Consider the following 1,153,433-nt stretch of genomic DNA (forward strand, 5'->3'; position numbering starts at 1 on the left):
ATTTGATGCAGTTTTCAAATCTACCTATAACATTATAATTCTTTCCATCTTATAATAGTCTAATACACATTACATTTCACATGAATAATAAAAAAAATATGGACGAGATATTAGTTATTTCTCACATCGTATTATAAACAGCTTTCAGCGGATATAAAATGTACAATTATAAGACCAAAACCAGTTTTTTAGCCCCAAGATGTCGACGGCACAGGTTAAAAAACTGGTTTTTATCTTATGATTGTACATTTTTATATATTTGTAGAAAACTGGATATAATACGATGCTAGATATATTTTTGTTCATATGGACGAGAACTGGTTCTAATTCACAGGATATTAATCGGTTTCGAATGAATACTAGAATAGTTATTTCCCGCATCGCATTATAAACGGCTTTCCGCGGATATAGAATGTACAATTATAAGATTAAAACCAATTTTTTCAGCCCCAAGGTGCCGAAGGTACCGGCTAAAAAACTGGTTTTAATCTTATGATTGTACATTTTTATATTCGTAGAAAGCTGGATATAATACGATGCTAGACATAGTTTTTTCGTATGGATGAGAACCGGTTCCTATCCACCGGATTCGAATGAATACAAGAAAAATCTTTCCGCAATTTATTTCTGTCATTAGTAGCTCATAGATATTTGGAGAAAGAAACGATTGTAAATTAATTTCACAATTTCTTCCATAATCAATCATAAAATAATTTTAATCTCAAACCCAATACTAATGAAAACAAGGATGAAACCATCCATAATAGCAGAGCTTTGAAATCCAACGGTAAAACAAACGAACATAATGTGTGATGCTAATAATGAAATATTGTATGTTGTTGTTCTTGTTGTAGTAGCCCTGATTCTCTGAAGTTAGGATTTAGATGCACACGGAGATTTGTTGTGAAAATCCTTTGGCCAATCTTAGATTGGTAAGCTTTGCGCACAGCTGAATGTATTAGAATAGAATTTATTACCTAATGCAATACATTTAAATTATAAAATATACATATAAAATCATATTTTAAAAATTGCATAGCAAGGAGTAATTAAGCCTTGGAGTAGGCCGTAAATTTACCCCTTTAATTGATTTCATTTATTATTTTATTCATAGCGAGAATTACAAAAATTATTTATTATATAAAGATATTTACACAAATTTATTAGATCAATAATTAAGTGGGTTGACTAAATAACTATTTACAGTTACAGAAGTTGATACAGATTTTATTTCTTACAGGAAAAGCATTTTCTTTTGTTGCAATGAAATGATTTATAATTTAAAAATAATCTTTTTTAATTATGGACAATGATTTCTTTACAGAGTCTGAAAGCCTTATTTCATTTCTCAAGTTATTCCAAAGTTTTGGAAATGACACTGTTGGAAAATATTCAAGATGTTTTGTTTTAGGTATACTTATCAGTAACTTTTTTGATCTCTGAGAAGAAAGAACTTTAAACATGTTATTAAAGCTTTCTGGGAGTTTCTTATGAAAAAATTTACTTATAGAATTTAAAATGTTTAAATTTACCAAATCATCAAATTTTAAGATTTTAGATTGTCCAAACAAAATTTCAGTGTGTGCATTATAATTAGCACCTACAATAATCCTTATTGCCCTTTTTTGTTGTTTTTTTATTTGATCAATATCTTTACTTTTAGAGAGACCCCATGTGATATTGGAATAATTTAAGTGAGGCAAATCATTGAGGAATAAATCGTTTTCAAAGTTTTTGATGGGAGAACATTTTTTATTTGATTTAATGCATATAGAGAACTAGAAACTTTGTTTTTTACCATTTTTGTATGCTCATTCCAATTGAGAAATTCATCAAGATGTACCCCAACAAATTTAAAAGACTTAGTTTCATTTTCATTGCTGATTCTCTCAACTTCCTCCCCATTAGTGAAGATTCTAAAGTTATTATTGACAAGTTGCATACTGCTAAGTCTGAAGACCATGTATTTTGTTTTAGATACATTTAAAGAAAGTTTATTTGCCCTAAACCATACTGATGCCTTATCTAATTCTTCATTTAATGATGTTTTTATGGTTTCTAAATTACTTGAGGTTTTACAAAAGATTGTGTCATCGGCAAAAAGGCTACAAAATAAGGTTGTTGAATTTGGAAGGTCGTTTATATACAACAAGAACAAAATTGGTCCAATGACAGAGCCCTGTGGTACTCCATGAGTTAATACTTTTTCTTCGGACTTTACACCATTTATTTCAACATACTGTTTTCTATTAGTTAGATAATTTTCAAACCATTTTGCAGATACACCTTTAAAACCATAATGTTTTAGTTTGGATAGCAAGATTGGTATATCACACGTGTCAAATGCCTTTTTAAGGTCAAGAAACACACAGGCACTGTATTCTGATTGGGGCTTATTCAGTCCGTCATAAACTTTGTTGATTAAATGAATCAGTGGTTGTTGTGTATCTCTTGACCTTCTGAAACCATATTGATGTTGATATAACATTTTGTTACCCTCAAGATATCTAATCATTTGAAAAGCAACAATTTTCTCAAGTAATTTAGAAAGGGCTGGAAGTATGGAAATAGGACGATAATTGTCAAATCTATCTCTTTCACCAGCTTTGTAAATAGGTATAATTTTTGCACATTTATAGTTATCAGGAATGTAGCCAGTGTTTAAAGAGAGGTTAAACAGGTGAATGATAGGCGTTATAATTATTGGCATTATTTCTTTTAAAAGTTTCATAGAGATATTATCATTACCTACACTTGATTTTGATTTTAATTTGGACAAAGTTATATTGATAATAAAAGAGTTTACTTCCTGAAAGTTAAATTCTTCATCATTTTGATCCCCCAAGAAATCCCTGAATGATTTAGAAGATTGAGGTATTGATTCAGAAAGTCTTGGCCCAACATTAACAAAAAAGGAACCCGGTATTAGTGTCGGACTGATTATGACGTAACAAAAAAAATTAGCCAATTTGAGGCTACTATGAATTTTACCATTGGTCAATAATGTCCTCTCATTGGCTAATTTTTTTTGTTACGTCATAATCAGTCCGACACTAATACCGGGTTCACAAAAAAGTCATTAAAACCATTGCTATCTCAGAGAAAGTATTATAGGATTTTTGTGCATCTGTAAAAACACAAGGCACGTCATTTTTACACTTTTTTTTCTTGACTATTAAGTTAATTAGCGACCAAGTCTTTCTGATATCAGTAACACAATCTTCAAATCTTTCATGGTAATATTTTTTCTTCTCTTTTCTAGCAAGTTTTTTGAATTTATTATTTAGGCATTTAAATTTATTTTCAGCAGATTCAGTCCTATGTTTAAGTTTGTTTTTAAAGGAAAACTCTCTTTAAAGTACTTTTCTAATATGTTACCAAAACTTTCAAATGCAGTTTTCGGAATATTATCATTATTAACACCTTCCCAATTTTGTGAAGAGAGTTTCTCTTTAAAGTTTTCTACGTTATTTGGACTCATATCATAATAATATTGTTTTTGGTTTGAAGTATTTTTTCACAAGTTACATTTAAGTAAAAAATTGGGAGATGATCAGAAATAGAAGATATAATTAGGCCGCTTTCATAAAATTCTTGCTTTTTATTGCTAAAAATGTTATCAATGAGAGTTGCTGAATTTTGACAAATTCTAGTAGGTAGAGTAATCATTGGTAGAAAAGAAGAGGATATTAATAGGTTCAAAAGATCATTTGTTTGGTTGTGGGAATCAAAGTTTAGAAAATTCGCATTGAAATCACCCCCAAATATAATTTCATCAGATTTTTTTAAAACTGGGTCAGTTTTAAGAAATGTTAATTTTTCTCCAAACCATTCTATAAAGTTATTTAAGTTACCACCAGGAATTCTGTAAATGTTGCCTATAATCTTAAATTTGTTCTTACCAAAGAATACTTTTATGAATTGAGTCTCAAATTCGCCCTCTAAAATATATGATAATTCATCAATAATTTCATAACTTAAGTTTTGCTTAAGATATATTCCTAAACCCCCACCCCTTTTTCCTTCCCTTGTTTGTAAGATAATATCTTGATAATTTTCTAATCTAGTGGTCTGTGCATTATTTGCTGCCCAAATTTCTTGAAATAATAGAATACTAAAAGAAAATTTTTCAGTTTCTATCTCCGATAATAATTCTTGTATGTCGTCTATTTTATTATTTATACTTCTAATATTCTGACTATAGACTGAAAACTTTTCCTCCCTCTTTCCAATAAAGTTTACAAATTCATGGTTTTCAAAGTAAGAACATGAATGATTTAAATTTGAATCTAATTGCAAAGAATTATGTCCGAGATTATTAACTAACTCATCATCCATTTTTAATTTGAATGCTTATATTATTTTTGTTTAAATGTACCAAAGAAAAAAAAGCATTAAACAACCCATTTTTAATGCTATGATAATTTACACAGAACATATACATAGTAAAATAAATATTAAGTGATAACAGATAGAGATTAGTTTAAAATTCGGGTTTTTCAAAATAAAATATTCATCCCATTTTTACACCATTATATTCTAGTTTGATTCACTTTCGGATTGTTTATCATATTTTACAGGAGACAAGTTGGAGTAACTCACCCACATAGTAAGTTTTAGAGTTGTCATTTTTGTTTGCATGTTACATTTCAAGCTGACCAGCATTTCTGGCCTTAATGTGTATAGCAGGTGTTCCCTAATAAATTGTACTCTGACAGGAATCTGAACAACTTTGTAGGTAAATTTGTTGAAAAACTGCTTGATTTTAGAATAATGTTTATGATATTGGAGATGCTTCGCTTATGATATTGTACTTTGTTGTCCTAGGAATCAATATTACAAAAATAACATGAATGAGATCATTATATCACATAAAAATTTGTTGTAAAAAAAGTTAAATAACTAATATGTTTAACATGGCCGTACGGACATTCTCGTAGCGATTATAGAGTTGCTACATTTTCTATATCGTACATAACTTTCAGGAATCACCATTTAAATTTAAACCGATAGGACAATTCTAACATGCCTTAATTAACAAAAAATTTATCCGGTCCGGACGGACGTACGGACCGACCCTAAATCTTATAGAAAATCTTCGCCTTTGAAAAGGTACATACATATGTATACATAAACACATCACAGGACGGGGTAAAATAAAAGAAAGGGGTTTCCATTTTACAATTTAACTTTTTTCAATCTCCGACTTCAAAAGAAAAGTTGGTGTCGTTTTTAAAAGCGAAGCTTTTCTATAATTAGGGTCGGTCCGTCCGTTCATCCGTCCGTCGGTCCGTACGTCCGTCTGCAAGATTTATAACGCACAGCAACTCTATAATCGTTACCAGAAAGTCCGTATGTCCATTTAAAACAAGCTGATTTTTTTTTACTATTTTGACAACAAATTTTTGTATGTCAGAATTATCCGATTTATATGATTTTTTAAAATACAGTTGATTCTTATTACAACTAGGTATAATACTAAAAATGTAAGTATGCCCAGTATCATCTATTAAACAGTTTTACAAAAAAAATTACTTGCAATTTGGTTGGACTTATGAATTAATATTCTGCTTATTCAGTTCTGACACTCTACAAGTGTTAATGTTCGTCTGTCCTTCCATATCAGAGCTTCGCCTTTATGGTTGTTGTTATCCTTGTTTTCCTGAGAAAATAAACTAAAGTATCATCATTATAATATGAATAAAAGCTAAAAGAAAATGTGGCGCTTTACCTAAATGTGCATTGTCGAGCTTTAAAACCCCCTCCCGCTTATTTTTGAAATAAATTAAATAAAATAGTTTTGTTTCTTTGTTACTCTTGTTTTGGTTAGGCTGTTTTGGTTATTAGATAGCCTAACAGAGTATGACCACCTCAGGTAAAGACTACGCAGGGTTAGGTTCTGCCCACATGAATTAGGCAGTTTAAAAAATCTGAAAGGGGGGTTTTATGCTTGATAGAAAATTTGTGAGAATGCCCTTAAAATATATGTAAATACTAATAAATATATTTAAGAAAATATTTTTTTATCTAGTACATCACTGTCACATCTTAACATTACCTCGTTTCGTATTATAGACAGCTTTCCGCGCATATTAAAATGACGGCGGATATTAATCGGTTTCGAATCCACATTGAAAAAATCATTCACATATTAGATCTGTACTTTTTGTTTTATTGGTTACCTACAACTCATATATTTCTATTTCTCTGTAACAAAATACCTCCTATTATATAAATTAGTCTGTATTTTTAGTCTGTAGCTTAAGATTTCAATAACCACCGAACCGATTGAGTCCTACATTTTAGTGATGCCTAACAGAGGTCCTTGGATGATTTTAGGCTATTTAATTTTTTATAACTAAGTTGGTCTTATGCTGCTTTTCTTCTTTCTTTACTCCAGGGCCCCTAAATGCTAGGGGTGCAGCCGCTAGTATATGTAAAAATAGTGTATTTTGAAAGTTAATTCAACTGTCAACTTTTTCAACAATTCAAGCCTCGTGTACTTTTAGAGGAAAATGAAGTGATTTTTTTTCCCGTTTACCTGTACCTATATTCTCTGTACTGTCTTTATCTGATAAATGCCAGGGAGGAAGGGGACGTGTTTATTAAAATTGTCCCTAAAGCCTAATGACAATGTTTTCTTATTTGTTTTCTTAAGAACCTTGGGGACTTTTTATGAAATTTTGATGAAACCGTTCACCAACTATTTATTTTCTCTTTCTAGTATAGAAAAATTTAGCGAGAAGGCAGGGTACAATGGTCGTCTGTATTACACAAGTCCCCAAAGTCTTTAATAACGTTTTCTTACTCGTTGGATTAACAACCTTGGGGACTTTTATATATTTTGATTGGTTTGCCAATTTAGTTGAGTGTTCAAACGTTTTAACAACTAATTGTAATCTACAGAAGAGGTAATTTTGTGTGGTGTTCATCAATTTATCGGCCATTGTCTTATCCCTTTATATTCCTGGTAGCATGTCTTTATCTGATAAAAGGCGACCCTGTCATAATATTTATGACTTATTACTGCTGGTGAAAGTAAAACATAATACAGATTTGCATACAAATAGATGATAAGATGGATTAACAGAACAATTTCCCACAATGTTTACCTAGGTCTTCTTCAATAGTCCCTCCCTGTATACGTAGTTGTCTTAATTTCAGGTTCTTCATACTTCTTTCTGTAATACAATTGTGTAGAAATTTGAAATGTTTATGTAAACCAGAGCAGTGGCGTGCACTTTTAATTCAAAAATAGGTGTGGAACCATCAGAGGCTTAAAAAGGTAAAGATAGGTCTTCCCAATTTTAAATTTATTGGATATGTTGACACCCCAACTCCCCCTTCTCCCTTATGTTAACTATATAAAAATAAGCCTACGAGATAAATTCCCTGCATACACGTCAACATTATGTCCAATATAATTACAATTCGAAGCATAAAATCAACCTTATTACGCCATTCTTTATGAGGTTTTAGGAAGAGGTTTTTTTATGTAGGCTTATCAAGAAAGAGAGGGAACTAGTAATTATATTTCTTGGGTTATTATTCTCTTTAGAAAGTAGAAGAAAAACATTCATAATGCATGGTCAAAAAACTTTCCTTTTTTTTCTAAAAGTACATTGGTATAAACCAGAATTTATGAATGAAAATAAGCCTTTGATGAAAATCACCAAAGTAGAAAGAATAACATATTAAAGCTCGAATAAAACAGCAATTAGCTAGATATTTAGAAAAAAAATAAGACTGTAAAAGTATTATTAGATGCAAAAATTGAACTTCCAATAAAAGTAATAAGTATAGATGTATAACCTAGACAACTACCTGGTACCTGTCTTGGGAAGCTATTTTGTTTGCTAGCAAATTAATTTCTGCTATTTTGTTGCGACTTGGCTGTGTTAATATTTACAATGTTATTTGCTGGTATGAAAGACCTTATTGAAAGTCGGCACGGGGTTGTGGCATACAGTAATTTCCTGCTAAAGAGTTTTAATCCCATGTCTGGCCTAAGCTTATTCTATAATTTATGACTGTCCAGATGATGTCATAAGAAAATATATAAAGGTTCAGATAACTCTCTGTGACACATGGTAATTCAATGATGTAAAAGTTTCCAACCAATAAGTTTAACCTACAGAATGTATAATTTAGTCATCTTCATCTCTTATTTTATTATTCATTAGAAATGATCAATGTTATTCACCATGTGGGCAGATAAAGTATGATCATTCTATTACATAATTTAATGTTAAGCAACAAAGATTTTCACACATCACAAAGAACAAAATTTTAAAAATTCATATAAATTTAATATATATATACAATATATTTTTATAAAATCTAAAACTAACAAAAATTAAATGTAATGATTTTTTACTCAATGAAACCATTAGATAAAAATCCAAAAGTTTTCTTGTTAACAGATTTTTTCATATGTTTTAGCCAGAGTTTTTTGTACCAAGGTGGACAGTTTTGAGTGTCATAATTGTAGTTCACAAACAGTTCCTCACCCCTGCAAATATAATATGTATGTGAGAGTTTTGAGTGTCATAGTTATAGTTCACAAACAGTTCCTCACCCCTGCAAATATAATATGTATGTGAGAGTTTTGAGTGTCATAGTTATAGTTCACAAACAGTTCCTCACCCCTGCAAATTTAATATAAAGGTGGTGAGTTATGAGTTAAAGTTATAGTTAACAAACAGTTCCTTACCCCTGCAAATATAATATATAGGTGGGAGTTTTTAGTTATAGTTATAGTTCACAAACAGTTCATAACCTCTGCAAATATAATATATAGGTGGTAGTTTTGGGTGTTATAGTTATAGTTCACAAACAGTTCCCCACCCCTGCAAATATAATATATAGGTGGGAGTTTTGAGTTATAGTTATAGTTCACAAACAGTTCCTCACCCCTGCAAATATAATATATAGGTGGGAGTTTTGAGTGTTATAGTTATAGTTTACAAACAGTTCCTTACCCCTGCAAATATAATATATAGGTGGGAGTTTTGAGTTATAAATATAGTTCACAAACAGTTCCTCACCCCTGCAAATATAATATATAGGTGGGAGTTTTGAGTGTTATAGTTATAGTTTACAAACAGTTCCTCACCCCTGCAAATATGATATATAGGTGAGAGTTTATAGTGTTATAGTTATAGTTCACAAACAGTACCTCACCCCTGCAAATATAATATATAGGTGAGAGTTTTGAGTATTATAGTTATAGTTCACAAACCATTCCTCAACACTGCAAATATAATATATAGGTGGGGAGATTTGAGTGTTATAGTTATAGTTCACAAACAGTTCCTCATTCCTGTAAATATAATATATAGGTGGGAGTTTTGAGTGTTATAGTTATAGTTCACAAACAGGTTCTAACCCCTGCAAATGAACTATAAGTGGAGTCTGTATGTTAGTGAGTCTGTCTGTCTGTGTGTGTGTACCGAAGTATCTTCCTAACCAACGAACCGATATGGTTCTCCTTTACAGTGTTGCAAAATATAGTCAACTGTTTTTGAAAAGACTTTTAGTCAGGGATCTATAAATTGATGTATATTGTACATCCTCAATGATGATACACAAAATAACCCTTTCTGAAGTTTAAAACTTAAAAATTTTAAACACACATCTAAATGAATCAACCAATCAAAATTTACTAAACTCCCCAAAGTTGTAAAGCCAACGAATAAGCAAACGTTATTATAATACTTTGGGGACTAGTGTAGTAATAAACAACCCATTATCCTCCCTCTCTCTGGGTGTTTTCAGTGTTTTAGTTATAGTTTGATTTGTTGTAAAAATATTTTCAACGGTTCAGTAAAAATGCTTTCAGCTAATACCTTTTTATTTGTTTAGTGGCAACAATACTGGCAACAGGACCATGATAGGGATGGAGAACTGTATCAAACATTGTATTTGTACCAGAAAACTAAAATAATTACTATAATAAATGCTAGGGGCTACTCCTCTAGAAGCCTTTAGCGGCAAATAAAATGTTAACCTAAAAATATCTATTTGTCAATTTTTTTATTTTGTCAATTTGAGAGGGTGGTTGTTGGTATCCTGCCCCAAAAACAGTTATAAACCTGCACAAGACCATTGAAAAGCTACACTGTAAAGGAGAACCGTACTGGTTCATCTGTTAGCTAATCCTTCCACACAGTCACATAGACAGAGATCCTTTGAATTTATTATAATGTAAAACAAAGATGTCAATTGTAGGCTAGGGTTTTTTTTAGTAGTACAGTATACACCAGTATTAGGTGAAGATTAATCAAAATATAATTACAGATATACATATCAAGAGAACTAAAAATTTTAAAATGTAATTCAGGAACAGTTTATGGTAAAATGGTAAAATAAACTTTCAAGGCTGCTAACTTCCAAACGGCGATTTTATAGATTATGCTTACCCAAAATTTTAAGAAGACCTACAAATAATCTGGAATTGCCATTGCTCAATAATCAAGTTATGTAAATGCGCGATTTTTTTAGTGAAGCTTTCCCTGTACACCATTGCATCTAAGCTATTCCATATTATTTATAGGCCTCCTACTGCCGCTCAAGACTAGGCTAGACATGTATGTTCAGTCGTTTGGCAGCTAGCCTAAAGTTTATAGATTTTTAGAAATAGTCGATACCAGGAATATTTTACAATAAACTATATTAAATGAAGCTAGTAAAAGTGGTTGGAAAGAATATGACGTAAAAAAATAACCAACGAGAGGCCAGTATACACTGTAATTGACCAATGGTAAAATTTAAAGTGGCCTCTCATTGTTTAATTTTTTTACGTTATAATCTGTGCCGCCACTTCTACTAGCTTCGCATAAAATCCAAAATATGTATTTGATGTATAATTAGGCTTACCAAATGGTTAGTCTTGTGTGCAAGTGTATTTCTGTAACTTTCTATACCCCTGTCAGATAAATAATAGTTATCATAACATTGTATTATAGACATCTTTCCTCGGATATAAAAAATAATATATTGATACAAGTTTTGTTAGATCTGGGGGGCCAAAAGGTCCATACTAACAAAACTGGTATAAGTTTTATGATTTTATATATTATACTAGCGGCTACGCCCCTAGAGGCCTCTAATGTTTTTTTTATTTTAAATATCTAATTTAAGAAATAATTTGTCTTTGTTATCAGCTTTTAAATTCATGTCTCTACGCAGTGCGACTAGCGACACTATGCGGCGGAAATATTATATTTTTATTTTATTTTATTGTGATTTATCTTGGGAGGGTGGTTATAAACCTTCCCAGGATATATGAGAAGCTACCCTGTTAAGGAGAACCCGATCGGTTCAGCGGTTAGCGAGTTCCTTCGGTATATTATAATATTCGTAGAAAATTGTCTGCTATACAATACGACACATGATTTTTAGAAAAAGTTCTACTCAAACGTAAATTAATCGGTTTCAAAGCCATACTGGATAAATGTTTCCTCTTTAACAAATAAAGCTTCTCTATTTAATCGATCAGTTCATATTTTCTCTTAAGCTTAAGATTTCAATAACTACTTAACCGATTGACTTTTTAATGTTTCACATAGGTCCTTAGATAGTTCTAAGCTATATAACTTTATTTATTTAGGTCTTGGTATGGTTTTAGGCTATATTTTAGTCTTTTTCTAATACAGAGCCCATAGATGCTAAGGCCTTTGCCGCTAGTATAATATACAGTAGTTAAATTTAAATTAATACCTCAAATGCACAGGGATGTCTATAACCATTTCTACAGGGACTTTCCATCGACTTGGAGACATGTCTAAATCAGAATAATTATCCTACCATCTCATTTTTTGAATACTGAGATGGATTCTTAAAAAAACTTTTTGGCTCACTGCCTCTCTTAAATTAGTGAGGCTCGCTGACAAATTTTGTGAAAAATCCCCCAAAATCGCGTAAAAAATCTAAACTCAAATAAAGTCATGTAAGGTTTTGTTTCATTTTTGTAGATTTTTAATGCGATTTTGGAGGATTTTTCACAAAAAAATTTTACAAGCCTTACTAATTTTAGTGAGGCAATGAGCTTAATTTTTAAAAAAGAATTAACCTCTGATTCCTATTACCAAAAGGTACAATATTATAAGCAACGCATCTTTATAATCAAGTCTTAAAAATGTAAGTATGTCCTTAAACATTATCCTGTATATAAGCACTTTTTCAATAACTTTACTTACAATTTTGTCAAGATTTTAAACATTTATAGTATGCATATTCAGGTGTTAATTCTGTTTGTCCTACCGTTTCAGAGCTTTGCTCTTATGGATGTTGTCAACCTTGTTTTCTTGTTACCCAATTACCTACCTCCAAAATTGATATAATAAGCGTGTGCCTCCCACATCTCATCTACAGTCAGGTTATCAAACATAAAGTTGTCCTCATAGGTTTTCACCCCAGCAAAGTAGGATACAAGGTCACCAGCAACAAAATTTCTTTTGGCAAATAGGCCCTCTCCTCCTTGAGGTTGGGCGGATTGTCTAAAGGAAATTAGAAGCTAAAATAAGCTTTTGTATAATTAAGGTAGGTGGGAAGCGAAGCGTCTCTGTAATAAAGTCCTAAAAATGTTTGTATGTCCTGAAACATTATCCAGTATTTAAGCAGTTACAACTTACATTTTGTTTCGACTTTCATACCCTTTTTCAACTGAATATTCAGTTCTGACATTCTACAAGTGTTAATGTTCGTTTGTCCTACTGTTTCTGAGCTTCGCTACCATGGATGTCGTCATCCTTGGCTGTAAGAAGTGCAGGTGAATTGTGACTGTCTCTCTGTGTGTAAGTCAATAAAAAAAAGTCTAAAATCACTTTTGATTTTATGTTAAAATTTGGTATTTAAATAGATTAGAGATCTATCTTACTGGTCTTATTGTTAAATATATTCATAAACTGTACGTTATAATTTCTGTTGCACAATGTTTGGGAATCATTATTGCCTGGTGCAAATATAAAATAGATACATTTTTAACTAAAGGATTAAAAAGATTAAAAACAATACTGTTCTTATTTGATACTTTGGTATTTATAAATAGTCAATACATACCCAACATATACGGCTTTTCTTTCAAATGGATCAATGACAGTTGGGGAGAGTCCTGTGCTATTAATCATATGTGCATCATTCTTCCAGATCTGTTCAGGATTCTAAAAATAATAAATTTTTAAGATCTTGATCCCTACTCACCAATAAAAATACAATGAAGAAACAATCTGGCAATATTATTTGTTATTATGTATATATACACATTTTTATTAGTAGCAAAGCTACTCTATAATTCGAATTTTTGTTCTGTCCGTCTGGACGTCTGTCAGGGACAGAAAGGGGGAAACGTGATTCTCGGCTCCTATAAAATACAAGAGGCTGAAAATTCTTGTCAACGTTCCCATCACTATGGAGCACAATTAAGTGTAAAACATCCGTAGCAGTCGGGCTGCTTTTAGCCACTTTTACTTTTTACAACAGATTTTCTCTAAACCTACAAAAGTTACACGGAAGAAACTTCTTACCAATATTCCCTTCATTATGAACCATAATTAGGCATTTTTGCTTTTGAAAGGTTGCGTGATTTTAAAGGTTTCGTGATTTTCCTATTTATTAAGTTTAATAAGTATTCTATGACACAACTCTAGGGTAAGTTTTTCCTAATATCCATTCATAATTTTTTAGCTCTGCTATTTATGGATGTTGTCATCCTTGTTGTTATACACGTATTTTCACAGTAGCAATAGATAGGTTATTATAGGTTAGGTTAGGTATTGCCCCGCAGGGTTAGGCAATTGGCCTCGCAGGGTTAAAGCCCAACAGGGGATTGAATTGGGGGGAAAGCTACTGTAAATATACAAAAAGCCCCTTAAGAGGCGTTGTCACGAAAGGACTATACCCCTGTACTCAATCGTTAACTTTTGTTTTACTGCAACAGACCAAAAGTTTGAATTAATAATCAATGAGCAATATGTGTGTGTAATACATTTCTTTTAAAAGCGAAGCTTTTCTATAATTAGGGTCGGTCCGTCCGTCCGGAACAGTTAGCTCTTTTCGTTAATTTGAACAGGTTACAATTGTTATGTCGATTTAAAACTTTGCATGATGATTCCTATAACTAGGCATGATTTAGCAAGCGTAGCAATCGTTACATGTTGATTTTGACAACAAATTTTTGTATGTTATAATTATCCTATTCATCTGTTTTTTGGAATACTAATTCCTATTAACACAAGGTACAATGTTATAAGCGAAGTATCTCTGTAATCAAGTCCTTAAAATGTAAGTACCTACCAGGTTTACTGACATCCTGTGCCTGCCAGGATGGAGATATTAAAAAAGTTATTTAATTAAAGCCCTCTATCTTTCGCATACAGAAAACGAGAAAAGACTGGAAAGAGGGGCGTTTAGCAATTAAATTTAAAATGACTTTTATCACCAACAAATGACAGTACACCATTGACATTGATTTACACTTGTAGCAGGACAGTTTTATGACAAGTAATCTCATGAATAATGTACAACATTCATTCTGCATTCTTTGATACACACGTACTATCTATAATACAAAGTAGAACGATGTCTGTTTGTTTGTCTGTCTGTTTGTAGCGAAGGATCTCGCTAACCGCTGAACCGATCGGGTTCTCTTTTACATGGTAGCTTCCCATAGGTCCCGGGAAGGTTTATAAATATTTTCTTGGGGGGTTCGAACGATTCAACCACTAATTTTATCTACAGAAAGATTAATTTTGTGTATCATCATTAGGGAATTATATAAATTTTTCAGCCATTGCCTGACTAGGGGTTAAATAATGTATCCTTATATTTTGAAGGTAAAATTCATGATATTCCATAACATAACAAATTTATATAACTGTTTTTTTCTATTACCTTTTTTAAAACTTTTTACATTTTATTTTAAGTTTAATTTCCCTTGAACTAGATGCAATGTCATAACTTAATATTTATCAGGGATGGGACAATGGAGATACGGAAAGTGTCATGTGGGACGTCATATAAATACTTTTTAAAAGAGAGGATGAGAGAAGATGTGGGAAAGGAAACCACTAAAAAAAAAGATGCATTTTGAAGTATATTTATGCCGTCACACATGAAACTTTCCGTATCTCCTAGGACAATTTAAAAACGCTTTAAATTTCCTACATTTTCTTTGTCGAATTTTAACTCTAATTGTAAATTATTACCTAGGAAGATTTTAGAAATAGTATTTAAATCAAATAATAAAATTATAGTATTGTTGTATAACCAGACAACTACCTGAATCCCCCTGTCAAGGACCATTTCGTCTGCTAGCAAATTGCTTTCTGCTCTTTTGTAGCGACTTGGCTGTGTTAATATTCCCGATACTTTTAGTTAATTTTCGAAGACCCAATTGAAAATCGGCACAGGGTTTTTGGTAAGGGGACATAGAGTTATTTAACTCCTTCCCAATCTAATGTTTTAATCTAATAATCAAATAATACCTTGACTTTTGTTTTTATCTGTTTTACTCCTTTATAACATCGTTCAGCTATTATTACAGCTTCTGTCCCGTTCTCAAAGATTCCATTTTTAAACCTAAATTTACAAAAATAACATCATGCAGAGGTAATCAAGTACAGCAAAAAGAAGTTTTGGTTATAGTCCCTTTCGTGGCAACGCCTCTTAGGGGGCGTTTCGTCGTATTTTAACAGTAGCTTTTCTCCTGTTTCTAGCCCCTGCGGAGGCTCTAACCCTGTGGGGCAATCATCTAACCTAAGCTTAAATAATCTCTCAAAAGCTACTATGAAAATACAACGAATCGCCCTTTAGGAGTCGTTGCCACGAAAGGGACAATACCCGAAATTTTTAAAATTACAAAGAGAAGCTTAGAAAAAGGTATTTCCCAAATTATAAATCTTAGCCTTTCCTTTGTGAACAGACAAGCAGACGAAGGAAAGTATAGGCTTGATGCTTATTGGCCAGGGGATAAAAGTTTTAAATAATTAATCTGATTACAAATTTTTATATCAGTGTGTATTAGTACTCAGGGATCTAAAGGGATAAGACAATGACCAATAAATTGATGTACACTACAATGATAATACACAAAATTACCCTTTCTGTAATTTATAATTAGAGGTTGAAACGCTTGGATACTCCACTTAATGAACCAACCAATCAAAATTAAATAAAAATCCATAAAGTTCATGAGCCATAGAATGAGAAAATGTAAAAATAAAACTTTGGGGACTAGTTTCATAAACAGCCCCCCCCCCCTTCCTCATTAGTTTCTAGATATTTACATACCTTCCAACTAAAGCTGTTTTAAAATCTGGATAAATGTAGGTTAAGTCATCTCCTGCCAGTAAGAAAATAACTTTGTAATATGATATTTTAAAATAAATGTCTTATTTTACATAGGTTATATGTATTTTTAAAAGCGAGGCTTTTCTATAATTAGGACATGTCTGTCCGTACGTCCGTAACAGCTAGCTATTTTCGTTAATTTAAACAGGTTACAATTGTCCTATCGATTTTATACTTTGCACACTGATTCCTATAACAGTTAGGTACGACTTAGAAAGCGTAGCAACTCTATAATCGTTATCAGAATGTCCGTACGCCCATTTATAACAAGCTGTTTTTTTTACTTTTTTGACAACAAATTTTTATGTGAAATAATCATCCTATTGATCTGATTTTTGGATACTAATTCGTATTACAACAAAGTACAATATCAGGGCGAAGTATCTTTATAATTAAGTCCTAAAAATATCAGTACGTCCTTAAACAGGAAACAGTATTTAAGACGTTTTGCAACAAATTTACGAATACAATTTTGCCAAAACTTACATATTTATATTTTGTATATTCAGTTCTGTCTTACACTCTACAAGAGTTGATGTTCGTTTGTCCGCCAATTTAAGAGCTTCGCTTTTATGGATGTTATCATCCTTGTTTCTAGATAAATTAGAGGTAATACTCGGCAATTTAAATTAACAAATTAAGACATGTTTTTTTTTATTTTTTCAAAAAATATTTGGAATCATCAGACTAAAACAGTGATTCACATTTACTAATCATGGCCGAACAAACAAACACTGTGAGTTTAAGGGAAGATATTCTTATTCAGTAGAATTTTACTCATGAAATTGTAGTCTTACTTCATGAGCCATCTAACATATTATCAAATACAGCACAACATGATAACGTGAGGAATTATAAAGAATCATGGCGTTTCTTTATTTCGCCTTATTTTTTTTTTGGGGGGGGGGCAAAGTTATGGTTGGGAAGGGGGTTTTGGTGGTCAAGAAACAGGCTTGAATGAAATTACCAAAGGTTTTTATGATATTACCTGTGAATTTAGTATCCGTGGCTATTCCAAATATGACGCCACTGTTTTTTTCTGAATCTACTTCTTGCCACATTAACTTTTTTCTACCATATAGTTCTCTAAAAAAATATTTAGATATTCAAATTCAAATATTATGCAATTTAAGTAAAACATTCAAAACATATCCTTTAATTTTATATGTCTTTTTAGATTTAATATTTTATTTCCAGTATGGCATCAAAACCGATTAATATCTAGTGAACAATTATGTATAGCATCGTATTAAAATCAAATCTGGCCTAACAAAACTGTATAAAAAAAATTGATGATTTGGGTTTCAATTTCAGAAATTCTTAATTAGACGCTAAGGTATTGAATTGAAGCAATTACATTTCTTCTTCTATAATTACCAGCCTATTAATGGATAAGATACACAAGATAGTTCTCTAATAAAATGAATCTCGCAGCGGGCTAAAATAACGATACACACAGTCCATACCATCCCCTCCCCTCCTACTCGATGAACAAAATAAACTGACTTAAATTGACGACAATTATTTCCCTATCATAATATCATCCATAACATAATGATTTGGATATATTTGAAAATTCAATCCTTCGTCATCTTATATTTATTGCACAACTTCCTTAAAAAAATTACCTAGAAATAAAAATTACGGTATCACTATTTGAAACAGTGGTGAATTGTTTCTTTTGTCTGAAAAAAAATTTGATAAATTTTCTGAAATACACTTATTAGGTCAATTTGGCTGGAGGTTTTCCTTAACGTTTTGTTGAGGACAGAACCTCCCAATCCCCGTGATTTTGAAAAAAAAGTTAAGAATAATGGGGATTGTACTGGGTCAATGAAGTAAAATCATTTTTCTTGAATAACCCTGTATTTTTTTTCTCTATTACTTTAAGTCAGGATAGGTTTGGTAATATTTGGTAAAGGCTAGACATTGACATGCAGGGTTAGGGAAGGGATTCCTGCAAAGGGAAGACAAAGGAAAAAAAACATCCCACCTTATTCTTTAAAAAGAGGGCTTCAGTGCTCGATAGTTACTTTGAAGAACCGTCCCATTGTGACTTTCTTTGATTTTAGGATACATCCAAAAGTACTAATTTTATTATATCATACCTGTTATAAAAAGCTGAAGGAAAACCAAAATTTTGCTTGTGAACTGAAACATAAAAAGGTAATAAAAATTTGACTATAAAATGTATATAGTCTACCCCCCCCCCCCCCCCCCAACACACACAAAATCCGGACAAAGTAGCCTCTAGGACAAAGTAGCCTCGGACAAAGAAGCCTCTAGGACAAAGTAGCCTTGGACAAAGTAGCCTCTAGGACAAGGTAGCCTCGGACAAAGTAGCCTCAGGACAAAGTGGCCTACAAAGGAAAATAGCGCTCGGCCCCCTAGCCTACAACCTAACCTAAAAATTATAAAAAAAATATAAAATATAAAATTCTTTAAACTTTTTTCGGAACAATATAATCGAGCTTTTTAAACCTTCAAAGTTTTTAAGTTTTGTATTTCATAAAAATAAAAAGTATGTTTATTATTATAACAATACATTTACATCAATATCATAATAAGTTTTGATACCAAATATTTGGTATGCCTTAGCTTCCGCACATGTTTCACAATATCTTACTTGTAGAATCGCATTTCCACTTATCATAATTATTAACTGAGGGCGAGGCAGAGAGAGAGAGGGGACAATGGGCTGTTTATTACACAAGTCCACAAAGTTTTATAATAACGTTTTATTAATCGCTGGCCTAACTACTTTAGGGACTTCAATTAATCTAAATTGGTTTCTTCATTTAGTTGATTGATCAAACGTTTCAAACACAAATTTTAAGTTACAGAAGGAGTAATTTTGTGTATCATCATTGGGGATGTACATCAATTTATCGGTCATTGTCTTATCCCTTTAGATCCCTGGGGCGAGCTCTTATTTAATATCAAAGAGATCGGACAAAAGCCTTAGTGCCCAAAATTAGGGTTGGGCCGGATACTTTTTTTGTCCGGATACCGGATATCCGGCTGATTTCCAATGCCGGATATCCGATTCTGGCCGGTTATCTGGCCAACGTTCGATATCCGGCCGTATAACCGGATAGTTTTAATATCCGGTATCCGGCCGGATATCGAAAATGGCCGGATATCCGGCCCAACCCTACCCAAAATATTAGGTTAAGTAACTACCAATCATTTAATTGCACTTACTTTATCTGAAAATCCAAAAGTGTACTGTACATGGTATTTAGATGTGAAAATTTATAGGCGAAGATATTTTTGGCTATGAGGATATAAAAAGGAGCGGAAGGAATTGCACAGTGAATATTTTAGATTCCAACTTAATAGTTACAGGGATAGGAAAAAATTTTGATGATACACAAAATTACCCCTTCTGGAGATTAAAATTATTAGTTGAAAACGTTTTAACACTCATCTCAGTAAGTCAACAAATTAAAATTTATTTGAAAGTCCTCAACGTTTTTAAGCTAACAAACAAGAGTACTTTGGGGACTATTGAAATAAAAGTCCAATGTCTCATCCTTCCCTGAAATACTTACCTGGCGTAATACTATTCCACCACATTTTCAGTTCCTCTCCCACATGTCTAGAAAACAAATGTACATGACTAGCGAAGCAATGATAAGATAACATGTCTGTATACGAAACTAGGAAAAAAGAGGGCAATAATGTTATAAGATAACCAAAAATTTTATCAAACACACAATCTTTTAACAAAATGGTTTGAAATCTAAATGGTAGGGGGGTTAATACCCCCACCCCCTCCCTCTTATGGAAGTCTTTTAATTTTAACATTGACTTTTTGCGCTCTCTAATTTCTGTCTTACATGTCATGTTAGAGAGTAGCTGCGCTTTTTTATTATCATTTTTATTTTCAAGATCTAGTTACAAAAATTTTATATGTATTTACAAATTAAGTACAAAAAAGGAGAAATTACAAAATGAACATTTTAGATAAAACTTTTTTTTCCTTTTTCTAATTAAACAAAATATATAGCCCCATTGTTATTTATTGCATCGTATTATTGACAGTTTTCGCGGATATTGAAATGGAAAATCGTAAGATCAAACCAGTTTTATTAGCCCCGAGGGTTGAAGGCCCTGGCTAACAAATCTGGTATCATATTTATGATTTTTAGATTCATACAAAGTAATTTCTTATTTTTTTGAAAATAAGCCTCTATGAATTTATTTTTTAGCATATGGGCAAGGCATCCTATCGGCCACAAGACGCTAGCAAATCTCGCTGGATCATTCAGGTAAAGATTAAAGAGTGCAACCTTAATTTGGTTAATACACCATTAGATTTTTATATTTACACCTAGAGAGAGAGGGGACAATGGGCTGTTTATTACACTAGTCCCAAAAGTTTTATAATTACGTTGTCTTATTCGTAACAACATTTGGGACTTCAGTAAATTTTGATAGTTTGGTCTATTAAGTTGAGTGTTCAAAAGTAACAACCACTAATATTAATCTACAGATGTAGTAATTTTATTATCATCATTAGGAATAAACATCAATTTATCGGCTCTTGTCTTATCCCTTTAGATTCCTGATTTAGGCCTTACTTTTTATTCCATTCACTAACATCATCTGTTGGACAGGAGGTAATAACTCTTAGTTGGTCACCAATACACATTCCAAGGCAACCTATAGTATTAGAATAGTTATTTCTCGCACCGTATTATGAACAGCTCTTCGCGGAGATAAAAATGTACAATTATAAGATTAAAACAAGTTTTGTTGACCCCGAGGGAAAAACAAAACAGGTATTAATTTTATGATTTTATTTAAGAATTGTGGAGAAAATTGTCTGTAATATGATGCTACACATGATTTTTAAGTGCGGCAAATAACCGGTTCTAATCCAGCGGATATTTATCGGTTTCGAAGCCATACTGAAGAACCATGTATCATATCGTATTATAGACAATTTTTTGCGAATATCATTGTAAAAATCTTAATAATATACCAGTTATGTTAGTCCAGTCCTTAAAATTTTTTATATTTTCTAACCGTTAGACAGTGATATAATACGATAGATTACTATTATTTTTATGTATTAATATAACTTTTCTTTTACTTTCTATTACTTTTATTACTTTTCTAATGTTTTTTTGTATGTCTATTAAAAATAGACATTTTGCAACCATATCATAATTAAAAATTTTAATATACTGTTCGTTTGATCCATTGATTTTCTTAAATATTAAAAATACTGATAACCTACAATTGTTAATGATCTTTTCTCGTATTCATTCGAATCCGGTGGATAGGAACCGGTTCTCATCCATACGAAAAAACTATGTCTAGCATCGTATTATATCCAGCTTTCTACGAATATAGAAATGTACAATCATAAGATTAAAACCAGTTTTTTTAGCCGGTGCCTTCGGCACCTCGGGGCTAAAAAAACTAGTTTTAATCTCATAATTGTACTTTCTATATCCGCGGAAAGTGGTTTATAATACGATGAACCCAGGTAGTCCTTTGTATACGTGGATCCTTTTTTTAGTATACATTTTTGTTTACAATAGTATACATGGCCTTACTCTAAAATTGTATCAATTTTGTTATACTATAGTATAGAAAATTTGTGGGAGTTAAGGGAGATATTTCCATGATTTAAACTATTCATAATGATAAGAGTACATGAGATATTCTCATCTTTTACTTCTATAATGGAAGCTAAGTGAAGAGTTTCTCATGTTTTAACTCTTATCATGGCTAGGCTATGATCCTTTCCATGCTATACTGAAGTTGATTAGGTTTGGTATACTGGTGTCTATAGTTTAGATTTTGTAATTATTTAAAATGAAATATTTTAAAATACTGAAAAAAAACAATGAAATGAGAAACCAATTTGAATAAGATTTACTTATTTGATTTTCAAACAACCATATATATATTGGAAACCCCAAAAAAACAAAGTTTTTCTAACAAGTGAAAGACACCTAGCAGCAAAAATTTGAACTATATCAGGTAGAATTATTTTTGTATTATGAAAATTATACAAAAGTACTATTGTATTTTTTTTTGTAATTTTGTACAGTCCCTTATTTTTTTCTTGTACATGTTGTATCATTTTTGTCTACAATAGTACTTTTATGGTTTTTTTCATTAAGTAACATATTAAGTCCCAAAATTTTTTACTTAAAAAAAATTTTGTACTTATAAATAAAATCAAAATTGTAGAATTAGACAATTTTTTTGTCAAATTCTAAAACTTCTTTTTGATATTCAAAAAATGTTTTTCAAAATATTTCCTACATCCTCAGTTTTGGACTCATCTAAATTTATGTTATGGTATATTTTTATAGTTCGATTGTATACATTCTTAAGATTTTGTTAGAGTCTACAAAATTGGAACATTTTTAAAATGAATACTATTATACAAAAAAAATTATACAATAAACGCTATGTTCATTTTTAAGCAAAGTCCAAAAATTTGAAATGAATACTATCACACAAAAAAAGTGTACTATAAATACTATGTTCATTTTTAGGCAAAGTTCTAAAATTTGGACTTAACCAAATTTCCTAAACTTTGTACTATTGTATATAAAAAGAAATACAATAAGCATGAAACAAAAAACTCTTTTAAATCCACAAATTATACTCTAATTATTTTTGTTACTTTCGAAACATATTGAAATATTCAGTATAGTAAAAAATGTTTGGACTCTGCCAAATTTTTAAAATTAATACTATTGTACAAAATAATAATACAAGATATACAATCAGGAAAATGGTATTAGTACAAAAATAAAAAAAAAGTGTACAACATATACAAAAAAAAATATACTAATATACAGGGTGCGGCACATAAATCCGGACTTTTTCTAATTTTTAAACAAATGAACATAAAATCGTCAATTTTAAAGATTTTATTGAATTTTAAAAACTGAGAGGCAGAATAGGTATTTGACTAATAGGTTATTTAAAAAAATGGCTGCTAGTCTCATTCACCGCCTCTACCCGCTTCCTCAACCGCCGGCAGGCCCAGGTCAAAATGAACCTGTCCAAGCTGGCGAAGTTCTCCTTGATAGTGGCAATGAGAGAGGTCTTTGTGATATGGGCACGTGTATTGGTGCATGCTTCAAAGTAGCTGTAGGCCCAAAAGTCCATTGAATTAAGATCAGGCTGCTGGGAGGCCACATTTCCATAGGAATGTGAGTAACCGCAGGATCCAAATTAACCCAACTTTCGAGCTACCCTTAGACACGGAGGCTCTCATTTGGACCACAGTTGAGCTATAACGACGTTTTTTACCTTTTTGAAATTGGCATAACAATTCAGCTAGGGTTTTCAGCGCAACCCATAGTCTAAAATGAGTTTTTAAGTTCCATATGGGTCCCTGAAATCGAGAACCGAGAAATATTCACAATTTTTCACGGTTTTTGACGTTTTTTACATCTCAAAATCTGCTCCATTTCACTTTGCTGGAGTACTACGGCCAAGCCATTTTAGATAGAGAGCTCTAGTCTTTTCAAGTGTCTTACTTGTGTATCTAACAATATTTCCAGCAAGTTACATAACTCTACCTCACCTACAGATGGGCTGAGGTCAGATTTAGTGGACCCTAGTCGAGAATCAAGATTAAACCACCTGCGCATTTCGAATCTGCCTTGCTGAACATATGCGTGGCCAGCTCGGAATACACGTCCATTTTCGTTCAAAGATTTTTTTGTGCTAAAAGGTCATTACCTAAGCTTTTTATAGTGGGTTTAAACGTCCTGATTGGTCGAGTAGTTTTGACGCTATGGCCGTTTTAAAAAAGTCCGGATTTATGTGCCGCACCCTGTATAAAAAAAAACACAAAAGTACTATTGTATACAAAATTGATACATGTACGAGGGGACTTTGCCAAAAAAAAATTACTGTACAAAATTTTTTAAAAAATTATACAATAGTACTTTTGTATGTTTTGTATAATTTTTATAATACAAAAAAAAAATCTACCTATACTAGGAACAACCTGGGAAAGAAATAACTATTATTTATCAGATTTGTTCAGCTATGCTTTAATGTACATTGTCAACTCAGTTTTGATAATATGTTTTCCTTGTAATAAATAATGAATGTATGAAGGAAGTGGACAATTGGCTATAATTACAAAATTACACTAGTCCCCAAAGTTTTTAATAACACTTTCTTATTCGTTTCATTTGGGGACTTTTAATGAATTTGATTGATTGGTTTATTAATTTGAGTGTCCAAACGTTTCAACAAGTAGTTGCAATCTATAGAAGAGGGAATTTTGGGTATAATAATAGGGGATGAACATCAACTTATCGACCATTGTCTTATCCTTTTAGATTCCTGTAATGAATGGTATTTAAGTACGGATATCTGTTTGTACTAGTTTAGCCAATTAAATTTTATAAAATAAATTATTATTAAAAACGTGAAGTTTAACCCTTAACGGTCGGGGGGGGGGGGGGGGGCGTTGAACGCCCCCCCCCCATCCGGTTTTTTCTATCTCATTTTCTGTGTGTGAAAGATAAAGAGCCTAAACTGCTTGACTTTTTAAGTATGGGTATGACACATAACTGAGAGTTGGAATTTTTTGAATATCTCCATCCTGGCGGGCACAGGATGCCAGCAAACCTGGCAGGGTCATCCAGGTAAAGAACAAAAATTTGTTTTTGACTTAAACAAAGCATTTTATCTTACCAAAATACTAAAATATCCTCTAGTAGTACATCCTCATATTAAATACAGGTGTTCAAGTCAATTTCAGGTTCCAGGTATGATCCTGCAGGTCCTGATCCTCCAGGTCTCCAGAAATCTTTAAAATGCTCCTGTGGCCGCAAATTTTGACTTAGAGACTTTTAAACTTAAGCTTTTCTTGCATGTCTACATAATGTATTAAAATTTCATAAAGATCCGCCGCCGTTTTCCCGCCGACCGCCGACTGCGGCGGCTGGCAGCTGCCAAGTACAGCTGCGGCCGCTGAAACTTATGTTTTGATATTTCAATTATAAAATTTAAATAAAAATAAACATTTTCTGCAAAAAAAAATTTCTTCTAGCTTTAAAAATAAAAAAATTACAGCCGTTTGACATTTTTAAGTAAAAAAGGACCTAAAAACAAAGGTTGTTAAATAAAAGGGTGAAGGAAGCGGAAATTGACCTTGACTTACTTAAGGTCGGAAATTCACCATAACACAGGGGACTTGCACAAAAAATTTTAGCCCTCTAGCTCTAATAGGAACTGAGATAATGAGGGGGGGCGTTTAACGCCCCCCCCCCCCCCCCCCCGACTGATTAAGGTGCGGCAAGGGGCCCGACTGTTAAGGGTTAATTGAAAATTGGTAGGAAGTGTAATATAATATAATTTTCTACTGGCTACCTGCTACATTATTTACTAATTGGCCGGATATAGTCAATATCAACTAAAAAATATTTCCCTTATTAATCTAGTAATAAAAAAACAAGGATATCAAAATCAATAAAAATCAAGACCAGTGTGTCAGACAGTCGGACTAACCTAACCTAACTATACATAAACAATTAATGTTTTAATTAACCTAAGTATGCTAAAAATCGTTGCAAAACTGTAGCAAGATTGCATGAATACTGCTTTATATAAATGTTATTAAAATTTCCTTCTTTAATTTCCTCTTGTAATGACCCTTTGCCGACTTCCAATCGAGTATTTGAAAATCAACCAATGGTAATTGGAATATTAACACAGCTAAGTAGCAAAAATAATTTGCTAGCAGACGAAAAAGGTTATTTAAAAGTGGGGGGGGGGGGGGAGGTAGTTATAGGTTGAAATGAATATAACGATTAAACTTAAATTAACTGAATCATATATATCAGATACTAAAAGACATGGCGTAGGGCTAACCTAAATGTAGAAAACCGTTGCTTTGAATTTTTTTTATAAATTAAGGTAGGGATAGATCAATTTATTTATTTAACTTTTTTACAAAAATAGAAAAAGGAATATTTGGGAAAAGGTTCATTTATTCCCTCCCCCCATAAAAAAACAATAAGGAATAAAACTATCATCCATGTTCATATCCCTTGTGAAAGTTTAAATTACTACCTGCAAATATTATCCAAACAAACATTTTCAAATTTGCAAACTACCAACACTGTGCTAGAAACAAAAATTAGTTCGGGGTAAGATTCACAACAAACAACTTGAACATGGCCTGTATGAAAACAATGTGTGAATAACATTACTGCATACTTCATACATTTTAGGAAACTGCCATTTAGGAAGAAAATTTTCATACAAAATTTGACTGTATATTAAAATGTACATAATATTCATTTAATTCAGGAATAATAAATTTAATCTGATATATGTAAATAGTCTGTTTTTTTTAAGACTTAAACCCACCTATAACTTATATTGTTTTAAAGCACAGTGTGTACCATGACAAGAAGATTATGTATGCCTGGAAATTATTTGTTTAAATCCACATTACAAATATAATATAAACATACTGAAGAGAACTTGAGACCTAGAATGTATAACAAGTGGAAATTTTGGAATCATGTGTCAGAATAAACAAAATACTTTGATGTATTTTCTCCAACAAACAATAAAAAAGACATATGTTTAGATAAAAATACTCCTGCATTACAATGTAAAATCAAGAATACGATCGACCAAAATAGCAAATAGGGTTATATAAAAGAAATAATTTTTGATAACTTTTGATATACTGATTCATATTAAAACAAGTAAAAATGTTTTAAGAAAAGCATCTCTATAATCAATTCTTAAAAATGTAAGTATGTCATTAAACAGTATACTGTATTTAGGCAGTTTTGCAACAAATTTATTTACAATTTTGTTTAGGCTTATACCAAAATAATGCAGTTTCAATTTGTGTTTTGTTAATAATGTACATGGACGAAAAAAATTCCTAATGATGAGGACAGTTTTGCCCTCGAAACGTTGAATAAATTTAAAAGTTTGATGCCTTGAGTTTTTCATTCTGAGGATTTTACATGTTGGGTCCGTAACCATTCGTCTTACTTATATACCAAAATAGGAAATAGGGTTATACAAAAGAAAACATTTTTTAATAGCTTTTGATATACTGATTCATATTAAAACAAGGTAAAATGTTTTAAGCAAAGCATCTCTATAATCAGTTCTTAAAAACATTAAACAGTATACTGTATTTAAGCAGTTTTGCAACAAATTTACTTACAATTTGGTTAGGCTTGTACGATTAAATTCTGCTTATTCAGTTCTGACACTATACAAGTGTTAATGGACGTTTGTCCTACCTTTTTAGAGCTTCGCTTTTATGGATGTTCTCATCATTGTAAGTGTATTCTGGGCCATTTTAGATTTATATATAGTAAAGTAAAAAGATATTTGTGTGTGTAAGTATGTGTATGTGTTTGTTTGTATCGAAGGATCTCGTTAACCTCTGAACCGTTACAGCGGTTAACGATCCTTACAGGGTAGCTTCTCATAGGTTCTGGGAAGGTTAATAACTATTTTGGGGAGAGTTACACCACCATCCCAAAAGAAATCGCCCCCCAAAAATGTTTCATATTTTTTAAGACTAAATTAAAAATGAGTCAACATGTTTAAAATGGACGTAGGGACAATCTGGTAATGATTATAGAGTTGCTATGCTTTCTAAATCATACCTAACTACTAAAGGAATCACCATGCAAAGTTTGAAATCGATAGGACAATTCTAACATGCCTAAGTTTACGGAAATAGCTATCCGTTACGGACGGACGTACGGACGGACCGGCCCTAATTTTAGAAAAGCTTCGCTTTTAAAAATCAATATTAGAAATATAAAAAGTGCACAATTCGATTGCAGAGAAAAATATATATGTATAAATCAAACGGATTAAAAAGTGTACACATTTATTTTGATAAAAATATATAAACACATATTTTAGATTTTTATTAAGATTATTAAATACGATTATAGGGCCGGGCGTTAAATTGTTATTACACCTAAATAATTATAGGGTTATTCCTTACTGGCTTGTATTAGGGAAAAGGACGCATTTTTCCTCTTAACCCTCCACCCTCCCCTCATGGAAGAAGTATTCATAATATTTGATACTAGCGGCTACGCCCCTAGAGGCCTCTAGGGGTACTTGAGGAGGAAAGAGTCGAATTTAATAATTAAATTTCTTATTTTATATTTTAAAAGAAAAAGTAAAAAAAAAAATTTGGGGGGGGCGCGAAATTTTTTTTTGGGGGGGGAGGTTCCCCCCCCCCCTCTTTATTAGTTTTAGTTAAAAAAATGAAGAAATTTTTTTTTGGGGGGGGGGGGGATTTTTCATTTTTTGGGGGGGTTGGGGGTGTCCCACCCCCCAAGAAAATAGTTATAAACCTTCCCAGGACCTATGAGAAGCTACCCTGTTAAGGAGAACCCGATCGGTTCAGCGGTTAGCGAGATCCTTCGGTACAAACACACAGACAAACAAACACACAGACATCCTGTTACTTTAGTATAAGGATTGACCTAATTATTTTCCAATACAAATAAAAGTTTAATTGAAAAAAAAAATTAAATTAATTATTGGTGCTGGGCTCGGAAGCCGCATCCTCAGCCACAGAAACCATCAGCCGCGCGACTTACAAAAGCCTCTAAATTAACCGTGGGACTTTTTCAGTCACTAATCAAGCCTCAGCCTCGCGCAGCACTCAGTCACTGAAAGCCTCAGCCATCATATTTCAAATTCAGCCACCTAAAGCATTAACCAACCAAAGTAGCAGACGCTCGAATCTTCACTTTTCTTTGCCATAAACATTTAGTACATCAACTGTTAGATGTAGCTGCGCACTCAGCCTCAGTCATCCTTAGCGCTGCTTTCGACTCCTCCTACCGAAATATCAGGAATTTAAGGAAAGGATAATATAATGAAAATAGATTTCTTCTAAAGTGTGAATTTACTTAAAGCTGTATTATGTTATACTTCCCTGCCTGATTTCAAATCAGTTCTAAACTTTAGGAAAGCTTCATTAAGTGCCCTGGTTGGTTCTAAACTATTCTAATTTATATTATTCAAGTTTTGAGATAGGTTATTTCTGTTCTTCCTTACCGCTTCCAATAACGGGCCCTAGATGCTAGAGGAGGCAACCGCTAGTATAAGAAAAAAGTTAAACCAGAAGATAAAAAAAGTACGATTGGACAAAGTTTAATTTGTTATGTAAAAAATAGAATAGGCAAACAAAGATTGTTAGGCCTCTAGGGGCGTAGCCGCTAATATTAGATAAATCAACTGTGGATTAGTTTGGAAATGTCAAATTAGGCATTTTTGGTGAGATTATTTGTTATTATTTCTCTCTGTTTAGGTTCACTACTTCTAGATAGTTTTTTCCTTGTTAAAAGCAAAGCTTTTCTATTATTAGAATCTGTCCGTCCGTCCGTCCGTGCGTCTGAAATTTTTTGGGGGAAGTGTGATTTTCTCGTTACTTTTCAAGATAGAAGCCTGAATTTTATATTCTTCATATTTTGACCAATTTTCATTAAGATTCGTCAATTAGTTGGGGTGCTAGAATGTTTCCTAGAATTTTTAGTTTTCATGATTTTCTCGACTCCTGTTCAAGATAGATGGCTGAAATTTTCAGGGATTGAATACATTCAACATGTGCATACTTTTTTAAAATTTTATTGAGATATGCTTATTGGTGAAGGTGCTAGTTCGAATCCTAGATCTTTCAGTTTTTATGATTTTCTCGAAGCCTTCGCTACTTATGGATGTTGTCATCCTTGTTTTTATTCTTTATTTACCGAAAACTATCGATTTCAAGACTATAAATACAAACCATGTATAGATGTATACAATGTAAATAAAAGTTGGATTTAATTTTAGTTTCTCTAACATCTCCAAATATAACGGACCAAAAAGTCTTTCACAATGTAAGTACTTTTTAGTTAGAAGTGAAAATATATTTTTAGTAGTGAAACTTTACTATAATTAGGGTCGGTCCGTCCGTTGTTCCGTCTGGGGAGGAAAGCTTTTTTCGTTTAAGCATGTTAGAATTTTCCTATCTATCTTAAACTTTGCATGGTACTTCTGTATTAGTTAAGTACGATTTAGGAAGCGTAGCAACTCTATAATCGTTACAAGAATGTCCGTACGTCCATTTAAAACATGTTGATACTTAACTTTTTTAACAACTAATTTTTATGTTGTATAATAATCCGGTTGATCTGATTTTTGGAATACTGATTCCTAGGACAACAAAGTACAATGTTATAAGCTAAGCATCTCTATATATAAGTCCCAAAAATGTAAGTATGTCCTTAAACAATATCCTGTATTTAAGCAATATCTCAACAAATTAACTTACACTTTATTTCGATTTTTATACATTTATATTCTGATTATTCAGTTCTGACACTTTACTGTTAATATTAGTTTGTCCTAATGTTTCAGAGCTTCGCTTTTATGGATGCTGTCATCCTTGTTTAAAACAAGGATATTTATGTAAACTTGAAGGCTTTATTTTCAACAAATTAGTATAAAATAAATATACTGGGTGTTTCAAGAGAAATGAGTTTTTTCTATTATAAAAATGCTTCATATATTTGAAAAACGTGTTCTGGTACAATAATGTATATTCCAACTATTTTTAAATGATTATTTCAACAAAGTATGCCTAAAAAGCCGGTTATTTTTGAAGATTTATGAACTATACCCAATTCAAATGATGTGCAAAAGATATGTACATTTTTAAAATTCAAACTGCGGAGCTTGCGATAATAGTAGACAAAAGTTATGCCTACCGTTAGAATCGTCATAAGCTCTAGATTTTGGATATAAAAAAACCATTCCTGTGCTACGTATAGTATAGGAGCTACGTGGTAAAATGTTCTAACTTACTTAAAACTTTTCAACCTTTTTCTCATATTTTTCAACATATCTCCTAAATTATAAAATAAAACACAAAAAGGGTACTTTATTTCCAAAAACTAAAGCCTATTACGATTCTTACGGTATGCATAACATTTTTTACTATTAACACAAGCTGCGCTGCTTGTTTTTAAAAAATTTTTACAAAAAAGTATGTAATGAATATATATAATAAGTGTAGAAAATATGAAATGAATATATTGAATAAGTATAAAATGAACCATGGTCACAATCTTTATTGACAGTTCAAAATAATTATTTCATTAGGTCTTTGTGATACACGATATATATTATATAGGTAAAGGGTGTTAAAAAAAAAACATTCGCTTCACTAGTTTTAATATAAACCTTACAGCTTTGGTCCAAAACTAATAAAAAATATAATTCATGCTCACAGCTAGCTTAAGCCAGGTACAGGTTTACCTGAACACGCTAAAGAAACTAACTAGCAGGGGTGTTCTATGAAGGTATTATGAATTCATAACCACTATTACTTAAATCGTAGCTGTACCTTCCCTACTATGATTAGTGCTATACGCTCAATCAATGACAATAAGAAAAACTATTGAATTTTTAATCTTCTCATCTCTCCAGAGCACTACAGCTTAAGACCTAGCCCTTGCAGAGAAATTTGCCTTATGAAAAATGTGCATATTTTATTATAGATTAAAAAAAGTTTTTATGTTTATAAAAAGGACAAACCGTCTTAAGTACTTTAAATCTTATAGAGAGACCCCATAATGTTCAAAATTTTGATGGTGCATGTAAAGACCTTTCTATAGACACCTTAACCAACCTTCTAACACAAACCAATTTAGCTTAAGAAAGAAAGACCTGACAAACATCAAGAATTAAAATTAGACAGAGCCGTCATGTCTTAATGTTTGAGGGGTCTGCCTTTTTTATGCCAAATTGGAAAAGATTGAGTTAAAAATCTGGTTAAGGTGTCTATAGGAAGGTCTTTACTTGCTTCATCAAAAACTAAAATCGCCATGGGGTCTATCTCCAGGATTTTTAAGTACTTAAATTGGTTTAAATTGTAATTTTTTTTAACACCCTTTAGGTATGTATTATTGTATAACAGTATAACACACAAACAGTAAATATGAAGAAAGGGAATAGTTATATATTGCATAGACAACTTTCCATGGAACTTTAATGAAAAATTATAAGATTAGAACTAGTTTTGTAAAAAAACATGTAATATTTTTTTATTTTAACATTCGAGGAAAATTGTCTTCAACGTTTTGATATACATGATTTTTCAGTATAGCTGAGAACCGGTTCTAATCTGGAACCAAACTCAAAAAGCTGATAATACATATATTTATCATTGTTGACTTATATTATATATCTTTGACCATGCAGTCGCTAGACTACGACAACTTTGCCCTCTATTACGTTATGTCCTTGGCATTATATTAAGGGTGGATTCTAAAAAAAAATTAGAGCGCTAAATCGGCGAGGTTCGCCAGATCACAAAATTTATTGAAATATTAAACACTAGTGGCTTCGCCCCTAGCCTCTAGGGACTTTGCCCCAAGAGGTATAATTACATCTTCTATTACTTACCCAGCAGAACGGATCACAAATTTTCGCACCTACCCAGCAGGAAAACATTATGCGATTAAACTCGCAAAATTCGTAAATTTCGTAAAATTCGTAAATTTCGTAAATTTCGTAAAATTCGTAAAATTTGTAAAAAAAAAAAAAAAAAAAATAGGGGGGGGGGTTATTGTTTTTGTGGGGGTTAGGGGTGTCCCATCCCCCTAGAAAATAGCTTAAAACCACCCCAGGACCAATAGGTATATACCCTGAAGAGTAGAATCCGATCGGTTCAGTGGTTACTGAGATCTTAAGCTTCAGACGGACGGACGGATGGACGGACAGAGAGACAGACATCGTTCTACTTTGTATTATAGATTAACTTCTTTAAACAAGGATGAAAACATCCATAAAAGTGATGCTCTAAAATCAGAAGGAAGGAAAAACGAACAATAACTCTTGTAGAACATAATCAGAACATTAATTTCTAAGTCTAAACGAAATTGTACATGACATTTTTTTAAATTGCTTAAATAAAGAATACATTACAACATGCTTTCATTTTATTATAGAGTTGCTATGCTGTCTAAATTGTACCTAACTGTAATAGGAATCATCGTGCAAAGTTTGAAATCGATAGGTTAATGCTACACCAACCCTAATTATAGAAAAAAAATTTGCTTTTAAAAATAAGGTTTTCATCCCTGTTTGGTTGATCTTAACCATTATCCACAACTGGGACCATCAAAAATTGAACCAATTATTAATATAATTTTTTTTAGGAAACTGGTGATTATCTCTTTATTACTTCAATTATCATACTGTAAATACTCAAAAACAGAAAAGTAAGCTTTAAATAGTTATTCAGCGCAACGTATTGTAGGCAGCTTTCCGCGGATATTAAAATCAAAGGTTGTAAGATTAAACCCAGTTTTGTAAGCTCCGTGAGGCAGAAGGCCCAGGCTAGGCAAACTGGTATTCATTTTATGATGTTTATTGAATATGTGTTGAAAATTGTCTGTAATACGATGTTATAAATGATTTTTCCGTTTGGCTGGAAAAGGTTATAATCAATTGGATAATTTTCGGTTTCGAAGCCATACTGGAAAATTAATTCTAACAGCAGGATTTGGCTTAAGCTATTGAAATGAGATAATACCTAGCACCCAAGGATCTAATGGATAAAGGCCGATAAATTGATGTATGTTCCAATGATAATACACAAAATTTTCCTTTTATAGATTAAAACTATTGGTTGAAACAACTCAACTAAATAAACCAACCAATAAAAAATTCATAGAAATCCCCAAAGTTGTTAAGTCAACGTTACTATAAAACTTTGCGGAGTAGTGTAATAAACAGCCCATTGTCCCCTCTCTCTCTCTCTCTCTCTCTCTCTCTCTCTCTCTCTCTCTCTCTCTGCCTTGTTTGTTACATGATTATTAATTCTTTCTAAGCTTAAACTGTTCTTTTCATAAATAATATTTAAATTTCTAGATATTTCCTTGAGCATGGATATAGCCATTTGAACAAAACAGAAGGTCACGAAGTACATAGCAGACAAGCAAGGTATGACTAGTTAAAACTTGTAGCTGGACAAAGTGTCTCAAAATCAGCCATGTGACGTCATAGAAATGAGGGAGGTGAGATGTGAAGTGGGAAAGATAACCCCTAAAAAGATATGGAAAATCCCTCATTTTTATGACGTCAAAAGGATTTTTTTTGAGACAATTTGTCTAGCTACTAAAAGTTTGAAAAAGTTGTTTATCTGCAATGCAATGTCACGTCCCTGACTGATCTTTTTAGCGAATATTGATAAAGATATGAACACTTTGGCGAAAGTGTCTGCACACCGAATAAGACAATGGCCGAAAAATTTATGTATTTCCTCAAAATTATCCCTTCTGTTGATTACAATTAGTGATTGAAACATTTGGACACTCAACTTTTTGAGCTAACCACTAAAAACTCAAGAAATACCCCAAGAAAATAGCTTAAACCATCCCAGGACTATTAGGTATATTCCTTGAAGAGTAGAGCCCAATCGGTTCAGTGGTTACTGAGATCTTAAGCTTCAGACAGACAGACATCGTACTACTTTGTATCATAGGACGAACAGAGCAATCAAAATTATAAGAAAAAAATCTTTTAAGATAGATAAATCTATGTCTATCTGTCTGTTTATACCGAAGGATCTCGCTAACCGCTGAACCGATCGGGTTCTCCTTTGCAGGGTAGCTTCTCATATGTCTCAGAAAGGTCCATAACTATTTTGGGGGGAGGGTACTACCACCCTCCCAAGAGAAATAACAAACCAAATTAAAAATTTTTAAAATATTCTTGCTTTTGCGTAGACTTCAACGAAACATAGACATTTCAAATAATAAAAAAAATCATTTGAAGTGCCACTAGAGGCCTCTAGGGGCGTGGCCACTAGTAACCTATAAATCAACAGACAATCATCTTATGTGTTTTTATTTAGGGATATAGATGTTTATCCGTTCCCAGCAGGATCTATGCTCAGCGTAATAATCTTACTATTTTTTTTTTTTTATATTTACAAAATGCTATTGATAAGAATTAAAGAAAAAGAATTTTATCTTATAGTAGTGGGACAAAGTGTCTCAAAAAACAGCCCTGCAACGTCATAAAAATGAGATATGAGAGGAAAAGTGGGAGAGAAAAACCCTAAAGAAGAGATGGATAATCTCTCATTTTTATGACGTCACATGGCGGATTTTTTGAGACACATTGTCTACCTACATCTTATAGTCTATCCTTATGTAAACGTTACAGTCTGTCTGTGTATTAAAGGTCTAGTCAACAATTGAACAGTTATGTTATTTTTCTTTACAGTGTAGCTTCCTTGAGGTTTAAAACTATTTTGAGGGAGTTTAACACCACTATTCCAAGAGAAATGGCCCCCTCCTCCAATTATTTACTTCATAAAACTAAAATTGATAGGAGGGTTGGGATCGATTAACCAGAATTGCATATAGAGTCCTCTGTAGTTTTATACAAATGAAGTCAACGTCTATAAAAGCGAAGCAATTGGCAAAATATTGGGATCCAAAGGGTTAAGACAATGGCCAATAAATTGATGTACGTCCCCATTGATGATACAAAAAGTTACCCCTTCTGTAATATAAAATAGTGGTTGAAGTTTTTGAACACTTTACTCACTAAACCAAACAATCAAAATTAACTGAGTCCCTAAAGTTGTTGAGCTAAAAAAACGCTAATATAAAACTTTGAGGACTAGTGTAATAAACAGCCAAATGTCCCCTCCCTAACTGGTTAAATTAACTATAATTGCCTTACAGAATATTTTAAAAATTTGTTACATGTCATTGTCAACTTATGAACTTCCTATCATGTATGAAAAATTTACAATATATTAGAATTTTGGATAATGGAAAGAAAACGAAGTAGCGGGTTTCGTCGTATTTACGCAGTAGCTTTTATCCTTGCAGGGCAATCATTAAAATTTACACAACCTAACTTAATTTACATAACCTAACCTAAAATAACCCATCAAAAGCTGCTGTGAAAATACGTCAAAATCCGCTACTTCGTTTTTTTTCCATGGTCCGATATTTTCAGTTATTCTTTGAGCTTGGTAATGTGTTATACAAGTATGATAATCATTGGAGCCATAATCTTCTCGTAGGAAATTAACATTGAAAAAATTAGGAATGTATCTGAATATGACGACATTTTATTTTTAAGATCATTTTTACCAGGAGCTGTTATTCAGCCAATTAATTCCAATTGAAATTGCTGCGAAATTTAATATTTGTTGGAGTTAAGTTGGAGTATAACTTATTTTATGTAACTGAAGAGGGATGGGTAAGAAGGGTAGAAAAAGGGGAATGGTGTGGATAAATAGCCTTGTAACACCCGAAGACAATATGAAGGGGAGAGGGAAAAGGGTATCTCCCCATCACAATATTCTTGATCCGACTCTTAATTGGGTCTTGAAAATCAACCAATGGTGTCGTTTATATTAATACAGCCAAGTAGCAGAAAACAATTTGGATGAAAAAGGTCATTGGAAGGGGAGGAAGGCAGTTATCTGTATATATATCTACTAGCGGCTTCGCCCCTAGCCTCTAGGGGCTTTGCCCCAAGAGATGGTAAAAAAAGTGTAAGGTGAAATTTGTAAAAAAAAAAAATAATAAGAAGGACCAGGGAAATCTTCCACAAAGGAAATATTCCACAAAGGAATCTTCTACAAAGGACCAAGGATATTTCTTACAAAAAAGAAAAAAAAAATAAAAAATGGAGGGGATTTTTTTTGTTTAAAGAAAATAGCTTAAAACCACCACAGAACCAATAGGTAGATACCATGAAGAGTAGAATCCGATCGGTTCAGTGGTTACCGAGATCTTAAGGGACGGACGGACAGACAGACGGACAGACATCGTTCTACTTTGTATTATAGATAATATAGATTAATTGCTTTATGTTTATATTTTCTAACTTACTCCTCTAAGACGACTTTTATTTCAACTGACCATTTTTTATACATTCTTATTTTTAAGATATTGATTGTACCATTAGATATTCCCTTTACCTACATGTTCCCTCATGTAGACAACCCCAAAGGGTTTTCCACCACCCCTGGCCAGGTTCTTGATAATCTGGCGGAACAACTTTACAGGTTAGGTTAACCTATTGTCAACCTTTTATCGCTTTTTAAAAAAAAATATGCTTTTTTTACTTAAGTTATTAATAATTGTTTTCTTTAGTTTGTAAATTATAGCTTCTATTCCATAATTCACTTTGTCAGTAACCTATGAGTTAAAAGAGATTTACTCAGTTGCTAGTAAAGCTAGTTTTTATTTTTCGCATGTAAAGCTCTGTTAAAAAAAAACTTTAAATGATAAATTTGTTCAGTACAATGCAATTTGTTTCTTTAATAGTATTCAAAATTTACAAATAGTGAAAAATATAATTTATTTCTTTAAAAAGAATGCTAATGGAAAAAATATGAAGAAAAAAAGACATATTTTTGTTATGTATTATTTTTATTCAAGACAGTTAAAAATCATTTTTTAAGTTTTCGATTTTAAAAATTAACAAAAACAAAAGTAAGATTATGAAAAGGTGTTCTTTGAATTTGAGGTTCCACTTATAAAAGGTAAAAATAATTCATTTCACTTTATAAAAAAAAATTAAATTTACTTTTAAAATATTTTTATGCTGATTTTAATTTTATTATTCAGCTGAATCGAATGTTTTATTGGGTGGAATCTTGGATCTTTTTCTAATTCAACCTGTTCCCATCAAAGGTAGAATAAAAATTAATAGAAAAGAAATTTTAAAGTTTGGGCTAGGGATTGTCAGGGATAAGACATTGGACAATAAAGTACAAACAAGTACTCAAAGTTTTTTGTATCAACTAATTAAAAAAACTTTGGGTATCACTATCAACACAATCTACAGTCTAATGTCCTCTCCCTCCCTAAATCTAGGTAGTTTGAGCATTTTTTTCAAAAAATCGTAAAGTTGTGAATAAGATTCCAGTCAAATACGCTAAATAGGTCAAATTATTTTTAAATGTTCGTTTAAATATACTATGCCTTTGGTCAATATTGAGTACATATAGACTTAATTAACCCATTTTACAGGAAGCTTGCTCACAATTTTACGGAATATTGCGTAAGCTTCTGTTTCCTTTGGGCTTATGACCATGGCTAATGTATATATAGGTTTTCCTTGAATAATTCAATGGCCAAAAAATAAAAAATAAAATAGTTTAGACAAAAAATATTTTTTTTATTCTGACTATACATAACACTTAAATTGCAATCTTAAAACAATGCTGAATGTTTGCCTTGTGTCCAAGTTTGTTAAGAGATTGAAATCTTATTTAGGTTTCAAGCTACCGGAATCTCTTATTCAAAGAACTGAAATTTTCTATCAAATTTCTAGAAATTTCAATAGGTAATTTTTAGAAGTAGAACTATACGTACTTTTATAGTATAGTATATTTCAAATTTTATAGGATACTTTTACTTTACAAATTCAAATTCTAATTACATTGTAGTGAACAATTTTTTGGTGGAATAGTATTACCTTACAAATTTTTATAATGTTGCTAAACTTGTTTATCTTCTATTATGCAAATAGTTTATAACCGTTCTATAAAGAAATGTTTTTTCAAAAAATTGTCACAAGAAACGTAAATAGGAATAATCGATTTTGTCCTTTTTTTGTCAGTCCAACTTTTTTTCACCTCATGGTCACTTCATTTACATATCGACGGTCATTTGTATTTTTGATGTATGTCAAAATCTTTTAAATTCTGTAATAGTTATTTATAGCATCGTATTATAAAAAAAAAACTTTCCGCAGATATAAAAATGTACAATTATAAGATTGAAATTATTGTTATTAACCCCAAGACCCGAAGGCATGGTCTAACAAAACTGGTTTTAATAATATAATTGTATATTTTTATATTAGTAGAAAACTTGAAACAATAAGATATGATACATGATTTTTCAGCATGGCTTAGAACCAGTTCTAATCCAGCGGATATTAATCGGTTTCAAAGCCATACTGGATTTTGAATTTAAGGTTTGGTCTGAATGGAGAGAGTTGTGTAGAACGACTTGTTTGTGAATTGAACTCTAAGCCGGTTAAACTTGGTCTTCTTGGTGATATACTAAACACTATATTCATGTAGGTTATCATATTAATAGCAGCTTATACTAATAAGGAGAGTAATTTGAAAAAAAATCACAAAACCTATATGTGGTTTTCAGCTGTCGTTGGGGGGCAACATATAGTAAAATTGGCAACCTTTCCATTTGCCCCTAAGTATTATTTAAGGTTTATTTCACTTGTTGGTTATACCTTATACCTGCATTCATAAGGTTGATCCGTCCGTACGTCCGTCCATTTGTCAGAACGTGATAGATACTTTGCATGATGATTCCTTTACGAATTATTTACGATTCAGAAATTGTAGCAACTCTATGATTGTTACCAGAAAATCCGTTTGAATTATGGGGAGGGGTAATAGGGGCATTTTATCTAAGGAGGTGGAAAAAAACCTCCCCCCTATAAGGTTAAAAACTTCCCAAGACCTATAAATAGCTTTCTCGTGTTCATTAGAATCCGGTGGATAGGAACCGATTCTCATCCATACGAAAAAACTATGTCTAGCATCGTATTATATCCAGTTTTCTACGAATATAAAAATATACAATCATAAGATTAAAACCAGTTTTTTTCGCCCGTGCCACGGCACCTCGGGGCTAAAAAAACTGGTTTTAATCTTATAATTGTACATTTTATAACCGCGGAAAGCTGTTTATAATACGATGCGAGAAATAACTATTATTGTATGGAGGAAATAAGGTTATCTAGATCCTAGGCTACAGACAAACATCCTCTTACTTTCATATAAGGATAATGCTTCTTATTTTTCAGGGGTGATATAGAAAGTTCATCCCTCGAATACAAGAACGCTCAGATAGCTGGAAGATATGGCAAGAGTTGTAAAAAGTATAAACAATCATGTCCTGTTTCTATCTTTAACTTTCAAAATGCCTTAGAAAATTATTTACCCTGATGTTTAATGATTTTTTAACATTTTAATAAAACAAGTATTTTTTATTATATTTTAATGATTTACTTTTTTAGTGTTTAATAATTACTGGTATATATGTGAAAATTATAATAAACATACGATTCCTTTAAAATATGTATTTAAATAAAGATTTATTTTGTTTTATCTCAATAAATTTCTATTGAGCACTGAACCCTGCCCCCCCCCCCTCCACTTGAAAAAAACTGAAATAAAGGGGGGAATAGTAGTTTTACTTATGCCTTACCCCTACGGGACTACCCAGTACTCAACTACCTAACCTGACCTAAACAAACTTAGGACACCTCCCATTTAATTTCTTTAGAAAATCTAATAAAAGTTTTGTTTTTAAACTTATGTAGTTACCAAGTAGAAATACATTTATCCCAATATATAATGTAAGCTTTGGAAATAAATGTATTATTCCTTTTCATATCATATTATTGATCAAACATTGTTACCGTAGCTGAGGGAAGTAAAATACGATGATATAGTTTGTTATTGGTAGTGTGCTCTCGTATTGCAAAGGGGAAAGTTTCAGTGATTTAGTATTTTTAACGGCTTCTGACTCTCGGGGCTAACAAAACTAGTTTTGATCTCAATCTTTTTTTCATTTTAATGTCCGCGGAAAACTGTTTATAATACGACGCGATAAAGAAATATTCCATAAATTTGTGGATATATTTGTTCAACCGACTATGAAATCTTTTGGAAAACACACACACAACAATTTAGTGCTTCCAAGAATGGGACAAACACCACTAGTAAAACCGTATTTGTATACATTTAACCAAAAAAAAATTTATATTATTTTTTTTATCTGTGTAAGTTCCTCCCAAAAAGTATTATGTTATTAAAACCCCCATACACCACACAAAAGAAGCTTTTAATAGTGCCATTATAAAATTAAGTCTTACTGGACTAACATTGGTCAATTAAAAACTATACTGACCTGACATTGGTAATTTATTACGTGTGTTGGCTTATCATTGGTCATTTGTATTGTATGACGTCATTTTTTATAGGCACTATAAAGAGCTTCATACATAACTCAATTTTCATGGCCCCCTTCCCATATCCTAAGCACTATCGAATATTACATAACTGAAAAGGATAATTAACTGTCTATAAACTAATAAACTTTAAGAACTAAAAATGCGGAATAATTATATTGATGATCCTACCAATGATCCTGCCAGTAAGAGTGTTGAGGGTGTTATTATAGTTGGAGATGATACTAATGATTCTACGGATCTTATGCTGGATCAATCAACTGAGATTCTTGATGATGAATCTACTCTTTTGGGTAAAATGCTTATTTTAATCTATTATAATATTTTTCCTGGATGGCTTTGAAAACGATAAATTAAAACCGGTTCTTATCCAAAATGAAAAATAATGTATAACACATAGACGTCCAAGGGGGGGGGGGTTAATGGGGCGATTACCCCCCCCCCCCCTTCAAAATTAACCCCTATCCTGTGGGTGTCGTAGGCACCCCCAACCATTTAGGAGGGGGTATTTACCCCCCCCCCCCTCAAAAAAAAATAAAAAATCTCTAATAAAATAAATTTTTAATATTTCATACTAAATATTTAATAAAATTTAAATTTTCCCCCCCTAAATTTTTACCTTGGGGGTAAATTTTGGGGGGGTAAACTAAATTTACCCCTGCCAACAGATTTCAGGGGAGGTAATTCCCCCCCCCCCCCCCTCCCAATCAAATTTTACCCCTGGGGTAAAAATTTGGGGGGGGGGGGTAAAAAAATACCCCCCCCCCAAAAAAAAACAGCTTAGACGTCTATGGTATAACATTGTATTACAGCGGAACAAAGTCTAAGGTGTTTGTCTATTATGGAATCCCTTTTTTAAGTTTTATGAATTTTGGAGTCAGATTGAACATCTAGATACATTGTGTCTATTTATAAAAACTAACAGTAACACCAGCCAGACAAACAAATTTGCTTTAATCACATTAGATTTTGTTCTTTAAAAGCATTGTTTTCGACTAGGATATTACAATTATAATTACTAGCGGCTACGGTCCTAGAAGACTCTAGGGGCACTTAAGAGTAGGGGGGGGGGGAGGGTATTTAAGATTTAAAATGAAAAAGAAAAAGTATTTTTTTTTTTGAGGGGTTGAGGCGGTTTATTTTTATTTCCCCCAAAATAGTTAAAAATTTTCCTGGAAACTATAAGAAGCTTCACTGTCAATAAGAACCATATCGGTTCAGCGGTAAGTGAGAACCTTCGCTACTTCTTTTTTATAGATAGGATATAATAGTATGGCTGTCATAAATATTCATTGTTGAAGAATTCCTGGTGGTCTAGCATTTTGGCATAAGCACTTAAAACTGATGCAACTTTTTCATTAAAAAATCTAATAAATATTTTATATTTGCAGAGGATACAGAAAGATCCGTAGCTATGGCAAGATCTAGTTGTGCATCTTCTGGTGGTGGCAGACGACTAACTCTACCTGAAAGTCCTGCAGCCTTCCTCAAGGCTAATACAAGGTTTGTCAAAAATCAACAAAGTAAAATGTGTAGTTTACTTTAAAAAAAAATTACAACTATAATTTTATACCTCATGAAATAAAATAATTAGCTTAAGAATTAAAGATATTTTACAAGATTTGAACTCTAGGACTTCCCTATACCTACGTCTAATTGGTTTAAAAAACTTAATTTTTGCAGAGCTGATCAAGTAGAAGCTGCTACTGCCAGGATTGAGAAGATTCATAGATTGATGGTCTGTGCTCTTATTGAAGATGCAGGTATTACAAACAAAATGTTGGTTACTTAGTATAGTTATGTTTCTGGTAACCATAACCTTAACTTTTAGTGACGTAACTACTCTAGTAGTTTGAAATGTCCGTCTGAAACGTTTAGGGGTAAACGTGATTTTTTCAGCTTCTTTTCAAGAAAGACGCCTGAAATTTTCAGTGATTAAATAAGTTTATATTCTTCATATTTCCACCAAGTTTCATTATGATTCGACAATTAATCAGGGTGCTAGATAGATTCCTAGATTTTTATGTTTACATGATTTTCTCATCTACTATTCAAGATTATCAGGGATTAAATATATTCAAATTCTGCATACTTCTATTAAGTTTCATTGAGATATGCTTATTGGTTGGGGTGCTTGTTCGATTCCTAGATCTTTAGTTTTCATGATTTTCTCTACTCCTATTCAAAGACAGATAGCTGAATTCTTCAGGATTTGAATAAGTTTACATTTTACATATTCCCACAAAATTTCATTAAGATTTGCTTATTGGTTTGGGGCCGGGTGCTAGATCGATTCCAAGATTTTCACAATATAAAATCTAATTCCCCAATGATAATACTCAAAATCACCCCTTTTGTAGATTAGAATTGGTGGTTGATGAACCAACCAATCAAAGTTCAATAAAAGTCCACAAGGTTGTTAAGTCAACGAATAAGAAAACGTTATCATAAGACTCTGGGAACTATTGTAATAAACAGCCTAATGTCTCTGGTATGACTCAGTGTTAAGCAGTGAATAATGATTAAAATTGATTCAATATAACTATTTTGAACTTGATTCTGTCCTAGTTGACCAGCTAGCTGTAGTATCAGCTACACTGGGTAAGCAGGCAAAACCTCACATGAATACTAAGAACTAATTATACCCTAGTTGACCAGCTCGCTATAGTATCAGCCACACTTGGTAAGCAAGCAGAACCTCACATGAATACTAAGAACAGAAGTCTAATTGAAGTCCTTCAAGCAGATCAGGTATAAATATCAGGAAGTCGGAGTATGATGTGAAACATTTGCTAACAATAATTTTACGAAGCTACTCTATAATTTGCAATGTCTGTCATTCCATATGCCCTCCGTTCTTCATAACGTTTACGGGAAAATATGATTTTCTCGGCTCCTGTTTAAAATAGACGGCTGGAATTTTTAGGGATCAAATAAGTTCATACTCTAATGATTTCTGTCAAGTTTCCTTAAGATTTGCTTATTGCTAGATCGGATACAAGATTTTAACATTTTATCATAAATCTTTAAAAGGTTTTGTGATATATTTTAATCAAAATTTATGTTTATCTTTTATGACATTGCTCTATAGGTCATTTTTTTGAATGTCTATCCGCAATTTTAAGATTTTCTACTTGGATGTTGTTATCCTTGTTAGTGAAACAAAAGGACATCAACTATGATCTAAAAAATAATGCCTAAATTATTTAAGAAATAATTATGAGTTTAAATCATATAATTTAAAACTTATGCAATATGTATGTGTCCAAAAACCTTTTAATCTATTTAAAATGTATCTGTAGGAGGCCAAAGAAAAGATTGAGATAACAGATATTAAACAACTCCACACAGAGACAGAATATATTCAACAAGTTCTAGAGGATACTGTGGGTATGTCTTAATTTTGTTTTGACACATGGACCTTTATCACAGTGGTCTTTGAAAATTTTGACTATGTGTTTCTAGTTGTTCTAGGCAGTAATTGGATAATTAGCCACTGACATAGAATATATGAAATTTTGAAAGTTTTAACCTAAATCATAAAATTTTCCTCTTTTTCTAACAATTTTTTTCAAATCAAATTTCTAATCGTCCTATACATTGATAAAATTCATTTTTCTACGGGTTCAATTTGTTAAGCTTTATGTATACATAAAAAATCAAGACTGTATTTTCTACCACAAGATTTTTAAATAACATCATTGTACTATATTTATAGTTTATTATAAAACTAGTGGCTATGCTTCTAGAGACCTAAGGGACACATAAATTGTTTCTTTTCAATTTATGTTAAAATCAGCCATTAAACATATTTTTCGCCGCTAGATGGTGTTAGTTATGTTTCTAGCTAATTCCCAAAAGTATCCTCAGGGCGGTGTTTTCTTTTATTTTTGGCAATTTCTCTTGGGAGGGTGGTGGTACCCTCCCTCAAAATAGCTATAAGCCTTTCCGGGACCTATGAAAGGCTACTCTGTAAAGTAGAACCCGATCAGTTCATCAGATAGCAAGATCTTTCGATACGGACAGACAAATAGACATCATGTTACTTTATTATAAGGATTAGATTATTCATAACAATGAAAACAAATAGGTGAGTTGAGAAAGGAAGGACTGTACACGCGAATAGAGAAAAGTATTCAGATGTACAGATCAAGGAATGCTGAGAAAGAAGAAATTCTTGCCAATGATGAAAATATACAGGAACAAATCAAGGTAAAGAATTCAAACTTAACATTCTGCTGTTCTGGGGACAAGGAAATGGAAGGTGGTTTTAAGTCATTAACCTCCCTTAGGAAGTACTTGGGCAACATCTGTATCCAATTAATGATAAAAACTTCTAGTGATTTCAATTCCACAAATATTAAAATAAAACCATAACATTATTACCAGTTATTGCAGGCATTCGGTTCCTTTTGTCTAACAAAGCTGGTTCTAATTTTATAATTTTCATTTCAATATTCGCGGAAAGCTGTATATAATAGGATGCGATAAATAACAATTAAATTTTGATTGTTTTTTAAACCAATACGGTAAACCTGAGTTCTCATAAAAAAAAGTCTTTTTTGCCATTTGGAATTTTAAAAATAAAAGAAAATGGTCATTAAAATTCTCCTTTTAGGATATGCGAGCAGAACTCAATGATTTGAGAGAGAGTGAGGCTGATCTGAAGAGAACCGAACTGAAGAAAATTGCTGAACTCAAGGACAGTCTGCTTGATACTAGAAGAAGGATTGGCAGTGAGAATATTTTTGTTACTAGGTATATACTTCTCTATTTGACTGAGCAAGGTTGATTAAAACCATAAAAAATAAAATTGACAAAAATGAAAATGATAAATTCTTTAGAGTGTGAACTCAAATTGCTAATCATTCTAGATTTTATTAATTGCTTACATTTGGGTAATTTTAAAACTGATTCATTGTAGGAATAACAAAGGACGCCTAAGCATTATTTTTTTTTGGGGGGGGGGGTTAGAATTTCATTTGGATTGGTTAAGTTCTTTAACCCTATGATCTGTTAGAAGAAAACTAATCTGCTAGAAATGAACTTAAAGGTTAAGATAATGGCCAATAAATTGATGTACATCTCTAATAATGATATACTAAATTACCCCTTCTGTAGTTTAAAATGAGTTGATAAATCGTTTGAACCATCAGCACATTGTCCTTTCTCTCTTTGAAAATTTGCCCATATTTGCTAATTCTAGGCAAGAGTGTGTAAGAGAAGAATCTGCTAGATGTAAACTAATAACAGATGAAGAAGAATTGGGAAGGCAAGTCAGAAATATTGAGGTACAGGTTCTAGTCTTTTCATTAAGGTTTATGTTGTCAATTAATCATACCTAAAGCAGCTTATAGTGCCTAATAAAAATTACGTCAAAGAATACAAATATTTATTAGGCACTATGAGATGCTTTCTCATACCTTTAATTTAGTTAGTAATAGCTAGACACATTGAAATATTACAGGAATATCAAATATGCTGCTTAAACCAACAGCAAAATCAAATAAAAAAATCACGAAACCTATAAGCTAAGTCGTTTATTATTTAGGTTGAGATTCAACAGGAGGAGAGGGTTAACCAAGAGATTGATAGCTTTCTACGAGAACAACAGGTATATTCTATACTTAGGTCTGCGGTACGAGTGGGGGGGGGGGGGAGGGTCAAAACCCTTTTTAAAATAAGATTGTGTAGCCTTACTTTACTTTACTTGAGAAATACACCCTCTGGTAAAATCCTGTGCTGTGCACTCCATGGAATCTATCCGAATATTTAGTTTGGATCATGGAAAGAAAACGAAGTAACGGGTTTCGTCGTATTTTGACAGCAATTTTTGTTCCTATTTTTAGCTACTACGGAGGGCTCTAACCCTGCGGGGCAATAATTAACTTTTACCTAACCTATCCTAAAATTACCTATCAAAAGCTACTGTGATAATATGACGAAACCCTCTACTTCGTTTTCTTTCCATGATCCTATTGTTATATGGTGAAAAAGGGAATCAATAAAAATTAATTATCATAGCAGGACAGCGGATTGTAGGGTATAGAATTTATTTTTATTGGAGCCTTAGATAGTTTAAAACATACCCATTTCTAACATACAATACAACATGATATTTGATGTAGATTCTTTAAAAGGTAAGAAATATTAATGGATGTGGAATATACGTGGATATTATAACAGTGGAAAATTATCGACAATTTAGATGGCCTTTCCCCCTGTCATTTAATGATCAATTCTTTCATCAAATAGGAGGGAAGGGGATGTGGTAGATAGAATGGAAGGGGAGAATCATTATTTTAGCCCGCTGCGTGTTTAACTTTCTTAGAGAACGTGAAAAACTTATGTAAGATTCAAGTAAAACTAAACCAATTGAAATATAAATATGCATAATTTTGTAATTTTAGGAAGAGCTTGAAATAAAGATGCACCAGTGGGAGCAGACATATCAAGAAGATACAATGGACAGAAGAACAAGGTTAAATACTCTTCAGGTATGCAGCCAAAATAGAAGCTGCTTGTAGTGCCTATAAAAATGACGTCACACAATACAATGATAGGCCAGTATCTATTTTTACCATTGGTCAATTACAATGTATACTGGCCTATCGTTGGTCATTTGTATTGTATGAAATCATTTGTATTAGGCACAATTAGTTGCTTCTTCAGGTATAGAATACAAGTGTTAGTTCAAGTAATCCTGAGTTATCTAATTTTAAAGAAAAAGGTTCTTTTCCACAAAATGCCTATCCAGCACTAAACCAGCCCTCTTTTTCAAAGAATTTTCAAATAGGGGGGGGGGGGGGTATTTTTTCTGCTTAACCCTGTTGGCTATACACCTCCATGGTCCTAACCTTCCGAAGAACCCTAACCCAGTACTCAATAAAACCTAACCTAACCAGAACTAAAATAATAAACAAACAAAAAAAACTCCTATTCACTTAATTTTAACTTACTCTAGAAATAAGGAGTAATTTCGGTATTATTTTTACAACATCAAAAAATGCTGCAAAATGTAAAATTAATTACTATCTCTGTTTTTCTAGTATTTAAATGTTTTTTTTTAATAACATTTTTGATATTATAACAGAGAATCTTTTCAGTTGGGTAGATGAAAAATGTTTTATTTCATTTGATTACACAATAAAGTATTTTAATTATCTTAAAACACAGTTTTTAGTTCAGGGAATACATTTTATAAAAGTCTGAGTCTTTAATTAGATTTTTAATTGTTGGAAACCGTTTTTTTTTATTTATCTTTTTGGATAAAGTAGAACACCCCATAGGGGTTATTATATATTCATTTACTTCAATGTGAAGTAATTTTAAAGGTGTTTAATTTTAATCTTATATTTTTTTATTTTCCCAACTTCTTTAAGAATATCACGAGATATTTGTTTAAGTTTCCAGATTTTAAAGAATGAAAACCTATTATGTTTAATAAAGATTGAAAAATAGCACACTAAGAAACAGCGTATAGTGTCCAAAAAAAATTCATCATACAATACAAATTACCAATCATGGGCCAGTATACATTTTGCCATTGGTCAATTAAAATGTATACTGGCCTATCTTTGGTCATTTGTATTGTATGAAATCATTTGTATTACGCACAATTTGTTGCTTTTTCAGGTAAAAAATACAAATGTTTGTTCAAGTAATCTTGAGTTATCTAATTTGAAAGAAAAAGGTTCTTTTCCACAAAATGCCTATCCAGCATTAAACTAGCCCTCTTATTCAAAGAATTTTCAAATAGGGGGGGGGGGGGGGTATTTTTTCTGCTTAACCCTGTTGGGTATACACCTCCATGGTCCTAACCCTTTTGGTCTACCAAGTACTCAATAAAACCTTACCAACCAGGACTAAAATAATAACAAACATATAAATTCTTACTCACTTAATTTTAACTTACTCTAGAAATAAGGAGTAATTTCGGTATTATTTTTACAACATCAAAAAATGCTAGAAAATGTATTATAAATTCCTAACTCTGCTTTTTTAGTATTCATATGTTATTTTTTAATAACATTTTTGATATTATAACAGAGAATCCTTTTAGTTGGGTAGATGGAAAATGTTTTATTTCATTTAATTACACAATAAAGTAATTTAATCATCTTAAAACACAGTTTTTAGTCCAGGGAATACATTTTCTAAAAGTCTGAGTCTTTAATTAGATTTTTAACTGTTAAAAACCTTTTTTTTTTATATAGAATGAAGTTTAAATAAAATAGAGCCCATATGGGTTAGTATATATTTTTTAATGTAGTGATTTTGAAGCTCTTTAAGATTGTATTTAAGAAAGATAAAATAGCACATCATGGGCCAGTACACAATTTACCATTGGTCAATTAAAATGTATACTGGCCGAACATTGGTCATGTGTATTGTATGACGACATTTTTTATTGGACACTTTACGCTGTATCCTCATTAACTAAATATTTTAGGGGAGCAAAGCTTCAACTGTGAAAAGACTGAATCAGCAAACATCGAAGTAAGTGTATTAATTTTTTAACTTATTTAGTCACTAGACCGATTACTCAAAATACACTTTTTGCATTTAATTCTTCTGCTGACCTTAAAAGTTACTTTAGGGGCCTGTAAATAATTGTATACAATTTCATCTCTCTATCTCTACTGGCTACCTCTATATTGTCAAAGTCTACTCTAAAACTAGCACCGGTCAGTTTTCTAATAAAATTGCTGAAAAAATGTTAAAAAACAGATATCGCCAGCGCTAGGTACGATTAAAAGATAGCACAGCATACTTTTGACAGTACAATCTTAAACGCATTTTATAATCAAAAAAATAGGCAGAATTAACACATAAATCAATCTCTAAGCCATTCTCGTATGCATTTGAAATTTTTGTATGAAATAACGGGAACTCAAAAATGGCCTTTTTTATAACCCTGGTCCTAGGAAGCCAGTAGAGATAGAGCGTAAAATGTATATGTATTTCTAGGCCCCTAAAGTAACTTTTTAGTTCAGCAGAAGAATTAATATCGAAAGAGTGTATTTTAGTAACAGGTCTAATAGTTACAAAAGACCAGAAAGGTAAGGAAGGTTCCGTTGCTAATGAACAAGGATGATAACATCCATAAAAGTGAAGCTCTGAAACGGTAGGACAAACTAACATCAACACTTATAGAGTGTCAAATTTAAAAATTCAAAATGAACGTGCAGACTTTCTGGTAATGATCATAGAATTGCTACGCGTCTCAAATTGTTCCTAACTGTTATAGGTATCATCCTACACAGTTTGAGATCGATAGGACAATTCTAACATTTCTAAAAGTGCTAACCGTTACGGAAGGACGGACAGACCCTAATTATAAAAAAGCTTCGCTTTTAAAAGAAAAATGAAAAAAAAACGTCAATAAGTATGAGAGATGCCATACATTTTCATAATTTTAATTTGCCTAGGATGAATGAGGTGAAGAAGTTTGTAGAAGATGTCAGGGAAGAGGAGAGAAGAAAACAGGAGGAAAGGGAAATGGAAGAGAGAAGGGCAGTGGCTTCCCTGAAAATCCAGGTTTGGATTAATTATTTATTGCATCATATTACAGAAAACTTTCCACGAATAATAAAATTGCAAATTATAATATTAATTCTAGTAATGGTGGCCCTAAGGGGCCAAAGGCTCGGGCAATCAAAATTAGTACAATTTTATGACTTTTTGTAACATCCGATAAATTATTTTTAAGTTTGAACTGTTTCTATTCCAGCGGATATTTAAAGCCTTTCTGATTTCAGTTGCAACCTTATCTAATACAAATTGTTTTTTTTGTTCGCCTCTCTAATTTTTTTACGTCAAGGATCTAAAAGGATAAGACAATGGCCGAATAATTAATGTACATCCACAATGATGACACACAAAATTACCCCTTCTGTATATAAAAATAATGGTTGAAACGTTTGAACACTTAACTTCATACACCAACTAATAAAAATTCAGTCCTTAAAGTCACCTCTGTCTTGTTTTACATGCTCGGATTAAAATTGTGTTTGATTGACCATCTGGAATAATATACCCATGTTTTATAAATATTAAAATAATGGTAGAGAATATACATGGATATATTGACAGGTTGCTAACTGAATTCATTTATTGGTCAGTTCATTCATCTAATAGGAGGGAATAAGTTAAAAGAAGTTGAGAGGTGTGTCTTTTTTTAACCACTTGTAAGCATTATTTTATCCGAGTACATGAAAAATCTGGTGCAAAATCCAAGTTAAAAACTTTCCGCGATTATTAAAATAATTTAGGCTTGGTGGCGTGGTGTTATGGTAAGGAGATGTCTTGGTGTTTACAAGAAGAGGAAAGATGTGAAAGCGAAACTCATGAAAATTCAAAAATCCAAAAGTTGAACAAAATTTCCTGGAAAATTGAAAGATATTCAGTAATTTTATTAGATTTGAATGAAGTTTACTTGAAAGATACTATTCTGGAAAGTTATTTCAAGACAGTTTTATGCGAGAGGGGAATAAAAAAGGGTAAAATGGAAATATGTTTATAACTAGATTTATATACACTAACATAACATGATTTGAATAAATTTAAAAAACTGAAAATCTTTTCCTGTTTTTTATTGTAAAGTTTTTGAAAGAAAAACAAGAGTTTACTGTTTGTGTTTGGTAATGTCAGGTTTTAATTTAATATTTTTAAACAACACAAGTTTTTATTTTACATTTTTTTAAGTAAACATTTTATTCGTGATTAGTTTGTATTTTTAATACGTTTAATAAAACTTTTTGTATAACTATCTTTTATTTATTATTAAATTAGCAAAAGTTGTTGAATAGACTTATATATCCATATATCTGTTCACAAAGTTCGTCAAACTTAAAAAGGAATTTCATAGCAGACTTACAACTTGGTTTATTATTGCAAAATCTGTACACAATTTCCACAAATGACTTAACTGAAATGTACCTCTACTGTTCTCCTATTGGCTGATTTAGAGAGTATGTCTCTAGATTATCTCTATTGGTTGCTGTTAACAAGAGGCTGAATGTCTGGTCGCAAGAATCATTCACTTAATTTATATTAAACTAGCGGATACGCCTCTAGAGGCCTCTTGGGGCACTTGAGGAGGGGGGAGTTGAATCCCAAAACCTATTTTTTAATTTAGATTTGTTTTTAGTAAAAAAATGTTTTTATTTTAGTTTTAGGGGGAGGGTAATTACGATATCTCTTGGGAGGGTGATGGTACCCTCCCCCAAAATAGTTATAAACCTTCCCGGGACCTATGAGAAGCTACCTTATTAAGACGACCCGATCGGTTCAGCGGTTTCCGAGATACTTTAGTACAGACAAACTTTATTAGTATTTAGGATTACTTGTTTTGCATCTGCTGTATTGCAGTTAACTTGTAATTTTTGTGCTAATTAGGAAATAATTGTTCTTCATTATTTCATAGAAATGATTTTTAAAAATATATTTTCAAGAAAAATTTTTTTTAATAATTAAGGATGACTAACAATGGATACTTGCGGTTGAAATAGATACATATTTTTTGGCTTCCTCTCAATAAAAGTTTCCTGAAAATATTAAATAATATTTAGGTAGTTATTCAAAGTTATAAGAAATATCAAATTACTTTTCTATGAAAGCTGGGTATTTTTGAAAATAATATCAACCTATATCTATCTCAAAAGAATTATTGAGAAATGGTTTATTTAAAATAAAACACAAGAATATTTGAACATTACATATATTTATAATGTTGGTTTTAAATGAAAAATGTTACCCCAATGAGATTCTAATTAATTTAGTCTGATATAGCTGCATGCATCTTGTTGAAGAAAATTTGGATCTACTGCAGTTCACGGTAAAATATTGCTGGTAAGCAATATTTCCAAAAATCTATGAATTTTAAAGGCTGCTAGCTGCCAAACGGCTGAACGTACAGATCATGCCCGCACACTGTTTTAAGCGGCATAAATCAATAATGCATAATTATCTTGCAGTGCAAAGAAATGCGCGAAAAAGACCTATTTTACGCGTTTTTTCTTCAGTGAAGCTTTCCCTGTGCATAATTGGATCTTAAAAATTCATAGATTTTTGGAAATATTGCTTACCAGCAATTTTTTACTGTGAACTGCAGTAGATCCGGATATTTAATATCGCCAAAGACTGTAACAAGCATACCTGTTCAGCAATCTGCCAGTATCTGGAGGCAAGTACATGCGCTGACATCTTCGGCTGACGATCTCTGGTAAATATCCCTTTACAAATAAGCAATATTAAAGAGATAAACAAAATATGACGAGTTTATTACACTAAGAATTATCCGTAAAGGTTGAAATTTTATTGCTTTCCCACTAATTGCCTAGCGAAAACAGAAATTCCCTCGCCTTATTTTTAAATAAATCAAAATATAAAGGAGGGAGGAGTAGTTTTTTTTTCTATATGCCTAGTCTAACCCTACTACCAGAAGTATCATAACCATGAGGGGTTTTCCTGTACCTGACGTAATATGGTGTTTGGGTGGGGGTCTATCCCCAACTAAGAAATTTAAAAAAAAAACCTCAAAAAACACGGAGGTAGAAAGTCTTTTTGAAATAGATATCATCATTAAAAATAAACATTAGAAAAAAAGTAATTAAAATTAAACGCCACTTAAGGGGTTAAATATAAGAAAATTTGAAATAGTTTTGCAATAAAATAACAAACCTTTCTTGTTACCAGCGACCCGCCTTGCTTCTTGTTTCGTCATGAAATCTAAAATATTAAGATAATAAATCAATAGAAAAATCAATATATTGCGAACATTTCCATTGTAAATTTTAATCAAGTCTTATTTTTAACTTTGTAAGAACCAAGAACTATTTTTTCCACTTATCCTATAACAATTCCTGTGTACGTCTTTTTCAACCATTATTTTTTCTCTTTTTTGGTTTGCCTTCATAGAATTTGTCATTTATATAAATACTTTTTACAAGCTTACGCAAACAACATAATTAATTAGAAAAAATCAGGAAACCTATACTTCATTTTCAGCTGCCGTTGGGGGCAACACATAGTTAAATTGACGACCTTTATATTTGCCCCTCAAATATCATTTTAGATTTATTTCGATGATATACAGTGCGTTTAAAGGTGCTTTGACTTTTGTGTCAGAACCTAAATTGGGACATAGTGCATTTCATTACCCTAGGTTAGGTAACTTCATTTCACTTTTCGACAAAATCTAAAATGAGAAAATTAGATTTGAAAATTTCAAGTTCAATTTTCATCCACTAGTAGTTACCGCATAATCATGACAAGAAAAGCAAAGATTATTTATTTAAAATTTTGAACAAGTTTGCTTTAATAAAGTTCTACATAAAACCACTCCTTAAGTGAGTTGATTCATGGCCATTTTTATCAGTTGCTTTGCTAAGGTCACTGAAATTCAGCCTTAAATAAATCATATATGTATAGAGAGGTTTCATGACAGACTTTATAAAAGCAAAGTTGTTCAAAATTTTAAATAAATAATATTTGCTTTTCTTGTCATGATTATGCGGTTACCTAACCTAGTGGATGAAAATTGAACTTGAAATTTTCAAATCTAATTTTCTCAAAAACGGCTGCATTTTAGATTTTGTTTAAAAGTGAAATAAAGATACCTAACCTAGTGTAATGAAATACACTATGTCCCAATTTAGGTTCTGACACAAAAGTCAAAGCACCTTCATACGCACTGTGGTTAGTCTTAGCTTATTCCTGACATTTGACCCTTATTTATGAACGATTTGTGTGTATTCATTAAAGCAATGTTAAAAAACAAACAATTTTTGCACATTTTTAGAAAATTACATGTTAAACAAACCAACAAACAAAGTGACTTATAAAATAGCTTTCTTTTCCCATAAAACACGTTTTAAAACATGAAAACTAAAATTTCCAGTGTATAACGAAAAAATATAACCTGCAAAGTTCCAAATCATTTCACCAATAAACCAACCCTCTGATCTTGCAATATCAAAAGCCTGCCATAAAAACAAGCATATTTGTATCCAAAGGTATTAAATAAATGTATCTAGGCGTTATTTTAGCATGGGGAATATCCTAAACTGTAAGACCTCTAAAACTATATAACCGATTTAATTATCTCTTTTAGGTATGCTTTACTTATGTCCTGTAATGGTTTTAGACTATTTTGATTTTATTTGCAAGGCTTTGGATGGTTTTAGGCTTTTTTATAACCACTTACTGTCCCTTCGAATACAGGGCCCCTAATGTTAGGAGTTTAGCCGCTATCTTCATAATAAAGTAACAGGATTCCTGTCTGTTTGTCTGTCTGTCTGTCTGTTTGTCTGTACCAAAGGATCTCGCTAACCACTAGACCGGTCTGGTTCTCCTTAACAGGGTAACTTCTCATAGGTCTCGGGAAGGTTTATAATTAATTTGGGGAAGGGTACCACCACACTCCCAAGAGAAATCACCCCTAGAAAAAAATCCCCCGCAAATAAAAAATTTTTTTAAATCTTTTTTAACTAAATTTCAAAATCTGAATAAGAATTTGGGTTATCCAGTTATTATTCGAGTTCAAGTGACCCTAGAGGCCTCTAAGGGCATAGTCGCTAGTAGAATATTTCGCAGCTACTAAACTGGTGACTAAATGATGAAAATACAATGGCAGCTGCTTAGATTTGACGACAGGCAAATTCAGGGTCCTATCTATAATACAAAGTAGAACAATGTCTGTCTGTCTGTTTGTTTGTAGCGAAGGATCTCGCTAACCGCAGAACCGATCGGGTTCTTCTTTACAGGGTAGCTTCTCATAGGTCCCGGGAAGATTTATAACTATTTTCTTGGGGGGTGGGACACCCAAAAACCCCCAAAAAACGAAATTACCCCCCCCCAAAAAAAAAATTTCTTTTTAAAAATAAAATTAAAATAGTGGGGTCGACTACCCCCCCCAAAAAAAAAAAAAATTCCCCCCCCAAATTTTTTTTTTTAATTTTCTTTTAAATCTAAATTACGAAAAATTGGTTTGATTAAACCACTTGGGACAAAGCCCCTATAGGCTAGGGGCGAAGCCGCTAGTTATATTACATTACACTAAACTTGGCTTTACCTTAAAGTTTTGCATCATCAATTGAGCTTGGTATTCTTCAGTAAACACCATTGAGGGAAGCATATGCAGACCTTTGCAATAATGATAAACAATATTACCCCTTCTATAGATTTCAATTATTGGTGTTTGTACTCCCCAATCAAGGTAGAATAAAAGTCCTTGAAGTTTTGGAGCCAACAAATAAAAGAACGTGTTTATGCAAATTTGGTGGCCATTATAATTTAGCGTCCAATATCTCCTCCCTCCCCCGGTGCCGTTATATACTCATGAATTACTTCATGTTAGGAAAATGATATCATTAATGATTTTATGTCATCTAAATATCATAATAATCTATAATTTATTAGGTTGGTAGAAACTTGATGTAGCTAATAAAAATATTAAAAACTAGGGCTCGGCACCTGCGCGTCAGCCGTGGGTAAGCCTTAGTTAAATCATCATATTACAACTTTAAAATTCAGCTGAATGTTTAAACCTGTTCCTAGACAGACAGTCCATATTTTCGGAATTTACTTCTTGCAGACAAATGGGTTTGAATTTGAGGTTTATGTGCGGCTGAGGTGCAGCTGCGTTGTGACTGACGCGCGGCTGTCGAGCCCTGATACAAACCTGTTACAGTATCTGCTCCATATTCAGTGATCATTACAGGTTTACCTAAACAATTGTAAATATGTATATCTTTACTTTTGTAGCGTAGCCGAAATACCTATTTATCATTTTTAGGTAATTTTGATCATTATTTATTATTTACTAATCATATTTGCGATAACTTTTAATTAATAGATTCTTCCAATTTTTAACATTTACAAAACGGCTCGCTTTATTGTTTCAAGATCCATGTCAGATCTATATAGGAAATAAATGTCTATAAATGAGCTCAAGTTTTCCAAGGAATAAATGTTTAAAACTCATAGTGCTCCAATAATCCATAATAAACTGTTATGGGCCAGAACGTTAAGGCCCATTATTTTACTTTATTAAAAATAAATTATTTTTTTTTCATTTCATGTTGCTATTTACATTATATTGAAGTATTTAATTTCTAATCATAAAAAAGAAAATTTAAATTTATAATATAGTAAATTTTAAAAACACTCTGTTCTAAAAGAATTCGATTGTGGCGACACCTTTTGTGTGTTCAAATATTAAAACTAAAATTTTAATCATATTAACCCTTTGGTGATGGTAATGTTATAAAAAATATAATTGAAAAAATCTTTTTAAAATCATTTAAATTATTAAATATTTACTTCTTTTTTTTAGATAGTAATGGCGGGGGAGGAAAATTGATTTATTGAGAAATAGATAAATAGATATGTACTTATAGAAAACTAGCCAATAGCGAGATAGTTTTATCGAGCCAACTCTAGTGTAACATATATTCAAAATTTTCTGGCATTGTTAAGTCACATGACAAAACTGTGACCACTTTATTGAAAACATGATTTGGAAATTTATTCCAGTATGTGAAATAATACAAACAGGCGATACATAATTTTGTATTATTGTTTTAAAAATGTATTCTTTAATATGCTTTACAACAAAGGAAACTATGTATATTTCAGTATAAATTTTTAATATAGTTATATGTTGAACATTATCGTTTCAAATAATATAAGAATAATTATAAGACAATTTAATACATTGCTTAAAAAGTCTGATCACCTCTAGCCTGTCTCCAATGTCTTAGATCACTCAAAGTCTGATTCTGAATCAATTCCAAATGACCTAAAACCAAAAATGTACGAAAGTTATCATTTGTCAGCCCTAAATTAATTCATATTATGCTTGATTTGTGAAGCAATTATTCTTACAAAAACATACACTATGTAAAGATATTTCGAACTTATGTGTGTCGTCCATCTCTATTTAGGTATCTAAAGGGATAAAACAAAGGCCGATAAATTGTTGTATGTACATCCCAATGATAATACACAAAAAATTCCTTCTGTATATCAAAATTAGGGATTGAAGCGTTTGAACACTCAACTTAATTGACCAACAAATCGAAATTCACTAAAGCCCCCAAAGTTGTTAGGCAAACGAATTAGAAAATGTTATTATAAGACTTCGGAGACTAGTAAATAAACATCCCATTGCCCCCTCTATTAGTCCTAATAACACAGACATACATCCTATTACTTTCGTATCTATATAGCAAACTTGACCTGAATCGCTGTACCAACCAAAGTATCTAAAAGAAATTAAAAGATAACATTAGATACTCTATCATGGAATATTTTTCTAAATTCTATTATATATTGGCAATATATTGATATATATTTTGTTTTAAATTCTTTATTTGATACGACTAAGCGAAATTCTATAAAGTTTTTTTCCAATATGGCTTCGAAACCAATTGATGTCCGTTGGATTAAAACCGGTTCTCAGACATACGGAACAATTATGTATAGAATCACATTACATAACTTTTCCACGAAGATAAAAAGACTTGTTTAATTATAGTTTTTTATTTTAATATCGGCAGAAAGCTGTCTATAGTACTATGCAATAAAAAAAACTACAATGCTTTCCTAGCAGTTTTTTAAACGTTGCAAATCAATGTAAAGGACTAGGTATTTAAAGTATAGCCTAAGAAATTTTATAGGATGTATTAATCTTAATGAACAAAAGTAGATTAATTGAAAACTACAAATCATACCTGTTGATAGCTATGACATCAAAATGTTGGCTGGCATGATCTGTCTTATAATCTGCATTCACTACAAGTGTAATTGGTCGTGTCCCATCCAGAGATCTACAAATTATGATACGGAAAATGTCATGTATGACGTCATTAAAGTAAGTCTAAAATGGAAGGATAAGAGGAGAAGTGGGCAAGGAAACCCCTCAAAAAGAGATGGATTTAAACGTATTTTTATGACGTCACACATGACACCTAATGTTAACAGTTTTAATGTCAAACTATAAAAGTCATATTGGGAAACCTTAAAATTTTTACACTTTTGTAAAGCAATTTTTTTCTACAGTTCTTATTTGTAGGTCTTTCAACAGAAGTTTTATACATCAATTTTCTTTTAATTACGTTCATATCTTTGACAATCTCTACATCATTTGACAAAATTTGCTATTTAAAAAATCTAAAAGAGCCGGCTAAAAATTCTGTAAAATTTACCTTGTATGTTCATAAACTTGTCTAAAATATTCTCCAGAATCATTTCTAAAAAAAATAAAAAGAAAATCATTGAATTTGCTTCGCTATCAGGAAGGTAGCTTTTCATAGAACCTGGGAAGGTTTATAATTAAATTATAAATCATAAAATAAAAAATTGGGTTGTGAAATTCAAACCCACCCATCTCAAGTGCCTCTAGTGCTTATAGGACAAATCCGCTAGTGTTTAAATCAAGTTGCATATATGTGTCTTCAAATAAAGTCAGAAAATTTTGTAACCCTGCCTTCTTTTTAAAAAATCTACCTCTTCTTCGAAATTGGGTTATAGATTTCTTATTTGTAATTTCATTGGAATTAATATTTACATTCTAAAATTGTATTTCATGTGCTGCAACTAATTAACTAGATTACCTGTAAGATCTAGGTTCATTACCGACCGACCACATGATCACACTTGGTCTGTTCTTGTCTCTACCCACCAGTTCTGTCATTGCTTGCAAGTGGTTTGCTAACAAAGGTTTCTAAAAGTAAAAAGAATTTCAATCTAAATATCCAAGTCATTATTAAGTTTCCACATATGATATGATAATAAGTCCCGAAAAAGAAAAGATTTTTAGACTTAATTATAGTGAAGCTTCGTGAAAACATTTACCTGATCGTCTCAGAAATCAATATCAATAATATTATATACAAGTTTTGTCAAATTAAAACCCAATTGATCACTTAACTTTTAAGGTGCTTGCAGAGTTGCTACCCTTTCCGGATTGCACTCTAACTGTTCAAAAAATCATCATGTCAAGTTTTAAATCAATAAGACAATTCAAACAGGCCTAATTTAACGATCAGACTATGTCCTATAAAAAGACAAACGAAAGGACTGACACTAAATGTAAAATTGCTTCGCTTTTAAAAATGACCAACCTCAAAATGATCGAGAGCAACAGCGGGACATTCATCAATGATGACAATACCAAGGGTATCCGCCAGGTCCATAATTTCATCAGCATAGGGGTAGTGGGAGGTACGGTACGAGTTGGCTCCCAACCATTTAATTAGATTGTAATCTCTAGAAACAAAGAAATATATTTTGGGAAAGCAGTGCATAAAAAAAGGATGGCATACACTACAAATGACTAATAATAGGCAAGTCAACATTCTAATTGACCAATGGTAATATATACTGGCCTTTCATTGGTCATTTATATTGTATGGCGTCATTTTAATAGGCACAATAAGCAGCTTCTATTTTGGGTATTTGGAATAACAAAATAGATTGTTTATAAAAATGCCTCCTAAGGACTGAATCCCCCTCCTTATTTAAAAAGTTTTTTCTTATCTCTAACTGCTGCGGGGAGTCGTTACCCTGCGGATAAGAAGGAATTTTAATCCTCATCCTGTAGGAAAGAAAATTTACAAAATTGTTTTCTCGTATTCATTCGAATCCGGTGGATAGGAACCGGTTCTCATCCATACGAAAAAACTATGTCTATCATCGTATTATATCCAGCTTTCTACGAATATAAAAATGTACAATCATAAGATGGAAACCAGTTTTTTATCCCGTGCCTTTGGCACCTCGGGGCTAAAAAAAAATTTGTTTCAATCCTATAATTGTACATTCCTTATCCACAGAAAGCCGTTTATGATACGATGAAAGAAATAACTATTATAATACCTAAAAACAAGGGGCAGATCCAATCCTTTGCCTCTGATGTTTGAATCTTCATGGCGACCAAATCCTAAAAAGTTCATGTTTAAACTAGTTATAGAATTTATATAATATACAAAAACAACTTTGCCCATAAAAACAACAAATTTTTAATATTGTCCAACAATTTATCCTGACTTTCAAATATTAATATTTCTTTTAATTAATGTATGGCTAACCACTGGGCCTTTTAGGAAAAGTTTTGATGTATTAATTTTTATCAGATTTTATTAATTTTTAATCAGATTGTTAAAATTTGAATTATACCTCTAAAGTAGAACTTTTCATCATTAATCAATAGTGAGCTGTTATCCCATTTTACTTCTCTAAAATTTTTAACAAAGTTTAGTTTAAAAGTGAAAGCGATGCGAAGCATCCGCAAAATCTGTTAAAATCTTGGCTACTGCTGTTGATTGCTATAAATTTGGCTACTCATGTGAGCTGCTTATTGCTGCAGATATAATTTACTTATCAGCCGCCACTGCAGATTGTGTATCTACTTGTAGCTGTTTATTAACAAAATACTAATGAATACTAACAATTTCGACTGTTAAGACCTGTTAAAAATTCTTATAATTGAGATTTGAACTATTATAATTGTAATTTTAAGTTGGTCTTGGTAATTGTATTATTTACAAAATAAATATTTAAAAACTCTAATAGATAAAAATGAATATGGTTAATTATTAAAAAATTACCTAAGACCAATGGGAAGATAGTAAGAGTCTTTACCATATCCAGGAGCAATGACAGTAGCTTTTAAGGTGTACATATAACCTACAAGTAAATGGTTCATTAAGAAAGAAGGTGTATCAACTTTTTTTTTATAGCTAGCCGGTTCTTTTAGTAAGTAGTAGATGTAAAATTTTTCATAGAATTCAGATATGCAATCGGTTTTTTGTAGACCTCTTATTTTTTAAGTAATTTAAGTTTTTTAAAAAAAAAGATTAAGTCGATTTTAAGGTACTAAAACGCAACAAAAAAAGGAAGAAAATGTCCATTATGTACAAAAATAGTAAGATCTTTAATTTGACACCTTACTTTTTGAATTTTGTCAGGTAATTATTAAAAAAATTGATTTTTTTAAACCCACGAGAATAAAAACTTTGAACTTAATTTTATCATTTCATAGGTAAAAAAAATATGGGTTAATATATACCTTTAGAATCAGAAAAATATTACAAATCCATTGTAAGCAAAATTGAAAAAAAGTAAAAAAATAAAAAATAATCAAATGGCCAATTATATTTTTTGTTAAGGCAACACTATCGTCTTCCCTTTTTTACCCGATCTTTACCCCCTTCCCATTTTTATACTCAATTCAAGAATTAAGACGTTGCCTGTATAATATAATATGATATTTTCATATAATTCCTTTTATTGTAGTTTATATACTATATTGTAAACTTTTTATTTCAATTTTGCTTACAATGGATTCGTAATATTTTTCTGATTCTAAAGGTATATATTAACCCATATTTTTTTATCTGTAAAATAATAAAATTAAGTTCAAAGTTTTTATTCTCGTGGGTTTAAAAAAATCAATTTTTTCAATAATTACCTGACAGAATTGAAAAAGTAAGGTGTCAAATTAAAGATCTTACTATTTTTGTTCATAATGGCCATTTTCTTTCTTTTTTCTGTTGCATTTTAGTACCTTAAAATCGATTTAATTTTTTTTTTAAAACTTAAATTACTTAAAAAATAAGAGGTCTACAAAAAAAACCGATTGCATATCTGAATTCTATGAAAATTTTTACATCTACTACTTACTAAAAGAACCGGCTAGCTATAAAAAAAAAGTTGATACAGCTTCTTTACAAAATATTGATATCATTGATTAAACATTTTCTTCAATTCCATTATGAATTACCAATACTTTTGTGTCAATCAAAATTCAATAAAAGTCCATAAAGTTGTTAAGCAAACGAATAAGAAACTATTATGATAAATCTTTGGGGACTAGTGTATTAAATAGCCTAATGTCCCTTCCCCCCCTGTATTATTCCTTTAATCAATTTGGCAGCAATTATATTATCATTTGAATTCTTTTCCCATCAACATAAGACAGCATTGGTAATTTTACATCAATATGTAAAAATGTCTTTGGGAAAACTGTAATTGCTAATATGTCAGCTATTATCAGTGTAATACCATGAAGTTGAAGCTCTATATAGTGCCTATAAAAGATGACGCCATACAATACAAATTACCAAAGATTGGCCAATGCACAGACCAAATTACAAATGTTAGGCCTTTATACATTTTAATTAACCAATGGTAGGACAGTAATAAGTCTTTTTTTTATGAGCACAATATAAAAACTTCCATGAAGTTTGCATCCAATTTTGACAAGGATGCAGATTTTTACCTGGATTTTCTGACATTAGATATGGCCACCAGAGTTGTGGATTCTGAATGGCAAGCACAGCAAAACAGGATGAACTGTTGGCAACCTCCAAGCCTGCTGCATCTAAATAGGTATATACTTCTTATTTTAAAGGATTTTCAGTTGGAAGCTAATAAGTAAAGATATTGAATAAACGTTTTAAAACATTAGAGTAAAACACTTTAGGGGGAAGTGGTATTAACCTAGTAATAACTGTATTTCCCTATCCCAATGACCTTGTGCCGACTCTCATTTGGGTATTTGAAGATCAACCAATTGTTTCAAGAATATTACCACCAAGAAGCATAAAAAAAATGCTAGCAGACGAAAAATGTCATTGAAAAAAGGGGGGGGGGGAGGTAGTTATCTGTACATACATCTATTCTATATATATGTTTTTTAAACAGTCAAAAAAATTATTTTTAACCCTTTACAGTCGGGCCCCTTGCCGCACCTTAATCAGTCGGGGGGGGGGGGCGTTCAACGCCCCCCCCCCCTATTATCTCAGTTCCTATTAGAGCTAGAGGGCTAAAAAATTTTGTGCAAGTCCCCTGTGTTATGATGAATTTTCGACCTTAAGTAAGTCAAGGTCAATTTTCGCTTCCTTCACCCTTTTATTTAACAACCTTTGTTTTTAGGTCCTTTTTTACTTAAAAATTTTAAACGGCTGTAATTTTTTTATTTTTGAAGCTAGAAGAAAATTTTTTTTGCAGAAAATGTTTATTTTTATGTAAATTTTATGTTTGAAATATCAAAACATAAATTTCAGCGGCCGCAGCTGTACTTGGCAGCTGCCAGCCGCCGCAGTCGGCGGTCGGCGGGAAAACGGCGGCGGATCTTTATGAAATTTTAATACATTATGTAGACATGTAAGAAAAGCTTAAGTTTAAAATTAGAAGTCTTTAAGTCAAAAATTGCGGCCACAGGAGCCTTTTAAAGATTTCTGGAGACCTGGAGGATCAGGACCTGCAGGATCATATCTGGAACCTAAAATTGACTTGAACATCTGTATTTAATATGAGGATGTACTATTAGAGGATATTTTAGTATTTTGGTAAGATAAAATGCTTTGTTTAAGTCAAAAAATATTTTTGATCTTTACCTGGATGACCCTGCCAGGTTTGCTGGCATCCTGTGCCCGCCAGGATGGAGATATTCAAAAAATTCCAACTCTCAGTTATGTGTCATACCCAAACTTAAAAAGTCAAGCAGTTTGGGCTCTTTATCTTTCACACACAGAAAATGAGATAGAAAAAACCGGAGGGGGGGGCGTTCAACGCCCCCCCCCCCCCCAACCCGACCGTTAAGGGTTAAGTAGAAAATTGAAATGATCTTCCATATAAAATGCTGAAGTTTATACAGTTTATCTCCTGTAATCATAATTGCTTGCTAAGATTATATTCTAAATTCTGATTAATTTTAAATGGTCTTTCTGTATACTAGTGTACTAGTCTTTACTTGGATGTAAATGTGTAAAGGACAAAGCGACAGAGAGAGAGAGAGAGAGAGAGAGGGGGGACAATATAATGTTTATTACACTAGTCCCCAAAGTTTTAAGTATACATTTTCTTTCTTATATGTTTCTTAACAACTTTGGAGACTTATACTAAATTTTTATTTGTTGGCTCATAAAGTTGAGTGTTAAATTATTTAATCACTTATTTTAATCTACAGAAGGGGTAATCTCGTGTATTATCACTGGGGATGTACATAAATATATCGGCCATTGTCTTATCCCTTTAAATCCCTGAAATAAAAGTATAAACCTACCAATAATTTGAATATCGCACTGGTAATCATCACCAAGTTGAAACATATCATCTGTACGTGCTTGTACGCTGACAGTGAGCTCTGCTACTGTTGGATTATGACGTACCCGTGTTGAGGTCGATATGTCTTGGATGGAGATATGTCTGAATATTAGAAACATTTAGACAGGGAAGAGACAATGGATGATACATTTATGTACACCCAAAACAAAATTAAAATTTCTGCAGAATAAAATTATTGGAGAAAAAGTTTGGGGACCAAGGACAAATTTCACGAGTCAAACAAGTCATAATGGATCCCAATAACATATGCCTTACATCCTAAGGATAACTCACCCTCCCCTGATGATAAAATAACACCCCTTACGTTTGAATTACATCTTCTACTCCTCTCCAAGTTTCAGTTTAATATGTAGGTTAACATTTTCGGTTGTGTTAAGCACAAACCAACAGACCAAGTCAATTATATATTTGTTACTCTCTTGAATAGGGAATCTTTACAAAAAATGAGTCGTAAATCTTTATTAACAGCTAGGAAATTTTAAACAGACAGACATTTCGAATTATAGATTAGCTTAAAAGTACCCAATATTCTCTAAAAATTTAATTACCTGGGAATCGTATATAAAACCACGGGTCTATGAATTCCAGCGTAGTTAAAGAAATCAAATTCATACTCTGAACAAAAAATAATTATGAACAATTTTAGAGTTTCATTGTTTAACATAATTTTTGCCATTTTTGTTTACATATTTTCCAGTATGACTCCCAAACCGATTAATATCCACGAAATTAGAACCGGTTCCCAGTCAAAATAAAATGTACATTACCTTACCTTATTACACATAAAATTGTCAGGAACATTAAAATAAAAATCATAGATGAATACCAGTTTTGAAATCCATCGAGGGATAATAAAACATGTTTTATTCTTATGATTTTTCATTTTATTAGCCGCGGAAATAACTATTCTGAATTGCTTACCCAAGGTTGAGTAGCCAGGGGGATATTTATCCGATGCTTGTTGCCAAATATAACTTCCCTGTGGAACAGTGTACCTAAAAAACAGCTTATATTACTTATATATATACTTCGCCCCTAGCCTCTAGGGGCTTCGCCCTATGAAGTAATAAGAAGTCAACCCTCCTAAATAGAAATATTCATAAAATTATTCTTTGTTTAATTACTCTGGTAAAATTAAACCCAGGTTGTGCGCTGTATGCACAAAAATTTATAATCGTAAAAATTAAACCCAGGTTAATTGCATACACAAAAATTAAAATTTGTAAAAAAAATATTAAAATTTTTTTTGGGGGGGGGATTCATGGGGGCTTCGCCCCATGGTGCAGTGGGGTTCTCCCACCCCAATTACTGGTTTTTGTTTACAAAATAAAAAAAGAATTAAAGATTTTGGAAGTTGGTATTTTTTTTATTTTTTTGGAGGGTTGGGGTGTCCCACCCCCTAAGAAAATAACTTAAAACCACCAGAGGACAAGTAGATATATTCCCTCAAGAGTAGAGCCCAATCAGTTCAGTGGTTAATGATATTTTACAAAAAATGTAAATAAATTTTTTTGGGGGTTGGGTTTTTTAGTTTTTTGGGGGGATAGGAATGTCCCACACCCCAAGAAAATAGCTTAAAACAATCACAGGACCAGTAGGTATATTCCCTGAAGAGTAGAGCCCAATCAGTTCAGCGGTTACTGAGATCTTAAGCTTCAGACGGACAGACATCAAGCTACTTTGTATTATAGGTAAAAGTTTATTAAAGAGATTATTTTAAAATTTTAGTTTCAAAATATTTTTAAAAATCATTTGGAAATTTAAATATATCCTCTTCAGAATAATATAATGAAAAATGTTTTTCTATAATTCGAAATGTCCATCCGTCCGTCTGTCAGAGACAGAAAGGGGGAAACGTGCTTTTCTCGGCTCCTATAAAAGAAGGTGAGATGAAATATTAGGGATTAATTATGTTAACATTCTTCATATTTTCACCAAGTTTCATTAAGATTTGTCAATTTGTTTTGTTTTCAAGTTTTCATGATTTTCTCAACTCCTATTCAAGATAAACAGTTAAAATTTTCTGGGATTGAATACTTTCTGCATACTTTTATCAAGTTTTATGGAGATTTGCTTATTGGTTGGGGTGATAGTTCAATTCCTAGATTTTCATGATTTTCTCTACTTCTATTCGAGATAGACGGCTGATATTTTAAGGGATTAAATAAGTTCACAATTTACATATTTCCACAAAGTTTCATTAAGGCTTGCTTATTGGTTGAGGTGCTAGATTTTCACGTTATAAATCTTAAAAGTTTTCGTGATTTTTTATGAAACTGCTCTATAGTTCATTTTTTCCGGATATCCATCCATAATTTTTGAGCTTTATTACTTACGGATGTTGTCATCCTTGTTATATTAACTAATCTTAATTTATTATAAACTAGCGGCTTCGCCCCTAGCGTTTGATCAAACCAATTTTTCGTATTTTAGATTTAAAAGAAGAAAAAAATTCTTTTTTTTTGGTGAGGGAGAATTTTTTTTTTGGGTGGGGGGGTAGTCGACCCCACTATTTTAATTTTAGTTTTAAAAAGAATTTTTTTTTTGGGATGGGTATTGTTCATTTTTTTGGGGGGGTTGGGGGTGTCCCATCCCCCAAGAAAATAGTTATAAACCTTCCTGGGACTTATGAGAAGCTACCCTGTAAAGGAGAACCCGATCGGTTCAGCGGTTAGCGAGATCCTTCGCAAACAGACAAACAAACAAACAGACATACAGACATCGTCTACTTTGTATTATAGATTATAGATTATAGATTATTATGTCATTTTTCTTGTAAAATTATGAAGAATTTTGAACAAAGAAAAAAAATAATCTTCATTTTCATTATGATAAGAACCTCAACTTAGCCAGGGAGCAGGGATCTGAAGGGATAAGCCAATGACAGATAGATTTATTTGCTTCTCCAATGATGATAAACAAAATTACCCCTTCTGTAGATTACTAATAGTGGCTGAAAAGTTTTAACACTTAACCTAATAAACAAACTAATCAAAATTTATTAAAAGTCCCAAAATTTGTCAAGCCAACGAATGAGTAAACCTTGTTATAAAGCTTTGGAGACTAGTGTAATAAACAGCCCATTGTCCCCTCCCTCCCTGGCCAGGGAGAGTAAAATTATGGTGTTTCATTACTTTCACAAAATATATCAACAATCAATCAGAACTGCTAATTTTAACTATATGCATAAAATATTCTCCATCTTTATGGTTCACTTACATTAATATAAACACAAAATAATATTTTTAAAAGCGAAGCTTTTCTATAATTAGGGTCGGTCCGTCCGTCCGTACGTCCGTCCGAGATAGTTAGCTTTTATTCGTTAATTTAGGCATGTTAGAATTGTCCTATCGATTTCAAACTATGCATGGTGATTCCTGTAGTAGTTAGGTACGATTTAGAAAGCGTAGCAACTCTATAATCGTTACCAGAATGTCCGTACGTTCATTTAAACATGTTGATTTTTTTACTTTTTTAATAACAATTTTTTATGTGCTAAAATCATCCGATTGATCTGATTTTTTGATTACTGATTCCTATTACTATAAGGTACAATATTATGAGCGAAGCATCTCTATAATCAAGTATTAAAAATGTCAGTATGTCCTTAAACAGAATTCTGTATTTAAGAAGTTTTGCAACAAATTTACGTATAATTTTGTCAAACCTTATATTTTCATATTTTGTATATTCAGTTCTGACACTCAACAAAACTTAATGTTCGTCTGTCATCTCGTTTCAGAGCTTCGCTTTTATGGATGTTGTCATCCTTGTTAAGTGAAGCTTTTCCATTGGGTCAGTCCGTCTGTACGTACGTCCGGAACGGATAGCCTTTTTGGTTAATTTAGGTAGGTTTGATTTGTACTATCGATTTTGCATGGGGATTTCTGTAGTAATCAGGTATGATTTAGAAAGCGTAGCAACTCTATAACCTTTACTAGAATGTTCGTACGTAATTTAAACATGTTGATTTATAACAACAAATTTTTATGTGATATAATCATCCAATTGATCTGATTTTTTATACTGTTTCCTAGGACAACAATGTTATAAGCAAAGCATCTCTATGATTAAATCCTAAAAATGTAAGTGTGTCCTTAAACATTATTCTGTAATTAAGCAGTTTTTAACAAATTTACTTGCAATTTTAATTCTTATTAAGTTCTGACACTTTACAAGTGTTAATGTTCGTTTGTCCTACCGTTTCTGAGCTTCGCTTTTGTGGATTATGTCATCCTTGTTTTTTTTTGTATTTTAGCAGATATGAAAATATGCAGCAGTGGTAGGACATATAAAATTAATGTTTTGACAAGTTTGTAAAAGATGAAATATTTTACTCTTTATCAAATAAAATTTACGAACACGCAACCAACTTAGAAAAAGTTAGAAAAATTATTTTAAGTAATTATTTTGGATCATAGAAAGAAAATGAAGGAACGGATTTCGTCGTATTTTCACAGTAGCTTTTTTCCTATTTCTAACCCCTGCGGGGGACAATTTCCATGCAATCATTAACATTTACCTAACCTAACTTAAAACCTATTAAAATCTACTATGAAAATACAACGAAACCCGCTACTTCGTTTTCTTTCCACGATCCATTATTTTTTTATATCATAGCATTATAGGCGTGTACATGATTAAACTGAAAGTAATCGCCCCCCCCCCCCTCTCCTGCGACCTTTTCCAGGGAAGTATGTACCCTATACCATATTTATTGAGTAGCTTAGCTCCTAAAACAAATAGATAACAACCTGGTCAGTGTATTATTCACAGCCACGGAAACAAAGTTTTCCTGAAAAAAAAGGAAAATGCATTTGTTAGAATTATTATTACCATTATCGCTTCGAAACCAATTAATATTCGGTGGATTAGAACTGGTTCTCATCAACCATACTGAACAAATATTTATAGCATTGTATTATATCCAGTTTTATACGAATATAAAATCCGCGGAAAGCTGTTTATAATACGATGCGCTATATAATTATTATTATATCAATAGATCTATAGTATCATGACCTTTTTCGTCTGCTATTGTTGTGTTAATATAACCGACACCATTGGTTGATTTTCAGTTACCCAATTGAGAGTCGGCACAAGGGCACTGTGATGGGCAGATAAATTTATTTAACCCTTTCTCCCTCGGTGTTGTTCCATAATAACAGGTATTAACATAAAAGTAAAAGAATAGAGGGGGAACGAACAATATTTAATTCTACCCACGGGTTGGGGACCCTGTGACGACTAGTCTTTGAATATTAGCCAATAGTATCAAATACAAGAACACTACAAAAGATCAAAAAGCAACAGACTAAAAGGTCCCCATCACTTGACTAGATAGTTGTCTGGTTTATACATCTATACTAACACATTTATTGAATGAACACAGACGATACCTGAGTATAATTGATAAATTCAGAAACATCAGCTTCAAAGGGAATATGTCCACCGGAATGATTGAAGGCAGGTTTACCATTGATGTATACATTACAGGTATAGTGCACAGAACCAAATCTTAAATTAACATAAATAATTTAGCTTTGAAATATATGTATGTATAACTTAACAGTTGTAAATACGAGAAAGATGACTTTTAGATTACTTAACAATTACCTCCAAAAATATATAAACTTTGAAATTAAATGCTGCTAGATACCATAATAATTAACCTGGAATCCAATGACGCACAGGAAAGCTTTACTGAAGAAATAACGCGTAAAACTTTTTTTGTGCATCTATGTGCACTGTGAGGTAAATGTGCAGTATTGAGTAAGATCCATATCGTAGTCTTACCACAATCTACATATTATATTAACATAGGAAACATTTCTCATCTGATATATAATTTTTGTCTATTGTCTAACCCCTGAATTCCTTACAAGGTTATTTGCCACAGATAAAAGGATTGTCTGCCCTTACAGAATGATAAGAAAAACAATTGTCTGCTTGTTTATTCGTCAAGGCATTCCGTTATTCTCATAACAAAATTCCCGCTTAATATTAAACTTTTGAGTCTTTGTTAAGCCAATAAAATAAGATTCGAACCTTGTACTCTAGATTACATAAATCCCAAATTGTATTAAAATTAAAATGAAATCTTAACAAAAATAAAATGAAACAATTGTGTGACATTAAATTTAAATTCTCATCTGTGCCGAGATAAATTGCTACTTTACCTCTATAAATCTAAGATTCAGGGATAGGTTAGAGGAAGAATATTTTTTTCTTTCTTATTTTGAAATGCTTTTTTCAGTTTATTTATGTTAAAAATAAATTTTTCAACCAAAGCAATACTAGATTTTCTTTCATTGAAGTATCCCTGACAGTCTAATTCTTAACAACAAATGACAAACCATGTAAATAGAAAAACTTTTGCAATTTGTATTTAAACTTTCTGAAAAGCAATTATGTAAAATATTGTTATGTATGTATGTTGAGATAATGTTCATTTTCATGACAAGTCTTAATATTTGTCGCTGTCAAAGAGCTTACTAAATAAAATTGCCCCCCCCCCCCCACTCCAAAAATAAACACAACCACATTTTTTTTCATTTTCTCTTTTTATTAAAACTAAGTTTTGCTTGTTTTTTTACTTTAGGCCAAGAAAAATAAATTATCCCACTTTATTAAAAGATGTAGGGTGTTGAATGCTCGATATGCATATTAAGGGAAAGCACCGAAGTATACAGTTTAATTACCTGAGTATGACTCTGTTAGCTGCCCAGCTTGAAGGGACAAAGAAAGACCTGCCATACCACACCCAACCAACATAATCTCTAAGTTAAAAACTCATTTTCTCGTATTCATTCGAATCCGGGATGCTGTTCGTATTGGTGCAAAAAATGGGGACAATTTTTAAATTGATTTGACGGGGCTGTTTATTTACGTCACAAGTGAGGGGAAAGAAAAGGGAAGGAGGAAAGAAACCCCCTAGAAAAGAGATGGGGGTATGACGTCACACGCCAAAACAATTTGAAATTTGTCCCCATTTTTTGCACCAATACGTACAGCATCAAATCCGGTGGATAGAAACTGGTTCTCATCCATACGAAAAAACTATGTCTAGCATTGTATTATATCCAGCTTTCTACGAATATAAAAATGTACAATCATAAACTTAAAACCAGTTTTTTTAGACCGTGCCTTAGGCATTTCGGGGCTAAAAAACTAGTTTTAATCTTTTAATTGTACATTCTATATCCGCGGAAAGACGTTTATAATACAATGCGAGAAATAACTATTCAAACATACATATTTGAATTACGTTGATTTTATTTAAACTTGCCCTTTGTGGTTTATTTATCCAATCTAACCAAGTTTTTTACTGAACTGTAATGAATCTAAGAGATCAAATTTGAAAATTTTAACCTACAAAATCTTAAAAATAAAATATAATTTGATGGAAATGACAAATTATCACTAAAATGCGTAGCTGGACAAGGTGTCTAAAAAATTTGCCATGTGACGTCATAAAAATGAGGGAGATGAGAGGAGAAGTGGGAAAGAAAACCCCTAAAAAAGAGATGAATAATCTCTCATTCTGATGACGTCACAAGGCTGATTTTTTTGGCACTTTGTCCAGCTACCTGTAATGTAAATTTTGAAATGAGTTTTCCTTAATTTTGAATCCGTGGTGATATCATTATAGCTGGCAGGTACAGGCATCAGCATGGTATCTCCAGAATACTCCAGGGGGGTGCTGTACCATGCATTGGAGAATCCCTCATCAGGGGACATCTGGGGAAGTATGATTATCAATCGCATTGGATTATAGACAGCTTTCCACGGATATTTATATTCAATATCTTATTAAGTAATATAAAAATTCTATAGAAATCTATCCAAAAAATAATAGTATAAACAAATGAATCTTGACATGGACATACTTACATTTCATACTTGATTATTGAGATGTATCACTTTTAAATATATACTTCATCATTATGGAAACCAGTATCACAAAATCGAGGAAATAGTTAGATATATCATTTAAAAATGGAAGACGGTGCATAGTGACTTTCTGGTAATATTCTATATGCTAATATAAAGTGTTACAGGAACCAAGATGCCAAGTTTAAAAACAACAAGACAATTCCAACATGTCTAAATCAATATAAGAACTATCCGTTACGGATTTGCGGGGCATACGGACTTCCCCTAAATGTAAAAAAAGATTTGATTTAAAAAGGTTTGCCTACCTTGTCTGATGTTTTGAAATGCCAAACTCCATCAAGTACTTTTGTCTCTCTGGTTTCAGTATCTCGCGGATAAAGGATTCCATTACACGTCTTATTAAAATAAATGTATACAGATTTTGGTGTTTTCTCACAATGTGTCTGTCGATCACTAAACCCTTCACCCTCGCCATTATTTATGATTTAACAACCATAAAACTGTTTTAAATTTTGTTTCTAAATAAGGGGTAGGAGGGGTTTGCTGCTCAAAAAGCCATGTTGGGAAAAATGTGTGATTTCTTTTTTTTTCTGGAAATTTGTAAAACACTACTAATAATGAATAATTTTTAAAATCCTTTGGTTAATATACTCAATCTTGATATAAAAATTGGTGCATTTTTGTCCTAAAAATGTGAATTTGACAGCTTTATACATTTCGTGGATGGGAAAATGACAATAAAACTGTGTTCATGACAGTAATAAAGGTGTAATTTTGATTGTGGATAAAAATATTGCAACTAGTACAACTAAAAACTAAATTGACCAAAACATCCCCACTTTTTGTAGAAAATACAGTGACCATTTTTTAGTAGTGGTAGAAGTGGTAACACCACGTTTAATCAATTCAGATTAATTAATATTCTATTACCTGGGAAAAGATTAAAATTACACACAACGTTTTCATATTTGAAATCATTTCACTTCATTTATTTTTCTGAAATATATTATATATTAAAAAGAACCATAAAATTCAGAAATTAGGTTTTTAGTTCAACTTCCATGATTTAATTAATAACTCGTATTTATTTAGATCGGCTGCATATTATATAATAGTCTGTTGCTTTCAGTATCAACCAGCTGCAGTTTTTGGTAGCCGCAGCGTACAGCTAATGATTATTTATTTATTTGCGGCTATGGCTTAAAAAAAGGCGGCGCATAAGGTGCGGTTGATTTAACATTGTAGCACAAAAAATACTAAATATTTCATTGTAAAGTTAATGAACTCTTGAATTAAAATTTTAAGTATCAGATTATAACTGGATAAGTAAATAGATAAACATTCATTTATATACATACAACAAGTATAATTACATCCAATACAAGCAGATATACAGCATGACCCTCAAAAAAGTATTTTTAAGCATCTGCAGCCCTTATTTCTCAATGAATTATAAAAAAATGCATATGTCCTTGTTCTCCATAGTATTCCACATAAGTAGGTATAAAAATATTTTTTTTACCTCCATCAACACCGGAGATTTTTAGAGCTAAAGTTTTGAAAAAGTGACTGAGAAAAAGAATTTTTTTTGTTTCTCTTATTTTTTGGATGGTTATTACCCCGTCCCGGATTTGAAAAATTTTGCTAAAATTTTTGCCCCCAGCCAAAATATGGTTGATTTATGCAAAAAAATTACCCATGCAAAATATTTTTTCTGTATTGCAAAAATTGTGATGGTACAAGCGCTGCAAAGTTTTAAAAATCTGCAAAAAACCCTGTTTTTAGGGCTTTTTTGGGGCTTTTGTACCATCCCAATTTTAAAGATTTTTACAAAATTTCAATTCAAGTGTGTTATTATATACCTGAAATTTACCAAAAAAAATGGGGGCAGTCTCAATTATAACTTATGAAGGTGTAGCAAGTAATCTTCCAATTGTCAAATTGCATACATATATAACAGGGTTGGGCCGGATACTTTTTTGGACAGATACTGAATATATGCAGGGAGTAAGGGAGGGGACAATGGATCGAATATTCAATTTTTAGGAGTCTCAGACTTTGGGGACTGGCTTAAAGGGAACATGCAAGAATTTAGCAGTTTCTAACCAATCTTGGGGACCAATTATGAATGACGTCACGCAAAATCATGCATAATCTCGCGGCAAACTAGCGCGTCAACAAAAAGATAAACAATAACAAGCAGACAGAATATTTTGATTTTGAAAATTATTTTGTAAATTTAATCATTACATTTTTTATATCTAATTCTTGTTTAATGTTAATTCATTCCGATTAGTGCGTTGTAGAAAGAAATTATATTAAGATTATTAGTTATTATGAGCAAAGCCTTCCTATAATTAGGTCCCGCACATTTGTACGTCCGTAACGGTTAGCTCTTTTCGTTACTTTAGACATGTTAGATGTTTCTTATTGATTTAATGTAAAGGCAAAAGTTTTTTGTCTTTAGCTTAATATTTCTGTAATTAATAATCCGATTAATTTCAAAATTTTAGGGAAAATTTACGAAGTCCTGAGTTGTTCAAGGTTTGTTTATCATTAAAATCTCAAGATGGTGTTATTTTATTTTTCTGTCCTGGATGCTAGGAGCGCAGCTACCAGTTATCCTAAGATATTTACTTAAACCTTAAGATCTTTAAAATTAAGATGTACTTATGTTCTCAACTATTTTATTTATGTAGTATGAAATTTTGACGCAAGGTATCTCATTTTTATTTCGTTAAATGAAATAACTTGAGTTAAAAGTTCTATAGGAAGGTAATTGTTTTAGTAAGTTTTGTAATATAATTATTTAAAGGCTTTTTCATGTCTAAGCTTTTTAATAAATACAATAAAAAAATTTGGGTAAAAGATGTTGTAGTAAAATGGTATGTTTCCTTAATTTTCCGAAGTTTAAATAATAACAATTATGAAAATGAATTGTAAACAAGGGATTTGTTCTCTAGAATCAAAGGCTTGTAGTAAAGCATCAGTTAGTGAATTAGAAAAACAATTATAAAACTTTGGGGACAAGTGAAATAACAGTCCAATTTCCCCTCCCTCTCTGGATTATACCAGAGTGTACCAAAAGTCTAATAATAACTAGGGAGGCAGAGCACAATGGTTAATTACACTAGTCCCCGAAGTTTTAAAAACTTATTCATTTGTTTGCTTAACAACTTTTTAGATTGTTTGAAATTTTAATTGGTTTAATAAGACATTCCAACCACCTATTGTAATCAACAGAAAGGTTAAGTTAGTGTATAATCATGGGGTATACACGTCAATTTATCAGCCATTGTCTTATCCCTCTAGATCCCTGTACTCAAAGTCTAATAATAACTAGAACACTTTCATTTTTATTACATAACAAGAAATAACATGTTATTCAAGAATCTAAAAGGATAAGACAATGTCTATTAAATTGATCCCCAATAATGATACAAAAAATTATCACTTTTGTAGATTAAGACTAGAAGTTGAAACTTTTAAACACTCAGCTTAATAAATCAACTATACAAGAGTGTATCACAAGTCTAATAATAACTAGGGAGGGAGGGGACATTGGGCTATTTAATACACTAGTCCCGGAAGGTTTATAATAACATTTTTAATTTCTTGGCTCAACAACTTTGGAGACTTTTATTGAATTTTAATTGGTTGGTTCATTAAGTTTAGTGATCAAACGTTTCAACCACTATGTAATCAACAGAAAGGGTCAGTTTGTGTATCATCATGGGATATACAAATAAATTTAAAAGCCATTAGAATTTAAAATTAGTGGTAGGAACGATTGAACACTCAAATTAATAAACCAATCCATCAAAATTGATTGATAGTCCCCAAAGTTGTTAAGTCAACGAATAAGAAAAGGTTATTTTCAAACTTTTGGGACTAGTGTAATAAACAGCCTTTGTCCCATCTATCTCTTATACTTATTAAATGCAAATCTTTTCTATAATATGAGTCTGAACAAACTCCGTAAAGGTTAGCTCTTTTCTTTATTCTAAGCAAGTTGAAATTTTTTGATTGAAAACTTTGGTTGATGATTCCTGTAACAATAAGGGTTTAGAAAGTGAAGCAACTCTGCAATCGGTACTTCTGCTTTATACAGAGTGTTTTTTTTATGAGAACTTTTTTGAAAGCAATTTTACCCCACTTATAGTTATCAGAATTTAATGATTGATGGCTTATTTTCTTCGTTTTTTAATGCAATAAATAGAACAACAAAAAAATATTTCAGTTTTTATTTAAAAAGTACAGTAAAATCTAAAATTTAAAACTTTAAGTCTTCTACCCTTGGCATGAAAAAAAAATGGATTTTCTGAGGTCGACTTTGGGGGGCCACTACTCCCTCCCTGGTTGAGATATGATTCAAACTTTGATATGTTCTAGTACATGTCCCCAATAGTATCTGTATACATTTTTAGCTCCATATCTCAACTTTGAAGTGTTTAGCAGCCATTCTTGCAAAAGGTTGAATATTTGAGCATAAGAAAAATGCGCTAAAACCATTTTTAGACGTTGACACCTAAGTTTTGAATTTTAGATTTTATCTGGCCAAATAACCGGATATCCGGCAAATAACCGGATATCCGGTCGAATAACCGGATATCAGGCCAAATAACATATATTTGCCGGATATCCGGCATTATAAATCAGCCATATATTCAGTATCCGTCCAAAAAAGTATCTGGCCCAACTATATTATATATGTATGCAATTTGACAATTTTGTATTTGGAAGATTACTTGCTACACCTTCATATGTTATAATTGAGACTGCCCCCATTTTTTTTGCATGGGTAATTTTTTTGCATAAATCAACCATATTTTGGCTGGGGGCAAAAATTTTAACAAAATTTTTCAAATCCGGGACGGGGTAATGGTTATATTATGTTTTTCTGGCAACTGAATAATGATACACAAAGAAAAACAAGTTAACTAATAATTTCTTTATTATTCCACCAAAAAATATAAATTTTTAATGGCAAAAAATACTACTGAATGAATTGATTATTTGCAAATTTTAGGTTATTTATTAACCCTTATTTGAGAAAAGGATTAATTATGACAGTTGCTCCGCCCCCTTTTTTGACATCTCAATCACTTAATAGGGGGTTAATTAAGCTTTTTAGACTAAAAAATCATTATGTTTTAATTTTATTTTCTTTATAACTTTTTTGTTATTAAAGTTAGGATTGTGAAACAAAAACAATTTTCCTGCTATATTCATAAAGATTTATTTGGTTTTTTAATCTTAAACAATTTTGCCTAATAAGTAAGTTTTTCAAAATATCATTAAACTAAAAAAACTCAAAAAATATGTGTAAAAAAATGCTTTTTACTCAAAAACTAAATTTTTTATTTCATTTTTGTATAAAGTTTCTGCTAGTAACAAAAATAAAAGGATTTCTACCTTAATTTTGCTAAAAAAGTTGTTTCATGTTAAAAGTTACTTTTTCCTCAGTCACTTTTTCAAAACTTTAGCTCTAAAAATCTCCGGTGTTAATAGAGGTAAAAAAAATATTTTTATATCTACTTATGTGGAATACTATGGAGAACAAGGACATATGCATTTTTTTATAATTCATTGAGAAATAAGGGCTGCAGATGCTTAAAAATACTTTTTTGAGGGTCATGCTGTATATCCTTATATAAATGTAACAGTATATCCTGCGTTTGTCTGTCTGTCTGACTCTTCTTATCTCTCGAACTGCAGAACCGATATGGTTCTGGTAGCTTATAAGGTTTATAACTATTTTTGGGGTGGGTATCACCACTCTCCCAATATAAATCGTCCCTAGAAAAAATGTCCTACCCCTAGAGATCTTTTACCTTTCATTTTTAAAAGTAATATTAAAAATGGGGGTCGAATTCTCCTTTCCCTCTCATCTTAGAGGCTTTAAGAGTGTAGCCGCTAGATTAAATAAAAAGCATCAAAATGATTAAAAATAATTTTGTTACAAATATAATTACATCCAAAAATAGTTTAAGTATTAAAACTGTAAGTATCAGATTCAAACTGGATAAATACCCAGATAATCACTCATAATATACATACAACAAGTATAATTACATCCATTAGGATGTACCCTCTAATAATAACTAACTTACACGAAAGCCATATTGGTCCAGCGATATGCGAGATCTTTTGGAACACACAGACAAAGAGAAAGGCACATTCTGCAGAAAAAGAGGGGCCAATGGGCTGTTTATTACACTAGTCCCAAAAGTTTTATAATTACGTTTTCTTATTTATCGACTTAACAATTTTGAGTATATTTTGATTTGTTCGTTCATTAAGTTAAGTGTTCAAACGTTTCAACCACTGATTTTATCGGCCATTGGCTTATCCATTTGGATCCCTCACAATATGTTTTTCTTTTTAAATTAATTGTGGTCTAACAATAGTACTACATAAGTAGTTATATAATTATGAGTAATTTTAATAGACTTATTAACAGAACCCGTTTTATAGAAAATCTTTGCTATTGAAATGATGTCTAGCTAAACACACAGACACTCTTACACAAATATGACGTCAGCTGAATTTGAGTTTCCGATTGTGTACATAGCTTCCTCATCCTATCTCAATATTTACTACTAGCAAAAAAAACTTAAAACTTCCCAAAAAAAAAAAATTTTAAAACTTTAAATTTTGAATGTATAATGTATAAATCTTTTATGCATTATACCGCTTTTCCCTTTGACCGGAGTAGCTGAAAATAGGTTTTGCAAAATTTGGGTGATCTGCTGTACAACTTCGGAAATTAGGGAAGAAATAGGCAATAAACTTTCAGTTGATCAATTATATAAGCCTTACTCAGGGATAAAAGGATAGGACAATAGATGATATTTTAATCTAACTTTCAATTATCAAAAATAAAAGTTGGGATTTCTGGTTTGCAGATATTTAGAAAAAAGATAGAATCAATTGGATCAAGTCAAGCAGAGTGTTCCAATATTCCCCCAAATAAAGCATAGTTTGCCAATATTTCATCAAATAAAGCAGAGGATGCCTTTATTTTATCAAACAAAGTTGCATCACAAAAAATAAGGAATTTTGAAATATAGAAATAATGTCTAAGATCAAATAGTCATTTAAGTAATATTAATGAGATATCAAAGAATATAGTCATATTTAAATTAAAAGTACAGTTAATTTAATCGCCATTGTCCTCTTCCTCCCTGTATTTAACCACATAAGCTTATCAATAATTCAATATTGTTACTAAATACTACACACAATATAGCGTGCATGCATTTTAGCATAAGATAAGATCACTAGCGGCTGCACTTTTAGAAACTAGTGGAATAGGGTAAGTAGAATAGTCATATTATATATAAAACCATATGTAAACTTTATTTTGTCGTGTTAGTGATGTATCCGAAATCAAAATAATCTATTCAAAATATATAAATCAATAAATGTCTCAAAGTGTATTTTAATTTGTATTATCATCAAAATGCCGTTAATGCAAATAAATTATTCAGATAACTTTTACAATATTTTTTTTTTGTCTTATCTACTTTTTTGCTAAAATAAAACAGGTCTTTTTGCAAATAAAGTATTGCATCTCGGTTAGCATGTTTGCTTGATTAGGGTTGAAATAAACAGGCATTAAGGGTACACAAAAACAGTAAACCCACGTCATTGGCGTAATTGGTAACGTGTCGATTTGCTGTCGGGGTGGTGGCGGGTTCGAGTCTGAACCAATCCGCGGCATAGCAGAGACATTGAAAATGGTACTTACTGCTGCTATGTAGTCGTGAAACATCAATTGCATGATTTTTTTTTAAATTAACTAAAATGAATTATCTATATATTATATGTTCAGGGCTAAGGGAATAAATAAATAGAAAAAAGACATAAAATAAATACTTGATAACAATTCTTATGTAATAAATCCTGTATAAGGTAACTTCGTACTAATACAACTTATTTTTTTAAAAGGAAATATAACTATTTGTATTAGTTAACGCCAATTAAAATTAAATAATCACAACTAAATAATTTCAATAAACAAACTAAATTTCAAATAAGAAAAAAACTTGAAATGTTTGAAATCATGTGTCGATAAAAACAAAAATAATAATTAAAAACAATCAGTTATCTTTTAATATCAATACATAGATAGATAAACAAATTAATATAATTTTCTGTGTATTTATAACGATTATTTTCACATTTTTAATGAAATTATTGCATTTTTGTGATTTATTTTATAAAGTAGTAAGTTTTCTTTGTGTGTAGCAAAGGATCTGAAAATATATGTTTGTCCATAACAATTTAGCATCTTATACATTATAGGTCCTGCGTAGGTTTATTACTATTTTTGGGGAGGGTACCACCCCCATACAAAGATATAATTCCCGTTTTTAAAAGGCCCCCCTATTTTCCCAATTAAAATGGCCCGAGAGGCCTCCAGGTGCATAGTCGTAAGTAATCTATTAAGCTTCTTAAAATTGCATTCCATATTCCTTGGTCTTTTAGGTCCTAAATCTTACGACTTATGTTTAAATTTTCCTCTTTTTTTTATTAATTCTTGAATGATTTAATATTTCAGAAGAAAAAAAAAAGGATTTTTAGAGATTGAATATTGATTTTGTGTAATAATGTGCTCCTCAGAATCCTACTTATCCTCACTTGACGTTCAAATTGTGGATTTGACTGTTGAAGATATTAGATTTCCTACTTCTCTAGGTAATACATCCTTAATACAAAGTAGAACGATGTTTGTTTGTCTGACTGTCTGTCTGTTTGTTTGTAGCGAAGGATCTTGCTAACCGCTGATCCCATTAGGTTCTCCTTTACAGGAAAGCTTCTCATAGGTCCCGGGAAGGTTTATAACTATTTTCTTGCGGGGTGGGACACCACCAACCCCTCCAAAAAAATGAAAAATACCCCCCCCAAAAAAAAAATTTCTTTTCTTTTTAACAAATTAAAATAGTGGGGTCGACTACCCCCCCCCCCCAAAAAAAAATTTCCCCCCCCCCCAATTTTCCTTTAAATCTAAAATACGAAAAATTGGTTTGATAAAACCTCTTTGGGCAAAGCCCCTAGAGGCTAGAGGCGAAGCCGCTAGTCAGGGTATAAAGGGATAAAACAATGGCAAATAAATAGATTTACATCCCCAATGATGACACACAAAACTACCCTTTCTGTAGATTAAAGCTAGAGGTTGAAACATTTGAACACTTAATTTAATCAACCTTAATCAAAATTTATTAAAAGTCCACAAAGTTGTTAAGCCAGCGAACAAAAAAACGTTATTATAAACTTTGGGGACTAGTGTAATTAACAGCACATTGTCCGTTCTCTCACTGGTAATACATATTAGCAAAGATGCTCTACAAATCAGTTATGCCTATTTACCTATTAGTATAGATGATATCCTATTAGGATTAGGCCGGATATCCGGTCTAGCTGTTTATCCGGCCTGATATCCGGTCTGGCTGTTTATCCGGCCGGATATCCGGTCTGGCTGTTTATCCGGCCGGATATCCGTTCTGGCCGTTTATCTGGCCGGATATCCGGTCATTTTCAATATCCGGCCATATACCGGATATTAAAACTATCCGGTTATATGATATCCGGCCGATTTTTGGCGCCGGATATCCGGTAATTTGCCGGATATCGAACGTTGGCCAGATATCCGGCCCAACCCTAGTTTTAGTCTGACTTATTATATAAAGTATTAACGTTTTTTATGAAGCATAAGTTCTTAATAACTACTTAACTGATCTCCATTTTGGTATAGCTTCACAAAGGTCCTCGGATAATTTTAGGCTATTTTATTATCTAGATATAAGTCTTTGGGTGGTTTTAGGCTATTTTTCTTTCCTCTAGATGCTAATGGCGCAAGTGTTAGTCAAAAATAAAATGTAACTATATAAGTACAGATATAGTTAAATAATCAAGGAATAAACTCTAAATATTTGATGTACATTAATGCAAAACATGTAATACAGATGAATTATTAACTAAGGTAATCTGGAAGAAAGTATTTCTCGCTAAAAATGCATTATATGAAGATAAACAAAATGTTATATTTTGATTACATAAAATTAACAATTTTATGCATCTAGTGGCTTCGCCCCGAGCATCTAGAAGCTTTGCTTCCAAATGAAGGGGGGGGGGGGAGTTAAAAAAATACCTTAAAATAACTTAAAAGCACACAAAACAGCTTAAAACTATCTTTGAACATAAGAGTAACTTAATCTGTTCAGCTGATAATGAGATATTAAGAGAAAGACAAACAACCTTGCACTTTTTTAAAAATTGATTGACATTTTCAATATGTTTTTTGGCAAGCTGGGATTGAAATTAAGATTTTTCAAGTGCTTTAATGCGGAGAACTGCAGGGAGGGAGGGGACATTGTGCTGCTTATTATACTAGTCCTCAAAGTCATATAATAAAGTTTTCTTATTTGTTGGCTTAACAACCTTAGGGACTTTTATTGAATATTGATTGGTTAGTTCATTTAGTAAAGTGTCCAAAGGTTTCAAACACTAATTGTAATCTACAGAAGGGTTAATTTTTGTTATAAAAATGGGGATGTATATTCATTTATCGGCCATTGTCTTACCCAATTAGATCCCTGGGAGATTTGTCTATGAACCATGCCAGGAATATATCAAGTACTGTACGGTTTACACTACAAATTTATAGAGTAGCTTCGCTACTAATAATAGCTACAGATTGATACAAAATTATAAATCTATGGTACAGAGAGAGAGGAAACAATGGGATGTTTACTAAACTAGTCCACAAATTTTTATAATAACGTTTTCTTATTCATTGACTTAACAACTTTGGGGACTTCAGTATGTTTTGATTTGTTCATTTATTAAGTTGAGTGTTCAAACGTTTCAACCCCTAATTTCATCGTCGGTAATTTTGATTAGTCAGTTAATTAGATTAAGTTTTCCAACAGTTCAATACTAATTTTAATCTACAGGCGGGGTAATTTTGTGTATCATCATTGGGGATGTACATCAATTTATCAGTCATTGTCTTATCCCATTTTAATACCTAGATATGTTATTTATACCTGTTTCCTAGACAGAACATACTGATGCTGATATACTTGGTCTTGTTTATTTAGAATTGGATGGTTCTGATGCCATTCACCCCAGTCCTGATTATGCTGCCTGTTATGTTGTACTCAATACGAATAGGTAAATAATATCATAATATGGAGTTATTTACCGCGTCGTATTATGGAAATTTTCCGCGGATCTAAAAAAAATGGGATATATTCCAGTATTTGGGATAACAAAACGGGGATTTATACAATAATTTTTATTTCATGTTTCGTGGATAACTTTTTAGAATACAATACGATACGATACATGATTTTTGAGTATAGCTCAGAACCGTTTTTAATCCACCGAAAAGGAATCAGATTCGATGCCATAATTTAATTTACATTCTAGGTTTGATTGTCGTATCTTTCTGCTATTAACTGATTAAAAACGATTAAAAACTGTGGATTTTTTTTTTAATTTCACTGATCAGTGTTAATTTTTTTTATTTTAGTGGACAGAGGGGTTTTGGAATAACCTTTACTTTGGGAAGAGGAAATGAAATTGTTGCCCATTGCATTGATTCTCTAAGGTAAACATCATAAAAATATTTTTAAAAGCAATATTGAATCAATAAATAAAACTTCTAATCATCTAATTTAATTTTTTTAAATTTATTTGTTGTATATACATAAATATATTTTCAGATTTTTAGTGGTTGGCTGTAATTTGAAGGTGATTATCAAAAAAGTTATTTCCATACCATAGGTTTTTAGCTAATATAATATAGTTTTGTGTTATATCATTTCTTTCAATTGGGGAGCAAGGGGTGGGTTTTTATTTGAAAAAAAATACTATTTTTACTATTTAATGCAAACAATATTTTAGGAGATATTTACTAATATGGGTGCATGGCTGTACAAAGTTAATAACGAGGGACAACTTCGTTGGCTTGGTCCTGAGAAAGGAGTTATTGGTAAATTGTTTTCTCGTATTCATTCGAATCCGGTGGATAGGAACCCGTTCTCATCCATACGAAAAAACTATGTCTAGCATCGTATTATATCCAGCTTTCTACGAATATAAAAATGTACAATCATAAGTTTGAAACCAGTTTTTTTAGCCCGTGACTTCGGCACCTCGGGGCTAAAAAAACTTGTTTTAATCCTATAATTGTACATTCTATATCTGCGAAAAGTTGTTTATAATACGATGCGAGAAATAACTAATATCCTTTTATAAAAGTAACAGGATGTTTGTAGAGTCTTTGTCGCTAAGGATTTTAGTAACCACTGTATGTTTCTCCTTTGCAATGAAGATTCTAACAATTCAATTAATATTTATTTTTCATATACTTTTTAAAAGCGAAGATTTTCTGTAATTCTGTAATTCTTAAGAAGTTTTGCAACAGATAAATGTACGTATATGTGGTATCCGCCGAGGATAAATGGCAGACACCGGAGTTCAATTAGATTACGGCAGTGTGACAGACGTGGACACCTTACTATAGAGAAGCTACGCTTCTCTAGCATTCACTAGATAATAATCAACATCTATTTCAGTTGTCACTTTATTGAAGGTTTAAAGGATACTAAAGCTATATACAACAAACAATAACTACATGGATAGGAATAAATAATCATAACATAAAAGCATTATAACACATATACAATAGTCAGTTTGGGCAATAATGATCCCCCATCCCTGGAAAGGGTGGGGGAGAATTAAGAATACAGTTAACCATAATAAACATGACAGATTCAATCATTAATTTTAAGCATAGGGAGGGGGTCGTCAGACCCCTTCCCCAGGACTCGGGGGAGGGCCATTGACCCTCCACCGAACCCCAGTTCAGGGGTGCCATAGGCATGGCTCACGGTTGCCGAATACCACAACTCTCCCCTCGGAAGGCTGGGAGAGGGTTTCCCTACCAGACTTCCGACAGTGGTTGAGACCTTCGGTCCGCTCCTTAGGGCTAAGATATATACAAACGATAATGATTCAATGGAATCCTAGTGGTGAGTGTTTTCTCAGGGTTGATGGGCTCCCAACGTGGGATAGAAGGCAGAGGCTGGCTTTGGTTGGACACGTTGTTCGGCGCCGGCAGGTGTCAGGTTGGCAGGTGGCACCGTTGTTGCTGGAACGGTCAGCAGTGGGGCCTGCTGGTTGTTGTTGGCAGCAGCTGGGGCGCTGGCTGCCAGGTTGATCGTCTGGGCAGCGGCCTGTCCTCCTGAGGGGCCGCGGGGTCTGCCAGAGGGCGGTCCTGGCCTACCTGGGCGGTCATGCCCGCTATCAGCTGATTGCATAGACACCATCTCCTCGGCTGCTTCCCTGCCGATGGGAATGGCATCCCAGTCTACTGAAAAGTCCCGGGACTTGGCATGGGTGAGCCTGGCTCTAGCCAGAGCTTTCCTATACAAAGTTGGATGGTACAGGAACACTTGTGACATCGCATTCAGGGCTGCTCGGACGCCTCCTTGTGCTGCTGCCAGAGAAATGATGGTTAGGTCCCCCAGCAGTTTGAGGATCAACAACAGCAAGCACAGTATGGCTGCGCCATCTCCCCACTCGTGGATAGCTTGTCTAAATCCAGCCCAGACATCCAGGGCGGCCTCTCCTTCCTCCGCCAGTCGGTCAATGTTGTAGGACACTATCCCATGGTCTCCTGTGGCCGAACAGCTGCCTTGCTGAACGCAGGAGCCATAGGATAGGCCGGTCAGCATGGCGCTCTTGTATGCTGGGAACGCCAGCAGTTGTTGCCAGTCGTTCAACTCAGCCTGCGAATACAAGCCCCCTGAACTGAAGTCATCTAAGGGCTCTGTCAACAATTGCTTAGGCGTATCCAGCGGGGGTGGCCTCTTCTTAGGAGCGGGGGTTAACTCTATCCAGCCTTCCTCCGCGTGCACAGTCAGGGGGTATGTGGAGGAGCAGGGAATCTTGGTGGCGTGTTCACTATATACTCGTGTCACAGCGTCTACAAATCCTGTGGGTTCTACTGGCACTTTGTCCCAACACTCCTTGTGTTCGCGGACAACGTATTTATGGCGTTGGCAGGTCAGCTGCAGCAGGATGTCTCCCCTCAGTACCGAGAACGTGCTCCCCTGGACACGTACCGGGTGGGCCGGGTCTAGTTGCTGGAGCTTCCAGCAGTTGGCCGCTACTTCTTCTGCTGCTGTGCTTTTCATGCGCGTTTCCAGGGTAAACCCAATATAACCTGCATGTATTTGGGCTTGTAGGGGGACGTCGACATCCCTGGCCGACACTCTGGGCAGCGCAGCCGCGGCTGGGTCAGCTGCCACGAACAACGCTGGATGGTTGGTGGCATGGGCCTCGAAGTCGCAGTTCACAATCGAGGTGGGGTTGGTCATGTTGATGAAAAACTGGGCCTGATGGTCAACCAGGTATGCATCCATCACTAGGCTGGGCTGGAGGCTGCGGATCAGCCTCAAGGGGCAATCTCTCCCCAGGTGGTCCCACACGTAGGTTGCTTCCCCAGTGATGCAGGACAGCTCAGAATGGGGACACTCCAGGGTCAGGTGGTCAGATTGGGACTCCACCCGTCCATCCTCTACCACGTAGGTCTCTTCCTTGACCAGCAGCCGTCGCTCCTGGAGCACTAATTCATTGCGGTACAGCTGGCCCTCGAAGTGGACGTCCTCCCCTTCACAACCCACCCCCTCGGGGCTGTTGACGAGGGCGCCCACCATGTCGATGGTGAAGAACAGGGGATGGTTCAGCTGGAACGTCAGTGGCTGGGTCTTGCCTGGCAGCGTGTAGACTCGGTTCCTGGCCAGGTCTCGGCACGCTTCTGGGTCTATCTTGGTTGGCCTCATGAGGGTGGGGACCGAGGTCACCTTGAGGTGACCCCATACCCCACACCTGAATGTCCACTGGGACACGGTGAGCTGGCAACTGTACCCGGTTGTTTCCCTCACCTTGACTTGCTGCAGGACGTGCACTTCATGGCCCAGGGGCACCTCCTGGTGTAGGGGCTCCGTGTTACACATCTTTTCTTTATTGTAGGATGTGACATGGGTGGGGTTGGCACAGTCCCATCCCACCAGGACGTAGCTGGTTGTAGGCCACACGGCTGCCAGCAGGAGGCCCCACAGGACCATCCACCAATGGGAGAGGCTTCCAGGCAACCATCTACCTCGCACACGCGGCTGGGGATCTTCAGCTCTGGTCACGGCTGCTTCTTGTGGCTGGACACGGCTGGGCTGCTCCTGGCTAGATACAAGTTTCCATTGAGCGTTATCTTTGTGCGGCCGGGGCACCCCGATACTCTCCCCAATGACAGACTGGCAAGCGACTGGCACTTGCCTGGGTGTCGGCTCCCCTAGCCCCAAGTGCTCCCTTCCCTTGTCCAAGGCATGCTCAGTGGCATGGGGCTGAAGTGCATGTGGCACAGGCTCGCCCTTACTCACTTCCCTCCCCTGCCCTAGGAACTCAGGTGCATGTGGCACAGGCAAGTCCTTATTTTCCCAAATTTCAATCTCCCCAGCCTCTGGTGCAGGGGGCACAGGCAAGGCTGGGGTTTTACAATAGCTTGGATACAACACATTTAACAAATTCAACTTATCCTGGTGTTGGGCAGCTGGGTTCCTGCGGCTGGCAGGGGGCTCTGGATGGCATGTAGCTGGGCTCTCCCTGCAGGCTGGTGGCGCTGGCTGACTGGGGGTGACGGGTGTCACCCCTTCCTCTGGGACTGCTGGCTCGTTCCAGGACTCAGGTCTCTCGGTGGCGGCGACGGTTGTCGCCCCAGACATCAGGTTGGAGGCTGGCTCGTTCCAGGATCCAGGTATCTCGGTGGCGGCGACGGTTGTCGCCCCAGGCACCAGGTGGGAGGCGCTGGATAGCACCCCCCCGTCATCCCAGGTGACGACGCCGGGTGGCGTCCCATACATCGATGCTGAGGCGCTGGCTAGCGCCTCCTGCCTCTCTCGTTCAGCGGCCGCCAGGGCCTCCCCGTACACCGTCTCAGGGACGCTGGGTAGCGCCCCTCCACTCTTGCTGGGTAGGCTCAGTCGGGCAGGTTCCATCATGTTGAGGCTAAAAGGCTGGGGCCTCAGAATCTCTGGCTCGGCGATGTTGTTGGGTTGTATCAGCTCTGGCCCCAGGTGGTTGAGGCTGAAGCCTAGGCCAACCCAGTTGGGTTCAGCCGCGCCGCCCAGTACGTTGATCCTAGCTGGGACAGTCCCAAACTGCGGCATCCCATCGGCTCGGTCCGCAGCTTTGGGGGCGGCTGCTTGCTGCGGTGGTGCTGGGGGCGCGCTCCCTTCCATGTGGGCCACTCTGCTGGGCTTCCCTGGAGGGGCGCCCTTATCGGCGGTGCGCCTGCGGCTGGCTACCTGGGCCCAGTCAGCTCTACAATCGGCCGCCGTGTGACCGTCATAGTGGCAACGCTCGCACTTGGCAGAACGGTCACGGCGTGGCTGGGTGCGTCTCTCCTCTAGGCTAACTTCCACAGGCGTCGGGCAGTCTCGAGCTCGGTGGCCTCTCCCCTGGCAGCGGAAGCAGCGACCTGGAACCTTGTCATCTGGAGCGACCTTCCCCATCTGGTGGAGACCCGGAGCCAAGGCGCCAATCTCCATTGGCTCCGAATCATCATACTGGGGCAACTGGATGCTGGCGGATCCAGTCAGCCCGTCGGTAGAGTCCACTAGGCACACACCTTCTTTCAGTTGCTTTGTGATCATGGTGACGGTAAACATGGCCTTACGAGTGTACTCAGGTACACTCGTAATTTCATGTCCCATCATGATGCGTTTTACATTGGCGTTACGAATTCCACGATTTAATTCGTCCACCAACAACTCAAGATCCTCATGGCTGTAGGCGTCCCGATACAGGGCACATTTAGTGGATATGTACGCCTGTATCGGTTCTGTCGAGTGTTGCTTGTAATCCCTAAACGCTTGTTTAAGCGTTTGGGATTCAAAAGCAGGACGAAATAGCATTTCACACTCGGCCTTGACCTGCTCGTAGGTCAAGGCTTGGCCTGCCTCGCCAAACAGATGGGACGCCATTTCCGCCGCTTGCCCTACCAGTGACAGTAGGAGGGCGTTGCGGCGGTTGAGGGAATCATGAGGTGGCACGCGGTAAGCCGCCCATGACATCTCGAGTCTGCGGATATGTGACGACCAGGATTGCTTGGGCGGCCCTCTATACTCCGGCAGGTTGCTCAGCATCAGTTTGCGGTACTCGGCTGGGGCCGGCTGAGGGTCATCCTGGAGCCATCCTGGGGCTTGATCACCTCCTGGGGCTTGCGGCTGGTCCATCGGGTCAACGGTTCAACGGCGGGGCACAAAGTTATACAGTACTAAAAATGAATGGTTTGTCACTTGAGGCTTTCTAGCCTAACAGCCAACACTGTTTGTATCACTAGGTTGGTAATTTAGTTGCAAAGGTATAACTTAGCTGTACTTATCACTAGTTAGGTGCTGAGGTTGTAGGGTAGGCTGGTAGGGGTAGATAGATGTTGAGGGTCTGAACTGCTGTCAGGAACTGATTGGGTTTTCCTTTATCACACTAGAGCTAGAAGGAGAGAAGCTTGTAATTCTTTATTTGCTAAAAATACCCCTGTTAAATGCTATGGAGTAGCTCCGCTCCGGTGTGTGTGTGTGTGTGTGTGTGTGTGAAATCTCCTGTCCTTGCAACGCGCGTACGCACCGTCAAATCCGCGCACACGGGGAAAACGCGCACTTATCCCTCAACTCGCTCTCTCATTGGTCCGCTTTGTCCGTTGAATTTATGATATTTTCCGCACTCTGTTGCGCTACCCGTGAATGGCGCTCTGTGTTCCCGGTCGCTAGCCCCACACTACAGACGGACTTAGTCTAGTGTGGGTAGGAAGGGGGAAGCGCGTGAGGGGACGGGGGTAACTCCGTCCGTTCCCCCTGTGAGGGAGGGGGGGTAACTGTGTGCTGGTGTAATAGTGCCTTTTCTTCTTAATCCTAGGCTTATCTATTATATCACCCTGATTGTATTTGCCTTCAATGGAGAGGGGCTCCTCCCTTTCCCCTGGAATAAGGGGTGTATTGTTGTTGTGCTGTAGGCTTGAGGTGATTTGATTGTATATCAGGGTCTTTATTATATTACATCTAGCTTCTATTTTTGTCCTTATCACAATTGCATAACAGATTTGTTTACTAACCCTGTTCTATTTTTAGCTGTTATCACAATACACAATAAATCCAAGCCTGTTCTATTTTTAGATTTATCACAACACAACAATTTGTTTGCCAAGCTTTGCTCATAAATCTATTGTTTAGCCATCACACCAGGGTGGTAATCCCTGCAATGTGACATAATATCTGTTTTTCTAGATGGGTGGCTGCGTTGTAGCCTCTCAGGATACTTGGAGTTGACGTAGTTTTTCTCTGTTCTGGTGCACTACACTCGTATGTTGGCTCGCAGCTTGCAGCTATGTGGCGTGTTTCAGCCTATCGGCGGCAGGGAATGTCCCGTCCTGCTAGCGCCGCTGATCCAAATCCGGCTGATGGCGGCAGGGAATGTCCCGTCCTGCTAGCGCCACTGGTTCGGATCCTGCTATTTCTTGCAGTAAAGTTGGCCTATTTTCAGCCGTTTACACTTATTTGGCTTGTTTCAGCCGGTCCGCAGGCCTGTTTCAGCCCTTTGAGCGCTCAATTCTCCGTTAGATATCGGCGCTGCTCGCGGTTCTTCGTCAAATTTCGCTGTCTCGCTTCCACAACTGCCGGATGCAGAGTTAAACTTTGCTGTCCAGGGTGGGTAATTCAGGTTGCTTGCGTCAGTTTTGCCAGTTTCACTGCTGGGAGTACCTTAGCCTCAGATGCGCGTCTGCTCTACACTTGTGGTTCGCCGTAATCTCACACAGCTGTCACCAAAAGTTGTGGTATCCGCCGAGGATAAATGGCAGACACCGGAGTTCAATTAGATTACGGCAGTGTGACAGACGTGGACACCTTACTATAGAGAAGCTACGCTTCTCTAGCATTCACTAGATAATAATCAACATCTATTTCAGTTGTCACTTTATTGAAGGTTTAAAGGATACTAAAGCTATATACAACAAACAATAACTACATGGATAGGAATAAATAATCATAACATAAAAGCATTATAACACATATACAATAGTCAGTTTGGGCAATAATGATCCCCCATCCCTGGAAAGGGTGGGGGAGAATTAAGAATACAGTTAACCATAATAAACATGACAGATTCAATCATTAATTTTAAGCATAGGGAGGGGGTCGTCAGACCCCTTCCCCAGGACTCAGGGGAGGGCCATTGACCCTCCACCGAACCCCAGTTCAGGGGTGCCATAGGCATGGCTCACGGTTGCCGAATACCACATATATTCTAGTCAAAACTTTTATATTTTATTTTTTAAATTTAGTTCTAACACTCTATAGGAGTTAATGTTCGTCTGTCATACCGTTTCAGAGCTTCGCTTTTATGGATGTTGTCATACTTGTTCTATTTTTAAAAAAATGAAATTAAAAATGGAGGATCGAATCAACCCTTCCTTTCCTTAGCACCCCTAAGGGCCTCTAGGGGCGTGGCTCATATAGTGTTCTGTTTTGTGTCACGTGTGTTTGTCAAACGAAACGAAATTGCCATACCTACTTACTTAACATTAGCAGAAAGTTGGTTTAAAAACGTTTTTTTTTATTCTTTGGATTAACAACTTTAGAGACTTTTGTTAAATTATTGTTTGTTCATTAAGTTGAGTGTCCAAACTTTTTAACCAATAATTGTAATCTACAAATGGGATATTTTTGTTATCATCATTGGGTATGTACATCAATGTACAATTGTCTTATCTCTTTAGATTTCTAAGAATTGTATAGAAATGATATAAAACTAAATTATTAATTCAGGATTGAGCGTTGGAGGAATTGTAAATGCTCTGTGGGACTTGCGAGCTAGGATTGTCAATAAAACATTTAGGATATGTGTTCCTAATTAAATACATCATTAGATTAGATTTATTATTCTTAGTTTTACATACACAAATAGAATACAAAATTAAAATGAATTGACAGAACTCTATGAACTTTGTTCGCAACGCTCGGCTCCCTAGCCTGCCTAGCCGCAGCGCTCAGCCCCCTTGCCTGCCTAGCCGCAGCGCTCGGCTCCCTAGCCTATAACCTAACCTAACCTAACCTAAGATATTTGTTCGTTGTCGGGGGGGGGGGGGGGGGGGGGTAATAATGGGTAATAAAAATTATGTAAAAGGATTACATTTTTACGTCTATTTTTGTGAAGTTCTAAAGCTTTGAAATCAAAATTTGTAATGTCATAATTCAAATTAATAACCATAAATTGGTAAGAGATATAAGATAAAAACAAGAGATACAAATTTAAAGTAACTTTGTTTTTTTGACATGTTGTAACTGCAGGTTGGAGGGTAAGCCAGTGTGGAAGATTCTTGTTGATTCTACGCCAGAACAGATTGTCAGCCTCATTGATTTCACGTAATTTACACCTATTTCTAACAAGTAGTGTCAAAACTTTTAAACCATTAATTTTAATCTACAGAGGGGGAAATATTGTTTATCGTCAATGGGAAAGTATATAAATTTATCACCCTCACTGGAGTAAAGAATTGAAATAAGTACTGCGTTTTTACTTATTACGTACCATATACATCAAATTGAATATTACAATCTAAATATGATTTTGGACACACGGCCCACTAGATTTTGAAAATTACAACGTTGGGCATAAGCCATTTTAAAAGCGAAGCTTTTCTATAATTAGGGTCGGTCTGTACGTCCGTCCGTCACAAACGGATAGCTTTTAAAGTTTATTTAGGCATGTTAGTATTGTCCTATCGATTTCAAACTTTGCATGGTGATTCCTTTAGTAGTTAGGTACGATTTATAAAGCGTAGCAACTCTATAATCATTACAAGAATGTCCGTACGTCCATTTTAAACATGTTGTTTTTTAACTTTTTTTGTGATCTAATCATCCGATTGGTCTGATTTTTGGTATGTTTATTTCTGGGACAACAAAGTATAATATTTCAAGCAAAGCAACTCTATAATCAAGTCCTAAAAAATGTAAGTATGTCCATAAACATTATCCTGTATCAAGCAGTTTTTCAACAAGTTTACACTTACAATTTTGCTTCAACTCTTATACATTTATATTCTGATTATTCAGTTCTGACACTATATAAGTGTTAATGTCCGTTTGTCCTACAGTTTCAGTGCTTCGCTTTTATGGATGTTGTCATCCTTGTTTATGAAATATTATTTATGTGTACAGCATTACCTTGCAAAAATGTCCATACTTGTATTAAATTTGATAAGGACAAACATGTCCATTACTAGTACAACAATAAATAGCCAAAATGATTTGAATTAAAAAAGAGCAGTAAATTGTAAGACAGAATTAATGCAGCAGAGAACTCCAAATTCATTAGGAATAAGAAAGCATAACTATGCAATGCTATTTTGCTTAACTTTTTATTAAATAAAAAGGTTTTTTCTGTTTATATCATAAAGATTTAAAAAAGCAATTATGGCTTGCAGTTTACTGTAGCTGCGCTACTTATGTACAGTATTGTAATTCAAGAAGGAGGGGGACAGTGGGCTTTTTATTACACTAATACATAAAGGTTAATAATAACGTTTCTTTATTCGTTGGCTTTACAACTAAGGTGACTTTATTTATTTTTTATTTGTTGGTTCACTAAGTTGAGTGTCCAAACTTTTTATTCACTAATTGTAATCTACAGATAGGATAATTATTAATTATAATTTAGGATGTACATAGTTTTATGAGACATTGTCTTATCCCTTTAGATCCCTGATTGTAAATGTTTAGATATCTAACTGATTGTATAACAGAGGAGGAAGCTATTACAATGTTAGAGAAATACAGGTAAGAGAAAAAGCTTATAGCGCTTAATGAAAATAAAGTCATATAATGCAATGTAAATGATCAATGATACACTTACCATTGGTCAATTACAATGTATACTGGCCTTTCGTTGGTCATTTGTATTGTATGACGTCATTTTATATTAGGCACTATAAGATGCTTCTAGGTAAGAGCAACATTAAACAAAATAATTGTAATGAAAATTGAGGTTAATTCTTAAAAAAACTTTTGCCGCACTAAAATCATTTTGCCTCACTAAAATTTTAGTGAAGCAAAAGTATCCCCTCTAAATTTTTAGCAAACCTAACTGATTTTATTGAGGTAATTTTTAAAAGAATTTACCTCTGGTCCTCTGATTCCTTTTACAAATGAAAACAGGTTATTGTACTCTTATGAACAGGCATACAAACCTCATAGAACGACTCTCAAAACACAGACAAACTTTTTGGAAAACACTGTTTTGGATGTCCTAAGCGCCATACAAATTACGAAAAATCATGACCTCGTATCATAAATAGCTTTCCTATAGACACTAAAGTGAAAAATTATAAGATATTCGTGGAAAAATACACATGCTATCCATGATTTTTCATTGTGGCTGAGAACCGCTTTTAATCCAGCGGATAGTACTCGTTTTTGAAGCCACACAAGAAAATATTATGTATCTTTTTTTCAAAAAGATATAAAATATTTGTTTATAGAGAATCTGTTGAAGATAGAAAGAAATAGTTGTGCATGGTATAGCTGCCTATACAACTATATTTGTTTATAGAGAATCTGTTGAAGATAGAGAGAAGAATATAGTTGTGCATGGTATAGCTGCCTATACAACTATATTAGTTTATAGAGAATCTGTTGAAGATAGAGAGAAGGATATAGTTGACAATGGTATAGCTGCCTATACAACTATATTAGTTTATAGAGAATCTGTTGAAGATAGAGAGAAGGATATAGTTGACAATGGTATAGCTACCTATACAACTATATTTGTTTATAGAGAATCTGTTGAAGATAGAGAGAAGGATATAGTTGACAATGGTATAGCTGCCTATACAACTATATTAGTTTATAGAGAATCTGTTGAAGATAGAGAGAAGGATATAGTTGACAATGGTATAGCTACCTATACAACTATATTTGTTTATAGAGAATCTGTTGAAGATAGAGAGAAGGATATAGTGGATAATGGTATAGCTGCCTATACAACTATATTTGTTTATAGAGAATCTGTTGAAGATAGAAAGAAGGATATAATTGATAATGTTATAGCTGCCTATACAACTATATTTGTTTATAGAGAATCTGTTGAAGATAGAGAGAAGGATATAGTTGTGCATGGTATAGCTGCCTATACAACTATATTTGTTTATAGAGAATCTGTTGAAGATAGAGAGAAGGATATAATTGATAATGTTATAGCTGCCTATACAACTATATTTGTTTATAGAGAATCTGTTGAAGATAAAGAGAAGGATATAGTTGTGCATGGTATAGCTGCCTATACAACTATATTTGTTTATAGAGAATCTGTTGAAGATAGAAAGAAGGATATAATTGAAAATGGTATAGCTGCCTATACAACTATATTTGTTTATAGAGAATCTGTTGAAGATAGAAAGAAGGATATAATTGATAATGGTATAGCTGCCTATACAACTATATTTGTTTATAGAGAATCTGTTGAAGATAGAGAGAAGGATATAATTGATAATGTTATAGCTGCCTATACAACTATATTTGTTTATAGAGAATCTGTTGAAGATAGAGAGAAGGATATAGTTGTGCATGGTATAGCTGCCTATACAACTATATTTGTTTATAGAGAATCTGTTGAAGATAGAAAGAAGGATATAATTGATAATGGTATAGCTGCCTATACAACTATATTTGTTTATAGAGAATCTGTTGAAGATAGAGAGAAGGATATAGTTGACAATGGTATAGCTGCCTATACAACTATATTTGTTTATAGAGAATCTGTTTAAGATAGAGAGAAGGATATAGTTGACAATGGTATAGCTGCCTATACAACTATATTTGTTTATAGAGAATGTGTTGAAGATAGAAAGAAGGATATAATTGATAATGGTATAGCTGCCTATACAACTATATTTGTTTATAGAGAATCTGTTGAAGATAGAGAGAAGGATATAGTTGACAATGGTATAGCTACCTATACAACAGCTGTCGGATGGCTGGGATATGATGATAATAAGATCAGGTTACTTATTTCTAGTCCCTGGGGGGGGGGGGGCTCTAATCATGCGAGGCAATTATATACATTTACCTAACCTAACCTAACCTAACCAAAAGCTCCTCTGTAAATAATTATTTTTCTTTCCATGATCCAATTTTCTTCTGTGATATTGAGTAATTCAACAATCATTGCGACTTTGAATCTTTCATTTTTGAATTGCTCTTGCAATAAATGGTTCTAAACCAGGTTTGTTGGATTTTAAAAGATTTTTTATGAAAAATTGCATATTTGTGCCATTTGAAAAGTGAGAAATTTTGTAACTGTACCTTTACACAATTTATGGGAGGTGGTTAATAATTCTGTTAAGCCCCAACAAAAGAACTATGGAATCTAAATAATATTATTTCTGATGTAGATAAGGATTTAATAAAATAAATTAGATATTTAGTTTTAATGGATGTAGAACATACTTAGATATAATGGAAAGGAAATATTGTTGCTAATTTTTATTTTTATTATGTAACTTGATTATTGGTCAGTTCGTTTATCCAGAAGGGGGGGGGGGGGAGGGCAGCTGCAAAAGTTTCACTTTCTTAGAGAGCATGAAAATCTGGTGTAAGATCGAAGTAATATTATAACCATTTTATTTTATCATTGTTTGTATTAGCTAAAATTAAATCTATAATACAAAGTAGAATGATGTCTGTCCGTTCGTCTGTCCCTTAAGATCTCGGTAACCACTGAACTGATCGGATTCTACTCTTCAGGGAATATACCTACTGGTCCTGTGGTAGTTTTAGGCTTTTTCCTTGGAGGGTGAGACACCCCCAACCCCCCAAAAAACCACCCCCCCGGCCCCCCCCTTTTTAAAAGAATTTGGCGAATTCGTTATTTAATCTCGAAAATTTGCGATCCAATCGCATTTTTTTCTGCTGGGTAGGTACAAAAATTTGTGATCCATTCGCATTTTTTTTACTGCTGGGTAGTTAATAAAAGATATAATTATACCTCTTGGGACAAAGCCCCTAGAGGCTAGGGGCGAAGCCGCTAGTTGTAACATATAGTACAATACACCAGAGAACAATCAACTTTACAAATATAAAAGTTTTCTAATTTATCACTTCTACTCTCCTTTTGATGAGAAGGATTATATAATAATGGAGTTCAGAATAAATTATATCCTTATAAGAAAGTAATATGATGTTTGTCTGTATGTTTGTATTGAAGGATCTTGCTAACCGCTGACCCGATATCCTTCTCCTTTACATGATAGCTTCCTATAGGTCCTTGGAAGGTTTATAACTGTTTTTTTGGGAAGGCTACCACCATCCTCCCAATAGAAATTGCCCCTAGAAAAAAATCCCGTCCCCCCCCAAAAAAAAAAATTTTTAAACTAAAATTAAGAATATGAGTGTGGAGTGGGGGGGGGGGGTGGGACCCCCACCCAAAAAAAGATTTAAAAGCATTGAAAGAAAATGATTAAAGGAACATTAGAATGATGGAGAAAGAGACAATTCTGGAGGACAGAGAGATAAAAATGGCTATTTAAAAAAAATAAGATTTGCACAAATGTAGAAAAACATCCATAAAAGCGAAGCTCTGAAACGGTAAGACAAATAAACATTAACACTTGTAGAGCGTCAGAACTGATTAATCAGAATATAAATGTATAAATGTCGAACAAAACAAAATTGTAAGTAAATCTGCTGAAAAAACTGCTTAAATACAGGATATTGTTTAAGGACATAATTACATTTTTTGGACTTGACTATAGAGATGCTTTGCTTTTAACAATGTCCTTTGTTGTCCTAGGAATCAGTATTCCAAAATCAGACCAATCGGATAACTTTAATGTCTGTTTGTACTACCGTTTCAGTGCTTTGTTTTTATGGATGTTGTCATCCTTATTATGTTTTGGAATTTTACTTTAAATGTAATTGGAACACTAAAATGTAGGTAGTGTTTGGGGTCACTTCTGGAGAGAGAAGTTTTATTATTCCGTTCGTCCTATCGTTTCATAACTTTGCTTTTATGGATGTTGTCATACTTGTTTATATTATGTATGTTCGTGAAAAGGCATAACAAGAAGCTCTTTAGAGTGCCTTTAAAAAAGTAGATATATTAAAAAACTTTTGGCCAAAGTATCCCTAAAGACATAAATTTGGAATAAACCATTATTCTAATATGACATTATTTGAGATATTTCGGCCAAAAGTTTTTAATTTATCCCCTTTTATAGACACTAAAGAGCTTCACAACAATCACTTTATAAAATATTGGTGCAAAAGAAAAAACATATATTTGACCTAACCACCCAAATCTACACTATAACAATTCGATTTATTAATTTAAATTTGTTTGTTTTAGGAGGCTGAGTAAACAGTTTTTATCTGAAGGATTTACAGATTTCAAAATGAAGGTTGGAAGTAATCTTCAAGATGATATCAGGTAACATTTCAAAATTGGATTTACCCAGGCATTAAAGAAAGACAAATCAATATTGCCATCAATAGAATTGAAAATATTTTATTAATATTACACAATGGGCGTTTCGTCGTATTTTCACAGTAGCTTTTGATACATTATTTTAGGTTAGGTTAATTTCCCGCAGGGTTAGAGCCTTCCGCAGTGGCTAGAAATAGGAGAAAAGCTTCTGTGAAAATACGACGAATCGCCCCTTAAGAGGCGTTGTCACGAAAGGGACTATACCCAAAACTTTTATTTATGTTTTGTTTTATTGTGGTAAGGATATGTTTATCTGCCTTGGCAATGTATCTTGATTTGGGTTTGAAAGGTTAAATTCCCTTAAATATGCAATGGTTACTTTTAATTGTAGCAAAAAAATTCATGTTTCTAGCCCTGCGGAGCCCTATTCTTACTGATTAATCTGTGGTCAATATGCGATTAACAAAAACAAAATTAGAATTAGAGTTTTAATTAAAATGTTACAATATTTTTTTCATTTTTTTAAAACAAAGTTGTACTAAAAGTCAGACGTTAAAATTTAAACCTTTTTTAAGAAGAAAACAAACACAAAATAGTAAAATTTATTTCATGAATTGAATATGCCAGTTTAGTGTGGCATAACTTAATTCTTGGCCAGCCTGAGAACGTGAACATCTGGTATAACTTCCAAGTAATATATCCATTATCATCAAATTTTTGTTTAGGCGATTAAAAACAATTCGTGAATGTATTGGATGGGAGAACAATCTGATGGTCGATGCAAATCAGGAATATTTATCAGAATTTTAATTTTTTTGTATAATTATTTTTTCAAAGTTAAAGAGGGGGGGGGGGGTTGGCTATTTTCCTGAATAGAAGGTCAACTCCTCCTCCTCCAAAACTCTTAATTGTATTCCTTGGACCAATGTAAAACTTTCCTGGCATTTGAAGAACGATCATTGAGTAAGAAAATAAAATTTTTTAAAAATTTTGTCAAAAAATTGATTTCTGATTCATACTGTCTCAGAAATGGAGTTGTGGGCAGGTAAAACAATTTATTTTTCCTGCATAGAAATTGTATAATTAGGATGTGCTTGTGCATGCTTCGAATCAGACGCGCGCCAATAAATAAATAATTTACTATATGTAAGTTTATCATATGATGTTCAGAATGTCTATTTAAGTTTTTGTGTATATTCTACTTAACTTTTAACAGTCGGGCCCCTTGCAGCACCTTAATCGATCGGGGCTGGGGGAAGCGTTAACGCCCCCCCCCTCCCCCTATTATCTCAGTTCCTATTAGCGCTAGAGGGCAAATTTTTTTTGTGCAAGTCCCCTGTTTGATAATTTCCGACCTTAATTAGGTCAAAGTCAATTTTCAATTCCTTCACCCTTTTATTTAACAACCTTTGTTTTTAGGTTCTTTTTTACTTAAAAATTTCAAACGGCTGTAATTTTTATATTTTTGAGGCTAGAAGAACATTTATTGCAGAAAATGTTTATCTTTATGTAAATTATATATTAGAAATATCAAAATATAAATTTCAGCGGCCGCAGCTGAACTTAGCAACTGCCAGCCGCTGAAATATACTACTAGAGGATATTTTAGTGTTTTGGTAAAACAAAATGCTTTGTTTAAGTCAAAAAAAATATTTTTGCACTTTACCTGGATGACTTTAACAGGTTTGCTGGCATCCTGTGCCCGCCAGGATGGAGATATTAAAAAAATATATCATACCCAAACAGAGGGGGGGGGGGTGTTCAACGCATCCCCCCTTCCCCCCTGACCGTTAATAGTTAAAAAGATATATTTAAAAAAAAAACTTATATACATCAAAACACCCTATAGCTCACCCCCCTGAAAATAAAATTACACCCCCATTGGTGCCTAATTTACATCCCTCTACAGCTCACACTCCCCGCGACAACCCCCTCGATTTTTTTTGATAGGCTCTTCGCGCACTCCGCAGGCAAAATCCTATGCACGTCAATGCTTTTAAATATATATTTTAATAAGAAAATATCCATGATAATTGATAAGCAATCATTTCATGAAAAAAGCAGAAGATAAATAATCCCTAATATTGATAGTTTTGATTTTGATTAGGCCATTGACTGGATGAAAAAGCTGACTGAGTTCAAACCTCTGTGGATTGAAGAACCCACAAGCCCTGACGATGTTATCGCTCATAAACAAATTTCTGAGGTAGTTTTTACAATTAAGTGTATCTTTTAGGTTAATAAGTAGGATAAGTTAATTTTCTGAAGAAAAAAAAAGCAGTTAAAAAGTTGGTAATTTTTTGTGCTTTCAATCAAATTTCTTCTAGACCACCGACCACCCCTCCCCCCCTGTATAGTTAACTCCTACGAGTTACAAGCACTGTGGGACTCTTCTAACCTTTACTTAACCTAACCAATACTTAAATAAACACCAAAAGTATGAATTTTTGTTTTAATTAAAAATGTTTGTTTTTTTGGTCTGGATGCAATATGGGAAAACATTTTGGTTACAAAAAAAACTGAAACAAAACTTTTTTGGCTTACAAAACCTAACAAGATATAGAAAAACAATTGCTACAGACGAATTTTGAATATTTTAAGGCATTACATCCCTATGGAATCGGAGTAGCTACAGGCGAAGCCTGTCAGAACAGGGTCATGTTCAAACAGTTTTTGGCCTCGGGTGGCATGCAGTTCTGTCAGGTTATAATTTAATGACATTTAAAAACATTTTCTCATATACATTCGAAACCGATTAATATCCGATGGATTAGAATCGGTTCTCAGCAATACAAAAGAAATGTATGTCTAGCATTGTATTATATCCAGTTTTCTACGAATATAAAATGTACAATCATAAGATTAAAAACAGTTTTTCTAGACAATGTCTTTGGCATCTCGGGGCTTAAAAAACTGGTTTTAATCTTGTAATTGTACATTTTCTATCAGCGGAAAACTGTTTATAACTTTAACACAGTTAAAGTAAATATTTTTAATTTCTAAAGATTGATTCTGCCCGTATGTCTGGAGTTAACGAGGTGCTTGCAGTTCTACTTATGGCAGCTAAATACGGTAAGTATATTTTAGTATAAGTAAAGTGTGTTACCTTTTATATGTTTCATTATTATTTGGCCACAACTTGGTCAAAAATGCTCAAAAATAAGACCTTTTTCGACCGAAGATACTCAAATGGTTTCTTTACAAGCCCAAACAATCAGTTTCAATACATCTTTAAATGTCAAGGAAAATTGATGAAAATACCAAAAAAATGCAAATTTGGGTGTTACCTTTTATATGCGCAGATACCATAAAATCAACAGAAAAAATACTTATTAGCAGCTACGCCCTAGAAGCCTCTAAAGACACTTGAGGTGGTAGGGAGAAAAATCAAACTCCTTTTCATTTTGAGTTTTTAAAGGAAAAATAAAGTTTTTAGGAAGGTTAATTTTTTATTGGGAACGTGGATATACCCTCCCCAAAAATATTAAAAACCTTCTCTGGACATATATGAAGCATCACTGTAAAGGAGAACCATATCGGTTCAGTGGTTAAGGAGATCTATAGACAAAAAAGCTTATTACTTTATATAATAGGATATTTACACTCCGTTACCTTCCTAATCGGATTTAGCTGTTTATTTTTGCAACTAGCAACTTTAATAGTTATATTTATTACTATCTAGATATCCTAATTTATATGCTATCTAGATACCTAGTTGCACATAATACTGCCTAGATATCTTAGTATACTGCATAACTGACTAGATATCTAATAATAAATCCTATTTGTGTAAATATATAGTCACAAACCTCATTGTCTAGATATCTAATTATTAATCTTAACATCTAGATATTAGTTATACTTATACATCATACTGACTAGATATCTGATTTTGTATCGTAACTGTCTAGATATCTAGTTAAACATAATGCATTACATTGTAGAAAATTAATTATATATCAAAACTTACAAGATATCTATTTACAAATTATATTGTCTAGATAGCAAGTTTCAAAACATAGTTTTTAGATATTTAATTATATATACTGACTGTCTAGATAATTAGTTATGTCCTGTATGTCTTTGCACTTGTAGTGTAGACATCTGTGAAATAGTTCAACACATTCAACTGTCTTTCTAATTCTATATCTTAACTGTCTAGATATCTAATTGTATATCCATACTGTCTAGATATTCCTGTATGTCCTCACGATGGTGGCGTGGGCTTCTGTGAGATGGTCCAACGCCTTCCAATTTTCTATCTAATTATCTATCCTGACTGTCTAGATATCCCTGTATGTCCTTACGCTGGTGGTGTAGGCCCCTGTGAAATGGTTCAACAGTCTATCTAATTCTTTATCTTAACTATCTAGATATCTAATTATATGTCCTGACTGTCTAGATATCCCTCTATGTCCTCACGCTGGTGGTGTAGGCCCCTGTGAAATGGTTCAACGCCATCCAATTATCTATCTAATTATCTATCCTGACTGTCTAGATACCTAATTTTCTATCCTGACTGTCTAGATATCCCTGTATGTCCTCACGCTGGTGGTGTAGGCCTCTGTGAGATGGTCCAACATCTTCAAGCCTTCTATCTCATCAGGCTTTCATCAAGTCAAAAGTAAGAAATTAGGATTAAAATCTAAGCAACCATTTTAATAAATCTAATTATTTTATCAAATTTAGAAAAGTGCAAATACAATGAGTGGCTGTTATGTTTGGACACTCAAATTTATAAACAAACCAATCAAACGTTGTTAAGACAAAGAATAAGAAATTGTCACTATAAAACTTTGGGCACTAAAGTAATAAACAGCCTATTGTCCCCTCTCTCTCTTGTATGATGAACTACTTGGGATACTTGGTGTTATTTTTAATCTGCGTTTTTCAGAAATAGATGGACTGAATGGGTTGATCATTTGCACTGGCCTTTTACCAATCCTGCCGTTGTTAAAAGTGCAAGGTATGTACAATTTTTCGAATATTTTACACAATACACTTTATCTCAATAATTTTTTTTAAAAGGTGTGAAAGGTAAAACTATATTTACCCTTTTGGCGTTAAGAGTTAGTGTAAAGTAGGTAAACTATTTACCTAATCATTTACCAAAGTTTAAACCAACTTATTTTAACTTTACTACATTAAGGTGCAATGTAATGGAATTTGTATCTTTAGGATTAAAGTTCATGCCGTACCTTCAAGCACGATGAACTGAATACAGTGGCGTGCTCCTGGGTGTGTCAACACTAACCTACCGCAAAATTTTAATTGCAACGGCCTGCCTTACACTTTTTCGTCCCCCCCCCCCTAATCAACTTCCTTACACGCCACTGGCTAGATGTGAATTATTTTACAGTTTTACAGGGATAAGACAATGGCCGATAGATTTATGTAGATCCAAAAGGATGATACACAAAAATACTACTTTTGTAGATTACAATTAGTAGTTGAAACGTTTGAACACTCAACTTAATGAACCTACCAATCAAAGTTCAATATAGTCCCCAAAGTTGTTGCGCCAACGAATAAGAAAACTTTGTGGACCAGTGAAATGAATAGCCCAATGTCCCCTCCCTTCCTGATTTTATTAGTGTAACTACAGTGTGTTTTTTTTTTATGAGAACTTTTTTGAAAGCAATTTTATCCAACTTATAGTTATCAGAATTTAATAATTGACGGCTTATTTTTTTTGTTTTTTAATGCAGTTAATAGAACAACAAAAAAATATTTCAGTTTTTATTTAAAAAGTACAGTAAAATCTAAAATTCAAAACATAGGTGTCAACATCTAAAAATGGTTTTAGCGCATTTTTCTTATGCCTAAATCTTCTACCCTTTGCAAGAAAACAATTGGATTTTCTGTAGTCGACTTGGGGGGGCCAGTACTCCCTCTTTGGTTGAGCTATGACCTTCAAACTTTGATATGTTCTAGTACATGTCCCTTATATTATCTGTATACATTTTTAGCTCTATATCTCAAGTTTGAAGTGTTTATCAGCCATTCTTGCAAAAGGTTGAATATTTGAGCATAAGATAAATGCGCTAAAATCATTTTTAGACGTTGACACCTAAGTTTTGAATTTTAGATTTTACTGTACTTTTTAAATAAAAACTGAAATATTTGTTTAAGTGGGGTAAAATTGCTTTCAAAAAAGTTCTCATTAAAAAAAAACACATTGTATTTTATAATCTATGGCCTGTCTGTACGTTGAAAAAGTTAACAATATTTTTAATTTCAATCTTACTAATTAACGCTTTACCTCGTAAATGCTTACTCCTGTGTAGACTTATATAGGTATATACCTATTTTTAATCTAAACCTTACAGTTTATCATTATTTTCTACTTTTCCAAATATACAAATACAAGGATGACAACATCCATAAGTAGTGAAGCACAAAATATATCATGAAATAGATAAATGGACAAAATGAATTATATATCAGATTATCTGGTATCATAATAAAGAAAAGAAAGAGAGAGAATATGCAAAAACTTAAAATCACAGAACCTTAAAGAAAGGTTTATTCTTTAAAAGTTGTAAAAGAAAAGTAGCTAAAAAGCAGTTTGACTACCATTTATACCTAATTTTGGTGCCTAATAAAGGGAATATTGGCAACAAGTTTCATACATGTATCTTTTAAAGGAGCCGAGAAAAAATCTGTTGTAAAAAGTAAAAGCGGCTAAAAAGCTGATTAAAAGCAGTCTGACCGTTATGGATGTTTTAAAGTTAATTAAGCTTCCTAATGATGGGAATGTTGTCAAAAAGTTTCAGCCTTGTATCTTGAATAGTAGCCGAGAAAATCATGTTTCTCACACTTCGTGATTGACGGACGGACGGACAGATGGACATTTGGAACTAGAGAGTAGCTTCGCTACTACAAATACTTCTCTTCTAAAATACTAGAAGAAAGTGTATAGTAATTACTACTAGATCCAATTTTAATTAAAGTCTGGGATTAAAGCAGATTAACCTGTAATTAATCAAGGTTTAAACAAATTTAAAAGAATTTTACTACTGAGTTACTTTCTCCATTATCTAATTGGAAAAAATACAAATAATAAAGTTAAAATAGTTATTTTTTTTTTTTTAAATGTCTAAAGTTCGCCATATTTGTAAACTAACTAAAGTCTCAAAACAATAGCGGAAAACGCCAGAACATGTTTTGGGAGTTTTTTTTTATTCCTAGAAAGGGTCATCAATCAAAAACACCCCCACTCAACGGTAAACAGACTACCTTCTTATTGCATTTTACAATTGTTTGTAACTATATTTTTTCTACAGGTATATAGTTCCTAATGCTCCTGGTTACAGTACCGAACTTAAAGAAGAATGTAAAAGGTAAATCTTAATTTTGGTTTTAAAACTATTAGCAGGCCCTCCATATTTTGATTCGAGGGGTGGTTCGGGGGCGGGCGCACCCTCATACGCCCCTCTTCCTTACACATTGACAAAACTCAGAATCTAAAGAGATAAGACAATGGCCGATAAATTGATGTACATCCTCAATGATGATACACAAAATTACTCCTTCTGTAGATTATAAGTGATTGAAAATTTTGAACAATTAACTTATTGAACCAACAAATCAAACTTGAATAAGTCCCTAAAGTTGTTAACCCATTGAATAAAAAACATTATCATAAATATTTGCGGAGTAGTGTAATGAACAGCCCTTTGTCCCTCTCCTCCCTGGGCCAAACTATTATAATCAATGTAACCTAATCTTTTTACTATTTCGTAAATACGTTTGTGTAAGTTGATTGAAATAGTTCACTTAAATGGTACATTTGTTTTACAAAATTTTATATTCAGAGACTATGCCTACCCAAATGGCAAAGTATGGAAGGAGCTATTTAACTCAGGAACACACACAATTGATCGACTTTAAGAAAATTATATAAAATTGTAGGAAAAAATACTATACAAACAATCATAGCTATGTCTAAGATGTGTTTACGTTCTTTTGGATGATTTGCCCTATTAGCAGTTGCTCAGCTACCTCTCGGTAAATGTCGTACATCACTATATTTGATTATGGACATTAGAGACATTTTCTCTCTTTATCAAAATCAAATAAGTGCAATGAGTTCTATCTTTAAACATATTTATTAAAAGTGCATTTATAAGCGTAGGCCTTCTAGATTCTATAATATAGAAGCCTTCATATAGTTACTAATAAGGTAAAGGGGAAAAAGTAGGCCTTAAAGGTCAACTTTTTTCAGTGTTTGTACATTTTCAATACTTTTTTCTCCATTTGTTGCTGTCTAATACAAGTATATTTATTATGTGGTAATGGAAATAGAATATACTTGGATATATTGACAGGGAAAAATGGTCATCATTTTGTTTGCTAACATTGACCTTATTTATTGGTCAGTTCTTTCATTAAGTAGGAGGGTAGGAAATGAGATAAAGGGGGTGAATAAGGGCATCATTTCATCAGAGTACACAAAATTCTGGTGCAATCTCCAGGTAATAATATATCCATTTATGTGGTGTATTGCTCACAGGAAAATATGTGGATCCAAGTCTTAAACAAAAGATGTTTCCTCTTCCTCACAAAATATAAATTGATTACTGGTTTCCTGGATTATAACAATAGAAAAGGAAATTTTCTTCTTTTTAAATCTAATTTATAAATATTGTATGCTGATTGTATGTTATAATTATGTCAAATATTTAATAGAAGTAAAAAATGTAAATCTTTGATTGTTGATTATAAAACAATGTAAAAATATGAACCAAATATTGTTTCTTAAATATTTAGCTACTCTATAATTACCTGTTTCTCCGTCTGTATATTCAGTGTCAGGGGCGTACAAGCTTTTTATGGGGGTAGGGGTGAAAATTTTTTTAGGGGGGGGATATTCATTTTTTGACGTCGAAATTTTTTTTTTACCCCCCCCCCCCCCCCCCCAATTTTTTTTACCAATTTTTTTTACCCCGGGGGTAAAATTTGCTTGGGGGGGGGTAATTACCCCCCCCTTCCCTGAAATCTGTTGGCAGAAATAAATTTTGTTTACCCCCCCCCCCCAAAATTTAACCCGGGGTAAAATTTTTGGGGGGGTAATTTAAGTTTTGTTAAATATTTAGTGTTAACAATACGCGCGAAGCAAGCAAATATTTTTTGTAAGAGATTTTTTGTTTTCTCAATAAATAACTTTGTTCACCTGTCTGTTCATTGCTTTGTTATATTAAACAAGGATGACAACAACCATAAGTAGCAAAGCATAAAAATTTGTGGATGGGACTGACAGTCATTTTTGTTTTCTTCAAACAATGGGAAATTTAATTTTGATATCTTTAACTGAAAAAAATTTTAAAAATTGATCCATAAACACCACAGATGTGGGGGAAAATAAAAAAAATATAGAAATAGCCAAAAACCTGCAAAAAGTCAATCTGGCCGTCATTGTTGATTTCTTCAAATGACCGGAAATTTAATTTTGATATCTTTAACTGAAAAAATTTTGAAAATCGGTCCATAAACACCAAAGATATGGGGAAAAATGTAAAAAATATAAAAATAGCCAAAAACTTGCAAAAAGGCAGTCTGACCGTCATTGTTGGTTCTCCAAACAACGAAAAATTAAATTCTGATATCTCAAACTGAAAAAATTTTGAAAATCAGACAATATACACCACAGATATGGGGGAAAATAAAAAAAATATAGAAATAGCCAAAAACCTGCAAAAAGTCAGTCTGGCCGTCATTGTTGTTTTCTTCAAATGATGGGAAATTTAATTTTAATATCTTTAACTGAAAAAATTTTGAAAATCGGATTATAAACACCAAAGATATGGGGGAAAATATAAAAATAGCCAAAAACCTGCAAAAAGGCAGTCTGACCGTCATTGTTGGTTCTCCAAACAACGAAAAATTAAATTCTGATATCTCAAACTGAAAAAATTTTGAAAATCAGACAATAAACACCAAAGATATGAGGAAAAATGTGGAAAATAAAAAAAATTAAACAATAGCCTAAGACCTGCTAAAAAGCTGTCCGATCGCCATTGATGTTTTATAGTTAATTGTGCTCCTGAATGAGGGGAATGTGGGAAAAAAATTTCAGCATTCTATCTGTGTATCATACTAAAACAACCTAGCTATTATTGCTTGATTCACTTCTACAAGAGATAAATATGTGTTGTGCATGCACAACAACTACCAGTTCTCTGGAAACTAATTTTAAAGCCATGAATAGAAGAATAAACCAGGTTGAGGCGAGATCAACAACAATAGGAGATTTGATATTACATTGTAAACGAGCCACAATATACAAAACTCCTGCCCTACAAGATCTGCTGTGTTTTGCAGTGGATCCCCAGCTCTCAAAGGCACAATTGTTGGCTATGGGCCTAAAAGAAGACTTTAGTCCTGCTTGAAATAACATATCTGAGCTGGAGAAGTGCCTGGGGACTGGGAGGTTGAGAAGATCTTTGTAAGTTGCGCCCCACCAAAATACAGCGAGAATAGCCCTGTCAAATACTTTAGCAATTTTTTTCAGGGCTTTTGTTTGAAGACTGGTACTAATTTTCTTGGACAGGGAAGAAAAGATCAACGATGGAGGAGGGTCTCGGGAACTGTCTCAATTTTTAAGAGTTCTTTAAAAATTGGATCTGAGAAGATCCCTTTAATTTCCGACATATGCAATTGAGTTCAAAATATTACATCATGTTTTGCCTACACAAATTTGAGAAAATTTGTTTTTATAAGTGTTACTCCTCCCAGTCCGGAGTATATAGACAGCAATGCAATCTTTCCATCGAGTCAAAGTTTATATAAAATTGTGGCAAATCAACGACCTGATCAAAGGCCCTCGTTGTCTCCAAGTTGCAGTTGTTAACCTGAAATTGTTCAAAACCTTGAACGCAAGCTTGAAAACCAGCAACTGGAATTCAGAGATTCCACGGCAAAGCTGGACTGCGTTGAAGGCCTGCTGCAGGAGAACTTGGAGGCAATGAGAGAACTAACAAGAGCAGTTGGTCATTTAGCCGCACTTCAGCAGAACAGAACAATGAGCTCAGAAAGAAGTTGTCAAAAACTTATAATTTTGTCATTTCACAATTCATGCCCATCAGAAGAAACTGTTACAGGAATTATGGGATAACCATAGTCACATAAGAAAGAGTGAATCGACTTCCCAGTACTCTCAAGTGGTACCAACATTCAAATTGGTCGTAGTGGAATTCCATGGACGGTTAGTGCACATTTGGATGGTAAAAATCTAATAAATATAGTCCGTTCATTTGCTGATATCGATGAAAAAAAGATCAACTCGTTCACCACAAACCGCCACGCACAGGTAACTGGTGCGTGGAAGGTATGTGTTAGTGGCAAGTTGGTCTTTGGACACTCCAAGAAGACAGTAAGTAAACACTATGTGGAGACTAATGAGGCTGATAGACAAGAGGGTAACGAAAAGCGGGCACAGGCAATGGCAGAGCAAGGTAGCACCAGAAGGATTTGAGGTTATCGATCCTACATCAAAGCCAGACAACTACGTAAAGCTCTACCTAAAAGACCAAAAAGAAGTAGCTCTTGAAAAGAAACTATTACAGATGAAATACAATGCAGTGCACATGGCAAAAAGGAATGATTGCTTCACCCTAGAATTAGGAAGAGCAATAATTAGTAGCAAAGACCCTATTGCCTCAAGAGCTTTCACTAATGATAAATATTTCCCAGCAGTTAAGCAAAGACGTGAATTTGTACTGAACTTGGTTTCAAATCCAGGATTTCCGGAATTGTAAGGAGAAGTGATATTTACGATGTTGAAGTACTGTTTAGGCTTACTGCCTTACAAGTTTAGGCTCGAGCCTAAACTTGTAATAAATTTAAATCTTCATGAAAAAAAACTAGAAATATAAAAAAAAAAGACTGTTTGGGGAGGGGGGGGGGGACCACTTGTAGTCGTTGATTAAAAATGTGAAAGAATTTTCGAGGTTCTGGATGAACTGTGCAATCTTATTAACCTTCTCCTCAATGAAGAGTATTACTCATCTTGGAAACAGAATAAAATACAGACAGTAAATGACCAAGATGTCCTCATTGTCATCATCGAGAATTTTGGAACTAAGGAGACCATGGCCCAATACACATACACCAAGAATACTGGAAGGAAAAATGTGTTTGTGGCAAAATGCCACAAATTAAATAAGGCCTTGGTTGAGCTGGCTCACAAGATTCTCAATGATGAAGAAGCTAAACAAAATGACGACATCCCTTTTCAATACTGCACAGAATAATGTGCAGATAAAAGAAGTAAATCAAAGTAATCTTAGAAGAATTTTTTATTGACTTTTATATTTTGTATCCTTGACTATATTTTAATGTATAAGATAAGATAATCTTTTATAGGAGCTGAGTAAATCCCATTTCCCCCATAGCATTATGGATGGACTGATGGACAATGTGAATTATAGAGTAGCTTCACTACTAAAAATTATGAGTTTTGCCGCGTATGGATGATTGCATCCTTATTTATTTCTTACTGAAAAATAAAATATTTTTAATTGTTTAATTCCATAATACATATTTTATATTTTTGTTATTTTAAAGAAATCCAGAACTTTATATTTCAAGATCTGGGCTGTCAAAGTAAGTTGCCAAAGACATTGGAATTATTAAATAACTTTCAACGTGAAACTATAAAATTTAAAAAAAATTATTTTCCAGCTTTTAAGTCCATTGTTTTTGTGTGCATATTTTTAAAAATCAATATGATAATAAGTTATTGATTTGGAAAAACTTACTTAAACTGTTTTTAACCTATTTTTGAATGGGGGGTCAAATATATACTAGGACACCTATAGAATCAGACTGCAGAGCCCAAATTTGAATTAAGTCCCCAATAAACTTTTTTTGGGGGATTTAAAAATTAATTTTTAGTGTTGCTGTAATCATTTTAACCAAAGCATAAGTTTTTTTTTTACTTCGGGTAATATTGTGGCTTACAGAACATTTTTATATAATTCACTTTATATCGATACAATAAAAAAAACATTACTCTGTTCATTGGAAATAATTTTTTTTTCCACAACAATTAATTTCATTGAAAAATCTAACATTTACAATAAAACAAATAATTCTGAAATCTAACCAATAAAAAGTCTTGTTTTATATAATTCTTTACAATTCAAAAAAAGAGTGTTTTCACAAAGTGACATATTTCCAATGTAGTTAAATATTTTTTATTTAATTAAAATGAAAAGAATGAAAACCATACACATAAAAGATACATACTTTTTAAAATTATTTTAAAAGATAAGTTTGAATAATCTTATTTTATAACACATTTGTATATGTGACAAAAATAAATTTGTTGTATTGCATAAACATTTGTTGTCATTTAACCCTTTACAGCCATTTTTTATGTTTTTAAAATAAGTGAGAGAACACAAACATGTTAATGTTAATTCGTTGATATATTATAAAGAATTAACTTTCTAGTGAATTTTTATAGTAAAATCATAAGGCCTAATTTTACTCTATACCAGAATACAATATTTATGAAGCAAAACACTCTAAAAGCTACGAATTTTACCCAAATAAAAAAAAACCTTTTGCTTCGGTCAAAATGATCACGGCAACAGTAAAAATAAATATTTAAATCCCCCCAAAAAAGTTTATTGGGGACTTAATTCAAATTTAGGCTCTGCAGTCTCATTCTACTGGTGTCATAGTATATTTTTTATATACGTTTTAAAAATAGGTTAAAAACAGTTTAACCTATACATGATTTTTAGCTGTCGTTGGGCAGCAACACTTTAGAACTGTTTGTAAAAATACGGGTGGATTAAGGATTAACATAAGGATTTGATCCAATCAGTGCGGCTGCATTTTTTATGTTATGTCTTGGATACTCTGCCAATCCTTATAATAAAGTAACAGGATGTCTGTATGTTTATCTGTCTGTTTGTCTGTACCAAAGGATCTCAAAACCGCTGAACGGATCGGGATCTCCTTAACAGCTTAGCTTCTCAAAGGTCTTGGGAAGGTTTATAACTATTTTAGGAGAGGGCACCACCACCCTGCCAAGAGAAATCCCCCCCAAAAAAATTCATTTTATTTTGTAACTAAATGGGGGGGAGGGGCATCCCATTTCCCCCAACCCAAATTATTTTTACTTTTTATCTTAAAATCTAAAATAAGAAATTATCAAATTCGACTTCCCCCTCCTGAAGTGCTGCTAGAGGCCTCTAGGGGCGTAGCCGCTAGTAATAGATATAGAAAGTCTATCCCCGTTACTTATTTGTAACAATACGACCATATTATTGGTCAGAAAGTATTTTATTTAGCTAATTTGTATAGTAAGTTATCTAAGAATTGAGTTTCTTAGAATGGATAAATCTTTGTTTGGGAAATTTGAATTGTCAAAATATTTCTAGGCTTTTTTTTATTACATTGAATCATATATAACTAAACACATAAACAAAACTCTTTGTCTTTTTAAAATAGTATTTTAAATTGTATGTATTTTTGTGTCTTATTGGCTATCTAGGGTAATATTTCTATTATGCACATAAAAAGTTGTTGTAGTATATGCATGACTATGAATATTTTATTATTTTGTTGTCAAGAAGATATAATCCCCTACCACTATTTAAAGTACTAGCGGCTGCTCCCCTAGCATCTAGGAGCTCTACATTCGAAAGGATATGTAAGCAGGGGCGTCCAAGCTTTTTATTTTGGGGGGGGGGGAAATTTTAGGGGGGGGGTAATTCGTGTTTGGGGGGGGGGTAAAATGGCGCCGCAAATTTTTTTACCCCCCCCAAAATTTTTACCCCGGGGGTAAAATTTGCTTGGGGGGGTTAATTACCCCCCCTAAAATCTGTTGGCAGGGGTAGATTTAGTTTACCCCCCCCCAAAATTTACCCCCGGGGTAAAATTTTGGGGGGGGTAATTTAAATTTTATTAAATATAAAGTATTAAAAATTGTTTGGGGGGGGTAAATACCCCCTCCTAAATGGTTGGGGGTGCCTACGGCACCCCCAGTGTAGGGGTAAATTTAGAATGGGGGGGTAATCGCCCCATTACCCCCCCCCCTTGGACGCCTATGTATGGAAGAGCAGAAAAATAGCTTAAAACCATACAAAGACTTAGTTATAAAATAAAAATAGCCTAAAACAATCTCAGGACCTATACAAAACTTCCCTCTAGAGGAGAACCATTCTGGTTCAGTGGTTAGCGAGATCCTTCGCTACAGACAAAAAAAGCTCAGTACTTTATATAATAGGATACCATAAAAATAAAAATACAGGAAAAATTGTAGGTTTGCAAGTAACGTGTTAATCCATTCGTAAATGATTAATATCTTTTTACTATGGCTCAGATGTGGTACAGGGAGGGAGGTGACATTAAACTATTTTTACACTAGGCCCCAAAGTTTTATAATAACATTTTCTTATTTGTTGACTTAACAACTTTTATTGAACTTTTGTTGTTTGGTTAATTAAGATGAGCGTCTCAGAGTTTCAACCACTGACTTTGATTGTAGAAGTGGTAATTTTGAATATCATAATTGGGGATGTTCATCAGTTTATCAGTCATTGTCCCTGGCTGTAGTAGCTAAAATACAACCGCATATTTCTAGCAGCTTAATATTTTAATCATCCGAAATCTTGAAGAACAAGACAACAATCAACACAACAGAGCCGCAAAAAAAGTTTACATTTTTTATACAAAAAAAAAAATTCTGATGATAATTTTTGACCTTGTTTTAGTATTCCTTTCAACGCTTTGTTAAAAGATGTAATATTACCTAGGAAAGTTTTTTTGTTAGTTTCTGCAAACAGTTTGGTTTGTTATTCAAGGCAGCATTTGTTTATTTTTATTAAAAGGGCTTGACAGCCAACTTATTTTGGGAGTCCTGGCTAGGATGCAAATGTTCAACGCTGATTGAATTGTTGCATATAAATAAAAAATTATTGAAAAGTCCAGCTTGGCTGATAAAGGGTGAAATACTACCCGAAACTTAAAATAAAACGTCAAAAAATTTCTGTTCATAATCTAGTCGGAAATGAAAAAAATAATGTTAGGTCAAAGAAAACCTATTCATACAATCAAAGTTTTTTTTATTTAAAATGTCTAGGGATTACTCAAAAATCATTACCGAGAAACAGACCTCCAAATGTGTATCAACCCAAAACATTATAACTGATAGATATACCAGCAAGGCAACATTTTGGAAAAACTTAGCTTTTAAGATTACTGCATATCTCATGCATTAGGCATTTCAGAAGCCTATATTGCTTTCCTTTGATATGAAAATTGTATAATATTTGTATGCATTCTTTCCTGTTTTTTCAAGAATTTATAAATAAACCTTAAAATTGTAAACATTCGGTGTGGGATGTTTACTTTCTATTATGAATTATCAACATTTGTTTACATTTAATAATCAGGAGGTTGGAAATATATCCTATTATATAAAGTAGTAAGCGTTTTTTGTCTGTCACTAAGGATCTCGCTAACCGCTGAACCGATATAGTTCTCCTTTACAGTGAAGCTTCTTATAGATCCTGGGAAGGTTTTAAACTATTTTTGGGGAGGGTATCTTCACCCCCTCCCCCCCCAAAAAAAATTAGTTTTACTCTTTTGAAACACACATTTAAAATGGGATGAGGTACACTTTTCCCCCTCCTACCTTAAGTGCCCCTAGAGCTCTAGGGGCGTAGCCGCTAGTTAGATCATATAATAATGATTCAAGTTTCTTTTATATAGAATTTCTAAACGGCTGAAATAAGTGTTCCAAAAATACAACTAAATAAATAGCACGGCTTATCTGCTCAAAAAGTCCCAGACAGTAAAAACAAAACAAAAATGGTATCATCTAGTTTAAGGCTAGCTTACTAAAACTATCATAACTCTATCTCTAGTCCAAGAATAGGAAGAATATAAGTACACAGACATAAACTATTTTACATCTTTGTGTACTTCTATGAATCTATATATGGAAGCAGTACTTGTTTTTTTTACCTTACTTTTAAGCAAACTACTAACGCTCTGTAATCGATAGGTGTTAAAAATTCCTTAATAAAGTCAGTCATTCTTCAATATGTAAAGTCAAAACACCTTGACACCTTTAAAACATTTTTTACAATAAAAAAAACTTTTTTTCGAGTATTCGAGGAGAAAAGTTTTCAACCGCCACACTAATTGAAATTCTATCACAAAAAGAAAAGATAAACTGTGAAAATAAGGGAAAATTTGAGAAAAAATATTAAACAATTTTCTGTTAAAAATTTACATAAATCAGCGCAAAACACAGGGATAGAGGGGACATTGGTCTGTTTATTACACTAGTCCCCAAAATATTATAATAACATTTTCTTATTCGTAGGTTCAAAACTTTGGGAACTTTTATGGGATTTTTATTGGCTCGTTTATCAATTGAGTGTCCAAACGTATCGAGTACTAATTTAGATATAAAGTAGAGGTAATTTTGTGTAATATAATTGGGATTGTACATGAATTTATCGGCCATTGTCTTATCCCTTTGGATCATTGCGAAACATAAATAATTGAAACTTTAAGAATTTATTGTAAATTTTTTTGTTGATTTTGAGCACAACATTAAAACATTTGTTGACATTTATAGAGTTGGAAATTAACAACATTGGATGTAAGAAATCACATAAATGTAACTATGATAAAGCAGACTTTTTATGAACAAGAATTGACAAGTATGAGCAATACATTTTTAGTGTAGATGTACATTGTACAACCAAACAACTACCTGGATCCCCTTGTTAAGGACCTTTTTCATTTCTAGCAATTTGCTTTCTGCTCTTTTGATGTGACTTGGCTGTGTTAACATTTCCGACGTTATTATCCGATATTCAAAGTCGGCAGGGGGTCCTCGGAAAGGCGACATACAGTTATTTGAACCCTTCCCCCTCTAGTGTTTAACTCTTATCTTAGAGTCATGACTTTTGTATTTTTTGCTTTATCATTAACTAAATTACAGATATTTTTAAAAGGTTAAATATTTTATTATTATCAAACGCTTTGCTTTAGTCTAAGTTATATTAATCTAAATATTGATTGCAACAAAGCTTTTGACAGTGCATTACTTATAATTATTATATTCTAATTTACATTATTTTGAGTATCCATACTTATCAATTCTAGTCCATGATAAATCATGTGATTTAAACAGTACAAATATTCTTTTGAATAATACTGATAAAATCAATACAAAAATTAATTTTAACATTTTAAAATAAACATCTATGATTAAGAGGTTACAAATAGAACATAGAAAACTCTTGTAACGAGTTTAAGATTTGGGATGTTTGAAAATATTCTAACAAACAATATTAAACAATGGGGTATAGTCCCTTTCGTAACATCGCACCTTATGGAGCGATTCTTTGTATTTTTCACAGTAGCTTTTCTCCTATTTCTAGCCCCTGCGAGGGGCTCTAACCCTGCGGGGCTAATTACCTAACCCTGTTGGACAATCACCTAACCCAATATAACCTAACCTAACCTAAAAAAAAACCTATAAAAAGCCATTTTAAAAATATGACGAATCGCCTTTATGGGGCGATGTTACGAAAGGGACTATTCCCAAACAATGTTCTCTTACTATTAGATCCAAATATGCAGTATCTAATATTACATGTTTAACAACAAGGTCTGACGGAACTAACTTTATCTCAAAAAACCAGTAACAGGCGGGATTTGATTATGCATAAGTTGTTAAACAATGAAATACTGCACATTTTTGTCCCTGTTAGAAAAAAATATTATATAGTATACTAAAATTAAAACATTAGTGTATATTTTTTTCAGACAAGTACATTGAAAGCTCATAAAGATAAAAAAAAATTAAAATATTTTCAAAAGATATGTAAGATATACTTTATGTAAAAATGTTTAGAAATATGATTCACTTAAGATTTTGAAGTAAAGTACATGAAAATATAATTTTATATTGTATATATAATGTCTTAAGAAAATAATTATTGGAAAAGTTTTTGACAATGAATAGATTCATTATTATTTCTTTATTTTATGCTACTTAATAAAAATTAAAGGATTATGGAAAGAAAACAAAGAAGCGGGTTTTGTCCTATTTTCAAAGGTTTATTTTAGGTTAGGATTAGAGCGTCCCGCAGGGGCTACAAATTGGAGAAAAGCTACTGTGAAAATACGATGAAACCCACTACTTCGTTTTCTTTTCATGATAAGATAATTATATTATAGTTACATAATAAAGATAACTAAAGTTTTTTTTCTTAAGATGTCGTATCCGAAATATCCCTAAACAAACCAGGGCTCTTCAGCCACGCGTAAACCTCGTGTAAGCCATGTGAAATCAAAAATTTTATACCTTTAAAATTCAATTGAATGTTAAATCTATTCCTAAAAAGACAATCCGTCTTTTCGGATTTTTTTCTACACAAGCAGGATTAAACTTGAGGCTTATGAGCGGCTAAGACGCGGCTGCAGAGCCCTGATGCAAATCATTACAACCTAGGATAGATGCTCAACCACTATTTTCGATATGTAACATTTATCATTTGTAATTATGTTTTCCCCTGTACAATAAGTAAGGTTTACATTCAAACCTTTCAATTATCTAAATATTTTGCAACCACCTTAAAAATTACATAATTAACTAAAAAGATATTAACAAATATAGATTGTTTTATATATAGGGCAGTTTAGGTTAATGTAGAAAAAAAATCAGTGACGAACACAGTAATAGTGTCTGACTGATTATGACGTAACAAAAAAAAATTAGCCAATGAGAGGCCACTATATATTTTACCATTGGTCAATAACGGCCTCTCATTGGCTAATTTTTTTGGTTACGTCATAATCAGTCAGACACTATTACTGTGTTCATCAGTGACGCTTGAAAGGGGGGGGGGGGGCGTCGAAACCAACCTCAACTTCTTTTATTTTATCCCACTGCTGAAATAATGTGGACGCCACTAAATAATAATTAAGTTTTATGTAGACTCGTTCTATGTTTACTATAGAGTCAATCAAAGGTATTAAGAAACTAAGAAAAAGTTGTGTTTATCCGTTTAGTCAAATGCGTTTATTTAGTCAAACTGTTCTTAATTATGATCTTTATATATATATAATATATTTGGTCATGATTGAGAACAGTTTGACTTAATAAGCGCATTTGACTAAACGGTTGCACACAACTTATTCTTCGTGTCTTAACACCTTTAGGCTGAATTGTCGAAAATTAACCTAAACCACCCCGATATTTCAGTTTATAACTATTTGTATGCTAGACTATAACAGATTTTCTAAATCCTTTATTTTCTAGTTTATCATGTGAAAATGTTTCAGATTCGTCACTCGTGCTGTTTAAAGCACTGTAATCCACAGTAAAAATTGTCTTCCCTGAATAAAATGTATATTTAAATATATCTGTACTTCTTACGTAATTTAAGATTATAAGTTTGTCACGCCACTCTATAAGTTTTATGGCTGCCCTAATCAAAAACAATTTTTATTTTAGTTTAATTTTTTTTCGGAGGTAATTTTTTTTCTAGGGGCAATTTCTCTTGGAAGGGTGCTGGTACCCTCCAACAAAATTGTTATAAACCTTCCAGGGACCTATGCGAAGCTACCCTTTTAAGGAGAACCTGACCGGTACAGCGGTTAGCGAGATCCTTTGGTACAGTCAGACAGACAGACTCACAAACACACTTACTGTTACTTTTTTTTATAAGGATTTCTTTTTATACAATCATATTAAATAAAAGTTAATGAAGAAGTTAATAAAGATTTGTTTATCTCCCTAGTTAAGTGGGAATATCAAATAACCCAACAAAATCTTATTTACAGAGAATGGAACATCAACACCCTCCCCCTCGGCACCCTTCAAAGCTCCTAGTATGAGCAAAGACGTCCAAGGACGGAGGGTAAAGGGGTGATTACCCCCCCAAATGAATTTGGATTTTCAATTTTTACCCCCCCCCCCCCAAATAAAAAATGCCTCTATGAAATGAAGATTACCCCCCCCCCCCAAAAAAAAAAAAAAAAAATTTTTATTTTGAGAATTTTACCCCCCCAATTAATAAAGCTTGGAAGCCCCTGAGTATGAGAGTGAATGGTAATATCAGGGAGGGAGGGGGCATTGGGATGTTTATTACACTAGTCCCCAAAGTCTTATATTTACGTTTTCCTATTCGTTGGCTTAACAACTTCGAGGACTTTTATTGAATTTTGATTGGTTGGTTCATTTAGTGGAGTGTCCAAACGTTTTTAACCACTAATTGTAATCTACAGAAGGGGTAATTTTGTGTATCATCATTGGGGACTCATTAATGTATGAGTCATTGTCTTACCCCTTTAGTAATATGCTCGTCTTTAGACTAGAGTTTAAATCTGTGCCATGCTACATTTTTCCAAAATGTTGAAAATTTTATCATAACAATATGATCACAATCCCAGGGATCTCAAGGGATAAGACAATGGTCGATAAATTGATGTACATCCCCAAACAAAATTCAAGAAAAATCCCCTAAGTTGTTAAGCCAACAAATAAGGCAAGAGTTATAAAACTTTGGGGACTAGTGTAATAAACAGCCCAATGTCCCCTCCCTCCCTGTCACAATCTTTTGTTGATATAATAACAGCACATAAGTTGGATATGAATGAGGAGGAATGGGAGGGAGTTGTTGCAGGGATCTAAAGGGATAGGACAATGGCTGATAAATTTATGTACATCCCATTGGTGAAACATGAAATTACGCCTTCTGTAGATTACATTTAGTGGTTAAAACGTTCGAAGAGTCAACTTAATTAACCAACCATTCAGAATACTGAAGTCCACAAAGTTATTAAGCAGACGAATAATAAAGGTAATTATAAAACTTTGGGGACTAGTGCATTAAACAGCCCATTGTTCATGCCATCTAAGAATTTTGACAAGTAACGCGGTGGACTCCCTCTAGCATTAGTTATGACTGAATAGCAACAAAAAAAGGGGTGAATATGTGCTTTAATAATAATTTAAGAAACTCTACCAATAAATGTGGAAATAAGAGAACCACTTAATCTTTACTCATCGATCAAAAATAATGTTATGCACAGTATAAACAATTAACATTATAAGATAAATGGTTTGTTTGATAGCTGGTGGCTTCGTCCCTGTATTCAAGTAGTCGAACTAAATTTGTGATCATATTTTTGGCCTTTTTTTTAATGAAAAGTAATGTGTGTAGGTAACTAAAGAACATTTTATTTTATTCTTATTTTTTGGGGGGGAGGATTCTAATACTATCAGAAAGATATCCCTCCTCTGCTAGGGGATATGCCACTAGAAAACATTTAATAAAAGAACTTTGGGTTTGGAAGGTCGATCCACCAAAAAAATCTAGTGAAGATTAATCTTTGCAGAGTTAAACTTCTCCAAAATAGATGTAAAAACATAAGAAAAACTTCTCTAATATTGATGCTTTGTCCTTTTTTATAAATATATTTATCGCAATGTATTTTAGACAGCTTTCCGCGGTTATTTAAATAAAAAAAAATAGGATTGAAACCAATCTTATTAAACCCTAGGGACCGAAGGCAATGGCTAAGAAAACTGGTATTAATTTTATGACTTTTTTTTATTATTCGTGGAAAATTATCTTCGCCATGATGCTATACATTATTTTTTATTATGGCTAGAAACTGATTCTTACCAGTGGATATACATCGGTTTGGAAGCCATAATGGAAAATATTTTACCTGACGAGGGTGATACAGCTCCGAAAATATACTGTCCAGGTCCATTTGGCTGTTTACCCAACAAGAAATTTAGAAAACTCAACCTAAATAAAATAAAATAAAGAGAAAAAAATTAAATTTGATAAAACTGCACAAGAAAGTATTGTATTGTATTTAATCTCTTAAATTTTAATATTACTTCTAGCTCAAATATGAAATATTTTTTTTTTTAAATTTAAAATTATATCATAGTTTTCCTAATGAACCTGTAGATAACTGAAATCCTACCCCATGCCATTATCTCTAATAATAATTAAAATGATGAAGGCATGTAGTATTTTCTACTATGGCCAACCTGTGGTAAACTAACCCTGAGGGGCTACCAAGTACCCAATAAAACCTAACCTCAACTAAAGTAATATACAAACGAAAATCTACCCCCTATAATATTTTCAATTCATTCAAAGAAAATAAATTCTTCCCTAATTTTTGCTTTTTTTCAAAATAGGGAATGGTCATTTAAAGACTTATATTTTCGCGCTCTTTTGTAATCTATAATACAAAGTAGAATGATGTATGTCCGTCCGTCCCTTAAGATCTCGGTAACCACTGAACCGATTGGATTCTACTCTTCAGGAAATATACCTACTTGTCCTGTTGTGGTTTTAAGCTATTTTCTTGAGAGGTGGGACACACCCAAACCCCCAAAAACAAAAAAATACTCCTCTATTTTTAAAAAAAATGTTTGCATATATTTAGCGAATTCGCCATTTATTCGCGAAAATTGGCGACTTATTCGCAATTTTTTTGGCTGGGTAGGTAATAGAAGATAGATAATGATTCCCATACTTACATAATTTTTTTTTAATTTCATAGCCGCCAGTAGATCATAAAGTATAAATTAATATTTTTTTCTAAAAACATATATGTAAGTTTTATTCATATTTAGTATAAACTGTATATAATTGTAAAATGTTTGATATCAGCAAAGTACGGACGTCAATCACATAAAACGAAGGGAAATTGATTTTTCCCTCGCAAATTGCCATTTTCATATTTTCCATTTTTTTCTACTCGTACTAGCATTATTATACTATTTTTTTCTGTCCCTATTTATAAAACTAGCGGATTCTCCCCTAGCCTCTAGGGGCTTTGCCCCAAGAGGTGATCAAAAAGGTTTCTTAGAAGGTTGGCGGTACTTTCCCAAAAAAAAGGGATTTAATTTATCATAACCCACAGACAAACATCTGGTTAATTTTTTTAATTATTACCTATAAATATGAAAGTTAAGTTTGACATCTCCATTGGCCGTCATAGCGTCGTGGGCTTTTTCTGTTATCATTCTAAATAAAATAGTATTTCTGGTAATGAAGCAACTCTATAACTATACATTGGTGGACATAGAGTCATGTCCTTTTTATGTTATCATTCTAAATAAAATAGTTTTACTAGTAAAGTAGTTACTTTATAACTATACATTGGTGGTCATAGAGTCATGGCCTTTTTCTGTTAACATATAAATAATCGAACGGATTGCCTCCAATGCTGAGTTTGCTTATTATGTTTTTAAAAAATAAACATTTTATTTAATATTTGGATAATAGAAAAAACGAAGTAGCGGGTTTCGTCGTATTTTTACTTTAGATTTTGATAGGTTATTTTAATGTTAATGATTGCAATAGGATATTGAGTTAGAGCCACCCCTCCCCCCCCCCCCCACACACACAGGGGCTAGAAATAGAAGAAAGCCTCTGTGAATATACGATGAAACCCATTTCTTTGTTTTCTTTCCATGATGCAGATATCTACAAATTTATTCTCAAAACATAATTTGGAGAAATATTGCTTTTGGTAATAGTTGTTTGAAACAAAATATATTTTTCGATCATAAATCATTATTTTCTATCCAAAAAAGTTGTAATCTGTAAATATTTTGAAAGAAAATATGATTTATGCCAAGTGGCGAGCTTTGTGTGCAATATTTTTAAACAAGGATGACAACATCCATAAAAGTGAAGCTCTGAAACGGTAGGACAAACGAACATTAACACTTGTAGAGTGTCAGAATTATAAACATTTGTTGTTAAAAATGTTTAAAATGGACGTACGGATATTCTGGTAACAATTGCTACGCTTTCTAAATCGTACCTAAGATGCCTAAATTTTTGAAAATATTTTTGAGAGGGTACCACCAACATAGGCGTCCAAGGGGGGGGGGTAATGGGCCATTTGGCACCCCCAAACGATTTTGGGGGTACCGTAGGCACCCCCAAAATTTTGTGAACAATACCCCCCCCAAAAAAAAATTACCCCTACTTTGGGGGTGCCGTAGGCACCCCCAACGATTTTGGGGGGGGTATTTACCCCCCCCAAACCATTTTGATTCCATAAAATAGATACCTAACTAAATTAAATATTTCATTAAATAATGAAAAAGAATTTCTATAGGCGATTTCTTTTGGGAGGGTGTCAGGGTGTCTCAAAACTAGTTATAAAACTTACCAGGACCTATAAGACGCTTCACTTTAAAGTATAATCATATTGGTTCATTGGTTAGTGAGTTAATTATTGTATTTTTATGTTCTAAAGAATGAGATACTACTATATATTTGAATAGTAGTGGCGCCCTTAGCATCTAAGAACTCGTGTTTTCTAAAGGGTAAAAAGGGAGGAGAAAAATAGCCTAAAACCACTCAAAGGATTGACCTATAATAGTGTGGAACCATCATGGGATCTATGTGAAGCTTTCCTAAAAAGGAGAACTCAGTATTAAAAGTAATGAAATCTGAAGCTATAGTCAAATAAACCTTACTTACTACTTTATGTTATAGGATAGTACTTATTAACTTAATAGATTAGGTAGGTGCTTTTTTTACATAATTAAATTACCCCCCCCAAAAATTTTACCCCCGGGGTAAATTAGTTTGGGGGGGGTAATTACCCCCCCAACAGATTTGGAGGGAGTATTTACCCCCCCCAACAGACTTTAGGGGGGGTAATTACCCCCCCCAATCAAATTTTACCCCCAGGGTAAAAATTTTGGGGGGGGTAAAAAAAAATTTCGGCGCGCTTCGCGCGCCATTTTACCCCCCCCAAACACGAATTACCCCCCCCCCTAAAATTTTTTACCCCCCCCAAAAAAAAAAGCTTGGACGCCCCTGACCACCAACCTCCCAAAAGAAAAAAAATACCCATCATCCAAAAAAATTAATGTGCTATTAAAAACGAAAATTCAATGTGCCTATAGATGCCTCTAGGGGCGTAGCCGATGGTGTACCATATAATGCCATTATATAGTAATATATTTGCTCTGTAGAAATAATGTTTATGCATATGCTTACAAAACAAACCTAAATCTTCCTGCTGCATTACAACGAACAAGGGCTTGCACAGGAATTTAGCTAGGGGGCCGGGGGGGGGGGGGGGAATGAAATGAAAAAATTTTTCATTTCCCAGTTCCCTTGAAAATCTTTTGTAGGTTCTCTCCAACTTCAAAAGAAGATTTTTCCCTCTTGCAAAATTTTTCTAGTGGGGAAGCGTTGGGACTAAACCTCCCCCTCCCTACCCGTCAGAATTACGGATCTAATCGGAAATTATGTATACCTTGTGTCAATAGGGTTAAGCTAGACAGCTGAATAAGGACTTAGACGTCCAAAGAAGCGAATCGTTACGCTTTAAAAATAAAAAAAAAACGAATATGCTATATATTATTTTCTGTTGCAGTTTGTAGAAACTTTCATACCGAAGTTTATTTTTTCTATCTATAATACAAAGTAGCTTGATGTCTGTCCGTCCGTCCCTTAAGATCTCGGTAACCACTGAACCGATCGGATTCTACTCTTAACTTAATATAGCTACTGGTCCTGTGGTGGTTTTAGGCTAATTTCTTGGGGGTTGGGACACTCTAACCCCCCCCCCCAAAACAAAAAAAATCCCCCCCCCCCATTTTTTTTGGCTGAAGATTTCCTTGGTCCTTTTTTTGTTGAAGATTTCCTTGGTCCTTGATTTTCGCCTTAATTTTTTTTTATAACCTCTTGGAGCAAAGCCCCTAGAGGCTAGGGGCGAAGCCGCTAGTCTTAATATAAAGTATTAATTTTTTTGTCTAAATATCTCGTAATATGCTAGTCCGAATTGGATGCATTTTTCAGTGAAGCTTTTTAGAAGCCTTTGGATGGTCCTAACCTTTCCCATCCTACCCTAAAGTTTAGCGGCATAGCAGCTAGTCAGAAATAAGACTCTTAACTGTCAAAGTCAGATTACAATTAAATACATTTAAAAACACTATTTTGATAAAAATATTTGTATACACTTACATAAATGTAATAATTTAAAGGGAAAATTTATTAATAACTTTTGAAAAATTGGTTTTTAATGTAAGACATGCAACAGTTCAATTTAATACCGTCAAGTACATGTCAAGTACGTCAGTAGCGAACCAAAAAACAATAACAAAAGAGATCAGTTTACGACATTGATTTGGCTATAATGATAATTTGTATTTGAAATACCAGGATAATGTTTGAGGAAATGCTTACATTTTTAAGACATGAGTATAGAAATGCGTAGCTTATAACATTGTACCTTGTTGTCCTAGGAATCAGTATTCTAAAAATCAGATCAATCGAATGATAACACATCAAAATTTACAATTTTTAAAAAGTCAAAATCAACAGGTTTTAAATGGACGTACGGACATTCTGGTAACGATTATAGAGTAGCTACGCTTTCCACATCGTACCTTACTACTACTGTCCTTGAAATCGACATGACAATTCTAACATGCCTAAATTAACAAAAAAGCTATCCGTTCCGGACGGGCCTATGGACGTACGGACGGACCGAAGCTAATTAAAGAGTAGCGACGCTACTAAAAATAAGCATATTACATTATAGATATTAGATAGTGAATACTTTGGTTAAGCCAGAATATATAGTATAAAAAGTCTCACAAATTTTTTCATATTTTGTGGTTTACATATCACGGAATCATTTTTTTCTGTATGAAGTAAATTTGTCTAGAAATACAACTTTTGTTTTTGTATGTATTTGAGTACTATTTCTGCAACTAGCGGCTTCGACCATAGGTGCACTTGAGGAGAGTGGAGTTGAATTCAGTATCCCATTTTTTATTATAGATTTAAAAAAAGAAAAAAAAATTTAGGGGTGTCTTATTTTATTTTATTTTTTTTTTTTGGGGGGGGGGGGGGGTATCAACCACCAATCCCCATTTTTTTAGTTTTATAAAAAAATTCTAGGGGCGATTTTTCTTGGGAGGGTGGTGTTCTTCTCTACAGCAAAAAGCTTAATAATTTATGTAATAGGATAGCAAGGATCAAGGATAATCTAAATTTAAATTTTTCCAAATTGTTTTTTTTTTGGTTAAATGATTTATTTGGTTCCTGAAATCATAAAATGGCTGTCTATTGTTGAAAACTAATGAATCGGCTGCAGTTAGTATATTTGATGTTTGCTACGTGCTGAAGCTGTTTAAAGTGCATAAAAAATATGACGTCATACAATATAAATCACCAGTGATAGGCCAATACACAGAATAAATTACCAATAGCAGGCCAATACACAGACTGAATTACCAATGGCAGGCCATTACACATTTCAATTGACCAATGGTAGGCCAGTATAAAGTTATTTTTTAATAGGCACTATAAAAATCTTCCTATGTGCTAACATATCTATAGTATAGATATAAATACAGACAACTACCTCCCTTCCTTTTTCAACGACCTTTTTCTTCTGCTTGTAAATTATTTTCTGCTACTTGGCTGTGTTAATATAAGCGACACCATTGGTTGATTTTCAATGACCTAATAGAAAGGTTGCACAAGATGATGGGGAAATACAGTTATTTAACCCTTTCTTCCTCCAGTGTTTTACTCTAATTACGTACTAAATACTGCATTTACTGCCCACAAAAAATTATTTCATCTTCCCATGTTTTAACCTGTAGAAATATTTGCTCTGACTCCAAATACCTTCTATTCTTTATGCTAGTCTCCTTTTGTTTTAATCTTATAAGAATATTAATTTACCTAATTTTCTTTTCTCCCAATCTGCCAACATCAAGAAAGGCTGTGTAAAATAATTGTAACTCTTTCTGAAATAATAAGAGATTTATTAGTTAATCTAAGATTTTCAGATGGTTATATCCAGGGCTCGGCAGCCGCGCCACAGCCGCACAGCGTTCAAAAAATAAATTCCGAAAGGTTGGATTTTCTGTTTAGGTACAGTTTCAGACACCCAGCCGAATTAAAAAATGAAGCTTACGCGCGGCTAACGTGCGGTTGCCGAGCCCCGGTTATTTCAAAGCAAATAAATTGTAAACTAAAATGTTTAAGTAACAATGATTTGTGTGTTTGCGAAACATAAAATAAATAATTTGGATTTGTATTTATAAAATAATGATTTAAGTTTGTTGTTTTAGAATTTTTATTTAAAAAGATCTAAAAAAAATCGGCGAAAATGTTTCTCTTACCTTTGATATGACACCCGTACCAGATCTATTGATGGTATCAAATAAAATCTACACAGTTATACAATCATTCTTTTCCATATTTTAAAAGCAAAGCTTTTCTATGATTAGGGTCGGTTTGTCCGTCCGTACATCTGAGATGGATAGCTTTTTTCATTAATTTAGGCATGTTAGAATTGTCCTATCGATTTCAAATTTTGCATGGTAATTCCTGTAGTAGTTCAGTACGATTTAGAAAGCGTAGCAACTCTATAATCATTACCAGAATGTCCGTACGTCTATTTTAAACATGTTAATTTTTACATGTTACCCCACTAATTTTTATGTGCTTTAATTATTCAATTGTTCTGATTTTTGGTATACTGATTCCTAGGACAACAAAGTACAATATTATAAGCAAAGCAACTCTATAATCAAGTCCTAAAAATGTAAGTATGTCCATAAACATTATCCTGTATCAAGAAGTTTTTCAACAAATTTACTCACAATTTTGCATTGACTCTTATTCATTTATATTCTGAATTTTTAGTTTTGACACTATACAAGTGTTAATGTCCGTTTGTCTTACCGTTTCAGGGCTTCGCTTTTATGGATGTTGTCATCCTTGTCTAAATATGTTGAGCAAGCATCAATCTAAAGTGGACCTATTATGTTTAAGCACATATTAACACTGAATGATGTATATTTTAAAATAAGTCTGTGTTTATATTTTTTAATTTTTACCCTTTAAGTTTTACACTGATTTATTTCTTTAATAGTCAAAGCAAAGCTCTCCATACATTAGGTTTTGTTCTCACGTTTGTAAGGCAAAACTAATCCTTTATGAATTTTGTAATCCTTGTTTTATACAAAAATATTATACAGGGTCCTAATATTTAAAGGAGGCAAAAAATAGTTTAAAACCTAACCCAAGACTTCAATTTAGAAAAGAAATAGCCTAAAACCAGAAAACTCTATGGATTAGCAAGATATAAACAAGAAAAAAAATCAACCGATCCAAGGTTTAGCAAGTTTTTAAAAAAACTTTAAAATGTAAGATAATAGTTGTATGAATAAAACCATAAAGAATTACAATGTTTTATATTTACATAATATTGTAAGCAATTTGTATTATTTATAGGTAATACATTTGTTACATATTATATTGACATATTCACTCAGGGACGTGCTAGTCAGAGGAATAACCCCCCCCCCCCTTTAGATAGGTGAATATCTTTTACAGTTGGGTAGTGTATATTCCCTTTAAACTAACTTCACTTTTCATTCAATAACTCCAAAAGTTTTCTTAGTATTACGGGTGTAAAAAAAAATTCATGAGTAAAATTTTTTTTTGTTCGCTTCCCACCTCATGGTAAAATGTTGTTTACATACATGATTCCTTTCATAAAACCAATATATAATTAGATTAATGCATTATTCTTAATTATCTTCCAATAAAGAAAAAGGAAAATTGATGAATGTATAAACATTAATATTTTTTGTTTGATATCAAATAATTCATGAAATAATTGCAATCCTTTTCACTGTACAACATGGAGGCATTCAAAAGAGAAGATATTTATATCCTATTGTATAAAGTAGTAAGATTTTATGTCGGAAGCCCTAAATCTCAATAACTAATGAACTGAATGAGTTCTTCCTTTGAAGAAAGCTTTACACATTGATGATTTTAAGCTTAGTACATATAGCAAAGAATGATTCCTTGGGGTAGTATTGAAGCCACATAGGTAGGTCATGAATATTTCTAGCTGATGAAACTAAGTTACCCCACACCTCTAACCATTCATCTAAAATATAATTTAGTAATCATAGCAACTCTATAATCATGAATATTTCTAGCTGATGAAACTAAGTTACCCCACACCTCTAACCATTCATCTAAAATATAATTTAGTAATCATAGCAACTCTATAATCATGAATATTTCTAGCTGATGAAACTAAGTTACCCCACACCTCTAACCATTCATCTAAAATATAATTTAGTAATCATAGCAACTCTATAATCATGAATATTTCTAACTGATGAAACTAAGTTACCCCACACCTCTGACCATTCATCTAAAATATAATTTAGTAATCATAGCAACTCTATAATCATGAATATTTCTAGCTGATGAAACTAAGTTACCCCACACCTCTAACCATTCATCTAAAATAAAATATAGTAATCATAGCAACTCTATAATCATGAATATTTCTAGCTGATGAAACTAAGTTACCCCACACCTCTAACCATTCATCTAAAATATAATTTAGTAATCATAGCAACTCTATAATCATGAATATTTCTAGCTGATGAAACTAAGTTACCCCACACCTCTAACCATTCATCTAAAATATAATTTAGTAATCATAGCAACTCTATAATCATGAATATTTCTTGCTGATGAAACCAAGTTACCCCACACCTCTAACCATTCATCTAAAATATAATTTAGTAATCATAGCAACTCTATAATCATGAATATTTCTAGCTGATGAAACCAAGTTACCCCACACCTCTAACCATTCATCTAAAATATAATTTAGTAATCATAGCAACTCTATAATCATGAATATTTCTTGCTGATGAAACTAAGTTACCCCACACCTCTAACCATTCATCTAAAATATAATTTAGTAATCATAGCAACTCTATAATCATGAATATTTCTTGCTGATGAAACCAAGTTACCCCACACCTCTAACCATTCATCTAAAATATAATTTAGTAATCATAGCAACCATATAATCATGAATATTTCTAGATGATAATACACCAAGCTACCCCACACCTCTAACCATTCATCTAAAATATAATTTAGTAATCATAGCAACTCTATAATCATGAATATTTCTAGATGATGATACACCAAGCTATCCCACACCTCTAACCATTCATCTAAAATATAATTTGGTAATCATAGCAACTCTATAATCATGAATATTTCTAGATGATGATACACCAAGCTACCCCACACCTCTAACCATTCATCTAAAATATAATTTAGTAATCATAGCAACTCTATAATCATGAATATTTTTAGATGATGATACACCAAGCTACCCCACACCTCTAACCATTCATCTAAAATATAATTTAGTAATCATAGCAACTCTATAATCATGAATATTTCTTGCTGATGAAACCAAGTTACCCCACACCTCTAACCATTCATCTAAAATATAATTTAGTAATCATAGCAACTCTATAATCATGAATATTTCTTGCTGATGAAACTAAGTTACCCCACACCTCTAACCATTCATCTAAAATATAATTTAGTAATCATAGCAACTCTATAATCATGAATATTTCTTGCTGATGAAACCAAGTTACCCCACACCTCTAACCATTCATCTAAAATATAATTTAGTAATCATAGCAACCATATAATCATGAATATTTCTAGATGATAATACACCAAGCTACCCCACACCTCTAACCATTCATCTAAAATATAATTTAGTAATCATAGCAACTCTATAATCATGAATATTTCTAGATGATGATACACCAAGCTACCCCACACCTCTAACCATTCATCTAAAATATAATTTGGTAATCATAGCAACTCTATAATCATGAATATTTCTAGATGATGATACACCAAGCTACCCCACACCTCTAACCATTCATCTAAAATATAATTTAGTAATCATAGCAACTCTATAATCATGAATATTTTTAGATGATGATACACCAAGCTACCCCACACCTCTAACCATTCATCTAAAATATAATTTAGTAATCATAGCAACTATATATTCATGAATATTTCTAGATGATGATACACCAAGTTACCCCACACCTCTAACCATTCATCTAAAATATAATTTAGTAATCATAGCAACTCTATAATCATGAATATTTCTAGATGATGATACACCAAGCTATCCCACACCTCTAACAATTCATCTAAAATATAATTTAGTAATCATAGCAACTCTATAATCATGAATAGTTCTAGATGATGATACACCAAGTTACCCCACAATTCTAACCATTCATCTAAAATATAATTTAGTAATCATAGCAACTTTATAATCATGAATATTTCTAGATGATGATACACCAAGCTACCCCACACCTCTAACCATTCATCTAAAATATAATTTAGTAAGCATAGCAACTCTATAATCATGAATATTTCTTGCTGATGAAACTAAGGTACCCCACACCTCTAACCATTCATCTGAAATATAATTTAGTAATCATAGCAACTCTATAATCATGAATATTTCTTGCTAATGAAACCAAGTTACCCCACACCTCTAACCATTCATCTAAAATATAATTTAGTAAGCATAGCAACTCTATAATCATGAATAGTTCTAGATGATGATACACCAAGTTACCCCACAATTCTAACCATTCATCTAAAATATAATTTAATAAGCATAGCAACTCTATAATCATGAATAGTTCTAGATGATGATACACCAAGTTACCCCACAATTCTAACCATTCGTCTAAAATATAATTTAATATTGTAAGCATAGGAACTCCAAAACAAAAGTATTTGTTTAATAGATCTTTTAACCATCAATTTAAATGTGTCACAATTTAAAAAGCGTAGCATATCCATAATCATAAACATTAAATTTACTTGTAATTTCTTAAATATGACACACAAATGTACATTTTTAAACACGGTGATTTCCACTTTTTTAAAAACAATATTTCATGGAGTAAAATCACCCTATTCACTTTATTTTTGGTATAATGGAAGTACGGCCATATTAATCATGCTATGCTTAAGATACTTGTTATTTTAAAATTTAAAATAGAAAATTGGGTTGTCAAATTCAACTCCCCCCTCCTCAAGTGTCCCTAGAGCCTCTAAGGGCGTAGCCACTAGTAGTAAATAAAGACAAAATGTCAAATATATAGAAAGTTTGATCGCTGTTTATTGATATCGATTACTGATATAGGAAATAACAAAGCAACAAACTGCATTGTTTTTAATAAAACAAGGATAACAACATATCCGTGAAGGAAATCTTTATAAAGATAAAGTCAGACAACAAGTATATGACCGTTTATACCTCATTAAAGGCTAGTTCGATTTTTCACATTTTACAGAAAATCTTACATTTGCCAGGGAAGGTTTTTGGCTATTGTAAGGGATATGGAAGGTGGATACAACAGTTTTTAGTACAAAAAAATAAGTAATGATAAATTAAGTCTAACAAAATAGTTATAACAAAAGGCAACAAATCTACATTTTTCTGGACGTGATAATCTTTGTAGTGTTGTAAAAATAATATCATAATGTTGTGGAGAGAAAGAAAGAAAATGTTAAAATAATCAGTAGCTCTAAATCTAATTTCTACTAAAGTTAGTTGCAAAATTATGTCACATGGTTTCCCCCAAAATACAAGCATATCGTAAGAAAAAAATAAGGTTGAATTGTCATTATTATGCAGGCTATAGTTGATAAAATATTTTTCTCATTATTAAACACCTCTTCTTTTCATATCAAGATGAAAATCCCCCCCAAGCCCATTCAGGTTATGACCTGTAAAATCCCTGGAAGTGGTAGAATTTTTTAACACATATTCTTACTTTTTAGTTATTATTTAGTCTCTTTAAATGATTCAAAATGCAGAGACGTACATTTTAAGTAGCAAAAAATTCTATATTTTGAAATGTCCGTCTGTATGTATGTCTGAAACATTTGGGGGGAAACTTGACTCGGCTCCTTATATGTTGCTACACTTTCTAAATCCTACCTAAATGTTACATTAATCATCATTCTATGTTTTAGTTTTTAATGTATAATAGTTATTTCTTTCATAGTATTATAAACCGCTTTCCGCGAATATAGAATGTACAATTATAAGATTAAAACAAGTTTTTTTAGCCCTTAGGTGCCGATTATGATATGATCATAGCCATCATTTACAATCTTAAGGAAAGACCGACACTAATTTGAGAAAAGTTTCGTTTAAAAAAATGTAACTAGACTAGCAAATAAATGCTCTAAAAAAACATATTTTCTCATTTATATAAAAATGAAAATATGAGACACTATAATTAAGCTTAATGTGGAGTCCATTATATTTTGATTATATGCTCGCCGTGCCATTTATGAAAGTGCAACTTTTATATAATTAAGATGTATACGAAAGTCCATAAATATTTGTTTTTTTGAGGGGGCGGGGTAGTTTTTTATAGAGGAGATTTATCTTAAAAGGGTTGTGGTACCCTCCCCCAAAATAATTAAAAACCTTCCTAGGATCTATGTAAAGGAGAATCCGATCGGTGCAGTGGTTAGCGAGATCCTTCGGCACAGACAAACAAACATACATCCTGTTACTTTATTATAAGGATTTCATGTAGATTATTCTAGTAAAACTTATTAAATAGATACCTTTCAGCTTTGGAAAATATTAAAGAAACATTTCCATGTTTTCATAACGTCCATAAAATATCTTGTCGATAAAATGCCCATGATTTTAATCATCCATTAATACATAAATACTTTTCAGCTCCTAATATAGTAAGTCGTTCTTTTAACATGTAAACTCATACGAATGGATGTTGTTATCCTTGTGAAATTATTATACAGTTCTACATACGTTTAGTAAGTAGGTTTAATATAGGATATTAATAATATTATAACAAGTATATTATTATACATATAAATATAATTACGTAGAATATAATGATTATAATTACGTTGAAATAAGGACTTGAAATACGCCTAAAAACATTTAAGGGACTTGCATGAAAAATGAACACAGAAAAAAAAGTTAAAAATAAAACCATAAGAAACACAAAATTTCAATTACTTAAAATTATAGAGCAATTGTTCAGTTGTCATAAATGAAAGATAGAGAAGGACATAGGAAAGAAAGATCAAAAATCATAAAACCTTCAAAAAATATTTTTGTTGCCAAATGACTGACAAACAGATCTGTATAATGTATGAACTATGTCAATACTACCAGCGCGGCGGAGTAAATTACATTTCTCCCATAGCAATACAGACTTACCGACGGACAGACAAAGTAAACTGTACAGTAGCTTTGCTACAACAACAACAACAAAAATGAAACTAACCTACGGTAACACAAGGTTTAACCTCAAGGTCTGGCGGTACAGCAAAAGGTTCCCAGTGGTTGGGCTTCGTTTTACTGCGGTTTATCTCGGCAGATTTGTACAGAAAAAATTCCTGAAATATAAATGGACTTGGATTCTTTTATCTTCAACTTTATCAGGGATATAAAAGGATAAGACATGGCCGATAAATTGATGTACATTCTTAATGATGATACACAAAATCACCCCTTTTTTAGATTACAATTTGTGGTTGAACCGTTTGGACATTTAACTAAATTAACCATCTAATTAAAATTTAATCCCCAAGGTTGTTAAGGCAAGGAATAAGAAAACGTTATTACATGACTTTGGGGACTAGTGTAATAATCAGCCCAATGTCCACTCCCTCCCTGAAGATAATGCTCTGAATATTCGTCTAATTTTTTATTTAAGTAAAAAGAGAAGAAGTACTTTGAAGTGTTGTAGTTATTCTTAAAAGTGAAGCTTTTCTCTATACAGGGTAGTTCCGTCCTTCCGTCCGTTCAAACTTGACCTGTAAATTCCTGTAATAGCTAAATGCGATTTAGAAAGCGTAGCAACTCTATAAACACAACCATAATGTCCGTACGTCCATTTAAAACATGATAATTTTTTTTAATTTTCAAGAGAAAATATGTACAATATATAATTTAATCATTCTATTCATCTGATTTTCGTAATGCTGATTTCTATAACAACAAAGAACAATGTTATAAGTCCTAAAAATGTAAGTATGTTAAGGACATTATCCTGTTATTAGTTTTGCAGTTTTGCAACACATTTATTTACAATTATGTTTAGAAATATTTCGCTGTTTAGTATTGACACTTTCATTTGTCCTACATTTTTAGAGCTTCGCTTCTAAGGATTTTGTCTAGTGAACGTGCTTTTTATAGAACATGTCATGTCATGTGTTTGTGGATGGGCTGGTAAACTTTTTTCAAGAAGTTTAATTTGAAATGTTCAAAACCTTTCCCTTTTTCTTTACATAATAAGGTAACAATGTGTTAAAACTAGATTTTGACTATAGGGCTTCACTATTTTGGGATGTAATAGTTTTTATTCGATTTATTTGATGTTTATTAAGCTTTATAATTCTTAAGTTTAACAATTGTATGAATACAGATGAATAGACAACGAGTGGATTTTGAAGTAACGGGCGGACTTATTAAAGTAACCGTCACAAAAAAAATTTAAGAAAAGCTCCATTACCTTAAAAATATCATGAACTTCTTTGAGTGCCAGAAAATGTATCTCATTGACCGACCAATCCATGTAATGGCGAATCCGGTCATTCAACTTTATAAAGTCCTCCTCTAAAAATTGATAAAATCCAATGTGGCTCATACGCTCAACTATGAATTTTAGCCAGGGCTTGGCAGCCACGCGTGTAAGCCTCAGTGAAATCGTCATATTATAATTTATTTATTAAGCTGGATGCCTAAACAGACTTATATTTTCAGATTAATTTTTTTGCACACAAGCTGGTTTAAATTTTGGTCTTTTGCCCAGCTGCCGAGCCCTGATTTTAGCCTACAATTACATGCCACATTGGATACATTCCTGAGATGACATGATCACTGTTCTGGTCCAGCACTTGGTAGAAAAAGTATTTGAACTTGTCGATCTGGAAAGCGGTGAGGCACTCCTTGCCCGGAAGCTTGGGCTCGCTCTCCGTGACGTCATCACTGTACCCGCGGTGGATGAAGGTGCTCCATATGTGCTCCGTCCACGTAGATTTCTACAAATTAAAAATTAAATTGTCTTAAAAAACGAAGAAAATAAGCCATTTCTAATATATTCTGATAACTATAAGTGGGGTTAAATTGCTTATAAAAAAATTCTCATGAAAAAAACACTGTATAATAATTTTTAATAAAATATGATTTATTTAAATTCGTCAAATGCTCTTTAAAAGTCAAACCTACAAAAATATGTAAGTATAATTCAGCCAAAGTGTTAATCAGTAACTATTGTTTCCAATATGGCTTCGAAACCGATTAATATCCGCTGAATTACTGAGAAGTCATGTATTGTAACGTATTATAGCCAGTTTACTAACAATATAAAAAAAATCATAATATTAATATTAGTTTTGTTAGTCTGGGCCTTCGGTCTATTAAACCTGTTTGTCATCTTTTATTTTTTTATTTAATATCCGCGGAAAGCTGTCTAAAATACGATGCGATAAACATATCTATATACTATAACAATATGTATTCTTGTAAAACAAAATTCTAACATATTTTAATTTCCCAGCTCAACTATTAGTATCTACATACTATCTAACTTTCTTGTTAATGTTAAAAAAAATCAACAATTCCTTTTATTTATTTCTTGGCTACGTGGAAAAACTCGTGATGAAGGTAGAAAAGAAAGATTGTCTTGTAAATCAGAGAGAGAGGGGACAATTGACTTTTCATTACACCACTCCCCAAAGTTTTAAAATAGCGTTTTCTTATTCTTTGGCTTAAAATCTTTGGGTTTTTTATTGGTTGGTTAATTAAATTGAGTATTCAAACATTTTAACCATCAATTTCAATTTACAGAAGGAGAAATTATGTATATCATCGTTGGAAATCTATAGAAATTTATCGGCCATTGTCTTATCCCTTTAGATGCCTGAATAAAGAAAGATTGTCCTGTAAATGGTTTGCAGACATAAAAACAATTTCTAAACACAATACAACAACAAATAATTCGGAAACTGAATCTTCTCTTTTTTTTATTGACATGTATTTAGCTTTTTTACTTCTTTTATTTTTTCTTTTGTTATTTACATCAATTATCAACACATATCATTATAATAAAGTAACAGGATGTTTGTCTGTCTGTTTGTACCGAAGGATCTCGCTAACTGCTGAAACGTTATGGTTCTCCTTTACAGTGAGGCTTATCATAGGGCCGTAGATGTTAAATAAGTCTGGGTATGGTTTTAGACTTTAACTCTGCAATTCCATATCCTTTCGAATATAAGGCCCCTAGATTCTATGGGCGCAATCGCTAATAACTTAAATGATAACTTAAACTGATTAATTGAGATAAACTGCAGATATTCAAATTAGCTTGAAATATTTAGTTTTAACAAATTTTTTTTGTTAACTTTAGGATTATACGTCCATATGTTTTGAACGGACGAACATAAAAAGTATAGAAATTATTTTTAGTAGCGAAGCTACTCTATAATTAACTTTGTCTGTTCGTCCGTCCGTCCGTCCGTCCGTAGCGCTATGGGGGAACTTTCTCGGCTCCTATTCAAGATAGACAGCAGAAATTTTTAGTGAAGATTCCTATGACAGACGAAGACCAAACTGCATAACTTTTGCACCACTTTCGACGTCATATTCTACATCTCTTTTATAGGGGTTTTCTTTCCCACTTCTCCTCTCATCTTCCTCGTTTTATGACGTCATAGGAATCAAAAGTGACACAAAAGTTATGTAGTTTGGTCTTCGTTCCTATGACATATGCCCATCTAATCTAAACATTGTTTTGTCCATCTGCCTGTTATCTGGGATGCTAGATCGATTTTCGTGATTTTAAAGGTTGCGTGTTTTTAAAGAACACAGTAATAGTGTCTGACTGATTATGACGTAACAAAAAAAATAGCCAATGAGAGGCCACTATAAATTTTACCATTGGTCAATAACGGCCTCTCATTGGCTATTTTTTTTTGTTACGTCATAATCAGTCAGACACTATTACTGTGTTCGTTTTTAAAGGTTTTGTGATTTCCCTATTTTATCAAATTAAATGTTTATTGTATGATACTGCTCTATTGTAAATTCATAATTTTGATCTTCGGTACTTTTAGATGTTGTCATCCTTGTTTTCCGTTCATTGCACTATTGTTGAATAAATAACAAAATATTCAAAGTTGGATTTTATTTCAAACAAAGAAATTGCAGTGGTTGTATTTTTTCCACTTGTAAAAATATCAAAAGAATAAAATAATGTGATATATAAAAATGGTTTTGTAAGATTTAGACACTTTGAAAAGTTAGCAAAAGGGATTGCAGACGCATATCTGAAACCGCAAAAAAACCAGCCTATCTGTAATTTAATTTTCAAGATGCATTAAGTTTCAAGTCGCGCCTTTTTTTTGAATGATCAAATATAATTCGCAAAAGAATACAAGCCGCCGATTTTTTTTTTACAAATCTAAAGCCACAGATGAAACTGCGCGGCTGCCCTGGTCTGGTTTATAGAAATAGCTGAACTAGTAAAACCTTTTATAAGAATTCAAAGAATCTATTGATGTATTATCCAACAAAAGTTGGAATTAAGATATCTCCCCTTTTTAACCTTTTAACCCATTGTGCACTATTTTATATTAATTTTTACTCGTTTAAGAAGCAAGGCTTATCTATAACTAACTTTGTATGTCAGTCTCAATGTATTTTTTTGTTTGAAAGTTAATTGCTTGGGTGATATTAGAGATAGGCTACTATTTTTAGAAAGTGTCTCTAAAATGTATAATTAAACCCTTTTTTTTATTTATATTCTTCGCTACTTATGGTTGTTTTCATCGTTGTTTTACCTCAAAAGTATTTTACTAACAGTTAAATAATATTTATTTTAAAGTTTTGAATCAATTAGATATATTCTAAAATTGGTTGAAACTCTCTTTTATCAAATATAAAATTAAATACTTAATATAAACCAAATTAATCATGTATTTGATTAATTTGTCATATAGATGATAAAATTTGCGGGTTTTTATAAAGTAGTATAAGAAAACATTTTTAAAATGATTATTATTTAATTACCTTTTCAGTTCTTTCAGATTCAGGCTTTGTTTTATCCATTTCTTTACCATCCGGCCGTTCAAAACTTTCTTGACTGCCGTTTAGTTTGGGACCTGATATAAATATTGGGTAATATCCTCTTAGAAATATTTTTTTCAATTTGAAAATTGTTATATTTATGAAAACTACACACCTTTTTTTTAATAAGATCTGTATACTAAATCCAAAAATTCATAAACCATTCATAAAATATTATAATAGAATATAATAAGATGAAAAAATGTCAATGCGCTTATTTCTATTGAATTTCATATTTCATGATATTTTTGCTTCCAACATGAATAATTCATTTTCAATATTGTTTTAAATTCGTTCCACTAGAGTAGGTTTATATATTTAGAACTAGCGGATGCGCCCCTAGCATTTAAGGAGCGTTGCGGAGCCGTTTGATTTTGGTGTGGCTACGGCTCCGCAAAGCCGTCTGTGATGATTGCGGCTCGGGCTCCGGCTACGGCTCCGACCTAAAATCAAAAAAAACTCGACATATCTTTTTCCCCCGTCTATTGAAGGTTTTAAAAGTTAAATTTTTTGTTAAATTGGACTTGAAAAACTTAAAAGGGGCATTTGCACATGACAAAACTGAGTTATCAAATTATAATTTATAAAAAATCTCTTTGTTTATCTAGTCCGGAGCCGGAGCCGTTTTTTAACGAAAATTACGGCTTCGGCACCAGCAAAATATGGAGGCTCCACAGCTCCTAGCTCCGCAACACTGCATTTAAGTATTGGAAGGGGTAGTTTCATTAACCCAATTAATTAAGTAATAATTGAGTTATAAAGCTCCAAACATAAACCATTACAACTTTATCTTAAGAATAAGAAACAAAATTCAAGACTTAATTCTATAAAACGTTCAGAAAAGAAATTATATTACATACTTCTCTTTCAAATAATATGTTTAAGGGAGAATTTGGATAGACTTTGTGAAGCTTACATAAAATGGAGAAAAAAAAATTTTCAGTATTTATTGAGCTACATAATAAATACCTTATTAATTTTTATAAAAGACTAGCGGCTACGCCCCTAGAAGCCTCTAGTGGCACTTTAAATGTTTTTTTTTTGTTGCGTTCAAGTTTCTACGATATGTTGCGTAAGAGTCTCTTTATACGATACCTCGCAATGTTACGTAGGAGTCTCTATACTTAAAATAAAAATTTTGATTTATTATTATTTCTCTTGGGAGGGTGGCGGTACCCTCCACCAAAATAGTTATAAACCTTCCCGGGACCTATGAGAAGCTACCCTGTTAAGGAGAACCCGATAGTTTCAGCGGTTGGCGAGATCCTTCGGTACAAACAAACACACAGACACAAAGACATCCTGTTACTTTAGTATAAGGATTATACTTTCCAAGCTGAACCTAAACTAATTTAACTGGGTATAGGCTTTTTGAATTAAGTATTTCTATTATTATTTTAATAAAGTTCACTTTTTTGTGTGTTCAGATTAAGGGTGAATGCTTACCTCCTATATCAATTGATTTAGAGGAATGGGTTTTCCATTTGTCCAGCAAATTCTTGGTTCCTTTGCCCAGTCTATTCATGCCTACAAATTTTAAAATTATATTTTTCAGTCGCAAAAAAGTAATAGTTATTTCTCGCATCGTATTATAAACGGCTTTCCGCGGATATAGAATTTACAATTATAAGATTAAAACTAGTTTTTTTGGCCCCGAGGTGCCGAAGGCACCGGCTAAAAAAACTTGTATTAATCTTATGAAACTGCTAAAAAAAACTGGCTTAATCTTATGAAACGGCTAAAAAAAAATTTTTTAATCTTATGATTGTACATTTTTATATTCGTAGAAAGCTGGATATAATACGATGCTAGACATAGTTTTTTCGTATGGATGAGAACCGGTTCCTATCCACTGGATTCGAATGAATACGAAAAATTGTTTTAAAAGTTTTAATACCGCAGTCGCTTCACTTTTTTTGGCCGCGCAACTTTGCAAATGCGATGCTAATTGCGAATCTCGATCTGAATTCAAACTGAAAACTTTGATTTTTGAGAGAGAAAAAAAGAAATAAAGCTTAAGATCCTTTCTGTACTTATTCTTGAATAATCTATAATACAAAGTAGAACGATGTCTGTCTGTCTGTTTGTTTGTAGCGAAGGATCTCGCTAACCGCTAAACCGATCGGGTTCTCCTTTACAGGATAGCTTCTCATAGGTCCCGGGAAGGTTTATAACTATTTTCTTGGGGGTGGGACACCCCTAACCCCCCCAAAAAAATTAAAAATACCCCCCCCCCCAATTTTAATTTCTTTTCAAAACTAAAATTGAAATAGTGGGTTCGACTACCCAGTCAAAATTTTTTTTTTAATTTTCTTTAAAATCTAAAACACGAAAACATTTTTGGGTCAAACCTCTTGGGGCAAAGCCCCTAGAGGCAAGGGGCGAAGCCGCTAGTAATTAATACAAAGTAATAGAATCAAAAAAGTTCCACCAAAAATATTAATAAATAGATCAATTATTAATCATAATTTGAAATGTACAGAAATTTATCTCCTATTCCTGAGCAGGTCCACTAAAACCAATGAATGAGAAAATAAAATATTATCAGAACTATTTCTAACAAATATCATGAATATTAGGGATACGTTAATTTAGTAGAAATGTTTTAGGCTTTTCAACTACTCCCCACCCTCCCCCCCCCTCCTTCCCTAGAGAGAAGTTGGTTAAAATTCAGCCCTTCACTTCCAATTATAGATTAAACAAGATTTTTCTAAAGGTGGGGTAGGTTTTTTTTCTTAATGGGATTTATTTTGGAATGGTGGAGGTACCCTCCACTTTATTTACGAGCCAGGACAACTACCATTTTAAACGAGAACTCAGAGGTTCAAAGTTTTCGAGATCCCTGTTTATAAAAAAACTCACTGTAAATAAATATACTGTTATTTCAACATAATTACCAGTGGCTGCGTCCCTAGCAACTAAGGGTTTTATATTCGATGGATATGGAAGGGCAAAAAATAGCCTGAAACCTTACCCAGACTTACAAAATTAAGATAGCCTAAACCCATCTCAAGACCTATAAGAAACTTTTCTGTAAAAGAGAACCATATCGGTTCAGCGGTAAGCGATTTCTTTTGGTACAAACAAAAAACACTAAATAATTTATATAATAGGATGAGGAGCAAAAAGCAGTCCAATTTATTCAACACAACAAAAATTCCTTTTATGCCTGTCTCCCAACAAATCCCAGATATTCAGAACTCAGATTTAAATCTGATTTTGTCAGTTTTCATCAAATCCTCTCTTAATTTGGAGAATACACGAAAAATTTTCCAATTTAGAGTTGCCAATTTTAAAAGTATTGCATTCATTTTGTGCAAAAATATTGGCAATTATTGCTTGTAACTCGGTAGCTAATAAATCAAATTGAGAAACGAACAACATCTCATTAATTCTAATAAAAAATTAGCATGAAGATTAAATGTTTTTTTTATAAATCTAACATACTGTATACTAATGTATACAATCCTTAATCTATAATACAAAGTAGAACAAGGTCTGTCTGTCTGTTTGTTTGTACCAAAAGATCTCACTAGCCACTGAACCGATCGCGTTCTCCTTAACAGGGTCTCATGAAAGTGTATAACTGTTTTGGGGAAGGGTACCACATCCCTCCAAAGAGAAATTGCCCCTAGAATAAATTACCTATCCCATACAAAAAATGAAATTAAAAAAAAACTAAATTAAAAAATTATGTTTTTTGGGGGGGGAGGGGCACCCCTCTCCCTCAACCTCCCCGTATTTTTTTTATTTTTCTAAAATTTAAATCAAAAAAATGGGATTTGGGATTCCCCATCTTAAAGTGCCCCTAAAGGCCTTACGGGGGTGAAGCCGCTAGTAAAAGTAAACAATAGCTGCAAGTTTGTATTCAATTTTCTAACTAACCCCGTATGGCTTTCCTCGAAATACAGCTTCTCAAATTCCTGTTATGAATGTTGTCATATTTGTTTCAAATTTGAATCTAAATGCAACAATTGAAAAATGAAAATTAATCAAATAAACTTGTTATTAAATTTATAACTGACAACTAGATTGGTACAATTTCACAAAGAGAATAGTAACTTTTAAAAAATAGCGTAAAATTATGAGTAAGCTTCCAGTCAAATGCGCTTATTATATTTATTTTACTAACTAATAATAAAAATTGCAAAAATTAATCATAATTTTCAAATTATTCTTTATATGCATTAAATTATGTTTTTTCTTTGTTAAAAGTAACATTAATCATCGATCACTAAACAAACTATTCATTGTGGGCCCTCACTTCCACAAGTTACTTTACTCCCATAGTTAAAACTACCCTGATCTAATTCTGTGTTAAATGTGATCAAACTCTAGCACAACCGCTTAATGTCGGGGAATGTCTTGGCCAAAAAAAACAGTGCAACTCATTACCATGCACATTTTGGACTTTCAGACAAGAGTCCTGCAATCAAATGGTTGGTTGGTTACACAAAAATAAGACCAAATGGTGTAGTGCACCCTATCCCATCTCAGGGATGTCCAAGGTAGGAGGTAAGGGATTGTTTCCCTAACCCCCCCCCCCCCCCCCGGAACGTTTGATTTTTCATTTTCAATCCCCCCCCCCCAATTAAAAAAAAAAGCTTTTACATCCTTGCCTCTATAATATAAGTATTACCCCAACCCCCCAAAACTATTTTTTTTTTTAAATTTTTTACCCCCCCCCCCCTCCTCCAGAAATAAAAAAAAGCTTGGAAATTCTTGTAACCACCCCCCTTCCCCCTAACCAATTTTCGAAAGTATAAACCTTTAAAAACCTCTTATTTTACTCCCGCAACCCATAAAAAAACTAAAAGCTTGCACGTCCTTGTCGCATCCTCCAAATGTTATCCAGGTTATTACCTTGTGTATATGTTGGGTAGTAAATGTACGCTACTATTCATATTTCATGTTAATTAATATAATGATAATGAAACAGTAATGATAAAATATGCAAATTATTTTCTTTATTTTCATTAAAGTTCTTTATTGATTATTTCCAGAAGCGCAAATCCTGTATCACTAAGGCATGTTAGTATGTTTATCTGAATTTGTTGCGCTACCTTTACCATGGAGATGGATACAGCGTAACTCCTTTCTTCAAATTTTTGACAAGGATCTAAAGAGATAAGACAATAGCCAATAAATTTATGTACATCCCCAATGAAATACACAAATATAACTGTTCTGAAAATTACAATAAGTAATTGAAACGTTTGGACCAAAATTCCCAAAAGTTGCCAAGCAAACGAAAGAAATTCTTATTATAAAACTTTATAGATTTGAGTAATAAACAGACAATATCTCCTCCCTCCCAGCGTTTTTATCATAATTAACCTCTATAAAAAAAACATCCCCAAAGGGAAGAATTGATAATCATCAACCCCTCACACTGAACACAACAAAAAATAATGCAATTTCAATTAGATTAATCTACAACAGTTTTACAACATTAAAATATCTAATACAAAATACCACCAATTTATTATAGTTAATACCTTTTTTTTGGGTTTAGCTTTCAATAAATAAGCTTTTTATATAAAGATGAAGACATACAATACAAAAGACCAATGACAGGCCAGTATGCATTTTGATTGACCAATGGTAAAATATATACTGGCCTATCATTGGTCATTTGTATTGTTCGCCGTCATTTTTTTATTAGGCACTATAAGCTGCTTATTTCAATAACTGTTTTTATAGTTTTTTTTCAAATTTAAACAATTGAAAATTAAAGCTACCTCCTTGATTCCATTTTAACCCCATAAGGCGTCTGGGCGACTCTTCCGCGCCCGCCGTGATTGTGCTTTCACTTCTGCCCACAGTTCCGCTGCCACCGCCACATACAGACTCACTCTTGTTCAAACTATTTGATCTAGGACTGGCAATATCTACAGATTTGTGTGCACTATCCAGGCGGGACCTCATCTCATGGCCCATCCTAAAAAGGGACTGTCTACAGGTTGAGTACTAACTACATACAACAGAAATAGAATATATTAATATACTTTAATTAAGTGATAATGTTTTTTTGTGAAGAATTAAAGATTTCATTCTTTGAGTCTTAAGTTTTAAAGGTACTAATAATTAAATATAATTTTCCAATTAGCTTTGAAACCTTTTATTATCCGCTGGATTGAAACCAGTTCTCAACTCCACTGAAAAATCATGTATCACATCGTTTTATAGATAATATTTCACAAATTAAGAATTAATACAGAAAATTGGTTTTAATCTTATTTTCTTTATATCAATATTCACGGAAAGCTATTTTTAATACAATGCGATAAATGACCATTAGCTTCTTTTAAACAACTGTCGATACTATATATACAAATTTTTGCTCTAATGCCAAAAAAAAACACTTTTTAACATAAACAATTTTGAAGTAAGATTATTAACTTTGATATTAATATCACTAGTGTGTTAAGGTATTTTTAAATCATAGTTTTAAAGACTTGAGCATAGTTACTAAGATACCAACTACCTATAGTATTTTATTTTTAAACTGTATTACTTAAATTACAAATTAATTACTTTTTTACAATTGATTTAATGTTATCATATTTTTTGTTTAACTATTTTAAAGGCCATTTTTTGATTCTAATCTACAATTATATTTAATAAATAAAGGGTAATTATCTATGATAACATATACTACATAATTATTCTAGACATATTTTTCTGGGCTTACTTATTTTTATCACAATTTCTGCTAATACAGTTTTATACCTCTGCAATATTGTTCGAACTACAAGCGGCCAAAAAAAGATTATTTGTTATTCATATTCATAATTGTTATCAAAACAATCTCTTATAAATAATTGCTTTTAATATAAGCTAAGCATGTATGGGAAAAAACATGTTTCTAGTCACTACGGAATGGCTGTTAGGGGGGGGGACTTAGCCTAACATAAATACAAATATTTTTTACAGTATGATAAAAACCATTAATTGTGAAATAACAGGGCTTCAATGAATTTTTTGTGGATTTTATACCGAATTTAAGAAATTCCCTGCGCCTTTTAGTTACAAAGAAAATCCTAGAAAAAAACTCGTAACGATTGTGAAAAACTAGACATAAAATGTGAAATTCTATTTACTAAATGGTATTAGTTTAAGATTAAATGGGATGAAAGAAATAACAGGGAGAAAGGGAAAAATAAATCCACAAGTCTTCAACTAAATTTGGGGTAGTTTTAGGTACAATTCATGTAACTATGGATAATTCATATTATTATGGACTGTTAACTAAAAAACTGACACTTAATCCATACCTATGGTGGTTTAACCCTTTAACCTTTATAATTAAAATTGTAAAATATCCTTTATTTACTGTTCCCTGTATCTCTTTTAAAAATGCACTTTTACATTAATCGCTTTAGTTAATGTTAAAGCATTTTAAAAATTTGTGATGCCAATTCAATAATAAGCTTTTTAATATAATTTTATAAGCAATTTATATCTAATACATTTTAATTGAAAAGGTAAGCTATTGTTTTTGCTATATCAACAAAGTACTATTAAATAATTTTCCAATATGACTTCGGATTCAATTTAATTTAACGGGATGAAATTTGGCTGGAGCCATAATGAAAAAATGTGTATCTACACCGTATTTCAGCTTTCTATGAAAATAAAAAAAAATAAATGCATTCAATTTTTTTGTTCAGGGCCTTTTCCCTCTTCGGGCCAACAAAATAGGAAGTAATACATAAATATTTTTTTTCTATTCCGCGGAAAACTGTTTTATTACGATGCGATAAATATACATTACAATATAGGGTCTATTTATAGCGGTTACCTGCGCATAATGCTAAAGCTTTAAAAATAAATGAGTATAATACTTTTACTCTTTCTAAGCTGTAGTATAACAAAAATACACTGTGGGGCAAATAAATGAGAAAAAAATATAAAATTACTTGCATGTCTATGTTTGCATTCTATTCAGCAAAATTAGGCTTTTGGTCAAAAACTCATTTTCAACTTTTTATATAGCGTATTTTTCTATAATAAGCATTTTCAGAACTTGAAATCCCCATTGGGGGTGCGGGTTAAATTAAGTTTCTAGCACCCGAAATCCTCATAATCCTGTCCTTAACTCAATGTACAGTCTTTCTGATACAGTTTTAAAAAGTTATGTAATGGGACAAAGTGTCTTTAAAAAATCAGCTACGTGACGTCATAAAAATGAGGGATTATCCATCTTTTTTTAGGGGTTTTCTTTTCCACATCTCATCTCCCTCATATTATGGCTGATTTCTGAGTCACTTTGTCGCACTACAATGTTATAATTTAAGATAAAAATATTATATTATTGCTATTTCTATCTATTTTTAACAAGGTAATCTTAAATACTATTTTAAAAGAACTCACTTGGACCCAGTAGAGCTTTGGCTTGTGATGCTACTCAGTGAAGAATTTGACTTACTTCCAAACTCTGATCTATAAATTAAACAAGGATAACACAATCCATAAGAAGAAAATATTTTTTTAAAATAATGGATGGGCTGATTTATAAAGCAGATATGCAGTGGTTTTAATTCATGAATATCCTTTTATATAGAGTACTAAGCATTTTTGTTTGTAGCGAAGGATCTCGCTAAACACCGAACCGATATGGTTCTTCTGTAGAGGGAAGCCTCGTATTAGCCTTGAAATGGTTTTGGGCTATTTTTCTAACTTCCATACTCATTCGAATAAAGAGCCCCTAAGTGCTAGGGGCGCAGCCGCTAGTCTATAATAAAATTTAGAACGATGTCTGTCGGTCCGTTTCTCTGAAGCTTAAGTACTTGTAACTGCTAAGACGATTGGGTTCTACTCTTCAGGGAATATACCTACTGGTTCTGTGGTGGTTTTAGGCTATTTTCTCATGGGGTAGGACACCCAAACCCCCTCAAAAACAAAAAATCATCCTCGTTATTTTCCTTTTTCTTTTAGTTACCTCACATTTGATTTTTGATTACCTCTTGGGGAAAAAAGCCCCTGGAGGCAAGGGCGAAGAAGCTTGTATTTATATAAAAAAACACTAAAATAATACAAAAGTTAGAAATTTCTTCTCCCCCTTCCCACATTAATAATTTGGAATAAATTGAAATTAAGTATCTTGTGTTGTAGTGTTTTACTTCAGGTCAGCTTAGATTAGGTTAAATTGGGTATTGGAGACCCCCGTAGGGTTGAGGCACAGAAGGTTGAGCCCGCAGGAGATATTAAGAAAATAATATTAACGTCGACAATAATTTTCTAATTATTCAAATTCTCATATTTCTATAAGGAAAATTATCTTTTAATATAAAGAACAAATAAGTAGCTACAAAAGATGAAAATGTAAAATTTTGAAATCAATTTTGTATAAAAACTTCACCTCAGTTTAAGATGATCATTTTTCTTTCCGTTTGATTCTATCTCCATCATTCTAATACATTTATAAATAAAGTCTCTGGAAAAGAAAACTATTAGATTTACTTGTCTAAAAAGGTGGACATTTTTTGTGATATTCCGTAAAGTTGGAAGCAAACATCCAGTCAAATGCGCTTGTTAGGTCAGACTGTTCTTAATTATGACTAAATAGTCTAAAAATAGTCTTATCTAGAACCCGATCGGTTAAGTGGTTAGCGAGATCCTTCGGTACAAAGAGACAAACAAACATTCTTTACTTTAAGGATAAGATTCAAATGGATTACCAAAGTCGAATACCTGTCCATTTACTTTTTAGATAGCTAACGTTTAGCGCCCCTAGCATCTAGGGGCTCCATATTTAAAGGGATAATGAAGGGCAAAAAAATAGCCTAAAACCATATCTGGACTTCTTCATAAAAATAAAATAGCCTAAAACCATCTCAGGACATAATCTAAGGCTTTACTGTAAAACAGACAAAAAAAAGTTTACTACTTTATATAATAGAATAATACATTTATTTACTTATCTAATAGTACAATGTTAATATTAATTATATGAATGAACAGATGAAATTAATAAATATAAACTTATCTTGACAAGGCACTATATGTTAGTGGGTTTTGTACAGGGATCTAAAAGGATAATATAATGGCAGATAAATGGATCATATCCCCTTATGCAAATTACAATTAGTGGTTGAAACGTTTCGAATGAACTAACCAATCAAAATTCAATAAAGTCAAAAGTTATTGAGCTAACGAATAAGAAAACGTTATTATAAGACTTTTGGGACTAGTGTAATAAACAGCCCAATGTCCCCTCCCTCCCTGGGTTCTGTAGCAATTCTACTCAACAAGTAAAAAGAGTTTATCAGCCACGAGTTGGTTCGTCGGAGGGTAAAAAAAAGTTGTAACTTTATGAATTCACAAGCGAATGCGCTTCTAGCTCTAGGAGCTCTGTATTTGAAGGATTGTATAAAAACTATGTAGCCTAAAACCATCCAGGGACCTATAAGAATCCTCCATAAAATTTTACTTTATGGGTTTAGTGAAATTATTTTCAAAGTTGTTATTGCTATATTACAGTTTAAACTACTGTTTTGTAATTAAATATATTATTTATCATGATTAAATGTGGCTTCGCTACTTATACCTTTGTGTGAAAAGAAAGTTGCAATATTAAATTATAAAAAAGAAATCAAATTATTTTTCATTTACAAAATTACACAAAAACTCTTTTAACATAAATTACATAACATGACGTAACAAAAAAAATTAGCCAATGAGAGGCCGTTATTGACCAATATGGTAAAATTTATAGTGGCCTCTCATTGGCTATTTTTTTTGTTACGTCATATTTTTTGCACCAATACTCACAGCATCATTTACAGGATAATAATTTGGTTTGAAAAAATATCCAATTATATAAAGTAGTAAGTTTTTTTTTGTCTGTAGCGAAGGTTATCACTAACCACTGCACTGGACCGAAATGGTTCCCCTTTACGGTACAGCTTCATATAGTTCCATAAAGGTTTTGTTACTAGTGGCATCGCTCCAAGTTGAGTTTCAAACATTTAATCTCTGTTGTAAAATCAAAAACATATTTATAATCAAGTGCTATTTTTTTTCAGAAAAAAAAGCTATATAAATATTAAAAAGTGACAAAGTAGCGGGTTCGTAATATTTTCACATTAGCTTTTCTTTTATTTTTAGAACCTGCGAAAATTTCTAACCCTATATGTCAATCATTAACGTTTTCCTAACCTTATCTAAAATAACCTTTTAGAAGCTACTGTAAAAATGCGACGAAACCCGCTACTTCATTTTCATTCCATGATACTTTTTTAATGTCTTCTGTGTATCATATCAGCGGCTACATACCTATCATTTGGGGACTATGAAACCTAAAACTAACATGAACATTAGATTTATAAAAGCTTAAAACCACCCATAGACAATATGAAGCTTACCTTAATTGGAAAACCTAGATATTATATATGGTTTTCGAGATATTAGCGGACAAACAAATAAAAAACCTTCTTTCTTCATATAACATATAAAAGTATAAAAATAGAAATTAACTAAATTCCACAATGTTTAGCCTTGTAGTGACTAAAAAGAAAACAAACAAACAAACATCAAACATAAAAGTTAATTACTTTGCTAAATTACTTATACTAATGCTCTATAATTAAATGTTTAACATATTTTTTTTTATTTTCAAATAAAAACTCGCTTTTTGTTTTTTTTATAAAACTGTAATTTGTGACACTGAATGCAGGATAATTTTGTTTAATTTTCACTTACAATACAATTACTGGAAAGTAAAATGAAAGTTGTATCTATGGTACTGTGGTCTACTTTAGTTATCAATCAACTAGTGACTATCTCTTACCCACCTTTCTTACTCCTTACCCCATTATACTTCTCTCTTGCAACAATTCCCTTTCCATTTCTTGGCTGTTGATCGTGAAAACCTCCATTAAACACCTTTCCCAAAGTTTTTTTTGTTGTTGTTGAAAAATCTCCGAAATTACTCTTGCCTTTAGCTCTCTTGGGAGAGGTTTGTTTCGGTTTCTGCTGAGCTTCCTATATACTACTGGTGTCTAATCCCCCCCCCCCTCCCTCCATCCCCGTCTCTCCCTCTCTTTCCCTTAATATAAATTGTACACACCTCCACATAATTGTCTGTATGTGTGGTCTGTAGTGCTATTGTTAAATTGTCTGTAATGCTTCTATCATCCGTCAATGTCCACTTCTTTCAATTGGTTTCTCTATTTTTTCTTCTTTTTATTTTTGTCAGATTTAGATTATTATTTCAGTTTTCAGAGAAGGTGAAGGGTTTTGTATTTTTTAGTATTAGAAATTGTTGCAAATTGCAATTAAAAACTCTTTAAGTCTGATAGTTATTTAAGGTAGGAAGTGGAAATAGGGTAGTAATTAGTACGCCAATTAGTCCCCAAAGTTTTATAATAACGTTTTCTTATTCGTTGACCTAACAACTTTGGGGACTTAAGATAATTTTGATTAGTTGGCTAATTAAGTTAAGTGTCCACGCATTTGAACCACTAAATGTAATTTACAGAGGAGGTAATTTGGTGTTTTATAATTGGCAATGTACATAGATTTATCGGCCATTACCTTATTCCTTTAGATCCCTGTATTTATTAAGTTTATTTTTCTTGGATTACAAGTTCAATTCGTCACGCTTTATTCCATTACTAGCAGATTCGCCCCTAGCCTCTAGGGGCTTTGCCCCAAGAGGTTAAATCAAACCAATTTTTCATATTTTAGATTTAAAATAAAAAATAAAAAAATTCTTTGGGGGTGGGGGGGAAATTTTTTTTTGGAGGGGGGGGGGATAGTGGACCCCACTATTTTAATTTTAGTTTTAAAAAAAATATTTCTTTTTTTTTTGAGGGGGGGGGGTTTCTTTTTTGGGGGGGTTGGGGGTATCCCACTCTCCAAGAAAATAGTTATAAACCTTCCTTGTACCTATGAGAAGCTACCCTGTAAAGGAGAACCCGATCGGTTTAGCGGTTAGCGAGATCCTTTGCTACAAACAAACAGACAGACAAACAGACAGACAAACAAACAAACAAAGAGACATACAGACATCGTTCTACTTTGTATTTGATTACTTACTGTGGACGCACAAACTTTTCTATGTACAATTACTAATTAGAGTTAAGCTTGTTTTGGGGGAGCCCTTGCCCTACGGGACATTTAAAAAAAAATGTACATAACCTAAACTAACTAAATATGAGCATTCCTTAAAAAAAATTCAGGAAACAGCAAATTGAAATTTGTTTCTACACAAAATGTTTTTAAATAGTCTAGACATAAGAACGTAATTATATTCTGACCAAAATTATAGAGTTGTTATTCTCACAAATCAGACCTTTATGTTAGCTGAAGCATTTTGCAGAGTTTTAAATGGATATGATTATTTTAACATATGATTATTCAAAATGGAAGAGTAAATTTTTTTTAAAAAACAAGGATGACAACATCCGTAAGTAGCGAAGCTCAAAAATTACGGACTGACATCCGAAAAAATTAACTATAAAGCAGGGAATTCAAAATAAACATTAAAATAAAATAAATCACGAAACCTTTTAAAATTTATAATATGGGAATCTAGGAATCGATCAGCACCACTACAAATAAGCAAATCTTAATAAAACTTGGTGAAAATATATAGACTATGAGTTAGTTTAATCCCTGAAAACTTAAGTAGTCTATCTAGGATCCGATCTAGCACCCCAATTAATGGGCAAATCTTGTTGAAACTGAATTAGAGTTTATAGAATGTAAATTTAATTAATCCCTAAAAATTTTAGATGTCCATCTCGAATAGAAGCCGGAAAAAAATCCAAAACGTATCGGACGGACATTTCAAATTATAAAGCAAAAAAGGGATATGAAAAAGGGTAATGTAAAAAGTGTCCTTGCAAGCCAATTATGCCCACTTAGTTCATTGCAAAATACATCACTGTCTCCATGTGGCTAGAATACAGGAATAGGACAATCAAAAATAAATTTACTTTTCTGGATTATTGAGAAAAAAAATTGAAGTTTCATCTTTTTTCACAATAGCTTTTGAGGGGTTAATTTAGGTTAAATTAGAAAATGTTAATAAATTCCCCGCAGGTTTAGGAAATTGGCCCCGCAGGGTTAGAAATAGGAGTAAAGCTGCTGTGAAAATAAGACGAAACCGACTACTTCGTTTTCTTTCCATGATTCAAAATACCAAAATAGAAATAGCATAAAGTAATCATCCATTTACCTATCCCCCGTTTCCCTGAAGTGGATGTCATAATTCATTTTTTTATATTTGTGATAATGATTTTCAAAGGAAGTTCAGATCTAAAATCAATTTCATGAATTTTAGCTTGCATACGCTTCAATTTCTCATCATTTCAACATTTTTTTTTTTGTTTTTTAAATATTAGTTATTACGCAATTGATAGTTGTATTCAACCTATACGTCCTCTAAGATCTCTTAAGGAAAAGAGTAACAAATTGGATTACAGTTTAATTAAAAATGTATTTCATAATTACATGATATAATAAAAATGATGTAGTCGGTTTGTCGCGACTAATGTGATGCTTCCTAATGAAAATAAGCATGCAACCTGCACTAACAAATTTCTAGGATCCACAAATTTGGCCCTATTGGAGTACAGAGACCGTATCATTTGACAAGAAAGCTAGAATTTCAAACACCTCGTTAAAAGGCAACGTAATGAATTTTTTCAGACAAGAAAGCCTGTGATTGTTAAACTTCTAAAAGCATACAATTGTGACATATTAAAAGCATATATGATGTTATTTGAAGGGGCTGTGATTCAGCCAATTAATATTATTCGAAGTTGTCGAATATTAAATATTTTGTTGGCGTAGAGTTGGCGTAAAACTTGTTTATTTTATATAATTGAAAGGAAGTGGGTAATAATGGGAGAAATATGGGAATAGGGTTGTGGGGAAATTTTAACTCACAATTGTTTGTCCGAATCACATTCCCTACTTCCTGGTTATATGGTTTCTATACCCCATCAAGGTCTAATTCTTGGATCCTCTAGAAAATAATATACATTAACATGGAAACAATATGTCAACTTATTTTCATAGTTTCATAGTTTTATAATTTTTCTTTTTCTTTACAAAATCCCCACAAAAATTAACTGATGTATTTGTTTTCAAACATTGTTTATACATTGTATAAAAGCCAATATTATTTAAGAATGTACAAAAAATGCTAAGCACCCTTTGAAAGGTACTTAATATATTTCAATTGAGGTGGAAAGGCACTTAAATATTCCCCTTTCTTTCCTACATGTGTTAATTTGACTTTTTTGCTTATAAAAAAATCTCACAATTAAAAGCAAATTAAAAAATATGTTTCACTATAAAAACTTATTTTGAAAATTCAATTCAGATTAATTTGTAAAAATTACAACTATAATTGATATTAATAAGAAATGAATTTACAACTACAAACAGTTTAGCATAGTAAGTGTAACTCTATAATGTATAGAAAAATATTTTATTTACAAAGTATAATCGACATATAGTTTTTGAGTTATGACTGAAATAAATGCTTGCATAAATTCATGGAATATTTAACTAAAATTACATCCATATGTTTTCAGATATTCTTGATACTTATTCTTTAAAATAATAAGGAAAATTAAATCTTTAAAATACATAAGATGACCACATCCATGAAAGTGAAGCGCGCAAATTCTAAATTTAAGGGGTTGTGACTTTTTTACCCTGACAAACCCCTTAAATTTGGTGCATCGTGGAGGTTTAGACAATTGCCTAGGGGGTGCAGTTGTAGGACACTTATGGGGAATATAAACCCCACTTAATTTTGCCAGGGGGTATATAATCTTCTGTACTGATAAAAATGCAACAAACTTAAATGGTATACTGACGTATATAAACTAATTATTGAAAAGTTTTGCTTTTAATAATTATGTTAGATAACCTTAAACTATCTTAATAAAACATTTTAAAGGTAAAAATAAAGTCCTTAGACTTTTTAAGAGGTTTCAAATTTTGAGTTTTGAAACTTGTATTTTGTAATTAATAGGAAAAAATAACATAATATATTTAAAGCTTGGAAAAATATAATACATTTATATAAATCTTAATATTTTATATTATCTACAATCAAACAATTTAGTGAAATATAATATTTACAAAATTACTTATCTTTTTTTATTATTTACAGCTAAATTAAAATTGTAACTTAAATGTTTACATTTTTTATTTATATTTTGCGAATTAATTTTAATTTTAAAGTTTATTTTGAAAGCATCATAAGAGTTAAAACAGGTTGTTTACATTAGATTTTAATCACAAATCAATTTAAAGTCTTAAACATTCACCTTGGCTTTCAAAGAAAAATAATTGGTAAAAAGAAGTTTTACCAAATAAAATCGAATCATTGAAAGAAACCGAAGTAGTGGGTTATGTCGTCTTTTCACAGTAGCTTTTGATAGGTTATTTCGGGTTAGGTTAGGTAAATAATAGTGATTGCCCGCCGGGTTTGAGCCCCCATAGGAGAAAAGCTACTGAGAAAATACGATGAAACCCGCTACTTCGTTTTCTTTCCATGATCCCTAAAATCAAACCTATTCTAACCTTAAAAACAAATAATCTTTGTGACTTGAGATTTGGCATATTTGTAAATTTTTTTTAGCACTTGATACTGACTTTACACTTCAACACTTTGGTCTTATCAACAGGGAGCCAGGGGATATGACAATTGAAGATTATTTTATCTTTTTTAAATAAAAATTTTTTTAATGGAGATAAATTACGAAAATGGTACTCCAAATTACCAAATCCCCTTCTAGTTTTTATTAATGTACATTAAATGCAAAAACATATACTTTTAAAATTTGATTATAAAAAATTATTTAAAAGAATGAGTATTGAAAACAACAAACATTATAAAATAAAACGTTTCAGAAATTGAAAAAAAATAAGAATTAATATTTATTGTGTCCTATATAAAAAAGGAGGGATTTTTTTCATAATTCCGTAAAGTTTGGTGTTGGGTTGTAGTCAAAGTGTTCTTAATTTTTTTACCAAATGTATATACACTAGCGGCTACAAGGGGTGAAGACACTCTCTCCAAAATAGTTTAAAAACTTTCCAAGGCCTATAAAAAGCTTCACTGTAAAGGAAAACAACATCGGTTCAGCGGTTAGCGAGATACTTCGGGACAGACAAAAAACGCTTACTACTTTATATAATGGGATTAAATGGTCCATAATTAAGAACAGTTTGACTTAATAAGAGCGTTTGACTGCATCCCAACAACCAACTTTACAGAATAATGACCCTCTGTATTCTTTCTGAACTTAAACCTGACTAATTTGAGGCAATTTTATGATATCTTATTATTACCTATATGTATATAAATCTCACTTGATGACAAATTATGAAAAACAATGTGCTGTACGTTGTTGCTGTTTATGTTGTTGTTGATGATGTTGTTGATTTTGTTGTTGTGCTGTGGTCAGTATGCTGGAAACAGTCATATGACGTCACTGGCCTGACTGAGCCTGTCTCCTGTGCTGATACCGCTCACACTCTGCCTATGCAAAAACATGGTAGACATCAATCCGTATAATAAAGTAACAGGATGTCTGTCTCTCTGTTTGTTTGTTTGTTTGTACTGAAGGATCTCGCTTACCGCTGAACTGATATGGTTCTCTTTTAAAGGGTAGGTCAGAGGAATGTTTATAACTATTTGGGGAAGGTATAACCCCCCCAACCTAGATAAATTGCATAAAGAAAGAAATTACACTTACCCCCCCCCCCCAAGTTTTATAATAACAATTTTTATTCGTTAACGTAACCACTGTGAGGACTTTTAAAAAAATTTTTATTGGTTAGGTCATTAAGTTGAGTGTCTAAACTTTATAAACACAAATTATAATCTACATAATTGTTATTTTGTACACCAATTTTGGGGATGTACATCGATTTCGTGGTTTTTGCCTTATCTCTACAGAACAGAGGTGGATTCTTTAAAAAAAATTGCCCCACTAATCGCTTAGTGGGGCAAAATTGTTTTCGTGAAAAATTCACCAAAATAACATTAAAATCTACAAAAATTAAACAAAATCATAGGAGGGTTATGAACATAAGATTTTATTTAATTTTTGTAGATTTTTTATGTGATATTGGAGGATTTTTCACAAAAACATTTTTGCCTACTAAGCGATTAGTGGGTAAATTTTTTTTTTAAAAATCCTCCTCAGATATCAATTCTAGATATTTTTTACAGCTAAAATTCTGAAATCCGTATAAAATAATATCTATAGGATATAATGAACTAAATGCCTACATATTAAAGATAAAAATGAATAAGACGTTAAGTTCATTTTTATCTATCTTAAAACTTTTTACATATTTCTATAAACTGTGTAAGAAGGAAATTGAGTTTAAGTATGCACTAAAGTTTCTTCAACTTGAAAGCTTTTTAAATCTTAGACTTCAAGTTAGATAAATTTATATAAAATAAAAATATATTGGTACAATATGTAGAAATTTATAAATTTAATGAAACAACAATTAATCTGGAACCAGCAATAGTGAATATTAATTCTATATAATAAAGCTTTTATTATTCACAAAAAGAGAAAATAATTAAAATTTCGGATCTTAGAAGGAAAACGAAGTAGCGGGTTTTGTCGTATATAACAACAGCTTTTCTCCTATTTCTAGCTTCTGCCTGGCAAATTTCCTAACCCTGCAGGGAAATCATAACCATTTACCTAACCTAACCCAAAATATCCTATCGAAAGCTACTGTGAAAATACTACAAAACCCGCCACTTCGTTTTCTTTCCATGATCCGGTTTTTATTCACATTATTTATCTATGTTTATTAAAAAAGTAAAAATCTGCGAAGAATAAATTAAATCTTACTCAAAATTAATAATCTCTAGCGTCCATAAATACTTTTGCTTTAAACGAAAAAAATACCTGATATAAATTATATGGCAAAGATAGAATATTAATTATGATACAAATAAAATTAAAATAGAAATTCTTGTAGAGTGGCTATGCTATCAAAATATTAAATACTCACGTAGCAGTGTTGGATGCTCTGTAGATATCTCTCTTACTTTGGTACAGATCATTCGAATCCGGCACAGAACTAAAGTTCCTAAAAAATATATAAAGTATGATTAAATCAGAATATGATAGATCCACGAGATGTTGTCATCCTTGTTTTTATAGCAGATGCATTATATCAAATTTGAGAAACAATAAAGATAGTCATTGCTTAAAGCACCTTTTCTTTGTTATTGATGTTAATATGTGTTTGTCTAATTTGTTATGCACCGCTTTTAATGATGATGTTATCTTTGTTTAAGATAATTTTTTTATGCTAATATGTTTTTTCAAAATTAGTTTGCTTTCTTTTGTCTGATTAAAAATAATAAATTTAAAAAAAAATTCCTTAGAAAAAAATCTAAAGCTGATTAAATTTTTGAAGAAAGTCTAATTATCTTTTTTTAAAGAAAATCCTTGGAATTTATTTTCTTTAAAATAAATTGCAATTGCAATAAATTAACAATGCAATGAGAAAAATTAATTGGATAGAGAAAAAAAAATTTTTAACTTTAGAAAAATCTTATACGTGTTTTTTTCCCTAAAGTACCTTGCAGAGCCAAAAAAAAATAAATAAAGGGGGAGTGTTAGTCTTTTGTTAGTTTGTTCAATACTTTAGTTCAGGTAATATTTGACACTAATTACCCCCGCAGGGATATACACTTCAGGTATAGGCCCCACAGGGTTAGAATCCCCAGCAGGGGTAAGGCATTGGTAAAAAAACTGCCACCCGGAATTAAGGTGGTTTATTGTCCTATATGTGTAGGAATATAAAAGTATTTGGTTAAATTTGGTTGAAGCGCTAGAAAATGTAAGTGACGTTATACAAATACGTCTAAAAAGGAAGGATGAGAGGAGAAGTCGTAAAGAAAATATAGATGGATAATAGATCTATTTTTATGACGTCACACCTGACACTTTCCAGCGCTTCAATATGATTACCTGTAAGCTGGGAGTAAACAGTAAAGAAGAATAGGAAATATTACTCCGCACCCAGCCTCCACGCCTCTCACTATGGCAGGATCCAGGTATTCCATTCCTCGGAGGCCAGGCATGCCTGCCAAAATATTCAAGTCATCAAACATATTGATTTCAAAAGGTTTGAGGTCCTAGCCATTCAGGGGACTAAAGAAAAAGATCAATAAATTTATGTACATCCCCAATGAAAATACAGAAAATTATCTCCTTCTTTAAATTACAATTATTGGTAAAAACGTTTAACACTAAACTTAATGAATCGACCCATCAAATTGATTAAGCTGCGTTATTAAAAAACTTTGGGGACTAGTGTAATAAACAGCCCAATGTCCCCTCCCTTTCATTGGTTTATTGGCTTGCCAACACATCTATTTTATATTTTCTTTTCTCCTATCCTTATACAATTGTCAAAATTAATAATGTAATGGTTCAATTGATTCCTGCACGGGTTAGGAGTTATTTAACAAGGGTTAATTTTTAAAAGCGAAGCTTTTCTATAATTAGGGTTGGTCCGTCCGTCCCTCCGTCCGTACGTCCAACCGTACGTCTGTCCGAGATAGATAGCTTTTATTCGTTAATTTAGGCATGTTAGAATTGTCCTATCGATTTCAAACTTTGCATGATGATTCCTGTAGTAGTTAGCTACGATTTAGAAAGCGTAGCAACTTTATAATTATTACCAGAATGTCCTTACGTCCATTTTAAACATCCTGATTTTCTACTTTTTTAACAACAAATTTTTATGTGATCTATCCCTAGTAATCTCAAAACGTGTAAGTAAGCAATTAACATTTTTTTTGGCTTACTTAAATGTGCCATTGTGCCATTTTTGTGGTAAATTACTGATAAGCCATAAAGAATACTAATTGCTTACTTATATCAGCATTCTACAACAATTTGGTCTTACTTGTGAGATAAAAGAGGGTGGAGTAAATAAATACTCAGTCATTTACAGTAAAAGTGGCTTATATAAGTTGAAGTGAAGAAAAAGAAGGAGGAGTAATAATTAATCCCTTCCTTCCTGTAAGCAGTTTATGAAAAAAAGAGAAGATTTGGCTGATATAAGCCAAATAAGCAACAAATGTGATTGATTGCTTATAAGTAATTTATCCAAAAATTGCATGATTTGGTATATAAGCCAAATAAGCATTTATTGTGATTGATTGCTTGTAAGTAATTTATCAACAAATTGGATGATTTGGTATATAAGCCAAATAAGCATTTATTGTGATTGATTGCTTATAAGTAATCTATCAAAAAATTGTATGATTTGGTATATAAGCCAAATAAGCAATAAATGTGATTGATTGCTTATAAGTAATCTATCAAAAAATTGCATGATTTGGTATATAAGCCAAATAAGCATTTATTGTGATTGATTGCTTATAAGTAATCTATCAAAAAATTGCATGATTTGGTATATAAGCCAAATAAGCATTTATTGTGATTGATTGCTTGTAAGTAATTTATCAACAAATTGGATGATTTGGTATATAAGCCAAATAAGCATTTATTGTGATTGATTGCTTATAAGTAATCTATCAAAAAATTGTATGATTTGGTATATAAGCCAAATAAGCAATAAATGTGATTGATTGCTTATAAGTAATCTATCAAAAATTACATGATTTGGTATATAAGCCAAATAAGCATTTATTGTGATTGATTACTTATAAGTAATTTATCAACAAATTGGATGATTTGGTATATAAGCCAAATAAGCAATAAATGTGATTGATTGCTTATAAGTAATCTATCAAAAAATTGCATGATTTGGTATATAAGCCAAATAAGCAATTATTTTCATTGATTGCTTATAAGTAATTTATGAAAAAATAGCATGATTTGGAATATAAGCCAAATAAGCAATCATTTTCATTGATTGCTTATAAGTAATTTATGAAAAAAATAGCATGATTTGGTATATAAGCCAATTAAGCAATCATTTTCATTGATTGCTTGTAAGTAATCTATCAAAAAATTACATGATTTTGTATATAAGCCAAATAAGCATTTATTGTGATTCATTTCTTATAAGTAATTTATCAAAAAATTGCATGATTTGGTATATAAGCCAATTAAGCAATCATTTTCATTGATTGCTTGTAAGTAATCTATCAAAAAATTACATGATTAGGTATATAAGCCAAATAAGCATTTATTGTGATTGATTGCTTATAAGTAATCTATCAAAAAATTGGATGATTTGGTATATAAGCCAAATAAGCAATAAATGTGATTGATTGCTTATAAGTAATCTATCAAAAAATTGCATGATTTGGTATATAAGCCAAATAAGCAATTAATTTCATTGATTGCTTATAAGTAATTTATGAAAAAATAGCATGATTTGGTATATAAGCCAAATAAGCAATCATTTTCAATGATTGCTTATAAGTAATTTATGAAAAAAATAGCATGATTTGGTATATAAGCCAATTAAGCAATCATTTTCATTGATTGCTTGTAAGTAATCTATCAAAAAATTACATGATTTGTATATAAGCCAAATAAGCATTTATTGTGATTCATTTCTTATAAGTAATTTATCAAAAAATTGCATGATTTGGTATATAAGCCAAATAAGCATTTATTGTGATTGATTGCTTATAAGTAATCTATAAAAAATTTGCATGATTTGGTATATAAGCCAAATAAGCAATAATTTTTGTTGATTACTTATAAGTAATTTATCAAAAAATTGCATGATTTGGTATATAAGCCAAATAAGCAATAATTTTCATTGATTACTTATAAGTAACTAGTGGCTTTGCCCCGAGAGGTATAATTACATCTTCTATTACTTACCCAGCAGAATGGATCACAAATTTTCGCACCTACCCAGCAGGAAAACATTTTGTGATTAAATTCGCAAAATTCGTAAAATTTGTAAATTTCGTAAAATTCCTAAAATTCCTAAAATTCCTAAAATTCGTAAAATTAGTAAAAAAAAAAAAAAAAAAGGGGGGAATTTTTTTGTTTTTGGGGGGGTTGGGGGTGTCCCACCCCCCAAGAAAATAGCTTAAAACCACCGCAGGACCAATAGGTATATACCCTGAAGAGTAGAATCCAATCGGTTCAGTGGTTACCAAGATCTTAAGGGACAGACAGACGGACAGACATCAAGCTACTTTGTATTATAGATTTATCAAAAAATTGCATGATTTGGTAAATAAGCCAAATAAGCAATAAATGTGATTGATTGCTTCTAAGTAATTTATAGGGGGCCAAGCTCTGTGGCCATGACCTTTATTAAAAGTGGAGGCTACTTTCCTTAGGAGACTATTTTCCTTAGGAAGCTACTTTTCTAAAGTAATTGTCCCAAGAGCTTTGTCCTAGAGGCTACTTTGTCCAGAGGTCACTTTGTCCAAGGCTACTTTGTCCAAGATCCCAGCAATTACCACTTTTTTTTATAACTCTTAATGGTTGATTATTAACTATATTTTAAATTAACAGAAGATATTACTTAGAAACCTATTGTTTGGCTTATATACCAAATCATGCATTTTTTTGATAAATTACTTATAAGCAATTAATCACATTTAGTGCTTATTTGGCTTATATACAAAATCATGCATTTTTTTGATAAATTACTTAGAAGCAATCAATCACATTTAGTACTTATATAGCTTATATACCAAATCATGCCATTTTTTCATAAATCACTTACAAGCAATCAATCACATTTATTGCTTATTTGGCTTATATACCAAATCATGCTACTTTTTGATAAACTACTTACAAGTGATCAATCACATTTAATGCTTATTTGGCATATTTACCAAATCATGCTATTTTTTGATAAATTACTTATAAGCAATCAATCACATTTATTGCTTATTTGGCTTATATACCAAATCATGCAATTTTTTTCATAAATTACTTATAAGAAATTGATTGATTGATTGATTAGCCATAGTTTCCTAGTGTTTGGACCTAAGTAGTCATGGAGTTGGCTGAGAAACTTTTGTATAGCCACTAGGGCTATCAAGCTCCACGTTCAAGCACATTATGACTTGACCTGCTATATCATGAGAGCTACACATTATTACCTCACCCTTGCCGAGTATGGCAGGTGTCCCAAATTAAGTCAACCAGATGAAGTTGCCTGAATGTATTCAACTGAGTAATTAGAGTTGCCACATGGGGACTAGAACTTGAATTCTCATCACCATAACTCAATGCATTACCACTGAGCTATGACACCCCTTACTTATAAGCAATCAATCACATTTTTTGCTTCTTTAGCTTATATACCAAATCATAAAATTATATCATAAATTACTTATAAGCAATGAATCACATATATGCTTATAAACCAAATTATGCAATTTTTGGATAAATTACTTATAAGCAATCAATCACATTTATTGCTTATTTGGCTTATATACCAAATCATGCAATATTTTCATAAATTACTTACAAGCAATCAATTACATTTATTGCTTATTTGGCTTATTTACCAAATCATGCAATTATTTGATAAATTACTTATAAGTAATCAATAAAAATTATTGCTTATTTGGCTTATATACCAAATCATGCTATTTTTTCATAAATTACTTACAAGCAATCAATAACATTTATTGCTTATTTACTAAATCATGCAATTTTTTGATAAATTACTTATAAGTAATCAATGAAAATTATTGCTTATTTGGCTTATGTACCAAATCATGCTATTTTTTTAAAAATTACTTACAAGCAGTCAATCACAATAAAGGCTTATTTTGCTTATATACCAAATCATGCAATTTTTGGTTAAATTTCTCATAAGCAATCAATGAAAATTATTGCTTTGTTGGCTTATATACCAAATCAAGCAAATTTTTGATAAATTACTTACAAGCAATCAATCACAATAGTTTTGCAATCAAAGGGTTGGTTATCTGATGCGATTGAGTGGGTTACATTGAAATTCAAAATGCAGAGTATGTTCAAAGGTGACCTGGATAGAACTTGTGCTCAAAACATCACCAAGCTCGCCTACAATCATCATCACTACCTTTTTGTATATCAAAAGATATGCCCCCTAGAGGCCTCTAGGTGCACTTGAAAGGTGATAAAAATAGTAAATTGGCCTTCCCCCAAAATTTTGTTTTAAAAGAAAAAAGTTAAAAAAATCAGGGAGGGGGAGAATAATTTTTCTAGGAACAATTAATTTTTGGAGGAGTGCAGTACCTTTTTCAAATAGAAATAAACCTTCTTAGGACTTATGAGAAGATCATTTTAAAAAACCATACAGAGAAACAATGTCTGTTCAGAAATTAGCAAAGTTCTTAACATGACAGACATGGAGACATACAGGGGAAACAGTTAGACATCCTGTTGCTTTTATATGAAGAATAGGATAATAGATTAAAAAATAATTATTTTCATTTAAAGGGCAAATATAGGTTCGATATGATATGAGCTTATATCAAAGGTGCCATTACATACTTTTAGAATATCTATGCCAAATTTAAAAATTCAAAAAAATCCTTAAGTAGATTTTGCAATTTTCTGTTTCAATTGAACATATAATAAATCAGATTGCCGACAAAATCGTTTATTTTAGCCCTTTACAAGACTTTTTTTTGACTATTTTGCTTAAGTTTGATTGACTATTACAGTGGCACGCACCTTAAAAGATAATTTAAATGTTTATTATTTTAGATTATATACTAGTTTATTTAATTTTTAAAAAGCGTAAAAATAATTTGCGTAGAAGGGCGTCAGGAGTATTGACAGGGTAAATAATACGTCCTAAAGTTTATTTTCAGTACAGAGATCTTTGATTAATTTATGATGATATAAACACCCTTGAGTACGCATTTTCAACATTCACACACACGGCCACAAAAAAACAGGGATTTGAAATCATTCTTCCTCCAAGAAAATTTTATCGATTATTTTTTTTTACTTTTTACATTATTTGATGTTTTTTTAACTTTTAAATATTTTACTTTAGGAAGGTAGAAGGAGGGTATATTTACCCCTGATTAATTGGTTTCCACGTTATTACGACTATCATTTAACGAAAGCTTTTTAATTCAACCTTGCCACGAAGCCTTGTGTGATGCTAGAGTGCTTGAGTTCTTAGGGAACCACACTAATTACATAATATTTTCTTCAGATTGACGGGTTTTAAGCTATAAACAGACTTATACAATTGAATATGTCAATATTTTTAAGTTATTTATAATCTATGGAATGGCACGTTTTTTTTGAGGCCATATCATGTTCAATCTATATTCGCCCTTTAAATAAGAGAAAACTGCGACCATGGCTCAACAGGTAGTGCATCCACTTGTTGTCGGGAAGTGACGGAATCTCGGTACAACACCACTTCATATCTAGACATTAAAAATGGCTCTCACAGCTGCTATGTGAGATGTGCAACATAAATAGTAAGCGGTATGCCTTGGCCCAAATAGGCCCAACTCATTATCATGCACAGTTAGGATTTTTCAGACTAAGGTACTGCAATCAAAGGGTTGGTTAAATGGAGAGGACTTGTACCTGATGCGTCACTACAGAAAAAATAAGAAAAAAGACTAAAAATTTCTATGAAATAAAGCAGCTATGAGCTATCTATCTATTATAGGAACCAAGAATATCATGTTTTCCCTAATTTGTTTCTTACGGACGGACAGACAGACAGACAGACAGACAGACAGACAGACAGACAGACAGACAGACAGACAGACAGACAGACAGACAGACAGACAGACAGACAGACAGACGGACAGACGGACAGACAGACAGACAGACAGACAGACGGACAGACGGACAGACGGACAGACAGACAGACGGACAGACCGACAGACAGACAGACGGACAGACGGACAGACGGACAGACGGACAGACGGACAGACGGACAGACGGACAGACAGACAGACAGACAGACAGTCAGACGGACAAACAGACGGACAGACATACAGACAAAAAGACGGACAGACAGATGGACAGAAATAGGGACAGACAGACAGACGGACAGACAGACGGACAGACAGAAGAACAGACGGACAGACAGACAAACAGACAGACAGACTGACAGACGGACAAAAAGACGGACAGACAGACAGACAAACAGACGGACAAAAAGACGGACAAAAAGACGGACAAAAAGACGGACAAAAAGACGGACAAAAAGACGGACAGATAGACAGACAGACGGATAGACAGACAGACGGACAGACATACAAACGGACGAACAAACAAGGCAGGTGAAAAATTGGATGGACATAAATACGGACATTTTGAATTATTGAGATGTTTCGCTACTAAAAAGTATAAAAAATCGCTTCAAATTTAAATTCATCTAGACAAGAAACAGTCATAGATACAGAAAAAAATTACTACACATTAAATTTATTTACTTCAGTCATCTTGATAAAGCAACATTTTCCCGCTCTTGTTGCTTATCAAAACTGTAAAAATAGATTTAAACTTTAAATTATAAATAGCTTCATAAATTAGATTCAAATGCCTGTAGATTTAATTAACTCTGGGATAATGGTTAAAGACAATGGAATATTAATTATCCTTGCCAAACCAATTCATTTTTATCTATAAAGGTATAATAATCAATCTGCCATTGTCCCATCACTTCCAGATAAATTTTAACGTTGGCCTATATTGTATGTTATAACACATACATGGGACTTAAAACTGAATTTGTTGTCGTGTAATGAAAAGCATTCACTTAAAAGGCCTGTCCACAAGAAAAAAAATTTAGATACCACCAAAAAATATGCCTAAAATTGATTAAAATCTAAAGAGATAAGACAATGGTCGATAAATTAATGCACATCCCTAATGATGACATGCTAAATAACCCCATCTGTAGATTAAAATAAGTGGTTCAAATGTTTATACACTCAATTTAATCAACCAATCAAAATTCAGTAAAAATCCCCAAAACCAACGAATAAGAAAACGTTATTGTAAAATTTTGGGGACTATTGTAATAAACAGTCAATTGTCTCCTCCCTCTCTGGAAACAACTAAAAAAGAATAGAAGTCGAAGCTACTCTACAATTCACTTTTCTGCCTGTCCATCATTTAGTCCGTAATTTATTTGATTTTACAATAGGCTTCACAATTGATTAATATCCGCTGAATAAGAACCGGTGCTTAACCATACTGAAAAAAAACATGTATTGTATCATAATATAGACATTTTCTAGCAATAGTAAAATTAGAATCATAATATTAACACCAGTTTTGTTGGACCGGGCCTTCGGCACTCTAGGCTTTAAAAACAAAACAAAGTTAAGAATTTCTGATAATGATATAGAAATGCTTCGCTTTCCAAATCTAAATTTTGTTACAGGAATCATTGCCTGAAGTTTGAATCTATAGGAAAATTATGACATAATAAAAATGAACAGACGTTACAGAGAAGCTTCACAAGGGATTGGACAATGGGAAATAAAATTCTCTCTGATATTTATACTCTCCTTTTCTTATCTTTCTCGTGATATCAAAGATAGAATTTAATTCATTTTTCATCCATTATTCCTCCCTGTAGACAACACTTACTATACCCAGGGAGGGAGACAACATTGGGCTGTAAAGAAGTTAGAAGGACAATAAATTACACAGGTTTATTACCACTCTCGCTCTTTAGTCCGCTTAAAAACTTTTGGGTATAGTCCCCATCGTGGCAACGCCCCTTAAGGGGCGATGCGTCGTATTTATAAAATGGCTTTTGATAGGTTATTTTAGGTTAGGTTAGGTGATTGCCCCACAGGGTTAGGCAATTGGCCCCGCAGGGTTAGAGCCCCCGGTAGGGGATAGAAATAGGTAAAGCTGCTGTGAAAAAAAACGAGGAATCGCCCCTTAAGGCGCATTGCCACGAAAGGGACTATACCCAAACTTTTGATACTTTTATTGAGTTTTGATTGATTTTATATCTTGTAGTGCCCAAAGCTTTACCTGTAATTTTTAATGTACAACAGGGGTTATTTGATTCAACATCATTGTAGAATTATACGTTCATTGTCTTATCCCCTAAGATTCCTGAATTAAAGTATGTACAAATTTTCTTAACTACTTTACCTTATTCTTTGGCATAAAAGCTTTTGAAACGTTAATTGAAATTTTAACCTCCAGGGATCTAAAGGGATAAGGCAAAAGTTGATAAATTGACGTACATTCCAAATAATGATACACAAAAATACCCCTTCTGTAGTTTGTCATTAGTGGTTGAAACGTTTGGACACTGACACTATACTTAATGAATAACTAATCAAATTCCAATAAAAGTCCCCAAAGTATACCAACGATTAAGAATACATTAATATAAAACTTTGAGGACAAGTGTAATGAAAAGCCTAAGATGTCCGGTCTTCCTGAAAACCATGTAATTTGGGTACTTACTTACATTGACTTTTGACTGCTTTGTGACAGAATATCAGTGTCCAAGTTCTTTTACCCATAGTAAATAAACCAAAAATAATAAGAATGGCACTTTTACTATTAGATCCTTGTTAAGCACTGAAACCCAACCTCGCCCCTTATTTTTAAAAGCGATGCTTTTCTATAATTATGGTCGGTCCAGTGTCCGTAACAGGTAGCTTTTAGAAAGCGTAGCAACTCTATAATCATTACCAGAATGTCCGTACGTCCATTTTAAACATGTCGTTTTTAGTAGCGAAGCTACTCTATAATTCACTTTGTCTGTCAGTCCGTCACGAATTTTTATGCTTCGCTACTTATGGATGTTGTAATCCTTGTTTTTTACTTTTTTAACAACAAATTTTCATGTGATCTAATCATCCGATTGATCTGATTTTTGGTATATTAATTCATTGGACAACAAAGTATACTGTTATAAGCGAAGCAACTCTATAATAAAGTCCTAAAGATGTAAGTATGTCCATAAACATTATTCTGTATCAAGCAGTTTTCAACAAATTTACTTACAATTTTGGTTCGACTTTTATACATTTATATTCTGATTATTCTGACACTATACAAATGTTAATGTCTGTTTGTCTTACCGTTTCAGTGCTTTGCTTTTATTGATGTTGTCATCCTTGTTAATATTTGATTATATTGGGGTGAGGCCAGGTAGTTTTACAATTGTTATTACAAAATAAAAGGGTGGCAGTGCTCAACAAGTACTTTCTGTGAAAGCACCAAAATATAACTAAAAAGACAAATTTTGGTTGCTTTAAATTTTAAGTAAAATTTATTTGTCAATTGTCTTTTCCCTTACAATACCAAACCTAAAATTGAAATCTGTGTATGTGTTTGTATTTCCGTGTGTATGATCGTGTGTGTGTAAGTGTATATGTGTGTGTGTGTCGTGCCGGGTCATCGATTGGGTCAAGACACTAGCTAACGTGTCGGGTCAGCCGCGCGTCAGTAAGCCAAAGTTACTCCTAGAGTAAAGATGTATTTGTTATGTAAATCTGTGCAATTTATTTTCTACAGTTACGAGTTATTTGATAAAAAAAGAAATATTCTCAAGTGAATTATATTTCTATTTTAACTATACATTTTTCTAGCAGATCAATATTCTATCTATTAAATAATACTTTAAAGAATATTTGAATTGTAGAAAATCGTAAAGTTAAATCAATACAACACATAATTTTAACCAAGCCAAGCTCTATTGAAAGGAAACTATAGTTGTTCTATTAAATATAAGGTAAGTCTCTGTTTTCTTAAGTTTAAAATGATCATATATTACTGAAATAAAGTAAATGCTATAAATCCGTCAAAATACCCAAATTTTGTTTTATTCTGGCCATTACTTAATTCGAACCTTTTCAACCCCTTGAAGTAGTCCTGGGAGTCATTTTACGGACTTGACCAAGAAATACTTTTTTCTAGAACTCCTAGAGCCCAACAAAAGTGGTTATCAGAAGCATCCACGTAGGACGCACCATTACGGCGATAGCGGCAGATACAAGGAATCTAAAAGATTAATATTTTTATTGTTTTTTGGATCACATTTGAGCATTACTTTATTTCAGTAATATATGATATACAGTACATATAGTCCATAAGTGCGTGTGTTTTAAAAACTATTTTGACACAAAGCTTTCTACATTTTCATAAGCTATCCATTTTGTTATTTACATTTACTATATATAAGAGACAAATATAAGGAAGGTTACGATTACGAACTTGCATAATAATATAAATAGGTTGATGTTTGGTACTTAAAACGTTTGATGTATATCTATGAGCAAATAAGGAAGGGAGGCGTCATTGGACCATAAATTACACTGGTACCCAAAGTTTTATATGATAATTTACTAATTTTGTTCTGTAGAAAAGTGTAAGGGCAATTTTTTTAGGAGGGTGTTGGTATCCTCCCTTAATATAGTTATAAACCTTAACCAGGTCCTATAAGAAACTACATTGTAAGAAGAATTATAGCGGTTAGCGAGATAATGTGGTACAGATAGACAGAGACATGCATAGATCCTGTTACTTTATAAAAAACACTATTGGCTTCGCCCCTTAGTGGCCTTTAGGGGCATTTGAGGATGGGGGTGTTGAATCCCAAAACCGATTTTTTATTTAGATTTTTTTCTTGGGGGGGGGGGGAGATTTTTTCTTGAGTTGATTTCTTTTGGGAGGTAATAGTACTCTCCCCCAAAATAGTTATAGACCTTCCTGGGACCATGAGAAGCTCCCCTGTTAATAAGAACCCGATCGGTTCAGTGGTTATTAAGATCCATCATTACAAACAAACAGACAGACATCGTTCTACTTTGTATGATTATATAAAAAAATAATTATTTATCGCATCGTATTATATTCAGCTTTCTACGGATATTAAATAAAAAAATTATAAGATTAAAACCAGTTTTGTTAGCTCTGATAATTGAAGGACCTGGCTAAGAAAACGGATGTTAATTTTATGATTTTTTGTTTTAATACACGTGGAAAATTGTCTGTAATAAGTTGCTATACATGATTTTTTTCAGTATTGATTAGAACTGGTTCTAATTCAGCAGATTTTAATTGGTTTTGAAGCCATACTGGAAAAAATATTTTCGGTACTAGGCCATACTGAAAAATGTACAGATTATAACCAGTTTTATTAGCCTTAGGAATCTCGGGGCTCACAAAACTTATTATTACATTTTTAAAAGCGAAGCTTTTCTATAATTAGGGTCGGTCCGTCCGTCCGTACGTCCGTCCGTAACGGATAGCTTTTTTCGTTAATTTAGACATGTTAGAATTGTCCTATCGATTTCAAATTTTGCATGGTGATTCCTTTGGTAGTTAGGTACGATTTAGAAAGCGTAGCAACTCTATAATCATTACCAAAATGTCCGTACGTCCATTTTAAACATGTTGATTTTTTTACTTTTTTAAATAGCTTTTTTCCGTTAATTTAGGCATGTTAGAATTGTCCTTTCGATTTCAAATTTTGCATGGTGATTCCTATAATAGTTAGGTACGAGTTAGAAAGCGTAGCAACTCTATAATCATTACTAGAATGTCCGTACGTCCATTTTAAACATGTTGATTTTTTTACATTTTTAACAACAAATTTGTATGTGACCTAATTATCCGATTTGTCTGATTTTTGGTATACTGATTCCTGGGACAACAAAGTACAATATTATAAGCGAAGCAACTCTATAATCAAGTCCTAGAAATGTAAGTATGTCCATAAACATTATCCTGTATCAAGTAGTTTTTCAACAAATTTACTTACAATTTTGCTTTGACTCTTATACATTCGCATTCTGATTATTCAGTTCTGACATTATACAAGTGTTAATGTCCGTTTGTCCTACCGTTTCAGAGCTTCGCTTTTATGGATGTTGTCATCCTTGTTTTCTTTACTTCAAACTTAATTTTCGTTTATAACAAGAATTGTAAGGAATAAGACAATGGACGATAAAAAAAAGTACCCAAACTGACCAATGAGCGTGCGTTTTTCAGGGAGGGATGGTAAATTGGGCTGTTTGTGAATCAAGTCCCCAAAGTTTATAAACTATAGTTTTGAAACGTTTCTAATTCTAATTGTAATCTATTAATTTTTGTTCACTGGGGATGTAAATTAATTTATCGGCCATTGTCATATCCCTTTAGGTTCCTGCGATTCTAAAACTTCGATATAAGTACCGAAAGCTTCTGGGCCAACAAATAAGATAACATAATTATTAAATATTGTGTGTAACTCGCAATCGTGGCTCAACACGTAGCGCATCCGCTCATTGTCTGGGAGGTGATGGGTTTGAATCTCGACCCGACATCGTGTCATGACTTAAACTGTTTTTAACCTATTTTTTAATCATATATCAAAAATATACTATGACACCAGTAGAATCAGACTGCAGAGCCCAAATTTGAATTAAGTCCCCAATAAACTTTTTTGGGGGGATTTAAAAATTAATTTTATATGTTGCTGTGATCATTTTGACGGGAGCAAAAGCAACTTTTAGTTTGGGGTTAAATTGTTTCTTACAGAACAATTTTATATGATTCAGTTTATATCAATACAATAATAAAAAAACTCTCTCTGTTCAATGGAAATAATTTTTTTTCTAAAACAATCAATTTCAATAAAAAGTTTAACATAATACAATAAAACACATAATGCTAAAGTTAAACCAATAAGATTTCTGGTTTCATTTCAATTATTTATAATTTCCGAAAGAGTGTTTTCCCAAAGTGACTTATTTACAATGTAGTTAAATAATTTTTATTTAATTAAAATGAAAAGAATGAAAACTATACACGTAAAAGATACATACTTTTTAAAAATATTTAAAAAAATAAGTTTGAATAATCTTATTTTATATCATATTTGTATATGTGTCAAAAATAATTTTGTTGTATTGCATAAACATTTGTTGACATCATGTCATCTTGTCATCAAATTTAACCCTTTACAGCCAATTTTTATGTGTTTAAAATAGGTGAACGAACACAAACATGTTAATGTTAATTCATTGGTATATTGTAAAGATTTAACTTTTTAGTGAATTTTTATAGTAAAATCATAAGGCCTAATGTTACTTTATACCAGAATACAATATTTATGATGCAAAACACTAAAAGCTACGAATTTTACCCAAATAAAAAAAGACCTTTTGCTTTGGTCAAAATGACCACGGCAACAGTAAAAATTAATATTTAAATCCCCCCAAAAAAGTTTATTAGGGACTTAATTTAAATTTAGGCTCTGCAGTCTGATTTTACTGGTGCCATAGTATATTTTTTATATACGTTTTAAAAATAGGTTAAAAACAGTTTAAGACGTTAAAAGTGGTCCCTACTGCTGATATGTCAAGTGTTAATGAACATTTACAATTGTAGAGTGTCAGAACTAAATTAGCATGATACTGTATAAGGACATAATTAAATTTATGGGACTTCATTAAAGATATGCTTTGCTTATAACATTGTCCCTTGTTGTCATAGGAATCAGTAGTCGAAAAATAAGATGATTAAGATCTTTTAACAATTATAGAGTTGCTACGATTCCTAAATCGTACCTACTTGTTATAATGTAGTGTGTTTTAAATTGATAGGACAATTCTTACATGTCTAAATTAACGAAAAAAGCTAACCAGTACTGATGGACAGACTGACCCTGACTATAAAAAGGTTTTCTTTTAAAGAGTTACAATCCATTTTCCAGTATGGCTTTGAAACCGATTAACTGCTGGATTAAGACCGGTTCTCAGCCGAGAGATAAGACAATGGGCTTATTACAATAATCCCCAAAGTTTTATAATAACTTTTCCTATTCTTTGGCTAAACAACTTTGGGGACTTATGATTTGAATTTTGATTGGTTGATTCACTAAGTAGAGTGTAACGTTTAAACCACTAATTTTAATATACAATAGGGTAATTTTGTGTTTCATCATTAAACTGTTTTTAACCTATTTTTAAATCGTATATAAAAAATATACTATGACACCAGTAGAATGAGACTGCAGAGCCTAAATTTGAATTAAGTCCCCAATAAACTTTTTTGGGGGGATTTAAATATTAATTTTTACTGTTGCCGTGATCATTTTGACCGAAGCAAAAGGTTTTTTTTTTATTTGGGTAAAATTCGTAGCTTTTAGAGTGTTTTGCTTCATAAATATTTTATTCTGGTATAGAGTAAAATTAGGCCTTATGATTTTACTATAAAAATTCACTAAAAAGTTAATTCTCTATAATATATCAACGAATTAACATTAACATTTTTGTGTTCTCTCACTTATTTTAAAAACATAAAAAATGGCTGTAAAGGGTTAAATGACAACAAATGTTTATGCAATACAACAAATTTATTTTTGTCACATATACAAATGTGTTATATAATAAGATTATTCAAACTTATCTTTTAAAATAATTTTAAAAAGAATGTATCTTTTATGTGTATGGTTTTCATTCTTTTCATTTTAATTAAATAAAAAATATTTAACCACATTGGAAATAAGTCACTTTGTGAAAACACTCTTTTTTTGAATTGTAAAAAATTATATAAAACAAGACTTTTTATTGGTTAGATTTCAGAATTATTTGTTTTATTGTAAATGTTAGATTTTTCAATGAAATTAATTGTTTTGGAAAAAAAATTATTTCCAATGAACAGAGTAATGTTTTTTTTATTGTATCAATATAAAGTGAATTATATAAAAATGTTCTGTGAGCCACAATATTACCCGAAGTAAAAAAGAGCTTTTGCTACGGTCAAAATGATTACAGCAACACTAAAAATTAATTTTTAAATCCCCCAAAAAAAGTTTATCGGGGACTTAATTCAAATTTGGGCTCTGCAGTCTGATTCTATAGGTGTCCTAGTATATTTTTTACCCCCCATTCAAAAATAGGTTAAAAACAGTTTAAGGATGTACATCAATTTATCGGCTATACTGAATCATGTTTAGCATCAAATTACAGACATTTTTTCATGAATATTAATATAAAATCATAAAATTAATACCTTACAGTTTTGTTTTAATTCCTATATTTTTTACTAGCGGCTACGCCCCTAGAGGCCTCTAGTGGCACTTTAGATGTTTATATTTGTTAAAGTCTCTACATTACTTCTTTATTTTACGATAATTCTCTTTATATTACGTTGAAGTCTCCCATATATTTTTTAAAACTTCGATTTTTTTGTCATTTCTCTTGGGAGGGTGGTTGTACCCTCCCCCAAAATAGTTATAAACCTTCCCAGAAACCATGAGAATCTACCCTGATAAGGAGAACCCGATCGGTTCAGCGGTTAGCAAGATACATACACACAGACAGACACACAGACAAACAATCATTCTGTTACTTTAGTATTAGGATTTTACTTTACACTGAAAGTTGTCTATAATACGTGCAATAATAATGTCAAATCCCGGCCTGGTGATGTAATTTCAATAATCTTATTTGTTTATGATAAGGGTCTGTGCGTCCGTCTGTTCATACACTATGTCGATTTAGAATTGTCCTATCAATTTCAAACAGTAAGTGGTGATTCCTGTGTATTATTTAAGAAGCGTAGCAACTCTATGAACAGGAAGTTTGTACGTCCAATTGAAATATGTTGATTTTTAAATTTTTTTACATTTTTTTTGTGTGATTTTAAACCAGTTTTGTTAGCCCGAGATTCCAAAGGCACGGGTAAACAAAACTGGTTTTAATCTTATGTACATTTTTGTATTCATAAAAAACAGGATATAATGTTTTTTCAGTATGCCCTAGTACCGAAAATATTTTTTTTCCAGTATGGCTTCAAAACCAATTAAAATCCGCTGAATTAGAACCGGTTCTAATCCATACTAAAAAATTCTATATAGCAACTTATTACAGACAATTTTCCACGAGTATTAAAATAAAAACCATAAAATTAAAATCAGTTTTCTTTGCCAGGTCCTTCGACCATTCAGAGCTAACAAAACTGGTTTTAAACTTTTAAATTTTTAAATCTAATATCCGCAGAAAGCTAACTATAATACGATGCTATAAATAATTCTAATTTTTAAATTCATATACTGTTTTTAAAAGCGAAGCTTTTCTATAATTAGGGTCGGTCCGTCCGTCCGTAACGGATAGCTTTTTTTCGTTAATTTAGGCATGTTAGAATTGTCCTATCGATTTCAAACTTTGTATGGTGATTCCTGTAGAAGTTAGGTACGAGTTAGAAAGCGTAGCAACTCTATAATCATTACCAGAATGTCCGTACGTCCATTTTAAACATGTTGATTTTTTTTTTACATTTTTAACAACAAATCAAATTTGTATGTGTTCTAATTATCCGATTGGTCTGAATTTTTGTATACTGATTCCTGGGATAACAAAGTGCAATATTATAAGCGAAACAACTCTATAATCAAGTTCTAAAAATGTAAGTATGTCCATAAATATTATCCTGTATCAAGCAGTTTTTCAACAAATTTACTTACAATTTCGCTTTGACTCTTATACATTTACATTCTGATTATTCAGTTTTGACATTATACAAGTGTTAATGTCCGTTTGTCCTACCGTTTCAGAGCTTCGCTTTTATGGATGTTGTCATCCTTGTTAAATTCGGGAAAGTTGTTTATGATATAATACAATAAATAACTATTCCCGTATGGCTCAGAATTTAATTAATTTCCGCGGTTTAAAAACAATTTCTGAGCAACTCTGAATAAAACAACAAATCTTGAATTAATTTTATGATAAAATTTTGTATCCTTGCTTTTAAAACGATGTGATAAATAATCCTTCACCAGGGAGGTGGGGGGCATTGGATTGTTAATTACAATGGCATCCAGAGTTTTATAAAAACATTATTTTATTTGTTGTATGAGTAAATTTTCAACCAATAACTTAAATCTTGAAGGAGTAATCTTGTTTATTATCATTAGGGAGTATTATAATTTATCATGCATTGTCTTATCCATTAAGATTCCTGTCCCTTACAGCTTAAAAATTATTATCTTTACGCTGCGGTGGATACAAGTTGTTGGTGAAACTCGTAAAAATTTGGTGAAAATCATAAAAATTTTGACCAATGGCTGTATATTAACTAACCTCTAAGTGTCCTATCCCTCCTCGTAACATTGTAGCATGGTTAATAAAACTATCACGATGGAAATTATATTTTAACTAATGTTAATGCATTATTTATCTGCTATTGACCTATCCCTCCACATTATATTTTATTGTTATCCAATACTATCAGATATGTAAGGGATACGACAATGGACTAAAAATGCAGTTAGGACTCTAGACAAAATTCGTGCAATCAAAGATTTAGTTGTCTATTGGGTGTTACCTTACTTAATACAATGGGCGATTGAGCGCGTTACACTACAATTTAAAACACAGAGTAGGTTCAATGTGGCGTGGATAGGAATTGCACCCGAAGCGTCACCGAGCCCCTAGAGGTAATACTGGTATAAGGACAAGTATGTTCATAAGAAGAACAGCATTATTTTACTATACTGAATTTAACATGGACAAGTATAAATAAAAGTAGAGCAGCAATATCATACAATAGTGATGTTTAAGTGATGTTGAAGTATATTCATAAATAGCGCAGCAAAATTATATTATGCTGTCCCTAGTAATCTCTCCTCGTGGAGTAATTATGAAAAAAGTAAATTGCTTACTTAATTGTGCCATTTTTGTGGTAAATTACTGATTTTAACTAGTGCATTTATTTCCACAAGTTTGTCAGCAACATTATAATAATCTAAATTTAACAAGGACATTAGTAACGCAGCAACATTATTCCTTCTAATGTTAACAAGGACAGTAACATACATATTTAGCACAGCAACATTATACTTTACGAATTTGAAACAAGGATAAGTATATCCATAAGTAGGGCAGCAACATTAAACTATTTAACAAAGTATCCTCATTCCTATCCCCCTCTGTTTTTTTTTTAAAAACTTTCTAAATATATTTCTTACACAAATAAAATTCTTTTATTACTCCTTTATCATTTCTATGGCATTGGGGTACCCAAAAATATAGGTACCCAAAAGTTTTTCTATGTGTGTGTGTTTTAGTTATGCAGCAAATGATACAATAATATTTATAATTCAGTACCAAATTTTGCCCTGGATTGTTGGGCTTGTTTTTATAGCTTGTAAGCTCATTTATATGATTGGAACTACCTGTATAATGTAAACATTGAATTTTGGGACTTTTCTTCTAGGGGCTTGTGGAACAAAAGAACCCCCAAAACACTAAAAATATAAGTTCTGAGCTTATTTTTAAAGATATTAATCTGATTTTTATAAAGAAAACTTTTTTAACATAACTTAAGAAGTAACCATTACAGATTTCATTTCGGGACTTCCTTTATAGAGGCTAGTGGAGCAAAAGACCCCCCTAAAACTATAAATATGAGTTCTGAGCTTATTTTTAGTAGCAAAGCTACTCTATAATTAGTAGTGAAGCTACTCTATTATTTGAAATGTCAATCTGTCTGTCCGTCCATCTGAGACAGAAAGGGGATAACATGATTTTTTCAACTCCTAAACCCTGAACCACTTCATTATGCAATTTCCATTTTCCTGGATATTTTGTCTATGGTAGTCCATAAGTGTACAGATTTACTGTACATTGTTTCTATTTGTTAAAGCAACACATATGATGAAAGAAAAATATTCTTTTTAAAGTAAAATGATTATGTATCAATGAAAAACTATATTTTTGGATTTTTTTACTGGTCTACTTCATTATGCAAATCCAAAGAAAATCAATGGAGAAACATTTTTTATGCACTTTTCTCCTCTTTTGAAGATTGAATCTGATAAAATAACAATTTTTCAAGGGATTTATGCATTGATTATTGTGAAAAACAGTATAAGGTAGAAGTTAATGAATTTTCTAAATAAGAAATATTAGAAAAAAAGAAATTCAACCTTTATCACTTTAGAGGACAACTGCTGACCTCCAGTCTAATGGATGTAGCTTAATACATGTTAAAGATAAAAATTACCCTTAAAAGTATACAAAAATGTTTTTTCATGTATTAAAAAAATTACCTTTAAAATTTAGATTTTAAGGATGATGACCTTTGAGATACTCCAGGTGATGGTGATGGTGAGCCAAATGTTATCTAAGTACATGCCCATTACAACAACTTGTCTATTAACCTATGTATGATTTTTTGTAGTCATAGCAGCCTCCAATGGAGCCTCCCGACACAAAATATAACCATCATCTAAAAACTACAATATTTACCTTATGAATTAGAGTAGTTTAAATTGCATTTTTTTCTATTTTATTACTGCTTGGCTTGAGGCTGCTATGACTACAAAAATTGGACCATAGTGCAATATATAAGTTGTCATCATGGGCATGCACTCTGATAACATTTGGCTCACCATCACCACCAGTAGGAGCACCTTAAAGGCCACCATCCTCAAAATCAAGATTTTAAAATGGATTTTTTTAAACACACAAAAAAACATTTTTTTATACTTTTGAGGGTAATTTATATCTTCAACAAGTATTTAACTTCATCCATAAAACTGGGGTTCAGCAGCTGTCCTCTAAAGTGATAAGGGTCAAATTTCTTTTTTTCAAATATTTCTTATTTATAAAAATTTTTTATTTTATCAGATTCAATCTTCAAAAGAGGAGAAAATTGCAAAATAAAACTTTTCCCATTGATTTTCTTTGGATTTGCATAATGAAGTGGATCAGTAAAAAATCAAAAAAAATTATTTTTTGATCGATACATAAGCATTTTACTTTAAACAGAATATTTTTCTTTTATCATATGTGTTGCTTTAACAAATAGAAATAATATACAGTAAATCTGTACACTTATGGACTACCATAGCAAAATATCCAGAAAAATGGAAATTGCATAATGAAGTGGTTCAGGGTTTATAAAAGATAAAGAGATGACATTTTTAGGAATAATTATGCTAACAATCTTCATATTTTTATTAAGTTTTGCCAATTTTTTGGAGGTGTTAGATCGATTCTTACATTTTTAAGTACTTTCAAGGACTTCCAAGCTTTTTTTTGAAAGGGGTGGTAATTTCCATTTCAAGTTGTAAATCTGTTTTATTCCCAAAACTTTTTACCTTGGGGCTAAAATTTGTGGGGATAATTAACCCCAATAATAGAAAAATGCTTTTAACTTAAAAAATATTATTTTTTCTTTACAATGTGTATAATAAAGGATTAATTTCAACATTTATTTCGCCCCCTTTTTGACATATCTCTTTAGATCTCTGGTAAATTATGCTTTTGAAAATAAAAACTCTTTTGATGAAATTTTATTTTGTTGATATCTTTTTTGTTAATAAAGTTAGGATCATAAAAATATCATTAACCTTACAAGACTCAAAAAAATGCTTTCAACTTAAAACTTAGTTTTTTATTACACTTTTTGTAAGTTTTCTGCTAGTAACAAAAATAAAGGGATTTTTACCTTAATTTTGTTAAAAAAGTTGTTTCATTTAAAAAGTTACTTTTTCTTAAGTTACTTTTTCAAAATTTAGGCTCTTTTTTTAAATATTTTCTTGTGGGGAAATCTAAGGGAGATCAAGAACATATGCTACTTTTTTTGATTCACTAAGTAATATGGTTTTTAAACCCTAAAAAATACTTTTTGTGTGTCATAGAAGCTTCACAATGATGTCATAGTTCCTGAATGCCAAATTTCATTGAGGGTTGGGGGTTATCATACCTGTACACCCTTCCCCTCTTAGACATCAGTGCACTTCATTGCTTGTTTTTATATATAATCGCTTTAAATTTATTTTTTGAATAAAAGTCTAACCCCAAATGACAAATACTATATTAGATATTTTCTTTATTTTACTAGTATTTATTTATTCTAAATGTTAATAGTGATTCATGAATATTTATTGTTAAATATTAAAGAAACATATGTTAGAAAGAGTAGTTTTGTGTATTTCATATCAGTATATTAAGATATATTTCATTTTTTGTAATTTTTTCTCAGGAGTTCACTTCATTGAAGAACAGAGTTGATCAATCAATCAAAATATCATTAGAGTACATTAGAATCACTTCAAAGACAGATTGTTTCAGTCTGTGGTTAGAGTGGTTTTGCTGGAACTTTATAACACAACTTTAAATCAGAAACAGAAGATTGATTTATCCAGAAAACTAATGAATTTGATTTTAAAATCTTATTTGTATCAATTTAAAACAAATTTTCATCAGTCATTTTTTAAACTTGAAAAGAATATAAAATTTTTGAATGTATTGTAATACTGTATAATATCATGTAGTTTAATATAATTTGACTTATAAAGTTTTTTTAGTTTTTTTTTACAGCAATATAGGTTCAATTTTACCAATTTTTATCATGAAAGTAGGAAATTAATCACAAAAAATGGCTTGCTTAAGTAAGGATTTTGCAGCAAAAATGGAAGATTTAAATAAACAATCAACCCCAAAAATGGCTTATTTAAGTGAGGTTTTTGCAACAAAAATGGATGATTTAAGTAAGCAATCAACCCCAAAAATGGCTTATTTAAGTAAGGATTTTGCAACAAAAATGGATGATTTAAGTAAGTAATCAACCCCTAAAATGGCTTATTTAAGTAAGGATTTTGTAGCAAAAATGGATGATTTAAGTAAGCAATCAACCCCAAAAATGGCTTACTAAAATCATCCATTTTGGTTGCAAAATCCTTACTTAAATAAGCCATTTTTGGGGTTGATTACTTACTTAAATCATCCATTTTGGTTGCAAAATCCTTACTTAAATAAGCCATTTTTGGGGTTGATTGCTTACTTAAATCATCCATTTTTGTTGCAAAAACCTTACTTAAATAAGCCATTTTTGGGGTTGATTACTTACTTAAATCATCCATTTTGGTTGCAAAATCCTTACTTAAATAAGCCATTTTTGGGGTTGATTGCTTACTTAAATCATCCATTTTTGTTGCAAAAACCTTACTTAAACAAGCCATTTTTGGGGTTGATTACTTACTTAAATCATCCATTTTTGTTGCAAAAACCTTTTTTAAATAAGCCATTTTTGGGGTTGATTGCTTACTTAAATCATCCATTTTTGTTGCAAAAACCTTACTTAAATAAGCCATTTTTGGGGTTGATTACTTACTTAAATCATCCATTTTTGTTGCAAAAACCTTACTTAAATAAGCCATTTTTGGGGTTGATTGCTTACTTAAATCATCCATTTTTGTTTCAAAATCCTTACTTAAATAAGCCATTTTTGGGGTTGATTACTTACTTAAATCATCCATTTTTGTTGCAAAAACCTTACTTAAATAAGCCATTTTTGGGGTTGATTGCTTACTTAAATCATCCATTTTTGCTACAAAATCCTTACTTAAATAAGCCATTTTTGGGGTTGATTACTTACTTAAATCATCCATTTTGGTTGCAAAATCCTTACTTAAATAAGTAATCAACCCCAAAAATGGCTCATTTAAGTAAGAATTTTGCAACAAAAATGGATGATTTAAGTAAGTAATCAACCCCAAAAATGGCTTACTTAAGTAAGGGTTTTGCAGCAAAAATGGAGGATTTAGGTAAGCAATCAATCCCAAAAATGGCTTGTTTAAGTAAGGATTTTGTAGCAAAAATGGAAGATATAAGTAGGACATTAATCACAAAAATTGCTTGTTTAAGTAAGGATTTTGTAGCAAAAATGGAAGATATAAGTAGGACATTAATCACAAAAATGGCTTGTTTAAGTAAGCAATCAACTACAAATATAGCCTAAATGGCTGAGAAGGGATTAAATTTTGAGGAAAAATAATCCGGATTAAAATCTTAATCTGTAAGACATTTACGTCAAAAGCGTCCGATTTGGCTGATTCTTATCAGCCACCCTTAGTTTTGGGGATTTTTAGGGGTTTATAGGGCAATAATAGTTCTTCAAGTAAGCAATTAACCTACGAAAATGGCTCGTTAGTCCGACATGTCCGATTTAAGTAAGCCACTTTTGTTGTAAAGTGCGGACTTTCCCGATGTGAGCACGTCCTACTTAAATCTGACAAAAATGCTTATATAAGCACAAAAAAAGGTAAATTGCTGAGACAGAGATTACTAGGGCTAATTACCTGTTGGATCTGATTTTTGATATACTGATTCCTGGGACAATAAAGTACAAAATTATAAACGATGCAACTCTAAAATCAAGTCCTAAAAATGTAAGTATGTTCATAAACATTATTCTGTACAAGCAGTTTTTCAACAAATTTACTTACAATTTTGCTTCGAATCTTATACATTTATATTCTGATTATTCAGTTCTGACACTATACAAGTGTTAATGTCTGTTTGTCCTACCATTTCAGTGCTTCGCTTTTATGGATGTTGTCATCCTTGTTATGTACATACATGCATAATATAACCTTTAAATAGTGTGCACCTTTTAGACATGTATGTAAAAGGCATAAATTATAATGGACTTTAAAAAGTATGGGCAATCCTATAACATAAAGTAGTAAGGTTTTTGTTGGAAATATAGAAATGGATGCTCTGATAGGGTTGTGCTTTTCAGGAAAGCTCTGTTATCATGGTAATGTGATTTAAGTCATTTTTCTACCCCATACTACTAAAGCAGCTAATATTACATTCAGCATAAAATTCAATGTTAATGTATAAAAAATAAAAAAAACTTTTAGAAAATCACACTACTCATTATATCATTGAGGTAAAGGACAATGGGCTGTTTATTAAACTAGTCCCTAAAGTTTTATTATAACGTTTTCTTATTCGTTGGCTTAACAACTTTGGGGACTTTCATTTTTATTGTTGAGTGTTCAAACGTTTCAACCTCTTATTTTAATCTACAGAAGGGATAATTTGTGTATTATCATTGGGCATATACACCAATTTATCGGCCACTGTATTATCCCTTTAGATCCCTGTATTCAACGAGAGTAAAAAAAAACTTCAGAAAATCACACTACTAAATATAATAGGACAAATTGATTATTTACAAATGCTTGTTGAAACTAAATAAATATATTTCCTTTTATAGTGTGAAAAACAAATTCGTGTTTAGTGTTATTTATTATTCATTCTATTAATAGTAAATTCTGTCCCAACATTTGTTAGAAATGTATTTCTATATTTCTTACAGCAGAGGTGTAAATTAAACAATTATAATTTTATTTCTACGTAGTATCTAGTAATAGCGGTTACGCCCCTAGAGGCCAAAGGGCACTTGAGGAGGAGGGAGTTGAATTTTATGACACATTTTTTATTTTTATTTAAAAAGAAAAAGTGAAAAAATGTAAGATGAAAGGGGGATTTTTATGGGGAGAGAGGTCGACCTATGAGAAGCTACCCTGTAAAGGAGATAAAAGTTGGCTCAGTTTTACTTTAGTAAAAGGATATAAGTTTCTCACTTATCTAATAAGAACCATAAACAGACTATTTTGTATGCTTGTCCCCTCACGGACATGCCCTAACTATGTTGTTTTTAGAATCATGGAAAGAAAACGAAGTAGCGGGTTTCGTCTTATTTTCACAGTAGCTTTACTCCTTTTTCTAGACCCTGCGAGGGGCTCTGACCCTGCGGGGCCAATTTCCTAACCCTGCCGAGCAATTATTAATATTTACCTAACCTAATATATCCTATCAAAAGCTACTGCGAAAATACGACGAAACCAGCTACTTCGTTTTCTTTCCATAATCATTTTTTATATTTTGATCTGAAAAAAAATTAAACAAAAAAATGGCGCACATAGTTGCAGACAAAGTAAAATATAAAAAAGCTCCATTGTCACAAAATCTTACCAATCCTAACAAGATGCGTGTTGATCAAAGGCAGCAGCTTGGCCACATTGACAAGAGCATAGGGCAGGGTCACAATACCAAGGAATATTTCTTCCTTGCAGAAGGATGAGATACACTCACCTCCGGTACAGGACAAACAGCGACGAATTCCAAGGGCTAAACAAACAATTTACGGATCAAGGAAAGAAAACGAAGTAGCGGGTTTCTTCGTTTTTTTACGGTAGCTTTTGATAGATTATTTTAGGTTATGTAAATGTTAATGATTTCCGTATATGGTTGGGAAAAATGTTCGCGCATGGTTAGAGCCTCCCGCAGGGGCCAGAAATAGGATAAAAGGTACTGTGAAAACACGACGAAACCCGCTACTTCGTTTGCTTTTCATGATTCCAATTTTCTATTACACTTGTATAATATATCTAAGTTTGATTTTAGTATTTTATATGTTAAGGCAAAGCTTTTCTATTATTAAAGTATGTTCCTTCGTTGTAAGCGTTAATTAATTAGTTAAGATGATATTCAAATTTTAGTCCAAATCTTTAAGTCGCACCCTTTCAAAAGTGTTAATAAAAGATAATTAATGTATCTGCCGTTTTCTAAGTCCTTAATGTATATTTTCATTCTTGCTCTATTTTGATGTTCATATCCTTTTATTTAAATGTTCAGAAAAAATATAACTTAAATTATGGATTTTAATTAAAGTAAAAATGAATTCAGCCTTTAATGTTAGAAATAGAAAAAGCTTTACCAAACATGCAAACGTTAGAATATAGTTGCTATGCTTGTATAATGATAAACAATATACCATACCTATAATAAGTATAACCAGGGTAAGAATAGGCAAACAGTATGATAGAGTAGCTATGCTTGTCTGATAATTTATATTTGCTGGATCCAGACATATTCCACGACCTACACACAACAAATATATTTATTACAAACAGGAAAAGTGTATTGTCAATATATAAAAGGTATCAATATTTAAAATCAGTATTTCTCATTATATTTTTTCCTCTTCTTCAATTTAAAAGAAGTCTTTGCATGGGATTGTATGCCGTCAACAACCTGGGATTATCTGGGATTACAGTCAGAGGATAGGATAGTTGTAGCAAAGGAGCTGGCAAGGACAACAGGATGTTATATTACCTGGGATTACAGTCAAGAGGATGAGATAGTTGTAGCAGGGGAGCTGGCATGGATAACAGGATGTTATATTACCTGAGATTACAGTCAGAGGATGGGATAGTTGTAGCAGTGGAGCTGGCATGGACAACAGGATGTTATATTACCTGGAATTACAGTCAAAGGATGGGATATTTGTAGCAGTGGAGCTGGCATGGATAACAGGATGTTATATTACCTGAGATTACAGTCAGAGGATGGAATAGTTGTGGGAGGGGAGCTGGCATGGACAACAGGATGTTATATTACCTGGGATTACAGTAAGAGGATGGGATAGTTGTAGCAGGGGAGCTGGCAAGGACAACAGGATGGCGCAGAACAGTGGCAGCAGGATCATCAAGGGGGCGTGCCATACACTCTCCTTGATTGGGATGGCCTGAAAGATTTTATCAATGTCAATGTATATCTTTTGATTCTTGATCTATTGTTGAAATATTTAGTTCTCCTTAACATTATTATATTAAAAACCAGCGGCTGCATCTCTAGCATCTAGGGCATTTAATGGGGTATAGAAAACAGCCTAAAACCATCCTGGGACCTAAGTGAAGGTTCTCTAAAAAGGAAAAGTCATTTAGTTAAGTGGTTAATGAGATATTAAGCTTTAGATAAAAAAGACCTCCTACTTTTTATAAAAGGATAGGTTCAACAAAACTGAGGGAAATAAAATAAACCCATGCTCTAGCCTATAAGGTAGATCACTCAAGCTTCCCTGAAAAGAAAGAATTATTAAATATAATTACCTTTTGATTAAGGCCATACATTTTCAAGGCTGTTTGACTTGCAAAGGCAAAGGAGGGGTTTGGGCTTCTATAATTAAAACAATTATGAATATAAATTTATGAGTTGGTTTTGTTGAACGTGAATTTCTCTGGAAGTTGGATTTTTATCCTTATACTAAAGTAACAGGATGTCTGTGTGTGTATCTGTGTGTGTATCTGTGTGTGTATCTGTGTGTCTGTGTGTCTGTACCGAAGGATCTCGCTAACCGCCGCTGAACCGATCGGGTTCTCCGTGACAGGGTAGCTTCTCATAGGTCCCGGGAAGGTTTATAACTATTTTGGGGGAGGGTACCACCACCCTTCTTAATAGAAATCACAATAAAATCAAAAATATTAAATATTTCCGCCGCATAGTGTCGCTAGCATAGTTTAACAATTGAAAACATAGACAAGTTATTTCTCAAATTAGATATTTAAAATAAAAAAAAACATTTAAAGGCCACTAGAGGCCTCTTGGGGCGTAGCCGCTAGTTAGAAATAAAGTGAACTATTTGATTACATCTTCTCCAAGTTTTATGTTGTTTGTCCATTAGGGAAATGGATTTACAAGGCTTGGCAGTCAGGCGTACGCATCGATAAAAAATGTCAAATCATAATTTAGAAAATTTAGCTGGTTGTGAAAACCTGTTCCTATATAAACAGACAATTCATCTTTTTGAATTTTTATTTTTTTGACATGTTTAAATTTGAGGCTTATGCGCAGCTGCCGAGCCATGCTTTAATGTCCTTGAATCAATTATTGCAATTAAGATACACTTCATTATCAATTTTTTGCACAAAGAAAAATACAAATAATTTTCCATCTTTTACAATTTTTATTTTTTTCATAGTCTTAACAAGACATAATAGGATTTTTTTTTATAATTGAAAACCAAAATCTTCATTTTCTCTCTAGATTTGAACAATGTAAAATTATTCCCTTTTCTTCTTCAGAAATCTTATTATTAATTTTTCTTTGTTTTGCTTTTTCGAAAAACAATATTAATTTTATATTCAACTATTGAGTAGGCGGGATAGAAATCTTTTGATATACAATTAAAGATCAGAGTAAAAAGTTACATAAAATTAGTTTTTATAGTTGAATTTAATCTACCAATTGAGTAACTGCTTAAAACAGGAAGTATAATAGTTCCCCTCTTGATCGGTGCTCAACTTGTAGCCCAAAACAGGCGAAACTCATTATTAAGATCTTTTCGGACTTTTAGACAAAAATCGTGCAATTAAATAGTTGGTTGTCTGATCTGTGTTACATAACCTAACACCCGAGTCTTAGAACAGGACTACTGAGGAGAGATTTGGCTCCCCTTAGTAGTTCTGAGTTGGACCTGACGTCAGAGTACCTCACCCGCATGAAGCAATTGATAGATAATCCAACAGATATTAAATTGAAAATAAGAATTTATAGTAGCACTGTAGAGATAATAAAAGAAATGTTAACCTGCAGAACATGTATCCACCAAGTCCTGGTTTATCCATACATCAATCATTATGTTAGGTAGTTTCCGTAAATAATACATACCAGAGCTGGATCTTTAAATCATTTTAGTGGTGAGACAGATCGGGGTGAGCCGAATTTCAGCCAATCACAGCGCGGCATTTCATAAAATGCTGTGCTCTCATTGGTGGAAAGTTGGCTCACCCCTATCTGGCTCACCACTAAAATGATTTAAAGATCCAGCTCAGGGATAAAGGAAAATATATAGTAGATCTAGATGATCAATCTGGCCCCATGATAAAAAACCGTCACTTTAAAAGGGTTAAGCTACAGCTATCCAAGGAAAAATTAAAGGAACCTTGCAAATTATAAGAAAGTAATACTTTTAGAAGTGAAACATAAAATCAAACCCTGAATATCGTTATCAACGACGAGCAGATTACTAAACATAATTAACTTAATAATATTTGGCAGTTTAGGATATATCTGTGTCATATAGCATTAAATTTACTGGATTTCAGTCATTTTTTTTATTCCGATGTATCTTACTTCTATAATACTTTCTGCTTATCCGCTAGCCTCGAGGGACTTTGCTCTGCTAATTAAGAGAAAATAAATTAGGTACCAAAAAAATTGTGGGAGATTTAATTTGCGAGGGGGTGTCCCACAACCAAAGAAAAATGGCCTAAAAACACCACAGGACCAGTAGTTATATTCCCTGACGAGTAAAATCTAATCAGTTCAGCGGTTACTAAGATCTTAAGCTTCAGACAGACTGACAGACATTGTTCTACTTTGTATTATAGAAAATGTAATCATTTTATTAACCTACTTATCAATATATATTTGATTAAAATACACAGAAATATGAGCTTTATTTAATCTAATACCCTTTCTTATTAGAGTTAATTGGAACACTATTAAAATACAGGGATCTAAAGGGATAAGACAATAAATTTATGTACATCCCCGATGATGATAAACAAAATTACCCCTTTTGTAAATTACAATTAGTGGTCGACCCGTTTGGACATTTAATGAACCAACCAATCAAAAATCATTAAAGCCCCCAAAGTTGTTAGGCCAACGAACAAGAAATCGTTGTTATAAAACTTTGGGGACTAGTGTTATGAACAGCCCATTGTCCCCTCTCTCTCTGATTTACATTATAGTTGTTTAACTATTATTAACGAGATCCTTCGGTACAAAAAGAGAAGCATACTTTTACTGTATTACAAAGATTAGCCCACCTATGTATTTTTTTATTTCAGATGGTAAAAATATATAACAATTGTAAAAACTTATAGAGACAATAAATAATCTTCCAACTAATTCTTGTTGATAACTGCTAATTATTCAGGGAAAAATAGTATGTAGATCAATTTAATCCCCATTACCCTTTTCCTTTTTACTTCCAGTCAGGGACAAGGGAATGATACTCTGACAAACAATTCTAATGGAAAGTTTCCCCACAACCCCCTTCCCCTTTTCCTCCCCTTCTTACCACGCCTCTTCAGTGAAATGAAACACTATAAAAGGCTTCGTGATTTTTTGTAGAAAACTTTAAAAGGTTTCGTGATTTTTTGTAGAATTTATTGTTAGAAAATCTACCCCTGCTTCCAGTAAAAACATTTGGTGTAAATGAAAATGTTTTTGTGAATTGTTGGTGTAAGAATAATTTTATTGAAGTAGACCCGAGGGAACTAGATACAATTCCCCATCTCATCCTTTCATTTTAACAATGCATTTACTAACTATTTTATATTTTAGCAGAGATCATTTTTAAATCAAAAAAGAACTGGTTCTATAAAGAAGTTTAGTTTAAATGACTTCAATACAATGATACGCTTCCTAAATACCTAGTACCTAACGGTTTTAGGAATTACCATGCAAAGATTAAAATCTTTATGACAATTCTAATGTGTCTAAATTAACAAAAATAGCTAACCATTATAAAAAATCTTTGCTTTTAAAAGTAGCACAAGATATCTATAATACAAAGTAGAACGATGTCTGTCTGTTTGTTTGTGTGTTTGTTTGTTTGTAGCGAAGGATCTTGCTAACTGCTGAACCGATCGGGCTCTCCTTTACAGGGTAGCTTCTCATAGGTCCCGAGAAGGTTAAAAACTATTTTCTTGGGGGTTGGGACAACCCCCCCACCCCCGAAAATGAAAATACCCCCACAATTTTTTCTTTCTTTTTAAAACTAAAAATAAAATAGTGGGGTCGACTACCCCCCCCCCCCCCCGACAAAGAATTTTTTAAATTTTTCTTTTAAATCTAAAATACGAAAAATTTGTTTGATCAAACGTCTTGGGGCACAGCCCCTAGGGGCTAGGGGCGAAGCCGCTAGTAATCTATACACTTTTAAGCCCTTTGTATTCCCTGCTTAAAGCAAGGACCTATTTAAAATGCTCATGAATAAGTAAGAAATAATAAAAGAAACAGTGTTTTAAGAATATTTCAAGGAACAGGATGTGTATCTGTGTGTGTGTGTATGTAGCTTAATATCTTGCAACAGCTGAACCGGTATGGTTCTCCTCGACCGTGAAGCTTCTTATAATTCCAGATTTTTTGTGGAGAGTACCGCCACCTTCCATGAGAAATCATCTAGTTTAGTAAGGTTATTTGGGCATTCAAACAGATGTAAAGTGGTGTGTGGTGATTGATTACATTAAGTGCAATGTCGTCAGGTTTTCCTTCTATTCTGTGTAGATCAGACATGGTAACTCAGGCTCATGAAATTTAAATTCATGTAATATTACTAGTTAGTGACTAAACTAATTACTTTTTTTTGTTCATAAATAGTCGTTGGTTTACATAATCAAATATGGTCGATAACTTCGTTAGTGATTTATTCAATACTAGTGACTACCCTCTTGGAAAGAGGAAGATGTGTCAAGTTTCTACAGTTTAAAATCTTTATTTAAATTTTTTTTTTTTGGGGGGGGCTGGGTTTTTTTCAGGGCGTTTTATCCCTATGGACGTAAGCAGATTTTCTACAACTTGACGAGGGCATAACATTAAAAAAATTAAAATTTGTATCTACTGCTTCAAAAATAGGTGCGCTGTTAAAAAGAGTATCTTTAGCTTTTATAATATGTAGTTATTAATAAAGATATAGTACAAATTGTTTAATATCTGCAAAAAGATATTGATAATAAGAATCTTTACAATCTTTTCTTAGAAAAACTGACAGATATAAATAGTTTCTGATCATAATTTTATGTTTAAAAAAGATAGCATTTGTTTTAATAAATAAAGTATAACTTTATACAGTTTAAGTCTTTGAAAATGCAGCTGTATGCAAATACAGTCGGCTTAGTTTAGGTAAATATACAGTCGCTAAACTCCATATTTTCTTGATTTCTTTTAAATGTAGCCATTACAAAGAGCTAACCTGATATTAATTTACAAGACGGAAGCCCATTTTTAACAAATTGTAACAGCCTTCTGGGTCATGGAAAGAAAACAAAGTAGCGGGTTTGGTCGTATTTTCAAAGTATCTTTTCTCCTATTTCTAGCCCCTGCATGGAGCTCTAACCCCTTTTAAAATTTACCTTATCTAAAATAATCTAACAAAAGCTACTGTGAAAATACGACAAAACCCACTGCTTCGTTTTCTTTCAATGATCAACCTTTCTTTCAACAACCTTGCCTAACATTAAAGAGGGTGGTGCAACCTTGGCCCAATTTAGGTTTTCTGGATAATTTGATGTCCTATTTTTATAAATTTTACTTTTTTAAGGCGAAGCTTTTCTATAATTAGGGTTGGTCCGTCCATCCATCCGTCTGTAACGGATAGCTTTTTTTTGTTAATTTAGGCATGTTAGAATTTCAGGTGATTCCTGTAGTAGTTACATACGATTTGAAAATCGTAGCAACTTTGTAATCATTACCAGAATGTCCGTACGTTCATTTTAAACATGATAATTTTAAACTTTTTCAACAACATATTTGTATGTGATCTAATTATCCCGATCGATCTGATTTTTGGTATATTGATTCCTTGGACAACAAAATACAATATTATAAACGAAGCAACTCTATAATCAAGTCCTAAAAATGTAAGTATGCCCATAAACATTATCCTGTATCAAGCAGTTTTTCAGCAAATGTATTTACAATTTTGCTTCGACTCTTATACCTCTTATATTCTAATTATTCAGTTCTGACACTATACAAGTGTTAATGTCTGTTTATACTACCGTTTCAAAGCTTCGCTTTTATGGATGTTGTCATCCATGTTTGTTTACGGATCCTAACACATTAAGCCCGTGTATAAAGTCATAAATTGTGACTAATACTGCAAATGAGACAAGTAATATGAGTTTGAAACATTTAATACGATTTTCATGTGGAATATTAGCATGAAATAACTAAATATATAGCTAAATTTTGTATAAAATTAAGAACTCTTCTTAAGAGTTAGTTTCATGTACGTTAAGTTTAATAAAAACGAATTCTTTTTCGTTGGCTTGATAACCTTGGAGACTTTTGTTAAATTGTAATTAGTTGGTTCATTAGGTTGAGTGTCCAAACGTTTAAACCACTACTACAGATGGAAAATTTTGTGTATCATCAATGGCAATGTCCATAAATTTATCGACAATTGTCTTATCCCTTTAGATCCCTGATCATTGTCAGTAGATAAAGTTTAGCTACCAAGAGAACAAGAATAACAACAACTACAAACGCGAAGCTCTTAAATAGGACAAACAAACATTAACACTTGTAGAGTGTCAGAACTGAATAAGCAGAATAATAATGCTTAAGTCCAAACTAATTTTTTAATACTTAATCATAAAGATGCTTCGCTTATTACAATGTACCTTGTTGTAATAGGAATCAGTATTAAAAAATTAGATAAATCGGATAATTTTAACGTACTAACGTAATAATTCAACAACAAAAAATCAGCATGTTTTAAATGGACGTACGGACTTTCTGGCAACGATTATAGAGTTGCTGAGCTTTTGAAATCGTACTTAAAACTATTATAGGAATCACAACGCAAAATTTGATTTTGGCAATTCTAACCTGTTTAAATATACGAAAAGAGATCACCATTACGGACGGACGTATAGAAGCACGGACGGACCGACCCTAATAATAGAAATGCTTCGCTTTTAAAAATTACATTTTTAGATGTAAAATAAATTTTTTTTAAGTGTTATTTGATTGATGTATAGATTCCTAGAAGATAGAACATGAGTATTGAAGTTAGGAAGGTGTCGACTCCAGAAAACATATTACATACCAAAGAATTACTCTAAAACAAAAAAAAACAAGAATAATTACTGATACATACATAAGTAGCGAAACTTTTAAATATAAAAGTAATAAGATTAGTAAACAGAAGTCAGAGAAATAGTATAACAGACAGCTATCGGACGACATAATGAGTTGTAGATTTTGGGCTAAATAGTATTATACTCTTCACACGGTGGTCTATCTTTAATAACAGATGAGAAAAAAAAATATATTTCTTACAACAGTTAAATGTATTCCAGTACTGGTAGACTTTAGGACAAAGGTATTTTTCGGGTATCTGTACAGCCTACTATCTTAAGCTGAAAAGGAAAAATAGGAAGTAACTGACGAACATTTGGAGATATAGAGTAGCATTTGTGATAACAAGGATATTAATGTTCATGAGTAGCTTGGATAAAATACAAATATAATGCGTTTATAGTAATAAACAAGGACATTCAGGTCATTAAACTACAAATATGGAAATTTAAAACAGTGTCGTGCACAGGGTTTTGCTAATGGGACAAAGTGTCTCAAAATCAGTCATGTGACGTCATTAAAATAAGGGAGATTGCGGAGAAATGGGAAAGAAATCCCTCAGAAATAGATGAATAATACCTTATGTTTATGACGTCACATGGATGATTTTTGTAAAGTTACTACCTCTGTTAATGCTATGGCAGTATTGTTGGTGAATAGAACCCCACTGTCTCTGTCCTAACTCAGTTTAGTTAGGAATAGGATTAACATACCTCTGTCAATGCTATGGCAGTATTGTTGGTGAATAGAACCCCACTGTCTCTGTCCTCACTCAGTTTAGTTAGGAATAGGATTAACATACCTCTGTCAATGCTATGTCAGTATGGTTGGTGAATAGAACCCCACTGTCTCTGTCCTAACTCAGTTTAGTTAGGAATAAGATTAACATACCTCTGTCAATGCTATGTCAGTATGGTTGGTGAATAGAACCCCACTGTCTCTGTCCTAACTCAGTTTAGTTAGGAATAGGATTAACATACCTCTGTCAATGCTATGTCAGTATGGTTGGTGAATAGAACCCCACTGTCTCTGTCCTAACTCAGTTTAGTTAGGAATAGGATTAACATACCTCTGTCAATGCTATGGCAGTATTGTTGGTGAATAGAACCCCACTGTCTCTGTCCTCACTCAGTTTAGTTAGGAATAGGATTAACATACCTCTGTCAATGCTATGTCAGTATGGTTGGTGAATAGAACCCCACTGTCTCTGTCCTAACTCAGTTTAGTTAGGAATAAGATTAACATACCTCTGTCAATGCTATGTCAGTATGGTTGGTGAATAGAACCCCACTGTCTCTGTCCTAACTCAGTTTAGTTAGGAATAGGATTAACATACCTCTGTCAATGCTATGTCAGTATGGTTGGTGAATAGAACCCCACTGTCTCTGTCCTCACTCAGTTTAGTTAGGAATAGGATTAACATACCTCTGTCAATGCTATGTCAGTATGGTTGGTGAATAGAACCCCACTGTCTCTGTCCTAACTCAGTTTAGTTAGGAATAAGATTAACATACCTCTGTCAATGCTATGTCAGTATGGTTGGTGAATAGAACCCCACTGTCTCTGTCCTAACTCAGTTTAGTTAGGAATAGGATTAACATACCTCTGTCAATGCTATGTCAGTATGGTTGGTGAATAGAACCCCACTGTCTCTGTCCTCACTCAGTTTAGTTAGGAATAGGATTAACATACCTCTGTCAATGCTATGTCAGTATGGTTGGTGAATAGAACCCCACTGTCTCTGTCCTAACTCAGTTTAGTTAGGAATAAGATTAACATACCTCTGTCAATGCTATGTCAGTATGGTTGGTGAATAGAACCCCACTGTCTCTGTCCTAACTCAGTTTAGTTAGGAATAGGATTAACATACCTCTGTCAATGCTATGTCAGTATGGTTGGTGAATAGAACCCCACTGTCTCTGTCCTCACTCAGTTTAGTTAGGAATAGGATTAACATACCTCTGTCAATGCTATGTCAGTATGGTTGGTGAATAGAACCCCACTGTCTCTGTCCTCACTCAGTTTAGTTAGGAATAAGATTAACATACCTCTGTCAATGCTATGTCAGTATGGTTGGTGAATAGAACCCCACTGTCTCTGTCCTAACTCAGTTTAGTTAGGAATAGGATTAACATACCTCTGTCAATGCTATGTCAGTATGGTTGGTGAATAGAACCCCACTGTCTCTGTCCTCACTCAGTTTAGTTAGGAATAGGATTAACATACCTCTGTCAATGCTATGGCAGTATTGTTGGTGAATAGAACCCCACTGTCTCTGTCCTCACTCAGTTTAGTTAGGAATAAGATTAACATACCTCTGTCAATGCTATGTCAGTATGGTTGGTGAATAGAACCCCACTGTCTCTGTCCTCACTCAGTTTAGTTAGGAATAGGATTAACATACCTCTGTCAATGCTATGGCAGTATTGTTGGTGAATAGAACCCCACTGTCTCTGTCCTCACTCAGTTTAGTTAGGAATAAGATTAACATACCTCTGTTAATGCTATGGCAGTATGGTTGGTGAATAAAACCCCACTATCTCTGTCCTCACTCAGCTTAGTTAGGAATAGAAATAACATACCTCTGTTAATGCTATGGCAGTATGGTTGGTGAATAGAACCCCACTGTCTCTGTCCTCACTCAGTTTAGTTAGGAATAGGATTAACATACCTCTGTCAATGCTATGGCAGTATTGTTGGTGAATAGAACCCCACTGTCTCTGTCCTCACTCAGTTTAGTTAGGAATAAGATTAACATACCTCTGTTAATGCTATGGCAGTATGGTTGGTGAATAAAACCCCACTATCTCTGTCCTCACTCAGCTTAGTTAGGAATAGAAATAACATACCTCTATTAATGCTATGGCAGTATGGTTGGTGAATAGAACCCCACTGTCTCTGTCCTCACTCAGTTTAGTTAGGAATAGGATTAACATACCTCTGTCAATGCTATGGCAGTATTGTTGGTGAATAGAACCCCACTGTCTCTGTCCTCACTCAGTTTAGTTAGGAATAGGATTAACATGCCTCTGTCAATGCTATGGCAGTATGGTTGGTGAATAAAACCCCACCATCTCTGTCCTCACTCAGCTTAGTTAGGAATAGAAATAACATACCTCTGTTAATGCTATGGCAGTATGGTTGGTGAATAGAACCCCACTGTCTCTGTTTAGTTAGGAATAGGATTAACATACCTCTGTTAATGCTATGGCAGTATGGTTGGTGAATAGAACCCCACTGTCTCTGTCCTCACTCAGTTTAGTTAGGAATAGGATTAACATACCTCTGTCAATGCTATGTCAGTATGGTTGGTGAATAGAACCCCACTGTCTCTGTCCTCACTCAGTTTAGTTAGGAATAGGATTAACATACCTCTGTTAATGCTATGGCAGTATGGTTGGTGAATAGAACCCCACTGTCTCTGTCCTCACTAAGTTTAGTTAGGAATAAGATCAACATGCAGCATACTACAAACAGTATGTTTCTAAAATAAAAGCAATTTTAGCGCTTTCACTCAAATTGCTTTTTAAGCACTGAAAACATCTCCCTTTTTTTAAATAAACTGAAAGTTAGGGGAGAGGGGTAATTCACTATTTCTATAAACCTTGCGGGGCCTCTATCTGTACCCCAACCCTGTGGGGCTTACCAATATCAAATATAACCTTACCTAACCCCAACTAAAATAATAAACAAACGAAAAGCTACCCCCCCCCCCCCCGCCCCACTACCCACCTTATCCTTATAATAAAATAACAGGATCTCAGTCTGTTTGACTGTCTGTCTGTCTCAGTGTACCGAAGGATCTCACAAATCGCTTAACCTATATAGTTCTCCTTTACAGTGGAGCTTATCATAGGTTCTGGGACGCTATTTTGGGTACCACCATCCTCTTATGAAAAATCGCAAAAAAAAACTAAGAAACATATTTACCTAACCCCATCTAGCGGCGAAAAAATATTATTTGGTTAACGCTGATCTTAATATAGATTATATTAAGAAACTATTTTATGTGCACCTAGAGGCCTCTAGGGGCGAAGCCGCCAGTATATAATAATACACTCTTATATATGTACCATGCTAACCGCTCTCTGCAAAAAATGTAATGCTTTGTTCAAATATTAATTACCTTATTCCAATAGCAAGAACTGTGTAGTGAGTTGAATAGTGGAGGTAACTGCGATTCAAAATTCAAATTTTACCACAACAAAGAAGCAGCTTATCGTGTCTATCTTTTCTGTAATTAGGGTCAGTCCTGCTTATTTAGTTTTGACACTCTACAAGATTTAATGTTCATTTGTTCCACCATTTTAGAGCTTCTCTTTTTTGAATGTTCTTTTTTATGAGCTCAGGAGGCTTGGCGCTTTTTAAGAGCTATTTTCTAAATAGTGTGTGTAAAGAACAGGCATTTATAAGATCTTTCTAAATATAAACACAACTTACTTACTACTTAAAGGGAGTGTGAACGTAAAAATTTCTCATCTGATTATCAAATCTTAACATTTACTAAGCACATTTCACTACACTGATCAACCAAAAATGTCCTATTCACAAAAATATCCAGAAATAATGCCTTGATTTTATGGTATTTTGAGAGGGAAAAAGGAAAAAACAGGGAAAATCTGAACGTTTTTGTTTCTTATAATGTTTGTAGGGATATTTAACTTGTCATATATAGTTGAAACAATTTACTTACTGTTAAGGATTTATTTTATGCTATAAAATTGCCAATTCGTTTTTTTATAACGTAGTAATTAGGTAATAAAGACATATTTTAAATTCGTATTATTGACAAAAAAAATACCTCACTGTCTACAAAGGGTTGAATCTCATAGGTTATATAAAATAATAATATCCTTTTTTATTGTGTTGAACAATAAATAACCCACTTTGGAGAATTAGTTTACACTTTTATCAGACTGTTTATAAAGAAATATTGCGTCTTTATTATTTACAAATTTGTAATTAAAGGTGGGCGAGAGATGGGCCATTTAAAGTTAATTGGATACTAATAAAAAACCTGTTTCTGGCTTTGTTATTGTATTTGGTTTTCAATAAAAAAATATTGCTTATTTTATCAATTTCTATGTAACTATACATTGGATTAAAGCAAGGATTATGTTAAAAGTCAGCTTAACTGTTAGGAAAAATCTAGAACTATGTGAAAAAGTTTAATTTTAGCTATAATGGGAGAAAAAAGCAATTTAATGCACATTTTATATAATACGGAAAATTTCTTCCTTTCCCCGTACCTTATAAAAATCGTCGGAAAAAGCCGTTTTTTAAGCAAACAAAAGCGCGTTTTGCTCTATCTGTGAGATATTATGAATGAGATAATGTTAAGATTTGATATTAAGATGAGAAAAATTTACGTTCACAGTCCCTTTAATAGAATAGGATAAGTAAAACAAATCTAGCTTCTACATTATTTGAATACACACATTATGTTTATAAAAACAAACAAACAAAGATGTAAAAAGTAGCTTTGCATTCAAAATGAATATGAATTTTCCTATTTTTGCCAACTGAAAAGAAAATGAGAAGATTTAGGATGGCTACAAGTGTTGATAAACTGCTGTAACCTAAATAAAAAAAAATATGTTATGATTAACAAGGTTTGTTTTTTAACAAGGAGGACAACATCCATAAAAGCGAAGCTCTGAAATGGAAGGACAAACGAACATTAACACTTGTATATTGTCAGAACTGAATTAGCAGAATATTAATGAATCATTACAAACAATATTGTAAGTAAAATTTTTTCCAAAACTGCATAAATAGATTTTTTGGGACTTGTTTATAGAGATGCTTCGCTTATAACATTGTACCTTGTTGTAATAGGAATAGTTTTCAAAAAATCTAAAGAATCGTATAATTTTAACATGCAAAAATTTCTTGTCAAAAAAGTTAAAAGTCGACATGTTTAAAATGGACATACGGACATTCTTGTATTGATTATAGAGTTGCTACGCTTTCTAAATTGTACCTAACTACTACAGGAATCATCATGCAAAGTTTGGAATCGATAGGACAATTCTAACCTGTTTGAATTGACGAAAAGACCAAACTGTGACTTACGGACGGACGGACGGACGGACCTACCCTAATTATAGAAAAGCTTCGCTTTTAAAAATGTAAGGCAGTTCAACAATTTGTGTAAAGTGTAGCAATTGTTCTGTTTTTCCTATGATTGTGGTAGGTTATTAGGTTATTTAAATTTTCATTTTTAGCTGTAAAATAAAAAAGTATAAATTGGGGGGGGGGGGCATTTTTTTCTAATGTCGATTTTTCTTAGAAGGATTTAAATATCAACCCCAAAAAAGTTATAAACCTTCCAAGAATCTATGAGAAACTACATTGTAAAGGTGAACTATATCGGATCAGTGGTTAGCAAGATCCTTTTGTACACACAGACATACACACGCATTCTGTTTCTTTTATAAAACGATATTGTACATAAAAAACGTCACTAATATAGGGACACAGGACAAGTGCATTTAAACATATTTAAAAAAATATCTATAGTACAAAGTTGAATGATGTCTGTCCGTTCGTCCGTCTTAAGATCTCGGTAACCACTGAATGGATTGGATTCTACTCTTCAGTATATATACCTATTGGTCCTGTGGTGGTTTTAATATATTTTCAACCCCCAAAGAATGAAAATCCCCCCCCCCCATTTTTTTTCCTAATTTGAAATTTTATGTTTTTATACATTTATATGTTTTTATTATACTTTTTTATATTTTCAATTTTTTTTCTTTTGAAATTTCTTTTCTTCTTTTAAACTTTGTTTTGTCAAATTAAAAAGATTGTAAAACCTTCCCTTTCCTGTAGGAGCAAAGCCTCAAAAAGGCTAATGACACAAAAAATTAAAAACATTAAGAAAGAGAAAAATAATCGAAGGTTTTAAAAAATATAAATAAATATAAAAAGTTATAAAAAAATATAAAGAGTTATAAAAAGTTGTAAAATGTTATAAAATACAGAAAACATCTAAAAAAATGTAATTTTTTTTTTAATTCTCCCCTGAACCTTTAGGGAAAAGATCCCCTAGAGGCTAGGGGCGAAACCGCTAGTAGTTGTTAAATAGAAATAATTGTTAACAAAACGTTAGTTCTTAATCACTGATCCCTGGAAAACTTCTTATGACTTGTTTCATACCTGCTACCCATATCCAATTAATTGTTACATACCTGCTACCCATATCCAATCCATTGTTACATACCTGCCTGCTACTCATATCCAATCAATTGTTACATACCTGCTACCCATATTTAATCAATTGTTACATACCGGCTACCCATATCCAATTAATTGTTACATAACTACTATCCATATCCAATCAATTGTTACATACCTGCTACCCATATTAAATCAATTGTTACATACCGGCTATCCATATCCAATCAATTGTTACATACCTGCTACCCATATCCAATCAATTGTTACATACCTGCTACCCATATCCGATCAATTGTTACATACCTGCTACCCATATCCAATCAATTGTTACATACTTGCTACCCATATCCAATCAATTGTTACATACCTGCTACCCATATCCAATCAATTGTTACATACCAGCTACCCATATCTAATCAATTGTTACATACCTGCTACCCATATCCGATCAATTGTTACATACCTGCTACCCATATCCAATCAATTGTTACATACTTGCTACCCATATCCAATCAATTGTTATATACCTGCTACCCATATCCAATCAATTGTTATATACCAGCTACCCATATCCAATCAATTGTTACATAACTGCTACCCATATCCAATCAATTGTTACATACCTGCTACCCATAGACATGCATAGACGTCCAAGAGGGGGGGTAAAAGGGTGATTACCCCCCCCCCCCAAACGAATTTGGGGGTGCCGTGGGCACCCTCAAATATTTTTTCATTTTACCTCCCCCAAAATAAAAAGCTTGGACACCCCTGTACCCATGGTCCCATATCCAATCAATTGTTACATACCTGCTACCCATATCCAATCAATAAGATCACTTTCAGCAGAGACCAAGGCTGCTGATTCCATAATAACCTGAAATGTTTTTTTGCTTATTGTCTTTTACAAAACAATATGAATTTCTTAATTTCATAAAAGAACTAACAAAAAAAGGAGTTATACATTTTTTTCTAATTTTTATTGTATAATTACAATTTATATTTTTATATATGTGGTTAGATTATTTCCTGGCTATTTTGCCAGAAGTCAGAAAAATAGTTTAAAACCAGACATTTATAAAGCTTCACTAAAAAGAACAACCAATTTAGACTTGCAATTTCCGAGATCTTTAGTTCCAGAAAAAAAGCAAACTACGTTATTTTATAGTTTTATCCAATAATGTTAATTTTATGTGGTTTGACTTTAGCAAAATATTTAGCATTAAAAGGAGATAAACAAAGATGACAACATCCTTAAGTAGCGGAGCTCAAAAATTAGGGATTTTTAACCCGCGACTGTGGCTCAACACGTAGCGCATCCGCTCGTCGTCAGGAAGGTGATAGGTTCGAATCTCGGTCCGACACCACGTCATAACTAAAGCCGTTAAAAAAGGTTCCCACTGCTACTATGTCAGATGCGCGACGTAAATAGTTAGAGTGGGAGGAATGCCTTGGCCCAAAACAGGCCCAACTCGCTACCATGCACAGTTGGGACTTCTCAGACAAAGTTCGTGCATCTCAGAGAGTTGGTTGTCTGATGGGTGAATGGACGCTTTACAACGCAATCATAAGTATTGTATGTATGTTTCAAGGTGCGTGGAGGTCTAGTACCTGAAGCGACACCTAGTCCCAAGAGTCTTAACTCTTAAGTAGCGGAGATCAAAAATTAGGGATGGACACTCGGGGAAAAATTAACTATAGAGCAGTGTTAAAAAAAATAAACATAAAAGTTAAAAAATCACGAAAACCTTAAATTTCTAATGTGAAAATCTAGGACAGACGGATATTTCAAATTATAGAGTAGCTTCGCTACTAAAAAGTGTACTAAGAATTCAAACAAGAATAGCAAAATAGACAAATAAGGTAACATTTCAAAATATGAAAGACTTCTATCCAAAATTTTTTTATTCAAAAGCATGTCTATTAAACATTGGGAAAGCTAGACTGACAGAAGGACAGACAAAAAGAGTTTTAAAGTAATTCAGCTACAAAAAAGAGCCAAAATACACAGTTAACAATAAAAGAAACACAACGCAAAGCTTAAGCGGACAACAAGTTAACCCTTAACGGTCGGGGGGGGGATTTTTCTATCTCATTTTCTGTGTGTGAAAGATAAAGAGCCCAAACTGCTTGACTTTTTAAGTATGGGTATGACACATAACTGAGAGTTGGAATTTTTTGAATATCTCCATCCTGGCGGGCACAGGATGCCAGCAAACCTGGCAGGGTCATCCAGGTAAAGAGCAAAAATATTTTTTTTGACTAAAACAAAGCATTTTATCATACCAAAATACTAAAAATCCTCTAGTAGCACATCCTTATATGAAATACAGGTGTTCAAGTCAATTTCAGGTTCCAGGTATGATCCTCCAGGTCCTGATCCTCCAGGTCTCCAGAAATCTTTAAAAGGCTCCTGTGGCCGCAATTTTTGACTTAGAGACTTCAAATTTTAAACTTAAGCTTTTCTTACATGTCTACATAACGTATTAAAATTTCATGAAGATCCGCCGCCGTTTTCACGCCGACAGCCGACTGCGGCGGCTGGCAGTTGCCAAGTACAGCTGCAGCCGCTGAAATTTATATTTTGATATTTCTAATGTAAAATTTACATAAAAATAAACATTTTCTGGGAAAATTTTTTCTTCTAGCTTCAAAAATAAGAAAATTACAGCCGTTTGAAATTTTTAAATATTAAAGGTCGGAAATTCATTATCAAACAGGGGACTTGCACAAAAAAAATTAGCCCTCTAGCTCTAATAGGAACTGAGATAATTAGGGGGGGCGTTGAACGCCCCCCCCCCCCCCCGACCGATTAAGTTGCGGCAAGGGGCCCGACTGTAAAGGGTTAAGCAGCCATCTAAAACCCATATTAGATATTTTTTTGAACGTGCGTTTAGTCATAACAGAAACAGGTTAGTACATCCAGCTTATTTTTTTTTTAGGTTTAAAATGTTATTTTCCAAGGAATTTTAAAATACAAAATTACAATACAACCCTTTCTTTTTAATGTTTAACGGCGGAGCTTTTCTAAAATTAGGGTTGATCCGTGCATTTGTCGTAACGGATAGCTCTCATCGTTTTGATATGTTAGAATTTTCCTATCGATTTGCATGATAACTACTATAACTTAGGATAAGTTAAATGGAACTTTTGTTCAGATTTTGATAATGTTTAATATTAAATGCGTTGATATTCTTTTATTATAAATTTATGTTTGTGTGATCTCTTTAAATGCTAAGTTTCTTTTACAAACGAAACAACAAATTTTTATGTGATATAATTATCCGATTGATCTTATTATTATTATACTGATTCGAGGACAACAAAGTACAATGTTATACGCTAAGCTTCTCTATAATCAAGTCCAAAAAAATAAGAGTAAGTCCTTAAACATTATCCTGTATCAAGCAGTTTTTTTCAACAAATTTACATAATTTTGTTTCGACTTTTATATATTTATATTCTAATTTTTCATTTCTGACACTCACCAAGTTTTAATGTTTTTTTGTCCTACCGTTCAGAGCTTTGCTTTTATGGATGTTGAAAGATTTTTTCATAAAAATTAATGACAGATAATTTGACTTTCCAATATAGTGTGGTTTTATAATTACTCAACCAAACTTTAATCCGCTTACATAAAACATTCTTTCAACATTTTACGCATTAAAAGTTTTCTTTGATAAATGTTTTAAAAGAAATTACTTAGAATCCTTTTAATATTCCTTATAATAGAATATTTTCATAAAAACGCACTTTTTCTGATTTTTAACCCTTTTTTATTGTTTTATTGACTTAAAAAGCGTAGCATTTGATAAAGTCATGTTGGTCGTATAGTGCAAATTACTTGACAAGTGACTGTGCACCTAGTATTCAGGGGCGCTAAGTATTTCAAGATATCATAAAATAGCATAAAAACACTCTAAGAACAATGTGAAGCTTCCTTAAATTGGAGGTTAAGCTTCAGACAAAATAGACTTACTACTTTATAGGATGAAATTTGTAAACTTAATCATCTTTAATTACAAAGATAAAGAAAAAATATTAATAGCTTATCTGAGAAGACGAAGAAAGTCCCTCAAAAAATCAGCATGTTACGTCTTAAAAACTAGGAATTATCCATATCTTTTTAGGGTTTTTTTTCCTTGTCATTTTTTCATTGTTCGTCCAAATGTAAAAACCATTTAAAATTTTTTCATGATTTTCTTAAATCAATGATTTAAATAATCTTAAAATTTATAAACAAAACTTACTCTTAACCTAGTTTAAATATCATCATATATTAACGTTGCATTTATAAATATTGTTTTACATTATGATTAAATGATGCTATAAATCTAATATCCTTATTTGGTTGGGTATCTGGATATCTAATTATATATGATTTCATATTATTAATTTCAAATTTATGATATATATCTTTAAAAGTTCTTTTATAACTAGGGGATGTTGTAGGTTGATTAATAAACTTTTTTTCAGGTTTTAGGTAATTTTAATAATTTTGTAGCTGTCTATAATGCCCTAGCAAAATGGGGATAGATGTCACTGCTTTGGACCTACCTTTTCTATTGTCGTCAGGAAATACCCTATACCCCATCTCTTTTAAAGGAGTTTCTTTCCTCCTTCCCTGTTTCTCTTTCCCTCAATAGAATAGGTAGGCCAAAAGCAGTGACATCTATCCCCATTTTCCTAGGGCACTAAACACAGCTGAAATAATATTACAGCACAATTTGTAATTAACCGATCTAATTATCCGCTAACTGCAGAACCAATTAGGTCGTGCTTTTCTGGGAATATATGTATACCTACTGGTGATCATTTAAAGCCATGTATTCATGTGAGGAGGGACCCCCCCCCCCCTTAATTGCGACCCACATCAATAAAGAAATGATATTTTTTTAAAATAAAAAAATAAAATTGTTGGGGATAAGGCGAAACACATTATTTAATATATTTTCCTTTGAAACCGATTAACTTGCGCTGGATTAGAACTGGTTCTTAGCCATGCTGAAAAATCACGTAGAGTATAAAAATCAAACAAATAATACAAGATCTGTTAGCTCGGGCCTCGGCCTTATCGGATTTAAACTTTTAAATCTTATAATTTTCATTTTAATATCCGCGGAAAGCTGTCTATAATACGATGGAATAAATAACTGTACTTTAATTCATTTCTGTCAATGTTATCGTTTTTTAACAGTACATTAAAAATGTAGTTTTGCTTAATTATGTATAAATTAAAAGTAAAAACTCTCAATGAACAATGTTTCCAAAAATATGCAATTTTTGATTGATAAGTTTTTTTATTGCATAAAAATGATTTACTCTAATTAATCACTAAAAATCTCCACTTTATCTAAACAATTTAAACATCACTAATTTGTAAACAATTATCACCGACAAAAAATGATCAAACATAAAAAAATTGTTGTTGACACAATGAAAACAAATGAATTGATAATTTGTGTTTGGGCCAGAGCTCACAAGCAGCTCTGCTTAATTGTGTGTGTGGTGTGTGTGTGTGTGTGTGAGTGAGTGTGTGTGTGTGTGTGTGTGTGTGGTGCACAGTGCAGATAAATGATCACAGATCCTAACTCCCTACACTCTCAAATTAAACTATCAAAGATGACAATTTCCATAACAACTTGCCTCAAAAGCTCAGACCATAGGACAAATAAAATTTAGTTTAAAATTGCTTTAATTGATACCTAATTTGGTCGTATTTCTAATAAATAGGTGTAAGTATGTTGCTAAGCATTAGTTGTTACTTTTGGGCAATGGTTATAAAGTCGATTATATTTTTTTAACCACAAATTTTTGTGTAAGATTTACAATCAACACGAAAATTTCCATAATTATTCGTTGCACAGACGGATTTGCCAACGGTGTAGTAAATCTTTGCTTTTAAAGATCCCCATTCTTCTCTAATCAAAAAAATCTCTCCCCCCCCCCCTTCCCCAACTTAGATTAACCTTGCCCAAAATAGAGTTTGCCTCCCAAATCAATTATATTTAAATTTCTCCCAGAGATGACATATGTAATCTCCCCCTCAAAAAATATGAATATAATGCAAAGTTTTTACTCAAGAGGCGCAGCTACTCAGAATTCAGAATCGAATCTGTAATCGGGATTCTTTAAAATATTATGAACCAAATTAAAAACCTTTTCCAGTATGGCTTCGAAACCGATTAATATCCGATGGATTTGAATCAGTTTTTAGCCATACTGAAAAATTACATTTCATACCATATTGGAGACAATTTTAACTAATCATAGAATAGCAATCTTAAAATTAATACCAGTTTTGTTAGGCTGGGCCTTCAGCCTCTCAGATCTAACGAAATTGGAATTTTTCATTTGACTACCGCGGAAAGAGCTGTCTTCGGCATACCAGCATAAAAAAAACCAACTCAATCAGATGGAAAATCAAAAACTAATATAAAATGAATTTCAGTGCACAGCTTTTTTATTTTTTATTTCATCGTGCATTTTGTATTTTGTTCATTCTTGTGTGTTTTTGTATCTATCTGATTGAGGACACAACTAATAATCATTCCAAATTTTACAACAAAATTCATTATTATTTGGTAAAACGAGAAAGAAGCTTTTCTTTAATCAGGGTCGGTCCGTCTATCCGTAACAAATACATATTTTCATTAATTTGCACATGTTTTAATTTTCATAATAAATAGATACGATTTAAGCAGCGAAGAAACTTTTTAGTCGATACCAGAAAGTCTGCCACAATGATTTCGAAGGTGCTTTGACTTTTGTGTCAGAACCTAAATTGGGACATAGTGCATTTAATTACCCTAGGTTAGATAACTTCATTTCACTTTTCAATAAAATTCAAAATGCAGCGGTTTTTTAGAAAATTAGATTTGAAAATTTTAAGTCAAATTTTCTCTCCCTAGGAGTTATCGCATAATCATGACAAGAAAAGCAAAGATTATTTATTTAAAATTTTGAACAACTTTTCTTTTATAAAGTTCTTCATAAAACCACTCCTGAAGGGAGTTAGTTAATGGCCATTTTTATCAATTGCTTTGCTAAGGTCACGGAAATTCAGCCTTAAATAAATCATATATAGAGATGTTTTATGAAAGACTTTATAAAAGCAAAGTTGTTCAAAATTTTAGATTAATATTCTTTGCTTTTCTTGTCATGATTATTCGATAACTCTTAGGGGATGAAAATTTAACTTTAAATTTTCAAATCTAATTTTCTCAAAAACCGCTGCATTTTAGATTTTATTGAAAAGTGAAATGAAGTTACCTAACCTAGGGTAATAAAATTCACTATATCCCAATTTAGGTTCTGACACAAAAGTCAAAGCACCTTCGAAATCATTGTGCTGCATGTTAATTAAAACTTTTAAAAAAATTGGGGTTTAACTTTTTTGACAACAACTTTATATGATAGAATTATCTTATTCATCTGATTTTTATTATAATACAATAATAGTTTATAGTAATAGTAAAATATTATATGCGAAACGTCTCTATAATAAAAAATTCAAGTATGTCTTTAATATAAAATATCATGTATTTATTTAATTTTGCAAAAAAAAATATGTACGATTTCGTTTAGACTTAGAATTAATGTTATGCTTATTTTATTAAGTTCTGACACTCTACAAGTGTTATTGTTTGTCTGTCCTTCCTTCTGATTTTAGAGCTTCGCTTTTATGGATATTTTCATACTTTTTTACATAATTACTCTTATATTAAGTTCATGTTAAAATCAAATAGAATTATCTTTTGTTGACTAAAACTTTTGATGATAAAACGTATCTAAGTTTGGTCAAGTTTAAAGAGTATTTACATAGTATGTATAATACAATATTCATATTTTTTGGATAGTAAGGTAAACATATGTAATATGCTATTTTACCACGAAATTAAACATTATTTTGAAACATTTTTAGTTCCCAAAAAAAGACGTCATACTTGCCTTTGGTCAATTAAAATGTATATGACCTGCCATTGGTAATTTATTCCGTGTATTGGCAAAGCATTGGCCTTTTGTATTGTATGGCGAAATTTTTTGTAGGCACTATAAAGAGCTTCCATTAATATATTTTTTTTTGTAACGTAAGGTTCTGATCGTTAATTCAGTTTTTTTAACTCGTCCTATTATCTTAAAACTTTACAGGATAATACTATTAGCGATGTATACATTTTAAAAAGCGTAGATACTCTATGATCATTACCAGAAAGTTCTTCCTTATTACTACACATTAAGGTTAGAGAAAGCTTATATTATATTTTAATAATTTAAAATTTGAGTAAAACACTAGAGATTGGAAAAGGTTAAATAACTGTATTTTCCTATCGCAATATGACCTTGTGCCTACCCTCAATTGGGTGTTTAAAAATCAACCACTTCACTGGTAAGGAGTTATTAACACAGCCAAGCAGCAGAAAACAATTTGTTAGCAGACGAAAAAGGGAGAAGGTAGTATTTTCATCTATACTATAGATTAATTTACCTAACCCTGGACGTAAACCAGCGTATCCAATATTCCTTTAGGAAATTATGAATTTCCTCTCTATGTTAGTTCAGGGATATAGCAATAGGAGATAATATTTATATTGTGAATGGATAGATTTAATACAACGTTTTATTACCATTTATATGATTATTGATTACTACCATAGTTAGAAATTCACAGAAAAGAATTTTGAGTAAAAAAATTAATACCCGAAACAAAGCCTTCCCCCCTTATAATTATTCTAAATTATTTTGAAGAAAAAAAAACAGTTTTAGCTTGTAAGGGATACTCTAACCCTGCGGGGTTCTTATGACCTTTACTTTGCCTAGAATAACCATCAAAGTCATTTTTGTGATCTTGCAATACGAGATAAATTGCCGGTCCTTTAGTTTTATGAATTGAAAAATTTTATTTTGTAATGATAAACTATCGCATGAAAATTTTAAACTAAATATTTTTAAAAATCGATGTTGGAAGTTTAATAAAAAGTGAGCCTTTAAAAATTTTTATACTTTTTGGAGTTTTCATAGATTCAACCATCCTTTACAAAAAAAAATTTTTTGTTAGCAAAATCATATGTTTATTTTAAACAAGTGGATTTTTTCAAATACAATGTTTTCCCTTGTAAGCAAAATTTTGTAAATGTGCTACAAATTTGTTAAAACACAAGAAAAGGTATTTAAGTAAATAATATAACAAGGAAAAATTTGTTCTTTAAAAACTAAGCTCTTTAATCAATCTAAGCATGCAAATTGGATAAGTTAATTAAACATGAATAAATCAATTATGGAAAACAGCTATCTGTTACGGTCAGACTGGTCCTAACTACAGAAATGCTTTGCTTTTTAAAAAAGTACTGATATTTCCACTATCTATTATATAATTTGTTTAAACCAATAACATATGTAGGCAGTAAAACAATAGAAAATTTACTTAGTCTAAAGAAAAGAATTGTAATGTTAATATGTTTGTGTATAGAATTAAATTTGAAACAGTTGTTACAATTCTTGCTTTAGCTCTTTGGCTTCAAAGTTTTAACAGAGGTGAGATTTAATTTATATTGAAGTGATTTATAGAGTAGCTATGCTACAGCTATTAATTTAATTGTGCTATATAAAGATCTTACTAACTACTGAACTGAATAAGTTCACCGTTTAGAAAAAAATTATATAGCTCCCTGGATGGCATTTTTAACTATAATATATAATGTTTAAATCTAGTTCTTGGTATGGTTTAAGGCTATTTTTTTACTCTTTCCACTCCCCCCCCCCCCCCCTTGAATTCAGAGCTCGTTGACGATAGATACAGTGATAGATAAACATAAGAAAAATTACTTTTGCAAATTTCTGAAAAAAGGCTTCTGTTCAGCAATTTTATATCTCCTTATGACATATTCTTGCTATCTTTTAAAACTTGAAACAATTAAGCATTAGTTTAAGTATATAGGTAGTATTAGTTATGTTTGCCTTTGCTTTCATTTTATGACAGACATAGACCGATAACATAATTTTAAGCGTAGCTTCTTTTCTTGTGAAATTACAGGGAGAGAGGGGATATTGGGTTGTTTATTACACTAGTCCCCAAAGTTTTATCATCATCATCGCCATTTATCTCTTCTTTCCAGAGCGTAGGCCACGCACAATGGTTCTCCATTTATCTTTGAATGGGGCCTCAGTAGAGGCTCCACTGAAAGATGAAAAATTCTTTTCTCTCAGTTCCTCAAGGAATTCCCTCCTCCAGGTTGTTTTTGGTCTACCTGGTTTCCTTTTTCCTGTGAAAGGGTTCCAAGTCAAGGCTTGATTGGTTAAATCATCATGCCCTTTCCTTAGAGTGTGCCCCAACCATCTCCATTTCCTCTGTTTTATTGTCAGTTTGATGTCTGACATATCACTGCGCTCTAAAAGCTCAGCATTTGTGATCTTGTTTGGCCAAAAGATCTTGTGGATTCTCCTAAGACATTTGTTGACATATGTCTGTAGCTTGGAGACCACTGCTGTGTTTAGGAACCAAGTTTCGGCCCCATACATCAAAACAGAGAGAACATTTGACTTGAAAAGTCTTAACTTGGTCTTTATGGAGATGTTGTTGGAATTCCAAATTTTGTTCAAGCTGGCAAAGGCTGTCCTAGATTTGTTAATTCTAGCTTTAACATCTGTCAAAGTGCCTCCAGCATCATCAATTTTACTTCAAAGATACTCAAAGCAGTTAACATCCTCAAGAATTTGGTTTCCAATAGTTATTGGTTCTTTGGAGTTTGCATTTAATCTGAGTATTTTAGATTTTGGAACATTTATTTCAAGTCCAACTTTCTTGGAAGTTTCAGCTATCATGTTAGTCCTTCTTTGCATTTGACTTCTATTGCTTGTTAACAAAGCAATATCATCAGCAAAGTCCAGATCTCCCAAATATTTGGGATTGCCAAATAACTGCCAGCGAATGCCATCATTGCTTTCACAGTTCTTCATGATCCAGTCAATGGCAAGGAGGAAAAGGAAGGGAGAGAGAAGGCATCCTTGTCTGACACCTGTTACAATCTCAAAAAAGGTTGATAGTTTACCTTTGTACATAACATTTCCACCTCCTTTATGAAAGATAGCTTTAATGATATTGATTATCTTTTCTGGAATGCCATAGTGTCGGCAGATCTTCCAGAGAGATTTCCTGTCTAAAGAATCAAATGCTTTTTTGTAGTCAATAAAGTTTACAAAAAGCTCAGAGTTCCATTCCTTGGATTGCTCTATGATGATTCTTAGAGAGGTTATCTGATCAATAGTGGAACGGTTTGGTCTAAATCCAGCCTGATTAGGTCTTAGCTTTTCATTAACCTTCTTCTTTATTCTATTAAGAAGAATCTTACTAAGGATACGGCCAGGTACTGAAAGAAGCATTATCTCTCTGTAGTTTCCACATTGGGTCAAGTCTCCTTTTTTGGCCAGTATTGAGATATGTCCATTTTTCCAGTCCTCTGGGCATAACTCATTTACTAGGTATATTTGCGATTACTTTTATTTAATGAAATCTTCTAATTTTTAACATGTACAAAACGGCCTGTTGTATTGCATCAAGATCCATGTCAGATCTATATAGGAAATAAATGTCTATAAATGAGCTCAAGTCTTCCAAGGAATATATGTTTAAAACTTATAGTGCTCCAATAATCCATAATAAAATCCCATTGGCCAGAACGATAAGACCCATTATTTTACTCTATTAAAAATAAATTCATTTTTTTCATTTCATGTTGCTATTTACATTATATTGAAGTATTTAATTTCTAATCATGAAAAAGAAAATCTAAATTTATAATATAATAAATTTAAGAAAACTCTGTTTTAAAAGAATTCGATTGTGGCGACACTTTGTGTGTTCAAATATTAAACTAAAATTGTAGTAATCATATTAACCCTTTGGTGATGGTATTGTAAAGAAAAAATTATAATTTAAAAAATCTTTTTAAAATCATTTAAATTATTAAATATTTACTTTCTTTAAATAGTAATGCCGGGTGAGGAAAATAGATTTATTGAGAAATAGATATGCATATAGAAAACTAGCCAATAGGGAGATAGTTATATCGAGCAAACTCTAGTTATTCCATATCTTAGTGACCAAAGGTAGGAATGCCTCAGCAGATGTGTCTAGGTCTGCTTTCATGACCTCAGCTGGGATGTTATCAGGTCCAGCTTTTATAATAATGTTTTATTATTCGTTGCCCTAAAAATTTTTGGGACTTATGGTTCAAACGTTTTAACCACTAATTGTAATCTACAGAGGGATGATTTTGTATTTTATTAATAGGAATGTACATCAATTTGTCGGCCATTGTCTTATCCCTTTAGATCCCTGTAAATTATCTGTTTAGAAGAAGCCAAATATCGTGTAGAAGAAAGTATTCATCTAGTTGAAAATGATGGCAAAATATTTAATTCTTCTGCTAATATTGTATTTATAGGAGGTAACTTTTTTGTAATTAAATGAAGAAATAAGATAAAACGTGCTGTAAATTTCAGAAAATATTAATGAAGTCATTCATTATTTTTGTCGGATAGGAGGGGACACTGGAATGTAAATTTACACTGGAATCCATTGTTTTGTAGCCATGTTATCTTATTTAATGGATCAAAATCTTTTGATACCTGTAAGTCTTTTACAGTGGTATGTTTCAAGCTAGTAGTGCAGTGTCCGAACATATAATCAGAAAGGCTAAATGTACAGAAGGGGTAAATAAATTTATCGTTCCAATTCTTTATCTCTTTTATTCTTATAGAACAGAGATCATTTGCTTATTGTTATCATATGTTAAATATATTCTTGTTCTCAACTAGGCGTCCCAAAGTCAGGAACAACTCTGATGCGAGTTCTGTTGGATGTCCACTCTCAGGTATGCTAGTTTTACCTGAATTTTAACCAACTCTTTGATTGCACGACTTTTGTCCTAGAATTCCTAGCTGATCATGTTGATGGGTTGTGCTTATTTTGGGCTAAGGCATTCCCTCTACCTTGATTATTTTTGTAGCGTAACTGAGTTAGCAGCATTAGGAACCATTTTTAACGTCTTAAGCTATGACGTGGTGTCGGGCCCAGATTTGAACCTATTACCAACCCGACAACGAGCGTATGTAGGCAGCTTATACCAACAATGAAATTATTTCGGGAAAAAAATCACGAAACCTTTGTGCTTTTCAGCTGTCTTTGGGGGGCAACACATCGTAAAATTGACGACCTCTCCATTTGCCCCCCAAATATTATTTTATATTTATTTAGCTTGTTGGTTATACCTTATACCTGGTATGTAGGTTGGCACCCTCCTGTATATCAAAGTAGATAGAACAGCTAAAGGCTAAAACACCCTGAAATTTTGATTTAATTCGGCAATAAAAGAAAACGCTGAACCACTAAAGGGGTATGATGGAGGGGGGTATTGGGGTATACAATTTTCTGCACGCCCTTGTTGAGAGTCACTTTCAAGACTTTGGTAAAGATTTCTTCACATAAAAGAAAATATGTTTCTAAAACAATTTGAATATATTTTTAGAATCTCAAACATATCAAATGTGTTTTTAACATCAAAGAAAAACAAAACTCAAATATTATATCTACATAACATATCATAGAATAACTGTAGATGAAAAGTCTTGTTATTCATGGGTTCTTTCTAACCTGTGAAATTCAACTCTTTTTGAACAAACACTAAGATAAGATTATATTTGTTTCTTGTCAATAAATTAATAGTCAGAGTAGGGAGAATGCCTTAAACATAAGCAACAATAACATATAGGGTTGGTTGTTTGTCGGATCTTTCACAAACGGTGAAGCACTTCATAAAACTATATCTGTTCTGAATATCCTATTGTATAAAGTAATAAGTTTTATTTTGTCTGCAACAAAGGATCTCTCTAACCACTGAGACGATATGGTTCTCATTTATTATGAAACTTCTTATAGGTCCTGAGGTGGTTTTAGGCAGGGATAAGGGATGGGAAACGTAGGAAAATATTATTTCAGGCCTATTTCAAGCCTAGGCCTATTTCTAGCCTAATAAACCAGTTTTGGGATAGCGCAGTGGTTCGTATAAAATGCTAATGAAAAAGCTGTGTGTGTGTGTAGATAAAGTATAGAATCAAATTCAGGTAGCTAGTTTAAAGTAAAAAACATAACTTTTTATAAACCTATATATTAATGGCTTTTGTTAAAATGAAGTTTTTTCTCTCCCAAAATTTTTTATCTTTTACTTTGGTAATTTGAACTGTCAGAAAGCTATCGTTGGGTTTCCCTCAGACAGATTTTAGTTTGTATTATTTGCATTTTTATTAATGAGTAAAAATTAGAGTAAAAATTTTATTTGAAAATTTCATTGCTAATTAAAATTCAAAATAAATAAATAAATATGCACTTGGGTAACATTCTATCAAGTTCTTTGGATACTATACTGGATATAATGTAATGATATATCTGTACTGTGTTGTATTGTACAAAAATTAGGGTTAAGGTGTTGTATCAACTCCGTACTAAATTTTTAAAATTCAAAATACAACATCTAATTTATAAACTACCAAATGAAAATTCGTAGCTACCTTCTTTCCAAAAAAATAATCCCGTTATTTTTGTTTTTTCTATGTGGCCCTTTTTTAATGTTTAACTCTAAGCAGATTTAATAATTAAACTAATGTGATCTAACACCATTTATATTTATTTTTTCGTAGCAGACGAAATCATTATTTTTTCTAGATTGTCTGCTTCTAAAATTTCCGCCAATTGGTGATTGGTTGATACAAAACAAGCCCAAATCACAGAAAACTATTGGTTTAGAGTGGTAGCCAATATGAGCCGTCCGCCAGTAAGGTCATTAAATTAGGCAAATGGTAAAAGTTGCATGATCCCTTTCAAAACCAGGCCGAGACCTAATTTATGGCCAGGTTTCCTATCCCTTATCCCTGGTTTTAGGTTATCTTATTTTTTTTATAAAAAAGTCTGGGTATGGTTTTAGGCTATTTTCTGCAGCCACTAGTACTCAATAATTTACTAAGTCTCACTGTTTTATTTATGTTTTTCAATTCTATATTATTCTGTGTTTATATTTTAAAATGTAAAGTAAAACTTTTTAGATAAGATGTGGCCCAGAGACTCATGTTTTTATAGGTAAACAAACATTTACATTTTATTTAAGTTAAATAAAATCAAAACGAAAATTACATCAATAGGAGCAAAGCTTAGAAAAATAGACTATTAAAAAAGCTGAAAGACATGCAATTGACAACTAAAATAAAAAATAAAAGGGATAAAAGAGCGAGTGTTTAGTGCTTGGAGGAGGGTGGTAGACAGAAATAACTGATTTATAGAGCAGTTTTTATTTTTTAAAACAATTTAATCTGCACCAAAAGGAACTAGATTAAAATTTGAAGTAGTTAAAATTGATGATTTAGACTTTTTTCAAAAGTCAAATCATTATATTTTGTGGAAAAGAATTGAGAATTATTTTTTATAATGAATAAATTATCTAATAGTGTTGATAATGGCGAATTTTGTACTATTGCCATGTAAAAATATTATGTATTTCATGAAAAAAATTTAAGTTTTCAATGTTAAGGCTAATTTTAATATAACAAGGATGACAACATCCATAAAAGCGAAGCACTGAAACGGTAGGACAAACGGACACTAACACTTGTATAGTGTCAGAACTGAATAATCAGAATATAAATGTATAAATGTCGAAGCAAAATTGTAAGTAAAATTGTTGAAAAACTGCTTGATACAGAATAATGTTTATAGACATACTTACATTTTTAGGACTTGATTATAGAGTTGCTTCGCTTATAATATTGTACTTTGTTGTCCCAGGAATCAATATACCAAAAATCAGATCAATCGGATTATTACACCACATAAAAATTTGTTGTTAAAAAAGTAAAAAATCAACATGTTTAAAATGGACGTACGGACATTTTGGTAATGATTATAGAGTTGCTACGCTTTCTAAATCGTACCTTACTACTACAGGAATCACCATGCAAAGTTTGAAATCAATAGGACAATTCTAACATGCCTAAATTAGCGAAAAAAAGCTATCCGTGACGGACGGACGGACGGACGGACGTACCCTAATTATAGAAAAGCTTCGCTTTTAAAAAGGTCTAATGCTACAAAAGGTTTACTGTTACCTATTGTAAATTAGACCTTATGTATGTAATTAATTATTTTGTAGCAACGCCGTTATCCTTGTTAAGACGTATTAAAGCTACGCTACGAGTGGAGTAACTTCCCTGAGCTGCGTGAGAGAAACGAGGCAGCTGGGGTTACTCAACAGATTATTGACAAGGCTGTCACTGCTTTTCTTTTAGAGGTAAACATTCATATGAACCTTTACAAAGTGTCTCAAAAGATCAGCCGTGTAACGTCATTAAAATTAGGGATGAAAGGAGCAGTTGGAAAGGAAATTCCTAAAATAAGAGATGGATAATCCCTCATTTTATGACGTCACAGGGCTGATTTTTTGGAGACACTTTGTAAAGCTTCATTCATATACCTAATTCTTGATAGGAGATTGATTAAAATCTAAATAAATTGTTGAAATAGTGGCCATTTCAAAATTAAACAAGATTTTATTAGAGCGCCTTATATTAGTCATAGCTTAAAATAAATATTTTTTGTGTGTTTAATTATTTGATCCTATTTTATTATTACAAATTTGTATACTTTAATTTAATCATTTAAAATTATAAGGTACCTGTTTGATGCTACTTCCCCCCCCCCCCCCTTTACTTTTAATTCTTTTATTCATTGGCTTAACAACTTTGGGGACTTTATCAGAATTTTCATTGGTTGGTTTATTAAGTTGAGTTTTCGAACGTTTAACCACTAATTTATATCTACAGAAGGGGTTATTTTGTGTGTCATTATTAAGTATGTACATTCATTTATTGGCCATTGTCTTATCCCTTTAGAGCAATGGCTTTTATAGCTATTCTCAACATTTTTCATGTTTAGATAACTGCCCGACATGGAGAACCAGCCCCGGTCATCTGTATCAAAGAACCATTTCTTATGACACAGGTTAATAACAATGATTGAATCCAAAAGTAAAAATATTTGGGATCATGGAAAGAAAACGGAGTAGCGGGTTTCGTCGTAATTTCATAGTAGCTTTTAAAAGAATAGAGTTAGGTTAGGTAATTGTTAAAGATTGCCCTGCAGGGTTAGAGCCTCAAACAGGGCTAGAAATAGAAAAAAGCTACTGTGAAAATACGACGATACCCATCTACTTCGTTTTCTTTCCATCATCCGGATGATGCATTAAGTATGTCCAACAGTTAACTCATTTATGATAAGTTGTAGCAAGTTTGTAACTTTTTTTCTAACTCATTGGACTGTTCATTGCAATGCAATGGAAACAAAATTATATCGTTGGCTCAAATCCTTTGAGTATTTTTAATGAAGTCTTATTCTTACTTGTCTTGTCTAAACTTTTTAACCGATTATTTCAATCTACTTAAGGGGAAAGTTTGTTTATAATTATTGGGTATATGCACCATTTCGTCCATTGTCTCATCCATAAAGATTCCTGCGTTGGGTAACATGCGTAATAGAACGCAGGTTTGAATTTAGCAAAATGTTTGACTTATCTATAAAAAGATTATTAGTTTTTAAAGATGATTAAAGTCCCTCCACAGATTATGACGTTATACGATAAAATAACCAATGAGAGGCCAGCATAATTTTTCCATTGGTCAATTACAGTGTATACTGGCCTCTCATTGGCTATTCTATCGTATGACGTCATAATCTGTGGCGGGATTTTAATCATCTTCTAATTTTTCTCTAAGAAAGAGAGGGGACAATGGGCTGTTTATTACACAAGTCCCCAAAGGTTTATAATAACGTTTTCTTATTCGTTGGCTTAACAACTTTAGATCCCCCTGAATTTTTATGCTTTAGGTTCAGTTTAAAAACTACGGAATTTATATTTCTAAAATATTATTATGATATTAAAGTTTTTAGATAAATTTTTACAATAAAAATTCTTGCATAAACCTATAGAAATAAATACCAGATTATTAAAAATTCAATATGATTATGTAAAACTTAATTAAACACACGAATGTATTATTGTGTATTAGGAAAAATTACAAATCTTTATGAGATTCTTTTTTAGTATTTTTGTTATTAAAGTACTCCATTTATTTTTTAAAATTATGATTAAAAACAAGTACTTTAACTTGTGTTCTATGATTCGTGGTTTACTTTTATTGAAATATTACTTTGTACTATACTAGCGGCTTTGCCCCAAGAGGTGATCAAAAAAAAATTAAGGCGAAATTCGTAAAAGGACCAAGGAAATCTTCAAAAAAAAATGGGGGGAATTTTTTGGTTTTTAGGAGGGGGGGGGTTGGGGGTGTCCCACCCCCCAAGAAAATAGCCTAAAACCACCACAGGACCAGTAGGTATATTCCATGAAGAGTAGAATCCGATCGGTTCAGTGGTTACCGAGATTTTAAGGGACGGCTGGACGGACAGACAGACGTAAAGACATCATTCTACTTTGTATTATATGTTATAGATATGATTGTAATTTATTCTTAAATAGAATCGAGATAGAATTAACAAAAAGATAAAATAACAAGGATGAAAACATTCATAAAAGCAAATATCTGAAACGGTAGGACAAACGAACAGTAACGCTTGTAGAGAGTATTTAATGAATAATCAGAATATAAATGTATACAAGTTGAAACAAAAATTTATTGAAAAACGGCTGAAATACTAGATGATGTTTATGGTGGATATACTTACATTAATACATTTTTAGGACTTGATTATAGAGATGCTTTGCTTATAACTTTTAACATGCCTAAAGTAACAAATTCGTTCCGGACGGACGTACGGACCGACCCTAATTATAGAAAAGCTTCGCTTTTTAAAAGTATAGTGATAAAAATTTAACAAAATTCTTTATAGAAATACAGTATTTCTACCAATACACAACAGTGTATTTATGTATGTATTTAAATAAATTATGAAGATGAAAAAATATAGAATCATGAATGATGAAAATAAATTATACATCCAGAAAAACCTAATAAAGAATATTAGTAAGAAGGTTTAAATATTTTTTCACTTAAAAAGCAAAATCTTCTCCTCCCCTATTACAGATTTCTGTACAAAAATACATCATAATGAACTATAAACCGGATATGGGTTTAAATTATTGATATATCATTACTAGGATCTTACACCAGATTTTCATGTCCTCTGATAAAGTCAAAATGGCAGCAGCAAAAATAACAATACCCACCATCCACTTCCCTCCTACTGGATGAACGAACTGACCAACAAATGAATTCCATGTTAGCAACCAAAAGTTACGACAATTTACCCCTGTCATAATATCCATGTATATTCTACATCCAATATTGAAACCGTAATATTAATCAACGTTCACCCATATTTTTTAGTAGCGAAGCTACTCTATAATTTGAAATGTCCGTCTGTCCGTATGTCCGTCTTAGTTTGGGGGAAACGTGATTTTCTCGGGTCCTATAAAAGATAAAAGACTGAATTTTTTTGACAACATTTGACAACATATTAAGAAGCACAATTAACTATAAAACATCAATGGCGGTAGGACAGCTTTTTTAGCAGGTTTTAGGCTATTTTTGTATTTTTCACATTTTTTTCCATATCTTTGGCGTTTATGGTCCGATTTCCAAAGTTTTTCAGTTATAGATATCAAAATTAAATTCCCTGTCGTTTCAAGAAAACATCAATGGCGGTCAGACTGCCTTTTTGCGGGTTTTTGGCTATTTTTATATTTTTCACATTTTTCCTCATATCTTTGGTGTTTATGGTATCAATATTAAATTTTCTGTCGTTTCAAGAACACAATTATGACATTCAGACTGCCTTAAGCAGGTTTTAGGCTATTTTTGTATTTTTCACATTTTTCTTCATACCTTTGGTGTTTATGGTCTGATTTCCAAAGTTTTTCAGTTATAGATATCAAAATTAAATTCCCTGTCGTTTCAAGAAAACATAAATGGCGGTCAGACTGCCTTTTTGCGGGTTTTTGGCTATTTTTATATTTTTCACATTTTTCCTCATATCTTTTATGTTTATGGTCCGATTTTTAAAATTTTTGTAGTTAAAAATATCAAAATTAAATTTCCCGTTGTTTTGAGCATCCAGTATGTAATTTACTTTGACCGTCAGTCTGTTAGTCATAGTACTGAAATATAGATGTTAAAAATAAAGTTGAAAAGGTTTCATGATTTTTCTCCAAGTATACATGCTTTTGACAACTAATATCTAAATTTTTATACATATTTTTGGTGCTTCGCTACTTATGGATGTTGTCATCCTTGTTTTATTTTACAATTCAAGAGAAGAAATAATTTTCCATCATCTAGCATATTATGTCTCTTGTTGTTTTATCCAAGCATATCATTATTATAAGACATATTACTCAATATTTCTTTATGTTTATATTAGAAAATTGATATGATTGTATAATGTGTTTTATATATCTGCACGCATTATTCCATCCCAATGATAGCTGACAATAACCCCCCCCCCCCCCTGTAAATTACGTAAATTTTTGCATGGGGAGGACAGATTTTGCTGTATGTAGAAAAACATTGCCCATTTTAATATTTATTTTCATTTTAATGGGGTAAAAATAAAATCAACCAATGGATATATGACAACGGAAAAAATGTCGTAAATTTGCTAACATGGACATTGGACATCACTTATTGGTCAGTTTGTTCATCCAGTAGGCGGGGAGGGAATTGGGTAAATTGGGTGGATGGGGGTAATCATTATTTCTGCTAGCTACAAGTTTCACTTTATTATAGTATTTGATAATCTGATGTAAGATCCGAGTAATAATAAATCCATTACTCTACCTTTGCAGTAAAATTAGAAAGGACCTTATGTATGTTAAACAGTCATAGCCCAATGTTCCAATTATCGTGTATCTAATTGCGAAGAATCAAGATGTGTTCTTGGCCCAATTTAGGGATGTAATTTGACATTAATTCTTGTCTTTCTATTGTGGTATCCGCCTAGGATAAATGGCAGACACCAGAGTTCAAATGACTACGGCAGTGTGAACAGACGTGGACACCTATACTATAGAGAAGCTACGCTTCTCTAGCAATCACTAAATAATAAACAGAGTCTATTCAGTTGTTTCTTTATTCAGGGTCTAAGGATTACTAACTTTATATACAACAAACAATAGCTACACAGATAGGAATAAATAATCATAAAACAGAATCAATATAATACATATACAATAGTCAGTTTGGGCAATAATGATCCCCCATCCCTGGAAAGGGTGGGGGGAATTAACAATACAGCTTAACCATAATACGGCTGTCAGAATCTATCATTAATTTTTAGGCATAGGGAGGGGGTCGGCAGACCCCTTCCCCAGGACTCGGGGGAGGGCCCTTGGCCCTTCCCCGAACCCAGGTCAGGGTTGCCATAGGCATGGCTCACGGTTGCCGAATACCACAACTCTCCCCTCGGAAGGCTGGGAGGGGGGTCTCCCTGCCAGACTTCCGACAGTGGTTGAGGCCTTCGGCCCGCTCCTTAGGGCTAAAGTATATACAAGCGATAATGATTCAATGGAATCCTAGTGGTGATTTTCAGGGCTGATGGGCTCCCAACGTGGGATAGAAGGTAGAGGCTGGCTTTTGTTGGACATGTAGCTCGGCGCCAGCAGGTGTCAGGTTGGCGTGGGGTACGGCCGCTGCGGGGCCGGTCAGTAGCGGGGCATTCTGGTTGTTGTTGGCAGCGGCTGGGGCACTGGCTACCAGGTTGACACTCTGAGCGACAGCCTGGCCTCCCAAAGGACCGCGGGGCTTTCCAGAGTGTGGTCCAGGCCTGCCTGGGCGGTCATTCCCACTATCGGCTGATTGCATGGACACCATTTCCTCGGCTGCTTCCCGGCCGATAGGAATGGCATCCCAGTCTACTGAAAAGTCCCGGGACTTGGCATGGGTGAGTCTGGCCCTGGCCAAGGCCTTACGATACAAGGTTGGGTGGTACAGGAACACTTCGCATTCATGGCGGCCCGTACACCTTCTTGTGCGGCTGCCAGGGAAATGATGGTTAAGTCTCCCAGCAGCTTGAGAATCAACAACAGCAAACACAGTATGGCTACGACATCTCCCCACTCGTGAATAGCCTGTCTGAACCCAGCCCAGACATCCAGGGCTGCTTCTCCTTCCTCCGCCAGTCGGTCGATATCGTAGGACACGATCCCATGGTCTCCGGTGGCTGAACAGCTACCTTGCTGAACGCATGAGCCATATGACAGGCCGGTCAGCATAGCGGCCTTATACGCTGGGAACGCTAGCAGCTGCTGCCAGTCGTTCAGCTCAGCCTGCGAATACAAGCCTCCCGAACTAAAGTCATCCAAGGGTTCTGTCAGCAGCTGCTTGGGCGTATCCAGCGAGGGGTGGCCTCTTCTTAGGTGCGGGGGTTAGCTCTATCCAGCCTTCCTCCGCGTGCACAGTTAGGGGGTAGGTGGAGGAGCAGGGAATCTTGGTGGCGTGGCCGCTATACACCTTTGTCACGGCATCTACGAATCCTGTGGGTTCCACTGGCACCTTGTCCCAACATTCATTGCTCTCACGGACAACGTATTTGTTGCGTTGGCAGGTAAGCTGGAGCAGTACATCTCCCCTCAGCACAGAGAACGTGCTCCCCTGGACACGCACCGGGTGGGCCGGGTCTAGTTGCTGGAGCTTCCAGCAATTGGCCGCTACTTCTTCTGCCGCGGTGCTTCTCATTCGAGTCTCCAGGGTAAATCCAATGTAACCTGCATGTATCTGGGCCTGCAGGGGGACATCCACATCCCTGGCCGATACTCTGGGCAGCGCTGCCGCGGCCGGGTCAGCTGCCACAAACAATGCTGGGTGGTTGGTAGAATGGGCCTCAAAGTCGCAGTTCACTATGGAGGTGGGGGTGGTCATGTTGATGAAGAATTGGGCTTGATGGTCAACCAGGAACGCATCCATCACTAGACTAGGCTGGAGGCTGCGAATCAGCCTCAAGGGGCAATCCCTCCCCAGGTGGTCCCACACGTAGGTGGCCTCCCCAGTGATGCAGGACAGCTCAGAATGGGGACATTCTAGGGTCAGGTGGTCAGACTGGGACTCCACCCGTCCATTCTCAACTACATAGGTCTCTTCCTTGACCAGCAACCGTCGTTCCTGGAGCACTAATTCATTGCGGTACAGCTGGCCCTCGAAATGGACGTCCTCCCCTTCACAACCCACCCCCTCGGGGCTGTTGACCAAGGCGCCCACCATATCGAGGGTGAAGAACAGGGGATGGTTCAGCTGAAACGTCAGTGGCTGGGTCTTGCCTGGCAGCATGTAGACTCGGTTCCTGGCCAGGTCTCGGCACGTTTCTGGATCAATCTTGGTTGGCCTCATGAGGGCTGGGACCGAGGTCACCTTGAGGTGACCCCATACCCCACACCTAAATGTCCACTGGGACACGGTGAGTTGACAGCTATATCCCGTTGTTTCTCTAATCTTGACTTGCTGCAGGACATGTACCTCATGGCCCAGGGGCACCTCCTGGTGTAGCGGCTCCGTGCTACACATCTTCTCCTTGTTGTAGGCTGTGACATGGGTGGGGTTGGCACAGTCCCACCCTACCAGGACGTAGCTCGTTGTAGGCCACACGGCTGCGAGCAGTAGTCCCCACAAAACCATCCACCAGTGTGAGAATCTACCAGACAGCCATCAACCTCGCGCACGCGGCTGGGGATCCTCGGCTCGGACCACGGCTGCTTCTTGGGGCTGGACACTGCTGGGCTGCTCCTGGCTAGATACAAATTTCCATTGAGCGTTATCTTTGGGTGCCCGGGGCATCCCGATACCCTCCCCAATGACAGACTGACAGGCGACTGGCGCCTGCCTGGGTGTCGGCTCCCCTAGCCCCAAGGGGTCCCTTCCCTTGTCCATGGCATGCCCAGTGGCATGGGGCTGTAGTGCGTGTGGCACAGGCTCGCCCTGGATTACGTCCCTCCCCTGCCCTAGGAACTCAGGTGCATGTGGCACAGGCAAGTCCTTATATCCCCAAATTTCAATCTCCCCAGCCTCTGGTGCGGGAGGCACAGGCAAGGCTGGAGGGTTACAATATTTTGGATACATTACATTTGTCAAATTTAACTTATCCTGGCTCGACTGGGAATGGTGGGCAGCTGGGTTCCCTCGGCTGGCAGTGGGCGCTGGATGGTGTATGGCTGGGCTCTCCCTACGGGCTGGTGGCGCTGGCTGACTGGGGGTGACGGATGTCACCCCTCCCTCTGAGGCTGCTGGCTCGTTCCAGGGTCCAGGTATCTCGGTGGCGGCGACGGTTGTCGCCCCAGGCACCAGGGTGGGGGCGCTGGATAGCACCCCCCAGTCATCGCAGGTGGCGGCGCCGGATGGCGCCCCATACATCGACTCCGATGCGCTGGCTAGCGCCTCCTGCCTCTCTTGTTCAGCGGCCGCCAGGGCCTCTCCGTACACCGTCTCAGTGGCGCTGGGTAGCGCCCCTCCACTCTTGCTGGGTAGACTCGGTCTGGCAGGCCCCATCATGTTGAGGCTGAAGGTTTGAGGCCTCAAGACTTCTGGCTCTGCAATGTTGGTGGGCTGCACGAACTCCGGCCCCAGGTGATTGAGGCTGAAGCCCAGGCCAACCCGGTTGGGTTCAGCCGCTCCTCCCAGCACGTTGATCCTAGCTGGGACGGTTCCAAACTGCGGCATTCCGTCGGCTCGGCCCGCTGCGTTGGGGGCGGCTGCTTGCTGGAGTGTTGCTGGGGGCGCGCTCCCTTCCGTGTTGGCTACTCTGCTGGGCTTTCCTGGGGGAGCGCCCTTGTCAGCGGCGCGCCTCCGGCCGGCTACCTGGTCCCAGTCGGCCTTGCACTCGGCCGCCGTATGGCCGGCATAGTGGCAACGGTCGCATTTGGCAGGACGGTCACGGCGTGGCTGGGTGCGTCTCTCTTCTAGGCTGACCTCCATAGGCGTCGGACAGTCTCGGACTCGGTGGCCTTTCCCATGGCAGCGGTAGCAGCGACCTGGAATCTTGTCATCTGGGGCGACCTTCCCCATCTGGTGGAGACCCGGAGCCAAGGCGCCAATCTCCATTGGCTCCGACTCATCATATTGGGGCAACTGGACGCTGGCTGATCCCGTGAGCCCGTCGGTGGCGTCCACTAGGCACACACCCTCCTTCAGCTGCTTGGTGATCATTGTGACGGTAAACATGGCTCGCCTCGTGTACTCAGGTACCGAGGCGATCTCATGACTCATCATTTCACGTTTCACATTAGCGTTACGAATGCCACGATTTAATTCGTCTATCAACAATTCAAGGTCCTCATGGCTATAGGCCTCCCTATACAAGGCACACTTTGTGGATATGTATGCTTGTATAGGTTCTGTCGAGTGTTGCCTATAATCCCTGAAGGCTTGCTTCAAAGTCTGGGATTCAAAGGCTGGACGAAATAACATTTCACACTCGGCCTTGACTTGTTCGTATGTCAAGGCTTGGCCTGCCTCGCCAAACAGATGAGAGGCCATCTCCGCCGCTTGCCCCGCCAGGGATAGTAAAAGGGCGTTGCGGCGGTTTAGTGTGTCATGGGGAGGCACACGGTAAGCCGCCCATGACATCTCGAGTCTCCGGATGTGGGAATTCCAGGATTGCTTGGGCGGTCCTCGATACTCCGGCAGGTTACTCAGCATCAGCTTGCGGTACTCGGCTGGAGCCGGCTGGGGATCATCCTGGAGCCATCCTTGGAGCTGGTCGCCTCCTGGCGCTTGCGGCTGCTCCATCGGGTCAAAGATTCAGCGGCGGGACACGAAGTTTTAAGTCAATACTATAAATGGTTTACACTTGAGGCTTTCTAGCCTAGCAGCCAACACTGTTTATCACTAGGTTGGTAGTTTAACTACAAAGATTTAAATTAGGTGTACCTAAAGTACTTGTCACTAGTTTTCTGAGTGGTAGAGTAGGCTGGTAGGGGTAGATAGCTGTTGAGGGTCTGAACTGCTGTCAGGAACTGATTGGGTTTTCCTTATCACACTATAGATAGGAGGGAGAAGCTTGCAAGTCTTTTTTTTCTAAAAATATCTCTGTTGGATGCTATGGAGTAGCTCCGCTCCTGTGTGTGTGTGTGTGCGTGAAATATCCTTTCCTTGCAACGCGCTTACGCACCGGCAGATTCGCGCACACAGGTAAAACGCGCACCTATCCCTCAACCCGCTCTCTCATTGGTCCGCTTTGTCTTATTTGTCCGTTGAATTTTGTTATGCGTCCCGAGCTCTGCTGCGCGACCCGTAAATGTCGCTCTGTTCTCCCGGTCGCTATCTCCACACCGTGGGCGGACTTATTCAAGTGTGGGTAGGAAGGGGGAGCGCGTAAGGGGGACGGGGTAAAACCGTCTGTTTCCCCCTATGGAGAGGGGGGGGTGCTGTAGGTTTGAGGTAACTGTGTGGTGAGGTAATTGTGCCCTTTCCTTAATCCTGGGCTTATTGTTATGTCACCTCGATTGTATTTTCTTCAATGGATGGGGGCCCCTCCCCTTCCGTTGGAATAAGGGGTGTATTTGTTGTGCTGAAGGCTTGGGGGGTTAGATTGTTTATCAATGTATTGTTATATTACATCTAGGTTCTATTTTTGGCTTTATCACAATACACAACAGATTTGCTTACCAAGCCTGTTCTATTTTTAGTTTTATCACAATACACAACAAATTTGTTTACCAATCCTTGCTCATAAATCTATTGTTCAGCCTTCACACTAGGGTGGTAATCCCTACAATGTGATATAATATCTGTTTTTCTAGATGGTTGGCTGCGCTGTAGCCTCTCAGGATACTTGGAGTTAACGTAGTTTTCTTCTGCTTGGTACACTACACTCGTATGTTCGCTCGCAGCTCGCAGCTATTTGGCTTGTTTCAGCCTGTCGGCGGCAGGGAATGTCCCGTCCTGAAGCGCCGTGTATCCGAATCCGGCTGGTGGCGGCAGGGAATGTCCCTTCCTGCAGCGCCGCTGGTTCGAATCCTGCTATCTCTTGCAGTAAATGTTGGCCTATTTTCAGCCGTTTACACTTAGTTGGCCTGTTTCAGCTCGTCCGCAGGCCTGTTTCAGCCCTTGAGCGCTCAATTCTCCGTTAGATGTCGGCGCTTCTCGCGGTTCTCCGTCAAGTTTCGCTGCTCTCCGCAGTCTCTCGTCCGATTTCGCTACTCTCCGCAGCTCGGGTTCCGCCACACTTAGTGGTCTTTCGCTAGGTTTCGCTTCCACAACTGCCGGATGCAGAGTTAGACCTTGCTATCCAGGGTGGGTAATTCAGGTTGCTTGTGTCAGTTTTGCCAGTTTCACTGCTGGGAGTACCTTAGCCTCAGCTGCGCGTCTGCTCTACACTTGTGGTTTGCCGTAATCTCACACAGCTGTCACCAAAAGTTGTGGTATCCGCCTAGGATAAATGGCAGACACCAGAGTTCAAATGACTACGGCAGTGTGAACAGACGTGGACACCTATACTATAGAGAAGCTACGCTTCTCTAGCAATCACTAAATAATAAACAGAGTCTATTCAGTTGTTTCTTTATTCAGGGTCTAAGGATTACTAACTTTATATACAACAAACAATAGCTACACAGATAGGAATAAATAATCATAAAACAGAATCAATATAATACATATACAATAGTCAGTTTGGGCAATAATGATCCCCCATCCCTGGAAAGGGTGGGGGGAATTAACAATACAGCTTAACCATAATACGGCTGTCAGAATCTATCATTAATTTTTAGGCATAGGGAGGGGGTCGGCAGACCCCTTCCCCAGGACTCGCTTCCCCGAACCCAGGTCAGGGTTGCCATAGGCATGGCTCACGGTTGCCGAATACCACACTATCTCTCTTGGGATGTAATATGCTATTATAACATGTTATTACATATTATCTTTCTTTAACATGCTATTATAACATATTATTTTCTTAATCTCATTTAATAAGTTATCTTTTTGTTATAAAAAAGCTCAATGTTATTAAGTATTTTTTTTTATTAGAAGGTAAACTATAAGGATTTAACAACGTTCTGATAAAATAACAGTACATAAACTTATAAGAGCTACAAGAATATACAATATGCATATTGAGAAAGGCATCCATACGTTTATAAAATCATATATATTTTCTTGAAAATTGTAATGTTATGTCTAAAACCAACGGCTGTAGCATAATGCGTAGCGTCGCTGGACAGGTAGCGGGTTCTAATCTCGTTCCAAGCCGCTTTATAAATAATAACGTTCAAAATGAACCTGCTGCTGCCAGTTGTGCGATATTGATAGTAAGAGTAGAGAAATGCCTCGGCCCAAAACAGGTACAAGTCATTACAATAGACAGTCGAAACTTCCAGAAAAACGTCGTTTAATCAAAGGGCTGGTTGTCTCCAATATTTAGGATGTCATAATGGTAACTTGGGCTTAAGTTGTAATCAACTGTCCAAAGAGATATTAATCAAGTATAATGTTATCTATTAAATTAGGGAGGATTTTTAGCCACAGTTTTCCCCAACAGTAAACTAATCCACATGGTTAGAGATGGTAGAGCTATTTCTCATTCTCTTGTTAAAAGGTTTGTAATTCTTTTGGAAAAATTATGAGACAAGGATGACAACATCCATAAAAGCGATTCTCTTAGAACATTCGAACTTTAACACTTGTAGAGTGTCAGAACTGAATTGAATGAGTCTAAACAAACTTGTAAGTAATTTTTTTTGCAAAAATGCTTAAAAACTGGATAGATACTGTTTAAGGACATACTTACATATATGGGTTCATAATTATAGAGAGGCTTCTCTTATAAATTGTACATTGTTGTAATAGGAATCGTTATTCCAAAAATCAGATGATGAGGGTAATTCTATCATACAACAATGTTGTAAAAAAAGTGAAATATCAGAATGTTTTAAATGGATGTGTGGACTTTCTGGTAACGATAATAGAGCTGCTACACTTGATAAATCGTAACTGATTGTCATAGGAATAATCATGCAAAGTTTGAAATCGACATTCTAACATTCTAATTAGTTTAAATTAACTAAAAGAGGTATTCGTTTCAGACAAACTGACCCTAATTAAAGAAAATCTTTGCTTTTAAAAAAAACAATGAAAATAAGCGTGTATAGGTTTGGGCCTCATTGACTTTAAGAGAATCTTCTTTGGAGTTTAAACAGAATGTAACACCCTTTAAAGCAATTAGTTTTAAACTAGTGCAATGCACTATTTAGATGTTTCAATAAAATCCAATCAGACCAACAAACCAAAAAAAAGTCATAGATGATAACCAAATTGACAAATGGTTGAAAAAAGAAGTGAAAATATTTTTTTTCTTTACATGCTATTTTAGTTGCTATACCTATTATTTTTGTTTTTTTAGGAAATTATATTTCCCGCCTTTTTCTGACAGTGATCATTTACAAAACCTGAAATCCTGGTCTAGAATTGCAAGCGGGTAAGTTTTCTTTAGATTTAATATGATAATTCAATTTGGAAAGGTTTCGCGATTAACGAATGAATTTATTTCTGAATGTTATTGAACATTTTCTTTTTTTAACATGGATTTAAGCGAACAAAAATTATTATTTTGTTATATACTAGCGGTTACGCCCCCTAGAGGCCTCTATGGGTACTTAAGGTAATGGGGGTCTGAATTCGACCCCAGTAAAATCCCCCCTATTTTTTTTCTTTTTGGGTGGGATATCCCTTTTAGAAAACAGTAATAACCAAGGACCTATGAGAAGCTTCATTGTAAAGAAGAAACATATCAGTTGAGCGGTATTCGAGACCCTTTAGTACAAACATGCATACAGAGATTCTGTTACTTAGTATATAAACTTCAATTTAACCCAAGCACTAGATTACATATTAAAAGTTCCTAGAAAAAAATGTGTAATATGTTTACATATAAATCTTTTAATATAATAAAAGTTAGGGATTCTAATCAAAATCTTTTTTACTTTTTAAATGCGAACTTTTCTATAATTAGAGTCGGATCGGACGTCCGTTAGATTTTTCGTTAATTTAGACATGTTAGAATTGTCCTACCGATTTCAAACTTTGGATGATGGTTTCTATAGTAGCGATTTGAGGTACGATTTAGAAAGCGACGCGTCTCTTTAAAAATGTCAGTTTGTTCTTAATAGTTATTTCTCGCATCGTATTATAAACGGCTTTCCGCGGATATAGAATGTACAATTATAAGGTTAAAACTAGTTTTTTAGCCCCGAGGTGCCGAAGGCACCGGCTAAAAAAACTGGTTTTAATCTTATGATTGTACATTTTTATATTCGTAGAAAGCTGGATATAATAAGATGCTAGACATAGTTTTTTCGTATGGATGAGAACCGGTTCCTATCCACCGGATTCGAATGAATACGAGAAACAATATTCTGTACTTTTAAACAATTTTTACTTACAATTTTGTTTTGACTTTTATAAATTTATATTTTGATTGTTTTGTCCTGACACAACAAGTGTTAATGTTCGTTTGTCCTAACGTTTTAAAACTTCGCTTTTATGGATGTTGTCATCCTTATTTGTATATAATTTTTTCCTGTTATAGAATGTATCAAATATGTAATGGTATTGGAAGTGAGAGATGTCAAACAATAAGGTAACTATATAAAAACTTTATTTTCAAATATGACACTGATCAAAATCAAGCAAAACTCTTCTTATATGTAGTAAATAAAGTACACAATTCCAATCTTGATATCGTTATGAAAAAGTAACAGGATCTGTGTCTGTCAGTCTATATGTGTGTGTGTGTGTGTGTCTGTCCGTCTGTACTGTAGGATTTCTGTTACCACTGAACCGATATGGTTCTCGTTTACAGTGTAGCTTCTCATAGATTTTGGGGAGGTTTTTAGCTAGTTTGGGGGAGGTTAACAACATCCTCCCAAGAAAAACTTCCACTAAAAAAAATTACCCTCCACCCTCAAGGGCCCCTATAGGCATCTAGGACGTAGTTTTTGATAAATCTACAAAGGTTGGTATTTTAAAGGAAAAAGTATATCTACAAAATGTTTTTTTAATACTATTAGATTTTATTTAACCTTTTAAATGTAGGACAAATTTACATTTAATGTTCTTTAATGGTCCTTAAACTTCTTTCAAGTAACTTTAATATCCATTAATTAAAAACTAATTAGAATATTTTTTTATTAAAACATTAATCACATAGTTGATCCAGGGTAGACAGCAAGAGAGCTACCTCTGTATTTTGCTGTCCTTTTAAAAGCAAAATTGTCATCGAACAATCTTTATCTGCTAAATTAGCGCCTTTTGAAGCTTATACCCAATACCATATAGTGATAAGTTTTTTGTCTGAAGCTTAAGATCTCAATAACTGCTTTTTAAATTTGCAAGTATATAAAGTATATAATCACTACTGAGCCGCTGCCGGCTGCCGATCCTTTATTAGTTGATCAAGATTAATTAACTCTACCAAGAATATGTAAACTATGTATACCAAACTATATATTCAAATTGTCAAAATGCCTAATAATATTATATTTCACTAAATAAATATTTCTTTATTACATTTTATGAATTTCATACATATTATTTACATTTTATAGATTGGTTAGCTTATATTTATATCCCAATAATTTCCTAAATTGCCAAGATATTTAGTAAATTTCCGATATACATTTTTATAAGAACTGTTTCGTTAGACTCTAGAATTATCATTGAACAAGGATAATTAACAATCTTATAATTGTAGGGGATCATGGAGGGAGGAGACAATGGGCTGTTTATTACACTTGTCCTTAATTACGTTTTCCATTAGTTGGCTCAACAACTTTGGGGACTATTATTGAATTTTGTTTGGTTGGGTCATTAAGTTGAGTGTCCAAACGTTGCAACCACAAATTATAATCTAACTACTTTCTGTTTTTATTAGCTGTGTTAATATTTACATTAGTGTTATTGGCTAATATTCAAAGACCCAATTGAATGTCGCGCAGGGTCCACGGGGGGGTGGGGACATACAGTTACATGCATACATAGCAAAAGAAAGGCAGACATAGAGAGGGAGATTAAGCATTAAAGAACATGATTGTGTGTAAAAAAAAATGTAAAGAACAGATTTTTTATTAAAGAAAAATTCATATTTTAAGTTTTTTATTGAATTTTTAAGGTACGAAGATCTAATAAACCAGACAGGACCAGTAATGAAAAAGGTAAAATTAATATAAATAACAATTTCATTTGTATTAATTAATCAAACAAAAATAGTACATTTTACTTACATATCAATTTTGTATGACATATACATATTTTAATGAAAGTACTTTTATAAAATACTGACTATTTTCTTCTAATAAAAACAAAAAAAGAGAAATTTTCTCTTTTGCTTATTATCACAGTGTCATTTTTAGTAACTAAATTCCTTTTTGTATAAGGTTTTGAAGTGGTTGAATCTTGATTGGGAACCAGACATTCTTAGGTAAGAGGTAAAAACCAAGAACATCTACAACATTAAGAAGCATGGCTTTTTCTTCACTTCACCATAAAACAAGGATGACAACATCCATAAAAGCGAAGCTTTGAAACAGTGGAACAAACGAACATTAACACTTGTAGTGTGTCATAACTGAATAAGTAGAATATTAATGCATAAATGCATAAATTAAAAGGTCATGATAAAATCATATCTACATATACTTATGTACATATATTTAAAACTTAAACCGGGAGATCAAAGTGTAATATCAGGAATAAGGTATAGCCAACAAGCAAAATAAATATAAATATATATTTGGTGGGTAGATAAAAAAGGCCATCTTTACTGAGAAGCGTTGCCATCCAAATTGAGCTGAAATTCCAAAATATTTTTTCGAATTAATTCTGTAGTTGGTTAAAGCTAGTCTAAAATCATTCACAGACACTTTAAGATGATCGACATCATGTACACACAAATTGTACTTTTTGTACAGGCACTCCGAGAAGATGTCAGGTGTACAGACAAGCCATAAGGAGAGCACAGCTGATCAAATTGTACAACCTGTATATAAAGATGCTCTGTCTCAATGGAGAGGAAATATACCACAGGTAAAAACCAGTTTTAATCCTTTTCCATGGGGGGGAAGACTCCTGAAAATCTTATTTCCAGGGGGGGGGGGGGTCGCTTCCCCCTCCTCCCTGCTATCTAAAAAACCATAGGATATACTTTTAATAAAGTAAAAGGATGACTGTTAGTAGCTTTTCATTGGTCCTGGGAAAGCTACTTTTGAGGTGGATACCAGCACCCTCCCAAGAGAATTCGCCCAAAACAAAAAAAATATATATATTAGTAAACAGCTGATCTTTACTAGAATGAAAAGAAAACATTTTACCTGGTCCTAGAGGCCTCTAGGGGCACAGGCACTAGTGTAAAAATAAAACAAAAAGCAAACTGTGATAATAGCATAAAATCAATTATTACTATTCACTCCAGTTTTATACTTTTTTAGTTGGTTCACCTTTTTTAACCCAAAATATAAAATATTATGTTTTAGGAAATTCTTAAAAGACTTGATGTCTATGAAGCTGCATTAAAACAGTTTGGATATACTACAATGTAATTAATTTTTTTGTATCACCCTTTTACTTGTAAATCTATTTGACTACTATATAACTTACTTTAATTCGCCTGTCAATATTCCTAATTTTTTATCTGTTTTATTATCAAAAAGGACAAACTAAATAAAACACGTTTAAATTAAAATTTTGATGCTAATTTTGTCTTTGACTATTTTATACCTCACATTGAGTCCTTTTAATCTATTATGTTAATTTCTATATGTCTATTTGATTATGTTATTTGTGTGTTTTTTTTTTTAAATATATGTGTTTTTTGCCTGTAATTAAAACTGTAAAAAAATATTTTCGAAAAAAAATGTTGTACTCTATAAAAATACATATTGGTTTGAAATGAGAAAATAAAAATAGTACCAAAGCTTTCGATGAAAATATTTGGTTCAACCAACTTCCCTCTAGATATTTTTATTTTATTTTTTAAAGTGTACCAATAAATTTATTACAAAATGTAGGAGGTTGTTTTACATAATATGTAATAACATCAAAATTATTATGTTTATGAATAGTTTGGTTAAGGCATTCAATTTGTCAACACAATGAAGTATAGAGTTATGTTTCAACTTCTTTGTCTGGCAATTTTTTTATATCAAATGATACAGTCGCTAATCAAATATTTTAGATACCCAGTAGTTGAGGAAACCTCTAGTGTCCTTCTAGCTAGCATAAAACCTCCCCTACTTTATGTATGTGAGGATGACCAGTTTAACTTTGATGCCTCAAGATCTTATGGGTATAAATTCCAAAGAGATTATCTGTCTGGAGCTATACAAGGTGGAAATTATTCCACATGGAAAAGTAAATATGGCAATATTACATATGATCAGCTGAGAGATGCTGTCTATGGAGAAAGTTCATCACGCTACAAAACACTGACGATCTTTCAAGACAATCTAAACTTAAACCTGAAAGATATTTTTATATTTCCTTTTGGCTACTGTAAGCATGTTGTTAGCTATGATATACAAGCTTTGTTTAGAATATCATCCAAATCCAAAGTTAGTATTGTTGTAGTAAGTCCAGAGGTATCAAGCAATATAAAGCTAATTTATTCACCACATAGCATCATCACCACAGGACCTTCTCCATATTATCCAGATCTTTATCAGTCAATTCATGCTGAGGTCACCTTTCATCAACAAGATAATCTTCTTCATGACGGAACACAATGTATTGATTATTCACAAAAAGATTTTGGTTATGGACACTGTGTTGATGAAGAACTTAAGTTACTTATGAAATCCACCTTTGGTTGTGTTCCTGTTTGGTTACATCCTTATGATGGTTGTGAACAGGAGATACCCAACAATAATAATGATACCACTGAGATGAAAAAGAAAGCAGATGATGAAGGTTGGAGACTTGTAACAAATCATCGTCTACAAGTGATGGAACAATGTCAAGAATCCTGCACGCTGACAACAACTACTATTGAAATCATATCAATAAGAGACAACTTTCCTGGTATGGCCAGACTAAATCTCAGGTAGGGTTGGGCCAGATATCAGGCCATTTTCAATATCTGGCTGGATATCGAATATGCGTTATCATAAATTATCTAGATATCTGTTATTAGAAATCAGCTAGATGGTATTAGAAATCAGCTAGATATCCAGTATATGAAATCAGCTGAATAGTATTAGAAATTAGCCAGATATCCGTTATTAAAAATCAGCTGGATATCCGTTATTTGGTGTCCGGCCAAATATGTATCTAGCCCAACCCTAATCTCAGGTTTATAGGACCTGTTCCTGTCGTCACTGAGGTCTACAGCTTTGGATTCTTTAGTCTTGTTGTTGACTTGGGAAGTGCGCTAGGCCTGTGGGTTGGATTTTCTGCACAGAGTATTTTTGATGTTATTGAAATCCAAAGTTTAAGAATTAAAAAATTTCTACGCAAAATATAAATTTGACCAAGTTTCAGAATTTTATTGATTTAAAATCAGCTTTAACCAACAAATGAGCTAATTTGAAAACATATTTGTTTCGCTATTTTGGTGGGCAATGCATCTTGATAATGACAACATTTTTATCTGACAAAAATATTTTTTCTTCAATTTAAATCTTGTTATCCTTATTCCTGATTCTATAAAGAAAAGAAAGTAGAGAATATGCATGAAAACATTCAAAGAAAATCACAAAATCTTTGAAAATCTTTGAACCATGACTGATAGACTGACTGGCAAACAAATGTCATAGGAATCTTAACTTAAAATTTCAGCTTCTATCTTTAATAGCAGTTGAGAAAATCACATTTGACCCACAGCGTTACAGACTTACTGTCAGACAGACAAAGTGAATTATAGAGTAGTTTCGCAACTGAAAAAAACAGGGAGAAGCCATTAATTATGGTTGTCTATGTAAACTCATTCCCACTCACCATTTAAATAATTGCCTTTTCAGTCAATATAATTGCTGAGCTTCTTCTGCGACAAATAAATAATAACTCAAGGACATGGAAATTATTCTATATACTAGAGTAATGGGATGGCTGCCTGCCTTTTATCTTTCTTTAATTCCTCCAAGATTTTGTGGACAGGATCTTAGACAAAGTAGCTTCGAACAAAGTAGCTTCAGACAAAGTAGCTTCAGGACAAAGTAGCCTCCTAAGGAAAGTAGCCTCGACTGTTAATAAAGGTCATGGCCACAGCGCTCGGCCCCCTGGCCTGCCTAGCCGCGGGCGCTCGGCCCCTAGCCTATAACTAAATCTAAACTAACCAAACAATTGTAAAAGCATTATTAAAAATCGTAAAAATCTATCAACCACTTATGCAAAATCCACGAAATTATAAACCTTCTATGTTTCAATAGTTGAGGAAATTTTTCTTTAATAAATGTTCTGAGGCTAACATAGGTTAGGTTTTAGGCTAGGGGGCCGAGCGCCTGCGGCTAGGTAGGCCAGGGGGCCGAGCGCTGCGGCCATATTGGAGACGATTTTTCTTAGTAAGCTACTTTTCTCAAGTAAATGTCCTGAAGCTACTTTGCCTGAAGTTACTTTGTCCCAAGCTACTTTGTCTGAAGCTACTTTGTCTAAGATCCTTGTGGACGGATTTACTGGAATTTAATTATCTATTTCAGAGAATTTAGCATTGGTCCTGGGAAGACTTTAGGTTTTTACCTAAAGCCCCCCCCCCCCCTTAACCCTGTTGTTCAAACAATACAATTAAAAAGCTTTTTTATGTTTGTAAAATAATATTTTATTTTTAAAAAGTTTAATCAAAATACTGCAATTTTATATTTTTCATTTACCTACGTTTCTTTGGTTGATTTTTATATATTAGTACATTCTAATTTAATTATAAAAACAACTTGAAAATCAATAATAATAATTTTTTATGTCATAGAAATAAAAGTATTCAATTAATTTTCTACATATAATTGCATACATTTTGTAATTGGGTTTATAAAGTTTATTTTAATAGCTAAACGGTTGGTTTAAACTTTAATACAATTCTTAATTTTTTAGATATGAGTTTCGATTATATAAAGTAGTAAGGTTTTTTTGTCTGAAGCTTAGGATCTCGATAACCACTGAACCGATTGGCTTCACTTTGCAGCCAAGCAGCTAATATATAGTATTTTGTAACAAAGTCAACAATAAAAATCCGAATAAATATAACTTTGCTCTTAATTTACGTGAAATAGGATTTAAATTTAGCATCCAAACTAATCAGATAATCAATAAGTGCAATTTTAAGTTGGAAATCTGAAAGAATTGCTTTGTATTTAAGAGCACGGATAAGCAAAATTGAGATAAATTATCAATTCCCTAATTTTAAAGGCACAAAAAAGTATAAACAATGTTTTCTTATTCGTTGGAGTAACAACTTTTGTTACTGTTATTGAATTTTGTTCGGTTGGTTTATTGTTGAGTGACAGAAGGAGAAATTTTGTATGAACATCAATTTATCGGCCATTGTATTATCCCTTGTTGTTTTTTGATTGATTGATTAGCCATAGTCTCTTAGGGTTTGGACCTAAGTAATCATGGAGTAGGCTGAGACACTTTTGTTTAGCCACTAGGGCTATCAAGCTCCACGTTAAAAGCACATTATGACTTGACCCGCTATCTCATGAGAGCTACTCATTATTACCTCACGATGCTGTGAGAATTATTGCAAAAAATATGACATAACAAAAAAAAATAGCCAATGAGAGGCCGTTATTGGCTAATTTTTTTTGTTACGTCCTATTTTTTGCACCAATTCTCACAGCATCTTACCTCACCCTCGCCTAGTATGGCAGGTGTCCCAAATTAAGTCACCGTAATGAATGACGCTCTCCGCAGAGGAGCTTGGGAAAAGGGTAGTACTGATATTATGTACGTGACTATTAAGTATCCAAACTTACTCAATAATCCCCTTCTTACACAACCAGGGGAAGTTGCGTGAATGTATTCAACTGAGAAATTCGAGTTGCCACATGGGACTAGAACTCGAACTCTCATCACCGTAACTCAGTGCGTTACCACTGAGCTACGACGCCCCTTATCCCTTGTTGTCAAGCAAATGAACAAGAAAACATAATTATGAAACATTGGGGACTATTGTAATAAACAGCCTAATGTCCGCCCGCCCCCCTTCCTGACTAATTCTATTTAGCTCCACAACTGTTTGACATGAAAAGGAAGTTACACACATACTCTTCTAATCAGTTTCAATTCATGAATATTTGCCAGGAATCTAAAGGGATAAGACAATGGCCGATAAATTGATGTATATCTCCAATTATCATACACAAAATAACCACTTTTGTACATTACAAAGAGTGGTTGAAACGTTTGGATGCTAAACTTAATAAGCCAAATAATCAAAATTCATTACACTCCCCAAAGTTGTTAAGCAAACAAATAAGAAAACGTTGATTATAATTATAAAACTTTGAGGACATTGTGTAATAAACATCCCATTGTCCCCTTCCTTCCTGATATTTATTCAACTTCATATTGTTGTGACATCAAAATTTGCAGTTTATTTCAACAAATTACGCGGTAAAACAATTATATATAATATATTCAACAAAAAAATATGTATAACCAGATTTCATAAAACAGTGCAACATTTTAAGAAAGCTTTGGTTTAATTCCTAAAGCCTACATCCCAAAAATTTCTTCTCTTTCAAACAGATCTATAGTTTTACTCCAATCAATTGCTGAAGGGGTAAGATGTTATTAATGGGACATACCATAACTTTTTTGACTAAAAACACTTAATTTCTTTAAATTTTCAGCAGAATTTTATAATCTCTAATCTGATGATGATACCTTATAAAGAAAAAAGGCGTGGTCTTATAACAAATGAAATGATATTTTTAGATCTTTTTTTATGATAAAATTTATTTTATTGTACAACTACATATACATATACCGACGTACTTATCACAATAATTTTGCATTGCTGCATGCTATAAATAATATAAATTAAATTAATAAATGAATCAGTAATTGCTAACATATAATGATTTACATAATGATTTACATATAATATTGAAAAGTAAAAGAACATTTAAAATAATAAAATATTACAATTAACGTTTTAAATTTACATGATACAACTATTTTTTTACAGTTCTTGATATGCTTTAAGGAAGCTCTTTTAGTGCCTATTAAAATGACGTCATTAAAAACACATGAACAAAGATAGGCCAATACACAGGATTAATATAAAATTACTAATGTCAGGCTAGTATACATTTTTTATTTACCAATGGTAGGCCAGTATACGTCATTTTTTATAAGCACCATAAAAATTTTAAAAGTTTATTATTAGTCAAACTTTATAATTTTCTAAACTACCCTATCCAGGATAACCGCAGAATATTCTTGATCCGTGCTGATGAGTTTCTGGTCCAAAATTTCCCATTTGTCCGTGGCAGGATCGTAAACTTCTACAGATCCATCCCCCCCTCGGCCTCCAAGAACATATAGTTTGCCATCATGTGCAACCACACCAGGACCTTCTCTGGCGTGGTGTAGACTAGCCACGCGATGAAACCGTTCCCCATCCCATTTTTCTACGGTATCCAACAATTCGCGCGTGCTGGCACCGCCCACTATGTAGATATGCTCACCAAGTTGCCCAACACCTGGTCTGTCACGTGATATCCTATGTCCGTCCTCGCCATCTCCCGGTGAGTCCCAACCCAACCATAAATCTCGGCTAATATCATAGATTTTATCGTTATCAGCCCCGTACGCCACGGGCAGGTAAATGTTTGTGCCCACAACAGGGGTAAAGCTGCCGTTGTGCCAGGTAGGCAGAGCTGAGACTGGATGCCACGCCCACTGGTCCTCAGGTTGGGTCAGGTCAAGACATTCAGCTGTCAACACAGATAACTAAAATACTTTTTAAATTAGAATCCCAAATGATTTTTTAAAAGATTTTCATGCTTTATTAAAGTCAATCTTAAGAACATAATTAAAAAGTGGAAAAAATAGAATTTAACCAATATCTTTACGCAGGGAGGGAGAGGACATTGGGCTGTTTATTACACTAGTCCCCAAATTTTTATATTAACATTAGCAACTTGTGATACTTTCCTTAAATTTTGATTGGCTGGTTCATTATGTTGAGTGTCCCAAATGTTTCAACTACTAATTGTAATTTACAGAAGGGGATATTTTGTGTATCTTCATTGGGGATGTACATAAATTTATCGGCCATTGTATTATCCCCTTAGATAATATCACAGCTAGTTTACAACTGCTGTCTGTCCATACGTTCATTAAAAATCCTAATTTAAGACTATCTTACCTGAGAGTCAGAGCCGCCCATGACATATAGTTTACCGTCAGCAACGACACTGGCATGACATTTTCTGGCTGTGATCATGGCTGGTCCTTCCGCCCATTCGTTGGTCCGTACGTTGTACGTTACAAATCTGTTTAATGCCTAAAATAAAGGATGTATATCTTCCCAGTGTTCTATTTTTTCCCTTCTGTAAATTAAATTACTGGTTGACACGAGTGGACACGGACTATTAATGAACCAACCAATCGTAATTGGACATAGTTTCTCAAAAATCAGCCATGTGAATTCATAAAAAAAAGGAAGATGAGTGCAGAAGTGGGAAAGAAAACCCCTAAAAAAGAGATGCATGATATAATCCCTCATTTTTATGACGTCACATGGCTGATTTTTTAGACACTTTGTCCAATTACAACCAATCAAAATTCAATAAAAGTCCCCAAAGTTGTTGAGCCAACAAACAACAAAAGTTTATTATAAGACTTTGGGGACTAGTGTAATAAATAGCCCAATGTCCCTTCCCTCGATGACTATTACCGGGCAATCCGAAGACTCTTTTTCCCCTTGAACAAGGATGCGGGAAGTAGCTAATATGGGGTGCCTAGAAAAAATGACCTCATGCAATACAAATGACCAATAATAGGCCAGTAAATATTTTAATTGACCAATGCTAAAATATATTGATTATTTGTATTATATAACATCATTTTTTAGACACTAAAAGCTGGTTGTGTAATTGCGTACCTTTAAAACTCCAGCACGCCCCACACCACCAGTCACCAGCAATGTGTCACAGTATGAGGCAAGTCCGGCTCCTGATAAACCATACCTGACAAGAATAACTTAAAATATATCCTTATACTAAAGTAACAGGATGTTTGTCTGTCTGTGTGTCTGTACCAAAGGATCTCACTAACCACTGAACCGATCGGGTTCTCCTTAACAGGGTAGCTTCTCATAGGTCCCGGGAAGGTTTATAACTATTTTCTTGTAGGTGGGACACCCCAAACCACCCCAAAAAAATGAAAAATCCCCACCCCCAAAAAAAAAAAAAAAATTTTTCGCCCCCCCCAAATTTTTTTTTTACTTTTTCTTTTAAAATCTAAAATAAGAAATTAAATTGTTAAATTCGAATCTCTCCTCCTCAAGTGCCCCTAGAGGCCTCTAGGGGCGTAGCCGCTAGTCAATAATATAAAGCAGAATGATTTGCAGCCGTAACCAACAACTGAATTAATTTAAAGAAAAAAATATTTAAATATTTTGTAATTTTAAAGTGCAATGCTTCGTAGTATGACGTTTGACCCCAAAATTTTTTTTTTAATTTTAACTTTTAATTTGATAATACACTAGTAATCTAACCTCATATTGGGTATCTCAGTAAGTATATTCCATCCTTCCTCAGGTCTGTCCAGATCCAGGTATTCTACAGCACAAGAATCGAACCCGACAGCCACAATAAATTTGTTGAGGCCCCGCGCCCGAGATGATAGACTGTTTGTATTGGTAGAGGTTTGAGACTCCACCTGTTTAAAAAAAATTGTAAATGGCAAAAACAAGGGTGAGTTTTTCATCTCCTCAAGGCTTACAACCCCCTGAAAACTTGCCGCTAAACTTGTAACAGTTTTATATAAAAGGAAGATAAGTTAAACTGCTTCAGTATTTTGACTTATGATATAGGTAAAGAAGGTGGATGGGGGAAATCGTAAAGTTTGCCAGCAACAAGTTTCACTTAATTAGAGTATATTTAATTTAGTTTTAGATCCAAGTAATAATAAATCAATTTCTACAAGATAACTATTTTATTATGACTCAGAAAACGGCAGAAAAAAAGTTTTTGTATTTTGTCAAAATTGGTGGCTATAATGTTTGATTAATATGTAAAAAGATGTCTTATTTTGATAGAAAGCTTTAAAAGCTTGAAAATAACAAGAATTCAAAAAACCGGGCGTTACCGTCTTAAATTTGTATACACAAACAAACATCATATTCTGGTAAGCCGAGCGTACTCGGCCCACGGGGTAACGAGTTCGGATTCAACGGGCCCTAGCCTTTAAGTATTCTACCAAACAAACAAGCAGGATTCAATCATACAGAATTATATATTTAAACTGAATAATATTTACAAGTTATGTTTACTATATATATACAACAAAAATATAACAATGGTTAGGTTTGAAGGGGGTGTGGGGCGCTAGGGCTTAGCGCCCGACGGTAGACAGGCTGTGGGGGCAGCGGTGGTGAAAGGGGAGGCAGTGCCTCCCGATTATATAAGCGCATGATGGACTCGTGATAGTTGCATGTTCAAGTCCCCTCCCCACATTTAGGCAGGTCAGTTTGACCGCCGGGTGCGGGGTTAACAGCGGTCATGAGATGGATAGTGATATAATAGGATTAGTGCGGGGGGTTTGTTATCATAAGTCACAGCGAAGCAACTCTGTAATCGGCCTGTCCGTATGGGTGTCGTATTACCACAACCTCCCCTTCAAGGGTTGCGTGGCTCCTGAGCCACCAGGCCTTGAACCTGGGGATACGACAGCCGGCTCATGCGCCGGACAGGCAGTTCTTGGGGCACGGCTCGATGGAGGACAGCTCGGGCTACACAGGCTCCCCGGGACACTCGTTGCTCGGTCTGACTGTGGTTGGTGATCAGCATTGTCAGCTCCTGATTGGCTTCTAGGCGTGGGTTGGCCACGGCCAGGCCTCGCCGCTGGAAATTTTGCCTCGTCTGCAGGATCAGTTCTGTCGCGGCTGGTAGCTGGACACGGAGGCCTAGGCAGACTCTGGTGGTTCCTAAGGGTGGAATGGTGATGGCAAAGGGCGCGTAGAATTCCATGGGGGCGCCTGCTTGACTCAGGTTGCTTGGCCTCCTAGCTCCTACCCGGATGGGGATGGCTGTCATCAGCAGGGGGCACATGGCTTCTTCTTCTTCTTCTGGGGCGGCCTCTTCCATCGCAGTGGCTGGCTCTCCTCCTACAGGCTCGCTGCTGGCTGGCAGGTTCTCCATGTCTGCGTCAGGGTTCCAGATGGCATCTCTGAGTGGCTCTGGAGCGGGCGGCGGCGGCGGTGGTTCGTTGGGCTGCTCCTGCAGGTTTTCCTCCACTGGGTCACGGTCTTGGCCGCTAGGCTGTGGGGCGGCTGCGGCTGGCTGGTGCACTGGGAACTCTCCTGGGTTGCTAGCTGCGGGCGCCGCCGCTCCAACTGGCAGCTCGGTGGCATCCTCGTCGCCGTCCACGTCAACTTGGATGTCTTCTGGAATCTGGTGGGCAGTCACATCTCCAGTGTATTTGCGCAGTCGGCCTACATGCGCTGTAACTTCTGAGATCCTGGCTACTGGAGAGGCAGGTTTAATGACATAATGGACTTCTGTAGCTTTCCTCACTACCTTCCAAGGGCCAGTCCATCTCTTGGTAATCTTGGCTGCCTTTCCTGGCACCAGGCGAGGGGCCAGGTACCAGACCAAGTCTCCAACCTCATACTTGGCCGTGCCTTCGTAAGCTGCCGCGCTCCTCCTGATGGCTCCCTCCTCCTTCTGCTGGATGGCATCATAAACTGCATAGTAGCGCTGCAACAGAGCTTGGACGTTGGCTGGAACTGAAGCATATTCGGTCTCTGGCAGCCGTAGCACCATGTCCACCGGAAGTTTGGCCTCTCTCCCAAAGAAGGCCAGGAACGGGGTCACACCAGTGGATCTGCAGGCCTTGGTGTTGTAGGCAAAGGCGATGGCAGGCAGGTGTGGCTCCCAGTTGTTATCGTCTCTGTCTAGGAACAGGCGCATGCCTGTGTTGAGCGTCCTATGAAACCTCTCTACTCGGTTAGACTGCGGGTTGTAGGGTGGTGGATGTGTCAGGCCAATCTCGAGCCGGGAGGCCAGTTCCTGGAATACCTGGCCGGTAAATTCCATTCCATTGTCGGAATGGATCTTCAGGGGGCATCCGAACGTGGCCAGGTGGCGGTGCAACAGGGCTTCGGCCACCGTGAGGGTGCGCTTGTTGGGGATGGCGTAGAGGCTGACAAACCGGCTAAATCCATCTTGGCAGGTGAGGATGTAGCGGTTCCCAGCTGGGGTCTCTGGCAGTGGCCCCACCAGGTCGATGAATAGGACTTGCTGTGGATACCCCTGGCGGGAGGGCACGTGGATCCCCTGCTTCAGCCTCTCCTTGGTAACTTTTTGGACACACTCAGGGCAGGTTTGTACCATCAGGCGGACGTCACGGGCCAGGTTGGGCCACCAGAAGTGCATGGCAACGCGGGCGATAGTTGCGTCCATCCCAAAGTGCCCAGCCATGGGGGTCCCATGGGCTAGAAAGAACGCGTCCTGCTGGAGGGCCGAAGGCAGCAGGTATCTTGTCCTCTCTCCTGTCAGAGTCTGGTCGGTGGTGGTGAGGCAACCATGCTCGTCCAGCCCCAGGGCTGAGAAGCGGCTGGCGTACTGCTGCTCGTCTCGTTCCTTGCCACGCAGCTCAGCCTTGGTTGGGGCCTTGCCATCAGCCACCCATTGGCGGACACGGAGCAGGAGGGGGTCCTGTGTCTGGGCTTCCAATACTCTAGCTGAATCCAGTCGGGCGGCAGGAGGCCGGTTAGCTGCGGCCTCCCCTAGCTGGCCCAGGTGGTGGATATACTCAGCCTGCTCTGCTAATTCTTCGGCGCTAGCCGTTGGCATGTTGGCATCTTCCCGGCGGCTGAGGGCGTCGGCGTTGGTATTCTGGGTGCCAGGCCTGTGGCAGACGGTAAAGTCCAAGGCCGCTAGCTCCTCCTGCCAGCGGGCCACCATCCCTGTGGATGTGTTCAGTGATTTCATCTGTAGCAGGGCAGAGGAATCAGTGTTGATCTGGAAGCTGCGGTAGGACAAGATGCCGTGGAATTTTCGGATCCCATAGATAATGGCGGCCATCTCTCCCTTCCAGGACGGGTAGCGCGTCTCAGGGTCGGTTGTCTTGCGCCCCACGGCGGCAATCAGCCTCTCCTTGCCCTCCTGGCATTGACTCAGTATGGCAGAGATGGCGCGGCTGCTGAAATCTGTGGTGAGCTGGAACACTGCTGGTAAATCAAACCTGGGCGGCGCCCGGATGGGGGCCTGGCGGAACTTGTCCTTGAGTTGCAGCAGCTGGGCTTCCATCTCAGGCGTCCAGGTTAGGGTCTTGGCCGTCTTCTGCCGATTCATCTCGTAGGTGAGGTCTGCATACTCTGGGATGAACAGGCGGTAGTATCCAAAGAAGCCCAGCAACGCCAGCAAATCCTTGGGGGTGCTAGGGGCTGGCCAGTCCAAGATGCGGTCAATATAGTCCTCTTGCATGGCTATCCCCTCACGGCTGAGGGTGTGACCCAGATAATCCACCTTGGACCGGAACAACTTGGTCTTGGCTGGCTTGAGGCGGATCCCTCCCCTGCGGTGGGCTTCCAGGACCTCTCGGAGCCTGGCCAGGTGGGCCCAGGTATCCTGATGGAAGGTCAGGACGTCGTCAAGGTATGACTGGAGGTTGGCTGTGCCTAGTGGGTTTAGGACCCCTGCAATAAACCTGGAATAGACAGACGGTGCCGTAGCCAGGCCAAAGGGCATCCTTTTCCATTGATACAAGCCCCTGGGGGTGGTGAAGGCGGTGCAGGGCCGGCTATCCTCAGACACACGGATGGTGTAGTATGCGGCCACCGCGTCTAAAGCACTGTAGACACGGTGCCCGCCAGCTCGTTCCACCAATTGCTGGATCCTAGGCAGGGGGTAGCTGTCCAGCTCCAGACACTTGTTGAGGGCCCTGTAGTCGACGGCCCAGCGGGTGCTCCCGTCCTTCTTCTTGATGGGCACCAGGGGGCTGCTCCAGGCGGAGTCCGACGGCTCTATAACTCCTTCCTGCAGCCAGGTGTCCAGTTGTTTCTCCAGTTCAGCCTCTTGCCGCGGGTTCAGATCCCTAAATCTCTGGCGGATCGGCTGGGTCCCTGGTTTGAGGCGCAGCTGCAATTCAACCACATCTGTGCAGCCGGGGGTAGAATTGGAGAAGACGTCCCTGTACTCTGACAACGTAGTCCAGACCTCCTTCTTGAGCAAGGGGTCCTTGCGTAGGAACTCATTGTCTTCCATCTCCAGGGCCTCCCACAACTCTTGCATGTCTATAGGCTCAGCAGGCTCTTGGAACGAGTGGAGACGCGGGGGAGGCGTATCAGAGACCTCCAAAATGTCAGGTTTGACCAGCTCCCCTGCCACTGGGAGGCCAGCATCCAGCAAGAGGGGCACCTCCCCCTCATTGACCACCAGTACTCTAAACACAGTGGCAGAGCCAGGCCTGTGGGCATACAGGCCCTCTGGAATAACAAGGTCCTCCCCAAACCTCTGTTCTGGGGCAGCTAGTTGAATGGCATCCTTGGTGCGATGGCCTACCAGCTCAACAGGGACCGCCATAACCCCGCGGCCAGGCAGGACCACCCGCTTGGCTGTGCGGAGCTGGGGAGGTTGACCGTCAGTTGGAGTGACAGCGCTTAGCCTATACGTGGCTGGTGAGGGGTCAGCCTTGGCTCCGGGACCCACCGGCCGCGACTTGACGGGCTCGGCTTCTGGAGAGGCTGACGTGTCGGAGCCAGGCGTGGCTCCGGGGGCGTCCGGCCACGATTGGACGGGCTCGGCGCTGGGAGAGGCCAAAGTGCTGGGTCCAGCTTTGGCTCCGTGGGCGTCCGGCCGCGACTTGACGGGCACGGCGCCGGGCGAGGCTGGGGCCTGAGAGCTGAGTGTGGCTCCGGGTACATCAGACCGCGACTTGACGGGTCTGGACTCGGGCTTGGCTGGTGGACTGGCTGGAGGTCCCAGGTAGAGGGGGCCAGGTGGACACGGCTGGCCGTTAATAAAAGTGTCGGAGGAGAAGATGGGTTCTGGAGGGCTGGCAATCTCAGGAAACGTTGTTGGCAGGCTCTCCCTTGGCACCTTGGGCACTGGGGGCAACCCCATGGCTAGCAGGTTAGCTCCCTTGTGTGCGTTGAGCTCAGCGTCCACCCAGTGTGTGCCTTTCTCAACCACACGCGGCTGCTCAGGCAGGGGGCCTGGCAGAGGCCCCTCATAGCTTAGCTCTCTCTCGGCTGTCTCCCGGTCAATGGGGACGCCACGGAGTGGGATAAACTCCCCACGCGCCCACAAGCAAGGTGGTTGCATGTCGAAACAGAGCCTAGTTCCGAACTCCTTGAGAAAATACCCTCCTAGGTTCAGAGGGTGTGAGAGATTTCGGACCACAGACACGTGGTATAGATGGAGTATAAGAGTGTGTGAAACTGCCATATATAACTCTTTTAATTTTCCAATTACCTGGAGGGGCTGGCCGTCCTCATTAGCAGTCAGGATCTGGGTGTTGTCCGGAATCAACATGCGTTGCACGCCCATCGCGTGCATGAGGTGCTCAGAAATTACAGCAGACCCTGGTACACGGTTGCCAGAGTCAATCATGGCATCAACCTGTACATGCTGGGCAGGGTCAGGAGTAGGAAACCTCACCCTGATATGGCAGGGGAAGTGGAGGTCCTGCCCTTGAGACAAGGGGGCCTCTCGTTCGGCTGGAGTGGGCAGAAACTTTGGTGGTGGCCGCACCGCAGCTATGGTGGTATCGCTTACCATGGTGGCTTAGACTGTAGCTTCGAATCACTAGAGCTTATTAATTATCACTTGGTCAACAATTTTATATTTATTTTTATCACTTGGTTGACATTTCATACACAATGATGTGTTGTTATCACTAGGAGCTCTAGGTGTGATTCTGGAAGCACTGGCAGCAGGGAATGTCCGTCCTGCAAGGTTCAGAGGGGTGACGGCGGTAGGGAATGACCCGTCCTACAGCGCCGCTGGTTCGAATCCCGAAAAATGGCGGCAGGGAATGGCCCGTCCTGCAGCGCCTCGGGTTCGAATCCTGGGAGGCAGCGGCAGGGAATGTCCCGTCCTGCCGTGCCTGTGGCTCAAAATCTGCTATCCGTCGCAGTGGTAGGGCTTACTTGTGTGCTGAAGCTTCGCAGCCACACATTGCCTTCTTAGGGAGACCAGCACACAGCTGTCTGTCTCGTAGGTTTGGCCTGGGTGTCCTGGGGCTTGTCCCAGCTACACTTGCCAATTTAGACTCAGTTTTGTAGCCGTCTGAGCTAAATTATCCGATTGCCGTGGCTGCGCACCTAGCGCTACTCCTACACGACACGGAAAAAGCGTCTTAACTGGCGCTTTTAGCAGGCTAAATCTGCTTGCCGTAGGCCAGAGGCCCACATATTGCGTTCAAATGATGGAAATTCGACCTAAAAAGGCCGTCTCACGGGTCAGTTGGCGGCTGATTGTCCCCTTACTTGCCAAAGGGTCCAATCAGAGGTAGAATAGGCTAGTTTCTGTAAGGCTCGATTGAAACACGCTGACACCAAGTTCTGGTAAGCCGAGCGTACTCGGCCCACGGGGTAACGAGTTCGGATTCAACGGGCCCTAGCCTTTAAGTATTCTACCAAACAAACAAGCAGGATTCAATCATACAGAATTATATATTTAAACTGAATAATATTTACAAGTTATGTTTACTATATATATACAACAAAAATATAACAATGGTTAGGTTTGAAGGGGGTGTGGGGCGCTAGGGCTTAGCGCCCGACGGTAGACAGGCTGTGGGGGCAGCGGTGGTGAAAGGGGAGGCAGTGCCTCCCGATTATATAAGCGCATGATGGACTCGTGATAGTTGCATGTTCAAGTCCCCTCCCCACATTTAGGCAGGTCAGTTTGACCGCCGGGTGCGGGGTTAACAGCGGTCATGAGATGGATAGTGATATAATAGGATTAGTGCGGGGGGTTTGTTATCATAAGTCACAGCGAAGCAACTCTGTAATCGGCCTGTCCGTATGGGTGTCGTATTACCACAATATTACTTGTTTATAAATATAATAATATTGACCTGGTTTAATGCATCTTTATCTGCTAGAATATCACTGTTTTCTTTCAGAGCCTCCAGACATTTTTGAGATAGGTTTGTTAACTTGACATGTTTGAATAGTGTGTTCAGGTGAACTTTCCTGTCCTACAAAAAGGAGCAGCTTATTGTACATAATAAAAGTGACGTCATATAATACAAATGACCAATGATAGCCTGATAGGCCAGTATACATTTTACCATTGTATACTGGCCTAGCATTGATTATTTGTATTGTATAACGTAATTTTTTATTAGCCACTATAAGCTGCTTACTACAACAATTGTATTTTGTCAATTGAAAATAACTGATACTGTGAACCAAAAACTAATCAACAATGTTTTATGACTTTGCCAAAGCATTTGAATTTGATCATTAATTTGAAATATGAACACATTAAAAGTGTCGGACTGATTATGACGTTAAAAAAATTAGCCAATAAGAGGCCACTATAAATTTTACCATTGCATTGTCAATAATGGCCTCTCATTGGCAATTTTTTTTACGTCATAATCAGTCCGACACTTTTATTGTGTTCTGAAATATCTTTTATGAAAGAAAAAAAAACACTTTTAAATGATTGCTAAAATCGATATACATCTTCATGTTCCCCCATTCCCCAGAATAGGGTCGATTGATTAAATATTCATCCTTAAAATAATTATACCTCACTTTTACTGCACCATGCTAACACAGCTTCTACAATAGTTTCCTCTGATGATACAAATATATTATCCAACTTTATCAGTGACTCCACTTCATTGAATGTTAATTCTACAAAGTCCTCAGTTCTGCTCACATCCTCAAAATTGTAGCTGGACAAAGTGTCTCAATATAAGCAATGTGACGTCATAAAAATAGGGGAGATAAGAGGAGAAGTGGGAAAGAAAACCCCTAAAAAAGAGATGGATAATCCCGAAGTCCCTCAACAGATTATGACATCATACGATAAAATAACCAATGAGAGGACAGCATAAATTTTACTATTGGTTAATTACAGTGTATACTGGCCTCTCATTGGCTATTCTATCGTATGACGTCATAATCTGTTGAGGGACTTTAATCATCTTCGATAATACCTCATTTTTATGACGTTAAAAGGCTGATTTTTTGAGACATTTTGCCCAGCTACCTCAAAATTTCTCTGGATAAATCTTTGTGTTGATTCTAGCAGGTCTGGACAAGCATACATATCTGCTAACCTAAAAATGATTGATGGCGTTAATTTAGCAGGGATCTAAAGGAATAAAAGAATGACCATTAAATCTATGTACATCCCCAATGATAAAACACAAGATTACCCCCTCTGAAGATTAAAATTAATGGTTAAAACGTTTAAACACTCAACCTAATGAACTAACCAATCAAAATTCACCGAAGTCCCCAAAGTTGTTAAGCCAACAAATAAGAAAACGTTATTATAAAACTTTAGGGACTACTGTAGAACCGTAATCAATAGACCAATGTCCCCCCTCCCTCTGGTTAATTTAAATATGGCATGTGTTCTGGAGCTAAAACCATTTTTACAGATAGGTAGATATTTAACAGATATATCATAATATCAAGTTCAAAACGTAAATAAGGAAAAATTTGAACAAATTACTTAAATAGTAATTTCACAAACAAGAAATACAGTGACTCCGTTATTAAAAAAAAAAAGATGCATCCAAGCACAGTTTTACTCTTTTTACGTAAACCATTTTTATAACACAAGATGGTTCGCCCCTTTATTCTAGGGATAAAACTCAAAGAAGACTTTATATTCTTTAGATAAAACTCGACAATCAATAAATGTGGTTCTAAATCCTCATTCTTTGCTTTTAAGAAATTAAAATGGGGGGGGGGGTCCATTCCTTGAACGTACTTTGAAATAATTCGAATATATACTTATGTTTATAAAAAGATGGATTATAAAATACCTGGAAAGGAAAAAACAATTAGATGAACATATTAATTTCTGTAAGAATTCACAGACTGCCCATTTAATCTAAAATCATACAGATAAATTAGAATATGTGGTTGTTCTTGTTTACCAATTAAATAATACACGCACATACAAATGAAAATACAATGGGATATAGAAATAAATTTATTATTACTTGAGCCTTACACAAAATTACCATGTGCTGTAATAAGTGAAACTTGCAGCGGACTAAAAATAATCCATTTAACCCAATTCCTTCCCCTTCTATTGGATGAATAAACTGACCAATAAATGACAGGGGAAATAGCAACCTAAATTAACGACAAGTTTTCTCCAGTCATAATATTCAAGTGAATTCTATTTTTTTACGGGGGGATGTTAAATTCCCTTATTGGAAGTTTTTATAAGCCTTTCTAAAAGAAGACGACATAACAATAATATTTTAAATTTGAAATCTAACCTTTTCCATGAGTAATAAGTCAGCAGCTGCTAGAATATTTGCTAATTCTTACCTTTTCCATGAGCAATAAGTCTGCAGCTGCTAGTATATTTGCTAATCCTTACCTTTTCCATGAGTGCTAAGTCAGCAGCTGCTAGAATATTTGCTAATTCTTACCTTTTCCATGAGCAATAAGTCTGCAGCTGCTAGTATATTTGCTAATCCTTACCTTTTCCATGAGTAATAAGTCAGCAGCTGCTAGAATATTTGCTAATCCTTACCTTTTCCATGAGCAATAAGTCTGCAGCTGCTAGTATATTTGCTGCCGTTTCTGATGTTACTTCTATTTCACCCTAAATATATATTGTATTATAGACAGTTTTCCGCGGATAGTAAAATCATAAGATAAGTACACATAAGATGGGTCAATAAAGCAGGAATTTATCCTAGAATTTTTTATTTATCTTTTGTGGAAAATAATTTTTGTGATAAGATCCAGAGGATGGCACCGTAACTCTAAATAACGCACTGAGGTACTGTTTTAACCCAATGTGTTGCTATCGTAACATGTTGTCTCAAATTCTCCTATCAAATCAAGCAACACCCCCCTAATTGCGGTAGAAGGGAGATTGTAGGGTAGTTTGGATGCCTAATTATCAAGTGTATAATGCCAACACGTCCCTTAATCCCTGACTCCTCTGAGGAGAGTGTCATTCATCTGTAAAACCTGTCATACTCAAAATCGGCGAGTGCGAGGTTATACTTGAAAGTTAAGTTATAGCTGGCCCTGGTGGCTATACAAAAGTGTCTTGCCATACTCTAGGAGTCTTATGTCCAAACAAAGAAATAATGGCTAATCAAACAAAAAAAAATCCAGAGGATAATAATCAGATTTAATTTTTACAATTTACTTAGCTTAAAAAGATTGGCCAAGCCTTTTACGAGATCAAGACATACAAACAAACTTGCAACGTGATCTTTTATAGAATAGGATTAACAAAAATTTTACCTTGTACATGAAATCTATTAACATTTTCAACTCCTAAAATGTAAAATAAATTACAATGTTGTAAAAGTCATGAGCTAAATGTAATCATTAAAATGATGTTATTTTGAAAAGATATTTTTAATAAATCCAATATCCAATTAATATTAGCGTCATCGCCTTTAGAAGCGGCTAGAGGCAATTTACATTTAATTTTAAATAGAGTGGGAGCTATTTTTTCAGTTGCAATTTCTTTTAAGATGGTGGAGATTACATATAACCAAAATAGTATCAGTTAAAAACATTTCCTGAAATTATGAGAAGGTTCACTGAATTGGAGAACAATATCAGTTTGTAAGGTACAGAAAGACAGACAGATAATATGTTACTTTTATTTTAGGTTGATTTTAAAGTCAGCAGCAAGGCAAACTTTACATCAAAGTCATAAAATCATATCTTAATATGCAACTTGAATGCGAAAAAAACATTTGGATCATGGAAAGAAAACGAAGTAGCGGGTTTCGTTGTATTTTCACAGTAGCTTTTAAAAGATTAGGTTAGGTGAATGTTAATGATTGCCCCGCAGGGTTAGAGCCCATCGCATGGTCTAGAAATATGAGAAAAGCTACTGTGAAAATACGTTTTCTTTCCATGATTTTAAAAAAAACTGTACCTGATATCTGACCCCACTAACCCGAATAGTGCCCCCAGCCCCTCCCCCCGTGGAGTCCCAGCCATGTGAGAATAGAGAATTGAAGTAGGGTGAACAAGCTGCCAGTATGAGGCGGTGGGCCCGGATAATTTCATCGCCTGCCAGTGTCATATCCATTCTTTCTTATTCAATTAGCGGCTACACCCCCCCCCCCCTTGAGGACTCTAGGGGCACGTAAAATGTTAATATTAGCTGTTAACCAAACAATTTTTTTTCGCCACGAGTTGGGGTTAGTTATGTTTTTTTGCGATTTATCTTGGGAAGGTGATTGTATTCCACCCCCAAAAAAATTTATAAACCACCCTAGGACCTATGAGAAACTACACTGTAAAGGGGTACCACATCGTTTCGACGGTTAGCGAGATCTTTCGGTACAGACAAACAGACAGAGATCCTGTTACTTTTATATAAGAATTTATTTTTGAGTAAAAAGTGATTGTGATTGTATAAAGAAGGAGATAAAACAAAGAAAGAGTGTGAAACATCATTCAGTTAAATAAAAACGAGTGATTTTACTCAGGAAGAAAATCCACATTTATTTTCAAAATTAGGAAAAATTTAATTTTATGCATTAAAAATCAAATTCATTCATAGACGTTACTAAGATCTTCAGCTTCAGTCGAGTAAAAACAAGTCACCTTTTCAATATTTTTAAAAAAAACGGCTATTTTTCTTTCTTTTTTTAAGGATAACATCACCCCCCCCCCCCCCCTCCCTTTCTCTGGAAGCATCTTTTGGCGCAACTGCTAGTGCTAGAATAGTTATTTCTCGCATCGTATTCTAAACAGCTTTCCGCGGATATAGAATGTACAATTAGCCCCTGCCTTCGGCACCTCGGGGCTAAAAAAACTGTTTTTAATCTTATGATTGTACATTTTTATATTCGTAGAAAGCTGGATATAATACGATGCTAGACATAGTTTATTTTCCTATAGATGAGAATCGGCTCTTATCCACCGGATTCGAAAAGTTATTGGCCAAATTTTCTATTTATTAATTAAAAAATTATATTTTCTCAAATTTAAGTTGATCATTCTTAATCAAAATACAATTGAATAGATAAAATTATCATGTATATTGAATTATGTGAATAATAAGTATAATTATAACTTCATGTATACTTTTGTGGTGTTATTAAATCGACATATCATTTGCAAAAATTTTTATTTATGTATGTAGTAAAGTTTCTTTAATAATGGCCAAAATTTCGACATAAATATTAATAATAATTATTTATCGCATCGTATTAAAGACAGCATTCCGCGGATATTAAAATAAAAAATAAATATTATATCAGTAAGGACCATTTTTTAATGTTATAATTCGACATATACATTATGTCAATATATTGATTCCAAGTTAAATTGAATTTCTCCCGGTTGCAAAACGTGTAAATGTTAAACCATAAAAAAAAAACTATTAAATAAGAATACAGGTCTACAAAGATAGATCAACAACAAATAAAATCATTTTCTTTGCAAATTACCCAAGTTGCAAGATTTGTCTAGCTTAATTATGGTCATGTTTTTTTTCCAAGTTGGGGGGGGGGGGGATTAGTGAAGTGATATACGCCATAAAATATTTTCTCGTATTTATTCGAATCCGGTGGATAGGAACCGGTTCTCATCCATACAAAAAAAACTATGTCTATCATCGTATTATATCCAGCTTTCTACGAATAAAAAATGTACAATCATAAGATTAAAACAAGTTTTTTTAGCCCCGAGGTGCCGAAGAGTGTAGTTTTCTTTCTTGACCCCAGCTGACCAAGGGAGGGAGGGGACACTGAACTGTTTATTACACTAGTCCCTAAAGATTCATATAATGTTTTCTTATTCGTTGGCTTAACAATATTTGGGACTTTTTCTGAATTTTGATTTGTTGGTTTATTAAGTGTCCAAACGTTTCAACCACTTTTTTCAATCTATTGACAGGGTAATTTTTTGTATCATCATTGGGGATGTACATAAATAAATCGGCCATTGTCTTATCCCTTTAGATCCATGTGGCTGACCATATCTTGGTTAAAAGGTTAATAGGTTAATTTACCAACAAATGTAATAAAATTTTTAAAATGTTTAAAAATATCTTGTTTCGTAAGATGTAATAATGTGGTAAAATTTTACGATGTTTTACATAGTATGTGTTCGTAATAGAAACACGGATGACAACATCAATAAAAGCGAAGCATTGAAACGGTAGGACAAACTAACATTAACGCTTGTAGAATTCAGAACTGAAAAAGCAGAATGTAAATGTATGGGTATTTCTAGTAGCGAAGCTACTCTATAATTCACTTTGTCTGTCCGTCAGTCAGTCAGTAACGCTATGGGGGAAACGTGATTTTCTCGGCTCCTATTAGAGATTGACAGCTGAAATTTTTAGTGAAGATTACCATGACATGTACGCATCTTATTTATACATTGTTTTGTCCATCTGTCTATTAATTGGGGTGCTAGATCGATTCCTAGATTTTTACTCTTTTGCAATTTTCTCAATTCCTGTTCAAGATGAATGGCTGGAATTTTCAGGGATTGAATAAATTCAAATTCTACATATTTCCATCAAGTTTTATTACGGTACCCTTATTAGTTGGGGTGCTAGATCGATTCCTAGTTTTTAAAGTTTTTGTGATTTTCTTAACTCCTGTTCAAGCTAAACGGGTGGAATTTTAAAAGGTTTCGTGATTTTTATTATTGAAATTTTTTATAACATACTCTAAAGATCATTTTCCCAGATGTCTATTCATAATTTTTGAGCTTCGCTACTTATGGATGTTGTCATCCTTGTTTTGAAATATTTGTTCACTTTATCTGTCCGTCTGAAACGCTATGGGGGAAATGTGATTTTCTCTGCTGCTATTAAAGATAGACGGCTAAAATTTTAGTAAAGATTTCCTGTTTTAATGAACATCAAATAAATGATTTTTTGTCCGGCAGTCTGTCGGTAAAGCTTAATATTTCAGAAAGGTTTCGTGATTACTAAGAATTGATGCTGTCTAAAATGGTGCAAAAAATGGGGACAAATTTCAAATTGTTTTGGCGTGTGACGTCATACCCCCTTTTCTAGGGGGTTTCTTTCCTCCTTCCCTTTTCTTTCCCCTCACTTGTGACGTAAATAAACAGCCCCGTCAAATCAATTTGAAATTTGTCCCCATTTTTTGCACCATTTTAGACAGCATCCTAAGAATTATTTCACAAATATTAATTGAACATTTCCTCTATAATTCAGTTTGTCTGTTTGTTCATTATGAAGTTTTAATACTTCGCTTCTTATGGATGTTGTCATCCTTAGCTGGAGCTTAAAATCATTTTAGTGGTGAGCCAGATCGGGGTGAGCAAACTTTCCACTAATGAGAGCACAGCATTTTATGAAATGCCGCGCTGTGATTGGCTGAAATTCGGCGCACCCCGATCTGGCTCACCACTAAAATGATTTAAAGATCCAGCTCTTGTTTATTATTAAAGTGTATGGATACGATTCCTTGTTCTGCTTGAATTTCTGCATCAACTGAAATAAAAAAAATATTACAGTAGAAAGTTCAAAACAGTTAGGCCCAAATTTAACTTTTGCCCCCCAAAGTTTTCAGGTTCAGGGAAAGGAGGGGGGGGGGGCTTGTAGATTTATTTTGGTTAAAAATATATGCAAATGTAAGAAACTAATAGCTCTGAACATAGATTTTGGCATGTAAGAACAGTCTTGTCAATTTTCAACTATTAATACAGATTCCTGTAATTATTAGGCATAATCTCAAAATCATAGCAAATCTAGAATATCTATACCCTAATTATTACATGCTGGTTGTATACTATTCTAACCATTTATTTGATATTATCTTTATATTAAATTGAATTTTGGATATTAACTACTAAGACTATTAGTCACGAATCAAACAATGGTTTTAACCCTTATCTTATGTCTTGTTTAGTTTTTATGGATGTTGTCATTCCTATTTTTAAGTGTTTTTAAAGAGAGAAGGGATAATAGTCTGTTTATTACATTAATCCCCAAAGTTTTACAATAACGTTTTCTTATTCGTTGGCTTTACAACTTTAGGGACTTCAGTAAATTTGGATTGGCTGCTTCATTAAGTTACTTGTTCAAACGTTTCAACCACCAATTTTAATCTTTAGAAGAGGATATTTTGTGTATCATAATTGGGGATGTACTTCAATTTATCGGCCATTGTCTTATCCCTTTAGATCTTTGTTTTTTTTTCTCTCTGGTCCCACGATTAGTTTCATAATATCTGTGGTTTCAAGACTCGTGGGATAAAATAATCAAACTTTTAACATAGATAAGTATTTCAAAGAGTGGATACTCTTAAACGAACAGACAAAAAATCTAAATTTGATTATTTTAAGTTCTTATAATAAAGTAACAGGAACTGTGTGTACCGAATGATCTTGCTAACGACTGAACCGATATGGTTCTCTTTTACAGGGTTCCTTCTCATAGGTAGTAAGAACGATTAAAACTATTTTGGGGTAAAGTACCACCATCCTCCCAAGAGAAATAGCCCACAAAAAAAAATATTTGCCCCCCCCCCTCCAATTTTTTTGTCTTTTCTAAAATACATTTAAAAGTTGAGTGTGTGTCTACTCAAAATTAATTAACAACTAATAAAAGTCCCCAAAGTTGTTAAGTCAATAAATAAGAAAAGGAAATTATAAAATATTGGGGACTAGTGTAATCAACAACCCATTGCCCCCATGCTCCCTAGATAATAATGCATCAAAAATTATTTAAAACCAAAAGCCAATGAAATGTCTACTCTAACAATATTAGTGAAAATAAAGAAAAATTGATGTAATGTGTTTATTATAAGTTTGGGATGACTTTGACCATGGCATTTCAATTTTATACTCCACACTAATACAAATATATATTTATTATTTTAACAAATAATGATGCATGCAACTTCTTATAACAGTGAAGCTTTTATACACTTAATAAAGTAAGTCTATAACATCATAACATTTAGGCCTATTTTAGTGATTCTTAAGGCAATAAAGGACATTTAGTTATACATTTAGCATTAAATTAAGTGCTTTGTATCAAACATATATCTATTATTTAAATCTATTTACTAAGGATTTATTTTCAACTTTACCATTTTATTTGAGCTTCGCTTTCTAAGGTGTTGCCATCTTTGTAATAATATTTTGAAGGTTAATTATTTAAGAGAATATTATGTACATTTTGCAACTTCATTAGTCAATGTTGAAGAAATTTCAAAGCTGTGGTTTTGATTATCTACTAGGCGCGTGCATTGACGTCCCCCCCCCCCCCCTCCGCCCCAAATGAGTTTGAAAGTACCGTAGGCATCCCCAAAATTTTAATTTTCAATTTTTATCCCCCTCCAAATAAAAAAGCTTGGACGTCCTTAGTCAAATGTATAGACTTTTCCTATTGTTTTATGCAGGGAGGGAGGGATAAATTCGATTCAAAATTTTACTATTCCAAAGTTTCATAAGCACGTTAACTAATTAGTCGGTTTAAAATCTTTGGGTATTACAAACTAACAGTATCCAAACTTTTCAACCAATAATTTAATCTGCAAAAAAGAGATTTTTAAAAGTATCATTGTCGTTTACGAGAAAATAATCTGCATTATATTCCTTAGATATAATTCAACTGCATAAGACTAAACAAAACTGTAAGTAAAGTTGTTGCTAAACTTATGAAATACAGGATACTTTTTAAGGACAATACTTACATTTTTATAACCTGATTATAGAGATTCTTTGCTATTGCTCCAATTATACCTTGTGGTAATAGGAATCTATATTCCAAAAATCAGATAAATTATATACAGAAATTTGTTGTCAAAAAAATAAAAACAGCATGTTATAAATGGACGTACGGACTGGTAACGATTATAGAGTTACAACACTTTCTAAATCATACCTAACTACTACAGGAATCAGCATGCAAAGTTTAAAATCGATAGGATAATTCTAACATGCCTAAATTAACGAAAAAAGCTATCCGTTCCAGACGGACGGACAGACGGACCGACCCTTATTATAGAAAAGCTTTAAAAGTATTAAAAACGACGTTTCTATCTAAATGTACACAGACAAAAATCACCTGATTTTTACACTCAAAAAATGCCTACCTAAAACGCCGGACTGTTTCATATGAAAAATAGAATGTAAAAACTCCCTAGACGAGTGGTTACCACGTATTACTGTCTTTTTGGGTGTATCCATTCTTTAAATTTAATGAAATCACACTTTGTAATGTTTTTCTAACTTTATTTATAACTTGAATATGGGGATATGAATATTTGTTTATGGGAATATTTACGCTACTACAAGTGCCGCTCTAGAGAGGCGCACGCGAGTTGAGTAGCTTACCTGGCTTTCAGAGGTCTTGGCTAGAGGCCAGAGATAATTCTGAGTCTGTGTAAGGATAAATATCCCGAGAGAGAGAGAGGGGAGAATAGGCTGTTAATTATACTAGTCCCTAAAGTAGTATAATATTGTTTTCTTAATCGTTGGATTAACAACGTTGGGAACTTTTAATGAATTTTTTTTGCTTGGTTCATAAAGTTGAGTGTCGAAACGATTCAACTACTAATTATAATCTATAGAAGGGAATTTTTTGTATTAACATTGGCGATGTACATCAATTTATCGGCCATTGTCCTATCCCTTTATATCCCTGATAAATATGAGAGCTTCTAATAAGTGATATATTTAAATATTCAGGATTTTTATACTTATTTCAATTTTATTACATTATTTACTTTGAAATTTTACTTTTTATTAAGGGGTTAAAAAAAAGAAGACAATTTTCTTTAAAAATCCTGATAGATTTAATATGAATTTTTTTCCCCCGAGAAAATAAAAACTATCATTTTAAAGCTTATTTTGCATACACCCATACATGATATACGAAGCAAATCTTCTAAAACTTAAGATATTAAAGTAAAATTTTTCTTTAATGATATATTTTTATCGTGTTTTTTTCTAATCTACAAGTTCTTGTTCAAGTATACCTTCTTGAAATCAAGGATGTCAGACCAAATATGTCCTTCTTTGTTAAATCTTTTTTAAAAGCTAAGCTTTTCTATAATTAGGGTCGGTCCTTACGTCCGTACCGGATGGATCTTTTCGTTAATTTAGGCATGTTTGAATTGTCCTATCGATTTCAAACTTTGCATGATGATTTCTCTAGAAGTTAGGAACGAGTTAGAAAGCAAAGCAACTATAAAAATGAATCATTACCATTTACCTAAACCAATCTATCAAAAGCTACTGTGAAAATACGACGAAACCCACTACTTCGTTTTCATTCCATGATAAAAATTATTGTTGGAAAAAATGGACAAACCCCAGTTTGAGCAAGACGATTCCAGTGACGTCACATACGTTTCGGGAAAGAAAAAGGGAAGGGGGAAGAAAATCTCTTCAAAAGAGATGGGAGAAAAGGAAAGATATTTTCTTCCCCCCTTCCCTTTTTATATGACGTCACAGGAATCGTCTTGCTCAAACTGGGATAGTTTGGGGTTTGTCGAAAAAATGGGACATTAATTTTACTACCCATCAAGTTTTTTTTTCTAACGAATGAGAAAATTAATGACATTATCTACATTACATATGAGTTATTTAATATTTTCTGAAAGATTTAAATTAAATGCAAAAAAAAAGATTTATTTAAAACCAAATATTGATTCAACTTAAAGCAAAAGAAATTTTAGTGTTTGTTATTCATCATTGTACTTTTAAAACTGTATCGCTTCTTTTGACGTACTATCTTCCTTTTACATATGGTCATTAGACCTGTTACTCAAAATACACTTTTTCGAATTTAATTCTTCTGCTAACCTTTTATAAAAAGTTTTTTGTTTAAGTTAAAATATGCAGAAAAGCTAAAAAAAAACTCCACATTTCACTGAGAAATTGTTAAAATCACCGTGCTTCCGTTATCTGTTGATTTTTAGAGGCCTGGCGTTAGTTAGCCAGTAGAGATAGTGTGATAAAATTTTGTATTTCTAGGCCCCTAAAGTAACTTTTTAGGTCAGGAGAAGAATTAAATTCGAAAATGTTTATTTAAGTAACACGTCTAATGATCATAATGAGTTTTCCTTATAGACACACAGACATAATATAACACAACATATGTTAGAAAGTCAATTATTTCATTAGGGAGCTATTTATGATGTTCAGCTTTTATTAACAATTTTTTTAAGGCTCGGTGACCGCCGCGCTGAATTGATAAGTCGAAAATTTACAGTTACTAGCTGTTGCATCATATTTTGTGTTTGTGTTACTTAAAGTCTCTAATACAGCTTTTTTAGAGGAGGTTTAGCCAATTACGATCTTTAACCCCAAATGCAGCTAACTTGCGACTGTTGAACCCTGCCATTTTTACAACTTAATAACATTCTTGTAATATATCCATGCATAAAATTATGCAAGAAAATATTAGTTTATTACACAAACAATAATAAATTAAGTACAAAATGTCCGACAGAAAGAAATTACCAAAGCCTTTGGCATCTTTGTAAAACCATAAAGATTTCTATTTTACAATTCTTAAAGCGTAATCATACTACAAATACAGACAAACAAAAGGCTATAATAAAATTATTTTTTTCTCATCATAAAAGTTTCCGAAAAAAGAAATCAATAACAATGATAATGATAATAGTTATTTATCGCATCGTATTATTAGACTGCTTTCCACGGATATTAAAATGAAAAATCATAAGATTAAAACCAGTTTTGTTCGTCCCAAGGGGCCAGATATATATTTATTGTTTTTTTTTCATTTTTTCTCGAGTTTTATTAAAAGAAACTATGTTTTCTAGTGGTTATTTGCTGATGTACTTTTCAATATAAAATACATTTTAGTACTGCTTGGTACCTGTCACCCCATTTTCACTTTGACATTGAGTGCTCCTTGAATGATCGAATTGGAGAAAGGTTGTAAATATCCCCCCGACACGACATCCACCCAAAAATATTTTTTGTTCCTAATATCTTCTTCTTATAATATGTTCTAAGATGACTAGAACTTTTTCAATTTAAGTTATCATCAAGAGGGAAAAGATATTGGGCTGTTAATTCAATTTGTTCCCAAAATTGATTAACACGTTCCTGAATTCGTGAACAAAAATCTATTAGATATTGACTGGATTGTTCAAACCACAGTGTCGAAACATTTTCACCATATACATTGAGGATATATTTATTATCGTCCATTGACTTATCCTTTATGATCCCTGGTTGTTACAAAAGGAAAAAATGTCAAGTTTTATTTAAGTAAACCATAAATATTATGTAATACAGATGATTCAATATTGGGGTGCGCACATTTCCGCTAAATATAATTTCCTCAGTGTTTCATTTTCGCAATTATATAACAATATCAAACAGGTTAACGGGTATGTTTAGCTATTACCTTGAAAAAAGGGATATGAACTGTTTGTGCAGTTGAAATTATATGAGTTTTGATTATGATTTGATTAGGTGGATACTTTTGCGGTAGAGAAGACAAACCTTTTGTAATTTCTTAATTTTTTATCATGAGAACTTGAGATGTTTATTTATGAAATTTTGATTGTTAAATCCACAAAAAAAAAATATAAAAAAAGTATAATTAATAACACCAGTGGCAATATTAGCACTGTCATATATCAGCCGGTCGCTAAAACAAGCAGGATGTAACTGAAATGGCCAATACAGGATATGGTTTAGTTAGGGATGTTGCAGCTTCGGGTGACTGATTTTCCCCGAAGCTACCCAGTTTTCTCGATTCCGCACACTTTGTCTTAGCTGTAGTATTTGGCGCGGCTGTGGCTCATTTTCCTTAATAGCCGAGTTAGTGAGGGTTGTTTATGCTTACGTGATCCTTATTAGATGGCGTTATAGAGAAGCGCAGATGACATTAAAGCTTTTTTTTGGAGGGGGGGGGGCGAAGTGGGGATTACTGTATTGAAATTTTAATGACTGCAGCTGAGGCTTAAATTATAAGCCGCACAACTAGATTGTGATTCTACTGTAACTGAAACCCGCGCGGCTTCCAAGTTCTGAAAAATATAGTATATGTGAAAGAGCATACGTTTCCCAGGTTCTAATTAATACCATAAAAACACCTAGGTTTTACCACTTTTATGGTAAAATTTTACCAGCCTATACGATTTAAAAGGTGGTAAAATTTTACCGTAACCGTGGTAAAAACACTTTTTGTGGTACTCTGTAACGCTTTTTACCAGCGATTTTTACCACAATTATCGGTAAAATTTTACCAGATTTCCGGTAAAATATTACCATTTTAGGACGCAAATTTATACCAGATTTTGACCAATTTTTACCACTTTTTTGGTAAAATTTACCGCAAATTTCTGTAAGATTTTACCGAAAAAGTGGTAAAACTGTTCAACACCTGGTAATATTTTTGCCCTAAATTGGTAAAATTTTACCAGAAATAGGGTAAATATGGTAAAAATTTACCAAAAATTGTGGTAAAAACGGGTGGTAAAAATCACGAGAAAGTGGTAAAAAACGACCTTAATTATAGAAAAACATCGCTTGTAGGTATAAATCGCAAAAATACAAAAAAATTGTTTTCATTTTTATCTTTATTGATTGAAACAACACTTAAACATATTTTTCTTGATTCTACTGCTCTGGCCGCGAAAACTGTTGCGCAACCTCCTGGATTTGCTGGGCACCGGCCCCATTCGACCTCGTATCACTGATATTCAACCTGGAATAAAATTGCTCATTAGTTAATTAGATAATTACAGGGATATAAAGGGATAAGACAATGGCTGATAAATTGATGTTCATCTCTAATGATGATACACATCGTTACCCCTTCTGTAGATTACAATAAGTGATTGAAATGTTAGGACACTCAACTTAATGAACCAACCAATAAAAAATCAATAAAAGTACCCAAGGTTGTTAGGCCAAAGAATAAGAAAATGTTATTTGAAAACTTTGGGGGCTAGTGTAATTTACAGCCCAATGTCCCATCCCTCCCTACTAAATATCTAATCTATAATACAAAGTAGAACGATGTCTGTCCGTCCGTCCGTCCGTCCGTCCGTCCCAAAGATAAAGCCTATACTCGCTGTTTACGCAAATGTGTCAGAACTTCCCCCCCCCCCTTACTCTCACACCTAAATTTTTTCTTTTGAAAGCAAAAATAAAAGTGTGTAGGTTCGACTCCCCCTCTCCCCCCTCATTCATTTCCTACAGGCATCTTGACACGTGGCAAAAAAATCAGCAAACTTATCTAACTAAACATCTTTGAAAACGCAGAACGAGAAAAAATAAAGGGAAAGCTTACCTGGAAAACATAAGCAGTAACAACATCCCTGGCTAACAAGAACATGCTGTGTCCATACTACTCGGCATTACTGATTATATGCTTCACGTGGCGTATGGAGTCGTGGAACGCGGGGTCCTAAGTTATGGAGGATTAAATGAAGGAAGGAAGTGGACTGTTTATTACACTAGTCCCCAAAGCTTTATTTTCTTCTTCGTTGCTTTAACAACTCTAGGGACTTTTATTGAATTTTGAATGGTTGATTAATCAAGTTAAGTGTCTAAAGCTCTCAACAACTAATTATACTCCACAGAAGGGGTAATTTTGTGTATCATCATTGCTGATGTACATCAATTTATCCGCCATTGTCTTGTCCCTTTAGATCCCTGTCCCAAACAAGTACTAATATTAGATAAATTTAGACCTAAACCCCAGGCAGGGAGGGTAAAATATGGTGTAAATATCATAATGGTATCCAAAGTTTCAGAAACAAGTTTACTTATTCGTCAACTCAAAAACTTTGAGTACCTAATTTTTATTAGGTAAATCTTGATTTAATTTCAATACTTCGTCTTTTGTCCTATCCCATAAGAACCATGTTTCCCGTTGTGTCTACAGAAACGTAAATTATTTTAGTACAATCTTTTTTTAAACTTAAACAATATTTTACTTCGTCTTAAATCATTTAATAACCCATTCCTGAATAGCCTTGGTCCCTGGTCCACGTCTACCCGGGGAGGGTGGAGGTCCCCTGCGTCCTGGAGAATAGTCACCTGGTGGCCCTTTAGATGGGGGTGGTGACATGTACCTTGAATATTCAGATTAGTTTATAATAAGTAAATGTTATGTCGTTATCTATTAAAAATAACATATATCATCAAAATTCTAAAAAATACCTATTAAAAATCAAATTAGGTAAAAAAACTAGGTACTTTATGTCATTATTGAGAGGAGACAATGAACTGTTAATTTCATCAGTCCCAAAAGTTTTATTATAACGTTTTCTTATTCATTGGCTTAGGTAACTACTTTGGGGAGTTAATTAAATTTTGATTTATTGTTTCAATAAGTTGAGTGTTCAAACGTTTTTTAACCACTAATTTTATGTATCATCGATGTTGATGTTCATCAGTTTATCGGCCATTGACTTATCCCTTTACATCCCTGATATAAATTTGATTTTACCTTGGGGGTGGCCGACCTCTTGGTTCAGGTGAGTAATCCCTGGGTGGTGGGCCCCTACCGGGAGGTCCCCTCCTGGGTGACGGGGAATATTCTCTGTGGTGGGGGGGAGGAGGTCCGCGGGGGGGTCCTCGTGGCGACATATCCCTCATTGGCGGTGGGGGGCCTCTGTAACGTTGTTGTGGAGGGGAGTAGTCGCCCCTGGGGTGTGCCTCCCTTGTGAAGTAATGTGAGGGGGGTCCGTAGCCATCTCTCCTCTCATACCTGAAAAAATAAAAATAATTTACTTAAAAAGTTAAAATTCATTAAAAAAAAGGTTTTTAAAATTTTTTGATTGGTAGAAAAGGGAAGAACTAATAAAAAAGAGCATATCTAGGTAGGAAAGTTATTGTAATTTTAGAAAATCTTTGATAAAGCAATAAAAGAGATGGTAGGCATTTAAAGTTAGCAAATTTGGAAATTACACTAATATATTTTGTTTATATACTAAATTGTTTAAAGTAAAAAGGTTCTTTGTCTTTAGCTTAAGATTTCGATAACTACTAAACCGATTGAGTTCTCCTTTATAGGTAGGAAAGCTTCTCATATGACACGGAATGGTTTTAGACTATATTTCTGTCCCCTATCTATCCTTTTTAATACAGAGCCCCTAAATGCTAGGGCCGCAGCCGCTAGCAATATCTAAACTAATCTTAAAATTTAAAATTTTACCTTGGTGGAGGGGATCTACCACCCCCTCTGCCACCACGTCCTCTGAAACCACCCCTGTCCCCTCCACGGCCTCTGCCTCTAAAGCCACCCTTATCACCTCCCCTTCCTCTAGAGCCACCTCTGTTATTTTTAAATGTTTTCATTTTGAAAAAAAAAATTCGATGATTTTTAGTAAGTATTTTGGAAGATTAATTTTAAATTTTTTTATCTTAGGTACTGCTGTTTTATTAGCGCAGCAACTTTATAACAAAACTGTACGTCAGTCCATGGCGAAATTACAAAAAATGCATTGCTTTTAAACGTTACATTTAATAAATAAGCCTACCTAAAGATTTTCTAACTTTTACTTTTTAAAACAAAAACTTTCCTAGAGTAATGTGGGGGGCTGCGTCTTTCATACCTATCCCCGCCCCCACCCCGGCCTCTACCTCTGTAAGAACTGCGCCCCCTATCACCTCCGCGTCCTCTATCACCGCCTCCACGTCCCCTGCCTCGTCCCCGGGATATTTCCACTCTCAGCCGTTCACCGGCATATAATGTACCATTCATTTCCTTAAAAAATAAAGTGAAGTAAAAATAACTTCAAGACCTGAAGTTTGTTTAATAACAATAAGGTAAAAATAAATCAAAACAATTCCCTATAACTTAAAAATACCTCCTACCCTTGTGGAATATTCTAAACCCTTCTTGATCTCCCTAAACCTAACTAAAAGCAGTAGTGAAAGTTTCAAACAAAAAATTCAAGTAATGAAAAGGTGAAGGCAAGCCTTGACTTTTAAGGGGGTGGCAACACCCAGCCATTTTGTTGTAAAGAAACCAAAATATTGTTTGTATTATTATACAGATCTACAAAGATAAATATAAGCTGCGAAACTTTTCTGTAACTTACTTCTTCAACTGCCCCCTATGTTTCAAATGCTGATCTGAGGTCTTGTTTCTTTACAATCTAAATAAAAGAATTTGTTATAATCAAAAACTATAGGTATGAAACTAAATAAATACGACAAAAGTAGAAACCTTATACTTTTTAGCTAGACCAAAATAATCAGTAGGTAACAAGTTTGAAATAGATAGGACAATTCCTACATGCTTGAATTAATGATAATAGCTATGAGTTTCGTCCATACAGACCGGCCATCCAACACTAATTATAGAAAAGCTTCGCGTTTACAAAAAACATAATTCCCTTCCACAAAATAACAATGATAACGTTTATGAGAGTAAAGCTCTCAAATAAGACAGTGGGACAAACGGAATTTTGTTGGTAAAACTTCAAGGATTTAAAGGGATAAGGCAATCCCCGATAAATTGATCCACATCATTAATGATTATTAACAAAATTACATCTTTATAATTATAATTTTTTTTTCAATTTTTTTCAATTTTGTACCCCCCCCCCCCCCCCCCCGACTACCGACGAACAACTATTTTAGGTTAGGTTAGGTTTTAGGCTAGGGAGCCGAGCGCTGCGGCTAGGCAGGCAAGGGGGCCGAGCGCTGCGGCTAGGCAGGCTAGGGAGCCGAGCGCTACATTTCTAAAAGGATAATACCACCTACTCTAATGAATGTAGAATATACGTGGATATTACGACAGGGGGAAAAAATTGTCGTTATTTTAGCTTGCTAACATGAAATTCGTTTATTGGTCAGTTTGTTCAACCAGTAGTAGGGTAAGGATTGGGTTTAAAGAAGGGGGGTATCTTTATTTTAGCCAGCTGTGAGCATCTCCTTATCAGAGTAAATGAAAATGTGGTACAACATCCCAGTAATAATATATAGATTATTTTTATAAACTTTAATGGAAAAAACATTAAAAAAATAATATACCTGTCTAGCTAACACTCTGGTAAGGGTTTCCATAGTCTTAAACCACTCCCGGATTAATTCTTCCCATAAAGTTAGTCCACTCAAAACCTAAAACAAACGAACTTATTTTGACAAGTAGAAAAGTTGGTGGAAAAATAATTCATCTAAATTAATGAAGCAAAAATTCGTCCCCAAACTTCATTTTTAATTCTTGATACAGATTTTAAAGGGTGGGGCTTAAAGGGTGTTAACTCCACTCAACCCGTAAAACCCCTTATTTGTTTCCCTTCAAAATTAAAAAAAATATATATTAGATTACCAACCTCAAACCTTTGAAATCCCTCATTTTATCCCTCTTAAAATTAAAAGCTTGACGTACAATCAACCATTGGTTGTCTTTAGGACGATTGGCAAATAGATCTGATTCCTGTACTGTAGAACAAATAAAACATTATGGAATGGATATAGAATATACGTGGATATTGATGACAGTGGAAAAATTGAAGTCAATTTAGGTTGCTAACATGAAACTCATTCAATGGTCAGTTTGTTTATCCAGTAGGACGGGACGGAATGGAGTAAAGGGGGCGAATTAGGGTTATCGTCATTTTAGCCCACTGGGAGTTTTACTTTATTAGAGAAAATAAAAATCTAGTGTAACATCCAAGTAATAAAATATCTATTTCTGCAGGTTATCTTAATTATAGTATAGCTAACATTACCTCTAGAAACTGATCCCAAAGTTCACAGGACACAACAACATAGAGATTAGCCTTGATCCATGTGACAATGAGGGTCTGGAAGATGGCCTGGGTCAACCTTCCTCCAAGGGTGTCCTCCCTGATAAGCATAGATAACTATTAACTAAAGATCCAAGAACAAATTAAATATAAATAGGCTATTTTTATTTAAGTGTGTAGGTAGGTATAAAGTATACTTTTTATCTAAAAATGGTATTTTTGTCTCTGATTTTATTTATCGCGTCGTATTATAGACAGCTTTCCGCGACTGGTAAAACGAGAAATTTTCAGATCAATAGCAATTTTGTTAGCCCCGAGGGGCCAAAGGACTGGCCTAACAAAGCTGGTATTGATAATATAATTTCTAGACTATTGTTCATAGAAAATTGTCTGTAATACGTAATTTTTCAGTATGGCCCAGAACCATTTTTAATCCAGGGGATATTTATCGGTTTCAAAGCCATACTGGAAACTCTTTGTTTAGGTCAAAACTACATTAATATCAATTTTTCTTTATTTTAGATTTAGTGTGCTGACTAAACAAACTAATTTCATTACTTCTTCTTTACAAGCAAAATGCTAGTGAATTTGTTCTTAAATACTTAAAGAAAATCGTAACTTCTCTATAATAATTATCTATGTGCCTGCGTCTTGGTGGTGTTTCTGTGAGGGTGAGTTGAGTTATCTGCAGCAAGATAAAGAGTAACTGCTCCCATGTTCGCCCGTCCATCTTTACATTCATTACCATAAACCTGACCAAAATAAAATTATTGTTAGATTAGGAATATCTATTTCTTAAATAAAATTAACAGGATGTCTTTCTGTACCATGTGAAAAAGTTTAATTTTAGCTATAATGGGAGAAAAAATCGGCGTTATCCTCTTAGAAATTTTTTTTTCAATTTTGTACCCCCCCCCCCCCCCCCCCCGACTACCGACGAACAACTATTTTAGGTTAGGTTAGGTTTTAGGCTAGGGAGCCGAGCGCTGCGGCTAGGCAGGCAAGTGGGCCGAGCGCTGCGGCTAGGCAGGCAAGGGGGCAGAGCGCTGCGGCTAGGCAGGCTAGGGAGCCGAGCGCTGCGGCCAGAGTTAATAGTTCGCTGTCGGGGGGGGGGGGGGGGGTACTCAAATTTTCAATATTGAAAAAAAAATTTCTAAGAGGATAATACCAAAAAATCAATTTAATGGACATTTTATATAATACGGAAAATTTCTTCCTTTCCCTGTACCTTATAAAAATCGTCGGAAAAAGCCGTTTTTTAAGCAAACAAAAGCACGTTTTGCTCTATCTGTGAGATATTATGAATAAGATAATGTTAAGATTTGATATTAAGATGAGAAAAATTTACGTTCACAGTCCCTTTAAAGACACAATACCTGTAATAATAATGTACAAACTTTTCAACCACTAATAATACCCTGGCCTTTCTAATTATAAGCCTAGGCAGAGCCATGCTGGTGATGCTAGCTCAAGCGTGTACCGTGGTTTCTGTAGAACTGTACTTCTGAAGCCAATACAGGGTTACGAAAGTTTAAATTGATGTTTTTTTTTTAATGTTAATATTAAATGTAATATAGTTTTGTAATGACATATAAAATATATATTCGATAGAATATAAAAAAATATAGTGCATTCAATATTAAAAAAAAATATTTAAATATATATATAGTTGTTAACCATATATGAACATATAATGAATCTATTTCCGGCCGGGTTCTTAAAAGATATTGCCGCGTTTTTTCGACATTTTTTACGCTATGAATAACAAGCGCGACATTCGCGAAATCTAAAAGAGTATACAATGATTTATTTAATTATTTCGCTTTTGATGGTACGGCCTTCATAGAAAAAAAAAAGATTATCTTCAATCCATTTTTGCTGCATATTAATTAATGCATCTTTTTAGAGCTGTGTTAGACATTAGAAAAATTGCTAAAAAAATAATTTAAAATTCAGTATTTTTATGTTATATACTCTGTTTGAAATTCTATCGTCAACGTTCAATCAATCAATGTCTAAAAAACGCCGAAAAAATGTGGCATTCATCTTTTAAAAACCCATCTCGGTGGTATTTCCGGTTGGCAAAGACAACATAAATATAGAAATCATGAAACATTGTTGTTCCACAATTTTGCCACATTTTTAAACATCTTGCTTAAAAAAAATCTTCCTTGTAAATTCTACAAATTTAAATATTTAGAGAAAATTGAGTAGTAATTTACTTCTTGATTCAAAATATTTGATTAAATTGAATCAAAACTAATAATTATTTTTGGCACACTATATTCAAATAATCATAAGCTTATCAATAGTGCGCATGCGCGCACAGAGGTGCCATAAATTTCAAAACTTAAAAATATAAGTTTTGTAGCGAAATTACTCTATAATTCGAAATCTCTGTCTTTCTTTTAGAAACATTCAGGGGAATATACGAAAGCTTATATTTATATTAAAGATGAAAAATCGATAAATTCAAATGCACACGGCACATCTGCGTAAACACACCCTGGATTTTTTTTCTTTTAATTTTAATTCGTATGAAGCTAGCTCAAATAAGTAAATATTAAATTTGATATATTTTTGACGATGCGGGAGGATGTTTTAAAAGAAATGATGAAATAATTTTCAAGGTTTTAAAAAAAAGTTAGCTTCTTTTATGCGAAAAAATTCAATAAAAAGTATCAATTTTTACCAAAAAGTTGGTCAAATTTTACCAAGTTTTTTTTTTTGGCAAAGTCCAAAAATCTGGACTTAGCCTAAAAATTTACCTTGTCAATTTTTACCAAAAAGTTGGTCAAATTTTACCAAGTTCATTTTTTTTGTCAGAGTCCAAAAATCTGGACTTAGCCTAAAAAAATACCTTGTCAAATTTTACTAACTTTTTGGTAAAAATTGACCAAATTGCGTTTTTTTGTCTAAGTCCGAAAATTCGGACTTAACCTGAAAAATAGAGTTGTAAAATTGACCACATTTTTGGTAAAACTTCCAAAAGTGGTAAAATTAAAAAAAAAAAAAAATTTTAATTTAGGCTTCATTGTATAGAAGTCATTATTTTAAAGTACTACAACTGATTATGAAGAGCTGTTTTTAATTTAAAACACAAAAAACGGGTTTTTTTGTTTCGTCAAATTTTACAAAAAAAATGGTAAAATTTGACTAATTTTTTGGCTAAAATTTTTGCTGGTAAAATTTACCACGAAACTGGTATATTTTACCAGGTTGACCAGCTTTACCACTTTTCTGGTAAAACGATTTTTTTTTTCTGGTATTTCGTAGAACCTGGGTTATGTGCTGAGAAGTCAATACAAATAGATAAGAGGAGCAATAAATAGTGAAAGTTGGTTTCTTAACTATTCTTGGTGTTACAGTTAACATTCTTAAGAGCGCAGCTACTCTATAATTTGAGGTCTATGTATGTGAATGTGTGTGTGTGCTATGTTAACAAGATATAAATAAGAGAAGAAAAATATGGTGAAAGTTGGTTTCTTAAATAATCTCATTGTTACAGTTAACTTTATTTAGGAGCGTAGCTACTCTATAGTTAGAGGTATATGTGTGTGTGTGTGTGTAGGTGTGTGTTATTGTAATTATGATGCTAACAAGATATATAGATAAGGAGAGAAAAATATGGTGAAAGTTGGTTTCTTAAATAATCTCATTTTTACAGTTAACTTTATTTAGAAGCGTAGCTACTTTATATTCAGAGGTCTATGTATGTGTGTGTGTGTGTAATTATGATGCTAACAAGAAATAATAGGAGCGTAGCTACTCTATAATTTGAGGTCTATGTATGTGTGTGTTTGTGATAAGTGTGTGTAATTGTAATTCTAACAAGTATAGATAAAGAAATAAAGTACAGGGTGGGGCAAATAAGACCGGACAAATTCTAATTTCTAAACAAATGAACATAAAATCGTCAATTTTAAAGATTTTATTGAATTTTAAAAAGTGGCAAGCAAAATAGGTATATGACTATTAGATTATTCAATAAAATCGCTGCCAGCCTGAATCACCGCCTCTACACGCCTCCTCAACTGCCGGCAGGTCCAGGTCAAAATGTACCTGTCCAAGCTGGCTTAGTTCTCCTTGATAGTGGCAATGCGGGAGGTCTTTGTGGTATGGGCACGTCTATTGGTGCATGCTTCAAAGTAGCCCCAGGCCCAAAAGTCCATTTAATTAAGATCGGGCTGCTTGGAGGCCACATTTCCTTAGGCATGTGAGTAACTGCAAGATCCAAATTCGATCAACTTTCAAGCTACCCTTACACACGGAGGCTCTTATTTGGACCACAGTTGAGCTAGAACGACGTTCTTTACCTTTTTAGAAATGGCATGAAGTTTCAGCTAGTGTTGTTAGCGCAACCCATAGTCTAAAATGAGTTTTTAAGTTCAATATGGGTCACTGAAGTCAAGAACCGAGAAATTTTTACGAATTTTAACAGTTTTTGACGTTTTTTACATCTCAAAATCTGACCCGTTTCACTTTGCTGGAGTACTACGGCCAAACCATTTCAGATAGAGAGCTCTAGTCTTTTCTAGTGTCTTACTTATGTATCTAACAGTATCCCCAGCAAGTTACATAACTCTGCCTCACCTACAGATGGGCTGAGGTCAGATTTAGTGGGCCCTAGTCGAGAATCCAGTTTAAACCACCGGCGCATTTGGAATCTGCCTTGTTGAACATATGCGCGGCCAGCTTGTTGTACACGTCCATCTTCGTCAAAAGATTTTTTTGTGCTAAAAGGTCATTACCTAAGCTTTTTATAGTGTGGTCAAACGTCCTGATTGGTCAAGTAGTTTTGGCGCTATAGCCGTATAAAGTTTGTCCGGTCTTATTTGCCCCACCCTGTACATTGTTGATAAGTATCAAGAAAGTTAAAAAAAAATATATGTTTGAAAGAATACTTTTAGTCAGCTTTTAGTCATAATGTTTAACGCAAACCCTTATGTTTAATCGTTTGGAAAATTAACTTATTAAATCGTAAAAAAGTTAGCGGATGTATTTTCTCATTTTTTTGACTAACTTTATTTTACAAATATTAGATTTCAGGATTAAATGCATCCATTAAAAGTAGCTGCGCCCCTAGTATTTCAGGGGCTTAGAATTCAAAAGGGGCAGAAATATAGCCTAAAACCCTAATCATAAATTAAATAGCCTAAAACCATCCCGAGTACCTATGTAAAGCTTCCCTAGAGAGGAGAACTCAATCATCTTAAGCTTCAGACAAAAAAAACATTAATACTTTATATAATAGGATTACCAAAAACTTTGATTTACTTTTGGAGGATTTAATATGGACGTTACTCTAACCCATTAGTGCCGAACCGGGCATCAAAACCCGGTTCCGAAAAATGGAAAAAAAACCGGTTTCCGGCTTCATAATTGCATCATTCTCAGAATGAATCCCCCCTCTACTACCCTGACTTTCATTTCCCCCTGGAGCAGGCAGTTTAGCTTACTTCCGTTTGCTGGTATAGCTCAACAAAATTTGAAAATCATGAAAATTCAAAATACCCCTTCTAACTTTTTTGTTTTTATAGTAAAGTCGCTGATTTTTTTTGTGAAATCTAATGTTTATTGACAAGTACATCTATTTGCGAATTCGTTTTATTCAAATTATAATTTTTTATATGATTTTTTTATCGTTTTTTTACGCCCTATTATGACCCGGTTCGGCTTGGCCATAAATACCCGAAAATTTTAAAACCCGGCTCGGTTTCGGTTTTTATTACCCGGTTTTAACTTTTCAACCAATAAAAATAACAGTTTACGTCATTAGTAAGGGTTTGAGCCACCCTAATAACCCTAGTAATCTCTATAGGTGTCACCCAATAGTTTTATGCTCGTTTTCTGATATGTAACACCCAAATTTTATATGTTCTTTTTTTGTAGTGTGTGTCTTTTAAAACTTCGAGCAACGGTTTTTTTAACCCGAAACGGCGGCACCTATAGCCGAAACACTAAATTTGAAATAAATCGCTTCGTATTATACTTGTAGCTCTTTAGATTACATGAGGTTGTGTAGTTTTCAATTACGGATCGTATCAAAGTTCTAAAAAGTGTTCATCTCACTTTTGGCGTTCAAAAATTACATTTTTCGATTTTTGGTCAAAATAACCGGGTTTATACAGGTCAACCGGGTTTTAAAACTGGGGGAAAGCACCAAAAACGGGTGTTAATGCCTGGTTGGTATTTATGGCCAAGCCGAACCGGGTTTTTTTGCAACTTTCCTGTGCACGCCACTAGAGCAAAACAAAAAAATACGAATTCCGTTTTGACCATTATAAAGCTTCCCTGAAACTTACAGCTCGATCGGCCCATAAAAGTGGCGCTCGGCACTAATGGGCTAATTAAGCAGAGATAGAGGAGACAATGGACTGTTTATTAGACTAGTCCCCAAAGTTTTATAATAACGTTTTCTTATTCGTTGGCTTAACAACTTTTTGGACTTTAGTTAATTTTTGATTGGTTTATTATTTTTGTTAAGTGTTCAAACGTTTCAACAACTAATTGTAATGTACAGAAGGGGTAATTTTATAATTGGGGATGTACATCAATTTATCGGCCATTGTCTTATCCTTTTAGTTCTCTGCTAAATAAGTCTAAATGGCCTCACAAAAAATGAAAGTTTAAGCCTTTCCTACATGATTATATATTAACAAATTTAATAAACTTTATAGGTAGAGAAACAACCAAGTTTTAAATTGTTGTGATGATTCCATCACAATGGAATATACGGATATGCCCTAAATATGGAACGGTTAATAAGTTTAAGCTTATTACACCTGTCCTGTAGCGCTTTGCGCGTAAACGCACAAACACACACACACACACAAACTAACCCCGCACGACCGACCAATTATACGGTGAGAAAACACCGCTATATTTGTCCGAGATGATGGTTTCTCTCAGTCTATTCTTGACATCACTACTGGATAAACTTTCCCCACACATATTACATGTGAAATTATATGATTATGTGAAAATTTATGATATGTGGACATAATAAAAGATTCAAAAAGATGGGAAAAAGTGAAATGTATGTAGTTTAATTTATATTGAAAGAACGTGTCCTAATTTTTGTGATTTTTTATAAGCTAGTCGGTGCTTTTAGTAAGTAGAAGATGTAAAATGATCCATAGAATTTAGATAAGCAATCGTCTTCTTATTTTTGAGGTGATTTAAGTTTTTTTTAAATTAATTTGGTTTTAAGGTACTAAAACTCAACAAAAAAAAAAATGCCATTATGAATAAAAATGGTAAGATCTTTGATTTGACACCTTATATTTTTAATTCTGTGGAGCAATTATTGAAAAAATCTATTTTATTGAAGCCCGGTGAATCAAAATTTGAACTCGTCACGAATGGGTTAAAACAAAATCACAAAAAAAATAGGATACGTTCTTTAGAGGATTAATTTTCTTTTTTAATGGTTATAGTGTATAGTATTTTATTGTGATTTTTATAGTACATATCTTTTTGTCATTGGGATGATTTTAACTTTTAATACTAAATACTGAATTCATACGTTAACTAAAATATTCACCCTTATAAGTGTAACAGGATGTCTGTATTATATCTGCTATCGCAGAACCTATATGGTTCTCCCTTATAGTGAAGATTCTTGCATGTCCAAGGAAGGTCTATAAGTATTTTGAGGTAGGTTACCTACACCTTCCCAAGAGAAATCGTCCATAGAACAAACTTTGGGACTTATAATGGATTTTTATTGGTAGGTTTATTAAGTTGAGTGTCCAAACGTTTCAACCACTAATTGTAATCTACAGAAAGAGTAATTGTTTGTATTAGCATTGAGGATGTACATCAATTTATCGCCCATTGTCTTATCCCTCTAGATCCCTGCCTCCTACTACTAAACTAATAATTGAATTAAATCATGTTACAATTAAGTAGCGTATCAAGAAAGCCGACATATAGAAGTTATGTTACAAAATTAGTTGGCAAAGAACTTGTATTCCGAGAAAAAAAGACATTAAAAATATACAATTACAAATTTTATGGCCTTTTCCTTTTTTTATCTACTAGAGGCTCAGCCCCGTGCATCTAGGGGTGCTGTATTCGAAGGGGTAGAACTATCAAGAAATAACCATAACCATTCCAAGACTTAAATAAAATAAAATCACTCCAGAAAAAATCTTTAAGTAGTAAGCTTTTTTGTATAACTGGACAAATTGTCTCAAAAATCAATCAAATTTTTTTTTATAAATTGGACTGGGCATTGTTTTAGGCTATTTTTCTGCCCTTCTATATTCCTTCAAATATGGAACCCCTAGATGCTATGGGGGCAACCTCTAGTAAAACATAGATAAATAAACTGGTTTTTTTTCCAGATTATTTGTAAAATGAAAATCAGCGACAAATTTAGAGTAATGAATGGAAAAATTGTACAGTAATGATGTTCAAACTAGTGTTATTATCAATATAACTTGCTCGGTCAACTAGAACAAAATGAAACCAAGAAGCGGTGACAAATTACTACGCAGAATTGCGTAACTTGTTGCGTAGAAATTATACATATGAACTGCAATTAAATTGTCATTAATAGTGATAACCCTGTAGGTAATTAATGGGATTTATATTTAATATGACCATTTCATTTATCTATGTATCTAGCTACTCTATAACTGTGGAATTCCAAAAATTATAAGAAAAAATCTATACCGTTATTTTTACTGTATTTGTTTTCTTTCTTTTTTCTCTAGCTAATACAATGTTTGATTGTATATTTTGCATATAATTTCAAACTGCAGATTTTAACCCGCATGATTTTTGCGTGGATTTTTAACCCTTTATCCCTCTAGGGCCACTTGAAGGGAGGGGGGGGGGGAGTTGATTTTATTTTGGACGGAAAAGTAAAATAAATTTTGTTTGTGGGGACAGGTATAATTTTCCTAATGGTAAAACTTTTTATGGACATATTTTAGGCTTTGCAGTTACATCTTTACAAGGATTAACTTCCTATACCCATTTTAACCTTACATTGTTTCAATTCCATATTTAATTAGAAGAAAATCATAATTTTTGGGAAGTCTAGAGAATACAAAATTTAAATCCTATCCTATTAGCTGAAAAATGGACTCCTGGATCAATTCATTGGACTGTGGACCATCCACTGTTCCTTGCGGTACCTCCAGTCGTCCTGCAGGACTGCAAGTTCCAGCTGCCAGATCATTGTTCCAGTCACATGCTCCTCCAGACCTGGATATGCCAGAGTTTACCATGCCATTTCTTAATGAAAAGTCTTTTGCAAATACTTTTGACAAGGAATATCTTCAAGTTTAATTCTTAATCATTGATTAGCAAGGATAGTTATGTTCAGTCGTTCCGGAGTTTTTAGTCTAAAAGTATAATAATTGGACATTTATGTTATATAAAAAAATTAGCTTACTTATTTTTACAATATTTCTCTTGCCCCTAGATTCTAGGGGAGGGCGAAGGCCCGGTGTCAGAAAATGTCCTAAAACCTACTAAAGTCATTAATGAATCTTCCCTAAACAGTGAAAAGTAAAACCAATTTAGACTGTCAGTTTTCGAGATCATTAGCTTCAGACAAAGAACTTACTACCTTACATTATATGATACTATAATTTTTACTTCTACCTACAAGGCATTTATAAAAAGTGGCCATGGTTGATGTAATATCGACATCACGGTACACTAACGTTTTTACGTCTACTTGATTATGTTAACAAAATAAGCGAGTGTGCTTTAAACTGTCTTATTATTAAAAAGTTTAATGTTTATAAGCATTGTGAATTCCTCATAAATCTTGATTTATTTGTCTGTTATGGGCTATTTTAACTTTAAACATGACATTAACTTACATAAAGTAGGTCTACTTTTGTAGATACAAAGTACTAACAGTTGCAATTCTTTCCCACTAATAATTTACACTGGGAAACTACTGTGTATCATAATTGGGAGTACCTTAGTTTATAGTCCTTATAATAACATCTCTTAAGATCTCATTAATGTATATAAAAACTTATTATTTGTATTTTAAACCAGTTTTAAGAAATTTATCTAAAACTAAATTGCTATATAAAGAATTTTAAAAACAGTATTTTTTTAATTTTCTGTAATTGTATATTGTTTATGCGAAAGAACAATGTACATTTTTGTAAAATTTTAAATTATGAAATTTGTTAATTAGATATAGCATGTGTTTTGTCACTTTAAAAGTCTTGCATAGAACTAAAATATTTTTTGTAAAATTAAATTTTTTCGGCATTCAGTTGCATGTACATGTTTTTCCTAAGGCGGTGTGTATCCCACCAGATTTTTATATTCTCCAATAAAGTGAAAATTGCAGTGTGCTAAATTAACGATTCCTCCCTCCACCCTTTTACCCCATCCCCTCCCACCCTACTTGATTATAAAAATTACCAATAAAGGAGTTCCATATCTTAGAAGTTTAGCAATCTAAATTTTACCCCTGTCACAATATTCACGTAAATTCTATTAACATTGCACATAGGGGCAACAAGGGGCAACAATTCACCACCCCCAAATCAAGTTTTAAACATTCTATGAGTATTATCATACCCAATGTACATCAGATTTCAAAGGAATCGTAAAAATACGCTTTTTAAGTAAGCATTCTAATGCATGGAAGTCAAGAAATGCAAAAATTATCTTACAGAAAAAGGCATACTTTTTGTGTTTCACCAACAATTTTAAAAGTATTATAACATCTCTTAGAATTAACGTAATTAGACAAAATAACTTCTGATGAGTCATGCATTACATATATTTTGACAGTATATAAGAAAAAAACACAAATTGAAGAAATTAGTCCTAAATAATTCTAGTTGAAGTCAAGATTTTAGTTTTTATTTGTTTGTTTTTTAATCAACATTTAAGAAGACAGTAAGAGGAAACATGTTTTCACCGGGTGTTGCCGGCTAAAAAAACGATATTTGATTACCCAAAGACATATTTTAATCGCCAGTACTGGTTTCATTTACCCCCCCGCGCCCCCGTAGGGGTTTTTAGCCCGCTTTCTGAACATGGGTGCACGAAAAGCTTGTAAGAAAAGGCGTTTAAATGCGCTTTTAAAGTCAAAACTTAAGATACAATTCAAATAAATAAAAGACACAGAAACATATACATATTGGGAAATATTGATTCTGACTTAGAATTAAAGTTAATAATAAATATTTTCAAGTTCTATTGCACTAAATGATGGAGAGGGGGGGGGGGGGCTAAACCTAAATCTAAACCTCTTTATGTTTGATGTTTTAATGTAACTAAATAATCGTTTCTATAGATTATTACAAATATCAGGGATCTAAAGGGATAAGACAAAGGTCAATAAATTGTTGTACATCCCCAATGATAATACACAAAATTACCCCTTGTGTAGATTAAAGTTAGTAGTTAAAACGTTTGAACACACAACTGTAAAACTTTGGGGACTAGTGTTATAAACAGCCCAATGTCCCCTACCTCACTGCGGAAAGGTAAAGTTAATATGCAAATAACGTGAGGTTCTTATAATCATTCTAAATTGGAATTAGCAAGTAGTCTATCTGTCTGTCTATTGGTAATGCTTTGTTTTTAAATTATGTAGTTACAGGGTATTCATGTTTAAAGTCAGCAGTTTTATTTAGAAAGGTAGGGGACTGTTAATTACACTAGTCCCCAAACTTCAAAGTTTTATAATAATGTTTTTATATTCGTTAGCATAAGAACTTCAGGAAATTTCATTAATTTTTTATTGGTTGGTTCATTAAGATGAGTGTCAAAACTTTTCAACCACTAATTGTCATCTACAGACAAATAATTTTGTAATGTAATTTATTAAATATGTATTTATTAAATATGTATCAATATTAGGGATGTACATATTAATCGGTTATTGTTTTGTTCCTTAGATCCCTAGGTGTTAATATATAATACAAAGTAGCTTGATGTATGTTTGTCTGTCCGCCCATCCCTTAAGATCTTGCTAACCACTAAACTGATTGAATTCTACTCTTCAGGGAATATATCTACTGGTCCTGTGGTTGTTTAAAGCTCTTTTTCAAAAATAAAAATCTCCCTCAATTTTTTCATATTTCTATAATTAGGGTCGGTCCGTCCGTACGTCTGGTACAGTTAGCTCTTTTACTTAACTTAAACAGGCTAGAATTGTCCTATCAATCTCAAACTTTTTCAAGCTGATTTCTACAACAGTTAGGTACGACTTAGAAAGCACAGCAACTCTATAATCGTTACCAGAAAGTCCGTACATCCATTTATAACAAGCTGATTTTTACTTTTTTGACAACAAATAATGGTTTTGAATGTTAAAAATATCCTATTCATCTGTTTTTTGAATACTGATTCCTATTTCAATAATGTCTATTGTTATAAGCAAAGCATCTCTATAACCAAGTCCTAAAAACGTCAGTATGTCCTTAAACAGTAACATGTATTTAATCAGTTTTAATTACTATTTTGTATAGACATGCATTAATATTTAGTTCTGACACTTCACAAGTGTTAATGTTCGTTTGTCCTTCCATTTCAGAGCTTCGCTTCTTTCATGGATGTTGTCATCCTTGTTTAATTACCTCTTTGGTCAAATCCCCTAGAGGCTAGGGGCGAAGCCGCTAGTGTACATAAAAACAGTAAACAAGAATCATAATATCAAATAAATATAGATATTAGTTAATAAAAATTTATGTTAATCATGCCCACATTTATAATGGATTTATTAAACATAAAAATAAAGTGAAACTTGTAGCTTGCTAAAATAAGGATTCCCATCCACCCCCATTTACACCATCCCCTCCCCTCCTACTGAAATGAATTCCATGACCCCAAATTTGACACTTTGAACACTAAAATCGGACTACAATTAACCTAGTTACACTTTAAAGGGCCCAAAAAGCTAGTGATAGGGTAGCTGCGCTACTAAAAAATTCTCATATTGCTCTGATAACCAAAACCCCTAATTAGACATTTTAAACACGAAATTCAAGATAGTTGATGGATAGATAGATGGATAGATAGATGGATAGGTAGATGAATAGATATATGGATAGATAGATGGATAAGTAAATGGATAGACAGATGGATGGATGGATGGATAGATAGAGGGATAGATTGATGAATGGATAAATTGATAGTTGATGGATAAAGAGATGAATAGTTGATGGATAGATAGATGGATCAATATATAGATGGATAGAGAGATGGATAGAGAGATGGATAGATAGATGGATAGATAGATGGATAGATAGATGGATAGATAGATGGATAGATAGATGGATAGATAGATGGATAGATAGATGGATAGATAGATGGATAGATAGATGGATAGATAGATGGATAGATAGATGGATAGATAGATGGATAGATAGATGGATAGATAGATGGATAGATAGATGGATAGATAGATGGATAGATAGATGGATAGATAGATGGATAGATAGATGGATAGATAGATGGATAGATAGATGGATAGATAGATGGATAGATAGATGGATAGATAGATGGATAGATAGATGGATAGATAGATGGATAGATAGATGGATAGATAGATGGATAGATAGATGGATAGATAGATGGATAGATAGATGGATAGATAGATGGATAGATAGATGGATAGATAGATGGATAGATAGATGGATAGATAGATGGATAGATAGATGGATAGATAGATGGATAGATAGATGGATAGATAGATGGATAGATAGATGGATAGATAGATGGATAGATAGATGGATAGATAGATGGATAGATAGATGGATAGATGGATGGATAGATAGATGGATAGATAGATGGATAGATATATGGATAGATAGATGGATAGATAGATGGATAGATAGATGGATAGATAGATGGATAGATAGATGGATAGATAGATGGATAGATAGATGGATAGATAGATTGATAGATAGATGGATAGATAGATGGATAGATAGATGGATAGATAGATGGATAGACAGATGGATAGACAGATGGATAGATATATGGATAGATAGATGGATAGATTGATGGATAGATAGATGGATAGATTGATGGATAGATAGATGGATAGGGTAAAGGGGGACTATTTTCGGGAGGGGTTAATCTGGTAATTTTCTATCTACCTTCATAATAATAGGTAGATGAATAGATATATGGATAGATAGATGGATAAGTAAATGGATAGACAGATAGATAGATGGGTGGGTAGATAGAGGGATAGATTAATGGATGGATAAATTGATAGTTGATGGATAAAGAGATGAATAGTTGATGGATAGATAGATGGATCGATATATAGATGGATAGACAGATGGATAGATAGATGGATAGATAGATGGATAGATAGGTGGATAGATAGATGGATAGATAGATGGATAGATAGATGGATAGATAGATGGATAGATAGATGGATAGATAGATGGATAGATAGATGGATAGATAGATGGATAGATAGATGGATAGATAGATGGATAGATAGATGGATAGATAGATGGATAGATAGATGGATAGATAGATGGATAGATAGATGGATAGATAGATGGATAGATAGATGGATAGATAGATGGATAGATAGATGGATAGATAGATGGATAGATAGATGGATAGATAGATGGATAGATAGATGGATAGATAGATGGATAGATAGATGGATAGATAGATGGATAGATAGATGGATAGATAGATGGATAGATAGATGGATAGATGGATAGATAGATAGATAGATGGATAGATAGATGGATAGATAGATAGATGGATATACAGATGGATAGATATATGGATAGATTGATGGATAGATAGATGGATAGGGTAAGGGGGGCTATTTTCGGGAGGGGTTAACCTGGTAATTTTCTATCTACCTTCATAAAATGACCTTTATCTCCATGTTCCATTCAAATGACAGAAAAAAACATAAAGGCAAATTTGTTTGTTGTTAAATTACCTACAAAAAAGTATAAAATGAAATTTTTGTGAGAAGAATTTTAAGGGTACTAAATAATTAAATCCCCTTTTTGGTTGATTTGCCCCAATGTGCATTGTAATACATATTTTTTTTCTCATTTGATTACACACCACAAGTATGTACTCTAGGGACAAGGAATATGGTATCATAAGAATAATAATGAAAAAGATGACAATAACTTTTTTCCTAACCTAAATTGCAATGTTGATTTTAATTCTTATGAATAAAAAAATCCAAGATGACGGTTTAAATTATCATATCCCATGACCCTGGGTAAATTTTATGATTCTGCCCCCCGGAGAAAATATCTCTTTCGGTTAGGAGGTTGAAAATGGTTTTCTTCTCTTAAAAAGACCTTTGACGTTGACATTGTAAATCATTACTGCTTGTTTACATTAAAGTATAAAAGTGGTTATAACATGATCATTTTATAATGTTTTTTTTTATTTGTAAAAAAACACAGGCTTATCTTAGAAAAAATCCTATTTACTTTAGAAGAACAGGATGACTGTAAACCTGTTCATAGAGAAACAATAATATAAACTTCAAATTTTGGCTGTAGTTTTAGGTAAGTTAAAGTAAAAGTAATAAACTATTAAATCTTAAGGTCAAATAAATACTTTCATAGTCATTTAAAAAGAAAGAATTTAAAATAAAAGATTATAATTTTTAAGAAAATAAAAACATTATGAACCTCCCGACTGTTATTTTTCTTCAATTTTATAATTAGCTATGAGAACATATTTACAGGGAGAGAGAGGACATTGAATGTTAAAGAAAATTTAAAACTTTCTTAGATGATAATTGCTAGCTACCAGAGAGAGAGGGGACAATGGGCTGTTTATTATGCTAGTCGTCCAAGGGGGGGAAAGGGGTGATTACCCCCCACCCCCAAAATTCTGGATTTTCAATTTTTACCCCCCCCCTAAATAAAAAAATTACCTATATGATATAAGGATTACCCCCCCCAAAAAAAAAAAAAAGTTTTTTTAATTTTTTACCACCCCCAAATAAAAAAGCTTGGACGCCACTGCTAGTCCCCAAAGTTTTTTAACAACGTTTTCTATTCTAACAATTCTATTTCAGACTTTTTATAAGGAAAGATTATAAAGCAGTTTAATCCTAAAATTCAACTTTCTATCAAAATAAATGTAAAGTATGGTTTGTCAAAAATATGTCTATGTCATCTTATAAGTGTGGAAAAAAAAAAATTTCTTAAAATTGTCAAAAATAGATCGTACAGTTTATTGTAAAGGAATCAATATTTTTTATACTGTATTAAAACTGTTTCTTTTCTATATGTAAGTATGGAGATAGTCTTAGGAATCGTCCTTTCATAAAATCAGAACATTAGGATAATTCTAGATTATCAAAATTAAGTGTCAAAATAATAATGATATCTATTTGTATAAAATTGATATACCAACTTTCTAATGATAGCTAAGAAGTTGCTGATTATAGATTATACTTAACTAGCGGTTGGACCCCTCCCCTAGAGGACTCTAGGTGCACTTTAGGGAGGGGGGGGGGGGTTGGCCCAATTTTTATTTTAGGGGTAATATTTAAAGGAGAACTATTCTCAGCGGTACAAACAAAGAAACAGATAGACCAACAGGCATCCTGTTACTTTATTATAAGGATTAAGTAATGAATCTATTCGATAGGACAATTTTAACAAAGACTGAGCAGTTGTTAGTTGTTTTTATAAGTCAATATAAAATTTTTTTACATACTAGAACTAATGGTTATTCAATTTATTTTAACTTGATAAATTGATTTCAACTCAAATGCTGAATTAGAAAGAGAAATCGTCATCTGTTGTTTAAATCCGCCCTAAAATAAAGCAAGTGGTAAAAACCACCTTTTTTTAGAAACCCCCATAACAAACCTATTTTTATTTATTGATAGTCATAAAGCTACTCTATAATTCATCTTGCCTGTTTGTCCGTCTATAGCGAGGCTATTCAATACGTGTTTGTGGTTGTCTTCCCTTCAATTTTACTTTATCCTTTTAATCTCTATAACATGGGTTGTGTAATTTCCCTAGCCCTTCGGGGCTACCCAGGACCCAATATAACCTAACCTAACCTTTATAAACAAACCTAGATCTAGACTTATAACCATAAAATAGAAAAAAAACTAGCTATTAACTAGGCAATATGAGGGGAAATTTATTTGCATTGTTAATAAAGACAATCTAAACTTGAAGATAAATTATGATCAGAATTTTCAACCTGACGTAAACCGAGCTCTGGATCCTGAACATAAATTCTGGTCAAACGCCGATCCCTTCCTCAAGGATCAACTCGACTATTTTCTGGACAGGAAACCTGAAAACATTGGTTATGATCCCACCAAGCCGAAGGATATCAGCAAGCCCAAAGAATTTTCAGAGTTTTCCACAAGCAATGAGTTTAATCCACCGCTGAAAGAAATAAATGATGTTGATAGCTCTAATGTTCCCGAAACTAATTATGACGCGTATGATTACTATGATGGTAATTACTATTATGATTCTGATGATTATTATAGTGAATATTACAATCAATATTATGATAAGGATTATTATGAAGACTATAACTATAAGGTAGAGTGTTTCAAAATTTATTTTTTAAAGAGGTTCGTTTCTTGCTGTTCTTACAAATGCTAACACTAATTTCAAAAGGTAAATTTAAAAAGAATAGTTATTTATCGCATAGTATCATTGACAGCTTTTTGCAGATATTAATATTAATAATCTTAAGGTTAAAACTTTCTTCCCCTCGGGCTAACAAAACTGGTATTGATTTTATGAAGTTTTTAATATTCGTGGAAAATTGTCTGTAATTTTGATAGTAAATATGATTTTTCAGTATGGCTAAGAACCGGATATTAATTGGATTAGAAGCCATACATTTTTTAAATTTTAAAATACTTAAAATTCTTTTAAGAAAGTTTTTAAAGTTGTATTTTCATGATTTCATTTTTGAGTTGTCATTGGTCAAAATATCATGTACAAAATACATTTGCATATTTATGACCATATTTTCAAGGAATTTGAAACCCTCTTTTCATAAGGACTACAAAGATTATTATTTGCCCCCTGTTACTACAACAAAACCACCCCCAACCACAACCAAAAATCAAATAATAGACTTTAAGGATGTGCTAAAAAATACAGCAGTCAAAAAGCCATCAGTCAGACCACAATCAAACAGTGTGAAAAAGCCAACTCTTGCAGTGAAATCTAAAGTGCCAAAAGTAACCAGAGGACGGTCAAAACTAGTGAACAACAATGTGAGCAAGGTTCCAAGTTTTAGCACAATTCTGTCAGATGTAGCACAACAGGATAAGACACATGTAGATCCAGCAAAATTGGCCCCAAACTTTTCTGATGTCTACAAGTATTCTCTTAATAAGAATAATCAAATTTCAGGTAAGATTTCTAAGTAATTTCATTGAAGTGCCTCTAAAAAAATGACGTCATACAGTACATATGACTAATGATAGGCCAATACACAGGTTAACCTACTAATGGCAGGCAAGTATACATTTTAATTGTCCAATAGAAAGCTAGTATGACGTCATTTTATTTAAGGTGGTATAGGCCCCGCAAGTTTGGGTATCTCGCAGGGTTTAGGTTATTTTCGATTTAATCAAAAAAATAAAAGGGGGAGGGTTTCAGTGCTCGATATGTCCTTTTAAGGGAAAGCAACGATTATTTAGATATCAATTTAATAGAATTTAAAGATTATATTTTATTTTTAATTTTTCGACCTTTTTCCAGTCAAAAATGAAATCTACAAATCAAAATGATAATTGATCACCTTTGACTTTGGAAATTAAAAGGTTGCGTGATGTTTTTCCTTTAATTAAAGAAGCTTATAACTGTTTAGATACTCGAATTCCTTATACAAAGGCCTTTCTTCAAGAAAATATGAAAAAATCAAAACAGTATGTGGTGGACCGATTCAATCACTTCATGGATAGACTAAACAAGGACACAAAAATAGGACAATTTCTGGAAATACTTCTAAGCAAAGAAGAAAAGCTTAAAGACATCTCAAAAGAAACCATCAACTTTGATGATCTATTGCGTAAAATTGGTATGAACCCGAATGATTACCAGGTGAAATCCAAGTTTCTGGGCATATTTGATGAAGTGAAGGAATATAATGAATATCTACAAAGTATACAGGGAAGCAGCTTATATTGTCGAATAAAAAAATGACGTCATACAATACAAATGACCAATGATAGGCCAGTATACATTTTACCATTTGTCAATTACGTATTGGGACAAAGTTACTCAAAAATTAGCCATGTGACGTCATAAAAATGAGGGATTATCCATCTCTTTTTTAGTGATTTTCTTTCCTAATCTCCCTATTTTTTATGACGTCACATGCTGATTTTTGAGTCACTTTGTCCCACTACGTCAATTACAATGTCTATCATCGGTCAATTGTATTGTATGCGTCATTTTTTATTAGTCACTATAAGCTGCTTCGTATCCAGGCCCCGGATTTTGAGCAAATATATTTCACAAATAAGAAGAATGAGGAAAAGAGTTCGAAAGTGCCAAATTTTGTTTCCATAATGAGTAAAGTTCAGAATCAGGATTTTGTAAGGTTGGTAGTTTTTTGGTTTTAATAATTCTTAACCCTTACAGATCGGGCCCCTATTCCCACCTTAATAGATCGGGGGGGGGGGGGTCATATTGACCCCCCCCCCTCTATCTCGGCTTTTGTTACAGATAAAGACGTAAAATTTTTTTTCTGGTGGTTCATGTGTATCTTTAGAGAAAATTACTTTTTCTAGTCATAGCGATCAGGCCGCTCCTTAGCCGCTTTTTAGCGGCCAGCCGCTAAATTTTAAAACAGCTGTAGAGCGGCTAATTTTGCAGCTAGGATGACCAAATTTTAGGACGAACTTTTATTTTTCATAACAAGAAAATTACTTTTTCTGATCATCGCCAAAAAACGGCAAATAACGGAAACCGCCATTTCGGCGGTAAAACGGCGGTTGGCGGCGCCGATTAATATTTTTATCTGTTAATTATTGCTCAAGGATTTACCAAAAAAAATTATAGGTCTCTAGCTGTAATAGAAGCCACGATATTCATGATATATGTCTGTAGTAAAAGCCGGACAAAAATCGGTCATAAAGTCGGTCAGGGTGCGGTCAAACGGTCATAACACCACTTTTCTCATTCACCAAAAAAATCTTAGGTTTCTACCTTATATACAAAGTCATAATGTAGAAATTAAGATTTATTTAGATTTTTTTTTTTTTTTTGGTGCTACCCAACCGACTTTGACCGGACACCACGACCGACACAGACCAGATATCCTAATAAAATCAACTCTTGCCGACGTATAATTACTAAACTTAAAAAGTCATGAAGTCACAACTCTCTATCTTAGCTACAAAAAAAATGACATTGAAAAAATAGAGGGGGGGGTCAATATGACCCCCCCCCCCCCGATCTGTAAGGGTTAAAGTCTATTTATGAATTATATCTTGTAGTAGCGGAGATAATATAGGGGACATTGGGGTGGTAGAAGTTGAATTAAAGAAAGAAAAAAATTGGAGGAGTAAATTTTTCTAAGGGCGATTTCTCTCAGGAGGGTGGTGTGAAAAAAACTTAAAAAACCCTCATCCCCCCCCCCCCCCCCCAACAAAAAAAAGCTTGGACGTCCTTGATACTTATATGTGTTTTTCAGGCGTGAAGGTGATAAAGCAACAGGATCGAGTCCATCATTTTCACTTAATACATTTATCAATGATAACTTTAGGTAAGCTTTGCATTTCATATGACAGACCGACATAATTTTTAAAAGAAAAGCTTTTCTACAATTAAAATTGTCCTATCGATTTCAAATTTTATATGGTGATTCCTATAGTAGTTAGGTACGACTTAGAAAGCGTGGCAACTTTATAATGGTCCGTTCATCAATTTTAATATTTTTGTTTTAACGTTTTTTAACAGCTATTGTTTATGTTATATATTTATTCGATTGGTTTTGGGAATACTAATTCCTGGGACAACAAAGTACAATATTATATGCGAAGCATCTCTATAATCAAGTCCTTAAAATGTAAGTATGCCCTTGAAAATTATCATGTATTTAATTAAACAAATTTACTTATTTTTTTTTACTTTCGACTTTTTATACTATTATGCTCATATATTTTGATTATTCAGTTCTGACACTATACAAGTGTTAATATTCGTTTGTCCTGCCGTTTCAGAGCTTCGCTCTTATGGATGTTGTCATCCTTGTATAAAGAAGGTTCACTATTAAAAATGGAAGGTGTTTTCCTTCAAAGTGCCTGTTGATCATTGAACCCACCTGCCTTTACTTTGAAATAAATTAATAAATAAGAAGGTGTTAGGTTTTTTCCTTTGAATTATATCTGTGGCGAATTAACCCTGCGGGGGGCTATACCTTTGGGACTACCCAGATCCAATTATAACCTAACTGACGTTGGCGTAAAGTAATAAACAAGCAAACGAAAAACATATTTTTTGTGCTAAACAAAGCACTTTGAGGGTAAACGCCAGATCAAATTTTTGTTATTTTTTTCTATGAAGGAATTAATGAGCATAAATATTTTCTTTTTTAACTGAAAGTGTAATAAAATTTTGTTTTTCATTATGGCTTCGAAACCGAGTAATATCCGCTGGATTAGAACCGGTTCTCAGCCATACTGAAAAACTATGTACAGCATCGTATTACAGACAAATTTTCACGAATATAAAAACAAAAATCATAAAATTAAAACCAATTTTCTTAGTCTCGACTTTCGGCCACGCGGGGCTAAGAAAACTATCTTATTTTATCTTATTTTTATTTTCCATTTTGATATTCGTGGAAAGATGACTATAATACAGTTAGGAAGTTGAATCTATTTTTATAGAAGCAGAAATATAATCTATAATTACGGTTTTGACCCTCTAAAAAACGTAATATACCATTCCACTTTTCCCTCTCTTAGTGATGATATCATCAACGCTGATATGATTTTTATAATCTACCATTCCAATTTTGCCTCTCTTGGTGATGATACCATCAATGCCGATACTATTTTTGAAATGTACTATTCCACTTTCAAAAGAGGCGAAACTGGAATGGTGGTTTACACTTTTAACATCGACATTATTGAAATCATATGTACATACTATTTTTAAATTATGTTAATATAATTATTAATGTATAAAATACTTTTTATAATTTTTAAAAAATTTATGTAAAATAAAAATAAAAACTAGAATATATCATTACTATTATGTCGATTTAAATGAGGAAATCAATGTTTATGAATACGCTGATATGTAAACATAAATGTACCATTCCAGTTTCGCCTCTATTGAAAGTGGAATGGTACATTTCAAAAATCGTTTCGGCGTTGATGAAATCAGGGATCGGAAGCCTCACGTAAGCCGCGTGTAAGCCTCAGTGAAATCGTGATTTTATCACTATAAAATTCAGCTGGATGTATAAAACAGCTCTTTAGCAGACAATCCTTCTTTCTGAAATTTTTTTTTCTGCTCACAAGCAGGTTTAAAACTGAGGCTTATGCGCGGCTTACGTGAGGCTTCCGATCCCTGGATGAAATCATCACCAACAGAGGGGAAAGTGGAATGGTAGATTACGTTTTTATAGGGTGAAAACCGTAATCATAGAATATATTTCTGCTTCTATAAAATGGATTCAACTCCCTAACTGTAATACGTGCAAATAACTATTCATGTTTAAATAAAGTTTCTGGAGATCTAATCTAAATTTTAATATTGTATAAATTTTCAGTAATGTTCCATCAAGCTTTGACGCTAACTACGGAGGCGGCGGTGGAAAAAAGCCATCAAACCCATTCAAAAAGCCAATTAAAAAGACTAAAAAGAAAAGAAAACGACCTCTAAAAAAGGTTAAGAGGCCGACCAAGAAACCAGTGCAGGCTGCCAGTGGTACTTTTAGCAAGGTGAAGCGGGGCTTTTGGAATACTGTCAAGTTTATGTACAATGGAGCTAGAAATATTATGTTAGGTAATTTTTTTATTTTTTTTTTATAAAAAGAACAAAATAAACCTATACGAAATGCAGCAAGGAAAATTTAATATTTTAATAAAGGCTAGGGAAGGAGGGATCTAAAGGGATAAGACAATGGCCGATAAATTGATATACATCCCAAATGAGGATACACAAAATTATCCCTTCTGTAGATTTTAATTTGTGGGTGAAATGTCTGGAATGAATGCAGAATATACGTGGATTTTGTAACAGGGGACAAATTGTCGTCATTTAACTTGGAACTCGATTATCGATCAGTAGGAGGGGAGGGGATGGGGTATAGGAGGTGGAAGGGCTGACATTAGCCTGCTGCATGTTTTAATTTATTAGAGAACATGAAAATCCGGTGTAAGATCCAATAAATAATCTATAAATTCTCAGGTGTGCGTGACCGCATGGTTCAGGCTGACCGCAACATGCATAGAGACGCCGGTAAACTGAGAAACAAGCTCGCCACAATGGGCAAACGAGCTCAGGTGGGCGGCAGGAACACGGTATATGCTATGAACGGCGGGATGAACGGAGCGGTGAGTGGGACAAAGACGGCGGTCAGAGATTCGGCCCAGGGGGCTATAAACGCTGCGTGGCAAGCTGCCGGAGACTTATCATTGTCAAGAAAGGTAAAACATGTAGTTTGTGGTCGGTTTGTTTGTAATGATCATAGATGAAATAAGCATGTATTTTCAAAGAATCCTCAGCCTTTGGTAAAGTTTATTTGTAAGAAATATTTACCCCATTTTATATTTACTTATTACAGCTATAATATATGTTTTCTCATATCATATACAATTTTAAAACTAAAAAACAATATATTTATTCAAAAATAATTGTCGATCTTTCTATTTTGATATGCTTAACAAATTTAAGGGGCGATTCGTCGTATTTTCACAGTAGCTTCTGCTAGGTTATTTAGGTTAGGTTAGGTTAGTTAATTGCCCTGCATGGTTAGAGAACCCCGCATGAACTAGAAATGGGAGAAAAGCTACTGTGAAAATTCGACAAAACGCCAATTTATGACCTCAGAGGACCAGTTTCACTCAATTGAACGAACTGTATAATTATCTTCGCTCTATAATACTAATAAAACAAACAATATTTGTGTAGATTCCCTTTTGTGGCAACGCCTTTTAGGGGGCAATTCGTCGTATTTTCAAAATGGCTTTTGATAGGTTATTTTAGGTTAGGTTAGGTTATATTGGGCTAGGTGATTGTCTGGTAAGCCGAGCGTTCTCGGCCCACGGGGTAACGAGTTCGGATTCAACGAGCCCTAGCCTTTAAGTATTCTACCAAACAAACAAGCAGGATTCAATCATACAGAAATTATATATTTAAACTGAATAATATTTACAAGTTATGTTTACTATATATATACAACAGAATATGACAATGGTTAGGTTTGAAGGGGGTGTGGGGCGCTAGGGCTTAGCGCCCGACGGTAGACAGGCTGTGGGGGCAGCGGTGGTAAAAGGGGAGGCAACGCCTCCCGATTATATAAGCGCGTGAGGGACTCGTGATAGTTGCATGTTTGAGTCCCCTCCCCACATTTAGGCAGGCTAGTTTGACCGCTGAGTGCGGGGTCAACAGCGGTCATGAGATGGATGGTGATATAATAGGATTAGTGCGGGGGGTTTGTTATCATAAGTCACAGCGAAGCAACTCTGCAAACGGCCTGTCCGTCTGGGTGTCGTATTACCACAACCTCCCCTTCAAGGGTTGCGTGGCTCCTGAGCCACCAGGCCTTGAACCTGGGGATACGACAGCCTATGCCTGCGCCGGACAGGCAGTTCTTGGGGCACAGCTCGATGGAGGACAGCTCGGGCTACACAGGCTCCCTGGGACACTCGTTGCTCGGTCTGACTGTGGTTGGTGATCAGCATTGTCAGCTCCTGGTTGGCTTCTAGGCATGGGTTGGCGACGGCCAAGCCTCGCCGCTGGAAATTTTGCCTCGTCTGCAGGATCCGTTCTGTCGCGGCTGGTAGCTGGACACGGAGGCCTAGGCAGACTCTGGTGGTTCCTAAGGGTGGAATGGTGATGGCAAAGGGCGCATAGAACTCCATGGGGGCGCCTGCTTGATTCAGGTTGCTTGGTCTCCTAGCTCCTACCCGGATGGGGATGGCTGTCATCAGCAGGGGGCACATGGCTTCTTCTTCTTCTTCTGGGGCGGCCTCTTCCATCGCAGTGGCTGGCTCTTCTCCTACAGGCTCGCTGCTGGCTGGCAGGTTCTCCATGTCCGCGTCAGGGTTCCAGATGGCATCTCTGAGTGGCTCTGGAGCGGGCGGCGGCGGCGGTGGTTCGTTGGGCTGCTCCTGCAGGTTCTCCTCCACTGGGTCACGATCTTGGCCGCTAGGCTGTGGGGCGGCTGCGGCTGGCTGGTGCACTGGGAGCTCTCCTGGGTTGCTAGCTGCGGGCGCCGCCGCTCCAACTGGCAGCTCGGTGGCATCCTCGTCGCCGTCCATGTCAACTTGGATGTCTTCTGGGATCTGGTGGGCAGTCACATCTCCAGTGTATTTGCGCAGTCGGCCTACATGCGCGGTAACTTCTGAGATCCTGGCTACTGGAGAGGCAGGTTTAATGACATAATGGACTTCTGTAGCTTTCCTCACTACTTTCCAGGGGCCAGTCCATCTCTTGGTAATCTTGGCTGCCTTCCCTGGCACCAGGCGGGGGGCCAGGTACCAGACCAAGTCTCCAACCTCATACTTGGCCGTGCCTTCGTAAGCTGCCGCGCTCCTCCTGATGGCTCCCTCCTCCTTCTGCTGGATGGCATCATACACTGCATAGTAGCGCTGCAAGAGAGCTTGGACGTTGGCTGGAACTGAAGCATATTCGGTCTCTGGCAGCCGTAGCACCATGTCCACCGGAAGTTTGGCCTCTCTCCCAAAGAAGGCCAGGAACGGGGTCACGCCAGTGGATCTGCAGGCCTTGGTGTTGTAGGCAAAGGCGATGGCAGGCAGGTGTGGCTCCCAGTTGTTATCGTCTCTGTCTAGGAACAGGCGCATGCCTGTGTTGAGCGTCCTATGAAACCTCTCCACTCGGTTGGACTGCGGGTTGTAGGGTGGTGGATGCGTCAGGCCAATCTCAAGCCTGGAGGCCAGTTCCTGGAATACCTGGCCGGTAAATTCCATTCCATTGTCGGAATGGATCTTCAGGGGGCATCCGAACGTGGCCAGGTGGCGGTGCAACAGGGCTTCAGCCACCGTGAGGGTGCGCTTGTTGGGGATGGCGTAGAGGCTGACAAACCGGCTGAATCCATCTTGGCAGGTGAGGATGTAGCGGTTCCCAGCTGGGGTCTCTGGCAGTGGCCCCACCAGGTCGATGAATAGGACTTGCTGTGGATACCCCTGGCGGGAGGGCACGTGGATCCCCTGCTTCAGCCTCTCCTTGGTAACTTTCTGGACACACTCAGGGCAGGTTTGTACCATCAGGCGGACGTCACGGGCCAGGTTGGGCCACCAGAAGTGCATGGCAACGCGGGCGATAGTTGCGTCCATCCCAAAGTGCCCAGCCATGGGGGTCCCATGGGCTAGAAAGAACGCGTCCTGCTGGAGGGCCGAAGGCAGCAGGTATCTTGTCCTCTCTCCTGTCAGAGTCTGGTCAGTGGTGGTGAGGCAGCCGTGCTCGTCAAGCCCCAGGGCTGGGAAGCGGCTGGCGTACTGCTGCTCGTCTCGTTCCTTGCCACGCAGCTCAGCCTTGGTTGGGGCTTTGCCATCAGCCACCCATTGGCGGACACGGAGCAGGAGGGGGTCCTGTGTCTGGGCCTCCAATACTCTAGCTGAATCCAGTCGGGCGGCAGGAGGCCGGCTAGCTGCGGCCTCCCCTAGCTGGCAAAGGTTGTGGATATACTCAGCCTGCTCTGCTAATTCTTCGGCGCTAGCCGTTGGCATGTTGGCATCTTCCCGGCGGCTGAGGGCGTCGGCGTTGGTATTCTGGGTGCCAGGCCTGTGGCAGACGGTAAAGTCTAAGGCCGCTAGCTCCTCCTGCCAGCGGGCCACCATCCCTGTGGATGTGTTCAGTGATTTCATCTGTAGCAAGGCAGAGGAATCAGTGTTGATCTGGAAGCTGCGGTAGGACAAGATGCCGTGGAATTTTCGGATCCCATACATGATGGCGGCCATCTCTCCCTTCCAGGACGGGTAGCGCGTCTCAGGGTCGGTTGTCTTGCGCCCCACGGCGGCAATCAGCCTCTCCTTGCCCTCCTGGCATTGACTCAGTATGGCAGAGATGGCGCGGCTGCTGAAATCTGTGGTGAGCTGGAACACCGCTGGCAAATCAAACCTGGGCGGCGCTCGGATGGGGGCCTTGCGGAACTTGTCCTTGAGTTGCAGCAGCTGGGCTTCCATCTCAGGCGTCCAGGTTAGGGCCTTGGCCGTCTTCTGCCGATTCATCTCGTAGGTGAGGTCTGCATACTCTGGGATGAACAGGCGGTAGTATCCAAAGAACCCCAGCAACGCCAGCAAATCCTTGGGGGTGCTAGGGGCTGGCCAGTCCAAGATACGGTCAATATAGTCCTCTTGCATGGCTATCCCCTCACGGCTGAGGGTGTGGCCCAGATAATCCACCTTGGATCGGAACAACTTGGTCTTGGCTGGCTTGAGGCGGATCCCTCCCCTACGGTGGGCTTCCAAGACCTCTCGGAGCCTGGCCAGGTGGGCCCAGGTATCCTGGTGGAAGGTCAGGACGTCGTCAAGGTATGACTGGAGGTTGGCTGTGCCCAGTGGGTTTAGGACCCCTGCAATAAACCTGGAATAGACAGACGGTGCCGTAGCCAGGCCAAAGGGCATCCTTTTCCATTGATACAAGCCCCTGGGGGTGGTGAAGGCGGTGCAGGGCCGGCTGTCCTCGGACACACGGATGGTGTAGTATGCGGCCACCGCGTCTAGAGCACTGTAGACACGGTGCCCGCCAGCTCGTTCCACCAACTGCTGGATCCTAGGCAGGGGGTAGCTGTCCAGCTCCAGACACTTGTTGAGGGCTCTGTAGTCGACGGCCCAGCGGGTGCTCCCGTCCTTCTTCTTGATGGGCACCAGGGGGCTGCTCCAGGCGGAGTCTGACGGCTCTATAACTCCCTCCTGTAGCCAGGTGTCCAGTTGTTTCTCCAGTTCAGCCTCTTGCCGCGGGTTCAGATCCCTAAATCTCTGGCGGATCGGCTGGGTCCCTGGCTTGAGGCGCAGCTGCAACTCAACCACATCTGTGCAGCCGGGGGTAGAATTGGAGAAGACGTCCCTGTACTCTGACAACATAGTCCAGACCTCCTTCTTGAGCAAGGGGTCCTTGCGTAGGAACTCATTGTCTTCCATCTCCAGGGCCTCCCACAACTCCTGCATGTCTATAGGCTCAGCAGGTTCTTGGAACGAGTGGAGACGCGGGGGAGGCGTATCAGAGACCTCTAAAATGTCAGGTTTGACCAGCTCCCCTGCCACTGGGAGGCCAGCATCCAGCAAGAGGGGCACCTCCCCCTCATTGACCACCAGTACTCTAAACACAGTGGCAGAGCCAGGCCTGTGGGCATACAGGCCCTCTGGAATAACAAGATCCTCCCCAAACCTCTGTTCTGGGGCAGCTAGTTGAATGGCATCCTTGGTGCGATGGCCTACTAGCTCAACAGGGACCGCCATAACCCCGCGGCCAGGCAGGACCACCCGCTTGGCTGTGCGGAGCTGGGGTGGCTGGCCATCAGTTGGAGTGACAGCGCTTAGCCTATACGTGGCTGGTGCGGGGTCAGCTTTGGCTCCGGGACCCACCGGCCGCGACTTGACGGGCTCGGCTTCTGGAGGGGCTGACGTGTCGGAGCCAGGTGTGGCTCCGGGGGCGTCCGGCCACGATTTGACGGGCTCGGCGCTGGGAGAGGCCAAAGTGCGGGGTCCAGCTTTGGCTCCGTGGGCGTCCGGCCGCGACTTGACGGGCACGGCGCCGGGAGAGGCTGGGGCCTGAGAGTTGAGTGTGGCTCCGGGTACATCAGACCGCGACTTGACGGGTCTGGACTCGGGCTTGGCTGGTGGACTGGCTGGAGGTCCCAGGTAGAGGGGGCCAGGTGGACACGGCTGGCCGTTGATAAAGGTGTCGGCGGAGAAGATTGGTTCTGGAGGGCTGGCAATCTCAGGAAACGTTGTTGGCAGGCTCTCCCTTGGCACCTTGGGCACTGGGGGCAACCCCATGGCTAGCAGGTTAGCTCCCTTGTGTGCGTTGAGCTCAGCGTCCACCCAGTGTGTGCCTTTCTCAACCACACGCGGCTGCTCAGGCAGGGGGCCTGGCAGAGGCCCCTCATAGCTTAGCTCTCTCTCGGCTGTCTCCCGGTCAATGGGGACGCCACGGAGTGGGATAAACTCCCCATGCACCCACAAGCAAGGTGGTTGCATGTCGAAACAGAGCCTAGTTCCGAACTCCTTGAGAAAATACCCTCCTAGGTTCAGAGGGTGTGAGAGATTCCGGACCACGGTCACGTGGTATAGATGGAGTATAAGAGTGTGTGAGACTGCCATATATAACTCTTTTAACTTTCCGATTACCTGGAGGGGCTGGCCTTCCTCATTAGCAGTCAGGATCTGGGTGTTGTCCGGAATCAACATGCGTTGCACTCCCATTGCGTGCATGAGGTGCTCAGAAATTACAGCAGACCCTGGTACACGGTTGCCAGAATCAATCATGGCATCAACCTGTACATGCTGGGCAGGGTCAGGAGTAGGAAACCTCACCCTGACATGGCAGGGGAAGTGGAGGTCCTGCCCTTGAGCCAAGGGGGCCTCTCGTTCGGCTGGGGTTGGCAGAAACTTTGGTGGTGGCCGCACCGCAGCTATGGTGGTATCGCTTACCATGGTGGCTTAGACTGTAGCTTCGAATCACTAGAGCTTATTAATTATCACTTGGTCAACAATTTTATATTTATTTTTATCACTTGGTTGACATTTATACACACTTATGTGTTGTTATCACTAGGAGCTCTAGGTGTGATTCTGGAAGCACTGGCAGCAGGGAATGTCCGTCCTGCAAGGTTCAGAGGGGTGACGGCGGTAGGGAATGACCCGTCCTACAGCGCCGCTGGTTCGAATCCCGAAAATGGCGGCAGGGAATGGCCCGTCCTGCAGCGCCTCGGGTTCGAATCCTGGGGGGCAGCGGCAGGGAATGTCCCGTCCTGCCGTGCCTGTGGCTCAAAATCTGCTATCCGTCGCAGTGGTAGGGCTTACTTGTGTGCTGAAGCTTCACAGCCACACATTGCCTTCTTAGGGAGACCAGCACCCAGCTGTCTGTCTCGTAGGTTTGGCCTGGGTGTCCTGGGGCTTGTCCCAGCTACACTTGCCAATTTAGACTCAGTTCTGTAGCCGTCTGAGCTAAATTATCCGATTGCCGTGGCTGCGCACCTAGCGCTACTCCTACACGACACGGAAAAAGCGTCTTAACTGGCGCTTTTAGCAGGCTAAATCTGCTTGCCGTAGGCCAGAGGCCCACATATTGCGTTCAAAATGATGGAAATTCGACCTAAAAAGGTCGTCTCACGGGTCAGTTGGCGGCTGATTGTCCCCTTACTTGCCAAAGGGTCCAATCAGAGGTAGAATAGGCTAGTTTCTGTAAGGCTCGATTGAAACACGCTGACACCAAGTTCTGGTAAGCCGAGCGTTCTCGGCCCACGGGGTAACGAGTTCGGATTCAACGAGCCCTAGCCTTTAAGTATTCTACCAAACAAACAAGCAGGATTCAATCATACAGAAATTATATATTTAAACTGAATAATATTTACAAGTTATGTTTACTATATATATACAACAGAATATGACAATGGTTAGGTTTGAAGGGGGTGTGGGGCGCTAGGGCTTAGCGCCCGACGGTAGACAGGCTGTGGGGGCAGCGGTGGTAAAAGGGGAGGCAACGCCTCCCGATTATATAAGCGCGTGAGGGACTCGTGATAGTTGCATGTTTGAGTCCCCTCCCCACATTTAGGCAGGCTAGTTTGACCGCTGGGTGCGGGGTCAACAGCGGTCATGAGATGGATGGTGATATAATAGGATTAGTGCGGGGGGTTTGTTATCATAAGTCACAGCGAAGCAACTCTGCAAACGGCCTGTCCGTCTGGGTGTCGTATTACCACAATTGCCCTGCAGAGTTAGCCATTTGGCCTCGCAGGGTTAGAGCCCCCCCGCAGGGGCTAGAAATAGGTGAAATATAAAGAAACTCCCCTTAAGGGGCGTTGTAATGAAAGGGACTATACCCTAATATTTTAAGGATTTTGTGATTGAATTGACAACGTGGGTACGTCGGGCTGTCTGGTTTCTGGGATTCACTGCCCTTGCTTCAGCTAATCCATGTAAGATTAAACTTTTAAAACAATTTTTAAGTTTAAGAATTGACATTTTTAACTTCAGAAAAATTTATTCATAAGAATTAATAAACGCTGAACACAGTGTGGCTTCGAAACCGATTAATACCTGGTGGATCAGAATCAGTTCTCAGCCATACTGAAAAATTATGTATAGCAACGAATATAAAAATGAACAATCATAATATTAAATATGTTATGTTAGCCCGTGCCTCCGGCATAAAAAAAACTGTTTTTAGTCTTATAACTGTACATTTTATATCCGCGGAAAGCTGTTTATAATACGATGCGAGAAATAACTATACCAGTATCGCTTCGAAACCGATTAATATCCGGTGGATTAGAACCGGTTCATGAAAAATTAAAAAATCATGTATAGCATCGTATCGTATCCGAGCTTTCGGCATCTCGGGGCTAACAAAATTGGTTTTAATCTTAAATTTTTTTATTTGAATATCCGCGGAAAGATGTTTATAATACGATGCGATAAAAAAGTATACTGACAAACATTAAAATATATTTTTTTTATTTTAGCTTTAATATTGACGACTATTCTGCTGTCTATAGGTAAGCAGTTTTATTAAATAATCTATAATACAAAGTAGATTGATGTCTGTCTGTCCGTCCTTCTGTCCGTCTTTCCGCCTGTCCCTTAATATCTCAGTAACCACTGAACCGATTGTATTCTACTCTTCAGGGAATAAAATAAATCTACTAGTTCTGTGGTGGTTTTAAGCTATTTTCTTCGGATATGGAACATCCCCAATCCCCCAAAACAAAACAAATCCCCTTAATTCTATAAAAAAAAAAAATTAAAATTAGTGGTCACAGCACCAGAGGTACCTATTTTTTCTCTATCTCTTGGGGCAAAGCGTAAAGAAGCTAGGGGCGAAGCCGATAGTTCTTATAATAAAGTTGCAATTTAACTCCCACCTTCTTAGGTAGCGTAGGGGCGTAGCGCTACCATCGAATAAACAACTAAAGTAAAAACAAGAATGACAACATCCATAAAGCGAAGTTCTGAAACAGTGCAGTGGGACAAAGGTACATTTACACTTGTAGAGTGTAAAAATTAAATAAAGATACGAAAAATATGTAATTTTAAAAAAAATTTTAAGTAAATTTGTTTAAATTAAGGACATACTTAATTTTTTAGGAAATGATAATTGAGATGCTTTGCTTATAACATTGTTGTCTTCAAAATTCAGATGAATAGACGACAGAGTAATTCGCATAAAAAATTGTTGATAAAAAAGTAAAAAATCAGCATGTTTAATATAAAGGTCTTAATTTAGCTTTTAAAATTTCAATGTCTAAAGAAACTACAAATAAATTATGAATTAAGAGGCACTGCCACGAAAGGGACTATACCTATTTATACATAAATTATGAATAATAATATATCTTTGGGCGCTCGATCGAAGGGAACCTTTGGTGTATATTCCCCCAATTCTAGTGTCTGAATTTGCTTCAACTATTTCTTAATAACTATTATTTTTATTTCAGTGTTTGAAGTTGTTTTTAGAGCTACTAATGCCAGGTATACTTTTTTCAAATGTTTCGCATGGTTCAAATAAAAAAATATATGAGACTTTTTTGCTTTAACTTCAATAATTAAAAAAATTTTGTTATATTTTTTTTTGATTTAGTGCAGTTCACGGCAAAATACTCCTAGTAATACACCTCTGGTTTATGGAATGCCTCATAATCGTAGATATTTAACACATTAGTTAAAGTTAAAGTAAAGCTGAATGTTAATACACCTCAATGCATTTATGTACACTATTTGAATTGTTGCCTAATAACGATTATTTGTAGGCCTTCTTTTATCGGTTAAAATTTTGTGCAAGCATAAACTATACGTTCCACCGCTTGGCCATTAGTAGGCTTTAAATTTCATACATTTTTGGAGATAATCGTTACTAGGAATATTTTTCCGTAAACTGCACTAGATCCTTTTTTTAAATCCATATTTAAAATGAAAAACATTCACAAACTAAATACCTGGATTACTGAAAGAGGATATATTGACAGGGTAAAAATTGTTGTCAATTTAGCTTGCTAATATGAACACCATTTATTGGTCAGTTCGTTTATTCACTAGGAGAGGAACGACAGGTTAAAAGAGGGTGGTTAGGTTTTTTTTTAGCCAGCTGCAAGTATTATTTAATCATAGTACATAATTATCTGGTGCAACTTCCAACTAATAGTATATCAATTAGTTAAAAAAATACTCTTTTCTATACTTTGATATTTTAATGATACAAAAAGATAAACTGATATTTGGATGTTTAGAGCAGCTACACATTAATTGTTATAAAAAAAGTATTAAAAATATTTTGCAAAAAATGGGTAAGTGCAATTATATTTTGACATTAACACACTGTTAGAAAAATTAATAACTGTTATTAAATTATGCTCAAACAAAGTAATTTTCATCCATAAATTACAATTTTTTTGCAATGCCAAAGTTGACAAAAAGCAATAGGTTGCGAAACACAGAAGTAAAAATAAGTTTTGGATATAGCCCCTTTCGTGGCAACGCCTCTTAAAGGGCGTTTCGTCGTATTTTTAGAGTAGCTTTCCTCCTATCTCTAGCCCCTTCGGAGGGCTTTAACCCTGCGGTGCCAATTGACTAACCCTGCAGGGCAATCACATAACCTAACCTAAAATAACCTATCAAAAGCTTCTGTAAAAATACGAGAAAAAAAACCTTCAGAGGCGTTGCTGCGAAAGGGACTATACCCCAATTTTTATTTAAAAGAGTGAAAAGCCAGACAAACTTACAAACAACATGAGTTGTATGAAAGATACAGGGGAATTTTCACAAGAATTTTCTGACTACAGCTGAGAAAGTCAAAGGATAAAATGTTAATAAAATGAAAAGACTAGATGCCTAAAAATTCAAGAAAAAATCACAACATATTTTATAAACATCTATCATCAGTACATTAGCATACGAGAAAATTACTTATTTCTTACCTTTCCTAGCAGGCAGACAAGTATATTTATAGAGCAGATTCGTTACTAAAAATAATAATGTAACATGCACATAACATAATTAATTGTAAGACGTCTACAACTTTGTGTGCAATAATGCAGAGAGAGAGAGGGGACAATGGGCTGTTTATTACACTAGTACCCAAAGTTTTAACCTTTTCTTAATCATTGGATTAACAACTTTGGGTGAATTTGATTGGTTAGTTAATAAAGTTGAGTGTTCAATCGTTTTAACCATTAATTTTAGTCTACAGAAGGGGAAATTTTGTGTACCATCATGAGGAATGTACATCAATTTATCGGTCATTGTCTTATCCCTGGCAATAATGTATATAAATGAAACTTTTATTCAGCAATATTTTAGTGAAAATAAAATAAATTTCTTTTGCATAATATAATTGGACAGTATTTTCAAGCTATTTTTTCTAGCGAAGCAACTCTACCCATATATGTTGGTCTTCCCTTTACATTTTATGTCATATCTGTCAATTTGATCTTTCAACTTAGTCATTATTACAACACTTTCTAAAGTACAAATTTATCTTTTTGTCAACCCCTTATGGGTTTTCATTCATTTGGCAAAAATCCATACACCAACTTTCTTTAAATATACTTACTTTTAGCCCCTCAGAGCTAACAAAACTTGTTTAGATCTTGTAATTTTTCATTTTAATTTCCGCGGAAAGCTGTCTATAATTCATTGCCATAAATAACTATTATCATTTATGTCTTATTCCTTAGGTTTATTTATGCCCAACTACAAAAAAATCTTTCAAAACTTAACTTATTTGAGAGCTAAATTTTGTTGTAGCTGTCTATAGTGGCCTAGCAAAATGGGGATAGATGTCACTGCTTTTGGCCTACCTATTCTATTGACGTCAGGAAATACCATGTACCCCATCTATTTTCTTTGTTTTTTTTACCATTCCCCTTTTTTCCCTTCTATTTTGACGTCAATAGAATAGGTAGGCCAAAAGCTGTGACATCTATCCCCGTTTTCATAGGGCACTAAACACAGCTACAAATTTATGTTAAATTTATTTAGGAAATACATTGAGTCTGCGTATGAAGATAATGATGGTTATCAACACAATAACAATAATAATAATGAATATAAATTCAGCTTGGTAAGTTAATTTTTATTTTTTTTTATTGAATCAATATTTTATTTTTTTTTTTAAAGCGAAGCTTTTCTATAATCGAGGTAATTAAACTTGCCCTGTTGATTTCAAATTTTGCATGATGATTCCTATAAAAGTTAAAACAGTTACCAGATAGTCCGTACGTCCATTGATTCATCTGATTTTTGGAATACTGATTCCTATTACAACAAGGTACAATGTTTTAAGTAGCATCTCTATAATCAAGTTTTTAAAAATTTAGCATGTTCTTAGATAGTATACTGTATTTAAGCAGTTGTGCCACAAATTTACCTGAATTTTTTTATGACTTATAAAATTTTATTCTGCTTTTTCAGTTCTTACACTCTACAAGTTTTTTATAGATGTTGTCATCTTTGTTTTTACAAAAATTTTGGTTTTGTTATTAGTGCTGTTTAGTAGCAGATATATATTTCATATTTCTTACTGAGCTATTTCACTTTAAGAAATAGGATACCTTACTTTTTTTATTTAAAATAAACAGAGGGGGGGAGGGTTTAAAAAATTTCCAACAACCAGTTAAAAAGTGTAGACACATTAACGAACTTTTTAAAGTGTCTAAAAAAAATTACGTCATTCTGGCCTATCATTGGTCGATTGAAATGTAAGTGGCCTGATATTGGTAATTTAGTCTGTTTATTGGCCTATCATTGGTCATTTGTATTGTATGACGTCATTATTTTATTGAAATTATAAAGACCTTCAAATTAACCATTCAATTTTCCGTATTAACTTTTGTTATTGGTATGTAATTTTCTATTGTACAAGTACAAATTCATCAATATTAAATTTTCATATTAAATGGATTTTAAGTACACTCTAATTCACGTCAAGTGGGCGGCTGAGAGTATTTTTCCCTTCCTAATTTGATAAATCAATGACAAGCAAATTGAGGTTTCAATTATGTACAGTGTTTATACTGTTATTAGAGTTCTTTTTAGATGTTTCATCGTATTTTTACAGTAGCTTTTCTCCTATTTCTAGCCTATCCTATTATGCTACAACGAAACTTGCTATATCGTTTTCTTTCGATGATCCTAAAACAAAGATATTTTTAAACCTACATATTAAAAGAATTTTTTTCTTTTTTGCCCTTGTACCTTTAAAACTTGAATGCATTATCAATTTTTGGGTATCAGTCACCAAAATTCATTATTGCAATTTTCTAAGATAACAATTTCGACGAGTATATGTTATTGCTATATAAGGTTTTGCGATGTGAATTATGAGTTTTATGGACCAAATTACCAAAAAGCAAAGGACTAAAAAGTCCTAATTAACTTTAGAATAATTAGAACAACTTCTCGATTTTATGTCAGCCTTAACAAGGATACTGTTTTTATTAGCCTTACAGTTAAGAGATCATTGAAATTTACATTTAATAATACCTCTGATTAAAAATAGGTCAGGCACAGAAACTTAATCTCATTATTTTGGAAAAAAATAAAATTAGGAAAGGTAGTAGTTTTGTGTTTTATTTTGGGTCAGGTAAGGTTGGGTTATGTTTGGTAGACAGAAGTCAAAAAGTGATATAACTAATTCATTCCCCCCCCCCCCTTCCTCTTCACTTTATTTTCCATTTATTTGAAAAATAATGGACAGCAAAAGCTTTCCTAAAAAAGTATGGAAGATGACAATTATCAACCTCCCAACTGTAAGAGTCCAAGACATCAGAGATATAAAGGGATCAGACAATGGCCGATAAATTAATATACATACCCAATGTTAATACACAAAATTCCCCCCTCTGTAGTGGCTGAAACATATGAACACTCAACTCAATGAACCAACCAATTATAATTCAATAAAAGTTTCCAAAGATGTTAAGCCAAAGAATAAGAAAACGTTTTTATAAAACATTAATTGGAGACTAGTGTTATACAGAGCCCAATGTCCCCTCCCTCCCAGCCAAAGCATTACCAAATTATAAATTCACAATAAAACAAAAATGCTAATGAAAGTGTCAATGATTTTTATTTATTAGAATTTGTCTCTATGTTTTACATATTAATATAAAACAAGAATAAATATATTGTAAGGAGACTAAAAAATGAGTATTGATAACTTTCACATATTGTTCTAAAATGTGGGCCTATCCGTGCGTCCTACTGCATATCTAATAGTCCGTCTGACGCACAAAAACACATATGCATTGAATGTGCGATTCTTTTTTTAAAGCCCTTTATTTAAAAATTCCTCTAGTATTCGGTTCTTAAATCAATTAAAAAACTATTTTCCAATGCTCTCTCGTCATGGCCTTGTGGTGCCCAAAAATATAAGAACCCAAAAAAATTTGTCTGTGTGCTTGTTGTTCGTTACAGGTTATAGATACCCTATTTTTTACTAATGTAGAGGAAGATACTCAAGATTTTAAATCACCCAATAAAAATTAAAATTATCTCAAAAAAAATATAAAATTTTATGAAAAAATATGAAATTTATCACATAGCAAAACTTTATTTAGCTAGATATGTCTAGTAGCTACGATCCCCAAAAAACTACTTTGCATATTAAAGTAGTAGTCTGGTAAGCCGAGCGTACTCGGCCCACGGGGTAACGAGTTCGGATTCAACGGGCCCTAGCCTTTAAGTATTCTACCAAACAAACAAGCAGGATTCAATCATACAGAATTATATATTTAAACTGAATAATATTTACAAGTTATGTTTAATATATATATACAACAAAAATATAACAATGGTTAGGTTTGAAGGGGGTGTGGGGCGCTAGGGCTTAGCGCCCGACGGTAGACAGGCTGTGGGGGCAACGGTGGTAAAAGGGGAGGCAGTGCCTCCCGATTATATAAGCGCATGATGGACTCGTGATAGTTGCATGTTCACGTCCCCTCCCCACATTTAGGCAGGCTAGTTTGACCGCTGGGTGCGGGGTTAACAGCGGTCATGAGATGGATAGTGATATAATAGGATTAGTGCGGGGGGTTTGTTATCATAAGTCACAGCGAAGCAACTCTGTAATCGGCCTGTCTGTATGGGTGTCGTATTACCACAACCTCCCCTTCAAGGGTTGCGTGGCTCCTGAGCCACCAGGCCTTGAACCTGGGGATACGACAGCCGGCTCATGCGCCGGACAGGCAGTTCTTGGGGCACAGCTCGATGGAGGACAGCTCGGGCTACACAAGCTCCCCGGGACACTCGTTGCTCGGTCTGACTGTGGTTGGTGATCAGCATTGTCAGCTCCTGGTTGGCTTCTAGGCGTGGGTTGGCCACGGCCAGGCCTCGCCGCTGGAAATTTTGCCTCGTCTGCAGGATCAGTTCTGTCGCGGCTGGTAGCTGGACACGGAGGCCTAGGCAGACTCTGGTGGTTCCTAAGGGTGGAATGGTGATGGCAAAGGGCGCATAGAATTCCATGGGGGCGCCTGCTTGATTCAGGTTGCTTGGCCTCCTAGCTCCTACCCGGATGGGGATGGCTGTCATCAGCAGGGGGCACATGGCTTCTTCTTCTTCTGGGGCGGCCTCTTCCATCGCAGTGGCTGGCTCTTCTCCTACAGGCTCGCTGCTGGCTGGCAGGTTCTCCATGTCTGCGTCAGGGTTCCAGATGGCATCTCTGAGTGGCTCTGGAGCGGGCGGCGGCGGCGGTGGTTCGTTGGGCTGCTCCTGCAGGTTTTCCTCCACTGGGTCACGATCTTGGCCGCTAGGCTGTGGGGCGGCTGCGGCTGGCTGGTGCACTGGGAACTCTCCTGGGTTGCTAGCTGCGGGCGCCGCCGCTCCAACTGGCAGCTCGGTGGCATCCTCGTCGCCGTCCACGTCAACTTGGATGTCTTCTGGGATCTGGTGGGCAGTCACATCTCCAGTGTATTTGCGCAGTCGGCCTACATGCGCGGTAACTTCTGAGATCCTGGCTACTGGAGAGGCAGGTTTGATGACATAATGGACTTCTGTAGCTTTCCTCACTACTTTCCAGGGGCCAGTCCATCTCTTGGTAATCTTGGCTGCCTTTCCTGGCACCAGGCGAGGGGCCAGGTACCAGACCAAGTCTCCAACCTCATACTTGGCCGTGCCTTCGTAAGCTGCCGCGCTCCTCCTGATGGCTCCCTCCTCCTTCTGCTGGATGGCATCATAAACTGCATAGTAGCGCTGCAACAGAGCTTGGACGTTGGCTGGAACTGAAGCATATTCGGTCTCTGGCAGCCGTAGCACCATGTCCACCGGAAGTTTGGCCTCTCTCCCAAAGAAGGCCAGGAACGGGGTCACACCAGTGGATCTGCAGGCCTTGGTGTTGTAGGCAAAGGCGATGGCAGGCAGGTGTGGCTCCCAGTTGTTATCGTCTCTGTCTAGGAACAGGCGCATGCCTGTGTTGAGCGTCCTATGAAACCTCTCCACTCGGTTGGACTGCGGGTTGTAGGGTGGTGGATGTGTCAGGCCAATCTCGAGCCGGGAGGCCAGTTCCTGGAATACCTGGCCGGTAAATTCCATTCCATTGTCGGAATGGATCTTCAGGGGGCATCCGAACGTGGCCAGGTGGCGGTGCAACAGGGCTTCAGCCACCGTGAGGGTGCGCTTGTTGGGGATGGCGTAGAGGCTAACAAACGGCTAAATCCATCTTGGCAGGTGAGGATGTAGCGGTTCCCAGCTGGGGTCTCTGGCAGTGGCCCCACCAGGTCGATGAATAGGACTTGCTGTGGATACCCCTGGCGGGAGGGCACGTGGATCCCCTGCTTCAGCCTCTCCTTGGTAACTTTCTGGACACACTCAGGGCAGGTTTGTACCATCAGGCGGACGTCACGGGCCAGGTTGGGCCACCAGAAGTGCATGGCAACGCGGGCGATAGTTGCGTCCATCCCAAAGTGCCCAGCCATGGGGGTCCCATGGGCTAGAAAGAACGCGTCCTGCTGGAGGGCCGAAGGCAGCAGGTATCTTGTCCTCTCTCCTGTCAGAGTCTGGTCAGTGGTGGTGAGGCAGCCATGCTCGTCAAGCCCCAGGGCTGAGAAGCGGCTGGCGTACTGCTGCTCGTCTCGTTCCTTGCCACGCAGCTCAGCCTTGGTTGGGGCCTTGCCATCAGCCACCCATTGGCGGACACGGAGCAGGAGGGGGTCCTGTGTCTGGGCTTCCAATACTCTAGCTGAATCCAGTCGGGCGGCAGGAGGCCGGCTAGCTGCGGCCTCCCCTAGCTGGCCCAGGTTGTGGATATACTCAGCCTGCTCTGCTAATTCTTCGGCGCTAGCCGTTGGCATGTTGGCATCTTCCCGGCGGCTGAGGGCGTCGGCGTTGGTATTCTGGGTGCCAGGCCTGTGGCAGACGGTAAAGTCTAAGGCCGCTAGCTCCTCCTGCCAGCGGGCCACCATCCCTGTGGATGTGTTCAGTGATTTCATCTGTAGCAGGGCAGAGGAATCAGTGTTGATCTGGAAGCTGCGGTAGGACAAGATGCCGTGGAATTTTCGGATCCCATAGATAATGGCGGCCATCTCTCCCTTCCAGGACGGGTAGCGCGTCTCAGGGTCGGTTGTCTTGCGCCCCACGGCGGCAATCAGCCTCTCCTTGCCCTCCTGGCATTGACTCAGTATGGCAGAGATGGCACGGCTGCTGAAATCTGTGGTGAGCTGGAACACTGCTGGTAAATCAAACCTGGGCGGCGCTCGGATGGGGGCCTGGCGGAACTTGTCCTTGAGTTGCAGCAGCTGGGCTTCCATTTCAGGCGTCCAGGTTAGGGCCTTGGCCGTCTTCTGCCGATTCATCTCGTAGGTGAGGTCTGCATACTCTGGGATGAACAGGCGGTAGTATCCAAAGAAGCCCAGCAACGCCAGCAAATCCTTGGGGGTGCTAGGGGCTGGCCAGTCCAAGATGCGGTCAATATAGTCCTCTTGCATGGCTATCCCCTCACGGCTGAGGGTGTGGCCCAGATAATCCACCTTGGACCGGAACAACTTGGTCTTGGCTGGCTTGAGGCGGATCCCTCCCCTGCGGTGGGCTTCCAAGACCTCTCGGAGCCTGGCCAGGTGGGCCCAGGTATCCTGATGGAAGGTCAGGACGTCGTCAAGGTAGGACTGGAGGTTGGCTGTGCCTAGTGGGTTTAGGACCCCTGCAATAAACCTGGAATAGACAGACGGTGCCGTAGCCAGGCCAAAGGGCATCCTTTTCCATTGATACAAGCCCCTGGGGGTGGTGAAGGCGGTGCAGGGCCGGCTATCCTCAGACACACGGATGGTGTAGTATGCGGCCACCGCGTCTAAAGCACTGTAGACACGGTGCCCGCCAGCTCGTTCCACCAATTGCTGGATCCTAGGCAGGGGGTAGCTGTCCAGCTCCAGACACTTGTTGAGGGCCCTGTAGTCGACGGCCCAGCGGGTGCTCCCGTCCTTCTTCTTGATGGGCACCAGGGGGCTGCTCCAGGCGGAGTCCGACGGCTCTATAACTCCTTCCTGTAGCCAGGTGTCCAGTTGTTTCTCCAGTTCAGCCTCTTGCCGCGGGTTCAGATCCCTAAATCTCTGGCGGATCGGCTGGGTCCCTGGTTTGAGGCGCAGCTGCAACTCAACCACATCTGTGCAGCCGGGGGTAGAATTGGAGAAGACGTCCCTGTACTCTGACAACGTAGTCCAGACCTCCTTCTTGAGCAAGGGGTCCTTGCGTAGGAACTCATTGTCTTCCATCTCCAGGGCCTCCCACAACTCTTGCATGTCTATAGGTTCAGTAGGTTCTTGGAACGAGTGGAGACGCGGGGGAGGCGTATCAGAGACCTCCAAAATGTCAGGTTTGACCAGCTCCCCTGCCACTGGGAGGCCAGCATCCAGCAAGAGGGGCACCTCCCCCTCATTGACCACCAGTACTCTAAACACAGTGGCAGAGCCAGGCCTGTGGGCATACAGGCCCTCTGGAATAACAAGGTCCTCCCCAAACCTCTGTTCTGGGGCAGCTAGTTGAATGGCATCCTTGGTGCGATGGCCTACTAGCTCAACAGGGACCGCCATAACCCCGCGGCCAGGCAGGACCACCCGCTTGGCTGTGCGGAGCTGGGGTGGTTGACCGTCAGTTGGAGTGACAGCGCTTAGCCTATACGTGGCTGGTGAGGGGTCAGCCTTGGCTCCGGGATCCACCGGCCGCGACTTGACGGGCTCGGCTTCTGGAGAGGCTGACGTGTCGGAGCCAGGCGTGGCTCCGGGGGCGTCCGGCCACGATTTGACGGGCTCGGCGCTGGGAGAGGCCAAAGTGCTGGGTCCAGCTTTGGCTCCGTGGGCGTCCGGCCGCGACTTGACGGGCACGGCGCCGGGAGAGGCTGGGGCCTGAGAGTTGAGTGTGGCTCCGGGTACATCAGACCGCGACTTGACGGGTCTGGACTCGGGCTTGGCTGGTGGACTGGCTGGAGGTCCCAGGTAGAGGGGGCCAGGTGGACACGGCTGGCCGTTGATAAAAATGTCGGCGGAGAAGATTGGTTCTGGAGGGCTGGCAATCTCAGGAAACGTTGTTGGCAGGCTCTCCCTTGGCACCTTGGGCACTGGGGGCAACCCCATGGCTAGCAGATTAGCTCCCTTGTGTGCGTTGAGCTCAGCGTCCACCCAGTGTGTGCCTTTCTCAACCACACGCGGCTGCTCAGGCAGGGGGCCTGGCAGAGGCCCCTCATAGCTTAGCTCTCTCTCGGCTGTCTCCCGGTCAATGGGGACGCCACGGAGTGGGATAAACTCCCCACGCGCCCACAAGCAAGGTGGTTGCATGTCGAAACAGAGCCTAGTTCCGAACTCCTTGAGAAAATACCCTCCTAAGTTCAGAGGGTGTGAGAGATTTCGGACCACAGTCACGTGGTATAGATGGAGTATAAGAGTGTGTGAAACTGCCATATATAACTCTTTTAATTTTCCGATTACCTGGAGGGGCTGGCCTTCCTCATTAGCAGTCAGGATCTGGGTGTTGTCCGGAATCAACATGCGTTGCACGCCCATTGCGTGCATGAGGTGCTCAGAAATTACAGCAGACCCTGGTACACGGTTGCCAGAGTCAATCATGGCATCAACCTGTACATGCTGGGCAGGGTCAGGAGTAGGGAACCTCACCCTGATATGGCAGGGGAAGTGGAGGTCCTGCCCTTGAGACAAGGGGGCCTCTCGTTCGGCTGGGGTTGGCAGAAACTTTGGTGGTGGCCGCACCGCAGCTATGGTGGTATCGCTTACCATGGTGGCTTAGACTGTAGCTTCGAATCACTAGAGCTTATTAATTAATTATCACTTGGTCAACAATTTTATATTTATTTTTTATCACTTGGTTGACTTTTTATACACAATGATGTGTTGTTATCACTAGGAGCTCTAGGTGTGATTCTGGAAGCACTGGCAGCAGGGAATGTCCGTCCTGCAAGGTTCAGAGGGGTGACGGCGGTAGGGAATGACCCGTCCTACAGCGCCGCTGGTTCGAATCCCGAAAAATGGCGGCAGGGAATGGCCCGTCCTGCAGCGCCTCGGGTTCGAATCCTGGGAGGCAGCGGCAGGGAATGTCCCGTCCTGCCGTGCCTGTGGCTCAAAAATCTGCTATCCGTCGCAGTGGTAGGGCTTACTTGTGTGCTGAAGCTTCGCAGCCACACATTGCCTTCTTAGGGAGACCAGCACACAGCTGTCTGTCTCGTAGGTTTGGCCTGGGTGTCCTGGGGCTTGTCCCAGCTACACTTGCCAATTTAGACTCAGTTTTGTAGCCGTCTGAGCTAAATTATCCGGTTGCCGTGGCTGCGCACCTAGCGCTACTCCTACACGACACGGAAAAAGCGTCTTAACTGGCGCTTTTAGCAGGCTAAATCTGCTTGCCGTAGGCCAGAGGCCCACATATTGCGTTCAAAATGATGGAAATTCGACCTAAAAAGGCCGTCTCACGGGTCAGTTGGCGGCTGATTGTCCCCTTACTTGCCAAAGGGTCCAATCAGAGGTAGAATAGGCTAGTTTCTGTAAGGCTCGATTGAAACACGCTGACACCAAGTTCTGGTAAGCCGAGCGTACTCGGCCCACGGGGTAACGAGTTCGGATTCAACGGGCCCTAGCCTTTAAGTATTCTACCAAACAAACAAGCAGGATTCAATCATACAGAATTATATATTTAAACTGAATAATATTTACAAGTTATGTTTACTATATATATACAACAAAAATATAACAATGGTTAGGTTTGAAGGGGGTGTGGGGCGCTAGGGCTTAGCGCCCGACGGTAGACAGGCTGTGGGGGCAACGGTGGTAAAAGGGGAGGCAGTGCCTCCCGATTATATAAGCGCATGATGGACTCGTGATAGTTGCATGTTCACGTCCCCTCCCCACATTTAGGCAGGCTAGTTTGACCGCTGGGTGCGGGGTTAACAGCGGTCATGAGATGGATAGTGATATAATAGGATTAGTGCGGGGGGTTTGTTATCATAAGTCACAGCGAAGCAACTCTGTAATCGGCCTGTCTGTATGGGTGTCGTATTACCACAGTAGAATATACGTAAATAATAAGGTTAATCATTAATATTAAAATTAGTATAATGATGTGTTTTTGTCATAAACGGAGGAAAATTAATAGTTTGTTATTAAACCTTAAAGAAGGGAGGAGGGGAGGGTGTTTTCAGCCAATCATTAAAATTTTTGTATTGAAATTAGAAGGTATTTAATATATTTTAAAAGGAAGTAAATTTTTCCAGTTTGTACAGAATGTTCTATTTTAAAAATTGTAATTAAGCCTATAGTGCCTTTAAAAGATAACGTCATACAATAAAAATAGGCCAATACACAGACTAAATTACCAATGGCAAGCAAGTATACATTTTAATTGACCAAGTGAGGGGAGAAAGTTGCTCAAAACATCAGAATGTGACGTCATAAAAATTTTGGATTATCAATCACTTTTTAGGGGTTTTCTTTCCCACTCCTCCTCTCCTCATCTCTCATTTTTATGACGTCAGAATATTTTTTAGCGACTTTCTACCCTCACTTGACCAATGGTAGGCCAGCATGACGTCATTTTTGGTAGAGGCACCATAAAAAGCTTTATTGTAATTAATATCTTTTTTTTCAGCTGCCTTCCTTCATGCAAGACTTCGAGACGTACCCCAGCCTGCTGGCGGACATCCCCAGCGACCTGGGCAACTACTTCTCTCCCACCCCGCAGCCAACCTACCCAGATTTTGATACCTTCAAAATTAAAAGAAAATCTGACGGTCAGATTGAAGGTGAAGCTGATAATGTTATTACTAATGATGCGCCTATTGACGCCAATCGTGTGGATAAAATAAGGCGGGCAATGCTGATCCGCAGGCGACGGCGAAGGAGGTTTAGACCAGCGGCTATTCATTTGTCTGATAGACTAAATGCTTCGGCTTAATAAAACAAGGACGATTTTGTACTAGAGCAATAACAGGCAACTGGAGAAAGTGTCTCAAAAATCAGCCATGTGACGTCATAAAAACGAAAGATTATTCATCTCATTTTTATGGGTTTTCTTTCCCACTTCTCCTCTCATCTTTCTCATTTTTATGATGTCACATGGCTGATTTTGACACACTTTGTCTAGTTACCAATGACAGCTTATATATTGATATAGTTAGTTCGATGAAATTGATTTGTTATAAATGATAAGGTTCCACGACAAACGTAAGAGTCCCAAACGTCAGAGTGGAAAAACATCAGAGTGGACAAACGCAAGAGTCCCAAACGTCAGAGTGGGACAAACGTCAGAGTGGACAAACGCAGGAGTCCCAAAATTTTTTTTCAATTTTGAATTTTTCTTTAATTTTTTATTTTTTTTTTAATTTTGAAATTTTTTTCAATTTTGAATTTTTTTTCAATTTTGAATTTTTTTATCCACCCTCCCCCCCCCCCTTTATTCGGTCCCCTTATTTTTCTTAGATAGGTTAGGTTAGGTTATAGGCCAGAGGGCCGAGCGCTGCGGCTAGGCAGGCTAGGGGGCCGAGCGCTGCGGCTAGGCAGGCTAGGGGGCCGAGCGCTGCGGCCATAACCATTATTTTGTAGACAGTGGTATAAAAAAACTTTCAAAATTGTCATATAATTAAAATAGCATAGACTCTGATGTTTTACTTAAGCAATGTCCACTCTGACGTTTGTCCACTCCGACGTTTGTCCCACTCTGACGTTTGTCCACTCTGACGTTTGGGACTCTTGCGTTTGGGACTCTTGCGTTTGTCCACTCTGACGTTTGGGACTCTTACGTTTGGGGTAGGACCAATGATAATTCTTGTTTTATATAAATTCTACTGCAACTAGAAAATCAAAATCCACGGCTGTTTTAGATTTTATCCAGCCGCCGTTTACTGACGGGCTCTGCGTCAGCCAAATTACTTTGAACCATTAATTTGAATAAATATTCTATTTATTAGCACTAGCGACTGGTCGACCCCCAAAGTTTTAAAAAATAAAGAGTAAAAAAAGAGGGGTGGGGAGTTTTGACCCTTTCATTTCTCTAGCAAGGTACCTTTCCCTAAAATAGACAGAGAGACAGACAAACATCATGTTACTTTTATGAAAGATTATATCAAGATTTCTTTCTGTTAACAAAACAATCTTGTAAAATTGATAATCACAGATGACATTGGGTTATTTATTACACTAGTCCCAAAATTTTTCTTATTGATGAACAACATTGGGGACTTTTGTTGAATTTTGATTGGTTGGGTCATTAAGTTGATTGTCCAAAGGTATCAACACCTAATTATAATCTCCAGAAGGGGCAATTTTGTGTATTATCATTGGGGATGTACATCAATTTATCGGTCATTGTCTTATCCCCTTAGATCAATGAAAAATCCCTAAGCTAATTTTGAGATCAAGAAGGGATAATAATAAACCTTTTAAATACTAAAATTTTTAATTTGAAATAGATGGAATTATGATAAATCTTTGATATATACGCTTTTGTAGGAAAATATCATATGTATATTTTTGTTCATTTTTCCTTTACGTATAAAGAAATATACAGTAATTAGCTTTTTGTATTAAAATCCCCCATAAGGCTTAGTGGACCCCTCTATGGAAGCTATAATTCTATTCCGTAGCCCCCCTCCCTTGTTAAATAACATGTAGTTTTTAAATAAAATTATTATTTCTTTGATATTACACCAGATCACATTACTCTGATGAAGTAAAACTTGTAGCGGGCTAAAATTACGATCTCTCCCCTTTAATCCATCCCCTCCCCTTCTACTGGATAACCGAACTTACTAATAAAAAACAGGGGAAATTGCAACCTAATTTGAGGAAATTATAGTCAACATTAATTAAATTGAACGTTGTTGTCTTCAAAAATGTTAAAAATGAAGAAGGGGTGGTTTAGTTGGTTAACTTACAACTAGTGGGAAATTATAAATTTTTTACTACTGACTATTTTAATCAATTATAATCATTAATCATTGATAATTAACTTTTGACCTTTATTTTAACTTGATGGTTTAAACAAAAAGTACTGCTGGGAGGGAGGGGACATTGGGCTGTTTATTGCACTAGTCCCCAAAGTTTTATAATGATATTTTGTATTCGTTGACTTAACATCTTTGGGGACTTTTACTAAATTTTGATTGGTTCGTTCATAATCAAACGTTTCAACCACTAATTGTAATTTGAAGAAGGGATAGTTTTATGTATCATCATTGGGGATGTACATCAATTTTCTCCCATTGTCTTATCCCTTTAGATTCCTGATAATATGTAATTGTTATAAACTACGTCGTTCAAGAGACTCAGGAACATCAGGGATAAGACAATGGCCGATAAATTGATGTACATCTCCACTGATGATACACAAATTTACCTCTTAAATTAAATAGATTAAAATAAGGCGTCGAAACGTTTGAACACTCAACTTAATGAACCAATCAATCAAAGTTCACTAAGATCCCCAAAGTTGTTAAGGCAACGAACAAGAAAACGGTGTTATAAAACTTTGGGGACTATAGTAATATACATCCCATTTTCAACTCTCTTTCTGGTACTTACTGCTTACCAATTCTATTGGGGAGTGTAAGAGAATGAGAGGATATTGCCCCAAAAACTTTCGCTACTTTTATTAAATTTTGATTGGTCTATTCCAAACAAATAGGGGAATACGGAAATTGTCATGTGTGACGTCATAAAAATATGTCTAAATCCTTTCCCACTTCTCCTTTCATCCTTTCTTTATAGTGACGCCAAACATGACACTTTTGGTATCTCCAACAAATAGTAACTTTTCAACCTATAACTTTAATCGACAAAATGGGTATTAATGTATATCATCATTAGGGATCTATTTTTATTTTTTACCATCGTCTTATCCCTTTAGCAAAGCCAAGAATGCATGAATGAATTGTTTAATAAAAATGACCAGCAACTATTTTTAGCTCATGTTATGCAACAATTGTAGTGGGACCAAGCGACTCAAAAATCAGCCATGTGACGTCATAAAAATGAGGAAGATGAGAGAAGATGTGGAAAAAAAACCTAAAAAAGTGATGGATAATCCCATATATTTTGACGTCACATGGCTGATTTTTAGTCACTTTGTCCCACTACAACAATTATAGTCCATTTTAATTATATATATAATATTTTTGACGTTTTACCCACCTTCTAATGAACTAATCATAAACCCATTATTATGATATTTTTCATGTCTGAAATTTAGGGAAACGATTCGATGATGATTGTTATTTCTCGCATCGTATTATATCAGCTTTCCGCGGATATAATACGATGCTAGACATAATTTTTCGTATGAATGGGAACCGGTTCTAATCCACCTAATATTAATAGGTTTCGAATGAATACGAGAAAAGTTATTATATGTCTTTGTTTCATAGACAGTTTTTTATATGCTCTTTAAATGTAGTTAGAGTGTCAGTTATTTATTCATGTAACCAAATCTTTTCTGTGTTTTTAAATAACCAAAACAGGGATGATTTAATGAAAGATAAATAAATATGGAATCATTCATGTTTAATCTTCAATTTATCTATCCCTGCTTTGAAACCGTGTGCAATATTAAACTAATCAAATATGTTATTGTTGAATATTTTATCTAAATTATAAAATAAATTATATATCATTCGTTTTTTTTTAAATACAATCCTTAGAATAAAGTAACAGGATGTCTATTTGTTTGTCTGTACCAAAGGATCTCGCTAGAAGATGTTTAAAGTCCCTCCACAGATTATGACGTCATACAATAGAATAACCAATGAGAGGCCAGTATACACTGTAATTGACCAATGGTAAAATTTATGCTTGCCTCTTATTGGTTATTTTATCGTATGACGTCTTTTTCTGTGGAGGGACTTTAATCATCTTCATCTCGCTAACCGCTGAACCGATCGGGTTCTCCTTAATGACACTGACAATTTTTTCTGGATGGTCCTTGTACATCCATAATCTTTTATCTTCGCTACTTATGGATGTTGTCATCCTTGTATTAAATGGAACTCGATGTAAATTTTCCTTGATCATGAAATTGTACTATCTGTAATACAAAGTAGAACGATGTCTTTTTGTCTATCTGTCTGTTTTTTTGTTTTTGTTTGTAACAAAGGATCTCGCTAATTGCTGAACCGATCGGGTTCTCCTTAACAGGGTAGCTACTTATAGGTCCCAGGGAGGTTTATAACTATTTTGGGGGAGGGTACCAGCACCCTCCCAAGAGAAATCGCCCTAGAAAAATATTCATTAAAAAAAATTCAATTAAATCATTTTTGATAAAATTAAAAATGGTGGGGTTTCCCCCCCCCCCCCCCAAAAAAAAAATAAAAATAGTTTTTACTTTTTCTTTAAAATCTAAATTAAGAAATTGGGCTATCCAATTCAATCCCCCCCCCCCCTCCTTAAGTGCCCCTAGAGGCCTCTAGGAGCTTAGCCGCTAGTTGAATTAAAAAGAACTGACAAACATCATATTACTTTAAAATAAAAAATTCTAAGAATCATTTTTTTACATTTTATTAATAATTGGCACTAAAAATAGAAAAAGTAAACAAATAATGATTAAAAGCGTTCACATAAAAAATGCAAAAATTCTGCTTGTCTAAAGCACATATATACTACAGATAATTATCACACAGTTTTAGTTGCGCCGCTACTCTACATATCTTAATTGTTCATCTTATTTGAAGCAGTTTATATAGCAGTTTAACAACAAAAAGACGTCACACGTACAAATGACCAATGAGGGGCCAGTATAAATTTTATCATTGGTCAATTACAATGTATACTCGCCTATCATTGGTAAGTTGTATTGTATATGACGTCATTTTGTATAAGGCACTATAAGCTGCTTTATGACGACATATTAAAATTATACAGCATTCGAATATGACGTCATTTGGGATACTTTGGTTAAAAGTTTTTAAATTTATCCCCCGTTTTATAGGCACTGAAAAGAGATTCTTTTTCCTTTTTATCAATTTTTTTCAACCTTCAAAATAAATTTTAAAATAAAAAAAATAACTATTTTTATTATCAAATGCTTTGCTACCTTAAAACGTAATTGTCCTTGTTCTGTATAATTACACATTTAATTAATATACATAAAAAAGCCACTCTATGGCTAATTTGGCTAATTTTTTCTCCTTTTATTTACAGCAAATATGACTATTATTAAAATTTGTTTATCCAAAGACTTTGACAATTTTTTTAAAATCCTAACTCAATAAAAATAATATACGACAATAGGAATATAATTTTTCATGGACGGAGTTAGGTTTCTCAAAATAAAATGTTGAAATTATTTTGGATCATTGAAAGAAAATGAAGTAGAGGGTCTTATTTTCAGAGTAGCTTTTGTTAGCTTATTTTAGGTTGGGTTAGGTAAATTTTAATGATTGCCCCGCAGAATTATAAAATTGGCCTTGCAGTGATAGAGCTCCCTACAGGGGCTAGAAATAGAGGAAAAACTACTGTGAAAACACGACGAAACCCACTACTTTGTTTTCTAATTCCATGATCAATTATTTTTTAAATTAACTAGAAATCGACAATGGCTTATCTTAACCAAAGTATAAGAGCAAATTTTAGATAAAAACTACTATTTTATTACAATCACAATGTTTTAAAGATTCATGTATCAATTTATACCACAAACCCTTGTGTATAATTTTATCACAGTTTGTATTATTTTAAAATTTTAATTATTTTTTATATATTAAAATAAAGATTTTCTACATTTATGATATGCTATTAATCCTTTCGATTTATATTCTAGAAAGCAATAGTAATTCCTACGATAATAAGGCATAATCTAATTCCTTGTTTGTTAATAATACAAAATCAAGAATACAGAGATAGGTAGATGGAAGATAAATAGACAATGCTAAATTCAGCATTAAAAAGCTCTTTATAGTGCTTATAAAAAAAAATTACGTCATACTGGCCTATCATTGGTTAATTTATATGTATACTGGCCTGTCATTTGTGATTTAGTCTGTGTATTAGCCTATCATTGGTCATTTGTGTTGTATGACGTCATTTTTTATAGACACTATTAAGAGCTTCATTAATATAGCTTTATCATACCCTACCCATCCTACCTATCCGATCCCCCGTATCTTTTGTTCAAAATATAATAGAGAAGGAAAAAAGTACAAAAAATATCTAGAAAAAAGGGATATCTGAAAAGAAAAACTATTTTACGCTTAATTTTCGCCAGTAAAAAACACAAAGAAGGTTTTTTTTTAAATATTGCTGTACAATATTTGGGTTTTGTCCCTTTCATGACAATGCCTCTTCAGGGGCGTTTCGTCGTATTTTCACAGTAGCTTTTGATTATTTTAGGTTAGGTGATTACCCCGCAGGGGCTACAATTAGGAGAAAAGCTACTGTGAAAATACGACGAAACGCCCCCTAAGAGGCGTTGCCACAAAAGAGACTATACCTTAATATTTTAATAGAATTACTTTCCATTAAATAAAATAACGCAATAATCATAAGGCACTGTTTATTTCAAACAGCGAATGGGGGCATAAGATATTTTTACATAAGAGTCATTATCCATCCTCCCTGGGTAAAATAATGGCTTTGTTTTAGTATAATAGGATTTATTACTTGTTTTTATTACTGAAACTACAAGTGTTTCTAATATTTAAAAATCTGTAATAATAAGCTTAATTAGGTTAGCAATTGTAGCTACAGGAATAGGACAACAGACAAGAAACAAGTTTTCCCTCATTTTTTCAGACTAATTTTTTTATATTTGAGAGGAAATTACCTTAAGATTGATTTATGAGTTTTTTGAAAAGAAAAAAAGGAGGAAAAGATAGCATAGGAAAGTAAAAAAAAAGTTTTTCTTTTAAAAAAAAAATTGAAACTATTGAAGCTTTTTAGTTTTTAAAGTGCCTTTAAAAAATGACGACATACTGGCCCACCATTGGTCAATTAAAATGTATAATGGCCTGACATTGGTAATTTAGTATTGTTTGACGTAATTTTTTTTAAACTACTGTAATAAAACAAAAACACCCCACTACTTTTTAATAAAAAAAACATCAATAATACAATTTTGCAAACGTATTTGCCACTATTGACTTTGAGCCCCGCAAATGATACTCGCTTGCGCGTTTGCCGCGTAGCAATTTCTTTGGCTGTTCCAACCTGACTGTGACATTGGTATACAGCGGCAGAGATTCTTTGGAGATAAGCTCGTACTTCAGGTTTATTAGTCCATCTGTTGCATACCTACAAATAAAATAATTCAATTTTAATCAAAAAGCCTTAGCCGCAAAAACCGGCATTTTTACGTAGAACAAAAGCTTAGCCACATTTTAAACAGTTGAGCGAATTCAACGTTCCCCCTTTTCCTCAGTGTATAATTTGACTTACGTGATTTATACATTTTTTGAAAAAGATTTTCAGTGACCCTTCTTATTATTATGGTTTAAACACATAGCGCATGCTCTTGCCGTTGGGGAGTTAATGGGACCGCGTCGAAACTAAAGACATTAAAAATGGTTCCCACAGCTGCTATGTCAGTTGCGCGACACATTAATAGTTAGAGTGTAAGAGGGATGTCTTGGCCCAAAACAAGCGCAACTTATTACAATGCACAGTTAGGCTTTCTATACAATGGTATTAATTTCGTCACTTTTGACTTTAAGAAAGTATTTGCTAATTGGAATATATAATTCAAGGCGGAAGGGGACATTCGGCTATTTATTATACTGTTAACCATTGGAGATGCAAATCAATTTATCGGCTATTGTCTTATCCCTTTAAACCCCTGAAATAAATTACCTTTTGTTTCCAAGTTTTAATATTTTGTTTCTATCTTTACTGGCCTTCTCCTTCTTGTGTTTTATCATTGTGTACCTAAAAATATGCACAGGATTACTTATCATGGAAACTTGTGCCTTTTCAATAGAACTCTAGGATCATGTAGCGGATTTCGTCGTAATTTTACAGTAGCTTTTGATAGGTTACTTTCGGTTAGGTAAAAGTTAATGATGGCCCCAAAGATTTAGAGTCTTCAGAGTGGCTAGAAATAGGAGAAAAGCTTCTAAGAAAAAAGGACGAAACCTGCTACTTCGTTTTCTTTCGACGATCCTAAAACTCTCATTTTCGGTATACACGTAGAACCTAGATGTTAGAACTACTGGAAATTATATTTCATAGGGTAAAGCTAAAACAATTTGGAAATTTGAAGCAGTGGCGTGCGAACCGAAGGGGGCAGTTGGGGCAATCGCCCCCCCCCCCTAGCGACCAAAACGCCCCCCCCCTGCCCTCCCTAGCAACCGCCCCCCCTGCCCCCCCCCCCCTAAATGTTAAAAAATGCCCCATTTTGCCCCTCCTGGTCAACAAAAATGCCCCTTTTTGCCCCCTACCCTACAAAAAGCAAAACTATCCCAGTTTCCAAAAAAAAGATCAAGAAATACTCCAAAACAGACAGTTACTATACATTTAACCTTACCAATCTTTTTAATTAGTGTAGAAATTAGGTTATAATCTTTTTCACTGAACATAACAAACCAGGTTATAGGAAGTATTTTATTTTGTATAATATAAACTTTTTACCAAAGAAATTTGTACATCCCCAATGATGATACACAAAATTACCCCTTATATAGATTACAATTAGTGGATGAAATGTAGGGAAACTCGACTTAATTAACCAACCAATCAAAATTCCATTAAAGTCCCTAAAGTTGTTGAGCCAACGAATAAGAAAATTTTATATGAAATATTGGGGAAATTTGCGCTTCGCGCCCTTCTAAATGGTTTCTGCTATGAAATATTGGGGACTAGTGTAATAAATAGCCCAAAAACCCCTCCCTCCCTGCATATTTGAAGAAAAAAATTTGCGCTTCGCTCCCTTCCAAATGGTTTCTGCTTTGAAATATTGGGGACTAGTGTAATAAATAGCCCAAAAACCCCTCCCTCCCTGCATATTTGAAGAAAAAAATTTGCGCTTCGCGCCCTTCCAAATGGTTTCTGGTATGAAATATTGGGGACTAGTGTAATAAATAGCCCAAAAACCCCTCCCTCCCTGCATATTTGAAGAAAAAAGTTTTCGCTTCATGCCCTTCCAAATGGTTTCTGCTATGAAATATTGGGGACTAGTGTAATAAATAGCCCAAAAACTCTTCCTCCCTGCATATTTGAAGAAAAAAATTTGCGCTTCGCGCCCTTCCAAATGGTTTCTGCTTTTTATCACAATGAAAGGACAAGTAATTTTTTTTTATTTTTTGCACAGTTCATTATATCTTTGGTTTTTATGGTATGATAAATTTTTTTGTGGATCATAATATTAAAAAAAATAAAATTTCTCGCTGTTTCGAGCATCCAGTATGTAATTTACTTTGACTGTCATCACACAACATACAGGAAAAAGGATTTGTGACTTTTTCTACCTAAAATATATATTTATTTCAACAGATGCTCTTTAAATCTACTCATCTGTATTCTTATTAATGATTTTTTGTGCTTTGCTACTTAAAGATGTTGTCATCCTTGTTGTCAAACAATAAAGAAATATTTAATATCATTTTTTCATATTAGGTTAATTTTTGGTAAATTATTTCAATGAGTGTTTTTATCTCCCCCCCCCCCCCCCAATTTTTTCGAAGATGCCTTCTAGCTCCCTTCCCTTTGGTCATCGCAGGGTTGGGAGAAGGAATGGGGGAGAAGAGATGGGGGGGGAAGAGATGGGGGGGAGAGGTGGGGGATATAAATGGGAAATAGGGATGGGGAAGAAGGGATAAGGACTAGGAGGCCCATAATCAAATAATCCCACCCCTTAAAACGCCCTTATTTAAAATTAGTATATATAATCAAAATGCCCCCCCCTAAAGCAAAGTGCCCCCCCGGGGCACTTTGATTTAGGGGGAGCAAAATTTTACAAAATCTTCAAAATGCCCCCCCCCCCCCCTAGACAAAGTGCTTCGCACGCCACTGATTTGAAGAATATAAATGTCTCACTTACGAGCAAAACACCAAGTTTAAGAGAAACACAAACATACGGACTGAGAATTGAGACTGCCGTTTAAGAGGTTTAGGGAGACCATATAAATAACGAAAAATTATTTAAATTGGTTCGAAAGGTAAATATAACACTTTTTCTAACAAAAGCAAACAAAATATTTTACAATATTAAAGGTATTTTTCAACAAATAATTATTAAGTTTGCTTATAATTTGTAATAGCACAAAACAAACAGATATTCATTGTCGATTATTGGTTTTTAACACAACCAGGTACATAGACAGACTTTCAATAGTTCTAACAGATTTTAATATAAATGTATAAAAGTCAAAACAAAATTGTGAGTAAATTTGGTGAAAAACTGAAATACATGATAATTTTTATGGATATACTTACATTTTTAGGACTTGATAATAGAGATGCTTTGCTTATAACATAATACTTTGTTGTCCTAGGAATCAGTATTTCAAAAATCATATAAAAATTTGGTTTTTTTTAATTCAAAATCAACATTTTTAAAATGGACGTACGGGACAGGGTCTTTGGGAAAGGGACGTTGATGTTATTTAACCCCTTTCCCCTCTGATATTATTATTCTAGTTTTGGAACTAACCTTGCCACCTCCTTCTTTGGTCTGATGATATTGAGCTTGTGGAACTTGATTCTCCTGAACATGTCATCATCCTCCGCCCCCCAGCCCCAGAATTCGTTAGAATAGCCGTTCACCAATCTAGAAAACACGATTATAATTACTAGCAGCAACGCTCCTAGAGGCCTATAAGAGCTCTAGAGGTGGTTGGGACTTTAATTCTAACCCCCACATTATTTTAATATCAAAAAGAAAAGGCAAAAAAATATAGAAGGGTGTGTGGGTTGGTGTGCTATCCCAAGATATAAACCTTCCCAGGACCTTTGAGAAGCTACACTGTAAAGGAGAGCCGTATCAGTTCAGTGGTCGGTGAGATCCTATTCTACAGACAAAAAATACCTTACTACTTTATATAATAGGATACGATATAAACATTAAATCGGCTCCCATTTTTTTTTAAATAAAATAAATAGACAATCAACACTTTGTTTTCACGTTCTTTGTCTGGAAGTCCCAACTGTAAATGGTAATGAATTGAACCTGTTTAGATGTCAGTTCATTTCTCATTTTATCATTTACAATAATTTAGCATCGCGTCAAATATGTCAATGGGTGGTTTATTACATAGGCGTCCAAGGGGGGGGGGTATTGGGCCATTTGGCACCCCCAAAATTTTTTGAACAATACCCCCCCCAAAAAAAATTACCCCTACCTTGGGGGTGCCGTAGGCACCCCCAACGATTTTGGGGGGGGTAATTACCCCCCCCAAAATAAATGTTCTTTAAAAAAAAATTTTACTGATAGTTTATTTTAGGATAGGTTATATTGGTTTAGGTGATTGCCCCACATGGTTAAGCAATTGGCCCCCCGCAGGGGCTAGAAATAGGAGAGAAGCTTGTGTGAAAAAAACGAAGAAACGCCCCTTAAAGAGCGTTGCCACAAAAGGGACTATACCCCAATATAGTCCAACCAGTTAAAACAGTTCTTAACCATGATAACAAAAAATTTAATAGTTTGATCATGTTTTATTTGCTTGGGCCTTTATAAGGGCTAAAACCATCCCGGGGATCTATGATGTAATTGTAAAGCACTGAAGATTCCATAAAATAGATACCTAACTAAATTAAATATTTCATTAAATAATGAAAAAGAATTTCTATAGGCGATTTCTTTTGGGAGGATGTCAGGGTGTCTCAAAACTAGTTATAAAACTTACCAGGACCTATAAGACGCTTCACTTTAAAGTATAATCATATTGGTTCATTGGTTAGTGAGTTAATTATTGTATTTTTATGTTCTAAAGAATGAGATACTACTATATATTTGAATAGTAGTGGCGCCCTTAGCATCTAAGAACTCGTGTTTTCTAAAGGGTAAAAAGGGAGGAGAAAAATAGCCTAAAACCACTCAAAGGATTGACCTATAATAGTGTGGAACCATCATGGGATCTATATGAAGCTTTCCTAAAAAGGAGAACTCAGTATTAAAAGTAATGAAATCTGAAGCTATAGTCAAATAAACCTTACTTACTACTTTATGTTATAGGATAGTACTTATTAACTTAATAGATTAGGTAGGTGCTTTTTTTACATAATTAAATTACCCCCCCCAAAAATTTTACCCCGGGGGTAAATTAGTTTGGGGGGGGGGGTAATTACCCCCCCCAACAGATTTGGGGGGAGTATTTACCGCCCCCAACAGACTTTAGGGGGGGTAATTACCCCCCCCAATCAAATTTTACCCCCGGGGTAAAAATTTTGGGGGGGGTAAAAAAAAATTTCGGCGCGCTTCGCGTGCCATTTTACCCCCCCCAAACACGAATTACCCCCCCCCCTAAAATTTTTTACCCCCCCCCAAAAAAAAAGCTTGGACGCCCCTGGTTTATTACACTAGTCCCCAGAGTTTCATAATAACGTTTTCCTATTCGTTGGCTGAAAAACTTTGGGTACTTTGCATTTTGATTGGATGATTAATTAAGTTGAGTGTTCAAACGTTTTAACCATTAATTTGAATCTTCAGAAGGAGTAATTTTATGTTTCATCATTGGGGATGTACATCAATTAATCGGCCATTGTCTTATCCCGTTAGATCCATGTACAGTGTACAATTGTGGTCCTAATGCGATGTCGGAAAAACAACGAATTGTCCAATTGATTTAAAACCTACTTGAAATGTTCCGTGCTCATGGCTGTGACACCTCCGAATATGCCTTTGTAGGGCAGCCTGTACTTGAATGTGTTGACAAGGACAGACATGTGCTTTGGCCTCCATTCACAAATATACAGATTCCTAAAAAAAAACATGTAATATCAGTGATAGAGGGGACAATTGGCTGTTTATTTCACTAGTCCCCAAAGTTTTATGATAACGTTTTCTTATTCGTTGGCTTAACAACTTCAGGGACTTTAGTGAAATTTGATTGGTTGGTTTATGAAATTGAGCGTTCAAACGTTTCAACCACTAATCAAAAATTTAAAATACAAATTTGAAATAATATAAATTTGATTATTTTGAATTATGAGAATAATAAAAAATTTATATTTAATATTTATTACTTTTTTGTTTTGTCTAAATTTTTATTGTATTATATTTACATCTGTTTAGCACTTGTTGTTATTGTTTTAATATTGCAATTAAAATGATAACAAGGATGACAACATCCATAAGTAGCGAAGCTCAAAAATTATGGATGGATATCAAGAAAAAATTTACCACAGTGCAATGTCATACAATAAACATTAAACTTCGTGAAATAGGGAAATCACAAAACCTTTAAAATCCAAAAAACTTAAAAATCTAAGAATCGATCTAGCACCACAATTAATAAATAGATCCTAATGGAACTTGATGACAATATGTAGAATATGAGCATAATCAATCCCTAAAAATTTTAGCTGTCAATCTTGAAAAGGAATCGAGAAAATCACAAAAACCTAAAAGTCTAGGAATCGATCTAGCACACCAATCAATAGACAAATGTTCTAGGACCAATGTGGAGCTTCCCTGATATGTGGATCTCAATCGATCGGGTCGGCGGTTTGTAAGATCTTTAGAGAGTGTGTCTTTAATTTATTTCTATTGTGGCGTGGCTAAAAAACAGCTTATACCGACAATGAAATTAATTCGGGAAAAATCACGAAACCTATACGTGTTTTTCAGCTGTCGTTTGGGGGCAACACATCGTAAAATTGACGACCTCTCCATTTGCCCTCCAAGTATTATTTTAGATTTATTTCACTTGTTGATTATACCTATTCCTGGCTAAAAAAGGCTTTAATAATTTCACCTTACACAGAGAGGGGACAATGAGCTATTAATACACCAGTCCCCAAAGTTTCATAATAATCTTTTCTTATTCGTTGGCTCAAAAACTTTGGGGTATTTTGATTGGTTGCTTCATTTAGTTGAGTGTTCAAATGTTTCAATCACTAATTTTACTCTACAGAAGGGGTAATTTTATGTGTCATCATTGAGGATGTAAATCATTTTATCGGCCATTGTCTTATCCCTTTAGATTCCTGCAGCCTACCTGTCATCTTCAGGAAGCAGGTCTACATCATGGAAAATATTGCAGTTCCAGGCAAAATCCTTTTGGGACTCCACAAATCCAATGTTCAGCAGCTTGGCCCGGTTAAAAGGGGCTTCACTGACCTAAACATTTGTTTTTAAACAAAAGCAAAAGTTTATTATTTTTTTTGTTTCACAGGGCGCAGCAACAATCATCTAACAGTATTTCTAATGGAAATAGATAAGGCAATTTATAGGCATATTTAAAACTATAAACAAACAAGAATATCGTCATTTTACATGTATCTATTTAGCGTACTTGTTGGTAAGTTCCTAGGACAAACGTCGGAAAGGACACCCTAACCTAACCTAATTTAAACCATCTAAATTTATTTTAAATACCTAACATCTGTGGGGGGGCTTATTTTTATGTTCATATCTTAACCTTACAGAAATACTTAATTAACTAAATATTCTAGACACTAACGCGTTTGTCCACTCCGACGATTATCTTGGAACCGGCGATAATACTTCATAATGGTTAGTTGGTTGATTGAAGAGATTGCTGTTCTAAAAAAAACGAAGGGAAAACGATGAAGTAAATATAAAACAATTGGTTTCACCATTGGATTTAAATATTCAAGAATTAATGATAATTTTTTTCATTATTTGTTGAAAACTTTTAACTCATGACATTTACCATGAACTTTGAGCATGATTTTAAAAATTTTATATTTAAAGCATATTATTGTAAAATAATTGAATAAGTGCATGCTATAATAGTAGACTGGAAAAAAAAACATAAATAATTGATTATTGAAACAAAGAAAGCAGAATTTTTGTTGTTGTTAGTAAATATATTTTATTCTATTGTTTTATAACTCAAGTAATTAATTAGATGTAGGCATAAATTTTCTTTCAGAATTAATCAAAACAAAGTTCCATTGTGGAGGGAGGGGACAATACTGCCAAAAAAAATGTTTTAAAAATTTTTTTCACCATACATTCATCAGCTAACAAAGGTATATTTCTGCTCTTAATGATGGAGAGGGGGGGGGGGGGTAATTTAACCAAAAAATCTCCCATCCTTCTATTCATGAAAATATATAGATAAACAGTATACACTTGCTTTTTTTAGTTGACAAGTAAAAAATTTAAGCATTTTTTTCATTGATAGTGTACAAAAAAATACTTTAAATGCATCAAAGAATTGTCCTATCGATTTCAATCTCATCATGAAGATTTCTGTAACTATACAATCTTGCAACTCCTTTTTCATGTAATGATATTTCCCTTTGTACATTTTTTGCTTTTTCTTCTATTAAGATTTGAAAGACATAAAATCATTATCTTTTTGTTTTATGTAACTCCTGGAACAATTGGGCACAGAGTTATATTCCCAAGACACAGGAGACGCCTCACTGTAAAGAAGAAACATATTAGTGGTTAGTGAGATCCTTTGTTACACACAGACAAACATCCTGTTACTTTTATATAAGGATATCAACCTGATTAATCACATAAATTCTGTATTGTATTTCTTGTCTCTGTAGAAACTTGTGAATATGATTCAGAAATATAAACAGCTGTTCATCTCTATTTCTAAATATAAATATCTATATTATTTATTGTTTATGCAGAAACTTGTGAATTTGATTCAAAAATATCAACAACTGTTCATCCCTATTTCTAAAAATAAGTATCTATATTATTTCTTGTTTACATAGAACAGTTAGGGAGTTGAATCCATTTTTATAGAAGCAGAAATATAATCTATGATTATGGTTTGGACCCTCTAAAACTGTAATCTACCTTTCCACTTTCCCCTCTCTTGGTGAAGATATCTTCAACGCTGATACGATTTTTGAAATGTAAGATTCCACTTTCCCCTCTCTTGGTGAAGATATCTTCAACGCCGATATGATTTTTGAAATGTAAGATTCCACTTTCCCCTCTCTTGGTGAAGATATCTTCAACGCCGATACGATTTTTGAAATTTAAGATTCCACTTTTGCCTCTCTTGGTAAAGATATCTTCAACAAGAGAGACAAAAGTGGAATCTTATATTTCAAAAATCGTATCGGCGTTGAAGATATCTTCACCAAGAGAGGGGAAAGTGGAAGGGTAGATTAAAGTTTTAGAGGGTCCAAACCATAATCATAGATTATATTTCTGCTTCTATAAAAATGGATTCAACTCCCTAACTGTAGAAACATAGAAACTCATGATTCAGAAATATAAACAGCTGTTCATCTCTATTTCTAAAAATAAGTATCTATATTATTTCTTGTTTACATAGAAACATAGAAACTTATGATTCAGAAATATAAACAGCTGTTCATCTCTATTTCTAAAAATAAGTATCTATATTATTTCTTGTTTACATAGAAACTTGAGAATATGATTCAGAAATATAAACAGCTGTTCATCTCTATTTCTAAAAATAAGTATCTATATTATTTATTGTTTACATAGAAACTTGTGAATATGATTCAGAAATATAAACAGCTGTTCATCTCAATTTCTAAATATAAATATTTATATTATTTCTTGTCAATGTAAAAATTATGAATATGGTTCTCAAAATTCTATTTCTAAATATAAATGTTAATTTTTTTCTTCAGAGATACATAAAGTGTCATGTGTGATGCAGAAAAATATGTTTAAAAAGAAAGGATGAGAAGAGAAGTGGGAAAGGAAATTCAAAAAAAAGATGGATAATGATATTAATGTATTTTTATTACATCACACATGACACTTATGGTATCTTCTTTGTTTTCTTCATGTAAGGACAGATTAGGGTTAAAACTTTTTCTTGATTTTAAAAAAAAAACATAAATCCCTATGGCAAAGCACCAAAAGTGAAATAAAAATTAAAACCAAGTGCAAATTCCCATTAAAGGGCGAATATAGGTTCGATATGATATGAGCTTATATGAAAGGTGCCATTTCATACTTTTAGAATATCTATGCCAAATTTAAAAATTCAAAAAAATCCTTAAGTAGATTTTGCAATTTTCTGTTTCAATTGAACATATGATAAATGAGATTGACGACAAACGGTTTATTTTAGCCCTTTACAAGACTTTTTTTTACTATTTTGCTTAAGTTTGATTGACTATTACAATGGCACGCATCTTAAATGATAATTAAATGTTTATTATTATAGATTATATACTCTTTAATTCAATTTTTAAAAAGCGTAAAAATGTTTTGCGTAAAAGTGCGCCAATAGTTTTGACTAGGGTAAATAATACGTCTTAAAGTTTATTTTCTGTACAAAGATCATTGGTTGATTCTGGAAAATATAAAAACCCTCAAGTACGCCATTTTAACACACACACACACACGAACCTTAAAAAAACAGGGATTTGAAATCATTCTTCCTCCAAGAAAGTTTTATCGATTATTTTTTTTACTTTTTACATTATTTGATGTTTTTTTAAACTTTTAAATATTTTACTTTATATAATTTGTATGAAGGTAGAATATGGGTATATTTACCCCTGATTAATTGGTTTCCACGTTATTACGACTATCCTTTAACGAAAGCTTTTTAATTCAACCTTGCTACGAAGCCTTGTGTGATGCTAGGGTGCTTGAGTTCTTAGGGAACCACACTAATTACATAATATTATCTTGAGTTAGACAGGTTTTAGACTATAAACAGACTTATACAATTAGATATGTCAATATCTTTAAGTTATTTATAATCTATATAATGGCACCTTTGAAATAAGCTCATATTATATCAAACCTATATTTGCCCTTTAAATACTAAAAACATAAGTGAACATATTCACAAATCAGAGTCCAAAACAGATGAAAACCATTTAAGCCCCTTTATGAAGCAGCGTACAGTGCCTAATAAAAATGACGTTGTACAATACAAATGACCAATGCTGGGCCAGTATACATTTTACCATTGGCCAACAACAATGTATACTGGCCTACCCTTGGTCATTTGTATTGTATGACTTCATTTTTATTAGGCGCTATAAGCGGCTTTCCCTTGTACTTTGTTTAAAAACCTTTCAGAAACATACTTTTCGCTTTCAATATTTTGGAAACTTATAGATTTGTCTGTATCCCTAGAAAAAGTAAAATTTAAGACGATATGTCCCAGTAAGAAATTAAAGAATTTAACAGGAGCAATTTGTTTCATCCTAATAGTTGTAAAAATCAGGGTAAAACAGGGTTTGGAATGTTTGTGTGTTGATATGTAAAGGAAAATATAGGAAACTGTTTGTCATAATACCACTCTATTGCCTCTAATAGGTTTAAGATCTATTTTGGTTTCAGGTTTTTATTCCAGGTAAATTTACAGCTAGAATCATGCCATCAAACCTCTAGGAGGGACAGCACCCCCCCCCCCCCCCCCCAACATGTTATAAGGCATTAATTTTTAATTCTTATATAAAAGTAGCAAGATGTCAGTATTTTTGTGTCTGTCTGTACTGAAGGATCTCACTAACCGCTGAACCGATATGGTTCTACTTTACAGTGTAGATTCTCATATAGGTCCATGGGAGGGTGATAATATTTTGGGGGAGGGTCCAACGACCATCCTAAAAGAGGTATCCCTCACAAATATATGTTGTACCTTTTCTTGTAAAGTTAGAATTCAAAATGAGGGCCGGCGTAGCCTCTAGTAAAAAAAATGTAATTGAAAGCTTACTTGAATGGTATGATGATGGCAACTTTGTTCTTTGGCGCACAGTTTTCAGGTGTGTAAAATCCTCCACTCTAGGAAAGTTTTATATCGTATTATAAACAGTTTGCCGCGGTTATAGAAATATACAATTATTAGATTAAAACCAGCTTATACCAACAATGAAATTAATTCGGGAAAAAAATCACGAAACCTATACGTGTTTTTCAACTGTCGTTGGGGGGCAACACATAGTAAAATTGACGACCTCTCTATTTGCCCTACAAATATTATTTTATATTTATTTCACTTGTTGGTTATACCTTATACCTGGATTAAAACCAGTTTTTTTGGCCCCAAGATACCGAAGGCACAGTCTAAAAAAACTGGTTTAATCTTATGATTGTACATTTTCTTATTCGTAGAAAACTGGATATAATATGATGCTATACATAATTTTCAGTATGTCTGAACACCGGTTTTAATCCACCGGATATTGATCGGTGTTGAAAGTCATACTGGAAAATATACTATTAGAATTTCTTGTTAAAAGCTCAAGATCTCTAAAACGGCTGAGCCAATTTGATTGTTCCTTTCGGAATATCACAAACAATTTTTTTTCGAAACACTTTTTTAAAAATAATACTTGTTTTAAACAATGACATATGAATGTTTCTTTCCACCTGGTCTTAATTCTATTTTTAAATTTTGGAAATTAGATTTATTAATTTTTCATTAATCTATTATTGATGGACAAAATAAAAATAGATTTTAATTGTCAAAATGTACATTTGTTAAATGAGATAATTTTTTCATTCATAATTAAACCCTCCTCTAAAATAGTTAAAAACCTTCCTTGGCTATATAAGAAGCTTAACTGTTTTTATTTATCATTTTTTGGGGGGGGGGAAAGGTATTCCATCCCCCAAGAGAATGGCTTAAAACCACCACAGGACCAATAAGTATATTTGCTGAAAAGTATATCCCTAGTGAAGTGAGATCTTAAGCTTCAGATAGACAGATGGAAAATTGTATGTAATACGATGCTAGACATAGTTTTTTCGCATGCATAAGAACTGTTTCAAATCCACCGGATATTAATCGGTTTCGAATGAATTCGAGAAAATATTTACCTGGACTTTGGGGTTGGCTTTTATCACATTCTCTAGCTTTACAACCTTAAAAATAAATATATAAAAATATCAATAGTAGTGATCATTATTATTAGTGGAGACTATTTTCCTTAGAAGGCTATTTTGTCCCGAGGCTATTTTGTCCTGAGGTTATTTTGTCCAAAATCCGAGTCGCTTGCTTGTTTTAATTTTATGATTTTATTTTAACATTCGTGAAATGGTCTGTAATACGATGTTATATATATTTACTCAGTATGGCTGAGAACCAGTTCTAATCCGGCAGATATCAATCGGTTTCGAAGCCATAGTGGAAAACACATGAATATGAAATATTAAATTCTGTACAAAATGTGAATATAGATGATTGATTGATTGAAAAAAGCACTAAATTTTGCCATGTATTATTGTTGCAAATCTCAGAGATATTGGCATAGGTCAATGGCTGAAAAATTGATTATTTGTACAATTTAAAACTTGCAAGATAACATCATCAAAAAAAAAGCCTGAAATAGTTTGGGGAAAAATTATTAATCTGTCATTAACCCATACCTGTTACCCTTTGAAACTTGCATGCTACACTCATAAATCAATATAAAAAGTTTCTAACTTTGACATAGTTTTCTTTTTAATATTTTATAATTTAGTTTTGTTCAATTAACACATTTTAAACTTACTTTTTTAGATTTTATAGAGTTGCTACGCGTTCTAAGTTGTACTTGTACCTTAATGTTATAGGAATCATGCAATGTTTGAAATCGATTGAACAATTCTAATCTGTTTAGATTAACTAAAATAGCTAATTGTTACGGACGGATGGACTGACCCTAATTATAAAAAAGCTTCTCTTTTAAAAAGATAATTATGATCTATTATTCAGGGGTAAGTGGGTTAAGCAATACTTTCAAAATCGACAAAAAAAACTGTTTATATTGACTTATCAAAATCATTAAAAATCTCCCATTTGATAGTCAGGTACAATTTTAAGACTATCGGCTACGCCCCTAGAGACCTCTAAAGGCACTTGAATTGGGGAAGGGGAGTGGACCCCACCCACGATTTTAAATTTTAGAAAGAACAAAAATTGTGGTTGGAGTAATTTTTACTTTGGAGGGTGGTTTTACCCTCCCTAAAAATAATCAATTACCTTCCCTACACCTATCTAGGTATAATTACTATAAATGAGGTAAATGGAAAAAGTCGCTCCAAAAAAAAAGACATGGGACTTCATAAAAATGAGTTATTATCCATCTCTTTTTTAGGGGGTTCCTTTCCCACATCTCCCTCATTTTTAAGACGTCACATTAAGCGACTACCCCATTTAACGAATATTCAGCGGTAAGCGAGATCCTACGCTACAGACAAAAATAAATACTATTTTATATGATAGTTTAAGAAATTGGAAGATAGAAAAACTTTATGGTAATAGTATTTGTACTTTGTTTGATTTAAATTTTAGTTTTTTGTCAAAATTATGACATTTTTCTGAAACTATTATGCACGCCATATCCTTTCATTGAAAATTGTTCATATTATGTTGGAATAGTGACATATTTTAACCATTTTTAATTAAAATAAATCAACAATTTTTGTGAGAATTTGCATTTTATTTCAATTATTTCTATCGACAATAGAGGGAAAGGGGTTAAATAACTGTATGTCCCTATCCCGAGGACCCTCTGCCTACTTTAAATTGGGTCTTTGAAAATAAACCAATAGCGTCGGGAATATTAACACATTCAGTTAGCAGAAAAAAAAATCCACGTATTTATTTTTAATGAAAAAAATAGTACTTTCTGATGATTGCAAAAGCATGAAACTCTGAGTAAAAGAAAATAAAACAATATGCTAGCAGACGAAAAAGATCCAGGTAGTTGAATGGTTATTCTTCTATATATTTATAAATTTATTGATAGAATTGTTTATGGTAGCTATATTATATCAACTATTGTACCGCATATTTACTTTAACTTTATGACCAACATTAAGCCCTACATTAGTACTTTCCTTAAAAGTGCCTAGCCTGCACAGAAACCCACCCACTTACAGATTGAAATAAGGGGTAGGGGGGATTGTTATATTTATGCCTAACTCGTTTACACCTGCGGTATCCTAACCCTGCGAGGTTACCCTTTACCCAAATAACATAACCTAACCTTACTTATAGTACAAAACAAACACGAAAAACTACCAACCCCCCCCCCCCCTCCCCCACCTCTATTTTCAATTTAATTTTCAATGAAAATCTGAAATATCTGTCCAAATTGCAGAACTTATGCTGGTGAAAGCAGAAACATCAAATATTAGAGTTGAAAATCAATAGTAACAAGGATGTCAACATCCATAAAAGCGAAGCTCTCAAATGGTAGGACAAACGAACATTAACACTTGTAGAGTGTCAGAACTGAATAATCAGAATATAAACGTATAAAGTCGTAATCAAATTTTAAGTTTATTTGTTGAAAAAAAAGTACATGCTTACAATTTTAAGACTTGTATATAGAGATGCTCCGCTTGAAGAGTTGTACTTTGTTATCCTAGGAATCAGTATGCCAAAAATCAGATCAATCAAATAATCTTATCATATAAAAATTTGCTGTTCAAGAAAAGTTAAAATCAACATGTTTAAAATGGACGTAAGAACATTCTGTAACGATAATAGAGCTGCTACGCTTTTTAAATCCTACCTAATTACTACAGGAATCAACATGCAAAGTTTGAAATCGATTGGACAGTTCTAACATGTCTAAATTAACGAAAAGAGCTAACCGTTACGGACTGACGGACTGACCCTAATTGTAGAACAGCTTCGCTTTTAAGAACAACAGCAAAAAAAACATAATAAAAAGTGGTGTTTAATATTTTGATGTTTTACCCCTTGTTTGATCAATTTTTAATTATATTTTCAACTAAGTTTATACAATACTTAACATGTTAAAACAAGGATTTAGGGAAGAATAATGGAATTCATATTTTGGATCATGGAAAGAAAACGAAGTTTCGGGTTTTTGTCGTATTTTCACAGTAGCTTTTCTCCTTTTCCTAGTCCCTGCGGGGGGTTCTAGTTCTACGGGGCATATTTTCTAACCCTGCGGGGCAATAATCAACATTTACTTAACCTAACCTAAAATAACCTTTCAAAAGCTACTGTGAAAATACGATGAAACCCGCAACATCGTTTTTTTTCCATGACTCCATATTTTTCAAGTATACGAAATTCTTCCTTTTACCACCATAAAATAGCCTAAAAACTGCCCTAACCTAAACGAAACAGTCGAAAAACTTAAAATATCCCCAAAAAAGAGTTATTGGTGGTAGTTAACCATCCCCCATGTAATTATTACCCTCTGGGTAAAAATCTTTGAAGGGCTTTGAAGGAATTTTCGCACGCCATTTTAGCCCCCCACCCCACCCCCTCCACAATTAAAAAAGCTTGGACATCCTTGTACATATATGGGTACTGCCATTTAGAGATTCGGATCAACTGCAGTTCACGGTAAAATATTCCTGGTAACAAATATTTCCAAAAATCTATGAATTTTAGAAGCAAAGCTGCTAGCTGCCAAACGGCTAGATCATACCCACACACCATTTTAAGCCTACAAATAATCTGGAATAGCCAAGATCCAATGATGCACAGGGAAAGATTCACTGAAGAAAAAACGCGTAAAATAGGTCTTTTTCGCACATTTATCTGCACTGCGAGATAATTATGCATTAATAATTTATGTATATTCCAGATTATTTGTAGGCCTTCTTATGCCGCTTAAAACAGTGTGCGGGCATGATCTGTACGTTTAGCCGTTTGGCAGCTAGCAATCTTTAAAACTAATAGTTTTTTGGAAATATTTGTTACCAGGAATATTTTACCGTGAACTGCAGTTGATTTATAGATTCTATTGAACATGCAATCATCTAGCTTTTCCTATAATACAATATTCAACCTGCGACCGTGGCTCAACACGTAGCGCATCCCCTTGTCGCCGGGATGCGCTCGGGCCGACACCGTGTCATAACTAAATACGTTAAAAATGGTTCCTACTGCTGCTATATAAGGTGCGCGACATAAATAGTAAGAGTAGGGGAAATGACTTAGCCAATAAACAGGCGAAACTCATTACCATGCACAGTTAGGACTTCTCAGACAAAGGTCATGCAATCAAAGGGTTATTTGCTGATGTATGTTACTTAACCTAATATCCTTGAGTATTAGAGTATCGCAACCCATTACACTCGGATGATGCTCTGAATTTCTAGATGATTACTTTAAAAATCGAAGTAGAATCTCACCCTTACGAGGTAATGGTAAAGGTAATACAGGGGGCAAAATACTTTTTGGGTTCAATATTCTGGTTTTTGAATAATAATATTAATTATTTCCCATTCTACTAAAATAAAGTTTATTAAAGTTCATAGAAAACTTTAAATTTCTAAAAGGCATGAAATACAAATTTGCCAAAAATTTAATGTTAAATGCACAAAAGAACACATCTATTATTAAATAAAATTACAAAAAAAGGTTAGCTTAAGTTAAATAGGAACGTATTATTTTATGTTTTTAATAAGAAAGATTTTTCATTGCTTCAAAATGTTTTATTTTAAAGGTTTTTCGGGTATAGTCCCTTTCGTGGCAACGCCTCTTAAGAAGCGTTTCTTCGTATTTTCACAGTAGATTTTATAGGTTATTTTAGGTTAGGTTAAGTTAGACAATTGGTCCCGCAAGGTTATAGCCCTATTCTGGACTAGAAATAGGAGAAAAGCTACTCTGAAAAAAACGACGAAACTCCCCTTAATAGGCGTTGCCACGAGAGGGACTCTACCCGTATTAACTTTTTTGGGGGGGCAAGTTTCATTTTCGTGTTGTCCAGCTAACCAAACAACCAGAAAACCACCATAATTGTAGAAAAGCTTGGATACTAAAAATTGACATTGACAAATAATTCTTTTCATACGAGTGCAGAAGAAGGCGCCTTCACCTTTTACTCTACCAAGAAACCTCTCATGGAAACCCAGTGTACACCTCTGGTTAACATACTTGACTGTGGTTTTCGGACGTATGGTTAAACCCTAGTTTTAAGGTAGCTGCCACTTTTACCACTAGCAAAAATAATAAAAATCATAAATTTGTCAAATGTAGGTGTATAATTGACAGCAAAACTATGAATATGACAGTGCAATAACTGTATTTGTGTCTTACCCCCTAAAAATTCAGTTGTGAATTTGACAGTAAAACTGTGTTTATGACAGTATTATCACTGTATTTTTGCTGGTGGTAAATCCGCCATGCACCTGCCCAACTAGATAATACTTACCGATTGTGAAACTTTTATTCTTCCCTTTAGTCCAGTGGGAATTTCATTACAACTTTTTACACTAAAATTTATTATTATCATTTTATATTTGGTTCTATTTTGTTAATGACTTTAATTTTGTATATGATAGGTATATATTTTAAATGTGAAATCTAATTTTTTTGCTTGTAGATGAAAAAATTACAGTAATTTTTCTTTTTTGATAGGTCATATTCATAATTTATGAGAATTTATGCTATTACTAAAATGCTTGTAGCTGGACTAGGTGTCTTAAAAATCAGCCATGCGACGTCAAAAAATGAGGGAGATGAGAGGAGAAGTGGGAAAGAAAACCGCTAAAAAAGAGATGGATAATTTTTCATTTTTATGACGTCACAAGGCTGATTTTTTTAGACACTTTGTCCAGCTAAAAATGCTTTTTAGAAAGCTTTGCAGTTTTGACGAAAAAGTCCTTGATGTTTATTTGAAGTCTAATAAGTGAAATAAATTGCAACAAATTTCATGAATAAATAAACGAGTGTCTTGCAATTTTATATAGATTTGAAAGTATAATTAGTACATTTATTTAGTTTTGCAGTACGCTCGGCAGGGCTCGGCATCTAGGTCCTATTTTAGCTTCCCTAAAAATCTGCAGTTGCAGATTATTAATAAATTAATTTAAATAATAATAATTGCAGAAAAATTAATTTTTGACATCTATGAATCTGTATTTCAATCTAAATATATGCTCTATTAACCAAAAAAATTATATCGCACTTTCATCTTATCTTAACCCTTACAGATCGGGGGGGAGGGGCTCAAAGAGCCCCCCCCCCTCTAGTTTTTTCAATCTCATTTTTTTTGTAGGTAAGATGGAGAGCTGTAACTTCATGACTTTTTAAGTTTAGTAATTATACGTAGGCAAGAGTTGATTTTATTAGGATATCTGGTCTGTGTCGGTCGTGGTGTCCGGTCAAAGTCGGTTGGGTAGCAAAAAAAATTAGAAAAAATTCTAAATAAATCTTAATTTCTACATTATGACTTGTGTATAAGGTAGAAACCTAATATTTTTTTGGTGAGTACTTAGATATCAATGAGATATCATCTGAGAAAAGTGGTGTTATGACCGTTTGACCGCTCCCTGACCGACTTTATGACCGATTTTTGTCCGGCTTTGACTACAGACATATATCATGAATATCGTGGCTTCTATTACAGCTAGGAACCTATAATTTTTTTGGTAAATCCTTGAGCAATAATAAACAGATAAAAATATTAATTTGCGCCGCCAACCGCCGTTTTACCGCCGTAACCGCGGTTTCCGATATTTGCCGTTTTTCGGCGATGATCAGAAAAAGTAATTTTTTTGTTATAAAAAATAAAAGTTCGTCCTAAAATTTCGTCATCCTAGCTGCAAAATTGGCCGCTCTACAGCTGTTTTAAAATTTAGCGGCTGGCCGCTAAAAAGCGGCTAAGGAGCGGTCTGACTGCTATGACTAGAAAAAGTAATTTTCTCTAAAAATACACATGAACCACCAGAAAAAAATTTTACGTCTTTATCTGTACCAGGAGCCGAGATAGAGCCCCCCCCCCCCCCCCCGATCTATTAAGGTGGGAATTGGGGCCCGATCTGTAAGGGTTAAAGAGTAGTATTATTTAACAAATTCTTATTTTTCTTTTCAGGTCGCTAGTACAGGGAGGGACGTCCAATTGGAGGGGGGGTTAAAGGGGTGATTACTCCTTCCCTCCAAAAAAAAAAAAAAATTGGTTTTTAATTTTGACTTTTAATTTTTACCCCCCTCCCCCCTCCAAAAAATAAAAAAAGCTTGGACGTCCTTGCCTCTATGATATAAGGTTTACCCCCCCCCCCCCAAAAAAAAAAAAAAAAAATAGCTTGGACGTCCTTGTTTCTTTTCAGTCGCTAGTATTAAGTTTCTAGACCAAATCAGGCTTTTATTTGCCATTATCCATCGGCCGCAAACAGTCGCCTAAAAATAAGCGGCCACAGTGCCGAGCCCTTCATTGCAATTATAATTCATACTATTATTGCATGAATTTTTGTAAATTCTTTATATCATATTAAACTATAGAAAATTAAAAATAGTATAATTATGTTTTCAATATTCTGTTATAATATTCATAGAATTTTATATCAACTTACAGTAAAACTTTTGAACATATTTAATTCAAAAAGCTAAAATTTATTATTATTATAAAGCGTTGCTATTTTGAAATTAGTAATTGTTCGTCTGTATGTACTATAACTCTCTGACAGCTAATCAAGTGATAATAATCGACAAATCTTTGGTTAGTAAAAAAAATATACATAGGTAAAGACGTACGCCCCTAGAGTCCTACGTCTACGTTGTATGCGTTGCGTTCAAGTCTTTAAGCAAATGCGAGAATATATTTATTTTTTTATTTTTGATATTTTTGTGATTTCTCTTGGGAGGGTGGTGGTACCCTCCCCCAAAATAGTTATAAACCTTTCCGAGACTTATAAGAATTAAACTGTTAAGGGAGATACCGATCGGTTCAGTGGTTAGCAAGATCCTTCGGTACGAACATACAAACAAACAGACTAATAAACAACCAAAAAAAACAGACAAACAAACATTCTTTTACTTTATTATAAGGATATGCATAATAGTGATGAGGGGGTTGTAATCAGGGGCGTCCAAGCTTTTTTTTTGGGGGGGGGAGTAAACAAAATTTACCCCTGCCAACAGTTTTCAGGGGGGGTAATTACCCCCCCCCCCTAAGCAAATTTTAAATGGGGGGGGGGTTAATCCCCACTTTACCCTCCCCCCCTTGGACGTCTATGGTTGTAATGAGGTATCAATTCAACACAATATAAAGAAGGGAGGGAGGGGACATTGGGCTGTTTATTACACTAGTCCCCAAAGTTTTATTATAACGTTGGCTTAAAAACTTTAGGGACAATATTAAATTTTGATTGGTTAGTTTATAAGGTTGAATGTCAAAATGTTCCAACCACTAGTTGTAATCTACAGAAGGGGAAATTTTGTGCATCATCATTGGGGTTGTAGATCAATTCATCGGCCAATGTCCTATCCCTTTAGATCCCTGAATATAAAGTCCACAGGAATTAGAGATGTGTGAATTAAAATAATTTAACCCAAATCAATGTATAGACAGAAATATAATTATGCACTTAGAATTAAAGAAGGATTAATTTACCTTTCATTTACCTATCCTAGTTTGTATGGCTGTTAAAATACGCATTAACATTGGACTTTTTACAAATAACAAAAACAAGTATGTCCAAGCAGTTTACAGTCCCCAATAAAAAAATAACGTCATACAATACATAGAAATTGCCAATGATAGTCCAGTATACATTTTACCATAGGTCAATATAAATGTATACTGGCCTACCATTAGTCATTTGTATTGTATGACGTCATTTTTTATAAGGCTCTCTTAGCTGAAAGAATAATTACCAAAAAGAATATTTTCAATTTTGACAGGCATTGTAAGTAAATCACTGAATAAGACATATATGACCAATCAAAGAAGTGACGCAGTATCAAAGGAACATACGGGCAGAGTTATAGAGTAGCTGAGCTATAAGAAAGAATATAATTATTTTGTGTTCCTTCATTTATTTGACATTGAACGCAAAAATTATAAATTTTTAATGAAAGGATAAAAAAATAATAAATGTAAGGTAGTAAATCATTTTTAAACTGTTTGTTTTTTTAAATTTCTCCAATTTTGCGTTTTAAATGCTCTAATAATTCATTAATACTGTATAACTTTTGGTATTTATTTTGGTATTTATTCGTGACTTTCTTTTATTTGTCGTAATATACTTTTTTTATTATGAACACTGAACAACCTCTCTATGAATCAGTTTGTCCGTCTTTTTTTTTATACAATTTTATTTGTCTAATGTTTACTAATGTTCATTAATTTGTAGCTGGACAAAGTGTCTTAAAAATTAGCCTTGTGACGTCATAAAAATGAGGGATTATCCATCTCTTTTTTAGCAGTTTTCTTTCCCACTTCTCCTCTCATCTCCCTCATTTTTATGACGTCACATGGCTGATTTTTGAGACACTTTGTCCAGCCTCATTAACACTAAAAGAAAATTTAAATTCAAATTTCTGGAAAGCTTAGGAAAGTAAAGATTAAGTACAAAACCATTACATAAAAAAAGGATGACAATATCCATAAAACGGTAGGACAAACGAACAAAAACGCTTGTGGAGTTTCGGAACCAAATAAGCAGAATATTAATGCATAAGTCTAAACAAAATTGTAAGTAAAAGCTTCTTAACAGGATACTGTTTAATGACATACATACACTTTTAGTTCTTGATTAAACAGATGATTCGCTTATAATATTGTACCTTGTGGTATTAAGAATCAGTATTCCAAAAATCAGATAAGAGTTGCTAAGCTTTCTAAATCCTACCTAACTGTTATAGGAATCATCATGCAAAGGTTGAAATCAATATGACAATCTAACATCTCCAAATGAATTATAGAAAAGCTTCGCTTTTAAAAATATTTGAATAAGTTTATTTCTGTGCACTTCTATTTTAAGCTAGACCGTATGGCCTCATTTCAATAATTTAAAAGATTATAATCTCCATCCATACAGTTTTAAATTGTCCCATTAAATAGGAATATATATAATGTTAATACGTGTACTATCATAATACAATGGAAATATTAAAGTAAAAATTAATTGCCTTTATATTTTGAACAATTTATTTTATATTTTGATAAATTAAATAGAATTCTATATACAAATATTAACATAATCGTTATACTAAAGTAACAGGATGTTTGTCTATTTGTGTATCTGTGTGTCTGTACCAAAGGATCTCGCTAACCGCTGAACCGATCGGGTTCTCCTTAACAGGGTAGCTTTTCATAGGTCCCGGGAAGGTTTATAACTATTTTCTTTGGGAGTAGGACACCCCCCAACCCCCCCCAAAATGAAAAATACCCTTCCCCCCCCCAAAAAAAATTGTGTCATCAAATTCGACTCCCCCCTCCTCAAGTGCCCCTAGAGGCCTCTAGGGGGCGTAGCCGCTAGTTTAAAAAAAAAAAGAATTAGCATAACAGTTTTGCTTTGCCAGAGGGTTATGAAAAAAACGAATCAAATATTTTTTGTTCATTATATTAACTCGACGACCAAAGATGAAATTATAAAAATAATAGTTATGTCTCGCATCGTATTATAAACAGCTTTCCGCAGATATAGAAAGTCTTCAATTAATAAAATGTTTTTAAAAGTTATGGTTATACGTAAGTTATTTTAACAATAAATAATTCATTTGAAGAGTTTGATATGTTACTATACTTAAAAATTTGTATTAAATTATTTTGACATCTGGGGGGAACAAACTATTGAGTCGGTCAAATGATCTTGCAAATCACTTACCATTATAACGATTTTTCTTTAGGGAAGGTCAACTTACCCCCCCCCCCCTTAAAAAATTCCTTGAGGCCTACAGAAACGTAGCCGCTAGTTTAAATATAAAATGATAATTTCCTTGAGTTTGAATTTAAATCCGTAGATGACGATGGCACAAGTGTTGAAGAATTCACTGCAGTTAGATTAGATAATGAATGTGGTAATGGCGCTGCTGATAATGATAAAGATGAAGAGTTTGTTTCTAAAGATGAATTTAATGGGGCTGTAGCTGAGCCACTGAAAGCTGATGACGAATCATTTGATAAGGATTCATTTTTATTAGAAATATTGCCAGAAGGGCCAGTTTCATTCAGATTTGTATCATTGTCATCAAGTGATTCATTTCTATTAGTAGTTGGTCCCGTTTCATTAAGGTTAGAATCATTAGTGTCAACTGATTCGTTATTACCGCTTTTCATTTTGTCAGGTATACTGTTTGCTGAAGGGACAGATTCGTTTTTATTTGAACCATTTTGAACTTTTCCATTCTTGTCAATTTCAACAATTGTGTTTGCTGTATCAATTGACTCATTTTTATGATTTAAAATTTTAACATTTTGATTTATAACTGGGGTGGGAGATTTTGAAGAATTATTTTCTGCTATTCTGTTATCATCACTTTTATTTAGAGTTTGTGATTCTCCAAGTTCAACTTTAGCATTTGTATTTGCAGTGATAGCTTTAGTATCTTCACTCTTTTTATTCATAGGTTTACTTTCATTTTGAACTTTATTAATATCATTAGGATTTGTAATTATACTTTCAGGTTCTGTAGATGTTTTTATTCTTCTTGTTGTCTTCCGTAATTCTATTATTGATAAATCTATTTCTGATAGGGATTTATTACTTTCGGATAATTGGTTTTTCAGAGATTCGTGATTGGAAAGTTTATGAGGAAAAGTATCATCAACATCTTTTTGATTGTTGGGAAATAATTTAGTTAAATCAATTTGGTCTTTAATAGTAGAAAGGCTTCGCAGTTTCCTCCACAGAGACATTCCTAAAGTCATAAAAAAAGTTAAATATATAAAAGAACTATTCTCTTATGAAAGTAACAGGATCGATGTCTGTCTGTCTGTATCAAAGTATCTTGCTAGCCGCTGAACCAATATGATTTTTCTTTTTTAGTGTAGCTTCTCATAGGCCCTCATGAAGAAATCCCTACCCCCTAAACAAAAGTCGAATTCAGGGGGGGGGGGGTAGGAGGTTTAACAAATCATAAAAATAAGGGTTAATTTTATATGGTAGGGTAGGAACTTTGTTATTTCTATCAATTTTGGAAGATTTCTCCACCATCCCCACCTTGGACGACCTCAGATAAAATAATCACTATTGTACATGAATAAGACTTGCAGTTAATTTTCACAACTAATATAATACAGAGAGAGAGACAGAGAGAGACAGAGAGAGAGAGAGAGAGAGAGAGAGAGAGAGAGAGAAAGAGAGAGAGAGAGAGAGAGAGAGAGAGAGAGAGAGAGAGAGAGAGAGAGAGGGGGGGAACAATAGGCTGTTAATCACACTAGTCCCCAAAGTTTAATAATAACGTCTTCTTATTCGTTGACTTAACAATTTTGGGGACTTTGATTATTTAGATTGAATAATTTATTGAGTTGAATGTTCAAACGTTTCAACTAGTAATTGTAATCTACAGAAGGGGTAATTTTTTGTATCATCATTGGGGATGTACATCAATTTATCTGCCATTGTCTTAACCCTTAGATCCCAGAATAAAGTACCTGGTTCCTGAGAGAATTCAGGATTGAAGACGGAGACATTCATGAATAGCTGGTACGAGGTTAGTAGCAGAAGAATTGTGGAAAATGATAAAACTAGGCGTAATCTAAACAAAAGTACATTAAAACAGTGTTGCGAAGCCAGGAGCCGTGGAGCCGGAGCTGGAGCCGTAATTTTCGTTAAAAAACGGCTCCGGCTCTGGACTAGATAAATAAAGAGATTTTTACTCTGTTTTATCATGTGCAAATGCACCTTTTAAGTTTTTCAAGTCCATTTTTATCAAAAATTAAACTTTTAAAACCTTCAAAAGTCAAAAATAGACGTGGGGGAAAAAATTTGTCGAGTTTTTCTTGATTTTAGGTCGGAGGCGAAGCCAAATCCGGAGCCGGAACCACAATCATCACAGACGGCTCCGCGGAGCCGGAACCGGAGCCGCACCAAAATTAAACGGCTCCGCAACGCTGCATTAAAATATTTGGATCATGGAAAGAAAACGAAGTAGTGGGTTTCTTCGTATTTTCACTTTAGCTTTTCTGCTATCTCTAACCCTGCGGGGTAATCATTGACATTTACCTAACCTTACCTAACCTAAAATAATCTATCAAAGGATACTGTGAAAATACGACGAAACCCGCCGCTTCGTTTTCTTGTCATGATCCAAAATATTTTACAAATTTGATCACTCTGTAACAACTGTGTAAAAATTGTCTTTTTATCTATCCATAAGCAATTTCTTGTGATGAATCCCCATACCCCCATAATATTGGTTTAAATACTCCTGAAGTTTCACTGTAAAGTAGAACCATATCGGTTCAGCTGTTAGCGTGTTCCTCCATTTTAAACACATTTTGTTACTTTTTATAAGCCAATTAATGAGAATATTTTACCTAAGATTCTGTAAACAACTTTCCAGCATCCTGAAATATAGAAAATATATATATATATATTTTTTATAAACTTTGTTACTGTCACGTTTTATCCTTATAAAGCAAGGACCAGCTTATACCAGTAAAGAAATTATTTCGAAAATAAATCACGAAACCTATACGCGATTTTAAGCTAGCGTTGGGGAGGGGGGGGGGAGGCACTGACAAGCTGTATTGTATTATTTATCTGCCCCCCAAATAATACAAATTTATTTCGCTTGTTGGCTTTACCTTAATCCTGATAGTTGACATCAATGCTCAATTATTATGTCGATTTAAGTCACATAAATTTCACTGTATTCATAATTGACAAAAAGTTACCGCTTACCATATCTTGGGGTTGAATAGTTTTAAATCTCGATTTCTTTTTGCACTGATTGAAAGTTTTCAAAAAATGTCGTACTGTAAATCTATTGGTATACAAAATAATGTTAAAATATGTATATCACTAAATTTTAAATCTTTGAATAAATGCAGAAATGATTGGCTCAAACTTTGTCTGTCAGACATTTTCAGCAAAAAAATAAACTTTTCTCCAGAGTGTGCTATCACTTCCAAACAAATCGCAAATCATTGGAGAGAGGGGACAATGGGCTGTTAATTACACTAGTCCCCAGAGTTTTATAATAACTTTTCTAATTCGTTGGCTTAACAACTTTGAGGACTTAAGTGAATTTTGATTGGCTGGTTCATTAAGTTAAGTGTTCAAACTTTTTAAACACTAATTTTAATCTAGAGAAGGGGTAATTTTGTGCATCATCATTAGAGATGTACTTTTATATATCGGCCATTGTCTTTTTCCTTTAAAATCATGGAAAATGAGTTACCTATTATATAAAGAAGCATTTTTTTGTTATTCCGTTAAGATCTCGCAAAAAAAACAGAACCAAAAAAGTTCTCCTTTTGCTGGAAGCCTTACATAGGTCTCAGGATGGCTTTAGGCTATTCTACTGCTATCCATTAACTTTTAGAACTGTTGCTCTGCTTATAATATTTTGATATTAATATAAAAAGTCGTTATTTCTGATATTTAGAATTAGGATATTTTGTGTTTTATATATTATGTGTTTTATTATTTAAGCCAAAATTTAAAAAAAAAAGTATGACAAATATTTATTTTTGCAATAAATTTGCACAGCAGTTATTTATGCGGACTTGATGTACTAATTTTTAAAAGCAAAGCTTGTCTATAATTAGGGTGTGTCCGTCCTGCCGTCCGTACGACCGTTCGTATGTCTATAATCAAGTCTAAAAATGTAAGTATGTCCTTAAACATTATCATGTATTTAAGCAGTTTTTGAAGAAATGTACTTACAATTTTGTAAGGACTTTAATACATTTGTTTTCCGATTATTCAGCTCTGACACTCTACAAGTGTTTATGTTCGTTTGTCCTACCATTTTGTAGCTTCGCTTTTATGGATGTTGTTATCCTTGTTCTCTAGACAATAGCTTAGGCAAAAAATTTGATAGAACTTGGAAACAAAACAAAATAAAGTATATTTAAATGTATAATATTTATTATTTACATTGCGCATATATCCAATCTTTAAAACTTTATTATTCAGGGATCTAAAGGGAAAAGACAATGGCCAACTAATTGATGTAAATCCACAATGTTAATACACAAAATTACCCCTACTGTAGATTACAATTAGTTTCGTATGGTCACTCAATTTAATAAACTAAACAACCAAAATTTCTGAAAAGTCCCCAAAGCAGCCCTGCAAAGGAGAACCTGATCGGTTTAGCGGTAACCTACATCCTTCGGTACTAAGAAACAAAAGCATTTTTATTATAAAAATTTTGATAAAATCAACTCTACAACCGAGCTGCCCGTTTTTACAAGAATGACAACATCCATATAAGCAAAGTTCTGAATCGATAGAACAAACGAATAATAACATTTGTAGAGTGTCAAAACAGAATTATCGGAATATAAATGTATAGAAGTCGAAACTAAATTGTAAGTAAATTTGCTGGAAACTGCTTAAGTACAGGATAATGTTTTAGAACATACTTACATTTTTTGGACTTAATTATAGTGAAGCTTCACTTATAGCATTGTACTTTGTTGTCCTAGGAATCAGTTATCCAAAAAATCAGACCATTTGGATATTATATTATACGCACAAGTGGCGGTGAATCATTTTGCAACAAAAAAAATTCTATGACAAAAATTGATGGAATTATAATAGGATAAATGATATGTCAAATTAAAAATACACTTGTTTAGAAATGTTTTAATAATTTCATAGTACATTAGTCATAAAAAGGTACCAACTTTTTGATTAACTAGCCGATGCTCCTCTAACATTCAGGGACTCTGCATCCAAAGAGACAGAAAGGAGCTGGTCGAAAAATAGCTTAAAACCATTCCAAGACTTTAATTTGAAAACGAAATAGCCTAAAACTATCACTGAACACCTATGTGAATCTTTCCTTAAATATAGAACAGAATCAGTTCAGTAGTTATTGAAATCTTAAGCTTCAGACAAAAAAAAACCTTTGTTTCAGTTAAGGACTTTAAGACAATGGTAGTGCAATATGAAATTTGTTTTTTTACACTTGTTTCAGAAAAAACCTTACCTAAAAGCATTTTATAAGACTCATTATTAAAAAAAAACCTTACCAAACTAACTAAAGGCATCATAATAAACACGATCTTTTACAAAACCCTTACTTAAAAGCATTATAGAACACTTATTGAATGGCAAAAAAACATTACCTAAAAGGACGCTTTCTGTAAGAGAACATTTTACGAAACTGTGATGGCTTAGAATGAACATCACAGTGCATTTTTATAGTCTTGCAAATAAATTTATATACAACATTGTAGATGAAGGCTCCATTATTATTGTCTGAAAATTAATGTTATGACATTAAAAAAAAATTCAGAAAATACGTCTTTTTCAAATGTAATTATACAATAATTCTCAAGTAATTAGATTTTAATCCCCATATTCAAGGACGATACAATGTATAAAAAATACGGAAATAAACAAGGATGACAACATCCATAAGTAGCGAAGCTCAAAAATTATGAAGGGATAGCGGGAAAAAATGTACATTAGGGCATTGTCATACAATAAACATTAAACTTGATAAAATAGGTAAATAACGAAACCTTTAAAATCAAGAAAACTTAAAAATCTAGAAATCGATCTAGCACCATAAATAAAACACATATGGCCAAAATAATGCATAGATTAGATGGGCATATGTAATGGGAATCTTCACTAAAAATTTCAGCTGTCCATGTTGAATAGAAAATGACGTTTTCCCCATTCTTTGAATTATAGAGTAGCTTCGCTACTAAAAATATTGTACTATTTAAGTAATCATGTAAATGAAAGAGTCGACGAAGCGAATAAAAAAATATTTACTTATGGCACTTATGTGTAATTACTGTACTATTTGAAGAAGGTTGGGTGCTTTCCCTCAAGGCCCCTAGCCTAACAAGCGCACACAACAAACCCCCCTCCCTTGTTAAAAAAAAACATATGGTAGGCATTTTTTCTTGCTAAACGCAACCCCTAACGGGGCCCTTAACCGGCGGGACTACCCTGTAACAAATATATGACCTATCATAGCCTAAAGTTTTAATTAGCAGCAGAAGAATTTTCCTTCTTTGTTTTCAATTTATTTTTAAATAAGGGAGAGAGGGGTTTATGTGCTCGACTTGGAACTTTGAAAGAAACTCAGGGATCTAAAGGGATAAGAAAGACAATGGACGATAAATTGATGTACATTCCCAATGGTGATAAATAAAATTACCCGTACTGTAGATAACAATTAGTGGTTTAAACTTTTTGTCACACAACTAAATGAAACAACAAATCAATTTTAAATAAAAATCCCCAAAGTTAACAAGCCCACAGTGGGATCTTTTGCCAAAAAACGGGACATTAAGGGTAGACAAAAGTAAACATCAATAAAAAAGCTTGTATTTGACGAAATGATGTAATTTCTTTTGCTTTAACTCAAAAATAACATAAATTTTGCTCCTGTTAACTTCTAATGTGCATTTGGTAAGTACGTCTGGCGGTTTTGGAGGAGCGAAGCTACCCTATTTTTAAAAAATCTATAAACCTTCATAACTTTAGTTAGGATAGGAATATTTTAACAAAATAAACGTCTATGTAAATATTTCTTCAATGCAAACAATGTTTGTGAACATGAATATAGCGTCAGGTGCACCCAGTTTCAGTCCCGGCATTTTTAGGTAGGTCCAGTATAAGTAAAATAGGACACTAATAAGGCATGTTTTCTAATGTTTTTTTTACAGATATAAACAACAATAACATAATTTTCAAAACACTTTAGATTTTGTGTTAATACCTTTATTCTAAGTCTAGCTATCTTCATTTAAAGTTTGTATAAGAATATAAACATAATTGCTTATATTATATTCTCTCTCAAACGTATATTTCTCTCTCTCTCTCAGACGCATATATAATGTTTTTGCAATATTATAATTAATCCCCGAATTTGAATTTCTGCTGAACCAAAACCAGTTAGAAATTTAATTTTTTTCAGAACACATGAAATTTAGCAAATATAATTGCTAAAATAAAAGTATTTTTAAGTCATCTTTTTTTAAGGACTCCTTGTTCCCTTAAATGTCCATTAAAACCGCGAGAACGGCAAAAATCGTTAAAAATCACACCTACGGCGGCAAATAACGGCGAAACGGTTGGCCGGAGGCAAATAATGCATAAGTAAAGAAAGTTCCGCTTCAAAAAGTTAGAAAACATTGCAGAGATGACTTTGGGCTCTAAAATGACTCCTTCTCTCTCTAACGAAGGAAAATTTCAAATTAACAAGAACGAAATTGTTTAAACCATGCAATGTAAAATGCTCAATTACTCAAAAACGGCCGGGAGGCCCCAGGTTATGAAAACTGTTTTAAACACAATACATGTTGCATATTAATATTATTATTGCAAAACCCGGGGCATCCTGGCCGTTTTTGGGTAAAATGGAGAAAACTGATTTTTTGGGGTTAAAAATCTTAATATTTTTGGTGAAATTTTCTCACAAAATGTCAATTTACACCACCAAAAAAATATTTTTTTAAATTTTTTCTTTAATTAGACATTGGTACAGGTATCTGAAAAGTACCTCAATCAAAAATTATTTTCATAAGATGAACATAAATGTATTTTTTGTTGCTTTGAAAAAATTGTGTAAAAAAATCTGGAAAATCATCAAAACTGAAAAGAAATTTTTCACTACCTTTTTTAAAAATGGCATAAATCCGCCAAAAATGAATATTTATTAAAAATTTCTTTTCTAGCTGTCTACTTACAGCCATTATTAATTCCTAGGATAGATAAAAGTCAATTTTAAATTTTTTGGATGTCCCACTGGATCCCACTGTGGCCAACGAATAAACTCACCTCCCTCTGGAGAAACTGCCGAAGGGTTTCATTATACAATTAAGTTTTTCCTAGTCCAAATATTTAACCATTAAAGTCATTAAATCAAATAAACTTTATGGATCAAAAAGCAGTTAGTCTAAAATTTTTCACCTAAATTTAATTTATTTCAAGTCAATTAATTATTTTAGCTTTCTATAGGTAAATGTTATTTTTTCTTTCTTTATAAAAATATAAAAAAAATGTTCAAAATATTGTACTTAAAACAATGAAAATTTTCCATATTTTTTCTTGTAAATTTCTGTTCTATTGTTTGTAAATAAGGTTTTTCTATAAACACATTGTTAGTTATATTTTACTAGCAGCTACGCCCCTAGAGGCCTCTAGGGACACGTAAAATTATTTTAAATCTATTTTAAAATAAGCTATTTACCAAAAGTATTTTTTCTCTAGATCGTGTTAATATATCATTATCTATAGCTAATTGCAAAAATGTCCGCAGGGCGAAGTTTCTTTAAATCTTGTCGATTTCTCTTGGGTGGGTGGTGTTACTCTCCCCCATAATAGTTATAAACCTCCTCGGGACGTATGAGAAGCTACCATGTTAAGGAGAACCCGATCGGTTTAGTGGTTAGCGAGATCCTTCGGTACATACAGACAAACATCTGGTTACATACTTATCTCTTTTTCTTCCTCTTTTTTTATGACCACTGAACATTTGATCTATAGTTCACTTTGTCCGTTCATCCATCCATAATATGTTTTGCTTCACTACTTATGAATGTTGTCATCCTTGTTAATGAATTGATTCAGAGAGAAAGAGGGGACAATGGGCGGTTAATTACACAAGTCCCCAAAGTTTTCTTACTTATTAGCTTAGCAACTTCGGGGACTTTAGTGAATTTGATTGGTTGGCTCATTAAGTTAAGTGTTCAAGCGTTTTAACCACTAATTTTAATCTAGAGAAGGGGTAATTTTGCTTATCATCATTGGTGATGTACTTAATATATCGGCCATTGGCTTATCCCTTTAGATCCTATTACATGGAATTAATTTCATAAATGTTTATAAATGATATTCTATTATCAATTAGTTTAAATGATTTTTTTTCCAGGACAAAATTCCAAGTAAAATATTTGTTGTCAGGGTGGGGCTCCATGCAATATTCACAGGGTGAAAGGGATTGCTTAATTTTATAAAAAAAAATGGTTTATTTGTGTTGTGTGCCCTAGGAAAATGTGGATAGATGTCACCATTCTTTGGCCTACTTATTCTATTAATGTCATACTAGAGGGAAGGAGAAGGGGAAAGAAAGAGATGGTGTATAGGATATTTCCTGACGTCAATAGAATATGCAGGCCAAAAGCAGTGACATTTATTCTCATTTTGCTAGGGCACTAAACACAGCTACAAAATTGGGTATAAATGGAAATATATATTTGTCGCATCGTATTACAGACAGCTTTCCGCGGATATTGAATATTAAAATGAAAAAGTAATATTTTCATGTTTATTTATTCAAATATTCCTGGAAAATTGTCTGTAATACGATGTATCATGTATACATGATTTTTCAGTTTAGCTGAAAACCGGTTCTAATCCAGCGGATATTAATCGAATTTGATGCCATAATTATCACAAAATATTTGTTTTTTTTGATTGAAATAAAATCATTTTTTCTTCTATTAGTTTATCCCTATACCACTGTTCATTGTTTACTTAGGTCATGAAAATATAAAATACGTTGTCAAACAAGTATCAATGTATCCATTAGTAAAATAGCTTTCTAAACACTCTATAATGATTTTTATAACATTTACTTCTTTTTTTTTGTTAAATTGAAAATTAACTATAATATCCTATTATATAAAGTAGTGAGCTTTTTTGTCTCTAGAAAAGGATCTCGCTAACCGCTCAACCGATGTTATTCTCCTCTACCGTGAAGCTTCTTATGGGTCCTGATATGGTTTAGGATATTTTTCTACAGTTCCATACCCCTTCTATAGAGCCCCTAGAGGCTAGAGGCACAGCCGCTTGTTATTAAAAAAAAGTCTATTTGATTTCTCTTTAAATTAAGTGAATGTAGACAAATTTACAAAAAGATAGGTTAGGTTAGGTTAGAGATAAAATATCCCAATCATGATAAACAATAATAACCCTTCTTTTATATTAGAATTATAAAATTTAAATCAACAAGTCACTTAACATTCAATAGAGTCCCCAAAGGGTTTAAACAAACGAATGAAAGAATGTGTTTGTAAAACTTTGAGGACCAGTATGAAATAAAGTCGAATGCCCCCTTCCTCACTGATAAAATATCGTATAGATAGAATACCAATGTAACTTTATCTTACATAAATGTTTTTAGGGCAAAAAATGAAGTTAAAATTGCATTTCATACCCCTGCAGTAATATATAAAAATTTTCTATAAAAATTTCTATGAATCCAGGGACCTAGAGGGACAAGACAATGGGCGATAAATTGATGTATATCCCCAATGATGATACATAATCTTACCCCTTCTGTAGATTACAATTAGTAGTTGAAACGTTTAGACACTTAACCTAATCAAAATTCAATAAAAAAAAGTTATTGAGCCCACAAATAAGAAAATGTGAATATAAAACTTTGTGGACTAGAGTAATAAACAGCCCAGTGGCCCCTCCCTACCTGGCATCATTCACTAATCTTCATAAATGTTCATTTTATAACAACCAAAGTGACGCCCAAAGTTTTAATTACCTCGCCCATTAGCGAAACTTGCATCCGAATAGATTTCATAGAACCATTTTGTTAATTAATACTTTTAAAAATAATTCTGCGTATTTTCGTGTATTTTATAAAAAAAAATAACAAGGATGACAACATCGAAAAAAGCGACACCAAAACTTAATATTTTTTTTGATGAATATCTTTATTGCAAAAATACAGAAGACTAGCCATGGACATACGTACATTTTAAGACTTGATTATACGGAAGCTTTGCTCATGATATCGTACCTAATCGGCCTAGAAATCATAATTGCAAAAATAATATTAAGATAATTATATCATAGACAAGATTAGCTTTCATGAAAACTGATTAATATGAAAATGAAAGAATGAAGAAAGATTACTGTCATTTCAGCTAAAGAAGTTATAAAAAGGCATAAAATATTTTTTACCAAACTAATACAGGAATCCCCATGCCAAGTTTGTCATTTTTTATAATCAAAATTTATAAAAATTGTTATTCACAACAAAACATTAATAACATTAATCTGATACTGTTTATATAATTGTTCTACTAATATTATTTATGTATAAATAAAATTAATTTATGTTACTTAATCTGTAACATATTTACATAATGCCTTCACCCCTTAAAAGCTAATCTGTTTGTATAGATTTAAAACTATCATATTACCTTGAAATCATCGTATTTCTATTTATGTGTTTATTAATAAGTACAAGGACGATAATATTGATGAAGGCGAAGCGCGTAATCCAGGAACAAATAGATGAATAGATAGATATAAGTATAAATAAAAATAAATACTGATATTTCTGATTAAGTTGTAGAGTAGCTTAGCTTCAAGTGTTTAAACATTCTATAATAAAAAGTAGTAAGATTTTTTTTGTCTGTAACAGAAGAGCTCGGAATATCCTGGACCGAGTTAATTAAGTTCTTCAATTTAGATATGGCTATTTTTTGGTCCCCTCTGTCCCCCTTCGATTATAATAATGGAATGTTGAGTCAAAATGGATAAAAAAAATCGACCCTTAAAATGGACGTGAATACGTGTTTGATAACAACTACATATTAGTATACCAATTTGTTGCAGGTAATAATATCCTTTATAATGACAGGATTAATAACAATCATACGATTCTTTCAGGCTTAAAAAGTATGGACCGTAATATTAAAAGCTTCGCTTTACTTAATTACTAAAATAATATATACTAGCGGCGATACCTTTAAAGACATATAGAAAAGTTTGGCCAAGGAATTTGCCCCTCCTTTTTAGCTTTAAAAGAAAGAAACAAATTTGTGGGGCGCCTTTTTTTTTGAGAGCGAAGAAAAATAATTATAAACTTTCCATGGACTAATATTAAGCTTTGCTGTAAATCAAAATCATATTTGTCAACGGTAGCAATATTCCACGCAACACAGACCCACAGACAGACCTCCTTCTACTTTTCTATAAGAATAAATTTGATTGAAAAATAATGCAGATGATATGCAGAGGAAATATTTTACAAAGTTGTGTTTTATTGAAACATATTTTACCTAGGGAGGGAGGAGACATTGGGCTGTTTATTACACTAGTCCCCAAAGTTTTGTAATCACGTTTTCTTATTCATTAGCGTAACAACTTTGGTGACTTTCACTGAATTTCGATTTCTTAGTTCATAAAAATTAGTGTCCAAACGTTTCAACCACTAATTGTAATCTACAGAAGGGGTTATTTGAGCATCATCATTGGGGATGTACTTCAACTTTGACCATTGTCTTATCCCCTGAGATCCCTGTATTGGTTGGGTGGTGCATTTTTTCCTTCTCTTCAGAATGTATAAAATGATATTATTTAATTTCTTTAAAAAATGTTCTAGTGGCTGAACCCCTAGCATCTAATTCGTTCGAAAATTTATATAATAGATAGCCTAAAACAACCCCCAAGACTTATTGTTGAAATAAAATAACCTAAACCTATCCTAGGACATATGCTAACCTTTCATATAATGGAGAACACAATCGGTTGGTTTGGTAGTTATTGAAATCAAAAGATTCAGACACAAATTCCTTAGTATCGATAATACAAAGTAGAATGATGTCTTTCTGTCCGTCTGTTTGTCTGCTGAAGTTTAAGATCTCAGTAACCACTAACCGATTATGCTCTACTCTTCAGGGAATATACCTACTGGTCCAGTTATGGTTTTAAACTATTTTCTTGGAACACTCACAACCCCCCCCCCCCCCATCCCCCCAATAAAATACCCCCAACCCTACAAAAAGAAAAAATCCCCTACCACCAATTTTTTTTATCTTTTTGTAAAATAAATCAAATAAGCGGGGTGGGGCAGCCCCCACCGCATTCCTGGGGTTTAGATATCATGAAAAAAAAAAAAAAAATACGCCCGAACGATTTAATGTAGCAGGGGGACCTTTCAAAACACATAAACAGCCTATGGAATATTTTACAAGCAACCATTCAAGAACAACAAGTACAATCGACAATAAAAAGTAGACTGTAGTCAGAAAATATAGGGTATCCTATGCAATGTTAAGTAAAATTAATTAATAAACAAGCAACTGCATAGATATTGCATTATTTAGTGAAATGATTTGAAAGAGGCAGTTATAGTCACGATCAAAAGACAGACAAACTTACAATCAGAACTTGAAAATAGCCACGCTAATGATTAAGGCATAAAATAAGCTCTATATTTAATACTAGCGGCTTCGCCCCTAGCCTCTAGGGGCTTTGCCCCAAGAGGTGATAAAAAAAAATTATTGCGAAAATCGTAAAGAACCATGGAAATCTCCTTCAAAAAAAAAAAAAAAAAAAAAAAATGGGGGGGGATTTTTGGGTTTTTGGGGGGGTTGGGGGTGTCCCACCCCCCGAGAAAATAGCTTAAAACCACCACAGGACCAATAGGTAGATACCCTGAAGAGTAGAATCCGATCGGTTCAGTGGTTACCGAGATCTTAAGGGACAGACAGACAGACGGACAGACGGACAGACGGACAGACAGACATCGTTCTACTTTGTATTATAGATAAAAAAACATATTCAAAGTTAATTGAGTAATGTGCTATTGAAATAGTTCAACAGAAAATTAGCATAAAATGAATTCCTTATTAGCTTTTCAATGGTTACTTTCACATAAAACAAAACATAAAACTGTAAGAGATGGTTTTAATTCTTTTGTAATTTTTCCCGATATTTTACATTCAAGCACATAAAAACTTAATTTTTTTTATTTAGCTCGTTAGAATTTAATGAAAAATTATCTATTAGACAGCACAGCAGATATTAAGGGGAAAACCTCGTTGGTAGTTTTTTAAGTTTTGACGTGCAATGGTACAGTATATTTCGAAAAATACTGGTCCGAATTAGTTGTTCTTTTCAGGGTTGGTTTTAGCCTGTTTAGTTGCTATTCTCATCTTAACCTAGAGACTAAGGTCGAAGGAACTAGTATTATATTAAAAAAAAAGTTTTTAGTCTGTCCGTTATGAACTCTTTTAGCAATCAACCTTTGAGTTTTTCATTTTGGGAAAGCTTCGCAGGACCTACTTTATGGTTTTGGGCTATTTTATTTAAAAGCTCAACCCAAATCAAGAATAACAATGGTTTTTGGTTTCATTAATTTCTTTTTTATTAATTTATTTATTATTTGAAAAAAACATAGCAGTATTTTTATAAAAAGCTGTTAATATGAATTGTTTAAATTTTAATAAAGTAAAAAAAATGGTTTCTAACTAAATTAATGATTGTTTATTTGTTAACAATTTCACTTGAACTAAATATTGTAGAGTTTGTATATTTATTTATTTTTTTGGGGGAAAGCATGATATATCTCTGTGCGGAGCTGTGGGAGCTGTGCTGTTCAACAACAACTCACATTTAGGTTTATACCCCACCACCAACACCCTTCACCACTCCCCCCCCCCCCTCACCCCTCCGTGGTGGTGCACATCTCTAAAAGGTTTTTAGGAGGAGTTATGGGGGGGAAGCAATACGGACCGGCTGGTGAAAGAAGAGAGGGGGGTGAGGGACTTTTTAACTCGGTCCAACTCATGGAATATAATTGCAGAAAATATAAAATTGTTTCTTTTTTCATTTTCTATTCTAAATTTATTGCATTTCAGGATTCTCTCAATTTTCTGTCTGTATTTGACATACTATAGTCAAAATATATTCTCCGAATAAAATCCAATACGTTGTAAAGTACAAATAAGCCATCTATTTAATTTTAAGCAGACGAAATCCAATTTCCATGGACAGATAGACATATAGACTAATATAAGTTACTAGCGGCTACGCCCCTAGAAGCCTCTAGAGGCACTTAAGGTAGAATGGGGAAAATTGAGGGAGGGGAGGGAGGGGGGAAGTACCTATTTTTTTCTCATAAAAAGTATACAATTCACTTTTTTTCCATGAGGGGAGGGGGTTACATCAAAGTATATCTTTAACCTCATTACACCTTGCAACTGGAATAGTTATTTCTCGCATTGTATTATAAACAACTTTCCGCGGATATAAAATGTACAGTTATAAGATTAAAACTAGTTTTTTTAGCCCCGAGGTGCCAAAGGCACCGGCTAAAAAAAATGGTTTTAATCTAATAATTGTACATTTTCATATTCGTAGAAAGCTGGATATAATACGATGCTAGACATAGTTTTTTTTCGTATGGATGAGAACCGGTTCCTATCCACCGGATTCGAATGAATACGAGAAATAAATTAAAATTATTTCTAATGAATGACAATTTCTGCATTTTAAATGATTGTCAAAAAAATTTATTTTACCGCTAATAAATTAAATCAACACAAATATTATATTTATTTTAAAACAGGCTTGATTGCCGAATCCCTATATTTGTGATGGTTTATATATACTCTGATTGAAATATGGATAAGTTTACTAGTTGCATCTAGTTTAGTAGTTATACTATTGGTGCTTAGCAGCTCTCTGAATATGCACTTTAGTAATTGACTTTCATCAATACCATCTGAGAGAAAGTGTCATGTGTGACGTAAAATAATACGTCTAAAAGGAAGGATGAGAGGAAAGGAAACCCCCCGAAAAAGAGATGGATTTTTATAACGTCACACATGACACTTTAGGCTTTCTCCCATCTGATGGTTGGAAGCCCTCCATTTATTTTTGTAATTTAAATTAATATACTATTTATATGTTTTTCAACAAAATTAAGCGATTAGGATTAAAATGCACCCTAAATGATTCAAAGAGTGCTTTTGGAGTCCAATTTTAGTTTAATGTAAAAGCTTTACTACAAAAAAAATATTTTGATGCTACCATCCTTGGTTTAAAAAAATCATAATACAATGAAGTTCTAGGTCCCCGACAGGTTTTAATCAGGAATTAAAAGATATGAGACAACGCAAGATGAATTATGAACCACCAATTATGTTAAACAAAACTATCCTTGCCGTTATATAAAAGTAACAGGATGTGTGTGATTGTCTGTCTGTGTGCTTAAGAAAGTTAGAACGATCTGGCTAACCACTGAACCGAAAAATTTTAATGAAAATTATAACATTAACGGTTATCATTTGTAAATGAATTTGTAGTATTTACATGACATTAGAATGAAAATGTAAACAGACTTAAATTATTAAAGAAAAGTTTTGCTTTAAGCAGTTACAAAATGATTTTCATTGTATAACATTTATGCGGGCTTTAAAAATATGATTATGGACTTTGTAAGATAATAAATAATCTATGTATAGCCAATTAGACTCTTTCTGTCTGTGTTAATCAAAGGGCTGTTTATTACACTAGTCCTGAAGGTGGGGTGGTATTTTTTTCTAGGGGTTATTTCTATTGAGGTGCTCAATCAAAAATTTCACATAAGAAAGACTTTAGCACGACATTTTCAAAGTATAACCATTGAACAAGTTTGTCAAATAATCACTGTATATTATGGAGAAGATTTACTACTTATAAAACAGATGTCGTCTATTAAAAGGCGGGTTCTCGTAACAACAAGTGACACACTTACGTACTGTGTATATCATAAAGAAGATTCGCTACTTATAAAACAAATGTCGTCTATTAAAAGGCGGGTTCTTGTAACAACTTGTGACACACAACCGTACTCCATATATCACGGAGAAGCGGCGCTATTTATAAAACAGATGCCTATTAAAAGGCGGGTTCTTGTAGACTACTCAACACTGTTGTATATACAATATAGCCAGAAAATTCCATGAATAAAGGGATAGGTCATTGATACGAGAAAATAGCTTCACTTGGATATAATATTCAACCAGAGAGGGGATGTTGAGCTGTTTATTACACTAGTCCCCACAGTTTTATAACAGTGTTTTCTTATTTGTAGGGGACTTTAGTAAAGGGGGGGGTTTTTAATGCAACCATCTCGTAATCAGTGAGCAAATGGCACTTAGAATTCGAATTTCGAGCTGAAATTTTGCATGGGTAATCCTTGGTAGGTCTATTTTCCCTAAATCGAACAAAAAGTTGGAAAAGTAACGGCTGGCGGCTGCAGCTCAGCCGTTTAGCCGTTTTTGGCCTATTTTTAGGGCAAATTCATCATTATTTACGTAGGAATCAACTTTTCAAAACATAGTTTTGGTTTAATTCATATTAAATGATAGCAATAACCATTTTTTAAATTTCTAGTACCAGCTGCTAAACGGCTAGAACCGGCTGAAAACGGCTGGGAGCGGCCAAGAGTATGAAGAATAGATAGGGCTTGTGACATGTCTAGGGATAGGTTTTTATGGGTGCTGAGCTCAAAAATACTACTAAAAATAGTGACGGCCAATCCATATGGCAGCTGGGTAACAGCTGCAGCTCAGCTGCGAGCGGCCAGGAGTAGAATGAGTAGGTAGGGCTTGTGACGTGTCTACGGGTAGGTTTTTATGGGTGCTGAGCTAAAAAATGCTACCAAAAATTGTGGCGGCCCATCCATGTGGCAGCTGGGTAACAGCGGCAGCTCAGCTAGGAGAGGCCAAGAGTAGAATGAGTACATAGGGCATGTGACATGTCCAGGGTTAGGTTTTTATGGGTGCTGAACTCAAAAATGCTTCTAAAAATAGTTTCGGCCAATCCCTATGGCAGATAAGTAATAGCTGCTGCTTAGCTGCGAGCGGCTAAGAGTATAATGATTAGATAGGGCTTGTGACGTGTCTAGAGGTAGGTTTTTATGGGTGCTGAGCTCAAAAATGGTACCAAAAATAGTGGCAGCCCATCCATATGGCAGCTGGGTAACGGCTGAAGCTCAGCTGCGAGTGGTCAAGAGTAGAATGAGTAGATGGGGCTTATGACGTGTCTAGGGGTAGGTTTTTATGGGTGCTGAGCTCAAAAAATGCTACCAAAAATAGTGGCGGTCCATCCATATGGCAGCTGGGTAACGGCCGAAGCTGACGTGTCTAGGGGTAGGTTATGACGTGGGTGCTGAGCTCAAAAATGGTACCAAAAATAGTGGCGGCCAATCTATATGGCATCTGAGCAACAGCTGCAGCTCAGATAAGAGCGGCCAAGAGTAAAATAGGGCTTGTGGGCTGTAGCTGTTACCCAGCTGCCATATGGATGAGCCGCCACTATTATTAGTAGTATTTTGAGCTCAGCACTCATAAATACTACCCCTGGACACGTCACAAGCCCTATGTACTCATTCTACTTTCGGCAGCTCCCAGCTGAGCTGCCGCCGTTACCCAGCTGCCACATGGATAACGGCTGCAGCTCAGCTGGGGGAGGCTAAGAGTAGAATGAGTAGATAGGGCTTGTGGGCTGTAGCTGTTACCCAGCTCCCATATGGATGAGCTGCCACTATTTTTGGTAGCATTTTGAGCTCATAAAAACCTACCCTAAGACACATCACAAGCCCTATCTACTCATTCTACTCTTGGCCGCTCCTAGCTAAGCTGTAGCTGTTACTCAGCTGCCATATGTGGATTGGTCGCCACTATTTTTAGTAGCATATTTGAGCTCAACACCCATAAAAACCTACCCCGAGAAACGTCACAAGCTCTATCTACTCATTATACTCTTGGTGGCGCGCAGCTGAGTTGCAGCTGTTACCCAGCTGCAATGTGGATGGGTCGCCACTATTTTTGGTACCATTTTTGAGCTCAGCACCCATGAAAACCTACCCCTAGACACATCACAAGCCTTATCTACTCATTCTACTCTTGGCCACTCGCAGCTGAGCTGCAGCTGTTACTCAGCTGCCATATGGATGGGTCGCCACTATTTTTGGTAGCATTTTTGAGCTCAGCACCCATGAAAACCTACCCCTAGACATGTCACATGCCCTATGTACTCATTCTACTCTTGGCCTCTACCAGCTGAGCTTCGGCCGTTACCCAGCTGCCATATGGATGGGCTGCCACTATTTTTGGTACCATTTTTGAGCTCAGCACCCATAAAAACCTACCTCTAGACACGTCACAAGCCCTATCTACTCATTCTACTCTTGGCCGCTCGCAGCTCAGCTGCAGCTGTTACCCAGATGCCATTTGGATTGGCCAAAACTATTTTTAGAAGCTTTTTTGAGTTCAGCACCCATAAAAACCTAATCCTGGACACGTCACATGCCTCATGTACTCAATCTACTCTTGGCCTATCTCTTCTGAGCTGCGGCCGTTACCCAGCTGAGCTGCGTCCATTACCCAGCTGCCATGTGGATGGGCCTCCACTATTTTTATTAGCATTTTTGAGCTCAGCACCTATAAAAACCTACCCCTAGACACGTCACAAGCCCTATCTACTCATTCTACTCTTGGCCGCTCGCAGCTCAGCTGCAGCTGTTACCCAGCTGCCATTTGGATTGGCCGTCACCAATTTTAGTAGCATTTTTGAGCTCAGCACCCATAGAAACCTACCCCTAGACATGTCACAAGCCCTATCTACCCTTTATACTCTTGGTGGCTCCCAGCCGTTTTCAGCCGGTTCTAGCCGTTTAGCAGCTGGTACTAAAAATTTTATAAAATGGTTATTGTTATCATTTAACATGAATTAAACCAGAAATATGTTTTAAAAAGTTGATTCCTACGTAAATAATGATGAATTTGCCCTTAAAATAGGCAAAAAACGGCTAAACGGCTGAGCTGCCAGCCGCCAGCCGTTACTTTTCCAACTTTTTGTTCGATTTAGGGAAAATAGACCTATCAAAGATTACTCATGCAAAATTTCAGATCAAAATTCGAATTCTAAGTGCCATTTGCTCACTGATTACGAGATGGTTGCATTAAAAACCCCCCCCTTTTGATTCGTTGGTATTTTAAATTGAGTGTTCAAACGTTTCAAACACTAATTTTAATCTACTAGAGGGGTAATTTTGTGTATCATCATTGGGGATGTAAATCGATTTATCGGTTATTGTCTTATCTTTTGTCCAAACCAGTGGCGTCCAAAGAGATTTTCAGGGGGGATTGTAAGCCTTGAGGGGATAAAAATAAGGGTAAGACAAGCAATAATTTTAATTATCAGGGTTTGTTGATGCCTGATTTGTTTATTAAATTTAAGAAATAATTAATACCGCATAGAACAAGGACGTCCAAAATTTTTTTGGGGGGGGGGGAGGGATTATCATCCATTTACGTCCCCCCCCCCCTCCCCTCATTGGACGTCCCTTATATCACCCTCTACCCCTTATATTGAAATAAATTTAAAATAAGTGAGGGGGGGCGGGTGAAATTTTTTTCATTTTTTTATTAATTTAATGTTAGATTAAATTGGGGTATTGGGTTGCCTCGCAGGGTAAAGGAACCTCTCAAGACATAGAAAAAATATCTGAGAAATTTGAGGAAAAGCCACCAATTTCTATATTTTTTCTAATTTAAGATGAGAAGCGACACTATTCCTTTATCCCTGCGAACAACTAGAATTAAAGGAATAATGAGGGTTAATTTAACTGCATTATGTATCAATATGTTTGTGTGTGTGTATGCGTGTGTGTGTTTTTGTGTGTCTAAGTGTGTGTGTGTGTGTGTGTGTAAAAATCTGTATGTGTAAGCCTTGAATGCATGTTTAAATAGAAGGTTTATGTGTGTAGATATAAGTGTGTGTGTGTGTGTGTGTTATGAGGGTGTTTGTGTTTTTAAATGTGAAGCTTTTCTATATTCAGGGTCGTTACGTCCGTCCGTAACGGTTAGCTTTTTTCGTGTAACGGTACGCTCTCTTATTGTTAATATAGATACCAGAAAGTTCATTTTAAACCTATTGATTTTACAGCAATTCTTATGTGTTATGGTTATCTTATTCACATGTTTTTTGGAATAATGATTCCTATTACAACAAGGTATAATGCTATAAGCGAAGCATTTATATAATCAAGACTTATACATTTATAGTCTGCTTATTCAATTCTTACACTCTACTAGTGTTATTGTTCGTTTTTTCTACTGTTCCAAAGCTTCGCTTTTGTGGATGTTGTCATCCTTGTTTTTATTATGAATTACATGGTGTAGTGTGTCAGAGTTTTATATTTGAAAAAATAAAATATTTATTAAGTATAGGTATGAAACTTTAATGATAGCAAAATTTAACTTTCATTAATGCTTTGATTATAACTAGCGGCTACGCCCCTAGAGGCCTCTAGGGGCACTTGAGGAGGAGAGAGTCGAATTTGATAATTCAATTTCTTATTTTAGATTTTAAAAGAAAAAGTTAAAAAAAAATTACGTTTGACGTTTATTTTTCGTTGAACTCTCTTTCTAAAATTGGTAAATTTTTTAAAAATTTAATTTCTCTAGGGAGGGTGGTGGTACCCTCCCCCAAAATAGTTATAAACCTTCCCGGGACATATGAGAATCTACCCTGTTAAGGAGAACCCAATCGGTTCAGCGGTTAGCGAGATCCTTCGGTACACACAGACAGACATACAGACAAACATCCTGTTACTTTAGTATAAGGATAAATACTTAATAAACCGAGTCTAGGAACATAGCTGATAGCTCACCAAAAAAGCCTCTTAAAGCATAGATCTAAAGGGATAAGACAATGACCGATAAATTGATGTACATACACAATGCTGATACACAAAATGCCACTTCTGTAGATTACAATTAGTCGCGTGGTTGGAACGTTTGGACACTTAACAAATCAAAATTCAATAAAAAAAACCTTAGTTGTAAAGACAATGAATAAGAAAACGTTAATATAAAACTTTGGGGACTAGTGTAATAAACAGTTTAATGTTATCTCCATCTCTGATCTTATCATAATTTTTTAATTTTTTTTTGGCTTAATTTGAATCTGAAAATTCAAAAATGAAAAAAATCATTGAACTATATATATATATACATAAATATATTGGTCTCTATATATTTTGTAACAAATATACATAGTAGAATTGAAATATCAACAGAGAAAACATAATTGAGGGGAAATAGTCTAATTTATAATATACAACAAGGATGATAACGTTCATAAATGTAAAGCTCTGAGAGTGAGAGAGAGAGTGAGATAGCAAGAGAAAGAGAGAGGGAGAGAGAGAAAAAAGAGAGAGATAGCAAGAAAAAGGGGGAGAGATTAATTTCTTTTTCATTTTTATAGAAAAGTTGCGCACTTAATAACCCCCATAGTACTATATGGGTTAAAGCAGGGATAGATAATCCACAGAACAAAACAGTTTTATTTGTTATAACATTATGCTTTTACTTTAGTCTTCTACCCATAATACTTAATGTCATCTAATCTATTTAGAATTCATAAAAGCTATAATTATAGAAACTCGCTATATAGTCGGTTGAATCATTATTCAGAATATCAAATCTGTAGAAAGATTTATAATATCCACACAAATTGTTTAACATGATTTAAAACAGTTTAAAATTGTTCCCTGTATCATACCTAATTTATATTAGAACTATCTGTAATGTCGTAATGGCAGATATATTCTTATTATAGAGTAGCTACTTTTCTAAAGCCTATCAATGTTTTTCATAATACTTGACTTGGCGTGAGTTAGAATTGTATATCTGATGATAAACATATACTTGCATATACAGAGAGAGGACAATGGGCTGTTTATTACACTAGTCCTCAAAGTTTTATAATTACATTTTCTTACTCGTTGGCTTAACAACTTTGAGGACTTTTTAAAAAAATTATTGGTTGTTTTTTTAAGTTGTGTGTCCAAACGTTTCGACATGCAATCTACAGAAGGGGTTATTTTGTGTATTAACATTGAGAATGCAATGGCATTAATTTATCGGCCGTTGTTTTATCCCTTAAGATCCCTGCTTATAGCTACCCCGCTTGACTTTAAATCAACCTTCCCACCCCCCCCCCTTCTATTGCCTCTCGGAGTTCTGCACCCCCCTCTAACGGAGTATTAGACGTGTCTCAGAGTGTGCTACCCCATGTTTTGCAGTCAGCATGCTCTATAATATATTTGTGGGTATGTTTTAGATCATATGAATAAAATTGAAATTTGTTCAATTTAATCAGTATATTTAAGTAGTAGCTTGTGTATTCTATAACTAAGTTTGTCCTTACGTTTATTACTACGTTTGTTAAAATTTAGTAAAACAATTAAAAACGCGAATATGAAAATGAAAAATTATAAGATAAAAATCTGATTTGTTAGCAAGGTATTAATTTAACTATACTTATTATAATATTCGTAAAAAAACTGTCTGAAATACGGTGCTATACATGATTTTTCAGTGTGGCTGAGAACCGGTCCTAATCCAACGGATATCAATCGGTTTCTCAAGGCCAAACCTGAAATTTGTATTCTGTTGACTTCATCCTTTGGAAATTTTCGTCATTGTGCAATGTGCATTGACTTTAGCTGTAAATGAATTTTATTAATGTCAAGCTGAACTTTTTGACTGTTATCATCCTTGTTAACAATTGTGTATACAAGGTATAATAAGGGTTAAGATAATTGCCGATAAATTGTGTGTATCTTCAATGATAATACACAAAATGACCCCTTCTATAGATGACAATTAGTGGTTGAAACGGTTGAACACTCAACTTTATGAACCAACCAATCACATTAAATAAATGTAGTAAAGGTTGTAAAGCCAACGAATAAGAAAACGTTTAAAAGTTTGGGGACTAGATTAATAAACAACCCATTGTTCCCTTCCTTCCTGATTGTGTATACAATAAACATTAAAATTAATTTTAAATAAACTTTAAATATACACAAAAGTGTTTAATTTTTAATAGCAAAGCTATTTTACTATGTCTGTCTGTTCGTCCGCAGCACTATGGGAATAATTTGTTTTTTTGGGCTGCGATTTTAGTTTCTGTTTAAGTTTTGAGTTTTGACTCTGTTTGTGAAAATACCATATTCAAAATAAGCATCAAGTATATAATTTATTTGGTCCGTTTTGTCTATCAATCACGCTTAAATATATGAATACTCTTAAGCTATTTCAACCGCCTTCGAATAAAGGCTAGGGGAGAAGCAACTAGTGCCAGTTTAAAATTAACTTTAATTTGAATTTGAAACTTATGAAAGTCAATATGATTCTTTAATTTTCAATATTACTTTATATTTAGATATTTTACTATGCAAATACAAATTGAAGGGGAAATTGAAAGAAAATAAATACAGAAAATATTCTTATTTCTCGTATTCATTCGAATCCGGTGGATAGGAACCGGTTCTCATCCATACGAAAAAACTATGTCTAGCATCGTATTATATCCAGCTTTCTACGAAAATAAAAATGTACAATCATAAAATTAAAACCAGTTTTTTTAGCCGGTGCCTTCGGCACCTCGGGACTAAAAAACTAGTTTTAATCTTATAATTGTAAATTCTATATCCGCGGAAAGCCGTTTATAATACGATGCGAGAAATAAATATTATTGATTTGATTATACTTCGCACCTAGCCTTGAATGAAAATCAACAAGGGTGACAACATGCATAAAAACATAGCTCTTAAATACAGGATAATGTTTAAGGGCAATGATAATGTTTAAGACTTGATTATTTATCCAAGTCTAAATAACACATGTTATACAATATCTATCCCAAAATAAAGCAACAATCAGATATTAGTCCAAGCTATGAATAAAAGACGCAAACTGAAAATATCAAACAAATCATACAAAACATAACCAAAAACTTAAAAAACCTGTATTTCAGGGATAAATATTACATAACAGCATATTATACAGATCCTTGGCTTATAACATTAATTGTACTTTGTTGTAATTGGAGACAGTTCTAAAAATCAGATGAATAGAATAATTATATCACCAAAAGTTTTTTTAAAGAGGTTAAAAAGCAACATTCAAATTATTCAACATAAATCTCCATTCAAAATGATACTAGCAGGACAAATACAAAGTATATAATAATTTGTTGTAGCAGTGGCGTGCATAGCAATTCACTAGGGGTTGTGAAGCCTTGTGAGGGTGAAAAAAGAAGAATATAGTTCTTTCTAATATCTGTTGGGGAAGTTGCATATTCTCTCCTATACGCACACTTCGCACGTTACTGAGTTTAAGTTTATATGGTATATCATTGAAGACACTTAAACAAGGATGACAACATTTAAAAAAGCAAAGCTCTAAAATGAGAAGAAAGGACAAATCAGAACTTAAGAAGCAGAACATTAATTTGTAAGTCTAAAGGAAATTGTACTTAAATTTGTTGAAAAATTGCGTAAATATAGGGTACAGTAAAAGTACATACTTTCATGACATTCTAATAACGATTATAGAGTTGGTATGCTTTTTAATTCGTATCTAACTTTTATGAAAATTAATCAAGGAAAGTTTGAAATCGATAGTACAATTCTAACATGTTTGAATTAATGAAAACAGCTATCCGTTACGGACGTATGGACGACAGAACACGTTTGAAAAAATAGACGTGTTTTTTACACATATGATTTTATGAATTAGTATATGTTGTTTTATTCTAGTTTTGTTTCAATGTGATTGGACTTATATATAAAATTGTTTGTGAATAATTTATAGATGTGATTCAGACAATAGGAAGTAAAGAGTGTAAACATTATTGTGCCTAATAAAAAATGACGTCATACAATCCAAATGACCAACGCTAAAATGCATACTGACCTATCATTAGTCATTTGTATTGTATGACGTCATTTTCATTAGGCACAATAAGCTGCTTCAAAGAGTAAGTTGAAGATTTAATTTTTAGTAATTTTAAAAGTAATTACTAAAGCCTATTTTTCGTGAGAAAAAAATAGCCTTCTGTCTTTATAATCAGCCCAATAAAAAGAGTTTACCTTAAAAATCGTTCTGACATACCGACGAGTATTTTGATACTCAAAACAATATGGTATTTTCAAGGGCTCGGCAGCCGTGCGTCAGCTGCGACTAAGTCTTAAATTAAAACCTGGTTGGATGTTATCCATTTTTCCAGCTGATTTTTATAATTGTAAAAGGTTGATTTCCCTGAGGCTTACAGACAGCTAACGCACGGCTGCCGAGCCCCTGAATTTACTTTTATATTTAAATAATACAGATTGTTAAAAATGGAAGAAACGTGGATTTGGTATGGACCAGACGATGCTGTAAGTATTAGTTTAGAAAATCATTGCTTCTAATCTAAAAGGATAAGACAATGGCCGATAAATTCATGTACATCCCTAATGATGATACACAAAATTCTATAGATTACAAATAATGTATGAAACGTTTGGACACTCAACTTACTAAAGCAACCAATCAAAATTCATCAAAGGTCCTTCAGCTGTGTCACTAACAAGGATGCCAACATCCATAAAAGCGAAGATCTGAAACGGTAGGTCAAACGAACATTAACACTTGTAAAGTGTCAGAACTGATTAATCAGAATATTCATATATAAATGTTTAATAGGAAATACTTACATGTCTAGTATTTGATTATAGAGATGCTTCGCTTAAAACATTGTACTTTTTCGTCCTATGAATCAGTATTCCAAAAATCAGATCAATCGTATTATTATATACATAAAAAATTTTGTAAAAAAGTTAAAAATTAACAGGTTTAAAATGGACGTAGGGACATTCTGGTAAAGATTATAGAGTTGCTACGCTTACTAACTACAACAGAAATCACCATGCAAAGTTTAAAATCGATAGGACAGTTCTAACATGCTTAAATTAACGAAAAAAAGCTATTCGGTCAAGACGGACGGACGAACCAACCTTAATTATAGAAAATCTTCGCTTTTAAAAATATATTTGTCTTTTCAGGTAACTTTAGAAGATATTCGGCAGACAGGAGCAAAAGCTGTTTCTAGCGCTCTCTATCATAAACCAGCAGGTTCATTTTTTAAAGCAAAGCGCTGTTTCCCATAAAGAACTCGAGCACTATATAAACAACCCCCTCCCCCCACCTTTTTAAAAATAAATTGAAAATATGGCAAATAGTTTTCTTTCTCTTGTATCTGCATTGTCCTAACCCTTCGGGGCTAACCTAACCTTACGCAAAGTAATTAACAAATAAGCCAAAAACTACCCCCTTCTCAACTTATTTTCCATTTTTAAAAATAATTGGGGATTCTGTGCTGAACAATGTACTTAATTGAAAATGCCAGCAAAGTTGTTCTATTATTCGGATAAGTACGACAGTGTGGCAAGGAATAAAAATATTAAATGTTACATATTGATTTTTTTAGCCGTAAACAATAATATTTTTGGGGTATAGTCCCTTTCGTGACAACGCCTCTTAAGGGGCGTTTCGTAGTTTCTTAGCTTTTTTCCTATTTCTAACCTCTACGTTGGGCTCTAACCCTGCGGGGCAATCACCTAACCTAACATAACTATGAAATGCCCCTGAAGAGGTTAGTCATATTGGTGTAGCTACTCACATGTTTCACGACCTTTATCGTCAATTACCTCATACGGGCGGAGATGCTGTCCATGACATGACATGATGCCATGATCCAACAACCCAGAATCATCAAGTGGAGCCAAATGTCTTCTTTTCTGTCCAAACACCCGTGGTATTAGGTTAAGTAGTCCCATTAGACAACCAACCCGTTGATTGCACGACCTTTGTCTGAGAAATCCTTAATGCTTAATGCTTCAATGAATAGCTGCTTATAAAATTGTATATATATAAAACAAGGATGACAACTTCCATTAAAGCGAAGCCCTAAAACGTAAGGACAACCTTGTGGTGATAGAAATCAGTATTCCAAAAATCATATAAATAGAATAATTGGCAAAAAAAATTGCCAAAAAGTAAAAAATCTGCATGTTTTAAATGGACGTATAGACTTTCTGGTAACATTAGAAGAGTTGCTACGCTTGCTAAATCATACCTAATCTTCATAGGAACCATAATGCAAATTTTTAAATGGATAGGACACTTCTTACCTACAGAGCTAACTGTCCGGGACATACGAACCGACCATAATTATAGAGTAGCTTTGCTATTATAAATTGTTATGTTCCTTTCAGCAATGTAATTTACATTTATTTGTCAATTCAATAATGAAACAGCTTTTTTATATTCATATTTCTCATGTCAAAAATTAAAGTATTAAACATAACCTAACCCTCATGAAACTCCAATTTTTTAAAGCGAGTACAAGGGTCATTTTGATAAAGCTTACAATCTTTCTGATTGACATGATGACAACATCCATAAAAACAAAGCTCAGAAACGGTAGGACAAACGAACATTAACACTTTTAAAGTGTCAGAATTTAATAATTAGATTATAAAAGTATAAAAGTCGAAAAATTTTTAAGTAATTTTGTTGAAAAACTGCTTATTTACAGGATAATAATTAAGGACGTACTTACATTTTTGAGAATATATTATAGAGATGCTTCGCTTATATCATTGTACTTTGCTGTCCTTTCAATCAGTATTCCAAAAATCAGGTCAATTGGATTATTATATCACATAAAAATTACTTGTTAAAATAGTTACAAATCAACATATTTAAAATGGACGTACGAACATTCTGGTAACGATTATAGAAATGCTACGCTTTCTAAATCATACCTAACTACTACAGGAAGCACCATGCAAAGTTACAAGGGGTGGGTACAACTTTTTACATCCGCTTAACAAGGGTATGCACTCCCATTTTAAAAAATTTAAGTGGGTCTCCAGTTAAAAATCGCACCCTCTATCCGCTAGCAAAACCTAGAACACGCAACTGGCCGAATTTCAAGTTTTCAATATGGAGAATTTGCTGAAGATTGTGTATTTGCTTATCATTGGCCATTATATTGTATGATGTAGTTATATTATGAATAGCTTCCTAAAAATGTATTTCTGTTATTGCATTTTCAATCAATTAAGTGATTTGTATGTTAAATTTTAAAAATCCGCCAATACATTAATTATACTGTCACATATTTTTTTTTTTTTTTTTATTTTTCTTTATTTTTATTGAATAGAAGAAATATTAAAAATAGACATAGAGGCCATTAAATGTTTATTTCAGTTTTTTCAATTTGTGACCCAAGCTATAATGGAAGAAATTAGTGTAATTTTAAAACGTATATTACGAAAATTTTCCATTTACGTCATTGGGAATTTAGCTCATATTCCTTCTATTTTGCAATAAACGAAGTACCCCCCCCCCCTCCCTCCGGCTGAATTATAAATAAAAAATCATGAAGGGAATAGTATCTTTCGCAATAATGGGTAAAATTGTGTGCAAGCTTCCAGTCAAATGGGCTTATTAAGTCTAACTGTTCTTAATGTTGACCAAACACATATTTTACAAAAGTTTGACCTAATAAGCGCATTTGACTGGAATCTTACTCACAACTTTACGCAATATTGCGAAAGCTACTATTCCCAAATTTATGGGGTGAGGAGGTCAAATTCCTTCATCAACACGCTCATGATTAGAATATTGACCTTTTTAATGATTTTCCTTGAGTGAAGATGGGTGAAGGGTAGCCTCCCTACTCCTGAAATTTCGTAGTTACTTGGGTATTTTTCCTTTAAGAAGATAGGAGGGGTAATTTGTGGTATCAATAACGAATTGAGGGATACTACGAAAATTTATTGAGTAAATTATAATGGAAAATAGCAATCACATCAATTATATATTACATGCAATTTTAGTTTACATGTTACTCACATGTTTAGAACTTGATTATATTATTGAGATGCATCGCCTATAACATCGTACCTTGTTGTAATAGGAATCAGTATTCCAAAAATCAGATGAATATGATAATTAACATAACATAAAAGAATTGTTGTCAAAAAGCTTAAAAACTAATTTGTTTAAAATGGACGTGTGGACATTGAGGTAAAGATTATAAAGTTGCTGCGCTTTCTAAACCATACTTAACTACTACATGAATCACCACACCAAGTTTTAAATCGATAGGACAATTCTAACATGCCTCAACTAACGGTAAGAACTAACCGTTACGGACGGATGTACGTACGTTCTCTAATTATAGAAATCTTCGCTTCTAAAAATATGCTTTTCTTCCAGGTGAAGTTTGGAGTTATGAAGAAATATTTGAGTATAAGAAAATAATTGAAAATGCGGGACTAACTTGGTCGGTGGTTGAAAGTATTCCGGTAACTTGTTTTGAAAAGAAAACGAAGTAGCGGTTTTTTCGTATTTTCACAGCAGCTTTTGATAGGTTTTCTTAGGTTAGAGGCACTCTCAGTGGCTAGAAATAGGAGGGATAACACGACGAAACCCACTGCTTCCTTTTCTTTCCAATCCCTTGTTAAAAGCGAAGCTTTTCTATAATTAGGGTAGGTCCGTCCGTCCGTACGTCACAGTTAGCTCTTTTCGTTAATTTAAACAGGTTAGAATTGTCCTAATTCCAAACTTTGCATGATGATTCCTGTAGTAGTTAGGTACAGTTTAGAAAGCGTAGCAACTCTATAATCAATACCAGAATGTCCGTACGTCCATTTTAAACTTGTCGATTTTTAACTTCTTTGACAACAAATTTTTTTTTGTATGTTAAAATTATCCGATTCTTCTGATTTTTTAAAACCTGATTCCTATTTCAACAAGGTACAATGTTATATGCAGAGGATCTCTATAAACAAGTTCTAAAATTTAAGTATGTCCTTAAACAGTGTCATCTATTTATGCAGTTTTGCAACAAATTTACTTACAATATTGTTTGTACTGATGCATTTAATATTCTGCTAATTCAGTTCTAACAATCTACATGTGTAAACGTTCGTTTGTCCTTCCATTTCATAGCTTCGCTTTTATGGATGTTGTCATCCTTGTTTTTTATAAGGCATAACTGTAACATAACTACGTACATATGGTCTATAGAAGTGAGGGAGGAAGGGAACATTTGATTGTAAATTACACTGGTTCTCAAAGTTTTAACATCACGTTATCTCATCGTTGGCTTAAAAACTTGCGTATTTTAAAGGATGTGTGATTTTCCTATTTCATCAAGTTTAATGTTGTATTATGAACGTATAGCAGACAATAGCTAATTATAGAGAAGACTCGCTATTCTTACCATCAATAAACTTCACTTTATTTTAGTTGATCAACTTTATTAATACATAAAATGATAAAGCAAGCAATAATATTATAACTGATACTTTCAGTATATATGTATCCTGGGTTGGATTTATAAAGTAACTGTGGTGTCCACACCGAGGGACTCGAGCCTACAGCTACCGGGGGCGAACCTAGCAATGCAAGATTCAAATACCAACTAAAGAGCCCTGACTTTGCACATAGTTATTTGCAAGTCGCAGCTTGCAATATCATGACAGCTACCCCTTTAGCCCTCATTCCTATTTAGCTGTCTGTTTATAATAAATAGGAGGTATGCTTCTCTTTAACCAATCCTACAATGTTTGTTGTATGACACTTCTCTCTATTGTATCTATTTTCCGAAATTCATTCATAATTTTTGGGCTTCGCTACTTATGGATGCTGTCATCCTTGTTTTTACTTGAAATGCTATCTGATCATGCTTATTTATTTCTCAACTAGTGCAGACATAAAAATGTTTTGTTTAGGTTCATGAAACATTAAAGACTGGAAAACCTGAAAGTGACTATGAACAACTTTTGCTAAATTTCAAGGTACATTAATAATACACAATGCGTATGAAGGTGCTTTGACTTTTTGTCGGAACCTAAATTGGGACATAGTTCATTTCATTATCCTAGGTTAGGTAACTTTATTTCACTTTTCAATAAAATCTAAAATGCAGCCGTTTTTTTAGAAAATTAGATTTGAAAATTTCAAGTTCAATTTTCATCCCCTAGGAGTTACCGCATAATCATGACAAGAAAAGCAAATATTATTTATTTATGATTTTGAACAAGTTTGCTTTATAAAGTTCTTCATAAAACCACTCCTGAAGGGAGTTAATTAATGGCCATTTTTAGCAATTGCTTTGATAAGGTCACGGAAATTTAGTCTTAAATTAATTATATATAGAGAGATTTTATGAAAGACTTTATAAAAGCAAACTTGTTCAAAATTTTAAATAAATAATATTTGCTTTTCTTGTCATGATTCTGCAGTAACTCCTAGTGGATGAAAATTTAACTAAAAATTTTCAAATCTAATTTTCTCAAAAACGGCTGCATTTTAGATTTATTGAAAAGTGAAATGAAGTTACCTAACCTAGGGTAATGAAATGCACTATGTCCCATTTTAGGTTCTAAGACAAAAGTCAAAGCACCTTCGAACGCACTGTGAATATATTTGTAAAAAATTCATACTTTAAGATATGATCTAATAAATTTATATGGCTATTAATTTATTTATATCTTCTTATCAACAGTTATTGAAAAGTTGATAGTAACTGTTATTAAATAGTCGAATTGTATTAATGGATATACATGGATATATAGACAGGAGAAAATTTATCAATTTAGCTTGCTAATATGAACCTCATTTATTCATTAATCTAATAGGAAGGGAATTGTTGGTGTAAAGAGGTGTATGCGAGCAGTACTTTATCTATTAAGGCTAAAATTCATCGTTATTCATATTTTTCAAATTTATTTACCATCAAAAGCGCAGATGAGTATTTAAAAAGTCATATGATGATTTTGATTGTGTTTTTGTTCCTATTTTAACTATCAATCCGTACGGATTTTATATTGAAGGTGATGAAGATACTTAATTTTCCAGTATGGCTTCGAAACCAATTGATATCCAGTGGATTAGAACCGGAGCTCAGCCCTACGAAAAAATCATGTATAGCATCGAATTATAGACAACTTTCCACGAATATTAGAATAATAAAAATCATAAGATTTACACCAGTTTTGTTAACCCCGCGTGGCCAAAATAATCTCTCCTCTTTACAGACAAGTGTGAAGAATCTAGGAAGAGCAGGGTTGGATATTCTGTCCTATAGTTTTTCACCTCTTTTTGACTGGCTAAGGTATCGTTATAATAAAGTAACAGGATGTTTGTCTATCTTTTGGTAAAAGGATCTCGCTAACCAGTGAACCGATATGGTTCTCCTTTCCAGGTTATCATAGGTCCTGTTAAGTATTATAACTATTTTGGGGGAGGGCACCACCACCATCCCAAAAGAAATCGCCGCTAGAAAAAAATACACCCTCCTCCCCCCAAAAAAAATTAAATTTAAAAAAAACTAAAATAAAAATAGAGGGGTAAGGGGTCCTCCCATCACTCCCCCTCCTAAAAAATAAATCTATCCAAAAAAATTTCCTTTCTAAAAATCTAAAATAAAAAAATTGGGTATCTAATTCATACATAACTTAGCCACTTTAGTAGCAAATCTTCTCTACAACTCTTTCATCTTGGTCTTAGTAACAAGCTTAAGCTTAAGTTTAAGACAGCAGAAGAAAATAGTAATAAAACCTTCCATGATTTGATAATTGAGAGGACTCGAGCTCTGTATTTTTTTATTAAAAAAATAGTCTAAACCCTTCTCAAAAACTTAATCTACAATATATGTGAAGCTACCCCTATTAAAAAAACTCGAACGGTTCATTATTTAATGAAATCTTAAGCTTCTGACAAAAAAATCTTACTACTAATATATCAGGAGAGGATATGTATTTGAGGTATCTTATATTTTTTAATAACTTTTTTTCTCAACCCCCTTAAATTATTTACCTTGACACCACCCTTGTCTGTTTTTGGGGGTTTTTGGGCCCTTTGCAAAGTTTTTTTTTAGGGGTGAACACTAAAATATATAAGTTTTTATAAAGAATTTTAATGTTAGAGGTAGATTTGAAATATGCATCAAATTTTAAGGATTTTTTAAAAATTCAATCTATGTATAATTCTTTATCTAAAAGCGGAAATACAATTTAAGTTAATTAATTTTGACATCTGTGATTGGTGGATTTAAAACTATCTGCGCTCTGATTGGAGAAGCTTAAGTGTCGTACATCATTCAACCAATTAAAGCGCAGATAGTTTCCAATCCACCTTTCCTATTGGTCAGAATTAATTAACTTAAATTGTTAATTTGTTAAAAAACAAATTTTATAAAAAATCCTTAAAATTTGATGCAGATTTCAAATCTCCCTCTAACATTAAAATTCTTTCCAACTTATATATCTTAGTGAACACCTATAGTTGTGTCCAACCTCCTTAATTTTGCAAGGGAGGTTTATACACCCCTATTCTGAACGCCTCTACTTTTAAATTTTTACGGCTAGATTAAATATTCCTCCCTTTACGTATCATATTTTAGTCCTCAATATTTAACCAAAAACTATTGCTAAGCTTTCTGAAAACGTAATTAATCATTGTTTTCTTTTTATTTTTGTCATTTAGACTTTAAAAAACATTTAAGCCTAATAAAAACTCCTTTTTTTACAGAACAGATCTTGATTACAATTGGCATGATGGTTCTCTAGCCTTAAGGTAAAATATTATCAAAAAAATTCCTTATACAAAGTAGAGAACTGTCAGAATATTTGTATTGAAAACGATTTTTTTGGTTTTATCCTCCTTTTATATAAAGAAGTAAGGTTTTTTGTCTGAAGCTTAAGATCTCAATATCTAATAAACCGATTAGGTTATCTATTTTAGTTAAGCTTTACATATGTACTGTGATGGTTTTAGGCAGCTGGAGCCGTTTTTAACGAAAATTTAGGCTCCGGCTTCGCAACACTGGTTTTAAGCTATTTCATTTTCAGATTTAAGTAGGTAGAGTAGCCACTAGTTTGTAAAAAAGGACTTAAGCACATTTAATTAGGGACGTCCAAGATTTTTATTTTGAAAGGGGTTTAATAAAGTATTTCAAATTATGAGGTAAACAATCCTTTATCCCCGCCCTCCTGTCTATGACAGTAATAATTGATTGAAGTTTATTTTCTAATAGTCAAGTTATAGCTATGCCTCTAAAAAAAAGTCCCCAAAGTTATTAAGCTGACGAATAAAAAAATGTTATCATAAAAACTTGGGGACTAGTATAATAACTAGCCCCTCGTCCCCTATATCTCTGGCTATAAATATTGTGTTTTAAAGGTTTTGCATGGATAGTTTCCGAGTATTTGACATCCATATTCTGAAAAGAGAGGATGCTCTACAAAGTTATACTCAACAACAAATCACAAGAGCTCAAAATCACTTCAGGTTGTATATTCTCTAGATTTTTAAAAGCAAAGCTTTTCTAAAATTATGGTCGGTCCGTCTGTCTGGAACGGATATTCTGGAAAGAGAAGATACAGACTGGCCAGCCAATTTTGAAAATAAAAAACGTACATAACGTACACAAAAAAAATACGTTACGTACATAAAAAAAAGTTTAAAAACGTACAAAAACGTACATTCCTAATAAAAATAAGTTAAATAATTTCCTAGTTACCTATTATCAATACATTTAAGTCTACTAGCAGCTACCTGTATAGGAGAACCATAGCGAACTGACAGACACAAGATATCCTATTACTCTATTCAAAAGAACTAGCGTCTACGCTCCTAAAGGCCTCTAGGGGCACTTGAGGAGGGGAGAGTTGAATTCAATAAAAAAAACATGGATGACAACATACATAAGTAGCGAAGCTCAAAAGTTATTTATAGACATCTGGAAAAAAATTAACTTAAAATCAGTGAGCAATTCAAATTCATTTTTGGGGGGAGGAGGTAGTTTTTTTTCTAAAGTCAATTTCTCTTGGGAGGGTGGATGGTGATACTCTTCCCCAAAATAGTTATAAAACTTCCAAAAACCTATGAGAAGCTATCCTGTTAAGGAGAACCATATCGGTTCCGTGGTTAGCGAGATTCTTTGGTTCAAACAAACAGACATTCTGTTATTATGTACAAAGTATATCCTATTATAAGGACCAGCGACTACGCCCTTAGAGGCCTCTAGAGGAACTTGATTAGGGGGGGGGGGAGTTGAATTCAAAAACCCATTTTTTATTTAAAAATAAAAAGTAAAAAACAAGGATGACAACATCCTTAAGTAGCGAAGCTCAAAAGTTATGGATGGAAATCTGGGAACTATATAAACTATAGAGTAGTGTCGTAAAAAATAAGCATTTAACTTATTTAAATAAATCACAAAACCTTTTAAAAATATATAATAACGTGAAAATCTAGGAATAAATTCAGCCCCCCAACCAATAAGCAAATCTCAATGAAATTTAGTGGAAGTATTAAGAATGAAAACTAATACAATCCCTGAAAATTACAATCGTCTATCAGGAATATGAGTTGTGAAAATCACAAAAACCTATACATCTAGGAATCGATCTAGCACTGCAACAAATAGACAAACCTTAAAGAAACTTTTTGAAAATATGTAGAATGTGAATTTATTTATTCCCTGAAAATTTCAGTTGTCTATCTTGAATAGAAGTCGAGAAAACCATGAAAAAAAGCAAATCTAGGAATAGATCTAGCACCCAACCAAAAGGCAAATCTCAATGAAAATATGTAGAGTGTGAACTTATTCAATCAAAAAACAGGAGCCGAGAAAATCACGTTTCTCCGATAGCATAACGGACTGACAAAGTGATTATAGAGTAGCTTCACTAATATTTTTTTTAGTGAGGGAAGGGGGAGTAGACCACCCCCATTTCTGATTTCAATTTTAAAAAGAAAGAAAAAATAGGGGAAGGGTTGTGATTTTTTTCTAAGAGTAGTTTCTCTTGGGAGGGTGGTTGTACCCTCTCCCAGGACCTATGAGAAGCTACCCTGTAAAAGAGAACCATATCGGTTTAGCGGTTAGCGAGAACCTTCGGTACAAATAAACTGACAGAGAGACATACATCCTGTTATTACGTACTAAGTATATTCTATTAAATAAAGTAAACCCCGAACAAACATATTATGCAAATCTGAATTTTCAAAATAGCAGCTTTATTATTCATTTAGGATGATTTTACAATAAATATGAAATTTAGATGCCTCTTTTGGTTACAAAGTTCCACTGTTATTTTTTAGTTAATCAGCACCAATAAAGCACAAGATCTCAAAAACAGCATTTGGGGGTAATACTGGTGAACAAATATATTATGCAAATCCAAAACAAAGCAACAAAAAAAAGGTTTTTTTGGCACTTTTCTCCTCTTTTAAAGATTGATTATGATAAAATAATAATTTTTTAAGGGATTTATGCATTAATTATTATGAAATATAGTATAAGGTAGAAATTAATGATTTTTCTAAATAACAAATGATTGAAAAAAATAAATTCGATCCCTATCACTTTAGAAGACAGCTGCTGACCCCCAGTCTTATGAATAAACCTAAATACATGTTAAAGATAAAAATTACCCTGAAAATTATACAAAAATGTTTTTTGGTGTGTTGAAAAAATCTATTTTAAAATCTTGATTTTGAGGATGATGACCTTTAAGATGCCCCTATTGGTGGTGATGGTGAGCCAAATGTTATCAAAGTGCATGTCCATGATGACAACTTATATATTAAACTATGATCCAATTTTTGTAGTTATAGCATCCTCCAGCCCAGCATTATTAAAAAAGAAAAGAATTGCAATTTTATTTGCTTCAATTCATAAGGTGAATACTGTAGTTTTTAGAAGATGGTTATATTTCTTGTCGGAAGGCTCCATTGGAGGCTGCTATGACTACAAAAAATGGTACATAGGTTAATAGACAAGTTGTTGTAATGGGCATGTACTTAGATAACTTTTGGCTCACCATCACCACCAACAGGAGCATCTGAAAGGTCATCATCCTCAAAATCAAGATTTTAAAATGAATTTTTTAACACATAAAAATACATTTTTGTATACTTTTCAGGGTAATTTTTATCTTTAACATGTATTTAGGTTCATCCATAAGACTGGGGGTCAGCAGCTGTCTTCTAAAGTGATAGGGATCGAATTTATTTTTTTCAATCATTTCTTATTTAGAAAAATCATTAATTTCTACCTTATACTATATTTCATAATAATTAATGCATAAATCCCTTAAAAAAATATTGTTTTATCATAATCAATCTTTAAAAGAGGAGAAAAGTGCCAAAAAATCTTTTTTTTTTTGCTTTGTTTTGAATTTGCATAATATATTTGTTCACCAGTATTACCCCCAAATGCTGTTTTTGAGATCTTGTGCTTTATTGGTGCTGATTAATTAAAAAATAACAGTGGAATTTTGTAACCAAAAGAGGCATCTACATTTCATATTTATTGTAAAATCATCCTAAATGAATAATAAAGCTGCTATTTTGAAAATTCAGATTTGCATAATATGTTTGTTCGGGGTTTAGTAAGTTTTTTGTCTGATGCTTAAGATTTTCATAACTACTTCACACAGTTACCGAGATGGTTTTAGGCTATTTTTCTACCATTTTGAATACAGGTTCTTGAAGGGATATGGAAGGACAGAGAAAATAGCCTACAACCTCACAAAGATCATGTCGGTTCAGCAGTTAGCGAGATTCTTTGTTACAGAAAAAAAGGATTTATAGGATAAACATATTATAGGATATAGGGTTATTTTGTCTATTGCTAAAGATCTCAGAAAATACTAGTCTTTAATACAAAGTAAATCAATGCCTGTCTGTCTAAAGCTTAAGATCTTGGTAACCGCTGAACAGATTGGGTTCTAAATTCTAATCTTCAGGGAATATATCTACTAGTCCTGTGGTAGTTTTAGGCTATTTTCTTAGAGTGTGGGAAACCCACCCCCCCCCCAAAAAAAAATCAACCACCCCTCAATTTATTTTTGTAAAGTAATGCAAATCAGCGGGGTGGGGGAACCCCCACCGCACCCTGGGGCGAAGCCTAAATGAAAAAAATAATCACAATCTTTTTTTATATTTTTTTTGACAAATTTTCAACAAACGATTCTATAAAAGAGGGATACGAAGCCTCTAATCCTAGTGGAAAGTAAAAAGCTTTAAGTGTCCCTCCCCCAAAGAAAATAGCAAAAACCATCACAGGACTATTAGGTATATTCCATGAAGTGTAGAGCACAATAGGTTCAGTGGTTACTGAGATATTAAGCTTCTGATATACAGACGGACAAGCAGACGGGCAGACATCATTCTACTTTGCATTATAGATAATATACTATTTTTGTAATACTTTTTGTACAAATACAAATAAATATACAAATACTTTTATACTTATATTTGATTCCTATTCTTTAAAAACTGAAGATACCAAAAAATAAGACTTCTTAATCCTACACTGTGCACCATATGATATCTCGGAAAATTTACCCAAGTATATAAAGAATTTGAAAAAAATTATCGTAAAATCTATTAAACTATATCTATAGGACATATATTTCAAATCCATAAATTTAAACTGTAAGTTCTAATAACATATATGCATAATTTACATACATATTTTTATTCTATGAAAATTGAAGATATTATTGAATTTATTTAAATAACACACCTATTATTTTTGCAAAAATTTTCGTACAAAACATACAAATTACTTTTCTGCTAATATTTGATTCTTATTATTTTTAAAAAAACGTAAAACGTACAAAAATACAAATTTCAAAATACGTTACGTACACATATCAAAATAACGTCCAGAACGTACACAGATTCGATGCGTAACGTACAAAACGTACAAAACGTACACTCTGGCCAGTCTGAAGATACTCTACAAAGATATACTCAACACAAATCACAAGCTCTCAAAATCACTTCAGGTTGTGTAGAATTCTCAATTTTATTAATGCTACTGAAGTAGTATATCATTCGTTTTGGCCAAATCTTTCCATTAGCGGTCCCCCTCGAAAGTGCCTAGTCGAGAACATAAACCCTACCTCCATCATTTTGAAATAACTTAAAATAAGAGGGGTAATTTTCTTTGTTTGTTAAGTACTTTAGGACAGGTTAGGCTAGGTTTAATTGGGCAGTTATAGCCTCTGCTGGGTTAGAAAAGGGAAAAGACAACCACTGCACTAGCTTTATTTATAATGAGTAGTGTAGCATAGATAGATCATTCTTATATAAATAAAACAGAATCTCTATGTGTGTGTGTGTGTGTCTGTCTGTACCGGAGGATCTCGCCAACCGCGGAACCGATATGATTATCTTTTACAAGGAGGTTACCATCACCCTCCCCAGAGAAATCGCCCTAAGAAAAATCCCTCCAAAAATTTTTTTCTTTACGTTTTCTTTTTTAAAACTACAATTGAAAGTGTAGGAGATCGATTTCTCCCCAACTTCAAGGGCCCTTAGAGGGCCTCTAGGGGCGTAGCCGCTAGTAAAATATATTGTAGTAAGATGACCTCAGAAGAAAAGGCGAGGCTAACCAGTGTAATAACAGCTGGGTTACATGGACAAAAGGCCTATTCTGTTCAGGTATAAAAGAATAGTTATTTATCGCATCGTATTATAAACAGCTTTCCGCAGATATAAAAATGTATAACTATAAAATTAAAACCAGTTTTGTTAGCCCTGAAATGGCGAAGGTACGGGCTAACTTAACTGGTTTTAATATAATGATTGATCACTTTTTTATTCGTAGAAAAATGGATATAATAATTTTTTGGTATACTGGAAAAGAAATTAAGAGCATCCCTATCAAACTTATTTACTGTAAGTATGCAGTGAGGGAGGGTGGTCTCTTTATAACACTAGTTTTCTAAGTGTTTTTCTTTTCCGTTGGCTTAACAACTTTGGAGACTTTTTTTCTTTTTTTGCCTGTGACGTCGGCATCTCGGGACTTAAAACCTGGTTTTAATCTTATAGTTGAACAATTTTATATCCGCAGAAAGCTGTTTATAATACGATGCGAGAAGTAACTATTGAAACTTTGTAATTATGAAGTTAATCATTTTGATCCTTAACCCTTACAGATCGGGCCCCAATTCCCACCTTAATAGATTGGGGGGGCTTCTATCGCGGCTCCTGTTACAGATAAAGACGTAAAATTTTTTTTCTGGTGGTTCATGTGTATTTTTAGAGAAAATTACTTTTTTCTAGTCATAGCGGTCAGACCGCTCCTTAGCCGCTTTTTAGCGGCCAGACGCTAAATTTTAAAACAGCTGTAAAGCAGCCAATTCTGCAGCTAGGATGGCCAAATTTTAGGACGAACTTTTATTTTTCACAACAAAAAAATTACTTTTTCTGATCAGCGCCGAAAAACGGCAAATAACGGAAACCGCCATTTCGGCGGTTACGGCGGTAAAACGGCGGTTGGCGGCGCCAATTAATATTTTTATCTGTTTATTGTTGCTTAAGGATTTACCAAAAAAATTTATAGGTCTCTAACTGTAATAGAAGCCACGATAATCATGATATATATCTGTAGTAAAAGCCGGACAAAAATCGGTCATAAAGTCGGTCAGGGAGCGGTCAAACGGTCATAACACCACTTTTCTCAGAAGGTCATCGATATCTAAGTATTCATCAAAAAAAATTTAGGTTTCTACCTTATACACAAAAGTCATAATGTAGAAATTAAGATTTATTTAGGTTTTTTTTTATAATTTTGGTGCTACCCAACCGACTTTGACCGGACACCACAACCGACACAGAACAGATATCCTAATAAAATCAACTCTTGCCGACGTATAATTACTAAACTTAAAAAGTCATGAAGTCACAGCTCTCCATCTTACCTACAAAAAAAATGAGATTGAAAAACTAAAGAGGGGGGGCTCTGGAGCCCCCCCCCCCCGCCCGATCTGTAAGGGTTAAGTAATGTGAATATTTTAAAAATTCTATGTAACAGAAAATAAGTTTGCATAGAATGACATTTGAAAGCATGAAATGCATGTTTTCACAGAATAGAATATTCTCTTTCTTTTTTTGTCATCCTTTGCAAAAAGTACAATTGACTACATTTTTAAAGCGAAACTTTTCTAAAATTAGGGTCGATCCGCCCGTCCGTCTGTCTGGAACGGATAGCTTTTTTCATTAATTTAGGCATGTTTGAATTCTCCTATCTATTTCAAACTTTGCGTGGTGATTCCTGTAGTAGTTAGAAAGCGTAGCAACTCTATAATCGTTACGAGAATGTCCGTATGTCCAGTTTTAAACATGTTTGATTTTTTAATGGTTGGATTATCCATATCTTGTTTTGATTTTGTAGGATCTGAGAGATGAGTTGAAACAGTGGGCAGGAGTTGATAAAGAAACACTCAGAAGGTAGCAAAGATTATAACCTTATTTTTTTTTAAAGCGAAGCTTTCTTATAATTAGGGTCTGCCCGTCTGCACGTCCGTAACCGGGTAGCTTTTTGCGTTGATTTAGCATGTTAGAAATGCCTATCGATTTCAAACTTTGCATGGTGATTTATGTACATAGTGGTTAGGTTCGATTAAGAAAGCGTAGCAACAATCATCACCAGAATATCCGTACGTCCATTTTATATATGTTGATTTTTAATTTTTTAACAACAATTGTTTTTGTGATATAATTATCCGATCGATCAGATTTTTGTTTTACTGATTCCTAGGACAACAAAGTACAATGTTTTAAGCTAAGAATCTCTATAATCAAATCCTAAAACTGTACGTGTGTTTTACATAGTTGGCCCATTGATTTTATTTTTATAATACTGATTAAAAGGACAACATAATGATATATAAAAGAAAAACTTGGGGGTGCTCTAGGCATTCCAAAAAAATTAATTTTTAATTAAATTAAATTAAATTAATTCAAAATTAATTTTTATTTTTTTACTCCTCCCCACCCCTCTAAATAAAAAGCTTGGGCGTCCTTAAATAGCTGTTAACGGAAGAGAAAACGCCGTAAATTCAGAGAAGCTACATTCTTCAAGATAACTGATAATTATTCTTTTTAAAGGAATCACTATAAATTTGTTGAGTCTATCTTACCTGTAGCTAAAGAAGCTGGTGTCCTGCTATCTGTACATCCGGATGATCCGCCACGGCCAATGCTTGGTACTTTTTTTTTTAAAAGCATAGCTACTCTATAGCTAATAAGTTATCATGTCTGTCCGTCTTTTCTTTTATCCACATTAGTCCATTGTAAATGAAGTGCTAGGAACAAAAAATTGGCAATAATGAGCATACGAATACAACGATTATATTCTATTTCTCTTTTTTTCTCGCATAATATATCAAGTTATGTTAAATGCTCTGTTTGGACGGACTCTTTGTTTACTCTTAATTAATACTAATATAAATTATAGAATCATTAAAAGAAAACGAAGTAGCGGGTTTTGTCGTATTTTCACAGTAGCTTTTCTTTAATTTCTAACCCTGTTGGGCAATCATTAACCTTTACCTAACCTAACCTATCAAAAGCTACTGTTAAAATACGACGAAACCAGCTAAATTGTTTTCTTTCCGTGTATTTTATTTAGGCCTGCCAAATGTTTTATCATCTTCTGAAGATTTCAGGAAATATTTTTTTTCTAAAAGAATGCTTCTAAATATTAAATAATTGAATTTAAGAAAAGATTAAAATTTTGAGTGACTTTTTGGCTAATTCTTTTATTATCATTCTCCTATACCTTTTGCCAAAAATGCTATTTGGCTACTATGGACGTAATCAACCTTGTATAATTATTTCTTGATGACAAAAATTAGTTCTATAATGTTTTCTGTGAGAAGTAATCAGGGACAATGGCCAATAAATTGATAAACATTCCTAAAAATGATACTCAAAATTAACCCTTCTGACATTTAGTGGTTGAGACGTTTGGACACTCAACTTAAATAAAGCAACCAATCAAAATTAAACTCAACGCATAAGAAAACGTTATTATTAAATTTTTGGGACTAGTGTAATAAACAGCCCATTGTCCCCTTTCTCTCTGCAAATAATAGAATATTTATATGGTAGTGAGTTATTTAATACTATACCTGATGAGTATAATGGTATGACTTTTTGTGTTGGATCTCTGGCTTCAAGGTATATTAGTTATCGCATCGTATTATAAACAGTTTTCCGTGGATATAAAAATGTACAATTGATTAAAACCAATTTTTAGCCCTGAGATGCCAGGTAAAAAAACCTTTTTTTTTTAAATCTTGTGATTGTACATTTTTATATTCGTTGAACTGTATTTAAGCAGTTTTGCAAAAAAAATTCTAACAAATTTGCTTAGACAGTGATATTCTGCTTATTCACTTCTGACATTAAGTAATGTTCTTTTGTCCTATCGTTTTAGAGCTTCGCTTTTATGGATGTTGTCGTCCTTTTTTTGATATTCCGATGGATTATCTGCAAAAACTTTCTTATTTTTTTTTATATATTTTAAATAGGTTTGAAAATGATGTTAATTCAATGGCAGAACAATTTTCTTCAAGAGTTAGGTAAAATTAATATAACTCATTTTTGTACAATTTTTTGAGACAGCGTAAAGTGGAACCAAAAAAATGACGTCATACAAATTTATACAAGCCTCTCATTGGTTATTTTATCGTATGACGTCATGTTTTTTGTGTCACTTTACGCTTTCTCCAATTTTTTTATTTTAACTAAAACTCGAACGCTATCCTGAAGTCAAAACTACACAAAAATACAATTTTAATTTAGATTTGTTCATGTACGAAACGTTATATTGGATGGTGAAGATCAAGATGGACTTATTGAGTCTGGACATTTAGAGGTATTAATGCTTTGTCAGGCGCATGACATTGCTATTTATTCTATGAAAATTTCAGTTCATGGAAAGAAAACGAGGTAGCGGGTTTCGTTGTTTTGCACATTAGCTTTTGATAGGTTAGTTTAGGTAAATTCACCCTCAGGGGCTAGAAATAGAAGAAAATCTACTGGGAAGATCCGACGAAACCTGCTACTTCGTTTCCCTTCCGTGATCCTTCTATTTTTATCGAATTAATTGTACTCAAAATTCAATAGGTAAAAACTTTAAGGGAAGAGCAGATTTGGTGAATGTAGTGAAGGAGGTGCTTTCTTCCAGAAAACAGAGAATTGAAAATGGAGAGAAAGGAGGTAAAATGTTACAATTGTAGAATTCCATTTTTTCATTATGAACCATACAGTTATTGTATTTCATAAAATAATTTATAAAATAACAATGAAAAAAAAAAAACAATATTGAATTGTGAAGTTACTTACCTCTCCAGAGCATTACAGCTCGAGACCTAGCCCATATGGAGAATTCTGCCCTACTAGGAGAGAGAATATTTTATTACAATTAAGACGGTCTTTTTTTTATTCGAGAAAAGATAAACCATCCTAAGTAATTATCTCAAAGATTTCAAGTACTTTAGACGGTTTAAATTGTGAGCGATTATTTTTTAACACCGCTTTTAACTTTGTCTGCAAGTCTGATTTTCTTTTTTCCATGTTTCAATTTTATTACAATAAAAATGTTTTCTTTTTCAAAGCAATGACAAGGCTACCATTCAGATCTGACCATGGTCATTTAATGAGACAAGATGCTAGGTAAAATAGAAATCTTATTTTATACAGTTTTTATACGAGTTCCATTAAAATGGAACGCCTGCCATACTCAATAAGGCCAGGGTGGTGCAATAATTGAGCTTCCACTAGAATTGCAAGTCAGCTTGAAATCTAGCATGCACTTTATTCAGCTGTGCGCGAAGCTTACCAAGTTTCTTACAACCAATCTCTCCGTGTGCATCTGAGTCCTAACTTCAGAGAATCAGGGCTACTACAACAACATTTAGTTTTATGGTAGTTTCAATTAGCACAACTAAGCCGAAATTATATGTATTACAATATACATATAATTAAATGTATAATCTTCAAATACTATGCAAAAGGCAGAACTCGTGAAAAAAAAATATTATTTGCCAACCTTTTATTATATTTCTTATCTAATATAAGAAATATAATAAATAAACATGTAGCTGTTAACTAGTAAAACATCAATGTTCTTTTTTTTCCAGGACTGGTGATTCATTTGCTCCTGGTCACAGTCTTATTGGCAGGTTAACAAACATATTTTATATTTCTGTAAAAATATTTCTAAAATAATAAAAATCTGAAAAAAATGTTTGAAATAAAATGCAATAATCATTACCTATCATAGAATGTAATAATTTAGAATGAGAGGATTGGCAGAGGTTAGAGGCATACAAGCTGCAATATTGTTGCTAGATCAGTAAATTTTTTAAAAAGAAATATGTATGTATTTGCCTTTGTAGAACAATAAATATTTTTATACATAAGACTTGAACATTCTTTAGTGATATTAAGCCATTTAGTGTTTTGGTTGAAGGTCAACTAACCTAAGAAGCTGTAATGTGAAACAAAATAAATTACAAAGTCATGATTACTTGATGCAACGTAAAATAATACAGTCGCGCGCTTAGCCAATTACCTCTTTGAAAGTACCCTTAGTTTTGAAACCAACGAATGAGAAAACATGTTTATAATGCTTTTGTATAATTTAGACCCGTCGTATGTCTATTCCTTTTTTTAGTATAACAATATAGCATTTATTTTTCTGGTTGAATTTGGTGGAAAAAGTGAAAACTAGATTTCTTTTCTTCAAGGCATAAAATATGTATACCTTAAAATAAATCTAATGGCAACACTAAAAATATTTATTAGGTAGGTACAATACTTATAGTTCAGAATGACAACATTATTAAAAATAAATATCACATTAACTGGTTTTTAAATAGGTTGGCGGCATACAGACAAACATACATTTTATGCAAAATGGGAATCACTTTGAAAATACTAAGGAAGATCTTTTTTAACGCACGGCCTCAAAAGGGCAAGTAAATGCAGAGCTGGATCTTCAAATCATTTTAGTGGTGAGCCAGATCGGGGTGAGCCGAATTTCAGCCAATCACAGCGCGGCATTTCATAAAATGCTGTGCTCTCATTGGTGGAAAGTTGGCTCACCCCGATCTGGCTCACCACTAAAATGATTTAAAGATCCAGCTCAGGGTTTTATTTGAGTTTTCTACAGTCGCGCTTAATGTTAATTTTTGGTTCTTTGAATTTAGAGAATATTTGCTGGTCTTATTTTTACGCAAAGTTGTCTAGACGTCCACGTTTAACCCAAGGATCTAAAGGGATAAGACAATGGCCGATAAATTGAAGTACATCCCCAATGGTAAAGCACAAAATTACCCCCTTCTAAGGATTACATTTGGTGGTTGTTGAAATGTTTGGACACTCAACTTTATGAACCAATCAATCAAAACTCATTAAAGTTCCCAAAGTTGTTAAGCCAACGAGTAAGAAAACGTTATTATTAAACTTTCGGGGCTAGAGTAATTTAACTGGTCAAAAGAAACCCTCCTTCCAAAATGATCCAAAAATGTTAATAGTTTAAAATCAATTACACAGGAATTTCATGTTTGGGCGACAATAGCATTACACATACATAGGTTAAATCTTATGTCTAATAAAAATTTAATGTTTTGACTATTTTCTATTACAATATCACACAAATATATATATTATACGTAACCTATTATGTTATCAACATAGCTTAGAGAAAAGGAAAATATTGAACAATTTGAATTAATTTGGTTTTGTGCTCAATTATTACTACACCCCCAAATGCATATTTTTACTTACATTTTTAGCAACAAGCATAAAATAATTAAAATCGATTATAAGTTATTAAAATTTTATTGATAGGATGTTTTTATAAATACCTTTTATTACTATGATGTTGCAATGTTTTGTTGCTTAAGTTAGAAAAAAAGATTTACGTACTTGCTTTTTGTTTTAAATACAAATGCAATATTTATAAAGCTTTAAAAATGCAGAACGAATAAAATCAACTGACGTTTTTATCCTTGAGGGGTGAAAATTGTAAGAAAAGTCCCTCCAATTTCTTTTCTCATGGGATTTATTTCTCTCCCCTACCCCTAATAAAAATTATATTGGGCATTGAATAAGTAAGAAATTAAAATATATTAAGGTTTAAAAATCTTAAAGCTATGGTAATTTTTAAATTTTCAATTTGGCACTAGACAAACATATATTTTTATATGAAGTATGTTGATCAAGGGCCTAGAAACGGCAAAGCTTGTATAGGCAACTAGCAACTATTTTTCATATGTTTTTTTTATCTACTAGTTTCTAAGTAAATTGGCTGCAGGCATGCCGACAAAGTGTCGATCGAAAAATAGAAAAAGAATTAATGATTTTTAATTGCCTATTTGCAGTCAAATTACTTTTAAACGAGAATATAACAATTTTCAAATTAAATAAATATACAATATCTATTACTTTATAATGGATACAAGGAAATCTCAATGGTATAAATAATTAACCTTCCCCTTTAATTACATTTTAAGAATTATCTTTCATTTAAAGATTTTCCAATTAAAATATACAATAGGTATCTTTCACCTAATTTCAAAATTTCAAAACTTCAAAACTTCAAAATAAATTACTTTAAAATTGGGGATGATATTCATTAATTTTCCCATTGACCTATCCCAATATCATATAGCTTAACTAAAAGACATTTATTAACTAATTAACATCACAACAGATCTGTAAATCCAATTTTTGTCACAGGGATCAAGTTTTTAAATTCAACCATTTTCTAAGATTTTTCAAGTTTCTATAAGATCTTATTAAATATAAACATTATCTATATCTCAGAAACCCATAAACAGTTACACAAGTGCAACTTTTATTTATTCTAAAGCACTGTTTTTTCAATCATAATTTTTTCAAATCCTAGGGGTGGTGGGTGGTTGAAGTTTTCAAATATTGTGTCCAGAATTGCACCTTCATCAACTAAAATAATAAAGTTCATAAAGTTATTGGTTCTTTCCCTCAAAATACCTGGCGAACTTGGAACCCACCTCCAACTTATTTTTGTCTGAAATTGAGGGGAAATTAAGAAGGGAGGTTTTTTTCATGCTTAACATCTGCGGGATGCTTTTGCCTTGCACATCTACCCCTGTACCTTAGCTAGCCAAATCGGACAAAAAAGAAATAAACCAGAAACTAACTTCCCACCCTATTCTAAATGTCATTGAAAATAAATATAACTTTCAAATCAATTGAAAATATACCTAATGAAATGGTAAACATAAATAATATCATAAAACCCTTTACTTTGAAATATGAAACATATTTAAGAAAGATATTTCCCAGAAATGTAAAAGGATAAGAAAATGGCCAATAAATTGATGAACATCCCCAATGATAATACACAAAATTTCCCTTTCTTTACATTACAATTAGTGGTTGAAACGTTTGAACACTCAACATAATGAACCAACCAATCAAATTCAAGAATAATCCCCAAAGTTGTTAAGCAAACGAAAAAGAAAACGTTATAATTTGTGGGACCAGTGTAATAAACAGCCCAACGTCCCGTCCCTCCCTGCATATTACCGTAGAAGACCGGAAACACTGTTCCCTTGATGCCAAGTACTGGTGTGTCCAGGTTCTTTCCATTACAGAATATATTAAGTTCCACGTGATCATAGCTGAAGCCCAGTATATCACCCTCCTCAATTTGGACAGCAAGTTTATACTCCTAAAATTAACAAGGATGACAACTTCCATAAAAGCGAAGCACTGAAACGGTAGGACAAACGGACATTAACACTTGTATAGTGTCAGAACTGAATAATCAGAACATAAATGTATAGGAGTCAAAGCAAAATTGTAAGTAAATTTGTTGAAAAACTGCTTGATTCAGGATAATGTTTATGGACATACTTACATTTTTAGGACTTGATTATAGAGTTGCTCCGCTTATTAAATTATACTTTGTTGTCCCAGGAATCAGTATACCAAAAATCAGATCAATCGGATGATCAGATCACATAAAAATTTGTTGTTAAAAAAAGTAAAAAAATCAACATGTTTAAAATGGACGTACGGATATTCTGGTAATGATTATAGAGTTGCTACGCTTTCAAAATCGTACCTTACTACTACAGGAATCACCATGCCAAGTTTAAAATCAATAGGACAATTCTAACATGCCTAAATTAGCGAAAAAAGCTATCCGTTACGGACGGACCCTAATTATAGAAAAGCTTCGCTTTTTAATATTGATGTACTTTAAAAGTTTTGTAGCTCCTTTGAATACTATATTTCATTCTAGCGTTCCCAGCTAGTATGCTGCATAAGTTTTTTGTTAGGTAAATGAAACACACTAAAAGAGGACTATCCACGAACAAGAGCACGTGATTCTAAGTACCTTCCAGCATTGATCCTAAGTATTTTCTTTCAGAATATGATAGGTCACCATTAATAATTAATATATTGACGAGAAAATTTATGTTTCACCACTTCAAGTTGAAGAAAAGTAAAAAAATGTTCAGGATTTTTAGTCAAAATTCTATCAAACATTTTCTTGAGTTCGGGGTGTCTTTAATTGTCCAATGTCCATGTTGTCAAATGATAAAAATTAAAAAAAAAGTTAAAAGCACATTTACTATATCTCATATGTATGTTTAAATTAATGCTAGTATGGATTAATTTACAATCTATATAACACGAGTATTCGCATATGTATCATCAAATATCCATTTTATTAAAAGAATTAGCTTCATAAAAGTTTTCAAAATCAATTAAAATACCTAAAAAAAAATATGGTGAAACATAAATTTTCTCGTCAATACATTAATGATATATGGTGACCAATTATATTCTGAAAGAAAATACTTAGGATCAATGCTGGAAGGTACTTAGAATCATGTGCTCTCGTTCGTGGATAGTCCTCTTTGAATACTGCCTGTGCCTATCTATAATACAAAGTAGCTTGATGTCTGTCCGTCTGTCCGTCTGTCCGTCTGTCTGTCCGTCTGTCTGTCTGTCCCTTAAGATCTCGGTAACCACTGAACCGATCGGATTCTACTCTTCAGGGAATATACCTACTGGTCCTGTGGTGGTTTTAGGCTATTTTCTTGGGGGGTGGGACACCCCCAACCCCCCCAAAAATAAAAAAAATCCAACCCCCAAAATTTTCTTTTTTACATTTTTTGTAAAATCTCAGTAACTGCTGATCAAATTGGGCTCTACCCTTCTGGGAATATACCTACTGGTCCTCTGGTGGTTTTAAGCTATTTTCTTGGGGGGTGGGACACCCCAACCCCCCCAAAAATAAAAAAAATCCCAACTTCCAAAATTTTTTATTTTTAATTTTTTTAAAACAAAAACCAGTAATTGGGGTGGGGGAACCCCACTGCAACATGGGGCGAAGCCCCCATGAATCCCCCCCCCCAAAAAAAAAATATAAAAAAAAATCAAAATATTTTTTTTTTAATTTTAATTTTTGTGTATGCGAACAACCTAGGTCTAATTTTTACGAATTGAAATTTTTGTGTCTACGGCAAACAACATGGGTTTAATTTGTACAAATTAAAATTTTTGTGCTTAACGCGCACAACCTGGGTTTAATTTTACCACAGAGTAATTAAACAAAGAATAATTTTTTGAATATTTCTATTAAGGAGGGTTGACTTCCTAAAACTATAGAGGGCGAAGCCCCTAGAGGCTAGGGGCGAAGCCGCTAGTATATCTATATAGTTATTATTTAAATTGAAGAAATTAGGTAATCTATTTAGTGTGTTTTGACATTTTTCTTATAATTCTAAGGAGCTTTAAATCTAATTATAAATAATATTAGAAAAGTATTAGGTACTAGGTTGTTAGCGCTTAAAAACCTTCAAGACCAAAATTATTTTTTCATTTTTGTGTATCTGTACGTCCAGATTTCCCTAATTATAAGGTCGAGGGATCTAAAGGGATAAGACAATGGCCGATAAATCGATGTACATACCCAATGTTAATACACAAAATTACTCCTTCTGTAGATTTACAATTAATGGTTGAAAAGTATTGACACTCAACTTAATAAACTAACCAATCAAAATTCACTAAAGTCCCCAAGGTTGTTCGTTCAGCAAAAGAATAAGAAAACATTATTATAAAACTTTGGGGACTAGTGTAATCAACAGCCCATTGTCCCCTATCTCTCTGCAAAGATGAATTACCTGATGACCCCTAGTCCTGACAAGACCAGAGTTAGTAACAGCCCAGGAACAAGAGTCCAGGCCCAGATCTTTGTTCAGATCAGCTGATGGTGTGGCTATACCTATACTCCAGATCCCATCCTGCTGGATTTTTACTTCCCAGTAGGCTTTGTCCTAAAAATTGAATCGTTATTTTTTAAAAGTATATTTAATGTGAGAAATATAATTATTATTCAGGAATCTTAAGGGAAAAATAATGGACGATAAATTGATATACATTCCGATTGATAATAAACATAATTAGTCCTTCTTTAGATAAAATTATTGGTTGAGAAGTTTTAACACTACTAGTAAGAAAATTTGTAAAATGGGAGAGCTAGCCCAAGGAGCACCTATACCACACAACCTTATTCCAATCTTAGTAAGGTACTAACAAAGACTTACTTGTAGAATGGGAGAGCTAGCCCTAGCAGCACCAGTACCACACAACCTCATTCCATTTTTAGTAAGGTACTAACAAAGACTTACTTGTAGAATAGGAGAGCTAGCCCTAGCAGCACCTGTACCGCACAACCTTATTATATTCTTAGTAAGGTACTAACAAAGATTTACTTGTAGAATGGGAGAGCTAGCCCTAGCAGCACCTGTACCACACAACCGCATTCCATTCTTAACCACCACTGCTTCCTGGATAATGGATAATTATAAATAAAAGGATACATAATTCATTTTGCGTTAACTTTCAACTTTAAAAAATGATTCAATTTTCTATAGGCGCAAACGTTCAGAATGGTAGACACTATTGAGCAAGATTTCAAAACTTTTTATTTGAATTTTGATCCTTTAACTTTATCTGATGAAAAAAAGGTTAAGGGCAATGCATCAGTAAATATATTTAAACTAATTTTACTGATGATTATAGTAAATTCAATGATGGTAATAGTCAATTCTACCAGGGATCTAAAGAGATAAGACAACGGCCGATAAATTGATGTACATCACCAATGATGATGCACAAAATTACCCCTTCGGTAGATTACAATTAGTAGTTGGTTAAAACGTTTGGACACTCAACTTGATGAATCAAACAATCAAAAATCAATCAAAGTTTTCAAAGTTGTTAAGCCAACGAATAAGGAAAAACAAATAAAAAAAAATTTGGCGACTAGTGTAATAATTCAGGGATCTAGAGGGATAAGACAATGGACGACAAATTGATGTACATCACTATTGATCATACACAAGATTACCCTTTATGTAGACTAAAATTAGTGGTTGGAACTTTTTGACACTCCAACATTGAACAAATCAACATTAAATGAGAGGCTACAAAGTTTTTCAGCCAACGAAGAAGAAAAGGAGACTAGTGTAATAAATAGTCCAATGTCCCCTCCCGCCCTGTTAAAAACAGCCCATTGTCCATCGTCTAATCCCTCCCTTATCTTACCTGGCCCATGGTTGTAGTATCCAGGATGACGTCAGGTATGGGCTGCGAGGCAGGTATGTCCGGGGAGGGAGAGGACCAGTCTGCATCTCCATACAGGCAGGACGATATCATACCCATGCATTGATTCAACATTTTATAGTTTGTGTGTGAGTGTGTGGAATTTTATACAGTTTTCTAAAATAAATTATTTTTAATGTTAACATGAACTGGCAGAAAAACAGCTACACCATTAGTGATTATGGGAGATAAATCTTAAATTATTTTAACCCTTTACAGTCGGGCCCCTTGCCGCACCTTAATCGGTCGGGGGGGGGGGGGGGGGGGCGTTCAACGCCCCCCCTAATTATCTCAGTTCCTATTAGAGCTAGAGGGCTAAATTTTTTTGTGCAAGTCCCCTGTATGATAATGAATTTCCGACCTTTAATAAGTCTAAGTCAATTTTCGCTTCCTTCACCCTTTTATTTAACGACTTTTGTTTTTAGGTCTTTTTTTATTTAAAAATTTCAAACGGCTATAATTTTCTTATTTTTGAAGCTAGAAGAAAAATTTTATTCCAGAAAATGTTTATTTTTATGTAAATTTTACATTAGAAATATCAAAATATAAATTTCAGCGACCGCAGCTGTACTTGACAGCTGCCAGCCGCCGCAGTCGGCGGTCGGCGGGAAAACGGCGGCGAATTTCTTCATGAAATTTTAATACGTTATGTAGACATGTAAGAAAAGCTTAAGTTTAAAATTTGAAGTCTCTAAGTCAAAAATTGCGGCCACAGGAGCCTTTTAAAGATTTCTGGAGACCTGGAGGATCAGGACCTGCAGGATCATACCTGGAACCTGAAAGTAACTTGAACACCTGTATTTTATATAAGGATGTACTACTAGAGGATTTTTTAGTATTTTGGTATGATAAAATGCTTTGTTTTAGTCAAAAAAATATTTTTGCTCTTTACCTGGATGACCCTGCCAGGTTTGCTGGCATCCTGTGCCCGCCAGGATGGAGATATTCAAAAAATTCCAACTCTCAGTTATGTGTCATACCCATACTTAAAAAGTCAAGCAGTTTGGGCTCTTCATCTTTCACACACAGAAAATGAGATAGAAAAAACCGGATGGGGGGGCGTTCAATTTAAGGGTTAATACGCTAGAATTAAAATTTTAGAAAATGTAGGTTACAACTAAGAAATTTCGAAAATTTTAAAACTTTAAATGGTTCGTTTCATTTCAATTTTTATCAGTCCCAATTTTATGACTAATTGGGCCAAACTTTGAGAAAAGGCCAAAATTCTAACATTTAAGAAACAAAAATATAGATGTTTTACCTGGATTTTAGTGTAAAAATGCGGCAAGAACTATAAACATTTCTCTATTGGTATTATAAAGAACAAAACGACTTTGTGACGTCATGTCTGTATCTAAAGTGGATACCAAGTCATTTTATTCTGCAACACAATACATAATATTGAAAGGGATAAGACAATGGCCGATAAATTGATTTAGATCCCCAATAATAAAACACAAAATTACCCCTGCTGTAAATTAAAATTAATGGTTGAAACATGTGAATACTCAACTTAATGAAACAACCAATCAAAATTCACTAAAGTCCCCAAAGTTGTTAAGCCAACGAGTAAGAAAACGATATCATAACACTTTGGGGATTAGATTAATAAACAGCCCATTGTCCCCTCTCTATCTGTACATAATATTTTTATTGTGCGATTTCAAATATAAAAAGCTTGTGTGTTTTTATACAAAACTGAGCAAAATTTGTGACTTTTATAATAAGCCTATTAAATATCATTTACAATTTAAGACTAGGAATTACTAAATATCAAACAAATATAAAACTGTCCTAAAAGTTTTTTTTCAATATAAAAATCAACAAGACATCACAGAATGGCACAAAATAAATAACAAAACATATTAATAACAAAATATGAAATACTGATAATTTGTAGGTACAATAAATATGGTGCAGGGGTGTATATTCTGTAAAATTGACCCTGCTAAAGGTTGGGGGAAAAAATGTAAAAAGTAAAAACTAAGAGAACTGAATTTTTTTTATATTTTCCCCCCATTCTTGGTGAGAAAAAAAAAACATATGTGGGAGGGAGGGATAAGATAGATAAATCCCGATTTCTTAAAATATTTTTCCATTTTCCCCTCTCCTTAGTGGAAAAACTGAAGGGGGAAACGTTTTTGTAGCAGGGGAAAAATGAATCTTGTACAGAATATACACCCCTGATATGGCTTCAAAACAAATAATTCAGACAAAATAAATAAGTGGAGGCATAATCTAACATAAGCTCACAAAATAGGTAACTCCAGAGACTATAAATACATAACTGAATATAAATGCAAGAGTAATTTTGCTAAATAAACAAGTTTTATAAATAATAAATAAATACAAAGGAGTAGTAGCATTGCAAATATTTTTTTTTATGAAAAATAAAATATTTGGGTTGAAAAAATCAGAGCTTTTTGTTACCCCAACAAACAAGGAGATTAACAAAAAAGGGAGGGACTAATATTACGGATAAAGGCCCTTAAATTACGTACGGACGTACTGTCATACCCAAGTCATAGAGTAGCTACAATACAAATATATTTATTTATGTATTTGAAACCTAGAGGATGTTAACTGGATAATGAAAATGTGCTATGAGTAATGAGTATTCGCGTTTCATTCGAAACCGATTAATATCCGGTGGATTAGAACCGGTTCTCATCCATACGAAAAAACTATACATATCTAGCATCGTATTATAAACAATTTTCTACGAATATAAAAATGTTTTGTACATTCATTAGATTAAAACAAATTTTTTTAGCCCGTGCCTTTGGCATCTAGGGGCTAAAGAAACTGGTTTTATTCTTATAATTGTACATTTTATATCCGCGGGAAGCTGTTTATAATACAATGCGAGAAATCAGTATTAACTGTGAGAAATATGATATTTGTTATAATATGTTCATCTTTTCTTTTATAGGCCATTTAACGATCTAAGCAACTTTTGATTTAATGACTAAGAAATATATTTTTCTAATGACTAATGTAAAACTTAAAAAGCTCCAAAATTATGACAAGATCACTGGTAAATTGCAAAAGGGGGACTATGCACGAAAGGGAGCAAATGATCTTTAGCATTTTCTAGAAGTGATGTTAAGCCATTAAAAAAAATATCATGGTACACTTTAATTATTTTCGTTTATTTAGCTCAATTTAACTAAAACCAACTATTTTCACCAAAAAATGTCTAACATCACTACTGAAAGGTGCTTAACATAAATTGCTCACGTTCCTACATAGTCCCTTTTTGATTTTAATAAATCATAGTTTTAAATGGCTGAGATAAAATGTAAGGGGATTGTCGAAGTACTGTTTTTACATAAAAGTTAAACTGAACAATCATTTTTTTTTCAAACAAAAGAAGAAAATAGGTACCTACAAATAAAAACTTTATGCTAAAAGCTTCTTTAAACTTTTGAATGTGGGAAGGGACTTCTGACAAAGTATGCAAAAATTACAAACAAATGATAAAAAATTGGGATGACAGTAAATCCTTTTATATGTAGGATACCTGTAATGGAATAAACTAATAGTTATTTATCGCATCATATTTTAGACAGATTTCCGCGTATATTAAAATGAAATATTGTAAGATTAAAACCAATTTTGTTAGGCCCGAGTGGCCAAGACACTTACAAAATGGATTTAACTTTATGATTATTAATTTAAAATTCGTGGAAAATTGTCTGTAATACAATGTATACATGATTTTTCAGTATGACTGAGAACCAGAGCTTGATCTTTAAATGTGTAGCCGTTGCCGTAGCCGTAGTCGTGGCCGTATTCGTGGCTGTAGTCGTAGCCGTCGCCACTGCCAGTGCTGCCAATAAAACATGGATTTTTAAAAGTTTGAAGTTTTTACGTATTATTATTATTATTTTTTTTCTTCTGATTTTTACTAAAAATTCAAAAAGTGGTTGTGATTTTAAGATTTAAAGCTGTGGCCACGCGTAGCCAATTTGATTTAAAGATCGCTATTAGGTTAGTGGCTGTACTTCTGGCAGCGGCAACGGCAACGGATACACATTTAAAGATCCAGCTCAGTTTTAATACAGCGGATATATATCGGTTTCGAAGCCAAACTGGAAAATATGCTTTACATGAATAATTTTGACATACTTTAACAAAAATAATCCCCTCCCTCTTTGCACAAAAAGTTTACATATTATTTGACGACGGAATATTGACCGACTGAACGGCATGACCAGTGGTCACGTTCACCACAGACAGAGTGAATCCTGCCAGCATATTTCCAACTCCGGTCAACACAGAGTCAAGGCCAAGATGACCGAGGGCATCGTGAAATTCAAGCTCTAATTTATCAAGAGATTCTACTGACACGTGGGGAAAACTGAAAAATAAAACAAGAGTATAATAAGTGTACAAAATTCGAATCTCGGCCCGACACCGCGTTATAACTGAAGACATTAATAATGATTCCTACTGATACTATGTCAGGTACGCGTCCTAACCAGTTAGAGTAGTGGCAATGTCTTGGTCCATAAACAGGCGCAACTCATTACCATGCACAGTTAGGACTTATAAGACAAAGGTTGTGCAATCAAAGGGTTAGTTTTCTGTTGAATGTTACTTAACCTAATATCCTTTGGTGTTAAGAGTACCGCATCCCATTACAAGCGGATGATGCTCTGGTTTCTCAAGGTGATTAATTAAAAATAGAAGGAGAATTACACCATACGAGAAAAGGTAAGGTATTGGTAACGTTCAAATTTTCGACACATAGGTATTTAAGTTGCAATTGATTTTGTGTTATGTAATTTGTGTTAAAAAAATAAACATACCTAGAATACAAAGGCTCGAAAGAAAAGGCTCCCGCGGCCTCAGCCTTGAGTTGATCCAACAGGAATTCCGGTATTATCAAATATGTTTCCATCTTAACTTTCTTTTTAGAAGAAATATATTCTGTTCTTGATACTATGTCAGTAAGTTTATCCTTTAATCAGAGAAGATAAAGTATAGAATTGAAAACCTCAAATATTTCTTAGAAAATTATAGAAAAGTCACGCGTGCACAATAAAAACTTATCACCAACTTTAATTGTACAATTGTCCAGTTTGTACAAAACTGAAATAATACTTTCTAGAAGAAAATATATCAAAAATGCCAATATCTTTAGGTATGATTGTCCAAATATTTTTTAGCCATTTTTTTCTAAATACACGTTAAAATTCAGTTTTGCAAATAATACAAAGTTTTAATCCATTGTGAATGGCCGAATGCATGTTCTTGTACTATGTAGTAAATTATTAAAAAAGGCATTTATTTTAATAATATATCTGGATAATTTTTGTAATCATACAATTTTACTATAATAAAGAAGGACTTTTAGGTGTTTCAAAAGTTCTTATTTCATTTCAGGCTATCCAGGCAGAATCTTCTACCTGGATTCTATTCTATACTTTATCTTCTTTGCCTTTAATATATGTGTGGCAACACTTCCCAGATCTTGTACCATATACTTAGTGCGCTTGTTGCTTATATACCCGGGATATTCTTCCAGTTTCAGATTAGCTGGCTGGAATAATGGATATCTTGGCGGCATATATGTATGACTGTAGATTAGATTTATATATGGTACATCAGCATGTTGTTGTCTGCCGATAAATTTCTGTACGGGCATAACGCCGGCTTGATGGACAAATCCAAACCAGACCATAGCTAGTATATTGTAGATATACCATAAGGTTAGCAATGGTTTGAAGCCATAGGCTTTCCATCTTAATTTGTGGGCACAGAGTAAGACAATGCAGGGCAGAACTGGTATCAGGAATCTGGCCTCCTATAGTTAAATTAATCCTTATCTAATTGCTTTTGACATTATCATATTATCATGAAAATGAAATAATGCCTCTCATAGTAGCCAAAATCAGGAAAGGAGGGGACATTGGGCTGTTTAATACACTATTACCCAAAGTTGTATAGCTCATCAACTTTGGAAACTTTTATTAAATCTTAATTGGTTTTTAATTAAAATGAACTTTGAAATATTTACCCATTAATTGATTTCTACATAAAGGGTACTTTTGAGTATCATCATTGGGGATGTACATCAATTTATCGGCCATTGTCTTATCTTATTGTATCCCTGAGCCAAAATACTAAAAAATTAAGCTTTTACAAGTTGATAAATCTCTCTTCTATTTATGGATCATTAATTACCAGGAATAAGGTAAAGAAAACAAGCAAAATAATTAGAAATAACAATTGGGGGGCAGTTACTACTAACCGATTAAGTTCTCACTTTTTTGGAAGCTTCCTATAGGTCCCTGGAAGGTTTTAGGCTATTTTCCTACTTTCCTTACTCCATTGAATCGAGTGCTGGTATCATATAAAGTACTAACTTTTTTTGTATGTAGCTTAATATTTCAATAATTACTGAATCTATTGGGTTCTCTATTTCAGGGAAGCTTCATATGGGTTCTGGGAAGGTTTTAGGCTATTTTAAATGATTTAAGGATTAATCCCTGATGTTTGACGGCTGACAACGCTATGAGAGGCACCACAGTAGTGAACAATGACAATGCATACACATTGCGCAGGGAGGGCTTCTTCTTCCAGGGCAGGTAGCACGCGTCCAGGATCCAGTTCAGGAAGGTGACTAGGAATACAGGAGCTAGGGGCCCCAGGAGCATAGGAAGGTTCACAAGAATGTGTGTATACCTGAAATGACATTGAAATCATAAAAAATTATTCAAATATAATAATATTTACTAAAATATGATCTACTTTTTATCCTGCGCTGGTTTCTATTAAAATGAAAGAGTATAGGTACATAGACTAGACATACAATAAAAAAACAGCACAAAAAAACCTTGTTGCTTTAAAACTTTAGACAGATTCCTTCATTTTATAGAAAAATATTATTATTTTGTAGGTTAGGTTAAATAAAGGTTTAAAGAACCCCGCCGGGGTATTAACAAACAGGAATGGAGCTTCTGCATGGAAAAAAAATATTAATGGGAAAGGGGTGGTAAAAAAATATAGTAAATCTATAGTATAGATGTATAAACAGATAAATACTTGGATCCCCCTGTTAAGAACCTTCTTCGTCTGCTAGCAAATTGCTTTCTGCTCTTATATATAGCGACTAGGCTGTGTTAATATTTACTACGCTATTGGTTGATTTTCAAAAACTTAATTAAAAGTCGGCACAGGGTCCTCGGGCGAGGGAAATTGTTTTTTTTTCACCCTTCCACCTCTAGTGTTTTATAAAACATACCTTGGATGCTCTCCATGGCTAGCAATATTACCAGGCACCGCGTTGTACATGATAAAATTGAAAGGGGCCACCTTCCAGTCCGTGTAGTTCATATTCAGGTTCCATAATTTTCTACACGCATACCAATCTTCTATAGGTTCAGTGACAAGTAGCTAATTCTACAAAGGCATTCTGGACAATATTGAATAATGATTCTTAATGACTGGGTGCCCTTTTGGAATTTTAAAATATCAGCATTTCATTTTTCTATACATACTTAAACATTTGAGATGCTCTATTGCAAAATTATCAGCAATATTTCCATCCAGTGCAGTGTAGCTTATATTGTTTCTTTTTAACGTGAAACTTTTGCTCTAATGTATCATATTCAAAGAATCATAATAATAGGGATTGGTGACTGAATTGTTTTTTACAATAAGTCAACGCTTCTATTTTTTAAAGCTACTAATGTAGCGGACGATAAGTCATACAGACGGACACACCCAAGACATAGAGTAGCTACGATACCATTAATGCCGCGTCTTTTATTCAGTTTTACGTTTTATAGATAATGAAAAAATTGCTTTTTAATAGGGATCTAAAGCGATAAAACAATGAACGATAAATTGATGTACATTTCCCCTGATGATACACAAAATTAAACCTACTAAAGATTAAAAATGATGGTTGAAACGTTCTAACACTCAAATTAATACACCAACCAATAAAAATTTACTAAATAAATAAGAAAACTATATTTTAAATATTTGGGGACTAGTGTTATAAACAGTCTAATGTCCCCTCCCTCCCTGGTTTTTTAATCTATAGAAAGGTTGCCTCCAGGTAAGGTCTCCATAGTAGAGGGAATCGCAGAATATCATGACTAGAAATGTTGCCACTATCACAGGCACCAGCAGTACAACCCTACACGTACAAGTTGTTCAAATATCATTTTGTGAAGAAAGTCATGCAAGTTTTACTTTTATATCATGGAAAGAAAACGAAGTAGAGGGTTTCGTCCTATTTTTACAGTAGCTTTTTTATTTCCTAAACCTGCAGGGCAATCAAAAGCTACTGTGAAAATACGACGAAACCCACTACTTCGTTTTCTTTCCATGATCCGATTGTATTTATAAAAAATAATGATTTACTAAAATCATCGAGTACCTATTTAAATAGCATCTAGTCAAATACTTTGTTATATAATCAAGCATATTTAAAGAATATATAATGTAAAATATTAAAACCCGGTTCTAATCTCGCGGATATTAGTCGGTTTCGAAGCCATATTTGAAGCTCTTGTTTTTTAGCCATAATTCTAAAATCAAAATCTAACTATCCGAATACTTATTCATCAAAATGATATGTGAACCTGAAGTTAAAAGTTTGAAATGGAGAAAAGACAGAATGATTGGACACTCCCCTCTGCAACCAGAAGAACAGCGAAGCAAAGGCGTAGAACACAAACGTGGGCCGGTTAAAAATTCCCACCCCACATAATATCCCAATTGGGATGAGATATTTGTAATCGTGTGGCGGGATCTTCTTGCGCTTCTTGTTGATCTCCACCCTCTCTCTGATGGTCTCGGCTTTGTCGTACTTGTCCTGGACCAGCTCGTGTAGGTAGATGGTCTCGTCTGTACGTCGGAGACAGTGGGCCACCAGGTACACTAGCACGCTCGTAAATACAAGCTCAAGAGTGTTTGAGAAGGACCTAAAAGTTGGGAAAAAATGATAAAAATTGACTACGAAAATTTTCTTAAAAATCGAAAAATGGCGTTAGACATAACTTGGAAGGTCATAGACAGGTCTCTAATAGTAATATTATATAGATAACTAGCGACTACGCCCCTAGCCTTTAGGGGCTCTATATTCAAAGCGATATAAACGGGTTAGAAAAATAGCTTAAAACCATCCCAAGACTTAAATCTTAAAACATAATAGCCTAAAACCAACACGGGATCTATATGAAGCTTGCATATAATAAAGGACCTAATAATTTCAGTAGTAAATTTTCTTACCTTGTAGAGTAGATGATCATGATGTAGCTGCTAGCCAAAGTAGTGAGACACTGATTAAAATTATGCTTGTACAGAACACAAATCTGATACACCATAAAGTCCACACTGAAGGAGAGAACTAGGAGCACCAGCCTGGGCAGTAGATCCACCAGGAGGGGGCCAACTATGTTAATACCAAGATAATGATAAAGACATGTGTTTATGACACGTAGTATGGTCAGAGGTATGCCATATAGTGTGTAGGATACTGTGGGACTGCGTAGGGGCTGGGTTGTGTTAAATTCCCAGGTTCTGTGCACGTCTATGTTGAACACATCTCCCACAGTTACTTCTGTTGTTAATAGATAGTTTAAAATTTTTCTTTAAAGGGGGGGGGGGGGTTATGATAGAGCAGACATGTCATTGGTTTTTCTTATCTCGTAAAGACGGAATCCGCTTCAATTTTGAATTGATCATCGAGAAAATCAAAAGCATCATCCGCTTAAAAATGATCCAAAGATATTAGGTATAGTAACATCCAACAGATAATCAACTCTTTAATTGCACGACCTTTGTCTGAGAAGTCTCAACTGTGCATGGTAATGAGTTGCGCCTGTTTATGGGCCAAGGCATTTCCTTTACTCTAACTATTTATGTCGCGCACCTGACATAGCAGCAGCAGAAACCATTTTGTCGTGTTTAGTTATGACGCGATATCTGGCCGAGATTCGAACCTATCACCTCCCCGACGACGAGCGGATGCACTACGTGTTGAGCCACGGTCGCATATTTGCCATTGGTGAACTCAAAATATTATCAAAAAATGTAAGATTATGCGTTTTTATCAAATTATAAATAATTCAAACATAAAAAAACTATCTATTGTACATTCCTACGGATTGAAAATATTCATCAGGATGAATATATCCAGAGTTGTATGGATTAAAAATAATTAATATTCTGAGGAGGATAAAGAGCCAGTAGATGTCCCAAATGCTCCACCATAAATCTTTCAAGTCATGTAACTGAAGTACAGAACAATCTTTTTTTTGTTAGTCCAATAAGATTAGACAAATACAAAGGGGAAGGGGGGGGGGGGATTAATGCAACCATCTCGTAATCAATGTATAAATGGCACTTAGAATTCGAATTTTGATCTGAAATTTTGTATGAGTAATCCTTGGTAGGTTTATTTTCCCTAAATCCAACAAAAAGTTGGAAAAGTAACGGATAACGGCTGGCGGCTCAGCCGTTTAGCCATTTTTTGTCTATTTTCAATGCAAATCCACGGCTGAGCCGTTAGCCGTTACTATTTCAACTTTTTGTTCGATTTAGGGAAAATAGACCTACTAAGGATTACTCATGCAAAATTCGAATTCTAAGTGCCATTTTTTATACATTGATTACGATATGGTTGCATTAACCCCCTCTCCCCCCCCCCCATTTTTTTTAAGCGAAGATATAAAAGGTTTGAAAGAAACGTCATGTTAAATGGAATTGGAAACTAATTTCGAACAGGTCTAAATTACAAATTCTGGCAATTTGTGTATTATTATGTACTTAGATATTGTACCAGATTTCATTACTCTGATAAAATGATGCTCGCAAATAACTAAAAAGGCAAATTTTCCAACAAATTTCAATATAAATTCGATTCTATTCTATATGTAGCATTGAAGATACACATACAAAACGAAAACTAGGTAATTTTGAGGATTAATGATGTTTAATTAAGAGATTGTTTCCTTGTCCATGACGAGGTCTGGGATGTAAAGCCTAGCAAACTCTTCATATTTTTCTTCTTCAAATAACTTTTTAACTTGTCTGGTTGCGGCCTTGCGCTTGTATGCTATAACCTGAATTACAAAATGCTTTTATAATTACCCCATTTTATGTCAAAAGTAATTCAAAGAAGGGGACATTGGACTTTAAATTACCCAATTTTTTATTACCACGTACTACGTTATATCATTTGTTAGATTAACTTTGGTACCTATTTCTATTGAATTTTGAATAGTTGGTTTAAAAATAAATAGCAGTGTCCAAACTTTTCAACCAAAAAAAGTTAATTTACAGAAGGGGCAATTTTGTCTGCAATCATGGGTACCTACATTAAATTTTCGTCCAATGTAAAAAAAACATAACAAATCAATAACCAGATGATTTTGAGTTACAATATTATTGTTACAAACTAAAAAAGTCTATTTAAGGATATATTTTTATGTTTTCTTAACAAAACCTAGGAATGTACAAGGGGGGGGGGGGGGGTTTGTACAGTTATCGACCTAATTCTTTTTGTAAGCTCTCTTATATTATTGGATCTACCTGTAAAATTTTATAAATTGAATTTTGGGACTTTCCCTCTAGGGGCTAGTGGGACAAAAGACCCCCCGAAACACTAAAATTTTAAGTTATGAGCTTATTTTAAAAGATATCGAGCTGATTTTTTAAATGGAAGCTTTTATTGCATAAATGAGTTGAGTTGATTTCTTTTTTGCACTTTACTTCTAGGGGTTTTTGGAGTAAAACAACCCCCTAAAATACAAAATTTATAAGTTTTGAGCTTACATGCCCCTAGAGGTAAGGTGCAAAAATGATATATGGGATGGCTAATCAACTCATTTATGCAATATAAGCTTCCATTTAAAAAATCAGCTCGATATCTTTAAAAATAAGCTCATAACTTTAAATTTTAGTGTTTGGGGGGGTCTTTTGCACCACTAGCCCCTAGAAGGGAAGTCCCAAAATTCAATTTTTAAAGTTTTACAGGTAGATCCAATCATATAAGAGAGATTACAAAAAGAATTAGGTTGATAACTATAAAAACAAGCCCAAACGGTCAGGCCAAAATTCAATACTGAATTTTCATTTCCTATAACTGTACAAACTCCCCCCCCCCCCCCTAATAATAATACAGGGATGATAAAATGCATATTTGCCTGATTTTTCTTTGCTTCTACTAGCGCACGCTCTCGTTTGTATCCCTTCAAAGCTACACCGAGCTTTGTGGCATCCCACGCCACCTTAATTAAAAAGTTTATTTTTTTCATTTCAATATAACTGAATAGAAGATTAGCAGACAAAACGAAAACGGAACGGGAAAATAAAAAATATACAAATATTGAAAGTTTCGGATCATGGAAAGAAAACCAAGTACCGTGTTTCGTCGTATTTTCACAGTACCTTTTGATAGGTTAGGTAAATAAAAATTAGGGTTGGGCCGGATATCCGGTGTGGCCGGTTATTCGGCCGGATACCGGATATTGAAACTATCCGGCCGGATATCCGGCAATATAATCTTTTATATTTTACAACAAAAATCTCTGTTTTTTTAATCTTAAATGGCTGTAATTTTCTTATTATTGAAGATAGAAGAACAATTTTTTCTGAATATGTTTATCTTTCTGTAAATTTTATATTGAAAATCTCAAAACATAAATTTTGGCGTTGGCAGCAGTACTTGGCAACTGCCAGCCGCAAACCGACGGTTTGCAGGTAAACGGCAACGGATTTTATGAAATTGTAATAAGTCATGAAGATATATAAAAAAAACCTAAGTTTAAAATTTGAAATCTTCAAGTAAAAATTTGCGGACACAGGAACCGTTTAAAGATTTCTGGAGACCTGGAGGTTCAGGACTTGCAGGATTATACCTGGAACCTGAAATCAACTTGAACACCTATATTACATATGAGGATGTACGACTATAGGATATTTTAGTATTAGATAACATGAAATGCTTTGTTTAAGTAAAAAAATATTTTTACTTTTTACCTGAATCACCTTACCAGATTTGCTGGCATCCTGTGCCCGCCAAGAAGGAGGTATTAAAAAAATTTCAACTCTCAGTTATGTGTCATACCCATATTTCGAAAGTCACTTAGTTATAGCCCTCTACCTTTTATACACAGAAAATGGGATAGAAAAAAACAGAGGGGGGGGGGGGCAGGCATTCAAAGCCACATCCCCGCCCAATCCATCCTTCAACCGTTAGGGATTGATATTACAGATTCAGGGAAGTAATAGTCCATTAGATTTATTTGCTAAGAAGAAAGATCATTTAATACTTACTTAATTTTTAATTTTTAATCTTAATTTTATCCTATTATACAAAGTAGTAAGCTTTTTTTGTCTGTAGCGAAGGATCTCGCTAACCGCTCAACTGATATGTTCTTCTTTAGAGTGAAGCTGCTTATAGGTCCCAGGGTTGTTTTAGGCTGTTTCATTTTTATAAAAAAAAGTCGTTGTAAGGTTTTAAATTATTTTTCTGCACTTTCATGTCCCTTCTAATATCCCTAGATACTAGGGACGCAGCCGCTAGTATAATATAAAACACTAGTTTATGAAGAAATTTTTTTTGCGGGTATAGTCCTCTTTGTTGCAACGACCCTTAAGGAGCGATTATTCGTATTTTCACAGTAGCTTTCCTCCTATTTCTAGCCCCTTGCGGGGGACTCTAACCTTGCGGGGCCAATTGCCTAACCCTGCGGGGCAATCACCTAACCAAATATAACCTAACCTAAAATAACCTATTAAAAGCAATTTTAAAAATACAACGAATCGCCCCTTAAGGTGCGTTGCCACAAAAGGGACTATATCCTTTTTTGATACTTTAATTTGTAGTATTTTGGCTGGTTATCCGGATATTTGCCGGATATCCGGCATTTGAAATCAGCCGGATATCCGGTATCCGGCCAAAAAAATATCCGGCCCAACCCTAATAAAAATGTTAATGATTGCCTCGCAGGGTTAGGAAATTGAGGGTTAGAGTTTCTTATTTCAAGTTCAAATTGCTTCGAGCAAAATAAGTAATTGAAATAGACCTCAGGTTTTATTTAATATTCTTTTGTTGCTATTTTTATATTCATCTAAATTAATTGAACTAGTTTTATAATCCTGTAGATTAATTGTAGAAACTACAAAATGTATTTGGTGTAAAATATATATTCTTGATTTTTTTTGAAAACTGTTTAGGTATTACAACAGTTAAAAAATTACCTTCAAAATGTGGGGTACCGGCAACCAAACCATTTTTTATCCTTTTTGTTTCCCCCTTAAAATCTCATTTTAATAACACTTTTCTGAAGAAAAAAACATAAAAAATAAAGATTTATAAATAAAATTTCAGGTCTAGTTCAAAGATAGGACTTGTTGTATGTAAATATCAAGGATAAGACAATGTTTAACAAATCAATCTTCCCCCTAAAAAATGTTTGTAATTCTGCATTTAGAAGCTTATAATTATTGTGGGATTAAAAGGTAAAGATTATTTTAAACGCCATTATCCTACCCTTGTATTTTTGAAGTTAATAACATTTATTAAGATGGTGTAAAAACTTAACAATAGAGAAGTGTTTTTATAGCGCGCTTTTTTTGCAACTTTCGTGATGATGTTAAGAGCGCCTCAGCAGATGGAGCGCCAGCTCTTCATCATCCTCTACAGAAAAACCAATGTCCATAGAAGCAACATGCACATTCGTGGTATCTTTCTTAGGAACATGTTTCTTGATAATAGTTGTGCTGGCGCCCTTGTCCTTGACAATGGTCTCAGTAGCGTCATCATTATCATCGCTTCTGTCATCACTACCAGAGCTTTCATTGTCATCAGAGTTAGCATTCTCACTCTTCTCTTTGTAAATCTAAAATAAACAGTTCTTTAGAATTCCTTATTTATTGTATTATAAAAAATTACTAGCAGCGGCGTCCCTAAAATCAGGGAGTCTTCATTGTAAGGTTCCATATCACTTTATAGATTACCTTTTCAGGACACAGTTATGGAATCTCGACGACAAAGATTATTTTATCCAATCTTGACAAGTGAGGTATTTTTGGAAAGAGGAATATATATAGAAAACGCCTATGAAAATTAGAAAATCCGCAGAAATCATATTTGCAAGTTATTTGCAAAAATCTGCAATGTTAATTTGCAAAATTAATTTCATGCCTTAAATGACTTATTTAAAAAGAAATCTTTTTATGAAATGTGTTTATCTATAAGTTTAGAACATACTTAAGGCAAAAAAAATTCTTTAGTGTTACTTTTTTCACCTTATATATGAAAAAAGCAGTTTCTCATATTTTATGATAAAAAAAAGGTATAGGAACAAAAAATATGTTTTTTCTTGATGTAAACACAATGATTGGCATAAAATCTATCATCCTAAATGTAAAAATCAGATATAGAATCCTTTTTAGAGCAAAAATAGTGCAAAACGTAACCAAGACATTTTTGCAAAGTATGAAAATCTGAAGAAAATAGTTCTTTTTGATTTTGATATACATATCAGATAAATGTATATAAAATTAGTGATCAAAAACTATAAAACAAGTTATAACTTTTTCAACCCTATCATTGATTAAAATGCACTTTTAGGTTTACTTATTACCAAAGTAGCACATAAAAACTCTTTTTATTAAGTTATGAAACAAAATAAATTCAAATCAACAATTAGACGTTTTTTATAATGCAGTAGACCATTTTGTAGTTGGTTTTTTGGCATTTATTTTGTTTAATTACATCATAAAAAGAGTTTTTTTGCACTACTTCGGTAATTCTTAAACCTAAAAGTGCAATTTAATCAATGACAATGTTTAAAAACTTATAACATGTTTTATAGTTTTTAATCACTAATTTTATATACATTTATCTGATATGTATATCAAAAGCAAAAAGAACTATTTTCATCAGATTTTCATACTTTGCAAAAATGTCTTGGTTACTTTTTGCACTATATTAGCTCTAAAAAGGATTCTATATCTGATTTTTACATTTAGGATGATAGATTTTATGCCAATTATTGTGTTTACATCAAGAAAAATCATATTTTTTGTTCCTATACCTTTTTTTATCATAAAATGTGAGAAACTGCTTTTTTCATATATAAGGTGAAAAAAGTAACACTAAAGAAATTTTTTTTGCCCTAAGTATGTTCTAAACTTATAAATAAACACATTTCATAAAAAGATTTTTTCTAAATAAGTCATTTAAGGCATAAAATTAATTTTGCAAATTAGCATTGCAGATTTTTGCAAATAACTTGCAAATATGATTTCTGCGGATTTTCTAATTTTCATAGGCGTTTTCTATATATATTCCTCTTTCCAAAAATACCTCACTTGTCAAGATTGGATAAAAAAATCTTTGTCGTTGAGATTCCATAACTGTGAGGATCCAGTAGCCAGGAGAAGTCCACCTCTGGTTCACTATCACTTTATAGATTACCTAATCAGGATCAGGTAGCCAGGACACGTCCACCTCTGGTTCACTATCACTTTATAGATTACCTTATCAGGATCAGGTAGCCAGGACACGTCCACCTCTGGTTCGCTATCACTATCACTTCCCTCCTCCTCTTTCCATCTCTTTGCCTCATCCTCTCTTTCAGCAGCAGCCTTTCTTTTCTTCTCTCGACGTGCCTCCTACAAAATAAAATATAAGTGCTATTACACAAAGTATCCTTTTAAGCACTGACACCCCCCCCCCCCCCCCCACCTTATTCATATTAAAATAACTAATTAAATAATAGTTTCTCCTTTGTTTATTTTTATAGGTCACATTAGGTTTGGTTACATTGAGTGCTTGGTAGCCCAGCACAGCCGCAGGGCTAGGAATCCCAAAAAACTTAGGTATTGGTTAAAGGGGGGGGGGGGATCGGTGGTCAATTTGTATCTAATATGATGTTAAGCCAAAAAAATCTAAAATTGGTAAAAATGTATAAATATTTAGAGCTAAATTTTTTTCCCCTGATGCAAAATATTACATTCCACCCCCCCCCCCCCCCCCTGAGTTTTTAAGTCATGGAGGGGGAAAATGTATTTAATACTGTTTCTCGTATTCATTCGAATCCGGTGGATAGGAACCGGTTCTCATCCATACGAAAAAACTATGTCTAGCATCGTATTATATCCAGCTTTCTACGAATATAAAAATGTACAATCATAAGATTAAAACCAGTTTTTTTAGCCCGTGCCTACGGCACCTAGGGGCTAAAAAACTGGTTTTAATCTTATAATTGTACATTCTATATCCGCGGAAAGCCATTTATAATACGATGCGAGAAATAACTATTATTTCATTCATTTATTTCTCCCTGCCACATTTTTTTCTTGTTTTTTTTCCCACAAGGAGGGAAAAAAGGAAAATATGTTTTCTGAACTGCCCCCTCCTCCTTTAAAAGGGGATCCCATACATAATATACACCCCTGATTACCTTCTGACGCTTTCTCGCAGCTTCTAAATCAAACTTGTCTTCAGCTTGCAGTATAAGCTTGGCCTTCTCGATGTTGATGCCACCATATTCATTGTCATCCTCATCCTCGTATTCTTTACCCTCAGCAGAGCTCTAAAAGCAAGATATCATTTTTAGTTTCAAACTAAAACACAGAATTTAAAAATAAGAAATAAATATTTATCGTATCGTATTATAGACAGCTTTTCGCGGATATTAAAACAAAAAAATGTAAAATTAAACCCAAGTTTTGTTAAACCCAAGAAACCGGATAAAACTTGATAAATTTTCTCAGCTCAGCGTTTATGTAAGATATAAGTCTAATGTTTCCCTAATTGTAAGGCTTATTTGAGCATTAAATAACAATCAGATGTCTAAAGATTCTAGGTTAACATGGGATGAATCCAAACGTATTATTTAATTTACTAGCGGCTACGCCCCTAGAGGCCTCTAGGGGCACTTGAGGAGGGGAGAGTCGAATTTGATAACCCAATTTCTTATTTTAGATTTTTAAAAGAAAAAGTAACAAAAAACATTTTTTGAGGGGGGCGACATTTTTTTTTTTTTTTTGGGGGGGGGGGTTCATTTTTTGGGGGGTTGGGGGTGTCCCACCCCCCAAGAAAATAGTTATAAACCTTCCCAGGACCTATGAGAAGCTACCCTGTTAAGGAGAACCCGATCGGTTCCGCGGTTAGCGAGATCCTTCGGTACAAACACACAAACATCCTGTTACTTTATTATAAGTATTGTGATATTTTTTCGTTCATTCCAAACTGATTATTATCCGGTGGATTACAACCGGTTCTCATCCAAACGAAAAAACTATGTCTAACATCGTATTATATCCAGTTTTCTACTACTATAAAAATGTACAATCATAAGAGTAAAACCAGTTTTTTTTGCATAATCTTAAAAATATTTGTACATTTTTTTCCGCGGAAAGCTGTTTGATCTACGCGCGAGAAATAACTATTACCTTCATTGCAAAATTGCCTTCAGCAACTTCCCCATCCTCTCCAAATGTAATTTTAGTGTTGGCAATAATCTTCTTATTCTTTAACTTCTTGGCAATTTGTGCCTTGGTCAGCACCTTATCTTTCTTAACCCTATCCTCGTCACTTTCCGCATCTGAGTTAGAATCTCCATTTTTATCTGTTCCAGCAGTGAATGCATGATCTGTGCGCTTGACAGTGAGCAGATCATCATCTTCTCCGTCTGAATTACCCTCGTCATCCTTGCCCATAAACTGTAGAGTATCTTTGATTTCTGCCGATTTTTTGTCAACTGCAAGTGTTAATAATCAATGATAAATAAGCACAACTAAAACCAGGGTTGTCATATTGGACATTTTTTTCGATAACTGGCCGCCCAATTGCCCAATAGGGTTTTGGGCGCCCAAAAGTGGTTTTAAAAATATTAAGCATAACATATTCACCTAAAAAATAATTAGGTTCGATGCTGGAAGGTGCATAAAATACTTGCTCTCATTCGTGCATAGTCCCCTTTAAGGGAAAGTCGTCCATTAACGTGTAGAACTTTGAAGTAACAGCAATGGAATTTTTAATAGTGGAATTCTTTCGTGTTTTCGGTTAAGTTTGGTTACAAAAAGCAGCGTCGTGGAGCCGTTCGATTTTGGTGCGGATCCGGCTCCGACCTAAAATCAAGAAAAAGTCTAATGCCTAGTCTATTTTTTTCTTTTGAAGGTTTTAAAAGTTCAATATTTGATAAAAATGGACTTGAAAAACTTAAAAGGGGCATTTGCACACGACACAACAGAGTTACCATATTAGGGGGGGGGGGGGGTTAATGCAACCATCTCGTAATTAATGTATAAATGGCATTTAGATTTCGAATTTTGATCTGAAATTTTGCATGAGTAATCCTTGGTAGGTTTTTTTCCCTAAATCGAACAAAAAGTTGGAAAAGTAGCAGCTAACGGTTGGCGGCTCATCCGTATAATATTAGGTTCACATATTAATATCTGCCAAAATTCATTATTGAATCATTGAAATATTTTCCTGGTATAATATGTTCATCATTAGATGGTTGAGTGTCAGCCTTGGCTGTACCAGCCTTGTTACTTTGCTGCTTTTGTTGATCTTTAATCTTCTTCTGTTTGTCCAAAAATCTTACCCTGTAAAAAGTAAAAAATCTTATGTAATTCTATTTATCTAAAGTTCATAAAACCGGCAATAATATTTACACTTCTATCTATAATACAAAGTAGAACGATGTCTGTCTGTTTGTTTGTGTGTTTGTCTGTTTGTTTGTAGCGAAGGATCTCGCTAACCGCTGAACCAATCGGGTTCTCCTTTACAGGGTAGCTTCTCATAGTTCCCGGGAAGGTTTATAACTATTTTCTTGGGAGGTGGGACACCCCTAACCCCCCCCCCCAAAAAAAAAAAAACTTTTCTTTTTAAAACTAAAATTAAAATAGTAGGGTCGACTACCCCCCTCCCCAAAAAAAATTTTTTTTTCTTTCTTTTTTATTTTAAATCTAAAATACGAAAAATTGGTTTGATCAAACCTCTTGGGACCAAGCCCCTAGAGGCTAGGGGCGAAGCCGCTAGTATAATATAATACTGTTTGGCTGGTTAGTGTTACTGACGGTATTATATCTGGTTAAATTTTCACATACAACATTCCATTGAAGACGCTAGACAATCAAATGATATTTACTGCTGCTATATCAGGCGCATTTCATCCTAACTAAAAATATGATAGGGAACTGAAAAAAAGATGGAAAACAGATGAATCGTCTTTTCATAGTGTTGGTTGTCTGTACTGTGTTTTGCTGTAAAGCGACTACCAAGTCATAAGCTTGAAAAGAAACAAGCAAAGTAACTGTACGTGTACATAACGTTGTTTTGAAATATACAGAAATATCTCAAATATTCGATATAGACACACCTTTGATTATAGAGATGATTCATTAATTCTATTGTGCTCAATTGTCATAGGGATCACCAAACATAACCTAGTTCTAGAAAAGCTTTGCTTGCAGGAAAAATATTAACCTTGGGGCCGTTAAAAGACCTAGGCTTTCAGCAAACTTGGGCAGATCCAGGCTTTCTACATTGAAAATAGTTTTGTTCTTCATCAAGTAGATTGATTTCACATAGCTCATAAAGGCCCTTTGGGCGGATTCCTAAAAAGTAAACACATTGTATATAAGAGGAGAAGATTCCAGGGATCTAAAGGGATAAGACAATGGCCGATAAATTGATGTACATCCCCAATAATAAGTTAATGAACCAATCAAAATTCAATTAAAGTCCCCAAAGTTGTTAAGGCAATGAATAAATAAATGTTATTCAGAAACTTTGGGGACTAGTGTAATTAACAGCTTATTGTCACCTTCCTTCCTGAGGAGATCCACAAACCAACTATCAAAATCAATATAAAGATTATGAAAGATAAAACTAAGATTGTTTTATCAAGTTTTAAGAATTTATGTCAACAAAGAGCTGAGTATAAACGTTAACTTGGAGGATGCGCAGTAAAAATAGCAAAAATGTGAAATACATTAAATTTAAAAAACATGATTTGAAGTGATTAAAAAGAATGTAAGATACAGTGTGGCCACAACCAAAAAAATACTGATACTGAAAAAAAAAAAGGAAATACTGAAAATACTGAATCCTAAAATTAGAAAAAATACTGAAATACTGAACAAAAAAATACAAATACTGAATAAGTATTTTTTTATATGATTCCTCATTTCAAAATTTCATATAGCATAGCTTTATTATTAGAGGGGGATATTTTCAAGATCTTTTAATTTTGCCTCTTAGATTTTCTTGCACCAATTAAGCAGAAAATGACTGATAAATATTTTAAATGATTACAAAACTTAAATACTTGAGCAAATAGTTGAGTTTAGAGCATAGGTAGACGTCCGTCGTCCAACCTTTTTTTTTTGGGGGGGGTAAATTTTATTTTAAGGGGGGGGGGGGTAATTCGCTTTTGGGGAGGGTAAAATGGGGCGCGAAGCCCGCCGCAAATTTTTTTTACCCCCCCCCCCAAAATTTTTACTTCGGGGGTAAAATTTGTTTGGGGGGGGGGGGTAATTACCCCCCATGAAATCTGTTGGCAGGGGTAAATTTTGTTTACACCCCTCAAAATTTACCCCCGGGGTAAAATTTTTGGGGGTAGTAATTCAAATTTTATTAGATATTTAGTATTAAAAATGCGCGCGAAGCGCGCAAAATTTTTTTTTGTTAAGAGATTTTTTATTGGTTGGGGGTGCCGTAGGCACCCCCAGGGTAGAGATAAATTATGAATGGGGGGAGTAATCGCCACTTTACCCCCCCCCCCCTTGGACGTCTATGGTTAAGAGCATGCTAAAAAACTTTACTCAATAATCATGCAAAGTACTCACCTTAGATTATTCATTCTATTCATAGACAAAAAAAATATTTGAAAAAAATACTGTATAAAAGCATTTCAAATATCTAAAAAATTTGTATTTGAGATGAAATTGAAAAAAAAATGTATATTATTTACCACAAAGAAAGCAAAATTAATGTACAAAGTTATAGGGTAATTTAAAGGAAAGTAAAGTGAGGCACGAAGCGACGAAAAAAATCTGACATTAACTACTTGAAAAAACATCTTATTTAAATTTTTTTTTGTAATTTCAGAAATAATGAAAATACTGAATCATTAAAATTTCCAGAAACTGAAAAATACTGAATAAAATTTTCAAATACTGAATATTTAGTATTTACTGGAAATACTGAACCCCCAATTTCCAAATACTGAAGAATACTGAATATTTTCAGTATACTGAAAAATGTGGCCACGCTGAAGATACTCGGATAAGAGCCCTTTGTTTTAATTTTAAATAAGAGGATTTATTAACTCAATGGATATAGAATACGTGGATATTGTGAGATTGTGTTATATAACGATACTCCACATTAACCCCCTCCCCATCACCTTCCCTAATCATGGAGGAACGTATTGACCAATACCTAAGGACTATGTTAGCAACCTAAATTGACCTAAATATATGTACGTACCTTCAATTCTCTATCAGCTGCTAGTGCGTTGGCCATCTGCGTATTGAAACCAAGTGTCAACTTTTTTGGATTTATCTAAAAAACAAAAAATCATTTTTTATTATCTAATATTTGCAGGATAGTTTTCTATCTGGAGCAAACTGGATATAATGCTATACACGATTATCCATTATTTCAAACATGTCAATATTAAAAAAATGCAAGTGTAAAATCTTACAAGTGTCAAGTGAAAGTATAAGGGAAATTTTTATGAAAAAAAGTTTATCTCAGATGATTGAGAATTGTCTATTATGGCGAGAAAAGGCAAAAAAAATTCTGGAGGTTTTCGGCGTTTTTTTAACAGTTTCATATTGTCCTCCACAAAAGCAACTGCTATGCCAAATTTTAGAGCTGTAACTCTTTTATGGGATGAGAGCATGCGCGTTTTACTTTTGGTTTCAAAATACCAGCAATTTTATTTTGGGCGCTACTCCCTTAGTTTTTGAGATAATTGAGTGAAATCTTTTTGGTTGTGTCACTAATTACCCAAAGTTTTGGTATCTTAAAAATAAAACGGCGGCGGGACCGCCGCTCCCGTCGTTCACCGCTAATTTCCACCGTCGCCAAAAAAAAAATTTCTCGCCGAATTAGGCAATTTAGAATCATTTGAGACCATGTTTTGTTTTTTTTTAATTTTCCCCTTACAAGAAACCCTGCGGGCCCGGGGGGACTTTATCAATCAAATTCATTAAAGTCCCCAAAGAAGCTAAGCTGACGAATAAGAAAACGTTATTATAAAACTTTAGTGTAATAAACAGCTCATTGCCCCCCCCTCTCTCTCTCTCTTCGCTTAATTAAAATTGCTTCAATATTCTTTAAAAGCAACAATACCTTAATTTCTTCAATAGGAATTTTGTGAATTGCCAACTGTCTTAGCATCCCCTCCTCTTCACTTGGCAGAAGCATTAGTAAACTCTCTCCATGTGCATTATACCGTGCTGTTCGTCCAGCCCTGCCAAAATATTTAAATAACAATGTTTTATAAGTTGACCTTTAACTCTTCAAACTGCACCTGAACCTGGGGGCCAAATCCAAATTTAAACAAGGATGACAACATCCATAAAAGCGAAGCTCTGAAACGGTAGGACAAACATACATTAACACTTGTATAGTGTCAGAACTGAATAATCAGAATGCGAATGTATAAGAGTCAAAGCAAAATTGTAAGTAAATTTGTTGAAAAACTGCTTGATACAGGATAATGATTATGGACATACTTTAGGACTTCATTATAGAGTTGCTATGCTCATAATATTGTACTTTGTTGTCCCAGGAATCAGTATACCAAAAATCAGACCAATCGTATAATTAGGTCACATACAAATTTGTAGTTAAAAATGTAAAAAGAATCAACATGTTTAAAATGGACGTACGGACATTCAGGTTATGATTATAGAGTTGCTACGTTTTCTAACTCGTACCTAACTATTACAGGAATCACCATGCAAAATTTGAAATCGATAGGACAATTCTAACATACCTAAATTAACGAAAAAAGCTATTTAAAAAAGTAAAAAAATCAACATGTTTAAAATGGACGTATGGACATTTTGGTAATGATTATAGAGTTGCTACGCTTTCTAAATCGTACATAACTACTAAAGGAATCACCATGCAAAATTTGAAATCGATAGGACAATTCTAACATGTCTAAATTAACGAAAAAAGCTATCCGTTACGGACGTACGGACGGACGGACCGACCCTAATTATAGAAAAGCTTCGCTTAAAAAAAAAATAAAACTACATCCCAAAAAGAAACTTTGTTGCCAAATAACCTGTCCTCTGACTTCTAAGACAGAGCCTACGTTCCCTGTTTTTTTACGCCCGAACTCCCCCACCTTCTCCCATTCAAACCTAACCAGATGAGATTAACTCCTAACATCTTTGTCGAATATAATTTAATTGAGAAGAATTTGGATTTATATAGTATAATATTAATATTTACTTCAATACCAGTTCGGTTAGTTCGTTTCTTCTGCCCCTCGGACCCAACAAAACTGGTTTTAATCTTATGATTTTTCATTCTAATATATACCTGTGAACATAAGTAACCCCATCCTCGGGACAATCCATTTGAATCACCCAATCAACATCAGGGAAATCCAATCCTCTAAAATAATAGTTATTTCTCGCATCGTATTATAAATCGTTTTAATCTTATGATTGTACTTTTTTATATTCGTAGAAATATAAAAAATAATAAAGTAGCAGGATGTCTATCTGTTTGTCTGTCTGTCTGTTTATATCGTACCAAAGGAATGTTTATAACTATTTTGGGGAAGATACCACCACCCTCCCAAGAGAAATCTCCCCTATAAAAAAATTAACTCCCACCTATTGTTTTACTTTTTCTTTTTAAATCTGAAATAAAAATTACGTCAACACCACTATCCTAAAGTGCCCCTAGATGTCTTTAGGGGCGTAGCCGCTAGTATTTGCATAATGTGTTTTCTAATCCATCTTTTGTTGTGATATATAAACAAGTACCTATTTATAGTATATGATAACAAGCAAGTAGAAGTCTGTAGGCAAGATGACGACGTGACCAGGAGGAGTTTTCCCTACCAAGCATAGTTGTAATTGATAACAAACTATTCATGCTATTCAATTAAATATATTTTTATGTCATGTTACTTGTAAATAAGATTCTATCTGATCATTAATTTGGATTTTGTTTATTCCAGATTTACTGGGGTTTTAAATATTTATATGTGGGCATCAAAATAAGTTAATCCTGTTATGTGTTTTAGACTAATGTGAACATGTCATTTTATGTGCTAGTAATTAGTGTCTCCATAGCTGCGCTACTACTTTAGGTAATTTAACAATGGTAGCATGAACTAAATGTAACGATCTACGGAGCACATAAGAACTATGACATAAAATCACATTCTCTAACTCAAAATCTACAAAAAGTGATAAGCATAAAGTGTTTTTTTATTCCAACGGGTTGAGGCTCGCTAGCAAGATAACAAACACTGGTAAAGGTTTAGACAACAAAGACACAAGCTGTGTCATAACTAAAAGATAACAAGGATTGAGGTCCAGTTTTGACTTTAGATAACAAGGATTGAGGTCCTGATTTTATATAACAAGGATTGAGGTCCTGATTTTAGATTTCAAGGATTGAGGTCCTGACTTTAGATAACAAGGATTGAGGTCCTGACTTTAGATAACAAGGATTGAGGTCCTGATTTTAGATACCAAGGATTGAGGTCCTGATTTTAGATAACAAGGATTGAGGTCCTGATTTTTGATAACAAGGATTGAGGTCCTGATTTTAGATAACAAGGATTGAGGTCCTGACTTTAGATAACAAGGATTGAGGTCCTGATTTTAGATAACAAGGATTGAGGTCCTGATTTTAGATAACAAGGATTGAGGTCCTGACTTTAGATAACAAGGATTGAGGTCCTGACTTTAGATAACAAGGATTGAGGTCCTGAGTTTAGATAACAAGGATTGAGGCCCTGATTTTAGATAACAAGGATTGAGGTCCTGACTTTAGATAACAAGGATTGAGGTCCTGACTTTAGATAACAAGGATTGAGGTCCTGACTTTAGATAACAAGGATTGAGGTCCTGACTTTAGATAACAAGGATTGAGGTCCTGACTTTAGATAACAAGGATTGAGGTCCTGACTTTAGATAACAAGGTTTGAGGTCCTGATTTTAGATACCAAGGATTGAGGTCCTGATTTTAGATAACAAGGATTGAGGTCCTGATTTTAGATAACAAGGGTTGAGGTCCTGAATTTTAATACAGTTAAAAAAAAAAAAACTCAAACTGAGTCATAACTAAATATAGATAACTAAAACCTTAAACCGTGTCATAACTAAGTTAAGATAACAAAAATATAACAAATAGATAACAAAGACCCCAGTAAGTAAAAATGGCAGATAAAGGAGACAAAATAAACCCGAAAAAATCGGAAGAAAAAGGGGAGAGATCAAAAAATGACTTTCCTGCTAGAAACAACATTCCAATCCCTTATATCGAAGATTTTAGCGACGTTTCAATGTGGATAGAATGCATTCGTGCATGGTCCGCCGCAACCGATTTACCGGAAGAAAAACAAGGTTTTGCCTTGGCACAAGAAATACCAAAAGAATCTTCGAGGTACGGCGCGACGTTAAGAGAGGATTTATACAAAGAGGTCAAGCCAACCACACTTATAAACAATGCTGAGGGGGTGGAATTGATTATTAAATTCATGGAAGAAAGATTCTGGAAAAATACAGACGAAGAAATATATTCAACTTATGCGGAAATGAAGGTTATACAACGGCGAAAAGATCAGTCCATTCCAGAATATATCATTGAATATGATAAAATGTTGCAAAAAGCTAAACAACTAAAAATAAACAACCCTAATGACCGAGTTTTAGCAATGGATCTTATGATCACAGCAAATTTGACAGAAACCGAATTCATGCTTATTAAAACCGTAGCCGACGTACAAACTGATGACAAAAAAAGATACCAAACCGTAAAGCAAAAAATGCGTGAAATTTTTGGAAAAATAGATAACAAAACCAAAAATAATGAAGCGTTTCTTAATAATTCTGACAACAAAGACAACATTTTGAATCACGACGAATTATATCTTTCAAGGGGATGGAAGCCGCCAAAGAAGGATAGACAATACCAAAAACCAGAAAACCGATACCAAAAGCAGGATAACAATAAAAATAGCTCAACAAAGCATTCACGACACGAAAATAAATCGTTTTTTCGAACTAAAAAGCAAAATCCACTAGGTAAAGATGGAAAACCATTACAATGCAATGCATGCAAAGCCACAACACACTTTGCAGTAGATTGCCCAGATGCAATTCAAAATACTGGAAATTACAAAAAATTCAAAACAGCTTTAGTCCTAAATGCTGCCACAAAAGAGGAAGAAAAAGTACTGATACCAATACTTTCAGACACGGAAAGCTCAGAAGAAAGTCAAGAAGAATGTAATCTCTGTTCAATATATTGCACCACGGACAACACTGATGATCTAAATGAATTCACGGCAGAGGCTCTAAATAAAGGTGCGCTAGATACCTGCTGTTCTTCTAGTGTATGTGGAGAAAACTGGCTACGTATTTATCTGCAAGCTTTACCAAAAGAGATGAAAGGCAAAGTTGAAGGACCAATGAATACTAACAAACAGTTCATTTTTGGCAACCAAGGAAAGCTCAAAGCAATAGCAAAGTACAACATTCCAGTTTGCATTGGTGGTGAAGACAATCAAATAAGGATAGATGTAATTAGTTCTGACATTCCCTTACTATTATCAAAAAGTGACATGAAAGATCTAGGAATAGTGCTTGACATGAAGAATGATAGAGGCTATATCAATGGTAAACCACTGATCCTTACAACATCTGCAGCAGGCCACTACACTGTTGATTTGCTACATAACAAAGAGAAACTAGAACAGGTCAATATCACAGAGTTGGATGAAGATAACACAGAAACAAAAGTAGATGACAAGGAGAATACTGAAAAGATAAGTATCAAGACAAGAAGACAAGGAAAAGAGCTGGAAGATTTTCAGGAAACTGACTGGACTAGTTTAAAGATGGATGATAACAATGAAAAAGACACAGGAGAAGTTATAGAAGAAGACAATGAGAATGTGACTCCAGGAGCAGACACAGAAGAAGAAGCATCAGACAACCCACCAACATCAAACACAAGAGTAACTCAAGATGCAGGAAGGAAAAGGAAGAAAACTCATCAGAGACCAGAACCAGAATTCAATGAAGATGGATCGCTAGCAAATGCAGCTACTGTACTTAAAAAGAATGATAGAATAGAGATTCTTGAGAATGGAAAGTGGGAGAAAGGGATTGTTCTCGGACATGGTGGAAAAGTAGGTGGTAAGCATGCTGGATGGTATAGTATTCAACTAGATAATGGACAGGTCTTCCATGATGAGATGTCTAGAAGAGAAGTAAGATACAATAAAACTCAAGAGGAAGATGACGAAGCGCATTTGAAACTGCAACTAGATAATGGCAAGTTGATAGAAGTGAATCAAAGAGAGCAAAGAAACTCTCCAGCTGCTTTAGCAGCAAAGTTAGTAGAACTGGATAATCTAAAAGCATTTAATACATATGAGGTAGTAAATGTCAAGAGGCAAGACAGGATAACAACAACCTGGGTGTTAATGGATAAAGATGATGAAATTCAAGCAAAGAAGGTAGCTAACAAATTGAAGAAATTTGAAGTGACAATGACAACATCAGACATTGACAACTTTTCAGACTGTCAAGTATGGATTTTTAATGACGCAGCTGTTAGGAACTTGAACAACAACACTGACAGCTGTGGAGACTACTTCCTACTCTTAGTAAACACAAAAATAGGAAACTGTGCCCCAGAGGAGTGGAAGAGTGGAAAAATAAAGAGAAAAGAGAACAGTACACTTGGAGCTGAAACGCTGAGTCTTTACAATGGACTAGATTCTGCACTAGATATCAAGGAGATGCTTAAGCAAATAACAAACGGTGAAGCTGATCTTACAATCAAAGCCATCACAGATAACAACTCTACAAGAGTGGCTGTTTACTCTGAATCAGAGATGACAGAAATGATGTTGACAGCTGACATAGCAATGATGAGAGATATGATAGAATATGGAAGAGTTAGTGAAATAAAGTGGGTTGAAGGAAAGAACATGCTTGCTGACATGCTCACAAAATGCAATGTCAACAAGCTACCTATGCTTGAAGTGCTAGAGAATGGCAGAATTCCAAGGGAGTTACTTGGAAAGATTGTAAATTAAGAGAACAAGTTTGTAAATAGGAAAAGTCAATGTACAAAGAAAAATAAAATCCAAAAATCAAATAAAAACAACAAAAATCTCTAAAAATGCAACAAAAACACACAAAAATAACCAAAAAATTAAAATTTAAAAAAAAAAAAAAAAAATCATAATGTACAATAATGTAAAAATAGCAAATGAAAAAATTCATGAAGAATCCTTGCTGGGATAATACGCATAAAATAGTCCTGTGTAACAAATTGAAAAGTTAGCAACCTGAATAAAAATCAAAAAAATAACGTGGCATTCAATGCGCGGGGAATTCCAATGTTGTCGCTGAGTGAACAATTTTTTTTGTTAGTCAAATAATTTTAATTTCATGCAAGTCTAACAATTATAATTTCCAGAGTGTGATAACAAGTAACACATTTTAACATTTGAAATAAAAAAAAAAAAAAAGTCAAAAACAAAGAAAATGAGTCAAAGAAGGAGGAAGAAAGAGAGAGCTCATATGAGAGTCAAAATAATACGAAGATAGATAACAAGAATAATAACAAAGCATCCACCAAGCTTTTGAAGTTGGTTAGAGACAAAGTTAGGGACACTGTAATCAATGAAAAGATTAAGGCTAACAAGAAAGAAGCAGCTGTCAAAGATGCACAGATTGCCAGAGAGAAAGCTGCCGTACGTCATTGGAGGAATTCTGTTGATGCCAAACAGGCAGAGATAGAAAAGTTATCAGCTTATTTTAAGAAACTTGAAGCTGACTATGAGCGGGCTTTGGATAGGTGTAAGGAGATCACCCAGGACTACAAATATCTGTGTAGCCTCTATGATGAGGAGGTTGACAAGCCAAAGAAGACCAATGTCTCTAGAAAAAAATGCTAAGAGAGCTAACTAGGTATGTAATAAGATAACAAGTTCCATTAGGCATTAGATAACAAATTATGTTCTTAAGTAGATAACAAGCAGAGTTATTAAATAGATAACAAGTCATATTTCTGATCAGATAACAAGCTTTAAAACACTAAAGAAAGAGTTTCATATTAGTGTTGTGATATATAAACAAGTACCTATTTATAGTATATGATAACAAGCAAGTAGAAGTCTGTAGGCAAGATGACGACGTGACCAGGAGGAGTTTTCCCTACCAAGCATAGTTGTAATTGATAACAAACTATTCATGCTATTCAATTAAATATATTTTTATGTCATGTTACTTGTAAATAAGATTCTATCTGATCATTAATTTGGATTTTGTTTATTCCAGATTTACTGGGGTTTTAAATATTTATATGTGGGCATCAAAATAAGTTAATCCTGTTATGTGTTTTAGACTAATGTGAACATGTCATTTTATGTGCTAGTAATTAGTGTCTCCATAGCTGCGCTACTACTTTAGGTAATTTAACATCTTTAGAAACTAGAACAGTTATTTCTTTCAGCGTATTATAAACCGCTTTCCGCGGATATAGAATGTACAATTATAAGATTAAAACCAGTTTTTTTAACCCCTAGGTGCCGAAGGCACAGGCTAAAAAACTGGTTTTAATTTTATTTATATTCGTAGAAAGCTGGATATAATACGATGCTAATTATGGTTTTTTCGTATGGATGAGAACCGGTTCCTATCCACCGGATTCGAATGAATACGAGAAACTATTATTAATTCATTCAATCCAAAATATCATATGATATGTATGTCGAATTTGTCCAAATTACTGTTAAATTCAACTGTTATTGTTGTTTGTAGCCCTAACTTTCTGAAGATAGGACACAAATGCACACGGAGACTGTAGGTAAAAAGTCCTTTGACCAATAGTCTATTGGTAAGCTTTCCGCAAAGCTGGGTGTGTTCTATGTTAACAATACAAGATTATGCAACCTTGTATATTTTTATCAACTAGCGGCTACGCAATGAGGCCTCTAGGGACACATTGTTTCAAAAATAATTATAAACCTTCCCGGGACCTAAGAGAAGCTTCCCTGTTAGGGAAAACACGATCGGTTCAGCGGTTAGCGAGATCCTTTGGTACAAACAAAAAGACAGACAAACAAACAAACAGACAGACATCCTGTTACTTTATTTTAAGAACTAGTGGTTTCGTCCCTAGCCTCTAGGGTATTTGCCCCAAGAGGTATAATTACATCTGCTATTACCCTACCCAGCGGAAAAAAATGCGAATGAATCGCAAATAAATGGTGAATTCGCAAAATTCGTAAAAATTCTTTCAAAAAAATTGGGGGGATTTTATGTTTTTGGGGGGGTTGGAGGTGTCCCACCCAAGAAAATAGCCTAAAACCACCACAGGACCAGTAGGTATATTCCCTGAAGAGTAGAATCCGATCGGTTCAGTGGTTACCGAGATCTTAAGGGACGGACGGTCAGACAATCATCAAGCTAATTTGTATTATAGATAACATTTTACCTGGCAGCAATATCCGTGGCAAAGAGTGCACAACATTCCATGGTACAGAATTTATCGTAAACATCCATTCTGCGCAGCTGTGGCATTGTTCCGTATAAAGCCAGCTGTTTTAGGCCGGACCGCAATCTATAAAAAGTACTTATTTTAAGGGTTTATATTCCCAAAAGAAAAAGGGAGGGAGGAAGAAATTAAAAATAATAAAAAATCTAGCATTTTTACTGTATAAATTGGAGAAATAATTAAAATACTTAAATACAATAAAGATAATATACCTCAACAAAATTTAAAAGGGAAATTTGAATTATCATCATTATGATGTATATGAAGAGAGGGTTAGATTTCTGGTAGAATCCGTAAAGGTTATGTGTTATCAGTTAAAAACAGTAGTAGAACGATAAAAAATTATGTTAACTTTTTAAAAAAAATGTTTGTCCATAGTTCTTTTCAATAAGAAATACACATATTTAGTGAATATTATCGTTCTACTACTATTTTTGAGCCTTAAAACACACACCTTTACGGATTCTACCAGAAACATACCCCTCTCTTTATCGCTCATTGTCTTATCTCTTCAGATAAATACATTTAAGTCAGGTATAAGGTATAACCAACAAATGAAAAAAATTTTAAATAACATTTGGGGGGCAAATGGAAAGATCGTCAAGTCTACAATATGTTGCCCCCCGACGACAGCTGACCACCACGTATAGGTTTCGTGATTTTTTATCGAATTAAATTCTATATTGGTATAAGCTGCATTTAGTACCTTTTAAAAACCTCGTTGATGTATTTAACTTGTTTGCAACTTTGTAAAAATACCAAGATTTTCTTTTTTCTGTGATTTCTCATGAACGACCAAATCATATTAATCTAAAATAAAAACAAGGATGACAACATCCATAAGTAGCGAAGCTCAAAAATTATTAATTGATATCGGGAAAAATTTACTATACAGCAGTGTCATACAATAATCATTAAACTTGATAAAATAGGGAAATAACGAAACCTTTAAAATCACGCAACCTTTAGGTAAAATCACGAAAAATTTAAAATCTAGGAATTGATCTAGCACCGCAATTAAGTGACAAATCTTAATGAAACTTGATGAAAATATGTAAATTATGGGTATATTAATTCCTTGATAATTTCAGCCATCAATCCTGAAAAGGAATCGAGAAAATCTTGAAAACCTAAAAATCTAGGAATCGATCTAGCGCCCCAATTAATAAATAAATCTTAATAAACATTGGTGAACATATCATGTATAATGTAAAATCAATTAATCCCTAAAAATTTCAGCCCTCTATCTTTAAAAAGGAAACGAGAAAATCACGAAAACTTAAAACTCTAGGAATCGATCTAGCACTCACGAGTTACGGTGATACTTAAAACGAAAATTGCCCTTACCTTGTCTTCTAGATTGAGAACAACGTATGACTGTCTCAGGTTATTGGGTGTACTTTTTGAAGAATTCTCGTGAACGGAGACAAAAACCGGTTTTTCCAAGCTTAATCTTGCTAGATCTGCTACACTCCTACACAATATTTCTATTAAAATATATTCTTAGATTCATTTAAAATACTTACTTGATACTTGGCTTGTTAATCTTCATTTTCTACTTGTGTAGCGAGTTGAAGATGTTGGTACTGATAATTTTGTTATCTTTTTCTAATTCATATATTTTTTCAATTTTGATCTAAAGCTGGCCACTGATGTGGCATGTTTGATATCACTTGGTAAACTATTCCATGGGTTGACAATTCTGAAGGAAAAGAAGTTTAGTCTGATGTCAGAATTAGCCCTTCCTTTCTTTAGGTTAAGAATATCAGAGGTTTGTCTTGTTGTGACTCTGTTTTGAGAAACATTTACAGTTTCAAGTCCACATTTAACATTTCCAATGTTATGAAGAATTTTGTAGCACTGGACAAGATCAGCAAAATTTCTCCTTTTTTCAAGAGTCCATAAATCAAGCTCTTTTAAACGTTCATGGTAATCTTGTGATTTCAGACCAGAGACCATTTTAACTGCTTTGATTTGGACAGCTTCGATGTTTTTAATGTCTGTAAGGTTCCAGGGGTTCCAGACAGATTCACATATTGTTTGTACAGCCTTATAAAAACATGTTTATCTCTGTAGTGAAATGACCTTGATATTTGGTTTAAAACAGCTTTAGCTTTGTTGACAATTTCATTACAGTGGCTTGATGGCTTAAGGTTGGAAGTTATTCTTATTCCAATATCTCGTTCAGAATCAACTGTTCCAAGTTTAATATTATCCATGTAATATTCATTTTTTGGGTTATTCCTGCCACAATGAAGAATTTTGCATTTGTCAATATTAAATAACATTCCCCAAGTTTTGCTCCAATCAAGAAGCTTATTTAATGAAACTTGGAATGAGTCTGCATCTGCTTGGTTTCTTATCTTGTTAGCTTGCTTGGTATCATCAGCAAACTTTCTTAATATGTCAATTATGATATCATCATCAAGGTCATTGATATATATTACAAAGAGAACTGGCCCAAGTATACTACCTTGTGGGACACCTGACCTGACCTTACCTGGCCTTGACTTCGCTCCTTGTATTTCAACCCACTGAGTTCTGTCTTTAAGCCAAGATTTTATCCATTCTTGTACAGATCCAGTTATTCCATGTGCTTCCAGTTTCTGTATTAGCTTGTTGTGTGGAACTTTGTCAAAGGCGCGACTAAAGTCCAGATACACAATATCAACAGAGTTTCCTTCATCAATCATTTCAAAAATTTTGTCTAAAAATTCCAATAGATTTGTTTGACAGGATCTCTTGGGCATAAATCCATGTTGAGAGGGTTTGATTAGGTTGTTAATTATAAGGTGATCTATCATGTGGTCACGAATAATAGATTCATTAAGTTTGCATACCTGGCTGGTGAGAGATATCTGTCTATAATTGCCTGGCTTCCCTCGTGATCCTTTTTTAAATACAGCAGCTACTTTTGCATCTTTCCATTGCTGTGGAACTTTGCCTGTACTTATTGAAGCCTGAAAAAGTTTTTGCAATGGTCGGGCGATATGATTCTTAGTTTTCTTTAAGAATTCTGCAGATATCTTGTCAGGACCTGGGGCCTTGCCAGTTTTAAGTTCGTCAATTTTTGATATAACATCTTGTAATCTAACATTTATATGAGATAATTCACTATTCATGTTTCGTTTTGGTATGTTTGGTCCATTGTCATTGTCATCATTAAAGGAACTACAAAAATGATCATTTAATGTTTGGGCCATTTCAGCATTATCTGTGATAATCTTATTATCTTGGACAAGAGGGCCAACACTTGGTTTACAGGACATTTTATTTTTCACATAACTATTGAATTTTCTTTGACCACTGTTTCCACTACTTTTTGATATTTTTACTTCAAGCTTTTTTTTAGCACTTTTAATCTTTTTTTTACATTCTTTGGAAAGTTGGGTAAAGCGTTCTTTGTCACTAGGATTTTTGGTTCTTTTCCATTTCTTGTATGCCCGATCTTTTTTTCTGCCAAGTGTTATAATTTCTTTGGTCATCCATCTTGGTTTGTTGGTTTTAATGGTTTTGTTTGGGACATATTTACAAAGGGGGGGGGTTTTTAATGCAACCATCTCGTAATCAGTGTATAAATGGCACTTAGAATTCGAATTTCGACCTGAAATTTTTTATGAGTAATCCTTGGTAGGTCTATTTTCCCTAAATCGAACAAAAAGTTGGAAAAGTAACGGCTGGCAGCTGGCGGCTCAGCCGTTTAGCCGTTTTTTTGCCTATTTTCAGGGCAAATTCATCATTAATTACGTAGAAATCAAGTTTTTAAAACATATTTTTGGTTTAATTCATGTTAAATCATAGCAATAACCATTTTTTAAATTTCTAGTACCAGCCGCTAAATGGCTAGAAACGGCTGAAAACGGCTGGCGGCGGTCAAGAGTACTATGTGTAGATAGGGCTTGTGACGTTTCTTTAGGTAGGTTTTTAGGGGTGCTGAGCTCAAAAATAGCAACAAGAATTGTGACCGACCATCCATATAGCAGCTGGGAAACGGCTGAAACGGCTAAAACGGCTGGCGGCGGTTAGGAGTATAATATGTAGATAGGGCTTGTGACGTGACTTTGGGTAGGTTTTTAGGGGTGCTGAGCTCAAAAATAGCAACAAGAATTGTGACCGACCATCCACATGGCAGCTGGGAAACGGCTGAAACGGCTAAAACGGCTGGCGGCGGTTAGGAGTATAATATGTAGATAGGGCTTGTGACGTGACTTTGGGTAGGTTTTTATGGGTGCTGAGCTCAAAAATAGCAACAAGAATTGTGACCGACCATCCATATGGCAGCTGGGAAACGGCTAAAACGGCTGGCAGCGGTTAGGAGTATAATGTGTAGATAGGGCTTGTGACGTGACTTTGGGTAGGTTTTTAGAGGTGCTGAGCACAAAAATAGCAACAAGAATTGTGATTGACCATCCATATGGCAGCTGTGAAACGGCTGAAACGGCTAAAACGGCTGGCGGCGGTTAGGAGTATAATGTGTAGATAGGGCTTGTGACGTGACTTTGGGTAGGTTTTTAGGGGTGTTGAGCTCTAAAATACAAACAAGAATTGTGACCGACCATCCATATGGCAGCTGCGAAACGGCTGGCGGCGGTCAGGAGTATAATGTGTAGATAGGGCTTGTGACATGTCTTTAGGTAGGTTTTTAGGGGTGCTGAGCTCAAAAATACCAACAGGAATTTTGACCGACCATCCATATGGCAGCTGGGAAACTGCTACTTTTTAGCTGTTTGCCGTATTTTGTGGAAAATTAAGGATATCTGAACATTTAATATCTTAGATGAATATTTAACATTTTCCTTTTAAAATATTACTTTTAGCACTGTTTAGATTTATTGATTTAGCTTTTAAACAGCTGAAAACGGCTGGAAACAGCTAGGGATATACAAATGTATGATGAACAGATAGGGCTTGTGACCTATCTATGGGTAGGTTTTTATGAGAACTGTGCTCAAAAATACCATCAAGAAATGTGAACAAACATCCATATGGCAGCTGGGAAACGGCTACAGCTCAGCTGTTTACAGTATTTTGTGGAAAATTAAGGATATCTGAACATCAAATATTTGAGTAGAATCAAACTTTTTAATGATTATTTTAGCTTATTCCTTTTGAAATTTTTCTTTTAACATTGTTCAGATTAATTGATTTAGCTGTTCAACTGCTGGAAACAGCTAGGGACATCCAAATATTGTTGAACAGACCAACCTCCCATAAGGCAGCTAAGTAACAACTCAGGTACCAGCAATTTTTTAATAGGCCATTTAAGATTGTATCAACATTGAGTATTTTAATTCAGCTTTTTTTTCATTGAACATATTATAATTTACCCTATGAAAATTTCTTTTTTTACTTAGCTTTATAACATCTGAAGCGGATATAAACGGCTATGAACAGCCAATAGTACAGTGTGCAATTAGGGCTTATGAAGTGATCAAGGTAAGGTGTATAAGGGACAAGGGTGCTGATCAAAATTCTAAGGTATTATGTTTTGGCTTTGTCATAGGTTTTTTTGTAGGTTATTTTTCAAAAAATCAAATTATTCTCACGCTTGCAGTATTTGATTTTTTTTGTACACCTAATGATTTTAATTATTTCACTAGTCTCTTTGTTATGAACTTAGTTCTTTGTTTTGTTTTTTAAAGGTATAAAAAAAAGTTTTAGATAAAATGTTAAACCACCTTTTCTAATGCACTGAAAACTTCTACCCTGCTGCCAATGGATGGGGACACTTAGATTAAGGTAAAATTTAAAGCCCTGTACCTTATGAAACTTAACTAGTAATATGTCACAATACTGAGTTGAAACTTGCAAATAGACAAACAACCAGCTTTTTTTCGGGTTCAGCCGTTTTGACATGGCAACAACTGGTCTACAGGTAATTTGAAAATGCTATTTTAGATGAGTTAGAAGTACTGAAGATAGGTAGATACACATTCAAGGATTTATCTAATGACCAAAACAGGCTGTAGCCGTTACCCAGATGCCATATGGATAAGCGGCCACAAAAATTAGTAGAAAATTTGAACTCAGCACCCATAAAAACCTACCCATTGATATAACACCTCATACTATTGGCTCTACATAGCCGTCATAATTCTTTTTCAAATGTTTAACAGGTAAATATAGCAATGAAACAGTTTTATAATAAGTATTTTGATAAAAAAAAAGCTAAAATTTCAATTGAAAAAGTGTACTTATACTGAATTATTCTATTTTTAGGTTTCCTGGAAAATAACAACAAAATGGTTGAACAGCTGAACCCCTCAGCACCCCTAAAAACCTACCCCTAGACATGTCACAAGCCCTATCTACTCATTCTACTCTTGGCCGCTCCCAGCTGAGCCGCAGCTGTTACCCAGCTGCCATATGGATGGGCTGCCACTATTTTTGGTAGCATTTTTGAGCTCAGCACCAATAAAAACCTACCCCTAGACATGTCACAAGCCTTATCTACTCTTCATACTCGTGGCGGCTCCCAGCCGTTTTCAGTTGGTTCCAGCCGTTTAGCAGCTGGTACCAGAAATTTAAAAAATGGCTATTGCTATGATTTAACATGAATTTAACCCAAAATAAGTTTTAAAAAGTTGATTTCTACGGAATTAATGATGAAATTGCCCTGAAAATAGGCAAAAAACGGCTAAACGGCTGAGCCGCCAGCTGCCAGCCGTTACTTTTCCAACTTTTTGTTCGATTTAGGGAAAATAGACCTACCAAGGATTACTCATAAAAAATTTCAGGTCGAAATTCGAATTCTAAGTGCCATTTATACATTGATTACGAGATGGTTGCATTAAAAACCCCCCCCTTAATTCATCAATCACCTTGGTTAGTTGTCTCCAGCTCATTTCTACATCATTAGATACAATCCTGTCCCAGTCAATTTTCTCTAAATCTTCATTAATTTTTGGTAGTCAGCTTTTCCCCAATCTAGGATTTCTTGTTGTGTGTTTTCTGGTAAAATAGAATGGTCTGTAACAATTTTAATACAGGTATGATCACTATTACAAAGAGGGCCTAAATCACTTACTTCAAGTATAGAATCATTATTAGAAAGAACCAAGTCAAGAACATTGTTTTTTACATGTGTTGGGAAGGTCACAAATTGGTTAAAATTGTTCTCGTTACAAGTGTCCAGAAATTTCTGGCTTGCAGTGTCGGCAGCAATATTTTCACTCCAGTTGATTTTTGGGTAGTTGAAGTCACCAATAACAATTGAATTATCTGGCATAGATGACGGTGGATTGTCAAATACATGTTTAAATAGTCCAGTCAATGGATGTAGAGTATAATATACGTAAATATTATGACATGGTAAAAATTGTCGTCATTTTAGGTTGCTAACTCCCGTCATTTATTGATCAGTTCGTTAATCCTGTAAGAAGGGGGATTAACGGTGTCAAGGAGGATTTTGGGTGGGATCGATATTTTAGCCTGCTTCAAGTTTCACTTTTTTAGAGTAAATGATAATCTGGTGTTAGATCCTAGTGATAATAAATCCATTGCCATATCAAATTAAGACCTTTTGCCAGAATTCCTGCAACAATATTATAAGGAAAAATCAACTCCGTAAATGATTTCAACAAAATCCATTTTTAATATCGTGTTTTATTATTTCATTTAGTTTTCTTTAAGCTAAAAATGTTCGTTAGTCCAGGTAGTTGACAAAAAAAACATTAAAATTAGATTATTTAAACTATATTTTCTTTGATAATTCATTAACAAGAACGCTACTAACCTAGTTTGTGTGGCAGAGAAAAGAAGTGTTTGTCGATTTGGTGGTAAAGCATTGATAATGGCGTTCATTGCTGTTTTAAAACCCATATCTAAGCACCTAAAATATTAATATCATGTAGTAATCACTTTGGTGTTAATGAGATGTTGTTTAGACTTGGCACAAGTTTCTGAACATTTTTCATTCCTTAAAAAAATAGGAACCAGGGAATTTTATTATGATAAAAAGGGGTGTATATTCTGCACAAGATTTATTTTTCCCTCTGCAAAAACATTTTTCATTTATTCCACCCCCCCCCCTTTTTTTTCTTCCAGGAGGAGGAAATGATGTAGCCCTTCCTTTCCCTGAATGCATTAGATTAATTAAAGTTTTCTTCTTTATCCTTATAATAAAGTAACAGGATGTCTGTTTGTCTATGTGTTTGTATGTTTGTACCAAAGGATCTCGCTAACCGCTAAACCGATCGGGTTCTCCTTAACAGGGTAGCTTCTCATTGGTCCTGGGAAGGTTTATAACTATTTTTGGGTAGGGTAACACCGCCCTCCCAAGAGAAATCACAAAAAATTGAAGAAAAAAAAATTTCGCTTAGAGAAAGGAACGCAACATAGAAATTATTTCTCAAGTTATATATTTGAAATAAAAAAAACAAACATTTAAAGTGCCACTAGATACCTCTAGGGGCGTAACCGCTAGTTATATTTTACATTAAAAATATGGCTCAATTTACTCTTAAAATTTCAATTTTTTTCACCCTTCACATTTATTACTTAGTAGGGGATCCCATGCAGTATATACACCACTGCACTGGATGAAAATAAAAAGCTTTTAGCAATTTTGTAGATTAGTGACTACCGGTTTTTTTTATCTTTCCCAGTTCACACCCCTCTAGCAGTTATCTAGAATCGTATTCATTAGAAACCGATTTTAATTCGCTGGATTAGAACCGGTTCTCATCCATACGAAAAAACTATGTCTAGCGTCGTATCAAATCCAGTTTTCTACAAATATAAAAATGTACGACCACGGGGCTAAAAAACTGGTTTTAATCTTATAATTATACATTTTTATATCCGCGGAAAGCTGTTTATAATAAGATACGAGAAATAACTATTACCTATCCGCTTCATCCAGAACTAACATTTGTAGGTTGTCCATGTTGAAGAAAGGATTTTCATCAATATGCTGGAGAATCCTGCCAGGTGTGCACACTACTATGTTACATGCAGTTACACGACTCCATTCAGTTTTTAGATCCTTCAAAATAATAAAAAATTAAAATCTAGTAGCCAAATTTAATTCAACGTTCTCTCATTCGTTGGTTTAAAAGCATTGGGCAATTTTTATATAAAATCTTAATAGTTGGGACAAACTAGCAGCATCAAAAGTTCCATTTGTCATTTTTGCTATTGTCTTATCCCTTAAGATCCCTGTAAAAATGTGCGCTTACCTTTCCACCAATAATAAGGCCAGCACTGTAATCATGATATTTTCCAACAACTTTGATGTACTCAAATATCTAAACAATAAATCATTTGTAATTTTGTTAATGTTTTTAAAAATATATTTAGGATTTGTCATTTTAATACCTACCTATGAAAAATATAAAACTAATGGCTAAGTAACAGAAGGTAAACTTTTTAAAAGCGAAGCTTTTCTGTAATTAGGGTCGGTCGGTCGGTCCGTCCGTCCGTCTGTAACGGAAGCTTTTTTTTGTTAATTTAGGCATGTTAGAATTGTCCTATCGATTTCAAACTTTAAATTGTGATTCCTGTAGTAGTTAGATACGATTTAGAAAGCGTAGCAACTCTATAATCGTTACCAGAATGTCCGTATGTCCATTTTAAGCATGTTGATTTTTTACTTTTTTAACAACAAAGGGGGGGGGGGAAATGTGGTGACTCGTCACACGACATACCAGCAATTTTATTTTGGGTGCTACTCCCTTAGTTTTAGAGATAATTGGATGAAATCTTTTGGGCTGGGTCACTAATTACCCCAACTATTGGTATCTTTAAAAAAAATCCGGCGGCGGGACCGCCGCTCCCGCCGCCCGCTGCCGTTTTCCGCCGCCACCAAAAAAAATTTTTTTATTGCATTTCTCGCCGAATTAGGCAATTTGGAATCATTTGAGACCATTTTTTTTTTAAATTTTCCCCTTACAAGCAACCCTGCGGGGGGACTTAAGTCATTTTTTTCAAATTCTTGTTTATGAAGGTATATCTTAAATACAGTATGCTACTCCCTTAGTTTTAGAGATAATTGGATGAAATCTTTTTGATTGTGTCACAAATTACCCCAAGTTTTGGTGTCTTTCAAAAAAAACAGCGGCGGGACCGCCGCTCCCGCCGTCCGCCGCCGTTTTCCGCCGCCACCAAAAAAATTTTTTTATTGCATTTCTCGCCGAATTAGGCAATTTGGAATCATTTGAGACCATGTTATTTTTTTCAAAAATTTTTTCCCTTACAAGCACCCCTGCGGGGGGACTTAGTCATTTTTTTCAAATTCTCGTTTATCAAGGTATATCTTAAATACAGTATGCTACTCCCTTAGTTTTAGAGATAATTGGATGAAATCTTTTTGATTGTGTCACTAATTACCCCAACTATTGGTATCTTTAAAAAAAAACAGCGGCGGGACCGCTGCTCCCGCCGGCCGCCGCCGTTTTCCGCCGCCACCAAAAAAAAAATTTTATTGCATTTCTCGCCGAATTAGGCAATTTGGAATCATTTGAGACCATGTTATTTTTTTCAAAAATTATTCCTCTTACAAGCAACCCTGCGGGGGACTATTAGGCAATTTGGAATCATTTGAGACCATGTTATTTTTTTCAAAAATTTTTTCCCTTACAAGCACCCCTGCGGGGGGACTTAGTCATTTTTTTCAAATTCTCGTTTATGAAGGTATATCTTAAATACAGTATGCTATTCCTTTAGTTTTAGAGATAATTGGATGAAATCTTTTTGATTGTGTCACTAATTACCCCAAGTTTTGGTATCTTTCCAAAAGGTTTTGTTTCAATATCTTTAAAAGCACAGGAGTAGCACTGAATTTAAGATATACCTTGATAAACGAGAATTTGAAAAAAATGACTAAGTCCCCCCGCAGGGGTGCTTGTAAGGGAAAAAATTTTTGAAAAAAATAACATGGTCTCAAATGATTCCAAATTGCCTAATTTGGCGAGAAATGCAACAAAAAAAAAATTTTGGTGGCGGCGGAAAACGGCGGCGGACGGCGGGAGCGGCGGTGCTGCTGCCGTTTTTTTTTAAAGATACCAAAACTTGGGGTAATTAGTGACACAATCAAAAAGATTTCATCCAATTATCTCTAAAACTAAGGGAGTAGCATACTGTATTTAAGATATACCTTCATAAACGAGAATTTGAAAAAAATGACTCAGTCCCCCCGCCGCTTTTTTTTAAAAATACCAATAGTTGGGGTAATTAGTGACCCAGCACAAAAGATTTCATCCAATTATCTCTAAAACTAAGGGAGTAGCACCCAAAATAAAATTGCTGGTATGTCGTGTGACGAGTCACCACATTTTCCCCCCCCCCCCCCCCTTTGTATGTGATAAAATTATCCGATTGTTTTGATTTTTGGAATACTGATTCCTAGGACAACAAAGTACAATGTTATAAGCAAAGCATCTCTATAATCAAATCAAGTCCTAAAAACGTAAGTATGTCCCTTAACATTATCCTGTATTTTGCAATTTTTCAAATTAAAATTCAATTAAAATTATGATTCGACATTTATACATTCAAGTTCTGATTTTTCAGTTCTAACACACTACAAGTATAAATGTTCGTAGGTCCTACCGTTTTAGAGCTTTTATGGATGTTGGTCATCCTTGTTACAAGATAAATATATGTCACTTTCTCCTAAACAGTTTTATAGAGAGGGATGGGAGGGATATAATTGCGAATGAATACATACTCCCACAGGGGGGGGGGACTATCTGGGGGTTAAAAACAACATTTTGATGTATGAAAATCTTAAAGCTTTTCTTGGGGTATTTTGGAGGTAATGCTTATAAATATTCCAAAACATATCTTTGAAAGTATTAATGTATTTCTTAAATCGCATTTATTACTATAAACAAACCTTTAGAAAACAACGTATTTTTAAAGATTATTAGGGTAAAGCGAGGCGAAGTCGGTAATTTTTGACACATTTTCATTAAATGACACTTTTCTCAATGTTCTAATCGACTGAAAGAAAAAATCATGAAACCAAAGTTCTTCGTTATTAAATGGCCTACAAAAGGGTAGGTAAAAAATCAAATTTTTGTGAGATGAATTTTTAGGGTACTTATTGTTTTTTTTCTGTTTTATTGGAGGTCAGAAAAGATTTGGTTGTACAAAAACTTGTAAGAGCTAGAGCTTAGACGTTTTCAGGTGACTTAATAAGCATCTAATGGGGTATCCATTCCCGTTGAAAGCTTAAAAAAAGCTTATTTAGTTTTTTTTCAGAAATTGACCTTTTCTGAAGCGGGGCGAAGTCAGTTTTCGCTTTTTTATACTAACTTTTTAATTTTATACAAATTCTATACAAAAAAGTGAAATTTCTCATACTTTAAAAAATATTTTTTTTTTGTAGAAATATTGACCGATCTTTATAAAAATTTTTGTGCATGCTCTTTATTACATTTAGCAACTTTAACCTTTTGGGCATGCTGTAATGAAATGAAATCAATATGTCATAGCTTTTTAGAAGCTAAAAAATCGACCAGCAATTTTGCCCAACTTCCCTTTTTTTCAACTTGAATTTTTCAGGTAATTATTTTAATAGGTAAAACTTATTTTCTTTTGCCAAATCTATTTAAAATTGCCTGAATTTTAAGGACCAGGCCTTAAAAGTCATATAAAGTGATTTTTTCCTAGTAGTATTTTTATGTTTTTATCAAAAAAAAATTCAAGAAAAGTCATATTTCTCGTACTTCGGAAAAATATTTTTTTTTGTGAAGAAAAAATTAACTTATTACATTTAGCAACTTTAACCTTTAGGGCATGCTTTAATTAAATTAATATGTCATAGGTTTTTTGAAGCTTGAAAATTGACCGGGGCGAAGTCGGTCCGATTTTGAGTCCAATTATGACAAACTTTCCAAAGTCCTAGGATAATATCCTTTTAGGCTTTTTCGAGATCTTTCTAATGGTCTTGGCCCCATAAAAAATAATAATTTTTGCCCCTTTTTTTTGAAAAAAAAAACGAAAAAACACCCGAGTTTGCCCCGCCTTACCCTATACATTTATTAATAGTTAGAGGAGCCTCTCAGTTGCTAAAAATAAGTTTTTTCTCTCTCTCCCTCTCTTTCTCTCTAAAATTACGGGGCGGGTTTGGGAAATTAGATATGTTTTTTGAGTGAAAACAACGAAACTCATATTAACCTGATAAGCAAGTTCTCTGGTGGGTGTTACAATGAGAGCTCCAATTCCGTCTTCCGCGGACCATCGCTTTACATATAACCTCTCTAAAAACAAACATATTATCAGGAAGGTCTCAAAGGTTAGCCTTTAGGGGCACGTATAATGTTTTCTTTTAGTTTTCAATCTTTGTTAAGATCAGCTGTTGAACAAATACTATTACCACAAGATTGAGTAAGTTATGTTTTTAATATTTTTTGCGATTTCTTTTTGGAGGGTGATGGTACGCTCCCCCAAAATAGCTTTAAACCTTCCCAGGACGGACCTATGTGAAGCTACACTGTTAAAGAGAACCATATTATATATAGGTGTTCAGTGGTTAGCGAGATCCTTCGGTACATACAGACAGACAAACAGATAGAGATCCTGTTACTTTATTATAAGGATGAAATTATATTCTTGAAATTGAGCTGAGAGGCCCTACTCTCATGTTTAAATTCTAGAGTCTTGAGTTTAAGCATCTATTTACCAAAAACAAAAAATGAGAGAGATACAGATTTGAAGGATAAAGTGACAGACACGGTCCTACGACAAACGCAGGAGTCCTATGCGTCGTGGTGGACAAACGCAGAAGTGGATACTTAACCTAACCTAACCTATTTTAAACCATTTTTAGGTTTTTTAAATGCCTAACCCCTGCGGGGGGCTTATTTGTATATTCATTTCTTAACCTAACCTTACCTGTATAGAAATACCTAAATAAATTAATATTTTAACACTCCTCCGTTTGTCCACTCCGACGTTTGGGACTCCTGCGTTTGTCCTGGAACCGCAGAAACGCATAAATAACCTTAGAAACAGGCGGACCTACTTTAGTTATGGAACAGATGAAATACTTAACATACATTACTTACCCATAATTGGAATAATAAATGCCAAGGTTTTCCCTGATCCAGTTTTGGCGGCCCCAAGAATATCCAATCCTCTAAGTGCTAGTCCTAAAACGTAAAATCATTTCAAATATTTTGTTTAAAGGGAAAAAAACAGTTTTCTTGAAGTCTTATAAAGTAACACCAGAATGTAATAAGGGGGGGAGGGGGAAGTTCTGACACATTTGCGTAAACGGTGAGTATAGGCTTTATCTTTGGACTGAAAGGATAGGTTATTAGGGATAAAATCATTCTTATATGATGAATTTCCCCCAGATTTAAGATTTTTTGGATAGGCCTCCAGGTTCCGGAGCTCCAGGCCTCCAGGTGGTCTCTGGACAGGTAAAAAAATAAAAATTTCTTATTTGAACAGTTAGAGGTAAGTTTATTAAACAACATAAGCTTCTTTTTATATATTATTCATATATTTGAAGAAAAAATTACAATCGGCCTCCAGGTTCAGGTGCTGCAGGCCTCCAGGTGGCCTCTGGACAGGTAAAAAATCAAAATTTCTTGTTTGAACAGTTAGAGGTAAGTTTATAAAACAACATAAGCTTCTTTTTATATATTATTCATATATTTGAAGAAAAAATTACAATCGGCCTCCAGGTGGCCTCTGGACAGGTAAAAAATCAAAATTTCTTATTTGAACAGTTAGAGGTAAGTTTATAAAACAACATAAGCTTCTTTTTATATATTATTCATATATTTGAAGAAAAAATTACAATCGGCCTCCAGGTTCAGGTGCTGCAGGCCTCCAGGTGGCCTCTGGACAGGTAAAAAATCAAAATTTCTTATTTGAACAGTTAGAGGTAAGTTTATAAAACAACATAAGCTTCTTTTTATATATTATTCATATATTTGAAGAAAAAATTACAATCGGCCTCCAGGTTCAGGTGCTGCAGGCCTCCAGGTGGCCTCTGGACAGGTAAAAAATCAAAATTTCTTATTTGAACAGTTAGAGGTAAGTTTATAAACCAACATAAGCTTCTTTTTATATATTATTCATATATTTTAAGAATAAATTACAATAGGCCTCCAGGTTCAGGTGCTGCAGGCCTCCAGGTGGCCTCTGGACAGGTAAAAAATCAAAATTTCTTATTTGAACAGTTAGAGGTAAGTTTATAAAACAACATAAGCTTCTTTTAATATATTATTCATATATCTGAAGAAAAAAATACAATTGGCCTCCAGGTTCAGGTGCTGCAGGCCTCCAGGTGGCTTCTGGACAGGTAAAAAATCAAAATTTCTTATTTGAACAGTTAAAGGTAAGTTTATAAAACAACATAAGCTTCTTTTTATATATTATTCATATATCTGAAGAAAAAATTACAATTGGCCTCCAGGTTCAGGTGCTGCAGGCCTCCAGGTGGCCTCTGGACAGGTAAAAAATGAAAATTTCTTATTTGAACAGATAGAGGTATACTTGTAAAACAAAGTAAGCATATTTTCAAATGTTATTTATGTATTCCAGGTATAAACTTAAAAATATTTACCTTAATAATTGAAAATAAACTCATATTTTTATTATATTACCTACTTACCTCATTGAAACCAAAAATTTAAACTACCATCCATATTTTATTGTAATGACCATTGGGAATCAGGCCATGTATTCGAAAATAAGAGTTTACCTCAAGAGTTAGAAGTGAAATAAAAACAAACATAAAATTAATTTCAAATGTCATTAACAATTTTAATAACAATTTTAAGAGTACACCTGGAGGCTAATTGTAAAATATTCTTCAAATATCTTTAAAGCATCTAAAAATAAGCTCATTTTGTTTTTTAAGTAAACTTGACCTGTAAATTTTTAGCAACATAAGCTTCTTTTTATCTTACTATCAGTCTCCAGGTTTGGGTGCTGCAGGCCTCCAGGTTGTCTCTGGACATGTAAAAAATCAATATTTCTTATTTGAACAGATAGAGGTATACTTGTAAAACAAAGTAAGCATATTTTCAAATGTTATTTATGTATTCCAGGTATAAACTTAAAAATATTTACCTTAATAATTGAAAATAAACTCATATTTTTATTATATTACCTACTTACCTCATTGAAACCAAAAATTTAAACTACCATCCATATTTTATTGTAATGACCATTGGGAATCAGGCCATGTATTCAAAAATAAGAGTTTACCTCAAGAGTTAGAAGTGAAATAAAAACAAACATAAAATTAATTTCAAATGTCATTAACAATTTTAATAACAATTTTAAGAGTACACCTGGAGGCTAATTGTAAATTATTCTTCAAATATCTTTAAAGCATCTAAAAATAAGCTCATTTTGTTTTTTAAGTAAACTTGACCTGTAAATTTTTAGCTGTCCAGAGGCCACCTGAAGGCCTGCAGCACCTGAACCTGGAGGCCAATTGTAATTTTTTCTTTAGATATGTAAAAATATATAAAAAGAAGCTTATGTTGTTTTATAAACTTACCTCTAACTTTTCAAATTAGAAATTTTGATTTTTTACCTGTCCAGAGGCCACCTGGAGGCCTGCAGCACCTGAACCTGGAGGCCGATTGTAATTTTTTCTTCAAATATATGAATAATATATATAAAAAAGCTTATGTTGTTTTATAAACTTACCTCTAACTGTTCAAATAAGAAATTTTGATTTTTTACCTGTCCAGAGGCCACCTGGAGGCCTGCAGCACCTGAACCTGGAGGCCGATTGTAATTTTTTCTTCAAATATATGAATAATATATAAAAAGAAGCTTATGTTGTTTAATAAACTTACCTCTAACTGTTCAAATAAGAAATTTTGATTTTTTACCTGTCCAGAGGCCACCTGGAGGCCGATTGTAATTTTTTCTTCAAATATATGAATAATATATAAAAAGAAGCTTATGTTGTTTTATAAACTTACCTCTAACTGTTCAAATAAGAAATTTTGATTTTTTACCTGTCCAGAGGCCACCTGGAGGCCTGCAGCACATGAACCTGGAGGCCGATTGTAATTTTTCTTCAAATATATGAATAATATATAAAAAGAAGCTTATGTTGTTTTATAAACTTACCTCTAACTGTTCAAATAAGAAATTTTGATTTTTTACCTGTCCAGAGGCCACCTGGAGGCCTGCAGCACCTGAACCTGGAGGCCGATTGTAATTTTTTCTTCAAATATATGAATAATATATAAAAAGAAGCTTATGTTGTTTTATAAACTTACCTCTAACTGTTCAAATAAGAATTTTTTAATTTTTTTACCTGTCCAGAGACCACCTGGAGGCCTGGAGCTCCGGAACCTGGAGGCCTATCCAAAAAATCTTAAATCTGGGGGAAATTCATCATATAAGAATGATTTTATCCCTAATAACCTATCCTCTCAGTCCAAAGATAAAGCCTATACTCACCGTTTACGCAAATGTGTCAAAACTTCCCCCCCCCCCCCTTTATCGCATCGTATTATACACAGCTTTCTGTGGATATAAAAATGTACAATTAAAAGATTAAAACCAGTTTTATTAGACCCGAGATTTCAAAGGCACAGGTTAACAAAATTGGTTTTAATATTATGATTATACATTTCTATATTTGTAGAAAACTATATCTATATAATACGATGATCCATGATTTTTCAGTGTGGCTGAAAATCGGTTCTTATCTCCCGGATTTTAATCGGTTTCGAAACCATACTGGAAATTTAATTCCCCATAAGCTTTTGTAGTAAGTTCCATTCATAAGGGCGGAAGAAATAGGACACATGCCATACTCATCACTCAAGAAGGGTTATTTAATGCAGGGGAGCATATTTTCCATAATTCTCCAGCCCTTCTCTGGGGTAGGGATGGATTTGAAGGTAATGAATACATTTTCCTTTTTATTATATAAATTGAATGAAATTCAAAATGTGCACTACATATTTCTAAAAATGGCCAAGGTTTAACAATCTGGAAACTTTGTAAGATAACATAAATGGAAAACATTCAAAATCAACAGGAAAGATTATATGTTCAAGCTTGGATTATTGGTACCCCCTTCCCCCAATCAAATACTTACCTATGGATTCTTTCTGAATTTTTGTTGGCTTTTCATATTTGTTGAATTGCAATCCTCTTAAAGTTTCATCTGTTAAGGGAAGATCTGTGAAAAGTTTTACTTCCTCTGCATTAATTGTTTCATAACTCGATTCTAAGTAGGCAATTTTTTCCTCTAGTATTTTATACTTGGGCACGGCTTTCTTGAAAACAGGCTTTTCTTGCTTATTTCTTTCTTTATTAACCAATTTTTGGTGTTCATAGTGTTTTAACTTCTTGTCCATTTTAGATAATCTGTAACACTGAAGTATACTTTTCATTTTGAAAATTGTACAAATTTTGGTATGATAATTAATTATAACAGATTTGATTTCAACATTAAAACAGAACCAGTGAAAAACTGGATATTTTAAAGCTTTAAAACTTCATTTCCCTTGTTTATAAAAATAACTATTATCACATAGTTTTTTAAGGCTTTTTATGGCTGCTATATTAAAATATATATTTGCTTTTTTCTTCAGGGGTGTATAATATTCTGCACAAGAATTATTTTTTCCCCCGGTTGCAAAATATTTCCTTTTTCTCCCCAAGGAGGGGGCAATGAAAAATTATTTCTTCATTTTTTCCTCCCCTCTCACATATTTTTTAATTCCCTTTACCCCCTTTAGCATGGGATCCCATGCAGAATATACACCCCTGTTTTTCTTACAATGAGAATAATACATTCTTGGACAATAAATCAACAACTTTAGAAATTGCACTATTTAAATAATATATAAACTATGTGTAAAAATAAAAAAAATGAAGACTAGAATGTAACATGAAATGGCTCAAAAAGATTTTTTTCTATTGTTAGGTATTTTGTAAACTATAAAAAAAAACACTTTACAAAAATGCTAGACATACTTAATTATTCAATTTTACAAACATTATAAAATAAAAGTATAAAAATTTATTCAAATTCAGAACCAAATCAATAAAAAATAAATACATTTTACAATTATCGGATAAAGAATCTATATTTTGATATTCATTATTCATAGCTGTAATATACAATTGGGACTTTAATCTAACTAAATAATATTAGCAGAAACATATATTGTACAGTATAAGACCGACAGACAGACAAAAAATGTAAAGAATAGATGCGCATGTGTCATATATAACTTCACAAAAATTTCAGCTTTCTGTCTTTAGTAGCAGCCGAGAAAGATACATTTCCCCCAAAGCGTTAAAGACTGTCTGACTGATGGACAGACAAAAAAAAAGAAATGTAGCATTATTTTTCTTCTAGGTACCACATAAATAGATTCAAGTCCTCAACTGATATATTATATTTGTATAGATATATAATACAATGTTTTATTAGGTAGGTATTAATTTTGCATTATTGATTCATCGCCAAGAAATGTCTATTTATAATACTAAAATATAAATACTTGTATAATCATATAGCCCCTACCATTACAATCCAATCTATTTTACCCAATTTAACTTATGGTAACCGCATTAACAACAAACCATTAATTTGATTTTTATACAGGTATAACTGTGCAGTAAACACCTATTTCATTATGTTACTCTATAATTATTTATGCTTTAAGAATTAGAATATCTAGGCTGGTCTTTTCTTATTAGCATGTCCTAGGTAACAAATGGCAGATGGTGTAGGATTTGTTCAGAGAGTTCGGGCTCTTTAGTTTTTCAGGTGCGAGCTGAAATTGACAAAACTTATTAGTGTTTAAATTAGGGATGGGAATCCGTCGAATTTTTGGGCCGGATTCGGATTCCGGATTCTGAAGGAATCCGTCAAAAAAAGTGACGGATTCTTGCGGATTCCGGATTCTTATTTTTGGCGGATTCCGGATTCGGATTCCGGATTCGGATTCGGATTCCGGATTCTAGCAGTATTTTAAAAGGCCGTCCGTCACAGAGGGATAGCTTTTTTCGTTAATTTATCACTATGTTACTTGGTTAAAGCCTTGATTTGTTTAAAGTGTTGACTTCCAGCATAACTAAAACATTTACATCACATTAGTAATTATTAAAAGGGGGGAGGCGGATGTGCCACTTTTTGAAACCAAAACTAAAAGTCAAAGGAACTCAACTAAAAAAAGAGTTACAGGTCTGAGATTTTGCATGGCAGTTGCTTAATAGGGGTACAATATGGAACTGTAAAGAAACGGCGGCGCAACCGCCGAAAACCGCCGAGAAAAGGCAAAAAAAATTCGGCGGGAAACGCCGGTTTTCGGCGGTTGCGCCGCCGTTTCTTCACAGTTCCATATTGTACCCCTATAAAGCAACTGCCATGCAAAATCTCAGACCTGTAACTCTTTTTTTAGAGGAGTTCCTTTGTTGACTTTTGGTTTTGGTTTCAAAAAGTGGCACATCCGCCTCCCCCCTTTGTTATGTAGAAAAATTTTTTTTGATCTTTGCCTTCAAACAGAGGGAGTTGTAAGAAAAAAGACGGTAATTTTAGCCTACCAATTTAGAATCCGGAATCCGCTATAAAAAACGGATTCCGGATCCGGATTCGGATTCCAAAATTGGCCGAAAATTGGGCAGATTCCGGATTCCGGATTCGGATTCCGGATCCGGATTCCCATCACTAGTTTAAATTCTAGTTTCTAAAATCATTGGACATTCAATTATAATGCATATAAATGGCAGTGTAAAACCATCCAGGGACCTAAGTGATAGTTAGCTCAAATGGAGAATTCAATCGGTTCTGTAGTTAGAAAAAGAAAACTTAAGCTAGAGACAAACAACATTACTAATTCTAATTTATATAATAGGATTAATACATAGAAAATACACAAACAGTCGTCCAACTACTTTAGAACCTAATTTATATATTAAATGTGTTAGAAGCGCAGCAACTCAGTTAGTTTAAATAAAATAATAATATACTTACGTTAAGCTTTTGGCATGGACTCTGTATTCATAATCTAATGTTGAGTTGGGAGGAGGATTAATAACACGTCTAAACAGAAAAACAGAACGAGAATTAGTTAAAAAAACCAGATAAGTACCTACAAAACTCGAAGAAATAATAGGTAACCTGGTAGCTGAATTGATTATTAAAAAAAAACAAAATAAAACTAGGCATTCAAAAGTATGCTAAAAGGTTAGGTACAATTATCAATAACAAATGAAATGCTGAAAAGTAAAAATGCAAAAAGGTTCAGTACAAATATTTTTTCGTCGGAGGTGTGTAACCACGTAAATCATCAAAGCGCTTTAATTTTTGAGATTATGTAAAATGTAAATATCAGGGATCTCAACAGGGATAAGACAATAGTCGATAAATTGATGTGCATTATCAATGATAATACACAAAATTAAGAAAACGTTATTATATGACTTTGGGGACTAGTGTAATAAACAAACCAATGTCCCCTGCATCCCTGTGAAAATATTCTCTTTTTTCCAAAGATTTTTAAAATGTAAAAGATATGAGAGACTTTTTTGCCATGCCAAGACGACATTTAGATTAAATATACCTGAAAATATCACGAATCCTGGTGGTAACCGCAGTGTCGCTGGCCGTCCTGTTCCACACATCAATGAGGTCTGTGTGAATGCGGATGGAGATTCTGACTCCGCAGATCTCGTCACCGACCATAAACTGTTCCCCGAGCAGGGCCAACACAAGGTTCTCCCAACAACGGGAGCTCAGCGGTTTCCGCAATCTAAAAGCGCGAAGAATTAACTTCAATATGATAAAATATGTTGCAAAGTTGAAAAGAAAAGAGAAGGAGAGGAAAAGAAGGAAAAGGGAAGGGGAGGAAAAGAAGGAAAAGGGAAGGGGAGGAAAATTTAACAGTACAAATAGGGAAGGGAAGGAAAAGTAGAAAAAGAGAAGGGGAGGAAAAGTAGAAACGGAAAAGGGAGTAAAAATAGAAAAAGGGAAAGGCAGAAAAAGTAGAAAAGCAAAAAAAGAAAAAGTAGAAATTAAAAGGGTAAGGAAGGAAAAGTAGAAAAAGGGGGGAAAAGTAAAAAAGGGAAGGGAGGGAAAGTGGAAAAGAGAAGGGGGGGAAGTAGAAAAAGAGAAGGGGATGAAGAAAAGGGAAAGGGAAGAGGAGAATGAAAAAAATTGAAAGTGGAAGGTAAAGTATTTAGAAAAGAGGTAGGAATATGGCCAGAAAAAAATCTTTCGAGTTTCTACTAAATGCACTACTAAAAACTATTAAAAAAGTACCTACCTAATTGTCTTTGTTTGAAAAATACAAATTAAAGCTTGTATGTACTTACTTTATCTGCCACATGCCTCCTTGTTTATTGGCCGGGTCCTCCCAGATGGGTTTAACTCCCATCTTGAAAATGTGAAAAGAATATGCTTGTCTTTTCAGATGAAAATCCGGAGAGTTGGCGAGTTCTCCAGGTCTAATGATATGCGAGTACAGACTCCAGAACTGCTCTACAGAACCAAATCTGAATGTAAGCACAGTGTGTTATTTATTTTCAATGATTTTTTTTGTAGTTAAGGATCCTAGATGTTTAGCATATAATGGGAATAGTTGCTTTTGCAATATCCTATAAAATTGTAAGCTAGCCTCCAGTCAAATTCACTTATCTAATGATAACTGTTAAAACAGTTTGACCTTATAAGCGCATTTGACTGGAATCTTACAACTTTACAGTAGTTTGCTAAAGCTACTATTCCCTTTTAATTAAAAACATTATATAAAATTTTTAAAAATCAATTATAGCTTCTTAAAACAGGTAATATCAAGCTAAATTGGATAAAAAAAATCTTATTCGGATAGCGGATTCTTGCAATATTTATTAGAAGTCTTTTTATAAATAAAAATGATTGTAGCCTCTGCATCGGCCGTTATCTAACCCTTACTTAAGCATGAAATAATAACTCAACCTAATTATAGAAAAGCTTCGCTTTTAAAAATACCTAGGTATGTAACTAAGTGGTTGCTAAAATATATTTCATACATCTCAGAATGTAAAGAATATTCTATAAAGCACAACAAAAAATAAAACTACATATTATCAGAGAGAGAGGTGACATTAGACTGTTTATTACACTAATCCCCAAAGTTTTATAACAAGTTGGCTTAACAACATTGAGGACTTTTAGTAAATTTTGATTAGTTGGTTCAATAAGTTGAGGGTTTAAACAATTCAACCATTTATTTCAATCTAGAGAACGGGAACTTTAATGCATCATCATTAGGGATGTACATCAATTTATTGGCCATCGTCTTTCCCTTTAGATCCCTGAAGTAAAATACTTACTTTCCAATGGGCTTGAGTGTGTTGATGAAATTAGAGGACTGTTTACCATAACCTCTAGTTGAGAACCAGACTGTATACTGATACTGGAGCCGGTGCTGGTGGGGAGCTATTTCTACGGGCGTGAAAAAGTGTTCCAATTCCTTAAAAATAAAAATTAACAACTTGGACCAAAAGAACCTGATAACAGTAGCTTTCGATAGGTTATTTTAGGTAAATGTTAACGATAGCCCCGCCACAGGATTAGAGCCCTCCGCAAAGGCTAGGAACAGGTTAAGAGTTACTATGATAATACAACGAAACTTCCTGTTTTCTATTCTATCCATAATCCAAAGAACTTTGTTCATTTAGAAGTCTTCATATCAAAGAAGAAATATAATTCTTAATTCCTAAGTTTTTAGATGCATTGCATCTTTCTTAAGTATCCACTTAAATCACTGACTTTTTCTAACAAAAATGTTTTATCTATTCGAGTATATGCTATTAGATTGCCCATAGATTAGGTATATGTTACAATCCTGAAATATTTTTATAATTTTTTACCCATTTAGGTATTTATTTTATGAAGGAGTTTACAATGAAAATTAAATAAATAACAATATTTCTCACCATTCTGTCTCACTCTATGACTATAATATGTTATTTATTTTATATATGCATCTATGCATATATGATTGTTTTTTTTAGTACCTGGGGTATTGGTTAAGGGGGGGAAGTTCTGACACATTTGCGTAAACCTGGTATATAGGCTTTATCTTTGGACTGAGAGGATGTTATTAGAGATAAAATCATTCTTATATGATGAATTTTCCCAAGTTTTAAGATTTTTTGGATATGCCCCCAAAGTCAGCCTATGAAACAAAATATGCATATTTTTTCTTCAAATATGTGAATAACATTCAAAAAGATGCATATTTTGTTTTATAAGTTGACCTCTAACTCTTAAAAAAATATTTTTTTTCATTTTTACCTGTACAGAGACCACCTGGAGGCCTGGAGCTCCGGAACCTGGAGTCCTATCCAAAAAATCTTAAAACTTGGGGAAAATTCATCATAATAAAATGATTTTATCCCTAATAACCTATCCTCTCAGTCCAAAGATAAAGCCTATATACTAGGTTTACGTAAATGTGTCAGAATCCCCCCCCCCTTTCCCTCTTAATGTACCTAACGTCTTGTTTAAAACTAAACCTACCTCGTCTGTATAAGCTTGCTCGGGTGAATCTTCCGAGGATTGATTCATATCATCCACTCCACCAAAAAATCCGCCGCCCCCGCCGTAAGGACCAGCTCCAGGACTACCAGTATCCGGCGAATCGCCAAAGCTGCCACTGCCCCCGCTTCCAGAGCCGCCAAAATTATTAAAATTAGAGAAGCCCCGCCCCCCGCCACTACCAACTTGTTGAAAGCCGCCTCGTCCGTAAGTTTTTGACATGTCTAACGATGGACCTCCGCCTCTTCCGAATTCATGCAGGGGCCCACCACCACCCCCCATCCCCACGCCAAATTGAGGCGGTGGGCCCCCCTTGACCCCCCGGCTACCCACAGAAACTTTGTTCCATCCCCTTTCATCATCATCATTGTCATCAGTAGTCAATCTAAGTAAACAAGGATAACAACATACATAAGTAGAGAAGTACAATAAATCAATGACTTTAGAAGCATGATTGAAAGACAGACGGACAAAACAACGTACAGACTAGATGCGCAAATATCATAGGGATCTTAACTGAAAATTTCATCTTCAAAAGAAGCCTAGAAAAACGCAATTCCCCCATAGAGTTATGGACTAACTGACGAACAGGCCAAAAGAATTATAGAGTAGCTTCGCTAATTCATACTAATACATGCGAAAGCAGAAGTTGCAGAAAAAGAAAGATTACAACTAAGATAAAACATACATATATATCGACCAACTAAAAATCATAGATAGACTTACGGAAAAAGTACTAACATAATATTATTATCTATATACAGTGTGTTTTTTTATGAGAACTTTTTTGAAAGCAATTTTACCCCACTTATAGTTATCAGAATTTAATGATTGATGGCTTATTTTCTGGATCAGTAATATTTGACAAAATATCATTTGACATAAATTCATTTCACATAAAACACTTGGCATAAAATCACTTCACATAAAGGTACATTTTACATAAAAACATTTGTCATAAAGGTACATTTGCCATAAAGGTACACTTCACATAAAAACGTTTCACATAAAGGTACATTTGACATAAAGGTACATATGATTTAAAGGTACATTTGACATAAAGGTACGTTTGAAATAAAGGTACACTTGGCATAAAGGTACATTTGACATAAAGGTACACTTGGCATAAAATGTTTCACATAAAGATACATTTCAAAGTCTACCCAAGGTTGTCATTTTTTTCCCCGAGCATGGCAACCGGTGAACAGAATCTCAGTTCTGCACCACAAGCCTCGCACGACTGAAGTTCCCATGTCTATACAGTCTTATTTATATGAAAATATTTTTAGAAGATTTTTGAATTTTTTTTTGAAGATTTTCCCCAAGGTAATTTTGCTTTCTTTTAATAATAAATAAAAATTTCTAAAATCTTCAAAAAAAAATTCAAAAATCTTCTAAAACTATTTTCATATAAATATGACTGTATAGACATGGGAACTTCAGTTGTGCAAGGCTTGTGGTGCAGAACTGAGATTCTGTTCACCGGTTGCCATGCTAGGGGAAAAAAATAATACTAGGAAATAAATGAGATACCAGGGAAAAAAATGACTACCTCAGGGAGAAAAAAAGAATATTTACATCCACTATTTAAGGGGTTATATGAGAATGTACCTTAATGTCAAATGTACCTTTATGTCAAGTGTACCTTTATGTGAGATGTACCTTTATGTCAAATGTACCTTTATGTCAAGTGTACCTTTATGTTAAATGTACCTTTATGTCAAGTGTACCTTTATGTGAAATGTACCTTTATGTCAAGTGTACCTTTATGTGAAATGTACCTTTATGCCAAATGTACCTTTATGTGAAATGATTTTATGTAAAACGTTTTTATGTCAAATGTACCTTTATGTCAAATGATACTTTATGTGAAACGTTTTATGTGAAATGAATTTATGTGAAGTGATTTTATGTCAAATATTACTGATCCTTATTTTCTTCGTTTTTTAAGGCAATTTATAAAACAACAAAAAAATATTTCAGTTTTTATTTAAAAAGTACAGTAAAATATAAAATTAAAAACTTAGGTGTCAACATATAAAAATGGATTTAGCGCATTTTTCTTATGCCTAAATCTTCTACCCTTTGCAAGAAAAAAATTTGATTTTCTGTAGTCGACTTTGGGAGGCCAGTACTCCCTTCCTGGTTTAGATATGACCTTTAAAATTTAATATGTTTTAGTACATGTCCCTAATAGTATCTGTATACATTTTTAGCTCTATATCTCAACTTTGAAGTGTTTAGCAGCCATTCTTGCAAAAGGTTGAATATTTGAGCATAAGAAAAATGCGTTAAAACCATTTTTAGACGTTGCCACTTAAGTTTTGAATTTTAGATTTTACTGTACTTTTTCAATAAAAACTAAAATATTTTTTTGTTGTTTTATAAATTGCCTTAAAAAACGAAGAAAATAAGCCATCAATCATTAAATTCTGATAACTATAAGTGGGGTAAAATTGCTTTCAAAAAAGTTCTCATAAAAAAAAACACACTGTAGATATACTCTTTTTTAGGACAAAAAAAAACATTAAGATAACCTAAGTACTTAACCTATTTTATTACAAAAACAGGGGTGTACAACATAATGTATATCCTGCATAAGATTCATTCCTTTTTCAAGCTGCAAAAATATTTCATAATTTGTTTACTCCTATTTAAAAATAGCTAGGTATACAATTGAATGTGTGGTCAGCGGTTTGTAGACTTAAGAATAATTTCAAATCATCCAAAGGTATTTTATACTTGTAGGAATCATGTGCACATTCACGCTATGGTCTCAGATAAAAATGTCCAAAATCGAACCACCCTAATAAATACCCCTGATGAATAATTGAACTTACGCATCATATTTGTTATGTGTTGATGTTTTTTCAAGTGCCATTTTGTAGGAGGTTACTGTGGGCGCCACGTTTACTGTATGCGGAGCAATCTTGGCGGTTCAGACAGGGCCTGTAAGTAATATCATATTATAAACAGCATTCCGCGGAAATAAAAATGAACATTAATAAGATTAAAACCAATTTGAATTTTGTTAGCCCCGAGATACCGAAGCCATGGACTAACTGGTCTTAATATTATGATAGTAATTTTTCATATTCGTAGAAAATTGGATATAATATCACACGAAACATGATTTTTCAGTATGACTGAGAACCGGTTCTAATACAGCGGATATTAATCGGTTTCGAAGCCATACAGTAAAAAAATTACAGTATTCTAATAACAAGGATCTTAAAGATTTCCCGCTGAAATTATTATTGACCTTTCTCGCCAAATTAGACAATTTTGCATAGTCTGAGACAAACATATATTTCCCCAATAATACATACCTTATATTTTCACTTGACACTTGTCATATTTCAAACATGTCACTATTCAAAATGAGTCAAGTTGAAATGAAATGAAATGTAATAAAATGTAAGGGAAATTTTTATGGAAAAAATTATGTAAGTTTGTCTCAGACGATTTAAAAAATGATAAATATGGCGAGAAAAGTGGGAAAAGGGCGGTTTTTGGCTAGAGCGGCAGTTCTCTCGCCGTTTCTTTACAGTTCAGGGTTGTAACTATTCATTTAGTTAAGTTTCTTTGACTCTCGGTTTAGATACTTGTATTGTCAAGTTATTTTGTTAAGGTCCTTACCTTTTTTTAAATGAAACGAAGCACTGACCAATAGGAAGCAAATCTGAAATATAATTCTGGTATTAGACGTGCAAATGTAAGATATTATAAAGTATGTATATCCACCATTTTTAATAATTGCAAATTTTTACGACATCAAATATAATTTGTCAAGTATCACGTGCAATATTTTTTAAATTACAAAACTCATTTTTTGGTTTACAATTTATTGTGCTTTAAAAATGTATTTGATTGTACCTATTTGGAAAGCTTTACTAAATGCTCTAATACCAGAAAAACGACCATTAAAAGTCTCTTACAAAGAGTAATATTTTCAGCAAATAATATCTTTGCAAATGAGACAAATATGCAAAAAACTAGCAAATATTGCTCGAGTTACCAGCAAAACATCAAAACAAAACAATAAACTTCGTAATATAACATAATGACTGGTAATTCATATCTATGTTTTATACGTTCTGGATAAATTTCTATTAATAGGAGCAAAATAAAAGAAATCTCTTAGCTAATTTGTGGGAGGCAAATGCATGTAGTGAAATTATTTGCTATTTTATCATTTATCTGAAACGTATAAACATAATCTTTCTAAGAATGAATATTCTTGTATAGGCATTTTTTTGTGTGAGTGAATATAAAACTACTTCGCCCGTCCTTAGTTCGGTTCCAGAACAAACGCAGGAGTGGCAAACGTCGGAGTGGACAAAAGCAGTAGTGCCTAAAATATTAATTTAGTATCTCTGTACAGTTTAGGTAAGGTTAAGATATGAATACACAAATAAGCCATTTAAAAAAATTTATTAGATGGATTAAAATAGGTAAGATTAGGTGTAAGTGTTCACTCCGACGTTTGTCACTCCAGCTTTTGTCCTAGGGCCCTTAATTCATGATGACTGTGTGTGGTATGTGTAAGCAATGATAATCAATGACTAATTATGTAAAAATCAATGACTATAATTCAATTAATAAACTTTGTACAATGGAATAATTGTTTGTAAAACAAGAACAAATTTCTACAGGTGTGTAAATATTGGTTGAAGCTTATCCCAGCCATCCTTTGCTGTCTGATTGTCCTTGTTGTTGGTCCAAAGCCTGGGGATCTTCTGGCACCATTCTGGTCAACAAAAAAACAATCAATTTAAAATCTTGTTTCAATTTCATAATATATTTTCACAAGAGATAAAAAGATTAGAGTAAAACACTAGAAGGAGAAAGGGTTAAATAACTGATCTCCCCATCGCAATCGTCTTGTGCAACCTTCCTATTGGGTCATTGAAAATCAACCAATAAATTCGCTTATATTAAAACAGCCAAGAAGCAGAAAATTATTTAGAAGCAGACGAAAGAGGTCTTTGAAAAATTAAGGGAGCTAGTTGTCTTAATTTTCATCTATACTATAGATCTGTTATATAAAGATCTAGATAGTCAATCTTAAATCTGGCAATTAAACAAATTGGGGAGGGGGGGAGGGGGGGGCGGGGCATTTACTCTTTGGAGGGTGGTACTGGTGGTACCATCTTTCTCCCTAAAATATTCATAACCCTTCCCAGGACCTATGAAAAGCTATATTGTAAAGGAGAACCATGTTGGTTCAGCGGTTAGTGAGTACTTCAGTAGACAAAAAGAGATCCTACTTTGTTAAAATGATTTTAGCCCTGTAGCTGGTATTTCAAGGGAAATCTTAAGTTTTAATATTCTTTATATTGAATTAAAATTGATAGTTGCCTGGGATCAATAGGTCTGAACTGAGAACTGGCAAAATGGTTGATCATAATACCTGAAAATAATACCAATTAATAGGTACCTAACTAACTCCTCAATGCTGATATACATGATACTTATAACGTCAGGTACTACCATCAAGGATAACTAAGGGGAGCTAATCTCTCCTTTTCTGTCCAAACATCCGGGGTATTAGTTTAAGTAACACCCTTGTTAAGAAGTACTAACTGCCCATGGCAATGAGTTTGTTTGTGGCTAAGGCATTCCGTCTAATTGGTTATTGTCGCACAAAGTAGTAGTATGAATAATTTTTAACGTCTTCAGCTATGATACGGCGTTGAGTCGAGAATTGAGCTCATCACATCCCCGACACATGCCGAGCAGATGATCTACAATCTACATGTTAAGCCAAGGTCATGGGTTCGGTACATATCTATTTACCATTTCAATTTTTAATCACAAAAGATTAAATAGGTTAGGTAATGACAGTAAAAAAAAAATGGGTTTAACTAAACATATATTTTTTTACGATTTGCATTAAACAAAAATTTTTCTTGTGGTAAACTTATGTTTATTTAATTTTACATCCAAAAACTAGAAAATCCTCTAAATACTTACTCATGCCCTCAATGAGACCCAAAAGTACCCCACCCACCACGGCACTGCCGGCCATCTGCCTGGGCCCGTGTCTGGCCACCATTACGGCTCCAGCAGCTGCCCCGGACATGATACTGTTCCAAGGATCCTCCTAGAATAATATAATAAATTTTTTGAACAAGTTTTGCCCTTAAAGTTGATAAAAACAGATTATTTGGAACATGGAGGAAGTAGCGGTTTTCGTAACATAATCCTTACATAACCCTACCTAAAGTAACCTATTAAAAGCTACTGTGAAAATAACGAAACCCGCTAGGTACTTCTTTCCATTATCCGTTTATTTAATATTTTATTAGTTTTATTTATACCTAATAAAAAAAGACTAAAATAATAGGTACCTACCTATAGATCATGGCGTAACAAAAAGTAAATACAGCACTATTGCAATATCTCAAAGCTTAATTTTAAAATACAGAATACAACGTTTCCAAAATAACTGTTTACATATTGTTTAGGCAAGTTTCATCATTTCATATCATGTTCACCGAAAAAAAAATCAATATCAAAATTATCATTTAGCCATTTTCTTATTTATTGCACAACATCAAATATCTAAGTTTAATAATTGACAACAAATATGTCCCTGTTTCAGGGGTTATATTCTGCATCGTTGACCCTGCTAAGGGGGAGGGGGGGAATAAAAAAATATGTGGTTGGTTGGGGGGTGGGGTGGGGTTAATATAAAAATTAGGATAACTGAAAACATTTTTCTACAATTTTCTCCCCTCCTTGGAAAAAAAATAATAGAATATTTGGATCTACTGCAGTTCACGGTAAAACATTGCTAGTAAGCAATATTTCCAAAAATCTATGAATTTTAAAGGTTGCTAGCTGCCAAACGGCTGAACGTACAGATCATGCCCGCACACTGTTTTAAGCGGCATAAGAAGGCCTGCAAATAATCTGGAATAGCCATAAATCTATAGTGCATAATTATCTCGTAGTGCAGAGAAATGCGCGAAAAAGACCTATTTTACGCGTTCTTTCTTCAGTGAAACTTTCCCTGTGCATAATTGGATCTTGGCTAATCCAGATTATTTGTAGGCCTTCTTATGCCGCTTAAAATGGTGTGCGGGTATGATCTGTACGTTCGGCCGTTTAGCAGCTAGCAGCCTTTAAAATTCATAAATTTTTGGAAATATTGCTTACCAGCAATATTTTACCGTGAACTGCAGTAGATCCGAATATTTTGCAGCAAGGTCCCTGACCTGTTTCTAAATAAAAAAAAACCTTGCCTTTTGTCTGAGATGAACAAAGGTACAATCAAAGGTAGAAAAACAGATACCCCAGGCCGCAAACTGACCGCCAAAAATTGGAGCACGCTCTTTCACACGTAGTATACCACCCTTGAGACGACGGGAAAATCCTTTCGGAGCATTTCTGGCACCATTGATCATTTGAAAAAGACTGCCACCAATGAGACCCATAGAAAAAGCACCGCCACAGTCATCAATAATTCTCCAGGGACAAGGTTCACGTGCATATTCATCCATTTTTTAAATATTTACAAATACCTATCTGAAATACGTTTAAAATATTATTTCAAACAATTATAAAAAAAAATACAAGTTTAGTTTATATCACAGCTTTAGGTTGCGAAAAGTGTATTATTCTGTAGTGTAAAGAAAAATCATCACGATAAGTTGAAAGATTTTTTTCTTAAAATGCTGTTTTTCGCACATTTATTCAATTTTATTTATCACCGTTTAAGACAATTCTATGTTTTTTGAACATTATTCCGCATCCATAAGAATTCTTTGCTGGGTAAGATGGGCCACATCTCGCATGGCATCCTGGTTTAATAGTTCAGGTATACTGTACTTTGTGCTGGCCTCCCACGCGTACATGATGCTGGTGTCCCATAACATTGTGTAGTTGTCCGCCAGGCATAATATTACATTTCTTAACCTAAAGCATAAAAAATAATTTGGTAATTTCTAATTTTTATTTTCAAAACTACGACATATCATCATCCATAAAAGTGAAGTTTAACTAATCAAAAGGACAAACAAACATTACATCCTATTATAGTAGTAAGCTTTTTGTCTGAATCTTACAATCTTAGTAACTACTGAACCGACCGACTGGTTTTAGGAAAGCAATAAATAGGTATTGTGTTGGTTTTAGGCTTTTTTGTTTTCAGAATTCAGGATATAGCTTGTAATAAATAAAAACTTAGTAAGTACCTCGCAATAGTTTCTCTTTCAGTTTCAGGTACAACCTCCAGATTCTGTGTGAAGCCCCCTTCCGCATCCTCTCCCCGTGTCGGGGATATCCATATAAACCCGTTGTTTCCCAGGATGATGCTGGCCCCGCAGGGTAACTGATGGAAATGTGTCTTTCGCCGCTTCACCAAACTTGGACTGACCTTTATTTTAGAATAATACCAATAAAATGTAAAAATTAATAGGCGAATTAAAATATGCTAAAATTCCTTAATTTTCTAATAAAATCAGCCGGATCCTTAAAAGTTTATAGCAACTAACCAGAAGCATTTTGATGTAAATGAAATCCCCTATGATTTTAAATTTTAGTTACCAACCTAGAGTTTTTTATTACATAGAAAAATGAACGGTTTTCAATGCATATTAAGTTTATAGTCCCTCCTCAATGATAAATCAACAGTCAACAATTGCTCAGAGTTAATTTGAAGCATAAAATAAAATGTAGAGAAAACCAAACACACTAACATCATACCTCTTTTATATAAGCAAAAATTATCATCCAAAAAAAGGGGGAGAAAGGGGTGGGTTTTTAATGCAACCATCTCGTAATCAATGTATAAATGGCACTTAGAATTCGAATTTTGATCTAAAATTCTGCATGAGTAATCCTTGGTAGGTCTATTTTCCCTAAATCGAATAAAAAGTTGGAAAAATAACGGCTAACAGCTGGCGGCTCAACAGTTTAGCCATTTTTTGGGCTATTTTTAATGCAAATCATCACGAAACCTATCTCCACATAATACTATTTTCTGCTCCAAAATGTTTTCAAACGGTTCTAGCCGGTAGTTGCTGGTACTAGAAATCTGAAAATGTTGTTTTTGTATCATTTCACATGATTTAAAGCAAAAATATGTTTCAAAGAGTTGATTCCTACGTAATTTATGACAGATTTACCCTAAAAATAGCAAAAAAAGGGCTAAACGGCTAAGCCGTTAGCCGGTACTTTTTCAACTTTTTTGTTCGATTTAGGGAAAATAGACCTACCAAGGATTACTCATGCAGAATTTTATATCAAAATTCGAATTCTAAGTGCCATTTATACATTGATTACGAGATGGTCGCATTAACCCCCCCCCCCCCTTAGGAGTGCCCTAAAAATAAACCTACCTTTATTAAACATCCCTGACCAAGCTTGCCATACTTGAGAGATCTTGTGTGGAGTGAGAGAGAACCATCGTTATAAATATTTTGCACCTCAGCGGAAATAAGATCTCCTTCCACAAGATATTTTCTCATACTTAACTCATCCTCTGCACCTCTATAAGTAGTTTAGAAAGGATAAGTTTAATTTTTGAATATTTGATTAAGACCGCAATTGTCTTGTGAGTTTTAGTATCTAGCAAACAAGGAGAATAAATTATTAATACAAAACAGTAGAAGTCCTGTTTTTTTTATGTAATATGAAATAAATGGCACTTGATAGAGGTAGCAAACTATAAAACTAGGAAATCTTCGTGCGCTCGTTATACTATTGAAATAAGATCTGTATGAACGTTAACTAGGATCTTTGATTAACAAATAATTTAAAAACTTATTTACACAAATTTAAAATCTTCAAATTATTTATTATTCTTGAGTGTACATGTCTTTCCATATAGTAGTTGCTGTTTCATTAAAAACAAAATTAATAAAACCACCTTAAAAGGTACACAGTGGGATCTTTTGCCAAAAAACGGGACATTAAGGGTAGACAAAAGTAAACATCAATAAAAAAGCTTGTATTTGACGAAATGATGTGATTTCTTTTGCTTTAACTCAAAAATAACATAAATTTTGCTCCTGTTAACTTCTATTGTGCATTTGGTATGTACGTCTTCCTGTTTTGGAGGAGCGAAGCTACCCTATTTTTAAAAAATCTATTAACCTTCATAACTTTAGTTAGGATAGGAATATTTTAACAAAATCAACGTCTATGTAAATATTTCTTCAATGCAAACAATGTTTGTGAACATGATTATAGCGTCAGGTGCACCCAGTTCGAGTCCCGGCATTTTTAGGTAGGTCCAGTATAAGTAAAATAGGACACTAATAAGGCATGTTTTCTAATGTTTTTTTTACAGATATAAACAACAATAACATAATTTTCAAAACACTTTTGATTTTGTGTTAATACCTTTATTCTAAGTCTAGCTATCTTCATTTAAAGTTTGTATAAGAATATAAACATAATTACTAATATTATATTCTCTCTCAAACGTATATTTCTCTCTTTCTCTCTGATGCGTATATAATGTTTTTGCAATATTATAATTAATTCGCAAATTTGAATTTCTGCTGGACCAAAACCAGTTAGAAATACAAATTTTTTTAGAACACATGAAATTTAGCAAATTTAATTGCTAAAATAAAAGTATTTATATGTCATCTTTTTTTAAGGACTCCTTGTTCCCTTAAATGTCCATTAAAACCGCGAGAACGGCAAATATCGTTAAAAATAACGCCTACGGCGGCAAATAACGGCGAAACGGTTGGCCGGAGGCAAATGATGCATAAGTAAAGAAAGTTCCGCCTCAAAAAGTTTGAAAACATTGCAGAGATGACTTTGGGCTCTAAAATGACTCCTTCCCTCTCTAACGGGGGAAAATTTGAAATTAACAAGAACGAAATTGTTCAAACCATGCAATGTAAAATGTTCAATTACTCAAAAACGGACAAGAGGCCCCAGGTTGTGAAAACTGTTTTATACACAATACATGTTGTATATTGATATTATTATTGCAAAACCCGGGGCCTCCTGTCCGTTTTTGGGTAAAATGGAGAAAACTGATTTTTTGGGGTTAAAAATCTTAATATTTTTGGTGAAATTCTCTCACAAAATGTCAATTTACACCATCAAAAAAATATTTTTTTAAATTTTTTCTTTAATTAGACATTGGTACAGGTATCTGAAAAGTACCTCAATAAATTTTTTTTTTCATAAGATGAACATAAATGTATTTTTTGTTGCTTTGAAAAAATTGTGTAAAAAAATCTGAAAAATCATCAAAACTGAAAAGAAATTTTTCACTACCTTTTTTAAAAATGGCATAAATCCGCCAAAAATGAATATTTTTTAAAAATTTCTTTTCTAGCTGTCTACTTACAGCCATTATTAGGTCCTAGGATAGATAAAAGTCGATTTTAGATTTTTTGGATGTCCCGATTTTTTTCAAAAGATCCCACTGTGAGGTACTTAAAATTTTAAAGCCACCTGCGTCTTAGTTCTCCCCCAGGCAAGTTAACACTAGCTAGAGCAAGCACACTGTCGAGTCTGGAATTTGTGTCGATCTTCCACCTAAATCAAATGACGAATTATTTTTAAAATATCAGAAGCAGGTAGGTACGATATTAAAAAAGGGGTAGATTGGGCTGAATTTTTACTAAATATTTTTCACTAATATTTATGTCTATAGTTCTTTTCAAAAAGTAATACACATATTAAGTGAATATTATCGTTCTACTGTTTTTAAGCCTTAAAACTAACACCTTTACGGAATTTTAGCACAACCTACCTCCCCTTATTTCCTACCTTTTTTGTTGTACTTCAACAATTCTTCCAACAACAACATCTCCAATTTCTCCATTATATCTGGTCTTCAGGGGCAACACAGAAATAAGTTTATTAACTCTATCCACGACGCCAGCAACACTGGCGTACAAAACTTCGTCTCCCCCACCCATATAGGTGCCATGACCCCTCATGAACCCTGTGTCCCGTGTGATGATATCTCCTGGGGTTACTAAGAATTTAGGTTCGGGTTCATCGTGTGCTTGGATTTGTTTCTTTTCAACGGCTAGTGAAATGTCCACTGTAGTCACGGCCATTTTGAATCAAGATTTAACTTGTTTAAATTTTAACAAACACTAATAAAAAAAGTATTTAGGTAATCTTTAACTTTATATTTGCTTCTTCATTTATTAATCTGAAAAATAAAACAAAATATACATGGGATTTACACTTACCAATTAAGTAATACCATGATTGTACCTTAAGAATGAATGTTTAAATATAATCTTGACAACAATCTGGCCCAAGTGGCGAAGACCCTTTTCGCCTGCTAGCAAATTACTTTATCTTATTTTATAGGGACTCGAGTTGTGTATATTATACTTCGACACCATTTGCTAAATTCAAAGACATAATATAAAATCGGGATAGGATCCCCACCCTGTGGTACCACCATGGTAAGGTTACATATTGCTCGCACCCCCTATTTAGTTTTACTTTAATATTATAAGTCCTCTGTAGGTAGGACATAGATTTTATCAAAAACTAATTTTAAAAAAAAGACAGTTAGGATAAGTACATTGGGGGAAAGTGTCATGGGGGAAAGAAAAACAATGAATATAATAAATTATGATAATCTAATTTGTGGGAATTTAAACAGTGGAAATCGAATTAGGGAAATGTGTAGGATACCAATAAAAAAATACTCAAAAAATCTCATCTCTCTTTTCGGACAATGCAACTTTGTCGCAAATGTAGACTTTTTTCATGCACTTTCCGTACTTTTCCGTTAGCCATTTTTTTAATTTGTCGATATAGAAGTTTTCAATCAATCTAATGTAAAATACTATTTTCAGAATATGATTCTTTGCTTTCCAAGTGCGTAGTATTTTCGTGAATCTTTGACTCCGAATGTAGAAATTATAAATAAAAAAACTGCGGTGCAGACGATTTATGTATAGTTCTGATACTTTAGGATAGTCTTTAAAAAATGTATCCCATATATGAAAATATTGATGAATATCAAAACATCTCATATGGTGATTTGCTTCAATAAGACAACTTTAGCTTAGTGTGCATATTTATTACAAAGACGCCTAAAATATCTTCTTTGAATACCAATTAAATTATTTATTTTTGTAATCATACACACGTACATGACTGCACAAGAACTTAAGATATAGAGCAAAAATGTATTCGAATAAAGCAAGAACATACGTTCTCTCAATTAACATGAAGAAAATATGATGAAATTTCATATACATAAGTCCAAACTAATTGAAATTAGATACAATATCGAACGTGAAAGCGTTAAAACTCATTATAGTAGAAGAAAAATTGCATAATTTAAGCAAAACTGTAAATAAAAACAAAAAAGTTCTCCTCAAAACAACACATGTCCAAAAATATAACATAATGCGCAAATGCCGCTGATAATATTATTTTATTAAGAAGTGTGAATGCCGCGCTCAAATTTTTGTCGGGATAAGGTTTTATGGGCCGGAATAATATACGTAAACAATGTACATATATTTATGAAATATATAGTATTGGTATAAAAACAGGCAAATATGTATTTTTAATGTAGAAAATAAGAAATCAAATTGATTTATACCTACAAGTTATTCAAGAGACTCCTTTTTTGTTTTACAATAAAGTATTTCTGTGCCAATTGAGACTACGTAGGGAAACATTTACCTCAAATAAATTTTGATAAAAAAAAAATAATAAATAGGGCAATTTAATATCATTTATGTTCAAATTTTCAACTATATATGATCCAATAGGTCGGCATATGACCCTCCCTTTCTGAATGAGATGCTAAGCCAAATAAATCAGTACATATATAAGAAATTAGGAAAAATATGTAAAACACAAAGTTGAATTGTAACAATATTTTATTCCAATCTATTACATTTGTTAATATATTTCTAAGAATTGTATTATATAAAGTAGTAAGAGTTTTTTTTTGTCTGAAGCTTAATATTTGAGTTCTCCTTTTTATGGAAGGTCCTAGTATTGATTTATTTTTATTTATAGATTTAAGTCTTTTGGTTGTTTTAGGCTATTTTTCTGCCCCTTTCTTATTCCTTTGAATACAGAGCACCTAGATGCTAGGGGCGCAGCCACTAGTAAATATATAATCTACTTTAAAGTGAAATTAAAAAGAAACAGCAGTAATTAAGTCATTTTATCACTCTGTTTTGTCACGACTCTATGCAACAGTGGCGTGTGTTAGCAAGGTGTCAAATTTGAAATTGGGAAGGCAAGCCTTCCCCTTCATTTCACCCTCTACTTTCATAGTAAATTGTTCAGGTTCCCTTTTTAAAAGCAAAATTTTTATATGATCTACTTATCCGATTGATCTGATTTTCGGTATTCTGATTCCTGGGACAACAAAGTACAATATTATAAGCGAAGCAACTCTATAATCAAGTCCTAAAAATGTAAGCATGTCCTTAAACATTATCCTGCATCAAGCAATTTTTCAACAAATTTACTTACAATTTTGCTTCGACTCTTATACATTTATATTCTGATTATTCAGTTCTGACACTATACAAGTGTTAATGCCCTTTTGTCCTACCGTTTCAGAGCTTCGCTTTTATGGATGTTGTCATCCTTGTTTTTGTTTTTTTAATTTAATAACCATTCTATTGCATTACTCTTAGTAAAGTAGGTAGGCCCTTCCCCTGTCTATCATGATACTTTGTTCAGTGTTCGTATATTGGCCAACAGTTTTCTATCAACAAAGCTAAATATTACAATTACGTGATTTTTCAAAATAAATAAATAAAATGGCAAAGGATCTTGCGAACTAACAAACAAATATGGTTCTCCTTTACTATAAGGCTTCTTATATATCCTGTGATGGTTTTGGGCTACTTTTTAATAAATAAGTCTGGGTATGGTTTTAGGCTACTTTTCTGCCCTTCGTTTATAGAGCCCTTAAATGCTAGGTACGCATCCGCTAGTATAATTATAAATTAATAAAGGTAAATGTTTTTGTGCAACCTACGCACGGAAGGACTATTGTTTCAAAGTATATAAGCAATGTATTTTTTTCTGAATCTAAAATGTAGCAAGATTGTTGGAACGTCTTAGGTAGGCGCCTGGCGCTATAAGCATTACGAATAACGCTACAGCAGCAACACAACAGCCACAGCAGCAGAGCACAACTTCATATGTGAGTGTGGGGGAGGTGGGGGTAGGGGTGGGTCTGCATAATGGTTTAGGGGGAAGGGGGGGGGGGGGGTCATTGCATGGTTGTGGCGCCACTAACTAACTAGGAACTTAAAGTTGGAACTAGTCAACCATTTGCAGCTTCAGTTATTATCCACCAGTCAAGTGATAAAGGTGAGAATTATGCTAGCTTAGGAGCTTTATTTAATATTTTCATAGCCAACTAATAAAAGACATCATCACTTTAAATATCATGATTTCATTTACCTATGAGGTTTTGGTTATGATTAATACGGTACTATTACGTATTACATAAAACTAAAAAAATATTGTAATATTTTTATTATTTTTTGTGAAAAATATTAAAAATTGTGTAATTTTTTAATAAGTACGTATATTTGTTAAAGTGAGTTAAACAAACAAGAATGACAACATCAACAAAAGCAAAGCTCAAAAAGGAAATTCTATCTATATTGAAAGAAAATTTAATATTATATTGCCCGTTATATTATTGCAGCTGTCCATCAACCAGTGAATACATTTAGACATAACCTAGTAATAGAAATGCTTTGCTGTTTTTTTTTGTCTATAATGAAATATTTAGTTAAAATTTAAACTAACTAGCCACCACCGACCGCATCTGGTTTTGTTGTGCATTCAGGAGTGGTTTGGGCAGGGAGGGAGAGGACATTGAGTTGTTTATTACACAGGTCCCCAAAGTTTTATAATAACGTTTTTTATTCGTTGGCTCAACAACTTTGAGGACTATATTAAGTTTTGATTGATTGGATCATTAAGTTGATTGTTCAAACGTTTCAACCATTAATTGCAATCATTTAAAGGGGTAATTTTGTGTATCATCATTGGGGATTTACATCAATTTATCGGCCATTGTCTTATCCCTGTAGATCCCTGGGTTTGGGTTTCCCTCAGAATAAATACGCTATACTTGCGTTTCATAAATATATGTACATACATTGTACAGTTATATTCGTATATGTTTATACAAAGCTAGTTATTTTTAAAATAGCATAGTATAATAGTAAACAAGGGTATGTGTCTCGCATGTATTACTTTACTGTATCGAATAACGTATAAAAGCATATATGTTTTGTTTATTGAAGGATTTTTAAAAATCTATAAAATCAGTTTTTGTGAGTTTGAATTCTTTTTAATGTTTAATAAACAGTTTTTGATAGGTATTATTTATTTGAATCAATTTTGTTATTTAAAATGTTTCTAATATAGCCACGTATTAATCCAAAGTTAAGACGTCGCGCGAAGCTGTCGGTTACCCTCAAAATGCCTAGGAAATAAATTAAAGTGGGAGCAGTTTTTTTGCGTTATTATTTTACCTTTAGATAAGCTTAACAACTTTTGGGATTTTTGAATTTTGATTGGTTCGGTTATTAAGCTGAGTGTCCAAACGTTTCAATCACTAATTGTAATCTATAGAAGGGGTATATATCTATATTATCATTTGGGATGTGCATAAATTTTTCGACCATCATTGTCTTATCCCTCTAGATCCTTGATTCTGAGTTATATTTTTACATTTATTTTTAAAGAAAACAAAAAAGAAGTCTGTAATTATAGAATACCAAAAGTGAGACGAATACACACAGACATATAGAAGTAGTAATATCCAGGAATCTAAATGGAAAAGACAATGACCGATAACTTTATATACTTCCCCTATGATGATACACAAAATAACCCTTTTTTTAAACGTTTGGACACTGAACTGAAAATAGCAACCAATCAAAATTCAATAAAAGTCCTCAAAGTTATTGAGCCAACGAATAGAAACGTTATTGTAAAACTTTGGGGACTAGTGTAATAAAACAGCCCATTGCCCCTCTCTATCTCTGCATGGAAGTAGTAATATGATATTTTGTAATAATTCTTAAAGCCTGTAATTTAGTTGCCATGTATGTAATTTATGTTATTAACCCCCCCTGTAACATTATTTATGGTAACTTCTTATAAATAAGGGGTTCTTCTTTGGGGTTTCTTCTTATTCTAAAGACATAAATATTAAATATGGCTAAAAAAGCAGTTTTTTACATTAGTCCCCAAAATTTTATAATAATGTTTTTTTCTTCGTTAGTTTAACAACCTTGGGGACTTTTATTGAATTTGGTTGGTTCATTAAGTTGAGTGTCCAAACGTTTCAACCACTTATTGTAATCTACAGAAGGGGTATTTTGTGTATCATAATTGGGGATGTATATCAATTTATCGGCCACTGTCTTATCCCTGTAGATCCCTGGTAATACAGTCATATTTGGTAGCATATTACAACATTATGGTGCTTTGTAATATTAAGCAACAACAATACAAACCTTTTTTTTTTATATATGAGTCCATATTTATAAGGACTTGGTATTAACAAGGAAGAAAACATTCATAAGTACACAGAAAATACATTGAAATATAAGGTTAGATGTACTATTACAGGGGGATTTTTTTTAATAATTAGACACCTATTTTGAATTAGCGTATATATTGGTCATACAATACAAATGACCAATGATAGGCCAGTATACATTGTTATTGGCCAATGGTAAATTGTATACTGGCCTTTCATTGGTCATTTGTATTGTATGACGCCATTTTTTCTTGGACACTATACGCTGTTTCACCTATGTTACTCAGAAGCCACAAAAAAATTTCTCTGATCGAAATTCAATTCTAATTTGTTATAGGGTATTGGTAGCTACCGGTAGGGACATTCTTTAAAATAAATTTTAGAATTTTTTGTCTGTATCGAAAGATCTAGGTAACCGTTGAACCGATATGGACCTCCTTTTTGGTGAAGCTTTATATAGGTCTCAGGATGGTCTGAAACTATTTTGCTCTTTATAAAAAATGTATGGGTGTTGTTTTAGGCTATTTTTGTGCACTTCCATTTCCTTAAAATATAGATCCCCTAGGCGCTAGGGGCACAGCAGCTAGCCTCATTTGTAGCATACTTTTTAAATACATTTCCATCGGACTTACAGTCATACTAAGTTCAAGAGTAGTAGCACTAATAAGATTTTTATACGAATCCATATTTAGGTTTTAGCCAGGAAGGGTGGAGGAAATAGGCTGATTATCACACAAGTCCCCAAAGATTTATAATAACGTTTTCTTATTCGTTGGCTTAACATCTTTGGGGACTTCAATGAATTTTGATCCATTTCAACCACTAATTTAAATCTACAGAGACTTTGTAAATTTGTTTCTCATCATTTGATATGTACATAATTTTTCGGCCATTTCCTTATCTCTGTAGAACCCTGGTTTTAGCCATTTTGGTGCCATGACTAAAAGGTCAATAATGAAATGAAATGGGCAAGTTTATTAAAGTGGCATGGCTAATCTAAATGAGAATATAACCAGGGAGGGAGGGGACAATGGGCTGTTTATTACACTAGTCCCCAAAGTTTCATAATAAAGTTTTCTTAAACGTTCGCTTGAAAACTTTTATGACTTTTACTGAATTTTGATTGGTTGGTTTAGTAAGTTGAGTTTTCAAATGTTTCAACCACTAATTTTAATCTACAGAAGGAGTAATTTTGTGTGTCATTATTGGGGATGCACAATTTCCATCAATTTTATCGGCCATTGTCTTATCCCTTTAAATCCCTGGAATAACACATTGAATGGTTTGATATTGAAGCTGCTCTATAATAATGGTATGGTCGTACTACTTACGGTAAAAGAACATTATAAATATTTCTTTTAATTAACCAGCGACTGCGGCTTATGTATTCGAAGTAGAAGGGGATTGCCGAAAATTTGCCTAAAACAATCCTGAGACTTAAATTAAAAATAAAATACCCTTAAAACCACACTAGAACCTAAGTATAGCTACCCTAAAATGGATAATTCAATCGGTTTAGTTGTTTATCGTTCTTTTATTTTCCAGTTTTGCAGTTTGTTTTTTCTGCTTAACTTATGGACAAATTATATTGTTTTTCTTATTAACGTTAGTGTAATCTAAAACGTTTTCATTATTTTCAAATCACAAATGAAAAACCACGTCATAAATCACACTTTTACCGTTAAATGTTTTCCAATTTTTAACCAATAAAAAACCATATTTGCAAAATAATGATAAATTACCTTCTTGGTCAATTAAACATTCAAATTTACTTCTGTCTTTATTCTTTTGATATGTTACGTTTCAGGACAATGATTTTATAATACATGCAATGTTTTGATGAATATGACAAGAGTGTCAGAACAGGGATCTAAAGGGATAAGACAATAGCCGATACATTAATGTACATCTCTAATAATGATACACATAATAACCCCTTCTGTAGATTACAATTAGTAGTTAAAACGTTTGAACACTCAACTTAATGAACCATTCAATCAAAATTCACTAAAAGTCCCCAAAATTGTTGAGCTAACGAATAAGAAAGCATTATTATAAAACTTTGGGGACTAGTGTAATTAACAGCCCATTGTCCCTCCCCTCCCTGGTTTCATTGCCTTACTTACACAACTCATAAATTCTTAGTCCAGTTTTGGGCTATTTGGAGGGAAGATTTTATGGTCAAAATTAACTAATGCAATTGTATGTACGTCAAAAGAAGGCTTTCAGGGTTGACATATTTTATACAAAAACCATAAAATACTCGTTGGTTTGTTAATTTTTATTCGCAATTCATAATAACAATTATTATGACGCCACAGTAAGACATGAATTGCTTTTTTGTTGAAAATAATTATACAAGACAAAGAAATATGTAAATATTTAAAGATTAATTAGCCGTATAGCATACAATTAAAATCAAAATGATATTATGAAAATGAGAATATTATTTGTTGATAATCTTTTTTTAATTGTTTTGTTTAGTAACAAATAAATTAGTGAGTTATAGAGCAAACTTCGCCCCTAGCCTCTAGGGAATAATTGGGAGAGGTGAGGAAAATATCCTAAAACCACCCAAAGAGATTCATTTCTTCCCTGAAAAGTACAACACATTCGGTGCAGCCATTTCTGAGATCTTTGGCTTCAGACAAAAAAACACACTACTTTATATCATAGGATAAATTTATATACATTTCTCGTAGAATGCGTGACAGACCAACGTACCAAGTCATATAAAAGATACGCATTCAAGCCAATATGTCTAAAATGGATGTACAGATTTTCTGCTACTGCTCATGCTCATAGAGTTGCTACACTTTCTAAATTATGCCTTAAAGTTATAGTAATTATCATACAAAGTTTAAAAGACAATCCAACGGTGGAGTATCATTTCATATAATAGATTTTTAAAAGGTTACATTTCATATAATAAGGGAGCCCCGTAGGGTTAGACCCCCTACAGGGCTTAGTCATTAACTTAAATGTAACTGATATGAAAAAAAAATCGAATAAAATTCTATCATATGAAATAAATTGTATGCATTGACATCATATTAATTGATTTTCAACTAAAGGAACAAACTATTCAAAATTTAATAAAAGTCGCCAAATATTTTTGAGCCAACGAATAAGAACGGTATTATAAAACTTTGGGGACTATAGCAATAAACAGCCCAATGTCCCCCCCCCCTCCCTCCCTGGGTTATTACTCATTGGTTAGCGAAATCTTCACAAGATATTCAAACAACATCTTTGTGTTTGTTGCAAATGCATGGAAAAGCGGACATTTTCAATTATAGTGTCGCTATGCTTATAATAATGCAAATGAAACAATGGATTTTTAATTTTACAACTATCACATAAAATGGCCATTGTTCTATTAATAAAGTCAACATGTTTAATATAGTTATTATGAATTTTAACAAATGAACATATAATTTAAATTCTCAATTTTAAACATTTATTTCCTTTTGTTGTATAGCGAAATAAAGCTATTATTTTAGATTTTGTATTTTTAATAAAGACTAAATTTTATGTTTCATAGTATTGAAAATAAATCAATAATTATGACATTTTTTCTTTATACCATTACAGTTTAAACTAACGTCATCTTTGTATTTTAAAAAAAATACTGATACTGACGTACGGACGGACCCTGATTACAGAAAATGCTCGCCTTTTAAAAATGTTAGTGCCAACCAGTTTATATACTTCGACAGTAGTTGGAATTTAGAAAGGGATGGGGGGTATAGTTAGAGGGGAAGTTGGTAGCAATGCAGTATCTTATATGTACATGTAATATACATAACATATCTATCTAGGCACCAGAATTCTAACAAAATCACCAATATTAAAAACAGCCAAAAATGTATCTATTTTGATAAATCTAAAAAAATTCAAATGCAAGGGTATGATTCTTGAAGTAGAAAAATCTCGGCTCGAATAACACAAACATAGGATTAACAAGCCCTTTCTAATTTGCCTGAAATAAATCATGAACAACCTAACCTTTCTTATCCATGATATGATAAAAGTATACAATCCCGTTTAGATTCAAATCTAAGTTTACTGTTTGTAGAGTTGCAAATATATTATCTGATTTTTATTTGTTTTTCTGCGTCTCATTTGAAACTTGTGGTTAGTCTAAATCATGATAGTTAAACTTTAACACAATCAATAAACTCAAAAAGTTCAGAGCCTGAAAAAAATATAAACTAAGGGGAGAATGGGGGTTGCAGGTGGTCACTAGCGCTTTTTTTGCACTGTTTTAAAGGGATAAGACAATGGCCGATAAACTGTTTTACATCCCCAATTATGACACAAAAAATTACCCCTTCTGTAGATTAAAACGTTTGAACACTCAACTAATTGAACCAACCAATCAAAATTTATAAAAAGTCCCCAAGGTTGAATGAGAAAACGTTATCATAAAATTTTGGGGACTAGTCTAATAAACAGCCCATTGTTCATTCTCTTTTTTGTATGCACACCATAGGCAGCAGCAACCCGGAAATATGATAATAGGCAATATTATCTTGTCCAGTAGGACGGTTTTTAAATAAATATTATCTTGTCCAGTAGGAGGAATTTAAAAAAATATTATCTTGTCCCAATAGGATAGTTCTTAAATAAATATTATCTTGTCCAGTAGGAGGGTTTTTAAATAAATATTATCTTGTCCAGTAGGAGGAATTTCAAATAAATATTATCTTGTCAAGTAGGAGGGTTTTTAAATAAATATTATCTTGTCCCAGTAGGATAGTTCTTAAATAAATATTATCTTGTCCAGTAGGAGGGTTTTTAAATAAATATTATCTTGTCCCAGTACGATAGTTTTTAAATAAATTTTATCTTGTCCAGTAGGACAGTTTTTAAATAAATATTATCTTGTCCAGTAGGACGGTTTTTAAATAAAAATATTATCTTGTCCAGTAGGACGGTTTTTAAATAAAAATATTATCTTGTCCAGTAGGACGGTTTTTGAATAAATATTATCTTATCCAGTAGGAGGATTTTAAAAATAAATATTATCTCGTCCAGTAGGACGGTTTTTAGATAAATATTATCTTGTCCAGTAGGAGAGTTTTTAAATGAATATTATCGTATCCAGTAGGAGGGTTTTTAAAATAAATATTATCTCGTCCAGTAGGACGGTTTTTAAATAAATATTATCTTGTCCAGTAGGAGGGGTTTTAAATAAATATTATCTTGTCCAGTAGGAGGGTTTCTAAGAAATGCCAGTTTTTGATAAAATGAAATTAAGAAAAATCGTATAATTTAATTTAAATTTCCATGAGGGGTTTAGTGTTACTGATATTTTAATGATTTATTAAAATTGTTTAATTGATGTAAATACTGACAATTATGATTAAAATTAAAATATAACACCTACTTATTTTACAAAATATGGGTGTGTCATTGATTTAATTTTGATTTTACACCTTGACTTGATGATAGACACTTAGTACACCGAGAATGTACGCATTTTAACAAGTACTTGGGTTATAAACACTAAAATACTGCTCTACATATTGGTTTTAAAAACCTTAATTTTATTTAACAAACCCCTTTTAAAGGATAATTGTAAAACTCGATAGAAAAATATACTTAACAAAATCGGACCCTTAATTAAGCATTGAATTATCTTACAGCATTATTTCAAATATTAGATATTCAATTCAATGAAACTTTAAACTATATACAAACATTATTTCAAACTCACCAGGGATCTTAAGGGATAAGACAATGGACGAAAAATTTAATACATTCACAATGATGACAAACAAAATACCCAATCTGCACATTAAAATTGTCAGCTAAAAATGTTTGAACAATGCTAGTTTCAATGAACTTATCAAGTTATAATTAAAGTATCCAAAGTTTTTAATACAACAAATAAGAAATAGTGATTGTAAAACTTTGGGTACTAGTACAATTTACTGTTAAATCCCTCCCTAAAATTCACAAAATATTTTTCATTCAGTCCATTTAGAAATTTGAGAATAGGTGAACTCTACAGATTAACTAGTCTTCATCCAAACTAAGAATTACAAAATCATATCTTGTATAGGTGTAAAAATATTGGGGCAATCATGGAGTTGGGGGGGGGGGGGGGACATTGAGCTGTTTATTACACTAGTCCCCAAAGTTTTACAATAACGTTTTTTTATTCGTTGGCTTTTACAACTTTGGGTACTTTTACCGAATTTTGATTGGTTAGTTTATCAAGTTGAGTGTTCAAACGTTTCACCCACTAATTTTAATCTACAGAAGGGATAATTTTTGTTTGGGATGAACCCCAATTTATCGGCTATTGTCTTATCCCTTTAGATACCTGCAAAAATACTGCTTTAGTTAGAAACTAAAACGTTTCTGCAGTTGGATATACAAAAGGTCAAATAGTAATGATTTCTTTTTATAAATAAAACAGTTAACTCAAGAATTAAATACCACTCTTTTTATTTAGAAAAATAAGATCATTAATCACAAAAATTCAATCGAACAAAGAAATTTTTTAATCAAATTTAGATTGACACCTGAAAAGATGGTATTTAGTGTTTACAGTTAAATAATTACACTTCATTGTTCTTTTTAAAGTAGCGCAGCTACTCTTTGTCTCACAATGCCTGCAGTCAGTCAGAATATAAAGATCGGGACCGGAAGGCGACATTGGACTGTTTATTACACTAGTCCCCAAAGTTTAAAAATAACGTGTTCTTAACAGTTGGCTCAACAACTTTGGAGACTTTAATTGAATTTTGATTGGTTGGTTCAATTAGTTGAGTGTCCAAACGTTAAACCACTAATGATAATCTACTAAAGGGGTTACTTTGTGTATCATCATTGGGGATTTAAATAAATTTATCGGCCATTGTCTTTTCCCTTAAGATCCCTGATAAAGATAGACGACTGAAATTTTAACAAGATTTCTCTCATTAATATACGCTATAACTCACTTTGACCGTACATCCTTTAGCTGTAGCGTCGAATAATGATCAAGGAGATAAATTTACTCGATTAATATTTAAGATAGATGTCTGGAATTGGTAGTGAATAATCCTATGATTTTATTATTAACTTTCTTCTCTGTTGTTCATGCTATTTTAGTAAATTGTTTATTTTTTTATGAGCTTCTCTAGTTAATGATATGCTTCTCCTTGTTTCAAATGAAATACTTTTTGTTCTTTTGATCTTGTTCTTAACTATAAGGTTAATTACCGTTTCTTTAATGACTTACATTTAAAAGATTTAAAAGAACTAATGATGGTTTTTGGTAGCAAAGCTACTCTATATTTTTCCCTTAACTGTCAGTCACACCAAATTCCTCTCTATCGTTGGTATTTTCTGTCATAAAGTTTGTTTCTTGTTCATATATTCTTTTTGGTGTTTGTTTTTAAATGTTTTGAAAGATGCTATTTGATTTAAACATTATGATAAATGTTAATTTTAAAAAGGGAACAAATATCTTGCATCCAGACGAACTATATACTTTGTAAAAAGAAAAGCTTTGGTTATAAAAAAAAATTAATAAAAAGTATTAATTTGGATCATTGAAAAAAAACCCGGAGTATTGGGTTTCGTCGTATTATCAAAGTAGCTTTTCTCATATTTTTATCCCCCGCGCGGCGCTCTAACTTTACGAGGCCTATTTCCTAACCCTAGGGGCAAGCATTAACATTTACAAAACCTAACCTAAAAGATAATAATCAAATAATAACTAAAAGCTACTGTAAAAATACGACGAAACCTGCTACTTTGTTTTTGAAAAAAATTAACTTTATATTTTTATTCAGATGAAAGCTGTTATTCTACTGTGCCTTGTTGGAGCCGCCCTGGCTGCCCCCGGCGGTTATACCGGTATCGGCGGAGTCTACAAGAACATGAAGATGAGCCATGACGTCATGAGCCACGCCATGAAAGCTAGTAAGTGCCTCTAGAAGAGATAGAAAGTGTCATGTGTGACGTCATAAAAATAGTATATTATCTATTTCTTTTTTACGGGTTTCTTTTCCCACCTTTCCTCTCATCCCTCCGTGTTAGACGTATTTTTATGACGTCACACCTGACACTTTCCAGCGCATCGTACCCTTATTTTTTAAACTGCAGCTTCTCTATGACTAGGATCTTCCGTACGTTAATCTGTAACACTTTCCTACATTTTGAAGAGTACTAACTTTAGTCCTGTTGTGGTTTTAGGCTATTTTCTTGGGGGGTGGGACACCCCCAACCCCCCAAAAAACAAAAAATCCCCCCCCCCATTTTTTGTAGAAGATTTCCTTGGTCCTTTTACGTATTTCGCCAAAAAAAAAATGTTATCACCTCTTGGGGCAAAGCCCCTAGAGGCTAGGGGCGAAGCCGCTAGTATTTTATACTATATGAAATATTTACAACTTGAATATATATTTAATATTCGTTTTTTCATATTAAAAAGACTTTCACACTATATTTTTTTAAATATTCGTTTGTCGGTCTAATATGTTAGTTTCTTAAAGATGAAATAGACCTTTTTTGCTGTTAAATTTCATTCAAAATTTTTTTTTGTTCAGGCCAGATGGCTCTGAACCTGTTTGAGGACGAGTCTTTGACTATAGATGATGAGGACAGAAGAGTGAGACAGGTATATTAATATGAATTTATTAATACGGGAGGGAGGAGACATTAGGCTGTTTATTACTAGTTCCCAAAGTCTTGTAATTCTCATTCGTTGAATTTTGTTAAATTTTAATTTTGTTGGACATTCTCAACAACTAATTGTAATCTACATGTAATTTTGTGTATCGTCATTGGGGATTTTCTTCAATTTATCGGCCATTGTCTCATCCCTTGAGATCCCTGGTAAATTATAGGGAAGATTTAAAAAAAAATACATTTTGAGATTCTTTTTGCTAGAGGCGATTTCTCTTTGGAGGTTGGAGCTACCCTCCTCTTATATAAATTTCCTTAGACTTATAAAAAGCTTCTTTCGTAAGGGCAGTTTGCTAGATACACAAAAAAAGAAAGACATCCTGTTACTTCTATTTTATACAAGAACTTGCTGCTGCGTAAAATGCTATATTTTCAATCCATGTTTAAGATCAGCTGTTTATCCGATGGGGTTAGTTATATAGTTTTTTTTTCGATTTCTCTTGTGAGCTATAAAGACCTATGAGAAGAATATAAGGAGAACCATATTGGTTAAGAGGTTAGCGAGATCCTTTGTTACACACACAGAGACAGAGATTACTTCATTACTTTATTATAATGCTAACTGTACTTGTTATTAAGGTTTATGTTCCCTCTTTCTTCACCAGCCAGCCACAACCTGTTGTTGAACTGAACAGACCCAGCAGAGATGCTCAGGCTAGCCAGGTAAAAATAAATTCACCTATTCAAAGACACTTTTGGGACTCTTGGGTGAATTAGTAGAAACCTAGAGGGATGTAACCAACCCAAAAAATGTAAAAATATACCCCTTTTGCAGTCGGTAATTCACCCCCATTACACCCCCCTAGATTTTGGTTTATGGGGTGGTGTCAAAATTTTCACCCCGTTAGCAAAACACTTTGAACACTACTTATATAAAGTCTGTAATGCAGATTTGACAGATAAATTTTAAAAATCAAAAACTGTTTTTGATCAATTGTTTTTATATTTTCAGTACTACGACCTGCCCCTGTACTACCAGGAGTATGCTCCCAGACAACAGCAATAATTCCCCCATCCTGACAAAGCTCATCCCAGCTTATTTTCTTGACAAATTGTCATATCAGTTTTTACCATGCTACTAACAAAATCCTCCCCCCCCCCCTTCCTTCAAACCTTCCTCTTCCTACCTGTCTTACTCTATCTAACCACCCCTTTTTCTTTTCCTCTCCTTTTGTAAATATCCCTTCTGATTTCCCTGCTATGTCTAGCAATGGCGGCCATGTTGTTGCTTTGAATGTGGCCACAATTTTTCTTTCCAATTACTTTCTTCTCCTTTCATGAGTTCTACAACAACTTCCATTGTCTTCCCACATTTTTGCCAGAACCAATCCTGTGCTCTCAATGAATGTAATCAGCTGATTTCAATCAATCAATCAAAATAAACAGCTGTTGCTCATAGAGATAGATATGGTTGGTTCTACTATGTCCTTCTACTCCTATATTTCAAAATAAAATTGTTTGTTTGTTCGATTGTTAATTTATTTTTTATTTATTCTTCAATAAATGATTTTCATAGGAGCCAATTGTTATTCTTTTTAAAGTTCCTGAAAAGCATTTACAAGACCTAATTAAATGAATATACAAAGAAGATATGTAATCTCTTTAAGTTCGAAAATATTAAATCATATACACCTATTCGCACAAGTATGTAAAAAATATCAAACATATTAATTTCTTTACTGAAATTTGCCATTTTTGAAATAATAATTGAAGTAGATAGTATCTAACTTTTAAGATATATAGAGTATTAAGAATACATATTGGTTTTAAAAAATATTTTTCTCAGTAAATTTAAGCTGAGGATTGTATTTTATTCTAAAATTGATATATTGGGCCAGCATAGAGTCTCCCCAGAGACATTAGAAAACCAATACATGCAATTTATTGAGAGTAATATTGAAAGTATAGAACCATATTTATAAAGGGAAGAAGGTGACATTGAGCTGTTTATTACATTATTCCCCACCATTTCTGTTGGAAAAGATATGGTTGTCTTATTTTTAGTCCTAGATCTTTGGAATTTCCTTGCAGAATAGCTTCAGCTAACAAAAAGATAGGGAACAATGGGCGGTTTATTACACTAGTCCCCAAAGTTTTATAATAACGTTTTATTTTTTGTTAGATTAACAACTTTGGGAACTTTAGTGAATTTTGATTGGTTGCTTCATTCAAATGTTTTTTAACCAATAATTTGTGTATCATCATTGGGAATGCATAATTGTACAGCAATTCATTGGCCATTGTCTTATCTCTTTAGAACCCTGATCAGCTATTCTATAATAAGTATTTACGTAAGTATATAAAATCAACCAAACATGAACTGCAATTTGTAAAAATTAAATCAATAGATTGCCTAAAACATGAAAAAATAGAAAATGTTTTTTAACCTCAATAATTTATTTATTAGCTTTGCTGCGCTGCTTTTAGATAAGTATGATTGTCCTTGTTTTTAAATTAAAAAAAAAACATAAACAAAAACAGAGAACGTAATATATTTTCAAGAAGAAAAAATTGTTCAGTGCAAAAAAATACATTTTTCATGCAAATAATCAATAATATTCATTTCATATTAAATTCTTTTAATATTCCTTTTCAAGAAATATAAAAAAAAGAATATTTTTAGTAACAGAAATATCTTGAATATCAAAAGTGTTTAATAATCAACAACTTAAAAGAAAAAGACAACAAGTTTTAAATTTCAGTATATTTTGAATTCATGTCATGATATTATTTTGTTAAACTCCACTTTAAATAGTTTATAGTTAGATAGAAACAATTTTCAACCAGGGAGTAAGGGAGGGGACAATGGGCAATTAATTCAATTTAAGAGTTTTTGTAGAAAGGCCATGAAAACCAGAATAATCCCGAAAATATGGTGGAAATTGTAAAGTGATTGTTGATTAAATCTAGAAAACCATAAACTAAGAAAAAAGTTCCAAGAAAAAAAGCAATCATTTGAAAATAAGATTACCAGTATTACAGACTGACATAACCATTCTGTAATTAATTACTAGAAATATCTCCCTGGATCTCTTCAGATGACAGGGAAAGAGAAAAGAGATTTGGGGGCAAGTGATGTGAACACGGAAAAAAGGGGCAGGCAGGCGTGTAGCTGGATGGGCAAGTATATGACCCGCTTGCCTTCCTGCCCCTTTTTGTCCAGTTTATTTTCCCCACCTCCCTTCTCCATTTCCCTTTCTCGTCTACTTTTAAAAAGGAGGTAGGGATGAAGGGAGTGAAATATAGTATGGGAGGGGGGCCGTGTATTTATATTTGAACTACTCTCTGTCTGCAAAACTATATATATTCAAAACTAACATAGCGAGTAACAGCATTTCTTGTGCAAGTCCCCAAACTCAGTCAGAAACTGCTAAACTCTTGCACATTCCCTTTAAGCCAGTCCCCAAAGTCTGAGACTCCTAAAGATTGAATATTCGATCCATTGTCCCCTCCCTTACTCCCTGATTTTCAATAGCTTTTTAAAAATAAATACATAACCAATTAATTTTAAAAAGAATTACAACAATTAGCTTCATATAAAAATTTAATCAGAATTATGTCACAGAAATGATTTTTTTTTTTTTTTGTTATTTGTTATCTCTAAAGTATCTAATTTCACCATTTAATCTTAGAAATATCCAAATCTACTTTTAATTTGATGAATCTTAAGTTTGGCAAAATCCAAAATATCTTGTTTAGAAGCCAACCAGTACATAGGCAAACACCACCTACAAATTAAACAATAATTATTAATTACTTTGACCTGTAAAAATGCTATTACACAATTAAGAATGACAACATCTATGAAAAAAAAGGTCTCAGAAGGTTGGACAAACGAACATTAACACTTGTAGATTGTCAGAACTGAATAAGCAGAATATAAATGTTTAAGTCTAAACAAAATTGTGAGCTAAATTTGTTGCAAAATTGCTGAAATACAGAATACTGTTTGAGGACATACTAAATTTTTTATGACTGGATTATAGAGATGCTTTGCTTATAAAATTGTACCTTGTTGTAATAGGAATCAGTATTTTAAAAATCAAAAGAATTGACTGATAATATCATAAAAAAAGATATTTTGTCAAAAAAGTAAAAAAAAATCAGCATGTTTTAAACAGAGTTTCTAGTACGCTTCTTAAATTATACCTTATTGGTATAGAAAAATCACCATGTAAAGTTTAAATCAATAGGACAATTCTATATGTTAAAATTAACAAAAAATTTTAACTGTCCCGGACAGATGGACATTTTGAGGGCCAGACCAACACTAACTATAGAAAAGCTTTGCTTTATATAAAAAGAAACCTCTGGAGACAAAATGCAGGAAATATTTTGAAAACCTACCTAACAAAATCTACCATGAGACTATCAAAGTATCCACTGCTGAAATCTGCTACATACCAAGCCAACCATGTTGAAACAACTATGGCAAGTACCACAGCCACAGAGCCAAGATGATTTTTTGGTTGCGGTGTGCTTTCATTATCAGTGTTGGGTACTTCATCAGCAGATGAGGGCATATTTACTGGAGATATTCTATTGCTTGGTTTTACCACATTTACCAAGTTTAATTTTCTTTGATTTTCTGTAACTTTGAATGATAAGTTCTAATACTACACCAATTAGGTTGAAAGATGCATTCAGATGTCTTTGGGCAAAGTGAAAATTCTCCTTGTATGTTGTTCTTCCAAGTTGATGCAACATGTACAATAACTCCCTTTCATAGCACAATGAATTTTCCATGGCAGTGGTAAGAAATAATGTAAAAGATGACACAGCTACTATTGACAAGTTGATTGGTATAGTCCACACCTCATAATTTAAACTCAATGTCAGAAGTGGACAGATTTCAAACAATAATCTGAACATCTGAACAGCTCTTGGGTAGAGGAATGTCAGCATCGGACAATGAATTGTGCTCGCAACATCAAAGTTTTTAACTACATCTGGTTCAAAGAATTCAATAGGATTTGTATAATTAGTTATATGTCCGTCATCATGTATTTGTGTCACATTATCTTCAACATCTTCCAAGATGAAATTACCAGAGATCAGTGATACATATGATAATGAAGCAAATACCATATGCCAAGCAATGAAAGATTGAACAGCAACTGTAAGAACAGAATACATGGTCTCTGGCATACTGCTGTAATAGCTGTAGGTAAGAGATGAACATGACAAACTTGGTATCATGATTACTGTGTATGCTAACATCCTTAATCCTGCTGGCACTAATGGAATGTTAACTATACTGAACACTAACAGGCAAACTGTAAGAACTACATATCTAAAATCCATTTTAGTTATTTTCTGTTAAAAAATTCTTTCTAAACTAAATCATATTTCTGTGGTGATTTTCAATTTATATGACATTTTATTTTACCTACAGTGTGGACAAAAATTATATATTTGAAATATAAAATATATTTATTTTTTTGTAGTGTGTACAAAAAAATATAATTAGGTGTAAATTAATTCTAATATGAAATAAGCTACTGACAGTTAAAAACTATGATTAGTTTATAAATTGTCTTTGATAAACCCTAAAATAATTTTTACAGAATCAATTTGTTGGAAGTTGTAACATACTGGAAAATAGGCATTTTAGTGAAAACTAGACCTATATATAGTGATTCTAAATAAACTGAATTTTCCAATTTTCATAATAAACCAGAAGGAATACAGAAAAAAATCATTAATGTCCATGTTCTCTGTAAAAAAGTACATCAAATTTGTAAAATGATAGGTACATACATAGTTTCACAAAATGCTTAATGTGAAAAATGTTGTATAAGAAAAATTAGGATAACTCTTCTATTTTGTATAAAAAAAACTTAAAATTCCAATATTAACTTAGAAAAAGGTCTGAGAAAAGTGCCTTAATGAGTCTCAAAGGTGAAAGGCTTTTTGTTTTTATTTGATAAAGAAGTTATTGAAGGTTGAATTTTTTTCATAAAAAAAATTATTACAAATTATAGATAAATTATGAGTTATATCTGTCAATCTAATTAAAGGATTATAGAAATAAATGAGGGGTGGTGATGAACGAACATGAGTGATTTTTAAGGTTATGTTTATTAATTATACAAAAAGAAAAATTGAATATTTGTTTTCAATAAAGGAATTTTAAATAAAATTTTTAGTATAATTGGTAGAATACTTTATAGGCTGAATTAAAATGTTGCTTTCAAGTAAATAAATTAAAAAGAAACCTTAAAGCAGAAAATTCTACCAGAATTAAGCATCATACCCACCCTTTGAAACATTTATACTCTAAAATGCGCCGTTATTTTCAGAGATATTGAAAAACACTTTTTCTAAGTTTAATGTATTATTTTTACAGAGAACAAGGACATATAATCTTTTTTTCTGTATTCCTTCTGGTTGTATCAGTTTATTCTGAATCACCCTGTATGTGAATTAAAGATGATATCAACAGTCTCTTTATTTTTGGAGAAAATAACATACGTGTTTTTATTATTAAAATCTCTTGAGAGGTATAAAAAATATTCTTTTCATATTAATATTGATTTTTTTTGTTTTTTAACCATTATTAAGCTAATGTTTAGAAATATTCATATACTTGACTTTTTAAAATCAAAAAAATCATTAACTAGTTCTTTGTAAAAGGGTAATTGGGATTTAATTGAAGCCTTTTTTTATATATTATCCTTATAATAAAGTAACAGGATGTGTGTTTGTCTATCTGTTTTTCTGTTTGCTAAACAGATCGGGTTCTTCTTAACAGGATAGCTTCTCATAGGTCCTGGGAAGATTTATAACTATTTTGGGTATCGCCACCCTCCCAAGAGAAATCGCCTCTAGAAAAAAATCCCCCCCCCCATTTAATTTTTTTTTAACTTAAATTAAAAATAAGGGGTGGAGCACCTCCCCCCACCCCAAAAAAATTGTTTTACTTTTTCTTTTAAAATCTAAAATAATAAATTGGGTTATCAAATTCGACTCTCCCCTCCTCAAGTATCCCTAGAGTCCTCTAGGGGGCGTAGCCGCTAGTATTATATAAAGGAGTAAGGGAATTTTGTTTGAGCTACTGAATCGATTGGGTTCTCAATTTGAGGTAAACTTCACATATGTCAAGTGATGGTTTTAGGCTATCTTATTTAAAGATTAAAGTACTGGGATTGTTTTCAGCACTTTTCCTAACCCTTCTCTCCCACTTCGAGTACAGAGCCCGTAGATGCTATGGGCGTAGCTGCTATTGTTACATATAAAGGGTGTTAAAATAAAAACCAATCGCTTCACTTTTTTCAATATAAACCTTACAGTTTTGGTCCAAAACTAATAAAAAATAATACAATTCATGCCCAAGCAATGTCAATGAGAAAACAATAATGAATTTTGAATCTACTCACCCTTCCAGCTCCCTAGAGCTTAAGACCTAGTCCTTGCAGAGAAATTTGCCCTACGCCGAAAGTGCATATTTTATTACAAATTTGTCTTTTTAAAAACCAATCGCTCACAATTTGAACCACCATAAGTAATTAAAATCTTGTAGATAGACCCCATAATGTTTGAAGTTTTTGATGGAGCATGTAAAGACCTTTCTTTAGACACCTTAACAAGGTTTCTAACACAATCTTAGCCAATTTGGCATCAAAAAGAAAGACCTGGCAATCATCAAGAACTAGGAATAGACAGAGCCGTCATGCCTCAAAGTTGGATGGGAATGTCATTTTTATGTCAAATTGGCATAGATTGAGTTAGAAACCTTGTTAAGGTGTCTAAAGAAAGGTCTTTACATGCCCCATCAAAAACTATAAACATTAAGGGGTCTATCTACAAGATTTTAATTACTTATTGTGGTTCAAATTGTAAGCGATCGGTTATTTTTTTAACACCCTTTAGGTGTAGTTTTGGATGCATAAAACCTCGATGAGGCGCACGTTTCCTTAACTCGAAGATTAAATCTCAAAAGGACTAAATAAATCACTCTATTTTCTTCTAAAAAATGTGATTATTAAATTATGTAATAACTAGCGGCTACTCCCCTAGAGGTACACTAAATATAAACTATTTTCTTTTTTATTTATGTTAAAAATAGATGTTTACCAAATTTTTTTTGGTTTTAGCTGTTACCAAAAATATCCGCTAGGCGTCATTTCCCTCCCCAAAATGATATACACCTTCCCAGTACCAATGTGAAGCTACACTGTAAAGGAGAACCATATCAGATCAGCGGTTAGCGAAATCCTTCAGCACAAACAGAGAGAGACATCCTGTTACTTTATTTCAAGGATTAATTTATGTAATGGACGATATTTTTTCTTTTTTGATTTATCCCCATTTTTAAAAGCGAAGCTTTTCTATAATTAGGGTCGATCCGTCCGTACGTCCGTCCGTAACGGATAGCTTTTTTCGTTAATTTAGACATGTTAGAATTGTCCTATCGATTTCAAATTTTGCATGGTGATTCCTTTAGTAGTTAGGTACGATTTAGAAAGCGTAGCAACTCTATAATCATTACCAAAATGTCCGTACGTCCATTTTAAACATGTTGATTTTTTTACTTTTTAAATAGTTTTTTTTCGTTAATTTAGGCATGTTAGAATTGTCCTATCGATTTCAAATTTTGCATGTTGATTCCTGTAATAGTTAGGTACGAGTTGGAAAGCGTAGCAACTCTATAATCATTACCAGAATGTCCGTACGTCCATTTTAAACATGTTGATTTTTTTACATTTTTAACAACAAATTTGTATGTGACCTAATTATCTGATTGGTCTGATTTTTGATATACTGATTCCTGGGACAACAAAGTACAATATTATAAGCGAAGCAACTCTATAATCAAGTCCTAAAAATGTAAGTATGTCCATAATCATTATCCTGTATCAAGCAGTTTTTCAACAAATTTACTTACAATTTTGCTTTGACTCTTATACATTCGCATTCTGATTATTCAGTTCTGACATTATACAAGTGTTAATATCCGTTTGTCCTACAATTTCAAAGCTTCGCTTTTATGGATGTTGTCATCCTTGTTTTTATATTTCTTTGTGTATTCTTTCTTACCTTTTTCAATTTTCAATTTTTTGTATTATGTTTTTTTCTTCATAAATCTTTTTTGATTTTGCACAATTCTCACAATTTTTGTATATTTACTGTCTACTGAAGGGGTAACTTTGTGTATCATAATTGGGGAAGTAGATCAATTTATCGGCCATTGTCTGATCCCTTTAGATCCCTGGGGGTATATCAAATATCCTTTGTATTTAGTTTCTTCTTCATTAACACTGAATCAAGACACTTAATGGATTCTACACCAGAGAGAGAGAGAGAGAGAGAGAGAGTGAGAGGGGACATTGGGGTATTTATTACACTAGTCCCCAAAGTTTTATAATAACGGCTTCTTATTTATTTAGAGAATTTTAATTGGTTAGTTCATAAAGTTGAGTGTTCGAACGTTTCAACCACTAATTCTAATTTACAGAAGGGGTAATTTTGTGATTATGATTGTGGATTTACATAAATTTAATGGCCATTGTCTTTTCCCTTTAGATCCCTGATTCTACACAGATGAGACTACAATAGAGGGTTTCAAATAATAAATAATAAAATAAGATGGTTTCCCTGAAAGGTCCTAGCCGAGCACAGAACCCCCCCGGGCCCCCCCCCCCCATTTTTCTATATAAACAGGGAATGAGGAGGGGGGGGGGGGGAGATGGTACGTTTTTTTGTTTGTATATTACTTTATGTGAAGTTTGGTTAGGTTATATAGGGTACTGGATAGCCCTTCAGGGTTAGGCATCGGTAAAAATATATATCCTATTCTACCCCAATTAACTTAATTACAAAAATAAGCGGAAAGGGGGGGGGGAGGTTTTCAGTGCTCGATATCCACTTTGAGGAAAAGCACCGGTAAGAGTTTCCAGTAGGGCTATGATGAATCAGATTTATTTTCGCTGAAATAGTTCCTATCCACCGGATTCGAATGAATACGAGAAAAGTAATTAAAGATAAATTAAAATAAAAAATCTGAACACAATTCCAAAAGTGTATGTTGTCAATTTTATAAAGAATTTAAAAAATTTATACAATTTTTATGCAATTAAAATTATTTAACTAGAAAATTGACCTTAGAATTTGGTGTTGGGCTACTAATTTTTCCAAAATAATATGCTTTGAAAAAAACAGTCTTTGATGCATAATTTGTTAAGACAGCTCAATATTTTTCTGATACAAAACTCACCAAGCCAGTGAAGAAAATGAGATATTGATTATTATTTTTTTAAGTAAAAAAAACACACTGTATTTTTTATTTTTTAAAGTCCAATGTTAATAACACGAAGCTGATAATCTTGACATACCCTGCACTAAAAGCATATGCGTGCAAAACACTTTTTTTTAGCATTTTGCCAAATTTTATTTTTGATTATAAAAAATATTGTTTCTTTTTAAGTTGCTAAAGAGAATAGGAAATTTGATTGCTCTAAAAGATCAATATATTAATCGAGGTATCTCTATAATCAAGTTTTTAAAAGCGTCAGTATGTCCTATTGTTTCAGAGCTTCGCTTTTATGGATGATCAAATAATGATTCCTAGGACAAAACAGTACAATATAATAAGCCAGGATTCTCTTCACTTTTATGGATGTTGTCGTCCTTCTTTTTTTTTTGGAGAAATGACAAAATATGAATAAGAAGGAAGGGAGTGTAAGAGAAACAAACCTTTATAGAACACGCTTTGTGTGCGTTATAATGAAATAAATGTGCGTAGCTGTATTAATTATAACCTGTCTAAAATCTCACATATCACTGCATTTCACAGTAACACCATAATTTAAGCTAACAAGGATGATAACATCAATTAAAGCTGAGCTCTGAAACAGTAGGACAAACGGACATCAACACTTGTATAGTGTCAGAACTGAATATTAATAATCAGAGTGTAAATGTCAAAGGCTAGGTTTTTAGAAAAACTGATAGATACAGGATAATGTTTATGGACATACTTACATTTTTAGAATTTGATCATAGAATTTCTTCGCTTATAATATTTGGTAATGATTATAGAGTTGCTACGATTTCTCAATCGTACCTAACTATTCCAGGAATCACCATGCAAAATTTGAAATCGATAGGACATGCCTAAATTAACGAATAAAGCTATCCGTTCCGGACGTACCGACCCTAATTATAGAAAAGCTTCGCTTTTGACAAGAACCTGCAATTACTAATAATTTTTCAAGCTTGGTCTTAAATAAGGCAGTTAAAATAACCTTACCCAAAAACCAAACTAAAAAATTATAATTGTGTCATTTATAGGTAGAGGATATTCTTTTGAAAAAATAACATTGGTTCGATAACTTACATTAAATGTGGGGTAAATGGAGTTTTTCACTAAAAAATTTATCATTCTAAATTTTTTTTAGAGTTTTGTATGGCATTTCTATTTATCATCTTAAAATTCTTAAAATATGGTCAAGTGCAGTGAGGGAGGGGATAATATGCTGTTTATTACAGTCCCCAAAGTTTTATAATATCGTTTTCTTATTTGCTTGCTTTTCAACTAATTGAGGATTTTGATTGGATGGTTCATTGAGTTGAGTGTTCAAACGTTTATACCACTAATTTAAATCTAAAGAAGGAGTAATTTTGTTTTTCATCATTGGAGATGTAAATCAATTTATCTGTCATTAATTCATTTAGATCTCTAGGTCTGGCAAATCATTACTGAATACTTTGTCCCTGGAGAAATAACAATTTAACAAGGATGACGGACTGATGGACATACAAAGTGAATTATAAAGTAGCTTCGCTACTAAAAATAATGATGTATTACGTCCCACGGCTATTTTAATTATAAATGTTGATTGACATAATCTGTACAAACTGAAATTGTACATTTATCATGTACAGTGCATTAATTCGATAATGGGTAAGAAAATGTCGTTTCTGAAAGTTGTACTCGGTCTTACGCAATATTGGAAGGGTGAAACAAATTTCATAAATCAATTTTCGCGGTAAAATTATACTTAATTTATTTATTTTCTCTATAAGATGAAGGCGATGCATGCAATACTTTTTAATTAGTTAGGTTATAAAGATGCATTTTTCTTAAAAGGCGAAAACTTGCGCCACCTTTTCAATATTGCGTATAACAGCGTACGACTTTGAGAAACGGCATTTTCTAATCCATCATCCTATATGGGGTGTGTCAGAGAAAAATTCATATACAGAAAATCTGCCTGTAATTGACGTGTCTCTGAATTGGTCTATTTTTCAACTTTAAAAATACATTAGATAAAGAAAAGCTTTTTCAAAAATCATTTGCAAAATTCCCAATAAAGACAATTTTATTTTTAGAATAAACATATTCTTTCCTCGATTTTATGGTTTATGATTAAATCGACGACAATGAGAAGTTTCTATTCTGTTGACTAGAGAGAAAGGGGACTATAGTCTCCAAAGTTTTATAATAAAACATTTTCTTATTTTTTGGCTTAACAACTTTGGGGACTTTTAATGTCCTTTGATTGGTTGATTTATTATGTAGAGTGTCCAAATATTGTCTTATCCATTTAGATCTCTGGCTGTTGACGCATATAATTGTATAATCATCGAATTGCCATTGTATTTTAAAATTGTATAAGACATTGCTTTGTATATACTGTACAATGTATATTGTGTACATGCCTATTTTAATGAGAAAAAAATTATTGCCAAAATATCGTAGAATAATAATATTATAGAAAAATCTCATTGTTTCACCGCAAAGTGCCTTGTTGAGAACAGAAACCCACACCCCCGATTAATTTAACAAGGATGACAACATCCACAAAAGCGAAGCTCTGGAACGGTAGGACAAACGAACATTAATACTTGTAGAGTGTCAGTTGTCCTAGGAAACAGTATTCAAAAAATCAGATCAATCGGATAATTTGCTGTTAAGAAAGTTAAAAATCAACATGTTTAAAATGGATTTACGGACATTCTGGTAGCGATTATAGAGTTGCTACGCTGTCTAAATCGTACCTAATTACTACAGGAATCACCATGCAAAGTTTGAAATCGATATGACAATTCTAACATGCCTAAATTTACGAAAAAGCTATCCGTTCCAGACGGACCCTAATTATAGAAAAGCTTTGCTTTTAAGAATAAATTGAAAATAAGGGGGTTTAGTAGTTTTTCGTTTGTTTGTTTGTTGAGATATGAAATATCAACAGAAAAAATCACCAAACCTCTTTAAGACTGTTAATTCTCTTTTTCCTGTTTTGATCCGAGAATGTTGGAAAGTCAAAACTTACAAGGTAAAATGCCCTCCATGATGCTGCTTATTAAAGCTGAATAATACCTTTTTGGTTCTGTTTCCTACGTTTTAATGTTTAAGAAATAAATCTTAAACGTATTTGTGAAACCCGATACAAACCCATATGAAATTGACCTCCAGAGTAAATTGAGAGAGTCGCTAAAAAAATCAGACATGTGACGTCATAAAAATGAGAGATTATCGATCTCTTTTTTAGAGGATTTCTTTCCCACTTCTCCTCTTATCTCCCTCATTTTTATTACCTCACATTGAGCGACTTTCTCCATTCTTGATGTTGAAGGGGTTTTCTGTCTCGTAAGCCAAAACCCGTCACCATTTCTGCATTTTTTTTCAGTGTCTTGCTGATTCAAATTCTAAATTGTACTTCAATGTTATATCTATAGGACTATTTTAACATACCTAAAATACTGAATAGAATTTAGAGCTGTCTATTTCGGAAGTACGGCTCGACTAAATGATCATTAAAGACAATACACAGGTAACCTGTAAATACAACAGGGCATATTGCCGAGAAACAATGATTTTAAAGTATTTTACTTTTAATTTGTTTGGATAAAAAAATAAGTGTTTCAGTTCTTATATTTTTATATATAGTGTATGGATAAAAAATGTTTTCTCACTTCATATGGAATAAATGGGCTGCAAACTCAGGAGAAGTGTATTGCAGGGATCTGGAGGGATAAGACAATGGCCGATAAATTGATGTACGTCCCCAATATGATACACAAAATTACCCCTTTTCTTTATATTATAAATTATGGTTGAAACTTTGAACACTCAAATTAATGAACCAACCAGTCAAAAGTCTCAAAAGTTGTTAAGCCAACGAATAAGTAAATGTTATTATAAAACAATGGGGACTAGTATAATAAACAGCTGAATGTCCTCTCCCTCCCTTGGGTGTGTAGCCATATAACCAACAGACAGACAGGGATGGTGTTTATGAAGAAAAACTATTTTCCATCAAAATGGTTAAAACGACCTATTTTTGAAATTTTGCAAAATTCCCCCCAAAATTCTATTATCTTAAATAGTAAGTTTGTTTTCTGAAGTGAAATATCCAACACAATTTTTACGAGATTCTACGATATTTGTCTTTTCAGTACGGTCAAAAACAGATCTTTTTATCCAGATAGTTTTGGATGTATATTTTACTAATTTTGCTCTCTTTTTGCTAATTAAATTTTCTTTATTCAAATGAAACACCCATTTTACCCATGGAGGTTGGGGACATTGGGTTGTTTACTACACTAGTCCCCAAAGTTTTATATTACCTGTTTCTTATTCGTTGGCTTAACAACTTTAGAAACTTTAAAGGAATTTTAATTAATTGAGTGTCCAAACATTTCAACCACTAATTGTAATCTATAAAAAGGGTAGTTTTGTGTATCATTATTAGGGATGTGCATCAATTAATCGTCATTGTCTTATCCCTTTAGATCCCTGTTTCCCTCTGCAGTAAATTTTTGGGGACTCTTGATGGGTGAACAATACTACAAAAAATACAGTAGCAAAAAAAAATTTATCTTTGCTAATAAATTTTTACTAAAACATTCAGTAGCCTATTTTCAACAAGTTTTATGAAGTGGCAACTTAAATGCTCATACATTTTTGTATTTATTATTATTATTTTTTAGTATATTTGGTTTTTTTAGCCATAAGTTTATTGGCTGCTTTGTATTTGTATTATTGGGGAATTTTGTCAAGTAAATCTAAAGAGATAGAAAGATAGAGAATGTCATGGTTGACTTACAGGATAGAGAGAGAAAGAGAATAAAAGAGTTAGATAGAGAGAGAAAGAGAGAGAGAGAGAGATATAGATAGATAGATAGAGAGAGAGAGAGAGATAGATAGATAGAGAGAGATAGGGATATGAGCTGCAAACACAAATTGTCAAGTAACCAGGAATAAAAATATTCCTTATACAAAGATATGTATTTCTTTTGATTCTTATTTTTTCACATCTATACTGAAACTGATACTATTTGATATAGAGAAACAATTGTTTTTCATTAATAGAATTAGGAAAAAAAATAAAAGTCTCTTCAATAATTAACAGAAATAATAGGCAACAGATTTTAGAGAAAAGTGCAGTTTCCCTCAAATTTTGGTGGTCCAACAATAAGTTTTTAGTGAAAGTTCAATGTACATCAGCAATTATTGTTTTGTTAACAGGAGGTAGTTTCTCATTTTAGGAGTGATCTGCTGGAAAAGTGGCCAACAACAAGCTGCAGTTAACCCTAAAATTTAGATGCCTTTATAGTGGCCTCCGGGGGGGGGGGGGAGGCATTAGTTGGGTCGACCCTCAATGTTTAATTTTAATTTAAAAAATAGTTAAGGGTGCTAAAAATATTTCATAGGACCTTTTTTTTATTTCTCTTAGGAGGGTTATGGTACCCTCCCCCAAAATGGTCATAAACCTTCCCAGTACAGACAGACATATAAGATATATAACGTGTTTATAAGGATAAAATGTTTTTTTTTAATCATTATATTCTTTTCATTTTCAATAAATCTTTATTCCGTGAGATTCTAGCAGACTATAAAATTGATTCTCTACTCGTCAATCTTTCTGTCCATCTTTATGAGTGGAGCTACTCCACAATATTCTTGTTCGTGATTTTTAGTTGGCTACCATTTACCATTACCATTACCTCGTAAAGGCAGGATTCTCCTTCGATTTAAGTGATCATCTAGAGAATCCAGAACATCATCCACTTGTAATAGGATGCGATACTCTAACACACAAGGATATTAGGTTAAGGAACATCCATCAGACAACCAACCCTTCGATTGCACGACCTTTGTCTGAGAAGTCCTAACTGTGCTTGTAGTGAGTTGCGTCTGTTTGTGGGCCAAGGCATTCCCCATACTCTTACTATTTATGTCACGCACCTGACATAACAGCAATAGGAACCATTTTTAACGTCTTTAGTTATGACGCAGTGTCGGCCCGAGATTCGAACCTGTCACCTTTAGTTGGTTATGTCAAATCAAGGATTAATTTAATTAGAATATAGCTGTGTCAGCCTTTATATCTCTTTAAAAATATTTGATCTGTATAATATAAATTCAAATCAGTAATTTAAAAAAAAATGATGCTGATAATATGCAAACTTTGACCACTTTTTATTAAAGCCATTTAGTTGACGTAAACCATTTAATTTGCATATAACAAAATGCTGCCAATTTTGACAAAGTAATAATTTTTAAAAGTAGCTGTTTAACAAAATCAGCCGTGTGACGTCCATCTCTTTTTTTATGTTTTTTTTCCACTTCTCCTCTCATCTCTTTTATTTTTATGACGGCATATGGCTGATTTTTGAGACACTTAGTCCAGCTACTTTTGAAATAAGGGAGGGAGGGGGTTCTGAGTATCTGGCACTTTGAGTAACCCCACCAAAAAAGTAAAACTGCATTACATATATAATTTATTCATTATACAATGTATTTATAGGTTGTAAAATATATTAAATCAATACAAGATACTGTCTTTTTAGATTGATTTTATATTACTTACATGGAAATGCATTTCATAAAGAAAATAAGTGAATCAAAATGAAAATATTATATGATTCTTATATAATAAAGACAGATTTTATTAAGAACTTTAAGATAAATGACTGCATAAAAAGCTTAAAAGAAAGTTTGCACCATAATGTTAGTTCTATACGTTCTTTGAAAAAAATCTGAGAAAAGTCTTATTTTCAAAACATGTAAAATAAAATCATATTTCATGTGAGATTTGGTATCTCTGTATGTAATTCTAAACTTCTGTATGTACTTTGTTCTGTATATTGCCACATACTGAGGCATCCAAAGGGATAAGACAATAGCCGATAAATTGATGTTAATCCCCAATGATAATACACAAAATTCCCCCTTCTATAGATTACAATTTTGGTTGAAACATTTGGACATTCAACTGAATGAACCAACCAATCAGAAGTCCTAATCGTTGTTAAGCTAAAGAATAAGAAAACATTATTATAAGATCTGGATGTAGTGTAATAAAACTGCAATGTCCCCTCCCTCCTTAATAATTGCCCCCTACTACTATTATATATAAGATTAATCTCAATCAAATGACCAATATTGAGTATCCAAGTCAAAACAAAGGAAATTAGACAAATAGTATTTAGATAGATCTTGCGTTGGGTGGGGTTTGGTCAATTGATTAGAAAATTCAGGGAGGAAGGGGACATTGGGCTGTTTATTATTATTAAGGCACCAAAGTTCTATAATAACGTTTTCTTATTCGTTGGCTCAACAACTTTGGAGACTTCAGTAAATTTTGATTAGTTCGTTCATCTAGTTGAGTGCTCAAACGTTTTAACAACTAATTGTAATCTACAGAATGCGTAATTTTGTGGTTCATCATTGGGGATGTACATCAAATTATAGGCAATTGTCTTGTCTCTTCAGATCCATCGGTTAAGTGGGGTTTTGGTCAATTGATTAGAAAAATTAGTGGCTGAGGAATAGTTATTTATCGCATCGTTTTATAGATATTAAAATGACAGATTAAAATCAGCTTTGTTAACCCTGAGGTACCGAATTCCTGGGCTATCAAAACTGTTATTAATTTTATGATTCTTATTTTAATATTCGTGTAAATTGTCTGTAATACGATGCTACAAGAATACTTGATTTTTTACTCATTGATTATTTAATCAGGCCTGTACGTAAAGAAAATCAAACCTGATTTAAAATGAAATTGAAATTTATTATGATTCTGTTCAAATTACAGTACTACTAAAATTCTGAAAACTCCAACATTATTATCAAATAGCGTGCACAGGAATGTGCAAAGGGGATCTGAGCCTTGAGGAGATAAAAATGGGAGAAGTCCAATCGTCCATACACCACTTTACCACGCCCATATTATTTATATATATTTAATAGTTTAAAGATTGTGAAACTAGTTTATTTAGCTGAAAACCAATAACTATTGTATTAAAAGAACATGTAATTTATTTATCTGTGCTAATAGTAAACTGTATAAGTGCTGGATTGTGCTAGGGTGAGGAAGATGAATCTATTCGACTCCAATTTGAATTATAGAGTAACTGCTCAGCTGATGTGGGGATGTTATATAAAACCTAACAAGCAACTGCAGCGGCAATTATCCGTTTTTTTTTGCTACTGAAAAAATATCACTATAAACAACAATGTTTAATGTTTACAGGTATTAGACTTAACATATTAAAATATAAAAGACCTTGCTAAACATTCATTTTATTGACTTATAAGTTAGACCTAAAAGCAATGTCACATATGTTGCGTGGTTACTTATGAGCATAATAGTCAATTTTTAAAGTAAAGATAGCTGTTTTGATTTGCCCAACTTTGCTACTTAGTATTCCGGGACAATTTGCATTAATTCTGTCTCACTTCTAATTTACAAAACTTGTAATTCTGTCCACGGGTTTAGGATTATAGCAGGGATATAACAGAGAATATTATACATAGAATAGTAAGAATCCACGGGTCCAGGATTATAGCAGGGATATAACAGAGAGAATATTATACATAGAATAGTAAGAATCCACAGGTCCAGGATTATAGCAGGGATATAACAGAGAATATTATACATAGAATAGTAAGAATCCACAGGTCTAGGATTATAGCAGGGATATAACAGAGAATATTAAACATAGAATAGTAAGAATCCACGGGTCCAGGATTATAGCAGGGATATAACAGAGAATATTATACATAGAATAGTAAGAATCCACGGGTCCAGGAATACAGCATGGATATAACAGAGAATATTATACATAGAATAGTTAGAATCCACGGGTCCATGATTATAGCAGGGATATAACAGAGAATATTATACACAGAATAATAAGAATCCACGGGTCCAGGATTATAGCAGGGATATAACAGAGAATATTATACATAGAATAGTAAGAATCCACAGGTCCAGGATTATAGCAGGGATATAACAGAGAATATTATACATAGAATAGTAAGAATCCACAGGTCTAGGATTATAGCAGGGATATAACAGAGAATATTAAACATAGAATAGTAAGAATCCACGGGTCCAGGATTATAGCAGGGATATAACAGAGAATATTATACATAGAATAGTAAGAATCCACGGGTCCAGGAATACAGCATGGATATAACAGAGAATATTATACATAGAATAGTTAGAATCCACGGGTCCAGGAATACAGCATGGATATAACAGAGAATATTATACATAGAATAGTTAGAATCCACGGGTCCATGATTATAGCAGGGATATAACAGAGAATATTATACACAGAATAATAAGAATCCACGGGTCCAGGATTATAGCAGGGATATAACAGAGAGAATATTATACATAGAATAGTAAGAATCCACAGGTCCAGGATTATAGCAGGGATATGACAGAGAATATTATACATAGAATAGTAAGAATCCACGGGTCCAGGATTATAGCAGGGATATAACAGAGAATATTATACACAGAATAGTAAGAATCCACGGGTCCAGGATTATAGCAGGGATATAACAGAGAATATTATACACAGAATAGTAAGAATCCACGGGTCCAGGAATACAGCATGGATATAACAGAGAATATTATACATAGAATAGTAAGAATCCACGGGTCCAGGATTATAGCAGGGATATAACAGAGAGAATATTATACATAGAATAGTAAGAATCCACAGGTCCAGGATTATAGCAGGGATATAACAGAGAATATTATACATAGAATAGTAAGAATCCACGGGTCCAGGAATACAGCATGGATATAACAGAGAATATTATACATAGAATAGTTAGAATCCACGGGTCCATGATTATAGCAGGGATATAACAGAGAATATTATACACAGAATAGTAAGAATCCACGGGTCCAGGATTATAGCAGGGATATAACAGAGAATATTATACATAGAATAGTAAGAATCCACAGGTCCAGGATTATAGCAGGGATATAACAGAGAATATTATACATAGAATAGTAAGAATCCACGGGTCCAGGAATACAGCATGGATATAACAGAGAATATTATACATAGAATAGTTAGAATCCACGGGTCCATGATTATAGCAGGGATATAACAGAGAATATTATACACAGAATAGTAAGAATCCACGGGTCCAGGATTATAGCAGGGATATAACAGAGAATATTATACATAGAATAGTAAGAATCCACAGGTCCAGGATTATAGCAGGGATATAACAGAGAATATTATACATAGAATAGTAAGAATCCACGGGTCCAGGAATACAGCATGGATATAACAGAGAATATTATACATAGAATAGTTAGAATCCACGGGTCCAGGATTATAGCAGGGATATAACAGAGAATATTATACACAGAATAGTAAGAATCCACGGGTCCAGGAATATAGCAGGGATATGACAGAGAATATTATACATAGAATAGTAAGAATCCACAGGTCCAGGATTATAGCAGGGATATAACAGAGAATATTATACATAGAATAGTAAGAATCCACAGGTCCAGGATTATAGCAGGGATATAACAGAGAATATTATACACAGAATAGTAAGAATCCACTAGATATTACATAAAAAATTTACCTTAGAACAGTTGATATCCAAAAGTGTATTACTGAAACAAAGAATAATGCAGTAGAATACTAGGCGTCCATAAGTCAGGATGGGAAAACATGAGACAAAGCCTTTAAAATAAAAGAAACATTTATTATTTATATTTATTTTTCATTCAGTACCTCTCTACCTGCTATGGTTCTTTTCCTACATTTTCTATGAGTTATTTTAGTCAAGTGAATTCTAAGATATTCCATTGAATTGTATATTGGGGTATTCTAAGCAAATGTATAATTAGCTCTTTAAATCTTCTACATTCTTTCATTATTAATTTACTTTTCCTTAGAATTATTTATAAGGTTATTAATAATTTCATTTGATATACTTGCAAAGTGACATGACACACTAAGTAATTTATTAAAAAACAAATGCTAAAATTTTAATTAAATTTAATAATCCTAACTTTTTATTATCTTCACTATTATTATTACAGAACTACTTTTTGAAATGATTGCAGTTTGATAAATGCTTTTTGCGACGTCACCGAAACTGTCCCAATTTTGTATAACTTTTGCGGAACAAGTTCCAATTACGTCATATTTTTCTTTCCCGAAAAAGGGAGGGGGGGAAGAAAATCTCTTCAACAGAGATGGGGAAAACCCCTTTTCTCCCATCTCTTTTTTCTTCCCCCCTTCCCTTTTTTTTCTTTCCCCCTTCTCTTTTTCGGGAAAGAAAAATATGACGTAATTGGAACTTGTTCCGCAAAAGTTATACAAAATTGGGACAGTTTCGGTGACGTCGCTTTTTGCATTACAAAGATGAAAAATATTTTAAACTAACTTTGCATTCAGTTTTAAAAGTCTTCTATATTTCTTTTCTGTATTTCTTGTTCTATTTAAATATTTCTTCATGTTTTTGTATTAAAAAATGTAAAAAGCGGTTTATCTAAACAAGAAATATATAAAGAACATTGTATTTCAATACATTTTTCAAAACATTAAACATTTAAGCAAACTAGCGGTTGAGCCCCTAGCATCTAGAGGCTCTGTCTTCAAAGAGATAAGAAAAGGGAAATAAATAGCCCAAAACCACCTTGGGACATATCGAAATCTCAAGCTTCAGACAAACAGTTTCTTTTTTATTTAATATGATATAATCTTTATATGAAAGTAATAGACTGTCTGTCTGTCGTTACCAAAGGATCTCACTAACTGCTGAACCAATATGATCCTCAAAAAGGTCCTGAAAAGGTTTTTAGCTTGTTGGGGAGGGTAGCACCACCTCCCGGGAGATTTATCCCCTAGAAAATGAACTCCCTCCAAGCATTTTTGTTACTTTCTTATTAAACTAATATTGAAAGTAGGTGAGTGGCAACCCCTAAACAAATCCCCCCCCCCCCTCTCATGTGTATATCCATATAGTAGGAAAATAATATTAACAATATTTTCTCAATTAAAACCACTGAAAAGCTATCTTTTATTAAGTTATTGAAATACTACTTGTTATAAAAGTGTATTTCTGAAATAATTTTTTTCCAGCATTGCTTCGAAACTGCTGGATTAGAATCGGTTTATTCATTTGTTTGATTTCTAGAAGACCTAAATTTAGAAAAAAAATTTTTATTATATTTAAAAATTTATTTTTCAAACAAATACAATTAAGAAATAACATTGGAATGATTTCCTGTCAAATAGAATTTATCTAAATCAGAAAAAAATTATGTAGAATAGAATTACATTTTAATTATTTGTGATGATTTTAAGTCAATTTTCACTAGATATGGAAGATGAAATTCTCTAGTTTCTAGTAGCGTAGCCACTCTATTACTTAGATTTCATCTGTTTGTCCTTTAAATGTCAGATTCGGTTACTTAGAATAGTACATATTCTGTGTTTTTGATTATATTTTGATTGTTTAAACGAAAATAAATTAAAATTTTGATCGTTAAAGATGCTTTTCCAGAGAAAATCTGTACTATAAAATTGAAAAAAAAACAAGCTTGTTATTGCTGCACTACTCATGACCAAACTTGTCCTTTTACAATTATCACATCATTTAATCTTTTTCTGAGACAAATCTTCTTTGGATATGAATACAAAAAGATTTGCTGGGGTTAGCCTCTTTCCGGAATAACTCTTCAAAGCAACATTTCTAAAAAAAAGTAAATTAAAATATAAATGTAGGGGGACAAAGTGTCTCAAAAAATCAGCAATGTGACGTCATAAAAATGAGGGATTATCCATATCTTTTTAAAGGATTTTCTTTCCCACTTCTCCTCTCATCTTCCCCTCATTTTCACGATATAATTTTGGTTGATAATTTCCTGGGATCTACAGGGATAAGACAATGGGTGATAAAGTGATGTACATCCTTAATGACAAAATTACCCCTCCTGTATATAACAATTTATGATTAAATCTTTGGACTTTTAATTTAATGAAACAACCAAGTTGTAAAGTCCACGAATAAGAAAACGTTATCATGAAACTATTGTAATAAACAGTCCAATGTTCCCTCCTCCCTGATATTATTATATTATACATAGTAGTTGGTTGTTTGTTTGTGTCCTGTATTTTTTAAGAATTTTTAAAAAAAGTTTAGGTTTTAGGCTATTTTAAAGGTTTAATTCAACTGATATTAGTAGCCCTTAATCCCAACCTTTTTTGCATTCCAATCTATAATACTGTTTATCGTATATTGAGGAATGTCTAGTAAGTGCATCATCTTTTACTAAAACCAATAAAATTTTTAGAATATAAGCTAGTGCAGTTGCAACCTTTTATAATATAAATAAGGATTTTGATTGCCTTTTATCTGAAAAGTGTATTTTCTCTATAGGAAACGTCTAAAAACATCGGGTTTTTAAAACTAATAATTTTTGTAATAAGTTGTACTAAAACAGTAGCTTTTAGTCTTATTAAAATACAAATGACGAAAAACTGAAACAAATCAACGTTTAAAGACATAAAACAGGAAAAAGTATTTGAATGAATTTTATGTCTCAATAGACATTGTTGCCAATAAAGAAAAAAATGTTTAAATAAAAAAAAATAAATGTAGGTAAAAAAGTGTCTTAATTTCTTCTCATATTCAACAACTTTCATAAAAATGATACTAAATACAAAAAAAATAATATCACAAAAAATAGTATTGAATATTCTTTATGAATGAACCAGGAATAAAGACTTAGTAAATCTTTAAATTTTTTAATTTAGTGATTTTGTAGTATGAATTAGCTTTCCTCAAATATTGTAATCTTACAGAAATATGTTTTAATCTTTTTTTTCCTGTTATCTTACATTTTATTCCATTGTTTACCAAAATAAGCAGACAAAAAGGTAAAAGCTGTTTTTTTTTAAGTTGAATTTTTCTTTCTTATTTGGGGAAGAAAAGATGAAAAGAAAAGTGCGATTCCTATCAATTTTATATGATAAAATGATTTTTTAAATTATGAATTATGAATGAAAGTAGTCTTTTATAAAGAAACTACAATATCATTCAAAGGAAAAAAAATATTGACTGCACTTAATGTCTAGGGACGAAGCTACTGTTACCCAATTTATTTCAACCTTGCATATATGATATAATCATTTAAAATGAAAATGTAGAATGTCAAGCTTAAAGTATGGGCTTTAATACTACATGAAATTCATACATTTGGAAATATTGCTTCCGTCCATGTAACAATAGATATTTTATTAGAGTAGTAATCTATTTTTTTCCAATGTCCACCTTGACATTTAAAAATTAAATTCAGCATAAACTTTGTACCCGATTTTAAATCATTTCATTATTAATTTAAAGCCCACATAACAATACCAAGTAAAATACAAATAAATGTTTTCGGGAAAAATGCTAAAATATCTTTTTTTGTAGACATGTTTTTATAATAAAAAAGTTAGGGTATAGTCCCTTTCGTGGGACGATATATCGTATTTTCACAGTAGCTTTTTAGAGGAACTGTGAGAAAAACTACTTTGAAAATACTATGAATCGCCCCTTAAGGGGCGTTGCCACGAAAGGGACTGTACCAAAAAGTTAAAAGACCTAGTTATAAAATGGATGTAATATAATGGGAAAAATAGAGTGATTGATGTGTAAAATCAAAATAAAAAGATGTAAGAAAAAATTACTGAAACAACATTACTGAAAAGTCATCCTTATAATAAAGTAACAGGATGTCTCTCTGTTTGTGTGTCTGTCTGTTTGTCTGCTAACCGCTGAACCAGTCGGGTACTCCTTTTCAGAGTAGCTTCTAATAGGTCCCGGGAAGGTTTATAACTACTTTGGGGGAGGGTACCACCACCCTCCCAAGAGAAATCGCCCCTAGAAAAAAATTACCCCCAAAAAAATTAAAAAAAAAATTCTAACTAAATTAAAAATGAGGGGGGGGGGGAACAACCCCCCCAAAAAAATCCCCCCCCCCACAAACAAAATGATTTTTTTACTTTTTCTTTTAAAATCTAAAATTCGACTCTCCCCTCCTCAAGTGCCCCTAGAGGTCTCTAGGGGCGTAGCCGCTAGCATTACAAAACTTAACCTAAAAGTTTCAGAAACACAAAAAAAACCAATGATAAAGATAGAAAGAGAGATAGAGAAATGATAGAGAAAATGTGAATGAAAAAGAGAAGAAAAAACTACTGAGCATATAAAATTATGAAATTGAAATTTATCTGCATTGCCCTGGCCTTACAAACCAGAGACAAAATAGAAAAAAACGGAATGCAAAAAAATCAAAGAACATTTCTTCCACAATCCACACCTTATTCTAAAATTTGTTAGACCAATAATCTATACAAAGTAGAACGATGTCTGGCCGTCTATCTGTCTGTCAGTCTGAAGCTCAAAATCTTGGAAATTGCTGAACCAATTGGGATCTACTCTTTAGGGAATATAGCTACTGGTTTTGTGGTGGTTTTAAGCTATTTAAAGAAATATATTTTTGATTATTATTTGATTGAGGCAAATTTTGAGTATCTTATTTTCTTATCTATGGATAAGGAATATGATTGCAGAAGAAGCCTATATACAATATACATACATTCAGGAATCTCAAGGGATAAGACAATGGCCGATTAATTGATGTACATACCAAATTATGATACACAAAATTAACCCTTCTTTACAATAACAATTAATAGGCGAAACGTTTGAACATTCAACTCAATGAACGAAACAATTCAAATTAACCATATCCAACGAATAAGGAAACATTATTATAAAACTTTGGGGACTATTGTAATAAACAGCCCAATGTCCCCTCCCTCCTTCATTCATGAAGCATGTATTCACCTATATTTCAACCACTTATTGTAATCTATAGAAAGACAATTTTGAGTATCATTATTGGGGATGTACATATCAATACATCGGCCATTGTCTTATCCCTTTAGATTCCTGAGAATATACCAACCCATACATGTTATACTCAGTATCATAGCATGTATTTGAATAATTTTATATTGTCTTATCCCTTTAGATCCATGAGAATATACCAACCCATACATGTTATACTCAGTATCATAGCATGTATTTGAATAATCTTATATTGTCTTATCCCTTTAGATCCATGAGAATATACCAACCCATACATGTTATACTCAGTATCATAGCATGTATTTGAATAATTTTGTATTGTCTTATCCCTTTAGATCCTTGAGAATATACCAACCCATACATGTTATACTCAGTATCATAGCATGTATTTGAATAATTTTATATTGTCTTATCCCTTTAGATCCTTGAGAATATACCAACCCATACATGTTATACTCAGTATCATAGCATGTATTTGAATAATTTTATATTGTCTTATCCCTTTAGATTCCTGAGAATATACCAACCCATACATGTTATACTCAGTATCATAGCATGTATTTGAATAATTTTACAATTATGTTTCGGACTCTGGTTTATACAAGGTTTGCAAATACAAGAAATTCGCAAATGTAAAGCCTGCAAGATTTTCTTTTTATTGTTATGTCACAATTTAAAAGAATGTATTTGACCCATTAATATTTTTGCATATATATATACATACATACAGGGTTATGACTTTTCCCATTCTTTTATGCAGTACTAGTGGTTGTGCCCCTAGCATGGGGCTCTATATTCGAAGGGAAAAAAAGCCTAAAACCATACCCAAACTTATTTAAAAAGATAAAATAGCCTAAAACCATATCAGAACTTATAAGAAGCTTCACTGTAAAGGAGAACCATTTCGGTTTAGCTGTTAGCTAGATCCTTTCCTACAGACAAAAAGCTTATTACTTTTTATAATAAAAAATAGGACACATAACAATTTTAACTCCAGTAACTTCCCCAAAAAATTTGTTAAAATATGCGAGTGGCCGAGTCCCTTGCTCTCAGACAACTTTTTTCACGGTGAAAATTGGTCAATAAACCCTCTATAAAGTACCTCACCCTCAATAGTTTAAAGACTAAACAGAACTAATTCGAAGCTTGAACTTGAATCATCAGATTTTTAATGAAAATCCCTTAATTTTTTTTTATGTACCCCAAATTTCATGCATCATTTATTGACTAACTTTTGAACTGTCTTTGGACCCATTATTGGGGATATACATAAATTTATCGGCCATTGTCTTATCTCTTTAGATCCCTGAAATTTTAACTGTCTTTGGATGACGCAAGCCATGTTATGGTAATTTTTTTCAGTATCGCTTCTAAACCGATGGATTAGAACCGGTTCTCAGCCATAATGAAAGATTATGTATAGCATAGTATTATATCCAGTTTTCTACGAATATGAAAATGTGCAGTCATTAGATTAACACCGGGTTTTTAACCCGTGCCTTCGGTATCTTCCGGCTGAAAAAATTGGTTTTAATCTAATAATTGTACATTTTAATATCCGCGGAAAGCTGTTTATAATAAGACGTGATAATAGTTATTTCTCGCATCGTATTATAAACGGCTTTTCGCGGATATTGAATGTACAATTATAAGATTAAAACTAGTTTTTTTACCCTCGAGGTGCCGAAGGCACCGGCTAAAAAAAACTGGTTTTAATCTTATGATTGTACATTTTTATATTCGTTGAAAGCTAGATTGAATACGATGCTAGACATAGTTTTTTCCTATGGATGAGAACCGGTTCCTATCCACCGGATTCGAATGAATACGAGAAATTAATTTACCTGTATCCTTTCTTTACCAGAGGAAGAGAAAACATGCAGGATCCAAGATAATCATCCAGATTTTCTACCAGCAATGCTTTACTTTTCACCTTAATAAGTAAATAAATCCTAATAATAAAGTAACAGGATGTCTGTCTGTTTGTCTTTCTGCCTCCCCCTCCCCACAAAAAAAACTTTTAAAAAGTAAAATGTAAAATTACTTTTTCTTTTTAAATCTAAAATAAAAAAAAATTGGCTATGGAATTCAACTCCCTTCTCCTCAAGTGCCCCTAGAGGCCTCTAGGGAGCGTAACTGCTAGTTTTTGTTGTAACATTTTCAATATATTTATAGATATAACATTCTAAAATACATGGTGATTTCAATTAGGGTCGGTCCGTACATCCAGTTCAGTTCTGACACTCTACAGGATTAATTTTATAAAATAAATAGTAAAAATAGTAAAAATAATAAAATTACATAATAATTTTCTCAACAAAAAATATTACTGTACATTATTGTTCTATTCAATATGAAAGGAGAACTTTTTTGTCTGCATTATTTTCTATTTAATTGTGCTGCATCAGAAAAGAAAAAGTTTAATGCAGTTTTACCCAGGGATCTAAAGGGATAAGACAATGGCCGATAAATTAAAATACATCCCAAATGAGAATACACAAATTTCTGTAGATTAAAATTAATGATTGAAACGTTTGAACACTCAAGTTAAAGAACCAACTAATCAAAACTGTTAAGCCAACGAATAAGAAAACTAAATCATAAAACTTTGGGGACCCGTGTACCAGGGTGGAAAGGATATGGAGGATTAAATGAAGTTGATATGCAATTTTTTTTCGATGCACGTAGTTACACCCAACTCCCTCTTTGTTTTTGTTTCTTTATTTAATTTAGGTTAGGTTAAATTGGTTACTGAAAAGCCCCGCAGTGTTAGAACTCCCGCAGGGGTTATGTATATGAAAAGAACTACTTTTCCTCTTATTTTTTATTTCTTGGAGGGGGAGTGGGTATCAGTACTCAATGAAAACCTCTTCCCATACTTAATTTATCTATTAGCTACCAAATGCATAATTTTACACAAAATAATTTGGGGGAATATTTCTTATTATTAAATGTCCATTCCTTAAGTAACCCTGAGATTTACATACAATTAAACAACAACACTACATATAGTATTAATGCAAAACACACACATACACTTTTAGGGTATTTCCAACAAAAGCTAGGCTTAAAAACATTTCAAATTTGATATAGATAATCATATATTCAATTTCAAATAAACAATATCAGGTCATACAGTAAAATAAAACAGTTATGGAGTTGAATGCATTTTTATAGAAGCAGAAATATAATCTATGATTACGGTTTTGACCCTCTACCATTCCACTTTCCCCTCTCTTAGTGATGATATCATCAACGCCGATATGATTTTTGTAATCTACCATTCCAATTTTGCCTCTCTTGGTGATGATATCATCAATGCCGATACGATTTTTGAAATGTAACATTCCACTTTTGAGAGAGGCGAAACTGGAATAGTGATTTACACTTTTAACATCGACATAATTGAAATCATACATACTATTTTTAAATTATGTTAATCGTAGAAATGTATAAAATACTATCTATAATTAAAATATTTTTATGTAAAATAAAAATAATAACTAGAATATACCATTATTATTATGTCGATTTAAATAAGGAAATCAATGTTTATGAATACGTTGATATGTAAACATAAATGTACCATTCCAGTTTCGCCTCTACTGAAAGTGGAATGGTACATTTCAAAAATCGTATCGGTGTTGATGATATCATCACCAAAAGAGAGGAAAGTGGAATGGTAGATTACGTTTTTTAGAGGGTCAAAACCGTAATCATAGATTATATTTCTGCTTCTATAAAAATGGATTCAACTCCCTAACTGTAAAACAAGAAATAAAAAGTAAAATAATATAGGAGGCACAAGCTATATGTATTATGTAACTCTACCCACTAGGTGGGGATCCTGTGCCAGCTTTCAATTGGGTCTTTGAATATCAGCCAATTGCGTCGGAAATATAAGCACAGCCAAGTCGTTACACAAATGCAGAATGCAATTTGCTTGCAGACGAAAAAGGTCCCAACCACTTGGGCCAGGTAGTTGTCTGGGTTATTCATCTATACTTATACATTTATTAAAAAAATAACGCATGGGTGATGTAATTCACTTAAATGGCCACTATTTGATAATCTATAAAAGTGAATCGAGCATGCAATGTCATCTTTAAATAAAACATTAGTATTTACCTTAAACTCTAGAAGAGCAAGTTCTGGATATTTAATTTTAAAAGTTGCAGTCTCACCCCAGCTTGGATTAAACCCATTCTTGGGCACTGTACTTGATATCCATTCACAATTATCCTAAACATTACATAACATAATTAAAGATATTTAAACAAACTTGAAAATGTCGAAACAAAGCTAGATAAAAATCTATTACAAGCTATGCTTTTTAAAATGGTATTTGGATTGGATTAGAGCTTTAAGCCTTAAGATATGTGTTGGGACTTTCAGGACCAATACATAGTCCACCTCTCCCTCTCCATTGACCTCTTCCTCAATTTTTAAAAATAACATATCTCAATTCCTTAGCATTTAGGTTAATTATTATAAAGAGATAGAGCAATTTAAAAATTCTAGACAGCTAGATTTTATAAGTATTAAAATAGTTATTTACGGCATCGTATTCTAAACAGCTTACCGCGAATATAAAAATGTACAATCATAAGTATAAAACCAATTTTGTTAGCCCCGAGATGCCAAAGGAAAGGGCTAAAACATGGTTTCAATATTAGTATTGTATAATTTCATTTTGTTAAAAAACTGGATATAATACGATGCTATAATAATTTTTCAGTATGGTCGAGAAACGTTTCTTATCCAACGGATATTAATCGGTTTCAAAGCCATACTGGAAAAGTAATGTTATTTAACCTGAGGATGGCCCAAAATTCTGATCTTCACATAGGGTTCTATAATATCTCCTGCCTTGAAAAAAATAATTAATAATAAGTAATAAATAACTTTTATAATAAAATTAAAAAAATAAACTAATATTTGATGAATCATTGGCAAAACAAGGATGACAACATCCATAAAAGCGAAGCACTGAAACGGTAGTACAAACGGACATTAACACTTTTATAGTGTAAGAACTGAATAATCAGAATATAAATGTATAAGAATCGAAGCAAAATTGTAAATAAATTTGTTGAAAAACTGCTTGATTCAGGATATACTTACATTTTTAGGACTTGATTATAGAGTTGCTTCGCTTATAACATTAAACTTTGTTGTCCGAGGAATCAATATACCAAAAATCAGATCAATCGGATGATTAGATCACATAGAAATTTGTTGTTAAAAAAGTAAAAAAAATCAACGTGTTTAAAATGGACGTACGGACATTCTGGTAATGCTTATAGAGTTGCTACGCTTTCTAAATAGTACCTAACTACTATATGAATCACCACGCAAAGTTTGAAATCGATAGGACAATTCTAACATGCCTAAATTAACGAAAAGAGCTATCTCTCTGTGACGGACGTACGGACGGACCGACCCTAATTATAGAAAAGCATCGCTTTTAAAAAGGAGACAGCTTAACATGTGCAATCAATTTTAGACGTTTCTTTCTTTTCAATTCCTTAGGTACTAAATTGACGGATCTCATTTTGATGAAAAAACCCCTAAAATTTTCATCACCCAAAATAAAGGGGGTCATTTTTTCGCGTAGTTTACGTAAAGTTAGGTGTCAAATGCTCATATTAATAACAGTTTGACTTAATAAGAGCATTTGACTAATAGGTTACTTAAAAAGGAAATTACGCGAAAAAAATGACCCTTTTTGTACCTGTCTATCACTTGCATTTGGCAGATGTTGTCCAGATATCAACCTCACAGTCAGCTTCAAAACCTTGAAATTTTAAAAAAGGGTTGTAGTAGCTTTCGCAATATTGTGTAAAATACTTTAATTATACTATGCATTTGGTCAACATTAAGAACAGTTAAACTTAATAAGCGCATTTGAGTGGAAGCTTGCTCATAATTTTATGCAATATTCCCTTTATTTCCAAGACAAAAAAAAAATAAAGTATAAAAAACTATTTTTAGAACAAGGCCATCCAAGGAGTGTTACTATTTATTGGAATCATACTAGATTTTAACTGACTACAATTTTTTTCTTCTAATGCTATCCAAAAATAATAGGGGGGGGGGGGGAATACTAAAGATAAGTTTTTGGAGGGATAATGACCAGGGAGTAAGGAAGGGGAGAATGGGCAATTAATTCAATTTGAGAGTTTTCAAAGAAAGGCTATGAAATCCAGATTAATCCAGAAAATTCGGAAGAAATTGTTAAAGGATTGTTAGTTAAATTTAATAAACTAAGAAAAAAAGCAATTATTTCAAAATTGGATTATCAGTATATCAGACTGACGTAACCATTCTGTAATTAATTACTAGAAAAATCTCCCTTGAACTCTCCAGATGACAGGGAAAGGGAAAAGAGAGGTGGCGGAAGGGGCAAGTTATATGAACAGGGAAAAAGGGGGACAGGCAGGCGAAATCACAACATGTTTTTGATGAAATATAATGAGGTTTAATGGTGTGATTTTTGTATTACAAGATTATTGGACCTGGCCTTCAGCTAGCTGGCTGAGCAAGAATATCCTGTCTATTACCTTTGAGCCCACCATCTTCTCCTCTTCCCAATCGTCTGCATTAAAAAAGAGAGGTGGGGGAGAGAGGAGTAAAATAGATTATGGGAGGGTGGCCGTGTATTCTTACCTTTTATATTTAAACTACTCTTTGTCTGCTTTATTCAAAACGAGTAGCAGCATTATATGCGCTAGTACCCAAACTCAGTCAGAAAGTACTAAATTCTTGTACATTCCCTTTAAGTCAGTTTAGTGTAGGCTCTCAGTTTAGTGTAGGCTCTCAGAGCATACAGTCGCATGCACAATGTGAAAGCTGCAGTAAACTCACTTGTGACTTAAGTGAGTAACTTCACACAAAAAAATTATAAATATCAACTTTAGTTATAAAAATATTTATTCCAAGACATATCTTCTAGAAACTACAACTCAAAATGGATCTAAGTGATAATATCTACAAACCCAATTCAATGTCAACCACATTTCCTAGACAATGTCAACACTTCATCTTCAAAATTTTATAATCCTCATAAATTAAAATCGCTACTATGCCATCTCCGCCTTCATTTATAAAAATAAAATTCTTCAAATTTAAAATATTTTATCTAAATCGGCCACTTATTCCCAAAAAAAAATAAGCAATATTTCATAGTCAACTTAGCCTTAGAAAAAAATAATATTCCATCAAATCTTCTAATATAACTTAATCTGCCAGACATTAGTTGTAAAATTATACTTACATCACTCACTTCTGTAATATTCATAACAAAATTGGCCTAGCATCAGAATTCTGCTAGCTAAGGGAGGGGTTAGCATTTTTCTAGGTTTTATGTAGGTCTCCAAAAAATTAGTCCTTAGATTTACGCTTAATGAGATGGGGCATGAATCTATATTGACTACATATAATAATTTAAACTTCAGAGGTGTTTTTTTTTTATTAAGTAGATTTAACAGCAAATGTCACCAATATCAACTGCAATCCTAAAATAATGTATCCTAATTGGCCACCACGTTCAATTCTTAATCTGCTAGACATTAGTTATATATTATACTTACATTATTCATTTCTGTAACAACGTGACAACAATGGCCTAGTATCAGAATTTTGCTAGCCAAGTAGTGGGGTTAGCATTTTCAATTATAAAGGTCTACCAAAAAAAAAGTCTTTAGATTATGCTTATTGAATGATGGGCAAGGGCATTTATCTATTTATGACTACATATACTAACCTAAACTTTCAGGAATGTCAATATGATTTAACAAAAATGTCAGCAATGTAAACTTCTCCAAACCAAACTACCGTATCCTAAACGGCCACCACATTCCATTCTAATAAATCACAGCTTCAAACAATTTAGACATCTAAATATAGAGTAGCTTCCTTCTAAATATCACAATAAAAATTTTTTATTTATGATACAATCAGCATAATTTTCTTCTAAACACACAAATCAGCATATTTTTTACATTTTAGAACTCTTAAATGACATTCATTATTTCTACAATTGTTTTAATTACAAAATTTCATTATAACTACAAAAATAACTACATATATAACTACAAGGTAACTACATTTCTATATATCCAAACAAATTCCAATAGAAACACATAATAAACACCAGTTAAGTCACATTTAATTTAATGCAGTGTAAATAACTGCAATCATATCTCCAAGGGTTTTTTTTACTCCCTTATCAGATAACACAAACAGCGGCTTGGGTAAATCCTCTAACTTGACTAATGGTCATAAATGAGGTGTCAAGTCGCAATTATTTACTTATGACTGACTTTATGTTCTATTTTGCATTATGCTTAATTGTAATTGTTTTTTCTTCTATAAACTTACATAAACGTTGTCATATGTATAATAATTGAATTTGAAATATACAAGTCAGTACCCAAAGTCTGAGACTCAGAAAAATTGAATATTCGATCCATTGTCCCCTCCCTTTTTTATATTTGTGTATACTTAAAAGAAAGTATACACAAATATAAAAAAGCATGGACCTACTTATGTTTAAATACATTTGATGTTTTAATGGATTATGGAAAATATATTAATGTAAAAATTAATTTTAAAAGCCAACACTCAACTTAAAATAAAATATTTTTACCTTATTTTTATGTTTATCAGCACATTCGGCAGTAGAATAAGTGTATGATGAATTTGGTTCTCTAAAAATTGGATATAATACAGAACATAGATTTCAAACGCTAAAAAACATTTAATATCATTAATATAACTAGTGGCTGGATCCAATGGTCAAAAATAAAAAAGGGACGTTGGGTGTAGTTATGTGAACACCTATGAGTCTGACAGTTTTTAAGATCTTAAAGTACAGATAGACTTAAATATATGCATTTTACTTATATCGTGTTATACTTTTATACAAAGTAGTAAGCTTTTTTTGTCTGTAGCGAATCATCTCGCTAACTGCTGGACCGATATGGTTCTCCTTTATAGTGAAGGTTCTCATTTCTTTTTATTTGTTTTGTTTGTTTTTTGGGGGGGGGGGGGATATCCATCCTCATAATAAAAAAAACCTCTCCCAAAAAACTATTAAAAAAAACTTTTTATTTTTAAAACTCAAATAGAAAAATTGGGGTTTCGACTTTTCCCCTTCCCTCCTTTAGTACCCCTAGAGGCTTCAAAGGGGGAGGGGGCGAAATGTATAAAAACCTATAAAAAATAGTAACATTAGAACACACCTGAGATATTTTGGCTTTAAAACATATCCACATCTTCCATTTGGTTCAAACCAGGCGGAGTTGATCTGGTTGTACTTGTCAGGCTAAAATGATACATATTAATCGTATGTTCATAATGTTTTACAAGGCCTTCATAAACAATTAAACTAAAAAAGGGCCATTTGAACTTATTTACTGTAAAATTGCGTGTTGGTGTTTAATCAAATGCGCTTATTGGTCTAAATTAAGAACAATTTGACTTAATAAGCGCATTTAACTTAACACTAACACATAACTTTACAAAAAATATGCGCAAAAATGATCCTCTTTTTTTTTTTGAATTTTTACGATGTTTTACAATTGTTTAAAGCCCCTTAAAATAACTTTTCAATTAAACTAGAATTTTAGATTCATTCATTTAGTTAAACAGCATAATTCATACGAGAGTAAATTTGCTATACGATAAAGCCGACTGTATACAACACTATAAATAATATTTGACTATATTGGAAAGTATTGACATTTGTAAACGAATATGGTGTTTTAAATTTAAAACCTTGAACATTTTACTTTTATTTATAGAATTTAGAAACTAGTTTAAACAGCTTTTGATATACATATTTTTCCAGGGTTAAAAAAAACTAATAAGTTTTTAATAACGTTTTCTTATTCGTTTGCTTAACAACTTTAGTGACTTTTAATGAATTTGACTGATTGAGTGTGCAAACTTTTCATCCATTATTTGTAATCTACAGAAGAGGGAATTTTGTGTATCATCATTGGGAATGTATTACATCTATTGTACATTGTCTTGTCCCTTTAGTTACCTGAATTATTACACAGAATAGCTAACAAATTAAAAATAACTAATTAAAAAAAATAATAATATTTTTCTATATGATTAAAAAAATAAAATCACCTGTTGAAAGTTTAAAGCAACCATTTGGCAGCCAACCAACCAGGGGGGCATGGGATCTAAAAATATTTAAATCAATTTATTTTAAAAGATATTTTTCTGCTTTTTAGTTTTATTTATGATCTGTTCACAGGTCTTTGCTTTTTGGATGACTTATTAAAAATCCTTCTCGTATTCATTCGAAACCGATTCATATCCGGTGGATTAAAACTGGTTCTCATCCATACGAAAAAACTATGTCTAGCATCGTATTATATCCAGTTTTCTACGAATATAAAAATGTATAATCATAAGATTCAAACCAGATTTTTTTATCCTTTGCCTTCGGCATCTCTTAATCTTTTAAATCTTATATTTGTACATTTTATATCAGCGGAAAGCTGTTTATAATATGATGTGAGAAATATCTATTCTAAAATACATTATTTGAATAAACCTACAAAAACTATTTTTAATAACTTAAAATGATTAATCTACACTTTTTAAAAAGATAATAGGAAATACCATAAAATAAAATTTTCAACTTTATTACAGTTTATTGTTATCCAAACAAAATGTATTTTTTTCTGAAAATTAATTTATTTTTTAAAAATCATAGTTTTTTCTAAAAATATTTAATTTGTTTAAAATAAAATTTTGTCTAACCTAGGTTTGAAGACATAAGTCTGGTTCCCTTTGGATATATTCTGCTCAAATTAGTTTGATTATACGCAACAAACTTGTAACAATTTCACCAATATATATTCCTATTATATAGTTAGTATTGGTCAGTAATATAGGGATAGAACAATAGTAGATATATTCTGCTCAAATTAGTTTGATTATACGCGACAAACTTGTAACAATTCCACCAATATATATTCATACAATAGCTAGGATTGGCCAGTAATACACAGGGATAAGGGATAGGAAACCTGGCCATTAATTAGGTCCCGGCCTAGATTCTACAGGGATATTGCAACTATTACAAATTCCTATCAAACTGGCGGACGCTCTCAAGTAGCTATCGCTCTAAACTAATAAGAATCGGCCTGTTTTTAACAACCAATCACCAATTGGCGGTAATTTTAGAAGCAGACAATTCTAGAAAAAATAATGATTTCGTCTGCTACTAAAAAATAAATATAAATGATGTTAGATCACATTAGCTTAATTATTAAATCTGCTTAGAGTTAAACATTAAAAAAGGGCCACATGGAAAAAACAACAATAACGGGATTATTTTTTGGAAAGTAGGTAGCTACAAATTTTCATTTGGTAATTTATAAATTAGATGTTGTATTTTGGATTTTAAAAATTTAATACGGAATTGATACAACACCTTAACCCTAATATATGTACAATACAACACAGTACAAATATATCACTACATAATAGTATCCAAAGAACTTGATAGAATGTTACCCAAGTGCATATTAATTTATTTATTTTGAATTTTAATTAGCAATGAAATTTTCAAATATAATTTTTACTCATTAATAAAAATGCAAATAATACAAACTAAAATCTGTCTGAGGGAAACCAAACGATAGCTTTCTGACAGTTCAAATTACCAAAGTAAAAGATAAAAAAATTTTGGAAGAGAAAAAACTTCATTTTAACAAAAGCCATTAATATATAGGTTTATAAAAAGTTATGTTTTTTACTTTAAACTAGCTACCTGAATTTGATTCTATACTTTATCTACACACACACACACAGCTTTTTCATTAGCGTTTTATACGAACCACTGCGCTATCCCAAAACTGGTTTATTAGGCTAGAAATAGGCCTAGGCTTGAAATAGGCCTGAAATAACATTTTCCTACGTTTCCCATCCCTTATCCCTGGTAATACAGGGATAGAACAATAGTAGATATATTCTACTCAAATTAGTTTGATTATACGCAGAAAACTTGGAACAATTTCACCAATATATATTCTTAATATAATTAGTATTGGTCAGAATTACAGGGATAGAACAATAGTAGATATATTCTGCTCAAATTAGTTTGATTATACGCAACAAACTTGTAACAATTCCACCAATATATATTCATACAATAGCCAGGATTGGCCAGTAATACAGGGATAGAACAATAGTAAATATATTCTACTCAAATTAGTTTGATTATACGCAGCAAACTTGGAACAATTTCACCAATATATATTCTTAATATAATTAGTATTGGTCAGAATTACAAGGATAGAACAATAGTAGATATATTCTGCTCAAATTAGATTGATTATACGCGACAAACTTGTAACAATTCCACCAATATATATTCTTATTATAGTTAGTATTGGTCAGGAGTACAGGGATAGAACAATAGTAGATATATTCTGCTCAAATTAGTTTGATTATACGAGACAAACTTGTAACAATTTCACCAATATATTATATATTCTTACTAGCGGCTACGGCCCTAGAGGCCTCTAGGGCAATTGAGGAGGAGGGAGTCGAATTCGATAACCCATTTTCTTATTTTGGATTTTAAACGAAAAAGTAAAAAAAAATTTTTTGGGGGGATTTTTTTTCTAGGGGCGATTTCTCTTGGTAGGGTGGTGATATCCTCCCCCATAATAGTTATAAACCTTCCCGGGACCTATGAGAAGCTATGTTAAGGAGAACCCGATTAGTTCATCGGTAATCGAGATTCTTCGGGACAGACACACAAACACACAGACAAACACATACTGTTACTTTATTATAAGGATTGTTATAGTTAGTATTGATCATAATTACAGGGATAGTAAAATTTGTTTGATCATACATAAACCAGGATGACAACATCCATAAAAGCGAAGCTCTGAAACGGTATTAACTCTTGTAAGGAGTCTGAACTAAATATGCTAAATGTAAATATATAAATTTTGACAAAATTGTACATAATTTTTTTTCAAAACTGAAATACAGAATGCTGTTTAAGGACATACTGACATTTTTTGGACTTGATTATAGAGTTGCTTCGTTTAAAACAGGGTACCATGTTGTGATAAGAATAAGCATCTCAAAAATCAGATAAATAGGATAATTATATCATACAAAAATTTGTTGTTAAAAAAGGGTTAAAAGTCAGCATGTATTAAATGGATATACAGACTTTCTTGTAATGATTTTAGAGTTCCTACGCTTCCTTAATCGTACCTAATTGTTATATGAATCAACATGCAAAGTTTGAAATCTATAGGACGATGTTTAAATTAACGAAAGGAGCTATCCGTTCCGGATTGATGAATGTATGGATGGACCACCAGCCCTATATTATTCTTTTTGCATTGTAAACCTACCCCACATAGATAAGAAAAAATATTTAAAAATAATCTTCTGAGGTTTGATAGAAGACTAAATTTATAAATCCATGTATGCTTGGTATTGGACAATACATTTACTTATAGTAGAAAACTCTTTAATAAATTCTTAGTCGTTCTATAATCTTATCAAGATGTATGCTTTTGTTACGTATATAATTATCCTGTTGCCATTTTAAACATGTCATTCAAGTAGGTGAAACAACATCGACAAGGCAAGTTTCACTTGGTTAATATTTCTACTTAGTGTCTATGGCAAAATATATCTCTCTGTATATCTAATAATTAATACATCTTTACATTTTTATGTATTTTTATGTCATCTACAAACAGCTAGTAAGAAATGTTGATTTTCATTTAAATAAGCTGTGACTGAAAGAAAATGTTTCATTCTTGTTTATCTTATTATCACCGAAGGTAAGGGACTTCAATCATCAAATCCATTGAATTTGAAGATCGATTTTGTAGGGTCTTCCAAGATTTATATAAGGTTTTTTTAAGGCATATACAAAACATTATTTGTTCCTTGTTTAAATATTTTATATGACAATTGACATTTCTTATGATTCCTTAAGTTGCCTTTTTATTTCATAAGTCTAAATGACTTAATAAACATATTAATATTTATATTGTAATCCTTTTAAACAAAGTAGTGGGTTTTTTTTGTTTGTTTGCAGCTTAAAATTTCAATAACTACTGATCTAATTGAATTCTTCTTTAGGCTTTAGGCTATTTCATTTTTAGATTGAAACCTTGGGAAAGTTCAAGGCTATTTCTATGACTCCATCTTATTTATCCCTGTGAATACAGAGCCCTTATATGCTAGGGACGCAGCCGCTATTATCTATAAAACAAAGTCTGTCCCTTAAGATCTCAGTAAACACTAAACCGATCGGATTCTACTCTTCAGGGAATGTACCTACTGGTCCTGTGGTGGTTTTAGGCTATTTTCTTGGAGAGTGGGACACCCCTAACACCCTAAAAAAACAAAAAAAATCCCCTTCAATTTAAAAAAAGTCTGTTTGAAATTAGTGGTTGCATCACCAATTTTATTTAAATCTTAAGGAAAAAGCCCCTAGGGGATGGGGGCGAAGCCGCTAGTGTTGAATATAGCATATTGTCGATAGTTACGAATACTTGATTTAAGTTTAAAGTTGATTACACTTTCTCAATCTCATCACTGATATAATCCAGAGAGGGAGGGGACATTGGGTTGTTTATTACACTAGTCCCCAAAGTTTTGTAATAACATTTTTTATTCGCTGGCTCAACATCTTTGGGAACTTTGAACTTTAATTAAATATTCATTGGTTGGTTCATTGAGTTGAGTGTGCAAACATTTTAACCTATAATAGTAATCTATATAAGGGGTAATTTTATCATCATTTATATTAACGTTTTCATAACTTTGGGGACATTTATCAAATTTTGAATGGTAGTTTTATTAAGTTGAGTGCCCACTCGTTTCAACTAATAATTTAATTTTAGAGGGTTAAATTTGTTTATCATCATTGTGAATGTACATCAATTAATTGGTCATTGTCTTATCCCTTTAGATACCTGGATATAATCATGGATAACTTATTCAAACTAATAATCATTACTAAGATCTATATGTTGTTGAAATAACAGCATTGTTTCAGGCTTTTATTTTGATGATTTTATATTCTAATTATATAGTTGAAATAATTGTTGGACCTAACTGAGTAACATAAAGGTCTAGAAATCAGTAATCTTAATGGATAAGACAATAGCCGATGAATTAATGTACATCCACAATGATGATACTCAAAATTACAGTTAGTGGTTGAAACGTTTATACACTTAACTTAATAAACCAACCAATAAAAATTTAATAAGAATCCCTAAAATTGTTAAACTAACGAATAAGAATAGTTATTTCTCGCAACGTATTATAAACGGCTTTCCGCGGATATAGAATGTACAATTATAAGATTAAAACTAGTTTTTTTACCCCGAGGGGCCGAAGTCAACAAGTGCAACAAACATGCAGCCCATTGTCCCCTCCCTTCCTGTCTTGAAATTCAAATACAACGTTAATTTGAATTTTTAGGATATTATAATGAAATAGCAATGAATTTAATCTACAACCATTTCTTCCCCAAAAATAAATATTTTTAAGACTTCTTAATAAATGGGGAAAATTTTGATTATTGTATTTTGTCTTATTTTTTTATTTTTTATTAGCGAATCTACTTTATAATTCACTTTGTCTGTGCATCAGTACGTCAGTCCGTAACGCTATGGGGGTAACGAGATTTTCTCGGCTTCTATTCAAGATAGACAGCTGAATTTTTAAAGACATATACATTGTTTTGTCTGTCTGTTATTTGGGGTGCTAAATCGATTCCTAGATTTTCAAGTTTTCGTGATTCATTTTATTTCGGGTTCAAATTTTCAGGGATCAATCATTTTTACATTCTACACATTTTTAACAAGTTTCATTAATATTTGTCTATTAATAATTTTTGAGCTTCGTTCCTTATTGATGTTGTAATACTTGTTTATTGTCTTTATCTTTACTAATTAATAATGATAAATTTAAGTTATTGGTGAAATAACCTTTGCCGCGGTTTCTGGTGAACTCACAAACTAAAACAAAATACAGGTATAGTTATTTTCAGTATGGCTTTGAAACCAGTTAATATCCACTAAATTATAACCAGTTCTCAGCCAGTATTATAGCGATTTCCACGAATATCGAAAATTTAAAAGCAGTTTTTAACCCGAGCCTTCATGACAAAACCCATTTTAATCCTTTTTCATTTTGATATCCGCGGAAAGATGTCTATGATACTATGCGATACATTACTATTATCTTAAATTAGGTAATATTGAACATAATTTTTTTCTTGATGTTACAAAAGTTAAAAATGAATAAAAACCTGATTTGTTTTGTTTTCATCAAAAGAGCTCATCTCCCAAAAGTTTCTCTCTGAACAGAACAATTTTAAAAATCCTTTTTAGAAAAGTAGCTTGGAACATTGCTGTGTATGTCCTTTATGATCTTGCAAACGGCAATTTTCAGAATAGCTTTCGAGCTATATAATAGGAAATCTAAGTAAAATACAACACCAAAAGGTGAAGCTTCTAGTAAGTTATGATTTTGAAGCCTTTAAAACAAATTTCCTTAATACTTTATAAGTAGAATCGATATGATTGGGGTGACTATTCTAGATGTAGAATATACGTGGATATTATGACAGGGGAAAAAGTGTCGAAAATAAGCCTGGAACTCGTTTATTGGTCATTTCGTTTATCAAGTAGGAGGGAAGAAGATGCAGTAAAAGGAGTGAAAGAGGGGATCGCTATTTTAGCCAGCTGCAAGTTTAATTTGAAAACATGAAAATCTGGTATAAGATCCAAGTTAGAATATATCCATTAAGCAAAGTCTTTTTACTATAAATGTGGCCAAAAGATAGGTTTACCCACATGTATTTAAAGATAGGTATATCTATTCATTTTTAAAAGATACTCACCTGTGTCAAAATCCTTAAACTTAACAGCCTCGCAATGGTTAATAATTTCACTAAAAAAAGTTTTATAATATTAAGAAATTAAATATTTTTAGTGTTTTATATATAAACAAGGATGACAACATCCATAAGTAGCGAAGCTCAAAAATTATGATTGTATATCAGGAATAAAAATTATAAAGCAGTGTCATATAATAAATATTAATATTGGTAAAATAGGGAAATCATCACACCTTTCAAATAACGCAACCTTATAAACATGAAAACTTAAAAATCTAGAAATCGATCTAGCACCGCAATTAATAGACAAATCTTAATGAAACTTGATGAAAAAAATGTGGAATATGAGCATACTCAATCCCTGATAATCTCAACCGTCAATCCTGAATAGGAATTGAGAAAACCATGAAAACCTAAAAAATCTAGGAATCGATCTAACACCCCAGTTAATTAAAAAATATTAATAAAACTTGGTGAAAATGTGTAGAATATAAAATTAATTAATCCCTGAAAATTTCATCCCTTTATTTTGAATAGGAGCCGAGAAAATCACGTTTCCCCCAATTCATTAATTACGGACAGACGGACGGACGGACGGACAGACGGACAGACGGACGGACGGACGGACATTGTGAATTATAGAGTAGCTTCGCTACTAATATATATAAACAAAATACTTGTGATATAAGTACTTTAAATAAAGTTTTATAAAAACTTTTTTTTTAAAGCGAAGCTTTTCTATAAATAGGGTAGGTTCTTCCGTCCGTAACGGTTAGATTTTTTTTGCAAACTTAGCATAATGATCCTATAACAGTTTAGATTTAGAAGCGTAGTAACTCTATAATAGTTACCAGAAAGTCAGAACGTTCAATTAAAACATGTTGATTTTTTATCCTTTTCAACTACAATTTTTCCATGGGTTATAATTATCCTATTCATCTGATTTTTAAAATAAAATGATTCCTATTACATCAAGGTATAATGTTATATGCGAAGCATCTCTATAATCAAGTCCTAAAAAGTATGTCCTTAGACAATATCCTGTATTTAATTCAGTTCTGACATTCTACAAATGATTGTCCTACTGTTCCAGAGCATTGCTTTTTGGGATGTTGACATCCTTGTTTGAATAAAATTTATTTCAACAATATTATTGAAACTTTCCTAAGTAATTGAGAATAGGTTCCTTCTGTCGCTAAGGACCCGTCCTAAAAAATATTTAATTCAAATTTTAAAGTGACAGAAATTAAGAAGGACTAATCAAAACTGTTGGATTATGCCAGATCGGCTGAGGAATTTTGCTTACAGACGGCGGTAGGTGTGTTCGATGATGATTGTCCACAACTTGTCAAAAACGGCGCTGCTTGCCTTGAAACCAGAGAGGGAGGAGATATTGGGCTGTTCCTATAGTTTAATATTAACGTTTTCTTATTCGTTTGTTAATAACTTTGGGGACTTTTATCAAATTTTGATTGGATGGTTCATGAAGTTCAGAGTTCACACTTTTCAAGCACTAATTGATAGTTACAGAAAGTGGTAAATTTGAAAATCATCATTGAGGAAGTACTTTAATTTGTCGGCCATTGTCTTATCTCTTTAGATCCCTGCCTTAAAACACACTTTTTATGACAAAATGAAATCTACAAAACATACCTCATCTAAAGATGTTTTCTGCAGAGTACTTTGTTTCTTAAATTCAGCTCTCCTGTTACAATTCATTGTTTTAATATTAGAGTCAAACACTACATAGAGAGGGAAAGGGTTAAATAACTGTATCATTGCACTGTCCTTGTGCAGTCTTTCAATTGGGTCATTGAAAATCAACGAATGGTGTGATGTGTATTGACACAGCCAAGTAGCAGGAAATAATTTGTTAGCAGACGAATAAGGTCATTAAAAACGGAATGGACGTAGTTATCTGTATTACCCCGTCCCGTCCTGGAAAAATTTTGGCCCCCAGCCAAAATATGGTTGATTTATGCCAAAAAATGACCCATGCAAAATATTTTTTCTGTAATGCAAAAATTGCAACGGTACAAGCACTGCAAAATTTTTAAGATCTGCAAAAAGACCTGTTTTAAGTGCTTTTTTAAGGCTTTTGTACCATACCAATTTTAAAGATTTTTACAAAATTTCAATTCTAGTGTGTTGATATAAACCTGAAATTTACAACAAAAAAAATGGGAACTGTCTCAATTATAACATATGTAGGTGTAGCAAGTAATCTTCCAAAGTCAAAATTGTCAAATTGCATACGTAAATAAAGGGTTGGGCCAGATACTTTTTTGGACGGATACGATTACGGTGTGCACAAAGATTTGATATCCTTCCTAAACCAAAATCGGGTTGGGTGTGAGCTTTATAGTAATGTATTACAAACAAAGAGAGGTGTAATTTTCGAGGGGAGGGGGGAGATACACATCTACATAATCAACATTCTCAAAAGTCAAACTTTCCTCCTTTGATTTGTGCCCCCTCCCCCTTTATAATTTAAGAGGGAGGTAACTTTGATACTTTTACTTGGATATCTTGAAGACCTTTGCATACACCTCCTTCTGTATACTTGTAAGTAGTCCCTACAACTGTGCCTGTGCTCAATATATATTTCATAACTTTTTATTCATATATTATAGAGTATATTTTTCAGTTTCATAGATTTTTGACCTTTTGTTATTGGAATAATCAATTTGTTAATATCTATAAAATAGTAAGATTTCAAATAGATTCAATTTTAAAAATGAATTCCTTGATTTTCTTGGTGGAATAGGTGGATGGTCCTCACCTTCGTTCTAGTCACAAAAAAATTAACATAATATATAATTTACTTAAATTTGCTAAATAGCTTAAATACAGGATGCATTAAAATTACATACTTTCATATTAAGGATTTGATTATAGAGAGGCTTCGCTAATAATATTGTACCTTGTTGTCCTAAGAATTATTTCTCCAAAAATCAGATGAATAAGATAATAATTATATCATATAAAAAATGTTGTCAGAAAGTTAGAAACCAGCATTTTTTGAATGGACGTACGAATAGAGTTGCTTTGCTTCACAATTAGTTTTAGGAATCATACAAAGTTTGAAATCAATAGGACATTCTTCAAATGTTATTATGTTAAATTCTGGCTTTGTTTATAATAAATATGAAAAGGAAAATGGAAGAATATGGTGCAAATAAAAACATAGGAGTGGGGACACTTAACTGTTTATTAAACTAGTCCCCAAAGTTGTATAATAACATTTTCTTATTCGTCTACTTAACAACATTAGGGAATTTTGTGAATTGTGATTGGTTAAATCACAAGGTTGAGTGTTAAACGTTTAAACCTCTAATTTAATTATGCTGAAGAGATAATTTTGTGTATCATAATTAGGGATTTACATCAATTTATCGGCCATCGTCTTATCCCTTTAGCTGCCTGAAATCAAACATTGCTGTACTTTTCCTGCAATAAAAAAAATTAACCAGGGATAAGGAGGATAAATTAATTTTTTTCACATATGCTTATATGAAAACTTTTGCAACGTTGGTAAAAATTTATGTAAGGTAGTGGTGTAATTAAAGTTCCATTTTTCCTTCCAACCCTGGACAGACCAGGGATCCAAAGGGATAAGACAATGGTCGATGATTGATTTACATTCCTAAGGATGGTACAAAAATTACCCCTTCTGTACAATTACAATTAGTGGTTGAAACGTTTGGACACTCAATTTGATAAGCCAACCATTTAAAATTCATCATTAGTCCCCAAAGTTGTTAGCCAACAAATAAGAAAACATTACTATAAAACTTTGGGGACTAGTTTAATAAACAACCCAGTGTCCCCTCCCTCCCTGTGAAAAGACCCATTATTCCTTAACTAATGGATATATTATGTTATTTTCCTTTGACCCGGGATGCCCCCCTCCGTTGGATTTGATGCTGCCCCTGTCTCCCAGAGATTTGATGCTCCCTCCTCCGATGGACTTTACGCTGCCACCCTTCCTTGTAATTTCCGGAGGTTGTTCCTCATCTAAACTTCCGGTACCTTGTTACATCATGGCATTCATACATTGTAGACAATATTTGGGTATAGTCCCTTTCGTGACAACGCCTTAAGGAGCGTTTTTTCGTATTTTTCAAGTAGCTTTTGATAGGTTAGGGGATTGCCCCGCAGTGTTAGGCAATTAACCCTGCAGTGTTAGAGCCCCTCACAGGGGCTAGAAATAGGAGAAGAGCTACAGTGATAATACGACGAAAAGCCTCTTAAGAGGCGTTTTTGAGAGAGGGACTTTACCCAAATACTTTTATCCAGTATTAAATTTTAAAATAGTATGCAAATAAAACAATAAATAGTTATTTATCGCATTGTATTATAGACAGCCATCGCGAGACCAGTTTTGTTAGACCTGAGGGGCTAAAGATTTACCTCATTCTGTTATCAAATAGGAAGGAAAAAGTGTAGGTAAGGAGCTAAGGTTAACAATATTTTAAAAATTTCAAAGTTATTAGATTAGCCATTCTGAGTTATTAAATATTTTTTTTTGGCTTTCAGATATTTCAATTTTGACTGTTTTGTATGATTACCCACCTCGTGTCAACATGTGCAGTTTCTTTCCTTTTACAAGAATCTGAATAATAAATAGGTTATAAATCATGGATCTTAAGGGTTAAGACAATGGCTGATAAAATTGAGTACATCCCCAATGATGATTACAAAATTACCTCTTATTATTTGGACATTTGGGCACTTGACTAAATGACCCAACCAATCAAAATTCATTAAAGGTCCCTAAAGTTGTTAAGCCAACGAATAAGAAAACGGTATCATAAAACTTTGGGGACTAGTGTAATTAACAGTCCCTTGGTTTGTAAAGTTATTTAATTTACAAATAGACGCACTAGTGTATCTTATTTTGATATAAAAACTACTATTTTATAAATGGAAAAAAAATATTCAATAGAAAAAGTTTTGGTCCCCTAAAATGAAAATATTTCTTATCTTAACCCAAGATCTTATTTATTTATTTTATATATAGAAAGGATATGTTTTAAAATATATTCTTTCAGTGATTGAAATATAATTTTAGATAAAAATTAAACAAGTTTAAAGATATCATAAATGGAATTACTACTTTTTACTATTAACATATTTTATAATGTATGATTTTTAAAGAGAGGTCTATTATGAGGTCATTAATCTAAAATGAGTTGAGCTGAGAAAAATCAACTCTACAATAAATAATATGTAGTCAGTTTTTTGTCTGTGGCTAAAGATCTCGGATATTGCTGGTTTAAATTGATTAAAATTTTCAGGGAATGTTTTTAGATATTTTTTGCAGTGGTTATTGTCAATTTTCCTGACCTGCCACGCTCACCCCTAGAGGCTAGAGGTAAATCATTTAGTGTAGCATATCAGAGAGAGAGAGGGGACAATGGGCTGTTTATTGCACTAGTCCCCAAAGTTTTATAATATCGTTTTCTTATGCGTTGGCTTTAACTTTGAAGACTTTAGTGAATTTTGATTGGTTGATACATTAAATTGAGTGTTCAAAATGTTTCAACCGCTTATTCTAACCCACAGAAGGGGTAATTTTGTGTACCATCATTGGGGGAATAAATCAATTTACCGGTCATTGCCTTATCCCTGGTAACATATGCATAATGATGGTATTTGTAAAGCTTGATGATGAAGTGAATATGGAAGGATGCAGGGATTTAAAGGGATAAGGCATTGGCCGATAAATTAATGTATATCCCCAGTAATGTCAAACAAAATTAGCATATCTTTAGATTACAATAAGTGGTTGAAACATTTTTACACTCAACTTAATAAATCAACCAATCAAGATTCAATAAAAAGCCCCCAAAGTTACTGAGCCAACGAATATAAACGTTATTTGAAACTTTGGGAACTAGTGTAATAAACAGTCCAATGTCCCCTCCCTCCTTGGGTATGATGATTGTATAATCTTATAATTTGTCTTGCAATGCTGTTGCATTAGATTTTTTTTATCATGGATATGTTCATGAAAAATAAATCCATATTTATTTGGTCTTTATGATTTTAAAATGAAAGAAGCTCTCTAATACAATTAACTGATGTATGTGATATGATGATCCAAAGAAGAAAACATCTTTTTTTTTAAACTGAAGATAAATACTGGGATAACACATCCTCCCCAACCTTCACCATCCCTCCTATTTTCGGCGATGCCCCTAAAGATTAATGACGATTGTACTACAACTGCTTAAAACATTAAGCAACAAATTCTCAAATCATTAACCCTGTTTTAGCAACTTATAATTGAGCTTGTATGTTTGTGTTTGCATATAGAAGTTTTCTGTTGTATATAAAATGCTGATAAATGCTCTTGTGCTTTTAATTGCATTTGCTAGAAAAAAAGCTTAGGATAAGGTATAAATAAATATAATTAAATCAAGGAGATTAAAACACATAAAATTTGAAGCTGTTTATGGTGCCTATAAAAAATTAAGCCATACATTACAAATGACCACTGATAGGGCAATACACAGACTAAATTACCAATGACATTATATCATACATTTTAATTGAGCAATGGTAGGCCAATAATTTTCTATAAAACAATTCCATAAATTCATTTTTAATAATATCTAAAAAATCTTGCTGAAAACTACTTATCATTAGGTTACATAGATAATATACAGACAGTGAAAGGTAGGATAAGCTTTAGATAACTTTATTTACGAATTTCTAATACAAAAGGACATTAGAGTAAATGAATCATAATGAAAACAATCTAACTTCTAGGTGCGGTTAATGTTATTCAGTAGAGAACATATTCATAAAATAGCCCATGATGTTCGGACATACCTGGTTATATAGTTGCTGTGCTACAAATATTTTAAAATCCCCCCACCTTATATTTCAAATCCTCTGGAGATGGTAAAGATTTCAGACAGACCTAGTTATATAGTTGCTGTGCTTCTAAAATTTTCAAATCCTCCCACCTTATATTTCAAATACTCTGGAGAAGGTAAGGATTTCAGATAGACCTAGTTATATAGTTGCTGTGCTTCAAATATTTTAAAATCTGCCCACCTTATATTTCAAATCCTCAGGAGATGGTAGGGATTTCAGGTCGGGATCTACTGCGTCCGTATAAAGTAGGTCACCGAGAATTTCCTAAACATTAAATATTTTTTTTGTAGAGTCTAAATAAAAATCGAATGTAAAGACGACAAAAAGTAACATTTGTTATAGCAAAAAATGATAAAGTTGACATATGATTTCAAATACACGTCCTTATCAAGGAGAATTCAGTATGGTTTCGAACCCGATTGCTATCCTCTGGATTAGAACCAGTTCTCAGCGATAATACAATTTTCCATGGTTTTCAAAAATCATATAATTAATGTCATTTTTGTTAACACTGACCTTTTGCCTCTCAGAGAAAAGAAAACTGGTTTTAATATTCAAATTTTTTATTTTGATTTAAAATATTCGCGGAAAGCTGTTAAAATACGATGCGATACATAACTATTATGAAAAGAAAATTAGTAAAGCCAAAGTCTTATAATTTTTCTGGTTTATGTAAACTGTACATAATTTTTCAATTAGTCTATTCTATCCAACCAGTTAAAAAAACAGAAAGAAAAGTTTCTACAATTATGGGCTGGCTTCATACTTTATATACCTTCATTAGAATGGCCATTTGGTCTTGTTGTTCTCTTGTTAAATGATTCTCTATTGATAATATCACAGGATATGGAGAGGTCTAAATATAATATAATATAATATAATTTGGCCATGTTGTTCTCTTGTTAAATGATTCTCTATTGATAATATCACAGGATATGGAGAGGTCTAAATATAATATAATATAATATAATTTAGTCTTGTTGTTCTCTTGTTAAATGATTCTCTATTGATAATATCACAGGATATGGAGAGGTCTAAATATAATATAATATAATTTGGTCTTGTTGTTCTCTTGTTAAATGATTCTCTATAGATAATATCACAGGATATGGAGAGGTCTAAATATAAAATAATATAATATAATTTGGCCATGTTGTTCTCTTGTTAAATGATTCTCTATTGATAATATCACAGGATATGGAGAGGTCTAAATATAATATAATATAATATAATTTGGCCATGTTGTTCTCTTGTTAAATGATTCTCTATTGATAATATCACAGGATATGGAGAGGTCTAAATATAATATAATATAATATAATTTAGTCTTGTTGTTCTCTTGTTAAATGATTCTCTATTGATAATATCACAGGATATGGAGAGGTCTAAATATAATATAATATAATTTGGTCTTGTTGTTCTCTTGTTAAATGATTCTCTATAGATAATATCACAGGATATGGAGAGGTCTAAATATAATATAATATAATATAATTTGGCCATGTTGTTCTCTTGTTAAATGATTCTCTATTGATAATATCACAGGATATGGAGAGGTCTAAATATAATATAATATAATTTGGTCTTGTTGTTCTCTTGTTAAATGATTCTCTATAGATAATATCACAGGATATGGAGAGGTCTAAATATAATATAATATAATTTGGTCTTGTTGTTCTCTTGTTAAATGATTCTCTATTGATAATATCACAGGATATGGAGAGGTCTAAATATAATATAATATAATTTGGCCATGTTGTTCTCTTGTTAAATGATTCTCTATAAATAATATCACAGGATATGGAGAAGTCTAAATATAATATAATATAATTTGGTCTTTTTGTTCTCTTTTTACATGATTCTCTATTGATAATATCACAGGATATGGAGAGGTCTAAATATAATATAATATAATTTGGTCTTGTTGTTCTCTTGTTAAATGATTCTCTATAGATAATATCACAGGATATGGAGAGGTCTAAATATGATATAATATAATATAATTTGGCCATGTTTTTCTCTTGTTAAATGATTCTCTATAGATAATATCACAGGATATGGAGAAGTCTAAATATAATATAATATAATTTGGTCTTTTTGTTCTCTTTTTACATGATTCTCTATTGATAATATCACAGGATATGGAGAGGTCTAAATATAATATAATATAATTTGGTCTTGTTGTTCTCTTGTTAAATGATTCTCTATAGCTAATATCACAGGATATGGAGAGGTCTAAATATAATATAATATAATATAATTTGGCCATGTTGTTCTCTTGTTAAATGATTCTCTATAGACAATATCACAGGATATGGAGAAGTCTAAATATAATATAATATAATTTGGTCTTTTTGTTCTCTTGTTAAATGATTCTCTATAGACAATATCACAGGATATGGAGAAGTCTAAATATGATATAATATAATATAATTTGGTCTTGTTGTTCTCTTGTTAAATGATTCTCTATAGACAATATCACAGGATATGGAGAAGTCTAAATATAATATAATATAATTTGGTCTTTTTGTTCTCTTTTTACATGATTCTCTATTGATAATATCACAGGATATGGAGAGGTCTAAATATAATATCATATAATTTGGTCTTGTTGTTCTCTTGTTAAATGATTCTCTATTGATAATATCACAGGATATGGAGAGGTCTAAATATAATATAATATAATTTAGTCTTGTTGTTCTCTTGTTAAATGATTCTCTATTGGTAATATCACAGGATATGGAGAGGTCTAAACCTAATCTATAATACAAAGTATATAGCATAATGTCTGTCCGTCCGTCCGTCCGTCCGTCTGTCTGTCCGTCCGTCTGTCTGTCCGTCCGTCTGTCTGTCTGTCCGTCTGTCTGAAGCTTAAGATCTTGGTAACCACTGAACTGATTGGATTCTACTCTTCAGGGTGTATACCTATCGGTCCTGTGGTGGTTTTAAGCTATTTTCTTGGGGGGTGGAACACCCCAAACCCCCCCAAAAATTAACATTTCCCCCCCCCCAAAAATTTTTTTTGTATTTTTTTCTAATTTTAATGTTTTTTAAGTTTTTATATAATTTTATATATGTTTTAAATTTTTTATATCTTTTTATATTTTGTTATACTTTTTTATACTTTTTTTATATCTTTAATTTTTTTCTTCTTTTTAAATTTCTTTTCTTCTTTTAAACTTTAGAGAAAAGGCCCCTAGAGGCTAGGGGCGAAGCCGCTAGTATAATATAATTTGGTCTTGTTGTTCTCTTGTTAAATGATTCTCGATTGATAATATCACAGGATAGGGAGAGGTCTAAATATAATATAATATAATTTGGTCTTTTTGTTCTCTTTTTACATGATTCTCTATTGATAATATCACAGGATATGGAGAGGTTTAAATATAATATAATATAATTTGGTCTTGTTGTTCTCTTGTTAAATGATTCTCTATAGATAATATCACAGGATATGGAGAGGTCTAAGGAAAGAGGACAATTTTAGATGACTGTATGATAAATTATTTTAGAAAGATTTTGATACAGTTTGACTATAACAAAGCCCTTAATATGTTTATTTTAAAAATTGTTCAGTATATCTTTTTCCAGTATGCTTTGAAAGCGATTTATATCCGGCAGACTAGAACCGGTTCTCAGCCATAATGAAAAAAGTATGTATACTAGGGCGGGTTCATATCGGAATTAGACAAAGAGGGGATGTGCAACAGATAAAACTAACTTAAATAAAATTTCTGACCGAAAAAGAATAAAAAAAAATTGAGTTTTAGAACACGACCACTTAAAAATGCAATTCATTAATAAAAAATATGCGATATTTAAGCCCACTCCACTTATTATCTCAGTTGCTTTTAGTACTAGAGGGCTAAATATTTTTGTGCATTTTCCCAGTTTAATAATGAATATTTGGCTTCCTTACCCTTTATTTACCAACCTTTTATCAACGACCAGGCATATAATTGTATAGATATTTAAATGAAAGTAAAAAATTTATTGAATCAGAACTATGGCTTCATGGTGCTCCCAGGAAAGAACTTGAGGAGTAGAATCAGAAACTTTTGTTCATTTCAAAATATCTTGTTCCTAGCCTTAGAAATGGCTAAAAAACAACAATTTTTTAAGGTTTATTGAGAATTGTCCAATTTGTAGAGGTTTTTAAAGATTTTCTCAGGCTAGAAACGAGATTTTTTCAAATGGTCAAAAGTTCCTGATTCTACTCCTCAATGCCTTTCCTGGGAGCACCATGAAGCCATAGTTCTAATTCATTAATTTTTTGACACCCATATACAATAGCTATACAATTGAATGTCTGGTCGTCAGCGGTTTTAAGACTTAAGATAAATTTTAAATCATCCAGAGGTGTATTATACTCATATAAATTTGCAGATCCCCGCTTTGGTCTCAGAAAAAAAAATTTCCAAAATTGACCCACCCTAATGTATATATCATCATACTCGGCATCTCGGAGCAAAAGAAGTAGTTTTAATCTTATAATTGTACATTTTTTATCCGCGGAAAGCTGTTTATAATACGATGCGAGAAATAACTATTCTAACACCAGGGAAAATTAGGTTCGCAGCCAAAAAAGTTAAAAAATTTAAAGTAGCTGGAAATCAGCCATGTAACGTCCAAAAAATAAATGAAATAAAAGGAGAAGAGGTAAAGAAAACACTAATTAAAAAGAGATGGATAATCCATCATTTTTATGACGTCACAAGGATGATTTTTAAAAACACTTTGTCCAGCTACAAATAAAAAAATTACCTTGAAAGCATAAGGTTTTATAGCATCACTGAGGACATGTCTCAACTTTAGTTTGGAGGTCAATGTCCAGCCGTGATAGATCACTGGCTCACCATCGTTCCCGTTCCAGCAATCCAACTAAACAGATAGAATATATTCATTAGATAGAGAGATATACATAAAGAAAGATAGATACACAAATTTGATAAGGAGATAGAGGGGTTAAAAAACTTTATGTCCCCACCCTTTGTGGACCCTGTGTCGACTTTCAATTTGGTCTTTGAATATAAGCCTATAGCGCCGGAAATATTAACACAGCCAAGTCGCAACAAAAGAGCAGAAAGCAATTTACTAGCCGACGAAAAATGCCCGCAACGCTGACAAGGGTTAAACATCTAATTTTACCTCAACACATCTACACCCAGCAACCAAAGCTCTGATATAACCATCTATTGAACTATCACTGGTAACCTAAATATTTTTAAAATAATTTTTAATAATTAGAATTATTTGAATGACTTAATAGTTATTTATCACATTGTATCATAAACAGCTTTCCGCAGATTTAAAAAAAAGATTAAAACCAGTTTTGTAAAAAAAACTTATATAAATTGTATGATTTTTGTTTAATATTCGTGGAAAATTGAATGTAATACAATGCTAAACATGTTGGCTGAGAAACGGTTCTAATCCAGCGGATATTAATCAATGTCAAAGCCAGAAAAATCGATTGAAAATTACCTCTAAATCACATTATTTATATGTAACTAGTTTATTTTATGGTCACAATAGAACTATTCAATTTTTTAAACTTTGTTATTTGTAATTATGTTTAAAATACTCTAAAACTATTGAAAATTGTAGTACAAATTTGTTTCAAAGATTAATTCATTTGTTTTTCTATGTTGGCTGTACTGACTTGCTGACATAGTCTAGGTTTAGATTTGTTGCGCTACAAAGATAAAGAAGGTCATTTTTTCGCGTATTATCCGTAATGTTTGTTAGCATTTAGTCAAATGCTCTTATAAAGTCAAGCTAATGTTAATTTTGAACATTTCACATATATAAATTAAGTCAAAATTAAGACAAATTAGACTTTATAAGAGCATTTGACTAAATAATAACACACTTTACTGATTTAATAAGCGGATTTGACTGGAAGCTTGCATACAACTTTACGAAAAATACGCGAAAATTACGACCCTTTTGTACCTGATTACCAACTAGATAAGTGTTGTGAGAAGTGTTTATATAGTAGTCACATAGAGGCTGTGTCATATCCTAAATATATAGTCATGTAATAGCAGGGTTCGGAAGCCGCGCGTAAGCCGCGTGTAAGCCTCAGTGAAATCTTCATTTTATCACTATAAAATTCAGCTGGATGTATAAAACTGCTCTTTAGCAGACAATCCTTCTTTCTGAAATTTCTTTTTCTGCTCACAAGCAGGTTTAAAACTGAGGCTTATGCGTGGCTGAGTCGCGGCTTTCGAACCCTGTGTAATAGTATGACTATGATAAAAACAAAAAAGCTTTAATTTTTTTTGATGGGGCATGTAGAGACCTTTCTACAGACACCTTAACTAGGTTTCTAATCTAATCCTTGCCAATTTGCCATTAAAAAGACATTTAATCTCCATGTAGAGCAAAATTTTCCACAAGGGCTAGGTCGCGAGCTGTAGTACTCTGGAGAGATGAGTAGATTCAAAGTTCAATATTGTTTTCTAATTAACATTGAGCAAGCATTGGATAATTTTTATTAGTTTATGACCAAAAATGTAAGGTTTGTATAGAAAAAAGTGAAGCGATTTTAAAAATCTATTCCAGTATCCCTGGTCTAACCTGGTCCACTTGAAGTATATTTGAAGTAATATTAAAAAGAGAAGAGCCCATAAGAAATCTCAGAAAACCTTTCCAACTAAAAAATCATAAAAAAATATCAATAATATTATTTTAATAATTACTAATATTCTAACAAGGCCAATTTTATTCCAAGTACAATTCTAACCTGATATCAACATTTATAAGATCAGAGCATTATATGTGTTTCAATAACTATAGTAATAATTTCGTTGGGGAGCTCAAAACCCTACCAAGACTTAAATATATAAATAATATACACAAAAACAACTTTATGTGATAACATGGAGAACTTGATCAGTTCAGAAGTTATCAAGATCTTAAGCTTCAGACGAAAATCCTTTACTACTTTATTTTACAGGATAACTTTTAAATTGCAGATGTAAAAAGTCTTTCTATATAAATGAGATTCTTTCAAAAAAGATTTAATTACCTCATGTAGAGATTATTAACTTTCTTCAGAACTTTCTCATCCTTGATTTCATAATCTTTGATGATGTTAAGACAGTCAGTCTCGTTGAAATCCACTTCACCCTGCACGTTGGTCAGAAACTTCTCCAGTTCATATGGAGTTATTGCCAGACCCTAAATTTAATAAAAAAATACCTTTGGTGGAAGCTGACATTATACATACAATAAAAATGACCAATGAGAGGCTAACATACAGAGTAAATTATCATTAGAAGGCCAGTATACATTTTTTTAACTGACCAGTATGACGTCATTTTTATAGCCACTATAAAAAGCATCTTTATTAGATGAGTCCATGTATATGGAGGTTACGTTATAATAATTTGCTCAGATGTTAATAATATAAATAATTATTGTTACATTAGGTACATTGACGTATTCTTGTTATGTAGTCGCCTCGCTAAAAAAATTTTAACATGTTCTTTTTGCTATACATATTTGTGAATATTTTATTTTTAATTACCTTATATTTATGAGAGACCTCTTCAAAGATATCACTAATATCTGGTCGAGATAAAAGTTTATGGAAAAATTTTAGAAATTCTTTTTCATCTAACACTTGTTGTTCTTCTACCTATATTAAAAATATGTTATGCAACTTAGTAAAATCCTAATTTCTAGCAGATATTGTCCCTAAATTATATTAATTACAATATTTTATATTTAGATGGAAACACAATTTTTGGAATGTCTTTAGAAAATTGACTTAAATGATACTACCCTTCAAATTTTCCCCCAATTTTTCTACCATTTGAAAGATTAAATTGGAAGTAGGGCTAAATAAAGCTGGAATTGTTTAAAAGTAACAAATTTTTCCACCAAAAATCTAAATCCACTCAAAGGGTTATTTAATTTACAGTAAATTTGTCTGACCCTTAGATTAGTCTTATTAATCTTATAACATATGATCAGTTGTCTTTTTGTAAAGACTTTCTATTTTAGTTTTAAGAAGAAAAATTTTTTTTAAAGAAGGGTAGTCATTTTTTCTTTGGGCGATTTTTTTTGGAAGGGTGGAGATGCCCTCTCCTAAAATAGTTTAACACCTTCTTTGGGCCTATAAAAAGCTTCACTGTAAAGGAGAATTTTATCAGTTCTGCGCTACAGACAAAAAACTTACTTCATTGCATATCATTTTTAAAAAATGTTCACACCTCAGATTTATGAAAGTTAGCTTCATCGAAAACCTTTTGAACTTCGTCAGGTTCCATGTAAATGTTGATTTGTTTTAATAACAACGTGAACTCATCTAAATATATAAAGTACTAGCGGCTGGGTACCTAGCATCTAAGGGCTCTGCATCCAAAATGGGCAAAAAGGGACAGAAAAATAGCTTAAAACCATCCCAGGAAATGAAATAGCATAAAACCATTGAGGAACCTATGTGAATCTCAACTCAAACGGAGAACCCAATCAGTTCCGTTGTTATTAAGATCTTAAGCTTCAGACAAAATACCCGTACTTCTTTATATAATAGAATAACAATCAAAGCGTTTCAAACATTTGGCAAATGACAAATGTTTGACTGTTTTTAGTATAGCTGGATATAAATTTTTTATTTGGATTATTCATATATCTAATAAAATTAAATTTTCTAATATATTAATGCAAGGATCAGACAGACAAAGTGAGTTATCTTTTATGACAGTCGAGAAAATACATTTCTCAAAGCAGACAGACCTACGGACCAATTGTGCATGAGTAACGGGAATTGGCATAAAAATCTTACATTCAACATTCAATAAATCATGTATCCCCCAAAGTATTACAGACTGACTAACTGACAGACAGACAAAGATAATTATAGAGTAGCTTTGCTTCTAAAAAAATTAAAAATTTACTTACCCAAAAATAAATATCCGTTTCTACTTTTATCAGCTGTGTTAAATATATTTCTAATAATACAAGAAAAAAGAAATTTAATTTTAAGATTAATTATACACAGATATCCGATTTTTGACTAACCAAGATGGGTTCTTAAAAAATAATGCATCACTGAATTGGCTATAGAAGCCAGATCACAAAGTTTCAAATGTACAAATTTGTCTATAAATTTAAAGAAAAGTATTCTAAAATCATAGAATGGTTCTTAACAAAAGATTTTATTTAATTTTTGTAGATTTTTTATATGATTTTGGAGGATTTTTTACAATAAGTTTGGTGATCTTGCTACCATAGCGGGTTCAGCGACCCAATTTTTAAAAAGAATTAAGCGATATTCAACAGTTATAGAAAATCCATTTTCATCAACGTATTTCTTAAATTCTTTGGATTATAATTCAATTATACAATTATAGATTTAGAAAGGACAATGTGTCATTAAACCTAAATTTAAATTAGAACTATTTTTATTTAAACATGCATAGTCGGATTACATACACTAAAACTATGGCAACTACAGGAATATTGAGTAAGTAATCTATTATACAAAGTAGCTTGATGTCTGTCTGTCTGTCTGTCTGTCCGTCTGTTCCTCGATCTCGGTAACCACTGAACCGATCGGATTCTACTCTTCAGTGAATATACCTACTGGTTCTGTGGCGGTTTTAGGCTATTTTCTTGGGAGGTGGGACACCCGCAACCCCCCTCAAAACAAAAAAATCTCCCCCCATTATTTTTCCCCCTTTTATAGAAAAATCTAAAGGGATAAGACAATGGCCGATAAATTGATGTACATCCCAAATGATAATACACAAAATTACCACTTATGTGATTAAAACAATCAAACACTCAATGAATAAACCAAATCAAAATCTTTTAAAATTACCAAAAGTTGCTAAACCAACGAACATGAATTTTTGGGGACTAGTATACAAAACAGCCCATTGTCCCCTCTCTCTGCATCCTGCCTCTTTTCTATCTAAATACAAATTCTTTTCCATTCCTATAATTAAGTTAAGAGAGAGAGAAAACAATGGGCTGTTTATTGCACTTGTCCCCAAAGTTTTATAATAACGTTTTCATATTTGTTGGCTTAACAACATTGGGGACTTTAGTGAATTTTAATTGGTTGGCTAATTAAGTTGAGCGTTCAAAAGTTTTTACCACTAATGTTAATCTCTTAAAAGATAATCTTGTAAATCATCAATCATTGGGGAAGTACTTTAATTTATTGGCCATTGTCTTATCCATTAGATCCCTGAATAAAGTTACTTGACTTCACAACAGTGAATACAAAACTTTGATTAAATGCAGAAATGCAAAAAAAGATGCAAAAACTTTTCAACAATTCTTTTTGTATCTCTCTTTTCCCTCTCAATTAAAGGCTTGTAAGCCGTTTTTATGAATTGTCGATAATGCTCGACTCAGGAAGATAAGACATTAATGTAATGCAAATGTACGAATTGTTGACTTTTTGGCGACTGTGGTAATTTTTTTCTCTATAGTGTCTCAAAATCTGACGGCCGCTTATTTTGTCATATATTGGTAACAATTGGTGAAGTAAGGCTTTGATGTTGCTGCTCCGAATGCAGACTATGCAAAAATCTGCATGTGGCTGCGGCTGCCGAGCCTTGCTATATTTCCTTTAATTATTCTAAATATATATGTATGTACATTTTTATTTCATCTTTCTCTATCCAAACATTAGATTATTTAATAACAGATCTATAGTATAGATGTATATACAGATAACTACCCCCCCCCCTTTTAATGTTCTTTTTCGTCTGCTAGCACTTTTTTTCCTGCTACTTAATATTCCCAAAGACCCAATTGAGAGTCGGCACAAGTATTTTATTTTAATGATTTAATAATTAAGACTTATTTGGATTAATTCTCATACATATATTCATCCTTTGAACATTAAAGGATTTTTAAAAATTACAGCATGATCCTAAAAAAATGCACAATTAGAGTTTAAACAATTTAGCAGGGATTTAAAGGGATAGGACAATGGCCGATTAATTGATGTACATCCCCAATAATGATTCACAAAATAACCCCTTCTGTAGAATTAGTTCTTGAAACATTTGAACGCTCAACTTAATAAGCCAACTAATAAGTCCCCAAAGTTGTTAAGCCAACTAATAAGAAAACGTTATTTTAAAACTTAGTAATAAACAGCCTCAAAAGAGTAAGAACTCCAAATGTACAAAAAGGCAATTGTCCTCTAACAATTAATTTTTATTGTTTTATAGAGAAAAGTGCAGTTAGGCTATTACAATGCATATTTACACTCAAGTTTAAGGGATGCATTGTGGCAGATCTTTTCATTTTCTTGATAAATAAAAATTACAGAGTTTATTACTTTTTGGGTTTGACAATAAATAGAATTTAAAAAAAACATATCATGGAAAGAAAACGAGTTTCGTCCTATTTTCACAGTAGCTTTTCTCTTATGTCTAGCCCCTGAGGGGCCAATTTACTAACTCTGCGGGGCAATCATTAACATTTACATAAAATAATCTATTAAAAGCTAATATGAAAATACGACGAAACCCGCTACTTCGTTTCTTTTTCATGATCTAACTTTTTTTAGAAGATTCAACAACCTTATTTCATCATATTTTACTTTAAAAGAGTGATCTCAATTATAAAGCTGAACAGTTTGTGATTTGCAGCCTTAGGTCAATATGATAATAGTTATTCATCGCAACGTATTATAAACAGCTTTTTGCGGATATAAATATGTAAAATTATAAGATTAAAATAAGTTTGTTTAGCCCAAAAATTCCGAATGTACGGGCTAAAAAACTGGTTTTAATCTTATGATTGTACAATGTACATCTTTATATTCGTAGAAAACTTGATATAATACAATGGTATAAATAATTTTTCAGTATGGCTTCTAATCCACCTGATATTAATCGGTTTCGAAATGATGCTGGAAAAAGCATTATTTTGATAAAATTTTTTCAGTTTTGTTTTGTTTATTACACTTGTCCCCAAACTTTTATAATAACCTTTTTTATTGAACTTTGATTGGTTGGTTCAATAAATTGAGTGTCCAACTTTGCAACCACCAATTGCAATCTACAGAAGGGATAGTTCGTGAATCATCATAAGAATGTAAATCAATTTATCGGCCATTTTCCTATCCCTTTATATCCCTGAAGAAGAATACTGCAGATGCAGTTTATAAAAAGAATGTGTATGCTTGTGTGTGTAGTGGAAATTTATTCACTTATTTATATTTACAAATGTTTTAGTTAATTTTCATATTTCTTTACTTCCTAGCTATCAACAAAGTACATTTGGATTTGATTTTCATTGATATTTAACATAACAAAGGGAGTAGTAACTTTCGCAATATTGCCTAAAATTGTGAGCAAGCTTCCAGTCAAATGCGCTTATTAAGTCTAACTATTCTTATTGTTGACCAAAGGCATAGTAGAATTTTTGACTGGAATCTTACTCACAACTTTACGCAATATTGCAAAAGCTTCTATTCCATTTGTTTTAATTTAGATTTTTTAAATTCTATGCCCTCATAACATTTTAATTGATAATTTAAAAGTATAAAGATACTTTAGATAACGTAATTTCATTTAAAGCTCAAACTAGTTTTTAAGGAAATATTTTAGTCAGAAACCTATGAACAAATAAGTACTTTATTTATTGCTTTAAAGCTATGCTAAGGTCAAACTGCTTAATTTAATAGAAAAGTTATGTAAAACTATCATCAATGAAGATTTTATTCCTAAGATGTGAAGATAGAAAAACAAACAACAAAATTTAAATGAAGACAATGAAACTAGAGGAACAAAGAGACTAAAAAATCAGACATGTGACGTCATTAAAATGTGTGAATATCTTTTTTTGGGGTTTTCTTTCTTACATTTCCTCTAATCTCCCTTATTTTTATGACGTCACGTGGCTGATTTTTAAATCACTTTGTCCCTCTATTAATGAAATAGTAATTGAAAACTCATTTAGAAAATGTAATAATTTTGGGGAAGTTTCATAGGTTTTTGGGAAAATCCTTAAACTTTGTAAATGGAGAAAGTCATCAAAAATCAGACATGTGACGTCATAAAAATGAGATAGATAGGACCAGAAGTGGGAAAGAAAACCCCTAAAAAAGAGATAGATAGATGTCGTCACATTTCCAAAAAAATTGCATTAACTGCTGGTAGTCTTTGTTTTATTTAGGTGGGGGGGGGGGGGGGGGGGAGAGAGTTATTACTCTTCCATCCTGTAAATCCTTGATTATAGTGTAAATTTGCTGATTTAAAAAACTTTTCTTGTTCCTGAGATACAACTCATATTCTTTTTGATATTCCACCTCCTTCATACATTCTGAAAATACAAGAATATTGGGTTAGGGCAATGGGGATTTATAAAAAGAAGAGTAAAGAGTTAAACAGGGAATAGTAGCTTACGCAATAATCCGTAAAATTGTGAGCAAGCTTCCAGTCAAACTGTTCTAAATGTTGACCAAACGCATAGTATAATTAAACGCATTTAAAAACAGTTTGAACTAATAAGCGCATTTGACTGGAAGCTTGCTCACAATTTTACGGAATATTGCATAAGGTACTATTCCCTTTTAGTACTTTAATGAATATGCTATTGTTTCTGCTCATAAAATGACTTCTTAGGAAATTTATTGTTTCTCAGTTGTTGTTAAAGATAAAAGGATGAATTTTGTTATTGTATATCTACTTTATGCGTTTGTCTCTCAACCACGCTTTAATTTGGGAAATGTCATATTTTTAACATTTACTGTTTATGGATGTTGGCATCCTTGTTACAAAAAAACTGTGCAATTGGTAAATCATTAATAACCCTTTGATTAAACATAATGCGATTTAAAAAAGAACTCAAAATCAAACAAAACCTGGATATGACATCTATAAAAGCGAAGCTCTGAAACGAAAGGACAGACTTGCAGAGTGACAGAACTTAATAAGCAGAAACTAATGCACAAGTCTAAACAAAATTTTAATAAATTCGTTGCAAAACTGCGTAAATGCATGATACTGGTTAAGGATATATGTACATACATTTTCAGGACTTTTTTATAGTGATGCTTCGTTTATTACATTGTTATAATAGGAATCAGTATAAAAAAAAATAGATGAATAGGATAATTATAGCAGAAAAAATTCCTTGTTTAAAGCTTTTTTCTTAGCTGAAAGTCTCCATTTAATTCAACCTTAAACTTGTCCTTTGGATCCTGGAGAATAAGAAAGAATAAGAAAATAACTGGCAGTTATACAAACCTAATTTTCTGGAAAATTTAATCTTACGGTTATTTTTGTTCTTTCCTACTCTTCAGTCTCGCTTACTTTTGCCCTTTTTACATGCAAAGCTTTTCTATAATTAGGGTCGGCCCGTCCGTCCGTACGTCACGGACATTTAGCTCTTTTCGTTAATTTAAATAGGTTAGAATTGTCCTATCGATTCCAAACTGTGCTTGGTGATTACTGTAGTAGTAAGGTATGATTTTTATGCGATAAAATTTTCCGATTGATATGTTCTTTGGAATACTGATTCCTAGGACAACAAAGCACAATGTTATAACGAAGCATCTCTATAATTAAGTCCTAAAAATGTAATTCGTCCTGTACTTAAGCAGTTTCTCAACAAATTTACTCACAACTTGTTTCGATTTTTATACATCTATATTCTGATAGTGTTAATGTTCGTTTGTTTTACAATTTCAGAGCTTTGCTTTTCTGGGTGTTGTCATTCCTGTTAAATAGCACAGCTTCTCTATAGTTAGACCAAGGTACTTATAAAAATCTTACATTATTTACCTACTAGCTGCTAGGGGCACATGAGGGGGAGGGAGGGCTGACTTCGACTACCTATTGTTTATTTTAGATTTTTAAAGAAAAAATAAAATATTTTTTTTGGAAGGGCGGGACATTTTTAGGGGGTTGGGGGAGTTGAATACCCACCCCCCATTTTTTGTGTTAGTTTAAAAGAAAAAAAATAAATTAAGTAACATCAAACATACAATCTTGTTCTTTGGTCGCACGACCTAAGTCCTATCATTAAATGGTAATGAACTGCGCCTGTTTATGAACCAACCAAGGCATTCCCCCCTACTCTAACTATCACCTTCCCGACGACGAGTGGATGCGCTACGTGTTGAGCCACGGTAACGGGTAGGATACTTCATTAAAGATATACATACGATAGTTTTAAGATTAAATTTTTGTCTGCCTAAAAATAAGACGCCAATTACTTTTTGTTGAGATTTTATCATGCGCTTTTAATGCACAATTTTGTCCTAGTGAATATTTTAACTTATTCACTCACACTATCTTTCTATCAGTTTTAAAAGCGAAGCTTTTCTATAAATAGGCTTCTCTGTCCGTAACGGCTAGTTTGGTTCGTTAATTTAGACATGTTAGAATTGTAAAATCGAGTTCAAACTATGCATCATGATTCCTATAACAGTTAGATATAATTTAGAAAGCGTTGCAACCCTATAATCGTTGCCAGAATGAACGTACGTTCATTTAAAATATTAACATTTTGGATATTTTTTTGTTTGATATAAATATTCAATTCATCTGCGATGTTCGTTTGTCCTTCCTTCTAATTTTACAGCTTCGCTTTTATGGGCGCTGTCATCCTTGTTTTTTTTTTACATTTGTCACTGTTTTCCTTTTCGATGTTTAAATCTGTTTAGATTTCAAGTCTTTTCATGTTAAAATGGTAACATTTGAAAAAAAAACTTGTATTCAAATTGTAAAAGTCCCTTAGATATTTTGTTTAGTAGCGCAGCTACTCTATAATCTCAAATGTCCGCCCGTCTGTCCGTCCGTCAGACACGAAGTGTGGGAAACGTGATTTTCTCGGCTCCTAATCAAGATACACAGCTGAAACTTTTACCGTCGGTCTGTTAGTCATTATATAAAATATAATAATCAAAAAATATAAAAATATGTTAGTAACTTTTTTTTTCAATAACCCATTCTTGATTTTAACAAATGCTATTTAAATCTCCTTGTCCGTGTTCATATCCATGATTTTTTTGTGCTTCGCTACTTATGCCTGTTGTTATTCTTGTTTAATTCAAATTAATAAAAGAATACTTGTTAAAATACTAATAATAACAAATGCTTACCTATAAGTTGTTCAATTGCTTCGTACCATGCATCTCTATCGTGCTTGTTTCCAAATACTAGATCTACAAACAAATTATTATTAATTTTATATGCCCTATATAATTTAAAAATTAATGTTAGTTGTTAGGTGATTGCCCCGGAAGTTTAGTTAATTGGCTCCGCAGGGTTAGAGCCACCCTCAGTGGCTAGAAATAGGGGTAAAGCTACTGTAAAAATACGACGAAACGCCCCTAAAGAGGCGTTGCCAAAAAAGAACTATAACCAATTATTGGATTATAATATTTGTAGAGCATTTTAAATATTGAAAAATTATAATGATGAAAAAACACTAATTAAGATGTTTATACTTTTTGTTTTTGCCGAATATAAAAAACTTAATTTTACAACTAATATTAAAAATTTTAAAACACAGTAAAAACATAGTGATTATATATTTGCTAGTTGTAATAGAAGCAGTTATTTATGTATTTATTTATTCATACTAATTATAATGTAATTGATAAAAAAATAGCATGACAAATATAATAGTTGTATGTATTTTTTTTCTTTATATTGGGTATTATTGCTTATTAGAATAGCGTTTAGTAGTTTAAATGTTTGTTATTGAAAATTATTTCGTGAAAATTTCGTGTAAATTGAGTTTTCTAATTGCATAATAACATATGTGAAGATTAAACTTTAAAAAATGTAAGCTAATCTAATTCATCCTAAGGCTTATATACACATTAGAATAAAACACTAGAGGGTTAAATAAGTGTATGTCTCCATCCCATGGACCTTGTGCCGACTCTCAATTGGATCTTGGAAAATCAACCAATAATGTCGTGAATTTCAACTCAGCCGAGTATCAGAAAACAATTTGCTAGCAGACAAAAAAGGTCCTTGGAAAAGGGGGGCAGTCAGTTATCTGTATTTACATTTTACATCAGTTTAAAAAAAAAATTTTAATAGAATTTTTAATATTTTCAAGTATTTTGTTGAGTAAAAATTTAATCTGTAATTCAAACAAGAGTTTATTTTTGTTATTACGCAAAATAAAAGTCTTTGTTGTGTGACTTATAGTTGGAGTTAAAAACTATTTGTATTAATTATCCTGTGCAAATGTCCTGTCCTTTCCAGGGAATGAGGGGACATTGGGCTGTTTATTACACTGGTCCCCAAAGTTTTATTACAACTTTTAAAAGTGAAGTTTGGTTGGTTGGATCATTAAGTTCTGTGTTCAAACATTTCAACGGCTCTAATTGTCATCTACAGAAGGGGAAATTTTGTGTGTTATTTACTAAGTATATTTGCGATAACTTATATTTAATGAAATCTTCCAATTTTTAACCTGTTCAAAACGGCCTGCTTAATTGCTTCAAGATCCATGTCAGATCTATATAGGAAATAAATGTCTATAAATGAGCTCAAGTTTTCCAAGGACTATTCGTTAAAAACTCATAGTGCTCCAATAATCCATAATAAACTCTCATTGCCCAGAACGATAACACCCATTATTTTACTTTATTAAAAACAAATTCATTTTTTTCATTTCATGTTGCTATTTACATTATAATGAAGTATTTAATTTCTAATCATAAAAAAGAAAATTTAAATTTATGATATAATAAATTTAAGAAAACTCTGTCTTAAAAGAATTCGATTGTGGCGACACTTTGTGTGTTCAAATATTGAACTAAAATTGTAATCATATAATAAACCCTTTGGTGATGGTAATGTAAAGAAAAAAATATAATTTAAAAGATCTTTTTAAGATCATTTAAATTATTAAATATTTACTTCCGTTTAAATAGTAATGCCGGGTGAGGAAAATAGATTTATTAAGAAATATATATGCATATAGAAAACTAGCCAATAGGGAGATAGTTATATCGAGCCAACTCTAGTCATTAATGTGGATGTACATCAATATATCGGCCATTGTCTTATCCCTTTACATCCCAGTATCCTTTTTTTCAGGTATACAGGGATGGACACTAGCCAATATATTCCTTATTTATGACTTCTAAACCGATTGATATCCGCTGGATTAGAACCGGTTCTAAGCTATACTGAAAAAGTCTAAACAATCAGCCATGTTACGTCATAAAAATGAATGATTATCCATCTCTTTTTAAAGGGATTTTTTTTTCACTTCTCCTCTAATCTCCCTCATTTTTATGATGTCACATGGCTGATTTTTGAGACACTTTGTCCCGCAAACTGGTTTTAATATTTTAGTTGTACATTTTTATATCCACGGAAAGCTTTTTTTACTACGATGCGATAAATTACTATTATACTTCTCTCAGTGTGTAAAATTCTGCCAATTAAAATATGTAAGATGGAAGTAGGTTTAGGTAGAAAAGTTTTAAGATTATTCGGTTATTAACAGTTTCGTGACATCGCCTCTTAAGTGGCGTTTCGTCGTATTTCTAGCCCCTGCGGGTGGCTCTATCCCTGTGTAGCAATCATTAACATTTACCTAACCTAACCTAACCTAAAACAACCTATCAAGAGCTACTGTGAAAATACGACGAAACGACCTTTCAGATGCGGAAAGCCTTATGGATGAAGCTAAGTACATACTAAAAATAATAATTACTCCCAAAAGTATACAAAAATGGTTCTTAATGTGTTAAAAAAATCCATTTTAAAATCTTGATTTTAAGGATGATTGCCTTTAAGATGCTCCTATGGGTAGTGATGGTGAGCCAAATGTTATCAAAGTGCATGACCATGATGACAACTTATATATTGAACTATGGTCCGATTTTTGTATTCATAGCAGCCTCCAGCAAAGCAGTATTAGAAAAGAAAAAAATTGCAATTTTAATTACTCCAATGTCACGAAAATCAATACAATCATTAATTCATTATTCCCTATCTCCTTGTTTCTTGCTTTTTATCTTATCTGACCTCCTAATTTAAACAAAAGACAACAAGTGCAATTCTTTCCAAAATGTCACATCTTATCCATGTTACCATAATTTTTTATATTCGAAATTTAACCCTTTTGTCTAAAAATAATTGACGGTTTCTTGTTGATTGCATCTGAGTCACAATCAAACGTTTTGAAAAAATGTGTTTTGATGCTTATTTTAGTTTAGATTAAGTAAAGATTATAAGAACCCTGCAGGTATAGTACTCCGTATGGATAGGGATCTATAGTGTAAGAGCCCCTAGCAGGGGCTAGATATATTTTTTTCAGATTTAGAAAAATGGGAACAGGGTTCGGTGGTCAAGAAAAGGTATGTGTACTGAGTTTGTTAGAGTCAGATATATGAAGATTTATATTTCACTCGTATGGTGGTTGTCATCCTTGTTAAAAGCAAAACTTTTCTATAATTAGGGTCAGTAGGTATAGTCCTTCTGTTGGATATTTTTTTTGTTAATTTAAGCATTTTAGAATTGTTCTATTAATTTCAAACTTTGCATGGTAATTCTTGCAGTAGTTAGGTACGATTTAGGAAGCGTAGCAACTCTAAAATTGTTACCAGAAAGTCCGTACGCCCATTTAAAACATGTTGATTTTAACCCTTTTAGCAACAAATTTTAATGTGATATAATTATCCGATTGATTAGATTTTTGGAATACTGATTCCTAGGAGAACAAACTAAAATTTCATAAGCGAAGCATCTCTATAATCAAGTTCTAAAAATGTAAGTATGTCCTTAAAAATTATTCCATATTTGAGCTAATTTACTTACAATTTTGTTTACACTGATTATTCAGTTTTGACACTCTACAAGTGTTAATGTTCGTTTGTCCTACCGTTTCGGAGCTTCGCCTTTATGGATATTATCATCCTTGTTTAATTATACTGACCTAATGTATGGCTGTCTTCCTTTCTGTCCCTGTGATCAAAAATGATTGACATACAGTGTTCTGGATTGTACATACGGCTTAATAAACTTGCTTTCTCTGTCAATCTTTCTACCTAAACATTTAGAGTTATGCGAAAAGTGTCATATGTGACGTCATAGAAATACGGCCTAAAAGGAAGGATGAGAGGAGATGGGGATTTGATGGATTTAGACTATTTTATGACGTCACACATGTGACTTTCCGTATCTCCAATCTTTCTGTCAATCTTTCTACCTAAACATTTAGGGACATGCGGAAAGTGTCATATGTGACGTCATAGAAATACGGCCTAAAAGAAAGGATGAGAGGAGAAGGGGATTTGATGGATTTAGACTATTTTATGACGTCACACATGTGACTTTCCGTATCTCCAACATTTATTTTTTTTTGTTATGATTAATTAAGTATTCTATCCCTATGAGTTATGCCAAAATACAGCTGGCTAAATACTTTAGAGTTTCTTAGGCTTTTTATAGGTTAATTTAGGTTAGGTTAGGTTATATTGGGTTAGGTGATTGCCCCACAGGGTTAGGCAATTGGCCCCGCAGGGTGAGAGCCCCTCCGCAGGGGCTAGAAATACAAAAAAGCTACTGTGAAAAATACGAAGAATCGCCCTTTAAGGTGCGTTGCCACGAAAGGGACTATACCCAATAGTTCTTTATATTTATGTAAGGCTAAGGAAACTCTTTTCTAGCCTAGCATAGGCAATTTTATAGAATTTAGCCCAATGCTTTTTAAACTTTGCCTAAATATCATTTCTTTGTATTTTTAGACTTTTCTATTATTTTATCAATTTCAACTTTGTTTTCATATTATTGTTATTATTTCTCTTATTATATTTGAACAGCTAACAGATCTAGAGTACAGATGTATTTGCAGATAACTACCTCCCTTCCTTTTTTAATGACCTTATTCGTCTGCTACCATATTATTTCCTGCTACTTGGCTGTGTTAATACACACCACACCATTGGTTGATTTTCAATGACCCAATTTAAAGTGGGCACAAGGACAGTGCGATAGGGAGGTACAAATATTTAACCCTTCCCCTCTCTAGTGTTAAATTCTAATGAACAGATTCACATTATCGTCCTTGTTTATACTTAAAAGCAGGGCTTGGAAATAGTCTGTAAGCCTCAGGAAAATTATTCTTTTACAATTTTAAAATTCAACCGGAAGTGTAAACAAGACTAAATATGAAAATCCCACTTTTAAAAGATCATAAAATGTGTTTATTTGTTTTTAATAGTTTACTTTTGTCGTTGCAATAAAACAAACTGTAAATTTCACGAAAATTAGACCGTGATTTATCTTTTTTTTCTTTCAATTTTTAAAAGCAATGTTTTTCTATAATTACTGTCTGTCCGTCCGTCCGTCTGGAATGGATAACTTTAGAATTAGCTTGTTAGAATAATAATAATAATTAAATCTGACACAAAGTCTTTTAAACATTGTCCAACGAAATTCAAATGTATGTATAATGTAAAGATCTAAAAATTGTTTTGCTATTATTATTCTTGTTTGCAAATGTACAAAAAAATGTGGAGACGAATTGCAAAACTGTTTAGACAATTATCTGCAGACCTACATACTTATCTATGTAGGTAAAGGACAAGGTATGATGAATGTTAAAATCAGTTTTGACCATAATTTTACAATAGTAAAATTTAATAATTGCGACGAGTTGATTGCAATATTTGGTTATCTTGTATAAACAAAATGCATTAATTAGTTATTAATAACGAATTTATCGCAAAACTTTATTTGTTACAAATATATTTTATAATTTTATGACGTCAATCGAGGTTGTTACTGTAGTCCTCATTTAATGATCATTACCTCCAGTATAGATTACAACAAGTTATCGCAATATATTTTTTTATCAAAGCGTTATCCCATATTCGTGCCAAAATCAAATACAAATTGAAATTGATATTGCATTAGAACTTTTAAATGTCACATTTAAATTACTGATCCTTTCTTAGATTTAGTATATAACCACATGAAATACATTGAAAGACAAGACTAATAAATACACATACGCTTACAGTGGCTGTGCTAGTCATAATTATCTATATTATTTCTGTTACGTAGTTAACCTCCTTTTAAGCGAAGCTTTTCTGTAATTAGTATCGGTCCGTTCGTACGTCACGGGCAGTTAGCTCTTTTCGTTAAATTAAGTAGGTTAGAATTGTCCTATCGATTCCAAACTTTTCATAGTGATTCCTGTAGTAGTTAGGTACGATTTATAAAGCAAAGCTCTGAAACGGTAGGTCAAACAAACATAAACACTTGTAGATTGTCAGAACTGAAAAATCAGAAGTAAATTTGTTGAAAAACTGCTGAAATAAAGGATATTGTTTTGGCACATAATTACATTTTTAGGATTTGATTATAGAGGTGCTTCCCTTATAACATTGTAGTTTGTTGTCCTAGGAATCAGTATTCCAAAAGTAAGACTAATCGGATAATTATATCACATAAAAATCCTATCTAACATGAATCACCCTTTAAAGTTAGAAATCGATAGATAAATTAACGAAAAGAGCTACTCGTTCCACAAAAAAGATACCCGTTACTGACGAACGGACGGACTGACCCTAATTATAATATTTTTTGCTTTTAAAAACTTCTTAAAATTAGTAAACTAGAAAGTGGAAAGTAAAAATGTATTTAAACTATCAATCTGTCCCTATACACAAAACTCATTAAGAGTGAAAGCGCAGGGGATTTAAAGGGATAAGACAATGGCGGATAAATTGATGTAAATCCTCTATAATGATACACAAAATTACTCCCTCTGTTGATTACAATTAGTTGTTGAAACGTTTGGACACTCAACTTAATGTATTAACCAATAAAAATTCAACAAAAGTCCCCAAAGTTGTTGAGCCAACGAATAAGAAAACGTTATTACAAAACTAAAACTTTGGAGACTAGTGTTATAAACAGCTCAATGTCTCCTCCCTCCCTGAAAAGGGCAGTAAATAATGAATAATGTCTTTTACTAAGGCTAAAAAGTAATTTACTCTAAAAGATAAAAAAATTAAGTAAATATAAAATGTTTAAAACTACTTCAAAACATAAAAATGCTTCTTTGAGAAAAGCATTTGAATCTTACCATCTGTTTCAAAGATGTTAGCGAATAATTCTTTAGAAGCACAACTTTACTGATTCATTTAATCTTTAATTAATAATCTATAATTTATACTCTTAAATCCAAATACAATTTTGCTCTCGTTAAAATACATACGCATTAAACAAGGATGACAACATCCTTAAAAGTTAAGCTCTGAAACGGTAGGACATTCTGGTAACGATTACAGAGTTGCTACGCTTTCTAAATCGTACCTATCTACTACAGAAATCACCATGCAAATTGAAATCGATAGGACAATTCTAACATGCTTAAATTAACGTAAAAAGCTATTCGTTCCGGACGGACGGACCGACCCTAATCATAGAAAAGATTCGTTTTTACAAAGACACATTTAATTATTTTATATAATACTTTGAAATTTATTTACTTAAATCCAAATAAAATTTTTTCTCTCTTTAATACTTTGTGGTATCCGCCGAGGATAAATGGCAGACACCGGAGTTCAATTAGATTACGGCAGTGTGACAGACGTGGACACCTTACTATAGAGAAGCTACGCTTCTCTAGCATTCACTAGATAATGATCAACATCTATTTCAGTTGTCACTTTATTGAAGGTTTAAAGGATACTAAAGCTATATACAACAAACAATGAATACATGGATAGGAATAAATAATCATAACATAAAAGCATTATAACACATATACAATAGTCAGTTTGGGCAATAATGATCCCCCATCCCTGGAAAGGGTGGGGGAGAATTAAGAATACAGTTAACCATAATAAACATGACAGATTCAATCATTAATTTTAAGCATAGGGAGGGGGTCGTCAGACCCCTTCCCCAGGACTCGGGGGAGGGCCATTGACCCTCCACCGAACCCCAGTTCAGGGGTGCCATAGGCATGGCTCACGGTTGCCGAATACCACAACTCTCCCCTCGGAAGGCTGGGAGAGGGTTTCCCTACCAGACTTCCGACAGTGGTTGAGGCCTTCGGTCCGCTCCTTAGGGCTAAGATATATACAAACGATAATGATTCAATGGAATCCTAGTGGTGAGTGTTTTCTCAGGGTTGATGGGCTCCCAACGTGGGATAGAAGGCAGAGGCTGGCTTTGGTTGGACACGTTGTTCGGCGCCGGCAGGTGTCAGGTTGGCAGGTGGCACCGTTGTTGCTGGAACGGTCAGCAGTGGGGCCTGCTGGTTGTTGTTGGCAGCGGCTGGGGCGCTGGCTGCCAGGTTGATCGTCTGGGCAGCGGCCTGTCCTCCTGAGGGGCCGCGGGGTCTGCCAGAGGGCGGTCCTGGCCTACCTGGGCGGTCATGCCCGCTATCAGCTGATTGCATAGACACCATTTCCTCGGCTGCTTCCCTGCCTATGGGAATGGCATCCCAGTCTACTGAAAAGTCCCGGGACTTGGCATGGGTGAGCCTGGCTCTAGCCAGAGCTTTCCTATACAAAGCTGGATGGTACAGGAACACTTGTGACATCGCATTCAGGGCTGCTCGGACGCCTCCTTGTGCTGCTGCCAGAGAAATGATGGTTAGGTCCCCCAGCAGTTTGAGGATCAACAACAGCAAGCACAGTATGGCTGCGCCATCTCCCCACTCGTGGATAGCTTGTCTAAATCCAGCCCAGACATCCAGGGCGGCCTCTCCTTCCTCCGCCAGTCGGTCAATGTTGTAGGACACTATCCCATGGTCTCCTGTGGCCGAACAGCTGCCTTGCTGAACGCAGGAGCCATAGGATAGGCCGGTCAGCATGGCGCTCTTGTATGCTGGGAACGCCAGCAGTTGTTGCCAGTCGTTCAACTCAGCCTGCGAATACAAGCCCCCTGAACTGAAGTCATCTAAGGACTCTGTCAACAATTGCTTAGGCGTATCCAGCGGGGGTGGCCTCTTCTTAGGAGCGGGGGTTAACTCTATCCAGCCTTCCTCCGCGTGCACAGTCAGGGGGTATGTGGAGGAGCAGGGGATCTTGGTGGCGTGCTCACTATATACTCGTGTCACAGCGTCTACAAATCCTGTGGGTTCTACTGGCACTTTGTCCCAAGACTCCTTGTGTTCGCGGACAACGTATTTATGGCGTTGGCAGGTCAGCTGCAGCAGGATGTCTCCCCTCAGTACCGAGAACGTGCTCCCCTGGACACGCACCGGGTGGGCCGGGTCTAGTTGCTGGAGCTTCCAGCAGTTGGCCGCTACTTCTTCTGCTGCTGTGCTTTTCATGCGCGTTTCCAGGGTAAACCCAATATAACCTGCATGTATTTGGGCTTGTAGGGGGACGTCAACATCCCTAGCCGACACTCTGGGCAGCGCAGCCGCGGCTGGGTCAGCTGCCACGAACAACGCTGGATGGTTGGTGGCATGGGCCTCGAAGTCGCAGTTCACAATCGAGGTGGGGTTGGTCATGTTGATGAAAAACTGGGCCTGATGGTCAACCAGGTATGCATCCATCACTAGGCTGGGCTGGAGGCTGCGGATCAGCCTCAAGGGGCAATCTCTCCCCAGGTGGTCCCACACGTAGGTTGCTTCCCCAGTGATGCAGGACAGTTCAGAATGGGGACACTCCAGGGTCAGGTGGTCAGACTGGGACTCCACCCGTCCATCCTCTACCACGTAGGTCTCTTCCTTGACCAGCAGCTGCGTTCCTGGAGCACTAATTCATTGCGGTACAGCTGGCCCTCGAAGTGGACGTCCTCCCCTTCACAACCCACCCCCTCGGGGCTGTTGACGAGGGCGCCCACCATGTCGATGGTGAAGAACAGGGGATGGTTCAGCTGGAACGTCAGTGGCTGGGTCTTGCCTGGCAGCGTGTAGACTCGGTTCCTGGCCAGGTCTCGGCACGCTTCTGGGTCTATCTTGGTTGGCCTCATGAGGGTGGGGACCGAGGTCACCTTGAGGTGACCCCATACCCCACACCTGAATGTCCACTGGGACACGGTGAGCTGGCAACTGTACCCGGTTGTTTCCCTCACCTTGACCTGCTGCAGGATGTGCACTTCATGGCCCAGGGGCACCTCCTGGTGTAGGGGCTCCGTATTACACATCTTTTCTTTATTGTAGGATGTGACATGGGTGGGGTTGGCACAGTCCCATCCCACCAGGACGTAGCTGGTTGTAGGCCACACGGCTGCCAGCAGGAGGCCCCACAGGACCATCCACCAATGGGAGAGGCTTCCAGGCAACCATCTACCTCGCTAACGCGGCTGGGGATCTTCAGCTCTGGTCACGGCTGCTTCTTGTGGCTGGACACGGCTGGGCTGCTCCTGGCTAGATACAAGTTTCCATTGAGCGTTATCTTTGTGCGGCCGGGGCACCCCGATACCTTCCCCAATGACAGACTGGCAAGCGACTGGCGCTTGCCTGGGTGTCGGCTCCCCTAGCCCCAAGTGCTCCCTTCCCTGGTCCAAGGCATGCCCAGTGGCATGGGGCTGAAGTGCATGTGGCACAGGCTCGCCCTTACTCACTTCCCTCCCCTGCCCTAGGAACTCAGGTGCATGTGGCACAGGCAAGTCCTTATTTTCCCAAATTTCAATCTCCCCAGCCTCTGGTGCAGGGGGCACAGGCAAGGCGGGGGTTTTACAATAGCTTGGATACAACACATTTAACAAATTCAACTTATCCTGGTGTTGGGCAGCTGGGTTCCTTCGGCTGGCAGGGGGCTCTGGATGGCATGTAGCTGGGCTCTCCCTGCAGGCTGGTGGCGCTGGCTGACTGGGGGTGACGGGTGTCACCCCTTCCTCTGGGACTGCTGGCTCGTTCCAGGACTCAGGTCTCTCGGTGGCGGCGACGGTTGTCGCCCCAGACATCAGGTTGGAGGCTGGCTCGTTCCAGGATCCAGGTATCTCGGTGGCGGCGACGGTTGTCGCCCCAGACATCAGGTTGGAGGCTGGCTCGTTCCAGGATCCAGGTATCTCGGTGGCGGCGACGGTTGTCGCCCCAGGCACCAGGTGGGAGGCGCTGGATAGCACCCCCCCGTCATCCCAGGTGGCGACGCCTGGTGGCGTCCCATACATCGATGCTGAGGCGCTGGCTAGCGCCTCCTGCCTATCTCGTTCAGCGGCCGCCAGGGCCTCCCCGTACACCGTCTCAGGGACGCTGGATAGCGCCCCTCCACTCTTGCTGGGTAGGCTCAGTTGGGCAGGTTCCATCATGTTGAGGCTAAAAGGCTGGGGCCTCAGAATCTCTGGCTCGGCGATGTTGTTGGGTTGTATCAGCTCTGGCTCCAGGTGGTTGAGGCTGAAGCCTAGGCCAACCCGGTTGGGTTCAGCCGCGCCGCCCAGTACATTGATCCTAGCGGGGACAGTCCCAAACTGCGGCATCCCATCGGCTTGGTCCGCAGCTTTGGGGGCGGCTGCTTGCTGTGGTGGTGCTGGGGGCGCGCTCCCTTCCATGTGGGCCACTCTGCTGGGCTTCCCTGGAGGGGCGCCCTTATCGGCGGTGCGCCTGCGGCTGGCTACCTGGGCCCAGTCAGCTCTACAATCGGCCGCCGTGTGACCGTCATAGTGGCAACGCTCGCACTTGGCAGAACGGTCACGGCGTGGCTGGGTGCGTCTCTCCTCTAGGCTAACTTCCACAGGCGTTGGGCAGTCTCGAGCTCGGTGGCCTCTCCCCTGGCAGCGGAAGCAGCGACCTGGAACCTTGTCATCTGGAGCGACCTTCCCCATCTGGTGGAGACCCGGAGCCAAGGTGCCAATCTCCATTGGCTCCGAATCATCATACTGGGGCAACTGGATGCTGGCGGATCCAGTCAGCCCGTCAGTAGAGTCTACTAGGCACACACCTTCTTTCAGTTGCTTTGTGATCATGGTGACGGTAAACATGGCCTTACGAGTGTACTCAGGTACACTCGTAATTTCATGTCCCATCATGATGCGTTTTACATTGGCGTTACGAATTCCACGATTTAATTCGTCCACCAACAACTCAAGATCCTCATGGCTGTAGGCGTCCCGATACAGGGCACATTTAGTGGATATGTACGCCTGTATCGGTTCTGTCGAGTGTTGCTTGTAATCCCTAAACGCTTGTTTAAGCGTTTGGGATTCAAAAGCAGGACGAAATAGCATTTCACACTCGGCCTTGACCTGCTCGTAGGTCAAGGCTTGGCCTGCCTCGCCAAACAGATGGGATGCCATTTCCGCCGCTTGCCCTACCAGTGACAGTAGGAGGGCGTTGCGGCGGTTGAGGGAATCATGAGGTGGCACGCGGTAAGCCGCCCATGACATCTCGAGTCTGCGGATATGTGACGACCAGGATTGCTTGGGCGGCCCTCTATACTCCGGCAGATTGCTCAGCATCAGCTTGCGGTACTCGGCTGGGGCCGGCTGAGGGTCATCCTGGAGCCATCCTGGGGCTTGATCACCTCCTGGGGCTTGCGGCTGGTCCATCGGGTCAACGGTTCAACGGCGGGGCACAAAGTTATACAGTACTAAAATGAATGGTTTGTCACTTGAGGCGTTCTAGCCTAACAGCCAACACTGTTTGTATCACTAGGTTGGTAGTTTAGTTGCAAAGGTAAAACTTAGCTGTACTTATCACTAGTTAGGTGCTGAGGTTGTAGGGTAGGCTGGTAGGGGTAGATAGATGTTGAGGGTCTGAACTGCTGTCAGGAACTGATTGGGTTTTCCTTTATCACACTGGAGCTAGAAGGAGAGAAGCTTGTAATTCTTTATTTGCTCAAAATACCCCTGTTAAATGCTATGGAGTAGCTCTGCTCCGGTGTGTGTGTGTGTGTGTGCGTGAAATCTCCTGGCCTTGCAACGCGCGTACGCACCGTCAAATCCGCGCACACGGGGAAAACGCGCTCTTATCCCTCAACTCGCTCTCTCATTGGTCCGCTTTGTCCGTTGAATTTATGATATTTTCCGCACTTTGTTGCGCTACCCGTGAATGGCGCTCTGTGTTCCCGGTCGCTAGCCCCACACTACAGACGGACTTAGGCTAGTGTGGGTAGGAAGGGGGAAGCGCGTGAGGGGACGGGGGTAACTCCGTCCGTTCCCCCTGTGAGGGAGGGGTAACTGTGTGCTGGTGTAATAGTGCCTTTTCTTCTTAATCCTAGGCTTATCTATTATATCACCCTGATTGTATTTGCCTTCAATGGAGAGGGGCTCCTCCCTTTCCCTTGGAATAAGGGGTGTATTGTTGTTGTGCTGTAGGCTTGAGGTGATTTGATTGTATATCAGGGTCTTTATTATATTACATCTAGCTTCTATTTTTGTCCTTATCACAATTGCATAACAGATTTGTTTACTAACCCTGTTCTATTTTTAGCTGTTATCACAACACAACAATTTGTTTGCCAAGCTTTGCTCATAAATCTATTGTTTAGCCATCACACCAGGGTGGTAATCCCTGCAATGTGACATAATATCTGTTTTTCTAGATGGGTGGCTGCGTTGTAGCCTCTCAGGATACTTGGAGTTGACGTAGTTTTTCTCTGTTCTGGTGCACTACACTCGTATGTTGGCTCGCAGCTTGCAGCTATGTGGCGTGTTTCAGCCTATCGGCGGCAGGGAATGTCCCGTCCTGCTAGCGCCGCTGATCCAAATCCGGCTGATGGCGGCAGGGAATGTCCCGTCCTGCTAGCGCCACTGGTTCGGATCCTGCTATTTCTTGCAGTAAAGTTGGCCTATTTTCAGCCGTTTACACTTATTTGGCTTGTTTCAGCCGGTCCGCAGGCCTGTTTCAGCCCTTTGGGCGCTCAATTCTCCGCTAGATATTGGCGCTGCTCGCGGTTCTTCGTCAAATTTCGCTGTCTCGCTTCCACAACTGCCGGATGCAGAGTTAAACTTTGCTGTCCAGGGTGGGTAATTCAGGTTGCTTGCGTCAGTTTTGCCAGTTTCACTGCTGGGAGTACCTTAGCCTCAGATGCGCGTCTGCTCTACACTTGTGGTTCGCCGTAATCTCACACAGCTGTCACCAAAAGTTGTGGTATCCGCCGAGGATAAATGGCAGACACCGGAGTTCAATTAGATTACGGCAGTGTGACAGACGTGGACACCTTACTATAGAGAAGCTACGCTTCTCTAGCATTCACTAGATAATGATCAACATCTATTTCAGTTGTCACTTTATTGAAGGTTTAAAGGATACTAAAGCTATATACAACAAACAATGAATACATGGATAGGAATAAATAATCATAACATAAAAGCATTATAACACATATACAATAGTCAGTTTGGGCAATAATGATCCCCCATCCCTGGAAAGGGTGGGGGAGAATTAAGAATACAGTTAACCATAATAAACATGACAGATTCAATCATTAATTTTAAGCATAGGGAGGGGGTCGTCAGACCCCTTCCCCAGGACTCGGGGGAGGGCCATTGACCCTCCACCGAACCCCAGTTCAGGGGTGCCATAGGCATGGCTCACGGTTGCCGAATACCACAACTTAAGCTTTAAGAAATAATATTTAAAATTTGAAAATCTTCATAGTTTAAAGATATTTGTTGAGTGTTTATCTATCCTGCAGTAGGTGGGACTTCAGACAAACAAACTGATGAAAGATAAATCCGTCGTGGATCTACAAAATCATTTTGTCTCGGTTAAAAATATTAGTTCTTTACTTAACATTCTTATGTTAAAAGGTAGAATGTCTTTTGTGTCTAATTTAGTTTAAATTAAAATAGCTTTTTTTGGGAGGTGGTTACTTTTAGAGAGAGGTTTTCATTCCCCCTCCCCCCCAAAAAAAACATGGCATAAAAACTTGTTCTAACCAATAGGCACATTCTCAGTAAATTAGAGCCCAATCGGTTTACCGATTACAGAGATTTTTGGCATCAGAGAGACTTTTACCATGTATTTTGGAATGTTTCTACTTGCAAAGATTTACTATCATTTCAAATATGGATAAATTTTTTTTCCTAAGTGATATTCTTATAAATAAAGTAGAAAAGTTTTTTATGTGTGTCCTTTAAAATTATTCCAACCACTTAATCGATTGCGTATGCCATTTTAGATCACGGCATGTTTTTTTTTCAAATAAAAATCTTGGAATGGGGTCTATCCCTTTCTTTCCCACTTGAATATAGAGCCCCTACAATATGCTAGGGGCGAAGGAGATGCGGGATGTGATGTCACAAAAATTCCATCTCTTTTTTAGGGGTTTCCTTTATTATGTTCTCCTCTCATCCTTTCGTTTAAGGCATATTTTTATGACGTCACACATGACATTATCCAAATGTACAAGTGCGTAAATAAAAAAAAATACACTTACAAGATTAAAGGTGTCGGTAGAAAATCCTTTTCTAACTTCTATGATGTCAGCCATGTCCAATCTGAATTTAAATAAATCAATGTGCCGTATAATCAAAGTAAAACAATAGAGGGGGAAGGATGAAATAACTGTATGGCTCCAACCCCGTGAACCCTGTGCCGACTTTCAATAGGGTCTTTGAATATCAGCCAATAGCATGGGAAATAATAACACTGCCAAATCGCTACAAAAGAGCAGAAAACAATTGGATAGCAGACGAAAGAGGTCCCAAACATTGGATCCAGATAGTTGTCTGGGTTATATATCTATACTTAATACATTTATTGTCGTATATTTATTTAAGTTCAATTTCATAAATATTTATTAAATTCTGAGTTGCGAAACATGAACGATGAAGTAAAGTAAACTATATATTGCGTTATGAAAAAGTGTTTGTGGCTGACTTTTCATCGACATTTTCCATAATATTTAATTGTCACATATCTCAGGGTAAAGCTTTTCTTGGGTAAATTAATTCGTGTAAAAATTTCTCTGTGAAGCATATGACAAAACATATTATAAGTTAGTTTAACTTCTTAGATTAAAGCAATCTTTCTAAAAATCATCGCAAATAATGTCGCCTGTATCACGAATAAAACAAAATGTAAATAAAAGTTTTTGTCTGCAAAAATCCCCTTTGAAGTTTGACAAAAAATGGGGTTAGATGGATCATCTTGATATGTTATGTCTATTGACGATTAATAATATCAATTTAATTAGTTACACCTTGAATAAACAAAACCTTTGACGAATAAACTAACAAGGAAAGCAACACCATAAAAATCGAAGCTCCAAAATAAATAGATATGACAAACGAACAATAACACTAGTCAAATGTCAGAACTCAATAAGCAGAATATTTATTTTAATTCTAAACAAAATTGTTTATGAATTAGTTACAAAATTGTATAAACACAGGTTTCTGTTTAAGGACATACTAACATTTTTAGGACTTGATTATAGAGATGCTTCGCTTATAACATGGTACTTTGTTGTCCTGGGAATCAGTATTCCAAAAAAATGTGAATAGGATAAATATACCATACAAAAACTGTTATCAAAAAGTTTTAAAAATCAGCATGTTTTAAATGGACATACGGACTTTCAAACAACACTTATCGAGTCGCTACGCTTTCTAAATCTTATCTAACTGTTTCAGGAAACCTCATGCAAAGTTTTAAATCTATAGGGCAATTATAATATGCTTAAATAAAAGGGAAAAACTATGGACTGACATACTTACTTACGAACATTTACGAACAATATACATTTAGTTTTCATGTAAAACAATGTTCCTATACATATATGTTTGTAGGTTTGTGAGGGATTTTTATCAGAGAGAGAGAGAGAGAGGGGACAATGGGCTCTATTTATTATACTTGTCCCCAAAGTATTGCAATATCGTTTTCTCATACGTTGTCTTAACAACTTTGAGGACTTTTAATTAATTTTGATTGATTGGTTTATTGAATTGAGTGTTCAAACGTTTTAACCCTAAAAGAAGGGGCAATTTTGTATATAAACATTGAGGATGTAATTGTACATATAGTTTAGATCCCTGTATTTTTATAGAAAACAAAGGGATGAGAGAGAGAACAAGGGTATAATTGTCCCATCAACAAATGAACAAGTGTGTTGTAGAGTTTTTTTTTCAGGAATACTATGGTTGCTGGACAAAGTGTATAAAAAATCAGCTATGTGACGTCATAAAAATGAGAGATTATCCATATCTTTTTTCGAGGTTTTTCATTCCAACTTCTCCTCTCATCTCCCTCATTTTTAATACGTCACATGGATGATTTTTTAGACACTTTGTCCAGTCACATTACATTACAGTATTAAAATGTGGAACCATTAATCTAGCCATTTACGAGATCTTGCTAACATAATTCATTCTAAAAATAACAGGATGTCTGTCTCACACACCGCTGGAACAATATTAGTCTCCTTAACAAACAAAATCCTTTTTATATGTCTCTGAAACATTTTTATATCTATTTTTTGCGAGGGTACCTTCCCCCTGCCAAAGTGTCTTAAAAATCAGCCATGTGACGTCATAAAAATGAGGGAGATAAGAGGAGAAGTGGAAAGCAAACCCCTACAAAAGAGATGGATAATAACTTTTGCCTACTGTGTATATTTTTATTCTTGTTTATTTTGTGCTGGATAAGTTTACACAAAATGCATTAATTTCTTGTCCCAGATACTCACTTCTACCCAGGGATATAAAGGGATAAGACAATGGCCGTTAAATTGATGCACTTCCCCAATGTTAATAAACTTTTGTTTGAAACGTTTGGATACTTTACTTAATGAATCAAAATTCATTAAATTACCCAAATTTTTTCAGACTACAAATGAGAAAACATTATTAAAAACTTTGGGGACTAGTGTAATAAACAGACCATTGTACCCTTCCTTCCTGCTTCTCCCTGGGATTCAGGGACAGGTCAATGGAAAATAAATAAACATTGCATGGTGCAAAAAGAGAATATCTTTTCATTAATTTGCTTTAACAGTTTGGAACTAATCTCGTTCTAGATTCTTCAAATTACTTCTACGTTACATTATAAACACTTTTATGCATGGGGAATGCATTGGCCAAAAAATGTGTGAAACGCATCTGTATACAGAGTAGAAAAAGAAAAACGACCAAGCAGTCTAAGGGTCTGTTGTCATTATCAACATTGCCAAAGAAATTCTGGAAGAGTATCCTTTGATTGTGTGTTAAGAAATCTCCCTATTTTTATATATTGTTTCCCATTGCCTTGTCCATGCATCTCTGCAAGTCTTTTACTACTATGTCTAAAAGCCTTGCTTGGCAAAAACCTGGGGCGTCCAACAAATTTATATCAAATTCTGTGAGGTGCACTCAAATAGTCATGGCGAGAAAATCAATTTTTGGCTTATCCTATTATACAAAGTAGTAAAGGTTTTGTTGTCTGATGCACAATATCTTAAATTATAAAAATTTTTCAAAATTGAAAAAAAAATTTCGAAGAGTATATTACCTGCTTCGCTAATGTCAAACTGAAAAGAAGAACAAAAATGGCAACTTAAAAAAAATTATTGGAAAGAGTTTCAAAAATTACAAATAATGCCAATTATTACAAAGATATTAATTTTTAAAAATATTATTTTATTGTCCATGGTAATTCTTTGTATTAAATGTTAAAATGAATTTTTGTCAGCTTGACATTAGCAAAAAAAATTGTTGTCTATGGTTCTATTCAATAAGGACTACACATATTTAGAGAATACTACTGATCTACTACTGTTTTTAAGTCTTAAAACTCACACCTTTACGGATTGTACCCGCTGCCTACTGGTCTTTTTATCTTTTCTTCCAATTTTAGAGAATATGTAAAATTAGAGATGCAAAATGTTAATATTTCAATTATGCAATGGTTTTTGCACAAGTATTCAGTTCATATACTTGACTTACATTTAGACTAGTTTTTTCTTTGGTCCGATTTATAGGTATGAGTATTAAAAGTTGGACTCATTTTCTGTGTGTGGGTTGCTGCCACTTTTACCACTAGCAAAATACAGCCACTGTGTTTTTGACAAAAAAGTGGGAATATTTTTGTCCATTTCGTTATTAGCTGTAATTTTGGCAATATATTTTTATCCACTGTCAAAATTACACCTTTACTACTGTCATAAACACATTTTACTGCCATTTTTTCACCCATGAAATTCAATGAGGCCGTTTTGATGACAAAAATATACTTATTTTTTGACACAATAAAAACTGTCCCGAATTTGTATTAATTTTGAGGAACACGACTCCAGTTACGTCATATTTTTCTTTCCCGAAAAAGGGAAGGGGGAAAGAAAAAAAAGGAAGGGGGGAAGAAAAAAGAGATGGGAGAAAAGGGGGTTTTCCCTATCTCTTTTGAAGAGATTTTCTTCCGGTTTCGGTTGGGTAGTAAAAAAAATTTGAAAAAATTCTAAATAAATCTTAATTTCTACATTATGACTTTTGTGTATAAGGTAGAAACCTAAAAATTTTTGGTGAATACTTAGATATCAATGACCTTCTGAGAAAAGTGGTGTTATGACCGTTTGACCGCTCCCTGACCGACTTTATGACCGATTTTTGTCCGGCTTTTACTACATACATATATCCAACCGCCGTTTTACCGCCGTAACCGTTATTTGCCGTTTTCCGGCGATGATCAGAAAAAGTAATTTTTTTGTTATGAAAAATAAAAGTTCGTCCTAAAATTTGGTCATCCTAGCTGCAAAATTGGCCGCTCTACAGCTGTTTTAAAATTTAGCGGCTGGCCGCTAAAAAGCGGCTAAGGAGCGGTCTGACTGCTATGAATAGAAAAAGTAATTTTCTCTAAAAATACACATGAACCACCAGAAAAAAATTTTACGTCTTTATCTGTACCAGGAGCCGAGATAGAGGGGGGGCTCTTTTAGCCCCCCACTCCCCCGATCTATTAAGGTTAAACCCTTATTTATAAAAAGAATGGGGGTGGGGTGGGGGTTGGGTTGGGGGGCAGTTATCAAGGTAGTTTGTGCGATTTTGCCGAAATGTCTCTATACACAACTTTATTTTACTAGTTTTGTACTAGCCAACTTTTACACATGAACATTTTAACATCATAAACAAAATTTTATTTTACAGGATTTTGATTCATTCTTTTACAATATGGTAGAAATTAACATGTCAGTTTAAATGTCCACTGAATTATTCTTTATTTTTATTTTATCAAACTAAATTAAAAAAGTAGTTAATAACTATTTTAAAGAGATGTGTAGTTTTTTTTAAACATTTATCCTATTAAACTTTTTGATGTAGTTAGAATTATGTAGTTAGATTTCACTATTAGCATAGGGTTGATAAAGGATTCTTATAGTGATCCTCAAAGTTAACCCCCCGGCCACCTCCTTATCAAATTTATATCAAAGAGGGGGTTACTCTACTCGCAGGGCACTTAGCGGGAAGCTACTGCTAAATGAATCTGTACAAATGAAGCATACCTGAATAATTTATTTGGAGCTACCCTGTACAGGTTCTGTGATATGGCATTGTTGGCTGGCGAATAATGAATGTACAGCTTCTTGAAATCCAACCTTAAACAAGTATTATTATCAAGAGGGGGGGGGGGGACATTTGGCTATTTATTACACTAGTCTCCAAAGTTTTCTAATAACGTTTTTATACGTTGGCTTAACAACTTTAGGGACTTCAAATGAATTTTGACTTGTTTGTTCATTAAGTTGTGTGTCCAAACGTTTCAATCAATGAATGTAATCTACAGAAGGGATAACTTTGCGTGTTATCATTGAGGATGTACATCAATTTAACGGCTATTGTCTTATCCCTTTAGATCCCTAAAACCTAATTACAAAAAGGGTAAACAAGCATAAAATCTTGAAAATGACTGGCCCTAAATGGTTATCCATATAAGAAAAGCATAAACATTAAACAATGTGCAGATTTTTAACTTTGCTTTGAATGAACTTATTCTTGTTTGCAATTGTTAAATGTAATGTAATCCTTTTAATCTTAATCTTTATATAACATGGAAAATTGTGACAATTTTTTTTCATTTTCTACAAGAAAAAGAAATCAGACCTCTACACCCGCGAATTTTCATAACGGAATAATTTAGGATTTTCCAAAAAATGTCAATCTGCTGTTATCCGCTATAAGCCGCAGATTTATTGTCCAGACTGCAAATTGTACATGAAATTCCATGACCTTGCAAAGCAACTGATAGAAATTGCCATTAATTAACTCCCTTCTGGGTGGGGTTTTATGAAAAACTTTATAAAAGCAAACTTGTTCAAAATTTTAAATAAATGATCATTGCTTTCATTGTCATGATTGTGCGGTAATTCCTAAGGGAGGAAAATTGAACTTGAAATTTTCAAGTATAATTTTCTCAATAATTAGATTTCATTGGATTTTCTGGTTGCCAGATATGAAATCTACACATCTGTTATGGCTAGATGGCAGTGGCAAGATTGGACATTTAAAACTAAATTTTTATAGTAATGAACTGTGAATAGTTTCCCAGGACCTATGAAAATCTATCCTGTAAAGGAGAACCATATCAGTTCAGGGGTTAGAGAAATCGTTCGGTACAGACAGACAGAGATCCTGTTACTTTTACATAAGGATAAAAAGTGCGGCTAGAGTGAAGATTGTTAAAAATGCTAATCAGTTTGAAAATAATGCGGCTCGACTACAATTGCTTGAGCTGCAGCAGCCGAACCCTGGATGAAAATCACCTGAATTTTCTTTTGTAGCTTTGAATTCCACGGAAACGTTTCTTTCTGATTTTCCACAAGAATTTGCCTGCAACCAACAAAAACAATTCCTTCTCTTATTTGGGGTATAGTACATTTCGTGACAACGTCTTTCAAGGGGCGGTTTGTTATATTTTCAGGGTAGTTTTCTCCTATTTCTAGCATATGAAGGGGACTCTAACCCTGCAGGGCTAATTGCCTAACCAAGCATGTCAATAACCTAACCTACCTTAACCTAACCTAACCTAAAATAATCCAAAGCTACTCTGAAAATACAATGAAACGCCCCCTTAAGAGGCGTTGACACGAAAGGGATTATACCCCTTATTTTAATGCTTTTTGGAGTATTTAACTTTTTTTCAGGAAAAAGTGAAAGTTAGGCTAGAAATATTTTTAATTTTCTTTAACGAAATGGAATCAATTCATATTTTTTAGGAAGAATAAGCACAATGCACAATTATAAGAATCATGGGGGTGAGATTGTGTTGTATTAGTTTTTGGTTCAAATATTGCTTGTAATACATTTATAAAAAACAGTATAATTTTTTAAATCTCAAGGTATAACGAGATCTGAATCCCAAATCTCTACTACAAGTAGCGGAATTGTTCCTTGCCTGTTTCCATATCTTCAACACCTTGCACAGTTTTTAGGATGCTCCTTAAAAATTAAATCATTATACTAAAGTAACAGGGTGTTTGTCTGTGTATCTGTACCGAAGGATCTCTCTAACTGCTGAACCGATCGGGTTCTCCTTAACAGGGTAGCTTCTCATAGGTCCCGGGAAGGTTCATAACTAATTTCTTGGGGGTGGGACACCCTCAAACCCCAAAAAAATTAAAAATCCCCCCCTAAAAAATTAACTAAAATAGAAAATGAGGGGGGGGGGTGGCACCCCCCCCCAAAAAAATTTTTCTTTTAAAATCTAAAATAAGAAATTGGGTTATTAAATTCGACTCTCTCCTCCTCAAGCGCCCCTAGAGGCCTCTATGGGCGTAGCCGCTAGTATTTAATAAAAGTAACAAGATATGCAGGGAGGGAGGGGCCATTGGGCTGGTAAATACACTAGTCCTTAAAGTTTTACAATACCCATTTTCTTATTAGTTGGCTTAACAACGTTGGCTTGAGTGTCCAAACGTTTCAACCAATATTTGTAATCTACATAAAGGGTAATTTTGTGTATCGTAAACGGGTATGTACATCAATGCATTTACCATTGTCTTATCCATTTAGATTCCCGAAGATATGTGGCGGTAAGTGATCATGTCTGTGTACCGATAAATCTCGAAAACCACTGAAATTATATGGCTCTAACTTACAGGGGAGCATTTTCTGGGACCCCAGAAGGTTTTTTAACTATTTTGGGGGAGGGTACGTTGCCTGCACTACCCCATGCCTCTAGGGGCGTTGATGCTAATCTATTATAAAGTCGCATGGACTAATGATTAATTTGGCTGAGCAAATGTAATTTTAATTTTTTCTTTTTACAATTATGCATTGATTCTCAGAATTTTCTTTAAAAAACTTAAGCTGTGTTTTAGTTAAAAAATTCTCAGGTTAAAACTTTTTAAAAACAATTGCCACAACTCTTGTACACATATATGAGCTAGACAAAAACAATAAAATAAAAATAATATTATTTTTATATATGTTATAAGTATTTATAAAAATTGTGGTTGGATAATTATAGAGATAATCTTTATTGCTTCCTCTCTCAGGAGATATTAAATATAATTTACTACAAGAAATATACCAGTTATTTCATTTGGTACTTAATAGATACCCCCGGGGTGAGAGACTAAACATTAGACTGTAAATTGTCAGGGATCTAAAGGGATAAGACAATGGTCGACAAATTGATGTATATCCCCAATGTTAATACACAAAAATTACCCTTTCTGTAGATTACAAAAAGTGGTTGGAACGTTTGGACTATCAGCTTTATAAACCAACCAATTAAAATTCATCAAAATTTCCTAGGGTTATTAAACCAACGAATAAGATGTCGTTATTATAAAATTTTGGGGACTAGTGTAATAAACAATAAACATCCCGTTGTCCCCTCTCTCTCTTGTAAATTGTACAGGTCTACAAAGTTTTTTAAACACGATATTTCATTTATTGCAATAAATACTTTGAGAATTATAACAAAAATTTTATTGGGTGGTGTAAAAAATACAAACTGTTCAAACTTTTCAAAATGACGGCTTTGAACCAAGTACGAAAAAGCGAAATTTTTTTAGGGGTTATTGAGGTGTTGATACGGGGGTAATTTCGGAGGTCTAAATTTCTTTGTAGTTAAATTTGTGGGGGGAGTTGAAAATTATGAATTTTTTTTGAGGGGGGGGGGGTATCATAATCACAACTTAACCCCCACCCTCTCTTTTTTTTTTTGACAACCTTGTCATCCAATTTTAGATTGTACGCAGCAATTATAGTGTTGGATTTTAACAAAGCATTTGAGTGATACAATGAGGTTTATAAGAAAAGCCAAACAAATAGACAAAAGTTAGTAAATAAAGAAGGTGAGGTTCAATTTAAATGTAAAGTATTTCTTGCTAATCTAAATTCTAATGCCCCAAATTTATATAAAGAAATTTTGCAAATGGTAATTGCACAAATTCTTGTAAAAATTTTAAATTTAATTTAGTGTGCTATTTCAATTATTCTTTTAATGAATTATCATTAAAGTAAGTAGTTTTCTTTTCCTAAATATTTTTTAAAATCCAAGAATGATTATGTTTTTAAAATCAGAAAAAATATTATTCAATGGGATAATTTGTAGGCAAATTTGTAGGCTTAGCGTTTGTAGTGCAAAGCTACATTACAGACAAACAGACAGAAATAGTTGCTTCACTGATTTAATTATTTTTAATAGTACTGTATGAAGCCGCTTATAGTGCCTTAAAAAAATTACATAATACATTACAAATGACCAATGATAGGACAGTATACACTTTACCATTGGTCAATTCAAATGTATACTGGCCTATCATTGGTCATTTGTATTGGATGACGTCATTTTTTATTAGGCACTATTTTGTAGAAAAAATTATCACAAAATTGAGAACGAAAAGTAAACTGTCTTTTTATGTTGTCATTTTAATGATAATGGACATACGGACTTATATTGGTTATAAAATAGCTGCGCTTCCAAAAAATTCAATTACGGTCAGTTGAATATGAGTTGCCTATTGTGTACACAGTTTCCACGGTGTTTATCTCAATACTTACTTCTTGCTAAAAAACTTCAAACTTAAAAAAAATCTAATTTTGACTGTATAAACGATTTATCGTGAATAAATGATGAGCTATCGCTCCATCATTTATTCCCTCGGGCAAAAAATATTCATTCCTAAACAAAAAACTGGATAGGAATACCCCATTCAAAATTAAAATTTTCAAGTTTTGATTTTTTTTTGAAGTTTTAAGCTGTTTTAGCTAGTGATAAGTATTAAGATAGGATGAGGAAACACCGAGGAAAATGTGTACACAATCGGCTACTCAAATTCAACTGACCCCCAATTACTTACTTGGAGACAACATCTCTCCACTCTCCGAGCTTCTTAGGCTTCTTTTTCAATTTCACTCTCTGAGGAATTTTCTTTTTTATATTGTCCATTGTTATATCTATAATTTGCAAGAATAGTATCATCTACACACATGTGACAAATGAATAACCAAAAAGCAAGAGAGAGAGAGAGAGAGGGGACAATGGGCTGTTAATCAAAGTAGTCCCCAAAGTTTTTTGATAATGTTTTTTTTATTCGTTGCCTTAGCTGCTTTGGGGACTTTAGGGAAGTTTGATTGGTTGGTTAATTAAGCTGAGTGTTCAAACGTTTTAGCCACAAAGTTTAATCTACAGTAAGGGTAATTATAATCATTTGGGATGTACATTGATTTATTGGCCATTGGCTTGTCCCTTTAGATCCCTGTCAAAAAGCTCACCTATTAAAGACGTTCAGGTCTAGCTGAGAATGCGGCATTCAAGAGACGATAAAATTATTACTTCTGCTAATATTGCAGGCAGGGAAGAAGACAATGCATGTTCTTAATGATCATATAATTCTCTCATATTGACTATCAAAAATAAGAGATTTATATATTGCTAGCGGCTACGCCACTAGAAGCATCTAGGGGCACTTAAGGAGGAGGGGAAAAAGGGGACCTCATCCCATTTTAAATTTGAGTTTCCAAAGAGTAAAAAATTTTTTTGGGGGAGGGAAAGGGGTAAAGACACCCTCCTCAAATATAGTTTAAAACCTTCCCAAGACCTATAAGGAGCTTCACTGTTAAGGAGAACAATATCGGTTCAGCGGTTAGCAAGATCCTTTGGGACAGACAAAAAACGCTTACTACTTTATATTATAGGATAAATAAATAAACTTAATATTTATGTAGATTACAAATTTTTCAGAAATTAGTAAATACTTGAAATAATAGGTAAAAAAAGAGTAAAAATCAGATGCAAGCAAATTCTCGAAAACAAGGATGACAACATCCATAAAAGCGAAGCACAGAAACGGTAGGACAAACAGACATTAATACTTGTATAGTGTCAGAACTGAATAATCAGAATATAAATGTATAAGAGTCAACGCAAAATTGTAAGTAAATTTGTTGAAAAACAACTTGATTCAGGATAATGTTTATGGACATACTTACATTTTTAGGACTTGATTATTGAGTTGCTTCGCTTATTACATTATACTTTGTTGTCCCAGGAATCAATACACCAAAAATCAGATCAATCGGATGATCAGATCACATAAAAATTTGTTGTTAAAAAAGTAAAAAAATCAACATGTTTAAAATGGACGTACGGACATTTTGGTGATGATTATAAAGTTGCTACGCTTTCTAAATCGTACCTAACTATTAAAGGAATCACCATGCAAAATTTAAAATCGATAGGACAATTCTAACATGCTAAAATTAACGAAAAAAGCTATCCGTTACGGACGTACGGACGGACGGACCGACCCTAATTATAGAAAAGCTTCGCTTTTAAAAATATATTGACCCAGAAATTTTAAGTATTTTCAAGGGTCGTGATTTTTTTTGTTCTTAGAACTGTGTACTATTCAGGAATTTAAATGTATAAGACAATGGCCGATAAATTGCTGTACATCCCCCATTATGATACACAAAATTACACCTTCTGTAGATTAAAAGGCGTTATTCTCTTAAATTTTTTAAATTTTTTTTTCAATTTTGTACCCAACCCCCTCCCAACCCCCACCAACCGACGAACAACTATTTTAGGTTAGGTTAGCTTTTAGGCTAGGGAGCCGAGCGCTGCGGCTAGGCAGGCAAGGGGGCCGAGCGCTGCGGCTAGGCAGGCAAGGGGGCCGAGCGCTGCGGCTAGGCAGGCTAGGGAGCCGAGCGCTGCGGCCAGAGTTCATAGTTCGCTGTCGAGAGGGGGGGGGGTACTCAAATTTTCAATATTGAAAGAAAAATTTCTAAGAGGATAATACCGATTAAAATCAGTGGTTGAAACGTTTGAACACTCTACTTAATAAACCAACCAATCAAAATTCACTAAAGTCCCCATAGTTACTTAGCTAATTACTTAGCATTACAAAACTTTGGGGACTAGTGTAGTAAACAGCCCATAGTCCCCTCTCTCTCTGATTACTATGAAACTCAAGGACATGGAAGGTGTAACACAAGATTTTAATATTTAAAAATGTTTTGCATATTAAAAAAATAAATCAATATTATGGCTAATTTTACAATATTTTCGGGGAAAGTATGTTTTACTAGGGCTGCAGCCTAAAATCTGTCAGGGGGTCATACATCTCAGAAAATATTAGACTATATTTCCAACCGTTTACGACATTTATCAAACATGAATCCAGGTTATGAAAGTGTTAAACCATGCATAAAAATTATGTAAATATGTATTATAATATTATTTTTGTGTATGCTTATGTTGAAATACAAAAATATAACATACTGGAGTTGGCTCAATATAACTATATCGCTATTGGCTAGTTTTCTATAAGTACATATCTATTTATCTATTTCTCAATAAACCAATTTTCCTCCCCCGTCATTACTATCTAAAAGAAAGAAGTAAATATTTATTAATTTAAATGATTTTAAAAAGATTATTTCAATTATATTTTTTTCACATTACCATCACCAAAGGGTTAATATGATTAAAATTTTAGTTTAAATATTTCAACACAAAGGAAGTGTCGCCACAATCGAATTCTTTTAAAATACAGTTTTCTTAGATTTACTCTATTATGAACGTATATCTTTTATTTATGAAATAAGGATTAAATACTTCAATGTAATTCAAATATCTACATGAAGTGAAAAACTTAATTCATTCCATAAACAAATAGGATAAAGGTCTTATCGCTTTGGTCAATGAGAGTTTAATGAGGATTAATGGAGCACTATGAGTTTTAAACACTTTACCATTGGAAGACTCGAGCTCATTTATAGACGTTTATTTCCTATATAGATCTGTCATGGATCTTGATGCAATAAAGCAGGCTATTTTGTAAATGTTAAAAATTGGAAGATTTCACTAAATAAAAGTAATCGCAAATATACTTAGTAAATAATTTAGTTTAAATAAAAACTTAAAGTTATAATTTTTCTTATCCCTGAATAGAGTTGATTTCAGAGAAAAATTGCTTAGGTTAAATTATTTTTTTCCTTTTATTAATTAGGTTCAAACAAGAAAAAATATTTGTATTTTAAAAAAAAGATGAGCATTTTTATTGAAGCAGCTTCCTTATTAGTGAGACATATTGTAGTTTTATTGTTTTAAATCATTTTAAAATCATATTGATCAAACCATTCAAAATTAAATTGTTTATTGCACTGTTTAAGGAAACAATTGTCCTTGTTAAAATTATAATCATTTTTTACTTCGGGCCCAGCTAACACATTATTAGGTTGAGATAAACTTAAGCTTTCTAGGATTAACTTTAAACTATTATACATTTATTTTTTTTAACTAGATTTATCTTGATTTTACATTCTATATGCTTCAAAAAATTGCATATACAAATGACACTTTTAAGCTCTGCAGTTATTTTACTTTTACTGAAAAACTAAATGAACAAGGATGACAACATCCATAAAAGCTACTCTGAAACGATATGACAGACTAACATTAACTTTTGTTGAGAGTCAAAACTGAATATACAAAATATGAAAATATAAGGTTTGACAAAATTATACATAAATTTGTTGCAAAACTATACAGAATTCTGTTTAAGGCCACACTGACATTTTTAATACTTGATTATAGAGATGCTTTGCTCATAATATTGTACCTTATTGTAATAGGAATCAGTAATAAAAAAATCAGATCAATCGTATGATTTTATCACATACAAAATTGTTATCAAAAAAGTAAAAAAATCAGCATGTTTAAAATGGACGTACGGACGTTCTGGTAACGATTATAGAGTTGCTATGCTTTCTAAATCGTACCTACCTACTACAGGAACCATCATGCAAAGTTTGAAATCGATGGGACAATTTTAACATGCCTAAATTAACGAAAAAAGCTATCCGTTACGGACGGACTGACGGACGGACGGACTGACTGACCGTCCCTAATTATAGAAAAGCTTTGCTTTTAAAAATAGGATTGAGTGCCAGGGAGGGAAGGGACATTGGGCAATTTATTACACTAGTCCCAAAAGTCTTATTTTCTTATTCATTGGATTAACAAACTTGCAGACTTTTATTGAATTTTGATTGATTGGTTCATTTAGTTGAGTGTCCAAACAGTTCAACTTTAATTCTAATCCACTAAAGGGGTAATTTTATTATTAGTATTGGGGATGTACATTAATTTATCGGCCATTGTGTTATCCCTTTAGATCCCTCGTTGAGTGCTAACTTTATTACAATTGTTCGTTGTGGCCTTAGACTATTATCATTATGACAAAACATATTACTTTCTGCATCTTAATTGCATTAGATGTAATTTCAGTGATAGGTTACAGGTAAAATTTTTAGATGTTATTAATTATCCCTGCTGCTACTCATAAAAACATGGCCCTCTTAAATTTGGTTTTATAGTGCTTTCTCGTTTTCATTCGAATCCGGTGGATAGGAACTGGTTCTCATCTATACGAAAAAACTATGTCTAGCATTGAATTATATCCATTAGATCTTTTCATGAGAATACCCTTTCTCGAATTTCATTCTTCTGCTAACCTAAAAAGTTACTTTAGGGGCCTAGAAATACATGTACAAAATTTCAGCTCTTTATCTCTACTGGCGACCTAGCGCCAGGCATGTAAAATATCAACAGATAACGGTAGCACGGCGGTTTTAACAATATCTCAGTAATGTGCAGGTTTTAAGCTCTTCTGCATATTTCAATTTAAACACATAAGGCCAAAGATATTATATCCAAAAAATCTTTTGTCAAAGTCTACTCTACACCTAGCGCCAGTCAGTTTTCTAAAACCATGCATTTTATACCTGTGAAAAATGAAATCGCCAGCGCTAGGTGTAGAGTAGACTTTGACAAAAGTATTTTGGGATATCATATCTTAGGCCTTATGTGTTTAAGTTGAAATATGCAGAACACCTAAATTCACCTTCCAAGCCATTCTTTAGGCATTTTAAATTTTTTTATGAAATAACGGGATTTCAAAACTGCCCTTTGAAAAGGCCTAGAAAATATCTTTTTTTGTCCCTTTGTTCACTGTTTATAGTTACAACTTATTAAGATATTATTTTGAGTTAAAAAAAAAATTGGCGCTTCCAGCACCAAAACTGGCAAAAACAGGCAGTTAAACTTCTGTACCCCTACTTAACCCCCTAACATACCCCCCCTCTATCTCGGCTCCTGTTACAGATAGAGACGTAAAACTTTTTTTCTGGTGGTTCATGTGTATTTTTAAAGAAAATTACTTTTTCTAGTCATAGCGGTCAGACCGCTCCTTATCCGCTTTTTAGTGGCCAGCCACTAAATATTAAAACTGCTGTAGAGCAGCCAATTTTAAAGCTAAGAAAACCAAATTTTATGACAAACTATTATTATTTGTAACAAAAAAATACCGCTCCTTATCTGCTTTTTAGCGGCCAGCCGCTAAATATTTAAACAGCTGTAGAGCAGCCAATTTTAACGCTAAGAAAACAAAATTTTATGACGAACTATTATTTTTTATAACAAAAAAAATACCTTTTCTGACCATCGCCGAAAAACAACAAATAACGGAAACTGCCAATTTTGGCGGTAAAATGGCGGACCCAGTAATAGTGTCGGACTGATTATGACGAAAAAAAAAAAAATTAGCCAATGAGAGGCCATTAAAGACCAATGGTAAAATTTATAGTGGCCTCTCATTGGCTAATTGGTTCTAAAATGGCGGAAGCTTCTTATAGGTCCCTGGATAGTTTTGGAATTTTGAAAAAAATATCAATTTATATTTTACACTGCTATGCATTGTTCTCGTTCTTGTTTCTAAAAAATATTTTATAATTAAAAAGAGAATTATTTAATGCTTCTATAGGTATGTTTATCATTTTTCTAGTCTAAATATAACTATAATTTCAGTATTTTTTAAACATCATTATATTCAAGTTATTGTAATTTTAAATAAAATATCAATATCAAGAACTATTGGAACAATTTTTACCTTGCAAAACAAGGTGTTATAAAGTGTAGGATCCCTCACAATACCTATATGTCTGTCTATAATGCATTACACATGTAATGCTAATAGAGAGGATGCTATAAGAGTGCTATTATAATGTGAACTTCTCATAATTGAATGGGCTTCCTGAAACCAGAGACCATGAAGTTGGCCTAGTCACTACAAGGGGGAGTGCAGGAATATCCAGGGGGAGGTGCTTGTAAAAGGGTAATTTTTTTAGGGATGGGGGTAATCACCCCCTATAATATATTATGGGGGGTATAAACCCAGCCTTTTAAATTTTTTTTAATAGAAGTAAAAAATCCTGAAAACTTAAAAATCTAGGAATCAAACTAGCACCCCAACCAATAATCGGTTCCATGCCAAATGTAGGAGTGGAAAAACATAGGAGGGACAAATGCATGAGTCCCAAACGTCAGAGTGGAACAAACGCAGGAGTGGGACAAACATCGGAGTGGACAAATGCAGGAGTCCCAAACATCAGAGTGGACAAATGTAGGAATGGGACAAACGTCAGAGTGGACAAACATTGAGGTGGACAAACGTCGGAGTAAAAAACATTGGAGTGGACATTGCTTAAATAAAACCTAGGAGTGACTGCTATTTTAATAATATTACAATTTTGAAATTTTTTATACCTCTGTCTACAAAATAATGACTATGGCTGCAGCGCTTGGCTGGGTTTATACCCCCCATAATATATTATAGGGGGTGATTACCCCCATCCCTAAAAAAATCACCCTTTTGCAAGCACCTCCCCCTGGATAAATTATAGTTATATTTAGACTAGAAAAATGATAAACATACCTATAGAAGCATTAACCCTTACAGCTCGGGCCCCAATTCCCACCTTAATAGATTGGGGGGGGGGGGGCTCCAAACCCCCCCCTCTATCTCGGCTCCTGTTACAGATAAAGACGTAAAATTTTTTCTGTTGGTTCATGTGTATTTTTAGAGAAAATTACTTTTTCTAGTCATAGCAGCCAGGCCGCTCCTTAGCCGCTTTTTAGCGGCCAGCCGCTAAATTTTAAAACAGCTGTAGAGCGGCCAATTTTGCAGCTAGGATGACCAAATTTTAAGACGAACTTTTATTTTTCATATAAAAAAAATTACTTTTTCTGATCATCGCCAAAAAACGGCGAATAAAGGAAACTGCTATTTTCCGTGGTTACGGCGGTAAAACCGCGGTTGGCGGCGCCGATTAATATTTTTATCTGTTTGATGTTGCTCAAGGATTTACCAAAAAAATTTATAGGACTCTAGCTGTAATAGAAGCCATGATATTTATGATATATGTCTGTAGTAAAAGCCGGACAAAAATCTGTCATAAAGTCGGTCAGGGAGCGGTCAAATGGTCATAACACATTTTTTCTCAGAAGGTCATTGATATCTAAGTATTCACCAAAAAAATTTTAGGTTTCTCCTTATACACAAAAGTCATAATGTAGAAATTAAGATTTTTTTAGAATTTGTTTCTAATTTTGGTGCTACCCAACTGACTTTGACCAGACACCACGACCGACACAGACCAGATATCCTAATAAAATCAACTCTTGCTGACGTATAATTACTAAACTTAAAAAGTTATGAAGTCACAGCACTCCATCTTACCTACAAAAAAAATGAGATCGAAAAAGCTAAAGGGGGGGGGGCTCTTGGAGCCCCCCCTCCAATCTGTAAGGGTTAAATAATTCTCTTTTTGATTATAAAATATTTTTTAGAAACAAGAACAAGAACAATGCATAGCAGTGTAAAATATAAATTGATATTTTTTTCAAAATTCCAAAACTATCCAGGGACCTATAAGAAGCTTCCATAAAACAGAGAACTCAATAGGTACTGTAATTGTCAAAATCTTAAGCTGAAGACAAGAAAGCTTACTACTTTATATAATAGGATAATGAAATGCAGCTGTTTTAAGGGTTGCCAGCTTAATAATACAGACCGATTCAATAATTGTGTTAATATGTTATGATGTCTAACTTTAAAATGGTGTAATTATAGTTATATTTAGCCTAGAAAAATGATAAACATACCTATAGAAGCGTTAAATAATTCTCTTTTTAATAATATAAATATTTTTTAGAAACAAGAACAAGAACAATGCATAGCAGTGTAAAATATAAATTGATATTTTTTTCCAAAATTCAATTCCCTCTGGTGATGTTATAAATAAAATACCAAAAGTCAAATTTAGGTGGATGTTATATGAATATATAAAGCTTCTTTACAGCCAAAAAAATTGGGGAAAAAAATATCATTTATGGAGAAACAACTAAAGTGGGTTTATCACAAAACCTCGATTTTTTAGTCAGCTGTTCTATAAACAACCAAGTTATTTCCTATATATTATAAAGCAATGCCAGGCGATTAAAATGAGGTATTAAGCACTTTCTAACTCCAAAAATTGATTCTTCTAGAGCAAAAATTAGTTTAGGATTTTTGGTGACTCAAATTTGAAATTTGATTTGTAGCAAGAGAAAAATATTAAAAAAACATACTTTTTTTTATTTAAGAGGCAAATTAATGGTATCAATATATTCGCAAATGTCTTATATACAGTTTAATACACTTTTAAGTCCATTATTTTTGGGGCTTTGAGTGAACGTCGAATAAGGTCGATTTAATCTCCGCTGCCAACTGCCGTTTCACTGCCAAAATTGGCAGTTTCCGTTATTTGTCGTTTTTCAGCAATGGTCAGAAAAGGTATTTTTTTGTTATAAAAAATAATAGTTCGTTGTAAAATTTGTTTTATTTAGCTTCAAAATTGGCTGCTCTACAGCAGTTTAAATATTTAGCGGCTGGCTGCTAAAAAGCGGATAAGGAGCAGTCTGACCGCTATGACTAGAAAAAGTAGTTTTCTCTAAAAATACACTGAACCACCAGAAAAAAGTTTTACGTTTCTATCTGTAACAGGAGCCGAGATAGAGGGAGGGGTTTGTTAGGGGGTTAAGTAGGGGTACGGAAGTTTAACTGCCTGTTTTTGCTGGTTTTGGTGCTGGAAGCGCCAATTTTTTTTTTACTGAGAATAATATCTTAATAAATTGTAACTATAAACAGATAAAAATATTATTTAGCTCCGCTAACCGCCATTTTAGAACCAATTAGCCAATGAGAGGCCACTATAAATTTTACCATTGGTCTTTAATGGCCTCTCATTGGCTAATTTTTTTTTTACGTCATAATCAGTCCGACACTATTACTGGGTCCGCCATTTTACCGCCAAAATTGGCAGTTTCCGTTATTTGTTGTTTTTCGGCGATGGTCAGAAAAGGTATTTTTTTTGTTATAAAAAATAATAGTTCGTCATAAAATTTTGGTTTTGGTGCTGGAAGCGCCAATTTTTTTTAACTGAGAATAATATCTTAATAAGTTGTAACTATAAACAGATAAAAATATTATTTAGCTCCGCTAACCGCCATTTTACCACCAAAATTGGCGGTTTCCGTTATTTGTTGTTTTTCCGCGATGGTCAGAAAAGGTATTTTTTTTGTTATAAATAATAATAGTTTGTCATAAAATTTGGTTTTCTTAGCTTTAAAATTGGCTGCTCTACAGCAGTTTTAATATTTAGTGGCTGGCCGCTAAAAAGCGGATAAGGGGCGGTCTGACCGCTATGACTAGAAAAAGTAATTTTCTTTAAAAATACAAATGAACCACCAGAAAAAAGTTTTATGTCTCTATCTGTAACAGGAGCCGAGATAGAGGGGGGGTATGTTAGGGGGTTAAGTAGGGGTACAGAAGTTTAACTGCCTGTTTTTGCCAGTTTTGGTGCTGGAAGCGCCAATTTTTTTTTAAACTCAAAATAATATCTTAATAAGTTGTAACTATAAACAGTGAACAAAGGGACAAAAAAAGATATTTTTTAGGCCTTTTCAAAAGGCAGTTTTGAAATCCCGTTATTTCAAAAAAAAATTTAAAATGCCTAGAGAATGGCTTGGAAGGTGAATTTAGGTGTTCTGCATATTTCAACTTAAACACATAAGGCCTAAGATATGATATCCCAAAATACTTTTGTCAAAGTCTACTCTACACCTAGCGCTTGCGATTTCATTTTTCACAGGTATAAAATGCATGGTTTTAGAAAACTGACTGGCGCTAGGTGTAGAGTAGACTTTGACAAAAGATTTTTTGGATATAATATCTTTGGCCTTATGTGTTTAAACTGAAATATGCAGAAGAGCTTAAAACCTGCACATTACTGAGATATTGTTAAAACCGCCGTGCTACCGTTATCTGTTGATATTTTACATGCCTGGCGCTAGGTCGCCAGTAGAGATAAAGAGCTGAAATTTTGTACATGTATTTCTAGGCCCCTAAAGTAACTTTTTAGGTTAGCAGAAGAATGAAATTCGAGAAAGGGTATTTTCATGAAAAGATCTAATATCCATCTTTCTACGAATATAAAAATGTACAATCATAAGATTAAAACCATTTTTTTTTATCCGGTGCCTTCGGCACCTCGGGGCTAAAAAACTGGTTTTAATCTCATTTTTGTACATTCTATATCCGCGGAAAGCCGTTTATAATACGATGCGAGAAATAACTATTATTTAACTTCATTTTAATTTTGAATAATTGTAGACTAGGTACCTTATTTTATTAATTTACTTATAACTCTTGAACCTACTATCCCAACCAATCAAGTAATAGTTTATCAACTTTAAGGATTCACCTTTTTAAAAAGCGAATCTTTTCTATAATTAGGGTCGGTCCGTCCGTACGTAGGTCCGTACGAAATGGATAGCTCTTTTCGTTAATTTAGGCATGTTAGAATTGTCCTATCGATTTTAAACTTTGCATTATAATTCCTATAACAATTAGGTACGAGTTAGAAGCAAGTTAGAAGCGAAGTAACTCTATAATTGTCACCAGAAAGTCCGTACGTCCATTTTAAACATGTTGCTTTTTAACTTTTTTAACGTCAAATTTTTATGTGATAAAATTATCCGATTGGTCTGATTTTTGGAATACTGATTCCTAGGACAACAAAGTACATTGTTATAAGCGAAGCAACTCTATAATCAAGTCCTAAAAATGTAAGTTTGTCCATAAACATTATCCTGAATCAAGCAGATTTTCAACAAATCTACTTACAATTTTGTTTCGTTCTACTTTTATACATTTATATTCTGATTATTCCGTTCTGACACTATACAAATGTTAATGTTCGTTTGTCCTAACGTTTCAGTGCTTCGCTTGTTTATCTCTGAATTTGTAGTAATTTTGCATAAAAAATAAAATCCACTAATTTAGCTCATCCGTATCGTGAACAATAAACTGATAATAGTTATTTTTTCTCGTAAGATTCGCTTGAAAGACTTAACAAGAACATATTTGTCATAGTTTCAGATACTTTTTATTATTACTTGCGGTATATATATATAGAGGCCTCTAGGGGCGTTTGATGTGTGTGTGGGAGGGGAGAGAAGTCGACACTTCCCACATTTTTGTTTTAATATTAATTGTTTGATGTTATTACTTCAAAATATACATTTTGAACAAACTAAATACGTACTATTTTTAAAAAGCTGATTATTTATCATATTACAGAAAAACCACTTGTAATTTACTTTTTATATAACATCCAAGATGTAAAAATAATAGGGCTCTGCACTTCTCAGCTATTTGAGCAACTCTGCTGACGGCTTGACTGAAATTTAAAAAAAGAGCAAAGCTAGATACTTTAATAAGGTGACTTAGGATTCGACTTTAAGACGCGATCTGTTGCTATGCACTAACATATATTGATTGTCAATTATGGATCATAATAAAACATGTAGACGAAAGCAATATTTTCAAAAGGTGCGTCAATATAAATTGTCCAGTCCTTTACGTACGCATTGACGCAAAAAAAGTCGGCGTTTTTCCTCAAAGTACCTTGTTGACCACAGAAACCCAACCAATAAATTTAAAAGAAATGTGGGAGGGGGTCGTTTGTTTGTTTATCTGGTCAGGTTATAATGGATAACATAAAGATGAAAAAATATGGATCATGGAACGAAAACGAAGTAACAGGTTTCTTCGTATTTTCACAGTATATCAAAAAATAGGAGAAAAGCTACTGTTAAAATACGACGAAAAATCTTTAAAAAGACGCACAGTTATTGAGTAGCTCCGTTGCTAACAACAAACAAACTTTTTCTCTATATTTTTGTATTATTTTGAATATTTTTATACATATAAAAAAAAAAAAAATAGAAAATAACACAATTTAAAATTGTTATTCACTGTTATTTTCAACTTGTTGTTTATAAAGTTTTAAAAAAAGAAAGTTGAAAGAAGTCACATTAATGCAAACTGTGGAAAAGAACTAAATAAATCACACAGACCTCACTTTATCAGAGTAAAATTCAGGGATATAAAGGGATAAGACAGCGGCTAATAAATTGATTTGCATCCCTAAGATGATACACAAAATTGCTACTTCTGTAGATTACAATTATTGATTGAAACGTTTTGACACTTAACTAAATGTAACAACAAATCAAAACTCAATAAAACTCCCCAAAGTTGTTAGGCAACGAAAAAGAAAACTTTGGGGACCAGTGTAACAAACACAAACAGGCCATTGTCTCCTTCCTCCCTCCCTGAGTTTATTTGCCTTTCCTATTTTTTAAGGTATAGACTTTCTATCCCCAAATTATATTTACTACGGTCTTAACTATGCGTTGCATATTCAGTTGGGTTTTTAAAAGCGAAGCTTTTCTATAATTAGGGTCGGTCCGTCCGTCCGTCCGTAACGGATAGCTTTTTTCGTTAATTTAGGCATGTTAGAATTGTCCTATCGATTTCAAACTTTTCATGGTGATTCCTGGTAGTTAGGTACGATTTAGAAAGCGTAGCAACTCTATAATCGTTACCAAAATGTCCGTACGTCCATTTTAAACATGTTGATTATTTACTTTTTAACAACTAATTTTTATATGATCTAATTATCCGATAAATCTGATTTTTTGTATACTGATTCCTGGGACAACAAAGTACAATATTATAAGCGAAGCATCTCTATAATTAAGTTCTAAAAATGTAAGTATGTCCATAAACATTATTCTGTATCAAGCAGTTTTTCATTAAAATTTACTTAAAATTTTGCATTGATTCTTATACATTTATATTCTGATTATTCAGTTCTGACACTATACAAGTGTTAATGTCCGTTTGTCCTACCGTTTCAGCGCTTCGCTTTTATGGATGTTGTCATCCTTGTTTAGGTTAGGCCTATGCAAGATTTTTAAAAAACAAAGTTTCTCTGTAATTAGGGTCGGTCCATCCGTTCGTCCGTAAAGGTTAGCTCATTCATTGATTTAGACATTTCAGAATCGTATTGTCGATATCAAACTTTGCATGGTGATTCCTATGGCAGCTTAATCGGTGATATAATTTAGATTTTTAAATAGTATAAGTTTTGAATTTCATTATAATTTTAACATGAAATTAAAAATTAAATATTTCTAATTACAATATTTAAAGAAATTTTATTTAGATGCTTTAAATTAAACTAGCGGCTACGTCCTTGGTTCCCTCAAGGAAATCGAACTATTGGAGGGGTTTTATTATTCTTTTATACAAGGAGATGTATTTTAAAAAAACGATGAGACATCACTGAAACCTACATTAACCTATAGGTAATTAATCAAAAATTTTAATATTAGAAAAAATCAGGTTATAATTATTAATTTTCGCATATCTTTATTACTATATTTGAAGCCTATGAAAACAATTACATTTAAAAAAAAAAGTTTTATAAATGTTTTAAGAAATATAGATATTAATAATAACCATAGAATTATTATTTGGGAAAATGATTTACTGAACTTTTATCTTGACAAGTTACAATCAAAGTCATATTAAAGAACTTATTAAAATCTTGTGATTAATTAGGTATTTAATAGGTAAGATCTTTTGAGACAACAGTGGTTATTAATTTTTGACCAAAATGTGTTAGAATATGAAGGCAATCTCATCTCAAAAAGCACATTACTTCAATTTCCAAATTTGCAAGTTATATCTAGAAATAGAGAAAAATCTCTTATATAATAATGTAAATTAATTCCATAAGAATATTAAAACATAATGCGACATATAATAGGGTAAACTTATAAAATATCTTTTTCATCTAGAAAGTTAAAATTGAAATTTTTTTTGTAAAGATTATTTGTGTAGTTATAACCAAAACCGCTGAACCATATTTTTCGCCCCCCCCAAAATTTTTGTTTAACTTTTTCTTTTAAAATCTAAAATAAGAAATTGGGTTATCAAATTTGACTCTCTCCTCCTCAAGTGCCCCTAGAGGCCTCTAGGGGGCGTAGCCGCTAGTATAAGAAATAGTCATTCAAATTTAAAAAAAAATTATAAATGTTCATAGTGCGAAAAGAATATTCAATTCGTGGATTTAGACGACACGCTTTAAGATATTGAATTGCTTAGTCACTCTATCTGGCAATGTACCCGCAGATATTCCTCCATGAATTTCTGTGAACTGACCTAGAAACATATTTCGGACGCTTAGAGTAATGGGATGGATACAAAACCTGTTGCAAATAAGCAATCTTAACTCCGATTGTAGCTAGTAAATGTAATACTACATGCATTGCATATATAGAAAAAAAAACCGATAAAAACATATAAAATACGAGAAAAATAACTAAAAATAATCATTAAACAAATAAATTATCATTATCATTAGTGTTACCATTTACCAGGTTGACGCCAACTCTAAAAATCTTCGAATGTAATGTAGGAAAACATGCGCAGCAATACGCTAAACTTTGAAATCAAATTGAAGGCCGTTGAAACTAATAAGTATTACATATTATGAACGAATATGGGAACGATATAATGTCCGGTCCAAATACTCTCTCAGAAGAGTCAGTTATCCAATACATAAAGCATACTACACTTTCATTTAATGCAGATACTCAAAACTAGACGTTTTTACCAAAACTTCATTTTCAGTTATTCAAATATGTGCTTCCGTTTGTACTCACATAAGCAGATTGTTTAATTAATACCAAAAGGAGAGGTGAAAGTTATTAAAGCTCTAGCGAATGCGCCCTAGAATATGTGGCCCCTTTGTTAAAAAAATAGCTTAAATTTAAAATTAGACTTGCCTAAAACCGTCCGGTACCACTGTAAAGCTTCCCTATAAAGGAGATCTCAATCAGTTTTGGTTATTGAAATCTTAAGCTTTAAACAAGAAACCTTAATATTTTTTTAAAAATCTGATAGTCAAAACGACAATTTGATATAAATCTAATATGTGCTCTGTAATTATTACAATAAAATGGATGTACTGAAATTTAGTTTCCGATAGTGTACCTAGCGTCCGCGTCCTATCTCAAAATTTGCTAATAGCTAAAAAAGCTTCAAACTTTAAAAAATCAAAATTTGAAAACTTAAAATTTAAAATGTATAATGTATAAATCGTTTTTACATTATATCGCTTTTCCCTTTGACCGGAGAAGCTGAAAATAGCGTTTGCAATAATTGGGTTATCAGTTGTACAACTTTGGAAATTAGGAAAGAAATAGGCAATCCATTTTCAGCACATCAATAAATGGTATCCTTGCCATGGATCTCAAGGGATAAGACAATGGCCGAATAATCATAACAAGTGTTAATGCACAAAATTACCTCTTCTATTGATTACAATTAGTGGCTGAAACGTAGGGACACTCAATTTAATAAACCAACCAATCAAAATTCATTAAAAGTCCCAAAAGTTTTTAAGCTAACGAATAAGAAAGCGTTATTATAAAACTTTGGGGACTTGTGTAATAAACGGCCCAATTTCTTCTCTCTCTCTCTGTTTGCTTGCAGTATTAGTTGAATATCCAACATTTTGATTCTCATCCACTAAAACAGACATGTTACAACCCCAATATTCATCACTAGCGGCTACGCCCCTAGAGGCCTCTAGGGACACGTAAATTTGTTTCTTTCAATATATTCTAATATCAACTATTAAGCAAAAAAATATTTTTTTCGCTTATAGATGGCGACCTTTACATCTGCCCTCAATGTATTATTTGTCTTGTATTTTGCAAGTTATTTTAATAACATTCTTCTTTGATTAAATTAAAATAATGGGGGGGAAGGTGTCCTAAAAACCGTACTTTTATTGAATGTTCAAGTTATAATAATTGGGATATTGTACATATATTTTAAAAAGCGAAGCTTTTCTTTAATTAGGGTCGGTCGGTCGGTCGGTCCGTACGTCCGGAATGGATAGATTTTTACATTATTTAGACATGTTATAATTTTCCTACCGATTTCAAACTTTGCATGTTGATTCCTGTAGAAGGTAGGTGCGATTTTTAAAATGTAGCAACTCTATAATCGTGGTTTAAACATTTAGTGTTAATGTTATTTTTCCTACCGTTTCGGAGCTTCGCTATTATGGATGTTGTCGTCCTTGTTTTGGGTATATCCACCCAGAAAGCCATACACCCATATATAATCCAATCATAGCCCTGTAAGATACCAATATAATATTGACAAGCTTCTATATTTATATATATTTTTGCATATATTACTTATATTTAGATATTAGTACAAGTCGCATATAAAACTGAAAAAAAATAACTTGAAGGGGAGTAATTTAATAAAAATAAATCTTCTTTAAAAAAAAAAACATTTCCTAGAAGCTAAGAAAATTGTGTTTTCAATTGAAAATACATACAATAATACTTATAGCATTACCGTCAGATCGACCACTAATATTACCCTTTAAAAGGGGTAATATTGTGTATCATCATTGGGATTGTACTTTAATTTATCGGCCATTGTCTTATCCCTGCTTATCCTCCTATGTTTTCTCGTTCATATTCTTGTGATATGATGATTGTTTATGTGACAGACAAACACATCTTAATAATCAACATTCAAGGACAAACATTTTCATAATTAGGACAGAGTGGATTCAGGGAGGAAGGGGACACTGGGCTGTTTATTACAGTAGTCCCCAAAGTTTTATAATAATGTTACCTTATTCGTCAACTTTGGGTAGCTTTATTGAATTTTGATTGGTTGGTTCATAAAGTTTAGAGTCCAAACGTTTCAACCACTAATTGTAATCTAAAACAGGGTTTCACACACACGTAGAATTCATTAGCTTAGTCGTTGCCTGTAGGAACCAAAACCTGCTAAAAAACCTGCTATAAAAACTTCAAATTGTAGTGGCTTTTAGGGATCTAAAGGGATAAGACAATGGCCGATTAATTGATGTACATCCCTATGCCATGTTAATTCACAAAATTACCCCTTCTGTAGATTAAAATTAGTGGTTGAAACGTTTGGACACTCAACATGAATCAACCAATCAAAAGTCCCCAAAGTTGTTATGCCAACGAATAAGAAAACGTTATTATAAAACTTTGGGGACTAGTGTAATTAACAATTGAGGTCAACATTGATCAGTGTAATGAATATTTATAAGGTAAATAACAAGAAAACTGCAATTAGTAAATTGGCCAGTTCTTTGGGGAATAAAGTCCCTTCAGCATGCTTATTCAGTATGCTTATTGTTTTTTACACAAAGTGGAAAGGACGATGTAATCCTTACATATTGTAGCTAGTAAAACTACTTTATAATTAAGAATACATACAAATAAAATGCATATTCTCTTACTGTATATTCATAATTTTCCCAGAAATAAAAGATTACTTAAACTTAACCAAGAAATATCCAAGGAAATTGACCAATATTTTAATTATTATTATTAACAAGAATGACATCATCCATAAAAGCGAAGCTCTGAAACGGTAAGACAAACAGACATTAACACTAGTATACTTACATTTTTAGGCCTTGATTAGTTGCTTTGCTTATAATATTGTACTTTGTTTAAAATTGACGTACGGACATTCTTGTAACAAGTGTAGAGTTGCTACGCTTTCTGAATTGTACCTAACTACTACATGAATCATCATGCAAAGTTTGGAATCGATAGGACAATTCTAACTTGTTTAAATTAACGACTGACGGACGAACGGACCGTCCTTAATTACATAAAAGCTTCGCTTTTAACAAGCTATAATTTCTCCTGTTGTCCTGTCCTTCCAAAAACTACTGTTATGGATATTTACATGGATATTATGTAAATTACACTGGTAACCAAAGTTTTGTTTCAACGACTTTATCTTATTAAGTATCAAATATCAATTGGATACTTTTAGACATACATTTGATTTTGATTGGTTGGTTTGAAATTAGAAGTGTCCAAAGTTTTTAGTAATTATTTAATTTACAAAAGGGGTAATTTTGTAATGATTGGGGATGTATGATAATTTATCACCCATTGTCTTATTAAGTAAGATTCTTGATTACACTACAGTATAGTAGTTGTACAGTGATATAAAGGGATAAGACAATGGCCGATAAATTGATGTACATCACCAATGATGGTACACAATATTACACCTCCTGTAAATTACAAATAGTAGTTGCAACGTTTGGACACTTAACTTGATGAATGAACCAATCCAAATTCAATAAAAGTCCTCAAAACTGTTTTGCTAACGAATAAGAAAATAAAACTTTGGGAACTAGTGTTATAAACAGCCCATTGTCCACTTCCTCCCTGTATGTAAATATATATCTGTCTCATATCACAATGTATTTTTGGTCAATTAAGTTATTTTCTTCTTAATATTTGGGGTGGCTGTAGTTATGTATATTAGTATTTACAGCGCAGCTTCTCTTTATTCATCCTTTATTCTGTCTGTCAATCTGACAAATTTATTAAAAACTGAATTTTATCTGCTGAAAAGAAGAATACAGCTTTTTATTGCATACCTTAGCTGTGTTTAACCAATTTGTTCATACTTTTTTTTGTGTCTAATCCTAATATATAAAGTAGTAAGATTTTTTCTCTCTGTAGCGAAGTGTGTCTCACTAACTGCTAAAACGATATAGTTCTCCATTACCTTGAAGCTTCCAGAGAAGGTTTTTTTACTATTTTGACAGAGGGTATCTCCACCATTCCAAGAGAAATCGCCCCTAGAAAAAATTTCACCCCTCCCCCCCCTTCCTAATTAAAACCTTTTTTCCTTTTTCTTTCAATAATGAAATATAAAGTAAAGGGTTAACTTTCCTCAATCCCCGTACCCTCAAGTGAACCTAGAGGCCTCTAGGAGCATTGTCACTATCATAATTTAAACAAAATTTATACTTGTAATCTATAAATGTTATTCTGAACGGTATTACCCTTGTTGTATTAGCATAAATTTACATCATTATTTCGTTCCCCCTTTTTCTCATTTACTAGATTGACAAAAACCTTAAACTTGTATAATACTAGTGGCTACGTCCTTAACGTTTAAGGTGCTTTGTATTCAAATGGGCAAAGCTGAGCCTTAAAAAGAGCTTAAAACCACCCAAAGATTTATATCTGATAACAAAATTGCCCAAAACCTTCACAGGAACTATGTGAAATAGAGAAACCAATTGGTATATTAGCCTAAGATTCAGAGAAAAAGCTCTTTTTATTTTCTACATCAGGATGTAAACAACTTTTTTAAATAATCTACTTGGTTAGTTCTTGTATGTTCTTTTGCCCCCCAATTTTTTTTTTCACGGATGCCAAAGCATAGCAAAATTGAATTAAACTATTCTCAATCTCCCATAGGATAAATTTTCCTTTTCAAAAGAATACATAATAATAGTAATTTTTTTCTGTATAAACATGACAATTGTATGAAAACACATACAATATATATTCCACACACTAAATTTGTCTTACAAGAAAGAGCTTTAGTCCACATTTTTTAACCTAAATACAATTTCAAGTATTAAAGAAACATATCCGCGGAAAATAATTATATTTTAATTATAGATTAATTTCTGCTTTGTTAGCCTCAAGGAACCTAAATAAATCAGACAATGGCCGATAAATTGATGTAACTCCCCCAATGATGATACACAAAGTTACCCCTCCTGTAGATCCAAATCAGTGGTTAAAACGTTAGAACTCTCAACTTAATGAACATTATGAAGTCCCCAAAGTTTTTAAGCCAACAAATAAGAAAACATTGTTATACAACATTGGAGACTACTGTATTAAACAGCCCATTGTCCTCTCTCTCTCTCGATTAATATACATTTATATAACGTAAACTGCCAGATACTTTATCCTATACAACTAATATCCTAGTTTATTTAGTTTTCATAAACATACCAGTGAAAATAATCCTAAAAATTCCACCAAAATGCTGTGGAAAAAGTCTAAGATTAAATGTTGTTGAAGCGAAATGAAAGAAGTAGCTAAAACAAGAAGATGAAACGGGTACATAGCGGATCTACAACTTGCAAAATACAGGCATCCTACTGTCATAAAAACAGTGATTAGACTGTCATAAACACAGTTTTACTGTCAAATTCACACCTGCATCTTTAAGGGGTATGACAAAAATACAGTTTTGCTGTCAATTATAAATCTACATTTAAGTGTATTTTTGTCATGAAAACTGTGAATTTGACTGCCTAATTAAATTTCATGACAATAAAATTGTGTTAATACAGCAGTAAAGGTGTCATTTTTACATTTGAGAAAATAATATTGCCAAAAATACAGCAAAAAAATAAATTGACAAACCACACCCACTTTTTGTCAAAAACACAATGACCGTATTTTTGCTAGTGGTAGAAGTGGCAGCACCCCGATGAAACAAGCCACTTTTTGCTTGCGGAACTTTTTTGGCTTTGTTTCTCTTGGGATGAATAGTGTCCTAGGACCTTTTTGTTTTTAAGGAGAAGGGATACTTCAAGCAAAATTTACATCCTTAAGATACAAAAAAAAGACTTTAAAAAAATAAAAAAAGCTGTTTGTGGTGCCTATAAAAATCAGCCTACTATTCGTCATTTAAAATGTATACTGGCCTACCATTGGTAATATAGTCAGTGTATTAGCCTATCATTGATCATTTGTAGAGTATGGCGTCATTTATATATATTTTTATCCAAATATCTAAATATATTTTTACTATCCATACCTTACCCCTGTTTCCCTCTCATACATTTACATTTTGTTAAGCAGTTCTTCTTCTTCTATTCAGTAATGAAATCAGGAAGGAAGGGGACCATGGGCTGGTTATTAACTAGTCCCCAAAGTTTTATATTAACGTTTTCTTATTAATTGGCTCAATAACTTTGGGAACTATTATTGAATATTAATTGGATGGTTCATTAAGTTGAGTGTCAAATGTTTTCAATCATTAATTGTAATCTTTTTGAAGGGGTACTTTTGTGTTTCTTAATTGGGAATAGACATCAAATTAATCGGCTATTGTCTTATTCCTTTAGATCCCTGTGTTGTTGTTTTTTTATTCAGTAATGAAATATTGTATTAACTTTTTTTCATGAAAAATGAATTTATTTTAAGTTATAAAGTTCAACTCGGCTGTATATATAAAAACTATAGTTTGGTATTGCCACTGTTATTATGAATTAGTACTGCTTATTTGAAGATTGCTTATTGCGTAAAGTAGTGATTCGTATTGCTCATTGCCCCCCTTACCCTTGCTTTTGAATAACATGAAAATAATAGGGAAGATGGTTGTTTTTTCGTTTGTTTGTTTTATTTCTTTAGGTCTTTAAAGGTTAGGTTTTATTAAGTACTGGCTAGTCCCACAAAGTTAGGGCACTGTAGGCATTGGCCCTGTAGGTTTACGGCCATGCGTGGGATGTTTTAAATTGACGTACGGACTTTCTGATTATAGAGTTGCTTCGCTTCTTAAATCATACCTAACTGATATAGGAATCATCATACAAAAGTTTAAAATCAATAAGACAATTCTAATAATTCTAAATTAAAGAAATAAGCCAACCGTTACGGACAGACCGACCCTAATTATAGAAACAAACGCTTTTAAAAGGACTAACTCATAAATGAGGAAGTCATGCGACTCGTATCATTGCTGCCGAGCCTTGATTTTCATTGTCAATGTATGGAGTATTAAAGAATAATGAAGTTTAGTCTGGCCAAAATTAAAATTAACAATGTCATAGTAATTTTAATTCCCATCATAAAAATCATTGGTTATATATATCTATTTAACCCTATTTTTTTTTTTTTGGGGGGGGGAGGAGAAATTAAGTTGCGCGAAAGGTACATTTACGAATGCAACTTTTTTGGATTCATCAATCAGGCGACCACAGGAGCAATAAATAATCCAGGTATATATCTACAGGTGCCTTAAAAAGTACTAAAACACATTCTTTATGCCTTTGGCTCAAAACACAATGATAGCTAACTTACTACGGTGACTTTTTGACCTCAGAACAGCCATAGACAAGTTAAACCTGGCACCAGAAGTACCTGAAGCATCCTGCTGATTTTTAATGGCCACAAAATACACAATTTTAGAAGAATCCATACCGTAACCCTAATAGTAAATAAGAAAGAGAGTAACATTTGAATATATCTTATGTGCCTTAAGAGTGAGTTTTATGTGTGTATTTATGAAGTGTTTTGTGTTTGGTATAAGATCTCTTGAACGATTGGATCGAATGGTCGAAAATAGTCATAAGGTTTAGGTCTATTAAGCAGGAGTGGATAACAACTATTAAGGGGCATGGTATTACTTTCCTAAAAACTATCGGCTACGCCCCTAGAGGTGGGGGAAAGGAAAAACTTTCAATTGTAGTTTTAAAAAAGATAGATTAAAAAATGATTTTTTTTGGAGGGGGTCATTCTTTTCTAGAGGCGATTTATCTTTGAAGGGTTGTGGTACTCTCCCCCCAAAAAAGTCATAAATCTTGCCAGGACCTATGAAAAGCTACCCTGTAAAGGAGAACCATATCGGTTCAGTGGTTAGCGATATCCTTTGCTACAGACAACAAACACCTTACTACTTTATACTATAGGACTAGCGGCTTCGCTACTAGCCACTAGGGGCTTTGCCCCAAGAGGTAATTAAAAAAAAAGATAAAAAAAATAAATAAAAATTGGAGCTGCAACCACTAATTTCGAACTGATTAAAAAAGTGTTTGTTTGTTTTTTCGGGGGGTTAGGGGGTCCCATCCCCCGAGAAAATAGCTTAAAACCATCAGAGGGCTAGTAGGGATATTCCCTGAAGAGTAAAGCCCATTCGGTTCAGTGGTTACTGAGACCATAAGCTTCAGACAGAAAGACGAACAGACAGACATCTCTCTACTTTATATTACAAGATAAAACATATTTAGGGGTACTATGTATTTATTAGAATATAATTGATAAAGAATACAATATTGTGAATCACAAGTCTCAAACAAGATATTAGATTTATTATCTTTATTGCAATTTTAATATGAATACACTATGGAAAAATTGTTTCTTTAACGCAAACTTGCAATACAGTTGTATACTAGGGTTAGGCCAATACCCGGCCTGATACCAGACATTGAAACTATCCGGATACCGTATATCTGGCTGATTTTTAATGCTAGATATTCGGTTATCCGGCTTAATATCCGATAATTTGCCAGATATCGAACATTGACCAGATATCTGGCCAGAACTGAATATCACGCATTAAAAATCAGACAGATATCCGGTATTTGGCCAAAAAAGTATCTGGCCCAACCCTAAATACAATATCAATGGATATCAACCCAAATGGTTACAGTTTATTAATGCTCTTATTTACAAATTGCAATAAGAATAATAAACCTAATATGAGGAGATCACAACAAAGCGATGTTATGTATACAATACATCTTATGATATGTGCTCTAGCAGTGAAAAGTAACAAGAATGACAGCATTCAAAATTAGCGCAACCTTATAATTTGAAAATAATAGGTTAATAAATTTATAACAGAGTAATAAGTTCCAACTACCAAAATGAAACTGCAGTTAAGCAATGTTAATTTAGGGAAAAACTTCCATCAAACATGCAGTCTGTAAGATTGCCCTAAAATATGCAGTTTTTTGGCCATAGAAGACTATAGTAAATCATTGTATATTAATTTCAAGTTATAGAATAGCTGCACTTTAAAATAGAAGCAATAAAAACAATAATAATAAAATTAAAGGTTGTTTCAATAAATAGATCTTAAATTTCTTTTGGTAAATTTTTGGTCACTGATTTTCATTTCTGGATTAGTTATTTATCGTATTACAGACAGCTTTCCACGTATAGTAAAGGGGAAGATTATGAATTAACGGTTTTGTTGGCCCCTAGGAGCTGAAGGGCCCTGCAAACAAAACAGGTTATAATTTTTATTACACTTTTCGTAGAAAATTGTCAGTAATATGATACGATACATGATTTTTCAGTGTTGATATTAATCAGCTTAGAAAAATGTTTTAATTTTAGATTAAGTACTAAAAGGGTCTCCACGTTCTATTTAAAAAATCTGTTTACAGTACAGATATACAAGTCTCAAATTTTTATGCAGACAAAAAAAGTATAATCTCTATAAAAAATTTAGGAATAAAATGAAATCTTAAAATATGATTAAAATTGAATGATTTGTTAAAATAATCTGTATCAGACAATATAAAGTGAATGGTCCATAACACATGTTTTGTTCCCATAGTTCAGCTGTATGTACAATTACACTGTTAAAAAATAATCATAATTATGAAATATTTCATACTGTTTAAAAACTTAACTTGGGTTGTTGTCAAATGCTCTGATTAAGTCAAAGTGTTGATAATTATATGAAATTGTCCATTATTAAGAACAGTTTGACTTAATTAGAGCATTTGACTACAACCAAACACCCAACATTACGGAATTGCGCAAAAAATTACTCTCTAATATTATACTTCAATTAATTACCTAGGAGGTTTTTGCAAATATTGGCCTTTTTAAAGCGTTACACAGTTATAGAATTGTAATTTAATTTTCCTAAAAAGGAATATTTTTTACAGTGGATTGAAATAGCAGTAGTCATCAAACGAAACAATTATATATTTAAAAATTCCTAATTTAAAAAAATAAAAGTATGTAGAAGAAATCTAAAGAAGAAATTTTTTCTAAAACTTTAAAGGGGAAAATAGGTGAACAATTATTTAATTAATAAATCATAGCGTAAAATCTTTTTAAAATCACGAAATGTATGTTTATCATTTTTAAAAACTCAATAATATGTATAAATCCCTATATAATGTAGATTCTTAAAACAAACATTGTTTTTAAGAAAGTTCAGCAATTGCAGTCGCTAATACAGTAAATTAAAAGTGAAAATTCCAACGCAGCCAACTTTTAGAAATTTCGAGCCACCAAATTTGACTAGCTTTGATTATAAGTCTTTGATAAGACTATTGTGGTATTCGGCAACCGTGAGCCATGTCTATGGCCACCCCTGATCTGGGGTTCGGTGGAGGGTCAATGGCCCTCCCCCGAGTCCTGGGGAAGGGGTCTAGTGACCCCCTCCCTACGCTTAGAATTAATGATTTGAATCTGTCATGTTTATTATGGTTAACTGTATTCTTAATTCTCCCCCACCCTTTCCAGGGATGGGGGAATCATTATTGCCCAAACTGACCATTGTATATGTATTATTTATGCTTTTATGTTATGATTATTTATTCCTATCCATGTAATTATTGTTTGTTGTATATAACTGCAGTATCTCTTAACCCTTCAATAAAGTGACAACTGAAAGTAGATGTTGATCATTATCTAGTGAAAGCTAGAGAAGCGTAGCTTCTCTATAGTAAGGTGTCCACGTCTGTCACACTGCCGTAATCTAATTGAACTCCGGTGTCTGCCATTGATCCTCGGCGGATACCACAACTTTGGTGACAGCTGTGTGAGATTACGGCGAACCACAAGTGTAGAGCAGACGCGCATCTGAGGCTAAGGTACTCCCAGCAGTGAATCTGGCAAAACTGACGCAAGCAACCTGAATTACCCACCCTGGACAGCAAAGTTTAACTCTGCATCCGGCAGTTGTGGAAGCAAAACAGCGAAATCTGACGAATAACCGCGAGCAGCGCTGATATCTAACGGAGAATTGAGCGCCAAAAGGGCTGAAACAGGCCTGCGGACCGGCTGAAACAAGCCAAATACGTGTAGACGGCTGAAAATAGGCCAACCTTACTGCAAGAAATAGCAGGATCCGAACCAGTGGCGCTAGCAGGACGGGACATTCCCTGCCGCCGATAGGCTGAAACATGCCACATAGCTGCAAGCTGCGAGCTAACATACGGGTGTAGTGCACCAGAACAGAGAAAAACTACGTCAACCCCGAGTATCCTGAGAAGCTACAACGCAGCCACCCATCTAGAAGACAGATATTATATCACATTTGCAGGGATTACCACCCTAATGTGATGGCCAAACAATAGATTTATGAGCAAAGCTTGGCAAACAAATTGTTGTGTTGTGATAAATCTAAGAATAGAACAGGCTTGGATTACTGTGTATTGTGATAACAGCTAAAAATAGAACAGAGTTGGTCAACAAATCTGTTATGCAATTGTGATAAGGACAGCAATAAAAGCTAGATGTAATATAATCAAAACAATCTCAAGCCCACAGCACAATAACAATACACCCCTTATTCCAAGGGAAGGGGAGGGGGCCCCTCTCCATTTGAAGACAAATACAATCAGGGTTATATAACAGATAAGCCTAAGATTAAGAAGCAGAGGCCCCATTACACCAGCACACAGTTACCCCCTCCCTCACAGTGGGAACGGACGGAGTTACCCCCGTCCCCTTACGCGCTTCCCCCTTCCTACCCACACTAGACTAAGTCCGTCTGTAGTGTGGAGCTAGCGATCGGATATACAGAGCGCCATTCACGGGTAGCGCAACAAAGTGCGGAAAACATCATAAATCCAACGGACGAAGCGGACCAATGAGGGAGCGAGCTGAGGGGTGAGAGCGCGTTTTTCCCGTGTGCGCGGATTTGACGGCGCGAACGCGCGTTACAAGGACAGAAGATTCCACGCACACACACACACACACACTTTCACACCAGAGCAGAGCTACTCCATAGCATCTAACAGGGGTATTTTTAGCAAATAAAGAATTGCAAGTTTCTTTCCTCCTAGCTCTAGTGTGATAAGGGAAAACCCAATCAGTTCCTGACAGCAGTTCAGACCCTCAACATCTATCTACCTCAACACCTAACTATTGATAAGTACAGCTAAGTTATATCTTTGCAACTAAAACTCCCAACCTAGTGATACAAACAGTGTTGGCTGTTAGGCTAGGAAGCCTCAAGTGACAACCCATTCATTGTAGACCTGTATAACTTTGTGCCCGCCGTTTCACCGTTGACCCAATGGACCAGCATCAAGTCCCAGGAGGTGACCAAGCCCCAGGATGGCTCCAGGATGACCCTCAGCCGGCCCCAGCCGAGTACCGCAAGCTGATGCTGAGCAATCTGCCGGAGTATAGAGGGCCGCCCAAGCAGTCCTGGTCGGCACATATCCGCCGACTGGAGATGTCATGGGCGGCTTACCGCGTGCCACCTCATGATTCCCTCAACCGCCGCAACGCCCTACTACTGTCATTGGTAGGGCAAGCGGCGGAAATGGCGTCCCATCTGTTTGGCGAGGCAGGCCAAGCCTTGACCTACGAACAGGTCAAGACCGAGTGTGAATTGTTATTTCGCCCTGCTTTTGAGTCCCAAACGCTTAAACAAGCGTTTAGGGACTACAAGCAACACTCGACAGAACCTATACAGGCGTACATATCAACAAAGTGCGCCTTGTATAGGGACGCCTTCAATCATGAGGATCTTGAATTGTTGGTGGACGAATTAAACCGTGGAATTCGTAACGCCAATGTAAAACGCCTCATGATGAACCATGAAATTGCGAGTGTACCTGAGTACACTCGCAAGGCCATGTTCACCGTGACCATGGTTACTAAGCAGCTGAAGGAAGGTGTGTGCTTAGTGGACTCGACCGACGGGCTGACTGGATCTGCCTGCATCCAGTTGCCCCAATATGACGAGTCGGAGCCAATGGAGATTGGCTCCTTGGCTCCGGGTCTCCACCAGATGGGGAAGGTCGCTCCAGATGACAAGGTCCCAGGCCGCTGCTACCGCTGCCAGGGGAGAGGCCACCGAGCTCGAGACTGCCCAACGCCTGTGGAAGTTAGCCTAGAGGAGAGGCGCACCCAGCCACGCCGTGACCGTTCTGCCAAGTGTGAGCGTTGCCACTATGACGGCCACACGGCGGCCGAGTGTAGAGCTGACTGGGCCCAGGTAGCCAGCCGCAGGCGCACCGCCGACAAAGGTGCCCCTCCAGGGAAGCCCAGCAGAGTGGCCCATATGGAAGGGAGCGCGCCCCCAGCACCACCACCGCAAGCAGCCGCCCCCAGAGCTGCGGACCGAGCCGATGGGATGCCGCAGTTCGGGACTGTCCCAGCTAGGATCAACGTACTGGGCGGCGCGGCTGAGCCCAACCGGGTTGGCCTAGGCTTCAGTCTTAACCATCTGGGGCCAGAGATGATACAGCCCAACAACATAGCCGAGCCAGAGGTGCTGAGGCCCCAGCCTTTCAGCCTCAACATGATGGAACCTGCCCGACTGAGCCTACCCAGCAAGAGTGGAGGGGAGCTGCCCAGCGTCCCTGAGACGGTGTATGGGGAGGCCCTGGCAGCCGCGGAACGAGAGAGGCAGGAGGTGCTAGCCAGCACCTCTGCATCGATGTATGGGACGCCACCCGGCGTCGCCACCTGGGATGATGGGGGGGTGCTATCCAGCGCCTCCCACCGTGTGCCTGGGGCGACAACCGTCGCCGCCACCGAGATACCTGGATCCTGGAACGAGCCAGCCTCCAACCTGATGTCTGGGGCGACAACCGTCGCCGCCACCGAGAGACCTGAGTCCTGGAACGAGCCAGCGGTCCCAGAGGAAGGGGTGACACCCGTCACCCCCAGCCAGCCAGCGCCACCAGCCTGCAGGGAGAGCCCAGCTACATGCCAGCCAGCGCCACCAGCCTGCAGGGAGAGTCCAGCTACATGCCATCCAGAGCCCTCTACCAGCCAAGGGAACCCAGCGGCTCACCATCAGGATAAGTTGAATTTGTTAAATGTATTGAATCCAAAACCTTGTAAACACCCAGCCTTGCCTGTGCCCCCTGCACTTGAGGCTGGGGAGATTGAAAATTGGGAAAATAAGGACTTGCCTGTGCCACATGCACCTGAGTTCCTAGGGCAGGGGAGGGCATTGAGCAAGGGCGAGCCTGTGCCACCTGCACTTCAGCCCCATGCCACTGGGCATGTCTTGGACCAGGGAAGGGAGCACTTAGGGCTAGGGGAGCCGACACCCAGGCAAGTGCCAGTCGCTTGCCAGTCTGTCATTGGGGAGGGTATCGGGGTGCCTCGGCCGCATACAGATAACGCTCAATGGAAATTTGTGTCTAGCCAGGAGCAGCCCAGCCGTGTCCAGCCCCAAGAAGCAGCCGTGACCAGAGCCGGAGATCCCCAGCCGCGTGCACGAGGAAGATGGTTACCTGGAAGCCTCTCCCATTGGTGGATGGTCCTGTGGGGCCTCCTGCTGGCAGCCGTGTGGCCTACAACCAGCTACGTCCTGGTGGGGTGGGACTGTGCCAACCCCACCCATGTCACGTCTTACAATAAAGAAAAGATGTGTGACACGGAGCCCCTACACCAGGAGGTGCCCCTGGGCCATGACATCCACGTCCTGCAGCAAGTCAAGGTGAGGGAAACCACTGGGTTCAGCTGTCAGCTCACCGTGTCCCAGTGGACATTCAGGTGTGGGGTATGGGGTCACCTCAAGGTGACCTCGGTCCCCACCCTCATGAGGCCAACCAAGATAGACCCAGAAGCGTGCCGAGACCTGGCCAGGAACCGAGTATACACGTTGCCAGGCAAGACCCAGCCACTGACGTTCCAGCTGAACCACCCCCTGTTCTTCACCATTGATATGGTGGGCGCCCTCGTCAACAGCCCCGAGGGGGTGGGTTGCGAGGGGGAGGACGTCCACTTTGAGGGCCAGCTCTACCGCAATGAATTAGTACTCCAGGAGCGGCGGCTGCTGGTCAAGGAGGAGACCTATGTGGTGGAGGATGGACGGGTGGAGTCCCAGTCTGACCACCTGACCCTCGATTGTCCCCATTCTGAGCTGTCCTGTATCACTGGGGAAGCAACCTACGTGTGGGACCACCTGGGAAGAGATTGCCCCTTGAGGCTGATCCGCAGCCTCCAGCCCAGCCTGGTGAGGGATGCATATCTGGTTGACCATCAGGCCCAGTTTTTCATCAACATGACCAGCCCCACCTCAATTGTGAACTGCGACTTCGAGGCCCATGCCACCAACCATCCAGCGTTGTTTGTGGCAGCTGACCCAGCCGCGGCTGCGCTGCCCCGAGTGTCGGCCAGGGATGTTGACGTTCCCCTTCAAGCACAGATCCATGCAGGTTATATTGGATTTACCCTGGAAACACGCATGAGCAGCACTGCAGCAGAAGAAGTAGCGGCCAACTGCTGGAAGCTCCAGCAACTAGATCCGGCCCACCCGGTGCGTGTCCAGGGGAGCACGTTCTCGGTACTGAGGGGAGACATCCTGCTGCAGCTGACCTGCCAAAGGCACAAGTATGTTGTCCGCGAACACAAGGAGTGTTGGGACAAAGTGCCAGTGGAGCCCACAGGTTTTGTAGACGCTGTGACGCGGGTATACAGTGAGCACGCCACCAAGATTCCCTGTTCCTCCACCTACCCCCTGACTGTGCACGCGGAGGAAGGCTGGATAGAGTTAACCCCTGCTCCCAAGAAGAGGCCACCCCCGCTGGATACGCCTAAGCAGTTGTTGACAGACCCCTTAGATGACTTCAGTTCAGGTGGTTTGTATTCACAGGCTGAGTTGAACGACTGGCAACAACTGCTGGCGTTCCCAGCATACAAGAGTGCCATGCTGACCGGCCTATCCTATGGCTCCTGCGTTCAGCAAGGCAGCTGTTCGGCCACAGGAGACCATGGGATAGTGTCCTACAACATTGACCGACTGGCGGAGGAAGGAGAGGCAGCCCTGGATGTCTGGGCAGGATTTAGACAAGCCATCCACGAGTGGGGAGATGGCGCCGCCATCCTGTGCTTGCTGCTGCTGATCCTCAAACTGCTGGGGGACCTAACCATCATTTCTCTGGCAGCAGCACAAGGAGGAGTCCGGGCAGCCCTGAATGCGATATCACAAGTGTTCCTGTACCACCCAGCCTTGTATAAGAAGGCGATGGCTAGAGCCAGGCTCAACCATGCCAAGTCCCGGGACTTTTCAGTGGACTGGGATGCCATCCCCATCGGCAGGGAAGCAGCCGAGGAAATGGTGTCTATGAAATCAACGGACAGCGGGCATGACCGCCCAGGTAGGCCAGGACCGCCCTCTGGCAGACCCCGCGGCCCCTCAGGAGGACAGGCCGCTGCTCAGACAATCAACCTGGCAGCCAGTGCCCCAGCCGCTGCCAACAACAACCCGCAGGTCCCACTGCTGACCGTTCCAGCAACAAATGTGCCACCACCAAACCTGATACCTGCCGGTGCTGACCAACGTATCCAACCCAAGTCAGCCTCTGCCTTCTATCCCACGTTGGGAGCCCATCAACCCTAAGAAGATACTCACCACTAGGATTCCATTGAATCATTATCGTTTGTATATATTTTAGCCCTAAGGAGCGGGCCGAAGGCCTCAACCACTGTCGGAAGTCTGGCAGGGAAACCATCTCCCAGCCTTCCGAGGGGAGAGTTGTGGTATTCGGCAACCGTGAGCCATGTCTATGGCCACCCCTGATCTGGGGTTCGGTGGAGGGTCAATGGCCCTCCCCCGAGTCCTGGGGAAGGGGTCTAGTGACCCCCTCCCTACGCTTAGAATTAATGATTTGAATCTGTCATGTTTATTATGGTTAACTGTATTCTTAATTCTCCCCCACCCTTTCCAGGGATGGGGGAATCATTATTGCCCAAACTGACCATTGTATATGTATTATTTATGCTTTTATGTTATGATTATTTATTCCTATCCATGTAATTATTGTTTGTTGTATATAACTGCAGTATCTCTTAACCCTTCAATAAAGTGACAACTGAAAGTAGATGTTGATCATTATCTAGTGAAAGCTAGAGAAGCGTAGCTTCTCTATAGTAAGGTGTCCACGTCTGTCACACTGCCGTAATCTAATTGAACTCCGGTGTCTGCCATTGATCCTCGGCGGATACCACACTATTATTAGGTTGTCCAATAAGAAAATAAAAGAAAGAAATTTCAAGTTTTAGTCCCTCTTCAAAATTAGGTTTTCTTTTGTATTTCTACAGAATTTCTATTTATATTCATTGTGAATATCATTTACATTTCTTCTAAATTAATACAAAATTAATTCTTATTCAAATATCCCCCCACAAAATCAGGACCCGACAACCGCCCATCTGAGAGCAACTAAAAATTGATAAAGTGTGACTGGCGTATATTTGGGTTCAGTTCTAATTATCATTCACTGTCCTTTGAAGCAGCTTATAGTGCCTAATAAAAATGACGTCATACAATACAAATGACCAATGATTGACCAGTATGTATTGTAATTGTCCAATAGAAAAATGTATACTGGCCTATTATTGGTCATTTGTGTTGTATGACGTCAATATTTATTATGCACTATAAGCTGCTTTGTAGATATTTGTTCAAGGGCGCTTTTTTAAGACACTCTAAAATCAAATTGGTTGCATCTTTTCTCAAGCGGTTGAATACAGCCTGCTTCAAACAATGACTTTAACCAAATGCAGATGATGCAGCGGATTTCATACCCTGCCAAATCTTTTATATCATCCCAAGGGAAAAATAATTCTAAATTACTCAAATATTATCTAATAACTAGCAAATCCTACATTTTTATCATTTAGGGTTAAATTGTGTTAGAAAAACATAAAATGAATAATAATATATTAAATATTGAAACTTTATGCGCACTACTAGAGAATAAAAATGGTTCTTCATATCGCTCCTCAGTTCTTCGACCTAAATTAAAGAATTATAAATTCACAGGGCGGGAGGAAACATTGAGCTGTGTATTACCCTAGTCCCCAAAGTTTTATAATAACATATTCTTATTTGTTAGACTAACAACTTTGGGGACTTAAACTGAGTTTGATTGGTAGGGTTACCAAGTTGAGTGTTCAAACGTTTCAACCACTATTTGTAATATATAAAAGTAGCAATTTTGTGAATTAACATTGGGGATTTACATCAATTTATCGCCCATTGTCTTATTCCTTTAGATCCCCGATAAATTCATTAAGCTAACCTTTACGGCCGTATGGACGGACATACCCTTATTATAGAAAAGCTTCGCTTTTAAAAATAGGAGAGTAAAAAGTATAACCTGGTATAAAAGATTGTTGGTCAACATTTTCAGGATAGGGGATAAATCCTTCGTTGTCAGAATTTGTTGACACTTGTGTATCACTAAAATATAGTAAAATTAAACAAACCTATTTTCTTCGAATATTAAAATAAAAATCATACAATTAATACCAGTTTTGTTAGCCCCGTCAGGCCGAATGCCCAGGTTTAATATTATGATATTTCATTTATATATTCGCGGAAAGCTAACTATAAAACGATGCGATGAATAACTATTTAATACCTGACATCAACTTGGAAAGTATAGAAGTCCCTCTCTCTGCCAGTCTCTCTATCCTGGTTGTCTCTGTGTTTATCTAAATAACAGATCTATTATAATATAGATGTATATATAGATAACTACCTCCCCGCCTTTTTCAATGACCTTTTTCATCTGCTAACAAATTGTTTTCTGCTACTTGGCTGTGTTAATATTCCAATTATCATTGGTTGATTTTAAAGAGTCAGCTTAAGGTCACTGCGAAAGAAAATACAGTTATCTAATCCTTTCTCCCTCTAGTGTTTTACTCTATTATCTAAATAACGTAATTTGTTAAAATCTTTAAATGATTACAGATTTAACAGTGCATTTTGTGTATTTTAGTCGCCTGGTCATCTTTGTTTTCCATTTTCTTTGAGTGCTTAAAAGCTTCTCTTTATTTTTAATTACCGGATACACCCCTAGAGGCCTCTAGAGTAACTTTATTTTAATTTCAAAAAGAAACAGTAAAATCCTCCCTTAATTTTTTATCTTTTTTCTTGGAGAGGGGATGCCCTTATAAACCTTCCCAGGATCTATGAGAAGCTACAATGTATTTGAAAACTATATCGGTTCAGTGGTTGGCGAGATCCTTCGGTTTACACAGACAAACTTCCTGTTACTTTATTATAAGGATTTGATTACTTACTCCTAATTCTCTTCCTCCTGTGTCTTCTAGTTGAATGTAACTCTGTTGTATCTTCTGTATTGATACATAGCGTTTCTACAACTGGCAGAAATAAAATTTCTGCCAAAAATATAGTCTTAATTAAGGTAACAGCCATAAGTACATCTAACACTAGCATTTATTCATCCAAAATTGTCAATTATTCATCTATTTCTTGCCAATTTTGGATGTATACACGTGAAACAGCGTTTAATGTACAATACAAATGACGTCATACAATACAAACAACCAGTAATAGGCTAATATACAATTTACCATTGGTCAATTACAATGTAAACTGGCCTATCATTGGTTATTTGTATAGCGTCATTTTTTATTGGACACTAACGCTGTTTCTATAAATATTAGTGTTATATCTATATTTGTCAGCATACCTACAATATTTAGCAAATTACTGTCGAATTTACAACAATTTTGACAAAAAAACATCTACTGTATTTCTGCCAGTTGTAGAAACGGCAATGTCCCTTCTGTAGTTGTGGTTGTAGTGGTGGTGGTTGTTGTTGTAGTTTTTGTTGTTGTTGTAGTTGTTGGTGGCTTGATCTCTGAATTTAAAATGTGGATTACATTTTAAATATAATCTTAAACAAAGGGAGGAAGGGCCATTGAGCTGTTTATTACACTAGTCCCAAAAGTTTTATAATAACCTGTTCTTATTTGTTTGGTTAACAACTTTGGGGACTTTTATTGCATTTTGATTGGTTGGTTCAATTAGTTGAGTGTCCAATTCTTATCCATATTATGCCACATTCTTATCCCTTTAGATCCCTGTCTAAAACTAGATCTTTTTAAACCTAAATTATTTTCTTTTTTTTGTAGGATGTCCAATTCCAAATGTCTCTTGTTCAACCTTGCTTTGCTTACCGAAAGACCAGTAAGTGTTCTCCCTTTAAGGGTAGCAGAGTTAATTTATTTTGTACGGGGTAAGTCAATCCTTCAGGAAAATGAGCTTCTATAAATACAATCAACACCCTACATACCTGATTTTTCAGTATGTCTGAGAACCGGTTCTAATCCAGCGGATATTGATTGGTTCCTTCCTTATAAGAATTTGAAAAAATCCAAGATGTTTAACTAATTAATTAAAGCATTTACCGTAAAGTGTAATTGAACCATCAGAGGCACCCAAGGAATTTTTGGCTACACATCTGAAAATATATATAACAAGGATGACAACATCCATTAAAGTAAAGCTTTAAAATAAGAAGGATGGACAAACAAATAATAACTCTAGTAGAGTGTCAGAACTTTATAAGCAGAACATTAATTTGTAAGTCTTAATAAAATTGAACATAAATTTGTTGCAAGATTTAGTTAATACAGGATACTATATATGAGAACATACTTCCATTTTAAGGATTTAATTATAGAGATACTTCGCTTGTAATATTGGACCTTGTTGTCCTAGAAATCATCATTCCAAAATTCCGGTGTATAGGATAAGAATATCATACAAAAATTGTTGTAGAAAAATGTTTTAAAAGGACGTATTATAACATGTGTAATGGATGGACCGACCCTAATTATAGAAAAGCTTCGCTTTCGTTAAACGATATGAAACAAAAAAGTAAAATTTAAATAATATTATTTTTATTACATTGACACTATAATATTAAAGTAAGTTCATTTAATATTAATTGATAAAATTTACCTATATTCCATAAAATCATCTTTAGTGATATTTCTTATTTTCAGCTTCATGTATATTTTATATCCACTGTCAACTGTCACTGTCTCATACTTGCCATCTAAATTTTAATAGCAACATACATTATATATATATCTTTCCTAATATATAAAGTAGTAAGCTTTTTTTGTCTGTAGCGAAGTATCTCGCTAACTGTTGAACCGATATGGTACTCCTTTACTGTGATGCCACTTATAGGTCTCAGGATGGTTTTAGGCTATTTTATTTTTATAAAAAGTCTGGGTAGGTGTGGTTTTAGGCTATTTTCCTGCCCTTCGTTATTTCTTCGTATATAGAGCCTCTAGATGCTAGGGGCGTAGCTGCTAGTAAAATATAAAGTAATACAGTTTTTTTTGTCTGTAGCTTAAGATCTCAGAAAATACCTGTCTAAATTGGTTATAATTTTCAGTAAACCTTTTTAAGTATCTTGAGGTGGTTTTAGGATATTTGTCTGATACTCCCCTAGAGCCTAAGATCGAATCATCTAGTGCTATTATATGAAGTAGTATGCTTCTTGGTCTAAAGTAAAGGTTCTCACTAACCGCTGAACCGATATGGTTCTTCTTTATTGTTAAGCTTTTTTATGGGTCCAGGGTAGGATTTTAACTTTTTGGGGGGAGAGTATTTATCTTTACATTCCGCAAAAAATTTTTCTTTTTAAAAATCAAATTGAAAGTGGAAAATAAAATGCAAATCTGCGTGTTACATTTATAATACAAAGTAGAACGAAATCTGTCTGTCCGTCTGTCTGTCCGTCTGTCTGTCCGTCTGTCTGTCCATCTGTCTGTCCGTCTGTATGTCCGTCTGTATGTCCGTCTGTATGTCCGTCTGTCTGTCCGTCTGTCCGTCCGTACATCTGTTCCTTAAGATCACTGAACCGATCGAATTCTACTCTTCAGGTAATATACCTACTGGTCCTGGGGTGGTTTTAGACTATTTTCTTGGTGTGACACCCCCAACCCCTTAAAAAATAAAACCCACCCCTTTTTTGTATGCTGTAGTAGTAGTTAGTCTGTAGCAGTGCAAATTTTTTAACTGTCTGTAGCAGTAGCAGTCTGTAGAAGTAGGTAGCCTGTAGAATTGCTTATTTTTAAAAACAAATTCTATATAGGAGGGTTGACTTCCCCTTACCTTATAGGGCGAAGCCTTTAGAAGCTAGGTGCGAGGCCGTTAGTTTTATATACTTTGATTCTATTAAATCAACAGAAAAAAATACTTTTTCATACTTTCTCTAATTTTTAAAGTTTGATTATGTTGAATTGTGTAATTTTGGAGGAATTTATGCATTAATTATTCTGAAACATTATATTCTACATTATTTTCAAATGTTCTCAAACATTTTAATAGATAAAAGATCTATGAAATGACAAACCTGATACAAGCATAGCTCCTTTATGATTGACCCAGTAGTTGATACTCTTCGGATATGCTTCGGAATGACATTCTATCTCTACATCCTAAAACAAATAACTTAGAGTCTTTTTTCAGTGTCAAAAAAGTTTGTAGGTATGTGCTTTTACCAATATAAATTATAAAATTTAATTTTTAACAGCAGTTTTACCTACCCAATTTTTATAAAGATGCGATACATCTCTGCAATTCATTAAATCAGAAGAAACAAAAAAAAATTAAATATCTTATTCAGATTTTTAAAATTTGGCTTTTGTTTTTTTTCCTTTACAGGACGATTGAGAATGAAAACTTTTGTATATATATTTGGCCTGTACAAAGATGTTAGTTTGATAAAGTAGTTTTGGGTGGAGATGGATCAATAGCTTTTAAAACTTATAGAAAGTTATTCTGAGGTAAAGCAGTTTAAAAGACATACAGTACAAGTTTTAGCAACTTAACCTTTTTAGAATCATTAAAAAACACTGTTTTGCATTTCTTTAAATAATGGTAGATTATTTTATGGTTCCCAATTTTTTTCAAGGCGGGTAGGGGATGACCATTTTGTGTTTAGGATAAGAAAGAAGAAGTTAAGCACTTATGATTGTACGTTTCTAAATTCGTAGAAAACTGGATATAATACGTTGCTAGACATAGTTTTTTCGCATGGATAAAAACCGGTTCTAATCAACCGGATATTAATCGGTTTTCAATCGAGAAATTTGGTTACCTGTCCCAGATAAGCTCCTTCCAGCTGACTGGGAATCCAAAACATTGGAGGAACTGCAATACAAGTAAAACATTTTATCATTATCAGCTCATTTTTATCAAATTTTGGGTCTTCAGTTGTCTGCCATTAAAATAGTATTTAACTTATAATCCTACTTAGCAAGGCAAGTAAAATCACATGGAAAGAAAACGAAGTAGCGGGTTTTGTCGTATTTTCAAAGTACCTTTTCTCTTATTTCAACATTTACATAAACAAAAATAACTCAAAAGATACTGTGAAAATACGACGCAACCCGCTACTTTTTTTTCTTTCCATGATCCAGACAAACCTATTGATAAGTAACTACAAAAAAATTTAAATATTTTAAAGCAAACATTAATTAAAACAACTAAAAATGGGAAAGCAAAATATATGAGTATTGCCACTTACATTGTACCCTGACCGAGAACCTATTGCTGGCAGAAGGAGGAATTCCATTGCTGGCGACACACAGGTAGTCTGCCATGTTCAACCTGGAGATCTTGTCCAGTCGCAGGATTGGGTTCTCTATTACACTAACCTAAAAGATTTAGGTTTGATTTAAGGCGTATTGGTTTATTCTAGAGTTGGACCGGATATCCGTTCATTTTCAATGTCCGGCCAGATACCGGACATTGAAACTATCCGGATACAGAATATTCAGCTGATTTATAATGCTTGATATCCGGATATCCGTTAATTGCCGGATATCCGGCATTAAAAATCAGCCGGATATTCTGCACCCAGGTAAAAAAGTATCCAGCAAAACCCTAGTTTATTCATATTATGTAGGTTTATTGGAGATTTCCCACGTGCCGATTGGTCACAAATACCTTAACTTCCTGCCCCCCCTTTTTAAAAGATAAATTGAAAATAAGTCTTGTTGTTTTGTTCCTATTCCAAACCCCTGTGGGGTCCTAAACCTTTGGGGCCTTTACCTGCGGTACCGTGACCATGTGAGGCATGCTACCCAGTATACAATTTAACCTAACCTATTTAACTTTACCTAAGGTAATAAAAAACAAACATAAAACTAACCCTCCCGTAATTACTTGGACATATTGTTTAGATTTTAGTTTCCTACCTTTTTTCCCATGATATTAATATCTTCCGTATCCTCCCGTCTCCAAACAATGTGTGGGGGCGGGTACCCGTTAGCCTCGCACTCCAGGGTCACATTCTCTCCCTCCCTCACCACCAGGGAGGTCACCCCTGAGCTCGTGATTCTTGGGGGCACTAGAAAATATTTTAATCGTAATTACCGTGACAAATTTCGTCTATTTAATCTATTTTCTAAGAGAGTGCTTTATTAATTTATCTATCTATCTATCTATATATCTTTCTTTTTATCTACTTATCTATCTATCTTACTATCTATTTACCTACCTACAACCTCCAGATAGCCAGACCTATGTACCATAGGATCTGTATTAATCTGACACATGTACCATCCTCTATCAGTCTCTGTACACTATCTATCTATTTATCTTTCTATCTATCTATCTACCTACCTACAACCTCCAGATAGCCAGACCTATGTACCATAGGATCTGTATTAATCTGACACATGTACCATCCTCTATCAGTCTCTGTACACTATCTATCTATCTATTTATCTTTCTATCTATCTATCTACCTACCTACAACCTCCAGATAGCCAGACCTATGTACCATAGGATCAGTATTAATCTGACACATATACCATCCTCTATATGTCTCTGTACACTATCTATCTATCTATTTATCTTTCTTTCTATCTACATAACTATCTATCTATCTACCTACCTACAACCTCCAGATAGCCAGACCTATGTACCATAGGATCAGTATTAATCTGACACATGTACCATCCTCTATCAGTCTCTGTACACTATCTATCTATTTATCTTTCTATCTATCTATCTACCTACCTACAACCTCCAGATAGCCAGACCTATGTACCATAGGATCAGTATTAATCTGACACATGTACCATCCTCTATCAGTCTCTTGTACACTAGTAGAATCATATATAAAATGAAAAAAATCTAAATTCCATAATTTTGAAGAAGACTCTTTCCCTTTCAAGGACAATCATTTTCATAAGTCTAACTGACCTTTGAATTTAACTTTGTTGTAAGTGTTTAATTAAATTTAAAGGTCAGCTTTAGCCAAGAATTATTTTAATCTATATGTAATTCAAAGTAGAACGATGTCTGTCTGTTTGTTTGTCTGTTTTTAACGAAGGATCTCGCTAATCGATCGGGTTCTCCTTAACAGGATAGCTTTTTATAGGTCCCGGGTAGGTTTATAACTATTTTGGAGGAGTGTTGTGTACCACCCTACCCAAAAAAAATTCCTCCCCTAATTTTTTCTTTCTTTTAAAATCTAAAACTAGAAATTGGGTTATCAAATTCGAGGTTCCCTTCCGCAAGTACCCCTAGAGGCCTCTAGGGGCATAGAAATGTTTTGAGACAAAAAAAAGTAAAGTCTAAAGGTAAATCTTTTAATCCATGGCTAACCCATGTTCAATATTTATTATTATCCATTCAACTAATTACAACTTTTGTCAGGGGCAATTTATTTTTGTTGTGGCAAAACTGTTGTCAACAATTTTGGGGACAATAAATCTAGCTACAACTTTGCAAGCCCTCTTGTGTGCTTTGCTGGTGTTGGTACGGTTATACAAATATTATATGAAAATTATGTTTAATAAAGAGAAACTAAGGGATGTAAAAAGATAAGACAATTGCCGATAAATTGATGCAAAAAACTAAGGATGATACACAAAATTACCCTTTCTGTAGAGAAAAATTAGTAATTGAAACGTTTCAAAAATCAACTTTATGAATCAACCAATCAAAATTAACTAAAGTTCCCAAAGTTGGTAAGCGTTGGTAGAAAGCGTCACTAGAAAACTTTGGGGACTAGTGTAAATAACATCCCATTGTACCCTCTCTTTTGCTAATTGTACATAGTAGGTAAAAATATCTAACAGATTTGCTTATTAAATTGGGAAGACTTAAAACAACTTTTATGTCTATTTTGTATGCCACATAAAAAGATGTGTTTCACAAGGCTACAATACATGTATCAATATCTAACAATATTTGTTTTGCACAGGTAAGTTTTTATATATTGTACTTACAGGGCACATCAGATAAATTGTTATATTTTTCCAAATTTAAGCAAATTCAAGAAGTAAAGATAAGCCCTATAATTTCTAAACTGGGAGCTTCATATTTAATATCAATTCTGCTTTTATCAAAGAGTTTTCACTTAGGTAAATTTATGCATTTATTAATATTTTTAGTAGCTATTTATATTGCCTATAAAAAGTCATGCAATACAAATAACCAATAATAGGCCAATACACAGATTAAATTACCAATGGCAGACCGGTATACATTTTAATTGACCAATGGTAGGCCAGTATGACGTCATTTTTTTTATAGTTACTATAAAAATCCGTATGTTTTAAGATAAGACAAATTACATGCGGCACCCGGTACATTTATATTTGTATTGTATATATATATATAATTTCCTATTGATATGTAGATCCCACTGATTCTCTCGGGGCCGAGACAAAGATATCCGGGGATTTCTACTAATCACGTTGTTGTGGATGGTCAGAATTGTTTGGGTGTCCACTCGCACCCAGGCAACCTACAATAGATAGATATATAAAAGATAGCTAATAGCACAGGAGGAAAGGAAGATTGTTAGATATCTAGGTAAAACAATTATAGATTGCCAAAATTGTTTGGGTATCCACTCGCACCCAGGCAACCTACGATAGATAGATAGATAATAGATGGCTAATGGCACAGGAGGAAAGGAGATAGGTAGATGAAGCAATTATAGATGGTATTTATTGTTTGGGTGTTCATCCACTCACACCCAGGCAACCTAGAATGGATAGATAGATAATAGATTGCTAATGGCACAGTAGATAGATATATAGATAGCTAGATATATGTTTATTACCTACCTATTCTACTAACGTCAGTAAAAACCCTATACCCCATCCTTTTCTTGGGGGTTTCTTTTACCCTTCCCTTTCTCTTTCCCTCTAATATGACGTCAATAGAATAGGTAGACCAAAAGCGGTACAACTACTAGCTAATAGGACATAGAGATAGCAAGAAAGCTAGATACGGATATTAATAGACAGGTAATAGATAGATAATGGAAAAGTAGGAGAGGTAGATAGCTATATATCCACCAATTATATATGGTCAACATTTTTTAGGTATCTACTCGCACCCTAAATATTTAAAAATAAATAGAATAATACATCTAAATAGATTGTTTGATAGATAGCTTATTAGATAGAATGATAAATTAATTAAGAGTTTTAGACTATTTTTGAGCACTCTCATTCCAATTTCGGATATAGAGCTAGTATAGTATATTTATAGTTTTAAATAACTATCAAATATTTTTTAAAAATAATAATTCTTTAGATATCAAATGAGTATTAAATGTAAATAAGAATCATATCTTACTTAAATATGCTGCATATAAATACCATAATGATCAACACAGTTCTTTTAACATAAATCTATTTTTAATGCAAAGATTTTTGGGATGCCCTACGGCTAGCCAGGGAAAGAGGAGACATTGGGCTGTTTATTACTCTAGTCCCCAAAGTTTTATAAGAACGTTTTCCTATTCGTTGGCTTTATTAAATTTTAATTAGTTGGATCATTAAGTTGAACGCCAAACCGGTTCAACCGACCTTTTCATCTAGAAAAAGGGTAATTTTGTATATCATCATTGGGAATGTACATCACTTTATCAGTAATGACGGCTAGCATTTCTACAAACAAAAAAGATACATTAATATAAAAATTTATTGAATTCTATTAATTGACTCAATTTGATAAATAAATGCAGCATTTAATTTTCTTGTATGTATTTGGATGTTATGGTCCTTGTTTATTTATGATATTTCTATATGCTTGAATATGTTAAATATATACTAAAGTAACAGGATGTCTGTTTGTCTGTGTGTTTGTACTGAAGGATCTCGCTAACCGCTGAACCGATCGGGTTCTCCTTAACAAGGTAGCTCCCATAGGTCCCGGGAAGGTTTATAACTAATTTAGGGGAGGGTACCATCACCCTCCCAAGAGAAATCGCCCTAGAAAAAAACTCTCCCCCCCCCAAATTTTTTTCTTTCTTCTTTTTTAAAAATCTAAAATAATAAATTGGGTTGTCAAATTTGACACAACCCTCCTCAAGTGCCCCTAGAGGCCTCTAGGGGGCGTAGCCGCTCGTAAAGATAAAGATTTATGCTTGATAGCTACTACAGATATGGATATTATCATCCTTGTTTAGTTATAAATATTTATATATGCTTGAATATGATAAATGATAGCCGCATTGAATGCTTAATAGCTGGCGGAGATTTGGTCAACACATTTTATGATTCGGAAAATTATCTAGTCATTTAACCCTGTATTGGGTGGGAAGCATTGGAGTGGGGGACGGGGGGGGAGGGGGGTATTGTGTTCAATGAAAAAGAGCCACACAAACTGGTTTTTGAGTGTAAAATTAGTTTTTGTATTATGCTACATTTTCTAATTTTAACACATTTTAAAACGTCCAAACTTTTTTTTTTAAATGATGGGTTTGAATGTTTTTTTTCTGAGTGGGGAGATAATCTTTTAAAAGTTTTTTTGGGGGGTGAGGGAAACACCCCTTCCCTTTTGAACCCCTTGGACGTAATTGTATCTATCATGTATTTTTTTTCATTTTTAAAATATTTTTGTCAATACAAGTTTCTAAAAGTGCCTTCGAAATAGGGTTAAATTTTGCTGCATCTTTAAATATCAAATATTTATCTGATGCTTTGCTCAGAGAGAGAGGGGACAATGTGCTGTTTATTGCACTAGTCACCAAAGTTTTAAAAGTTTTAACAACTATGGGGACTTTAGTGAATTTTGATTGGTTGATTTATTAAGTTGAATGTTCAAACGTTTCAACCAATAATTTTAATCTACAGGTAATTTTGTGCATCATCATTGGGGATGTAAATCAATTTATCTGCCATTGTCTTATTCCTTTAGATTCATGTGTTTTGCTTGTTCAATACTGTACAATAAATACATGATTTTGAAGTATGATAAATTGTTTGTAAAATTTTTGAAAAATTGCTTTTATTCAAGATGCGGTTTAAGGACATACTTACATCTAGATAAAAGAGATGCTTTGCTTATAGCTTTGTAATTGTTGTCCTTGAAATTATTTCAATTACATACTATACTTGTTTGTCTTACTAAATCCTAAATAAATGTTACAGTAATCATAATGCAAAGTTTGAAATCAAAAAGAGAATTTAGACATACCTTACTTTTTTATAATATCTATTAATTGTGGACATACGGACTAACTAAACTATAGAAAAACCTCGATTAAAAAAAAAGGGGAATAGTCCCTTTAGTGGCAACGCCCCTTAATGGGCGATTCGCGTCGTATTTTTAAAATGGCTTTTTATAGGTTATTTTAGGTTAAGTTAGGTTATATTGGGTTAGGTGATTGCCCCACAGGGTTAGAAAATTGGCCCTGCAGGGTTAGAGTCCCCCGCAAGGGCTAGAAAAAGGAGAAAAGCTACTATGAAAAAAACCCCGAAGAATTGCCTATTAATGAGCGTTGCAACGAAAGGGACTTTACCCAAAACAAGTATTACTAAGAAGAAAAGGGCTATGCTATAAAACATCTAAACCCAAAAAATACGAATTTCCCCCATCAATAATATATCTACTTATTAAGTAAATTGGTACATTTTATTGTGATTAACCATCCATGGAAAAGTATCCCATCTTTCCCGTATAGATAGGTCACTTTACAGTAAAGCTGGGTGTTGGGTTGTAGTCAAATTCTCTTATTAAGTCAAACTGTTCTAAATTATGGACTATTTCATGCAATATATATTAGGTTAAAATTAGGAACGCTTTGACGTAATCAAAGCATTTGAGTGCAACCCAACATCCAACGTTACAAAATGATGAAAAAAATGACGCTCAAATTAGAAAAGTATAGCGTATTAAAACATAAGTTGCGACCCATTCTCAATTTGATATCATCAAGGGACTCCAAATTACACTGTCACCCAAAGGTTCTATAAGCAAGTTATCTTAATCGTAAGATTAAAACTTTGAAACATTACTATTTAATTCTGATTTGGTTGGTTTAAAACAAGCAATGTTCAAACGTTTCAACCATTTTGTCTTATATAATCAATTCAGCCTTGTATTTCGAAGGTGAAATTATTAGTAAATATTTCAGAAAAGCTAAATAAAATTATGAACTTATTTTTGTTTCATAACTTGTTTTAATCTTTTACAGCACATATTTATGTCTTTCTATCATATTTTTTTAGCGGAAATGATATCTGACCGTATCCATAATACATTAAAGATATATAATCTAGGCACAGATACATACTTAGAATGTAAAATAGATCAGGGATTCCAAGGGATAAGACAATGGCCTATAAATTAAGTATATTCTCAATGATTATACACCAAGTTAACCCTTCTGTAGATTATAGTTAGTGGTTGAAACGATTGAACACTCAACCAACCAATCAAAATTCATTAAAGTCCCCAAAGTTGTTAACCCAACGAATCAGAAACGTCATAATAAAACTTTGGGGACTAGTGTTTTGAAAAGCTGAATTACCCCTCCCTCCCTGAAAAAAGATCCTCTTTATAAAAGATTTTAGACAATAGTTGGGGCACTTAGGGAGAATAAAAAGGTTGAATGAATAGGTGAGAATACTTGGAATTTTCCCAAAAAAGCTAATAGTAAATCACCCTACCCCCTCACACACACATACATAAAATAACAGATCCATGGTATAGATGTATATACATATAACTACTTCCCCTCCTTTTTCTGCTACTCGGCTGTGTTAATATTCCTGTTACCATTGGTTGATTTAAAAGACCCAATTGAGAGTTGGCACAACGTCATTGCGATAGGGAAATACAGTTACTTAACCCTTCCTACCCTTTCTAGTGTTTTACTCTAATACTTAAATAAAGTTTACTTTACAATTCTTAAAAAATTATTGTCCGAATTTCCAATTTATAAAGCATTTCTTAAGGATGTTGTTATCGAAGTTTATTTCCAAAAAGCGAAAAATCTTTTACAGGTTAAGTAATTTGTCAAATTCTTTTAAATTTGAACGTGGCAAAAATACCTTTCTAGTAGGTCTAAGAAGATTAGCAAGTTGAAGGGAGGGTAATTTTATGGTTTTCTAGTCAATTAAAGAGATTTTACCTCATACTTTACACACATATTATAAAACATATTACAATATTAAAAAGATTAATCGCCTATCTGTAGAGCACTTAAGAATTATATATTAGTTTTATTCAATATTACTTCCACTTTACTTTACATGAAAAAAATAAAAGGATTTTTAATATTGTTGAATGTTTAAAGTAAATTTGTTGAAAAACTGCCTAAATACAGGGTAATGTTAAAGGCCATACTTTCTGTTTTAAGACTTTATTATAAAAAAGCTTCACTTATAACATTGTGCTATGTTGTCCTAGGAATTAGTATTCCAAAAATCAGATGAATAGGATAACCAGATCATATAAAAAGTTGTTGTCAAAAAACTAAAAATCAGCATGTTTTAAATGAATGTAAGGCTTTTTTGGTAACGATTATAGAGTTGCTACGCTTCCTTAATCGTACCTAACTCTTAAAGAAATCATCATGTTTAAGTTTACATGTTTAAGTTACCGAAAAGAGCTAACCATAACGAACTGACGGACTTACGGACGGACCGACTCTTATTATAGAAAAGCTTCTCTTTTAAAAGCTAAAGATAAAATGACATATAAACTTAAATATATTTAAATAACATATCAAATTCTAAATTTGATATCTTTACTTGGTGGGAAAAAATTCACCTGTTTTCATGAGGAATACAGAGATTGGGCAATGAAACATAAAAGGATCTTTTCCTCCAATCATGCAAATTTTTTCCTTTTCTATAATAAAACTACTGAGGCAATAATATTTTTTGTAAATATCATACAACAATTTAAAAATGTATCGCATTGTATTATAGACAGCTTTTCCCGGAGATCAAAATGAATCTCAAATCTTCAGATTTTTATTTTAGTACTCGCAGAAAATTGTCTGTAATACGATGCTATACATTATTTTTCAGTATGGCTGAGAACCGGTTCTTATCCATCGGATATTAATTGGTTTCGAAGCCATGCTGGAAAATAGTTTAAAATGTTATTATAGAAGATACATAGTTCCCTTTATCTCCCTGGTTTTTCTACCGGCCAGAGTGACAGGACCAAATATAATTGTGAAATATTTGCCTGCTTCACTGGAGTTTTGATTGATCATATTGGCTTTTATATCAACACCAAACTTAGATAGATAGATTTGAAGATAACAATATATCTATAATGCAAAGTAGAACGATGTCTCTCTGTCTGTTTGTTTGTTTGTAACGAAGGATCTCACTAACCGATGAACCGATCGGGTTCTCCTTAACAGGGTAGCTTCTCATAGGTCCCGGGTAGGTTTATAACTATTTTGGAGGAGGGTACCACCAACCTCCCAAGAGAAATCGACTTAGAAAAAAATTAACCCCCACCAATTTTTTTTTTCAATGATATTTTGAAACTTAAATTAAAACTGGGGGGTGGCAAGTTTTAAATTAAGTTTTTCATTTAAAAATTGCTTCATTTAAATCCTTAGATGGTTTTAGTCTATTTTATTATGGTTTTAGATTATTATCCTTTCTCGTTCCTTCCCTAAAGATCCCAAAGATGCTAGGGGCGCAACTGTTAGTTATAAATATTATTTCTTCTAATTATCCTTTGTATATGTGTAATTGCTATTTACAAATTTCCCCGGAGAAATCTCTTTCTTTCTTTCTCTCTCTCTCTCTATCTCTCTCTCTCTCTCTCTCTCTATTCTTTTTATAGTGACCATCTTTCAGCATGTTGTGAAAACTGTATCAATTTATCTTGAGAAATGTCTTTCCAATTATATTTATAATTCCACAGGTACCCAGGGAGGGAGGGGACAGTGGGCTGTTTATTACACTAGTCCCTAAAGTTTTATAATATATTCTTATTCGTTGCCTTACCAACTTTTGATTTTGATTGTTTTTTTTCATTAAGTTGAGCGTCCAACTATTTTAATCGCTAATTGTAATCAAACGGAGGGGTAATTTTATGTATAACCATTTGGCATGTTCATTTATTTATCAACCATTGTCTTATCACTTTAAATCCCTGACAGGTACAAGATCACAATTTCTTATCCACAAAACTTAATTTCTTTATACAGGCAATGTCACAAATAATGGGATCATCAAATTACAAGAAAAACAAAAGGCTACGCACGTGGCTGCGATTATTTTACCCTTGGGTTTTAAAATGTTAGGTTAAACATATCATGAAAGGATATTCACTAAATTTAAAACAACGACATTTAGTCAACTTAAGTCAGGGCACCATTATTTTTTCATTGAACCACAGTAAAAGAAACAGAAATTGTTGTTTTATACCTTTCAATTAGAAGAATATACACCAAAAATATATTGTCAAACCGAAATTGTAAAAATTACATGTTTGATATATTATTTTTTCACTTTTCAACAAAAGTAACTTAACTTATAAATTAACTAGCGGCTACGCCCCTAGAGGCCTCTAGGGGCATTTGAGGAGGAGATAGTCGAATTTAATAATTCAATTTCTTATTTTAGATTTTAAAAGAAAAAGTAAAAAAAAAATTTATGTTTGACGTTTGTTTTTCGTTGAACTCTCTTTCTAAAATTGAGAAATTTAAAAAAAATTTAATTTCTCTAGGGAGGGTGGTGGTACCCTCCCCCAAAATAGTTATAAACCTTCCCGGGATATATGAGAATCTACCCTGTTAAGGAGAACCCGATCGGTTCAGCGGTTAGCGAGATCCTTTGCTACAAACAAACAGACAAACAGACAGACAAACAAACAGACAGACAGACAGACATCGTTCTACTTTGTATTATAGATTACCTTATAACTTCTGAGATTGTCGACTTGACATTTGAGAACAGCTTTCCTTCCATGGGATATGGTCACATTCTCCACTATTGATGGGAAATAAGGCAACAGCGGATCTAAAACAAAGGGAACAATGGTAGAATGTTCCTGGTAACGATTATCTCACGGCATAAGAAGGCCAAGATCAAATGATACACAGGGAAAGATTCACTGGAGAAACAAATGCGATCTTTTTCGCGCATTTATGTGCACTGCGAGATAACTGTGATGACACATTCCAGATTAGTTGTAAGCCGTTTGGCCGTTAGCAGCCTTAAAAGTTCATAGATTTTGGAGATATTCGTTACCTATTCCTGATTCGTTACCAGGAACATTTTACCGTGAACTGTACTTGACCCAAACAAAGTATAATAAACAAGCTACATAGTTGTTTCGTTATTAACACAGAGAAAGAGAATTGGGTTGTTTAAAGTTTTGCAAAACCAAGGATCATTGTTTACATAAGAAGCGCAGCCATAAAAGGCTGCTAGCACTTATTTTTATAAATACAGCACATCAAGATACCTTACTATAAAATACAGATTTTTTTTATATTTGGTATAAGACTAACAGAGCAGCAGTATCAGCATGCAAACTTTGGAATTAATAGGACAATTCTAACCTGTTTAAATTAACGAAAAGAACTAAATGTCCGTGACTGAGGTACGGACGGACCCTAATTATAGAAAATCTTTGCTTTTAAAAATACAAATACCGAAATATCTAAGATTAAATGATAATCACTGACATGTTATCATTAAAATAAAACTTTAATGAAAGTTACATAGATAATATTGAAAAAAGCTGTTAGACAGAAAACATTATAGATTTTAAAAGTCCGCATAATAATTTAGAATGTCTATATCTTATATGGTACAGGATGTCTCAAAAAAATGTAAACCAAAAATGAAGTTACTTAGTTAATAAGTTTGCTTTTCAGATGACAAATTGTATAATTTGATGTCGTAGTTTCTCACTATTAAACTGTTGAGCAATATAAATATCTTTTTTTCAATTTTTCTTCTTGCATACATATTTTTTTCTTCAAAAATTCATGTTTAAAAACTAAGAGTTATATGTATTCCAATCGTTTATAAAATCATGAAATTTGGGCAATCATAAAAATTTAAAATAAAACCTTTATATTTAAAAATGTATTTTCAATCCTTTTTTCATTCATGTTGTCTAGGAAGAGTATGTAAAATGAATATAGATATCATAACTATTTGAGTAACGACGAAATGATGACATCCATATCAGTTCCCACTAACAACGAAAATAATTCGAAAAAAATCACGAAACCTATACGTAATTTTCAGCTGTCGTTGGGGGTAACACTTAGTAGAATTGACGACCTTTTTATCAGTTCCCCAAAAAATATCTAATATTTATTTCGCTTGTTGGTAATACCTTATTCCTGCATCTATGTATATTCATTTTGAGAGATGTACATTAAGAGATATAAGTTTTCCGGAATTGTAATGTAGGGAGTAGATTTGAAATCTGCATCAAATTTTAAGGATTTTTTTTATAAAATTCGTTTTTTGTATAATTCTTTATCTAAAAGCGGAAATACAAATTAAGTTAATTAATTTTGGCATCTGTAATTGGTGGATTTAAAAAATCTGCGCTCTGATTGGATGTCGTACATCATTCAACCAATTAGAGCGCAGGTAGTTTAAAATCCACCTATCCTATTGGTCAAAATTAATTAACTTAAAATGTATTTTCGCTTTTAGATAAAGAATTTTACAAAAAACGAATTTTATAAAAAATCCTTACAATTTGATGCAGATTTCAAATCTACTCCCTACATTAAAATTCCGGAAAACTTATATCTCTTAATGTACATAGCAAGTTAATTACTGCTCTTCTTATCCTCAATGCAAATTTTAATTCTATTCACAAATGAATGTACGCAGTAAGTAATCTTGGAGTAAAAGGATAGGACAATGGAAGATAAATAAAACTAAACACAAACTCTAATGATATGCGGGAAGTGTCATGTGTGACGTCATAAAAATACGTCTAAAAAGGAGGGATGAGAGGAGAAGTGGGAAAGGAAATTCCTAAAATAAAGATGGATTTAGACGTATTTTTATGACGTCACACGTGAAACTTTTCAGCGCTTTGCTGTTGAGTAAAAGAAAAGGTTGAAGGTTATATTTACTGAAATTGTTTTTACTAAGACAATCTTAAATAAATCTCATAATTAGTTTATTAAAACGCAAAGCCTGTTCTATAATGCTTAATCCCTCACACTGTCTATAGAGTACCTTAAAAGTTAAGACTTTTAATTAAAGTATATCAGGGATTATGTCAGTTAACGCCTGTCCAGAAATTGGCCGTAAATAATTTCACTAATCACCTTCATTATTACTATTATTATATTTTACAAAAAAATATCATACAATGATTTTGAATCTATAGAAATTCTATATCTATTTTATTAAGATATCCAAATACAAACATTGAATTTATATTCTTATCCGTATATGAGATCTTTCGAGACATAAAGAATACATATAGTATAAATCTGCTTACCATCTCTTTCTTGTCTGACATTGAATCCTCCCTCCTCTGTGTTGCTTTGTAGATCTGAGCTCGGCTGCACTGAAATTGAATATTCTTGTTATATTTTTTTTCTCAGAAACCATTGTCAAGAAGTCCTTATGAGTGATTTTTTTCTTCTTATATTGAATATTTATGTACTAATTTAACTATGTGTAACAAACAAAAATGACAACATCCACAAAAGCTAAGCTCTAAAATCTCAGAAGGAAGGAAAAACGAACAATAACTCTTGAAGAGTGTCAGAACTTGGTAAGGAAAATATAGTTGCTCTTCTTTCTAAATCGTACCTTACGGTTGTAAGAATCTTTATTACAAGTTTGAAATCTGTAGGACAATTCTAACTTGTCAAAATAACAAAGAGCTTACTGTTACGGACTTATGGACGGACGGATGCACGGACCTACCAACCCTAATTTTAGAAAAGCTACTTTCTTTTTAAATTCAAAGTAATTGTTCTCAAAACTATCAAGTTTTCATGTAAAACATATTATATCTCAGTTCCTTTTTACAGATTGCATCAAGACATAACAAGAAAAGGGTAAAAGTCATTAGAACAATGTATCATCTCTAACGATGTTTACAAAATATTAAAAAATTGCAAGTTTTAGCTTCAAGTTACACACATAAAACACAAGAGTATTATTTACATTTTAGCTCTTGATAAATAGTTGCGAGAAAATGATAGGGTGTGCTACAAATATTATAAATAATAATTATCAAATACAATTTTCTATTCTTATTTTACTTAGTAAGGCGTTTTTTAAAAAGTTGAATAAACTTTCAATCAAATAGATCCTATCAATCTAGAAAATGATTAAAAAAAACAACTTGATATGTAAATCAAGTTTGCCCTATCCTATTATATAAAGTAGTAAAGTTTATTTTTGTGTGTAGCTTAAGATTTTCATAACTTTTGATCCAATTGAGTTATCTATTTAAGGGAAGGCAGTCAGTTGAGGAAAGGCAGTCATAGAGAGAACATGTCTCTCTGTGCAAACATTAAAATAATTAAAAATGTGATACTAGTGAGTGACTAAATCAAACACAAGTAGCAAGTTTTTTTTCAAAAGTACTCAGATCAACTCACAAACACAAAAGGTAAAATTAGTAAAACAAACATAAAACAAAAATATTATGATATACAAACTGAAATACTTTTTTCATATCTGGTCAACATATAAACACAATATGCCCAATCCGCTGCTAATCAGACTATACTCTTACTCTTACAAAATAAAACTTTTTAAAATTAGAACAATCCCAAAAAAGAATGTTAAAATTGTTAGGGATGCACATTACTTGTCTGCAGGACAAGCCTTGATTAGAAGCTCCAAGTAATCCTTACTTAAACATCGAGAGAAATGGATGCACACAGAAAATAAAGATATTTATGTTAAGTACCTTCCTTAATAAAAATGTTAAATATTTCTTTATTTTCATATATAATAATTCATTTTAAATAAAATAACAACTATTTCTTTTTTACGCAACAAGAATTTGCTTAATAAGCATATCAAATATAACATTCATAAATAAAACAAGAATTTGCTTAATAAGCATATCAAATATAACATTCATAAATAAAAGTTTAACACTTTAAATTTTTTAAAATCATCTAATTTATTTCAGGAAAAAAGACTTGTTATCATAAAATAAATTACTTTAAAAGACAAATTACTAAAAATACTAAAATTACTAAAATACACTAAAAAAAAAAAAAACTAAACAAATACCTAAACTACAAAAAATGACAAACATAAAAATAAACACTAAAAAACAAAATACTTTACAAAAAAAAATTACACTTTGAAAATACACTATAAAATAATACACTTTTAAAGTAAAAAATATGCAAAAATATAGACCTACATCAAAAAAACTTGACTTAATTAAAAAATACTCTCAACACAATAAAAAAATGAAATTATCAGCAAAAGTAGGTTTATATCAGCCTTCCTTTTCTCATCTCATTGGAAGCCTGCTGGTTTTCTTAAGCTTGGTGTAGCTTTAAAGCACTTTAAACTGTAACCCTGTAAATTTAACCTGGTCAACTGTAAGACTCCACTGATTGAAGCATATCATAGGAGGGTGTTGACCATGGTCTGCATGTTATATAAATTATAAATTTTTTATAAAATTGTAATCTTATCAAATGTAGATTCGAAAATATATATTCATTCATTCAAGATTCACATTGGTCCCAAAGTGGTCTTAGGCTGTTTAGTTTTCAGATTTAAGTCTTTGGATAGTTTTAAGCTACTTTTCTACCCTTTTCCTACACTTTGTAATATAGATCCCCTAGATTGAAAATTTAAACAATGGCATAGTTGTAAACGCATATTGAAATATAGAGTTGTTATTTATTAATAAAACTGAAAAAAAAACACATTAATTTAAACGATTTTATTTTACATAATCTTAAATATATTTTTATCAAGAACATAGCCCTCTTGTGTTTCCTACTGTGATGAAGAGAGCTTAACAAAAACAATGCTCACTGTGACTACATATATTCATGAAAAAGGGATAAGACAATGGCCAATATATTCATGTGCATCCCAAATTATGAAACAAAAATTACCCCTTCTGTAGGTTAAAATTAGTCGTTAAAATGCTTGAGCACTCAACTTAATGAATCAACTAATCAAAATCCCCAAAGTTGTTAAGCCAACAAATAAGAAAATATTCTTATTCTTTGGGGACTAGTGTAATAAACAGCCAATTGTCCCCTCTCTCTCTCTCTCTGTATATTCCTTCCTGAAGAAAGATATCCACAAACACATTTTATATAAAGACTTTTTATAGGAGCAGTATGTACAATACATGGCCTGTATGAAAACAATGTGTGAATACACAATACTAAATACTTCTTACCTATAACTTTTACTTTATTCTGATTTATTTGTTAATACCTTTATTTCTGAGAGAAATGTATACATTGCTCACAGCTAGACAAAATACAATATACCAAGGACAATTATCTTAACAACTAGTGCATTGCCGATAAATCTATACAAATTATATTTCATTCTCTTCGTAAGTTCGTAGCTTTTATCCAACCTAGAAGGGCAATAAAGCGTTATAGGCTTTTTATCAGATTGATAATTTAGGCGTTCCATAAATGGGTGCAGCAAGGAAATAAATTTCGCCTTATCATTGGTTAAGGCATTCAAGCAAGCAGAAAGTAGTTTGCTATCAGACGCAAAAGGTCCCCAGGAAATGGGCCAGTTAGCTGTCTGGGTTACATATCTATACTTTTATATTTATTATTTTTTCATTATCAAAAAGTTCATAAACCAAAGTAATAGATTGATCTTAATGTTGTTAAATGCTATGCTAAAGTCTAAAATACATCAAATACCATTAATAAAGATATTTCAATTTTTAAGAAGCTGTCTATAGTGCCTTAGCAAAATGGGGATGTCACCGCGTTTGGCTAACGTGTACTATTGACGTCATAGTAGATGGAAAGAGAAAGAGAAGGGAGAAAAACCCATAGAAAAGAGATGGGGTAATGGTATAGGGTATTTTATGACAGCTACTTTTTTAAGTTTTTCAAATTGTCTGTAAATTATATAGAAGCTTAAAGTCCGAGAAAGGAAAATATTCTCCATAACAGTTCAAACTTTATTTAGTAAGAGAAAAGGCATTTTCAACTTTTCTCGTAAAACTGTGTTATCTAAATTAGCATATGCAAGCAGGGAGGTAGGGGACATTGGGCTGTTTATTACACTAGTCCCTTAAGTTTTATAAAAACTTCATCTCAATCGTTAGCTTAAGAACTTTGTGGACTATTTTGAATTTTGTTGGTTTATTAAGTTCAGTGTCCTAATGTAAATAAATTTATCGGCCATTGTCTTATCCCTTTAGATCCCTGATACGCAAAGTTTACATAAACGAATGTGTATCAAACAAAATGCATGAACATTTTCATTTTTTTAATAAAACTTTTCTCGTATTCATTCGAATCCGGTGGATAGGAACCGGTTCTCATCCATACGAAAAAACTATGTCTAGCATCGTATTATATCCAGCTATCAAAAACTAGTTTTTTTAGCCGGTGACTTCGTCACCTCGGGGCTAAAAAAAATAGTTTTAATCTTATAATTGTACATTCTATATCCGCGGAAAGCCGTTTATAATACGATGCGAGAAATAACTATTCTACAATTTCTATCGGTTCATCCTTCCATCATAACGGATAGCTGGGATAGACATGTTACAATTTCCAAACTTATCAGTAATCAAGTCTAAAAAGTAGTAAGCTTTTTTTTGTCTTTAGCGAAGGATCTCATAGTTATCCTTTAAAATGTTGCTGGAAGGAGTATAACGATTTTTGAATTTGAGGGGAGGATACCTTCGTCCTCCCTAGAAATTTCCTCTAGAAAAAAAATACCGCAAAAAATTCTTTTTAAAACTAAAATTCAATGTGGTTGGGGCGATTTTCTCCCCACCAATAAAACTTAAAAAGGTTGCAACACTAAAAATCTTTGTAATATCCATTATTTTTTAATTAATATGCTTTGTAGTTTATAAGCTTAGATTAAAGGGATATTTTTTATGTTTTAACAATGTTTTTTTTTTCCAATTCTGATGAGTTAGGAAAATATAATGCTTTTTATAGTGCTTATAAAAAATGATGTCATGCTGGCCTACCATTGGTCAATTGATAATTTAGTCTGTGTATTGTATGACGTCATTTTTTCATAGGCTCTATAAAAAGCTTCGAAAATAATCAAAAACTAAAAGTAACTCTGTTTTATTAATTCACTAGCGGCTGGGCCCCTCGCATCTAGGGGCTCTATATTCAAAGGGATATTATGGGAGGGCAGAAAAAAAGCCTAAATCCATATCGGTTCAGCGGTTAGCAAGTTTCTTTGCTACAGACATAAAAAGCTTATTACTTTATATAATAGGATAATTAAAAGAAAAGTTTGACAAAAAACAACCAGAAAAATAAATGGCATATAATGTAAAAATAATTCAATTAATTATATTTGATAATATCTTACAACATAAGACTGGCATATTATCTAAAAGTCTGGATTGTGTAATCTATAAAAATGCTGTCATATCTTAGCAGGGGGGGGGGGGGTAGGAGGATATCAGATGATGGAGAAAAAATAAACGGGTTTATGAAAGATGGGATGGGGGAGTGGTTTGTGTTTGTTTTGGTGGGACACTCTTAGATATATTTTTGTTTTATAATGATAGTTTGATAATTATATGTTTTAATTTTAATCCTTTTCTCGTATTCATTTGAAACCGATTAATATCAAGTGGATTAGAACCAGTTCTCATCAATACGAAAAAACTAAGTCTATCATCGTATTATATCCAATTTTCTTCAAATTAAAAAATGTACAGTCATGAGTTTTAATCTTATAATATAATTGTACATTTTATATCCACGGAAAGCTATTTATAATGCGATACGAGAAAAAAACTATTATAGATTTTATTAAAAATTGAAATTACAAAATAATGAAATTAACTTATTACAATAAGCGTTTTCCAAAAAATTGCCCATCGAGCAATGAATCCCTATTTTTAAAATAATTTGAAAATAAGTGATTTGTAAGTGGAGAGATTTGTACTATTTAGGCCTTAACCCAGCGGGAATATCCTGCCTGGAATAAAGTATAGCCAACAAGCGAAATAAATCTATTATAATAGTTGGGGGGCTATATAAGCTATATAATTAGAGTGTCCTATTAAGTATTTATAGATTGAATATACCCATATTTTTGCATATAAGCTATATAATAAGAGTGTCCTATTAAGTATTTATAGATTGAATATTTATACCCATATTTTTACATATAAGCTATATAATAAGAGTATCCTATTAAGTATTTATAGATTGAATGTTAATGGTTTTCTTATACAAACATTTATATATGTATGTATGCTGAGATCATATGTTTACCATAAACAGTAATTATTTTCAGTAGCGAAGCTACTCTATAATCTGTATGTATTTATGTTTAGCGTGATTTTCTCGGCTCCTATAAAAGAGAGAAGCCTAAAATTTTTTAGGGATTGAATAAGTTAACATTCTTCATAATTCACTAAGTTTCAATGAGATTCGTCAATTAGTTGGGGTGCTAGATCGATATTACATTTTTAAGTTTTCACAATTTCTTCGACTTCTATTCACTGCCAGTGAAATTTTCAGTGATTGAATGAATTTAAATTCTGCATACTTCTATCAAAGTTCATTGAGATTTGCTTATTAGTTAGGGTTCTTGTTCGATTCCTAGAATTTTATATTTTAACGATTTTCTTTAATCCTATTAAAGATTGACAACTGTAAAATTTAGGTATTAAATAATCTTATATTTTACATATTCCCACAAAGTTTCAATTAGATTTGCTTATTGGTGTGGTGCTAGTTCTATTCCTAGATTAGTAGATTTTCACGTTCTAAATTTTAAAAGGTTTCGTGATCTATTTTAGTTCAATGTTTATTTTAATGGAAAGGCTCAATAGATATTTTTTCATAGTTTACATTGTAACATAACATTTTGACCATTAGTAACGGAGCAATTACAAGATTTTCCAAATGGGTCTCTGGATGGTTTAAGGCTATTTTCCTAATATCTCCAAACATCATAATGTCGATATCATGGAAGTTATGGACATCTTTTAAAATATGACAATAATGTTCGACTTGAAAGTTTAACTATAACAAAACACACAGAGAGGAGGGACAATGGGCTGTTTATCACAATAGTTCCCAAAGTTTTATAATAGTATTTTCTTATCCTCTTAGATATCTAAGCAAAACATCTACAATGAAGTTTTAGTTTTTAGTTAAAATATTATCGGTTTAATACTTTAGACAAGAATTTAAAAAGATTTATTTTATTAAAATAACTCACCAAGTTTAAAAAATTGTGCAGCTATAATAAACTTCAATAACATTATAAAATCTATCGAAAAATAAATATTTAAAAAAATACGTCCTTGTTATTTATTTCTTAAAATTTTCACTTGTTTTTTAGGTTTAAAAATACTTTCCAGCATGGCTTCGAAACCGATTTATATCCGCTGAATTAAAACCGGTTCTTAGACATAATGAATAATCATGTATAACATCGTATTACAGACAATTTTTCGTGAATATTAAGATAAAAATAATAAAATTGACACCAGTTTTGTTAGTCCGGGCCTACAACCTCTTGGGCTTACAAAACTGGTGTAATTTTTTTATTTTCAATTTAATATCCGCGGAAAGCTGAGTTGATTACGATGCGATAAATAACTATTTTAATTTTTCCCTTTAATTTGCACAACCTTTCCCCTGAGGTTCTGATGTAAAACTCTTGAGTGATGCCAACAATTATCTGAAGACATACTTGACCTACCAATGAAAACCATGAGTGTCTTATCTTCCGAAGTTAATACAATCTATCGGAAGATACTCTCCCATTCTCCGTTACTCGCAATATTAAAATTATCGGAAACCAAGACAAGGCTCCTTAACATAAGAATGGGCATGGGGTTATGCTATACAGAAAGGAGAAATTGGTATAAAAAGGGAAATATAAAGGTTCGCAAATGTTTGTAGGTGTGTAAAGGTAAATTTTGATTGGCAGAATGTTGTATAAAGGTATGTTGCCGCCAGGTAAATATTTGCCGTGGCGCTAACTTTTTTTTATGCATATTCAATCAAGGATCATAGGGATAAGACAATGACCCAATGATGATATACAAAATCACCCCTTCTGTAGATTAAAATTTGTGGTTGAAACGCTTGAACACTAAATTTAATTAACCAACAAATGAATGTCCCCAAACTTGTCAAGCCAACGAATAAGAAAAAGTTATCACAAAACTTTGGGGACTAGTGCAATGAACAGACCATTGTCCCGTTTTTCTATGATAAACAATACATGTGGGTAACACTTAGATTTGAATATATAGATATAATGAAATAGTTTGAGAATTGTACAGAATAGATTATTTAATAGATAAGATCTTATTTTTCATTTATTTATCATATAATGTAATAAAGCTTTTTTTGTATAATGTATCGATGGATCTTCCTAATTGTTGAGCCGATTTACATCTTTTACATTAAAGCTTTTATATTTCATGAGATGGGTTTAGGATATTCTTTTTTATAGATAAGTCTTGGTATGGTTTTCTATCCTTCCTATCCCTGATACAACCAGAAGGAATACAGAAAAAATGGATCTACTGCAGTTAACGGTAAAATATTGCTGGTAACGAATTTTGCCAAAAATCTATGAATTTTAAAGGCTGCTAGCTGCCAAACGGCTGAACGTACTTATCATGCCCGCAAACTGTTTTCAGCAGCATAAGAAGGCCTACAAATAATCTTTAATGGCCATAAATCAATAATGCATAATTTTCTCGCAGTGCGCGAAAAAGGCCTATTTTACGCTTTTTTTCTTCAGTGAAGCTTTCCCTGTGCATCATTGGATCTTGGCTATTCCAGATTATTTGTAGGCCTTCTTATACCGCTCAAAATGGTGTGCGGGTATGATCTGAACGTTCAGCCGTTTGGCAGCTAGCAGCCTTTAAAATTCATAGATTTTTGGCAATATTCGTTACCAGCAATATTTTACCGTGAACTGCAGTAGATCCGAAAAAAATACTTACATCATTGTTCTCTTTATAAAATACATTAAACTTAGAAAAGTTTTATTTAAATCTCTGAAACAACGGCGCATTTTAGAGCATAAACATTTCAAAAGGTGCATGAGATGTTTTATTCTGGTAGAATTTTGTGCTTTAAGGTAGAATTTAAAAAAAAATACTTAAAAACAGTATCTTAACACAGACAATAAAATATTCTACCAATTACACTAAAAATATTTGTTCAAAATTTCTTCATTGAAAACAAATAGACGAAGTTGACCCTTCAATTTCAATCTAAGTTAAAAAAAATAAAAATCCAAACCAAATTTTACTTTAGGGAGTTGAGACACCCTCTCACAAAATCTTTATAAAATTTCCTGAAGCTTTGGTATAAATGTAAAATTAAAAATCCAAACCCGATTTTACTTTGGAGAGTTAAGACACCCTATTCCAAAATCTTTATAAAATTTCCTGAAGCTTTGGCCGGTATAAATGAGAACCATAGCTGTCAAATAGTTAGTGAGATCCTGCGGCTACACACACACACACACACACACACACACACTTACTCTTGTTAATTTTATATAGCCCTATGACAAACATCATTCTACCTACTTGTATCCTCGTATGATATAAAGTAGTATAGTTTTGTTTTCTGTAGATAACAATCTTGAAAATAGCCTTTTAAAAAATCTTCGTGTGGACGTTCTAAACTTCAATCTGGAATTTAAAGCTGAAGTTTTTGCTGACTTTAGTTCTGATATCTGACACATCTTTAATCGTAATAAACAATGCAGACCATAATCATTTAAAATTGGATATGCTAGCCTACATTATGTTTCATGATTTAGCCTTATAATTGTACTTTATATAGAAACTAGCGGCTAAGCCCCTAGAGGCCTTTAGTGTCACTTTAAATGTTTTTTTTTTAAACTAATACGATATCTATCTATGTTGTTTTCAAGTATCTACGATACCTTGCAATGTTGCGTTTTTTGTGATTTCTTTTGGGAGGGTGTTGGTTGGTACCCTCCCTCAAAATAGTTATAAACCTTCCCGGGACCTATGAGAAGCTACCCTGTTATGAAGAACCCGATCAGTGCAGTGGTTATCGAGATCCTTTGGTACAGACAAACATAAAGAAACACAAACACAGAGACAAACACACTTCCTGTTACTTTATTATTAGGATAATTTAAGATTTAGAGTCATAAATACCAGGAAGAAAGAGGGGACAATGGGCTGTTTATTACACTAGTCCCATAGTTTTATAATAACGTTTTCTTATTTGTTGGCTTAACAACATTAGGGACTTTAGTGAATTTAGATTCCTGCATACATCCTACTTAAACAATATATTTTGAGAGTTACCAAATGATGACGACCTTTACATTAGTAATCAAATGAAATAAATATTTTAAAAGCTTTTCTCGTATTCATTTGAATCCGGTGGATAGGAACCGGTTCTCATGAATACGAAAAAACTATGTCTAGCATCGTATTATATCCAGTTTTCTACGAATATAGAAATGTACAATCATAAGATTAAAACTAGTTTTTTTAGCCCCGTGGTGCCGAAGGCGGAAAGCCGTTTATAATACGATACGAGAAATAACTATTCTATTACTAGAGTCGGTCCGTAACGGTTAGCTCTTTTCGTTAATTTGAATAGGTAGGACATGGAAAGCGCAACAACTCTATAATCGTTACCAGAAAGTCCGTACGTCCATTTAAAACATGCTAATTTCTTACTTTTTTGACAACAAATTTTGAATGTTTTAACTATGTTATTCATCTGATTTTGGAACACTGATTCCTATTGCAACAAGATATAATTTGTTATTAGCGAAGCATCTATCTATATATTCAAATTCTAAAAATGTAAGTATGTCCTTAAACAGTATAATTATTCAAGCAGGTTTTCAACAAATTTAGTTACAATTTTGGTAATACTTATGCATTTATATTCAGATTATTCAGTTCTGACACTCTACAAGTGATAATGTTCGTTTGTCCTTTCGTTTCAGAGCTTCGCTTTTATGGATGTTGTCATCCTTGTTAAAATTGGAATGACGAATATTTGATTTTCATATTTATTGACAATAATAAAAAGTAAAAAGCGGTGTTTCACAATCACAAATCACAATGATGGCTTTTTTAGTAAAGTTACCACAAAAGATCAAACAGTTAAAATCTTTGCTTCCATAAAAAATCACATCGAATTTTAATGTACAATTTAACAACCTATAGCTGAAAGGTTTCTTAAATACAGTGTTAATCGACTTAATTACAAAAACGTATTATTCTGAATGAAAATAAGCTAATAAGTTCATATTGATAAAGCTTTAGAAGAATAGAAAATGTAAAATCATAACTATAGGTACTTAATTTTTTTTAACATGTATAATATTAAAAGCATACTTTATTTATTTTTGTTGCATTATTAAAGGAAGTATCTTGCATTATAAATAACTTATTATGCATGTTATATTTTTTAACTAGAAATAAATAACTTCAAATAAAGCTGATCACAGAAATTTTTCTTTGTATAAGTAAAATAAATATTAGTTAAAAATTTTCTAATTATGTTTTCAATGAATTTTCAAAGTTACAAACAAAAATCTCACAAAAATTTTAAACAAATTAAGTAAAATTATTTAAAAATTTAAAAGTATAAATTATCAGGGCTTATTTCATGTATCTGTTGTAAAATTGAGGGAACGAGCAAAAAATCTACTAGAAATTTTCTATTTTGTCTAGTCTTAATTGAGCTGTCCACAAACATGTTGATATCCTTGTCACCCCCCTTGTCCTTGTTGACAGCAAGGTTCATAGGCTCGTCCTGCATGTCAGAGTCGTAGTTGGTGGCCACTGCCAGGTTCAAGGGCAGGTATTGGTTGGAATTCAGGTATCTTTGCAACAGGCAAACATACTTCAGCTGGATCTCCTCAACCTAAAATGTATAAATTAATTATTTAAATTGATTAAAATTCCAGGGATCTATAGAGAAAAGGCAATAGCCGATAAATTGATGTACATCCCCAATGAAGATACACAAAATTACCCCTTCTGTAGATTACAATTAGGGGTTGGAACGTTTGATCAATCAACTTAATAAACCAAAAAGTCCCCTAAGTTGTTAAGCCGACAAATAATGCAATGTTATTGTAAAACTTTGGGGACTAGTGTAATAAACAGCTCAATGTCCCCTCCCTCCCTGATAAATTCAAATGATAAAAATGAAAATACGTACTATGTTTTAATTTGTTTGTAATTTAATTAAAATGCACTTGTACATGATTTTCAAAAGAAAGAAAAAACAAAAAGCAGAATAATTACTTTCTATCTTCTAAGCATATGAAGTCAGAGAGAGAGAGGGGATAATGGGCTGTTTATTACACTAGTCCCCAAAGTTTTATAATAACGTTTTCTTATTCGTTGGCTTACCAACTTTGAGAACTTTAGTGAATTTGATTGTTCAGATCATTAAGTTGAGTGTTCAAACGTTTAAACCACTAATTTAAATCTACTGAAGGGATAATTTTGTGTATCATCATTGGGGATGTACATCAACTTATCGGCTATTATCTTATCCCTTTAGCTCATTTATATGCAGTATTATAGCTTTGCAAATTTGTACCTAAATTCGTCCTTTCAGTCAAACTTTAAAGAACCCAAAACAAGTTTTATTATCCTATTATATTTTTGGTCTGAACCTTAAGATCTCAATGACTACTGAGCTAATTGGGTTCTCTATTTCAGGAAGGCTTCCTGTAGACCCTGTTATAGTTTTAGGCTATTTTAGATTCAGATTTAAGTCTTGGGATGGATTTTATACTATTATACTAGCCCCTATCTGTCCTTTAGAGTCCCTAGATGCTAGGGGCCTAACCGCTACTTTAAAATGCAAAATTACCTTTTCTCTTTGTTCAAGGTGGATAAAATCTGTGTTGAAAGCTACAATCATTATTAACAGAACCAAGGATATGTAATCTTCTAGGTCAACAATCTAAATAAAGATAGCAATTTTTAATTTTTAAAACCGAAGCTTTTCTATAATTAAGGTCGGTCCGTCCGTACGACCGTCCGTCCGGAATGGATAGCGTTTTTGGTTAATTTAGGCATGGTAGGATTGTTCTATCGATTTCAAACTTTGCATGGTGATTCCTGTATTAGTTAGGTACAATTTAGAAAGGGTAGCAACTCTATAATTCTTAGCAGAATGTCCATACGTCCATTTTAAACATGTTGATTTTAATTTTTTAACAACAAATTTTTACGTGGTATACTAATTCGATCGATCTGATTTTTTGATCAATGATTCCTTGGACAACAAAGTACAATGTTATAAGCGAAGCATTTCTATATTTAAGTACTAAACATGTAAGTATGTCATCAAACATTATTTTGAATTTAAGCAGTTTTTAACAAATTTACGTACAATTTTTTTCGAATTTTATATATTCATATTCTGATTATTTAGTTCTGACACACTACAAGTGTTAATGTTAGTTTGTCCTACCATTTCAGAGCTTCGCTTTTATGGATGTTGCCATCCTTGTTTTAAAGCAAATTAGGCTTTAAAATTGTTAATTGTTTTCCTTTTAGGTACTTGAAATAAATCACGTCAATACTAATATATCCTATTAGTAAGCGTTTTTTTGTTTGTCCCGAAGGATCTCGCTAACCGCTGAACCGATATTATGCTCCTTTACAGTGAAGCTACTTGTAGGTCCTGGGAAGGTTTTAAACTTTTTATGGGGGAGGGTGCCTTCAACTCCCCATCCCCCCTCCCCCCCAAAAAAAAATATTTTTTACTCTTTTGAAACTCAAATTTAAATACCTTAAGTGCCCCTAGAGGCTTCTAGGGGGGTTTAGCCGCTAGTTTTAGATAGTACAACAAAATAATAACGAAAAGACAAACTAGCTTCTCAACTAAAAATATATATAATTACCTTGCTAAGTTTATAGACTAGTTCAATACTCGTAGGATCATTCTTTCTGTGCTGGAACAATATCTGCATGTAGTCCACTTTACCACCGCTAGATGTAGTCGAGTACTCGTGCCTCTTGCTGGACAAATCAAAGGGCAGAAGAGACTCAGCTCCGTGCAGACGAGACTCACCAATTAAAAGCTTGACAAATTCACTGAAAAAAATTCTATTAAATACAGTTAAATATACACAACATAATAAAAGGTAAGTATAATACTATTATATAAGTAGTAAGATTTTTGTCTGTGGCGAAGGATATCGCTAACCGATGAACCGATATGGTTCTTCTTTACATTGGAGCTTCTTATAGGTCCTGAGATGGTTTTAGGCTATTTCATTTTGTTAAAATATAAAAGCAGTTTGAGAGGGGACAATGGGTTTTTTATTACACCAGTCCCCAAAGTTTTATAATACCGTTTTATTATTCGTTTGCTTATCAACTTTGAGGACTTTAATGAATTTTGACTGGTTAGATCATTAAATTGAGTGTTTAAACGTTTCTATCATTAATTTTAATCTACTGAAGGGGTAATTTTGTGTATCATCATTGGGGATGTACATCAATTATTCGGTTATTGTCTTATCCCTTGGAATCCCTGTAGACAAGGGGTCAGGTAGCTTACTCAAACCTGGCTAGCCTCGTCAAAATGTGCCTTTACATTTTCAATTCATAAGAATGTATTTTAATTATGAATTACAGTTATATAATTCAATGAAAAATTGTTATCTTAGCATTTTTGTATTTTAACTATCATATTTAATTACATAATTGATTGTTCAGTAAATAGTGCAGCAAAAAAAAGGCTCATAAATAACCTTTACATAACAACTAAATCAAGCGCATTTTTCAACACTGCAAATGTATGTAGTTATTTATAATATTTCGTATTATAAACAGCTTTCCGCGGATATAAAAATCTTGAGCTAAAAAACTGGGTATACCCTTATAATTCTACACTTTTATATTCGTAGAAAATTGGATATTATACGATGCTATACAAAATTTTTCAGTAAGGCTGAAAACCGGTTTTAACCCACCGGATATTAATTGGTTTCGATAAGCACTGAAAAAAACTGTTGGTGTTGGTTACCTAAGTCTATAATCCTTTTTATGTCTCTGCTATTGTATTTTGTGATCATATTTAGCATTTGAGGAACTTCTAAGTAAAAACACTTAAAATCTTTATTAAAAAGGTTATATAAGAGTTTTCAATAAACTTTTTGTTTTGTATACGTGAAAATTGGAACTTATCATATTTCACTTTAACTAAACTTTTATTACATAAGTATTTGCAAAGTGGCACTTTCAGCAAACACTTTTAAATAGAGAATTACAACATCTATATAAAAGCGTAGCTTAATCCTTATAAAAAATAACAGAATGTTTGTCTGTCTGTTTGTATCGAATGATCTCGCTAACCGCAGAACCAAATTGGTTCTCCTTTACAGTGTAGCTTTTCATAGCTGTCCTAGGAAGGTAAATAGCTATTTTGGCAGAGTGTACTAGAATCCCCTATCCCCCCAAAAAAATCACCCATATTAATTTAGTTTTTCTTTTTGAACTAAAATAAAAATGGGGGGGGGGTTGAATTCAAGCCAAAATCCCCTCGAGTGCCCCTAGAGGCATAGGGCGTAGCTCCTAGAAAATCTGATTGTAGGACTGATAAACATAACAAGTAAAGAGTTACAGAAAAATAAGAATATCTAAACAGAGGCAAAGTTTTCTTAAAATTGGTGATAATTTAGGCTCTTGCTGATAATTACACAAAATTATGTCTTATAGTCTAAGGAATCGCCAAAATACGCCTTTTTAAAACAATAATTCTAACATGTGGAAATTTGCTGCACAAAAAGCTAAAATATCTACTAGAAGCATGATATCTTATTTGTAGTGATTTGAATTAACGAAAATATATATTTGAACAAACGTCAGACATATCCTAAAAATGTAAAAAAACTTTGCTTTATAAACGGCCGTACTTTCCTTTTTTCAATAGAAAAAAAATCGCGCAACCTCGCAGGTTAGAAAAATCTGGATTTTGATTTAAATACACACATATGGTAGGTTGATATTTGATATTTATCAAGTACTTTTTACTTTTCACTCAAATTGTTGAAAATCCGAGTAAAACTAGTAATATATACAGTTATACAAGCTATAGCATAGAAATTAAATAAGTATATATATGAAATTTTAAAGAAAAAATATATCCAGAATGGCTTTTGAAATTACTGGATGAACAAATCTATAGAAATCTGGATTATTAAAGAAAAAACTCAAAAATCTTATTTTAAAATGATCAGATGAAAATGTAATTTAAATACGTTAGACGAACGTGAAAAAATATAAAATATGGTCCAGAAATTGAGATACATCCCAAATGATAATAAACAAAATTATCCCTTCTGTAGATTACATTTAGTGGTTAAAACGTTAGGACACTCAACTTAATGAAATCAAAATTCAGTAAAAGTCCCCAAAGTTGTTATGCCAACGAATATGAAAACATTATCATAAAGCTTTGGGGACTAAAGTAATAAACAGCCCATTGTCCACTCTCTCTCTGACATGCCTACCTCAAAGTTAAAGCTGGGTTTGTAACAGCCAGAGCTTGTCTTAATCTGTGTAGTAGGGGAACATTGTGGCGGAAAATTGTCTGGCGGTCATTCTCACAAAGATCTTGGAAATCCTGTAAAAAACAAATATGTAAATCCAGGTATCTAAAGGGATAAGACAATCACAATGGCCGACAAATTGATGTACATCCCCAATGATGCTACACAAAAGAATCCCTTCTGTAGATTACAATTAGTGAATGAAACGTTTGGACACTCAACTTAATGAACCAAACAAATTTCAATAAAAGTCCCCAAAAAATAATAAAAGCCTCTGTTTGCTTTTACTTGACTAATAATTTACATGATTTTCTCGGCTGTTATTCGAGAAAGAAGGTTGAGCATCTTTACTCTCATTATGTCTGTCTGACATATTCATAATAACTTCATGTATTTTTTATCAATCTATTAATTACTAGAAATGAAAAAAGGAAATCTTTAAAAAAAATCAATTTATGAATACAATTGTATTGTGCTATTATAGGGAATCAAAATTATCCTACCTTAATCATAGTCAAGCAGAGTTTAGTTCTGTTGTTGATAACATTGGCCACCCTGTCCATTGTTCTTCTTGATAGTTGGCCACCCTGGAGGGTGCTCTGCAGAAGATCTGTTAACAGAGAGTCGTCTATGTCCTCTGTGTGTCCTAAAAAAACATTTTATGTAAATCATTTGAGAAGCAGCTTATAGTGCCTAATAAAAAATGACGTCATACAATAAAAATGACAAGTACACACTGTATTTTACCAATGAAAAAATGTATACTGGCCTATCATTGGTCATTTCTATTGTATGAAGATATTTATGGCTCGTTATTGCTATGCTATTAATGTCCAGATTTTTCCTTTTCCCTAATAGTAGTTACGAGATCTTAATAGACAGACAAAAACATATATATATATATATTATTAGTAACAATAATATCAAATTTTTATTTCCTTACCAGTAGATTGTTGTAAAATTGCATCTGCCAGCTGCTCAATAGCTGATGTCTCATCCAGTGTCAGCGGCTTCAGGGAGGGGCACAGAACCTTGGGTGCTGGCTCCAGATTGTGCCTGGAGGGATCACTGTGGCCGTTGGGTGGAGTTCCAGGGCTGCCAGGAGAGTCTGGACTGTCGGGCATGTTCAGAGGGTCCCTGTTCTTCCTCTAGAAAATTATTATCATAATTAATTTTATAAGGAGGGGTCATTGGGCTGTTTATTACATTAGTCCCAAAAGTATTGGCTTAACAACCTTGTGAATTTTATTTGAATTTTGATTGGTTGGTTCATTTAATTGAATTTTCAAACATTTTAACCACTGATTGTAATTTACAGAAGGGTTAAGTTTGTGTATCATCATTGGGATTGTACACAAATTTATCGGCCATTGTCTTATCCCTTTAGATATCTGCTAGAAGTAGTTGGATGATTGCGAAAAGTTTTTTTATCTATTGTATGTAAGTCTTAGAACTTTCCGGATTTGGGGTCAATATGTTTAATGGCATGTCTTTCAGGAGTAGTCTGTTGCTAAACGCAAAATAAAGTGGCCAAAAGATATAAGGTGCAGGGATATAAAGGGATAAGGCAATGACCGATAAAATGATGATACACAAAAATATCCCTTCTGTAGATTACAATTAGTGGTTTAAACATTTGGACACTCAACTAAATAAACAACTAATCAAAATTCAAAAAAAGTCCCCAGGGTTGTTAAGCCAACGAATAATAAAATGTTATTGTAAAACTTTGGAAACTAGTGTAATGAACAGCCCAATGTCCCCTCCCTTCCTCCCTGTATAGAGTGAGAAAGTAAACTTTGTATCTTAGCTGACAATTATGTAATTGACTTTGCAAGGTATTGCCATTTTTTTTTTACAAATTCCGCAAATTTTGAGTCAAAGAGTGCAAATATTGCTAAATACATTTTTATATAGCTGTTAGTAGAATACGTATGACTTGCTGTTTTTTTACTATTTGGAAGCTTAAAGCAGCTAAGTATAAAAATGCTTAACAACAAATAGTGCGATAGATTCAACGATTATAGGGGGGGGGGGGGGGGGTATTTCATATAAAATTACCTATTCATAAACGACTGCTATTGTAAAGATAATTTATAAACAAATATTTTGACATAAAAACATTTTTTTTTGCAATTAAGTTTTGCAAATTAAAGCTATGTAACCGATATTTGATAAGAAACAAGAAAATATGAAATCATGAAATTTTCCATGACCTATTATATAATTATGAAAACAAGTCTTAATGTTTACAACGACATTGCCTAAAGTGTTGTAAAATAATTTCCACACAAAAAAAAGTTATAAATCGTAGAGTATGCATACTGACCAAAAAAGATTTTTAAAAACAAGCATTTCTGATATTTTTTGGTTAAGTAAAGGTAAAAATAGCAAAAGGAGGAGATTTTTTAAAGTCATCAGATGAGATACGCAGTGACCTAAATAGATAAGACAACGGCCGACAAATTGATGCATATTCCAAATGATGGTATACAAATTACTCTTCTGTAGAATAAATTATTGGTAGAAACGTTTGAGCACTAAACTTAATGAACCCACCATGATGGTAATGTCAATTTGTGTTGTTTATATTTATGTGGAAATCATCGTAGTCTGCCTTAACCCTTAACGGTCGGGGGGGGGGGGGGGCGTTGAACGCCCCCCTATCCGGTTTTTTCTATCTCATTTTCTGTGTGTGAAAGATAAAGAGCCCAAACTGCTTGACTTTTTAAGTATGGGTATGACACATAACTGAGAGTTGGAATTTTTTGAATATCTCCATCCTGGCGGGCACAGGATGCCAGCAAACCTGGCAGAGTCATCCAGGTAAAGAGCAAAAATATTTTTTTGACTAAAACAAAGCATTTTATCATACCAAAATACTAAAAAATCCTCTAGTAGTACATCCTTATATGAAATACAGGTGTTCAAGTCACTTTCAGGTTCCAGGTATGATCCTGCAGGTCCTGATCCTCCAGGTCTCCAGAAATCTTTAAAAGGCTCCTGTGGCCGCAATTTTTGACTTAGAGACTTCAAATTTTAATCTTAAGCTTTTCTTACATGTCTACATAACGTATTAAAATTTCATGAAGATCCGCCGCCGTTTTCCCGCCGACCGCCGTCTGCGGCGGCTGGCAGCTGCCAAGTACAGCTGCGGCGGCTGGCAGCTGCCATTTACAGCTGCGGCCGCTGAAATTTATATTTTGATATTTCTAATGTAAAATTTACATAAAAATAAACATTTTCTGGGAAAAAAATTTTCTTCTAGCTTCAAAAATAAGAAAATTACAGCCGTTTGAAATTTTTAAATAAAAAAAGACCTAAAAACAAAGGTTGGTAAATAAAAGGGTGAAGGAAGCGAATATTGACTTAGACTTATAAAAGGTCGGAAATTCATTATCAAACAGGGGACTTGCACAAAAAAATTTAGCCCTCTAGCTCTAATAGGAACTGAGATAATTAGGGGGGGCGTTGAACGCCCCCCCCCCCGACCGATTAAGGTGCGGCAAGGGGCCCGACTGTAAAGGGTTAAGATGCAATATAAACTAATTAATTCAATTTCTGGTTAGAAATGACTTGCTTGAAATTTAGAAATTTTCCTTATTCTTAGCAACACACCACTCAATTTCCGGTAGGTATGTTCTGTACGAGAATATAAGCAAAAGTAGAAATCAGCTTACTGTGCCTGATCAAAAATGACGTCATCGAGTCAAATGACCAATGATAGGCTAATATACAATGTAGTTGACCGATGGTTAAATGTACACTGGCTTATTATTGGTCATTTGTATTGCATGACGTCATTTTTCAGGCACTATTTGCTGCTTTAAATATTTTCTATATTTTACTTATTGATATATATATATATATTGTGATAAAACATTGATTAGTCAATAAAATACAAAAAAAAAGCAAAAATGTGTTTTCATACTCTAAACCACTTGACAGAATATTTAATAAAGAAATACGAGTCATCAGAAGCGGGTATAGGTATTCAAGAGAGAGAGAGAGTGGGCTGTTTATTACACAAGTCCTCAAAGTTTTATAATAGCATTTTTTAATAGCGTGGTTTGAAAACTTTGGGGACTTTAATTGCATTTTGATTGTTTGGTTTATTAAATTAAGTGTCCATACGTTTCAACCACTAATTGTAATCCAAAGAAGGGGTAATATTGTGTATTAACATTGGGGATGTTCATCGCCCATTGTATTTTCCCTTTAAAAAAATCTGAATAAGCCTCCATTTTTTATATCATTGTGTATATTTGTATAACTAACTGTACACTCTTCCAATAAAGAGTATATATAAGTGTACAGTTGTTAGCAAAGAAAATAGAGTTACTCAAGAGACATAATTCTCATTCCGCCAATTGAAGAATAATAATAAAAATATTCAAGAGATCTCATTGGTTGAAATTGTGTACACATTTCGTTACGAAAGGGGGTCATTTTTTTATTTTGTTCGTATTATGAGTTAGCTATCAATTGTAGCATATTTTAGGAAAAAGCTTTTCCTGGGTAAATTAATTAGTGTAAAAAAAAATTCCCTCGTATAATGTGAAGCATATGACAAAACATAAATTAAGTTAGTTTTGAAATTCTTTTAATAAAGTTAGCTTTCAAAAAATCATATTGTCGAATAAATTCGTCTCAAATTTCGTCGCCCATATCTCGTATATAACAAAATGTAAACAAAAATTCCCTCTTTAATTTTGACGAAAAATGTGGTCAGTTGGACTATCTAGATATACTATGTCTATTGATAAGAAAGAGTACGTACACTATAAAGTTCAACAAAGGGGTGAATGTGAACTTTACAAAGAAATGGTTTGATTACTGGCACCCAGTAATCCCACAATGTACACAATTTTTTTTAAAAGTACAAATAACAATATTACTTTTAAAAGTTTAATATTTAGTTTTAAAATCTGTTTTATTTTTGCAGATTTTAATAAATAGATACTTGTAAAACTAGATTAAATCTTCTATATGTGATATATAGTATCAGACAACTACCTCCCTTCCTTTTCTAATGACCTTTTTCGTATGCTTCTAAATTATTTTCTGCTACTTAGCTGTGTTAATATAAGCGACACCATTGATTGATTTTCAATGACCCAATAGAAAAGTTGCACAAGGTTTATGTGATGGGGAGATACAGTTGTTTAACCCTTTCTCACTCTAGTGTTTTACTCTAATGTACAAAATAAAATCCTAAATTAGCCCATGATCAAATGCGTTGGTGTTTCATATAAGTTGCCGTCTAAATGTTATAACTGCAAAGGTTTCTTTTCAACCAAAAATCATAATAGTCATACAATACAAATGACAAATGAAAGGCCAGTATACATTTGTGGTAAAATGTATACTGACCTATCATTGGTCATTTGTATTGTGTGACGTCATTTTTATTAGGTACTATAAGCTGCTTCGATCATTAAACCAAATTTTAAACAAAAAGCCTTAAATTTTAATAAGGTTTTTTTGTAGACATTTTTTTTAGAAATGGCAAAATCAAAATTTAGAAGAAAAGATTCAAGGTCTTTAAGAACATTTACAGAAAACCCTTGCAATCATGTAGTTTGAAAAGCAATCATTGAAAAATAAATTTTCCATGTGGTTTTATGTTGATTAATATGATTGTGCACTATTTACCAGAGAGAGAGGGAACAGTTGGTTGTTTATTACACTTGTCCCCAAAAATGTTTTAATAACATTTTCTGATTCGTTGGCTTACCAACTTTGGGATCTTTTATATAATTGTTGATTGTTGGTTCATTAAGCTTAGCGTCCAAACGTTTCCTGTTTCAACCACTAACATCAATTTACAGACAGGTTAATTTGCATAACATCATTGGGGTTGTACATAAATTTATCGGCCATTGTCTCATCCCTATAGATCATTGACTTTTAACATAGAGAAGAAGTTAACATTTGTACACTTCTATTTAAACAAGCATGCCAATATCCATTAGATGTAAACTTTAAAAATTTAAAGGCTCTTTGAGGAAGAGTAGGTCAACTCTCTTAAAAAAATATAACCCCTAAAACATTTTCTCCTATATTTTTAAAAACAAATACCGTGGATTAGCCCCTGGAGACAATGGGCGAAGCTGCTTGTATATTTTATACAGTATGATTCCGGTTATTTTTATTTTAAGGGATGTAGGTTTTAGGCTATTCTTTCAAAGAGAAATAATGTACCAACATACCTTTCTTCTGCCATGGAATCTTCTAACTCTCTCTTCCTCCGATAAAATCCAGTTAGGGCGCATACCACTCTTCAAACATTTCTCATACCTGGAAAATCATATCCTATTAACTACAAATGTAAAGATACAAGAATATACAATACATACAGGTTAACCCTCCCCATTATTATGTGTAAAATTCTGCCTTTGGTAGCTTATAATTAACTGAGAAAGGAAAATAATAATTAAAATTTAGTCATACGTTTTTTTTTCATGGAGAAATAATTGATTTAATTAATTATAGGAGCTCTATATTCGGAGGGAAATGGAAGGGCAGAAAAAAGCCTAAAACCATACCCAGATATAATTATAAAAATAAATAGCTTAAAACCATCTCACAGGACCTATAAGAAGCTTTACTGTAAAGGAGAACCATATTGGTTCAGCGATAAGCGAGATCCTTAGACAGAGACAATAGAGCTTACTACTTTAGGAAATCATCTATCTATTAATATTTCACTTCACATGCAAGAATTAAGGGCGAAAATTTAACTAAAATCAAAAAGTTTACTAACCTACAAAATTGGCAGTTCTTCCTGGTAAAAACAGTTATTTCACAATTATCACTGCCGTTCACACAACAAAATATTTCATGGCATCTGGACTGCACTGCACGGCGGAAAAATGCGCGGCACGAGGCGCACACCTGCCCGCCGTAGTAGCTGTGGCGGCCAGCCTTCTCCCCGCACACAGCACATAGAGGTTGACCGTCTTGGGATCTAAAATTAAATCAAAATCAAGCAATTTGAAAGATTTCACTATTGCAATTTTAACTTTAAAAAGACTATCCATTATACATTTAAGTATTAAAAATAAAAAGCTTCAAAATGTTTCTTTTTTTTGTGGGGGGGGGGGGTATCTCTATTTAATTTGGGCGATTTTTTTCTAGGGGGTGGTACCCTTCCCAAAATTATTATACACCTTCCCTAGACCTATAAGAAGCTTTACTGTAAAGGAGAACCATAGATATTGGGTTAGAGAGATCTTATGCTAAAGACATACAGACTAATAGACATCCTGTTACCTTTATATAAGATAAATAAAAAAATAATAGCTGGACAAAGTGTCTAAAAAATCAGACTTGTGACGTCATAAACATGAAGGATTATCCTGCTCCTCTCATATCCCTCATTTTTATGACGTCACATGACTGATTTTTAAGACACTGTGTCCACCTACAAAAACTTACGTAGGTTGAAATCCGTTGGGCTCCGGTTTTGACATATTGCGTTTCACAGTGGGTTTCTCCTCCACAACCGGTTCTTGCTTCACTTTATTATTAACATTTGTGTTTCTCTTTATAACACTCTGGTTCAGAGCTTGCACGCTTTTTATCACAAACACTAAAAAATTGCAAATTCTAAATAATTACTTAGATGCTAGGTATCATCTTAATTTTTAATTCAATGTTTAGTTTACTGACAGCGAATTTTGGTATTATCCTCCTAAACATATTTTTTTTCAATTTTGAAAATTAAAAAAATATGCAGAATAAAAAGAAAACTACATCGAAAGTCTGAACAGTTATTTGCGAATCTGTGCCTGGTTTTCCCGTTGCCATTTCAGGTTTATGGGCCGGCTTCAGGGTCAGCAGTTCAGGTTTCTGGCTCAGCACCCGCAGGGGATTGTTGGGATATTTGGGTATCAGGTCCTCTTTTATATCTCCAGTGCTTTTCAACTGCAACCTAAACAAGGATACAAATGTTGCAAAAGTGAAACGTTTTACAATTTTATTTTTTGAAATATGAGCATTACACGAATAAGTATATGTGCGCTAAGCCACGTTACTCACCAATAAGACTGACTGACAAAGTATTAAAACTTATATAATCCTAACGGATATGCCCCTAGTGATCTATAGGGGAGAAAGGGGGGGGGGGGGTAAAGAAGACACCCACACATTTAATCTTAGTTTTAAAGAAAAAAATGGGGGAGGGTTCATTTTTATCGAAGGGCGATTTCTCATGGGAGGGTAGTGGTACCAACTCCCTAAAAAAAATATTTAAAAAAGTTTCCCAGGACTTATAAGAAGCTACAATTTAAAGGAGAACCCTTGCGGTTGAGCCATTGGCAAGATCCTTAAGTAAACACACACACGGACAAACAAACATCCGGTTACTTTATTATAAGGATAAATATTTACCTAGTTTGAAACTGTTGCAACTGTTGTTGTTGAAACTGTTTATATTTCTGTAGGAAAAGTTCATTGGTTGAACTAACCCCAGAATCTACAGACGGATTTGAATTCTCATCTATATTTTAATGCACGTTTATTTTAATATCTTTTAAATTTATAATTAAAATTTTTGTATCAGTCTAAAGCTATGCATTATGCTTGCCATCAATAATAGAGGAAAGGAAATGCCTTGGCACATAAACAAACTACAATGTACAGTTAGGACTGTTGGACAAAGGCCATGCTAATAAAATAATGTCTGTAACAAATTGATGGAAATAAATTCCAAGTTACTATCAAACATCACTCAATTAATAGATCCGGTATTCAAGGATATAAAGGGATAAGACAATGGCTGATAAATTGATGTAAATCCCTAATTTAAGGTTACACTCAGGTATAACTCATGAAAGCAAATCCCAAATATTAGCGCAAAAGAAATAAACATGTATAACATTCCTGTTTCCCAGTTGGGTGGATCTGATTCTAAACTGTCATGGTCACCGCCATAATCATCGGACACAAGTTTCTCCTGAAAATAAAAATTTATTATATCATTTACCTTGAAACAATCCAGATATGGGGTTTTATAAAAAATGCCGCGTTTTTTTGACATTTTTATACATTGATTGATTGAACGAAGACGATTGCAACAGAGTATAAACTTTAGAATTTAAAATTTTAAAATTATTATTTAAGCCAATTGATAATGTCTAATACAGCTCTAAAAAGATGTATTAATTAATATGCAGCAAAAATGGATTTCAGATAATTTGTTTTTTTTTATGAAGGCTGTACCAACAAAAGCGAAATAATTAAATAAAAAGTTGTATACTCTGTTTAGATTTCGAGAATGCGCGCTTGTTCTACATGTCTAAAAAAATGTCGCAAAACGCCCCACATCATTTAAATCAGGGTTGAGTAGCCGTGCTTTGACCACCAATTTTACGCAGAAAGGGAAGGGACATTGGACTGTTCATTAAACTTGTCCCCAAAGTTTTATTATAACATTTTCTTAATTGTTAGCCTAACAACATTGGGGACTTTTGTTGAATGTTTATTAGTTGATTAATTAAGTTGAGTGTCCAAACGTTTCAACCAATGATTATAATGTACAGAAGAGGTAACTTTGTGTAGCATCAAGAAATGTAAATGAATTTATCGGTCATTGTCTAATCCCTTTAGATCCCTGAATTTTATATAATAATTTTGTTGCCCATTCCTGCATTATGCACTTCTGTCGAGCCTTATCATTAAAAGTTAAACAATATTTTTTGCTGTTTAATCCCTTATCAATTTCCATTACGTAATATGAAGTTTTGAACATTTGAAATAGAACGCAATACAAATTATTTATTTTCTTATCTTTGTTAATAACAATTAAGGTTTCCATTTTTATTATCTTTGTATACATTTAAAAGTACATGAACTTATGGCCTATTTTAATTTAAATTGTTATTGCTACGCTTCTTATAAACAGAATTGTTCCAAATCAATGAGAGAGGGGACAATGGACGGTTTATTACATTAGTCCCCAAAGCTTTATGATCACGTTTTCTTATTCGTTTGATTACCAACTTTGGGGACTTTTAAAAATTTTTTTTTGGTTGGTTTATTAAGTTTAGTGTCCAAACGTTTCAGCCACTAATTGTAATTTACAGAAGAAGTACATAAAATCGGCTATTGTCTTATCCCTTTAGATCCCTGAAATTGTTCCAAATATTTAGAGATCAAATATTTTCCTAAGATTATTTTTGGGGACCAAAATTTTCCATGCAGCCAAAAAATCCTGTTAAACGTTTACAAAATGGCTTTGAACTTTGAAGTCGAATTGGCGCCTGAAAATTCATATTCGTAAACACGGATGAAAATATCAAAAGAAGCGAAAATCAACAAATTACATAACTGGAATACCTAGCATAAAGAATATAAAATAACTTGGAATTAAAGAAAAATATAAATTTTGCAACCGAAATAAATATTTTATATAATGAATATAAAATAGACGTGGATATTATTAAATGGGGAAAATTGTCATCTATTTAGGTGGCTAACATGGACATCATTTATTGGTCAGTTTGTTATTCCAGTAGGAGGGGAGGAAATGGTGTAAAGGGGGTGATTTGGGTATATGATAATCTGGGGTAAAAATCAAGTAATTATAAATCCATTTCTAAAGTAGAGATGATCTAGCTTTTTAGTAATGTATATAAATGTTTGAAATCGATTGTACATTTCTAACAATGACTGCGACCACACCCTAAACGTATAAAGGCGTTGCTATTGATTGTGTTGCTTGCTACACATTGATACATACAGGTCCAGTTTCTAAAGATACGTTCAGTATAACCTTTGCAATTTCAAATTTTTTTTCAACTCATGTTCCTCAGGGATCTAAAGGGATAAGACAAAGACCGATAAATTGATGTACATCCCAAGTAATTATATACAAAATAAACCCTTATGTAGCGTAAAATTAGTGGTTTATACGTTTTGAAACCCAACTGAATGAAACAACCAATCAAAATTTAAGTCCCAAAAGTTGTAAAGCCAACGAATAATAAAACATCATCATAAAACTTTGGGGACTAGTGTAATTAACAGGCCATTGTCTGATTCCACAATATGTTAAAGCAAAAATTAAACCTTTTAAAGCCGCTCTACGCTTTAAATATGTAGCAAATTGATTATTTTGAAACAATCTGCTGCGGCCGCATGTTATTATTTTTCAGTTTTCCGCTGACGAACTAAAATTTGGCGGCTTCCTAACCCTTCAAATATTAATTGATATACACAAGCTATAAAAGGAAAATAACATTTTAAGACTTTTGAAAAATGGCCCAAAGTACGTCGACAGGAAACCAAATACCTATTAAGCCATAAAATAAACCAAGCAGAGAGAGAAGAGAAAGCTTTTTGGCGATTTACCTCATATCGAATTAGGACCACTAACGAATCTTTATAAGAAACGTATATTTGATGCATAATAATTATATTTGCTGGTAGGTTAGGTTAAGAGATCCATGAATAATAATAATAATAATAGTTCCCCGCTGTGTTAGAGCCAACCACCCCCCCTCCCTTCGAAGAAAAAAAAAAAATATCTCAAAAAATAAGAGGGGTGATGGGGCTTAGGTTATTTGGTCAAGAAAGAAGACTCCAGCCATTTTCCTATTTATGTAATTGTAAAAACGATTTTTTTCCAAGCAGATATTTATTTTTACAGACATTTGCCTAAAGGCATAATATACGTACAAAAATAATCATCTAAGTAATTACTTTCTTGTCTTAGGCCCTATAGTACTAAACAATTACATAACCCAAAATTTATGATTAATGCCAGGGATCTAAAGAAAGACAATAGCCAGTAAGTTGATGTTTATCCCTAATGGTGATACACAAAATTATCTCTTCTATAAACAACTATTAGTGGTTGAAACGTTTGGACACAAACTCAACGTAAAAACCAATCAATCGAAATTTAATAATAATAAGTCCCCAAAAGTTGATAAGACAACGAATAAGAAAAAGCTGTTGTAAAACTTTGGGAACAAGTGTAATAAAGAGATCAATGTCAACTCCCTACCTTATTTTTATGAATGTTATATAGTCTGAACTAGGATATGGGTCCTTCTAGTAGAAATATAAAATAGCTAGTAGTATCTAGAATTTTTTTAAAATTTAATATATTCTATAAAAAGTGTGACCTACATAACTGTCCTAGCTACGTATATATACGTACTATCTATCTATACAACTTTTTATCTTTTAGGGAAATGCGTAATTTATCAGAAACAAGGGCAATTATGTTCATAATAACGCAGCAATTATAAGCTATTATGAAAATTTATGATAAAAATAGTATAATGCAAAGGAACATTTATAAAATAATCTAATGTGCTTAAATCAACAAAAATACCATTGCTTTTAACTTATTATATTTTATACACAAATAGTAAAAAAAAGGTTATGACTTATAGTTGCAATACTTCCTTTTGAAAATTCGCCTACTTTTTCAATAAAATGTGCAATTTGCAGAAGTAAAGTTTGGCATTACAAAATAGAGTGTCGTAGTGGTTGCAATATAAATTGTTCTTACAATTAAATCCAAATTTTAGGATCACGGAAAGAAAACGAAGTAGCGGGTTTCGTCGTATTTTCACAGTAGGTTTTTATAGGTTACTTTAGGTTAGGTAAATGTTACTAATTGCCCCGAAGGATTACGAAATTGGCTCTGCAGGGTTAGAGCCCCCCGCAGGGACTATAAATAGGACAAAAGGTACTGTAAAAACACGACGAAATTCGTTACTTCCTTTTCTTTCCATGATCCGGTTATTTTTTTTTACATGTTTTTACATTCCAAATTTCATAACATTGTACAAAACCTTGGAAATGAGTCAAAATTGCATAATAATTTGAACAGGGTTTCATAATGTTTCGCTTTCTTTCTTTCATGCCCTTCCTCTTTTTCATAGTTACATTTTTGTTAAAGTATGAGTCATTTTTAGTTTTTATATATGTTGAAATAACGCTTAAAGATTTACACATATAAAGCCTTATGAATCATTAGAAAGGAACTTTCTAAAAAATTTGCCTTGTACATGTAAATTATATATTTGGAAATCTTTATATAATTGTACAAAGCAAAAAATAATGTTTTTCATGACTCTAAACTTAAGTTTAGTGTCATAATGTTGACTTTTAAGTAAATAGTTTTGTAAGCGGAGCAGGCGTTTTAACAGTATTACAAAAATAAATTTTAAAAAAATCAATAAAAGTATTTTATATGATTAGTAATTTTGTTTTATTCTCTTTATGTTTTGGTACCTTTAACTTTGTATTTGTTTTTAAAACACTACATACACTACTTAATAGTAATTATAATTTAAACTTTTTATGAGAACACTTTAAATTCTAGCAGCATGCATTAAATTGTGTTTTCATTGAACTTTTGAAGCAACGTTATAAAAGCATATAACATCATGGATCTAAAAGGGATAAGACAATGGTCGATAATTTGATGTATATTCCCAATTATGATTGTGGTTGAAACGCTAGGACAATCAACTAAATGAACTAACCAATCAAAATGCATTAAAAGTCACCCAAGTTTTTTATTTCAAAGTTTAAAAAAATTTCAAAACTTTGGGGACTAGTGCAATAAACTGCCCAATGTCACGTCCCTCCCTGATGTAAAACTGTCTTATCAATTCTTAATTCAACTAAAATACAATTTTTAAAAGCGATGCTTTTCTATAATTAGGGTCGCCCGTCCGTACGTCTGGAACGGATAGCTTTTTTTCGTTAATTTAGGCACGTTAGAATTGTCCTATCAATTTCAAATTTTGCATGGTGATTCCTGTAGTAGTTAGATACAATTTGAAAAGCGTAGCAACTCTATAATCGTTACCGATATGTCCGTACATCCATTTTCAACATTTTGATTTTTTTTACTTTTCTAACAACAAATTCTAATCATCCGATTGATCTGGTTTTTGGTATACTCATTCCTGGGACAACAGTGTACAATATTATAAGCGAGGCAACTCTATAATCAAGTTCTAAAAGTATGTCCTTAAATATTATTCTGCATCAAGCAATTTATCAACAAATTTACTTACAATTTTGCTTCGACTGTTATACATTTATATTCTGACACTATACTAGTGTTAATGCCTTTTTGTCCTACCCTTTCAGAGCTTCACTTTTATGGATGTTGTCATCCTTGTTTATTCTAAATATTTTTAAACCTAGTTATTGGACACTTATTTACGAACTGAACATAGCAATGTAGAATTTTAAACTGTAAAACACAAACTTAAAGATTGGTAAATTCCAATTCATATGTTCAAAGTATACCTACTTACTTTTACATTCTAATTTGTCAAAGGTATATAAAACCAGGATGTAAGCAGAAACATAACAGCCATTTGTAGCTTTAGTGGGAGGATTTAAAAAGCGAAAACTCATGAATATGTTGCTTTATACCAGAGGTTGTGCAGCCGCCATTTTTTAGACAATTCACCAGAAAGGAAGGAGTCAATGGACTGTTTATTACACTAGTCCCAAAAGTTTTTAATAACGTTTTCTTATTCGTTAGCTTAATAACTTTGGGGACCTTTCATTGATTGGTTCATTAAGTTGAATGTCCAAACGTTTCAACTAATAATTGTAATTTACAAAAGAGAGAATTTTGTGTATAATCATTGGGGATGTACATAAATTTATCGAACATTGTCTTATCCCTGTAGATCCATCTACATATGTTGTTTTAAACCCCATTATCGGCGCCGGTAACATTAAAATCCCAAAAAATATATAATCCGAGTCCAATTGAAATTCATCTGGACAAAAACCGGTTGGAAGTACAAAAAGTTTACTTCACATTATATTCAGAGAATTTAATTGCCTAACAAAAAGTACTTCTGAGCCAACTTAATAAAACAACTCTTACTCACCCTAAGTGCCTGTCAAAACCTCGAGAATGGCAAAAATTGTCAAATCAGCCGCCGTTAATTCTTTAGCGGCTGCAGAGCCCTGAGCTGGATCTTTAAATCATTTCAATGGTGCGCCAAATCGGGGTGAGCCAACTTTCCACCAATGAGAGCACAGCATTTTACGAAATGCCGCGCTGTGATTAGCTAAAATTCGGCGCACCCCGATTTGGCGCACCATTGAAATGATTTAAAGATCCAGCTCTGTTTGAGATATACATTACAAGCATTGCAAGCTAAATTGATTATTTTCAAAGATTTTTTGCATGAATCATGTCTTAATTTTTATACCATTCAAGCTATACAGATTAAAATATCACATGCAGTGTTATAAATGAGACCAGGGATCTAAAGGGATAAAACAATGGCCGATAAATTGATGTACATCCCCAATTATTGTACACAAAATTTCCCCTTCTGTAGATTATAATTCATGGTCGAAACGTTTGAACACTCAACTTAATAAACCAAACAATCAAAATTCATTAAAAGTCACCAAAGTTGTTGATCAAACGTATAACAAAACGTTATTATAAAACTTTGGGGACTAGTGTAATAAACAGCCCAATGTCCCTCCTCCCTGAGTGTTATAAATGAGACGGTTGTACTTTCATGAAAAGGGTTTGAGACGTGGGGTAAAAATAATGCATTGTGACGTAACAGCAATGAAAAAAGCCCTTTGTTTCATACTTTACTTTAAATCCAAAAGTACTACATACTGTTTTTTTAACAGAGAGAGAAAGAGGGAGGGGGGACAATGGGCTGTTTATTACACTAGTCCCCAAAGTTTTATAGTAATGTTTTCTTATTCGTTGGCTTAACAACTTTGGGGACTTTAGTAAATTTTGATTGGTTGATATATAGAGTTGATTTTTTTAACGTTTCAACCAATAATCATAATTAACAGAAGGGGTAATTTTGTGTAAAATCATTGGGGTTGTTCATCAATTTATTTGCCATTTTATTATCCCTTTAGATTCCTGGTTTCTTAACCATTAAATAAAATTTTGTTAATTTTAATTAAAATATTTATTTAATCTTGAAGCATCGCTTATTATGTAATCTATGAGTCACTTTTCTAGGTAACATCAGGGTTGGAGGAGACAATGCATAATTTAATTTACAACCCTTTCTTCCCCCCCCCCCCCCCAAATCTAATTATATATCAGGTACAAACAATAATTCATTTACACAAAATTGTGGGGCAGTTTATTTATCGCTCATTGTCCCATCCCTTGAATGAACTTGCAATTTGATTATGTAAACATGATGCCAAGTTTCTTTGTTGTAATTTAACCCTAATAAAAAATCATTCTTCTTTCAGCATTTTTTTTGTAGCCAAAAAACAATCTACCTAATAAAAAATGGGGGTTTCCAAATACACTTTTGTGTAGAATTTTGCAGATAAAAAGTTAAGGCCGTTGAAAGTTACATTCTATTCGTTTTTTGCTGCAAAAACGTTGCTTTTTAGAAACAAAATATATATAACAAAATTGGCAAACGTATTCTTTATATAGGAACAAAAATTTAGACTTAATTGACAAAACAAAAACAAACAATTTTGCACAGTAACTTGGGTGAGCAAAAAAGCATTTAATGACAAGGCCAACTCGGTGAAGGGCAAACATTAGAATCAGCCCTTAAAATGCAAAATAAGTTCAAGCACATTGTTTTAAATTAAGCATCTCAAATACTGATTGAAATTTGACAAACTATATTTTTGGTTAAATTAACAAGTAGAAAAATGCATAGAAAGAGGGGACTACAGTAGGCTGTTTATCACACTAGTTCCCAAAGTTTTACAAAAACACTTCTTATTCGTTAGCTTAACAACTTTGGGGACTTTTGTGAATGTTAATTTGTTAGTTCATTAAGTTGGATGTTCAAACGTTTCAACTAATAATTTTATTCTACAGAAAGGGTAATTTTGTGTGTCACCATTAGGGATGTATATCAATTTATCGGCCATTGTCTTATCCCTTTAAATCCCTAAGAAAGAAAGGGTTAAATATAAGAATACTTGTTCCCTCCCTCTCTCCCTGAATGAAAATACGTAGAGTACACTTATACAGATTCATAAATAGAGACACAAAATAGAATCTAGCACACACTCACACACACAATCAAGCACACCCCTACACACACACACACACTCACACACAATCAAGCACACCCCTACTGACACACTCACACAATCAAGCACACACGCACACACACACACACACACTCAAGCACACCCCTACACACACACACACACACTCACACAATCGAGCACGCCCCAACTAGGGATCTTAAGGGATAAGACAATGGGCGATAAAGTAATGTACATCCCCAATGATGATACACAAAACTATCCATTCTGTGTATTAGAATTAGTAGTTGAAAAACTTTAACATTCAACTTTATAAAACAACCAATCAAAATTCACTGAAGTCCCCAAAGTCCAAGCCAATGATTAAAAAAAACAATATAATAAAACTTTGGGGACTAGTGTAATAAACAGGCCAATGTCCCCTCCCTCCCTGACTATTGAGCGGCACAGCAACTGTTTTTGCAATTATATAAGCGAATGCATTTCAAGGTCCTGAAGCAAAAGTAATTGGCGGGTTTTTTCTTGTTTGTTCCAACTATTATTTATCATTAGTAATATTTGGGATCCAAAATACTTTCAGAAATTTAAAAAAAGTAATTTACAGAAAAAGACTATTTAAAAGCTTTTGTAATTTGGAATTTACAGGTTTTTTTTCAGTTTATATATACATAAGTATAAATGCAATAATGCAAATCCTATTACATTAAGTAGTAAGATTTTTTTTGTATGTAGCGAAGTATCTCGCTAACCGCTTAACCGATATGGTCATTCATTACAGTGAAGCTTCTTACAGGTCCCGGGTGGTTTTAGGCTATTTAATTATTATAAGAAAAGATTGAACAAGGTTTAATCTATTTTTCTGCCATTCCATATCCCTACGAATATAAAGCATTTAGATGCTTTGTATGGTATATCCCTTATAATATAGAGACCCTAGATGCTAGGGGCGCAGCTGCTAGTATAGAAAATAAGTCCTAACAGCATTTTAGCCTGTAAGCATGTTATATGTTGGTATCTTAACCTTTTTTACGTCATAAACAAAAAAACCAGCCCAAGAAGGATGCATTAAAGCACTTTTTAAAAATGTAATTTACAGCTTAAGATTTCAATTTCTAAATACCTTATATGTGAGTCTTACAGTTTGAAAACAGGTTATAAGATGGCTGGGTAAAATACATGACTTATTTACTTTGCTGTGAGGCAGAGAGAGAGGGGACAATGGGCTGTCTATTACACTAGTCCCCAAAGTTTTACAATAACGTTTTATTTTTTTGTTGGCTCAACAACTTTGGAGACTTTTTCTGAATTTTGATTGGTTGGTTTATTACGTTGAGGGTTCAAACGTTTCAATCACTAGTTTTATTTTACAAATGGGATAATTTTGTGTGTCATTATTAGGGATGTACATCAATTAATCGGCCATTATCTTATCCCTTTAGATCCCTGGCCGTGAGGTCATAGTAAGTCATTGCTGGAAATTCATAATTTGGAAAACCCGAAAAAATTTAATATTCATCTTTAACTCAGAATTGTAATTTTTTTTAGAATCATAAAAGAGAAACTTTATTGAAATGAACGGACTGACATTGCTAGATATTGAGTTTCTTTGCTCCTAAAAAAATGTAAAGGAAAAATCAAAAAAGGTGTCATTTACATTGTACACATTATGTCATATAGAATACAAAGATAAGAACCCTTTTAAGAAATAAGTTTTTTATTAACTTTAATTTTTGCGCAGTGGCAATAAACTGCTTAAAATAAGACAAAGACAGTTATGTAAAGAAAATTTCAATTTTTTTTTACATTTTACACGTAGAAATTTTTAAAAAGTAGTAGATATTCTAACTTATCCTATTATATAAAGTAGTAAGGTTTTTTTATCTGTTGCTTTGATAACTACTTAACTGATTAATTTCTCCATTTTATGGAAGCTTCTTATAGAATTTTCCTACTTTCCTTACTCAAATAGAAAGCTCTAAGACACTAGGAGCGCAGCCGCTAGTATTCATAGATAGTACTGCAAAAATAAGAAGCAAATACTAGCCTTGTTGAAAAAAGAACAGCAATTTATTTAACAGAAAAGTACTTTTTTAAAAAGCCTCTTTAAATAGCTTTTTGGTTTTATAATATATATTCATTTTTAAAATCAGTTAATAAAGAAGGTATTTTTAAAGATAATTCTATTTATATAATTTTAAAAAGAAAAATGAATAGAAACATCATGTATAAAAATGTGTGACTAAAATAATATTGATAAAAGAGAACTATTCTCTCTGGCCAAAAGATACGTGCAAATTATAATGTTTCTCATTTTTAAGTATACTGTGAATATTAAATAATATATTATTTAAAAATACTTATAAAAATTTTTTTTTGGGCCCATTATTTTGCAATAAAATCAAAAGGCAAATAATAAATTACCAGAAAGTACTAAACATATGCAGCTAAAAAGTATATGTGTTCTTTTGGAGTTTAATTTATTATTTATAATTTATAGGTATATTTTTAAGGGATCTAAAGCGATAAGACAATGAACGATAAAATGATTTACATCCCCACTGATTTTGCACAAAAATTACCCTTACTTTGAATTAGAATTAGTGGTTTAAATATGATAAATAACCATCCTACCTTGTGTTCGAGTATGACTTGTTTCTGACCGCCAGCAATGGCTGGCAAAGCTCTCAAAAGGTGGTCTCCATGCTTAGTTGCCTGTACCAAACAATACATTATTTATACACCTAGGGTGGATAATCAAATCGAAGATCTAATCTTATAAAAAATGGCGTCATACAATACATATGACCAATGTTAGGCCAATACACAAATAAAATTACCAATGGCAGGCCAGTGAACATTTAAATTGGCCAATGGTAAGCTAGTATGACGTCATTTTTATAGGCACCATGGTAAGCTTCAATGAAATCTTGTTATATTAGGTATAGGCAATCAAATTGTCCTTTGAGAGGTCTTAAAGAACAATTTATCCAATTTATATTCATTTTCAGTCATGTAAATTGAAAAAAAATTACAACCGGAAATGCAATTTAGAACATTTTTACTTTTACAATACACCAAATACACAAAGTACTTTTTATATGGCATACTTTTCCAATGTGTCATTAGGTGACGTCATCTTAGGAAAAGAAAAGGAAAGAAAAGAGGGATTTGTTGGAAAAATAGGGTGTGTTTTTTTTATTGATTTTAAAAGAATTCTTTTCAGTTAAAGTAACTGGATGCGCGTGTGTGTATATCTTGTACAGAAAAAGCTAACTGGATGAATGTCTTTACATATTTCTGGAATATCTGTACAGATCCTGAGCAAGTTTTAGGCTATTTTTAAAATATCTTTTTATATCAGACGTTTTTCTTAATATAAAAATAATATATTAGTTCCTGTAGCTGTATAAAACTTTGTAATATAGCCGCTTCCGACTCATAACTTTCTTCCATTTTTTTTATCACTATTTATTATTTTATCTGAAAATTGAACATAATTCAGTAAAATTTATCCTAATGTTTGAGTACGTAATCCTATAATGAAAAGTAGTAAGGATTTTGAACGCTAAGATTTCAATGAGTTCTGCATGTTAGAGAAGCTTTAAAAAGGTAAAGATTTTGGTCCCTTTTTTAAAAATTAAATCTTGGGATGGGTTTTAGGCTATTTCACTGTGTGGAAAGGTGTGAAACTATTCAAAAAACATTGTCCTCTCTCTTCTTAACAGAATTACTCCAAGTTCATACCTTTAAACCATGAAATGACAAAATATGACTTGCTAATCTCAATTAAGGCGAATAGTACGTCAGTATAATTAAATTTATAAAGTATGAATACAAGTTAAGGCTCGGCAGTCGCATTATAGCCAAAACTTTAACCGCATTTTTGGACAATCCGCGGTCGAGGCCATTTTCCAGTATTTTAAAACAATTATTAACCTACTTAATGTTACGCAGCTGTAAAAAATATGAGCAACTGCCGAGCCCTGATAGAATATTTTTAAAAGCAAAAATAATACTTAGGTTGGCTAAATTTTTTTTTAAATCCTGAAAATGTTTAATTGATAACAATTTTTTTCAAGGAAAATAAGTTGATTCACACTATTTAAAGTATACCTTTGTCTTTAAAGAACACGTAAATGTATTTTTTTATTATTAAGTCACAATATTTTCCTATCCTATTACAATGATGAAATAATATCTTTATGAAAATTAGATAAGTATTGTCAATATGAATACAATGGAAGGGGACATTGGACTGTAAACTATATAGGTACCCAAAGTTTCATAAATTATTTTTCTAGTTCGTTGACTTGGAAACGAAGAATACATTTGCCAAACCTTAATTGGTTGGGTCAAACCAACAGTTTTTCAACGTTTCTACATTAGAGAAAAACAATAGAGGGGGTAGGGGTTAAATAACTGTGTCGACTTATTGGGTCCTTGAAATTTAATATATAGGGAATGTTAACACAGCCCAGCCAAGTCGCTACAAAAGAGCAGAAACGAGTTGCTAGCAGGCAAAAAAGGTCCTTAACAGGGGGATCTAGGTAGTTTTCTTGCTATACATCTATATTTATTGATATAGTGTCTACGATAAATGGAAGAAATAAATTTTAAATCATAAAAGCAAGAAGTAATTTTGTAATTCTTATTATACAATATACTTTTAAATAAACATTCAAAGACTTACTGTATAATGAATCTTTCTCAATACTCTTGTGACCATTATCGTACTTGTTAGATAACTGGATGATTTAATAAGAATTTGAGAGCATCACTTAATGAATTATACAACAAACTGATTGCAAAGACTAAATTTTCCATTAATCACATGACATCTGTAATAGTATGTGATATAGATTAATTCTCAATTTAGAACAAGGATGACAACATACATATTAGCTGGGATCTGAAGGGATAAGACAATGGCCGATAAGTTTATGTAAATTACCAACAATGATACACAAAGTTAACACCCTTCTGTAGATTAAAATTAGTGGTTGAACCGTTTGAACTCAATTTTATCAACCAACCAATCAAAATTCACTAACGCTCCCAAAGTTGTTGAGCCAACGAATAAGAAAACTATTATAAAACTTTGAGGACTTGTATAGTAAACAGCACATTGTCCCCTCTCTCTCTGATTTGATATAGTTTAATGCTGAAATTAGAATAAGGACGAAAACATACATGTTGATGTGAAAAAAAACATAAAAAACAAGAAAAATTATAACGTCATCAAAATAAGAACAATAGTCAACTTTACAAAATGAATATGACATTAATACATCACTAGTGTTCTCTGTCAGACGTACAGACGTGTATACTGTAATAGAGTAGCTGCGTCATTATCAATTACTTTTAGATTACTTACGATGTACTGAATTTTAGTTTCCGAAAGTGTACCTAGCATCCGCGTCTTATCTCAATAATTACTACTAGCTAAAAAAGCTTCAAACTTCCAAAAAAATTTAAAATTTTGAATGTATAATGTATAAATCGTTTATACATTATATCGCTTTTCCCTTTGACCGGAGTAGCTGAAAATAGTGTTTGCAATAATTGGGTTATCTACTGTACACATTTGGAAATTATTGAAGAAATAGGTAATCCATTTTCAGCACATCTCACTTACAGATACAAAGAAGTATAAAGAAGGAATAGCGGAAAGTGTCATGTGTGACGTCATAAAAATACGTCCATTATCCATCTCTTTTTTGTGGTTTCCTTTTCCACTTCTCATCTCATCTTTCCTTATTTTTATGACGTTACACATGACACTTTCCGCTGTTCCTAGAAAATAAACACAAAGATAATGTTATTGACAGTGAGGTGTTCACGCGCATACTGTAGGAAAGCTTTGCTTGAAACACATGTAGCTATTATTATTTTCAAACTAACATTAGTATGTACATTATTTGTCTTTCATGGAGGGAGGGTAAATGGATGTTATAATCAGATACCCCCTCCTAAAGTGCTTTTAAACCAAATTCGGTAACTAATAAAGAAGCTTGTATTAATTTATCCTATCTTTTATAACTCTAGTTTCTTCCTCAGAGAGAAAGGGTTAAATAGGCTGTTTATTACACTAGGCCCCAAAGTTTTATAATAACGTTTTCTTATACTTTGGCGTGACACCTTTGGGGACTTTTGTTAATTTTGATTCGTTAAGTGTTCAAACGTTTCTACCCCTCTAATCCACTAAATGGGTAATTTGGTATATTATCGTTTGGGATGTACATCAATTTATTGGCCATTGTCCCATCCCTTTAGATCCCTGTTCCTTCCTAGAGAGAGTTCATACTATATGGCAAAGCTGGATTTAACTTGAGATATTGTCAACACAATACAACAAAATTATTTCTTTAAAAAAACAGCAAAATGTTCCTTTTTTGCTAGCTAAACTTATTTCAAACAAGTATTTAAACATAACAAAGCAGAAAAAAAAACGATTTTACCAGGGAAGGTGAAGGAAGGACATAGATAAAAGAACAACAATCTAAAAATCCGTCAATAATCAAAGAATATTTAAGATAATAATTGGCATGTAAGCATGAACGTCTTCTTATAACATACTTGAAAACATATAATAGTACGTAGCAGCAGTAGTAACTTTATCCAGAAATTTGACTTTTCTATGAGGGGGGGGGGGCGGGAGCAATTTCCAATATTCAATAATAATTAAATTAGATATAAAGTAAAAGATTAGGTCAAAAATGATGAAAAATCCCTTTACAAATTAATTTGTATTTAATGTTCGACGCAAAAGGTAAATTTCAAATGCTTTGTAACTAAGGAATTTTAAAAAAAAGTTAATGTTCTCGGTGAGCAAGTTTACAATGTACAAGTTAGAACTAGTTCAATCCTGTCTTTATATATTCACAGTTCTACTATAGTATAGAGTAATGTTCAGATACCCAGGGAGGGATGGGACATTGGGCTCTTTATTACACTAGTCTCAAAAGTTTTATAACAACGTTTTCTTATTCGTTGTCTTATTAAGTTAGGAGACTTTTATTAAATTTGGTTGGTTGGTTCATTAAGTTAAGTGTTTAAACGTTGCAATTGTAATCAACAGAAAGGGTAATTTTATGTATCATCTTATGAATGTACATCAATTAATCGGCCATTGTCTTATCCCTTTAGATCCTTGGAAGATATTTAATGGGCCAGGCTAAACTAGAAGGTTCAGGGTCCATAGAGGCGTGGCTTGGCCAGTTTTAAGGACTTTCGCTAATTTAATAATTAATCAGAGAAGGGGGAGAGAGAGGTGGTAAAAAGAGGAAAAAGAGAAAGGGAAAGTGAAGGAAAAAGAGAGAAAGAGGTATTAAGAGATAAATAGAGAGAAAGAGCAAGAGAGAGAGGGAGAGAGCAAGAAAAAGAAAGAGAGCAACAGAAAGAAGGAGAGAGAGAAATAAAAAATAATAGAAAATGTAAAAAAGTAATTTGCTCTATTTATAAAAAAAATAAAGGTGGATTTTAAACATAAAGTAACAATTAGTTCTATTCTAATAGTACATCTAATTTCCAAATAGTGCATGCACATTGCACACTCATACAACATATAGTCAAGGATCTTACGGGATTATTGGTCGAAAAGTTTGGACACTGAAGGTGGTACCCAAAGTTTATGGGCCAACGAATAAATGAGAATTTACCATTTGGGTACCATTATAATTATATATATGTCCTCTCCCTCCCTGCAACATAGTAGAATCTTGATTAATCTGGCATTTACTTAACTTTCATAAAGTTAGTAGCGGACGAATCAAGCGTTGGAATTTTTATAATTATTTTTCTTTATAACCCTAAATATAGAGAAGCTTCTCTATAGTATTATCTATAGAATGTTCTACAGTCTGTCCGACAGTTACTAAAACAAGGATGACAACATCCATAAGTTGAAAAATTACAAAATCTCTCAAGAAAAATCCCATTTCTCCTAAAATGTTTCATACATACAGACGGGCATTTCAAATTATAGAGTAGCTTAGCTACTAAAAATATTGTTGCGCTACTTGGGTATGATGATATTCAACTTTCTCCAAATTTCAAAGTACAAATTTTGGTCTTGAGCACAATAAAAAGGTTAATATTAATTTATTTTCAATTAACTGTACCTTTCATTAATATTTAAGAAACTAGCCTCTAGGGTTGAGTAGGTGAGGTATGTAAAATAGCACAAAGCCAATCCATGATATTAATAAAACTTTCCTGAAAATTACAACCTTTTCGGATCAGCCATTTTTGAGGTCTTAAACTTCAGACAAAATAAACTTACTATACTTTATATTTTAGACTAGTGGCTACCCCCCTAGAGGCGATTAAGTTAGGGAGTGGGGGGGGGGGGAAATTAACTTTTAATTTTAGTTTTAAAAAGAAAAGGACCTATGAGAAGATACACTGTAAAGGAGAACCATATCTGTTTAATGGATCCTTTGTTACACACAAACAAACATGCAAACACGTAGATCCTGTTACTTTTACATAGGCATTGTTTCACTACTTCTCGATAACTAAATTATTATACCTTTTTAATTTATAAAAAAAACATTCATACGGCCACGAGAAGGTGAATCAGAATATTTATTTTGAGCGTGATTCACCGTATTTCAGATTAGGGTGAAATCGTGTTATTCAGAGATAAAAAGTAAATTCATCCAGAGAGAGAGAGAGAGGGGACAATGGACTTTTTAGTACACTAGCCTAGTCCCTAAAGTTTTATTATAGTGTTTACTGTTCTCTTATTCGTTGGCTTAACAGCTTTGGGGACTTTAAGTGAATTTTGATTAGTTGGTTCATTGATCAATTTATCGGTCATTGTTTCATCCCTTTAGATCCTTGAAACTCTTTGCTTTGCAGAAACCAGGACTCGGCAGCTGCAGTGGCCAATGAAGCAGCCAATGGCAGATAAAAGGAAAAAATTACAAAAGCAGCTGCAAATATTTTAGTTCAGCACAGCTGCAAAAGTATCTATCTAAAATTCAGCGGCTGCAGCCGCGTCAACGAACAGATCTGCGGCTATAGTTTAATATAGAAATAATCTATAACAATATTTTAATTTTACATAAAACGAGTTATTTTGCATCTCTTAAAAGAAAAAAAACACATGTATCAGATAAAATTTAAAAAAAACTATTTATCATATTATACAACACTTTTTAAAAATGTACTTTTTAAAAAAATCACTTAAATATCACTATAAGCCTTTGAATCATAGCCTAATAACAATAGTTTATGCATGTATATTGTATATTAATGTGTAACTACAACAGTGGCTTATGTTTCATCATCCATAGGTTAAAGGGTACTGACTCACTTCATTTAAATAAAACAAAGATTCATTCTCTATCTCTGTGTCAATGACATTTAATTCACTATTTATATTTATAACTCTTTATATAACACATGATAAAATGTTCAGTTAATTTCATCATATAAGTCCTTTGATTTTTAACTTGGGTCTTAAAGAAGAACCACAAATGAACTCTTAAAAAGTAAAACTAAACTAAACAGAAACTACTTCTAGTGAGTCTGAGAGTCCTGACACACAAAATGCAGAATAAAAATCTCGCAACTCCGTAAATTTGGATAGAACAAGAACATACTCTCCTAACCCCGTCCGTCCCACTACCCCACTCCTCCCTTTCCCATTTTACTTTAGGAAGTTTTGAAACGTACGTGCTCTTTCGAACACAAACACTAGTGTTAACAATAAGACCTATCGCTCTTATACTTTCCTTTGATTATTGCCATGAAATAAAAGCACAATGATACTCTATCAAATACAGTGTGTTCTTATTAAACCCACTTACTATTGACAAAAATTAATAATAAATATCTCATTTTAGTTATTGGCTTGAAGCATTTTGTATCAGAAAAATCATTTTAACAAATTATGCCTTAAAAACTTTTTTTTCCAAAGTGACTTATTTAAATTTTTGAAGTTTTGGAAAACCTAGTTTCGTCTCTATTGAAACTGGAAGGCTAGAACAAAAATCAAATCGACATTGATGATATCATTATCAAGTGAGGTGAAAATGGAATCTTTTTAAGAGGGACAAAGTCATATTATTATGTTTCTGCCTCTATAAGAACTAGCAGATGCGCCCCTAGCATCAAGGTTCTTTATAGTGTAAGAAGGTGGCAGAAAAAAGCCTAAACTATCTAGGGGCTAAAATCTAAAAATAAAATAGCATTAAAGGCCATCCCAGGACCTATGTGAAACTTCCCTAACAAAAGAATTCAATCAGTTCAGAAGTTTTTGAAATATTAAGCTTCAGACAAAAAAAAAACCTTACTACTTTATATAATAGAACTAGCGGCTACGCCCCCTAGAAGCCTCTAGGGGCACTGGTAAGAAAAGAGAAAAGTCGACCTCACCCCATTTTAAATTTGAGTTTCACAAGAGTTAAAAAAATATATTTGGGGGGGAGGGGGTCAGGACACCCTCACCAAAAATAGTTTAAAACCTTCCCAGGACCTATAAGAAGCTTCACTTTAAAGGAGAACAATATCGGTTCAGCAGTTAGCGAGATCCTTCGGGGCAGACAAAAAACGCTTACTACTTTATGTAATAGGATGGTTTCAACCTCCTAACTGTAAAAAAAACTGAACTTGGTTAGTCTATAAGTAATTGGTGGAATAGAACAACAGACAGAGGCACAGTTATAGAGAACGTACGGGTTTACTACTATACAAATCTACGTGGTGGTGGTGGTGGCTCTGGTGGGGTAATACAAAAAAGGTGGGGGGCTCTGGTTGGGTTGAACGGGGGAATTTTCATGGGGCGGGGTAAAAAAAGGTTTAACAAAGGGGAATTTACGTGTTGTTTTATTTCTTCTTTCTATAGTACATTCAGGTTAAACATCAATTCCGCTAAAAGTCTTTTTTATCAATTAATCATCATATTTAATGCTTGTCCGATAATTTGGTCCAGTATTTGGTAAAAACTCCTGATACAAATTATGGCAAAAATTTAGAATACATATATTTGCTATAAATATATGTGTAAAAAAGTAAGAAGATGTGGTGTTTAAATCTTTCTCTAAGAGTTGGGGTAAGCGAACAAAAGTCAAACAGAGCTGTGGAGCCTAAAAAGAGAAGGTTTCAAATTTTACAAGGATATAAAGAGTACAAAGGGAAATTGAGGCAAAGGGAATGGAGATTTGGGGTCATAATGGCCTGCTTGGAGAAAGTATAAAGCAACTCTAGCTCAAGGAGGAAGGTAAATAAAGAGGGGAGAAAAAAGAGGGACTTTATCGCAAACACACACGAATCAACGCACACGCACACACACTCTAACTTCACCGGTACTTGACAAACAAGCCTACACACACACACACACACACACACACAAACGAACACACACTCTCTTTATGCCTTTACCGTGTACTCTGCGACTTTTAAGTTCGGGTTTTAAAATTATTAAACTTTTTAACCCCTTTGTAATTTTATCAAAACATTTAAAATTTATCATTCCCTATAAAATGAGAAACAAATACATTTACAATTTAACTGTTAATTATGAAAACTAAATTAACTATAAAGTTTAAAAACCGTCATTTAAATGTACTATTAAAATACTAGATGTACTATTTGATTAAAGGTACTATTGGAAGGCAATTTATTATCTTTATAAATTTTCCATTCTGTGTGCTTTTAGTTAGAAAGACAATTTATGTAGATGGGTAAATTATATTTGATGTTGAGCAAAATAGGTGTGTTTTCCAAACAACTAAAAATACTTAAAGGGTGTTTTTAAGAAAACAGTCATTTCACTTTTTCAATATAAACCCCATAGTTTTGGTCAAAAATGAATAAAAAGTTATTCAATTTATGCTCAAGCAATAACAATAAGAAATAAATATTGAATTTTGAATCTACTCACCTATATATCAAGACCACTAGCTCGAGACCTAGCCCTTGTGGAGAATTTAGGGTTTGTTTTGTTTATTTTCATTTGGATATACATTAAGGAGGTTGAAATCATTTTTAGAAAAGCAGAAATATAATCTATGATTACGGTTTTGTCCCTATAAAAAAAGGTAATTTCTCCTCTCTTGTTATGATATCATCAATGGCCGTTATTATTTTTGTAATGTACCATTCCACTTTCAATAGAGACGAAACTGGAAAAACGGATAGCTGAAAGTAGAGACCTTACGTCCTTTCTATTTGTTTTATTATGAGACATGCAATTTTATATAAACAGACCTCGAAAAAAAAAACAGTCAGGGAGTGGACATTGGGCTTTTTATTACACTAGTCCCCAAAGTTTTCTAAAAATATTTTCTTATTCGTTGGCTTAATAACTTTTGAGACTTTCACTGAATTTGATTGGTTGGTTAGATTAGTTGAGTAACAAAACGTTTCAAGCAATAATTGTAATCTACAGAGGGGTAATTTTGTGTATCAACTTTGGGGATGTATTGACAAAATAACACTCTTTCTTAGAATGATAGATCATGGGTTGCAACACTTATTTCTATACTTGTACAGCTTTTAGAATTTAAGAAAAATGTCGGTCTTAGGTTTCTATTTTAAATTGGCTAGCATGGCATTAGTCTTGTCAGGTTTTAAGCTATAAAGGGCTCACTCCTTTACATTTTTCTATTTTATCCATTAGTTGAGAATGTCCATAAAAAAACTTGCCTTTTAAGGAACTTTTAGATCTTGGAAAGAAAACGAAGTAGCGGATTTCGTCGCATTTTCACAAAAGCTTTTAGGTTAAGGTTAGGTCTGATACATATTAATGATTGCCCCTACAGGGTCAGAGAACCCCGCAGGGGCTAGAAATAGAAGAAAATACGACGAAATCCACTACTTCGTTTATTTCCATGATATTTTTTATTAAAGTATATCAAGGACGTCCAAGGGGGGTGGGGTAAAGGGGTGATTACCCCCCCACCCAAACGAATTTGGGGGTGCCTTAGGCATCCCCAAAATATTTTTAATTTGACCCCCCCCCCTCCATTTAATATTTACCCTTACCTTGGGGGTGCTATTGGCATTCCCAACCATTTAGGAAGGGGGTATTTACCCCTCCAAAAAAAAAATCCATAACAAAATTTTTTTTGGCGCGCTTCGCGTGCATTTTTACTCCTAAACATTTAATAGTATTTCATTATTAGGTAGGTAACTTTTTACATTAATAAATTACCCCCAACCCAAAAAAAAAAATAAAAAGCTTGGACGCCCCTGTTTTTAATCTAAATTTTTTTGTAAACTTTCTTGTTAAAATTAGAAGCATTGTGTAAATACACACGAAAATGATGTACAAATCACTGAAATAATTCTTTGAATATTCTCACACAATTTATTGAGAGAGAAATCTAGTTTCAAAGCATATGAAAGTATAATCATACATTGTGGATAAACTTTGTTTCATATCTATAATACAAAGTAGAACGATGTTTGTCTGTCTGTCTGTTTGTCCGTCTGTTTTTCTGTCTGTTTGTCTGTCTGTTTGTCTGTCTGCTTTTCTGTATGTTTGTCTGTCTGTATGTCTGTCTGTATGTTTGTCTGTCTGTTTGTCTGTCTGTTTGGCTGTCTGTTTGGCTGTCTGTTTGGCTGTCTGTTTGTCTGTCTGTTTGTCTGTCTGATTGTCTGTCTGTTTGTCTGTCTGTTTGTCTGCACTGTTTGTTTGTAGCGAAGGATCTCGTTAACCGCTAGTGATTTTATAAAATTCAGTACAGGTAATTAACTTGGCTTTTCTAGTTACCTAAAGTGATAGGACAATGGCTAATAAATTGATGCACATTCCCAATGATGATACAGAATATTACCCCTTCTGTAAATTTCAATAAACGTTTGGACACTCAACTTGATAAACCAATAAAAGATTGATAAAAGTCCCCAAAGTTATTAAGCCAACAAATAAGAAAACGATATTATAAAACTTTCGCGACTAGTGAAATAAACAGTCCAATGTTCACTTCCTCTGATAATAAATTGTAGTTATAATTTGTTTTATATAATTTAAGAAACTTCAGTACGGGTAATTTATATGCGTATTTTCTTCCTTTCTTAATCATATTTATTGTTTTATTTTGTCTTTGCGTGTTTGTTAGCTTTGTTAAAAAATGCAAAAGTTATATAATGCGGTTTTGTTGCCTAAAACTAAAAAAATATATACCCACTTTTTTCTTTTTCTTTTCTTTATTGACTAAAACGATAGGTTAAAAATGTCAGATGTATTTTTGACATATGTATAAAAATATTGGATGTATTTTTGCCAGTGTTGGATGTATTTATGGCATGAGAATCGATTTTACTGTCATTTATAGAAAAAAAACACGTAAAATAGCTCATATTCTCCAAACAATGGACTAGTTCGCAAAGTTTTATAAGAAAGTTTTCTTATTCGTTTGCTTAACAATTTTAGAGACTTAATTCGGTGTATTTTAAATGGTTGTTTCATTAAATTGATTGTTCAACGTTTCAACCAGTAATTGTAATCTACAGAAGGGGTCATTATATTTATCATCATTGGGGATATACATCAATTTGTTGGCCATTGTCTAATACCTTGAGATCCCTGTCATGCTTTACTAAATCAGAACATCTAGAAATTAAAATGTACTAAACTTTACATGAAACCTCGGCCATAAAAAAATAAAATATTGTGCATTTGTTAAGTTATTTGCGATTATAACCAGATTTAATCAATAAAATGGACGTACCTTTAAAGTTATTTTAAGTTTTTGATGTTTAAAAATAATGAAATATTAATAAAAATAGATTTTCCCAAGGATGAATTATACTTTCAGTAATATCCCCCAAACTGTTGGTAGCCAACAATTTAAACATTACAAAAAAATTTAATAGTAAGTATATATTTTAGCCTTTTTGGCAAGGTTTGTTTACTTGATATAGAAAAATTCTAGGGGTGAAATAAAATTTTAAAAATATTTCATAAAATGCCAAAAGTTGGTAGGAAAGGGTTCGTCTGAGCTATAAAGAAAATTTGCTTCAAATATCGTTGCAATAAATGCAGGGAAAAAAAGAATAATGTTTGATTAATTTATTTCATTCCAAATTCCTAAATATTTAGAAGAATTTTACTCAAAACTTTAATGAAAGATTTATTTACTTTCCATGTTTCTATCCCCCCTTCCCTGGATCAAATGGTTGAGTGGAAAAGTACGGGACTGTTGTCAGCCTTATATTGGTGCAGTGGTGTCCGGATTATTTTCAACAGACTAGAAATTACTGGAAAAAGTGTATATTGTGGCAGTGGTAAAAAAAAGTGTTACATACGCTCTCTTGCTGGTTCCTTGTAAATACTGGTTAACAAGAACAATTTTATACAAAGAAACTCATATCTTCTTATATTTCAAATGTCAAAAAAACTAAAATTTACAATAATTTGTGTTAAAAAAATTTAATTATTATAAGAAAAGTAGCAGGGCTCGGCAGCAGATTACTTTTTATCTCGCAGCTTAGCATGGTTAATAATAGAAAATTAATTAAGATTGCTGGCTTACTAGCGGCTGTGAATTTTCACAATTTGGCTGGGCATCTGCATAATGAAGCTTTTTATAGAGCCTATGCAAATGACGTCATTCTTGCCTACACATTGAAATGAATGCTGGCCTACGATTAGTATTTTAGTCTGTGCATTGGCCTATCATTGGTCATTTGTATGTATGACGTCATTTTTTTAAAATTCACTAAAAAGATCTTCGTGCATATTGTTTGATTTTACTGCTGCAGATTTTGCTGTGGTTTTTTACCTCTCTGTCGGTTTCTGTTTCAAAGATGCTGTGAGAATTGGTGCAAAAAATATGACGTAACAAAAAAAATTAGCCAATGAGAGGCCGTTATTGACCAATGGCGGCAATGGTAGTGGCCGCCATTGGTCAATAACGGCCTCTCATTGGCTTATTTTTTTTGTTACGTCATATTTATTGCACCAATTCTCACAGCATCTGTTTCAAATACAGGGATCTAAAAAGATAAGACAATGGCCGATAAATTGATGTACATTCCCAATTATGATACAAAAAAATACCCCTTCTAGTGATTGAAATTATTGGTTGAAACGATTGAACAATCAATTTAATGAAACAACCAAAATTTACTTAAGTTTTTTTAAGCCATCAAATAAGAAAACGTTATTATAAAACTTTGGGGACTAGTGTAATAAACAGCCCATTGTCCTCTCTCTCTGATATATATTCAATTTTACATAATTTTCATGGTTTTCAATTTCCCACTGAGTTCATATTCGCAATATTAAAATTAGCAAATAAATGGAAAAAGTTGCCAAAGAATGAAAGTACTGTTGTAAGAAAAATACGTCAGTCCGTAATGCTACAAATATAAATATAATAAATCTTTTTTTGGAACAATATATTTCTTTTTTGGATTTCAAGAAAATCTACTTTCATCCAATATTTTTTTGTGCTTCACTATTTGTTTATCTATAGAATCATGTTACTTTTAAATGTCATTAATTAATCTCTTATTTTTAAACATAAACAAGCCACGAGAATAAAAAAATAAATGTTGAGAAATTTAAAAAAAAGATTTTAAGTTTTCTGACAATCCTATAATATTACATAGTTAGGTTTTTAAATAAATAACGAATATTATGACAGGGGAAAATTGTTGTTAGTTTAGGTTGCTAACATGGACATCAATTTAGTTATTAATTTAGAGTTAAAAAGTAAATGTACTATTAAACTTCTTGTAAATAGTTCTAGTTGGAACTTGAACTTTTTAAACCAGGGTTTATTATGCATGATAAATTTTTCAAAGTAGTGAAGCTGCTATAAAATTTCAAATGTCTGTCTGTTCATCCATTCCACTTTTTGTATATTAGCACTTAAAATTTGGGAGAAATTCTATTTAATTTATTGGCTGGCTTCAGATAATTGAGCGGCTACTATACAACACGGCGCGTTAAATCAAAACTAATTGGATTTCTGGTGTGTCACAAATATTACCATTAAATTTCAGGGTCGCCACATTTTGTCGATATATTTCCCCAAAGTTTAGAGTGATTTTTTACATGTAATAAAACGATTGTTGAAATTAAATTATAGCTAAATATAGAGAAAACTAGTTTATTTAATTATATTAATTCTTAAATTAACTGCTTTATAAAAAAAAATTCTCAAAATTGACGACTAAAGTTTATGAATTTTAAAGTCTGATAATTTTTAAAATTGAGCTTTTATACTCATTTTTTAGAAAGTATTAAAAGAAAATACATTTTTAAACATACCCTAGCAATTTCTTTTCATTCTGATAACTAGAACCATCTGTCTGTTACTTTTTATAAAAATGGGGTCATTATTATCTTCGTTAAGGTATGTGTTTTAAGACTGTAATACAGGAGTAGAATGCTAGAATTTGAAATGGCAGTTGCTCTAATATCATACAATATGAAATTGTTAAGAAATGGCTGCAAAACTGCTGTTGCCGCCGAAAACTGGTAATCCCCTGAAAAAAATTTAGCTTGTTCTTAATTAATTAGACAATTTTGAAAAACTTTAAGGCTCAATGAGTAAAAACATTGTCCTAGTTGGACCCAAGCATAACTGAGATAAGCAAGCCTATAGTAGAAACCAATCCATTGCTTTGAGCTAAGAAGGAAGGCACAAATTACGGTTAAGACGGTACTAACCACTACCACACGTAGTATAGCTAGATATCTTATGCTCAAATGCAGATTTTCACAACCATATTTAAAGTTTTAATTTGTTCTTTAGAAGCTACCAATACAAAAAAATGTATTTCCAAAATTTTAATGAATATTATTTTTCAAGGGGAAAAAGTTTCCAAATTGCATGGCAACCATGTTATATACTATTACTGGCTGTACTCTGTGTACAGCTGATATAACAGCTGATCCTAAACATTTCAAATGTTCAGAAGTTACATTAGGATTAGGAAAAATATGTTCTTTAACATACTGTGATTATTTGATGTAAAGTGACTCTAGAGATGCAAAATGATTTGTATTGACTCAAATTTTATAGTACAGTAGAAGTTCTTGCTTAAAGCGCGGTGACAACTCTGTCCATCCATATCTATCTCTATGTCCAGTGTTAATCCATGACGTCATGTAGTTAATGGTGGTTTTATTGGCTCCTATACAAAATAGATTTAGAAAAGTTCTTGTAATAATTCCCTTACTATTTTCATCTTCTCTATTATTGAATATTGACAAACATGGATATTATGACGGGGGTAAAATTGTCGTCAATTTAGGTCTCTATAATTGTCCTTGCTATAATCATATATGTATATCATGGACATCACTACTTATTAGATTGGCCAGTAGGTGGCGATCGAGAAAAAGAGGTAAAAGGGGTCATTTTTTTTTAGTTAGCTACAAGTTTAACTTTATTAGAGTACATGATATTCTGGTGTAAGATACAAGTAATAATACTTTTTTATCTACTTTTCTAATATATCTTTGTTTGTATGTAAAAATGAAATTTATTCGGGTCTAGCAATTATTTATCTCTTGTTTGAGCTTCACTAATTATGTACATTATTATCTTTGTATTATATCAAACATAAAGTTTTTTATTAAGTAAAGTTAGCTAATCCTAGTTCGATGCAATTAATACCAGTATACATAACTTGATAACCAATTTGATTTGTTAATCCTAGTATATGTTTCTGTAAAAGCCGTCATACAACGACTAAAAATCTAATAAAATCTGAAGCACTTTCTATAATACAAAATAGAACGCTGTCTCTCTGTCTGTCTGAATCTTTATATCTCAGTAACCACTGAACCGATTGGGCTCTACTCTTCAGGGAATATACCTACTGGTCCTGTGATGATATAACGCTATTTTCTTTAGGGTGAGACACCCCAAACCCTCCCAAAAAAATATTTCTTTATAATTGTATGTAAAATACAAAACAAGTGGGTTGTGTAAATCAACCTTTCCTCCTATAAAGTGTCCCTAGATGCCTCTAGGGGCGTAACCGCTAAGTTGAAGATAAAGTAAAGGTTTTAAAAAGACATCCATTTGTTTTCATATATTATAGAATTTTTTAAACGACAGACAGCTGCTGATTTTACCCGGTTGTTAAAAAAAAATATGCTAATATGGTAGTCTGCGGATGGCTGGATAAAAAGTATACAGTTCAAGAAAACTTTGTAACAAAAGAAGAGAATAAGCAAAATATATTAGGATGACAATATCAATAAGGCTAAGCTCTAAAATGTAGGCCATGCGAACATTTATAGCGTATTGAGTGACTTTGCTCCTTAGAAATTATGTAGGATACTACACATTAACAATGGCAGAATCATAATCTAATAAAAATTAAAATCTAAGTAAAATTCTAAGTAAATTTGTTACAAAGGTATTATATATATGATACTTTTCAAGAACTTGCATATATTTTTAGGATTTGACTATAGAGATGCTTCGCTTGCAAAATTTTACTTTGTTGTTCTAGGAAGCATTGTTCCAAAAATTAGCTGATAAAGGATCACACTTTTCCAGCAAATCAGTTAAACGAACATCAACAAATATATAGTAACAACACATTATAGAAAAGTTTCGCATTGAAAATGATATAATGCAAGAGCTCTTAACTAAGATACTAATTATACTACTAAACACGGATGACAACATCCACAAAAGCGAAGCTCTGAAACATTAAGACAAACGAACATTAAAACTTGTAGAGTGTCAGAACTAATAATCAGAATATAAATTAATAGAGTCAAACAAAATTGTAAGTAAATTTATTGAAAAACTGCTTAAATACAGGATAATGTTTAAGGGCATACTATCATTTCTAGGACTTGATTATAGAGATGCTTCGCTTATATAATGTTGTCCTAGGAATCAGTATGCCAAAACTCAAATCAATTGGATTATTAAATTACAAAACAATTTGTTATTAAAAAGTTAGAAATCAACATGTTTAAAATGTACATACGGACATTCTGGTAACGATTATAGAGTTGCTACGCTTTCTAAATAACTAACCTAAATACTACAGGAATCACCATGCAAAGTTTGAAATCGATAGGACGATTCTGATATGCTTAAATTAACGAATAAAGCTTTAGTTCTGGACGGACTGACGGATAGACCGACCCTAATTATAGAAAAGCTTCGCTTTTAAAAATGCAAGTGCTCTTAACTAAGATAATATAAACTTAAGAAATTACTCAAAATCTACGCAACAAACATATTTTTTGTTATGATGCAATTAAAATTGTATTTTTACTTCTTGTTGCACCACGCCAAGCTATTTGAGATTTATTATGCACCAGCACCTCCTGCGCCCCTAGCATCTAGAGGCTCTATATTCGTAGGGATAAAAAAATAACCTAAAGGCAAACCTAGACTTTTATAAAAATAAATTAGCCTAAAACCATCCTGGGACCTTTAAGAAGCTTCAGTGTAAAGAAGGACCATATCGGTTCAACGGTTATTGAGATACTTAGCTACAGACAAAAAAGAGCTTAATACTTTATATAATAGGATAGCAGAATTGTAGAATGATCAGGGAAGGGGGGGGGGACATTACAATGTAAATCATGTATATATTCTCTCATTTGATGGCTTAAAAATTGTGGGGTCTTTAGATTTTGATTGGTTGTCACAAACTAGTAGTGTCCAAACTTTTCCAACTATAATTATAAACTAATAAATTGATTTATCATAACTGGGGGTAAACCAAATATTTATTTTCCATTGTCTTACACCTAATTATCTATGAATGTGAAAATTATGGGATAAAAGTCCTCATAAAATTAAGTATTTTTATGAAGTGAAAATGGGTTTTCATTTATATTATTATGTCTCTAAGTATAAAGCCGAATATCAAAATAAAATTGAACAATTTTCTTTTAAATCTTTAATATTACAGAAAATAATAATAGGAAAGTAAATAATGGACTTATAGATTGGCTTAACAACTTTGGGGACCTAAGTGAATTTTGATTGGTTGACTTTTCACACGTTTCAACCACTAATTTTAATCTACAGATGAGGTAATTTTGGACATTGTCTTATCCCTTTAGATCCCTGATTGATGTTGCTATTCAAATTCATGCAAGATCCATTTAACAAAAATGATAAGTGATTTGTAAATATGTGATTATACTTTTTATGTCTGTGTAGCTTGAATAGTTATTTATCGCATCGTATTATAAACAGCTTTACGCGGATATCAAAATGTACAATTATGAGATTAAAAGCAGTTTTGTTAGACCTGAGTTGGCTAAGGCACGTGCTAACAAAACTGTTTTTAATCTTATGATTGTACATTTTATATTCGTAGAAACCTGGATATAATACGATACTATGCATGAATTTTCAGTGTGGCTGAGAACCGGTTCTTATCCAACGGATATTAATCTGATTAGAAGCCATACTGGAAAACACTATCCTAAGCTTTCTAAAAATGTGACTTTTCCAATGGATAGCATTGATCTTCTCTTCTATTTTTTTACATTTACATATCCCTGTCTCCCTGTGCAAGTAACCAGATTGCGCCACATTTTGTCATAGTACAAACCACTTTTTTATGTCAATTATTTTCAAAAAATAAACTTGTTATAGAAATGCAGAGAGAGAGGGGACAATGGGCTGTTTATTACACTAGTCCCCAATTTTTTATAATTCATATAGGCTTAACAATTTTGGGCACTTCAGTAAATTTTAATTGGTTGTTTCATTCAGTTGAGTTTTAAAACATTTCGACCACTTATTGTAATCTACAGCGGGGGTATTTTAGTGTATCATCATTGGTAATGTACATCAATTTATGGATCATTGTCTTATCCCTTCCGATCCCTGATAAAAATTCTTAAGAAAATGGCAGTTTTTAATGAGGATTCTTTTCATCACACGTTGCAAATTTTCCATATTAAATTGTTTTAATCCTATTATATAAAGTAGTAAGCGTTTTTTGTCTGTCCCGAAGAATCTTGCTAACCGCAGAACCGATATTGTTCTCCTTTACAGTGAAGCTTTTTATAGGTCCTAGGAAGGTTTTAAACTATTTTTGGGGTGGGTGTCTTCACCCTCTTCCCCCCAAAAAAAACAATTTAATTTTTTTTTTACATTTTTGAAACTCAAATTTAAAATGGGATGATGTCGACTTTCACCACTCCCACCTTCGCCGCTAGTTTCATGTACAAAGTAGAACGATGTCTGTCTGAAGCTTAAGATCTCAGTAACCACTGAACCGAATGGGCTCTACTCTTCAAGTAGATACCTACTGGTCCTGTGATGGTTTTAAGCTAGTTTCTTGGGAGGTGGGACACCCCCAACACCCCGCCAGTATCATATAAAGTACAGTATCATGTAAAGTACATATTCTTTGGATTTAGGTTTTTTCCTCGAGTTTTACTGTATAATTATCAAAAAAAAACAGTTAATGCAAAATACAATGAGATTTTAAGACCAAATATCAGTACAACTTTTAGAATTAGTTTTTATTTAAGTCTAAAAGGATAAAAAAAGTAGTTATAATAAAGATATCAATAATTTGTATGAGCTTTTTAGAAGATTTTGGATGATAAATTTGTATTTATATTTATATCTATATTTATATTTTATCTATATGGCGATTAACAAGATTACGCATTCTATTACGCATTTTTTGTTGAACAGTGTTGAAACTATTAGCTTTAACCAACCAATTAAGATATTAACTAACCTAAATGTTTATAACTATGCCAGCGAACAGTTTAATTTAATCTCCATCCCTGCTCAAATTTATTCATCTAGGATTATTAAAAGCGAAGCTTTTCTTTATTTTCGGTCGGTCCATACATCCGTATGGAACGGATAGCTTGTTTCGTTAATTTAGGCATGTTAGAATTGTCCTATCAATTTCAAACTTTGCATGGTGATTCCTGTAGTGGTTAGGTACGATTTAAAAAGCGTAGCAACTCTATAATCGTTATAAGAATGTCAATTTTAAACATGCTGATTTTTTTATTATTTTGACATCAAATTTTTGCATTTTAAAATTATCCGATTCATCTGATTTGTGAAATAATGATTACTATTACAACAAGGTACAATGTTATAAGCGAAAAATCTCTATAATCAAGTCATTAAAATGTAAGTATGTTCTTAAACAGTATCATGTATTTAAGCAGTTTTGCAACAAATTTACTTACAATTTTATATATACTTATGCATTAATAATCTGCTTTATTCAATTCTGACACTCTACAAGTGTTAATGTTCGTTTGTCCTCCAATTAAAAGCTTCGCTTTTATGGATGTTGACATTCTTGTTGTACTATCGACTGTATTTATTTCTCGAATTATCTAGTCCAAAATGTAGCACGGAATATTTTCTAACAACATATTAACTAACTACTGTCATTTGATCAAACATTTTACAGATTTAAGTACGTAAGGCATTTTCATTTTGTCATTATAAAAATCAATGTTAAAATAGATAAATTAACATATATTAGATAATTTGATAATTGCTGTGTTTTATGATTTAATCAAGCAACAAAATGAAAGTTTTCAATTGGTAATTTTTTCTATCCTTAACGGACTGACTGGCACACCTTGAGAATGATTCCATCGCCTTTAAAAACCCAACAGCTTCGCCCCTAGCATCTATGGGCTCTGTATACGAGAAGGGTAGGAATCGAAGAACAGAAAAGTAGCTTAAAACTATCCCGAAATCTACATATAGAAATTAATTAGTCTATATCTACTCTGGGACATATGTAAAGCTTCTCTAAAAGCTAACTTAAATTAGAGAACACAATCAGTAGTTTCTGAGATCTTAAGCTTCAGACTAAAAAAAATATTGCTATACATGATACTAGCGGCTACGCCCTTAGAGGCCTCTAGGGGCACTTGAGGAGAGGAGAGTCGAATTTTATAACCCAATTTATTATTTTAGATTTTAAAACAAAAAGTAAAAAAAAAATTGTGGGGGGAGATGTTGCCCCCATTTTTAAGTTTAGTTAACTTCTTTTTTTTTTGGGGGGGGGGCAATATTTTTTTCTAGGGGCGATTTCTCTTGGGAGGGTGTTGGTACCCTCCCCCAAAATAATTATAAATCTTCCTATGAGAAGCTACCCTGTTAAGGAGAACCCGTTCGGTTCAGCGGTTAGCGAGATCCTTCGGTACAAACACACAGACACACAAACATCCTGTTTCTTTAGGATAAGGATGATATAGAGATTTATTATTTTATCACTAAACCTCTCTTAGAAAAAATCCTCCAAAATATATTTAAAAATTCACCAAACCTCTCCAGAATGGTTCAGCGCAAAGAGAACTCTCTGTCGGAGTAAGGAGTAAAAAAATGGGGACATTTCTCTTCGCTATTTATAGTTTTACCTTAAATGTTATGAATCGTTTAACGTTTATTAAATTACATGAATACGATAGATTTATTTACAAGCCCAATGATGATGCACAAAATTACCACTTCTATAGATTCTAATTAGTGATTGTAACGTTTGGACACTCAACTTAATCAACCAGTCAAAATACAATTAAAGTCCCCAAAGTTGTTAAGCTAACGAATAAAAAAAACGTTACTATAAAACTTTGGTGACTATTGTAATTAACAGCCCAAGGTCCCATTCTCCTGAAATTAAACTTGATTAATGGTTGATAATACAAATTACATAAATACCTAGTTATTTGAATGCCCGAACATTTCAGTAAAAGAATAGATGGGACATGAGCTATCTATATGTAACTATGCCTACATGTTGTAGATTTTGTATTGTTTTTTTCGAAATCAGCTAAAAGCGTCGGAAATATAAAAACAGCCAAGTCCCTGCATAAGAACAGAAAGCAATATGCTAGAAGACGAATAATGTCTCCACCACTTGGGCCAGGTAAATTCTATTAATCTCTAATTTTCTCTCTTGTAAAAAATTTTTATCTAAACGTAAATGCGATAAATAGTTCAAAACCATCGCATTCACCCAGCGAAAATGAATCGCACCTAAGCCATTCTGGAATTTTTCTGGTCATATTACTGGATTTCAAAATTTCAATAGCAACTTACTGTAAAGGAAAATGCCAATTTTTTTACTTATCGACATGACCTGCTAAATAGTTATCTTAACTAAATTGTAAAAAAATGTTGACAAATTCTGCTTATTTTGAAAATAGTTGTCTTTGTTTAGATAATGAAAAAGACTTTTCCCGAATATTTTTCTTACAATTTTTCTTTTAGTTTTACAAACTGAAAATATTCATTTTTCAAAAAAAATGAGACGAGAATATAAAAGTAAATTCTGTTCATATTGTGACCAACATGCCAGGGAGCTAAGGGATAGTTAACAGCAGTGTTTCGGAGCCGGAGCCGGGAGCCGTGGAGCCGCCATATTTTGCTGGAGCCGGAGCCGTAATTTTCGTTAAAAAACGGCTCCGGCTCCGGACTATATAAATAAAGAGATTTTTTATAAATTATAATTTGGTAACTCTGTTTTGTCATGTGCAAATGCCCCTTTTAAGTCCATTTTTATCAAACATTGAACTTTTAAAACCTTCAAAAGTCAAAAATAGACGTGGGAAAAAAATATGTAGAGTTTTTTCTTGATTTTAGGTCGGAGCCGGAGCCGCACCAAAATCAAACGGCTCCGAAACGCTGGTCAACAGGGATCTAAAGGGATAAGACAAAGACTGATGGATTTATGTACCTCCACAATGTTGACACACAAAATTACCCCTTCTATAGATCACACAACTGAATGAACCAATCTATAAAAAAAAAACAATAGAAGCCCCTAAAGTTGTTAAGCCAAAGAATACGAAAACGTTTTCATAAACCTTTGGGGACTAATATAATGTCATTTACCAATGATAGGTCAGTATGCATTTTACAAGGTACACTGGCTTATTATTGTTCATTTGTATTGTATGACGTCATTATAAGCACTATAAACTGCTTACTTGAAATTCTATATTTCCATTAAGAGGGGGGGGGGGGGCAAAGGGCTGTTAATTACACTAGTCCCCAAAGTTTTATGATTATATTTTCTTATTCGTTGGCTTAACAACTTAGGGACTTTTGATTGGTTGAATCATTAAGTTGAGTGTTCAAACATTCAATCAACTACTAATTTTAATCTACTAAAGGGGTAATTTTGTACATCATCATTGAGGATATACTTCAATTTATCGGCCATTGTCTTATCCCTTTATATCCCTGGCTAAATTTACTATCTTCACACACAAGAATATTATAATCTTTATTCAAAAGTTAGTCTTTGTGTGTGTGTGTTCATGTGTGTGTGTGTGTGTGTGTGTGTATATGTGAATGTGTGTGGGTGTTTTTTGATAGAGTTGTTCGACCTTGTCATTTATGTTTGACAAGAGTAATCCAATTGAGCCTAGCTGTCCTTTTCTCACCTTTTTTAGCATTTATATAAGTGTTATAAGTGAAAAAATTTTTGATCCTGGAAAGAAAACGAAGTACCGGGTTGCGTCGTATTTTCACAGTAGCTTTTCTCCTATTTCTAGCCAATGCGGAGGACTAAAACCCTGCAGGGTAATTATTAACATTTACTTTACCTAACTAAAATAACCCATTAAAAGCTACCGTGAAAATATTAATAAAACCGCTACTTCGTTTTCTTTCCATGATCCAAAAATTTTTGATACGATGTCTTTAGGGTCTTCAAAATCTTTTTTTTAAAGGTTCAATAGGTTATGTCGAATAGCAGCCAAGTAAGTTCAAAAATATCCAAATTTATTTGACCAATATGAAGCTTTTCTGAAAATTGTGGACAAACTGTTCCTGCAGTTTACGAGATCTTATAACTTTAGTATTTAATATTTTTACTTATTGAAAGGTATGCAAACGTTTTCTTTTCATTAGCTGAACAATTTTGGGGAATTTAGTGAATTTTGATTGGTTGGTTAATTTAGTTGAGTATTCAATCGTTTCAACCAAAAATTTTAATGATTTTGTGTATCAGTATTGAGGATGTGCATCAATTTATCGGCCATTGTCTTATCCCTTTAGATCCCTTTATGCAAATATTGTAATCTATATTGCATTAAAATTGAAGGTTGATATATTCTTAACTTAAACACATAAAATACAGGGTGGCGCATTAATATTGAAGGTTTGTCGGAGAGTCGTAAGTTTAAGTATATTCAACTGGCAGCTACGCCCCTAGAGGCCTCTAGAGGCCCTTGAGGTGGGGGTGGAAAAGTCAAACCCCAACTTTCAAATGTAGTTTTAAAAAGAAAAGGTTTCGGCACCCTTCTAGAGAGAGAAAATCATTAAGTCATACAGTGGTGCCGCCAAGCAGGACTTAAAAATATTTTTTTTTGTAGTTTTTGGCAATTTCTCTTAGAAGTTTGGTGGTACCCTACCTCAAAATAGCTATACACCTTCCTGGGACCTGGTAAAACAGAGAGACAGACAGAGATCCTGTTTCTTTTATTTATAGATAATGTTAATTGGTGATTCACCAAGGAGATGTGAACCTATTAGGAGATTTAAAAAGGGGCAGGTGGACTTTATAAATTATGATTTTAATGGGGGTGTTTAACTGTATTTGATTATGCTGATTAGAGGTGAAATCTGGACACCCTGTATGTAATATTGGTTTAAATGTATTGAATTATGCTGATTAGAGGTGAAATCTGGACACCCTGTATGTAATATTGGTTTAAATGTATCTACTCAGACAGAAAAGAGGTGAATTTTGGACAACCTGTATGCAATATTGGTTTAAATGTATTTAATTATCCTGATTTGAGGTGAAATCTGGACACCCTGTATGTAATATTGGTTTAAATGTATTTAATTATGCTGATTAAAGGGAAAATCTGGACACCCTGTATGTAATATTGATTTAAATGTATTTAATTATGCTTTTTAGAGATGAAATCTGGACACCCTGTATGTAATATTGGTTTAAATGTATTTAATTATGCTGATTTGAGGTGAAATCTGGACACCCTGTATGTAATATTGGTTTAAATGTATTTAATTATGCTGATTAAAGGGAAAATCTGGACACCCTGTATGTAATATTGATTTAAATGTATTTAATTATGCTTTTTAGAGATGAAATCTGGACACCCTGTATGTAATATTGGTTTAAATGTATTTAATTATGCTGATTAAAGGGAAAATCTGGACACCCTGTATGTAATATTGGTTTAAATGTATTTAATTATGCTGATTTGAGGTGAAATCTGGCAACTGAAACTATTCTAGAGGTTAAACATTATTTAATAGAATATCTTCTTTGTTTAATAACTATTTATTTCACCTCACTTAGATCTTGAAATATTTATTTATAATTTAAGAATATGGTTAAATTTTAAACCTTATGATCTTTTTGAAAAATGTTATTTAATAATCACATTTTATTTTTCAGAAATTTTTTTTATAAAGTTTTCTTTACTATTTGGGTAAGTTCCCTAAAGAATTTAACTCCTGTGAAAACCCTCAATTTTTAACCAAGCAGTAGGTTAAAAGGACTCGGAGTGTAGAATTTGATTTAATTTTGTTATTAAACAAATGTTATTCATTATATGAATCATTTTTTAAATATATTTTTTAACGATGTTGGAATGCTAAAAATTTTCTATTTGATTGTAACGTTCTTGTTTAAACTCTCAATTTTTGTAAACGTAAACAATTTTTGCCAGCGCAGCATATATTAGTTAATTTGTAAGATTATAGATTTTTCTTAACAATTATTCAAAGAAATAATATTAATATATATTTACATTATTTTTCCTTTTCTTGCCCAGATTTACCTATATTTATATGAAGAATGTTATGTCCGAATATGTGTGTGTGTGTGTCTGTAGTTGGACATGTATGTTTGTGTGTGTGTGATTATGTGTGTCCAAATAAAGGGTTGGACAGCCGTATTTGGGTTTTATTTCAATAATATATGCGTTAAATCTAATAGTAATGAATATCGATGCTTTAACTCTTTCTTTTATATGCTTCCTTCCATCCAAAAAAATAATTCTAGAATGCAGCTTTTTTAAAGAGAAGCTTCCTTTAAAAGAACAACCATTACGTTCTGGCCGTTTCAGCTATCATGTTTTTCACATTACTTCTTTTTATAAAATATATAATAATAATAAATTGAAAAATTTCAACTTTTTTTGCGTTATTTTGATGCAGCTGCATTTAGTGCTTATAAAAATGAAGTAATACTGGCCTTATTGGCCAATTAAAATGTACACTGCCCAGCAGTGGTTATTTGTTTCTATTTTTATATGCCCTACAAGCTAAGTCCGACTTGATGCAGTTGCGGGTGCCTCACCCTGTCCAACGTGAAGGATGGAGTGGCTAGGTGGGGCCTAATCCCAGTGAATCCCTGAAAACTGTGTCTTGAATACAACATTTCTTCTTCCCTCACAGTTTTCACAATTCTCAAAACTTTACGCAAAAATTTTCTTCTTCAAGATTTTGATATGCGTAGCCTCTTATTAGCACTGTCATTCCTCCTTTCTATCTTGTATTAAAATGGCGAATGCGCCCCTACCATCCAGGGGCTTTATATAGGAAGGGACATGAAAGGACAGAAAAGTGGCCTATAAAACTATACCTAGACTTATCTATAAAAAAAAACTTTAAAACAATCTCAGGACCTATGATAATCTACACTGTAAAGGAGAACCATATCAGTTCAAAAATCCCTCGCTACAGACAAAAAAAGCTTACTACTTTATATAATAAGATAGCCTATCGGTTTTCGGTTTGCGAAATCCTTTAGTACAAAAAGACAGACAGACATCTTGTTACTTAAGATAAACATAATTATGAAAGTTATGGTTTGGGTTCGAGCCTTTCTCAATCACATTATAAAGATAGGGAGGGGACAATGCAGAAAGGATAAATTTGTTTATCATAATTTTCTATTGTCGTAACCCTTCGGATAACTGCGTACATATGCAAAATTTCTAGATTCTATAATAGGATTAATTGGATTTTTTTAAAAACTGTAATCCTATGATATAGATTAGTAAGCTTTTTTAAATTTTTATGTAGCGAAGAATCTTGCTCACTGCTTAACCGATATGGTTCTACTTTATATTGGAGTTTTGCGTAGGTCCTGCGATGGTTTTAGACTATCTCATTTTTAAAATCGGTCTGGGTATGGTTTTAAGCTATTCTTTAGCCGTTCCATATCCCTTAGAATATAGAGCCCCTATATGCTAGGGGCGCATCCGCTAGTATAACATACTGTGGTATACTTAATCTATTTTATCGGATACTAATGTTATTTCTTTGATTGTTTCGTCCTTGTTTCCTTTCCTAAGCCTTTACTGTAGACAAAAAGTGTATTGAGTTTCACCAACATTTATATATTTCATTTTATAATATATATCTTATCTAAGCTTATTTCTATTAATGAAGCTTTTCTGATATCATATTTTTAAACTTTTTTAAAAGTTTGAAATAATAAAATACCTGGAATAATCTTATATATATCTTATTTAAGTTGATTTCTATTAATCAAGCTTTTCTGATATCATATTTTTAAACTTTTTCAAAAGTTTGAAATAATATGGGAGGGATTGGGCATTAGAGTGTAAATTATACCTGTACTCAAAGTATACATGTTTTTTCATTCGTATTCTTTCAAACTGTAAGTATTTTTTTGTTGAATTTTGATATGATTAATACTAGTAGTGTTGAAACTTATCAATTAATAAGTATTATTTTTAAAAAAACCACTTCGTTTGAAAACCCTTTTAATTTTTTTTGTTTGCCTTATATTTATGTGCTTTCTTTAATTTTTTATTAATTAAAAAAAACAAATTTTATACTCTTTAAATTAAAACCTATTAATAATAATTTCAATATTTTATAATAATTCAAAATTTGTTAGACTGTTATTTCAAACATGGATATATTTGTCCTTGGTTATATGATGTGGAATTTTTAAGGAACCCATTAGAGTAAAACACTTTATTGGGTCTTTGAAAATCAACCAATAGTATCGCTTATATAAACACAGCTAAGTAGCAGAAAATAATTTAGAAGCACACGAAAAAGATCATTAAAAAAGAAAGGGAGGTAGTTGGCTGTATATACATCTAAATATATACTATACATAGATCTGTTGGAAACCCAACAAGTATCTTTAAGGTGTAATGAAAAAGAATATGTAATGATTGTAAAAGTAATTAGAAAATTTGATTAGTACATCTATTGCTGATGTGTGTTATTTGATACTTTGACTACTTTCTTCCAGCGAAGCTTCTCTATAATTTAAAATGTCCGTAGGCTAGGTGATGTTATGTAAAATCCTGAATATCTGAAGAAAGAAATTCATATATTTAGCTGTTATTTAATTTTAGATGATTCTGCTAACTAATAGATTTCTACTCTATAACTCTATTAGTCCGTCGGTATTACTGTAATGCATATTTATATTTTTGATGAGGAAAATCTGTTTAAAAAAAACTTATTAAAATAAATATTGATTGACAATTGAGCACATTATTATATATATCTTACATTGCCACTTTGTCTAACTTTTTTTGTGCTTCGCCATCTATGGTCCTTGTTTTTTTTTTGCACTTTTCAGAAGTCTATAGTTTTATTTTTTAGTGAATGTAATTGTACATTACACACCATTATTTAGATAGCAAAGCTTTTCCATATTTTGATTGTGTCATTCTATCTACGCATCAATCTGTTCAACTGATCATCTGACAAATAGCTTTTTTCCATATTTTTTCTCTCCAAATTTTAATATAATAATTTATTTGTAGAAGCCGTAACAGCTAAGCTTTTGCTAAATCACAAAGTTTAAAACTTTCAACAATTTGCCATTTGTTCTAATGTAACTAATTCTTTTAGATCCATATAGATAAAGAAAGAGAATCTTTTACTTGTGATGTTGATTATTTAATTATAATCTTGTGTATTCACATAGAATAGGATGATGTCTAATAGAGGTATATTTATTTATAGAGTAATACTTTGCTCACTATCTAATTATAATCTTGTGTATTCACATAGAATAGGATGATATATAATAGAGGTATAATTATTATAGAGAAATACTTTGCTCACTAATTAATTATAATCTTGTGTATTCACATAGAATAGGCTGATATCTAATAGAGGTATATTTATTTATAGAGAAATACTTTGCTCACTAATTAATTATAATCTTGTGTATTCACATAGAATAGGATGATATATAATAGAGGTATAATTATTATAGAGAAATACTTTGCTCCCTATTTAATTATAATCTTGTGTATTCACATAGAATAGGCTGATATCTAATAGAGGTATATTTATTTATAGAGAAATACTTTGCTCACTAATTAATTATAATCTTGTGTATTCACATAGAATAGGATGATATATAATAGAGGTATAATTATTATAGAGAAATAATTTGCTCACTATTTATTTATAATCTTGTGTATTCACATAGAATAGGATGATATATAATAGAGGTATAATTATTATAGAGAAATACTTTGCTCCCTATTTAATTATAATCTTGTGTATTCACATAGAATAGGATGATATATAATAGAGGTATAATTATTATAGAGAAATACTTTGCTCACTAATTAATTATAATCTTGTGTATTCACATAGAATAGGATGATATATAATAGAGGTATAATTATTATAGAGAAATAATTTGCTCACTATTTATTTATAATCTTGTGTATTCACATAGAATAGGATGATATATAATAGAGGTATAATTATTAAAGAGAAATACTTTGCTCCCTATTTAATTATAATCTTGTGTATTCACATAGAATAGGATGATATATAATAGAGGTATAATTATTATAGAGAAATACTTTGCTCCCTATTTAATTATAATCTTGTGTATTCACATAGAATAGGCTGATATCTAATAGAGGTATATTTATTTATAGAGAAATACTTTGCTCCCTATTTAATTATAATCTTGTGTATTCACATAGAATAGGATGATATATAATAGAGGTATAATTATTATAGAGAAATAATTTGCTCACTATTTATTTATAATCTTGTGTATTCACATAGAATAGGATGATATATAATAGAGGTATAATTATTATAGAGAAATACTTTGCTCCCTATTTAATTATAATCTTGTGTATTCACATAGAATAGGATGATATATAATAGAGGTATAATTATTATAGAGAAATACTTTGCTCCCTATTTAATTATAATCTTGTGTATTCACATAGAATAGGATGATATATAATAGAGGTATAATTATTATAGAGAAATACTTTGCTCACTATTTAATTATAATCTTGTGTATTCACATAGAATAGGATGATATCTAATAGAGGTATATTTATTTATAGAGTAATACTTTGCTCACTATTTAATTATAATCTTGTGTATTCACATAGAATAGTATGATATATAATAGAGGTATAATTATTATAGAGAAATACTATGTTCACTATTTAATTAGAATCTTGTGTATTTACTGTTTACATGATGCATAATGGAGTAAGACTTTTTATAGAGAATTTTTTTTTAATTGGGCAGAATTTAGGCTGTTTCCTCAAAAATGTTAATTTCCTACATCTATTTTGTAAATGAAAATAAGTGCTGCATCCTATGATAAAGCCTGTACTACGCCCACAAAGTAATGGAATTCTGGTGAGCAAAAACTTTTTATCCTAGGCGTGATAACCATCTGTTATGTCCAGAATATTGATACAATATTCACAGATACAGGGATAGGTTAAAACTAGATAAATTAATTATTCGTTTTTAGTGAAGGCTTGGATGGCTTCAACGAACAGATTTTTTAAGAAGGCTGACATGTGTCATTATTTACAACATATATAATACTAGCGTCTTCGCCCCTAGCCTCTAGGGGCTTTGCCCCAAGAGATTATTTTTTAAAAAGTACCTCTGGTGCAACAACCACTAATTTCAAATTATTTTAAAAATTGAGGAGGATTTTTTTGTTTTATTGGGGGTTGGGGGTGTCCCACCTCTCAAGAAAATAGCTTAAAACCAACACAAGACCAGTAGATATATTCCCGGAAGAGTAGAATCCAATCGGTTCAGTGGTTACAGAGACCTTAAGGGACAGACAGACATCAAGCTATTTTGTATTATAGATAAACATGGTAGGTATAAGCAGAGCAGAGTCATAATTTTAAATCAATTTCGGTGGCAGACCTTCTAAAAACCTTAAAAAAGAAAATTAAATTATAATAATTGAATTTTTCTAAAAGAACCATAATTTTGAAAAAAAATACTTGATAAATAATTTTGCACTGAGAAAGTTCAGACAATCATAAATGATATAAATCAAGAAACCACATAAGAGCTTATAAAATAAAGTCAAGTGAAATAGTTTTTATTTTCCTATTTTTGTTACTAGTGTTCCCCTACCTGCATTACTGGTTTTAGTTCACACAAAAAAAATTGGTATCTACCAAAAAAATATGCTGTGAGTATTGGTGCAAAAAATATGACGTAACAAAAACAATTAGCCAATGAGAGGCCACTATAAATTTTACCATTGGTCAATAACGGCCTCTCATTGGCTAATTTTTTTTGTTACGTCATATTTTTTGCACCAATACTCACAGTATCCCAAAAAAATAGGTTCTTACCGAAAAATAATAAAAAATGGGGGGGGGGGGAGTTTCTTTTGTTTTTGAGGGGTTGGGGGTGTCCCATCCCCCAGGAAAATGGCCTAAAACCACCACAGGACCAGTAGGTATATTCCCTGAAGAGTAGAATCCAATTGGTTCAGTGGTTACCGAGATCTTAAGGGACAGACGGACGGACAGAAGGACAGATAGACGGACAAACGTCATTTTACTTTGTATTATAGATAACACAATTGTTTCCTCAGATAGCAGGGAAGCTATACATATAAGAATTCAACATTCCCCCCTAGTCACAAGATTTAGGCTTTTTTAAACCAAGGATGTCCACTCATCGTTTTACCCCACCCAGCGAAGGTGAATTACCCCCATATATAGGGGTTTTGAAGTCAATGCCCATGAATAAAGTAAAAAACATAACCAAAAAACATTCCTTTGATAAAAAAATTCCTATTGTTTATCACAGAATTCCACTATGGCTTCAAACCGATTAGTATCTGCTGGAACAGATTGTCAGCCATACTTGAAACTCATGTATACCATCGTATTACAAATAACATAGACAGCTTTCCGCGGATATTAAGATAAAAATCATAAAGTTAATACCAGTATTGTTAGTTCGGGACTTCAGCCTCTCAGATCTAATAAAACTGGTTTTAATCTTAAAATTTTACAGTTTAATATCTGCGGAAAGCTGTCTATAATACGGTGCGATAAATGTTTAAGCCAGAGGAAATAGAACCTATGTCTACATGAAGCCATGGCAAGGACTCCCATGGGGACAATTCTGCCAAGAACCATGAAAATACTTGAATAGACTTTTGATTACCAGATATTAAATTGGGTTCACACTTTAGGTACATTCACGTCTTTATATTTAAACTTTTTTACTAGGATAGTTGTTAAATCTTTTGCTAAAATATTCAATAATTGCTAACTTTATATTAATATGCTATTACATAAACAAAACAAATCTTTTTAAAAGCGAAGCTTTTGTATAATTAGGGTCGGTCCTTCCGTCCGTCCGTACGTCCGAGACGGATAGTTTTTTTCGTTAGTTTAGACATGTCAGAATTGTCCTATCGATTTTAAACTTTGCATGGTGATTCCTGTAGTAGCTTAGAAGAGGTACGATTTAGAAAGCGTAGCAACTCTATAATCATTACCAGAATGTCCATACGTCCATTTTAAACATGTTGTTTTTTTTACTTTTTCAGCAACAAATGTTTATGTGATATAATTACCTGATTGTTCTAATTTTTGGTATTCTGATTCCTGGGACAACAAAGTACAATATCATAAGCAAAGCAACTCTATAATCAAGTTGTAAAAAGGTAAGAATGTCCATAAACATAATTACCTGTACCAAGAAGTTTTTCAACAAATTTACCCACAATTTTGCTTTTACTATTATTCATTTATATTCTGATTATTCAGTTCTGATGATTTACAAGTGTTGTCCGTTTGTCCTACCGTTTCAGAGCTTCGCTTTTATGGATGTTGTCATCCTTGTTAGATTATAGAACTATAAAGTTGACCTTGTTCCTTGAGATTGACAATATTAACTTTAGCACAAAAATAGTTTCAGTAATGTAATGTGCCAAATGAAAATAGTTATTGGTTAAAAAGTATTTTTAAGTTATCTTTAATCTTTGTTAACTGCACTTATAATGATATAAACAACATTTCTTTTAATTCTTTTTTCATTCAATCTATCGTAAAGTTCTAATGCGGTGCTTCTTATGTACAATAATGTCCTTGTTCCCAGGGGGGGGGGGGAGGTTATTACACTAGTCCCCAAAGTTTTATAATAACATTTTCTTGTGCGTAGCTTAACAACTTTAGGGACTTTAATTGAATTTTAATTGGTTAGCTAGTTAATCAGTTTAACAAATTGTATTCTTCAGAAGGGATAATTTTGCGTATCATCATTAGGGATGTACATAAATTTATCCTGTCTTATCCCTTAAGATCCCAGCCTCGAATGTTGAAGCCTACTAATCCTGTAAGTTTTCATGGAGTAAAGTTCAATTATAAGTAGATTTGTGTGGTGACATGTACTTCAAACTTTTTTCAAGGAGACCATGTTATCATGGAGGGAGGGGACAATGGGCTGTTTGTTACACTAGTCCCTAAAGATTTAAAACAACGCTTTTTTATACGTTGGCGTGACCGCTTTGGGGACTTTTGATTGGTTGGTTTATTAAGCTCGGTGTTCAAACATGTCAACCACTAATTGTGATCTACATTAAGGGTAAGTTCGTGTATCATTATTGGGGATGGACATTAATTTATCGGCTATTGTCTTATCCCTTTAGATCCCTGCCAGGTTAAGCTCAGATTCATAGAGATTTTTTTAAGCGAAGCTTTTCTATAATTAGCGTAACGGATAGCTCTTTTTGTTGATTTAGTCATGTTAGAATTGTCCTATCGATTTCAAACTTTGCATGATGACTCCTATAACAGTTGGGTCCAATTTAGGAAGCGTAGCAAATCTATATTATCTATTATCTACTATTAGAGCTAGAGGGCTATTTTTTTTGTGCAAGTCCCCTGTTTGATAATGAATTTCCGACCTTTCATAAGTCTAAGTCAATTTTCGCTTCCTTCACCTTTTTATTTAACAACCTTTGTTTTTAGGTCTTTTTTTACTTAAAAATTTCAAACGGCTGTAATTTTCTTATTTTTGAAGCTAGAACAACAATTTTTTTCCGGAAAATGTTTATCTTTATGTAAATTTTACATTAGGAATATCAAAATATATATTTCAGCGGCTGCAGCAGTACTTGGCAGCTGCCAGCCGCCGCAGTCGGCGGTCGGCGGGTAAACGGTGGCGGATTTTTATGAAATTTTAATACGTTATGTAGACATGTAAGAAAAGCTTAAGTTTAAAATTTGAAGTCTCTAAGTCAAAAATTGCGGCCACAGGAGCCTTTTAAAGATTTCTGGAGACCTGGAGAATCAGGACCTGCAGGATCATACCTGGAACCTGAAAGTGATTTGAACACCTGTATTTCTTATAAGGATGTACTACTAGAGGATATTTTAGTATTTTGGTATGATAAAATGCTTTGTTTTAGTCAAAAAAAAATTTTTTGCTCTTTACCTGGATGACTCTGCCAGGTTTGCTGGCATCCTGTGCCCGCCAGGACGGAGATATTCAAAAAATTCCAACTCTCAGTTATGTGTCATACCCATACTTAAAAAGTCACGCAGTTTGGGTTCTTTTTCTTTCACACGCAGAAAATGAGATAGAAAAAACCAGAGGGGGGGGGGGGGGCGTTCAACGCCCCCCCGGGCCCCCCCCCTCCGACCGTTAAGGGTTAAAGCTAACTTTTTTTTTATAATATATAAAATATTCAAGCAAATTTGTTACAGATTTACATCGATAGTTTTGGTTCAATAATATATATTTTGGATCATAGATAGGAAACGAAGTTAAGGGTTTCGTCGTAATTAGATTAGTTTTTCTTCTATTTCTAGACCCTGCGGGGAGCTCTAACCCCTATGTGGCAATATAATTAACATTTACCTAACATAACCTAGCTGAATAACCTTTCAAAAGCTACTGTGAAAATACGACGAAACCCACAACTTCGTTTCTTTTCCATGATCCGATTTTTTTTCTTAATTACTGTCTAAGTTGAGTGTATGATTTGTTGAGTGTTGCTTGTACAGGTGTTATCATCCTTGTTTATACAAAAAAAATATTGGGAATTCTATTCTTAAGTTTTTTATAATTATATTTAAAAACATTACGAATGAAAACCTTATTACATTCTTTTAGTGACAAAGCTGTTATGTTAGTAACGTTGTCCGTTCGATATGTCTAATTAGGAATATTTGTGATATACTTGGTTGCTTTTTGAGGTAGACTCGTCAAAATTATTGAACAACGGTCATGTGAGCTTTAACTCTACTCAAACCATAGGCTAAAATGATTTTAATTTTGTTATTTTTATAAAAAAAATATTAATTCGTTTGTTGTAGATGCAACATAAATGTAATTGTTATGTGAAGTAGTGAATTTTTTTTGTCCGTAGCGAAGGATCTCAATAACCACTGAACCGATATGATTATCCTTTACATTGAAGCTTCTTATAGGTCCTAAGATAGTTTTAGGCAATTTTATTTTTATGATAATTTAATTCCATATTAATTCGAATATATAGTCCCTAGATTCTAGTTCGAATTTAATTCTAGTTTAATGTTTACCTTCTTATAATGTATGATAAATCTTTCTTTTAACCTTTCTCTTAAATTTAAATGAAACCGCTTTTGATATCTCCTCTTAAACAGTTGAAATTCTGTCCTAACAAGGGTGACAACATCCATAAAAAGCTTGTAAAAGTACTCTAAAATAACAACTTAAATTTGTTTGCTAAAATACTACCTTAGAATAAAAATTATTTTGTGTTATATATATATATATATATATCTCTGAAAATCTGTTTTTTTTTGAGAATTTTGTAGTTTTGGGGGGATCAATTATACGATGATAGTCAGTTTAGATTTATTATAGCTATGTTTATTTTTGGATGTGATTTTTGTTTGTGTTTTTTTGGATTTAAATATACTTAAAAAGTATTTTTCACAACGCCGAAAAACATTTTAACGATCCTGACGTATAGACCCTAATAATCAAAAAGCTTTGCTCTAAAAAAACCTATTTTACTTATATTTTTGTTGTTTGTAGTGTGCAGTAGAAATTTAATTTATGTATTTTCTCGTGTAATATTACACTAATTTTAATTCCAGATGGTGCATAACACAGGGAGGTAGGGGACATTGGGCTGTTTATTATACTAGTCCCCAAAGTTAAATTATACGTTTTCTTATTCGGCCCAACAATTTTGGGTGCTTAATTAAATTCTGATTGACATTTAATACGTCTCACCTTTTAAACCACTATTTGAAATCTACAGAAGGGTAATTTTGTGTATCATTATAAGGGATGTATATCAATTTATCGACCATTGTCTTATCCCTTAAGATCCCTGTGCATAGCTATAACTATAACGGTGTCCCATCAATTCCTCACAAATACCACTTTAATATTGCTACCAAACCTAAACAGTCAGACTAATTGTACACGATTATTTAAAGCCCCAATTTCAAAACAGCTAATGATAGTTAAAATAATTATATGTAAAAATATTTAGGTGTATTTTTTGTCATCAAAACTGTGAATTTGACAGCCTCATTGAATTTCATGGATGTGAAAATGACAGTAAGACTGTGTTTATGACAGTAGTAAAGGTGTAATTTTGACAGTGGATAAAAATATTGCCAAAAATACAGCTAAAAACGAAATTGACAAAAACACTCCAACTTCTTGTCAAGAACATAGTGGTTGTATTTTTGCTAGTAGTAAAAGTGGCAGCACCCCAAAAAAATATATTAATCATCCCAGTCAATATGGAATATTAACGTTACTTTCCTCAAAGGGACTAGCGACTGAAAAAAAACCTTCTTATTAAAAGCGAAGCTTTTCTATGATTTTTTACTTTTTTAATCCTAAACCTGCTGGTTACATTTATTACAAATAAGTGAAGGGGGGTTCTGTGGTCGCAAGGCACTTTCAGGGGAAACCACTATATTATCGTAAGCTTTTTGGATTTTAGCAATGATATTGTTTGCATTGTGGATGTTTAGGTGCACACGCATTCACTTACACAAACACACACACACACACAGATATACATACACACACACTATTGTACTTGATATAAGTTTACTTTTACTAAAACAATATTTTCATAGGAAGGCATTATTTTTTTTTCTCTCTAATCTGAATACTCTCTTGCAGTTCATTTACTTCATAATTGTACAGTAATGTTAGGAATGCCTTGCAATAGTATAGTGCGATCAATCATATAATAAAGTAAAAGCATCTTTGTCTGTGTATCTGTCTGTCGGTCTGTACCGAAGGATCTCGCTTACAGCTGAACCTATATGATTCTCCTTTACAGGGCAGCGTGTCATAGGTCCTAGAAAGGTTTATATATAATATTTTGGGAGAAGGGTACCCCCACCCTTCAAAGAGAAATCACCCCTCAATCAAAAATAAAAAATGTAGTAAATAAAGGTTAAAATGATTTAACAATTGTTATAGTCAAATGCTGTGCTAATGTCAAGCTTACAATTAATTAGCCCATAAGAATGATAAAATAATAATATAAGGATCATAGGGGATTATGCAATAGAAATAATTCAAGATCCCTTTTCTAGGTAATATTAAAGGTGAAAAAGTATAAAAATTGCAAGTTTGTACCATACAATCTTAATTTAGTAAAAGTTCCCAAAGTTTTAAGAAAAACAGTGAGAGAATTTTGATATTTTCATACAAATTTAACAAAATTAAAATCCGAACGTTATTTATCCATAAGTCACATTTCATGGACTGACAGAAACACTGACGGACAAACGGACAGACAAAGTGAATTTATAGAGTAGCTTTGCTACTGATAACCATTTTTATGAATATAAAAAAATCTTTTTCCAAATCCTTGATAATGAAAATGTGTTTTTCTCCAAAAGATTTGTCCACTAGAATTAGAGATGTGATAAAAGGACAATCCTAGTCTATTATTTACTTAAATTTCAACAGAAGGCACAATAAGACAATTTTGGTTTCATTTTAAATATATGTTTGTCGACAAAGACCAAAGTGTATAAAATCAGCATAAAAAAGAGATGGATAATCCCTCATTTTTATGACGTCACATGGCTGATTTATTAGACACTACCAGCTTTTTATCACTTCACCGCTTTATTGTTCAATTTTCTTATTGTTATTTCCATTAAGATTAATTTTTGATTTTTGACCAAATTCTTAATTAAAGAGTTACCCTTTAGAAGATAAAATAAGAAAGAGAGAGAGAGAGAGAGAGATAGAAGAGTAAGGGAGGGAAGAGAGAGAGAGAGAGAGAGATAGAAGAGTAAGGGAGGGAAGAGAGAGAGAGAGAGAGAGAAAATGAACATAGAAAGAGAGAGAGAGAGAGAGAGAGAGAGAGAGAGAGAGAGAGAGAGAGAGAGAGAGAGAGAGAGAGAGAGAGAGAGAGAGAAGAGAGAGAGAGAGAATGAGAGAGAGAATGAGAGAGAGAGAGAGAGAGAGAGAGAGGTGTAAACCTTTGATCCCGTGTTCTAGTGATCTAAACTTGATTATAAACAAACACAGAACTGTCCAAATATGAACATATTGTGTTACAGTTTCTACAAAACAACTGAAAAAAGATACACAATTTTACCCCTTCTGTAGATTAAAATTAGTTGTTGAAACGTTTGAACACTCAACGTTATGAATCAACCAATCAAAATTCACAAAAGTCCCCAAAATTGTTAAGCCAAACGAATAAGAAAATGTGATTAAAAACTTTGGGGACTAGTATAATAAACAGCTCATTGTCCCCTCTCTCTCTGTCGTTCCCCTGATCTATATGCAATACAAATTAGCATTCGACAGTTCATATTCATTGGGAAGTAAAAAAAGCTGCTGATTATTTTTATATCTTAATAGCGGCTGCGCCCCTAGCACCTAGGGGCTCTATATTCAAAGGTTTATAGATGGGGCAGAAAAATAGCCGAAAACCATCGCAAGGCTTAAATTTTAAAACAAATAGCTTACAACAATCCAAGGACCAATGTAAAAAGAGAACACTCTATTAGTTTAGTAGATATTGAGATCTTAAGCTTCAGACAAAGAAAATTCGAATCTGTTCGAACTTTAAGGTACAGGCTAGAAAAAAAGGCTTTAAATTATATAAAGAATCCAATCTAAAAATGACATATCCTAAAACTCGGCTTTCCCAAAATGAATAAATCAAACGGTTCAGTAGTTATCAAATGTTAAGTTTTATACAAAAAAACTCACTACTTTTAATTATTTTGATAATTGTCATACTATTTTGAGTTTAGCAACGCGGTTCCTTTCAATTTTAAATATGACAAAAAATATTTTAGCCTTTGAGTAAAAACATATATTCTTCTCTGTCTCTTCTGTTTAAAAGATTTTTTTGGACAGAAAGAAATATTATTTCATTTTTGACCTAAACATTTTGATTTTATTTTGTACTGGGTATATTAACTTTGTAAAATTTATAACGTGAAAATCTAGGAATCGATCTAGCACCTCAACCCCTTAGCAAATCTAAATGGAACTTTTTGGGGTAATGTAAAATGTGAACCCGAAAAATATCAGCCGTCTTTCTCGAATAGGTGCAAAGAAAACCATGAAAACTTGAAAATCTAGAAATCGATCTAGTAACCCAAATAATAGACAGATGGACTAAACAATGTATAGATTAGATGGCATATGTCATAGGAATATACACTAAAAATTTCAGCTATCTATCTTGAATAGGAGCCGAGAAAATCACGTTTCCCCCAAAACGTTTCTTACGGACAAACGGACAGACGGACATTTCAAATTATAGAGTAGCTTCGCTACTAAAAAACTATAAATCTAACCTTGAATGACCACATGGAAATAAAAGCAAAAAAGGTTTTATTTCCCATGGAAGTAGGGGACATTGGGATATTTATTACACTAGTCCCCAAAGTTTTATTATAACGTTTACTTATTCATTGGCTCAACAACTTTGGGTACTTACTTTTACCACTAATTGTAGTTTACAGAAGGGTTTATCATCATTGGGGTTGTACATTTATTTATCATCCATTGTCTTATCCCATTAGATCCCTGTTAATTTCCCCTTCTTGCTAATAAATATCATGTTCCTTTAAAAAGGTTGTCACTAATATTGGATAATGGTTTGTGTATCAATCTTATAATTTTACCAATAAAAATACCACAACTTCCTAGAAATCTGTCTAATATTTCCTCTAAGTACTAGACTTATTAATTTTAGACTCGTTTATAAGTTAAGAATTCAGGAAGCTAGTAAAAGTGGCGGTACAGATTATGACGTCAAAGAAAATAATCAATTAGAGGCCACTTTAAATTTCACCATGGTAAATAACAGTGTATACTGGCCTCTCATTGGTTAATTTTTTTTACGTCATAATCTGTGCCGCCACTTTTACTAGCTTCAGAATTCATCTATAATAATCCTATTACATAAAATAGTAAGGTTTTTTTGTCTGAAGCTTAAGATCTTAAAAACCACTGAACTGATTGAGTACTCTATTTCAGGTAAGCTTCACATAGGTCCTGTGATGGTTTTGGGCTATTCTTTTTTCCGTTTTAAGATTTTAGGATGGTTTTAAGCTAATTAGTTAATTTTAAGCTAGTTAGATGCTAAGGGCGTAGCCACTAGTATAATATAAACTGGTAAATTTTTTTTTAATTTTGTGTTTTTTGTTAGTACTAAACCGATTGATTTTTTAGATTTTTGTTTGAAAATTTAAGTCATTGGATGGTTTTAGTATATAGTTATACCACCCTCCTTATCTTTTAATATAAAGTAGTAAAGTTTTTTATCTGAGTCTAAATATCTCGGAAATTACTTGTTCGAATAGGTTGTAATTTTCAGGGATGCTTTTTAAATGTCCTAAAGTATGACGATGTATGTCTGTATGTTTCTATCAATCAATAAATCCTATTGATGAATTACAAATTATGTTCTTTTTACTAATAAAATAATCCTTTTTAATTTTTATTAAGTAGGCTAAAAAGATCACTCTAAATTTCACTGAAAGTTTCTTTCACAAGTATTTATTTTATTTCATTTAAGTTGAAGAAAAATGTCCTTAATGTAATTTTGGAGCTTTTTTTCTAAGTATTTTTTACTTTAAGAATATTTTAAAATCTTCTTTTTTTGACAATTCAAAATGTTGAGCTTCGAAGTTTTATATTCAGTTTTGAGTTTTTTTTTTGTTGTTGTAAATAAATGTAAAGAAAAGTGCAAGCTAGCCCTTTCATAATGTTAAATTTTCTATAAAGTCTGTATAAAATTAATAAATTGTTAGACTGTAATAAAGTGTAAACTATTACTGCAGATTCGTGTCATAACACTTCCTATACCAAGAATGACAGGGGACAATGGGCTGTTTATTACACTAGTCCCCAAAGTTTTATAATACCGTTTTCTTGTTCATTGGCTTAACAACTTTGGGGACTTTTGATGAATTTTTATTTGTTTATTCATTATGTTGAGTGGCCAAACGTTTCAACCACTAACTTTAATCTACAGAAGGGGTAATTTTGTGTGTAATCATTGGGGGATATTCATCAAATTAGCAACCACTGTTTTATCCCTGAAAATCCCTGCATAAGACTACCTATACCTAACACAGGATTCCAGGGCTTGGCAGCCGCATTCAGAAAATCCACGACTCAAAATTGATAAACCTATAATAAGGATAATGTCTTTTTACCACGGTGGGACTGCCGAGCCCTGGACAAAAACACGTCGTCTGTCCCTGAACAATTGAACATTACGGATGCACCATAAATAAGATTAAAAAATTCAAACGAATCTTACACTTTTAGAAGTTTGATTTTTTCTTAATACTTGGAAATCAATAAAGCAACTAAAAGATTTGAATTAAAAACTTTTTAAAATAAAATTTCAAAATGACTGCAGAATAATATTAAATAATATGAGGATTTATTATTCTTTTAACCGTTTTCGCCTTCCTGCAACACGATATTTACATTAAAACATGGATTACAACATCCATAAAAGCGAAGCTCTGAAATGGTAGGACAAACGAAGTCAAAAGTTTACGCAATAATTCGAAAGCTTCTATTCCCTTTGTTTATATTTTAATTAAAATGTTTGTTATGAAAATTAGGAAACTACTCTAAAAGTAATGCAATCCAACTTATCCAATTAATTTAATATTGCCTTTCGCGATCCTGTATTCAATATTAATTCTAAATGTCCGTCTAATAATAAAGATTTCTCAGATAAGTTACCATCTACTCTATAATTGATTAAGTCTGGCTTCCTCAGAAGAAAAGGGATGTTATTAGAGTAGAATTTTATATTATAAATAATTAACCAGCGACCTAGGCTGATCGTCGGCGGTGAGGTGGTAGGATCGAATCATGGTTTAACACTTCGTCATAAATAAAGATGTTAAAAAAGGTTCTTTGCTAAGTCAGGTGCGTTACATTAACAGTTTAATTAGTAAAGGGAATGCCTTGGCACAACTTATTTCCTTGCACAGTTGGGACTTTCAGGCAAAGGTCGTGCAATGAAAGAGTTGGTTGTCGGATGAGTGTTACTTAACCTAACGCCCCGGGTGTTTGGACAGAGAGATTTCGCTCCGCTTACAGCCTCGTTTATATGAGGTTATTCATGGATAACATAAATAATTTTTATAGGGCAAAAGGTGTTTTCCTATCGTTATATTTTTTGTGAGTTAGGTTTGGCACTTACCTAAACATGGCCTAAAACCTGTAGAAACCAACTCAATCGTTCTCTGGATATGCCTCAACAAACAGATACTTTATTGTATATAATTCAGATTAAGGTATTAAAATACAATTTACTTTTAAAACAAGGTAAAAAAATTCTTTTAAAAATCTGATACATATGTATTTGCATGTATAACCAGGAATCTAAAGGGATAAGACAATGGCCGATAAATTGCAGTACATCCCCAATGATGATACACAAAATTGCCCTTTCTGTAGATTAAAATAACGTTTGACACTCAATTTAATAAATTAACCAATCAAAATTCAATCAACACAGTTGTTTAAGCCAACGATTAAGAAAACGGTATTACAAAACTTTGGGGACTAGTGTAATAAACAGCCTAATGTCCCCTCCCTCCCTGGTGTATGTATAACCCTCTTTGCCTTTTATTTTATTTATTTAATTTGTATATGGATGAATGATAAATTGTTTCTGGGTAAAAAGTAGATATTCAATATGTTGCCAGCAGAGAGAGCAGGGCACCAGGGAGGAAGAGGACAATGTTGCCAGCAGGGAGAGCAGGGCACCAGGGAGGAGGGGACTAAGTTGCCAGCAGAGAGAGCAGGGCACCAGGGAGGGAGGGGACAATGTTACCAGCAGAGAGAGCAGGGCACCAGGGAGGGAGGGGACAATGTTGCCAGCAGAGAGAGCAGGACACCAGGGAGGAGGGTACAATGTTGCCAGCAGAGAGAGCAGGGCACCAGGGAGGAGGGGACAATGTTGCCAGCAGAGAGAGCAGGGCACCAGGGAGGAGGGGACTAAGTTGCCAGCAGAGAGAGCAGGGCACCAGGGAGGAGGGGACTAAGTTGCCAGCAGAGAGAGCAGGGCACCAGGGAGGAGGGGACTAAGTTGCCAGCAGAGAGAGCAGGGCACCAGGGAGGAGGGTACAATGTTGCCAGCAGAGAGAGCAGGGCACCAGGGAGGAGGGGACTAAGTTGCCAGCAGAGAGAGCAGGACACCAGGGAGGAGGGTACAATGTTGCCAGCAGAGAGAGCAGGGCACCAGGGAGGGAGGGGACAATGGGTTGTTTATTACACTAGTCCCCAAAGTTTTATAATAATGGTTTCTTACTCGTTGGCTCAACAAACTTGGAGACTTTTAAGATTTTTGATGGGTTGGTTGATTTAGATAGAGATGTACATCAATTTATCAGCCATTGTCTTAACCCTTTAGATCCCTGGCAGGGCACGGCTTTCAAACATTTTCCTCTATTTTGCTCATTCAAAAAGAACAAAAGTAGGACAATTATGTCCATATGTAACGCAGCAATAACAAGCTAAAAACAAATTATTATGACTTAAAACGCGGGATTCTTCTTCGATTTTGAAGTGATCATCTAGAGAATATCAAGTAAAGATACTAGGTTAAGTAACATTAAAAAAACCCAACCCTTTGATTGCACGACCATTGTCTGAGAAATCGCAACTATGCATGGCAATGAGTTGCATCTGTTTATTAATTGCACTCTAAATAATTTTGTCACTCAACTGACATAGCAGCAGAAGGATCCATTTTGGACGTCTTTAGTTATGACGCAGTGTCGAGCCGAGATTCGTTCCTTTCACCGATACGATCCTTTGGTTACAGACTGTTATGATATTAGGTGGATAAAGTTTGGTTAAAAGCAGCTACACTTCTGAAACACTGGTCCCCAAAGTTTTAAATAACGTTTTTTTTCTCGTTTAATTAACAACTTTTTCTAAATTTTGATTAGTTGGTTTATAAAGTTGAGTGTTGAAACTTTCAACCACTAATTTTAATCAACATAAGGGGTAATTTTGTGTGTCATCATTAGGTATATCAATTCATCGGCCATTATCGGCCCTTAAGATCCCTGAAAATATCCAATCTATGTTAAAATCATTTAAGACAAATTGTTTAAAAACTGACTCTAAGACAGCAGGAAAGTTGTTGCTTGAAAGATTGAATTTTTTTTTTGAAAGTTTTGGTTAATCTTAATAATTTATAAATCATGCCTTAAACGGTAACGATGTCCTAATCAATAAAAATAATTTTTATTTTACGGTTTTGAATTATGACAGATTAGAATTTCTCACGACAAATACAAGGCTTCACTGTTTGATAAACAATCTGTAATCGGTACAGCAACAAACGAGCTATTTAGTTACACTGAAATAAGCACAACAAATTTACTCACAATTTTGATTTGACTCCTATTCATTTATATTATGATTATTTAGTTCTGGCACTATACAAGTGGTAATGTCCATTTGTCCTACCGTTTCAGAGCTTCGCTTTTATGGAGGTTGTCATCCTTGTTTAGCATTATACAGACATCCTATTTTTTATACTTTCAGCTGCACCCCTGGAATCCAGGAATTTAGCAGAAAAATAGCCAAAAACCTTCCCATGGCTTAAATCTAATAATAAAAAAGTCTAAAAATCAATTATTGAAATCTCTACTTAATAAATATAATAAAAAAAAATATATAATAAGAATGACTTTTGATTATGAACAAAGTCTTTTCAAAAGCAAACAAAATTTCTGAATAAAAATAAATTTATAATTTTTTTTATTTTTCTATTAACGAATCGAAATTGATTAATATCCGCTGGATTAGAACCAGCTCTTAGCTATACTGAAAACTTATGTAAAGTATCGTATTACAGACAATTCCCCATAAATATTAAATTGTTAGCCCTGGCCTTCGTCCGGTCGTTTCTATTTAATTTGATATGATTTCTCATTTTAATATCTACGGAAAGCTGTCTATAATACGATTTTATAAATAACTATTTTTCTGTAAATATATTTCCTCTTGTAACAAAATCTAACCAGAAAATTTGACAAACAAAGAAATCAAACAAGATTAAACAGAGCTTGATCTTTAAATCATTTTAGTGGTGAATCAGATCGGGGTGCGCGAAATTTCAGCCAATCACAGCGCGGCATTTTAAAAACCCCGATCTAAATCACCATTAAAATGATTTAAAGAACCAGCTCTGTATAATTCTAATACCAAATAATATAAATACAGTAATAATTTAAGGACCTAGATTTATTGTGAGAAAGGAACTGTAATGTTTTAGGAAAAATAAATGGCAGTTAACTTGATCCTATAATATAAAGTTGAAAGTTTTTTTTTGTTTGTAGCGAAGAATCTCGCTAACTAACGAACCAATATTGTTCTCCTTTACAGGGCAGCTGATTCATCGAATTCAACTCCCCACTCCTCAAGTGCCCCTAGAGGCCTCTAGGGGGAGTAGCTGCTATTAAATAATATTGAAAAGTTTAGATATAAATGATGATTTAAAGAGTATGGTATCTTTGATGTGTGGACAGTAAAGTCTAAATCTGAAATATTAACAACTACAACAAATCTACTGGACAGCTTATTCTATCCAGGATAGAAAGAGTAAGATATACTTGCGGTCACGCCTCTAGCGGCGTCTAGGTGCAGTTTAGGTTTTGTTGAATTGAATTTGACCCCTCTAGTTTTAGTAACAAAAAGAAAAAGTACAGTCAAAAACAAATATTTTTTTGTTAAAAACCTTCCTGGGACTTACCTTGAGAAGCTACCGTGTAATTAAAGGAGAACCATATCGATTCTTTGGTACACACAATCATACTGTTACTTTATTATTGATTGAAAGGTTACAAAGGAATGCAACAAAAATACCCTTAAATGACATGTATTGTTTAATATACCTTTGAAATAAATGTTTTCCTTATGTAATTTTTGTAATATAAACTAATAAGCAGTTTGAACTTAACAAAGCAGTTGATCGACAATAATGACACAATCCTTAAGCAGAAAGAAATGTCTCCTAATTTGTTCAAACACCCAGGATATTAGTTAAGTAACACCCATCATACAACCAACTTGATTACACGATCTTTATCTGAGAAGTCATACTGTGCATTGTAATGTGTTGCACCTATTATGGGTCAAGGAATTTCCTCTAACTATTAACATCGCGCACCTGACATAGTAGCAGTATGACGCGGTGTTAAGCGGAGATTCGAACCTAACACCTCTCCGACGACGAGCGAATCCGCTAAGTGTTGAGCCATGGTCGCGGGTCTATCCTAGTTATCTATTAATTTTTGTAGTATTTTCAATGCATCTTTTTTATTTGATAATTAATACTGGCTGGCATTATTTGAAGCCCCCCCCCCCCTCAATCACCCCCGGAATAGGGTTAAGTAAATTTCCTGATAAATATTTAACATTAACAAATATGGAACAACAATATTTTTGATAGTCCTTAAAAATATACGGCTCAAAATGTAGAAAAGCATTACTTTTAAAAATCTTAAATTATTGATCATAATTTCAGGATCATGGATTCAGGATTTCCATAGTAGTTTTGATAGTTTATTTTAGGTGTTAACGATTGCCCCACAGGGCTAGGAAATTGGCCCCGAATAGAAATAGAAGAAAAGCTAGATCTTTTTCTTACCATGATCCAAATATTATTATATGTTTATTACACAAACATATTACAAAAAAATCATAAAATGTTTATCGTCCTACCTGAGGCTAACATGTATATTCTGATATACAAATCTTTTAGAAATCATAATTCTAATCTGTCTAAACATAATTTCCTCTCGCACAATTCAAATTTTAACAAGTTGGATTCTTAAAAAAATTTGGCTGACTCCCCCACTAAAATTAGTGAGGTCCACTAAAAAGTTTTGTGAAAAATCCTCCAAAATCGTATAAAAAATCTACAAAAATTAAATAAAATCATGAAAGGGTTATTAACATAAGATTTTGTTTAATTTTTGTAAATTTTTAATGTGATTTTGGAGGATTTTTTACAAATTGTTTTTTTGTGAGCCTTACTAATTTTTTATAAGGCACACAGTTATGGAATCTCGACCACAAAGATTTTTTTATCCAATCTTGACAAGTGAGGTATTTTTGGAAAAAGGAATATACACAGAAAACGCCTATGTAAATTAGAAAATCCACAGAAATCATATTTGCAAGTTATTTGCAAAAATCTGCAATGTTAATTTGCAAAATTAATTTCATGCCTTAAATGACAGATTTAGAAAAAAATCTTTTTATGAAATGTGTGTATTTATAAGTTTAGAACATACTTAAGGCAAAAAAAATTTCTTTAGTGTTACTTTTTTCACCTTATATATGAAAAAAGCAGTTTCTCACAATTTATGATAAAAAAGGATAGGAACAAAAAATATGTTTTTTCTTGATGTAAACACAATAATTGGCATAAAATCTATCATCCTAGATGTAAAAATAAGATATAGACTCCTTTTTAGAGCAAATATAGTGTAAAAAGTAACCAAGACATTTTTGCAAAGTATTAAAATCTAAAGAAAATAGTTCTTTTTGATTTTGATATACATATCAGATAAATGTATATAAAATTAGTGATCAAAAACTATAAAACAAGTTATAACTTTTATCACCCTATCATTGATTAAAATGCACTTTTAGGTTTACTCATTACCAAAGTTGCACATAAAAACTCTTTTTATTAAGTTATTAAACAAATGTGGTCGAGATTCCATAACTGTGGGCAGTGAGCAAAATAGTTTTTTAAGAATCCACCTCAGGGTTGAAAAAGATAAACACGTTTTTCTTTAAAACTTTAGTGAATATTGCCATAAACACCCCTACAATTAAATCAAAACTGTTCTAAAATCATAAAGCAATTGATATATCTGTCTGTTTAAGAGATTTTAATTTAGACACATAGCACCTCCTAATAAAATTATTGTGATCAATGTAAAACTTCTATGAAAATTGGATGATTTTAGTGGATAAACATACTGGTAGGCAGGTAGATATCCTGTTACTTTTTTATAAAAAAAAGATTATATTACTTTTTTTCTTTATGCTGTTAGCTAGATGATGTTTTATTCTAAGACTTGGGAAACAATTTATTATCCTATTCATATATTTATTCATATTTACACCAGATTAATTCTGATTGTTACTGCCACACTATACACTTCACACAGTATCTCAGTAATTTTCACAACAACTAGAAAGAAAAGAAAAGCAGACAATCAGAAATGGTCTGTTTTGATGGTAATACGTCCAACCTTCGATACGTTAAACAGTAGATGCGACAAATGCTAGAACGACGTAGCGGTACAAAGTATCTGAAAAATGAGCCATGTGACGTAATAAAAACGAGAGATTATCCATCTCTTTTTTAGGGGTTTTCTTTCCCACTCCTCCTCTCATCTCATATTATATCTCATATTATATTACATCACATGGATCATTTTTGACAAAATTTTAACACAATTTGGGCTATGTCGTTCTTGCTGTTTTTTATTTTAAGTAAAGGTCTGCTAATATTATTTTGCTGTACTGTTAAATGTTTATATATTGCTTTCCTTCCTTGCTTTCCATATTGCTACAAACCCTTGAGGCTAATGTGTTATCTATTAGAATAATATAATATAGACTAGTAAGAAACAGGTTTCACTTAACTTTACATATTGATAAATACTTTTAAGGTTAATGTGTTGTCTATTAGAATAATAAAATATAGACCAGTAAAAAACAGGTTTTACTTAACTTTACATATTGCTACAAACCTTTGAGGCTAATGTTTTGTCTATTATAATTATAAAATATAGACTAGTAAGTAACAGGTTTTTACTTAACTTTGAATATAGCTACAAACCCTTGAGGCTAATGTGTTGACTATTAGAATAATATGATATAGACTAGTAAAAAACAGGTTTTTACTTAACTTTGAATATAACTACAAACCCTTGAGGCTAATGGGTTGACTATTAGAATAATATGATATAGACTAGTAAGAAACAGGTTTTTACTTAACTTTGTATATATCTACAAACCCTTGAGGCTAATGGGTTGACTATTAGAATAATGTGATCTAGACTAGTAAGAAACAGGTTTTTACTTAACTTTAAATATAGCTACAAACCCTTGAGGCTAATGTGTTGTCTATTAGAATGATAAAATCTAGACTAGTAAGGAACATGTCTTACTTAACTTTAACTAATATAACAATGCCTGATATGATGTCTATTAGAATCATGAAATGTATCCTAGTATAAAATATAGTTTACTTAACTTCTAAAAAATGAAACATCACCATGAGTCTAATTTGTAGTCTATATTAGAATTTTATATTGTAGACTGGTCAGGAAACCGTTTTCCTTCCTTTCTAGGTCTCTACAAAATCTACACCAATTTGTAATCGATTAGACTTATATAGTATAGACTAGTTTTAACTAACTTTATTCACTGACACAAAAAAGTTGAGCTTAGAGTTTTATTTATTAGACTTAAACAGCAATGTTTTCGAAGCAAATTCTTATTAAAGCATTCAAGTACGTTTTGAAAGGTAATACTTTTAATATCTTTATTTGATATTATAATTTACTGCTTGCCTACTCTATTCTGAACTACTACTATGAGAAGATAGATATCATAAAGCAACAATAATTTAATAAAAAATATTTAGCTTTTCAAACTTTTAAAGTCTTGATAAGACAACATAGGAGAAATATTATTAGTATTTTGAGACAGCGCAAAATGGCACCAAAATATGACGTCATACGATAAAATATCCAATGAATGGCGAGTAAATATTTTACCATTGACCAATTACAATGTATACTGGCCTCTCATTGCACAACTTTATTGTATGACGTCATTTTTTGGTGCCATGTTCACTTAAAGATCTTCTAGATGAGTTAAGAAGTTTGGGAAAACTACAATAAATACAAACAAACACATAATCAGGCATCCTACTACTAATTATTATCAATCTCTTTATTATTTATATATTTCCTATACCAACCTAAAGATACTGTCCAGAAAACTAAATTTAAAAGTATTGTAATTGAAGTTAAGTTTGTTTCTATACTGCATCATTTGGTAGTCATACAAAATATCTGTTTTAGAAATTAGATTTTGCAGGTTCGGCCGCCTCAGCCTTCATAAGTTGGGCAGCTTACAGAAGTCTTACCTCACTGCAAGTCGCGCGGCATACTCTGCAACCCAGAAAGCCTCAAACCTAGCCACAGCCACCAAAGTTTCAAATCAGCCAGTCAAAGCCTCATCCAGTCGTAGTAACCCAAGCCTGTTTTTATCCTCTTTAAGCCTCAGCCACCCTGAGCCTCATTCAGCCTAAGCCACCGTCAGAATACTCGGTTCTTTTGAAGGTTCGCATGAATATTAAATTACTCTATAAATAAATTTTTCGTCAGTCACTTGTTTGTGTACTTGATCCGGAGGGAGGGAACAGTGAGCTGTTTATTACACGGGTCCCCAAAGTTTTTTAATACCGTTTTCTTTTTTGTTGGCATAACAATTTTGGGGACTTTAGTGAATTTTCATTGGTCCGTTTAGTATGGTGAGTGTTCAAACTTTTTAACCCCTAATTTGGTATCTACATAAGCGGTAATTTTGTGTATCATCATTGGGGATGTCCATCAATTTAACGACCATTGTCTTATCCCTTTAAATCCCTGACTTGTAGCACCACTAATGTTTGGTCAGGCAGATAAGTTGAAACAAAATAACACAAATGTAGAATATTAACCAGCTCATAAAACCAGGGACGGGGTACCTGAAGAAAAAAAAGTTTGTTTGCCATTAAAAACAAAAGCTACACAATTAAGGTTAAAAAAATTAAATTTAATTCTAAACAAATAAAATTTTTGAAAAAATTTGATATCCCTTGTCCTTTTATGAAACTTTATATCCACAAGTTTATAAGGGAGGGTAAGAAATTTTGAAACAAAGAATAAAAAAGGTAGAGACAGAAGAAGAGAAGAAAAATTGGGTATAGTCCCTTTCGTGGCAACGTCTCTTAAGAGGCAATTCGTCGTATTTTCATGAAAGCTTTTGAGAGGTTATTTTAGGTTAGGTAAGGCAAGGGCTAGATAATTGGCCCCGCAGGGTTAGATCCCTCCTCAGGGGCTAGAAATAGGAGAAAAGCTACTGTTAAAATACTAAAAAACGGCCCTTAAGAGGCGTTGCCACGTAAGGGACTATACCTGATAAATTTAAGAATAATGAAAAGAAAAGATGCTTTAAACAGACTCTTATACATTGATCAAGGAAATTGATGTTGAAAAACGAATAAATGATCATAGGTTTTACAAAAAAAGCGGTTACCCTGGCCTCCTATCGAATATGAACCACAACAAACTTAAAAGAAAAAAAAATATTGGAAACACTTCCGAAATTATATTTAAAAGTTTCGCGTTTAAAAATATTGTAAATGTTTGATCTTGTGAGAATAAATCAGGGACCGAAAGGGATAAGACAATGGCCGATAAATTGATATTCATCCCCAATGATGATACACAAAATTCCCTCTTTTGTAAACTACAATTATTGAAACGTTTGGACACTCAACTTCATGAATCAGCCAATCAAAACTCATTAAAAGTCCCCAAAGTTGATAAGTCAACGAATAAGAAAACGTGATTAAAAACTTTGGGGACTAGTGTAATAAACAGCCCATTGTTTCCATTCCTTCCTGAAATGAATTGTGATTCACCACCTCACCTTGCCATGTTGCTACTAATTGTTTAACTCTTACAAAAACTCACAGGATTCAATTATTGTCTGAAGGAATTGTAGAGCAGAATTGGGGGGTAGGAGGGCAGTGTGAATCAACCTTTTTAGTCAAGTTTTGGGATGGAAAGAGCTTTAAAGTTTTATAATACGCATTGTCTGCTCATTAAGATCTTTTAAAATGCTGAATTGTTTGAGATCGTCATTAAAGGAAGCTTTACATATCTTCATAGGTGGTTTTAGGCTATCTTATTTAGTATTATAAAGTCTTCGTAATCCCTTGCCACTCCCCCCCCCCCCACTCTTTTTAATATAAAGTCTCTCGATGGCATGGTGGAAGCCCTTGTAAGATATTATCTTAACATATTAATCACTAGCGGGTGAACTCCAAGAATCTAGGAGCTCTATATTTAAAGGAGTAAGGAAATTAGTAAAATAGCCTTAACCAAACTTAGATATAAAAACTAAATAGCCTTAAACCTTCCAAGAACCTATGATAAGCTTCTATAAAATGGAGAACTCAATTAGTTCAGTAATTAATAAAGTCTTAAGCTACAAACAAAAAATCCTTAATTTATGTAATACTAGTAGCTACGCCCCTAAAGGCCTCTAGGGACACTTGAGAAAATTGTTTTTTTTTAAGGGGTTGGTTTTAAAGTGGTTTTAATCTCCCGAAAAGTAGTTTAAAACCTTTCCTGGGGAGATAAGTAGCTGTAAAAGATACCCTTAACTTTTCAGTGGTTAGCGAGATCCTTCGCTACATACAAAAATATCTTACTACTTTATATATTGTAGGATGATTGATATAAGCAGAGAAATCAAATTTCTACCTAGGCATTACGATATAGCACATTATGTCTGGCTATCTGTCTGTAATGCTACCTCTTTCCTTCCATATAAATGGATGTTCATCTGACATATGTATATATTTATTTATTTTCTAGGTATGTATGGTTGATATCATTCTTGTCTTGATAATATACAGCTTTCATAATCAGAGAAGGAGGGGACACTTGTCTTCCATAGTTTTAAAATTACGTTCTCTTATTTTTTGACTTTTGGGGATTTAAGTGAATTTTGATTGGTTGATTTATTAAGTTAAGTCTTCAAACCACCAATCTACAGAAGAGGTATTTTTGTGAATCATAATTGGGGATATACATTAATTTATTGGCCATGTTCTTATCTCTTTACCACTGCTTCATAATTCTGTTGTATGGATACTTGAATCTGAAAACACTGAAAACTCAGATTGAACAAGTTTTACAAGATTTCTCTGCACTAACTCACCTCCTTCACTCCTAACTCTCCCAACTAATATTTGCCAGAGCGCGGGGGCCGGCAGCTGCAATTTATATTAGCAACAGCTGCTGCTATTTTCATAATAGTTCGTAAAATTTTAGAAAATCTAAACTGCAATACAATGCGACTGATAAACAAAACATGGATGACAAAATTTATAAAAGCGAAGCTCTGAAACGGTAGGACAAACGAACATTAACACTTATAGAGTGTCATAACTCATTAATCAGAATATAATTGTATAAAAAAGACGAAAAAATTGTAAGTAAATTTGTTAAAAACTACTGAAATACAGGATAATGTTTAAGGGCACACTTACATTTTTAGGACTTTATTGTAGAGATGCTTCGCTTATAGCATTGTACTTTGTTGATTAGGAATCAGTATTTACTATTACAGGAATCACAAAGTTTGAAATCGATAGAATAACTCTAAAATAACTCTAATTTATCATGCAAAAATTAACAAAGAGAGCTATCCGTTCCGGACAGACGGAAGTACCGACCATAATTATAGAAAAGCTTCGCTTTTAAAAAATTAGCAATAGAATGAAAAGTACTACTTTCATTTTATGTATTCGCAGGATAATTGAAGAGCTTTGATAATTTGTGGCTGGCAACCCCTGGTATTTGGTGTATATATATGAAATCATAAAACCATAGAAGTTGAAAACTTATTATAAGCACACTGCGCCAGATATAACATGTAGGTTGTGAAAATATATAAAAAGTACGACACGCTATTTAGATATTATTTTAGTGGATTAATTACATCTAAATTAGTAAGATGCTGGTATTTCTATTAAATTCTTGTAAATCTCTTTATTAATTTTCGCATTTGTCCCGGCAAGGTTTTAGGCTATGTCTCATGAGTTGTTAGGGGTTCTGTTCAATCACTATAAAGTTATTATTATATGAACTTTCTTGCTTATTTAAAAGTTGATATTTTATAAATATGTTTTAATGCAAATAAAGCATAGAAATGATAGAATACACATTGGTGTTTGTAGGTATTCTGTGTGTATATGTTTGTGTGTGTGCGTGTTTGTATGTTTGTGTGTATGTGTGTATGAGTGTATGTGTGTATGAGTGTATGTGTGTATGTGTGTGTGCGTGTATGTGTGTGTGTGTGTGTGTGTGTGTGTGTGTGTGTGTGTGTGTGTGTGTATGTGTGTGAGTGTGTGTGTGTGGCAGGTGTTGCAAGTAATTACTAATTAGTCCGACATAAACTTACTAACAGCCAAACTTTAAATCCCTTTCAAACAATTCTTGAAAAATAATTTTTCATCTCTTCTCCACACATAGTTTTCATTTATTCAACATTTATGTGGGTAACAACATATTTCACATAAATTGTATATATGCATTTACATTTTATTATGCTTATCGAAAGCGAAGGTTTTCTATAATTAGATTCGGTCCGTCCGTCTGTAGACTTTGCAGGTACAATTTAGTAAGCGTAGCAACTCAACAATCATTACCGGAAAACATTTAAACCATGCCGATTTTTAGATTTTTTTGACAACAACTTTTTATATGATATAGTTATCTCATTCATCTGTTTTGAAAAACATATAAAAAACCCTTACCAATTTACATAATATGACTTAAAGAATTATTTTCATTTAGTCGTCAAAAAACATTGAAATTGATATATTAACAAAACCTATTTCCTTTGCAAAACTAGCGCGCAAACCGTCCCAGTGAAACAATACAAGGCTTCTATGGAAATTTTAAACCAACCTTTCCAGTAGTCTTATATTAAAGCATTAAAATACAAAATGACAATCTACAATGAATATTATATGCAGCTAAGATACCTATGTACTGATTTTTGACTGGTATACCAATATTTTTGGATTTTCAAACAAAAAAGCAGTTCCTTATTTGGAAATGAATTAGAAAAATAATGAAATGGCATTTTTGTGTGTGTTTGTGTTTTGCTTTAGGTTAGGTTATGTTAGGCTATATTGAGTACAGTGTAGCAACGTAAGGTTAGGCCACTGAAAGTATAGGCCCTGTAGGGTTAGGGCTTCCGTAGCGGACAGGCAGACAGAAAACAACACTCCTTATTTAAGGAAAATAATCAAATAGTAAAAAATTACACAAAAAGTGATGAAAATGAAATAAATTGGTGAATGATACTGAAAAGTTGGCTTGTCCCAGCTTATTACAACACAAAGTTGAATTTAATCAATATCTATTTTGGATATGGCTCAATTATAACATGGAATAGTAGTCCACAGAAGAATATTCAGGTTCTACAGAAATACAGAAAAACAAAGCAAAGTACTAAATCTAAAAATTAAGGATGGGGTTGGGGAATTGGAAATTAAAATTTTTGGGGGTAATGTTTATATCATAGAGGTAAGGACATCCAAGCTTTTTTTATTTGGGGTTAGGGGTAAAAAAAAATACAATGTTTTGGGGGTAATTGTTTTTCTTGGGGGTGGGGGAGGGAGGTAATCATCCCTTTATCCCCCCCCACTTGAACGTCCCTTACTTAATATGCAAAAGGCGAAATAAAAAAATTCTTAATAAGGTCCCAAAAACCTTTGATGCTATACTTTTGCTAATTCTATTCCTGTCGGCTGACCGACTTAACCGACTGTAAAACAAAAACGACTTATAGAGTAGTCACTCTTGGCTAAAAATAAAGAAATTACAATAAAATGTTTATTGAATAGGTATAATATAATAATAATATAATTGATGATGATGTAGGTGGTAACAAAATCTTTACGGTGTTCCTTAATATTATCAAGGCAATCTAATGTGACTCTAATCTAATGTTGCTGAACAAAATGTATCAAAAATCAGCCTTGTGACGTCTTTAAAATGAGGGATTATCCATCTCTGTTTTAGGGTTTTTCTTTCTAACTTATTTACCTTTTTATATATTAGTTAATATATTGCAAGAGTGTCATAAAATCCACTTATTCTCGATTTTTTTTCTTAAAAAATAAGTCTATTTCATTCAAAGGCTTAATATTATTTTTTGTAGTCATATCAAATGTCCTGATTACGTTAAGGAACACCGAATCTTTTTTCAAACAACAAACAAATGCAGTATGCATCATATAATATAATATCATCAAGTGCAAAGTAGCATATAGTGCCTAGTAAAAAATTACGTCATACAATACAAATGACCATTTATAGGCCAGTATACATTTTGATTGACAAATGGTAAAATGTATACTGGCCTATCCTTGGTAATTTGTAGTAGGCACTATAAGCTGCTTCAATATAATATCATCAAGTGCAGAAAAGGGGGAAAATTTGGAGTTTCAAAACATTTGGTTCGTATTTACATGGTTTTTAAAGTCTTTTTTTTTTGGAATTTTAAAAATGTTCATTAATATTTTCTTTATTTACATTCTCATTAAAACATAAGAATGGAAATTATTGATAAAAAAATGATTTCATGATGACTTCGAAATCAATCAATATCCGCTGGATTATAACCGGATCTAAGTCATACTTAAAAATTATGTCCAGCATATCGTATTATATCCAGTTTTCTACGATTATAAAAATGTACAATTAAAAGCATTTTTTTAAACCCGTGCCTTCGGCACCTCTTATAATTGTGCATTTTATATCCGCGGAAAGTTGTTTATAATACGATGCGAGAAATAACTATTCTTTAGCCATACCCAAAACTGAAATCTGATGTTTGATTTTACAAATTTCAATAGAATTATAATTCAAAACTGAATCAAATACAAGTATAAAAGTGGTTAAAAATAAACCTAATAGTGCTATGATAATGATTTTTAGAGCGCAGCTACTCTATGTAAGTTGTAGTTGCACAATTACTTTATTTTCCTTGTTTATTAACGGGTATATAATCAAATTATTTACGAAAATTAATTTTTATTTATTAGCATTTATTATCATATTAATTTTTCAGTATGGATTCGAAACCGAACCATATTCGCTGGATTAGAACCGGTTCTCAGCCATACTGAAAAATTATATATAAAATAGTGCTATAGACAATTTTCCACGAATATTAAAATTAAAATCATAAAAAAATTTGAGTCTCATATTTTTCATTTTAATATTCGGTAAACTGTATATAATACGATGCGATTAATAACTATTTTGTTTTGTTATATTTTTTCTCATTCAAATTGTTGTTACCTTGCAATTGCTACGCTATTTATGATCATAGGTCCATGGATTTTACTATTGCTATGTTATTATTAATTATCTTAATAATGATATGAATAATATTATCAACAGAAAGATTATATCCTTCTTCTTTTTCAGCAGAAGCGCGGGAAAGTGTCCTTTGTGACGTCATTATATACGTGTATTATCCACTTCTTTTTTAGGGGTTACCATTCCAACTTCTCCTCTCATTCCTTACTTTTAGACATATTTTTATGACGTCACACATGACACTTTACAGCGCTTCGTTTCAACATCTTTTATCAAACATTTACAGAAAAAAAATCGTCAATCAATATAATTTTTAATAATACACTTTAGATATTAGTAATTTTGGTGATTTTAATCAATAATTCAATCAACTTTGTCTTACACTTAAATGCCATCGACAATTCGTTGTAAATAACCCGTTATGACTAATCAATATTCAATAGAACAGGTTAACAGAAGAAAATAATTGAAAGTATGAATGCTAGTAGAGATATGGTTTGCAGTCTTGAGTTACAACCGGCACTGCTGAAGAACAGATTTCCTGGAAAAGATTTAGATTTTAATACTACTACGCCAGGTGCTTGACATTGATCTTGAGATTAGGGTAAAAAGTCGTGAACTTGTTGGTTGTCTGTTACGGAAACACGCAATCTTGCAGAGATAGAGGGAAAAATGGGTTGTTTATTGCAAAAGTTTTTTGATAACGTTTCATATTTGTCGGCTGAACAACTTTGGAGACTTTAGTGAATTTTTATTGGTTGGTTTATTAAATTGATTGTTTCACTAATTTTACGCTACTGAAGGGGTAATTTTGTGTATTATCATCGGGAATGTACATTGTAAATCATTTATTGAACATTGTCCTTTCCCTTTAGATCCTTGTCAATCTTCACAATAAAGGATTTTCTGGGAAAAAGACAATTGTAATTAATTAACACCCAAGATATGCTAAACAAATCAAACCTGTAATGCAAATTTATAGCTGATAAAGTGTGGAAACCTGTAGTTTGCACTACCTAATTCTTTAAAGTTTGTGAGGTAAAGAATAGGACAACGTGATTAAGGAAATTTACAATCCCATGTGTTTTCTTTAATTGCCTTTATTGAACAAAATTCTTATCAGTGCTTTACCTCAAGTATCATGCGAGTACAGAACACCACCCCAACCTTATTTTAAAATAATTGATTGTATAGGAGCGAGAGTGGGATTATTTTTGTCTATAAAATTTGATCTATTGTAAAATAAAACACGAAAATGAATCATCCCCCCCCCCTCCCCCAACTTCATTTTTAATTAATATTTTTAATTGATATAAAAATAAGAGGTACGGATGTTTAATGCTCACTGGGAACTTTGAGGAAAATGCCCGCCAGTCTTACTTTGAGTTGTAGTTTGGAATCTTGGCTGAACTTTGTTGATGCTCCGATCTTCTGTATCCTTGAATTCATACGAATCTAAATAAAATAACACATTATTTGCGACTATTATGACAATAAAAGTGCTATGGGAAAATCTGACTTTAAACCTTTCCAGGTCCTATGAGAAGATACATTCCAAAACAAGCCATATTTCATGAAGCCATTGACCCCCCCCCCCCCTTCCCATTCCGCACAAAATAGAATTAAACCTAACCAGTGTAGATAAAAAGTTCAATCTCCCGCTATTTTTGAATTTATTATGTCCAATTTGACCTTAAAAATTTTACTTTTATTTCCATTATCTATCTATCTATCTATCTATTAGATGTGAATGTTTTCTCTTTCTGTGATGTATGTAAAGTTAAAGATAGAAAAATAAGCAAAAAAGTTTTCTCTGTGTGATTACCCCATTATCTTCCTTTCAATATTCCCTCAATTCAATATATTCAAACTTTCAATAGGATACTATGGTATAGAACCGAACAAAATTTTACAGTCTCCACATAATAATCCTATTGCCAATTTGTCTGGATATTCTACACAAGAAATTGAAGAAGCATATCTTACATAATAATAGATGCTGTTAAGTTAGGGAATGTTCACAAAAATATATATTTTTGCCAGTAAAACAATGAATACTGGTACCATTGTGTGTTTGTAGACTTTTGAAATAACAGTTTTTTATTCTTATATTCAGAACTCCAGAAGGCGAAAGATATTACATAAAGAAGTTGGTTGAATTAGGCACTATGGAATGTTTCAAAAGTAATCAAAAAAATCCGGGAGGAAATAACAGCTGACTTTTTTGTGTGAACCCATAAGAGATTAATAATGTCTGTGTGTTTGACCAATCAGCGAATATTTTCAGAGTTTAATCCAATAAAACCTTTTATTTTGAATAATCACAGAGCAAATTAAGCCAATAAGAAAACTGGCCTTCAACCAATAGGAACATAATTTTTATTGTTGAAACCAATGAGAGGGGAGATACGGAAAGTGTCATGTGTGACGTCTAAAAAATACACTTAAAAAGGAAGGATGAGAGGAGAAGTGAAAAAAGGAAATACTGATAAAGAGATGGGTTTAGATGTATTTTTATGACATCATTCATGACACTTTCAATATCTCCAATGAGGGGTCAAAATAACATTATAGACGGAAGGCCAAACAAAGTAAAGTACAGAGTAGCTTGACAATACAAATGAGTATAATGAAGCAGTGCCTAATATAATGGTAGTAAGACAGAGTGTCTAAAAAAAATCAGCTATGTGTGATTACATATTATCTTCTCCTCTCATCTCCCTCATTTTTTATGACATCAAATGGCTGATTTTTGAGACACTTTGTCCCACTGCATAAAAGGACGCCATACAATACAAATGACAAATAATAAGCCAATATACATTGTAATTGACCAATGGTAAAAAGTATACTTGCCTATGATTGATCATTTGTAATGTATGACGTAATTTTTTATAAGGCACTGTAAGCTGCTTCAAATATTATTCTTGTTTATGTTTCCAAAACAATTTTACTGTGCAAGGAGAGTTAGAAAGAATTATAGGATTGAAAAACATTTGTGAACTAAATTATGAAAGTTGTTAATTGAAAGATAAGACACACGCTTGTCATAGTTAAAGCACGAAAATGTGTGATTATTATAACTCATTAGGATAAGCTTAGTATTAGTCTTAAGCCTGATATAGGCTATCTTGGAAACATTGAAAGGAAAATCCCTCTACATATAAAAACAAGGATGACAACATCCATAAAAGCAAAGCTCTGAAATGGAAGGACAAACGAACTTGTAGATTGTCAGAACTGAATTAGCAGAATATTAATGCATCAGTAGAAACAATATTTTAAGAAAATTTGTGGCAAAAATGCATAAATAGATGATACTGCTTAAGGACATACTTACATTTTTGGGACTTGTTTATAGAGATGCTTCGCTTATAACATTGTACCTTGTTGTAATAGGAATCAGTTTTCAAAAAATCAGAAGAATCGGATAATTTTAACATACAAAAATTTGTTGTCAAAAAAAGGTAAAAATCAACTTGTTTAAAATGGATGTACGGACATTCTGGTATTGTTTATAGAGTTGCTACGCTTTCTTAATTGTACCTAACTACTATAGGAATCATCAAGCAAAGTTTGGAATTGATAGGACAATTCTAACATGCCCAAATTAACGAAAAAAGCAATCCGTTCCGGATAGATCGTTCCTAATTATAGTAAAGCTTCGCTTTTAAAAATGTGTAAGTAGAGAAAGGGTACAAGACATTGTTCCCTTGGGACATATCCCCTAGAAGCTAGTCAAAACACCTAGCAAAAAAAGTACAAAAAAATGTTATACACCTTTACCTTTTGTATTAACTTGACTGTCATAGTAAACCTGGTGATTTTAGCATCAGTATTAGATTAAATATTATAAAGGAAATGTTGATTTTCTAAATTTTTCCATTTCTAAATTCATTTTATATTTTATTTTTGTTGATGCAATTTATAAATAAGAAAGAAAAAAATGTTCCATGCAATTATCATAAGCATTTTTAAAAATCAAGCAAATTTTTACAATTACTACTAAATACTTTCATGAAATTTTAAAAATCCACTTATTATCAAATGCAGTAAATATCTTATTATTTTAATTTAAAACTGTTATGCCAAAGTTAGAGACAAGTTTTCTGAAAAATAAATATGCTAAAACACTGATGTGAAAAATTAATTATTACTTTAGCAAAAAAAAAAAAAAATAGGGGAAAAGGACACTTTTTAATACAAATTATGATTCGGCAACCATTAAAGTAAAACAGGGCTAAAAGGGCTTTGGTAATAGATTGGGACAGTGGAAAGTGTCATGTGTGGGGTCATAAATATACCTCTATTATCCATCTCTTTTTAGGGGTTTCCTTTCCCACTTCTCCTCTCATCCTTCCTTTTTAGACGAGTTTTTATGACGTCACGCATGACGCTTTCCGCTGTCTTAGCAGATTTATAAAAAAAAACTAAACGAACTGTGCGGGCTTTTTTGACTGCATTTTTTTGTTTATTTTTCAGAAAACTTGGTAGCTTGTTGATAATAATCTAAACTGATGCATGCCTTGTAAGTGATTAATGGGGTAGTTGTAGTGGGCGTGGTGGGGGGTGGTAACGTTGACGGGCGTTTCTTCTCTACAACACAAAAGTATCGTTCAATCATTGATATTTGGTTAAGTTACAAAATACACAAAAATAAACTATTAAAATCTATTGTGTAAATACGACGAAACCCGCTACTTCATTTTCTGCCAATCCTTGATCCCAAAATTTAAATACTTATCTTAAAAATAATGCACTTATTCCTTATGAAACTTTGTTTAATAAAAATTAAATTGTTTATTTGGAATTAAAAGTGCTTACTGCTCGTATCAAAGGGTCGAAAAACTGCCTTAGATATTGCACAATTATTGTATTTTAGACTAAAGCAACGTATTTGATGACCCATAATATAAAGTTTCATTCGCATTTTACCCAATAAACAAACATATACCGAGAGTCTTTAAATACACAAAAAATATTTTTATTCCCTTTATGATAAAATAACCCATCGCATGAAAATATCCTTATAAACTAAATACTGTTCGATCATTATTACCTAAAATATTTAAAATCATTTAATCAAAAATAAAAATTGCATAAGTGCCATATTAATAATTCTTTTTTAAAAAATGCAAAGTGCAAAAAGTGCAATTGAGTTAATAAAACACATCTAATGATTTCTAAAATTTTATTTTACAAATTATGAAAAACAGTTCAAAAAACCTAATTATTATAAAAATAATTTTTCATGTGAAACTTATATACTCTGTTATGATATAAAGTTAAAGTAATTACTGGGTTGATTAGGCAATATATACTAAGCGTACATTCTCTGAAGTCGTCCTAATTGTAGTTTATACATTTTTCTCCAACATTAGAAAATTTAAAATTAAAATAAAAAATTATGGTTTTTTACATTAATAATCGTACTATTTGTCTATAAATGTATTATTGTCTGTTTTTCTCTTTGCATAAAATTTTGAGCTTCGCTTTTATGAATGTTAGCATCGCTTTAGAAATGTTTTTAAACTATTTTGCATAATTTGTAAAGACAAGGTTTTTATTTTTGATTGTCCTACCGTACAGAGTGATAGTTCCATCTGTTTGACCTCTGGGGTTTTTAGCAACACATTTGTACATTCCAAAATCAGCGGAGGCCAGCTTCTCTATGTCCAGGATCATTTCAACCTGCCGATAAGGTCATGAGTCAGGTATTGGGATGGGCTCGGCAGCCGCACGTTAGCCGCAACTAAGCCTCAAATTTTAAACCAGTTTTGATGCTTTGAAACTATTTAAAGAAATAGACTTCTAGCTGGTTTTTAAAACTGGTAGAGGTTGATTTTATCTGAGGCGGGAGATGCGCGGCTGCCGAGCCCAGATATTTATATAAGATTTGCACTAAAGAGTTTTAAATTTAATGAAAGCCACCTTATTTAGAATTAAATGGCACCTCCACGTAATTCATTAACATTAATGCTTAACAATAATATAACAAACCAAAAATAAACACGTTTGATAGTACCTATGTTAATGACTGAATTCTTTGTTTATACAATTCGGTGTTTGTAATTTTATAAACAAAACCTGAGTAATCTACTTTTGCTGCATATTTTAAAACATAAGTTGGCTGAAATAAAATAAAATTCTAATACTGCCAAATGATTCTTTAATTTATTGTGAAAAAAGCCTTAGCTAAATAACGACAAACTTTAATAACTATTTCTGTGAAAAAGAAAAATATTCACCTTATAAGCAGGGTTCGACTCAGCTTTTGAAATTTTAAACTTTCTAGATTGATGTAGCATATTACCATCCTTAAACAAACAAAAATCAATCCATCAAATTATCATACGTCACAATAAAAAAAATATTTTATTTTATTTCAATATTTTCATTCACTTTTTTTATAAAACATTTCTATAAATGTTCTCTTACTAAGGATTCTTGAAATTTAGTTTAATGCCGACTTTCAATTGGTTCTTTGAATATCAACCGATAATGTCGGAAATATTAACACAGCCAAGTTGCTACAAAAGAGCAGAAAGCAATTTGCTAGTAGACGAAAAAAGCCCTAAAAACTCATGATCCAGGTACGTAGTTATCTGGATTATATATATATACATATACATCTATTGTTTATAACGTTAACAAACAAGGTTTTTACGTCATAGAAGCGCAACATTTTGTAACATCTTTAGCATGACATGTCAGGAGACTAATCTATACCAGGCATATTCACCAAGAAAATCAGAGAGTGATGTGACAGTGAGCCGTTTATTACACTAGTCCCCAAAGTTTTATAATAATGTTTTCTAGAGCGAAGTTTGATTGGTTGGCTCCTTAAGGTGAGTGTTCAAAGGTTTCAACCACTATTTATAATCTACAGAAGGGGTCATTTTGTATATCATCACTGGGAATGTACATCATTGTCTTATCCCTTTAGATCCCTGCAAAAATAATGTTTGTTTACCTTTTCCCAATAGTTCAAGCTAGCAGGATGTGCCTCTACAACACAGGTAAGACGAACAGATTCACCAGAGTATACAGAAATCAGCTGCTCCGGCACCCAGATCATTGGGGGAACTGTAATTTTTACAAGCTATAGAGTATTACCATATTTGTCAAATAAGAGTAATGTTACTTCACGTGTTATAGGCTGTATTTTTTCCTCGTTTTGAAAACGAGTAAAATGCAACAGTAATAATAGTCAGCTTATTCAAATGCCGTAATTATTTCAATAAAAAAAACGAAACCTACACGTGATATTCAGCTGTCGTTGGGGGGGAAACACCTAGTAAATTAACGACCTTTTCGCCTGCCTTTACCCCCTCCCCCATATTTTTTTAGATTTATTTTGCTTGTTGGTTATACCTTCTTATTCTTATTTGATTATCAAATTTCTGATTACAAAGAAGAGAGTTTCGGGATAATGGGCTGTTTATTAAACTAGCCCCCAAAGTTTTATACAAACGTTTCTTATTCGTTGGCTTAACAACTCTGGGGTGTTTAAATGAATTTTGATTGGTTACTTTTTTGATTTGAGTGTCTAAACGTTGCAGCCTCTAATTGTAATCTACAGAATTTGTGATTTTGATTCTTAACATTTACATGAATTAATTGGCCATTGTCTTATCCCTTATTATTAAAAATTGATACATCCAAATTTTAATATAAGAAAAACTTTATATAAATGAAACTTACAATCAATTCCAAGTTGAATTCTCTTGCTAACAGCTGGTGGAACTCCATTCTTGGCTATACACATGTATGCTCCCATATCCATGCGGGATACCTTCCACAGGCGCAGCTCTGACCCGCTTACCTCCATTACTAAAAAAAAAACAGTTGTAGCTTAGGTAGGGAGGGGACCATGGATTGTAAATTTAACTGGCATCCATAGTTATTACCCAGGTTTTATCATTGGTTGGTGAAAAACTTTGAGCACTCTGTTTAGCTCAAATTAGCAGTGTCAAAACCACAATATTTATCAGGGGGTATTTTTATTTTCTTATCATTACATTAATTTATCATCCATTGTCTTGTCCCTCAAAATCCCTGCAATAATGATTAAATTTAATGGAAAAGTTATATTGTGCCTGCAATAAATGACGTTATAATGACCTACCATTGATCAATTAAAATGTATACAGGCCTGCCATTGGTCATTTAGTCTGTGCATCGGCCTATCATTGGTCATTTGTAGTGTATGACGTCATTTTTATAGAGCTTCATTTAATGGTAATGGTTATATCTCGCATCGTATTATAAACAGCCTTCCGCGGATATTAAGTGTACAATTATAAGATTAAAACCAGTCTTTTTAGCCCTGAGATGTCGAAGGCATTGTCTAAAAAAATGGTTTTAATCTTATAGTTGTACATTTTATATTCATAGAAAACTGGATTTGATACGATGCTAGACATAATTTTTCGTAAGGATGGGAATCGGTTCGAATCCACCGGATATTAATCGGTTTCGAATGAATACGAGAAGGTACCTGATTCATTTCTGCTGAGGTTGATAGTTTTACCATCCTCTCGTTTCCACACTACAGATGGCATAGGGTTGCCACGGGCTTCACAGCGTAAACTAATAATAAATTAAGTAAAAGAGCAACTTTAAAAAAAAATATTTAGTAAAAAGCTAATTTAAACATTTTAAAATTTTTGGAATGTAAAACAAACGAATGTAAAAAAGTTTTATTTCAATTGTTTATTGGTAAGGATATATATTTGTCTACTTCAACATCCAATATTTGTTTCAGTCAAAATATTAAAATATATCGATAATAAAGAATTATGAATATTTACATATATAGCAAAGTTTTATATAAAGCATTGAGGATAGATAATTCACGCAAAAATATGTTGCTAGAGGCAGGATCTAACGCAAACATTGCAAGATAATATCAGATAGTCAAAAAAAATTAATTAGTAACCTTATGAACATTTGGCGAAAGCAAAAACAACTAAGTAAATCACGTTTCCTAAGAATAAATGGAAGACAGGCTGATATTTGAATGAATAGAAGAGCAGTGCTTCTTATAATAAAGTACTAACCTAACATTAGAGCCTTCAGTCTGTACCATATCACCAGAACTGGATCCATCCATAATTCTTGGTGGTACTAAATATACAGAGTTATTATTATTAGATCCTTCAGTCTGTACCATATCACCAGAACTGGATCCATCCATAATTCTTGGTGGTACTAAATATACAGAGTTATTATTATTAGATCCTTCAGTCTGTACCATATCACCAGAACTGGATCCATCCATAATTCTTGGTGGTACTAAATATACAGAGTTATTATTATTAGATCCTTCAGTCTGTACCATATCACCAGAACTGGATCCATCCATAATTCTTGGTGGTACTAAATATACAGAGTTATTATTATTAGATCCTTCAGTCTGTACCATATCACCAGAGCTGGATCCATCCATAAATCTTGGTGGTACAAAATATACAGAGTTATTATTATTAGATCCTTCAGTCTGTACCATGTCACCAGAACTAGATCCATCCATTATTCTTGGTGGTACAAAATATATAGAGTTATTATTATTAGATCCTTCAGTCTGTACCATGTCACCAGAACTAGATCCATCCATTATTCTTGGTGGTACTAAATATACAGAGTTATTATTATTAGATCCCTCAGTCTGTACCATCCATCCATAATTCAAAATAATATACAATATAAAAAACCTCACCTTGAATCAAGTTTAAAATTTCCAAGTCGTTAATAATTTGCTAACTATTGATATACTTAATTTCCCAGGTTTAAAAAGCTTTATAAATGAACTGGTGTGAATTAATGAATAAATTCAAGCATTTGGATGATTTTAAACTATTTTTCCTTCCACAGAGCCCATGAAATCTATAAGTACAGCAACATTTAGATGTATAAACGCAAGCAATCATTACTTAATACGAATGGAACATAATATTACTCAACAAACAAAATATACAATTGTTTAAGTAAAATGTTGTAGTACATAGTATGTATAATTGGACGTAATTATCTTCCTGTTAAATCATAAAGATAGGATCATGGAAAGAAATCAAAGTAGCGGTTTTCAAAATAGCTTTTGATATGTTATTTTAGGTTAAAATAATGTTAATGATTGTCCCGCAGGGTTAGGAAAAAATGCTTACCAACAACATGTAGATGTCCCAGTCTTGTCTTGGCTTTGGCTGTGTTTATTTGGCACATGTATTGTCCCTGTAATTTAACAATTATTTGGATTTAAATTATTTGACCTATTTGGTAATTCTAGGTATATGTATGTTTTTGTCAAAACAAAACACAATTCCTTTCAAATAAGTATGTAAGTTTGTTTGTCCTTAAAAGATCTCGCTAACTGCACTATACATTTAGTTCTTCTTTACAGGACTGCTTTCAAAAGTAGTAAAAGTTTTTTTCTATTTCTTTTTGGAGGGAGGGTAAGTTTACCATTCAAGCAGAATAGCTCCACATTTCTAGAAAGGGAGTTTTGTTGAATTTTGATTGGTTGGCTCATAAAGTTGAGTGTCCAAACGTTTCAAACACTAATTGTAGTCTACAGAAAGGGTTATTTTGTGTATCATCATTGGAGATTTTCAAAAATTTATCTGCCATTGTGTTATCACTTTAGATCCCTGCCCCATTCCCCTTTATTTTTTATTTCTAAAAAATTAAGGGAGAAAAGGCTAAATTATAACATAATTGTATAGCAGCTTCACTGCTTCAAGACTCTATAGAATTTCAGATGTCTTATAATGTGCGTAATAAATACTAAATAGGTGATAAATAGTTACATAACCAATTTAATTCAACAGGATCAAATGTCATAAAACTTAAGCTTTGTAGATTCCCCCTTTAAGTAAATCGGGTAATTCTGGATAGAAATTCTTATGATAAAGCAACAGGGTGTCTAACTATCTCTGCTTGCCGCTAAATCGATATGGTTCTCCTTTACAGGTTAGCTTCTCATACGTCCTGGGGAAGGATAACACAACCCTTCCAAGAGAAATCGTCCTTATAAAAAAAGATTTAGAATTACTACTTTGTGAATCAAACAAAATCAATAAAAAAATATCAATCTTTTGAGGTTAAGGAATATTTATACGGTTCTAAACAACCCTACTATACTCTAAATTTCCAGCGAGAGAGAGAGGGGACAATGGGCTGTTAATACACTAGTTCCCAAAGTTTTATGATAACGTTTTATTATTTGTTGGCTTAACAACTTTGTGGACAGTAATGAATTTCGATAGGTTGCTTTATTAATTTGAGTGTTTTAACGTATTAACCACTAATTTTAATCTACAATCATTAAGTTGAGTGATCAAACGTTGCAAGTATTAATTTTAATCTACAGAAGTGTTAATTTTGTGTGTCATCATTTAGAATGTACATCAATTCATCGGCCATTGTCTTATCCATTTACATCACTGCATAATTTCCCTTATAAGCAGACTATTTACATTATAGATCATGCAACCTTTATCACTGTTAATCATCGTCTTTTTTAAAGTTTTAATGTTTTTAGCCTGTCCTATACACGCCTAGTTGTCCTAACTTACCCAGGGATCTAAAGGGATAAGACAATGGCCGATAAATTTATGTACATCCCCAATGATTATACACAAAATTACCCCTTATGTAGATTATAATCTGTGGTTGAAACGTTTGAACACTCAACTCAACTTAAGTCTCCAAAGTTGTCAAGAAAACGAATAAAAAAGCCTTATTATAAAACTTTGGGGACTAGTGTAATAAACAGCCCAATTTCCCCTCCCTCCCTGTAACCTACCTCATCTTCACTCTCTACATCTCTGATATGTAGGCTCCACACATTGTTTCCATCATGGGTCACACCTATTCGCGGATTTCTGAACAATATGGTATAATTATTTAATGCAAAGGAGAACAATGTCTGTTTGTCTGTTTAAGATCTTGGTAGCCGCTGGACCGATTGAGTTAAGATTTTTTCGATAATTTTTCTAAAAGAATGATTATGTACAGCAGGGGGGGGGGGTGGGAGGACTTCAAATCACCTCTTTAGGCTTCGCTCCTGAAGGCTAGGGGAAAAGCCGCTAGTATTACAAAGTAGACTTTAATCTATATTGAATACAGATTTTTTAACTATAAAAACATAAATATAAAAACGTTTTAATCAATAAAAGTCCTATTCCCTGACATATTAATGACTGCTTACTTTGTTCCTAGCATCTAGATATCTTTAGTCGAAGGAAGAGGGGGAAGGGAGAGAAGGAGCATAAATATATCTTAAACCGACCAGGAGGTATGTTAAGCTTCTCTATAATGGAGAACTTGATCTGTTAAGGGTGTTAGCGGGATATTAACTTTCAATCAACCTACTGCATTAATTTTGAACTTAATATTACTTGTTACAGATAATCTAGCTCACCTAATTATAAATAAGAAAAACTAGAAATAAATAAACATTACCTAGTAATAACATTATTTTGCACTGTTAGGATAGCTGATTTATCATAGTGTATCCATGCTACCTAAAACATTACGGTCATTTTTCAGTAATTTGTATAGAAAAATCAAAATAGTCGATAAAATGTATGTGTAAATTTTTGTGTCTTTCTGGCAAGTAGACTTCAATAACTAAGAAAATAATGCATTTATTATTATGTTCTCTAACCCTAGTAGTTTTTAAATCTGACAAGTAGTGACAAAACCTTGTCTAATCTGAGTTTTGACAGGTTTTCCTCAGGTTTTAATCTGCCCGCCCCTCATCAATCAACTCTGACATTTGATTACATTTCGTCAGATTGTAATCTGACGAAACCTGTGTTTTTGCGCAAAAAGGTACTAAAACTCAGATTACTCAGGATTTGCCGCCAAATTTTTAATCTGTCAGGGGGGATTTCAGATTATAATCTGACGAATCTGACTCAATGTGAGCAAAGTTCAGGTGATTAAGATCGTAATCTGTGATTAAATTGACCCTCAAAATTTGCCCAGTTAATCCCTTATCTGACATTTGATGACAAACAGTCATACTCTAACCTGACATTTGATGACAAACAGTCATACTCTAATCTGACAATTGATGACAAACAGTCATACTCTAATCTGACATTTGATGACAAACAGTCATACTGTAATCTGACATTTGATGACAAACAGTCATACTGTAATCTGACATTTGATGACAAACAGTCAAACTCTAATCTGACATTTGATGACAAACAGTCATACTCTAATCTGACATTTGCAGACAAACAATCATATTCTAATCTGGCATTTGATGACAAATGGTCATACTCCTAACTGACTTTTAGTGACAAACAGTCATACTCTAATCTGACATTTGCAGACAAACAGTCATACTCTAAACTGACATTTGCAGACAAACAGTCATACTCTAATCTGACATTTGATGGTTAACAGTCATACTCTTATCTGACTTTTATTGACAAAAAGTCATACTCTAATCTGACATTTGATGACAAACAGTCATACTCTAATCTGACATTTGATGACAAACAGTCATACTGTAATCTGACATTTGATGACAAACAGTCATACTGTAATCTGACAATTGATGACAAACAGTCATACTCTAATCTGATATTTGATGACAAACAGTCATACTCTAATCTGACATTTGATGACAAACAGTCACACTCTAATCTGACATTTGATGACAAGTTGTCATACTCCTATCTGACTTTTAGTGACAAACAGTCATACTCTAATCTGACATATGATGAGAAACAGTCATACTCTAATCTGACATTTAATGACAAACAGTCATACTGTAATCTGACATTTGATGACAAACAGTCATACTGTAATCTGACATTTGATGACAAACAGTCATACTGTAATCTGACAATTGATGACAAACAGTCATACTCTAATCTGATATTTGATGACAAACAGTCATACTCTAATCTGACATTTGATGACAAACAGTCACACTCTAATCTGACATTTGATGACAAGTTGTCATACTCCTATCTGACTTTTAGTGACAAACAGTCATACTCTAATCTGACATATGATGAGAAACAGTCATACTCTAATCTGACATTTGATGGGAAACAGTCATACTCAAGTCTGACTTTTAGTGACAAACAGTCATACTCTAATCTGACATATGATGACAAACAGTCATACTCTAATCTGACATTTGAAGACAAACAGTCATACTCTAAACTGACATATGATGACAAACAGTCATACTCAAATCTTACATATGATGACAAACATTCATACTCTAATCTGACATTTGATGACAAACAGTCATACTCTATACTGACTTTTAGTGACAAACAGTCATGCTCTAAACTGACTTTTAGTGACAAACATTCATACTCTAAACTGACTTTGAGTGACAAACAGTCAGGTTAGAATATGACTGTTTGTTACTAAATTTCAGATTATCAAAAGACAGGTTAGAATATGACAGTTTGTCATTAAAATTCATACTCTAATCTGACTCATAATGATAAATAGTCATACTCTTTATAAAAAAAATGATAGCAATAAATTCTACAAAATACAACATTAATTACACAATATATATAACAACTATAAAATTAAGTGATGGTACTCTTCAAAAAATTTGGTTGTTCTAGTTGTGCAAATGGGTCAACAGAAGTAACTATCATAAAAGATTTTTTATGGGACAATCTTTTAATTAAGTTATTCTATTGAAAATTGTCAAAATTATCTTTTTCTTGGTTTCTCATTTCTTTGTTTGTGTGTTGACTGCATCAAAAATGTTTTAATGTAGTTTTATGATTTTCAAAACCACTTCAACATCAGACAAAAAAAAATATCAACAACCTGACATTGTAGTGATTCTAAAATTTTGTGGTTAATTATTTTTTGGCAATAGAAAAACTAATTAGAAATAATTACATATCATCAAATAATATCTAAAGGTATAGTTGCATGAAGTGCATTTAAAAAGTATGATGGCTAGCATAAGTAACAAAAATACCATCCAACATGTATAATTTTGTATTAAAATGAATAACAATCAATTAGGTACCACCCTAATACTGTTTTTGTATGTTGCATATATCCAAAAAATATGATTTTCAAGTCTTGATATTTTTAAAACTACATGGTAGAAAATTGAAATTATTTCAAATATATGTCCTATAAATGAACTATTAAAAATGAAAAATAAGCAGTTCACAAAATTCAAGTTTAAATGCAATTAGTGCAACTACACCTTTGATGCAAAAAAATAAGGAAAAATTAAATACTATTAATTAGACATCTATGAATATTAGCTAACATTAACTAAACAATTTATTAAACTAAATAATAATAATATATCTGAAATTAGAAAACTAACCAACAAAGAAAATACACCATTTTTTTGTTTGTTTTTGTAAATGTAGAAAAGATTAAGATTTACTTAGTGCTATATTTTGAAGTAGTTTATTTATGAAAATTTTTAAAACTTTAAGTCTGTCCCTATGACTGTCTCATGTCTGCCTATATACGTATGTCTTTATATCTGCCTGTCCATCATATCTGACCCTTTGGCTGTCTTATGTCCAGCCTATGTATGTCTGTCTTTCTGTCAGTCTGTACATCTGTCTAAATATATGAATATCACTCTGTCTGTCCTTCAGTCAATGGTCTGGTTGTCTATCAATCTGTCTTTCCCCTTTCTGTAAATCTGTTAGATCATCTGGCTGCCAGTCTGTATCTCTGCCTGTTTGTCTGTCAATATGTCTATGTATATGTTTTTCTGTCCTCATGTCTGTTTGTCTGTATATCTTTCTGTCCATCTATAACTGTCCTTCTGTCTTGTTTTTCTGTATTTATAACTTTTACAATTTTTTTTATACTTTCAGTCTGTATGTTCACTTTTTCTGTCCCTTCTGTCTCTTTATCTGTCAGTTTGTTCATATGTCAGTCTGTCTGACCATATGTATGACATTCTGTCTGTCTGTCTTACCAGCTATCTGACCATATGGATGTCAGTCAGTCTGTTTGTCTTACCAGCTATCTGACCATATGCATGTGAGTCAGTCTGTTTGTCTTACCATCTGTCAGACCATATATGTAAGTCTGTCTATTTCTTCATATGTCTGAATGTCTGTCTTAAAACCTGTCTGACTTAAAACCTGTCTGTCTATTTGATTGTCCTTTTGTATGGCTGTCTGTCTATTTGTGGATCTATCTGTCCATATGATTATCTGTCTGTCTGTTGAAAGTTCTCTGTCTATCTTTGTGTCTGTCTGTCTGTATTTCTGTAAGTCAGTCTGTCTGTCTGTTTGTCTATAATTATATATGTATGTCTGTTTGTCTTTCCATCTGTCTATTTTTCATGGTGTCCATCTTTATTGGATTTGTATTCTTGTTTTCTGTATGAACTAAATATTAGTTTCACTAGGAACCAGGATCAGACAATAGATGATAAAGGAAGGAATAGGTTGTGCTAAAAATCCGTAAAGGTGAGAGTTTTAAGGCTTAAAAATAGTAGTAAAAAACAGATAATATTTCTTATTGAAAAGAACTATAGACAATTTTTTTTAAGTTAACATAAATTTTTATCATTCTACTACTGTTTCTTACTTAAAACTACTCACAACCTTTACAGATTTTTTAGCGCAACCTACTCTTCCCTTCATTTAAACACCTCAATTACAACTGAACAATAAGCCCCTTTTATAGGTTAGTATTCTAACAAATAGGTTTTGATACTGTTGGTATTTTAAACCCAATCAATATTTTTAAAGAATATCCAAAGATTTTAAGCCAACAAAGTAAATATAATGTGGACAGAGGAAAAAACTTAATATTTGGGGAGAGAGAGGATATTTGACTGTAAATTATATTTTTACACTAGGGTAGCGAAGGATCTCAAAAATGGATATGGTTACACTTTGCAGTGAATAGTTTTAGGTCTAGGGAAGAATCTTAAATATTTGGGAGGAGAGTATCTCCTTACTTTAAATAAAAAAAAGCCCCATCCCCCCATATTTTAGAGTCTTCTAGGGGCGTAGTTACTAGTTCTAATATTAAAGTAAAAGGATCTCCAACTATGTACCTTTCAGTCTGTTTGTTAAAGTTTAGATTCTCAGAGGTCCTGGAAGTGTTTATAACTAATTTGGGGGAAGGTACCAATACTATCCCAAGAGAAATGCCCATCTAAAAAAATAACTCCTCCCCCCCCCTCAATTTTTTAAAAAAACTATAGCTAAAAATGGTAGGGTTGACTTCCCGCTGGCCTCTAGTAGCGTAGCTGCTAGTAAATTGTTATGACAGAAAGACAGAATAATTTAACTAGTATTGATCCAATACTGTATCCTTTGATTTTAGGAATTTAAATGTAATTTTTCAGGGATAAGACAATGGCCGAAAAATTGATGCTCATAAGTCCCAAATGATGATACACAAAATTACCCCTTCTGTAGATTATAATTTGTGGTTAAAACATTAGGACACTCGAACAATAAACCAACCAATTACTAATTAATAAAAGTCCCCAGAGTTATTGTGCCAGTGAATGAGAAAACGTTATTAAAAACCTTTGGGGACTAGTTCAATAAACAGTTAAATGTCCCCTCCTACCCTTGTATGCATCTCATAAAGTTTTAACAGGAATTCAAGAGATAGGTCAATGACAATACATTTATTCATTTCCCCAATGATGATAAACAAGATATACTACCGTAGAATGAATTTATTGGTTAAAAAGTTTTAAATGTACCAGTTTAGAAAAAAAACATCCAAATTTAAGTGTTTGAGCCAACGGTAGAATACTTTGGGTACCAGCATAATTTGAAGTCCAATGTCCCCTCCCTCCTTATTACAATAATACCAAAATTTTGTAGTACGCTTTCTTATTCATTCCCTCAACACTTTTGGTACTTTTATTAAATTTTCATTAGTCAAATAATATACTAGCAGTTTCCAAACATTTCAACCCTACTTTAGAATAAAATTATTGGTTGAAAAATTTAGACTCTGCTAGTTAAGAAAAAAAGTATCTGAGTCAAAAAAAATAACTTTGGGTACCAGCATAAATTTTAGCCTTTCTCCTTGTTACAAAAATATAAAAAAATTATAGCACAATTTCTATTCGTTTCCCCAACACTTTTATTAAACTTTGATTAGTCAAGTAATATACTAGCAGTGTCCAAACGTTTTAACCAATAATTATATAATTTAGAAGGGGTATATTAATGTATTATCCATAGTCCTATCCCTAAATACATATATTTACAGATAACCTCGAATAAAAAAGGTCACTTTAAATGTTTATAAGTTTTTTTAAAATTAGGTTGATTATTTATAGTATTAATTACAGGCAGTTTACCAAGGATATTTGTTTATCTTCGCTTCTACAAGTAAAAACAATCTTTAAAAGTCAGCCTCTCCCCTTTTTTAAAATTATAAAATCTTTTTTTCACCTGATCATTTAAAAAGGACTTTTTTTCTTATTTTTGTTGTGTGTTTTATCTTATTTCTCTATCCCTACTTATATAAGGAAGCAAAAATGAAAACAAATGTATATAAAAGCGATGCTCCAAAGCAATAAATAATTGCTCAGGATATAAATTAATAGGATATTTAATTACATCATAAAAAATGATTGTCAAAAATGTTAAATAAAATCAGCATGTTTTAAAATAGATGTACAGACTTTCTAGATTGGTTTGCTTTCTTAAGTGTACCTAACTCTTACAGGAATAATCATGTAAAGTTTCAAATCGATACAACAATTCTAACATGCCTAAATTAACGATAAAACCTATCATATATGTATGGACATACATACCCCAATTCTTTAGAAGCTTCGTTTTTAACGAGAAAACAAGGATGGTAACATTCAAAAAGCGAAGCTTCAAAGTGACAGGACAAACGAACATTACCACTTGTGTAGATCTAGAATAAAATTGGACGGCTGAATTAACCCCAATTATACAGAAGCTTCGCTTTAAAACAAGGATGACAACATCCATAAAAACGAAGCATTGAAACGGTTTAAAATCGATAGGACAATTCTAACATGTCTAAATTAACGATAAAAGCTATCCGTTACGGAAGGACGGACCGATCATAGTTATAGAAAAGCTTCGCTTTTAAAACAGTAATAATAGCCAGGGATCTAAAGGGATAAGACAATGGTAGATAAATTGATGTATATCACCAATGATGATACACAAAATTACCCCTTCTGTAGATTAGAATTACAATTAGATTACAATAAAAATCTATAAAAGTCCCCAAAGCTGTTAAGTCAAGGAATAAAAAAACGTTATTGTTAAACTTTGGGGACTAGCACAATGTCCCCTCCCTCACTGAATAGTAGAGTATCTTTGCATTAATAAAAATTTTATAAGGGAGGCTTTTCTATAATTCAGGTCTGTGCGTCCGAACTTCCATAACGGATAGCTCTTTAGGTTAGTTTAGTATATAATTGTCCTATCGATTTAAACTTTTCTCCTTACGATTTCAATGATTAATGTCGTCGACTATATAGCTCTTAAAATAATACTCTTGGCTGACATATTATCGACAATCTATTTGCCAGGGATATTAGAGATTCTATTTAAACTCCCTTTCCACAAACTAATTATGTTTATCCAGGGATCATAGGGGATAAGACAATGGACGGTATATTATGATATTAGAGGGAAATTTAGACTGTCAATTACACTACTTAAAGTTTTAAAATCACGTTTATCTATTCGTTTTATTAAAACTTTAGGTACTTTTATTTGATTTTGATTGGTTACTTCTTTAAAAGCTTCAAAGGTTGTAACTAAAAGTTAATCTTCAGAAATGGTAATTTTGTTTATCAATTATGATTGTCTTATCCCTTAAGATCCCTGACAAAGTTACCCTTTTTGTAGATTAAAATTATTGATAGAAAATGTTTTTCTTGTTAAATTCGTACTTTGCTCTTAGTTTGATTTGTTTTAATAGAAAATCTAAGTTGGGTAGGGATAGATTAATGAGAAGAAAAAAATAATGTTTGTAGTAAATTGTTTGATATCAATAATACAAAGTAGCTTGATGTCTGTCTGTCTGTCCGTCCGTCTGAAGCTTAAGATCTCGGTTACCACAGAATCGATCGGATTCTACTCTTCAGGGTATATACCTATTGAACCCGGTATTAGTGTCGGACTGATTATGACGTAACAAAAAAAATTAGCCAATGAGAGGCTACTATGAATTTTACCATTGGTCAATAATGTCCTCTCATTGGCTAATTTTTTTTGTTACGTCATAATCAGTCCGACACTAATACCGGGTTCATACCTATTGGTCCTGTGGTGGTTTTAAGTTATTTTCTAGGGGGGGTGGGACACCCCCAACCCCCCCCCCCCCAAAAAAAAAATGAAATCCCCCTCCCCTCAAAAAAATTGGGGGGGGGAGAGTATGGTTCGCAGCACCAGATTTTTTTTTATTTTTTTTAGAACTACCTCATGGGGCAAAGTCCCTAGAGGCTAGGGGCGAAGCCGCTAGTTTATATTTATTTAATGTATATGCATATTAAGAAACAAACTTATTTTCTTCTCTTTTAATTACTTTAAACTTTAAAATATACCAGCGATTGCGAACCTAACATTTAGGAGCTAGGGAAAGGAAGAAAATAGTATAAAACCATCGCAGGACTAATATAAAGTTTTCCAAAAATAGAGAACTCGATGGGTTAAGTAGCTTTAGAAGTCTTAAGCTACAGATAAAACAAGGATGACAACCTCCATAAAAGCAAAGCTCTGAAATGGAAGAACAAACGAACATTAACATTTGTAGATTGTCAAAACTAAATTAGCAGAATATTAATGCATCAGTACAAACAATATTTAAGTAAATTTGTTGCAATACTGAATAAATTTATGATACTGTTTAAGGACATACTTACATTTTTGGGACTTGTTTATAGAGATGCTTTGCTTATAACATTATACCTTGTTGTAATAGGAATCAGTTTCCAAAAAATCAGAAGAATCAAATAATTTTAACATACAAAAATTTGTTATCAAAAAAGTTAAAAATCGACATGTTTCAAATGGACGTACGGACATTCTGGTATTGATTATAGAGTTGCTAGGCTTTCTAAATTGTGCCTAACTACTACATAAATCATCATGCAAAGTTTGGAATCGATAGGACAATTCTAACCTGTTTAAATTAACGAAAAGAGCTAACTCTCTGTGACGGACGTACGGACGGACCGACCCTAATTATAGAAAAGCTTCGCTTTTAAAAACATTACTTCTTTATATAATAGAGGGAGGGTGTAGTCCCAAATAGGACTTATGAGAAGCTGCACTTTAAAGAAAAATCATATCAGTGAAGTGGTTTGGGAGATCCTTCGGTACACAAAGACAGACACATAGACATCTTGTTACCTTTACATGACATAATCAAACTTGTTAATAATATACATTCTTATTGAAAGTTTAACTTTTAGTTTTTAGAATGTTTGTCTCTGCAGAAATAATTAAAATAAATGCATATTGTCAAATGGTCACAAATAATGTGAAAACCTAATATAATATTAAAACAGCTAATTATACCAAAACATGTTATTAAAACTTAACTTAATTTAACTTAGATTATAGTTATGAATATGGAAGCTGACATATTTATTGCAGATTATCTAAACTAACCTTTATACTTTATTTTTTTGGGAGGGTTATAAATCAGGGATACGATTTTAGACAATTTTGCATTAAATAAATATGGTTATTTTAATTTGCCTAAAAATTTATCAGAGTAAAATGTTACAGTTGAACCGGTCTACCTTCAAACTAGAAAAGGTTTGATTTAAATTTTAAGATTTGTGACTTTATCTAATTTACTTATTTATCTAATAGTTTATGTTTAAGGTAGGGGAAAGACAATGGCACATAAAATATTTTCCAGTATGGCTTCATAACCGATTAATATCCAGTGGATTAGAACCGGTTCTCAACCATACTTAAAAATCATGTATCATAGCGTATTATATCCAGTTTTTTACAAATATAAAAATGTATAATCATAATATTAAAACCAGTTTTGTTAGCCGTCGTCTTTGGCATCTCAGAGCTAGTTTTAATCATATAATGCGTTCAAATGCATTGTAGAACCAGTTTTATTTATATTTCTTATAATACCAGGTTCTTAACCCCCCCCCCCCCCCCCCCAACCCCACTTCTCCATGGTTACGAATTTAATCTGGTAATACTCGTCCCATTTCCTCATAACTATACCTTTCTAAACTAAATGTTTGGGTTGGTATCATATTATAATATAAAAATTACCGCAAATATAAGTATTAAATAAAACAAATTTCAACAAAGTAATACAATTCTAACCTTAGGATTCTTCAAAAGTTGCACTTTGATTTCTTTTTAATTTGTTTGTTTATTATTATTTTTGATCTTTGGTGAAATGGTGATTTATGATTTAGCATTAAAAACCACGACATTTTTATATTCAAAACTTATTCATTATATTGATCATACAATGTCGAGATTATTATTGCTAAAATATCTTTCATGTAACTGCAAAATAAATCAATTAACAACTTTGTTTTAACATATCTGTTAAAATTAACTTTTAGTTTAAACAAAACACATATCACATGCTTCGAAGTTCACGCTTTGCAGGTCAAGCCAATACTAGCCGCTAGCGTTATATGCCTCCCTTTTTACATTCCCTACCCCCATTTAAGATGAAAGGCAATACATACATCAGAGAGATATTCAATTATTATCAGGGATCTAAAGGGATAAGACATTAATGTGATTTAGATAACTTTTTAAGCTACTCTATAATTCACTTTGTCCGTCAGTCCGTCCGTCCGTCCGTAACGCTATGGGGAAAATGGGATTTACTCAGCTCCTATAAAAGATAGAATGCTGAAATTTTTTGACAACATTCCTATCATTAAGGAGCACAATTGACTAAAAAACATCATTGGCGGTCGGGCCGCTTTTTAGCAGGTTTTAGGCTATTTCTATATTTTTCACATTTTTCTCCATATCTTCAGTGTTTATGGTCCAATTTACAAATCTATTCTTGATTTTAATAAATACACTTTAAATTTACTTGTACTTATTCCAATCCATGATCTTTTGCTTCGCTACTTATGGATGTTGTCATCCTTGTTTATATACTCTTTAATTTCAGGGATGTCAAGGGCTAAGACAATCGCCGATAAATTGATGTTCATCCCCAATGAAGATACACAAAATAACCCCGTCTTTAGATTACGATTAGTGGTTGAAACGTTTGGACACTCAACTAAATGAACCAACCAATCAAAATTTAATAAAAATCCCCAAGAAATCAAAGAATAAGAAAACGTTATTATAAGACTTTGGGGGCTAGTGTAATAAACAGCCCAATGTCCACTCCCTGCCTGAAATATTTGAAATATCTACCCATCCCTTTGGCCGGTTATCGGGTCTTGATTTTAAAAGACTAAAAACTATAAAAAGATTTTATCCCCCTTTAGAATAAAATCAGCATAATATTTGAATTGTAAACCTAGATATTTAATTACATCCAAGAAAGGCCACAAGGCAAATAAATTAAAGAGTAACTGCACTGTTGATCAGCAATTTTTTGGCTGGAAATTCATAGTTTGAAATTTATAGGACAATTCTAACATGCTTAAATTAATAATGAAGAGCTATTAATTACTAACCCGACGGTTTAAAAGTCATACTGGAATAGATATTTATCGCATCGTATTATAGACAGCTTTCCACGGTTATTTATAATGAAAAAAATATACAAATAAAACCAGTTTTGTGGGCCCTGAGGTGCCTAAGACCCGTGCTAAAAAATATAACATTAATTTTACGATTTCTATTTTAATAATTGTGGAAATTTGCCTGTAATACGAAGCTAAACATGATTTTTCAGTATTGCTTAGAGCCGGTTCTAATCCAGCAGATATAAATCGGTTTAGAAGCTATATTGGAATAGATATTTATCGTATCGTATTATAGACAACTGACATTATTCTTTTATTTTAGTAATCATGGGAAAATGTCTGTAATACAATGCTATACTTTTTAGTACGGCTTAGAACCGGTTCTTACCCAGCGGATATAAATTGGTTTGGAAGCCATAAGGAATAGGTATTATCGCATCGTATTATAGACAGCTGTCCGCGGATATAAAATAAAAAATTATGAAATTAAAACCATTTTTTAGGCCCGGGCTAACAAAACTGGTACTAATTATATGGTTTTTATTTTAATGTTCGTTGGAAAATTATTTCAATTTGATGCTATACATGATTTTTCATTATGGCTGAGAACCGGTTTTAATCAAGTGGATATTAATCGGTTTAGAATACTGGAAAATTAATTTATTTGATCAAAAAATAATTCAAATGCTATACATGACTTTTTCAGTATGGCTTAGAATCGGTTCTAATCCAGCGGATATAAATTGGTTTGGAAGCCATAAGGAATAGTTATTCATTGCATCGTATTATAAACAGCTGTCCGCGGGTATAAAAATGAAAAATTATGAAATTAAAACCAGTCTTTTAGGCCCAGGCTAATAAAACTGGTACTAATTTTATGGTTTTTATATTAATGTCCGTTGGAAAATTATTTCAATTTGATGCTATACATGACTTTTTTAGTATGGCTTAGAACCGGTTCTTATCCAGCGGATATAAATCGGTTTAGAAGCCATACTGGAATAGTTATTTAGTGCATCGTATTATAGACAGCTGTCCGCAGATATTAAAATAGAAAATTATAAGATTAAAACCAGTTTTGTGGGCCCTGAAGGGCCTTAGGCCTGTGCTAAAAAAACTGACATTATTCTTTATTATTTTTACTTTAGTAATCATGGGAAAATGTAATACAAGGCTACACATGACTTTTTCAGTATGGCTTAGAACTGGTTCTTATCCAGCGGATATAAATTGGTTTGGAAACCATATCGTATAGTTATTTATCGCATCGTATTATAGACAGTTGTCCGCGGATATTAAAATGGAATATTATAAGATTAAAACCAGTTTTGTGGGTCCTGAAGGGCCGAAGACCTGTGCTAAAAAACTGACATTATTCTTTATGATTTTGATTTTACTAATCATGGGAAAATGTCTGTAATACGCTGCTATACATGACTTTTTCAGTATGGCTTTCTAGCGGATATAAATCAGTTTGAAAGCCATACTGGAATAGTTATTTAGCGCATCGAATTATAGACCACTATCCGCGGATATTAAAATGGAAAATTAAATCCAGTTTTGTGGGCTCAAGGGGGCCTAAGGCTCATGCTAGAAAAACAGAACATTAATGTTATTGTTTTTAGTTCAATAATCATGGAAAATTGTCTTTAATACGATGCTATATATGATTTTTAAGTATGGCTTAGAACCGGTTCCAATCCATTGGATATTAATCGGTTTGGAAACCATACTGGAATAGTTATTTATATCATCGTATTATAGTTAAATATGGGATCGTATTTTAGACAGCTTTCATTTAACCCTTAACGGTTGGGGGGGGGGGGGACGTTGGACGCCCCCACCCCTCCGGTTTTTTCTATCTCATTTTCTGTGTGTGAAAGATAAAGAGCCCAGACTTTTCAAGTATGGGTATGACTCATAACTGAGATTTTGAATTTTTTGAATATCTCCATCCTGGCGGGAGCTGAAATTTGTATTTTTATATTTCTAATATAAAATTTACATAAAGATAAACATTTTCTGTAAAAAAATGTACTTCTAGCTTCAAAAATAAGAAAATTACAGTCGTTTGAAATTTTTAAGTAAAAAAGGACCTAAAAACAAAGGTTCTTAAATAAAAAATTCACTGACTTATTTAAGGTCGGAAATTCATTATCAATCAGGGGACTTGCACAATTTTTTTAGCCAACTAGCTCTAATAGGAACTGAGACAATAATCCTTAAGATTTCTCATGAAAGCGAGTGTTCCCCATTTTTAGGCCATAAAAAATTTTCTGTAATAAAATCATCCAATTAATCGGATTTTTGGAATGCTAATTCTTAGGACAACAAAGTACAATGTTGTAAGAAATGGGACTTGTATACATTTATATTCTGATTATTCCATTCTGACACTGTTAATGTTCGTTTGTCCTATTGTTATCAGATGGACAGACAGATGTACAAACAGATGGACAGACATATGGACAGACAGATGGACAGACAAGTGGACAGACAGATGGACAGACGGACAGATAGACGGACAGACAGATGTACAGACAGATGGACAGACAGATGGACAGACAGACGGACAGACAACCAGACTGACAGACGGACAGATAGATGGATAGACAGACAGACAGACAGACAGACAGACAGACAGACAGACAGACAGACAGACAGACAGACAGACAGACAGACAGACAGACAGACAGACAGACAGACAGACAGACGGATAGGCAGACAGACAGACAGATGGACAGACGGATGGACAGACAGAGGAACAGGCAGACGGACAGACAGACGGACAGACAGATGGTCAGACAGACGGACAGACAGACGGACAGACAGACGGACAGACAGACGGACAGACAGACAGACGGACAGACGGACAGACAGACGGACAGACAGACGGACAGACAGACGGACAGACAGACAGACAGATGGACAGACAGACAGATGGACAGACAGACGGACAGAAAGACAGACGGACAGACGGACAGACGGACAGACAGACGGACAGACAGACGGACAGACAAACGGACAGACAGACGGACAGACAGAAGGATGGACAATATTGTCATATGAATTATCACTGAAATTTCAGCTTTCTAGCAGTCGAGAAAATCACATTTCCTCACTGACCAACTGGTGGATAAAATGTATTATAGAGTACCTTCTCTATAAATTAATCTATGAGTACCTTCATTGCTATAAATGAAAGACAATAGCTATATTAAAGACACATAGCTAAAAATCTTGGTCAAACAAACTGACAAAATACCCTTTTAAGTAGCGAGGCTTCTGTATAATTTGTTCGTTTGCTTGTCCATTATTAAGTCATATGTAACAGTCACTATGGGAACAATGTGATTTTTTCGGCTATTATGTATTTCCGCTTTTAGATAAAGAATTATACAAAAAACGAATTTTATAAAAAAAATCCTTAAAATTTGATGCAGATTTCAAATCTCCTCCCTACATTAAAATTCCGGAAAACTTATATCACTTATTATAGAAGCACACACAAAACACAAATAATCTTTAATAAATATATATATTATTATATTCTTAAGTAGTCAACTTCATTCTTGGTAATTGTCGTTGCACTGGCTGTACATTTTTCAGCCTTCTTTTGACAGCAGACCCAGTATGTAGTATCTCCTTTGGGATTAGTTCTTATTTTCAAGTATTGGTAGCGATTTTTGTCCTCCAGTATTCTCTTTTCCTTGTTGGATATAGTAAAAACAGCTTTTTTCAGCGCCGTTTCTGTCATTTCATATTAAGGATAACCATTTGTTACAAAACGTTTGAGAGAAATGATTTTTTTAGCATTAAATTTGGAAGATTTTATTATCAAAATTGGAAGATTTAAAAATTTTTCTTGGAAGATTTTCAAGCCATTATTTCATTACATTGATACAAAAAAATAGTTTTATTTTTTTTCTCGTAATTGTGTTGTTTATAATCTATTTAAAACATACATTATATTCATTATTTTGATAAATACAGATATGATGGTACACCATTTGCAGCTATAGACCTTCCAGCTCTACAATTTTTTGAAAGGGTCTTTTGTAGGCGTTGTTCTTTTGTAGAACCGACTAGCTGGTCTTTTGTAGGCGATGGTCTTTTTCTCAACTCTGACTCTATTTCACTAAATGTCATATATTACTTTTGTTAACAATGTGTCAGATTAGGTAATTTTCTCAACTCTGACTCTATTTCACTAAATGTCATATATGACTTTTGGTAACAATGTGTCAGATTAGGTAATTTATTCAACTCTGACTCTATTTCACTAAATTTCACATGACTTTTAGCAACAATGTGTCAAATTAGATAATTTCCTCAACTCTGACTCTATGTCACTAAATTTTAACATTTAAAATTATTTCTTATTAAAAACATCATATCATTAAAGTTAAAATTTGTGTGTTTGTTATGTAAGATATCCTGAAAAGATTTCTAACAGTAATTTGATTTTTGCCAAAACTCTACAAGTAATGTGTCTAACAAAGCTGCAGTCTTTTTTAACGTCTCTTGTATTATTACGTAATACAAAAAAAAAACTAGCAAATGCAATACACTTTGTGCTTTAGACGCTGCGGGTTCTAGCTAGACTAATGGATATGGAATATACGTGAATATTATGCCAGGGAAGAAATTGTCGTCAATATAGGCTATTCATTAATGGTCAGTTCATTTATAAAGTAAAGAAGGGATGGGATAAAGGAGATGGATGGATGGTATCATTGTTTTAGTCTGCTAGGCTGGGAGTTTCACTTTAATTGAGAATATAAAAATCTTGTTTCATTCAAGAAATAATAAATCCATTGCTAGACTAAAAACCATCTGGAAATTTTATTTTCGTTTAAAATGTGGCATCTGAAGAACAATGCCTCCAACTTTTCAGCCATCCAATGTAATCATTTTTCATATGTCATACATGATTTTTGAAACAATATGTCAGATTAGGTAATTTCCCCAACTCTGACTCTATATCACTAAATGTCATTTATGATTTTTGAAACAATGTGTCAGATTAGGTAATTTCCCCAACTCTGACTCTATATCACTAAATGTCATATATGATTTTTGGTAACAATGTGTCAGATTAGGTTGTTTTATCAACTCTGACTCTATGTAACTAAATGTCATATATGAATTCTGGTAACAATGTGTCAGATTAGGTAATTTCCCCAACTCTGACTCTATGTCACTAAATGTCATATATGATTTTTGGTAACAATGTGTCAGATTAGGTTGTTTTATCAACTCTGACTCTATGTAACTAAATGTCATATATTTCATTTGGTAAAAATGTGTCAGATATGGTAATTGCCCCAACTATGACCCTATGTCACTAAATGTCATATATGAATTCTGGTAACAATGTGTCAGATTAGGTAATTTCCCCAACTCTGACTCTATGACACTAAATGTCAAAACCAGTTTGCTACAACAATGTGTCTTATTAGGTAGTTTTCTCAACTCTGACCCTATGACATTAAATGTTATATATGAATTCTGGTAACAATGTGTCAGATTAGGTAATTTCCCCAACTCTGACTCTATGTTACTAAATGTCATATATGAATTCTGATAACAATGTGTCAGATTAGGCAATTTCCCCAACTCTGACTCTATGTCACTAAATGTCATATATGAATACTGATAACAATGTGTCAGATTAGGCAATTTCCTCAACTCTTACTCTATGTCACTAAATGTCATATATGAATTCTGGTAACAATGTGTCAGATTAGGTGATTTTCCCAATTCTGACTCTATGTCAATACATGTCAAATATGACTTTTGGTAACAATGTGTCAGATTAGGTAGTTTTCTCAACTCTGAACCTATTTCACTAAATGTCATATATGACTTTTGGTAACAATGTGTCAGATTAGGTAGTTTTCTCAATTCTGACTCTATGTCACTAAATATCATATATGACTTTAGGTAACAATTTGTCAGATTAGGTCATTTTCTTAACTCTGACTCTATGTCACTAAATGTCATATATGATTTTTGGTAACAATGTGTCATATTAGATAATTTCCTCAATTCTGACTCTATGTCACTAAATGTCATATATGACTTTTGGTGATATTATGTCAGATTAGGTAATTTCCCCAACTCTGACTCTATGTCACTAAATGTCATATATGAATTCTGGTAACAATGTGTCAGATTAGGTAACTTCCCCAACTCTGACTCTATGTCACTAAATGTCATATATGACTTTTGTTAAGAATGTGTCAGATTAGGTAATTTCCCCAACTCTGACTCTATGTCACTAAATGTCATTTATGAATTCTGGTAACAATGTGTCAGATTAGGCAATTTCCTCAAATCTGACTCTATGTCACTAAATGTCATATATGACTTTTGGTGATATTGTGTCAGATTAGGTAATTTTCTCAACTCTGACTCAATGTCACTAAATGTCATATATGACTTTTAGTGATATTGTGTCAGATTAGGTAATTTCCCCAACTCTGACTCTATGTCACAAATGTCATATATGACTTTTAGTGATATTGTGTCAGATTAGGTAATTTTCTCAACTCTGACTCTATTTCACTAAATGTCATATATGACTTTTGGCAATAATGTGTCAGATTAGGTAATTTCCCCAACTCTGACTCTATGTCACTAAATGTCATATATGACTTTTAGTGATATTTTGTCAGATTAGGTAATTTTCTCAACTCTGACTCTATTTCACTAAATGTCATATATGACTTTTAGTGATATTGTGTCAGATTAGGTAATTTCCCCAACTCTGACTCTATGTCACTAAATGTCATATATGATTTTTAGTGATATTGTGTCAGATTAGGTAATTTTCTCAACTCTGACTTTATTTCACTAAATGTCATATATGACTTTTAGCAATAATGTGTCAGATTAGGTAATTTCCTTAACTCTGACTCTATGTCACTAAATGTCATATATGACTTTTGGTGATATTGTGTCAGATTTTTTGCATTGCCAAAAATGAGAAAATAACCTGACATAATGTCACTAAATTTCAGATTGAAATCTGAACTTTGGTCATATTTTGTCATATCTGAACTTTGGTAACAAAGAGTCATATTGAGACAGATTTAAATCTGAATTCTAGTGACTGTGGATTTCTAATCTGACCGAAAAGGGGTAAAAACTACTAGGGTAATAAAGTAAACTTGTAGCCGGCTAAAATAACGACATTTACCCCATCCCCTCAACTCCTATTGGTTTTTGAACTGACCAACAAATGATTTCCATGTTAGCAAACTAAGTTGAGGAGAATTTTCCCCCTTTCATAATAATATCAACGTTTATTTCATATCTATTAGAAAATTATAATTATCAATTAGACCTTATAATAATGTTTAATATTTTTTTAAAGCAACGATTAATTTTGATATTTAAAACATGAAAGATGGGCTAAAATATTTCTAAGTACTCGTATGGACGATCTAGTAATGATTATATCTTATTGTTTTAGGAATCCTATTGCAAAGTTTGATATAGATATTAAGACAAAAAAACGTAAAACATTTGCGTATTTTTCATTTATACATTTTTGTTGCTTGTTAATGTTGATTAATTGTATAATGAAATTAACATTGCACCAAAACTAATCTTTGTACTTGAGGAAACATTTTTATCTTAATTATTCATTATGTATTTTATTGGATGATATAAGAGAAAAAAATATAATTTTGCTATTAGAAAAAAATATAACCTTCTGAAATAAAAATTATAACAACCTTATATTACATAATTTTTTTCATTGCGATCTTTTAAAATTGACTGTTGAAAATGTTTTTGACAATAAAAAGGCACTTGCACTGAAGTAAAAACGCTGAAAATAAGTCTTTTTCGCACATTTGTTTTAACTGCGAGATTACTGTGCATTATTGAGATATAACTATTCCAGATTAGTGGTAGGTCTGTCTGTCTGTCTGTCCGTCTTTCTGTCTGAAGCTTAAGATCTCAGTAACCACTGAACCGATTGGGCTCTACTCTTCAGGGAATATACTTACTGGTCCTGTGATGGTTTTAAGCTATTTTCTTGGGGGGTAGGACACCTTCAACCCCCCGAAATAAGAACCCCCCCTCCAAATTTTTTTTAAATTACACAAAAATAGGTTGATCAAACCTCTTGGGGGAAAGCCCCTAGAGGCTAGGGGCGAAGCTGCTAGTAAATATTTATAACAAGGACATATGAGCTAGTTAAAAGAATTTACAAAACAGATGTTGTTACTTATCATAGACAAGGGACCAGGATTAATTCTGACAAATTCTATGTCAAAATTTTCCCTTATTCCCTTCATTTTTTCCCTTTTTACTTACTTCCCTTTAGTTACATAACAAAGCAAGTTTACATCAATTTTATCAAACATATCAGCAATTTGAAAAAAAAATTACTTTGCTGAAGCTCGGACAAACAATTCTAAGTGAAATTTTTCTCTAACCTATTTCCTTTATTTCTCCACTTCTTACCCACTTATCTTTAGTTACATCACAAAACAAGTGCTACAAACATATCGGCAATTTGAAATGGAATTAATTTGCTGAAACAAGGTCATTAGTCAGAGATATGACAATGTCCGATATATTGATGTACTGTAAATCCACAATGACGATACACCCTTTCTGCTTTAAAATTAGTAGTTGAAAGGTGTGAACGCACAACTTAATGAATCGAAATTCACTAAATTCCCTAAAGTTGTTAAGCCAACAAATAAGAAATTATTATTAAAAAACTTTGGGGACTAGTGCAATAAACAGCCCATTGTCCCCTGGTATATAACACATTATAACAAGAACATATAAGCTAGGGATTATGACAATTTTTTCCTCCAACCCACTTTCTTAAGTACCCCCCATGCTAGCCCACTTCCCTTTAGTTACATCACAAAACAAGTTTACCCCAGTTATATCAAATATATCGACAATTTCAAATGGAATTAATTTGCATTCACTTGCTCATATTACCATACCCAAATATTATTCAAAAACAAAATAACCTTAAATAAACCCGGGACCTACGTAAAACTTCCCTTAAAAGTAGAACTTAAGTAGTTGTTGAAATTCTCAGCTTAAGACAAGAAAAAACTACTTAAAATATTATGATATATGCATGCGTTCTAATAATTTATTACATACGTGCAGAAGTTAAAATGCACATCTGTGGATTTAAATTAGTGGTTGAAACGTTTTAACACTCAACTTAACATTCCCTCCATGCTACTTAGCACTTTAGGATACACAGGAAACATATGGGCACTTAATAATTTCAATACAGGAGACACACCCACTTACAAAACAACACACTCACACACATCCACACACACACACACCCAAACACACACACACACACAAACAAACTTTACATTAATTTCCCCCCTTTCATCTTAGCAGATATTATCTATCTTGGGTCAAACTTTTGAGTACTACACACATACACACACACACACATACACATACATACACACAAACACACACATACACACACACACATACACACACACACATACACACAAACTAATTTACACACACGGTCACATAAACATAATATCAGGGAGGGATGGGGCCAATGGTTTGTTTATTACACTAGTCACCTTAGTTTTTTAATAACGTTTTCTTATTCGTGTGTTCAAGAACTTTTAGGACTTTTATTGAATTTTTATTTTTATTTTGGTTGGTTTATCAAGTTGAGTGTCCCAACGTTTCAAGAACTAATTGTAATTTATAGAGGAGGTAATTTTGTGTGTTATCATTGGGGATGTGCATTATTTTATCGACCATGATCTTATCCCTTTAGATCCCTGCAGAATATACTCACATAATTCTGAATATTTCAGAATTATAGACAAATTACTATTAGAATGTAACAGCCTGTATTTCGCTTAGAAATTCTCAAAAATATTTTATTTTTCATCTATAATACAAAGTAGAACGATGTCTGTCTGTTTGTTTGTCTGTTTGTTTGTCTGTTTGTTTGTCTGTTTGTATGTCTGTTTGTTTGTAGCGAAGGATCTCGCTAACCGCTGAACCGAACGGGTTCTCCTTTACAGGGTAGCTTCTCATAGGTCCCGGGAAGGTTTATAACTATTTTCTTGGGGGGTGGGACACCCCCAACGCCTCCAAAAATGAAAAATACCCCCAAAAAAGAAAATAATTCTTTTTAAAACTAAAAATAAAATAGTGAGTTCGACCACACCCCCCCCCAAAAAAAAAAAATAATTCGCCCCCAAATTTTTTTTTCTTTTTTCTTTTAAATCTAAAATACGAAAATTGGTTTGATCAAACCTCTTGGGGCAAAGCCCCTAGAGGCTAGGGGCGAAGCCGCTAGTATAAAATATGATAATAGAAAAACACATTTCTTTATTATACCCTAATCTAGTGACATAATGGAAATAGAATATACGTGGATGACAGGGAAAAAGTTCTTAATTCAGCTTGCTATCTTGGACATATCTAATTGGCCAATGTTTTCATCCAGTAGGAGGGTAGGGTAAAGGGGTAAAGGGGGAAATCTCTATTTTAGCCCGATGCGTGATAGAACAAAACTATTTCAATTGAAAACCAACTTCTAAGTTTTACATTAATTTGACAGTTCTATCAGAAAGTCCAATTTGTAATACCTCTAGTTATTGAAAGATAACTCGACCCGCATTTCTGGGTTTATTTTACATAATTTCTCATAACTTACAGACTCTCGACTTAGTTTATTACGCAAATTTTATTAAACTTTTAGCAATTATTGAGTTTTTATGATTTTAGGGAAATTAACTTATAGTCAATGACTTTTGTTTTTAAACTTGTTGTTGATAATTCCGAAGAAAAAAGATTATATTGTTTGACTATTAAATTTTATAATTATGTACGGATTAGGAAAAGCAAAAGACCAATGTAAAAAGTCGAATAAACAGTACAATACTTGATCTAAAAGTTTAATCAATATTTGTTTTAAATATTTATTTGTTTCAAATATAATATAATATTATGTGAACAACTCTTCAAATACCTATTATTAAAAAAATGTTCTACTCATAGACATAACTGTCCTACGTTTTGTGCTAATAATATTCTAATAATCAGACTTATGTATTTCTGTTAAAGCTTTTGTAAGAACATATGGACATTTTAAATTATAGAGCAGCTTTTCTACTAAAAACAGAAGGTGATATTTTTTGCGAATTTTTCGTAAAGTTCTGTGTATCTGTTTAGTCAAAGGAGCTTATTAAGTCAAACTGTTTTTAATTATGAATTTATAAATATAAAATGGTCATAGTTAAAAACAGTTTGACTTAATAAGCGCATTTAACAAAACCTTAACACACAACTAAACATACACAAGAAATGACCCCTTTTTACCTTATGTGTCCCAAGATTTTTTACTTTACAGGATAACGTGACATGTCTTCCTTTGGATACTGTGACATTTTGTACACCAGATATGAAATCAGGATCCCCCACAGAACCATCTACAATCGCCTCTGAATATATTATGATATTTAGTACACCAGATATAAAGTCATGGTACCCACAGAACTACTATTACCCCTGAATATATTATAATATTTAGTACACCAGATATAAAGTCATGGTACCCACAGAACTACTATTATCTCTAAATATATTATAATATTTAGTACACCAGATATAAAGTCATGGTACCCACAGAACCATCTACTATTGCCTCTGAATATATTATAATATAAATATAAGATATATTAGAAATAAAGTCTTTTATATTTATAGCTGACTCAATATTCGAACGAAATAAAAAAGTTATGTCTAAATGTTTGTACACTTTGTATCTTACACTAGCGGCTACGCTCCTAGAAGCCTCTACGTACACGTAAAATTGTTTCTTTTCAATCTATTTTAAAATCAGCTGTTTACCAAAATATTTTTTTAGTTGATAGCTGGTGTTAGTTATGTTTTTTAGCTAATTGCAAAAATTGTCCGAAGATCGGCGTTTTTTATTTTTGTCGATTTCTCTGGGGAGGGTGGTGGTAACTATAAACCTTTCTGGGACCTATGAAAAGCTACCCTGTTAAGGAGAACCCGATCAATTCAGCAGTTAGCGAGAACCTTCGGTAAAGACATACATACATCCTGTTACTTTATTAAGGATATATACCATACTATCTTTAGTAATATCAGCTAACTTGAGAGCACAAACAAATATAAATTAAAAATGAGGTAATTATAGAAAAGTAGCAAAAAGTATACTTACTAATTTTGACATAAAGTGACATGTAGAAAATTATATTTGATTTTTTAGGGGAAACTGGTTAAAATTAATAATATAGATTAATTGTAAACAGACTCATCTTCAATCCGTATATAGAAGTAATAGGTTATTGTACTGTCTGTCTTTAGCGAAAGATCTCCCTAACCGCTGGACTGTTATCGATCTACTTTATAGTAAAGCTTTTCTATAGATTAAGGGTGGATTTAAACCTATTTGGGGTTAATTTCTTTCAGCCTCCCTTAAAAAAACTCCCCCCCCCCCCCGTTTTTAAACATTTTCTGTTTAAAACTAAAATTGAAAGTTTAAGGTTGACTTACCCCTGTCCCTAGAAGAAAAACACTTTGATTGATACGTACTTCAGAAATGATTCATAAAAGTCTATTAGACAGACAATGTTTGTAGACTATTCATGCTAATAAATAAAATGCCAAAAATCGTCTGAAAATATTTGAAAACATTTTATAAATTTTTATTGTCATATTTTGAGAAGAATATTGTTATATCACATATAGAATATAGTGAGTATATATACGGGGTTAGAATTACAAAATTTCATGAAAATATATACATATAGGTATGTGTATATGTGAGTTTATATATTGTTCCGGAATAAAAGGTGTAAAGAAGTAGATAATAATACAGTTACGTGAAGAAAGTCGCTCAAAAATCAACATGTGACGTCATACAAATGAGGAACTATCCATCTCTTTTCTGGGGGTCTTCTTTCCCACTTCACCGCCCATCTCCCATGACGTCACATGTTGATATTTTGAGCGACTTTCTACACGTATTTATACAGAAAGCTCTCTATTATGCCTATAAAGAAATGACGTCATACAATACGAATGACCAATGATGGACCAATACATTGAATAAATTATCAATGACAGGTCAGTATATATAATTTAATTGATCAATGGTAGGCAAGTATGACGTCATTTTTTATAGGAAATAAAATAAACCTTCAAGTTTTGTTAAACTCGAGGGGCCGAAGGCCTGGGCTCATAAAACTGGTATCAATTTTATGATTTTATTTTAATATTCGTAGAAAATTATCTGTAATTTGATGCTGTACAGTTTTTCAGTATGGCGGAGAACCGGTTATAATCCATCGGATACTAATCGGTTTCAAAGCCATACTGGAAACATAATAAAAAATAGTATGCCAAATCATTTCCTTCCTGAAATAAAGACACTGAATTATATTGGTTGGAATACAACTACTGTCAAATTCAACATATAGAAATATACATTTTCTGTTGTAGAAATATAGAAATATATACAGAGTCCTATCTCTCTTGGGGAATCAAGCTTATTCTATTTTCTAGTTAGGCCACCTTACCATCTTTCCAGAGAGAAAGAAAGAGGGGACAATGGGTTGTTGAATTCAATAGTCCCCAAAGTTTTATAATGCCGTTTTCTTATTCGTTGGCTTATCAACTTTGGGGACTTAAGTAAACTTTGATTGGTTGGTTAATTAAGTTGAACCGTTTAAACTACTAATTTTAATCAATCAGCAGAAGGGGTAATTTGTGTATCATCATTGGGGAATGTACATCAATTTATCGGCCATTGTCTTTTCCTTTTATGTCCCTGCTATCTTTCTATCTTCAATTCTTTGTTTATTTTCTACAGGGAGCATATCAAAAATGTTTTGAAAAGAATTAAACAAAATTTAAGTTTCTAAATTTAGATTTTTTTTGGTATTATTAAACTATTAGAGTAAAACAATAAAGAGGGATAGGTTTAAATTTAGCTGTATGACCCACCCCGAGGACCCTGTGCAATTTTTCTATTTGACCTTTGAAAATAAACCAATAGCGTCAAGAATATTAACACACCCAAGTCGCTACAAAAGAGCAAAAAGCAATTTGCTAGCAGAAAAATGGTCCTAATCAAGGGAATCCAGGTAGTTATTTAAAAAAGCAATTTGCTAGCAGAAAAATGGTCCTAATCAAGGGAATCCAGGTCTTTATTATCAAACTCAAAGTCCTAAGCAAGTCCAGTAAGTCATACAATGACGTCGCCTACATACTGACATTTATCAAGACTTGATTATAGAGATGCGGTTATAATATTGTACCTTATTGTAATAGGAATCAGTACACAAAAAATCAAATCATTAGGACAATAATATCACATAAACATTGTTGTTAAAAAAGATAAAAAAAACATCATATTTAACATGGACTTACGGACATTCTGGTAACAATTATTAGAGTTGTTACGTCTTCTAAATCGTACCTAACTATTGCAGGAATCATCATGCAAAGTTTGAAATCGATAGAACAATTTTAACATGCCTAAATTAACGAAAAATACTATCTCTTACGGACGGACAAACCTTAATACATAAATTTTGATAATAACTTTACCTAATATAACGAGAAGATAGAGTGATATGAGATACAATGATTTTCCAAACTCCATTCTTATACTGATAACAAACACCTAAAAGTATAAAAACAAGGATGACAACAAATAATTGGACATCCGGAGAAATTAACTATAGAGCAGTGTCATAAAAAATAAACATTAAAATAAAATAAATCACGAAACCTTTTATAATTTATGACATGAAAATCTAGGAATCGATCTAGCACCCCAACCATTAAGCAAATCTTAATGAAACTTTGTGGGGATATTTAAGCCCTTAGCCATCGTTGTTGAATAGGAGTAAAGAAAATCATGAAAACTTAAAAATCTAGGAATGGAACTAGCACCTTAACCAATTAACAAATCTCGATGAAACTTTATAGAAGTATGCAGAATTAGAACTTATTCAATTCCTGAAAATTTCAGCTGTTTGTCTTGAATAGGAGTCGAGAAAATAATGAAAACTTTAAAATGTAGGAATCGATCTATCACCCCAATTGATTGAAAAGTCATGAAACTTGCTGAAAATATAAAGAATGTTTCAGACGGACGGCCATACGACGACAATTTAAATCATAGAGTAGCTTCTCTACTAAAAAATAATTTGTCTGTATTTGACAGACATTGATTCTAGGGGCGCCATTCATCAAATTCATTCCATTTGAAATTGCTGAAAATTTGGTTATTTTATTATCATAATGAATGCATAAAACTGGGTTTGTCTGTAACTAAAAGGAAGTGGGTAAGAAGGGGGGGGGGGGGAGGTTTTTTTCACTTCGAATTTTTTGTCAGAATCCTAGTTCCTTGTCTGATTAAGTCTATTGTCGTTTTAGAATATCGTTTTAAAATGCTTTACTTATTGCATTTTTATTTTATAACGAACAGTATTAAAATAAGTTTAAGTTGAGAAGGATAATTTTCATTTGTTTTTGTCATAGGTCTATTATTAATCCTTTTAAAAACTAATGCAATACAATAATATATAAAGTAACTAAGAAAACAAACTAAATGTATGTTTAGCCCATTTTCTAGATAGGATAATATAATTATACATCTGTTTATTTATCAGTTACTATGGGTTGTTGTAGCAAGAGCGTGCACATAATTTTATATGGAGGGAAAGAGTAGTGGAGAGGGGGTGTATTTAATCCCCAAGAAAAAATATGATGGGGAAATATGACAATGCACTGTAAAGTGTCATAAAATTTCCATTATGGCCATGATCACAGATCAATATCCGCTGGATTAGAACCGGTTCTAAGCTATACTGAAAAATCATTATCCCATCGTACTAAATCCAATTTTCTACGAATATAAAAATGAACAATCATAAGATTAAAACCAGTTTGTTAGCCTTCGGAAACATTTTTATATCCGCGGAAAGCTGTTTATCATACGATGCAATAATAACTATTATCGTATTTATCCGAATCCGGTGGATAGGAACCGGTTCTCATCCATACGAAAAAACTATGTCTAGCATCGTATTATATCCAGATTTCGAAGAATATAAAAATTTACAATCATAAGATTAAAATCAGTTTTTTAGCCCGTGCCTACGGCACCTAGGGGCTAAAAAACCTAGGAGCTCGTTAGGCCAATACAGGAGTTGTCTCTTAAAAAAACTACTCTACAGGCTTTTAATCCCCCCCCCCCCTTCCAGTCCTAAAAGGGTATTGTGTCGCCCCCCTACCCTTTTGTCATTAAAGGTTGTTAGAAGGTAGGATTGGTACACTGATCTACAACCATGGTTACTTCTAATAAAATGTCAACATTTCATATTAATGTTACCTTTTTATTATCTTACTTATTCAACATAGGAGCAGCTTATAGTGTCTAATAAAATCTTTTGGCATACAATACAAATAACCAATTATAGGCCAGTATGAATTGCAATTGACTAATGGTAATATGTATACTAGCCTATCATTGGTCATTTGTATTGTATGACGTCATTTTTTACAGGCACTATTATTTGGTTCAGGAATATTACCTTTTTATTATCTGATTTATTCAACATATCTATAATTGTATCTCTATTTAGTAACTCTATCAACTAGTTTTATAATGTTTGATAGCATAGAATGGTTCACTTTTTGTCTAATATACAACTTTTTAAACATAGAAAATATAAATAATTATATATATCAAAGCTTATAATTTTCTAGTTTCTGCGACTTTGAGTAACCCAAGTTTATATTGACATTATTACATAAATTTAAAAACGCCGGCCTAGGATCACTATAAAGCTCCCTTAGATTTTTGAAAACTTTTAAATCCAGATAGATTAACCTTCCACATTTTTTCATGTAACCATATTAACATGATATAATTGCACATACCCTTATATTACTATTTCAAGTATTAGCGGCTACGCCTCCTAGAGGTCTCTAGGAGCAAATGGAAGTGGGGAGTTGAATCACAAAACCCATTTTTTATTTTATTTAATTTTTTTGAGGGGTAAGGGGGTGACTCCCCCAAGCCCCAACTCCATTTTTAAATTTATTTAAGATAAAATTTGGGGGGGATAGTTTTTTTCTAGGGACGATTTCTTTTAAGAAGGTGGTGGTGCCCTCTCCAAAAAATAGTTATAAACCTTCCCGGGACCAACAAGAAGCTACTCTGTTAAGGAGATTCCGATCGGTTCAGCGGTTAGCAAGATCTTACAGTACAGACAAACAAACATCCTTTTACTTTATTGTAAGGATAATAAAGAACGTTCAGAGCCTTTGAAAAAATTGATGTTACTTTCGAAAAATTGTGGCCACTCTAGAATTAGCCCTACCAAGAACACAGATAATGCCAGGACGGGAGGGGACAATCGGCTGTTTATTACACTAGTCCCCAAAGTTTGTAGTAACGATTCCTTATTCGTTAACTCAATAACTTTTATTGGTTGGTTTATTTAGTTGAGTGTTTAAGCGTTTCAACCACTAAATGTAATCTGCAGAATAGATAATTTTTGTGTGTAATCATTGGGGATGTACATCAATTTATCACCAATTGTCTTATCCCTTTAGATCCCTGTATAAAGCCAATTGGGTAAGGGGGAAATGTTTGAAGATGTTAAGCAAATACTAGGGAATGTGTACCTTCACGTACACTCACGTATTACAATCATACGAAGCAGCTTATAGAAAATGTTTATAGGTACTACAAGCTGCTTCCCATTATAAAATTAAAAATACTTATTTGATTATTGATTAAAAATTCCCTCTTCTCTTTTTTTATCACTATAAGAATTTAAAGGCTTTTATTCTAGCATCTAGGGGGGGGGGGGGAGTAAGTCCTTAAAAAAGGTTAAAACCGTCCCCCCACCCCAATTTTTACTTCAGTTTCAAAAAGAAAAAAAAACATTTGTTTCTTTATTTTTAAAAAAATATTTTTTTTTTTTGGGGGGGGGGGGTTTCTAGGATTGATTTCTCTTGAGAGAGGGTGGTGGTATTCTTCTCCTTCCCAGGACCTATAAGAAGCTTCATTATAAAGGAGAACCATATCAGTTTAGCGGTTGGCGATATCCTTTGGTACAGATAGACAGACAGACAAATACACATCCAGTTACATTAATATGATAATTACGAAAAACCATGCGGAAATGAATACACACTATTATAGAACAAATCTTCATTATTCTGCTGCATTAAAAAAAGCACCCATAACAAGGATGGAAACATCTGTAATAGCCTAGCTCATCATATCATTAAAAAAGCACCTATGACAAGAATGGAAACATCTGTAATAGCCTAGCTCATCATATCATTAAAAAAGCACCCATAACAAGGATGGAAACATCTATAATAGCCTAGCTCATTATATCATTAAAAAAGCACCCATAACAAGGATGACAACATTTTTAATAGCAGACAGAGAGAGAGAGGGGGGGACAATAGGCTGTTTATTCACTGGTCCCCAAAGTTTTATAATAACGATTTCTTATTCATTGGCTTGACAACTTTTGATTTGATTGGTGCGTTCATTAAGTTGAGTGTTCAAACATTTCAACCACTGATTATAATCTACAGAAGGGGTAATTTTGTGTATCATCATTGGGGATGTGTATTGATTTATCGACCATTGTCTTATCCATTTATATCCCTGTATGATCGACAAGCTTAACAGAGAGTAGAATGGATTGACGGTTATTACAAATTTGTATTATTTTTTCAATTTTTGTAAAATCATCCTTGGAATCATTACTCATTACCCTCCCATGTCCCGAAAAAATAGCCCGTCCTTCGAAGAATATGCAGAAATATTTAACTTACTAGCGGGTGCATCGCTAACCACCAGCAAAATAGCTAAAAACCTACCCAGTACAAATATTCAGTCGTTGACAAGATCTTAACGAACAGACAGACACAAAAACATTTCTACTGTTTGTTCCATAGCCCTCAAGGAATTTGATTAAATGGTGTAAAGAATGGAATGTTATGAATATTCATTATTACAACAAGGATGACACAACAACCTTAAAAGCGAAGCTCTGAAATCAGAAGGAAGATCAAATGAACAATAACTCTTTTAGAGTTTCAGAGCTTAATAAGCAGAAAATTAATTTCTAAGTCTAAACTAAATTGTAGATAAATTTGTAGGAAAATTGCTTAAATACAGTAAAAGGTCATACATTCATTGTTAAGGATTTGCTTATTATTCTTGTTGTCCTAAGAATCATTATTCCAAATGATAGGCCAATATATTTTTTATTTGACTAACGGTAGAATGTTTACTGGCCTACCATTTGTCATTTTTATTGTATGACTTCATTTTTTCATAGGCACTATAAGCTGCTTCATTCCATCATAAAGTTGCTGCCCTTTCAAGTTTTAAATCGATCAGACAAAACTTATTTGTATTTTCTATATGTATTTCAACCAGACGGACACGACCTAGCCGCAGAAAATCTTCGCTGTAAATAATAAAGGTGAGAAATCATTAGTTAAAGATCTCAATAACATGTTTCCACGCATTGCCGGGGAATCTTAATAAATTATTCACACGGGGACAGGGAAATGTTAATAGTATTATGTTTCTGATTTTCTTTATTTTTAAAACAAAATTTATGTTTACATAAGTAGGGTATTGGTGAAGATGATAAAAGACCCTTCACTGATTATGACGTCATACGATACAATAGCCAATGAGAGGACAGTATAAAATTTTTGCTGGTCTTTCATTGGCTATTCTATCGTATGACGTCATGTGGAGGGACTTTTACTATCTTCGTTATTGATGTTATTCTAACTTAACTTTACATTCTAGTATTTCCAGTTGAGAGAAAAAGTAAACTTAAACCCAAATTTAAGCCATTTGTTAAAAAAATCTTTCAATAAGATAGTATCGGGTATAGTCCCTTTCGTGACAACGCCTCTTAAGGGGCGTTTCATCGTATTTTCAAAGTAGCTTTTTCCCTATTTCTATTTTAACCCTGCGGAGAAAATCGCCTAAAATAACCTATTAAAACCTACTGTAAAAATACGACGAAACGCCCCTTAAGAGGCGTTGTCACGAAAGGTGCTATACCCATTCTATCCGTAATATCAATCAATAGACGAAACTTAATCATACAATATACAAGGTTTAAAAAACTTTAAATTTACAAAAAATACTTTTTTCATTTTTATTATTAAAAAAAAGAAATATATACAATCTATTACTTTATCCCTGAACTATCCATGCAAAGATCAGTTGAATAATAGGATTAGGTTTCTAAACATAATTGTTAACAAGCTTTTTACTTGTATATCTTAAAAGCAAAGTAGAACGATGTCCATCTATATGTTTGCCCGTCCGTCTATTACGATCTCGTAATTGTTTAAGAGTGTGCTATTCAATGAATATACATTGATCCTGTAATGGTTTAAGCATTTTCTCTGTTTTAGTTTTTAGATAAATTGTTTAGGTTATTATGGATATAAGTACTATTATTATTATTGAACAAAATCATTTTATTCCGAGGTATTTAAATTGAGAAGCAAGTTTAAATTTGAAGTAATCTATCATGTGATTTTAGCGTGAAATTCTTTTCTTCAATTTTGAATTACACATAAATAAGAATAAATTTTAGTGTTTACCAAAGCTATTAATCAAAATAAATCTCAGACTTACTACAAAAATATAGAGAACGGCGGGATTTTGACGTTAATAAACGTTATGTTAAAGTCAAGGTGACACAAATTATACTTGAAGCAAATAAAACGCTGTGCTATCGCCTGTATACAATATGTGTGAATTTCAGGATCTTGTAAAAAGGGAATTTAAGGGGTAGTTTCAAAAATGCATTTGAACTTAATTTAGTGAAGCGCATACTTTTTCCTGGTTAACTGGTTAAACTACTTTTATATGGCATATATTTGAAAGAATTTCAATTTTCTACCACGTAGTTTTTAAAATATCAAGACTTGAAAATTGTCTTTTTAAATTGCATATATCACAAAAAGACGATTTTCAAGTCTTGATATTTTCAAAACTACGTGGTAGAAAATTGAAATTCTTTCAAATATATGCCATATAAATATAGTTTAACCCATTAACTAGAAAAAAAATATGCGGTTAACTAAATTAAGTTCAAATGCATTTCGTGAAACTACCCCTTCAGAACGTAAAATAAAATCACTTAAGAATCAATATTGTACTAGCGGCTGCACATCTAGTATCTAATAAATATAGGCCTGTATACAAACGGAGAGATAGGAGGCTTAAAATAGACTAATAATCCTAAGATTTAAATTTAATGATAGGGACTTAAGAAAATCTTTTATAATCAGAAGAACCTAATAACCTTAGTGTTTTGCTCGATCTTAATAAAATAACATTTTTTTTTAAAGCGAAGCTTTTCTATAATTAGGGTCGGTCCGTCCGTCCGTCACAGAGAGTTAGCTCTTTTCGTTAATTTAAACAGGTTAGAATTGTCCTATCGATTCCAAACTTTGCATGATGATTCCTATAGTAGTTAGGTACAATTTAGAAAGCGTTGCAACTCTATAAACAATACCAAAATGTACGTACGTCCATTTTAAACATGTCGATTTTTAACTTTTTTGACAACTAATTTTTGTATGTTAAAATTATCCGATTCTTCTGATTTTTTAAAAACTGATTCCTATTACAACAAGGTACAATGTTATAAGCGAAGCATCTTTATAAACAAGTTCTAAAAATGTAAGTATGTCCTTAAACAGTATCATCTATTTATGCAGTTTTGCAACAAATTTTCTTAAAATATTGTTTGTACTGATGCATTAATAATTTGCTAATTCAGTTTTGACAATCTACAAGTGTTAATGTTAGTTTGTCCTTCCATTTCAGAGACTCGCTTTTATGGATGTTGTCATCCTTGTTTTTACAAATCTTACAAGCTTTGTTATGATATTCCTGATATTCAAACGTTTAGATTTGAAGAAGAAAACACTAATTACGTACCTTCAATGCAATATTCAACAAAAAGATATTTTTTTTCACTCAGATTAAATTTTATCTATTATCACTGACTACTTACAATAAAATTATCCATTTATATTTCTAAATAAATAAGAAAAAAAAATAAAATTTATATGTTCTTATTTTCATATTATAATAACTTTTAAGATCCAGGACAAACGTAACAAACGTAGGAGTGAACAATCGCAGAAGTGTATATTATAAATATTAAGTATTTCTATACAGGTTATGTTAAGATATGAATATACAAATAAGCCCCCCGCAGGGGTTATGCATTTAGAAAAAAAACCTATAAGATGGCTAAAAATAGGATATCGCGTTCTCCTTAAGGGTAGCTCCTCATAGGTCCCAGGAAGGATTATAACTATTCTTAGGGAGGGTACCAACACCCTCCCAATAGAAATCGCCCCTAGAAAAAGTTACCCCCCCCCCGCAAACAAAAAAAAATAAAAATAAAATAAAAAAATTAATTTTAGGTGGTGAGATGGGTTGCCTCTAGAGGCCTTTAGGGATGTAGCCGTTAGTTATTATATAAAGCACAGAAGAATAATTATCACTTATCTATTTGTCAAGGCAACCCTGTGCAGAATTAAAAAATACCAGATTTAAGCCTCCAAACAAAAGTAAACTTAAGCATGAAACATACATTTTATGATAAGGCATCTATCTAGAAGCTTTTAATAGATTTACTTATTAGTCTAGTAATTATTTGGATTCAAATAAATATGCAGACTGTTTCAACTGATCATAATTGTAATTAAACTAAACTTTTAGTATAACTTTTCATCTACCTCCGACAATAAGATATAAATAGATGGTTTCATTGGTAGCTAGATTAAAATGTTTAGTTTACAACAAATGAAAGATAATAAGATTAATTTTGGAAGCTCTTAATGGTGCTTAAAAAAATTGCCTCATATTATAATAGTCCATTATTCTAATATGACGTAATTCTGTAATTATTCGGCCAGTAGTTTTTAAATTCATACCCTTTTCTAAGGGCACTAAATTTAAAAACTATTGGCCGAAAAATCGCCAATTACGTCATATAAGATAATGGACTATTCTAATGCGACGTCATTTTTTATAGGCACTGAGAACTTGATTTTTTTGACTATCAAAAAGGAAATTTTATATCGACATTTTAATAGAAAACGAATGTGTTCATGTATGATATATTATCGCTAACCATATCATCGACACAATAGTCGATATAACAACAGAACAAAAGTATGACAGGGTAAAGAACAAAAATGATATGCAACTTTGAATAAAACTATCTTCACTATAAAATAAAATAAAATAAGATAGAGTAAAATGATTGAATACATGTATATGTGGCATCATGGTTATCCTACTCAAGATATGACCATGGCGCGTGCCAGGAATCAAACATACAAAATGTGTGTGTGTGTGTGTCAGTCTGTGTATTAAGTGTGTGTGTGTGTGTGTGTCAGTCTGTGTATTAAGTGTGTGTGTGTGTGTGTGTCAGTCTGTGTATTAAGTGTGTGTGTGTGTGTGTGTCAGTCTGTGTATTAAGTGTGTGTGTGTGTGTGTGTCAGTCTGTGTATTAAGTGTGTGTATGTGTGTGTGTCTTATCGGAGGTAAAAATATGAACGGCTAACTACGGGAGGGATGAGTGGTAGAATGAAGAATGGTTTCTCCCCACTCTATCTCTCTCTTACTTTCTTTCTTTCCTTTCCATCCGTCTTTCCTATCTCCCCTATTCTCTATCAAATTAAGCCAACAAGTTAATACCTCTCGCATCAACGTCCACTATCTTTATTTTCACCTTATTTTTCTACTTTTCTCAAAATTATAAAATGTTTATGTTAAATAACAAGGACAACATGCATTAATAGCGAAACAATAACAAATTGTTTAAGAAAAGGACACTAAATCTTCTAATTCTCTAGATACTGTTTTATTTGTTTTTCATTTTCTGTTTTTTAAGTAAAGTTTAGATGTTCAAATAATTTACATATTCTTACTTAATAAAATCTATTAATCAAAGAAAACAATGGGTCTATAAATGAAAACCTATAGTTGCTCCATCAAATTATTGGATAAGCTATTCGTTTAAGCCTAGAAAGGGTAAAAAATCTTACGGGACTATATCTCTAAGGGGCACCTCTCGGAGGGGGCTACTCGTAACTTTATTTTACAAAATAAAACATATAATAAACACAAAAGCAAAAAGTTAGTTTGATGTGAAGAAAATATTCAAAATATCTGCAAATTCTTTCCTATTTGCCATAAGTAAAACAATCACTCAAACGGATAAACACCGAAATCTAGCATTCGTTGTTTGTTTGTTTGTGAGAAGCAACCCCAAACAAGCCTTTAGCTACATGCCCAGTTCACTGCGGCATAACAAAATTACATACACACACCCCGGGTAAAAATAATTTTTCTCATCCGAATAACAACCAGCTGACAACCGACTAATTTCACTCAAATATGTTTCCTGTTTACGGAACTTGTTAGGTTAAGAAATTATTATAAGAACTGATCACGCAATTGTATTGGAAAAATGTAATTCTATTTAACTTTTCAATAAATTCTAGTTTTTCTGAAAACAAATGTTTGGATTTTTTTTTATATTAGGTCAATCATGTTCGAAAATACATAATTATATAATATGTCAATAATTCTTTTTCAATTATAAAATGAATAAAGACAAGAATAAAAAAATTTTAATTACAGCAAAGCTGAATTAAACAGACAACAACAACCAAAGAGTGACAGCAATTTTTAATTATTGAATAAAGATGAATTCAACCAATTACTTATTTTTTTATGAAGCAGCTTTTAGAGCCTGATAAAAAAGGACGTCATTCAATACAAATGATTAACTATAGGCCAGAATGTATTGTAATTGACCAATAGTAAAATGTATACTGACCTATCATTGGTCATTTGTATTGAATCACGTAATTTATTATTAAGCACTATAATCTGCTTCTTTTTATATGTTTAAAAGTGCTTAAAATCCAAAATGATTATTCAAGAATGTACTACATATTGTAACATTATTATAGCGTTATTGTGGTAAAATATTTTACCTAATTATCGGAGAAATCGCCTTTTTTATAACTCTACAATCTAAACATTTGGTGTCAAAGAGTTAATAACAATTATTGTCGTTAAGACATTTTGGTATAGGTTGTCAGTTTTTCAAATTCAATCTTTAAGCTAATTGACGATTCTAACATTCCAAAATTTAAAATAAGACGTTTTGTAGTTATGATAAATTGAAGTTATATTGTTTAGAATATTTAGAGTAATATTTTATGATAGAGGAGGTTGCGTGAATTTTTTTTACAAGAAAATATTACTTTTAGAATGAAATTACTTTATTTATACCAAGTGAAGCTTTTCTAACCTTCTATTTGAATAGATCATAAATTAAAGCATGTTATAGAACTGTATTATGATTTAGCACAGAAGCTTAACCTTATTATAGAAAAGTAGTAAGACCCAAAAGCTATATATAATAACGCATTCTTACTCGTTGGAATAACAAATTTTGGGACTTTAGGGAATTTTGATTGGTTGATTCATTAAGTTGTGTGTTTAAGCGTTTTAACCACTAATTTTTATTTACAGATGGGGTAAATTTGTGCATCATCATTGGGAATGTACATCAATTTATCGGTCATTGTTTTATCCCTTTAGATCCCTGACTATTATGCACATAAATTGAACACTAAACAATCCCTCTGCCCCCCCCCCCTCCTCCCCCCCACTGCTTCATAAATCAAGAACAACAGTTACAAAGACTTTAAATCTGTCACCTTTGCCATTTTTCTTGGGGAACAATTTTGTGAAAAGTGTTTAATGTATTTTTCCTGCCTTTTTTGTGCGTGCTAAAATTATCATTTCTGACATTCAGTGTACTGTTTTTTAACTCTAAAGGGAAAAAACAATGGCCGATAAATTTATATTTATCCCCAATTTTGATACATAAAATTACCCCTTTTAGTGTAATAAACAGCTCATTAACCGTTTACAGTCGGGCCCCTTGCCGCACCTTAATCGGTCGGAGGGGGGGGGGGAGGCGTTCATCGCCCCCCCTATTATCTCCTTTCCTATTAGAGCTAGTGGGTTTTTTTGTGCAAGTCCTCTAAAATTATTATTAAACATTTAAAATACAGTAATTCTCATAAAAAAGTTAGAATCAGAGAGAGATAGGTTAACCCTTATCGCCCCCTCCCCACCTCCGGTTTTTTCTATATCATTTTCTGTGTGTGAAAGAAAAAGAACCCAAACTGCGTGACTTTTTATGTATGTGTATGACACATAACTGAGAGTTGGAATTCTTTGAATATCTCCATGCCAGCAAACCTAGGAGGGTCATCCAGGTAAAGAGCAAAACTATTTTTTTGACTAAAACAAAGCATTTTATCATACCAAATTCTAAAATATCCTCTAGTAGTACATCCTTATATGAAATACAGGTGTTCAAGTCACTTTTAGGTTCCAGGTATGATCCTGCAGGTCCTGATCCTCCAGGTCTCCAGAAATCTTTAAAAGACTCTTGTGGCAGCAATTTTTGACTGAGAGACTTCAAATTTTAAACTTTTCTTACATGTCTACATAACGTATCAAAATTTCATAAAGATCCGCCGCCGTTTTCCCGCCGACCGCCGACTGCTGCGGCTGGCAGCTGCCAAGTACAGCTACGGCAGCTGAAATTTATAATTTGATATTTCTAATGTAAAATATACATAAAGATAAACATTTTCTGAAAAAATAAAAAAGCTACAGCCGTTTGAAATTCTTAAGTAAAAAAAGACCTAAAAACAAAGTTTGTTAAATAAAAGGGCGAAGGAAGCAAAAATTTACTTAGACTTATAAAAGATCGGAAATTCATTATCAAACAGGGAACTTGCACAAAAAAATTAATCCCTCTAGGTCTAATAAGAACTGAGATAATAGGGGGGGGGGGGAGGGGCCCGACTGTAAAGGGTTAATCGATCATTCTTTATTATAATGATTGGGTTTCATCATTTTTCCATAATAATGCCTTTTTGTATAGAAATCCTCTAGTTTAAAATCGATCGGACAATTCTTACAAATCTCTTTTTTCTCATTATCAAAAATTATTGAGTCCTCTTTTACTTAACTTTTTTTGTAAGAAAGAATAGGAATTTATTTTCAACAAATCGACATTATGTATAACAATTTAAAATATAGGGAAAAGTAAGAAAAACTGTTATGTTTATATTTTCTAGGTTAAAGGTAAAGGAAACATGACATTAGACAAATTAGTTAATAAAAATTATATCCTTTTCTTTTCCTGTTTTAAGTGAAACACAAATGTATTAAAGAATATTAATGTATCTCAAAGAAGGTAAAGTATAGCATAAAATCCAGGATTTTTTCTTGGCTAGCCTGAAATAAAATTAAAAGGACTAAGAGAAGTTATGGCTTTCAGTAAATTTTATTTATTTCATCATTTATCCAGACGTAATAAATGCCTATTTTATTAATTTAATAAAGGCCATAGTTCAAAGAAATATTTGGGATTTTCAGTTCTATTTCTCCTTATTCTCTGCTTTGGCTCTTTGAATATTAATATGTTTAAGATTAAATACTCTACTAAATTTCTTTTAGTAACTTGAAAAAGTGTCTCAAAAATCAGCTATTTGATGCCATAAAAATGAGGGAGAGGACAAGTAGGAAAGAAAAGCCCTAAAAAAAGATAATCCCTCATTTTTATGGCGTCATATGGCTGATTTTTGAGACACTTTGTCCAGTTACTATAAAATTGCTATGCATATGGGTAATGATTACTCTACTATACCTCTACTATAATTGGTAAGCTAGTTGTCTGTTTGTTTAATGTATATAGGGTAATGATTACTCTACTATACCTCTATTATAATTGGTAAGCTAGTTGTCTGTTTGTTTAATGTATATAGGGTAATGATAACTCTACTATACCTCTATTATAATTGGTTAGCTAGTTGTCTGTTTGTTAAATGTATATAGGGTAATGATTACTCTACTATACCTCTATTATAATTGGTAAGCTAGTTGTCTGTTTGTTCAATGTATATAGGGTAATGATTACTCTGCTATACCTCTATTATAATTGGTAAGCTAGTTGTCTGTTTGTTTAATGTATATAGGGTAATGATTACTCTACTCTATTATCTCTACTTAAATTGGTAAGCTAGTTGTCTGTTTGTTTAATGTATATAGGGTAATGATTACTCTGCTATACCTCTATTATAATTGGTAAGCTAGTTGTCTGTTTGTTTAATGTATATAGGGTAATGAATACTCTACTCTATTATCTCTACTTAAATTGGTTAGCTAGTTGTCTGTTTGTTTAATGTATATAGGGTAATGATTACTCTACTCTATTATCTCTACTTAAATTGGTTAGCTAGTTGTCTGTTTGTTTAATGTATATAGGGTAATGATTACTCTACTCTATTATCTCTACTTAAATTGGTAAGCTAGTTGTCTGTTTGTTTAATGAGCTCATTACTAGAATCTCATATTTTCTGAGTAAACACACAAATGGTGGGACATCATTTCCGCGTAAATCTCAGATGATATAGCAAACTTTTCAGGAAAAAGCTTTTTAAGATTTTAAGAATGTTTTTATTTTCTATGTTACTTGCAGTTACGCCCCTAGAGGCCTCTGAAAAAAGTTAAAATAATTCTTTAAAGGAGGGGGGTCATATTTTTTTGGAATGGTCTCATTTTTGTCTTGGGTTGATTTATCCTAGGAGGATGGTGGTACCCTTCCCCATAATAGTTATAAATAATCCTAGGATTCAAAAGTATGTTGCTTCTTTTTTGATCTGAAAATTTCATTATTAGGATAACATGATACTAAAGATATTAATAACTTATATCAATTGGCGGTTATATAAATTAAACGGAAATAATTGCACACCCATACAAATGTATAAATATATGTATATATTTATTTTGACTGCAGGCTATTTCCCTCTTCTGGTAGCGGATGTCTTTGCATAACTGTTCAAAATTAATCAAACTCTTGAGCTCCATGTATCAATGCATATAAAAGGGTATCACTTTTCCCAATATAAAACCTTTCAGTTTCGGTAAAAACTAATCAGAAATAATCCAATTCATGCTCAAGCATGACAACAAGAAAACAATATTAACTTTGAATAATATCACCTCTCCAGAACACTACAGCTCAAAAACTAGCCCTTGTGAGAATTTTTCTTTAATCTAAAACACAATTGATAAAGTTGAATTTTATATAAAATATTGTTAGCTTTTTTACTTTTGGACAAATCTATTCTTATTTCTTTGTTATCCTACTGCATTTTTGAAACACTATCCTTACCTTAAGAGAGTACATAAAAACATTTTATATAATTATAACATTTACGATAAAAAAGTATTCGATCTATTGCAGTTTACGGTAAAATATTCCTGGTAACGATTATCTCCAAAAAATTTAAAATTTAAGGCTGCTACTAGAAGCCAAACGGCTGAACGTACATATTATGCCCGCACATCATTATAAGCGGCATAGGAATGCCAATAGATAATATGGAATAGTCAAGATTCATTGATGCAAGCAAAAATTCTCGCGCATTTATGTGCGCTGCGAGATAACTGTACACTTTTGAGTAATGACTATTCCAGATAATTTCTAGGCCTCTTTTAGTCAGTTAACATTTTGTGCGGAAATAATATGTACGCTTAGCCGTTTGACCGCTAGCAGCCTATACAGATTTTAAAATAAACGATTTTGAAAATAGAAATACACATTCAACTGAAAATTGCACTTATAAGATGTATCTATTGATTATTGTATGTCTGAAATATTTTTATACACAAATGTAATATGTTCATATATTCAAACAGTATCCTGTATCTAAGCAGTTTTGCAAAAAAAAAATAACTTAAACAATTCACTCTACATGTGTTACGTTCGTTTGTCAAACCATTTCATCCTTGTTTTGTAATAAATTAAGCATAAACCTCTGAAAATGTAGAGATTTTTCAAAAATATGTTGTGTTACGTATACGCACTTTTTGTTGTCATATATTGTTTGTAACATATGTACGTAATCATTTGTTTCCATTTTTAAAAGCAAAGCTTTTCTATAATCATGGTCGGTACGTCCGTCTTGAACGGATAGTTTTTTTTCCAGTGAGGAAGGGGACATTGGGCTGTTTATTACACTAGCCCCCAAAGTTTTACAATAACCTTTTTTAATTTGTTGGTGGACTTCGAATTTTGATTGGTTGGTTAATTAAGTTCAACCACTAATTTTAATCTATTAAAGGGATAATTTTGCGTTTCATCATTGGGGATGTACATCAATTTATCAGCATTTGTCTTATCCCTTTAGATCCCTTTTCCCAAGCCATAGTCTATCTGTATTACATTTACTGACAAAGTTAATAGCAGCTACGCCATTAACCCTTAACGGTCGGGGGAGGGGGGGGGGGGCGTTGAACGCCCCACCATCCGGTTTTTTCTATCTCATTTTCTGTGTGTGAAAGATAAAGAGCCCAAATTGCTTGACTTTTTAAGTATGGGTATGACACATAACTGAGAGTTGGAATTTTTTTAATATCTCCATCCTGGCGGGCACAGGATGCCAGCAAACCTGGCAGGGTCATCCAGGTAAAGAACAAAAAATTGTTTGTGATTTAAACAAAGCATTTTATCTTACCAAAATACTAAAATATTCTCTAGTAGTACATCCTCATATTAAATACAGGTGTTCAAGTCAATTTCAGGTTCCAGGTATGATCCTGCAGGTCCTGATCCTCCAGGTCTCCAGAAATCTTTAAAATGCTCCTGTGTCCGCAATTTTTGACTTAGAGACTTCAAATTTTAAACTTAAGCTTTTCTTACATGTCTACATAATGTATTAAAATTTCATAAAGATCCGCCGCCGTTTTCCCGCCGACCGCCGACTGCGGCGGCTGGCAGCGTCCAAGTACAGCTGCGGCCGCTGAAACTTATGTTTTGATATTTCAAATATAAAATTTAAATAAAATAAACATTTTCTGCAAAAAAAAAATTTCTTCTAGCTTTAAAAATAAAAAAATTACAGCCGTTTGAAATTTTTAAGTAAAAAAGGACCTAAAAACAAAGCTTGTTAAATAAAAGGGTGAAGGAAGCGGAAATTGACCTTGACTTACTTAAGGTCGGAAATTCACCATAACACAGGGGACTTGCACTAGCTCTAATAGGAACTGAGATAATGAAGGGGGGGGGGGCGTTGAACGCCCCCCCCCCCCCGCCTGATTAAGGTGCGGCAAGGGGCCCGACTGTTAAGGGTTAGTCACTAGGGCACTTACTAATAAAGAGGTGCATAGGCATTAGTTTAATTAAAACAACCCTAGGCTGAATGTAAGCTTTCATGATAAGCTCATCGTAGAACTACTTAGCATAAAAACAACCAAAGGCTTAAAGTTAGCTTTTCTAAAAAGCTTAACTTAATCAACTCAATGTAGTTCCAGAACTACTTTACTTAATACAAAATATACCTTACTGCTTAATGTAATATGCTTTACATATACTTTTAGAAACCTTCTTTACTTATTCAATTAGGCTAAACATACTATTAAATTGATGTTGTTGGCTTGTTATTGCTGCGTTACTCAGGAAAAACTTGCCCTCGTTATATGAACAACGGCAGTAAACATGATCTTAACCCCATTCTATATTTCATCTTGTTTAATATACTTGCATTTTCCTTATAATCAGATTAATCATTTAGAAAACAAAATAAAGAGAATATCTAAAATTTTGTGTTGTAAGATCTCGGAAATTGCTGGATGTGTTTCTGAAAAAACCTTATATGCATCTTTGTATAATCTATTTTTAAAAGCTTTTTTAGGGTCGGTCAGTCTGTCTGTCCGTCCGTCACCCGTCCGTAACGGAGAGCTTTTTCCCTTAATTTAGGCATGTTAGAATTGTCCTATCGATTTCAAACTTTGCATGGTGATTCCTGTAGTGGTTAGGTAGAATTAAGAAAGCGTAGCAAATCTATAATCGTTACCAGAAAGTCATTTCGTTTATTTTAAACATGTTGATTTTTTTACTTTTTAACAGCAATTTTTTTATATGACAAAATCATCCGATTAATCTGATTTTTGAATTACTAATTCCTATTACAATAAGGTACAATATTTTGAGCAAAGCATCTCTTTAATTAAGTTCTAAAAATATCAGTATGTCCTTAAACATAATTCTGCAACTAATTTACGTATACTTTTGACAAAACTTATATATTTGTATTTATTTTTGTATATTTAGTTCTGATACTCTACAAAAGTTAATGTTCGTCTGTCACACCGTTTCAGAGCTTTGCTTTTATGGATGTGGACATCCTTGTTATTCAATGTTTTAAAGTCTTCATGTTAAAAAATCATTATTAAACACAGCAAATTTTATCTTTGCAATTAAGACATTTTTCAATAAAATTAGCAAATAAATATTTATTGATCTTAGGAAGAGAAAAGGACAAAGCTATCAACAACTCTGCAAGTATAATTGTAATCAGGTAGACAAATTCGCTAATTCTTGAAATGACGTCATACTAGCCTATCATTGGTCAATTTAAATATATATTGGCCTGTCATAGGTAATTTAGTCTTTGTATTGGCCTATCATTGGTCATTTGTATTGAAGGCCTTAATTTTTTTATATAACTATAAAAAGCTTCGTTGTTCTTAAATTTTTAAAAACTTTTTTTTCTGGGGCATATAATATTTTTGGGGGGATGGGGAATTTGAAATCAATAGCATAAAACCAATCCATTATCAACAAAATCCTCCTTTGCAATAATTGATTCGGAAATCTAAAATACAGAAGCTTATTGTAAACTTTAGATTGTTTTATTGTTTTACAGCTAGAGCATCATCCACTTGTAATTGGATGCTATACTAGGTTAAGTAACATCTAATAGACAACTGTGGTATTCACCATCCAAGTTTATGCATCTCCATCCCTGTCCACATTCCTATACTTCTCTGGCTGAGTCAGACCTCCACTTGTAACCGCCACTATACTCCATCCTGCTGTGTTGAGGGGCTAGTTGATTTTATGCAGGCCTTGTGAGAACATCTCTCCATCAGCTTGCACTTGGTAGACTGTATACCTATATGCTAGGTTGTCGACAGTCTTAGTCCCATATTCCCGTGCACGTGGTTTTCGGTCCTGTACAGAAAACGAGACGTCCAAGCCTTTAATTGATATCATATTAAATATATCCTATAATAATAATCCCATTAATCTGCCTATTCTAACCAGTTTAATTGCTTAATAAATATTGTATTTTTTAGAAATACCTTTGTTATATTATTGATATTTAATTGTATCGAAGCTACTCTATACTCGTATTCCGGTCTGTCTGTACATCCCCTCTTACGTCATTTTGGCGCAGTCTTGTCTACCACTCAATTTTTGAGGGGGGAAGGTATAGATAATTATTAACGTACAGACAAAATTAAACTGTAAAGTAGCTTCGATTGCAAAGTGAAATTAATATTTTCCTGATAACTAAGTTTATTCACGGAAACAGTTTATAGTAACAATTTGTTACAGAATATTTCTAATAATTATTTCGTGGCAAACTGCCAAATAAAGATAAAAAGGAACCCGCCTTTTATTTTCACACTAGTATTTAATTTCACACATTTCCATATTTTCTCCCTAAAACAGGAAGAAAGGGATACTCCCAAGTTCTTAAAAAAGTACGTGGTAGACAAAGCAGTGTTAACGAACACTACACTCCAGCACCATGACCGATAATGCTAAGAAGGGGGATGATAAAACCAAAAATCCGCCGCCTCCGCCGGCTCCGGCCGTCCCTGGTACCTCGCAGCAGCAGTCAGACCCGCTTTCCCCTGAAAAAATCAAAGAACTCATAACGGAAGCGTTAAATGTTAAGTTAAACGAATACTCGTCACATTATAGAGATATAATAAAACAAGAATCCGAGATTATGAAGCTCGAAATAGAAACAAAATGGGCAGGGTTTAAGGACACGGAATCACATCGCAGATTATTAGCCGATACCGACATCTTAGACCTAAAACGTAGAGTATCAAAACTCCCAGCGGACGGAAATCTTGGCCCATTGTTTGCGGAAAAAACGTTAAACGAAAGTCTTAACACGACTCATTTTAACACCATAGGTGATGATTCAATTAATGCCACTTTTTATGACCAGCTATCGGTCCAACAAAGGATAAACGTGACCGAATGGGTCGCCAAGGATAGAATTACAGCCCCAGGTTGTATGGCCTATTCAATTGTAGGCTTTGTAGGACCGGCGGATAATGACAATTGGATGAATGTAAGAGAAACTTCTCTAACAGAATACGAAAAAACCTTATTAGAAAGGTTTCCCTTTATCCCTGATAGGATTAAGTCGTTAGAGCCCCTCAGTAGACCTACACGGTCTGCACCCAATGTAGCAACAAGGCCCTCTACAAGAAACACACCAGGCACAGGCACATCTGCGACGGCAACAACTAGCGCCGCCGACGATGATTTTATTAAAGAATGCTTTATTAAGGGACAAAAATGGGATTCCGATTTTGCGAGGGATGCCCCTAGGTGGGACGGCAGGGCCGACTTTGATAATTTCTTTTCTAATTTGTGGAGGGTTGCAAAGACATACAGAATCTGTGACCCAATCCTTTTTAAGGATATTTTATACCAGCGAATTTATGACTCTAGAGGGGAACGATTAGGAGACTTAATTACGCCTGAAAGAAATCAGGCCTTATCTGCCTTAAGTTATTACCTGATGATTAGGAGGCTGGTCACTCCTTTCTCGGATCCAGAAGTAGCCTCGCAGTACTTCTACAACCTAAAACAGGAGACTAATCAACCCCTTGACACCTATTTTGAAAACAAACTTAGGGTGTTTAAACTCATGAATCCTGGCCTCATACCTAAAAAGAAGTGGAAAGAATTCTATCTTAACGTTAGCAAAAACCTGCTGTATACCAACCTTGCCATGGACATGGCCAATTACGTTGAGAGTATGCAATTTTTGGACGATTACAACGCTTACTTAAATAAACTTATTAACCTCGGACAAAGATACGTTAATTGGGATGGGTCTGGCCATATTAGCAAGGAAAACCTTTCGGCTTGCTATTCCCAAGCCATGGAAATGTTCCTACCTAAAAATTCTGCGGAAACGAAAAAACAACCCATAATCAGCATTATCGAAGATAATACCCCCACAAACACGGCAGTGTATAAGGAAAACTTAACCGAGGAACCTGACGAGGTTCCCTCTTGGGTAGATCATGAGGATGATCCTATTGCTTGGGATCAAATCGAGGGCGTTATAGGAGCCTTTAATGGGAGGAGTAAAAATATTAAATGCTGGCATTGTAATATCCCTGGCCATGTAGTGCAGAATTGCAACAAAAAGAAAGCTGGGGAGCCCCCACATCCTGAGTCCCGCTTTGGTAAAACACGGAGTAAATTCACTCCACCTAGAAAAGCTCCAGGTAATAGTAATAAAATACCTGAGCAGTATGCGCGTAAAACTATCAACCAAATGGATCAGGAAGCCAGCGATGAATCTGAAATAGATAAACATGTACAAGCGATTGTTAAAAATCACGTCCATTATATGTAAAAAATAAGTGGATATATGCGATATTAATTGTCCCTATCCCAGAAAATAAAAATTTGCTGAATGAATTTCATATTTTGATATGAAAGATAAACAAAATATCCCATGTCAAGCTAAACTTGCAAATTCCTTAATATCAAATATCCCTTGCCAGGCAATGCTTTGGCGCGAAAAAATAAAACAAATTGTTATTATTAAGTCTGACTAAGCAACACAAAATAAACTCCTTCCCCTCCTTTCCCTATCCAAATGTAGCTGATACAGGAAATTGGGGGAAATAGGGAGGTAACCTGAGGAGCATTTCACATGCACTTAATATTTCCATTTTTTTAATCTAACAGTCTTTATAAAGAAACCAACAAGTGAATACCTATTTTCTATTTAGTAGTATTTATTTTTAATATCGCACGATCTATCTAAAATGTAAATATCGTATATTTTGAGTGTATATATATAAGAATCTAAAACATTCTAGTTCAATTTTTAACCGCTAGGGGACCTTAAGCGAATTATCTGTATATAAACAATGATTTTTGAGTTAAATCCTCAGTATCAATTTTATCTGAAAGTTGCACACTTTTAGCCTCTGATTTTTGTAGCTGAAGTACTTCAGCAATTATGTATAATAACTTATTCATATGGGTAAATATTATCGCATTTTGTACAGTGACAATAATAGAACTATATTTAATTTATTATGTATCCGAAAGATGTCGCCTAGAATGCTATCGCGGTCCATATAAGTAAATAATAAGAAGGGGGGGGTCTACTGAAAAATCTGTATAAATACGAGCGAATATCCAAATCTAATTCAGTTGTTCAGGAAGATTTTTAATTATCTTTTCCTCTCTGATTTTTTGAGCTGCAATCAAGCAGCAGTTAAAAATTAAAAAAACTTAAATCACTTAAAACGTGATTAATAAAATCTTAAACATTTTGATTAAATTATTTTCCGCTAAGATTACTAGCAGAATAAAATTAACTTAGTTCTATTAGCTTCCGCTAGGATTACCAGCGGAATAAAAGGCCACTATATAAAAGTGAATGTATATTATTAATCAAGGCCAGTTACTATCAAAGCAGTTACTACAAACCACTTCTTATTTTTGAAGCTGACTTCAGCATTAATTATACTTTAGTAAATACATAAACTCGTTCTACCCCATAGGTGGAAAAATTAAGTATAAATACTAACAATATCAGAATAATAAATCAGTCATGGTTGATCCTCTTTATTATATTAGTCATATCTAATATTTTTTGAGCTGTAATTCAGCGCTAACTTTATATTATTTAATATTGTGAATCAAGTACTAACTAGTAAAACTATATTTTGTATAAATACAGATAGAAGTCAAAAAATAAGTCAGTCTGTTTTTAATGTCTTGTTAGTTACAAGCTGAACACTTATTTTTAAGCTACTTTGTAGCCTTTCAATTTTTCGAAAACTTTTTAGTTCAATTTTACTCCGATAGGTTTTTATCATATATCCAAGTATATAAATAAGGACCCGTATTAAAGTTTAGTAGTTTCTTTAGAACTATCAACATTCTCATGCTTATTAAGAAATTTCTGGAGCTGAAAAGCGCTTAATAAAAACTTAATGAAACCCAGAAAGTTATATAAAATCATTTTAACAATTAACCATATTGTTAAAACATTTCATTATTTAAAAAGATTCGACAGACAACTATACCTGGAACACAGGAAATCTCTGTGTGAGGATTACCATCGTCTAACCACTGAGGTGGGGATCTTGGAAAATATGCATCTTAGGCTTCGACTAAAAATATAATTTATTTTATAATGCCTATCTGTGCAAAACTAAAAGTTTTTAATCCCGTGGGGGGGGAATTCCTGCAACACGCTTTAGTGGATACAGGAAACAACTTTAGGTCCCTTATTTCTAAAGAAATCTTAGATGATAATAAAATCACATTCACCCCTGCCAATCTTAGCGCTCTGGCTGTAGATTTAAAACCAGTAAATATCATAGGACACGTAAGTTTAAAATTCAGCTTTAATGGGTCAGATAAAATATTCGAAGAAACATTTTACATCCCTGAAACGACGTCTAAAATTATAAATCTAGGATATGAATTTCTCAAAGTTAATCAAATTAATTTGTTACTAGATAAGTTTTCATTCGAGCTCCCCACTGGCGAGCAAATTCCAATAGAAAATTCAACAATTAACATAGTTGAAGAGAGTAAAAACATACCCTTGATTCCTACAAATAATGTTCATACAGAACAAAACTCCCTTATCCCAGGAATAAATTGGAGTAACCAGGGGGGGACTGGGACATTAAAACAAAATAAAACATGCGTAAAATTAGCAAAGAAAACAACATTCTTGCCGGGGGGGAATACAACGGCGATAACAATACCTATCCACCAAAAAAATAGGAAGCTGTATATATCCCCAAATAATTCTAAAATGACAAGCCATAACGGCTTGATGCTTATGGAGGGTATTTATAATGTAAATGAGAAGGGAGAATGTTGGGTAAATTTTGTTAATTTAGCAGGAAAAAATATTACCTTATTGAATAACGTTAAAGTTGGATACTGCTTTGAATTCGAATCGGATTCCCCAAATTCCTGCAATAAAAATATTAATCAAATAAATGAATTGTCAGGAACTACACTTCTTAAAAGAATTAAATTCATTAAAGATAAATTAGACTTAGAAAATAGTGATCTTATCAAAAATAACCCAGGGATGAAGGAAAAGGTAGTAAAATTATGCCTTGATCATTTCGATATATTTTCGGTTGACGATGCCGATATCGGTAACTGCGATCTCTTACAGTATAAAATAGACTTGATCCCCGGGGCTAAACCTACTAAGGCTAGAAACATTCAATTAAACCCATTATACGAAGCCAAATTAAAAGAACAAATTGAAAACTGGCTAAGGGGGGGCGTCATTGAGGAGGGCTACAGCGAGTGGTCCTCCCCAATCTTTGCGGTAAAGAAAAAACCAACGGCTGGGGGGGAAGGTAAACTTAGGTTCGTGATCGATTTTCGTGCGCTTAATAGTGTAACACGAAAAATTAACTGGCCCCTTCCCTTGATTTCTAGTAATTTAGAAAAATTAGGCACTGGCAATGTATTTACCACCCTCGACTTGACTAGCGCCTTCCATGCGCTAGCCATTTCGGAGGAAAGTAAACACTTGACAGCGTTCACAGCCCTTAACCGGCAGTACCTTTTCAAGAAACTGCCGTTCGGACTGTGTAACGCGCCAAGTGTTTTCTGCCATTTGATGGACAGAGTCCTAACCCTTATCCCTGGCTTGTACGAATTTATAATTTCTTACCTTGATGATCTTATTATATTCTCAAAGAATGTTGATGAACATCTGAAGCATCTCAGAAAACTCTTCGGAGTCCTAAAAACAGCAAAACTTAAGTTAAATCTAGCCAAATGTAAATTTTTCACATCTGAATGTACATATTTAGGTCATATAGTCAGTTCCCAAGGACTTAAAATGAACCCCGCATATTTAGAACAGATTAAAAATTGGAGCAGGCCCAGGACAGGCAAGGAACTCCAGCGTTTCCTGGGCTTCTCCAATTATTATAGGGCCTATTTCCCATCCTATGCAAAAAACTCTTGTACCCTAGATGAACACAGAAACGATAAAGTTATCGAATGGACCGATTCCCTATCAAAAGATTGGGAAAATTTTATAAATATGTTCTCAAATTCTATAAGTAAAGGCTATCCCCAGTGGGATAACCCAAACCCCTTTATAGTGGATGTAGATTTTTCTACAAGTTATTTCGCTGGAATTCTCAGCCAAAAACAGGGGGGGGAAGAAAGAATTATTGGAATATGTTCCAAAAAATGTAACGGGGCAGAGAAAAATTATCCAAGTTATAAAGGCGAATTAGCATGCCTAGTATTTGTTCTTAAAACCTTTCTTCATTATCTAAGATTTAGAAACTTTATTGTACGTACAGATTCGATTTCCTTAGTTCATTACAAAAAATGGCAAAATGGAACAATAAATGGTGTAACTCTGAGATGGATTTTCTTCATCCAAAGTTTTGACTTTACAGTAATTCATAGGAAGGGTAGGGACCATTGCAATGCCGACAATCTATCTAGAGGGCAATTTTTATGCAAAGAACATAAGGAAACAGATTGTGAAAAATGTACTAGCTCATTTACCTTGGATCCTTATGAACAGGATTGTCCCTACCAAGACCAGATTTTTGAGTTACATGCGGCTTCGGAAGTCGGTGTGCACAATGCTTGGCAATCTGAAACACAAAAAGATCAAGTATTATCTGACATTCGTAGGTGGATATTCGAAAAAAAGAAGTTGTCGAGTTTTGAAAGAGCTGAACTAACCGGCCGGAAAGAGGTCCTTTTTAAATTAATAGAACACTTATACGTTATGGAAGGACTTCTAATATTTAGACAACCTCTTAGCAATGGAACATTCATTGAAAGACCCGTCGTACCCATTGGATTATATAATAAAGTTTTTGAATTAGCACATAATAATATTATAGGTCACAAGGGGGTTAACGAAACAATACGCAAGATAAATGAAAGATTCTTCCTTATAGGAATTAATAAGTTTGTTGAATCACGCATTAAAAATTGTATCACCTGCCTAAGAAAAATAGGACAGGTACCTAAACATAAACAACCTATCACCCATTCAGCCATTAGTCACGAGATTTTTGGCCAGGTATCAGTAGACCTTATCGGTCCTTTAACCCCTAACTACTTCCAAGGGCAACATGTCCGCTACATATTTATCCTAGTTGACCTATTCTCTAGGTACATAATCGCCCACCCCATCAAGGACGCCACCGTGGAAAGCACGGTGAAAGTTATCCTTGAACAGGTGGTACCCACCTACGGCTTATTTCGGTCATTGAGGAGTGACAGGGGAACAAATTTTACTGGGGAAGTTTTCAAAAAAGTTATGGATGAATTAGGTATCGAAACTAAACTTATTCCCCCAAGAAACCCTAATAGTAACCCATGTGAAAGGCATAATCAAAGCATTTATGCAGGTCTAAGATCTGATGACCGATTCGAAAGTAAAGACTGGGCAAGAAAATTAGCTTTGACCACTTTTGTAATTAACTCTAGTACGTCTAGAAGAACGGGGTATACGCCATATTACCTTATGTTCGGCAGACAACCAACTCTCAATCTCGATTTCTTTTCTCCAATCCTGCAGAAAAGGCAAGACATTGATTGCAGGTCTTACTTAAACTACCTAAAAAATTTGGAAGAAATTATTGCACAGGTTTCCAAAAAATCTAAAGTCTATTTAGAGTTTCAAAATAAATCTAGAAAGGCTTCATCTCCCCTTTTTGTTAACGACGTATGCTTTGCCTTTTTTAACCTAGTCAAGATAGGGGTCAGTAAAAAATTGCAATCTTTCTATGGGGGTCCTTTTATTGTAACAAAAAAATTCTCAGAGGCCCTTTTTGAACTCAGTCCCTTTGGATCAAATCCAATAAAAACTAACCAAGTTGTTAGTAGAGATAAAATACGAAAAATAGATTCTAAAGTAGAATTATTGGGGGAAACACTTTCCTTTAACGTCTTTCCAATTGAGGAAATTGTCCCGTCTGAGGAAATAACATTGACCATAGATAATACCGGACAAACCGAAATAAACGATAATAAAGGTATGGAAAACGACGATTTTACCTACCTAGATAACGATAGTGACGATTTTATAGAAGAAAACCCTGAAATTAGTCAGGACTTACCCCAGGGGGAGGTGGATTGTGATGGGGGAGGGGATATAATGGAAAAAAACTCACCATTTGAGCCACAGCCCAAAGAACAAGAACCCCCTGGCGCAGATCGGTCATCCGGTCCCAACATCCACATCGAAAATAGTTTCTTGGAAGAAACTGTCCCGTCCGAGGCTTCTTTCTTTGCACAACGACCCAAACAATCCAGCCCTGAAAAGGTTATTAATGTTAACAAACAAAGCATAGTACCCAAATATATATTAGAAGAAGAAAGAAAAACTAGGTCACAAGGGGGGGATAACCGCATACATGTCCAAATCGGACTGCATAACCCAATTAAAAGGAAGAAATAAAATGTATATAAAATGTATAATTATATAAAACCAAGGTGGCAAATGTATATAGCTTAATCTACGTATGTATAATAACGAAAATAAACAAAAAATATATATGTTAAAACTAACTAATTAACATATTTCAGAGAAAAACAAGAAGCATAAAAATAAAATGCAGCATCATTTGGCAAAGGCACCAGGAGCTCGAGGTAAATTTATTTTGGGATTCTTGGGGCTTTTTATTATTTTGGCAAAATCAAATGCGTCCGAAATAATACAAATAGATGCGACTCAATGTGTAGCAAACGAAAACCCGCGTTTGAAAATCTCTGAATGCGCTGCGTTTCTTAATATTACCAATATTGAACAAAAACAATTTCACCTACTTCAAAAGGTTGAAAGAAAAATTATACCTGGAATTCGTTGCCATCTCCGAACCAGTACTCATTACTGGTATTGTGGCAGATATAGTCACATCCACCTCGCTGCTCCAGCACTCGTGGAGATACCGAGCCTCGTAACTTATGAAGACTGTTACACCATGTCCAAAACTAAAATATTTAACTTTGAAGGAAAATCAGTCTCAGTGTATGAACACCAGATGTCATACACGCGTTTCCTGGTAAACGGGACGCTTACTTACCCTAACGACCTCCTTAACGGCATCGACCCCGCCTGCGAGGGACACGGCGTAACCATTAACGGCATTTTTATCCCTGGGACATTTGAGGAAAAACAAATAGGGGTCCAGGCTGAGCCTGTTGAATTATTACAAACAAAAGCGGGCTGTTACCTGGGCAGTCACTGGGTGGGAAACAATTGTCTAGATCACAATCTTAGAATAGGCTACGATAGAATTATCTCGGATGATAAATCTGATAACGCACAAAAATTCACTTCTCCTTGGCGAACGGTAGACATCTTTAATATTTCATTGTTTACATTTGAAGGAGAACAGGGTGACCAAAAATATCTAGTGATCGATCCCCAAATTACGCTAGCGTTGGAACTTAAAGATAAAAAACATTTTGAAAATCTAATTCCCGAATTATCTTATTACAAAACTAATATTGATAACTTAATGGTATGGTTCACAAACTCTGTAAAACCATATTTCCCACTTTTAAACGCTAAGGAAAAAGATGACATGTTACCACTAGAGATTTTCTATTCCTACCAACAATATAGTAAATTAATTGTCCCCGAAACTCGCTGTTTACAGAACCACTTTCTGTCTAAAAGTAGTATTCAGACCCATCGTAAAAAACTAGTTAGGGCGCTCGGTGAACTGGATCTGGTAATACAGTGCGATAACCTTAAAATCAATGTTTCTTTGGGAGAAAATTTACCCTGTTTTGTGGATCATTTCTCGGTTTCAATCAATAATAAGACTATGGGGGTATCACCATTTTCACGCAGATTGGTTAACACCACCCATTTAACTCCGACTAAATGTTCCGAAAATCCAATTTTCTTACATTTGTACCAAGGAAAATTCCTTGGGAATCAAGGGCAGGGTATGCAAATATTAAATGTAAACCAATATCTTATGGATAAACCGATTAGCCTATTTCTTTATCATTCTTGGCAAAGCCTAGAAAAAACTAATTTCTCAGAAAGTACCGAGGAATTATACCTCAGCCAACTTGCCGCAGACTCCAATAATTTTGAAGTAAAAATAACTGACTCCTGGTTTATTCAAACGTATCATAAGGTGGTTGATTTTCTATCTAGTACTTGGTATCATATAGTGCTTGTAGTAGCAGCCATCCTTACAGGAATAGGGTCGTTATTATGCGTCGCTTTTATCATCTATATTTTAGCCTGCACCAAAATTCACGCGTACAAAGCAGGAGGTACGAGTGAAACACACGAATTACGGGATTTTACAAATAATGGGGAAAACTAATCTCCAAAAAACGGACGACCTGTAAACAGACATATATACCTATAAGATTGTCGTCCATAAAGGTCGTCTTTGTAAAAATATTTCCTTATTCGGTATAAGGAATTAATGACCCTTAATTTTAAGTTTATTATTTTTATTTTAGGATATCCCAGGCGGAATTTTTCAAGGGGTTTCCACCACTCCCATGGGGCCGGTCACTCTTCATACCGTCGAGGATATGAAGAGGCACCCTTCTACAATGAAGAGGACTATTATTATGACAGCAATCATGGCTATCCCCAGGGCGGCCCTGAGGAAGCCTACTATGAACCTGATGAAAACAGGTATCAGCCTCGAGTAAAGCCGCCACGCAACCCTGAAAACCTCAGTGAACTTCAATGTGTCTCAAAATCGATCCACGTCTACCGCACCGCGGGAAAAGATGTTCCAAAGGAACTCCTTGAATTGCAAGAAAAATTGCGGCAGGCTAAAAATTTAGAGGCCAACGAATACTCCGATAAAGCCAGGCCTAGGGCCAGGCCTCTAATGGAACAAAATAGGGGAGGGGAACCGCAAAAAAATCGGGTGGAATCGCCACCAAAACGTAGTGCCTCACCTGAACTAGAGGTAGTCGCCGTAAAATCAGCCCCAAAAGTGGTAGAAAAACGTCTGCCAACACCAACAGGCAGCGGCGGCCCAGCAGCCAAGAAGGCTAAGGTGGAAACTCAACCGCCTCCATTACCCCCTAAAAAGAAAGAGACATTAGCAGAAAGCAAAATTGAGCCTAAAGCTTTTTGGGTGACTGCTGAGGAATGGAAAAAAGTCCTATCCTCCACCGTAAAAGAAGCAATGGAGGAAGCTCTTCTCCCCTTCCAGAGAAGCCTGGAATCTAAAATTGCTAGCAATGCTTCATTCGTTGAGAAAGCATATATACAACATGGCAAGCGCCTTATTGAAATTTCCGCAGAATTACTGCGGAACCGCAAAACTTTGCGCGAAAAAATTCGCACTGTCTCTGAGGACTCGACCGTTGAGTTAAAATCACAAATGACCACTGTTATTGAGGCCACTAGTCGATTGTTGGACCAAAACTCTGACAGGGTAATTAAATATATTAATACTCGTTGTAATATTATGAATGTACCTGGGCAGAATGTGGCGACCATAGAGGCATCCCTTCCCGATGAGGACGTATCCCGGCCAGATGACGATGGAGTTGAGCTGGTTTCCCACTATGGCGGTTCTGAGTGCTCTGATGAGTACAGGCCCACCGATAGAGAAGGCAATCCCGAGGTCTTGGATCCTGCAGAGGAAAACAGTGACACAGAGCTCGATGCTCAAATCAGTGAGCTCTTCCCATCTGGAATTGATCTGCCTGTTAATCCGCAGGCTGGCGCTGTCTCCGAAGATCCAGTGGCCACGGCTCCCTGCGAGGGCGTGTTGGCCCTCCAGAATGCTGTTGCTCCAGAGCTTCCAGCAGCTCCAGAAGATCCTACTTCCTCAGAATCCAATCCTGTTGATATCGTAAAGAGGGCTATGGCCGCAATCGAAGAACCTGCGAGTACAACAGCAACCCGCAGAAGCAGACGTGCAGGTCAACTGTGAGGGAATATTTCATATTCCCTCAGAAGGAGGCGAGTGTGGTATTCACCATCCAAGTTTATGCATCTCCATCCCTGTCCACATTCCTATACTTCTCTGGCTGAGTCAGACCTCCACTTGTAACCGCCACTATACTCCATCCTGCTGTGTTGAGGGGCTAGTTGATTTTATGCAGGCCTTGTGAGAACATCTCTCCATCAGCTTGCACTTGGTAGACTGTATACCTATATGCTAGGTTGTCGACAGTCTTAGTCCCATATTCCCGTGCACGTGGTTTTCGGTCCTGTACAGAAAACGAGACGTCCAAGCCTTTAATTGATATCATATTAAATATATCCTATAATAATAATCCCATTAATCTGCCTATTCTAACCAGTTTAATTGCTTAATAAATATTGTATTCTTTAGAAATAACTTTGTTATATTATTGATATTTAATTGTATCGAAGCTACTCTATACTCGTATTCCGGTCTGTCTGTACATCCCCTCTTACGTCACAACCAACCCTTTGATGCACGATGAGAAGTCCTTAATGTGCATAGTAATGAGTTGCGCCAAGGCATTCCCCATACTTTATCTAATTATGTCAAACACTTGAAATAGTGAGAACAATTATTAATGTCTTTAGTTATGACGCGGTGTCGGGCCGAGATTCGAACATATAACCTACACGACGACGAGGTTGCGCAAATATCGCGGGCTTTCCTTTATTTATATCCTTGACATGTATCAATTTAGAATGAAACCTTAAATCTTCTTTTGTGTTTAATCCAGCCTCTAGAATTTTAGTGCGGCTACATTGTAGCAAAGTTTCTCATTAAGATAATAGCATTATACATACATTCTATTTTATTGTAACATAAACATAATTGTGGAAAACAAAGAGATATAATGTTCACTAAAAATGATATCTCAAATAGCAGCTAAGTAAATTTAATACTTTTTTTGAGTAATTAAGGCTTTTTTTCTTTTACTGAGCAGTTACGTATTAATAAGGCAAGTTTAATTTGATTAATAGAATATTTTCAACCTCACATAATTTTTTTTTATTGTTTTTTTATGGGTTGAAATTAAATTGACTGTCTAAAAAAACATTCGGTTGCTTATTTCAAATATATTAAAAATATAATTTTGATGTAAGTTGGTTTACAGTACTTCAATTAATATTATTTTATACCAACTATGAACGCTATAGTCCTCGTGAAAAAGGTAAAAACTTTTTGATCATGTAAAAAAACGAAGTATTGAGTTTTATCGGAATTTTCACAGTAGCTTTTCTCTTATATCTAGCAACTGCGGGGGGCTCTAACCCTGGGGGACAATCAATAACATTTACCTAACCTAAAATGACCTATCAAAAGTTACTGTAAAAATACGACGAAACCCGCTACTTCGTCTTCTTTCCATGATTCAAACTTTTTTTTAACAATTTTGTATGTGCACCCTATAATCATTCTTTGCTCGGCGTATTGTTCCTTCTATTGCCAGCTATACGCCAAATGTCTTTTTACAAATACTATAAAACTGTGAAAGGGCAGGGAGGGAGAGGACAATGGGCTGTTTATTACACTGGTCCTCAAAGTTTTATAATAACGTTTTCTTAATCGTTAGCTCAACAACCATAGGGAATTTTGCTTTGTTTATTTAGTTGAGTGTCCAAATGTTTTAACCTCTAATTGTAATCTACGGAAGGGGTAATTTTGTGTTTCATCATTGGGGATTTAAATTGATTTATCAGTTATTGTCTTATCTCTTTAGATCCCGGGTAAATGGGGGTAGAGAAAAACAGAGGATCTTTCTCCTTCTCAAATTTTTGTTTTCTCTCTTTATTTGTTCCTCTTTCTTTTCAATAATTAAAAATATATTTTTAAAAGCGAAGCTTTTCTATAATTAGGGTCGGTCCGTCCGTCCGTCCGTCCGTCCGTCCGTCCGTCCGTCCGTCCGTCCGTCCGTCCGTCCGTCCGTCCGTCCGAGATAGATAGCTTTTATTCGTTAATTTAGGCATGTTAGAATTGTCCTATCGATTTCAAACTTTGCATGATGATTTCTGTAGTAGTTGGGTACGATTTAGAAAGCGTAGCAACTCTATAATCATTACCAGAATGTCCGTACGTCCATTTTAAACATGTTGATTTTTCTACTTTTTTAACAACAAATTTTCAAGTGTTTTAATTATCCGTTTGATCTGATTTTTAGTATATTGATTCCTGGGACAACAAAGAACAATATTATAAGCGAAGCAACTCTATAATCAAGTCCAAAAATGTAAGTATGTCCATAAACATTATCCTGTTTTTAAGCAGTTTTTCAACAAATTTACCTACAATTTTGATTCGACATTTATACATTTATGTTCCGATTTTTCAGTTCAGATACTATACAAGTGTTAATGACCGTTTGTCCTACCGTTTCAGTGCTTCGCTTTTATGGATGTTGTCATCCTTGTTTTTATAAATTTTGCGTATTTTTTCTTTAAATACCGATGTCTTTTTATTAAAAATGACGTTATACAATACAAATTACCAATGATAGGCCAGTATACATTATAATTGACCAATGGCAAATTGTATACTTGCCTATCATTGGTCATTTGTATTGTATAACATCATTTTTATAGGCACTATAAGCTGCTTTTCCCTTATGTTAAACAAATTATGTCCTACTTTTCAGGATAGTTTTATATAAACCCTTAATATTTTTTTTATGGATTTGCAACACATTAAAGGAAAATATCGAAGCAGCTTGTAGCGTAAAAATGACGTCATACAATACAAATGACCAATTATAGGCCAGTATACATTATAATTGACCAATGGTAAATGTATACTTGCCTATCATTGGTCATCTATATTGTATGACGTCATTTTTATAGTCACTATAGTCACTATAAGCTTATTCGATAAAATCCAACTATCCTAAAATTTATAATTAGTCATTTTGATTTATAAGCCAGGCTTTTAATAATGAAATAAACTTCGTAATGGTCCTTCATTTTGGTATAAAAATTTAGTCAAAGAGAATAATATACTTCTATAATACAAATTAGCATGATCTCTGTCAGTCCGTCCCTTAAGATCTCGGTAATCACTGAACTGATTGGATTCTACTCTTCAGAGAATATACCTACTTGTCCTGTATTGGTTTTAGGCTATTTTCTTCGAGGGTTTGACACCCCCAACACCTAACCCCCCCCCAAAAAAAAAAAAAAAAATCTCCCTCTATTTTTAAAAATTAATTTGAAAATTGCGGTTGCAGCACCAGAGGTTCTTTTTTTTAGTTTTTTTTAAATTACCCTTCGGGGCAAAGCCCATAGAGTCTAGGGGCGAAGCTCCTAATTCATACTTATTTGAATAAAATAATAATAATATTCGTATTTTATGAAGAAAATAAAATAAAATAAGAAATAAGTTAGAGACAATATGTGACTTTATGCAAATTGAACTATGGGAAAGATGGATGGCACTTTTTCATTTCTCAATACGTTTCAAATCAAGGAGGGAGGGGACATTGGGCTGTTTATAACACTAGTCCCCAAAGTTTTCTAATAACGTTTTTTATTGGTTGGCTTAACAACATTGGGGATTTTTATTGAATTTTGATTGGTTGGTTAATCTAGTTGAGTGTCTTACGTTTCAACCACTTATTGTAATCTAATTTTTAACAATTAATCGTCCATTGTCTTATCCATTTAGATCCCTGGATTCAAATAGTTATCTATCTTTTTTAAATAGAAAAGTAGAAAGGTTGAAAGATAAGAGATATTATTATAAAATGTAAGGTAAAAATAGATTTTAAACAGCTTTATTTAAAAAAAAGGGATTGGTAGCTTTCACAAAATTCCGTAAAAATGTGAGCAAACTTAATATTGACCAAAGACATAGTATAATTAAATGCATATTTTAAAAAAAAGTTTGACATAATAAGCGCATTTGACTGAAACCTTACTTTTCGTTACAAATTCAAGCGCAGCTACTCTATGATTAAAGTATATTATTAATTTGTTCGTGGTAGAAAAACTTTAACTTTCTATTATTGTCTATTTAACAATTTAATGATTTATTGGCATTACCTGCTTAAACTACGTTCATAAAATTAACCCTTTTTCATGTCATTTGTCTTTTATTGCCTCTCTTATTAAGTGCATTTTTATGCAGATTTAACCTTTTTTAAATGTAAAATCATAAATATTCAGTAAATTGTCCAAAACGGTACACCGACAAACGTACTAGTATTTTTAAAAAATTTTACTTTAAGTGGATTTTCTCCCAAAATTTTAGAAGATTTTTTGTTTGTTTTCTTTTAAAGAACTTACAAAATTTGATTTATAGTTAAAGAGAAGTTTTGCTAGAACTATACAACACATTTTAATAATAAAATTTATTTGTATATGTTTCATTTTACAACGACAAGTTTAAATCAACACAAGGCTTTTAAAAAGAATATTTTCATTAGAATAAAAATAATCAGTCTTGAACAGTCATATCACAGATCTGTAAGGTACTTCCAGCTCACTGTAACTGGACAAAGTGTCTCAATAATCAGCCATGTGACGTCATAAAAATGGGGATTGTCCATCTCTTTTTCTAGGGATTTTCTTTCCCACTTCTCCTATCATCTCCCTCTTTTTTAGGACGTCACATGGCTGATTTTGAGACGCTTTGTCCAGTTACGACTCTTTGGTACATACACAACAGTACACCAAAAGTACATCATAGTACAACATTTAAAAAGAAAACAATAGAAATTAAAATTAAATTAAGTTTGACATTTATCTATTTTCAATTTATAACAATCAAAAAAATTTAAAATGTTTAAATAAAAGGAACATGATATGTTTAGAAATATTGCTTTTTATAAATTAAATTTAAAAAATATTTTTGATGTTTAAATTTTATAAAAAAAATGAGTTAAATATGGACAAAACAAAATTAACAAAATCATGATTTTAAAACTGATTAATACCCTTCTCTCATCATATCTGCAATTTCTTTGAAGAGTCCCAGCCACGCCCTTTCAACATCCAGAGACCAGCGTCCCTGAAAAAAATACACATAATTAATATCAAGAATGCCCCTAGAGGCCTCTATGTGTGAAGGGGGGATTTTCAATTGTAGTTTTAAAAAGAAAAAATGTGTTTTTTTGTTTTGGGGGGTTAATTTTTTTCTATGGACGATTTATCTTAGGAGGTTGGTGGTACCCTTTCCCAATATAGTAATAAACCTTACCAGGACCATATCGGTTCAGTGGTTAGCGAGATCCTTCGGTACACAGAGACAGACAGAGATCCTTTTACTTTATTATGGTTCTTATGGTAGCATAGTAACTCTGTAATAAGGGTTGTATGCTTAACAGTCATGGGCTATATAACCGTCGGTCTTAATCAGTTATTTAGACTCCAATAAACTCTAAACCGAGATAATTTTTTTAAATATTGCAATACATTGCTAATTTATAGAGTAGCAGCGATTATAACATAACGTAATACAAAATACATAATACAAAGGAATATCGGTAATATTATCTCAGAAATATTTTTTTCAAATTTGAAAATTCGAGTACCAGACCCCCACCTCCGCCCCCGACAGAACTATGAACTCTGGCCGCAGCGCTCGGCTCCCTAGCCTGCCTAGCACGCAGCGCTCGGCTCCCTTGACTGCGTAGCCGCAGCGCTCGGCTCCCTATCCTAAAACCTAACCTAACCTAAAATAGTTGTTCTTTCGGGAGGGGGGGGGGGGGGTACTCAAAAATGAGAACGCCAGTATATCAAATCTACCTTTTCGAAGTTTTTTTTATATAGTGTCTATAGAATGACGTCATACTTGCCTACCATTGGTCAATAAAATTTACACTGGCCTGCCACTGGTATTTAGTCTGTATTGGTCAATCATTTGTCATTTGTATTGTATGACGTCATTTTTTTCATAAGCACTATAAAAAGCTTAAATTTTTCTTTTGCTTAAAATGTATGAAAATTTTATGAATATGTAAAAACTGTAAAACTCCGGAAGTGCATAATGGACACGTAAAAACCTTTTCCTCGTGTTTTCAAATTTGTCAGGGTTTGACCAAATAATCTTTAGTGTCAACACAGAATAAAAAGGAAAGGTATTTTTATAATTTTCCCTTCATGCATTCGTCCTTTAAAATTGGATATTAAAAAAAAAAATGGGAACATCCATAAAAGCGAAGCTCTAAAATCATAAGGAAGGACGTGCGAACTTTTTTGTAACGATTATAGAGTTGCTATGCTTTCTAAATTGTACCTAATTGTTAAAGGAATCACCAAACAAAGTTTAAAATCGATGGAACAATTCTAATATGGCAAAATTAACAAAAGAGCTAACCGTTACGGACAAACGGACCGACCCTAATCATAGAAAAGCTTCGCTTTTAAAAATGAAACTCTTCTACAAAAAAGATTAAAAGATAAATGGTGTGTGTTCGTACGTTTGTCCTTCAGACGAATTATAAACATAAATACTTATATTTGAATGAAAAGGGAGATTTGTGAAAAATATCTAAATCTAATTGGATTTCTTTTTTTGTGTATAGTCCCTTTCGTGGAAACGCTTCTTAAGGGGCGTTTCGTCGTATTTTCACAGTAACTTTTCCCCTATTTCTAGCCCCTATGGGGGGCAATCCCCTAACCCAACTTAAAATAATTTAGAATAAATAACCTATAAAAAACAATGTGAAAATACGACGAAACGCCCCTTAAGAGGCGTTGTAACGAAATTGACTATACCCCTTTTTTTAATCACAAATCAGTAGTTTGTTATTCCTGATTAATTTAAGTAAAAATTGCAGTTGTCATTTGTGAGGAAACAAAAAGTATAAAATGTTCATAAGAATTTTAAAGAATTTCTATAGACTATGAAAATGTAATTTAAAATTAGGATAAAGAAGGCAAACTGGAAGCAAAGGGCGCCCAGAGATTTATGATGTCTTTACTCTCAGTGTTTATATAATTTAACTCAAATTAAACCCAATTTTTAGCGATTTGCTTTATATAAATGCTAGCAGCTACGCTCCTTAGAGGCCTTGAGGAGGGGGGAGTTGAATTCAATAACCCCTTTTTGCATTTTAGATAAAGAAAATGTGAAAACAAAATTTGATAAACGTTACAAGGACCTATGAGAAGCTACCCTGTAAAGGAAAACCATATCGGTTCAGCAGTTAGCGAGATCCGTTGGTTCAAACATACATCCTACTACTTTATTATAAAGATTGCAAAATTATAATGGTCTCATTATAAGAACAGCGTCAATATAAGTTAGTTAAAATCACGGTAAATTTATTATGGAATTGGTTTCCTAGTCTGTCAAATATTTTGCTAATGTCAAATTGCATATTATTAAATATCATATCACATGACCGAAACAATTAATTATCATTTTTATAAAAGTAAGATGATGTCTCTCTGAATATGTGTGTGTGTACCGAAGTCCTTGCTTATTGCTAAACCGATATGGTTCGCCTTTACAATGTACCTTGTCATAGGTCCAGGGAAGGTTTATAACTATTTTGAGGGAGGGTACCACCACCTTACCAAGAGAAATCGCCCCAAGAAAAAATTGACCAATAAATTTTTGAAAAATTCGGTCCCTCGGGGTTAACAAAACCGGTTTAAATCCTATCATTTTTTATTTTGATATTTGCGGAAAGCTGTCTATAATACGATACGATAAATGAATATTATGTCTCATAAAATTCTTCACTTTTTGTGAATAAATACTTCTTTATACATTTTTTTTTACTATATTGTATGAACATGTGTTTACACACATCCAAATAGCCTGGCTAAAGACGGCAAGTGTCGTTATATCACATTTTTATTTGATGTAAAATAATCTCATCTAACCTTTGACTAATAATACACATTTTCAAACTTTAAGAAATTATAATTTGTCAAATATTTATCTGTAAATTATTTAAACTTTTGTCTGTAATTCTGTACATTAACCTAATATTTTCTTTAAGTATCCTTATTTTTAATAGAAGATTTAAAACTATCATCGTCTTTTTTGTTTTGAAGTTGACTACATAACATAAAAATTGTTGTACACAGAAGTTCTAATCTTTTATTTTTAAAAAATAACAATATACTGTCCCTTTATATAAAAAAATAATTTTAGTAGAATATATAGGTATTTTTGAAAACTTGACCTATTAAATCTATATCATCACCCTGTATTTATGTCTTACCTGTACAAGAAGGAATGTCCTGAGCTGGATCTTTAAATCACCATTAAAATGATTTAAAGATCCAGCTCTGGTAGTGTAACAAAAAACAGAATCAATTAAATCCATATTATTGCCCTGTATTTATGTCTTACCTGTACAAGAAGGAAAGGCCTGGTGGTGTTACAAAAAACAGGACCAATCAAATCCAAAGCGTCTCCAGGAATTTCTTTCTCTTTCTGTTCTGTACCATAACTAAAATTTATATTTAATCAATAACAGATCTATAGTATAGATGTAACCACAGATAACTGCATGCCTCGCTTTTCCAAGAAACTTTTTCGTCTGCTAGCAAATTGTTTTCTGGTACTGCTGTGTTAATATTCCCGACACTATTGGTTGATTTTTAAAGACCTAACTGAGATTCGGCACAAGGTCCTTCGGATAAGAACATACAGTCATTTAACCCCTTCCCCCTTTAATGTTTTACTCTTATGGTTTTACAACAAGTAGTCTATAAAATCTGCCAGACTGTACCTTCTAAGGGCAGGGGCTGGTGATTGGAGGTTGGGAAGGGCGGGAATTATTTGATCTAACAGACCCAGACAATCTGTGGAGCTTGATTTCAGTGCCTGGAATAAGGAAATAAAAATTATTTGATATAAATTGCAATAGAATTTTGATATATAGAAAGGTTTAGTGATTTTTTCTAATCAAACTTTACTTTAGAATCTATGAAACATTTAGGTTAAATCAAATAGAATATCTCACAAAGGCAGAACCTCACATGCAAGAATTTTTATTATTCATTTCATTTTTGCTAAATGAAACTAAAAGATTTTTTAAAAAGTTATTGAATTAAGCTATTTAAGCAACTTATAATAGGCGCATTGTACAGGGATCTAAAGGGATAAGAACATGGCCGATAAATTTATGTACATTCCCAATGATAATGCATAAAATTACCACTTCTGTAAATTACAATAAGTGGTTACAACATTTGGACACTCATCTTAATGAACCTACTAATCAAAATTCAATAAAAGTCCTCAAAGTTGTTAAGTCACCGAATAAGAAAACTTTATCCAAAAACTTTGGGAACTAGTGCAATAAACAGCCCAATGTTTCCTTCCTCCCTGCAAATTATATAAAGAAAATTTACCTGTGAGACCTTACTGAGTTCTTCGGGACTAAGAGGGGTAGGGTACTGAGCAGCATCTGCGTTTAGGGAATACATTTGTTGAAACGTTTCTATGGTTAGATGATCTACCTAAAAAATGAGATAAATATTAACAATTACATACCTAACAAAATATGGGAATGGTTATTTATCGCATCGTATATGTTATAAACAGCATTCCGTAGATATCAACATGAGAAGTTAGACGATTAAAACCAGTTTTGTTACGTTTTTATTTTGATATTTTTGAAAAATTGTCTATGATAAAATTATATACATTACATTTTCAGTATGACTGATGACTGGTTCTAATCCCGCGGATATTAATCGGTATCGAAGCCATACCGGAAAGCTCTTATCGATGCAATGTTTAAAGTCTTAAAAATGTAATTATGTGTTTTAAACAGTAGCTTTTATTTTACGGTTTTGCAACAAATTTACGTGCAATTTTATAAAACCTATACATTTATGTTATGCTTATTCATTTCTGACACTCTACAAGAGTTAATGTTCGTTTGCCCTACTGTATCAGAGCTTCGCTTTTATGGATGTTTCTAACCCCTTGCTTAGTATATGTATAGGATGTGTTGTTTTTTTGTGTTGAATATAATTTTTTATGTGGGGATATGAAATGTGGTAAACCATCATGTCAAAGAAAATTTGAAAAACCAATCTTCTAAATATAAATAATTTCATCCAACGAAAATAAAAAATCACCATTAATTAATAATTTCACAACTAAGACAAATCCAAATAGTTTCTAATACACAAAATATAAGGATACAATTGTAGCATTTAGATAGTTTTGAATTCTTTTATTTTGGTATTTTAACATTTTTATGGAACTGCAACCTGAATAAATATTTTGAAATCGTGAATGGTTCATTTCTGAACTTGATTTCAATCGGATTTATTTACTTCATTATTTTAAAAATATTATAGTATGGGACAGCAGAAAGTGTCATGTGTGACACCATTAAAATACCGTCTATTATCCATATCTTTTTAGGGGTTTTCTTTCCCACTCCTCCTCTCATTAATCCCTTTTATACGTATTTTTTATGATATAACAAATGCATGACACTTTCCGCTTTCACTATTTAAGCGGTAAGCATGGCAGTCCATGAAATATTTGTACCTGTTGTTGAATAACTGGATAAGTGTCCTTTAGTAGGATTACTTCTGTCAAGTTGGGAAATCTCTCCTCCTCATCCTAACAATAAATATATAGTATGGATGTATAACCAGACAACTACCTGGATCCCCCTGTTAAGGACCTTTTTTGTCGTCTGCTAGCAAATTGCTTTCTGGTCTTTTGCAGCAACTTGACCGTGTTATTATTCGCGACGCTATTTGTTGTTTTAAAAGTCGGCAGAGGGTTCTTGAAAAAGGGAAATACAGTTATTTAACCCCTTCCGCCTCTAGTGTTTTACTCTAATATCCTAGCAATAGTGTTTCATAGGTTAGAAGGGATTTGCCATTTATATTTTTATGGTCCAGTTACAACTGATCATCTTTTTCTACATATATATTTTATCTCAAATAAAAGTAAATTTTAAATGTATTATCAAGTAGTAAGGATTAAAGTTTGAAAATCTTATCTCCATCTCCAAAACTAAAAATTTAATTGTTGATTATTTTTCTCGCAGATGCCTTATCCCTAATATACATTTTTGATTTATGCGGATTTATTCTTTCAAATTACATGTTCTATGGCATTAAATATATATTTATCATATAATAAGCAAATCTAAATTCGAGTTTGACTTCATAATATTAATATTAATAATATTTCATAGGTATAAGATATAGGTATCTAATTATTTGAAAAACACTTTGTAAGCATATTATTAAGATCCTATTTTGAAAAGTCGGACAAATACAAGCAACACTTATATAAATCGACGGATGCTCTCATTTTAAAACTAAAAACTTCCAACCATTTTAATTTAAATATTTTTGTTTTTATAAACAATAACGTCCTTGTCATCAGTATCATTTAAGCAATTATAGGGGGTTGGATATGATATGGATGATCTGATTATAAAGTCAAGAGATGATATCACATAAATGTGTCCAGGCGTTTATGATATGTGTGCTATTATAACAAAATATTTAACCCTCGCCCCTGGCTCACCTGTGGAATAGCGGGGTACCCAAGCTTCATGAGACAAGAGATAATATCAAAAAGATGTGTCCAGGCTTTCTCCAGTTCTGAGGTCCACAGGCCTTCCTCCCACACCAAAGGACGGATTGCTTGGATCAGGATCTTTAAAAAAGAAAATATTATTCCCAGAAATACAAGAAAGGATAGATACGGAAAGTGTCATGTGTGACGTCATAAAAATACGTCTAAATTCTTATCTTTTTGGGGGGTTTTCTTTCCCACTTCTACTCTCATCTCTCCTTGTTAGACGCATTTTTTTGACGTCACACGTGACACTTTCCTTATCTCCCAAGAAAGGAAAAAGGATGGTCCATTATTCTTCATATTTTTCTATGTTTGATTAATAGGTAGGATTAAAAAATAGGATTTAGATTAATTTAGGTGTCACTAGCCTATACGTAGTTTTTCCAGAGGAAAGGTTAACTAGGTTAATTAAAAGATAGAATAATCCTTATCTTTGAGAAATCCAATTGATCTTTATTAACAGATGTAAAAATAAGATTACTGTTTTAAAACAGAAAATTTTAAAATCCTCTTTTTGATATCATTTATATAAATGAACAATGTCTATATTCATCAATAAAGTGTTTAGTAAATGTTTCACTGGGTTATAATAATAATCATTTGATACTGCAAACATTAATATTAGTAATTAGTATTTACTAACCGGTCCCATCATATCCAGCAGTTTTCTATCCAGCCCTTCCATATATCTTCTCTGGCCTAGACCTGCCAGGCTCAGTCGCAGATTCTCCAGGTTTCCAGCATTCTCCTAAAAAATAATTTCAAGAACTAAATATTGGGCGTTCTCCTCTTTGACTACTTCCCCCCCCCCCCTTTCAGGGCAGGCAAGGGGGCCGAACGCTGAATGTATATTACTGCCTTTTATTCATAAACTAAAGGGGAACATGTTTTGCGTATCCTGTAAAGTTTTAGTCAAAAGTGCTTATCAGGTCAATTTGTTCTTTATTAAAACATTTGGTCATAATTAAGAACAGTTTGACTTAATAAGCGCATTTGACTAAACGCTAACACACAACTTTACGGAAAATACACGAAAAAAATTACCCCATTTACTTTGTCAATTGAGTTTATTCTGGTAATGGCACTTTTTAAGCATTTATATATTTTATGCTTACTTTGTAAAATTTAGTGTGTGACAAACAGTATATAAACATAGAATAAAATAATAACAACGGCAACTCATATTTGAATAAATATCATGTTTCAAAAGATATTCTTTTGCTATTTTGTGTATGTAGTAAGTAGAGAGCTAGTGTGCGTGTTTGTGAATTGTAAGGTAAATTCAGGAATATATTTTCTCGTATTCATTCGAATCCGGTGGATAGGAACCGGTTCTCCTCCATACGAAAAAACTATGTCTAGAATCGTATTATATCCAGCTTTCTACGAATATAAAATGGTTTTAATCTTTTTCTACATCCGCAGAAAGCCGTTTATAATACGATGCGAGAAATAACTATTAAGTGATTTTCTAAATCTTTTAATCATGCATTTTTTTGTATAAAAAATTTAGATATAGCTGTTAAAAATTCACAGTTTTTAAAATATTTTTTTTGCTGCATATGTCAATATGAAAATTCCATACTTGAAATCTATGAAATATCTGAATACGTGTCCTCATTCTTGGATTAATATAAAGTTAGTTTGCCACAACTGAATATGTTTGTATGTATTAGAGGATCTTAGATCAAATTAGTTCATGTTAGAGTACAGAAACCAACCCATAAAACAAAAAAGATATCATAATTTTTTTTTCTTAACAAATTAAATTAAAAAGCTAATAGAATAATAACTCATGTCTATTGAAGTCGCCATTATTGTCACTTTTAAACCAGAACATAGATTTGAAGAAGGTTTTAACCCTTGAACAAGATCAAATTCTTAGGTTCCTCTAGTGTAGCATGTATGTAGTGTATGTATGCAGGGATCCAAAGGGATAAGACAATGGCTTATAAACTGACGTACATTCCCAATGATAATACACAAAATTACCCATTCTGTAGATTGCAATTAGTTGGTTGAAACATTTGGACACTCATTCTTGAACCGACCAATCAAAATCCAATAAAAGTCTCCAAAGTTGTTAAGCTAACGAATATGAAAACCTTATCATAAAATTTTGGGAACTAGTATTATAAACAGCCCAATGTCCCCTCACTCCCTGGTATGTATGTATGGTTATTATGTTGCATATGCTGGGTGCAGATAAGAAAATATATCTATTGAATACTTAGAGAGATTATTAACCACGAGTTTAATAAGTATATTTCAATTGAATCTTTTTAAAAGCGAAGTTTTTCTATAATTAGGGTCGGTCCGTACGTCCGTAACGGTTAGCTCTTGTTAATTTGGGCAAGTTAGAATTGTCCTATAGTATTCAAACTTTGCATGGTGATTCCTGTAGTAGTTAAGTATGGTTTTGAAAGCGTATATACTCTATAATCGTTATCAGAATGTAAGTACGTTCATTTTAAACATGCTGATTTTTAACTTTCTTAACAACAATATTATGATTTTTAACAACACATTTTTATGTGAAATAGTAATCCGATTGATCTGATATTATGAGTACTGATTCCTTTTACAAAAAAGTACAATATTATAAGAAAAGCATCTCTATAATCTATAAGTCCTAAAAATTTAAGTATGTCCTTAAACAGAATTCTTAATTTGAGAAGTTTTGCAACAAATTTACGTATAGGTTTGTCAAAATCTTTATATTCATATCTTGCTTATTCATTTCTGACACTCTACTAGGGTTAATATTAGCCTGTCCTACCGTTTCAGAGCTTTGATTTTATCATAAAATCAAAGCATGAAAATATTAGTGATTTAAAACATAATTAGACAATTTCTATCTTGAATTTATTGACTTTGTTACATATATTAACGTCATTATCAATGTTTAGCTTTACAAATGGCTATTTTATTCACAATTGAACTAAACAACAAATAAAATTGGTGAAACTTATTTAAACAAAAGTTAAACAAAGTTATCCCAATGGACTAGCCTAGTTGAAATTGTATGTTTCTGTGTATTTTGTGTGAATTGTATGTGTATGGGTTGATGCCAGCCAGGGATCTAAAGGGATAAGACAATGGCCGATAAATTCAGGAACATTCCGATGATTATACACACAATTAGCCTTTTGTAGATTACAGTTAGTGGTTAAAACGTTTGAACACTCAGCTGAATGATCCAACCAATGAAAATTTACTTTGGTCCCCAAAGTTGTTGAGCCGACAAACAAGAAATGTTTATATCAAATTTGAGGAAACCAGTGTAATAAACAGCCCTATGTCCCCTACCTCCCTGGGTTGTTGCATATGTGTGTGTGTGTGTGATAAACTTCTGGTGTACTTGGTTGTGTGCTTGAATGTGTATTTGTCAGGGAGAGAGGGGACAATGGGCTTTTTATTACACTAGTCTCCAAAGTTTTATTATAATATTTTCTTATTCGTTGGCTTTACAACATTGGGGACTTTTAATGAATTTTGATTGGTTGAATCATTAAGTTGACTTTCCAGACGTTTCAACCAATAATTGTAATCTACAGAAGGGGTAATTTTGTGTATTAACAATGGGGATATTTATCAATTTATCGGCCGTTGTCTTATCCCTTTAGATCCCTGGCTTGAATGTATATTTGTGCACTGCACATTGCTGCACATCTAACATGTGATTAGTGTATTTGGGCGGCATGTGCTTTGCACACTTTAAGAAATTGTGAATAAAAATTTCAATGAAAGTACCAAAATTAGAGAAAACTATTTATTAGTATATTCCAGCAGATAACCTATGAATCAATGTTATATTTTAGGCATATAGAGTTATCCGTTTATATAAAGTAGTAAGATTTTCATCTGTAGTGAAGGATCTCGCTAACCGCTGAACCGATGAAAAGTTTTATAGAAAGAAATTTTGTGCTTTAATTAACCTTTGTAATCCTTGCTTCTGAATATTATATTTTGTCCCTTTTCTTACGAAAACCAAATATTTGTAATAAAATTTATTTTGGGTGAATATGTTTGTTTGATTATTTGTTTGTGTGAGTAGACAGGGATCTAAAGGGATAAGACAATGGTCGATAAAATGATTTACTTCCTCAGTGATGATACACAAAAATTAACCTTCTGTAGATTGGAATTGGAGGTTAAACCGTTAGGACACTCAGTTTCATGAACCAACGAATCAAAATTCAAAAACAATTCCCAAAGTTGTTAAGCCAACAAATAAGAACACGTTATTATAAAACTTTGGGAACTAATAAACAACCCAATGTCCCGTCCATCCACGGTGAGTAGGTGTATGTATGAGTAGGTGTGTGTGTGTGTGTGTGCAATTGTGTGCAATAATGCATAGCTGGCAGATATCTCCCCTGGTTGCAAAAACAAAATTTTAACTGCGCACAACAAATACTGTTAAACTTGGAACCATTTTGTTGACCTACAATATCATAAAACATTTATCGTTGACAACGTGTCAACTTGACTTGACTTTCATTAAACTTTATTTACTTTAAATCAATATGATGACCTCACCTTTAGTATCTAACGCTTTAAATTCTAGGGAATGTAAGTGCTGAAAAATAGCCTAAAACCATCATAGGACTTAATTTTTTAAATATAATTAGAGAGATATTAATGTACAGACAAATAAAACCTTAAAACTTTAGATAATAGTATAATGATATTCTAAAAAATTATACTATCAAGGTCTAATGGTTGATACAATAATTTAGCAGGTTTATTTGGAAAGAAACAGATAAAAAGAGAAAGATAAAGAGAAATAGATTATGATAGTGAGAAAATGAGATAGATAGTGAAAGGAATAGAGAAATAAAGTGAAAGGAATAGAGAAAGAGAGAGAGAGAGAGAGAGAGAGAGAGAGAGAGAGAGAGAGAGAGAGAGAGAGAGAGAGAGAGAGAGAGAGAGAGAGAGAGAGAGAGAGAGAGAATAAAATAGGATTTATAGTGTGTATTGCATATTTGGTTTCCTTGTACATTATACTTACAATCAACTTCTTATAATTTTAGAAAAATGTAAAAAATATCAATGGGCCTAAATACATTAATCAGGTTGAAATCTTTGTCAACCGGCCTAATAGTTCTTCTACTTCGCACAAAGAAATACTATTTTGCATCAACACTTAAAATAAAAGAACACAGTAATAGTGTCTGACTGATTATGACGTAACAAAAAAAATAGCCAATGAGAGGCTAATTTTTTTGTTACGTCATAATTAGTCAGACACTATTACTGTGTTCAAAATAAAATAAAATACTAAAAAAAATATTTTGATTTTAATCATTATTGATAAGATAAAACAGGGGTTTCAGTGCTCAACAAGTCACTTTTAGGGAAAATGTCAATAAAACTTTACCTGAATTTCACCTATAATTGTGCCCACTGTCATTGCATGTGACCTAAACGATAAACAGATTTATATCTTAAAATAAAAACAATATTTTAATACATAATAATAAAAGCTACTAATAAAAAAGAATTTATCCTTAGCCTACAAAAAAAAATCATTATGTATTGCTATCATTGTTGCAGATCTTTTTAGGGTGTGTGTCTTTCCCTAGGAATTATTTAACCTCCAGGGTTTCCTACCATTTCGGGCATTTCTCTATCTAACTACACCAAATAATCATTTTTTCATATCCAAAAATAGCAAATAAAGACGTATATGAAGTTACATCAGTGAGTTGCAGACTGACAAACTCAAATTTCAGAACTGAACTGAAGATTCTGTATTTCCAGCGGGAAAGGGAACATTGAACTATAAATTTAACTGGTACCCAAAATTTTGTAACCATGTTATCTTATTTGTTGAATTAAAAACATTAGTTTATTCCATCAAACTTTCATTGGTTCGTTCCAGCTTGCCCAAACTTTTCAGGGTCATTTTGGAAATTACAAATAAGAATAAAAATCCTTAAGTAATTTCTGCACTTTCAATACTTAAATGGCAATAAGATTGTTCGCCCCTACTCTCTAGGGGAGGGAGGGGAGGTCAAGTATTAGCATAAAACCACCCAAATACATTTATAAAGCTTCCTTGAAAATTAAAACCAATTTCAATGGACATTTTCTGAGATCTTTAGCTTAGACAATAAAAATGTATATAACATGATACCTGAGAATCTGCCCAACAGAAATACCATCTACAACAATAATGTCGTATTGTCCCAGGAAGTCCATGACCTCAGGGTGGCGGGAAAACAGCTCGTTGAACGATTCACACCCGATCTAAAATTGAAATAAATGGATTATAATTTTGAAAAACTAATAATTCAAAGATATGATTATTTTTTTTTAATCTAGGGGTACTTTAGTTGGGAGATGGGAAAGTCGAAAATTTTATAAAGAAAAAGTTTTTAAAAAGATTTAGGTAATTTTTTGGGGGGAGGGTGAAGATACGCTCTCCTATAATAGTTAAAAACCTTTCTTAGAACTTAAAATCTACCCTGTAAAGGAGAACCAGCAGTTAGCGAGATCCTTTGCTACAGACAAAAAAAGCTCAATACTTTATATAATAGGATTTAATTAATTCTAAAAAATATTTTTGTTTTGGATTAAATATATTTATATCCTTAGTGTCTCCATTACATTTTAATATTGGAAAAAGTTGGATATAATACGATGCCATACATAATTTTTCATTATGGCTGAGAACCGGTTCTAATGCACCGGATATTAATCGGTTTCTAAGCTATACTGGAAACAATATCAAACATTTACTAACCTCCATGAGATGTCTATCATATTGATTCCTCCTGAAGACATGGCTCTTGAACTCTGGCTTTTGGTCGTCTTCCTCGCACTGATTCTCAACCTTAAAACACATTATACAACACTGGGACTTGGTAACTTTAACGGTTTATATCAGGAATAAGGTAAAGCCAACTAGGGAAATACATATAAAATAAAGTTTGGAGGGCAGATAAAAAGGTCGTCAATTTTGCTATGTGTAGCCGTCCAACTACAGCAGAAAATCACGTATAGATTTAGTGTTTTTTTTCTATTTAATTTCGTTGTTGGTATAGACTGGGTTAATAGTCAATTAACGATCTATGATCATTTAGTTTAAAGGACAAATGTGTTTACAAGAGGACCAACAAGGAATAGTTTTAATGAAAAGATGAAAACAAGATATAAATACTAAATTATCTAGATTTAGAGAATTTTGTTTTTTAATAGTTATGATTTTGTTGTAAAATATCTGTATCATTTCAGGGATATAAAATGAAAAGACAATGACCAAAAATTTATATACATCCCCAATCAAGATACACTAAATTACTCCTTTGGTCTATTACAATTAGGAACTGTAACGTTTGAAAACTCACCTTAATGAACCAACCAATTAAAACTCAAAAAGTCTCCAAAGTTGTTTAGTCAACGAATAAGAAAATTGTAATATAAAACTTTGGGGACGACTGTTTTAAAATATATCCTAATGTCCCCTCCCTCCCTGGTGTCATTTAGTTAAAGTTTTGTACTTTTGTTCTATTTAACAAAGATTCGAAACAAATTATTTAACATTGATTTATTTTGAATTCGCCATAATATTGAACACCTTAAAATTTTAGACTCTTTATAAAACAACTTTTTTTGCAAATGAAAGAATTATGTTGTTGAAAACAAATTTTTTGTAGATGAATTATTGTTTATTAAAAAATAAACTGAGGACTCAGTACATTAGCTTTAGGAATAAACAAAATAAACTAAAAAATTATCTCCTAGATATAAATATAACAAGGGTGATAATATTCATTAAGGCCAAGCTGCAGAAAAAAAATTGCCTAACCTAGTCAAAAGCTACTGTTACAATACGACGAAACGCCCCTTAAGAGCCGCTGTCATGAATCTGTAAAGGCTACATATTAAAAAACAGTCTTTTACCTTCATTTCATTTTTCTTCATGACTTTGACAATAGAGCTGAAAAAAGTGACCCAACTGTCTTTCACTTCGGGGCGCCATTTCTTCTTATCTATACAAATCATGATTAATATTCATTGAATTGATTAATTAATTTTTGCCTATAATTCCCTATTTTATATCAATATTAGTGGCTGCGCCCCTAAAATCTATGGGCTTTTTATTAATTCATAGGGATAAGTAATGGCAAAAAAGTAGCCTAAAACCATACCCAGACTTATAAATATAAATAAAAAAGCATAAAACCATCCTTCGCTACAGACAAAAAAGCTTACTACATTATATATATACATATTAGGATAAATTTCCGTACATTAACTATTAATCATTACTAAATATGTATACTCCGTCAAAAGGTGTATTGTGTGGCAGGGGGTAACTCAAAAACGGCCTTTCAGGTAATACGTTGGGGATTGATTTCGTGTTTTTTTTCTTGCCAAAATATAAATTTTATGAGACTAACCAAATCCTATTATTCACGTATCAAGTCTTTTATATTAGATTGACTTAAATGAATGATTAAAAAAATCTTTCCAAAGACATCACTACTAGATTCGATGAATCATGTACCTTACAATATACAAACAATCAAACATCTTTCCTATTGAAATGAATATTTTCTAAAACACTAGTGGTTGCGCCTTGGCATGTAGGAAATTCGTATTCAAAGAAGAAGTTATGGGGAGAAAACAGCCTAAATTAATACCAAAACTTGAAGATTTCCTTAAATTGAGAGCTTAATCAGTTCAGTAGTTCTTGAGAACTTGAAAAAACCTTACTATATAACAGGATTACCTAAAAGAATAGGCCTCATGACCTTGCAGAACACCTTTCCAAAAACATCCATACTAGAGGCATCCACTCCAGCCTTGCGATGCTTGTCGCTAAGATCATCAAAAAACTTCTCCAGATATTCAGTGTCATCAATATTGCTAAAAAATGGTAAGGTTAATAAGGTTATATTAATCATGCCCTTAAGTAATAAAGTGGACATTTTTTAGGCAATTCATTTAGTAATTGGTGCTGTCTAACTGATTTTTTTGTTAAAGAACTTATTTAATTTTAAAGTTAAGTTATACATATTTTCTTCTTAGTAAATTGTTAGTACCTATTTAATGCTTTTTAAATTTAAATTTAAGTTAAGTTTAAATGTTTTACCTATAAAGAATTTATCATATACTTATGTTGTTGTTTTTTTCCAGATAAGAATAAGATTAATAATGAGTATATTTTACTTGAAATACTTGAAAAAAGTTAAATTAGTGTAAACCTTAATAGAGAAAATTTTTGACTTATAATACACCCCTTGATATTTCACTTTGAAAACTTAAGCTGAACCCCAAACAAACACAGTTAATTTAATCATAAAATTTATAGTGAAACTTTGATTATAAAATGTTGAGACCTGATAATTTTCTTGATAGCAGCCAGCACATATAGTCCATGTTTGTACAAGTCTTCATTAACTCGGATCTCCGAGGCAAGACCGGTTGCTTGTCTGAAGAAAATATTAGTTTATAATTAAGCATCATTCGAATTATATAAAATGGTGAACCAAACTTGGAATTGTACATATTTATTAAGTAGGTTAGCAAAAGTGGCTAGGTTGATATATATTGGCTACTAATTAGAGTAAAACACTAGAGGGAGAAAGGGTTAAATAACTGTATCTCTCCATCGATCGCAACTATCTTGTGCAACCTTTCTATTGGGTCATTGAAAATCAACTAATGGTGTCGCTTTTATTAACAGTAGCAGAAAATAATTTAGAAGCAGACGAAGAAGGTCGTTGAAAAAGGAACGGTGGTAGTTGTCTTATATACATCTACATCTGTTGGCTTCTATATAACTATAGTTTGAATGAAATTCCACTGGAAAAGGGGGAGGGGGGGGGGTAAAGGGGCCTTTACCAACGAATTAAGGGGCGCCCTAAAATTTTAAAGTACATTAAATTACCCCACCCTACCCCCGGAAAATATTTAAACTCCTCATTTAAACGTCCTTCTGCGTATAGGTTTCTATTCTAACCTTTCTGAATAATAAATAAATAATAATAAATGAAAGATGTTATGGTCATTTGCAGCCAAATACATATATAATATGTTTGGTAAAAGTGAAATATTATTTAATCAGTTACTTTGTTGTAATTGCTGCGATACTTATGAACAAAATAACTTTTAAATTCGGGTATTAAATATATATTTCCTTAATTCACCTCTAAACAGTTTTGTATATATTTTCGTTTTAATTAAGTAAATGTTTATTTACTCGCGTGCAGAGTAAATTATCATTGATGTTTTTTTAAACAAGGACATTTACATTTACATTTACAAATCTATTTTAAATAACAATAAGGAAAAATAACAGGAAGGCGGGGGACTATGGGCTGTTAATTACACTTGTCAACATAAGTTTTTAATAATGTTTTCTTATTCGTTGGCTTAACAACTTTTAACGACTTTTGGTTAGTTGATTTTATTAAGTGTTCAAACGTTTCAACCAATCATTGTAATCTACATTGCAATTTTGTGTATCGTTATTGGAGATTTACATCAATTTATCGGCCATTGTCTTATCTCTTTAGATCTCTGCTTTAATAAATCTTTTAGAAATGAAACATATTCTGTATATGTAATATTAATAAGAAGAGATGAAAAAAGCAAATTTTCTTGAATAAGCAATTGATAATAGTTTTAGAATAAGTCGGTAGGACATATGCTGACTATAGAGTATATGCGCTACTATAAAAGAACAGAATATAGCTTATTTAAATCCCGCTAGTTTATAAACAAACCTCACATATTTAAAGAAATATTTATTTTTCTTACAGGGAAGATGACGATAGAAAAAAACTAATTGCCTTTTAAATTGTTAACACCTTTCAATTTAAAGTTTTGAATTTGCTATTAGAGTTATATCGAAAAGCTCAGTAATGAGGCTCTTTATATTGCCTACAAAAAAATTGACGTTATACACTACAAATAAACAATAATAGGCCAATTCACAGACTAAATTACCAATGGCAGGCCAGTATAAGTTTTAATTTACTAATGGTAGGCCAGTATGACGTCATTTCTATAGGCACTATAAAAATCTTCCTCAGCTACTCTATGACTGAGGTACATTCATTAAACTGCGAACAAAATTTTCATAATATGGCTACTTCTTTGTGTATTTGAAGGAAAAAATCTTAGAACTAACAAGAGGAAACAACAAAGTCATCAATATATTTATGATAACTGCCTAAAAGGGGGACAGAGGAAAGTGTCATGTGTGACGTTATGAAATGCGTCTAAAAACGAAGGTTGAGGAGAAATGGGAAAGGAAACCCCTAAAAAAGAGATGGAATATAAAAGTATTTTTATGACGTCACACATGACACTTTCCGCTGTCCCCTAAAGGGTTAAAAGCACCCTATGGGTTATATGTACATAACTGTCCTTGTACCTAATAATCAGTCTGTGTGCCTAACTAAAATTAACAATAAGATATTTTGCCATTGTCTACACTAACAAAAGTTTAACAAATGAATATATTTTCAAACAATTCATAAATCAAGCCCAAGGTACAGAGAAAACATAGTGCTATTTTCAAAAAATCCTTTTTAAAAGCAAGGCTTTTCTCTAATTAGGGCCGTCAGTCCGTCCCTACGCACTTACATCTGGAATGGTTAGCTCTTTTTGTTAATTAAGACAAGTTAGAATTGTCCCATCAATTTTAGACTTTGCATGATGATTTCTATAATACTTAGGTAAAATTTAGAAAGTTAAGTAACTCAATATTCCGTACTTTCATTTAAAACATGTTGATTTGAAACTTTAAAAAAAAATATTTGATGTAATTGTTCTATTGATCTGATTTTTAAATTACTGATTCCTATTACAACAACGTTAGAAGCGAATCATCTCTATAATCAAGTCATAAAAATGTAAGTATGTCCTTAAACAATATCCTGTTTTTAGCAGTTTTGCATCAAATTTACTTACATTTTTGTATAGACTTATGCATAAATATTCTGCTTATTTTTTCTGACACTCTACAAGTGTTGATGCTCGCTAGTCCTTCCATTTCAGAGCTTCTCTTTTATGGATGTTGTCATCCCTGTTTATCAAGTTGTTTGGAAGGCAAACCGTCATAACTGAGCATATTTAAGAAATTCCTATTGCTGCTTTATAAAACAAGTGACTATAAAAGTAAGGATAAGAAGATTATATAGTCCTTAGTTATATTTTATTTTTAGAAAAAGGTTGAAGTTAGCTGGACCCAGAAAAGCATTTTGACTTTTTAACAATGCTCTTTGATCTATGGACAAACATCTAAACACTGCCTCTTACTAAGTAAAGGTAACACAATAATGTTTTTGTTTACTTATGACTGCCTTACTCCTGGTTAAGATAAACATCAATATCGACGCAGCAGCAGATCATTGAGTATTGAGGCGGTCAAAATCATTCATTCTTCTTTTTAAATCTCTTTCTTTCAACAAAATTGCAAAAATTGCCTTATTCATTGTCTAGTTCAGGACTTTAGCGAGGTGCAGACAATACAACAAACGCTTTAGTTAAGTCAAACTACATGTAAATGTTACCAGAGAGGGGATAATGGGTTTTTTATTACACTAGTCCCCAAAGTTTTATAATGACGTTTTTTTTATTCGTTGGCTTAACAACTTTGGGGACTTTAGTGAATTTATTAGGTTGGTTAATTGATTTCAGTTTTCAAACGTTTTAACCATCAATAATTATCTGCAGAAAGAGTAATTTTGTGTATCATCATTGGGGATGAACATCAACTTAACGGCCATTGTCTTATTTTTATATTTCCTATATTTTTATTCGCCAATTTATTAAACTTTTAATATTTTTTTTGTCTTTTTGCATAAATGCTGACTTTAGCACAATTATAGTGCACAAAAAAGTGGGCCTAATTTTTAAGGCAATGGAAACAAACAAAAGTCAAGGTATAAAAGGATAGGATATAATATACAGATCTTGGGTCATTGTAAGAAAACGAAGTTGCGGGTTTCGTCGCTTTTTCACAGTAGTCTTTGAAAGGTTATTTTGGGTTAGGTTAGGTAAGTGTTAGGATTGCCCCGCAGGGTTAGAAAATTGACCCTGCATGGTTACAGGATGCATCTTGCTGTAGTCAGATTACTGTTTCTTTTTAGCAATACTATTTTTCCTTTTGATTGTCCTAGTATTTTTAATAAATGCTTAATATATTATGACTTTAAACATCAGTTGTTTTTTTATAGAGAATTCAATTTTAACTCTAAATATTATTCCGAAACGTAATATCTTTACGCTTGAAAAAAGTCTTAAATTTCTGTAGGGCCGAAGCAAAGCTCATGGAAAACAATAAGATTTGCAATTTTTTAGGGTTGTCGTGGATATTGATGCTGTGAGTATTGGTGCAAAAAATATGACGTAACAAAAAAAATTAGTCAATTAGAGGCCACTATAAATTTTACCATTGGTCAATAACGGCCTCTCATTGGCTAATTTTTTTTGTTACGTCATATTTTTTGCACCAATACTCACAGCATCGTGGATATTCTCATAGCATGTCTTGATATTTTATGTCATTAAGATTTTGTAGTACCCTACCAATCAAAGATACTTCAAAAAAGAAAAGAAAAAAAAATCCTGTCTAAAAATAGTCTAAAATACCATATATCAAGTTTTTTTAAAATTTCATATTTTAAATAAAGATCTTTTTAGTCCATGAAAATTCCTTCTTTCATACATGTAAATTAATTTTTGTTATCCTTATACTAAAGTAACAGGATGTCTGTGTGTCTGTGTATCTGTGTGTCTGTACCGAAGGATCTCGCTAACCGCTGAACCGATTGGGTTCTCCTTAACAGGGTAGATTGTCATATATCCCGGGAAGGTTTTTAACTATTTTGGGGGAGGATACCACCACCCTCCCAAAAGAAATCACAATAAAATCGAAAAAAAATTGAAATATTTCTGCCGCATAGTGTCGCTAGCATAGTCTTGCTAGCGTAGTCGCGCTGCGTAGACGCATGAATTTAACAATTGATAACATAGACAAGTTATTTCTCAAATTAGATATTTAGAATAAAAAAAAATTTAAAGACCACTAGAGGCCTCTAGGGGCGTAGCCGCTAGTGTATTATAAAGACATACATAAATTAACCAAATAGCCTAAAACCACCCTAAAGCATTTATAAATTATTATTAGAAAGCATATCTCAATCGCAACATACATTTTCGAGATCTTTAGCTACATACAAAACAAACCTTGCTACGTTATATTATGAAAAATACAAAATAACAATTTCAACTTTCAAAAGAAACTTCTAGATTTTATTTCTGACCCATCCCAAATATTTGCAAAATTAATCTTGCGGCGTAGAGAAGTAAACAAGGATGACAACATCCATAAGTAGCGAAGCATAAACAATTAAATAAGAATTAACAGACTGACGGTCAAAGTAAATTACATACTGGATGCTCAGAACAACGGGAAATTTAATTTTGATATTTTTAACTGCAAAAATTTAAAAAAAACGGACCATAAACACCAAAAATATGAAGAAAAATGTGAAAAATATAAAAATAGCCAAAAACCTGCAAAAAGGCAGTCTGACCGCCATTGATGTGTTCTTGAAACGAAAGGAAATTTAATTTTGATATCTATAACTGAAAAACTTTGGAAATTGGGCCATAAACACCAAAGGTATGGAGAAAAATGTGAAAAATACAAAAATAGCCTAAAACCTGCTTAAAGGCAGTCTGACCATCATAGTTGTTTTCTTGAAACGACAGGAAATTTAATTTTAATTCTATAACTAAAAAAATTTTGGAAATCGGACCATAAACACCAAAGATATGGAGAAAAATGTGAAAAATACAAAAATAGCCTAAAACCTGCTAAAAAGCGGTCCTATCGCCATTGATGTTTTATAGTTAATTGTGCTCCTTGATAATGGAAATGTTCAGCCTTTTATCTTTTATAGGAGCCGAGAAAATCACGTTTCCCCCAAAATAAGACGGACAGACGGACATACGGACAGACGGACATACGGACAGACGGACATTTCAAATTATAGAGTAGCTTCGCTACTAAAAAAATATTCTGTTCACACAAAACTTATAACATTGTCATTTTTAAAATTAGATTTGGTAATTCAATATTCTTTAATTACAATCAACTTATATAAAGAAGTAATGTTTTTGTCTGAAGCTTAAGAGCTTAATAATTGCTGTTTTAAATTTTAAGAGGAACTTTGTAAATGTCTAAGTGTGGTTTTAAGCTATTTCCCAGGACTTCACGCCCTCTCTAGGTTCAAACTAAGCAACTAATTATATTGAAATCTGTATTTTTTTCTGTTTATCTGTATTTACGTTCAATACAATCTCCAGTCGCTTGATAATTTTCAGATCCAAGTTTAATTTAACGGGGAAAGGGAGGTACCTAACCATCACCAAGGTAAAAGTAACAATACTAATCTCCCCACCCCCAAAATTAAAAAAAATAAAAACCTAAATGCACTGGGTCCTATTTTTTATTTATTAAAGATATACAATTGATATTTTTAAAATTTGTAGATTTAATATTTCTTAAAATCTATAATATGTTAGCGAAAACTTATACAAATAATTTTAATAACTCATTTTCATTATAAAACGAAGATAGATACCAAATTTAAATGATTTTTATCAACATTTCTGACTTATATACTAAGAAATGGTTTAATTTGAATGTTTTGTATTAAAAGTCAAAATAAAATATTTTAAAGTAAGATATCTTTGATAATTTGTTATTTTACTTAAAATATTTAGTAAGTAACTACTTCCATTAAAATTATAAATTCTAATTCTAAAATATTGAATATAGAAGAAATAAACTTGTGCATATGTTGTTAAATTTAAAAATATTGTTGTATGCTTATAAGCTGACAAAAGCTGTACTCTTGACAGCTAGCTGTGACGTAAGCACAACAGTCAATAGACATATGCTCAACAATCACTATACAGAAAGTGTTTTGCTGTAATTGGCAAACTAAATAAGATAAATATTTCCTTCATCATTTGGCAATTTTAATATTTTCTTTTCGTTGTTTGTTACTAGCGGCTTTGTCTCAAGTCATAAATAATAAAATTATATTAAAATGTTTAGAATGCCTAAGGGGCTCATAACATATGACAGGGGAGAATTTTTTAATTTTTAATTTTTTGTAGCATAAAATCTTTTCTCGTATTAATTAGAAACCGAGTAATATCCGGAGGATTAGAACCGGTTCTCAGGCATGCAAAAAATTATGTCTAGCACATTATTATATCCTGTTTTCTACGAATATAAAAATGTACAATCATAAAATTTAAACATGTTATTTAGCCCGTGCCTTCGGCATCTCGGGGCTAGAAACTGGTTTTAATCTTATAATTGTAAATTTTATATCCGCAGAAAGCTGTTTATATTATAATGCGAGAAATTACTATTAAAGAACCAGGATGAGGGGTTTTTAGAAGCTAAACAGAACATCCTTTTACCCAACAAATTTTCTGAATATTCTACAAAAACTCTAATGGCATCTCAGTTGCTTTATGAGAAATTTAAAGCTCTAAAATGTGTAAAATTTATGGGGATAGAAAAGGTACAAAGTATTATTACCTGACACATAATATGTGACAGGGAAGGAGGAGACATTGGGCTGTTTATTACTCTAGTCCTCAAAAGTTTTATAATAACGTTTTATAAGTAGTTGGCTTACCAACATTGTAGACTGATTGGTTGATTCATTTAGTTTCCAAACGTTTCAACAACTAGTTGTAATCTACGGAAGTGGTAATTTTGTGTATCATCATTGGGGATGTACGTTAATTAATCGGCCATTGTCTTGTCCCTCTAGATCCCTTAATATGTGAGCACTAGTCATTTTAAAATCCTCCAAGATTTTAGGACATTTATCAAATTTTTTGATTTAATATGGGCAAATTTCATGTAGTATTAAATAAATATACGTCCATCTGTCTTTCTATCATATTTCCATAACTTTGTAATTGGTTTTAAACATATAAATGACTATAGATTTCTAAAATGTAGATTTTAAAATTGTCCAATTAATTTATGCATTATAAGTTTGTAATATCCCCTTTACGAATTGATATAACATTGTAATTGAAAGCAAATATTTAAATTAATATTAAGATTTCTAATAAGGATTTCTAATCGGACCATAAACACCAAAGATATGAGGAAAAATGGGAAAAATATAAAAATAGCCAAAAACTTGCAAATAGGCAGTCTGACCGCCATTGATGTTCTCTTGAAAAGACAGGAAATTTAATTTTGATACCTATAACTGAAAAAATTTTGGAAATCGGACCATAAACACCAATAGTATGGATAAAAATGTAAAAAATACAAAAAGAGCCTAAAACCTGCTTAAAGGCAGTCTGACCGTCATAGTTTTTTCATGAAATGACAGGAAATTTTATTTTAATATATAAAACTGAATAAAAAAATTGAAATTGGATCATAAACACCAAAGTTATGGAATGGGAATGTTGTCAAAAAAATTCAGCCTTTTGTCTTTTATAGGAGCCGAGAAAATCACGTTTCCCCCAAACTAAGACCGACGGACAGACGGACATTTCAAATTATAGAGTAGCTTTCCGCGAATATAAAATTTAATCTTATGATTGTATATTTTTTATTCGTAGAAAACTGAATATAATACTAGAAATAGTTTTTTCGTATTGATGAGAACCGGTTCTTATCCACCTGATTCGAATGAATACTAGAAAAAGTTATTATAAGCTAAAAATAAAAATTTAAGTGAGCGTATTTTGTGTTAGTTTGACTAAAGTAAAACGTTTGACAAAAAAATTAAAAATTTCAAAGAAGTCTAAAAGAGAAATAATAATGAAGTAAACGGTCTAACATACAAGAGACAAGCCTAACGTAAATCATGATGTACAAGGTTATTGAAAATTATTTATAAAAAGGTAAAATAAATGATAATTCTGATTAATTTAAGTAAAACCAAGGGATAGAAAGGGATAATACAACAGCCGATAAATTGATTTATATCCCCAATGATGATGTTCAAAATTACCCCTTCTGCAGATTTCAATTAGTTGTTGAATAAACTTATTAAAATTCAATAAAAGTCCCTAAAGTTGGTAAGCCAACGAATAAGATTACTTTATTATATATATAACGTCGGGGACTAGAGTAAAAAACAGCCCAATGTCCCCTCACTCCCATGTGACACCCTTGTCTATGCCAAAATTAACTACTTCTTCAAGAAGACTTTCATAAATTATAATTTCCTAATTTATGCACTAAAAATATATAAAAATATGGAATAGTTACCTGAAAGTTGATTTGATTTCTTCATGATGGTTCAATATATCAAGAAAAAACTCTACTCCAACCTAGAAAATAATTTTTGGATCATGCAAAGAAAACAAAGTAGTGGGTTTAATCGTATTTTTATAGTAGCTTTTGATAGGTTATATGGTTATAGCTCCCCCCAGGTGCTAGAAAAAGGAGAAAGGCTACTGTGAAACTACGACGTAACCCACTACTTTGTTCTCTTTCAATCATCCTATTTTTTAAAAAGTGTAATATAACAAAATAAATATTATCATAAGAAAATAGCAACAATACTCTATAGGTCTTGTAAATAACATTAACGATAACCAAAAAGCTAAGTTATTGAACAACAAATATTAGCAAACGTTTCAAACAATTATGAATGGTGTAAACCAGCTGTACGGACAGACCTAGTTTAAATGTAGCTGCATATCTAAAAAAAACTTATTTTATGACTGAGGCAAAAGATATTTTAAAATAGTTTAGATAACATTGTAAGTGATGCAAATGTTAGGCATTAAAAGTAATTTAAGTCAAGGAGGGAAGGAACATTGAGCTGTTTATTACACTAGTCCCCAAAGTTTTGTAATACTGTTTTCGTATTCGTTGGCTTGGGAACTTTGGGGACTTTTATTTAATTTTGATTTGTTACTTCATTAGGCTTAGTTTCCAAACGTTTTAACAATTGATTGTAATCTACAGAAGGGGTAATTAGGTGTATCATTATTGTTGATGTACATCAATTTATAGGCCATTGTCTTATTCCTTTAGATCCCCGAATTTAAGTAGATATTTTTTATAGTAATTTTTATATTTTTTATAATATCCTCTTTTGTTTTTATATTTGGAAAAGGAATATACAAATCACGGATAATTTATAGCTGCTATACCAGGGATCTAAAGGGATAAGACAATGGCCGATAAATTTATGTAGATTCTCTAAGTTAACACAAAAAATTACCCCTTCTGTAGATTGCAATTATCAGTTGAAACTTTTGGACACTAAATAAACTAACCAATTAAAAAGTTTCCAACGTTTTTAAGTCATCAAATAAGAAAACTTTATTATGAAACTTTGAGGACAAGTGTAATTAACGGCACATTGTCCCCTCTCTCTTTGAAAACATATAGATTTAAATTATAAATATTACCTTAGAAACATTATCTTCTAGAACACACCAAGATTCTCTGAGATTGGCAACATCTGATGTGGACAGATGGAGATAGTCCATATACCCGGGCAATTTAGCATTTTTACCTGGGTAGTAATAATAATATAATAATAATCTGATGTGGACAGATGGAGATACCCAAATACCCGGGTTATTTTGTATTTTTAACTGGGTAGTAATAATAATATAATAATAATCTGATGTGGACAGATCGAGATAGTCCATATACCCGGGCAATTTTGCATTTTTACCTGGGTAGTAATAATATTATGATAATAATCTGATGTGGACAGATAGAGATAGTCCATATACCCGGGCAATTTTGCATTTTCACCTGGGTAATAATAATATAATAATAATCTGATGTGGACAGATGGAGATAGTCCATATATACATATACCCAGGGTATAATAATCAAAATATTTTTATAGGCACAGATAATTTTGTTTATTACTTTTACAGAATGACTAAGTAAAGCAATTCAATCAATTCAAGTGTAATAATAATCTTTTTCGATTTACAGAACATCTTAGACAATTCTATGAAATTGCTCTTGGCCAGTAATACTGATAACAAGTACTGTTTATCACAGAAGTAAACACACAAACTAAACACGTAGAGAAGCAGTGAATTTGTTATCTTAAAACATAGTTTAGATTTGTTGCGCTACTTGTATGTTTATAATTCACAAAAAATCCTTCACAGTTTAATAAATAGTCACTTTTTCAGCAATATAAGCACTTTTATGTACACCACTTTTATTAATTTTAAGTAGTAAATCACCAAATTAGTAAACAAACAAACAAAAAACTAACCAACATAGCTACGAAGGCTCTGATACATCGTCGACTCAGTTTCAGGTTTATGGGGTGCGCCTCTTTGCCTCAGGTTGACCGGACGCAAACTGTTGACATGTGAGAAGTCTGTTGAAGTGTTACTAGTAGAGCCAGGGTAACTTGCTCCCTAAACACGGAAACCCCGTGCCGCGGCGTCGCGCGCGCACGGAGAACAATCAGGCTTCAGTTTGTGTGTGTGTGTGTGTGTGTGTGTGTGTGTGTGTGTGTGTGTGTGTGTGTGTACGTTTATTTGTCTTTAACAGTTCTTGATGTTTACACATTTAGACATAAATTTTCATGTAGCATACTCTCAGAAGATATACAAAATAATATGCTGTCTGTATGGTGCAAAATATCCCCAAAATGGTTGGTTAAAACTAGTTTTATTTTTTTTTATTTGATTGGGACTTTTTATGACAATAAAAAACTATTGAATGTCATTAAATACTATAAGTCAGTCAGAGTCATATATATTTTTATTTCATATTATAATTTTCGCTATTGTTGAGAGTTTTTCAACTCGACAACCCCCCCCCCCCCCCCTCCACCCTCCGACTGTTCAAGTTTTTATCTAAAATTTGAACTTTTTTGTATGTACACTAGCTTGTATGCGATGAGCCGTCTTGAAAACGCGTTTTTGTGCCATTCTTAGCGCATTGTTTTATTATTTTTGCAAAATCAAATATATTCTAATTAGATTTAATTGTCTTTAAAATTTGAAAATTAAAAAAAAATCAAAAATTAGTAAATCCTACTTGAAAGTGGGATGTTTATCTATTTATTTGTCTGTCTTGTTTTACTATAAAAATAATCGGTTGAAAAGTTTGGACACTACTAGCATGGAACTATCCAATAACAATTTGATTCCAGTACCCAAAGTTTAGTAAATAATATAAGTAATACATCTTTGAGTACCAGTTTAGGTTCCAGGACAAACGCAGGAGTGTTAAATATTATTTTTTTTATTGAATATTTATATACCGATTCGGTTAGGTTAAGATATGAATGAACAAATAAGCCCCCCGCAGGGGTTAGGCACTTAAAAAACCCTATAAGATGGTCTAAAATAGGTTAGGTTAGGTTAAGTGTCCACTCCGACGTTTGGGACTCCTGCGTTTGCCGTAGGACCCCATTTTAATTTAAAATGTAATTTAATGTCTTTTTTCTTCCTGTCATTACGGCAAAATAATAAAACAAGGATGACAACATCCATAACAGCGAAGCTCTTAAATCTAAAGGACGGACAAACCAACAAGAACTATTGTAGAGTTTAACTACTTGATAAGCGGAATATTAATTTTCAAGTCTAAACGAAAATGTACACAAATTAGTTGCAAAATTGCGTAAATCCTTATACTAAAGTAACAGGATGTTTGTTTGTGTGTCTGTACCGAAGGATCTCGCTAACCGCTGAACCGATCGGGTTCTCCTTAACAGGGTAGATTCTCATGGGTTCTGGGAAGGTTTATAACTATTTTGGGGGAGGGTATAACCACCCTCCCAAGTAAAATGACAAAAAAAATCGAAAATTTTAAAATATACGGGAGACTTTAACGTAACATAAAGTGAATCGTAACATAAAGAAGTAACGTAAAGACTTTAACAAACAAAAACATCTAAAGTGCCACTAGAGGCCTCTAGAGGCGTAGCCGCTAGTATTATAATATTGTACCTAGTTGTCCTAAGAATCATTGTTTTAAAATTCATATGAAAAGGATAATTATATCTTTTTATTTTATAAAAGAAAATTGTCAAAAGTTAATCATCTTGTTACAGACTTTCAGATAGAAATTATAAAGTTGTTACGCTTTCTAAATCGTACAAAACTATTATAGGAATCTATATGCAAAGTTTGAAATCGATAGGACAATTCTAAACTAACGGACTTACTGACGGACTAACCCTAATTATAGAAAAGCTTCGCTTTTAATAAGTACAGCTAAACAAATTAATAAGACGTTTAGAGCTGCTTTTTGGTATTTACTAAAGTTTTATAAAATTAGCGTGATTGCTTTCCTGGCCCATTACATACGGTATGCCCTCTACACAGTACCTGAAACAGACAAAAATCAAATTATTTTCAGAATAAATATCCGGGGATGGTTTTAGGCTATTTTTCTGCTCTTTTCTAGGCTACACATAGAGAGCCCCTAGCCTCTAAGGGCACAACCGCTAGTTTTTCAAAAAGTATTTAAATAAAGTACTTTTTAGTATTTATATTAGATGCGTAATCATTTATCCCGAATTAAATATATCTAGACCGTATAATTAGAAATTACATTTTGCTTTTGATGATTCTGATTACCTTTATATCATTGATAGGGAGATTAGTTATGATGTCTTTTTTATGTGGCGTAGCCAGCTGTTATATAACTAGGGTATGTCCGACCGTACATCCGTCCTACTAAACGCCTGTTGAAGTCTGCTATATTTTCGTGAGTTTTTTTTCAATAATTGTAAAAAATGTAGAAAAAAAACGCTTGCAGTACAAGTCTCTAGCTTCCAACTCGAAATCTTACAAAAAGAACAGAATAATAGCTAAAACATATAATTAGTAGCGAAGCTACTCTATAATTCGAAATGTCCATCCGTCCGTCCGTCCGTTTGTCCGTCCGTCTGAGACAGAATAGGGGAAACGTGATTTTCTCGGCTCCTGTTTAAGATAGAAGGCTGAAATTTCTTGTCAACATTCCCATTAAAATGGAGCATAATTAAGTATAAACATGGATTCCAGTCGGACCCCATTTTAGCAGGTTTTAGGCTATTTTTATATTTTTCTAATTTTTCTCCATATCTTTGGTGTTTATGGTCCGATTTTCAAAATTTTTTCCGTTATAGATATCAAAACTAAATTTCCCGTCGATTCAAGAAAACAACCAAGACGGTCCAAATGCCTTTTTGCAGGTTTTAGGCTATTTTTATATTTTTCACATTTTTCTCCATATCTTTGGTGTTTATGGTCCGATTTCCAAAATTTTTTCAGTTATAGATATCAAAATTAAATTTTCTGTCGTTTTAAGAAAAAAACATGTCAGTAAAACTGCCTTTTAGCAGATTTTGGGCTATTTTTATATGTTTTACATATTTCCCCATATCTTTGGTGTTTTTGGTCCAATTTTCAAACTTTTTTGGGATATCAGAATCAAAATAATTTTTCCCATTGTTATAAGCATCTTTTATGTTGTCATCTTACAAAATAAAACAAGGTTTCGTGTTTATTTTTTACTGTAAATCTATTCTTTATATTCAAAAATACACTTTAAATCTACTTGTACATTCCCATCCACGATTTTTTTGTGCTTCGCTACTTATGGATATTGTCATCCTTGTTTTTAGCTATATTTTGTTTTATGATGTACACATTTCTATAGATTATCTCTCTCTATATGTCTGAATTATTTACGGTATATTGATCTAGCTGCGCCACTTGTACATAATATTGACCTTGTTAACTAAAATCAAATATTATAAACGCTATTTACGCAGTAAACGTTATCATTTTTATTTTTATTTAAAAATATGTAAAAATTAAGATTTTATTTATGAAAAAAATTTTGCCAAAAAACAATGCTATTATATAATTAGTGGGGTTTCTTTTTCTTTTGTTAAAGTTCTTCATAAGTAAAGGATTAACGATAAACTAACGAACTCTGAATTCTGATCGGTCAAGTAAACCAATTACATATCACAAAACCTTATCGAACTACCAGTGTGTCATCTTTTTTGTTCTTATATTATACAGATCTTAGACACTTTAAAGTTAAAATTGACAATGAAGTCATTCCTATAAATTCATAACTTTTGTACTTACATAATTTTTGGCTTAAGGCTTGATTTTTGTTTTAGCAAAATGTTAATGCTTACTGTTAAGCACTGTGATTTATTATTAATGTTGAAATTAACAGTGTGATATATTTTACGCGAATACGCATAAAATAGCATCCTCATAGTGTTTTAAAAAGTAAAACGATTACTGTCTGAGGCTTAAGATCTTAGTAATCGCTGAACTAATGAACTAGCACTGTAATGGTTTAAAGCTTTTTATTCTATTTTAGAAGCTCCTAGAGGCTATGAGCGAGTTCATTAGTAGCATATAAATTGATAAATCAAAGGGAGCGTAGTAAGATGAAAAAGACAATTTGTGCTGTTATATCTTATGCAGTTTTTATCAGAGATAGAGGGGAGCCAATTGACTGTTTATTAGACTGGTCCCAAAAGTTTTTTAATAACGTTTTCTTATTCATTGTATTAACAACTTTAAGGATTTTGGTGAATTTTGAATTCTTGGCTTGTTAATTAACCTTAGGGTTCAAACGTTTCAACAACTAATTTTAATCTATAGAAAAGTAATTTTGTGCATTATCATTGGGGATGTACATCAATTGTCTTATCCCCTTAGATCCCTGGTTACAATGCAGAAGTGATTTCACACCAAAATTAACAGTATTTCTATCAGGGATAAGGGATGGGAAACGTAAGAAAATATTATTCCAGGCCTATTTTCCAACTAGGCCTAAAAAACTAGTTTCGGGATGACGCAGTAGTTAGATTTGAAAACTATGAACAATGATGAAATAGCTATTATATGAATGCAAAGAAAAAAAGTATAGAATAAAATTCAGGTAGTTGATTTCACCTATCATAAAATATAATAAAAACTTTTCAAAGAACCAATATGTTAGTGGCTTTAAGTAGAATCCCGTTATTACTTCGCCAACCCCCCCCCCCCCCCATTTAAAAAAAAGTTTTTTTTGAGATGGTTAAATCTGATTTATTTTCAAACATTTTAAGGGGGGATCTACTTCACCCCAAAATTTGTATATAGAAATAAACACCGCTTTAGCTCCCCAGCTTTAATAAATAAATTAAGTAGAATTGAATAAGTACATGGGTAACATTCTAACAACTAATTGTTCCATAGCAAAGATATAAATTAAGAATTAAAAAAAAAAATTTATTTTACGTTAAATATTAACAGAAAAGTTCAATTAAGTGTGCAATAATTTTTACCAAAATTAATGAAATTTTTTTTTAACAAAACACAGTACACTTTTATTTACATATTGAACTAGTTTTGTATTTGTGATCATTTAGATGGGTTATCAATTCCACATGAAATGTAACTTTTAAATTGTCTAAAGACATGAGTTTTTCACATTGTTCTAAAGTATAAAATGTTGAATCCTACTCAGTCTTCAAAAAACGATCTCTCAATTTATGTTTTGCTATATGGACATTTATTAATGTGTAAATTTAATAATAAGTTGATGTGATTGAACGTCATATATATTGTTGTCATTCTAATAGCAGAAAGTTTCCATTGTTGTCTTTCTAATAGCAGAAATTTATGTTTGGTTGAATTAATTTAGCCAATAATGAACTGGGGGACGCGTTTGTTATTAATTAATTGGTTAATGCTAAAAGCAAGTTTCAGGCTATTGGATATTGGCCTACAGCCAATGAGGAACTGGGGGAAATGAGTTGATTTTATAGGCAAAAAAGAAAAGTTGCCCCATCACTTTTAAAAGGAGGCTGAGACCTAATTTTCGGTCAGGTTTCCCATCCCTTATCCCTGATTTCTATGGGTCAATGTTTCAACTGTCAAAAAAAATCTTTGTGGTCAATCTTCTGTCAAGATTAGGGGCAAAAATTGTCAGGGAGGAAGGGGACATTGAGTTGTTTATTACACTAGTCCCCAAAATCCTATAGAAACGTTTACTTATTCGTTGGCCTAACGAATTTTGTAACTTTTATTAATAAATTGATTGGTTCATAAGTTGAATGTTCAAACGTTTCTACTACTAATTATAATCTAGAAGAAGGGGTAATTTTGTGTATCATCATTTAGGATTTACATCAATTTATTGGCCATTATCTTATCCCTTTAGATCCCTGAAACTTTTGCGCGTTTGTGTGCGTGCGTTTGTTTGTATGTAATGAGCTAGAACTGTTTGCAACTGGAGATTTAAAAGGAGAAAAATTAGTTTTTTACATTTAACCTTTTTATAATAATTTTGAATGAATGGAAACATATCCCCCCTCCCAAACAACAAAAAACTTTAAGGTATTACTTAAAATGTTGAAAAAGTTTGTCTTATCCTGTATTATAAGTAAGCATAAGTGAATAAGTGTGTGCATGTACCGAACGATCTCGTAAACGGCTAGAAAAATAAACACTGTAAATATATAAAGAATGATCCGAAAATTTCAATGTAATATGAAAGTAGGTGAAAACTTGTTGTTAATATTGTGATTTTATAATCTCAAGTGAAGAATTCTTTCTGCTGCGCATACTTAACATTGCAAGTGAAGTAGGGTGTTCCAAAAACAAATAGGGAGCAAAGAAAAAAAAGGCGGTTGTCCTATAATGTCCTAAAACACCCCCTTATACTATTATTTAAAGCAGTAAGCTTTTTTTAGTCTGCAGTGAATGATCTCGCTAACCGCTAAACCGATATGGTTCTCCTTTAAAGCGAAGCCTCTCAGAGTCCCTAGATGCCTCTGGGGGCATAACCTTTAGTAGTTTTTCATTTGTTAGTTTTTTAACTGAGGTTAGGTTCCATGGAATACATCGTAGCTCCGCAGGCATAAAGAAAAAAACTACCTTTTTGAAAATAGAAAATATCAATATTGTGAAACAATTAGTATCTTTACTTCTTATTTAGTACCAGGACCTATGAGAAGCTACCCTGTAAAGGAATACTATATCGTTTAAGCGGTTTCTGAGATCCTTCGGTACAAACAAACAAACAGAGAGACAGACATACTGTTACTTAAGGGTTCGTAGTTTAAAACCAAATGTTTTGAGACACCTCTTAAATTTAGATGTGTGCATTTCCTCCAACTTTAACTGAACTAGGTGATTATTGCTGTATCCTTATAATCTAACGCATGCACAGATATTTGCAGGGGATTATATTTTTCTTTTATCACTCACAACCCAATTCTCTTACTATCTCTTCTCTCTCTCTCTCTCTCTCTCTCTCTCTCTCTCTCTCTCTCTCTCTCTCTCTCTCTCTCTCTCTCTCTCTCTCTCTCTCTCTCTCTCTCTCTCTCTCTCTCTCTCTCTATCTCTATCTCTCTGTCTCTATTTCTATCTGTCTCTCTCTGTCTCTCTCTATTTCTATCTGTCTCTCTCTGTCTCTCTCTCTCTCTCTCTCTCTCTCTCTCTCTATTTCTATCTGTCTCTCTCTGTCTCTCTCTCTCTGTCTCTCTGTCTCTCTCTCTCTCTTTGGAGGTATATTTCTGAAAATTTCGATGAGCAAATTTTTACATAGCATATGAAACTAACGAAGTGAATCAATATATAAAAACTTTGCTTTTATAAACTGTTCCAAGGACTAACCGCATTTCAAAACAAATATTTGCCATGAATTTCAATGTCGGGCCCAATTTATTTCAGAAATCTCTAAATGTATGTCGTCTTTTTAGCTTTTAATTTTAAATTTAAGAATTTCTTGCATCCAAATGAAAAAATGTCAGGGTTCAAATGTCGTATTTCTAGCATTTTTACAAGAAAAAAATTATATCAAGAATAGTTATTTCTCGCATCGTATTATAAACGGCTTTCCGCGGATATAGAATGTACAATTATGAAATTAAAACTATGTGGACTGGAGGCACAAGGCTCCGGATTTCCTCCCCTAGCCTGAAGGGGTCCAGGCACATCGTCTCCATCTTGGGTAGACATAATTGTTGGGGATCCTCTACTTCTATGGTTAGGCTCGGCACTTGGCGCGTCCAGTTGAGTTACTCCCCAGGCAGCGGTCAAAGCTTCTTCAGTTTGGCTGGTAATGGCTGATATCCTGGTTCCTGGGGCAGATGCAGGGGGCGCAGGCAAGTTTGGCCCAGCCCAAACTTCCTGGTACACCAGTGCAATACAATTACCCTGGCTTGGTTGAGGGAGGTAGACAGCTGGATGCAGTTGGGGGTGAGGGACAGCTGGACTCTCCCTGCTGGCTGGGGGCTCTGGCTGGCTGGGGGTGACGGGTGTCACCCCTTCCTCTGGGGCTGCGGGCTCATTCCGGGGTCCAGGTATCTCGGTGGCGGCGACGGTTGTCGCCCCAGGCACCAGCGTGGGGGCGCTGGATAGCACCCCCCAGTCTTCACAGGGGTCCAGGTCTCTCGGTGGCGGCGACGGTTGTCGCCCCAGGCACCAGCGTGGGGCGCTGGATAGCACCCCCCAGTCTTCACAGGTGGCGGCGACGGTTGTCGCCCCAGACATCAGCTTGGTGGTGCAGGGAAGCACCTCTCGTTCCTTCCAGGTGGCGACGCCGGTTGGCGTCCCGTACATCGACTCAGACTCGCTGGCTAGCGCCTCTGGCCTCTCCCACTCGGCGGCCGCCAGGGCCTCCCCGTACACCGTCCCGGTGGCGCTGGGTAGCGCCCCTCGGCTCTTGCTGGGGGTGACAGGGGTTACGGACACCGGTCCCCTGTGGTTGAGGCTGAGGTCCAGGCCAACCCGGTTGGGTTCAGCCGCTTCTCCCAGCACGTTGATCCTGGCCACTATGGTCCCAATCTGAGACACAGACTCCTGGGTAGCCGCGGCCCCAGCGGCGGCAGCTGGTTGGGGTGACGGCTGGGCATCTCCCTCCAGGTGGACCTGGGTGTCAGACTGGTTGCATGCAGGTTGTTGGGCGGCCTGGTGTTTCTTCATTGCCTGGTCCCAACCGGTTCTACACTTGGCGGCTGTGTGGCCGTTGAAGCGGCAGCGCCCCTTCGTCCAGCTGGGTCCCATCAGGCCGGCTTCCCCAGGGTGTATCAACCTGCCAGGTCTCTCCTCCTCCAGTTGGGGCACCAGCTGACAAACAGGGTCTCCCCTACTAGGGGTCAGGCGGTGCTGGGCTGCTTGTGGTGGCTCCTTGGTTACATTCAGCCTCCTCCCCATACACACAGGTCCCTTCCATCCAACAGCGGCTCTCCTCTCCTGGGTGGCGAGGCCAGCCGCGGCCTTAGCTTCTGCAGGTGCTTCTCCACATGAGGGATCCTGCCTCTGGGTACGCCAGATAGTTGGTAGCAAAGGCCGTTGATGGTGCCAGTCGGAAAGGGGGCTATGATCTCTGGGGGGTACCTGTGGCCAGTGGGTGGGCAGGTACCCACAGTTGAACCAGCAAGGCCCAGAAGATGCCATACTGATGGTAGCCTGAACTGTATTCTGGACTGCCAGCAGGCTGTTGGTAGCCACCTGAGTTAGGCCAGAGTTGCCAGCTGGTATTGCGTCCAGGCCAGGCTCCGTCAGCTGCTGGTGGGGAGCCCCTGCGGTGGTTCTGGTTTTGGCAGGGGGTGGCCTTCTTGTTGACTTCCCTAGTTGGAGCTCTGCATCCTGGTGGGCCTCCATCTTCAGCAGCATGGGGGAACTTGGCTGGGACATGTGCAGTGGTTCAACAGAGTAGAGGCATCTGGTCTTGGAGTGTGGGGGAACAGCCTCACTGCTGCTGGTCAACCCTGCTCCCTCCGTGCTGGGTAAAGCCTTCCACTGCAGCAGGTCACCAGTTCCCATCCTTAGGCCGGTCCCCAGTCGTTCCATGCCTGGGGGCTCCCAGGGAGGCTTGGGTGGCGGCTCCCCCACCCCCAGGTACGCGTCGGGCATCTGGGTGAAGAGCCTATTCCCCTGGGACAGCTCCCCATCCTCCAGCTTGGTGAGGCCAGCGCCAGGTAGGACCTTTCCACCCCAGAAACAGGTGGTACTGGCCCTAGGGCTGGGCCCCTTTGGAGTCTCAGTTCTGGTGGTAGTGTCCATCTTGGGGCTGGCCACTAAGTCTCTGAAGCTTGTCACCTTCTCATTAGGCTCAGTTGCATCGTTCAACACCCCCAGGAGGACACCTACAGGTTCAGCAATCCCCAGTCCAGTATTGCTATTTCTCGTGCGTTGAGCACCAACTGAACAGGAGCTGTGCAGCGGACATTCAGTCACCCTTCCAGACAAGGGCATCTCAGGGACCAGGGGTCTGTGACCTGGCATGTGTTTGATGTTCACTGTACTCAACACAGTAGGCCAAAGTGATAACAGAAGCAGTATCTTGTATGAAGAAGCAGAGAGTGGTGGGGTACAGATGTTGGTGGTTCTGGTCCAAATGAAGACTTCTGTCCACCACAGTGCCAGCAGCAGGCCTAGGCACACAGTTAATGCCCAATCAGGAATGTCTTCTATTGCCGCACGTCGGGCCAGGGGCTGACAAGTTCTTATCTTGTAGATATAGGAGCAGAGTAGAGTAGCCGCGCCGCAAGGAGGTTCGAGCCGGCTCACCCCTAGTATAAATACTATAGCTGTGTAATTAGGGTGGTAGTCCACGTAGCCGTAGGCTCGGTCCTCCTGGCTCAAGAGTTTCTGTGGCTGGCGCGTCCCCATGATAAGTAGCAGGGGGTTGGTCTGTTGGGGCCAGCGTCTTGTTTAACTGTTGAGCCTGAGTTGTTCTCCTTTCCAGTATAGCTCTTGATTTCTGTGATAACCAGCGGATCTTAGCTTAAAGGTAAAGGGAATATGGTAGGTATCCACAGATGTCTCTAGGAGCGTATCCGCTAGTAGATATATGGATAGGTAGGCTATCTATATATATATATGGCTACACGCCCATATATATATATATACGTGTATAGGAATATCCCCAGAGCTAGCTAGCTTTCCTCCTTGCTCCAAAAAATCACGCTTCCTCTGTATATAGTTCACAACTATGAGGGTCGATGGTCCAGGTACACACCACCACTGCCCAGTGTGGGGCATCAAGTCAGGCTATGTCCACAGGGTGGGCGTACTTTCGTTCAGTTACCATATCAGTTTCCAGTGTTGTTTGGTGAGGTTAGTATTCACTTACTTGCACCCATGATACAAAAAAACAACACTATTTATCACTTGGGTGTTTATATATACATATATTTGTTTCACTAACCACTCAGCTTTGAAGTAGGGTTGGCAGGGCTAGGAAGATGTTGAGGGTCTGAGCGGGTTTAAGGAACTGGTTTAATTTTCCTTATCACACTGTAGATAGGGAGGGAGGAGCTTGCAAGTTTTTCTCCTTAAAAAAATATCTCTGTTGTATACTATAGAGTGGCCCCTCTCCTGTGTGTGTGTGTGTGTGTGTGTGTGCGTGAAATCTCCTTTCCGTGCAGCGCGCTTACGCACCGTCAATCCGCGCATACAGGTAAAACGCGCACTTATCCCTCAACTCGCTCTCTCGTTGGTCCGCTTTGTCCGTTGAATTTTATGATATTCCGCACTCCGTTGCGCTACCCGTAAATGGCGCTCTGTGATCCCGGTCACTAGCTCCACACCATGGGCGGACTTAGTCAAGTGTGGGTAGGAGGGGGGAAGCGCGTGAGGGGACGGGGTAAATCCGTCCGTTCCCCCTGTGAGGAAGGGGGGGAATGCCGTGGGTTGAGGTAACTGTGTAATGAGGTAATGTTGCCCTCTCTCCTTAATCCTAGGTTTATTTTTATATCACCTTGATGGTATTCTCTTCAATGGAGAGTGAGCCCCTCCCTTTCCTCTGAAATAAGGGGTGTATTGTTGTTGTGCTGTAGGCTTGAGGTAATTAAATTGTGTATCAGGGCATTTGTTATATTACATCTAGCTTCTATTTTTGTCCTTATCACAATTACATAACAGATTTGTTTACCAACCCTGTTCTATTTTTAGTTGTTATCACAATACACAGTAAATCCAAGCCTGTTCTATTTTTAGTTTTATCACAACACAACAAATTGTTTGCCAATCTTTGCTCATAAATCTATTGTTTAACCATCACACCAGGGTGGTAATCCCTGCAATGTGATATAATATCTGTTTTTCTAGATGGGTGGCTGCGTTGTAGCCTCTCAGGATACTTGGAGTTGACGTAGTTTTCTCTGCTTTGGTGCACTACACTCGTATGTTGGCTCGCAGCTCGCAGCTATGTGGCGTGTTTCAGCCTATCGGCGGCAGGGAATGTCCCGTCCTGCTAGCGCCGCTTGCAGCTATGTGGCGTGTTTCAGCCTATTGGCGGCAGGGAATGTCCCGTCCTGCTAGCGCCGCTTATCCAAATCCGGCTGATGGCGGCAGGGAATGTCCCGTCCTGCTAGCGCCGCTGGTTCGGATCCTGCTATCTCTTGCAGTAAATGTTGGCCTATTTTCAGCCGTTTGCACTTATTTGGCTTGTTTCAGCCAGTCCGCAGGCCTGTTTCAGCCCTTTGAGCGCTCAATTCTCCGTTAGACATCGGCGCTTCTCGCGGGTCTCCGTCAAGTTTCGCTGTTTCACTTCCACAACTGCCGGATGCAGAGTTAGACCTTGCTATCCAGGGTGGGTAATTCAGGTTGCTTGTGTCAGTTTTGCCAGTTTCGCTTCCACAACTGCCGGATACAGAGTTAGACCTTGCTATCCAGGGTGGGTAATTCAAGTTGCTTGTGTCAGTTTTGCCAGTTTCACTGCTGGGAGTACCTTAGCCTCAGCTGCGCGTCTGCTCTACACTTGTGGTTCGCCGTAATCTCACACAGCTGTCACCAAAAGTTGTGGTATCCGCCTAGGGTAAATGGCAGACACCAGAGTTCGAATAAAGACTACGGCAGTGTGAACAGACGTGGACACCTATACTATAGAGAAGCTACGCTTCTCTAGCAATCACTAAATAATAAACATAGTCTATTCAGTTGTTTCTTTATTGCTGGTCTAAGGATAACTAAACTTGTACAACATAATATAAATACATATGGATTAGGAATAAAGATAGTTAAAGATAAATCATACAGTAAAGCATAGATAATTGCAATGGTTAGGTAGATGGCTATCCCTGTCTGGGGCAGGCAGGATAGCCCATGGAACAGCACAATAGGTAGATAAGCATAGAGGGGTTGAGTGGTAGGTCTGGGTACTAAAGAGGGAAGGTTTGATGAATACTTGTGACAACAACAGTCTGTGAGGGGGTGATTCTATCAGGTGAGGGAAGGCTTAGATCCTTTATCCTCAGGGTTGAGGTGGTGCTGATAACTTGGTGGTTGAAGGGGAAGGTTCCGGTGCTTAAGATGGGAGAGGGAGGGGTAACACCCCTCCCTCCATTTGCAGGACAACTGAGAGGTGAAAACCAATACCGTTATCTGACATATTTTCAGGTGGCTTTACAATTGTATAATAACAGGATTTAGCTGGGTGCGTAGCATCACTATAATGTCTTGGTTTCTGCATGGTCCAGAGGTGCCGCATACCACAGAAATATGTCATCTATAATTTCAACATAATATTAAGTTTCATAATTCAGTAAAAGCAAAAACATCTAACAATATAATTAATTCCTTACTAATTGATTTTAGATTGAAAGGAATAAATTTATAGAATGTATAGTTGTATTCAAAATTAGCTGTCATTTTTAAAAAGCTGGAACCGTCACTAAAAGACAAACTGCAGCCGAAAACAACAACAAGTGTATGTAAAAGAGATATTACAACAAGCCACAACAAAAATTGCAAAATCTTGTAAATACTCAAGTTTTCTGTAGTTGATTGGTTTCAACGTATTTTGGAAGTGTTGGCTTGTCAAACGCGAAGCTTTTCTACATTTCTACATTCAGGGTCTATCGATGCGTCTATCCGTGACGTTTGGCTCTCATGGATTATTTAGGCGTGTTAGAATTGTCCAATTCATCTCATACATGATTATTTCGTTATTATTTTTATGTTTAGTTATGTATTAACAAGGATGACAACATCCATAAAAGCGAAGCACTGAAACTTTAGGACAAATGGACACTTGTATAGTGTCAGAACTGAATAATCAGAATAAAAATGTATAAAGGTCAAAGCAAAATTGTAAGTAAATTTGTTGAAAAACTGCTTAATAAAGAATAATATTTATGGACATACTTACATTATTAGGACTTGATTATAGAGTTGTCTCCTATAACATTATACGTTGTTGTCCCAGGAATCAGTAAACCAAAAATCAGATCAATCGGATGATTAGATCATTTAAAAGTTTGTTGTTTAAAAATTTTTAAAAAACCAACATGTTTAAAATGGACGTACGGACATTTTAGTATGATTATTGAGTTGCTACGCTTTCTGAATCGATAGGACAATTCTAACATGCCTAAATTAACGAAAAAAGCTATCCGTTACGGACGTACGGACGGACCGACCCTAATTATAGAAAAGCTTCGCTTTTAAAAAGTATAGCAACTACAAAATAATGGCCAGAAAGTTTGTATGTCCAGAAAAAAAAATATTTTGAATAATTAATCTAGATCTAAATTTTAAAGCATTAATTCTTAACGATTTGGCTTAATCTTTCCTTAATCTACATATATATTTTTTTTAATTGTAGGGTATTCTGTATTTAAGTAACAGTTTTTTTTCTGTTATAGTAAGGTTTTTTTGCTCTATATTTGTTAATATTAGTTATTTTGATAGTCTGGTTTATCTTAACCTTTAGCTTAACCTTTAGGGATGTTATTATTCTCAATTTATTTTATACATGTAAACTATGTTATAAAAGACTTACAATTCAATTGACTAATAAAACGGCATAGCAATAAAAGTTAAGAATATTTATAAGAAAACCAAAAGGATTCAAAATTAAAAACATGATTGGCGAAACTTAATTAAAGTATGTATTAATACAAATTCAAAACATATACACTATCTCTTGGAAAATAAAAAACTCTTAATCTTGATTAAATTAACGCAATTAGATATAATTACAATAAATGATTGTGTATTTTGTAATAAAAGTCCACAATGTAAATACTTAAAACAAACATTCGTAATTGTAATATTAATTTAAAATATTACTATATGGAATAAAATTATCACCTAAATAAAATCAATGGTCCAAAGAGGACGACATTCAAAGAACTAATCCCTCGGGAGGAACTAGTAAAAATGGAAATGAAGTAAGAATCTGCAAAGCACAGCAAATACACGAATAGCAGACCTACACATAGCTAACATTTCTTCAGTTTCTTTCAATGTAAAAGCTGAATAAGCAAAACTTAGTTTGAGTTGATACAGCCTGTGTTAGTTTCTTTCCCTAAAAACTTTCCCATTTAACTCTAATGAATATTTTTTCCCCCCTTTATTTCTTTTTTAACTAGCACTGCAAAAATAGGTTTTTCTTGACTAAAATGTGCTTTTTCAACAATAGTTAGTAGTTACAGTATTTTCAATATTAAAAAGTAGTTTTAGTAGTTATACTAATTGCAAATTAGTTTGATATATGAAAATTTAGAAGAAAAAAACAGCTATAATGGTTAAAAAAGACCTAAACTTGATATTTTTCATGAAAAAATGTGTATTTGAAAACAAGAAGCACAATAAACTAAATTAATCAGAAGAATATTTTTTTTAAAGTGTCTGTTCTACATTTAAAGAACTAACCACATACACAAACAAACGGCCAAACATCGAGTCGAGTTTTGAAATGTCAGTTTTGAAATATTCTAAAATGACAAATGGAATATTGAATTGGCCGCCAGGGTAAGCTGAGCTATGAGGTGCCGGCCATCTGATAAGCTTTAGTAATAGAAATAGTATATCTAGATAGTCAATCTGACCCTATTTGTCGTCAAAATTAAAAAGGAAAATTTTTCAGACATAACTGTTGTTTACATTTGTTACATACTAGATACTGGCACCGAAATTTGACACGAATTTATTCGACGATATAATTTTTAGAAAACTAACTTTATTAAAAGAATTTCATAACTAACTTAATAAATATATGTTTTGTCATATGCTTCACATTATACGAGGGAAGTTTTTTTTTACACGAATTAATTTACCCAGGAAACCTTAATCCTAAAATATGCTACAATTTATAGCTGACTTATAACACGAACGAAATGAAAAAAATATGCCCATACAAAACAAAGGTATATAAAATTTCAACCAATGAGATCTATTGTTTGTTCCTCTAGTATGCTCCTGTTGGTGGAATCAGATAATATGTTTCTTGAGTAACTCTATTGCTTTAGTACATAATCGTGAGAATCCCGCCTCCTGCCCTCCCACCTATGCACCCTTCCATTCCCAGCCATCCTAATTTCTTCCCCCATCACAGTTAATTTTCAAAGAATATTCAAAATAAGAACAGACATTTTTAACAAAATTATTATTTTTATTTGATTCTTTACTAAGAGTTATGATAATAATATTAAGCTAAATTAACATAAAAAGCGATTTCAGTCCTGTAAAATAATTTCTAAAAAAAGAACAGACATTTTTAACAAAATTATTATTTTTATTTGATTCTTTATAAGAGTTATGATAAAAATTTTAAGGTAAACTAACATAAAAAGCGATTTCAGTCCTGTAAAATAATTTTCTTAAGTTTATTTACAATCGTTAACAAAATATTTGGCATTTATATTTTGTTAAAACATGTAAAAATCATTTAAAAACAGAATCATTGAAATAAATTTCTAATAATTTAAGATTTTGGTATAAATTTGGTATAAAGCCTGAATGAAATGATATTATTTAACCCCTTACAGTTGGGCCCCTTGCCGCACCTAAATCAGTCGGGGGGGGGGGGGGCATTCAACGCCCCCCCCCATGTTATCTCAGTTCCTATTTGAGCTAGAGGGCTAAACTTTTTGTGTAAGTCCCCTGTGTTATGATGAATTTCCGATCTTAAGTAAGTCAAGGTCAATTTTCAAATCCTTCACCCTTTTATTTAACAACCTTTGTTTTTAGGTCCTTTTTTACTTAAAAATTTCAAACGGCTGTAATTTTTTTATTTTTGAAGCTAGAATAAAAATTTTTTGGCAGAAAATGTTAATCTTTATGTAAATTTTAAATTTCAAATATCAAAATATAAATTTCAGCGGCGGCAGCTGTACTTTGCAGCTGCCAGCTGCTGCAGTCGGCGGTCGGCGGGAAAACTGCGGCGGAAATTTTAATACGTTATGTAGACATATAAGAAAAGCTTAAGTTTAAAATTTGAAGTCTCTAAGTCAAAAATTGCGGCCACAGGAGCCATTTGAAGATTTCTGGAGACCTGGAGGATCAGGACCTGCAGGATCATACCTGGAACCTGAAATTGACTTGAACACCTGTATTTAATATGAGGATGTACTACTAGAGGAAATTTTAGTATTTTGGTAAGATAAAATGCTTTTTATAAGTCAAAAAAATATTTTTGCTTTTTACCTGGATGACCCTGCCAGGTTTGCTGGCATCCTGTGCCCGCCAGGATGGAGATATTCAAAAAAATTCAACTCTCGGTTATGTGTCATACCCAAACTTAAAAAGTCACGCAGTTTGGGCTCTTTATCTTTAACACACAGAAAATGAGATAGAAAAAACCGGATGGGGGGGCGTTCAACGTCCCCCCCCTTCCGACCGTTAAGGGTTAAAGAAGTAATCCGTCACTAATACAATAAGTAAAATATCTTATACATATCTTATACGCCCCTAGCCTCTATGGAAGAAGGGATGTTAGTAAAATATTCTGAAACCACATTAAGGCTTTTATAATGTTTCCCTAAAAATTACATCTCATTCGGACCACTAATTTAGCTTCAAACTAATTTTTAATAATGGCGATTTCTCTTGGTAGAAAATTGTGTCTCAAAAATCAGCCATGTAAAGTCATAAAAATGAGGGATTATTCATCGTTTTTTGGGGGAATTTTCTTTCAACTTCTTCTCTCATCTCCCTTATTTTTATGACGTCACATGGCTGATTTTGAGACACTTTTTTAGCTTTTTAGACAAATTGTATGTTCTGAGCAAAGTTACTCTTTTTAGTTTCACGTCATCTCGGATTAGTTTTCAATCACTGAAATCTAACTTTTTTTTGTGTGTATGTGTGACTGTAGGAAATAAACATCAAACTAATTTAATTTATTTTCTATTGCAAGAAGTAGTAATGTTTTTTTTTAAAATTGTTTGATCCCGCTAACCATTTGATAAATTGGGTTAGAATTTTAGGTGCTGTATGGTTTTAGGCTATTTTATTTCTAACTACCGGCTACAACCATTTAGTGGTCTTTAGAGCACTTGAGGGGAAGGGGGGTGGGGGTGTTGAATTCGACAAATTCTTTTTATTTTGATTTTAGTTTTTAAAAAAATAAGTGAAAAATTAAAATTTTTTAGGGAAGGGGATTGGAATTTGACTACCCCCTAGTTTTATTTTTTGTTTTAAAAATAAAACAAGGATGACAACATCCATAAGTAGCGAAGCACAAAAAATTGTGGATGGGAATATGTAGAAGTAGATTCAAAGTGTATTTATTAAAATCAAGAATAGATTTATTGGAGAAAATAAACACGAAACCATGTTTTATTTTGTATGATGAAGACGGTTAAAGTAAATTACATACTAGATGCACATAACGATGGGAAAAAATATTTAGAAACTGTTTATGCAAAAAAGTTTTAAAATTTGACCAAAAATACCAAAGATATGGGCAAATATGTCAAATATATAAAAATAGCCAAAAACCTGCTAAAAGGCAGTTTGGCCGTCATTGTTTCTTTTCTTAAAACGCCAGAAATTTAATTTTAATATCTTTAACTGACAAATTTTTAAAAATTGGACCATAAACACCAAAGATATGGGTAAAATTGTGAAAAATATAAAAATAGCCAAAAACCTGCAGAAGGCAGTCTGACTGTCATAATTGTTTTCTTCAAACGACAGGAAATTTAATTTTGATATCTTTAACTGAAAAAATTTCGAAAATCGGATTATAAAAACCAAAGATATGGGGAAAAATGTGAACAATATAAAAATAGCCAAAAACCTGCAAAAAAGCAGTCTGACCGTCATTGTTGTTTTCTTCAAATGACAGGAAATTTAATTTTGATATCTTTAACTGAAAAAATTTTGAAAATCGGACCATAAATACCAAAGATATAGGGAAAATTTGGAAAATATAAAAAATAGTCTAAAACCTGCTAAAAAGCAGTCCGACCGCCATTGATGTTTTATAGTTAATTGTGCTCCTTATTGATAGGAATGTTGTCAAAAAATTTCAGCTCTCTATCTTTTATAGGAGCCGAGAAAATCACGTTTCCCCCAATTCATTAATTACGGACGGACGGACAGACGGACAGACGGACGGATATTGTGAATTATAGAGTAGCTTCGCTATTAAAAAATGAAATTTGATGATATCCAAAAATAGTTTTAAACCTTTCCAGGACCTGTGAAAAGCTACTTTGTAAAGAAAACCATATCGGTGCAGCGGTTAGCGAGATCCTTCAGTACACACAGAGATCTTATTACTTTATTATAAGGATTAAAAGTCTTGCGTTGGTTTTAGGTTCTGGTTATAATTTAATTCGTATATACAATTAAACAACATAACATTTCCATAAGTACCAAATAACAAGTATATCAAACACTTTGTCAAGTTCAAACTGACACTAAATATGGCTAAGCAGATACAATTCCTTATAATAAATAACCGAAGAATCTCGTTAATCGCTGAACCGATATTATTTTCCTTTACAAATTCTCATAGTTCATGGGAAGGTTTATATATATTTTAAGTGGGGGTACCATGGTGTCGAATTAACCCCTACCTTAATGTGCCACTAGAGATATCTAAGCCACAGCCGCTATGGAATATAAACAAGTAATGATATTTATTTCTTTAATAATAGAAATTTGATTATTTCAACTACAAAGGCAATTACGACTACAAAAACAAAAGATAGTACAAAATGATAAATTTAAAGATTATAATAAAAAAAATATAATTTGCCCCAAGAGGTATAATTACATTTTATAAAACCTACCCAACCGAAAAATGCAAATGGATCGTAAATTTTCGCGAATAAATGGCGAATTTACAAAATTCGCAATATTCGTAAAAATTATTTTGCTTTTGAGGGGTTGGGGGTGTAGGATCAGTAGGTATATTTCCTGAAGAGTAGAATCCAAAAGGTTCAGTGGTTACCGAGATCTTACTATTCTACTTTGTAATATAGATTACTTATTTGATAAATATAAAAAAAGATATTAATATGAAAACTAATATATTATTTTATAGTAGTTGGAGTCATTTGTTACCTGATGCTGCTTTTCAGTTAATCTAGATCAATTGAAATTGCCGCGAAATTTTGTTGGGGTAAAGTTGGCGTATAACTTGTTTTTTTTTAATGTAACTGAAGGAGAGTGGGTAAGAAGGGGGGTAAAAAAGGAAAGGGTGTTGTGAGAAAAATATTCCTTTAGAATTGTTTGTCAGAATCACATTCCCTTTTTACTGGTTGTAACCTATAACAGGATTAATTCGAAAATATAATTGGTAATTTCAGCTGCTTTTTCGTGATTCTGGAGAGCATTGCTTCGTAGCAAAGTCGTCCTTTTTTGTCGACCCCCAAATATTATGTTGGCTATTCATTATTCCTGGGTTGTAGTAAAAGTGAAAAAAAAACCTAAATTTTATTTCATTCTTATAGCATGAAAATAGATCAAAGGAAACTTACCTAAAAAAACAGATGTTATTATTAAATAAATTTTAAACAGGCTGTCTTATCGAAGCATCTTGCTAACCACTGGACCGATATGGTACTCCATTACATTAAAAGTACTTCTAGGTCCAGATAAAGTTTTGGATAAATCAAGCAAAATCATCACAATTACCCCCCCTCTCCCCTTACTTTCATATTCTTAATTTTTAAAAGCGAAGCTTTTCTATAATTAGGGTCGGTCCGTCAGTACGTCCGTCCGTAACGGATACCTTTTTTCTTTAATTAGGGCATGTTGGAATTGTCCAATCGATTTTAAACTTTGCATGGTGATTCCTGTAGTAGTTAGGTACGATTTAGAAAGTGTAGTTACTCTATAATCATTACAAGAATGTCCGTACGTCCATTTTAAATGTGATGATATTTTTACTTTTTAACAACAAATTTTTATGTGATCTAATAATCCAATTGATGTGATTTTTGGTATACAGATTCCTGGGACAACAAAACACAATATTATGAGCAAAGCAACTCTATAGTAAAGTCCTAAAAATGTAAGTATGTCCAAAAACAATATTCTGTATCAAGCAGTTTTTCAACAAATTTACTTACAGTTTTGCTTCGACTCTTATTCTGATTATTCAGTTCTGACACTATAATGTTAATGTCCGTTTGTTCTATCGTTTCAGAGCTTCGCTTTTATGGATGTTTTCATCCTTGTTAATTTGTACATGGTTATTATTTGAATGATCTGTCCTTGATATTTAAAAACAGGTTGACCTAATAAGAGCATTTGACTGGAATCTTAATCACAACTTTACGCAATATTGCAAGAGCTACTATTCCCTTTGTGCAATTTTTCTAAATATGTGCTTCGAGTACCATCCGTCTAAATATCCTGTGGACCCAAATAATTGGAAAATTGTAAAAAGAATGCATTGATCTAAAGGGATAAGACGATAGCTGATAGATTGATGTATATCCCCAATGATGATACACATAATTACCCCAACCAATCAAAAATCAAGTTCTAAGAATTGTTGAGCCAACGAATAAGACAACATTATTATAAAACTTTTGGGACCGGTGTAATAAACAGCCCGATGTCCCATCCCTCTCCGAAAAGAATGTCATTTAATACCGACTAATTGATACTGACCTTTCTCTTATTTTAAAAAACTTTTGGCTTTTTTAATTGGCTTAACAAAACATTTTAAAAATCTATGAAAAATATCTTATAATAATTTAATTATTAAAACACATATTTGTGAATAATTAAATTCTTAACCCTTATAGTTGATCTAAACTGTAAATAGGGTTGGGCCGGATACTTTTTTGGCCGGATACCTGATATCCGGCTGATTTATAATGCCGGATATCCGGTTCCGGTCGGATATCTGGCCAACGTTCGATATCCGGCAATTTACCGGATATCCGGCGTTAAAAATCAGCCGGATATCATGAAACCGGATAGTTTTAATATCCGGTATCTGGCCGGATTTTGAAAATAGCCGGATATCCATCCGGATAACCAGCCAGACCGGATATCCGGCCCAACCCTAACTGCAAACATGTGTAAAATTCCAAAATATTTCTGTGTCTTATCATGTGTGTTTGTGTGTGTTTTTTTTGCTGTGTGTGTGTAAGCATATTTTCCAAAGCAAAACTTTTCTATAATTAGGGTCGGTCCGTCTGTCCGTAACGGTTGGCTCTTTTCGTTAATTTAAACAGGCTAGAATTGTCCTATCGATATCAAACTTTGTAGGGTGATTTCTATATTAGGTATGTAATATATAAAACGCCGTAGCAACTCTATAATCGTTACCAGAATGTTCGTACATCCATTATAAACATTTAACATTATTCACATTTTTAACAACAAATTTTTAAGTGATATAATAATCCGATTGATATGATTTTTTGAATACTGATTTCTATTACTACAAGGTACATTCTTGTAAACTCTATAATCTAGTCCTAAATATGTAAGTATGTCCTTAAACAGTATCATGTATTTAATCAATTTTGTTTAGCTTAAGCATTAATATTCTACTTATTGAGTTCTAACACTCTACAAGTGTTAAAGTTCGTTTGTCCTACCGTTTCAGAGCTTCGTTTTTTTAGTGTGTGTGTGTGTGAGTATCTTATTTTTTTGTGTGTGTATCTTTTTCTGAGTTTGTGTACAGAATTTTACTTTATTGCAAAACAAACTTGATCATTTTTACGAATGTAACAAGGAAACTTAAGTTCATAAAAAATGCAATAGTTTACAGTAAAACAGTATTACACTAGTCCCCAAAGTTATATAACAACGTTTCCTTATTCGTTAGCTTAAAAACTTACAACAAAAATTTTGATTACACGACATTTGTCTGAAAGTCCTCACCATGTATGCTACCTAAATATTGAATTCACACATCAATTTCTTTATGCCTTTATTGATGACGCGGTGTTGGCCGATATTCAAACCCATCACCTTCCCATCAGACAAAAAGTTTTAATAAGCGAATAAAACTTCAGATTAGACCCTTATAAATAGCTTTAAGAGACACTGAAAATAAATCATTAAAGTTGACATATTTTTATGCAAGGTTATGTTATTTTGTCAGTTGCCTAAGATTTCGAAGCTGCACATTTGTTCAGGATGGATATTTAAGTTATATCATTTTTAATTTAAGTCGTAGGATGGTATTAGTCTATTTTCTGCATTTCCTTATCTTTTTTAACACAGATACCCTAGATCGTATGGGCGCTGCAGCTACTTGAAATAAAAAGGTTACATGTTTAAGATTTAAACCTAATCCAAACATATGTGAAAAGGTTTAATATAGTCAATCTTATAAAGTCGTTCTGTTGTAGTGACGTAATGACGTTCAGACATGAGACAGAGTCAAAGAGTAGGTTTGGTCCTAAAAAAGTATTGGTCAGTTTCTCTCTCTCTCTCTCATATTTTCTTCCCTTTCTCTATCTCTTTAAATGCAAAACAAAATGATATGTTTAGATAGTCTTACGCAAAAAGCTTTTATCTTTTTACAAGGTTAATGATATCCATAACTAGCAAATCATGTTTTTTATTCATATGCAGAGATGCAGAGAACTTTTAAATAACTCTAGATTCTTGTTTTAATTCATTACTTATTATTTTTGTACTTATGAATCACACTGATCAAATAGTGAATTTCAAACATCCAAAAATATTATAAATACACAATGAATTGAAAAGTAGATTATCATAGGTAAGAGGCGTCTACACAAGTCATTCCGTAACAAATGAAATATTTCCATTCATCTCAGGAATCTAAAGGGATAAGACAATGACTGTCAAATTAATGTACATTCCCAATGTTGAAAAAATTATCCACTCTGTAGATTACAATTAGTGGTTGAAACGTTTGGACACTCCACTTAATGAACCATTTAATCAAAATTCAATAACAGTCTCCAAAGTTGTTAAGCCAACAAATAAGACAACGTTATTATAAAACTTCTGGGTCTAGTGTCATAAACTAATGTTATAAAAAAATGTCCACTCCCTCTCTGCGTCTGTCTGTCTGTTTGTCTGTCTGTTTGTATGTTTGTTTGTACCGAAGGATCTCGCCAACCGCTGAACTGATCGGGTTCTCCTTAACAGGGTAGCTTTTTATAGGTCCCTGCCAAGAAAAATAGCCCATAGAAAAAAATTGAAAAAGATTGGGGTTGGGATAGGGGTGTGACCAACCACTTTCCCCCCGCCCAATTTTTTTAAAATCTAAATTTAAATAAATTGGTTTTGGGATTCAATTCCTCCCTCCTCAAGTGCCACTAGAGGCCTCCAGGTGGCGAAACCGCTAGTTGTATACATAGTGCAATCTATTTTCTGAAGAACAAAGTTATAGAGCAGTTTTGATATTAAGCAAACTAGTTTAAATAGTAATAAAAAATAAAATGTAACTAATGCCCCAGGCACTCTCATTAAGTGTTTACAAGTAGTATAAAGTATGACCGTGTTCTTGGTTACAGTTTGTAATGTTTGCTTTGTGTACAAGAAAAATCAAAAAATCTTTACAAATTTTAATTTTTCATAAAACTATTTCGAAAAAATGACAAGCCCAAGAAATACAGATCTATCTATAATACAAGGTATTACGAAGTTTGTTGTTGTTTGTTTGTTTGTACCGAAGGATCTCGCTAACCGCTGAACAGGGTGGCTTCTAATAGGTCCCGGGAAGGTTTTATAACTATTTTTTAAAAACTAAAATAATAAAATATGTAAAAAGGCTCTAGGGGCGAATCCGCTAGTACTGAATATTTTAATACTTCTTTTTTTGTGAATGCACTATAAAGCAAAATAGTAAAAAATAGTCAGAGAGTATACAATTATTATGTACAAATCTTAGCCTTTTCGTATATAATCTAAATCATGGGTAAACGAGAATTACATTAGCCGCAACAATTGTGTGTCTACATATGACTTCATACTTATATATAACATATACATCTTCACATATATAAATATTTAGGGTGGCCAAAAAAAACTTACTTTTAAACATTGCTTTATTTCTTGTTAGCCCTATCCTCTTATATAAAGTAGTAAGGTTTTATGTCAGAGGCTGAAAATCTCAATAACTTCTGAACTAAACTGGTTCACTAATTTAGATATTTTCATTTAGGTCCTTTGATGAATTTAGCCTTTTTTTATTTTCAGATTTAAGTGTTTTTCAGCTATTTTCTAGCCCCTCTGCCCCCTCGAAAATAGAGACACTAGAAACTCTAGGGGCGTAACCACTAAGTAAGATATACAGTAAATTTAAAGAATTTAAATAAATAAAAAAATTTAAAAATTGATGTGTGTATGTGTGTATGTGTAGCCATAGTTTCTCAAAGTAGTCATGGATTAATGAAAATAGAATATACGTGATATATATTATGACAGGGAAAACATTGTCGTCATATTAGGTGGCTAACATGGACAGCACATGCGGTCATTTAATTCATCCAGTAGGAGGGGAGGGAATGGGGTAAGGAATGTAAGAATCATTATTTTAGCCAGCTACAATTTTGCTATTATAATTCACAACTAGATGAAACAAATGCAAATATGAAAGAAAAAAGCATAATCTTCTATAAAAATACTTTACTAACATGTTTTTTTCTTCTTTTTCCCATAAACATTCGTATTTAAAATGCCTTAAAAAAATGTATAGGTAAATTATGCATGTTTATTATTTTAATATTAATCCTTAACGATCGGGGAGGGGGGGGGGCGTTAAATGCCCCCCCCCCCCCCGCCCTCCGTTTATTTCTATCTCATTTTCTTTGACTTACTTAAGGTCGGAAATTCTTTATCAAAGAGCGGACTAGCTCTAATAGGAATGAGATAATAGGGGGGGGGGGGGGGCGTTGAACGCCCCCCCTCCCGACTGATTAAGGTGCGGCAAGGGGCCCGACTGTTAAGGGTTAATTTTAATAAAAAAGTTAATCTTACTTTTTTTATGGGTCAATCCGTAAGTGTATGTTTAATATGTATGTTAGACTTATTGAGACAGTCATTAAAATTTTTTCTCTTGTACATTCAACAAACATTGTAGCGGGACAAAGTGTCTCAAAAATCAGACAAGGGACGTCATAAAAATGAGGGAGATTAGAGGAGAAGTGGAAAAGAAAACCCCTAAAAAAAGATGGATAATTCTTCATTTTTATGACGTCACATGGCTGATTTTTGAAAATTTCATCTCGCTACCAAATATATGCTTTGCAGGTAGGGATGAGACATTGGACTGTTAATTACACTGGTACCCAAGGTTTTACAATAAAGCTTTCTTATTTGTTGGCTTAACAACTTTAGGGACTATTACAGTCATTAAGTCAAGTGTTCAAAAGTTTCAACCAATAATTTAATCTACAGAAGGGGTAATTTGTGTATCATCATTGGGGATGTTTGTACAATAATTTATCGGCCATTGTCTTAACCCTTTAAATCCCTGTGTACATATACATGTTATTTATTTACAGACATATTTTTTTGTTTTGTTCTCATTGATAAAATTGCTATTATCTCAGTTCCTATTAGAGCTAGAGGGCTAAAAAATTTTGTGCAAGTCCCCTGTGTTATGATGAATTTCCGACCTTAAGTAAGTCAAGGTCAATTTTCGCTTCCTTCACCCTTTTATTTAACAACCTTTGTTTTTAGGTCCTTTTTTACTTAAAAATTTCAAACGGCTGTAATTTTTTTATTTTTGAAGCTAGAATACAAATTTTTTAGCAGAAAATGTTTATCTTTATGTAAATTTTATATTTGAAATATCAAAATATAATTTCAGCGGCCGCAGCTGTACTTGGCAGCTGCCAGCTGCTGCAGTCGGCGGGAAAACGGCGGCGGATCTTTATGAAATTTTAATACATTATGTAGACTTGTAAGATAAGCTTAAGTTTGAAATTTGAAGTCTCTAAGTCAAAAATTGCGGCCACAGGAGTATTTTAAAGATTTCTGGAGACCTGGAGGATCAGGACCTGCAGGATCATACCTGGAACCTAAAATTGACTTGAACACCTGTATTTAATATGAGGATGTACTACTAGAGGATATTTTAGTATATTGGTAAGATAAAATGCTTTGTTTAAGTCAAAAAAATATTTTTGCTCTTTACCTGAATGACCCTGCCAGGTTTGCTGGTTTGCTGGCATCCTGTGCCCGCCAGGATGGAGATATTCAAAAAATTTCAACTCTCAGTTATGTCTCATACCCACACTTAAAAAGTCAAGCAGTTTGGGCTCTTTATCTTTTACACACAGAAAATGAGATAGAAAAAACCGGATGGGGGGGCGTTCAACTCCCCCCCCCCCCCCCGACTGTTAAAGGTTAATATCATAAAATTATCTCATTTATTTTTACTTAAAATGTCAAGCATGTCTGTCTGTCTGTCTGTTATGCTTACTTTTTAGTTCCATCTGCTTCGCTATTTTTGATCAGTTTTTGTATTTATTAGCTTAGCTAATTATCAATGTTTTCATCCTTGTTTCTAACATTGATATTTTAGGTAGGGTTGGATATCGGATATCTGGCTGATTTTTAATGCCGGATATCCGGTTCCGTCCGGATATCTGGTCAACGTTCGATATCCGGCAAATTACCGGATATCCGGACGGATAACCGGATATGCGACTTAAAAAACCAGCCGGATATCCTGTTACCGGATAGTTGTAATATCCGGTATCCGGCCGGATATCCGGCCGGATAAACGGCACAACCGGATATCCGGCCCAACCCTAATTTTAGGATTTTACTATTTATACATTCAAAGAATTCTTATATAATCATTAAAAAATAGGGAAAATAATATAATAAAATACGTTCAAATTAGTAGCTGCGCCCGTATCATATAGGAGCTCTGCATTCTAAGGGGTAAGAAAGGGGTAGAAAATACCCTTAAACCAACTCAAAGATTTAATTGTCTTGAACCATCCTGGGGCCTAAATTAAGCTTCCCTGAATAGGAAAAAAGTGAGGGTAAGTAGTTGGTGAAATATAAAGCTTCAGACAGTAAAAAAAAAACATTTTATTTATAATAGAATATGTAGTATATGACTTATGGATAGTTAAATAACAAATACTTCTCAAATACTTCCAAATAAAAAGAACCTTTAAAGATCTTTAAAGGGCTAATCCTATTATATAAAGTAGTAAGGTTTTCGTATGAACTGATATGGTTCTCCTTTGCAATTTTGCTTTTCTTAGTTCCTGTGAAGGTTTGTAACTATTTTTGAGGAGGGTACCACCACCCTTATAAGAGAAATCATTTATGGAAAAAAAAGACCAACCCACAAAAAAACTATTTTATAAACAGAAAATTAAAAATGGGGGTAGGGACAGGGTCGACTTCACCCACTCACACACATCAAGTTCCCCTAGAGGCCTCTAGGGACGTATCCGCTAGTTAAGATATAAAGCAACAATTGTTAACGAGAAATTAAACATCTTGATATTGATTATATTTTCAGGAAATCTAAAAAGTCGAGCACTTATAGATAACGAAATAATTTTACCCTAAATCCAACATTATTCCCCTTTTAGAGAAAAAAAGCAAGGATGATAGCATCCAAAGAAGATAGACAAAGAGCAAACAATAATAAATCAAATAACTTTCCAAATCAGCCAAATTAAAATTATTTCCTTCTTCGGCTGGACGGACAGACAGACGGACAGATAGGCTGATGGTGGATATTCAGACAGAAAGGCTGCCGAACAGGCATGTGGACTTATAGAGTTGCTTCGCAAGGAAAAACTGTTTCCCCAGGATTAAGACAGTTTAACTGTTGACGGTCATTAGCCCAGCGGAATATGTCAAACTCAACAATTAACTAATGCATTTTCAAAAATAACAAAGATGACAAAATCCATAAAAGCGAAGCTCTAAAATCATAAGTAAGGACAAGTGAACAATAACTCGTTTAGATTGACAGAACTTAATAAGCAAAACATTAATATTTAATTCTAAACGCAATTGTAAAAAAATAGGATACTGTCTAGAGGACTCACTTACATATTTAGGACCTAATTATAAAGATGCTTTGCTTATAACATTGTACTTTGTTGTCCTAGGAATCAGTATTCCAAAAGTCAGGTCAACTGGATAATTATATCACATAAAAATTTATTGTTGAAAAAGTTAAAAATAAATTTGTTTAAAATGGACTTACGGACATTCTGGTAACGATTATTATTTGCTATGTTTTCTTAATCGTACCTAACCAAAATCTAAATCACCATGCAAAGTTCGATAAAACAATTCTAACATTCTTAAATTAACGAAAAACTATTAATTCCAGACGAACGGACTGACCCTAATTATACAAAAGCTTCGCTTTTAAAAATCTTTCAATTTTTTCATTTTGTCTCAGATACACATACATTTTGTCTCTTTCTTACTTCTGAGTCTTGAATACATAATTTAGTTTTCATTCTTGACCCCAAATACAATTAGCTTTTTATCATTCTAGGTTTACAAAATTTTAACCTGAATTATTGAATCATTTAAAAACGTTTCTCGTTTTCATTTGAAACCGATTAAAATCCGGTGGATTAGAACCGGTTCTCATCCATACGAAAAAAACTATGTCTAGCATCGTATTATATCCAGTTTTCTACGAATATAGAAATGTACAATCATAAGATATAAATAACTATTCTCGTTTTCATTTAAAACCGATTAATATCCGGTGGATTAGAACTGGTTTTCATCCATACGAAAACACTATGTCTAGCATCGTATTTTTCCAGTTTTCTACGAATATAAAAATGTACAATCATGCATCGTTGGTTTTAATCTTATAATTGTACATTTTATATCCGAGGAAAGCTGTTTATGATACGATGTGAGAAATAACTATTCTGGTACATAGTTATCCTTTAATTGAAAAAAAATCAATTTGCTTATTTGATCAGTATAAATAAAATAATAGTTATTTCTCGTATCGTATTATAAACGGCTTTCCGCGGATATAGAATGTACAATTATAAGATTAAAACTAGTTTTTTTAGCCCCGAGGTGCCGGAGGCACCGGCTAAAAAAACTGGTTTTAATCTTATGATTGTACATTTCTATATTCGTAGAAAACTGGATATAATACGATGCTAGACATAGTTTTTTCGTATGGATGAGATCCGGTTCCTATCCACCGGATTCGAATGAATACGAGAAAAGATATATTGTTACTTGGATGTAGCAACAAAAGTTAATGTACTCTAATGAGTGAAACTTGCAGCTGGCTATAAAAACACTACCCAACATCCAATATCTTTACTCCGTACCCTCACCAACTATTGGATAAACAATTTTACTAATAAATAAGGTCCATAATAGCAACCTAAATTGACGAAAAATTTGCCCCTGTTAATATATCCACGTATTCTATTTCAATTAATATTTTTTTTCATTTGCTTTAAATAAACAAATAATTAAAATAAAAATAACAAGTCCAATCTTTCATTTGATTAAATGAGGAGTTTGAAAGATTTGAGGGGGGTAATTTAAACATTTTGAAGAGTAAAAGGAGTGGTTTACAGTTTCAGAGGAGTTTTCATTTTAATATCCGCAGAAAGTTGTCCATAAAACAATGCTATAAATAACCATAAATCAATTTAAATTTACCAACGACAATAAAAAACGGATTACTATTCTATGTTATTCAATATCTCTATAGAAACTATAGAAAAAATGCAAATACATAAACCTGAAGAACTAAATGAAAATATGATAAATATATTTGTATCCTCAGCATGATTGAGGAGGAAATGTTTCAAGAGCTAAAATTTCAACGCTTGTCAACACAAGTGTAAAAAAACACCTCACATTTACTTTTTTTCACCATAAAATATTTTAATATTTTTCTTTAAAAAAATGCTCAAAAATAAAATCTATCACAAACAGTTTAGTCAGTTGCACATTTTAAATATGAATGTTGATAGAACAAGGATGACAACATCCACAAGTAGCGAGGCACTAAAAAATCATGGATAAACTAACGGACATAGTTAATTATAATGTAAATGTTCAGTTGTCTTTTGAAAACTAACTAGAACGTGCCTTTGGCATCTTTGGGCTAAAAACTGCTTTTAATCCTAAAATTGTACATTTTATATCCGTGGAAAACTGTTTATAATACGATGCGAAAAATAACCAGTATGACTTTTGTTGCATGGCCGACGGAACGACTGAAAAAAGTAATTTGTATACTGGATGCTGGATTACCTTTAACAGAGAAAATAAAGAAAAATGCTACATACCCTTTCATCCATGCATTAAACACATTTAAGCAAGGACCAACAAAACTAAATATGGCTTAGAACTGGTTCTAATATAGCTGATATTAATCGGATTCAAAGCCATACTGGAAAATGATATTCTTGTTATACGCCTTTGTTGCAACAAAATTATTTTTAGCCTAGAAAAAAAAAAGAAATAAAGTATTGAAAGCTGAGAATATTTGTAGATAAAGGTTAAACTATGCAATTCTTCAACATTTTTTTTCTAGGCTACTAGAGAAAGAGGAAATCAGGGATCTAAAGGGATAAGTCAATGACGAGATATTGATGTACATCCCTAATTATGTTACACAAAATGTACCCTTCTTTAGATTACAATTAGTGGTTAAAACGCTTGGACGCTGAACTTTAGGAATCAACCATCAAAATTTAATCAAAGTCCCCAAAGTTGATTAGCCAACGGATAAGAAAAAGTTATTATAAAATTTTAGAGACTAGTATGATTAACAGCCCAATGTACCCTCCCTCCCTTGGAAATGTTCGGAGAAACAAGGACAAGCATGTTCATTTGTGGCGGTGGTGTAACAACAAAAAGCTGCGAAAATTTCATAATTTTCCAGTATGGCTGATGATCGGTTCTAATATTCTGGATATTCGTCGGTTATCGGCCATACTGAAAAATTATGTCTAGCATCATATTATATCCTTAGGCATCTAGGGGCTAAAAAAATGGTTTTAATCTTATAATTGTACATTTTATATCCGCGGAAAGTTGTTTGTAATACCGTGCGAGAAATAACTATTCTAATGCTTTTAGACTAAAACTAAACAAAAACACGCGGCATCTTCCTTCAGGTTTTGGCGACTTTATATCTTTAATCCTATTGAGCCACAGCCAAATTCCAATTAGATAATTTGGCGGTTAAGCATTTTAAGTTTATATTTATTGTCTAGCCGCCGCAGTTTTGTTATGAAAATTACTGGGTCTACCAAAAAAAGAATAAAAACTGCGCATTTTATTATTTTAACCGTAATTATTGGGTCCTCAATAAGAATAAAAAATAAACCTGATTTTTATAAAATCTTAATAATTTTTAATTACTACTATTATTAGTAACTAGCGGCTACGCCCCTAGAGGCCTCTAGTGGCACTCTAAATTTTTTGTTTGTTAAAGTCTCTACGATAATTCTTTATGTTACGATAGGTACCTCTTTATGATACGTTGAAGTCTCCCAGATTTAAAAAAAAATTGCAATTTTTTTGTCATTCCTTTTAGGAGGGTGGTGGTAACCTCCCCCAAAATAGTTATAAACCTTCCCGGGATCCATGAGAATCTATCCTGTTAAGGAGAACCCGATCGGTTCAGCGGTTAGCGAGATCCTTCGGTACAGACACACAGATATACAAACAGACAAACATACTGTTACTTTAGTATAAGGATATACGCAAATGAAGCGTAAACAACATCATAAAATATCTAATGCAACATGTCCCTAATAATTTTCTCCATTTCTAGTCTCACTTTGTATTTGAATTAGATACAGTTTTTCTATCTTACACTAACTTAGTGACTGACTAACCAATAAATATAGAGAAGTTCTGCTGCTAACAATACGTTTATCTATCTACTGTTAATAAATCTATTGTCCATTCCTTGAAAAGAATTTCCCAAATGCAATTTTCATTATTTTTATCTTCTATGAGTTTTTATCGCCGCATGACGCTTTTGCTAAAATTTAGATTATTCTGAGCAGCATTCTCTGAATATCTAAAATCAGGAGGTTGACAGGTAGAATAATTTCTTGTGTCATTTGCCTAAATTGTTTACAGGCAGGGGGGCAGAAAGGGGGTAGATGGGGGCTGGAGGGTGGCTGGATAGGGAAAGGATGGGGGCAGTCAAAGCAGGGATATAAAGGGATAAGACAAATACCGATGAATATCACACATTTTGATACACAAAATTTTCCCTTTTGTAGATTACAATAAGTGGTCGAAACATTTGGACACTCAACTTAATGAACCAACCAATAAAAATTCAATAAAAGATCGCTTTGTTGTTAGGCAAACGAATAAGAAACTTTATTATGAAACTTTGGGGACAAGTGTAATATAAAGCCCAATGTCCCCTCCCTCCCTCCCTGCTGGCAAAGAGTGTTTAGGGAAGGCAGGTCATAACCTTAGGTATTAGTTTAATTATTCTGCAGATGCTGTATAGGAAAAAAGTTGCTACTTTTCTACACCTCAATTAATTAACTAATGTCGTACAAAAGTAAATTTAAATTCTTGCTTTGTTTTTTCTCTATTTAAGGGAATATTTTTAGAAAAGTAAAAACACTTTTTGAAACAATTTTAAAAATTTATTAAATGTTAACACAATACTGGTTGAGCCGTCTTAAAACAATAATCATAACCGATTAAATTAGATTATATAAAGTAGTAAGCTCTTTTGCCTATTGCAAAAGATCTTGGTGAACCTACAACAATTCTCCTTTATCCTGGAGCTTCTTATAGGTCCAGGGAAGATTTATAACTATTTTGAGGGAGGGTATATCCACCCTCGTAATCGAAATTGCCCCCAGGAAGAAATCTCCCCCCCTTCAAAAAATTTACTCAAATTGAAAATGGGGAGGTGGCTGATCGACCTTTAGTGTCCCTAGTTAAGTAAATAGTAAGATCTCATAATCGTTTAGATCGAACATTACACAATTTCAAAAGAATGTTAGTTATGGTCTAGGGAAGGTTTTAGAATGTCGTGTGGGGAGGAGGTTTCCTCCCCCAAATTGTATCATCTATTCTTTAAAAAAAATGTAGGGATAGGGTATGACCCTTAACCAAATTAATCTGGAAGTCTCAGAACAAAAATTTTAACAGCTTATGAAAAAAAGTCAATTAAGCGATGATAAAAACAACAAACAACTAATTGTAGGCGCTTTTAAATAGTTCTACTAGTTAATATGTATTACATATGATTTTTTAAATTGTACTATAATTGTAACAATTAATTTATCTCTTTACCGCTCAAATATCAAATTCACTTGTAAAAATAGCTGTATTATTTATTACTTGGGTGTTGCACCAAATTTTCATGATCTCTAAGAAAATGAAACTCGTTGCGGGCTAAAATAACGATAGCCTCCCCTACCCCTATCCATCCCCTTTACCTCATCAACTCCCCTCATACTAGATAAACGAATTGGCCAATAAATGAGTTCCACGTTAGCAACCTAATTTGACAGCTTTTTTCCCCTGTCAAAATATTAACGTATGTTCTAAATCTATTTCTGTAAATAACAATTATACAAAATATTAATGTATCAATTCAATAATTTCATAAAATTGAGCTACCTTTCTAGGGCCCTGCTGGCAAGCTGGCAGCGCTGCCCTTGGTAAAATATATAAGTTGCTCACTTCCCTGTCACCAGCCTCACTTGATATGTCACCTTTCAACACCCTTCTCATTAACAAAAAATGTTCTGATACGTTATCACTTTTTTTAGTTGGATAAATATTTGTATGTGTGTCCTGCTGGCATGCTGTGAGCTGTGCCCACTTACAGACTGTGTCCACCTCACTAAAGCATTTTCAAATATCGGATGGAATGATCGCCCTAGTGTGTGTGTGTGTGTGTGTGTGTTTGGGTGTGCATGTGTATGTGTGTGTGTGTGTGTGTGCATCCCCTAAATTCCACTGCCCCCTTTTTTACTCCTAAGAAAATGTCAAATATGCGCTTACAAAGATCTGTGGGCTATACACCAACATACTTTGCTGATATGTGGGGTATACATCTTTTATTAAAAAGCTGGCTTTCTTCTGAATAAATAAGGGTGTCAATTTTTAAAAGCAATATTTCTTAAACATAATGATAAACCTATAGCAATCATAAGAAATTAGCCAGATATGATTATCTATAGATCTTTTCTTAATTTGTTTGGCCCAGAAGTACCACTAATTTATATCTAAAGAAGGAGTAGTAATTTGGCGTATCATCATTGGGGATGTACATCAATTTATCGGTCTTTTCCCTTTATTATTTAGTACATAAATTCATCATTATGCTTCTTTCTGAACTATACCTTTACATTTTTGGAGCTAGCTTTTTATGTTTTTGAGGCTGATTCTACACAGAAAATATTATCTGAGGACAACTTAGCGGTCATACACACATACACACATGCAAATACTATATACTATAACTTCATATTCTTTAGGGTAGTGTCCTCTATCATATATTGAATATTTATATTTATAAACAAAGATATTCTTATCCATAAGAAGCCTTAAAAAAATATAACAACAGTTATTTAGCTTTGCCTTTGAAAACTATTTTGTCATAAAACAACATCTTTAATATTTATTTTAAGCCGCACACAAATTTATATTGAAATACTTCATTTAAATAATAGAAAAATTTAATGCTTTTATCAAAGTGGCTAAAAATGGAACACAGTAATAGTGTCTGACTGATTATGACGTAACAAAAAAAATTAGCCAATGAGAGGCCGTTATTGACCAATGGTAAAATTTATAGTGGCCTCTCATTGGCTAATTTTTTTGTTACGTCATAATCAGTCAGACACTATTACTGTGTTCCTAAAAATGAAATCAATGTTTTAAGTACTCCCTAGTAAAGGGATCCTAAAGATAAAATTTTAACGATAAATCGATACACTCTAAATTCTGTAGTATTAATTTATTGATTGAAAATAAGGTCACAACTATTTTGGCAGCAACAAATCCAAAATAAATAGTGCCAAAAGTATTTTTTGCCAAAGCATAAGATAACATAGTTGTAAAACTTTGGAAACCTGTGTAATTTACAGTTTTATGTCCCATTCGTCCCTGGTACATAAAAGCGGCTCCGCACTTAGAGGCCTCTAGAGCCACGTAAAATTGTTTCTTTTCAATCTAAGTGAAAATCGGATATTTTCCAAAAATATTTTTTCATTGATAAATAGTGTTAGTTATGTTTTTAGCTAATTGCAAAAATGTCCGCAGGGCGGCGTATTTTTATTTATTTTTTTATTTTTGTTGATTTCTCTTGGGAGGATAATGGTATCCTCCCAAAATAGTTATAAACCTTCCCGGGACATATGAGAAGCTACCCTCGTGAGGAGAACCCGATCGGTTCAGCGGTTAGCGAGATCCTTCGGTACAGACAAACAGACAAACATCATATTACTTTATTATAAGGATTTTATATTTCCGAAAGTATTTGCATTGTTTTAAGATAAATTTAAACATTACCATACTCCTCCCTTTATGTTTTAGTGAGTGTTAGATTTTTAAAGCAAATATTTTAATTTTTCTGATAAAATAGTTTTTACAATTTTAATAATGTTATATTTATAATGTCTGTCAGTCTGAAGCTTAAGATACCGGTAACTTCTAAACCAATCGGGCTCTAATAATTTATCGTTTAAAACGACGTTGTCGGTAGATAAAAATTACATAGGGGCCTAATTTGATTATGCATCTGTGAATTTTCTTAATTAACCAGCTAAAAAGTAGTTTCAAATATACTTTTTGCTGTACTTATGGACATAATGTAATTGATTATCCTATTATATAAAATAGGAAAACCTATATGGTTTCCCTTTACAGTGAAGCTTCTTAAAGGTTCAGAGAAGGTTTATAAATATTTTGTGGGAGTCTCAATTCTTTCGTGATAAATTGCTTATTGAAAAAAATTTGCCCCCCATCCCAAATTTTTGTCTGTTAACTTTTACTTCCCAGTATATTGTATTTCAGCTAAATTAGAGCCACACCACACCATCTATTCTCTTACCTAATTTTTATTGTAATATAGAGCTAAATTAAAGCCATACCACCTATTCTCTTACCTAATACTTTATTTTGATATTTAGCTAAATTAAAGCCACACCACTTATTCTTTTACCTAATTTTTATTGTAATATAGAGCTAAATAAAAGTCAAACCATCTATTATCTTACCTAATTTTGCATTGTAATATTTATCTGAGTAAAAGTCAAACCCCCTATTCTCTTACCTAATTTTTCATTGTAATATTTAGCTAAATCAAAGCCACACTATTCTCTTACCTAATCTTTATTGTAATAATTAGCTAAATAAAAGCCACATTATTCTCTTACCTAATTTTTTATTGTAATATTTAGCTAAATAAAAGCCACATTATTCTCTTACCTAATTTTTTATTGTAATATTTAGCTAAATAAAAGCCACATTATTCTCTTACCTAATTTTTTATTGTAATATTTAGCTAAATAAAAGTCAAACCACCTAGTATCTTACCTAATTTTTCATTGTAATATTTAGCTAAATAAAATCCACACCACCTATTCTCTTACCTAATTTTTCATTGTAAAATTTAGCTAAAATAAAACCAAACCACCTATTCTCTTACCTAATTTTTTATAGTTATATATAGCTAAAATAAAGCCACACCACCTATTATCTTACCTAATTTTTTATTGTAATATTTAGCTAAATTAAATCCACACCACCTATTCTCTTACCTAATTTTGCATTGTATTATTTAGTTAAAATAAAGCCACACTACCTGTTCTCTTACCTAAATTTTCATTGTAATAATTAGCTAAAATAAAGAAACATCACCTATTCTCTTACCTGATTTTTCATTGTAATATTTAGCTAAATTAAAGCCACACTATTCTGTTACCTATTTTTTTTAGTAATATTAAGCTAATATAAAGTCACACCATCTATTCTCTTACCTAATTTTTTTTGTATTATTTAGCTAAAATAAAGCCACACCACCTATTCTCTTACCTAATTTTTCAAACTTTCCTCCATCAAGAAAATCATTAATCTGCTTTTTCTAGTCTAAAACAAATTCATGTTATGATTTTCCTAAAACTGAGAATACATTGTTTTCAGGATAAATTTAACCTTTTGCCTGTTTTTCTTAATGTTTAATACATTGTACCTCTCATTAAGAAGTATGTGTGCAGCTTCTTAGTAACTTAATTTGTTCCTCCCACGTCTGAAAGCTTAAAAACGCAAAAAATAAAGAGCTACAGGAAATATACCTCGTTGGATTTTAATTAAATATTATTGAATATCATTGATATCACTAGTAACTCAGACAGAGGGGGGGGGGGGATGGGAATTTTATAAGAACGTTTTCTTACTCGTTGACTTTAGGGACTTGAGTGAATTTTGATTGGTTGGATCATTAATTGAGTGTCGTCCAAACGTTTCAACCATTAATTGTAATCTACAGAAGGGTTGATTTTGTGTATTAATATTTGGGATGTACATCAATTTATTGGTAATTTCTTATTCCTTTAGATCCTCGCTTTTGATACTAAAGAAGGTGTATCAACTTTTTTTTTATAGCTAGCCGGTTCTTTTAGTAAGTAGTAGATGTAAAATTTTTCATAGAATTCAGATATGCAATCGGTTTTTTTTGTAGACCTCTTATTTTTTAAGTAATTTAAGTTTTTTAAAAAAATAATTAAGTCGGTTTTAAGGTACTAAAACGCAACAAAAAAAATGAAGAAAATGGCCAGTAAGAACAAAAATAGTAAGATCTTTAATTTGACACCTTACTTTTAAAATTCTGTTGAGTAATTATTGAAAAAATCTATTTTTTTAACCTCGGTTTAATAAAAACTTTAGACCTAAATATTTTCTCAAACAGACATAAAAAACATGGGTTCATATATACCTTTAGAATCAGAAAAATATTACGAATCCATTGTAAGTAAAATTGAAAAAAAGTAAAAAAATTAAAAATTAAACAAATGGCCAATTGTATTTTTTGTTCAGGCAACACTATCGTCTTCCCTTTTTTACCCCCTCTTTACCCCCTCTTTACCCCCTTCCCATTTTTATACTCAATTCAAAAATTAAGACCTTGCCTGTACAATATAATATGATATTTTCATATAATTCCTTTTATTGTAGTTTATATACTATATTGTAAACTTTTTTTTCAATTTTGCTTACAATGAATTCGTAATATTTTTCTGATTCTAAAGGTATATATGAACCCATATTTTTTTATCTGTGAAATAATAAAATTAAGTTCAAAGTTTTTATTCTCGTGGGTTTAAAAATATCGATTTTTTCAATAATTACCTGACAGAATTGAAAAAGTAAGGTGTCAAATTAAAGATCTTACTATTTTTGTTCATAATGGTCATTTTCTTTCTTTTTTTTTGTTACATTTTAGTACCTTAAAATCGACTTAATTTTTTTTTTAAACTTAAATTACTTAAAAAATAAGAGGTCTACAAAAAAACCGATTGCATATCTGAATTCTATAAAAAATTTTACATCTACTACTTACTAAAAGAACCGGCTAGCTATAAAAAAAAAAGTTGATACACCTTCTTTAGGCAAGTTAAATCAATGATTTATTCTAACCCTATACTTGTACAATGAGACATGTTAATTAAGTACTGTGCTTCTATTGCATATGTTTATTCCTGATAGTTAATGTTTGTCACTCATCAGCTAAGATTGTATGTGTGGTGCAGGGATAAGACATTATGCAAAAATTGATGTTCACCCTGAAATGCGATAACAAATAACCCTTCTGTATATTAAAATTATTTGTGGAAAAGTTTTTACATCCCAATCAAGAAAGTCTTTAGTCAAATAATGAGATACAGTGTTATAAAACTTTGGGTACCAGTATACTCTACATGTCCCCTATATCCCTGGTTTAGTGTTCTTTTTGGTGATTGTAATGGTTATTTATCGCATTTATTCCGTGGAGATTAAAATTTATCAGATTAAAACCAGCTTTGTTAGCCCCAAGGGGCTGAAGGCCAGTGCTCCCAAACTGTTATTAACTTTTATTTATAATTAATTGCATTATTAGTGGGAAATTGTCTGTATTACGATAATATATATGTTTTTAAAGTATGGCTGAGAACCAGATCTTGTTAATTGTTACTTTGAAATGTATAATTTTACTTTGTTAACAACAGAATTAAAGTTAAATAGGTGTACACGGTGATTAACAAAAGGATCTATTACATTTCATACAGTTTCTTAACAGTTGGAGGTAAAGGACAAAAATATTTTATTGAATTATTGAAATATGATCCTATAGTAGTGCATTAAAATATGAAATCTAGGTGTTCAAGTCAATTTCAGGTTTCACGTAATATGCAGCAGGTATTATCTTTCAGGTCTCATAAGTGGCTCCTGTGATGGTAATTTTTGACTTAGAGACTTAAAAAACAAAGGTTATCAAATAAAAGAGTAAAATAAGCAGAATGTGACGTTGACTGACTTATAGTCGAAAATTTGATATTAATCAGGTAATTGGACAAACTTTTTTAGCCTTCTAGCTCTAATGAGAGCTGAGATAATAGGTAAGTAAGGTGACAAAATGGGTACGACTTTTTAATGTTGAAATAGAATGTTGAAAGTTATAAACTAATCTAATAAAAACTAGAGTCAAACCCAAGCTAAAATTAATCAATTGAAAAATTAATTTCGACTATTTCTAAATCTGAAAACAGGTAAAGATATTATGCATTGAGTATTTTTACTCCCCTACGACGCAAAGCTTGTACATTAAATAGAAATTTTTCAATTGAAATAAGGAAAATAATATTTTGTATTCAGTTTCAACAAAGCATAACATCCTTCTGTCTTATTTGTGTATACATTTACTAACTTGTTGGAAAGCTCTTTTTAGTGCTCAATAAAGCGAAAAGATGATTTAAAACAAATTCTTTCAGATAAGGAATCTCAATGAACAATGTCTTTACAAAAAATTCCAATATAGAAATATAAAAAAATATATATCATAAAAGGCTCTTGAATATACTACTGTATACTCAATTGGTACTACTAACGCTTGCAAAAGCGCTGCTATCAAGCTAATTGTGGTTATGCTTCTTATAGAAATAAATGCTCTTGTTAATTTTATAATTTCTAAATATTTCTGAAGATTATTTCAGTGATTTCCTTGTCAAGAACAAGCGGCTAAGCCCCTAGAGGCCACTTTCGTTCAGCATGATTTGTTGGCGATTTCTCTTAGGAGGTTAGTGGTACCCTCCCCCAAAATAGCTTTACACCCACCTCCCCAGGACCTAAAAGAAGCTACCCTGTAAAGGAGAACCATATTGGTTCAGCAGTTAGGGAGATCCTACGGTACAGACAGACTGAGATCCATAAAGTCTAGTTTCTTAACCCTGACCATCAAGGAGATGTCAGCAAAATTTATACTCTTATAAAAAAGCTGAGCTTAAAATTCGAATTCTTTTTTTAAAGATCTTTTTTACAGACAAAAAATCTTATGAAATTTTAGGATTGTATAATCTTACTATATAATTGCCCTTGTTATAGAACATTTTGAAAATTATAAATGAAGATGGATTTTTAAATTTATTTATTTATTAACATCCAAAAAAGTATAATAAAATGACAAAATACAATACAGGTAGAATATGAATAAAATATGGGTATAATACTTGGTTAAATTCTTCTTGAGCAATTCTTTTCTTTTTAATAAACTGTCTTTATTAATAATACAAGTAATAAGATTTAAATAGATACGATTTACATAATATTTATTAACTAGAAGCTCTTTATAATGCCTATAAAAAATTACGTCATGCATTGCAAATGACCAATGTTAGACCAATACACAGACTAAATTACCAATAACAGGCCAGTATGCATTTTAATTGACAAATTGTTTGCCAGTATTACGTCATTTTGTATAGGCACTATAAAAAGCATTAACTGAGGTTTTGTTATGTTATATTTTTTTTACAGTGTATTGTTTTAATTGTAATAATTCTTCCCCTCTTATAAGGAAATTTGAATATAAAGACCGATTGTGTTAGTCTGATAGTAAAGAATTATTGATATATCTATTCGCAAGAGGGGAGAAATTGACCTATAATAGTATTTTTAGTGAGTTTATTATGTTAGAAGCTTTCTCTCTTCTTGGCTAAAAAAATACCAAAAATCCTTTCAAAAACTTTTTAAAAATGTTAAAATTAACAGATGCTTGTAATAAGTCAATGCAAATCTTTTAATAATATTTAATATAATATTTGGCTAATACTATTATCGTACTGGGTAAGAATGGTTAGTTTTAAAAGTATTGCAATCAGTTTTTAAATTTATTTTCAACATTTATGAGAAGTTCCATAAGATTTTGTCTCTCCATCAATGCTGCTTTGTAAAGTCTTCCTTCTGGCCTAAACAAATCAACAATAGCTTTAGATTATGTTGCAGACATTTAATTCAGTTACCTATTAATTACCTTAAACAGGCGAGGCTGCTTGCCATGACAATATAACGTCGAGGGTGTCCCATAGAGCAGTGGTTAGCGCACTACGCTGTGGTTGGGAAAAACCGAGTTCAGATCCCCACATAGACTTTGCACCTAGTTGACAAATGCTGTCGCAATTTGTCAGATTATGATCACGCAATCTTCCCTAAGATGCCCTAGGGTTGTAAGGGGGGAGATTTGTAGGAAGTTAGGACTCTACAAATCAAGCAGCTCTAACCATGCTTTCCCTCGTCCATGCTCCTCGTATGAGAGTGCCATTTATTAGGGTGGCTTTATATGGAACACCTGCTAAAACTCTTGGCCAGGGTGATGTAATAATTGAGTAGCTTCCAGGGTAATTGCGGGTCAGCTTGTAATTTAACATAGAATGCAATCAGCTGTACGCGAAGCTTACCAATCTAAGATTGGCCAAAGGATTCTCACTTCCAGTCTCCGTGTGCATCTGAGTCCTAACTTCAGATAATCATAGCTACAACAACAACATGACACTATAACGTCAGGTCCAACAACCCAGGATAAGTAAATCTCGCCTTTTTTGTCCAAACTCCTGGGGAAATAGGTTAATTAACACCCATCACACAACCAACCTTGTTTTGTATTGAGTTGCACAATGTTTTGGGCCAATGCATTTCCCCTACTCAAACTTTTATTCTCACCCTCTTGACATAGGAGCAGTAGGAAACATTTTTAACGTCTTAAGTTATAACAAGGTGTAAAGTCGAGATTTGAATCTATTACGTCCCCAACGACGAGCGGATGCGCTTCGTATAGAGCCACGGTCGTGGGTTAAACAATCAATACAATCTTGTAGGTGAATTATAAATATTATTATTATACCTGTGTTCTGGTTCATACTGTAGACAATCAATACAATCTTGTAGGTGAATTATAAATATTCTTATATCTATGTTCTGGTTCATACTGTAGACAATCAATACATTCTTGTAGGTGAATTATAAATATTATTATTATACCTGTGTTCTGGTTCATACTGTATACAATCAATACAATCTTGTAGGTGAAATATAAATATTATTATTATTATACCTGTGTTCTGGTTCATACTGTAGACAATCAATACAATCTTGTAGGTGAATTATAAATATTTTTATACCTATGTTCTGGTTCATACTGTAGACAATCAATACAATCTTGTAGGTGAATTATAAATATTATTATACCTATGTTCTGGTTCATACTGTAGACAATCAATACAATCTTGTAGGTTAATTATAAATATTATTATTATACCTGTGTTCTGGTTCATACTGTAGACAATCAATACAATCTTGTAGGTGAATTATAAATATTATTATACCTATGTTCTGGTTCATACTGTAGACAATCAATACAATCTTGTAGGTGAATTATAAATATTTTTATACCTATGTTCTGGTTCATACTGTAGACAATCAATACATTCTTGTAGGTGAATTATAAATATTATTATTATACCTGTGTTCTGGTTCATACTGTAGACAATCAATACAATCTTGCAGGTGAATTCCAGCTGTTCTTATCAGTCCCATTATGCTCTAAACAAATATTTTACTAGCTTTTAAAATCATTTTAAAAGAACATAAATGACAACATCAATATGTATCATAGCACAAATAAGTTTCCAAAACATTAGAGTTTTATGAGGGTATTTAAAAAGTGTGTAGTAATTGTAGTTTTTACCTAAAGAAAGCGTTTGTCAATTTTTATTTTCTTTTTTCATTATTTCCGTACATCATTGTATATAATTATGTAAAATTGTTTGGAGATAATTGCTAATTGTTTATTTTGGAAAGAAGTCTCTCCCCCTGAATATTCTAAAGAAGAAAAAAAATAATGAAAAATTTGAGAAGTTAAAAGTGTTGCTGAGAATATGACAGGTAAGATAAGATCCAGGAATCTAAAGGGATGAGACAATGGCCGATAAAAGGATGTACATCCCCAATAAGGATACACAAATGCATCCCTTCTGTAGAATTTGCTTAGTGGTTGAAACGTTTGGACACATATTTTTATGAACCAACCAATCAAAATAACAGCCCCAAAAGTTTCTGAGCCAACGAATAAGAAAACGTTATCATAAAACTTTGGGGACTAGTGTAATAAACAGCCTAATGTCCCCTCCCTGCCTGATGAATATGACAGGTAAGATAAGATCAGGGCTTTTAACTTTACACTGGATAAATGTTAGAAAGGTGCTTGTTCAATTCAATTCAGCAAAAATTATGTTTGTGATCTAAATATTTAATAGGGTATGAATAAGGTAATCCTTATAATAAAGTAACAGGATGTCTGTCTGAATGTTTCTACACAAGGAACTCGATAACCACTGAACCGATATGGTACTAAACTAAAATTATAAATAATTTGTTTTACTTTTGCCTTTTTAAATTTATAATACAAAATTGGGTTATCAAATTCAACTCCGCCTCATCAAGTGCCCGTTGAAGCTTGTAGTGGGCGTAGCCGCTAGTTTAGAATAAGATAGAGACGTTTATTTAATTGCTTGTAAGAATTCCATATTAAGGTCCTATTTCTTTATAACATTTTAGTAGTAAAGCTTCTCTTATTTTATATATACCCCTTTTTTTCTTTAAAAGTTACTGTCTTAGAATAAAACAAGTATGTCAACAATCATAAGTAGCGAAGCAAAAATCCTTAATTTTTTTCTTACTTTTTATATTTATATTTTTGATGATGACTGACGGCTAAAGTAAATTACATACTTGATACTATTATCCATAACAATTTTGAAATTCAAACCAAAACACCGCCATTCCTAATTATGCCCTTTATTTATTCAGATTTTTTTCTGCTTTAAGACAAGAGCACCCAAAAGTCAAACATCAATAACAAAGTTACCACCTTCACCTGCTGTTTTAAAAGCATCAAGTTTCATTTAACATGACTTGTCCAGGGAGGAAGGGGACATTGGGCTGCTTATTACACTAGTCCCCAAAGTCTTTTGATAACGTGTCCAAAAGTTTTGACCACTAATTGTAATCTACAAAAGGGTAATTTTGTGAATCGTTATTTCGAATGTACTTCAATTTATCAGCCATTGTTGTATCCCTTTAGATCCCTGTGACTTATAACTGTTGTTATAATATTTTTGCATTTGAAAGAAAACAAAGAAAAAGGGCATATTAGTGAATCATCACTAAAATTGTTTCTAAAAGGAACTTTATGTCTGTCGTGGCTTTTGAGTTAATTCAAAACGTTTGCTACAAAACTTAGGTTTGATGTAGGGATATCAAGAAATAAGACATAAAGCCCATTATTTGATGTACACCCCCATGCAATGTACACAAAAACTATATCTTCTGTAGATTAAAATTAGTGGTTGAAACGTTTGAACACTCAACTTAATTAACCAACCAATCAAAATGGAATAAAAGTCCCCAGAGTTGTTCAGCCAACGAAAAAGAAAACCTTTTTATAAGACTTTGGGGACTAGTGTAATGAACAGCCCATTGTCTCATCTCTCTCTAGGTTTGGTCAAAGAAATGTTAAGGAATAAGGGGGGGGGGGGGGTTAGGGTCAACGGGCGAAACCCCCCAAAAAAATGTAAGTACAGATATCTATATTTTTTCTTTAAAATTAAGGCACAATTATTTTTTAACATGTCTCACGGTACTAGTAAATCTAGAAGTTTATAAATTTAAATAAGAGACAAAGTGAATAACCTGTTGATAAAAAGCTAACGATTATAATTTTTAAAAAAAACTATTTTACCTCTTTGGAATGGTCCACTTTGTCGAGTTGGTTTAATGCCAGAATTGCTCTCTGTCGTACACTAAGGTACAGTTCGTACAATGAGGTGCCCTGTCCAACAACATAATCATTTCATTCCAACTGCCGCTATGAACTGAGGTGACCGGTAGGGAGTAAGGGAGGGGACAATGGGCAATTAATTCAATTAAAGAGTTTTCAAAGCAAGGCCACGAAATCCAGATTAACCCAGAAAATTTGGAGAAAATTGTAAACGGATTGTTTATTAAATCTAATAAACTATAAACTAAGAAAAAAGTTACAAGAAAAAAAGTAAGCATTTGAAAATTAGATTACCAGCATATCAGACTGATGTAACCATTTTGAAATTAATTACTAGAAAAATCTCCCCGGAACTTTCCAGATGACAGGGAAAGGGAAAAGAGAGGTGGGGGCAATGGGCAAGAGATATGGACAGGGAAAAAGGGGGCGTGTAGGGTTATTTCCATGTAAAGCAAAATCAGAACTTGTTTTTGATGAAATATACTTGGGTTTTATGGTGTGTTTTTTATATCACAAGATTATTAGACCTGGCCAACCCTTGGCTGGCTGGGCAAGAATATGTCCCCGCACGCCTGCCTGCTCTTTTTAAACTGTTTATTTCCCTTTCACCTTTCACCTTCCTTCTCCCTTTCCCTATCGTCTGCTTTAAAAAAGGGAGGTGGGGGAGAGGGGCGTGGAATAGAGTATGGGAGGGGGGCCTTGTATTCTTAACTTTTATATTTAAACAACTCTGTCTGCTATATTCAAAACTAACACAACGAGTAGCGGCATTTCTTGTGCTAGTACCCAAACAATCTTTCCCGATTTTGTATTAATTTTGTGGAACATGATTCCAGTTACGTCATATTTTCTTTCCCGAAAAAGGGAAGGGGGAATAAAATCTCTTCAAAAGCAATGGGGAAAACACCCTTTTCTCCCATCTCTTTTTTTCTTCCCCCCTTCCCTTTTTCGGGAAAGAAAAATATGACGTAACTGGAATCATGTTCCGCAAAATTAATACAAAATCGGGAAAGATTGTATTGTGTCATAATCGTTTCAAACTTTTCATTTTAATATCTGCAGATAGCTGTCTATAATACTATGCGATAAATAACTATTACAGCATAACTTAAATGTTTCATAAATGATAACTATGTTCCTTAAGTCTGGAAATTCCAGGTAGAACCTTGCTGGCAACATTCAGGAAACAGATGGCAAGATCCTCTTTCTCTTTCAGATCTTGTTCTAAATACATAAATAAAATGAAATAACAAGTCTAGAGGTTCATATTAGAAACCTGTCCGATAAAATAGAAAAGAAGTGCTAAAAAAGTGCCTAAAAAAAGGGTATAAAGGGAATAGTAGCTTTCACTAAATTCCGTAGGTTGTGAGTAAGATTCCAGTCAAACGCACTTATTAGGTCAAACTGTTTTTAAATATGCGTTTAATTATACTATGCGTTCGGCCAACATTAAGAACAGTCCGACTTAATAAGCGCATTTGGCTGGAAGCTTGCTCACAATTTTACGGAATATTGCCTATTCCCCGTATAAACTTTCGGTAAAAGTATCCAGAATAATAGATAAATTCTAGATTATTTTAAGGATTTTAAATTTTTTACCATTTATTATAAGCACTACAAAAGAGCTTCTTAGAAAATCAATTGCTATGTACCCCTTCGATCTCTTTATTGTAAAACAGATAATTTCGATATTATGTGGGCCACGAATATATCAGATACCATAGAGTCGACACAATCCCTTAAAAATCATAAAATGCAAAAATCTTCCACAGGTACAATGCATGTCAAGTATTTCAAAATTTTAAATTGGTAAAAAAAAATAAAAACAGCATTTTTCAAAGTTTTTAATAATTAATTGGCAACCTGTTAAAGATTCCATCATGAACTCCTGTGAGTGTCCCAGAATATTGAGAAGACTGTATTTAACATCCAGCATATGAGCATGGTTGGGGTGCAGTACTCTAAAATTTAAATAATTCATAATAAAATATTTGCTATTGTTTTGCAGGGAGGTAGGGGAAATTTGGCTGTTGATTACACTAGTCCTTAATTTTTTTCTTATTCGTTATATTAACAACTTTGGGTACTTTTATTGAATTTGTTTGGTTGATTAATTAAGTTGAGTGACCAAATGTTTTAACCACTAATTAAAGTATTCAGAAGCTCTAATTTTGTGTATCATAATTGGGGTTGTACATAAATTAATTGGCTATTGTCTTACCCCTGAATTTATTGAATTAATGTAAAGAGGTTTCGTTATTTTTTTTAAGATTTAACAGATTTTTCAGATACAGAGATGGATTTTTAATAAATGCCGCGTTTTTTCGACAATTTTTTAGACATTGATTGATTGAACGAAGACGATGGGAGAGTATACAACTTAAGAATTCAAAATTTTAAAATTATTATTTTAGCCATTTGTATAATGTCTAATACAACTTAAATCCATTTTCGCTGTATATTTATTAATGCATCTTTTTAGATCTGTATTAGACATTATACAAATGGCCAAAATAATAATTTTAAAATTTTGAATTCTAAAGTTGTATACTCTGTTAAAAACATTATTTCATCTTGAAGATCAATGCACCGTACGATTTTAACAGAGTATACAACTTGAGAATTCAAAATTTTAAATTATTATTTTAGCCATTTGTATAATGTCTAACACAGCTCTAAAAAGATGCATTAATAAATATGCAGCGAAAATGGATTTAAGTTGTATTAGACATTATACAAATGGCTAAAAAAAATAATTTTAAAATTTTGAATTCTTATGTTGAAATCCCATCGTCTTCGTTCAATCAATCAATGTCTAAAAAATTGTCAAAAAAACGCGGCATTTATTAAAAACCCATCTTAGTACTTTTGTAATTGATTCATATAGGAATATTTAAAAAACATATTCTAAATTAAAATACACATATTTGCATTGCTAAGTTGTATATAGTTTTAAAACAACTATATAGTTTATTAAACAACTACAGCTTATATACTTTAGTAATAATTTAATTAAGTATTCAGACAGATAAACATAACTTTCAGGCGAAAGGTTTCGTGATTTAAAAAGAATGTCGAACCAAGTATACAAGTCCGTGAAAAAATGAATTTCTCGTTTACATGTCAAATAATTTTGATGAAAAAATTTCCTTCCTTGTATTTTCAAAAAAATTGAACCAATATTATGGGCAGTTGAATAAAACAAGGAGAGATGAAAAAGCTGAAACACTATTCATTGTATATGTATTGTATATTGTACTCGATTATTAAAATTTCAAGCTAATTAATATTATTAAATTTCAACTGTATAAGTTTTATTCATTTACTTATACCAACCCTTCTTTCTATATTGCCTTTTCCTCTAAGTGTCTATAAAGCACCATACCCCTATTTTTGACACATTTTTTCCTATGTAGACACTTGCTTGGCAAATACCTGTGGTACCCTAACCCTGCGGGACTACCTTATAACTGATATAACCAAGCCTAACCTAAAGTAATGAAATAACCAAACAAACTCAAATTCCTCTTATCTTTATCCTCTTAGGGGGAGGGTTCACTTTTTTCTTGACTAATTAGGGAAAAACTACAGTATTATTATGTGTACTTTTACCCAGGAATAAGGTATAGCCAACAAGCGAAATAAATCCAAAATAATATTTGGGGGGTATATGGAAAGGTCGTCAATTGTACTATGCGTTGCCCCCAACGACAGTTGAAAATCACGTATAGGTTTCGTGTTGTAAAAAAAATTTCGTTGTTCTTTACCTGGAATAAGTAGAGATAAATTTCCTGCAGGCTGGAACAGTTAACCCTGATTCTTCCAGCTTGGAAACTGCCTCAGAAACCTTGGATTCGGCCATATCGTTGTATCCCTGATTATAAACTAATAAATAAATAAAATAATCCCAGGAATAAGATATAACCAACAATTGAAATAAATCTAAAATAATATTTGAGAGGCAGATTAAAAGGTCGTCAATTTTACTAAGTTTTGGGCTTTGTCAAATTATACCTTTGGAGCCTGTGCCTTGCATTTATAGCAGAACCAATTGGTGGCACAGTCCAGTGGGTTATCTGGCAGGTAGAAACCATCTGGACATTTCAAACACTTTAGTCCACTCATGTAGGTCTCATTTTCGGTGTTGTCTTGACATCTGTGATAGGAATTAAATGTAAAACAACGAACTTTTGAGTCTATTTAATTACGATAGGGAATATGGATTTTCAAACCCCGCTTAATCTAACAGAAGGGGATCAATAAACACCTCTATACGGTTACACCTTCCTTATAATAAAATACAATACAGAATAATGCAATAAAAAAGAAATAGAAGGAAAGCCAGGTACATGAACATTATTGCATACCTGTCACAAGTGCAAATAAAATCTTTGCTGTACACTAAATGCTCTCGTCTTTGTGCCGTTGTCCACAGATTATCTAAAATTACACATAGGATATTAGGGAATGCTCATTGTTCAAAATCTTCCCCAAAAACTTTTGATAGTAGCTTAGTAAATCACATTTACCCCAACTAACTGAAATGGCTCGCATATCATTTTACCGACTGACCGACGGAAATAAACAAGGTATGCGCGCTAGCCATACAGACTGACATAATTTGAACGGACAGACACAAAAATTGTTTCACATTAATCTTTTTTTGTAGCAAAGTTACTATATAATTTAAAATGCCCGTCCGTCCGTCTGTCCAGATGTTATCAAAAATAAACTTCTGAAATTTGGAAAGCGTAAGGATTATTTATCACTTACTTTACGCGTCTATTTGCAAGTCATGCACCCTATTTATTTTTATCTACTTTTCTGGTCTTATTATTACATTTAAGAAAACCGTTACTTATGGTTGTTGTTATCCTTGTTAATTATTCATTTTCTGTTATATTGAATTAGATATTTACCAGTATAGCACAAAGAAACAGCATCTCCTTCGTCTAAAGAGTAAGCAGCCCTGAATGGATAAAATTTTATCAGAAAAATAGGTTTGGTTGCTCTAATAATGGGCTATAAAGAGGAGAAAGGCTACTATAAAAAATACGACATAAGCAGCTACTTCATTTTCATTAATTATATTTTCATGGAATTTGTTTTGTAGAAGCAGATTCAGAAGCCATTTTGAAATAAGAACTGCGTTAAACATTAAAACACTTGGAACATGGAACATGACTTACCTTATATTGAGAGTAAGGTCCTTGTTGAATGTTTTATGGGCGCTTGGAATACAGGAGTGTTCTAACATACACCCAATACTATATACTCCCTAAATATTAATATTTGTGAGTGCTACTAGGAATACAGGAGTTTTCTAACATACACCCAATACTATATACTCCCTAAATATTAATATTTGTGAGCACTTCTTGGAATACAGGAGTGTTCTAACATACACCCATAGACGTCCAAGGGGGGGGGGGAGGGGTAAAGGGGTGATTATCCCCCCAAATGAATTTAGGGATGCCGTAGGCACCCTCAAAATTTTTGATTCCCCCCCCCCCCCAATTCATTGATTGATTGATTAGCCATAGTCTCTTAGGGTTTGGACCTAAGTAGTCATGGAGTAGGCTGAGACACTTTTGTATAGCCACTAGGGCTATCAAGCTTCACGTTCAAGCACATTATGACATTATGAGCTTGGGATAAGGGTAGTACTGATATTATTTACTTGACTATTAAGCATCCAAACTTACTCAATAATCCCCTTCTTTCACAACCATGGGAAGTTGCGTAAATGTATTCAACTGAGAAATTCGAACATGGGAACTAGAATTCGAACTCTCATCACCGTAACTCAGTGCGTTACCACTGAGCTACGACGCCCCAAATAAAAAAAGCCTCTAAGAAATAAAGATTACCCCCCCCCCCCAAATAAAAAAGCTTGGACACCCCTGCATACACCCAATACTATATAACCATTAAATATAAATATTTGTGAGCGCTACTTGGAATACAGGAGTGTTCTAACATACACCCAATACTGTATACTCCCTAAATATAAATATTTGTGAGTGCTACTTGGAATACAGGAGTGTTCTAATATACACCCAATACTATATACTCCCTAAATATAAATATTTGTGAGCGCTACTTGGAATACAGGAGTGTACTAACATACACCCAATACTATATACTCCCTAAATATAAATATTTGTGAGTGCTACTTGGAATACAGGAGTGTTCTAATATACACCCAATACTATATACTCCCTAAATATAAATATTTGTGAGCGCTACTTGGAATACAGGAGTGTACTAACATACACCCAATACTATATACTCCCTAAATATAAATATTTGTGAGCGCTACTTGGAATACAGGAGTGTTCTAACATACACCCAATACTATATACTCCCTAAATATAAATACTTGTGAGCGCTACTTGGAATACAGGAGTGTTCCAACATACACCCAATACTATATACTCCCTAAATATGAGTATTTATGATGGAATATTTAACATTCATTATTAGTAGTAAAGCTACTCTAGAATTTAAAATGTAAGTCTATCTGTATGTCCATATATCCGTCTGTCTGAAACGTTTTTTTGGGGAAATGTGATTTTCTCAGTCCCTATAAAAGATAGAAGGCTGAAACTTCTTGTCAACATTCCCATTAATATGCAGCATAATTAAGTTCAAAACAGCCATGTCAGTAGGATTGCTTTTATTCAGGTTTTAAGCTACTTTTATATTTTTCAATGTTTTAAATAATACATTACCTGTATAGCTACGCCTTGCTGTGACCAGGGTATTTCAAAAGAATTAGTTTCTAGTCTACTACACATTTCAAACACGAGCTCCCTGCAGTAAGAAACAAGGATGAAAACATCCGTAAGTAATGACGCACAAAAAGCATTGATATTCAGATTAGATTCGTAAAAAATGGGGGCGTTTTATTGATTGGAAGTTATGCCTTAGTGAACATTAGGCGAAACTAATTACTATTTACAGTTATCCTTCTCCCAACCTTTTTTAATAAATTGAAAATAAGGGTTACATAAATTTCTACTTATTTATCCTAGCCCCTGCATTTGGCCCAAACACTTAGGGTCCCTAATCAAGAAAAATACGAAAATTATCCCCATACCCTTTTTTTTTAGTAGCGAAGCTTCTCTATAATCCGAATGTCCGTCCGTCCGCCCATCTGTCCGTCCGTCTGTCCGTAATTAATGAACTGGGGGAAACGTGATTTTCTCGGCTCCTATTCAAGATAGACAGCTGATTTTTTTAGAGAAGATCCCTATGACATATACCCATCTAATCTATACATTGTTTTGTCCATCTGTCTGTTATTTGGGGTGCTAGATCGATTCCTAGATTTTAAGTTTTTGTGATTTTCTCAATTCCTATTCAGGATTGATGGTTAAAACTATCAAGGAATGAATATACCCTATTTAACATACATTCTACATATGTTCACCAACGTTTATTAAAATTTGTTTATTAATTGGGGTGCTAGATCGATTCCTAGATTTTTAGGTTTTTAAGATTTTCTCGATTCCTATTCAGGATTGATGGGTAAAACTATCAAGGAATGAATATACCCATATTTATCATATTTCCATCAAGTTTCATTAACCCTTAACGGTCGGGGGGGGGGGGGCGTTGAACGCCCCCCCATCCGGTTTTTTCTATCTCACTTTCTGTGTGTGAAAGATAAAGAGCCCAAACTGCGTGACTTTTTAAGTTTGGGTATGACACATAACCGAGAGTTGGAATTTTTTGAATATCTCCATCCTGGCGGGCACAGGATGCCAGCAAACCTGGCAGGGTCATCCAGGTAAAGAGCAAAAATATTTTTTTGACTTAAAAAAAGCTTTTTATCTTACCAAAATACTAAAATATCCTCTAGTAGTACATCCTCATATTAAACACAGGTGTTCAATTCAATTTCAGGTTCCAGGTATGATCCTGCAGGTCCTGATCCTCCAGGTCTCCAGAATCTTGAAATGGCTCCTGTGGCCGCAATTTTTGACTTAGAGACTTCAAATTTTAAACTTAAGCTTTTCTTACATGTCTACATAACGTATTAAATTTTCATAAAGATCCGCCGCCGTTTTCCCGCCGACCGCCGACTGCGGCGGCTGGCAGCTGCCAAGTACAGCTGCGGCCGCTTAAATTTATATTTTGATATTTAAAATATAAAATTTACATAAAGATTAACATTTCTGCAAAAAAAAATTTATTCTAGCTTCAAAAATAAAAAAATTACAGCCGTTTGAAATTTTTAAGTAAAAAAGGACCTAAAAACAAAGGTTGTTAAATAAAAGGGTGAAGGAAGCGAAAATTGACCTTGACTTACTTAAGGTCGGAAATTCATCATAACACAGGGGACTTACACAAAATTTTTTAGCCCTCTAGCTCTAATAGGAACTGAGATAACATGGGGGGGCGTTGAACGCCCCCCCCCCCGACTGATTAAGGTGCGGCAAGGGGCCCGACTGTTAAGGGTTAAGATTTGTCCATTAATTGCGGTGCTAGATCGATTGCTAGATTAACTTTTCGTGATTTTAAAGGTTTCGTTATTTCCCTATTTTATCAAATTTAATCTTTATTGTATGGCACTGCTCTATATTATTTTTTTTTCGACATCTATTCATAATTTTTGAGCTTTGCTACTTATGGATGTTGTCATCCTTGTGTATATTGTTTTATCTCGAATAGTAAAACTGCAGCTTTACCTGCTAAAAGATTCTGCTAGCTTGAAGGTGCCACAAATAAGATTTGCAACCTTCTCTGCCCTGTTCAAATGGATCCATTAATAATCAATGAAATACCATTGTTGTAAAAAAAACAATTGAAGTTGATAACACTGCATATAGTGCCTAATTAAAAATGACGTAATAAAATACAATGACCAATGATAGTTCAGTATACATTTTACCATTGGTCAATTACATTGTATACTGGCCTATTATCAGTCATACCATGTTGAAAGCACCAGTTCTCGTCCGATCACTGCAGTTAAGCAACATTGGGCCAAGTTAGTACTTGGATGGGTCATTTGTATTGTATGACATATTTTTTATTAAGTCCTATAAGTTGCTTCAAGTGGATTACTATAAATAAAAAGATAAAATTAATGTTAAAAAACATTCGGAGTTCATTGGAAATATTTGTATTATTTATACAAGTAATTATTTCATAACTCCGATTGTTTGTTGGGTGAATTGATATATTTTTGCTTGAATCTTACACCAGATTTGCATGTTCTCTAATTATATGAAATAACGATTCCTTAACCCCCCCCCCCCCGTTACCCCATACCCTCTTACTGGACGAATGAATTGGCCAATAATGGAGTTCCATTTTAGCAAGCTGAATTGGCGAACATTTTTCTCTGTTATAATATTCACGCATATTCCATTGGTAACTGATAATTTTGTCAGAAATAATATTTTAGGTTTTTTCATTCCAATATAACGTATCCATATATTATTAGATCCATTCCTGTCGACCAGCTCTTCATCCATACTGGCTGCCTCACAAGACTGCAGGTTTACCAATTCTTTCCATGCTTCCTTAATAAATAGTTCATACCTATTATATGGTTCCATTGGAATTCAGTCCACATGGGATTCAACCCACGGAATTCAGTCCAGCGGGATTCAACCCAACGGTATTCAGCCCACACGGGATTCAACCCGCATGGGACTCAACCCACGGAATTCAGTCCATACAGGACTCAACCCATGGAATTCAGTCCATACGGGACTCAACCCACGGAATTCAGTCCATACGAAACTCAACCCACGGAATTCAGTCCACACGGGATTCAACCCATTATATATCTAAAATTACCAGTTTTCAAAAATATTTTTTTTTTTAATTTGAGAACTAAATTTTTAGAAAATTTTTAAAAAAAGTTTTAAGTTTATGTAATTTTATTTTACTGTAGAAATTATTTTATAAAATATGCTTTATAAAAAAATTTGAGAAAAAAAAATTATTTTCTAAAAATTTGTTTCTTAAATTTGAAAAAAAAAATTATTTGTTTTTAAAACTGAGAATTTAGTCCACACGGAATTCAACCCAATATATATATGAAATTCTCAGTTTTAAAAACAAATAATTTTTTTTTTCAAATTTGAGAAACAAATTTTTAGAAAATAATTCTTTTTTTTCAAATTTTTTATTAAGCATATTTTATAAAATAATTTCTAAAAATAAAAAAAATTACATAAACTTTTTTAAAAAAATTTCTAAAAATTTTGTTCTCAAATTAAAAAAAAAATATTTTTTTTCAAACTGGTAATTTTACATGTATAATGGGTTGAATCCCGTGTTGACTGAATTCCGTGGGTTGAGTCCCATATGGACTGAATTCCGTGGGTTGAGTCCCGTATGGACTGAATTCCGTGGGTTTAGTCCCGTATGGACTGAATTCCATGGGTTGAGTCCCGTATGGACTGAATACCGTGGGTTGAATCCCATGTGGGCTGAATACCGTGGGTTGAATCCCGTGTGGGCTGGATACCGTTGGGTTGAATCCCGCTGGGCTGAATTCCGTGGGTTGAATCCCGTGTGGGCTGAATTCCAATGGAACCTTAACTAAAATTTAACTAATCCTGTCCCACCACGGTGTTTCTAAACTGACTAAACTGATATTTGTATACCTTAAAGAACTTAACTTAATCTTACATAACCTATGCGATTGTAATTTTTAAAATTGGTTCCTTGTTCATCCAAACTATCCTATTACTATGAGAATCTTTAATTTGAACATAAAGCTTTTTTTCTGTCTTTCTTCCTGTGTGTCTTTATGTCTGTCTTTTTATCTGTCCACCATTTGAATTTTATCGTGTATGTACCGGTATATTTATATCTTAACTTACTGGTTTATGATTTTTAAGATAAAGACATCTGAGTACCATGATGACATCATACAGTGAGTCTGTATCACCTGGATTTATCCGACACCCAGTCTAAAACAATAAACAAAATTAGTTTGCATGAAAACTGATGCCTTTTGATATAGATAGTCAAACAAACAACCTACTACTTTGACAGATATTTAGATAGTCGATTATAACAAAAACTCTGATGAAAATCGGCTAAGCTACGCAAATCTTACCATTCCCTGACTAACGTAGGAGACCACTAGTTTTGAGATCCTTAAGGCCCCTCAAATGACGAAAAATTGAGGAATAATTATTTTTCTAAATTTAAATGGTGGAAAAAGGCTATTTTTAAACGACTTTTTGTTCCAAAATGCAATAAAAAGGATAATTTGACACTTAAGGCGTTTTCCATGTTTATTTTTGCCAAAATGTAAATAAAACTAGTTTTTAATATGCATAATTCTGAAAAATGTAAAACTTTGCTATAGGGCCAAAATGTTTTTATATTAAATTCAAACATTAAATATGACAAATGTTGGTAATGCATTCAGTATATTAATTATAAACCTAATTTGAGATAGATTCCTAGAGCAAATAAGCACAATTTTAATTGCAAATTATTTCTATAATAAATCAGCGCATACAAAACAAGGATGACAACATCCATAAAACCGATGCCCTAAAACGGAAGAACTGAATAAGCAGAATATTAATGTATAATTCTTAACAAAATTGTAAGTAAATTTATAGTAACACTGCTTAAATTCATGATACTGTTTAAGGATAACTTAACATTTTTAGGACTTGATCATTGTAATACTTCGCTTATAACATTGTACCTTGTTGTAATAGGAATAAGTATTGAAAAATCAAATGAATAGGAAAACATCCTAAATAGTACCTAATTGTTTTAGAAATCATGGATGCAAAGTTTGAAACAGTCCCGGATGGACGAACGAACAGACAAACGATTCTAAGTATAAAAAGCTTCACTTTAAAAAACTAGATGAAACTTACCGAAAATAAAAAGAAACATTCAGCTTTATGACGGGCATGGTTGGTACATTCTTCACTACACATGGGCCATTTACACCTGAGATACAATAATATATTCAGCTTTATGACGGGCATGGTTGGTACATTCTTCACTACACATGGGCCATTTACATCTAGGATACAATAATATATTCAGCTCTATGGCGGGCATGGTTAGTACATTCTTCACTAAACATGGGCCATTTACACCTGAGATACAATAATATATTCAGCTTTATGACGGGCATGGTTGGTACATTCTTCACTACACATGGGCCATTTACATCTAGAATACAATTATATATTCAGCTTTATGGCGGACATGGTTGGTACATTCTTCACTTCACATGGGCCTTTTACATCTAGGATACAATTATATATTCAGCTTTATGACGGGCATAGTTGGTACATTCTTTACTACACATGGGCCATTTAATTTTACACCTGAGATACAACAATATATTCAGGTTTATGGCGGACATGGTTGGTACATTCTTCACTACAAATTGGCCATTTACACCTGAGATACAACAATATAGTCAGCTTTATGGCGGGCATGGTTGGTACATTCTTCACTACACATGGGCCATTTACATCTAGGATACAATAACATATTCAGCTTTATGGCGGGCATAGTTGGTACATTCTTCACTACACATGGGCCATTTACATCTAGGATACAATAATATATTCAGCTTTATGGCGGGCATGGTTGGTACATTCTTCACTAATTTGTGTAAGGAGTTTTGCTCCAACATTTAAGCTTTTTTTTTTTTAAATACAGTTATGAGTTTATTTCCATAAAACGGACATCTGTATGAGTAAATTTAATCAGCTAGCGGTTAGATGGATCTTTTGGCTTCTCCCATGCCTCTAGGGACTTCATCACAAAATGTAGAGTCCAGTCTCCCTATTTATACCTATATTTGCGACAACTTTTATTACACATGAATTTCTAATTTTAAAGATTAACAAAACGGCCTTTTTTAAGCATCAAGATCCATATTAGATATAAAAATCAGTCTTCGACCATTCCTCTACATAAATCTAATTTACTCAAGAGCATTACAGACCAATCAACAAAGTGAGTTGTAGACTAGTATTTAAAAAACCAGTGTTACAATTCTGCTTCTTACCTTGGACAGGCTACATAGGGTACTGGCGCTTCAGGGTCTGTCGGTGCTTTTTGTGGGTTCAAATTAATTAATCTTATAAATTTTCATAGTTAATTTTATATGAAAAATATCTTTCATGTCAAATATATCATTAAGTTATATGAAATTTAGTATAAATATGTAATTTATGACTTTTTTCACCATATACTTGAAAAGTTTGAATGATACAATTATGAAAATGCCTGTAGCAACTAAGACAAACAGGTTCACTGTGTCTGGCTGGTCCTGAAATTGAAAATAATTATTTTAGATAAGAACATATAATTTCATTTTCTATGAAACACCAACCAAAAAAAATCCTGTTCCTTAGACGTCAAACATGATAACACTTCCTTGAGTTGGACACCATGACAACCTTCTCACTCACCTGTAACTATAGGTCTGTCTTGGAATATAATTTCTCCTTGCTCTACATCCTTGGTGAGGACTATATGACGACCAACATCCTCTGCTTCTGCTATTCTGTAGGACTAAAAATTTTATTTTCAAAAAAATTATTTTTGTTGTGTCAATGAACTGGTGATCAAAATCATATATTTTTTTCACATAGATAAGGGATCAGACAATGAATGATTTGAATATACCCCTAATTATTAAAAAAAAAATCATTAAAATTTAAAGTGAGAAATATTAGACTTTGTTACTTGAACCAAACAATCATGATTCAATCATACAACCCAAAGTTGGTGTTCTAGCAAATGGCAGAAAAATTGCCTAAAACTATACATGAATATAATTTTAAAATAAAACATCACAAAATCATCTTGGAACCTATGTGAAGCTTCCCTAAATTAGAGAAATCAATGGGTAATGAAATATTAACAGAAAAACAAAAAGAACGTACCTACTACTTTACATAATGAAAGGATAAAAGTGTATTACATTAGAACACTAGAAGTTAAGATTAACTCTAAAAATGCTTATTTCAACAAAAAAAATTCATATTGTTGTTCATTTTTATATTAGCTGCTAAGTCTCCCCCCCCCCCTATTATCTCAGTTCCTATGCAAGCTAGAGGGCTACAATTTGTGCAAGTCCCCTGTTTGATAATAAGTTTCCGATCCTAAGTAAGTCAAAGTCAATTTTCGCTTCCTTCACTCTTTTATTTAACAACCTTTGTTATCTGGTCCTATTTTACTTAAAAATTTCAAACGGCTGTAATTTTCTTATTTTTGAAGCTAGAAGAAGCAGGGAGTAAGGGAGAGGACAATGGGCAATTAATTCAATTTAAGAGTATTTGCTGAAAGACCTTTAAATCCAGATTAATCCAGAAAATATTCAGGAAATTCTAAAGGGAGAGTTAATACAATACAGAAAACAATAAAATAAGAAGAAAGTTCCAAGAAAAAAGCATTCATTTACAAATTATATTACCAGCACATCGGACTGACGTAATCATTCTGTAATTAATAACTAGAAAAATCTCCCTGGAACCATTCAACCCATAGCCCCATAACCCAAAATTTGATTAGAGTCTTAAATTGTTTATAAAACAAATATCACAATAAAGTTTTTATTTATGAAATGATATTTTCTGGAGAGAAAAAAATTGTTAAAACCAGCCACATCAAAACAAATTAAGTTTATTGATACTCGTCTGCAATATTCAAAATTAACAAACGAGTTAGCGGCATTCTTTGAGCTAGTACCCAAAGTCAGTCAGAAACTGCTAAATTCTTGCACATTCCCTTTAAGCCAGTACCCAAAGTCTGAGACTCCTAAAAATTAAATATTCGATCCATTGTCCCCTCCCTTACTCCCTGTAGAAGAACAATGTTTTTGCAGAAAATGTTTATCTTTATGTAAATTTTATTCTTGAAATATCAAAACATAAATTTTTTTAAATATAGCTGTACTTGGCGGTACCTTCTCAATGCCTTCCAGACTTAATTCATTTAACGTGTCAGTAATTAGTTCCGTTGACATTGTCCAATCTGAAAATACACAAATACATCTGGGATCTAAAGTGATGAGACAATGATGTTCATTTATGCTACACAAAATTAACCCTTCCGAAGATTACAATTTGTATTTTAAACGTTTCGATACTCAGCATAGTAATAAAATTCAATGAAAGTCCCCAGATTTCTAAACCAACATCCCATTGTCCCCTCCCTCCCTGCAAATACATACTTTTCCTCCCATTGATTTTTTTTAAGTGACCGACCACCTCCGCCCCCCCCCCCCTTATTACTTCTTATCCTGTAGGTAAATGAAAATGGAGGATAGGAACTCCCCACAAGAGCTAGGAATAATTTTTTTAACCTAAAGATATAAATTTTTTTTCGTATTTTTTTATAAATTTTACAAAAATTTATACAACTCGTAGCCCCCTAAAATGCAGGATTAGAATGTAATTATCAAATTTTCTTCAATAAATTCTTTTGGGAAATGGATCTTCATTAATCTTAGGGTTTGTGAAAAGATTAAAAAGATACAATTAAATTTTCAAAAAAGTAACTAAATAATTCAATTTTTCACTAAAATAAAAACATTAAAGTCTAATAACGAAAAATATACACCTAAAGTTTCACTTAACTTTGCTTTTCTTCGACTCAAAATATTCAAATTTCACTTAACTTTGCTATTCTTTGTCGCAAAATGCTCTTTAAAACGTCAACAAATCACAAGACTAAAGTAAATTATCTATAAATATAGATAGATTATTTATCACGGTGCCACTGAGAGATGACAAGAAACATATAAAAATAAGCCTACACAAGTACACATCACCACGCACACAGATATAAAAAGAATCAGGTGACAGACAGACAGACGGACAAACAGACAGACAGAGAATCAGACGGATGTGGACGGACAAACACCTGTACAAAGTTGACCCATATGTTAGCTATGTGTTGCATTGCCCTGTGGCGTGCTCTATGTAGAAATTTGGATGAGGAAAAATTATCTTTTTATGAAAACTAAAAAGATTATTAATAATCAAACTTTAAAATACAAATACAATAAATCTCAAAAATTATCTATTTTTAAAAATTCTGTGGAAATACTTTTCTTCTCGCCTTCCTCTCTTTTTTTAGGAAGGGGTGTAAACACTTCTTGTTAAAAAAGAAAGTGAATTGCCAGCCTTTCCCTTTTTTCAAATAATTCCCGGCCTTGCACACCCCTTAACAATATGATAGGCACGCCAGGGCGGGAGGGTACATTGGACTGTTTATTACAAAAGTCCCCAAAGTTGTATAATACGTTTTCTAATTCGTTAGTTTCACAACTTTGGTGACTATTTTGAATTTTCATTGGTTAGTTTATTTTATTTAGTGTCCAAATGTTTCAGTATTAATTATAATATAAAAGGGATGATTTTTATTTATCATTATAGGGGTGTACATCAATTAATCGGCCATTGTTTTATCCCTTAGATCCCTATAAGCACGCGCCTGTCCCTAGTTTCATGTCTTGGTGCGCCCGGCTTTCTCTTTATCTATAACTTTGGCCTCCGTTACAGAGTGATACAAAATTTAGAGAAAGAAAACTCGTTAAAAAAGTAAAACACATAATGTGAAAGACAAAATATCTGATTGGTATTAATGTTTTAATTACAGTACTACAGTTACTATAAAACTTTGGGGACAAGCGTAATAAAAACCAAGTATCCCCTCTATTTTTTGACCTTAGTTGCTAGTTTTTCTGCTCTATTTGTCAATTTTAAATTTAGTTATCTATTTGCAATTTTGTAGCACTATACAAATTAACAAGTTAACACATAAAATGTTATTTTTGCAAATTGGCAAAGATAAACACAGAAAGTGTTTTGCAACTAAAATAATAATGATCTAAATCTATTTAATTATGTATCATGGATATATGAAGAAAATTTTATTAATGGAAGCTAGGAAAGAGAATGAATAAGCAATGATAAAGACATATATAATAACTAAAAATAAAGATAAAGAGAACGAAAGTTTTTTACTTGAAAAAATAATATTATTATCAGCTTAATATGAATAATTTTTTTAAAGACTTCCTTCACTTAGCTAACTATAGAAATATAAAAAAATTATAACCCACGGACATAACATCCCCCTATTGCACTCAAGCTAAATTTATTGGAATGTTTTAAAAGTCGTCATACTCTGACTTGAGATTTTAACAAAATTTCTTACGTTCCATTTTTCCTTTCAAAATGAAGGATAATATTGTTTTTCACCCTTGGATAATTGGATAAAAAAGAAACTTCAAATCTATTGATGTTTCGTTTAAATTATAGCTGGATTGATTTACAAAAGGAATAGTTTATCAATAAATTCTTAATGCAATGTAATTATTTATAAATGTTTAATATTAAATGTATATGTTGTTTTGTCCCAATAAATATTTGAATTTTAAATGAAATATAATAATATATGTTTTCTTTTTTATTCTAAACTAAAACTTTTCTGCTTTTGTTGCAATTTTACACATATAAAATACTTTCTCGTATTTATTTGAATCCGGTGTATATTAACCGGTTCTAATCCATACGAAAAAACTATATCTAGCATCGTATTATATCCAACTTTCTACGAATATAAAAATGTACAATCAAGAGATTAAAACCAGTTTTTTTAGCCGGTGCCTTCGGCACCTCGGGGCTAAAAAACTAGTTTTAATCTTATGATTGTACATTCTATATCCGCGGAAAGCCGTTTATTATACGATGCAAGAAATAACTATTAAAATATTTAAAATTTTAGAATGTATAAGGTCTATGATTTCTTGTTTAAAAGACGACATTTGTAATGTGTGAGATTTTGGATAAATTTGTTTGATGTGTAATTGGCAGTCCCCCGGGTAGACATGTGCATAAAAATAGAAATAGCATAAAACTATCCCAAGACTTAAATATGAAAAATAAAGTAGCCTAAAACCATCTCAAGATGTGAAGCTACGTTTTAAAGGAAAGCTCAATCAGATTAGTAGTTATTGAATTCTTAAGCTTTAGACAAAACTTTAGTACTTTATATAATATGATACTAGGCCATATCCTCCCATTAGTTAATAACCAGCAGCAGATCTCAATTTTTTCAACAAAGTTAATCAGCACAGCTGCCTTTTCGATAATTCTTCACTGCACTAGCGGCTGTTCATTTAGCATCTAGAGCTCTGATAGGGTAGATAGGGGACATATTTGAAACCGATTAATATCGACTTGATTAGAACCGATTCTTAACCATGCTGAAAAATCATGTATAGCATTTTGTTACAGACAATTGTTCATGAATTTTAAAAAAAATCATAAAATTTACACCAGGGTTTTGTTGTAAGCCATGACATTCATCCCCTCGGGGCTAACATTACTGGTTTTACTATCTTATAATTATCATTTAAATATCCGCAGAGACTGTCTATAATACGACGCGATATATAATTATTCTTGACTTTTTGGATAATGTAGTAATAGCTTAGATAAAAATGTGCATTATTTCTCTTTTTCTTTATATTTCTTTCTTATCGTTTTATTTTTCTCCTTTTTCCTCTTTATTCTCTTTTTGAATGATCTTATAGTTAGCTTACAATTTCTAACTTTTGCGCTCCTATTGGACGTTATCCTACTTGTTCAACAACAATAAGAAGATAACATTTTGTTTTATGAATAATAATGCATAAGTAATGAGTATTTGTATTTGGTTATATCTCCAACGCGCGTTGGCTTAGCTGTGTGCGAATACGCGCGTAAGTAGCTAAACTTTCACTAACACTGATAGTGTGTGTATATGTGTGCATCATTATACAAGTTTTGCGCGCGATTTCCAACTCGCAAAATTTGGGCCACTTTTGGTTCTTTAGTGAATTTTGATTGGTTGGTTTATTAAGATGAGTGTTCAAACGTTTCAACCACTAATTTTAATCTACAGGGGTAATTTTGTGTATCTTCATTGGGGATGATAATCAATTAATCGGCCATTGTCATTTCCCTTTAGATCTCTGGCATCAGCTCATCGTTTGGGAGGTATAGGTGTTATCTAAGCCCAAGCAACGACATAAAAATACTTTAAAAGTTGTTTCTACTGCTGTTAAAGCTATGTCAGGTGTGCGACATTAATAGCCATATCAGGGGGGGGGGGGGGGGAGGGGAGGGGGGGGGGGGGTCACAAAACAGTCGCGCTTCATTTTTAAGCACTGTGTGGATTTCCAGACAAAGGTAGTGCAATCAAAGTATTGGTTGTCTGCCATAGTTGCGATGTTAGTGCCTTGGGACTTAATATGAAGGTCTGGTCCAACGTTGTTGTCATTCGGAATTTCAGATGTTTGACACTGTCGTCTAAGCTAATAAATGATATTTTTAGAAAAGCGTCATATTATAATAAAGTAATTAGAAGATGATTAGTATAAAATTTATGTTGGCCTCTCATTGGCTATTTTATCGTATGACGTCATAATCTGTGGAGGGACTTTTATCATATTCTGTAATTATTGATATTATTTTCGCAGTCGACAAAAGACTTTAGAATCCAACATTATTTATTAATCTGATAGAAAGAGGGGTTCAATTTAAATAAGAAGTAAGATTTTAATATGTTATTTGCAGGGGTAAAGAGGGTGTGCCACTATTATTAGATATATAAATATATGGATATTGGATTTTATATAAATTTTAGGAATGTATTAAAAGAGCTGTCAAACTAAACCCTTTTTTAAAATCATTTAAAAAAGAAAGAATTATGATGTCTTATTCTATTCGTCTGTCTAAAACTTAAAATCTCGCTAACAGCTGAACCGATTGAGCTCTACTATTCAGGAAATATACCATCTGGATCTGCGGTGATTTTAAGCTATATTCTTATAATTTAGAAAATATACTCTGCACTTAAAAAGATTTGTTTTCTTAATAAAAACTTATAAGGGTGGTGGAGAAGCCTCAAAGGGGCAACACCACTATTATATAAATAGATAGTTCCAAACCGATTGAATTATTATATCTAGATAGTTTTTCATTGGTCCTGGGATGGTTAAAAATATTTTCTACTTTTCTCTACACCTTTAAATACAGAGCCATTAAATTGACATAATATTTCAAACGAATAACGTCTTGCGATTCCAATGCAATGCAAAAGTAAATAACATTTACAACACATCCATACTTTTCAAAAGTCTACTAGGCAGAATACATAATCATCTGTCTATTCAAGGTGTTTGTTTAGCACTTGAGAACATTAGCACAAGGGTAATCTTTAATTAGCATCATTAAAAATTGCCCCTAACAATATTCCATTAGCAAAATATAATCATTCTTGCGGCTACGCTCCTAGAGGCCTCTTAGAGGACTCTAGGAGCACTCCAAGAGGGGGTAGTTGAACTAGATAACCCAATTTTATTTTAGATTTAAAAAGAAAAAATTGGGTGGGGGTAATTTTTTTGGGTGATGGTACCCTCCCCAAAAATAGTCCACCTATGAGAATCTACCCTGTAAAGGAGAACAATATAGGTTCAGCGGTTGCAATATCCTTTGGTACAAACAAACATTAAAGCATCCTGTCACTTTATTATAAGGATTACTTGTTAGACATAGATAATTATCTTCCTTAAAGGAAGCCTGCAAGAAATACCACGCTTTAACTGCTGAAAGACTACCACAAGTAGACCCAATACCCCAAATTTGAAGCCTTCAGCTTCAATAGCAAAACATTTCTAGGCATTTTGAAATGACATTTTATATTCAATGGAAATTTTGAAAGAAATTCATTTCTAAAGTTAGAAATTTTGATATTAAACTACGTGGTCTAGAAACCAAATTATAAGCTTATAATACCCATTTTTATAGTCAAAATCATAAAAAAATAAGTTTAACTTGCGTTGTACTGAGTGTATTGTAGCCAATCAGAAGGCTGAATCAGCTGAACAAATAATCACAGCTGAGCATGTATTAGTTTCCCCCTTTGTTTCCGCTATGATTTTCGTTTACAAATGCAATTTAAATCGAATTTTTTATCATAGATTTTGACTATGAAACATATAGTTTTTATTGTAAAAATGTAATCAGTTACCGGGAATCTAAGTCTCTTACAAAGATAAGGTTATAATTGTGTCTAGGCGACGTAATTTAATATTGTTTTTTCTTTTATAAGCTATGGAAATCTTTCAAAATTTTCATTGTACATAAAATGCTATTTTGAAATGCCTAGAACTTCTTTGATATTCAAGCTGAAGGCTTTAAATTTGGTATATTGGGTCTACTTGTGGTAGTCTTTCAGCAGTTAAAGCGTGTTTTTTCTTGCAGGATTCCTTTAAGAAGCAAAAATAATCAGCTGACAAACTTTTGAATATAAAACAGTAAACAGAAAACAATTTATAGTAAAAGTATGTAGCTCTGAGTGGCAGATGGACAGACAGATATAGAGATGAAAGCTAAGCTTCACAGAACACACTTTAAATTCTAAATAAATAAAGAAGATAAAATATTTGTTAAATATATCAATTTATGCAAAATCAATTTTCAAGCACTAAAATGTTATAAAATATTATAGAAAAAAATTAACAAAATGATTAGATGAAAATATGATTTACAATAATGAAAATGTAAGCATAATCAATAATCATTCATTGGTATTAGTAAACGTTCATGATAAGATATAGAATTTTATATTTTTTTTCATATAGTCTCTTTTCTGACTTCTAGTTAAAATTTGCATATTTTTATTTACACTATGAAATTTACAAGAACTACATCTAATTTTTGTTTTGTTTGGTGATTTATTTTAAATTTAAAATAATGGGGGAGGTGGAGGTGGCTTCATAGAGGGTGGAGGGGGTGGCTTAAAATTTGGCGGGGGTGGCCTTCTCATTTGTTGCTGTGGCGGAGGAGCAAATGTAAATGGGGTGACTACAAACACGCCCCCAGCTTTGGGGGAGTCTGGAACCTTCTGTGGCTGAGGTTCCACAGATGTATTAACTTTCTGGGATCTTACTGGGGAAGGAGAAGTAATTCTTCTATCAATTTTAGGTGACTCAGGAATGGATTGTTTGGCTTTTGGAATTGGTGAACTGGGTACTGGAACTTTAGGTACATTTATTTTCTTATCAACTTTTGGGGATACTCCTACTGCTGTCACTCCATTCTGAGGAGGTTTAGTAAGAACTTTGTTTTCTACCTTTAAAATTTCAACTGGTTTCACTGTATCAACAGCTTTTGTAGTTTCATCTCCATTGATTTTAATGCCACTGTTCTGGTTAGGCTTTTCATTCACATGTTCAGTTTTTGTAGGTTCTATCTTGACTTCTTCTTTGATTGCTGTTAATTCAGCCTTAGGTATTTTATTTTCAATCTTAATTCCAGTTTTAGGCTCTAAAGGTTTTACATTTTCTGTAGGTTTTTGGTTCAATTTTTCTTCCTTATTAGTTTGATTCAATTGAAGTTTACTTTCAGGCTTGGAAGCTGTTAGTTTTAGGCTTTCTGTTGATTTTTGGTTTGTTGTTTCATCTTTTTGTTCATTGAAAACTATCTTTGTTACAGGTCTTCCATTGGGTTGATTATTTGTTTTATCTTCATCCCTTGGTTTAACTTTATTTTTGTTTATAGTATTATCATGTTTATTAATTAAAGCTGCTTTAGTTTCCTTGCCATTTTGTGTATGTTCTTTGATATTGTCTAAACTCTGCTTGTTAGGAGTTTGTGTAAATTTCTTGACAATGACAATATTTTGAGTTGGCTCTTTAGATATTGAATAATTTTCTTTGATTGGAGTGGTTTCTTCTTGTTTGGGAATGCTTTTTTCTTTAACAGGTGTTGGAATAACAATCTTTTCTGTTGCAACTTTTTTAATCTCATAATTCTTTTTATTTTTGGATTCAGGCTCTGTTTCTTTATTAGTTACTTCTTGTGTAACTTTAATTGTCTTATTTTCTTTCGGTGCTGAAGTTTGATTATTATCTTTACTTTCAGATGTTTTAATATTATCTTTTGGCTTTTCTGGACTTTTCACCTCTGGTTTCTGCTTATCACTGTTGTTCACAGTCCCATTTCCATTAGAAATAGCAGATTTGGAAGCAGGAGTAGATTGAGATTTTTCTTTTATTTCTGTGACAGGTAAAATGTCTTGCTTTTTCTCTTGAGTAGCTGCACTAACTTTAGGATCATTTGGCTTCTTATCCTCTGTGATGTTGTTCTTTGTTGAAAACAACATTCCTGTGGTTTGTTTTACTGCTTTCTCTTGAGTTTTAGAATTAACAGTTGAGTTTATAATATCAGTGTGTTCTGTTTTCTTTAAAGTATCATTGCTGGATTTGATGCCATTTTGAGATTTATTGGTTTCAGCAGGTTTATCTTTAGAAATTATTTTAGGAATATTTGATTGTTGTGTATTGGCTTTAGGTTCTATGTTATTGGTGGATACATTTGTAGGTGCACTTTCTGTAGGTTTTGGTAAATGCTTTGTGTTTCCATTCTTTAAAATATCAATAGAGGGTTTGGAAACATTATTATTTACTAGTGCTTCCTTTTCTTTGATAGTTTTGGTTGTATCTTTAACCACAACTGTCTTTTTTGTTTCAGGTTTTGCCTCTTTAACAGCAGTTATTGAAGTTTTTAATTTTTCAGCATCAATATTGCTAATAGCAGAATTTCTGAGCACAGTTAGAGCATTTGAAAAATCTTGCTTTTTATTTTGATTCGGCCATTTGTTATTGTCCTCCTCAGTCCAATGCTTAGATTGGTCATTGCTAGATGCATTATCAACTGTATCAACACGAGCCTGAGCTACAATTTCATCTAGATTGAGATCCTCTACTTCTTTATCATTAAGCTTTGATCTTTGAAGAAGGTTTGTGATCAGTTCTCTCATACGAAAAATTTCTTGATCTGCATAATTTACAACTTTGTCAATTTTAGCAGCTTTAAGTGCAACATCTTTCATTTTATCCTCACTTTCTTTAAATTTCTCCTCTTTCTTCTTTCTCTTTCTTTCTTTTTCCTTATGTTTAAGGTTAGTCATTTCATCCTTGTCAGACTTAACCTTTTTAGGCTTTGGTTTAGGCTTGAACAATGGTCCATCATTTACATCATTCACCTTGGATTCAGCAATGTACTTGACAATTCTTTCATTTATAATCTGTTTCAATTGCATTAGATAAGCTTGATCTGCTGCTTCTGCTCTCATTTCTGCCTCATTTTCTTCTTTATAAAATCTTTCCATGTTTTTCTTCCAAGCTACATAATCAAAGGGTTCAGCAGGCTTATCATTTTCTTTTATTTCATCAGGCTTTTTATTTTCCTTGTCATGCTCTGCTATTCCATTTGTGTTAGATTTCATATCATTGTGTTCTTCATTAGTTCCATTAACCACCATGTTGTCAGATTTATTAGATTCTCTAATATTAGAATCAGTTATTGTAGTTGATTTATTCTCATTCATAACTTCCTTAGGTTTAGCCATTGCAACTTTCTTTGCAAGTTCTGCTTTTGCTTTAATATCTTTGATAAACAAATCAAAAGCATCCTCAGTAACAACTTCATTAGTTTCAGCTTGTTTTTCATTAGAAGTAGTAAACTCAATACCTCCTAAATCCAAAGCAGATTCTTTTAGTTCTCTAATTGCAGCCCAGACAGAATTTTTGTCTGATTCATTAGAATTATTTGATTTAGAAGTCAGCACCTTATTTTCTTCTTTAGGTGTGTTTACTGAATGATTCTTTGTATTTATATCATTTTTTATTTTAGTTGGGGTTTCTTCCTTTGACAGTATTTCTGCACTTTCTTGTCCATTTCCAGCTTCATTATTTAAAGGTTCTACATTAAGATCAACACTTTTATCAACATTTATAGAATCTTCAGCCTCTACCATAGCAAGAAGTTTTTCTAATTCATCTTCCTCTTGTTTTAGCTCCTCCTTCCTTCTCTTGAGAGCTTCTTCAAGCCTTTTAGTTTCTCTTTCAGCCTTTTTCTTGTGTTCAGCCTCGATTCTTTTTTTCTTTTCCATTTCTCTATTTGCCCTTTCCTCTTTCCTCTTAGCCTCATCTTCTTTATATTGTTTCATTTTTTCAGCAATTGCCTTTTCTTTTTCTTCCTCTCTAAGCTTTTTCTCCAGTTCCCTCTTCTTATCTAGCTCTTCTCTCTCTTTTTCTCTCCTGGCTTTGACTTCACTTTCTACTTTTTTCATCTCTTCTTCAAACTTTGCTAGTTCACTTTTAATCATCTCATTCTCTGTTTCTTTTTGTTTCACAAGCTCAGCAAACTCCTCATCAGTAATAATATGATTTAAATCACCAACCTTACCCATGTGAGCATGTTCCCATGCAATATCTTTCATAGATTTGATGGTATCTTTCATGGCTTGATGATCAGCTTTCACAGAACCAAGATTTGCTGTTGTATTCATCAGAGCCTGTTTTGTTGCCTCTAGAATTCTTCTCTTTTCCTCATCTTTAGCATCTTTTTCAGGATCATTCTTTACTGGCCAAACCATCTCTCCATTAATCATGACAAGACTCTTTTTCTCAGTTGATTTTTCCATAAAGTCTGATTGATAAATTTTGACAGCATGATCTCTTCCAGTAACATCATCTGTGTCTTCAAATTCATCTTCTTTTGATTTTTGTCTGCAGAACATGTTCCATAAACAATGAGCTATACCTGACCTTGCCTGCAGATAGTAAATATGTGGCTTTCTAACATGTATTTCAAGTTGTTCACATAGTGGTCCATAGGCAAGTAAAGTGGCCTCATGGTCTTGTTTTGCCATTAGACCCTCAACATGTCTTCTTGCATCAATAATTCCTTTAACAATATCTTTCTTGTCACCTGTTCTCTTCTTAAAATATGCTTCAGTTTCCATGTTAGGAATCCTGGGCAGTTCATCAGGGATTTGATCTTCAAGCGGCCAGTTTTGTGCACAGGCTGGACACTCACACTCAAACATGTAATATTTTAAAGTGTGATACTGCCTCTGAGATAAAACTACATTCTTAAAATGAACATGATATGAATCTGTAATTTCCTCTCCTTGTTTAATGTGCTGTCCTGCAACTAGAATTGTGTTCTTGTTCAGATTACACCTGATAGTATTAGGATCACAGCTGTGATTAACCAAAGCCAAGCTGGGGTTGATGGAGATACCAATTTTTTCCCAGGTAAAGTTTTCAGTCAACTCTCTGATGGAATGAGTGTTGAAAGATTGGACATTGATGATTTGATGGATAACTCTGAGCATGTAAAGTTCTTGGTCCTGCAAAGGTTCCACTTTTTTCATAAAGCCTCCTCCTGGTCTTCCTGAAGTATGAACATTACTATTAATTTAAAAGATTTAAATCATGTATTATCACTATGGAAACAGTTTTTTAGGTTTAATTAAATGATAAAGGGTGTTAAAATAAAAACCAATCGCTTCGCTTTTTTCAATATAAACCTGACAGTTTTGGTCCAAAACTAATAAAAAATAATACAATTCATGCCCAAGCAATGGCAATGAGAAAACAATAATAAATTTTGAATCTACTCACCCTTCCAGAGCCCTAGAGCTTAAGACCTAGCCCTTGCAGAGAAATTTGCCCTACGCCGAAAGTGCATATTTTATTACAAATTTGTTTTTTTTATAAACAAATCGCTCACCATTTGAACCACCATAAGTACTTAAAGTCTTGTAGATAGACCTAATAATGTTTGGAGTTTTTGATGGGGCATGTAAAGACCTTTCTTTTGACACCTTAACAAGGTTTCTAAAACAATCTTAGCCAATTTGGCATCAAAAAGAAAGACCTTGCAATGATCAGAACTAGGAATAGACAGAGCCGTGATGCCTTAAGGTTGGACGGGAAGGCTTTTTTATGTCAAATTGGCATAGATTAAGTTGGAAACCTTGTTAAGGTGTCTAAAGAAAGGTCTTTACATGCCCCATCAAAAACTCTAAACATTATGGGGTATATCTCCAAGATTTGAAGTACTTATGGTGGTTCAATTGTGAGCGATCGGTTATTTTTTTAACATCCTTTAGTTATGTATTTGTTTGTTGTTAATTAAGCTAATAACTATGAATTTAATGTTGGCTTAAAGTTGCATTTATTCAACAACTTGACCAATTTGATTTGATTTTGATAAACTAATCTGAATTTACAAAACTACAAATTCTAATTATACCTGGGGTGCCAAAGTATCCTGCAAACTGGAGGCTCCTGTAGAAAAACACCGCTAGAATATAATGTTTCAGGGCAATATCTTCATCCAAATCATCAATATGTGTTTGAAGATTGACCAGAGCCTTGTAATCAGTGCTCAAATAAGCCCTGACTGGCAGTGGATGTACAGGGTTGCTTAGATCCAAATACTTTTCTATGTCGTCTTTGCTTTCTCTGAAGAACTGAAGTGGTTTCTGGGTAATTGAACGGAGAGCCATAAACAGGCTAAACATTTCACTGTCCTCTCCTGGAAATATCTCGTACAGCCTCATTTGACATTCATACCTTTAAAAATATTAATTAAACAGTACTTTGAATATTAAAAGAAAACTAATGTGCATTTGACTTTGATGCTTTCCCTCAAAGTGCCTATCAAGCACTCAACCATCCTTTTTGTTTTGAAAATTTATTGAAAATAACAGGGGGAAGGGGTTGAATTCTCCTAATCCTAACCCCTGCGGGACTACTCAGAACAAAATGTACTTAAAATACTTTTTTCAATTCAATAAAAAAAAGAACCTTACTTATGATAAGTATCTTGTGCAATTTTAGAACATTCTTTGGAACAAAAAGATACAACACAGCAATTCTGAAATAAGGTTCCATTATCAATCTTAAATTAAATTAAGAAATAACGCAAAGCCCTTATTGAAATGAATATCTAACTAATAAAGTTATTTATCTATATATTAGGTTCTAGGTAAATTCAATAAATAACAAGAGAAATAGCAACCTAATGGACGATAATTTTCCCCTGTCGAAGTATCCTTGTAAATTTTCACATCAATTCTTATGGATAAACTGGATTTCAATTTTGATTCAGGAAAGGAGGAGACATAGGGCTGTTTATTACACTAGTCCCCAAAGTTTTATATTAAGGTTGTCCTTTTTGTTGATTTAACAATTTTGGGGACTTATACTAAATTTTGATTGGTTGGTTGATTAATGTGAGTGTCCAAACATTTTAACCACGAATTGTAATCTAAATACAGAAGAGTTATTTTGTATGATATTATTAGAGATGTACATCAATTTATAGGCCATTGTCTTATCCCTTTAGATCCCTGATTTTGCTTACCTCACAAGGTAGAGGAGCCTTAGTTTTCTTGAAGCAGTGATTACAATATTGGCTGACCAGCTCCACATTCTCTGGACACAAGAGAGAACTAATTGGAGAATCTACACACAACAGTTCACCTGCCTAAAAAAGAAAAAAAAGAACATAATTATATCTTATGAATATTTTTTTCCATAGATTTTATATGTTAGATTAAATCTTTATTTTGGGGTGGGGGAGAGATTTATTTGGGGGGAGGGGGTTCGCCAGCCCCTCATAATTTTAGTTTTAAAAAATTATTTCTTTGGGGAAGAGGTTTAATTTTTCCGAGAGGTGGTGGTGCGTCCCCCAAAAAAGTTATAAACTCACAGGTCTATTGAGAAGCTACCCTGTTACCGGTTCAGATCTTTTTGTACAGACAGACAAATATCCTGTTACTTTATTACAAGGATTGTACCTGTGTGTATTTTTTAAAGATTAATTAAGAGGGTCTTCTGTCAAAAAATCATATTTCTTTATTTCCATCTGTTTTGTTATTGATATATTTATAACTAGGGGCTAGGCCCCTAGAGGCCTCTAGTAGCACTTTAAATGTTTTTTTGTTCAAGTCTATACGATACATACCAATGTTAGGTAGGAGTCTCTATTTCGGTTTATTGTGATTTCTCTTAGGAGGGTGGTGGTACCCTAACTCCAAAATAGTTATGAACCTTCCCGGGACCTATAACAAGTTACCCTTTTAAGGAGAATCCGATCAGTTCAGCGGTTACCGAGATCATTCGGTACAGACAAACAGACACACAGCTAGACAAACATACTTTTACTTTATTATAAGGATTAGGTAACAAAGAAATAATACGTTGCTTCGCAATTTAAAAAGTCATAATTCTTGTTTATTCTTTTTGTAAATTTCTGACGTGTTTTTAAACCAATTATCAGTATATCAACTGTGCAAAACTGGCCCTAAATGTGCTAATTAAATTCTAAAAATATGTTTCTAAAGAAATTTAGCTCCTTATTTTGACCTAGCATTGAGAATTAGAGTAAAACAATCCATCCTAAAATTGCAGAAATGAGATTTTACAATAGAAACATACTTTTTAGCAGCGCAGCTACTATACAATTAAAATATAACTGACATTTAACTATCATTAAGTAAACTTACAAGACTTTGGGATTATATTTTCCTTTTAATTGTCCGTTGAAATGATATTGAAACATTTAGACATCCAAGTTAAAAATAAGAACAGAATCATCAAAAGTTTTGAAAGGTTAGGGTATGATTTAAAATTACTAGTGGTGCGCCTTTAGCATCTAAGGACTCTGTATCCATATGGGCTTTAAAATAGCTTAAAACCATCCCATTATGGAGATATTAAGCTTCAAACAAAAAACCGCTTACTTCCGTATATAATAGGACGATAGTTTGCTGTAGGTAGCTATATTAATGAACCTGAAAAACCTAAATCTGGACTTGATTAAAAAAAAGTTGTGTTCGACTTTCAGCTAAAGTCAAATTTACCTTTGATTTATTTGCGTCTTGAGCTATAAAGGTAGTTATGAATCTATCTTAATGCAACTACAATTTGCAGCCCGGCATTTTCAAGTGAAAAATATGTTGTCCTAAAATACTTGACACGTTCGGTCATTTAATTTGTGCACTGTTTAAAAATGGTGTGTCATCACTTCTGCAATGTTTATTTAATCATCAGATAATAAATTTATAGTATAGATATATAACTAGACCACTACCTGTATCCCCCTGTTGGGGACCTTTTTCGTCAGCTAGCTAAAGTTATTTAAATGCTTACCCGCTCTATTGTTTTACTATAATCATCAGATCATTAGAACCGCATGAAAATCAGGCCATTCCAATTTTTATTACTAAACACCTTATAAATTGTGTCTTTTTGCAAATATAAGAAATTCAGCTATTATAGTAACATGTTGAAGTTATGGATCACCTGTAAAAATGTATGGAATAGTGACTAAGCTAGTTTTTTTAGAGCAAGGTTTTTTTATCAACTAGGACAAACACGACCATAGGTTACTAGAAAAAAAATTAATGCATATAGAGAAATTACTTTTAATGAACACAGGTATAACAACCTAATATTATTTCAGAAAAAGCATTGTCAATTAAATACTTATACATTTGTAAATAAATAGTGAACGATATGATCTGTAAAATTGACAAACGGACGTGATTACAGAATAGTAATGCGTCTTGAATTTTTTTTAGAGTTAATAAAATCAGAATGGAACGAAAGTTATTTATCGCATCATGTTATAGACAAATTTCTGAGGATATTAGAATGAACCAGTTTGTTAGCACCGAAGGGCCGAATGCCCGTGCTAACCCAACTGGTATTAATTTTATGATTTTATTTTAATATTCAAGAACAATTGACTGTAATTTGATGCTACACATGACTTTCAGTATGCCTTAGAAATAGTTCTAATCAACAGATATTACTTGGTTTCGAATCCATATTGGAAAGTTGTTTATATATAGAGATGCTTGGCATATAAAATCTGCACTTCATTTGTTATCAAGGCTAGCTTCATTGTTTTGCATTAACCTAAAAATTTTACTAAAATATTCTACAAGTTCTTAGAAATTTTAATTAATTGTAATCGTTTATGTTCTTACTCATTAGTAGCAAATCTATAATCATAACATGATTTACAGATGTATTATTACATAAATTTCACCTATATGGCTGGTATTTAAGTTTATACTTATTTATTGCTTATAGATATGAGGTATATTTAAACATTACATATTAGACATCACTTATAATTAATGTATAGATAATTGGGTATGTGTTGATATTCCTGTTTAAAAATTTGATTTTAATTATTGTTTATACTGCGTATTACAGTTAGAGAGTTGAATCCATTTTTATAGAAGCAGAAATATAATCTATGATTACGGTTTTGACCCTCTAAAAACGTAATCTACCATTCCACTTTCCCATCTCTTGGTGATGATATCATCAACGCCGATATGATTTTTGTAATCTACCATTCCAATTTTGCCTCTCTTGGTGATGATATCATCAATGCCGATACGATTTTTGAAATGTACCATTCCACTTTCAAGAGAGGCAAAACTGGAATGGTGGTTTACACTTTTAACATCAACATAATTGAAATCATACATACTATTTTTAAATTATGTTAATTGTAGGAATGTATAAAATACTAATTAAAATTTTTTTATGTAAAATAAAAATAACTAGAATATACCATTACTATTATGTTGATTTAAATAAGGAAATCAATGTTTATGATGTAAGCATAAATGTACCATTCCAGTTTCGCCTCTATTGAAAGTGGAATGGTATCGGCGTTGATGATATCATCACCAAGTGAGGGGAAAGTGGAACGGTAGATTTCGTTTTTTTGAGGGTCAAAACCGTAATCATATATAATATTTCTGCTTCTATAAAAATGGATTCAACTCTAACTGTATTATTTAGATATAACTTTCCTTGATGGTTTCTTTAAAAGTGCTTAGTCCAGCACAGAAACCATCTTTCTTCATTTTGAATTTAATCCAAAAAGGGAGGAACGTGGGGTAGAGTTATCTATGTGTTTGTATCTACTTTGGGTCAGTTTCGATTAGGTTATATAGGGAGTAGGGCTTCAATACAGGCCTCATAGGTTCCTCGATCAGGGGTTGGGCATAGGAAACAAACTCCAACTCCACTTTATTTTCATTTTATATTTAAATAATGGGTTAGGGGTTCTGCGCTTGCCCAGGAAAGCACGCGTTTACTTACTTTAATATCTCTTCTTGCTTTTAAAGTTCTTCCTTTCTCACTATCAAAGGAGATGGCAATCGCCTCGCTCATTGCTGGTATCAGCGGATTCTTTTCTGAAAAATTCATACAAGAGGTTTACAAGGACTATTATGATTAAAACATTAGAGTAAAACACTAGAGAGGGAAAGGGTTAACTAACTGTATCTCCCTGTCGCATTGTCCTTTTGTCGACTCTCAATTGGGTTATTGAAAAGCAAACAATTGCAATTGTGGGATGTGTATTGGCACAGCCAAGTAGCATAAAACAATTTCCTAGCATACGAATAAGGTCATTGAAAAAGGGAGGAAAGTAGTTATCTGTATATACATCTATACCATAGATCTGTTTTTGAAATAATTGTAGATAAAATTTGTCGGTTGGGTGATTGGTGGAACAGGTATTACTGCCATATAAAGGTCGTGCAATTAAAAAGATTTGTTGTCGGCATTAGTTAGGTTTTAGTGCATTTGGATCTAATTCATAGGTCTTATTCTTTTTATACTAATAATTAGCACAGAGAGAGGGTAGAATGGGCTGTTCACTTTACTAGTCCCAAAAGTTTTATAATATCATTTTCTCATTTGTTGGGATAACAACTTTGGGGACTTTAGTGAATTACTACTTATTTACGCTACAGAAGGGGTAATTTTGTGTATAATCATTTGAGATGTACATCAATTTATCGGTCATTGTCTAATCTCTGAAAAATTAAAGCTTAATTTTAATTATACTTAGGGATGCACGACATACTGAACATAAAACTTATAATGAGCTTTGCTCTTTAATATCAACTAGAGGCTAGATAAAGTAAAAAGATATAAAGTACAGGAATTTTCCTAAATATTTTGCTTAAATTTCACTTATTCAGGTCACAATAATTTTTAGTAGCAAAACTACTCCTAATTTTTTTATTTCTCTGTTCGTTATTTACAGGGATCTGAAGGGACAAGACAACTGATTTACATTCCCAAAGATGATACACTAAATTACCCCTTCTGTAGATAACAATTTGGAAGTTAGAAAGTTTGAACACTCCACTTAATGAATCAAAAAATCGAAATTCACAAAAGTCCCCAAAGATGTTAAGCTAAGGAATAAGAAAAAGTTGTCATAAAACTTTGGAGGCTAGTGTAATGAACAGCCAAATGTCGCCTCCCTTCCTGATCTGAGCTAGAACATCATTAAATGTTCTGTCATAATATCTTATTCATATGAAAAATTGTAATTCTTGACGAAGCCCATTTTGTTCCGAATTTGTATCACTTTTGAAAAGTGCGACTCCAGTTACGTCATATTTTTCTTTCCCGAAAAAGGGAAGGGGGAAAGAAAAAAAAAGGGAAGGGGGGAAGAAAAAAGAGATGAGAGAAAAGGGGGTTTTCCCCATCTCTTTTGAAGAGATTTTCTTCCCCCCTTCCCTTTTTCGGGAAAGAAAAATATGACGTAACTGGAGTCGCACTTTTCAAAAGTGATACAAATTCGGAACAAAATGGGCTTCGTCTAATTCTTTTCGGCTTCTACATACATATACATATATGATAGGCTTTTGACAATACTCAAGAAAGATTAATCATTTTTTCATTACATACTTTGTCCAATCGTCCGTTTAACTTTCTTAATAATCATTTACTTTGTTGCTCCTTTATACTTGGCAACAATGTATGTTGTCATCATTGTTGTATGTTAGTGCATTAGTAAAATTTAAAGTGCTTAGGTGAAATTTTATAATTTATTGTCTTTTTCATACTAGAAGGGGCGAGTTACTTGTGAAGGATATGCTTACTTTAATTTATCTCTTTCCTATCGTTTTAAGCCTAAATGACTAAAGAATTAGAGCTAAATATAAGGTGCAAAGGTTAAATAATTACCAAGGACGTCCAAGCTTTTAAATATGTTTTTAGGGGGAGGGTATGGTACAAATTAAAGTTTTGGAAGGGGGTAATTATACTTCCTTCCGTTGTTTTTCTTTTTAATTTGGAGGGAGAGAGGTTGGGATTAAACCCCATATTTTTGGGAAATAATTCATTTATTTGCCTGATTTGTAAAATGAAGCGGTTGGAACCAACGGAAACAAAAATTTGAGGAAGCGGTAGGAACCAATGGATACAAAAATTTGAGGTTTAAGTGTTTTTTTTTGGTGTCAATGAATCTTTCAAGGTGATATATTTAGGGGGGTGGGGGAGGGGTTAAATTTAAACATATTTACACCAAAAAGTCTTTTAGAAGGAGTGGTGGAGGGGGGGTAATCACTTCTTTAACCTTCCCCCAGACGTCCTTGTGTAACACAAAAGTATCTATAAAAATGGATAGAGAATTTACGTGAATATCATAGCTAGCTAATATGGAACTCTAAATAAAATTTCAGTGTAAGATCCAAGTGATAATTTATCCATTTCTATACAGTTTCCAATTATCTATCTGTTCGTCAATATTACCTTTGATAATTGGAACAGCAAGTTCTTCAACCTCCATATTCTGATCTACATTGGCCTCCTTGGCCGCTGTCTCAATACTAAAATAACAAGTTTCTAAACATCCATAAAATATTTTAAATTGTAGACAACTGTTACAGTAATCTTAATGCATAGTTTAAAATTGATTGGATGCCAAAATAAACTACAAATTTACTATCCATTAAGGACTGACTGTCAGAGTTTACTCAATAGTACCTTAAGGTATTAGAATTAATATAATTTAAACTAAATTCAATGAAAATCTCTATTTTGGTGGATTTTTACATTCTATTATTTTTGTCAAAAATGTTATCAAACTACCTAGTAACAATATCTTCAAGAATCTTATTCATTTTCTTTGGATCTGTTTTGTTTTTCTTTAGTTCGGCAGCTGTGTCCAGATATTCCTTGATATTCTCCGCCCACTTGTATTTCTCTCCATACTAAATATAAACAAGAGTTAGCACTGCTACTATGTCCAGATACTCCTTGATATTCTCCGCCCACTTGTATTTCTCTCCATACTAAATATAAACAAGAGTTAGCACTGCTACTATGTCTAGATATTCCTTGATATTCTCCGCCCACTTGTATTTCTCTCCATACTAAATATAAACAAGAGTTAGCACTGCTACTATGTCTAGATATTCCTTGATATTCTCCCACTTGTATTTCTCTCCATACTAAATATAAACAAGAGTTAGCACTGCTACTATGTCTAGATATTCCTTGATATTCTCCGCCCACTTGTATTTCTCTCCATACTAAATATAAACAAGAGTTAGCACTGCTACTATGTCTAAATATTCTTTGATATTCTCCCACTTGTATTTCTCTCCATACTAAATATAAACAAGAGTTAGCACTGCTACTATGTCTAGATATTCCTTGATATTCTCCGCCCACTTGTATTTCTCTCCATACTAAATATAAACAAGAGTTAGCACTGCTACTATGTCTAGATATTCCTTGATATTCTCCGCCCACTTGTATTTCTCTCCATACTAAATATAAACAAGAGTTAGCACTGCTACTATGTCTAAATATTCCTTGATATTCTCCGCCCACTTGTATTTCTCTCCATACTAAATATAAACAAGAGTTAGCACTGCTACTATGTCTAGATATTCTTTGATATTCTCCGCCCACTTGTATTTCTCTCCATACTAAATATAAAAGTGGTAATTTAAAAGAAAATGATTAAAAATTACATTTCCTTTATATAAAATTAGATATTTTTATATCAATGTCCTATTTAGCATGACCAATGAACGAAGTAAAATGTGACAAGTCATGTTCTTTGGTAAGTAAAATCTTGACAAAAAATCAGCAGTGTTTATTAAACAGCTGCTGAGAAAGACACAATTCCCCCAATTTCCTATAGACTGACTTATGGACAAAGTGAATTATAGAGTAGCATTTCTACTAAAATGTTTTGATATTTATGTAACTATTTTGATCAGTTTATATCATGAATTTTTCCTTATTTTTCAGTTTGTAAAAAATGACTAAAATTACTGTTTTGAATTATGTGGTCAAAGAAAAAAATTTACATGCAAAATTATTGCACATAATAAACAGGCGCACAGCTTGAAGAGATAGTTAACCAGCCGCCATTTTTGGCGGCTTGATTTTGCCGCATTTTTAGCAAATCAGTTAATCAATTTTTGGGGTCTGAACAAAATCAGAGAGAGAGGGGATTATGGGCTGTTTATTACACTAGTCCCCAAAGTTTTATAATAACGTGTTCATATTCTTTAGCTTTACGACTGTGGGGACTTTAGTTAATTTTGATTAGTTGATTCATTAAGTTGAGTATTCAAACGTAGCAACCATTAATTCTTATCAACAGAAGGGTAGTTTTGTGTATCATCATTGGGGATGTACATCAATTGATCGGCCATTGCCTTATCCATTTAGATCCCAGGAACAAAATACAGTCATGTGATTTAGCTTTACACATAAAAACATATTTACACGGTTAAATTAGAGAAACCACTTCTTAAAATTACATTTAACCAACATAAAATAATACTTAATTAATATATAAATAATATATCAAGGACCTAATAATATTATTTTGTTATCACCGCATTTCAGTAATTTAAAAATAAAATTAGAAAAAGTCGCGGCTAAAGATCCCTACTAACATGAACATTACCCTGATGCAAAACTCAATTTTGCTATCATCAATTATATGTCCTGAAATAAGCAGGTGTCCAAAATCACTTTAGAAATTTTCATGCTTGTAAAAAAAAGTAATTCGAAAATGATATTTAGGTTTGTTGCATGGTTGTTTTAAAAATAGTTAGTTGATAACTAGAAAATAAGTTTTCATCAAAAATCGTTTCATCACGCCGCGACGTGAAAGCTTTTGGATCTCGTTGTCATAATTTGTTTAAAACATAATAAGTAATGATAAACACAGGGACTAACCCTATTTGTTGAGTATATGCACTACTACAAACAATCATATGGGTCCTGAAATTTGTATGCATAAAAATAAAAGCCTTGGCACTTTTTACCATACATAGATTTATAAAAAAAAAAGATTTTCATATATTTAATAAATTTGCCACAATGTTATTTAGGACAACATTTAAAACAATTTGGTTATGAGAAATTAGGAGAACGACCATGAATAAAATTAATTACACCAGGATAAGACCAAGAATTCAGGTATAGGTCAATGGAGTATAGATTAATCTTTCTCCAAATTCTTGAAAAATTTAGCATTTAGCAGTGATAAAACAGAGAGGAAGGGGACATTGGACTGATTATTAGTCTCCAGAAGTTTTATAACGTTTACCTATTCGTTGGCTTAACAACTTTGTAGACTTAAGTGAATTTGATTGGTTGATTCATTACGATTATTGTTCAAATGTTTCAAGCACTAATTATGATATATAGAAGGGAAAATTTTGTGTATCATCATTGGGGATGTACATCAATTATTTGTCTCATACCTTTAGATCCTTGGGGATAAATACATGAGAACGAAGAGAAGAAGGAGTTGTAGATTTAACATTCACTGTCCCCTCCCTCCCTGGATAAGAGAAACTAATTATTTAGTTGGCAAAATGACCAATTAATCCTCCACAGTATAGATTTTTGTTTCAGATAATACAAAATTGGTATTCAAAGCATAGCCTTATAGTCTAATAGTGTTAACCAAGGTTCCAAACTCATGAATAGAAAAGAAATAAAAAGTCATAATGAAGAAAGAAATAGCGAGAAAGACAGATAAAAGAGAGAGAGGGTTATATACCAGGGATCTAAAGGGATAAGACAAGGCCGTTAAATTGATGTACATCACAAATATTAATACACAAAATTATTAATTCAGTAGATTAAAATTAGTGGTTGAAACACTTGAACATTGAACTTAATCAACCAACCAAATCTAAACTCACTAAAGTCCCTAAAGTTCTTAATTCAGCAAGTAAGAAAATATTATCATAAAACTTTGGGGACTAGTGTAAAAAAACAACCCATTGTCCCCTCTCTCCCTGGAGAGATACCATGAAAGGAAATAAGATATAGAGATAGTTAGAGTGAGAGCGAAAGAGAGATAAAATGCTGCCAAAAATGAACCTAAAAATTGGCAAGAAATTGGCAACCCTAATATTATTATTGTGCAAGTGATTGTGGGTTTTTTGCTATTCTAGTGTTTTTATAATTCAAAAGTTTTTTCTATTAGATCATTTTATGCTAAAAATCAATCAAGGCATGCATTACGTTGCACCAGGGCAGGTCTAAAGCTATTTGCATTTGGTAGGTTGCTTTCCAAAAAATATTTAAACATTAATAAAGTTCAAACAGTTTGAAGATGGTTGGTGTTAAAATCAAGTCATTTTGTAAAGCCTCTAAATATAAAGAAAGTATAGTTTTGTAATCTAACAATACTGAATAAACTTGTAGTTTGTTATTAATAGTTGAAAAGGTCACATTTCTCTGCTGTTTTATGTGATATCTTATATTTCATATACACTTGTGTTTATTATATGCAGGGATCTAAAGGGATAAGACAATGGCCCATGGAATACATCCCCAGTGATAATACACAAAATAACCGTTCTGCATATCATAATTAATGGTTGAAACGTTTAGACAATCAACCTAATGAACAAACCAATCAAAATTCATTGAAGTTCCCAAAGCTTTTGAACCAACAAATAAAAAAAACGTAATTAAAACTTTGGGGACTAGTGTAATAAACAGGTCAATGTCCCCTCCCTCCCTGATGCTATGACTGTGTGTGGGGTATGATAATATCCTTGAAATTAAACATATTGATACACTATTATTAATAATTTACTGTAGAGTCATAATTTTATCTTATCACTTTCTTTAGATCTTTTTTTGCAATGCTTTCATATTTACTTTTAATTTTTTTTTCGCAACAAAACTACTCTAAAAACAAAAAATATTCCAACATAAAAATGATAAAAGGAAATTAAGAAAAAATCGTCTTTTGATGGTTATGTTACTTTTAGAAAAAAAAATACATTTCTTCTAGTGCAATACCATTAAATAAAGCCTGCATTTCTTTCAGGGCTCGGCAGCCGTGACTAAGTCTCAAATTTAAACCCATTTAGATACTTTGAAACATTTTTCTATGATTTCTATTATTCCTTGAGTTGTTTCTATGCAATTTATAAATGCAAGCATTATGCATAAATAATAATAATCTTGAAATTTTTAAAATTAACCACAGATATAAATTATTATAACAGAATGTTTTAAAAAGATCATTTAATTTTCAAAAAGTTTTATTTTGAAAGAGAATCCGCATAGAAACCATTATCGGATTGACGGATAGACATGTATAATGAGTCAACTGCGCTACCAAAAAATATTGGAAAATTTAGAAGAAATAATTGTTTATTAGAACCATACCTTACTACATGCCAACTTTCAAGCTGCAGTTATTATACATTTTTGAAGTGAAGCTACTATATTGTTTAGCATTTTATGTAGATATTTGTGAAATTCAGTAAGGTAAAGCACAAATAATCTTACACCCTTGTTCCTTTTTATTTTGTATCCTACAGATTATAAATCATAAAGGTTTATTTGTAATGTACAGGGCTCGGCAACCACAGCTTCCTTAAATATCATACGACTAACTGCAGGTCACTGGAAACAAACTATTTTTTTATTATACCATCATTATATTTACATCCTATACAAATGTTTTTTTTTTATAATCACCAATATTATAATAATTTTGCAGCTGCAGCCACTGCTTTTAAATATTACTGTTCTTGTTTAAAATTACACAGTTTGGCTTGAACAGAAAACACTCTTATTTGATGTACAAGGTGTCCATTAAAGGGAGAAAACTTGGAACCAGAATTGTTGCTTCATTTCATGAAATTTTCATAAACCACTTCACTTACAATTTAGTGAAATTAAACTATCTAGTACAGTTTTTACTTAAATTACAAATGTATTTCAGTTGATTTGTTCCTACGATTGATATCAGTACAGCTTCTCTATAACATGCCCTTTTGGCGAAGCGCTGGAAATTGTCATGTGTGACGTCATAAAAATACGTCCAAATCCATCTCTTTTTTATGTTTTTTCTCTCTCACTTCTCCTTTCATCCTTTCTTTTTAGATGTATTTTTATGACGTCAAACATGACACTATAGAAGAAAATCTATTATCAAAACACATACCTTTTTAGTCGAGTTCTTATGTTTGTGATGAGACAAAAGTAGGTCAAGAAGTTCTGTCTGGAGGCAACCATACTCCAGAGCAGCTGCCAGGTCACGCAGGGCCAGGTTCAGTTGACCGCTGGACAGGAAATGGGTGGCACGACGGGCCAATGTTTGAGCTATGCCTTTTCCACAACTAAAATAGAATATGAATCAAATAGAGAGGGGACAATGGGCTGTTTATTACACTAGACCCCAAAGTTTTTTATTAATTGACTCAAAGACTTTGAGGAGTTCTCTTGTATTTTAGTAGGTTGGGTTATTAAGTTGAGTGTCAAAAGTTTTAAACCATTAATTGTGATCTACAGAAGGGGTAATTTTGTGTATCGTCATTGGGAATGTTTACCAATTTATAGGCAATTGTCTTATTCCATTAGATCTCTGATAAATACTTCAAATGTATTGGTTTAAACATGGATTCTAATTTTTGTTTTAAAAGACACTGTAACATAACATGTTAAAAGTTAGTTATAGAGTTGCTGTTTAACAACCGAAAATTAAACTCTAGATACAATCTTTATGAAATTCAGGAACGAGGTATCAGGATTCTGAAGAACAATATTTCATATGATATATTGTCCTAATTTCTATTCTTCATACCCACTTCCCTTTAGTTACATCATATCCGCAAAATAATTTTACCCGGACAAAATATTCGCCACAGTAAATATGTTATTTTTTGGTAGAAGGGAAGGTTTTTTTACTGCTTCCTCCCAAGGGTTGGTGTGGGTTTTGGTAGATATTTTTGGGGGTTGGATTGTGACCCTTTAATTTCTTAGGGAGGTAGCATGTCCCACATTAAAAGAAAAAGCGTAAACCACCATGGGACCAGTAGGTACATTCCCTAAAAACAAGTGATTAATTGGTTAAATGGTTGCTGAGATCTTAAGCGTCATAAATATGGACAAACATAAATATAACGTTTTACTTTACGTGTGAAGATAATTATCCTGAAAACTGTGCTTCCTTTACTTTAATTCAATTAAGATTATTGAAAGGCCCACAGGGGCTACTAAATTATCTTAAATTGAAAATAAGTTTTGAATATTCGAAAGAGTGGATTGTTCTGTAACCTAATATAGAAAGAACATGATGTCATCCTTTAAATGTCTTCAAACACAGGGATAGAGAGATAAACTGTTAAAGCTTTCTATAATATTCTATAATTAGAGTAACGTAGCTCTTCTCGTTGATTAAGGCATGTTAAAATTTTCAAGCTTTGGATGACGATTCCTATAACAGTTAGGTACAGTTTAGAAAGCTTAGCAAGTCTGTTATCCTATTCATCTAACAATGAATTCTAGGGCAACAAGAAATTATTCCGGAAAAGATAAACAGACGGACATTTCGAATTATAAAGTAACTTCGCTACTAATAAACGCGTAATTGATAGTACAACCTGAATACAACTCTTACCTGTACATAAGCGCTTGATTATAAAGTTTCAGACCCTCTTCATCTTCTCCTTTTCTAAGCTTTTCAGAGGCTTTCTCTGATAACTCTCGTCTTATCTAAACATTCAACAACCATTTACAACAAGTAGTAAATCAATGGATGTAGAATAAACGTGGATATTATGACAGGGGAAAATTTTCCAAAATTTAACTTGCTAAAGTAGACAATGGACATCGTTTATTGGTCAGCTCGTTCAGTAACTGGACAAAGTGTCTAAAAAATCAGACATATGACGTCAAAAAATGAGGGAGATGAGAGAAGTGGGAAAAAAAAACCTTATAAAAGATATAGATAATCACTCATTTCTTTGGCGTAACATGGCTGATTTTGAGACACTTTGTCCAGTTACGTTTGTTCATCCAGTAGGAGAGGAGGAGATTCCTTATTATTAATTTAGCTGGCTACAAGTTTCACATTATTCAAAAATTGACAATCTGGTGTAAGATCCATGTACTAATAAAACCAATAAGCGAATCATTAAAAAGTATTTTTTTATTATTTATTTAACCCCTGAATTTCATTATCAAAAGACCACATCAAGTAACTTTTAACAACTAAACGTATATTGTTAAAGTATAAGGCATAATTCATCAGAAAGTTTCCATCATTAACTTCCCCCTCCCCCCCCCCCAAAGATTAAATTTGATTTTAATTCAAAAAAAGAAGATATGGGAGTCAGGGGGTTAGGTTGGGAATATCATACACTCAATAATCAAGTGAGACCACTTTTTGTACAGAACCAATTTTTGTATTTGTATTTTGAAATAAACAGCTGCATAATTTTACAATCCCCATAATGCTGGGATTTGGAAGCAGCTTACAGTGCCTAGTAAAAAAATGACGCCATACAATACAAATAACCAATGAGAGCGCATTATACATTTAATTTACCAATGATGGTAAAATTTATACTGGCCTATCATTGGTTATTCATATTGTGTGACGTCATTTTTTATTAGGAACTATAAGCTGCTTCTTGGATTTGAAGTTAAAAATAATATGGAAACCTTACCCTGGAATCCTTATTCATGAGTTTGAGAGGCCACAGTCTTGTAATATCACCCATATCAGCTGACATTAGCTCGTATACCTTACTTAATCTTTCCTGAACATATAATCCTTATAATAAAGTAACAGGATGTCTGTATGTTCTTATTCATAAGTTCATATCAGCTGACATTAACTCATATACCTTACTCAATCTTTCCGGAACAAATAATCCTTATAATAAAGTAACAGGATTTCTGTATGTCCTTATCATAAGTTCATATCAGCTGACATTAGCTCATTTACCTTACTCAATCTTTCCTAAAATATAATCCTTTTAATAAAGTAACAGGATGTCTGTATGTCCTTATCATAAGTTCATATCAGCTGACATTAGCTCATATACCTTACTCAATCTTTCCTAAAATATAATCCTTTTAATAAAGTAACAGGATGTCTGTATGTCCTTATCATAAGTTCATATCAGCTGACATTAGCTCATATACCTTACTCAATCTTTCCTAAAATATAATCCTTGTAATAAAGTAACCATTGGGCTTTTTATTACAGTAGTTCCAAAAGTTTTATAGTAAAGTTTTCTTATTTGTTGGCTCAACAACTTTGGGGACATTATTAAATTTTAATGAGTTGGGTTTATTAAGCTAAATTTCCAAACATTTCAACCACTCATTGTAATCTGCAGAATTGATAATTTTGTGTAACATCATTGGGGATTACATCAATTTATCGGCCATTGCCTTATCCCGTTAGATCCGTGGCCGGTTATTATATGCCAATTGCAGATTTCTAGCTATTTTTTTGAAGATAAAAATGTGCTGGGGATAATAAAAAATAGGTATATCACCTTGACAGTAGTTAGTTCAAAGATTGCATCTTGATGAGGTTTAAGGTAAGTAACTGCCTCCTTGATACGCGACTGCATAGGGGATAGCTTCACTCTCTTGATGGACTTAGACCTCATTCTAAAAATAAGAAATTTAAACTGGTTTCTGATATAAAATGTTGAAAAATTTGTAGATTGTACACTTTAGATCTGGGTTTATAGTTAAACTATTTCATATCTATATTTTGAAATGGCAACATTGATTTGAAAAGTAAATAATCTTTTTTTGCAAGAAAAACTTTATTGAATGGAGTTTGTAAATATTGAGTTTAAAAGATTTTAAATAAATAAGTAATATAAGGCCTTGTTTCCCTTTCATACCTTTTCTTTTTAGGAGTAGGAGTGGGAGGGTCCTCAGAGGCATCGCGGCCTCGATCCCCCATTTTTTGGTGTTTCTGAAATTATATATTTGATAAATGTATTGATGTGATCTTTTAGTTGGAAGCCTTTATCTTATGAATATTATTTCTGAAAGGGTTCCTTCGGCCCTTTCTTAACCTAGGCTAACCTAAAATAAAGATAAATGTACCTTTTTTCTATACTATTTAGATTTGAGGTTCAAAAAGATATGAGAAAAAAATGAAACCTGTCTCTTCGTTTATTTATCATTTTGTGTTTGAAACATTTAAATTATTATTTTTTCTATAAATAATAATTTTTTTGGAAAAAAATCTTCGAATATATTTGAAGAAAATGTTCTAAGTTTTAAAAATGTTTTCAAGACATGATTGTATCTTTGATTTCAACGAATTTAGGTAGTGTATATTATATACTTGTAATAAATTAAATAAACAGACAAACTACTATACATTTAACTTTATTGGACCTTCTTTTAACCAGTTACCGCTATTCCCGTTAACGGTTCATCGGCGTCTAGAAGTTTAGATAGCAGATGGAAAATCATTCTGAACGTAACTTTTTACCAAGATATAGCAGTCATCAAATCTGTTTAATCTGTTATTTTATAGGCATCAAACGGCTAATTTTGAGTTGTTAATTGATGGAGAAAAAATCAAAACGCATAAACTTGTTTTAGCATATTACAGTCCTTACCTCAAGGTGAAAATAAGTTATTTATGTTATGAAATTTTTTTAAAAGTTAATTTTGTTTGTCCTAAGTGGCCAAATTTTTTGTGTACCTTTTAGCATGGCTCAGTTCTAGTATTAAGCCAGAAATTTATCAGATTCGGAGTCATGTTATAAAACAACCCGATAATCTATAGCATAAAATTAAGCCTTTCAAAGTGTTGCAATAAAATTTATAATTTATAGTTGCTTTTCCAAAAATCTCTTATGAAACAGTTAACAAATGATAGTCTAAAATAATACTAATTCTAAAATTAGGGATTGCTTCGAGCTACAAATGTCTCTTCTTTAAAAATGCAGGTAAAAATAAATAAAAATAAACAATGAGAATAAATAAATTATTTCCCCTGTTATGAGGACAGCATAATTGCTGCTGGGACAAAAATGATATTCATCGTTTTTAAAAATACATTAGATTACCTCCCTCAAACCTTTGACCCCCTCCCCATATTACCAACACGAATGTCCTTGTGTTCATTTCTACTTCACTTTAATTTATTTACTTTTAATTTTGTGATAGAATGTGGATGTGCGAGCAGTTCGGGTTCTTATTGATAGCTTCTATCATGGCCACTTGAAATTGGATAAAAATAATGTACTGCCCATTATTAAAGGTATACTAGAAAATAAATCTAAAGAGATAAGACAATGGCAGATAATTTGATTTACATCCCCAATGTTGATACATAAAATTTTCCCTTTTGTATATTACAATTAGGAGTTAAAACGTTTGGACACTCAACTTAATAAACCAACCGGTCAAAATATAATAAAATTCCCAAAAGTTATTAAGCCAACGAATAAGAAAACGTTATTATATAAATTTTACTCTGTACAGGTAAAAATGAATAAAAAATTAAGTTACTTATCAACTCATAAAACAAATTATGCATTTTTTTCTTCAAATATGTTAATAATATCAAAAAAGATGCATATTTTGTTTTATAAGTTGACCTGTAACTTAAAATTTTTTTTTTTTCATTTTTACCTGTACAGAGACCACCTGGAGGCCTGGAGCTCCGGAACCTGGAGGCCTATTCAAAAAATCTTAAAACTTCGTGAAATTCATCATATAAGAATGATTTTATCATTAATAACCTATCCTCTCAGTCCAAAGATAAAGCCTAGGTGCCAGGTTTACGCAAATGTGTCAAAACTCCCCCCCCCCCTTATTTTTTTTAAAAACTTTATTATGAACCAAAAGAAATATCCCATTAAGATTAGACATAATCGTCCTGACATTTATATTTGTTATTTTTACTAGTTGCAGATTATTGGATGTGTGAAGATATACTCAGAAAATGTTTACATTTTATTCAGGTGATGCATTTTTAATACTTTATAGGACACAATTTACAAAGCTAATGGTCAGAGAGAGAGGGGACAATGAACTGTTTATGCAGTTTTCATAACCTAATAACCCGAATATGGCATCTTTATCATTTAGACACAATTTGAAGTAAGCTAAAATAAACAAATTAAAATATGCTATTTAACAATTGTTTCTCAATAGTTTAAAACTTCGTACTACTAATTATTGGTGTAAAATAGTTAAAATATATCTTAGGTTGATATATCCCTAGTCCCGACTCGAGAGATTTAGATAAGCAATTTTGCGAAAATGTTAAAATTTTGTGCACATTTTTAAAAAAACTCAAGGAGAAACAAATCAATTTTTGAAACATAATACAAAGCATGTAGAAAAAGTTGGTGCAATTTACGCCAAATAATATTGAAACAATTGTGCCTTTTTAGATGTTATGCGTAAAAAAAAGTTGTTAAGATGACAATATCCAAAAGTAGCGAAGCAAAATATTTAAAAAAAACTCAAGAAAAACCAAAAAAATTAAAGCAAATCAAAGAAATAATTTCATAATCAATTTTCACACTGAATTTACTAATAAACAACCTGGAACCTAATTATTTAATCAGACAAAAAACCATATATAAGAAATTTAAAAAGCCACTTTTGTCTTTTTATCGCCACATTCCGTTCTGAACAGTCAGACAGGCGTATATTTTGAATTAGCTTCGCTACTAAAAATTGTGATTTTACTCTCTTATTTCAATCTTTTCTATTTTTGCATCGAAACATAATCTTCGGAAAATGTTTTTAAGATTTTAAAAAATGACAGAAAGAATTCAGTTTTATTTGAGTATTTGGCTCGCAAGGCCGCTTATTGCGTTACTGATATATTTTTAATGAAAAAATCATTATAAAGAAAAAAAAAATAAAGGAAGGAAAGTGATTAATGCTTATGGATTGAGCTGTTTTAATATTGATCTTGATATTAAACTTGATGCCAATATTTTTTATAACCATATGAAAACCAACGAAAAACTATACAAATAAAAACAATAATTACCAAATACGGATGGACAACTATGTACAGAAATATGCATAGAAATAATATGCTTTTTACTTAAACATTTGCATTTAAAGTGGCAAGGCAACGCTTAGCCAGAAAACCTATTGACTATAAATAATAACCGATAACATCTCTAATTTAGATAGGATTCAGGGATAAGTCAATGGAAATAAATAATCTTACCCCCAAAATCATATGTTTATGCTTCTTTATGTATTTGTTTGCAGGGAGGGAGGGGGCATAGGGATGTTTATAACACTAGTCCCCAAAGTTAAATAACGTCCTATTTTATGCGTTGATTTATTAACTTTTGAAACTGAATTTTAATTGGTTTGTTAATTGGGTTAAGTATTAAAACTGTTCAACCACTAATTGTAATGTACATCTTTTTATCGGCCATTGTCTTATCCCTTTAGATCCCTGGTTTGTTTGTAAAGGGTAAACAATTGTGTATATTATTATTCAGTTTAATACAAGTTGTAACCTTCTTAATAAAACTTCAGAGGTGAATTTCTTCATGACAAATTCCATAAAAAAAACCTTCTATGATTTTGTTTAATTTTTGTAGATTTTTAATGTGATTTTGGTTTATTTTTCACGAAAACAATTTTGCCCCACAAAGCGATTAGTGGGGCAATTTTTTAAAGAATCCACCTCAGATGTCCATCCCATTTCCCTTTAAGACTATAAAATAGAGTAGCTTCACTTCTAAAAAGCTGTCATTCTTATATATATTCTTATTATATTTATAAGAATCTAAAATAATTATAATACCATTAATAAAAAATACTCCAAAAAAACTCCAAATAGAGAACCTTCAAGAGCTGTGTTAAATCGACTTGTAATATTTAAAAATATCACTTAAAACAGAAAAAAAAACTAAACGAAAACGAAGTGCAAACATTGATGGCAAATCCATGACTACATATATTGCGGCTAAGTCCTACAAAAGAGAAAGGTATTTCCTGACCCTATTGTCCAATAGAAGCTGACCCAAAACACAAACCCCAAACCTCTCACACACACACACTCACACTCATACACTCACACATACACACTTTAATACTCTGACAAACACAAGCACATTACGCATGTACAAATACAAAAGCGCATCTATTCTACAATGTATATTTTTTTACCAAGCTGTATCATTTTTATGTTTATATATGCATAATGTAGCTTAACCTTACATAAGAAGAACAAGTCTATATGTCTCTTTGTGTGTAGCAACTACTGGAACGATATGGTTCAATTTTACAATGAAGCTTCGTATATGTCAATTGTAGGGTTAATAACTATATATTTGGGAAGAGTGTACCTTAACTCTTCCGAGATAAACCCCCCTCAAAAATCCACCCCCTCCACCCATCCCTCGAAACAAAAGGCCTCTAGGGTCGTAACCGCAAGATATTCATAAGAAAATTACTCAAAGCTTTTATTATTAAGTATTTATTTGGCCTTTAAATTTTTATCACATAAAAAATTAGGTTAACTTATCTAATTATATAAAGTAGTAAGCTTTTTTTGTCTATAGCGAAGGATCTTGCTAACCGCTGACCCGATATGGTTCTCCTTTACATTGAAGCTTCCTATAGGTCCTAAGGTTGTTTTATTTTATAGATAAAGTCTGGGTATGGTTAAAGGCTATTTTTCTGCCCTTATTTATCCTTTAGAATAGAGTCTTATTTAAGTATATTTTTCCATTAAAAAATTATTTTTTATGTCCCGCTACAAAGGATAAATTTGTCTTATTTTAACTTTTCTAACTTTTCCATTAAAAGTGTTTGACTCAATTATTTTTGCTTTCTTTTTTCTTGTTACAATCAGGGAGGAAGAGGACAGTGACAGATAATCTACAACCTTTTTTTTTTACCAATATTTGTCAAAACGAAAGCAGTAATGTCTTAAATAAAGGGGGAAAGAATATTTTTTCTCGTATTTATTCGAATCCGGTGGATAGGAACCGGTTCTCATCCATACGAAAAAACTATGTCTAGCATCGTATTATATCCAGTTTTCTACGAATATAGAAATGTACAATCATAAGATTAAAACTAGTTTTTTTAGCCGGTGACTTCGTCACCTCGGGGCTAGAAAAACTAGTTTTAATCTCATAATTGTACATTCTATATCCGCGGAAAGCCGTGTATAATACGATGCGAGAAATAACTATTCTTCTATTGTCTTACCCTATCTCACTATGTAGAAATATAAAGTGATAAGATAATGACCGATAAATTTATATACTTCCCTAATCGGGATACATATAATTGCCTCTTCTGAATATTCAAATTGGTTGAAACGTTTGGACACTCAACTCATTGAACCGACCAATCAAAATCCAATAAAAGTCTCCAAAGTAATAAAAGTAATACTATATTACAATGGGGACTAGTGTGATAAACAGCCCAATGTCCCCTTCCTCCCTGTTCAACAATGCATTAGTGAAAATAAAAGGGAAAATTTTAAGGAGGGTTTTAAGAAAAATCTGGAAAAATATTTGCACAGTGGAAAATTGAAGGATTTTAGAAAATGATGAATATTTGAGTACAATAAATCACTACAGCATTAAGATTTTTGTGGTTAATTGTAATTAATATAATGTATAATAATCATAGATATACATATTAACCCATTAGTGCCGAACCGGGCATCAAAACCCGGTTCCGAAAAATGGAAAAAAAACCGGTTTCCGGCTTCATAATTGCATCATTCTCAGAATGAATCCCCCCTCTACTACCCTGACTTTCATTTCCCCCTGGAGCAGGCAGTTTAGCTTACTTCAGTTTGCTGGTATAGCTCAACAAAATTTGAAAATCATGAAAATTCAAAACACCCTTCTAACTTTTTTGTTTTTATAGTAAAGTCGCTGATTGTTTTTGTGAAATCTATTGTTTATTGACAAGTACATCTACTTGTGAATTCGTTTTATTCAAATTATAATTTTTTATATGATTTTTTTATCGTTTTTTTACGCCCTATTATGACCCGGTTCGGCTTGGCCATAAATACCCGAAAATTTTAAAACCCGGCTCGGTTTCGGTTTTTATTACCCGGTTTTAACTTTTCAACCAATAAAAATAACAGTTTACGTCATTAGTAAGGGTTTGAGCCACCCTAATAACCCTAGTAATCTCTATAGGTGTCACCCAATAGTTTTATGCTCGTTTTCTGATATGTAACACCCAAATTTTATATGTTCTTTTTTTGTAGTGTGTGTCTTTTAAAACTTCGAGCAACGGGTTTTTTTACCCGAAAACGGCGGCACCTATAGCCGAAACACTAAATTTGAAATAAATCGCTTCGTATTATACTTGTAGCTCTTTAGATTACATGAGGTTGTGTAGTTTTCAATTACGGATCGTATCAAAGTTCTAAAAAGTGTTCATCTCACTTTTGGCGTTCAAAAATTACATTTTTCGATTTTTGGTCAAAATAACCGGGTTTATACAGGTCAACCGGGTTTTAAAACTGGGGGAAAGCACCAAAAACGGGTGTTAATGCCTGGTTGGTATTTATGGCCAAGCCGAACCGGGTTTTTTTGCAACTTTCCTGTGCACGCCACTAGAGCAAAACAAAAAAATACGAATTCCGTTTTGACCATTATAAAGCTTCCCTGAAACTTACAGCTCGATCGGCCCATAAAAGTGGCGCTCGGCACTAATGGGTTAATAAACAATTCTCAACTTTTTAAAGATTATGTTGTTATAATATATGGACCATTCTAATTCGAATTCATTTGGGATACTTTGGCCAAAAGTTTTTTTAATAGGCACTTTAAAGAGGCTCATATGTGTTTTAGAGATAATCTAATAAAAATGGACCAAAGAGCCTAATTTTGTCATTTTTATTCTATTGAATCAAAATAATAATCATTCAAAAAGTCTCAAAGTGCAGCTTTTAAAGAGAAATCATTAATATAATAAATGATTAAATATATTCTTTAGATAATTTTAAAAATGTCTAAAATACTTGCTCTTATATAAGTTTAAGTCTATAGTTATTTAGAAACTTCACTAAATTTCCACAGTTAGTAGTAAAGGGGTCTGATTTGTATCACATAAGAGATAAAAATAACAATCTTTTTATCCCCTAAAACTTAAAATTGGATTGATTGCTTCAATTTAGAAAGCATTAGAATAACTTTCTAAAACATCTGGGCTTTTAAAAAGAATATTTATTTTACTAAAGTGTATATATTAATGAGTTATAGCGTCAGACTAGTAATTGAATAGATAGATTGATAGATGTCAAGGTCAGTTTAAATTCTTAGTTAGTCTTGTGCATACCTTTATACTTAATGAGGTATGGGTTAAATGTGTGACTTAATATATGATTTAATAAAAATACTTGGGCATAGTCCCTTTCGTGGCAACGCCTCTTAATGGGTGTTTCGTCGTATTTTCACAATGGCTTTTTAGGCCAGGTTAGGTTATTTTAGGTAAGTTGATTGCCCCGCAGGGTTAGGCAATTGGCCTCGAAGGGTTAGAGCCCCACACAGGGGCTAGAAATAGAAGAAAATCTACTGTGAAAATACTTTTAACCTATTTTATTATTTATCATGTCATACCAATTACAAATATTTAATTCATTGGTTATAATATAACGAAAAATTTTACCTTTTTCAAAGATACGGCTGCAGCAAAAGTTTTAGTTTTGCAGTCTTTTAACTTTGGGCGGTTACAGGAATAAGGTATAGCCAACAAGCGGAATAAATATAAAATATTATTTGGGTGACAAATAAAGAGATCTTCAACTTTACTATGCGTTGTCCCCTAACGACAGTTGAAAATCACGTATAAGTTTCTTGTTTTTTTTTCGAATAAATTACGTTGTTGGTATAAGCTGGTGTGGTTAACTTTCGGCTGCAGATTGTTCCTTATGGAGAAGTTGGCTGTCGACTGGAAGCATTTGAATGTAAAGTGGACACTATATATGGCAGCTTAAATTAGAGCCTTATTTTTAACTGGTCGTTTAGACATAGGCTAGTCGGCTAGATTATTCGATACTAACGGCACCAACCGCTTAAAGTAAAAGCGTCGATTCCTTGATTTTCCCCCCTAAATTAGTGTATGAAAAATAAATTATTTATATAAAGCTAAATCCTTGATTATCCTTTTAAAAACAGAAGTTGCATGATTTTTTGCACAGCCATAAGATTGATAATGCAAATTTTAGTGTCTATATTAGACTTATGCCTTGTAGACTACAATTATTCTAGAAAATATACTGAAATGAGAAATATTTTGCTCTCCAAGAAACAATTAAAGGATCAAGAATACCCTTGTTTAATCTATTTTGGACAAAGTAAACAAATCCATAGTGATCTATTCTGGTTCTATCCATTATTTAATGATTTAAATATTTTGATTTTTTTAACTTTGTATAAATTTTAAAAAAATATGTTTATGTTATTTTATTATATTTTTTGCAATTCATATTATACTGTAACTTATAATTGATACATACATCTAGAATACATTTAAAAAAATTGTAGCCTCTAATTTTGATATAAAATACTTATTTCTTAATGACTAAAGACCTTATGTCAAAAGTTTAACCCTTAACGGTCGGTGGGGGGGGGGGGGGCGTTGAACGCCCCCCCATCCGGTTTTTTCTATCTCATTTTCTGTGTGTGAAAGATAAAGAGCCCAAACTGCTTGACTTTTTTTTACACAAAGATAAACATTTTCTAACAAAAAAAAATTCTTCTAGCTTCAAAAATAAAAAAAATACAGCTGTTTGAAATTTTTAAGTAAAAAAGGACCTAAAAACAAAGGTTGTTAAATAAAAGGCTGAAGGAAGCGAAAATTGACTTTGACTTACTTAACCCTTAACGGTCGGGGGGGGGGGGCGTTGAACGCCCCCCCATCTGTTTTTTTCTATCTCATTTTCTGTGTGTGAAAGATAAAGAGCCCAAACTGCTTGACTTTTTAAGTATGGGTATGACACATAACTGAGCGTTGGAATTTTTTGAATATCTCCATCCTGGCGGGCACAGGATGCCAGCAAACCTGGCAGGGTCATCCAGGTAAAGAGCAAAAATATTTTTTGACTAAAACAAAGCATTTTTATCATACCAAAATACTAAAAAATCCTCTAGTAGTACATCCTTATATAAAATACAGGTGTTCAAGTCACTTTCAGGTTCCAGGTATGATTCTGCAGGTCCTGATCCTCCAGGTCTCCAGAAATCTTTAAAATGCTTCTGTGTGGCCGTAATTTTTGACTTAGAAACTTCAAATTTTAAACTTAAGCTTTTCTTAAATGTCTACATAATTACAAATTTCATGAAGATCCGTTTTCCCGCCGACCGCCGACTGCGGCGGCTGGCAGCTGCCAAGTACAAAATAAAAAGTAAAATTACATAAAGATAAACATTTTTTGGAAAAAAAATTTTCTTCTAGCTTCAAAAATAAGAAAGTTACAGCCGTTTGAAATTTTTAAGTAATAAAAATCCTAAAAACAAAGGTTGTTAAATAAAGAGCTCAAACTGCTTGACTTTTTAAGACTAGCTCTAATAGGAACTGAGATAATAAGGTGCGGCAAGGGGCCCGACTGTAAGGGGTTAAGGTCGGAAAATCATCATAACACAGGGGACTTTTTTTTCTAGCTTAAATAGGAACTGAGATAATATGGGGGGGCGTTGAAGCCCCCCCCCCCCGACTGATTAAGGTGCGGCAAGGGGCCCGACTGTTAAGGGTTAATATAATTTGATAAATAATGAAAGAAGATATATATTTTTATTTGATAAATTTACTTTGATTTTACTCTATTATGTGTAGACAGTAGATAGTTAATTGAAATTTAAAAAAAAAATAAAGATATTATTAATACAACAATTTATTATTTGATTTTTTGCTTTACTTTTATTTGTTTTAAAGGCTATAGTTTAAGATGACACTAAACAAACTGTTATTAAGATGGCAATATTTATAGTATTATAGGCAGATTTCCGCGGATATCAAAATGAAAATTTATATAAAGATTAAAATCAGTTATAATAGCCAAGAGCTAAAAAAATTGTTATTAATCTTATGATTTTTATTTCAATATTCGTGGAAAAGTGTCTGTAATACGATGCTATTTAAAAATTTTCAGTATGGCTGAGAACCGGTTGTAATCCAGCGGATATTAATCGGTTTCTAAGCCATAATGGACAAGTTTTTCTTTATTGCTTAGAGTTCTGCCAACATGAAACTGTCATATTATGCTGACAGCTAACTATGAACAGTATTATTCTTGCTAAATTTAAAGAAACAATTAATAATCTCTAAATTTATAATTGGTCTGAGTGAGACAAGTGTGCTGTGTGTATTTAAACTATTTCTAGATTGCACATATGGATTTTTAAAATCAAAGATTTCCTATCGATTTCAAACTTAGCATGATGATTTCTATATCAGTTAGGTAAGAAAAGCAACTCTATTATCGTTACCAGATTGTCCGTACGTTCATTTAAATCATGTTGATTTTAACTTTTTTTGACAACAATTTTTTGTATGTTATGATTATCCTATTTATCTGATTTTTGAAATACTGATTCTAGACACAATGTTATAAGTAAAACATTTCTATAATCAAGTCCTAAAAATGTAATTATGTCCTTAAACAGTATTCTGTATTTAAGAAGTTTTGCAACAAATTTACTTACCATTTTCTTTAGCCTTAAGCATTAATATGCTGTTCTATTGATTTACCATTTCAGAGCTTCGCTTTGTGGATGTTGTCATCCTTGTTTCTATTCATTTTTAATGGACACATTAAAAGTACCATAGCTTGTTATTGTATGTCCAACCGTAAGTTTATATTATCTTTGGTGTTAATAAATCTGTGTGTATGTATTCATATTTATTTTCTTCTTACAGTCTAATTTGTACATAATGGCTATTAACTCTTAATTTCTGCTTTTTTGTTTGTCTGTCCGTAGCTTAAGATTTCGCTAACCGCTGGACAAAATTGGTTCGCATTAACAGGGAAAAATTCCCCTAGAAAAAAAAATATTGAAATTGAAGGATGACTAATCATTTCCCACCCCCAATTTCAACAAGTAGACTTTAGAGCGTATTTGACCAGTCTAATGACGTATAGATTCTGAATATTTAACCATGCTAATTTGTATTGTATTAGTTAAAGGGCTCGGTCAAACAAATAGCTGAAAAGAAATATCCCTCTCCACTCCCATTCTGTGCAGGAACGCAGGGATTTGACAATGGACAGCTAATTTGTCTCCACTATCTTAATATCCAAAAATAAGTCTATTTAAAGGATTTAATAGTGGAATAAAGGGTATAGATTGATATGCTAGTCCCCCACTTCCCTGGCGTATTCTAGAAAAGGATAGGATATCAAATCCACATTCACACAACAACAGAAGGTTGTTAAAATACAACAACAATGAAAATAAAACAGCATTGCAATTTCACTCGATTTTTTTTTGTCAAATAAGATTCCTAATGTAAAAAATATTGGGTTTATCTATGTTTATTTAAAGTTAAAACCAAGATAATAAAAAAATGTCTACATAATTCTTTCATATCTATGTCATTTTATGCAAGATCAATCGTATTTTGATATACCAAACCATTTTCTAAAAAACCTTCATGTGAAACTTTTTTTAAAGTAACATAAATGTTAATTGTGTTTTATTCGAGATTTTATTTGTTATTTTGTTCGACCAACCATAAAAAAAGGAGAAATGAATATTCACATGGCTTTGAGCCCATTATATCATGGCTATTATATTGATAAACATGCTATAAAACTTGGCAGGGGGAGCATAGACCCCCCCCCCCTTACCTACACATCAGACAACATTCAAGGCGCTAGTTCAAATATATTATTCACGCCGGTGCAGTGGTGTGTGTTTGCAATGTGTATTTGTGTGTGTTTCAGCAGGAAGGAAGGGGGCATTGGGCTGTTTTATAATAATATAATTTTCTTATTCGTTAGCCTTACAACTGTAAGGACGTTTATTGAATTTTGATTGGTTGGTTTATTAAGTTGAGAGTCCAGAAGTTCAACCACTAATAGTAATCTACAGAAGGGGTTATTTATGTATCATCATTGGTGATGTACATTAATTTATTGGCCATTGTCTTATCCCTTTCGATCCCTGATTTGTCTATATTTCATAGTTTTTATCAGAAATAAAAGGATAAAGCTTGAAAAGGCAGTGCTTAGTAACTACTTCAGATTCTGTAGATTTGCAAGCAACCGTATTTCTTAAAGTTTGCCCAATCTTGCAAGTTAGCTGTATAAATAAGAAATGCAGGTTTAAGCCTTTAAATCAACCATTACGATAAGATATTTTTTTTTTTTTATTTTTCATTGTATTGAATATCCTTAGTATCCTTGATGTAATGTGTATTTATAAACTATTCAGTTGTTAAATTTAATTTATATTCAGTCATCTTGATGCTTTACAAGTATTTATTTTCATACCCACTATGATACAAACAACTAACAAGGATGACAACATCCATAAAAGCGAAGCTCTAAATCATAAGGAAAAACAAACATTAACACTTGTAAAGTGTCATCACTGAATAATCATAATTTATGAATGTCGAAACAAAATATAAAAGTAAAATTGTTTAAGGACATACATACATGTTTAACACTTGATTATAGAGATGCTTCGATAACAATGTACTTTGTTGTCCTAGGAAACAGCATTCCAAAAATCAGATCAATCGGATTATTATATCACTAAAAAATTTGTTGTTAAAAAATTGTTGTGGACGTACGGAAATTCCGGAAATAGAGTTGCTAAACTTAAAAATAAATTAACGAAAAGGGCTATCCGTTCCAGACGGACGGATGGACCGACCCTAATTATAGAACAGCTTCGTTTTTAACAAGGGTAACAATATGCATAGATACCAAACAGATAGATGATAGATTTAATTATAGAAGATTTAGTGGATAGATTAAAGAACCGATAGATGGACAATTGGTATAAATGAACATCGATTTCATTTAGGCGGGCTGGCGACTAAGCCATGAAATGAAATACGAGTTTATGACTAATTAAAAGGATTCATAGATCAATCAGAAACGCATTTAAAAAATAAACAGATAAAATGAGAAACAAATAGACTTAAGAGTAGCTTCAGTGTTAAAAACAAGAATAAATAAATAGTATGTATGTGTTTCCTGTCAGAAGTAGTTTAGTGTATATGCAAATCTTTCAATAGTAGAAATAAACCATAGTATTTTAAATGCACTCATAGACTTTAAAATATATTATCTAATTTCTTTTCAGTTTGGCTTCGAAAATGATTAATATTCGCTGGATTAGAACCGGATCTCAGCTATACTGAAAAGGCCTGTGCCTTCGGCATCTCGGGGCTAACAAAACTGATTTTCATCTTAAAATTATATATTTGTATATCCGTGGAAAACTGATTATAATACGATGCAATAATGAAATATTCTGAATGTCTCTACATTATATTCTATTCGTTATGAAATGAATTTAAACACTTAAGTGTTTGTCCGATAAGATCTCGGTGAACATTTGACAGATGCGTTTATGATTTTATGTAAAGCTTCTGATTTGTTCATGACTGGTTTTAAGCTATTTTTGTGGATTAGAGTGCGATTTTGGCTAGTAAAATAAAAACCATTGTTCAATCCTGTTTATCCTTTATAAAATGTGTTGTTTACATGAAAGTATTTTAATATATTTCTCAATGGACCGATCATACTTGATAAACAAAACCTGGGCTCGACACCTGGATATGCAGAAAAATGTATGCCACTTAAAAAAAAGCTTCCGTATGAAAATCTAAATTTTGCAGATGAGCAGCAGATGAGGTGGTAAAATATTTAACAACTACCTCCGCGTATGTTGCAGGGATCTAAAGGGATAAGACAATGACTGATAAATTGATTTAAATCCTCAATAATGATGCAATTACCCCTTATGCTGATTAAAATTAGTGGTTGAGAAGTTTTGACTCTCCACTTAATGAACCACACAATAAAAATTCAATAAGAGTCAACGAATAGGAAACATTATCAAAAACTTAGGAGACTAGTGTAATAAATAGCACAATTTATTTTTATTTTACCAACATTATTTCCAGACCCTGTAACGAGCACCCAACCATGTGGAACCATATCCAAAGGATAAACTATTTCTAGAGGGCTTTGTTTAACCTATCCTAACCTAAACCAAAATATGATTTGTTATAATAGAAAATTTGGTTATTGTCCCTTCTTCGATATGGGGGAAACAGCCTTTTTACACATTACACAGCTGCATTATACAAGGTTGCTGCCGAGCCCTGACAAAGACTAAGGCCATTGGGGAGTAGCTAATCAGCGTAAAAAAATGCAGTCTTTCTAAATCAATGAATAACTAAGTATTGAAATTTTATGGCAATAAATAAATAGCCGACTCTTTTTCAACATGTCTAACCATTTGAGTTAAGTTAGAGTTGCTATATACTTATAAACAGATCCTTGGACAAAGGCAAGAGTGACAAGCGTCAGAGTGGACAACAGTAGGAGTGGACAATCGTCAGAGTGGACTAACATTGGTGGAATAAGGAATGAAGGTTTCCTTTAAGGATTATGTAAGGCTAAAAATCCTGTTTTTCTAGGCTAGCCTGACATATTATATAGGATATAGCATATTTTTACCAATAGTTTCAATTTACATCTGCCTAGCATTGCTTTTAATTGATTAAATTTTCAAATGAATAAATTTATACGTGATACTTCTAAAAGCACTCTAATGCTCAAACACACACACACATACATACATACAAACATGCCAGGCATCCGTATATGATGGTCTGATCTCATTTTCTTCAACGTTTAACCTTTTGGCCCGCGACTGAGAAACTCGACCGGGCCTGTATGTGTGTGTGTGTGTGTGTTGAGCTTTTTACCAGCTGGAATATGAACATATGATATGTTTTTCCAAACAACCTGGGTCCTGGACATAAGTAAACAATTATATTCTTCTATTAAACCATAGTGCTGTGATTTTATCAATATATGACTGTGTTTATAATAATTAAAACTTTTTATATTGCCTATAAAAAAGAGTAATACTGGCCTGCCATTAGTAATTTAGTCTATTTTTTTTATAGGCACTTTAGAGAGCTGCTTAGAGTTGCCATAATGTCGACGTAAGTGGCGATTTTCTATTTCCTTTATTTCCCTTATTTTGTCGTTTTTAATCCGGCAGTTGCCGAATGTTAAAACAGCTCTAGACCAGCCAATTTTTGTATGTTGTTACAATTTTGTAACACCACCGAAATTATAAACCACAACCATGCACGACTGAGCGCGCGGTGATCATAAACAGACAAAAATATTAATTGGCGCCGCAAACCGCCGAAAATGGCGGTTTCCGTTATTTGCCGTTTTTCGGCGATGGTCAGAAAAAGAAATTTTTTTATTATGAAAAATTAAGGTGGGAAATGGGGCCCGATCTGTAAGGATTAAACCAAACATACTATATTCATCCGTGGTAAGCATATTAAATAGATTATATAGCACTTTATAGGCTGAACAATCACTTCTGCTAAACATAAAACACTTACATTGTCAACATCCATTCGTTTTAGCACAATCTTATCTAAAATGTTTGTCCTATAGTGGTATGTTCAGCTTTTGCATTGGCCAATCCATGTTATGAAAGTACTGAACTATGCATAAAATTATGTGAATATGTGTAATAATAATACTTTTTTTCTATTAGGAAATACTTATCTATCTATCTAATCTGTTCATTCCAATTAACTATACTCAATTAACAATTAATCAGTTTTCTTTTTCTGTTATTGTGTCAACTGACCATCAGATTAAAACAATAGAGGAGGAAAGGGTTAAATAACTAAATATTTCCTTCCCAAGGACCCTTTGCCGACTTTCAATTGGGTCCTTTAAGATTAACCAAATGCGTCGGGAATATCAACACAACCAAGTCGCTACAAAAGTTTAGAAAGCAATTTACTAGTCAGGTTGGGTCATGTGAAGGAAACGAAGTTGCGGGTTTTGTCATATTTTCACAGTAGCTTTTCTCCTATGTCTAGCCCCTGCGGGGCCAATTGCCTAACCCTGCGGGACAATTACCTAACCTAACCTAAAATAACATAATCAAAAGCTACTGTGAAAATACGACGAACCCCGCAACTTTATTTCCTTTACATGACCTGTCAGATTTATTATCTGACCATTATGCAACATATTGCGATTCCAACAAATTGGCGGAAGCCATGGCCCACAACTTTACAGACACATCATGGACCCCTGAACACAGGGAGAGGGGGGACAATTGCCTGTTTATTATACTAGTCCCCAGAGTTTTATAATAATGTTTTCTTATTTGTTGGCTTACCAACTTTGAAGACTTTAGTAAATTTTGATAGGTTGATTCGTTTAGTTGAGTGTTTGAACGTTTCAACCACTAATTTTGTGTATAATTATTGGGGATGTACATCAATTTATCGGTTTATTGTCTAATACCTTTACCTCATTTATAGCGCTTCTTCTCTACAGCTAGGCTTTGACTGTATGTTTATAATAAAGTTTTCCTTGTTTGTTTTCCCTATATTCTGGTTCTTTAATACTTTTTTTTGTGATGATTAAAATCAACTTTATATAAAAACAAAGATGACGACATTAATAAAACCAAAGCCATAAAATGGTAGGACAAACGAACGTTGACACATAAATAATAAAGATTTCATATCAAAATTAGTTGGTAAAAAGTTAAAAATTAACATGTTTAAAATGGACTTAGGGACATTATGGTATTCCAGACGTGCGGATGGACTGACCCTAATTATAGAAAAGCTACGCTTTTAATAAGAAAAAAATTTGCAAATGTAAAATTTGCAGACATATGAAGATCTCTCGAGTCTACCACACAGACAAAAATATAAAACATATCATTTCTAACCATAAAAAGATTATTGTTAAATATGTTGATTATACAGCATGACCCTCAAAAAAGTATTTTTAAGCATCTGCAGCCCTTATTTCTTAATGAATTATCAAAAAATGCATATGTCCTTGTTCTCCATAGTATTCCACGTAAGTAGATATAAAAATATTTTTTTTACCTCCATTAACACCGGAGATTTTTAGAGCTAAAGTTTTGAAAAAGTGACTGAGAAAAAGAATTTTTTTTTGTTTCTCTTATTTTTTGGATGGTTGTATTATGTTTTTCTGGCAATTGAATAATGAGACACAAAGAAAAACAAGTTAACTAAATATTTCTTTTTTATTCCACCAAAAAATATAAATTTTTAATGGCAAAAAATACTACTGAATGAATTGATTATTTGCAAATTTTAGGTTATTTATTAACCCTTATTTATAGAAAAGGATTAATTATGACAGTTGCTCCGCCTACTTTTCTGACATCTCAATTATTTAATAAGGGGTAAATTAAGCTTTTTAGGCTAAAAAATCATTATGTTTTATTTTTATTTTCTTTATAACTTTTTTGTTATTAAAGTTAGGATTGTGAAACAAAAACAATATTCCTGCTATATTCATAGAGATTTATTTGGTTTTTTAATCTTAAACAATTTTGCCTAATAAGTAAGTTTTTTAAAATATCATTAAACTAAAAAGACTCAAAAAATATGTGTAAAAAAATGCTTTTTACTCAAAAACTAAATTTTTTATTTCATTTTTGTATAAAGTTTCTGCCAGTAACAAAAAATAAAGGATTTCTAGCTTAATTTTGCTAAAAAAGTCGCATCATGTTAAAAGTTACTTTTTCCTCAGTCACTTTTTCAAAACTTTAGCACTAAAAATCTCCGGTGTTAATGGAGGTAAAAAAAATATTTTTATATCTACTTACGTGGAATACTATAAAGAACAAGGACATATGCATTTTTTGATAATTCATTAAGAAATAAGGGCTGCAGATGCTTAAAAATACTTTTTTGAGGGTCATGCTGTAGTATTTTATATAGGTTTACATGGAGGCTTCAGTGTGGTATTGGTTTGTCAAAAGAGACATGTCCATGTCTGTATGATGTAGAACACTTGGAAATTAAAAAGAATGATAGGACATTCCAAAGTTCATTCATGTGTGATGTCATTAAAATAGGTTTATTATAAATCTCATTTTTAGGGGTTACCTTTCCCACTTCTCCTCTCATTGCTTCTTTTTAGACTTATTTTTATGACGGCACACTGACACTTTCCTGCGCTTCCTAAAACTGCTTTACTCTAGATTTTATGTTTGTTTGCAGATTTTCGCTTGCATCATTCGTGCATAAATAAGTGCAAAGTTTATTTGCATGTCTACTTTGTTCCAAGTTATTACTTAGAAACTTGCCAGGATTAATTAAACGCTTGGATATTTGGAATCTTAGAAAGCTTTATACTTTTGGTTCTTTATATGAATCAGAAAGTAATATTTTCTTTAAAAGAAACATCTTTAATACTTTCATATGAAATTAATCAAAATTATTTCTTAAACTAAAGAAATATACTGCACTATATAAACTAATTAAGAGACACATTATTTAGACGGAATTATTATGTGAATGAGATTTAATTATGAACTAAAATAATATCCTATTATATAAATTATTTTTCTGGAAAAAACCTCTCTAACTGCTAAACCAATATAGTTCTTCTTTATAGTAAAGACCCTATTTTTTTTTATTTTTTTAATTCAAAATGTGGTGTCGACTGACCCCCCCCCCTACACCCATCTCAAGTGCCTCTAGAGACGTAGCCGCTAGTGTTAAATAAGATAGAACTTCAAAAAGCAAGATGAAAAAATTAAATTTTTGAAACTTAAAATATCATTTTATTTTTAAAAAAAGCAAACTTACATATTAATAAAAACACTGTTAAAAAATCTTTCCGAAAAAGTAAAAATGTAACTTTTTGCAAAACAGACAAACAGACAAGCATTCTCAAATATATAAATTTGAAATAAAAGGTTGTAACATATTCATTGCAGTTTCACTATATTCATTCTTTATTTATGTGCCTACATCTACTACATACATTGTAAATAAATAATCTTAATGCTTGGTAGCCGCAACCGAAGCAATCTTTATAGTGCCTATAGAAATGACGTCATGTTAATATAGTTCATTATCCTAGCGGCTTCGCCCCTAGCCTCTAGTGGCTTTGCCTCAAGAGGTAATTAAGAAAGAAATTATGTACGTTCCTAAAAATGATTCGAGTATGGGAATCATTACATCTTCTTTTGCCTACCATGCTGAAAAAATTTCAAATGGGTCGCCAATTTTCGCGAATAAATGGCGAATTCGAAAAACATATGCAAAAAAAAAACAACAACAGCTGCCAACAAACTTACAGTCAGCAATCACAGTTCATTAAAAAGATTTTCCAACAATATCTAGCCAAGACAGCCTTAAAAATGGCGGCTGCCAATCCCAGTCCTAAATAATTTCTCGTGTCGAATATGAAAACCTAAAGCATGCCAATATAATTGTTTAACCTGAGTTTTACATTGTTTTTCCTAATGGTATAAATTGTGTTGGATTGGCCATAATTTTGGTACATTTGTGCGTGTTTGCATTTAGGTGTTGTGCACAGGAATTAAGAGGATTGACAAAGCACAATTGTATTAAAATTGTGTCCAAAATAATCCATGTGACGTCATAAAAATTAGGGATTATCCATATCTTTTTTAGGGGTTTTCTTTCCCACTTCTTCTCTCATCTTCCTCATTTTTATGACGTCACATGGATAATTTTTAACACAATTTGGTCTTTTTCAGCTTTTTGTTGTATTATCGTAAATTAGTTTCATCCAACTATCCTAGACATAAAATCAAGTGGAGAGCATAACAATTAAGGAATAATTTTATGATAATTTTTTGGCCAAATGGACACGTCTTTACTTTTTTTTCAGTGGGGGGTGGGGGGGAGGGACCATATTCTGTTTATTACGCTAGTTACCACAGTTTTTTATGACGTTTTCTTATTCGTTGTCTTAACAACTTTGGAGACTTTTGATGAATTTTGAATGACGTTACAACCAATAATTGTAATCTACAGATGAGGAAATATTGTGTATCATCATTGGGAATGAACATCAACTTATTGGCCATGGTCTTATACCTTTGAATACATGTTTTTTTTCTCGCAATTGTACAACCCTCTCCCTCCTTGGTTTCGCGCGGTTTTTGGTATGTGATTTTGTATGTTCAGAGCGTGCAAGGTCACAGCATCAAACATTAGGGATCTGAAGGGATAAGACAATTAATTTACAGCCCCCATGATGATACACAAAATTACCCCTTCAGTAGATTATAGTTAGGGCTGGTAACGTTTGGAAATTAACCTTAATGAACCAAAATTCAAAAATAGTCCCCAAAGTTATTTAGTGAACGAATAAGGATACGTTATTACAAAACTTTGGGGACTAGTATAATAAACTGCCTAATATCCCCTCCCACCCTGCTCAAACATCAACCATCAACAAATTCAAGCTTGCAGAAAAAAGAAAATAAAACAGGGAAGAAAAAGCCATAACAAGGGAATCTGAACTTGTATAAAAAAGAGAAAAAATATCATTACTTAATTGGGAGGTTGAATGTTTCATTTATTAGGGTTTCAGGGATAGATCGCTGGACAATACATAATGTATCCTTCAAATGAATTTAATACTGCCTTTGGATTAAATGAGATAGCTCTTACCTAATAGGTCATAACTGTTCCTAGATTGGTGTGATGGCCTTAGAAAATCTAAGCTTGAAATATTGTAATTTAAAAAAAATATTTTAGATAACTATTTTGCTTAAATGACTACCTGGTTGAGACGTAGTCTTACTTACAGACACACTTTATACATATATAATTGCTTTGCTGTTGAAAATACTTAAGCGCCAAATATTGCATGAAATTATGCGTTTCTATATATATGTTATACAGGTTTATATGCATTGGTGATACAAATAAGATAAATAAGATATACAAAAATAGCCAAACCAGCTGTCAAAACATTTCAAAAATTTGCTGTCAACTTTACAACAATGTAATTGAAACTGCTGCGTCTAAAATAATGTCTTAGCACAAAACTTAACTTTATTCAGCCTGTGTATTTTATATTTTCAGACATCAATGCTTCAACCATTTACATATAGCCAGCTACACCAGAGATTTAAAGGGAAAAGTCAATGCCCAAAAGTGATGCAAAACCGTAATGTTGAGACACAAATTTATCCCTACTGTAGATTAAAATTATTGCTTGAAACGTTTAAATACTCATTTTAACGAACCAACCAATTAAATTCAATACAATTCTCCAATAATGATAAGCTAACAAATAAGATAACGCTTTAAGGACTAGTGTAATAAACATACCAATGCCCCCTCCCTCTCTGCAGTTACATTCTGGCATATTATTGTCTTTTTATCACTATTGAAGCACCTTTCAAAGTATTAAAGGCAAAACCTGATTTTGATTACCTATGTAACCTCTAAGTGCACCACTATTATTATGCTTATACTGCTTTATATCAAAAGATGGAATTTTCTTAGATTTTGTTGCAGATATAGTCACCCTTTAATCAGCAAATCTACTCTACAAATAACTAGATTTCATCCGAAAAAAGGGTGACAGCAGCCATAAGCTAGGGATTATAAGAAGGCTTTCTAATCTCTGGAATTTTATGGTTCTCCTTTTAATGAATGATCCTAAAAAACACCCTGATTTTGTTAAAGTTTTTCTTTTTAAAACTTAAATGTAAAATAGATGTTCAGCTCTCTCCCGCCCTCAAGTGCCCCTAGAGGCATTGGGGGGGGGGGGAGGAGCGGCTATTTAGTGTACATAAATTATTAGTATTTAGGAAAAGCAACTTTTGACAAGTAAAGCAGAGTATGCCAATATTACCCTAAATAAAGCAGAGAGTGCCAATATTCCCCCTGTTAAAGCAGAGTATGCAAATATTTCCACAAGCCAAGCAGAGTATGCAAATATTTCCACAAGCCAAGCAGAGTATGCAAATATTTCCACAAGCCAAGCAGAGTGTGCCAAAACAGGGTATTGGCACACTCTGCTTGACTTGATCCGTTGAAATTTATAGACCTTAAAAATTATCAACAAAATTAACCCATACGTAGGTAATTGGTGGGAAATTTTGGGCGCTGTTTCTTTATTTCCCTATTACGAATTGGAAAACGAGATTATTAACACAATATTATTTCTGAATGATATTTTTCCATTATACATTTTAATACAAAATGAACTATGAAGAATTTTTTGCCCTTGCCTTATCGCTTCATAGGGCAACAGGTCTAATATTTGAAAATGTAGGAAAATGCCTCAAACTTTAACCCATTTCCAGTGCATTTCAAATCAAAGCATTGAAATTCCATCACACATATGTATGTATTGTAATATTTCCTCTTCCTATATAATATTGTGCTTTCCTTTACTTTGCTTATTTTGTGCGATTTTTTGCATATCATATTTAAATCTCAAGCTTTTTTTCTAGTATGGATTTGAAACCGATTATCATCCGCTGGATTAGAACCGGTGCTCAGTCGATCAAGTAAAAAAATCTTGTACAGCTTCGTATTACAGAAATTTTTCCACAAATACTAAAATAAAAGTTATAGGATCAAAATCAGTTTTGTTAGCCCCGAGGGGCTGAAGGGGTGGGCTTCAAAAATGGAATTAATCTTATGATTTTCATTTCAATATTCGTGGAAAATTGTCTGTAAGACAATACCATAAATGACTAATCCCATCACGGGTTAGATCAAACTTATTTTCTACCCGGCCCAATCTCGAACAAACCTTATTTTCAGATATTTTTTTTACTTGCTAAGACCATCAAAGCATGTGTCCATTTATGTAACAATACACGTGAGTAAAAATCATGTCTTGAAAAGTATTTAGCAACAAAGATGAGACAGTAGTTGCGAGCTATTAAGACGACAGCACCTAAAATGTGCTATGATTTGTTCCAGTATCGCTTCGAAACTGATTATTATCCGGTGGATTAGAACTGGTCCTCAGCCATACCAAAAACTTGTGTTAGCATCGTATTATAACCAGTGTTTTACAAATATAAATACAATCATAAAAGTTCGTGCCTTCGGCATCTCGGGGCTAAAGAAACTGGTTTTAATCTTTTAATTGTACATTTTAATATCCGCGTAGAGGTGTTTATGATATGATGCGATAAATAACTATTTTTTAATTTTTTGGTTTAAACAAACCGAAAACATATATGAAGCAAAAACTATATGATTATGCATAATAAAAGTCAGAGACATCTCAAATTGACATAAAGAATATGTTAAATTTAAACATTAAATCAAACAAAAGTTTCTTGTCAAAACACAATTTCATATTAAAATTCACAAAGTCATGTCTAGCTACATTAAAAGTTATAAGAAAACTGGCACGGACATTGATAGTTATCATACAATTTTAATTAGATAATCAATATTTTTTGTAAAGCTTTAGCAGCAAAGTACTATGCTTGTAAAAAATTAAACAGCTTTCTGTCTGTGTGTACTGGAGGATGTCGCTAACCAATGAACCGATATGGTTTCCCTCTATAGGGTAGCTTCTCATAGGTCCTGGGAAGGTTGATATCTATTTTGGGGAAGGGTACCACCACACGCCCAAGATAATCGCCACTAGAAGAAAAATGAAAGCCCCCAAAATATTTTTAAAAACTTTTTCTTTTAAAACTACAATTGAAAATGGACCAGGGACTTATAGAGGCCTCTAGGGGAGAAGCCGCTAATAAAACACTTTGTCCGTTATCACATCAGTCCGTAACGCTTGCGGGAAAATGTTTCTTTTTATAAATGGAAGCAGTTTTTTTTTGTAAAATTGTATCTAACTCACTTAATCCATCGGTCCGTCGATATATTTTTTTGATATTCACAAACATTTTGATGCGCAAAAAGAATTATAAAGTAGCCTTAATACAAAAAAAATCTTCTAAAGATAGTTATAAATCTTAGTTGGCATTTTATTCTTTTTTTAATAAGCAAGCTTTAACAATCTTAGAAGATATTCATATACCCTTACAAATGTTGCAAATATATCTTGTCAACCAAACCTATTAGTACTCAAAAGTGTTGTAATAGTTATTTCTCGCATCGTATTATAAACGGCTTTCCGCGGATATAGAACGCACAATTATAAGATTAAAACTAGTTTTTTTGCCCCGAGGTGCCGAAGGCACCGGCTAAAAAACTTGTTTTAATCTTATGATTGTACATTTCTATATTCGTTGAAAGCTTGATATAATACGATGCTTGACATAGTTTTTTCGTATGGATAAGAACCGTTTCCTATCCACCGGATTCGAATGAATACGAGAAAGAAATTTTACCGAGGATAAGTTCTATCATATCCACAAAAAACAAATAACAACCACATTATTTCCAATTTGTTACAAAAATAAGAAAGGATTTTGTGCTTGTAAGACTTTTTTGAGAGAAAGCAACATGAGTTACAAAAAATAATATTCTTCAGTATGGCAGTTCCTTAATTCATCAAGCTGAAATACTCTTGATTTATGCGGAGATAATATCACACCTTAAAGGACTACGACAATGTAAACTTGCCAGTGTCTAAATTTTTACTTGGTCCCTGACTATCTGACTATTTCACTGCTCATTTCTCATGTGATAGAAAGACTAGGAGTAAAGATATAAAAAGTTAGACAACATAGATGGCCCCCCCATATTATCTCAGTTCCTATTAGAGCTAGAGGGATATATTTTTTTGTACAAGTCCCCTGTGTTATGATGAATTTCCGACCTTAAGTAAGTCAAAGTCAATTTTCGCTTCCTTCACCCTTTTATTTAACAACCTTTGTTTTTAGGTCCTTTTTTACTTAAAAATTTCAAACGGCTGTAATTTTCTTATTTTTGAAGCTAGAAGAACAATTTTTTTGCAGAAAATGTTTATCTTTATGTAAATTTTATATTTGAAATGTCAAAATATAAATTTCAGCGGCCGCAGCTGTACTTGGCAGCTGCCAGCCGCCGCAGTCGGCGGTCGGCGGGAAAACGGCGGTGGATCTTTATGAAATTTTAATACGTTATGTAGACATGTAAGAAAAGCTTAAGTTTAAAATTTGAAGTCTCAAGGTCAAAAATTGAGGCCACAGGAGCCTTTTAAAGATTTCTGGAGACCTGGAGGATCAGGACCTGGAGGATCATACCTGGAACCTGAAATTGACTTGAACACCTGTATTTCATATAAGGATGTACTACTAGAGGATATTTTAGTATTTTGGCAAGATAAAATACTTTGTTTAAGTCAAAAAAATATTTTTGCTCTTTACCTGGATGACCCTGCCAGGTTTGCTGGCATCCTGTGCCCGCCAGGATGGAGATATTCAAAAAATTCCAACTCTCAGTTATGTGTCATACCCAAACTTAAAAAGGCACGCAGTTAGGGCTCTTTATCTTTCACACACAGAAAATGAGATAGAAAAAACCGGATGGGGGAGCGTTCAACGCCCCCCCCCCCCCCGACCGTTAAGGGTTAAATTACCTGCCCCCAAATATTTTTTTAAGACTTATTTTGCTTGTTGACTATACCTTATTCCTGCATTTATCCATGATAGCAGACAACTTGTATGTTTGAGACACCAAAAATAGTAAAATTCTATGTGGACAAAAGGTGTATGGAATGAATTACACTAGACAAGACAGTCCTAGACTAATTTTATATTCCATTTTTTAAAATCATATATTTAACCGTTTCCATCAGATGATCTTGTCGGTTGCTCTTAGAGATTTTCAGCTGTTTTTGTTTTGTAAAGACTTCTAAGATTATTCTTTTTTGTAAAGAAGTTGTATCAACTTTTTTGCTTTTTATTTAAGATAGCTAGCCGGTCCTTTCAGTAAGTAGTAGATGTAAAATTTTTCATAGAATTCAGATATGCAATCGGTTTTTTTGTAGACCTCTTATTTTTTAAGTAATTTAAGTTTTTTAAAAAAATAATTAAGTCGGGTTTAAGGTACTAAAACGCAACAAAATAAAAGAAGAAAATGACCAGTATGAACAAAAATAGTAAGATCTTTAATTTGACACCTTACTTTTAAAATTCTGTTGAGTAATTATTGAAAAAATCTATTTTTTTAACCTCGGTTTAATAAAAACTTTAGACCTAAATATTTTCTCAAACAGACATAAAAAACATGGGTTCATATATACCTTTAGAATCAGAAAAATATTATGAATCTATTCTAAGCAAAATTGAAAAAGTTTTATAAAACTATAATAAAAAAAAATAAGTTTATTTTAAGAATCATAATTTTCGGCTTTAAAGGGTTAGCTTGAACCAAACCTGAACAAAACCTAAACAAAAGACAATGCAATGTAGCAGATATTTTTTAAACACAAGAAACAATAATGTATTTTTAACTGCATTGTTTTGAAGTTTATAAACAGACTGATGCATATTTGTTCATAATTTTTCATTCTTTACATGTTCTTTAATATCACTATATTTATTGTAGTATCTATTGTATATATTGTATGAACGTTCTCCTTTTTTTCTGGCAATTCTATAGGTTAATTTTATAGATTAAGCTTCCCGATTCGTCAATTTTTGCGATTTGTGATTGGCTAGTTTAGTAGTTACAATTCTTAAAATAACTTTTTTATTTTTTCTATTTTTTATTACAATTTTTTAAAACTTTTTCAATTTTGCTTACAATGGAATCATATTATTTTTCTCATTCTAATGGTATATATGAACCCATATTTTTTATGTCTGTATGAAAAAATATTTAGGTTTAATGTTTTGATTAAACCGAGGTTAAAAAAATAGATTTTTTCAACAATTACTCAACAGAATTTTAAAAGTAAGGTGTCAAATTAAAGATCTTACTATTTTTGTTTATACTGGCTATTCTCTTCTTTTATTTTGTTGCGTTTTAGTACCTTAAAACCGACTTAATTATTTTTTTTAAAAACTTAAATTACTTAAAAAATAAGAGGTCTACAAAAAAACCGATTGCATATCTGAATTCTATGAAAAATTTTACATCTACTACTTACTGAAAGGAGCGGCTAGCTATCTTAAATAAAAAGCAAAAAAGTTTATACAACTTCTTTTGTAAGAAAAATTTATTTTCTGCTGAAAAATGAGCATTTATCAAACCTTTCTATATTTTTCTAATTTAATTATAGGTATATCAACTTACCAAAAATGTTTCTAATTATTCTTTTTCGGTCTTAATACAGAAATCAATATAGTAGCCGAAATTTGAGTTACTAAATTATGTGTTTACTATATTGCTTAGAAAAGATGTTAAGCATTACTAAACAATGAGTAAAATACTTGAAGGTAAGCAAAACATAAACTAACCAAAATAATGAATTTAAATATTTTTACAGTGTATGTATAGGTAATGATTGTAAAATCAAGGATTACAACATCCATAAAAGCGAACCTCTAAAACGGTAAATAAACGAACATTTGTAGAATATCAGAACTGATAAGACACAATATAAAAAAATAAGTATAAATTAAATGTATTTAAATTTGTTGTAAAACTTTTTAGATAAAGAATATTGTTTAAGGACTTGATTTTTAGGATTCGATCAAAGAGATGCTTCGCTTATAACTTTGTACCTTGATGAGATAAAAATCAGATTAATAGGATAATCTTATTACATAAAAGATAGTTGCTAAAAAGGTTAAAACGCAAACAATTTTCAATGGATGCACGGACTTTCAAGTAACGATTATAGAGTTGCTACGCTTCTAAAATAGTACCAAAATATTAAAGTAATCATCTGACAAATTTGATATACCTAGGATAATTCTTACATGTCTAAATGAACAAAAAGAAGTACGGTCGGACAGACCGATACAGAAAAACTTCACTTTTAAAAATGATATTGATGACAACAACTATGAGTAGCTAGGCATATAAATTTTTAAAATTCAAAATAACCAAATACCTATGAACAAAGTGAATTATTACTCGAATATGCAGTCAAAGGGTTCAGTAGAATCAACACAAAGGGCTGGTAAACAGGCAATATTACTTATAGAAATACTTCCCTACTATAAGTAAAGGCTTGTTTGTTTGCTAAGTTTTGATCTTTATCTTTTTGTTCTGTGCAGCTTGTAATGATAAAGCAAAATAATACAAATTCTTTTAGAAGGACAATTTTATTTATTTTAGAATAAACCCTAGAATAGTCTTAAAATCAGCATTACTCTTCAGGGGTTTAAAGGGATAAGACAATGGCCGATAAATTGAAGTGCATCCCCAATAATGATATACAAAATTCCCTCTTCAGTAAATACAATTATTGGTTGAAACGTTTGGATACTCTTCTTAATGAATCAACCAATCTAAATTCATTACAAGTCCAAAACGTTATTGATACTTTAGGGCACTAGTGTAATAAAAAGCCAATTGTCCCCTTCCTTCCAGAATTCATACTGATCCTAGTTTATGTACCTGCAATGGCCTGGAGGGAAAAAACAATGGATAATAAAAAGATGTACATACCTAATAATGATCAGCCTTGAAATTGTTAAAACGAAAACTTTAAACGTCTCCATTCAATCAAGATTTAATAAATCTCAACGAAGGAAGGACCGTGTATAAAAACCTTGGGTACCAGTATATTTTTTAATACGTAATTGATGCAATTGTTACATTTTATCTCCCAAAGATTTGGAAATAATATCATGGCATTTCAGAATTCTCCCTGTAAAAACAATATCGGTCTAATTGTTATCAAATCTTGGAGTGCAATAGACATGCACATTTACTTAATTATAATAAATCAGATTTTAAAGTTAGCTTTTTAGATTTTTCTCTATCAAATGATTTAAACTCATTTTTAACTTTTTCCATAAAAAGAATTACAGCACTTTATTAACATAAATTTATATACTGTATAATTTATGAATATACTTGTACATACATATATGGTCATAAAATCAAGAAATATGGGCTGACATTGAAAAATCAAGTGAAAACAAGGATGATAACATCAATAAAAAGCAATTCACCAGACAAATAATAATGCTTTATGGAAAACTAGCTTTTACGCCTCTTTAAACCTCTAGCGGCCCTTAAGTGGGAGGGAAAAGGCAGCCCCCCCCCCCCTTCTGATTTGAGGAAAAGTAAAAACAATACTTGGGAGGGTGGAGATAACCTCCTAATAAACAGTTAAAAAACTTCCCCGGACCTATAAGAAGCTTCACTGTAATGGAGAACCATATCAGTTGAGCGGTTTGCTAGATCCTTCGCTTACTACTCTATATAATCCTTATACTAAAGTAACAGGATGTTTGTGTGTCTGTGTGTTTGTTTGTACCGAAGGATCTCGCTAACCACTGAACCGATCGGGTTATCCTTAACAGGGTAGCTTCTCATAGGTCCCGGAAAGGTTTATAACTATTTTCATGGGGGGTGGGACACCCCCAACCCCCTCCCAAAAATGAAAAATTCCCCACCCCCCAAAATTTTGTTTTTTATTTTTGAACTAAATTTTTTCACCCCCCCCCCCCCTAAAAAATTTTATTTTTAACTTTTTCTTTTAAAATCTAAAATAAGAAATTGGGTTATAAAATTCCACTCTCCTCTCCTAAAGTGCCCCTAGAGGCCTCTAGGGGCGTGGCCGCTAGTAGGATTTAAAATGATTCTCTTTTAACAAATGCGTATCTTGAAAAAGGGGAACAGTGCCTTTTCTCATAAGAATTAAAGTTTTTATTCATTTTTAAGTGTCATTTATCATGAGTTTGTATTTGACTTGCGGTCATAGGTTTTAAGAATATCGAGCAGACAGACACATAATAAGTATAGAAAAGCGTCTCTAAAAAAACCTGTAAACTTGTGAACAAAATTTATAATTTATTGATTAGTTTTTATTATGTCTGCCTATTTTCAGGGAGGGAGGAGACACAGGGATGTATATTACAGTAGTCCCCAGAAACTTATAATGCTTTTTTCTTATTCATTGGCCTAACAACTTTAGGGATTTTTAAAGGATTTAAATTGGTTACTTTATAAGTTACTAGCGGCTACGCCCCCTAAAGGCCTCTAGTGGCACTTTAGGAGAGGAGAGTGGAATTTTATAACCCAATTTCTTATTTTAGATTTTAAAAGAAAAAGTTAAAAATAAAATTTTTTAGGGGGGGGGGTGAAAAAATTTAGGTCATTTAGGGATTTTTAAAGGATTTAAATTGGTTACTTTATAAGTTACTAGCGGCTACGCCCCCTAAAGGCCTCTAGTGGCACTTTAAATGTTTTTTTTTATATTTAAAATATTTCTATTTTGCGTTTGACGTTTATGTTTGCGTTGAACTTTCTTTTTAAAATCGAGAACGTAAAAAAATTTAAATTTTTTATTATTTCTCTTGGGAGGGTGTTGGTACCCTTCCCCAAAATAGTTAAAAAACCTTCCCGGGACCTTCCTGAATCTACCCTGTTAAGGAGAACCTGATCGGTTCAGCGGTCAGCGAGATCCTTCGGTACAGACACACAGACAAACAGACAAACATTCTGTTACTAATTGCAACCACTGATTGTAATTTAAAAAAGGGGGTAATTGTGTGTTTTTATATTGGGGATGTACATCAATTTGCGGCCATTGATTTATCCCTTTAGATTCTTGGCTGGCTTGTCTGTCTGAATATAAATAAACTTTTAGAAACACTTTCCCCTCCATCCAGAGATTCTTCTATTCAAACTAAGAAAAAATATATCTAAGATGTAAAGCTTACATTAAAGAAGTGTGATTTTTCAAAGATCTCGCTAAGCGCTTTACGCCGAAGCATCTTATATGTCCTATTAATTTTCTTTATCTACTTCGGGGAATGGTTAAGGGTTACTTCATCCTACCAAAATAAATCCAAGACAAAATTCCATCAATTCAGCATTTTTTTTACTATTTTAGTTTTAAAATTAAACTTAAGGGATGTGTCTACCCTACCCCTCATTTTTTAAAATGGTCCATGGGCTATTTGCTGGGTATATGAATAAAATTAGAAAATAAAAGTGTTTGTTTGTTTTTGTATGTTGTGTATTTTTAATAGTGCCTGTTTGTACTAGTTGCACCTGTAACTCAGTTTTTAAATCAATTATCAATCGTAACTCTTTTTTTGTGCTGTTATTAAGTCAACATAAGACTGTAAGAAGCATCTTATAGTGCCTCATAAAATGACGTCATACAATACAAATGATCAATGATAGGCAAAATATATTTTGATTGACCAATGGTAAAATGTATATTGGCCTATCATTGGTCATTTGTATTGTATGACGTTATTTTATAAAGTTTTAGGTTTTAAGAAATAGAACAGCTTTTCTTTAATTAGTGAGAAATGTTCGTTTGTACGTCCATGCATTGAATTTATTTCAGTAATAAATATCTATTAACATTCGAATTGTCCTTTACCATCTAAAATATAGAGGACAGTGAAATAGCCTAAAACCATCCAGGGACAATAAAGAAATAACCTTGTTCTTATGCTCTTACAAAAAAGATAAATGTTTTAAAAGCCAAACTTCTGTTAAGTTGACCTTGTACCGCTGTCTGTATTTGAGAATCTCGTATTTGTCAATGCTAAATACTAAATGCCAAAGACAATGCTTGTCAACTCAACCATTGAGTAATTTTTAATAGGGAAGGAGGGGACAATGGGCAGTTTATTGCACAAATCCCCAAAGTTTTACAATGACGTTTTCTTATTTGGCTTAACAACTTTGGGGACTTTTGATTTTTGATTGGTTGTTTGGTTCATTAAGATGAGTGTTCAAACGTTTCAAGCACTAATTGTAATCTATAGAAGGGTTAATGCTGTGTATCATTAATGGGGATGTATATAGTTTATTGGCCATTGATTAAACTCATCATAACAAATGTGTCTTAACCCATTAGTGCCGAGCGCCACTTTTATGGGCCGATCGAGCTGAAAATCTCAGGGAAGCTTTATAATGGTCAAAACGGAATTCCAATTTTTTTGTTTTGCTCTAGTGGCGTGCACAGGAAAGTTGCAAAAAACCCGGTTCGGCACGAGTAAAGAAACATTTCGGCATTAATAACCGTTTTTGGCGTTTTTTGGTGCTTTCCCCCGGCATTAAAGCCCGTATTCGACCTAAATACCCGGTTTTTTTGGCCCAAAAAGTTAAAAATGTAATTTTTGAACGCCCAAAGTGAGATGAACACTTTTTAGAACTTTGATACGATCCGTAATTGAAAACTACATAACCTCATGTAATTGATAGAGCTACAACTAACATACAAAACAATTTATATCACATTTAAGATTTTGGTTATAGGTGCCGCCGTTTTCGGTTAAAAAAGCCCATTTCAAGAAAGTTTTAAAACTTTTGCTAATATTTGTATTGATAATAATGGGAGGGATATTGATAATGTAATTTTTGAACGTCCAAAGTGAATTATAGAGTAGCAACTATTCTAGTAGTATCAGTAATTGACAAATATATAAAAAAATATAATTTTTATTGATAAAGGAAAGACTAGAAAAGACTTATCACATACCTTTGGCCTAAAGTATTTTAAAAATATCACAAACAAAAGAATAGAATAATACAGTAATATCAAGATAACAAAAATGGCCTAAAACCATCAAATTTGCATATCCCCCCCCCCCCCACCCCTTAAAAATATTTATGTAATAAAGTCTAAACCAAGATATATCTATCTATCTGTCCATCCATCTTTTTATTTATCTATCTAACAATTGTTGATTATCATTGGGAATCTACATAAATTTATCGGCCATTGTCTTATCCCTATATATCAGTCTATCTATCTATCTATTGATCCTTTTATTTATCTATCTATCAATTATATTTATCATTGGGAAATAAAGAAATAGAGAATAATAAATGATAAAAAATATCTAATATATCTAATGGTTGAAAAGTTAAAACCGGGTATTTTTACTCACGCCGAACCAAAGTTATATAGAACATAATTAAACGATAAAAAAATCATATAAAAAATAATAATTTGAATAAAACGATTTCACAAATGAATGTAGTTGCCAATAAACTTTAAATTTTACGAAAAAAACCACTAACTTTACTTTATAAACAAAAAAGTTAGAAGGGGTATTTTAAATCCCCTTGTTTTTCTTGGTTCACCCATTTTCGATGAAAGATTGTGGCCGACCGAATAGATAGAAACGCTTCTCTCTGGGGGGAATTGAAAAACAGCGCAGTAAAGGGTAGGCTCATGCGAGCATGATGTAATCCTGAAACTGAAAACCGTTTTTTTTCGGCATTTTCTGGAACCGGGCGTTAAAAGCCGGTTCGTCACTAATGGGTTAATCATTACTAGAAAGTTTTTATTCTTGAAAATAGCTTAAAACCAGTGTAAAAATAATAGATGAATTAAATTCTAAATTAGAACATATATTTTACATAATTCCGAAGACTGGAGTAAAATTCTATGTTAAATTAATCTTTGAAAACGGATGAATCCTCAAATTTCAAGAAGTCATCTTTCTCTCTCTCCTCTTCAAAATAACGTAGCTTTAATAAAGTTAAGGTATTTAGTATATTGTGTCAGGAATCTAAAAGGATAAGACAATAACCGATAAATTGATGTACATTCTTAATAATGATACACAAAATTACCCCTTCTTTAGATTAAAATTAGTGGTAAGAGCACATCACTTATTGAACTAATCAATTAAATTCACAAAAGTCTCAAAGTTGTTAAGCCAACAAATAAGAAAACGTTTTCATGAAACTTTGGTGACCAGTGTAATAAATAGCTCATTGTCCCCTCTCTCTCTGTTATTGTGTACAACCGCCTGTTCCCAGAAATGTGTGTAAAATCTACAGCTGTGAAATGTAAGTTAGCATTCCGAGAGGCTTCTGATTTTTTTTGTGAAGATTCCCTAATAATGAGGTATAAAAACAAAGACCCAGACATCTACTTAACGGATTTGATCGGCTTTATTTTCACCCAATAATGGCGCTTTTACTTGGAATGCAGACAAAGGCCAAATTGCTGCAAAATTGTGTCAAAAATGATTCATGTGACGCCATGTGACGTCTAAAATAGAGATTGATAATCCCTCATTTTTTGACGTCACATGGATGAATTTTGAAACAATTTTGCAGCAATTTGGTCTTCAGAATGCACATTTGCGAAATGTTATCGTCTTGTTATGCTACTCATTAATATTATCATCCTTGTTCACCCTTTTCACTCTCTTTCTATATATATCTATCTATCTATTTTTATCTCTCTCAGTCTCTTTCTCTCTCTCTCTCTCTCTCTCTCTCTCTCTCTCTCTCTCTCTCTCTCTCTCTCTCTCTCTCTCTCTCTCGCTCTTTCTGGCCTGCCATATTGTGCTCAAGTTAAAAATTTTCTTGGATTTCCTGGAATTTTTGGTTGCTCACGAGTTTCAAATTAGGGAGGGGCAAACTGCGCGCAAACAACCAAACTTTTTCAGGGAATAAGTATTGATAACGAAAAATATTGTTTGAGACATTGAACAAGAGATTAATATTTAAAATATGTTTTATTTATTACTATTTTACCTTATAATCTAGGAGATACGGAAAGTGTATTGTGTGACGTCATATAAATACGTCTAAAAGGAAGAATAAGAGGAGAAGTTCTTGTTCTTGTTCTTAGTTTTCTTGTTTGTCTGACTCCTTTTTTTGTATTTACCTGTTTGAGTTATTTACATAAAATAGATCGAGTATATACCGATATTTATAATATCTAATATATCATTAACTATGCTACTTACCAGAAAAATTTGCCTATTTGGCATTTAACCAGTTTATTTTTCAAGCCTAAATATCTTTATACATGACAGCAGGCAACCATAGAGTGAGAGGGGACAATGGGCTAATTATTACACTAGTCCCCAAAGTTGTATGATAACATTTTATTTGTCGTTGGCTTAACATCTTTGGGGACTTTTATTGAATTTTTTCTACAGAAGGAGAAATTTTGTGTATCACTATTGGGGATATTTTAGTTTATCGGGCATTGTTTTATCCCTTTAGATCCCTGGCAGGCAACAGCCAGGCCAGAAGGAAGGATGCGTAAGCCGGATTAATATATCAATGTTTACAAAAGGTTAATGTTTATGGTAGAAGATATTTTAATTAATCATATTCATGCGCCATGGACATTTTATGCATTTTCATACATATTTTAAAATATTTTAATTCTGCTTTGGGGATAATAGGCCAATAGAATCTTAAGAGATACATAGAATAGCAGATCTATAGATTTATACACAGATAACTACCTGCCCCCCACTTTCAAAGGACCTTTTTCGTCTGCTAGCAAATTGTTGTCTAATACTTGGCTGTGTTGATATTCCCGGGACTATTGGTTGATTTTCAAAGACCCAATTGAGAGTCGGCACAAGGTCCTTAGGATGCGGGCATGCAGTTATTTAATCCCTTCCCATTCTAGCGCTGTACTTTCATGTTAGAATTTCCTTAGTCTTCCATAGATAGATTTAAAGGAAGAAATGTAATTAAGACTTAGGAACCCTTAGACTAGGATAAGAAATCCTTTAGATTTAGATGAGGAACTTTTATGTATCTTATGGAGGAGGTGATTTCAAATTATCCCTTCCCTCTCTCTTTCTCTAGAAATATCGAAGAAAAACATTCGTTACTTTTTAATAAACTTCAGCGAAACCCTAAAATTGATAAAATTATGTTTAATTGAAATTATGATAAATAATTCAGTCACAAAACCTCTCGACATAAATTTGTTTGCAAATGTAAACTGAAGCTAGAGAGGTTACATTGGATAGTAAACTACACTGGTACCCACAGTTTTTTTTAAAATCTAATTCGTTGGGTTTAAAAACTTTGGGTATTTTTTATTAAATTTTGATTGGTTGGTTCTAAATTAGAAAAGACCAAACTAATTAATGGTAAATATCAGAATAATTAATTTTGTTTATCATCACTGGGAAACAAATGATAACGAAGGGGGGTCTGTTTTTTTTCTTGTGGCATGTCCTTTGCATTTGAAAATAGCATTTAAAAAATGGAAAAATAGGGAAGATTCCTTTAAATAGGGTACCCAATCGTTCAAATGATTGATTTTTTTATCAAACAATAACAAACAATTGCAATATAAATAAAATATAAGCAGTTTTTCAACAAAGATACTTATAATTTTGCTTAGACTCTTATACATTTATATTCTGATTATTCAGTTCTGAAACTATACAAGTGTTAATGTCCGTTTGTCCTACCGTTTCAGTGTTTCGCTTTTATGGATGTTGTCATCCTTGTTTTTTTTTGTGTTTCTAACATGTATAATATAGATAGAAACTACATATCTAACAATGCATTTAATTATTTTTAATGTATATGAATTGGTATTTATCACATGTAAAACTTAAAGTACAGAATGCATTAATTATTTATTATTCGTTTGTTTATGATCATCTTATACAATAAACATGTTTAAAAGCGAAAGTTTTCTATAACTATGGTCGGTCCGTCCGTCTTGAACGGATAGCTTTTTCTTTAATTTAGGCATGTTAGAATTGTTTTATCAATTTCAAACTTTGCATGGTGGTTTCTGTAGAAGTTAAGTATGATTTATAAAGCGCATCAACTCTATAATCGTTACCAGAAAGTCTGTACGTCCATTTTAACATGATGATTTTGAACTATTTTAACAACAATGTGATATAACAATCCAATTGACCTGATTTTTGGAATACTGAATCCAATGACAACAAAGTACAATGTTATAAGCAAAGCATCTCTATAATCAATCCCCCCCCCCAAAAAAAAATATGTCGCTGTTATGGATGTTATCATCCTTGTTTGAGTAAAGATTTGTTACATATATGGCTTGTCCTTTTGTCCGTAACTAGGATAGCTCATATTAATAAATTTTAACATCGTAGGACGATTTCCGTTTCGATAAGGTATTATCTAAAGGGCGTCTGTATAAACTTTATCAGATGACCTATTAAAACGTTTTTCCTCTACTTGATTATCTTTTAAGATGAAACTATTCTATGAGCATAATTGTTTGTATGTTCCTAATTTAATTGTTATGTTTTTCTTTTATGGATGTTGTCATACTTGTTGCAACCAAAAGTTACAGATTTAAATAAAAAAATAGCAACTATAAGTTACCAGGGATAAGGGATAGGAAACCTGGCCATTAATTAGGTCCTGGCCTAGATTCTAAAGGGATATTGCAACTATTACAAATTCCTATCAAACTGGCGGACGCTCCCAAGTAGCTATCGCTCTAAACCAATAAGAATCGGCCTGTTTTTAACAACCAATCACCAATTGGAGGAAATTTTAGAAGCAGACAATTCTAGAAAAAATAATGATTTCGTCTGCTACTAAAAAATAAATATAAATGGTGTTAGATCACATTAGCTTAATTATTAAATCTGCTTAGAGTTAAACATTAAAAAAGGGCCATATAGAAAAAACAAAAATAACGGGATTACTTTTTGGAAAGAAGGTAGCTACGAATTTTCATTTGGTAGTTTATAAATTAGATGTTGTATTTTGAATTTTAAAAAATTTAATACGGAATTGATACAACACCTTAACCCTAATATATGTACAATACAACACAGTACAAATATATCACTACATAATAGTATTCAAAGAACTTGATAGAATGTTACCCAAGTGCATATTAATTTATTTATTTTGAATTTTAATTAGCAATGAAATTTTCAAATAAAATTTTTACTCATTAATAAAAATGCAAATAATACAAACTAAAATTTGTCTGAGGGAAACCCAACGATAGCTTTCTGACAGTTCAAATTACCAAAGTAAAAGATAAAAAAATTTTGGGAGAGAAAAAACTTCATTTTAACAAAAGCAATTAATATATAGGTTTATAAAAAGTTATGTTTTTTACTTTAAACTAGCTTCCTGAATTTGATTCTATACTTTATCTACACACACACACAAAGCTTTTTCATTAGCGTTTTATACGAACGACTGCGCCATCCCAAAACTGGTTTATTAGGCTAGAAATAGGCCTAGGCTTGAAATAGGCCTGAAATAATATTTTCCTACGTTTCCCATCCCTTATCCCAGTTACAAACTTCAGGTAAATATAAGGATAACAAATTTAAATTCTGCCTTTTGTAGCCTGTAATTGTGTGAGACCTCAATAACTACTCAACCATTTGGGTTTTCTACTTTAGGTAAGCTTCACATTGGTTCTATAATGGTTATTAGGTATTTTGTTTTGTGATTTAAGTCTTGGAATAGTGTTAATTTCTAAGCAATTTTAATAGCTCCTCCCTACATTTCCGCTAGTGAAAAATGTGGTAAACTTATAAAATTATAATTCTTAATTCCTTCTTTTCCTATTTTTAAACATTATGGTTATTTATAAATGTATGAATCAGTATAGCTTAAAAATGTATTAGATACCCAACTTTGAAATTGTATTTAATTTTCGTGCACAGTGAGTCTTGTTTTCTGTCAATATAAACCATTTCCACTATCTTTACAATGGATATAGAATACATGGATATTGTGACAAGGAAGATTTTTATCTTTAATTTAGGTTTGTTATTTAGTTCTCAGATATTGGTTGGTATGTTCCTCCATGCTTAGGGGATGGATGGGTGGTATCGTAATATTAGCAAGCTGGGATAAACTATATCAGGGTATGCGAGAATCTGACACAAATCCACGTTTTATTTATCCATTATTTTTACTTTACAAGTTCTCTATGGTTAAAAGGTAGCAGCAGATTACAATTCTCGTTTACTTCTTATATGAAAAAAATTAACTGTTTAAAGTTATGCTATTTGGGCTTTAATTAGATATTTTATTTTTTGGGGTAAAGTCCTTTCGTGGCAACGCCTCTTAAGTGGCGTTTCGTTGTATTTTCTTGATAGTTTTTTCCCAAATTTCTAGCCAATGCGGGGCCAATTGCCTAACCCTGCGGGGCAATCACCTAACCTAACATAACATATCAAAAGCTACAGTTGAAAAATACACATAAATATACCATAAAATTAATATACTCCAAAAAATATTTAAATAGTAGGTCTAAACTGTTTAATTTAATGAAAAAAGCTAACCGTTATAATAGAAAAGCTTCGCTCAAAAAAAATAAGTTGATACTAAAATATGAATTTGTATACTTTTTATCCTGTTTTATTATTCAGCAGGCAAAAAACTATTTTCTAAATAGCTTTATACATAATAGAGGAGAGGGCAGGGAGGTCATTGGGCTGTTTATTTGTTTAGTCCTCAAAGTCTCATAATGGCTTAACAACTTTGGGTACTTATATTGAATTTCGACTTTTTGTGTCATTTAGTGTCCAAACGTTTCAACCATTAAATATATTCGATGGATTGGGTAATTTTGTTTATCATCATTGGTGACGTATATCAATTTATTGGCCATTGTCTTATCCCTTTAGATTCCTGAGAAGAGGGCGTGTACATTGATATAATCCCAAGATATTGAAAACATTTACAACCCTATCAATTTTAAACTGGCAAAATCAAATAGGGGTTCAACCCCCTGAACACACAAAAACTTATCTTTCAATCGAGTCTCTCCTTTTCTGGCCCTTCGGTCTCTCAGTATAACTCTTTTTAGTTGTAAGCAGGTACGTCCAAGCTTTTTATTTTAATGGAGGTACAATGAGGGGTTTTAAAGGTTTGAGGGGATAACCTAATATATTTCTTTTGATTGAATAAGGTAAAATAAGAGTGATAAAAGTTTTTTAGGGGGGTTAAACAACCCTTTACTCCCCCTCCCCTAAATAACCTTTTACCCCCCCCCCCCTCCCCCGGTAAAATTTAGATAAGTGGCAAATCTTCTAAAAAATTATGTATATATTCGTTAGTTAATTGGTAATAACATGATTAAAACAAAAAGTCAAAGTGAACGGAAAACGATCCTTTACAGGTTAGCCTCTAAAATAGAAGGACTTTGTCAAAACTTGAACAAAGATTTAATAATAATTTTACAAATTGTTCTATATTTTTAGTTTTGAAAAAAAGTATGTCTGTTCGAAAGGTAAAATATTTTTTTTAGTATAGCTGGGATAAAGACTTTATTTGTATTCTATTTTTTAGCCTTTAACGGCCGAACAGAATGAAAGCGTAACAAATACACTTTTTCAAAATGAAAATTATTATTTTAAATTTTTATTGTTAGAGAAAGTTGCGTCTGTTTTTGGCCAAGTCATTCCCTCTTACTATTTATATTGCGCTTCTGACATAGCAGAATTAGGTACAACTTATAACATCTTTAGTTATGACACGGTTTGAACCGTGATTCGTACCAATCACCTCCCCAATGATGAGCGGATGCGCTATATGTTATACTCAGTTGCAGGTTTCTTACGTTCCGACTTGTAATATTGTTATTTCTGGAGGATGTACTAATCTATTTTTTTTCTCTCTTTTTTTTATCCCTTTACCCATCTCTATATGTTGTTCAAAGATAGAGAGAGAGGTGACAATGGGCTGTTTATTACACTAGTCCCCAAAGTTTTATAATAATGTTTTTTATTCGTTGGCTTGACCTATTTGTGGACTTTTTATTGGTTGCTTCATTTTGTTGAGTGTTTAATGTTTCAACTACTAATTTTAATATACAAAAAGGGTAATTTTGTGTTTAATCATTGGGGATGTAGATCAATTTATCAGGCATTGTCCTATCCCTTTAGATTCCTAATGTTGTTAGTATGGTCACATGAATGAATATATTATTTCGTTTCAAGGCCAACAACAATACCTAGTTTCGCAGATTTTTAGTTTTTATAAAATCACAACAAAATCAAAGCAGATTGCCATTTAAAAGTGTGATGCAATGTTATCATTGCAGGACTTTAGGCTTAACTAATACCTAATGGAAGTGTTTTTACAAAATAGACAAAACAATCATAAAAAAAACTATCCCATCTGAGCATTTTTTCGTTTGTTACTTGGTCTGAGCATCTGCACTTATAGTGATCTGCTTTTTTACGTTTCGAAGCAGTCCGTCCAACGTTTATACTGTCTAATAAAAACAAGGATGACAACATCCATAAGTAGCGAAGCACAAAAAATTGTGGATGGGAATACGTAGAAGTAGATTTAAAGTGTATTTATTAAAATCAAGAATAGATTTATTGGAGAAAATAAACACGAAACCTTGTTTTATTTTGTATGATGAAGACGGTTAAAGTAAATTACATACTAGATGCACATAACAATGGGGGAAAAAAATTTGAAACTGTTAATGCAAAAAAGTTTTAAAATTGGACCAAAAATACCAAAGATATGGGGAAATATGTCAAACATATAAAAATAGCCAAAAACCTGCTAAAAGGCAGTTTGGCCGCCATTGTTTCTTTTCTTAAAACAGCAGAAATTTAATGTTAATATCTTTAACTGAAAAATTTTTGAAAATTGGACTATAAACACCAAAGATGTGGGTAAAAATGTGATAAATACAAAAATAGCCAAAAACCTGCAAAAAGGCAGTCTGACAGTCATTGTTGTTTTCTTCAAATGACAGGAAATTTAATTTTGATATCTTTAACTGAAAAAATTTCGAAAATCGGACCATAAACACCAAAGATATGGGGAAAAATGTGAAAAATATAAAAATAGCCAAAAACCTGCAAAAAGGCAGTCTGACCGTCATTGTTGTTTTCTTCAAATGACGGGAAATTTAATTTTGATATCTTTTACTGAAAAAATTTTGAAAATCGGACCATAAACACCAAAGATATGGAGAAAATTTGGAAAATATAAAAAATAGCCTAAAACCTGCTAAAAAGCAGTCCGACCGCCATTGATGTTTTATAGTTAATTGTGCTCCTTAATGATGGGAATTTTGTCAAAAAATTTCAGCTCTCTATCTTTTATAGGAGCCGAGAAAATCACGTTTCCCCCAATTCATTAATTACGGACGGACGGACGGACAGACGGACGGACAGACGGACAGACGGACGGACGGACGGACATTGTGAATTATAGAGTAGCTTCGCTACTAATAAGGTCATGCAATAACTATAAAGTTTGATTCGTCTGAAAGAAACTAAAAATGTTGCAAGTTCATCTTTAGTCATGTACTGTCAACATTAAATTTAAATTTGTTAAACTGCATAAACGTCGTTTTAGATGATTTCTTGATAAAGCAATATATGAGTAAAAGAGTTATATGTGAGTACATGTGGCCATTTTTCATATAGAAAAGTGGATTGGAAAACTTGCACTAGTCCTTTAAAGGCTAAACAAGTTTTTGATCAAATATTTATATTAACTTTTTAGGAATAAACAAGCGGATTCTATCATCTAGTGGCTCTGTATTCGAAGTGGCAGTAAGGGGCTAGCTTAAAACCATCCCAAGACTTAAATCTGAAACAAAATAGCTTATCCATGTCTTCCATGGTTTGGGAAAAATTAAATTTTCTTTTTATTTACGTAATTTTGAACAACTGTCCATATACCATTCAAGAGATGTCTATAAATTTTACCTGAATTACAAAAGATTTTTAAAGGTATCCCCAGGGAAGGGGTAAATTTTAAATGGTGGGGGGGGGTAAAATGAAAAAATATTTGGGGGGGTGGGGCGCCCGGGGGGGTAATCACCCCATTACCCCCCCCCCCCCCTTGGACGTATATGGCACTGAATTAAAACTTGGAAGAGCAGCCAAGCTGATGTTAAAATGTAAATGCTGATTATTCATGAAAATCTTTAAAGAAAATAAAAAATATCTAATTCTAATAGCAACTGAGAACAAACACAACATAACTGACACACAGACGGAGTTGCAGAGTAGATGCTTAGTGGTCTTATGAATCTTCATACAAAATCATGGAATTTATATCAGGGAATCTAAATGGATAAGACAATGACCGATAAATGGATGTACATCTCCAATGATGATACACAGAATTACCCCATATGCAAATTAAAATTAGTGGTTGAAACGTTTGAACACTCAACTTAATGAATCAACCAATCAAATTAACTAAAGTTCTTAATCCTAAGATTAATAAAACTTTAGCATAAAACTTTGGGGACTAGTGTAAAAAACAGCTCATTGACTCCTCTCCCTCTACGGTTCTCTTTCAAAGAGGTAAAACACCCCCCTGCAAAAAAAGAAATTTGTTATGAACTTTCTAATATTAAAACAAAGCCTATTTGAATATAAATACCATTACAGTATGAAAAGAAAGAGACAATGTGCGAATAATAACTTTAAATTTGAAGAGTCATTGCATTTGATTTGACAAGAAGGGTTACTATTAGCTAAATAATATCCAATTTGGTTCAATTGTAACCTATTTAGTCCCACTTAAGAATAAGTAAGATAATCTTGTAAGCTTTTTTGGTCTGTAGCGAAGGACATCACTAACTGCTGAACCTATATGGTTCTCCTTTTCTTACAGGTTCAGGGTAGGTTTTTAATTATTTTTTGGGATTTCACCCTTCCAATAAAAGAAGCATTTCTTTGCAAACCTCAATTTAAAAAAGGGAGGGCGACTTTTCCCCTTTTCACCTTAAATGCCCGTAGAGGTTCTAGGGGCGCTAGTATTTATAAAAGTAAAGCTAGCTCAAGAAATTATGTAGGACAATTGTGTAGAATATTTTTTCTGAGAGTCCAAGAAATCATCAAAAAGTTTAAATTAAATAAAATTAAGTTACAGCGTGTTATGATATTCCTTATGATAATACCTGCTTGTATACCTTAATGTAACAGGAACCTAACTAAAAAGCAAATAATAGTGTTATCATTGTTATATTTATTACTAGCGGCTTCGCCCTTAGCCTCTAGGGGCTTTGCCCTAAGAGGTTTGATCAAACCAATTTTTCGGATTTTAGATTTAAAACGAAAATAAAAAAATAAAAAAAAATTTTTTGGGGGGGGAATTTTTGGGTTTTTTTGGGGGGGGGAGGGGTAGTCGACCCCACTATTTTAATTTTATTTATAAAAAGAAAAAAAAAATTGGGGGGGTGTTTTTCAATTTTTTGGGGGGGGTTGGGGTGTCCCACCCCCCAAGAAAATAGTTATTAACCTTCCCAGGACCTATGAGAAGCTACCCTGTAAAGGATAACCCGATCGGTTCAGCGGTTAGCGAGATCCTTCTCTACAAACAAACAGACAAACAGACAGACATCGTTCTACTTTGAATTATAGATAAGAAGAACAACAGATAAGCGTTAAGTCGAACTGAAGTACAGATAATTTGTTTTAGAAAAGCTTTGCTTAGAGTGGCTTCTCTTGGTTTGTATTATCACCAGAGAGGAATTGGAAAAAATTAATTTATAGTTGTTTATCGCATCGAATTATAAACAGCTTTCCGTGGTCGTTAAAAGAAAATAAAGATAATAAGAATGAAATCAGTTTTGTTAGACTCGAGGGGACGAAGGCCATACTAACAAAACTGTTATTAATTGTATGATTTTTATTTTAATACTCGTGGAAAATTAATATGATGGTATACATGATTTTTCAGTATGGCTAAGAACCGTTTCTAACGTAGCGGATATAAATCGGTTTCAAAGCCATACTGGAATAATTATTATTCAAATTGAATACAGCTCTAAAACTATCTCTCAAGTTTTTATCTGGATAATACCTATTAACATGTTTTCTTCTTCTTATGAGTTGTTAAAAAGAAGCACATTATACCAAGGTTGGTTGAATATGAAAAAAATAAAACATAATTACGGAATAGTCCCTTTCGTGACAACGCCTCTTAAGGGGCGTTTCGTCGTATTTTTACAGTGGTTTTTCTTCTATTTCTAGCAATTGTGCGAAGCTCTAACCCTGCGGGGACAATTGCATAATTCTGCGGGCCAATCACATAACCTTAGTTAACCTAACCTAACCTAAAATAACCCATCAAAGCTACTATTAAAATTCTACGAAACGCCCCTTAAGAGGCGTTGCCACGAAAGGGACTATACCCCATAATTCAAATATTTTTGGTATAATCAACTTAAATCTAAAGAAGTTGTATCAACTTTTTTTTTTATAGCTAGCCGGTTCTTTTAGTAAGTAGTAGATGTAAAATTTTTCATAGAATTCAAATATGCAATCGGTTTTTTTGTAGACCTCTTATTTTTTAAGTAATTTAAGTTTTTAAAAAAAATAATTAAGTCGGTTTTAAGGTACTAAAACGCAACAAAATAAAAGAAGAAAATGGTCAGTAAGAACAAAAATAGTAAGATCTTTAATTTGACACCTTACTTTTAAAATTCTGTTGAGTAATTATTGAAAAAATCTATTTTTTTAACCTCGGTATAATAAAAACTTTAGACCTAAATATTTTCTCAAACAGACATAAAAAACATGGGTTCATATATACCATTAGAATCAGAAAAATATTACAAATCCATTGTAAGCAAAATTGAAAAAAATTAAAAAATTAAAAAATTACAGAAATGGCCAATTATTTTTTTTGTTCAGACAACACTATTGTATTCCCTTTTTTACCCCCTCTTTACCCCCTCTTTACCCCCTTCCCATTTTTATACTCAATTGAAGAATTAAGACGTTGCCTGTACAACATAATATGATATTTTCATATAATTCCTTTTATTGTAGTTTATATACTATATTGTAAACTTTTTTTTTCAATTTTGCTTACAATGGATTCGTAATATTTTTCTGATTCTAATGGTATATATGAACCCATATTTTTTTATTTGTGAAATAATAAAATTAAGTTCAAAGTTTTTATTCTCGTGGGTTTAAAAAAATCGATTTTTTCAATAATTACCTGACAGAATTGAAAAAGTAAGGTGTCAAATTAAAGATCTTACTATTTTTGTTCATAATGACCATTTTCTTTCTTTTTTTTGTTGCATTTTAGTACCTTAAAATCGACTTAATTTTTTTTTTTTTAAACTTAAATTACTTAAAAAATAAGAGGTCTACAAAAAAACCGATTGCATATCTGAATTCTATGAAAAATTTTACATCTACTACTTACTAAAAGAACCGGCTAGCTATAAAAAAAATAGTTGATACACCTTCTTTTGAATTAATTTTTGGCTTGATAATGAAGTGGCTAGGCCCGAAATACAGGTTAGCTATGTTCTTGTCAACTGTTGTATTTCTTGTTAATAAAAATATAATATCTGAGAATTATGTTTCTCGTATATTCATTTGAAATCGATTAATATCCAAAGGATTAGAACCGGTCCTAATCAATACGAAAAGATTATGTCTAGCTTCATATTATATAAAATATAAAATTGTACACACTTAATATAAAATTATTTTTTTAGTCCGTGCCTTCAACATCTCAGAGCCTAGGATTACTCCCAAGATACAAATATATATCTACGGATGCTGGTATACCTCCCTATAAAATAACTTGAAACCTTCCCTAAGATAAATACCAAGCTTCCCTGAATATTGTGAACCAATTAAAAAAAAAAAAAAAATCACACATACATATATACATAAGTCCATGTATTTTCATATTAACTATTAGTTGCTTCTCCCCTAGAGGTTTCTAAAAACCCTTGATGTGGGGGGAAGTCATCCCCCTCTTTTCAATAGCATTTTTAAAAAGAAAAAGTTTCTGCCCCCTTGTAGGAATAGAAAACCAGTAAGTCATACAGTAGCGCCACCTTAACCCTTAACGGTCGGGGGGGGGGGGGGCGTTGAACGCCCCCCCATCCGGTTTTTTCTATCTCATTTTCTGTGTGTGAAAGATGAAGAGCCCAAACTGCTTGACTTTTTAAGTATGGGTATGACACATATCTGAGAGTTGGAATTTTTTAAATATCTCCATCCTGGCGGGCACAGGATGCCAGCAAACCTGGCAGGGTCATCCAGGTAAAGAGCAAAAATATTTTTTTGACTAAAACAAAGCATTTTATCATACCAAAATACTAAAAAAATCCTCTAGTAGTACATCCTTATATGAAATACAGGTGTTCAAGTCACTTTCAGGTTCCAGGTATGATCCTGCAGGTCCTGATCCTCCAGGTCTCCAGAAATCTTTAAAAGGCTCCTGTGGCCGCAATTTTTGACTTAGAGACTTCAAATTTTAAACTTAAGCTTTTCTTACACGTCTACATAACGTATTAAAATTTCATGAAGATCCGCCGCCGTTTTCCCGCCGACCGCCGACTGCGGCGGCTGGCAGCTGCCAAGTACAGCTGCGGCCGCTGAAATTTATATTTTGATATTTCAAATATAAAATTTACATAAAGATAAACATTTTCTGGAAAAAAAATTTTCTTCTAGCTTCAAAAATAAGAAAATTACAGCCGTTTGAAATTTTTAAGTAAAAAAGGACCTAAAAACAAAGGTTGTTAAATAAAAGGATGAAGGAAGCGAAAATTGACTTAGACTTATAAAAGGTCGGAAATTCATTATCAAACAGGGGACTTGCACAAAAAAATTTAGCCCTCTAGCTCTAATAGGAACTGAGATAATAAGGGGGGGCGTTGAACGCCCCCCCCCCCCCGACTGATTAAGGTGCGGCAAGGGGCCCGACTGTGAAGGGTTAAGGGTCTTTAAATATATTTTTTGACGATTGGTGCCCTCCCCAAAAACCTTCCCAGGAACTATGAAAAGCTACACTCTAAAGTATTACCATATCGGTTCGGCGGTTAGCGAGATTATTCGGTATATAAAGACACACAGAGGACCTGTTACTTTTTTATATTTGATAATATTTGATAGTGAAAACATAATAAGAAAGTGGCTAAATGAAAAAGCTGATAGTTGCAGGCAAAAAAGTGTTTATCCTTTATTTGTTTAGAACAATATATTATTTATATTGACACAACAGAACCTTTGTTGTTTTTATCCGGAGCAGGGGCTGTGATTCAGCAAATTAATTCCATTTGAAATTGCTGATAATTTGAATATTTAGTGGTGTGTGATAGCTTAAAGTGTATTTTGTGCTTTAACTAAAGGGAAGTGGATAAGAAGTGGGAAAATTTTCACTTAGAATTGTTTGTCAGAAACCTTGTCCATTGTTCCAGATCCAGAGAAAAAGGTGGGAAGTGGCTATAAAAAAGCATACCCTAAAAGTTAAAGATATTTCAGAGATTTTACGTGGCAGAAAAAGATAATAGGGGCACTTTTCATAAATGTAATGTTGTAAACAAAATTAATTAGGTGGTTCAAGATACTTATATTTAGGCAATAGCCGATAAATTGATGAACATCTCTAATTATGATACACAAAATTACCACTTCTGTAGATTAAAATTAGTGGTTGAAACGCCTGACCACTCAGCTTAATGAATCAACAAATCAAAATTCAAAAGTTGTTGAGCCAACGATTAAGAAAACATTAGTGTAAAACTTTGGGGACTAGTATAAATAACAGCCCGTTGTCACCCCTCTGCATAAATTTTATATATATTTTTCCAATAAAGTTATTTGTATAGCCTACTTATTTCATTTTATAAAAATGTCCGGAAATTGAACATGATTGTCCTTGTACTAAAAAAGGCCACACCATAAGAAAGAGAATGATATGCAAGGGGTCATCTCAGAAAACGCCTATCTCAAAAAACGCCTATCTCAAAAAAACGCCCATCTCAGAAAACGCCTATCTCAAAAAACGCCCATCTCAAAAACGCCTATCTCAAAAAACGCCCATCTCAGAAAACGCCTATCTCAAAAAACGCCTTTTTCATAAAATGCCTACTACATTAAAAAAAAATAAAGCCTAATTTATAACTAGCATTTAATAGAATAATAAAATACTTGTCATTCATGATCTCTTATTTAAAACACAAATAAACAGTTACCAAATCAACCAGTCAATATACTATGTAAAAAGAAGGATGAAATGGTAAACTAAAGAGTAGCTGCTATATTAAGAGAATAGGGAAGGTTTAAATAAATGTAAATGGGGGATGGGAGAAAATTATTGGAGGGAGAACTTATTAGAGGAAAGGGTTTGATTATTAAAGGTTATTCAAAAGTACATCATTTTTGAATCTAATAAAAATATGATAGAATATAGGGATAAGACATTAAAATAACCTCACCCTATTTTTTCCCCAAAATTCCATAACTATGGAAAGTAAAATCTAAAAAAAATGTTAAATTGCTTTATAATTTATAATAATTATTTTAAACAAATCTTTTTTTTTGAGGAACAGCTATATAATTCTGTTAATAATAAAGCATATCATACTCAATAAATAATTTGTATATTATTTGTGTATGTTAATAATTATATAACATGAATCTAAAATTTCTTTTAAGCATAATAAAAACTAGAACAAAATTTTGTGTTTTCCAAACTATTTATCCTTTCCTTACACCCTACCCAAATTTCACAACCCAATTTTGAAATTCACCCAACCCAAATTCCACATTATCTTTATGAATATCTCTTAACAAATTTACTAGGTTTAGTCATGTTTACAATATTTCAACTTGATGTTCTGTTAATTCATGATATAAGGTCAAATGATGAAGAAGATAAATAAGAAGTATACTTTATACAGCTAATAGTTGTTCATATTATTGTAATATCTGAAAAGTAAACTTGGTTGTTTGCAGTAGATATAAAAAATAAAGAAACTTCAAACATGAATTAACTAGGTAAAAGTTTTTGTTATTTAATTGTGATCAATTTTCAAAAAGCAAACCTTTAGTATGTTGTTGCTCAAAATGCTTAAAAAAATAAAAAGTGCCTAAGGAATGTACTAGAGTGACATTATACTTCAGGGATAGATATTCAATAAGAAGATTTATAATGTACATATTGTACAATATTCACAATACCTTCTTAAACTGACATGTTTTACTACAAGACAATTTTTAAAAATGTAGTAGGCATTTTATGAAAAAGGCGTTTTTTTGAGATAGGCGTTTTCTGAGATGGGCGTTTTTTGAGATAGGCGTATTCTGAGATGGGCGTTTTTTGAGATAGGCGTTTTCTGAGATGGGCGTTTTTTTGAGATAGGCGTTTTCTGAGATAGGCGTTTTTTGAGTATAGCCTATGCAAGTAGCAATTTTAAATGCATTGGAGATACCATCACAATATTATCAACTATCAAATAAGGAATATTAATAATTTAAGGTTTTTAGTTACATCTCTTTAAACAGCATCCGAACAACCAAATTAAATGGATGTATGAGACCATAGAAACCGGAATTATCCTATTATGTAAAATAGTAAGCTTTTTTGTCTGTAGCGAAGGATCTCGCTAACCGCTTTACCGATATGGTCCTTCTTATACAAAAAAAACTTCTTAGTCCCAGAATCTTTTTAGGCTATTGTTCTACCCTTCCATATCCCCTCGAATATAGAGCCCTTTGAAGCTAATGGCACAGTCGCAAGTAAATTTGTATATTAAATTGTAAATATTGATATTAGGCCAAATCCTATAAAGTTTCCTAGGCTAGCACGAACTCCTGGCTTGCCTAAGACATTTCATAGAATTTGGCCTAATATCTTTACATAATTAGTTATCACGAAACCTCTGACAATGAAAAATTTGAAAAGAATAGTTATTTCTCGTATCGTATTATAAACGGCTTTCCGCGGATATAGAATGTACAATTATGAGATTAAAACTAGTTTTTTTGGCCCCTGGTGCCGAAGGCTAGACATAGTTGCTAGACATAGTTTTTTCGTATGGATGAGAACCGGTTCCTATCCACCGGATTCGAATGAATACGAGAAAAAAAATTATTATTCTCACTTTTTAAATACTCTGCTTACGAGTATAGGTATTTAGTTGGTTTTCACAAATCTTTATACTAGTGCAAAAAATGTATAAATATAAATGTATAAATCATACAAATACCTGGATCAAAATGTGGGGATAAGTTTCGTCTGCTAACAAATTGCTTCCTGTTCATTGTAATATTTCCACAGCTATTGGCTGATATTCAATTGGTGCACAGGGTCCCCGCCTCATGGGTAGAGTTACATATAGCTCATGCCCCCTCTATTATTTCACTTTAATACCGCCACAGATAATCTGAGCTTTTTTCATCAATATACATTATAATCAGGAAGGAAGGGGACAATGGGCTGTTTTTTACACTAGTTCCTAAAGTTTTATAATAACGTTTTCTTATTCTTTGGCATAACAACTTTGGGGACTTTTAATGAAATATGATTGGTTGGATCCTGAAGTCCTGACGTTTTAACCACTAATTGTAATCTACAGAAGGGGGAGATTTGTGAGTCATCATTGGAGATGCACATTTTAATGAAATTTTATTGGTTGGTCCATTAAACTGAGTGTCTAGACATTTCAACCACTAATTGTAATATACAGAAGGAGTAATTTTTTGCATCATCATTGCAGTTGCACATCAATATATCGACCATTGCAGGGAGTAAGGGAGGGGACAATGGATCGAATATTCAATTTTTAAGGAGTCTCAGACTTTGGGGACTGGCTTAAAGAGAATGTGCACGAATACAGCAGATTCTTACTGATTTTGGGGACTTGCGCATCAATGCCCCGCTAACTAGCTGAGCTAGTTTTGAATATGCAGACAGAAAAGTTTGTTATTTATCGCTGGTTTTAACAAATATTTTTTCCCAAGAAAATGTCTTTTCATGTATAGAAACTCTACTGTGATATGTATGTTTAAAATAATCTAAGAACCACTTAAATTTAGGGGTAAGTTATAAATATATCAGAAGGGTTGAGGTAGTTCTAAACAAGATTTTTTTAGTGATTAATTACAGAATGTTTACTACATTGTGATGTGTTGATAATTTAATTTTAAAGTAAATGATTTTTTTCTTAGAACTAATTTTGTCCTAAATTAGGTTACCATGATCCCTTTACAATTTTGGTAAAATTTTCTTGATAAATCTAGTTTTCATTGCTTTTCAGCGAACCCTCTTAAATTGAATTAATTGCCCATTGTCCCCTCCCTTACTCCCTGCGACCATTGTCTTATCCCTTTAGATCCCTGACTACAACAACTAATTTTCAAAGCTTATTGTCTGAATATTGTGTTTACTGATGCTAATTAAGATAATTGTCAAATATGGAACAACTCTGCCAATCTTGATCTAAAAAATGCAGAGAGAGATGGGACAATGGGCTATTTATTAAACTAGTTCTCAAAGTTTTATAATAACGTTTTCTAATTCGGTGCCTTAACAACTTTAGGGACTTGATTTCTTAAATTGAATGTTTAAGCGTTTCAACCACTAAACTTTTGTGTATCATCATTGGGGATGTACATCAATTTATCGGCTATTGTCTTATCCCTTTAGATCCCTGGAAAATGTCTGTATGTTAGTACAAAACAAAACAAAATGAAACTTTTATTGGTAAAGCTGATGGATAAGTTATTGTCTTGACGGATCAAGTTAAGCAAAGTATGTTAAACAAAACAAGTAAGTCACATCATGCCAATATTTTTTTCAAGTAAGGCAGAGTATGCCAATATTTCATCAAATAAATGTAAAAGGTGTGAACTAATAATAATTGAAATTAAAATGTAACATAACCCCCCACCCACACATCTACATCTGTATATATAGCTTTTATCTTTATATCATATTTCCTAGCTTTTGTTAATTTTCTTTAAAGGGAGTGTGAACGTAAAAATTTCTCATCTGATTATCAAATCTTAACATTTACTAAGCAAATTTCACTACACTGATCAACCAAAAATGTCCTATTCACAAAAATATCCAGAAATAATGCCTTGATTTTATGGTATTTTGAGAGGGAAAAAGGAAAAAACAAAGAAAATCTGAACGTTTTTGTTTCTTATAATGTTTGTAGGGATATTTAACTTGTCATATATAGTTGAAACAATTTACTTACTGTTAAGGATTTATTTTATGCTATAAAATTGCCAATTCGTTTTTTTATAACGTAGTAATTAGGTAATAAAGACATATTTTAAATTCGTATTATTGGCAAAAAAATACCTCACTGTCTACAAAGGGTTGAATCTCATAGGTTATATAAAATAATAATATCCTTTTTTATTGTGTTGAACAATAAATAACCCACTTTGGAGAATTAGTTTACACTTTTATCAGACTGTTTATAAAGAAATATTGCGTCTTTATTATTTACAAATTTGTAATTAAAGGTGGGCGAGAGATGGGCCATTTAAGTTAATTGGATACTAATAAAAAACCTGTTTCTGGCTTTGTTATTGTATTTGGTTTTCAATAAAAAAAATATTGCTTATTTTATCAATTTCTAAGTAACTATACATTGGATTAAAGCAAGGATTATGTTAAAAGTCAGCTTAACTGTTAGGAAAAATCTAGAACTATGTGAAAAAGTTTAATTTTAGCTATAATGGGAGAAAAAAGCAATTTAATGCCCATTTTATATAATACGGAAAATTTCTTCCTTTCCCCGTACCTTATAAAAATCGTCGGAAAAAGCCGTTTTTTAAGCAAACAAAAGCGCGTTTTGCTCTATCTGTGAGATATTATGAATGAGATAATGTTAAGATTTTATATTAAGATGAGAAAAATTTACGTTCACAGTCCCTTTAAAGAAATATTGTATATCATAATGTTAGTTTTAGTTTAAAAACTGACTGAAGTATACTTGACTAAAGCTACATAAATTTACATTGATAGCCTGTGATGGTTTTATATTTTTACTTTACAGTAAAAAATGAAATAAGTAAAACAAGCAACTGTCTATAGTGCCCTATCAAAAAAGGGATAGATGTCACTGCTATTGACCTACCTATTCTATTGATGTCAGGAAATACCCTATACCCCATCTCTTTTCTAGGGGGTTTCTTTCTCTAAATAGCTAAAAACCCTTTAATAAACCTATGAAAAGCTTCACTGAAACTTGTCTATAATACGATGTGATAAAGAACTTCTATGTACAGTGCCGTCTCTAAACACTTATCTAATGGCGTATTGTCGACATGCACTATTGCATTTAGATGTTAACAAACAAGTTGTTCTTAGAGTCAACAGTGAATTGACTCAAAAACATTTTTGTTCAATTGTATGGACTCCTCTTTCATGATCTCGCCTACAATGTTAAGTCCATTTAAGGACAGTAAAGCGAGGAAAATGTCTCCATTTTAGACACATCAACTATCTATTTGTTGTGCGATGTCCTTTTATACGGGGAACTGAGAGGAAAAGACAATGGCAGATAAATAATGCACATCCCCAATGATAATACATTCCTTCTGTAGATTACATATATTAGTTGAAACGTCTGAACACTCAGCAAAATAAACCATCCAAAATCCAATAAACATCCCCAAAGTTGTTAAGCTAACATTCAGAAAACGTCAATATAATACTTTGGGGACTTGTGTAAGAAACAGCTCGATGCTCCCTCCCTCCCTGCCTTTATATATTAGGGATTGGTTATGCTGAAATACAATAAAATTGGCAATATAATTAAACAGTTATTAAATAATTCTTTAAAAATATGTCTATACTCTGCATAATATTAGAGGTATTTTTGTACCATGTTTATGGTATGGTTTTTGTACTCTAATGCGACATGAACCATGGGACCTCGTTAATACACGGATAATATATTAAGGTGATTATTTATTAAAGATATTGCACCTGACCAATGGAAGTCCATGCTATTTTTTCTAGGGGAGACTTGATTTATTGTCAGTATCTAAAACAAATTTTAAAGATTCTATAAGCTTTTTAATTTTTAATTTTTTAGTTTCGTTTTCTCTTGGTCAAAATTATTTTTAAAAACCTACACTGGACCTATTTGAAGCTTCACTGTTGGTCGGCAGTTGGCGGTTGGCGAGATTCTTTGGTACAAACAAATTTACTGTCTGGCTCACAGGTATCATGTTGCTTTTATAAAGGGTTTATGGTTAAAAAAAGATGTTTTTATGGTAATTTTCTAAATATATCCGAAAACATTAATATCTATAACGATTCTTTCTTCGAATGAAAACAGTAACTCTGCAGCCGAGCCACCGCCGGCAAAATGGATGAGCGCCGAGCCCAAACTAAAAGAGCTCCAAAAGTGATGAAAATTGAAATAATGGTCCAATTTTAGTAATTGTTACTCATGAGCATAGTGGAATTTGGAGCACATGTCAAACATCTCAGGGAGGGAGGGGACACTGGGCTGTTCATTACACTAGTTACTAAAGTTTTATAATCAAATTTTCTTATTTGTTTGCTTGACAAATTTCTATTTTTATTTAATTTTATTGAATTTTGATTGGTTGGTTCATCAAGCTGAGTGTCCAAACGTTTTAACAACAAATTGTAATCTACAGAAGGGATAATTTTGTGTCTCCTCATTGGAGAATTAACGGCTAGTATCTTATCCCTTTAGATCCCTGCAAACAGCCACTCCAACGAAGGTTGCATTTTTAAGCTAATATCACACATGTATGTATGTTATTCAGTTCAGGCAGCATGTTTTTTTATTGGGCATTTTTAATTGCAGTGTTGAAAAATTAAGAAATTTACACAGTATGGGTCAAAAAGTAACATGAAAAGTAAAATTTTTTTCAAAGATAATTAGATATTCTCTAAAATAAAGAAACTAAACTTTCATTTCGGCCTGCGAATAAATAACGTTGTAATAGTAAGGATACCTTTCGTTTAAGTCTCGCAATTCACGCTTGCTGTAGAGTGACAATGACCAAACACATTATTTTGACTTATTTTTCTGTTTTAAAAGACATCTTGTTCTTGAAGATCTTTGCTCTTTAAAATGTTTACGGAAGACATATTTGCCAATTCCGGTTTACCACCAAAGATCCTGACAGGTATTAGCAGTCAGGGAGGGAGGGGACATTGGGCTGTTTATTACACTAGTCCCCAAAGTTTTATAATAACGTTTTCGTTGGCTTAACAAATTTGAGGACTTTGATTTTGATTGGTTGGCCCATTAAGTTGAGTGTTTAAACTTTTCAGCCACTAATTGTATTTTCAGATGGAATAATTTCATGAATCATCATTTCTTATGTACATTAATTTTTCAGCCATCGTCTTATCCCTTCTGATCTCTGTGTATGTATAATAATTTGTGTCAACATAAGGAAAGAGTAGTTTTGAAGTGGGACTGTCAATCTTACAATAATATATTATAGCTAGGTGGCGTGCTCAGGGTTTTGCCAGGGGGGGGGGTCTCTGATAATGTTTAAACAACATATAAACATTGTTACTTATTTGCATTAGAATGCCTTAACTTAAGTTAACTAATAATTTCATTATCTTGCTATTTTTTGTATATCTTAAAAAATACTATTGACTCTAGTATGGCTTTATATTATTCCATGGTAGATATATTATTACTTGGATCTTACACCAGATTTTCATGTTTTCTAAAAAAAAAGTAAAACTAGCAATAGGCCAAAATAACAATTCCCCCCTTCCATCCCATTTACCCTATACCCTTCCCTCCTGCTGAATGAACGAACTGACCAATAAATTAGTTCCATTTCAGCAAGCTAAATTGATGACAAGTTTTTCTCCTGTCATATTATCTATGTACATTCTACAATTACATCCATTAATTTGTCGACAAATTAGATCTTATAACAGTCGACAAAAATTATTATGTAGGTCACATTAAAATTACCAATTTTTTTCTGTAAGCACTAATCTTCACCTGTGACGGAGGACAGGGATCTAAAGGGATAATACAATGGCTTTTTAATCTGATGTACATCACAAATGCTGATACATAAAATAACCCCTTCTTTAGATTATAATTCGTGGTTAAAACGTTTGCACACTCAACTAAATAAACCAACCAAACAAAATTTATTAAAAGTCCCCAAAGTTGTTAAGGCAACGAATAGGAAATGTTATTCTTTAACTTTGGGGACTAGTGTAATAAACAGCCCTATGTCCCCTCCCTCCCTGTGATGGAAGAAGGCAACGGAAGAAAACAATTACAAATTTGGGGTATAGTCCTTTCCATGACATCGCTCCATATGGGGCGATGATTTTAATTGATCGCCTCTTATGACAAGGGGCGATGTATTGGCTCCTTGAAAGGAGCGATTTAATAGCCCCATATAACAAGAGGCGATGTTATGACTCCTTGAAAGGAGCGATTTGATAGCCCCTTGCCCTAAGAGGCGATTAAATGATCCTTTATCGCTCCTTTATTGCCCCTTCTAAAGAGGAGATGATATGTCCTCTTATCCCAAGGGGCTATTTAATAAAATATCGCCTCTTCATGGCCCCTTCACGATTTTATATATCTTAGTCCCTTGATGGCCCCTACATCGCTCCTACATCGCCCCTTCATCGCTCCTCCATCGCTCCTTCTCCAAATTTATATTACATTGTACTTTGATGGCCCCTACATCGCCCCTCCATCGCTCCTACACCGCCCCTTCATCGCTCCTTCTTCAAATTTATATTACATTGTACTTTGATGGCCCCTACATCGCCCCTCCATCGCTCCTACATCGCCCCTCCATCGCTCCTACATCGCCCCTCCATCGCTCCTACATCGCCCCTTCATCGCTCCTTCTTCAAATTTATATTACATTGTACTGTGATGGCCCCTACATCGCTCCTACATCGCTCCTTCATCTCTCCTACATCGCCCCTTCATCGCTTCTTCTCCAAATTTATATTACATTGCAACTTGATGGCCCCTACATCGCTCCTTCATCGCTCCTACATCGCTCCTTCATCGCTCCTTCTCCAAATTTATATTAAATTGTACTGTGATGGCCCCTACATCGCTCCTACATCGCCCCTTCATCGCTCCTTCTACAAATTTATATTACATTGCAACTTGATGGCCCCTACATCGCTCCTACATCGCTCCTACATCGCTCCTACATCGCTCCTCCATCGCCCCTTCATCGCTCCTTCTCCAAATTTATATTACATTGCAACTTGATGGCCCCTACATCGCTCCTACATCGCTCCTACATCGCTCCTCCATCGCTCCTCCATCGCCCCTTCATCGCTCCTTCTCCAAATTTATATAACATTGCAACTTGATGGCCCCTACATCGCTGCTACATCGCTCCTCCATCGCTCCTACATCGCCCCTTCATCGCTCCTTCCACAAATTTATATTACATTGTACTTTGATGGCCCCTACATCTCTCCTCCATCGCTCCTCCATCGCCCCTTAATAGCCCCTTACCTTAATTTATATAAAAAAGCCCCTACATAGCCTCTCCATCGCCCCTTAATAGCTCCTTACCTTAATTTATATAACATAGCCCCTACATAGCCTCTCCATCGCCCCTTAATAGCCCCTTATCTTAATTTATATAACAAAGCCCCTACATAGCCTCTCAATCGCCCCTAATAGCCCCTTACCTTTATTTATATAACAAAGCTCCTACATAGCCTCTCAATCGCCCCTTAATAGTCCCTTACCTTAATTTATATAACATAGCTCTTACATAGCCTCTCAATCGCCCCTTAAAAGCCCATTACCTTAATTTATATAACATAGCCCCTACATAGCCTCTCCATCGCCCCTTACCTTAATTTATATAACATAGCCCCTACATAGCCTCTCCATCGCCCCTTAATAGCTCCTTACCTTAATTTATATAACATAGCCCCTACATAGCCTCTCCATCGCCCCTTAATAGCCCCTTACCTTAATTTATATAACATAGCCTCTACATAGCCTCTCCATCGCCCCTTAATAGCCCCTTACCTTAATTTATATAACATAGCCCTACATAGCCTCTCCATCGCCCCTTAATAGCCCCTTACCTTAATTTATATAGCATAGCCCCTACATAGCCTCTCCATCGCCCCTTAATAGCCTCTTACCTTAATTTATATAATCCTTACCTTAATATATATAACATAGCCCCTACATAGCCTCTCCATCGCCCCTAAATAGCCCCTTACCCTAATTTATATAACATAGCCCCTACATAGCCTCTCCATCGCCCCTTAATAGCTCCTTACCTTAATTGATATAACATAGCCCCTACATAGCCTCTCCATTGCCCCTTAATAGCCCCTTACCTTAATTTATATAACATAGCCTCTACATAGCCTCTCCATCGCCCCTTAATAGCCCCTTACCTTAATTTATATAACATAGCCCTACATAGCCTCTCCATCGCCCCTTAATAGCCCCTTACCTTAATTTATATAGCATAGCCCCTACATAGCCTCTCCATCGCCCCTTAATAGCCTCTTACCTTAATTTATATAATCCTTACCTTAATATATATAACATAGCCCCTACATAGCCTCTCCATCGCCCCTAAATAGCCCCTTACCCTAATTTATATAACATAGCCCCTACATAGCCTCTCCATCGCCCCTTAATAGCCCCTTACCTTAATTTATATAACATAGCCTCTACATAGCCTCTCCATCGCCCCTTAATAGCCCCTTACCTTAATTTATATAACATAGCCCTACATAGCCTCTCCATCGCCCCTTAATAGCCCCTTACCTTAATTTATATAGCATAGCCCCTACATAGCCTCTCCATCGCCCCTTAATAGCCTCTTACCTTAATTTATATAATCCTTACCTTAATATATATAACATAGTCCCTACATAGCCTCTCCATCGCCCCTAAATAGCCCCTTACCCTAATTTATATAACATAGCCCCTACATAGCCTCTCCATCGCCCCTTAATAGCTCCTTACCTTAATTTATATAACATAGCCCCTACATAGCCTCTCCATCGCCCCTTAATAGCCCCTTACCTTAATTTATATAACATAGCCTCTACATAGCCTCTCCATCGCCCCTTAATAGCCCCTTACCTTAATTTACATAACATAGCCCTACATAGCCTCTCCATCGCCCCTTAATAGCTCCTTACCTTAATTTATATAGCATAGCCCCTACATAGCCTCTCCATCGCCCCTTAATAGCCTCTTACCTTAATTTATATAATCCTTACCTTAATATATATAACATAGCCTCTACATAGCCTCTCCATCGCCCCTAAATAGCCCCTTACCCTAATTTATATAACATAGCCCCTACATAGCCTCTCCACCGCCCCTTAATAGCCCCTTATCTTAATTTATATAACAAAGCCCCTACATAGCCTCTCAATCGCCCCTAATAGCCCCTTACCTTTATTTATATAACAAAGCTCCTACATAGCCTCTCCATCGCCCCTTAATAGTCCCTTACCTTAATTTATATAACATAGCTCTTACATAGCCTCTCAATCGCCCCTTAAAAGCCCATTACCTTAATTTATATAACATAGCCCCTACATAGCCTCTCCATCGCCCCTTACCTTAATTTATATAACATAGCCCCTACATAGCCTCTCCATCGCCCCTTAATAGCTCCTTACCTTAATTTATATAACATAGCCCCTACATAGCCTCTCCATCGCCCCTTAATAGCCCCTTACCTTAATTTATATAACATAGCCTCTACATAGCCTCTCCATCGCCCCTTAATAGCCCCTTACCTTAATTTATATAACATAGCCCTACATAGCCTCTCCATCGCCCCTTAATAGCCCCTTACCTTAATTTATATAGCATAGCCCCTACATAGCCTCTCCATCGCCCCTTAATAGCCTCTTACCTTAATTTATATAATCCTTACCTTAATATATATAACATAGCCCCTACATAGCCTCTCCATCGCCCCTAAATAGCCCCTTACCCTAATTTATATAACATAGCCCCTACATAGCCTCTCCATCGCCCCTTAATAGCTCCTTACCTTAATTGATATAACATAGCCCCTACATAGCCTCTCCATTGCCCCTTAATAGCCCCTTACCTTAATTTATATAACATAGCCTCTACATAGCCTCTCCATCGCCCCTTAATAGCCCCTTACCTTAATTTATATAACATAGCCCTACATAGCCTCTCCATCGCCCCTTAATAGCCCCTTACCTTAATTTATATAGCATAGCCCCTACATAGCCTCTCCATCGCCCCTTAATAGCCTCTTACCTTAATTTATATAATCCTTACCTTAATATATATAACATAGCCCCTACATAGCCTCTCCATCGCCCCTAAATAGCCCCTTACCCTAATTTATATAACATAGCCCCTACATAGCCTCTCCATCGCCCCTTAATAGCCCCTTACCTTAATTTATATAACATAGCCTCTACATAGCCTCTCCATCGCCCCTTAATAGCCCCTTACCTTAATTTATATAACATAGCCCTACATAGCCTCTCCATCGCCCCTTAATAGCCCCTTACCTTAATTTATATAGCATAGCCCCTACATAGCCTCTCCATCGCCCCTTAATAGCCTCTTACCTTAATTTATATAATTTTTACCTTAATATATATAACATAGTCCCTACATAGCCTCTCTATCGCCCCTAAATAGCCCCTTACCCTAATTTATATAACATAGCCCCTACATAGCCTCTCCATCGCCCCTTAATAGCCCCTTATCTTAATTTATATAACAAAGCCCCTACATAGCCTCTCAATCGCCCCTAATAGCCCCTTACCTTTATTTATATAACAAAGCTCCTACATAGCCTCTCAATCGCCCCTTAATAGTCCCTTACCTTAATTTATATAACATAGCTCTTACATAGCCTCTCAATCGCCCCTTAAAAGCCCATTACCTTAATTTATATAACATAGCCCCTACATAGCCTCTCCATCGCCCCTTACCTTAATTTATATAACATAGCCCCTACATAGCCTCTCCATCGCCCCTTAATAGCTCCTTACCTTAATTTATATAACATAGCCCCTACATAGCCTCTCCATCGCCCCTTAATAGCCCCTTACCTTAATTTATATAACATAGCCTCTACATAGCCTCTCCATCGCCCCTTAATAGCCCCTTACCTTAATTTATATAACATAGCCCTACATAGCCTCTCCATCGCCCCTTAATAGCCCCTTACCTTAATTTATATAGCATAGCCCCTACATAGCCTCTCCATCGCCCCTTAATAGCCTCTTACCTTAATTTATATAATCCTTACCTTAATATATATAACATAGCCCCTACATAGCCTCTCCATCGCCCCTAAATAGCCCCTTACCCTAATTTATATAACATAGCCCCTACATAGCCTCTCCATCGCCCCTTAATAGCTCCTTACCTTAATTGATATAACATAGCCCCTACATAGCCTCTCCATTGCCCCTTAATAGCCCCTTACCTTAATTTATATAACATAGCCCCTACATAGCCTCTCCATTGCCCCTTAATAGCCCCTTACCTTAATTTATATAACATAGCCTCTACATAGCCTCTCCATCGCCCCTTAATAGCCCCTTACCTTAATTTATATAACATAGCCCTACATAGCCTCTCCATCGCCCCTTAATAGCCCCTTACCTTAATTTATATAGCATAGCCCCTACATAGCCTCTCCATCGCCCCTTAATAGCCTCTTACCTTAATTTATATAATCCTTACCTTAATATATATAACATAGCCCCTACATAGCCTCTCCATCGCCCCTAAATAGCCCCTTACCCTAATTTATATAACATAGCCCCTACATAGCCTCTCCATCGCCCCTTAATAGCCCCTTACCTTAATTTATATAACATAGCCTCTACATAGCCTCTCCATCGCCCCTTAATAGCCCCTTACCTTAATTTATATAACATAGCCCTACATAGCCTCTCCATCGCCCCTTAATAGCCCCTTACCTTAATTTATATAGCATAGCCCCTACATAGCCTCTCCATCGCCCCTTAATAGCCTCTTACCTTAATTTATATAATTTTTACCTTAATATATATAACATAGTCCCTACATAGCCTCTCTATCGCCCCTAAATAGCCCCTTACCCTAATTTATATAACATAGCCCCTACATAGCCTCTCCATCGCCCCTTAATAGCCCCTTATCTTAATTTATATAACAAAGCCCCTACATAGCCTCTCAATCGCCCCTAATAGCCCCTTACCTTTATTTATATAACAAAGCTCCTACATAGCCTCTCAATCGCCCCTTAATAGTCCCTTACCTTAATTTATATAACATAGCTCTTACATAGCCTCTCAATCGCCTTAATTTATATAATTTTTACCTTAATATATATAACATAGTCCCTACATAGCCTCTCTATCGCCCCTAAATAGCCCCTTACCCTAATTTATATAACATAGCCCCTACATAGCCTCTCCATCGCCCCTTAATAGCTCCTTACCTTAATTTATATAACATAGCCCCTACATAGCCTCTCCATCGCCCCTTAATAGCCCCTTACCTTAATTTATATAACATAGCCTCTACATAGCCTCTCCATCGCCCCTTAATAGCCCCTTACCTTAATTTACATAACATAGCCCTACATAGCCTCTCCATCGCCCCTTAATAGCTCCTTACCTTAATTTATATAGCATAGCCCCTACATAGCCTCTCCATCGCCCCTTAATAGCCTCTTACCTTAATTTATATAATCCTTACCTTAATATATATAACATAGCCCCTACATAGCCTCTCCATCGCCCCTAAATAGCCCCTTACCCTAATTTATATAACATAGCCCCTACATAGCCTCTCCATCGCCCCTTAATAGCCTCTTACCTTAATTTATATAACATAGGCCCTACAAAGCATCTCCATCGCCCCTTAATAGCCCCTTACCTTAATTATATAACATAGCCCCTACATAGCCTCTCCATCGCCCCTTAATAGCCTCTTACCTTAATTTATATAACATAGCCCCTTCATAGCCTCTTCATCGCCCCTTACCTTAATTTATATAACATAGGCCCTTTATGGCTCCTGTACAGCCTCTGTAATTGTATTGCCCCTTCATTATAGAAGGTAGGGCATTAAGGTAAGGAAGGAATGTGACCCTCTACAGTTTTAAATTTAAGTTTTAAAAGGATGACAAGGATGACAACATTTATAAAAGCAAAGCTCTGAAACGGTAGAAAAAAGTTTAATGAACATTAATAATGTAGAGTGTCAGAACTGAATAGTCAGAACATAAATTTAAAATTCGAAACAAAATTGTAAGTAAATTTATTGAGAAATTGCTTACATGCAGGAAAATGCTTAAGGACGTACTCACATTTTTTGGACTTGATTATAGATATGATTCGCTTATAACATTCTATTTTGTTGTCCTAGGAATCAGTATCCCAGAAATCAGATTAATCGGATAATTTTGATACATAAAAATTTGTTCTAAGTTAATAATTAGTATGCTTAAAATGGACGTACGGATATTCTGATAATGATTATAGACTTTCTAAATCGTACCTTTCTACTACAGGAATCACATGCCTAAATTAACGAAAATAGCTAACCGTTACAGACGTACGGACTGATCCTTAATATAGAAAAGCTTTGCTTTTAAAAAGTTAAAAAGATTTTTTGAGGGGATTGGGTAATATTTTTCTTGGGGTGAATTTTCTGGGAGGGTGGAGATACCCTCCCTCGAAATAATTATAAACCCTCTATGAACTTAAAAGAAGCTTCACTGTAAAGGAGAACCATATAGGTTCAGCGGTTAGCTTTTCTACAGACAAAAAAAAGATTACTACTTTATATAATAGGTTATGAAAAAGGAAAAAAAAGCAAGATAACAAGGATAACAACATTCACAAAAGCAAAGCTCTAAAATCAGGAGGTCAAACATAAATTTTGTTAAAATTAGCGTAAATCTATAATACAAAGTAGAATGATGTCTGTCCATCAATCTGTCTGTCTGTCCGTCTGTCTGTCCGTCTGTCAGTCCTTAAGATCTCGGTAACCACTGGACCGATTATATTCTACTATTCAGGGAATATACCTACTGGTCCTGTGGTGGTTTTAGGCTATTTTCTTGGGGGGTGGGATACCCCCAACCCCCCCAAAAACAAAAAAATCCCCCCCCATTTTTTTTTTGCTGAAGATTTTCTTGGTCCTATTACGAATTTCGCCAAAAAAAATTTTTATCACCTCTTGGGGCAAAGCCCCTAGAGGCTAGGGGCGAATCTGCTAGTATAGAATATAGTAAAAGGGCATAATTTTATTTTTAGTATTTGATTATAATACTAAACCTTGTTGTCCTAAGAAACATTACTCCAAAACCCAGATGAATGGGACAATGATATTATACAAAAAAATGGACGTACATACTTTCTAGTAATGAATATAGTATTGTACCCAACTGTTATAGAAATCATTCTGCAAAGTTTGAAATCGATAGGATATTTATAACATGTCTAAATTAAAGAAAATGTCGTCAAACCGTTTGGACGTACGGACAAACCAATCCTTACTATAGAAAAGTTTCGCATTTAAAAAGGAAAATTATAATGAAAATATAATGAATTAATAAAATAAATATAAATAATATAATAACATAATGAAATAAAGAAAAAAAAATAAACTAAGAGAATGAAATTTTTTAGTTAAATAGAATATTGAATAAGGATCATATAATGGACAAACAGACAAAGTAAGTTATAGAGCAGACTTTAAGAGAATATGCTATTACTCAAAGATTATCACGAAACCTAAGTCTTTTGAAGCATAATTGAGAGACAGACAAAATAATTTATAGACTGGATATACATATGTCATGGGAATATTCACTAAAAATCTCAACAGTCTATCTTTAACAATAGCAGAGAAAACCACATGCTTAACTTAATGAGAAGAGCAATGACGAAAGGACTAACCCTAATTGTAGAAAAGTCTCTCTTTTAACAAAAAAAGTATTTTTTTTGGTCTGAAGCTTAAAAATTTCATAAACTGACTAAATTCTCCATTTAAGGGAAGCTTCACATAGGTCATGGGATGGTTTTTTGCTTTTTCATTTTCAGATTTAAGCCCCTAATTGGTTTAGGCTATTTTTCTGCCTCCTTACATTAAAAAGAGCGCAGCTGCAAGTGAATAAGAAAAGAGAAATATAAAAGAAGAATACATATTATCCTATTATATAAAGTAGTAAAACATAAACAAACGTTGGAGTGGACAAACCTAGGAATGGGACAATCGTCGGAGTGGACATTGCTTATGTAAAACGCAGGAGTGTCTTTTATTTTATTTATAAGATAAAAATCTTTCAAAACAAAAAAAAATCTTGAATATCTTTTCTCACAGACTGAAATTTTAAAATCAGTCTAACAGTTTTCCAAAGTAGGTAAGTTCTATCGAAAGGCAAAGGTTTGAAACAGATAGAACATTTCATTAAACTAAAACATATTTTTTTCTCACATTGTTTACAACTGTCAAATATGTTTTTTTATATGCCTAACCCCTGCAGGGGGCTTATTTGTATATTTATATCTTAACCTAACCTAACCTGTGTAGAAATAACTAAACAAATGTTGTTGAAACCTAATTTTTAAGATATTATAGACACTTCTGCGTTTTACTTATATAATGTCCACTCCGACATTTGTCCGAAACATCCTGCGTTTGTCCACGTTAATAAGGCTTTCTGTTCTGAAACTTAAGATCTCAATAACTACTAAACAGATTGGGCTTTCTATTTCAGGTAAGCTTAATATTTGTCTTGTAATGGCTTTAGGCTATTTTATTTTAAGTCGAGGGATGGTTTTAGGCTATTCTATTTTAAGTCCTGGGAAGGTTTTAGGCTTTAATTCATTCCCCTTTGAATACAGAGCCAATAGATGCTGGGGGCGTAGCCGCTAGTCGATATACAAAGTTTTTTTTTGTCTGTAGCAAAGGATCTCGTTTGCTGCTAAACCGATATGATGTATGTCTGTCTGTCTATACCGTAGGATCTTGCTAACCGCTGAGTCTTGAGATGATTTTAAGATAGTTTATTTTTTTTCCTTATAATAAAATAACAGGATATTTGTCCATAAAAAGCGAAGCAATATCTTAATTTTTGTTGTTGGAACTGTTATTCAGTTGATTATACCAAGGATCTAAAGGAATAAGACAATGGCCGATAAATTTTTATCCATCCCTAATAACGATACACAAAATTGCAACACTACAACCAAAATATGACAAAAGTCCCCAAAGTTTTGAGCCAACGAATAAGAAAACTTCATTATAAAACTTTGGAGACTATTGTAAAAATTGCCTAATGTTTCCTTTCTCCCTGAGATTATACAGACTATCCTTAAACTAATATTTACATTAACGTAACAGGATGTTTATCAGTATCAACTGAACCGATATGCTTCTCCTTTACATTGAAGCTTATTTTACTCGCAGGAAAAGTTTTCATTTTGGGGAGGGGACCAACACTTTCAGCCCCCGGAAGGTATCACTTCCCTTAAATTCTTAACCTTCCCCCTCCCCCCCCTCTCCACCACATCTATTCATTAAAGTACTCCTAGGGTCATCTATGGGATTAGCCGTTAGTGACTTAAAAATAATTCAAGTGCAATGATATATTTACCAAATTAATACGATAATTTTGTATACATTTTTTATGAAAAAAAATTATTTTGCCAAAGGCAGCCAAAAAATAAGCAGCAAATATTTCAAAAATGCTCTGATAATCAGAGATCTACAGGGATAAGACGATTGTCGATAAAATGATATATATACATATATACAGTGTGTTTTTTATGAGAACTTTTTTGAAAGCAATTTTACCTTACTTATAGTTATCAGAATTTAATGATTAATGGCTTATTCTCTTCTTTTTTATAACCTTTAATAGAAAAGCAAAAAATATTTCAGTTTTTATTCAAAAAGTACAGTAAATTAAAAAATTTAAAACTTAGGTGTCAACATCTAAAAATGGTTTTAGTGCATTTTTCTTATAATCTACCTTTGCAAGAATGGCTGCAAAACGCTTCAAAGTTGAGATATAGAGCTAAAAATTTATATAGATACTATTTGTGACATGTACTAGAACATTTTGAAATTTGAAGGCCATATCTCAACCAGGGAGGGAATACTGGCCCCCCAATGTACTCCCTCCATTCTTGGAAAGGGTAGAAGATTTGAGCATAAGAAAAATGCGCTAAAACCATTTCTCGTATTCATTTGAATCCGGTGGATAGGAACCGGTTCTCATCCATACGAAAAAACTATGTCTAGCATCGTATTATATCCAGCTTTCTACGAATATAGATATGTACAATCATAAGATTAAACCCAGTTTTTTTAGCCGGTGCCTTCGGCACCTCGGGCCTAAAAAAACTAGTTTTAATCTCATAATTGTACTTTTTATATCCGCGGAAAGCCGTTTATAATACTATGCGAGAAATAACTATTTTAGATGTTGACACCCATGTTTTGAAATTTTGAATTTACTGTACTTTTTAAATAAAAACTGAAATATTTTTTTGCTTTTCTGTTAATGGTTATAAAAAACGAAGAGAATAAGCCATTACTCATTAAATTCTGATAACTATAAGTAGGGTAAAATTGCTTTCAAAAATGCTCTCATAAAAAAAAACACTGTATATATATGTATGTTTATATATTAATTATTCCCATTGATGATTCACAAAATTACCCCTTCTTTAGTTTAGAATTAGTGGTTAAAACATTTAGACACTCAACTTAATGAACTAAACAATCACAAAACAATAAAAAGTCCCCAAGGTTGTTAATCTAACGAATAAGAAAACGGTATTATAAAACTTTGGAGACTAGACAGCACTCTTGGATAAGCCAACTTATAACACTTTGGGAACTATCCTAATCCTCCCTGGCGAAATGACAATGAGATTTTTTGGTAAATTTGTGGCAAACTTTATTCTTAATAAATTAGCACTTGCCAAAATTATACTGGAGAGATATTTCATTGAAGGATAAATCTTTTTTTTTGCCCAAACTTTTCGTCAGCCAATAATAACAGATAAGTTAAACATTGTAAAAATAATATAGTAACTTAACTCGAGTTGTCAACGGCAGAAATTAGGTCCTGAGATGGTTTTAGGCCTGGAAAGGTTTATAACAATTTTATCTGTATTTCTTAAAATAAATTAACAGAATCTTTGTCTGTATGTATGAATGTCTGTCTGTACCGAAGGATCTTGCTAACCGCTGAACCAATATGGTTCTCCTTTACAGTGAAGATTCCTATAGGTCCTGAGATCGTTCTCTTTAATAGGGTAGCTTCTCATAGGTCCTGGGGAGGTTAATAACTATTTTATTTTAATCCTTATAATAAAGTAACAGGATCTTTGTCTGTATGTATGTAGAGGCTATGTTATATAAATTAAGGTAAGGGGCTTTTAAGTGGCGATGGAGGGCTATTAAGGGGCGATGGAGAGGCTATGTTATATAAATTAAGGTAAGGAGCTATTAAGGGGCGATGGAGAGGCTATGTAGCGGCTATGTTATATAAATTTGCTATTAAGGGGCGATGGAGAGGCTATATAGGGGCTATTTTATATAAATTAAGGTAAAGGACTATTAAGGGGCGATGGAGAGGCTATGTAGGGGCTATGTTATATAAATTAAGGTAAGGGGCTATTAAGGGGCGATGGAGAGGCTATTTAGGGGCTATGTTATATAAATTCGGGTAAGGGGCTATTAAGGGGCGATGGGGAGGCTATGTAGGAGCTATGTTATATAATTAAGGTAAGGGGATATTAAGGGGCGATGGAGAGGCTATGTAGAGGCTATGTTACATAATTAAGGTAAGAGGCTATTATGGGGCGATGGAGAGGCTATGTAGGAGCTTTGTTATATAGATTAAGGTAAGGGGCGATGGAGAGGCTATGTAGGGGCTATGTTATATAAATTAAGGTAATGGGCTTTTAAGGGGCGATTGAGAGGCTATGTAAGAGCTATGTTATATAAATTAAGGTAAGAGGCTATTAAGGGGCGATTGAGAGGCTATGTAGGGGCTATGTTACATAATTAAGGTAAGGGGCTATTAAGGGGCGATGGAGAGGCTATATAGGAGCTTTGTTATATAAATTTAGGTAAGGGGCTATTAAGGGGCGATGGAGAGGCTATGTAGGGGCAATGTTATATAATTAAATTAAGTGGCTATTAAGGGGCGATAGAGAGGCCATATAGGAGCTTTGTTATATAAATTAAGGTAAGGGGCTATTAAGGGGCGATGTAGGGGCCATCAAGTTGCAATGTAATATAAATTTGGAGAAGGAGCAATGAAGGGGCGATATAGGAGCGATGAAGGAGCGATGGAGGAGCGATGTAGGAGCGATGTAGGGGCCATCAAGTTGCAATGTAATATAAATTTGGAGAAGGAGCGATGAAGGGGCGATGTAGGAGCGATGAAGGAGCAATGTAGGAGCAATGTAGGGGCCATCACAGTACAATTTAATATAAATTTGGAGAAGGAGCGATGAAGGAGCGTTGTAGGAGCGATGGAGGGGCGATGTAGGAGCGATGGAGGGGCGATGTAGGGGCCATCAAAGTACAATGTAATATAAATTTGGAGAAGGAGCGATGAAGGGGCGATGTAGGAGCGATGAAGGAGCGATGTAGGAGCGATGTAGGAGCGATGTAGGGGCCATCACAGTACAATTTAATATAAATTTGGAGAAGGAGCGATGAAGGAGCAATGTAGGAGCGATGGAGGGGCGATGTAGGAGCGATGGAGGGGCGATGTAGGAGCCATCAAAGTACAATGTAATATAAATTTGGAGAAGGAGCGATGAAGGAGTGATGGAGGGGCGATGTAGGAGCGATGGAGGGGCGATGGAGGGGCGATGTAGGGGCGATGTAGGGGCCATCAAAGTACAATGTAATATAAATTTGGAGAAGGAGCGATGAAGGGGCGATGTAGGAGCGATGAAGGAGCGATGTAGGAGCGATGTAGGGGCCATCACAGTACAATTTAATATAAATTTGGAGAAGGAGCGATGTAGGAGCGATGGAGGGGCGATGTAGGAGCGATGAAGGAGCGATGTAGCAGCGATGTAGGGGCCATCAAGTTGCAATGTAATATAAATTTGGAGAAGGAGCGATGAAGGGGCGATGTAGGAGAGATGTTATATAAATTAAGGTAAGAGGCTATTAAGGGGCGATGGAGAGGCTATTAAGGGGCGATGGAGAGGCTATGTAGGGGCTATGTTATATAATTAAGGTAAGGGGCTATTAAGGGGCGATGGAGATGCTTTGTAGGGCCTATGTTATATAAATTAAGGTAAGAGGCTATTAAGGGGCGATGGAGAGGCTATGTAGGGGCTATGTTATATAAATTAGGGTAAGGGGCTATTTAGGGGCGATGGAGAGGCTATGTAGGGGCTATGTTATATATATTAAGGTAAGGATTATATAAATTAAGGTAAGAGGCTATTAAGGGGCGATGGAGAGGCTATGTAGGGGCTATGCTATATAAATTAAGGTAAGGAGCTATTAAGGGGCGATGGAGAGGCTATGTAGGGCTATGTTATGTAAATTAAGGTAAGGGGCTATTAAGGGGCGATGGAGAGGCTATGTAGAGGCTATGTTATATAAATTAAGGTAAGGGGCTATTAAGGGGCGATGGAGAGGCTATGTAGGGGCTATGTTATATAAATTAAGGTAAGGAGCTATTAAGGGGCGATGGAGAGGCTATGTAGGGGCTATGTTATATAAATTAGGGTAAGGGGCTATTTAGGGGCGATGGAGAGGCTATGTAGGGACTATGTTATATATATTAAGGTAAGGATTATATAAATTAAGGTAAGAGGCTATTAAGGGGCGATGGAGAGGCTATGTAGGGGCTATGCTATATAAATTAAGGTAAGGGGCTATTAAGGGGCGATGGAGAGGCTATGTAGGGCTATGTTATATAAATTAAGGTAAGGGGCTATTAAGGGGCGATGGAGAGGCTATGTAGAGGCTATGTTATATAAATTAAGGTAAGGGGCTATTAAGGGGCGATGGAGAGGCTATGTAGGGGCTATGTTATATAAATTAGGGTAAGGGGCTATTTAGGGGCGATGGAGAGGCTATGTAGGGGCTATGTTATATATATTAAGGTAAGGATTATATAAATTAAGGTAAGAGGCTATTAAGGGGCGATGGAGAGGCTATGTAGGGGCTATGCTATATAAATTAAGGTAAGGGGCTATTAAGGGGCGATGGAGAGGCTATGTAGGGCTATGTTATATAAATTAAGGTAAGGGGCTATTAAGGGGCGATGGAGAGGCTATGTAGAGGCTATGTTATATAAATTAAGGTAAGGGGCTATTAAGGGGCAATGGAGAGGCTATGTAGGGGCTATGTTATATCAATTAAGGTAAGGAGCTATTAAGGGGCGATGGAGAGGCTATGTAGGGGCTATGTTATATAAATTAGGGTAAGGGGCTATTTAGGGGCGATGGAGAGGCTATGTAGGGGCTATGTTATATATATTAAGGTAAGGATTATATAAATTAAGGTAAGAGGCTATTAAGGGGCGATGGAGAGGCTATGTAGGGGCTATGCTATATAAATTAAGGTAAGGGGCTATTAAGGGGCGATGGAGAGGCTATGTAGGGCTATGTTATATAAATTAAGGTAAGGGGCTATTAAGGGGCGATGGAGAGGCTATGTAGAGGCTATGTTATATAAATTAAGGTAAGGGGCTATTAAGGGGCGATGGAGAGGCTATGTAGGGGCTATGTTATATAAATTAAGGTAAGGAGCTATTAAGGGGCGATGGAGAGGCTATGTAGGGGCTATGTTATATAAATTAAGGTAAGGGGCGATGGAGAGGCTATGTAGGGGCTATGTTATATAAATTAAGGTAATGGGCTTTTAAGGGGCGATTGAGAGGCTATGTAAGAGCTATGTTATATAAATTAAGGTAAGGGACTATTAAGGGGCGATGGAGAGGCTATGTAGGAGCTTTGTTATATAAATAAAGGTAAGGGGCTATTAGGGGCGATTGAGAGGCTATGTAGGGGCTTTGTTATATAAATTAAGATAAGGGGCTATTAAGTGGCGATGGAGAGGCTATGTAGGGGCTATGTTATATAAATTAAGGTAAGGAGCTATTAAGGGGCGATGGAGAGGCTATGTAGGGGCTTTTTTATATAAATTAAGGTAAGGGGCTATTAAGGGGCGATGGAGGAGCGATGGAGGAGAGATGTAGGGGCCATCAAAGTACAATGTAATATAAATTTGTGGAAGGAGCGATGAAGGGGCGATGTAGGAGCGATGGAGGAGCGATGTAGCAGCGATGTAGGGGCCATCAAGTTGCAATGTTATATAAATTTGGAGAAGGAGCGATGAAGGGGCGATGGAGGAGCGATGTAGGAGCGATGTAGGAGCGATGTAGGGGCCATCAAAGTACAATGTAATATAAATATCAAGAAGGAGAGATGAAGGAGCGATGTAGGGGCGATGTAGGAGCGATGAAGGGGCGATGGAGGAGCGATGTAGGGGCCATCAAAGTACAATGTAATATAAATTTCAAGAAGGAGAGATGAAGGAGCGATGTAGGGGCGATGTAGGAGCGATGAAGGGGCCATGGAGGAGCGATGTAGGGGCCATCAAAGTACAATGTAATATAAATTTCAAGAAGGAGAGATGAAGGAGCGATGTAGGGGCGATGGAGGAGCGATGAAGGGGCGATGGAGGAGCGATGTAGGGGCCATCAAAGTACAATGTAATATAAATTTCAAGAAGGAGAGATGAAGGAGCGATGTAGGGGCGATGTATGAGCGATGTAGGGGCGATGGAGGAGCGATGTAGGGGCCATCAAAGTACAATGTAATATAAAATTCAAGAATTAGAGATGAAGGAGCGATGTAGGGGCGATGTAGGGGCGATGTAGGGGCCATCAAAGTACAATTTAATATAAATTTCAAGAAGGAGAGATGAAGGAGCGATGTAGGGGCGATGAAGGAGCGATGAAGGGGCACTGGAGGTAAAGGACTATGGAGGGGCGATGGAGAGGCTATGAAGGAGCCATCATGGGGCTATAGTATAGCCTCTTATCATAAGAGGCGATATTAACGCCCCTTCAAAGGAGCTATTAAGAGGCCATGAAGGAGCTATAGCATAGCCTCTTATCATAAGAGGCGATATGAACGCTCCTTAAAAGGGGCTATCACATCGCTCCATATGATAAGAGGCTATGCTATAGCTCCTTGAAGGAGCTATAGAAAATCATCGCCCCATATGGAGCGATGTCATGGAAAGGACTATACCCCAAATTTGTGCAAAGCTGGAACATAAGATAAACCAAGCAGGGCATGTGTGTGTGTGTGTATGAGTGTGTGTGTATGTGTGTAGGTGTGTGTGTGTGTGTGTGTTTGGCAATGACACACACGGGCCTCATGACAGGATGCTACAAAAATTGTTGAAAAATTTGATAGACAAAGTCGATTTTCAACTATATAGATGGAAGATTTTTATGTCCAATCGGGATATTTTGTAAAAAAAAAACACTGGTATATAGTAAATGATGATAAATAGTGCTGATCTCAAATTCGGATTGGCATGTAGTTAAAAATATATATAGGTTAAAAATGGTTGGGGACAACAATTTAACCGCCATTTAACTATCCCATTTTCACCATTTCTTAAAATTTTACAAGAAGACTTAGTTGAAAAAAGTTATATTTCTTCGATTAAAAAAAAAATAGATATTGGTTCACTCAATTGAATTGTTTGAGATTATTATTGACGTCCGTTGTTGTTAATGCTCATTGCGGGAGGGAGGGGACATTTGACTGTTTATTACACTAGTCCCCAAAGTTTTATAATCACGTTTCCTAATTCGAGGATTTCACAACTTCAAAACTTTGGGGGCTTTTATTGAATCTTGATTAGTAGGTTACTTAAGTTAAGAGTCCAAACGTTTAAAACCAATAATTGTAATCTACATCTGTATAATCATTGGGGATGTACATTAATTTATCGGCTATTGTCTTATCCCTTTAAATCCATGGAATGTTTGTATGCTACCGGCCTACAATTAAAAGCGAAGAGTTTATATTTACAGGGTGCTTTTTTACGTCTGTTCTCGACGGATAGCTCTGAGAGTAAATGCATATGTTATAATAAACTAGCGGTGCGCTCTAAGCCTCTTGAGAGTGTAGAAAAAGACAATAAAATAACCAAAAACCATCTAATGACATAAATAAAAATCAAAGTGGCCTAAAACCAACCCTGGATCTATGTGAAGCTTTTCTAAAATGGAGAACAGACAAACCACCGCACTACTAGCTTTACATCATAGGATAGATACTCCTGAACTGCTGATGAGTTCAGTTTTATCTCAGTAATTCTTAGGACGATTAGGAACCCAGATAGAATAGAGGCATCTAAACCAATTGCTTAACAGCTAGATACGTCATTTGTTCTTAACTGCTTTGATGCTCTATTGAGTTAAAATCCCTTGCTTTTATGAATGTTGTCATCCTTGTGTTTTCCACACAAATAAGAGAGCCATTTCATTAACCTGTAAATACAAAATTTTAGTTGTACCCCCTTTTTCGCGGCCTTGGTGGTAAAAACAAGGATCAACGAATACAAAGAATGATTTAAAGTTTGGTTATTAAAAGAAAAAAATATATGGATCACAAGATTGATAAAAAAAAGTAAAATAAACCTAGTTTTTTTTCTGTAGTCCTATTTCCATGCACATAAATTTGTCTGTAAAGGGTGAGCAAAAAAAATGCGTAGATTTTTAAAATTCAAATTGCGCGGCTTGTGTTAATAGTAGAAAAATGTTACGCATACCATTAGAACCGATAAGAAGTCTATTTTTTGGAAATATAAGAACGATTCCTCTGCTACGTATAGTTAGGGAGCTACATGTTAAAGTGTCCCAACTTAGTTAAAACTTGACTTGCGAGTAAATTTTGGGACATTTTACCACCTAGCTCCTAGATTATTTGTAGCACAGGAACAGTTCTTTTATTTCCAAAAAATACAGTTCATAGCGGTTCTAACGGTATGCTCAACATTTTTCTACCATTAACACAAGCCGCGCAATTTGAATTTTAAAAATATACGCACGTCTTTTTGCAAGAATTATTGTCTAATATTTACTAATATACTCGCAAGTCAAGTTTTAAGTCAGTTGGGACATTTTAACACGTAGCTCCCTAACTATACGTAGTAGAGGAACGGTTCTTATATTTCCAAAAAATACAGTTCATAGCGGTTCTAATGGTATGCGTAACATTGTTCTACTATTAACACAAGCCGCGCAATTTGAATTTTTAAAATCTACGCATTTTTTTTTTTGCTCACCCTTTAGTTTTAAAAATAAGAATTTTGAGATATCAAAAGTGAAATAAAATTTGAGAAAAGAAAAATAGAAGTAAAAAGAAATGAAATAAAACTAGATGCAGAATTAAAAACCCTCCCATTATATTTGAAATGAATTGAAAATAAAGATGTTAGGAGAGGGGGGGAAGGGGATAGTTTTTTTCTGTGTTTAAAATATATAAAGAACACTATGCCTTTATTTCAATTTAATTCACAATACAAAAGGGGAAGGGGTGAAAGCTCGAGACCATTTGAGGGAAAGCACCTACATTTAAAAATACATATGTATAAAATGAAAAAACACATCTGCATATATTGAAAAATAAGTAATATAACCCAGAGGAAGCTCGACAGGCCATTTGAGGGAAAGCTTCTAAATTTAGATATAAAATGAAAAAATACATTGAACAACAACCAATATAACCCAGAGAGAAGCTGTAAATAAAAATAAAAAAAACAGGAAAAGTTTAGGAAAAGTTTAGGAAAACAACTTTGAAGTTTCTGTCATGCAACATTTCAAATTGCTGCACAGATTATTATTTTCTTTTTAACAGAAAAGGTTTTATACAATTCAATATGTGTCCGGTCCGTCGCGTTTATAAGAAGATTGATTGAAAAATCGGATCTTAGGATACGTTGCAATACAGGGATTTAATGGGATAAGACAATGGCCGATAAATTGATGTAAATCCTTAATGTTAATACACAAGATTACACCTTCTGTAGATTAAGATTAATGGTCGAAACGTTTGGACACTTACCTTATTTAACCAACCAATCAAAATTCAATATAAGTACCCAAAGTTGCTAGTCAACCAATAAGTAAACGGTATTAATTATACAGTTTCATATGAAAATTATTAATGCCATAATGAGTTAAAAAAATTTAAGGCTACAATTTATTTTTAATGCCTTTTATTTCCATAAAACTTCAATATTGAAAGCAACAATTTTTTGTTATAAATTTGGTCTCTTTTCAATATGAAATCTATAAATCAGTTAGAAATGTTTGTTTGGCCTTATGGTTGGATTTTTAGCTTGGCTTCTATTAATTTTGTCACTCTTGTTTTTCCACTTTTATATCATTAGGATTCAATTCAAAGATTTGCTAAACATTATTATGGATTTAAACGGAGCAGAAATAGACACCGCAAATTTGCAAATAGATTTTTGCAAGCGAAAATTATAGAGAGAGAGGGGGTATAATAGGCTGTTTATTGCACTAATCCCTAAAGTTTTATATGCAACTATTGGGGACTTTAGTGAATTTTGATTGGTTGGCTCATTAAGTTGAGTGTTTCTGCCTTTAATTTTAATCTAAAGAATGGGTAATTTTGTGTATCATCAATTGGGATGTACATTAATTTATCTGCCATTGTCTTATCCTTTTAGATCCCTTAAAAATTGGTATTCTATTCAAAGCAAAATAATTTTTGACGATAATCAAGAACATGAAAGCATTATGAAAACAGCGTTTTTTTGTCACATATAAAGCAATCTTTAAATCCTATATGGCCCTCAAAGATAGTGTAAAGATGGTATTATAATTGACACTGAGGCCCTAAAAAGTGCAAATAAAGAGTGTGTTTGTCCATTTTCTAAGAAAAGATAATCTTTTATTTAGAAAATGTTGCTTCTTTTTGTATTCTTATGTTTAGACATTTTATTGATTTTATACAATATGTATGTTTCAGCAGGGAAGGAGGGGACAATGGACTATTTATTACATTAGTCCCCAAAGTCAACAATGTTTTCTTATTCGTTGGCTTCACAATTTTGGGGAATTTGATTGGTTGATTTATTAGGATAAGTGTTTAAACCAATAATTTTATTATACAGAAGGGGTAATTTTGTGTATCGTCATTTGGGGTGTACAACAATTTACCATCCATTGTAAAATCCCTTTATATCCCTGTGTTAAAGGACATCTTTAGACTTTAAAATGCCTACATAATATAATGTAAACATAAAAAAGAAGGAAATTCCATTCTGGTCATAAATTTAGATTACGCTGTTTGTATTTAGCGGGGTTTGCCTTCCGCCGCAATCCGCAAACTCAAACCTAAGCCGAAAGATTTGGAGCCCCAGTGATACTTTGGAAAAGCTGCAAAACATTACGGCTGAAGGTAACAGAGGCAGTAATTCAGTCACTAAACACCCCTTAGACAACCAATTCTTTGATTGCACGATCTTTGTCTGAAAGTCCTAAATGTGCATGGTAATGAATTTTTGGCCAAGGCATTCTCCATACTCTTTCTAATAATGGCGCACATCTGACAAGAACCTTTTTTAACGTCTTCCCTGACGACGAGCTAAGCTGCAGTTGGCTATCCCTCGTATTTATTTATATATTCAATGGGCCTGTAGTTTAGCTTGTGATGACCAAATAATTTAGCAGAGTTTAGACAATGCAGCAGACATTTTATTCCACACACAATTTTCCACGAATATTAAAAAAAATCAGATTAAAACCGGCCGAAGGCCCATCTAACAAAACTGGTATTTATTATATGATGTTTATTTTCATATTGGTGGAAAATTGTATGTAATTCAATACTATACATCGTTTTTCAGTATGTCTGAGAACCGGTTATAATCTATTGGATAATAAAGGGTTTCTAAGCCATACTGGAAAATTATTTTATCCTTTTATTTTCTAACTGATTATTTTCTTAGATGCTACTTGTTGGGTAGGTAAAGAGATCGAGTCTTGCCCCAAAAAAGAGAGTGTAAAAAATATAACAACTACTTTCTTTCAATGATTTGCTCAACCACGTTAGGTACTTTTAGTTAATTTTGATTGTTTGGTTTAAACTAGCAGTGTCCAAACTTTTCAACCAATAATCTCATTTCTGGAATTCTTTTACTTTGTTTTAAACTAGCGGCTTTGCCCCTAGCCTCTAGGGGCTTTGCCCCAAGAGATAATTTAAAAAAATTACCACTGGTGCTGCTCATAGTCTAATGTGTTCCCAAGAATTTTTTTTTTTTTTGGGGGGGGGGAATTTATATTTTTGGGGTGGCTGGGGGTGTCCCACCCCACAGAAAATAGCTTAAAACCACCACAGGACCAATTGGTATATACCCTGAAGAGTAGAATCCAATCGGTTCAGTGGTTACCGAGATCTCAAGGAACAGGCAGACGGACTGAAGAACATCGTTCAACTTTGTATTATAGATATTCGGTCACACTAAATAAACACCTCTATCCTTGAAGATGAGTAAAAAGTAATAAATATTTTCTAAATGGGTCAAACTATTTGCAAGAGGATATATGCTTTGAAAACAAGGATGACAATATCAATAAAAGTGAAGCTCTAAAACAATGGAACAAACGAAAATTAACACTTTTAGAGTGTTAGAACTGAATATGCAGAATATAAGTGTTAATTCTGAACAAAATGGTAAGTAAATTTGTTGCAAAGCTGATTCAATATAGAATACTGTTTGAGGACACTCTTACACTTTTATGACTTGATTATAGATATGCTTATAACAATGTGCCTTGCTGTAATAGGAATCAGTACTTAAAAATTCAGACTACAATTACAATTACATCATACAACAAGTTATTGTCAAAAAAGTAAAAAAAATCAGTATGTTTTAAATAGATGTAAGGACTTTCTGGTAACCATTATAGAGTAGCTTCGCTTTCTAAAAAGTACCTTTTTATTATAGGAATCATCATACAAATTAGTACAATCTAATTGATTAGACAATTCTAACATTAACGGAATGAACTAACCGTTAAAGGCGGACGGAAGGATGGGCCGACCCTAATTATAGAAAAGCTTAACTTTTAAAAATACAGGCACATAGTTCAACAGTTCATTTTCTTTTGGGAGAGTGAAGATACCCTACCCTAAAATAGTTAAAAACCAGCCCTGGTTCAGCGGTTAGCGAGATCCTTCGATACAGACAAAAAATGCTTACTACTTTATATTTAAGGATAAATATACTATATTAATGTATCTTTGGAATTTAATCAAAATGAAATAAAAACATATATATGAAAATAATTTGTTGAAATTTAAATGTCCTTGTAAAAAATAAACCTAGTTGATAAACTTGCCTACATTTTATAGGCCATGGGTTGTGTAGTATCCCTCTGTTTGCTAGTGCACGGCTAATAACACCCCTCTTCACTCCTCAGTAAAAAAATATCCTTAAAAGAGGAGGCAAATAAAATAAGTAGCTTATATCCACCTGAACTTTACGTTTGGCTTTCATAAAGGAAACTATAAAGGCGTTTTGTCTTTCTGACTAGCTTTTCAATTACCCTTAACCCTTCGGAACTTCTCATTCACAACTTAACCTAACCTTCAACAACAACCAGAGCACAGATATCAATCTTTGGGAACTATTCTTATTAGATAGAGTACTGTTTTTTTTTGTCTGTAGGGTAATAACTTCTGAATCGTTTAAGTGTTTAATGGGAAGCTTAACATATGCTTTTCCATTTCTATATTAAAGTAAAGAGATGGTTTTAGGCTATTTCCTAACACTTAATTTCTCTTTCGAATAAAAGATGCAAGCGGCGAAGCCAATATCATTAATAAAACTACTTTTTTGCAAAATAAAGGGGGGGGGGCGAGGGTGTTCCTCTTGGTGTTTAAAGGACAATACCAGGCCACGTTTTTATCCCTACATATTCACATATAAATTATGGGCTGGGTGACATTTGGGTTTTCATTTTATATAAGCTGTTGCTCTTATTTCACGGGTGGCATGACAAAACAGCAGAATTTCTTATATGACAAAAAAGTATTAATTATAATTAAAACTATTATGTGCGACACTAGCCTAAAAAATATAATTTCATCTTAATCTCCTATGCGAATCAATTAGACAGCGGAAAGTATTATGTGTGACGTCATGAAAATCAGTATATTATCCATCTCTTTTTTGGGTTTCCTATCAAACGTCTCCACTCATCCTTTCATTTTAAGCGTATTTTTTATGACGTCACACATGACACTTTCCGCTGTCCTGAATTAATGCTGAGGAAAAAAAGAAAGAAAAACCTTCATACAAGAGTTTAGAAATATATATCTTATAGCTACTAAATAAATTATATTTGCCCATATTATTAAGGGAAGGTGGAATTACATACAGACAATATGATTTGAAGAACAGAGTTACAGGAATCTTCACTTGAAAAAAGAATGAGATTAAATCTTTTAGCAGGAGAGCAAAATGTATTATTTTCATTTATATAAATTTCCCCTTTATGCAATCTTAACAAATTCTTATTTGTTTTTTCAAATCACACTATTTTATTTTTATATCAAGATTGTACAAACACCTCATTTCTGGTCTTTTGCTGTGGTCGCCTTGTGGTGTTGGGCTGTGCTGTTGATAAAATAACAAGCACCGTTTTGTACATGCGTTGCGCGACAATAATAACATTCTTTTGAAAAATTTTAAAAATAACAGTAAACTATTGTAATTTTAATTGAAAAGCAGATAATTCAAGAAAATTTAATATTAATCAACATTTAAATTTGATTAAGCCCTATCAATAAATTAAAAAAGGCCAAAATTATGCAATGTAGTTTAAGCAGTTTGTCTTATTTTTTTTATAGATTCTATATTTAAGAGTAGTGAATTGTGTCCGTTAAGATTTCGTAAACTTCTGTTCTTTCTGCAATTTCTATGGAAGTTTAATGAAAGACCAGGGTAGGTTTTAAGCTATTAACTATGATAGTATCATTCATCTTCAGAGAAAACAATTAGAGACGAGGCCCCTAGTATATAAAATCCTTTTAATTCAAGCATTCTTGAAGAAAGTATACTATAATCAAAGAAAAGCCTCGCTTTAAAAAGTTGGTTTGGGGACTGGGGGAAAGTAGAATAAGCAGACAAACAACATAAAGGAGAGGATATCAGGATATTAGGTGAGATGCGGCGGCGTTGGGGGGGGGGGGAGGGATGGGGAATCAGATAGACAATACATATACTGAGCTGGTGTGCAATTAATACCCCCTCCAACCTCCACAAATATCTACTGCGGTATTCAATGTTACTGTCAATATTTAAAAAGCATACTATGACATTGTTTCAAATTAAAAATACATCCTCTTTAGAATAGCTAAATGCTGAAAGGTATCCTTGATATTTGACTATTAAAAAACTTTTTAATACATTACTATTTTATAGTGGTTTCGTTTAAAAAAATTTTATAAAACGTCTATAAATAATATTATGATTATTAGTTTTACTATTTCGATTTTAGCGTCTTTAAACAATTGCATAATAGCGTATGAGTTATTTTATTTTCTGATATTAGCGCATTTTTTGCGAGTTTGTATGTGAAAGTGATACTACACCAGATAAGGCGGCTGGGGAAAATATGGGCAATTGAGAAGGACAACTACATTTTTACAATACAGGGTTGCGTTCTACATCAACTTTTTAAATTAATTATTTTTAAAAACTTTTTTTGCGGATTTTCTAAATTAAGGTGAAAATTATTTCTTTCATAGGGAAATATTTTTACTAAAAGAAGCCCTGTATCACACTTAGCCTTGCCTGTGGCTAAGCTTAATAGGATGTAAACTCTAACTTGAATAATTCTAAAAAGCTATAAACTAACCATTGTTGATTGAAAGGATGCAACCGGTTAAAATCCACCCATATTAGCCAGCCCCATTCCCTTTTTTTCTGTACAACCCATATCCAATTTTTTGGTCCAGATTTTTTATTTATATGATGAAAAATGCAGCATATATCATGTTAAGTGTTTTATAGTTTTTCATGAATAGAGGTAGAATGCAGGGATTAAAGGGATAAGACAATTGCCTATAAATCGATGTAAATCCCCAATGATGATACATATAATTACCTCTTCTGTAGATTTCAATTGGTAGTTTAATCGTATGGACACTCAACTTAATAAACCAACCAATCAAAATTCATACCCAATGTTTTAAGCCAACGAATAAGAAGACGTTATTGAAATACTTTGGGAACTAGTGTAATAAACAGGCCATTGTTCCCTTTCTTTCTGGTTAGAATGCATATAATCCTAAAGTAGCTGGATGTTCGTCTGTTATAGTGGATATAGTAGGTATGTGGATATTATGACATGAGTCAAATTGTCGTTATTTTTGGTTGCAAACATGGACTGAACATCATTTATTGATCAGTTCGTTCATTCAGTAGGAGAAGATTATTGTAAGAGGGAGGGGGTTTGAGTTTTACTGTATTAGAGAACATGAAAATCTGGTGTAATATCCAAGTAATAATATATTCATTTTTATAAAATTCATTTAAATATTTGAACCTCTTTTCAGGTATATTGTTTTTTTTTGGCGGGGGGGGGGGGAGTGTCAAACCCTTAAAAACAGGGTTACAAACCGCCCCCATCCCCCCACCCTAAAAGAGTATGTGTTTCTCGTAGGGTTATATAAAATATAATATATTTAAGAGCAAATGCATAAGAATTTTTACACATATAAGATATTCTATGAAAGCGTGTTATTTTGTGTAAAATCTTTTATACATAATGTAGCATTATTTATCTAATTTATGTATTAAAGACACAAAAAAGAAATTTAAATGAAATTTAGGTGTATTATAAATAAGTTTTAGAGGTAAATAGAACTGGTTGAACATACCAGCATTATAACTTTAAAATACCTTTTAAAGATAAATTTATTTTGCATAAACTGTAAATGAAACAAACGCCCGATAGAAAAACATCGTAAATCCAAGTTGTACTTTTTACTTAATTTCCATTTCCTTTAATACAATGGATATATTTTTACTTGGATCTTACACCAGATTTGTATGTTAAAGTTGTAGCGGGCTATCACCTATACCATATGCCCTGATCTTTTACTAGAAGAACAAACTGACCAATAAACGAGTTACATGTTAACAAACTAAATTGACGACTTTTTTTCTCCTGTCATAATATCAACAGATCTATAGTATAGATGTATATACACACAACTACCTACCTCCCTTTCTTTTTCAAAGGTCTCTTTCGTCTGCTTATAAATTATTTTCTGCTACTTTGCTGTATTATTATGAGCGACACTATTGGTTGATTTTCAATGACCAAATAGAATGGTTGCACCAGGCGGTTGCGATGAGGAGATACAGTTATTTAACCCTCTCCCTCTAGTGTTTTACTCTGATATAATATCCACGTATATTCTATACATCCATTATTAAGACCTATTAATTATTTTACCCAAAGATATAATACGGAAATAAATTTGTATTTTGGAATGTTCTTACTATGTAACAAATAACTATAAAACGTTAATTAGATATTTCTTTAAAATCTAGAGTATACGTGAAACGCAAGCAAACACTTACCGTCAGAGATTAGAAAAGGCAATATTTTTACTGCAATGGTCATTTGTCAAAATCTACTCTATAATCGTTTCCAGAAAGTTCGTACGTCGATTAAAAAACATGCAAATTTTTTACTTTTTGTATGATATGATTATCCTATTCATCTCACTTTTGGATAATAATTCCTGAGACAACAAAGTACGTACACTATTATAAACGAAGCATCTCTATAATCAAATCCTTAAAATGTAAGAATGGATTTTTAATGTAACCTGTATACGCAATTTTGCAACAAATTATCATAATTATCTCTAGATTACTTGGATTTAAGATAAATATCTGCTACTAATGGAAAAACTATTTTAGTAACATTCTTTGGACATATGTTCTGGCACCAAAAATGTGTGGAAGGTGTTGATAGGTGATTAATTAGCAATTAGTGCAGCCACTAATTATTATATTGAGGTACGCCGCATACAATAATAATTTAATTATGCTTCTCTATAATTATTTAATGATCGTTCTATTAGTCTTATAATTTTGGTATATTTATCATTTTTATATGGATTTAAAAAAAACTATTTACCATTTAAAACCAAAAAAGTTCTCATTGCTTTTTAGTTTTTACCAATTGAATTTACTTTCCAGTATGGCCCAGAAACCGCTTTTTTTATCCGTGGATTATAACCGGTTCTTAGCCACACTGAAAAATCAAGATTACCAAACAATTTTCCACGAATATTAACATTAAAACCATAAAAACGGTATAAATAACTATTATACATTTTACCAATACATTACATTTGGTTTAACTTCGAATAAAACAAGGATGGCAGTATCCATAAAAGCAAAGCACTAAAACGTTAAAACAAACGAACATTAACACTTGTAGAGTGTCAGAACTAAATAATCAGAAAGGACATACTTACATTTCTAGGACTTGATTGTACTTTGTTGTCTTAGTAATCAGTAACCAAAAATCAGATCAATCGGGTCATTATATCACATAATAATTTGTTATTAAAAAGGTATAAATCAACATGTTTGAAATGGACGTACGGACCGACCCTAATTACAGAAAGGTTTGCTTTTAAAAATAGACACAAAAAATATTAAGAATGTTTAAAATTACTGCATCAATTTTATTTTGTACTGAAAGCACTCAACTTTAGATCAATATTGATAAGGTGTAAGGTAGCAAAAAAGCAGGGATCTAAAGGGATAAGACAATGGCCGATAAATTGATGTACATTGTACATCCCCATTGATAATACAAAAGATATTCCTTTTATAGATTAAAATTAGTATTTGAAACGTTTAAACACTCAACTTAATAAACAAACCAATTAAAATTCAGTCCCCATAGTTGTTAAGCTAACGAATAAGAATACGACTTTGGGGACTAGTGTAATAAGCAGCCCCATGTCATTGTACCCTCCCTCCCTTCCTGGAAATGTGCACTGGTTTGGTAAGTATAATCACACATGATGTCAAAAATGAATTTTAAGAAAGTAGCACATTTGTGAGGAAGCATCTTATAGTGCAAATAAAAAAATGATGTCATGCAATACTAATGACCAATGATAGGCCAGTATACATTCTAATTCTATTTTCATTTTTTAAAGGCATTTTAAGCTACTTCATTTTTAAGGCATCTTTTTTTTACATATGCTTAAATTTATTTTAAAACTCAGAATAATATTTTTGTATTACTTGAATAGAAACACTGCACATAAATCAAGAACCTAGCAAATAAGATGAAAAAAAAACATCTTTTGTCTTATTTGAAAGGAACATAGCCTTATATATAACCCTTTCAATAATAAATCTAAGATCACATTTATGAGCAACAATCACAAAAAAAAATTGTGGATGTACAAACAGGCAAAGTGAAATATAGACAAGATGTTTAGTTGTTAAAGAAAAAGAAAAGAGAGAATATGCGTTTAGGTTTTGAAATCACGAAACCTTTATGAAAAAATGTATAAAAATAGATGTTTGAGTCATTTGAAGCCTGACCGACAGACTGACGGACAAAGAAAATTATACACAAGATACTCATTGGTACAGGGAGTTAACCCCAAAGTTTCAGATGTCCATTTTAAAAAAGCAACCAAGAAAATCAAAATTACGGACTTTCTCTTAAAAGGCAATCTAAATTATAGAGAAGCTTTACTATAATATTTTTGGTTGCTTTGCTCTTTAAAAAGATTATCAATATGAACGACCAATGCAGGTTCTAACCCTTACTTTTAAAAGTCAGGTTTTTAGCTATTCCTCAGAGAATATCCTACGGACTTGTCACATTGCTGAACTCAATAATTCACTATGTCTGTCTGTCCGTCCGTCAGTCAGTCCGTAATGCTATGGGGAAATGTGATTGTCTCGGCTGCTAATAAAGATAGACAGCTGTTATTTTTAGTGAGAATTTCTATAGCATATGTGCATTTAATCTATACATTGTTTTATCCGTCTGTCTGTTGGTCATGCTTTGAAAGATGGAAACGATATTTTTTAAGGTTTCGTGATTTCTTGACATTTTTGTAAGGTTTTTCTATAGAGAACAGAATACCTTCTTTATAATTATGTCTGTATGTCCATTTCAGGACTATTTTGTGCTTCGCTACTTATGGATGTTGACATTCTTCTGTAAATTATACTGGTACCTACATGGATTATTATCACACTGCAATGTAATGAATTGGCTTAAAGGCTTTCGATGCTCTAATTAAACTTTGATTACATGTTTCAAACTGGCAGTAATTAAACTTTTCTAGTTGAAATTTTGTTTATCATCATTGGGGATCTATATTAATTTATTGTCCATTGTCTTATCCCTTTAGATCCCTTGTATTTTAGTAGAACATATTCTAGACACGGTCAATTTTTGTATCATAAATACCAACCTTGATAATCCAGGGAGGGAGGGGACAATGGGCTGTTTATTACACTAGTCCAAAAAGTTTTATTTAACCTCTTCTTATTTGATGGCTTGACAACTTTGGGGACTTTTATTGAATTTTGATTGGTTGGCTCATTAAGTTGAGTGTGCTTACGTTTCAACCACCAATTCTAATATACAATAGGGGTTATTTTGTGTATTATCATTGAGGCTGTATGTTAAATTATCAGCCATTGTCTTATCCCTTTAGATCCCTGTTGATAATCAAATATGTACATGCATGTATGTAGCCAGGGATCGGCAGCCGTGTTAGACTATTGATATCCCTTTCGCGATAACTGTACTGACCACTGGAAGCCAGGGATCTAAAGGGATTAGACAATGGCCGATTAATTAATGTAGAATTACATTCCCAATGATGATACACAAAAGTCCCCATTTGTAGATTATAATTAATGTTTGAAACATTTGGACACTCACCTTAATTAACCCACTAATCAAAATACAATAAACGTTCACAAAGTTGTAAAGCCAACGAATAGGAATACGTTATCATAAAACTTTGGGGACTAGTGTAATAAAGAGCCTAATGTCACCTCCCTTCCTGACTAGGTACGTCGAACAATGATTTGCTGCTAAGAGAGGAAGAATGCGAATTTAAAATTCTTCAAAATAAGCAACCGCTGAAGGACCGCACTAAAACCTGACGGATACCGAGTCATTAATCTTATATTGAGACTAGAAACCTTTTTTCATATTGCAGCAATAAAAAGTCACTTTGAGGGTTGTATTACAGTAGACTATATTATTTTAGGCACTATATTAATTTTGTTTTATCTTGTTGTTTTTTATAGATAGTTTTGACTTTAAAAAGTGTATTTTTTATAAAACGATTAGAAAAATAATTTTAGAATAAATGCAATTACAAATGTCTCTTTAGATTTAATCATGGTGTTCGCAAATCTAACACAAAAGGTATGTAAAAGGACGCCCAAGCTTTATTTTTAGGGAGAGGTTTCACCTTTTTACCACCCCAACTTTTCAACTTTACAGCCTTTGATTTTTAAGATATTTATATTTCTGTCCGGCCAGGTAAAGTTAAACTTTTCAGAATGAACTTTCAGAAAATAGCCCAAAACCATTGCATGACCTGAGCTGAGGTGGATTCTTCTCACTGGCTCACTAAAATTTTGTGAAAAAACCTGCAAAATCACATTTAACATCTACAAAAATTAAACAAAATTTTATGTTAATAACCCTTTTATGATTTTAATTAATTTTTGTAAAAATTTTATGCGATTTATGAGGATTTTTCACAAAAAATGTTTAGCGAGCCTCACTGGTTTTAGTGAGCCAGTTTTTTTTAAAAGAATCAAACTCAAAGATCTTAAGCTTCTAACATACAAAAGATCATATATTTTACAAATTTGTTTAACAGATTAAGATAGTTATAATTTTTCAAAGAACGTCTCCATCTTTTGTGAGACAGGGAGAAGGGACCAAAAACATTGGACTGTAAATCATGCTAGTACCCAAAGTTTTACTAACGTGTTCTCTCACTCGCTTGGTTAAAATTCTAGGTGCTTAAATCCTAAATCTTGATTGGTTGATGCAAACTAGCAAAGTTCAAACTTTTCGACCAATATGCTTATAATCTACAGACAGAGTGATTTTTCTTCTCATCATGTAAACCATTTAACGTACATTGTCTCAGCCCTCAATTCCTGGAAAACGAGGAACATTAGCAAATGTTTTAAATCACTTCTCATTTCCCTTTGCATCTCAAAACTTGAAGGATTCAACCTAACATCATGTTTGTAGCGTACCAACTCTGTATCAAAGATTCTAAATTAATTTTTAAAAAAGCGTTTGCCCAAAAATCCTGTAAAAACATTGCAATAACCCTGCAGGGCTTTCATAATTCAATCCTAACCCAACCAAATGCAAAAAATAAGAGACACTGCGAGCTTCGAACACGATTTGAGTGATAATTCTCATAAAATCTTGTATAAGCATGGTATAAAGCAGGATTGAAACACTGCACATACCCCCATCATACCTTATTTTCAAAATTTCATTTTTGCAGGTGGGGGAAGGGGTTACATATAATCCTGCAGGACTATTTTAATTCTAATCTTCCGTTCCCTAAAGAAAGAAATACAAAATTATTTTTTAGGGGAAGTGGGGGGGGGGTTCTCTGAGACGATTAACCCTTAACGGTCGGGGGGGGGGGGGCACTCCCCCCCATCCGGGAATGAGAGTTGGAATTTTTTGAATATCTTTATCCTGGCGGGCACAGGATGCCAGCAAACCTGGCAGGGTCATCCAGGTAAAGAACAAAAATTTGTTTTTGACTTAAACAAAGCATTTTATCTTACCAAAATACTAAAATATCCTCTAGTAGTACATCCTCATATTAAATACAGGTGTTCAAGTCAATTTCAGGTTCCAGGTATGATCCTGCAGGTCCTGATCCTCCAGGTCTCCAGAAATCTTTAAAATGCTCCTGTGGCCGCAAATTTTGACTTAGAGACTTCAAATTTTAAACTTAAGCTTTTCTTACATGTCTACATAATGAATTAAAATTTCATAAAGATCCGCCGCCGTTTTCCCGCCGACCGCCGACTGCGGCGGCTGGCAGCTGCCAAGTACAGCTGCGGTCGCTGAAACTTAGGTTTTGATATTTCAATTATAAAATTTAAATAAAAATAAACATTTTCTGCAAAAAAAATTTTTTCTAGCTTTAAAAATAAAAAAATTACAGCCGTTTTACATTTTTAAGTAAAAAAGGACCTAAAAACAAAGGTTGTTAAATAAAATGGTGAAGGAAGCGGAAATTGACCTTGACTTACTTAAGGTCGGAAATTCACCATAACACAGGGGACTTGCACAAAAAAATTTAGCCCTCTAGCTCTAATAGGAACTGAGATAATGAGGGGGGGCCTTGAACGCCCCCCCCCCCCCCCCCGACTGATTAAGGTGCGGCAAGGGGCCCGACTGTTAAGGGTTAAAGGAATAATTCCTATAAATCTTTGTAAAAGACTTGTTGAAGGACCACACAGGATCACAAGAAATGTTGTGGCCTAGAATTTTGGTCCAGATATGATAATAATCTTTATCTTTCCTTTGCAAATAATTATGCATTTTCATAGTCTTACCCAAAATCCTTCTCTAATTTTCTAATAACATTGGATTGTTAAACCATGGATAGCTTACCTGCAATGTTTAGCATTTCTTTTCTTAATTAATAGTCAAATTATAGCTGAGAATCGGTGTTTTTGATATTAATTACAGCTAGCAGTTACTCAAAAACAGTTTTAAGACGCACTAAAAACAATGACGGCCCAATTTAGAAAATCTAATAGCATTCGCAGCTAAAAATACCAGTAAATTGCTTTAACTGAACCACAATAAGGTAAACAGCCGCCAAGCTTAAGAAAAAAAACTGTCTCCATGACTTTTTTATTTGAGTTAACAACCTCAACCCCATGGTGTATCCTTTTTTAGTAGCGAAGCTACTCTATAATTCGAAATGTCCGTCCGTCCGTCTGTCCGTCTGTCTGAGACAGAGTGGGAAAAACGTGATTTTCTCGGCTCCTATTAAAAATAGACAGCTGAAATTTTTAGTGAAGATTCCCATGAAATATGCACATCTAATCTATATATTGTTTAGTCCATCTGTTTGTTAATTAGGGTGCTAGATCGATTCCTATTTTTTTTTGTTTTCGTAATTTTCTCGACTCCTTTTCAAGTCAGACAACTGAAATTTTCAGGATTTAAGTAAATTTGCATCCTACATGTTTTTCCTAAGTTTTATTAAGATTAGTATATTGATTTGGGTGCTAGATCGATTCCTAGTTTTTTCAAGTTTTCATGATTATCTCAACTCCTGTTCAAGATAAACTCCTGGAATTTTTAGGGATTATTTAAGTCAACATTTTACGCATTACTTTAAAGTTTTTTCAAAAAAATGATAATTGGTTGGGGTGCTAGATCGATTCCTAGTTTTTCAAGTTTTCCTGATTTTTTCGACTCCTGTTCAAGATAAACAGCTAAAATTTTTAGGAATTAATTAAGTCAACATTATACATATTTTCACCAAATTTAATGAAGACTTGCTATTTGTTGGGGTGCTAGATCGATTCCTAGATTTTACGTTTTTATTATTAGCTTAATGCTTCAAAAGATATTATACATTTTTAAAAGGTTTCGTGATTTATTTCATTTATGTCTTTTTACCATACCCAAAAGATTATTTTTTCCTGATGTCTATCAATAAATTTTGAGCTTCGCTACTTTCTCTGTTTCTCTCTTTTCTAGTTAACCGCAAAACCTTCTCATTTTCTTTTGACCCTACCCTTACCATTTTAGGATGTTCATACGTTTACGCATTTTTCTGCGTCAGTTTGTCCTTTATAATTTATAAGTGGCTTCGCTGCTATGCATCTGGGATCTATACAACATGTGGGGTGAAGTAATACAGACACTGTTCTACTTTGTATTATATTAGCAGCTATCCCCCTTGCCTCAAGGGGGTCTGTATTTGAACAGGCAGATATGGAATAGGTTACCGACCCATCGAAAAAAAATAACATTTAGGTAACTAGTGTTCTTAAACGCTTTTGTGGGATAGAACCCCATGAAGTTTTAGGCACTCTTGAAAATTTTCTTTTTATATATGTACAAAGCGCTGTAGTTTATGAAGCAAGCTTTTTTGTAAGTTTATTAAAACTTCAAATCTTTGAAGTTGATGATTTTCATGTATGGTAGAGAGAAACATTCAAATATCTTGACATATTTTTTTAAAGAAGGCAAATCTTTTCTATATATTTGATATATACGGCGTATATGTGAAGCTGCCTTAAAATGAAGAACTTAATCGGTTCAGTAGTTGCCTTAAAATGCCTTACTAATTTATATAACAAGATATTTTGACATGATATAATATACTTTAGAAATACTAATTCCTGAGCCTTTTAGGCATGTTGAAATGGGCGTAGCAGTTCTGTAATTACATAAGGAAAGCATGTCCATGTTGAGCAAATTTTAATGCTGTCCTGAGGAACATTTTGTTTCTTGAATATTCAAATGGCTGTGTCTCTATTGAGCTTCCTTTTTACAGACATAGTCATTCTTGTTATCAAACATTCCTATGGGTTTACCAGGGAAGAGGGGGGCATGGGCTGTTTATTACACTAGTTCCCAAAGTTTTCTTTTATTCGTTGGCTTAACATTTATTGAATTGTTATTGGTTGATTCTTTTAAGTAAAGTGTCAAAACGTTTCAACCACAGATTGTATTCTACAGAAAGGGTAACATTGTAAAAAATCATTTGGGACGTACATCAATTTATCGGCCATTGTCTTATCTCTTTAGATCCCTGTGTAGGTTTACAAAGATGATATTTTTAGGGGTTTCAAGGTTTTGTTTTGCCGGTGTTGTTGAAAATTTAATAATATCATTGTAAATATCAAATTCTAGATTTTGATGTTAAAGTTTAAAAATTTTTTTTAAAGCAAATATTTTTTATAATTAGAGTCGGTTTGTCCATCTGTATTTCCGTCCGAAACGAAAAGATCTTATCGTTAATTTGTGGCATATTAGAATTGTCCTATCAATTTCAAATTTGGAATGGTGATTTATGTAGAAGTTAGGTGCGATTTGGAAAGCGTAACAGCTCTATAATCGTTAATAGAGTGTCTGCACATCCATTTAAATTTTTTTTATTTATATCAAGTCTTAAAAATAAAAGTTTAAACATAAATAGTTTTGCAAAAAAATATACTTAAAATTTTGCTTTGACTTGTATACATATGTATATATTCTGCTTATTCAGTTCTGACATTCTAGAATCTACAAGTATTAATATTTGTTTATCCTCTCGTTTTAGAGCTTTACTTTTATGTTGTCATCCTTGTTTGACTTGTGAGCATAGTGAAAGAGTTGCTGCGTTTATAATGTATAAAATTTATTAAGGCTCTATGCTGTTTTAGTTTAAAGAAATTTTATATATTCTTTGCTTATAATGATTGCTACTATTTTAACAATAATTGATATGTTAATTTCGTAGGATAAAAGCGGATAAATTAATGAGATATAAATCAGTAGTTAACAAGGATAATTTTATTAATAAAAGCAGAGCATACTAGCACCAGGAATCTAAAGGGATAAGACAATGGCCGAGAAATGATGTAGTTTCCTAATGATGATGTACAAAATTACTACTTCTGTATTAGTAGTTGAAACGTTTAAAAACTCAACAGATTACTAAAGTCCCCAAAGTTATTAAGCCAACGAATAAAAAAAAGTTACTATAAAACTTTGGGGACAAGTGTAACAAACAACCTATTGTCCCCCCTCTTTCTCCCTGTTAGTATGAACAAGTTTTTTACTTAAATTTGGTTTAAACTTGGTCGGACGTACGTACATACTTACCCTGATCAAAGAATAGCTGCGCTACTTCAAATAAGGATGCATTAGGTTGCAAAGTTTTTATCTAGGTTTAATTTGTATTAGATTTGTAGCAGTAAGGTTTTTGTTTGTAAACATTTTTGAAATCTTTACCAGCAGCCGTGATAACATTTCGCACAACTTATAAACAACGAAATTAATTTTACATAAAACTTACGAAACATATGCGTGTTTTCAGCTATCGCTTTGGGTCAACACATAGTAGAATTGACGACCTTTAAATCGTGCCCCCAAATATCATATTAGGTTTATTTCGCTTGTTTGTTATTTTCATGATTTTACTACAACTGCGAAGCAGCTTATAGTGCCTAATAAAAAATGACATCATACAAATCCCCAATTATAGGCCAGTATATAGGCCATTGTTAAATTCAAATATATACTGGCCTAGCAATGGTCATTTGTATTGTATGACGTCATTTTTTTATAAGTCAGTATAAGCTGCTACTTTCGGATATTCTGCAGACGAAGCCGCCACGATGAACGCATTAGATAACTGAAACACGAGTAGCAATTTCTATAATTCTTATAATTGAGCAGCCACTCTACCTTAACTCAATTAATTATTTATGGAGCACAATGCTATTTTTTGCTTGTATCATATGCAAACGTGAAAATAGTTCTCTCCTTCTTTGGTAAGGATAACATTTAATCATTTTAATAAAGACTTATATATGAATATAATATTTCTTTAGTGCACTTATGTATTTAGTAAATATTATATAGTTTTAATGCAGAGAGAAAGGGGACAATGGGCTGGTTATTACACTAGTCCTCAAAGTTTTATAAGTTTTCAAATTCGCTGGCTTAACAACTTTAACACTTTTAATGTAATTTGATTGATTGGTTTATTAAGTTGAGTGTCCAAACGTTTCAACCACTAATTGTAATCTTAAGAAGGGGTAATTTTGAGTATTACAACTGGGGATGTACCTTTAGAATTAGATCCCTGGTTTTAATGTAACAATTTATTTATAAATAAACAAAGTTACTTTGAAATATTTTTGTCTTAATCCATTTGCGAGTTAGTTAGTTTTCTTTTTCTCGTCTGTTTTTGGCCTATTAACAGTTGCATATATTAACCATGCACACTGCAAATTTATATAAAAGCTGTGACATTAAAGGGTTAGTTGTCTCTAGAACAATTGGGCATGTAATAATGCTCTTTATTAAAGATCAGAAATAAAATTTGAAATAAACTTTAATGGAAGGTTTTTGATGCTTACTTAAGGATAGGTATGGTTGAGATCCAGGAAACTCCGTATGGATATGGTATTTCAGCGATGGTGCCCTTCACCTGGGCTAGACACAAGTTACTGACAAATTGAAAAAAAATAAGGGAAGCTCTAAGATCCACAGTTTGGTTCGAGGATTATTTAGGTTCTGGTGTTCCCACTGTCAAAAATTTTATCCATGTAAGATGAATTCTTTAACAGTTTATCTTGAACTAGCGGCTACGCCCCTAGAAGTCTCTAGTGGCACTTGAAATGTTTGGTTTTGTTTAAAAATGATATGATACCTATGTTGCATTTCAACTTTCTACGATAGTTAGCTATGTTGCGTAGGAGTCTCTATACGTAAAAAAAAATAGCTTTTTTGTGATTTCTCTTGGGAGGGTGGTGGTACCCTCCCAAAAATAGTTATAAACCTTCCCGGGACTATGAGAAGCTACCCTGTTAAGGAGAACCCGATCAGTTCCTCGGTTAGCGAGATCATTCGGTACCAACAAACAGACAGACAGACATACAGACAAACACACATCCTGTTATTTTTTTTATAAGGATATCTTTTATATCTGAGTGTTACAAACTAACAGACGGACAGATAAAATAAATAATAATAGAGAAGCTTCACACAGGCATCCAAAGGGATAAGACCATGGCTGATAAATCAAGGTACATCCCCTATGATGTTATACAAAATTACCACTTCTGTATTTATATTTGGTGGTTAAAACATTAAAACACTCAACTTAATGTACCAACTGATAAAATTTCATTAAAGTCTCCAAACTTGTTAAGCCAACGAATAAGAAACCGTTATTATAAAACTTTGGGGACTTGGAAAATAATCAGGCCAATTTCCCCTTCCTCCCTGGGCTTAACAACTAATAAAGCACATAAACAATTTCTCTAAAAATTGCGCATACACACCTTAAACACATATGAGGTGTGTAATTAGATAGACAAATTATTTCTAGAAACATCAAAAGGAAGTGTCCAAACTTTTGTGATTTTTCTTTAACCCATTCGTGACGAGCTGCAAAAGTTCAAAGTTTTGATTCAACAAAAAAAAATCTTTTCAATAATTACTCAACATAATTCAAAAAGTAAGGCGTCAAATTAAAGATCTTACTATTTTTGTTCAAATTGGCGTTTTAGTACCTTAAAACCAACTTTTTTAAAAACTTAAATTACTTCAAATATAAGAGGTCTACAAAAAACTGATTGCATTGCTAAATTCTATTGATCATTTTAAATCTACTTCTTACTAAAAACACCGACTATTTTTTTTAAATCACAAACTTTAGGACACGTTCTTTAAAATATGTGTTTGTACAATGGTTTGATGAAACAGAAACCATTGTAAAAACTAAATTTTCCGTTCTAGTGTTATAGAGGCTTTTTTTCTCAAGTCTTAGTCTAATAGGTCTTATTAGGAGTCTTTATCTAAATATTAAAACAAAATATTGTTGTTGTGTAAAAGGTAAATTTATACCTTACTCTAATTGTCAGGTATCATATCTCTAATATTTGTATAAGTGTGTATTCAAGAGAATTATTATCATACAAAATTATGGGTTCCATTGGAATTCCACCAAAACAAAATTCGACAAAAACAAAATTCGACTTAAAACTGCAAGGAAACCCTTTTCCCCGGTCTAAGTCTTTTGCTTGCTCGACACTAGCCTAATTTAATGATAATAAACAATACCTATTATTTACCTAATATGGACGAGGCTGCTGTCCATGACATCTAAAGTCAGGTCCTACTTCCCAGGGTAACTGTGAGGGTAGCCAAATATATCTTTTAATGTCCAAACATCCAGGATATTAGGCTAATTAACCCATCAGACAACCAACTCTTTGATTGCACAATCATCGTCTGATGTGCCTGTTTTTTGGCCATGGCATTCCCTCTACTCAAACTATTAATGTCATGCACCTTACATAGCAACGATAGGAACCATTTTTACCGTCTTAAGTTATAAAGCCTCGTTAAGACGAGATGTGAACCTATCACCTCCCCGACAACAAGCGGATGCTACGTGTTGAGCCACATTAACTAACTCAACCAAACCTAATCTTATAAATGGAGTGGGTACAATCTTAGGGAGGGATGAGACATTGGGCTGTTTAATACTTTAGTCCTCAAAGTTTTTTAATAACATTTTCTTGTTTATATGCTTAACAACTTTAGTGACTTTCATTGAATTTTTATTGGTTGGTTGATTAGGTTGATTGTCCAAACGTTTCAACCACTGAGTGTAATCTACAGAATGGGTAATTTTGTGTATCATCAATGGGGATGTGTATCAATTTATCGGCCATTGTCTTATCACTTTAGATCCCTGGTATGATCCCGTGTGGGTGCTATTCTAAGTTAATCAAAATTATGCATACTTAGCTTTTGTGTGAAAACTGGCGATTCTTAAACAAAATTTGATGGTGGGAAATCACTTTCGCATATATTAAACCAATAGGTATAGTCATCAATATTCGCAAAAAGATACAATACAAATTTATTTCTTGAGGTTATGGGGGGTTAAATTTGACCCACCATTTTTTATTTCATTTGAAAAAAATAATATTTCTATGGGTCATTTCTCTTGGGAGGTTGGTGGTACCCTCCCCCAAAATAGTTATAGAGAAGCTACAGTATAGAATCATATTAGTTTAGCGGTAAGTTGCATCCTTCGGTACATACAGACACACAAACAGAGATCCTGTTACTTTATTATAAGGATGAAATAATTGTAGGACAGAGGAACGTACTTTAGGACAAAACAAGGATGAAAACATCCATAAGAAGCAAAGCACGACCGACAGATAGACAGACTAAACAATATAGAGATTCCAACCCTCTAACTTTAAAGGGTTCCAGGACAAACGCAGAAGTCCCAAACGTCGGAGTAGACAAACGCAGGAGTGTTAAAATATTAATTTGCTTAAGTATTTCTATACAGATTAGGTTAGGTTAAGATATGAATGTACAAATAAGCCCCCCGCAGTGGTTAGGCATTTAAAAAACCTAAAAGATGGTCTGAAATCACATTTCCCTCATATAGTTACGGACTGTCTGACTGTCAGTTAATCATAGAGTAGCTTTGCTACTAAAAAGAAGACATCCAAAAATACAGATGGAACTACATGTTGTAACCATATGAAGAAAGAGATAGAGACTTCAATAAAGCAAGAAAGGTATCGTATAGTTTTGTTTTTCTTGGAAAATCTTAAAAATCATAAAACTAAAGCAGTTGGGACAATCATATAATGTAAAGTAATAAGCTTTTTTGTTTGTAGCGAAGGATCTCGCTAACCACTGAACCGATATGGTTCTCTTTAGGAGCGAAGTTTTGTATAGGCCCTGAGATGGTTTTAGGCTATTCTTTATAAATAAGTCTGGGTATGGTTTTAAGCTATTTTTCTGTCCTTATTTAGCCCTTCGAATATAGAGCCCCTAGATGCTAGGGGCGCAGCCGCTAAAAGTTTATTTTTTTGTTTACAAACCAATATTTCAGATCTATAAAGGAGTAACCATTTAAATTTTCGTTATTTTCGGGGATTTCTGTGTGCAGGAGATTGTCTTCATTGACACAAAAATTAATATTAATTTTATAATATGCTGACTATATTTGCTTTGAAATATAGTGAGGAAAAAATTTAAAGATTTTATAGACCCAAACCAAAGAATTTTTTGTCTACTTTTACTACTTAATATAGTCAGGGAGGGAGGGGACATTGGGCTGGTTATTACACTAGTTCTTAAAGTTTAATAGAGACGTTTTTTATTTGTTTACTTGTCAACTTTGTTGGTTCATTAAGTTGAGTAAAGTCCATTGGCTTATCCCTTTAGATCCCTGTTATATAACACATCTGCTCAAATGGGATAAGTTGCCAACTCAAAATATTTATTTCTGTGTATGCTATTTGGAAACATTAAATTGCTTTTTTTCTCTTAATTCAAAATCTTTTTTTATAGTTTTATCTTATTTCTTTAAGAATTGTTTTAAAATAACTTTGGTTCCTATCTCCATGAATTTATCAAAAAGGATTCCAGACATGCTTTTTTGTTATCATTAACTTTTCTTATTTTTTTTGAAAATTATAAACCTATTTATGAATTTTCTTCTAAAAAATGGGTTGATAATTTTTTGTTGGCATCACCAGTTTTTCCTCTCTTTTGCTGACCTGAGCTTCATGAGAATATTTTCTGAGTGTGTGTGTGTGTTGTGTACTAGTCTGTGCATGTGTGTGTGTGTGTGTGTGTGCGTGTGTTTGTACCAGCCACATGAATATATCGTATTGGGCAAAAGTGGTTTCATCGCTATACCGGTCTTTGGGTGTTGATACAAAAAAGAGCTTTTTTAATGTTTCAGAAATTCATATTTAATGATTTATTAACAAAACTTAGTGTTATATCCATAAATGATTGTTTTGTGATCAAATTTTAGCAAAAAAAATGTTTTACCCTACAAAGTGTTTCTATTTATACAGAGTAACATATAGCTTTTATAATGACTACAATTATTACTTCAATATTCATAAATATTTTACTCTTTAAATTTATTTATCGTTCCTAGAGCTAATCATTTTGCTAAAAGACAAAATTTTGTTGTATTTTTAAAAAATTGGTCTTTAGGTCTGGGCCTTACAAACACACACACACACACACAAACACTTGTTACACCGCACGCTATAACCCTGAAACCACTCCTATATAGATAGACAAGCATACACACACACAAACACACACACACACGCACACACACACACATTGAACATATGAGCCATATGAAGGAACTAGCGACGCGTCGTCGATCTACCTTTAAAATAAAGGGTAGTGGGTTAGTTAGTTAGGGTTCAAGTGTAGGCCGGTTTAGGAACGTGGGGGAAGGCAAGTGGGTGAGATTCCTACGTCCGACGCATTTTATACGCACACACACACACACAACACACACACACACACAAATAACTCAGGAACTAACCTCTATCTAGCTATAGATAGGAAGGAAGGAAGAGAGATATTCGGCGAGAGAAACGAAAGAGAAAATGCGGGAGAAGGGATGGGGGTATGGTTGAGCTGAGGCGCGTAAGAATTTGTTCAAACGAAAGGGAAACTTGCGTTCAATGAAAGGGAAAACAACTGTGAGGAAAAATTGACAGACGGGGGGGGGGGGGCGGGGGGGGGGCGAAAATGGGGAGCCCATAACTTTTGGTTTCACTGAAAGGGAAAAAATAAGGGAACACGGTCGTCTCTCTCGCCACTGACTGCATGTACACGGGGAGAGGAAAGTGAATGGGAGATTCTGGTCGTGGTGGTCCGCATAACACTCCACAGCTCAGTTTGCATCAGACCGTCCCAGCAGACGGAGACTGTGTACAAAATTGTGAGGTGCGTTTTTTCATGTGAACTTTTTTTAAGATCATCCTTTTAAAAATCGGATTTTTATTAATCGCATCATTTTATAATAAAAAATGTTTGATTTTAATGGATAAGTGATGTTTTCTTGTGGTACGGTAAGGCATTTGTTTAAAATATCTCCATTTATTACATCCATATGTATGTATATTAAATAACATTATGTATATATTTGTATGAATATGAATATGAATAACCCAAGCTCCAAAACTTTTGAATGAATCCTGATCATATGATTGGAAATATGAAGTATGTATTCACAGACAAGCAAACATCTATACAAAATAAGATAAATCTATACATATACATTTATATACTTTTCATTCATTGACTTAGCAAGGACAATAATTTACTTAAGAAGCGCAGCTAGAGTTAAGAAACTTAAAAAAATATATAAATAAGTTCTGATTAGTAGATATTTTCAATAAATCACTAGCAAAACCTATTTTTTTTAAAATTAATATTCGTAAACGAAACAAAATATTATCGTTGTTGACCAATGACGTAAAAACTATTGGTCAGACAAACAGACATACTTTATAGCAGACATAGAGTAGCTGCGATACTAAAAAATTTGTATGTTATATAAAAACCTTAAGCTTAAATCTTTTATATTTCAATGGTCAAATTTTCTTATTTTATCTTTTAATACTTTTTTCTCTAGCTCATTTCATATAATAATTATTAAAATGGTTTTAACGATTTCTGGTTGTAATTTCAAGTAAGAATTTCAATTTTAAATCTAAACTTCTATGAAATATTGTTTTAAAAATGACAACCAAGTTTTGTGGACAATTTGGAGCTTATCAGTAGACACTAAACCTAAAATTACAGCGGGGGCTGATCATAATCTTGGCGTTATTGTGTCAAATACATATTATATTATGGACAGACAGACAGGTTTTTTTTGTTAGGGATTGGTGGCCGCTGAAAAGCGGCCAGCGGCTTTTTATATTCATTAAAAATATTACTCTAGGGACTGGCGAAAAAGAAATTAGGATTAGCGAGTAAGTAAGGTTTGGCGGTTTATTGCTTTTGTTGTGCGGCTGCCAAGCTCTGGTTTTCTCCTAGACAGCTCTTGAGTTTCAGTTGTTTTTATGTGAATCGACATAGATTACATACATAGAAATAAAATGAAATTAAATGAATGTTTAGTCACTATTGTTTTTTATAAATATGAAAATAATATGAAGAAAAATATATAAAAATAACACAAAACCAAAATATGTACAAAAAACGTGCAGCTTCCCAGTAAAACTCTTATGCTTATATTGTATTAACAAAATACTTAAGTCCAATATCACTATATGTCAATAATGAACACGTTTATACCCCTTTATTATCGACATTTATTATGGTCATTGAGTTGTATGTCAACGCAATACCTTTGCGACTAACATATCTGTGCAACGGATGCTTGTGTACTGCGAGGGAATGAACTTTTGATGTTTCATTTTTTATGGATCCTGTCATTTTTTTACACAAAAATATTTTTCTAAACCTTGAAATATCCTCTGCGCGTTTGTTTGGTGGATAAAAGCCATGTTGAACTTGGCGGTAGGAATTGACTAAATTTTTTACATTGTTTACGTCGACTATGCCAAGTGTTAAAATTAATGATGATACACAAAATTATCCTGTTTGTAGATTTAAATTAGTGGTGGAACCTTTTGGACACTCAACTAAATGAACCAACCGATAAAAGTTCAATAAAAGTCCCCAAGGTTGTTAAGCCAACGAATAAGAAAACATTATTATAAGTGTTTGGGGACTAGTGTAATAAACAGCCCAATGTCCCCTCTCTTTGTACACTTTTAGTTGACATTATGTAGATAGTCAAATATCGATATAACATCAGCGCAATTATTTAACAAGAAGTTCACATGTTTGTATTGTTCTAGATTGTTTTGCAATAATATCTGCAATGTCGTTGGATTTCATACGAGGTGGTCATACGTTATGCAGAATTCATTCAAAATTCATTTCAAATAAATTGTTGTAATAAAATGTGTTATGACCAAAATGTTTTAAGGTTTTTAAGCTTTAACAACCACTTTATTTATACAAAATAGAAACCATTTAAGTTAGATATAAATATGAATGCAATATTTTTATGTTATCTTTTTTTTTCAAATTCAATTAATAATATTACACTGTTGCGTTTGGTGTATCTCGGTTTGTTTTCATTTTGTTTTGTGTGTTAAGTAACCAAACCCTTTGGCAAAATACATTTGGGATCATGTTGGACATACAAAGAAGAATTTTTTCGGTTACTTTGAAGACTGCTAACTGTAAAACGGCTGAAACTACAGCACATTACTAATTTTGTAAACAATGTCTATAAATAATCCAATATTAAACAAAGTTTTAATACAGAGTGCACGTAAACTTGCCAAAAGAATGATTTTATGCGCGTTTTACCTTGCCGTTTGCCTTTTTATTGTATATATTGGCTTAATACATTATTTAATAAATTTAATGAACATTAAGCAGATTGATTGTAAGCAGCCATTACAATTGCCAAAAATATCTTATTTCGTAATCTCGACTCGATCCAAGATATTTGCTAAAAATTGTACGATTTAAAGGAGTGCAATTTTGAAATATTAATTTTTCTAAAATTGTTTAAATAAGGAAGTAATAATTGTTTTTAAACACATAATGATGTTTTCTGGAACAATTAAATTAGTTTAAATAAATGTATTTTTGTTTTAGAGAGAGGGAGGGGACATTAGGCTGTTTATTACACTAGTCCCACTTATAATAACGTATTATTATTCGTTGGCTAAACAACTTTGGGGACTTTAGTAAATTTTGATTGGTTGGTTTATTTAGTTGAGTGTTCAAACGTTTAAATCACTAATTGTTATTTACAGAAGGGTTAATTTTGTATATCACAATCGGGGATGTACATCAAATTGGCCATTGTCTTATCCCTTTAGATCCCAGCATTTTGTTCTTATTAATTATAAAGACAAAGTTGAATGGATGGATAAAAAAGATTGGGGGTCATAAGATCAGTTCTAAATGTTAATTTGTAGAGTCGTAGCAACTCTTTTAGTTGTTGTTTTTTGTTAATCACTATACTAGGATCATGGAAATAAAACGAAGTGGCGGGTTTTGTCGTATTTTCACAGTAGCTTTTTTCCTATTTCTAGCCCCTGTGGGCAATAACCTTGCGTGGCAATCATTACCTAACCTAACCTATAATAAAGTATCAAAACTACTTTTACATCAGAAACTTGCATATAAAATTAATTAAAGCAAACAGATTTATATATTTTACTAATGTCTTCTTCTACATGTTATGTTATTATTTTGTTGCTCTACTTAAGAATATAATTGTCCTTGTTTTAACAATCTTCGCAGGAAATTATTTATTTTGATAAATTTTTATCAAGGCTGTTTTAACAAATTAAAATTAAAACAAATATAAAAAAGAGACCATTACAGTCAAATGTACTAAAATATGCTAAGATTATTTATTGAACACGAGTTTTAAAACACCCTGCTAGGTTGTCTTAAAATTTATGTTTATACGCCATTATGGTAATATCTATGCAAAAAATATGATTTATCTTGGCGCTATAAATTAATCCTTTAAACATATTACATTACAAATGATTGTTTGTAAATGAGAAACTTTACATTGCTAAAATTTGTTTAAGGAGTGGAGTTTGAATAAATTTTAGTACCCACTATTTCAAATGAGTTTTAAAGCCCGATTTTGAGAAAAGTACACCATCTTTAAATACAGGTTATAGTTTCTAATAAAAAAAATTATGTCATACAATACAAATGACCAATATAATTAGGCACTATAAGCTGCTTCAAATTGTAGTAAAGAGACATAATTTTAGACTACATACAGTAATTGATGTATAATAGCTACGCTTTGAAAAACTTTCAATTTTAAAAACTTGAAACTATTATTATAACCTTTATGTCTAAGTGAGCGTTTATTAAATATTATCTTAAAGAAGCATAAGCATAACATTTAAATAATAATACCCAAGTACTTTAAACACTTAAAAAACAAGCACCATGATTCTGTAACTTTTTAAGTACTCATAACAAAAGCATTCAAAGATTTCTAAAGACTTAAATTATTCAAGAAATAATATTACAATTATATTTTATATTAAAATTTAATAGTTTGGATATTTCAATGTATTATTAAAATGAATTGCATATTAAGATTTCTACCACCCCAATTGATAGGCAAGGGGAAATATAACCCCCCCTCTTCCCGAATATAATAAAAGAAAATATGTGGGGGGGGGGGGGGAGATTAGAGAAGGATAGATAATCGAATTTTGATGCTGAATTTTGTTGGCTCGCGTTACTAATGCTAAGATAATTGACATATTATTGAATCTATTAATGGGATTTCTTTTAGAAATATGTAAATTTTACATTCTTTACAGCTTAAACACTTTCTTAATTTTTGAAATTTTAAGAGTGCATTTCATCTGTTAGATAAACTATTCTACCTCCAATTTAGGTATTGGATGTAGTTTTGTTAAATTTTGAAATAATTTATTTATGTATTATTATCTAGATGTAAGTAAGTAATTTTACATGTATCAAGTAACCGCAGATTTTTAGTAACCTTAATCATGAAATTCGTAACCAATAAACTTATATAGCATCCTTTCAGATTTGTTTATATTCTCAATTAAAGTATAGTGGAACTTTTGAAACATTTTTTCTTTGTTTTCTTTGCATTACATTTTTAAAGCTTTAAAAAATGTTTTTACAACTATAATTTTTGGAACTCCAAATTAAGTTATTCGTAGACTCATTACTTCTTATATGTGTATCCTGAGATATGATCTAAGTAATGTTATTGTGTATATTTTGTAACACTAAATTATAGACTTGTTCTAAGTATAATGATATGTGTATGTATGAGGGGTCCCAAGAATTTGGCCGTGTTTAAAAAAAAAGAAAACCCTTTAATAGTATAAAAACAGTCCTTAAAAAGCAAAGCATATTCATCTAAAGAAATATACCACTAAAGATTGGAAAACAAAATTATTATTTATTAGTCTTGTTTCCGTAATCCAACATGGCGCAATCCGTGGATCCTATTCCAAGTGTATGTTTGTATTTCATCCAGTTTATAATGTTTGGCGCATGATCTAACTCGGCCATTTAATAGGTTAATTATTCCCCATGCCTTAATCTGTGTGTGCTAAGATGTTTTTGCAGGGTGTTAATTTCAGTGAACTAGGTATTAAGGATAAATTCAGGTCACAAACGGGATAGCGGAAAGTGTCATGTGTGACGTCATCAAAATGGAGAATGATAAGAGAAGTAGGTGGGGAAATCCCTAAAAAAGAGATGGATAATAGACGTATTTTTATGACGTCATACATGAACTTTACACTGTCCCGGGCAGGAATTAAGACCATTTATGAAATTTATATATGTATATGTACTAAAAAAGCTTTGAGTTCCTTTTAATTTTTTTCTAAAGATACTTTACATCCCTGATTATTCATTCGCTTGCACAAATATTTGAGCACTGAGATGATTTTTTTATCTGTTTCGTTTAAAAGTCAGCTTTTTACTATTCATTAATTTAGTAATTAATTACTATAATCCTTAAAGAATCTTTTCCTTATGTTCTTTGTGAAATATGAAATTGCCTTTCTTGTTTTGGTCGATAACATATGATGATTGAATACACATAAAAATTTGCTCCCGGATAAGATATGTCAATATCAATATCCCCAGCTTATTTGGGTCTCTTGTTTTTTGTTTGTTTGTAGCATAGCTGAACTAGAATTAAGGTATGTTCGTCTGTTTGGCAGTATCTTAATTAACAAGAGTTAAATTACGCGTCAAACCTTTCACTTGTTCATAAGATTTTATTTGTTATTACCGTAATATTGTTTTTAAATGTCTTAATAGCTTGATAATACAGCGCTACTTATCATCCATATTATCCTTGTTATAGAGTAAAAATATCTGCATTTGTTGATGGATTGATGGCTGAAAAATGTTATCATTTTGGCCCAGGTTTTTTCTATCATTGTTCTTTAAAAAATGTGTCTTTTTTTCTTTGATGAGAATCCTCAAAATATGCATAGGTGAAAAAGTTATACTAATTAAATATATTTTACAATATTTAAAACAGAAATTTCAAAAATCATTTGCAGCTTTAAATAGATAATTGGATGGAATTTCTCTAAAATGCTTTGCCAAAGCTTTGGGCTACACGCTGTAAGGAAAATAAATCATCTTTATAATTTGTTTGTAAGAATTTATTTTCTTGGAAAAAAAGATTTAAAACATGAATTTATTTTATTTGTATGTAAATTTGTATTAGTTTAAAACTGGTATGCTATGGTAGACAAATATTTGTTTGTCTGACAATCTTTTTGTAATCTTTCTTACATGTCTGTATGTATATTTGCTTTTATAATTGAAAAAAATGTATTCTAATGCTACGTGTTCAAATTTTTGTAAGCATATTTGGCCAGACATGATGTTATGATGTGTAGGCCTTGTGTGGTTTATTTTCATTGTTTGTTGGCCTATTGTTACACCCCCAGTATTTTATGCATGTTTGATATTGCACCACGGGACGCTCAAAAAAATAACTTTTACAGGGTAATTTTGTTTTTAATAATCATAATTTTTTAAGCTAAATTTTAATCTAAATTTAACAATCTAAAAAGTGTTTCTATTATCTGAAATTATTTTCTGAAAATTGTAATATATACCCCTGCAAGAACCCTTGGTGTAAATCTATTCTGATTCATTTGAATTCTAGACTCAGTGTATTGTATGTATGATCAGGAGTAAAAAGGATAGGAGAATGGACCAAAACGAAATTTTTCCAATTTGCTCTGTAGAAAATATTACATGAAGCATGTATTAAATTATGTATTCAAAGTGTTGTAATTTAATTTAACTATTATTGTCCCATTCCTGATTCAAATGTTTGTGTTTTTATGTTTGTATGTTACAGGCCCAAATGCCAGCAAAAAAAGAAACCATATTTCAATCCTATAAATTTTTTTATCATACAAGGTTTGCTAAAAAATAAACATCCAACAAATAGTTTAGTTTCATATATTTTTATTTTAAAATGCAAGGGCAAGTTTAAGATTCAGATTGCATGATCTAAATTAGAACAAAAAATCCACCAGATAATTTTACAGTATAACAATTGATTGTTCAGATCTGTCTTCTAACAAATTACCAGTCTACAAATACCAGTAATTTTAGATCATTTTTGTCACAGTTTTTATATATTTATTGATTTTACATGAGTTGATCGATGTTTTTTTTTCTTGCTATTTATCATATTTTTATTTGTTTTATGGTGTATATTTAAATGCAGTTTTAAAAATGTTTAATAAGATATGGTATTATCAAAACTAAATTGAGCATTGTATTTTTCCCATATAATTTTATATATGCATTTTCTATTTATTGCTTATATACCAGGGCTAGGCAGCTGAAGTTTTACGGCTCGGCTGCATAATGCTTAATAAATTGACATGCGATTAATAAAAATTGCGCGGTTGATGTTACAAAAATAGTTAGGCTGTTTCTTGCGGCTGCACATTGTTCAAATTGAACGTTTTGCGGCAGCTTACGCGGCTGCCGAGCCCTGACATATATAAAAGTTTTAATACCATCTTATTAACCGGATTAGGTATATTTCAACAGTTTATATATTTGAGTGTGTGTATTGTATATTTTTGACCTTGTACCTACTAGAAATAGCTTGTAATGCGAATAAATCTGCGAATTAAAATGCAATTTTGGGTCGGCTATATATATTCTAGATATTGCCTTGCAATTGCAGAGTTTTTTTTAAAGGTCATTCAGATTAGTATACAGTTTCTTAAAGTATAGATTAAGTATGATTCAAAGTAATATTTTTTTGTAACTAGTGCCTTAACTTAAAAATATTCTTGTATTATTAGAAGCAGGCATTTGGTTTGATAATTTTTTTCCATGTTCAAAAATTTTTATTGTGAAATGTAAAGCATGTTTTTAGATTAAAAAGCTTAAATTTATCAATTAGTCTACCCTTCATACATTCTTATAAATACATTTAAAATTAAATATATCTAGATAAAAATTAAATCTTATTTAAAGCATATTACAGCTATACAAAGAAAAACCTCAAACCTCAGCTAAGCTCTTAAAACTGAAATTGTTAGAAAATAACCATAAAAAAGCTGAACCATTTAGGCCCGGGCGCTAAGATGAGCTTAAACATAATTGATTTTCATTCAGTGAGCATTTTTTTACCCCCTTCATCCTTTTTTTTTCTCTCTCCCACTTTTGGCTGGTAAGCATAATACCAGCCTCGTATATAAAATTACTCAAAGGTTGTCAGATAATTTGAAGCCGTCTTTTAAACTTTATACATCTCAGTCACGATATTTCCTGTGCCAGCTATGAAAGAGAAAGAAAGAAAAAGAGGTGTTCAATGTTCATTGTAAGTGTGTGTATGTGTGTATTTAAAGCCAGGACATTATTGTACATTGCCAGCGCAGCAAGTAAATTCATTCGAGGGATCTAATAGGATAACACTATTACCTATAAATTGATGTACATCCCCAATTATGATACACAAAATTACCCCTTCATTCGATTAATATCAGTGGTTGCAACGTAAGAACTTCAATTTATTGAACTAATTAATCAAAATCAAAAAGTCCCCAAAGTTGATAAGCCAACGTATAAGAAAACGTTGCCTTTTGGATTATTTTTTTCATGTAGCAGCTGAACTTGCAGTCGTTCATTTCCTAGAGTAGCTGCGCTACTATGAAACATGTTGCATTCGTTGGAACTTTGCCTTTATAAGGGCACAACAATTATATTGTACAAGTATACAGATATGACATTATATTAGTATTGTAGTTATTTGTATTGTGTACCTATAAAAAAAACACTTTTTCATTTAAAGTTTAAGAGTCAGATTGATTTTATAAAACGAATATGAATTGTAAAGATGCCCGTATAAAGTTGTTGATTAAAAATTGTATTTTCCATTACAGGACAATTAAATTGTAAGGTGATGGGTCGTAAAAAAAACAAGCTGACCTTTTGATTAGGGCCTGATAATGGTTGAATGGAGAGAGTTGTTTTTGCTGGTGGAAGATATGTCCCCAGGCTAAGGTGCCAAATTGTCTAATTGTTTATTACACTTGTAGCTCCAAGATGTCATAAGATGTATTACACCTCTTTTTATATTCGCTTTTTTTTTATCTCTTTCTTATTTAATTGTTTGTTCTCTATTATATAATCACCAACAATTAATTTGAATTTATGAATAACGTCAAGCAAAGTAAAACTTTGGCTGGCTACTTTTAAAAGATGTACCTTTTAAAAGACCTATTTAATGGCAAGCAGCAATGGAAATGTCCTTGTAGCCTGGAGAATATTAAAATGCTACCCTTGATGTCTAATTATGCTTTTTATTAGGAGATAATTCATATATGTGTTGTGTGTGTGTGTGTGTGTGTGTGTGTGTGTGTGTGCGTGTGTGTATATGTGTGTATATGTGTTTGTATGTGTGTATGTGTGTGGTGTATAAGATTGGATGGGCCAGATTTAAATTCGTGCCAGGCATACATATCACTTATTATACTAACTATCAGAGTTGGGTAGCTCAAAAACACCTTCTTTAATTCAGAGAGAAAGGGGACAATGGGCTGTTTATTACACTGGTCCTCAAAGTTTTATAATACTGTTTTCTGTTCGTTGGTTTAACAAATTTGGGAACTTTAGTGACTTTTGATAGTTTTATTCAAATGTTTCAACGACGAATTTAAATCTACAGATGGGGTATTTTGTGTATCATCATTGGGGATTTACATCAATTTATTGGCTATTTTCTTATCCATTTAGATCCCTGTCATTAATCAGTAAACATTAAATCTATTTTGTCAAAGTGACTTTCGCTGTAACAATTTTAATTTATTTTTGATAAAATATTCTTAAATGTTGTTATGTGGTACATATGAGAATCTAATCTAATAGTTAAATTTGTCATAATATTCTTTAATTGAAGGCGATATTTTTCATCAACCTAACTTTATTTACTAAGTATATTTGCGATAAATTTTATTTAATGAAATCTTCCAATTTTTAACCTGTACAAAACGGCCTGCTTAATTGCTTCAAGATCCATGTCAGATCTATATAGGAAATAAATGTCTATAAACGAGCTCAAGTTTTCCAAGGACTATTCGTTGGAAACTCATAGTGCTCCAATAATCCATAATAAACTCTCATTGCCCAGAACGATAAGACCCATTATTTTACTTTATTAAAAACAAATTCATTTTTTTCATTTCATGTTGCTATTTACATTATAATGAAGTATTTAATTTCTAATCATAAAAAAGAAAATTTAAATTTATGATTTAATAAATTTAAGAAAACTCTGTTTTAAAAGAATTCGATTGTGGCGACACTTTGTGTGTTCAAATATTGAACTAAAATTGTAATCATATAATAAACCCTTTGGTGATGGTAATGTAAAGAAAAAAATATAATTTAAAAGATCGTTTTAAGATCATTTAAATTATTAAATATTTACTTCCGTTTAAATAGTAATGCCGGGTGAGGAAAATAGATTTATTGAGAAATATATATGCATATAGAAAACTAGCCAATAGGGAGATAGTTATATCGAGCCAACTCTAGTATTCTAATATTTAAAACTTTTATGTGACTTATGTTTCATTTGTATTATATATTTTGTTATTCCTGCTAATAAATTTAAATCAAACTTTTATATGATGTCTAGTCTCTAGTAGTTTAATATTATACTGCTTTTAAAGCCTAAATAATACTAGTATTTAAAACACAAAGCTAAGATTTACGATGAATGTACGAAAGTAAAAGTTCTAAAAGTTTACAAGCATATACTTTTATGCTTAAAGATCTCATTAACAACTGTAAAGTCCTTATTTTACTGTTTAAAGTTTGTGTATTTTTTTAACAGTTTTTCTTCTCGTATGTATTCAACTTCAAATAGTAATTATCTTAAACAAAAATACCTTTTAAAATGTAAATTAAAATTTTAAACCTTTTAAAAGCAAATGGCCTATTTAGAATATTTATGTTTTTTGTATTTTTTTCTATCTAATACTTTAATATTTTGTTATTGTTAGTTATGAATCTGATTTTCATTATTTATAATAATGATAAGACTTTTATTTTGAATGAATAGAAAATATGATAAAAATGTTTATAAAGTACTGTGCTCATATAATCTCGCTGCCAGACATAATTTAAAGTGCATTATTTTAAAGCATCTAATCACATTAATAGTGAGCCTACAGGGATTCTTTCTAACACCAGTGCCAATCTTTTTAGCTCAAAATCCGTAAATTAGGATTTTAAAATTATATTAGTCTTGTAAGCTTTTGTTAACGGTTCCAATGCTGTATTTCGACTATATGCTATGAAATAAAGGTCTTGACTGTTCTTTATAGTTTTTGTAGATATAAATGCCTGACAAGTTTGCCACAAATATTTTTTTTTTAAATACGGCACCCATGGTTTAATGGTAAATATTTCTTAGAGAGAATGTAATATGTATGTATGAACATAGAAACTAATAAGCAATATCTAAACACATTAAACTTTTAATTTGATTGGAATACATTGAAAAACATAAAAGTTAGGTATACCTATCTAATTGTTTTAGTTAAAAGTTTAAACAATCTCTATTGAACATTCTATTACGATTAAAAATTTTCTTTTGTAAATAAAAATTCTTTGTTAAGGATAAAAAAATACTCAAATTAAACAAACAATAAATCTAGGTAGTAAACCCAGAAGGACAATTCAATTCATGAAATAAATTTCTAAAATTTCTCAAGTCCTACTTCTGCGCTAGTCCAAGAATTTTATCACATCCTCAGATTAAAATATTTTCTTATCAGATGTCCTTAGAATTACACACATACATACATACTACATGAAACTTTATATTTCACCAGGGAGGAAGGGGACATGGGGCTGTTTATTAAATTAGTCCCCAAAGTCTTATGATAAGATTTCTCATTCTTTGGTTTAACAACCTTGGGGACTTTGATTTAGTTGATTGTCCAAATGTTTCAACCACTAATTTCAATCTACAGAAACGGTAACTGTGTGTATCTGCATCTTTGGGGATGTACATCAATTTATCGGTTATTATCTTATTCCTTTAGATCTCTGATATTTCACTGCTGTATCAAATTTTCTCAGACTTTATAGTGACAAATAACAAATTCATGAAGATTTTAGAATTCGAACATTTTTTTTAGAATAAATAACAACACAGTACAAAGTCGGGCAAGTGAAAATAAACTAAAAACTAAAAATAAATACATATCTTTTTTCTATACATTTTATGAAATTATAACATTTTCTATTTTAATTAAACATATTAGTTTTTAGAAAGAGAAAATTGTTTGTTAATATGATTTCTCAATTTTGATTTTTACTCATCTACCTTACTTAACAAGGCCATTAAAAAATCAATGAATGATTAAGTCTAAATCACTTAACTACCTTCTAAATACATGTGTACTAGCCATTCCAATTTAAAAAATTCAGGAAGGGAGGGTGCAAAGGCAAATAAATTAACGTTAATTCCTGTAATGATTATCATGTAATAAAGGTATCACATCTCACATAAAAATTGGGGAAAATATTGATTTAAAGATCATTGTCTTTTCCCTATATCCCTGGCAAAATGAAACCATTTATTTTAATTTGTCAAGCTTGTTGACCAAATACGTAGTTAACACGCGTTAAAATAACTGCAGGGATCTCAAGGGATAAGACAATGATTGATTAATTGATTTACATATGTGCTTGAAACGTTTGGACATTCAACTTGATAAATAAACAATCGAAATTTAATTAAAGCCCCCAAAGTTGTTCTGCTAATGAATATAAAAACATTATATAAAACATTGGGAACTAGTGAAATAAACAGCCTAATGTCCCCTCCCTCCCTGTGTTTCAAGAATGGACACACACACACTTTTTAAATGAGAATAAATTAGGTCCAGGGAACAATTAGTACAAAATTCGAGTAAAAAATGCCCTAAATATGGACAAACTTTTGTAATACAGTGATTTTAAACATTTTATTTTATCTAACATCTAAATAGCATCTTTGAAATAGTATGAAATACAAGGGGCTTTTTATAGAACAATGTTTCTTTACCAAATTTAATGAATATTTATCTAAAAATTCAATTAAAATATTCATGTTTAACAATACCCAATATAAAATAGATTAAGTTTTTTTCAACTGTTTTACTTGCCGGGGGCTAATCAATCATTTTATTATGGATCTACAAGACAATTATCAGGAACAGATAACTCTAATTTAGTTCAATAAAAAGCCACCGTAAAAGGCAATAATAACAACACTGTTTGTGCGCTTATTGACAGCGTGGGAACTTTTTTTCAATTCAAACGTAGAAAAAAAAACAATGCATTTGACTGTAAAGGTATTTATTTATGTGTTACTGCTTATTCAATTTCCGCGTTTTGCATTAAAAAGTATAAATTCATGAGAATTTTTTAAAAATATCACGTTAAGATATGTAATTATGTACATTATAACTGAATATCAGAGATCTAAAGGGATAAGACAATGCCTGATAAATTGATGTACATCCCCAATGTGACGATACACAAAATTACCCCTTCTGTAGATTACAATTAGTGGTTGAAACCTTTGGACAGTCAACTATATTAAAGTCCCCAAAGTTGGTAATCTAACATTGTTGTAAAACTTTGGGGACTAGTTTAATTTACAACCCAATGTTCTATCACTCTCTGACTAAATATACTTATTGGTTAGAATACACATATGTCTATTATTTCACTTGCTACTTACTAGGTTAAGTATGTGTCCTAATCCACTAATCTATTCATCTTATCCATCTTTGTCAAAATTTGTGTCCCCAGGCGCATTTTTGGTCAAATTTCCATTAGGCACAGAGAGAGAGAGGGCATACGAAGAATAAACCAAAATATGTTCGAACAAAACTTCCAGAAAATCTAATGAATATTAGAATTAGGTTTGCATTATTAGAATTGCGTCATATGGTTGGTATACAAAGTTTAGTTGACATAAACCCCTATCCAAACAATTTTTTACAATTGCATCTTTACTACTTTTATCCTTCAGAAATTGAAAGAAAATTGTCAAACGAGTATTAGCAACAAATAATTGGATAAACATAATATTCTACCCCTCCCCCAACTTAACCATTCATAAAAACACACGAAGATTGGTCTACGCAAAATTGTGCGTCTCTTCGTCTCAATTAGTTTAATTGGGCAGATTGCCTCGGATAATTGGAGCCTTGACTTTCTTCCTAGGCATAGCTGCCGGCCGTTGGTTAGTACCTTACATATGTGTATTTGCTAAATATCTCACAATACAACAAAAAAGACAAAAGTTGTGATTTAACAAAATTACAAATACAAAATGGTATTGTAGAAATTCAAAACAGCTTTTAGTGCCTATTCAAGAAGACGTCATACAATACAGGCCAGTATTCATTGTAATTGACCAATGGTGAAATGTATACTGGCCTATCATTGGTCAATTGTATTAAATGACGCAATTTTTTATTAGGCACTATAAGCTGCTTCTAAAACTTCGTTTTTTTTATAAAGGCATTAAAAAAATTCAATTGCATTGCTGTATCAATTATTTTTGCTTTTTTATTAGTTAACTAATTTTGTAGATGTCAATGTGTAGGGGGAAATTTCCCTGCAACATCATCATATAGCATATAAGGTTAAGGGGGGGGGGGGTGGTTGAATATTTAGTGGTAAAGGAAAGAATGCTGTATTTATGAGAATAGTGTTTCTTCAAAATAAAATATTTTTTTGCATTTTTTACTTTTTTAATAATTTTACCTTAATAAAATATACACGTTGTATGGTAAAAATATATTAAATGCATTTTTGCGGATTTTTTCTCAAAGAAACTTTTGTTGTTGTTTTGTTGGAGGATTTTTGGGGACAACTTGCTCCAAGATTTTCTCTGCCTCTTAATTTTGTTTATGAAGTGAATAGGCCTATTCAGCCAACCATTTATCCTTCTAGTGGTGTCTAGAGATGGTAAATTTAATGACAGCACAGTGTAATATTATTTTAGGTTAACCTAAAATTCTGAAGTGATAAGGCTTTTAGAAATCTCTGTAGGCCCCAAATTTTCTTCTATGCACAACTAATGCCTAAGGCCCAATCAAGGAGGGGTATTAACTGGTGTGCTATCCCGTGGGGTTTCAACCCCTAAACCATTCACTTCTTAACCCTATAATATGTCCTAATATGAGGGGGGGGGGAATTTATAGTGATTAAAATCTTTTCTTAGTCACTTGCTTGATTAATTCTTCTTATCTATACCACCCCTTTGTCCAATTAAGACCCCAATTTATTGCTATTTGCAAATTAATTGGAGAATGGAGAATATTTATGTTATGCTTATCAGAAACAAATAGTATTTGGAATAAAGAAATTTCCTTATTTAGAGACATGCTAATTTCAGATAAGCTGAATTTGAGTTGCCGATTGTGTACACAGATTCCTCGGAGTTTCCTCATCCTATCTCAATATTTACTACTAGCTAAAAATCTTTAAACTTAAAAAAAAATAGTAGCTAGTAGTAAATATTAAGATAGGATGGGGAAACACCGAGGAAACTATGTACACAATCGGCAACTCAAATTCAGTTGACCTAATTTCATCTCTTGAATATTCAGTATCCATTTTTTGGTCCATTTATGGTTTCTACCCTTCCCCACCACATAAGATTTTTTTTTGTTTGAGGGGGTAAAAAGGATTTAGTCCACATTTGGTCATATATTGACAGAAGTATATGGTAAAAACTAGTGTAAAAAGCCCCAGATAAGATCAAAGATAAAACCTCCGGTTGTAAACTTTCCTTAATCAGATTACGATTTTAGAAAAATGTTTTCAAACAAGGGCAATCATATACATAAGTTCATTTGATTGATAGTAAAAAATCATTTAGTTACATTTTAAAATTGCCATCAAGCTAAGAAGAGGAGAGTTGCTCCTAACAAAATATGCTCTAGATGTATATGAGTGGAAAATACGATACTTCTTTATAGTTCGTTAATTTCACTATTTAAAAAAATAGTTTTAATAGTTTAGTGAAAGTTTGTAACTTGAAATATGAAAAAAAAACTGATTATTAAAGTTTTGGTAACTTCCCCGTAATCGCATTTTGATCTGACATACCCCCTCTCCATTTTTAAATGATGATTCTTATAGCTTAGATGAACATAGTTCAAGAGAGACCGAATGGATTGAAGCTTACAAAATTGGGGAGGTGAGGTTTTGTGGTAAACTTTTCGATTTGAGGGATGTTACCAATAGAAAAGTTTAATTTGGCCCAAAAAGTGGAAACTTAGCTAAACCTTTATCAATTTCTGGCAGGCTAGGGAAATGCATATCAACATTTTAGACTTATGAGTTGTAGAATAAGCAGTTTTTTATTACTTTAATACAGTTTTCATTTTATTCTTCATGTTACCAGCTTGTTTTACTGTGCTTCCTCTGGATATGATCATTCTTTTCAAGTAAAATTAAATTTAGCTATTTTCATTAATTTTGAGTTTTAAATTTTGAAAAGCTCTAATTTTACTCTAATAAAATGATTAAGAGTAATAAGTAGGCGTACTCTGTTGGAAATTTGATTATTATCTAATTAAAAACTCATAATAACCTTTAAAATTAAAATTTTTATTGAAGCATAAAATACACAAAAAAAAAATATTTACGGCCTTTGGAACCGGTTATATGCAACATATGAATGAACTGTTTTAAGAAGGTAGTTTTAAAATTTATGCATTTTTTGTCGTTATCAATTAATATTAAGATTACACTTGGCGTTTTTAAGGCCAGGTCTATATATTTTAACCCTTATCTTTTATCTTTAGGTCTCTAGCAGCAAACTTTCTGGTTGCATATGTCTAAAGAGGTGTATGCATATGATCCTGCCACGGGGATTTAAGAAGGTGTAAAGTCGAGTGTAAGAAATTTTTTTAAAAAATGATATAAGGTGGTGTGATACCTTTTTGCACGCCCTTATTTCTGCATAAGCTAAATATAGTTTATCAGTGACAAGAATTTTAGATCCCAAGGATGAGAAGGAAGGATTCTCCCCCTCCCCCCTTCTTCATGGATATAATGGGATATGGCTTGAATAAAGTTGAATTGAACTGCTGTAATTATATCAACATAAGGATAATCATTATCAGAATAGATTTAAGTAAGTAATGCTTGCTTTAGTAATGTTAAGTTTTATAGTTAGTAATATAATATTTTCTTCTTCTCAAGTGCCTTATCCCAGATTTATTTAGGGAGGGATGGAACATTTGGCTGTTTATTACACTAGTCCCCAAAGTCTTATATTAACTTTTTCTTATTCGTTAATAACTTTGGGGACTAATATTGAATTTTGATTGGTTGGTTCATTTAGTGTAGTGGCCAAACGTTTCAACCACTAATTGTAATCTTCAGAAGGGATATTTTTATCATCGTTGGGGATGTACATCAATTTATTGGCCATTGTCATATCCCTTTAGATCCCTGTATTTATCTAATCTTCTCGCTGCGCACTGGATTTACAACTCTCTAAAACTGCATCCTTTTCTAGTTCAAAATATTTTGATACACTTTCGGATAGCTTCATACATATTCAAAATCTTTAAAAATCTATTTTTTTCAATTGGTTTTACACAAAGAAAGAAAGGGGACAATGGACTGATTATTACACTAGCCATCAAAGTTATATATTAACTTTTTCTTATTCGTTGGTATAACAACTTAGTGGACTTTAGTGAATTTTGATTGGTTGGCTTATTAAGTTGAGTGTTTTAACGTTTCAAACACTAATTGTAATCTACAAATGAGGTATCATCGATTGGGATGTGCATCAATTTATGATAAGAACTGAAAATAAATATTTTTTTATCCAATGGCAACTGTAAGAAAAATTTATTTTTCTACGCTTACAATCTAAAAGTGCACATTGTTTTTAGCAAGGCGGCAAAAACAAAAAAATATTTTTGCCAACAATTTGGCAAGTCACATTTTCCCAAAGGGGATTAGGGTCTAATGAAAAAGCTTGTTTAGTGTTTTATATTTTATGAATTTGTGTGAATTGACTTCCGCACTGGTCCCCAAAGTTTAATTCTAACGTTTTCGTTTTGGCTGCCCTAACAACTTTGGGGACTTGGCTTGAGTGTCCAAACATTCCAACCACCAATTGCACTGATTGGGAATTAAAAGACACCCTCTGAATCACATATGCCCACGGAAATGTGCGCCAAACCTCTGAATCACATATGCCCACGGCCAGTCATTTACCAAGGTCAATTTGCTTCCAATATGGAGATAGATTTATATTTATATATAGAATTTGTGTGTGTGTTTGAGTTTATTTATATGGAAACACAAAGATATAAAATGCTGTGATAGAAAGGATTACATATTTGTAGAAAAAAATGTTGTTTATTATTAAAGCTAAGCTTAATCTTTTGGTAAAAATACACTGAAATCCTTACTTAAAATGTAAACTACGACTGTCTTTATGTAAATTTCTTGAAAATTAATATAATAGCTTAAATTCGTATACCCTTTATTTCTGAAGATCAAATATTGAGTATATTTCTGTGTGTTTGTGTGTTTGTGTGTATGTGTGTGTGTGTGTGTGTGTGTGTGTGTGTTTGTTGTGTATAGAAAGAATTGGACGTGATCACAAGTGATTATGACCGTATTTGGCCTTTTTTATATCAAATTAAAGAATGTGTTTCTTTTTATTGTATTACAAGGAAATGTAGAAAAAAGGGGTGGCTGTGTGGCCTTAGGGTAATATATGATTAGTTGGCCAAAAAAAGATGAGTAATGTTTTTTTTCAATGGTTCGACAGCTGCATTTTGTTGTTGTATCTTGGCGGCATTTTCAAAATTAAATTTTTGCGGCTTCGGCTGCAGATTATTGATTTATATGGCTGCAAATAGTTACAGCTAAAACAAGCGGCTGCCAAGCCTTTTTTTAATGCCAGACTTTTAAAATTCACGTATTTATACAAAATTTTAATAAAATGAAAATATTTATGCATAACAATGGAAAAGTTGTTTGGTCGCGCCGCCAATAAAAAATCTTTTGTGATGTCAACTATACGTTTTTCCAATTAGGTGGGCTATTCTGATGTCAATATTTTATACTAATCATTACTTCGGATACCTGTTAGACTTAGAATTATCGTGTTGACATACAATTTCAATGGTTTTGTCAACAAATATGTATATGTGGTTATATACATATAATTTACTTACAAACTGTAGCTTTATTAGATCTCATAAATAAATTAATGCATGTCACCAATGATGATGCACAAAATTACTCCTTCTGCAGATTACAATTAGTGGTTTGGACACTTAAGGTAATGAACCAACCAATCAAAATTCAATAAAAGTCCCCAATATTGATAAACTAACAAACAAGAATACATTATTAACAACAAATTTGAAGACTAGTGTAATAAACTGCCCAATGTCCCCTCACTCTCTGCTAATGATTACAGTATTATGTTGATACAATAACTACACAAAACTTTAACAGAGATAATTTCTTAAAGAAAGTTATTAGTCACTGTAGCATTATAATTTGATGAATACCTTTGCATTTTTGCTAGCAATTATTAACGCCAAAATTAATTTCAAAATGTCATTGCTAGCAAATAATGAAAAAAAATGTTTGCTTTTTTCATAAAGATATATTTGTATGTAGGTATACTTCTATTCTATCATATAGGTGTATATATTGTATATAGTTAGATAAGTATATTACTTCACATATAGCCCCCCCCCATACAGTGAAAAGGGGACATTGGGCTGTTTATTACAATAGTCCCCTGGTTTTATAATAACGTTTTCTTATTCTTTGGTTTAACAACTAATTGTTGTTTCATTAAGTTGAGTTTTCTAAAGTTTTAACCACTAATTGTAATCTACAGAAGGGGTAATTTTGTGCATCAACATTGGGAATGCACATCAATTTATAATGTACTGTCTAATCCCTTTAAATCTCTGCCCCCTATATATGTACTTTCTTACTTTTAATACTTATTTTCTTTCACAAAATTCTTAGTCCTAAATGGTTTATATCTCCTTTATTGTAATCTAGGACACACAATAATCAAATCAACCAGAAATTAAGAATAGGATTTGTCAACGGCATCAAATCTAAAGCTGCCTCCCCAATTTGTTAACTCCCCTTTCCCCCCACACTATTATTGTAGAGTGCAGGGATCTAAAGGGATAAGACAATGGCTGATAAAATTGATGTACATCCCTGCAACGATGATACACAAAATTACCCTTTCTGTAGAATAAAATTAATGGTTGAAACTTACATTCAACAAAATTAACAAACCAAACACAATTCAATAAAAGTTTCCAATGTTGTTAAGCAGATAAATAAGAAAACGTTAGTATAAAACTTTGGGGACTGGTGTAATAAAAAACCCAATGTCCCCTCCCTCCCTGAATATGGTATTAGATCTGATGTCCATTCATATTATGTTATCATTGTTGTGTGTATTGATTATTTCCAAAGCTCATGCCTATATCAAAATCTATCAATAAAAGTTTAACTTTTATAGCATCTTATTTAGAAAAACAGATTTTTTCTCATGACAAAACAATATTAACTTGTTATTGCTACACTACTATGGACATTATTGACCCTTTTTATCACATTTTTAAAGCAATTTACATAATACAAAAAACCTAATTAAAAAAATCAATAATTTTGAAACAGCAATGAATTAACATTGATATGTACATAGAAATCATGATTCTGCCAATTCGTTAAGGTCCTGTTTGCAATAAATGGAATGTACCTGTAGGTGTCAAATCACTTCTGCCTGGTGTCGATTCTATGTTTTATATCTATAAGTAGGAATCCAAAGGGATAAGACAATGGACGATAAATTGGTGTACATCTCCAATGATGATACACAAAATTACCCCTTTGTATATTACAACTAGTGCTTGAAACGTTTGGACACTCAACTTGATGAACCAACCATACAAAATTCGATGATAGTCCCCAAAGTTGTTAAGCAAACGAATAAGAAATCGTTAATAAAAAACTTTTGGACTAGTGTAATGAACAGCCCAATTTTTAATCTAATTCATTTAGCGAAAAGGATGGCTGACTACCATTGTTGGGGATTAAATAAAGAAAGGAGATATCAAAAATCTTATTATTATTATAAGTTTCTCCTTGACTCGTAAGAAATTTAGGATAATGCAAAGAAAACAAAGTAGCGGGTTAGATAAATGTTAATGATTGCTTCGGAGGGACTAGAAAAACTACTGTGAAAATGCGACGTAACCCGCTATTTCGTTTTATTTCCATGATCTGAAATTTATATGTCCTTAATTCAATCTGTCAAAATTTATTGGGGAGGGATTAAGAATAAAAAAGCTTAATTCTTAAGAAGCGCACAATTTGAACAAAATATACTTAAGGGCAAAGAAAGGGGTCCTAAAATTTATATATTTGAAATTAATCTTTATTTCCTTGACCCATTTTTATACTTCTTTATGTCTCTATTTTAAAGCAGTTTTTTATGGCTTAAAATAGTATTATATGCACTATAAATACCAACACACATACATACTTAATTGTAGTTTTTATATAACGTTCAAATTACACATATCCTCAACCCATCTCTTTTTTTATTAACCCCCATTTAAAAATATTTAATTTCCTATTTCAACTTTTTGGAAGAAAAAACCACAAAATTTAAAACCACTCAATTAAGTTGCCCTACATATTGGAGAAGCTATTACAAAACCGCGCCCTTCTAAAAATTCCTCAATATATTTCTAAATTGGTCATTTTTAATTGACTGATAGTCGAACATACTACCCTAGTGGCCTATAATTACTGCCATAAATGAGAGATTAAAGGTTTAACCATTGTTTTAATATTTTTTGGAAAAAACCTATAATCATTAACCTCACAATGTATTAAAAAACTGCTTGGCCCTTTGAAATATGAGCTTTTGTATAATATTTCAAAAGAAAATATCTATCTACAAATTAATCTTTGGCCTTGAATTTTTCCAAAGATGATATCTATTGAGGTGTGTGTGTGTGTGTGTGTTGTAGTCTGATTGGCTCAATTGTTTGAGATAATTTGGGTTCTCACTCAGCCCGTAAAATCTTTCTTGTAATGAAAAGGCAAATAATGTTTAATGATTCTTTTTCTCCAATTTTACCTTGCCTGCAGTCATTAAATATCTTCTCTTTTGTATCCCATCCTAAGTCATTGAGGTGAAGAATCAATTACAAATTCTGAATAAGGAGGGGAGGGAAGTGAGAGTCTAGAAAAGGGGGGTTAACTAAAAGTTAAAGGCCCTCCTATTGAATTGAATAGCCATGTCCACTTATGGGTAAAATGATCCTAAACATTAATTACATTCACAGAAAATTAGGGAGGAAAACTTTTTACGGAGGGCGTAGGGAGGGATGTAAGAACAGAAAACTGATTGCTAGATTTGAGAATTCATTTAGTAAAGTTTAGCTAAATTGAATTTTCCTAAATTAGAATTTAGAGAAAATTGTTTATTACATCATTATTAAGTCATAAACCTAGTCTTGGTCAGCAGGGCTCGGCAGCAGCACATTGTTACAATTAAGAAGATTTAAAATGCGTCTCAAATGCGATTAGTGCCTTTTAACGTCCAAATTTAGATTATTTAGACTTTTCTGTCACCATTTGTCGGCCATGATTTGTCAAAAAAAATGGGAGACAGCAGACAAATTGGAACATGAATACGGCTGCCGAGACCTGGCCAAACCTATAAAAACAGATAATCCTAGAGTGACCATTGAATGAGCCCCATGATGCTACAGCTTGTTATTTGTCCTTGTGATAAGGGCGTGTAGGCATATTAAATGTAAACCATAAAGTTGTAATCCCCTTTAGATAATTTTAATGAATAGAGCATAATCTTACAGCTAAACTGACCATAGCTATATAGGAACATGATACCCCCAAAAATAGATGGATATTTATACTTGATTGTATGGCATGGTTTACTCCCATTACATCCTAATTGGGAATACACAGGCTATGGACATATTATAAATATAGTAGATACACAAAAGAGTAAGCATTACATCTCCAAAAATTTGACTTTTGATAAGCTATAGAATAAATTGGAAGTACAAATAATCCATGAATTATTAATCTAATGTGTTGAAGTAATTAGAAATATTTAGAACTATGTTAAATTTCTTTTAATTAAAATTGCATTAGCTACAATTTAGATCATTGCAGTACGAGAATAATGAATGAGCTCTAACAATTTTTAAAAGTATTAAATGAAATATGATCTTTAGAAAAAAATAGGCTCATTTATGTGAAAAATATTCTTTTAGTTTCCAAAAATGAAAAAGTTGATTTATCAAGTTGACAGCTTAGAATTATAGGTCAAATATTTGAAACAGTTTTAGTGTAATTTTCTCAGGATTTAATATGCTCAACAAAATATAGTTTTTGTCATGTGTAATTATTTTACTTTTCAGTGGGTCAAGCTAAATAAGAAAACTTTTAAAAAACATGTAAGATTAAAGCTAAAAAGATGAAAATATTTCAAACTTTTGTTTGCACAGCATGGGACTTGTACCACTTTTTCATTTGGGTAACAAGGTTAAATTTATATTAGACATTAGTTTTGCCCAGCTAAAATCTTTTATCTAGCCACTATTGTCTCATTATAGCACGTAAAAGAGTAGCTTTCAGAAATATAGAAACGCATAATAATAAAAAACTGTGCTTATGAATTTTAAAAATTTGTTTGGTCATAGTTGATTTTTACTAACGTATTAAATTTAAATTTCTGTATTTTTATTTTAATTTTACATATCAATTTAATTTTATTCTGTAATATCTTTATTACTGAAAAGAAGCTACTCTATTATAGATTAAATAAGGTGTAAAATTAAGCTGATCACAGCGGTAAAGAATGAAAGTCAGCTAGGACAGCCCGCAGACAATCAACACTTAGACATTAACAAGCTTTTTGTTAGGCTTCTTCATGGAATAATCTGGGGGTATAACAATGAATTGTTAAAACCTTGTATCACCCAAATTTATTTCTACCCTTCATTGTACCCCATAAAAAGGTGTAAAAAACTGCTGTTTTATGTGTTTAAAAAGTACTTTAGTATCTACATAAAAGTTTATATACAATCATAAATTAGTTATTCATATTTATTCACTTTCTCTCATGAAAAATTATTTTTGTTTTTATAAAAAAAAGTAGGTTAAAACCATTTCTTGGATTTTGTATCAGAATTAATCTATAAAAGTAATTCTTTTTTTATCATTTAGCTCTAAGTAATGCACATTTATATATGTAAAAGTAAGTAAGTAAGCACTTAAGATTTGAAATGAGCACTAAATGCCATGTTATTATAAGCTTGTCATAAAATGTATCCTAAAGTCTAGATATAGGATCATGACCTTTTTTTGCCTCCTGTAACACTTTAGTGTTCTAAAAAATCAGCAAACTTAATAAAATTTATTAAAATGTTATTTAAAAATTTAATCTATGAGAGTTTCGCAAATTTTTATAATACATTTTTAGCGGATTTTTTAATGAAAATAAAAAATTTCCAATTTTGCTGTCTTTTTCAAACATTTTCCACATTATCTTTAGACCCGAAATGCAATCAATTATTCTCAAATTGAGCCTTTTGACCAGTTTGTGTGTACCAGTGCATTTTAGTGGCAGTTTGTGCAACCAAAAAATAAATCAATATCCAATAATGTTCTAATTGGTTGAAAAATATAACCCCCCCCCCCCTAATCTATTTAGAATAAGTTAGAATAACTTTGGATACATTTCGATTGGTTAGTTTATTAAGTTGAGTGGATAAACGTTTCAACCACAAAATTTAATCTGCAAAAAGGCCATTGTCTTTTCCCTTTAAATACTTGGGGTGTAGGTTTAAAGGTTCATTCAATAAAAGAATGGAAACTGCCCAAAAATAAAAGCATAGCCACCTCAACTTTTATCTACATTAAGTATTTTTATTGAGGGTAGAAAAAATTAGTTTTCTATAAGAAAACCTTGAGAAAAAAATTAAACAATTTTCTTCATATTTATGTATATGAGTTGATTTCGTAAATTTTTGCAAATATATAATGTTTCAGTAATAAATATATCTATATAGTATAAACTTTTAAGAAAATAAGTTGATTTATCTTAAAAATGATTTTATTTCACTCACTAAATTAAAAGATAAAACCATTAATAGAATGCATATTTTTTACTTTTAAGATATATAGCAGTCATATTTGTTACTTATATATTTAATGAAATTCCAGCTATTATTTTTATTTGTGTATGATAAAAGAAATGGTGTGTTAAGATTATATCAACTCACCTCTTCGACAATTTTCTTCGCTGATACGTATTTCAGCAAGTGTTCAAGCGAAAATAAAAAAAAGATTAAAAATATATATAATCATACCAACACGTTATATAATATAGAGAGAGAGGGAAAAATGGGCTGTTATTACACTAGTCCCCAAAGTTTTATAATAACATTTTCTTATTCGTTAGGTTAACAACTTTGGGTGAATTTTGGTTGATTCATTAAGTTGAGAGTTAAAACGTTTCAACCACTAACTTTAATCTACATATGGGGCAATTGTATTTGTCATCATTTATGAGGTACATATGTTTATTGACCATTGTCTAATCCCTTTAGATCCCTGGGTTTAGTGAGGATTTTCCTTTGCAGAGGAGCTTCATATTGGACACAGCAGATTTCGATCTTATTTTTAAAAGAAGTAGACATTCTCAATCATTGTTAGCTTAAATGCAGAATAACCTTAGAAAAAATGGAATTGGAATGTTGAAAAAAGAAAGAGAATGAGAGTATAGGAGAGCTAGAGAATGAGAGGAAGCGAAAGTAAGAAAGGGCAACAGAGGGTAAGAAGGAAGGAAAGGGAGGGCTAAATGGTTTGGATTATAACCATATCGAATCCGTATGCCCAATGTATATGATGTCCATTGTGAACCTGTCATGAGAACCACCCCTGCAGGGCCTCCCCCCCAACATAATCTTTACCCGTAATCCAAGTTTATCAAGATGGCGTTCGAACACTGTAAAAAATCCGCAAAATAAATTCCATAAACATTTGGCTCAATCAAAATTCTTCAGAATAAAAAGAAGTGAGTTACCAAAAAATAAAGTAAACATTGTATTTGACCAATATAAATCTGTTTGAGGACAAACACAAACATCTAATTATTTTTTATTATGTATATCATAAATGAGACATACTTTTTAATTGCACATTTTTTAGCGGCAAAATCGTTTTTTTTTGCAGTGACGGGGCACATGTAACACGAATGCAATGCTCTTTACACCACGTATATAATGCACATCAACAAGTTAACATACATTTTTAAAGGTTAAGCACTTTTTATACAGGCACTTAATAAAGAGATTAAGTCATTAAGGCTTGATATCTTTTTTAACGCTAATATGCAGGTTTTTGGTTAGGTACAAAAAACTAAAGCTATGCTATGTTTCAAAATGTGAATTTTTGACACATAATTTAAAATGATGTAAGCTTAAAATTGCTGCTCTATCTATGGACATTAGTGTCATTAACTTTTTTTTATGTATATTATAATCAAAATGCAAATCTTACCTAATTATTTGTTTTTTAAAATTTTCATGCAATCAGCCATTTTGCAATATTCACTTCAAACTAAACAAACAGAAAAAATTCTGTACAAAAAAAAACTCAATCAATTTTACCGCCGAGGGGAAAAAATTGTGTGCAGAAAAAAAATGAGTAGCCCCCAATTTTGCAGGCTTAATTTTACAAAGTTTATAAAAACAAAGTTGTTGATTTTTCTTTTATTTGAGAATATTTTATTTAACTAGATGTAAAATTTAATTTAGAAGTTCCTATTAGATTAAAAAATTAATATATTATAAGAAAAAAGAAAATGCCTCATTTCAATGGAACTTTTTTTTTACATACTTTGTAATCAATGATGTGTTTTGAAAGTGTACTCAATCTAAGAACGGGGGAAGGAAAGGGGTGCAGAGTTGACCTGAAAATTGCATATTCAACTGGTTTATTAGATCTTTCTAACCAAAGAAAATTTTCAAATTACTTTTTTTTATTTTTTGTAATTAGTTAAAGTTAACTATAGCTAATATAATATAATATATGTGAGAAAAAAATTTCTTCTAAAATGAATTAAAAAGCATTTTAGATTACTTTCATTTTCTCGTGAACTCAACCTCTTTTACTTACGTCCAAACCGAGTTAAATTGAATAAACAGTTGTAAAATATAAATTGGTATTTTCCCATGGATTTTTTATTTAAAAGTAAACAAATTCAACTCTTAGTATTCTAAAGCAGAAGGATATGGGACAATGCAATGGGATGTTTATTACACTAGTCCTAAAAGTTTTATAATACGGTTTTCTTATCCGTTGACTGAACAATTTTGGGGACTTTCCTTAAGTTAAGTATTCAAACGTTTCAAACACTAATTTATTCTACAGAAGAGTTAGTTTTGTGTATCATCATTGGGGATCTACATCAATTTATCGGCCATTGTCTTATTCCTTTAGATCCTTGCATTAAAGAATCTTTAAATGTAGATCAAGAACCAAAAAAACAACACTTTCTTGTAATGTCTGCGTTTTGTAACAAAAAAGTGAAACATTAATATTGATTATGTGTATATTATAAATGGGATACGGGGATAGTGCAATAGAGGATAGATTCATAGTAACTAAATTTTTCTTTTGATTGCTTCTAGAGTTTGAAAATAGAGCTGGGAGGGGGACGAGTTATACAGAATAACTTAAATGATATTGATCCCTACTTCCCTGGAAATTTTATGTGTCGGAAGTGTTTTTACTTTGTGTCGCTCTGGTGTGAACATTTATGATTGATTAAAAGGAATCTGATACAATTTTCACGGCTAATGGCCTAGACGTATTCAGGACAACCAACTCTGCGGTTAATCGGAGTTATGCTTCTCTTAAATTTAAAAGATTTTTAAACATCTTTGTATTCATCAGTCACTTTTGGAGATTTTTATTATAGCTGTAAAAATGACGTCATGCTTGCCTACTATTGGTCAATTAAAATGTATACTGGCCTGCTATTGGTATTTTAGTCTGTGTTTTGGCCTATTATTGGTAATTTTTTAGACACTATAAAAAGATTCCATATTTTTTAGACATACTTCCCTTGTAAGTTATTTGACGTAAAAATACATAAAAACCTTTAAATTACAAAAAAAATCATACGATGTTGGTTAAACTAGCGTTAAATAAATTTTATTCTTGATTTTGAAGGCTCCTCTGACTGCCGATAAAGATTTACATCAAGACCTCCAACCTCTTAAAAGCATTTCAAATGGTTTACTAACCCATCCTTGCATGCATTTAAATACAATAAAAAATGAAAAGAAAGATGCATATTATAGTATTTTCTCCCAGGGAGAGACATGACAATTGAAGAAAAAATAATAAACAAAATGCTAAAAAGAAATATTAGTCTACCAGAGGCAAACTTTTGTTTGTTGAATATGGAAGGGAAAATTATATTTCGTCCATTGTCATATCCCTGTGTTTTTCTTTCTCTGCAATGGCATTCAAACATAAAGTTCCCTCCCAATAATTTAATGATTTTTAAAAGCAGTAAGGGACAATTCCTGGGCTCGACAGCCTACCCTAAAACCCAGGGCTCGGCAGCCTACCTTAAGCGGTTGTAACAGCTGCGGCTGCTTAGCTTTTCATAATTCAAATTCAAAACGCATTTCTAAGAAAACTGCATAAAAAGGCACTAATTGTTGGCTTAAGCTCATTAATTAAAACGCTTTGCATCGCCTTAAAAGATATTTTCTTTGGGTGTCATTTCTTGTGAGGATGAACGGTAATACATCATAAGCTATGACTATGCATGCTTCATTAGATAAAATAGACTTATTAACATATGATTACTCTTATATTATAATTATATTAGAATAAGTTATATTAACTTTAGTCTGGTAATTGAAACTAAATATTTCAAATAAAATCTTTTTTAAGCCTAAATCTTAAATGGTATTTGGGAGCTCTTTTCGTATTTATAAAAAATAATTTATTTGATAAGTCTTGTATACTCAAAAGGCAAACAAACTGCATTATGGGATACTTGGCGCATTTTTTAACATTCAACATTATCTGCAAAACATGTTTTTCATTATCCGTTTTGCATATTAAGTCATTAGGGCCTTAGTTTCTTTTAAATGAATATGCATTAATGGTAAGAAGATTTTGGCTGTTGAACCAAAATTAAAACGCTTTACTGCACTATCTACAAAGTATATTTTTAAGCTTTGTTATCATTTTATGACAAAAACTGTTTCAACCCAATATGTGCTACTTATGGATCCAGTTGCCCTTGTTAGATAGATTAAAATAGATAAAAAGCATGTTTATAAGTTCATGTAACAATAAATAGTTTAAAAGAAAGAAAAAAATATTATAGTTTGTAAAATAAAAGAATGCACCAAAAGACTGTTGTAATGTTTTGTTCCATTATGCACCATCTGGCAGGGATAAGGGGGATATATCCATGGAAGATAGAAAATTTACCTTTTTGTAATTAAAAAACTATTTACTTTTTTGGATAATATTTCTCTTTCTTCCATTGCTATATCCCTACCTTGCTTGCAATAGTATAGCACAGAACCAAACCTTCTACGAATCTTATACAAAAGCCTTGACATATAATTTCTATCATTACATTATGCATTTATGCAATAGAGGTAGCGTAGTGTGTAGAAAGAAGGTTTTTAATCAATGTACGTCCCTCAACGGTCGGACGGTCACTCATTGATAGATAAGAAGCAGTAGACACATAAATATTCTAGATTATAAAATACTAGGTGTCCAACCTATAACACCCCCCTAAAGCTCACACCAATTTCGATTTTGATTTAAGAAAGTGTCAAAATATATAAATGAATTCTTCTAGATTATAAGTCTAATACTTTTTACATTTTCAGCAAACTATGTAAACTAGAAAAAAAATGTAAACAAAAAGCAGAATATGCAATTTCAGTTTAGGCAAAAATATTGTGTAAAATTCTTATAAAGATGTATCTCCCTGGGTATAAGAAAAGGTTTCAGTATCCACCCTTCTCACATGTAATCCAAATCGTGCGACTAGGATTACAAAATATGATTTCTCTATTTTAAGCTTCAAATTGTTTTCTTTTTAAGGCTCTAGCAAAACCTACAAACGTTGTATTTTTTCTTTGTTATAATCTAAACTATAAGTTTGTTTTAAAATAAACTTTAAGAAAAGTAAAATTGTTTAAATTATCTAAATTATGTAAAACAAACTGGGAAATAAAATTTTGTTTGCATAGCCGTTGGGTTAAATTCTTAAATATTCATTAAATCGACACATAAGATCTCATTTTGTCTTCTTATAATTACCCTAGTCCCCAAAGTTTTTGGAGACCTAAGGGAATTTTATTAATCTAAATTTTCACACGTCTCAACGTCTCACTAATTTTAATTTGCAGAAGGGGTAATTTTGTGTATCTTAATTGGGATGTACATCAATTTATCGGCCATTGTCTTATCCCTTTGTTAACTGCCAAAAATCACTATGGATGTTAGCTGAAATTAATATAAAATGTATGTAGCTGCCCGTAGACATATAAAACATATTTTTAAGGAATGAACCCAATAAAAATGTATGTTTATGCGCAAACACGCAAATGTGCGCGGCATATATCACCCTCTGCACCAGCCCTAGATCATAAAAGTTGAAACTGCATCGACCTTTTGTTAGCAACCCACCCATCCCCCCACCTGCCCCCAATTATAGAATTGTACCATTATGCAGATATCGTGCTCGTTTTGGCAAAATTTTGATTTATGCATGTTCGTTTGCTTAAATGTTATTAATTTTTCGTTTTCTGATAGAAAAATCAAATTTAAGTAGCATCATAATTGTGTAACAATTTTCTGTTCAATGGCATCCTAAAAGTTTTACAACTTAATTGGTCAACATTGTCTCTGTTAAACTGATTTTAAAGATTAAACTGCAACTTAAACCAATATTAAGACATTGTTATTTATTATAGTTTAGCCTAATGTTATGATTACTTAATAACTATATCAATAATATGTGTAAGTAGTATAACATATATAATACTCTTATTAATTTTCCATTAAGCTGCAAATTATTCCCATACTTAACCAGGTGATTGTAAGTGGACATTTAAATGGTTTTAATGGTGCTACGAAATATACAATCATAGCATTGCATGGTTTGACAGGGAGGGAGAAGACATTGGGCTAGTCCCCAAAGTTTTAATTATTTGTTTACTTAACAACTTTAGGACTTTTATTAAATTTTCATTAGGTGGTTCATTAAGTTGAGTGTCTAAACGTTTAAACCAATAGTTGTAATCTTAAGAAGGGATAATTTTGTGTATCATAAGAGATATACATCAATGCATCGGCTATTTTCTTATCCCTTTAGAACTTTGCATTTAAATGGTTTAATGGAATTACGTAATATACAATCATAGAATTGTTTGAAATAATTTAAAAATTAGTTTTAGCTATATCTATGAAATTTAGATTCATAATAAAAAACAACAATGTTGAAAAAAAGCAGTAAGATTTAAAGTAACAGATTATTAAATTTACATGAATGTGTTATACTTGTTTTGGAAAGTGTAAATTGATTAGGATAGGTTTTTATTAAAAAGTAATATTTCTATTAGATTAAATTTTAATATTATCACACACCTATATTTAATTTTTTTTTATATTCACAAGATAGCATGAAATGTCAATGATTCAACTTTTATAAGAACTACTTAAGAACTACTCTGAATAAATCCGAAATTATTAAAGCTTGAAGTGGTCTCTTATGTTAAACGAAGCATGTTATTGCTGATAATGACCGAGTTAATGCAATTTTTTTTTAAATTTATGTTTACATAAGTTGCATGTTTTGATAAATACATGTTATGTGTTCACTTCAGGGGTTGGATAATGGAGATGAATTAATATTATTACATATTTTGAAGGTAGAAATTTGGTTTCAAAACAGCTTATGAAGATTTCTAAAACAACAATTTATTGAAGCAGCTTGTAGTGCCTAATAGAAAATGTCGCCATGCTATACAAATGACCAATGATAGGTCAGTATACATTTTACTATTGTTCAAATAAATTGTATAGTGGCCTATCATTGGTTTTTTAATTGTATGACGTAATTTTTTATGAGTCCTATAAGCTGCTTCATTTTAGATTATTTTGGTGAGTAAACTTATGTAATAACATTTACTGCGCTACTCATGGGCAGTATTTTTCTTGTTTCTTATCATAATTTAATAATTTTTTCATGACACATTTTGTGAAATTGACTAATATGTTTTTGTCTGGACACGACTGCACCCTTTTTCTACAGGGATCTAAAGGGATAAGACAATGGCCGATAAATTGATTACATCCCCAATGTTAAAACACAAATTTACCCCTTCTGTAGATTACAATTAGTGGTTGAAACGTTTGAACACTCAACTTAATAAACCAACCAATTAACCTAAGTCCCCAAAATTGTTAAGTCAATGAATAAGAAAACATTATCATACAATTTTGGGGACAAGTGTAATAAACAGCCCAATGTGCCCTCCCTCCCTGCTTTTTCATCCTTTCACGAGAAAAATGTAACCTGTCTTATAACATGCTAAAAGCCATGTTCTATTTGAAAAAAATTAACATGTACTTATTTATGTTTTCAACACTATTTTTGCATAGTGAATTTTTAATGAGGATTTCAAATGATTTTAATTCATACCTTTTTTAATCATAGTATCAAATTCTTATGCAAAAAAGGTCTGAAATTTTAATGTCCATGACTTTTAGCTTTTTAGAAAAAGCAAAAGTGCAAGACATACAAATGTGTTTTAAATCCATTTATTTTGATTGCTTTTCTACGTGATTATTCCTCATTATAATAAAAACAAGTTTTAAAAAAGCCTTTGAAAACAAATTTATGTTAAAAAAAGGGCAGATTTTTTTTTATATAAAGCATGTTTACAAAATTATGGTTAAGAAAGACACAAACAAGCCAATGATATAAAAGCAACAGCAAGCCACCCTCACTTTCATTAGTATCACCAATATTGTGCCTAGCTGCTTTAAACCAAATATTATTTTCTATCCCTCAAAACAGCCAAAAATATCGTCCAGTGTTTAGCAAAAGCTGTTCCCTTAAACTTTATCAACTTTATAAAAAATGTTATATCTAACAAAATTAATTAAGATAATAATAATAATTGATTTGCTGAATTAAATTATTTTGTATTATTGCGTTGGCACCAAATAATTTATGTTGCTTCCCCATTTGTAAATTTGGTTTCCCCAGTAAGTCAGGGATCTAGGTATAGGTGGACAAAACATAATTTTCCCCTATAATTTAATTAAAGTTTAGTATTTTGGTAGTGGTAAAGGGGGTAGGGGGTTGGAGGATTGAAAATTAATGTATGTGTCATTGTCTTATCCCTGCATCCGTGGTTGTAGCTCTAGTGGTTGATTGTAGAATAAGACAAGGTTACCTGTCAATCACAGCCAAAGGATACCTCTCTAACCAAAAATTGACACACACACACACACACCAGGGATCTAAAGGGATAAGACAATGGCCTATGAATTATCATCCTAGATGATGACACATAAAATGTAGATTTAAATTGGTGATTAAAACTTTTGAATACTTAATTTAATAACCAATCAAAATTCACTAAAGTTCCCAAAGTTGTGTTGGCAACGAATAGGAAAACATTATTATAAAACTTTTGGGACTAGTGTGATAAACTGCCCATTGTCCTCTCCCTCCCTGCACACACACACAAACTTGCATGCGACACACGTATTTTGTCACGCTTTTTGTTCATCTTATAGCCATAAAAGAAAGTCTATCTTTAAAATTTTTATATCAAAATAATTTTCAGGGACACAAAAAAGAAGGAAGGAAGGAAACAATGGGCTTTTTATTACACTAGTCCCCAAACTTTTAATAACGTTATTCGTTGGCTTAACAACTTTGGGGACTTTAATATTTTGGTTTTGGTTGATTCGTTAAGTGTTTAAACGTTTCAACCTATAATTACAATCTTCAGAAAGGGTAATTTTTTGTATCATCTTTAGGAATATACATCAATTTATAGGCCATTGTCTTATCCCTTTAGATCACTGGGGATCTACACACCTTACTGATGCAATAAAAACAAACGGTTTGCATGATAATGTGTTATTAAATATTTGCGAATTCACAGAACTAAGTAATACTTGATTGATGTCTGCCACATTTTATGTCGAATATTATTCAATAAAAGTTCCCTGAGAATCATTCCCTGTCAACATTTTATATTTTTTGAAGTACAATACAAATGACTAATGAGAGGCCAGAATATATTTTACCATTGGTTAATTACAATTTATACTGGCCTATTAATGGTCCTTTGTATTGTATGACGTCATTATGTATTATGCACTATCAACTGCTTCTAAATGTTACATTTTAGTGTTAGAAATCTTAATTTTGCATGTTGCAATGTTAACAGGGTTGTTGCCTAACATTTACAGATAGCATGTAATGTATTATCATTTTTTACCATTGTTATCAAGCATGAGAGAAAAATATAATAACATAGCATACAATAAATTAAAGATGAAACTAGCAGATATGAAACTCTTGCAAGCACAGGCCTCCTTATTTGGAATTTTAATTTCAACCATAACCCTACAGTGCTACTTTTCAGGGAGGGAAAGGATAATGGGCTGTTTATTACACTAGTCCCCAATGTTTTATAATAACCTTTTCTTTTCCGTTGACTCGACAACTTTGAGGACCAAAATAAATTTTGATTGGTTAGACCATTTAGTTTGGTAATTTTGCTGATGTACATCAATTTATTTCCCATTGTCTTATCCCTTTAGATCCCTGGCTACTTCTATTCCATGTGTGTTTCATAACTTTAAATTGTATTACTCAAAATATCATTTGGGATTGTTGTAATTTCATGCTGAACAAGATATAAAACTTCCATAGTTGGCTGGAATTGTATTTTAATGAAGGCTACATAGCTTACCAAAAATGGGATAACAATCCATCCCATATAAACCCATCCTTGATGTCTACAAATTATAATAATTCGCTATCCGCCTTTCCAAATTGAAATTATAATTCATATTTATATAAGGGCTTGCACAAGGAGGCCGAAATCTAAGCTACTTACACACAGACACACTTATATAGCACATACAATCCTGTAGAATGTGGAACTATTTTATATTGACACACATTTTGCTTAATTATATCAACTATATGACATTTAGTAAAAGTGATTATAACTGAGTTGATATGCTTTCCTTATTGTCTACTCTGAGAAATATGGGACAATGGGCTGTTTATTACACTAGTCCCAAAAGTTTTATTAATGATGTTTTCTTATTCGTTGGCTTAATAACTTTAGGGATTTCAGTGAATTTTGATTGGTTGTTTCATTAAGTTGAGTGTCTAAACGTTTCAAGCACTAATTTTATTCTTCAAAGGGATAGTTTTGTGTATCATCATTGGGTATGTACATCTATTTATGGGCCATTGTCATATCCCTTTAGACTCCTGCACGTAAATGTTGATATAATAGGCACACAAAGGGTTAGCAGAGTACAAGCACACTCAAGCAATATCTTGAACCTACATAAAATTGAATAAATAAATATTTATGGAGCGTAATTACCATGTAAGGTTAGGACATACCGACTACGGGGCCTGCGGGGACAAATTGTATTTATTTCGGAAGGTTGTATGAGTTGTAAATGAATAATAAATAACAAACATGGTACATGCTTACTAGTAATATGGTCAATACTTATACTAATATTTGATATATTAATTATTGTTATGAAAGTATTTTAATTAAATATTTAGCTTTGAAATTTATTTTCAGTAAGAGAACAATTTTAGCTTATTAGATTAATGAAAATTGTTTAAATTAACATAAAGATAATATACTTTAACCTTAATAAATGACATACTTAACTTTGCTGTGTGACATTCCTTAACTTTTCTAGAGTATAAATCATTTTTAATGGTTAGAAATTAAATGGTTTTATAGTATAATTGTTTCATCTTGTAGCGCAAGTATTATGGTTTGGCTTCAAATTTAGAATCAACATTTACCCCATGCCGTGAATTTTACATTTAAACTCTCCACTTACTGTTTAACTAACCCTTTGCTGTGCAGAGGTTTATTATTTCTAACTTTCTATATTTTTAAACTCATGTTTGGATAACAAATTACTTTCATTTGAAATTTTAGTGTTTTTTCAACATTTTGGTTGAAAGCCTATTTTTCTAGAGCTATCTTCTTATAAAGTCGTGAGGATTTTTGGCTGAAGCTGAAGATCTCAATAACCAATGAACTGATTGGGTTCTCTATTTAACGTGAGCTTCAAATAGGCCCCGTGATGGTTTTAGGTTATATCATTTTTAGATTAAAGTCTGTGGATGGTTTTAAGCCACTTTTATAGCACCTTTGAATACAGAGCCTCTAGGGGCGCAACCGCTATTTCTTTGGAATGAGTTGACCTAAAACATTGTCAACAAAAAAACTAACTCCTGCCTATTAATAGTACAAAGATTCCTAAGATCTTAAAAAACATACATATCCAGCTTTTAAGTGTTTAGTATTATGCATTATGCATAAGTTAAAATTTCTCAACAATTTTAAAATCTGTTAACTTATCTTAAAATTTTAATTATATGGATAAGTTTGGAAGATAAATTAAGATAAGAAATATGGTTTGTTGGGTCCCCCTAATGATAATGTACATGTAGGACACGATAACCAAGAAAGGGTTAATGAAGGACAATATTTAAGTAGGTGTGCATTCAAAACTACCAAAATAATATAACATCAGAGAGAGAGGTGCAATGGGCGGTTTATTACACTAGTCCCAAAAGTTTTATAATAACATTTTCCTATGCGTTTGCTTAACAACTTTGGGGACTTCAGTTAATTTTGATTCGTTGTTTCTTTAAGTTGAGTGTTTAATAATTTGAACAATTTATCACTGGAAAAAGTAATTTTTTGTATCATGATTAAGATTTACATCAATTTATCGGCCATTGTGTTATCCCTTTAGATCCCTCATAAAATATAAGTTTTATTAATGTATTTTGTAGTTGAAATTAGATATACCAGTAAACTTCCTAAATTATCTTTTTATATATATCTAATTTTTAGTAGCGAAGCTACTCTATAATTCACAATGTCCGTCCGTCCGTCTGTCCGTCCGTCTGTCCGTAATTAATGAATTGGGGGAAACGTGATTTTCTCGGCTCCTATAAAAGATAGAGAGCTGAAATTTTTTGACAACATTCCCATCATTAAGGAGCACAATTAACTATAAAACATCAATGGCGGTCGGACTGCTTTTTAGCAGGTTTTAGGCTATTTTTTATATTTTCCAAATTTTCCCCATATCTTTGGTGTTTATGGTCCGATTTTCAAACTTTTTTCAGTTAAAGATATCAAAATTAAATTTCCCGTCATTTGAAGAAAACAACAATGACGGCCAGACTGCCTTTTTGCAGGTTTTTGGCTATTTTTATATTTTTCACATTTTTACCCATATCTTTGGTGTTTATGGTCCGATTTTCGAATTTTTTTCAGTTAAAGATATCAAAATTAAATTTCCTGTCCTTTAAAATAAACAACAATGACAGTCAGACTGCCTTTTTTGCAGGTTTTTGGCTATTTTTATATTTTTGCACATTTTTACCCATATCTTTGGTCTTTATGGTCCAATTTTCAAAAAATTTTCAGTTAAAGATATCAAAATTAAATTTCTGGCGTTTTAAGAAAAGAAACAATGGCGGCCAAACTACCTTTTAGCAGGTTTTTGGCTATTTTTATATGTTTGACATATTTCCCCATATCTTTGGTATTTTTAAAACTTTTTTGCATTAACAGTTTCAAAATATTTTTCCCATTGTTATGTGCATCTAGTATGTAATTTACTTTAACCGTCTTCATCATACAAAATAAAACAAGGTTTCGTGTTTATTTTCTCCAATAAATCTATTCTTGATTTTAATAAATACACTTTAAATCTCCTTGTTTCATCAAAAAAAATGTTGTGCTTCGCTACTTATGGATGTTGTCATCCTTGTTTAGATATTTTTCTGTAATTTCAAATGAACACTTTTGTACTTTTGGAATCAAGTTAGTTGATATTTTTAAAATATGCTTAACCTAATGAATGTTAAGCACATCCATGCTATTTTAAAAAGCTTTTATAGTTCATACGAAACTTAGATTTAAAAGAATAAAGCAGATTTCTAAATTTATGACTTACTACCTACTAGTATTGAACTTAGAAGTTTGGCCTTTCGTGGTCTAAATTAAAATGTTGGTACTCTGAGTGAATTTTGTTAAGAAGTGGTGCAACCCCTGGTGAGAGAATAATGAGCAAAGTATGTGCTGATCATTAAAATTTGGATGGAAAATTCAAATTATCTCCAGGGTAAAATTTTGACATTAGTAGCCCATTTTTCTTTATAATACTGTCACATTTTTGTATGACATTACATTTTTATGTCTCTGTTTTACCCTTATTTCTGGTTTTTATGCTTTAAAAATATTTAACAAACCTTTTTTTATTAAGCAATTCAAACTGATGAAGTTACTTTCATGCAGAATGGCATTACCCATTATGTTAACCGCCAACATACCTCAAGCAAATAATAACAGTCAGATTTTTATGACTAAATTGCACAAAACCTTGGATAATTTTTTATATAGTTGGGTTCTTAAAAATACACAGATTTTTTAAAAGTTTAAATAATCAATTTTAGAAGCAGCTTATAGTGTCTATAGATGCGTTTTAAATGACCAATTTTATAGTATGTATTGGCCTGTCATTGGTCATTTGTAATGTATGACGTCATTTATATAGGCACTATAAGCTGCTTCTCAATTTTCGATTGTTTTGAGTTAGATTAATTTAGGACCATTTGAGGTTAAGTCTGCTTATCTATATTTTTTATGCTATTTAACTTTTTAAAAGACAAATTGTGCTTTCGAACAATAAACAAAAAAATGTCAATTGGATATGATTAAAATTCCTGTAAGATCCCAGAACAACAGGATGTAAAAAAAAGGCAGAGAGAGAGAGAGAATGTGAAAGGTATAATTTAACTGTCACAAGTGTGGGTAATTGTCATGACTATCAGAGTAGTATTACCCTCTGGCTATTCAGTGGACTTCAGTGTAAATGTAACTAATATCAACTTAAGCAAATTTTTACACAGCAAACATATAGTTGAATTAGTAGAAATATCATAAACCAACTTTTGCAAAAACCAGAGAGAGAGAGGGGACAATGGGCTCTTTATTACACTAATCCCCAAAGTTGTATAATAACGTTTTCTTATTAATTGACATAACAACTTTGGGGACTTTCATCGAATTTTGATTGGTTGATTCAATAATGTTGAGTGTTCAACTTTTCAACCACTAATTTTAATCTACAGAAGGGATAATTTTGTATATTATCATTGGGATGTGCATTAAATTATTGGCCATTGTCTTATCCCTTTATATCCCTGCTTTGTTGCAACACCCATCAGTTTGACAAATATTTTATCTGAATGATTGTAATGATAATTTGTAAGATGAAATACAAAGATAAAGCTGTTGTGATAGCTTCACAATACAAGCAAACATGTTTTGACCATTTTCATTTACTTTTTGTTATTGAAACCTAAAATTATGTTTGGTTCTTCATTCAATGTCTTTTTATTCATTTTTTAATGGTTTGGTCTTTTTTGAGGATTATTTTATCTACAGAATTTATAAATTTGTTAATTTCATAATTCTGTTTGACCTAAATATTTTGTTTTTTTTGGCAATTTTTCTTGGTTAAGAACAGTGCAAAAATGAGCTGCAAAAATAAATCTGCATATTATATGTGTGTATATATTAATGCAAAGACAGACATGATATTCATTTCGTGACGATATAATTACTTTTTCTTTTTGTTTGTCACTCCTCTCTCTATATCTCTTTCTGTTTAATATACTTATATAGGCATGCATACATGTTATTAATCAAATTTTTTCATGCCCCTTGCAAATATAAATATAAGTTAAATTGCATTGCTTTAGTTGAATAAATTTTGCTACTGTATTTTGAACTACAGATTTCCAATTATTTTCTGTTTGTTCTGTTTTAGTTTTTTTTACAATGATTTCTAGGACTATTAGACATAAAGCTACAAACTCAGTGGAGTTTCTTGCTACTTTCTGATTTGTTCATCTTTGCTTTATTGGATGTTGTCATTCTTGTTAAAATTATCTTATTTAACAATATTATGCTTATAAAAAATTCAATACATAATTACAGAAGGAAGTCAATTAAAAAGACAACAATAATTATCCACATTGCCCTTTTCTTACAACCATAATGCATTTTAAACCAGGGATCTAAAGGGGTAAGATAATAATTGATAAATTTATGTACATCCTCAATGATGAAACATAAAGTTACCCCTTCTGTAGGTTACTATTAGTGGTTGATAAAACAACCAATCAAAATTTATTAAAGTCCTAAAGTTGATAAGCCAACGAATAACAAAATGTTATTGAAAAACTTTCTGGGGACTAGTGTAATAAACAACCCAATATCCCCTCTCTCCGTGATTTTCAAATTTCAACCCTAGCAGGAAATATATGGCAGAACAATACTAATGTGATCAGACAAATAGGTATTAGGCAAAAACTTGAGAGCTTTTAAATTAAGTTCCCCATTAGTTGCATTGTCTATTAAGACAATCAACTTTTGAGACTTTTGTAAGAAAGCGGAAATATACTTTAATATACTTAGCAACAACAACTGTGAAGACTATGTTTCAAAATAGCGAAGATATATTTTTATTATTTCACTTTTGTGTGTTTAAGCTTGCTTAGCATCTTGATAGACAACCTACAAATAGAAAATAAGTAGGGTAGCTTTGCTACTAATAGAACTACGGAAGTTGTTATTGGCAACAATTTAAAATCAATTTTATCATCAAATATATGTTATAATGTTGCTTTATAGGGAAGCATATCTAAATGACATTTAAGTTATTAGTCTAGATATATATACCCAGGCCAATTTTGGGGGGCATAATTGGACATTTTAATGGGGACATAAAGACATGCGGACGGGTATTCTTTTATATATATGACAACAATTTAGATAATTAGGATACTAAAACAAGCAAAGCACCGCTCCAATTGGGGATGGGGTGGTTCTTAACCAGGAAGTTACGAGCCGAGCCAGTTAAATGAGAATACGATGAAAATAATAATTTGTTAGATGATCTTAGTTTCCGTTTTAAATTTTAGGTAATGATCAAATAATGGGAATGGAGCCTTAGTAATCATCTGAACATCATTTAAACAAATAATTAAAACTTGGATTTTATTATTAATTAACTTTTTAATGTGCTAAAACATACCATTTTCAAATAACGACTGAAAAGTTTTTTTTAATAAACTAATTGCTTCTTTGCTTCTATAGTGGCAATTGTTAATATAATTCAAATTGGTATCTATGAAGGAAATCAACTTTTTACAATACTAAATATCAACTGGAAGTCTAAACCTGACCAAAATATAGTAATCTTTTGTTTAAAAGTTTTTTCAAACCATCCAATGGGTTTAAATATGAGGCTAAATCGCAGCTGACGCACTGCTGCCGAGCCCTGATATTTATTCAACCTTTCACACTTAAAAGAGTATTAATAATGGCTGTAAATATTTTGAAATATATTATGGATAAATATATACGACAACTAAACAAAATAACCTAACCATAATTTTTTTAAATACAGGGATAGAATAATGTATGATAAATCATTTTTTCTATATAAATATTGTATATATTTGGTAGCTGATAAATATTTTAGGGAAAGAATTGGTTGTAGACTACTTAAAACCATTATTATATTTATATCCATGAAAAAGGCTATGAATACATATGACACGGGATGTTAGGCTATTTGTTTAAAACTTTTTGTCCCAATCCACCTGAGCTATAGGAAATGAATATTATCACAAAAACTTTGGAAAATATCTCTGATTGTCAAGTAGACCAGAGTAACCCCCCCCCCCCCCCCCCCCAACCGCTAAAGATTCTATAAATTATCAGAGAGAGAGGGGCTGTTTAGTACACTGGTCCCCAAAGTTTTATAATAACGTTTTCTTATTCGTTGGCTTAATAACTTTTGGGACTCCATTGAAATTTTGATTGGTTGTTTCACAAAATGAGTGTTCAATCGTTTCAACCACTAATTTTAATCTACAGAAGGGGTAATTTTGTGTATCACCAAAGCTTATGTACATCAATTTATGGGGTATCAAAAACGAGAAAAAGGACTATGCCTAGGAATTTATGTTTGAGGTTTAGCATGTAGGTTTTTCTAGGCTTTCAAGAATAATAACTTTAAGATAATGATTATTTTCTAAGCCGTTGGCACATACTTTGAGTACGTTATATTAGGGAGTGTTCTGCAGTTCTAAAACTAAAGAATTTGACCTTATACATAGATAGATAGACAATAATTATTTAGGTAAACCCACTTATCTTCAAAAAGGTTACCATGTTTTAATAAAAAAAATGATCATGGAAAGAAAACGAAGTAGTGGGTTTGGTCGAATTTTCACAGTAGCTTTTCTCCTATTTCTATCATTAACATTTACTTAATCTATAAAAAAAAGCTACTGTGAAAATACGACGGAACCCGCTACTTCGTTTTCTTTCCATGATCCAAAAAAAATGGTTATTTTCAAATCATAACTAATATAAAATATGTATTGTTTAAAGAAATACTTCAAATTCTTTAAAAACTCTTCTTGAAACAAAAAAAGTAATTTATCTAATTTGTCAAAGTAACTGGGAAGTTGAGAACGAAGGTCATGGGTAGATATTAGAGTAAATGAGCACTTCCTACGGTTCCTAGCTAGCTAGATAGCCAGATAGATAGATAGATAGATAGCAAGAAGATCCATGAGGAAGTAAATTAGTGTTGGCATGATTGTCTTTGTGGGGACCACCCAATCCTTCCCTTACCCCCCCCCTTCCCCGTTCATTGCCTTTCTTTCTAACTACCCATCTTCGGGAATTTTACAATTCAGTAAGAAAAAAATAAATGAAACAATTATTTAATTAATTTCCTAAAAGTTTTTAAAAATATATTTTATTCGTTTGCTCAACAACTTTGGGGACTTTTTAGTGAATTTTTATTGGTTGGCTCATTAAGTTGAGTGTTCTAACGTTTCAAACACTAATTTTTATCTACTTAAGGGGTAATTTTGTGTATTATTATTGTGGATGTACATCAACATATCGGCCATTGTCTAATTCATTTAGATTCCTATCGTTTTTTTACACTGTACTAAATAAACACCAAATTTAAAGATATATTGAACTTTAAAGTACGGCGTTTCTGGTTAGGATCACACACTGTCAAAATTATTAGGTCTTCCGTTGCCTCTCATCCCACAAACACCAGGGATCTAAGGGATAAGACAAAAGCTGATAATTGATGTACAGCCTCAATGATGATACACAAATTTCCCTCTTCTGTAGTTCAGTTGTTGAAATATTTAGATACTCAACTTAAAAAACCAACCAATAAAATTCCACAATGAAGTTAATCTAACGAATAAGAAAACGTTATAATAAAACTTTGGGGACTAGTGTAATAATGAGCCCAATGTCCTCTCCCTCCCTGCACAAACACAACATGCATTTACTTACAAGTATTTGGTTTCCAATATTTACAACTAGCAGATGCGATTCTAGCTTCTAGAGCCTCTTTATTTATAGGGGCTAGAAAGATAGCTTAAAACAATCACGGGACCTATGTTCAGTTTACCTAAGATAAAGAACCCAATCAAAAGATTAATTATTGAGATCTTAAGCTTCAGACAAAAAAAACCTTACTACTTAATATATAAAAGTATATCAAAATAAGTAAGTAAGCTAAACTGACAGTCGCTTCCTTGAATTTCAAACGTTTTCACTTTATTATCGTATTAAATAACTTTACTGTTCTTTTTCACCAAATATTGCTTATAATGTTATTGCTGCGCCTCTGTTAGATTAAAAATACTGAAGGTTAAATTTTCAATTTTGCCTACAACGTTTAAAAGGTTGGCAAATTGAACTTGTGTGTTTCCATTTAGTAAAATTATTCAGTATTATCCAAAATTTTATAGCTCACGCTTTCGCGAAATTTTTGGCAAAAATTGTATGCTGTATAATATTAATAGATAGGGGTAACTATTTAGAAAGAAAAAAATGTATTTTATATCAAAAAGTGTGTATTAAGTTATCTAAAGACTCAGAGAGAGAGGGGGCAATTAGCTGTTTATTACACTAGTCCCCAAAGTCTTATAATAACGTTTTCTCATTTTTCGGCTTAACAAATTTGAGGACTTAAATAGTTAATTAAGTTAAGTGTTTAAACGTTTCAACCAAAAATTTAAATTTGCGAAAGGGGTAATTTTGTGTATTTCATTAGGGATGTAGATCAATTCATTGGTTATTGTCTTATCCCTTTAGATCCCCGCTAAAAACGGCTTAACTAATATAAAGTTTTATAAATAAAATAAATTATCACACGCCTACAACTAATTATGTATGGCTAAATCACTGGTCGCCGGAAGGGAAAAGCAGTTTTTTGAAAGGGGCTATCTGAGATTATTACAGATTCTGATTTATACATATATAGACAAATAAAAAATGCAAAAAACGAAATCAAAAGCGTTCCTTCTTGGGAGAAAATCCGGGAAAAAGATTTTAGCTATTTTTAACCTAAAATTCACATTGGAAAGCCTGCAAAAAATATAAAGACATTTTAAACATGTCATTGCTCAGCACCTAGAAGTGGTAGAAAAATGCTACGCATACCATTGGAAAGCTCATAACCTCTAGTTTTCATAAAGGTATATAACTTTTTTGTACTATTATTAGTTTTTGAGCTATCCTCTGAAGTATACACAAGTTTTAAAATGCAGTTTTTCTTAAATTTTAAGTTTGATACTTGTTACACAAACCTTTTTAAACTTATATTGCTTAGCACCTAGGAGTTATATTTATTATTTTAGATAGGTATATTTGTATATTTAAGGTTTCTTTCAATTTAAGCTTTGAAATGTGTATAGTTTTTACTAAGTAAGAACCAAGGAGGGAGGGGGGGGGGGAGTTCATACACTATTAAATGCAATGCAGTATAAAATTTTTCCCTGGTTGTTTTTGTTATAGTTATTGACTGGATTCTTTTTGTAAAATCTTTTATATGATTAAATTCACCAGTAAAACTCTTTAAATTGGATTTAGGCACTTTCCTTCTAGGGGCTAGTGGGGTAAAACACCCCAAAAATTTAAAAATTATGAGTTCTGAGCTTATTTTCAAAGATTTCATGTTGAACTTTAATAAAAACTTATTTCACATCATAGAAAAAAAAATTAGTCCTTAAAAGATGTGCCTAATTGAAATCTATAGTGATTATTTAGTTAAGTTATTTGAAGAAAAAAGTTTTCATTAACAAAATCAGCCCAATATTCAAAAAAAAGCCCAGAACTTAAAGTTTTAGTAGTTTTGGGGGAAGTTTTACCCCACTAGCCACTAGAAGGAAAGTGTCAAACTTAATGTTTATTGATAATTAATCATATAAAAGAGTTTACAAAAATAATCAGGTTAATAACTATACCAACTAGCCCAAACATTCAGAGCATCTTCCAGCATTGACCCTTAGTATTTTTTTGGTGAACATACTAGGTTTATGTTTAATATTTGCTTTATTGACTAAAAAGTTAGGTTTCACTATGGTTTTATATGAAAAAAACTTTGAAATGTAAAGCAATTTTTAAAGCAATATCATCAAATGCTTTGTTGAGTTCAAAGGACAAAATAAAATAACACTGCAGAAAGCATCAAATGTTGTAAATTGCAAAAGTACATGAATTAAACTGTTTACAAGTTACAAACCCTTTTTCTAAATATACATTTTTAATCACAATAATTTATTTTGTGTCAGAGCTTTTAAACAACAGTTTGAACTCATCAAATCATTTGATGATATTGCACCAAACAATGCTTAACATTTCAGTTTTTTTCACATAAAACCATGGTGAAACCTAACTTAATATTAAAGCAAATATTAAACATAAACCTAGTATATTTACTAAAAAAATATGCTGGAAGATGCTTAGAATCACTTGCTCTTGTTCATAGATAGTCCTTTTTTATACTAAATTTCATTTTCTCTCAGTGTATAAACTCCCCCCCCCCCCACCTTCCTTGTATTTTATAACTTAACAATTGGGGGTTGTTTCACCCCACTAGCCCCGAGAAAGAAAGTATTAAAATGAAATCTTTAGTTGCTATATAGCTCAATTATGTGATAAAGTTTACATTAAAAAATCAGCTTAATATCTCTAAAAAAAACCTCAAGTCTTAAATATAAGTGTTTTGGAGGGTGAAATACCTCACTAGCCCCAAGAAGGAAAGTGCCAAAATGAAATCTTTAGTGGCTACCTAGCTAAATTATGCAAAAAAAAGTTTACATTAAAAAAGTTAGCTTGATATCTCTAAAAATAAGCTCAGACATTAGATTTTAGTGTCTTAGGGGCTGTTTTACCCCATTAGCCCCTAGAAGGAAAGTGCCAAAATTCAATTTTTAAAGTTTTACTGGTATTTAATCATGTAAGTTTACAAAAATAATCAGGTTAATAACTATAACAACAAGCCCAAAAACATCCAGGGCAAAAGTTTTATACTGCATTTCATTTCCTATAAGTGTATAAACTCCGCCCTCCCTACTTGGTTCTTACTACAAACTATACGCATTTCAAAGACAATTTTTAATTAAGCTAAAATTGAAATTACACATAATATACAAATGTACCTATATAAAATAATAATATAACTAAGCAATATAATTTTAAAAAAGGTTTGTGTAACTAATATCAAACTTAGAATTCATGAAAAAACTGCATTTTTAAAACTTGAGTATACTTTAGAGGATAGCTCAAAAAGTAATAATAGTACAAAAACGTTTTTACCTTTATGAAAACTAGAGGTTATGAACTTTCCAATGGTATACATAGCATTTTTCTACCACTTCTAAGTGCTGAGCAATGACATGTTTAATATATTTTTATATTTTTTTGCAGGATTCCCAATGTGAATTTTAGGTTAAAAATAGCTAAAATCTTTTTCCCGGATTTTCTCCCAAGAAGGAACGCTTTTGATTTTGTTTTTTGCATTTTTCAATAGTCTATATATGTATAAATCAGAATCTGTAATAATCTCAGATAGCCCCTTTCAAAAAACTGCTTTTCCCTTCCGGCGACCAGTGAAATATAATTATCACCCACAAATAATCTATAATAGGTTGCTTATTTTTCATCATATTGTTAAATTATATTTCAATTATAAGCTAATTGTCGATAAATACAGGGTTTAACATTAGGCTAATTGTTGATACAAATCAAAGGGCTGCGCTAATAACATATAATTATCGTTAGTCCACACAAATATATAGTCATTTAGATAACCATTATAGTGTGCCTAAAATTCAGATATCTAAAGGGATAAGATAATGGCTAATAAATTAATGTACATTTCCAATAATAAAACACAAAATTACCCCTTCTGTAGATCAAATTGATACTTTAAACGTTTGAACAGTCAACTTATCATAATTCAGAAAAGGTCTCAAAGTTGTAATGCCAACGAATAAGAAAATGTTATTATTAAACTTTGGATACTAGTGTAATAAACAGCCCATTGCCCCCCTCCCTCTCTCTCTCTGAAAAGTATTAGTATGAGGTTTACTGACTTATTTTAATACTTTTTTTTTATGGACAATTAGCATTTGGTCGGTTTTATACCCAAAAATTTAATGAAATCTTATAAATCCAATAAAATTTCATTTTTAAATGTAACTGTTTTTCATTTGTTGTTGATTTAAAAATCGTGAAGAATATATTATATATCCTGTTGAGTGGTTGAGGAGAAATGCTTTGACATGCCAAATGTTTTCAAACATTATACTTGCCCAGGGAGGGAGGGGAAATTGGACTGTTTATTACACTAGTTCCCAAAGTTTTATAATAACGTTGGATTTACAACTTTAAGGAGTTTGGATTGGTTGTTTCGTTAAGTTGAGTGTCCAAACGTTTCAACCACTAATTTCTATTTATAGGCGTAATTTTATTTATCATTATTGGGGATGTTTCGGCTATTGTCTTATCCATTTAGATCCCTACATTTTAGTCGTTTTTTAAACTTTTGAAGTTTTTTTAAAAGATTCCACTTGAATGACTTTTATAATGTAAACACAAACGTATAATTGATTCAGGCTCTTTAAAAATTCCTGTGTCAAAATTCTGACACATCCTTGACGATAACAAGGACGAAGATACATATATGAACATTAATAGCGGAGCACTAAGATGTTATGCTAAAATAGCCGGTAGCATTTTGATTTGAATAATATATGAAGATACTCTAACGTATGAAAGAATAAATATTAATTAAAGGGTAGCTGCGCTATTGAAAGTGTGTTTGGTAGATTTTTGTTGTTCGCTCGTATTAGGATGAGATTGCTAAAAAGTTTAAAATCTGTCAATTTTGTTGTTTTCTTGACGTTTAAATGTGATCAATCAAAGCTCTGAGTAACTTGGTGCTTGTATAATGTTCATAAAAAATATTATCAGAGTAGCGTTATAGGAAAAGTTTTTAAAATGATAAAAAACGACAAAACCATGGAATTTATATACCAAAAATGTACGTTTTAATGCTTTTAAAAAGTACATAACTTAATGGTTGAATTAATGTTTACATACTCATTGGGTCATGCTGTTAAGTACAGTATAGTTTCTTTAATATTCACACGTACAGTGACAAACTTAAAAGCTGGGATCTAAAGGGATAAGACAAAAGTCTATAAATTTATGTACATACAATTACAATAAATGGTTTAAACGTCTGGACACTAAAATTAATGATCCAATCAATCGGAATTCACTAAAAAGTCACCAAAGTTGTTAAGCCAATTAATAAGAAAACGCTGTTATAAAACTTTGAGGACTAGTGTAATAAACAGCCCATTGTCTCTCTCTTTAAGAATTGCTGGAAATAGAATAGGATACTCTCAAAAATTTCCTAACTATAACAATACTTCGTAATAATTGATATTTGCAATAGAAAAACTTTAATGAAATAATGACTCTAAAATAATGTCTAATATTTAGAGAATGATTTAGTTAAGTTTAAAACAATGATGCTATGGGAAAAATGTGTCAACATAAATCATTCCGCTTTTAATTGTACTTCTTTAGCTAACAGTGACGTCTACATGGCGTTTTTTTAAAATCCACTTTATAGCTTAAATTTAAATAAATTTTTGTTCTCATATAAATCAAAATGTGTTTTTTTTCAATTGAATTTTCATTTTACACTTTTTTGTTTTCTTTAACTACATAACTTACCATGAGCTTGTAATATTTAAGGAGAACCTTATGAATTAAAGGGTGAGCAAAAAAAATGCGTAGATTTTTAAAATTCAAATTGCGCGGCTTGTGTTAATAGTAGAAAAATGTTACGCATACCATTAGAACCGATAAGAAGTCTATTTTTTGAAAATATAAGAACGATTCCTCTGCTACGTATAGTTAGGGAGCTACATGTTAAAATGTCCCAACTGACTTAAAACTTGACTTGCGAGTAAATTTTGGGATATTTTACCATCTAGCTCCTAGATTATTTGTAGCACAGGAACCGTTCTCATATTTCCAAAAAATATAGTTCATAGCGGTTCTAACGATATGCGTATCATTTTTTTACCATTAACACAAGCCGCGCAATTTGAATTTTAAAAATGTACGCACGTCTTTTTGCAAGAATTATTGTCTAATATTTACTAATATACTCGCAAGTCAAGTTTTAAGTCAGTTGGGACATTTTAACATGTAGCTCCCTAACTATACGTAGCAGAGGAATCGTTCTTATATTTTCAAAAAATAGACTTCTTATCGGTTCCAATGGTATGCGTAACATTTTTCTACTATTAACACAAGCCGCGCAATTTGAATTTTTAAAATCTACGCATTTTTTTTTGCTCACCCTTTATAAATAAAGAGAGAGAGAGAATCAGAGAGAGAGGGAAAAATGGGTTGTTTATTACACTAGTCCAAAAGTTTTAACATAATGTTTTCTTATTCGTTGGCGTAACAACTTCGGGGACTCTAAAGAAGGGATAATTTATCGGCCATTGTCTGATCCCTTTAGATCCCTGGAGAAAACATTTTTGGTCATACTTCAAGGTAGATTAATGGGGTAAAAAGGTTGAATCAGAGTGGATGAGTCATTGGGGATGGGAGTGGTGTTATACCATGGACCACCCTACGCGAATTTCAACATTAGTTTTCTCTGCATTATAAAGCAAAAAATGCAGGACATCGTTTTTGTGTCCCATACACGTATATAAAACACATTTTACAAAAGCCGCTTTCGGGTTTGGGCAAAATTTTAGATTTCTTAATTACCCTTCCTCTATCTTTTATGCCATGCAATGGCCAAAACAATTTTTCTTAACTTCTATTTATAAGATAAGAATTAAGTATTTTTTATCCCATCTACATTTTGGTCAAAAAATACTAACTAATTTGAATTTTTAAGTCTTTTTTAGTAAAAGCATAACATATGATTAAATTTAAAGACATTGTTGTTCATAGAAATTGATATTTTGTGATCATACTGTAGTGTAAAATTTTTGATTATGGACATTAAACTGATGATAGTTGTAGCAGCAGCCTGCCTGTCTGCCTGCAGCTGTGCATTCAATTACGCAAAATGTCTCTTTCGCTAAAAGACACATTTAAAAAAAAGTATTTAATGTTGAAAATGATGATATTAGAGTAAAACAATAGAGGAGGACGGGGTTAAATAAAATTATGTCCCCACCCCGAGAACCCTTCTAATTAGGTCTTTGAAAATCAACCAATAGTGTCGGGAATACTAACACAGCCAAGTCACTACAAAAGATGCAATTTTGCTGATTTGAATATGCGTCAATGAATGCACATCCAAGCTTAGGAATTTGAGAACAGCAATTAGTATTATTAACATTAATTTATTAAATGTTATTTAATCATTAACACTTAAGATTATTACTTTTAATTATTATTTGGCAAGGGCAAGGGCAGTGGGTGTTTATTATACCTAAAGGAGACTCTCTGTATGATTTTTATTGACATTTTATAATAAGTTCAATTTTAAAACTTGATATAAATGTATGCCTTAATTGTTATCAACAAATAATAACATGGTGATCATAAATGACCAAGGTTATAGACATATCTATTGATATTAGTTTAATGTTTATTCCAATAAAATAATATTGAACATTTTCAATCATTAAAAGTTAGAGTATGTCCTTTTAAGCAAATATGTATACAGATGCAGGAAGGGAGTGGACAATGAACTGATTATTACTCTGGTCCCCAAAGTTTTATAATAACGTTTTATAATACGTCTGCTTAACAACTTTAGGGACTTTAGTGAATTTTGATTGGTTGATGCTAACCACTAATTTTAATCTAGATTAATTTGTGTATCATCAATAGGATGTACATCAATTTATCAGCCATTGTCTTATCCCTTTAGATCCCTGATAAAGATGGACATATAATGAATATAAATATGTGTACTTAACCTTGGAACAAGTAATGGGTTGAGAACAGGTACATAGGGGATAAGACAATGGGTAAAATATTAATTTTCCTCTCCAAAATCAAAACTAAACCACTATCTTAGGTAGATAATAATTATAGGACCTAAGCATGAAATGTATGATAATTCAACAACTATTATCCCCTTCCTTCCTGTGTAAAGAAATTTTTTGTTTGCTGTAAAGTTAAATTCTCAAATGTGTGAGAAATTCTTCAAATTGCATTTTACCTCATTTAATACATACATCTCTAGCTCAATATTTACACAACAATTTTAAATCTTGATTTTTGAAAAGTTTATTTGCTTTTCATAAATTATTCTTTAAAATTACTTCAAAAATAGTATTATAAAACTCTGGGGACTTGTGTAATAAACAGCCCATTGTCCCCTCTCTCTCTCTGGTTTTATGTTGATATAATTACAGCACAAAATTTAGCAAGTCATATATTAATTTAAATATTATATAAAATTGGTTGAATAAGACTTTAAATAAGAATGAAGTTGGGCGGAAACCCCCAGATATTTTGAATAATATCTATCTCTATTTATTCACCTTTCCCTCCGATTATCTATCTATTTATCTAAATCCATCTCTTTGAAAGAAAAGGGTTTATAGACAAGGATCTAAACCGATAAGTCCAATTAACTGATTTACATCCCCAATGATGATACACAAAACTACCCCTTCTGTAGATTTCAATTAGTGGCTAAAATGTTTGAACACTAAACTTAATAATACAACCAATCAAAATTCAATTAAAGTCCCCAAATTTATTAAGCCAACAAATACGAAACCGTTATAATAAATCTTTGGGGACTAGCCCAATTTCCCCTCCCTCCCTGGTTTATAGATGTATGAAATTGTAGGGCTGCTCTGTAGAGTTTAGCATGATCCGCTGAATTTTAGGCGAGGCGAGTTTTAAAACTTCATTCATTTCCCTGTTAGATCTAGAGGCGCTTTGTTGACATATAATTGTATTTGGCAAAAAGTAATAAACAATCTGCCTGACGTTTTAAAAATAATCTTGGCAATGTGATATTAGATAAATGTGGACATAGCTGACATATTATAGACAAAAACTTAGGACTACTTTCTCATTTAAATCAAATAATAAAACTAAAATTATTTTTATGGGTTTCTCAAGAATGTTCTCAAGGCTTGTTTACCTACATCTATATCATATTTGTGGATTAAGGTTTAATTTTGCATAGCCGCCAGCCGCCTCTTTCATTTTCAAATTAGGCGGTTCTTTCCACGGAATTCGAGAGAGTCTGCTTTTAGAAGCTTTTACAATAACACAAATTTAATGATTTTAAACAGCTAAAAGTCGGCCTAGCCTTTGAATAAAGCATCAAAAAAGCAAAAAACTATTTAGCTATTTTTGATTTAATTGAATGAAATAAAAAAACCTATATTCCACCGAAAAAGGGGTCATACCTATGTGAATATACGCTCTTAATATGCACTTTTTATGTATTTTTTAGCTACATGTCATATTTATAGCATATTTCAATTGATCTTGACTTTTAACCTTTATTTAATGCATTTTTTGGTATGTAGCATATACATTAATATTTTCGGCCATTTTGATAAATTAAAAATTGCAGAAATTCCCCCCCAAAAAAATCCTGAATAACAAATTAAAATTTTCTCTGGGTTAAAAATCAATTCTTTATGCATATGCAAATGCTAATGATTCTTTTTAATAAAATATAATCGCCATTGGGCATAGTTAACCCATTCTTGATTGGTTTTATAAACCATAAAAATTTAAAAATTCCTGGTTCACAGAGAAAATGTGAAATGCATGGGTGGCGCTCCGAGGCTTGGCTGCAGTGGGTCATCCAGCATTGAGTAATCACAAAGAGGGGTAAACATAGTTTTAACGTCCGTGGATACGTAAACAAATAATTAAACTGGTTTACCTATATGTCCATTATATTGGGTCTATGATTTTTACTTGTATTTTTGAAGACATTTCTGTAAAAGAATAAAGTTTTCATTTGAAGGATTGGAACCGGTTAAAAAAAGGAATAATGAAGACGAAGCCCAAAATACATAACTTTTACACCACGTCGGTTTCTTGTGACGTCATATTCTCCACTTTTTTGGGTGTTTTCTTTCTTACATCTCCTCTCATCTCCCTCATTTTATGACGTCACAGGAAGACGACGTGGTGCAAAAGTTATGTATTTTGGGCATCAATAATGTGCAACCTCCTGTTTCTACTCTTTTTGATTACTCTATGTCTATGGGAACCCGAGTGAGTAAATTCCCTCGGATGATTAGTCCACCCCATTAAGATTTTATGCATTCTCTCTTATCCTACCCATTCTAACAGTCCTGATACTTAAACTATATTTGTTATCTATAAAAATATTTAAAAAGATTTTACAAAAATTAAAACTTCAAATATCTATAATTTGTTTTATAAATTTCATATAAAATTGTAATTTTCAAGAATTAATAAGCAAAAAAATAATCAGAATAATATTTAAGTACTTGTCTCATATTTGCAAAATTTAGTTTTTATGTATAGTTTTCTGTAATATTACATCTTTTGGAAACTTTTCTTTTAAAAACTTAAGTTTCTCTTTGATAAAAAGTATTTTAATATGTACTAAGGATATTTATATTTACTTTTGTCTATTTATTTGTTTAAAGGTCCTGGTAGTGTTAAAAAGAACGTGTTTGTAAAAATGTATGTTCGTTTGTTTGTTTGTTTGTTTGTTGAGTGATGAATGTCTGTTGAGTTAGTGTTGTTTACAATGATATATGAACACTTCATAGAGTCATTTTACACCACCATACTCAGGGGTACAGGGATAGTTAGTGGTGTTTACAATGATATACACTTCATAGAGTCATTTTACACCACCATACTCAGGGGTACAGGGATAGTTAGTTGTGTTTACAATGATATACACTTCATAGAGTCATTTTACACCACCATACTCAGGGGTACAGGGATAGTTAGTGGTGTTTACAATGATATATGAACACTTCATAGAGTCATATTACACCACCATACTCAGGGGTACAGGGATAGTTAGTGATGTTTACAATGATATATGAACTCAGGGATAAAGGGATAGGACAATAAATACAGGGATCTAAAGGGATAATGCAATTGCGGATAAATTGACTTACATCCCCAATAATGATACACAAAATTCCCCCCTCTGTGATTACAATTAACGGTTAAATCGTTTGGACACTTAACTTAATGAATGAATCAATCAAAATTCATTAAAAGTCCCCAAAGTTATTAAAAAACTTGGTAACTGGTAACTAGTGTAATAAACATCCCATTGTCCCCTTCCTTCCTGATTATATGTCTGGTATTTTATTAATATTGGGGGAAAATTAAATTGTAGATTTATCTATCCCCTATTCCCTGAATACACCATACACCTAAGAAACAGGATGAAACATCCTTAAAATAATAAAATAGTTCTCTGTAATACATTGTTTTAACGAAATAGGCAAAATTCCAGTTTATCAAACTTGTTCCCAAAGTTTTATAATAACTATTCCTTATTCGTTAGCGCAACAACTTTGAAAACCTTAGTTTTTATTAGTTGATTCATTAAGTAGAGTGTTCAAATGTATCAACCACTAAGTGTATTCTACAGATCGAGAAATATTGTGTATCATCATTGGGGATGTCAATCAATTTATCGGCCATTCACTTATTCTTTTAGATTCCTACAAAATTCCTCCCAAATTAGTTTAAATTTTATCTAATACTTTTTTGTGTACTAGCGGCTACGCCCCTAGAGGCCTCTAGTGGCACTTTAAATGTTTTTTTTTATATTTAAATATGAAAAATGGTGGTACCCTCCCCCAAAATAGTTATAAACCTTCCCGGGACCTATGAGAATCTACCCTGTTAAGGAGAACCCGACCGGTTCAGCGGTTAGCGAGATCCTTCAGTACAAACACACAAACACAGAGACAAACAGACATCCTGTTACTTTAGTATAAGGATTTGCAACAAATAAAGTAAAACTAATTGTGAAGCTATTATCAACAGCAAAGAATGATTAGTAAATTCATTATTGAGCAGAAAGGGTTCAAGGTTCGATGCACCATTACGTTTAGTTCCAATAAAAGTTTTAACACCCAAGGAGGGAGAGGATATTGGGCTGTTTATGACACTAGTCCCCAAAGTTTTACAATAATGTTTTTGTATTTGTTCGGATTAACAAACTTTGGGACTTTTATTGAATTTTGATTGGTTGGTTCAAGTTAAGACTCTAAATGTTTCAACCATTAATTGTAACCCACAGAAGGTGTATTTTTTTGTGTTTCAACATTAGGGATGTACATCAATTTATCGGCCATTGTCTTATCCCTTTAGATCCCTGATTAACACCCCCTTCCCTTTCTTTTTCATAATTTTATATAAAGATTGTTTTGAATTAAATATAATTAATTTTTTTTTGAAAATGTTTATGTAACTTTTTTTTCCGATTGAAATACTTTTATACATAAAGCACTTTCCACAAACTAATTTCCTTGTTTGTTGTTGACTTTTTGGTGTATCAAAATGTAATTTTTAAGTAAAACATGGATGACAACAATCATATGAGTAAAGCTTAACAATAACAGCGTTTTTGATATTTGATATAATCCAAAGTCAAAACAAAATTTCATTATATAATAGTATAGAATAAAATATATAAGGAAAAATTTTCGAGAAAAAACACTACATTGCGATTTGTTACCCAAGATTAAAATGAAAGACCATAAGTTTTACCCCAGGCCCGTTTTATATCTTTTGTTTTTATCAAAAAGGATGGAATTCTTTAAAATTTTGTTATGGTCAGTTTGTATCTTTTTCCCTTTGTCAATCTATCTATCTGTCTGTCTGTGTGTCAATTTTCATATCTATCTATTTATTTCATTTTCTTTGCCCAGCTAAAACTCAAGGACAATTAAAGTTGAAATAATTCAAAACTTGAAGAAAAGCTGTTAAACCAACATTGTATTATTTATTACTAATCAGAAATTCTTTTTTTAACGTTTAGATATACCTAAATATATGCACTTTTTACATGCCTACTATTTTTATATTCCGGTCTGAATTTACATTTTTCTTGCAGAAATTTTGCCCACAAATGTGTGTGTCAGGGTCATCAAGAAAAGTGTTCATTTCAATCTGCAAATAAACTACATTAATTCCACAAAAATATTTCAAAATATTGAACAAAAAATCTTCTAAAAATTTTAACAAAAATACATCAAATTGTTATCTTGAATTGTTAAATTCTGAATCACAATTTTTGGAGTTTTTGCTTGTTTGTGATAACATATTTGTAAATAGTCATGTATTATGGGGAGTGGGTTAATGTAAGTGATTATTTTTGCCATAAGAGTTGTTTTCAAAATATAAATGACTTGTTAATACATTAATGCATTTGTTTTCACATTAAATTTCAAGCTAACAGCTGAATTTTAATAGATTTTTTTTCTAAGAGCCAAAAACGGATTTTATTTTTTTTTATTCAACGGAAAGATCAATAATATTCATTTGGCTATGGTTCGAATGGTTTTAAGCCTTTAATTTTAATTTAAAAAAACAGACAAACCTTTCAACTTGCCTTAAAAGGAACACGACTGTAAAATTCATGTTCATGTTATTTTTTGTATGCATAAATTTAGTTAAAATAACAATTTTTATTTTCTCCCCAATAACAATTATATTTATTAAAAACGAAATGTAAACACATAAATCTTTTGGGTCATACAAATTTTGCTAACATATATCAATAGTTTGTACTGATAATTTCTTTTGCCATTTCACAATTTTACATTGATTTATAGTATTTTTGTAAATTTAGCACTGTATTATAATATACACTAAATGCTTTGTTACTTGTATATTTCTTTTCATTTGAAACTAGAGGAAATTTATACCAATCATGGCCATATTAACTCACTAAAACAGGGCCGAAGATATGATTTAAATTCTAAACAAAATTGTAATGTGCATAAAAAAAATCGTAATTTGGAGAAATATATGTTTTTAATGTCTTTATATATTTGCATTTTTGATATTTATTTGAACCCTTTTATTTATGTTTTCAGATTATCTATTCTTGTCTCTCCCTTCCTTTGACCAATAGGTGTGTGTGTGTGTGTCGGCAGCAACTAACAATTACCCCCCTCCAAGTTTCCATGGTAAAGTTGCACGAATAGGGCCTAGGGGGGCCTCATCATATGCACTTACTTAGAGGCCAAAATAACTGCTTGTCAATGTGATTAGGGGGGTTGGTCAGGGAAAGCAGGAATATTGGTATTGGGCAATGGGTATAAATTAACCCCACACTCCAAAAAAATCCTCAATATTTTTTATGTTTAAACTTCATCAATTGGGGAGAAGAAAAAAAATTGCTACTGTCCTCTCCCTCCCTGAGATGAGAGGGAAAGGTGATAATTTGTTGGTCAAATTAAGGGTTAGCTTCACTTGCAAATGGCTCGGAACTAATTCTCACATTTTGAACCATATCTACTTGAATTAAGTACAAATATTTCTTTACAATATCTTTAATGTCCTTTTTGCTTTAATTTAAAATTAGTTATCGTTATTGAGTCATTAAAAGTACTTTGTAAATCTTTATTGTTTTCTTAAAGTTTTTATCAATAACAAAAAGCATGTCTCATGATGATAATTAGATTACACGACAAAAAAGTTGTCCATGTCAAATATTCAATGAAACATCAACATATTTTTTGCTTGGCATTTACTCCCGATTTCTCGCTTTCATGACTGTAAATGGCCCCCCGCCTCTTGTACAACCCCCCTACCATTGTGCCCTCGCCGCATCCTGTATAAAATGTCTCGCCACCACGCCCCCCTTTCACCACCTTATCAACCGCAAACTCTTTTTTTCTTCCTTTGCTAAAAGACCAATTATTTGGTTAAATGTGTTTATGCAAAATTTTAGACATCCATTTGCGCTAAAGTTTTATATTATTTACATTCATTTTGAAATTTCTAATAATAAATTTATTTTGATTTTGATAAAATGTATTATACAGATCATAAATCAATTTTCACCATTTTTTTCAATGTAAAATATTTGCGGATTTTTTATTGAAGCATTATTTGGTTTCCCCTTAGTGAGAAATGTCCTGCAATTGCAAATTCAATTGATAACCTCAGGGATACAGGGAAATACAATTGAGAATGAATATATTCTGTAACCTTTTCTTTATTCAATATTTTAAAGATAGCAATTGGGAAAAGATTGATTTTTTGTCAATTTTCCTATCCCTGGATAACTGGATGTCTCCCACTGACAAACTAAGGATTTGATCTTTTTAAGAGTGTACAGAGTTTTTTTTGCATTTATAGCTGACTTTTTTTTGCAAATGATCTTTTTTAATAATGTATGCTTATATAAATCCTGATGTAGACATAAGTTTTAAGTTGTAAATCCTAAATTGACTGTGTAAAAAAGCTGTCTTCTCTGTGGGCTGTATGAAAAATATCCTATATAGTACGCACCAATTACTACTGCACGATTCAAGTCAATCAAATGACATGGCGAGATTTGAGACGCACTCGCCGTGTGTTTAGACAAGGGCTTGGCAGCCGTAGCCGTATTCGCAATTTACAATTTTAGCAATTCGTAAATTACAGATCCTTTTTTAGCTTCATAAATTAACTATTTGCAGCAACATTTTTGGTAATACCTAGCCGCAGACTCAATCTGCACACGTAGCAACTTAGCGGCTGTCGAGCCCTGATTTAGATTTGGTTTCTGCAGCATACAAAAACACAAAACATAAAAATCATGTCAATTTAGTTTTTCATTTTTGTCAATTCAATATACTAACACTAGCGGCTACGCCCCCTAGAAACCTCTAGGGGCACTTAAGGTAGGAGGGGGAAAAGTCAACCTCATCCCATTTTAAATTTGTGTTTCAAAAGTAGGTTGGATGGGGTGAAGACATCCTCCCCAGAAATAGTTTAAAACCTGCCCAGGACCCATAAAAAGCTTCACTGTAAAGGAGAACAATATCGGATCAGCAGTTAGCGAGATCCTTCGGGACAGACAAAAAACGCTTAATTCTTTATATATTAGGATAGAAAAACTATTTTTTAATACATATTTTCTTTTTCTGAAGACTTTTGAACTATAGTTTAATCATATTGTTTACCCTATTTGTCAAAATGTAATTCCAAATATTGAATTATTTAATCCAATTAGCTACTTGATTAAATGTAGAAAGTATTTCTGACCAGGGATCTAAAGGGATAAGATAATGGCCGATAAATTGATGTACGTCCCCAATGTTGAAACACAAATTTACCACTTCTGCAGATAAAACTAGTAGTTGAAACTTTTTGACACTCAACTTAATATACCAACCAATAAGAGTCCTCAAGTTGTTAGCGAATAGGAAAGCATTATTATAAAACTTTGGGGACTAGTGTAATAAACAGCTAAATGTCCCCTCCCTCCCTGATTTCTGACAACAATTATCAAGAATTTGCTTGGCTCATACTACACTATACTACATAATATCTTTATCCGAGATTAATCAGGAATAAAAGTACATAGGATCTAAGGGATCTAAAGGGATAAGACAATGGACGATATATTGATGTACATACCCGTTGATATTACACAAAATTACCCATTCTGTAGATAAACATTAGTTATAAATTTACTTTTTAGGAACATATATAACCTTTGTATGAAACTATTTTGTTTTTGATATACGGTTAATGGTTATTATTTTTTCTAAATGTCTTAATTCCTGAAGTAATCAGTGAATCAAATAACTACAATTATAAATCAATAGAGAGAGGATTAGTGCTCAATAAGGAGGGATTAGCTAAAGGACAAATTTCATTCAATTAATGTCCACTTCATACATGTTTATAATGGGCTCAATAAAATATTTTCAAAATTGAGCTACTATGTGTCAAAGAGAGAGAGGGGACATGGGTATTCTATTACACTAGTCCCCAAAGTTTTATAATAAAGTTTTATTATTCGTTGGCTTAACAACTTTAGGGACTTTTAATAAATTCTGATTGGTTGGATGATTATGTTGAGTGTCCAAACATACCAACCACTAATTGTAATCTACAGAAGGGTAATTTTGACAATTGACATTGGGGATGTATATCAATTTATCGGCCATTGTCTTATCCCTTTCGATCATTGTTGAATAGATTATTTATTTGTTACAAGAATGCTAATGCTTGGTTAAGAATAAATGTAAATTTTGCACAATGTGTCATCATTTAGTTTTTGCATTAAACCAAACATTATCATTATCTATATAAACATCAATTACACTTCCCAGGGCTCGGCACCAGCTAACTGTATTAACAGCTTTGATTAAATAAAATCCAGCTGGCTGAACTTTACGTTTTTTGCCAGTTTATACAGCTATGGGAATTTTGCCGCTGAATTATAAAGAAAAAGGCGGCTAACAATGGTTGCGGCTGCCAGTACCTGCTTATTGCTAGCCATATTTTGCATATTTTGTTTAAAAGCACTTGAAATAACCCATTAAGTATTATCATACTCAAAGTTTATATGTCATATATCATTAGTGAAATATTTAGAAAGTTTTGTGCCTAAGAATTTTCATTAATTTTATTAAGATGTTGACAGTCTTAATTAAATTATGTCATGTAAGTTTATGTTATTATAATCATTTATTAAAATAATTGAAAACGGTGACTTTAACATTAAGTAGAACAACATCGTATAATCAAATAATTTTATTTATTTTAAATACATAATATAAGCAAAGTAACTCTTAAGAAAAGTAAAAAAATGTTTAAATGTAATAAAATTTTAAATTTGAATATTGTACGACCTCTGCGTAGTAAACTTTGTATTGTAAATATGTTTTTTTTGCATTTTTAATTCGCATCTTTCACATAGGTCAATCTGATGCATAAGACTTTTTGGGTGGAAGGTTAAAATCTCAATAATTATTTACCTATCTGGTATATTTATTTTTATTTTATCATAGAAATAGCGTAGCAAACATGTAGCTTGATAAAGTGTCTCGAAATTCAGCCATGTGACGTAATATAAAGAAAACCACTAAAAAAGAGATGTATATTTTCTCATTTTTAAGACGTCACTAAGCTGATTTTGAGACAATTTATCCAGCTACAGCAACATTATTCTAGATTAAACATAACAATAAACTATGGACGTATCATATTTTTAGAGTAGCTGCGTTATTAAGAATTTTATGTATAGCTCCTATTAAATTCAAATTAAATAATCAAAACAAGATCAAATAATTCGTATGCGACCAGCTCAAAACACGGAAGTGAATTTGTAACGATTTTCTAACATATTATAGAATAGAAGAACTGTAGACAGATACAAACCTAAAGTGGTCAAAATTAGCTTTTGTTTACCAGTTGTGTGGTCAGACAGGGATCTAAAGGGATAAGACAATGACAGATAAATTAATGTACATCCCCAATGATAATACACAAAATTACCCCCTCTATAGATTACAATTAGTGGTTGAAAGTTTTGAACACTTAACCTAATGAACCAACAAATCTCAAATTTGATAAAAGTCCCCAAAGTTGTTAAACCAACGAGTAAGAAAAACATTGATATAAAACTTTGGGGACTAATATAATATAAAACAGACCATTGTCCCCTCCCTTCCTGGTGGTCAGAGCGTTTGGATTCGGAGAGAGATGGAGAGCGTCCACTCACAAATACATTTCTGAAATTCAAGGTCGAATTTTTTACACGCCACCCATATAGAGCCGCATAACAGGGTGGGGGGGAGAGATGGAGAGATAGAGAAAGTAAAGAGAAAGAGGGGGGAGAAAGATTAAAGAGGAAGAAAAGCAGAAATTCATTCATAAGATAAATGGCTAAAATTATTGTTTAGCATTTTTCTAAAACTACACCTATTTAGACAAGTAGATATAGGTTTTGAGAAGTAATGCCTATTGTGGATTAGACAACATTAGACAAACAAACTTACTATTTGCATTAATGATTTTAGCTGTTAACTTATTGTTATTTGTTTACAAGCTATAAACACACAATTTCAAAAATCTAAGTTTAGATTTATTATATATGAATTCCAAAGAATGTTTATACAATTACACAACCTGGTAGGGACAGGATAATGATAGATAAATAGATCTATTCTACACCCCGTTTACCCCCAAATTCGTACATGTATAGAATTACTAAAGGAAGGTTGATTTTAAGTCCATTGTATCATCCCAGCATCCAATAGTTATGTAGCAGCGAAGCCTATTATTAGCACATATATTTTTAACATCTTTTTTCCTATATGCAAATATTTAAATATTATGGGGGGAGGGAGGTATGTAAGCTGAGCATTATCCAATTGTGATTTATTGCAATATATACCCCCCCCCCCCCTTAAAATTAATAATTTATAAGTTTATTTTGTCTTTTTAGAACATATTTCAGAAATATAATTTGAATGTTTCAAAACTCTAGGAGGAAAATTTTGCATAATAGGTGTTTTTTTTGGCAAATTTCTTATTACGCCACTTTAAAGGCGTTAAACTTTTGCGCGCTTTGAATTTTTTATCGCCGTTCATACATCAACATCTTGATTTATCCATGCAGACCTTTGCAGGGTGGATGGGGGAGTTACAGGCATCTAAAGGGATAACACAATGGCCGATAAATTGATGTACATCCCCAATGTTAATGTTCAAAATTATACAATTAGTGGTTGAAACGTTTGGACACTCAACTTAATAAACCAACCCATCAAAATTAAGTAAATGTACCCAAAGTTGTTAGCCAACAAAATAAGATAACGTTATTATAAAACTTTAGGGACTAGTGTAATAAACAGCCTATTGTCCCCTCTACATCTCTGGGATGGGGGAGTATACAAAATATAAAAAAAAAAGGTTACCTCTCCCTTATTTATTGACGTACTCTTGCATAGTTATATTGATATGTGACCCCCTTCTACCCTACCTATTTATGTACATATTCCAAGTGTCTGAATACTGTATATATTCATAAAACTTCATACGCCTATAATGTTTACAATAGGCCCTAGCGTCAAGCCTAATTTTAAATATAAAGAGTCCCTTTAAAATAAAATAATTATATTGAAACGCTTTTTCTAACTTTGTATGATATATACATATTTAAAATATGTTTTCAAAGTGGTCATTTTTTCGGCAGTTGTCTGCAGTTATGTGGATAAAAATCACGATTTGGATTATTATTCACAATTTACATTAAAGTAGTAATTGTTATTTGATATGAAAATTGTACATAAAGGCGATTTGTGGATAATTACACGAAATATAAACCGCTAAATCTGTAATCAAGTGATTTCTGAGAAAAGGGTTTGTTAAAATTTTCCTTAAATATCTAAAAACAATAGAAAGAGAGGGGAAAATGGACTGTTTATTACACTAGTCCCCAAAGTTTTAAAATAACGTTTTCTTATTTGTTAGCTTTGAGGACTTTATTAATTTTGATTGGTTGGTTTATAAAGTTGGGTGTGTAAATGTTTCAACCACTAGTTTTTAACTACAAAGGGTGTATTTACATCAATTTATCGGCCATTGTCTCATCCTTTTAAGTCCCTGGGTTTAACAAGCATTTATGTATTTGAATTTGAGTTATTTGAATTGTTTATCATAAACATAAATCAGAGGCTTATTTTAAAAATTTGCAAGTAGGTATTTCATGGTAACCTACCATCTATGAATATATAAACCTTTCGACCCATACCATATAAGATTCTAAGTAAAATTTCTCAGTAATTGATGAAATAACAAGGATTATAATGATCATAGATTGCGCATCAATAGAGTTTACTTTTATTATGCGGGGACATTGGGCAATTTATTACACTATTTCAAAAGTCTTATAATAACGTTTTCTTAGTTGTTGGCTTAACAACCTTGGATACTTTAATTAAATTTGATTGGTTGTTTCATTATGCCCAAACATTTTAACCACTAATTTTAATCTACTGGAGGGGTAATGTCATATTTTGTTTATTATTTTGCCGTGACGTTACAGGAATCTACACTATATATTTATCATATTAAGTGACCTTACAAAAACTGCCAATTTACTGACATATAAGCTTGTAATAGAGAAGCTGCGCTTCTAAAAATGAAGATTAGAGCCGATTCTCAGACAAAGCCCTGTTCTAAGAAAACCAAACGCAAAGTTCTTTTGCTAAAAATCACCAATTTACACCTCCATAAACGGGGATATTTTCGTTTAGCCCACAGAAAAAAAAGTTCGCAAATTGATTCTTAGCAAATTTGCAAGCGCGATTTTTTTACTTATAATTTAGAGGCGTTTACATAGTTGAATAGCGTATATCTTAAACAATATGTTATGAAAATATTTTAACTTAGTGTATAAATAAAATCTTAATCCCACGTGAGACTTGATATGAAAGAGAAAAATGTCTTTTGTTATCATTAATGCCTACAAATTTCCTTTTTTGCATCCGCAAAATAAAATTGCAAGGACAAAACAAGGAGAAAAATGCGCCAATTTCTGCTAAAATATTCCAAATATGAAAAATAGAATCAAAATTGCATTTCTATTACTTGGGCGTTTACAGTTTTAGCCATTTAATGTTTTTGTTATTATGATTATTAATTACACTTGTCTTAAATTCATAGTAGTGCGTCCATTTCAATTATTTGAAGCGATTAATTTTGTGTAAAGCTCAGATGTAGAAACGGTTGCCAAATAAAGTGAAGATAATTTATTAGTGGTATATAGCTACTACATGATTCTATTTTACATAATTTTCTCTGTTGCTAATAAAGATATGCGTCTTATTTTAAAACTTGCTTGTTATATGATATAGACTTCTGGATTTTTTATAACCTTCTTTTCTTATTTAAACCTATTTGTATTTGTGCTTAGATATAAATTGATGTTGTTATCCTTGTTTCGTAATTCAGTCGTATACATATATACATGTTATATTAGAAAATTTATATCAACGTGTAGGGGGAGGGAGGGGCTGATTTTTGACAGGACATTGGTCAAAATAAGGAAGTTTAGAAACACCCAATTCTTTTATATAAAGATTGGTCTATTGTTAAAAAATCAACCATTTTATGTTTTTTTTTCTACTACATAAGTACAATTAAGTTTGGGACTAAGCAGGGGTTAAGCATTTGTAGATTACATTAAGGGGTGAAACGTTTGGACACTCAACTTAATAAGCCAACAAATCAAAATTTACTCAAGTCCCCTAAGTTCTTAAGCCAACAAATAAGAAAATGTTATTACAAAACTTTGGGGACAAGTGTAATAAACAGCCTATTGTCCCCTCTCTCTCTCTCAGATTTTACCATTTTATCATCTTCTTTTTGAGTTTATTAGCTTCAATGCCCCGTTGATGTTTACAACCTTTATAAGCCATACAACTAATCAATTAAATTAACCTTCAATTTGCTTAGCAGATTTATGTTAATTAAAGAAACAAATAAAATTAGATTTAAATCTTAAAGTGAATACTCAAAAAAAAAAACTTTTCTGACCATTTTTTTTTGATTGATTTCAAGATCATACTGTGTACTGTATACAAACATCCTGTTACTTTAGGATTCATTAATTATGGTAAATTGATAGGTGTATTTAAATTTATTTCGACATTTCAAGAGTAATACTGATGAATAACCCTAATTTTACTAATTATTTAAACAAATTACTGCCCATTTGTTATTGATGTTATGAGTAGGCTTGAGTTAGTGTTATTAATAATTATTTTAAATTCATATTATTAGTTTAAATGATTAAATTATGCTCAAATATTGGGCCGCCGTCACAAGATGATAATAAATCATTGTTTAACTTCTGATATAAAGATTAAGCTGGTAGATAACATTCATGATTATAATATGTAGATGAATGGATTGAGAAGGGTTTATGGACAAACCCTGATACTTTACTATAAGTTACCATTTTGTGGGGTGTAATCTTGAACATTACAGCATGAGAAGCCTCAGGAAGGGAGTGTACATTGGGTTGTCTATTACACTAGTCCAAAAAGTCTTATATGGATTATTTCTTATTTGTTGGCTTGATAAACTTGGAAACTTTATTAAATTTTGGTTGGTTCATTTAGTTTAGCGTGAAACGTTTCAACCACAAGTTGTAATCTACGGCAGAGATAATTTTGTGTATCATCATTGGGGATCTACATAAATTTATCGGCCACTATCTTTTCCCTGTAGGACTCATTTTTCACCCCTTTTAGTATGATACCCCTGGCATCTTTAGAATCTACCTCCTGTTAGTTTATAAGTTATTTAGAAATGTTTGGTAAGATTAAAAGAGATAGAAACGATAAGAAAGATTTATCACCTGGGATAGACTTCCTATCAGGGATCTACAGGGATAAGACAATGGCTGATAAATTCATGTACATTCCCAATGACGATACACAAATTACCTCTTCTATAGATTACAATTACGTTTGGACAATCAACTTAATGAGCCAACCAAAAAGATTCTATAAAAGTCCCCAAAGTTGTTAACCCAACGAATAACAAAACGTTATTTAAAAACAATGGGGACTTGGGTAATGAAAAGCCCAGTGTCCCCTCCCTCTCTGGCTTCTTATACTTAGGCACATGGTAGTGATACAAAGTAAAAAAAATACTTTGTGGTGCTACATTTTGCAAATATTCTAAATTATGTTTCTTAAAAGATAAATGACCAATAGTAAAAGCAAAAAAAACCTTCAAATTTTAATCTCAAATCCATTTGTGTAAAGTTTTTGTTTAATTAATTGCCTAAAATGTGTATGCATTGGAATGGTGATCAAGGGTATATTCAACAAAATGCATTTTTCTGCATATACAAACATACCCATCTGAGAGGCTAGGGAATTTAACTTTGGCTACATATGTTAGAATTAGGGAAAAATTAAATATACTGAAAATAGGGTTTTGTTTATTTTCATTGGTTAAAAAAACATCTAGGATTTATTTACAGCTAAAATATCAATTAATGTTTTTATAAAGAAATGTTACTTTTTACACTGCAATTTTTAATTGTTCCTTTTATTTCTAGCTTGTTTGTGTGTGTGTGTGAGTGTATGTATGTGTTTGTGTAAGTGTATGTGTGTGTGTTGTAGTGTTGTGTATATTATTGTATATATATGTGAACGAATATGGGAAAATGAGCTAGTGGGTGTATTGAATCACCTAACCTTGCCCCCCCCCCCCCACCCTCCAAACTACCCAGCACCCCCGTGTTGTATGAATCTTCTCTACACCCCCTCTGCATAGGCAACATATTATTAATTATTATTCATCAAATTATGCTTTTCTTACAAACATTTAGGCAAGAATGGGAGAGATAATTGAATTGGGCTAATTTTAAACTAAGGATAGTTATTTACCACATTGTATTTTAGACAGCTTTCCGAGGATATAAAAATGAAAAAATTTAAGACCTAAACTGGTTTTAATTTTATGATTTTATTTTGATATTAATGAAAATTATCTGTGCGAGTTTATACATGATTTTTCAGTATGGCCGAGAACTGGTTATAATTCAGCGGATATTAATTGGTTTAGAAGCCATACTGGATATATATATAAATACCTGATAAATATTTTCATTGGGGGATAAAATGAGTGTAGATCAATTTTGACAAAACAGTCTTTGTATATCGAAAATTTTCAAAAATGCTCCATTCTAATCTTTAAAAGAATTGGGGCTATTTTAGTTTACTAATCTTTTCCTTACTCTCCTTGTGGCAAAATTTACATTAGCTTCCTAATTAATCTTAGAAATAATCCATACATTTCTTCCGGCTTGAGTTTGAGCAAAACTTTTTTCCAGTATGGCTTCGAAACTGATCAATATCCGTTGTATTTAAACCGGTTCTCATCAACACTGAAAAATCAAGTATGGCATCGTATTACAGACAATTTTTCTTTTAAAATCTAAATAAAAATCATTTTATTAAAACCAGGTTTTTTAGCCCATGCCTTTAGCATCTACAAACTAGTTTTTATCTTATATTTGAACATTTTTATATCCGCGGAAAGCTGTTTATAATACGATGCGATAAGTAACTAGCATCTAATCTAATAATATTTCATTAGCCCAAACTACCAAAGAATCATTTTATTATTTACATATCTGCAGACAAAAAGTCTATAAACACAATGCAAGAAATTACATCAAGGGTCATTGGTTAGCTTCACTGTTTTTTTATTGTTCTGTTGACCTTATGCCTCCTATCAAATAAATATTATTAATATTCAGATACTCACTACCCAGCGATCTAAAGGGATAAGACAATAGCCGATAAATTGATGTAAATCCCCAATGATGATACACAAAATTACCCCTTCTGTAGATTACAATTAGTAGATGAAACATTTGGACACATAACAAAATTAACCAACCAAATACAAATTCAATAAAAGTATTGCAAAGACAACGATCAAGAAAACGTTATTAAAAGACTTTGGGGACTAATGTAATAGTCCAATGTCCCCTCCCGCCCTTGTCACTACCTTTGTCTCAACCTTTCATCTTTCAAATAAAAACCTGCCTGTCATTCGACATACATTAATTATACGTAGCGCAGCTACGCTCAAGTAGGGTCTGTAAAGTAAAGTGCTATTGGCGGATTTTTAAAGATCTGATAAACACTGATTGCAATATCACAAATTATTTTATTGACATTTACATTAGGTTACTTTCAAAATCATATTTTTATAATTGCTTGGTTATTTATGGATATAATTACCCTTGTTATATCAATAATAAAGCCTTTGTATTAAGCGCCAATGCATCTCTCTCTCTCTCTCTCTCTCTCTCTCTCTCTCTCTCTGTTTAAGTATTCAGTATCGGTCAAGCAAAAGATTGCGAAGAGAATTTAATCGATCGGATCTGACATTGCTTTGCTTTGCTAGATGAATAACAACATTTTTAAATGCATTACAAATGAAGAAGGTACAAGAAAAAAATTAATGTACTGTTTATCCTCTTAGAGGCATATTTTGTAGGTATTGTTATTAAATTAATGTATTTTTATTTGAAAACCTATCAAGAAGGTCTTACCTTAACATATTTCATTGATAGTTATTATGAAAACTTAAGGCGGTCGATGAAGTTCTTTATAGTTCCCATAAAAAAATGACGTCATAAAATACAAAAACCAATATACATTTAATTGACCAATGGTAGACCAATATGACATCATTTTTATAGGCACTATAAAAAGCTTCGAGGATGAAAGATAAATGAAAACAACTCATATCTAATTATTAAAGCCAATAATTATAATGAGCTTATTATTGGCGAAGTCAGTTACCGCCCTAACTAACATATCCAATGCATTATTTAATGTTTTTTTCCTTTCAATTTTCGGCCAAGATAAAAACAGAGTAGCATACATTATGTTGTTGTTTAATGAAGGGAGTTTTCTTGTATAATTTGCAAATGCATCTTTTAATTATCCTCAACCCCTTAAATTTTGTTTTTATCAGCAATTAACCTTTCAGTTGTGCAGCCTTTAAGTTTTTGAAAAATAAAACAATAAATAGTTATGTAATATGTCTAAGAAAGTAAAAATGAAACTCAAAATGATTTATTTTTGCCCAAATACTTTAAGAAAGTAATTATCAATTTGATGAACTTCTTTGACTTTTTTTACGTTATATGATATTCTTATTTGATTAAAATGTTTTAACATGTTATTGGAGCGCTACCATTGGATATTTTCTTAGCATTGCAAATATACAATTTACAATTCTGTTATTGCAAAAATATATGGCTTAACATGGTAGTAATATTATAGAACTTATATTGCATCTGTATTTATGAATACAGGGATTTGCCAAATGCCAAATTACTGTATGCCTTTTGCTAATTACAAATATAAGGGGGAGTAAGGGTTGTAGATGAACCATAATTGACATATACCTAACTAGAAAACTGCCATTTAACTCAGAGAAAGAGGGGAAAATGGGCTGTTTATTACTCCGTCCACAAAGCATTGTAATAAAGTTTTCATATTCGCTGGCTTAACAACCTTGGGGACTTTTATATGATTTTTAAAGGTTGGTTCAATAAGTCGAGTGTATACTAATTATAATCTACAAAATGGGTAATTTTGGGTATCATCATCGGGGATGTACATCAATTTATCGATCATTGGCATATCCCTTTAGATCCTTGGGGGGGAATGAATGTTTAGCTACTAGACCAACCAATCTCTCTAATCATCTTTCTCTGTATGAGCTTACAATATCTTGGTGTGTATTCGCTTCCGCCAATATGTATCCATAGAGAGCGAGGGCAATGGGCCGTTTATTACACAAGTCCCAAAAGGTTAAGTGTTCAAAAGTTTCAACCACAAATTGTAATCTACAGAAGGGGTAATTTGTGTATTATCATTGGGGATGTATATCAATTTATCGGCCATTGCCTTATCCATTTAGATCCCTGATGTGGAAGAATATGCACATCAAGCTAATATCATAAACAATGTAGGCAAAATCGAACTAGCATTTTACTGCTTGTTTAATTTCCCTTCTTAGGCTTGTGGTGGTTATTCAAATCGTCCTTGTTTACTAAAAATTACAAAAAGTTTTTAAAATCCTAGATTTAAATAGAAAAAAAACACATTTTAGATCTAGGTATTGTACATAAACCCACTAAAACCTACTAACTAATAACTAGCCATAATATGATGGACCTATGCTTAGCCAGGCTCACTATTACCCCATGTTGTATCATAAACAAAGGTTTAAAAGCTAAACCCACGTTCCAGCAATCAAAACTAATGTTTGCTGGTGCTATATACATACTTTACCCCCAGGAATATGGGATGGAGAATGAATACTCTACAAATAAGAATTTATTTGTCTATAAATCTATAAATTGTTTAATCTAAAGGAGCGCTTCTTTTACTTTAAAAGTAAAGTTACATTTGAGCTTTTCTCCATTATCTAAACATTTTATGATATTGTATACCTTAAAACCTGAAGTTTCCCCTATATTAATATACTATAGTATGCTATACTATACTATGTAGCTGGCAGAAGGTTAAACAGACAACATTAATATCCTTTAAAACATACATGTCAATAATTTTCATACATAAAAGGATGATGCGTGCACAGGGATGATTTTACCCCCCCTCCCCCCCTTATCCACTACATCCATCTTTCGCAAACCCCAGTATGTAACCTTTCAACCAGCAAACAGCCATTAAAAATATCTAAAAATCAATGTTTGCTTAGCTCTGTCATAAAGACAAAATCTATTAAAATTTATTGTTTAAAGAAAACTTTTTTGTTTACATTTCCAGAATTTGCTTCAAAATGAACAAGAATTTATTTACTTTAGTTTACAGTTTGTTTACGATGATTTTCAAATCAACTAAAAGCATTTTTAAAACATATATAATCTTATATTTTTCGAAAATTATAAGAATTGCTAGTTTTTAAGTGTTTTCTATAATCAGCACTGTAGGATTTATATTGATTTTGATAAGTTTAACACCAAAAAAGGAAAATAATCTTTATTTATTGATTTATATAAATAACTCCAATTGTTTCACTGTATCAAATTATAATATTTTATTTCATTTGAAATGGTTGTAAAAAAAAGTCTCCAAAGGTTGGTAGGCATAAAGATATCCTATAAAATTTATTTAATATGGCAGCACATAACCCTTTCTTAGCCGGCGTCCCATCACTCGCGCCAAATATATCATAGTAGGGAATAAGACAATGGCCGATAAATTGATGTACATCCCCGATGATGATACATAAAATTACCAATTCTGTAGATTTCAATTAATGGTTGAAACGTTTGAACATTAAACTTAATAAACCAACCAATAAAAATTTATCTATAGTTCCCAAAGTTATTGAGCCAACGAATAATAAAACGTTATTATAAAACATTGGGGACTATTGTAACAAACAGGACAATGTCCAATCTCTCTCATAATTGCGTTCTTTGTAATTTTGTTTTGTAAAAAATGAAAAAGTATGAAAATATGCGAAATTGATGCGACACCTTCGCAGCCAGGGATCAGAAAAGTATTCGCGTGTAAATGCAAATTACAGCTGTTTTAATTCCATTATTGCAAAATTTCAGTGTATTTCTTTAACCTTTAAAGTGTAAAATTTGCATATTTCTGCATGTTATTCAAAAATCTCACACTGCTAGCTAGCCTGGCCACAGTAAATATTAAATTTTATAAATATCTAAAAGGTCTACAGGAAGGTTATACATGTCAAAAAGTCGGAATATAAAAAGGGTGACTTTTTTTCTCTCCTGGACCAAGACCCTTCCGACTTTTTTGCCTTTTTTGCGGACATAAAATTTTAGTGTTTTTTGCGCATCTTCTTTTTAAAAGAGTCTCACTGTAGGGATCCTTGTTTCTATTATTTCAACCAAATTCATTTTAACTTACATCTTTATCTTAAAAGTGGGTCACTAGTGCCCTAAAAGTTCATTGTACAAAAATAAAATCTTTAAAATATTTGCTTAAATCCTAGAAATCCCAACAATTTGTTACTATTTTGCTAAATATTTTGTAAAAAAAATACCAAAAAATTGTCCTGCCTTAAATGCTTGGAATTTTCTTTTGAAAGAAAGCAAAATGTTGTTGTTTTTTTTTGTTGAGAAAAATTTGGAATTTATTTTATCTGACCATCGTATCTTCTTTAGGCATAAGCAACTGCATACGATATTAGTAGCACTGCTTCTCTGCATAGAGAGAGGGGACAAAGGGCAGTTTGTTACAATAGTCCCCAAAGTTTTATATTAACGTTTTCTCATTAGTTTGCCTAGTGAATTTTGATTTGTTGGCTCAATAAGTTAAGTGTTTAATAGTTATTTCTTTCATCGTATTATAAACGGCTTTCCGCGGATATAGAATGTACAATTATAAGATTAAAACTGGTATTTATAGCCCCGAGATGCCGAAGGCACGGGCTAAAAAAACTGGTTTTGATCTTATGATTGTACATTTCTATATTCGTAGAAAACTGGATATAATACGATGCTAGACATATTTTTTTCGTATGGATGAGAACCGGTTCCTATCCACCGGATTCGAATGAATACGAGAAATGTTTTTACCACTATTTTTAATCTACAGAAGGTTCAATTTCGTTTATCATCATTTGGGATATACATTAATTTGTTGGCCATTGTCTTATCCCTTTATTTCGGAATCTAATAGATGAAACTAAATAAACTAATACTTTTTTTATAACATTGTGAATTGTCAGATTTAGTGATTTACTGACACTGTCGACCTTAGTGATGAGAAAAGCCATCCTAGCGTTTAATTGACTGGTGATTGTACGTATAGATACAGTAGTAATGGAACTTTACATACAGAGCATATATAATATAGATTATAGGATACAGGAAAGGTAGGCTTTCGTTTCCGCATATTTTCACAGGAAGGTAGGGGACATTGGGCTGTTCATTACATTAGTCCCAAAAGATTTATTAATGACGTTTTCTTATTCGTTGACTTAATAACTTTAGGAATTTCAGTGAATTTTGATTGGCTGTTTCATTAAGTTGAGTGTCCAAACATTTTAACTACTAATATAAAACTACAGAAGGGGTAGTTTTGTGTATCATCATTGGGGTTGTACATCAATTTGTCAGCCATTGTTTATATGCGGTTCTGAAGATTTTATAATTTGCCATTTTGCGGAAATGTATGAACAGCTACAAACACAGATACATTTATATCTACCAAATATAGACATAAGATAAATAGTCTGTATTGTGCCTCCAATTCTAGGATTCTCTGTTTAGGCAAATATTTTTTTTAAAGATTTAGGTTTAGGTAGGTTTTAAGGTGTTTTTTTGTGAAGACTTTTTAGTTTTTAGGTCACAACAAGCTTTATGTTTCTTTAGATTTCTCCAAATAAGTCTTTTTTACTTTTAAAAACATTTTATAATCTTAATACACTACTTTGTTTTTAAATAGAAGCGTGCAGATATGTACTTTATAGACCTACTGACAACAAAACTGGTTTTGATCTTATATATTTCTTTTAAATGTCCGCGGTAAGCTGTCTATAATACGATTGACATTTTAACACGCACCTCACACTGGCTGGCCCAATCTTGTACACGCGCCCCGATACACAACATTTGTATTCAGACACAAAAATATGCTTTGAAACAAGAAATTTTCACGCAATTATAATTTGTTGGCACACGCATCTGAAACCGATTCCAATCTGAAAATGAACCCTCCTTCCGTCTCCTCTACACCTCCCAAAATATATTTTAGGGTTTGTTTAGACATGCGTATTTATTGTTCCCAACAACGAAAATGTAATCAGGGATCTAAAGGGTTAAGACAATTGCTTGCTGATAAATTTATGTCCATCTCCGATGATGCACAAAATCACTACTTCTGTTGATAAAAATCAGTGGTTGAAACGTTTGAACACTTGTATTAATAAACCAACTAATTCAAATTCACTAAAGTCTACAAAGTTGTTAAGCCAACCAATTAGAAAAAAAAATAAAACTTTAGGGACTAGTGTAATAAACAGCCCATTGTCCACTCTCTCTCTCTGAATTTAGACAGTAAATAAATGAATCTAACACTCTAAATAGCCTTAAAAGACATATGAAGGTTTAAAACACATCTGTGAGAAAGAGAAACAAGTTAAATCTATCCTCATGACCAATTATGGAGTGGAATACCAGCAGATTAGCTTTCATAGAAAAACAAGTATTATAACATCCATGAAAGCAAAGCTAAAACAACAACAAAAATATGAAAATAATAGAGTAATTTTGATTTATATTAAGTAAATGTTAGTTAAGAATGATTTTTTTTTGATTAAATGACTATTGTTTAAGATGCAATGTTAAATTCTACGAACAAAACTAATCATAAAAACGGACAGACACAAGCTAGATATAGAATAGTTTCGCTTTCTAAAAACTTTAAAAGAAGAAACGCTGCCTAAATGTGCCAACCCACAAACCTCTGGTTTACTAGTTTCATTTATGTTGCTGTGCCCAATGCAGTGCCACATTGTTTCAGCCTATTATGCGGCGTGGCAACTGGAACTTGAAATATTTAGCCTGTTCGTCCTTGAAGGTCAAGTCTTTCTGGCATTCCTAAAAACAACTCACATATCACCAACTTTTCCGCTGGTTTGTTATGCCTCCGTACTTTTTAAATTTATGTTGTATTGGTAAATTTTATTTTGTAATTAAATATAATAGAATTCAAAAATCTTTCAAAAGACACATACATTTCAAGACTATAATTTCTTACTACATTTTTATACTATTCTTTTTAAACTTTAGGTATCAAGAGAAAAGTTCAAAACAAAGATTGTTTACAGAATAATGAGTCGCTGATAAACCCTCCCCCCCCCCTCTTTTTTTTTTATTAATTTCCTGTTGGTAGAATCCCTATTGAAAAAGCATACATCACTTCCATTAGAAGCGGATGTAGAACAAAAAATGATTCAAGCTTTTCCAACAATCTTGAGATCTGAACCATGGTCAAATTTAAGTCTTGCTGTGATTTGGGAGTGTGTGGAATTATTCAAACAACCAACAAGGTCTTTCTTTCTTATTCTCCATGTGTCTACAGGGATCTAAAGGGATAAGATAATAGCCGATAAATTGATGTACATCCCCAATGATGACACAAAAAGTTACAACTTCTAAAGATTACAATTAGTGGTTGAAACAATGAACTTAATGAACCATTCCAATATTAATTCAATAAAAGTCCCTAAAATTTGTTAAGCCAACTAATAAGAAATATTTATTATAAAACTTTGGGGACGAGTGTAATAAACAGTCCAATGTCCCCTCCCTCCCTGCAATGTGTCTATCTATCTAGTTTGTTATCTGTCTGTCTGTATTTTGAATAAAAATGTTAGGTCCCCTGCGAGGTAAAATAGCATCAATCATTTAGAAGAAAAAAAAGTTAATTTAAAATAAATTGTAAAATCTTTTTAGATACACCTATAATTATTACATTCTAATGTAAGTTAGTGAATACCTATTTGTAAAACAAGTATACCTATATATTTATATGCAATTCCTGCTAATGTTTTTATGCCTGTTCTGTACACAATGCTATATACATTGGAATGTATGTATCCAGCCTTTTTTGTCCAGATTAATTCAACAATTTTGGTGCTCTATGCTTTGGGATACATAGTTAGATTATTTACGGACTACCCGTGGTAGATCTTTTACTGACCACATCTCATAATAATCTGATACAAGTAACGCTCGCCAACGGCATATTAAGCCCCGAAAGTGTTGATTTTTTGTAGGTTGAGGTGTATAATTTAGATTAGCACTAATGCTTTTTCAAGCGAAACCTAAATTTCAGCATTAATTATAACACTTTTTGAGCTGTATTTACATAATTTCGGGCACTTTCGGCGTTGTATTTTTATTTTGTGTGTGTATTATAACATGTACCATATGAATTCCAGTGTTTAAAACTTTAAATGCAAACAGCAGTCAAAAAGCAATAGTAAAAATAAAATGAATTATCTAAAAAGTATGCATAAAATGGAAAATTGTGATTCAAAAAAGTCCAACTGCTAATGTAGTTGTTGGTTATGCATATCTACTCATGATAAATCAGACGCTTGTCTTACAATTTCATGTTAAGGTGTTATAGAGTAGTTGCGCTAATATTATGAAAGGGTTTTAAATATTTTTAAAAATGATATAAAATGCCTAAAAATGTTTTTATTTCCTAGCTAGACATGATTACAATCATTGTCATGAACTATTGTGCTATCATCTTTAACAATCAATAAACAAAAAAATCCTCCAACCGAAAATATAAAATCACGGAAATTTATGTTTCGTTATTCATTTTTATCAATAGGTCTGTCTGCCTGCCTATCAGAGATCTAAAGGGATAAGACAATGGCCGTTAAATTGATGTACATCCCCAATAATGATACACTAAATTACCACTCCTGTAGAATAAAATTAGTGGTTGAAGAGTTTGAACGTATCAAAATTCCCCAAAGTTTTTAAGCAAACAAATAAGAAAACGTTATTACAAAACTTTGGGTATTATTGTAATAAACAGCCCATTCCCCCCCCCCCCTCCCATCTCTCTCTCTCTCTCTCTCTATCTCTGATTGAATGTTATCATCCTTGTTTAATAATGATGCTTGGCATTGAAAAAGTGAGCTTTTTTATCTTAATCCTAATCCCAGGCAACAACTGATATTATCATTTCATAAATAACAAGAATAAAAAACAAAAATCAATATTAGGTTTTTATCGTATCGCATTGTAAAAAGCTTTCCGCAGATGTAGAATATACAATTTTAATATTAAAATCAGTTTTCTAGCCCCGAGATGCCAAAGGCACGGGCCAAAAGAAATAGGTTTAATCTTATGATTGTACATTTTTATATTTGTAGAAAACTGGATGTAATATGATGCTATACATAGTTTTTTCAGTATGGCTGAGAACGGGTTGTAATCCACCGGATATTGATTATGCTTTTATCCTACATTTGTTAAAAAAAGGCAAAACATATTTTTTTTTAAATAATAAGACAGTCATTTTAAAATTACTTATTTTAGAGGAGCCCCGATACTGAAAATAATACATAAAACATCCAACTGATAGAAAAAGTAGCTAATCATGTACAGATAAGAAAAATGATTGGAAGCATGACGCTACAATTTAAACCTCCGGAAAAGATATGTAGAAATGTGTTATTTAAATTAGATCTGACTCCAGGCTTTTTATCATACTCTCCCCAGTTAAACATGGAGGTATTCCATTAACAAATATCTTTTTCTTACAATATGGCACTGAAAAAATGATCCCAAAATAAAGATTTTTAAATAAAAATGTATATAAACATGGTAATCTAATTTAAACTATAATCTCTAGTCGACATAATACAACAGAACATTTTATTCTGATTATCTAGCATTTATTTTGCATAATATTATAATCAAACTAATACACTTCATTTCTGGATAAAAATTTTTATATTGGTCCTATTCATGTAAACTTTATTTTTTTTAAACAAAAAATAGCACTGATTTTTCCAGAGATATAGAAAAAATAGATAAGACAATGGCCGATAAATTAATGCACAATCACATTCAAAATGATGATAAACAAAGTACCATTTTATTTTTGGTAGACTAAAATTAGTAGTTCAGACGTTTGAACACTGAAGTTAATGAACCAACCACTCAAAGTTAACTAAAGTTGTTAAGACAACGAATAAGAAAACATTATAATATCACTTTTGAGACTAGTGTTATAAACAGCCCATTGACCCCTCTCTTCCAGGATTTTTCACAGAAATTAAATACTAGGGACCTTTTGTGTTTAATCTATATACAGTATCCAAAATGTATAAAATGTTGTCTAGCTAATTATGATAAAATTAAGAAAAGGATGCCGCTTTAATTAAAGTTCTTACACGTCATTATTTAGGGACCCCTAAATTACAAGATTGTAATTTTAAATTAGTATATCAAGCAACTTTTATGTAGGACGTGTTATTATCAACATTGAATATCATTAAAATTATGATACATAATTTCAATAATAAGATTAAAAATCAAAGAGATTGTATAAATTTTCCGCCCGACCGAACTGAAACTTACCTAATTATTTAGGAATCAGTATACAAAGTATGAAATCGATAGAATACTTGTAACATTTCTAAATTAACGAAAAGAGCTAACCCAGACTATGGACGGACGTATAGACCCTAATTTTGAAAAGTTTCGCTTTAAAAATTGAGAATCTACGACTACACCGGTAGTTATGATGTATATTTTCCTACCCGGCGGAAATTGAATATTTTCTAATGACTAAATCAGTCAAAACTATAGAATGGGTGCTTTTGTAATTGCCTTTTTTAATAGCAAAGCTACTCTTAGACAGAGAGAGAGAGAGGGGGACGATAGGCTGTTTATTACACTAGTCCCTAAAGTTTTATAATAACGTTTTCTTATTCTTTGTCATAACAACTTTGGGGACTTTAGTGTATTTTGATTGGTTAATACATTAAGTTAAGCGTTAAAACTTTAAAACCACTAATTTCATCATACAGAAGGCTAATTTTGTGTTTCATCATTTGGAATGTATCGGACATTGTCTTATCCCTTTAGGTCCCTGACTCTTAGACTTACTTGATACGCTTGTTTTGGAGGAATCATCCTTGTTATTATTAAAAATAAATCCAATACGAATTCTCTTCCGTAATGGCTATATATAAGATACTTGTAACATATATGTATGTACTATATTATATTTTGTATCAAATGCAATTTCTTGTATAATACTATTTTTTATTGTATGATGGAGATATTTTAAACTATGCCTAGCCCCAATAGACCAAAATCAGCCATTTTTTTTTACAAATTATGCATATCAAAATTTATAAAAAAATTTATTTTAACAAAATTGAATTTTTGTAAAAATGTATTAATTGAAATTTATTATTTTAGGAGAAAACTCGAGGTGAAGTAGCCTGCTTGAATGAGACACCCCGCATGGATCTGACTGGTTCACCTGACACCTGACAACCTGCAGACTGGCCCTGCAGAGGGCTGTGACTACCTGTGGCCGCTAGAGGCTGTCACTGACAGACATACCCAGCATGTGGACACATCCAACAAACCAACCAACTCCTTGTGGATGCAACTATTCTAACTATTTTTAAATAAACTTTATTAAGTCTTATTTTTGATTTTAGATAATCTGAAACTAATTTAAAAATCATAATTGCCTTTTAATCATTTCTAAAATCCTAAATAAGACTTAATTTGATTAAATAATCCTTTTAACTAAATCCATAAACCTCCTTTATTCTTCCTTTTCTTTTCTTCAAATCCCTTTTCCTAAAATTTTCTTTGTTTACTTTCATTTCAACTCTATATTTGTTTTTTTATAAATTGTTTTATAAAAGGCACTCAAGTATTATTGCTTTATAGTGTTTGCTTTTCAATATTCCTAAACCTTGAACTTTCTTAATCTATCAAACTTAAGCAAATAACCCCCAAAAAAATAAGTGTTTACTAAACATTTTTAAAAATTTCTTCATTTTTATTTTTTTGTTTCCTTCTTTCTCTATCCACCTTAATTTCTCTGTGTAATTAGAGTTTTTATTGCAGCGCTACTTTATAATTAATTTTGGATGTATGTCTGTATATTATTTGTGAAAATTAGTTATCTTTGATATAATAGCAATGAATTAAACCTTAATTGTATGTTATTTAGATTTTTTTCATTGATATAGAAGCGGCGACCCATCATTAAACTATTAGCCGGGAAACTAGATAAAAATTGAGATACGATCTTCGATTGAATCAAAGGCCTAATTGCTAAGATATAAAAGATAACTTTAAGTAGCACTTAAATTCAATTTTGCCTCAGGGTCCTCCGAGGAATTAACAAAAACATTTTTACCGCGCAAAGTGTGTTCTGTAAAGCATTGCCTCCCTCACATTGTGACTATGTTGGTTATTGGGAATAGATATGTTGCTTTTTATTGATATTTTTAAACCTTTTTTTAACATTTTAAAGCTAAATTGTAAATATTATAGTTCATATCAATTTATATGTTTAATTGTTTATATTTCATGGTTGCGTGTTATGAACGCATGTGATCTTGTTTACGATGATAATCTGCAACAATAAAGCATTTTCATTTGCGTTTTTAGCAAGGGCTTTTAAAAGGTTAAAATCTAGGAAAATAGTGCAAAATTTTATTTTTAAATTGCGTAGCTACTAAAAAATTAAAACACATCTTCTGTCTGTTTGTTATCTAAACCTATTTTAATGGACGCTTCTAAAGATGCTTCATATTGTATAATCCATGAAAACTAAAAGAATATCATATTTTTTGATTTATTGGCAAAACATACAAAAATCATTGCATTTAAAATAAGATACTTTTTTCAAAAGTAAATCTATTATCAAAATTTTGCACTATATAAGCCACCGTGTTCGAATTTGTGTTGACAATGAACAATAAGGAAGCCCTTGCTATATAACCGACACATACACAATCACATAACCACGTACACACAATTCCATTTAAAATGGTGTAAAGTAATCTTGTATTGTATAATTATATCACCTCATTGTCTTAAATTTTTCAATTGCAGCCAGCAATTAATCTACAGGGTGGTTTAAAGAAACTTAGTTTTTCGTGTGTTTTTTTTCTTGTTGGACAACCTACATTTACAAGCACAAAAATATTTGTATATCATTCTAAAATCCTAAAACTCATTTCTTTAAATCATCCGTTTTTTTTTTTAAAAAGACAAAACATTAAATATTTTTAAAAAGAACTGTATAAATTTTATCTTTTTTGTTTAGGCCATAAGTATATGGTGTAGTAGGCTTCCATTATTCCCCTTCCTTTTCCGTCCAGGGCATTAAGGTGAGTTTTTTTTACTAGTTTATACTTAACGCTATGATAATAATGTAAGTATATGACTGTAGTATATGGTCAGAATAAAATTGTATAAAGTAATATAAAAAGAATATTTTGCTAAAGAAAATTTTGGTTTACAGCCATACTGAAAAAATTTTGTATAGCATTATATCATAGACAATTTACCTCAAATATTAAAATAAATTTTGATATTCGCGGAAAGCTTTTTATAATACACTGGGGTAAAAAAAAACTATTAAACCACTGCAGTTACGTTCAAGTTAAACTTAAATTCTATTAATAAGTCGAATAAATATTATAGTTACTCTTGCAATTTGCAAATTAGATCCTATAACATTATGTCAATTCTATGTCAGTTATGGTCACCTTTATTTAATACCACTTGGTCAACATAATAAGTTATAACCCTATTCTTTTGGCCAGGCACGTTTTTCATGTAATTGACATAAATTAAGACATAAAATCACGTTAACGTACATGAGTACAAAATGAGGACAAAAAGCTTGACTATAAGATATTCAAGACAAGATGCAGTATAACAAGGATGACAACATCCATAAAAGCGAAGCTCTGAAATGGTAGGACAAACGAACATTAACACTTGTAGAGTGTCAAAACTGAATAATCAGAATATAAATGAATAAAGTTTTAACAAAAATTTAAGTAAATTTGTTGAAAAACTGCTGAAATACAGAATACTGTTTAAGAACATACTTACATTTTTAGACTTTATTATAGAGATACTCCACTTCGTTGTCCTAGGAACAATTATGCCAAAAAACAGATCACTATACAAAGTTTGAAATCAAAAGGACAATTTCAACATGCCTAAATTAACGAAAAGAGCTAACCTATACGAACAGACTGACGTACGAACGGACCGACCCTAATAATAGAAAAGCTTCGTTTTTAAAAACCACTTATTATAAAAAGCCCGTCAAGTAGGTTTTCTATCCCGGGCCTTTTATTTAACATTTTTTACATTTTTTTTACACAAGGCTCAATACGTGTTTAAAAACATTTAAACAAGTATGATAATACAAGGAGGAAGGAGACATTAAACTGTTTATTACACTAGTCCCCAATGTTTTATAATGATACTTTCGTATTTGTTGGCTTAACAACATTTTGGACTTTTATTAACTTTTATTAGTTGGTCCATTTAGTTATCAAATGTTTCAACCACTAATTTTAATCTACAGAATGGGTAATTTTGGTTATTATCATTTGGAATGTACATCAATTTATAGGCCATTGTCTTATCCTTTTATATCCCTGGAATTATGTCCAAACACATATCCCCACATTTTCCCTACAGTGCCCTACTTATCCATAAAGCTCTTTCATGATATTTTTTCCTAACTCAAAACTGACCAATTATGCAATGCTTGTTTAGATGTGCATTTAATGCAGCTAACTTTTTTTTTCTTAAATAAAGTGTCCATTTTAAAAAATATAATCGGAATTAAAATTGTATCCCTAAGTGGCAAAGCAATAACAAGCAAAAACTTGATGGATTTTAAACTTGATACATTTTTGATATACAAAATACACAGTATATATCATTTTAATAAGCCGATTAGTCTAGAATTAATGAACATACAAGATAAATAAGTTTTTCTGTACATTTGGTACATTTACAGATACAGAAACGATCCTTCTTTATATATAGAGTAGCTTCGCTACTAAGAAAGCATTATGCTAAAACTTAAAGTAAAATACAGTTTGCAATGAACACCTTTTATTTGCACTACCTATAATCATGCTAACCATATGTTTTCATCTTATGTGCAAATATTGGTGTTACTTGGTTTCTGCACATTATATCAAATGATCAAGATAAAGAAAGGGGACATTGGGCTGTTAATTACATTTGTCCCCAAAGTTTTCAACAACTAATTTTAGTTAACAGAAAGGTTAATTTGTGTACTATTTATTGGGATGTACAATGTACATCAAATTATCGGACGTTATCTTATTCCTTTAAATCCCTGCTTTTTAAAAAAACTGTTGATAATATACGGAAGTGTGTGCACAGCACATATTAAATATTTTTCTAAATAACTAAACTGGTAAACATGCTTTCAGAGCTTTTTAAAAATCCTTAAAGAATTTTTGGTCTTATAATAGGAAGATATATTAAATAGATTTCTGTTTTGTCCATGCATTTTTGATAAAATTATTTTTTTTTTCAGTCAGGAATTTGAAAGGCATTGGCCGATAAATTGATGTCCATCCCCAATGATGACACACAAAATTATCTCTTCTGTAGTTTAAAATTAGTGGTTGAAACGTTTAAACACTAATACCTAACAAACCAACCATTCTAAATTCAATGAAGTCCCCAAACCGTTATTGTCTTCGGGAACTAGTGTAATAAACAGACCATTATCCCCTCTCTCTCTGGATTTAGAAGAAATGCCATAAAGAAACTTAGCCCCTTAAATTAATATAAAGAATAGTTATTTCTCGCATCGTATTTTAAACGGCTTTCCGCGACACCATAGGGCTAAAAAACTGGTTTTAATCTTATGATTGTACATTTTTATATTCGTAGAAAGCTGGATATAATACGATGCTAGAAATAGCTTTTTTCGTATGGATGAGAACCGGTTCCTATCCACCGGATTCGAATGAATACGAGAAAAAAATTATCGAAACTCATGTATTGTTGTAAAAAAGGGTGTATAATATTTGTTTATAATCATGAATTTTAGTTTTGGAGAAGCAATATTTTTATGTTTACATAAATTTTGTTATCAGCTATAATCTTTGCGCTATATTTTGGTAAAATCATGTATGGCCACTTTGGACCACAGCATTGCAGCTACTTAATAATAAGGCTTGGGTGTAACGGCTGTAAGTTTTCAGTATTATGTACTTATGGAGCTCAAGAAATTATAAATTGATAATAACATAATTACCCCTTCTGTAGATTAAACTGTTGGTTTGAACCAACCAATCAAAATTGATCAGTGTATCCAAAGTTTGTGGGCCAACAAATAACAATCTGGTTTTAAAACTTTTGATTTCTTCACAATGAATGTTCCTCTATAATCATAAACTATTATCATAATAATTTTCTTTCTATTTCAGTAACCTAATTCTTATTTTTTTCTAGTATATAAACTCTTCTCTTACTAATTTTAGTTATATTTTAGTACACAAGATGGGGACCCTAATCCTTCTGTTAGTTTCTAGTATATATACTCTTCTCTTACTAATTTTAGTTCTATTTTAGTACACAAGATGGGGACCCTAATCCTTCTGTTAGTTTCTAGTATATATACTCTTCTCTTACTAATTTTAGTTCTATTTTAGTACACAAGATGGGGACCCTAATCCTTCTGTTAGTTTCCAGTATATATATATATACTCTTACTAATTTTAGTTCTTTTTTAGTACACAAGATGGGGACCATAATCCTTCTGTTAGTTTCCAGTATATATACTTTACTCTTACTAATTTTAGTTCTATTTTAGTACACAAGATGGGGACCCTAATCCTTCTGTTAGTTTCTAGTATATATACTCTAACTAATTTTAGTTCTATTTTAGTACACAAGATGGGGACCCTAATCCTTCTGTTAGTTTCCAGTACCACCACACTTCTCCTCTCCACCACATCTGCACAACAAGTTCATTTTGCAAATAATGTAAGTATTCATATTTTTGTATTTCCGAACTCTGCGGGGTAATCCTTAGCATTTACCTAACCTAACATAAAATAACCAATCAAAGCTACTGTGAAAATAAGACAAAACCAGCTACTTTGTTTTATTTCCATGATCTAAAATTCCTAGTAAAGGAAAAAATTCTTACTTTACTTTCATTAACATACAAAAATAGTTCATTGTTACTCCATCAGGGCCTGAAAATGTATCATGTCTATACATAGTTTGTTTGAATATATGCAAATAAATGTATTCCGATTTAATTTAGCCGTGTATATCTGGTCATTTTTGGGCATACCATATCATTAAACCTTGCATAAATCTTATATGTGTGTGTAGAAAAGCAGGGCTCAGCAGCCGCACATTTTTATGGCATTTTGACCAGCGCCGCGCGCGACATATTTCAACTGTAGATAATTCCGGGATCTAAATACAATCGCCGATAAAATGATGTCCATCTCAATTGAAGATGCACAAAATTACCCCTCCTGTATATAAAAGTTAGTTGTTGAACGGTTTGAAAACTAAAATTCATGAATCAGCCAATTAAAATTCACTAAAGTTCCCAAAGTTGTTAAGCCAACGAATAAGAAAACAATATAATATAATTTCGGGGACTAGTGTAATAAACAGCCCATTGTCAATTCCTCTCTGAGGTTTTCTGCAATTTCGGCATGTTGAATAATTGCATCTTTTCGCGGTAGAAAAATACGGCTGCCGAGCCTTTATATAAAAGCATATGGAATGCAATCTTTGAACTGAATAACCTTGGGTAAAAATATACCTACATTATAAATCTTCATTTAGATAGATTAATATCTTCATTTTAAGATACATTTTATATCTATTTTTCAACTCAGTACTAAGGCTTTGAAAGTGTTAATGTCTTTAATGATTTATATTTGGCTTTTAAGCGCTTGATTTGATATTAATGTGTTCAAAAGATTTCAAATGCATTATTTTTATAGAACCTGCTCTATAATTACCAAACATCCGATTTTAAAAACCTGTCGACGGAAAGATATAAAAGCTTAACACAATTGACATTTTATTGAATTTGTATTGCATCTCGGGGATAACAAATCTTAATTAAATATTTATACAATTTTATATTAGAAGAAAACTGGTTATATTACAATACTATACATGATTTTTCAGTATGGCTTAGAACCGGTTCTAATCCAGCGGATATTAATCGGTTTCGAAGCCATAGTGGGAAAAAATTACTTAATTCGTAGCTGTTTTAACAAAATATTTATTAAGGTTTTACATGAAATATTTACAGCTAGTTGATGTGATTAATCTATGTCAAAGTTATCCCTTTTTTATTGAAGTCCTTAATAAATGAGTTAAATTAATTTTAGTAAGGAACATAATGACAAAAAAAATCCTTGTAAAAGGCTTGCTAATGATGGTGCTAATTTCTTTCGGGCATTCACCAAATGCGCCAGGTTTACAAGGATAGGCCAGTGGAGGTTAAATTAATCTTCTACAAAATCCCTTGATGCGAAACTATGCCTTTGTAAGTTTGTTTGTTCATTGAGATCTGGCTAACCATTGAACCAATTAAGTTTTATTTTATTTTCTAGGAGCAGTGTATAGGTCTCTGGATGTAGATTGAAATAAATATCATTCCTTTCCTCCCTGTTGAATGAATGTAGTGCTGTCCAGTTTGTAAGATTTATTACAGCGACACTAGAATTCTTAAAGGTCAAGTAATTGCAAGCAAAAAAAAATCTGCACACACACACACACACATAGTTGTCTTTCGGACGCTCATTTCAAGCAGCTACATTTCTTTTTTAAATATAAAAAAAACTTGGAATTTTTGGGATTGGATATAATGCAGCAATAACAAGTTACATTAAAAACGACTTTTTTATTTTTTTTTTTTTGGGGGGGGGGGCATTACCTTAAATTTTAACATTTAGCCAAAGAGCCAATTTATGTATAAATCTTGTATAATCTGTTAATAAAAAAGGAAAACACATTTCTTAACAATACTTTATTGGCAAACAAGATGTAATTTCCCATTTATGATAAACAAAATTATCCCCATTTATGGATTAAGGTTATTGCTTGCAAAATTTGACACTGCTATTTTGAAACAAACAATTAAGATCTACTAAAAATAAATATGATAGAATATGTTTACAAAACAAAGCTTTGAATTTAAAGGACGTGTCCCGTATTGCCTATTTATATGGCAATAATTCTTTGGTGATTTTAACGGCACACCCTCCTTAGCGACTGGACTGGAATGAGCGGTGGGGTACGGATGCAAAACTGGCCCCGCCACACACAAAATTATTACCCTGTGCGGCCTTGGAAACCGGAAAGGATGGATTAATTTGATGGGCAGCCATAAACTTGGGAATATAGAGCACATTCAGAACATTGATGGGAAGCTACGCTCCATTGAGTTCTTGTTACACCAAATTAGAGCTATTATTGTGTATTTTGTTACATTTAATATATTTAAATTTCTTTCGTCTGAAAACGAACGAATACAGAAATTGAAGTTTGAAAGAAAAGTAAATTGTTATACAGTAATAAATAAGAACAACGTGCAATTCAGTGATACTCGAATTTATGACATGTTAAAAATTGTAGTTAAAATGTTGGACTTAAACCTGTTTTTTTTTTTTTTTTTGAGATTTTGTAAAGAAATGACTGTTCCTTTACATCGTTAGCCCTAGCCTGAATTTTTGGCATCTAAATTTTCGCCTTTGATCTCATTTTAAATTTTAATGGTAATGCCTTGTTTGTTCTGAACACATTTTGTACATGACAACAAAGCATAAACATTTTTAGCTCAAAATATAATGGTCTTGTGCAAAATATGTTCATGTCAGTAAAATCTAAATTGACCCAAACCTATTTATGTCCGTCGAACATTTGCTGTTTAGAAAGAGACCATGGCTAACATATCATAGACATGTATTTTTTTATATCTGTATAAAGCTGTTTATAATGCCATGCGATAAATAACAATTCCAAATTTATTTATTGAAATGGAGCCTGTTCATTGGTTCAATATTAGTTGCGATACTAATAGAAACTTGACCAAGAGTCTCAAAAAACCAGCCACTTGACGTCATAAAAATAAGGGATTATTCATCTCTTCTTTATGGGTTTTCTTTCCAACTTCTCCTCCCATCTCCCTGATTTTTATGACGTCACATGGCTGATTTTTGAGACACTTTGTCCAGTTACTACTATTTAAATGTAAGTCAAATAAATAGATACTGGAAATTTTTTTGTTGTCTGTTAAATGAAATTTTAGTTTTTTTTAATATTTATATTTTTTTCAGCAATGGAATTTACAAATCGGTGATCCTAGTAGAGACGGCAGACTTCTAAATATCCCCTTGCACTATGGCGACTGGGTTCCCATCAGTAAGGCTAAGGTATACACATAGGTAGATAGACAGACAGACAGAAATACGGACAGACAGACAGACATACGGACAGACAGACAGATAACATCAGTACGGCTAAGGTAAATACACAGATAGATACATAGATAGACATACAGATATACATACAAATAGACAGACAAACAGACAGACAGACAGAAGGACGGACAACTGGGCAGACAAACAAAGATAAACGGACAAACATATGACAAACAAACGGACAAACAAATGTATGGATAGACAGAAAGTCAGACACACAAGCAAAGATAAAAATAGACAAAAAATGCATTGACAGCAGTTATAAAAAAAATAGAGACAAAATGTTTTTTTTCAGGCTCTTGTAGAAAATGTTGCAACTAAATTATCAGGCGGTCACCACCAGCTAGCCGGAGCACATCAAGCTCAACAAGCAGCTCCTAAGGTAATGTTTTTCCTATATGACTTCAAAACTGATTAATATCCGCTGCATTAGAACCGGTTTTCAGCAATAATGAAAATATCTATTTATGGAAAGTAGTAATGGTTTGATGTCTGTTAATTATTAGTAACCACTGAACCTATTGAATTCTCAATATTAGGAAAGATTCAAAAAGGTCTTGTAATTAATCTTTTTTGTTCTAATCCTAATTCATAGTCTATTTTCTACGACCTCTTTCCACCTTTAATACGATACCATAGTTTTTAAAATTTGAATTAAAAAAGTCAATTTTCAATATTCTTATTGTTATAGGTTGATGTTGAGCCTCCAACTGAAATAGCTGATGAACGTATTGACATTGGTGAGCCTGAATACCAACACCCCCATACTTATCATCACCAGTATCAACAGCAACATCAACAACAACAATTCCAGCCACAGCAACAACAGTTTAGACCTGTGCACAATGCTCCCAGAAGACAGGATAACTATAATACTGTCAGGTAAGAAACTCAATTTTGTTTGTATACTATTAGTGGATGCGCCCCTAGTATCTATAAAAAAATTCAACATAATCATTACCCAGACTTATTTCTTTAAAAAATAAGATATATAAAGTCTCACTGTAAAGGAGAACCATATCGGTTCCGTGGTTAGCGATATAATTTGCACTTTGATATTGATATATTATTAAATTTTACATTGGGAATTTATATCTTAAATTTTTTCGTTGTTTTCTATTCTTGCCATAACAATGCAATTCTATAGATTAAAACTGAATATTTACAACAGATCTATAGTATAGATGTATGTACACTGAGACAACTACCTAACTTTCTTTTTTAATGACCTTTTTCGTCTGCTTCTAAATCATTTTCTGCTACTTGACTGCGTTAATATAAGCAACACCACTGGTTGATTTTCAATGACCTAATAGAAAGGTTCCACAAGGTTGATGCGATGGGGAGATACAGTTATTTAACCCTTCCTACCTCTATTGATTTACTGTAATATATTTCCTATGTTTAGGTTCCCTTATCATGGAGGTGCCCAACCCCAGCACGTCAACAATGGAAACAGAAGAAACAGAAAACTGCCTCCTCCCTCCCATCAAAACAACTTTATCAACACACAATTCAACAACGGCAAGCCCCAGAAAAACAAGCCTGTCAAGTTTGCCAAGCCATCAACTTTTGTGCCATCAATCAACCCACTCAACCAAATTTTCAACTTTTTTGACAACAGTGCCGGACCCACTCGACCCACAAACCCGCCTCCAACCCGACCCACATCTTTCCAGCTCGTCGGGTCTCAGCCTGCCGTGCCCCAAGTGCCCGCACCTCAGGGCGCCATCCGACCCATCCCTGCACCTGATCTAACCAAGATTGGACCCCCAGTTATTGAGCTTGACAGCAAGGATGGAGAAATTATCCTGGGACAAACTTTCAACAATGGCAATGAGAACAGAGATCATTTGGCTGGGTTTGTGTCACTTGACTTTGATGAGTTCAGCACTGGAGATCGTGAGGACAAGAACAAACTTTCTCTGCTTGTTGGCGGCAACAAACTGTTTGACAAGGATGTTGAAACTGAACTGGTTAATCTGCTAAACAATGGTCAGGAGGATCCTCCCACTTTCTTGTTGAATGGCGAAGATGATACTCCTGACGGTTTTACCAAGATTGACATTCCTTTCATGGATCCTACTGAACACAAGGGAATTTTACCTAAGGTATTTATTGCCCCTATTGGAAAGCCTATCCCCAATGGTTACAAGGGAAGGCCACTACCATCCAACCCTATTGGAGGCGTTGAAGTAACAACTGAGAAAATCCTTGCCTTTGATCAGAGACTTGAGGAACAAACAGACAGAAACACTAAGATATTTGAACAAAGAAAGCCTGTTCCTATCATCTCTTTGGCTACAGAATCAACCACTGTAACTCCCACAACCACATCAGCTTTGAACAGCCTTTTTAGATTCAAATCCCAGAAGGAGCGCCCATCACTGGCTGAATTCTACCTGAAAAACAAGAAGAAGCTGAAGGAAGAGGAGCGTAGAGCTGACAGGCTGACTGACAAGAACAAATTCCAGAGATCAAGATCATCAAGCACAGTTAACCCTGAGGATTTTACAAGCTTTAGACCCACAACCATTCCATCTACCGAAGAAACTGAGGTTGAAAACGTTGATAATGACATTCGACTATTTGGACAGGATGATCCTATTGAAGAGATTTACAACTCCGAGGAAGGACACCCAATCATTCATCTGCCACCAGTTCTGGTCAAGTCTACCTGGGAATATGCTGAAGAGAAAGAAACTTCAACTGCAGCAACCACTGAAACAACTACAACCACATCAACTACAACAACTACTACAACTACAACAACAACATACACAACAACTTCAACCTTTACTTCAACAACCACAACAACTTCTATTACTACCACAACAACTACAACCACCACTACTACATCAACAGTTACCACTACAACAACCCCAGAACTAACTACCACAACCACAAATATCTTCTTCAGAACTACCAATGACCCCATCAAAAGATTGGAATACCTGAGAAAGAAAGCTGAAGAGAAGGCCAAGAAATTTTACGTTGATGACCTGGACGTTGGGGATGACACTGAGGAAGATGAGGAAGTTACTGAAGCTTCAGCTTTTGAACCAATCAAAAAAAGATTCAGATTTAGAAAATACAACAACTTTGGTGGAGCTGAAAACTTTGAAGGCCCAGTAAGAAAGAGGAAGATTTCCAGGCGCATCAAGACAAAGCTCCGACCTGCTGGTAAATTCTTTGCCCCCAACAAATTTGAGAACAGCCAGGAGGTGAGTGAAGAAAATGAGGGCATTGTACCCACCTTCAGACCAGGAGCATATATCAGACGCAACCAGAGGCCTGTTTTCAAGTATACTGAAGCTACCACCGAAACCACTCCATCTGTTGTAAACGCTGAGCAGTACAAGAAGAAGTTTAGACCGTTCTTTGACAAGATCTATTCTCAGTTCTCTCAGAATGCTGTGGCTACATCAGGTCAACCTGTTCTAAGAAGAAGCACAACTGCATACCCTCCAGTCACTCAAGGTAATATCCTTTTTTTCTTGGGGGGAGGGGTTAAGGATTTATCAATGGATGACAGACTATTCTTATTCCAAATACTTTTTCTTATTCTAAATACTTATTATTTAAAGTAGTAAAGTTTCGTTTGTCTGGAGCTTAAGATTTCAATAACTACAGAAATAGTTGAGTTCTCCTTTAAAGGGAAACATTTCAGGTCGAGGAATGTTTTTAAGCCAATATTAGCCCTACACCTATTACCGAGCCCCTAGGGGTTCAGCCGCTAGTATTTAGATGAGTCAGATGAATTTTAAAACTTTTTTTGTTGTTTTTTATCTGTATTTTCTTCTTTGCATACTATTAAAAAGTGTATTTTTATAAAATGATTTAAAATCAAATGTTATCTTATTTGAGGTTAATACAGATCAAAAGCATTTCGACATTTCTACAGATACAAATTTTAAACGTACACATTTTTTCTTATATGCTGAAACATGAAACATGCAAAATGCAAAAACAAAAACATTCATTCAAAACATTGACATTGAACTAACAACATTGCGAGCTCAAAATTTTATTTGAACAGCAGGAAACTCGAGCCCTTTCCAACCAAACAATTATTTGTAGGATCCCTTTCGTTTTTAGTGGTACAAATTAAACCCCCCCCCCCCCCTATGTCAAAGAAAGGTTAGCTGTTGTTTACTGAGAAATATATATGCAAGATTAATTTGGCTATGTATTTTTTTATTTCTTTTTACAGCATTGACTTGAATTGTTAAAAAGTATAGGCAGCAGCTTAGGCTTTGAATAGCTTTTTTTGGAAGCTTTTGGGCAAAATTGCAGATTTTTTTAATGTGTCTGAAGCCTTAAAAATTAAAAGAAAAAATAAATTAAAGGGGGGTGGGGAATTTTTGTTTTCAATTCAATTTGTATAAAAATTTACAAAAAATGATTTGCCATTATCTCAAATGCATATCATGTATATCAATCTTTAATTTACTCTTACATATTTTAGAAGCTCACATCTACGAGGTAGATCCGGAGACAAGGGTTCGCATCACACCCCGTGTTCCTGTGACCCAGTCAACAATTCCACCCCTACCACCATTTGAGCTGACTGAGGATAGTTATACTGATGACAATGAGATCTCTACAGAAAGCTTTGATGATGTCTATGAGGAAGAAGCAGTTGAGCTAGAAAGAGTTAGCAGCACTGAGGAATATGGAGAAGCAACTACCACAGAAGAGTCAAGATATTATGAACCTACCGTTCTTAACTATGAAGAATTAACTAAGACTACTCCGGAAACAATCCCAACAAGGACTGAAACTTTGGCAGTGACAACATCTACTCAAGCAGCAGTTGAACAATCAACCACAACTTTTGAATATACATCTGCTGGACCCTCAACCACAACCACTGTTCAAGAACCCGAAGGGACAACTGAGGATATTCATGAAACGGCTGACAAACACACTGTCTATCAAATCAATGCTGAGGATGTTATCTTTGACCTAATCAATGTTGATGTATCCACTGAGAATGTACTCAATGTTGAAGCTACAAGTGTAGAAAACTTTGAAGAAAACACAACAGATGCTGACCAATACCAAGAGGAATCTCAGAAGGTTGAGAGCTGGACCGAGGAAGATGACTCATTTGCGCCAACTCCCAGCATCCCCACCAGGCTTACCAACTACAAGAAGGACATTGATACATCACTATTCGGAGAAGATCATGAGTATAATGTGGAAGAACTAGTTGGACATCAAGTTAATGAACATGGACAAAATATCATGGAGCATGTTGATGATGGATCAGATGATGTTGTCAGTGACAATTATGAATCAACTTCTGAAGCATATGGCAACAACAACGGCTGGGCTCCTATTTCCTACGTTGAAATTGACCGCTCTAAAAGTGGAACACCTGTCGCTTCAGTTGAGGAAATTGAACTGACCGAATCAATTGACTACTCGGAGCCGGATATCATCTATGACGAATCTAAGGAAGGATTCCATGATGATAGTGCCGCTGCAAAGAAAAATCGTTTTGCATTCCCCGTATCCGCATCCTTCAATCTGCCAAGGACCACTGAAAGTGCAACAGCTAAGCAGGAACCGACAACAACATTTGCAGCCCCCACCACTACCACAACAACTGTTGAGCCCTCCACGACTGTTGAAACAAGAACAACAACATTAAAAGAAGTTGCGCCATCAACAACAACTACAACTGCAGCCCCTGAAACAGAGACAACAACAAGATTTTTCAGGCGCAGATGGTTCACAACAACTTTGAAGACAACTGAAGAACTGTCCACCACTCCAGAAATTACAACTGAGGTGAGTGACAGGTTATCAGGGAGAGAGGGGACAATAGGCTGTTTAATTTACTAGTCGTTTTTCTTAAATATTTTGGTAAAAATTTGTACAAAAAAACCTTCCCCACAACCCCCCTCCCTGAAACACTCCTAATATTTACAAAGGAAGAATTTTACACGTAATATTTGGGGTATAGATTAATTTATCTTCTGGTGTTTTCTCCATTTTTTTAAATGAACGAGGTGCATGTGATTTTAATTATTGAAACTTTAAAAGCCTTTTAATTCAATCTTGTATCAATCTAAATCTCGGATGCACTTTACTAAATGTCCATACGTTACTTTAATGAAAAAAATTCTTTAATGACAGAAAAGCTATTTAGTAAATGAGAATTTGTAATTCTGTATCATTTTTCAACCAGGATACAACCCATCCCCTCATGTAACGTTGGGCGGGTGAAACATTTTTTCATTTCTAACTCTTTAAAGAGACCTGTATAAAATTTCAATATCGGTTTTATGATAACATTTATACCTCAATTAGCCACAAAACTGAACAAAGCTGCATTAGTGTTTATAAAAAATAATAGTAGAAGTTTACTTTTATTTACTTTTAATTATTTTAAGTGCTTTTAACTTTCTGTAGACCTTTAAATTTTGACATTCTAGCTTATTGTCCAAAAGTTATAACATTTTAAAATACAATATAATTTACAAAAAAAATTTAGAAAACATACCTCTCACATCTGCATAACTAAAGTATGTATATTTTTAACAAATTTACGAGCCGCAAGAATTGAAAATGAAATAGAATCTTAGATTAGACTGTATATTATAAGTGGATCCACACTGACCAGACCAGAGTATTATAGACTTTACTTAGAGTAGACTTTACTTTTTAGCAGCAAAGCTCTCACGAATCTAAGGGGATAAGACAGTGGTCAATAAATTGATGTGCATCACTAATGATAATACACAATATTACCTCTTATGTATATTAAGATAAGTGGTTTTAAAATCTAAACATTCAACCTAATAAATCCTCAAATCTATATTCACTATTGTCCCCAAAGTCAACGAATAAGAAAACGTTATTTTAAAACTTTGGGGACTAGTGTAATAAACAGAGCATTTCCCCACTCTCTCTGAAAGTTATGCTATTCTAAGGTAGTATATGACTACATAAGTCCATCCATCTGTTTTTTTAAATAACTAAATGGCCAGGAAAATAGCCTAACACCACTTAGAGACATTTAGAATATTTTCTGTTTAATACTTTTAAAAACTTTATATTATAGGATATGAGAACGTCTAATGCTTTCAATTTGATGTCATATTTTGTTATTTATTGACAATACCTATCAAAAAAAGCTTTCAGTGAAAACCTTATAACCTTGAATAAGTCTTCTGTTTAAAACTTTTTTCTGTTTATTGTGATTGGTCTTCAACTATTTTGTTTGATGTGCGCTGGGCCGTGAAATGGGCGGGCACACGGTTTGAATAACTAACTAGGCATAATATCTTTTCAATTAACAAAATAATTTCTCATCTCTCTTTCTGTGTTTTAGTCCGCGGCAAGCCCACAACAACCAGATGATGATGAGATAGTACAGACCAGCAATGACCTTGCTGAAGTTTTTCTCGGAACCCAAAGTCCTGTTGACCAGAATGTTGTTAGCTCAAGTCCCGACTCTGAGTATCCAGTAATTGATATCAGCAAGCCTTTGTACTCCACCAAGGATAGGCCCACTTCTTTATGGTCTGTTTATCAAAAGAACAAAGATTCCCGGCCCACTTGGGGACAGGTTAACGTGCAGAACAACAACGAAGAAGAGAATAATGAATCAACTGAACAAGCCGACATTGAGGATGAAAGTGCTACCGAAGGCTACAATGTTGCCAGTATTATGAGCTATGCAACAGTTGATGATACTGAAAATAACGAAGAAGTGGAAAATGAAAGCAATGACGAAGTTGATGAAGTAACAAGGACGAGCTCATCTATTTCCAAGGTGTTCAGCTATGCCCAGCCAGCCCTGCCCGCCTATCCTCATGGAGAGATTAAGATTCACAGCTTTGGAAAGGAGTTAACTACCACGACTTCAAAGTAAGAATTATTTTTCATTCTTTTTTATTGAAAAAAAATATATATTTTTAAACATACCAGATATTAACAAATAAAATAGATACAATTTTTCCTTTTAAGATGTAATTATAGAATATTGCTTACAACAGTATGCCTAATATTTCAAGAAATCACCATATCTAATCAAATTAATAGACTAATTCTATATGGTCAGTAAAAAAAATTTAAAGTTAATTTCACTAAATTTTGGCATTCCAAAATAATATCTGTAGATTGCAATTTAAATTGTTAACACTTTCCCTTTCTAAGAATGAGAGGTTTGGTGAATTTAAAATAAATAAATATATTTATTCTCAGGCCCACCACTAGCAAGGGACTCGCCAAGAAGAGAGAATGGGTCAAGAACTGGGTGTCAAGAAATTATAACAAGCCCAAGTTCCCCCGTGGTCCCTTCATTCCAGTTACTTTACAGGTAAAATAACCGTTGACTAGGAAGCAGCGTCAGCTTATAGTACCTAAAAAAAATTACGTCATACAATACATATGACCAATGATCGGCCAGTATACATTTTAATTGACCAATGATAAGATTTATACTGGCCTTTCATTGGTTATTTTTATTAAATGAGGTCATTTTTATAGGCAATATAAGCTGCTTCATGACTAGAGAATGAAAATGAAAGATTAACCTTGATGTGGTAAAATTTCATAAAAAGTTGTATTTTAATTTTGTTTTAATATTTTGTCATATAAAAGACATTCATGAATTTATTAGTGTAATATTTCAGCTTTTACTTCTTTAAAAATGTAATTTTGTCGCATTTATTAATTTTATTAAAGTATTGCGAAGGAGGTTTGATTTTATCTTGAAAGGGTCTATAATGAATATTTAGTGTTTAAACTTTTTTACCAATAATTTTATACTACATAAGGGGTAATTTTGATTATATCATATATTGGGGGCTACTATAATGTACTGCCCATTGTCCCATCACTTAAAACCCCTGCTAATTCCCATATCCAGAGAGTGAGGAGACAATGGACTGTTTATTACACTAGTCCCCAAAGTTCTATAATAACGTTGTTTCAATAACTTTGGGGAATTTTGAATTTTGACTGGTTATGAATTTGAGTGTTTAAACTTTTCAACCACTAATATTACGATACAGAAGGGGTAATTTTGTAACATCATTGGGGATGTACAATAATTTATCGGCAATTATCTTATCCCTTTAGATCCCTGCCCATATCATAGGCCCACAACAAAGAGAAAATCCAGCAGTATTCCATAAAAATTAGAAATGGTATGAAATAACCTTAATACTGGGGCCATGAAAAAATATCCAAATTTTCTGAGAAAGAGCAATCTGTGCCTTAACCCTCATGAATTGGGGTCACCTCTATAAAATATGAGCTTGGTAATATGTAATCAAGATTAATCATAAAGACATGTATAGTGAAGTGAACCAGGGAAGGAGGGGACATTGGGATGTTTATTACACTAGTCCCAAAAGTTTGACAATAACGTTTTCTTTTCCGTTGGCTTAACATCTTTGGTGACTTTTTCTAAAGTAATGATTTTTTGGTTTAATAAGTTGAGTGTTCAATCTACAGAAGTTTAATTTTGTGCATCATCATTGGGGATGTACTGTACATTAATTTATCGGCTGTTGTCTCATCCCTTTAGATCCCTGGAAGTGAACATATTTTATAAAAAATATGTCGATAATATTTTAAACATATATTATACATGATAATTTCATTTTTTACCTATAAAGTATTAAAGTAAGCATCTAATAAAAATTAAATTCTTTATAATATAGTTATTGGAAATATATTACAAAAGAAAAACTTCTGTTTTATTGGCCCCGTCCAGCAAAAAAAAGTTTTATTCCTTTGCATTTTTAATAAAACAATTGTGTATAATACGATACATGTTTTTCTCTTAGTATTGGTCAGAGCTGGCTTTAATCTAGCGGATTTTATGAGGATTCGGAGTTAACATTAAAGATTTTATTGCCTAGCTATATTTTCATGTATTTACCCTTTTCACGAAGATGTAATTGAAATCCAACACAATTTTATTTAGTTTATATTTACTTGTCTAGGAGTAAAAATCTGCATTTCATAGCATTTAGATATTTTAAGAAACCTATGGGTGCAGATTGCATTATTTTTTTATTAAGTCATTTTTTAAAATTTTCTAATTTCAATTCTCTTTGCACAAATCTCAAGAAATCCTTTTCTATTTTTTTATATCAGAATAATTATCCTAGCAAAGTCTGAGGCCCGAACAAGTATGAAATCACGAAAATGGGATCAATTTATCATACCCTCATATAAGCCTTTCTTTTTCTGTATATGTATAGTGTACAAATACATACGCCCGTGTGGCTTTAATCTATTCTGGTGGTACGGCAAAAAGTTTTGGATAAGAAATAAAGCTATTTTCATTCATATAAATGGATGTAGTATGTACGTGGATATTATGACTGGGGAAAATTGTTAGCTTGCCAACATGGGACTTGTTTGTTTTTCGGTTCTTTCATCCAGTAGGAGGGGAGGGGATGAGGTAAAGGGTGAGATAAGGGAAATTGTTACTTGAGCCTGCTGCAAGTTTTACTTTATTAGTTTTATAAAAATCTGGTGTACGATCCGAGTAATAATATATCCATTTACATTTAATATCATAGGGGGCTAGTCTTGTTATACACGGGGTTAGAATAAAAAAAAATAAGAAGGAAAAGACTAGCAAAATTAGCATAAAATCATAGTTGGGTTTAAGATACTTTGTTACTGTCATTATCAGAATAGCTTCCTTATTCAAGGACATCCAAGGTATCCAACTGTATAACAGACAAATTACCTCATATTAGTTACTTCATAACAATCATTTTTTACAATAAAATTTTAATCAAATTATTGCTTTAATAATTGAAAAAAATGGTTTTAGTAATATTATAGGTCAGCCTATTTTGAATAAAAAATATCAACTGCAAATTTTCTTATTCCAAGAATTATATTACCAAGAACTAAGGAGAAAAATATGCAATTACTTTGTGTCTAATATGCATTAATTTAGTCAAGTCAAACATTATATCTTATTGACTTATAGTACCCTCCCCCAAAATAGTTATAAACCTTCCCGGGACCTATGATAAGCTTCTCTGTTAGGGAGAACCCGATCGGTTCTGCGGTTAGACAGATCCTTCGGTTCAAACATAAAAATTAAACAAACAGACATCCTGTTACTTAATTATAAGGATATGAAAATTAATTAACATACCTGTATTTTGTTACATTTTATCAACATTAAGATATTAGAGCTGAACAGGATACTAAATTTGCGGGAAAGCGAACATTTAAACCCAAAATAAATGCGCAATTTATTAAAAATGCGGAATAACTTGAGTAAAATTGGAAAGGAATACCCAAGACATTTATATAGCTTCCTTGAAAATTCTTGATATTCAGATCAATATTTTCCGACAATATTAGACAAACAAATCTTACTACTAGGATAAAAAGAAGGAAATACAACATTTATTAATTTTTTTATAATGGTTCTTCAATAAATGATAAAGGAAATCATTATAAAATTATAAAAAATAGACTAAAGTTTATTTCGCGCAAAAAAAACCAGACCCCAAATTAATTTTTTTGCATAGTTAGGGCAAATCCAATGTGTCTGGTTTTAAGCTTTACTGCTGGGATAACATATTAGTATTTTATTTATATTCATCCAATCCAACTAATATAAAAATAGTTCAGTGTAGAATATCTTAGTTTTAGTTAAGAATGTATTTATAATTCTAAATAGATTATTATTTAAGAATCAACAAATTACTCTTAGAAACAAAGTTTATTTATACTATACTAGGGGCTACGCTCCTAGAAGCCTCTAGGTGCATTTAGGTCAAATCCCCCACCCCAATTTTTTATTTGAATTTTAAAAAGATATTTTTTGAGAAGGGCATTTTTAATTGGGAGGATAGAGATACCCTCCAATAAAACAGTTAATAACCTTCTCTAGCCTAAAAGATAATTTGCTGTAAGGGAGAATCATATCGGTTTTAGCAGTTAGTGAGATCCTTTGTACAGAACAATAAAAAGCTTACTAAATTATAAAATAGGATTTAGTTTTACATGGTATGTTGATATAATAACAACTTTTTTCCTTTTTTTCTTAAAATTTGTTACTTTTTTATCCATTTTTATTAAGCACCTCAAAGTGATTTTGAGCCTGACCTTGCATGTGCCAGTTAAGAACAAATTCTATGCAATTTTGTTATTATCCCGGCGCAAAAATATTCAATGTAAAACCTTTTTTTCAACTAGTTTATTAAGACATTTTTACTTGAAACTTTTATCATGGCCCATAACTAGGGGGTTGGGTTCTCCCAAGGCTCGGCACCCATTTTTAAAAAAAGTGATTGCACGGCTGCGGATTAGTGAGTAAAAGACATAAAGAGAGAGACAAGACTATGGGCTGTTTATTTACACTGGTCCCCAAAGATTGATAATAACGTTTCCTTATTTGTTGGCTTAACAACTTTGGAGACTTTTAATGAATTTTAATTTGTTGCTTTGTTAGGTTGAGCGACAAAACTTTTCAACCATTAACTGTAATCTACAGAAGGGGTAATTTAAATTATACTTATTGAGGATGTAGATCAATTTATCGGCCATTGTCTTATCCTTTAGATCCATGTAAATTAATAAAAAATTGCGGATCATCTGTTGTGATAAAAAATAAACTTTAGCCTCAGCTTTGGTTATGCGACTTTAAAATTTGTTTAAAAATTTTTTTTACTCTGCTGCGGCTGCCGAGCCTAAACTTGTACCACGGGGGTTATCTTGCATGATTCTATGCATAAAAATTTAGGGGAATTTGGGTTTGGTTTTCAACGTAAAAATATATAGGATATGTTTTAAAATGATATGGACAATTTACATAATAATGACGATTTAGTTATATATATTTTCATACAATATAGACAGGGAATATTGGTACAAATTCTATATAATATTCTAGCATAAATTTTAGAAGACATATATTTCTGATATCGTTTTTCTAACAGTCATGATCTTTTGATAACAATTGTTAAAATGTTACAAAAGAATCGTTTAAAGAAAGAAGGTTTAAAAAAAGCTTTAATTGCAAATAAAAAGACAATCTATTAAATAAACTTTTTATGGTGTGAAGCAACTGATCTTGAGAATTGCTTGTCCGAATATGTTGTACTCTTCAAAAATCTTTGTTCGATAGTTAAATTGTATTATATTATTAGAAGCAACTTATAATGCCTTTAAAAATGACTTCATACAATACAAATGACCAATGATATGCCAGTATTACCATTGATCAATTGAAATGTATATTGGCCAAACAGTGGTCATTTGTATTGTATGACGTCATTTTAAAGGCATTATAAGTTGCTTCTAATAAAATGATACAATTTAACCCTCAAACATTGGAATGGTCACTTTCATTTAAGTAAACTTTTAAAAAATATAATCTCTAAACCTCAAAATTTAAATATTATTTTTTCTTTAGATTATTGAGACATCATCCAGCAGCACCCCCAGCCTCGAGGAGAACGAGATCGAGCCCGTGCAAGAGCAGCAGCAACTGAAATCCTTCCCACCCACCATCCCCCCGCCACAGCAGACATCCGAACAGACTGCTGATGAATCTACTAGCACCCCCAAGAATTCCAGGTTCACCGTCAACCTGGACGTGACTGTTCGGGACGGAAGTGAGGAGAAGGTCTCTGGTGGTGCCGCAGCCTCTCTCTTTGACAAGAGTGCGCTGTATGACAAGTACAGCAACCGCAAAAAGGCCAGCAGCATTTTCTTGAACAGAGACCAGTCTGCTCAACCCTGGATTAAGGAAGTTCAACCACAACAGCCTGAACCAACCTCATCCACAACGCCAGTTGTGGCTGTTCCTAACTTCAGACCAGCCGCTATCCTGGGCGCAAGCAATGAGCGGATACGCAGCTACGGCGGCCGCCAGCTGTCGCAGTCCGACTTTGAGCGCTCCATCCTGGGAGTGTCAACCGCTCAAGAGATCTCCGTCAAGTCTACCATCTGTGTTAAGGGCAAGTGCTTCGACCCCAATGAGTTGAAATCTTAATAATTGCACTTCCCTTGCACTGCAATGAATGAAAACAAAGTTTTTATTCTAATCAAAAAGACTTCCAAAAAAATGACACTTCGGGTGGTTAAAATAAAAAAAAACTCAGTGAGTTTCGAACTTGTTGCTCAAGAAAGTTGTGAATATCAATAATAAAGCACACAATACAGTAAATTTATCTATTTTTATGTGTGATTGTTTTTCTTTTTTTGTTGTATGATTGTTTAGGTGTTTTTTTGTTATTTATTTATTTATAAATTGGGATGCATCTTTTTTTGTGAAACGAACAAATGTAAATATTTTTTTGAGAATGGTGAATGGTATGCTCGAACGAATAAAGGCCATATTTAAACTTAAATTAAATTTAGTTTTTTTTACATTCTTATGTTATTTTAAAGCAATATTAGTTCATTTGCTTTTGTTAAAATTGTACCAAATTTTACTCATCCCAAAAACAATCAAAATTATTTTTCCTGTTATTGAGTCAGATGGACATGTTTTTAGAATAAAGAATAAAAATTTTCTAAAGGTCAATTTTTTATATTGTGTTTTAATGAACAATAAAAGGCCCTTTTTTGATTTAAATGAAAGTTTAAAAATGTTGTTAAAAAACTTGTCTATCCAGCTGTATTATCCTTGACCTATTAGATTATTAATTAATGCACACACATACACACAAACACACATTCTATTGCCATACCAAAACATTTCAACAAATTCAAGGTAATTTAAAACTTTTTAACAAAGCTTTTAAGTTAATTATTGCATTAATAAATAATCTAATTATTACCCCTTTTAATAATTATTGTGAAAACAAGAATCTCTCTCCTTTGTTAATTATTCATAATGTATCATTTATTGTGATGTTATAATTTTTTTTATCATTTTGTTACCATTTTTTGTTATTTATTTTATTTATCACCTATTGTACCTTCCTATAATTCCTGTAATAAATTCTTAAATATAAAAACCAAATCATTTCTATATACAAGGTCATTGCGTCTCTATGCCTATCCGTTCGGGCTGGATATAAATCACATTTTATTTTGTCCGTCTCAGACATTTAAAATTGTCCTATCGATTTCAAACTTTGCATGTAGATTTCTATAACATTTAGATACGATTTAGTAAACGTAGCAACTCTATAATAGTTACCAGAAAGCCCGTACGTTTATTTAAAACATTTGATTTTTAACCTTTTTAATAAAAAAATTTATGTTATATAATTATCCTATTCATCTGATTTTTGGAATACTGATTACTCTTGAAACAAGGAACCATTATATAAGCGAAGCATCTCAATAATGAAGTCCCAAAAAGGTAAATATGTTCTTGAACAGTATCCTATATTTAATCATTTTTGCAACATTTTTGTTTCAACTAATTCATTTATATTCTGCTCATTCAGTTCTGCCACTCTACAAGTGTTGATGTTCGTTTGTCCTTTCATTTTACAGCTCCACTTTATGGATGTTTTCATCCTTGTTTATCCGAAAGTCTAGTTTGTTAAAATTCGCTTTAATAAAAGTTGCATCATCCTTGTTTAATTATTATTGTGTATGGAGTATTTTTATTAATTATTTTGATTTAGTTCGGTTAGGTATTTATAAATTCATGATATGAGTTTAATATATTAAATCAGCAATCAAACGATTAAATTTGTGTTTGCCCAATATTTTATAAAACAAGGATGATAACATCCATACAAACAATAAATGTATGAGTAATATACTATATATAATCCAATTAACAATCTGGATTCTGTGTTGGAGACCCTTTTTGTATGCTAGCAAATTGCTTTTTGCTTTTTTTGTAGCGACTTGGCTGTGTTAATATTTACGGCGCCATTGGATGATGTTCAAGACCCTATTGAAAGTCGGCACAAGGTCCACGTGGTGGGGCAAACAGTTATTCAACTCCTTCCCTCTATATTGTTTTACCTTAATATAAAAAAAAGACTTGAATTCGAACTTTAGAACATTTTAGAACATGAACACTTGTAGAGAGATTCAATGAGCAGAATAATTATTCAAAAGTATAAACAAAATTGTTTATAAACTTGTTGTAAAACCCAGGGTTCTGTAAGAGCAAACTTACTTTTGGGGGCTTGATAATAGAGATGACTCGCTTAAAATATTGTATCTTGTTATCCTAGGAATTATTTTTCTTCAAAATTAGATGAATATTATTATAATTATATCATTCAAAGATTTGGTAAAAAAAAATAAAAAATTTGCATGTTTTAAACGGACTTAGGAACTTTCTGGTAACGACTATAGAGTTTTTACGCTTTTTAAATCGTATTTAATTGTTGCAAGAAAACTTAATGAAAGATTAATGCTATTTTCATATTAATTTAAATCTTAAGGTGTAAGACAATGGATGACTTGATTTAGATGTATTTCCAAAATCATGGTAAATAAATTAAAATAAAATCTTTGCTTGAAAAGTTTGGACAATTTGTGTTTGAAACCAACAATTTAAAATTCTTTAAAAGTAGACACAGTTATCGGGCCAACGAATAAGATAACGCGGTAGTAAACTTTGGATACTTGAATTATTTAATATGTTATACGTGTAAAGAATGCCCTGTCAAAGTTTTATTGACCTTAAGAATAGATATTGACTGTTTATATAATAAGGGATGATTGAGTTAAAAATAGCATAGCCATACAGAAATAACCCATATACATTGTCTACTTTTTTTGTATTTACTTGGCAGCACAACGTTTTTGCTATGCAATATAAAGCATTAGGTCTTATGTATGTTGATATCAATCCACCAAGAAACTTATTCTTTAATATATATTTTAGTAGAACTAATTAATGTTTGACGATTAGAGTAAAACAATAGAGCGGAAAGGTGTTAGATAACTATATGTCCTCTTCCCTAGGACCCTGTGTTTAATTTAAGTTGGGCCTTCGAAAATCAACCAATAGCGTCGGAAATATTACTACAAAAAAGTAGCTACAAAAGGGTAATACAGTTGGTTGTCTGGTTATACATCTATAATAAAGATTTATTATTTCCGTCTTATAGAGTAGCTGCGCTGCATGTTAAAAAACTACTCTGCTGATAATGTATGTATGATAGGTAATGAATATTACGCGCGCATGACGCACACACCCACCTATTTAAAATTCCTTTACGCGCACATTTTCTATTGTCATACTTTGTACGTACGCTTTATCCTTACTTTTGTTCTTATCTTGATCAAAGTTCCAGAGAGAGAGGGGATAATAGGCTCTTTATTACGTTACGCTAGTCCAAAAATTTTAATAACGTTTTCTTATTCGTTGTTTAGCAACTTTGAACCTTTTAATGAATTTTTAATGTTTGGTTTATTAAGTTGAGTGTTTAAACGTTTCAACCACTAATTTTAATATACCGAATGAGTAATTTTATGTATAAACAATGGGAATGTACATCAATTTATCGGCCAGTGTCTTATCCCTATAGATGCCTGTCAAAATTACTTTCTGTTGCTTATTTCTTTAACATAAACTATTGTCTGCTCCCCTTGTTTTTCTTATATCTAAGAGGCTTAGATATAAAATTAAATAGCCTAACACCATCCCAGGACATGTGTAAAGCTTTCATCAAAAGAACTCAATGAAGAATTAAAATATATCGATATGTCAAGCTACAGCCATTAAAAACATTACTACTTTGTGTAATACTAGTTGCGTCTTAGGGGAAGGACTGAAAAGGTCCGGAAATTAGCCTAAAACTACCCCAAAGACATTTATAAGGCTGCCCTAAATAGTATAACCCATTTGGTCCAGCAATTTAGCTTCAGACAAAAAAAACCTTACTACTTTATACTACAGTATGATAATCTTTTTCAGAATAAATTTGAAATAAATTTAAAATTTAATTATATTTTAATTTCTATTTTAAGATGACACAGCCAAATTACTAAATGGACACATGAGAGAGATATTGAAGAGTTTTGTTAACAATATACAAATTACATGAGTTAGCATTTTATATTCATAATAAAATTTAATAGGATTATATAGTTATAGGCCAAATTCATAAATGTGTTTAGGTTTAAGCTTACATATTAAAACATAAAAATTCTAAATAAATCAATAAAAATTACCAATTACTAGTCACCAAAGTTTTATAAGTTTCACAACTTTGGGAACTTTTAAAGAATTTTGATTGTTTACTATCAAAACGTTTCAACAACTAAGTGTAATCTACAGAAGAGGTAATACTGTGTATCATCATTGGGGATGTAGATCAATTTATCAGTCATTGTCTTATCCCCTTAGATCCCTGGAGGCTTAAACTGAGTTTGAAAAGAATAAACTGTTGTTATTTCTAATATAAATCCCAAAATAACTATTTTACAGCTGTCAGATAGCTACCAATTTGCGACTTAAGCTACTACAAATATAAATAATACTAGCGGCGGTGCCTCTAACATTAACTGACTATTTGTGTAAAGGGTAGGCAAGGTAAAAAAAATAGCCCAAAACCATTCCTAGGATCTCTGTGAAGCTCCCCTAAAAGTAAAACCTCTATCAGTTAAATAGTTACACAAAATATTAGGCTTTAAATGAATTTAAAAAAAACCTTAATACTTTATAATGTTTAGTAGTAACCTTTTTTTGTCTGAAGCTTAAAATCGCATTGACTACTGAACTAATGATGCTAAGCATCACATAGGTTCCAGGATAGTGTTAGGACCTTTTTTTAGATTTAAGCCTTCTGATGGTTTTAGGCTATTTTGTCTGTCCATTATATACCCCTTTGAATTATACAGAGCCCCTGGAAGCTAGAGGCGCAGCCGCTAGTAGTATATACACTATCATTCTTCAACGAATTTTCAAGTAAAGTTTAGTTAACATTTTGGGAAAATAAAGTATAATATAACCATTATAAAAATTGTCCAAATGTCGTCTTGACAGTGGTTTTAATTGGTTTCTGTTTTGATACAAAATAACCCTTGTCTTGCAGTAATGTAAAGGGATAAGACAATGGCCGATAAATTGATTACATAGCCAATGTTAATTTACAAAATTACTCCTTCTAAAGAATACAAATAGTGGTTGAAACGTTTGGACACTTAATATAGCAAATAATCAAAACTCATTTAAAGTTCAGTGCCAACGATTAAGAAAACGTTATTATAAAATTTTGGGGACTAGTGTAATATACAGTCCATTATCCCTTCACTCTCCCTCTGAGCTTGTCTAGTCTCTGACAATAATATCATCAAAATAAATCCGTGTTCTAATTTTATAAAAGTCAGGGATTTCCAAGGATAAGACCAAAGAGAAGACTTTGTATACCTTACTTATAAACTATCCTGTCTATACATTGAAGCTGTTGGTGGAAAATTTTGAACAATGTGACCTTGTATGAACCTATTAAGATTAAATAAATCTTATAAAGTTCCTTATAAGATAACTTGTTAAAACTTTGGTTACCAGCATTATTTATATTCCATTGTCCAATCCCATCCTTGATAAAAGTACAGTACTTGTTTTGTTCAATTCTTAAATTAGGTCAGCACCAAAACAGCCATGAACCAATTTCATTTAATTTTTAAAGATTTAATTTTTTAACATATTACGAACTTAAAATACAAAAAATGATAATTAAAAAAAGTTTATAGGTTTTACTTTTACTTTGTTTTTCAAGAAAAATATTGAAATAAGGAAAACGGAGGGAAAAAACAAAAATTGTAAAAGGTAAAATATGGTTGTGAATTATTGCTATGTGAAACATGGCAACATTCATGAGAGCGAAACTTAGATCAGAAAAACTAGCGTTTTATTTAAAGAAGGTGTATCAACTTTTTTGCTTTTTATTTAAGATAGCTAGCCGGTTCTTTCAGTAAGTAGTAGATGTAAAATTTTTCATAGAATTCAGATATGCAATCGGTTTTTTTGTAGACCTCTTATTTTTTAAGTAATTTAAGTTTTTTAAAAAAATAATTAAGTCGGTTTTAAGGTACTAAAACGCAACAAAATAAAAGAAGAAAATGGCCAGTATGAACAAAAATAGTAAGATCTTTAATTTGACACCTTACTTTTAAAATTCTGTTGAGTAATTATTGAAAAAATCTATTTTTTTAACCTCGGTTTAATAAAAACTTTAGACCTAAATATTTCTCCAAACAGACATAAAAAGCATGGGTTCATATATACCTTTAGAATCAGAAAAATATTACGAATCCATTCTAAGCGAAATTGAAAAAGTTTTAAAAAATTGTAATAAAAAATAAAAAAAATAAAAGTTTATTTTAAGAATTGTAACTACTAAACTAGCCAATCACAAATCGCGAAAATTGACGAATCGCGAAGCTTAACCTATAAAGTTAACCAATAGAATTGCCAAAAAAAAGGAGAACGTTCATACAATATATACAATAGATACTACAATAAATATAGTGATATTACAGAACATGTAAAGAATGAAAAATTATGAACAAATATGCATCAGTCTGATTATAAACTTCAAAACAATGCAGTTAAAAATACGTTGTTGTTTCTTGTGTTTAAAAAATATCTGCTACATTGCATTGTCTTTTGTTTAAATTTTTGTTCAGGTTTTATTCAAGCTAACCCTTTAAAGCCGAAAATTATGATTCTTAAAATAAACTTCTATTTTTTATTTTAGTTTTATTAAAGTTTTTCAATTTTGCTTAGAATGAATTCGTATTATTTTTCTCATTCTAAAAGTATATATGAACACATACTTTTTATGCCTGTGAGAGGATATTTTTAATTTCAAAGTTTTGATTAATCCGAGGTTAACAAAATAGATTTTTTCAATAATTACTTAACATAATTTTAAAAGTAAGATCTTTCTATTTTTGTTCATACTGGCCATTTTCTTCTTTTATTTTGTTGCGTTTTAGTACCTTAAAACCGACTTAATTATTTTTAAAAAAAATTAAATTAGTTAGAAAATAAGAGGTCTACAAAAAAAAACGATTGCATATCTGAATTCTATGAAAAATTTTACATCTACTACTTACTGAAAGAACTGGCTAGCTATCTTAAATAAAAAGCAAAAAAGTTGATACGTTTCTTTACAAAAGTGATAGAGCTTTCAGGATCCTATTAAATAAAGTAGAAAGGTCTTTTTGTCTAAAGCAAAGGATCTCGCTAACCACTAGACCGATATGGTTCTCCTTTACAATGTGCCTCCTTGAAGGTTATAACTATTTTGGCTGAGGTTCAACTCCCCCTCCCTTTCCCCTAGATGCTTCTAGGGGCGTAGCCGCTAGTAAAACAATAAATGATTTAAAAATCTACTCGTTTAAACTTGATTGTAATAATTATGTATATGGTTGCCACGCCTTTAAAAGTATAATATCGTTTGTTATAGAAATCTCTAAATCTTTACATTGGGTTTCAAATCAATTTGGCGATTATAACAAACTTACAGCTTTTAAGTTTGAACGTACTAAAGAACAACCCATGACAGTAGAAAAACTTTAAAATATAGATAGATAGGGGATAAAGGGAAATATCAGGACGTACGGACTTTCTGGTAACGATTATAGAGTTGGTACGCATATTAAATTGTACCTAACTGTTATAAGAATCATCCTGCAAAGTTTGAAATCAATAGGACAACTTTAACATGCCTAAATTAACGACAGAGAAAACTGTTACGGACGGACCAACCCTATTTATAGAAAAGCTTCGCTTTTAAAAATGATAGTGAGATAGATAAATAGGGGAAAGGGGAATATCATGAAAATGGAAGTGGGGTATAACCAAAAAGGGAAAGGGGGAGCGAATTTGGCTCCGGGGAGAACCATAGAAAAAAGGGGAATAAACCCCCGGAGTAGAAAGTAATATTGGATCGATATTATATACATTCCACTCTGTAGACGTTGTACTGAAAACATTAAACAAAAGTTACAAAAAGTATAATTGTATATTACAAAATTCTAAAATATTGAATTATTATTAAATGAATATGTGAAATGATTAGCAAGTGTTAAATAAATAGTTAGTTAAAAATGGAGGGAGACGCGAAATATTTGAAACGAAAGGTAAATATATTATTTTGTTTAATTGGACCATGTTGATGAATATACGTTACAGGTGGTTTGGCCCCTAAAATAAGAATTCTGAAATAAGGAAACATAGATTTTGAAATAACTTAATTTAATTAAAAACAGTAAAATAATAACCTAAAAGTATTTTGAAACATTATACATATCATATTTATATAAATCAGCTGTTTTTTCTTTACTTAAAAAATAAAGGTGGTTTAGACGATTTATGAATCATGGGAAATAGTAAAAATACACTTATTATTCCTGAACTAAGATAGCATTTTCCAATATTGTTTCAAAACAGATTAATATCCGGTTTAGAACTGGTTCTCAGCCATACTGAAAAATCATGTATAACGTCGTATTACAGGAAATTATGCACGAATATTTAAATGATAATCATAAAATTGATATCAGTTTTGTTAGTCAGGGACTTCTCCTTGCCTTGTTTTTTGACAATGAGAACTATGAGACATGAAATAAATAAGATAAAAAAATGTTAAGTCCTTTTTATCAGTTGAAATATACATCATATTTATAACTAAATGCAGAAAGCTTGGATGTGTATCCAACTGAGAAATTATTAGTGGTTAATTAGAAGCTTGATAACACGAGGTACTGACGGACATTAGTTATAGAGTAACTTCGCTATAAATCAATAATAAACAATGTACATCACAGAAAGTACCCAGTTTCCCAGCTAAAGTCTCTCTAAGCAGGACTTTAAAGAAAGACAAAACGAAACTAAACTTTAAAAGATTTACATTAAACAAGGTGTTTATGTATTTAGCATTGCTTCATGCTTAATATGAATTAAGATCAAAGTCCATTACAATATGTGTTAGGTTAGGTTACAAATAAAATATTTCAATGGGTAACTGTTATTTTGACGCTATTAATTGACACAATTGACAAAGTTATTTGAACTATTATGTTCAGGTGAAAGCTGGAAGCTTGGATGTCCATCCGACAGAGAAAGCCCTAGTGGTGAACTATGAGCTGGAGGCGACCATCCTGGGAGAACTGGGGGACCCTATGCTCGGGGATAGGAAAGAGTGCCAGAAAATTATTAGGTATTTGGGATCATGGAAAAAAAAGCGGGTTTCATTGTATTTTCACACTAGCTTTTCACCTACCTCTAGACCCTGCGGATGGCTTAAACATTGCGGGGCAATCATTAATATTTACATAATCTAACCTAAAATAACCTATCAAAAGCTACTGTTAAAATACGACGAAAACTACTCTTTCATTTTCTTTCCATGATCCGGTAATGATTGGGAAATAAAATCTTGCTAATGGTAAATTGGCATACTATGCTGATAACTTCCATTTTGTCTGAATGTTTTTTCCACTATTCGGCGGCTTCGTAGTCCTAATGGGAATCAACCTTTTACTATTTTAGAATCTTTTAAAGTCTAAACCTTACCCAATATGGCAATCCCTATTAAAAAAGAAATTAAAGCCTACAGACGGGTTTGAATTTAAGGCTTAGTCGCAGCTGACACGCGGCTACAGAGTACTGTTTTTATCGATTTACCTTTTTTACCCTTGTTCTACAATGCATGAACATAAAACAATTTGTTAGAAACTGTTGTAAAATGCTCTTTTTCTATCAAGATTTACTATTTCTAAATAAGATTTAGTTAATAGGCGAAATTTGCCATTAAAAACTTGAGTTTAACAAAAATGTGAACAAATCAACATGTTTTAATTGGATTTTTTGATCTTGATTACATTCTCATTTTTATAAAAAGTCATCAAATAAGGGTAAAAATGTTATAATTTGGTTAGCTAGGCTTTTAACAATTAACAGTCGGGGTTGGGGAGGGGGAGGGGCTTGAACACCCTCAAGCCTCTCCAATTTTTCTATCTCAAAAAATTAGCCCTCTAGCTCTTATATGAGCTGATATAAGAGACTGGGAAGGGGGCTCGTTTACCCCCCCCCCCCCCCCCCAACAGAATAAAGGGTCCGACTGTTAAGGGTTAAGAATATACTAAAGAATTTACTATACAAGCAAACAGCATATCTTAATAGAATTTTTTTCTTTCTTGTCCTAAGATTACAAATTGTAATACCCATTTACTTGAATCTTGCTGACACTGGACTTTTAATCTTGTATTCATGCAAAGAAACAAGGACATTATTGTACTTACGTAGCGTAGCAATAACAGGATATTGGATCTTTAGGAATATTAATAATCACTTTAACCAATATTTATAAATACACCAAAATAAAACCATAATTGTCATACTAGCAGAAGGGTATGACATGTGGTCCATCCTATTATATAAAGTATTTAGCGATTTTTGTCTGTCCCTAAGGATCTCGCTAACCGCTGAACCGATATTGTTCTACTTTACAGTAAAACTTCGTATAGGTCCTAGGAAGGTTTTAAACTATTTTTGGGGAGGGTATCTTTACCCCCCTCCTCCCCAAAAAATATTCTTTTTTTGCTCTTTTGAAACTTAAATTTAAAATGAGTTGAGGTCGATTTTTTCCCCCTCCTACCTTAAGTGCCCCTAGAGGTTTCTAGGGGCGTAGCCGCTAGTAGATATATATAGTAATTAGGCTCATTGTTTTTATATAATGTCGATGTAAATCAACTTCCACGATTGAATATCAATAATAGCTCAGCCCTTACCACTTTAAGTAATACAATGCAGTCGACATAAACCAATGACAACAATAATTCCACGACACCAGCAATTCCAACAACGAAATTAATTTAAAAAATAATCACGAAACCTGTACGTGATTTTCAGCTGTTGTTGGCGGGCAACGACGACCTTTTTATCTGCCCGACAAATTTTTTTTAGGTTTATTTCGCTTGTTTCACTTATTATGCTTTTTTTCTAGGTTAAAGTCATTGAACAGTAGTACAGACATAACCAGCCTGGCAAGTGAAGTGATAGCTAAATGCAAGCTTATTCATCCATCTAAATTGGCCGAGGTCGAACAGCTTCTATACTATTTACAAAACAGGTAAACTCTGATAAACAAGGATGACAACATCCATATAAGTGAAGCTCTAAAATCAGATACTTTTGTAGAGTATCAGAACTAGATAAGCAAAACATTGATTTGTACGTTTAGACATAAATTTGTTGCAAAATTGCGTCAATATAGGATACAGTAAAAGTACATACATTCATCTCAAGGATTTGATTATATAATTGTCTTGCTTAAAATATTATACCTTGTTGTCCTAGGAATAGTTATTTAAAAAATTACCTGTTGTTTTAAATGGACGTATAGAGATTATTGGGATTCTACATTTTTAAAATCATATCTAACTGTCAAAGGAATTATCATGTATAGTTTGAAATCGATAGTACAATTCTAACATGTCTAAATTATAAATTTACTAAATTATAGAAAAGAGAAAGCTGGTAAGCCAGAAGACGACCAAACCTTGCGACCAAAATCTGCATCCGTCCATAGGTAAGAAAAATTGAGTTGCGAATGAACGGGACGGTTTCACGTACTTTCAAGTTCATATTTCTATATTTATTACTAGCGGCTTCGCCCCTAGCCTCTAGGGGCTTTGCCACAAGAGGTATAATTACATCTTCTATTACTTACCCAGCAGAACGGATCGCAAATTTTCGCACCTACCCAGCAGGAAAATATTTTTTGCGATTAAATAACGAATTCGCAAAATTGGTAAAAAAAATGGGAGGGGGGGTTTGTTTTTGGGGGGTTGGGGGTGTCCCACCCCCCCCCCCCCCACCCCACACCAAAATAGCCGAAAACCACCACAGGACCAGTAGTTATATTCCCTGAAGAGTAGAATCCGATCGGTTCAGTGGTTACCGAGATCTTAGCCTTCAGACGGACGGACGGACAGAAAGACATCAAGCTACTTTGTATTATAGATACTAGCGGCAAAGCCCCTAAACTCCTTTTGGGGCGGATTGATTAAGAGGTGGCAGTGAACCCTCAATTTTTAAACCTTCCTTGGACCTATAAGTATCTTTACTGTAAAGAAGAACCTCATCACTCAAGCGGTTAGTGAGATCTTTCGCTACACACAGACATACAAATAGATCCTACAATTGGTTACTTTTAAATAATCAAAAGAATAAACATTTATTAGTGGTCTTTGTCCTGAGCATAAAGGGGGATATGATATAAGGGAATTATAGTGTTATAACCAAATTATGACTTCTTTTTCCAGAAACTATAGTGTTTATCAATATACTCTATTATTTAGATACTCACCTATACAAGCAGAGTTGGAGACTGGTGAAATAGCAAATATCAATGAATTAGGTAAAACAAATATAGAATTACTATATTGCATTTTTAACACGTTATACTTGTTTATTTAAAAATTGATTCCTAGTATGACCATTGATGTATTATAATCGATATATTATTACTTGGATGTTGTACCAGAATTTATGTACTCTGATAAAGTATTACTCACAGCTGGCTTAAATATCGATACTCTTTCATCCACCCCTATTTACCCCATCCCCTCCCCTCCTACTGGATGAATGAGCTGGCCAAAAAATGAGGTCCATATTAGCTCGGTAAATTTAAGGCAAATTTTCCCCTGTCAAATATATCCACGTATATCAATTGTAATAGGGTTTAAACATAATTTTTTTAGGGGGGGGGGGGATGTTGATCTTTGGTGCTCCATTAACAAAATATGAATAAGTTCATATTTTTGTAAAGTTATTCAAAAGGTTTTGACAAAGCCCACATCTTCTTATTCATCCAGCAAGGGCTGTGATTCAACATATTGATTTCTTTTGAAATTGCTGAAATGGTGATATTTTAGTGGCGCTATGTTTGCTAAGCTATCTCAATCGTAAGTTATCATAGGTATCATCATGCAAAGTTTTAAATCAAAAGGACAATTTAACCTGTTTAAATTAACGAAAAGAGCTAATTCTTACTAACCCTATTGATAGAAAAGCGTCACTTTTAAAAGATGGTAGGAATCTTATATTCCTATCCTTTTAAGATGCTTTTATTTGTATGTCCACTCTCTTTCTTGTGCAGTTTTTATTTATTTTAAAGCCATCAACTTTACTCAACAACAGTACTCACTTTTCCCTTGAATTTTCCTCAAAATTGGAACTTAACTAAGTTTTCTATTACAGCAATTTTTTCTATATTTTAGTTTTAAAAAAACATTAAAATAGCAAAATAGCTGTAATTATGAATTAGTGTATATTTGATTTAGAACTTAGATTTAAAGCTCTTTAATATTTACAAGGAAGAATCATCCTTGTCTTGCGAATTGAAATAACAATTATACATTATAATGCAAATTTACACTTTTTTAAGCCATAAGACAGTCATAAAATTATCTTTAAAATGAGGTTGTAAACCATAATGTTTATTAACAAGATTTTGGCTATGCCTTTTTCCTGGTGCATATTTAAGTTGAACACAATTAGAAAACAAGGTTTGAGTTTGTTTGTTGTGCACATTATGCATAATATTGCTGCGCATTGCAAAATAAACTTGACTTCTTAAAATTAAAAGAACATACATATTTTAAAAAGCCAAAAGAATCAACTATAGCATTTAGAAGCATTTCTAATTGAATTCTAAAAAGTGTATGATATTGGTGCACTATACATTTCATCTAGGTACCCAAATTCAGTATCCTGTTGTACAATTTGTTGTTTACTATATATACTAAATACATTTATTATTTTTGTTTAACTTATTAATTTGTTTAGAGGATTATATAGAACAATTATATGAGGAGATACCGTTAAAAGTTCGTGGATCCAGCCTTATTTTACAGTTGTCCAGGTAAATTAAAGAATAATTGTTGCTGCTTATCCTTAAACACGTATAAAATATAAATTTAACAATCCTATGTTTTAGTTTATTATTTTCAATGAAGTCATTAAAGTAAAAAAAATAGAGGGTGCACGAGCTATATGTAACTTTACCCACTAAATGGGGACTTTGTTCTAACTTTCAATTGGGTCTATGAATATTAGCTAATAGTGTCGGAAATATAAATGAAAAGAACAAAAAACAAAAAAAAATTCGTTAGCAGACGAAAAAAGGTCCCAACAACTTGGGCCAAGAAATTTCTTAGTATTATTAAGTTGACTATTTATTTTATTTTTCAGAAACCCGGATAACTTGGAGGAATTATCACAAAATGAAACCTTACTAGGAGCCTTGTCTAGGGTTCTAAGAGAAGAATGGAAAACTAGCATAGGAAACCATTCTTTCTTATTAACATTGGTCATTTGTATTGTATGGCCTTTTTTATAAGGCACTTTAAGCTGCTTCTTTTATTTACTTTTTTGCTATGAAACAACCCTCAAAATACATTTGATTGTGAATGTATATAAAAAACACGTATAACTTATTAATAGTAACAAAACAAGCTAAGAAATTTAGGCTACTTTCATGCAATGTGGCAATTGAGCAACTAAAATCCTCCCACTTTGGATTCTGTAAAAATTGGAAATAAGGTAGTAATTTCCCTTTTCCTGACCCATGCAGGAGGCCCTAACCCTTTGGGCCTTTACCAACGGTGTCGTAACCCTTCGGGGCTACCCAATACCCAATAACCTAACCTCTCATAAGTAATGAACAAAAAAATCTACCTTAATTTCTATTTTTCTCAAAATACTTATTATACGGAAGTATTATCAGCGCTCAACAGGATACTTTTTGTTAGAGTTCCACATTAAGTTTTTATTTTGATAAGATTTGAAAACCTGATAAAGCTTTGTTTTATGTCAAGATATGAAAGAATGATTTATGTCTGTTTCTAGATTTAACCACAAATATCATTTACACATTTTTCTGTTTCTCAACATTCTCTCAGTTTCATCCTATTATAATTCATCATAAGGTAATTAGAGTTCTAAACCCGCGACCGTGGCTCAACACGTAGCGCATCTGCTCGTCGTCGGGGAGGTGATAGGTTCGGATCTCTGTCAGACACCACGTCATAAATCAGGACGTTAAAAAGGGTTTCTACTTCTACTATGTCAAAAGCGCGACATAAATTGTTATAGTAGGGGGGAAAAGCCACTTATTACCATACACAGTAGGACTTCTCAGACAAAGGTCGTGCGATCAAAAAGTTGGTTGTCTGATCGGTGTCACCCTGGGCGTTTGAGCGCGTTACACTAATATTCAAAACGCAGAGTATGTGCAAAGGTGAAGTGGAGAGGACTTGTACCCAAAGCGTCATGAAGCTCCTGTAACATCTTCACCAATTATAGTTCTTAAGCAAAGCTAATCTACAACCTAGGCAAGTACGTCTATATGCAGAGAGAGAGGGGACAATGTGCAGTTTATTACACTAGTCAACAAAGTCATCATGTACATCAATTTATCGGCACATTGTCTTATCCTTGGTCCATGTGTCTGCCAAACCTAAAATTTCAAGAAGGATATGTACAAATAAATATTTAATAATACAATTTATAGCTGACGTTTTTTAGGTTAAACTTTTTGATACTTTAGGTTGGAAGTCAAGTGATGGATATATTACAATATGAAGTGAACAGATATACCCAATGGACCACAGAGCTGTATAAGGCAAAGGGCATGCAAACATCCAGGTAAAATAATATATGTATGTGAAGGAAGGGGGCAGGACACTCCTTATCAATCATAGAATGCGGTTGACAATGTTATATTTTTAATGGTTTTATAAATTTCTTAACTCTAAAAAGCTAAATTATTAGTCCGTCATACTGCAAATTCGCCCCCTAGATGCCTTTAGGGGCAATCGTGGTTTGTGTGAGGGGACTGGGGAGTGAGTGGGTAAGTAAACCCACCCCCCTTACTCAATTTTAGTTCTAAATAAAAAAAATCTCCCCAGAAATACATGGTTATGAAGCTCCATAGGACCTATGATAAGCTACATTGTAAAGGAAAACCATATCGGTTCAGCGGTTAGCAAGATCCTTTTGTACAACAGATAGACAAACACACAGACGGACAGAAAAACTCTTAGACATACTGTTACTTTTGTAAAAGGATAAGTCATCATTACTGATTTTACGCAAATATTATCCAGGAATCTAAAGGGATAAGACAATTGCCGATAAATTGATGTACATCTCCAAAGATGATATACAAAGCTTCCTCGTCTGTACATGTAGATTACAATTTTTGGTTGAAACGTTTGGGCACTCAACTTAATAAATAATCAAAATTGACTAATGTCCCCATGGTTGGAGAGCCAACGAATAAGAAAACGTTATTATAAAACTTTTGGGACTAGTGTAATAAACAGTCTATGGTCCCCTTATTCTCTGGATAATATCCTAGTTATTTCTTTCATCGTATTATAATATACACCTTTCCGCGGATATAAAATGTAAAATTATAAGATTAAAACCGAGATGCCGAAGGCTCAGGCTAAAAAACTGGTTTTAATCTTGCGATTGTACATTTTTATATTCGTAGAAAACTGGATATACTACGATACTAGACATATTTTTTTTCTCGTATGGATGAGAACCGGTTCTAATCCACCGGATATTAATCGGTTTCGAATGAATACGAGAATAATTTTTGTAGGGCTAGTGTTGACATGGAGAAAGACAAGCTTGCTCAGGAAGCCGCGGATAAAAAGTTTGAAAATTTTGTGATGAAGCAAGAACAAACATTGCGCGTATCAATCTATCTATTGCTAAACTTGTCAGAAGATATAAAGGTTTGCATATATTTCACACATTAAAGTGCTAAAATGATAATAAATAGCGAAATATGGAAAGAAAAAAGAAGTAGCAGGTTTCGTAGTATTTTCGCAATAGCTATCTCCTATTTTTAGCCCCTTTTTGGGACTCTAACCCTGCGGGGCCAACTTCCAAACACTGCGAAGCAATAATGAACATTTTACTAACCTAAACCTGAAATAACCTATCAAAAGCTACTGTGAAATTACGACGAAACCCCCCACTTCATTTTCTTTCCATGATCCTAAATGGTCGTATATTAACTTTATTTTTCTTGTATATTTCATATTTTTAAAGTTTATTTACAAGAATTGCTATATTAAATGAGAGAAGCTCTTCATAGTGCCCAAAACAATGACATCTTAGAATACAAATGTCCAATTATAGGTCAATACACAGACTAAACTACCAGTATACATATTAAATCTCTATTATTGTATAAAAATTTACTTTTAATCAACATTGCTGCGCTACTAAGGGATATAAATATCTTTAATCAGGGATCTAACGGCATTAAACAAAGGCCTATCAATTAATGTACATTCCCAATGATGATACAAACAGTTAAAATTAGTGTTTGAAACGTTTGAACTCTTAACTTAATGAATCAACCAATAAAAATTCAATATAGGTCCCCGAAGTTGTAATTCAAACGTAATAAAACGTTTTCATAAAACTTTGGGGACTAGTCTAATAAATATCCCAATGTCCCCTTCCTCCCTGATCTATGATACTAGTTCTTTTTATATACTGCACCTTAACTTTATAATAGCAATTAATGACTATGCTAGGAGTAAATTTTCTGTATAAACGACGACATTTCCAATCTCCCTATTTTAGGTTGAAGATAAGATGAGGCGAAGAAACATAACTCAAATACTTGTTCAACTTTTAAACAGAAATAATGAGGAATTATTGATATTAGTGGTTTCTTTTCTCAAGAAACTTTCTCTGCATATCGAAAATAAGGTAATTAAATAAAAAAAAACAAGGATGACAACATATTTGAGTAAAACAATAGAGGATGAAGGGGTTAAATAACTGTATGTCCCCATCCCAAAGACCTTATGTCGACTCTCAATTCAAATCAACTAAAAGTGTTAGAAATATTAACACAGTCAAGTAGTAGAAAAAATTTGCTAGCAGACGAAAAAGTTCCTTGGAAAAGGGGGCAGGTATTTATCTGAATATAAATCTACATATCTGATGACAACATAGAAAGAGGAAAGCCCAAACAAAAGCTACTTTAATGTTTAGGATAGATTTATCCCCCCGAATAGATGTAACTTCATATTTTTTGTGAATTGTGACACATTCCTGTAAAACTTGGCACTCATACTACACAGGGATCTAAAGGGATAAAACAATGGCCCAATAATGATACATATAATTACCACTTCTATAGCGTAAAATTAAACTTGAAAAACCAATCAATCAAAAGTCCCCAATATTCTACAGTCAACGAATTCGAAAACGTTATCATAATACTTTCGGGACTATTTTAATATATAGCCTTTGTCCCATATCTCTCTGCTTGCTATAACTATACTATTTCTGTCTTATTTTTGGATATCTGTAGATATATTGTTTTTGTAAAGCTTTTGTTTGATTGGGTTTTAGATGGCTTTTTTGGCACCCAAAATATGTTACATAAAGGAGATCAATCATAGTACAAACAAATAGATTGACTATTTATTAGGTTTTCTTTAAAAATTTGGGTCATATTCAGTTAAACGTTATAACGATGCATACTAAGCGCGGATTATAATTTTGTATTAGAATATATTTGTTGCAAGAGTTTATTTAAGTGTTTGTTTGTATATGATGTATAGGTTTACCCCATTCCCTCCCTTTCTACTGGATGGATGAACTGACCAATAATCGAGTTCCATTTTGGCAAGATATATTGACAAAAAATTTTCCCCTGTCATAATATCATCCACGTATATTCTACATCCATTTGTAGGATGATATGGTGAGCGCCTCTGTGATAGAAAAGCTGGCCCCCCTGCTCTCCTCCCAGAACTCGGACCTCATCAACGCCGTGGTCAGGCTCCTGCTCAACCTCACCTTCGACAGCAAGGTCAGGGAGAGGATGGTGAAGGCTGGCATGCTGGCAAGACTCGTGGCCTTACTCCAGGATCCAGGTAGCAATTTATTTGACATAGTTATGTGAATTAGTAATTTCCTCTTTTATTCTCTATCTCTCTCTCTCTCTCTCTCTCTCTATCTCTCTCTCTCTCTCTCTCTCTCTCTCTCTCTCTCTCTCTATCTCTCTCTCTCTCTCTCTCTCTCTCTCTCTCTCTCTCTCTCTCTCTCTCTCTCTCTATCTATCTATCTATCTATCTCTCTATTTCTCTCTATCTCTATCTCTCTATCTATCTCTCTATCTATCTATCTCTCTCTCTCCGTTTCGTATGCCCTAAATTAACTGTACCTCTCTACGTAAAGGTTTACAGGAATATGGCATGTCCAACAAGCGAATTAAATCTAAAATAATATTTTGAGGGGGGGGGGGGGGCAGATAAAAAGGTCACCTTGTCCCCCAAAATCGCAAAAAAATCTGCTGAAATTAACAAATATTTTATGAATTACTACATTTGTTGGCTACAGATTAATTGATCTACAAATATTCTTTTCTAGGAAATCAGAATCCAGTATCTTGTGTGTTATACCATTTATCCATAGACGACAAGGTAAAAATACTCTTCTTTATAATGTTTTAGTTTAAACTAGGTCTCGCATTTATTTTTAGAAAATACCATTAATATTTATTCTAAATAAAACCGCACTTGTTTATATTTACATTTTTTTTATTCCTATTTTTTTCCTATACATAAAATATCCCAAACGTATGGCCTTCATTGTGACTAGAAAATGAAAAAAATAAACCTATATTTATCGAAAAAGTTAATATGAATGGAGTTTTAAAAAATTCTTGATATCTAAGTATTTACCCCAAAACTAATTCCAGAAAATAATACGCTATAATTAACTTTGTAGTTTATTAAATAGAAGAGAGGGAGGGGTATTTGGTTGTTTATTACTCTAGTCTCCAAAGTTTTTAAAATTATATATTCGTTGGCCTAACAACTTTGAGGACTTTTATTCAATTATGTTTTGTTGATTCATAAAGTTGGGTTTCCACTGATTCTAACCTACATAAAGGCAATTTTTTGTATCATCATTGGGATAACCATTGAACATCAATTTCCCGGCCATTGTCTTATCCCTGTAGATCCCTGGAAACAGTAAGACTACATAGATAAAGATTTATGATAGAAAGCTGCATATAAATTGCTACAACAATCTTAGATACACAAACTAAAAAAGAGATAATCAATTGCAAAAATAATTACATCCCTATCTTCCCCCAATGACTGCAATAAACAGCGTCGTAGAGCAGCTCTTGATTCGAATCAATATCAAAGAAAACCCATAACTAATCAAGAATTAAAGTTATTTTAATACAAATTCATAAAAGATAATGTTTTTGATTTTATACAAAAATGAAAGAAGAATTTTTTTATCTATCGTCCTACCCGTATATTACTGAACTAAAAACTCTTTCTTTATGCGTATCTTAAGTAAAACAGAACATTTTTAACACGAGAAGTGTTTTATATAAAGCTTTGATTCCCTTAGTCTATATAGAGGGGGTACAATGAGCTGCTAATTACACTAGCTATTAGCTTTATAATAAGGTTTGCTTATTCGTCGGCCTAACAACTTTGAGGACTTTTGATGAAATTTGATTGGTTGGTTTAAGTCGAGTGTCCAAACGTTCCAATCACTAATTGTAATTTTGTGTTCTAACATCCGGGATGTATATCAATTTATCGGCCATTCTTATCACTATCCAGATGTTTAATAGATCTGTTTTTCATAGCATTTGATTTTTAAAAGGGTTTATTTCTAACCCTATATTTACCCACGGCCCCTCGAGGATAAAAAAAATGTTTTTTATCTTAGCGGAAATATATCATACTATGCGAAATAATTATTAGTGAATTAAATCACGCAACCTAGTGTAAAATTGAAAATTTAAATACTATTTTTTGAAAAGTATGTAAAAAGTAATAAAATATTCTCTTTGAAAGAAAACTTTTCTTCATCCTTATTTTTTATTCTGTGTTCTATTCATAAGGTTTTGCTAGAAAAGAATCTATGTACATCCCCAATGTTGATGAACTAAATTACCCCTTTTGCAAATTACAATTATTGATTGAAAGTCTTGGAAACTCAACTTAAAGAACCAAACAACAAAATTAGCCAACTAATCGGAAAACGTTATTATAACTCTGGGGGCTTATGCAGCTTAATGCCCACTCCCCTTCCCTGCCTATATAAATCATTCTATTCCAGAGAGATTGGTCTGTTTATTACACTAGTCCCCAAAGTTTTATGATAACGTTTTCTTATTCGTTGTCTTTTCAACTTTAAGGACTATTATCGAATTTTTATTGATTAAGTTTAGTGTCCAAACGTTTAAACTACTAATTGTAACCTGCAGAAGGGTTTATTCTCGGTATCAATATTGGGGTTGTACATCAATTTATGGGCCAATGTCTTATCCCTTAAGGTCCCTGATTCCACTTGCTATCTTTCTTTAATAGTGCAGCTACTCTATAATTTGTATATTTAGGTAAAATCCATGTTTACCTACACCGACGCCATACCAAGCCTTATGAAAATAATTCTTCAATCCCAGGAAGAACAGGTAATCAAAAAATAGTGAATATTCAACTGCCCATGAAAACAAAGTAGCGGTTTCGTCGTATTTTCAAAGTAGATTTCCTCCTGTTTCCCGCCCCTGTGAGTGCTCTAATCCTGCAGGGCCAATTTTCTAACCCTGCGGGGACAATTATTAATATTTATCATACGTAACCTAACCTAAAATATTAATAGCCTAACAAAAGAGTATTATATGAATGTATTGATATTTACATAGAAAAACGAGGTGATTCATAGTAAAAATATCAAATTATTTAAATTTTGTAGGTTGATTTAGAGATAATGGCGCTGGCTATAAATCTGGCTGCTAATAAACGTAATGCACAAATAATCTGTGAATCTAATGGACTGAGACTACTTATGCAAAGAGCTTTTTCATGTCAGGTTGGTACAATTATTAGGTGCTTTCCCTTAAAGTGCCTATTAAGAACTGAATCCCCCAATTTTTTGGAGTATTTTAAAAAGTAAAATATCCCCAGAAGGCCATAAACCCACGGGGTCTAAATCTGCAGTTCCCTAACTCTCGAGTTTTAACTAGCGCAAAACATAACTGACAATAATTGACAATAATCAAACGAAAACCAACCCGCTTCTGCTATTATTTCTAATCTATTTCAATATAAGAATGTAGGGGGGGTTCTGTGCTCGACAATGCTTTTTAATTCACAATTATATAAAGCAAAACCACGGGACCCATCAAGTATTTAAAACTATTACTTTCTTATTTATTAACGAATTAGAAGCAAGTCTCCTATCCTAGGAGCCTCCTATATTAGAAGCCGAGGAAATCACGTTTCACCAATTCAATGTCTTACGGACCGACAGTCATGCGGAATCATATAGTGGCTTCGCTACTATAATCAGATCAAATCATTGTATTTTAATTTAGGATCCTTTAATAATCAAGATGATCAGAAATATCTCCCAACACGATGGAGTCACGAAAAACCTTTTCATTGAATTCATTGGTAAGATATCTTAAAGGAAACATGCAGAAAAAAACAGTCTAACAGCTGAAAGACTGCCACTAGTAGACCTTATGCCCCAAATTTGAAGCTGCAATATCAAAATAGTTATGGGCATCTTAAATGACATTTTGGGTATATGGAAATGTTTACAAAAAGTTAGAATGTCAGTAACTGATTACAAAAAAATACCTTTCATAGTCAAAACGTTAATCTTTCAAATTGTCCAGCCCTCATATCCGAAATTTCAATAATAAATTACACCAAATAGAAGCAACTTTGTCAGCTTATTTTGAGTTCAAAGTTACAATGCCAATAACTGTTTAATGACACATCTGCTTTTGAATAAATTTAAATAAAGGTCTTTTTGTCAAGAGTCTTGTAATTGGCTAAAATAACAAAATTAACCCCATTCCAAGGACCCCTCCATCGACTTAAAGCAAAGGATTTCAAACATTAATTAATTCTATACTATTTTTTTTATGGCAGTACAAACTGTTTTTTAATTAACTAAAATGTGCTTGCAGGTGATTTGGCAGATGCTGTGCACCGAGCAGAGAATGAAGAATTTGTGCTGGAATGCATCGGTATATTAGGTAAAAACATATTACACTTTTAATTAATTGATGTAGAATATATAATATACGTGGATAATATGACAGGGAAAAAATTGTCGTCAATTTATATTGTTAACATAACCATCACATATTAATTCATCCAGTTTTAGGAGATGAGATTGGGTAAATGGGGGGGGGGTCGTTATTTTAGCCAGCTACAAGTTTCAATTTATAAGAAAACATGATGATCTGGTCTATTATCCAAGTAATAAAAAATCCATTGAGAAATCAGATTAGATATATAGTTGATCCAGCAGCCACTCGTCACTAACAGTCGCTGGAAAGCAAATAATCCGCATCCGAATCAATACAAGTCAAATATTCACAAATTTAGAGGAAGATTAATAATTCACCAAAAAAGCTATTTTTTTCAAAATCAAGGCTGCTGCAGTCGTTAAAGAGATTGCTTATGAAAAAAAATAATAAAAAAGAAGAAAGATTGATTGAAGGTAAATTAATCCTCCCCCCATCCCAAAAATTTTTCTGTAGCTTGGAAGAAGTCTTGAAAAATTGAGGGATTCAACCTTAACCAAATTCATCTACTTTTATTGGACATTAAGTTCTTCTTTAACTTATTTAAAATATATTGCAAGTACTGTTCCGATTCATATATATATTTATTTCAAAAGGGTCTGTATAGTACCTTTATTGTATAATGTAAAAAGCGAAATTACTTATATTAAGTTTAATTTTGGTAACCAAATTGTCTAACTATAGAGCAACAGCAGATCTAAAATTAATATTAATTTTGGTGGAAATAACTTAAAATCATAGTTCTCTAAATTGCTTTGATTATTGTAATCCTTGTTTGTTTTTTCTTCACTAGCTTTTGCAATTTTCCTTAATTAATTTGACTAATTTGATTAATTCTTATAATGTTTAATTTTTTCCCGTTGCACAATAAATGTTAAGCCAAGAATAGAACAAAAATTGTAATAAAACAAATATTAATTTCGCGATTTTTTTGCACAGGCAGAATTGTTATTGAAGTATAAATATAAATTTGTAAAGGGTAAAATGACTGTATGTCCAAATTCTGCGAGACTTTCGACTGGTTCTTTGAATATCAGCCAATATCAGCTAAGTCGCTACAAAAGAGCAGAAAGCAATTTGCTAGCAGACGAAAAAGGTCCCCATAACTTGATCAATGTAGTTTTCTGGATTAAATATTTATACTTTTATATTTTAATTTTATGATTATATATAACATTTTTCTTATTTTATCCAGCTTTGTTTAAAAGATATTAAAAAGTTTTATTAATTAAATGATTATTTAATACAAAACATATTATAAAGTGTAAAACTTTGTTTGTAGTTTGTAAAATTTTAATTTTGGCATAATTAAAATTCATTGCAGAAAACAAATTAGATTGAAATTAGAAAGTAACTGTATGCATTAGTATTAGGCCACATGGTTAGCTAAGAAAAGTACTTTTGAATTGGAGAATAGTTATATTGTGGTATTCGGCAACCGTGAGCCATGCCTATGGCACCCCTGACCGGGGTTCGGGGAAGGGCCAACGGCCCTCCCCCGAGTCCTGGGGAAGGGGTCTGCCGACCCCCTCCCTATGTCTAAAATTAATGATTGAATCTGACAAGCTTTATTATGGTTAAAACTGTATTGTTAATTCCCCCACCCTTTCCAGGGATGGGGGATCATTATTGCCCAAACTGACTATTGTATATGTATTATAATGCTTTTATGTTAGGATTATTTATTCCTATCTGTGTAGTTATTGTTTGTTGTATATAGCTTTAGTACTCTTTAGACCTGCAATAAAGTGACAACTGAAATAGATGTTGATTATTATTTAGTGAATGCTAGAGAAGCGTAGCTTCTCTATAGTAAGGTGTCCACGTCTGGCACACTGCCGTAATCTAATTGAACTCCGGTGTCTGCCATTTATCCTCGGCGGATACCACAACTTTTGGTGTCAGCTGTGAGATTACGGCAAACCACAAGTGTAGAGCAGACGCGCAGCTGAGGCTAAGGTACTCCCAGCAGTGAAACTGGCAAAACTGACACAAGCAACCTGAATTACCCACCCTGGATAGCAAGGTCTAACTCTGCATCCGGCAGTTGTGGAAGTGAAACAGCGAAACTTGACGAAGAACCGCGAGAAGCGCCGACATCTAACGGAGAATTAAGCGCTCAAAGGGCTGAAGCAGGCCTGCGGACCGGCTGAAACAAGCCAAATAAGTGCAAACGGCTGAAAATAGGCCAACCTTACTGCAAGAGATAGCAGGATCCGAACCAGCGGCGCTAGCAGGACGGGACATTCCCTGCCGCCATCAGCCGGATTTGGATCAGCGGCGCTAGCAGGACGGGACATTCCCTGCCGCCGATAGGCTGAAACACGCCACATAGCTGCGAGCTGCGAGCCAACATACGAGTGTAGTGCACCAAAGCAGAGAAAACTACGTCAACTCCAAGTATCCTGAGAGGCTACAACGCAGCCACCCATCTAGAAAAACAGATATTATATCACATTGTAGGGATTACCACCCTGGTGTGATGGTTAAACAATAGATTTATGAGCAAAGATTGGCAAACAATTTGTTGTGTATTGTGATAAAACTAAAAACAGAACAGGCTTGGATTTGTTGTGTATTGTGATAACAACTAAAAATAGAACAGGTTTGGTAAACAAATCTGTTATGTATTGTGATAAGGACAAAAATAGAAGCTAGATGTAATATAACAAATGCCCTGATAAACAATCTAACCACCCCAAGCCTACAGCACAACAAAAATACACCCCTTATTTCAGAGGAAAGGGAGGGGCCCACTCTCCATTGAAGGAAATACAATCAAGGTGACATAACAGATAAGCCTAGGATTATGGAGAAAGGGCACCATTACCTCATCACACAGTTACCTCAAACCCACAGCACTTCCCCCTTCCTCACAGGGGGAACGGACGGATTTACCCCGTCCCCTCACGCGCTTCCCCCCTCCTACCCACACTTGACTAAGTCCGCCCACGGTGTGGAGCTAGTGACCGGGAACACAGAGCGCCATTTACGGGTAGCGCAACGAAGTGCGGGAATATCATAAAATTCAACGGACAAAGCGGACCAATGAGAGAGCGAGTTGAGGGATAAGTGCGCGTTTTACCTGTGTGCGCGGATTTGACGGTGCGTAAGCGCGTTGTAAGGACAGGAGATTTCACGCACACACACACACACCGGAGCGGAGCTACTCCATAGCATCTAACAGAGGAATTTTTAGAAAATAAAGAATTACAAGCTTCTCCCTCCTATCTATAGTGTGATAAAGGAAAACCAAATCAGTTCCTGACAGCAGTTCAGACCCTCAACACCTATCTACCCCTACCAGCCTACTCTACAACCTCAGAATCCCACTAGTGATAAGTACAGCTAAATTATATCTTTGTAACTAAACTACCAACCTAGTGATAAAACAGTGTTGGCTGTTAGGCTAGAAAGCCTCAAGTGACAAACCATTTGTAATATTGCCTTGTAACCTTGTGTCCGCCGTTGAACCGTTGACCCGATGGAACAGCCGCAAGCGCCAGGAGGCGACCAAGCCCCAGGATGGCTCCAGGATGACCCTCAGCCGGCTCCAGCCGAGTACCGCAAGCTGATGCTGAGTAACCTGCCGGAGTATAGAGGACCGCCCAAGCAATCTTGGAGCTCCCACATCCGCAGACTCGAGATGTCATGGGCGGCTTACCGCGTGCCGCCCCATGACTCCCTCAACCGCCGCAACGCCCTTTTACTGTCACTGGTAGGGCAAGCGGCGGAAATGGCTTCTCATCTGTTTGGCGAGGCAGGCCAAGCCTTGACCTACTAACAGGTCAAGGCCGAGTGTGAAATGTTATTTCGTCCCGCCTTTGAATCCCAGACGCTTAAACAAGCGTTTAGGGATTACAGGCAACACTCGACAGAACCTATACAAGCATACATATCAACAAAGTGTGCCTTGTATAGGGACGCCTACAGCCATGAGGATCTCGAGTTGTTAGTGGACGAATTAAATCGTGGCATTCGTAACGCTAATGTGAAACGTGAAATGATGAGTCATGAGATCACCAGTGTACCTGAGTACACACGGAGAGCCATGTTCACCGTCACAATGATTACCAAGCAGCTGAAGGAGGGTGTGTGCCTAGTGGACGCTACTGACGGGCTCACAGGATCCGCCAGCATCCAGTTGCCCCAATATGACGAGTCGGAGCCAATGGAGATTGGCGCCTTGGCTCCGGGTCTCCACCAGATGGGGAAGGTCGCTCCAGATGACAAGGTTCCAGGCCGCTGTTTCCGCTGCCAAGGGAAAGGCCACCGCGCTCGAGACTGCCCGACGCCTATGGAAGTCAGCCTAGAGGAGAGACGCACCCAGCCACGCCGTGACCGTTCTACCAAGTGCGAGCGTTGCCACTATGCCAGCCACACGGCGGCCGAGTGCAGAGCTGACTGGGACCAGGTAGCCGGCCGCAGGCGCACCGCAGACAAGGGTGCTCCCCCAGGAAAGCCCAGCAGAGTGGCCCATATGGAAGGGAGCGCGCCCCCAGCACCACCGCAGCAAGCAGCCGCCCCCAACGCCGCGGGCCGAGCCGACGGGATGCCGCAGTTTGGGACCATTCCAGCTAGGATCAACGTACTGGGTGGCGCGGCTGAACCCAACCGGGTTGGCCTGGGCTTCAGTCTCAACCACCTGGGGCCGGAGCTTGTGCAACCCAACAACATCGCCGAGCCAGAAGTTCTGAGGCCCCAGCCTTTTAGCCTCAACATGATGGAGCCTGCTTGACCGAGCCTACCCAGCAAGAGTGGAGGGGCGCTACCCAGCGTCACTGAGACGGTGTACGGGGAGGCCCTGGCGGCCGCTGAACGAGAGAGGCAGGAGGCGCTAGCCAGCGCATCAGAGTCGATGTATGGGGCGCCACCCGGCGCCGCCACCTGCGATGACTGGGGGGTGCTATCCAGCGCCTCCAACCTGGTGCCTGGGGTGACAACCGTCGCCGCCACCGAGATACCTGGATCCTGGAACGAGCCAGCCTCCAACCTGGTGCCTGGGGCGACAACCGTCGCCGCCACCGAGAGACCTGGATCCTGGAACGAGCCAGCAGTCCCAGAGGAAGGGGTGACACCCGTCACCCCCAGCCAGCCAGCGCCACCAGCCTGCAGGGAGAGCCCAACTACATGCCATCCAGCGCCCCCAGCCAGCCGAAGGAACCCAGCTGCCCAGCACTTCCAGTCGAGCCAGGATAAGTTAAATTTAACAAATGTGTTGTATCCAAACCATTGTAAAACCCCAGCCTTGCCTGTGCCCCCTGCACCAGAGGCTGGGGAGATTGAAATTTGGGGATATAAGGACTTGCCTGTGCCACATGCACCTGAGTTCCTAGGGCAGGGGAGGGACGTGAGTCAGGGCGAGCCTGTGCCACACGCACTTCAGCCCCATGCCACTGGGCATGCCATGGACAAGGGAAGGGACCCCTTGGGGCTAGGGGAGCCGACACCCAGGCAAGCGCCAGTCGCCTGCCAGTCTGTCATTGGGGAGGGTATCGGGGTGCCCCGGCCACACCAAGATAACACTCAATGGAAACTTGTATCTAGCCAGGAGCAGCCCAGCCGTGTCCAGCCCCGAGAAGCAGCCGTGACCCGAGCCGAAGATCCCCAGCCGCGTGCGCGAGGTAGATGGCTGTCTGGTAGCTTCTCACACTGGTGGATGGTCCTGTGGGGACTACTGCTGGCAGCCGTGTGGCCTACAACCAGCTACGTCCTGGTGGGATGGGACTGTGCCAACCCCACCCACGTCACAGCCTACAATAAAGAAAAGATGTGCAACACGGAACCTCTACACCAGGAGGTGCCCCTGGGCCATGAAGTACACGTCCTGCAGCAAGTCAAGATTAGGGAAACAACAGGATACAGTTGCCAGCTCACTGTGTCCCAGTGGACATTCAGGTGTGGGGTATGGGGTCACCTCAAGGTGACCTCGGTCCCCACCCTCATGAGGCCAACCAAGATAGATCCAGAAACGTGCCGAGACCTGGCCAGGAACCGAGTCTACACGCTGCCAGGCAAGACCCAGCCACTGACGTTCCAGCTGAACCATCCCCTGTTCTTCACCCTCGATATGGTGGGCGCCCTCGTCAACAGCCCCAAGGGGGTGGGTTGTGAAGGGGAGGACGTCCACTTCGAGGGCCAGCTGTACCGCAATGAATTAGTGCTCCAGGAGCGACGGCTGCTGGTCAAGGAAGAGACCTACGTAGTAGAGGATGGACGGGTGGAGTCCCAATCTGACCACCTGGCCTTGGAATGTCCCCATTCTGAGCTGTCTTGCATCACTGGGGAAGCAACCTACGTATGGGACCACCTGGGGAGAGATTGCCCCTTGAGGCTGATCCGCAGCCTCCAGCCTAGCCTAGTGATGGATGCGTTCCTGGTTGACCATCAAGCCCAGTTTTTCATCAACATGACCAACCCCACCTCAATAGTGAACTGCGACTTTGAGGCCCATGCCACCAACCACCCAGCATTGTTCGTGGCAGCTGACCCAGCCGCGGCAGCGCTGCCCAGAGTATCGGCCAGGGATGTTGATGTCCCCTTGCAGGCCCAGATACATGCAGGTTATATTGGATTTACTCTGGAGACACGCATGAAAAGCACAGCAGCAGAAGAAGTAGCGGCCAACTGCTGGAAGCTCCAGCAACTAGACCCGGCCCACCTGGTGCGTGTCCAGGGGAGCACGTTCTCGGTGCTGAGGGGAGATGTCCTGCTCCAGCTTACCTGCCAACGCAACAAATATGTTGTCCGTGAACACAAGGAGTGTTGGGACAAAGTACCAGTGGAGCCCACAGGATTTGTAGACGCCGTGACACGAGTGTATAGCGGCCACGCCACCAAGATTCCCTGCTCCTCCACATACCCCCTGACTGTGCACGCGGAGGAAGGCTGGATAGAGTTAACCCCCGCTCCCAAGAAGAGGCCACCCCCGCTGGATACGCCCAAGCAGCTGCTGACAGAACCCTTGGATGACTTCAGTTCAGGGGGCTTGTATTCGCAGGCAGAGTTGAACGACTGGCAGCAACTGCTGGCGTTCCCAGCGTATAAAAGCGCCATGCTGACCGGCCTGTCCTATGGCTCATGCGTTCAGCAAGGTAGCTGTTCGGCCACAGGGGACCATGGGATAGTGTCCTACAACATCGACCGACTGGCGGAGGAAGGAGAGGCCGCCCTGGATGTCTGAACTGGATTTAGACAAGCTATTCACGAGTGGGGAGATGGCGCAGCCATACTGTGCTTGCTGTTGTTGATCCTCAAACTGCTGGGGGACCTGACCATCATTTCCCTGGCAGCAGCACAAGGAGGTGTACGGGCAGCCATGAATGCGATGTCACAAGTGTTCCTGTACCATCCAACTTTGTACAGGAAGGCCTTGGCCAGAGCCCGGCTCACCCATGCCAAGTCCCGGGACTTTTCAGTGGACTGGGATGCCATTCCCATCGGCCGGGAAGCAGCCGAGGAAATGGTGTCCATGCAATCAGCCGATAGCGGGCATGACCGCCCAGGCAGGCCAGGACCGCCCTCTGGAAGACCCCGCGGCCCCTCGGGAGGTCAGGCTGCCGCCCAGGCGGTCACCTTGGCAGCCAGTGCCCCAGCCGCTGCCAACAACAACCAGAATGCCCCGCTGCTGACCGTCCCAGCAACAACCGTGCCACCAGCCAACCTGACACCTGCCGGCGCTGAACTACGTGTCCAACCAAAGCCAGCCTCTGCCTTCTATCCCACGTTGGGAGCCCATCAGCCCTGAGAAACACTCACCACTAGGATTCCATTGAATCATTATCATCTGTATATATCTTAGCCCTAAGGAGCGGACCGAAGGCCTCAACCACTGTCGGAAGTCTGGTAGGGAAACCCTCTCCCAGCCTTCCGAGGGGAGAGTTGTGGTATTCGGCAACCGTGAGCCATGCCTATGGCACCCCTGACCGGGGTTCGGGGAAGGGCCAACGGCCCTCCCCCGAGTCCTGGGGAAGGGGTCTGCCGACCCCCTCCCTATGTCTAAAATTAATGATTGAATCTGACAAGCTTTATTATGGTTAAAACTGTATTGTTAATTCCCCCACCCTTTCCAGGGATGGGGGATCATTATTGCCCAAACTGACTATTGTATATGTATTATAATGCTTTTATGTTATGATTATTTATTCCTATCTGTGTAGTTATTGTTTGTTGTATATAGCTTTAGTACTCTTTAGACCTGCAATAAAGTGACAACTGAAATAGATGTTGATTATTATTTAGTGAATGCTAGAGAAGCGTAGCTTCTCTATAGTAAGGTGTCCACGTCTGGCACACTGCCGTAATCTAATTGAACTCCGGTGTCTGCCATTTATCCTCGGCGGATACCACAATATATCGCACCGTATTATAGACAGATTTCCGCGTTAATTGAAATGAAAAATTGACACAACCCAATCTGTCCAAATTTTGAAAATTGCGATTCCTGTGACGTCATATAAAAAGGGAAGGGGGAAAGAAAATCTCTTCACTTTTCTCCCATCTCTTTTAAAGAGATTTTCTTCCCCTTTTCCCTTTTGCTTTCCCAAAACGTATATGACGTAACTGGAATCGCACTTTTCAAAGTGATACAAAATCGGGACAGATTGGGTTGTGTCGAAAAATTACAAGATTAAAACCAGTTTATTGGCAAATAAAAATGGTATTAATTTCCTGATGTTTATTTTGATATTCGTAGAAAATTGGCTGTAATACGATGCTATACATGAATTATCCTTATATAAAAGTAATGTTTTTGTGTCTGTCTGTTTATGTGTTTGTGTGTGTGTGTGTGTAGATTAGGATGTCTCTAACCGATGATTCGATATGGTTTAAAAAGTGAAGCTTCTCATTGATTCATGAAGGTTTAGAACTAAAATTTGAAAACCAAATTTTAAAATGGGGGGGGGACTCTCCCCCCTCTGAAGTGCTCCTAGAGGCTTCTAGTATTAAATAAAACGTTCGTGACACTGTTTTTTTTCCCTTTAATTATTATCTTTTTCTTTAGAGCATTTTTATATTTTGGAATAATTAATTAACTTTTAAGCATCGGGTTAGTTAGAGTATATTATTAAACTTTTTTGGCAATAAGTAATAGCGTGGAAGTTTAATAAACTGTAACATGCTTTTATCCCATAGTTTGTACAGAACATATTATGTACTTTTCAATTTTTACCTTAAACTAATTAATATTTCAAATTTTAAAAGTTCTTTAAGTTGTTATTTATCATTATCCATATTCATATTCTCAGACTGTCATTATCTTATCCCTTTGAATATAAATGCAAGGTGCGGAGCCAATGGTTATACTTAAACCATTGATACATAATTGATTGTTAAATCCCAAACATGTATGCTTCAAACCAATAAAATGAATTTTTCAGGAAATCTAACCCTGCCAGACCTTGACTTCACCCGAATCCTCAAAGAATTCGAGCTCATCGACTGGATGAAGGAGCGGATAGTGCCAAACAGCGGTGAAGACGACCTTATACTAGAAATTGTCGTCTTCATAGGCACGTGTGCCTCAGACGAATCAGCTGCTTCCTTCCTGTGCAAGAGTGATGTTCTGCCATCTTTGATTCAGCTGTTGAAAGATAAGCAGGAGGATGATGAAATTGTTTTGCAGGTACTACGACGTTTTGCTTTATCTATAGAGTTGCTTTTCCCATTAGCAACTTGAAGGCTGTTCATCTACATTGTAATTGACCTATGGTAAAATGTATACCGGCCTATCATTGGTCATTTGTATTATATGTCATTTTTTATTAGGCACTATATGGTGCTTTTTCATCTTTTTTTTATATTTATGAGCTTCTTCTCCTTTATTGATGTTGTCATCCATGTTTTCTTATCTGAGGCCTTAACTATGAATTCTCTGTAATTATCTCAACTTTTTTTGTCTACCTTATGATTTTCCTTATTGCAGGGCCAACAGGGATAAGTAAGTTAAAGATAAATAAATCTTGTCATTCATACTTTAGAATAATATTGTTCTTAGTACTGAATGCCAAAATAGGTTATATTTTGGGATGTCAATAATATGTTCGACATTTCGATCTTTTTTATTATTTATCTCTGATTTTAGTAGTTCAATGCCTCTTTCGTTCATCTAAAGTCTGGTCTGTATTTAGTGTATTTGTATTCACATATTCCTGTATCCCTGGTTCAAGCAGACAAATTCAGTCAGTGTCTATTCATCTAAAGTCTGTTCTGTATTGAATGTATCTTTAATCACATTTTCCTGTATCCCTGTTTCAAGCAGACAAACTCAGTCAGTGTCTATTCATCTAAAGTCTGGTCTGTAATTAGTGTATTTGTATTCACATATTCCTGTATCCCTGGTTCAAGCAGACAAACTCAGTCAGTGTTTCTGTCCATTCATCTAAAGTCTGGTCTGTATTTAGTGTATCTGTATTCACCTATTCCTGTATCCCAGGTCTCAGCAGACAAACTCAGTCAGTGTCTCTGTCCATTCATCTAAAGTCTGGTCTGTATTTAGTGTATATCTATTCACCTATTTCTGTATCCCTGGTTCAAACAGACAAACTCAATCAGTGTTTCTGTCCATTCATATAAAGTCTGGTCTATATTTAGTGTATCTGTAGTCACCTATTCCTGTATCCCTGGTTCAAGCAGACAAACTCAGTCAGTGTCTCTGTCCATTCATCTAAAGTCTAGTCTGTCTTCAGCATTCTTACACAAAACAAAAATAATAAACAGCTAGATTTGAATTTTTCAAGAAAAAGCACATGCTACAAATATAATACTGGTTTTAAATAGTCGTACAATTAATTTTGTTTATTGTTTTTTTTTTCATTTGGTTTTACTCTCTCTTTATTAACACATATTTAACAAAACAAGAAAATAGAATCATATTTTGCCCTGTTTGCTCCTACAATGTTTCTACTTCATTGTATGACAACTTTGACACACAAAGTTTGATAAAACTTACGGCTAAAGAATTCCAAGCTACATGGTTAGACCAATTAGTAATAGAATGATGGTTATATATGTATTTGCTACATTTTACCATGGAATGTGAAGAAATAAACATAATATAAATCGTTTTAAAAACAGCAAGAAACACTATCATTGCCAAAATAGTTCTTCCTTTGATATAGGGTTACATAAAAATCCAGTGATAATATTCTAACCTTTTCCCTCTGTGGAGGTATAACCATGAGTAGAGCTAACATAACCTATCTAATTTGCAATATGTTAAATTTGCTATATATGTTTTCTATTTTTTGAAAAAAGTATCTGATATATCTATATTACCTCAATTAAAGGCTATAATTTATCCTTGAACCAAATGTGTCTTGTGTTTCCTAAGCATTGGAAATAAATCTTATCTTAAGTCGATTTGTAAATAAATGTATTAAGTATAGATATAAAATCCAGATAACTACCTGGATCCAGTCTTGGAGACCTGTTACGTCGGATAGCAAATTGCTTTCTGTTTTTTTATGGCGACTGGAATGTTTTAATATTTCCGATGGTAATAGCTGATGTTCAAAGTTCCAATTGAAAGTCAGCACAGGCCAGGTTTAGGAGTTAGCCCAGGTTCTTTAACTGGTGTTGTTTTTTAACCTTTGGCATGAGGATGTGAAGATCATATCATTAGCAATGGTTGTCTCAACTGGGCTCTAATTATTCTATATTTTAGATTACACATATACTACAAATAATGGGAAAATAAGGATCTTGGACAAAAAAGCCTCGGACAAAATAGTCTCCAGGACAAAATAGTTTCAGGACATTTACTTTAAAAAAATAGCCTCAACTGTTAATACTTTGGTGGTTTAGAATTTCGTGGATTTTACAAAATGTGGTTGATACTGATAGATTTTTACAATTTATAATATTTTTTTTGCAATTTTTAGGTTAGGTTAGGTTATATGGCGAGAGGGCCGAGCGTTGCTTCCATGATCATTATTATCAGAGGCTTAAGAGGCTATTTCTCCTGAGGCTATTTTGTCTCGAGGCTTTTTTGTCCTGAGGATATTTTGTCCAGAGGATATTTTGTCCGAGGCTATTATGTCCGAGGCTAATTTGTCCAAGATCCAAAAATTTCCTATAAATCTTTAGAAATATTTGAATTATTAACTAACTAAAATTCTTCTGCCAAAAGATCAAACGCTACACCTTAGTCAAAAATACTCTAAATGCAAGGTTAATTCTTTTAACCATGTGTAAAACAAATTAGACCAAAGTCACAAGAATATTACATTTTTCTTAGAATAATTTGCTTTAAAATTTTCTCGGACCAGATGCATTTTTATATCAAATATTTGGCAAAGTTTAGATTCTTCTAAATGAAAGACAATAGGTGTTTATGTAAAGTAAATTATTTATATAATATTAGATTATTAAAGCAGAAGAATAGAGGGGACAGGGGTTAAATAACTGTATGTTCACGGGGTGGGGACCCTGTGTAGACTTTCAATTGGTTCTTTGAATATCGGAAATATTAACACAGCAAAGTCGCTACAAAATAGCAGAAAGCAATTTGCTAGCAGACAAAAATTTCCCTACTTCTGGACCTAAAAAGTTGTCTGGGTTATACATCTTAACTACTACATTTAATGTTAGATTATTGATAATTCACATTAAATTGATTAGAAGTTATTTGATTTTATACAGTTTCTTTGAATTCGCATTATAAAGGGATTATAATGCCGTTACATGTATGAATTGCCAAATGATCTTAAATTTCTTTAATATACCTATTTACTAAGGAAATTCAACCGTTTTTGCACTAAAAATTGTCTATATTTAATGTCATAAAGCATCATTTGAAACAATATTTATTTGAAAACGGCGATGTCGTGTATGTTTTGCTTTTCAGAAATGTTTAGTTTTGTTCTAGCCCATTTTACAGTTTAATACTTGCCTTCATTTTAAAAGCAATAGATTTTAGTCAAATATTTTAGGGTAAAGACAAAAAGAGCATATAGTTTAATTGTTCGCCCTTTGTGCAAAAGTACATTGTTTTGACCCAAGAATTCACCTTTCATCACTATATAATATGCTACTTTTAACAGATTTTTTGCAGATTTTGTTATTAAATGACATCCAATTTAAATTTTAGTCATTTTTAAAGCACTCTGATTTTTCATTTGTTTTATATGTACACGTATATCTACAATGCAAGGAGAGGGAAATCTCAGATTTTTTGTCTCTAAACTTTTATCATGACCTAGTTTAATGGCCTTGATATATATTTCTTTTCTGAAGGCAGTTGGCGCTGGAGTTTTATGTATTTTTAGTAGCAAAGCTTTTATATAATTTTTAAACAAACCAAACATCTTATCTTTTAATGGCTTGTCTAATCTTTTCAAAATTTTCAATGTAGTTTCATTTTGGTCTAAGAATAATTAATTTGCAAAAAGTTTAGTTTATTTATATTCTATGGGTTTCGCCCCTAGAGACATCTACGGGTACTGGAGGTGGCGGGGCGAGTTAATTTAGACTAGGTACATGGCGTTTCTACAACCGGCAGAAATATAGCTAGATATTATTTGCCAAAATCCTAAAACCAAAAATACGGTCATACTTAAAGCAACTTCTTATATTTTATTTCAATTGTCCCAAATTTTCTAAAGACCTATGAGAAGCTACACTGTAAAGGAGAATCATATCGATTCAGTGATTAGCAAGATACTTCGGTACATACAGACTTTGATCCTTTTACTTTATTATAAGAATACATATATTCTTGTCAGACGATTCAGTTTTGAGTTTTCAACCATTTATTGCACTTCGTTGACTGCAGCTCTTACATAAAAACAAATAAGTATAGATAGCTGCACTTCTTATACATATAATCATTCTTGTTTTCCATTCTTATTTCAGTACAATAGAAAATGGTTTTATAGCCAAATGAAAATGTTCAAATTTTATTGCTCTATTTTTATAGCTACATATTTCACTGTTGCAAGTTCAACTTTTAAGTTTAACTTTTCTTTATTTCGGTCATTTTGTATAAAAGCAGCTTTAGATTTCTCTTAAATTTATAAAAGTAATTTTAATGAGAAGGTTGAGCAGGTTAGATTAAGTGAGAGTTAGAAGAGCCCCGCATGGATAATAACCTTTAGAGTTAGGGGCCAGCACAGTTAAATCCTCCGCAAGTATAGCCATATAAAAAAACAGGAGCATGGTTCGGTTGATAAGAAATAGATTTAAGTAAAAGCACAATACAGCTACTCTATGAATGAGAATGAGAAATCTTCTGCAAGACCTCCAGTCTATCGAATTCATAATCATAAAATAAACTAATTTGCCTGAACTTATATATTTATTTATACTAAAAAATTGGCACATTTTAGAATGCTGTGCTTAATAAGATCTTGTTAATTACAGGTATAATTGAAAGAAGCATCTTGCATCTTACAGTGTCTAATTAAAAAGGACGTCATACAATACAAATGACCAATGATAGGCCAGTATTTATTTTACCTTTGGTCGATTATAATGTATACTGGCCATCCATTGGTCATTTGTATTGTATGACGTCATTGTTTATTAGGCACTATAAGATGCTTCAAATTGAAATATATACTTATGCAGTCAGTGGTTTTGTCACACACCCACCTACAAATA

At 33.4% G+C, this 1,153,433-nt stretch overlaps 32 protein-coding genes across 58 annotated transcripts in view; 11 read left to right on the plus strand and 21 right to left on the minus strand.

Annotated features, from left to right (window-relative positions):
• Nucleotides 1–7,861: 7,861 nt before the first annotated feature.
• LOC145305345 (histone-lysine N-methyltransferase SETD7-like) lies at nt 7,862–26,924 on the minus strand. Of its 4 annotated transcripts, none has more exons than XM_080146965.1 (15): nt 26,725–26,924; nt 26,425–26,478; nt 20,937–21,018; nt 19,905–19,951; nt 18,459–18,501; nt 17,979–18,035; nt 17,339–17,436; nt 16,291–16,342; nt 15,486–15,579; nt 13,063–13,163; nt 12,328–12,500; nt 11,722–11,785; nt 10,879–10,927; nt 9,849–9,937; nt 7,862–8,512 (listed from the first exon to the last, which is right to left on the minus strand). In XM_080146965.1, exons 2-15 carry the CDS (start codon nt 26,447–26,449, stop codon nt 8,374–8,376), a joined length of 1,113 nt encoding a protein of 370 aa, XP_080003091.1. In that variant the 5' UTR covers nt 26,450–26,478; nt 26,725–26,924; the 3' UTR covers nt 7,862–8,373. The 4 variants fall into 4 exon arrangements, with proteins under 4 accessions (XP_080003091.1, XP_080003098.1, XP_080003112.1 ...); XM_080146972.1 differs by having other exon boundaries at nt 26,849–26,920; XM_080146986.1 differs by lacking the exon at nt 7,862–8,512 and adding an exon at nt 8,542–8,648.
• A 3,268-nt stretch (nt 26,925–30,192) lies between these two features.
• LOC145305498 (uncharacterized) lies at nt 30,193–40,496 on the plus strand. Its single transcript, XM_080147122.1, has 9 exons — nt 30,193–30,239; nt 33,564–33,626; nt 34,279–34,350; nt 35,264–35,306; nt 37,891–37,924; nt 38,010–38,075; nt 38,661–38,730; nt 39,367–39,471; nt 40,225–40,496. Coding segments are annotated over exons 1-9 (597 nt in total). The 5' UTR covers nt 30,193–30,237; the 3' UTR covers nt 40,367–40,496.
• Nucleotides 40,497–41,532: 1,036 nt separating this feature from the next.
• LOC145312720 (dynein regulatory complex protein 9) lies at nt 41,533–51,919 on the plus strand. Its single transcript, XM_080151972.1, has 13 exons — nt 41,533–41,687; nt 42,786–42,897; nt 43,078–43,157; nt 44,045–44,145; nt 44,697–44,784; nt 45,485–45,606; nt 46,013–46,152; nt 46,601–46,685; nt 46,946–47,008; nt 47,805–47,891; nt 49,847–49,893; nt 50,826–50,934; nt 51,669–51,919. The coding sequence occupies exons 1-13, from the start codon at nt 41,537–41,539 to the stop codon at nt 51,768–51,770; spliced, it is 1,287 nt and encodes a 428-aa protein (XP_080008098.1). The 5' UTR covers nt 41,533–41,536; the 3' UTR covers nt 51,771–51,919.
• Nucleotides 51,920–52,825: 906 nt separating this feature from the next.
• LOC145305503 (beta-glucuronidase) lies at nt 52,826–74,426 on the minus strand. The gene is made up of 25 exons (XM_080147134.1): nt 74,359–74,426; nt 73,734–73,823; nt 73,151–73,272; nt 72,234–72,311; nt 70,932–71,049; nt 70,287–70,327; nt 66,454–66,527; nt 66,081–66,147; nt 65,471–65,613; nt 63,683–63,784; nt 62,010–62,088; nt 61,579–61,637; nt 61,279–61,342; nt 60,525–60,669; nt 60,015–60,124; nt 59,607–59,651; nt 59,133–59,228; nt 58,639–58,664; nt 58,136–58,198; nt 57,080–57,124; nt 56,471–56,541; nt 55,319–55,379; nt 54,079–54,126; nt 53,554–53,630; nt 52,826–52,943 (listed from the first exon to the last, which is right to left on the minus strand). The coding sequence occupies exons 1-25, from the start codon at nt 74,404–74,406 to the stop codon at nt 52,869–52,871; spliced, it is 1,947 nt and encodes a 648-aa protein (XP_080003260.1). The 5' UTR covers nt 74,407–74,426; the 3' UTR covers nt 52,826–52,868.
• Nucleotides 74,427–81,992: 7,566 nt separating this feature from the next.
• Nucleotides 81,993–108,662, plus strand: LOC145305514 (mitochondrial enolase superfamily member 1-like). The gene is made up of 20 exons (XM_080147145.1): nt 81,993–82,131; nt 84,537–84,609; nt 84,971–85,048; nt 85,164–85,191; nt 85,345–85,432; nt 93,324–93,370; nt 93,844–93,920; nt 95,280–95,336; nt 97,459–97,557; nt 99,901–99,981; nt 100,704–100,763; nt 101,002–101,023; nt 102,086–102,184; nt 102,580–102,681; nt 102,984–103,050; nt 104,506–104,602; nt 104,873–104,944; nt 107,265–107,321; nt 107,796–107,842; nt 108,491–108,662. Exons 1-20 carry the CDS (start codon nt 82,044–82,046, stop codon nt 108,550–108,552), a joined length of 1,401 nt encoding a protein of 466 aa, XP_080003271.1. The 5' UTR covers nt 81,993–82,043; the 3' UTR covers nt 108,553–108,662.
• Nucleotides 108,663–110,100: 1,438 nt separating this feature from the next.
• On the plus strand, nt 110,101–394,300 carry LOC145305586 (mannonate dehydratase-like). The gene is made up of 19 exons (XM_080147278.1): nt 110,101–110,118; nt 374,335–374,385; nt 375,052–375,121; nt 378,278–378,366; nt 379,798–379,863; nt 381,106–381,182; nt 382,601–382,645; nt 383,252–383,359; nt 388,447–388,528; nt 390,264–390,319; nt 390,980–391,077; nt 391,503–391,537; nt 391,983–392,053; nt 392,407–392,457; nt 392,681–392,753; nt 393,019–393,097; nt 393,496–393,553; nt 394,021–394,062; nt 394,179–394,300. The coding sequence occupies exons 2-19, from the start codon at nt 374,347–374,349 to the stop codon at nt 394,237–394,239; spliced, it is 1,200 nt and encodes a 399-aa protein (XP_080003404.1). The 5' UTR covers nt 110,101–110,118; nt 374,335–374,346; the 3' UTR covers nt 394,240–394,300.
• On the minus strand, nt 119,814–150,495 carry LOC145312721 (uncharacterized). 2 transcript variants are annotated; one of them, XM_080151974.1, is made up of 15 exons: nt 150,425–150,495; nt 149,437–149,505; nt 148,865–148,882; nt 146,802–147,001; nt 142,507–142,587; nt 141,004–141,095; nt 137,798–137,975; nt 137,447–137,550; nt 136,217–136,328; nt 130,868–130,953; nt 129,170–129,217; nt 128,727–128,791; nt 123,951–124,022; nt 122,701–122,783; nt 119,814–120,360 (listed from the first exon to the last, which is right to left on the minus strand). In XM_080151974.1, exons 1-15 carry the CDS (start codon nt 150,472–150,474, stop codon nt 120,245–120,247), a joined length of 1,374 nt encoding a protein of 457 aa, XP_080008100.1. In that variant the 5' UTR covers nt 150,475–150,495; the 3' UTR covers nt 119,814–120,244. The 2 variants fall into 2 exon arrangements, with proteins under 2 accessions (XP_080008100.1, XP_080008101.1); XM_080151975.1 differs by lacking the exon at nt 148,865–148,882 and having other exon boundaries at nt 119,816–120,360.
• LOC145305522 (uncharacterized) lies at nt 155,490–203,491 on the minus strand. Of its 2 annotated transcripts, none has more exons than XM_080147166.1 (13): nt 203,429–203,491; nt 200,949–201,018; nt 199,566–199,613; nt 198,812–198,923; nt 195,342–195,419; nt 190,151–190,173; nt 188,674–188,740; nt 188,183–188,309; nt 187,562–187,663; nt 186,755–186,910; nt 161,046–161,160; nt 160,078–160,155; nt 155,490–158,572 (listed from the first exon to the last, which is right to left on the minus strand). In XM_080147166.1, the coding sequence occupies exons 1-13, from the start codon at nt 203,487–203,489 to the stop codon at nt 158,566–158,568; spliced, it is 1,044 nt and encodes a 347-aa protein (XP_080003292.1). In that variant the 5' UTR covers nt 203,490–203,491; the 3' UTR covers nt 155,490–158,565. The 2 variants fall into 2 exon arrangements, with proteins under 2 accessions (XP_080003292.1, XP_080003284.1); XM_080147158.1 differs by having other exon boundaries at nt 155,490–158,576.
• Nucleotides 212,034–236,714, plus strand: LOC145312722 (protein-tyrosine sulfotransferase 1-like). Of its 2 annotated transcripts, XM_080151976.1 has the most exons (14): nt 212,067–212,152; nt 214,715–214,786; nt 214,972–215,064; nt 215,435–215,490; nt 217,715–217,748; nt 218,837–218,952; nt 219,597–219,662; nt 231,163–231,251; nt 232,056–232,130; nt 233,241–233,291; nt 234,822–234,864; nt 235,087–235,130; nt 235,621–235,735; nt 236,182–236,714. In XM_080151976.1, exons 1-14 carry the CDS (start codon nt 212,074–212,076, stop codon nt 236,245–236,247), a joined length of 999 nt encoding a protein of 332 aa, XP_080008102.1. In that variant the 5' UTR covers nt 212,067–212,073; the 3' UTR covers nt 236,248–236,714. The 2 variants fall into 2 exon arrangements, with proteins under 2 accessions (XP_080008103.1, XP_080008102.1); XM_080151977.1 differs by lacking the exon at nt 214,715–214,786 and having other exon boundaries at nt 212,034–212,152.
• On the minus strand, nt 241,577–256,087 carry LOC145305534 (kelch-like protein 12). 3 transcript variants are annotated; one of them, XM_080147179.1, is made up of 11 exons: nt 255,934–256,087; nt 255,285–255,317; nt 254,557–254,628; nt 253,832–253,899; nt 253,045–253,114; nt 252,580–252,714; nt 251,897–252,019; nt 244,365–244,528; nt 243,750–243,834; nt 243,012–243,149; nt 241,577–242,593 (listed from the first exon to the last, which is right to left on the minus strand). In XM_080147179.1, exons 1-11 carry the CDS (start codon nt 256,081–256,083, stop codon nt 242,045–242,047), a joined length of 1,587 nt encoding a protein of 528 aa, XP_080003305.1. In that variant the 5' UTR covers nt 256,084–256,087; the 3' UTR covers nt 241,577–242,044. The 3 variants fall into 3 exon arrangements, with proteins under 3 accessions (XP_080003305.1, XP_080003313.1, XP_080003320.1); XM_080147187.1 differs by lacking the exons at nt 254,557–254,628; nt 255,285–255,317; nt 255,934–256,087 and adding an exon at nt 254,349–254,385; XM_080147194.1 differs by lacking the exons at nt 254,557–254,628; nt 255,285–255,317; nt 255,934–256,087 and adding an exon at nt 254,297–254,333.
• On the minus strand, nt 267,943–269,706 carry LOC145312404 (uncharacterized). The gene is made up of 4 exons (XM_080151639.1): nt 269,522–269,706; nt 269,155–269,274; nt 268,447–268,707; nt 267,943–268,069 (listed from the first exon to the last, which is right to left on the minus strand). Exons 1-4 carry the CDS (start codon nt 269,701–269,703, stop codon nt 267,943–267,945), a joined length of 690 nt encoding a protein of 229 aa, XP_080007765.1. The 5' UTR covers nt 269,704–269,706.
• LOC145305548 (ral GTPase-activating protein subunit alpha-1-like) lies at nt 269,745–273,944 on the minus strand. 2 transcript variants are annotated; one of them, XM_080147216.1, is made up of 5 exons: nt 273,180–273,940; nt 272,344–272,451; nt 271,682–271,799; nt 270,981–271,067; nt 269,745–270,100 (listed from the first exon to the last, which is right to left on the minus strand). In XM_080147216.1, the coding sequence occupies exons 2-5, from the start codon at nt 272,445–272,447 to the stop codon at nt 270,059–270,061; spliced, it is 351 nt and encodes a 116-aa protein (XP_080003342.1). In that variant the 5' UTR covers nt 272,448–272,451; nt 273,180–273,940; the 3' UTR covers nt 269,745–270,058. The 2 variants fall into 2 exon arrangements, with proteins under 2 accessions (XP_080003342.1, XP_080003335.1); XM_080147209.1 differs by having other exon boundaries at nt 270,040–270,100; nt 273,076–273,944.
• Nucleotides 286,879–290,850, plus strand: LOC145312405 (uncharacterized). Its single transcript, XM_080151640.1, has 4 exons — nt 286,879–286,884; nt 288,850–289,227; nt 289,698–290,055; nt 290,516–290,850. The coding sequence occupies exons 1-4, from the start codon at nt 286,879–286,881 to the stop codon at nt 290,848–290,850; spliced, it is 1,077 nt and encodes a 358-aa protein (XP_080007766.1).
• Nucleotides 291,136–317,614, plus strand: LOC145312723 (uncharacterized). The gene is made up of 9 exons (XM_080151978.1): nt 291,136–291,250; nt 292,346–292,417; nt 294,434–294,669; nt 295,075–295,313; nt 302,908–302,989; nt 303,536–303,568; nt 304,508–304,541; nt 307,047–307,128; nt 317,139–317,614. The coding sequence occupies exons 1-9, from the start codon at nt 291,219–291,221 to the stop codon at nt 317,442–317,444; spliced, it is 1,116 nt and encodes a 371-aa protein (XP_080008104.1). The 5' UTR covers nt 291,136–291,218; the 3' UTR covers nt 317,445–317,614.
• Nucleotides 322,027–353,641, minus strand: LOC145305558 (uncharacterized). Of its 2 annotated transcripts, XM_080147227.1 has the most exons (14): nt 353,513–353,641; nt 350,747–350,776; nt 349,862–349,965; nt 348,204–349,125; nt 342,695–342,755; nt 337,386–337,430; nt 336,280–336,347; nt 335,648–335,692; nt 333,110–333,203; nt 331,624–331,745; nt 330,261–330,383; nt 328,119–328,235; nt 325,322–325,396; nt 322,027–324,766 (listed from the first exon to the last, which is right to left on the minus strand). In XM_080147227.1, exons 1-14 carry the CDS (start codon nt 353,581–353,583, stop codon nt 324,577–324,579), a joined length of 2,067 nt encoding a protein of 688 aa, XP_080003353.1. In that variant the 5' UTR covers nt 353,584–353,641; the 3' UTR covers nt 322,027–324,576. The 2 variants fall into 2 exon arrangements, with proteins under 2 accessions (XP_080003353.1, XP_080003362.1); XM_080147236.1 differs by lacking the exon at nt 335,648–335,692.
• Nucleotides 394,301–394,666: 366 nt separating the features above from the next.
• LOC145305618 (SPRY domain-containing protein 7) lies at nt 394,667–403,982 on the minus strand. Of its 11 annotated transcripts, none has more exons than XR_013874653.1 (8): nt 402,816–403,982; nt 401,498–401,671; nt 400,663–400,737; nt 400,072–400,224; nt 397,457–397,601; nt 396,539–396,850; nt 396,277–396,330; nt 394,667–396,174 (listed from the first exon to the last, which is right to left on the minus strand). XR_013874653.1 is itself a non-coding variant. In XM_080147305.1 (6 exons), the coding sequence occupies exons 2-6, from the start codon at nt 401,627–401,629 to the stop codon at nt 396,753–396,755; spliced, it is 603 nt and encodes a 200-aa protein (XP_080003431.1). In that variant the 5' UTR covers nt 401,630–401,671; nt 402,816–403,982; the 3' UTR covers nt 394,667–396,752. The 11 variants fall into 11 exon arrangements, 1 of the variants encoding a protein (XP_080003431.1); XR_013874654.1 differs by having other exon boundaries at nt 394,667–396,181; XR_013874655.1 differs by having other exon boundaries at nt 394,667–396,181; nt 396,277–396,353.
• PIG-Z (phosphatidylinositol glycan anchor biosynthesis class Z) lies at nt 402,929–415,880 on the minus strand. Its single transcript, XM_080147269.1, has 14 exons — nt 415,784–415,880; nt 413,725–413,808; nt 412,531–412,641; nt 411,678–411,810; nt 410,807–411,137; nt 410,158–410,499; nt 409,623–409,709; nt 408,807–408,917; nt 408,051–408,247; nt 407,001–407,365; nt 406,369–406,520; nt 405,686–405,917; nt 404,124–405,001; nt 402,929–403,827 (listed from the first exon to the last, which is right to left on the minus strand). The coding sequence occupies exons 1-12, from the start codon at nt 415,814–415,816 to the stop codon at nt 405,725–405,727; spliced, it is 2,139 nt and encodes a 712-aa protein (XP_080003395.1). The 5' UTR covers nt 415,817–415,880; the 3' UTR covers nt 402,929–403,827; nt 404,124–405,001; nt 405,686–405,724.
• Nucleotides 415,881–416,139: 259 nt separating this feature from the next.
• LOC145305568 (putative ATP-dependent RNA helicase DDX10) lies at nt 416,140–451,663 on the minus strand. 2 transcript variants are annotated; one of them, XM_080147257.1, is made up of 19 exons: nt 451,366–451,663; nt 447,344–447,427; nt 446,454–446,536; nt 442,511–442,579; nt 442,178–442,317; nt 441,067–441,162; nt 434,679–434,805; nt 434,038–434,141; nt 433,272–433,397; nt 426,114–426,188; nt 424,908–425,028; nt 424,038–424,112; nt 422,031–422,161; nt 421,032–421,147; nt 419,990–420,297; nt 418,996–419,127; nt 418,116–418,204; nt 418,008–418,047; nt 416,140–416,424 (listed from the first exon to the last, which is right to left on the minus strand). In XM_080147257.1, the coding sequence occupies exons 1-18, from the start codon at nt 451,661–451,663 to the stop codon at nt 418,008–418,010; spliced, it is 2,214 nt and encodes a 737-aa protein (XP_080003383.1). In that variant the 3' UTR covers nt 416,140–416,424. The 2 variants fall into 2 exon arrangements, with proteins under 2 accessions (XP_080003383.1, XP_080003373.1); XM_080147247.1 differs by lacking the exon at nt 418,008–418,047 and having other exon boundaries at nt 418,070–418,204.
• Nucleotides 451,664–452,039: 376 nt separating this feature from the next.
• On the minus strand, nt 452,040–461,576 carry LOC145305596 (uncharacterized). The gene is made up of 9 exons (XM_080147287.1): nt 461,446–461,576; nt 460,647–460,755; nt 457,789–458,191; nt 456,597–456,736; nt 455,598–455,777; nt 454,847–455,035; nt 454,258–454,326; nt 452,730–453,058; nt 452,040–452,069 (listed from the first exon to the last, which is right to left on the minus strand). The coding sequence occupies exons 2-8, from the start codon at nt 460,685–460,687 to the stop codon at nt 453,040–453,042; spliced, it is 1,041 nt and encodes a 346-aa protein (XP_080003413.1). The 5' UTR covers nt 460,688–460,755; nt 461,446–461,576; the 3' UTR covers nt 452,040–452,069; nt 452,730–453,039.
• LOC145305646 (mitochondrial import inner membrane translocase subunit Tim17-B-like) lies at nt 461,488–465,366 on the minus strand. Its single transcript, XM_080147354.1, has 4 exons — nt 465,057–465,366; nt 463,783–463,912; nt 463,168–463,219; nt 461,488–462,556 (listed from the first exon to the last, which is right to left on the minus strand). Exons 1-4 carry the CDS (start codon nt 465,312–465,314, stop codon nt 462,484–462,486), a joined length of 513 nt encoding a protein of 170 aa, XP_080003480.1. The 5' UTR covers nt 465,315–465,366; the 3' UTR covers nt 461,488–462,483.
• Rrp4 (exosome complex component Rrp4) lies at nt 465,339–469,950 on the minus strand. Its single transcript, XM_080147294.1, has 5 exons — nt 469,555–469,950; nt 469,237–469,320; nt 467,154–467,304; nt 466,008–466,189; nt 465,339–465,729 (listed from the first exon to the last, which is right to left on the minus strand). The coding sequence occupies exons 1-5, from the start codon at nt 469,848–469,850 to the stop codon at nt 465,555–465,557; spliced, it is 888 nt and encodes a 295-aa protein (XP_080003420.1). The 5' UTR covers nt 469,851–469,950; the 3' UTR covers nt 465,339–465,554.
• Nucleotides 469,951–473,040: 3,090 nt separating this feature from the next.
• On the plus strand, nt 473,041–485,509 carry LOC145305651 (uncharacterized). The gene is made up of 5 exons (XM_080147360.1): nt 473,041–473,109; nt 483,100–483,229; nt 483,853–483,923; nt 484,571–484,654; nt 484,944–485,509. The coding sequence occupies exons 2-5, from the start codon at nt 483,100–483,102 to the stop codon at nt 484,995–484,997; spliced, it is 339 nt and encodes a 112-aa protein (XP_080003486.1). The 5' UTR covers nt 473,041–473,109; the 3' UTR covers nt 484,998–485,509.
• Nucleotides 485,510–506,440: 20,931 nt separating this feature from the next.
• LOC145305661 (1-phosphatidylinositol 4,5-bisphosphate phosphodiesterase zeta-1-like) lies at nt 506,441–575,155 on the minus strand. The gene is made up of 35 exons (XM_080147370.1): nt 575,054–575,155; nt 572,137–572,180; nt 571,505–571,571; nt 570,248–570,340; nt 565,214–565,274; nt 553,855–553,966; nt 550,046–550,108; nt 547,212–547,260; nt 542,869–542,918; nt 542,178–542,272; nt 541,490–541,600; nt 540,989–541,140; nt 540,538–540,613; nt 539,911–539,979; nt 539,104–539,169; nt 538,720–538,836; nt 534,731–534,811; nt 534,136–534,219; nt 531,643–531,682; nt 530,957–531,099; nt 529,811–529,856; nt 528,721–528,770; nt 528,232–528,275; nt 527,071–527,120; nt 526,477–526,526; nt 526,154–526,183; nt 520,926–520,998; nt 520,284–520,339; nt 519,386–519,468; nt 518,791–518,851; nt 515,875–515,937; nt 514,956–515,009; nt 514,269–514,382; nt 511,985–512,073; nt 506,441–506,975 (listed from the first exon to the last, which is right to left on the minus strand). The coding sequence occupies exons 1-35, from the start codon at nt 575,140–575,142 to the stop codon at nt 506,876–506,878; spliced, it is 2,625 nt and encodes an 874-aa protein (XP_080003496.1). The 5' UTR covers nt 575,143–575,155; the 3' UTR covers nt 506,441–506,875.
• Nucleotides 575,156–606,975: 31,820 nt separating this feature from the next.
• On the minus strand, nt 606,976–633,812 carry LOC145305667 (lachesin-like). Its single transcript, XM_080147384.1, has 16 exons — nt 633,757–633,812; nt 626,843–626,911; nt 624,272–624,375; nt 616,764–616,886; nt 615,149–615,233; nt 614,323–614,474; nt 613,650–613,779; nt 613,221–613,273; nt 612,474–612,558; nt 611,066–611,162; nt 610,510–610,562; nt 609,882–609,959; nt 609,376–609,429; nt 608,712–608,784; nt 608,448–608,530; nt 606,976–608,083 (listed from the first exon to the last, which is right to left on the minus strand). Exons 1-16 carry the CDS (start codon nt 633,797–633,799, stop codon nt 607,971–607,973), a joined length of 1,395 nt encoding a protein of 464 aa, XP_080003510.1. The 5' UTR covers nt 633,800–633,812; the 3' UTR covers nt 606,976–607,970.
• Nucleotides 633,813–637,561: 3,749 nt separating this feature from the next.
• LOC145305678 (uncharacterized) lies at nt 637,562–663,600 on the minus strand. Its single transcript, XM_080147392.1, has 14 exons — nt 663,501–663,600; nt 662,737–662,816; nt 651,979–652,051; nt 651,487–651,595; nt 650,886–651,028; nt 650,533–650,686; nt 649,859–650,062; nt 649,305–649,392; nt 644,036–644,240; nt 643,596–643,738; nt 643,054–643,166; nt 640,438–640,630; nt 639,399–639,491; nt 637,562–638,435 (listed from the first exon to the last, which is right to left on the minus strand). Exons 1-14 carry the CDS (start codon nt 663,556–663,558, stop codon nt 638,148–638,150), a joined length of 1,944 nt encoding a protein of 647 aa, XP_080003518.1. The 5' UTR covers nt 663,559–663,600; the 3' UTR covers nt 637,562–638,147.
• Nucleotides 663,601–719,548: 55,948 nt separating this feature from the next.
• LOC145305688 (neurotrimin-like) lies at nt 719,549–766,838 on the minus strand. Of its 2 annotated transcripts, none has more exons than XM_080147409.1 (16): nt 766,738–766,838; nt 759,318–759,393; nt 756,057–756,178; nt 733,490–733,551; nt 732,831–732,909; nt 731,191–731,257; nt 730,087–730,153; nt 729,525–729,616; nt 728,729–728,857; nt 727,998–728,110; nt 727,273–727,341; nt 726,607–726,715; nt 725,550–725,620; nt 724,811–724,841; nt 722,405–722,479; nt 719,549–721,565 (listed from the first exon to the last, which is right to left on the minus strand). In XM_080147409.1, exons 2-16 carry the CDS (start codon nt 759,370–759,372, stop codon nt 721,474–721,476), a joined length of 1,233 nt encoding a protein of 410 aa, XP_080003535.1. In that variant the 5' UTR covers nt 759,373–759,393; nt 766,738–766,838; the 3' UTR covers nt 719,549–721,473. The 2 variants fall into 2 exon arrangements, with proteins under 2 accessions (XP_080003535.1, XP_080003528.1); XM_080147402.1 differs by having other exon boundaries at nt 724,805–724,841.
• Nucleotides 766,839–794,308: 27,470 nt separating this feature from the next.
• Nucleotides 794,309–856,500, minus strand: LOC145305701 (uncharacterized). Its single transcript, XM_080147424.1, has 18 exons — nt 856,273–856,500; nt 823,823–823,860; nt 821,787–821,933; nt 820,951–821,057; nt 819,797–819,858; nt 810,852–810,944; nt 810,242–810,378; nt 809,410–809,498; nt 808,250–808,339; nt 807,641–807,753; nt 806,882–806,924; nt 802,142–802,246; nt 801,445–801,576; nt 800,446–800,520; nt 799,290–799,397; nt 798,665–798,759; nt 798,283–798,382; nt 794,309–794,982 (listed from the first exon to the last, which is right to left on the minus strand). The coding sequence occupies exons 2-18, from the start codon at nt 823,830–823,832 to the stop codon at nt 794,902–794,904; spliced, it is 1,587 nt and encodes a 528-aa protein (XP_080003550.1). The 5' UTR covers nt 823,833–823,860; nt 856,273–856,500; the 3' UTR covers nt 794,309–794,901.
• A 6,766-nt stretch (nt 856,501–863,266) lies between these two features.
• On the minus strand, nt 863,267–882,970 carry LOC145305703 (SET domain-containing protein SmydA-8-like). Its single transcript, XM_080147440.1, has 19 exons — nt 882,900–882,970; nt 881,401–881,503; nt 881,216–881,258; nt 880,995–881,066; nt 879,841–879,916; nt 878,818–878,907; nt 877,432–877,503; nt 876,664–876,722; nt 874,702–874,783; nt 873,157–873,245; nt 872,887–872,936; nt 872,335–872,407; nt 871,982–872,123; nt 871,735–871,841; nt 869,831–869,928; nt 869,105–869,191; nt 867,929–868,017; nt 865,652–865,731; nt 863,267–864,101 (listed from the first exon to the last, which is right to left on the minus strand). The coding sequence occupies exons 1-19, from the start codon at nt 882,957–882,959 to the stop codon at nt 864,011–864,013; spliced, it is 1,563 nt and encodes a 520-aa protein (XP_080003566.1). The 5' UTR covers nt 882,960–882,970; the 3' UTR covers nt 863,267–864,010.
• Nucleotides 882,971–889,432: 6,462 nt separating this feature from the next.
• Nucleotides 889,433–911,932, minus strand: LOC145305712 (uncharacterized). Of its 4 annotated transcripts, none has more exons than XM_080147471.1 (13): nt 911,843–911,932; nt 911,483–911,600; nt 910,924–910,938; nt 910,643–910,720; nt 909,592–909,686; nt 908,137–908,311; nt 902,775–902,896; nt 902,436–902,512; nt 899,982–900,076; nt 896,215–896,337; nt 895,661–895,725; nt 895,099–895,421; nt 889,433–894,234 (listed from the first exon to the last, which is right to left on the minus strand). In XM_080147471.1, exons 1-13 carry the CDS (start codon nt 911,902–911,904, stop codon nt 889,736–889,738), a joined length of 5,847 nt encoding a protein of 1,948 aa, XP_080003597.1. In that variant the 5' UTR covers nt 911,905–911,932; the 3' UTR covers nt 889,433–889,735. The 4 variants fall into 4 exon arrangements, with proteins under 4 accessions (XP_080003597.1, XP_080003574.1, XP_080003587.1 ...); XM_080147448.1 differs by lacking the exon at nt 910,924–910,938 and adding an exon at nt 911,024–911,038; XM_080147461.1 differs by lacking the exon at nt 910,924–910,938 and adding an exon at nt 911,124–911,138.
• A 265-nt stretch (nt 911,933–912,197) lies between these two features.
• LOC145312724 (gigaxonin-like) lies at nt 912,198–914,006 on the plus strand. The gene is made up of 5 exons (XM_080151979.1): nt 912,198–912,276; nt 912,490–912,580; nt 912,866–912,907; nt 913,128–913,221; nt 913,872–914,006. The coding sequence occupies exons 1-5, from the start codon at nt 912,233–912,235 to the stop codon at nt 913,940–913,942; spliced, it is 342 nt and encodes a 113-aa protein (XP_080008105.1). The 5' UTR covers nt 912,198–912,232; the 3' UTR covers nt 913,943–914,006.
• Nucleotides 914,007–1,012,034: 98,028 nt separating this feature from the next.
• On the plus strand, nt 1,012,035–1,116,720 carry LOC145305732 (uncharacterized). Of its 2 annotated transcripts, XM_080147497.1 has the most exons (12): nt 1,012,094–1,012,126; nt 1,092,671–1,092,683; nt 1,094,547–1,094,610; nt 1,098,183–1,098,280; nt 1,101,613–1,101,708; nt 1,102,052–1,102,138; nt 1,102,448–1,102,638; nt 1,103,165–1,105,236; nt 1,106,225–1,107,555; nt 1,109,102–1,109,640; nt 1,109,977–1,110,091; nt 1,115,177–1,116,720. In XM_080147497.1, the coding sequence occupies exons 4-12, from the start codon at nt 1,098,191–1,098,193 to the stop codon at nt 1,115,756–1,115,758; spliced, it is 5,103 nt and encodes a 1,700-aa protein (XP_080003623.1). In that variant the 5' UTR covers nt 1,012,094–1,012,126; nt 1,092,671–1,092,683; nt 1,094,547–1,094,610; nt 1,098,183–1,098,190; the 3' UTR covers nt 1,115,759–1,116,720. The 2 variants fall into 2 exon arrangements, with proteins under 2 accessions (XP_080003612.1, XP_080003623.1); XM_080147486.1 differs by having other exon boundaries at nt 1,012,035–1,012,126; nt 1,092,671–1,094,610.
• Nucleotides 1,116,721–1,123,625: 6,905 nt separating this feature from the next.
• Kap3 (kinesin associated protein 3) overlaps nt 1,123,626–1,153,433 on the plus strand; it is a 45,055-nt gene continuing 15,247 nt past the window's right edge. Inside the window, exons 1-18 of the mRNA XM_080147510.1 lie at nt 1,123,626–1,123,785; nt 1,124,731–1,124,864; nt 1,126,653–1,126,778; nt 1,127,172–1,127,237; nt 1,128,010–1,128,068; nt 1,129,499–1,129,574; nt 1,129,904–1,129,992; nt 1,130,558–1,130,640; nt 1,131,261–1,131,358; nt 1,132,326–1,132,461; nt 1,133,324–1,133,452; nt 1,134,450–1,134,630; nt 1,135,127–1,135,179; nt 1,137,129–1,137,203; nt 1,137,485–1,137,601; nt 1,138,107–1,138,185; nt 1,138,710–1,138,778; nt 1,148,213–1,148,457. Of these exons, the coding sequence (XP_080003636.1) occupies nt 1,123,753–1,123,785; nt 1,124,731–1,124,864; nt 1,126,653–1,126,778; nt 1,127,172–1,127,237; nt 1,128,010–1,128,068; nt 1,129,499–1,129,574; nt 1,129,904–1,129,992; nt 1,130,558–1,130,640; nt 1,131,261–1,131,358; nt 1,132,326–1,132,461; nt 1,133,324–1,133,452; nt 1,134,450–1,134,630; nt 1,135,127–1,135,179; nt 1,137,129–1,137,203; nt 1,137,485–1,137,601; nt 1,138,107–1,138,185; nt 1,138,710–1,138,778; nt 1,148,213–1,148,457 (1,848 nt within the window). The 5' untranslated portion in view covers nt 1,123,626–1,123,752. The remainder of the gene's footprint in view (nt 1,123,786–1,124,730; nt 1,124,865–1,126,652; nt 1,126,779–1,127,171; nt 1,127,238–1,128,009; nt 1,128,069–1,129,498; nt 1,129,575–1,129,903; nt 1,129,993–1,130,557; nt 1,130,641–1,131,260; nt 1,131,359–1,132,325; nt 1,132,462–1,133,323; nt 1,133,453–1,134,449; nt 1,134,631–1,135,126; nt 1,135,180–1,137,128; nt 1,137,204–1,137,484; nt 1,137,602–1,138,106; nt 1,138,186–1,138,709; nt 1,138,779–1,148,212; nt 1,148,458–1,153,433) is intronic.

This window comes from Acartia tonsa, chromosome 2 (assembly GCF_053477335.1).
Source record: "Acartia tonsa isolate MP-2025a chromosome 2, ASM5347733v1, whole genome shotgun sequence".
In the NCBI taxonomy this organism is placed as follows: Eukaryota; Metazoa; Arthropoda; class Copepoda; order Calanoida; family Acartiidae; genus Acartia; species Acartia tonsa.

What these genes read in the sequence shown, in the direction of transcription:
- LOC145305498 (XM_080147122.1), top strand. An exon ending in AAATACTCAAAAACAGAAAA is followed by an intron (nt 33,627 to 34,278) that starts GTAAGCTTTAAA and finishes TTAAATTTCTAG; the next exon opens with ATATTTCCTTGAGCATGGAT. An exon ending in GTACATAGCAGACAAGCAAG is followed by an intron (nt 34,351 to 35,263) that starts GTATGACTAGTT and finishes GTTTTTATTTAG; the next exon opens with GGATATAGATGTTTATCCGT.
- LOC145305667 (XM_080147384.1), bottom strand. Translation starts at nt 633,799, where the DNA reads ATGTTATTGAAGTTTATTATAGCTGCACAATTTTTTAAACTTG. An exon ending in TGGTTCAATTACACTTTACG is followed by an intron (nt 609,960 to 610,509) that starts GTAAATGCTTTA and finishes TTTTAAATTCAG; the next exon opens with AGATCAAGCCACCAACAACT. An exon ending in ACTTTCCAAGTTGATGTCAG is followed by an intron (nt 608,531 to 608,711) that starts GTATTAAATAGT and finishes ACTATATTTTAG; the next exon opens with TGATACACAAGTGTCAACAA.
- LOC145305688 (XM_080147402.1), bottom strand. Translation starts at nt 759,372, where the DNA reads ATGGAGTTTGGAAAATCATTGTATCTCATATCACTCTATCTTCTCGTT. An exon ending in AGTCGAACCCTGCTTATAAG is followed by an intron (nt 726,716 to 727,272) that starts GTGAATATTTTT and finishes CCTTATCGGCAG; the next exon opens with GTTGAAATGATCCTGGACAT. An exon ending in ATTCCAAACTACAACTCAAA is followed by an intron (nt 721,566 to 722,404) that starts GTAAGACTGGCG and finishes AATCTTTTCCAG; the next exon opens with GAAATCTGTTCTTCAGCAGT.
- LOC145312724 (XM_080151979.1), top strand. Translation starts at nt 912,233, where the DNA reads ATGTTTTCAAGACATGATTGTATCTTTGATTTCAACGAATTTAG. An exon ending in ATTACAGTCCTTACCTCAAG is followed by an intron (nt 912,581 to 912,865) that starts GTGAAAATAAGT and finishes TTCTAAAATTAG; the next exon opens with GGATTGCTTCGAGCTACAAA. An exon ending in TGTACTGCCCATTATTAAAG is followed by an intron (nt 913,222 to 913,871) that starts GTATACTAGAAA and finishes TATTTTTACTAG; the next exon opens with TTGCAGATTATTGGATGTGT.
- LOC145312722 (XM_080151976.1), top strand. Translation starts at nt 212,074, where the DNA reads ATGTTTGTGTATAGAATTAAATTTGAAACAGTTGTTACAATTCTTGCT. An exon ending in AGAGACTCATGTTTTTATAG is followed by an intron (nt 217,749 to 218,836) that starts GTAAACAAACAT and finishes ATCCTTGTTAAG; the next exon opens with ACGTATTAAAGCTACGCTAC. An exon ending in TCTCATTCTCTTGTTAAAAG is followed by an intron (nt 231,252 to 232,055) that starts GTTTGTAATTCT and finishes TTGTTTTTTTAG; the next exon opens with GAAATTATATTTCCCGCCTT.
- LOC145312721 (XM_080151974.1), bottom strand. Translation starts at nt 150,474, where the DNA reads ATGATGGAGATAGAATCAAACGGAAAGAAAAATGATCATCTTAAACTG. An exon ending in TAAATCAATTGATATAGGAG is followed by an intron (nt 141,096 to 142,506) that starts GTAAGCATTCAC and finishes TATTTATATCAG; the next exon opens with GTCCCAAACTAAACGGCAGT. An exon ending in AATCTGAAAGAACTGAAAAG is followed by an intron (nt 137,976 to 141,003) that starts GTAATTAAATAA and finishes TTTAATTTGTAG; the next exon opens with AAATCTACGTGGACGGAGCA.
- LOC145305701 (XM_080147424.1), bottom strand. An exon ending in TAGAAGATAATGTTTCTAAG is followed by an intron (nt 819,859 to 820,950) that starts GTAATATTTATA and finishes ATTATTTTCTAG; the next exon opens with GTTGGAGTAGAGTTTTTTCT. An exon ending in CATGAGGCCTATTCTTTTAG is followed by an intron (nt 809,499 to 810,241) that starts GTAATCCTGTTA and finishes TGATTTGTATAG; the next exon opens with ATAAGAAGAAATGGCGCCCC.
- Rrp4 (XM_080147294.1), bottom strand. Translation starts at nt 469,850, where the DNA reads ATGGCCGTGACTACAGTGGACATTTCACTAGCCGTTGAAAAGAAACAA. An exon ending in GTTGAAGTACAACAAAAAAG is followed by an intron (nt 469,321 to 469,554) that starts GTAGGAAATAAG and finishes CATTTGATTTAG; the next exon opens with GTGGAAGATCGACACAAATT. An exon ending in GGGGGAGAACTAAGACGCAG is followed by an intron (nt 467,305 to 469,236) that starts GTGGCTTTAAAA and finishes AACTACTTATAG; the next exon opens with AGGTGCAGAGGATGAGTTAA.
- PIG-Z (XM_080147269.1), bottom strand. Translation starts at nt 415,816, where the DNA reads ATGGTTTGGTTGCCGGTACCCCACATTTTGAAG. An exon ending in CGGTACCCCACATTTTGAAG is followed by an intron (nt 413,809 to 415,783) that starts GTAATTTTTTAA and finishes TTTTTAATTAAG; the next exon opens with GTGGCGTGGGATGCCACAAA. An exon ending in TGAATATTTTCAATCCGTAG is followed by an intron (nt 411,138 to 411,677) that starts GAATGTACAATA and finishes TATTAACAACAG; the next exon opens with AAGTAACTGTGGGAGATGTG.
- LOC145305596 (XM_080147287.1), bottom strand. Translation starts at nt 460,687, where the DNA reads ATGGCACTTGAAAAAACATCAACACATAACAAATATGATGC. An exon ending in ACACATAACAAATATGATGC is followed by an intron (nt 458,192 to 460,646) that starts GTAAGTTCAATT and finishes TTGTTTACTTAG; the next exon opens with ATTGACTACTGATGACAATG. An exon ending in AGGATTCGTGATATTTTCAG is followed by an intron (nt 454,327 to 454,846) that starts GTATATTTAATC and finishes TTTTCTGTTTAG; the next exon opens with ACGTGTTATTAATCCTCCTC.
- LOC145305618 (XM_080147305.1), bottom strand. Translation starts at nt 401,629, where the DNA reads ATGTTGAATCAATGCATGGGTATGATATCGTCCTGCCTGTATGGAGAT. An exon ending in TCAGGACTAGGGGTCATCAG is followed by an intron (nt 397,602 to 400,071) that starts GTAATTCATCTT and finishes TGTTAATTTTAG; the next exon opens with GAGTATAAACTTGCTGTCCA. An exon ending in AGTGTTTCCGGTCTTCTACG is followed by an intron (nt 396,851 to 397,456) that starts GTAATATGCAGG and finishes TTATTATTTTAG; the next exon opens with TTGATGAAGGTGCAATTCTG.
- LOC145312405 (XM_080151640.1), top strand. An exon ending in ATGAAGACTATAACTATAAG is followed by an intron (nt 289,228 to 289,697) that starts GTAGAGTGTTTC and finishes TCTTTTCATAAG; the next exon opens with GACTACAAAGATTATTATTT. An exon ending in TAAGAATAATCAAATTTCAG is followed by an intron (nt 290,056 to 290,515) that starts GTAAGATTTCTA and finishes ATAACTGTTTAG; the next exon opens with ATACTCGAATTCCTTATACA.
- LOC145305661 (XM_080147370.1), bottom strand. Translation starts at nt 575,142, where the DNA reads ATGGACAATATAAAAAAGAAAATTCCTCAGAGAGTGAAATTGAAAAAG. An exon ending in GGAAGACAGCCATACATTAG is followed by an intron (nt 550,109 to 553,854) that starts GTCAGTATAATT and finishes ATTTGTTTGTAG; the next exon opens with ATCTAGTATTTGGAAACAAG. An exon ending in GAATATGAGTTGTATCTCAG is followed by an intron (nt 542,919 to 547,211) that starts GAACAAGAAAAG and finishes TTGTATTATTAG; the next exon opens with AAATATATTTAACACAGCTG.
- LOC145305568 (XM_080147247.1), bottom strand. Translation starts at nt 451,663, where the DNA reads ATGAAAAGTATACTTCAGTGTTACAGATTATCTAAAATGGACAAGAAG. An exon ending in ATTTATTATTCCAATTATGG is followed by an intron (nt 446,537 to 447,343) that starts GTAAGTAATGTA and finishes GTTTGTTTTTAG; the next exon opens with AGAGGTTATATGTAAAGCGA. An exon ending in CAGCTGATAGAGAATTGAAG is followed by an intron (nt 422,162 to 424,037) that starts GTACGTACATAT and finishes TTTACTTTTTAG; the next exon opens with GAATCCGCCCAAAGGGCCTT.
- LOC145305345 (XM_080146965.1), bottom strand. Translation starts at nt 26,449, where the DNA reads ATGTTTGTTTGGATAATATTTGCAG. An exon ending in TGTTTGGATAATATTTGCAG is followed by an intron (nt 21,019 to 26,424) that starts GTAGTAATTTAA and finishes CTAATACTATAG; the next exon opens with GTTGCCTTGGAATGTGTATT. An exon ending in GACATCCCTGTGCATTTGAG is followed by an intron (nt 10,928 to 11,721) that starts GTATTAATTTAA and finishes TTTATCTGACAG; the next exon opens with GGGTATAGAAAGTTACAGAA.
- LOC145312723 (XM_080151978.1), top strand. Translation starts at nt 291,219, where the DNA reads ATGAGTAAAGTTCAGAATCAGGATTTTGTAAG. An exon ending in CCTTGCTTCAGCTAATCCAT is followed by an intron (nt 302,990 to 303,535) that starts GTAAGATTAAAC and finishes TTTTTATTTTAG; the next exon opens with CTTTAATATTGACGACTATT. An exon ending in ATGAATATAAATTCAGCTTG is followed by an intron (nt 307,129 to 317,138) that starts GTAAGTTAATTT and finishes CTTTTTTTTCAG; the next exon opens with CTGCCTTCCTTCATGCAAGA.
- LOC145305646 (XM_080147354.1), bottom strand. Translation starts at nt 465,314, where the DNA reads ATGGATGAATATGCACGTGAACCTTGTCCCTGGAGAATTATTGATGAC. An exon ending in GGGTCTCATTGAGGGCATGA is followed by an intron (nt 463,220 to 463,782) that starts GTAAGTATTTAG and finishes TATTATTTTCAG; the next exon opens with GTATTATGATCAACCATTTT. An exon ending in TTCAGACCTATTGATCCCAG is followed by an intron (nt 462,557 to 463,167) that starts GCAACTATCAAT and finishes TTTGTTGACCAG; the next exon opens with AATGGTGCCAGAAGATCCCC.
- LOC145305522 (XM_080147158.1), bottom strand. Translation starts at nt 203,489, where the DNA reads ATGGAATCAGCAGCCTTGGTCTCTGCTGAAAGTGATCTTATTGATTGG. An exon ending in GGTGGATACATGTTCTGCAG is followed by an intron (nt 188,741 to 190,150) that starts GTTAACATTTCT and finishes TTTTAATTATAG; the next exon opens with AAGCCCAAACCCCTCCTTTG. An exon ending in CCTGGTTATACTTATTATAG is followed by an intron (nt 186,911 to 187,561) that starts GTATGGTATATT and finishes TTGTTTGTTTAG; the next exon opens with CCCTTGGAATTCGTCGCTGT.
- LOC145305534 (XM_080147179.1), bottom strand. Translation starts at nt 256,083, where the DNA reads ATGACACTGGCAGGCGATGAAATTATCCGGGCCCACCGCCTCATACTG. An exon ending in ATAAAGATGCATTAAACCAG is followed by an intron (nt 244,529 to 251,896) that starts GTCAATATTATT and finishes TTTTTTAAACAG; the next exon opens with GTGGAGTCTCAAACCTCTAC. An exon ending in TGGGCGGCTCTGACTCTCAG is followed by an intron (nt 242,594 to 243,011) that starts GTAAGATAGTCT and finishes AAAGTATTTTAG; the next exon opens with TTATCTGTGTTGACAGCTGA.
- LOC145305548 (XM_080147209.1), bottom strand. Translation starts at nt 273,152, where the DNA reads ATGGCTCTGCCTAGGCTTATAATTAGAAAGGCCAGGGTATTATTAGTG. An exon ending in TTTGTACATTATTATTACAG is followed by an intron (nt 272,452 to 273,075) that starts GTATTGTGTCTT and finishes TATTTTGGTCAG; the next exon opens with GTTTATGGTAATGAATGTAA. An exon ending in TTTGGGATCAGTTTCTAGAG is followed by an intron (nt 271,068 to 271,681) that starts GTAATGTTAGCT and finishes CGTTTGTTTTAG; the next exon opens with GTTTTGAGTGGACTAACTTT.
- LOC145305678 (XM_080147392.1), bottom strand. Translation starts at nt 663,558, where the DNA reads ATGGAAGAAAGTTATGAGTCGGAAGCGGCTATATTACAAAGTTTTATA. An exon ending in TCTGCTTGACTATGATTAAG is followed by an intron (nt 643,167 to 643,595) that starts GTAGGATAATTT and finishes TGTTTTTTACAG; the next exon opens with GATTTCCAAGATCTTTGTGA. An exon ending in ACCTTGAACAAAGAGAAAAG is followed by an intron (nt 638,436 to 639,398) that starts GTAATTTTGCAT and finishes TATACATTTTAG; the next exon opens with GTTGAGGAGATCCAGCTGAA.
- LOC145305651 (XM_080147360.1), top strand. Translation starts at nt 483,100, where the DNA reads ATGAAAGCTGTTATTCTACTGTGCCTTGTTGGAGCCGCCCTGGCTGCC. An exon ending in GAGCCACGCCATGAAAGCTA is followed by an intron (nt 483,230 to 483,852) that starts GTAAGTGCCTCT and finishes TTTTTTGTTCAG; the next exon opens with GCCAGATGGCTCTGAACCTG. An exon ending in AGGACAGAAGAGTGAGACAG is followed by an intron (nt 483,924 to 484,570) that starts GTATATTAATAT and finishes CTTGTTATTAAG; the next exon opens with GTTTATGTTCCCTCTTTCTT.
- LOC145305503 (XM_080147134.1), bottom strand. Translation starts at nt 74,406, where the DNA reads ATGATTTCAAATATGAAAACGTTGTGTGTAATTTTAATCTTTTCCCAG. An exon ending in GATCTGCCCCTTGTTTTTAG is followed by an intron (nt 60,670 to 61,278) that starts GTATTATAATAG and finishes CTTTGTTTCTAG; the next exon opens with AGATTACAATCTAATTAAAT. An exon ending in CAAGTTTATGAACATACAAG is followed by an intron (nt 59,229 to 59,606) that starts GTAAATTTTACA and finishes CATAATTTGTAG; the next exon opens with ATCTCTGGATGGGACACGAC.
- LOC145305514 (XM_080147145.1), top strand. Translation starts at nt 82,044, where the DNA reads ATGTGCTCCTCAGAATCCTACTTATCCTCACTTGACGTTCAAATTGTG. An exon ending in CTCATAAACAAATTTCTGAG is followed by an intron (nt 102,185 to 102,579) that starts GTAGTTTTTACA and finishes GAATATTTTAAG; the next exon opens with GCATTACATCCCTATGGAAT. An exon ending in GCCGTTGTTAAAAGTGCAAG is followed by an intron (nt 104,945 to 107,264) that starts GTATGTACAATT and finishes TTTTTTCTACAG; the next exon opens with GTATATAGTTCCTAATGCTC.
- LOC145305703 (XM_080147440.1), bottom strand. Translation starts at nt 882,959, where the DNA reads ATGTCAACGGAACTAATTACTGACACGTTAAATGAATTAAGTCTGGAA. An exon ending in AGCAAGGCGTAGCTATACAG is followed by an intron (nt 873,246 to 874,701) that starts GTAATGTATTAT and finishes ATTAATATTTAG; the next exon opens with GGAGTATATAGTATTGGGTG. An exon ending in GACCTTACTCTCAATATAAG is followed by an intron (nt 872,937 to 873,156) that starts GTAAGTCATGTT and finishes TTATCCATTCAG; the next exon opens with GGCTGCTTACTCTTTAGACG.
- LOC145305712 (XM_080147455.1), bottom strand. Translation starts at nt 911,904, where the DNA reads ATGGGGGATCGAGGCCGCGATGCCTCTGAGGACCCTCCCACTCCTACT. An exon ending in ATAAGAACTCGACTAAAAAG is followed by an intron (nt 902,897 to 908,136) that starts GTATGTGTTTTG and finishes GTTTATATTTAG; the next exon opens with TATGGAGAGAAATACAAGTG. An exon ending in CTTGAAGATATTGTTACTAG is followed by an intron (nt 902,513 to 902,774) that starts GTAGTTTGATAA and finishes TTGTTATTTTAG; the next exon opens with TATTGAGACAGCGGCCAAGG.
- LOC145312404 (XM_080151639.1), bottom strand. Translation starts at nt 269,703, where the DNA reads ATGAATGGTACATTATATGCCGGTGAACGGCTGAGAGTGGAAATATCC. An exon ending in AGCCCCCCACATTACTCTAG is followed by an intron (nt 269,275 to 269,521) that starts GAAAGTTTTTGT and finishes TAAAAATAACAG; the next exon opens with AGGTGGCTCTAGAGGAAGGG. An exon ending in AGAGGTCGGCCACCCCCAAG is followed by an intron (nt 268,070 to 268,446) that starts GTAAAATCAAAT and finishes TGAATATTCAAG; the next exon opens with GTACATGTCACCACCCCCAT.
- LOC145312720 (XM_080151972.1), top strand. Translation starts at nt 41,537, where the DNA reads ATGCGGAATAATTATATTGATGATCCTACCAATGATCCTGCCAGTAAG. An exon ending in AAGTCCTTCAAGCAGATCAG is followed by an intron (nt 44,146 to 44,696) that starts GTATAAATATCA and finishes ATGTATCTGTAG; the next exon opens with GAGGCCAAAGAAAAGATTGA. An exon ending in GGCAAGTCAGAAATATTGAG is followed by an intron (nt 46,686 to 46,945) that starts GTACAGGTTCTA and finishes TTTATTATTTAG; the next exon opens with GTTGAGATTCAACAGGAGGA.
- LOC145305558 (XM_080147227.1), bottom strand. Translation starts at nt 353,583, where the DNA reads ATGCACTGTGATGTTCATTCTAAGCCATCACAGTTTCGTAAAATGTTC. An exon ending in AGTTGTTTACAGAATCTTAG is followed by an intron (nt 349,966 to 350,746) that starts GTAAAATATTCT and finishes ACTTTTGTTTAG; the next exon opens with ATTACGCCTAGTTTTATCAT. An exon ending in AAGCCAACCCCAAAGTCCAG is followed by an intron (nt 336,348 to 337,385) that starts GTAAATATTTTC and finishes AAACTTTCCTAG; the next exon opens with AGTGGAGGATTTTACACACC.
- LOC145305586 (XM_080147278.1), top strand. Translation starts at nt 374,347, where the DNA reads ATGGAAGAAACGTGGATTTGGTATGGACCAGACGATGCT. An exon ending in CAATTTTCTTCAAGAGTTAG is followed by an intron (nt 392,458 to 392,680) that starts GTAAAATTAATA and finishes ATTTTAATTTAG; the next exon opens with ATTTGTTCATGTACGAAACG. An exon ending in TTGAGTCTGGACATTTAGAG is followed by an intron (nt 392,754 to 393,018) that starts GTATTAATGCTT and finishes AAAAACTTTAAG; the next exon opens with GGAAGAGCAGATTTGGTGAA.
- LOC145305732 (XM_080147486.1), top strand. Translation starts at nt 1,098,191, where the DNA reads ATGGGGACCCTAATCCTTCTGTTAGTTTCCAGTACCACCACACTTCTC. An exon ending in TTCCCATCAGTAAGGCTAAG is followed by an intron (nt 1,101,709 to 1,102,051) that starts GTATACACATAG and finishes GTTTTTTTTCAG; the next exon opens with GCTCTTGTAGAAAATGTTGC. An exon ending in CTCAACAAGCAGCTCCTAAG is followed by an intron (nt 1,102,139 to 1,102,447) that starts GTAATGTTTTTC and finishes TTATTGTTATAG; the next exon opens with GTTGATGTTGAGCCTCCAAC.